Raw genomic sequence first — 1,153,433 nt, 5'->3', positions numbered from 1 at the left:
AAAATCACTGTGCTTAGAAGGGAATTTACAGTTTTAAATGCTTGTATTGGAAAAGAAGAAAAAACTAATATTAATGATTTAATTTCCACCTGAAGAAGCTAAAAATATAAGAACATAAACCAAAAGTATGTAGTAGGAAGAAAATAAAATAAATGTAATAGATAATACAGAAAAAATAATAATAAAGTCAAAAGCCAGTTCTATGAAAACATAAACAAAACCCTAGCTAGGTTGATTAAGGAAAAAAGAGACAATATAAATCATTATCAGGAATGAAAAAGCAGTTAGCAAAGCATGTCCTAGAGATATTAAGAAGATATTTTAAAATTTCAAGAATTGTTTGAAGAGCTTTATTTTAACAATTTCAATAACTTACTGTAAAAGGACAAATTCTTGATATATATAACCTATCAAATTTGACAGGATAAAACAGATATTTTTCAGAACATGGAGGAGGAGGGAGCTCCTGCCAAATGATTTTATGAATCCACCATTATCGTAATATCAAAACCTGACAAAGATATTATGAAAGAAAGGAAGAAAGAAAGAATAAAAGAAAGAAAGAAAAAGAAAGAAAGAAAGAAAGAAAGAAAGAAAGAAAGAAAGAAAGAAAGAAAGAAAGAAACCACTATCTGTCATAAATGTATAGGCAAAAACCCTTAATAAAATATTAGTAAACCAAGTCTAACCACATATTGAAAAGGTAACACAATAACTTTGATTTATCCCGGGAATGAAAGGTTATTTAACATTAAAAAATAAGTCAATACAATTCACCACATTAACAGAATAAAGGAGAAAAAAACACATAATCATTTCAATAGATCTAGAAAAAGAATTTGAAAACATTCAACAACAATTCATGGTTAAAAATAAAAAGAAACAAACAGCAAACTAGGAATAGAAGAAAAGTTTCTCAATCTGATTAATGGCACCTATCAAAAAGAGAAAATAAAAGTAAACTAACAGCCTACCTAATGGTGAAACATCGAACACTTTCCACTAAATGTTATACTGATAGTCTTAGAGATTGCAATAAGGCAAGAAAAAGAAATAGAAAACATAAAGATTGGAAAGGAAGAAGTAAAATGGTCTCTATTTACAGATGACATGATTGTTTATCTAGAAAATCCTACAGATTTTACAAAACAATAGAACTGACAAATGAAGGTGGCAAGGTCATAGGATACAAAGTAACTATCCAAAAATCAATTACATTCTATATGCTACCAAATGAGAGGAAAATAGAATTTTTAAAAATTATTTGATAACAGTCCCTCTCCCAAAATAGAAATAATTTAACAACAACAACAACAACAAAAACTTTGAAAAAAACGTGAAATATCTCCTGACTGAAAACTGCAAAATACTGCTGACAGAAATTAAAAACATATCATAAAAGAGCCATGGTCATGGACTGGAAAATTCAAGGTTTTAAGTTATCAGTTCTTCATAAATTAATCTGTAGATTCAACACAATCCAAATAAAAATTCCAGTGGGGATCTTTTTTAAGAAATTGCCAAGTTGATTCTAAATGTACATAAAAATGCAAGTGACCTAAAATTGTCAAAGCAACTTTTAAAAAGAACAATTTTTAAAAATCTACCTAATTTCGGAGAGATCCAAGATGGCAGAGTAGATAAACACCCTGCCTGCTTCTTTCCATGAACACATTAAAATTACAACTAAATTATAGAACAATCAACCTAGAGAACCATCTGCAGTCTGGCTGAAGAGAAGTTTTATAACTAAGGATATAAAGAAGAAGCTGCATCGATACTGGTAGGCAGGGTAGAGACACGAAACAGGCTGGCCCCAAACCTCCATGTAGTGACTGAAAACCAGGAGGGATCTCTCAGCTACAGAGGTTCCCCTCAAACGAGTGAGAGACCCCAGCTCCACACCGGCCTCCCCAGCCCAGAGTACTGGTGCTGAGAAAAGGAACCTCCACAACATCTGGCTGTGATAAACAGTAGGGATTCCAAATGACTGGGTGGGATGGCAGGCTGCAGGAAATCCAGATATCATTTTAAGGGGCTGGCGTGCAAAATCTCACTTGTAGGCACTCACCTTGGGCTTTGGTGGAGAAATGGTGACTGGGGAGGGGGGTATCAGAGGGATACAGGGGGCCGACTGAGGTGTGTGGCTTCAGAGTAAGCACTGGAGGACCGTCACCATTTTTCCTGTGTGGGGTCCTGCTCCCATGCAGCCAACAGGCAGGAACCATTTTTTTTATGTTGAGTCCTACCCCTCATGGCCAAAACTGAACATGAGTCACCTGTTGAGCTCTGCTTGCTCCACCCTGCTGACTCCACTAGGACCCCGCCCCACCCAACTCCCCCATGCCAGAAGCACTTTGTGAGCAGCCAGCCCTGCCTACATTGCAATTTTTCTTGGAAAACTATTAGAGTCCACAGGCCCCATGCAAGAGACAACTGGCCTCAGTGTGCTCTGAGACTTTTGCTGAATAGCTCCAAGCTCAGCACTGGCACCAAACCAGAATCTATATTAACATGGTGACCACAATTCCTCCCATTCTAGTGGCTCCCTGAGACCCTGTCACACCCAACTTGTATACTGCATGACGCTATATCAGTGGCTGAACTTTATGGGAGCTGACAGGTATTAGCAGACCTTGGGTTGTCTTGGCTTTTTTGCAAAGCTACCCCAGGCCTGGAACTGGTGGCAGACGTCCTCAGTTTGCAATGTGGCCTCTCCCACACGCCTCCAGGTTTAGCACAGGCAGCAATCAACAATGGATAGCTTTGTAGCTATTACCAGGTAGTCCCTGACTGGTCACAGGCTGTGGGTGACCTAGGACTGCATTAGAGCCACTCCCAAAAGGCCCAGAACTAACATACTTGGAAGTTGGCTTCAGACCACAGGAAAGCACTGCCAAATTACCCTCATAGCAAGACACACAAAGGGTTATCTCAACAGACACCAGAGCCCACTTGGGTGAATCCCACTCCATGCATTCAACTCCCCGCTCAGCAGCCCGTAAGCTGTGGACGTGGCCAAACCCTACAGCCAATCAGCCTAAGGGTCAATTCCACCCAGTGACATACCAATACCAGTCAAGTCTCAACTATGACAGGAGGGTACACCCAACCTACACAAGGGGCACTCCTGGAGCACCTGGAGCAGGTGACAAGGGAGACTGTGCCACTGGGTCCCACAGGGCACCTACTACATAAGGTGACCCAGCCAAGTCTGAGAGACATAGAAGATCTATCTACTACATAGAAACAAAAACAGAGAGGCAGCCAAAATGAGAAAACAAAGAAATGCATCCTAAATGAAAGAACAGGAGAAAACTCCAGAAAAAGAACTAAATGAAATGAAGGCAAGCAACCTACCAGAGACAGAGTTGAAAACAATGGTTATAAGGATGTTCAAAGAACTTAGTGAGAATTTCAACAAAAAGATAGCAAGCATAAAAAAGGACATAGAAACCATGAAAAAGAACCCATCAGAAGTGAATAATATAGTAACTGAAATGAAGAATGCACTAGAAGGAATCACCGGCAGACTAAATGAAGCAGAGGACTGAATCAGTGATTTGGAATACAAGGTAACAGAAACCACCCAATTGGAATAGCAAAAAGAAAAAAGAATCCAAAAATGTAGGAACAGTTTAAGTCTTTTGGGGCAACATCAAGCAAAACAACATTCACATCATAGGGATACCAGAAGGAGAAGAGAGAAAGTAAGGGATTGATAACTTATTTGAAGAAATAATGACAGTAAACTTCCCTAATCTGACAAAGCAAATACACATACAAGCCCAGGAAGCACAGAGTCCCAAACAAGATGAACCCAAACAGGCCCACACCAAGACGCATCATAATTAAAATGCCAAAGGTTAAAGACAAAGAGATAATCCTAAAAAACAGCAAAAGAAAGTTAACTAGTATTTTATAAGGGAGCTCCCATGATGTTGTCAGATGATTTCTCAACAGAAATTTTGCAGAAAAGAAGGGATTGGCACAAAATATTTAACGTGATGAAAAGTTAGGACCTACAACCAAGAATACTCTACCCAGCAAGGTTATCTTTTAAAATTGAAGGACAGAGAAAGATCTTCCCAGAAAAAAATAAGCTAAAGGAGTTCATCACCACCAAACCAGTATCACAAGGAATGATAGAGGGACTTGTTTAAGATGGAAAAAAAAAAATCAAAATTATGAATAATGAATTGGCAATAGCTACATATCTATCAACACTTACTTTCAATGTAAGTGGATTAAATGTTCCAAACAAAAGACACAGGAAGGCTGAATGGATAAGAAAACAAAACCCTTACATATGCTGTCTTCAAGAGACTCACTTCAGATTGAAAGACACACACAGATGGAAAGGAAAGGGATGGAAAAAGATATTTCATGGAAATGTAACTGAAAGAAAACAAAAAATGCTGGAGTTGTAATATTATACCAGACAAAAGAGACATTAAAACAATGGTTATAACAAGAGACAAAGAAGGACCTAGTAATTCCACTTCTGGGTATTTATCTGAAGAATCTCAAAACACTACTTCAAAGGAAACTGTGCATCCATATGTTCATTGCAGCATTGTTTACAATGTCCAAGATGTGGAGGCAGCCTGGGTGTCTGTCAATGGAAAAATGGGTAAAGAAGAGGTGGTACATATATACAGTGGAATATTGCTGTGTCATGAAAGAGAATGGGTTCTTGCCATCTGTGGTGACATGGAGGGACCTGGAGGGTATTGTGCTGAGTGGAGTATGTCAGACAGAGAAAGACAGATGCAATGTGATTTCACTTATATGTGGAATCTAAAGAAAAAAATTAACAAATAAAACAGAAACAAACTCATAGATACACAGAACATTTAAATGGTTGCCAGATGGGAGGAGGCTTAGGGGTGTGTGTGAAAAAAGGTGAAGGAGGAAGGAATTAAGAAGTACAAATTGGTTGTTACAGAGTAGTTATGGGGATGCAGAGTATAGCATAAGGAATATAGTCAATAATTTAATAACTATGTATGGTGTCAGATGGATACTAGATTTGTTGGAGTGATAGATTGGAAGGGCTTGGGGGGCAGAGTGAAAAAGTTGAAGGGATTAAGTATAAATTGGTAGTTACAAAACAGTTATGGAGCTGTAAAGTAAGGCATAAGTAATATAGTTAATAATATTATAATAACTGTGTACAGTGCCAGGTGGGGACTAGATTAATCAGGCGGATCAGTTCTTAAATTATATAAATGTCTAACCACTATGCTGTACACCTGAAATTAATATAAAATAATATTGAATGTCAACTATAATTCAAAATTTTAAAAAAGGGGGAATGCTTGCTTCGGTAGCACACATACTAAAATTGGAATGATAGAGAAGGTTAGCATGGCCCCTGCGCAAGGACAACATGCAAATTCGTGAAGTGTTCCATATTTTTTTAAAGGGGGGAAGAGAAGGTGAAGGAGATTAAGAGGTCCAAATTTCCAGGTGTAAAACAAATAAGTCATGGGGATGTAATATACAACATAGGAAATATAGTCAATAATATTGTGATAGCATATTATAGTGTCACATGGTTGCTGGACTTATCATGGTGATCACTTCTTTAAGTACATAAATATTGACTAACTATGGTGTTCCCCTAAAACTAATATAATATTGTATGTTAGCTACAGTTTTAACAAAAATCTTAAAAAGAAAATACCTGATTTCAAGACTTACTATAAAGCAATAGTAATCCATTGTGATATGGAGGAAAGGATAGACATACTGATCAAAGGACAAATAATAGTCCAGAAATAGACCTAAATATATGGTCACAATATTTTTCAACAAAAATGTCAAGACAGTTCAGTGGAGAAAGGAAAGTCTTTTAAACAATAATGCTGGAACTTGATATCTTTATGGGAAAAAAATAATATTGACCCTTACCTCAATCCATAAAAATTCACTAAAAATAGTTCATAGGTCTCAATATAAAAAAATAAATTGTAGAGGTTTAGAAGGAAACATAGGAGAAAATCTTTATGGCTTTGGAGTAAGGACATTTTTTGGCAAGTCCCAGAAATCAATAGTCATAAAAGAAAAAACCTATTAAGTTAGATTTTGTCAAACTTCATAACTATTTCTCGTCAAAAGACCTTTTTAAGAAAATAAAAATACAAGCCACAGACTGGAAGAAAATACCTTACAGTACTTTCCTCTAACAAAGGACTTGTATTCAGATTATATAAAGAGTTCTCACAACTCAATAATAAAATATCCCCCTCAAAAAGAAAAGAAATGAACAAAATATTTGAACTGTCACTTCACAAAGGAATATGCACAAATGGCCAATAAGCACATGAAGAGATACCCAGCATATCAGTCATCAAGAAAATGCAAATTAAAACTATAATGTTATACCAAGTAGAAACATATTAAAAATGACTAAAACTAAAGCAAATCCCAGTTTGGGTGAGGATACAATGATTGGCATTTTAATTAATTACCAGAGGGGATGTAAAACAGTACATTTTTTGGAAAACAATTTAGCTGTTTCTTAAAAATATATACATACACCTATTATAAAACTCAGCCAATTCACTCCTAAGTACTTACCCAAGAAAATGAAAGTATACACATACAAAAACCTGTGTGTAAATGTTAATAGCAGCTTCATTTGTAATAGCCCCAAACTTCAAACAACCCAAATGTCCATCAACAAGTCAATAGAGAAATAAAAAGTGGTATATTCATATAATGGAATACTACCAAGCAATAAAAAGGAATGAACTATTAATACAACTGACAAAATGAATGTGTCAGAAAATAATAATGCTAAATGAAAGAAGCTAGCCAAAAAAGGTACATACCGTGTTTTTCTATTTATATGAAATTATAGAAAATACAACTAATCTAGAGGGACAGAAAGCAGATAATCGGTTGCCTGGAACATACAGACTGAGGGATGGATTGCAAAGTGGCATGCACAATTTTTTGGTGGTGAGGAAAATGGTATGTATCTATGGTAATTTTTTATGGACATATATAATTGTCAAAACTCATCAAATTGTACACTTTTAGTGGATGCAGTTCACTGTGTGTAAATTATTACTCAATACAGTTGATTAAAAACCAGGATAATGGCTGCATATTTTAGCCTTTGTATGTATAATAATTTGTTCATTCAAAATTCTATTATTGGTTATTGGGGGAATGCTTTCACTGAAAATTGTGTAAAATATACAAATTCAAATTTAAGTCTAAACGTTATATGAATGCTATCCAGGGATGCACCAGAAAGAAGAACTGGAAGACTGAGAGCCAGATATACCACTGGAGAACCCAATGTAGTGAGCAAACAATGTTTGGGAGATGGCGACTGCCAACAAAAAGAGCAAAGCCTCCATTTCTCCAGCTGCAATGAAGAACATTCCGACAAGGACTTTAGTCTGCCATTTGTATGCCTCAGGAGCAGAATAGTTTCGAAACGTCCTTTGTTCTGTGGTTCATATGGCCCTGGGAATGCTAGGGTGGCAAGTACAGTGCTTGACAACAGTCCAAGAAACAAATTGCCCTGGGAGAATTTATGAAAGATTTCAGAAATTGTGATACTGGGTGAGTCCTATTTGGAGGCAGAGAGCTAACATCCTACTTTTTAAAACTTGTGATTCAACAAACCTCATTAGCCTTGTCCCTGACACTGCCTAAACTTCTTGTTAAAGGCTCTTCACTATTTAAGATAAATTGGGTGACAAATTGTCTTCCCCCTGAGCTATTTGGAAAAGGAAGACTATAAATCCAAGGCATTATGTTTGCTGTTCACTGGGGGAAAAAAGGCAGATCTATTTACTCTTTTCTGGCTGTTGTGGAAGCCTTAGTTACCTATAAATTATTCGGTTACATCACAGAAGAACAAAGGGACTGAGGAAGAACACCAGAGCTCTGAATTAACGCTCCAAATGTTAATTTCTGGTGACAAAACTAGTCAACAGTGAGAGTCTTGCCTTTTTCTCACTCTTTTACCCCCATCCTCCTTCTCTTTATCCCCGAATAGGCACCTGATATCTTTCAAACACTTCTCCTTGTTTTTTCTATTAAAGCATTTCAAAACATAGCTTACCAGTTCCTAATTCCATTAAATTTGTTAATAGTTCTCAATATATGTGGATAAATATTCATCATTTGAGTATTTGGGAGTATTTACTGGGATACATATCTGTCCTTATCTGAGTATTTATTGGGATACATACTCATCCTTTGTTGCAACACTATATTGATGACAGAAAATGACCTGGATGAAGAAAAGAAATTTTCTGATTTAACTATTTTTATGTATTTTATGTAGAGATGTTGCCTAGTCATAGCAATAAAAATATTCAAGAATGATCCATCTCATATTGTATGATCAGATGAGATTTCCAAGTTCTAAATGTTTGGATTTGGAGTAACCAAAAGTTGCCTAAATTTGGGTATTATTTCTTTAAGTGTGCTAGTTCAAGTATTGTTTTCAAATAATTGTTGAAATTTTTAAATTAAAGAAAAACAATTTTCTCAAGGAATGATAACCATTCTAGTGTGCTGAATTTCCACTCCACTATTTGCTATTATATTATAGCGATGTTAGTATTTAGTTTTCAAATTAGACATTTTGTCTCTGTTAGAGATATTCAATAGTAATCAAATACTTGAAGCTCTTGTAGAGTTTTGGAATTTGATTAAAATAGAGAATTTACATATTTTTTTTTCCACTTAGATACAGAAGCATGAAACAGTTTAAAAAGTAGTCTGACAGTGTTAACAAAATCCTTTTGGTTTCTCTGCTGATATTATCAGTCCACCCTCACAGAATGTCAACTGCTGAACATATTCCACCCCTGGACTAGCACAGTACTAAGAAATTGACTTTACCATCTGGCTTGGTAGCATTTTTATCAGGTCTTTTTAATTAGGTTCAAATCGGTGATCTCCACCTTTCCCTGCTTCTACCTTTTTCAGTGCCATTAAGACTAAACTCATTTCCAGTGCACTACGGTGTGCTCAAGTGGAACTTAAATTGAACAGTATTTTCCCCCAGGTTTTCACACCTTCCACAGGCTAGCAAAAGTCATGTCATGCTTGCCCAGTAGTGCATATAATTCAATTTTTGTTTTATTAAGATATGAAGATGACCATTACATTAAAAAGCTAGACAGCCTTAAGAGACCTACGTGAAAAATGGGACCATAGTTTGAGAAATTAAAGATGTCTGCAAGGTAAGGAAGAAGAAATGAAGAGCACAGAAATTTTGCTCTTGAACTTAAACTGCCCAAACAATGTGTATAATAGAAATATTAAAACATTTTCAGGTTAAACCTAGTGTTGCACTCTCTTACAAAAATACTTCCACAGGGTTTGTGAGAAGATGAAAAACGGGTCCAATTTGGTTATTTCAAATCTCTTCTGTTAATTTAAAATGATCCCAATTCAATAAAAGTCTAACCTCTGCGACAGAAAGCTGGTCAGGCAATGAGAGCTCATTTTTCCTTCTGTCTGCAGCAGGAGAGCTGACTGGAGGTTGTATTACAGTTAATCTGAATTTTTTTCTTGAAGAAGTGTAGAGCACTCATTCCAATATAGTAAGCTTACTACCATTATAATATTCACTCAAGATGGTTTCGTATTCAAATAAAATTGATTTCCAGGGAAGAAAAGTGGTTTTTTTTAAGGAGGAGGCAGAAAGAAGCCTTATAGGATAAAAACTAAGTTGTTTTCTAAGAAGCAGCTAAAGCATTAAGGATTCTTGTTCAAACAAATGCATCCCCCACCCCCACCCCCACCCCCATGGCTATACTGAGATGTGCACAGTAAATTCAAAGAGGACCAAAACAACTGCCTCTTCCTAAGTCATTAAGACAGTACTGGGAAAGCTGGATCCCAGATTTCTTGAGTCCCTGTCATACAAACCTGCCATATAGGCAGCCAGGAAAAAATTGAACAGACCAAATCTTTCATTGCCATACAATCTGGCAAGCATGAATAGATCAAATTGTACTGTTAAGTTCAAGATGATGATTCTGGATTTCAAAGGTGGAGGACTTGAATGAAGGGTTTGCACCCACAGTGATGCTACATTACACTGAGTTGTGGCCAAAAAATCCTGACCAACAGAGCCACTACCCGGAAAGTCTACACACCTTTTTTTCCTCATCAGTTCTAGATAGTGCCTAGGATCTTGCCATTTGAACCTTAAAGGCTGAATTTCCCATTCCTTTTTAGAATATCCTACCCACTCCCCAGCACAAAGGATACCAGTTTTGAGAACCTGTGTGGTTCAACACCTGTTCACATTAACTTTGGAAGTTTGGGGGTGGGGCATCCACATTCAGATTAAAATAGCACAAAAAGGAAAATCTTATAGCCCAAGAAAATAATTTTTCACTGAGTTTTGCTCACCAGAGTATAACTGCCCATAGTTTCTAGATATTCTGCTCTCTAAGCACTTTATAAATAAATGTATGCTGACAGAGCTGCATACCTTTCATTTTTTCTAGGTGGGGGGCAGGGTGTCATTTTGGGGCAAGCGTCAACCTTCATTACTCTAACCAATAGCTACAGTATTTGCTAGCAGTTTAAGTGACCCTGAAATAATTTATATATTTTTAGAATCCTCTCCTAAGGCTGTCGAGCCAACCACAGATTATTAAATTCATTGAGTTTTTCCTTTTTACACATTTTCTTACTGCAGATGTGCTAAACCATTCAGCAAAAATGTAAGATACTGCAGAACAAGTAGAGACCTGCAGAGCTGTAATAATTACAGGATAATACAGAACTGAAATAATTCTTCTGAATGTTGAAGTTTAATATCATCTGTTCTTTTCTTCTGCATTCCCTGTGGAATAATTGACTCAATTTCTCCAGGCACAAATCTTTCATAACCTCTTCTTAACTTTCTGAGCTCTTCTCCTGGCAGAACTATATACTGTAGCACATGTCTCCCCTCTACTGAAATAGTCCATCACATTTTAACTCGCCAGGCCTTATTCCTCTATCTGTATCTCCCAGCAGTGTTTTTAAGAACCAGTCTTAACAAGAGGGGTAACTGAAGAATCTAAGTAACAAAGTTTGACAAACTTTCCCTTCCCTGATTCACAAGTTCAAATTCCTTCAAGGTTGATTTCTTGGTAGATAAACTTGGTAGCACAATGAGTTCAAAGAAGAAAATCTCCAGAAGGGAATACAGTATTTCCAAGTTCCTAGAGGTCTGTATCACCTGCCAAAAAATTATGCCTCTGCAAAGCATTTCTAAGGCCTAGCTAACAATCAAAGATCTTAACCTCTTGTTTCAGACACTAAATATGACAATGTAGTCTTAACAAGAAAGGTAACAGTTTTCCCATGAGTTTGCTGTTTTTCTCACTTGGCGTAAATTGTTACTCATCCCTGGCGAGTAGGTAATTACAGGGTTTTTGTTTCACAGACCAGCTATGGCCTAATAATATTTCAGTACAAGTTTCCAAGTAAAAAAGTCACCTTGTGATTTGTAGTTGAGCTAGCCATAAATCTTGTTCATAGGTTAGGAATAGACTAAAAAATGTGTCAGTAATTCATGTTATGCTATGATATCTCATTTAGCTTTAATATGATTAAGTGTGGCTGCTGCAGCTTCTGCCTAATCATGGCCTCACAATGAAGCCTTCCTATGTGGAAATCAAGATTTCAGGGAGCCCACCATTTGAAAAGAAGCTGTTTTAATCATCAAACAAAGTTTAGTTGCACATCCAGCATCTGCTTTTTGAGAGATGATAGAGGTTTCACGGATGACACTATGGTATCTGAAGTCTTTTTAGTTTCATATTTCAAATGATTAATCATCATAACACTCTTAGATCAATATTAGTATTTTCATTTTTCAGGCAGTGGAAAACTAAGCAAAGATACATGGAAAATGCATGGAAGAGTTCCAGTCAAGATGACGGAGTAGGTAAACACTGTGCTTGCCTCCTCCCAAGACCACATTAAAATTACAACTGAATTATAGAACAATCAACCTGGAGAACCATCCGAAGACTAGCTGAACAGAGAAGTCTTATAACTAGGGATATAAAGGAGAAGCCACTGTGAGACTGGTAGGAGGGGCAGAGATACAGAATGGGCTGACCCCCACACCCAAGTGTGGCTGTCGAGAATTGGGAAGGATATCTCAGCTACAGAGGTCCTCCTTGAAGAGTGAGGGTTCCCAGCCCCAAACTTGGCTCCCCAGCCCAGAGCACCATCACCAGGGAAAGGCCCTACAACATCTGGCTGTGAAAATCAGCAGGGATTCTGTCCATCCAGGTGAAACAGAAGGGGTTTGGAAATGCAGGCATCGTCTTAGAGGGCCAAAGCACAGAGGCACTCACTCCCAGGTACCACCCTGGGCTCTGGCAGAGAGACTATGGCTCAAGAAGTGTCAGAGACATAGAGGAGGAGATTAAGTTGTGCGGTATCAGGGCAAGAGCTGGAGAGAAAGCCACCCTTGTCACTGTGTTGAGCATTCTACCTGTGTAGCTGGCAGGCAGCTTCCATCTTTCCTATGTTGGGCACTGTCCCCACAAGGCTAAATATGAATTTTCATCAACCTGGTGAATCCCTGGGACTCCACCCCACTCAACTTGCTTAATGCCAGAGGTTTTTTTTATAGTTGGCAGGCAGCTAGTGTTGACCCGTGCTGCAGTCTTTCATGGAAAACATTTGGGGGTTCTCAGGCCCCAGGCAGGTGGTGTCTGGCCTAGGTTTGCTCTGAGCCTTTTGCAGACTGGCCACAGGCTCAAAACTGGTGCTAAATCTAAATCTACATTAACCTGTTGAACACCACTCACCCAATGCTGGTGACTCCCTGAGACCTCACCCCACCCAACTCCCGTGCCACTCAGCTTCTTTCAGCAGCTGAACCTTATGGACAGCCAGCAGATGGTTGCAGGCCTTGGGGTGGCCTGGGCCTTTTGCGGAGCTACCCCAGGACTGGTACTGGTGATGGTTGGCCTCAGTTCACAGTGTGGCATCTCACAAGCACCTCCAGGTCCCGCGAAGACAGCAATCAACTATGGATGGCTTTGTACCTCCTACCAGGTAGCCCTGGAGTGGAAATAGGCAATGGTTGACCTTGGCCTGCACAGGAGCTACTCCCAGGAGGCTCAAGGATCAGCACAGCACAAAGTTAGGAATACACTCAAATATGTCAGTAATGCATGTTATGCTATGATATCTCATTTAGCTTTAATATGATGAAGTGTGACTGCTGCAACTTCTGCCTAATCATGGCCTCACAATGAAGCCTCCTTATGTGGAAATCAGAGAGTCTACCATTTGAAAAGAAGCTACTTTAATCATCAAGCAAAGTTTAGTTGCCAGCTTTAAATCAGAAGAGAACACCACCTGATTAGTCCCACAAGAGTGGTCTTGGCAGACACCAGAGCCCACTAGATTGAATCCTACTTCATAGGGTCACACTCTGCACAGCAGCTTGTACCCTGTGGTGATGGCCAATCCTCACATCCAGTCAGCCTGAGGGTCAATTCCACCCACTGACCTGCCAACAACAATCAAGATTCAACTACAATAGGAGGGCACACACAAACCACACAAGGGACACTCCTGGAGCATCTGGCTCAGGTGAAAAGGAAGACTATGCCCCTGGGCCCCACAGGACACCTCCTACATAAACCACCCTGCCAAAAATTGGAAGATGTAGATCTACCTACTATATGGAAACAAACAGAGAGGCAGCCAATATGAGGAAACAAAAAACATGTCCCAAATGAAAGAAGAGGACAAAGCTCCAGGAAAAGAACTAAATGAAATGGAGGCAAGGAATCTACAAGACACAGAGTTCAAAACACTGGCAATAAAGATTCTTAAGGAACTCAGTGAGAATTTCAACAAAAAGATAGTAAGCACACACACACACAAAAAGACATAGAAACCATAAAAAAAAGAACCAGTCAGAAAAGAATACAATAACTGAAATGAAGAATACACTAGAAGGAATTAAGAACAGATTCAATGAAACAGAGGATTAAATCAGTGCTATAGAAGACAAGGTAGCAGTATAATCCAATTAGAACAGCAAAAAGAAAAAAGAATTTTTTAAAAATGGGAGTAGTTTAAGGGACCTTGGGGACACCATCAAGTGTAACAATATTCACATCATAGGAGTACCAGAAGGATAAGAGAGAGAAGAAGGGATTGAGAACCTATTTGAAAAAATAATGACTAAAAACTTCCTTAACCTGGTGAAGGAAATAGACATAGAAGGCCAGAAAATGCAGAGGGTCCCAAACAAGATGAACCCAAAGAGGCCCACACCAAGATACATCATAATTAAAATGCCAAAGGTTAAAGACAAAGTGATACTCTAAAAGCAGCAGCAGAAAAAGCAGTTAGTTTCCTACAAGGGAGCGCCCATAAGATTGTCAGCTGATTTCTCAACAGAAATGATGCAGGCTAGAAGGGATTGGCAGGAAATATTCAAAGTGATGAAAAATAAGGACCTACAAACAAGACTACTCTTCCCAGCAGCATGATCATTTAAATTAAAGGAGAGAAAGAGCTTCTCAGACAAGAAAAAGTTAAGGAAACCATTACCACCAAACCAGTATTACAAGAAATATTAATGGGATTTCTTTTAGAAGAATAAGTGTGTGGGGCAGGGAGGAAAAACATAAATATGAATAATACCATAGCAATAACTGCATACCTATCAATAATCACTTTATATGTAACTAAATTAAATGCACCAATCAAAAGACATAGGGTAGCTGAATGGATAAGAAAACACGACCCATATATATGCTGTCAAAAAAAGATGCAGTTCAGATCAAAAGACATACACAGAATGAAAGTAAAAGGATGGAAAATGATATTTTATGCAAACGAAAAAGAGAAAAAACCTGGAGTAGCAATATTTATGTCAGACAAAATAAACTATAAAACAAAGGTTATAATAAGAAACAAAGAAAGACATTTTATAATGGTAAAGGGATCAATCCAACAAATATAACCCTTGTAAACATCTATGCACCCAACATAGGAGCACTTAAATACATAAACCAAATATTAACTGACATAAAGGGAGAGACTGACAGTAATATAGTCAGAGGAGGGTAATTTAACACCCCATTGACATCAATGGGTAGATCTTCCAGACAAAAAAATCAACAAGGAAATAGCAACCTTAAATGACACACTAAACCAGATGAACTTAATTCACATTTTTAGAGTATTTCATCCCAAAGCAGCAGAATATACATCATTTTCAAGTGCACATGGAACATTTTCCAAGATAAACCATGTATTAGGCAGCAAAACAAGTCTCAATAAATTTAAGAAGACGGAAATCATATCAAGTGTCTTCTCTGACCACAATGGTATGAAACTAGAAATCAATTACAACTAAAAAATTGAAAAACACACAAATACATGGAGGCTAAATAATATGCTACTAAATAATGAAGGGTTTAACAATGAGATCAAGGAATAAATTAAAAGATACATTGAGACAAATGAAAACAAAAACACTATGATGCAAAAATTTATGGGACATAATGGAAGCAGTCCTAATAGGGAAATTCATAGCAATACAGGCCTACTTCATAAAACAAGAAAAATCTCAAAAAATTTAACCCTATACCTAAAGGCATGGAAAAAACAACAACAACAAACAAACAAACAAAGCCCAAAGTGAGTACAAGGAAGGAAATAATAAAGATCAGACAGGAAATAAATGAAATAGTCTAAAAAATCAATATAAAAGAAATGAAACCAAGAGCTGTTTCTTTGAAAAGATAAATAAAGTTAATCCTTTAACCAGACTCATCAAGAAAAGAAAGAGAGAGGATCTCAATAAATAAAATCCAAACTGAAAGAGAATGACAACTGACACTGCAGAAATACAAATGATTATAAGAAAATACTACAGACAATTGTATGCCAACAAATTTAACAATCTGGAGAAAATGGATAAATTCCTAGAAATATACAACCTTTCAATACTGAATTAAAAAGAAACAGAAAATCTGAACAGGCCAGTTACTACTAATGAAATCAAATCAGTAATCAGATTTTCCCCACAAACAGAATCCTAGACCAGATGGCTTCACAGGTGAATTTTACCAAAAATTCAAAGAAAAACTAACACCTATCCTTCTCAAGCTATTTCAGAAAGCTCAAGAGAATGGAAAGCTTCCAGCTCATTTTACAAAGCCACCATTACCCCAATCCAGGGCCAAACAAAGACATTACAAAAAAAGAATATGTTAGGCCGATATCCCTCAACAAAGTATTAGCAAATTGAATTCAGCCATACATTAAAAAGATTATACTCCATGATCAAGTAGAATTTGTTACTGGAATGTAAGTTTGGTTCAATATCTGCAAATCAATTAACATGAAACACCACATAAACAAAATGAAAGATAAAAATCATATGATCATATTAATAGACGTAGAAAAAGCATTTGACAAAATCCATTTATGATAAAAACTCTTAGCAAAGTGAGAATAGAGGGACTATACCTCAATATAATAAAGGCCATATATGACAAACCCACAGCTAACCTCATACTCAGTGTGAAAAAGCTAAAAGCCTTCTCCTTAAAATAAAAAAAACAAGACAAGGATGCCCACTTTCATCACTTTTACTCAACATAGATTGGACGTCCTAGCCACAGCAATCAGACAAGAAAAATAAATAAAAGGCATCCAAATTGGAAAGTAAGAACTGAAACTGTTATTATTAGCAGATGACATGATCCTATATATAGAGAGAGTACACCAAATATTCCACACACAAAAACTATTAGAACTGATAAATGAATTCAGTAACTTAGCAGGATACAAAATTAATATTAAAAAATCAGTTGCATTTCTATACACAAATAATGAATAATTGGAAAGAGAAATCAAGAAAACAATCCTATTTACAATTGCATCAAAAAAAATAAAATATCTAGGAATAAGTGTAACCAACAAGTTTAATTGGAAAATTAAATGACATTGAAGAAAAAAATTGAAGAAGACATAAATAAATGGGCCCATACACCATGCTCATGGATACAAAGAATTAACAGTATTAAAATGTCCATACTACCTAAAGTGATCAATAGATTCAGTGCAATCCCTAACATACTATCAATGGCATTTTTCACAGAATTCAAACAAATAATCCTGAAATTTATGTGGAACCATAAAAAATCCTGAATAGCCACAGTAATCTTGAGAAAGAACAAAGTTGGAGGCAGCACAATAGCTGATATTAAACTATACTACAAGGCTACAGTAACCAAAACAGCATGATACTGGCATAAAAATAGAAACAGATCAATGGAACAGAATAGAGAGACCATAAATAAACTCATGCCTATATAGTCAATTAATCTATGACAAAGGAAGCAAGAATATGCAATGGGGTAAACACAGTATATGCAATAAATGATGTTAAGAAAACTCTACAGATACATGCAAAAAAATGAAACTAGACCACCTTCTTACGCCATACACAAGAATAAACTCCAACTGGATTAAAGACTTAAATGTAAGACCCAAAACCATAAAACTCATAGAAGAAAACATAAGTACTAAACTCTGTGACATTGTTCTTATTAATATTTTTTCTGATATGTTGCCTCAGGCAAGGGAAACAAAAGAAAAAAATAAATAAATGGGACTACATTGAACTAAAAAGCTTTTGCACAGCAAAGACAACCATCAACAAAACAGAAGGACAACCTATTGAATGGGAGAAGATATTTGCCAATGATATGTCAGATAAGGGGTTAATATCCAAAATTTATAAAGAAATCATGCAATTTAACACCACAAAAACTAACAATCCAATTGAAAAATAGGCAGAGGACCTGTAGAGATGTTTCTCCAAAGAAGACATAGAGATGGCTAATAGTCATATGAAAAGATGCTCAATATCACTCACTAATCATTAGAGAAATGCAAATTAAAACCACACTGAGATATCACCTCCCACTTGTCAGAATGGCTACCATCAATAAATCAACAAACAAAGGCGTTGGGGAGGATGTGGAGAAAAAGGAATGCTTGTGCACTGTTGGTGGGACTGAAATTTCGTGCAGTCACTATAGAAAACACTATGGAAGTTCCTCAACAAATTAACAATAGAACTACATTGTGACCCAGCTATTCCACTTCTGGATATTTATCCAAAGAAATAAAAACACTAATGTGAAAAGATATATGCATCCCTATGCTCATTGAAGCATTATTTACAATAGCCAATTATGAAATCAACCTAAGTGCCCATCAATAGATGACTGGATAAAGAAGTGGTGTATATAAACAATGGAGTGTTACGCGGCCACAAAAAAAAAAAAAAAAAAAAGAAAAGAAACCATTTGTAACAACATAGATGGACCTAGAGGGTGTTATGCTGAGCAAAATAAAACAGAGAAAGACAAATACCATATGACCTCACTTATATGTGGAATCTAAAGAACAAAATAAATGAACAAGCAAAACAGAAACAGACTCATACATGCAGGGAACAAGCTGATGGTTGCTGGATGGGTGGGGATTTGGGGGTGGTAAAAAAAATTAAGGGATTAAGAAGTACACATTAGGAGTTATGAAATAGTGATGGGGATTTAAAATAAAGCATAGGGAATATAGTCAGTAATGTGGTAATAACTATCGATAGTGCCAGGTGGGTACTAGACACATCAAGGTGATCACTTCATAAAGTATATATGTCTAATCACTATGCTATACACCCTAAACTAATATAAAATAATATTGAATGCCAATTGCAATTGAAAACTTTTTAAATGGTTGGGAAAAGTGAAGGGGAATAAGAGATGCAAATTTCCAGGTATAAAACACACAAGCCATGGGGATGTAATGTACAATATGGGTAACATAGTTGATAATATTGTAATAATGTTGTAACGGTATCAGATGATTGCTGGACTTATCATGGTGATCACTTCTTTAGTTATATAAATGTTGAATAACTATTGCGCACACCTGAAACTAATATAATATTGTATGTTAGCTATATTTTAATAAACACCTTTCAAAAAAGAAAATGCATGAAAGAGATAAAGTGTGTGTGTGTGTGTGTGTGTGTGTGTGTGTGACTTTTCAGATTATCCTCATTCAGGTAATCAGAAGTGGCAGACAGAAAAGCCAGTTCTGATACCAGTACTATGAGGGATGTCTAGCCTATCTTTATTGGCTTTCCTTTTTTAAAACCTAATGGATTGCTTCCTGCTATACAGTGTGCCAAAATGCATAAAAATATTTTGAATATCCAGAGGAACTTCACATCCATTGATCAGGGTTTATATATTGATTTGTGGCTATGAGAGACCCATTCTTTCCACTTCTCTCTGTTGTAATGAAAATGGAATGCATACTAATTTGAACTGAAATAAGATACGTAATGGCAGAGGTTGTTGTTGTTGTTGTTGTGTGTGTGTGTGTGTGTGTGTGTGTGTGTGTGTGTGTGTGTGTGTGTTTTCCATTTTGGTATCAGAAAGTTGGTTTCATTAAGTCATGCTATTTATTAATAATCACGATAGTAGCTCAAGCAAACCCTGATATTCCCTGAAGTCATCCTAAAATCAAAAGTTATGTTTTCAGGATCTTCATTATATATCTGTTCACTATAGAAGTTTGAGCCTGGATATACAAAGAAAATATAGATAGCTTCAGGTTTGTAGGAATGTGTGTACGTGCGCGCGCACACACATTGTATTCAGCCCTCGTATGCTCCCTTCATAGGGATGTTTATCAAGTTCAATACAAGGTAAAACAAAGTTATATTGCTTCTACTCCATAGAAATATATAATCAAAACAGAATGATGCAGATACATATTAAAAACATATACGGGTTGCCAAAAAACTGTATACAAGTGGACACTGGTCAACAATGCTCAAGCAGTAGTTCACCATAAGTAGAAGTGTCTGGATGTTGATGGTACCACTTTGAGTAGCTCTTGTAATTGCAGAATTCAAACGTGACTTGTATTCATCTTTTGTTATTGGTATATATTAGTATTACAATTTTAATAGTTTTTTCCTTTCTTAAAATGTGTATAAAAAAATGTGTATATGGTTTTTGGGGGCACCCTCTGTATAAAAATGGAAAGAAGAACTGAGCAAGTTTAAAAATGAAATACATGAAAACTAAGTGTCTGACTTATTTCGTTCAGCATAATAATCTCAAGATCCATCCATGTTGTTATAAAAGGTACTATTTCATCTTTTCTTACTGCCGAATAGTATTCTATTGTGTATATATACCACAACTTCTTTACCAAATCATCTATCGAAGGATACTTTGGTCGTTTCCGTGTCTTGGCCACTGTAAATAAAGCTGCAATGAACATTGGAGCCCACTTGTCTTTATGTATGTTTTCAGATTTTTTGGGTATATACCCAGGAGAGGGATTGCTGGGTCATACAGTAATTCTATTCGTAATTTTTTGAGGAACCTCCACACTGCCTTCCATAGTGGCTGCACCAGTCTGCATTCCCCCCAACAGTGTATGAGGGTTCCTTTTTCTCCACAGCCTCTCCAATACTTGTTACTATTTGTCATTCTGACTGGGGTGAAGTGATATATCATTATGGTTTTTATTTGCATTTCTCTGATGATTAGTGATGTTGAGCATTTTTTCATATATCTATTGGCCATTTGTATGTCTTCTTTGGAGAAATGTCTATTTTTTAATTGACTGTTTGTTTTTTATTTTTGTTGTTGAGTTGTATGAGTTCCTTATATATTTTGGATATTAGCACCTTATCAGAGATGTGACCATATGATTGCAGTGGTATATAAAACTAAAAACAACAAAAGAACAAGACAAACAAATGAAGGAACAAAAGCTCATAGACACAAACAATAGTTTAGTGGTTACCAGAGGGTAAGGGGGGTGGGGGGTGGGAGATGAGGGTAAGGGGGATCAAATATATGATGATGGAAGGAGAACTGACTCTGGGTGGTGAACACACAATGTGATATATAGATGATATATTACAGAATTGTACCCCAGAAATCTACATAACTTTACTAATAATTGTCACCCCAATAAACTTTAATTAAAAAGAAAAAGAAAACTAAGTGATGGTTTGTTCTTGGAAGAAGTGGAATTTGCAGAAATTTTTGACTGATGCTAATAAAACAGCTAGTTGAACTGGGGCTAGAATGATATTCCACATATCTGGCAGAACAAGGCTTAAATGTTAAAAAATAGACTTTAGAAGTTAGAGACAGAGGACTGGCAAAATGGACATTAAATAAAGGTGGCCTGTTATAAGTGGAGACAATACTTAAAAGGGTAAGAAGACAAATTACATAAATATGAAACATATCTACAGAAGTCAGTTGGTCAACTTCTTTGCTTCTGATCAAGATGAAATCTATTTAGCCCTTAAAAATTGGCAAATACCCAATTTCTTAAAGTTTTGTAAACCTGTTTATTAGGGTGGATAATTTCAATGGATTCAGTCTTTTTTGATATGTTTTTTACCAACCTAAATTTTCCTACTATTATCATCTGAGCTTCCTTTAGAAGGCAAAAGGAAATCAATAAAATTTGTAGGATAATCCTCTGAATTCTTGGCCTTGAGAAAATACACCTCCAACTCCTAAAATATATACTATAAATCAGAATTTTATTTGGTTTCAATTAATGTGAAATCTTCATTTAGACCCAAAATCCAGTAGTAAGATATTATATCTTTCTGTCTTATTTATCACTGCACTGCTAATCTTATTCATTTTCTAAGATGATTCTATTGGCATAAATAGTTTTCTTTTGGTTTGGATGTGACCAGAATTAGTAGTGTGAGACCCAAAATCCTTTCCTTGTTTTGTCCATCTGAAATATCTTGATACATCTGCTGCCATCACGTAAATCCTGAAAGATGCTGTTTCTTTTTGTAGTTCTATTTTCATTTTTGTCATCCAGACAAATACTATATTGACTTTGCATTTTGGTTCAAACTGCTTTACCTCAAACATTCACTGAGCATCTGTTATGTCTTGGGTATTGCACTAGTTCTTAGAGATCTAAGAACTCTAACCCAAGCCAGTATCATCTTTCATCTGGACAACTGCAGCAGCTTTCTAAGTGGTTTCCCTGCCTTCAGAATGACTTTCCTCCAATCTTTTCTCTGCTCTGCAAACAGCTTTCCAAAATAAAAATTTAATTGTGCCACTCTCCTGCTTAAAATGTTTCAAATGGTTTCATTTTGGAGGCTCTAAGATAAAGTCTCAATACCATACCTTGGCTCCCATGGTCCTGCACAAGCTTCACCCTCATCCTGCACCATTTCCCACTTAGGTTCCAGACATACTGTATTTATTTCACTTTGCCAGGTGCTCCTCATTGTATCACTCACTTCAGATACACTCACTAGCTCCTTTGCCCGGTCAATCCTTCCTCATAAGGCTCACTCCTGGTCTTTCTTGGATCTGAGCATAAAGGCCACCTTAGTGAAGCATCACTCAAAGGTTTACACTGTGAGTTGCGAAATGTCCTGTGAGGTTGCATTGTTTTATACCTCCACAAGACTCTAACACACACCAATTGTAAGGTATTAGTCTGCTTGGACTGCCATAACGAAACACCACAGACTGGGTCGCTTAAACAACAGAACAAATGTTTCCCAGTAATGGAGGCTGGGAAGTCCAAGATCAAGGTGCCAGACAAGTAGGTTTCATTCTGAGGCCTCTTTTCTTGGCTTATAAGTGATCACCATTTCTCTGTGTGCTCACATGACCTCTTCTTTATGTGTGTGCATGGAGAGAGAGAGCATGAGCTCTGGTGTCTCATCCTCTTTTTATCAGGACACCAATCCTATCAAATTATGGCCCCACCTTATGACCTCATTGAACCCTTATTACCTCCTTTTAGCTGTATCTCGAAATACTGCCACATTGGGGATTAGGGCTTCAACATATACATTTTGGAAGAACACAACTCAGTCCTTAGCATGTAACATTCATTACATTTTATTGTTAAGGCACATTTAAGATTTGGTTTGCCTCCTAGACTGAAAGGTCTGACATAGTAAGAACTGAATAAGTACTTTTGAATGAGTGAAAAAGATTGAGACATGGCCTCTAACCTCAAAAATCAATAAATATAGCTCATTAATTAGGCATAAGTAAAACTGGTTATAATCTGGCATAGCAAACTTGATTATAATCGTAGAATAAAGTACCATTGGAAAGAATCATAAACCAAAAGCAACAAAAGAACAAGACAAACAAATGAGAAACAGAAACTCATAGACACAGACAATAGTTTAGTGGTTGCCAGAGTGTAAGGGGGGTGAGGGGTGGGGGATGGGAGATGAGGGTAAGGGGGATCGAATATATGGTGATGGAAGGAGAACTGACTCTGGGTGATGAACACACAATGGGATTTATAGATGATGTAATACAGAATTGTACACCTGAACTCTATGTAATTTTATTAACAATTGTCACCCCAATAAATTTAATAAAAGAAAAAAAAAAAAGAATCAAGAATGTATTAATGCTGACCTGGATGAAGGTGAAGGAGGGATGGGAGTCAGATTCAAGGAGAGTTTCACAAAGAAGGTGATATTTGAGCTGGGTTTTAAAAGAAGAAGGCTTATCTATTGTTTTGACTATCACTGTAATTTAGGTTTCCTTCCAAAGAAACCAAATCTGTAATGGCTTCTTAAATGTGTGTTTCCAATGAGATCCTTGGGTTGTGTTCCACAGGCGGTTTGCTTGAGCTTATAAATCCACACTGTACAGCCCAGTAGCCACCAGTCACATGTGCCTATTTAAATTTAAATTAATTAAAATTAAATAAAAAGAAACATTCAGTTACTCACTCTAGCAACATTTCAAGTGCTCAATAGCCACATGTGGCTACCATACTGCACAGTGCAAATTATAGAACATTTCTATCATTGCAGAAAGCATGTCATAAGCGATGCGTTAATTCATCTAATAAATTTGTATGAAGCATCAACTATTTGCCTGGTACTGGGCTAGGTGGTGGTGTGCACAAAGAAAAATATGGCAAGGTTCCTGACTTCACAAAGCTCACTCTAGAGAATTGGCCCTGCTCTGTCTGCAAATTAATTCATGAAGAATTGCATTTGTTTATTTTTGTAAAGTTCAAGATTACTATCTCTAGAAACATGTGTACTGCTTGTAGCTTGTTAAATGGAAAGTTTCTCAAATGCTCACAAATCAGAAGCATAGCTATGAATAGGATTTTGAATAAATCCAGTACTTATTAGGTACCCATTATGTGACCATCCTATGCTGAGTACTATGGAAAATACATAAGAAATATAAGACAAAATATCTTTTCTCTATGAGTTTACAAATTAAATGAAATGCTGAATGCAAAATGAATTTGTAAACCATGAACATATTTCTATTACTAAACTAAAGCTGAGGAGACTGGATTCACATAAATTTAATGCGCAGGACACAGTAAAAGGTAGTATACAATCAAGTGCTGGATTATATAATATAAACTTAGAAATCCTATGCAAATTCAGAGTTGAGAAAGAATTATGTGAAGTAAAATGATCAAAGAAGACTTTGGGAAGAAAGTGATGATAGCAGTCATGAATTACTATGTTAAAAGTGACAGAAAACCAACACAAACTGTCTTCCCCAAAAGGGATATTTATTGGTTTATGTAACAGGAAAGTTCAAATGTGGACTTTAGATACAAATGCATCCAGGGAATCCAAACATAGTAATTGCCTCTCTCTCCTCTCCCTTCCCATCTGTCAGCTCTACTTTCTTCATCATTGGTTCTATTTTTAGGAAGGCCCTCCTCTCATGGTAGCAAGTTGGCTACCAGCAACTCTAGATTTACATCCCACTCTTTCAGGAATCCGCATGAGAAGATAGCATCTCCCTCTAATTCAATCTGTTTGGGTGATGATATTATCTGTGAACCAATCATTGTAGCATAGAAAAGGCAATAGTCTAAAGGGTCAAGCGTGGGTCACAGCTTCATCACTTGAGGGGAGGAGGGAGTACTGTGGGTTGGGTAGGTGTAATGCCACAGAGAAAATCCTGGAAGTATATCAAAATTAAACAAAAACAATGGTATGTAAGTTACATAAACAATTAAAGTCTAATTCAAACTAAGCTTTGAGGAAAATATTGAATTTGCTTCTTTTTCTGGTAGAAAGGTGACCTGGGTGTCCAAAGAAAGTGAAATAGAATAAAGACACAGAGACAAGAATGAGTATGTCATCTCCAGAGAATGAATTTTATTTCATTACATGGGAATTTATCAGATGAAAGTTCATCCGCTTGGCTTTGATTTATCATTTTTAGCATTTCTTGGGCAAAACCTTTTTCCGTCTTGACTGACCCAGTTACCACAAAACAAAACAGGAACAAGACAATAAGCAAGCCAGTTGGTAAAATTCATATCTGGTATCCTCTGTCTGACTGCCTGCTTTCAATCTTTGATGCTTCTAGTTCGTGATTTATATGTGTTCACTGAAGTTGATGTAATCAATTAGTGTGACTGTTTCTTACCAGTACTGCCACACACCCTCTGCCTTCCTAGATCTCCAAAAAAAATAAATAAATAAAAGGTTCCATTTTAAAACATAAGTTCTTCTTAACATTTGGGGTCAGCCAAACTCCATAGCACAAAAACATGACATATGTCATCACAGATTAACCTTAGCGTATTGGGAAATTTTTCAGAGCTGCCAATTTTTCTCAGAAACTTCAAGAGTCCCGTTCTGTTAATAGCATTGAATACTTCAGTGAGGCCCATGACAACCACATATATATCTCCATGCCTAGAGTTTTGCTATATTGGGCATCTCACCCAGGCCAGGGTAGTGAAAGTCGTCTGCTCCAGATACAAAAAATACAGGGACAATAATAAAACAGACTAACAATCAGACTGCTTTTTATTATCACCATGCACCTGCATTTTAAACAATGTCAGGGATAAATAATATTCATCTCTGGCAAAAAAAAATATTTGATCAGTCTGAGTCAGAGTTTCTCAGCCTCAGCACTAATTGACATTTTGAACTGGATAATTCTTGCTTGAGGATGGGGGATGTCCTGTGCATTGTAGGATGTTTAGCAGCATCCCGACCACTACCCCCTCCATGTCCCTAACACCTTCCTCACAGTTATGACAACCAAAAATGTCTCTTGACATTACCAAATGTCCCCTGGGAGGCAAAATCACCTCTCGTTGAGAATTACTGGTCTAAGTTCAAAACAATTGCGATGATCACCGTTAAGATTTAATAATATATATTTTATTACTTTTAATACTAATACTTCTATCACTTACCTCATAGTAAACATTACATTTGACATAGAAATGAACACGAAGAACTTTCAGTTATACACTTGGCCTTTGACACACATGAAGTGTGACACACACTCTACATGCATTCATTTCAAGAGGAAGTTCATAACAGTTTAAAATAATTTGAGCTTGCCTTTGGTAGATTTCACATTTCCAAACCTTTTGCTTCTGTAGATTCTTGCATTTAAATAGTAGCTTCAAAATAAACAATGATAGCACAATTATTTTAACATCAAAGAAACTGGACCTGACCTGCTTCAATGCTGTCATTCTATGTGACTACTTGAATTTTTATTTTATTTTAATTTTTATTTTATTAAATTTATTGGGGTGACAATTGTTAGTAAAATTACATAGATTTCAGGTGTACAATTCTGTATTACATCATCTATAAATCCCATTGTGTGTTCATCACCCAGAGTCAGTTCTCCTTCCATCACCATATATTCAATCCCCCTTACCCTCATCTCCCACCCCCCACCCCCCGCCCCCCTTACCCTCTGGCAACCACTAAACTATTGTCTGTGTCTATGAGTTTCTGTTTCTCATTTGTTTGTCTTGTTCTTTTGTTGTTTTTGGTTTATATACCACATATCAGTGAAATCACATGGTTCTCCGCTTTTTCTGTCTGACTTGTTTCGCTCAGCATTACTCTCTCAAGATCCATCCATGTTGTCACAAATGTTCCTATATCATCTTTTATTTTAAAAACTGAAGCTAATGGAAAGTTGTAATGTATTGTTCCTTAGGTATTCAGATTTGGTATTTTGGTATACTTGGTTTGGTATTTTGGTTCAATAAGTGAAAACTTTAGTTAATAAATAAAATGTTTTTCTGAATTTGAATGATATATTTAAAATTAAATTTTACCCTTGTATTTTAACTTCTTATTGAATTGTTTTTAATTTTTATTAAACTATAACATTATTATTTTGTTGCTTATTATTGCAACACACCAATATGTAGATAGAAATTTTTCCCTTAAAAATCTATTAGTATAAATAAAAGCATTAATCTATTAGTTTTTTCTTAATAAATCTATATCATATAAGCTTCCAGTTGTAAGATAAATAAGTACTAGGGATGTAATGTGTGACACGATGACGACTATAGTTAACACTGCTGTATGGTGTAGTTGAAAGTTGTTATGAGAGTAGGTCCTAAGAGTTGACATCACAAGGAAAAACAACTTTTTCTTTTTTCTTTTTCTTTGGATTTCTATGAGATGATATTAACTAAACTTATTGTGGTAATCATTTCACAATATATGTAAGTCTATCACCATGCTGTATATCTTAAACCTATAAAGTCTGTATGTCAATTATATCTCAACAAAACTGAGGGAAAGTATTAACTTATTACTTTTTTCATTTTTTGATTGTAATATTTCATTTTTTAATATTTTACTGGCATGATTGCCCATAAAAAATTTTTAAATCTAAGCGATAATTAATAGAAAAAAATTCTCTATCTCTTGGCCATTAATTTCACTTCACTATAATTACTAAAAATGATTTTGTCCTATAGAGGAGGGAGATGTTAAAAATTATCTTTCTCAAGTGTCAAATATGCCAAGTTTGCCACTCTTTGGCAGAAAACAAATTGTTCTGCTGCAAGGTCGCAAGCAGTGGTTCTCAACCAGGGGTAATTTTATCTCCCTCCCCAGGAGACATTTTACAATGTCTAGAGACATTTTGGGTTGTCACATGTAGGGAGAGAGGTGTTACTGGCATCTAGCAGATAGAGGACAGGGTACTAAACATCCTACAGTGTACAGGACAGCCCCCTACAATAAAGAATTCTCTGGCTCCAATGTCAATAATGCTGAAGTTGAGAAACCCTGGCTGAAGCAATGATTCCCAGAAGCACACAATCACTTAGAGCCCAACAAATATTAGTAAGAATGTACAAGCCCAGCTAAATTGAATGAGGCCCTTAAAAGACACTTCACCATCATGAATTTCGACCCACCCTGCTGGTCTTGTGCCATTACCTATATTCTCATTGAACTGACAGTACATTTCACTCCTGTAACAGGTTTATGTTTTCGGGTAGGGTTGACAAAGGAAGAAAATTTCCTCATTATCCTCATCATTTCTCAAACCTTCTCCAAGTGTAATAGACAAAGAATTAAATCCGGAAAACTGAAGGACACTCCAAATCCAAAAGGTCTTACCTGTATTTACATAGAAAACCTAAAACCACAGGCAATGCCTGTGAAAGTCTGAATCTTTCAAAGTAAAGAAAACTTGGAAGTTTTCACAACTCAAGCTAAAAACTGTAACAAACACTGCACAAATATCCCTATTACATGATTTTTATAATCTTCTGGTCTTCTATGCAGATGAAAAGTAAAGTTCAAATTATCTACTCATTGAGTCCATAGATAATTCAGTGATCTAAACAAATGCATTCCATCTGCTTTTAAAGAAAAAGAAGTACATTAAATTAAAAAGAGAAGGAAGATAAAGGCAAGAAACAAAAGCTATATTTTCTCCTTGGAAGGAGAAGATGCTATTTTTGAATAGGAACTAACTAGATATAAAATCCCTGAATCTAGAACTTGGCACCCTTTTGTCTGGATAAACTCTCTTAGGAGCCAGTAGTGAAAGCTATTTCATTTTTATTTTAATTATAGTGAATTGCTCAATAAATGAAAAAAAGTCTCCAATAGATATCAATTGTACATACCAGTTCTCTTTCTCTCAGGGATCAGTTTATAGCCAATCTGATTTTGTACTGTCCAAGCCAATTCTATTAGCATATTATCAGAGCAGATTATTCGGTCATCTGTGCTTCTTCAGTAGATAAAATGACATTATTTCTCCTGTTGTGGATGTTCTATTGCTTCCTATTCAGGGGCAGATAAAAGCAGGGGTGTGGGTAGATCATAAAGTTGCATTTTCATCTTGTGACCATATTAATGTTATGAGCTCAGATTCTTGATCTTATATACCATGTTTCCCTCAAAATAAGACTAGGTCTTATATTAACTTTTGCTCCAAAACACGCATTAGGGCTTATGTTCAGAGGATGTCATCCTGAAAAATCATGCTAGGGCTTATTTTTCCGGTTAGGTCTTATTTTCAGGGAAACACTGTAGGATTTTCTAAGAAAAACCATCTGGAATAAATATAAAAACATAAAATAGAGTTACCAAAAATGCATAATTTGAAAAGATTTGTATGCATAAATAAAATAAACCTGGCAATGCCAAATATTTCATTACTTCTCATGAAGGAAGGTTATGTTTATAATAATTACTTTCCTTAATATGCAACAGTTGAACTTTTCAGTAAAAATTTCTAATTTAAAGTAAATCAGCCCCAAATAATTTGTTGCTAAAGATTTGGTCAACCCTTTTCTGCTCTTAGGATCTTTTTTACAGCAAGAGGAGCAAATACAAACTGCTGAAAAATTATGACTATCGCCTGGGCTGAAACGTGACTCCCCTCCAGCTCACTCCAGGAACAAAAGAGATTTAAATATAAGTTATAGCTAGATGTGATCTCTTCCTCATACTTCATTTTGGGTGTTGAACATATACCACTAATTCTACACACAATGAAGGCAGTTTTGATTTGTGCTTCAACTTACTGTATGATAACAGCTGTCTAAATTTATAAACCATTAAAAATGCCATAATTAACTGCTGGATGAGCTTGACTTTTGATTCCAGAATGGTTTAGAACCACGTGACACTGAAAAGAAATATAGCAAGAACAATAATAGCTGGAAAACTAAATATCAGATTTCATGCTTTTCTCTGTATTATGATTTTCCCTCAAAGTTGGCATCTTGGCATTTATAGTTTCTTGGCACACTTCCATATAAATAAACCTTTCCTTTTGATATCTCCATGCAGCATTTGCAAGAGTGGATATTTTGAATGCCCTTTCCAATCACCTAGAGTGATGATAATATGGTGCATTGTCATGGTCTTTGTATAATTTAAAACAATTTCGTATGATCAGAATAAACTTGTCTATGCCACTAGTTTATTTGCCATTTGTATAAAGCATACTATGGTTAAGAAAGTTCTGTTCCATCCTGTAACTATGCCATATGAAACACGTGACCTCCAAAGGCACTGCAGTAGTAGTAAAGAGGAATAGAGGAAACATACAAAGTCTTTACTGACTCAGTACAGAAAAGTCCCACATCACATCAGCTCCCATCCATCAGGCAAAATTAGTCACATGGCTCTAATCTAAATGCAAGGGAAAGTGGGAAATCATAGAAAGCACATGTGTGTTTGTTGAGTACTATTTCTGCCATTCATTTCTCTCATATATTCTGTTCTCATAGCCATTAGGTTGGTGCAAAAGTAATTGCGGTTTTTGCAATTATTTTTAAACTTTTAAACCAGAATTACTTTTGCACCAACCTAATACTTATATATCTTGGGTGTAAATTTCTGCTATTGAATTTTAACTCTATTTTGCCTGGCTCCAACAGGCATGAATAAACTTCCATGTTCTCATTCATTGATATAAAAAAAAAAACAGGACATAATAAGTAAAATTTGTTTTGCAGCGAGCCAAGTATGGTCAATTGAGACACTTGATCTGGTTTAATTCTACTATATGCTATATATGAATAACTTAGAACATGCCTCAAAAATGCTTTGATTCAAATGTAGGAAACCAACACATCTTGCCTGCTGATATGAGACAACTATTTTGAAATTGGCCAAGGGTATTAATCCTTAGGCTGTCATGAATGCCTAAGGCTGCCTTCAATAACATTGATTTGGCTGTCAAGTTGGGGTAAAATGTCAACATCTCATACTACCCAATTAAGGCTTTAGAGACACACTTCTTCTTATAGAGAAACAAAAGGTCTGTCTGTTCTTATGTCTCACATAACTCAATGTGTGCAGTGTACATCATACTATAGAGATACAAATAACTGTAGAACATGATATGGCTGGGACACCGATTCGAACCAAGAAAAACACACATGCCCCTGATGCAGCAGAAGCTGCCCTCATTAGTAATGATGTACAAGGACAGCAGTAGCACGTTTTTTTTCTTTGCAACTTGGGTTGTCAGAAAGTAGTAGCTCTCAAATTTTGTACATGTGACAAAAAATATTCTACGTTAAACCCTCGAATCTCCTATTATTCTTTAAATTATAATGAAATCTAAGCATGGACAACAGTCCTGTAGAATAACTGCCAACCAGAAAATGGTGTGGTCCTCTATTGAGAAAATATCTTACTTAACCCATTTTGCATGGTTCATCAGCCCTTAATAGAACTGATGGTATAGGAGAGTCACCCTATACTGTTCTCAGTTGACACAAACCAAGAGATACTTTAGCTGTTCACAGTAAACAATGGTTATCATACGGCTTTGGCTGTGTTTGAACCTTTCAGGGTTTTTTACAATTCCAGGACTTATATGAATTTGAATTTTAAAATACATAAAACTGACTATATTTATTGGACAGAAAATTCAATATGAATGAAGTTAAATACTTGCTAGCTATCCCCCAAATTCTGTTCTACCCTTCTTACTACATGCATAGCCTCTCAGCTAGAGACAATACTTCAAGGCTGCCCTAATAGACACACATGGACATATTGTGTTCTTGCCAGTGGAATAAGAACATAAAGGATGTGTGCAATTTCTGCCTCACTTGTTTAAAAGGGAATCGCTTGCACTGGACTCCTTTTCTCCTCTTTCCACAAGATGGAACACAGATGTACAAGCAACCCAATTTTGACCATGCAGTCTGGGAAATGCCATAGGAGATGGCAGAGCAACAAGATGGAAGGAACATGTGTCTCTTAATGACCTTGTCAAGCAGAAAAGCCCCACCATCATAGACTAGCCGAACTTTACTTAAGACATTAAACTTCTATCTTATTTAGGCCACTGTGTTTTGAAGGTTCTTTCTTGAAACAGCTTAACCTTGACGTTTACTGTTGCATTTGCCTCTGGTGCCCCATGTCACGTCCTCTTGGCCCACCTGTGATATCAGCTGCAGCCTGCAGTGGACGTTTCTATATGAGCACAGATCTATCTCATGCTGACTGTACCCCTTCAAATTCATGCAGTACATCTTTCTACTCTTTACATCAGGCCCTTCACCAGTGCCTCAGCAGCCCTCTCATCCCACATATGACCCTCAAATAATGGGAGACAAGAGGTAGCGGTAAGCACCTTTCACAGGGATCACTTCAGTTATAGAAACTGTGCTTTTCAAATACATTAAAAGAAATTCAGACAAGTTTTTAAATCCCACTATCTGTGTAATGACTTAGATTCTAGACAAAAATGGCATCCTTTTAAAAGCTTGAATTGTTTTTTCTTCAGTTCCTTGCCTTTTTCATAAATATGTTCAAGAAGATAAACCTATTGTATGAAGCCACACTCTGAAGGCCAAAACAAAAGACAGGAAGGAGCATACATAATTTCATACGATAAAGCCAAGAGAAGAGAGAGATCAAGTCGCTCTCATCTCTTTGCAGCTGTGTTTAAACTTGCCATTGTAGGAGGTAATAATGCACACTTCAATCTAAATTCCTAATAAATGTCTGTTTAGTAAGACTTTAGTTGCCTGCATGTGTTGGTCCAATTCTATACTTTTGTTTTTTATAAACATTCACTTTTTTTTTTGCTTCCCTTTCTTTTAATTTTACACATTTATTATTTCTATTTAAAAATTTTTGGGTGGCCGGATGGCTCAGTTGGTTATAGTGCAAGCTCTCGACAACAAGGTTGCCGGTTCAATTTCCACAGGGGATGGTGGGCTGCACCCCCTGCAACTAAGATTGAAAATGGCAACTGGACTTGGAGCTGAGCTGCGCCCTCCACAACTAGATTGAAGGACAATGACTTGGAGCTGATGGGCCCTGGAGAAACACACTGTTCCCCGATATTCCCCAAGAAAAAAAATTTAAAAAGTGAAAAAACGAAAACACACACACACACAATTTTTTATTAAAACGTTATTTTAGTTTTATATTTCCTTTCCTCCCCTCCCAAACTGAGACACCAGCCCCTTTTAAGTTTTTTGAGTCATCACATATTTCCTGAGCTATTTCTATCATGAGCTTAAAAGCACCATACGTAAGTCATTCTCTATTTTCTTTTCACTCCCTTTCAATTCAAAGTATATGTTCTCTTGGCAATACAGAATAACACATTTCAACAGAGCACACTTTATGTAATGTCTGTAAGACCATTTTTATTTTATAGGGAATCAAATGTTCATGTCCTAAATATTGGCCAATTCTAGGTACTTCAGAACGGAGCTTATATAAAGCATGGTCCAAATATGTAATCATAGTATGTCATTGAGTTAATGGTATTATTATGTTCAAATAAATGTTCCATCTATCCTGTTCTTCAGACCATTTTCAATTATAAACTGTGAAGTAAAAGCGAAATTATTAAGTTCAATCAACAAGTGTTAATTAAGCATATCTCGGCTCTTTAAACCTACTACAGACTGAGAACATGTATTTTTTTCCTTGATTTCTCTTCCTGTTATTGCCTTTCCATGTATCTTTGTGATTTATAATCTCTGAGCTATTGATCTAATGAATATGGCTACTAAAATAACTATAATGTTCAACTAAATTGGGAAAAAAATTAAACTTTTATTAAATTGATTTTCCAAAATAAATGGCCAAGGAAAAAATCTGAAACTTAAGCAAAATCCTATGTATTTCTAAACAACTTATTTTTTGCAAGCACAGAATAACTGCTTAATCATTACAAAACTAAGAAGTATAAAAATTAGCATACTAGGTACAATTGATCCTCATTATTTGCAGATTCTGTATTTGGGAATTTGTCTCCCTGCTAAAATTTACTTGTAAATCATAATTCAAAATCAACACTAGCTGTTCATTTTCTGTCATTTGTGGACATGCCCAGTGGTGAAAAAATTGAGTCACTGATGTGAAAGTTCCCAGCTGAAGTCAAATAAGGCAACACTTGGCTTTCTTGTTTCAGCTCTCATACTCTAAACAAGTATCCTTTTTGCAGTTTATTTAGTACTAGATATTTCTCTTTTTTTGTGTACTTTTTGATGATGATTTTGCTGTTTTAAATGGCCCCCAAGCATAGTGCTGAAGTGCTGTCAAAAAAGCTGTGATGGGACTTAACAAAGGAAAAGCATATACTAGGTAAGCATCATTCAGGCATGAGGTATAGTGCTGTTGGCTATGAATCCAATGTTAATAAATTGACAAAATATATTAAATAAGGTGTATTCAAACAGAAACACACATAAAACAAGGTTATGTATTGATTGGTTGACAAAAACGTGACCAGAGGCTCACAGGAGCCTAACCATGCATTTCCCCTAGGAGCAATGGTTCATTAAACATAACTATGTTTATAAGACAGAACTACCTCAAATAACAAGAATAAATTGTATGTTAAACCCCGGTTTAGTTAAAACTGCCAAAAAATCAGCTACACCAATAAATTAACAAAGTATCTTCTAACCAAGACCTCTGGGTCACAGGCCCTTGGACTTTTCCGTAAAGGAGTGCTGAAATTAGGTTGATTAATTTTGATAAAGATAATTCCCTGTTTTCAGGCAAGAAAGATGTCTGTGATCAGCAAATATACCTCAAAGAATGCTTTAAAAAATATTTGAAGATTCTTAGTTCCTTTTTTTCATGGAAAATAGCTTTATTACATTATCAGATCATTCAAATACATCAATACATTGTCAGCTGGTTTTTCCCTTGGAATCAGCTACCTTGATGTTCCAATACTGCTTTAATATCTCTTGGTGTCTCAACTAAGAATGCCTGTCTCAGCTCCACCTGGAAATCAACTATCCATTGCTGCTGCTGGGATTGCCTCGGGTCCAGCTGACATCCTTGGTTGTTCAGTGAGGCTATCCTATGTTTGACTTGGACTTCCACCTCTAGTACATGGTGGTCTGTAGTCTGTCTTAGGTGTAAGCAGTCCCTGGCCCACTCCATCAAGCTGCTGGCCACTCCTCATACCAGGGTATCAGGCATCTCCAGTGGCCGCTCAGCTCGCCTTAGTTACCTTAGAAAGAGTAACACAGAGATAGTGAACATGTGTGATTAGCTTACCAAAATAATTATTGCCAAGATATATAATCCCACAGAGTGAAACAATTTTTTAAAAGTTAAACATCAAAGGGATGTTTTTCTTTGTCTAGTTTCCTAAATGCATATAAGACACTGCATGAACTAAGTAATGCCAAATGAAAACATAGCTAGATATGATTTTGTTGTGGTGCTGAGGTGTTTGGTTGTCATTGGTTATTCTTTGAAGCCAATTTTGTTTCTTGTGGTAGGAAATAGGTATAATTCAATGCTAAATATTACAACTAATACTCTTTTGCTTTGAAATAATTTATTCTGAGTGGCATCTCAATACTTACAGCACCAGATTTGCAATGTATTGAAGTCTATGATACATCGGACAAGTGACTGGGTTATAAGCCAAATAGTATTGCATCGTTTGCAGTTGAAGTGCGGTGATTGACCCTAAATAACAAGGACTGTGAAAAGAACACCATGACCACTTCAGTCGTTCTATAGACAAAGCACAATGAGTGTTGATTAATGTGAGATTTATTGACAGGTTATGAACCAAGGAGCCAGGAGGATGGTCAGCTGGTCACTGCCTAATGTTTAAATTGCAGCACACTAATGATTTTCACTTTCCTCCTGCACATTTCCTGTATTCCCATTTTAAGTCACAACAGTAATAGATTTCCTACCAGTAAACTTCACCTACTCTTTAGCCATTGGAAGAACTGCTTACTTGGCACTAATTCTAGGTATGTTCCCTAAATTTTTCTTGGCTTTATTTCTTCCCATTATGCCTTTTAAATAATCAATGTAATTAGTGGTTCTGTAAGGCTTAATATTTAAAGTACTTTCATAGTTGTTAGAAAGTCACTCCTTACCACATCCATGAAAGTTAAGCCAGCTCTGGTCTATCATCTACCCCAGGTGCTTTGCTGTCAAAAGTAAAAACTTTATAAACTCCTTTTAATGTAAGACCATATTTTGTACATCATCAACAGACCAGGATGTAAGTCCAAAGGAATTAACCCATGTTTAACAATAACTGTGACATGTGCTAAGGTACTGCTGAACATATGCTACTTTAAACAAGGGGTGGGTCTTATTTTGTTAAGCTTGTGTATAATACATAACACATTTCTATACACACCTAGGCAATCAAAAGAAAATTGATGAGTCAGGTAAGTAAAATATCCTCCCTTCTGGATTCAAAGTGATCACCTAATTGAGGCAAATTACCTTATGCAGGATTTGCTTATAATAGAAAATGTAGCTCCCGAAAGGCTTAATGAAACTGAATTGGTACCCTTTTGAACTAAATTACTTCTTCAGAGAGCAAAATGGTCTTTCTGGAAGAGGTAATTTACCTTAAACATATGAGCACTTTACCTCAAACAAATATGCTTTGAGAACTCCATTCTTTAGTTCCTCACCTTCTATACAAAGAATTGGCCATTGCAAACTATTCTGTCTCCTACTGCTTATGTATTTCAAAATATAGCCAGTGTTCTCTTCCTTAAAGCAGCCATATTGGAATGTTAACTCTCTGAGGATCTGCTCTCAGTGGGAAATTTAGATTGTGGTGTTTAAAATAGTATGCTTGAAAAGGTTTGACATTTCATGAGGGGAAGTTCTTCATTGCTGTGACTCTAGCACAAATGAGTTGAAATGCCTGGTAACCCTTCATAGATAAGGCCTATTTGGGGGAATGGCCCACTCCTACAACTTGAATTCATTCTCTGACCCCTTGAAAAATAGCAATAGTCCATATCCAAGTAATCCCTTTGTTTAGTCTTCTATGAAACAGTTGTTATTACAAATGCTCACAAAGAACCTCCCTTGACTTCACATTTTTAAAATATTTTTTATTAAAATATAGTGAAAATACAGTATTATATTTGTTTCAGGAGTACACCTTAGTTATTCAACATTTATATACCTAAAGAAGTGATCACCATGATAAGTCCAGCAACCATCTGACACCGTACAACACCATCACAATATTTTGATGCTGTAAATTACATCCCAATGACTTACTTGTTTTTTACTTGGAAATTTGAACCTCTTATCCCCCTTCACCTTTCCACCCCTTTTTAAAATTTGTCAACTACAGTGGGCATTCAATATTGTTTCATATTAATTTCAGGTATACAGCATAGCTGTTAGACATTTATATAATTTATGAAGTTATCCCCCTGACTAGTCTAGCATCCACCTGGCACTATACATGGTTATTACCATATTATTGACAATATTCCCTATGCTTTAGTTTACACCCCCATGACTATTTTGTAACTGCCAATTTGTACTTCTTAATCCTTGCATCTTGCATCCTACCTCCATTTCCCCTTCCATCTATCACTCCAATAAATCGAGTACCCATCTGACACCATATGTAGCTATTAAAATATTATTGACTATATTCCTGATGCTATACCCTACATGCCCATGACTAGTTATAACACCCAGTTTGTACTTCTTAATTCCATCCCCTTTTTCACCCACCCCCCTCCCATTTGGCAAACATCAAAATGTTCTCTGTCTCTATGAGTTTGTTTCTGTCTTGTTTCTTAATTTATCTTGTTCTTTAGATCCCACATATAAGTGAAATTACATTGTATCTGTCTTTCTGTCTGACATATTTCACTCAGCACAGTATCCTCCATGTCCATCTGCTGCCACATTCCCATTCCCTTCAATGGCCAAGCAATATTCCATTGTATATATGTATCACTTCCTCTTTATACATTCATCTGTTGATGGACAACGAGGCTGCCTCCAAATCTTGGCTATTGTAAACAATGCTGCATATGGATGCACACATCCCCTCCAAGTAGTGTTTTGGGGTTTCTTCAGATAAATACCCAGAAGTGGGATTTCTGGGTCCTTTTTTTTCTCTTGTTGTAGCCTTTCTTTAAAAGTTTATTTTGTCTGGTATAAGTATTGGTACCCCAGGTTTTTTTTTGTTTGTTTATTTCCATTTTCATGAAATATCTTTTTCCATCTCTTTACTTTTAGCCTGTGTGTGTCTTTCGATCTGAAGTAAGTCTCTTGTAGACAGCATATGTAAGGGCCTTGTTTTATAATCCATTCAGCCACCTTATATTTTGATTAGAGGACTTAAACCATTTATATTTATAGTAATTTTAAGAAATATATAGATATTGCCATTTTATTCCTATTTTTTATGGGTTTTTTTTGGGGGGGGTTGGTGTTTCGGGGGTTTTTTTGCATCTCAAAGAAATCCCTCTAACATTTCTTGTAATACTGGTTTGGTGGTGATAAACTCCATTAGCTTTTTCTTGTCTGGGAAGCTCTTTATCTGTCCTTTGATTCTAAATGATAGCTGAGCTTGGTAGAGTAATCTTGGTTGTAGGTCTGTGCTTTTCATCACTCTGAATATTGCATGGCAATCCCTTCTGGCCTGCAAAATTTGAGAAATCAGCTGACAGTCTTATAGAAGCTCCCTTGTAGGTAACTAACTGCTTTTCACTTGCTGCTTTTAAGTTTCCCTCTTTGTCTTTAAACTGTGGTGTTTTAATTATGATGCATCTTGGTGTGGGCCTGTTTGGGTGCATCTTGTCTGGGACTCTCTGCACTTCCTGGGCTTGTATGTGTATTTTTTTTCACCAAGTTAGGGAAGGCTTCCACCATTATTTCTTGCAATAGGTTTCCTTCCTTTCTTTCTTCTCTTTCTTTTTCTTTCTTTCTTTCTTTCTTTCTTTCTTTCTTTCTTTCTTTCTTTCTTTCTTTCTTTCTTTCATTTTCAATAGGTTTTCAAGTTCTTGCTTTCTCTCTTCTCCTTCTGTTACCCCTATGATGTAAATGTTGGTGTGCTTGATGTTGTTCCAGGGGCCCCTTAAATGTTCCTCATTTTTTTTTGTGTTTTTTTTTTTTTGTATTCTTTTATATTCTTGTTGTTCTGATTGGGTGTTTTCTGCTACCTTATCTTCCAAGTCACTGATTCAGTTCTCTGCTTTATTTAATTTACTGTTGATTTTCTCTAATTTATTTTTCTTAAATTTTATTGGGGAATATTGGGGAACAGTGTGTTTCTGAAGAACCCATCAGCTCCAAGTCATTGTCCTTCAATCTAGTTGCAGGGGGCACAGACCACCATGCCATGCAAGAATTGAATTTGTAACCTTGTTGTTAAGAGCTCGCACTCAAACCAACTGAGCCATCTGGCCGCCCCTCCTATAATCTATTCTTTATTTCAGTTATTGTATTTTTCATTTCTGACTGGTTCTTTTTTATGTTTTCTATATCTGTTTTTATGTTCCATATCTCTTCATTGAAGTTCTCCCTGAGATAATTAAGAAATCTTAACTCTGCATCTGGTAGATTGCCTGTCTCCATTTCGTTTAGTTCTTTTTCTGGAGCTCTGCTCTGTTTTTCATTTTAAACATATTTCTTTGTCTCCTCATTGTGGCTGCTTCCCTGTGATTGTTTCTATGTATTAGGTAAGCCTTCTGTGTCTCCCAGTCTTAATAGAGCAGTCTTATGTAATAGTTGTGGTTCCCAGTGGCACAGTCTCCCTTGTCACCTGAGCCAGGTGCCCCAGGTGTGTTCCTTGTGTGAGTTGTGTGTGCCCTCTTGTTGTAGTTGAGCCTTGGTTGCTGTTTGCACATCAATGGCAGAAATTGACCCTCAAGCTGATTGATTGTGAGGATTGGCCCGGACTACAGTGGAAGAGCTGCTGTGCAAGGTCTGATCCTACAGAGCAGGATTCACTTTAGCAGGGCTCTGGTGCCCACTCAGTCTGTCCTTTGGGTGTGTTGTCCTTGGAGGCAGCCAGATAATGCTCCATTTTGGTCTGTGCTGGCCACTGGCCCTGCCAGCCCCAGGCACACTGGAAGGGGGGCACATTCACCTGGAGCTTGTGCCCTAACTGGGGCCACCTGGCATGAGTCATAAAGCAATCCACAGATGGCCGCTACCCCCACTGGGCTTGGAGGTGCCTCAAGGGGCCAAACCATGAATCAAGGCCACTTGCCACTTGTGCTGAGCTTGGGGCTGCTCAGCAAGAGGTACAGGGCATGCTGAAGCCAGATGCTGCTTGTTTTGGGTTTGTGAACTTTTGAAAGATTTTAAGAAAGTCCACAGCATGGGCCAAGACACTCTGTTTGTATGGAAAAGCCACTTTAAGTGGCCTGGGTGGGTTGGTAAGTTGGGTGGAGCAGGGTCTCATAGAATCACTAGCATGGGGTGAATGGTGTTAGCAGGGTTGATGGAGACACGGATATGGTGCCTGCTTGCACCTACAGGCTGGGTGGTGGGAGCACTCAACAAAGGAACAATGATTTCTGCTATCACTTCTGTCTGGAAGACAGCTGCCCCTCCAGCCCTCACCATGAGGCCAGACAATCCAATTGCTTCCCATATGTCCCTGGGGTCATTCAAGCTGCTGCCCCAGCACTGGAGCTCAGAGCCAGTGAGTCCGTCAACAGTAATTCCAAGCACGGATCCTTTAAGAGGAGTGCCTGGCACTGCAGCCACCCACCCTCCATCTCACTCCACCACAATCTGGTTTTCATAGCCAGAATGTGTGGGAAATTCTCTCCATGGCACTGGAACCCTGAGCTGGGGAGGCAGATGTGGGCCTGGGGGCCCTCATTATTTTGGGGATACCCGCACACTTGAGACATTCTTTTCCAATTTTCAAGAGTCACACACAGGAGTGGTACCAGCCTATTCTGTTGACCCTCCTACCAGTCTCAAAGTGGCTTTTTCTGTATGTCCTCAGTTGTGTTGTAGGACATATGTTCAGCTAGACTTCAGACAAATCTCAATGATGGTTTTTCTGTAGTTCAGTTATAATTTTGATGTGGTCATGAGAGGAGGTAATCTCAAACTTTTCCTACTCCACCATCTTGACTAGAAATCCAATTTCACATATTTTTTGTTGTAGACCAACCCTTTGCCCCCTGCATTGTATTAGGTGTGATGCCTTTTGTTCAAACATTCTCAGCTATTCTTATGTTTTGGATTTAATACGTAGACTTTATTTTTTTCTTGCATTTTAATGTTGCTCTTCTGCATATTTTAATAAGCCATCCATAAACATTTTTTATTTCTGTGGTCATTTTACTGTTGTTGTTTCCGAAATGGAATTGGCAGGGGCCAGATAGAGGAAGATATTACCTATATTTATTTCTTTACCTCTCAATATCTACAAGCAATCTATTCCCATCTTTTGTGTTCAGTCCAAATCTGTTCAGGTTAAGCTTTGCTTTTTGTCTTTCCACCATGCTTCTAACCTGCCAAATCTTTGTTCTTTCTGGAGTTTGTAATTTAAAAAACAACAACAACAACAAAAAACTTAATTTGATTTCAGCTATGAATGTAGTTAACGTCCCTTGATCATTAATAAGCGTGTTACATCAAAAGGGACCTTTTACTCTACAGACTATATAGCACCACACTGAAATCTTTCCCTAAATATTTTTAATATATTGAAACTATTCTGGCATTATCTTCTATTTTCTAACCACCTGATATTGTTTAAATGAACTTCCTTCATTTTCTTGGTCACAAACGATGATTCACTGGTCAGACATTTACACCCTAGTGTTCACCACAATTCTGGTTTCTTTGGGCTGCTGAAGCCAAGGCTTTTCTCCTTGTCCAATTTCCAACACACTCAACAGAGACAGATCTTCCTCACACACCTCCCTCCAACTACACACTGGGCTTCCGCTCAAAGAGCTGTATTTAATTTACAGATCAATGTGTTTTTGTTTGTTTCAATGATCCCACACATCATTAACTATAATTTTTGCCATAGTTAAATGCATTTTTTTACTTTGAGGGTGACGATTTTGTAATTGTGTAACTACAGCCCACATTTACTCTTAAAAAACAGAGTTCACATTTTTTTATCCTTTCCAACCTTATAAATTTTCAAGAAAGCCTACTAGATAACAAAACCTGATTGCAACCTAACTTCATTATACATCAGGCACATTGCCTTCTCCACTGGTTTGTATCTTTGAAATGGTAGAGCAATGCAAAAATCTGCCATGCACATGTTTAATTCATTGGCTGACCTTTTAAAACGTAGATTTTGTCATTAAACTAAAAGTGATTTCAACCTTTAGATATACAGTGCAACAATATTTAGACCTTTAATAACTCTACACAGGGGTCTATGGTTTAAAAGCATGGTTTGGGTCTTAAATAAATTGATTTCTCTCTCTCTTTCTCCTTCCAAGTTCTACTCCTTAGAGATGGGGCAAATTAACTCCTTACTGGTAAAGGGAGCAGGCGACTCTAGGGGAAAGGAACTATTTTTCCAAAATAACCTTTATTGATTGTGGATCTGAGTCACTACACTGACTATGCTGAGGTGGGAGTTGTCACAAGTTATTCTCATAATCCCTCCTTCTGCCACCCACTGCACTGCCTACCCCCTAGCACACACCCAGTCCCTGGACATTGTATAACTTTCCTATCCTGTATTATATGAAGACCAACTCTGAAATTGTGACCTCCTTGAGAGCTTGAGGATAATGTCTTTATCCCCAAGGTGTAGCACAATGCCTGGGACATGTGTAGGTTCACTGAATAAATGTCTGCACAGGGATCAGTTAAATAATTAATTGAACTTTACATTTTTCTGGTGGGCTTACATTTTTTTCTCCAATCTTAAAACTACAGCTAGTTGTGAATAGAGAGCAAAGCCTCAGGATCACACGGCCTGAATTCCCTCAACTTTTATTCTGTTCAAAACAGAAAAAGACAATTCTCTGAAAGTTAAGTGGGACTGGTCCAGTTAGTCCTATCTTTGCTATGGAATTACTGTCTAAATAGACTACATCTGCATTAATGTGTCCATTAAATTATTTGTAAAATTCCAGACTTCCACTCAGTGTACTACGGTCAATAGGTTACTGAAAAATGTTTATTTTCACAATTGTTTATCGATACTGGCAGAGACACAAAGATAAATAGACACAAAGATAAATTTATAATCACTCCTTTTATAGGCTCTACATTTATCTGACAGAATCAGTGAATATCACTCTACAGGTACAATAATATCTAAGGCTCATCAGAAAAATATTTTTAAAACATCCTCATATCAACAGGCAATGGCAGACACATGTAAGTGAAAACTAACTTTATTAGAAAAGTAATTGCACTGAATTCCTGTAATTGGATGGCTCTAAAAATCACCATAGTTTCAATTACTCAAGGACTGTGATGGAATTTCACCTTGTGAAAGTGCACGAAGTTAACCAAATTCTTTCTTTCTTTCAAATGGTGGATAACATGAACAAAAGTATTACTATGTTATTTAAATCTAATTTAAAAACATAATTTACATGATGAAAATTGCTTTACTTCTTAATCAGAGTCACTCTGGTGGAACTGCTTTAATAAAAGTTTCTTTTTTATATATATAATTTAGCTTCCCTATTAGAAAATGAATTTTTCTATCTCCAAATTACAAATTGACTCACACTTTTAACCTGTTCTTCAATCCTTGAGCTTGCCTGAGATGGTGTGAAGAGAGTGCAACCTGATAAACCCGTTGCCTTTAGTTTGCATTTCTGTTCTGCACAATTGTCAAACTTCTATTGTGCTGGTCCGTGATTTAACAGCATTACTACACAGTGAGAAGGTGCCAAAAGAAAGAGGTGGAACTGAATGTGTTCCAGGCTGCTGCCCTTCCATTGGCTTCCCATTCATCAGAAGGTACCCAGCCTCCCTCAGCTTCTACCTGCAAATGAAATTCCTTTTTTGTCACCAAAGAGAAGCCCAGGTAGCATGAACAAAACATGCAACCTCAGGGAAAAGAAAGGAGATATACAAACTAAACAGTCTTTTTATAGGTATCGTTGGGTCACATCAGTTGTTGATATCAGCCCCTGACACGATGAAATTGCATAGATTAGCAGAATCAAGAATTACAGTTCTATGAATCATTTTAGGTCATAGGATCAAATGGCTGAAATGTACTTTAGAGATCATTTTTCCTACCCCTTTTATTTTGTCAACATAAGGAAACTGAGACTCAAGGAAGATAAGTGACTTGCCCAAAATAGCACAACCCATAAATGTCCAGAACTAGAACCTAGTTCTCTTAACTTCCAGCCAAGTACATTTTTCCACATTACCAGCCTGGTTACAATGAATAAAACAGAGTGCTTCAATGCAGTGATGTTATCAGTGCATTGATCCTCACCCTCTTGCAGCTCCGTGGAATCTCATTTGCATATCTGCTCTCTTTTCAATACATATTTACATTTGAATGTATTTTATAATGGAAAACCTTTTCCCCTAAAACTTTTATTAGTTTTTCTACAACTACAAACATTCTTACTTTGCCAGCCTCACAGCCCACATGTCACAGTCACCTGAACCCTTATCAGGCCAGATTGTTTGTCCTAGGGGACTGATAGAGCTCATAAGACTCAATGCCTAGTGTGAAAATTCATAGTGACCTCTCCAAGGGTATTGTTTTTAAGAAATGAAGTATGATGCAGCAATTCAGTTAATTAAAAATACACTTGAAATGAGTTTGAAAGAAAAGCCAGCATGTTCAGATACAAGCATGGCAAAATATAGATGCTACAGCACTATATGCAAAACTATTTAATCTTATAAATATGTCATTTTCATCCCAGCTAATGGCTATGGACACTTTAAAAATGTAAGGGAACTGGACATTAATTAATAAACTGCTTCACTGAAGTAGGGCCATGCACATAGGATTCTGGTCACTGTCTTGATTTTATATATTGTGTTAATGAGTATATAAAAGGCCTATTTAGATTTTTATTTAGATGTTTTATTTAGGATAAAAAATTAGATTATGTGTAATAAACTGCCATTGAGTTATAATTACACATAAGTCATTGAGATATGAAGTTTCTAAAAGCCTTATCAGATAATGTAAGCAAAATAGTAACAATACACAATACAACAATGAGAAATAGCAATTGTCCTGAATTCTGTATTAAATATATCAAAAGCAAATGACTGTATAACACTGAGATAATTAAATTTCTCCCTTTTTCTACTTCTTTCTCCACTATTTATTTCTCCTCATTTCTATCCCATATCCCTACGTATAATATTCACTTTTTAGGCCATCTGTCAATTCCACGATCCCATTCCCTAATATCCTCCAACAGGGTTGGGACCCAGCTGCTATACATGTACCATGCAACTGGTATCACATCTCCCTCTGAGCCCAAGATGATTAGACATGTGGAAACATTTAACCTAAGCTGAGCTGATTTCCCTTCTAGACCCTTCCCTAAACCATAGCTGATCAGATGAGGGTGAATATTTACTTCAAAGTGTTCCAACCAGGTTCTTCTCCTAGGAGTTTGTACTTGTGACACAGAGATGTGGGTCAGCTTCTGTTGTTTGGTTAAACAGAGAACATAGAAATTTAGCAGCTGCAAGGACGCTGTTTATGTACTTGCTATATTTGCTGATATTATGAAAGTTGATTTGGAAGAGGGCACGTGAAAGAGAGAGAGAAGCTTCCCAGTTTCTTCACAGCTTTCCAGCATTGTTTCCAATTACCCAGGAGGCCAAAAGTTTCCTTTTTATCTTGCATTTCCTTGAAATACCATGTTTCTTACAATAAGCTCTCCTTTTCATTTAAGCTAATTTTAGCAGGATTCTGTTACTTAAAACCAAATTCACTCTAACTGAGGCCATTTTTCTTTTTCCCTTTCTTCCTGACTTTTTCTTACAAACATGCAAACAGACTACAAGCACACGTACACACACTCACATGTTCACACACATATACACCTGTTTCAGTTATAAGCCAAGAATTCTAGAACTCCGTATTCTGAGTGACTTTGAGTCCCTATCCTTTGCCACATTATACCTTTATTCTTTGCATCAGCTAGATGTTTCTTAGGGATCTATCAAAACAACGGGGCATGAGTATTAAGGATCACCTATCCCAAAAGTGTTGTAATATATTATCTTATGTCCCCTCTTCTCACTAGCCTCTCACTTAATAAGGAATCATACTTCCTGATTTAGTCTTGCTGATATTTCTAATTATTCATACAGCATATGTACTTACTGACGTTAATAGTATCCAGTTCCAGTGTGCAGATGGGATAGATAGGATGAAGCTGTGTCTTCTTAGCTATCTATGAGTAGCAATGTTGCCATGCGTCTCGATGTTAACAAAATGTAGACAAAACTGCTTAGGAATGAACTATGTGTTTCACTTTTTATTCACTTTTTATATAATTACAAAGATTGGAAGATACACTGTGTTACAATTTACATGGCATGTAGATTTGATAGGGTTGATTTTTTTGTTTTTTACTGTCTTGGCATTTGATTGGTAAATGATAAAATCAATATATTTTTCAGCTATCAAAGGTGGCTGAAATACAGGGTCAACTATACTGACACTGTACTGGGTCAGCATGAGTATTGTTCTTGGTTTTTCCAGTAGTGTAGATTTAACTTTTGCTATATTTCACCACGTATTAATATAACTTGAGGATAATCATATAATATTGTCTCAGAAAACAATTACCTTAAATCCTGGGAAAATTAAAGGCTTCACAAAACAACAACAACAACAACAACTAAATTGCATAAATTTTGACCTTAAAAATACAGAGGCCCAAAGGAGAAGGGTCAATAAATTCATGGAGAAGGGGGAAGCAGGAACGGGGTGAGGAGTGAAAAAACTCAGTCAGTATCACAAGCTCTACTTCTATATTTGATTTGACAGCAAGAGTTACTGAGCACCTGTGAATAATCTACACATTTTATATTGTAACCTGACTATATGGGAGACACTGTGCTTGGATATATGAGAGATGCCAAATGTAAAAGAGGTAGTTAGTACTTATCCAAAAAGAGTTTAGAATTGGCTAAACTCTGGGAGGACATATTGAAATTATGCAATGTGAGAAAAATTTGCTAAGTGCCAATTATTTGTAGAGATAATCAACATCATATAAATCCTAAAAGGGAAAATATCATCATGGACTTAAGTGAGCAGGAGTGACTTCTATGTGAAGTTGATTTAAATCCATCCATTCCTTTGACAAATCATTATTGTGCCCACCATTGTGTTCAACTCTGTAGTTGCACCTAAAAGGACAGATAGTAATTACATTGGCAGAGAGGAAGATGAGGAGCATTCCTAAAGAGTGAACAACAGAAACAAAAGTACAAGCAAGGGGATATGTGGATCACATTTTAGGGACATTGATTAGATTCACTTGCTTCTCACAGGGGAAGCATGAGATATATCCAGAGAAGTTGTGCAAAGCTAGTCATAGGGCCGGCCTGGTGGCTCAGGTGATTGGAGCACCATGCTCCTAATGCCAAGGTCACTGGTTCGATTCCCACATGGGCCAATGATCTGTGCCCTCTACAGCTAAGACTGAACAACAGCTCTCCCTGGAGCTGGGCTGCTGTGAACAGCCGGAGGTTAGCATTAGCTTCTGTGTGCTGCCATGGGTTACCGTGTGCTGCCATGAGTGGCCGGTGGCCAGCGTGAGTGTCTGGCAGCCATCATGAGCGGGCGGCAGCCAGCGAGAGTTTCCTTGAGCTGCCAGATGACTGGCGACCAACTGTCTCAGCCGGGGGGAGCGCAAGGCTCATACTACCAGCAGGGGCCAGGGAGCTGTGTCCTACACAACTAGACTGAGAAACAATGGCTTGAACTGGAGTCGGGGGGGAGCAGAAGAAAGAGGGGGGAAAAAAGAGGATCTGAGAAGCCAGGCTAAGGAGTTCAGACTTCACCCCTTGAATGGTAATCGCAAGCAAAATTTTGTGCAAGAAAAACTTCACCATAGAATTAAAGAAAATAAATCTGGAGGCTTCCAGTCAAGATGGCAGAATAGATAGACACTGTGCTCACTTCATCCCAGACCACAGAAAAATTACAACTAAACTACAGAACAACCATCATTGAGAACCACTTGAAGTCTAGTTGAACAGAAGCTCTACAACTAAGGACATACACAAGAAGCCATCTCAGGACTGGTAGGAGGGGTGGAGACACTAAACGGACTGGCCCTAAACCCATATGTGGTGGTTAAAAATAGAGAGGGATATCTCAGCTACAGAGGTTCCCCTAGAGGAGCAAGGGATCCCAACCCCACACCAGGCTCTCCAGACCAGGTTTCCAGTGCTGGGGAGAGAAGTCTCCAGAAATTCTGGCTGTGAAAACCAATAGAGATTGTGACTGAGATGGAGGACTACTGGAGTCTCAGGTGCTCCTCTTAAAGGGCCCATGCATGGATTTACTTGCTGATGGACTTACTCACTATGAGCTGCAGTGCTGGGGCAGCAGCTCAAAAGGTACCAGGGACATAGGGGGAGGAACTGAATTGTCTGGTTTCCCAGTGAGGACTGGAGGGGCAACTTCCTCCCAGACAAAAGTGCTGGCAAAAGCCATTATTCTTATGTTGAGCCCTCCCTGCACGCAATGTACACACACAGGCAGGCACCATATCTGAGTCTTCATCAAACCAGCTGACACTGTTCGTCCTGCCCTGGTGACGCCCTAAGACTCCACCCCACCCAACTTGTGGGCCCACCCAAGTCATTTCCAGTGGCTTTTCCATCCAAATAGCCTATTTGGCTCATGCTGTGAACTTTCATAAAATCTCTCAAACGTTCATAAACCCCAAACAAGGAGCACCTGGTCTTGGCATACCCTGTACATCTTGCTAAGCAGTCCCAAGTCCTACACAAGCAGCAACCAGCTTCAGTTGACAGCTTAGTCTCTCCCAGGCACCTCCAAGCCAGCACAAGTGGCGACAATCTATACACTTTGTAGTTCATACCAAGTGTTGCCAGGCAGAGCTACGGCTGAACTTGGTCAGCAACAGAGCCCCTCCCAAGAGTTCTCAGAACCCATACATCCAGTGGCCAGCTTCAGATCACAGAGCACCACCTGACCACCTCCACAAATGAAATACCCAAAGGGAAGACTCAGCAGATACCAGAGCCCTGCCAAAGCAAATCCTTCTCCATAGGGTCAGCCCTGCACAATAGCTGCTCCACTGTATTTAAAGCCAGTCCTCACAACCAATTAACCTGAGGGTCAATTCCTCCCACTGAGAGGCCAAAAGCAATCACAGCTCAATAACAACAGGAGGGAATACACAATTCACACAAGGGACACACCTGGAGCACCCAGCTCAGGTGACAAGAAAGACTATGCCGCTGGGCCCCACAAGACACCTACTACATAAGGTCACTCTGCAAAGACCAAGAGACATAGCAGCCCTACCTACAACACGGAAACAAACACAGGGAGGCGGCCAAAATGGGGAGACAAAGAAACATGACCCAAATTAAAGAACATAACAAAACTCCAGAAAAAGAACTAAACAAAATGGAGACAAAAAATTTACCAGATGCAGAGTTCAAAACACTGGTTATAAGGATGCTCAACGACCTCAGTGAGAACTTCAGCAAAGAGATAGGAAACATAAAAAAGAACAGGTAAGTAATGAAAGATACAATAACTGAAATGAATACATTAAAGGGAATGAACAGTGCATTAGATGAAGCAAAGGACTGAATCAGTGATTTGATAGTTAAGGTAGCAGAAAACACCCAATCAGAACAAAAAAAAGAATCAAAAAAAAAAAAATGGGGTTAGTTTAAAGGGCCTCTGGAACAACATCAAGCACCCCAACATTTGTATCATAAGAGTGCCAGAAGAGAGAAGAGAGAGAGCAGGGAATTGAAAACCCATTTCAAAAAATAATGATGGAAAACTTCCCTAACCTGGTGAAAAAAAATGCACATACAAGCCCAGGAAGTGCAGAGTCCCAAACAAGATGAACTCAAACCATGACACATCATAATTAAAATGCCAAACATTAAAGACAAAAAGAGAATCTTAAAAGCAGCAAGAGAAAAACAGTTAGTTACTTACAGGGAAGCTCCCACAAGACTTTGAAGGCCAGAAGGGATTGGCAAGAAATTTTCAAAATGATGAAAACCAAGGATCTAAAACCCAGATTACTCTATCATTTAGAATCAAAAGACAGATGAGGAGCTTCCCGGACAAGAAAAAGCTAAAGGAGTTCATAACCACCAAGCTAATATTACAAGAAATGTTAAAGGGACTTCTCTAAGAAAATAAAGAAAAATGGTTCAAAAATATGAATAATAAAAAGCCATTAACTACATATCTATCAACGATTACTTTATATGTAAATGGATTAAATGCTCCAATCAAAAGACATAGAGGGGCTAAATGGATAAGAAAACAAGTCCTTTACATATGCTGTCTCCTCAAGACTTACTTGAGGTCAAAAGACACACGCAGACTGAAAGTCAAGGAGTGGGAAAAAATATTTCATGAATATGGAAATAAAAAAGAAAGCTGGGATAGCAATAATTATAGCAGGCAAAATAGACTTTAATAAAACAAATGTAACAAGAGACAAAGAAGGACCCAGTAATCTCACTTCTGTGTACTTATCCGAAGAACCCTAAAACACTAACTCGAAAAGACATGTGCTTCCATATGTTCACTGTGGCATTATTTACAGTAGCCAAGATATGGAAGCAACCTAAGTGTCCATCAGTAGATGAAAGGATAAAGAAGTGATACATATACGCAAAGGAATATTACTCAGCTATAAAAAAGAATGGAATCTTGCCATCGGCAACAATATGGATTGACCCATGGGTTATTGTGCTGAGTGGACTAAGTCAGGTAGAGAAAGACAAATGCCATATGATTTCACTTATATGTGCTATTTAAAGAACAAAATAAATGAACAAACAAAACACAGACAGACTCATAGATACAGAGAACGTTTTGATGGTTGCCAGATGGGAGGGAGGTTGGGGGATGGAGGGGAAAGCAGAAGGGATTAAGGAATACAAATTGGTAGTTACAAAATAGTCATGGGGATGTAAAGTATAGCATAGGAAATATAGTCAATAATATGATAATAACTATGTATGGTGTCAGATGGGTACTAAAATTATCAAGACGATCAGTTCATAAGTTATATAAATGTCTATGCCCTATGTTGTACACCTGAAATTAATATAATATTGTATGTCAATTGTAATTGAAAAGATAAAAAAAATATTAAAACAATGAAAGTAAAATAAATAAATAAATAAACCTGGTGATGAAGGGATGATTTCAGGTTGTAGTGGAAGTTGAGACTCAAGACAGATTAATTAGGAGGTCACTGCATTAGTTAACAGCAAAAAATGTGAGATACCACGATTCTAGAGAGATCACTGGATGTGAAGGAAAAGGAAAAAAGGGAGGGTCAAAGTTTAAAGTTTAAGGCTTAGGTGGCTCAAAGAAATTAATGACTCAGTAAAAAAAAGCTAGTTTTTAGGAAATTTATGAGTTCAGTGTTATGTATATTGAATTGGAGACAATATGGGGCCATCCAAATGGAATTATCAGACAGGTTAGTAAATGGTGGAGACGGTAGGACTGAGAATATAAATTCTGAAATCATATACATAAAGTATCAGCTAGTATAGAGTCTAATCCCCACACTGTGAGATGTTGAGGGAAGGAACTGAAGTAGACATAGCTCTTCCCTCAAGAGCTTATAATCCCAGTAATATATTAAATGTTCAACTACATTGTACAGTACTATACTAGGTTAGAGAAGAGGGAAATAAGTGTAGGCCAGAATAATTTATAGAAGGCTTCTTTGACACTTGCATCTGGACCAAAGAAAAGCTTGTATGACTGGTGATATTAACAATAATGATAACTATTTTGTGATTTAATTTTGATAAATAATAGCAATGTCTCTTCCCAACCAAGAAAATAAGCCTTTCTTCAAAAGCCTAGACACTGAAGATGTTGAAAACACAAGAGAGAATGTAACAATGACCTTAATGAACATTGGGCACCAGGCTGAACCACTTGAGAGCACTTTTTCTATCCCTTCTGTATCTGCTTTACATGACCCTGTTTCTGAGAAAGCTCTTAGGGCATCACTACAGAAAAACACTTAACTCTCTTAGCTTGTGATGTGGGCTAAGGGCAGGCGGGGTGGGGGAGGGGAGAAGCATTGAGTTGCCTTAAAGGGTGAAATAAGTAACTGGAATAAAATTTTTTCTGCTTTATGCAAACATTTTAAAGTGGTTACTCTGTAAAATGGTTGGGAGGCGGGAGAGTAGAGGCAAACAAACATGACAGGATGAAGGCATGGTCCCTGCTCTCTGAGGATCTTGTGGTGTGGTAGAGATCATTATCCATACCTAAGACAAAGTATGTAGGACCAGAAGAGAGGCAAAGGCAGTTCTGAAAATTGTGAGTCGGAATCCCTATGATATAAAGCAGAAGCGTCACTTGTAAACCCTGTTTTAGTGACAGGGTTCAGCCTGTACCCATTGGCAAACTATGTAAAATTGTGAAGGGCTTATCAGTTAACGAAAATTTACAGATTTACAGGCTGTACTCTGCATTTGAAACACAAGCATTTATTTCTATATCAAATGCAGTTTGAAGAAAAATGTAAATGAAGAGCTTCTTTCATTTTAATACTTTATTTTAGGTGATGTCACCATTCAAAGTATCAGAAATAGTCCTGAAAAATGAAAAAAAAAAAATTCTTCTTAACTCACATTTTACAACTCTAATATTTCAAGCAAAGAGTTGGATGAAAGTAAGAAAGAAAGAATTCAGTAGCTTTTGGCTGGGAAAGTTTGGCACACTTCCATGACTTGCCTGCTGCAAGAGCCAGAATTTGATTCAGGAGGAGCTGAAAGCTTCTCCATGCTGCTCCGGTGGCCCAGAGATTCTGGCTTTGGACAGCACCATCTGGACCAGTGTGAACGACAAAGTCAAACCTCCCACATGCATTTGCCTGGCTGGGCAAATCAACTTCAGAGCAAGGGCACAGGCTGCCTCTTGGGCTCCATCAGCTTTCTTCCTTGGTGGTGCGGATAGCGCCAAGGTGCCACTGCCATCGTGAAGAGAGTAAGGCAGGCTTTCCTGTTGGTGTATATTGCAAACAGTCCAAATGTGAGTTGCTATTTATCCTTTTCTTGGCAGCTATAGTTACTCAGCTTCCTGTATCATCATCTCTTATGTGAATCAATGAGCTTTCCTTGCATATAAATCCTAACAAGTGTCTTCTTTGGCAATCCCTCATTAGAGGTTTTTCCTGATTGTTTTATAAATGGGGGTGAACGTGGCTAGTGAACCTGAACTGAGCTCCACAGACTGTGTAATATCCCAAATCTCGTTTATCACTTAGTCTGTCAGTTATTTTAGTCATGCCTGCTTTTCTGTTTCACTACCCTTGACAAAATTGAGAGTTCTGAGATCACTGCAAGAGATTGTGAAACCAAATGAAGAGGTCGGAGACCTATATAATCATTTATGCTTCCATGACCTATAACTCCAAAAAAACCTGAAGACCATCTCTAATGTCACTGTTGTGTTGTTTTGTTTATTTTGTTTTGGACCAAGGGTTTCCACTTAAAATCAAGCTGAGAGAAGAAGACATATTGATACTGTTGCCTGTCCAGTGCAATAGACATCTGCTGATGACGTTTTCTTACGTAATAAAAATAACATCCTCTCTTTTTCTCCCCCCAACTTTATCAGCAAATACAGATCTATTCCCAAATAAGACAAAGGTGGTGTTGGTAATCAAAAGTGACATTAGCATGTAACATGCTGATTTGAATTAATTTCCAAAATACCTGTGCAAACTTTTTATACCTTGCTACTTCAAGTGTAGACTAGTCCAGCTAGTTTCAAGTCTTCCAAAATGAGTAATACATAAGCATTTTAAGATCCTCATCACCATTTATGCCAGAGAAAGCTCTAAGAGGCTTTCTGCCCTCAGTTTATAAGACTGAATTTTTTAGAAAATAAAATAAAACAGGCTGCTCGTTGGGCTTCTTAGTTGAGCTGACTTTCCTAAAAATTGAGATTTTAGTGTTAAGCCTATTGAGTTCTTTGTCCTGGATTGGGCAAGAATGCTCTAGTGAGTGCATATGTGGCTCTAGTATGTAGCCATGAAAATTTGGGGATAATGCCAGATATAATTACTTCATAAGAATGAAGTTAATAAGAATCAACACATAGACAAAAGTAACCACTCTGAGTACAGGTTTGTAGATAGACTACATACATAAGCATGCCCTCAGGGTTAGACTAGAACTCAAGATGACTGTAATCTAATGGATTGCACTGTAATTTTATGGAAGAATGTGCCTATACTATGTGGTAGTTACCTGTGTGGAGTCTATCACAAAGAGACTTGGATTGGAAGAAATTGCTTACGTTGACTAACACAGTCCAGGAAAAACAGGCACTGTATATTGCAATAATGATAAAGATAATTATGGAATCATAAACATTATCATTTATTGGTATCTAAGTGACTTACTATATGTGAAGTGTGTAGAATAGTGCCTGGCACAATTACATATTCACTGAGTATAAGCTAGAATTATTAGGATGCTGTAATATTACAATGAAGCAGTCTACTAAGCAATTTATAAACTTTAAAACTAAAATCTAGAGCTAGTCCACAACCCTACTGCTGTCCTCACCAACCTTCCACCTTATCCCTGCCACACACATAAATAACCATAAAAGCTGGTCTTCCACCAGCCATCTAATTGCACAAGCCAGGACTAGGCATAATCTAGAACACCACCTTCTCCTTTGTTTTCTAAATCTCATCCTTCAAGAAGGTTTATTGACTCGATATCACTTTGTTAATATGTCTAGCACTTACTAAGTCCTCTGTGCCTCCACTGTCACCACCCTGGTCCAATCCATCATTTTTTTCTTCCTAGACTACTGCAAATAGCCTCCTAGCTGGTTGCCTTGTATGCTCCCTTTTATCCTATTGAAAGAGATTCTCCATAAAGTGGCCAGAACAATCTCTTCAAAACCCAGATTTGATCACTGTCATTCTCTTTAATGTTCATACACTGCTGCTAAGTAAATTCTCAATGAGGTCTGTCCCCTGCCTACCTTGCCAACCCCAAATTACAACACCGCCACTCTTGCTCCATATGCTTCAACTGCATTGACTTTCTTCCAGTTAATAAAAATGTATTTAGAATGAGGACTTGATCTAGAGAATCAGGGAAGTCCTCTCAGAAAAAATGAGGTTTGAGCTGAGGAGCTGGAGGGTAAGTAGATGCTAAATTGATGGGAGAGCCTATAAGGGAGAGTAGTGAAAGGTAATTTGGAGAACAAGAGGAGAAAAAGGGAACCAGTAGCATGAGCAAAAAAACAAACAAAAACAAACTAAAAAAAAAAACCACAGAAATCTGGAGAGGAAATGAGTTTGTTATGTCTAGAAAAGAAAGAATATGGTTTAAGTATAATGAGCAAGCAGGAAAATATTACAAGACTGGGAGGTGGAGGATGGTCAAGTTATGTTAAGGCTGTAGACCATAATAAGGAATTTGAAAGTGATGATGATCTAAATTATTAGACCTTCATTTTTGTAAACTACAATTTGTTTCTTACTTCAAAATTTAAAATATGAATTTCACCCTTGTTTTAGCCAAATATAAGTTTGTTCTTCACGAAGTCATCAGTGAAGTCTGTTGGACCTGGCTTAGCAGACAGTAGCCAAGAGATGCCAGGGTGCAGAGAAAGAAATGTGTTGCTAGTGGGATCTCAGGTGCACTGGCACAACTGTGCAAGTCCAGAATCTTGCCCACATTGTCTGACTCAAGCCAACTCTCTCCCTTTTGCATCCAATAACTATTACTCAACAGTTGAGAAAACAGAACCAACAAACAGCTTGCCTAGATTAACCAGTTGAAGGATGCACCTTTAAATTGCTTTTGAAAAATAAATTTGATTGGGAAGCAACTTGAGAGCAAAGCGAAATAAACAAATTACTATTTGCAATTCCACAGTGATGATGTATTTAAACATGCACATAGGGACTGAAGATTAGCAGAATGTAAAATTTAAAAAGAGAAAAGAAAAAAACACATTCCAAAGCCTCAAATGAAAATAAACAGACTTAAAAATTAGAGCATTTTGATTTGTTGATTTTCAAGACTTTGCAGGGAAAGAAACAAGGATAAAGGAAAACATCTTTCCACAATATTTCCTGAAACATATCCCAGCATTTTCCAAAAAGAGCTTTCTCCAACAAGAGCTTGAGACAATTTCCAATTATCCACATATTTAATCATCAAGAAAGACATTGTATTCCATATTTTAAGAATTGAGAAACCAAGGCACTGCATTTTTATGGAGCATACGCAAGTCACTCAGAACAGAACATGAAATGGAACCGAGGTTTCTTGACATCGAATTTACTTTGGTTCACTATTATCATGGAAAATTCCATGATGGCAGGGCTTCTATCCCATTGCTATTAGTACCTACCACAGAACGTGTCACATAGTGCCTGCTCAATAAATATTTGTTAAATGGCTGAGTAAACCACTCTACCCTGGGCTCAGAAGTGCCATTTGCTCTTCATTCATTGTCTGGAGTTTCTTCCAACTACCAATAGAGAGCAATACTGAACTTGCCAGTATCAGTCTCTTGGAAACTGAATATATAGCAATTTGGCGGGTGCATTGTCCCAGTTACGCTTTAGAAAATAAGTTTCTTTTTAGACATCTGTTTGCTTAAAACTCTTGGGTTTTGTTAATGGTAGTATTTAAAGACAATTATTTTTAGTTGACATTTTCCATTTTAACAAGGAATGAGCAAACCATGTGTTGTTGCGCTATTCTGTCTTTGCACTCATGTAAGGGAGGTTGTGGGCTCTGGCGTCTGCTGGTGAGGTGGGGGCCTAAATTAATCTCAGCTTGGCTGGTTAGACCCTTCCCAATCTTCACATTCTACCAACACCCCACAGTCTTGTAGAGGGATTTCACTATGTCCCATGCTGGAGTCTACCTCGTTTATGTCTGGAGAGCAGGTTCTTAAACTATCAAAATGGTATAATCTAGCATATCTTCAAGCCTATTAACCCCTGTGTGAAATCCAGGTCATTGACCTTTCATCCAGATGCAGGTACAGTATATACTGACCTGCTATCAATGTGCTGAACGTGGTGCCAGTCACTTTGACTCACTTTGCCTTACTTAAGCCTCTCAACAATTTTGTGAAATAGGTGTGATTCCATATCACAAATGAGTAAACTGAAACTCAAGTAAATGAGTAAAATGAGGCATATAGCATACAATTTGCACATAGACATACAAAGGGGCATTCCAAGTTTCCAGAATTATTGTTGCCTTGACAACTGTATCATTCTTCTGAAATGAAGTTTGTTGTATCTTTTTATATAATTATAAAAGCAATGCATATTCATGACAGAAGTATCTTAACATAGAAACAAGAAAAAGAGAAAAAGGGGGAAAAAGGATGAAAAGGAGCCATAATGATCATCAGTTAGAGACAACTACTGGTACTGCCTTTCTGTGCGTCTTTCAGGGATTTTTCTATGTATATTTTTAAGGGATCACACTGTGGGTAGTTTTATAACACTATTTCCCCAATTAACAATTAGGATCATACTTTATGCCAATAAAATTAGACTATATCATCATTTTAGTGGTTACCTAATATTCCATTATATTGATATGTGATCATTTATTTAATCCATCTTTTTTTATACCTTTAAGTTCCTTCCAATGTTTTGCTATAACGACTCACGCTGCAATGAACTTCATTACAACTGTTTTTGCCCACATCTTTATTAATTTGCTTGAGATAAATTCCTAAAGTGGAATTACTGGATCAAAGGGCATGCACATTTTGAAGTCTTTTTGATGCATATTCATTGTATCTCTTAATTTGAGCCTAAGGGTAAAGCTCCAGCAGTGGAGACATTTTTAATAGAAGAAATGTTGCCATGTTTCCTCTTCTCTTTTCTTATGATTATCCTATCCCCGTCTGACTTATCATTCCCCAGTCATATCTTCCTCCAGTCATTTGCAGTCTCTGCATTTACACTTTGCCAGTAATTCGCTGAAGACAGCCAAGAGGGCAAAGCTAAAATCTGGCTTATGTCTCTATATGAATGGTGATTGGTCACAGGTAGCCACAGAACCAGGAGCAGGCAGATATATAATTATTAGCATTTGGTAGCTGAACGGATCTTTCTGAAATAGGAACTTCTGAGTTCAATAATTCAGCTATTTAAAATTTAATTCTATTTTCTGTCCATTTCTTTAGATTTATCTTTCTGATTATGATTCTTCCTTTCAGTCACCAGTCCCCAATACATTAAAAAAAGTCATTAGACATATTTTTCTTTTTACAAATTTCTTTTTCTTGGGAGGAAATGTGTTTGCACATTGTCTACAAATATGGTTCAGGTTAAGTGATTTTACCCCCAACGTTTGAATGCAATTAGGACTTAAAATGGCCTGTAAGAAATCCATATTTCAGTACCTGTGAGTAGAGGCAAGCAGCATCTATTTGAAAATGAATTAATCTCTGACACATGAAAGGAGTTCTGTTTTGGTTTGTGTGTGTGTGTTTTGTTGTTGTTTTTTGCTGCTCTCACATCTCCATTAAAGGCCTGATTGCCCAGTGTCACAACCCTTTCTGGCCATTTTCTTCTGTTAATGGGAAAGTCTTTCCTCTTTAGCACATTAATAAATGAATGATCATAATGAAGGCATAGACTATAAAGTACAAACCCAGAAACACCAGATATATTTTGATTGCTTCAGGGCCCTTCTTGGTATAATAAATACTATGAAAAGGCCATCTCTATGGAGAGACCAACACAAAGATGGCCAGTCCACAGATGAGGTCCCCTAGCAAGCCAGCCTCACTTCTGCTAGTGTTTGACACAACAGGATGCGTAGCATCATATGCTAAGCAAGATTTCATGTGCATCCGTCCATATTCTGTCAGTTCAGAATAAAGCAACTCTTTCTCCATGAAGGTCATCTTATTTTTAAATTGTAACAGCATATAGAAAGAAAGTAAACGGTAGAGACTACAGAAGCAAAATTTCTAGGCAATGCCCTTTGCAACCATTTTTCCCTCTCCTTTTCCAGAATCAAATCTTTATTTTGAATTCTGGTCACCATTCTCCTGGGTGACTACAGTCGTCTCGCAATCCTCCCTACATCCAAATGTATTGCGCTACAATAAATCCTGCAGCTCAAGCAATGGCATAAATACCTGATCTCTGGTATATTACTGACATACAGAAGTGAGAAATCATAAAGGAAAGTGGGAAATTAAAACCGTCAAGGAAGATAGGAGTTGAATATGAAGGAGGAGGCATAATTTGAATGAGTAAGAGGGAACAAAATATGTGCTCCCCCTCACACACAACAGCACCCAATCTACCCCGACTAGATAACCTATGGGAATCTTAGAGAGAGAGAATGAGAGAGAGAGAGAGAAAGAGAGAGAGAGAGAGACAGACAGACAGACAGACAGACAGACAGAGACTTGACTGCAGTTTCCCTTCCAGGTTACTAAGCTAAGACTTATTTAAGGAGCAACCAGGAGAACAGCCACTTTGAAGAAACAGCTTAATACTCTGAACTTTCCCTCCAACTGTGCTTCCCTCATCGATGTCTGGGGCCCAACTCCCAAGGGGACTCAGGCAACCTCTTCCATCTCTGTAGCCAGTGCTCCCCTTCCATGCTTTGCAACAATAGCCTGCAGTTCACGTTAGTGAAAAACTATAAAAGCAACCTAAATGGAAATAGCCCAGCAAATTTTCAGTGTCTCAAATGTTAGAAAAGAAACTGCACATTGACCATTCTAGTTTCTCTCCTTAGAGATTTCTTTCATTCCGAGTCAAAGGAAGGAGCAGGGAGGACACTGACTGATTAAGGAAGTTAAGCTCTGCCTTTTCTTTACAGCATTCTCAGCAGTGCTGTGTATGTATCTATGTGTGTCTGGATGTCTGTTTTTGTGTTTTGGAAGTTTAACCCTTTCCTAGAAAATCTAGGATAGCAACGAAGACGCTGGGGTTTTAAATCAGACAGAAATGAGATTGAACCAAAGCTCTACCATTGATCAGCTGTGTAGCCTATCGTAAACATTTAACCACTCAGAGCTTTAGTTTTCTCATCTGTGAACTGTGAATAATCATAGTACCTACCTCATAGAATTACTGTGAGTTTTAAGTGACATATAATAGGTATGTATTATAATGCCTGGGCCTAAAGTAGGCAATTAATAAATTATTGTTATTGCTGCTGTGGCTGCTGTTATTGTTATTATCACTGTTCTTATTTTCTTAGTCACTAGAAACATAAAATATGCCTCTTTTTCCACTCCACTCCCCCACTGTGTTGGGAGGGCATTTAGTAAAAGTTTCTGACTTGTTAGAGGACGTATCTTACAAACAACTGTTGAGCCTAGTAGGGCTGCTGATTGAGTGTCCCAATAGCATACATTTGGTTATGTTCTATTGTTGTTTCCTGGAAACAGCTTATCTCTTGCCCAGAGCACCAGAACCCTAGAGCATTGGTTCATCAAATGTGTCTTGGGCACCTGATCTATACTGGGGATAGTGCTATACCTTAGAGATACAATTGTAAGCAAGATAGACATGGTCCCTATCCTTGAAGAGTTCCTGGTTTGGTTCTGTTTATTAGAAGGAGGAATTATGTGAATAGGGAGAGAGATGGATATGGTAAAGGCTACGAAAGAAAGTAGCGGCAGAACTTAAGAAAATAAGATCATAGGACAGTCTGGGTAAGGCAACCATGTTAGGAAAGCCTCTCCACAGTAACTGTCAGTAGATCTATGTTTTAAAGTATTTATAGAAATTATGTAGAGAGAGGGGGGAAGGTTATTCCCGACAGATCTAGCAACATGTGCAAAGATGTGGATTATGAAAGATCAGAGCACATAAAGACATAGCAAATAGATCGGTATGACTGAAAAAAAAAGGAAAACAGGAAAGAGGGAGGGAGAATGGATTTGAGAGGTAAGTAGGGGCCAGATCATGAATGTCCTTAGAAACCATTTTAATGAGTTTGTTTATAATTCTGAAGAAAATAAAAAGTTTTGAAGTGGTTTAAGCACCTTGATATCAGGGAGGAGAATGCAGTGTTAGAAAGAAAAAAAGGATATCGTGTTTCCCTGAAAATAAGACCTAGCTGGACAATCAGCTCTAATGTGTCTTTTGGAGCAAAAATTAATAGAAGACCCAGTATTAGATTAGATTAGATTAGATTAGATTAGATTAGATTAGACCCGGTATTATATCATATTATATTATATTATATTATATTATATTATATTATACCCGGTCTTATATTGTAGTAAAATAAGACTGGGTCTTATATTAATTTTTGCTCCAAAAGATGCATTAGAGCTGATTGTCTGGCTAGGTCTTATTTTCGGGGAAACATGGTAGACGTGTATACCAGTAAAGACGCCATTGCAATAACCCAGGGGGAGAACGGATGAGGCCTGAAGTAGTGGCAGTGGTGTTAGAGGGGAAAGAACACACTGAGTAGAGTTTGAAAGCAAATCAACAAGGTTAGCTCTGTCATTCCTGAGTATTTCTTGTGTTTTAGTATAGTTAACAAATACTAATGAGCACCTATGCATTCTATTTATACAGAAATGAACAAGACACCATTGTCCCTGCTAATTAATAGAGGAGATGAAACATACACAATATGTCTAAGGTATGAGAGAACGGCAGGAGTGGTGGTACAAGCTAAGTGTGGTAGGAGTGGCGAGGAAGGGAACATCACTGCTAGTTGTCATTATTTGTCAAGTTAGGGAGAAGCAAGATGGAGACATTATCTAACTTGGTTTATACAAACTGATGCATACACCAAAATGTCAGGGTTTGAAAAAATTATTTTTCTTTTGTTATAAGAAATATTGCAGAAGATGCAAACAATGTCTTAGTCTCTCTAATAAAGAAAATATAGTAAAGTAGGCTTGTTATTATTACCAGGAGGTTGCTAAGTGAGTATGGAACCAAAATCAGGAGAATTAACTGGATAGTCTTATTACCATGTTTCCCCGAAAACAAGACCTAGCCGGATCATCAGCTCTAATGTGTCTTTTGGAGCAAAAATTAATATAAGACCCAGTCTTATTTTACTATAATATAAGACCCAGTATTATATAAGACTGGGTATAATATAATATAATATAATATAATATAATATAATATAATATAATAAAATATAATACCGGGTCATATATTAATTTTTGCTCCAAAAGACACATTAGAGCTGATGGTCCAGTTAGGTCTTACTTTAGGGGAAACACAGTAGTTATGGTCTGAATGTGCCCCTCCGAAATTCATATGTTGAACACCTAATGTCCCAGGTCACGCTATAAGAAGTGAAGCCTTTGGGAGGTAGTTAAGTCATGAAGGCAGAGCCCTCATGAATGGGATTAGTAATCTTATAAAAGAGGCCCCAGAGAGCTAACCCACCCCTCCCACCATGTGAGGTCACACAAGAAGTCTTTGACTCAAAGAGGGCCCTCCCCAGAACCTGACCCTGCTGGCACCCTGATTTCAGCCTTCCAGCCTCCAGACTGTGGAAAGAAATTTCTGTTGTTTATAAGCCATACAGTCGCTGGCATTTTGTCATAGCAGCCCGAACAGACTAAGACAGCTATTATACTATCTTTAAATTTTCAGAAAGCCTTCCTGAAACCATGAGATCTAGAGGACAAATAAGGATCAGCCACACAAAGATCAAAGGAGAGAGTGTTCCTGGCAGAAGAAACAGCACAATTGAAAGCCATGATGTGAGAAATTGCTCAGTGTGAACTAAAAGAAGCCTAAAATATGACCCGAGAGGAGAGACTGATGGGGTGAGTAGTGAGAGATGGGACTGAACCTGAGAAGCCTTGTAAGCCATTGTGAGATTTTGGACTTCACCCTAAAGGCAACGGCAATTTGCTGATATACGAGTATTTTAAAGCGGAGCCTGACCTGATCAATTTTTTATTTTAAGATCACTGGCTACAGATTGGAGTGGTATTTGGAAAGAAAGAGGAGTGGAGGCAGGGAGACCAGACAGGAGTATCTTGCAATATTCCAGGCTAGAAGTGACAGTGGGCGGTGACTGGGACTAAGAAGAGAAATAAAACTTGGCAAGTGATTGAATAGGGCATGTGGAGTGAGTCTAAGATGACTCCCAAGTAGCTGGATCGAACAACTGGGTGAATGGTGATACTATTTACTGGTATGGTAAACACCGTCACAGAGTAGAGGGATGAAAAAGATAATGAGTTCTGTTTGGGACAGGTTGAGTTTCAGTTGCTTGTGTGACATCCAAATGGAAATGCCAAGTTGGCAATTGAATAAGCAGCTCTTATGGCTCAGGGTGGAGGGCTAGGCTCGGTGAGCTCTACCTGAGAGATGTAGCACACTAATTAGGCTCTTCAGTGACTTCTACAGATAATAGCTAATATCATCCATTATGAACTGATTATAGTCATTGTCTCTCATAGAAGATAGTCTTATGTCATACTTATTTATTGGTTTCAGTAATCAAGAAAACCATTATAGGCAAAGAAGGTGATGAAATAGAGGGTATTCTAGGCAAATAAGAGACAAAAAAAAAAACTCATTGGGAAAGATGAGTCTTCCAAATTGACTATAGCAGAAGGATTATGTATGTAATCAAGTTACTATGAGCCAAGAATTATGCTACACACTGGGGCTACAACGTTGAATGAATAAGGTGTGGCGTCTACAATCCTGTAAGAAGCCCCTCCCTCAGCCACCAGGCGGAAATACGAGTACTTCCTCTGTGATTCCTGAGTACCTATCTCTGTTCAGTCTTGTTATTATTGCACTTAACCATATTATGCTGAAAGTATTTTTTTGTGTCAGGTTCCTCCACTATCACAAGAATTCTTCCCATCTTATTCATTATGTTATCCCCATGCCTAGCACAGTCACTAGTCATGGAAAATACTCAGTAAATGTTCACTGAAATGAACTAAACTGCAACAAAGGAGCTCACAGTCTTGTGGGGAAAAAATGTAGAAGCTAAAACTGGAAAGAAACATATCGCAGAGAGATCTCAATGTCAAGCGAAAGTATTGGGACTATGTTGGTAGGCAATGGGGTGTCAACACAAGTTTTTGAGCCTGGTTTTGAAACGATCAAAGTGTGTTTTGATAATATTAATCTAGTAGCCACGTCAGAATGCAGCAGAGGAGGCAAGATGTTAGTCAAAATAGTCAAAAGGGTACATAGCACAGCCTGCTGGCATCTAGTAGGCACTCAGTAGATAGTTACTGAGAAAATGGATTAACATGGGGGCAGAAAATAAGGCACAGATGTAACTATTAGCTAAGAAATCGAATGTACACTCAGATACCCGATAGCTCTCTGGAATATTTCTACCACCAATAGCACTATGTATATTTCATACTGCTCTAGTGTGAACCTGTTATAACAGGGTTTCGCTGTAACAGCATAAACTACTTTGTTCCCCACCTCTCTTTTTAAAGGTTCTTTCAATGAATTAATTTGAAAGAGATGATGTTATTTTGCATGATTTCTTTGGGGACTCGGGTCATTTAGCTGCATGATTAATACTTTATCAGGAGCCTGCAAGCCATCAGGCAATAGACCTATGTGCTGAATGTTTCAATTTAGCAAAAAGGAAACAGCTTTAATAGTGATTATTGTGTGTGAAAATTTTCAGGGGTAGGAGACTGCCTATTATTGATCAAAATGGGCATCATTCTGCTGTCTTTGTTATTTCATTGTGGAGACTCCTAGACATTTGCATTTGATTATAGCTGCTGTGCAGCTGTTCTGCTTTCTCCTGACTTGCTCTCTAGTACCAAATATGGTAAACAATCAATCAGAACATCAAAGTATCCTATTTCTGGATTCCTTCAGCCCAGAAGCCCCGTGACAATAAGCTGAGGTTATCTCTGGATCTAATTAATGTGTGGATCCGATTATTGTGCTATATAGAGTTGGTTTTCCTAAGTCAAGCTTATGGATCTATATTGTACCTAGCTGGGTTTTAGAACACTGCAATCAAATTGGCCAGTCAAACGGAATGGACAAATTGTATTTAACAAAAACCAATGAAAGAGAAGGGAATGCAATTTTCTCTTTCCTTGGGAAGCCACTGGCTTATGTAACTATTATATTCTGGTGAATGTTGTAAGTTTTCATTATGAAGACATTGGATTTATTTGAAATCCATTTTAAAAAATCAATACATCTATTCCACCTGAGGGTTATTTTATGTTGAAAACAAATAGCATTATTTTTCTAATATTGAAATAAGTGCTTCCACTGCTAAAATAAATTATTTATTTCAGTAGAAGAAAATTGACATGTGTCTAACGCAGTTTCATTTTTACGATTTATTTTATTTGCTTTATATAATTTTATCTCTTTCTTTATAAATGAAGTTAAAGTTGGATTTTTATTTTTTATTCTGCTTAGCTCTTGTAATTTGGACAATTTCTGCCTCAAACAAATCTGTGCTGGCTTCTGTACATCTGTATTGAGAACATTAACCTTAAGTGAGGTCAAGATGGAAAGCTACATGGCTGCTTAAGCTCTCTGTAGTAAGCAGATTAGAACATGCCCATGTGTTCAAGCCCTAAAGGTAACCAGGAAGAGAGGAACTACTGAAAATCAGGCAAAGCATTTACTTAAGAGGTTATCTAAGTCTTTTAAACTGGAGAATAAGAAATAAATTTTCACCCTCCGATCTATGCCTATGAGGTAAAATATACAGTGGACCCTTGAACAGTGCTGGGAGTAGGTGTGCTGACCCTCATGCATTCAAAAATCTGAGTGTAACTTTTGACTTCCCGAAAAATTAACTTCTAATAGCCTACTGTTGAACGGAAGCCTTATCCATAACATAAACAATCGATGAACACACATTTTTTTAATATATTATATGTATTATATACTGTATGCTTACAATAAAATAAGCCAGAGAAAAGAAAATGTAATTAAGAAAATCATAAGAGAAAATATATTTACAGTATTTATTGAAAAAAATCTACATATAAGTTGACCCGTGCTGTTCAAGCCCATGTTGCTCAAGGTTCAACTGAATATGAATGTGCTAATTTGTGCAAAAAGAAACACAAGAAGGACAAAACATAAAATAATGCAATTGGTTACCTACAGGAGATGCAGGGGAATAAAGCACGATGAGGAGAAGGAGACAGAGTAGAAGAGATGGGTCAGGGGTCAGTACTCTGAGTATACTGTTTTGTAGAGTTCTGACTTTGGAACAATAGTAGTGTTTTACATAGTCAGAAATAAACAAATAAAATTAGCAAGAATGAGGGAGAACCCAAAATGGAATACAAACAAAAGTAAATGAACCTAATTGTATTTCAAGTGAATAACGTAACCACTTTGAATGGAAAAAAGAAAGAAAACAAACAAACCCGAGTATTGTTTGAATACAGTATTTTAACTATATACATTTGGGTTAAAGGTAAAAGAATTATAAACAAATGTTAACCCTAGTTAAATAGTTTTCTATCTTCACAGTGTTATAATGCATAATTCTGTACCCTTTGTGCATATTGTAGAAATGAACAAATAAGTAAATATATTGTGGATAATGAAAACCAGGGTCTGACTGTAGAAGGGAGGTACAGATATGAAATGTGGGAAGAACAGAATGAACCCTGTGATATTAGATTGGAAATACAAGTATCAGCATACACTCATGGTTTTTAACAGATAGGTAGCATAAACTAGATAGATGATGAATGAATGAATGGATGGATGGATGGATGGATACATAGATACATAGATACCCAAATACCTAGACATAGATATATTATAGATATAGATAGAAAGATAACAGAAACACACACTTACATGCATACATACTACATACATATATTTCTTAGCTTTGTCTGCTGAGATGACTAAGAAACAACGAAACCCCATAATAATGAGCAAAACTAGTGTCCAATCTTACTTCCTAAATATAATTTTCTACTTAAAGGAACCAAAACCTCTTGGAACTGATTGCAAGGTTGGGGCAGAGAAAGAAGAAAATGAGCTTTGAAACAATTTGTTGTGCCAGAAAATAAGAGAGATCAAAATAAGTGAGAATAAATAAATAGAATAAAATAAGAATAGAATAAAATGAGAATATCAAGGGATTAACCCATCGAATAAAATGAAAATGCATGATTCCATACTAATAAAAATAAATGTTTAAATAATAAATCGGAAAGAAGAGAAAGCTTTCTCTTGCAGTGGAATTCAAACTAATAAATGTAGAAAGAATAATGCGGTGTACTGAAAAGAGCATATCCTCACTTCTGTGGTATTCTTGAAAAAATAAATCTCATAACCTGGCTCTAATCAGAAAGAAATAGCAGATAAACACAAGTGAGAAACATTCCACAAAACAAATGGTCCATTCTCTTTAAAGATGTCAAGGTCATGAAAGGCAAAGAAAGGTTGAGAACTGTCTCACATTAGAGACTAAAGAGACATAACAAGTGAACTCAACAGATGATTCTAGATCAGGTTCTAAGACACAAATTTCTCTTTCTTTTGCTATAAAGACATTAGTGGAACAACTAACAAATTTTGAGTAAGGTTTAAATTAGGGAACAGTATTATATCAATGTTAGTTTCCTGATTTTGATGATTGTTGTACTATGGGTATGTAAGAGACTGTCCTTATTTTTAAGAAATATACATTGAAATAGTTAGGGATAAAAGAACATCAGATCTGCAACTCATTCTTAAGCCATTCAGAAAAATAAAAATGATATATTGGTACACACAGCTATATATATAAAATTTTCACACATGCCATGCTTATGTAGACAGAGATTACAAAGGCGGTAAAAGGTAAATGTGCAAGGAATCTGAGCATCAGGGTGAAGGGAACATGGGAATTGTTTGTACTATTTTTGTAACTTTTCTGTAAACCCGAAATTATGTCGGAATAAAAAGTTTAAAAACTGCGAAAACAAAGAATTTTTAATGTATCTATCCCAGTGCCAAGAGAATTTGGATCTGAATTAACAGGATCTCTTGCAAATTTAAGGAAATGAGCCATAAAAAATAAAAAAATAAAAAAAGGAATTCTCATTATCAGAGTAGTTTGGATTAAATCCCTCTGTGGTCTGTTTTTCTGCTTCTTTCTTGTTCCCTGTCATTAGTATGGGGACTATGAAAGTCCCCCAGGAAGATGATGCAAGTTTGCCTCCCGTTGCAAGAACCAGGCCTAGTCCTGCCCTTTCCATAATGTTTTGGTGTTGATTTTACTCTAGCCCATATCATGTTTTCATTTAGGCAGAAACTTAACTTTCAAAGTAAAAATCAAAATATAAACTCAATCATGTCTCACATTCTTGAGGAATCTTCCTGCTATTGCTATGAAATTTTAGGACTCCTCACTATTGAGTACATCCCAGTGCATGCCTTTGAATCTTTCACACCCTTAGACTAAATCACGTAGCTGAAGATGAATGAAACTGAACAGAATGCCCTTAGATTAAGCACTAGCACAACTACAGTCCTGGATTGAACATTTTATCCCTATAAGGAAAAAGAATATCTGGAAAGACCAATATACTTAGAAATATTTTTAAATGTGAAAAATAAATCTAAAAACAGAACCCGTGTACCTCCTAATTTGCAAATACCTGGGGGTGGGAATGGGAATGAGGTAAAGATCTGGGAATAGAAGTTTCGATGGAACCATGTTGCTCCGTTTTACCCCTGGAGCAGGGCTAGCCATAGCATAAATTATGAACTACGCAAAATTTTCTTTCAATGTCCTCAATCTTCCCTTCTCTCCAAGTGTTTAGTGTCCTCTTTCTCTTTCCTTCTATTCCAACTTATATAACATTCCTGTTTCCCACTAAGGGGTAAATGACTGATACAAACTCAGTGAGGTACCCTTCGTAAGATCATTAAAATTTTAACGAATATCAATACCATAAACCAAAAAACTAAAACTCCAATGGTAGATCTCAGTCATTTGACAGCAGATGAAAGAGATCATGGGAAAGGAGGGAGATAGGAGAAAGAAGTTGTTCTGGGTCTTTCCAATACACCTGATATCACACACTTCTATATAGGACCAGCTCTAAACTAGTCAACCAAAATGTCACAAATACTTTCTACCCTAATGCAAGCGCAAAGCTCATCCTGAGGTTAAGTTACTCAAGTTGACAGCCTGGCTTCTTAGCTCAAAGCCGCTTTGACTGTAGATATCTAAGGACTTTTAGTTAACTTACATTTACATAGCACCTTCCATCTTAGGATGTCTGTCTTTTTATTAAGTTCTTTTTTAAAAAACATCCAGGGAAGATTGAAACATAATAGTCTTTTTCAGAGATGGGTAAAGTGATTCATGATAGCACCATTGTCAGCTAGCAAGCAAAAGTTAGCAAACAGAATGACAAGTGAGGCTTCTGCCTTTACTTTGTCTAACTGAAAAGAAACAGTTTTACAACTGAACTTGGACTCTTCCTGGTGTTGTGTCTTCTGTGGAGCTGGTTTAAAACCAAACCACCCAGAGCCTAGGTATCCTCATTTTGTTTGAAATGCAATTTGGCTTTACATGATCTGCCATAACCTCCTTCCCAACTTGGCCTGATATTCTCTCTTACGGATGCTGTAGGGAGGATTGCAATGCTGAGTGGAAGGTTGGACCAGATGGCTTTAAAGGGCCCTTCCAAATGCAAGATTCTCTAATTCTCTGATTTAATTTTGATGATTCAATTTCATGACTTTGACTATCACCAGATGAAATTATGTAGACATTCTGCCTTCCATCTGCCCTGAAATATATGTCAACTTGTTTCTATCCAAATTCATCATATCAGTCAATAATTAAGCACTCATTTCCATGCAATATTCTACAAAGTCCTAAGGGCTCTGACCCACAAATATGAGTAACAGTTAGGAGCTGCAGGTATTATAGCAGAGATGGATACATCAGGTTATCGTAGCTTTAGGACACCAGGGAGTCTAATCGGCCAACTCATTCTCCATGTCCTGATTTCAAACTACAAAACAACCTTCTGACTAAAATGTCGTGTCCCTTATAGACTGGACAATGGAATGAGAAGGGGCTGATCATCAAATAATAATAACTAACAATTATTGAGCTATTGGTTTCTTACTATGTACAAGGCTAAATACTTTACACGGACCAACTAACTTTAATTCCCACAGCAACCCTATCAGGTAGGGACTAACATTATTGCCCTTATTTAATAGATGAAGAAATCGAAGTATGCAGAGTTTAAATAATTTTTCCAAGGTCAGGTAGTTAGTGGCAGCACTGGGATTTAAACTGAAGCAGTCTGGCTCCAGGCGCATAATGTCTGTTGTGTCATCATAGTGCCACTGCAAGTACGTGGGCCAGTTGGTAGTTATACTGTTTTCAGTAAAGCAATCAATCACTCAGCTGCTTCTAAAACTAGAGCCGAAAAACAATGTGTCTCCTAATAATTTACATAGCAAAACATCTTTAATGCGGTGTGAGGGGTTATTACATCTCTCTGGTCAACTCATTCTCCACTTAAACTACTATTCCAGACCTTATCCATTTCCCTTCAGCTTCCAACACCCTCACTTCTCCCCTTACTCACAGAGGATGGTATCATGTCCTACTTTCAGAGGAATAAAAGCTATCATATGTCAACTCCGACGTCTTCCCAACATCAAATATATCACCTTACCTCTGTGTACCTCCAGTCACCTTTCAGAGCTGACCCTCTCCTGTGTTTTGTATCCTATCTCTCTCCATCTTCTCCAGGAATCTTATACCATCAGCTACTACTTTGTTATTCTATATACATTTCATCCTTTCAACTGAATCTTTCCTACTGACTTTCATATATTCTCAGCCTGTCTGATTAGAACAACTGAAATCTTCACTTGACCCCACTTCCCCCTCCAGTTATTAAGCTCTCTTCTCCCTTTCTTCCCTACAATTACTAAAAAGAGTTGTTTATCTTCCCTGTTTCTATTTCCTCTTCTCCACCACTCATTCAACTCACTCCAATTTGAGTCACACCCATCTCACTCTACCAAATCAAATTTACTATCACCAGTTAACCTCCGTCTAAATCCAGCACAGTTTTCATTTCTCTTATTTGACCTTTGAGTACCTTCTGACATTGTTGATCACTCCCTTCTTCATGAAATATTCTTCTACCCAGGCTTCCCTTAGACCAGTCTCCTGGTTTTCTGCCTACACTTCTAGCTGCTTTTTCTCAGTCTTCCTCACCAAATCCTTCTTCTCTACCAGCCATTATATATTCCTCAAGGCTGGTATACACATAGGTAAATATAAAAGACCATATTTTCCTCTTAATTTGTTTAAAATACATGTGACTACTGAAAGCAAAAATTATAGCATTGTCTTGTGGACTTTATAATGTATGTAAATGTAATACTTATGACTACTATAACCAAAGGATGGTAGAGGGGAGGTTAATGGACCTATGTGGTTTCAAGGTTCTGCATTTTTCATGAACTGATACAACATTAACTCTAAGTAGGCTGAGAAGTTAAGGATGTATATTGTAATCTCTGGAATAACCATTAAAATGATACAAAGAGATACAGCTTAAAAACCAATAGCTAAATCAAAATGGAGTTTGAAAATATTTAAATAATCCAAAAGAAGGCAGGAAAGTGGGAACAGAGGCACCAGTAACAGAGAGAACTCAATAGAATATAATAAAATGGTAGACCTAAGTGCAACAATATCCATAATTATATGAAATATTTATTTTAATGAAGTAGAATTTATCAATCTTTCCCTTTATGCATCAGTCTATTTTTTGTGCTTCTCTAAGTGATGTAGCTGAGACTCATATTCAGGACTAATTCCAAAGTCCATTTTTACAGCCTTTGTGCTGCCTTCCAGTATCTGTGCTGCAGGAAATCTATATTTTCAGTCTTGGGCAGAAAACTGCCCAGGAAGTCCGCAAAAGAGAAAATCCCAGACTTCCACATAAGAAAAGAAATCCCAAGAGTCCTGAAAGGCCTAAAGAATCTAATAACACAGAGGACTGTTCCTGTTCTTGGGGAAGACGTAGTGCTCCATAGCCAAGGAATGATATAAAGTTCTGTAACCAGGACACAGCTGTTACAGGTGTGGATTTGCTCCTTAAGATTCAGGAGAACAAGAACGAGTTACAGCCACACCATTGACCCTACAGCAACACCAGTCTTCCTGTAGTCATTGTTTCTGGACATATCCAGGCAGATTAGCACAAGTTAAATTAGAACAGCAAGATTCTTTCAGAGCATTTGGTATCCATTGATTGATTTTTGGTCTGAATCTAACTTAGTCAATAAAACCCATGTATATTGAGATTCCCTGCTACTTCCTGGCCTTCTTCTTCTATCCTCATACTACCTCTTGTTACATCTATGCCATCTACTCCTAAGTCCATTTTGTTAAACTAGTTAACAATCGTCCTAGGACTTTTGATTTCTCTTTTCACCCCAAATTCCCCAGTGTTCTTGGATCTTGTTTCCATGGTAAAAACTAGCATTTGCTTCTGTGACTTTTATTTGATTTTCTTACCTGTAACTTACCCTGTAACACATTGAAATATAACTTTTATCTCTCTCCTAAAACCCACACACCCTTTCACAGTGGAACTGATCTTTCCAAGGTCAAAAAAAGCCTCCAAGTTGCTAAACACAGTGGAAAACTTTGAGTCCCCATGTCTCAGCAATATTTGACACTGTTGACCATGTCCTTCGTGAGAAATTCTTTTCCCTCAGCTTTCCTTACACCCATCCTTTGTGTTTCCTCTTACTCCTCTGTGTGCACCTTCCCAATTTTCTTTATAGGCTCTTTTCCCTCTATGTGTCAGTTAGTTTTTGGTGTTTATTTGGGCTCTGTCATAGATTTTCCACTTTTATCAGTGTACACAATTTTCCAAAAGGGAACTTGCCCCTGCAAATGCCAGCTATATGTTGAGATCTCTCACATGTCTGTCTCCATCCTTGATCTTCTCTAAGCATGAGGTAAAGCTATTAAAATGTCTATGGGGCATGTCCACCTAACCCCCTCAAAGAGCTCACACTTATGTCAAAAATTAATTACCATCTCCTTACCTACCTCCTCCTCCTCCTGTTCTCTGTCTCAGTGAGTTGCACCACCAAATACCCAACTGCATTTCTGCAATGGTCAGAAACCTCAAAGTCTTCCTTGATTCCTTTGTCACCCTCATTGATACCTCCATTCAATCACCAAACATTAGCAGTTCTCTCTCTCTCTCTCTCTCTCTCTCTCTCTCTCTCTCTCTCTCTCTCTCTCTCTCTTCATCTCCTCCATGTGCACACATACACACGCATGCTCCCTGTCTCTCATCTGTTGTATGTATTATCACAATAACTTCATAGTTTCTTTCATGAGTGTTTTAGTTGTGTTGTCATGGCGGCCTTGATGTTCTGAATCAATTCAAAACATTTACCTTTCACGGTCATTTTGACTTTGCGGAAGAGCCAGAAGTTGCACAGTGCTAGATCCGGTAAATAAGGTGGATGAGGACACATTGTAATGTTGTGTTTGACAGAAACTGCCGTACCAGAAATGATGTGTGACATGGAGCCTTTCCATTGTGATCACAAAATACGGTGAATGCTGCTGTCAAGCAGCATTCCAATGGAAAGGCAGGAATTGTCAATATGGGAAGCAGTGCCTCAAACCTTAGTAACAGTGTGTGACAAGTTTCACTTGTTTGGTACAGTCAGTCGGGTTTGAAGTAGGGTTGAGAGAAGGTGTGTTTTAAAGGGTGCTGTAAATCATCCTCCATAATGACAACACTGTGTCACACATCACTTCTGGTATGGCAATTTCTGTCAAATAAAAACATGACATTGTGTCCTCATCCACCTTATTCACCAGATCTGGCACCTCACGAAAAAGGACTTCCAGAACTGCTTCAGAAAGTGGCAGGAATGATGGGATAAGTGTGTTTGAAGAGAGGGGGAGTATTTTGAAGGGGATTAATGGCAATGTCTTTTACTGCAATTTTTTATTTTTTTAATTTAAACATTCACCGTATTGTTTGATCACAACCTATATATATGAAGTTGGACAGTTAAGTTCACGAACTCATCCTAGAAAAAGTGCTACATACCTCATTGCTGAATATCACTATGGTCACCTTCAAAGTACTCCCTTTGGGAAGCTATGCACCAATGCCAGTACCTAGTGCACCCTTCAAAGCAATTTTGGAACTCTTTCTGGAATGGCCATCAGAGCTGTCATTGTATTACCCTTGATGTCCTGAATGTCATCAAAATGTCTTCCTTTCAATATTTCCTTTACCTTCAGGTGAACAAAGAAGTCATTGGGGGCCAGATCAGGTGAGTAGGGAGGGTGTTCCAATACAGTTATATGTTTACTGGTTAAAAACTCCCTCACAGACAGTGCCGTGTGAGTTGGTACATTGTTGTGATGCAAGAGCCATGAATTGTTGGTGAAAAGTTCAGGTCGTTTAACTTTTTCACGCAGCCTTTTCAGCACTTCCAAATAGTAAACTTGGTTAACTGTTTGTCCTGTTGGTACAAACTCATAATGAATAATCCCTCTGATGTCAAAAAAGGTTAGCAACATTGTTGCAACAAGTTCACGAACTTAATTGTAAGACTGTGCACACACGCACAGTCACACGTGTGCACGTGTTTGTGTGTGCGTGTGTGTGTGTGTGTGAGTGCCTGTGTGTGTATATATATATAATGGCAGGGTTTGAAACAACCAGCTTGAAAAGAAATCCCCCACCTTGTACAAATCTGGAACAATTAGAGCATCAAAATAAACAAGGAAGGTAATGAATAATAACCCATTGAATAAAATAGGATCTATTAGTCCACAGTGATAATAAATAGAGACAGACAGACAGAAAGCCAGTGAAAGACAAAAAGAAAAACAGACAGAATGTCAACTGATAAGTATGGAGGGAGTGGTGGATTTAGAAAAGCACCCATTTTGTAACCATCACAGTAAAGACTGGTTAAGGCAAGAGTCATCAATTGATACTAAATGTGAAGTAAGGGGATGAATGAGAAACAGGATATTTGCGTAGTCTTAAAATGTCTCCCCACAGTTTCTTTATTAGTTGTAAGGGGGAAATAGTAACTATACCGTGGAGCAAACAGATGATATGTTGACCAGTTGATGAAAGTTAACCTCATCAGTGAAGCGCAGACAGAAAACACGTGCCTATGGATGCGTTTCTCTGTAACAGACTCAACACCACCCTTGTAGAATGTAGAGAGGTCTCACTTGAATTTAATTGTGAAGAAACATCAGAGAAAACTAAATTGAACTACATGAGGTAAAAAACTGAACTGCATTCTTTAAAAAAAAAAGAAAAAGCCAATATCATAAAAACAAAGTAAGGCTTAGGAACTGTTCCAGATTAAAGGCTAAAGAGACATGACAACTAAATGTAATACATGAGATTAGACTGAATTCTGTACAGGCGGGAGGAAATGCTGTAAATGGACATAAATGAGTCAACTGACAAAAGTAAAATATGTACCATAGGTTAGATAAAATACTTTACCAATATTAAATTTCCTGAATTTGATAACTGCATTGTGCCTATATAAAATAATTTCCTGCTCTTAAGAAAGAATACAGAACAGTTAAGGGCCTGTGAGGCATATTGTCAGAGAGAGAGAGAGAGAGAGAGAGAGAGAGAGACTGAGACAGATGGAGACAGAGAGAATAATAAAACAAATGTGGCAAATTATTAAATACTAGTGAAGGGTGAAGCTGGGTAAAGAACAATCAGAAGTTTTCTATATTGTCCTTACAACATTCTTGTAATTTTGACATTACTTCAAAATAAAACATTTTAAAAATTGACTGGTACAGAGATTCATCCTAATTTCAAGTGATAAATAGAGTATCTTTTAAAACTTCCTTGCCCAGGAAAATAATTTACTGGGAAATGCTTTTTGCTAAAATGTGTTCATTTTCTTTGCAGTGAAAAGAATAATGATGTGAAATACATTACGCACTGAACACATGATAAACCACTTAAAAGCAAACTTTTCAAATTGAGGGGAAAATTTCCTACTCAGTAGTAAGATGTGAACCACAGTATATTACTCATGCACGCGCACGTCTATTTGTGTATCCTGTTCATTTTTTTCCTTCAGTTAAAGTCACCACCTGGCTAGTCTCAATTCATGTTTTCCCTGCAGAACAGCAAACAGTAGTGGACTGAGAATCAAGAGGACTTGGGTTCAAGTCTCCGCTCTGTCACTTACTAGTCACATAGGTGCAACTCTCTAACTTCAGCTTTTCCATCAATACAATGGGATAAGGACAGATCGGGAGCACGTAGGCTCTCCGCAAGCACACCTGCAGTTGAAATCCTCATGAGGTGCTGTGTGAAACTGGTAGTAAGTGTTGGACTTGCTCATCTACTTATTTTTCTGTTTAATCTGACCATCGTTAGGGTGGAGCTTGTCTATAGGAGTTACATATTCCTAAAAAGAGTTTGACAAGCTGCTTTCAAGAGTAGTAAATACTTGACAATCAATCAGTTGCAATGAATTCACTAGCTTGTGCATATTAGGGCCATTTTGCTTCTTGTGTCTGAAATTCTCCAAGTAATCATGGTGTCGGTCCAGAGAATGACAACATAGGAAACAAAGCTCATTTTCTCTCCAGATCTTTCTGGTGTACTGTTGAGACCTCTTTCATTTACTGACAAATACATTTTTTTTTTCTTCCTGCTAGCTCTGCTAAACCAGTCTTCCTACGAGAGAGTAGAAACTGAATTGTATTCCACCTTCAGCAGCAACAATTTCATCAGTGAGACTGTGACTGCCAAATCTTTATTCCCGGCATGTGGCGAGATAGAGCGACAGCTTCCAGATTGCTGACAAGCTATTTTCGGACTTGTAAATTTGTGGCACAACTGACTTGTAAATCAATGCTTATATAAATGTATCTGATACCCAAACATAAAAATCTATCATGTTAACTATTGAGTCTTGTTCACATTAAAATCATAATGTTCTCTAATTCTTCTTCATCGTCTCTTCATATTTTATGCCATTTATGAAACAGGCAGGATTAACTACCAAAGAGAAAATGAAATGTAGCCGGTAAACATAGGATATACACAGCACTTTACACATTTGCCATCCCTCTAAAATTTGGTTTTGCATCTTCAATCTCTTAGATAATTTTTCTACCAAAATCTTTGTCCACAGTAGTTTTCTTTAGTTGTATCTGTAGGGTTTTATGGCAGGGAAAAGCGTGACTTGGAATATTAAGTAGCAAGCTGGGGAAATGAGTGCTGTGGTTCTAAATCACATCAGTGCTTCAGTTCAGTCACCTGTAAAATGGGACTAAGGATACACATAACATATAAGTAAAGATTCATGGCCATTTGTAATGTGATATAAATTCAAAATGATAAGAAACATGCCCCTAAGATTCTTGACCAGAGGAAAACTGCTGGATTCAGAAAGCCCAAGGTCCAACCTGAACTGCCTAGTACATACCAAAGTGATATTCCTCAAAATTCTCCAAAACTGTTATATGATGTTTTAACTCCCTGGTATGAGAATTAGAAGGTGTTTTAGTTTTCTACTGCTGCTGTAGCAAATTACTACAATCTTAGTAGCTTAAACAATACAAATGCTAAACTTATATTTATTATAAAAATATATATATTCTCCATAATCCCGATTTCATGGTTTGTGGGAAGAACCTGGGGTATGTGCATATATGTTAATGCCTTCCTTACCCACTATGAGATCTGGGGTGTACTTACAGTCTGTTCACCCTTCTGATCTGATCGAGCAGAATGATGGATTCAGATTGGAGACTATCACCAAATGAGTACACAAGGAAGAGGAAAAAGCTATCATCTCAGAGTTCTTGCCCCAGAAACACGCATATGGCTTGGCTAGCCATTCAGTTCTTATACTTGCTATTGAGGTGTTGGCTGTTCTCTTCTTGCCAAGGAGCTCCAGGGTCTGTAGGAGCCATCAGATCAGCTCTGGTACTCCAGGTGAGCAACATGGACCATACAGGCCAAGGAGTGGCAGACAACTACTTGCCATCATGATGCAGTACTCAGGGGTCAGGGGACTTCGTATCTGAGTTACAATAAGGGATGTGCTGTAGAAGAAGCTTGGCTCGTGCCCAAGTTTGTACTTGAATGCTGAGGTCATTACACCTGAGAAGAAGACAAAAATCTCAGACATTTTGTTTCATGCAGTCTTGTGCCCCAGAAGAGCCTGTTTCCACTGATTCCATTCAGACACATTGGAGGCTTTGCCTGCACTGCAGTGATTTATGAACATTGCATTTTGCTTATAGCAAAAACTGAAAAAATTGGGAACAGAGCATATCATGGTAACTCTTCCAGTGTTAGAAGTAACATACAGAGGTATTCATCCTAACTCCATAGAAAAACCAGGTGTGAGTCAAACTGTAGTGATGGAAATAACGAGTCAATTCAGTCCGACAACTGGTCAATGACTGTTCAATTTCCAGTGAGCAAAGCCTGGATTCTTTCTAACAAGCTGTGTCATTATAGGTGTTTGAAAGACAAACTTTCTCTCCAAGATATATTTCTACCTACATGTAGTTTGTTAGTATATTCTGTAGATTCTTTATAGTTCTTGATAGTCTACACTTTATAAACCCTTCACAAAAACATGTTAAGTTTTTCCATAGACTCCTAGAAGATAGAAATAGAGAAGGTCCCTTATTACTTTACTCTACTATTTCCTCCACTGTCATTTCTACTATTGTCTAGAATGTGATATAAGCTTGAAAAGACTGGAATAATTTTGATGTCACAGGTGACTCTCTATCCCTTTCAAAACATATTAAAATACTCAATAACTGAAACAAACATATGAATCAAAATGTCAGAAATGTAACCTGTAGCACATCCTTACATGCCCCAAATGTCACCATCCCCTACAGGATTAGTAGGCTGCAATCTCTTAGCAACAATTTTTCAATATATATGGCAAATAAATTCACATTCACCTCATTCAAAATTCTCATCTTACAAAGTGAGGGGAGGCTGTGGCCTGAGCAGTAGACAGTGAAACGTTGTTTATTAACTGCTTTCTATTGTAAGAAAAAAATGACAGCAAAGAAATGTCAAAGAAAACTGTTCAAGGCAAGAAAGCAATACCTGAATGAAGTCAGAACCATGTTTCCCTTGGTAGTGTTGTTTCAGCAGCCAGTTGGAAAGATGAACGCTTTTTTCAGAATATGAGTAGCACTGGGTTTAGCCAGATAGTCTTCTGATGTCATGTAATAAAATAATTGAATATGTACTATTAGACAAGATATAAGAGAGCATAGAAGTTACATCGAGGATTTATTCAAGAAAAACTCGTGTGAGAAAAGACAGCTCATGTAAAAACAGTGAAAATGCTTCAGAAATAGGAATATCAGTTTGAATGTCACAGAAACCAAAAGTGTTATCCCTGGGAATAAAGATACCATTGATAATAAAACTTATTGTTTTGACTTTTCCCAGGACTCAGAAAATGAACCATTGGTGTATAAAAAAGCTCCAAGGAAAAAATGCGCATGTCTGAATGACTCTCTACAACCTCTCCTTCAGTTCTGTCGTTAACACTGAATGTAGATTTATGAGGACAGAGAAATTAGACTCAGCAACGCTACAGAGAATGGATTTGTGGGGAAGCCCTGCACTGGATGATTAAGGTAGAGTTGAGGGGTAGTTGGCTTTGTAGTTCCTAAAGGAAACTAAACGTTAGCCATGTGGAATTTTCTAGAAGTTGCCTTCATTTTGTGACAAGATATAATTCTCTGCTTTAAATACATTTAATACATTTGAATGAATGGCAGTCTTAGAAACTGAACAGACTATTCCTCAAAGTTTTTTTAAAGAAGAGCGATAGTTCTGTCATACTTCCAAAACAAATATATTTTAGTCATTCAATAAAGACCATACAATGCTCATGAAATTGCAAGGGAAAACAATAACCCTGCCAAGAACAAACAGAAAGGTAAAATGCCAAGCCTCTCTACAATTCTTTTTTTCCCCCAAGTGCTAAAAGTGTTGGCAAACATGTGTATGCAGGCCCTGGTAATAAGCAAATGAACACATTTAACCTCTGGGCCAGATGAGCTGTATGAAAGAATCATGTCAGATTGTGTAAAATCTAGGGGAAGCCACATAAGATGTCAGTACAGAATGAGATAATTCTGTTTCAGTGAGCTACTGTTTTCGGAAACTGTATTTCATGGAAAGCAAAATGATCAAGTTAAGAGAGATCTATAGAGATAGTTTAGACTAAGTTGCTAAATTTACAAATGGGTAAACTGAGACCCAAGTAAGAGAAGTGATTTCCTTTAGGAAGGTGCATAGAAAAGCAAAGATATACCTGACCAGTGCACATGTGCTTGGGTAGAGCTGTTTGAAACATTCAGGCTTACTGAATACTTTTCCAGATTTTCCTCCCCTGGAGACCTCGTAATTCTTATTCACAATACAAAATACTCCCTGACATTTCTATTCAGGGCATTTCATGAGGAAAGCAGAACGGATATTGTATGTAATAGTGATAAATACAAAAGAGGCTAAGGTCAAACCAGGCGTGAGTCAAACTTACTTATGACCCAAACCCATGGGGAGCAAGGTGTGTTCTTCCTATTTGAGCAGAGGGCTGTAATCATCTCCCTTTCATCTTGCATAAGGCATGTTTTGCTCAATAGCACTATCCCCATTTAATAACCCAAGTGATGAATTCACAGTGCTAAATTAAAGGAATTTCTTCGTAATACTACTAACTATCTCTTCATCACGGAAGAATGGCACCTAAAGGCTTATTTTAAGCTATGTATTCCATTCTGCTTTCCTGCTCAACACTACTTCACTACCAGTTGGAGGAGAAACAGCCTTTCTATGGCAAGAAACACCTTTTCATGCCATAGAAAGACTACCTCATTCTGCCACTCACTAGCTGTGCAACTTTGGACAAGATACTTAATTTCTCTGAGTTTCAACTTCCTCATGTATAAAACACAGTTCACACAAAGAATTAAATAAGACCATTAAGCACCAATGCTTGTTGGGTAGTAGGTGTTGAATATGAACAATAGTTGAATATGAACATTTCGGAAAGCATTATCTTCTAATACCAACCTGGAATAGGTTCCTGGAGAATGAAATAGAATAAAAATAGAAAATGCTATTTTTCGGACTCATAAGCAACTTTAAAACAATGGAGGAACATAGTAGTAAAAACATAAATAATGTAACCTTGCCCTGTTCCATAGGCCTGGATTTACCACTAGGTAATTACTTCTTCCTGTGTAAGATTATATGTGAATCAAGTATCTTAAGCTGGCACAGCCCTGGGTGCTTTATAGATAGTATGGGTATTAGTGGGTGTTAAAATCATACGTACATATTCATACAAAAAAGTGCACATACACATATACACACCTGCATAGGGGCTTGCCGTGAGAAACCCTAGCCTGATACCATGTTTGGTTTAAACTGTGAGGTATTTTATTTTCTGTACCTTTTGATTCTTTACTTGCACCCTCTGTATCAGAGGCTATCCTGTTTCTCAGTCACTGATTATTGGTTTCAAGGAACAGAAACCTATTCAAGCAAGGTTAAACAGAAAGGAATTTAATATAAGCCTGCAATAATCTCATGGAAATCCAAGGGCAACCCACAAAGCCCAGTCAGGACCCTAAAACTAGAAATTTACCTGTTAAGTCAGAAGCTATGGTTCACTTTGTCTCAAAAAACAAAGTCTTCTTCATTTCTGCTTTTCTCCTCCTCTGTCTTTCTCTCTCAACTTGCTTCCTCTGTTTTCATGTGGCACACTTTGGCTAAAGCAGCCATTCAGGTCAATCATCTGCCCATTTTCTAACTAGATCTATGCATCTTTTTTAAACACTTGAGAAAGAGCAGTGGTTACCAATGGATTGGCATCTTAGGATATGTCCATCCAGGTGTGTCTGGGGCTGGGGGTGTGGAGCACAAAGCTCCTGAAGTTCTCCATCCATGTGAAAGGGACTGCCTATGCCAAACGAAGAAGTTGGATTTGAGCAAACAACTCAATTACTATAACATCTTTGCTGCTCTCAAAGCCATGAGTTGTCGGGTGAAACAAACCTGGAAGCTGTGAATTTTACTTTTTCAAAATGAAATAAGCCTAGAAAATAAGGTATTACACACCTATTGATTTGTGCTAAGCTTGACATGTAAATCATCCTCAGCAAGCCAATTGCATCACATCATCATCGGTATCATTTGTGCACTAAAAACTCTCTAATCCAATAAGTAGGATTCAGTAGTTCATTGGTTAGTCAAAGTGATTGATTTGATCAATCATTAAAATATATGGTATGTCTTAAATATTTTAACAAATATTTTCTGGTAACATGTTGATTAGTAGATAGTTTTCCCTTTGTATGGCCCAATACATGGATTCCATGACTTTTTTTTCCTATCACCAGCCATTTCCTTAGGTATGAGTTTACTTTTGGTGTATTGTACTATCTTGCTTGCACAAGCCACATCCATAATAATTTACAGTTCGGGTTCCTTTAAAGTGAAATGAGAACTTATAAAGACCTATGAGAAGAAATGATATAATATCTGAGATTTGTTTCAAAATAATTGTGGCAGGGGAGTGGATAGGATACAGCTGGAACAAAATTGGACATGTATGTATATTTGTTGAAGCTGGGTGATGAAAATATCATGTTAATTATAGGAGACTCTAATTTTAGCTATGTTTGAAGTTTTCCATAAAAAAAAAAAGTGAAACACAAAACATGTGAAGCAATCTGAGTGTAGAATCTTCTTCATTATTACAATTTTCCCCATCTTGTACTTTTTTCTCACCCACACCTAATTTGACAGATTTTTTTAGCACCCTGCCTTTACTGAGTATTACAAAAGCATTCAGCCTAAATTTTACTGAAGCAACAACTCACTTTGTATTCACAGTTCATCAGTTTACATAATATTTAATTAAATCGCATAATTACATTATTATGTACAACTGGCACAAATTTGGAACAAACTCAACTAATTTTCAGTAAGCATACAACTTAAATGTTTGAAGCAGAAGTACCTGGACAAACTAGACTCTTTTAACCACACTACTTCTAACCACGCTACTAACCACAAATAATTAGTGTACCATGGCCATTCGTCACTGGGTCTTAGTGTCAATTAATCCAGCAAACTGATTAAGTGGAAGTTTACTAAGAGAGAATCTACTGTACTGCTGTTGTTATTATTATGTGTTCTACATTTTTTAAACTTAAATCCTAACTTCAATTAATCCTCTTTCATGATTTCAAACTTGGGACAGTTGAAGATTTTACACTTGCCTCAAATGAACTTCTGGACTGTAATGGAGGCAGTGGGGCCAATTTTTTCAATTACTTATAGTTGGCAAGCGAGGGGAGGGGGGTATTTAATTTCCATATTCCTACTATTGTGTCTTCCCGCTTTCCCACAATTCTGATTTAGCTTGCCCACTTAAAAAAAAAAAATAGAAGTTAGGTTATTTTACAGACATTGGCTTTGGCAAGAAGCCTGATTACACTTGCTAAGCCTCCTAGCAGCAATATCGAGGAATTAATTAAAATACTGAGACCAGAGTACCTTACAGAGAGACAAAGAATGAGTGTTCTGGTAGTCCCCAATTCTAAGTTTCTGCAATAATTTGTTGATATACCTTGAGGAAGTAAGTCAGCTTTTATTTCACTGTGCAGGGTGACAAAAGGTGATATGACATACCAATTTTTTTTAATGGTAAAACCGTAGGGACCAAAATTCCCTTTCTCCTCCTCCCTCCATGACACCTCATAAAGCGGCTTGCAGAATAAACTAGTCATACTGCACACTGAGTTTCTTTTATCAAACTCATAGCCATGGATGTTGGAAAGGCCTGCTTTCCCTTTGTTTAACCACTTCAGTGTAACTAACTCATGAACACACAGGAGCAAGGCAATTTGCTCCTCCGTTTTCCATCTCGGGTGTACAGCAGCAGCACGCAGTCAGAGTCACGCAGAGTCCGGTCTTCAGAATGCGTGCTGTAAGCTCAGAGGGGCTAATAATCAAATTAGGCTGCTAACAAATGGCAATTTATAATGCTGAAACTAATGAGAGGTCAAAGAACTAAACTCTGCAAGGAGTTTTAATTATCCTGTCCTTTGTGACTCCGCAAGAACATTTTTAAAGGAACACTGTCACTAGTATTCAACTGGCACTTTTAGTTTCATTAAGAAGATTTGCATAACCTAATACATAAATGGGAAATACACATTTTCTTTCCAAGGAAAGCAGAGGTCTCAAACTTTTATTTTCAGGGCTAGAAAACAAGCACTGTCGTGGTTTGGTGTTCAATTACAATACCATTCATGGAATCCTTTCTTTCCCATAGCACTGATGGGAAACACGGTGCCTCTTTTCAAGGCAATACTAGATTGGATAGCGTGTGGAAAGAGAATAACTGTAACAAACAAATCAACTGCAATAGATTTTTCTGTCCTTGTTTTCTGTGCCATTTCACTTTTCTTACTTTTTTTCGTTTCCTTTCGTTCTTTTTTTTTTTTCGTTTTTTTTTTTTCTTTTCTTTTCTTTCTTTCTTTTTTTTTTTTTTTTTTTTTTTTGGCCAGTTTGTTCGTATTTTATGGACGCCATGATGCTCAAAGGACGCCTTGACTGCAAACTTCTGCAGTGTGCGTACAGCTGTTTCTTCCACTGCTGCTTCTTGGTCTTCAGCTTCAAATCATCCTTGTTGAGCCAGCAACACATGGTGCATTTTCTTGGGTCGTAGATCCAGGGACTTGGTGCTTCTTGCCCTTAAAGAATTTCCTGAGGTTCTCTATCTGAGTCTGGTTAATAACAGGGAGAATGCAGGCAGTGGGTTTGCAATCAACACGGATGCTGGAGAGCTTGGACACCGCACCGCTCATCACTTTGGTAACGCGCTACTGGGACAACGCCACCTTCAGGTTGCTAGCTGTTTCAACACCTCCTCCTTCTTGCTACGAAGGTCTCAAGCCTTAATCTTGGCCCTGGCTACGCAAGCTGCCGCGGCCGCTGCCTGCTCCAAGGGAAAAATGCTTCTTTTACTTCTTATTTGCACTTCCCTCTGTCACATATATATCCATACACCACCACCACAACCTCACATCCACAGATCAAAATACTCTTCATCTTTCATGGCCTAACTTCTTTCAACGCTGTGTTTGAGAGGGGTTTGTTTATGTATGTGCTTGTTTGGAGGGGAATGGCAAAACTGACTAACAGAAGAAAGCCATAATACCAACTAAATATGTAACTTCTCAGGCAACAATAAAAACAAAAAGCTGCTACCCTTAAAAGCTGGAGAAAAGATTAATTCAGAGGAGTTGGAGATGTTGGCCTCAACAGGCTGTGAGCACTGATGGTCTGGATAGGATTTTGCCACCTAAGGTAATGTCCACCCATCAAGCTAATTTGAGGCCAAAGAATGAATCTGGGCAAAGAGTTTTCATTTATCGATAACTCTGTTGATAAAACAGCAAATAGAACACAAGAGCTTGTCCCTATCATCAGGGTATCAACTTGCCCAGAGCATTAAAGGGTCTGGGTGTTGGATTGGTTGCCTTTATGGTTGAAAAAAATGTCAAAGAATAAAGCAAATTCAACAAGAAAATTGGGAACGATGCAAATAACAAAAGCTTTCTTCCTGGAAAGGAAGATAAAATCTGGAAATTCTACTGCTAAACTTGTCATGCTCTACTGTTCTTTCAAATTATTAGTCCATTATTTTACGAGACAGTATATCTTAAAGGCTAAGAGCATGGGCCTTAGAGTCTAACTAAATTCCACTTCATGTAGTCTTGGGCAGGTTACTTTTTTCTTTTTTTTAAGTCTCAGTATCTTCATTTGTAAAACTGGGATACTAGCAAGGCAGCAAGAGTCCAGGCTTTGGATCCAAACTGCCTGGGTTTAAATATCTGCTCCATCATTTACTGGCACTGTGACCTTGAGCAAATTGCCTAACTTCTCTGTGGCTCAGTTCCCTCCTCAATAAAATGGGGGCAACCGATTATCAGGACCTCATAGAGGCATTGTAAAAATGTAGCATACATGTAAAACAACTGGTAAGAGCTCGGTAAGTATAAGCCATTAGTACCTACCTCAGAAAGTTATTGTGAGGATGAAATAAGAACAAAAGAAAAGCTTTTAAGCCCGGTATAATAAGTGCTCAGTAAATGCTAGCTTTTGTTTTGTATTTTCCTTTGACTCTCCGGCTAGCTTTTAAGTTCATAGAGAATGGGTCTTACTTTTTTTTTTTTTTCATGATACTATAATATCTAGCACGGGGTTATATGCAAATAGAAGTGACTCAACTATAGCCAGAGGAAAGAATAAAGTGAACAAGTCTTCATGCAAAAGTAGAAACTCAAATATCAAAACTGTGGACTCACAAGCCATGAAAAGAATCTGTTTATTAAAAATTGATGATACAGGTCAAACAGCATAACTGATTTTTGACAAATTATAAATATCACCAACAGACAACTTGGTGTTTGATTTCTGACTTGTGTAGGGGAGACAAAATAATTTTGCCTCTACCTGTCTGAGTTCTTAGCTGAAACCCACCCCTCACCCCATAATCAAACAAATTAACAGGAGAAAAAAACAAACAATTTTAATTACATATGTGTACAACGTACATATAAGAGTCCGAAAAAAATATGACACTCAAAAGGTGGCCAGACAATTGAGGCTAAGGAAAGGGATAGGAATCTGGGGCTTCAAAGCAGGAAAGGCAATTCAATGAAAGGTGAGAAGAGCAAACATTTGGTAAACAAAGGTTTCCATGTGGTGCAGATAAGTTTTGCAAATGAAAAAGTGATATCTGGTAATAGCTCTCTGGTACAGCCCCCTTTCTAATTAAAATTTACTTTGTAAATGTAGATTTCCCTCCAAAAGGGTCACTTCTACTCTGTTTTCAGAGCTTCTCAGATGCCTGAAATTTCTCAAAATAATCCTTATAATAGGCATATTTTGGGGTGGTATATTCTGATACCCTTCACTTAAAAATATTAATGACTACAATAGATGATTCAGAAAAAAAAAAGGCCACGCTAATGGTGTTACATAGACACAGCTAGAGGGGTAGCTCTCACACTTGAGATTTCTGTGAATCACCTACAAATTTCATTACGTCAGTATGCCACCAAAAGCTTACTTCACAATTTATGCTTTACACACATAATACTTTACTATTGTTCACTTAATATCTTTTTTATTTAAATTAACTTGAATTGTTTTTACTTATTGATTTGAAAACAGTTTATTTCATTACATTATATTTGTCATAAATAGAAGATAATAGTAAAAAATATATATAATGAAAACAAAAGAAGTTCTTGAAATCTAGCTAAATATTGTTGCCTGGCAAAGGCTCCTGAGTCTGTGGATTTTGAGATCTGCTTGTTCATGTTGTTGTTGTTGTTGTTGCTGCTGCTGCTGCTGTTGTTTAAAAGTTTGATTAGAAGGTGCCAGAGAAATGTTCAAAACAAACTTGCACCTAAGTGAAAACTGAAACAAAATTTAAAGGGGAAAGCTTCCCCACTCTGGTTCAGCATTACTTAACACCTATGTGTATATACTTTGTGGACCACATGAAATTGAGAACGGAAAAGGGGCCACAGGTTAAAACTGACAAGGTCAGGAGACTGAAAATAACCACATAAGATGGCGTGAACATAAAAAAAAAAAAATTCGTAGCTAAGTTGGGCCGTGGCAGGAAGTCACATCTTTAGCCTGAAGCTTCCTTCATAAAGTCAATCTTCACCTTAAGTGAGCCTGTCTATTGTCTATTTGCACCTAAGATGACATCCTTGGAATGTCAGTAATCCCTTTTTCTGGACCAGAGCAGGAAACTACAGTATCCCTCATTATTATTCTTGTCCCTTGATTAACATCTCTATGTGAAGTATTAACTATCCTGTACCCACCTTTGTAAAAGAAGTACCTGTCTCTCCAATTTACTTTTATCCAATCCCAGAGATTTCCCCACTTTGCTTTCTCCCACACCTTTACTCTACCATCAGTGGATTTCATGTAACCCTCCTCCTCTGATTCTATGTGTAAAATAAGCTGCAAACCGTCGTTTTACAGAGCCTTTTCTCAGTCCATTGAGATTTTGCTTCCTGGCAATAGTCGTCAGTTTGGCTCAAATAAACTCTTATAAGCTCTCTCTTAGGTTGGATGTTTTTCTTCAACAAAATCATTTTATGATTTTACAAAACACTGGCATAGATGATCAATGGAGAATGGTTTCTGGGTCCCCTAACACCAGTACAGCAGTGTCTCTTAGGGTGTAGCTGATTTTGTAGCTTCAAAATCACCTGCATCAGAAACACCTATAGATGCTTGTAAAAACAGAGAGAGAGAGAGAGAGAGAGAGAGAGAGAGAGAGAGAGAGAGAGGTTAACTAATGAATCACTACTTAATCTGATGACTGGCACCCAGGATATTACATTATTAAAAAACACCCTCAGGTGATTTTTGATACACAATAAAATTTGAAAACCAGGGCTATGTTATAGCAATTACCGAAGAAGGTGGAAACCACCCCTATAGCAGCTCTGAAGATACAGACAAGCTGAAAGGAAAATTGAAAGGAGAATTTAGCTAAAGGAGGTAATCTGCCCCAGACAGGAAGAGTGAGGCTGCAGCATGAGAGATAAGCATTGCATTTAATTGGAGTATTCTAATACCAGAATGAGGAAAGGAAAGAGAGAGAGAGAAAACGAGAAAGAAAGAAAGAGAGAGAGAAAAAGAAAGGGCATCCAGCAAGAAGAGACAAAAGGATTCATGGAAGAAAGAGATTGATTTACAAGAAAAGATGAAAGGAAATGTGGCTTTGCTAAGCGATCACTAAGCAGGGGTGTGATAAGTTTACAAATGCCTGAATAGTATACTAAAAAGAGAAGGACGGGTTTAAGTAAGAACAAGCAAAGATAATTAGACATTAAAGGAATGTAATTGACCAAATTCTCATTCTATATACCTCAACCTAAGCATTCCTGCTCTGAATGTTATGTCCAACTTCTGCCCTAAGGGATATGCTCTGATCGTCCCCTCCCCCAAAGAGGCCTGAGCATCTCTCTAGTGTCTACGCCTTTGTCCAAGCACACACCTCTGAAGGGGAGCAGAATATGCCACCCCAAAATATACCTCTTTGACATAAGGATAATTTTGAAGATAAATTTTGGAGAGATTGCAGACACAGGAAACAAACTAGAAAGTTGCCCATTTGTTAAGGATATTTACATTTATAAGGGAACTCTCCATTTGTAAGGGTGCATCCACCCCCACCAAGAAGAGGAGGATAACCATAAATCACAAGAGAATTTTATCAATGGAGAAGGCACTAACTTAAATCTGCACAACAACCTTACTTCTAGTTACCTTGCTTTTCCTGGACACCTCTCTTAACCTTCCTCCCCCGCCCTAATATCATTCTTTTGTCTTTAGCTGAAGATGGTATTTAAGGTGGTGATTTGGGCCACTTGGGGGAGTTTTACTCAGTTTTTCTGGGTATCTCTCATGTATACAGGAGGTATATATATTATTAAACTTCTTGTTTTTCTCCTCAATCTGTCTTTTATTAGAGGCATGGGTCAGAGCTAAAAACCTAGAAGGGTAGAGGGAAAATGATATCTCCTCTCCTCCACCTCCTAACCATCGGGCCATTGTGGCTGTCATGACCTCCACACTCTTTCCAAAATTACAGCCTAGACTCCCACTCCCCTAGGGCAAAGCCTGGAGGTCTAGTGGCCCTAACACCTTAAGAGCATTATAGAAGAGACTACACTGGAGCTTAGCAGCCTTCCACTTTGAGAAGATGAGAAATAGATTGGCAGTAGGCCCAGACTCTGGCAAAACTGACCAATTTTTGCTCCTGCATCCTTTTTGTGCCACCCCTAGCTCAGTTCCCAGACATCTCAAAATATATAAGTATGTGTCACTCCTCTAAGAGGAGAAAGGGATCAAATAGACACTATTAATGTATGGAATGTCTTAATATGTTAGCTCTGGGAGCAGGAATGGTGATTACTTTAAAAGATCCCTGTGGAGAAAGGTAGATGCTTATATCAAATAAAAGAATTCTCAAGTTAGAATTTTAGACACCGGGGCACCTGAGTGCTGAGCTTTTGGCAGGGGTGAGGGGGGGTGAGGAGGTGAAGAATTCCATCAATAGACCACAGTTTACCACATTAGTGACTCTGCATGGAATCACAAATAAATTTCCCTCTTCCCTTTTAGGTTCTTGGCTGAGACCTTCTCCCAAAATAAAAGACAGCTTAACAAGAGAAAAACGAACAGAAGTTAAATAATATGTAAACATGGAGAGACCCAGGAAAACCGATAACTCCCTGAGCTGAGAGGGCCCAAACCACCACCTGAAATACCATGTCCAGCTAAAGAAAAAGAAAAATGTTGTGGGAGAGAGAGGCCAGTTATGGGAGGTTACCCGGAAAAGCACAGTAAACAGGGGTAAGGTTGTTATGTAGGTTTAAATCAGTGCTGTCTCCATTAATAAGAGTTTCAGAGATTTAGAGTCGTCTTTCTCTTCCTGATAGAGAAAGGGAGACACTCTTACAAATGGAGATTTCCCGTACACATGTAAACATCTCTTACAAAAGGGCAACTTTGTTTTCAGAGATTCTCCCGTGTCTGCAGCCTCTCCAAAATAATAAGCCCAAAATAATTCTCATGCCCAAAAAGCATATTTTTGAGTGGCATATTCTTCTGTTCCTTTACTGCATTAGTGACTCTAAACTGCTGTCCCCAAATTCCAAACTGATCGGTGACCCCTGAGAAAACCTAGATGTCAGAGCAATGGCCCCTACTACCCTGTCCCCTGACAGCTCAAGAACATTAACCTGTCAGAGATTTACTGAGACCACTTACTGAAGGCCTGTCATCACAGCATAGTAGTTTGTAACTTTAGATTCTCAATTTTATTCAGATTTATGTAAAGATCCACATATACCACCTGTGTTTTCTTTCCCGGTCCTTTTATAGTTTCTTGATAACTCACTTTACTGTGGAATCGCATGAGCTTAGAATGCTGTTCAATCAGCCAAAAATTTCCTGACTGAGAGAATTATTAAGTTAAGAAATGTGGCATAAATGGCATAATTTGAGACTCAAGCTAGACTGGACTAAGAAGCGGAAATGCCGAGTAAGGGCTTAAAATATACTACTTGATGGATGGCCTGACTCATTGCTGGGTCTCTTCCATCTATATGTTTTATGTTATAAAGTAGCACTGTACTTTCCAAGGAATTTCACATTACTGTAGAAGATTCTCTTCATTGTGTTTTAATTGGGCTTTAATGTAGAACATATTTGAATGACTTCTTCATCAGCTGAATAGTGTTTCTATCAGAAGCAGATAAAGGATTAATCCCTATGACTGTGAATTACTATAATGGACCTCTGTTGCTTTTGTCTGTCCAGCAGAACCTTCTTTCCTGTGGGGAAATAAAGTTTATATGTCTTTTCTGTGGGGAAATACAATTTATATGGTTATAATACTGTCCTGGCCATAGGGAAAGTCTTATGACCCAGGTATGGACAATCAGAATACCCCATCCCTTTGCCCCAATCATTGGTCCAGGGGTGAGCACATGATTTAAGTCAGGCTAGCCAAAGGTGCTTCAGCTGACATTGCTGCATGCATCCCTGGGGTGACTGATAAGCATCCTGCCATCCCTGTAACTCTGTCAAGGGTAGCTATAGGAGAATGAAAGAAAACAGAAGTGATGGATGGAGAGAGAGAAAATTGGAACTCTTTGATCTAGCTGTGCCTGGAGCTAACTGAAACCCCCCTTCCTCTTCACAGGAAAATGAACCAATACATATATTTTTTTAACGCTAGTTTGCATTGAGCTCCTGACACTTGCAACCAAAATATTTCCAAATAATACATTTCCATGCTTTACTTAGGAAAAATGAATTAAATATAATTCATATATTTGGTCTCTTTTTGTTTTATGTAATTGGTCTCTTTTTCAGAAGGTGGGGGTAGATAAACTTTGTGAATCAAATCATATGATTGGTAGCAGAATATGCAACCCCAAAACATGCCTCTTTTGCATAAGGATTATTTTAAGCTGATTATTTAGAGACACTGAAGACACAGGAGAACCTCTGAAAATGGAGTGGAAATTAGCCATTTGTAAGGGACATTTACATTAGAAAGGGGGCCTGTAGCAGGAAGAGAGCTATTACTAGACATCTCTTTTTCACCCAAGAGGCTTATCTGCATAGCTAGGCAAACTTTGTTTTGCATACATTTCTCTGATCTTCCTGTGAATTGCCTTCCCCTCCTTTGAAGCGTCAGACCCCTATCTTTTTCCTTAGCTCAGGATGGTATATAAGTCTGAATTGCTTGGCTGCCTTTTGAGTCATCTATCTTTGTGGGGCTTCCATAATTTTTTTTTTTTTCCTGCTAATCTGTCTTTCTATTACTGGTGGAGCGGGGAGGTCTCTGCCAAGAACCTAGAAGGGTAAAGGAAAAATTATTTTTCCTCCCCTGCACATACTACATAAAAAATAACACATTGTTTAAAGGAGACTCGTTGGGAGTCTTCCGGAGTGCAGATTTTTTTTTTGTTTTAAGGAAAGACATTACAAACCAAATGGAAAGATGCAACTAACTCACTGTGATTCTACTCAGCTGGCTTTCATGATCTCAGAGAGATAGCAATGACTTTAGTGATTTCATTACTTTCTGAGTTTAAGTCTCACCCTTGTAGGTTTCGAAATTTGATTTAGTTGGTGCACTAAGATAGGATCTGTCCCTCAGGGAAGGATTCCCATTAAGCAAGCTCACAGAGACTAAAATAGAAAACCAAAATGCCAATTCATTGACAATGAGAAAGACAATAATCCATTGGACCAGAATCTTCACATCAGTAGGTCTGCATTCTGTTCTATAGAGCAGAAGTTACATCCTGATAATCTTGATTCAGCCCACATATGCTTTTCCTAGGTGTGTGATATAGTGTAAAGCTTGGAATTAGGTATCAATGTCATCAAGTCATGGAACTTCACATAAAAATCTGGATTTACAACTTCTCTCGAAAAATCAGAATACCTACTGACACTGGTTCTTCCTATGATGACATCAACTGCCTGGATTTGAGTAAGGCCTGAGCCCTTTGTATGACATGGACTTTCCAATATATTAGAGTCCCTGTCAGGACCATTTTCTTCACTTATATTCCCTTCCTAGCGTATACAGGTATTTAAGTTTGATATACTTAGAAAGGAAAGCTACATGTGAAGACAATAAGCTCATTCCTTTCCCCTAGCCACATGGATTGGTTCAACAGTGGGACTGTGAGTGAAGCCAATGTAATTAGAGGAATCTTAAAAGTTTTGCTGGATATGCTGGGGCAAAGCTGCTCACTGTTTTTTTCTGCTACATATGAAAAAAAAAAGGCATGCATGTCTGGGTGTTGTTGAGAGCCATCCTGGGATTATAAAGGAAGCAAGTCTTATGATGACAAACTACTTCAAAGGAGACAGCAAAGACACCAAAGAAATAGGATGCTTTGGGAATTGATAGAGCTGCAGGATCAGGCCTGTGGGGACAGAGCCCCAGAGAGCAGTTTCCAGGCTCTCGGCCTCGCATAGAAAGGTGCTGGCTCAGGTAGTAAATGGCCATCAACTGTGATTGGATGGCCATCAGCTGTGGCTAGTTGGCCGTCAGCTGTAACCAGTGAGCCATTGAGCACTAATATAACTGCCATGGCTACGCTAGCAGAAAAAATGGGGGCTAGCAAGAAGATGGTGGCTGATCCTGCAAGCGGTATAGTGAGGGTTGCGAATGGTGTGGCCCCTGCTTCCTGTTTCTCCAACCCAGCCACCAACGAGAATATAGTGGTATGACTCCCTTACCTATGGCTCCGTGGATGTTCCTTTTTGGCCCCACCACGTCCTGCATTCGTATGTGGGGAGCGGGAGCAGAGACCCCTCAGGCCGCCCCACACGACAAGGCCTCACCTAAAGCTACCCTGGAATTTTCAGGTACATAGGCATCATTATTTAAACAGTTTGTGTTGAGTATAAAAGGGAGCAAAATATGTCACCCTAAAATATGCCTTTTTGGCATAAGGAATATTTGGGGTTGATTAGTTTTAAGAGGTTGCAGACACAAGAGAATCTCTGGCAACAGAGTATAACTTACCCTTGGTTAGGGAAATTTGCATTTATAAGGAAAATCTCTACGTGTAAGGTTGTCTCCCTCTCTGTACCAGACTATTTAGATGACTAAATCTCAAGAAACTCTTATGAATGGAGAAGTCAGGGACTTAAATATGCAAAACAACCATATCCTTGTCTACTGTGCTTTTCCTGATTGCTTCTTATAACAGGCTTCTCCAATCCCCAACATCTTCCTTTGTCTTTAGCTGAAGATGGTATTAACGGATTGGCTTAGACCATTTCAGGGACTTACTTAGTTTTCTTGGGTAGCTCCCATGTAAACGGGGGGTACTAAACTTCTGTTTTTCTCCTGTTAGTCTGTCTTTTATTACAAGGGGTACGTCTCAGCTAAGAATCTAGAATGGTGAAGGGAATATTATTTTTCCTCCCCTATAGGTGATTTGCTACAAAAAGTATTCTAATATAGGAAAAATATTTTTCCCCAATAGACTACCTAGCAAAACCATTGTTATTCATGCGAGCATGGCAAAACCCCTTAGAAATCCTGAGGCAAAGTAGGTTGAGAATTACTATTCTCAGCTACAAGATACAATGAAATTAGTGTTAACTTACTGAATCCCACTTTTAGTCCCACCTTCATGAGACTGTACCTAGTTCACCTGGGTTAGGCTTTTTGACTTGGCCCACACATGGCTAGTCACAGTCTTTTTATAAAGATTTCAGATTTGAGATCAATTATCTTACCCCAATCTCCAAGGTTTGTGTGAGAAAATTTATAGGCCTGTTACGGATACCAGGACCGGAAAGAACCCAAGCGGCACTCAGAGAGTCAGGAAGGTCAGCTTTATTACACCTGTGGGTTCAGTGGGATCTTTCCCAAATACTGAGCCCCTAGCAAGGTTTTGAGCAGGTTTTTACGGGTTGGGGACTTCCTTGAGTTGGGGAAGGGGCAGGTGTCATCTGGTGATTGGCTTGGGGTGTGGCTTCGAGGGGGTTATGCGGAAGTGGGCTGGGGCTTAGGCTGGGGACCTCTCTCTCCCCGCTTGGGCCACCATTTTAGGTCAGTTCCACGTGGCAGGGAACCATTTTAGGTCAGTTTCTCCATCAGGCTTACTCATGTACGGTGAGTAAGAGGAACATATACAATTGCATTGCTATGTAATCTAATTACATAAGATATTTTTAAATCCAGGAAAATATCTCTTATCTAAAGAATTATTTGGTGCTTGTGTGATGTCAGAGTGGTAGTGGATGGGGGGGAGGGGGGTTTTCAATGGGGGGAGGGGGGTTTTCACTGTGTGAGGGGTATAAATGATAAATGTCTATTACACTGTTTTGTGCACCTGAAACTAATTTTAAAAAATGTTAAAAAAAAAAAAAAAAAAAGAAAAAGAATTATTTGGCAACTCTAACAATCTGAAATATAGATAAAGATCTTTCTATGAAACTGCATTACACATAATGAAGTTCTTACAAGAATGTACATTGCTTCAGTCAGAGGACAGCCCCCGCCCCGGGTCCGTGGATCTATTTATTCTCATTTTGTACAGAATTAAAGCAAAACTAATTGGGGGGGAGGAATAAAAATTTAGAAGTAGTAAATCAGAAGTGTGTGTGTAGAGGTAGTATTGTTAAAAGTAGGCACTGAGCGAAAGGGAGAGAAACAGAGAGCTAGACAGAGACAAAGAGACTGAAGGGAACCAAAGTTTTCCCATCCTGAAGCTGCTTTGGGGGGACATTGATTTTAAGCTTTTATTAAAAAATAAGATGCAGAAAGAACCTTTGACCCTCCTCCCTTTCCTGCCCAAGAGATTCAGACAGAGAAACCTGCTTCAGGCAGGAAATCTTAGAATGCTGCCTGAGCCTAACTGGAATTAAGTATGGTAAATAAAAAGACGTCAGGCAGGCACCTGTTAGCTAAATACCTCCTGTGTCCCACTGTTTCTGAGTTACCCAGCGAGAATGTCCCGGCCAGGTGTGTTCCACTCTTCCTCAAGTACCTGTAAATCGCCCATTCTCACTTCTGACATCTAAAACTCCATTTCCCCCCTTTTCTCCTTTGTCCAAAATGTCTCACATATCCAATGTTGCCTTACTGTCTTTGGAATTTTCATGCTTATGTGAATTCCACATGCACATGTATTAAAACGTTTGATTTTTTTTGCCTATTAATCTATTTTTGTTGATTATTAGGCCAGCTAGAAGAACTTAAAAGGTGGGAGGAAAAGTATTATTTCTTTAGCTCCCACAAGACAAAGAGAGAAAGACTCAGAAACCACAGCATTATCATTGAACCAGAGAAGCTGAAATACAAAAACTATATCTGAAAGCAATAGAGTATCATGTGTAAGGTAGTACAATCACTGGTATTCCTGATTAACCTGAAAGTGAAATTATGTGCACTAGCTTTTATTTAGGAAGACACATAGCTATGTTATATATTTTATAAGTGTTTCTTTCTAAAGAATTAAGCTGTAGTTTTCAAAGTAATATACTTCAGTTATAACAACACAGTTCTTGGCAAATGGTAGGAGTGATATATATATATATATATATATATATATATATATATATATATATATATATATATCAGATACTTAAAAATCCATTTTGCTTTCTTGTGGATATCATGCCTGTGAATTGAGAATTTGAGTGTGTGTGTGTGTGTGTGTGTGTGTGTATGTTTGTATCTGTTAAAACAATTATTTATGTAGAACATCACCTGTCTACAAAAAAGTTGTGTTAGAATGACCATATTTTTCAACTATAATTTAGATCATATAGTCAGAAAAATAAATTTCTCCAATTCATGAGTGTATGAGGTCTGACAATTAAGTTGGCAAACTCATCCTAGAAAAAGTACTATTAATACATACCTCATTGCTGAATATCACTACAGTCAAAATACTCCCCTTGAGAAGTTATGCACTGACGGCAGCACCTAGTCTATCCTTCAAAGTAATTTTGGAACTCTTTTTCTGGAATAGCATCAGAGCTGTCGTCATATTACCCTTGATGTCCTGAATGTCATCAAAATGTCTTCCTTTCAATATTTCCTTTATCTTTGGGTAAAAAAAGAAGTCATTGGGGGCCAGGTCAGGTGAGTAGCGAGGGTGTTCCAATACAGCTACTTGTTTACTGGCTAAAAACTCCCTCACAGACAGTGCCATGTGAGCTGGTGCATGGTTGTGATGCAAGAGCCATGAATTGTTGGTGAAAAGTTCAGGCCGTCTAACTTTTTCATGCAGCCTTTTCAGCACTTCCAAAGAGTGAACTTGGTTAACTGTTTGTCCGGTTGGTACAAATTCATAATGAATAATCCCTCTGATATCGATAAAGGTTAGCAACAGCACTGCAACAAGTTCACAAACTTAATTGTCATACCTGGGAATGAAATTGCTGAGTCATAGTGTAGTCCCATTTTTGTCTTTAGTACATATTACCACTAGGGGCAAGTTTGAATGGTTATTGATAGATTTTAGGGAATGATTGGGATCTGATAAATACCATAAAAATCTTTTAGTGAGACAGCTGTAAACATTTCTGAGATTCACGGAGCCTGAATAGAATAGTGGATGTGATTCACATTCATTCAACAAGCTTTGGTAAGTAATTTAAGATGTCAATCACTGTGTTAGGCATTGGCAGTATAGCACTGAGCAAAGCAGTCTCTGTATGTACCAAATAACTTTACAATTCCCTCTATTAAAAGCATTTACATTTATCAGGAAACATAGGAAAAAAATCTTTGTGACCTGCATTATCAGATAAATTATCCATCCCCACCCCCCAAATTCATATGTTGAAGTCCTCATCCCTAGTACCTCAGAATGTGACTGTAATTGGAGATAAGACCTTTAAAGAAGTAATTAAGATACAGTGAGGTCATATGGGTATGCCCTAATCTAATATGACCAGTGTCCATATAAGAGTAAGAAGAGGAGATTAGGATACATTCATGTGTGTGCACAGAGGAAAAACCATATGAGGGCACAGTGAGGAGGCACCATCTGCAAGCCAAAGAGAGAGACCTCAGAAGAAACTAAACCTTAATCTTAAACCTCTAGCCTCTAAAGCTGAGAGAAAATCAATTTCTGCTGTTTAAGCCATTCAGTTTGCAATATTTTGTTATGGCAAGCCTAGCAAACTAATAACACTTTAGGTTAGACAAGTAATTTTTAGATACGACAGCAAAATCATAATGCATAAAAGAAAAACTTCATAAACTGAACTTAATCAAAATTTAAAATGTCTGTTCTACAAAAGATACTATTAAGAGAATGGAAAGCAAACCACAGAATGGAAGAAAATATTTGAAAATTGTATTTCTGATAAAGGAATTTATTAGGAATATATAAAAAATTCTCAAAACTTACTGATAAGAAAACTAAAAACCCAATAAAGACATGGGCAAGATATTTGAAGAGCCACTTCATCAAAGAAGATATATAGATAGTATAAAAATATATGAAAAGATGCCTGAAATAGTCATTATGAAAATGCAAATTAAAACCAAAATAAGCTACCTCTACACAATGATTAGAATGGCTAACATTAAAATGACTGATCACTCCAAATGTTGGTGGGGTGTGGAGAAACCCAAACCTGCATACATTTCAGTGAGAATGTAAAAGCGTACAACCATGTTGGAACACAGTTTGGCAGTTTCCTTATAAACATCCACTTACCACGCATCTGAGAAATCCCACCCCTTGCCTTCTGGCCAAGTGGAATGAAAACCTATATTCACACAAAAACCTGTAAGAGAATGTTCATAGCAGCTTTATTCATAATTACCCACAACTGGAAACAACCCAAAGTCCCTCACCAGGGGAATGGATAAACAGACTATCGTACAGCCATACAATGGAACACTACTCAACAATAAAAAGGAATGAACTACTGATGCCTGCTGCAAATTAGATGAGTCTCAAATTCATTATGTTGAGTGATACATATACACTGTGTGATTCCATTTACATGTTAGTCTAGAAAAAGAAAAACTATAAGAACATAGGACAGATCAGTGGTTGCGAAGGGGATAGGGTTTGACTATAAAGGTGACAAGCAAGAGTTTTTGGGGGGAGGAGTAGAGAGGTAATAATGAAACTGTTCTGTATCTTCATGATAGTGGTAATGGTTACCTAACTCAGTATACCAGGGGTGCCAAACAAAATGTATACACATGACTTGTATTCATCTTTTGTTATCGGTATATATTGAGTATTACAATTTTAATACAATTTTTTCCTTTCTTAAAACGTGTATACATTTTTTGGCACCCTCTGTATTTGTCAAAATTCATAGAACTGTCACCAAACAGATAATCTTGCTTTATATAAATAAAAGAAATGATACAAAATTGATGGACTCTGGTATCCACACACCATCTTTCCTCCTAAAAAAGAAATCATTTGCCTAGTTTTCTAAAAGTACAGATAAGTTCAAGAATGAGTAAGAATAAAGCAAAAGACACCATGCTGTGCTTGGAGAAATGGAAATAATGTATTATTGGTAAGGAGAGATGCTGAAGTTGTAGACAGGAATGAATTCATGGAGGGACTTGTATGTCCTGCAAAAGAATACCTTCTACTGTGGGGAATGGGAGTTAATGAATGATTTTTAGAAAGATAATTATATGGTCAGCTTTACATGTTACATAAACCAGTCTGGCTGTGATATAGAGAACAAATTTGACACATAGAAAGACTGAAAGCAGGCAGGTCAGTTAGAAGGTGTTTGCTGTAGTGCAAGTAGGATATGAAGAAATCCTTAGCTCATGCAATTGTAATAGGAATATAAAGTAGGGGGTATTCTGAGCCATGTGGAATGTAGGGACATAAGTTCAAGAGAGCTGGAAGGAAAGTAATGACCTCAAAAAAGGATCTTTTAATTTTGGAGGGCTTCCGAGGACCTTCTTCTCACTATCTTCTTTCAGTCATAAGGGAGAGAATCACTGCTTTTTGACCCTATTCTAATTTCCATGATATGTACACATGTAAATCCCAGATCAGTTTTTTAATTACATGGCCTCATATGTTTTTCAGATATTTCTGTGAAATCCAAATGGCAACCAAATAACAGTGATCAAATACGTGTAGTTAAGAGGACCATATATCCCATTTTGCTAAGAGATAGACCATGTTTATTCCTGACTCCAAGCATAATTATTATAGTATATTAACAATAGAACCTCCTTTTGTTCTCAAAAGTACTCTGGTTTGAATGGTAATTTTTTTGTTTGTTTGTTTTACAGGACTTTATTGGGAAACAGTGTGTACTTCCAGGACTTTTTTTCCAAGTCAAGTTGTTGTTCTTTCAATCTTAGTTGTGGAGGGTGCCATTCAGCTTCAAGTTGTTGTCCTTTCAGTCTTAGCTGTGGAGGGCGCAGCTCAGCTCCAGGTCCAGTTGCCATTGCTAGTTGCAGGGGGCGCAGCCCACCATCCCTTGTGGGAGTCGAACTGGCAACCTTGCGGTTGAGAGGACGCACTCCAACCAACTGAGCCATCCGGGAGCTCAGCGGCAGCTCAGCTCAAGGTGCCGTATTCAACCTTAGTTGCAGGGGGCAGAACCCACCATCCCTTGCGGGACTTGAGGAGTTGAACCAGCAACCTTATGGTTGAGAGCCCACTGGCCCATGTGGGATTCGAACTGGCAGCTTTCAGAGTTAGGAGCACAGAGCTGCAACCACCTGAGCCACCGGACCGGCCCTGAATGGTAAATTTTATGGTCACCCTAACTTATAATAGCTTCCTTGTTTGACTGTTCTTCAGGGGGAAAAATAAATAAACACAAAAATGTCAATAAATTCATCATTTGAGTATAAACCAAGAGAGATTTGTTCATTTATAAAGGCCTATACAAAAGTAAAATAGAATGGAAAGCTAGATAAAATGAACATAAAGGTAATTATTTAATGACATATAAATAGACCCAATTAAGGGACTTGATCCCCAAATAATTATTGAGTTCTTCCCACTTACTTTTTCTCCCTTCGTATTCAAGTTCATGTAAAATTTAAACCCTTACTAATCCTTGTTACTTAAAAATTTCAACAGAGTGCCCCAAGGCCTTGAAGGGAATTAGGAGGTTGTGACTGGTTGCTACATCCCTGACTATTCCCCTTTCAAAGAGTTATCTTTCATCCTGTCTTCTGTAATCCTGTCAGAAGCTAAAGCAAGCTTGCTCAGTAGGGCTTCTTGTGAAATATCAAGAATTTTGCACTAAATCATCACCTCACTCATGCTAGGTCCACATAGGGCAGATAGGAGAGAAAGAAGTATAACAACTTTGTTTTGTGCACACTGTTCTGTCACATCTAGATTGGTTTTTTTGGTTTTTTTTAACTCTTATTTATTTTAAGTGCTTTTTCAGGTCCCATCAGCTCCAAGTCAAGTAGTTGTTTCAATCTAGTTGTGGAGGGCGCAGCTCACAGTGGCCCATGTGGGGATAGAACCCGCAACTTTGCTGTTAAGAGCACCGCACTCTAACCACCTGAGCTAACCAGCCGCCCTAGATTGGTTTGTGATACACCCCAAACCCTGTTTTCACATTCTCACCATAAAGCTAAAATACAATTCTGGCCTGTGTAAGCCAATATAAAAGTGACAGACAAATAGAGTACAGAGGGCAAAGAAGATTGGAAGAAAACTAAAATCATGTTTTATTATTTCTACCCATCTGACTTCCATATTAGGGCAATAAATAAACAAGCAGTTGTTGTAATGAATTATAATCACTGTTAGCAATACTCAAAAGAATAGCCATTACATTGCACTTTTGTTTTTTCAGTTCTTCTGCTTGATCTTTAGTTTTAAAATAAATTAAGAGTCCTACAAACTCTTCCCAGGTTCCACAGCTTGAATAAGATACGAAGTCAAAAGATTAATACTTGGCTCTTTTATCTCTGTAACAGTCTGATGCCTTCAAGCTTTCTAAAATGAAATTGAATTTGAATAAGGATAGCACTCCTGAGGTCTGTAAATTGTCAGTTCTCAAAAGGTTCCTTCTCTGTATTCCATATTCTCTTTCTAAATCCTATATGACAGATAATTTAGACCCAATTCTAAGTATAAGATGGAACATGCATGTCAATTTTTCAAAATTTTCTTTTTAAAGGAACTGATTTGCTCTTCAATTCCATTAAGTCTAACAGATATCTACCTAAACTTAATTCACAGAAGCTGTTTTGATAATGGTCAGCATGGGCATTTGCAAAGAGGTAAAGAAAAGGGCTTCCTTTAGTGTCCCTTACCCCCAAGAAGGGATACTCAATCAGTTCCCACCACCTATTATTTATTATGTTACACTGTGGTTTATCTATTTTTCTATTTCACCCACTAGATTCCATGAAGTGCTTGAGGGTAGGGCTTATTTCCCATTCATCTTTATTTCTCTGGCTTAGCAAGAAAGGAATGCAGTAAATTGTTCTTGAATAAATGAATAGGGTCCTATTTTAATTTTGTTAGAGGCCGTACATAAGACTCTTAACACTATGCCTCTTACATAGTAAGTGTTCAATAAATGTTAACTGTTATTTGCTATAATGGGGTCAGATGAAGCTGTATTAGAGCAGATTTGCTATTAAATTTTCAAGAATTTTGCAAGCTGGTTGTCAAATTATTGGTAGTTAGAAATAGGCCATGGTGAGAGTATTTACACCATGGAAATTGACAAATATGAAAATTCTGCACACAGGACTACCTCTTCCCACCCCACCACCACCAAACCCAGCTGTTAAACATTTACCGGCTCTCCAACTGAGGTCAGATAACATACTATCCTGGGACCTGAATCCCTCTAAATGTTTTAATGTGCACAAATAAAGTGTACATGTGATATGCGTTGGATTTAAGAGAGAGAGAAAAAAGGGAAGAAAAGGGGAGCCTATGGGAAAAGGCTGTTGTCTGAGGGAGGTGAGCGTCACAGCTCACCTCCCTGATAATAGCTTTTGGAACCCTTGATGATACAGTCTCCTAATGGATTTAATTTTGACCAACAGGAAAGAATTGGCTGATGATCTCAAGCATGGCAATTGAATACCAACCATTATTATCCCTTAGAAAAACTTCACAAGTTATAGCTTTGACAATATAAAGATTTTCTGTTTAAGTTCACCACAATGAAGTAGACTACCTTGAAAATTTGTGAGTTCTTTGTGTAAATTAGTAGTGTTCTCATCAAAGCTAGATGAAAATATGCAGATATTACAGAGTGAATTCTTACTACTAGCTGATGCTCTAGCAACTTGCTTCTCAAAGTCTGATCTGCAGAATTCTCCAGACTCACCCCAGACCTATTGAATCAGGATCTGCATTTTAAATAGAACCTCAGGTTATTCGTATGGAAATTAAAGTTTGAGAAGGCTTTGCTCTAGATCACCTCTAAGGCCACAGCTAACTCTGGCTTCAAGGCCTCTATCTTGACTTGATGAAGACATACAAATCATGCTTATAATATTTTTCAGGAAATAAAATGTCAGCATAAAACATCTCTATATTAAACTCCAGAAACAAGTTCAAAAATAATCTCAACATACTTAATGATAGGCAAAAATCAGCAAGATGAAATTCAAAATCCAAAGTATGAAATCTATGTTTAGACAAATTCCTAAAACAAGGGAATCAGGCAAATCTACAGGACTAAGGCCTATCAAAGCCATCAGCTGACTGACACACAGGCAAATCATCTCTTATCCTCCTGTCCTAGATTGAGTTCTTTTTATTTGTTCTCATGGGCTTATATTATTTTGTGAGTTTCCTGAAGTCACTGCAGGACTATACAATGACTTACTAAACTAGACCATTTAGTAAGACTTAGTTACAAAGGGAACCAAAGTTTTCCCATCCTGAAGCTGCCTTTTGGGGATATTGATTTTAAACTGTTTATTAAGAAATAAGATTCAGAAAGAACTTTTGGCACTCCCGCCTTTCCTGCCCAAGAGATTCAGACAGACAAACCTGCTTCAGGAAGGAAATCTTAGAATATTCAGTTTATCCTAATGTGAATTAAGTATGGTAAATGGGAAGGCTTCAGGCAGGGGCCTGTTGGCTACATACCGACTGTGTCCCGTTGTCTCTGAGTCGCCCAGCAAGAATGTTCCTGCCCTATGTGTGCGCCCAGCCCTTCCTCAACTACCTGTAAATCGCCCATTCTCACATCTGAAATCTCAGACCCTTTCTCCCATTTTTCTCCTTTGTCCAAAATGTCTCATATACCCAATGTTGCCTCAGTGACTTTAGAATTTTCATGCTTATGTGAATTCCCCAAGTGTATGTATTAAAATGTGTTTTCCTCCTGTTAATCTGTCTCTGTTAATTTGATTACTAGCCCAGCTAGAAGAACTTAGGAGGTGGGAGGAAAAGTATTCATTTTTTAGCCCTCACAGTTACATCTGCTTCTTTCAGGCTCTCCCCTCCTCCCACTGACCCTGGAACAGAGCTCTTTACCAAGTGGGTGCCCAATCAATGCTATTGACTGACACTAATTATTAATAGTGTTATAAGTAGTGCCTTTGTTTCTATATCTTTCCAGTTACTACAAAATCTGCATAACACAACAACAAAACATCCATAATTAAATTATTTATATTAATAAATAGTATATATGATATGAATTTTAACAAATGAATTAACAACAGATATAATGTTACAATTTCTAAATAATATTCTGCAAACACTATTTTCAGTTTAAACTTTATACTATAAACTATCCATGTTTCCCCAAAGTGATCAAATTGATTGATCACTTCTGAGAACCCTTGCCTCTCTTCTGGATCTCTGTTGGATAGAACAGAGTTGGTGAACTTTCTCTAAAGGGCCACACAGTAAATAACTACTTCAGGCTTTGTGTGTCATATAGTTTCTGTCGCAACTACTTAAAAACAGCCATAAAATAGGCAAACCAATTGATGTAATGATGTTGGATCTGCCAGCAGTTTGGGTGTAGGCCGGGATCATGTTTCGTGAGACCGAAGAATGGAAACACAGACCCAGGAGAGACAAAGAGTTTGAAAAAGAGGATATTTTATTGAAAGCAAACGGTCAGAGCTCCCGAGCGGGAGGGGGTCCCGAATGGGGTACCCAGTGACTGAGGCAAAAGCTCTTACTTTTATACCTTCCCTTGCCTGCTTGGGGGAGGGGGCTAGAGACTTCTAAAGGAATTCATCTACTAGGTTTGTCCTGTTTGCCCATCCTGAAGGGATTAATGAAATAACCCATTCCTATCTATCAGATCTGTTCCTTTGTCCAGCCAGAAGGGACTTGAGATTATTTATTAACCTCAAGGAGTATTCTCATGTCTTTGTCATGGAGTGAAGAAGACATTACAGAACCTGGAGTTTCAGGATATGGCTGTCTTTTGTTTATTCCACCAGGGACCTCCCTGTCTACCTAGCAACATACTAACTAACCTGTCTCACAATGAGAGAATGCGCATGGCTGTGTTCCATAAAAACTTCATCTACCCAAACAGGTAGGCCACAGTTTGCTGACTCTGAGTTGGAAGATTCTGTATCACAAGAAGCCAGGGTCTCCTGTTGTACTTACTCCAGGTAAATATTGCTCTAGTTCACATGGATTTGCCCTCCTTCTGAGATAGAAAAATTATAGGCAGTCAGGAAGATGGCCACAGTAAATGGGATTAAAGAGGAAAACATAACAAAGCCAGAGGAAATAACTTTATTCAAGCTGCAGGACTGCCAAAGCCTAGGTGTAGAGGAGGAGGGCCATTTAGCTTGTAACAGACATTCAAGCTGAAGAGCCTGCCAAACACTCAGCCCAGGTTCAGGGAAGGGGGCCAATCAGCTGGCTGACCCCACCAAGACTGACTGCCCAGGTACAGGGGAAGGGGTTCAATCAGCTTGTAGTTAACAATTTCAAACTGCAGAAAACATATGCTGTCTGAAGAGATAAGGTAATAGCCTCTTGTCAATCACAGGTGTCAATCAAGTGGTCCCACACCTGGAGAGGAACAGCCCCCCCCCCCCCCCAGACTCCTGTGAGCCACACCTTTTTTGAGCCTTGCTTTTGCTCCCCGTCGGCTCCAAACCCTTTGGAGTGTACTGTTTTTTCGAATAAACTGCTTTTTCACTACTTTCCTCGGTACCTTGTTCAATTCTTTGCTCAAGAGACCAAGAACCTGGACATCACGCTGAGCAGGGCCCACTCTCCAGTAACACGTTTTGGCGAGCCAGGCAGGAATAGCCCACTGCTTCTCTGCCACCCGGGCTTCCCCCCACCCCCAGCTCGGCACTGCAGCAGCCACGAGGAGGGGACATAAGCTCCAGAGCACCTGCAGCCGCCTCGCCACCGCAGCCACTGCCGGGCCTCGGCAAGCAATGCCCATGTTCCCGTAGCCACCTCTAAAATCTACCTTTCTAGCTTACACTTCTATGAGCCTTTCTCTTGTGCCTGTTCTTATGCTTTTGCAACAAACTGCTTCTGCTTAAACCTGGCCTCTCCGGATCCCCGTTTCCATTCTTCGGTAACGGCGGGATCGCATTCCCGGGAAAGTACATCAGGATCCTGATGTCTGGGCAGCCAGAAGTAGCTGCCCAGACATTAGGATCCTAATTCATTCCTTCACAGGAACTTATATGGATCTTTTTTGTGTAATATAAGCCAATGAGTATGATTCAGACAGATGTGTAGACAAAATGTTGAAAGTAAGAAAGGCACGTTTGCACAAATATGTCTCCCTCCCCCTCCTGCCGCCATTTCCCCTTCTTTCCTCTTCTGTCCTTGTGTAAATGCAAAGCTCTATTCTATTCTGCTTATCTTTCTTAACCTGATTCTGGAGGAAAATTCACACACTGAAAATTCTTCCTTGGCTCTAATAATGGAGATGAGCAAGCCCATGAGCCAAGACTGAGCTAAGTTGCCGAAAGAAATCTAGATTGAGAAGTATGAAGACATTTTTGATTTTCATCCTCTACCAGCCACGCCAGAGGAATGACCAGTTAGCGAAAGCAGCCTGCTCTCTCGAGAGGACCTAACTAATTCCGCTAAATCTGTTTAGTTCCTAGTCCATGATACTCCTTCCCATGACATTACATCTCACACTGGCTTATTTAACCAATTTGAAGAGGATTAAGGGCTTGGTTGACACTTACAAAGGAATTTCACGTGGCCCAATGAAAAACAGGTTCTGGCAGCTTTGAGCAGTACTACAATGAGTTAGAATGTCAGATAAAGGAGCTGGAGATTGTATCCTATTTGGAATTCAAGCTGATATCAGAAAGGGCTTAAAGATTCTGTTTTAATTTGCAAATTGAGATTTACCAGAAGCCAAGAAAGACAAACAGTCTTCATCAATGCAGCATTTTTGCAAGTTTAATCCACAAGTTCACAGTTTCTTTGACCCTTGTGGTGCTTGAGATTGCTTTGCTTCTCCCAGAACACCATGCAATAAAAGGGAGCTGATCAATGAAGGGAGACCTTCGCTGCATGTGAAGAGATAGCTATGGGGAACTATAAATCCCTTTTATTTCATGGCTGAGTATATCTAACATTTTTCCAATATTTGCAATTCAGAATTTTTACCCTGCTTAAAACAAAACAAGGAGGGGGGGGGACACCTTTAATTTAACTTTTGAAATTTGTTAGAAACACTGATTTTGGCTTTACTCCTGAAGAGACATAGGAGTTAATTTATTTATTTGAGAAGAGAGACAGCACAGAGTCAGATAATTTTGAAGTCAGCATAAATGTGATTTAGAAGCGCATTCACCTTGCTATGTGCCTGCTAGTGAAAGATAGTAGTGAAATCCTCAGCAGAGGTACCAATTGCAGCAACCTTAATGAACTGGACCCTGACAACCATCAGGAAAATAGCCACAACATCTGCAATACAGAGAGTAAGCAAGGGAGAAAAGAATGATAAACAGGGAAAATGTTAATATTCAGTTTATTCTTCACAAGACATGCATCAAACATCCCCTAGCTTCTTTCCCTAAACATACAAATGAATATGGGCTACTTCCTCTTTCACCAAAACTGAATGTTGAAAAGAAGCTTCAATCTCATTGACTAATTCAGCTGTTCCTTTAAATTGAATTTTTAAACATATGGGCACACAAACCAATCTATATGCAGAACAATTCTTTGAACAGCATGCAAATGGTTTGGGATTACATGCTAGGTATCACACAAGTGAGTTTTCACAGTACAAAAGAATGAATTCTTTATTGTGACACTTAAGATAACAATACTAAAGAATTTCAGCTCAACTTTAAATTGCTCCTTCCAACTGCTATAGTTTTCTTAGTAGGAGTATAACACCCTCCTTAGCTTCTGATTTCTTCCACCAAATAATTGCTCATGTCTACTAAAAAAATGGTACATCAATCTTTTCATTTAGTTATTCAACAGACATTTATTTAGTAACTCTTATATGTCTCGTACAATCCTAACACTGGGAATAGAGAGATAAATATGGCATAAACCCTTTAAAAACTCTATCTGTAGTACATATGGCAAACATATATAGAAAGTAGTTACATCAAAAAAGAAAGGAAAACACATCCCTAATTTGAGATTTTTATTTCAATACAATAAATCTCCTTTTCATCACTGTATAACACATTGACCTTTTGTTCTGATTTATTTATGTGTATTCCTGGGAAATTTCTCTTGTCAGTCATCTTTCTTGAAAAAAAAAAAATGATTACTAAACCCTGGTCTACCATTGTATGTAGGGCACTGAGCAGCAGGACGGTGCAGGCAGGAATGTGGAAGTGGTCTGATGGAACCTGTTAGCAATGATGTGTGAGGATGGAAAAAGTTCAGCCCTGAGATTTCTATTGACATGTATTAGTACACAGTGAGGATTTCAGCTGCTGATTCTGCCCCAGCTCAGTCACCTATGTTTTTGCTGATGAGTATAGCCAATGAGAGAAAGACCAGATAGGAAAGGAGAAAACCTCTTTAAATATGAAGGTATTTTATGGTCTAATAAATGGGTTGATATACAACCAGTATGCATTGGTTAGGCATCTGTTCTGATTGCTCAGTCTTTTAATATCACCCTGGGTCTAGGTACCATATTTATTATGTAAAGTACACAGAGAATTAAAAGAGAGTGTGGTATACACATACAGTCAGATATTATTCAGCCTTTAAAAATAGGAAATCCTGCCATATGTGACAACATGGATGAACATGGGGACCTTATGCTAAGTGAAATAAGCCACACATAGAAGTACAAGTACTGCATGATTCCACTCATATTAGGTATCTAAAATAGTCAAATTCATAGAAACAAGAGTAGAATGGTCATTAGGAGGGGCTGATGGTGGGGAGGGGGAGCTGATGTTCAATGAATATAAAGTTTCAGTTATACAAGATGAATAGGTTCTAGAGATCTGCTGTACAGCATTGTGCCTGTAGTTAGCAAAACTGTATTGTGCACTTAAGTTTGTTAACAGGGTAGATCTCATGTTAAGTGTTCTTACGGCAATTGAAAACTAAAGAAAATTTAAAATTGGAAGAACTTCACACACACACACCAAAATATGAGAATTTAAGTTTCAGAAATTATGTCACCTTTGAGACTCAATCAGGAAGAAGTTACCTCCTGAGATGAATCTTTCAAGGATAAATAGGAGTTAGGCTTGCAAAAAGCGGCTGGGGCATTCAAAGCAGGCAAGGAGGACATACTCATTAATAAGAAACGTCATCATGAGTGTGGACAAAAGTACAAATATCTAAGTGTAAATGAAGAGAAGAAGATGAGACTAGAAATGTACACAGATCGCAAATTTTAGCTGGTCTCGTATGACAGGTTATGGAGTTTAGATTTTATCTTAAGAACCATGGCGAGACATTTAAAAGCTTAAGCAAGGCAAGTTGCACATTGGGGTGGGGTGGTTGTGTGATCTAATTTGCATTTGAAAAATTTACTCAGGATGCACTGTGGAGAATGAATTGGATTGGGCAAAGGCAGGAAGTGAAGATAATTTGGAACACCTGAGGGCTGGAGTTTTGCTGGGCTGCTATAGCACAAGGGACAGGTTACATGAGTTTGTAAGAGGCCAGTAAGAGACAAATAGACTGGACGAAATTGAAGTTGTCAAGATCGTGAATGTCTCACTATAGGAAAGAGCAGCTGCAATGGAATTGCAGAAGGTACAAACTTTGGAGGTTATAACCAGAGAATGAATTCTTGGAGTTTAAGATTTCTTAGGGGGTGTGGTTCAAAGCATGTGTGATTGTAATGCAGGGATTCAGTTCCCGTTCCCCACACAAGAACACAGGACATGGTTAGGCCAAAAAGGAACTACAACGGAGCCATAGATAAGGGAGTCATACCACTATTCTTGATGGCGGCTGGTTGAGACACAAAAGCAAACATTTGCCAGTACTCCAACGAGGGGTCTTCCTGCACCCCAGTCTCGCTGATGGCTGGGCGAGACACAAAATAGGATCAACACGATCTGCAATCCACAATCTGCTTGCTAACCGTGCTTGCTAGCGTAGCCACGGCAGTTATATTAGGGGCTAATGGCTAACTGGTTATAGCTGATGGCTAACTGGTTACAGCTGATGGCCAACTAGTTATAGCTGATGGCCAACTAGTCACAGCTGATGGCCACCTGATCACAGCTGATGGCCATCTACTACCCGAGCCAGCACCTTTCCACATGAATTCGAGAGCCTGGAAACTGCTCTCTGGGACTCTGTCCCTACAGTGATTTATGATAAATATATATTTTGGTCTTCAGTCCAAGGTTCCTGGCTCACAGCTCCCAAAACTCTTGGTATTTCCTAAGCAAAAAGAGTAACGGGAGCATCTTTTGTTATATTTAGTCTTCTGTGTTTGGTTTAGAGCTTGTTATTTATAACAAGCCCCTTTCCACACAACTGAGTTGATGTTAATGAGGAGACTTTTGGAAATCCCCTAAAAATGGGGGTGGGGGGTTTGCCAGGGGAACAAATCATGATTAGCCTGTTGGAACTTTTGGTCCCACCTTGAGGCCTGCATTTTGAATCAATCACCAATGGCTAATGATTCAATCCACTACGCCTCTGTAATGAAGCCTCCATAAAACCACAAAGGACAGAGTCTGGAGAGCTGCCAGGTTAATGAACCAGAACACATCCATGTGTCCCATGCAGAACCTCAAACTCCACAGGGACAGATGCTCCTGTGTTCAGGACCTCGTCCTATATATCCCTTCATCTGGCTATTGATTCCTATTCTTTAATATTTGTGGGGACAGAGCCAGGAGTGCAGTTTCCAGGCTCTCACCCTCACATGGAAAGGTGCTCACTCGGGTAGTAAATGGTCATCAACTGTGATTGGATGGCTGTCAGCTATAACCCGTGAGCCACTGGCCACTAATATAACTGCCGTGGCTATGCTAGCAGCAGATGCGGGCTACCAAGAAGATGGTGGCTGAGCTAGCAAGAGCGGATTGCAGCTAGCAAGTGGGGTTGGTTGGTTGGTTGGCAGAGAAGCTGACGGCGGGTTGTGGATCATGTGGCTCCTGCTTCCTGTGTCTCCAACCCAGCCTCCAGTGAGACTATAGTGGTATGACTCCCCTACCTATGGCTCTGTGGCTGTTCCTTTTATGGCCTAGCCATATCCTGCATTCTTATGCGGAGAGCGGGACTAGAGGCCCCGCAGACCGCCCCGCACGACAAATGGCACAGCGAGCAGGGTCTCCCACACAACAAATGGCTGAGCGAGCAGGGTATGGCACCAGCCAAAACCCTCCAAAGGATGGTGGAGCAGTTTGTACGTGTGAAAACTGTGTCTCGAGAAGCCCATGAGGAGCAACACCAGAGACGGGGAGCACAGTTTGCCTGGGGGAAACGTGGCCCCTCGGGTGAATTGGTGGTCCTTTCGAGCCTCCGGATGGCATGCTGCCCTGTTGACCATAGCAGGCATTACCAGCTTTATGGTGGCTGCTGCTGTAGGCTCCGAGGGCTGTGGACCTCTTACACCGAGGCCTCCACCCACTCAGACACCTGGCACAGCGAGCAAGATTCCGGCCAGGTAGGAATGGCGTCTGACTCTGGGCAGGAGGACACATGGCCCCCACACAGTGTGTGGTGCCCGGTGGCCACTGTTCTCAGGAGTTGGACCCCCAAGGATGGGTGGGAGGACATGGATGGCTCTCCGGCCAGCGTGGAGAGGGCCCTGCAGGCTCTGGCTGAGCAGTTGCCAGAGGAGGAGAGGGCTACAGATGGCGGCATGGGCTGGATGTTCCTCACCACCTTGAGTCTCAACATGGAAAATGAGCTTCATGAAATAGCCCAGGTGCCGGACCAGGTGTCCCGGTTGGAGGTGCTAGAAGCTCGGGTCTGCCTGTTAGAACAGGGGCCCCAAGGTGGAGACTCTGAGGCAGAGGCAGAGGAAGCAAGTGGAGACAATGTAGCTCCCAACCCCCAAGCCCAGCCAATCTTGAAGCAAAGGGTAAAACGTGAGCAACCTTTGGGCCCCAGGGGCGTTGCTGCCGACAACACAGCTGTGACTGAGTTCACAACCTACACCCCTTACACTCCCCCTGAGTTGCAGGAGCTGGGGAGGCAGTACAGACAGTGCCCTGGAGAGCCAGTCTTGACTTGGCTACTACGTTTATGGGATGAGGGAGCAGACAGCATTCTCTGCTCCCCAGGCGAAATGGAAAAGCTAGCCTTCGTGACAGTGCATCTGTCCCTGCGACAAAGGTTACAGAACTGCCATAGGTTGGCCCACGACCAGGGCAACCACTCTCTAATGGAGTGGCTCACTGCTGCGGTACGCACAGTATGGGGACAGGCTGGCGAGCTGCCAGACACTGTGAGTCAATGGCAGTCATATACAGAACTTACTCAAATCATCCGTGAAATGGGTATGAGACATGCTATTTTCAACCCTAATATGCGGGGGCCGGGTGACAAGCTTTTTACAGCCAACATGAGAGATGTGGTTTTGGATACTGCACCTGCGAGTGCTTTTGGATCCTTGGTTGCCATTCTTATGCCCTATGTGGGGCAACGGATCCATGAAGTTACAACTGGCATGGCCACCCTAGGGGATGTTGAAAGCCAGAGGCAAAGGAAGTTAAGACAGGAGGTCCGTGCAGTTGAGACCTGGAAGCCCAAATCAAAAGTAAAAGGGCAAGGTCGCGGGCCTCAGAGAGTAACACGCACAGAGATGTGAGATGTGGCGTGATCTCATGGCAGCAGGGGTCGATCGGGAAAAAATAGACCGACAACCCAATGCACTCTTATTGGAACTTTGGAAACAGTTGCATCCGGAACAGCAATTCCGGAGAAGCCTAAAGGAGAAGTCTGGGAAAGCACAACCTGTGTCCCTCCAGGACTTCATGCCGCCGCTTAAGGCCGACTCCTTTCAGCTGATTAGGGGTGGGGCCAAGGTACCTGGTAAGAGGGGATGAGCAGGGACCAGAGGCCCCACGTGGAAATGTCCATACATTCGTCCCCTTCTAATGTACAGAGGGTTTTGGCCCTAGTTGACACTGGCACAGACTGCAGTCTTGTTTATGGGAACCCAGAACTGTTCCCCGGACCAGCAATCTGCATTGATGGCTACGGGGGAAAGACTGTGACTGTAAAAGCCGTTTCCTTACCACTGGGTATAGGAAGGCTTCCCCCTCGTACCTACAAGGTTTATGTCTCCCCTGTTCCGGAGTATATTCTAGGGGTGGACGTGCTACATGGCCTCAGCTTACAGATGTCGGTAGGAGAGCTCTGTCTCCGGATCCAGGTGGTGAAAGTGGTGACACATGGGCATGCTCACCACCCTCCTCAAGTGTTGCCACAGCCCTGGCGTGTGGTTACAGTGCGACATTACCGCCTGCCAGGAGGACAGGAGGAGATTGGTCGTACAATATTGGAATTGGAGGAGGCACATATTGTGAGGCCAACGCACAGTCCCTTTAACTCCCCAGTATGGCCTGTCAAGAAGCCAGATGGCACCTGGCGAATGACTGTGGACTATAGGGAGTAAAATAAGGTGACGCCACCTTTGCACGCAGCAGTACCTTCAATACACGATTTGATGGATCGTCTGACTGTCCGCCGGGAACATATCACTATGTAGTGGACTTGGCCAATGCTTTTTTTCTCCATTGACATTGCACCCGAGTGTCAAGAGCAGTTTGCTTTTACGTGGGATGGGCGGCAGTGGACTTTTCAAGTCCTTCCGCAAGGATACTTGCACAGCCCCACTATCTGCCACGGGCTCATGACCCAGGATTTGGCACAGTGGGACCACCCGTCCTCTGTGGCCTTGTTTCATTGTGTCCATGATATTTTATTAGCATCTGATTCTCTTTCAGATTTAGAGCAGGCAGCTCCCTCTCTTCTCCGCCACCTGAAGTCATGTGGCTGGGCCGTGAACGAGGAAAAGGTCTAAGGCCCTGGCTTATCCATCAAGTTTTTGTGTGTTGTGTGGTCGGGTAAGACAAAGGTCATACCTGAGGCGATTATTGACAAGATACAAGCTTTTCCCCGGCCGACCAAGGTCTCCCAACTGCAGACATATTTGGGTCTGCTAGGATATTGGTGGGCGTTTGTACCCCATTTAGCACAAATGGCAAGGCCCTTGTACAATAGGATAAAAAAAAAGGGGGCCTCATGGGATTGGACAGAGGCTATAGAGCAAGCCTTCTTTGCCACAAAACGGGCAGTGCAGCAGGCACAGGCTCTGTAATAGTAGACCCCAGCCACCCATTTGAACTTGATGTTCACGTAACCCAAGAGGGGTATGGATGGGGCCTCTGGCAACAGCAGAAGCGTCTCTGGTTGCCAGTGGGATTTTGGTCCCAATTATGGAAAGGAGCGGAGGTCCACTACTCTCTAATAGAGAAACAGCTGGCTGCTGTGTATGCAGCCCTAGTGGCCACAGAAGCCATCACAGGAACATCACGGGTGTTGGTTCGAACAACCTGTCCCATCCAGGGACCCAAAATGGGGGTGGCACAGACCACCATCCTCACCAAGTGGGGTGCCTACTTGGAGCAACGTAGCATTCTTAGTTCAAGTCCTTTGAGCACAGAGCTACAACAGGTCCTGGGGCCTGTGGAGCTTGTAGCTCAGGCTGAGCCAAGTGCTCTGCCTAGAGGGGAGGACTTGGAGCCCTCACCCTACAAAGAAGGACAGCCCCCAGTACCTGAGGATGCCTGGTTTACCGATGGGTCTAGCCGAGGGGCTGCAGCCGTTTAGACGGCTATTGGTGTGCAGCCCAAAACAGACACCATTTGGTTTGATACTGGGACAGGCCAGAGTAGCCAGTGGACTGAGCTACGGGCTGTGTGGATGATAATCAGCCCCGAGCCTGGGCCCCTAGTTATTTGCACTGAAAGCTGGGCGGTGTTCCGGGGCCTAACGTTGTGACTCCCTACATGGAAACACCAAAACTGGTTGGTGGGACACCGTCCTCTGTGGGGTCAAGCCATGTGGCAGGACCTCTGGGACCTAGGGCAGAGAAAGGAGGTGACCCTAACGCATGTCACAGGTCACCCCCCCTTAGTGTCCCCAGGTAATGATGAAGCAGATGCCCTAGCACGGGTCCAATGGTTAGAGCGGGCTCCTGCCACTGATGTGGCCCATTGGCTGCATAGGAAATTGAAGCACGCTGGAAGCCGAACCATGTGGCAGGTGAGCAGACGGTGGAGTCTGCCTTTGAAATGGCAGAAGATAGCAGATGCCTGCTATGATTGTGCAGTTTGTGCCCAGGATAGCCCCGAAAGTTGGAGGCTCCCCTGGGAGACACAGCAGATTATGCGAGGGAGGGTACCCCTCACTCGCTGGCAAGTGAATTACATTGGACCTCTACCTAAGGACCACAATGTGATGTATGCGTTCACAGCTGTGGACACTGCTACGGGGTTGATGTTTGCTTGGCCGTGTCTGGCTGTGGATCAGCAGCATACAGTGGTCACCCTTACATGGCTGTGCGCCCTCTATGGGTGCCCCCAAGTCATTGAAAGTGACAGGGGTACCCATTTTACGGGGCAAGAAGTGCAGCGCTGGGCTGCCAGGATGGATGTGCAATGGTTGTTTCATGCTCCATATAACCCACAAGCAGCTGGCATGATTGGACGCTACAACGGCCTTTTGAAGCAAGGCCTCCGGGTGTCAAAACACCCTCCCACAATGCATGACTGGGCCTCGCATCTATGATGATGTCTTGAGAATCCTGAATGAGAGACCACGGAAGGGAGGGCTTGCACCAGTAGAAGCTCTGCTACATCGAACGGCCACTCCCATTCAATTACAAGTTACCACAAGTGAGACTCTGTGTGGGGACAGAGCCCCAGAAAGTAGTTTACAGGCTCTCGGCCTCACATGGAGGGGTGCTGGCTCGGGTAGTGGATGGCCGTCGGCTGTGGCCGGTTAGCTGATTGGCCGCCGGTATAACTGCTGCAGCTACGGAGGAGAGCCGAGGATTGCCGAGGAGAGCGGAGGAGAGCGGAGGAGAGCGGAGGAGAGTGGAGGTGAGTCGTCGGTCGGTTGGCGGAAAGGCGGGCGGCAGGTCGCGCGTCCGGTGGGCCCAGCCTCCAATGAGACCATAGTGGTATGACTCCCCTACCTATGGCTCCGTGGGTGTTCCTTTTTGGCCTCACCATATCCTGCGTTCTTGTGTGGGGAGCGGGAGCAGAGACCCCGCAGACCACCCCTCCTGAAAAATGGTGCAGCGAGCAGGGTCTCCCGCCCAACACTCTGTTAAAGCCAGGCTACAGCAGAAATGGAAACATTTTGCTGCCAGCACCCACATGCTTGAAAGCAGGGGAACGGCAGCAATGGACTTGGCCCTGGCAAGTCAAAAGCCCCCACTGTCGGTGGTTGGGCCTGATAGCCCCCATGGGGGGCTGGTTTGACTCAGTGTCGTGCGGGAGACCCTGCTCGCTGCGCCATTTGTCACGCGGGGTGTCATGCGGGGTCTCTGCTCCCGCTTCCCACATAAGAATGCAGGATATGGTGAGGCCAAAAACGAACTCCCACAGAGCCATCGATGGGGGAGTCATACCACTATATTCTCGCTGGCGGCATCCGCCTCTCTGCAATCCACTCTTGCTAGCTCAGCCACCATCTTCTTGCTAGCCCCCATTTTTCTGCTAGCATAGCCACAGCAGTTATATTAGTGGCCAATGGCTCACTGGTTACAGCTGACAGCCAACTAGCCACAGCTGATGGCCAGCCAATCACAGTTGATGGCCATTTACTACCTGAGCCAGCAGCTCTCTATGTGAGGCTGAGAGCCTGGAAACTGCTTTCTGGGGCTCTGTCCCCACACTCATGATTTGCAAGTGACGCCAGCGTTGGTGGCTGAGTGGCCACCGCAAGTGAGCGTAGTATACAGAGGTCCCGATACTGGGATGATTTTGCGGGGAACCTATGTGCTCTCACTATGGCCTATTATGAGGTCCTCTGTTCTGTTACATGTTGAAACTATGCAATGGACCCCAAGCATTGCCATAAAGGTCTGGTACCACAAACCGGGAAAGGTGCCAGTGGCAGCGACCCTCCTTTCCCAGGACAAAAAGCTAGCATGTATCCTCCCAGATGGAAGAGATTTGCCATTGTTGGTTCCTAAGACTACTGTTTCTTTCTGTCCGTAGGTGCCTGTAGGCTAATATGATACAGGGACCCTCGCGGAAGATGCTTGTCATGTCAATTGTGAGGCGAGACCCTGTAGAGGTGGAGTGTGGGGACAGAGCCCCAGAGAGCAGTTTCCAGGCTCTCGGCCTCACGTGGAAAGGTGCTCACTCGGGTAGTAGATGGCTGTCAGCTGTGACTAGTTGGCCATCAGCTGTTACCAGTTAGCCATTAGCCCCTGATATAACTGCCGCGGGTTGGAGAGAGTCGAGTGAGTCAGTCGGTTGGCAGGCAGAGAAGTGGGTGGCAGGTTGCAGATCGTGTGGCTCCAGCCTCCAGTGAGACTATAGTCGTATGACTCCCCTATCTACAGCTCCGTGGGTGTTCCTTTTTGACCTCATCATGTCCTGCGTTCTTATGTGGGAGTGGGACAAGAGACCCCACGTGAGTCCCTACATGACAACATTCTTCATAATAAACAGGAGGGGGTTGTGGGAACCTCTAATCTATAGCCATTTGGTCAGAAGCACCAGTGACAGCCTAGTATTGTGATTGGCATCTGAAGTGGGGCAGTGTTTTGGGACTTGAGCCCTGATTCTGTGAAATCTGATGCTATCTCTAGGTAGACAATGTCAGAATTGAGTGGAATTGTAGGACACCCAGCTAGTTTCAAAGAATTTCTTGGTGTGAGGAAAAAAGCCATCCATGGGTATTGGGTGCAGAATTGTAAATAATGAAAATGTCTACTGTGTAGCCATGGAAGTTGAATGCAGAGATTGGCGTAGAAGCAAAGTGCAAGGCTGCAAGAGAGTCACAGGTCTGATTGTGTATCAGAATCATCTGTGGTTTTAGAAGTTACAGAAGCTAGGGCCCCTGTCCTAAGAGATTCTGATAAAGTAGGTAGAACTCAGGCATATGTACTTGAAAACACAACAAAACTTTCACAGATGTTTCTAATATGTAAGCTGAGTTGGGTACCCTTGAGCTGAAATTGGATGTCTTTTCCATACAAACCCTGAATCTCCAGATGACAGCAAATTCTGTAAGGATAAAAAGCAAAGTCTTCACTGAATGTGAGGCAGTGAGCAGAGTCAGAGTGAGGGGCGGGAAGAGGAACTGATTGTAGCACAGGCAGAGGGCAAGAACTTCAAAGGAGCAGGGGTTTTTACTGGAAGGTGAAGGATTTATCTTGGCATCAGAGAGCAAAGGGTGAAGGTGTAAATCTCACCTCCCAACACTGACTTCATTGAAACTGGTTCACACAGCACAGAACTGTTTACTCATCCCCACTTCACCCTTGGTATTTCCAAATTCCTACTTCACTTTATTCTGTGAAGAAATGGCTTCACGAATGTTCTCATAATCTAAAGCTCTGCTTTCCACTTTTCAGAGCTCATTGCCATCTTTTAGATATTTCATTCACTTTTAGATGACCATAGCTATTGGGGTGGAAGAGTGGGGGTGGGGGGGCAGAATTATGTGAATCCTGTGGACTTGAATCCAGAAATTTTAAAATAGTAATTATTTTCTATAAGGTTCGGTAGCCCACTTCTCATACCTGGTTTTCAAAATACTTGTGTAAAAGATGATTAGGATGGAGTGTTATTAGATAATGTCAATTAGATCATTTTTAGAAAAAATTGGAATTCCATAGAATACAGTATGGAGTATTTGGACTAAAGGAAATTCTCTAGTAGTAGCGGTAATAGTAGTAGTAGTAATGAAACATTACAGATAAATGAAAAGTGTCAAGTCTTGTTCATCTAGTATATTTTATTAACTTTTAAATTGCTTTCATCATAAAAGTAATACAAGCTCCATATAAAAGTATTGAATAATTTAGAGGTATCTAGAGTAAAAGTAAACGTCCCCTTTCCATAGCACCACTCCCAATGCCCCTCCCCTAGTGTGCATTTCTTTCCAGAAATGTTCCTATGCATTTACAAAAAATATATAAACATATAAATATATGTATTGCACATTTTTCTAAAGCCTCTCTTTCTGTTACCTCTCTTTCTAATCACAAATATCCCTCTATGCCAATACGTGGGGATCAACTTCATTCTTTTCAGCATCTGATAGCATTTCATAGTAGGGATTCGCAATGTTTTTAAACATGTCCCCCTTTTTTGGATATTTGTTTCAAATTTCTTTTATAAAAATAATTCTTCCCTAAACTTCCTTGTATATATATTTTTGTGTGCATATGCTAATATTTCTGTAGCATATATTCCTAAAAAGGAGAATTGCTAGATCAAAGGATATGCATATTTAAAATGTTGATAGATTATTGCCAATGTCCTTCGGAAATATTTACATTTCCACAAATATCAAGGGCCTATCCCCCCAACCCCACTTACTTGCCCGTTGTGTATAGTATCAATCTTTTTCATTTTACAAGTTTGCTTATTCTTTTTATTTGCATTTCTTTGATTTCAGGTAAGGTTTCTTTGATTTTAAATAAGCCTATTTTATTGACAACATCTCGTTTCCTAGAATTTCCTTTTCATATACATTCACCTTTTGGGAGAGGATTGCCTTCTTAATGATTTGTAGGGGTTCTTTATATATTGTGGATATGAACTCTTTGTCTGTTATGTATATTAAAAATATTTTCTCCAAATCCAATACCTGTTTCTTAACTTTGTTTAGGATGCCTTTCATAATACGGAAATAATTTTTTAGTTTCCATGTAGTCATATGTTTCCATTTCTTCCTTTATGGCTTCTGGCTGTTATGTTCTGTTTAAGAAAGACTTTACCACACTCTATTTTTAAAATAGATTTTTTTATATATATATTTTCTTCAAATGTATTGTCACAGACTCAGTTCCCCAGGGTACAGAATCTGAGACAGAATTTAGCTTTTTGGCTATTTATTAGGGAATGTTTTTGGGACTAACACCCATGGACAATGGAGGGCAAGGAAACAGAAGTGGTTAGAGGGAGAAGTTAAGCTGCCATGCTGGGCCAATGATGGGCAGCTCTGGGGCTAGAATGGCCCTTCAAAATTTTCTGGACTTGGCCTGAGATGACCAGGCCTATGTATTCCTGCCTTTCTTCAGTCAGTGGATGTGGGCTGCCCTGGGAAGAGGTGTGACCCTGGGTGAGGCAGCTCTTTGCAGCTGAGGCAATTCCTAAAAGGACTGACATCTGAAGACTATCTACTGACCACTCAGCAGCTAGAACAGTAAGCCCTTCATTGAAGAGACATCTTGGCAGTACTGTATGGTGTCCACCACATATGTGTATGGTTTAGAATCTTTCATCCATCTGGAATTTCTTTTTGTATATAATATGAGGTAGACAGAGGTTCTGATTTTCCTATTCAAATCAATAGCCAATTCTCCCAGCATTTGCTTGATAGTCCGTAGTTTCTCATTAAACTTTGAAGTCATTTTTTTTTTCAAACTCAGTTAAAACATGCATTAACTTGAAATCTCCTTGTTTGGTGTTTGTAATAATTCAGGCACAATGTGGGAATTTCCTATTAAGCTAGAAGAAAACAATTGTCTTAGGCTGCTATAACAAAGTACCATAAACTGGGTGATTTTTAACAACAGAAATTAATTTCTTACAGTTGTGGAGGATGAAAGTCCAAGATCAGGGTGCTAGCATCGTCGGGTTCTGGTGAGGGTCCTCTTCCCTCAGTGTTGCAGACTGTCCCCAACTTCTTGTTGTGATCTCACATGGCAGAAACAGAGGGCTGGCTCTCTTACCCCTTTTATAAGGACACCAATCCCATCATGAGGACTTCATCCTCATAATCTAATTACTTCCCAAAGGCCTCACCTCCTAATACCATCCTATTTGGGGTTAGAGTTTCAACATGAATTTTGCAGGGGATAAAGACATAAACAGGCAGTCCATAACAATCAATAATCAAAAAACAGGACAATATATCAAATCAAGGGCTACAGAAAAGAAATCTCTTTCAATGAAAGGTTTTTATCATTAGAGGCATAAATCATCAAAACCAGAAGGGGACATAGTACATATTTTCCAGTCTTCTCATTTCCCAGATGAGAAAACGAGGGTCTGAAAAGTGGTAGGGGTAGATTAAGATCCAGAACATAAGAGTCTTGATTTCCAGACCAGTGTTAATTCCTCTATATTTGGTTGGTTGCTTCTATTATATCATTTTATAATGTAGGGCTTCAAGGCTTTTTAATACTTATATTACAATATTTATTTGTTTATATTCATTCCTACTTTCTAATACGTCCTCTAGTTGAAAATAAGAAAAGCAGCATTTCTTTAAATAATATTCTCTAATATAGACTCTTCACAAAGCTCAACTGGCCTCTCCTCTCATCCCCTAATTATTTGGAATTCATGTGCAATTTTTTGTACAGGCCCCATTCTCACAGAAACCACAGAGTAATTAGCAACTAGAAGGCACACCAAAGACAGACGATACTAGATTGGCTTATAAGGATAATTATGAGTTTACTGATAAAAATCAATTTTTATCAGCTCACTTATACTCCATAACAAGGCCACTGTGGCACTTTCTGCTCAAGGCACATAAGTGAAAGCTAGTGCATATTTGATTTTAATAAATGCTGTCTGTGGGAAGCCTGGACAGGAATGAACAGATGTTGGAACCATATGATAATAGTGTGGCAGGGTGAAAAAAACCTGTGCATTTATATGGCACACCTGGTGTTTATGATACTTCTGCAACTTTTATAACTACAGCATCTGGCCCTTCACTGCTGTTCTTTAATTTTCAAATACCCAGGATCTTATGTCTCTTGCAGTGTAGACATGTCCATCAGAAGGGAAAAAAAAAGCAGTAAACATGTCATGAATTGTGCAGAGGGAGACGACTGCCTCCCTACAAGGAACTTGTATTAAAATTGTTAGTGACATTTAAAGATATGAGAAAACATTTAGTTCAGCCTTTCCCAGTTCTTAAGAGGCAAGAAGGATTCACTCAAAAATTGCTGTATCTTCCATGTGCACTGCAAATTTTCCCCAAATTTAAATTTGCAATAAAGATGATTTGTGGGGGGAATATCTAAAATACTTATAGCACTATGGGCTCTAAGTTATGTCACTTGTATCCTCTTTGATCTAAGTGATGTATGTTGAGGTGGAGAGAAAGAATATAATTTGATGTAATTCAAGTTTGATTGCATTTCCTGATTTTCTCTGAGCTTTAGGGGATGTTTATGTGTTAAAAGATACCAGATGTAAAATAATTCATCTAAATTTTCAGCTGTTCTAATGAGTAAATCAGATTATTACTACAATTCACCCAAAAGCTAAAAAAAAGTCACTGTCACACACACATAGCTTTATACTAAAGTTCATTTAGTTACTCTCTAACTCATCTGGAGTTTTCTGGACTAGAACTTGGAAGAAACTTCGGAGTAGTAAATGAGATATGATTTCTACAGCAAGTCGTGTTCCCTGAAGGTGACTTTAATTTTCGCAAGACACTTTTTTGAAACCCAAGACTACTTGGGTTTTTGTGATGATGGACCTGCTAGGGTTTGTCAAATGTCAAACATATATTGAGATCTTGGTGAATTGGATAGATTTCAGTGAGGAGGAAATCCCTCAGATGACAATCTGAAACCATCAGGGATGGTTTTGCATCAGGGATGGAAAACACTCAGTGGGGTAATGGATCATATGGATCATGGATTCTTTCTCACTGAGTACCAGCAACCTTCAACCTGGGGCCTCAGGAGCCTACTCCTAAGCATTTGTTGTTGGTTTATGGGATAAACCAGGGATGAGAGATAGCATGCATGAAACATGAAGAAAAGAGAACCAATTCAAGCGTGCATTATCCGGTGGGCCACCACTATGAGTGCTCAATCATGTAGGACCATCTAATTTACCTCATGAAATGTAATCCAAGACCATCCATCTAAAAGGGAAAAGCATTTAACCATCAGCTGTATTTCCCATTGGCTAACGGTTGCCCTACAGGGTATTAACTTTCCGCACCCTGCTCCTTGGTTGTTTCTGCTCGAATCCCAAATGCCTTCTTGGAGCATCCATTGGGAAGGAATCAGAGAAGCTCTAGGACCAGAAGGGAGGGTCATTTGTGGCTGGCCAAAAATAATGAACTGCCCGGTGGCCCTTTCCATTGAAACTGGTCAAAGCCTACCCGGTTGCCCAGGTGTGACTTGGTAGACAATGAAACCAGAGGATTTGAAGTGGTGCACAAGAAATGTTCAATATATCCTATGCAGGGACTGCCAATGAGAAATTACTAAAATTGTTCATACAGTAGTGACAAACAGAAAAGCGGTTTGTTTTTTACAGCTATTATTTTTAAACTCCCCACATAATTTAAACCTGAACTGTAAAAGTTTGCTCCCCTTTCAATTAGTATTAATGAAATAATGCCACTGAGATTGGTTATTATGATAAGCACCATGGAACTTATGAAAAATGGATTTTTTATTAGTATTTTATCCTTATTAGCAAGGAAATTCCACAATCATGCCATTACACATAACTTTGAATAAGCAGCTTCTCATAATTATGAAATATAGAGTTATGGCATCTAATTTAAATAATTCCACTAATTCTCTGAGGTTTTTAATCACATCTGTGATTTTTTTTCAAGGCCAAAGATGACAGGTTTACCTTTAGTGAAAGAAAACAATTTATTTATCGACAAAATCTTATCGCATCATAATTAGTAACATGTCTGTTTCCCTTTCTGGCATTGACTTAAAATATTTTGAAAATGCTGTAACTTAACTTTGTGGATGTGCTTTACAATACTCCTACTTAGCCAGTTTGCTAACGTTACCCTAGCATATTCCGTGCGTATTGTGAGAATGCAGTGGAGGGTTGAGAGGCGGAGTGGAGGAAGTTCATTTTAGAAGGCAATATGATTAATATCTGCCATTTATTGACCTCTCGAAATGTGCTACTCACGGTGCTAAGTAAATGCTATTCATATATCATGTCATTTAATACTCACCAAGTAGGTGTCTTTATCCCCACTTCACAGATAAGGAAAGTGAAGTTCAGAGAGGTTGAGTAATATGTCCATGGTCACACTGCAGTAACTGATTTAGCCAATTCAGATGAGTGTCTTTTATTTCAGCTTTCAGGCTGTTATTCAGCATTTGCAGCCTTTGATTTAATGTCTAGAATGACCAGGGTAGGACTTACAATTCTTGCATACTGAGCCCATTAGAAATTTGGTCTTTTGGGTAAGTGTATCCAAGTGCCTAGAAGAATCTATCAACTGCTCACTCCTTTGCAGGTTAGATCCATGGACACCCTGTCCAGTGTGATTGCCAGTTCCTGTTCTTTCCCTATCAGCTGCAGATAATCCACAGTGGTTGGCATTCTTTGGCATATTCCTAGAGCATTCCTCCCATGGAAAGTAATGCATAAAACACATCTCTATTCATCAGTTTTTCATCATCCTTACAGATGTTCATTTTGAGAGCTTTTAACGAAGTTTCTGAATATTATATCCTCAATCACACTAAGAATTTGAAAATGTTGATGCTGTTTGGGTCTCTTTCTCAGGAATAGTCCACATGGCCTTCCTATTTAATTTAAGCCCCCATCACTTCCATCCATATTCTCAAATATTAAATGAAACAATATTCATTAATTTCTTCATTTAACTCACCCGTTTTATTTTAACATGTCCACGTAGGTACATAGGTACTTAATGAAATTATTCTTTATTTCTCATCCAGCAGAAATCACCCAGCATAAGCAAAGTGGGTTAGAGGTTATATTCTGGGTTCTTTATTTCTAGAACATGTGTGGCTCAACTTGGAAGCAATCACATTATCTCTGCCCCAGTCTCAGCAAATATTGCTCTATAATTGGTAATGGTTGGACAAATTAGCCTGTATGTCATGAACCAAGACGACTAAAAAACTATGAGCTTAATTAATTGACAGGTAGACTGTGTCTTTCTCTACATCCTAGTTCCTGTTGTAGCAGTGAGTGTTCAAATGGGTCACCACACCAAGCTAAAGGTCAAATCTTTCATCTTGTTTTGCTTCAAGTTTCCAATTGACATATGATACCATTTAGTAGTTACAAGAATGATTAAAGCACTATAAAAATTGTCTATAGCGATAATTAGCTAACTATACATCAGAAGGACAAGATGCTTAGAAAGTTTGCTCACCTAACTACTAAGCTTTGCCCTGGGGCAGGTCAGGGTTCTTTTGCTTTGGTAGGTTGTTACTGTCACATCCTTGATAGAGCAATGGACATACGATGGGGAGAGCTGAGTCACCTACAGAGCAATTCCTAAATTGTGGGATTAAGATTCCTTGTGACAGCTCCAAGAGGAAATAAATGCTTTCTGAGATACTTATACTACTGTCTCAAATCCTTATGTTGACCCTGGTACATGAGAGGCTATGATCACCCTAAAGTCAAGGCAGCCTAACTGTTGCAACAGTGAGTCCAATATCTGAGTGACTACACAGAATGAAGGTATAGTTCTCATTCACAGCGTAGTCCAATTAGGTGATGAGTGAAAAGCCTTCTACAAAGCCATTCAGGACCCCAGACTCCTCCCATGGTGCGGTCTGCCATCCTCTAGTGTCTCAGAGTCCTCCACTCCATCCTCTGCTTCTGGCCTGGTGACCGAGAAGAGCAAGAATATGGGAAAGGTTCAGCTGTTTTTAACAGCCTTAGCCAAGCTGTGAGATGTATGGCCTTCACTCACATTCCACTGGCAAGAACTAGTTACATGGCCCCATCTAGATACAAGAGGATCAGGAAATGTAGTCTAGTGATATGCCCAAGAAAGGGAAGGAAGTGGGTTGTACCACAACCTGTTGGCACAACCACAGTAAACACTTCCAAATTGATGCACTTTCAGAACACCTTTTTCCTTTGCTTTGCAACACATCACAAAATACCATTACTTTATTTGTTGCTTAACTTGAAGATTACCTGTTGTGTTGTTTTTGTTTGTCTGTCTCCCCAACAAGAATGTATTAAGGACAGTGACCATGTCTGTGTTTTCCACTATTGTATTCTCAGCACTGTGCATAGTGTCTGGTACTTCATAGGCGCTTAAAGAGTTGTTAAATGAATGAATGCTAGTGCTATGGCAAAAAAAAAAAAAAAAGATGAGGGGACAACTGTAATAGTTCTTTAATTCTTAGATGTGCTATCTAATCAATAACAGATTTTTTAGTAGGTGGGGAATCACCACCGTAATGAACATACATACTGATGATAATACACATCCAGATTTCAGAAATATTAATCTGAAAAATGTACAAAAATTAATGATAATTCTCTCTGATGGGCTCTGGAAAATTTCACCAGGGACATGTCATTTGTGCTAATGGAAAGATGGCATTGTCAGGTTAAAAAAAGTTGGGAAAAGACATTTTGGACATGGAGAAGAGCATGCACAAAGGTAGTGTAGCTTCCTCCCTTTGGGAACACTGAGTAATTTGGTACAGTTAAAGTGAAGAGTGCTTGAGGGGAACGACTAGAGATGAATCTGGAAAGGCAGGCTCCAGCAACGGGGTGTCATTGACAACTTCTAAGCAAAGAACTGACATTGTCAGATTTGTGTTTTTTACACATTTGTGTTTTTATTCTGGCAGCAGTATGAAGGGAATACTAAAGAGGTCTAGACTGGAGTCAAGGAAACCAGTTACGAGGCTGTTGGAAGTGTGGGAGATGAATGGAAGGGTTAGTGTTTCATATATGTCAGCTCAAAAAATTACAATATGCAAACACAATATCATCTCTTCTTTACAAAGGATAATTAATATAAATTTAAGGAGTAGAAAAAACACATTATATGGGATTACTTATTATAGACAATTTCTCATTATCACATCAAATTAGCTTGAACCACTTTATGTAAAATAAAAATCACTTTGTTATATGGAAATCTTCTTTATAATGATATTTGTAATGTCCTATATTAAAACCAGTTTTTCCTCCTGTCTATTTTAGCAATTAAGAACATTCCATCTCTATCATTTATGAAACTATTGTGTATTTGGGGATGGAATAGTTTGCTTTCTTTATGCCCATCCCCAGACTTATCTTTTCTCCTAAATAAATAGGAATTTATTAATTGCTTTTCAATGTTTTGTTTTCAGATTTGAGGAATTGCTAACACATTGTGGGGGAGGGTAACCCCCTTCCCCTCTTGGTTCTTATGGCTGGTGGAATAATTAAAATGGCATAAGGCAGATTAACAGGAGAAATCAAGTTTTAATACATGCATGTAGAGAATTCGTATACGCATATATGTTATGCTGGACTAAGGAGAGAGAAGTAGGGGTCTGAGACATCAAAGGGAAATAAGGCAATTCACAAGGAGATGAAAAGAGTTAATGTTTAGTAAACAAATATTTGCTGGGCCATCTTGAAACAAAGGGACACCGAGAGGACTTTGATCAAAGGGCCTTACCAGGTTTCTCCCTGTCTACCACACCTACTTCAGATTAAACTATAGTAACTATGGTGATAACTCCTTCCTGTCACCTGCCTTCTATCTTAAGTTTTTAGGCAGTTAGGGGGAAAGTCAAAGGTTCTTCCTGAGCCTTCTGGGACTTGATCATTTTCAGCTCCAAATAATCTGCATGCCAGAGTTGTACATCTTGTGGCACCTCGTTCTGAACCCCTATAACACCTCTTATTCTTAGTAGCATTGTGATTGTGGAGCTGAGAAAAGTAAACCTTCTGAAGACTGCACTTTGTACTGAATGTATTCAAAGTATGATCTTGTGCTTTGTAGATAGATCACAGTTTAATGAGAAGAACATAGGCTTTATGGTCAGAACAACTTGAGCTGAATTCCAGCTCTGCCACTTACTAGCTGTGGGACCATGGGCAGGCCCCTAAACTACCACCTCATTGGGTAGCTGTCAAAAATGAGATGAGTTAATGTAGGTAAAGAGCCTAGGACGTTGCCCCAGGGCTCAAATAATATTTACTGCATCCATCCTCCAGGGCTCTAGTCAGCTATCCAACTCCGCACGAGCCCAGATTCACCCTTTTTCTGTTCACAGCAGCGCTACATTTTGGCTTTCATTGAATCAGTGGTCCAATTATTTTTTTCCATTCATTATATTTATTTACAAAAAACATTTTTGTATGGCATTGCTTGTCTCTTGTGTTGCATTTGTAAAGTTGTGCTCTTCCCTAAGTGGCATGACAGCAATTCCTCCCATTTCTCCCTTTACGACATTTTCTCCCACAAGATTTTGTTTCTTTAAGTTTGTTACCTTATCAGCAATAGCATTAGTTATAAAAATTAAATCAGTAGCAACCGTTTCTTAGCTCTTCCCCTTCACATAGGCTTTGTTTTGTATGTTTCTCCCAATTAAGTACTATTGTCATGGCGCATCCATATGATGCCCCTGTCATCTTTTTAACATTTTTTCTTTGTTTTCTAAAAGTTGGAAACACAGCTTCTCTCCCATTCAGGAGACAGTGTTAGTAAAATCTTGATTTCCTAGTTTCTAGTTTAGTGCACATGACTTTATTATCTTTTTTAGTAGGTGTTAATACTTTGGATTCAATCTCCTTACCCTGAACCTATACTGAGATTTCAGCATTTTAAAGCTTTTCTTCCACTCCCACACATTTAGCTATTCTTAGTCCATAATCATTCCATTTGGGGTCTAGCTCTGTAAGTTTGTACTTAACCTGTGAGCGTCACTACAAACATCCTTGTGTATTCCTCCTACTCAATTGCTTTGGCTATATGAGCTTGATTATATTAAAAAGTAGTGATTTCCTGAACTTATGGCTTTTGGGGGTTAGAGGGATAATGGTGGCTTGGTATTGAATTCCTTTAAAGGCTCTTATTTATTGTTTTAAGGGACTTTCATTTTTATTTCTTTATTTTACAAGGTGGACAGGAATTGCCTCTTCTGTGCAGTTTTTCCTCTATAAATTAAAAGCAACATAAGACATCAGTCAGTCTTGAAATCACTTGGAAAGTAGAGATTGTCTCAATATCTCCATCAGTGATTTGAAGCTTCCACACCCTCTGGTGACAGAGTTAAAAGGAATGTTACAAATAGCATCCCCTGCTTCTAGCATCTAGCAAAGGACCACCTCCCAAACCACTGAATATACACAGAGAACACAATATAATCTTCCATGTTTCAACAGCCCTTCTGTGATATTGCCTTGGGCAAGTCTATGGCTTTAACAGGTTCAATTGTTCGGCAAATGGGATAGATACATCCATAGTATTCATACCCTGAACTGATGAATTGTTTTGATGCACATCCTGAAACAAAAGCAACCAGAGATAAAATGCCAATCTCCAATTCAATTGGGTTCAACATACATTTATTGAGCACCTATTACCGTGTTTTCCCGAAAATAAGACCTAGCTGGACAATCAGTTTTAATGTGTCTTTTGGAGCAAAAATTAATATAAGACCCGGTCTTATTTTACTGTAATATAAGGTCTTTATAATATAATATAATATAACATAACATAACATAACATAACATAACATAACATAACATAACATAACATAACACCGGGTCTTATATTAATTTTTGCTCCAAAAGACACATTAGAGCTGATTTTCCGGCTAGGTCTTATTTTCAGGGAAACACGGTTTGTGCCTCTAGTGTGATACGTGGACCCCATGATTTCTAGAGGATATTTTAACATCGATAAAAAAAAGATAGGAAAAAGTCTGGGCCCCACTGTGCTCATCTAGAAAACCTGGAAGATATTGGAAGCTTTTCAAATCTTCCAAAACCTCTGAAAAGTTGATCTTAATTTTGCCTATATCTTTCAGTTCAGCAAAGAAGATTTCCAATATTTGGGGAGGAGGGCACAGAAAGCCACAGAAGACCTATAAGCTACTTTAGGCAACATACAAAAGGAAAGTGTAAATGCTGGTGTTCCCTGACTACCTTCTCCCTGATAAATGCTGGTCTTTCCTGACTACCTTACCCTCCTGTAGATAAATGTGTGGAACGTATTCCCCTGCTGAAATGGAGGATGTGTGAATTATCCATCACAGTCATTTGGTTATTTGGAATAGCTCAGGCAATCAAAGAAACAGGTGGTTCCTATTTGCTGGCATCTTCACTTCACCTTCACAGTCCATCACACCTTCATCCGCACCTACCATGCATATGCATACCTCCACTTTTTGCCAATGTAGAGGAGGAAAAATTTTCCTCTACCCATGTGGTTCTCTGGCAGGCCCTAAGAACTAAACAGATTTACAGGAGAAAAGCATACAAATTTTATTGAATTTTTATGCATACTTGGGAGTCTTCACAAGAGAATGAAGACCAGAAGAAGTGACCAGAGCAAGAAGCTTTATACCTTTCAGACAAGGAAATAAAACGTTTGTGAAAAATTGACATAACAAAAGAGCTTGGGCTATGGGTAATAAATGGTGAAGATGTAACAGATTTGTTTATACAGCCCGCTGAGGCCCTAATTTCCCTATCTCTAGTGATAAGGATGCTTTCCTGTTACAGGGAGGGTAACTTTCCATGCGAGATTTATCTCCTGCTTTAGGAGGACAAAGGAGGGCCAGAGTGTCCTTCTGGCTCCAGCTCTTTCTTGAGTACCTTTCATTCAAAATAATCAATGTGCCAACGTGGTATATTTTGGGGCAACATATTTCTGCTATACTTCACAAAAATAAAGGGAATGGTTTCTAGACACATGTGCTGGACATTTTATTTTGCAACCAGGTGAGGAAAGAAAAGGTATTGGTTGGGAGAGGGGGTGCTGAGGGAGACTAAAGTGAAGGCCCAAGGGGATGGAATGAGCTCCATTTACACTGAGTCGTTTGGACCGTGTTCAGTCCTCCTATATATAGGGTAGGTTAGAGTGAAAAGCTGAGGAACAAAACACAATCCTGCTACCCAGAGACAATATCTTTTATATAGATGATGGCCTTATCTTTCTGGAGAGAAAAAAATGATTTTCACTCTACTTTTGAGTCCTTGGTTAAGACCCCAGTTGACAAAAGACAGGTTAATAAGAGAAAAACAAATAAGTTTATTAACATGTATACCTCATTTATACTTAGAAGATACTCGGGGAAAAATGAGTAAACTCCCAGAGATGGCCCAAGCCACCACATTAAATACCATCTTCAGCTAAAGACAAAAGTAAGATGTTATGGGGTGGGGAGAGGCCAGTTGCAGGGGGTTACCAGGAAAAGCACAGGGTAAGAGTTGTTATGCAAGTTTAACTTGGTGCCTTCTCCATTGATAAAATTCTCTTTTGATTTAGAGTCGACCTTCTCTTTCTGGTGCAGAGGAAGACAATTACAAATGGAGATTTCCTTTATAAATGTAAATGTCCTTTACAAAAGCATAACTTCTACTATGGTTTCAGAGACTCTGCTTCATCTGCTTTCCTCAAACATGATCAGCTCAAAATACTCTTTATGCCAAAGAGGCATATTTTGGGGTGCCATATTCTGCTCCCCTTTGTCATTATGCTCCATAACAGCAGTGAGGTCACACCAGGATATTTTAAGAGCAGTGGATACAAACAAATAAGGGTCAGAGAGGAAGAATATAGAAGATCCTGTTACTGGAGAGTGGGCCCTTCTCAGGGCGATATCCAAGTTCTTGGCATCAGGAGCAAAGAATTCAATGAGACATAGAGGTAACGCAGTGAAAGAGAAATTTGTTAGAAGAGATAGTACACTCCAAAGAGATAGGAGCAGGCCCGAGCAGTAGAGAGCGGCTCAAGGGCCATTATTAGAAGAGAAAGTATACTCCAAAGGGTTGGACTGGCCTAAGCAGAAATGTAATTCAAAAGGCTCACAAGGCTCAAAAGCACTGACTGGTGAGGACTTACTTGGAATTTTCATCCCCTTTTTTCTCTAGAATGGGCTGTTCCTTTCCGGGCATGGGACCACTTGATTGACACCTGTGATTGACAGGGGGCTATTACCTCATATTTTTAGACTGTGCACATTCTTTCCCAGAATTCAATCTGCTATAATAATATTAATGAATTTCCGGGCATATGCATGATATCATAATAATGGTATGACGAGGCCTAGGTGAAATGAAGGTCGTTGTGGCCTTTACTGCACAGGAGTGAGTGACTGGTTAATCTAGTTGGGTATTTTGTACCATTTGTTTCCTCATAGGGGTAGATAATTATAGTGAAAAGGAGAAGTTTTGGGTGGAGAGGCAAAGTCTTCTGGGCGGTCGCATTCTGTGGGTTGTGTTGGACGTGCAGGAATGCAGAGACTCGATGACTATCTCTAACTGCCTACATTGTTTTTCCTTGAGAGATGCGATCCCCTTAAAATCTCTATGAGAAGTTGAGGGACATGAGGTCTTTGAGGGACAGGAAACTGTATTGGCTTCTTTGGTTGGGACTGGTAATCTTGCTGGGGTATCATCTCTATCCCCAAGACCCCTGAATAAGGAAAAATAGATTTTAATTAATAAATTAAAAAGTGTTGCCTTAAAGAGCAGAGCTCAAAACTATTGATGTGAAGTGGTTACGTGATGGAAAATCCATCGGCTCTGGAGCCTGTGGCCACTTAACTGGTTTTTCAGGTGATGTTAATTGTCCAGGAGCTGGGCCCAGAATGGGTTGGCAAGAACATTAGGCTTCAATGATTACAATCAACAAGTATAAATCACAAGTTTCAGGGTAATTATCTAAACCAGAGAGTAGGAGCTAGAAAACTGTGAAAAAGGAAATTTTAAGGAGAAGGAAACTTAAAATTTCTATAGGAAAGAAAAAAAGTTTTTCAGTGGGGGGGGACTACTTGTTGGCCTGTATCAAGCCCACTTATGAAATTGACTGACAGACTGGTTTGTAGGTTCATGTGAAGCACTGTGGGGACAGAGCCCCAAAGAGCAGTTTCCAGGCTCTCAGCCTCACATAGAAGGGTGCTGGCTCAGGTAGTAAATGGCCATCAACTGTGATTGGATGGCCATCAGCTGTGGCTAGTTGGCCGTCAGCTGTAACCAGTGAGCCATTGGCCACTAATATAACTGCTGTGGCTACGCTAGCAGAAAATGGAGGCTAGCAAGAAGATGGTGGCTGAGCTAGCAAGCGGCAGAGTGAGGGTTGTGGATCGTGTGGCTCCTGTTTCCTGTTTCTCCAACCCAGCTGCCAGCAAGAATATAGTAGTATGACTCCCCTACCTATGGCTCCGTGGGTGTTCCTTTTTGGCCTCACCATGTCCTGTGTTCTTATGTGGGGAGCGGGACCAGAGACTCTGCATGACACCCTGCACGACAAATGGCGCAGCGAGCAGGGTCTCCTGCATGACAAGCACTCCTCAGGGAACTCTCAGAAACTGGGGGAACATTTGCGGGTTGTAAGGCTGAGACCTTCGTTCTACACAATTAGAAGTTAGCAAGACAATGAGTGTGGGGACAGAGCCCCAGAAAGCAGTTTCCAGGCTCTCGGCCTCACATAGACAGGTGCTGGCTCAGGTAGTAAATGGCCATCAACTGTGATGGGATGGCCATCAGCTGTGGCTAGTTGGCCGTCAGCTGTAACCAGTGAGCCATTGGCCACTAATATAACTGCTGTGGCTACACTAGAGAGAGGGAGAAGAGAGAAAGAACGGGGGTTAGCAAGAAGATGGCGGCTGGGCTGGCGAGTGTGGATGGCGGTTTGCGGACAGTGTGGATCCAGCCTCCAGAGAGAGTATAGTGCCGCCAGCGAGAATACAGTGGTATGACTCCCCCATCTATGGCTCCGTGGGTGTTCCTTTTTGGCCTCACCATGTCCTGCGTTCTTGTGTGGGGAGCGGGAGCAGAGACCCCCAAGGCCGCCCTGCATGACAATGAGCATCTGGGTTACAGCTGGTAACACTTTCCCATACTAGTGTTTTTTTTAAAAACGAAAGGAAGGAAGGAAGGAAGGAAGGAAGGAAGGAAGGAAGGAAGGAAGGAAGGAAGGAAGGAAGGAAGGAAAAAAGAACAGGCCCACAGTATAATCAATTATGCTAAGTCTCATGTTAGCAAAGTAAGACTTAATACCTAACCTAATTGCAGTTTCAGCCCCTCTCAGGAATGTAACCTTTAACCAGTTGTGGGGACAGAGCCAGGAGTGCAGTTTCCAGGCTCTCACCCTCACGTGGAAAGGTGCTGGCTCAGGTAGTAAATGGCCATCAACTGTGAGTGGATGGCCATCAGCTGTGGCTAGTTGGCCATCAGCTGTAACCAGTGAGCCATTCATTGGCCACTAATATAAATGCTGTGGCTGCACTAGCAGCAAAAGGGGGGGTAGTGAGAAGATGGTGACTGGCAAGTGCAGATTGCAGATTGTGGATTGCGGATGGCAGAGAGAGCGGCAGAGAGAGCGGATTGCAGTTAGCAAGGGGTTGGTTGGTTGGCAGAGAAGTGGATGGCGGGCTGCGGATCATGTGGCTCCTCCTTCCTGTGTCTCCAACCCAGCCACCAGCAAGAATACAGTGGTATGACTGCCCTATCTGTGGCTCCATAAGTGTTCCTTTTTGGTCTCACCATATCCTATGTTCTTATGTGGGGAGCGGGCCCAGAGACCCTGCATGACACCAGTCAATCTGAAATTGCCTGATTAGCATTAGTGAGGTAATCTGCCTAGTAAACCTCTGCCTTACTGTTACTGAACTAAAGGAATTTGTTTGCCTGTGCACATCAAAGCCAAACGAGACACAAACAGGAATTTGCAGCAAAGAAAGCAGACGTATATTTAAGGAATTGGCACCAAACCCAGAGACACAGGTAAGCTAGTACTCATAGGCCTGGCTTCCTGATGGCATGTAGGTTACAGGTTATATAAGCAAAATCACAAAACACTGTGGGTTAAGAGTTTGGAGTAGTGTTGGGATCTCATTGACTGGAGATGAGATAAGGGTAATGAATCATTTCTTCAGGTCTTGAGGACAGCTGTGAGGTCTTTTCTGGAGTCCCTCTGTCCTGTCTTATGGGAACGAAGCCAGGGAGTCCATCCACCTTAGGGCTCAGGGAGCTGAAACATAACTTAGGTCAAGATGTTATCTTTCACCTGCTAGAGGTCTGGACCATGTTACCATTAGTCAGGTCTGGGCTACTGTCTTCTGCTGCCTTGGGGGTTGCTGATTATCTTTGGGGAAAGGCTAGGTTTCTGAGGGGCATAGATATATATAGAGAGAAGCGTATGAGTTCTAGAGCTAGCATTTAAAAGTAAATTTAATCAAAGTCATAAGGCCCCTCAGTTTCATTACCCCAGGTGACTTTGCCTGAAATAATCCATTTATTGCTAGAATAACTTCCTCGGGTTAAAAGTGAACTGGCATCTTAAGAAGATTAACCATAGAGCTGGGAGGACTATGGATGGAGCTGGGCCCCTTGTTAACTCTCTAGTTTTGACTTCCTGTTGAACTCTGTGGTAACTCCCAGGGAGAAGGGATACAAATAAAGAGGAAAGCCATGTTAGGCTCTGTCCCATTCTTCTTCCCACGTTGGTGGTGGTGAGCAGTCCAGCAAGTGTGCACACACTGCTTGGTTCTGTTCCTTTTTCTTTTCCGGAATAAACCATTTTATTTTAGTGGATTATCTGGAGAATTATTTGGCCAGTCGACACATGCCTCATCTCCTGCCTGTAAAAGTCTTCCATTTTGTACAGTTCCTAGGAGTGCCTTTCTCTTGGCTAGATGGGATGTTACCTGATTAATGAATCCTTGAATAAAGCCAATAACATCTTTAAAATTTACTCAGTTAAATTTTGTTTTTTAACACTAGCATACAAAACACAAGGTACAGAGAGCTGAAAATCAACATTGTAATGCTCCAGCCTCAAAAATAATTTAGGCTACTAAGAAACCACATCTCCAGAAATTGAAAACTCTTCAGCCACTCCTTAGAAACTCAGATCCACTCTAATACTCAACCCCAACACATATGCACAAACAACTAATCTTATTTAATTTAAAAGCAACTCCCAAGGCTGTATGGTCACTCTGCACCCCTCACCCCCAGGACAAAGTGCACTGGCTTTTTTGAAACATTTCTGCTACAAAGTTAGATTTTTTTCTTCATTGTCTCCTGTTGCCTGCTGGAAGAAAAATCCCTCATCACCCAGTTTCTCATTTGTCTTTAGCACCCTCCAAAGCCCCCATTTTATCCCTTAAAATTACCACTTCCTCTTCCCTTTGTGTCTTTCCATCTTCTTTCTGTATTCCACCCACCTCCCTGCTGGGAAGTGCCTAGCAACCTAATTTCTCTAGGAACAAAGGCTTCTTTGAGTTTAATTCCCAAAGAGTTTTACATTTTAATTAGGGGCAATCCTCCTAACAAAAGAAATTAATTACACCTGAGGAAACTTGGGACTGCAGCTAAAGGTCCTGAAAAGTTTGTATGAAGAGTGGGGGACTTACTGCAAATTCAACCACGTAATAATTGCATATTTTGAGTAGAGTCCTTCATTTTGGTAAAGGCTTAGGATGTCAGAGCCATACTCCCCACTCTTCCCCTGCATCTTTTTTTTAAATTTCATTTTCTTACACGTCTCTCCCAAGTTTTTCAGGGAGAGAAGCATTTTCCAATGAAATCTAGATCCCGATGATCCTAGTTGTTCTCTAGGCAAAGGGAGTAAAACCATACTTTATGTGAGATAGAAAGACAATTGATCTTCTTGATTAAGGAATTTTCCTTTTCATCTTTATGTAGTTACTAATTTATATCTTCAGTAGCTACAGATGTACCTAAGAGATATTACAAGTTCAGTTCCAGACCACCACGATAAAACAAATATCGCAATAAAGCAAGTCCCAAGAAATTTTTGGTTTCCCAGTTCATGTAAAAGTTATATTTATACTATACTATAGTCTAGTAAGCGTTCAACAGCATTGTCTTTAAAAATGTACTGTATATACCTTCATTAAAAGTACTTTGTTGCTAAAACTTGCTAACCATCATCTGAGCCTTTAGCAAATCATAATCTTTTCACTGTGGAGGGTCTTGCCTTGATGCTGATGGCTGCTGACTGATCAGCATGCTGGTTGCTGAAGGTGGGGGGCCGTGGCAATTTCTTAAAATCAGACAACAATGAAGTTTGCCACATCTATTGACTCTTCCTTTCACAAACGATTTCTGTGTAACATGTGTTGATACTTGATAACATTTTACCCACAATGGAAATTCTTTCAAAATTAGAGTCAGTTCTCTCAAGTGCTGCTGCTGCTTTATCAACTAAGTTTATCTAATATTCTAAGTCCTTTATTATCAGTTCAATAATCTTCACAACATCTTCCCCAGGAATAGATTTCATCTTAAAATAATACTTTCTTGGCCCATCCATAAGTAGCTACTCCTCATCTACTAAAGTTTTATCATGAGATGGCAGCAATTCAGTCACATCTTCAGACTCCACTTCTAATTCTACTTCTCTTGTTAATTCTATCACATTTGCAGTTACTTCTTCCACTGAAGTCTGAAACCCCTCAAACTCATTCATGAGGGTTGGAATCAACTTCTTCCAAACTCCTGTTAATGTTGATATTTTGACCCCTACCCATGAATCATGAGTGTTCTTAAGAATGGTGAATCCTTTCCAGAAGGTTTTCAATTGACTTTGCCCAGATCCATAAGAGGAATTACTATTTATGGCAGATATAGCCTTATGAAATGTTTTTCTTAAACAATAAGACCTGAAAGTTGAAACTATTCCTTGATACATGGGCTGCAGAATGTATGTTGTGTTAGCAGGCATGAAAGCATTAATCTTGTTGTATATCTCTATCAGAGCGCTTGGGCGACCAGGTGCATTTTCAGTGAGCGGTAATATTTTGAAAAAAAAAATCATTTTTTTTTCTGAGCAGTATGTCTCAACAGTAGGGCTTAAAATTTTCACTACACTGTGATGTAAACAGAGGTACTGTTATCTGGGCTTTATTATTCCATTTATAGAACACAGGCAGAGTAGATTTTGCATAATTCTTAAGGGCCCTATGGTTCTAAGAATAGTAAATGACCATGGCTTCAACTTAAAGTCACCAGCTGCATTAGCCCCTTACAAGAGAGTCATCCTGTCCGTTAAAGTTTTGAGGCCAGGCACTGACTTCTCTTTAGCTGTGAAAGTCTTAGGTGGCATCTTCTTCCAATATAAGACTGTTTTGTCTACATGGAAAATCTATTTTTTTAGTGTAGTCATTTCCTTAATTACCTTAGCTAGGTCTTCTGGATAACTTGCTACAGCTTCTACATCAGAATTTATTGCTTTACCTTGCATTTTTATGTTATGTTCTTTAAAGGAAGAAGACATTTTTTCCTGAAACCCCATGAACCAACCTCTGCCGGCTTCAAAGTTTTTTTCTGCAGCTTCCTCACCTCTCTCAACCTTCACAGACTTGAAGAAAGTTAGGGCCTTCCTCTGGATTATGTTTTGGCTTAAGGGAATGCTGTGGCTTTTTTGATCTTCTATTCAGACCACTAAAACTTTCTCCATATCAGCAATAAGGCTGTTTTTCTCTCCTATTATATGTGTGTTCACTAGAGTAACACTTTTAATTTCCTTCAAGAACTTTTCCTTTGCATTCACAACTTTGCTAAATGTTTAGTGCAAGAAGTCTAGCTTTTGGCCTATGTTGGCTTTCAACATGCTTTTCTCATTAAGGTTAATCATTTCTAGCTTTTGATTTAAAGTGAGAGACCTGCAACTCTTCCTTTCACTTGAACACTTACAGGCCATGGTAAAGTTATTCATTAGCTTAACTTCAATATTGTTGTGTCTTAGGTAATAGGAAGGCCTGAGGAGATGGAGAGAGACAGGGGAACAGCAAGTTGGTGAAGCAGTCAGAACACACATATTTATCAGTTGAGTTCCCCATCTTATATGGGAACCATTTGTAGCACCCCAAAACAATTACAATAGTAACATCAATGATCACTGATCACAAATCACCACAACAAATATAATAATGAAAAAATTTGAAAATATTGTGACAGTTATTAAAATGTGGCCCAAAGTGAGCAAATGCTGTTGGAAAAATGGCACCAATAGACTTGCTCAATGCAGGGTTGCCACAAACCTTCAATTTGTAAAAAGCAAAACAAACAAACAAAAAAACAGTATCTGAAAAGTACAATACATTGAGGTACAGTAACACTAAGTGTATGTATACATTCTAGGGTTTTTTCCAATGAAGAGTTTGATATGATCTCTTTTTTTTTTTTTTTTTTATTGGGGAAGGGGAACAGGACTTTATTGGGGAACAGTGTGTACTTCCAGGACTTTTCTCCAAGTCAAGTTGTCCTTTCAATCTTAGTTGTGGAGGGTTCTGTTCAGCTTCAAGTTGTTCTTTCAGTCTTAGTTGTGGAGGGCGCAGTTCAGCTCCAGGTCCAGTTGCCGTTGCTAGTTGCAGGGGTTGCAGCCCACCATCCCTTGCGGGAGTCTAACCGGCAACCTTGTGGTTGAGAGGACATGCTCCAACCAACTGAGCCATCCGGGAGCTCAGCGGCAGCTCAGCTCAAGGTGCCATGTTCAATTTTAATTGCAGGGGGTGCTGCCCACTCTCCCTTGCGGGAGTCGAGGAATTGAACTGGCAACCTTGTGGTTGAGAGCCCATGCTCCAACCAACAACTGAGTCATCCGGGAGGCAGCTCAGCTCAAGGTGCCATGTTCAATCTTAGTTGCAGGGAGCAGAGCCCACCATCCCTTGCGGGACTCGAGGAATTGAACTGGCAACCTTGTGGTTGAGAGCCCACTGGCCCATGTGGGAATCGAACCGGCAGCCTTCAGAGTTAGGAGCACGGAGCTCTAACCACCTGAGCCACCGGGCCGGCCCTGATATGATCTTATTGATCTAAAATTTGAAATAATAATAAAGGTGTTTTTTTGTTTTTTGTCTTGAAACAATACCAAAATGGCCAGGAAAGGCTATCATTAGGAAAGGGATAGTTCTTGGTCTAGTTTGCAATAATGAGGACAGGACCTTAGTGGGTGAGCCTAAATTATACTGTTATGTTCTTCAGACGCAGTGGGGTTGAGACTAATCCACTGGAATTGTACATTCGTAAACAGAAGTAGGTTAAAGTAATTAATCCTATGTCTTGCAGCTCCAACGTTCTCTCCCTTAAGAGAAATTACCCAGGGTCCAAGGTAGCTAACAGCAAGGTGTAGTGATAAAGTGATTGAGTTCTCTCTGATTTGGGACCTGTTATTTGTTTCAATGTATATTAGTCTGTTTTGTGCAGAGCACATGTTTTAAGCCAAAGAGCAAGTGGAAATTTGGTGTAACCTCACATCCTACCCAGTCAGAGATATGGAAAATGCTTTTAGAAACATAAAGTCACATTTTTAAAGGCTACTCACCGGAATTATTCAAGAAGCAATTAGATGTCATCCTGGGGGGGATAAAATTTCAATAAAATGAGAGGGTGATTTCTCTTAGCATTTCTTATATTCTAGTTTCATGCTTAATGAAATGGAAGCATGAGAAAGAAACTCTGCCCATTACTGTTTTTTTTCTGGGAAACTTGGAAGTCATTTTTTGAAATTACAATGTTATTTAGGCTCCTGGAAAAATAACTGCATTTAGGAGTCTTACTTGTATCATGGTAATCCTGGAATTAAATGCTTCATTCATTCATATGATGGAAAACAACTTTCATAAATTCATTCACAGAACAACAACAACAAAAAGATGGATCTGATCTAAGGCTTTGACAACACAGTATTATGCATATTCCTTTAGAGCAAATATAGAGGCTTACTATGTGCCAGGCACGGTGCTGTCATACATAAATTAACTCATTAAATACTACAAAATCCTCAGACATTGGTACTAGGTATTCTTACTATAAATATGAGGCAACTGAGGCTCAAAGAGATTGAGGATTTGCCCCATTAAATGGTGAAGCTGCTCCAAAATGGTCCCAAAGCCCATGGAGTCCCATGTATTCATCACAGTATACAGCTTCCCCGGTATATAGCATGCTTCCAAGGCATGTAAGTGAGACATATACCAATCTGTGGGCATTAGCATTAAAATTCCTGGTCTGACACTGATAAGAAAGAGCCCCAGGCAGGTGTGGAAGAGCAGAGTTGAAATATACTGTGCTTGGAAAATACAGTCACTCAATGGCTTAGCAATAGATTGAAAACCCAGGAGCTGTTAGTTCTTCTCAGAGCTTTGTTTGAGCACAGATGTGATTTTGATCTCATTAATGAACCATGCTGGCCTCAGTTTCTCATCTGTAACTGAGAAACGGAGACTTGGAATACTTTGAAACAGACCCAGGAAATTTCAAGAACTTAGACTCTCATACTTGATGTACAACACATAGTTCTGTATAGAATTACGTATATGCTCCATGTGGAAACATCGGCAAGAAACCTATTCCCCTTTAGAAAAAAAAAAATAATTTACCAAGTTTTTCCTCTGTTAATAAATGTCACCTTGATGAATATGGCTAAATACAGCATTGAAAGAATAGAAAGGTCTGTCATTTCCAGGAGTAAAATTTTTGAATTTTCTTTGTTTCCAGACCTAGTCAAATACAGTTTTAATAAATATGAAGCTAATAAAAATAGTATTATTTTGAGCTTATGAATTGTTAAGCCTATTTTTTGTAATGATTAATGATGAATCATTTTATAAAGCTTGGGTGATTCATCAACAGAGCAACATGTCTTTAAAATAGGTGTTCTGGGAATTCAAAACCTTTGTAATACAAAGTTTTTTATTCTCTAATTTGGGAATTTCCAAACCACCAGGAAATAGAAATAAAGAAAAGTAGGAGATATCTATTCTCAGCTACCCACATTGCTTCCATCTTCATGTTATCTTAATAAATTCAGCTATAACAAACTGTAAGCTACAAGTAGAGTGCAATTTCAAAAGCGATGTAGCAGCGTTATCTAAAAAAGATTGTGTAGATTTTATATCAGTATTTTTCTTTCAAGTCTTTTGTTCCTACTGTCTTATCTTAAAGGAGAAAGAAAGAAAAAGAAAGAAAGAAAGAAAGAAAGAAAGAAAGAAAGAAAGAAAGAAAGAAAGAAAGAAAGAAAGAAAGAAGCAAAACTGTGTCTGCTCCAGAGCTCAGATTTTTTTTTTTTTTTTAATGTAGACTGCTCCCTTGGAATTATTTTTAAAAGGAATGGTATAAACTTTATATTTTAGATAGAAGACATAGGTGAAGTGACAAAGATCAAGGCAGGGGAGAAAAAAGGAAGCTGGTAACTGCCCCCTGAATTCCATTCCTCTGAACTCATAAAATCATCATTTGATAGAAAGATAATTATCATGACTATACTTTTGTCTCATGATATTTTTAGCTTATCTAATAAGAAAGTCTTAACATAAATGACTAACAATAAAGAAATCCTTAAATTATAATATGCCTATATGACAAGATATGCTGCAGCCATTATAAGAGATGTTCTAGAAGAATATTTAATGACAGAGATAGTTTATACTATAAATGAATAAAAATAGCAGAACACAAAAGTATAACAAGAATATGAACTCAAAATATATAACTAGAAAAAAAAAGAAACTGTTACTAAGTATCTCTGGTGACGGTTTTATTTGATCCTTTATACTTTTCTGTATTTATCAATTATCTTACAATGAACATATATTTGTTTTGCTATTAGGAAACAAATAAAAACCATTTTTAAATTCTTAAAATTAAAATTTTCTGTTTATTTTCAGATGAGTAAGTTATGTTATCTTTATTTTTCTAGAGACAAAACAGAAGTTACTCTGATAAAGAACAAGAGTGACAAAATTTTATTTTTTATACTCATTCTGTCTCTCTGTCAAGGTATATGACCATTGTACTTGAGAGTTCTGTAAACCCAAGTTTGAGACCTCCCATTTCACATTACGTTTAGCTTTCCTCTGTAAAGAAATCCATTGTGTTTATAATTGTCAAATGTTAATATTTGTATAGCTGTTTATTTGTTCATTTATTCACTCAACATTCTCTTATTGAGGAACGCAAAGCAGGCAAGGAGAGCCAGAGAGATGATGATGACGATGAGGATGATGATGACATCTCAGTGTGGGAGATAGTTTGGAGGAGGGAAACCTAAAGATGGGAAACCAATTAGGCAAGAAAAGATGCATGCCTAAAACAGGTTTGTTAGTGTGAGAATGCAAAGAAAGGAACAAAGTCGAGATACCCTGAGAATATAAAGAACGGAATTTGATGACTTTTCATATGTAATTATGTCTAATATGTACCAGTGTGTTAATGTAGATTGTGCAACAGTAAATGAAACACACCTTCTCCTCATTCCTGAAACCTCCAACACAACCTCACTCACTCTTCACTCTCAACTGATGGTCTGGAAAAACAGAAGCAATCAGAAGAAAATTTAATCACAATCCCACCTCCAAATCTACTAACCTCTCTATACATTATACCATATGTTCTGCCTTATCTCCTGTTAAAATAAAAGACCAGTTCACCCCTTCATTTGTGTCCTGAATCTCATCCCGTCACCTCCTCAAGGACATCACTCTCATGAATGTCCAACTATTCTTCATCATCAAAATTTCCCCCTCTAATGGATCATTCTGATTAGCATACAAATATTCTATTATTCTCTCATACTAAACAAACATTCCCTTGAGCTCAACATTCTCCAGCCACCACCCCATTTCTCTACTAAAATTTAAAAAAAAAGAAAAAAGAAAAAACCCTCCAGACATTTATCTACTTTGACATAGACTTCCTCTCCTTCCGTACTCTCTAGAAACCAATCTAGTTAGGCTTTTGTCCTGACAACTCTACCAAAACTGCTTTAATAATTGTCACCAATGCACCCCAACATTGTAAGACCCAAAGGCAGGGCCAGTTTCGTGGTATGCAATCTACAGAGTTACACTGGGCCCCACACTTAGAAGAGCTCAGTGCTTGGCTTAATGCTCTATTACCATCTTGAAACTCAATGAATTTTAAACAAGGGGCTCCACATTTTTGTTTTTTTCACTGGACCCAGAAAATTATATTGCTGGTCCTATCTAAAAGTCATTCTGAGTTCTCATTTTTCTACTTAACATCAGCATTCGGCTCAATTGATCACACATTTCTTGAAACACTTTTTTCACATGGCTTCATGAACACCTTGTTTTTGGTTTTCCTTCTATCTCTCTGGCTCTCCTTACTGGTTAGTGCTCATGTTTCTGACTTCTAACATGTTGAGTTTCCCAGAGTTCAGATCTCAGTGTTCTTCTCTTTTTTATCTACATTTCTTTGTGATTTCATTTAGTTCCATGATATTAAATAGTATTTAAATACTAATGCACTTTGCACAAATTTATATCTCTAGGCCAGAACTCTTTCTATAAGCAATTGTCTACTCAATATCTCTACTTACACAGTCCATATGTAGGATGACTCTCTTTTTGTCTGGGACAGTCCTGATTTATAACTATTGTTTATAAACAGTGCTCTCGTTCACACACAAAAAGTATAATGCTTTGTATAAGAAATTAGATGGTCACCCTGCTTAGATATCACAAATTGAACATGTTCAAAAATGAACTCCTGATGTTCTCCCAAGCTTCCCACACTCTTCTTGATCTCCGTGAAGGATACCACCATTCACATGGTTTCTCGGATCCAGAGGTTAACTTACTGTGTAGCTAATAAAGGCTTCACGTCTCCTTATTTTCATGGGGACTTCGAAGTCCCTAAGAACAGGTATGTATTCTTTTATGGTTTTATAAAACTTATTAAGTAAGATATAAATTATTCTGATGTTGAGAAGCAAATTTGAAAAGATGCTTTGGAAATTTTCTGTAAAACAAATGAAAATTTACAGACTCCTGATTTGGCTGAATATGAAAGGTATTTTCTTTCATCTTTAAACTTATTTATTAAAGCAAAGAGAGAGAAAATAAAAATAAAAATTAATGAAACATGAAGCAAAAGTGATAAAGACGAGTGATTTAATCAATAGAAATTATTCTGACATTGAGAAGTGAATTGAAACATTTTTTTCCACATTCTGCCAAAAACAGTAATTCATTGAAAGGAAGATATAAATTTTGAATAGAAGTAATGAATAAGCTCTTTGTTTATTAATCCAAATAGTGAAGAGAAGTGAATCATATGATATATTGGGAAAAGATTTAAATTATTTGCTGATTTGTTACAAAATACTTACGCTAATGAAGATGATATAAAACACATAATAATGCCACTACAATGAGCACATTGATGCAAAACTGGTTAATGAGCATCATCAATTCAAATAGTATTTAATATTAGTCACTGTACAAGACAATTTGAAATACTCTGAAATTTTACAGCTCATAAATTATATAAACTTGATAGCAGTTTCCCAAATTTGACAAAAATCCTGAAACTGTATATGACATTACCAATAATATGTTGAGAAGGTGACAGAAATGTATAAAATCTATCAGTAATAAAAAAAAAGAGATCAATCATGTTAGAGACAATCGACTTCTCAAAACATTTGCAGATAAAAACTATAGGCAAAATGATAGTATAGCAGTGTATCAGACAGCTAATTAATCAAACTATTATGTTATTTTCCTGGATTTGTATCATGTTTGTGATATGTGCTAGCTTTTAAAAAAATAAGTGACTTATTGCTATATCTTTTCTCATTCTGTAACAAATGTTACTGTCTATTGCTGTATAATAAATTACCCTAAAACTTAATCAATAACACGTGTATTATTTCATATCTGTGGGTCAAGAATTCTGAAGTGTCTTAGCTTGGTAGTTCTCACACAGGGTCTTCCATGAGGCTGCAATTGAGATGTCAGCTGGGGCAGCATTCATATGAAGACTTGACTGAGGCTGTAGGATCCACTTCCAAGATGGGTGACAGCCAATTATGCTAGCTGTTGGTGGGGAGCCTCAGTTTCTCCCCATGTGGACCTCTCAATAGGGCTTTTTTTTTTTTTTTCAAATAAGATAACTGACTTCCCCTAGAGTGATCCAAAAAAAGTAAGGTAAATGCCAAGATGTTCTTTCTTTCTTTCTCTCTCTCTCTCTCTTTCTTTCTTTCTTTCTCATTTAGCCTCAGGAGTCACATGCCATCATTTTTTGTACTATTCTACTGATCACAAAGGTCAGCCCTGCTTAGTGTGTGAAAGAGCTACTCAAAAGCATAAATATCAGGAAGCAAGAATCATTAAAGGTCGTCTTGGAGGTTTGCTACCACAGTCTTCCCTCTGGCCATCAAAAATTTATGACCTTCCCATATAAAAAAATACACTCACTCTCTCCCAGGTTTCCAAAAAGTTCAATAGCATTCCAGCATTAGCTCAGAGGCTAGAATCTCCTCATCTAAATCATGTTCTAGTGTGGATGCGGCTCTTCTAGTGTAGTTCTGTAAGCAAAGTTCCTCAAGAACAGTTTTTGATCCAAAGAGCTATCAATTAAAGAAATAATCTACCTGCTCTCCATACACCCAATATATAACAGTGGGAGAGGCATAACTATGATAACCACCATAGATACTCTCGTTTAAGAGTGAAAAAATGGGAGGCACCCTGGTCCAAAGAAATTCTGAAATTAACTGGACATATGGAAGTTCCACGATTAAATATGTCTTCCTCCTGCCAAATAATTATTCTGCATTGCCCTTGGCTCTGCCTCCTGTGCTCTTGGTTTTATCCCCTGAGTCCTTCTTTGCAGTAGCATAGGTTTTCTCAACCTGCTTCCTGCCTGTAGAAGTGTTGGGGTCCAAAGTTCTCTTTTCATTTTGTACGTCTATGTCCCTTTCAGTACAAGCTAGCAGTTTTTTTTCCAATATAATTTTTTTTTTAAACTTTGTGAATATACTATACATCTTACTGGGGATTCACTCCATTAGAAAAAAATCTCCGTAAGATTAGCCTTTTTCTAACTTGGACTTCCACTGAAACTGCTGAGGGACAACATTCTTAAGATTTTTACAAGTTTTATTGTTTAACTAAATGGATCTGTGAAGCACTCTTTTGCATTTTTCTAAGGTCTTAGCAAAGAATTTTACGGGTCCACTCTGATCTTCATCTTTCTACCCTGTTTTGCTGACAATGACCTGGATTTGATCCTTGCCCCTGAGCCATTCATTCCTTCATTTTAGCAATATCTGCCACCTAGAGAGTTTGAAATTTTTCAGAATCTGCAAGACTGGCTCCTTCTAAAAATTTTTTCCCCTGATTTTATTGAGATAGAATTGACATATTACATTAACCCACGGTTTATAAGATAATTATTTGATATATGTATATATTATAAAATGATTACCACAGTAAGTTTAGTTAACATCAATCACTCCACATAGTTACAAAAATTTTTTCTTGTGAGGAGAACTTTAAAGATTTATTTTCTTAGCAACTTTCAAGTTTTAAGAGCAGCTCCTTTTTGTTAAGAGTCCTTCCTTAAGCTTACCACTTTCTTGTCACATTTTATTACCAACAGGGAGAAGAAACCAGGAGGCACCCTCAACACTTTGCCTAAAAATCTCCATAGCTAGTTCCTCGAGTATATTTCCTACTTTCCCTATTAACATAGGTGTTGTTAAACTTTCAACCTCTACATAACAATATTCCCCTTTCCTCCAGTTTCCAATAGCATTTTTCTACTTTCTGTTAAGCCCTCATCTACAGCTTCCGTAAAGTCCACTAGGATTCTATTAACAGTCTCATTAATGTTTTTTAGGCTTTCTCTAACATCTCCTTAATATCGTTCTAGCTTCTGCTCATTACCTAGTTGCAAAGTTCCTTTATAGTTTAGGGTTTTATTATGGTAGCACTCCACTCCTAGCACCAAAAATCTGTATTACATATCTTTTCCTGCAAAACAAATTATTCAAAAACTTAATGTCTTAAAATAATAAACATTTTATTACCTCACACAGGTTCTGTTGGTCAGGAATACAGAAATGGTTTCTCTGGGTGGTTCTGGCTCACTCTCATGACATTGAAGTCCACATATTGCCAGATACAGTCAAGATCACCAGGGACCATCTTGGAGGCAGGCCACAACACATTTAAAATAAATATTTACCTTTATACATCATTTTCATTTGTAATTACATATTCATTTCATGTGTACTTTTTCATTTCCACAACACTTGGATCTCCAATAACTCTTGACTTCTTTCCTTGTCTCATACCCCATACTTGGTCTATTAGTACATCCTGTGAGGTCTACCTTAAAAATATATCACCAATTCAAGATCTGGTCAAGATGGCAGAGTAGGTAAACACTGTGCCTACCTCCTCTCATGACCATATCAAAATAACAACTAAAGTACAGGACAACCATCATTGAGAATCACTTGAAGTCTAGCTATAGTAGAACTGAAGTCTGACAACTGAGGACATACAGAAAAAGCCACCTCAAGATTGGTAGGAGGGTCAGAAATGTGGAACTTGCTGGGCCCACAACCGCATCTGACTATTAAATCTTAGAGGAATATCTTGGCTGCAGAGATCCCCTTGGGAGGAGTGAGAGTCCCAGCTCTACACCAGGCTCTCCAGCCCAGGGTTTCAGGGACAGGAAGAGAGAAATCCCCATAACTTCTGGCTGTGAAAACCAGTAGAACCTGTGGCTGAGTGAGATGGAGGGTGGCTGCAGTCCCAGGTGATTCTCTTAAAGGGCCCATGCACGGACTTACTCGCTAATGGACTCACTCACTCTGAACACCAGTGCTGGGCAGCAGCTCCAAAGGTGCCAGGGACACAGAGGGAGGAACTGAATTGCCTGGCTTCAGAGCAAGGGTTGGAGGGGCAGCTTTCTCCTTAATGGGGGAGCTGGCAGAAGTCATTGTTTCTTTGTTTAGTGCCCTCCCCTACAGAGTACAGACACAGGTAGTTGCCATATCTGAGTCTCCATCAACCTGGCTAACACTGTTTGTTCACCCTGATTCCCTGACACCCTGCCCAACCCAACTTTCAAGCAGATCCAAACCACTTCCAGGGGCTTTTCCATATAAGTGGCCTGTCTTGGCTAATGCTGAAGATTTTCATAAAATCTCTCAAAGGTTCACAAAACCCAAACAAGCAGCATCTGGCTTCAGTGTGTCCCATACCTCAGGCTGAGCAGCCCTAAGCCAAGCACTAGCAACAGCCATATTTTTTAATGGCTTGGTCTCTTGAGGCACCTCCAAGACCATCACAGGCAGTGGCCATCTGTGAATTACTTTGTGGCTCATGCCAGGTGGTCCCAAGCAGGGTGCAGACAGTGGCTGAACTTGGCCTGTGGCGGGGCCCCTCCCAGGAGGCCCTGGGGCTGGCACGCCCCATGGCCAGCCTTAGACCCAGACAGAGCATCACCCAGTTGCCTCTGGGGATGACATGCCCAAAGGGCAGACGAGGTAGGCATCAGAGCCCTGTTAAAGTGAATCATGCTCCATAGGGTCAGTCCCTTCACTACTCCTCCACTGCAGTCACAGCCAGTCCTCACAACAAATCAGCCAGAGGGTCAATCCCTCCCACTGACATGCAAAGAGCAACCAAGGCTCAACTAAAAGACGAGAGCACACACAACCCACACAAGGGACGCACCTGGAGTACTTGGCTCAGGTGACAAGGAAGACTGCACCAAGCCCCTCAGCACACCTACTACATAAGGCCACTCTACTAAGTCCTGGAGACATAGCAGCCCTACATAATACATAGAAACAAACACAGGGAGGCAACCAAAATGGGGAGAGAAGAAACATTTCCCAAATGAAAGAACATTACAAAGCTCCAGGAAAAGAACTAAATGAAATGGAGGCAAGCAATCTACCAGATGCGAAACACTGATTATAAGGATGCTCAATGATCTCGGAGAAAACTTCAACAAAGAGATAGAAAACATTAAAATGGAGATAGAAAACATAAAAAAGAACCAGTTAGAAATAAAGAATACAATAATTAAAGTGAAAAACACATTACAGGGAATCAACAGTAGAGTAGATGAAGCAGAGGATCAAATCAGCAATTTAGAAGATAAAGTAGCAGAAAACACTCAATCAGAACAGCAAAAAGAAAAAAAAAAAATCCAAAAAATGAGGATAGTTTAAGGGGCCTCTTGGGCAATATCGAGCATACCAACATTCACATCATAGGGGTACCGGAGGGAGTAGAGATACAGCAAGGAATTTAAAACCTATTTCAAGAAATAATGATGGAACACTTCCCTAATCTGGCAAAGGAAATAGATATACAAGCCCAGGAAGTGCAGAGAGTCCCCAGCGAGATGAACCTGAAGAGGCCCATACCAAGACACATCATAATTAAAATGCAGAAGTTTAAAGACAAAGAGAGAATGTTAAAAGTGGTAAGAGAAAAGCAGTTAGATACCTACAAGGAAGCTCCCATAAAACTGTTGGCTGATTTTTTAACAGAAACTTTGCAGGCCAGAAGATATTGGCAGGAAATATTCAAAGTGATGAAAAGCAGGGACCTACAACCAAGATTACTCTACCCAGAAAAACTATCATTTAGAATTGAAGGGCAGATAAAGAGCTTCCCAGACAACAAAAAAGCTAAAGGGTTTCATCAACACCAAACCAGAATTGCAAGGAATCTTAGAGGGACTTCTTTAAGATGAACAAAAATAAAAGGAAGGTGAAAAACATGAATAATGAAATGGCAATAACTACATATCTATCAACAATTACTTTAATATAAATTGATTAAATGCTCCAATCAAAAGACATAGGGAGACTGAATGGATAGGAAAACAGACTTTTACATATTAGTGCTGACAACTAAGTTCGCGAACTTGTTGCAACGATGTTGCTAACCTTATTTGATATCAAAGGGATTATTCATTACGAATTTGTACCAACTGGACAAACAGTTAACCAAGTTTACTCTTTGGTAGTGCTGAAAAGGCTGCAGGAAAAAATTCAACGACCTGAACTTTTCGCGAACAATTCATGGCTCTTGTGTCATGACAATGCATCAGCTCACACGGCATTGTCTGTGAGGGAGCTTTTAGCTAGTAAACAAATAACTGTATTGGAACACCCTCCCTACTCACCTGATCTGGCCCCCAATGACTTCTTTCTTTACCCCAAAATAAAAGAAATATTGAAAGGAAGACATTTTGATGAGATTCAGGACATCAAGGGGAATGCGACAACAACTCTGATGGCCATTCCAGAAAAAGAGTTCCAAAATTGCTTTGGAGTGTGGACTAGGGGCTGGCATCGGTGCATAGCTTCCCAACGGGAGTACTTCGAAGGTGACTGTAGCGATATTCAGCAATGAGGTATTGTAGCACTTTTTCTAGGATGAGTTTGTGAATGGAATTGTCAGACCTTGTATGCTGCCTACAGGGTACTCTCTTCATATCAAAAGACACACAGACTGAAAGTAAAGGGATGGAAAAAGTATTTCATGAAAATGGAAATGACAAAAGAAAAACTGGAGTAGCAATACTTATACTAGACAAACAGACTTTAAGACAAAGGCTATAACAAGAGACAAAGAAGGATTCAGTTCAAGGGGATGTGTGCATTCATATGTTCAATGCAGCATTGTTTACAATGGCCAAGATGTGGAGGAAGCCTAGGTGTCTGTCGATGGATGAATGGATAAGGAGGAGGTTGTACATATATGCAATGGACTATTGCTCGGCCATGGAAGGGAATGGGTTCTTGACATCTGTGGTAGCATGGATGGACCTGGGTGGTGTTGTGCTGAGTGGAGTATGTCAGACAGAAATAAAGAGTACTATACCTGAAATGAAGAATACATTACAGGGAATCAACAGTAGAGTAGATGAAGCAGAGAATGAAATCAGCGATTTAGAAGATAAGGTAGCAGGGCAAGGGCTGGAAACAAACTCATAGATACATTTTGATAGTTGCCAGATGGGAGGGGGATTGAGGGTCAGTGAAAAAGGGGGAGGGATTAATAAGTACAAATTGGTTGTTACAAAATAGTCACGGGGATGTAAAGTAAAGCATAGGGAATATAGTCAATAATATGTTAATAACTATGTATAGTGCCAGGTGGATACTGGACTAGTCTGGGGGTTGTACAGCATAGGGAATATGGTCAGTAATATTGTGATAACATGGTACAGTGTCAGATGATTGCTGCACTTATAGTGATCACTTCTTTAGGTATATAAATGTTGTATAACTATTGTGTACACCTAAAACTAATATAATATTGTATGTTAGTTATATTTTAATAGAAATCTTTTTAAAAATTATTAGTTGTAGCTTACAACAGGACTACACCACTACCTGTTTCTATAAATAAAGTTTTATGGGAATACAATAAATAAATAAATAAATAAATAAATAAATAAATAAATTCCCAATTCATTCACATATCACAATCTCCATTATTACCATGCTTCTTCAAATCAAAATCATCTTTCACTGAGATTACTGTAATAGTCTTTTAATTGGTATTCTTGCTTCTCTTTATCCTCTACAGTCTATTGGCAACACAGGAAAGTGATTATTTAAAATAATACCATATCATGTTACTATTATTTTCAAATCCTCCAATGACTTCCTCTGTTACTCGAAGCAAAGCCAATGCCCTTAAATGTTTTGTAAAGCCCTACATGACCTGGCCCCTGTCTAACTCTCTGCAGGCATATCTGCCTCTCTCTGCTCACTGTGCTGTGCTACAATGGCTTCCATGCTGTTCCTATCTCTAATCTGTTCTTCTTGCTGTTCCTCTGCCTGAAGGTTCTTTCCCCAGATACACCTCTTTTTTTAAATAACATGTTATACATTTCAGTCTCTTTTAAAAAAATCATAGCCTCTTACCCTCCACCAAAATGTAAGCTCTTTGAGTGCAGGGACTTTGTTTTGTTCATAGTAGTATTCCCAGAGCATAGAACAAGACCCAACACTTGATGGGTATTCAGTAAATATTTATTGAGTGAATAAATAGATGAAGCAATGAATAAATAGGTGAAGGAATTGAATTTTTCAAGAGGTCACATTAGAGCTAGGATGGTGCAGTGTCACTGTGGTCAAGAGGAGAAAGGATACAAAAAACAATGATATGATTGTGTAAAATGCTGTAAAAAGGTATAAGAACATGACACTGGAAAAAGGACATGAGAAAAGGAAAGGTTAAATTTGGTGCTTAAAAGACTATTTGATAGAGTAGTTGTAATGCAGTTGTCAAAGCAGAAATCATTGTCAAAAGTTAATGAGTGAGGCAAGAAAGCATAGAGGCTGTGAATATCCTTTTGAGAAAGAGGGTAATAAAAGAAAGGGAGTGAGAGGAAGAGAATAAGGGAAGGAGGAGAGAGAGTGAAAGGAGGAGGGGGAGAGGGAAAGGGAGAGGTAGGGAGAGAGAAAGAAACAACAGAGAAAAAGAAAGAGAAATAAGAGAAAAAGCCCAATGCAGTAGTTAAAAATCTTAGGTTTTGGAGTCAGACTTTTATGGATTTAAGTCCCCATGCCTCCACTAAATACTTGCATGATTTCAGACAAGTTGCTTAAACTCAGGAGCTTCCGTTTTCTCTGGTATTATCTACCTCATAAGATAGATGTGATGATGAAACTAAATAACTCATGCAAAGAGCTGAGTTTGATAAACTTTCTGGAACATAGTAAGAATTTAATAAGTGCTAGCTGAAGAATAAGTTTCTTTTAAAAAGTCACAGAATTGAGAAAGGGAGTTTGGTATTTGGCTGTTTTTCAGGATATGGGAAGACTTGGTCATGCTTAAAAGCCAAGGGAAATAAGCTAGAGGGAGGGCAGAGATTGAAGATGTAAGAAATGTATGGGTGAAATGGAAGTGGACAATTATTGATAGTCCTGAAAAGAGTGGAATTGAATGAGAAGGGCTTTTTTCTGACATTGAAATAGGCAAGGACAATTGAATGGGCAACAGGGAGAAATTTAAGAAAAGAGGGAATACTGACTTGTATTTCATAAAACAGAAGTAATCAAGGCATCTGCTGAGAGGATGAAGATGTGAGGTTCAAAGTTTCACACTACATCGCATCATTCTTCCAACTTTGCCTTTGCTTTAAAGGCTCAGATATCATTTCTGCTCAAATGTATCCACTTATTCAGCGTTTTACGCAGTCTCCAGCACAATCAGATCCTGTCTTATGCCTATCTTTTTCACAAGGGAGAGAACACTGAAAGTTTCTTTATAAAAGATGATGCTCATGACCTGGTAGATTTTATTCAAAGTGTAAATTGCTCAGCATGCATCTCAAAAATAATTTTAAGAGTTTTGTATCTTTTATACTAGGTTGTTGATAAACATATCATGTATGGGTAGGTAAATCATTGGACATTATACTGCATCAATCAACACGGTGATTGTATGGCAAACATTTTCTATTTTGCTGTTTGCTAAAGCTAGCTTACCTTCTGCTTTGTGTTTGTTTGTTTGTTTGTTGTTTGTTGTTAGGGCAAGAGGTTTCTTCTGGATTGATACTGGGAGAGGAGCACGAGCAGAGCTTACTCTCTGGGCTGCTCAAATCTTCTACAGTAGGGAGTCATATTAAACTCATCACATTGAATTGAGGCAGTGAAGACTGGTTAAAAAAATGACTTAACAGCACTTAGTACTTCCTGGTGACATTACTTCACTTCATGGTGGATTAGATCTATTTGTAGCTTTAAATAAACTGATGGAGGTAGGAGAGGGTGAAGGGGAGACATGGTGGGTCAGCCCTTAGATTTGAAAATGTTTTTTGGCCTGAAAATTACCATCATCATCAACAACAAACATTTGTTGAGTAATTAATACTTTGAGAGTAGCTCTAAGGTCAGAGGAATGATTTTAAATGTCACTGCTTAGTGTTGGGAGATTTATCAAGAGAAAAAGGAGACATCAGTTGGAAATTGTTTGGACAGCTTTTTGAAAGACCAACTGGGTTTTCTAAACCATTCCCACATGTGTCTTCTAAATTCTAAGCCAAGAAAATACAGTGGATATGCACTGTATTTTTTCACACCTTTGATTCAGATAGGATGGTGATTAGTGATAGCTGCATTTTTTTACATGATAACACATGCTTTCCAAAACATATAGAAGAGAGGATGGAATATATTACTGCTTAAAGCTATCACTTTTTTGCTATTGATTCCTTAGCGAAGTTACTGAACCCCATTAATAGTTGTTCCTGCGGAAAATTTAACTCATTTTATGATAGCTTTTAAGTACACAAAGCAGCAAATGATAAGGATCACATATATTTAATTTCTTTTCCAAATTCATCTGTCCTTAAATCCACACCTTAAAGTTATTTGCCAGCCCGAGTGCCTTGATTGGAAGCAGCTTAAGAATGGTGTCCCCCCGCCCCCCATCCACACCACCACCTCAGGCAGTACAGACTCGTTAAAATCTCAGATACTTAGAGACTTGCATTGGAAACCTGTTGCAGAGAGAATCTCCATGAGAGAGGCAAGATGCCGGAAAGAAAGATAAAAGGCTAAAAGGGAGGTTATATTACAAAGTAATGGCTTTTTAGAAGCACTTCAGGATGTTCCAGGAAGACACTATTCTGAAAACTTAAAGAAGCCGCTGACCCTTCTGGATTTCAACAGAGTAGTGAGAAAGTAAGTAATATTAAACTGGAGTTGTAAGATAACCTGGAGTGGCTTAAGGAGCACCCCTTATAGCATGCTCTGTAGGGCAAAGTGGCCCCAAGTACATATGTTACAAGGTGACAAAAAATTTAGTATTTGACTTGTATTTCAGTTTTTCTTCCTTTTTGTTGGCTTTATATTTTAGTGTTGGATAATTTATTTACTTGTGGGTTCATAAAGTGAGTGAAAGAGATCTAGCATAATTAATTCGCCAAAAGTTTTAATGAAGACAAATATTAGATAGGAGTACAAATTGGTTCAACCTTTCTAAAGGGTATTTGCATTGAATTTCAAAGCCATTAAAAAAAATTGTAGCCTTTGACTCAGTAATTCTACTTCAAGAAATCTTAAGGAAGTAATCACATATACATAAGGTTTTACATACAAAATAAGAGAAGACTAGCAATATTCTCTCTCCTCTTCTTCCTTCCATTATAGATGATTTAGAAACTACAGAAAAACATTATCCCAATAGTAAGAATCACCTGTAATTCCACTATCCAAAGACAATCACTCTAATTACATCCTTCTCAGGGTTATTTTCTTTCAAAATGTGCCATTAGTTTTCTATTTGAGGCCCTAACAAATTACCACAAACTTAGTGGCTTAAAACAACACAAATGTATTATCACACAGTTCTGTAGGTCAGAAGTCCCATGCAGGTCTTAATACACTAAAATCAAGGTTTGGGAAGGGCTGCATTCCTTTCTGGAGGCTCTAGGAGAGAATTTATTTCCTTTCCTTTTCAAGCTTCTTGAGGCCATCCACATTCCTTGGCTAATGGTCTTCTTCTTCAATCTTCAAAGCCAGCAATGTTGCATCTCTTTGTGCTTTTCTTCCATAGATAGATCTGCCTCTCGACATAGCAGGGAAAGATTCTCTGCTTTTAAGGACCTGTGCGATTAGGTGGAGCCCACTCAGAAAATCCAGGATGTCCCCAACTCATGGTCCTTAAAGATAATCACATCACATGTTTGGAGAATTAGGGCATGGACATCCTTGGGAGGAGGGAGCATAATTGTGCCTACCACACAAGCATTTTCATATATATTCAAAAATACATATTTTCTAAAATTGGGAACATATAGATAATTTTGTGTCTTGCTTTCCTTCAACTCATATTTTGAGAATGTCTCCATATTATTAAATGTTTTTTTAAAAATGTGATTTTTTTTTAAATGCTAAACACTATTTGACTTTAGGAGTCTACTGTAATTTATTTAATCATTTCTCTACTGTTGGCCCTGTAGATTACTTTTCATATTTTTAAAAATCTAATTCAGGAGAGATCCAAGATGGCAGAATAGATGAAAGCTATGCTTGCTTCCTCCTGTGAACACATTAAAATTACAACTAAATTATAGAACAATCAACCTAGAGAACCACTGAAGTCTAGTTCAACAGAAGTATTATAACTAAGGATACAAAGAAGAAGTCACGTTGATACTGATAGGAAGGGTAGAGATACGAAACAGGCTGACCCCACATTTCCATGTGGCAGTTGAGAAAGGGGAGGGCTATCTCAGCCACAGAGGTTCCCCCTGGAGAAGTGAGGGACCTCAACCTCATACCAGGCTCTCTAGCCTGGATTACTGGTGCCAGGAAGAGGAGCCCCCACAACCTCTGGCTGTGAAAAACAGTGAGGATACCAACCATGCTGGTGAGACAGAAGGCTGCAGGAAACCCAGATGTCCTCTTAAAGGGCTTGCACACAGACTAACTCACACATAGACACTCATCCTGAGCTCTAGCAGAGGGATAGTGACTCGGGGGTTGTCAGAGACATGGAGTGGGGGTGGGGTCAGACTGAGTTGTGTGGCTGTGGGGCAAGGACTGGCGGGATGGTCACCATTTTCCCTGTGTGGGGTCCTTTTCCAGGGCAGCCAGCAGGCAGGTGCCATTTTTCCTGTGTTGAGCCCTCTCTCCCTCCCACACTCATGGCCAAATCTGAATCTGAATTGGTTGGATGAGCTCTTCTCACTCCACCCTAGTGACTCCCTGGGACCCTGCCCCACCCAACTCACCCAACACTGGAGGCACTTTCTCTGTGAACAGCCAGCCTCACCTGCACTGCACTCTTTCTTAGACAACTTTCAGGGGTCCATGGGACCCAGGCAGGTGGTGGCTGGCCTCACTATGCTCTGAGATTTTTGCTGAGTAGCTCCAGGCTCAGCTCTGGTGCCAAACCAGAATCTACATTAACCTGGTGAACACAACTTGTCCCACTCTGGTGACTCCCTGAGACCCTGCCTCATCCAAGTTGTGTACACCACAAGTCTTTATCAGCAACTGAACCTTGTGGGAGCCAGCAGGAGGCAGCAGGCCTCAGGGTATCCTGGCTTTTTTCCGAGCTACCCCAGGCCTAGTACTGGTGGCAACTGACCTCAGTTCACAGCATGGCCCCTCCCACATGCATCCAGGTTTAGCACAGGCAGCGAGCAACAGCGAATTGCTGTGTAGTTCCTATTAGGTAGGCCCCAGTTGGTCATAGGCAGTGGGTGACCTGGACCTGCACTGGAGCCCCACCCAAGAGTCCCCAGCACCAATATACTTAGAGGTTGGCTGCAGACCACAGCAGAGCACAGCCCAATTAGCTCCACAAGTGGTGCACACGAAGTGTAGTCTCAACAGGCTCTAGAGCCTAATGGGGTGAATCCTGCTCAGTGGTGTAAGGTCCCTGCATAGCAGCCCATAAGCTGTTGACGTGGCCAAACCCAATAGCCAGTCAGCCTGAGGGTCAATCCCCCTCACTGATGTGCCAATAGTAATCAAGGCTCAGCTATAACAGGAGGGCACACATGCAAAAAAGGGGCAGCCCCGAAGCACTCGGGGCAGCTGACCAGAGAGACCATGCCAGGGTCACACAGGACACCTACTACATAAGGCTATCCGGCCAAGACTGGAAGATATAGCAGATCTACCTAATCCACAGAAACAAATACAGAGAAGCAGCAAAAATGAGGGGGAAAAAAAATTCGTCCCAAATGAAATAACAGGAGAAAACTCCACAAAAATAACTAAACAAAATGGAGGCAAGCTACCCACCAGATACAGAGTTCAAAACAATGGTTATAAGAATGCTCAAGGAAATTAGTGAGAAAGTCAAAAAAGAAATAGCAAACATAAAAAGGGCATAGAAACCATAAAAAAGAAAACAGTCAAAAGTGAAAAATACAATAACTAAAATAAAGAATGCACTAAAAGGAATCACAAGCAGACTAGATGAAGGAGAGGATCGAATCAGTGATTTGGAAGACAAGGTAGCACAAAACACCCAATCAGAACAGCAAAAAGAAAAGAACTTTTAAAATGAAGATAGTTTAACAGAACTGTGGGATGACATCAAGCAAAACAACATTTGCATCATAGGGGTGCCAGAAGGAGAAGAGAGAAAGCAAGGGATTGATAACCTGTTTGAAGAAACAATGATGGAAAACTTTCCAAACCTGGCAAAGGAAATAGACATATAAACCCAGAAAGCACAGAGTCCCAAACAGGCCCACACCAAGACCCATCATAATTAAAATTATGAAAATTAAAGACAAAGAATGAATATTAAAAGCAGCAAGAGAAAGGCAACTAGTTATGTATAAGAAAGCTCCCATAAGATTGTCACGTGATTTTGCAACAGAAACTTTGCAAGCTAGAAGGGAGTAGCAGGAAATGTTTAATGTGATGAAAAGCAACAGTCTACAACCAAGACTACTCTACCCAGCAAGGCTGTCATTTAAAATTGAAGGACAGATAAAGAGCTTCCCAGACAAGAAAAAACTAAAGGAATTCATCACCACCAAGACAGTATTACAAGAAATGTTAAAGGGACTTCTTTTTTTTTTCCAAGTCAAGTTGTTGTCCTTTCAATCTTAGTTCAGCTTCAAGTTGTTGTCCTTTCAGTCTTAGTTGTGGAGGGCGCAGCTCAGCTCCAGGTCCAGTTGCCGTTGCTAGTTGCAGAGGGCGCAGCCCACCATCCCTTGTGGGAGTCGAACTGGCAACCTTGCGGTTGAGAGGACACACTCCAACCAACTGAGCCATCTGGGAGCTCAGCGGCAGCTCAGCTCAAGGTGCCATGTTCAATCTTTAGTTGCAGAGGGCACTACCCACCATCCCTTGTGGGAGCTGACGGATCGAACTGGCAACCTTGTGCTTGAGAGCCCACTGGCCCATGTGGGAATCGAACCGGCAGCCTTCGGAGTTAGGAGCACGGAGCTCTAACTGCCTGAGCCACCGGGCCAGGCCCTTAAAGGGACTTCTTGAAGAAGAAGAAGGGGGAAAACAAACAAATAAAAGAAAATTTAAAATATGAATAATAAAATCGTAATAACTACATATCTAGCAACAATCACTTTCCATGTAAATGAATTAAATGCTCCAATCAAAAGATGGAGGGGGAGCTGAATGGATAAGAAAACAAGACCCTTACATATGCTGCCTACAAGAGATTCACTTCAGATTGAAATACACACAGACTAAAAGTAAAGGGATGGAAAAAGATATTTTCTTGGAAATGAAAAAAAAAAAAAAAAACCAACAACGCTGGGGTAGCAATACTTATACAAGACAAAACAGACTTTAAAAGAAAGGATATAACAAGAGACAAAGAAGTACCTAGTAATCCCATTTCTGGATATTTATACAAAGAAACACAAAATGCTACTTTGAGGGGACATGTGCATCCATGTGCTCATTGCAGCACTGTTTACAATGGCCAAGATATGGAGGCAGCCTGGGTGTCCATCAATGAATGAATGGATAAGGAGGAAATGGTACCTATATATAATGGAATATTGCTCATCCATGGAATGGAATGGGTTATTGCCATCTGTGACGACATGAATGCATGGACCTGGAAGATATTGTGCTGAGTTGAGTATGTAACACAGAGAAAGACAAATGCAGTGCGATTTCACTTATATGTGGAATTTAAAGACCAAAATAAACAAACAAAGCAAAAACAAACTCAAAGATATCAGAGAACATTTTGATGGTTGCCAGATGGGAAGGGGGTTGGAAAGGCAGATGAAAAGGGGGAAGAGAGTAAGAAGTAAAAATTGGTTGTTTCAAATTAGTCATGGGGATGTAGGCTATAACATAAGGAATATAGTCAATAATATTGTAATAACTATGTATGGTGTCAGATGGGTACTAGATCTATCGGAGTGGTAGTAAGGTTAAAACGGTAAGGGGATTAAGAAGTACAAATTGGTAGTTACAAAAGTATCATGGGATGTAAAGTAAAACATAGGGAGTATACTCAATAATATGGTAATAACTATGTATAGTGCCAGGTGGGTACTAGATTACTCAAGGGAATAACTTCTTAAATTATATAAATGTCTAACCATTATGCTGTACACCTGAAATTAACATGAAATAATATTGAATGTCATCAGTAATTGAAAGATTAAAAAAGAGGGAAATATGATGAAGGGAATAAAAGATCCAAATTTCCAGGTACAGAACAAATAAGTAATGGAGATGTAATGTGCAGCCTAGGGTATATAGTTAAAAATATTGTGATAGCGTGGTATGGTTCAAATGGTTGCTGGACTTATCATGGTGATCACTTCCTTAGGTATATACATGTTGAATAACTATGGTGTATACCTGAAATGAATATAAAATTGTATGTTAGCTATATTTTTAATAAAAGTCTTAAAAAATAAATAAAAGCTACCAGAGGAAAAAATAAAAATATATTGAGTATATTATTAATATACTATAACTATATAGTATAAGAGTATACTATACTATAATTCCAAGGTTAGTTGGAATTATTAAGAAAAAACAAAACAAAAACCTAATTCAGCACTGTTTCTGAATATCTCCTACATAAATCTTTGTGGATAATTCCAACTAACCTTAGGATAAATTCTGAGAAGTGAAATTATTCAGTGTTATGTTTTAGGGGGACATCTCTTGAGATAATCATATTGATTCTTTCAATAGATATTTGGTGAACACCTGACAATTTTACTTGTGCATGTGCTCTTCTTTTCATCTTCACCAGTCTTGCTTTGGGTTCATGTCACCATCATCTCTGGACAGAATAATTAGAATGTCTCCTTAACAAATTTTTTTCTCCCTAGTTTTGCCACATTCCATTCTGTTTTTTGATAGCTACTAGAGTGACTCTTCTGAAATGTAGATATGACCTTGTCCCTCTGCCCTCCTCCATCCCCACAATGTCAACTATTAAATGGTTCTCTGTTCCCTACAGGATAAACTCCAATGGTCCCAGATTGATATAAAACTCTCTCTGATATTGACATAAAACTTTGCCCTGCCATTTAGGATCGTTTTCTTTCTGCACTGAAGTACACTCTAGAATTACGGTTATTGGGCCGGCCCAGTGCTCCGTGCTCCTGACTCTGAAGGCTGCCGGTTCGATTCCCACATTGGCCAGTGGGCTCTCAAGCACAAGGTTGCCGGTTCAATTCCTCGAGTCCCGCAAGGGATGGTGGGCAGTGCCCCCTGCAACTAAGATTGAACAGGCACCTTGAGCTGAGCTGCTGCTGAGCTCCCGGATGGCTCAGTTGGTTGGAGTGCGTCCTCTCAACCGCAAGGTTGCCAGTTCGACTCCCGCAAGGGATGGTGGGCTGCGCCCCCTGCAACTAGCAATGGCAACTGGACCTGGAGCTGAGCTGCACCCTCCACAACTAAAACTGAAAGGACAACAACTTGAAGCTGAATGGCACCCTCCACAACTAAGATAGAAAGGACAACAATTTGGCTTGGAAAAAAGTCCTGGAAATATACACTGTTCCCCAATAAAGTCCTGTTCCCCTTCCCCCAAAAAAAATCTTAAAAAAAAAATAGAATTACGTTTATTTTTGGTCCGTTTGTGGCCAACCATCTCAGATTTTGTTTGTCTAAAGATCATTTTTTATTTTACCTTCATTCTTCAGAGATTTTTTTAAACCAAATATGGAATTCTGTAGTTGACAGTTAAGTTTTTCATCAAATGAAAGACTTTACTCCACAGTCTTCTGATTTCCATTACTGCCTTCGAGTAGTCAGATATATCCACTTATCTGTTGTTCCTTGAAAGTAATCTATCTTCTCTCTGATTAATGACTGCTTTGATTTTCTACAATTTTATCATTTTATGTCTAGGCATAGATTTATTTCCATTTATCTCTTTTGGAACTTGTTTGGATTCCTGAACCTGTGGATTGGTGTCTTTTATTATTTCGAGAAAATTCTCACTCAAGGTCTCTTCTGATACTCCCTCTTCCCTTGTCTTTCTCCCTATATTTCTGGGACTTCAGTTAAACTACTGTACCATTTATGTTCTTACCTTTCCCTCCTTTTATTTTGGGCTCTCCAGGAGCATTATGTATAGTTTTCTCTTATCAGCTATAATTAATTTATCCATCAAGTTCCTAAGTTTATCTATTTTATTTTTCACTTGCATAATTTCTGCTTATTTCTTACTCAAATCTGTCTCAAGTAAACTTGGAAGCATAGTCCCTCTACTTAAGAGATTTTTAAATTAACTTTGCATTAAAGTACAATACACATACAGAAAAGTACAGAGATTATAAATGTATAACTTGATGAATTTCCAGACTCAACACACTTGTTCTACACACAGCTTCCAGATCAAAAATCAACATCACCAGCACACCAGAAGCCACCTCATGACACTTTCCAGTCACTACCACCAAAGTAACCATTATGCTCACTTATAAACAGCACAGATTAGTTTTGAATGTTTTGTACCTTATGCAAATAATGTTATATAGAATATATGCATTTGTATCAGGTTTCCTATAACACTATAAGGTTCACCTATATTGTTTCATATAGCTGTACATTTTTCTTTCTCCTACTATATAGTATTGAACTGTGTGAGTATACCACCATTTATCCATTTTACCTTGGGTATTTGGGAAGTTTCCATTTAGGGGCTGGTGAACATATGAACCCTTGTTGGTTATAAACCTAAGGGAGGAATTGCTTTGTCATAGGGTATGCATGTGGTTAGCTTAAGTAGATACTGCCATACCATTTTCTGAGGTGATTGCACCCGTTTCATTCCCACTAGCAATGAGTGAGAGTTCCAGTGGCTCTACATCCTTGTCAACATGTATTTTCTATCTTTTTCACTTTAGACATTTGAGCGGGTAGACTCATAAATCTTTATCTATATTATCCTCAATATAGTTCTATAGTTGTGGCTATAGGTTTTCTTAGTTGATTAAATAGTTCTTTAGGAAAGTGATTTCTAAAAGTATAACTAGTTGTGTTCTTTTCTTGTTAAATTTTAGTTTTAGCACATTGTGATCAAATAATGTGGTATTTATTACCTATACTTTTTGAAATTTGTTTTCTTTTAGAATCTAATGTGTGCTCAATTTTGTGAATGTAAAAGGGATGTTTGAAACTAATATAGATTCTCTGTAGTGTTTTAAGTTTGTTATGATAACCTGATTAATATTTAAACCATTTATTGTTTTTTTCTACTTAATCTGTCTAAGACAGAAAGGGAGGATTAAAAATTTCCACTTCAATTATGTTTCTCTCATTTTCTTGGAGCCAGTACAGGTAGTGTAGTGGTTCTCAAATTTTATCATGCATAAGAATCAACTGGAGTACTAGTTAAAATGCAAATTTCAGAGTTCTAGAATATATCTCAGGTGATGCCAGGAGTTTGCATTTATAGTAAGCATTCTGATTCAGGTAATGTAGGCACTAACCTTTCAGATACACTGATATAGTGCCTTAGAGGTTCACAAGTCATAGAGCCCTGGGTCCAAATTCCAGTTACATCCTTAACAGTGAGAACCTTGAACAAGCTTTTAATTTCTCTGTGCTCAGGTGTTTCCTCTGTAAAATCAGAATGATAGCCATGTCTACTACGTAATGTTGTTCTGAACCTTAAATTAGCTAATGCATGTGAAAATGATAGCTCAGTGCCTGCCCTCATTATTCATTAATATATAAAGGCCCAGGCCTCTTCTTTTTATTGACCATATGCTCACTATTTTATTAATGTAAAATGACTGCCTCATTTATTGAATTAATTCTACTCTGATTATTATTAAGGACCACCTATATATTTTTTATTGCATTTCTCAGTTATTTTTTGCCCATTTAAAAAATATTTTTAACTTTTAAGGTACTTTATTTTAGATATCTCTCATAAGTTGCAAATAGTTGTTTTCTTTTATCAATTCAATCTGAAACTTTTATTAGGGTAGTTAACTCATTTACATTTGCTTCATCTTGTATAAGCTCCTTTTGCTTTAATATTTTCATATTTTCATGCTGTTTGTTTTGTCTTATATACTATATTTTTCTTTGCTTTTTTGTTTAGCTATTTGGAAGAAGCTAACCATCTTTTTTATTTATCTTTGTGTTTAAAAGTTGTACCTATATTTTTATTATTAATGTTAAGAATGAAATAGTATTTCTTGATGTCTTCCCTTCTCCTGATACAATTTTAGTGTAAGTAGAACAATGCTTTATGTAGCTAAATGTTCGTAAGACTTATTTACAAACTTTGAATTTTAAAAATTTCAACCAGGAAATGTCTGGTCTTGCTTTCCTCATTTAGTTTTCATTATATTGATCCTTTCAGTTCAAAGTTTTCTTCTAAACTTTGTTTTTTTATTTCACTTAATCTGATCATGTGATTGGAAAATTTGGAGCTCCAAGATCCATTCTCCATATCTTTTTACATTTTTTCCATTCTGGAATAATTTTTTAAAAGGCTTTTTGGATTTGACTCTGACACCTAAAGAGCATCAACCGCTCCAATATTATTTTCCATATCCAACTGTACTCAAAAGGCATTTGCTCACCCCTCATCAAAAATATAACTTATCTCTGATGTGGAATGTATGGAGATAAAATGGAGCTAATCAAGCCGTAATAAAAATTGACTTCAGTATATAGGTGTTAACTGGACCAAGCTATGGTGTTTATAAGAATGCTTGCCTTTCTGTTCCTATTGTCTGCCTGTTTGGTGGAAGAACTCTTTTTGTCCAGATGGATACACTGAGTTTAGGGTATGTTGTCAGCAGAAATAATGCCCACAACTTTGCCTCTGCTTACTTCTCCGGCTTCATTTTGTGCCACTCCATAATCTTATCACACTGAATTTCTTTCACCTTGTCAAATACGCTATCAGTTAGTACACTTTGGACTCTAGTAACAGAAAACACAGACTCAAACTACCACAAGTAATGAGGGAATTTATTAACTCAAAACCGGACATCCAATAGTATGGCAGACTCTAGGTATGATAGAAATCAATAGTTACTAAATTATTAGTAACTATTAAAGTGTTTCATAAATTATTATGAAACACTTTAGTTGATCCCAGTTCTGTGCAAAATTCTCCAGAGTTTGGCTTCATGTTAAGGCTGGTTATCCTGTGTAATGAGATAATTGCCAATGGAAATAAAGACTACAACAAACTTTTGTTTTTTAATCACATCCAACAGGAATGAGAGAGGAAAATCTCTCCTTGAAGCGTGGACTAGGTCTTTTCCTTTAAGTTTTATTGGGCTAACTTAGGTCAGGTGCCAACTGCTGGACAAATAACAGTTGCCAAAGGAATGCCACGTGCCGATTAGCTTGATCTAGTCAGATTCTCCTGAACATCCAGAGATGGGATTGTATCTGAACAAAATTAAAATCACATTAAGAATAAGAAAAGGGTAAATGGATGTTGAGGAGGCAATGAAAAGTATCTACCATGGATGCCATCTTCTTTCTCAAATCCTGATCTTTGCACATGCTATTTCCTCTGCTTGGAATACTCTTTCCCTGCCTCTTTACTTAGCTTAGTTTCGCTTATCTTTCAGCTCTCATCTTAAACATAATTTCCTGATCTATGTAAACTCAGTTACAAGTGTTGGGGCTTATATAGATTTTCTAGATTGAACGCAATTTTGTGGATGGGGTGAGAATAACTCAACAGTCTTATAATTAGTTGTTCCTAGAACATACCTCAGGCTTTAGGCAGCACTGTACTCTATGGCTTCACAGGCTGGGTACTACAATGGAATAATACCCCCTGACTAGGGCCAGGTGGTCAGCAAAGTATGGCCAATTGGCCAAAGTCAGCCCACCACCTCGTTTTGTAAAGTGTTGTTTGAGCACAAGCACATTTATCTATGTGTGACTTACAAAACTAAATATAATTACTGTGTGTCCCTTTACAGAAAAGAAATATGCCATCCTCTGACTGAGACAACACAGAGGGCCCTTTTTTAGGCCTTGTCTTGCTGAGAGTTGGTACACCTGGGGAACTGACTTGAGATTACCTAGCCTCACTATAAATAGGAATGTAATGGGGTTCGTTTGCCCCTTTTACTTGCACTTGGTGAGCATGCAGACAAGTAAACATAGTCTCTAACTGATGGGAGAGGGAGTGTGTGGGACTGGAGTGCATAGAAACACCCATGAGACTGACAAATCTGAGTGGCTCATACTTAACAGATTCCTCATACCATACTGTCATCAGCAGTTGTAAGTCACTATGGAGAACTGGGAAGTCTATGCATCCATCCAGGGTCATCCTGCTTTATCTTCGGTTTTATGCAGTAATCTCTGAAGTAGTCTCTGAATAGTAGGGTTTCTGTATCTGTTGTCCTTAAACAGACTTAATATCCTTAAACTATACATATGTAACCATCAACATTACTGAACTAAGTATAACAACAGTGTCAATATATATTGATGGCTAAAGGGCTTACGTGGATGTAAGGTAAAAAAGTATTTACTTAGAAAGTTGCACCTGATTTTCTTTTTCTCCAAATAGAGAACTTGTTGAAGATAGGGACCATATTTTATACTACTTTGTATGTCCCACCTAGAAGAGGATTAAGTGCTAGGCTGCTCAACAAATGCTTGTGGATGTGGAATAAAATAACATTGTCTAGATGGGCAATCAAGCAAGATTGAATGTTTTGGCTAACTCATTGTTTTAAGGAGGAAAAATTTCACAACACTTCCTACATTCTATAATTTTGTGTGTTCTCTTATAAAAAAGATGTAAGTGAAATAGTAATAAACACAAAATAAATGAAACTAGATTGGCACATTTGCTTTTAAAAGCACACATATGGACTATTACGGTAGACTGTATCTTTGATCTGTAGTCATAGCCATATTCATAGAAGGCTCAGGGATGGCAGTGTCGTGAAGGAGGATGAAACTGTTTGCGCATTTCATGTTAATGCGTTGTTCGTGATCCATGATTTACAGCACATTTTAAAACACACCTTTTCTCAACCGTAGCTCACACCTGACTGACTGTACCAAAGAAGTGAAACTTGTCACACACTATTACTAAGGTTCGATGCACCACTTCCCGTATTGAAGGTCCCTGCCTTTCCATTGGATGCAGCAGCATTCACCATATTTTGTGATCACAATGGAAAGGCTCTCTGTCACACATCACTTCTGGTATGGCAATTTCTGTCAAATAAAAGCATTATGGTGTGTCCTCATCCACCTTATTCACTGGACCTGGCACCATGCAACTTCTGGCTTTTCCTCAAAGTCAAAATGACCATGAAAGGTAAACGTTTTGAATCAATTCAGGACATCAAGGCAGCCATGACAGTGCAACTAAAGACACTCAGGAAAGAGGACTTCCAGAACTGCTTCAGAAAGTGGCAAGAACGATGGGACAAGAGTGTTTGAAGCGAGGGGGAGGATTTTGAAGGGGATTAATGGCAATGTGTCTTACTATAATTTTTTTTATTTATTTAAACATTCAACTATAGTTTTTTATCACACTGTGTATAAGTCATCAGGTGCATGGCAATATAATGAGCCTATAATAAATGATAGACAAGATAAAGTACTGAGTGCTATGAGACCACAGATGAAAAATATTCAAACCAGAATGAGGGATCAAGCAAAGTCTCCCTGATAAATTTTACTAATACCTATATGCCTATAGATGAGTTAAAGTTGACTCAGCAGGGAGGTAAACGGAGAGTTGGTGAGAGTAGTGGTGAAGAACATCCCAAGGAAAGGGAAAAACAAATGCAAAGGTCCTGAGGTAGAAACAATTGGGGGAAAATTGGAATTTTGGATAGAAAAGATGATTATGTAGAAAAATGTGTATTTACCAAAAATAATTCAAGAAAGAGCAAGACTAACATGAGATTAGGCTTAAGAGGTAGGCAGGGGTGACATCATGAACAGCTTTATTGATTGTGGTAAAGATCGTAACCATGTTAACTCTTTTAGTGCAATCAGAAGTCACGAAAGGATTTTGAATAGGATAAGAGCATGACTAGATTTGTTTTCTTAAAAAAATATCACCAGTTATAGTATAGAAACCCAGGAGAAGAAAAAGAGCATGATTTTTTGTTTATGATACATGTTCATTTTGGGTCAATTAGTAGACTCTGATTCTTGTATTCCTCATTCCAGAACTTAGGCTGACAGAGAAGCCATGATCTAGAGTGTTACCCATTGCTGGGGAATTGACTTGGGATTACCTGAATCAAATAGCACACTAGCTCCTAGAGGTTCCACAAGGAAGTGACGCATATGCATATCACGTTTACTCACACCAATGAGTGATGTAGAGTATAGTCATATAATATGATTAAAAAGAGAATAATTTTTTATGACCAAAAGACAACCTATAGAATGAGAAAAAATATTTGGAAATCATACATCTGATGAGAGTCTAGTGTCCAGAATATATAAATAATTCTTAAAGCTCAACAACAAAAAAGACATCCCAATTAAAAAATGGGCAAAGGACTTGAATACTCGTAGACATCTCTCCAAAGAGGATATTTAAAAGGTCAACAAAAACATGAAAAGATACTCAACATCATTAGTCAGTAGGGAATGCAAATCAAAACCACAATTATGCCACTTCACACCAACTAAGACATCTAGATTTTTATAAAAAGGAAAATAACCAGTGTTGATGAGAATGTAGAGAAATTGGAACCCTCATATGTTGCTGGTGGGAATGTAAAATGGTTCAGCTATGGTAGTTCCTCAAAAAATTAAATATAGAATGACCCATCACCCAGTATTAGGCCTGGGGCAGCTTAGCAAACCTAGGTCTCCCCTAGACCTGTTCCCACCTGTTGGCTGCCCGTAAGGCTCAGCCATTGAAAGAGCCTCCTTAGGTGCGCCAGCCAGGCTTGTTGCCCTGATGTTGAGAGTGTCTCCAGTGATGCAGCACTAGCTGGGCGGGGCAGAGTCTCAGGGAGTCATGAGGCATGGCTGGTGGTTTTTACAAAGTTAATGCGGATTCAGTTCTTGCTCCAGTGCCTGGCCTGTGACCACTTCGCAAAATGCCCTGAGAACACCATGGCTAGCCACTGCTTGCCTTGGGCCTGCAGATCCCTAAGAGTCTCTCAAGGAGGCTGCAGCACAAGTTGTGGCTGACTATTTGCCACAGAAAATTCCCCAGGCCACCAGGGGCTGCCTGCTGCTGTGAAAGGCTTCCCAGCTTGTGGGGTGGGGCCAGCTACCCAGAAACCGGGAGTGCCCATGGTGATGGCAGCACTAGCTGGGTGGGATTCCAGGGAGTCACAGGGGGTGTGCTGTGGTTTCTACAAAGTTAATGCAGATTCAGTTCTTGCACCAATACCAGGCCTGTGACCACTTTGCAAAACGCCCTGAGAACATCACAGCCAGCCACAGCTTGCCTCAGGCCGACAGATCCCCAAGAGCTGCCCAAGAGAGGCTGTGCAAAAGTTATAGCTAACTGGTCACCACTGAAAGTTACCCAGGATGCTATGGGCCGTCTCCTGCTGTAAAAGTCTTCTGCAGCTTGTGGGGCGGGGCTGGCCACCCAGGAGATGATAGTGCCCCCTAGCAATGCAGCACTAGTTGGGTGGGAACCCAGGGAGTCACCAAGGTGGTGCACACTGACAGATTTTACCAGACCAATTCGGTCTCAGATATTTGGCTCATTGGGGCGGGTTCAACATAGAAAAGATGGCACCTTCCTGTATATTACATATGAGGCAAGCCCCACACAGAGAAAATGGCGGCTGTCCTTCCAGGCCTCAGCCTGAAACCACACAACTCAGTCTTTCCCTATATGTTTCTGGCATCTTTCAAGTTGCTACCCCTCCACTAGAGCCCAGGTGAGTGTTTACAAGCGAATGAGTCTGTGCATGGGCCCTTTAAGAGGATGTCTTGGTTTCCAGCCGTGTTCCATCTCACCCAGATGGGCAGACAGAGTCCTTGCTGATTTTTACTGCCATATGTTTTGGGGACTCCTCTTCCTGGTACAGGACCCCTGGACTGAGGAGCCCGGTGTGTGGCTGGGACCCCTACCTCTTCAGGGTATCCTTTGCCACCAAAGTGTCCCTCCCGGTGTTCAACCACTACCTGTGGGTTTGGAGTCAGCCCATTTTGCATCTCCACACCTCCTACCAGTCTCGATGTGGTCTCTTCTTTATATCCTTAGTTGTAGGGGGCCCTGTTCAGCTAGTCTTCAGATGATTCTTTAGGTTAATTGTTCATAATTTAGTTGTAATTTTGATGTGGTCCTGGAAAGCAACAGACATAATGTTTAACTAATCCGCCATCTTGGACCTTCCTGAAAATATTTTCAAACTAGATAGAAATCGTTGTTGCACAACACTGGAATGTACTAAATACCACTCAATTATTCACTTTAAAATGATTAATTTTGTTACATGAATTTTACCTTAGTGAAAAAATTATTTATGACAAGAACTAATGACTACTACAACTCTCTCTAAAAGGAACTATAGAATATTTTGAAATATTTATTTAAGGTACAAATAAATTTTAGAATATAATGTGATTCTTTGGGAACTATTTTCTTATAACCAATAATTCCTATTTCCTTTGTAGGTCTTTTGCCTCCTCTGATAACATCAGGCGTCTTCCTACACATTTAGATATTTTAAGTTTCTTTCCATAAAGGTCATAATTAGCAAGATATTTTAACTAAATATCTACTTCCTGAAGCTCATTAGGTTTTTCCCTTGTCCGTTTGTATAGAGACCAGGCATGATTGCCATCTGAATATTTAAGAGTCAAAGTTAGCTGAGTATTTGTTATAATTTTTCAGGAAGAATTAGCTTTTCATAGGGGTCAAAATTATCACAATTCTCGGATCTCACTCAAAGTGCTCACTTAGTGTTTTTTAATGACAAATTAGCCAGTTCTGACAAGAAGCCAATAAAGTAGCTAAGAAATAAAGAAGGCTAAGTATGCTTGTTAGGTATGTTTGCTAAGGAAAGGAGAACTGGCACCATTACCATTTTGGGCTGCAGAGAGTTCGTGCTATTCAGACCCTAATATGCTTACTGATTAAGTGCAGACTGATAAAAGCCTGACCGCCTAAGTTTACTTGGCAATGCTCTCCCTGGCCAGAGATGGTTTAGTGGTGTGGTGAAGTCATGAAATTCAATTTATTTTTTTCATTTGCAAAATAAAATGAAAGGCATTTAAATTGTTAGAACAGGTCAAAATAATTTGTCTAATGGTTCCCCAAACAGTCACTGTCCTTTGCAATCTAAGTTGACACTGCTGACAATTGTTTTCTATATCAGACTTCTCTACCTCAGCAAGTGATACACAGAGAATCATTCAAATAGTATGGCCTGTGCAATACCTGCCCCTTGATCTCTGACTAGCCTCATGCAAAGCATTTTGGATGTTTGAGAGCAGTTGGTCCAAAGGGTGTAGATAAGGCAATAATAGGTGGTAAGTGTGTGTGTGTGTGTGTGTGTGTGTGTGTGTGTGTGTGTGTGTGTATGCTGGACACTAAAGACATGAGCCTAGATACGAACAGGCTATGATATGATCAGCAAAGGCAAGGAAATGAAAAGAGACAGAGAAAGGCAAGGCCTAAGAACTTTTTGAAATTTTGGAAACTTTAAAATTGGGTTCAAAATCCTGTTTTCACTCCTTACTAACTGTACGAGCTTGGACAGGTACTTTTCCTTTCTGTGCCTCAGTTTCTTCATCTGTAAAACAGAATTAACCGTACCTAACTCACTGTATTGATACAAGGAATAAATGAAGTCAATTCATGCGAAATGCTTAAAATAGTGGGTCTCAAGCTTTTGCGTGCATCAGAGTCACTTGGAGGGGCTTGCTAAAAGGGTGCTGGCTCCCACTTCTTCAGTTTCTGATTCCATTGGTCTGGAATGGGACTCGAGACTGCATTTCTAACAAGTTCCCAGATGATTCTGATGCTGCTGCTCTGAGGAACCACACTTTGCAAACCACTGCGTTAGAATGATGCTTGGCTTACGGTAAGTTAGGAATGACTGTTTTATAAAATTACCAAAAGAACAATGTATTAAGTATTTGCTGTATGCAAGCATTTTGGAGATTATTTTATATGTATTGCCTCACTTAAGCATCACTACAACTCTCTAAAGAAGTTACTGTGATCAGTACCTGATCACAGATGAAGACTGAACACCCAAAGGGGTTGGGAAAATTGGCCAATGCCCCATGGCTTGTATTAGGTTGGTGCAAAAGTAATTGTGGTTTTTGGAATTATTTTTAACCTTTTAAGCCGCAATAACGTTTGCACCAACCTAATAAGTGGCAGGGATGCGGATTAATTCAGTCTGTCTGACTCCAGAGATTGTGCAAGTAAATGCTCAAATCTGTTACTGCTTTCTGTCTCAGTAGTGCCTTGACCCTGACCCAGGTTCTTTGGTGCTGTTGTCTTTGGCACCAAGGAAACTCTGCTTGCCAGGCTGTACTGGACCTCTAAATATGTCTTCTTCTCCATTATCTCCACCCTTATCTTCTCTACCTGCTAACCCCAATCAGGGAGCACTTGCCCAATGCTCATAGCCTGTATCTGGAATGACCCCTCTTCTCTCTAACACAAATATTTCCTATTTTCTATTTTTCATCAATATTTAGCTCAGCTGTCATTTTTAGAAACCCTTTCCTGATCCTCTCTCTCTCTCTCTCTCTCTCTCTCTCTCTCTCTCTCTCCCCCCTTTCTCCTCCTCTACTCCCCCTCCCTCTCCCTCCTCTGCTCCTTCTCTTTCTCTCCCCCTTCTCTCTCAGCCCCAAAGTCTTTATCACACTCTTCTTCTGAGAATGTAGTAAAGGGGCTAGGAGCACAGGACAGGAATTGAATTCTAAACCTACCTCTGTTCCTTACTAGCCATATGACCTGGAACAAGTTAATTAACTTGTCTGAGCCTCAGTCTCTTCATCTCTAAAATGGCACTGATAATAGTGCCTACTTCAGGATTGTTGTGAAGATTGAATGAGTTAATCTATATAAAATACCAACACACTTTAGAGGATCTGTACTGCAATATATAAAAACCACTCGAAACAGTAGCTATTATTTTTTCATGCTATCATAGTCCATAGCTAAAATCTATACCCAGTGTGTCACCTTATCTTCACACTATATTATAACCATCTATTTCCTTACCCATGTCCTTTGCTGGCCTAGGAGCTCCCTGAGGAGCTCTTTGCCCCTGCAGTCTCTATACCAGTCCTTCTCATAGTGTGGTCCCTGCTTGAGTTTGCTGTCTAGGTCATGGGCCTGGGTTCACTGCACACTGGGATCTTGTTCCTTTGACTCCTGGCCATGTACTTCCATTAGCTCTCTCAGCACAGTGTGTGATTCTCTAGGGACCCTGTAAAGGGGAAATACATTTTTTGTTTTTAATTATCTACACTAGAGAGCCTCAGTGTGGTCCTTGAGCCAGCGACATCAACATCACCTGGGAACCTGTTAGATCAGAGACTCTGGGTCCAGCGATGTGTGTTTTCCCAAGGCTTGGGCTAAAGTTTGAAAACCACTGCTCTCTCCTGCTTTGCTTAAGAAATGTCTAATTTCCTAAGGACTTACCCTCTATTTGCTTTCCTTTTTTTCACAAGGCATCTTGTTTTTGAGATTTTTCTAGGGTCATACTCTATCAACACCACAGTGAAATAGTCATGATTGGACCTGGACTTTACATGAAGGTTATTGAGGAGAGGAAAATCTGAATCTCAATATTGTATGTAATCTTAAACTCCTTGAGTGTTGAGCAAGCTGAAATTTTCTAATACTATGCCATTCCTATGAGAAAAATATCATTTTTAACCATCCTTATCACAATTAATAAAGCATCAAAAGACTTAAGGAAAACAAGCCTCTCTTTTCAACAACAAAAAACACCCTTATTTATGCTAAGCTAAGACAATTTCCCATTGATTTCAAGATATCTCTTAATCACATATTTAACTCCTCTATTGAATTGTACTGCCTGTTTATGCATACACACAATTACTGACAACTGCAGAGAATTTTAACTCCTTGAGAGGGTTCCAGAGGCAAATCTTTACTGAAAAACCAAAAGTGGCAAATTTATCAAAATACCGTAGATTTTATTTCCACACAGCACTGTGCTCTCTATAGCTCCTCAAAACCATTAAAACATACCTAGTTTGCATGTGATCTAAGCATGAGTCTGGGCTAGTGAGGCTACAGTACCTCATTTTTGGGGGATACTTCAGAGAATATTGAATGAAGAGTTAGGGTACCTGGATCCTAGCCCAGGCCCTTCTGTGGACTACTTCTGTTACCTTAAGCAAATCACTCCCCCTCTCTTTATTGCATTGCCCTGTCTATAAAATACCAAGGTTTGAACTGGGTGATGTTTAAAACATATATGTGCTTTGAAGTCTCTAGGTGGGTTGAAGGTCAAGAGTTAAAGTGATAGTTAAACCTGAGCTCACATTCTTGTAAATGGAACCACAGGCATACCTCAGAGATATCGCAGGTTCGGTTCCAGACCAATATAATAAAGCAAGTACGACAATAAGGCAAGTTGTAATCTTTTTGCTGGTGGAGGGTCTTGCGTTCAGTTTGTAAAAAAACACAATACTTGTGAGGTGCAATAAAGTGAAGCACAATACGGTGAGGTATGTCAGTATAGCCACGTGACTTGAAACAGGTCTTGCTAAAGGCTGGAGCCACTGGAGATCAGCAAAGACATTATCAGAACGATGGTGGAGGCGGATTCTCAGTCAGCTAAGCCTACTTCCTGAGTGCAGGTTGGATAATCACCAGGCCCAGGGCTTCTTAGATTCACCGTCTCTGTTAAGTACCATCCAGACTCATGCTGTTTAATTTTTAAACCTCTTCCAATAAATTCCGCTCATCTCTAGGTGTCCATTTTTGGACATCTCTTTGCAGTGTTAATGACTGTGTCACCAGAGCTTCTGAAAGTGGACATTCTGGGGGCGATCTGGAATTATTTTGGACTTCCTAAGGAGGTTGTAGGCTTGGTGTACCAACTCTCTCTTCACTCTTCAGGCCGTTCTGCCTTAGAGCATGCCTCCATCTTAAAGGCCTATGCAGCCTGGGGAGTCACCATTGTATGCCACTGAAGCAGATGCCAGAGTGATACATTTTTTATTTCATATTCTTTAGTGAACTGCAAAACATTCTTTAGAGCCTCTTAGACATCTAAGAACAATCCAGAAAATATCTTTGAATCTGGGAAACTTAGATCATTGAGCATTTAAAGTGAAGCCTTATATTAATGTATTAATCTATTTGTCTTCCTTGTAACATCCATGCTTAATATGTTTTTCAGAAACAATGACCGAAGTAAGAGAGAGCTTCTGATTCACTCCCAAGAAGGAAGTAGTTCTACACTAGCCCATTCTCCATGAAACTCGGTATTTAAAAGCTTTGCATTGATGTTGGTGATAAGACTATGCTAGAGACATGTCAAAAATTACAATTCGCTGCCCATGGCAATGTTAACTGGCTTATTCTGTAGAAGTTTCTATTGCTACCTTAAGTTCTAAATGTTTGTTTGGGTACACATGTATAAGTTTGATACTTCCCGATTTTGCATGCGTGATTTTGGATCATTACCCTTGTTTTACTGTTGGTTTTCATATTTAAATTCCAAGGATTTTTTTAAGCTAGTAAATACTAAAACAGCTTCAAGATGAACATAAGCATCTGAGTGCCCCGGGATCTGGCAGTTAGACAAACAAATACAGTCTAAGCAGATGCTTGAACAGCCAGGGGAGGCCTTAGGCAGAACAGAATACTCCGACTCCGGGAGATGTTGGCAGAGCCCAGAGACCATCATTTTCTAGCTTGTAAGCAGCCTAATCCCCCAATGTTATGCCTCCAGCTTGGGATTTTTTTTTTATTTTTTTTTTAAATTTCAGGCGTCAAAGTAGGTTCTTGTAGCTTTGCCTCACTTCTTCCAAACCTCTGCCTAAAATGCCCCATCCCCCATGAACCTATGCCAAGAAAACCAAATGGGGAAGCGCAGACTCGAAGCAACAGAAATTAAATCCCAGAAGTTCTAAAAACACTTCTGTGAATTTTAAAATGAGTTGACATTTGTAGAGCACTTCTTGTTTGCCAGCTACTGTGCCAAGTGCTTTACATGGATTATCAAATTTAATCCCCACAACAGTTGAGGTGGGTGGTAGACACTATTATTTCTCCTGTGATATCAACAAGGAAACTCAGACTGATGAAGTTAAGTGACTTTCCGAAGGTCTCAGAGGTAATAAGGCACAGAATTAGAATTTGGAGTCAAAGAGTCTGACACCAGAGTCCATGTTCCTAACCCCCACACAATACTGTCTGCATGTAGCATATGGGAGATGTCGTTGAGGGGGCCCCTTGTGCAGGATTCCGATGCTGAAGTTTGTCCCAGCATGCTCTGCAGCACTCGAGTGGTGTGTGCACAGTGAGTGTGCAGGGCACTCAAGCCCAGGGCTGTGGCCCTGCGGTTCATTGCTCAAATGGCCATGTCACTGTCTCTAGAGCATAGCTGTGCTAGGAGGGGCAATTCTGCCAGGCACAACTCGGCAGATGAAAACCATTGCAATAAAAAATTGGCCTGTCAGGACACTGAGTTGCATGAAATACAGAAGGAAACAGCAAACAAAAGCTTGGATAATTTGAGGGGAGTCTGAGGGTCCACGGGAGTCAGAGAATAAATAGCTTCTACACATTGTTTGCCAAATACACCTAGTGAAAGTCTCATTAAAAAAAAATCCAGCGAACACACCAATGAACAGGTGAATAAGTGGTTGCTAGCAGGTGCACAAAACCATTAAAAAGAATCCTGCTTTTCTTGCACAGTCCCATCCTTGATGGCTGTTCTTGCTGATTCTATCCTGGCATGCCAAGATTGCTTCGGCGCCTGCCCTTTGAAACACAATTATCCTCCTCAGAGGAGTCCAGAGATTCTGGGTCAGGGAGACTTCCGCATGGATATTTTATCTCAGCTATTCTCCCCATGGCCAAGGAAGCAGTGCAAAAAGAAGTGCCTTCCAGAGGCTTGAAGAAGACGCACCAGGAGGGAAGAGTGGGTTCGATGGGCAAAGAACACTCCAGAAAACCCAAGGTGATAGTGGCTCATTAAGAAGGCCCATGTCTTTTCCTCGTGTTCTGTATAGCACATTGAACTTTGTCCCATGAGCATTAAATCCAGATTACTTTAGTCACGAGTACGTGCATTTGTAGTCTGTGGTGTAATGCCACTGCATTTTTAGCTCCAGGTCTATCCTGTTTTGACTTCCTGGAGTATTTCCCCACCATCACTCTGCCCCACACCTCTCAGTTCTGTCTGGAAAACAGGTAACATAGCCTGAACCTCTTTCCTGGAATCTCCTGGCTCTCTGCCTTTCATGCTATGCTCCATTCATTTGCCACGAGCCAGACTTGCAGTAAGGCACCACCAAGGCTACAAAAGGTAATTAGGCACAGCCCCTGCCCTTAGAGAGGAGAGACTGCTGTCAGGACATGTTTCCCCAATCTGAATTTTCCCCAGCCTCAGGAACTGCATGTACAGATGAGGTCATTTCAGGGCAATGACCTGGTTCTCTGCTGCTTTCCCACCTGCTGATGTAGGAACTTCAGGTTTTGTGCCAATCAGTTTCAGCATAAAGGTGCTTGCAGTTTTTACTTATAGCCCAGCTCTTGCTCTCCATGTGGCTTAGACATGAGCTAAATGGGGAGCTGAATTGGAGCTAACACCAAGTGACACACAGTAGATGGGGGACACTAACTCATATCTATTTAATTACAGGACCTGAAATCTTAATGCCCACGCTGTTACTATGTCTATACATTTAGAGCTTTGCTTATTTGTGAAAGTGGAAATTATTTTATCCTTCCATTTACACCTTCCAAACTTGAGTTAGGAGAGTGGGCATAGGGGACACTGGAGAAGGCCATAAAAAAAGATGAAAGCCCCATGCCCCTGTAAAGCCAAGTTTACAATCTCTCTCAGCTGTGCAAACTTAGAATTAGACTTTTTACAAAGCACTTCCTGATCTTAGGGTAGAGAATTCCCCAAATTTGCCAGCAGAAACACTAGACTGACAAGCCAGGCTGTAAGCTACCGAGTACAAAGTATTCTACAGCCTTCTCTCCACTCTTATTTTTAGCTTCTGTGTAATAGTGGTAGCTGAGGCTGCCTGAAATCCCTTTTTGGAATACATTCTGCCCTGTTTTTCTCCCCTAAGACTATGGTTTCAAACTCATCTAATTACTTCCCTATACAGCATTAAATCAAGGTGCCTTCAAAATGGAGATGACCCAGTGAGTGTAATTATTCTCTAACGTGCCGCACTGTGGTAAAGATGTGTTTACTGCATAAGTAACCATTGCAAAGGACAGCAAGGGTTTTTCTTTGTTTCTCTTTTGTTTTGTTTTTTAAAGACAGAGTATAAGATTTATCTGGGTTTTTAATCTGAGCACCATCTTTTTCAAGTGATGGTACATTATACCAAAACAGTTCACACTAACTCATTCAGAATCTTTCTCCCCTGTCTGTTTTAAAGAAAGAGAATGAGTGTGATTTTTAGGGAAATTGAATGAGCTGCCACTTTTACCAAGCTAGCTTACCCCAATGACTCTTGTTTTTCCATGAAAATCATTGACGTGTTGATAAGCATTGGTGCTATTCATTGTGGGGTTAAGCTAGAATACAGCAATATATGCATTAAAACGAGAGAAAAACAGATTAAAGGATAGGAAAAGAAAGTCTGTTGGTTTCTTATCATTTGACTCATGTCTATTTGAAAAATCCAAATTTTATTTCTCTTTGAGTCCTTCCGCTCAATTTCCCTTTTATTTTATCCTACAAAAGGAGAATGCAGTCTGGCTTCAAAGAGAAGATTCTTCATTCTCTCTAAAACAAGATGGCCATCTCTTAATTATCAGGTATGATTTCTATCGCACATGCAGAAATGAATCCATAGCTAGAAAGGTTTTTGTTTGGTTGGGTTTTTTTCCTGTTAACAGAGTATATGTTTACCTGATTCATGAGGAAGTGGAACGAGTTGTTCTGATACTGCTTTGAATCACGATGTAGCATCAGGCTTTAGTACCCATTTTAGTTAGCACCCACTTTACCCTGCAAAGAGCATGGCAAAGAGACTCTAGGGGTCCCTGGAAGGAGGGCTTCACTATTCAAGAGGAATTTGCTCCTTTCATTTTTCATTTATTCAATCTTTCATCATTGAGAAAATCTGTAACCTATTCATACCAAAATGGAGCATAGTAAAGGAGTTATGTGGAGCTGGATCCTTTTAAGGTCCTGGGGCTCCACTGGGACCAAAGGGAACTGGTGTCAGGAGAAGAGAGGGCGGTAGGCAGTAGCCCACATTCATTTGTGCTGCACTATCCACTCCACACATCTCAGGGCCTGGCTACCTCTGCCATTCCATGGCTCTTTCACTAAGATGCCAGAATTTCCCAGCCGTGACTAAGGCAACAAAGGAGACACTATGATCCTGGGGGTTCCTGTGTAGGTTAAGAATTCTTACCAGATTGATAAGCGCCATGGAACAGCATTGCCCTATACATTGGTGTCCTGAGTTCTAGGTCAAGATTTGTTCCTCTCTAACCTGGGGACTCTGAGCCTCTGCTTCCTCATCCCTGAAATGAGAAGGTTGGATGAAAGATCTCGGAGGTAGCTTTCAGCTCTAGCACTTTAGGATATTTCCCTTCTTCTCATGCTACTCCTCCTTTGACTTGAAGCAAACCACTGGCTGCAGGGCACTGTCTGGCTCAGTGCCTCTGCCAAAAGACATCCGGGATATACAAAGAACTGGGGCTCTGCACATATGACCTAAGCATACATGTGGCCAGATCCAACTTTATATCCTAGGCAATGAAGCATTATTCTCACCAAAACTCTATGTAAATGTATGTATCCTCTGGGGCCCAGGCCTGTAAGCCATGTTAGGTCATTCTTCCATTCTGTTTTATGATCTCATCTTCTTTTTTTTTTTGGCCAAGTAATGATGGTGGTTACAGGGTCCTTTTTCATATTTCTTGAATTCAACAGATATTAATTAAATACCTGCTAAGTTCCACTACTGGACTTGAGATCATGATGGGTTGAAGATATATCCTATGTTATATATATGATATGTGTGTGTGTGTGTGTGTGAGAGAGAGAGAGAGAGAGAGAGAGACAGAGAGAGAGAGACAGAGAGAGACAGACAGAGAGAGAGAGAGAGAGACAGAGACAGAGACAGAGAGAGACAGAGAGAGAGAGAGAGAGACAGAGAGAGTAGTAGTAGTAGTAGTAGTAGTCTCAAGGAATATAAACACACATTCCTTGGGGGAGAGATGAGATTTACACAGGAAGTAATTGTATATGGGCCAATATTTATAAGAGTACCACATCCAAGACAACTAAATGTCATATTATATAATGGAGGCTGTATGAGCCATGAGTCATCAACAAGGAAAGAAGGGGTTATTATGACTTAAGGAAGACTTCAGCAGGGATTTAGGATCACAATTGGCTCTTGAATGGTGGGTGGGATCTGAATAGTTTCAAACTTGGAAGGCCTTATGGGATGGGGCTGCAAGCTGATAAAAAGTACTGTATTAATTAAAGTTGTTTTGGTTTCAGACAATAGAAACCACGCAGAGCCTTGCTACTCAAATGTCACCCCAGACCAGTGACATGAACATAATCTGGCAAATTGTTGGAAATGAAGCATCTTGGGCCCCACCATGCACCTATAGAATCAGAATGTGCCGTTTACCAAGATCTTGAGGTGAGTTATATGTACATTAAACTCTGCCTAACGTTGGAGTAGGGCAGCTGTTCACAGCCTAGGATGCATATTGGTGTAAAAAAAATCCAGAATAGGTAAATTAAAACCACCAAATCAATACATAGTGTTTAATTAGAGTTTAATGTGCACATAAGATCAGTTCGTGAACTGGGAGCTGTCAAATTCAGAATGATATGAAGCTCAGGGGCATTAGGTTATAGGATGGCTTGTAAAATAAAAGTGAGGAAGCAGTTTATTCTTTACAATGATTGCTTATTGCAATGGAGGTTTCCAGACAGCAGGAGATTGGTAAAAAGTGATTATCTCATACCATTTTTAGGAAGATGGTGTAAGTTTCTTTTAGGGTTGTCAGAGGCACTTATAAGAAATAACCTAAGTTTTGCTTACGTTTATGAAATAAGATAGATTTAGTTTTGCTTACATGGCTTAGATAGTTTTGTCTGTTCAGGGGATTCTCAAGTCTGGTCTTCATTTTTTATTTAATTTTAACATTGGGGTCACCTGGGGAACTTTATAGAAATACCGGGTCTCACTCCCATTGACCTGAAGCTAGCTTCAATAGGGCAGTGAAGGGGTGTGCTTATTGAAATGTCACTAGACTGTTTCTTGAAATTATTGAAGAACCAACTCAGGAAGCCAGGAACCCAAGTAGCTAGAGAAAAATATCATGTGCATTTCATGAATCTTCCTTCTAAAGCAGTGCTTCTCAATGTTAACGTTTATACCTAAACCAATCAGCTTTGGACAAAAGAAGATAGGAATTACTACTTTATTTCCAGGGTCATTTTCAGAGAAGGGTAAATTCTGAGGTAGGTAGCGACCATACAAAATGTCTACTATAACCATCAGGGCAAAAATGAGCATGGAACATGCAATCAAATGAGAACACAGAACAGAAATCGGTACCTTCCTTCAGTTGAAAGCTTCTTGGTTTAAATAACTATGATCATGCTCATATGTAATCTTATTCCTTCTTTATTTCATCTGTTTCCTTTAAGCTATTTTATAAATGGTTAATTAAAAATAATCTCTGACAGTACAAAACAGTGTACAATGAAAAGTAAATCTGTCTTCTGCCCTAGATTATCCACCCCACTGTCTGCTCAGGTTCCCTACACAGAAACCACCAGTTAAGTCTCTCACATAAGCACCTTTGCAAAGACCGAAGTTTCTAGCTTTGGGTTTGGTGCAAAAAACCAATGCTATTTGGAGAGTGTCCATAATCATATTACTATGGAAAGACTTTCCAGGAAATAAATTGCGTGTTAGCCATTTGAAATAGAAACTTAAGTAGATCAAATTAACATTATAATACCACCTTACCCTTGTATCAAAGGACTTTAAATTTTACAAAGCACTTTCGTATGCATTATCTCATTTGATCTTCATATTGATTCTGTAACTTCTACAGGGCAGGTATTTTCCCCTAATTAAGCAGTTTCTGAGGTTCAGAGAGACTATAATCTGTTCCATAATCATATTCCTCACCAAAATAAAAGGCCTTCTGAGGTAAAATGGAATTACAGTCAAATATTTATTTTCAACACTTTTCTTAGGAGCCCTCTTGCCCCGGATTGAAGATTGTACTAAGGTAGGATGGCCAACCCCTATTCACCAATTAAAACATTCCCTGGGTTTTCCCAGGCCCAGCTACTATAATTAACTAACCAAGCTCAGGTAATGATGGCAGTATTTTGCAGTCAACTAGAATTTTTCAGGTTACCATGCAGCTTCATGGTAACCTGGAAAATATCAATTCATTCAACAAATATTTCATCCTACTTTGTGCCAGCCTCTGTTCTAGACACTGAGGGCACAGAGGTACACAAGACATACAGGGTGCCTACTTTCATTGAGCTTACATTTCATTGGGGGAAGAGAGCCAAAGAGGAAAACAAATGAATATGAATTTTAGATGATGATGAGTGCTATGAAGAAAATAAAACAGAAGGATGGGTGATATGACAAAGAATGACTCATGCAGGGTGCTAACTACTTTAGATTAGAGGAGTCAGGAAGACTCTCCAAGGAGGTGCCCTTTGAGCTGAGAATTGAATTCTAGCGCTGGAGCTGTGCCATTTGCTAGCTGTGTGAACTTCAGGCAAGTTAGTTAACTTCTTTTAGTATTGCCGTGTTTCCCCGAAAATAAGACCTAGCTGGACCAACAGCTCTAATGCGTCTTTTGGAGCAAATGTAGAGCTGTTGGTCCGGCTGGTACTTATTTTCAGGGAAACAGGGTACGTGGTGCTCATTCATTAAAATGAATACTCTCCTGTAAAACTCTAGCCTATTTTTTGCTTAGCCCAGTGCATTTTTAATCTAATAGAGTTAGAAAAAATTAATTCACATGTGCTCAAATCATTACATTTTTATATTCAACAGTGTCTGATATATAGAATCTATAAAACTTATGTTATTACAAACTGATAGGTTGTGATGGTGCATAATAAAGTTAAACCAATGTTCACAGGAACGATTCACAACCGTAAGACAAAAAAAAAGCAAACTTCTTAGTGAAATAATGTCCTCTAAAGGGGAATGCTTCCTAGGCCCACCAGAGAGCCAGTCACAATAGTCCTATCAAACCCCTAGAATCTGGAATCCCATTCAGGGCAGAATCTGGGTTCTATTTCCATCCAGGTCTTTAGCAACATGAACAGGAGGAGGCCTGGCTCCTTTTTCCAAGTATGGTCAGGAGCCAATGGGCTAATGATGGCTTTAAATTACACTATATACAGGAAAGATAGTCCCTTTTTGTCATTTCACTTAATAGCTAACATACAGTGTTAACTATGTGCCAGCCTTCATTTGGGGCATTGTACATGAATCAACTAATTTATCACCATACTCTTACAAAGATAAATACTGTGGATTAGTTTGTTAGGACTGTCATAACAAAATACCACAGAGTGGGTGGCTTAAACAACAGAAATGAATGTTCTTGAAATTTTAGAGACTGAAAATCCAAATTCAAGGCAGATGGCGGCCCTTTTGTTGCCTCTTCTCACGGCCTTTCCTCTGCATGTGTACACCTGATGTTTCTTCCTCTTCTTATTAGGGCAACAGCATATTGGATTAGAGCCCCACCCTAATGGTGTCCTTTTAACTTAATCACCTCTTCAAAGATCTCAGCTCCAAATACCTTTACAATCTGAGGTATCAAGGGGTTAGGACTTCAACATAAAAATTTAAGGGGGCGGGCAATGGGGGCACCATTTAGCCCATAATATATTATTATTATCTTTACTTTAAAAATGAGGAAACTGAGGCACTAAGGGATGAGAGATCTTGTCCCAGACAATATACTAGTAAGTGGCAGAGCTAAGAATTGAACCCAAGCAATTTGGCTCCTGAACTAACATGCTTTTACTCACTACACTAGAGTACTGTGTGTGCCCAATAGATGGGGTTCCCTCACCTCCTCCTTGAATATCCCTTAGTAGACTGGTTTCTCTGCAGTTTCTCATTCTATGTCAGATGGTAGCAAACTTATGACAGTATTACTAACTGAATTTTATTATCATTTTGAATTTGGGATATAGAGAGAGTAGGATAGCATTTGTTTACCCAAAGAACAGTTTATATTGAATGAGCATTCCCTGAAAGAGGATATCTCTAAGGAAGAGCCCCATCTTTCTTGTATCATAATGCCTCCATCCGGAATGCAACAAATTCTGTGCAGAATAGAACCAGGGAATCTTGGCTTTTCTCTCAGGTCTCCTAAAAACCTCTCGGTGGCTGGGTATGTTCTACATTGATCTCACCTTTTTGTTCTCAGTGAGAAAGAAGAAGGGAAAGGTAAGGATAAGCTTTATCAGGGCAGACAGTAAAGGTGGCCTGAACTACCTGAAAACTGCTTTAGAGACGACATCACGGAGATGTCTCACTTCTGAACGAGTCACTTTCTGTTTGCTTGTTCTGAGCTGATTGTTACCAACTTGGCCTGCCTTCATGCTTCCTGAAGAACCGCTGCTTTTGTGTTTTTTCAATTGCGATATAATTGACATATAACTTTATATTAGTTTCAGGTGTACAACATAACGATTTGATACTTGTATGTATTGTGAAATGATTACCACAATAAGTCTAGTTAACATCCATCACTACAGTTGCAAAATTTTTTCTTCTGATGAGAACTTTTAAGATCTCTTTTAGCAACTTTCAAATATACAGTGCAATATTATTAACTATAGTACCATGCTGTATATTACATCCCCAGGACTTATTTATATTATAACTAAGTTTGTACCTTTTGACCACCTTTACTCATTTCACCACCACCCCACTCCACCCCCTGCCAACCACCAATCTGTTCTATCTATGAATTTAGGGTTGTTGTTGTTTTTCCCATGTTTAAGTGAGATCACACAGTGTTTGTCTTTCTCTGTTTGATTTGTTTCACTTGGCATAATACCTTACAGGTTCATCTATGTGGTCACAAATGGCAAGATTTTCTTCTTTTTTATGGCTAAATAATATTCCTGTGTGTATGTGTGTGTGTGTGTGTAAAATGTTTCCATTCATTTGTCAGTGGAAACAGGTTGTTACTATGTCTTCTTGGCTATTGAAAAATAATGCTGCAATGAACATGGGAATGCAGATATCTCTGAATGACTGTTTTAAATAGAATATTTTCTTTTTCAAAATAAAAGCAGGGGTTGAAGAGCAATCTAGTTCTCAGAATAAAATTTGCATATGTCATAACTGTAAGAAGCCTGCTTTATGCAGGTATTCCAGCACTGATGAAGTGATTTTCAGAAATATTTGTCAGTGGTTTCCAAGGGCCACATACTTCCAGGTTTGTGGGATAAATCCATGGTTATTCAGTGCTTCAAAATATTAAAGTTCTTTTAGATTTCTAAATGTTACACTTGAAAAGTTTTAAAAATGGACAAGTTTCCAGACATTGACTTTTTTAGACAAAGAAGTCAAGAAATTAAGAAATTACAATTAATAAAATCTGCCTATTGGTTAGCCTCAGAACTGGCTTTTTCTGGGTTGTACTTCTCTCTCTGCCAATCCATTTCTGAATTTTCTTTCTTTTTTTTTTTTTTAATTCAAGCTTACTGGGGTGACAATTGTTAGTACAGTTACATAGATTTCAGGTGTACAATTCTGTAATACATCATCTATATGTTACATTGTGTGTTCACCACACAAAGTCAGTTCTCTTTCCATCACCATATATTTGAACCCCTTTACCGTTATCTACTACCCATTGCTGAATTTTCAAGCTGAAAGAATATTAGAGATTACCTAGACTAACTGCTTCGCAAAGCATTGAGGAACCATTTAATAAGCACCAGGAGCATGAGGATGGGTTTTTGTGTCCACTGTTGTCTCTCCAGCACCTAACACAATTTTGGGCCTATAAAAGGTATTCAATAAGTAGTTTCAAATGGGGAAATGACTAGGGACTCCTATGGCTGAAAAAGACCTTAAGAAAGGCCTTATGATTAATTTCCCTAACTTTTTAAAAGCTGTATTAAGTCCTCTAAACAATACACATTTATCCTGTTGCTGAAGGCTATCAAAGAAAGAAATTTCGCAACCTCTGTGGTGAAAGTATTCCAAATACTAATGACCTTCACTGATCAGAAATCTCTCTCTAATAGATTCTCTGTCCCTCATTTGTCCTATTTCCAAGTTGATGGTTTCTTTGAAGGCCAATGTTCAGTTGCCCCTCTGTCTTCTCTTTCTCTAGCTTGAATAATCTCTACTATTTTGACTTTTCAGTCATCTCTTTGTTTCTCATTTAGGATCTCTAAGTTTTCTTGTCCTTCTTAAGTACTAAAATCACCCTGAATGTACAGAGGTCAAATATTAAAATAATTACAAAAATGTAAATGATTTTAGATAAAATCTATTTCAAATGCAAATATACACAGAAATGCTAAGGATAAGCTTTTTCTCTTTATTATGACAGTGCTTTTGAATGGCAAGCTGGGTTTGGCAAGTAGGGAGGAGTGAAGAGGAGACATTTTTTGTTTTATGTTTTCCTCCATTTCCCACACGAATTTTTTTCAGTCCCCCTTACAGGCTATGCTTGACAATTCTCTAGCAGACTGCTATTTCAAATGCATTGTTGTGCCTGTTAGCTGAACTGCAAATTGTCACCTCTCTCTCTTGGGAGTACTACTGCCTAGTAAGACTGAAGAAAAATCAAGAAAATCATTTCTAATTACTACAGTACTGAAGCTGACCAGAAACATTACAAATCCAACCTCATTTTTTCACTGCAGCGGCAGAGCCTCAATGTTGCTGGCTGCTTTCTAGATTAGCAATGATAGTTGATTTTTAGGACTATGCTATGGTTTCCCGGAACAGGATTATAGAGTGTGGGTAAATTGGAGGAGGTGATTAAGGAGGTTTCATACCTTAACTATAAACCATCATGGGTTTTGTTTATTTATACAGCTTGAATGCTTCAGAAAATTGAATTTTTATTATTGTTTCATAGCTTTAGTTCCTATGCCTCAACCCATTCCCCTGGGGAAATGATATTGCATAAAGCACAGCTTGCAAGCTGATGCACACACTGAGATGGCAGAGTAGACACATGGTCTGTCAGTACTGCGTAGTTTCTTGGCATCTTGGTTCCTTTGAAAACATTATTTCTGATGGTTCCTTATCTCCAAAGAGTAACATCAAGTGAAAATGAAAATAATTGTAGTCCTATAAAGCTGCAAAAATATTAATTGGTTTTCCACTCTTTTTTCCTTTGTCAAAATTATACATGCATAAAGATTAAAGAGTCAAATAACATAACCCTATAATAATAAAATTATAGGTCTATAATATAGTATGTGAAAAACAGCACTTCCTTGACCTCCTCCATATCCTATATCTTGCTCACTGGAAATAATTTTCATCTATTTTTAATGGTTCTTTTGATATTTAATCCATTAGTCTAGATCAGCATTGTCCAGTAGAAATATAATGAGAACCACATATGTGAATTGTAAATGTTCTATTAGCAACATTCAAAATGTAAAAACATGGTAAAATATTGTATTTATCCCAATATATCCAAGCTATTATCATTTGAAGAGATACTCAATATAAAAAAGAAATGAGATATTTTACTTTTTATTTTTCATACTAAGCTTTTGAAATCCAATATATCGTTAACATTCACAGCACATCTCAATCTGGACATTAAATTTTCATCAGAAATGTTTGATCAGTGTTTAGATTCCCTATAGTTTGAAACAAGAAATTCACATACCCAAGTTGTTCTAAACACACCTAAAAGCTTTCCGATAACTGAATTGAGCATAAAATCTTTAAATTTTAAATAGTTAAAATTAAATCAATTGACAAATTCAGTCCCTCAATTGAACTAGCCACACTTCAATGCCCCATATTTACATGTGGATACTGCCTATTGTATTGGACAATGCAAGTCTAAATAATATGATTATGTTGTTTCTTTGTTAGTTTTTCGTTTTTGATATACTTTACTAAGATCTGGTTTTTAAAAATAAGATTCAATTATTTTGTCAACTCCAACCTTACACAAACATATAAGCGTACTCTTCTCATCTTTCCATCCTTCTCTAATAATTACATCATTTGATTAAATCAACATTTATAGTTAATAGTTGTCTTTTTTCCTCTTATCTTTCTATATATGTATTCTTTGCCATGCAAAAATCTCCTTTAATACATTCAGATATATCGAATTTTCTACCAATTTTATCTTCTTGGCAAAAATACCTCCTATAGCCTTTAGAGCAGAGTGTGTCGAGCCTGCCATCACCATTCTGGGAATTCCCTTTGCCTCTTTTCTTAGTTGGAGCCCACATGACTTTTATTACCAGCCTTCCCTGTTCTTGGTTTCCTCCTTCATTTTGGTGGAAGATATGTTCTAGCTATTTTCTGGAAAAATGTGCCAAGGGAGAGATTTCTTTTGAGATTTTTCAAGTTTGAAAATGTGGGGGCGGCTGGATCGCTCAGTTGGCTACAGCGCGGTGCTCTTAACGTAACAACAGGGTTGTCAGTTCGATCCCCACATGAGCCACTGTTAGCTGTGCCCTCCACAACTAGATTAGAACAACTACTTGACTTTGAGCTGATGGGTCCTGGCAAAACACCCTTAAATAAATTTAAAAAGTAGAAAAAAAAGAGAAAATGTGTTCCAATCTCACACTTAATGAATAGTTTGGTTGGGTGTAGCATTTTAGGTTGAAAATAATTTTCTCTTAACATTTTGAAGGTTTATTCCATTGCCTCCTAACTTCAGTGTTGCAGTTGAGAAATTTTTTTGCCATTCTGAGTTCAGTTTGTTCTCTCTGAAAGCTTATAGGATCTTCTCTTTGTCCCAGGTATCCTGAAATTTTACAGTGATGTGCTTTGGCAATAGGCCTTTTCAATCTGGAGATGGTTGTCTTTTAGAAGCAGGAACTTTTCTTGAATTATTTCTTTGATTTTCTTTACTACATTTTCTGTTTTGTTTTGTTTTCCTGAAACTCTGTAATAATCTAATGTTGGACTTCCTATAATGATCCTGTAATTTCATTACTCTTTCTTTCCCTCTTTTTATCACTTTGTCTTTTTACTCTACATTCTGAAAGATTTCCAACGACTTTGTTTTTAAAACATTCTGTTCTTTGGAGTGTTCTTATTTCTGCTGTATTTTGTCATTTTTGAGAAGTTTTTCTTATTCCTCAAATGATGTGTGTGTGTGTGTGTGTGTGTGTGTGTGTGTAAAACTTGTTTTTGCTTCATAGATTTTCTTTTTTTATATTGTATATCTCACTGTGCAGTCTGTGTCTCCCCATTTCCTTCTATTCAATGTATATATATTTATTTGTTGTTTTGGTCTCTGTCATTCATGTTAGAGACTCCTCAAATATCTGGTCATCCTCGGCTTTCTGTTTATATTGAAGAATGAGAAACTAAGAAGCCAATCTATAAGCTCTGAGCCTGCATGTTTCATTATAGTTCATTCTGGCTGAGTCATTTCTTTGTGGAACCCTTGATTTCAGTATTTTTAGGTCTTTCCTATTATGTTGGTTATATTAACCAAACAAAAAATGCTTCAGATGTACTTTTTAGATAATGATTATAAGAGATGAATGGGGAGAGAGCACTGGGAATCTCAATATTTAACTAATACTCCTTTTTCTCAATTATGATTGGTGACCCCTGCCCAGAACCTCTATCTACCCTCTACAGAGAATAAATTCCCAATCTCTGTCAAGGTATGGGAAGGACGGATCTCCAGTGCCTTGAGAGTAAAAGGGGATTTGGTAGATATTAATTGTTTCTTAATGTAAAGTTTGACAATGTAAATTGAATTGTTACTCTTTCCACATTGTCAGTTTAGGATTAGACTTTCTTAGGGTTTTAAATCAGGCATTACTTGTCCATAAGCTTTCCAGCTTCCAAATTTTACTGCTCTGGTCACATTTCATGTTTACTTTTTATTGTAGATTTATGTCCTTTAAAATATCCATTTAATTTTTAGGAGAAACCAAAGGCTAATACAGATATATATATATATATATATATATATACATATATATATATATATATATGTATATGTATATGTATATATGTATATGTATATGTATACATATATATGTATATATGTATACATATATACATATATACATGTATATATTTATATACGTATATATATATATATATTTTTTTTTTTAATCTGCCGTCTTTAATTTGAAATCCTACTTGCCATTCTTTTGTTTTTCTTTGAAACATCGTTGATTTTTCTGGTACAAATAGTGTGTGAAACCCTTCCTTCCCTGAATTCCTAACCTATGTTTTCTTTTGTGAAAATTTTCTGCAAATCCCAAGCTGCCGTGGTAACATCTACCATCCCATCTTTACAGTGGTGGTGCGCAGTGAGGCAATATTTCCTGGGTAAGAAAAGGTGGCTAAAACCTCTGTGTACATAAATGATACTAAACAGAATTAAGTGATTCTCAGATTCTCATATTGCATGCAGCTGTTCTCTATATGTATTTTTTAAAAATTTTAGGTTGGCGGGGGAAGCAATGACCGATGCTAAAATTTCTCTAATTGCATTCTTCTGAAGTAAGCTCTTTTAATTTATTTTTATCCTAAATAATTTTCAAAATGTCACCAATAAACTCTACCTTAATAACTCTGAAGTACTGCACCAGCACTTAGGTACTACGATGGTGGATAATATCTTTTTCCTTTTGCTTGCCTACTTTAGGCTGTGGAAGGAGTAAATCTGTTAAGAGTCCAATATGTCTTTGCACCTTCCCTAATGTGTCTTCTATAATTCTAAATCTTTTTGTTTCTAAAGCTATAGAACTTTTGTTTTCTTATTCTACAATGGTCTGTTCGATGCCTTCCCCATAAACTCTACTTGCTAGATCTTCAAGGTAGGCTATATATAACACATTCAAATGAGTCCAGTGTATTATTTTCCACTATACCTTGATGCTGTGGACATTAAGCTGATCGTTTCAGTAAAGAGTATAATTAACCACCAAGCTGAGCCCCGTCTTCTTACATACAACCCAAAATTCAAGGTGAAAAAGATGAACTAGTACTTTCAGTACTTGTCTAAAATTTTTGAGTTGTCAAATATTATCCAGGAGAGAGTTTGGTGCTGATCAAGAGCTCCAGAAATTAACCATATGATGTCCAACATGGCTTATAACCAATAGGTAAAACTTTAACCTCAAGTAGAAGTAAACTATTTTTCATGGAATGTCTAAAAAGCATCTATAGTAATAGTGGTCTACTTTAAAAGTAATCATGAATGCTATGCTAACCTTAGAAGTATATCACTGTACTTGTTCCAAAAGAATTATTGGTCCATATCAGACATGAAGAATTCACAAAAACAGTAATATTTCCAACACAATTCACTGTGCACTTGACACTCATTGGCTATCCTATTTGGCTACCTATGTCAGAGTCAACAACAGGTGTCACTTGGGTGTTACATTCATGGACCTATTAAAGGTAGGGGTGGTTCCCATAAGTGAGCTGATGTGTACTGTTTCCCTGAAAATAAGACCTAGCTGGACCATCAGCTCTAATGCATCTTTTGGAGTAAAAATTAATATAAGACCCAGCTTTATTTTAATATAAGACCCAGTCTAGAATAGAATAGAATAGAATAGAATAGAATAGAATAGAATAGAATAGAATAGAATAGAATAGAATAGAATAGAATAGAATAGAACAGATTGGGTCTTATATGTTGTCTTTGTGATATATTTTAAAATACTTTTTAAATTGGATATAACACGCCACACTCTAATATTTTTCTATAACAAAAACAAAGAACTAAGATTTTTCAAAGGTTAATGACTGAAAAACTGTAGTTCACAGAGGAAGTTCCCTAGCAATTGTTCAGTTTGTTTTCCCAAGGTTCACTTTGCCTTGGTCTGACTGTGAGAACCGCAAAGAACTCCAGTAATAAGGTCCAGGTAATACTCATCATCCTGCTAAATGACTTGATCTAAAAGTCATGGATATACTTTCTTTTTTGCCATAGTATGTTTTGCGGAATTACCCCTGAAGAACAGATAAGCATCTGTGTGGCAAAAGCCATTGCTTTGGGATAAACTGTGAAAGGTCCACGGTATTCAGATCAATACCAAAACAGATGTACAACACACCATCATGCTAATAACTATGCTACGTATGCCACAGTGAGAAATGGTCTTTGTAACAAATGCCACATCAGGAAAGGGGGTCATCTTACATAAATTGCCTGTACAAGATACACAAAAAATGACAAAAAGGAATGTAGAAGGCTCCAGAAATGTTTGGTTCATGCCAAATGGAATTTCCCATGGCCAAATCCACAGTCCTGAACGTGCTACTATATATTACAGTAAGACTGATTCTTCTGATTCACCTTTGGGGAATCTTTATAATGTCTACTCTCCCTCATGGAAAGCTGTAGTGAAAGTATATGCATGGGGTGGGCAGCATGAAGAAAGTTGTGCCTGATAGGGCATCTTGAATAACCAACAGGATGTCTCTGGCTGAGTTTTGTTATAACCAAAGCAGGTAGTACCCAGCCCACAGTCTAGTGGGTACTAATTGCTCAAGAAATAACAGAGAATAGAGGATGGAGATGGTGATGAGGATAATGATGATGATATTAATCTCACATGATCCAGCCATAAGACTTGGACATATTATGGTGTAATCCATACAAATTTTCCTACCAATATATTTTTAAATGCAGAATGCTCTTTTATGTATGAAATACTGGCCTTTTAAAAAATTCAGTTTTGGAAACATTGTTCTGGCCACTCTCTCAACTAAATAGCTAACACCAATATGCTAAATAGCTAACAGTGAAATCAGGGTACATTTGATGTAAATCAAGAGAACTGTAGTTTGAACCAAACAATTAAATAGTCTATTAGATGGAAATACTACCTTGTTTTATAAATTCTAACTTTAAATATGAGGTGTGATCAAAACATATGGTGAATGTTTCAATTAAAAAAAATTATTACAGTAAAAGGCACATTACCATTAATCCCCATCAAAATACTCCCCCTCTCTTCTAACACACTTATCCCATCGTTCATGCCACTTTCTGAAGCAGTTCTGGAAGTCCTCTTTCGTGAGTGTCTTTAGTTGCACTGTCGTGGCTGCCTCAATGTCCTGAATCATTTTGACTTTGGGGAAGAGCCAGAAGTCGCAAGGGGCCAGATCTAGTGAAAAAGGTGGATGAGGACACACCATAATGTTTCTATTTGACAGAAATTGCAATATACCAGAAGCAATATGTGACACAGAGCATTGTCATGATGGAAGATGAAACCGTTTGCCCATTTCTCAGGCCATTTTCTACACACATTGTTTCTTAAATGCACTAATAAGCTTTTATAATATTCAGTGTTCACCATGGTGTTCCTGTGTACAAACTTAGTTTTGCACAATTCCATTCAAGTCAAAACACATGATTAACATTACCTTGATGTTACTCGTACTTGTAGATAGATAGATATATCTTTTTAAGGCATCTCCAATTCGATGTGTCATATAATGCATGGGTACATTTTTTGCCTTCTTTTCAGAGAGAGAGAAAGAGGGAGAGATAGAGTGAGAGAGAAAGAGAGAGAGTGTTAGTAAATGTTATTGAGGAGATAAGCCAAATAACTCTGTGGAGAAGACAAGTTGTCACTCAAGATAGTTGTCACTCCTTACTCTTTGGGTAGCTTTAGAGAAAAGAAGTAGGGCTTTTATAAACTGGAGAGTCAGAAGGAATTTGTTTCAGATTAGCTAGGTAAGGTGAATTGGCTGCGTACAAAAATACAAAAAGTAGGCCTTCACTGAGATAGAAGTACCCTGGTCACGTTGATCTCCAGGATAAATATCTGGTAGTTGAGGCCAAACTTTTGGACGGCTTTTTGACTATAAGCTATAATTGAGAACAGTATGATAAAATTAAAGATTACTAAAACTGATACTAAGCCTTACATAGACATGCATTTTTTTTAAATTAAAGTTTATTAGGGTATGTTAGTAAAGTTACATAGATTGCAGTTACATAGATAATGTTCTGTAATACATTATCTATATATCACATTGTGTGTTCACCACCCAGAGTTAGTTCTCTTCCATCACCATATATTTGACCCTCCTTTACCCTCATATACACCCCCTCCCCTCTTACCATCTGGTAACCACTAATCTCTGTTCTCTGTCTATTTTTTTTTTTTTTTTGTTTCTTTTGTTTTTTTTTTGTTGTTTTTTTATATACCATATATCATCAGTGAAATCATATTCTTCTTTTTTTCTCTGACTATTTTTATTTCGCTCATAATCTCAAGATCCATCCATGTTGTCACAAATGGTCCTATTTCATCTTTTCTTATGCCAGAATAGTATTCCATTGTGTATATATATCACAACTTCTTTATCCATTCATCTATCGAAGAACACTTTGTTTCCATGTCTAAGCCACCGTAAACAAAGCTGCAATGAACATTGGAGCACACGTGTTTTTATGTATAAATGTTTTCAGATATTTGGGTAGATACCCAGGAGAGGGATTGCTGGGTCATATGGTAATTCTATTCATAATTTTTTGAGGAACCTCCACACTGCCTTCCAAAGTGGCTGCACCAGTCTGCATTTGCACCAACAGTGTATGAGGGTTCCTTTTTCTCCACAGCCTCTCTAACATTTGTTACTATTTGTCTTGTTGATGATAGCCATTCTGACTGGGGTGAGGTGATATCTCATTGTGGTTTTTATTTGCATTTCTCTGATGATTAGTGATGTTGAGCATTTTTTATATGTCTATTTGCCATTTGTATGTCCTCTTTGGAGAAATGTCTCTTCAGGTCCTCTGCCCATTTTTCAATTGGGTTGTTTGTTTTTTGTTGTTGAGTTGCATGAGTTCCTTGTATATTTTGGATATTAGCCCCTTATCGGAGGCACTGTTTGCAAAAATCTTCTCCCATTCAGTTGGTTGCCTCTTTATTTTGTCGATGGTTTCTTTTGCTGTGCAGAAGCTTTTAAGTTTGATATAGTCCCATTCATTTATTTTAGCTTTTACTTCCCTTGCCTTTGGAGTCAAATTCATAAAATGCTCTTTGAACCCAAGGTCCATAAGTTTAGTACCTATGTTTTCTTCTATGCAGTTTATTGTGTCAGGTCTTATGCTTAAGTCTTTGATCCATTTTGAATTAATTTTGGTACATGGTGACAGATAGCAGTCCAATTTCATTCTTTTGCACGTGGCTATCCAATTCTCCCAGCACCATTTATTGAAGAGGCTGTCTTTTCTCCATTGTATGTTTTTTGCTTCTTTGTCAAAAATTATCTGTCCATATTTATGTGGTTTTATTTCTGCGTTCTCAATTCTATTCCATTGGTCTATGTGTCTGTTTTTCTGCCAATACCATGCTGTTTTGATTATTGTAGCCCTGTAGTACAAGCTAAAGTCAGGTAGTGTGATACCTCCAGCATTGTTCTTTTTTCTTAAGATTGCTTTGGCTCTTTGGGGTCTTTTGTGGTTCCAAACAAATCTGATGATTTTTTGTTCTATTTCTTTAAAAAATGCCATTGGGATTTTGATGGGGATTGCATTAAATCTGTATATTGCTTTGGGTAATATGGCCATTTTAACTATGTTGATTCTTCCAATCCATGAGCACGGAATGTCTTTCCATTTCTTTTGTGTCTTCTTCAATTTCTTTTAAAAATGTCTTATAGTTTTCAGCATATAGGTCTTTCACATCCTTGGTTAAGTTTATTCCTAGGTATTTTATTCTTTTGCTGCAATTGCAAAAGGAATCGTTTTTTGTATTTCTTTTTCTGAGATTTCATTGTTAGTATATAGGAATGCAATGGACTTTTGTACGTTGATTTTGCGGCCAGCAACTTTACTGTATTCGTTGATTGTTTCTAATAGCTTTTTGGTGGAGTCTTTAGGGTTTTCTATATATAGCATCATGTCATCTGCAAAGAGTGACAATTTAACTTCTTCATTCCCAATTTGGATGCCTTTTATTTCTTCCTCTTGCCTGATTGCTCTGGCAAGAACTTCCAACACTATGTTGAAAAGCAGAGGTGATAGGGGACAGCCCTGTCGTGTTCCTGAACACAGAGCAAAAAGCTTCAGTTTTTAACCATTAATTATGAGATTAGCTGAGGGTTTGTCATATGTGGCCTTTATTATGTTAAGGTATTTTCCTTCTATACCTATTTTATTAAGTGTTTTAATCATAAATGGATGTTGTATCTTGTCAAATGCTTTTTCTGCATCAATTGATATAATCATATGATTTTTGTCCATTATTTTGTTTATGTGATGTATCACATTGATGGATTTGTGGATGTTGAACCATCCTTGTGCCCCGGGGATGAACCCCGCTTGGTCGTGATGAATAATGTTTTTAATGCATTGTTGTATTCGATTTGCTAGAATTTTGTTTAGGATTTTTGCATCTGTATTCATCAGAGATATTGGTCTGTAGTTTTCTTTTTTGTGTTGTCCTTACCAGGTTTTGGTATCAGGGTAATGTTGGCCTCATAAAATGAGTTAGGGAGTACTGTCTCTTCTTCAATTTTTTGGAAGAGTTTGAGCAGGATTGGTATTAGATCCTCTTTGAAGGTTTGGTAGAATTCACTAGTGAAGCCATCTGGTCCCGGACTTTTGCTTTTGGGAAGGTTTTGGATGACTGATTCAATTTCGTTACTGGTGATTGGTCTGTTTAGATTTTCCAGTTCTTCATGGTTCAGCCTATGAAGGCTATATGTTTCTAAGAACTTGTCCATTTCTTCTAGGTTATTGAATTTGGTGGCATATAGTCCTTCATAGTATTCTTGGATGATCCTTTGTATTTCTGTGGTGTCCGTGATAACTTCCCTTTTTCATTTCTGATTTTGTTAATTAGTGTCTTCTCTCTTTTTATCTTAGTGAGTCTAGCCAAGGGTTTGTCAATTTTGTTAATCTTTTCAAAGAACCAGCTCTTTGTCACATTATTTTTTCTACTGTCTTTTTGTTCTCTATTTCATTTAGTTCTGCTCTGATTTTTGTTATTTCCTTTCTTTTGCTGACCTCGGGTTTCATTTGTTCTTCTTTTTCTAGTTCTTTAAGGTGTAACATGAGGTTATTTATTTGGGATTTTTCTTGTTTCTTGAAATAGGCCTGTAATGATATAAATGTCCCTCTTAAAACTGCTTTTGCTGCATCCCAAAAAATTTGGTAGGATGTATTTTCACTGTCATTTGTTTCTATGTATCTTTTGATCTCTCCTCTAATTTCTTCTTTGACCCAGTCATTTTTACATGTATGTTGTTTAATCTCCATGTATTTTTGTTTTTTCCTGCTTTCTTTTTGCAGTTGATATCCAATTTCAAAGCCTGTGATCAGAGAATATGCTTGGTATGATTTCAATCTTCTTAAATTTGCTGAGGCTGATTCTATTTCCCAATATATGGTCCATCCTTGAGAATGTTCCATATACACTAGAAAAAAATGTATAGTCTGATGTTTTAGGATGAAGTGCTGTATATATGTCAGTTATGTCCATTTCATCTAATGTGTCAGTTATGGCTGCTATTTCGTTATTTATTTTCTGTTTGGATGATGTATCCATAGCTGTCAATGATGTATTTAAATCCCCTAGTATAATTGTGTTTTGGTCAATTTCTCCCTTTAGTTCTGTTAGTAGTTGCTTGGTATATTTTGGTGCTCCCTGATTGGGGGCATAAATATTGATGACTGTTATGTCTTCTTGTTGTATAGTCCCCTTTACCATTATGAAATGTCCATCTTTGTCTCTTGTTATCTTTTTCACCCTGAAGTCTGTTTCATCTGATATCATTATGGCTACACCTGATTTTCTCTGGGTACCATTTGCTTGGAGTGTCAATTTCCACCCTTTCACTTTGAGTCTATGCTTGTCCTTGTAGCTGAGATGTGTCTCTTGGAGACAGCATATGGTTGGGTTTAGTTTTTGTTCCAATCTGCTACTCTGTGCCTTTTTATTGGTGAGTTCAGTCCATTTACATTTAGGGTGATTATTGATATGTGAGGATTTCCTGTCATTCTATCTTTAGTTTTCTGGTAAGGCTGTGTCTCCATTGTTTCTTTGCCTTTTTGTTGTTGTCTATTATTTCTGTGTGGTGGTATTCTATGATGTTTCCCTCTGTTTCTTCTTTTATTACAGTATATATTTCAGTTCTGGATTTTTTTTTTGAGTGGTTACCCTTAAGTTTATGTAAAAGAAAGTTTGATATTTAGAGTATTCCATTTTCTTCAGCACGATTACTGTCTCCATTCCCATATTCCAGTTCAGGCCTTATTTTCCCCCTTTTTTTTGTTTTGGTTGCCACAAATTGTCCCTGTTGATGGTGGTTGAATAGCCTCCTTTAGTATTTCTTGTAGTGCAGGTCATGTATTAGAAAATTCCCTCAGCTTCTGTATGTCTGGAAAGGTCTTTATTCCTCCTTCATATCTAAAGGATATCTTTGCTGGATATATTATTCTTGGCTCATAATTTCTCTCTTTCAATAGTTTGAATATTTGGTTCCACTCCCTCCTGGCTTGTAGAGTTTCTGCTGAAAAATCTGATGATAATCTAATGGGCTTTCCTTTGTAGGTTACCGTCTTCTTTTCCCTGGCTGCCTTGAGGATTCTTTCTTTGTCGTTGATTTTAGACAGCTTCAATACAATGTGCCTTGGAGAAGGCCTGTTGGGATTGAGGTAATTAGGTGTTCTATTTGCTTCTTGGATTCGAGGATCCAGTTCTGTCCACAAGTTTGGGAAGTTCTCATTGACAATTTGTTTGAATATATTCTCTGTTCCTTCTCCTTCTGGTATGCCCATTATTCTTATATTGCTCTTTCTGATGGAGTCAGAAAGTTCTTGTAGAGTTCTTTCCATTTCTTTTAAGTCTCAAGTCTCTTTCTTTTTCCATCTGTGTCATTTCCAAGTTTCTATCTTCGATGTCATTGATTCTTTCCTCCATCTGGTCAACTCTACTACCTAAGCTGGCTATTTCATTGTTAATTTCTTCTATTGAGTTCTTAATCTCCAGAAATTCTATTCGGTTCTTTTTAAAAATTTCAATCTCTTTCGTAAAATGTTCATGTTGTTCTTTGATTGTGTTTCTGAATTCGTTAAACTCCTTTTCTGTGTTTTCTTGCATCTCGTTGAGTTTTTTCAGAACTGCAATCTTGAATTCTCTGTCATTTAAGTCACCTATTTCCATATCTTTAAGTTCCTTTTCTGGAAACTTTTCACTTTCTTTCTGAGTTGTCTTGTTGCCTTGGGTATTCACGGCAATTACTGATTTATTATTTCTCTTCCTAGACATCTACAGGAGTGGCTTCTGCAACAAGTTGATAGGAAGAGGTCTTTCTTTTGTTTTCCAGTACTTGTTGGTAGAATGTTTTATTTCCTCTCTGTCTGCAGCCTTTTATTCTCTCACACGCTCTAGTGTTATATTTTCTCTGCACTGTTCTGACTTCTCACACAATTGTAGGATTCCCTGGAAGGTGGTCTTCTCCTCTGTGAGCAGGTTGCCTGGGTCTCAGGACACCACCTCTGTTAGGGGATGTAGAAAGCTTCTGAAGTTCCAAAGCTCTTCCTGCACCAGTTTCAGTGCCTGTGTGTGTCAGCAGCTCTGTTTTTCCCTGCAGGGATCCGCCCAGATAGGTGTTGACAGGGACAGGGTGGGTTGTGAGAGGTGGACCAGAGCAATGGTGGCAACCACCAGCACAGCCAGTCCTCCACCCAAGGCTCCCTCCCCTTCGCCAGAACTAGTTGGGCTATGAGACACCATTCTCAGAGCTGCAAATATTCTGTTCTGATCTGACACTGCTACCATTCCACTTCTAGCACTGGGAGGGTGGGAGGGGTCGGATAGGCTCTGTGCCTATGCCTTCCATCCTCTGCTCAGCAGTGAGGGCTAAAACCACCATTTTAGCCCTTCTTCCCTCAGTCTTTGCTCCAAGGTCTCTGCCGTGAGTGATGAGTTCAGCCATGTTATATGCTGATCATTCAGGTGGAACTGTGGGCCACAAGCAGAGCGCTAGTAGTCTGAGTTCTTCCCTCTCCCGCAGCTTGGTAGCTCCGGAATGCAGGGAGCTCTGAGCTCTGGTCTGTGTCCTACACCCATGCAGGCCACATGTCCTCACTTCCTCCTCTTCTCCTCCCGCACTTGCCCAATTTGTCCACCTTTAGATGATTTCAGTTGCATGTCTCATAGTCTTGCCTGTCTGCTGTGCAGGGAATCCTTTGTGGAATTATGGTTGTTCAATTTGTTGTAAATTCCAGAGAAGATTTCAAGAGGCTCACCTCACGCTGCCATTTCTATGACATCATTCCAACATACATTTTTTTAAAAGACAAAACTAAAACAAAGCAAAATCTTAAAAACTATACACAAATTATGTCTTTATAGGTTTAAGCACAGATTTTGGTCATAATTCTTTTTCTTTTTTTTTTTTTTTTTTTTTAATAGCGGATGGGAATAGTATGCTAATCTTTTCCCTAAACCACGTTTATACTTTGTGCCTCATGGTTTGGACTATATGGCTGTGCCATACTACTACCACCTGGTGGCAGCATACCTAAATTGAGAATTTACACTATTTTTTTCTTTTTCATTTTAACTATGTCTATATTCGCTTGAAGGGCAACAGTGCAAAAGTGGAAATATGAAGGAGAAAAAATATTGCACATACTTATCTAGGTGCTTAGAACCCATTTGTGAATAATTATTAGTCCACCTCCCTGTAGAAATAGACTATAGTGATCCCTTTCTGCCATTTACTTGTACATTTATTATCTTAGTTGCTAATTTGAGATAATTTGGCCTTGGCATGTGTATTGAAGCACTTTTTTTCAAGTACTATACAGATTGCCAAGTGTTGGAGATGAGCTTTTCAGTTTGTGTGTATGGCTCATGAATGCTTTGATTAACTTGTTAATGAGACAGGTGGAATCTCATTATATGAAAGTTTGTCCTGATGAAAAAAATCTTAAATATATGATAACAAGATTACACAAACAGAACTTGGTGGAGGCAAAATTATGAGATATGTGAAACTTCTCTTTGGTGCCCTGCCTCCTTCCCCTTTTTCAGTATCTCAAATCCCCTTCAGCAGTCTTCTTTCTCCAGGGATCTGTTCTGGTTCTTTCCTTCCTGTCCAAAATATAGTTTCTCACGCATACCTCCCCTAGAGACTGCCTAGGGCTTCTCTTGCTACATTTCCCTAAGCCCCGCAATCAAATTGAAATTGATCTGTCCCGTGTCTTCTCTCAAGCTCCTTAGGATTCTTAATGCAGGGGTTTCCAACCTCCTCTCCACTACAGTGGGTGTGTCTGATGATATCCACATATATTACACAACTCCCATAAACATACTAGGATGTCTGCAATTCCTTGTGCAAAATCTGTAATTCTTGCCCGCCCAAGGAAGCATATTTGAGCGCAAAGAAGTGGCTATATTATAGGCCTATCCTGGAATGTGCTCTGATTTTATTTCACTCTTTAAAAGAATCTTTAAACTTCAGAATTTTTTAATCCACATCACTTTTGATGTCTCACAACTGGCTGTGACACTCCAATATGTCAAGATACTTGAATACACTGTTCTGGTCATGGTTTGACACAATGTGTCAACCAGTTTATCTGAGGACCAAACATGGCTAAAAATATTGAGCTGGCTTCACTTTATCCTCCAAAATAACTATGGAAACATGAGAAAGAGGAGAGTAACCTTTGATAGAGTATTGGGAGAGGTGTTTGGCCCTGATAAGGCCTTGTATTAGCTCTTAGAGTAGTAGGTAGTCAGTTTTTTACTCTGCCAACGCACAGCATCACTATTTTCACTTTCTTGGTTTAGTTGACATCTATTGCATTCCTTACCCAGCCCATCTTTTTGAAGGATTGACCCCTGTTAGATCTATATGATTGTAGCTGAAACTGTCAGAGTTAGATACTGTAACCCCAGGCCCTAGCCAGGCTTGTTGTTGAATGAAGGGTGAGCTGAACCAATTTGGATATGGAGATGACAAGGAAACCAGTTTCTTTATGGGTGGCCAGACAAGAACATGGAATCCTGAGCAGTGAAGTTGCCATGTTTTTTTTTATAATGCATATAAAAGCAACAGCAAAACCTGGATTGCAGATGAAAATAAAGAAATATCAGATGACATCTGAGTGCTCATTTGAGTTTCTTCTTGAAGCCCAGTTACATTTCTGTCCATGGGTTCTTTGAGACACTCCTTTATTGTCATTATAATCCCCCACCCCCATTTTTTTCTTAAGCTACATGAGTTGGTATTCTATTACTTTCTCTCTCTTTTTTTTGAGTTTTTAAAATAATTTAAAAATGTTTTCGATTACAGTTGACATACAATATTGTATTAGTTCCAGGTGTACAACATAATGAATAGACATTTATGTAACTTACAAAGTGATCACCCTGATAAGTCTAGTATACACCTGACACCGTGTATACGGTTATGACAATATTATTGACTATATTCCCTAATTCCCAAGTGAAATACCTAGTAACATAATATTTCATTCAATCCATTTATAGTCTGTTTCTTAAAGGGAAGGGTTTTTTGTGGTGTCATTTTAAAGATGCAATTAGTTCATTTTATTGCTCTTTCCCATTTTCTTTTACTTGACAAAAGGGGGAATAAAATGTTTATTACTTATCTGTTTCTATTTAAAGACAGTCATTAGAGAGGAAGGACCATGATATTTTTTCTATCAAGTTTAAAGTGTCTGGCATGGCACAATATACATGACAGAATCTAATAAATACTTCATCATGATGTTGCATTTGATTACAAAAGGGAAAAACTTCAACTGACTGAGACTTAGAGAACAAAATAGAGGAAAAGCTGTGATCAAAGGTTTGGTAGATTGTATTTTCCAAAGATGGCTGCAGCGTCAGCTATCCTGCATGCTCTCTAGAAAGTTGCCATTCCCCCCTCAAGATGTGCAGTCTAGTTCCTCTCCCGTTAAATCTGGCTGGGTTTTTGACTTACTTGCAATCAGTAATGAGGTAGGAATAATGCAGCGGGATTTCTGAGGCAAGGTCTTAAAAGGTGATGCAGCTTCTGCCTTCCTAGCTGGAATAATCAGTCTTAAAGCTTTCAGACATCTTGTAAGCAGTCCAACAGCCTCAAGGCTGCCACACTCTGAGGAAGCCCAAATTAGCCTATATTAGTTCTCCACCTGGAGAAGTACCGAAAGTGCATGAAGAGAGATGCCTGGCCGACCCCCTCTGCTCCAGCCGACCACTGTCCAGCTCCAGTTCAATTGCAATTACAAGGGAGACTCCAAGCCAGAACCTCCAAGATGAACCTTTCCTGACCCACAGAAGCCATGAGAGGTGATAGCATGATAGATGATGTATTCGGCCTCTACATTTTGAAGTGATTTATTATGAATCGAACAGGAAGCATCAACTCAACATTTGCAGTAAGGGAGTTCAAATATGAACTACACGAGTAATCCAGAAGAATAGCAGATCTCTAGTGGAATTCTATCTACCCATTCTCTAACAAGATAGCAGGATGGGAAAGCATCATGAATAGATTACCGATGAGAAGCACAGTAGCAAATCCATCCTAACTAATATCAGTACTCAGAGCATTTGGTCTTCGGCACTTCTTTTAGTCAGCTTTCATCATGTCCTGTTTTCTTGGAGCCATTCTACAATCACTGAAGGGTTATCGACAAACAAGGAAACAAAAACATTTGAGGATCAGATCTCAAAGCAAAGGAGATGAGAAAATGCATTCTTTTTAGCTGTATTTTTTTCCTTAAAGATAAATCTAGCCTTTCTTAAAAATAAATAAATCTGGACTTTTGTTAGAGCAATGCCATTTTATTTAGTGCTTTTTTAATTCTTTGCTCCCATATGTGAAACGTGGTGGTAATGAGCCAGACGATAGATTCCAGGGTGAAATTGTTTTTGTTACTCGATGATTGTCAGTCTGCAGGATCACAAAGGATATACATATAGACAAGTGAAAGGAAGGGAAAGGAAGAGGAGAAAAATCAATTTAGATACAATGGCTTATCCTGCTAATTTACTAACTGACATAACAGTTACTGTAAATTCTTCTGATATTCACGTGTCTCTTACAAGATGACTGATTCAGAGAGCAGCTTGCCTGTGTGTTCATTGCCATCCTTCTTTGTATTGCATGCTCTGGATAACCAGAGGAAGGTGAAAGTCTAGAGAAACATTCATGGTGGGATTCGTGGATGAAATGGTTGCTTTGCTGTAGGTGATATTGAGCAATACTTAATAGAATTCCCATACAGCCTTCCAACTTTAGGAAGAAAAACAAAATATTTCTCCCTGATACTTGAGAAATGAACATGCAGTTAAGTTAGCATTCAGAGAAACTTATCCACTAATTTCCAGGACAGCAATATAGTTTTAGCTGTTATACGCAGCATATCTACATAGTATATATAAGTTTTACTCAATATTTTAATTGTTTTTCCCAACTCTATGTGAGGAAAACTTTGACAGTCTAGGAAAGAGTATTAATTTTCTCTAGGGTCCCAGAACATGGAAGCTGTAATTTGCCACATGGCACCCTTGCGGTCTGTAAGTTGATGCAGCTTTTCCAGGTGTCTAACTTTATCCCGGGAAGGAGTGCAAGCCCTTGGAGAATTTGGCTCATTAACAATGAAAGCTATGTAAGGTTCGCTCAATGAACATGGAGCAGAAGTAAAATTTGGCTCTTTTGGAGGCAGTTTCAAATTTGTCTGTGATGATCTCTTTTCACAACTCTCTGATAGACTATTGAATCCAGGAAGAAAACACCTTGTGAGTGAAAGTATGTACGGCAAATATTAATGAAGTCTTGCACTGCATGAAAATTTAACATGCAAAGGTTCTAATTTAAATTGATTTCTTCCAGATAATAAGGATTGGTTCCATCCAAAATAGTACCGAATGGAGAAATGCCCTGACTTAGCAACTATATATTTGAGTGATAAATATACTCATCCATTAAGCCTGATGATTGTGGCCGTTTCATTCTAATTGTCATTATTATACCTAATTAGCATAGTTTTAAGAACAATCTGCCTAAAAAACCCATGCCCTTGCTCAGACAATGTATGCAGGTACCATATTCCTAAGCTAGCACGACTTCTTTTTCAGCTTCAGCTTCATTTATTTCTTTAGAACATCTTTGGAACATCTTTGAAAACTAAGTTGCCTTTAGTACATTCACAATGTTGTACAACTATCACTTCTAGTTAGTTCCAAAATATTTTCATTGCTCTAAAAGGAAACTCCATACCCCCCCCCCTTTTTTTATTAGTTTCAGGTGCACAAAACAATGTAATAGTTAGACATTTATCATTTATATCCCTCACACTGTGTCAACCTCCCTCCCCCATCCACTATCCCTCTGACATCGCACACAGCCATTACATTTCCACTGTCTCTGTTCCTAATGCTGTACTCCACTTCCTGTAACCATATACATAATATATACATATATATTGTGTATATATATATATATATATACATATTTACAAATTTATAGATAGATAGATAGATAGATAGATAGATAGATAGATAGATAGATGTACATATATATAAATTTGTAGTTGACATTCATTATTGTTCAGCTTCAGCTTCAGGTGTACAGTGCAGTGATCAGGCATCTACATCATCCCTGAGGTGGTCTCCCTAATGAGACAAGTGTCCATTGGATACCCTACAAAACCTTTACCACATTATTGATCACATTCCCCAAATTTACTTTCAAAGCCCCGTGGTGATCTTGTGGTTACTGACTGTGCTTTCTAATCCCCTCACCTTCCCCCTTATCCCCACCTCCCTCCCAGCTAACAACCCTCAGTTTTCCCTCTATGTCTCTGAGACTGTTTCTGATTAGTTCATTCACTTATTCTTTTCTTTAGATTCCACATATAAGTGAGATCATATGGTATTTGTCTTTCTCTGTCTGACTTATTTCACTTAACATAATGTTCTCTAGGTCCATCCATGTTGCTGCAAATGGTAAGATTTCTTTCTTCTTTATGGCTGCATAATACTCCATTGTATAAATGTACCACAGTTTCTTAATCCAGTCATCTACCGATGGGCATTTTGATTGTTTCCAGGTGTATGCTATTGTGTATAGTGCTGCAATAAACATAGGAGTGCATAAAGGTTTTTGAATTACAGTTTTGGATTTCTCCGGATAGATACCTAGGAGTGGAATTGTTGGATCATAAGGTAGTTCCATTTTCAGATTTTTCAGTTACCTCCATACTGTTTTCCATATTGGCTGCACCAATCTGCAATCCCACTAACAGTGCACAAGTGTTCCCTTTTCTCCACATCCTTGCCAGCACTTGTTGTTTGTTGATTTATTGATGATAGCCATTTTGACTGGTGTGAGGTGGTATCTCATTGAGGTTTTTATTTGCATTTCTCTGATGGTTAGTGAGGTTGAGCATTTTTTCATATGTCTGTTTGCCATCTGTATGTCCTTTTTAGAAAAATGTCTCTTCATGTCCTCTGCCCATTTTTCAATTGGGTTGTTTGTTTTTTGGAGTTGAGTTGAGTGAGTTTTTTATAAATTTGTGATATTAACCCCTTATCGGATATATCATTGGCAAATATCTTCTCCCATTAAGTAGGATCCATTTTTGTTTTATTGATGGTTTCCTTTGCTGTGAAAAGACTTTTTAGTTTAATATAATCCCACATGTTTATTTTTTCTCTTACTTCCCTTGACCACGGGGATATATCAGTAAAAATCTTACTCTGGGTAATGTCTGTAAAGTTTCTTCCTATATTTTCTTCTAGGAATTTTATGGTTTCAGATCTTACATTTAAGTCTTTAAGCCATTTTGAATTTATTTTTGTATATGGTGTAAGGAGGTGGTCCAGCTTCATTTTTTTGCATGTGTCTGTCCAGGTTTCCCAGCACCATTTATTGAATAGACTGTCTTTACCCCACCGTAAATTCTTGCTTCCATTGTCGTAGATTAAATGACCATATAGGCATGGATTTATTTCTGGGTGCTCTATTCTCTTCCATAGATCTATGGGTCTGTTTTTATGCCAGTACCATGTTGTTTTGTCTGCTATAGCCTTGTAGTATAATTTGATGTCAGGTATCATTATACCTCCCACTTTGTTCTGATTTCTCAAGATTGCTGAGGCTATCAGGGGTCTTTTATGGTTCCATATAAATTTTAGGATTATATGTTCTATTTCTGTGAAAAACTTCCTTGGTAATTTGATAGGAATTGCGTTGAATCTGTATATTGCCTTAGGCAGTATGGACATTTTAACTATATTAATTCTTCCTATCCATGAACATGGAATGTGTTTCCATCTATTTGTATCTTCTTTAGTTTCTCTCTTCAGTGTCTTATAATTTTCTGAGTACAGATCTTTTACTTCTTTGGTTAAATTTATTCCCAGGTATTTTATAGTCTTTGAAGCAATTGTAAACGGGATTGTTTTTTAATTTCTCCTGATGTTTTATTATTGGTATATACAAATGCAACTGATTTCTGAATATTAATTTTGTATCCTGCTACTTTACTAAATTCATCTATCAGCTCTAATAGTTTCTTGGTGGAGTCTTTCGGTTTCTCCATATATAGTATCATATCATCTGCATATAATGACAATTTTACTTCCTCCTTACCGATTTGGATGCCTTTTCTTTCTTTTTCTTGTCTGATTGCTGTGGGTAGAACTTCCAGCACTATGTTGAATAGAAGTGGAGAAAGTGGGCAACCTTGCCTTGTTCCTGATATTCCGGGAATGGTTTTAGCTTTTCCCCATTGAGTATGATGTTAGATATGGGTTTATCATATATGGCCTTTATTATGTTGAGATATGAACACTCTATGCCCACTTTCGTAAGGGTTTTTATAGTAAATGGCTGCTGGATTTTATCAAATGCTTTTTATGTGTCTATTGATATGATCATGTGATTTTTATTTTTCATTTTGTTAATGTGGTGTATCACATTAATTGATTTGCAGATGTTGAACCACCCTTGCATACCAGGGATGAATCCCACTTGATCATGGTGTATGATCTTTTTAATGTATTGCTGAATTCTGTTCACTAATATTTTGTTGAGGATTTTTGCATCTATGTTCATTAGAGATATCGGCCTGTAGTTTTCTTTTTTTGTGGTGTCTTTGTCTGATTTTGGGATCAGGGTGATAGTGGCTTTGTAAAAAGTGTTTGGGAGTCTTCCCTCCTTCTGTTTTGGAAGAGCTTGAGGAGAATAGGTGATAATTCTTGTTTTGAATGTTTTGTAAAATTCACCTGTAAAGACATCTGGTCCAGGGCTTTTGTTTTTTGGGAGATTGTTGATTACTGATTCAATTTCCCTGGTGGTAATCAGTCTATTCAGGTTTTCTGTTTCTTCTTGAGTTAGCCTTGGAAGGTTGTATGCTTCTAGAAAATTGTCCATTTCTTCCAGATTGTCTGATTTGTTGGCATATAGTTGCTCATAGTAATTTCTTAAATTTTTTTGTATTTCTGTGGTGTCTGTTGTCACTTCTCCTCTTTCATTTCTGATTTTATTAATTTGGGTCCTCTCTCTCTTTTTTTTTTAATGAGTCTGGCTAAAGGTTTGTCGATTTTGTTTATCTTCTCTAAAAACCAACTCTTGGATTCATTGATCTTTTGTATTGTTTTTCTGGTTTCTATTTCATTTATTTCTGCTCTGATCTTTATTATCTCCTTCCTTGTACTCCCTTTGGGCTTATTTTGCTGTTCTTTTTCCAGATCCCTTAAGTGTGAAGATAAACTGTTGATTAGTGATTTTTCTTGTTTCTTTAGGTAGGCCTGCAATGCTATGAATTTCCCTCTTAGGACTGCTTTTGCTGCATCCCATAGATTTTGGGTCATCGTGTTTTCATTTTCGTTTGTCTCGAGATATCTTTTGATTTCTTCCTTGATCTCATGGTTGACCCATTCATTATTTAGTAACATGTTATTCAGCCTCCATGAATTTGTGTGTCTTCCAGATTTTTTCCTGTAGTTAATTTCTAATTTCCTAGCACTGTGGTCAAAGATAATTGGTATGATTTCAGTTTTCTTAAATTTATCAAGACTTGTTTTGTGGCCTAACATATGGTCTATCTTGGAAAATGTTCCATGTGCACTTGAGAAGAATGTGTATTCTGCAGCTTTGGGCTGAAATGCTCTGAAATATCGATTAAATCCAAGTGGTCCAATGTGTCATTTAAGGCTGTTTCCATATTGATTTTCTGTCTGGAAGATCTGTCCCTTGTTGTCAGAGGTGTGTTGAAGTCCCCTACTATGATAGTGTTACTGTTGATCTCTGTCTTTATGTCAGTCAATATCTGTTTTGTATATTTAGGTGCTCCTATGTTGGGTGCATAGATGTTTACTAGGGTTATGTCTTCTTGTCAGATCAATCCCTTAATTATTATATAGTGCCCATGTTTGTCTTTTAATATATTCTTCATTTTAAAGTCTAATTTTTCAGATATAAGTATTGGAACTCCAGCTTTATTCTCATTTCCATTTGCATGAAATATCTTACTCCAACCCTTCACTTTCAGCCTGTGTGTGTCTTTTGATCTGAGGGGAATCTCTTGTATACAGCATATACAATGGTCTTGCTTTCTTATCCACTCAGCCACCCTATGTCTCTTGATTGGAGCATTTAATCTATTTACATTTAAAGTGATTATTGATAGGTACATAGTTATTTCCAGTTTTTAAATTTATAGTTAGATTGTTTTCATCTTTCTTCTGTTTACAGAAGTCCTTTTAATATTTCCTGCAATGCTGGCTTGGTGGTAATAAATTCCTTTAGCTTATTCTTTTCTGGGAAGCTCTTTATCTCTCCTTCAATTTTAAATGATAGCCTTGCTGGATAAAGCAATCTAGGTTGTAGGCCTTTGTTTTCCATCACTTTGAGTATCTCCTGCCACTCCCTCCTGGCCTTCAATGTTTCTGTAGAAAAGTCATTTGATAGTCTTATGGGAGTTCCCTTGTATGTAACCCTCTGTCTTTCTCTTGCTGCTTTTAGGATTCTCTCTTTGTCTTTAACCTTTGCCATTTTAACTATAATGTGTCTTGGTGTGGACCTGTTTGGGTTTATCCTGTTTGGAACTCTCTGCACTTCCTGGGCTTGTATGTCGGTATCCTTCACCAGGTTAGGGAAGTTTTCGGACATTAATACTTCAAATATGTTCTCGATCCCTTGCTTCCTCTCTTCACCTTCTGGTATTCCTATGATGCGCATGTTGTGCTTGATGTTATCCCAGAGGTCTCTTAAACCATCTTCATTGTTTTTTATTCCTTTTTCTTTTTGTTGTTCCGTTTGGGTGATCTCTGCTAACTTGTCTTCTAAGTCACTGATTCGATCCTCTGCTTCATCTAACCTGCTGTTAATTCCTTCAAGTGTGTTCTTTATTTCAGTTATTGTGTTCTTTAGTTCTAACTGGTTGTCATTATTTCTACATCCTTGTTGATGTCCTCTCTAAGCTCCTTAAACATTCTTATAATCAGTGTTCTGAACTCTGTCTCTGATAGGTTTGTTACCTCTATTTCATTTGGTTCCAATTCTGGAGGTTTCTTCTGTTCTTTTATTTGGACATGTTTCTTTGTTTCCCCATTCTGGCTGACTCTCTGTGTTTGCTTTGATGTATTAGGTAGCTCCCCTAGGGTTCTTAGTTCTTGCTGGGTTATCTTATGTAGTATGTGTCCTTTATATTTGACTTGCACCACTTCCTTCTTCTCCTCTGCGTGGGCTCCAAAGGTGACTCTTGTGTTGTGTATATTGTCCTGTTAAAGTTTATCTTTAATTGCTTTTAGCTTGTGAGTAGGTTGGGTTGACTCCTAGGTTGACTAGTTGCGAGACTTGGCTCTGCCCACAGTGGATGTTCTCCTGTGTGAGGATTGACCGCTTAAATGAGGCTTGGCTCCTATGGCCTCTTGTGCCTGTAGAGAATTCCCTCTGGATGTGTCACTTGTAGGTCAAGCCCGGTAGTACTCTGGTTTGGTCTGGAGTTGGCCTCTCGGTGTGTTGAGTCTTGTGCCTCTTGAGCTGGGCCCTGGTAGGGCAATTTCAGAACAAAGCAAATCACCAAGCACAACAACAACAAAGAAAAAACCAAGTACATTCACAAGTAAAAACAACTGTTAACCCACACTCAACACAGGCAAAAATATCACAGATATAAAAACAAAACAAAACAAAAAAAGCAGCGCCAGTCTTGGCTTAAGCCCACCAAGTAATCACCAGGTTGTCCTCTGCTGTACCAAAGAGTCCTCTGGGTGTCGTGCACGGAGTGCCGGTCACCTGGTGCCCAGAGTGACCTTGGGACTGCAGATTTAGATGCGTGGGGCTAAGGGGTCTGGATGATAGTTTCTACAAAATCAATGCCGTTTCTGCCCTTGCCTGCACATATGCGCAGAGAGTAATACTACCAGCCCTGTGCCCAGGTCTCCTGAGTCTTAGGGCACTTCTTCCGTGTGTGTGTGTGTGTGTGTGTGTGTGTGTGTGTGTGTGGTGGGCAGGAGATTTCTGAGCTGCTGAAAGCCCAGAGCTGCATCTGCCTCCTACTACTGACCCCTGGGAGTGTCTCCGCAGTTGTAATTGCCCTGCCCTAGGCAGGCCAGAATGGGTGGGGCCTGGGGATGGAGGGGTCTTCTCTCTCCCAGCCCAGTAGTATCACACTCTTCCCAGCCTCTTCCCTGGGTCAGAGCTGCATGCCAGTCTTCCCAGAGCCTGAGCACTAAGGCTCCTCTGTAGTCTGACACTACTCCTCAGTTCAGCGGCCAGTTTAAGTCTCTGGAAGGGCTGGGGGTAGGATTGGGAGAGTGGAGGCAGGGGCCCAGGTATGGAGTTTATGTCCTTTGTCCGACCTAGGGCCTAGATGGAGGTCTCAGCTGAGGTTACTGCCTCAAATGCTGGATATGCTGCTCTCTCGGTGGGAAAGATCAGGTGTGGGATGGAGGGAAAGAGCCCACCACCTGGCTTTTGTGGTCTCTGTTCCGTCCTGGGATCCCCTGCGTTTCCGCAACTGCGGAGGCGGGCCGTGTCTCCACTCTGCTCCCTTCCCTCTTCCCCTGCTCGCCCAATTTGCCCACCTTCAAGTAATCCTCCTACTAGTCTCTTAGCTGTTCTGTGTGATGAGTAGAGAGTCCTTTGATGGATTATAGATGTTCAATTTGTGGTAAGCTCCGGAGGAGAACTCAAGAAGTCCGCCTAACTGCAGCCATTCCTATGACGTCACTCTCCATACCCTTTAAGCAGTAATTCCCCATTCCCCCCTCCTTCCAGCCCATAATAACCACTAATCTACTTTCTTACTCCATGGATTTACCTATTCTAGATCTCTCATATGCATAGAATCATACGCCTTGTGATCATTTGTGTCTGGCTTCTTTCACTTAACATAATGTTTTCAAGGTTCATCCACATTGTAGCACGTATCAGTACTTTGTTCCTTTTCATGGCTGTATAATACTCCATTGTGTGGTATACATTTGTTTATCTACTCATTTGTTGATGGAAAATTAGACTGTTCCTACCTTTTCATTATTAGTAACAGTGGTGCTATGAACATATGTGTACAAGGATTTGTTTGAATACCTGTTTTCAATTCCTTTGGGTATATACCTAGGCATGGAATTGCTGGATGATATGGTATTTTCATGTTTAATGTTTTGAGCAACAGCCAAATGGTTTTTCTCAGTGGCTGAACCATTTCACAGTCCTACCAGCAATATGTAGGGGTTCTAATTTCTCCCCTCCAACTTTTTGTTTTTTTTTATTCTAGCCATCCTAGTGAGTATGGAGTGGTATTGCATTGGGATTTTGGTTTGCATTTACTTAATGGCTAATGATGTTGAACATCTTTTTATGTGCTTATTGGCCATTTGTATATCTTCTTTGGAGAAATGTCTATTCAAGTCTTTTGTCCATTTTTTAAATGTGTTGTCTGTCTCTTTGTTGTTGAGTTGTAAGAGTTCTGTATATATCTGGATACTAGACCTTCCTCAGATATGTGAGCTCCAGGTAATTTTGAAATATACCGAGCTAGTTGAAATGTTATACATTCCTAGTGACAGGCAGTTGGTGGTAATCTTTCATGGAAATTCCTGGGCCTTCCTCAAAAGAAGATGGGGTCTTCACCAATGGCTTGGCCTTATCTGTAGAAATATCTAAGTGAAAAAGAGAATGGAGCACTTACGTCTCGGGTCTCAGAATCTAATAAACATCTGTAGTGGAAGGCAGAGTGAATTCCATATTTTCCATTTCAGTTCAAAAGCAAATGTTTAATTCTCCTTTTGCCATGGATACAATGGAATATGTTTGGGGCATGAATTGAATCCTTCTTACTTTGGAAGATTAGTACAATGTAACAAGCTAGAGGGAAGGCATTTTCTCATTCATAAGACAAATGGTCGAAGGAACTAGAAATGTCTAGCCTAGAGAGCAGAAAACTTGGGGGATATGATAGCTGTCTACAAACATTTTAAAGGCTGTCATGTGGAAGAGCAATTAGAATTGTTTTATACATCCCCAAAGGGTGAAACCAAGACCAATGGGTGGAAAAAGTTTAGGGAGACACATTTTCAATTTTATAAACAGATAAAACATTCTAATTGTCAAGGTGATCCAAGGCTAGAATGGGCTGTCATGGCAGGAAGTGGGCTTCACATCCCTGGATGCAGGAACGCATAGCTCCTGAGTCAGACAGGCTAGAATCTCAGCTCTGCCATACACATTAGCTGTGTGAGCTGGGGCATGACTTAATCTCTTCAAGCCTCAATTTTCTGATACATAAAATGGGACTAATAGTGGCTGCCTTATAGGAATGCTATGATGACTAAATGTTCAGTCCAGGATATGTACCCATTGAGTACAAAGGTGAATAAAACCAACAGCGCAGTTTTCATGGTGTTTTCTCTCTCTTTTGTCCTCTCCTTTTTTTCCTCTTCCTTTCCCTCACTCTCACTCTCCCTCTGCACCCCCTTCTTTCCTCCCCTCCTTTCTGATCTAAGTGTTCATAGTTAAATTTGTCTGTGTGAAATATGCATATAGTATAGCTCTTTGCTATTATGATAGTTATGGGGTGTTCAAGCAGTAGGTGGATGACTCCTTAGAGATTCTATCTAACGAAGTCAATATTGGGTAGTAAATGGGACTAAATAGGGCCATCCCTACTTCTAACCTAGAGGCAGACTTAAAAATCAGAGCATCTTAATTATTAAATTTGTTTACCTCAGCAAAACAAACAACTGCTCCCCTTCCATTTTCTTTTCCTTTCCTTCCTGAACTATGTTAGAAGGGTCCAAGCAAGACAGGCATCCATACTGGAAGGGACAGGGACAGCTAAAGGGCTTAGAGACGGGTGTCAGAGACAAAACAGGGTGAGGGGAGCATTAACACATTTGGGTGACCAAGCAAGTAAAGGGTGCCATAGCAAAACCAGAGTGAAGCGGTTGCCCCATGGAGGGGCAGCCCAGCAAGAGGAAGCCTGGAGAGGAGTGTCAGAGACTGAGCCCACATGGGAGAAAAACTAGTCAGATCTGTGGGAGCATAAGCGGGATTAGAAGGAATCTACGTGGGGGACAGTGATGGCAGTGTAGTATGGAGTTCAGAGCCCAGCTGGAACCAGAGTACTTGCTGAGGGGTGGTTGTGACGCCAACAATAGGAAATGAGCACATGCTTATTTATCAAATAAGTAAATGTATTAAGAATAATGGGAGCAATGTTCTTCACTGTCTGAGAAAAGTTAAGGTATGGAAAATGGAAAAACTAGAATGAAGCCTGTAGCATTGGATTGGAATTAGAGTTATTGGTGTGAACTCATGGCTATCACTATACATAAATCGATACAACTAAATACAAATGTTAATTTCTGAGTACAATTAAGTTCCTGAACTCATCCTAGAAAAAGTGCTACATACCTCATTGCTGAAAGTGCTGCAGTCACCTTTGAAGTACTCCCCTTGGGAAGCTATGCACCGACACCAGCGCCTAGTCCACACTCCAAAGCAATTCTAGAACTCTTTTTCTGGAATGGCCATCAGAGCTGTCATCGTATTACCCTTGACACCCTGAAGGTCATCAAAATGTCGTCCTTTCAATATTTCCTTTATCTTCAGGTACAGAAAGAAGTCATTGAGGGCCAGATCAGGTGAGTAGGGAGGGTGTTCCATTACAGTTATTTGTTTACTGGCTAAAACCTCCCTCACAGACAGTGCCATGTGAGCTGGTGCATTGTCATGATGCAAGAACCATGAACTGTTGGCGAAAAGTTCAGGTCGTCTAAATTTTTCACGCAGCCTTTTCAGCACCTCCAAATAGTAAGCCTGGTTAACTGTGCAGTTGGTACAAATTCGTAATGAATAATCCCGCTGGTATTAAAAAAAAAAAAAAAAAGATTAGCAACATTGTTGCAACAAGTTCGTGAACTTAATTGTCAATATATTTATTGTTAATCTGCCAATATCATTTGTGTTCTTAAACTAAAAAAAAAAAAAGTACACATACATCGTTGGGGCTAAGGCTGGGAAAATACAAAGTGAACATAGAATATCTTGCACTAGAAAGTAAGGGTGTGCTCAAAGAATGATGAGGGCATGTCTAAAGGACAGAGGAGCCAGTGTGAATGAGTCTCTCACTATATAAATCTGGGACAATTTAAGCATTAAAATAAATACTGAATTTATAGATGACATGATCCTGTATGTAGATAACACCAATGAACTCATACACCAAAAAAAAACAAAAAACAAACAAACCACTATTAGGGCTAAAAAAAATCCAACAATATTGCAGCATACCAGATCAACTCACTAAAAACAGTTGCTTTTTATAAAATAGCAATGAACTATCCAAAAAGCAATTTAAGAAAACAATTCCACTTACAATAACATACAAAAGAATAAACTACCTAGGAATAAATTTAACCAATAAGGAGCCAGACTTGTATACTAAAAATTATGTAATATTGTTGGGAAATATTAAAGAAAATATAAATAAATGGGAACGCATCTCGTGTTCATGGACTGGAAAACTTAATATTGTTAAGTTGGCAGTACTCCTCAAAGCAAGCTATAGGTGAATGTGTTTCCTACGTATCAAATTCCCAAAGGGCTTTTTTTGTTCAGAAATGGAAAAGCCTATCCTAAAATTCATATGAAATTGCAAGGGCCCTGAATGGCCAAAATAAATACATTAATAAGTAAAAAGAGAACAAAGTGGTAGGACTCATACTTCCCAATTTCAAACTTACTACAAAGCTACAGTGATCAAAATACCATAGTACTGGCATTATGATAGATATGCAAACCAACAGAATAGAATTGAGAGTCCAGCAATAAAACCACGCCTTTATGGCCTATTGATTTTCAACAAAGGTGCCAACACCATTCAATGGAGAAAGGAATAGTCTTTTTAATAAATGATGCTGGAACAACTGGATATCCATGTGCAAAAGGATGAAGTCGGACCCCTATCTCACACCACATACACAAATTAATCCAAAATGGATCAGCAACCTAAACAAAGAAGTAAACTATAAAACTCATAGAAGTAAACATGAGGGTAAATCTTCATGATTTTGTATTTGATAATGGATTCTTAGATATAAAACCAAAAGCATGAGCAACAAAACAAAAACCAAGTAAATTGGAATTCATCAAAATTAAAAAAAACTTTTGCATCAAAGAACATTATCAAGAAAGTGAAAATACAACCTACAGTAAGGGGGGAAATATTTGCAAATCATATACCAGATAAGAGTCTATTATCCAGAATACAGAAAGAACTCCCACAGAGCTCTCTTACAGAATATATAAAGAACTCAACCTCAAAAAAGACCATCCAATTTTAAAATGGACAAAGGTCTTTAATAGACATTTCTGTATATAAGATATTCAAATAGTCAGCAAGCACAAGAAAAGATGCTCAATATCATTGGGCATTAGGGAAATGCAAATCAAAACCTCAATGAGATATCACTTTACACCCACCAGGATGGCTAGATCAAAATGACAGAAAAATACCAGTGTTGGTGAGGACGTGGAGAAGTTGAGGCCCTCGTGTATTACTGGTGGCAATGTGAAACGGTTTAGTGACTATGGAAAACAATACAGGATTTTATCTGAGGATCATGGAAATGTTTTGGAACTAGATAGAGATGGTGGTTGCACAACACTGTGACTGTACTAAATGCCACTGAATTGTACACTTTGATATAGTCAAATTTCTGTGATGTGTATTTCACCTTAATAACAATCAACGAATACTTATTGGTAGTAATGGATTATTATCCACTGAATAAAATAGGAAGTCCGGAGCCCATGCTGATATAATTTTAAAAATCAATAAATTGAAAGTTTGATGAGGAGTGGATTTCTACATGGCTTCAATGTGCCTTCTCGTAAAGTATTAATATGGTCATGGAAGATGCTTACTTTAGGGAAAAGTAGGTGATGAATACCTGAGACTAATTATACTATATGTTTGCTGTAAATCTGAAATTATTTTAAAATAAAAATTTCAAAATCTGCTAAGGGGAAGAGATTAAATTTACAACAGAGATGCCTGGCAGACATTAACTTAATCAAGTAACCAAAATGAACACCACCAATAATGGAACAAATAGAAATCACATGGCACATGATAGGATGCAGTGAGAACAATGCAGCATTACTTCTGTGCTATTCCTACCAAAGGTCCATAACCTGATCCATTAGGACAAAACATCAGACAGTCCAAACTGAGAGAGAAACTCCAAAATAACTTGTCATCTGTGAACGCATCAAGGTCGAGAAAGTCAAGATCAAACTAAGGAAATGTCTCAGGCTCACGAAAGGTAGAGTCATGAGAACTAAATGAAACGCCTTATTTTGAACTGGAACCTCTTGCTCTGGGAGACATTATTGGGACAACTGGCAAAACTTGACTGGGCTATTAAGAAGTGATGGTAGAAATGAATGTCCTTGTTTGGGTGGTAATATTATGGTTATTTAGGAGAATGTCCTTGTTTGTAGGAAATAAGCACTAAACTAGTATCATGGGGTGTGGCACATCAACTTACTCTTAAATGGTTCGGGGCAAATACAATGTTATTTGTACAGTAATTGCAACTTTTTTGTAACTTTGGGGTTATTAAAAACAAAGAGCAAGAAACCTTAGGTCAATTTACTAAGGAGCTGTTGTCCAAGTGCCTAAAATGTCATTCTGCACCGTCTAACTTGAATCAGATGGCACTGACTGTTTGGGCTGTGACTTGGAAAGACTAGTTCTATCATTTACCCTAATCTTTCTTTTCTTGGGATAAGTTACCCATAGCATAGCTCATTACCAAAGGAGTGGGGGTGATTGGAGAAGTCATGAAAGTATGCCCCTCACTGCCTAAGGAAGGAGTTATGTGGAAGAGCTTGACTTTGAAGACACAGGTGATTACCATAGCTAGTGCTTAGCGCTTCCCGAATTGCTTTTTCCTCCCCTCCAGTGGCTGGACAATTGCCCCACACTTCAAGGACAGCTCTGTTTAACAACACTTAATGAATGTACTGACTCAACTGGCACCTTGCTATCTCTCCAGCAAATCCATCCATCTTCAGGGCCCAACCCTGTTCAGAGTAGACTCATTCTTTCTTTTAGTTGAGAAAGAAAGAGTTTAGCTTTATAGTTACACTGTCAGAATCTTTTATTAGCATATTGGGTAAGAGCAGGGGTCTCTAACTCTGAAAGGTAAGAGAGTCTCATTTCTTAGCATAATGACCAGGGAGCATAAAACAGTCCAGGAGCCACAACATAAAAGTAATGTCTATCAAGTGTGCAGTTAAGCATTACCTAAATATAATAAACTGCAGGCAACAGCATCCATGCAGCCACACATGGTCAGATTACTCCCTTATCCTTTTATATTACAGTATGACAAAACCACTTTCAGGGAGAAATTGGAGCTTCTTCACAGCACTTGCAAAGTTATTACAAGCTTAGCCCCAGCCACACGGGCTGCATCTACAAACACTGACTTAAAAAAATAATAAAACTACATTTAAAACTCTCTGCCTTTCGAACTTGACAAACAATCCATGCAGTCGATGGTGACATACACTGATTCCAGTTCCCATTCTTTTTTTGGACGCTTGTTTTATTTCTGCTACTATATTAAGAGGCTTTGGAAAGGGTATTCTGTGAAGAGAGAGAGAACACAAGACCCACTAAAATCTTTCCCGGTTAAGATGATGGTCCAGAGTTGGAAGGGGGTTAGGAGGAGCACACAAATTGTTTCGATGAAAATGGCCCTTTGAGCTTGGATAATTACAGCACCCTCCCACTCATTTAAACTGTTAGGATAAGTATGATTCGGTCCTTAAAGCACCCTCCCTGTAGTAGAGCAAAGCACTTGTATCCCTGGTTTAACAGGATGTTCTGCATCTTAATAGCTATGCCATTGCAAAGCATTGCTAAAAAAGAGAAGAAATCAACCAAAATAAGATGTCATTGGTCCAGAGAGCCAGAAGCCAGGTTGGTGGGAGTATGAACAAGTATCACTTCTCCTAGGCCTTTGTCCTGGGAGAGGGGTCTTCAAACTACAGCCATGAGGCCAAAGCAAGCTTGCTGTTTTCTGTATTTTATGTTGTATTGGAACACCCCACACTCGTTCTTTTACTTACTGTCTAGGGCTGCTTTTGCACTACAATCACGGAGTTAAGTAGTTGCCCACATAGACTGTCTGGCCCTCACAGACTAAAATATTTACCATCTGTCCCTTTACAGAAAAAGTGTGCTGACCTCTGTCCTAGAAGCCCTGGCACGTATCAATGCTCTTTTAATGCCACTCTGGGTCTCTGGCTCCCTGCCTAGCCTAGCAATGTCAGTCCGACCCCCCTTACATACATAATTTCTTTGGGGATCTGACCCAGCCACTGGAAGGAAGGGATAGTCACGTGACTCCACCTTCTGATCAGAGCCAATAGAGCCCAGGATGGAAACATGGCCCGATTGGCCATGAAAATTGGTAAGAGAAACTGTTTTGCCTGGCATCTGTGACGTTGAAGCCAGAGTCACTATCATCGCAAACCAAATTAATGTGCAAGCTTATGTGATGAGGGAAGAGAAGCTATAAAATTTGCGATGAAGCTTCTATCTACAGAAAAGACATTGAGAGCAAACACTAACTCATTTGAGGGACCTCAAGGCCCCACAGAAACAGAAATAGATGCTCTTTCTCTACATTTTACTGTACCTGTATTTCCTGTCTGGCTGTATTTCCTATCACATAGGGTCTGTGAGATTTGTTTTCTATTCCTTAACTTAAACCCCTCTTGCCTAACCTAGCCTGAGTGGATTTGTGTTTTTTTATAAACAATTGACCCTAGATAGAAACACAGGTAGCTACTTCGTATTGGTATATATATAATATTTATTGACTGACTATTATGTTGCAGACGTTGTTCTAGATGCTCAAACTATAGTTGTGAAAGAAATAAACAAAAACCCCTGCCCTCTTAGAGTTCTTGTTTTAGTGTGGTGTGTATTTGACTAAATTGTCTTGCCTTTCTTTTCTCCTCATTCCCATTTGGGAAAAAGAGATAAAATAGAATCCATGTCATTTGAGTTGTCAAATGACAAGACTGAGACAATTTCAAAGTGAGTTTGACATCCTTTATTCGAGGAGAAACAATCCATGGGTTGAGATAGGACAGTGACTCACAAGTAGTACAGTGCTCTTCCCAAGGGATTTTGGGCAACACTGAGTTTTATAGAGCATTAGAAGAAGCATCCCAGAAACAGAGCATGATTGCTTAGCAGGTCCCATTTTGTAAGGTAAGGTAAGCTAGCTATAGCTGAGTTGGAGACTGTGATTGGTGTTAAGTTTCCTGGACAGTGAAGAGTTTCCTGTAAGTACAGGCTGACTTATATGTAGATTTGTGACATGGTCTGGGCCACTGAGGTGGCCTTCGTTTTGTGGTCCTGATATACAAATTAACTTTATCAGGTTTCATGTAATGGAATATGTGCATATGTATGTAAAGCACATTAGAGTGCCTGGCATTAAGTTTATGTGCAATAAATGGTGATGGTTGTTGAATAGAGAAGCTGAAAGGAAACAAAGGCTATAGTCAGAAGAAGGCTTGTGAAAGAGAACGAATATAGACAGGTATTGGTGCAAGAAGCATAGAATCCTTTGTATCTTTGTTACCATAGGCAGAAAGAGCAGGGTCCCGGGAAGAGAGGGGGGAGGAAGGGAAGGAGGAAGTGTGGGAAACAAAGGAAGGAGGAGATGAGCTCATTATTAAGTAAAGGTGCAGCTACAGCTAATTGCAACAGATTATAATACTGTTAGCATTGCAGGCAGGGAAAAATCTCCACTCCCTGTGTGTAGATTTTGTGGCCATGACATTTCCAACAAGGGCCAAGTAAGAACAAGGGAATTCCATCGCCCCACAGGAAGGAGTGGTCAGAGGGGACCCACCTGGAAACACCACCCTTAAAACTTGAATATTTCGTGCCCTCATTTGAACAAAATCCTAAGCTTCTTTGTTCTTTGGCACAGTTGTCCTTTTCCCCTGGCCTGCCCACTCCCATTATTTTGGGAGTGTGTTCTTTTTCTTTACCTTAATAAAATCACTGCTTGTTTGGCTTTGTTCGCATGACTTATTCGGTACGTCCTTGAATTCTTTCCTGTGACGATACCAAGAACCCTTCTCTGGTAACATTTTTGACTTTTGTAATCCAGAAAGTAATTGTCATTCATCGCCATCAGTGTCCCCAGCAACAATCTGCCTTCCCACCTTTGTGACTCATTTATAAGGTTTTGCTCTTTCTTAACCTCCCCAGCAGAAAGGCACAGGGAGATGAAGAGGGAGCTAGGTTCAATAACCTCACTCAGTTACTGTCTGACTATGACCATGGGTGATCATTGTGTTGTGGGCCCCATATATTCCCTTGATGATTTTTACCTGCCCAAGTCAACAAGCCTTATTATAGCCAACCTCATAATTATTTACAGAAAGGAATGCCAAACAGATGGACCAGAACTGGTTCTAAATAAAGAAAGCTTATTTTTACAAAACCTAAAAACAGTATTCATTTTAAGAATTTTCTTTAAAGTATTAATATTTTGCAGAATGAACCAAAGTCATAGGCAACCCCCTAGACCGGAGTGGTCTGTGGGTCAGCTGCTTTGGATCACATGAGGGGAGGATGCATTTAGTCAGTACATTTCTGGGGTCCCCCCAACCCAGATCCATTGAATCAGATTCTCTGTTGATGGTGCCCAGGAATCTGCAAGTATAGCAAGCTTCCCTGGTGACTGTTAAGCTGACTAAGCTTGAGATCACTGACCTCAAATGCCACCATCAAAGATTCTTTGGTTTTAGGATTTGGCCCTTTTTTAAACGTAAATATTTCTAGAAAAGATAATACATTAAGATGTGAATGTAACGAGGGTAAGTGCAACTGTATCCAGCGACCCAACGTCACAACTCGCAGACAGCATGAGTGTGATGGGGAAGGAATGAAGGATCAGCAAGGCGCTGGCTCCTGGTAGAGACATCACAAGGTGAAGAAGGGCACTACTTTACAATTTTCCCATGAGCCTCTTCTGCCTCAAAGTACAGTTATCTCTCCTTACCCATGGGAGGTTGGTTCCAGGACCCCCCTCACATAGCAAAATCCACAGATGCTCAAGTCCCTTAATATAAAATGGTGTAGTATTTGTGTATAACCTACACACATCCTCCTGTGTGCATTAAATCATCTCTAGATTACTTATGATGTCTAATACAGCCATGTATGCTTAGCGATGGGGATATATTCTGAGAAATGCATCATTAGGCGATTTTGTCATCATGCTAACATGATAGCGTACACTTACACAAACCTAGATGGAATAGCCTGCTACTGTAATTGTATGTGCTATACTTTCATGTGACTGGCAGCACAGTAGGTGTGTTTACACCAGCATCACCACAGACATGTGAGTGATACATTGTGTTACAATGTTACAACAGCTATGGTATCCCTGGGAAATAGGAATTTTTCAGCTCCATTATAATCTTATGGGACCATTGTCGTGTATATGTGGTCTGTCATTGACCAAAACGTCGTTATGTGGTGCATGACTGTACAATGTAAATGCTGTGTAAATAGTTGTCATACTTTATTGTTGAGGGAATGAGGATAAGAAAAAAGTCTGTACATTTTCAGCACAGGTGCAACCATCTTAGGCCTAACTACATACTACGCTTCACCAACGACACAATTTTTTTTTCTAATATTTTTGATCCAAGACTGGTGAAATCCATGGATGGAGAACTCGCAGATACAGAGGGCCAGCTATAATTCATAGGCCTTACGTGGAAGCGCTTGGATATACAGTGTTGGTCCATCGGAAGTTGCGCTTGAGTTTGGGTCATGCCTATCTGACACGAGGCATGCTAATGAGGATGGTTGTGATCTTTGCTGTGTGTGTGTAAAAGAGGGCCTTTCTATGTAGGGCTGGTCTAGCTTGCTCTTGGTTATGTGAGCTGGGAGGAAGAGTAGGAACCTTTATGTTCTCCTTTACAGGCATTTCCCTGGGGGTGGAGGCAGGGATCCACCATGCACAGCTCAAAGCTCTTCCATCCCTGGACTAAATGGTGACAATTACTAAAAAATCCCAAACCCTGTTACTGCCTCTGTTTCCCAATGTCAAGATTTTAAAAAAATAATTATTAGGGTTATGGGAAGCAAGCTTCCTTTCTTGTTAAATACTATAAAGCCAAGCCTTGTGGGCAATTCTGGCTGATTATCAGGATTTTCAAATTGACTCTTCTACTGTGTAGAAGGAACTTAATTCCGTATCTAATTTTAATCTGCATCCCATGGTCAGGCGTGTTGTGTTAAATCTTTTGTTAATGTTTAAAGAAGGGGAGCTGATTATATTGATCCTTCTTGTGTAAATTGGCCAAGGTGATCAATTTTGGGTTGTAAACTTCTGATGTTTAAATGCATTACCTTAATACCGTTAAGCACAGTCAATTGCCAACCCCATTAACCCATGGTGTACAGTCTGAATTTAGAATTCAACATTTCCAAAATGGTGACATGAGGAGGGGAGTTTAGCAATTCCCACGCAAAATACATCTGCTGTTCTCTTCTAGGCAACTTCCTGTGTTTGCTACTAAAATAGGTAAGCGTGGGGTCATTGGCACAGTCAGAGATTGCCTTGATGAGAATCTAGTCTTCCTTCCTTGTCCTGGCTTCACTGTAATCATGAGAGAATGAGCAGATTTATACTAAGCTAATAGCTTTCAGGCAGTTATACAGGTGGGAAGGATTCACAGTGGCATCTGGTGCTGCGAACCAACAAGAGAGAAACACAAAGGCAAAATGTTGTCAGCGTGAAGCTACTGACATACGGAGGCTAAGGGCACAATGATTCCCACAGCCCAGGAGATGGTTCGTGGACACGGGGCTGATTTGACATGGTGGCAAGAAAATCATCAACAATTCCCTCCAAAGGACTTTCTCGGCCCTTTGCCCATGCAATAGATTCCCTCCATAAGGAAAGAACTTGATTAAATACTGTATCAGTTAGGATTAGGTAGAGCTGTGAGTGACAGGAAACCCAAATTAACAGTGGCTTAAACACACAAGATTTAATCCTCTCACATAAGAAATCTAGAGTTTGACAACCCAGGGCAATTCCGTGAAGTTCCGTGAAGTTACTGGGACATAGACTCCTTCCAGCTTTTAGATCCATCATGTCTAGGGTGTGGCTCGCATGCTTATGACCCAAGATGATTACTTAAACTCTGGCTATTATGTCACCTTTCCAGACAGTAAGAGAGAAAAACAGGGCAAAATACAGTGCACCATTTTCCCCTTTCAGAAGTCACACATGAAACTTTCTACTGGACTTATCGGGGGATCACTGCATTGACTGTGTAGATGCCTGACCACTGTGCTATACACCTGAAGCTGATATAGAATAATATTGAATGTCAACTACAATTATATATATATATATATATATATATATATATATATATATATATATATATACACACACACACACACACACATATGTAGTCACGGGATGTAAAGTACAGCATAGGGAAGATAGTCAATGGTATTGTAACAGTTATATACAATGTCAGAGGGGTAGTAGATTGGAGGGGTTATCACTTTATGAATGGTGTAAATGTCTAATAAAAAATAATAGAAATTGTGGTAACAGGTGCATAAGATTAAAAAAAGAAAGAAAGAAACTTTCACCAGTGGCCAGAATTTTGCCACGAGACCACACTGACACACAAGGGAGGTTGCAAAATGTAGTATTAAACATGCGTTCTGCTAAAACTCAAAATTCTCTTACAAATGTAGAGAAAGATATCGAAGGTCAACTAGCTGTAGCTGTCCCGAGTGCTGTGTGTGTTGGAGGTAGGGAGAGAATAATGAGTCAAGCTTTTTTTCTTTTTTACCTGCTATCATGTATCAACGACTCTCCATTTCCCCAAGAGAAGGGGAAGGGGCTTATGTAACATCATCATTTCTCCCCCAAATGATTTCAAAACGTTTCATTTCACTTGTTCATTTTATATGGCATACAGTCTGGGCATCAGCTCTGTCTCATTTTTACTCTGGTAAGCTACGAATGTGACTTTTTTTTTTTTTTTTTTTTTTTTTTTGGCAGTGCATTTGCAACTCTCACTAAAGCATACCAGTTGAGCTATTAATGTTTTTAAATAAAAATAACTTACCTGTAATTTTGGATACTCTGGAAGGTACCTACTTACCTATCTACCTATCATACCTACCATTCCAGATGTCTGGTTGTCCATGAGAAGTCTCATGGCAACTGGAAGCATCAAGGTGTCCCTAACCATGTACCTTGGCTTCCAGACCCAGTTCAGGGTCACTGGATTCCCCTGGAATTGAACATGGTCCTTTTTTTTTTTTAATTCTTTATTAGAAACTGAGAATTCCTATTTGTTTGGGAAGGTTTACTGAACACATCTTCAGAAATGAAGAAATCTCTAATAAGGTTGATTCTCAACCTGTGGATTAGCCATGCTTAATGATTCATCCCAGACAGGCTTCACACAACTCTCTATTATATGCTTCTTGGTTCTCTCTTTGCCCGTTTATGTGTGCTGGGGGAATGCAAATTTAAGTTTAACAGGAGCCTAAGCAAAATCTAATTGAGAAGGTAACTTTCTCGAAATAATATACAAGGTAAAATAGAAATGATTTAAAAATTATCAGTGTCATATTCATTGATGTGGATAATCAAGAAATGACTATACAGTAAAGCCTCATTATTTTGGGCCCCAGTAATTCAGAATTTGTGATTAAATTTCTGCCCAGTTCCTGTTCAAATTACCATGGCACTATCTCTGAATGAATAGTTAGCTAAGCAAAGTAATAGTGTAAACAAGATTGCAAACAGGCATGTTTCACCTGAGAGAAATCGATCTCTTTTTAAGGGCTTTGACACATTAATTATTTGCATGCAAATGACTGCTGCTCATTACAAATAAGTCTTATCTAGTAATTAAAACTCATAACAGGACTTCATTTGGAAACATTTTGTTACCAGTTAGTTTGTTACTATGTATTATGGCAAATAATAAAACTACATCTAATTTTTTAAAATACATAACTTAGACCCTTCACAAATTGAGATGAACCGTCCTGTATTTCGCCTGTATCGCTGAGGCCTGTAGGCTGAAACCCATAGATTAGTGACTATTACTGTAAATGGGCCAACTAGCCCTGCCCACATGAGAAAAACATTCAGGATCATTTAAAACTACCTGAAATATTTACCAACTCTGAACAATCTTAGGCTTTGATACTAGTCCAATTACATCAAAAGACAGCCAATGATCTTAAAAGTATTAGAATGGCACTGAAAGTCTTTTTTCATTTTTGTTGATCTGATCAGCATAGTTACAAATCAGAGTAACTTTAAAACAACAAAGTATCATTTATAATACATTTATAATCCATCAGTGGCTTTTTGGTAAACCAGATCATATAATCCAGCTAATCGATTTGTTATTAAAATCTCCAGACTTAGTTCTTTGGCTTAGCAAACAGGTTCACTGGGGAAGCAGCATTTTATTTCAGTTAAGAGCACTAGAGAACATAGTTCAGACCCCAATATTCCTGCTTTTATCTTAAGTATTTTGTTAGTCAGTCTTCTCACTTGTAGAATGGGGACTATATTCCCTACTTTGAAAAAGTAAGGGCTTACCACAGTACTTGGGAAATATCATTATACTATAGCTGACATTAATATTAGTGATAATATTTACTGAATTTATGCAGCAAGATAACAGAACTGAAGAATTTTAAAGAGGACAGATAGCCCCATTGGTTGTTTGTTTCAACAGGCTTATCCAATGAGGTTCCCCTGTCACTGGTCTTTAGCTATTGTACAGTGTTTAAACCTCAGTTAACCTTTTTATGCATTGACGCTGCTTGAAAACCCATTATGAACTGTGTGTTAGTGTAACTGAAAGGTCACTGTGGGATCAATAGTACCTTCCAAACTAAGCGCATGTGAAGTCTGTCCTCTGATTAGTGAGTGTGGCCACCATCCAAATTGCCTGCCACCTAGATGCTCCATATGCCACAGCATATTGTATACACGTAAGAAATTCCCAGGTTCACTGCATTTCAATGATTTTGAAGACATACTCATAGATCACAGTTGCCCAACAGAAAAGCTACGTACAGCATCAGCTGAATATAACAAAACAGGAAAATGAATGAAAGTCTGTCTAGAGTCAATCAGAAAGCACATTCTAAGTGTTCTTTTACTGAATGGCAAACCTTTCACAAAGCAGTATTTATTCCTCCTCAGCATGTCAATCTAACAACACTGTATAAACTATTCTCCAATCTCTATGCCTTGAGAGATATTTATCATTACATTATCTGCTGGACCAGACCCAGGTGTATGTAGGGGATTAAAAGAACGCGATCAGTCCTTCCTCAGACTCTAGCCATACAAATTAAGAGGTAGAATTTGTCAGATGAGAAAGGGTGGAACTGGAAGCTACACTCACTGGTGTGTATCCTAGGAGGAGTTAGGTATGTCACAAATGATTTGATAAAAATAGTAAAGTACTGATAGTTGGGTATGATTTAATTTTTTTTAAAAAAACAGTGAAATCAAAGTGATCTTCTAATGATGTTATTTTCATTTAGTACTTACATCCTATTAATGCTTTCTTGAACAGCAGCTAAAGGGGCAGGGTTACACACAAAAAAACAGGGTATTGCTCATAACTCTGGGCATATTCAAAGGTAGGTGACCACACATCAGCATCCTGTATCTTGTATGTTGCAACTAGGAGAAGAAAGGTGGTTAACCACTGTCTCGGCGTGCACTCTAAGGCACCTGCTGCCGCTAGGCTTGGTCTTACCAGGAGCTCCTTACTTCGTTGTGTTTTTTCACCCTTCTTCTCATAGCCACCCCAATTCCTTCAGGTCTAGAGACTTTATTCTTAGGGTTTATTTATTACCAAGCAGAGCATTAAAATACCACTCATTTTTTTAAACTCCTCTTTTCTATGTAGGGCCATGTGTTTTTGGAATGCTCCTGGACCCACAATGAGATGTATTGATGAATTCATGTTAGCTCGACAACTTATGTCATGTTGTGGTAAGGAAAATTTTGGGCAAAAATTATAAAAATTAGCTTAGGTAAATTGTCCAGCTCAAGTACACACATGTAGAGTGACATCTCCACCTATCCCCCAGGTCACATTATCACTGTGTAATAATGGTTACGTGTAGGAGTCTAAGTTGCTCCACTTATGAGATGAGTTAGATAACAGTGACTTCCCTTTTTATTGATGGATTCTGACGGCTATTAAGTTAGCACTTTTTAAAGGGGGTTAAATACATGCTAAGCAGTAGTATAAACACATTTTACTTAAAATAATGAATAATAGAATCTAAGCTTCATTTATTATTTCTGGCAATACAAATATATCAGAGGAAGTCAGTCATTTTTTTCAGCTTTCATGGCAAATGTGCAATTCAGAAATAATTCTTTGGGTTCTCTATGCCTTTCTGCTAACTCTATCATTGAGAGTTGTGATGGGTACATGCTTGTTGGTTTTGTGTTTGCTACTGAGCAATCTGTGGGGACCTAACGGTAAATAAAAGGATACTCTGATGAAACAATGTGCGCCTGAGGTTGTGACTGGAGTTTAGAGTGCAGAGGTGAAAGAATGGATGCTGTAAGTTCAGTCTGGAAATGCAATTAGTAAGCCTACAATGGGAACTTCTGGGTCTAAATAAACCCCAATTTAATATTTGTTCCACTTTTCAGAATATACATATAGTCTTCCATCTATGCATGACAAAGGGTCTGGTCCCCGTGCAATAATCACAAACTCAACTTTCTACTTTTCTTATTGGGTAGAACATCCAATCAAGAAGGATGCTGTGTTCTCATGTTATGGCTGGTTGGTCGTGTTACAGGATAAGAAAGCACTCTTAAATGAAGAAATAGATCAGCATTACAAATCCCTTTTCAAAGTATTTTGGCCCGCGTAGTTTAAATGGAATTTGCCCATATTAACAACATTACTCCCACATCTTTAATATATATATTCAATATATGTATAAAATAATGCTTATAGAATATTAATAAATTATAAAGAATAGTGATACAATAAACTTGTGTTTCCACTACCCACCTAATTAAAAATTTGAACTATGACCATCAACTTCAGTCTCTTGAATGCCCTTCTCGCATCCTATCCCTCAGAGGTAGATAATCACTACCCTGAAACCTGTGTTTATCTAGCCCGGCATTTTTTTTTCATAGTTTTGTCACATATATTTACATCGCTATATAATATCTTGTTTCATTTTGTATAGTTTAGAACTTAATTTTAAGAAAGGAAGAACATAGGTTTTCTTCTGCCACTTGCTGTTTTTATGAAATATTTGGAGAATCGTCCATGTGGTTGTGTGAAGCTGTACTTTAATAATTTTCAAATACATCACACAATTTATCAATTTATTCCACTGTTGATGGACCTTTGGTTTGCTCCAATTTGGGGCTGCTAGGGACAACAGTGCTATCGATATTCTTGTACATGTCTCCAGCCGTGTGTTTTACCCATTTCACTGTCATCTTGTTTCTTTTCGATTTGTAGGATACATACAAATGTGTGTTTTTGTGTATGTATAATCTAGATACTAATCCTTTGTTCATCATGTGTTTTGCGAATGTCTTCTTCCAGATTATAGTTTGTCTTTACTTTCTTTGGTATGACTTTTGATGAATGGAAGTCCTTGCTTGGTTTTAATGGAGTTAAATTTCAACAGTCTTTTCCCCTATGGTTTGTGCTTTCCATATCTTATTTAAGCATTCTTTTCCTACCCTGAAGGAATAGAAATATTCTCCTATATGTGCCTTTCAAAATAGTTTTTTTGCCCTTTACATTTAAGTCTTTGATTTACCTGAAAAAGATTTTGTGTCTATGGTATAAGATAGGAATCTATTTTTGTTATCTACTGCTGTACAACAAAGCACCCCAAAGCTTAATGGATGAAAACAACCATTTGTTATTATCTCCCATGGTTCTGAGGATTGAAGTTCATCTGGGTTGTTCTCACGTGGGGTCCCTTTTACAGTTAGGTAGTTGAGTCTGGAGTAAACTGAAGGCTTCATCATTCATATGTCTGATGCCTCCACTGGTCTCATATCTTCTCTTCATACGGTTTCTCCAGGTAGCTGCCTTGGCTTCTTCACAGAATGAGTCTCAAGGCAGTCAATCTTCTTACATGTCGGCTAGCTTTTCCCACAGCAAGGGTTCCAAGAAACAGAAAGTGGATATTGCCAGTTTTTAAAGGCCCAAGCCCAGAAACTGGCACATATACTATTGTTCTGTAATATTCTATTGTTCAGAAAAGTCACACAGCCTACCCAATTTCAACGGAAGCAGAAACAGACCCCACCATTGGATGACGGTAGTTTCAAAGAATTTGAGACAATTTTCAATTGGCCACAGGATACAATTTTATTTTTTCCTGTATAGATAACCAATTGACACACTAAAACCTGCATAGAGTCACTACCAAAAAAAGACCACTTTAAACTTAATTTTCAGGGGAGATTTTAGCCCTGCCATCCAACGCCCAGTTTTGAGATAGGTGATTTTCTTTAGAATCCCTTAGTGTGTAAACAGGAGTATATTTCTAGTTTACCTTTGTACTGGGGACATAGCTCTTTGGAATCCTAGTTTTACACAAGGACAGAGATGTTACATTATCTTTCCCACCTGGTTAGCCCTGGTCTTTATTTCTGGTCCCCCACACCCCACAAAGTCATAAAAAACTGAAAGCTCAAGTTCAGTTTTGTTAATGCCCTCCAAGCAAAAGCAAACTTACCTCTCTGGGTTCCTATTTTTGTTTTGTTTTGTTTTGTTTTTACCTCCTCTGCATATTCCTTACTTACTTGACAACTCACTTATGATTAAATACACACACACACACACACACACACACACAAATAGCATTGTTGAGCAAAATCAGCAATTAATGAATGCTAGTGTTATGGAAATGAAAAGGGCTGGAGGAGATGAGAAAATAACCTTAGAAGCTGTGCTCCAGCAGTGCACAATTCAGTGGAATCTTTCATTGCTTCCTTAATCACTGCAATGTGCTGATTTGTTTTGTTTGGATTGGTTTTTGCATTGTTATTGTTAGAGAAAGTGAGATTTCCATAGCTCACCTCAGGGGGACAAGAGCTAGAACAAACTCATCCCATCTAGGTAGATAGTGAACCATAAGTGAATCACTACTATCTTATTAAGTTTACAAACAGCATTCTTCTAACAAAGTAACAGTTTCATTGAGTAGTATTTCTGAAACTGCATTTGTTTTCCAATCGTCATTACCAGATAGATGTGAAAATCTAAATGTTGAGAAAGAGATGAATAGATAAGGATTTGTGGCAATTTGAAATGGTGATGTTTTGCATTGTATTTTTGTTGCTGTTGTTCTGTGTGTTTGTTTTACTTGGGGATATTTTTATGTATCTTACAAAGAAAACCATTAAATTGTATGTTTCAAAGAAAGTTTTATTAGCAAGAAAGGTTTTAAAACAAAACACTGGGCCTTCTCACATGCCTGAACCTGGGATGAGATGATATAATATATTATTTGCTGTGGTCTGACGGCCCATGGTGACATGGGAGACTTTTGGTGGTAGACGGTCATCCCCAACTGATAGTGGAGCCTTTCTCGGGCTGCTCACAGGGTTCTGCGGGCCCAAGATGAACAATGGCTGGCCGCAGTGGTCTCAGGGCACTTTGCAGAGTGGCCACAGGCTCAGCACTGGTGCAAGAACTAAATCTGAATTTACTTTGAGAACCACTGGCCACACCCCATGACTCTCTGGGATGCCACCACACCCAAGTCAGGAGGCATACTGGGGGGACTGTCAAAACCAGGTCAACCAGCCCGACCCGTGCACCAAAGGATGCTCTTACAATGACTGAGTCTTATGGGCAGCCAGCAGATGGCAACAAACCTAGGGTGGGCCCTTTAACCAGACTCATCAAAAAAAAAGGAGGACCCAAACAAATAAAATCAGAAATGAAAGGGGAGAAGTGACAATGGGCACCACAAAAAAACAAAAACAGACAAACAAAAAACAACTCTTAAAAAATACTACGAGCAATTATATGCCAACAAATTGGACAACCTGGAAGAAATGGATAAATTCCTAGAAGCATACAGTCTTCCAAGGCTGAATCAAGAAGAAACAGAAAATCTGAGCAAACCAATTACTGCTAATGAAATCAAATCAGTAATCAGCACACTCCCAACAAACAAAAGTCTGGGAGCAGATGGCTTCACAGGGCAATCTTACCAAACATTCAGAAAAGATTGACACCTATTTTTGTCAAACTGTTCCAAAAAATTCAAGAAGAAGGGTGTCTCCCAAGCTCATCTTACAAGGCCACCATTACCCTGATTCCAAAACTAGACAAAGACATTACAAAAAAAGAAAAGTATAGGACAGTATCCTTGATGAACATAGATGCAAAAATCCTCAACAAAATATTAGCACACGAATTCAGCAATACATTAAAAAGATCATACACCACGATCAAGTGGGATTTATTCCTGGTATACAAGGTTGGTTCAACAGCCACAAATCAATCAACATGAAACACCATATAAACAAAAAGAAAAACAAAAATCATACAGTTATATCAATAGATGAAAAAAAAAAAAAAAACATTTGACAAAATCCAGCATCCTTTTATGATAAAATCTCTCAGTAATTTGAATAAAGGGAAAGTATCTCAACATGATAAAGGCCATATGACAAACCCACAGCTAAAGTATTCAATGACGAAAAGCTAAAGTGTTGTCCTTAAGATCAGGAACAAGACAAGGAGGTACACTTTCACCACTTTTGTTCAACATAGTACTGGAAGTACTAGCCATAACACTCAAACAAAGAAAAAAAATAAAAGACATCCAAATTGGAAAGGAAGAAGTAAAACTGTCATTATTTGCAGATAACATAATACTATACATGGAGAACACCAAAGATTACACCAAAAAAACTATGGGAACTGATAAATGAATTTTGTAAAGTAGCAGCCTACAAAATTAATATTCAGAAATTGGTTGCATTTTTATACACCAATAGCAAACTATCAGAAAGAGAAATTAAGAAACAATCCCATTTACAATTGCATCAAAAAATTATGTAGGAATAAATTTAACCAAGCAAATAAAAGACCTGTACTCAGAAAATTATAAGACATTGAAGAGAGAAATTAAAGAAGATATAAATAAACAGAAGCTTATACCATGCTCACGGATAGGAAGAATTAATATAGTTAAAGTGTACATGCTACCCAAAGCAATCTACATATTCTTCACAGAGCTAGAACAAATAATCCTAATATTTATATGAAATCATTAAAGACCCTAAATAGCCAACGACTATCTTGATAAAGTAAAACAAAGCTGGTGGTATCACGCTACCTCATATCAAATTACAATACAAGGTCATAGTAATCAAAACAGCATGGTACTGGCATTTAAACAGATACATAGATCAATGGAACAGAATAGAGAGCCCAGAAATAAATCCATGCCTATATGGTCATTTAATCTATCACAAAGGAAGCAAGAATATACACTGGGGTAAAGACAATCTATTTAATAAATGCTGCTGGGAAACTGGACAGACACATGCAAAACAGACACATGCAAAACCACCTTCAGCTCATATTAAAAATGGGCAGAGTAGCTGAAATAACATTTCTCCAAAGAGGACATAGAGATGGCCAATAAACATATGAAAAGATGCTCCACATCACTAATCATCAGAGAAATGCAAGTAAAAACTACAATGAGATATCACCTCACACCTGTCAGAATGGCCATCATCAATAAGTCAACGAACAAGTGTTGGTGAGGATGTGGAGAAAAGGGAACCTTTGTGCATTATTGGTGGGATTGAAAACTGCTGCAGCCGCTATGGAAAACAGTATGGAGGTTCCTCAAAAAATTAAAAATAGGAATACCTTATGACCTAGCAATTCCACTCCTGGGTATTTATCCAAAGAAATCCAAAACACTAATTTGAAAAGATATATGCACCCCTATGTTCACTGCAATGTTATTTACAATAGCCAAGATATGGAAAGAACCAAAATGCCCATCATAGACGATTGGACGAAGCAAATGTGGTATAGTTATACAATGGAATATTACTCTGTCATAAAAAAGAATGAAATCTTACCATTTGCGACAACATGGTTGGACATACAGGGTATTATGTTAAGTGAAATAAGTCAGACTGAGAAAGACAAATACCATATGATCTCACTTATATCTGGAATCTAAAGAACAAAATAAATGAACAAAGAAAACAGAAATAGACCCATAGACACAGAGAACAAACTGACGGTTACTTTTTGGGAGGAGTTTGGAGGGCTGGGTGAGAAAAGTAAAGGGATTAAGAAGTGCAAATTCGTAGGAGAATATAGTCAATAATATTGTAAAAACTATGTGTGGTGTCAGATGGGTACTAGACTTACCGGGGAGATCACTTCATGAATTCTATAAATGTTTAACTACTATGCAGTACACCTGAAACTAGTATAAAACAATATAGAATGTCACCTATAATTTAAAAAAAAAGTCACACAGAGATATAGTATAATATAGGGACTATAGTCCATAATATTCTAATAACTAGGTACAATGCCAGATGGGTAATAGACTTATTGGGGTTATTACTTTGTGAGGTATATAAATGTCTAATCACCATGTTGTTATGTACACCTGAAAAAAATTTTAAAAAATGTAATTACCGCTTTCATTTGAACAGACAAAGAAGAAAGAAAGAAAGTCATTTATTTGGTAGTAATTTTTCCTCATTACGCAAAAGTCTTTCCTTACTTCTCAGTAACATAATAATAATAACATCCACATTAAACAGTGATTTGGCACATAATAACTCATTCTGCTCCTTAAAAGCCAAAGTATGAATCCCAAATGGCCGAATATAGAATATAAGCATAGGGCTAAAAAGAGTTGATTTTCAATATTTTTTTAAGAACAAAGAAAATGGATCTTGGTAAAAGTTGACATAAGGGAGCTCTTTCTCCTTTCTCATTGTGTCTTTGTAATAGCATGGTGGACCAGAGCAACACTAATCTATGACCACGATATAGTCGTCCTCCTCTTGTCTTCCTCCCCTTTTCCAGACTTGTACATTTACTCCCATACTTGATCTCTTTACTGTATTCTTGAAAGTGACTTGTTGTAATGACAGATTTGGGTGAATAAGTCTGTCTTTCTGGATGAAACAGAAAGAACAACATATGATATGCATTAGTTTTGTTTTGTGGTTTGACTCCCAGCTGCTCCTGAGCAGTTCACAGAGAACTAACATGGGTTTGATTAGAGAAATCTGGGGTATTGGAAAGGTCACAGAATTTCTGGCAGCTTCCTTGTAAACTAAATCCAAGTAATTTATTCATGATGGTATCTATTTCAATTGTGGAAAGACAGAGTGAAAGAAAACATAGTCTGAACAGTGATTTGGTAAACAGAAATTCTTGGGCTTTGCTCCCAGTCTTAATGTCAACTACCTCTAGCCTGGGTGCTTGTCCCAGAAGGGTGCTCCAAGTATTAATTAGCTTCTTAAATACTTTGAATGTGAAAATGTGCTAAATAAACATATGGCAGATTGAACTCACCAGAGGAAGAGAGACCTGAATTGGGAGGATGGTGAGAACAGTTATAGAATGACAGATTATTGAATGTTGGTTCATTCTTGCTTTGGAACAATAAAAAGAAAATATCCTTAAGGAGTATATTGCCTTACATAGACTGAAGGAGGTGGAGAATAAAGTTAAAAAATCACCAGAAGCTAATAGAATACTGTGATCCATAACCAGTGACTAGAAGTGGGAGGCTGAGTGAGGACGAGGGTGAACCATTGAATAATATAGAGCAAGGCTCTGTGGCTAGAAAAAAAAAAGCTAATCTTTGGAGAAAGGAAATAGGACACTGATCTTAGGAGGCAGAGAGCATTGTGGTACAGAAAGCGAGAGACAAGACTGGATAATTAGATGAACTTGTCCCGGAGGAAATAAGTCAGGAGGAAGAGGAAGTAGGTAATATTAATGTTGTAGGTGGATGGACACTATAATACCAAACTAAGGTTGCTGATCCAAACATAGGAGCAGACATGTTGTAGTCAAAACTGCAGGAAATGATTGAAAATGAGATAGAAATTTTACAGCTATAAGATAATAAGCTAGTCATAGGGTGCTGCTTATCAGGTTGAAAACAAAAAGAGCACAGGGAAATGCTGAGGTGAATGGTGAGCCGACATAATGTGGTCCAAAATGCCGTTTCAGTCAGGTATTAGAATATGAAAGAAAAGAGAAATGGAACAGTAACACGAAGAAAGAAAGGGGTACTGAGAATATGAGGGTACTGGGTGAATCTGAGGGGTGAGGCCATTCCAGGAAGAGATTTGTAGTGTAATAAGACTGAGTATGGGTCTTAGACATGCATGCTGTCTAGGATTTCAATAACGAAGAGTTCAGATGCGGGAATAGAACTATTTATATATATGGTTGGCTCATTGAACCCCAGTATGTCTTCCCCATAATTACCTTGGATGTCCAGTTTGCATTTGCTCCTGCAGAATGTATGTGTATACCTACTCAGAACACTCTGCTACCATATTAGCCTGTCCTCTAAGAAAATAACAATCCCAGCCTACATACCAAATTAAGAGGTTAAAATTCCACCATTCCCCTTGTTGCCTTTCAGCGCAGAATTTCCATCCAGAAAGTTTGCTAGAACTGTCGTCAGTCCAGACCGTTGGGAAAATCCACTTCATTGACATCCATCATTTAACTCAAGCTTTAAATTTTTAACTGGAATTTCAAAGTTAAAATCTTGTTATGAGCTTTTCTTTGCTTATCTTCATTTTACACAAAGTTGGACCCAAAAATGCTTAAATGGCATTTCTTAAAATCCAGATTGCAAAATGATTGGTGATTTAACTAGTTACCTCTTCTGAATTGGCTAGATAAAAGCCATAAACCTTAATTACATAATAAAGTTTCCTTCTAAATATCAAAAGTCCTGAGAGAACAATCATTTGCAGTATCCAGACCAAGATTTTGTGTGCAAGATCACCAAGTACCCCACATGGGTTTTAGGCACAGGCTGTTACTGTTTCATGGCTGCATTGCCAGCTCAGCTTCACTGACTTAATCCTCTGCCTGCCCTGCTTTATGTTACCCAAGCTAATTGATCCACAAAAGATAAAGGGGCCTCAGTTTGGAATACAGTTGCTTCTTTAAGTATTTTTCAAGTGCTTCATCCTAAACTAGGGTAGGGGCCCTACCCATAGGTTACCCCAATTAGGCACTCAAGATTGACGTCTCTATTTATTGCAACAACTTGCTTGATATGTTGTTTATTACTATGCCCAATAACTTCTTCAATATAAAAGTTAATAAGTGCCCACTGCAGAAAATTAAATATGTGGAAAACCACACACACAACAAAAGCAGAGGCAGAGAACCTGGATGGACATTTCTCCACAGAAGACATACAAATGACCAAAAAGTAAATGAAAAGATGTTCAATATCACCAATCATCACGGAAATTCAAATTAAAACTATAGTGAGATGTCACCTCACACCCATTAGGATGGCCACTATAAAAAAAAAAAAAGGAAATAACAAGTATTGGTGAGGATGTGGAGAAATTGGAACCCTTGAGCTCTAGTAGTGTAAAATGTAAAATAGTGGAAAGCATTATGGAAGTTCTTCAAGGAGAACTGACTCTGGGTGGTGAGCACACAATGCAACATATAGATGACATATTATAGAATTGGGCACTTGAAACCTATATAATTTTACTAACCAATGTCACCCAATAAATTTAATAATAAAAAAGAAACATAAAGTTAAAAATGGAATTACCATATGATCCAGCAATCCCATTTCTGGTTATAAATGGAAAACAGTTGAAAGTAGGATCTCAAAGAGATATTTGCACACACATGTTCATTGCAGCATTATTCATAATAGCCAAGAGGCAGAAACAGTCCAAATATCCATCAGTGTATGAATGAATAAAGAGAATGTGGACGGAATAAGGATAAACAATGGCAGCGTGAGGTGAGCCTCTTGGAATATCCCCTGGAATTTACAACAAATTGAACAACTATAATTCCACAAAGGACTCCCTGTGCAGCAGACAGGCAAGACTAAAAGACGTGCAACTGAAATCATCTAAAGGTGGGCAAATTGGGTGAGCAGGGGAGACGGGAGGTGGGAAGTGCAGAGACACGGGCCGCTCAGGTGCAGGACACAGACTGGAGCGCCAAGCTCCCTGCATTCCAAAGCTACCACAGCCATGGGAGAGGGAAGAACTCAGACTGCTAGTGCTCCCCTTATGGCCCACAGTCCTGCCTGAGGGATCAGCATATAACACAGCTGAACCCAATGCTCACAGCAGAGACCACGGAGCAAAGACTGAGGAAAGAAGGGTGAAAATGGCAGTTTAAGCCCTCGCTGCCAAGCAGAGGATGGAAGGCATAGGAACAAAGCCTAGCCACCCCCTTCCCACTCTCCCAGAGCTCACCCCACCCCCATCCTACCAGTGCTAGAAGTGGAACAGCAGCAGTGTCAGCTCAAACGAACAGAATATTTGCAGTTCTGAACTGCGGCCCTTAGCTACTGACTCCCAGCCCAAATATGGTAGTTCCGGCAAGGGGAAGGAGCCTTGGGTACAGGATGAGCTATGCTGATGGTTGCCACCGTTGCTCTGGGCCACCTCTCACAACCTACCCTGCCCCTGTCCCCACCTATCTGGGCGATCCCTGAAGGGGTAAACAGAGCCACTGAAACACACAGGCTCTGAAACTTGTGCAGGAAGAGCTTTGGAACTTCAGATTCTCCACATACCCCTATGGAGACGGTGCCATGTGACCCAAGCAACCTATTCACAGAGGATAAACCCTCCTTCCAAGGAATCCTCCAATTCTGTGAGAAGCCAGAACAGTGCAGAGAAAATATAATACTACACCGTGAGAGAGATAAAAGGCTGCAGTCGGAGAGAAAATAAAACATTCTACCAACGTCTACTGGAAAACAAAAGAAAGACCTCTCTTATCAACCTGTTGCAGAACCCACTTTTATGGATGCCTCGGAAGAGAAATAATAAATCATTAATTGCCATGAATAACCGAGGTAAAAAGGCAGCTCAGAAAGAAAATGAAAAGTCTCCAGAAAATGAACTTAAAGACATGGAAATGTGTGACTTAATGACAGAGAATTCAAGATTACAGTTCTGAAAAAACTCAACGAGGTACAAGAAAACACAGACAGGCAATTTAATGAACTCAGAAACACAATCAAAGAACAAAATGAACATTTTACCAAAGAGATTGAAATTTTAAAAAAGAACCAAATAGAAATTCTGGAGATTAAGAACTCAATAAAAGAAATGAAGATTGACATTGCCAACTTACGTAATAGAGCTGACCAGGAAGAGGAAAGAATCAGTGACATCAAATATAGAAATCTGGAAATGACACAGATGGAAGAAGAGAGAAAATTGACAGTTAAAAGAGATGAAAGAACGCTACAAGAGCTTTCTGACTCCATCAGAAAGAGCAACATAAGAAAATGGGCATACCACAAATAAGAAAGGGAGAGGGGAACAGAGAGTATATTCAAACAAATAGTCGATGAGAACTTCCCAAACTTGTGGACAGAACTGGACCCTCGAATCCAAGAAGCAAATAGAACACCTAATTATCTCAATCACAACAGGCCTTCTCCAAGGCACATTGTATTGAAGCTGTCAAAAATAATGACAAAAATGAATCCTCAAGGCAGCCAGGGAAAAGAAGATGGTAACCTACAAAGAAAAGCCCATTAGGTTATCATCAGATTTTTCAGCAGAAACTCTACAAGCCAAAATGAAGTGGACTCAAATATTCACACTATTGAAAGAGGGAAATTTTGACCCAAGAATAATATACCCAGCAAAGATACCCGTTAGATGTAAAGGAGGAATAAAGACCTTTCCAGACATACAGAAGCTGAGAGAATTTTCTAACACATGACCTGCACTACAAGAAATAATGAAGGAGGCTATTTGACCTGAAACAAAAAGCAAAAGAATACAAAACCATGAGTAGTATTACGAACAGACAGACAGAAGCAGGAAATGGCAACCCCTACACCAAATAAGACACTATACACTTAAACATAACATACAGGGTAAAGAAGAAAAAAAATATTTAAGAAAAAGAGGGTAAAGACAACTTGCTATTGCAGCACAGGAATCAACTCACAGCATAAAGAGGAATAATTTGTGACAACAAAAACATAAAAGGGGGGAGAGCAAAGGTCTGAACTGGCATAAGGGAATGGAGAAAGTAAGCATGCTGATGAAAATGGAATACTCTAAATGTTAAACTTTCTTTTACGAAAACTTAATGATAACCACTAAAAAAAAAAAAATCGAGAACTGAAATACACAACATAATAAAGGAAGACATACAGGGAGAAATCATAGAATACCACCACACACTGAAATAATAGACAGCAGCAAAAAGGCAAAGAAACAATGGAGACACACTCCTACCAGAAAACCAAAGATAAAATGATAGGAAATCCTCATATATCAATAATCACCCTAAATGTAAATGGACTGAACTCACCAATAAAAAGGCACAGAGTAGCAGATTGGATCAAAAAACTAAACCCAACCATATGCTGCCTCCAAGAGACACATCTCAGCTACAAGGACAAATATAGACTCAAAGTGAAAGGGTGGAAATTGACACTCCAAGCAAATGGTATTCAGAGAAAATCAGGTGTAGCCATACTGATATCAGATGAAACAGACTTCAGGATAAAAAAGGTAACAAGAGACAAAGATGGACATTTCATAATGCTAAAGGGACTATACAACAAAAAGACATAACAGTCATCAATATTTATGCCCCCAATCAGGGAGCACCGAAATATACCAGGCAACAACTAACAGAACTAAAGGGAGAAATTGACAAAAACACAATTATAGTAGGGACCTAAATACATCATTGACAGCTATGGGTAGATAATCCAAACAAAATAAATAATGAAATAGCAGCCCTAAATGACACATTAGATGAAATGGACATAATTGACAATTATAGACCCCTCATCCTCGAATATCAGACTATACATTCTTTTCTAGTGTACATGGAGCATTCTCAAGGATAGATCATAGATTGGGACGTAAAAGTAGCCTCAGCAAATTTAAGAAGATTGAAATCATACGAAGTATAGTCTCTGATCACAAGGCTTTGAAATTGGATATCAACTACAAAAAGAAAGCAGGAAAAACACAAATATGTGGAGATTATCAACATACTTTTAAAGAACAACTGGGTCAAAGAAGAAATAAGAGGAGAGATTAAAAGATACATGGAAGCAAATAAGAAGGAAAATCCATCCTACCATAAATTTGTGGATGCAGCCAAAGCAGTTTTAAAGAGGGAAATTTATATCATTACAGGCCTATCTCAAGAAACAAGAAAAATCCCAAATAAATAACCTCACGTTACACCTTAAAGAACTAGAAAAAGAAGAACAAATGAAACCCAAAGTCAGCAGAGGAAGGAAATAATGAAAATCATGGCAGAATTAAATGAAATAAAGAACAAAAAGGCAATAGAAAAAATTAATATAACAAAGAGCTTGTTCTCTGAAAAGATTAATAAATTTGACCAACCTTTGGCTAGGCTCACTGAGATAAAGAGAGAAAAGACACACATAAAATCAGAAATGAAAGAGGGGAAGTTACCACATCCTAGAATACTATGAAGGACTATATGCCACCAAATTCAATAAACTAAAAGAAATGGACAAGTTCTTAGAAACATACAGCCAGGCTGAGTCACAAAGAATTGCAAAAGTCTAAATAAACTGATCACCAGTAAGGACATCGAATCAGTCATCTGAAACCTTCCCAAAAGCAAAAGTCTGGGATCAGATGGCTTCACTAGTGAATTCTACCAAACATTCAAAGAGGATCTAATACCAGTCCTGCTCAAACTCTTCCAAAAAATTGAAGAAGAGACAGTACTCCCTAACTCATTTTATGAGGCCGACATTACCCTGATACCAAAACCTGGTAAGGACAGCACAAAAAATGAAAACTACAGACCAATATCTCTGATGAATACCGATGCAAAAATCCTAAATAAAATTCTAGCAAATCGAATACAACAATGCATTAAAAAGATTATTCATCACGACCAAGTGGGGTTCATCCCTGGGGCACAAGTATGGTTCAACATATGCAAATCCATCAATGTGATACACCACATAAACAAAATAAAGGACAAAAATCATATATCAATAGATGCAGGAAAAGCGTCTGACAAGATACAACATCCATCTATGATTAAAACACATAATGAAATAGGTATAGAAGGGAAATACCTCAACATAGTAAAGGCCATGTATGACAAAACCTCAGCTAATATCATAATTAATGGTGAAAAACTGAAGCCCTTTGCTCTATGTTCAGGAACACGACACGGCTGTCCCCTATCAACTCTGCTTTTCAACGTAGTGTTGGAAGTCCTTGCCAGAGCAATCAGGCAAGAGAAAGAAATAAAAGGCCTCCAAATTGGACATGAAGAAGTTAAATTGTCACTCTTAGCATATGACATGATGCTACATGTAGAAAACCCTGAATACTACACTAAAAGCTATCAGAAACAATTAACGAATACAGTCAAGTTGCCGGCTACAAAATCAACATACAAAAGTCCATTGCTTCCCTATATACTAACAATGAAATTTCAGAAAAAGAAATAAAAAAAATTCCTTTTGCAATTGCAACAAAAACAATAAACTACCAAGTATGTGAAGGACCTATACACTAAAAACTATAAGACATTTTAAAAGAAATTGAAGAAGACACAAAGAAATGGAAAGACATTCCATGTGTCATGGATTGGAAGGATCAACATAGTCAAAATGGCCATTTTACCCAAAGCAATATACAGATTTCATGCAATCCCCATCAAAATCCCAATGGCATTTTTTAAAGAAATCGAACAAAAAAGAAAATCATCAGATTTGTATGGAACCACAAAATACTCGAATAGCCAAAGCAATCCCAAGAAAAAAGAATAATGCTGGAGGTATCACACTCCCTGACTTTGGCTTTTACTACAGGGCAACAAAAATCAAAACAGTATGGTATTGGCAGAAAAACAGACACACAGACCAATGGAATACTATTCGGCAGTAAGAAAAGATGAAATAATACCATTTGCAACAACATGGATAGATCTTGAGATTATTATGCTGAGTGAAATAAGTCAGCCAGGAAAAGTCGAGAACCATATGATTTCACTGATATGTCGTATATAAAACTGAAAACAATGAAAGAACAGGACAAACGAAGAAACAGAAACTCATAGACACAGACAATAGTTTAGTGGTTACCAGAAGGTAAGGGGAAGAGGGGGGTGGTAGATGAGGGTAAAGGGGACCCAATATATGGTGATGAAAGCAGAGCTGACTCTGGGTGGTGAACACACAATGTAATGTATAGATGATGTATTACAGAATTGTACACCTGAAATCTAAGTAACTTTACTAGCAGTTGTCACCCCAATAAACTTTAATTACAAAAAAGAAAAAAGAAAATGTGGTATATCCATACAATGGAATATTATTCAGCCTTAAAGAAGGAAATCCTGCCACATGCTACAACATGGATGAAGCTTGAGGACATTATTCTTAGTGAAATAACCCAGTAACAAAAAGACAAATACCGTACAGGGGTTTGGAGGAGAGGAAAAGGGGAGTTGTTGTTCAGTGGATATAGAGGTTTAATTTTGCAATATGAAAACATTCTAGAGATCTGTTGTACAACAATATGAATATAGTTGACAGTACTGAACATACACTTAAAAATGGTTAAGGTGGTAAATTTTATGTGTTTTTAAACCACAACTAAACATTTTAAATAAGAAAGAAGAAGGAGGAAAAAGAAGATGCTTGAGAATCACTTGTGTGTTGGTGCTTACAGACTTGCTGAGCCTGGAAAATTACCCTGATGTGCATGAGCCGGGGCTAGTGTACTGGAAGATACAAGACCCCATCTCAGCAGATAGTAAACAGCCACCAGACAGCTCACCAGACACCAGCCAACCCAGCAGCCAATCACAGACTCATGCATGAGCCACATCAAAGATCAGTTAGTAGAGCCTGACCCAGGTCTACGGAAGCACCTAACTGAAAACAGCCCAAATTGTTGGCCTGCATATTTTTGAGGTAAATAAATGGTTGTTGTTTTGGGTAAAAAATAAAACAAAATAGAAATCACTCAAAATTTTTCCATTTAGAGGAGATCCAATTGTAAATTTATGTAAGTTGTGCATATGTGTTTATGCACATAATACCATGTTTCCCCGAAAATAACACCAGGTCTTATATTAATTTTTGCTCCAAAAGACACATTAGGGCTTATGTTCAGGGGATGTCATCCTGAAAAATCATGCTAGGGCTTATTTTCCAGTTAGGTCTTATTTTCGGGAAAGCAGAGTAGTATGCTATCATATGTTTGCACCTTTATTTCTTTAATCCCAATGCTTTCTTGTGGGCATTTAGCTTGCATTCAATATTGTGATATTAAAAATAGCACTGAGATGAGTGCTTTTTTGGATATATTTTTTTGTCCAAGCATGATTATTTTCTTAGGATGAATTCTTAAACATTGGCTGTCTGGGTGAGAGCTATATAAGTTAAATTATTCAGCTGTCTTAAAGGCATTAACTGAATCCTTTTTAAAATGGGGGGGAGGCGGATTTTCTTCTCACAGCTGATCACTAAGTTCCAACACTTTAAATCTAGCATTGTCTAACTGTAAAAATCATTTGATTAACCACTTTGGTGAGCAGCTCAAGAAAGAAATCTATAGGCAATGAAAACAGATATTAGTGGGTAAATTCTTATTACAGATGAGAGACACACAAATGCAACACAAATAAAAAAAAATTATTGCTACTATTGCAATGTCTGCCTGGTCTATAAAATGTACCAGATTTTTCAGTGCCTGTGGTGAAATGCAGCACACATTTGAATGAGAAACCAGACATATTAAGATCTATTTGCTGTCCATCTTCATTTTTTAATTTTATTTATATATTTTTTATGGTAAATGAGCTAGTATTTTATTTATTTATTTCCCTCTTAAAACTTTTGTTCTTAGATTGAAAATGATGTTATTTACTTTTTGTACATTTTACATGCCGTTTTTTAAAAAGCACAAAAAGGTACAAAGAAAAAAATTTAAACTACTCAAACCTCTACAACTCAGATAAAATTGCTATTAGTATTCTGCTAGATATTCTTCTAGACATCTCAGTATACCCCCCTACACACACACACACACACACACACACACACACACTCATACAATCACCTAGTTTTACATTTAAAAATTTAATATATGACACTAGTTCTTGTATTTTAGGGCTAGTCATTGTTTTCTATCCACTTTTTTGTTGTTTTTGTTTTCATATCAATAAATAGATATGTACATCATAGGTTACATGCCATATATATTTTAAAACTAATCTCCTATTGATAGATACTAAGATCGGATCTTTTCCCCTTCTGTTACGTGTTTAGTTAAAATCCTTGCAAATTAATTATTTTGCGCCTGTACAATTATATTGTTTTTTAAGCCAGAATGTATATTTCAATATCAAAAAGAAACATAATTTAATATCAAAAAGACAATTCCTCTGTTCAAAAACTTCCAAAAGTACAAAATCCTTGCAAAATTACATTACTCCCTTGGCATTCAAGCCAACTACAATATCGCCCCAACTTGTTTTCATATGCATGCTTCCTAATAGTCCCTATGCTGTAGTCAGTCTTGACAATCCACTGCTCCCCTAAATATTTCTCATGGCTTCCTGTCTTTGATCATGCCACCTAGATATTTGACCTTCCATTTACCACTCTCCAAGGTCTCCATGAAATGCTACTGACTCGCTGCACCTGTCTGTAATCTGTAATCTCTACTTCTGCAGCACCTCACTTTTTTCTTTTGACGTTCAATATTATTATTTTTTTTCCAATACTATTTTATATTATTTTCAGGTGTACAGCATAGTGGTTAGGCATTTATATAATTTATGAACTGATCCCTCTGACTAGTCTAGAAACCACCTGGCACTATACATAGTTATTACCATTACCATATCATTGACTATATTCCCTGTGCTTTATTTAACATCCACATGTCTATTTTGTAACTACCAATATGTACTTCTTAATCACTTTACCTTTTTCACCCTGCCCCCCAACCCCCTTCCATCTACCACCCCAACAAATCTAGTACCAACAAATCTAGCTCAACACAGGAAAGATGGCACCCACCTGCCGGCTGCTTAAGAGGAAAGCCCCACTGTCGTGCGGGGCGGCCTGTGGGGTCTCTGCTCCCGCTCCCCACACAAGAACGCAGGATATGGTGAGGCCAAAAAGGAACACCCATGGAGCCATAGGTAGGGGAGTCATACCACTGTGGTCTCACTGGAGGCTGGGTTCACTGGACGTGCGACCTGCTGTCCGTTTTTCTGCCAACCGACCGACGACTCTCCTCCACTCTCCTCGGCTCTCCTCGGCTCTTCTCGGCTCTCCTCCGTAGCCGCAGCAGTTATACTAGCGGCCAATTGGCCAACCGGCCACAGCTGATTGCCAATCAGCCACAGCTGACGGCCATCTACTACCCGAGCCAGCACCCCCCCACGCGAGGCCGAGAGCCTGTAAACCACTTTCTGGGGCTCTGTCCCCACACTCACACAGGGAAAATGGCAACTGTCCTCTAGCACTTGTCCAGAGGCCACACACTTCAGTCTGCCAGACCCCTCCCCATTCCTCTGACTCCCCCTGAGACACTGTCCCTCCTCTGGAGCCCAGGGTGAATGCTATGAGCCAGTGAGTCTACGCATGAGCCCTTTAAGAGGATGTCTGGGTTTCCTCCAGCCTTTCATCCCACCCCACTGTTTGTCATAGCCTGATGTTGTGGGGGCTCCTTTTCCCGGCCCTTGTACTCTGAGCTGGGGAACCTGAAGTGGGGCTGGGGTCCTTCGCTCCTCTGGGGAGAACCTCCACCGCCAAAGTATCCCTCACAATTTTCATCTGCTATATGGAGGTTTCGGACCAGCCCATCTCTCGCTTCTGCCTCTCCTACGACTTTCAACGTGGCCTTTTCTTTATATTCTTAGCTATAAAACTTCTGTTCAGCCCAACTTCAGATGGTTCTCCAGGATGATTGTTCTATAATTTAGTTGTAAATTTTAACACAAGGAAGCACCCACAGAGTTTATCTATTCCACCATCTTGGATCTCATCCTCCATCATCACTCATTTTAAATGCCAGCCAACCTCTGAATGATTCATATCATAAGGCCATTGTGCGGACAGAGTCCCAGAGAACAATTTCCAGGCTCTTGGACTCGCGTGGGGAGGTGCTGGCTTGGGTGGTGAATGGCCATTGACTGTGATTGGTTGGCCGTCAGCTGTAACCGGTTAGCCAATTGGCTACTGATGTAACTGCGGGGCTGCGTTGATTGGTTGGTGGGTTGGCAGGCAGAGAAGTGAATAGCGGACTGCGGATCGTGTGGCTACTACTGTACGTGTTTCGCCTGGCCGCCAGAGAGAACATAGTGGTATGACTCCCCTACCTATGGCTCCACTGTTGTTCCTTTTTGGCCTAGCCACATCCTGTGTTCTTATGTGGGGAGCAGGACCAGAGGCCCCGCAGGCCGCCCCGCAGGCTGCCCCACACGACAAATGGCACAGCGAGCAGGGTCCCCCGCACGACAGCCATTCAGCTGAAGACTATCATTAAAATGACATGAATCAACATTCTTTTTTATTAAGTAAGGCTTCATCCTAGCTAAATATTTTGAAACTCAAGAAAAAAAAAATCTTGTCCTTTTCAACTAGGGAGTAAATAGATTTTGAGTCCCTCTTACACCCTGCAGTGCAAGTACGACCTGGTTCTTACATATGCCTGTGCGTGGTGGAAAAAAAGAAATATTTCCTTAGGCAGACTAGAGTGCTTAGCTTATGCCCAACATGATGAGCATACGCTAGGACATTTGGATGAAGTTCAATAATGGGTGACTTTGTAGGTGACTGATATTTGGAGGCTGATATCCTACAAGCACAGAAGCTTTAGTTGCCATCAGTAACATGCTTTGTGGAGTTTTGACAGTCCTTGGCAATTCTATGCACATATTCCTTTGAGAATTAGCAGAACTTTGAAATATTACATAGGCAACAAACAACTAGCTCTGTAGGTTGATCTCTGGGCCTCAGATCTTACAAGGTGTCGCTTAGGAAGTAGCTAGTTCTATAAAGTTAGAGAAACTTGGCAGTGAATGACACCATCCTTTCACACAAAGCTTCCCTTTCCAGTTCCTGGAGTGTGTATGTATGTTGGAGGAGGGTCAGTATGTGTGACTAGGAGAGAATCTCCAATATTATAACAGTTGGGGGAAACAGTCACACTGAACCCCAAGAAAACTGTCTCCATGGCTGTTCCCTGAACTTCATACACAAAGCAAATGGTGGGAATGAATCTTATGAAGTTCTAACAAAGGAGCCAAGTCAGTGTGAAATTGAGCATTAAGGACAAATTTTAAAAGATGCTGTCATTGTATTTTGGTAATTGTTAAAATAATTTATTTTGGTAGTGGCCGTTGGGATACGGATCCTGCTCCTGCCCCCCATACCTCCCACTTTGAAATGCAAAACAAAGGCTTGTTGATGTAGTGCTATGAGGAATGGTTTGATTCTTGGAAGAGTAAGAGCATTTACTTTTTCTCTTCTATTCTAGAATGTTCAGTGAGTTTTGCAAACAGCACTAATGAAAGAAATGGTTCAAATCCCGATTTGGTCTGGTCCTGACACACATTTCCTTGCACACACACACACACACACACACACACACACACACACACTTCCTGGCAATAAGTTCAAGTAAACATGATTTCTTCCCACTTAGAAAAAGAATTGTAAAGAGACATTTGTGGTTTTAATACTTGTACCTTAAATATGGCATTTAGCGAGACACGAAAACCTTTCTTGCTAGCTTTCTCTCTCAGACATGCACACACACACATACACGTACACATACACACACACACGCACATACACGTGCACCTTTTGGAAAGAAGAGAAACTTAAGAAGCATAACAGTTGCTGTGGTGTGTAGCCTAGAAATTGTAAATTTAGGGTACTATAAACCCAAGATCTATGACTGAATTCTATCTCCCCCACCCCCAAAATATGGGTTAGGTGTTTTCTTTTTAACCAAAGACTCCTTTTTATCTTTGAATTTCTCACTTGAGAAACATAGAGCCTGGATATCCCTGAGTTATCTTATTTGTAGATACAGAAAATAGAGTGAGATTGTGGGCAAGCAACTCTTTCAACCACATAAATGGAAAATAAAAGTAAGATAGCACAGTAATTAACACAGATGAAAATAGTTCATATTCTTTCCTAGAATTCTTGTGCGTGATAAATTGCCTTAGCTGGAAACTCTATTTTCAAGTTGTAAATCTTCATATGACTAACGACTTCCCTGTGCCTTACAGTGAAATTAGAGAACAAATATCAAGATGTAATCTTTATTTATCTATAAAATTATACCAGAGCAACAGCATGAGACTGTACATGAAATTATGGCCACAAGTCATTACTTGATGTCCATTTCCCCCCATTAAATTATATGGATAGCAATAGGTAGAGAGAAATGCAGGATAACTAAAGTTCATAGCCTGCATCTTGTCAAGTGGTTAAAAGATTTCCATTGAAAGGACCAATTCATGCTGGAAATATTTATTTTAATTTGAATCTCTTTCATGTATTAAAAATTCAGTTGACTGAAAAGGAAGATCAGAGCCATCTTGCAAACGTCTCTGAAGAGTTCATTTGCCACATCTAAATTGATATGTTTACTATAGAATGTTTTTATAAGTGAATATGTCCCACATGTCACAAGTGCTTCAGCCAACTGTTAAACTAGAGAATGGTACATCAGAAAAGCATTGCTTCTATTGCCTTCCCTGGGCATCCAGTGTAAGCTGCTCCTTCAGTCTAAAAATTACTTGAAGGAATTTAGCTAAGAGCATAGACTAACCCTCAATCATGTCCATGAATTCCTGGGTACCATTCACATTTAAAAAAACAAACAAAAAAACCCGAAAAACTACCTCCATAGTCCAAGGCCTACCACTAACCCAATCCCAGCAGAGGTGGGAAAAAGACCAGCTTTGATCCACAGTTCAGCAGTTGTTAAATCTTGAGTCTAATTATATCAGCCACCTCATGATATGGAAGAAGTACTTGAAGTCAAAGAACATTAACATATTATAGAAAATTTAAAAAGTGAGAAGCTTTTAATTTTTGGAATTTAATCAGACTCTGAATGCCTACCCATCTGAGATGCTGTGAGAGAGATTTCTTTATCAGGTATGTACTCTGAGGTCCATTCTAATTTTCTGATTTTATAACTTGGAGGTAGAATTTATTAAATACGAATATTTGGGGCATGATCTTATCCTGATGATTATAATACTTTTCTTACATAGACACTTGTGTGAATTAGAAGATGTTCCCTTAGGTAAGGTGACAAGGTGTAACCAGAACTCTATAATAAAGCACCTGGGTGAACAAACTGAGTGTAAATGGCCATTAATTTGCCCATTTTATCAACTGGTTTATTATAATTCATATTCTATTTTATTAAAACTGAGCCTGGCAAGTTCTGGTAATGGAAGAGTAGCTTGTTGCACCTAAAACTCCTACAGATAACAATTATAAATTTGGAAAAATAGAAAAATAACTGCTATTTGAAGGAACTACAGAAAAAGCAAAGCCTTCAGAAATTGCAGGGTTCTCTGACGCTTGAAAAAAGGAAATTGTACTGTTTGAGCATCGCTTTCATACATCTTCTCCCCTGAGAACAATCCCTAACCTAACATCCTGAGGGTAGAGGGGAGATTTGCAACCTCCCTCCATCTATGGCTCCCTCCTTTCCAGGATCTCCCCCTCAAATTCCAATCACTATAGCAGTCACAGACTCCATCCTCTAACACAGGAGAGAGACAAGCAACCTTTTTGTGTAAAGGGCCAGATAGTATTTACTTAAGGCTTTGTAGGCCACATGTAATCTCTCTGTAGCATATTCTCCTTTGTTTTCTTTTTCGTTTTTTTACACATTTTTACAAATGTAAAAACTATCCTTAGTTTCCATTTTTTTAGCTTGAGGGCCCCCCCAAAAATAGGTCAGAATTCACCAGGAAGCAGTAATTTGGCTACGTTGATCTAATACTTCAAGCAAATAAGACTGCAGTATCTGACATGCACATAGTATTTAGATTCCCAGAAGGAGAAGAGAGAGAATGGAGCAAAAGAGCGTTTGAATATGTAATCCTGAACATTTTCCAAATTTAGAGAAAAGCCATCAATGTATAAATTTAAGAAGCTCGGTGAACCGCAAGAAGTATAAATACATAAAACAAAAAAATGAAGTACATCCAGCATTAGGAACAGAGCCAGTGGAAATGTAATGGCTGTGTGTGATGTCAGAGGGATAGTGAATGGGGGAGGGGGTTGTCACTGTGTGAGGGATATAAATGATAAACGTCTAACTATTACATTGTGCACCTGAAACCAATAAAAAAAAGACATATATATATATATATATATATATATATATATATATATATATATAGTGCATCATAATTAAATTATCCCAAAACATAAGACTTCTTGAAAATAGCCCTTTTTACAAAATTAGCTCTAAGTAAACTGTGAAATGTTAAGGATGCACATCATAATCCTTAGAGAAAACACTCAAAAATAATACAAAAAAGCAAAGTTAAAAAGTCATAAGAGGAATTTAAATGGGAAAAAAAAAATTAATTAACCCAAAAAAAGACGGGAAAGGAGGAACAGAGAAAAAAAAAGTGAAATGAGACCAATAGAAAACAAATTGAAAAGCAAAACATAGACTTAAACTGGACCATATTAATAACTTTACATGTAAGCAGACTAATCTCTTCAACTAAAAGGCACAGATTTATAAACTCTTTTATTTATTTTTCAATTACAGTTGACATTCAATATTCTATTAGTTTCAGGTGTGCAACATAGTGGTTAAACATTTATATAACTTATGAAGGGATCTAAACCCCCCAATAAGTCTAGTACCCACCTGGCACTATACATAGTTATTACAATATTATTGACTATATTCCCTATGATGTACTTTACATCCCCATGACTATTTTGTAACTGCCAATTTGTACTTCTTAATTCCTTCACCTTTTTCACCCTGACCCCTCAACCCCCCTCTCATCTATCACCCAGATAAATCTAGTACCCAACTGACACCATACATAGTTATTACAATATTATTGACTATATTCCTTATGCTATACCCTCATCCCCATCACTACAGTGTAACAACCAATTTGTACTTCTAATCCCTTCCCTTTTTGTACCCACCCCCAACCCCACTCCCATCTGGCAAACGTGACCTTACTCTATGCTGCAACAGACATTGTGTTTTGATGTAATGACATTGACAGGTTGAAAATAAAAGTTTAAAAAATGTTATATGGTACAAAGAAGCATAAGAAAGCTTGTGTGTCTGTGTTATTATTAGATTACGGAGACTTCAAGACAGGGAATATTACCTGAAATAAAGAGTAAAGTTTCATACTATAAAAGGGTTGCTATACGAGGAAGACATGCAATAAAATCTATTTGTATAGCTAATAATATTGCTTCAGCAAAAGCTGACAAAACTAAAGGGAGAAATAGAAAAATCCACAACCATAGTCGGACATGTTAATACCTTTTCTGAGTACCTGATAGAAACACTGGAGGAAAAAAATTAAGGCTATAGAAGGTTTAAACATTATCAACCAATTTGACTTAATTGAGCTTTTAGAACAATACGTAAAGAACACACGTTTCCAAATATCTGTAAAAATGTGTTCACCAAGATATATGTTCACCCACTATATACTGGTCACAAAATAAGCCAATAAATTTCAAAAAATTCAAATCTTACATAATACATTTGTTAACCATAATGGAATTAAATTAGAAATCAATAACAATAAGATATACAGAATGAATGCCCAAATAGTTGAAATTTGAAAATACACTTGACCCTCATCTACCACCCCCATCTCCCCTTACCCTCTGGTAACCACTAAACTATTGTCCATGTCTGTGAGTTTTTGTTTCTCATTTGCTTGTCTTGTCCTTTTGTTGTTTTTGGTTTATACACCATATATCACCGAAATCACATGGTTCTCTGCTTTTTCTGCCTCACTTATTTCGCTTAACATTATAATCTCAAGATCCATCCATGTTGTCACAAATGGTCCTAATATATGGTGATGGAAGGAGAACTGACTCTGCGCGGTGAACACACAATGTGATTTATAGAGGATGTAATACAGAATTGTATATCTGAAATTTATGTAACTTTACTAACAATTGTCACCCCAATAAACTTTAATTAAAAAGAAATACACTTGAGTTTACAGCACTTACCCATGTTTCAAAAAAAAAAAACAAAAACACGAAACAAAACACAAGGGAAGTTAGAAAATATTTCAAACTGTGTTACAATGAAAATGTGTCAAGTAAACATTTATGGGATGAAGCTAAAATAGTACTTAGAGAAAACCTTAGAGCCTTAAAGTCTTATATTATAAAGGAGAAGTTTATCTAAGCTTCCATCTTAAGCTAGAAAAAGGACTAAATTAATCCAAAATAAATAGAGGGAAGAAAATAAAACTTATTTCTTAAGAAAGGAAAATAGAGGGAAATTAGTAGATTAGACAATAATATAAAATTTGGTTCTTTGAAAAGATTAATACAATTAATAAAGCCCTATAAAAATCGATCAACAATATGGTGATAGAAGGAGAACTGACTCTGGGTGATGAACACACAATGGGATTTATAGATGACGTAATACAGAATTGTACACCTGAAATGTATGTAATTTTACTAACAATTGTCACCCCAATAAATTTAATAAAATAAAATTAAAAAAAAAATCGATCAACATAAAATAAAGCACACATTTCCAATATCAAGAATATAAGACGGGATGTCACTGCAGATCCCACTGGCATTAAAATGATAATAAAAGTATATTATTAATTTCTTAGATGCAATGGATAACATTCTTGAAAAACGCAGCTTGCCAACACTGATGTAAGAAAAATGGATGATCTCAACTGAGGCAAGTCATTTATTCTAGGAGTAAGTACTGTCTCTCCTTGCAAAAACCACTTCCCCTGTGTGCCGAAAAGCAAAATTTGCTATGCGTATAAATTTCTTTGTAAAGATATGCAGTTACCTTGCAAAGACCACTACCCATCCACCCCCCCCCAAAAAAAACCCTATATTTTGTGTTTTGTTAAATGTTTAAGTGATACTTATGTGGGCATGTTTGAGCAGGTCTCTGCTAGGATTACAAAGTGTTTATGTTTTTTATGGAAGTACTGTCGCTTAATAGATGGTTTCTTTTACCGTGGAAATACCAGTCAGGATACCTCTACTTCAGCAGCTGTTAAGAGTTCATTTTAAAAGCCTCTTGCTGTGCAAAATTCTATCCAAGGGATAAGGGAGGAGTTTTGACACTCATGCTTTCTTCTCTCTAGTTTACACAGAGTTGGGTTCTTTGTGTGGTAAAACATGCAATTTGCTCAGCAGATAACACCACTTTGCTTTCTCCGGGAGGGTCTTCATTATATTACCCAAAAGTGGTAGGTACATGTTTTGTCAATGTTTCTCCTAAAATCTTTTTTTAAATGCCATTTCAATAAAGGCTCTCCCAAAAGGGTCAAGTATTGTCAAACACCCTTTCCTCAAACCTCATTCACCAATATTTCTTTAAATGAAAGTTCTTAATTTGAAAAATCTCAATAGGTAGACATCACTCATTCCATAAATATTCACTGAGCACCAACTATATGCAGGGACTGAGGTGGGGAGTCCCTGCCTGTCCTCAAAAAGTTCGCACTCTAGGAATAAGATGTTTTTATTCATGAGTATTAGTTTGTACCATGTAACGTTGCCATTTTTGTAGGTGAAAACCAATAGGGTCATGGCAATTTCATACGGATCAAACTAATAAATTCTGAAGGAAAAAATGTTCAGTCCAATGCAGTCCAGAAGAAAGGAGAGGTCACTTTCACATGGGGTTGTAAGGGAGTGGCAAAGAGGTAAAAAGAGGGAAGTTGCTGCCTTTTTGTGACTCATTTATTTGTTCCCTTTGTGGTGGTCATCATGAAAATGTGCTTTCTTTATGTTGTTTTGTATGCCAGAAACTAATTAAAATTTTTTTTGGAGAAAAAAAAGAAAATGCATTGTCTGCCAATCCAGATTAGATAAATACTTCATTTGTGCTTCAAGGTGGAGAAATGTAAAAACAAGAGAGGTGGTATATAAAGGCGATGCTGGTGTGAACCACTCACAGTCTTGATCTGTGAGTAATACTGTGATACTGAATGTGATACTGAAATGTGTCTAGTGAGAGCGCTTACTACCTGGGGTGGGGGTGGGGTGCTCTGCACCTGAACACTGGGGAAGTCTCTGGGGGATGCAGAGAGCCCTTGGAATTGTAAGCAAAAGTATTTGTGTTTTTAGATGGGGATATTGCATGTATTTTTCCGGGGGTTGGATGACATGAAAAAAGAGTCTATAATGCTCATCAGATTCTCAAAAGTTATGTAACTCACAATAGGTTAATTACCATAAAAATAGGTGCACAGATTTTGGACATGAGTGAGTACCCTTGAATGGAGTTTGTGACCAGTTCTTGATGCCCAGAGGAGGAAGAAAGGTCACTTTCAGTGGGAGGGACCCGTGAAAGTTCTGAAAGGGAAGTTTGACATCCAAGATTAGGACATTTTCTGCGATGAATTGGGTGAGAACTAATGACATCTAGAACCATGGCAGTGTCATTGAGGATGGAGAAGAAAGGGGTAGTGCAATAGCTGCAGAGATAGATTTGGCAAGATTTGGCAGGTGATTAACTGAATGGCGAAGAGAGATGAAGGATATAAAGTTGATGTTAAACTTTTAAGCCTGGGTAAATTGGAGGATCAATTTCTCACTTAAAGAATTCTGAAAGTGTGAAATATTTCTTTACAGAAAACATGTCTCTGTTGTCTTCTCCTTTTTAAAAAAAGCTGGATTGACAGCTTTTAAACTCTTTATAATGGAAAATTTCAAATATATACAAAAGCATAGATAAATGCATATTCGACTCCCTTGTACGCATCACCCAATTTCAATAATTATCAATATCAAAAGCCATGTGTCTGGTTTAGAAACAACACAGCCGAAAATTAAATTCTCCAGTAGCCCAATTCTCCATGGATGGGATTTCTTCTGTGACCCCCCTAAAAGCACATATAAAATTGTGCATGTCTCTGTGCATTTGTAGATCCACGCAGAGAATGGATTCGGAGCTTCCAATACGTTCTATGACACGGCCTCATCCCATGCTTCCCCCTCACACCCCCATCCCAAAGGAAGCCTTCCTTATATAAAAAAGAGAATTTATTTAAGACATGACCTCTGGAAACTTGGATACCAGTTAAGCGTTACTCTTGATGACTTAGTCTGACTCTTCAAAACTAGAATGTTAAGGAGATAAGACACCAAATAAGTACATTCTTATTTGGGGCCAGTGAGGTCTAGAACATGGAACTATGCCCACAGAGGATATGTCTAGATGGATGAGACCTTTAGACCTACCTGTGAGCAATGGTTGCTTAGGTATGGATTGAAGTAAGAGGAACCTGGAGAAGAAAGCCTAACGAGAAGATGCTTGCCGATTATATGCAGTCTTCATTTATTCCTTTAGCAAGTATTTATGGACTATCTGTTATGTACCAGGCACCACGTTTGGCCTCAAACAGTCTATGCTTTTGTGAACTTACCTTCTGGTTGGGAATACAGATGCCATCCCAATTATCATAAAAATAAACATATATCAATAAAACACGGTAAGTGCTAAAAATGAAAGACACACGGAATAGCATGTGCAGATGCCTAATGTTGGGAATGAGCGTGAAACTGTGTCCGCACCCTAAATCGTGGCCACCCTTAGCAGGAGGACTTCAAATCTTAAGTGTAGCTGATGCTCAGATCGTGAGGAAAATCAGAGTGAGTGAGGAAATTTGAGGGGCAGGTAGGCAGAAGACAGGCCCTGTGGGTGTTGTAGAACGTGGTAAGGACTTTTGTTTTTGAAGGCTATGGGAAGTTTTTGCAATTTTTAGCTCAGGTACTGGGAGGAGGGAAAGTAAGCTGACATAATCAGATCTGCATTTAGAAAAGATGCTGCTGCTTAATATGTGAATATTAGATTTCAGAAACGGGTACAAGTTCATGGTGAGTGACCAGTTCAGTGGCTATTGTAAAAGTTTAGGTGAGAAATGATGGCTTACGTTAGGGTGCTGGTGATGAAGATGGAACGAATTGGATGCTGTAGAGTACTTTAGCCCACTAAACAATTTTAACACAATCCATTGCGATGGAAAGTTCGAGTTTCGCTGTACATACGAGATCAGACAATTAAGTTCATGAACTTTGTCGCAACGATGTTGCTAACCTTTTTTGATATCAGAGGGATTGTTCATTATCAGTTTGTACCAACTGGACAAACAGTTAACCAAGTTTACCATTTGGAAGTGCTGAAAAGGCTGCGGGATAAACTTAGATGACCTGAACTTTTCTCCAACAATTCACGGCTCTTGCATCACAACAAAGCACCAGCTCACACGGCACTGTCCGTGAGGGAGTTTTTAGCCAGTAAACAAATAACTGTATTGGAACACCCTCCCTACTCATCTGATCTGGCCCCTAATGACTTCTTTCTTTACCCGAAGATAAAAGAAATACTGAAAGGAAGACATTTTGATGACATTCAGGACATCAAGGGTAATACGACGACAGCTCTGATGGCCATTCCAGAAAAAGAATTCCAAAATTGCTTTGAAGGGTGGACTAGGCGATGGCATCAGTGCATAGCTTCCCAAGGGGAGTACTTTGAAGGTGACCATAGTGATATTCAGCAATGAGGTATGTAGCACTTTTCCTAGGATGAATTCGCAAACTTTATTTTCTGACCTTGTATATACACCATTTATCACATTTATCTCAGTTTATAGTAGGCCTGTGATTGGTCTGGCTAATCCTGCTCTGCCAACTCTCCAGAATCCCTGGTACCTTGAATGGGATAGCTGACTGCTTTCTTGCTTACCTCTCAGATCACCACCCAGCTGCCTCTCTTCCATCTCCATCCTTTACTGAATCTTGTCAGCCTCCCATTCAGTGTCTGCCATCTTTACCACAGCCCATTTATGAGTTTACATCAAGTTTCTTAATATGGCCTAGTGTTCTTCATGCAATATCATTGGAAAGCCTTGGAAGAACACTCTCAACCATGGTTCTCGATCCTGGCTGTGTGTCAGAATCACTAAGTGTGACTTTTTAGAAATGGGGATTCCTTAGTCTGATTTTGTGTTAGACTCTGGAGGGTGAGTCCCAGGAATACGCATGTTTATAAAGCTTCCCAGGTATTTTGGATGCAGTAGAGGAATGTTTTGGAAGCCCTGCAAACTCTTTGACTTGTGTTCCCCTTAGAGGTTTCAGATTCCCAGAGAGGGAAAGATGGGTCAGTATGTTGTCCTTTATGCTCCTCTCAAGAATTTACCATTCCCTCGAGCATGATATTGAATTAGAATAATAATAGTTCTAGCCCTACTTGATAAAAAAGAGACATAATTTTCCATTCATGATGTCTACCAGTGATTGAGATTTTATTATGTCTTAGTCACTATATTACATGTTTTTCACAATTTTAAAAATTTCATCTTTTCTTTAAAATCCCATGAGGATTGAACATTATTCAGATGAGAAAAATGACACTCTGAGGAGTTAAGCAACTTGCCCAAGAGGAAGTGGCCAAGTTAAGGTTTGAACCCAGGGCTGTCTGATGGCAACATTCATGCTCTTAGCCCCATGACCATCATCTCACAATAAACAGGTGGCAGAACTGAGAACTAAATGAAGGGCTCCGTCCTCTTCTAGGTTCTCTGGAACCCACTATAAGGTTCCACAGTGCGGGCCAGACCCTCGGTTGTTGCTGGGGGAGTTAGGGCAGATAAGACCTGTAGTAGCTGCCCATAGAGAAGAATTTGATCTCACTGGTGAGTCTCATGAAAACGGTTGTAATAACATACCTGAGGCAAAATCGTATGTGTTTTGTACATCCCGGCTGTTCGCAGTTTCTTTCAGCTGTACCATTCCATTTGAAGTCTCAGCCACTTCCCATGTTTTGCCGTGATGCTGTTACTCGCTGTGAAACCCCCAGCTGGCTTGAGATTGCCAATACTACTGCAGGTGAGTCTGCTGGCAGCAGCAGAGGTCTCTGGACGCCTTTGTCTTCCTGCCCATGATGACTCCCACGGTCTCCTCCCCCTCGGTAAGCATGACTCTGTGTTCACTAGCACAACCGACTGCTTTTGTTCAGACCAGAAGGAGTGGAACAAACACAAAACGGCACCCTCTCTCTTGTAGCTGTTAAACCACTGAAATCGGGGCAAAGTGTTCTGCTTGTCACAAGAAGTTGATGGATCTGTGGCAGAGTTCTAAGAAGTGGACAAGAAACAAAAGGATTTTGGAACAGCTGGGATTCCTGTTGAGTTACTAACATTTGTGTCACAGGTTTTGTTTATGCTACATTCACCAGGGACAAATAACATTAGTTTTGATCCTGCTATTCAGGAGGAAGCTATAAGGTAACTAGTACAAAGGCCGCCCATTCTAAAAGTCCTATTGGAATGCAGCACACTATTAATTGTCCTAAGATTCCTCATAATGAAAACAAAGTAGTTGCTATTGTTCTTTTATTTAAATGCATAACTGTGTTTTAAACATAACATGTATGTAATGTTTGCACCAAATACTTACAGTAAAATTCGTTCGGGATATTTCCTTTCTCATTGAACAATATACTACATTTCATTTTAAATTGTGTTCCACAGTATTATACCCCTGATAGAACACACAATGAACACTTACCAGTCAATAGAAAGGATTTACCCATTTCTCATTATCTATGGAAATCAGATTAGGCACAGTGTTTCCTGAACAATCACATCTTAATGTGAGGGGTAGAGCTACAACACAAACAGACAATGGAGACTGTTCGGTGGGATGGACCATTCAGCTGCAGAATGGCTCCATGCAAAGATGAGAGGCCGCTCGTTTGCCACCATCTGAAATGCCTCCTTGATCCACTTGGCACAAGTAGAGAGATCCTGAAATAATTTGACACTGCCAAAGTGTCTGTCAGCTCTCTGAAGTGACAAATGAGGCATAGTGAGTTTTCTTTGTCATATCTAGAGATACAAAAGTGGGAGGGGCAATTTCCAGTTAATCTTTCAGGAGACTCCAGATACAGAGGCTGACCATTCCAAGCTGCTTCTGTTTAGAGTGCAGCAGCTAGAAAAGATGTCATATTATATATAGTTGCGCCTGTCAAGAAACACAGGTCTCTGATTGCCCTCTTCCTGCCATCTAAGTGTACAGATGGACATTACAAATCAAGTCAGGCTTTGAAAAAAGAAAATTCTATCCAGGCAACACCCCACAACCTTGCCTTCTATTTTGTCCCAAATCTGAAAAACAACTGTCTCAAAATTTTTCTGTCTGTTTTCAGATTTAGCCACAATTCTTCTCATGACCATATTAAGAAAGTTTCTGGAAATACTACCTAACCACCTACCAGACGTTTCTTCTCTGAGCTCAATTTTATAGCCACACGAAAATAGGCACATGGGACTTAGGTGGAGGGACCCAACCGCTAAACTTGACTGCAGGCTAAATTCAAAATTCCGACCACCTCACATTTATACAATGGAGTATTACGCAGCCATAAAGAAGAAAGAAATCTTACCATTTGCAACAACATGGATGGACCTAGAGAACATTATGTTAAGTGAAATAAGTCAGAAAGAGAAAGACAAATACCATATGATCTCACTCATATGCGGAATCTAAAGAAAAGAATAAGTGAATGAACTAATCAGAGACAGCTTTGGAAACATGGAGGAAAAACAGAGGGTTGCTAGAGGGGCGGGGGGGTGGGGATAAGGGGAAGATGAGAGGTTTTGAAAAATAGTCGGTAACCACAAGATGGTCATGGGGGTTTGAAAATTAATTTGGGGAACGTACAGAGGGATAGTGGATGGGGGGAGGGGGGTTCACACAGTGTGAGGGATAGAAATGATAAACGTCTAAGTTTTGCTTTGTCTTGTGCACCTGAAGCTAATAAAATAAAATAAAAATAAAAATAAAATTCCGACCACCTCTGTAAAGGAAAACGTGAATTCTCAGCACATTATTCAACTTGAAAAAATGTGTATTTTGTGACTCCTTAGGCTTTTTTTTAGATTCAAAGTCATCCCAGGAACCTAGAACTTTAGAGACTGAAATGATGTCAGTGTGATGATCACAGTATAACTTTTCAAGGCCCCTTTTTATTCTAAGTAGATGCTACCATCAGTCATGCCAGCCGCCTGGTGCAAGGTAGGCTGTCTCCTTTGGACTGTACGCAGGGTATGCACTTTGGACTGTATTTAAAATGGCGTCTTCCTGAAGTGCGTCAGTGTTTCCTAGAAGCATTTGCCTAATTAGCTCTTTTAACTGACTCTTACTGAAGAGAGTACTGGATACTAGTCCCCCAAAACTTACTTTGTGTCCAGTTATCAGCATAGGTGCCATTAGCGGAAGTCTATGACAATTAGTTTCTACTGTTGATCGCCCAACTGTCTGTTCCAACATCAACTCCTCCACCATCTGTTGGGGAATTTCTGACAGGAGAAAATGAATCTAGCAAAGCAAACGTTTTCAGCCTGCCTTTGGACAAAGGCATACCTTTTGTGTGGTTGTTTCCTCCTTTTTTTCTCCCCAAGTTTGCACACAGCACAATGCTTTTGAAAATGGAATCCACACAAACAAATCAACGACTGGGCTGAAGAATCAGTATTTAGGATGTTGTACACATTCAACCAGATAGAGCTTTAATCAAAGCCAAATATTGCATTATCAGTGGCAATGAAATTTGCTCGCTAAGCTGGGCTCATCAGTGTTTCCACTCCCAGCTATCTTTTTCCTCCCACCTCCCTTATTTTTTTTTTCTTTCTGTTGGCTCCTTAGAGCTGCAGTAAATCATGCTGTGAAATAAGATGAGTTTGAATAGAGAGAGCATTAAGATTTCACATTCTGCAGCATAACAATGAACTGCCTTATGTTAGCATTCAAGCTTGTTAGTAAGGCTCACAAATATTATCATCTCCTGTGGTGGCAATTTCCTATCCATCCAGGAAAATGGGTTTTACTACCAGAGCCAACATCCACCATGCCTTGTGAGCTGCAGATAGGGTCTCTTCACCACCGTTCCACTTCTGCACTGTATGACACGCAATTCATACTTGGACGCGAGGGTGTCAGCATCTATGATGGATTGTACGGTGGCGTCATATTGATCCCACAAAGAAAAAAGTAGTTCAAAAGGGCATTTATGTATTTATTTATTTATTTTGGAGAGGCAATGCTTTTCCAAGGAACAGGGCCAGTGCCCAGGCAGAAGCCTGTGGGTGCTGTCAACTGTGTGGAGTGCAGCGATGCAATGCCCAGGTCTGAAAGGCAGGCAGGCAGGAGGCCTTTCCAGATAATCACGACTCAACAGCCTGCCTGCTCAGTAGCCGGGGTGGCTGCTGCTTATCTCTGTCCCACGCTCCAGTCCAGGCCTGGGAGTCTGGGGAGAGTGGAGCATACATGGTCAATTGGGCGGGCAGGAAACAGTTGGACAATGATGGAAATTTGTTTTGAGGCTACCAAACAAAACAGTTGCTGTCTTTGAGTGCCATCCATCTCTCCCTCCCTCCTCCCCATGTTCCTCTTTACCTAGAGGAACTTAGAGTCTTTGAAAAAGCCCGAGAAGAAAAAAATGTTAGCCTACTTCCTAACAAATGAAGCCAAGTGAGAAATCTTTAGGGGGTAAACTGTCCATGCTTGGAATGAAATGGGAAATACTTTTTTGTTTATTTTTTTAAATATTAAAGTTCCTAAGACAAATTTGGTCAGTAATCTGAGTCTGTAGAAAAGGTTACCACTAAGCAAGTAGATTTTTAAAAAATCGATTATCATAATTAAACTGTAAATGCTTGAAAGCCTGAAATTTGGCACATTTCATATCTTTATTGAGGGTTAATTGCTACGCCTAGTTAAGATATAGATGAAGGAAATGTCTTAAAATTGGCAAAAAGATCAGAGAGGAGATAATATACTGATGAGAAACATGTTTGCATTTTCCTAACTCAAAAATAGCTTTCTAATTAGAGTTTTGACAGAAAAAGTTAACCTCTGCAGGGTTCTGGAAAAGAAGTAGATACTTTGATTTCTAATCAGCGACTGCGACCTGGAATGAATATTGACTGTGAATTCCTGCTCTTGGAGGAGTGAAACCTAAGGTAATACGGGAATGAAAGCAAAATGTGTTTTTATCTTCCTGGAAAACATAAATACTAGCAACAGGAACAATGCTTTTGAATGGTTTCTCCTCCCAGGAGGAGACAGGGGATTGCTAGGAATATCTCTAAATGAATCTTGCAGCAAGAGTCATGGTGGGGCGTCTCATCTATTTACTCACCACAGGAACTCTGAGAAGGAAAGAAATATCACCAGAACTGCTGATTGCAGCCAGGTCCTTTGGTCCCATGTGAGAAGTGAGGAATGCATTCCACAAGCGAGTGTCTTCCAGAAAATTAGGGACGAAGATTCTTGTGTTGCCCTAGGATTCATTCCCCCAAAAGAAGGCATTTGCAGACAATATTAGTTCCATGTCATAGTCAATGAGGAGAAACCAGTACATCACTTTGACTAGAGAAGCACTCAGCAGCAACAACAATATTTTTCTTCGGAGCCTGTTTACCCCCCCTCTTGATGCCAGTCTGTTTTTCCCCTCCTTTGTCAGCCAAATCCCTAAGAAGAGTGGCCTAGTCTAGACTTACTGTCTCCTTTTGCTTGCCTCCCAGTCACTTCTCAACTCACTGCTTTCTGGTTTTCCTTCCAAGCCCTAGAACCAACCCCACCACCCAGCCAACGACCATGACTCCGTTGAGGATGTCCTAAGCATGGTAGGCAGTGGCCTGTATGTCATAAAATCCAAGTGCTCATTTTGTTCTATCTGGTTTGACCTCCCATCAGCATCTAATGTTGGACCTTCCTCCTTATAGGTCTCTGTCGGTTTCTGTTACACTGGTCTCTACTCATTTTATTTCTACTGATCTGAACACTCCTTCTCAGACATTTTGCAAGCTTCTCTGCCCAATTTTTTTTTTTTTTTTAACTTATTGGGGCGACAATTGTTAGTAAAATTACACAGATTTCAGGTGTACAATTCTGTATTACATCATCTGTAAATCCCATTGAGTGTCCACCACCCAGAGTCAGTTCTCCTTCCATCACCATATATTTGATCCCCCTTACCCCCATCTCCCACCCCCCTCCCCCCTTACCCTCTGGTAACCACTAAACTATTGTCTGTGTCTATGAGTTTCTGTTTCTCATTTGTTTGTCTTGTTTGCCCAATCTTTAATGGCAGGCATTCCTAAAAGCTATCTTCTAGGTCTTAAGCTTTTTTACTCTCCATGCACCCTGTGGACTAGCTCAGATACTCACAGGCCCTCACAAATATGGCTTCATGCCTGGCCTCTCCAAACTCTAACATTGGAATCATCTTTCTCCCCAAACCAGCCACTTGTTTTGTATCTCCTACCCTAATACGTTACATCACCTCTATCCCCCCGGTAAGTTACCTAAACCAGAAACCAGATGCCATCCCTGATTCTTTTTTTCCCCTGTTTCCCTGTAGCTTAGTTGAATATAGTCTACCTCTCAAATGTGCCCTGTGTTATCCCCACGCCACTGCCACAGTGCAGGCCGCTAACACCTGTAGCCTGCCCCCTACAACAACAGACTCTTCGCTCTGTTCCCTTCTCCCCTCCTTGCCCTTTTGCAACTGGTTCGGCCACACTACAGTGAGAGTGGTCTTTCCCAACTGCAACCCTGATCATGTCACTCCCTTGTTTATATCCATACATGACTTCCTGTTACCACATGATAAAGTCTAAAGATTTGTAGACTGTATTACAAAGTTTCCCATCATCTAGACTTTTCTTGCCTAGACAGTCTTATCTCTGTGCTCTGCATTCCAGCTACACATAAGTCTGTTTTTTTTCCTTTTTCCTTTTTTTTTTTTTTTCAAAATTACCAGGTTCTCTCATTCTCCTGGACTTTCGTACCTATATCTGGGAATAATCTCCACCCCTTCTCTACCTCTTTTCCTCCTAGCAAACACCTTCGTGATTCATCTGAAGTGCCATTTACTCAGAAGGGCTGTTAAGTTCTACTGCAAAATCTGCTTTCCTGTGCATAATACGTACTACACTTTTATGTAACTACTTGCTTGTTCTTCTGCTAAACTGTAACCTCTGGGAGGGTAGGAACCTTACATGTCTTATTCATTGCTTTATTCCCAGTACCTGGCACAAATGCTCAACCGACATTTGGTGAATGATTGATTTATTATTTGAGGGAGTTACAGGAAAAGCGGTAGGAGAAAACTATTTACATATTTGTTATCTTGGAAGAGTGGTTAATAGTCAATGAGAAATGCAAAGAATTACTCCAATACTTCATGGTCCTTTCTAAGGGGAATTGTTCTAATATTTAGAGAATTAAAAACTGGAAAGAGGAAGACTACTTTGGATTAGGAATACAAAATCATTGTAATAATTGATCATCCAGGCTACCCAAGGACACTGAGTGGTAGAAAGACTCTCCTCCAGACTCCAGGGCAGCAGAACAAGGAGGCAGGTAGTAGAAGTAGACCATGAGTGAGGGAACAGTGTCACTGTTGAGTGCCTCTGTCACAGGGTGAGCACACCAGCTGTAGCGGTGGCAGAGAAATCAATGATGAGCTCAATAATCCTCAAAAACAAGAATTGCAGATGATAATGTCATGGCAGTAGAAACTATAAAGCTACTAGGAGCTTTTGGGAAAAGGCTGCTGATTTTTGGAAGTGCTTGCATTCTTCCAGAATGAAAATTTTGTTTTTGTGACAAGAAAACAGTAGGAGTCTCTTTGTAGTTAGGATTCTGCTTAGGGCATTCTTAATTCCATTCCCCATGCACAAATAGAGTGACCATGTCCTCTGAGTCAAGAGAGGTAGGAAGATGGGAAAGCCTCCCTTGCTTGCCTATTCTCTTTCTTTCATTGAGCTATCGTGCATATGCTAGCTGTAACCCACTCGCTTCCCATCATAGACTTATATCTATAACCAATACAAGCTTTTCAAAAATAAATCACCCAGTACCTTTCCCCAGATACAGTGATTCCTCACCTGCTGCTTACTTTCTAAACTCCAAATGGAGAAGAGAACAGAAACACACAGACACACACACACAGACAGACAGACACACACACACACACACACACACACACACACACACACACACACAAACCTTCAGGTTGCAAAATACATGCTGAAAATGGTAAATGTGCAGAAAAGAAATCAAACTTGGCACCTACACACTTCTGACTGAGCAACATACTTTCCCTTTATCTGAAGATATTTGATTTTGGAGCAACAAAGTTCTAGAGAATTCAAAATAGCATATTGAGCATGTGTAAAGCCATATTGTCTTCTGTACCTTTACAAAGACATGCTGAGATGTGTTCCTTTGAATGTTCACACATGTGGCGATTTGAATGTATGATTCAAAAGGAAGAGGAAAAAGAAACAGAAGGGGAAAGACCTGGAGGTGATATTAAGCATCACGAAGCAAAATTGATCTTCCTCTACTGTGTTTCTTCCAGAAAGCTGGTGTGCTCAACAGCATTGCCCAGAGCAGGAGCCAAATCACCTACATTTAATGGTTGGGCTCATCAGCTGCGAAGGGCTTTCCAAAAGTTTCATAAAAACAAGAAAATGAGTTCAAATAATAACAAAAAGTGGAAGGGAGGAGGACACATTTTAGTCCTGCAGTGGCAGCCATTTGAGACTCTATTTTTAAATACAATTCAGGAAAAAAGGCTGCCTTACTTCTCAATACAGTATTATGATACTACCCTTAATTATTAACTATATTAATGATACATCTGCCTACTTTTCGAATTATATCAATATTTCCCCTGAAAAACAGCCATTTGTAAGTAGCAAACGTCATCAAGAATGAACAAATGTGTTCATGCCCGACGCATTCAGCTTCCCCACAGCCACGAGCCAGCCTTCTGAGAAAGTATATGTACATTGGGCGTTTTTTTTCACCACGATGCCATGTTAAAGAGGGACTGACAATCCTACAGTGTGGGTGATTGTAACTGTTTTTGTAGTATGGATTTGCATCTCCCTCTCTGTGTCTTTTCTGCTTTCTCTGTCTTCTCAATCTCTTTGTTAATGTAACTGCGTGTGTCTCTTTTTTTCTTTCTCCTCCTCAGAGCTGTCTATTTCTGTCTTATTCTGAAACTGTCCCTTAGAGTATGTAACAGTCTCAGTCTTTCTCTGGCTGTATTAGTCTCTTGTCTGCTAGCCTCTATGTGTTTATGTTTTTTCTGTTTCTCTTCTTGGTGAATTTTTACTCACCCTTTGAGGACTGAAGGATAACTTACATTCTCTGTAAAGCTTTCCATAACCCTTCCTACTCCTTTCTGACCCTCGATACCTTTACTTGCCTTTCTTGTAACCCTTTCACATTGGATTGTAATCTGTGGTGAGAAGGGACACTATGGCTGACCAAGTCTATTCTGAGAGCCGGTCACACTTAATATCTAATGTGACTGATGAATACTGGAAGGAACCCTTGATTAAAATGACCTCTCTTCCAGTACTTCAATATGCAGAATTTTACTGTTGGCCTAGGCCTATTGCTACTAAATTAGAAGGAAGGGATGCTTCTTTCTGTCCACGGTCTTGCAACAATGGCTCTTAACCAGTGGTCCATGTGATGGCATAATAGTTGCTCTGGTAACTTGTTGGGCAGAGGTATATACCTTTCCCTGAGTATACCCATCCCCTGCTTCCTGACACTGCACTTATATGGTAGAACGATGTGCCTTAAACTTTGCTGTGTGTCAGAATTCCCTGGGGAAGCTTGTTAAACATACAAATGCCTAGATCCTACCCCAGAATCAAACTTGGGAGGCAGATGCTGGGTATTTGTATTTATAATAAGCTCCCCAGGGCATTCTGATGCTCAGTCAAGGTTGAAAATCAATCATTAGAGAAGAATTTCTGTAGGTTAAGCATTGATCTCCTCCAGGACCTCATTTAAAGTAAAAATAGATTCTAGAAGAGCAATACAGTAAGAAACAAATGCCTTGGTATAAATGAGTTTACCATGAGGATCTTATAGGCATGAAGGAAAGCAATGACATGTTTAGCACACACTGTGTGCTCGGCACTGTGCTCCATCCATATTGTATGGCTGTTACAAGAACCCTCCACTCCCATGGCCTTCTGGGTAATGCTCCTTCTCACTAGAGCAACACCCTTGAATTCTCTTCTTGCCCTTACTCACTTTCATCCCATGGGTAGGGTTGCCAGGTAAAATATAGGATACCCCATTAAATTTGAATTTCCAACAAACAATCGATAGTGTTGGTGGCATAAGTATGCCCTAAACAATGCATGGGACATGCTTATACTAAAAGTTATTCATTCAAATTTAACTGTGTTCTGTATTTTCATATGCTAAATCTGACAATCCTACCCATGGGAGGAAGAGTGGGTTATCTGAATAGAAACATTGGTCCATATTTTGCAATTCAGTAGAACTAAGAGGACATTCTGGGTAAGTTTGTCTGCGCTGCAGACCCAAACTCTCTTTCAGGTAAGTCATCTCGAAGACTAGAGGCAGAGAGGAAAGAACTACTAGGACCATTTGGCTACATATCAAAGTTATATCCTTGAGTTCAGCATTATCAGTAATAAAGCTGATTTTTGTATCTTCGTTTGCCTTAGGCCTGTGTCTTATTTCTCACTTGGGTTTGAAATCAAATATTAATTATTTCCTCCCCCTGACAATCACAATGATTATCTTATTTACTTTAATCTTAACAATTATCTCTGTGAGGTAGGTGCTGCAATCCTATTTTACAGTTAAAAAATGATGGGTCACTGACGTAGGCAATGGAAGGAGCAAAATTCAAATTTCCCAACACATAACTTGGCCTCAGGCACTTGATTTGGGCAGATATTTTCATAGCATTATAGTGAAACTGATATCTGAATCTGTGTTTGATTTGGCTATTTATAATATACTAGTCTTAAATCATGACATGAGAGAAAGAAAAACCCTTCAGTGCTAATGGTGTCTTTATCCAATTTGACAAAAGGAAGAGGGAAGTATTATCTTTTAACTCTTATCCTATGCCTTATGAATGCACATATATATACACACATATATATAATTTTTGTATATATATATAATTTATATATATATATATATATATATATATATATATATATATATATATATATATATAAACAACAGAGCCACTGACCAAGACAAAAGGCAGCATACCTAAGGGAAAAAAATTCCCTCACCTCAAACATCAATTAGAAAAGTTTATTAGTGGTATTTGATTGACAGTTCACATTTATTTCCAAGAAGAGAGAATGAATCCTCTTTAGGCTAAAATGCTTAAAAGGCTGCAGGTAGGATGCAGTGCTTCAGAGTAATTGCTAAAGACAAGTGACCTTTGGAATCTAGCATTAGTCAGTTTCGGGAAGAGAAAGAAACCATAGACAAAAGACCTGTTCAAAACTTATCTTTGGATTTATTCAATGGCCTTTATTTTAAGCCATGAATATAGGCTATGCATAAGTATTAGCTTTCTAAATACATTAAGGGAAAGTAAGAATGAGCAGTAACTTGAAAAATGATTGTATGTTGACTCTTGAATGTGGATCTGAAAATGAGTTTGTGTGTACCTCTCTCTCTCTCTCTCTCTCTCTCTCTCTCTCTCTCTCTCTCTCTCATACACACACACACACACACACACACACACACACACACGTTAAGTTGGTGCAAAAGTAATTGGGGTTTAAAAGGTTAAAAATAATTGCAAAAACCGCAATTACTTTTGCACCAACCTTAAAATGTATATACATTTTAAGAAAGGAAAACACTATATTAAAATTATAATACTTAATATATACTGATAACAAAAGATGAATACAAGTCATGTGTATACAATGTTTTGGCACCCCCGGTACATATCTGGATCTTTGAGTGACAATGGTGTTGTGTGTGTTCAGATGTTTCTATACATACTTGCTATGCTTGACCCCATAGCTTGTGAGCTCTCTCTCTCCTCATCTATTACAGTACAAATAAAACAAAGACCCCTGGTGTCAGGTTTGCCTGGCTAGAGTCACTAATGCAAGTTATCTTCAGGTTCAGCCCAGGCAAATTATTAAACTAACCCTGACCACCAGGGTAGAAAATATAGAACATTGGAAAACATTAGAAAGTTTCAGCCATACTGATTGGTGAGGGTTGCAGTTACTGTGGTTATCCTAGACCCATTATCTTTTGTGCCGAGCATGACCCTGGGACCTCTGTGTGCTGCTTCTCTACCCTCACCTTTCAGATTAGACATCTTCACTGTCAATTCCTGCTGCACCACAGCCAAGGTCACTATTCCTCCCTGGATATTTAACGTTGGAGTCTCAGTTGTCTTCAGAAGTAAGCCTTGTACCCTCTTCTTCCATTGTCATCCTGTAGCTCTTCTTCATTTTCTGTGTATTGAATTCTTTTCAAATGGGATTTCCAGATGATAATTTGCCGTTCCCAGGCCTGTTCATGCTCACTGCAGAGAGTTCTCACCCTCTCTGCCCACAGTTGTGCAGACGTTAGTCCTTAAAGTACATGGCCTTTTTGCCTCAGCTACAGGAAGGTCACTCATCATACCTCTGTTGCTCTAGCTATTCTACAGGTCCATGCGATGTGAACAGTCTGGCTTGCATAGATTCTGACAGCATTTGCTGCTGTAGTACGAGGGCTTCTTCGTATGGTCAGCTGTGGTTTTAAGCAGATATAAGAATATCTTCTTGGCTAAGGAAGACTTCTTGTCTAGAGAAGGTTTTGTCCATTCCTCAAATGTCCTTTTGTGGGTTGCTTTTAACCTTCTCATAGGCTTGGGGGACCCAAGCCGTAATGTTTCTTTGCCATCACATAATACAACACAAGTCTTGGGCAAATTGTGAAATATCTTCTGTGTTGCCATCTGCCCTCCTTTCTGGATAAAAATAGACATAAAGATAACTAAGTCTACATTTTTTTTCTCAGATCCAGCCACCAGGCTAAGCTCGCCATGTACATTATCTCATTTAAGCCTCAGAACAATCCTAAAATGTAGACTTTAAGTTCAGGGGTACAGAAACCCTGTCTGGCTTGTTTTCTGTGGGATTCCTTGTGGCAACACAGAGCCTAACACAGAGAAGTCCCTTACATTTGTTGAATGAATAAACAAAGTAGGAGGTGCAGGCCGGATGGCTCAGTTGGTTAGAGCGTGAGCTCTCTACAACAAGGTTGCTGGTTCGATTCCCGCTGTGGGATGGTGGGCTGTGAGCCCTGCAACTAGATTGAAAACAGCAACTGGACTTGGAGCTGAGCTGTGCCCTCCACAACTAGATTGAAGCTCTCAATGACTTGACTTGGAGCTGATGGGTCCTGGAAAAAACACACTGTTCCCCAATAAAGTTTTTAAAAAACAAAAACAAAAAACAAAGTAGGTTCTATTATTACCTTGCCTGATTTACAAATGATGGAAATGAGGCTCAGGTAAGTTAAGCAACTATACCAACGTCATACAACTAGTAAACCGTAGATCCATCTCACTTGAAAACCTCAATTCTTAGCCACTATACTATGCTGTGCCCCCTTTCAGTAAACCTATTCCCACCCGTTGGGTACCACAGCTCAACAAGCTCCACTCGAAAAGCCCAGTTGGGCTACCCACCTGAAGCAATGCCCATGCTCCCTTTATGACATCACAAAGATCTGCATCACGAATGCCATCATCCCCGTTAGCTCATTCATGCTAAAGAATTCCTGGATTAGCACTCCTGTTGGAATCTTAGGGTTTCAATCCAGTCCCTTAAAGAGGTAAATAGGAGCGACAATTCCAGGCAATGTGACAAAGCACATATTCTGGTCCAGGATATTTCAACAGGACTTTTTGAACCACAACACATGGATGTCCTTGTATTTAAGGACATTGTGAGGCATCATCATGTTTTCACTACATTTAACACATTAGTATAGAAACGTGCTGAACAAATCCCTGCAGTGAGTAAGGTAAGATATAATGCACTGTAGTAAATTATCACATGTGATGGGACATCATGCAGAATTCTGTCAGGGGGTGGGGAGGATGGTGGTACAAAGCCAGATCAGGTAAGGTCCCTTCCTTTCGTAAGCTTACAATTTGGTTGAAGAGTTAAGGCAATTTAAGAGTGAAATCAGTTCCATAATTTATGAGCTGACACAAGGCTGTCTGTGATTGACTTCCAAATGAGTAGTCCAGTCAGTGAAGACTGGGCTGAAAGCTTAGCTGATATCTCAGAAGGTTGCTTTCTTGCCTCCTGGCATCTGGCCCATTATTTTCAAAGCACTCACCACTCAAATAGTATCTTTTCTGAATGGGATTCTGAATATTTCTTTATTCAAAACAGTGGCCTGTCTCTGTGACAGAGCAATAACCTTCAGCTAGTGATTTCCCCAGTCTAGATTCAATTTCTCTATATGTTAAAAGGAGAATCAAATGCAGCTGTTGCCAAATGTGTTTCAGGTTCGCCTATTACAAATACAGATCCCTGGACGTGGTTCCAAACCCACTGAATCAGAATCCTAGGAATTTGTATTTGAAAACATATGTGTGTATGTGTGTATATATGTGTGTGTGTATATATATATATTCCTGTTGAAAATCTTGGACCAGGAATATATATATATATATAAAATTTCCATTTTTCCATTTTGAAATATTTATAGTTGAAATGTGCTTCAAAATAACCCAGGGGGTGATTGAATGAGACATAAATGAAACAAGATTGACTATGGATGGTTAATTGTAGAATCTTGGTGATGATTATCAGCGAGTTATTGATATTCTTTCATTTTTTATATGTTTGAGTTTTTCATAAAAAGTTTAACAAAATTAAAACAAAAGAGCCTATATTTGCCAATGGCCTCCTAGGTGATTCAGATGTAGTTGGTTTGCAGACTGGTATTTGGGAGATTTTAGATGAGCTTTTATCTCTCAAAGCTTTTCCAGATAGGACATATTGTTTCTATCTAAGGAGAATGACACCTGAAATAGGACAAATCAGGAAACACTTTCTTGGTTAGGGATATATGTTAGTTTTTCTGGGGATAAATTTAGATGTAACCATCAAAAGTGGATGAAAACATATGGAAAAAAATTACATACTGGTTAGTAGTCTGCATAGAGCTAAAGCCTGGTATAGAAAGTGATTTATTTGGGGGTGGGGGGTGGGGAAGGGGTTAAAATACAAGTATTTCCAATCAAGGTAACCAGTAAGTAAACAGCCAAGAGGCTCCTTTGGATCATTGAGTAACAGCACCATTCAAATAAAAACAGAGAATGATGATGCTAATACTTTGTAGTGTCTTCCTAAATGCATCTACATTGTCCATTTGAAGCTCATACCTCACTCATGAGGTCAAGGAGGAGACTGGATGAGATTATTTGGGGGCAGCATTTCCAACTTTAATATTCTAGGCTTCCATGGGGGTGGCCGGTTAGCTCAGTTGGTTAGAGCACAATGCTGGGCCACTGTGAGCTGTGCCCTCCTTAAAATATATATATATCTCCTACATATATAGGCTTCCAGGGGGTTGTGTTGGTGTGCCACGTTTTATCATTCTCATTTTACAAGTGCGGCCACGGAGGTTCAAAGAAGTTGAGTCAAAGTTTCTTTTAAGCTGCTTTGATTCTTTAGATTAGCTGAAACTATCAATATTTGCAAAGTCTTAGAACAGCTTTCACCCATCTAGACACTTTGTAGTATACAAAAATTTTGCTAGGGTGGAGTGTGTCAAGTTTGAAAAATCAGCATCAGATATTAGATTTCTTTGGTTAATACAGGTGGTTTCTGTGCCTTGGAATGATAACTGCTAGAAGGCTGAGTCCTGGGTACTATCCCCTAAAGTAAGGGAAATGGTAGCGTTGTTCCAGAACTTCAGACAGATCTAGCAGAGAGGCAGATTCACCCAGAAAAGGTACATTTTAAAAGATCTGAACGTACAAAGCACATCTAAAGACTTCTTTTGAAACATTTGAAAAAAAGCATTTTCCATTTGAAGGGTTAAGAGTTAAGTGTGGTCTTGGGTGTGAGCCTCCCTCACAGGGTTTTGAATGACGGCATGGCGCTCTTCTTCAGCTAATTCCTAGGAGTGCCATTTATCAATCAAACACCGTGTTTCCCCGAAAATAAGACCTAGCTGGACAATCATCTCTAATGCCTCTTATGGAGTAAAAATTAATACAAGACCCGGTCTTGGGGTGGCCGGTTAGCTCAGTTGGTTGGAGCATGGTGCTGGTAGCACCAAGGTTGCCAGTTCGATCCCCGCATGAGCCACTGTGAGCTGCGCCCCACTTAAAAATAAATAAATAAATAAATAAATAATTCTAGCATTAAGAAAAAAAAGACCTGGTCTTGTTTTACTATAATATAAAACCCGGTATAATATAATTAATATAATATAATATAATATAATATAATATAATATAATATAATATAATATAATATAATATAATATACTGGGTGTCATATTATTTTTTGCTTCAAAAGACGCATTAGACCTGATTGTCTGACTAGGTCTTATTTTCGGAGAAACACGGTATTAGGTTCATGCAAAAGTAATTGCGGGTTTTGCAATTATTATTGTTATTTTTTTTAAGATTTTATTGGGGAAGGGGAACAGGACTTTATTGGGGAACAGTGTGCACTTTCAGGACTTTTCTCCAAGTCAAGTTGTTGTCCTTTCAATCTTAGTTGTGGAGGGTTCTGTTCAGCTTCAAGTTGTTGTCCTTTCAGTCTTAGTTGTGGAGGGCGCAGCTCAGCTCCAGGTCCAGTTGCTGTTGCTAGTTGCAAGGGGCACAGCCCACCATCCCTTGCGGGAGCCCAACCTGCAACCTTGTGGTTGAGAGGATGCGCTCCAACCAACTGAGCCATCTGGGAGCTCAGCGGCAGCTCAGCTCAAGGTGCCGTGTTCAACCTTAGTTGCAGGGGGCAGAGCCCACCATCCCTTGCGGGACTTGAGGAATTGAACTGTTAACCTTGTGGTTGGGAGCCCACTGGCCCATGTGAGAATCGAACCGGCAGCCTTCGGAGTTAGGAGCACGGAGCTCTAACCGCCTGAGCCACCGGGCCAGCCCTCTGCAATTATTTTTAACCTTTTAAACCACAATTGCTTTTGCACCAACCTAATATTTTATACATATCAACCTGGAAATTTACCTGGCATCTCACAGAATCATTACCAGCCATTCCCACGCATAAGACAGCATCGTAGTGTTGATGCAGTTGATAGCATCAAGTAGAATTAACTTTTGAATTAATTGAGGTCTAAAGCTGTTCTGATTGGAAATAAAGTTGATCCTGCAAATAGTATTAGACTGGGAATGAGAAGACCTGAGTTCTTATCTTAGCTCAGCCTCAATTTGATCTATATTGATGACTTGACTTCAGAAAATTTTAAAAGTCGATCCAAATGTTAGACACAGTCAGGTTACAAAGAATTGTGACATGCTCACCATATCTCAGTTACTGAAAGTTTATTCTAAATAAACAAGTCGCACATGTCATGCAAAGAACTTGACCATCGTTCATCATATAACACTAATCTTCTACTTCTCTGCTGTGAGGATAGTGCAGCTATTCTGTCCCTGCTTCTACTTTCCCACTGCCGAGCAATGGACTGACTCTGTTTGAGTCTCTAGTTGAAATTCCCCGTGAGTAAGGATCTGGTTACAATCCTATGTCAGTCCACATCATTGGCCACTGGTCACCCCAAAATACTGCCTTTGGGTCTAATGTTGATCCACAATCCCGTTATCTATATAGCAAAGGTTGCTAGGCCGTGTTGTAACTCATCATCTAATCTCATTTGTTACCTCATTTTTGGAAAACCTTCACACATGTTTTTGATGGAGATTGGGAAAAGAGAGTAGTCAAGGAATAATTATATCTAGTGGACACTATCCAAACATTCCCAAATGAATTTTTAGCAAACAGGGAGATTATTTTGTACAACAGATGGTTTTATTGAGAAACTTAAAATTATATATTGAACAAAAATTTTGAGTATCACCAAAGAAGGAAATTTTCCAATAGGCTTCTTAATCATAAAGACTAATGGAAACATGTGCAGAGGATGCGTTAAGATTATCTGAAAAGTATAGCACTTTGACAGGGTATTTCCTTTTTACATTTTCCGATTAACCCTACTTTTGTTTGGCTTTATTCCATTTGTCAGTTGGAACTAAAAAGGAAAAGTTGTAACACACACACACACACACACACACACACACACACACTCGTTTGAAAAACATTATATTAAGGTGGTTTTGTAAACCCTGCCAAAAGCTACCCAAATCACTCAGAATTACAGGTCCTGCCAGCAGCATCTCAGATGTTGAAGAATATCCCTCATGGCATCAGTTAAAAAGACAGTTAAAACAGTGACCATTGAAAAACAAATCCAAATAGCAGAATAGTTGAGAAGATAGAGTCATTGTGGGGCCAGTCACTTTTATGCTCTTCCTGTGGCATGCCTCTTCTCACATAGACGACAGGAACAACATGTGATATTAGAATCCTTGGAGAATTATGACCAATTAGAAAATCGTTTGAATTGTCCAGTTGCTCTGTAGTTAAGGTTTTCCTGAGGCAGCATTAGCACGTTACGCCTCCATGCAGGCAGGATTCTATGTGGAGTTTACCTATGCTGGGAGCTAAGGCAACCTATGACTCAGTCTGAGATTTTTAAAATCTAGTTCTTCAATGATCCCCTATCCCAAATGTCCTGAATTGTTTTTGTGTCTGTGATTTTACTGGTTGACTCATATGCCTAGAGACAAGGAGTTAATATATGTCAACTCTTGGACCTAGGTGTGATTTGAGCTGAAGCTTTCCAGGTTGTTAAGGTGGTTTCTCGGCCCAGGGCTGGCTGCACTCATGTGAAATTCTGGACAGCATCTGGCGCTAAGAAATGACACATAACACACTACACTAGCCCCACCCCCAATCTCCATTACCACACCAGCCATTTCTTGTTACTGCTCCTCCTTAATTTCACTTTAAGAACTATAATTACATGCATACCAGAAGGAGTAGGATGGCTGCTTTAATTGAAGTACAATTGTGAAGTGTTTAGTGTGGAGGGCATTTGCTGGTTACGGTGATAGCTAATAAGATTTGACCATGCTGAACTGCAACTTAACGACTTGAACACGGATCCCATCATTACCTAGGTGGCTTCTAGAACAAGCTAACTATTTAATGCAGAAGCCCAGAGGCAGGGGTATTCAGTGTCACACTTATGTAGTTCCCTGGCTGAGGGAGCTGACATGAAGCTTAGGGATTAAGTGGGTAGGTTTTGAATCCTATTACCTTGATTGGGGTCTTCTCTCTTGGGGTGTTTGAACTCATGCCACTCTCATACTCCTACACACAGAGTCAAGATAGTGTTGCTTTGGGATGAAAGTAGAGAAGTGTGCACTGTTGTGGTCTGTTCTTGGAAGGAACAGAAGGGATTCATCCTGTCCATTGACTTAAATATTAATGCTTACTATACATGCCAGCCACTATGCTCGATGCTGAGGATATAGTGCTATGCTTTGGGCGCCCAGAGGATGTGTTAAGATTATCTGAAAAGTATAGGGAGCTTACCATCTAGAAGAAGAGACGGGCTTTATCAAATGATTACACCAATAGCAGTGATTGTATCATCACAAACTGAGACAAGTATTTTGAGGGAAAGAAAATTATTCTCTGAAAGCATCTAGCAAAGGAAATTGACCTAGAGTAGGGAGGTTGGGAGGTTTTTCTGTGGTCGAGACATTTGAGCCAAGATCTAAAGATGAGTAGGGGTTAACTAAGTGCGTGCTTGTGTGGCTGTGAGGGGTAGGGAGGGGACGGTGGGAAGAACATTCCAAATCCATGGAAGAGCATACAGCATACCGAGGATGGACAATTAAGTTCGCAAACTCACCCTAGAAAAAGTGCTCCACACCTCATTGTTGAATATCACTATGGTCACCTTCCAAGTACTCCCCTTGAGAAGCTATGTCACGATGCCAGTGCCTAGTTCACCCTTCAAAGGAATTTTGGAACTCTTTTTCTGGAATGGCCATCAGAGCTGTCGTTGTATTACCCTTGGTGTCCTGAATGTCATCAAAATGTATTCCTTTCAATATTTCCTTTATCTTTGGGTAAACAAAGAAGTGATTGGGGGCCAGATCAGGTGAGTAGGAAGGGTGTTCCAATACAGTTATTTGTTTACTGGCTAAAAACTCCCTCACAAACAGTGCCGTGTGAGCTGGTGCATTGTCGTGATGCAAGTGTTGGCAAAAAGTTTAGGTCGTCTAACTTTTCCACACAGACTTTTCAGCACTTCCAAATGGTAAACTTGGTTAACTGTTGGTCCAGTTGGTACAAATTCATAATGAATAATCCCTCTGATATCAAAAAAGGTTAACAACATCATTGTAACAAGTTTGCGAACTTAATTGTTACTTCTTCGCATGCACAGGCTCTGTAGCAGGAGGAAGTGGGGTCTGGTCACAGAACTGAAGGAAAGAGGAAGGGGGAGAGTGAGGCCAGAGAGGTACACAGGGCCAGACTATGCAGAGCCTTGTAGACCCCGATAAAGAGTTTGGTCTCTATTCTAAGATCAACAGGAAACCATTGAAAGGTTTTATTTAGGCAGGTGATACAACCAGAATTTTATTTTTAAGATCCTGCAGGTATATACACGGAGAATGGACTACTGGGTAGCAAGAGTAGAAGTGGGGAGACCAGGTAAGAGGCTAGAGCATCATCCAAGTGAGAGAAGAATGGTAGATGAAGTCCTGAATGTAATAATCAAGGAACGTTCAGTCAATGAATAAATCAGCAAGGAATTACCCGGCACCTATCTAAATATGCATGGCTAGCTCTACTCATCATCTTGAAGGGAGATTCATCTTCAGCCTCCCACCTCTCTTTTTGGCAGCCTGGCTTCTGTCCAATTATCAAGAATTCCAATTTAACGGAGCTGAGTTTAAAAGGTGTTACTTTATTAAACGTATTAGCATTTAAGGAAATCTGGAGAATTGATTCAAGTGCTATTAACTAGTGTTCTTGTATAGAACACTATTTCTCAAGCTGTGGTCCAAACAAGTTAATGTCTCAGAGTCCCCTAGGGGTTGGAGGAGTGGGAAGGGGGGGGGCCTTATAAAAAGCCAAGCTCCTGGGCCCTCCCCTAGAAGTACAAAATCAGAATTTTAGGGTGAAGTCGACTTTCGGGAGAGGGCGTGCTTAACAGGCTCCCCAGGCGCTTCTGATGAACATTGAAGTTTGAGAAATGCTTCTGGGGGCTAATTTGGAGATTGACTCTGAACAAGGCAAATGCCTGTGACACTGAAGAAAGGAATGGGCCTTTCAGGTCAAGGATGGTCCTGAGAAAATGTCGAGAAGTGAGAATCAGCCAGTGGAGGGCAAGGAAAGAGTAAGAAGTAGATTGACCTCACCAGGGTACAAAAGCCTTCCCTCTTGGGAGCACCAATAGTCAAGCTGAGTAGGAGAAGAAAGAAGAGAAGGGACAGCATGCCTGACAGAGCAGTCCTGCCAAGCCTGAGTCACTGGATGAGTGGCCTATGGGACTGCAAATTTGGGATTTCCCTGTCCCATGAAGTGAAGGGAACATTAATAGCATTTATTGGGCACATAGCAATAATAGCCAACCTCACCGAGCCTGTACCATTTGCCATGCATTTCACAAAGTACTTGAAATGCATCACATCATTGAATCCTCACAACATCCCCATGAGGTAGATACTGTAATTATCCCCATTTCATAGATGAAGAAACTGAGGCACAGGAGGTAAAATAACTTGCTCACGGACACACAGCTGGTGAGTGGCTAAACCAGAATTCTAACCCAAGTCTATCTCCCGAGATTGCACCTTTAGTAACAGGGCTGGGTCACTCACATTAATTCTAACTTATGCCCACAAGGGTTGATAGTCCTCTAAATAAGGGCACATTCATTTCTGTGGCCCATCATCTGCAATCATTACGCATGATGGAGGCATGGCCCCAGGGTCCAAAAGCAATTCAGGCCATAATAAGGCTGGGCTGAAGCCTGGATAAGTACAGTCTCATGCAGTGATTGACGATGCTATGGTCCACGATGAGTTAAGTGTAGCTGTCGGGAGTAAGCATTTGAGAACCTTACAGTAATGTTACAGAATACTTTTAAGTTTGTTGATGCTAACAGCAAAAAACTAGGGGCTTTTATTTTGCATGCCTTTTTTAATAACATTTTTTTCTAATAATTTATTTTTATTGTGTTTTATAAAAGTATCTATAGATTGAAAATTAAAAACCAATAGAACAAAAACCATGGTTCTTCACTCCAAATGGTTTGTGACACGTGGGTCTCGTGGATATAAGAGGAAGGTAAACAACTAACAATATGAAGGTATTTTCAAGTTCAGGTGTGGGTGGTAGGTTGACCAATGTAGCTGATCTGAACCTTTATTTTGACATGTCAGCCTCTTCTAAGCTATAGATTCAACCCTCTGGAGGATTATTATGACAGAGTACGGTGTGAAACCAGCCCCTTTTTTTCGTAGACTTAGATTCTTAGAGGTCATGCATTCAATTCTGGGCAATTACTGTCAGTTTAAGCAGTCAAGATGAAAGAAGGAAGTACATAATTAATCAAGCAGAGGCATATAGAACCTGAACAGGAAAGCTTTGATGGGATAATAGACAGAATGGAGGAAATAAAGAAGGGAAGCCTTACCATTTTCATTGACACTATTCACGGAATCGGATGTTAAAGAATCGTAAACACTTCCAACTTGTACTTTTGCTAAAAACAAAACAAGACACTGGGAAAACGATCCAGCAGCATTGAATAAGCCTTCTTCTGGCACTGTTTATTCATTCGTTCATTCAACAAACATTTTTTTGTGCCCCTATTACCCGTCACTCTGTTTGGCACTTATGGATACAGAGAACAACCAGATTACAACCCTATCCTCAAGGAAGTCACAGTCTAGTGGGACAGACACAGAAACTGTTTTAAATATAATAAAACTTGGTAAGTAATCCTAGAGCAGTGATTATCAAGGAGCTGTATGTTTCAGAATCAGGGTGGGAGAGAAATAGTTTGAAAGATCATATATAGCAGAGAAAAAAGATAGCATATTGGCTCTTAAGACAGAAGATAAAGATCAGTAAAAATTTGGGTTCTGGTAGACATAAGATGATAGTTATCCAAACCAAGAGTCTGGACTCTCAATTGGGTATGAATAGGTACGCCAGTGTCTTCACAAAGAGCAGGAGAGAAGAGATAAATGGCAGGACATGCAAGATGTTTATCCAAAATGGGCAAAGGTTTAAGAGGCCGAGAAGCACTTTTGAATCTAGGTGTAAAGAAAGACTTTATGGGAACTATGGAGGCTACAATAGTACCTGGGGTTGGTGGGAAGAAGATAGATAGAGAAACAATGTATTTCAGGTCACAGTGTTTCCATAAGGAGTCAGAGAAGAAATAAGGAATGTATGAGGCAGAGGAAGAAGAGCCCGGGCTGTCCCCCTCCTGAAGCACATAGCTAACCCCCCGCCCCCAACATCCTTGGTAGTTCAAGAGCAGCGTGTGCCACCTATTGCCATGGCGGTGCTGAAAGCTGCTGCCCTTGAGGCACCTGGGATGTAGTGCATTGCAGCCAGAAACTCTGGCTTTCCAACGCTGCTTTCACAAACAGGGCTTGCTGACCTCCGTTGACCTCACAGACCCGTTGTGAGCCCCAAACAAGATGCTAGATGTAAAAGCATTTTGTGAATTCTTCAAGAGTTATGTGCGTGCGTGTTCACGCCCCATGGATCACACCTCACGACTGAGTGAGATAATCGATGTAGAAGGCATGAAGCCCCTCAGAAGGAAGTTAGTGTATGAAAATATTAATAATGATGATCTGCGCCTGCTTCCTGCTGGTAATTCCTTCCTTAAAGGCTTGACAACCAAGAGAGCCCCCACACAATGCCCTCTACGTGTACTCTTGAAAGTGGGCTGCATTGCCATGTTGTTAGCTGCCAAGTATTGTTTCCAATTCAAAATCAATGATTTTTTTTTTTTTTTTAATTCAGTGCTTCTTGCCAAAATCGGGAGACAGATACTTATGTAAATGTTGTGTGCATGCAATGATCATCATTTCCCTATTGTGTGAGGCAATATAACAGACATCAGACCATGATGAGCTATTGGTTACACCTGGTGGAGCCCTCAGGAAACTTTGAGATTGAAATCACTGGTGGAGCAGAGCTCACTGAGAGAGCAAAAGATGAAGAGTGTTGTTTTGCTAAAAGTAAAATACTGGGACGATAACTTTCAGCCCAATGTCTGAGAACCCGGCCAGTCCCATCAAAGAGAGAAGTGGGCAACCTCAAGGCTGGCAGGGCTGGGCAGCAGTGGGCAAGGAGCAGCAGGAACAACAAGAAATACCGTGTTTCCCTGAAATTAAGACACAGCTGGACCATCAGCTCTAACGCATCTTTTGGAGTAAAAATAAATATAATACCTGGTATTACATTATATTATATTATATTATATTAAAGATCCACTCTTATAGTAAAATAAGGCTGGGTCTTACATTAATTTTTGCTCCAAGAGACACATTAGAGCTGATTGTCCGGCTAGGTCTTATTTTTGGGGAAACATGGTATCTCACATCACCTTAAGTCACACTGCTCTTCCTATTCCAGGTGCTTCCTGGAGATGTGTAGGGTGAATCCACAGCAAAAATTCGAGATTGCAGCCAGTAGGACTGTCCTGAACCATAACCAGGAAATAAGCAAAGCTGACTGTATATGTCAACTGCCCTCTCCCTACCCCGAGCCCTCTCCTGGCCTTCCCATCTACCCAGGTTTCAACCCATTCCCTCTTCTCTTTCATACCCCCTTGTCTTGTGTCCTGTTCCTAAAGGCCTTCCCTAATTGAGTTCTGGTCTGGTCAATTTATTAGAGCTAAGAAATTAATAGCTGCTAATGACTTTGCTTCTGAACATGGGCTCTCTATTTTAAACTGAAGGAGTGAGTAGAACGGCAATTAGCTATTGGGGGTGGGAGGAGCGAGGAGCTGGTTCTGGAATCTCTCCCCAGCAATTGCATGGATAATGCAGGGATAGGCTTGCACTACAGGGCAGCATTTCCAGTCATTTAGAGGTACAATACAGAACATGGTGACATATTTTTTCTTGACCTTAGACGAAGAGAACTGAAAGAGTTAGACACTACAATTCAATATACCGAGATTAAAGCAATTATTGTGAATTAGCTTAATCATTCCTCCATATGTCTTCGGAGGCAAGGTTTTTTTGGTTTTGTTTTCTTTTCTTTTCTTTTTATCCTTTTGTCACTACCAAATAAATGGAGGCTTGTAAATACAGATAAACTTAATTTTTAAAGGATTATCTATGCTCAAAGGTTTTGATGCTTTTAATTAAATCTTCCTCATTATGTGAAGGAAAGTGTCTGTGTTGTGGCAGCGTGAGACACCAGGAGAGCACAAATGAAATATGGGAAGGAAATGATGGCTAACATGTGGCTGTCTTTTCATTACACTCACAGATTTTTTACTCTAAAGACAGCAAAATCTACGCTTAGCATGGCCTCTGACTGACTTAAATAATACCCTTCCTTTCAAGCCATAGATTTTAGACTTCTGTTTCTGGAACACTCCAGCAAGGAATCCCTAGGGGAGTACTCTAGAAGATGGAGAGCAGTGCTTCTCAAGCTTTATTGTGTACACGAGTCACCTGAGAATCCGTTAAAATGCAGATTCAGATTCAGTAGTCTGGAGCAAAGCCTGAGATGTTTCATTTCTAACAAGTTCTCTGGGGATGCTGATGCTGCTTGTCCAGGGAGCAGATTTTGAGTCGCAGAGGAACAGTCTAGATACAGAGTCTGTATACTGAGCCCTCCTTGTTTAGTAAGCAGTGAAAGCAGGAAGAGGCTCCGTGGAAGAGTAGCCCAGTTCTGTCTGGACCAAGTGAAGTACGCAGAAAACAAAACGGAGGCACTCATTGCACTCACACTCCTCGGGGGTTGAAATAGATGGGTTCCAAGCCACACACCAGAAAGGCAGTTGCCTTTTCAAGCTAAGGGAGAAAATATGCCTAGTGGTTGAGAGCATGTGTTCCGAAGTCATATTCCTTGGGTTCAAGTTCTACCAACGTGGCTTCCTAATAAAGACCTTGATCATGCCACCTTACCTCCCTGAGCCTCAGTTTACTCCTCTGTAAGATTTAAAGAATAGAACCTATCTCAGGATGGCTGTGAGGATTCAATGAAATGAAGAGCATAAAGCCTTAAAATAGCACCTGCTATAGAGTGTTCAGGAGTGGCAGCTATTGTCGGGCTTCCCATCTTTGAGCCGATCGCGTCTCAGTACTCCTGAGCGTCACTGAAGTGTTAGCCAACCATGCTAGTGCCATATCTGCTTTCCATGTGACTCTCAAAGCAGCTTCGGTTGTTTGAGACTTTTAAAAAGTTGGTGATTTTGGATTTAAATAAATGGACTTCTTTATGAAAGTATGAAAATGGGAAGAAAAACTCCCTGACTAGAACTATGCTTATTTTTGTGCTTTCACCCTCGTCACTGCTTCTGCCTACTTCTCTGGCTTGAGAATCACTAAAATGATGAAAGAATGATTTACGAATAAAAATGGATTAGAGAAACAAGCTGTCTTCTGTCTCTGGCTAAAGCAAATGTGGAATCTGGGAGATTATCATCAAGCCTAGGGCAGTCCAGGTGCGAGGGAAGGGAAGGGAGAAAAGAAAGCCCAAAGAAGGCCATTTCCAAGTCCTTCAAGTATACACACAGCGTCGCCGAGTTGTAAGTGCTGTCCTAGAATAAATAAGGGCATTAGACATAGCCATTGTTTCAGGGGCTTATGATCTAGTTGGAAAGATATTGGAGTAAAACACACACACACACACACACACACACACACACACACACGCACGCACACACACAGATGAACAACCACACATGCCAACCTGTGGCAAAGCTCTAGTGAGGACACCTGTTGGTTAAAGCAAAGGGTGTGTCTCTGGGGAGTCAAGATTAGTCTAGAAGAGAAGGTTGGGTCAGACTGAAGGTCCTTGAATGTGAAGCATGTGCTGTAGGCAATTAGAAGTTAACGATGTTTTGAAGGAGGTGGGAAATACCATATGCAAAAGAGCGTTTTAGGAAGATTAATCTGGTAGCAGTATGAGCAATTCAATTTAACAAACATTTACTGAGTAACATATATAGCTGCCGAGTGCAAGGTGCAGAGTTATGCAAGGATACAGGAAAAAATAAAAGACAAAATCTACATCGTTTAAGAATTAAAAGCCTTGTCAGGGAGACAGATACTCTTGATGTACTAATATGTAATGATCTCCAATATAGACAATCAAGTGCAAAAATGTAAGGTATATGACAGTACGTTTAGTATGCTGCCATTTGTTTAAAAAAGATGGAAGGATGAAGTGAATGTTTACATATGTATTTGAATATGTATAAGATGTATCTGCAAGGTTACACAAAAGTCTAATAACTTCAGTTGCCTTTAGGGGAGGGAATTAAGGTGGCTGGTGGGGGGAGGTGTCATTGTATGCATATCCCCTGGTACCACTCTCTAAGTTTTGAAACAAATGAATGTATTATCTACTTATAACTCTTAAAGATCTATAATAAAATGATGTGTAAGATAGTATGGAAGAGGGAAAAGATGAATTTCAGTTGAGAGAATCTGGTAGGACTTAGAGCATGTGGGCTATGAAGCTGGGTCTTTGGAAAGTAGCATTTCCACAGGTGATGGTTAGAGTGGGAGGTATTTCAAGAAGAGGACAGAACATTCCTTGAGCCACAGGGTTGAGGTGAGATCTGTACCATCCAATATGGTCACCGCTAGCCACATGTGGTGATTGAGCACTGGAAATGTGGCTAGTGCGTGCAAACTGAGATGTGCTGTAATTGTAAAATACTCATGTGTTTTTGAAGACATAGTATGAGAAAGAATGTAAAGTGTTTCATTAATAATTTTTATATTGATTACATGTTGAAAGGATAATATTTTGGATATGTTGGATTAAATTAAATACACAGCAGGTCCTCGAATAACATTGTTTTGTTCAACGTTGTTTCATTATAACATCGATGAAAAAAAAATTGATGCCCAGCTGGGGGCATTTTCTGTGTGGAGTTTGCATGTTCTCCCCATGTCTGTGTGCCTTTTCTCCAGGCACTCTGGTTTCTTCCCACATCCCAAAGACGTTGATGTTAGCTTAAGTGGCATGTTTACATTGTCCCATTATGAATGAGTGCGAATGTGTGTGAGGGGCCCTGCAATGGAAGAGTGTCCTGTACAGGGTGGTCCTGCCTTGTGCCCTGAGCTGCTGGGAGAGGCTTTGGCCACACTCGACCTTGCACTGGAATAAGCGAGTTGAAAAATAATGATCTTACTTGTTTTTGTTAATCTTTCTTGAATATATGTGCAGCTCACATTTATTTCAATGTTTAATGTTAGAAGTGTCTGGGGTCTTTATTTAAAAGCTTGGAGATGTATTTGTGACCAGAAATATGCCATATGAACTTTTGTTTATATAAATTAGCCTATGGTAACATTGGTTTCCTATACATCCTTTCGCTAAGGTCTCAGTTTCCAAGTTAAGTGAGGATTTATTATATTTAAATTAATGTCACTGTTTCTATGTACTTTTTAAATGTAGCTGCTAGATACTTTAAAATTATATCTGTGGCTTGTATTACATTTCTAGTGGTCAGAGCTGATCTAGATAATGGAGACTTTCAGAGAATGATGAGTTAAGTTGGGATGGCTGAAGCAGAGGTTGGGAAAAGTGGGCCAGGCCAAATTGTGGAGGGAGTTGGCTACTCAGCTGAAGAGTACGAACTTTTCATTTTGTATTCACTAGTGAGCCACGACAGGGCTTCCAGTGTGAAAATCAGATGATCAAGTGGCCGCTGTAGACAGGGATGAAAGTACAGTTGACCCTTGAACAACAGGGGTTTGAACTGTGTGGGTCCACTTATATATATAGATAGTTTTTCAATAAATACCTGTACTGCTTTTGGTCAGTGATTGGGAGTCCACGGATGTGGAAGGCTGACTCTGTGCATCGATCTACACAATTTTATATAGGGGACTTGAATATCCATAGATTTTGGTATCTGTGAGAGGTCCTGGAGCCGATCTCCTGTGGATACTGAGTGAAAATCTAAGATTTTGGAGGGGGTAAAAAGTTATACTTGGAGTTTTGACTGCACGGTGGGTCAGCGCCCCTAACCCCCACATTGTTCAAGGATCAACTGTATAGGCAGGAAGGGTAGTTAAAACAGTAATAAAGGAGTGACATACGAGGGTCAGTGATTGGGTGGTAGCTTTGAAGTCAGAAAAAGATCTATGTAAACTATACAGTGAAGGGAGAATTGATAGAACCGAGTGGAGTAAAAGATAACCAGAAGTTTTCCAAAGCTGGTGAATAAAGCATGCCACTGCCTTGGGGCAGCCGGATGACTCAGTTGGTTAGAGCACGAGCTCTAAACAACAGGGTTGCCGGTTTGATTTCTGCATGGGATGGTGGGCTGCGCCCCCTGCAACTGGATTGAAAACGGCAACTGAACTTGGAGCTGAACTGCGCCCTCCACAATTAAGATTGAAGGACAACAACTTGGCTTGGAGCTGATGGGCCCTGGGAAAAACACACTGTTTGCCAATATAGTTCTGGAAATACACACTGTTCCCTTTCCCCAGTAATGTCTTAAAAAAAAAAAAAAAAAAAAAAAGCATGTCAGTGCCAGTGATAAACATAATCAATCCTGGGGAAGAAGTTGGATGAGGATTGCCTAGAAGAGAAGATAATTTTGATTTTTGTCTGGGTGAGCCTGAAGTGGCTGGCTGAAACATGAGATTAAGGGTATGAAAGGTTTTTGGGTCTAAATAGAGGCGATCGTCGTGGTGGTCAGATACTTATAATGATTTGTAGTTGGCATTATATAGCATTTTAATATACAAAATGCTCTCACATAGATTACTTTACATTATTCTTACAGTAATTCCTGTCTCAAAGAGTTTAAGTAACTTGCCCAAGATCACATAGCTACTTAGTGACCAAGGTAACATGCTAACACTCTTTATTACTGTAATTGGGGGAAAAAATGCCAAGGGAAAATGTAGAGAAACCTTACACTCTAAACTATACATTTTCAGTTTCCCCAAGCTGCTACCTAATTTGAGGGCAGGACTGACCCAACCCTAGAAAAAGCACCTTAGGTTCTCTTCAGTTGTTTTAAACATAATTTTTAGAGATGAAAAAACTGAGGCCCCAGGAAGTTAAGTAAAATGTCAAAAATGTCTATTACTAAAGAGATATAGGTGGGACTCAGACAAGGGCCGAAGGTAGATTGCATTATTGTTTCCAGACATTAATTTTTCCTCTGTTACAGAGCCCATCCCTGCCTCCTGTTATGAGCCCATTCCCGCCTCCTGTTATGAGCCCTGCTGAATTGATATGGGCTTGGTCTTAGAATTTGCTTTAGCCAATGGAATGTGAGCCAAAGTGACTTGCCACATATGATCATAAGCAGTTAAGAGCCATGGCATGAGTCAGCCTTTTTCGTTCTTTTCCCTCAGTCATAAGGCTGGCACGTCCCAGACGAGAGCTCCTCCTTCAGCCAGCGTCCTAGAATGAAGAAAGCATAGGAAGCACAGTGTCCGATGACCTGTAGCTGCCACATAGACCTTTGCTATGGCAACTGAGGTTTGGGAATTGCTTGTAGCCATAGTACAACCTAGCTAAAGCTGACTAATGCGCTACCCCACTACATGGGCTTAATTCCATTACATTTACTTGATACAAATGCTCACTTTTCACCTGGTTAACTTCTACTCACCCTTTAGGTCTCCAATTATGTATCACTTCTTCAGACAGGCTTTTCTTGACCACTTGGTGTAATTTAGACCACCCTTTGCACCATACACACATACACCATTATTGTCTCCTATACGACCTGTATTTTTTCCTTCTTAGGCACTTAACGCAATTGTAATCATAGATTCGTTTACCACTGGCATGCTCCATTTGACTGTAAATCGATGAAGAGCTGGATCACATCTGTTCTGGCTCACTACCATAAGGTGCCTATCACACGGTAGTTGCTCAGGGGATATCTGTGGAATGAGTGATGAACAAATTAATAGCTTACTTAGTGTTAACATGGTTCGAATCAAAAAGGTTGGGGGATGCTGCCATTAGGGAAGTAATGCTCCTAAAGAACCTGCTGGATGCAAGGATTAAATGCTACTTTATTCTTTCTTGTCCTTCTCTTTCAAGGAAACTTTGAAAACAGCAGTTCTTTTCAAAACCCTTAAAAACAGATTCACTCACCAAAAGACTTCTATGGCCTTCAGGTTTCGTGCCTAATAGCAGGGAAGCCTGCAGATAGAATAGAAGGAGTCCTTTGAAAGAAAAGAGGACTGTTGCCATTAAATCCTTAGTTATATGGAGTTAGAGAGTCCCTCGCCCTTCCCCTTCTGAGTGGTTGATGCAAACGGGAAGGCGGGAAGGAGAAAGAGACTACAGGGGAAAAGGAATTCTGCACTCGGTATAGTGGATGCCTTTCTGGCCCAAACCAGAAAAATCAGGCCTACTTCATCTTGCCAAGAAACAACTCAAGAGGTGGCTCTGGACTGTATCACACCAAGCTGGCAATCAAGAGTTTGAAGACTTTGTGAAAAACTGTCTACTTCTTCAAGACAGCAACATACATACAGCCACATGCTCAGGTGCTGGGAGGCAGGAGGAAGCAACAGTTCTGCAGTTTAGATCATGAAATCACTTCTACGGAGAAACCCCCTTGTATGGAGGTCCCACAACTTTAATTGTTGAAACACACAGTGAAGCCTAATGTTAAGTATCTTGTGTTAGTGGGTGGAGTCAATGACCCATGAGGTCGTTTTGCTATTAGGGAAGCCCCTTAGTTCTGTGACCCTAAAGTTCCTGACTCTGTGACTGCAGAGCACACAGCCAGGCGAGGTTACTTAGGCAGGGCAGGAGAGGGGAGCTTATAGGAATATACTGCATTTTTAGAAAGTAAAATAAATGTAGTGAAAAGCGGGCAGCATAATTGCCATGACTTATACCCCATGACATTTGATAATAACAAGGTTGGTACATTACAAATAAGTTCCACATTTACAACTCTGCCTCGATATTTACACTTATTAAATTGTTTAGGGAGGCGGTTCCTGGATGCTGGAGGCCCATATATAAAACATATTAGCATAATTGGAGTACAGCCAAATCCCTCAGTGTACGTTGCAGATACTTGTTAAAAGCTTGACCTTGGAGGAAAAACCCTCCTCCGTGTCTCCCATCAGTCATCAGCTCCTGAAAGCACTCCTCTGAAATCAACTTCCCGTCATCCACAGTTGGGGGAACTTGTCCTCAACGCTGACCTTAGGCGGGCCCTCAGTTCCCAGGACAATGATGAAGGCTGTGTTCTCACCTGGATGAAGAAATTAGCTATGAGTTTCCATTACCTGTACCAAACATTCCTTTTCATTTGTTTAATTCACCTAGAGTTGACACTACACATTAATTCATTGAGCAATTGCTTTGTGTAAAGGCCCAGAGATGAATGAGACGGTCATTGCCACCGAGAAACTTAAACTTTATTCAAGGACATAGACAACTATTTCCAGTAGAAGACTGAATGAAATAAGGGCCGTAATAGGAGTATGAACAAATTGCTGTGGGAGCATAGATGACACGATTTATTTTAATGAAGCAAGGAGAATTAAGGAAGGCTTCAGAAAGGTGGCATTGGTCCTTGAAGGACTAATAGGAGAAAAATGGTGAAGTTGGGTGGTTAGGTCATACCAGACTGACGTGCGTGTACATAAAATGGCACGAAAGGTATATATATGTTGGGGGGTGTAATCATGTTTGTTTATCATTGGCAAGTTCCAATGATAAATCCAGCGCAGCGTGGCTGAAGGGATGGTGAGGAGGTTTGTAAGTTATGTTTGAGTCTGCTCCTGGGAACTTTGAAGCCCATGCTAGTTTTGTTCATTGAGGGGGACAAACATTTTTGAAGGGGACCAAACCTTTTAAGCAGCAATCTCTAGCAATGTGAAGGATGGGTAGAAGAGGTAAGAGATTAAAACAGGGAGGCCTACTTCTGTGCCTGACTGGATATTAGGGGAGAGGGATAATACAAGATGCTTCTGGCATTTCTGGCCTTAGAGACCGGAAAAAGTGCAGTGCCCATAATGAGACAGGCAACCTGGATTAAAGGATCAGTTTGCTGGAGAAGCACATATTTGGTTGGGAATATACTGAGTTCAGTGTGTAAAGGATAGCTATCCTTTACAGGGGGAAGGTTCTAGGATTCAGGAGAGATCTCAGAGTCAGGTGCTGGTAGGGAACTGTTGAAGCCGTGGGGAATGGCTAAGATGACCCTAGCGGCAGGGAGAATACAAATGGACACTGTAGATTCTGGGTTTAGGGGTCATGTGAAGACAACCACTAATAAAGGGGACTGAGGAATTTTCTGAGTGGTGCAAGAAAACAGGGCTAGGTGTACTTTGTGGAAGAGTGGGAGAAAGTAAATAGGATGAGGATTGAGAGGAATTCATAGGATTTGGGACTTAGGTGGTCAATGGTACAGGCTTGAAAGAGAGATTCACAAGAAGGTTGCTGTCGTTTACTAGGATGGAGACTTGAGGATGCTTGCAGACTGAGAGGAAATGAGATGATGGAATAATGGATATGAAAAGTGAAAGTTCTTTCAAAAGTACAAAGCACCACACAATATAAGGTCACAGCAAGTCAGCTTTTCATCTCAGATGTTCTGGAGTCAAAAAGTCATTGACATCTAAAAGTCACTTTCATTTTTATCATTATACTGAATTCTGCTAAGGAGCCTTACTCGTGACCCATTTCACTGCCCTTTCCTCCCTCTCCCAAACACCACCATAAATGCTAACAGTTGTTCAGCGAGGTAAAACACTTCTTTACTTGATTTTTGTCGGCAAGTCTAGGCCACTCTGCTATTGTATGTCGTCAGTTTCCAAAAACTTTTCAAAGAGAATACTCATAGTAGTTGGATATTTTCAACTTAATTACCATTGTGATTCGGGAAAATGGAGGGACAATAACAAAAGGTATTTGTGGGGAGCGACGGGGGGGGGGGGGAGATGGAGCAGATTCATAAACCAGTTCCTCTTCCAAAACAAATTATTAGCTAAAATAAAGCCATTCAGTGTCACATGTACCCAGCAGTTGAATGTATTGAGAAGGGAAGCCTTGAGGTTCTTTGAGCGGAAAGGTAGTTAGCATAAAGGGAATAGACTTGGGCACGGTTTAGAAGTTTGAGAGATTCCTGGGAAATCTCCTCCAAGAGTGAAACAGGAGAATTAGCTGTTCTTCTAGAGTAATAATTGTTCAAGAACCTCTTAAATGTATGGCTTAAAATATTAACCAGACACTTAAGAAGGCCTAGTTACGGACCAATTGAAACTTTTCCCATAAATTGTACTTCATCTAAATGCCTCTCCTGTCGCTAAGAGATCAAAACGGAATCAGCACATTTTAATGTCCACTCGGTCTTTGTCAGTTTTTTGTATCTTTGAACAGCCATTCAGCATTTTCTTTCAGTATTATTAAAAAGAAGAGAAGGGAATGGGAAAGGGCAAGAAAAAGGGGATGAGAAGGAAAGGGAAAAAAAATGCAACCTGGAGAACTTCCCCTTGCCCTTATTACCATAACTGTATCACTGAATTTGTTTCGGTGCAGAATCGTGTTCTCTTGTCTGCTCTGTGTCTTTACGACTTGATGCTCCTTGTATATAAAGCATGTATGAACCGTTCAACAGTATAGATAATAGGATCGAAACAAATGTCAGAGCTGCAGCTGTGCGGATCCATGGTCTCACCACTGCAGAGATGAGCGCTTCTTGTGTTCAATTTTTCTGTTGGAAGTAGCCCATCAGTCACTCAGGTCTGAAGCCTTGCTGTCAGATTTGAATCCTCCCTCTTTTCATACCCTCAACATCTAATTGATTGCCAGTTCTTTAGAAGCTACTTGGATCTCTCCCACTGATGCTACCCTAATTTAGGCCCTCATTATTTATCAAAAGTGGTTTTTGCAACAGCCTCCAAGAGTCAGCTTTTTGTGACCTCCCCCCTCTGTCCTACACAGAGCTTCCAGTGTCACCTTCCTTAAGTGCTCTGTATCATTTCTTTCCTCAAACACCCCTCAGTATTTCCCTGCCATTTATAAAATCACTGTAGCCTTTCACGGACCTTACGCTCCAGTTAAATTGAATTGTTCAGTATTCCTTGCACATGCGTATCAAAATTTGGACTTCTTAGCATGCCTTCCCTCCCTCCTCTAAGACGTAAGCTCCTCAAGTTTAGCGACCACATCTATCTGGTTCACTGTTATGTTCTCAGAGCTTAGCGTCGTGGTTGGCACAAAGCAGGTGCTCATTAAAGTGACTGAATGAATAAAAGCTTCACATTTCCAAATCAACTTACCCTTTAAAATTCAGTTCAAATGCCACCCCCGCCAAAAACTATACTGACAGCTGCTTCCCACCTTAATACCTACCTCACCTCGCCTCACCTCTCTATATCTGATTTTTTTCTAAACTCCCTTAGGCCTCATTTATACTACTTTTCTGACACTGATCATTTTCTTTCCACCTTGAATTATAATTTTTTTTTTTTTGTATTTGCCCCATCTCTTACTAGACTGTGAGATCCCTGAAGGCATTAGCTATGTATGTTGAATTCATAATTGTGTCCTGAAAAACAACGTCCACTAATGGGCACTGAATGACTAGAATAGCCACACTGGACGTTATAACGAAGTAGAGAAGTTCAGGGCTTATTACTCTTTCTAATCATATGATAATAGCTCTTGTGTTTGCTCATAAACAACAAAAGGTGAAAATGTTGTCTGGATCTCAATTAGCCAAAATATAGGTGAAAATATTGGCTGTACCTCTATTAGCCAAAATATAAGGTCATCATGGCCAAAGATTGAACTCTGGCCAATTTCCAAAAACTAGGAACAAAGTCATGATTTGCATAATTCATGAATTTGCAAGTTGTTTTTCCCTGCGATGGACACGAACTGTAACAGTATTTTATTTGTGGCTATTGGGACTCTAGACATCTAAATAAATTCAGTCTGTAAATGGGATCTTTGGCTATAGCTTTCTCTGTATTATAAATCAAAACTATATAGTATGTTACATGCATTGCGTATATATCAATTTCTAGATTTCCACTTTCCTTTGAGCTCTTGGCATTAGCTCAAAACCCCCTAGTTGTGGATACTGTTTGTCAGACTCCCTGCTAACGAATTTGCCTACTTGGATCTCTGGGGGACAAAATGCCAATGTATTTGATCCCTGGAGCAAACCAATGGTTTTGTCAGGTACTTTGGATCATATCATTTATAGACCTGGTTATCACCTTGTGCTACCCTCCACCTTCAAGTCAGCCCAACTATGATGAGATTTTTTTTGAGAGCCCTTCAGAGAATAATTATCTATAATCCGTTATTACTGATTCCAGATTTCTACCCCTCTGAGCATTTGAGCCCACTTGCTGTCATTCTATGATCGAGACAAAAACAAAAAGCAAAAAACAAACAAAAAAACCCCACACCTTTTCTGTAGCAAGTTTCTCTGGAGGATGTAAATCACCCTTCTGACTTACCTGGACTTTTAAATTGTGCAAACATCTCTCCACTACTCTGGCAAGCAGCGCTAAGGACTACTTCAAGACAATCTCATGATTCCCACAGGTATGTGTGACTTTGAATACATCCCATCATTTCCACCTGACCAGGCCTTATAGAAACATTCTTGTACTTCCGTTCAGTTGAAGCTTCTCCTTCTAGAATGTTCTTACATCCTGTTTTCATAACTTCACTTTGTGCCTTTTCACTCATCCTTAATATTAATTATCATAGGCAGCAGCACATTTAATGTGTATCTTAACTTTATTGGATAAGTATGCATTACATATAGATTGCAAGTCATTCTTGGTCCTGTAAAGAGACAGATGTTTATTCCCGAGGCAAAATGAGAGCATGAATCCACAGTTCTGCTGCTACTGAAATACTTCTGGGTGTCCTGGTATGGGCACAGTCTCCCTCAATACCCATTCAAAGTTGGCTTTGCTGTCACCTCTCCCTTCAGCTGAGGGATTCATAACATCTAAAATAAGCTTGTAAAGAACGCTTCTCTGTCAGAAGTAGTTTTGTTACCTGTGTTATGAATCATACAAGACATTTGGTCAGACTCCATAAAAGGGGCAGAAGAGATACACTAGAGCTCAGAGTTGGAACCAATTATTTTTCCAAGCGAATTGGCCACAGTAGCAAAAGTATCAACTGAATTTTAGAATAGCCTGTTCAGCCATTTAACATCAAAGCATGCAGTAGCCTGTGCAGACAATAGCTGTTAGAGACAACCTTGAATTTGGCTTGAGCACCAAGGATGTATTTTAAAAAATGAAAAGTACATTTATGTGAAATGACTATGTGCAGTGAACTGAATGGTGGCTCCCGAAAGGTATGTCCACATCCTAATTCCCAGAACCTGTGATGTGACCTTATTTGGAAAAAGGGTCTCCACAGATGTAATTAAGGATCTTGAGATGAGATTACCATGGATAAACCGGGTGGGACCTAAATGCCATCACAAGTGTCCTTATAAGACAGGGGCAGAGATAGACACACAGAGGGAAAGGTGATGTGAAGACAGAGTAGAGATTTGGCCACAAGCCAAGGAATAATGAGACACCAGAAGCTGGAAGAGGTAAGGAACAGATTTCCCCCTAAAGCCCCCAGAAGGGCTGCAGCCCTGCCAACACCTCAATTTAGGACTTCTGGCCTCCAAAACAGTAAAGAGAATAAATATCTGTTGTTTGAAGCCACCACATTTGAAGTTGTATGTTACAGCAACCACAGGAACCCAATACAGATTTTGGCATCGGGAAGCAAGGTCCTGCTATGTCAAATACCTAGAAATGTGCACGTGGCTTTGGAATTGGATAACGGGTAGAGGCTGTAAGAATTTTGACGCATATGATAAAGCATACGTTGCCTTAAACAGACTGTTGGTAAACACATGAATGTTAAAGGTGCTTCTGGTAAGGGCTCAGAAGGAACAGAGGAACATTTTATTGGAAGCTAGATGAAAGCTTATCCTTGTTACACAGTGGCAGAAGGTTATCTGAATTGTCTCCAACACTTGTGTGGGAAGTAGAATGTGTAACTGATGAACTTGGTTATTCAGCTGAGATTTCCAAGTAAAGCATTGGAAGTGTGGCCTAGTTTCTTCTTGGGCTTATAGTAAAATACAAGAGGAAAGGGAGAAATTGAGGAAAGAACTGTTAGGTATAAAGGAGTCAGCACTTGATGACTCAGGAAATTTGAGCCTATTCAGATCGTAAAAGATGCTAAAATTGGGAGATTCACGGTGAGGATGGTGTGCTGTGGAGATAAAGCCAACTGTGTGGCTGGACAACCTTTGTGCTGGAGAGATTAGGCACTAACTCATGGATCCATTCAGCTATCTCAACAGAAGCCAGGAATAGAAATGGGGTTATCTGGCAAAAATCTGTGAGGTCTCTTACCTCACTATTGAATCAATGTGACATATGTGGGAGGCCCACAAAGTTTTTGAGAGTGTTATACCAGCAGAAACACTTCTAGGTTGGCCTGAAAGGGACAGAGATGGGACAAAATTTTTGGTTGTCGGACTACCAAAATTTTACAGGCAGGACACAGGCTGATAAAACTGCAAACATGTGCTACCCTTCAATATAAAGGACCACCCATAGGACAGAGCTGCAGGTACAGAAGCAGAGGCTCAAGCATGGGAGCAGAGACAGGAAGTGCAAGCCACGGGCAGAAAGGGAGGGACTCAATCACTGAACCACGAGGACAGAGCTGCAGGCCTGAGACAAGGAGGGTTATAGTCAGGCCTTGAAACGTAAGAGGATTTTGCTGGCTGAATTCTGAAGCTCATCAGGACGGATGACTCCTTTCTATTTTCTCCCTTTTGGAAGAGGACAGTCCATAACTAGTATCCAATGCCTGTCCCACCTCTGTAATTTGAAAGCAGATGACTTGTCTTGTTTCACTGATCCACAGATGGAGAGGAATTTTGCCCCAGGAATTTTACCTATACTTGATTTAGAAGATCTAGGTGATGAGATTTTGGACTTTTGAACGCATGATGTTCAGATGAGATTTTAGACTTGGAGTTGATGCTATAACTGGGTTGAGACTTTTGGGAGTTTTGAGACGGTGTGATTATCTTGCATATGGGACAGACCTAAATTTGGGGGAGGGGGAGCAGAAGGCAGACTGTAGTGGGCCAAGGGTCACCTCCAAAAAAGAGATTTCCACATCCCAATCCCCAGGACCTGTGAATGTGACCTTATTTGGAAAAAAGGGTCTTGCAGATGTAATTTAGGATCTTCAGATGAAACAATCCTGGATTACTTGGGTGGGCCCTAGATGCCAACATAAGTGTGTCCTTTTACTAGTGAGGCAGAGAAGATAATGTGAAGATGGAGCAGAGAGGGATGTGGCCATATCCCAAGGGGTGCCAACAGCCCCCACAAGCTGGGAGAAGCAAGGGAAGACGTCTTGTTCCTCTAGAGCCTCTGGAGGGAACATGGCCTTTGGTTTGGACTATCTGGCAACCAGAACCATGAGAGAATCAATTTCTGATGTGTTCAGCCACCAAGTTTGTGGTAATTGGTTATAGCAGCTAAAGGAAACTAATATAACTAGTAAACATGTTAAGGGTTTTGTACTTTTTAAAAACATTCCAGAGAAAATCTTCATAAACTGGTGCTTCTCACATGTGGTAATAGTACACCCAACAAAAGACTTTAGTATAATTTGGTTCTATACTAAAAATGTCACTATGTACTTTTGGAGGTGATACTTTTCTATCTAAAACACAACTGCAAATGGCTAGAGCAGGATCATTATAAATCTGGGAAGCAATCCCCTGAACTCAATTATCAGAACTTCGTGAAAGACCCTGAAAAGGCTTCATAATGTTTGTGAAAGCATGTGGGATTACTCTAAATACAAATATATAATTTATCAATAATAGTGCTTCATTCTTTTTCACAAACTAAAAAGTAAGGCAGGTTCACATCTGGAAAAGGTGATACACATCAGTATTTCTACCTTGACCAGCCTGATAGTAGGGCATGGCAAATGCCCCTAAATTTCAGTCATAGTTACTATTTCAAAATATCATTTTCCTACAGCCTAAAAAGCTATCAAAAGACTCAAAGAAGCCATACCATGAAGAGTTCAGAAAAGACTTTGTGAAGTCAAAAATACATACATTACGCATTTACATAAATTAGTAGAACCTAAATCTCTGTTGTTGTTAAAAAAACAGTGTGTGAAATGGATATGTCCCTTAAAAACTGTATGTGCCTACGCGCCTGTCTTAATATTTACCATCTCAGATACTGTTATTCTTTTTGATTTCTCTATTGTAGCAGCTTCAGAGCTTTTTAAAGTATAATACCCAAGTAAGAATGCACTGGAGGCAAAGGCAGCAGTTTGAGTCATTATACATCTATATAAAGGAAACTGAGCTATTGGTCACTTGTTTATCTCAGGTGGTGGTGACTTGCCCAGCCAGTCCTTTTTTCTTTCTGAATGTCTAGAAGGGGCTTCGGAGGAGTTGAGCTAGGATTCTCTATATAAGATATATACATATAAGAAATCTTTTACAATTGTCACAATCATCTGCATGGATTAATCTTAAAATTGCACTCCAGAGAAGTTATACCATATTATTTCAATGTATATTTGAAAATAATACACAAGTATAACTCGTACTCCCTCATCGATTTAAGAAGAATGTAGAGCCAGCCCATTCTCCTCCTAGAGTTGTTTATGGCGGCATCATTTTGTTAATGTAAGTAAGTACGATGATGCCTGAGAGGTTCGCCGGGGTGTGGAATTATTGTAGCAGGAGATATAAATATATACACATATATACACATACGTACATACATATAATTTCTTTTTCTTCTTCAGACCACCAAGGCAGAATTGGAAAGGGGAGTATAAAGGCAGGTAAAACAATTGACCTTTTAGTTTTCTGCTGCCTCCTGCAGAGAGAAATATTTTTCCTCTCAGGTCTTCTAGAACTCTATTCCCCGTTGTCAAGGGGGTCATGGGAGAAAAAAGCGATGGAGAGAAGAAATAAACCACAGAGATAAGGAATCAATATTTACCTTTAAAAATCTAAATAAAGGTAATAGAATTTTCAGGTTCATTCCTAGCATTAAAATGTGGTTTTTCTCAAAAATAGCCATAGAAAATATTTGTATAAAGTATCTCAGGTATATGTGCATAATTAGAAAATACTTCCTTAAATGAAGTTTAAACCGCTTTCTCTAAATAAAGTTTAAATCACTTTCTCTAACTGCTTCTGTTAACCTTTGGTGTATTTTTAGCGATAAGTTCCTGCAATATCATACTGAAACTCTCAATGAAGTCTAAGTTTAATTTCAGCCAAAGCAGATAAATCCATCAGCTTTCACTTGAGATCAGATTCTAAATATCTTGATGGGGGTGAAGCAGTTAGTTGTTTTGAGTTTCCAAAATGGCTTCTCTGACAGAGTACAATATTAGTGCCTCTCCAAATTATTAACATTTTCCTTTTCTATATTACAGCAATGAGAAGCAGACCTTGAATAATTCTTTCTATTCCTTTTCTCTTTTCTTCCTTTTTTGGGGGGGCAGGGGGTGGGAGGGTAGTGACCTGCAAATTTGAGTCACAGTAAATTTTTGACAAACAGAATGTTTTTGAAAGCCTTAGAACTCTTCAATTTCTTAATTTTTCATCATCACCATCAAGTCACACGCAGCAAGAAACAATACAGATCTTTACACTAAAATGGAACACACATTTTATAATCCCAGTAATTATATTCATATTAGTATAATTGAAGGAGGAGTCTTGCAATAATAGCTTTACAAATGCAGGCTGTTTCATCGGCTTGGCTTGATCTTTGCAGAAATGCACTTCTTTCCTCTCTATCCCCTTGTTTGGTTCTTCTCAAAATGCGTGGTTTTGTTTACTTAAGTATTTTGATATTCTTTGGCATCAGGAATCACTTAGCTGGAATAGCTCCATTGTGGCGAGAGCGTGACCTTTCCAAAGGTACTCGTCTGTTATCTGGAAGACAAAGAGAAAAAGAACCAAAAACACGGTGAGTTTTAGATCTCAGCTATTACACGATGTCAGGTCAAGAGACGGTTTCAAATAGTCCTGAAAAAATCACTTCAAACGAATATGTAAACAAGTAACAAGGAGCCCAGATCTGAGGAGTTCATGCTGCAGCTGCCAGGCTGAGCTCAAGAGTTCTGCAATCAGCACTAAAGGACTTTTCCTGGTAAGTGAAGTCAGAGTGATACAAGAAATGGAAGAATTTTCTCAAGCATGATCCCCATGGAAATAGCAGGCGACAACGAAATTCCTTGGTAAAGATGTTAAATTGAAAGGATCTATGGACGGTGTCTTTTGTTAGAAAGCACTTCAATTCCCCATGAGTTTTCCATCTGTATGTTGGATACCTAAAGGACACCAGCGTGGGCAGAGCAGAAAAGAGTTTTTTTTTTTTTTAATTTTTTACAATGATTGCAATATGTGGCAATCAAACCAGCTACGGAGTCTTTGCCTGATTGCATGATGTAAACAAATTCAATACCTTATATAGTCATTATGGGAATGAATAATGAATAGGTCCCATTCCCCTCACCCGTCACAGGAAGAATAATCACTGTAGACAGAGCCTTTGGCACAAAGCTTGGAAAGCAAAGTTTTAAAGCACTGAAAGTTGCTGAAAATCATTTTGGCTTTAATAGGAAAAAGGTTTACAGATCTGCATTGCGGTGATCACTACTATGTTATTATCACCTGTTTTATGCTCAGCCGAAATGCAATTGATGTGGGTGAAAATCCCTTTCTGACAAAAGCCTAATATACTTAGATTCTCTATTTAGAATGAGTCTAAGTCCCTAGAAATAATGACAACCACCGGCACTTACATAAATGCTAACACTTTACACTCCTTAATTTGCTAATTCACACAGTATCACCGGGAGGTAAGCCCATTTTATTCTATCCTATTATCTCTGCTTTGGTGATGAAGTTACACAGCAAATCAATGGTATGATGGGGGATTATGATGCAAAATTAATGTCAGGCTGGCTTTGCTCAGAGGTAAATGTTGGGGCCTCCCAAGCTACTACTCATTTCCTCCCTAAGATGGTGGTGTGAAAGGAACACATCCTGCCTGTTCCATGAGGAGAATGGACTGAGAAGTGCAGAGATTTTGCCATGGTGCCTTTTTCATCCGTGCTGGTGTTTCTTGACGGACTCCCGATAGTCTGTGGTCAAAACACTGAGCAGAGAAAGCTAACTGGCCTCCATGACTTTGGCCCACTGACACTGGTATGCATGAGGACACTGAACCACCCGGCTGTAAGCTCAAAGTGCCTAATATGCAATAATATCGCTGAGAGGTGAGAAAGAGGCATTTTCTCTTCTTAGAGATATATCTGAGTGATGGATTATTTGGGTATCCTTTTAAAGATACTATTAAAAAATCCATGATGTAGTTTGTGATTTGGATCACAATTTAGCTAAAAGTGTGAAGATAACACTCCTAGACAAAGGGCTAATTATTTAGATGTCACTGGTTTCCACACAGATTGGTTTGGGACTTCTCAGAAAACATTTAAACATGAGATTATAATATAACAGTTACCACTGCAGTGCTAGCATGTAAGCATTCAGTGTTAAAGCTATCAGACACGAGAACGATTGTACCATTCATGGACAATTGTCCCATCTCAAGAAAAGGCCTACATCTCAGTGGTCTTACACACTAAAGTCAAACTGGCATTCATACTCACTCCCAGAATGCCACTGGCACCCGAAAGCATCACTCACTGCCGACTGGATTCAAGAGAAGTAGCATATGCAAAAACCTTGCCTCACAGCATTAAATGATGTAATGTGAGGATTCATGTCAACCTGCAACTTACAGGTAGCATTTGGCATGAGAAAATAAGCTTTTAGGTCAAAGTAAACTGAGGAAAGGATATTGAAGGTTTTGGAAGGCAAGATAAATGCTGGTTCAGGGTCCAAATCCAGCTCTTGGCATACACAGAAGAAAACTATTCTACATTTCCTACCGTTCTCTCTTTTCTCCTCTTCCTTCTCTCTCTCTCTCTCTCTCTCTCTCTCTCTCTCTCTCTCTCTCTCTCATTTTTTGGTACCTAATCAGTCCCCTATGTTCATGAAATAATTATAAGAGGAAGCAATTCTGTAAAGGTCACCACTTATGTTTTTAAAATACCAACCCACAATCTTATTTATGAAAAATGTCATTAAAAACAATGGCAACAATGATCTGGATTTTGTGATTTATTTACAATTATCTGTATTTATGATAAAAGCCTTTTAGGTACAAAATATATATTTAGTTTATACTCTAAACTTGCATGGATCACACAATTTAGAGGGTAACATGTTTTATACTTGTATATATAGCATGAATATGAATATATATGTATATATATTTCTCTTTATATTCTAACAGTTTGCAATCTAATAATGATATTTCATGCTTAGATTCATGTCTTCTTTGAAGCAGAGATTGAGAATCACTGAATTTTGTGCAATACAAACTTCCATATTAATAGCATTAAATGCTATTGGGTAAAAATGAGTGGCCTGACGCACATAATATCAGGGCACATAGTTGGTATCAAATTTATGAAAAAGGAGCAAATGTTAGATATTACTGCGGTCAGAGGTGATTGAGTAATTTGGGTGGTTGTGAGAATGATTGTATTTCCTGTTTGGAAACATGAATCGAGGAAGAAGGTGCCATGTGATACGATCTGAGAGCTCCAGGAGACTCAGACAGAACCAAATTCACTTTTCTAACCAGTCTGATTTTCCCAACACTATTAATACTAGAATAGCTTACATGGTGAACACAGGGGCCTCTCCAAAAAGTCAACAGTTTAAAATACGTATTTCCCTGATGTGTAGGGCTTTGTTAGTGGCTTTCCTTTCTAATTTGCCTGTTGTCTTTTTGGAACATGAAGAAAAGAAGATGGGGGAGGCATCCATCTGTGTTTACATACTTGTTGGGATATTGTGCAGTGAGATACAGGCAAATACACTTCATTAGAGGATGGGGGGCATGCTTTGTCATAATCTTACTCTGCTTCCATTTTATTAACACATGAGGTAACATACTATAGTGAATAAGAAAGCCTAGAGAGTCTAGTGTATCCTCACGGTCTAGGAATTCATTAAGGGATTCTCCTGTTTGTAAACACAAGATTAATGCAGCAGTAAAGCCTGAGATGTTAGTCCCAAGATGGACCTTCCCACCATAGTTGGGGATGCGTACCCTAACAGATTAGATTCTCCTTGGTCATAACAGTCTTTAAAATATGGCCCATATGAAGGTGAAAAGATTCTGCTATTCCAGAGGGTGACCTGGTCATAGTGTGAAGTTGCAGAGAGGGGCATAGTTATAATGAAATATGCATTCTATGGAGGAGGAGAGGCTAAAATTAAAACAATATTCCAATCTGTCACCATAAGAGAAAGAAATACATGGCCCAGCTTTAATATGCTTCTGCATATTCTGAATGTCAGGTTAACCAGCTCAAACCAATGTCAAGACTTTCCCCACTGTCTTAAGAGCAAGAAGCTTTATGCTTTTTCTGAACATAAATTGATTTGGCATTCATCTCAAAATCTTCCCGAGTCCTACAGTGAATGAATTAAACCCATTATTGTACTGCTCTAAAATTGATTTATGCAATCATTTATTCAGCGACTATATACAAAGCACATCATCCATGAAATACCTGAATGTCACAAAGTTTCAGATCCATAGCTAAATCTACACCACTAACTTCCTTCTTACTGAAAACTTTGTCAAGTGAAATAACTGAGAAATAAGTATATCAGAGATAAGGCTTAGACAAAATGTGATGTGAGAGAGATCAAAGGACTCAAGCCTGTGGTAGGTAACCTGGGAATGTGCAATTAATCCTCTAACAAAGTGACTGTATGCCAAAGGTACAAGGGTGCATCTTGTATATTGCATGAGCAGGTCAGATTAAAACTGAAAACTGACTAAAAAGGCAACGTCCATTATTCATTTCCCCCCAGGTCATGTGTCCATGTGTGGTCTATGGATGAACTGTTTGCTTCCTGGTGCTTCATAGGCATGTAGATGTATCAATATTGACCCAACATAACTGCCCAATACTCTCCCAGCAGGGTAACAAAAAATAAGTGTGCCTGGTATATACTATCCATGGTGTTACAAAATATCCCATTGTAATGTCAATTAGTTGGCTAGAAAACAAAGCAAAAGAAACTCTGTAATATACTGTGAGCTTTGTTTTCTCCAAAGCTTTTCAAATGTGGTGGTGTGGCAGACTCAACATCAATGGATAGGCATTGTTGCCAGCAAATTGAGCAAGCAGAGGACTGCTTTAATGGAGTTTAGGCTAAAAAAAAAAACAAGAAAATTTCAGGTTGCTTCAGGAAATGTCTATTGTGTAGCTGTTTGCATTCCAAACACTGATGAAAGAAAATTTATTTTAAATTGTTATGCTGAAATCTTCTCAGATGAAGTTACATTTTTTTCCCCTTTGTACCATGATTCCAAAACTGTATGTTTGTTTTTTCCCTGTGATTTTGGGGATCCTGAAACAGTATCTCTCTCACTAGAAATGACTAGAAGGTGGCAGCTGAATTAGGTTTAGGCCTAATCTCTTGGTAGAGGACAGCCAATTGCTCTATTAATTGACCAGACTGATTCTTACCAGAATAGTGGCTTTTTAAAAGAAAAAATATGTTGAGCTCAAACTACATATACAATTTGGTGTTCTAATTTTTCATTTAGCATTTTATTGTAGAAATTTTGCATGTCATTAAACTTCTGAAACATGAGACTGAACACATGATTTTTACTCCACATACTCTTTATATTACATGAACACACCACAATTTGGTTAACCGTATCTCTACTGATGGGAGTATACTCCCATTTTTTCCTACCATAAAAAGCCTCACAATGAACATCCTTATAGTTATATCTTTATATACACCATGTGTGGAAGTGGCATTGTTGAGTATGTAAAATTAAGTCCAAATTGTATTCCACAATAGTTGTATTAATTTAAATCCAATGGCAGTAAGTATCTGCATTTGCCTGTCTTACCTCATTATTGGGTATTAATCATTTTATAAATGTGCTAATATGAAAAGTGGCTAGTGGCATTTGATTTGTTCTTTTTGCATTTCTTCAAATCCCAGTGAGGTGGAACTTTTCATATGTTATCCATTTACATTTCTTCCTTTAAATGCTGGCCATGTCCTGTGCGCATTAATCTTTTGGGGTATTAGGTTTTTGCCTTTGCTCTTATTTGGAATTCTAGATATTAAAGATGGTAGCCAATTGAAGTATGTATTACAAATGTTTTCCTTAGTTTGTTGATTGTTTCTTTGGTTTGTGTTCTGGGCTTTCAGGAACATATGGTTTCACTTTTGTTATTTTTTTTTTTTCACTTTTGTTATTTTTATGTAGCTAAATCTATTGATCTGTTGCATTGTGATCTGTTCCTTCATTTTTAAGCTTAGAAAGTCTTTCTCTAGCCAGAGACATTTGATAAACATTCAACAGTATCTTTTTCTGTTCTTTGAGGTTTGATTTTTTTTTTACATTTAGTTATTTAAATGATCAATAATTTATTTTATTGTACAATATCAGTAAGTTTCCACATTGCTTCCTTTTTTTCTTGCAAAGAGGAAATGGTTGTCCCAGCACCATTTGTTAAACAATCATGAATTTCTACACTGATTCATGATACCTCTTTTATCATAAATTATCTATAGTAGGGTACATTTCTTTTCTTTTTTTAATTTTATTAGTTTCAGGTGCACAAGACAAAGCAAAACTTAGACAGTAGGGTACATTTTTGTTCCAGTGACCAAAGTATTTTTCCAACTGTTTTGGTGCCAATACCTCCTGAGTTATTTCAGCCTCATAATATGTTTTCATATCTGATGGAAATAATCCTCCATAATTTATATTTTCATTTCAAGCACTTGTTTTTAGGGCGCATTTTGGAAATCTACATCACGCTATCATCACAAAATATCTTGAAAACAACACAGCTTGAAAAACAAATCCAATGGGTACTAACTAGGCTGCCCCAGTAAGGCTAGGCAGATGTCTATTTGTTGAGTGCCAATGAGTCAAATGACTCTAACATCCCTAATGATGTTTTTAAGAGTTCTCCCTAGGTTTCTCATTTTCTTGAAAGATTTAACAAGCCTCTTTCCCCGTCTTCTGATCACTTTTTCTGCTGGCTGCCCACTTTTCTTCTGGAATACAGTAGAGGCCAGCACTAAATAAAATAGCATCACCAATTCTACCTAGTGATTTTATAATAGTCTTACTCTCATCATGATGGCCTTGTCAAAAATTTGAATAATTGGAATTAAATGTATAGTTTTGTTGGCTGTTGGTAAAATCTAGTGCATCCAGATCATGAATTCTCGTGTTTTACAAAATTGGCTTCCACTAGAAAGCACGAATATTAAACTGTATCAAAATTATTTTATTCCAACAGAACTGTATACAATGGTGCTATGCAAAAATCCATGTCTAGAAGCCAATCAATTACCTCCACCTAAGCATTAAATAGTTCTAGCCCTATTTCTAATCTTGATGATATCATAATATTCTTAAAACTAGAAACAGGCCATGTTCTGTAATCTATATCCTTCATTACATGCAAATAAATCCATGCAAGAAAACAGAAACCCAGAGTACCGTGGTAGTTCAGGTTGGCAGAAGAGATGAAAGTATTTTAACGAGGATGGTAATGGAAAGCAATAATGTTAAAGTAGTTCAGAGGCTACTGTGACTATAGACACACAGCTCCCATTAACTGTAATTGGAGTTAAGCACATGTAATGATAACAAAATAGACCCCTAAATGTCTCTCCAATTGGAAAATAAGCAAATATGTTCCAGGAGACAGTGTGCTTTTGTGTAGAAAATACAGTATTTTAATTGAGATGCACAAATTATTTTCACATTGATATTGCTCAGGGTATGATGCTGGTACTTTTCCTACGCTTAGGGATATAGATCTGCTAGAGGTAACATCGGTACAAAGAATGCCTTTCCTTTTCTCTTCTTAATGCTCAGCATTCATTATGTTATTAAAGGAAAAGTCTCAATAGTTGCAATGGATTTATTAATTCAGTAGCTTGTTATCAGCATGAAACTCTGCTGGGCTAGGGGAAAAACAAATTATATTTTATAAAACTGCAGTAGGGAGATTAAATCACTTTTCTATATTTCACTTTCTTCTTATCCTCCCTGCCAGGTAGTAACTTTACTCTCTATCTCTATTACGAACCTCATATTTTGAAAACTATCAAGTCTTGTAGTAATATAAAGGTACGTTATCAAACAAACTCAATTATAGCAACTTTAGGAAGATTGAAATACGTGATAAAAGTAAAACCACATAGTACAATAGTAATATTACTTCAAGGCATTAAAAACTTAATCCGTATTAAGCTACAAATGTAGAAAATATGCAATAGTTACTTTTATCTATCATAAACATGGTATTTTCATAACATGTACAACCAACCTCTTGGGATTTTAAATGACTAGCATTTACATAATTGGTAACTTGAGTATTTCAAAGGATTTTAGAAAAGCATGGCTCAGAAACAAAATAAAATCAGTATATTGTTCAGTATTTCAACTGCCACAGACCTTGCCATTGATTATCTTTGGACACAATGTCAAAGCTAGTGAATAGATTTTTTTTTTTTTCAAATGTCCTTGGTTTTGCACATTAGCAATGCATTATGTTTGCTTCTATACTAGGAAATGCAATTGGGCCCTAAGACAAATTTTCTCTTTATGAGGTTGAAAATCTGATGACAATGCCTGCGCATCTGGAAAATATGGAAAAGGTAAGAAATAAAAATATGAATAACATTAGAAAATAGTTGGAAGGAAAAGCTCCCAAGTAAATTACATATGAGAAATTTATATTGAAGAGCAAACCCATAGAGAAACCATACAAATTATACCGGAGCGGCTCAGGTGTCTCTCACAGGGGATTACACATAGCTGTTTCTCAACAACTGTCTGCTGATTAAGTAATCATCCAGTCATTAGCAATGAATCAGGAACTGATCCTTCAATTCACCTTCTGCTATACTGCTCACACACAGGGAACATAATTTGCCATTAAGTTAAGGAAAGGAAACCCATCCTTCCTTCCTTGCGCCCTCCATCCCTTCCACCCTTTCATCCACCCACAAATTTTACTGCATTAAGTATCTACAGAGTACCATAACAGACACCCTCGTAAGTTATTAGGGAGGAGAGGATGATGTACAAACAACTGTAACATGAAACTATATGTCTCACAGCATCTATTACAGTCTAAGTATGATGGAGGTTCCGAGTAGAGAAAAATCATATCCCTTGAGTGCAGGAGTTGCGGGTCATGGAAAACATCCCAATTAGGCCTTAAAAGAGAGGTGGAATTTCAACGAGAAAAAAATAGAAATATAGGTGTTAATTTTTGGATTAATTTAAAAAAGTGAGGAACCATTCTAGTTCCTTATATTACTGACTATACTATTACTATTTTTTTTTCCTATTGGGGGGCATGAAAAGCAATGTATATATCAAGGGGGAATCAGAATGTTTATTCATATTTAACCTTTTTTTCTAGGAAAAGGAGGAAAAGAATGAAAGGAAAGGCACTAGACTGGCCAGATTCATAGTGATAGCTATTTCCATAAAGTTTAATTTTGATGATATTTTAAAAAACAATCCTGAATGATTTACAGAGAAGACAGCAGTCTGTTTCAAAAACAAAACAAAACAAAACAAAACAAAAACACCCAGCAGAAATGGGGCTCTCTGGAATCATCTACTTAGGTTCTGTCGTTGAAGCCTAGATAGCACTATCAAGAGTGACAGGAGAATGGCTGATCAAGGCACACACAGATTGCAGTGACCTGGGCCAAGAGCACTTGGCAAGACGAGAGCTTCAGCAACCATTTGAGCTGGTGCAGATAAACTAGCTGTTAAATGACAATGTGGATACAGGGTCAATTCATTCCTACCACCTGTCATCTCTGTGCCTTTCTACTCTATGTGTGACATAGATCCCTATGACTAAGAATATTAGGCATCAGCCATTTCTCTAACTTTGATCATACGATGAACAATCTTCTGTCATTTCTTGTGGCAGTTATTTGTGATCTGCCTGGGCTTTGTTGCTGATATGCTGACCTAGAATATACTTACCTGTCATCTGCTTCTGTTTCTGAATCACTCTAAGACTATGTATGTACTCCCTTTGTTTTTAACATGTGCAACCTATCTCTTGGGTCTAGGCTACCTACTTCTTGCTGATGATGAAACTTTTAGAGTAGTCAGCCCAACTCCACAGTTTCAGTAGCCCCAGGTACTCAAGGTTATGTAAGCTCGCTGGTTCTGCAGTAAGGCAAAAACGGCAGGCTTTCCCATGCATGATGCCTCTATTTCCCAAAGGACCGGATCACAGAAATGTACCACTGACTATGATTTTGAGGAGAAGAGATATTAATCTACAAGTTACAATGTGTGAGCCTATAAACAGGTGCTTCTCATTAGTAGTGTTTCCCCATGCTAGCCTATAGTTAATTACTTAACCAGTTGTATGGACAAAGGCAACCTGTATGGTTAATATCACAGGCACTTTACCAGCTGCCAGTGCCATTGTTTTAAACTACAAACTGTCCCTTAAGGTAGAAGCCAGTCAGCAACTGTTTTAAATATGAGCAATTAGGACAGAGTTAAAACACAGCTTCTCAATGTCATATTCATAACTGACAGAAGTTCCTTTGTAATTTCAGTTTCTAAGGCAATCTGTGCACAACCCGAATGCAGGCTGAGCCTACAGATGAGTAAAAATGGCTACTAACTAGCAACTTATCTATCATATAAGTCTCAAAGAACCTTTTCTGATTTTTAAGTCAACTGGAACAAAGGCAATTCTCATATTATCAGGCAAATGTATAAAATGGATGGCTGTACATTGATGTTCTTTGCAGCATTGTTTATACTAATGAAAATCATAAATAGCTTATATGTCCATCATGGGATTATATTAATAAGATAGGACTCACATACAATAGGATATAATGCAGCCATTCTGAATTATTATATAGATACACATGTGCTTGACAGAAAGAGGTCCACATTACAAAGTGAAAAAGGCAACTTATATAACACTATATCATATTATTTGTGAAAAAAATATTTTTCAGAAGTTTGGAAGGATAAATACAAAACAACAACAACAACAACAACAACAAAACCCCCAAACCCGAAAAAACCTCAAAACAGAACAGTTTATCTCTGAAAGGTAGGATCATATATATATATATATATATATATATATATATATATATATATATATATATTTCCTTTTTCCATGTCTGAATTTTTGGCATTGAGTATGAATAACTTGGCAAATTAAGGAAACAAACTAGGTAGGATGTAAAATTTTCAGTTTTCAGATAAAAAGCACATACTGGTCTCAACTTAAAGAAACAGCAGTCTAGGTTTCAATAATCTAGATTAATTCCTTGTTGATTATACCATCACTAAGTACACAATAATGGAAAGGGGGCAAAAACAACAGAAATCAGGTACCATTTTCTACCCTGCATAAATAAGAGCCATAGAATGTTCCCTCATCAGAAAGTAATGGCTGACAATAACCTCTCCCAAGCACATCCAAGCCCAGTATGAGTGGCAACCAACCACAGATCGCTTTGTAGCTCTTAGCAGGTGGCCCCAAGCCAAGCACAAGTGGTGCTGAACTTGGCCTGCACTGGAACCCCTTCTAAGACACTCCAGAACCAACATATCTGGTGGCCAGCTTCAGAAAACACCAGCGCACCACTCAACCAGCTCCATAAATGACACATCTGAAGGGCGGACTTTGCTGGCAGCAGAGTCCTGCTAAAGTGACTCCCGCTCCATGGGGTCAGCCCCCACAAAACAGCTCATCTGCTGTTGTCACTGTCAGCCCTCCCAGCCAGTCAGCCTGAGGGTAAACTCCATCCACAGATGTGCCAACAGCAATCAAGGCTCAACTAAAACAGAAGGGCACACGCAACCCACACCAGGGACACACCTGGAACATGTGGCTCAGGTGAGTAGTGAAACTGTGCCACTGGGCCCCACAGGACAACTACTACATAAAGCCACTCTGCCAAGGCTGGGAGATGTAGCAGATGTACTTAATGCATAGACACAAACACAGGGAATCAGCCAGAATAACGACACAAAGAAACATGTCCCAAATGAAAGAACAGTCCAAAACTCCAGAAGAAGAACTAAATGAAATGGAGACAAACAATCTACTAGATATGGAATTCAAAACACTGGTTTATAAGGATCCTTAATGAACTTAGGTGAAAAATAGGTGAACTCAGTGAGAGTTTTAACAAAGAGAGAGAAAACACAAAAAAGAACCAGTCAGAAATGAAGAATACAATAACTAAAATGAAGTATACATTTGAGAGAATCAACAACAGATAAGATGAAGCAGAGGATTAAATCATTGATTTGGAAGATAAGATAGCAGAAAACACCCAATCAGAACAGCAAAAAGAAAAAAGAATCAGAAAAATGAGGATAGTTTAAGGGAACTCTGGGACAAACCAACATTCGCATAATAGGGGTACCAGAAGGAGAAGAGAGAGCAAGGCATTCAAAACTACTTGAAGAAATAATGACTCAATATGTCACTAATCTGGTGAAGGAAACAGACATACAAGCCCAGGACACACAGAGCGTCATAAGCAAGATGAACCCAAACAGGCCCACACCAAGCCATAATTAAAATGCCAAAGGTTAATGACAAAGACAGAAACAAAGAGAATCTTAAAAGCAGCAAGAGAAAGTCAGTTAGTCACCTATGAGGAAGTTTCCGTAAGACTGTCAGCTGATTTCTCAGCGGAAACTTTGCATGCAAGAAGGGAGTGACAGAAAATATTCGAAGTGATGAAAAGCAAAGGCCTACAACCAAGATTATTTTACCCAGCAAAGCTATCATTTAGGATTGAAGGAGAGACAAAGTTTTCCAGACATGAAAAAAAGTTAAAGGCTAGTTGATAACCACTAAACCAGTACTTCAACAAATGTTAAAGGCACTTTTTAAAGAACAGATAAATAATATTGATAAGAAGATAGAAGAAAGAAAAAAGTTCTCGCCGACATAGACAAACACATAATAAAAGCACGGGATCAACCAACTATAAAGCTAGTACCGTGTTTCCCCAAAAATAAGACCTCACCGGATCAGATCTAATGTGTTGTTTGGAGCAAAAATTAATATAAGACCCAGTCTTATACTATATTATATTATATAAGACCCAGTCTTATATTATAGTAAAATAAGACTGTGTCTTACATTAATTTTTGCTCCAAAAGACACATTCGAGCTGATTGTCTGGCTAGGTCTTATTTTCGGGGAAACACAGTACAAAGGTTAAAAGGCAAAAGTAAGAGGATCATGTATAATTACAGCAAATTAAACGATACCCACAAACACACACAGGAAATAAAAAATAATGAAAAAACAAACAAACGTGAAGAGGGTGAGTAAAAATTGTAGTGACTTTAAAGTGTGTTCGAACTTAAGCAACCATCAACTGAAAGAGACTGCTATAAACTCAGCTTGCTATATATGAAGTACATGGGTAACTACAAACCAAAAATCTACAAGGCATTAGGTTGATGCAAAAGTAATTGCGGTTTTTGCAATTATTAACCTTTTAAACCGCAATTACTTTTGCATCAACATAATATAAACAAGAAATAAAGAGAACAGAACCCGTGCATACTATAGAAAGTCATCAACATACAAGAGAAGAGAGCAAGATAATAGGAACAAAGAAGAACTATGAAAACAATCAGAAAATAATAAAATGATAATAACTACATAACTATCAATACTGACTTTAAATGTACATGGACTAATCCCTATAATCAAAAGACACAGGGTGTCTAAACAGATTGGAAAAAGAAAAAACCCAAGACTCAGACATATGTTGCCTATAAGAGACCCACTTCAGATCGAAAGACACACACAGGCTGAAAGTAAAGGGATGGAAAAAGACATTTAATGCAAAGGTAAACTTTAAAAAGGAAAGGTAGCGATACTTATGTCAGACAAAATGGACTTTAAAACAAAGCCTGTACAAAGAAGGACATTTCATAATGATAAAGGGAGCAACCCAACAAGAGGATATAACTCTTGTAAACATTTACGCACCCAACATAGGAGTACTTAAATGTATAAAGAAAATATTGATGGACATAAAGGGAGAAAGAAGTACAACTGTCATAACTTGCAGATGACATGATACTATATATAGAGAACCCTAAAGATACCACCAAAAAGTTATTAGAATAAATTAATTCAGTAAATTAGCAGGATACAAATTAATAATTAAAAATTTGCTGAATTTTCATATAGCAATAGTGAATTATCAGAAAGAGAAAGTAAGAAAACAATCCCATTTACAAGTGCATGAAATGCAGTAAAATACTTAGGAATATGTAAATTTAACCAAGGAGATAAAAGATCTGTACTTGGAAAACTATAAGACACTGAAGAAATAAGTTGAAGAAGATACAAATAAATGGAAGAATATGCCTTGCTCTTGGATAGGAAGAATTAATATTGTTAAAATGTCCATATGACTCAGAGCAATCTATAGATTCAATGCAATTGCTATTAAAATACCAATGGATTTTTTATAGAACTAGAACAAATAATGGTAAAATTTATATGGAATTGCAAAGGAACCTCAATAGCCAAAGCAATCTTGAGAAAGAACAAAGTTGGATGTATCATACTACCTGATTTTAAACTATGCTACAAGGCCATAGTAATCAAAACAGCATGGTATTGGCCTAAAAACAGACACATAGATCAATGGAACAGAACAGAGAGCCCAGAAATAAACCCATGCCTATATGGTCAATTAATCTTTGACAAAGGAGGCAATAATATCCAATGGGGTAATGACAGTCTCTTCAGGAAATTGTGTTGGTAAAACTAGACAGATTCATGTAAAAAGAAAAAAAAAAAAGGAAAAGAAAAAAAAAAAAGAAACTAGACCACTTTCTTACACCATAAACAAGAATAAACTCAAAATGAATTAAAGACTTAAATGTAATACATGAAACCATAAAACTCCTAGAAGAAAACATAGGCAGTAAGCTCTATGACATTGCTTTTAGCAATGTTTCTTTTTTTTTTTGATATGTCTCTTTGGGCAAGGGAAACAAAAGAAAAAATAAACATATACGATTACATCAAACGAAAAAGTTTTTGCACAGCAAAGGAAACCATCAATAAAACAAAAAGACATCCCACTAAATGGGAGAAGATATTTGCCAATGATATATCTGATAAGGGGTTAATATAAAAATTTTTTTAAACAAATCATACAATTCGACACCAAAAAACCCCCCAAACAATTGAATTAAAAAATGAGTAGAGGACCTGAATAGACATTTTTATAAAGAGGACACGCAAGATGGCCAACACAGGTGAAAAGATTCTCAACATCACTAATTATCAGGGAACTGCAAATTTAAACCACAAGGAGATATCATCTCACACCTGTAAAAATGGGTATCATCAATAAATCAACAAACAAGTGTTGTGAGTATGTGGAGAAAAGGGAGCACTTGTACTCTGTTGATGGGATTATAAATCAGTGCAGTGACTGGAAAACAGTATAGTGGTTCCTCAAAAAATTAAAAACAGAACTACCATGTCACCCAGCAGTTCCACTTATGAGTATTTATTGGAAGAAATTCAAAACTCTTACTCAAAAAGATATATGCAACCTTATGTTCACTGCAGCATTATTTACGATAGCCAAGACACGGAAGCAAGCTAAGTGTCCAATTGATACACGAATGGATAAAGAAGAGGTGATAAAATGATACATTACTGAGCAATAAAAGAGTGAAATCTTGCCTTCTGCAACAACATGGATGGACCTAGAGGTTATTATGCTAAGTGAAATAAGTCAGACCGAGAAAGACAAATACTGTATGATTTCACTCATATGTAGAGTCTAAAAATGAAATAAACAAACAAAACAGAAACAAACTCATAGATACAGAGAACATTGATGGTCCCTAGATGGGAGGGGGTGGGGGGGTGAATGATAAAGTTGAAGGGATTAAGAAGTACAAATTGGCAGTTATAAAAATACTCATGGGGATGTAAAGTACAGCTTAGGGAATATAGTCAATAATATAATAACCATGTATTGTTTCAGATAGGTACTAGTCTTATGCATGTGATCATTTCGGAAGGTATACAAATATCTAGTCACTATGTTGTACATCTAATGACATAATATTGCACGTGAACTGTAATTGAAAAATTTTAGAAAGAAAAAGTAATAGCTCAAAGTTGACTGCTTTTAGAGCACAAATAAATGTTTTCATACGCTGTGTCATTTATTAAAGTATTTCATGAATCTTAGATTCTAAATTCTAAAAGTTCTAGTCTTAAGAAGTAAACCTAGACATTGTCTCTCTTCAAAAAGATGTGTAAAAATTCAGAAAGATAAGGTGGTGGTATGTTGTGATATCATCTGAAGAGCTTTAGTTCAACGGTAAAATCAAATAAGACTTAAAAATTGCTTTGCTGCAACATGTTACCTACAAATTAAAAATTAAAAATAAAGTCTGTCCTGTGATCGTAGACAATACTGACCCATTTTCAACAAGACAAGCATATGGGGTATTCTTCTTGGTTAATGCAGGTGCTGTGGGGGTTGAGAGAGGAGTCTAGTCTTGGCATGAAGCATTATACTCTTTCTTACCAACATTGGTATTGGTGCAATGTTGTGCATATAACAATGGAGTAAAGTAAACCTAATAGGCATATGCAGTCTTTTAAGTTAATTAATGTAGATTACTAGACACAGGTTTTGTTTTGTTTTTAAAGAAAACAGGCCATTTTCACATTTATATATTTGCAAAATGCATCTAAACACCAGTTTCCTCACGTGCAAAATGAGGATACTAGTAGTACTTTACATTGTAAGGTGTAAACAGAATTAAATGAGGTAATCTAGTACCTGACCCATATTAATCTTTTGATAGATGTGACATCCGTACACACAAAAATCAGTCAACAATCCACAAGCAAAAAGAGGTTTGTATCTCTAATGGTTATCCACAATTTGTATTATAGACAGATCAAAATTCTATTGTGTGACCATACAGGTTCAAATCTTTGTTCTGTCACTTAATAGCTAGATTTTCCTAAATAGCTATGTCTTCCCAAACTCATTTTCCCCTTTGTGAACACGAAAATAATATTTAAACACCTAACAGGATAGTTGCAAGGACTAAATGAGGCAGTAATGTAAAAGGACCAGAATGGTACCTGATACAGAGTAAAAGCTTAATATTTTTTATATTTAACCTAAGAGCCACAATCTAAGGTTTCACCCTCAAGTTCTTACGATACTCTTTAAAAAGTCCAGACAGCCTCATTATGGAGACTATGACAGGTTTTAGCCACTTTTGTGACAATGGGATAAGATACAAACAGATGTTCATGAAAGTCTTTTTCAGATTATAAAAACAAAAACTTAATAAAAATCAGTTAGGAAATCAGAATTTATCAAGATTTTGACTTTTTATTAATTTCGCATGTTATCACGGGCTGGGGTATTTTTATACCTTTGGGAAGCAATGAAAATTTTATAGCAATTTATTTATTTTTTCTTATTGTCAATTCACTTATTTTTTCTTATTATCATCCAGTGGGTAGAAAAATGTTGCCAGGCTGTTTTCTATTATTTCTCTGCTTTAGGATTTCAGTTGTCTGGACAGATTTGTTCCTTAGAGTAGGGAGAAATTATTTCTAGAAATTCTAGCCTGGCTTGAATGATGCATCTAGTAAAACCGGTCACTTATTCTTTTTGCCCCCATCACTAGATTTACCAGGCAACCCGCTGACTTTGAATTTGGTGTCTTGAGCAGACCTATTCACTGGAAAGAGGGAGCCTTCCTTGCCGTCATAACCAGGGTCTGTTCCCATGTCAGGTATACCTTCCTCTGTCCAAAAACTGGCCTGCCATTTATTTCAATTCTTCCGTGCACACTGACTGTGTACCATAGATAAAGGAGCCAATCTCTTCTGTCTGGGCAGGTACTATGTAGTGATCGTGGCCTTTTGGTTTAAAAATTAGTCTGATGAAATGTGTCAGGGCTTCTGTAGTCTGCTCCACAGTCCTCAGTGAGTCAGTTTTAGAACTGAGATTATATTATATCCCCTGATACAAAAATGAGGTATCAGCCCTTTCCCTCAAGATATTCTCATTTAAGAGTGCAACATATAAAGATAATTAGAATATAGTTACAGTGAGTAGTATGATTAAAGGAGCACAGAAAAGGAACACTTAGCCAAGCCTTAGGGGAAGTGTCGCTGGGAAGGCTTTCTAGAGAAGGCAATGTTCTAGTTGATTCGTAAAGGATGAGGATGGATTAGCCTGGAGGAACAGTATGTTCCTGGCAAAGGAGACACTGTGAGGAAAGGGAGACAAGAAATGAGAAGGAAAAAAAACCGTGCATGGCTGGCTACAAGCCAACGAGTGTTGATTCAAAGCAGGGGACTATGGGCTCTGAGGTTTAGACAAGTAACGTTCAGATCATGGATGGTCTCATGCGCCATTTTAAAGCTCTTGGGCTTTAGATGTGCAGTAGGGAGTGCAATTGTTAAGATAGTTCAAGTTGGTGATCAAGTAGTGGAGGGGCTTACATACAAGAATTAGGGATTAATTGGACATGGAGGATAGAGGAAGAGTTAGAGTCAACTCTAAAAGTTCTGGCTTATGCATTTGGGGGAATGGAGGTTCTGTCCACTAAGATAGGGTGTATAGGAAGAGGAGTTGCGTTCAAGCAGAAGATGATGAGTTCAGTTTGGGATTTTTCAAGTTGGATATGTCTGTCCGGGTGGAGCTTTACAGCAGGCAGTTAGATATTACAAGACTGAGGTGCAGGGAAGAGGTGTGGAAAGAGTATGAAAGACTTGGGAGATGTATCCTATGGACGGTAATAGAAGCCATCACTCAGAAAAGTGTATAGAGTGAGAAGAACAGTGGGCTGATAATCAATTCTGGGAAACACTGATGTTTAATAGATGAGCGCAGGAAGAGGAGTCCATGAGGAAAACAGACAGCAAATATTCAGAGAGGTACAGAATGAACCATCAGAGTGAGGAGCAAATAGTTTGAAAAATGGAATAAGCAGTAATAGCCCATTCTGTAGAAAGATGCAGTAAAATAAAGACAGAAAACTATCAGCTTTAGAACTATGAAGGTCAGTAGAGGCCTTAATGAGAACAATTTCTGTAAAATAAGAGGGGCAGACGCCATATTGCCGAAGGTTGAGGAGTAAGTGCAGGCGATGTGTATAACTCATGCTTGCATGTCTCCCGACGCTGCAGAAGGTACAATTTTCACAGAGCAAACACAGGTATCTCAGGTCACTATACCTGACACGCCCAACACCACTTCTAGCTGCAACTGTCCTGCTCAGAGTCTTTCACTGAGGGAAGCAGCACCCAATAAGCTTCTTCCTCACCCCTGACAGAGGCCACTGAATGGACTACGATGGACACCCTATTCAAACTGAAATTTGGGACTTGCTCAAAACCCGCGATTTCATTCAATATGGCGTCTGACTGCCCTGAGTTAGATGACAAAGCCTTGGAGTCATTAATACCATTCTTTTCTTTTCTCTAGTAACACACAGAGTGAAATTCTATTGGAAATACAGGGTACATACCATGATAACCGTCTTTAGGGATAGGCCTATTGTGAGTCATTATCACATTCCTGCCTTAAGCGTTAGGATTTTTCTTTGTTTTTATTTTTCTTGACCTCTCTGAAGCACATGGTACTGTCGAAAATTATTCCTTCCATGAAACTCTCTCCTCTCTTGGCTTGTATATTACCACTGTCACTTAATTTTCAAATCATGTTCTTTGCCTGATTCTTCTCTATTTGTTTTATAAGCCACCATTGTTTTCCTTATCCTTTATATGTTAGTATTTTTCAGGGTTTTAGTCTTTGCCCTTTCCCGTATTACTCTATACATTCCATGAACCACTCTCCGTGGGTATATTCATCCACTTGCAAAACTTCAACTATTCTACTTCCTTTATGCTAACGAATCTCATTTCTGCATTTCCTGGGCTTTAGGCTATAGCTTCAGTCACCTTCTAAATATTTCTCCTCATTGTTCCAAAGCTACCACTCACTCAAGATCCAAATTGAACTGATTTCCTTTCCTTTGATTCTATTCTCTCCATTTCATGCTTCCTTATTTTGATGAATGGGGCCATGCTACGGGATTGAATTGCCCCCCCTCCCCCATGTTGAAGTCCTAACCCCCTATCACCTTACAATGTGGCCTTAGTTGGTGATAGAATCTTTACAGAGGTAATCAAATTAAAATGAAGTCATTACGGCGGGCTCTAATCCAATATGACTGGTGTCATAAAAAGGAGAAATTTGGAGACACTCACAAATGGAGAATGACATGTGAAGATGAAGGCAGAGGTCACAATGATGACTCTACAAGCTAACGCATGTCAAATACTGCCAGCAACCCACCAGGAGCTAAGAGGGATGCCTGGAACAGACCCTTCCCTAGCACCTGCACGGGGAACATGGGCCTGCTGACACCTTGGTCTTAGACTTCAATCCTCCAGAACTGTGAGAAACTACATTTCTATTGTTAAAGTCACTCAGTTTGTACCACATTGTTACAGCAGGCCTAGCAAACTAATACAGCCATCATCATAAAAATGAAAGACAAAAAACAAACCATCAGCCAAATTCTGACTCCTGAATCATTCTCGGATCTATTTCTTCTTCTTCACCATCTCCACTGCCACTGCTCTAGGTAAGGCCTTCTTCCATTGCCTATGCATATATGTATAATAAAGCCCTAGTGAATCCCTCCAACGTCTAGCCTCACTCCCACCCAATCAAACTTCCGTGTTGCTAGGAGATTATGCAAAACAAGCTGGATATGGCTCCTCATCACCCATGCAATAAGAAATCCAACTCCTTATTATCCAAGGCCTCTCATGATGTTTCATTTTATTAGCTTCGCCTATGTATTCTTTAGCAATGAACTGCTTTCTCTTCCTTGAATGTGCTCGCTTATTGCCTCCATAAATGCTGTTCTCTTCCCTGAAACGTGTTTCTCTTCCTTTTTCTTTTCCTGCTCACGAAATTCCTATCCATCTGTTACGATTCAGCTTGAGCTGTATCCTGTGACTGTCCCATTCCATCTGGCTCCCCTCCTTTACTGTGAGCTCTGGAAAGGCAAGAACTTCCATTTGCATCTGTTTCCTTGGTGCCTGGAATATACGAGGCACTCAATAAATGATTTCTGAATGAATACACAAACGAACATGTTCTTCTGTTTATCCAGAGAGAAAGTAAAAATATTAGAGCACAATACTCATGAACAGGTTTGTGTGTATGTATTAGGTTGGTGCAAAATTAATCACGGTTTAAAAGGTTAAAAATAATTGCAAAAACTGCAATTACTTTTGCACCAACCTAATATTAAGACTATTCTTTACGCAAGTTAATTCAGCTTTGATTGCCTTATTTTGGTGAAGAAGGCTGTCCAGATCTTTCATAGCTGTTCAGGATATACTGCCAATGTTTTAATTTTCCTGTGTGCTTTGAAGCTTCCAATGACAGAGTTCTATTGAAGATCTATTAGTTCAACGGTCATTATAGGGCAGAATTAAATTCATCTTTCCACTCTTTAGATCTTTAAAAAAAAACCCTTTGGGTCTGTCAACTCTCCTTAGATATCTTGCAGGAGAATCAAAAGCAGTCAATTTGCTCCTATAGTTGTATAGTGACATAGAAATCAAACTGCATTTCTATAAAATGCCTAATTGCTACTTTATACTTCAATAACCAAAATCATGCTTGATAACACGTTATTTTATGAAGGGAAAGGGTTAAGTGATCCTCATCTCTAGTAGGTTCCATAGGTTAACAATCCCCCCTCCCCCATGGAACCCCCCCCCCCCCCCACACACACACAATCCAGTAAGTTCAGTCATCCAATAGTATTGCCTCCAGGTGGCAAATGCTCGAGTACACTTTTAGTATCCTTAAATGGTAAGAAAACTATTTCTAGTTATACATATCTCCCTTTTCTTCCTCCCGAGGTAGGGATAGGGGACCAACATAAACACACAAAGCTTAGTTAACACATCATAAAAAAACATATTGCCAAAAAATATTCAGTGCTTTCTTGTGAAAACAGTAGCAAGTCCCTTTGGACCATAACATTGAAAGTGTTCCACTAAACCTTTAATGTGGATTTGCTCAATGGGACTGTGCATACAGGTGTAGAACAATTATTAGATTTGATATCTGAATGAGCTCAGGTTCCCATTAGAGCCTGCCTGCTTCAATGACCCCATTATTTTGCTTCCACTGCTCCCAGAACTGATCAACTTAATTATTCTGACTAACGAAACATTTAGGACATGAATTTCTGATTTGTTTTAAACCATATGGGACATCTAAAAGTGCTTCATTTAAAAAAAAAAAATCACAATACAGAAGAAATGACTATGAGGATACGTTCGATGCTTGGAAGTAGGGCAAGGCCAAGATCCATGCTGGGCACAGAGCTACTGTCTTTCCTGGAATGGCTTCTCGGCTTAGAATACTCCTTGGGGCCAGTTACATCTTAGCAATTTCACTCTTCTCTGGGATACTCAAAACAGAAGCATTCATTTGGCAAGGCGGGTGAGGACACGGAGGCAGTTGAAGTTAAATCTTGTGTTCCCTGCCATAATACATTCTTAAAACAGCTAATGTTCAGAAGGGCAAATAAAACACTTTGCAGAGCAAGCCAATTACAGAGATTCTTTGGCAAGGTGAATAAAGAACAAGAAAAGTCAGAAAATGGGACTAATTTTAGAGTTGATGTGTAAGAAATATGGCCTTTTACAGGTGGGAAGTTAAGGTCAAACTATATCTCTTAATAAAAAGCATATCACCTTTGAAATATTGGATTTTGACATTAAGTTTAGCCAAAGTGGTATATTAGCAATAGTATGTACCTAGGTAAGAAAAAGATACACTTTTTGGTACAGTGATATACTGATTATGGTAAGTCACAGTTGCTTCGCAATTTGCACCCTTAAAAGCAACTGCAACATCACCCATTCTTTCAGTTTCTATTAATGACTATTAAACAGTTATATGTTTACCCCCAGGAAAAGAAGGCATAAAAGTATTACTGGTCTCCAAAATTTTACAGATGCCAGTTTATTTCTCATCAGTGAACGAATCTGCCCTTAAAAAGAATGTAAGTGACATCAGAATGGTCCCCTTTGCCCCTTGCCTCCTTTCACTAATATGTAACGGTTGCTGAACCTGCAATAAATGTGTTTGTGTCCAGTCACATTCCCATCAATTTATAATCCAATCTGATTCCTTCAAAAAACAGGAAGTCACAGGAGACATGGAAGTTCCTGCTTCAAGGCATTTCGTGACGTCAGCCTTCACTTCATACGTATGATCAAAGTGCCTGATTTGACAAAGCACAGAATGTCAGGAACCAAGTCTCTTCACGTCCTCTCCAAAACTGTCAGGAGTCGATAATGATTCTTTTACACAGCTATAATCCAACCATTTTAGATGAAAGTCTGAGGGGCAACTTTCTAGCTATTCCTTACAATATTTTATGGAAGAGGGGGTGTAAAAATGCATTTGCCTCAGTGGGGCTATTCTCCTCCAGTTCAACTCAATCCGTTTTAACAGTTGGCAGTTTAAATAACAGAACTTACAGGCTGCCATGCACAGACGCTTTGCATGCCACGTGAAAGCAAAGGATTCAGAGATGGAAGCAAAAAATGGAAAGGAAAAAAAAAAAGCTGCCTCTCTTCTCTAAAAGAATTTCTTTAATAACTGCAGCTGGGAAAAATTTCTCTGAGCTTGTGTCCTTCCGCTACTGTTTCATGTCAAGCGGCTACCACACTTTTCTTCTGAGGCTACATCTGACAGACTACCAAAAGCAAACAACCTTCCCCCTTATATTGCAATAATCATTTACCGTATTTTTAATGCACTCAAAACAAATTTTCTTATTATACCATCACAGTGACAATCCCCTCTGTATTCCCAATGTAAAATGATATATTTTAAATATGAGAATCATGAAAGCAGCCTATTCATAATTACTATATTTAGGTTAAATAAAATATCAACATTTTTTATTCATGTTTAGTTAACATTCCAATTCAGCTTTTTTGTAATATGTAAGTGGGAAAACTTACAAAAAAAAGCACTTTAAAACTCGTTCTTTCTCGAGTGGGTTGTCATCCTTACTGCTTATCCACGACCTTCATCATATAACAGTAAAGAAAAACTAAGACTCGACATTAATCAGATGAGCGTATTATTACCTGTTAGCTGTGTCTCTGAGCCACCAACTGTGACTTACTCAATTCTGAACTTATACTTAATGGTTATTTAGAAAGAAAGTATATCTATTTTTATACAATGCTCTGTGATTACAAGGATTAATAGATACAATGTAATTCACGTGCTTCTGACTGTGAATATACTGATTCTGGTAAGTCACCGTTGCTTCACAATTGGCATCTTTAAAAGCAACTCTAATATCACCCATTCATTCGGTTTGCGTTACTGACTACTAAAAAGTTGTATCTTTACCTGTAAGAAAAGAAAGCAAGAAAGTATTACTGGCCTCTAAAATTTTACAGATGCCGGTTTTTTTATTCATCAGTGAATGCAGCTGTGCTTAAAAAGAATGAAAGTGACATCAAAATGGTCCCTTTTGCCACTTTTCTTCCTTTCACATTCAGATTGTAAATTGGTTAGTGTGGGGGAAGGGGTGGGATCATGTTCTGTCATTATATCTGGACACATATAAGTGAACTATATATAAATTTGTGCATACAATCTAAATTTGGGAGCAAAGAGGATGTCGGTCTCTTTAAATGCCAATTTTCTACAGGTTAGGTGTGAGGGTTTTCTCTCTTAGGAGAAATAGCTCAGAAGAATAAGTAATTCATTAATAAATACGTTAAGCAGATATATAAAGTGCCTTCCTGCTGAATTGTGAGAAACAGCTCCAATCTTGCTTCGCACCCCCTCATTTTGAGACTCCCTGGATTTAAAGCACCCCAGAGGGGTGGCTACCTGATATTTTGCATCAAATCGTTACTTTCTTGGAGAATCTCTAGCTTCTTCAGCATTTTCTCATGCAGCATGACATTATCCACTTTGGCATTTGGTACAGTTCGCTCCCTCTTAGTCTATCCTTTACTAAGACAGTGAAAATTGGTCACTGTTTCATCGTAAACCTGAAGACTGATAATCCCCGTATCTTCTCTTTTCTTGGGCTAAACATTTTCCAACACATTGATCTCCCATCATAGGTTAAAGCAGAGACGAGTTGTTTTTTCTTTTAATTGAAAGCTATTTGATATACAACATCATATGAGTTTAAGATGTACAAGTTGATTTGATACATTTATGTTGTTATATGGATTGCCACTGTAGTGTTAGCTAGCATCTGTATGTCACAAAATTATCATCTTTTTTGTAGTAAGAATAATTAAGATCTAGTCTCCCTGCAAGTTTGATGTTTATAATAGAATATTGTTGTCTATTAACAATATACTGTGCATTAGATCTCCAGGACTTATTTATCTACTAGTTGCAAGTTTGTACCCTTAAACAATATCTCTCCTACCCCCGCCCCGCACCAGCCCCTGGTAAACACCATGTTACTCTTTGTTTTTATGAGTTTGGTTTTCTTTAGATTCCACACATAATTGATATCATACAGTATTTGTCTTAAGCAGAAAGGAGTTTTGATACCACATCAGATCTCAATTTGTGCAGGTCAATAAAGTGTTCTATAAAATATATCTATTTTTTAAAAGAGCCCTATGAACTTCTATAATAGTTTGGGGATAATCAATGGAACACAGAATTTGAGAGCTGGAAGGGAATTTATGGATTATTTAAGTGAAGTCTAACCCTTCATTTTATAGATGATGATACTGACTTCCAGAGAAGAAAATTGATTTGTCATAAATACTCTATACAATAAAGATATGAGAGGCTTAAAGCAAGGAATGGGATGTAAGGTAATGAACCATACAACCATAATAGTTCTATCATTCACGTATTGGATAGTACATGATTAAGCTTTTATAAAATGTATATTCATAATGAAAGACTGCAATAACATGACTATGATCTTCTGATGATCCCGTATAATACTCACTCTAAAAAAGTAATTAAGAGAGTAACAATATGCTTAAAACTCATATGACTCTATTAATACAACAGTCAGTAATTTAGTTATGTGGTAGGGAAAAGTTCCCTGGAAAAAAATATGTATCTCCTATGATCTGCATTTCGATGGGCTTAGAACATATTTACATCGCACACTATCCATAAAGTCCTTAAAGTACAAATTTAAACAAACACCTGAGAAGAAAAGAACATAGTTATCTGGGCTAGTGCCTTGGTGAGATGCACTCTGGGATGGACAGATGGCTATGAACACACACACACACACACACACACATACACGAGATGTATGTATTTATTTGATGTTTGGTACCATGTCTTTATTAAAAGGCACTCGACTTGGGCATAGTTGAGACTGAAATGTGAAAAGTTCTTCTAGTTGTAAATGCAGGTTAGAAAAGTCACTGCACTGCCTTCTGGTAATTTCTTTGTGTTCCACATTGTTGATGGAAGGAGCTCAAAGCTACTGGCATGACATTAATGTTCACTGTCATTGTTTTGGTTAATCTTTGTCTTAAGCTTAATGCTATTTACATGCAGTATGTTTTAGTATTTGAGATACTGTCTGTAGTGTTTTACTGTAAGCTGGGTATTTTAATTTAAGTTGATTGGTAATAAAATATAATTCAAAGTCAACTGCCAGGTGAACAAGTGGTAATAAAATATAATTCAAAGCCAACTGCCAGGTGAACAAGTTAAATGAGAGCCATTTTTCATAATGTCTCTGTTTCTAGTTATTCTCTGGAAACTGAATGAGCTGTACATTGTCAATAGAAGTATTTAGAACTTGACTAGAAAGCAGTATCTTTTTGCATTCATTCTTTATGCCATTTACTACTGGGTATCTGTTTTAAAATGCTGCTCCATTCAGTGATTTCAACTTTAATTCTTTTTCTGAACAATTACCTCCTCATCAAGGTTCTTTACTCCTGCGAACCATGAACATTGTGTGAGTAGAGCGAAAGGAGATGGATCTTTGTGTATACATGGTTTATGTATATGAATCTCATTCAATTATAGCCACATTTCCTATTTTTAAACTTTTTACCTTTCCTGCCAGACTCCTCCTTTTCTTCTGTTCAACAAGACAGTTTTCCAATTCATCTTTCTACATGATTTATACCAGCACCCCTCTTGCCCCCACTTCAAAATATTGATTATCATCTGGTGTACGTTTCCGATCTCAATCATATTCCAGCTGTCACATAGGAGCTAGCACGGCAACCATCTCCATGTAGTCTTAACGCTGTATGAGTCAGGTAAGGTACTTCATTACACCAATCACCACTTGATGCTTCCAATTAGTCCTTGCAGTTTATGATTTTTCACACCGTACTTCTAAATGTTCCTTGTTTGCATTATGTGTGTATTATGTAATGCTTTGTTAATTTCCTGTTGTTAGTGGTCAACATGCCAACCTCATGCATTTCTCTGAATAAAACTTCAGAATTTTTATCAGCTCATAAGTTTTATGTAATTGAAATCATTAAAGTAGAGAATCTTGCTTCATGTTTGGATTCCACTTCAATTGCTGGTATCATTTTGAATGGCTTTGGATCAAATTTTCCAGATGGCCTTATAAAGAAATTTTATAGCAACAGTACACATTTTCTTAAATAACAGCAGCGCACTTCTTTTTTTTTTCCAGAAAAATAGATCTTCCTTAAAAATATGCTGCTTTCTAAAAAGTTATACGTTTAAAACTATACTCTGAGTCATAACACACAGTATGCCTTCTTTTGTTGGGAACTAGCCACTTAAAAGGCATCACGACAGAAAGAACACTGAAGAGAGCCGCCTACTGAACGATGCCTAGTTTTTGTCATGCGAGAATAGAGATAATACCTCAGACCTCAGATGCTTACTATCAAGATTAAGTGAAAGCTTCTCTGTAGAGTGCCAGGCAACAATGTGTGGTACAAGGTAGGCATTAAATCCACTCAGTTTGTTAGCTGTATATAAATCTGAACCTCAGCTGAGTGTGCTTAATAAACACATCTCAATGCATCAACCTTGAGGAGGAAAAGAAAACAACTACCAACTGACAGGTAAAGGTAAAGGTCAAGAATGAGCCAGTGAGTCCTGAGAGGAAGATAGAGAGAATGAGCAATAATAAGCTTATATTTTCTGTATTTACTTAGTGGGGGCAAAGAATTCCTATTGTGAAAGGATTTAAAATGCAGATTGTCAGGATTTATGAGGAAAAGATTTCCCCTTTTCTCATTACTATAATAAACAGTAATCAAAAATGCCTCATCAGACTTACGGTAGATTACGAAGGGAACTACAGCTTCAATTACATCCCTGATTTATAGATCATGTCGCAACATCACAAACAATGAACATCATATTATACCACAGCCTATTTACAAAGATGTGTGCATGGGTACGTGTTTTAGGGGTGTGATGAGGAATCATTTTTCATCCCTTTCTTTTCAAATTAGAATGCACTTAAATAACTGTTCTAGAAAAAATGCAAATGAACATTAAACTACTTCCATTCCTTCAAATTCTCTTCCAATATATGTCAACATACACACATTATTATACATATAATCAGTGTTTATATACTCCCTTGCGATTTAATTTTCACTTAATATTGTTTTGTGTATACATTTCCATGAATTGTCACGCAACAGCACCACCAAACTGTACCCATTTCCCTATATGTCCTCTAACACCTCACCTAGTGCTTAGGCATTCGAGTAGATATCTGTTGCTGCTGTAGTGGTATTTGAATTTGAATTTATTTACTTGCTGGTGAAAAGCATGTGTTTCCATGTGATGATTTACTGTGTATGTATTTTACATGTAAAGTTTCTCTCTTCACCGCTTTGCTTTCCCTATGTGAACTGTCTTGTGAACCATGTCTGCAGGCCTCTTACACATTCTGTCCAATATGAACATAACCAAATTTGTTGATTACTCCTCTAAACCTGTCCAACTAAATAGAATGGCTACATACCAATTCATTGTCAATCCTCCTATGCTTTGAAACCCAGTATCCAAATGGTCTCCAATTTCTCTGATAGATCTCTAACATTTTTCTCAATCTATTCTCTCTCCCAGACCACTTCAGCTTTCTCAGTTCTTTTTGGAACTCAATCCAGAAAGAAACTAAAATACAAATCCAATCGGATAATTCCATCTCCAGTTAATAAATCTCTCTTTACTGCTTACAGTGTAAAAATAAACTTTTTGAGCATAGCCTAGAAGTCCCTTGCAATCAGCCTAATCTCACTTACAGCCCAGTTTCATTTCTCCATTGTTCCCATAAATTCTATGTTACATGTAAAGGGACTACTCATTGTTCCTGAATATCTTTCTTGCTTTTCTTCTGTGCCTTTGCTCATGTGATTTTGCTCTCCTAGTAGGCTCTGGTTCCCTTTCTCACTGCCCTACTCCAAATGCCTGGGAATATCTTACACATCCTTTAGGCTTTGTCTCAAATATAATTGACTTCCTGAAGCCGTTTCTGATATTTCCCAATTGGATATGGCTTCTCCTATCTATGAACCCCCACAACAGTTTACAGCTTTCTTATTTTCCTAGGTACAAGAATTATTTATATATATATATATATATATATATATATATATATATATATATATATATTTGAAATCCCTGGAATAGCTTGTAAGCTGTTCAAGAGAAAGACTGCAACTCACATCTTTTTGTCTGCAAATGCTTTGTACATAGTAGGTGTTCAATGCATGTTTCCTGAATTGACTATTCTCCAAGGTCTGAAAATTCTGATAATAGCAAGAACTTTGTCTTCTGCATGTTTGGATCATCCTGGCACTTAACACATATATAGAATGAATAAAAATAAGAAACTTGAATACTTGTAAAGTCATGTAATTAGATAAATATTTCAAAAAATATATATATTCTTATCTTCCTAAATATAAGGTCCGTGACCCTACTCCAAGTTATGTCTCAGAAGAAAAGGAAACTGTCTCATATTCAAGTCCTCACAAATTCGTTAATTATAAAGGCCCTCTTCTAAATTATTTTAAACAGTAAAGTACTCTTTGCTCCAGTCAAGATGGCGGGGTAGGTAAATGCTGTGCTTCCCTCGTCTCACGGCCACATCAAAATTACAACTAAACTACAGAACAAGCATCATTGAGAATCGCCTGAAGACTAGCTGAACCAGAGCCCTACAACTAGGGATATACAGAAGAAGCCACCTCGAGACTGGCAGGAGGGGCAGAGATGCAGAATGTGCTGGTCCCACACTCCCGTGTGACCGTTAAAAATCAGGAGGGACAGAGATACAGAGGAAAAACTGAGGGTTGCGAGATGAGGGCAGGGGTAGGGATGAGGGAGAAGGTGAGGGGATTAGAAAGCACAGTTGGTAACCACAAGATTGCCACAGGGTTACGAAAGACAGTTTGGGGAATGTAATCAATAATGTTGTAAAGATTTTGTAGGGTATCCGATGGACACTTGTCTTATCAGGGAGACCACTTCAGGGACAGTGTAGATGCCTGATCACTGCACTGTACACTTGAAGCTGAATAATAATGAATGTCAACTATAATTTTATATATATATATATATATATATATATATATATATATATATATATATATATATATGGTTACAAGAAGTGGAGTACAGCATTGGGAATAGAGACAGTGGAAATGTAACGGCTGTATGCGATGTCAGAGGGGTAATAGATGGGGGTGGGTTATCACTTTGTGAGGGACATAAATGTCTAACTATTACATTGTTTTGTACACCTGAAACTAAAATAAATAAATAAATAAATAAATAAAATAAAACTCTTAAAAAGAAAATCGGGAGGATATCTCAACTGTGGAGTTCCCCCCAAAGGAGCAAGGGGTCCAGCCCCACACCAGGCTCCCTAGCCCAGGGTTCCAGGGCTGGGATAGAAGTCTCCACAACTTCTGGATGTGAAAACCAGTACGGATTGTGGCTGAGTGAGACAGGGCTGCTGGAGTCCCAGGCACTCCTCTTAAAGGGACCGAGCACGGACTTACTGCTGATGAACTCACTCACTCTGAGCTCCAGCACTGGGGCAGCAGCTCAAAAGCTGCCAGGGATATATAGCAAGGAACTGAATCATCTGGCTTCATGGCGAGGGTTGGAGGGGAAGTTTTCTAACAGAAATACAGACAGAAGCCATTGTTTCTTCGTTGAGCCCTTCCCCATCTCAGTGTGTGGACACAGGTGGCTCCCATATCTGAATCTTCATCAATCTGGGTAACCCTGCTCACTCTGCCATGGTAAATCCCTGAGACCCCACCACACCCAACTTTCAAGCACAATCAAACTGCTTCCAGTAGCTTTTGCATCCAAACAGCCTACCTTAGCTCATGCTGTGGAATTTCCTAAAATCTCTCAAAAAGGTTCACAAACCCCAAACAAGCAGCATCTGGCTTCAGCCTGCTCCATACCTCTTGCTGAGCAGGCTTAAGTCTGGCACTAGTGGCAGCCGGCCTTGGTTCTCAGCTTGGCCTCTCGAGGCACCTCCAAGCGTGGGGGCCATCTGCATATTGCTTTGTGGTTCCTGCCAGGTGGCTCTGGACAGGGCACAGGAGCCACTAAACTTGACTTGCTGTGGGGTCCCTCTCAGGAAGTCCTGCAGTTGGCGGCCTGCTTTGCACCTAGCTGAAGCATCACCTGGTAGCCTCTGAAGACGAAACACCCAAAGGGCCGATTGGGCAGGTACCAGAGCCCTGCTAACGTGAACCCTGCTTGGTAGGATCAGCCCCTGCACAAAAGCTCCTCCACTGTAGTCATAGCCAGTCTTCACAACCTGTCAGCCTAAGGGTCAATTCCTCCCACTGACGAGCAAACAGCAACCAAGGCTCAAATATAACAGGAGGGCACACATAACCCACACAAGGCACACACCTGGAGCACCGAGCTCAGGTGACCAGGGAGACGACACCACTGAGCCCCACAGCACACCTACTACATAAGGCCACTCTACAAAGACCAAGAGACATAGGAGCCCTACCTTATACATAGAAACAAACACAGAGAGGCAGCCAAAATGGGGAGACAAAGAAACATGTCCCAAATAGAAGAACAGAACAGAAGTCCAGACAAAAAGAAGTAAACAAAATGGAGACAAGCAATCTACCAGATGCTGAGTTCCAAACACTGGTTATAAGGATGCTCAATGATCTCAGTGAGAACTTCAACAAAGATATAGGAAACATAAAAATTGAGATAGCAAACATGAAAAAGAACCAGCCAGAAATAAAGACTACAATAACTGAAATAAAGAACATATTAGAATACATTAGAGGGACTCTACAGTAGATTAGATGAAGCAGAGGATCGAATCAGTGATTTGGAAGATAAGGTAGCAGAATACACCCAATCAGAATAGCAAAAAGAAAAAAGAATCCAAGAAAATGAGAATAGTTTAAGGGGCTTCTGGGACAACATCAAGCATACCAACATTCGCATCATAGGAGTACCAGAAGGAGAAGAGAGAGAACAAGGAATTGAAACCTATTTAAAGAAATAATGACTGGAAACTTCCCTACCTGGCGTTGAAACAGACATACAAGCCCAGGAAGTGCAGAGAGTCTCAAACAAGATAAACCCAAAGAGGGCCACACCAAGATACGTCACAATTGAAATGCCAAAGGTTAAGGACAAAGAGAGAATCTTAAAAGTAGCAAGAGACAAGCAGTTAAATTACCTACAAAGGAGCTCCCATTAAGACTTTCAGCTGATTTCTCAACAGAAACCTTGGAGGCCATAAAAAAAAAAAAAAAAAAAAAAAAAAAATGAAACTTTGCCATCTGTAAAAACACGGATGGACCTGTAGGGAATTGTGCTGAGTGGAGTGTCAGACAGAGAAAGATAGATGCAATGTGATTTTACTTATATGTGGCATCTAAAGAACAAAATAAACAAAACAGAAACAGACATAGATTCAGAGGACATTCTGATGGCTGCCAGATGGGAGGGGGGGTTTGGAGGGTGGTTGAAAAAGGGGAAGGGATTAAGAAGTACAAATTGGTAGTTACAAAGTAGTCATGCGGATGTAAAGTACAGCATAGGGAATATAGTCAATAATATTGTAGTAACTAAGTAATGGAGTCAGGTGGGTATTAGATTTATTGGGGTGATCACTTTTTAAGTTATATAAATGTCTTATCACTATGTTGTACACCTGAAATTAATATAATATTGTACGTCAACTGTAATTGAAAACTAAAAAAATTATTAAAAACCATAAAGTACTCTTTGGAGAAGACAAATTAATCTGGGACAACCACAATTAGTATGAGTTTTAGGTGATTATGGAGGTAAATTTACAGATTTGGGGGGTTGGAGACAATGAAATGCAATACAGATCTATGAGTTGTTTACAGGGCATGACCTTAATTGTTGGCTATCAGTATAAAAAAGCCTTTGAAAAGTAAAGCAATAAAATGCACCTAAGCCATCAAATAAAATAAAATAAAGTAAAATAAAATAAAATAAAATTCTTTGAAAGATCACTTAAAATTGCAATGCAATAAATACTTAGAGAGGATCAAAAGTATACACATTTAGAATGAATGGAATAATAAACTGACCTAGTGCTATGGAAATGGATATTTGTAGCTTGGGATAAAAATGACAGTCATGATATCATACACCAATTAAAGTGTTGTATCTCTAACAACTTAGATGGATATGAATGCAATGTGTCCCAGAAAATTTTTAGGGAACTCAGAAATTGGCTCTCATACTTATAGAAACACTGATGTCAGAGATATATGTGAAAAAATATGAACAAAATTGTTTTACAAAATGAGATAGTGGGGGGAAGCAATATTTCTATAGGAAGATACTTTATACCATTACTGTTTCATTTACATTTCTAAAAGACTATATGCAAAATAGTAAAAAAAAAACAAAAAAAAAACAACTTAAAAAAAATCATTAGGAAACTGCGGCCCCCAATATGCATTGTATTTTTTACCAGCTTTTCAAACCCAGGGTGGGACACATGGCTCACTTAGCCCACAATAACAGTAAGAACTGCAGTTTACTTAGCATCCGCTGGGTGCTGTGCACTGTGTTAAGTGACTTGTGTATATTGTATGTCAATGTTTCTTCAAACAGTTGTATAGGGTAGATATGATGAAGCCGTTTTGCAAATGAGGAAAGTGTGCCTCTAAGAAAATAAAAGAGCTTCGTTAGGATCATGCAGTTAGTAGGAGGGGGATAGCGGTGAAGTTTCAAAGTCCACAACCTGAACCACCACATCCTTTGGCCTCCACAAGCACTGAACCTGAATTTTGAGGTCCATGACTTTGAGGGGATGAGGCTTTATACAAACAAAGGTCAAGTCAAAAATAGGACAAGAACAAGAAGCTTTGTAATCCATAAATGCATTACCATCTTCAATACTAACCCTTTTAACACATTTTTTAAATTTTTAATACATTTTTAAACTAAAAACCTGAAGAATACCGTACTCGTGATTCTATTTCTGGTGAGAGATATCAGGGGAAGCCCTGCAGAAAGAAATGGTTTGTCCTCTTCTGCTTCTCTAACCTTCTCTTCGCTAACCATGTGTCTACAGTGATTAATTGACCTGGATCACTTTACTTTTTTTTTAAACATGCCAGTTCCTTACAACTTCTGGGGTATCTTATTCCATAAGGCATGTACACTACGCCCTCTCCGCCATCATTCACGTCTGTCATAGTTCAAGGATACTCCTTAGTTCCAGTATTCTTTGATTTGGTAAACAGTTTTGCAAATATTCTATCCAAACCTTTTATGGTTTCATAATTTGATGGGCTCTGAGTCTCACTCAACCATTTTATTTTCCAACAGAAGAGCCCTGATTGTCAGCCTTTCGTAACCAGGAATCCTCACCATTAGATAGTTCATTACAAATGCAGCAGTGGCAGCTTTTTTAAAGGGAGCAGCAACCAGAATCAGCTGTAGTACTTCAGGAAGTCCGAATGACCCTACTTGCACTAAGGAAGTTAAACGTCTTCTGTTTGGATGCCAGTCTGGTTCTCTTTTCATGGATGTTGATCAGGAGAATGTTGGTTGACCTCTCTGTGGCTACAGCACTGTCCTGAGCTAATTTTTTCAGGGAACAGTTGCCAGTCACTTCTAGGTCTCTTTGTAAGATTGGAACTGAGAAGAGCCTGCCGGCCGGTGAATGCAGCCTGGCTGATTTTGCCTTCATTTTCCCCCATAATGCATTACCTTACCCACACGGAAGCTCATCTGCCACTTCTCAGCCCACTCGTGAGCCTCGAGAGAGCTCCCTGCAGTTTATCCCTGGCAGCTTGGCATTTCACTTTCAGCGAACTCAGAATAACTGCAAACCCTCCTCCTTCAGTTTCCTTAACTTTTTGATAGAATAAACTACTTCCTCGAAGTAATTAAAGTGATCATGTTTGAAACTGAAGGAGAAATATTAAGTGTAAAATTATCCTCCAATTAAAGAAAAAAATGCTCCACACATTGATAGCTGTCTTTTTAAAAAAAGTTTCACCCTTCTTCACATTGATGATGAAAAGTAGATTGTAATAAAAGCATCGATTTGGACATGCTACTGGCCTCATATCTCTGAAGTTAGGAAACCGAAGGACTAATCTGCCAAATACCCTAAAATGCATTCGCTTTCATTGTCATAAATCCTTCCAATTGGTCCTCGCAAGTTGCTTTGTAATTCTATATGCCTCTTACATATTTAAACAGCTTAATGTTTATCATTACTTCATTTTAAAAACTTATTTCCTACTCTAGGAAGTCTTATTAATTTTTATAATACTCCCTTTTCAAATTGTAAGATAAATAAAGTTAGATTTCTCAGCTATGCCTCAATTGTAGGAGGACTTATTAGGAATTTAAAAAATCAATTAGCAGAATTCTAATTTTCCCATAGACATTTCAATAGAAAAGAATGAAGACAAGATTTTAAAATTCTGTTGAAGCTACTTTAGTATGTGAAGGAAGCACAATTCTGAGGTTTGGTTTTTGGGTGTTTTCTTTCTTTTTGGCGGTGGGGGGGGACCAATACAAAATTAATTTGCATACTGCAACTATACTTCCTTTTGGGGGGTGTCTGTGCGTGTATACCACAAAACAGTAGTGTTAGAGCAGGCAGTCATAACCTAGTGATCCCCTCGACTACAACCTAGACAAACACGAATTGAATAATTATAAAGTTGTCTTAATATCTACCTTAGTTTCAAGTTCTGTCCTGAACACTGGTTGCTTTGTCAATGAAAGTTTCTGAATGATCTGCCTGAATTCCATGTTATATAAATAGATACAGCATGATACAGCAGAAAGAAAATGGAACTTGGACTGAGAGGTCCTAGGCTCAAATTGTGCTCAGCCTCGTTCAAGCTAGGAAATTACTAGGAATGAGTCACTCACCCTTTCAAATCCTCTCTCCTTACCCGCAGAGTAAGGAGAGTAACCCTATCTTACCATGCTCACATGTTTCTTGTGAAAACCAAGCAAGATATTGTAAAATTAAAGTAGTTAATAAACAATAGCTTACCAGGTAATCATGCAGTTTTATTATAATTGGCTTTATGAAATGCAAGGACTATCTAAAGATAGATCCTCTTTCAAATAGGTCACTTTATATCTTTTCTCCTATTGGCTCTCTACTTTTTTTTTAAATTAAAGTTTATTGGGGTGACAATGGTTAGTAACGTTACATAAATTTCAGGTGTACAATTCTGTATTACATCATCTATATATCACATTGTGTGTTCACCACCCAGAGTGAGCTCTCCTTCCATCACCATATATTTGATCCTTTTTACCCTCTGTTTTATACTATGATCCTTTAAAAAATTGTATGAATGTATTCATAATTTTAAAAATCTAAGTATTTTTCCATGCCATCTTAATAAGCACAGAAGAAACAGCCTTGTTATTTTTACTTTACCATTTTCTTTTTCGTTCAGGTTCTTCAGCACAAGCCACTCCGATGATTTTTAAAACCAAGATATCAAATGACACTGTCATCATCTGGAAATGTCTGCAAAGTCCAATGGGAAGTCTTAGCAAATGTCAGAGTACCTCTAAGGCAAGGCAGGTCCTTGGGATGGATAATGATTCAAGACTTTACTGCTGCACTAAAGATACAGCAGGGTGCTGGGGACAGGCCTGCTTGAGGCTCAAAGGTCAAGCAGTGCACGTTTAACGCTGAGTAAAGTAAAAGGTCACTTACATTGGGATTAGCGATGCTGAATGGGTGCAGGGTGATGTAACCGATATAGTCAACTAACACTGCATTTCAGGAGATGTCAGAATGGATATTTTCATCCATTCCTCTGCCTTTCTGACAAGCAATTACTTAGAAAAGCCACATACATATATATATGGTGGAAAGTTCGCTAAGTAATTGTCCAACCTCGTGTGTGTGTGTGTGTGTGTGTGTGTGTGTGTGTGTGTGTATGCCGGGGACACCAAAAAATGTATACACATAACCTATATTCATCTTTTGTTACCGATATATATTGAGTATTACAATTTTAATACAGTTTTTTCCGTTCTTAAAATGTGTATACATTTTTTTGGCAACGTCTGTATCGTATAGTTCTATATTAGTTCAACTGAAGAGTACACTGACATGACAAGGAATGCTTTTTAAAACTTATTATTTACAACTTATCACTGCAAATCAGCATTTTCTCTATATGGTAAAGCAATCAATCAGATGTACCTTTGATGCTGAATCTGATGTAATACAGGGGCTGTAATCTATAAACACCAATATCACACTTTGTTGTTTGAAGTAGTCTGTAGTCATTGGCCTTAGAGTAACCAGATGTTCTACATTTGAATATACGTATCTATTCTAATACAATCCCATCTTATCTTTTATCTACGTTGGATGTAAGATTTTATTTTAAAAAGTTTTCTCTGCGTAACAGAAAAACTGTTTGAAAACCACTGCTCTAGTGTCTTTTCCCAAATTGCTCCCAGAGGTCAGTTTCTAAAACCTAAGGCTGATCATGGCCTTCTCCTGCTTGAAACCCGTCAGTGGATCCTACACCATATAAAAGGTGAATCGCCTTTGTATCAGAACCCTTTCTGGATGCTGTCCAACTCCCTAGCCTGATCTCTCACCTTGCACCGTCACATCTGCACCTCAAGCCACATACTTTTAAATTCTTATAGTTCTAGGACTGTGGCGGAGCCTTCATTTCTCCCAGCTTCTTAAAGAGCTGTTCCCAATACTAGGATAGTGACTACATCGTCTGGCCTCCTTGTGTCCTAGGAAAACCACTTTTCATCCTTCAAAGTTCAACTTAAATGTAAGTCTTCCTGGATAGCTTGCTTCCTTTCTCCCCCAAAGACTTGGGTCTTTCTTCCACTGCATTCACCCAGCAGCCTGTATAAATCACCATTATCCAACTCAGCAAATTTTAATGTGACTGTTTGTTTCCACCTGGACCTCTCCAAATAGACTGTCAGTTATACAAGGACAGTGACGTGTCCTGTCCTGTCTTTGAATCCCTGCTACTTAGGACAGATCTGGTTCACACATGTTAAGTAATGCATACTTGTTGAATAAATAAAAAGTGACTAACTGAGAATTCATCAGTTGCCCAGGGAGTAGGGTTGATGTTTACTTTTGTTTAGCAAACTCCTTCCCCATAGATAATCTAAAATTAATAGTATAAGTAAGATTATAAAGAGAATATTTAAAATGCTTAAGAGAACAAACTTTTCAAATCCCCTCAAGTACATGATAAGCATCAATTTACATACAAGCAATTGATATGCTAATTACAATTTAGCCCTATTTGTTCATTAAAACTGGGTCCTTAAGGACCTCTACAAGGAAATGGTTTGAATGACTGAATCTTGTTAATTTAGTTGGAGTTCCTGAACATATTAGACATAGATAAAAATGCATTTTCATAAAATTATTCTGTAATTCAAATAATTTTCTGAGTCGGAATGGCCTTTCCAATTTTGCAAGATGCTTTATTAACTACTGTTTCACTTCATTTTATGATACTACTTAAATCCATTCATTGTTACTTTAAGGATTAAAAAATATCCACAAGGGGATTGGTAGAGACTTTCTATTATATATTATAAAGTCCAAATTCTTTGACATGAAATAGAAGGCCCTCCAATTACCACCTGTTCATTCTCTCCTATGTATCCCACCTGTGTATTCTACCATTCCCTACAACTACACCTACAGCCCAGGTGCACCAACTCCTTGCTTTTCTTGAAGGATGCTAGGCCTTTTAATTACATCCCATTTTTATACATATTGTTGCTTTTCTCTTGAATGCCCTTCGCACACTCACAACCATGAATTCACCCAAGAACTCCAATATCTTTTATCCCACGCCTTAAAGACAATACCATAATGAAGCTTTTTTAGTGAACTAAGACAATGTTAGTCCCCCTTTCTCTGTGTTCCCACAGCATTTTGTTGAACATATATTATTTATGATACTATAATTACATATTGATGTCTATCCCCATTTGAGTGAAGTCTTTGAGTGCAGAGAGTGCATGTTATTCATCTTTTGATCCCGAGCATCCAGCATAGTATCTGGTAAAAAGAAGGCACCTTGGTGGGTTGAACCATGTCCTCTAAAAAGATACGCTGCCGTCCTGACCTGCAGCACCTGTGAATGTGACCTTATCTGGAAATAAGTTCTTTGCAGATGTAATCAAATTAAGATGAGGTCATACTGGTGTGGGTAGGCCTTAAATCCAATGACTGGTGTCGTTATTAGGAGAGAGATGTAGTGACACAGAGACACAGAGGACACACGGAGGAAAGAAGGTCACGTAACAACAGAGGCCAAGGCATGCCAAGGATTGCTGGCAACAACCAGAAGCTGGGGGAGACGCGTGAAACAGATTCTCCCTCAAGTCCCCAAGAGGAACCAATACTGCTGACACTTTTATTTCAAACTTCCAGCCTCTAGAACTGTGAGAATGAATTTCTGTAGTTTTAAACAACCCAGTTTATGATAACATATTATGGCAGCCCTAGAAAACGAATACAGCACCCCATATATTTTTATTGAATGAATAAATGGGTGATGAATGACTTAACAGTGGAGATCCTTTTACTCGGTGGAAGATCTATGCCCAATGAATTCTCTAAAATATCTATCCTTCTCTGCCAACTAACAGTCTCAGTCAGCATATGGAGGGTCCCTTCACAACTTCATACATGTTTAATTCCAAAATGATCCTGGACAGAGGGAAGGGGACAGACATAAAACTGTCTACCATCATTCCCACTGGGAACAGAGAAGAGATCTCAAAACCACAGCTGAAAGATTTGGATCATGAATGAACCAATGAAATAGCTTCTCTATTGTGGGAAATTCCTTTGGAAATTTTGGCTGGTGTTTTGTGCTCTAAAATGGGCAATATAGTGCTGGAACCCATGTATAAATATTCCGGAGTCTGCGGTAGAATGGTAGGGTAATGAGGATTGTTGCTGTCACTGCTGTTGCTTACAAAACCTATTTTAGGGTAATTTTACAACAAATATTACAGTAATGCACACAGTGGATCCATATATAAAATCAGGTAAGATATTACTTCACTAACCATCTCTTTAACATGGTCTTTTCTACAGAAACATAAGCATTGCCTACAGTCATATAAAACTTTATTGTTTAGAACATGCTTCAACACACAGTCTTATTTAAAATAAAATAAAAACACGGTCATGTTTTTCATTAAAAAGTTCCTTTTCTACTTACTATCGTTCCTAAACTTACACTGATTTGCTAGTTTTATACCTGAAATCTTTTTCTTCATTTCTTTCTAATTTTCTTAATAAGGCTTTCTCCCATTTACCCTATTTACAAATACAGTCCATCACATTCCTTATGATCTCTTCCTAAAAATATTTCAATTCATGTTTGTAGCTATCTCTCTCTTCTTAGCAACCCTCACTTAAAAACTGTAGAGTGAAATAAAACACAAAATAAAGGTAAAGGGAGATTGCATTAGCTTTTCTTCTTTTTATTACTTATTGAAATATAGTTGACATACAATATTATACTAATTTTAGGTGTACAACAGTGACTCAACATTTACATATCTTACAAAATAACCATCACAGTAAGTCTAGTAATTGTCTGTTACTATGCAAAGTGATTACAACATTATTGACTGTATTTCTTTTGCTGTATATTACATCCCCATGACTTGTTTATTTTATAACTAGAAATTTATACCTCTAAATCACCTTCACCTATTTCGCCTTTTCCCCCAAAACCCTCCCTTATGGCAACCATCAGTTTGTTCTCTGTGTCTATGAGTCTGTTTCTATTTTGTTTTGTTGTTCATTTGTTTGTTTTCAGATCCCACATATAAGTGAAATCATCCAGTATTTGTTTTTTCTGTCTGACTTACTTCACGTAGCATAATACCCTCTACGTCCATCCATGTTGTCACAAGTGGCAAGATTTCATTCTTTCTTATGGCTGAGTAATAGTCCATTGTAAATATATACCGTACCTTCATCCATTCATCTATTGATGGACACTTAGGTTGATTCTAGGTATGTACTTACTGCCATTTTGTTCATTGTTTTCTGGCTGTTTTTATAGTTCATCTCTGTTTATTTGTTCTTCTTTTGCTCTCTTCCCTTGTGATTTGATAACTTTCTCTACTGTTATGTTTGGATTCCTTTCTATTTATTTTTTGTGTGTCTATTATAGGTTTCTGGTTACCATGAGATTCATATATAACAAGCTACATATATAGCAGTCTATTTCAAATTGATGGTTGCTTAAGTTTGAATGCATAGCTGTCAATAATTATTTTAAATGTCAATGGACTAAATGCTCCAATCAAAAGACATAGGATGGCCAAATGGAAAAAAAAAAATAAGGCCCATATACTATATGCTGCCTACAAGAGACTCGCTTCAAATCTAAAGACGCACAGACTGAAAAGGTATTCCAGGCAAATGAAAACAAACAGAAAACTGGGGTTGCAATACATATCAGACAAAATAGACTTAAAACAAAGACTGTAATGAAACATAACTACAGAATAACAAAAGGATAAATCCAACAAGAGGATATGACACTTGTAAATATTTATGCACACAACATACGAGCACCTAAATACAGAAAGCAAATATTAACTGACAAAGAGAGAAATTGACAGTAGTACAATAATACTAGGGGACTTTAACAGCTCTCTTACATCAATGGATAGATTTTCTAAATAGAAAATAATGAAACAATGGCCATAAGTGACACAATAGAGCAGATGGACTTAAGAGATATATACAAAACATTCCATCCAAAACCAGCAGAATACACCTACTTTTCAAGTATACATGGATCTTCCTCTAGAATAGACCCCATGTTAGGCCACAAAACAAGTCTCAGTAAATTTAAGAAGATTGAAATCATATCAGGCATCTTTTCTGACCACAACAGTATGATACTGAAAATTAATTACAGGAAGAAAACTGGAGAAAACACATGTAAAGGCGAAACAACACGCTACCAAACAACCAATGAGTCAACAAAGAAACCAAAGAAGAAATAAAAAAATACCTTCAGACAGTAAAAATGGAAACACAACATTCGAAAATCTGAGGGATTCAGCAAAAGCAGTTGTAAGAGGGAAATTTATAGTGATACAGGCCTATCTGAAGAGACAAGAAAAATCTCAAGTAAGTCATCTGACCTTACACCACTTAAAGGAACTTGAAAAAGAACAAAGCCCCAAATTAGCAGAAGGATGGAAATAATAACGATCAGAGTGAAAATAAATCAAATAGAGACTAAAAAAAGAAAAGATCTTTTCTGAAGAATTCAGATTTAGTTTGCAGCCAATGGGCGTGGCACTAAAGCTATGACCATAAATAAGCACTAGAACTCAAGGAGACCCGTATTCTTCCTCTTTTCCAGTGACTGGTTTAAGTCAAGAGACACAGATGAGTAATGACAGAGTGTAAGCCCAGAAAGAGACATATAATAATGATGCAGACACTAGAAACACAGATTGTAAAGCATCAAAGAAACATACCAAATATCCCCCCAGTCTGTTTTTTTAAATCTCTTCAGAAGTTGGGCTGAAACCAGTTTATAATATTTTGTCTGCTCCTGAACTCCAACACAAATGCTGAAGACCTACAGCTGCCTTGTTGGGAGAGCTCTACTAAGTTTATAGTGGCTCTTGGTCTGGCAGACCTCTGTGGCATAGTCTAGTTTTTGGACCACTGTTTTAAGTAGCTAAGAGATGCCAAACATTTGATTTTACTTATGTCACACACACCTAGAGCTAAGTACTATCACTTACTTTGTGTCAGGAACTAATTTAAGTACGTTACAAATATAAATTTACTTAACTTCATAACTTTATGAAGTAGATAATCTGATTATCTTCATTTTATAAATAAGGAAAATGTGGCACAGAGAAGTCAAACAACTTGCCCAAGTCATAAAACTATTAAGTTGCACAGCTGGGACCAAATCCAGGTGGGCTGTTGTCTATAGTCCATGTACTAGTACCCATTGTTCTATCCTGCCTTTCAGTGATTTCTTGAACCTTTTAGACTAATGTGGGTCCAGAGTAGGGAACATGTTTAGCCTTTCTCAGTTTCTTGAATTATGGGTTAGTTTCAGGTTCCCATTAGATTTCATAATTTCTTTACTGTCCAAGGTGTGAGAAAGCCTACAGCAGGTACTGCTGAAGTTGCATGAGGGAGGTATGTAGTCTTTGTCCTTTGAGAGCTTAAAAATGAGTTAAGCATAAGGGCCATATGCAGACCAAACAAAAACTTAAGGACATTTACAAAACTTTACATGTATCAAGAGATTGCTCAAGTACTGAGAGGAGTGGAAGGAAGGCATTTAAATTCTGTGGAACAATTCCCCTATAGGTTGGTATCTGTGAGGTAATCACTAGATATGCTGCTATGGGTCCTATATGTGTAATTATGGAAAAATGTCCCATTTGAGACTGATTTCTCCAGCTGCCTGTGTCTCTGCTAGTTTATCCACCATGAAAGGAGAATGAGCCATTAGTTGGACTACGTACATACCAGTAGTATCCCAAAGGGAGGCTGGAGAATATGAAAATGAATTTTAATATGTATATATATCATGTATGAGTACATGATATATATATATATATATATATATATATATATATATATATATATATGAACGTATATACAGATGTGTGTACACACACACTAATATATAACTAGAAATTGTTGAGAACTTACTATATGCCAGGCTTCGTGCTAAATGCTTTATGTAAATTATTTAATCATTACATCAAACATGTAATAAAGGTATCAGTATTTACCTCCTTTTACAAATGATAAATCTGTTAAATCTGAGGTACAAAGAAGTACAGGAAGTTAGTAAATGGGAATTTTCAAGATATAAACCCAGGCTGTCTGGCACCATAGCCATAAAATCAATTGTATATAGTTAGAGTTAGGCCTATGCTTTCTCTTACTTTCTTAAAACTCTTTGACATTTATATTTTCCCAACCATTTTTTAAAATCTACTCATTACATAAAGTCTTTTAAAGTCAGCTAGAGAATAGAACCAAGAATTTGGTAAAACGTCAAAAGTTGCAATTCTGTGTGTCAGCCCTGGGCCACACTGGACTTGAATATGTTCCCTCTTAGGATTTCTATTTTAACTAAACAACAACTGCGGCTTATATAATATCACCAGTAAAAAGTCCACTGTGTTTATAATTAAGGGAGTCTTAGAAATTAAAGGCAATAAAATTTACCATTGCCACTGCCAAAAACAAAAACAAAAACACAGAGTGTGGTAAAATTGTCTGTTTTATTGGCTGATCTGTGATATGTGAATAACATCCAATTCTCTGTTATGTTTAACAAGGAAAAAAATCAAACACTATAATGTTGTGAATATTTAATTATCTTAATTAGGATATATTCTGCTGCAATAAATTTCACATCCTTGGCATACTGTGATATGCTGATACATGTGCAAGGCAACTGTACAATAAAAATTAAAATATATTCAGTTTACAAAACTGTAGTAAGAATGATACAAATCCATGTTAATTATTACAAAAATAAACATTGTGTGATGAGCTGAATTGTGTTCTTTCAAATTCCTATGTTGAAGCCCTAACCCCCAGTACCCCCGAATGATAGGGTCTTCCAAGATGGAATTAAGTTAAAATGGGGTTGTTAGGGTGGGCCCTAATCTGATATGACTGGTGTCCTCACAAAAAGAGGAAATCAGGATACAAACAACACAGGCAAAGGAATAACCATGTAAGGACACAGTGAGATGACAACCATCTGAAAGCCAAGGAGAGAGGCAACAAAAGAAACCAAACCTGCCAACGCCTTGATCTTGGACTTCTAAGCCTCCAAAATTTCTGTTGTTTATACCACCCAGTCTATGGTATTTGTTATGGTAACCCTAGCAAACTAATACACATAATAATGATTGTGAAGTCAGCAACTATCTCAATCCCTTCAAAATTCTAAGACTTAGTTCTTTTTCTTTTGGGTTATTCACATAGGAACACATATATTGCTTTTCTATATGGAGTGGTGTTATCATCGCAACAAACAAACTCTAGGCATCCTGAGATTTTTTTTATTTTTATTTATCTTATAGGAAAGAAGTTTGTACTTTCAAAAAGAAAATCATAATGAATGAAGAGTGAAATCGATTAGATGTCGTATTTTGAGGCGATGGTTCCAAAGCATAAAAACCTCTTTCTAAGAGTAGGTATTCTCAAATATAATTTAGCTCTGACTGTTATGTTTCCATCCATTTGGAAGTCCACTATTTAACTGAGGCTGTATTGATTGCTGATTCAATTTATTAAGTATCTATTTTCAATGTTGACTTCGTTATTTTTCATATAAACCTTTCACATTTTTTTCTAGATAGGTACACAGAAAAGAACTTAGTAGGGTTAAGGTATCTAGCTTTTTTATTTCTATGGAATGTGGTATCTAGTAGGAGCTCAATAAATATTTCATCAATAAATAAATGCAATTTTTCCCCTTAAGTGGCTTTGTAAATTCCTATACAGCAGTCCCCCTTATCTGTGGGGGATACATTCCAAGACCCCCAGTGGATGCCTGAAACCACAGATAGTACTGAACCCTATATATACTATTTTTCCTATACATACATACATACATACATACATACATACATACCTATGGTAAAGTTTAATTTATAAATTAGGTACATGAGGAGATTAACAACAACAATAAAAAAGAACAATTGTAACAATATACTGTAATAAAAGTTATGTGGCATTATTAAGTAAAATAGGGTCACAAGCACTGCGCTACCATGACAGTGGATTTGATAACCGATGGCTGCTAAGTGATTAATGGGCAAGTAACATATACAGAGTGGAGATGCTGGACAAAGGGATGATTCATGTCCTGGGCAGGACAGAGCGGGACAGTGTGAGATCTCATCACACTACTCACAATGATGCACAAGTTAAAACTTATGAATTATTCTAGCATCTTCCATTTAATATTTTCAGACCAAGGTTGACCACAGAGGACTGAAAACGTGGAAAGTGAAACCATACTGTACTCAAAATCACTGAGTTTATGGCTTGGGAGAGAACGTAGAGATCATCTAGTTCAGTGACCTCATTTCATGCAGGGGCGACTGTTGAGGCCCAGGGAGCCTTAGTGACCAGACCAAGGTCATACATGCGTGGACTAAAATGAGTCTTCCCGCTAAGTCTGTACTCTTGCCATGATCAATAGCTGAGTCACTGCTACTTTCGCGAATCACTAAGTCAGGCATGTTTCATACACAACTAGGGAACATTTGACTTATTTTCCAGACTTTGTGCTATAATGTGTTGGCTTTTACCTTCAGAATGCCATTTCTGGAGAATGAAGAGAGGGAAAACAGGGGTTTAAAAAAATTACTTAGGGAGAAAGTCATATGTAGAGTAGCCAGTATGGGAGACTTTATGCTTTGGGAATAACCAGAGTAAGGAATGTATCTTGGGCCTTCGAAAAGTAGCCATTAGAATACACAAATTACGGAGAAAAAAACTTAAAAAAAAAAAAAATAAATAACCTAACACGATACACCTGTTTTACTGAATCACAACAATGCAAATTTTAATTTCAATATTCATACAATCAGACAATAACCAGGAAGTGTTACTGATACTGTTTATCACCATTTGCAGGCCTGGGCTGCCTAAGTTGGTGTCACCAGGCCAAACTGCGAAGGAGGCGGCCTTCCACCTATTTTTCAGCACTCCTTCCCTGCCTCTTAGCGGGTGTACAGGGCCCTCTTGCTCCTCTTAATTCCCTGAATTAAGGGCCCAAAGAGGCCTTCTCACCACATACTCCTTGTTCTATATTACTTCTTCCATTCTCCCTGATCCTCAATAAAATATTCCCTTCACTCACAATCCTGAAAGTAGTCAGAGTAGAGTAATTAATATGGAGGTGTGATATCCTGAAAGCATTAGAGAGTTTCATTTGTACTTTACAGGAAGATCTCGCTTAATTAAATGCAGCCTGCATTGGGAGAGGATATGTGGGAGTCTTTGGGGGCAGATGAAGCTTCCCAATTCCCCTTATCTACTCCTCCTCAGAATAAAGGTTCTTAAGAACTTCACATGTCATGCAGATCTCTCTTCTAGACTTTTGGGCTCAAAGTGAAGTGTCATTGTCATAGGGATGGTGGCGGGAGATGGTCAGGAGGAGAGGTAAGCAACAAAAGTACCAACAAGCAGCTAAGTTGTTCTTAGTTTAAAAGTCCATGGAAGAAATATTGCTCAGAATGAACACACAATTGTCTGAAATCTGTATATGAAAGACAGATTTTCCCTAACTCATTATATAACACTACTTTTTGAAATGGCCGTTCCACATTTAAAGAAAAATTTAGTCTCAGAGTGTTTTTCTTTGACTTTCCAAAAGAAGTCTTTCTTTGAAAACAAGCTTAGGCATTATTTTGAGTTTTTCTTCTTTCTCAGAGGCAATTAAAAGGAGGAAATATGCATATGTATTTCCCTGGAGATGTACCATAGCTTTAAAAAAACTGCAATTTCTGAGGAGTACAGGTCAATTATTGTGTAGAATGTGGATTTGTTTGCTGTTTCCTCATGATTAGATTCAGGTTATGCATTTTGGGCATGGGAACTGTTCTAGATTGAAGGAGGTTAAAAAGACATAACTGAATGGTACCTGTGATCTTGGATTTTTTTCTTTTGCTATAAAGGATATTGATGGGAGAATTGATGAAATTTGAATAAAGTCTATAAATTAGATCAGATTTTATCAATGCTAATTTATCGATGTTGATAAATTTACTGTTGTTATATAAAAGTGTTTTAATTTTGGAGATATACTCACTTAAGTATTGAGGAGTAAAGGGGCATCATACTACAACTTACTCTCAAACTTTCAGAAAAAAACAATGCATCTGTGCATGTGTGTGTACAGAACGAGAAAACGATAAAGCAAATGTGACAAAATATTGATATTTGGGAAATCTGGGTAAAGGATATATCAAAATATTTGGACTAGTTTTGTAATTTTCCTTAAGTCTAAAATTATTTCAAAATAAACACAAAGTTAAAAGCTACAGAATATTTTGAAAGTGTTTATGCACATGTTAGGTTATTTTCTCATTTACATATTTACTTAGGCAAGAAGGTCTGAAAGGCAAGTTTTAACCTGAAACTTTAATTTCTAAGATCTACTTTACGGTAAATTCAAACCCAAATACTGACGTCATTTAGCAAGCCAGCCTATCAACAAATTGGATCACAGTAAGGTAAATACAAGCAAACAAATCAAATAAAAAGCAAGTTAAACTCACAAAACAGAACATGTTAGACGTATTTTTAAATTAGTGTTTTTTCTTTTTCTTTTAAAATTTAGATAAAGTATTTTCTCAGCACTTGGGAAAATCTCTACCTATCATTTTATAAATGGGCAGGTTTCTTGATATGGATTTTAATGTACAAATAACTCAGCAAATTTCCAAAATATTCTCTTTTAAAATAACACACATATAATTCCTTTCACTTTATTTCAGCTGCAGGTAAGTTAGTACTTTGACACGTTTCAAGTTCTTACTGTGAGAAGAAAAAACTTTCAAAGCAACACAAACTTTTAGAGTCATTTTGGTCAAATAATTAAATTAGACCATATTCCAGAAGACCAAGTTACATTAGTCTTTTTACAGATCTCTCTCTCTCTCTCTCTCTCTCTCTCTCTCATATATATATTTCCCCCCTTTCTTTATAAAGGATCATCTTGCACAGAGGATATAAGGAAAATTCTATATGGCATACACGCACACACACAAAAAACATTTACAAGAAATAAGCACAATTTTATCACTTTGCTTTAATGGCGTTGTGAACATTGGCTAGATGTGGACTTGTATTTAATCCCCAATGCCCATGCCATTGTATATTCAATTAAATTAGTTTAGAAAACTGGGCCATGTCACTAAATAGTGGTGCCTTTTCATGATTAAGAAAAGCAACGTGGCTCACAGAGCCCTCCGGACATGCCATTCTTTCCAGCCATAGGCCATCCGTGCTCTTTAGAGCATATTCAAAAAGGAGGCCCCCAAATGAGAATTCATAACAAAGGGCCTCAAGGAGAAAATCACGCAGAGTGAGTTATACTGTTGCGGGCAGGCTGTATCACCATGTAATCATGAAAGAAGAGAGGAACAAATTCTCCAGATTAAAACTGACCTTAAAATCGTGTGTCCATAAAATATTGTATAGGTATGGAGGGAGGGAAAGAGAGAGGCTATGAATGAACGACTGACTAGGGAGCTTGGTTTTAGATTGCACAAAGTACTATGGCATCCCCAGGTCTGTTCTTTTTCCTAGAAGAGAGTGGTTTCTGTTGTCAGGTATTAGAGCACGGGTTTGAATTTAGACCTATTACAGTAGCCACTTGAGCATTTCCATCTGTTTAGCCCAGATCAGTTCACAAGAACTGAGGCTAAACTTACTGCAACTTAGTTCCAACAGGATAAATATTTACGGAGGGCAATTATATCCATCAGATTCTTAATTAGGGAGACAACATGGAGCACCACAAAGATGAAAGGATTCAGAATTAGGCAGATGTGGGGTCAATTCCTAACTACCATTTAGCAGCTGTTTGACCTTAGGCAACTTCCCTAACTTCCCTGGGGCTCTATTGCTTCATCTATAAAATGGTGATTATGGTATCTATCCTGAAAAGCTTCTTTGAGGATTAAATGAGGGATAGTTCTTGCCCCACGTTGGTATAAAAATGTTAGTTGTGTGGGAGTAAATGTTGGAATCTTTAAACTGACATGAAGCATGGAAAAACGAAAGCCCCCTCAGAGGAGATACTGGGGCTTGAATTACTTTGAAGAAGCACGGGTTATAAACATCCGATCTGAAGGCTAATTTTAAGCACAGGCTTGGGAAGAATTCAATCAACAGCATCTATGCAAAGTAAGAGCCTGCTGGTCATGCTTCAACACCTTTTGAAGCAAAGGCTTAGAAATTTGCTGATAACTCTCAGTTATCCATAGGTGATTATCTAGATTGTGAAGCCTTTATTCCCTGGCTTCTTTCTATTTCTCGTTATACGAATCTTGTTCTGCTGGTTGACATACATTTCTTGCTCTAGGACAGCGAAAGCTAGAAGAGGAGGTCTATTCAAGTTCACTAGGGAAAAACCTTCCACACCTTAAGTGGAGTTTGAGCTAGAAAAGTAATGTATCTGAACTAGAAAGAAGACAATTGCTTGTCAAGTTTTACCACCAGTCCGAGCGGTGATACCATGGATCTCTAACAAGGGGAGGGAAAGCAGGGAAAAAGGATGAGGCATTCACAGGAATTCAGCTCTTTCTGATTTGGGTCCTCACAATCTGACCTCATTTTTTCACATGAAGTATAACGACTGTTATGAATGTAAGCCACATCTGCATTCAAATGCTTACGGTAGTACAGAACGGAGTTGCGAGTAGAAATAATTGGGAGTTGTGTATGTTACTACAACCTCTTAACTTGCATGAAAAAACACAGTTAACTTCAAGCTAACCATTACCTGGTAGTTGAGAAAAAGCAGAAGTGACACATGCGAGGTCACACAGTCCTACTACATGGATAGAAATACATTCCCCTTATTGCCCCACTGAGAACATGGTTGGAATTCTGTACTGTCTAGTGGATGGACCTCTTCTATCAGCAGCCTTATGACAGCTAAGTGTACTGCTGGATGGCACCGGATGTGACGTGGGATAGAAAAAAGAGTGTTTGAAGGAAAAGAAAATATAAAACCCACCAGGTTTTAAGCCTATTTATCAAAAAACAGCCTCTCAATCTTCAGTAATTTTAATGGACTTTCAATGTAAGGTCAGGTACAGACATGTGCAGCTGAAACTAAAAATTAAGAGCTAGATTTTATTAGTTTAATGTAAATTAACATGTGGATGGCAATAATAGGGCAGTTTGCTTTTAGAAATAGAGCTGTGATTTTAATAATTGCTAATACCAGTATTTGACAATAAATTTCATTTGGGGAGGAGGAGAGGGATGCTTTGCTTTTAGAAAAAAAAACAACACTATTTAAATCTGATACAAATCAATTTCTGTGTTATTTTACTGAATTTTCCTTTGATTTCCAGAGAACCACCTTATAGATTTAGCTATATGGATTATCCATATATTAAGTCTCATCCGAATTTGAGAAACCTCTCTAAGGTGAATGAAAATAGATTTCCCCCTCACCACTGAGAAAGAACCATACCCTTCCATTTTAACTCAGTTAAAAAGGGGAGAAAATATTAAAAAGGGAAAAAAGAACAGCTTCTGAATTCAATTTATTCTTTTTTTCCTATTAAGACTAAGTTGGAAATTGGATATCCAATTTACGACTGAGAAGTTATTCAAATATTTCTGTTCAATCCCTCATTGCTTCTAAATTCACTCAAAGGCAAGATTATTAATTCCTCCTGACAGAAAATCAAGATTTAATGAGTAGCTGACAGCCCTTAGGAATTACTGGGGAAATTTAATACGACAGTTTTGACTAAATAATGTGCTTTTACATATATGAGATACACATTATGCAGAGTAACAAACATACAGTAAATGTTAGTTTGGCTGTTAAATTTTGGACAAGTGATTAATTTTGTGGGGATATATATTTTTATCAAACTTCCAAGAGAAAAAGCTACCTCTACTCCAACAGTGTTATACATTTTGGCAGATGGCCACAATATTTTCTTGCATTCATTATTAATTCAGCTGCACGGCTATTTTGCCTCTTACTAAGTGCTAGGTACTGGAGGAGATAGAGCAAAACAATGTTTCTTCTTTCAGGATTTCAAATCTAGTGGAGATAGCATACAGAGACAACCGTAACACAGAAAAGAATTAAGAGCAGTGACAGAAGGACCAGGAGATAAAAGGAGAGGGAGATTAGATTTGGGGGTGAGTGGCTGGTAGTGGTACGTGTGTTCAGGAGGAAAGTCTTCATGAAGCAATTTGTGTTTGAAATGAGCCTTGAAGAGTGGGTAGGGTGAAAATGATGAGGACAGCCGTAGAAGTGGGCAAAATATAGTCAGAGAAAAAAGAATCACTCAGTTGGGCTCGAGTACAGGGTAGATGAGGGAAGTAGCGGGCATCACAGACAGAAAAGGTCCACTGAAGGCTATATATACCAAACTGAGTCCATATTAAGTGTTCATGTTGGTCTCACAAGTAGATTCTAAGTACCTCAGGTGCAGACGCTGCTTCAGTATGTCCTTGCTATTCCCACAGCAGCCAGGTACAGCATGCTGGGATGCAGAGCTGGTCTGCAATAAATATTCAGGGAATTGAATGGGTAGTAAGATTCTTTTTCAGTGGAGTTTTAAATTTTACTTTTTCTTAAGCCTTCTTTTTAACCCTCCTTTAAAACTGGACTTGAAGTTACTTTTCCAAGATGAAAACATGAATAGAATGTTAGCCCAATGACTGAGCCAGCCATTAGAGTCCCGCATAAAATGCTGCTGCAGAAGCTCAGACAGGCGGTATAGCCCGGTGCCCCTTGAACCAAAACCACTAAAGTAATACCTTCTGGTACATTTTATAGACTTCTGGTCAGTCAAAATAACATGGCATGAGTTATGTTTATTTAAGATTTTAGCTTTCAGATAGTCTCCATAGGGAAATAACAACACTAAAATTGGTGAGGAAAATGGAGATGCAAAAACCTTGCATCTTGCCTACAGATTTTACTTCTGGTCTCCTCTCTCTTTACAGGAACACATGACAACAAACTAAAAAGAAGCTAGTAACAACCCATTTGTCAATTTCATCTTGTTGCCTGTAATGAAAATTGAATCACTTTGGTTTTAAATACTACATAATGGTTAACTATCACATAAAATAATATTTAAGTATGTATATTATTGATTTAATATTTTACCAGGTTTCATTTCTTAGGAGGAGGGTATGTTTTTTATACTTGGATTGCAATTTAAATAAACCTTACTGGTTTTTCCTCTTCTCTTCCAGCTACAATTTCATGTGACACTATTTGAATCTGTGGGACAGTAGAGGGGTGGCAATTGGAGGAGTTTGATAGGGAAGGGTACTTCTTATGTTTTTGATAAATAATTATAATGCGAATTAATCTTTTTTTCTATCACGGGTCAGCAGTGCACTTACAAAGAAAGTTCAACAATTACTATGATAAAGCAGTAAAGAATCGATTTACATCTAAGGCTGCTGATGAATCTGAGTGACACATAAATCATAGTGCCTGACACCAACAGGTACTCAATGTTGACTGAATCAATAAAATAAAAAGATTTCTCATTACTGTTAGCTTTCAAGAGATTCAAGAACAAAATATGTAGAAACATTTAAAACATGTTAAGCAGAGGCTCCACAAGAAGTACTGTAAAATGGTGGACATTCAAACTGATTCCACTTAAGAATACGCTAGACGTGCCATGAGTTTTTTTCATACTCCTTTAAATTCTGTGATAGATTAAATGTGAACACATATTATATGCAGCTTCTTCCATCTTTGGGATTTGCTTTGACCATTAGAATGCAGTACAAGTGACACTGTGCGACTTCCGACCCACGCCGCAGGAGACTGTGTGGCTTGCGTTCTTGACCTCTTGGAACAGAGCTCGCAGCAGAACTGCCCCGCTAAGGCCAGCGCAGACTGCAGAATCATGAATAATGGTTTTAAGCCATTAAATTTTGGGTAGTTTGCTTTACAGCAATTGATGATCGATATACCTTCTAATATTAATACTTATTATTCCTGGAGCCCCTTATTCTTTCGACTTTATCTTGCTTGTTCTTTTCATTTCTTTTTTATCTTGATCTCAGCCTATTTGTTCAGGATTTCTTGGCTTTTACAAATGTCCCCTTGTCATTTTCTCCACTATATATTGGCTATTTATTTATTTATTTTTGCCACTGAGTTTAGCATATATGTTTAAGACCAGTAAGCAGAGTCTTGAGTTCCAGGATACAGAATGATACAACCATCACCCAGAGCTCTGTCAGTTAAGGGGACTCTGTCTCCTTTGGCTGTGGTGCCACAGATAGGCACGACTGTATGAAAGGACAACAGGTTGAGCTAGCAGCTTTGAATATAAAGGACAGTACCATCAACAAAGACCTCCTCAGAAGGCCTGTTTCTTTACGCTTACCAGGTAATAGTGAATCACCCTTTTCTGAGCTGATACCCAGAAAGAATTGCCTTTGCTTAGAACCAAATCAGAATATGGGATTCATTAAATTATCAAGCCCATGTCTATATTTACTTACACATAATGCAAGTAATATATCCATAATATATTGGAGTTCTCCAAATAAACACTTTAGCCCGATGTTCTGGGCCTCTAGCACCTGTGACTCAACTACTATATAAACCTCAGTTAGGGTCCTGTCCTACCCTTACCCAGCCCTCTACTTGGAGCCTGAACAACTTATGGAGGGCCTTGGTACCCTATGACTGCATTAAAATTTAATAATGCTGGGACTGCAGTTCCAAGGTGCCCAACAATCTGCTAAATCTCATGCTGATCAGATAAAAGAACCCATTTCGAATCAGCTCTCTGCTGATTTAAGTTGAAGTCATTTCGGCCCACATTGTGCTTTGTGTCAAAACTATGAGGAAAACTGACCATTGACTATTTTCTCAACACGTTCTAGAAGCAGATTTCTCGATCTCCCTTTATAACACTCTTTCACAGTCCTCACAGAGTAAAACAATGTTTTAAAGTCCAAATGTTCCTAATTGGTAATTTAAATACAATGTATTTTATTTCTCCTGAGAGGAAATAGAAAAATGCCTCCTCTTTAGAATTATAGAACCGCATTTATCTTTGTTTTTATGATTATGTTCCCTTGTCTGCCTTCCAGTCCAGGGTATATAATGGAAAGAAAATTCTAGAAAGCAATCAGTGAAGCCAGATTATCTTGGCATGTGCAGACATGCACGCATACATAAACAAGCATGTATGAACACTGGGAAAGAGAACCATCACTCTGGGTTTGTCCTCCCTTTCCCAGCTCAAGTGTATCACGGCAATGGAGAAATATTTGCATTTTCTTGGGGTATGGCAGCAGTGGATAGAGTTACAGGAAGTTATTTTAGATCATCACATCTTCCTATTGAGTGCCTCAGTAATCTGCCCCACTTACACACCTTACATGTGGGATGCAGGCAATGTTGACTGCAAAGATGACTTGAGAGAAGTTTGCTTTCCTCTGTGATATAAATTTGTCTTTCCTTCTCCCAGCTTCAGTTATGATATTACAGTACTTCATTGTGATCTCATAATGATTCCTCTAATATCTATACAACTCACTTAATCTCCATTTGAAAAGTGCTGCACGCAAATGCCGCAGTGAAAAAGTGCTGAGTACTGTGTTTCCCGGAAAATAAGACCATGTTTCCCCGAAAATAAGACCTAGCCAGACCATCAGCTCTAATGCGTCTTTTGGAGCAAAAATTAATATAAGACCCGGTATTATGTTATATTATATTATTATATTATATTATTTAAGACCCGGTCTTATGTTAAAATAAGACTGGGTCTTATTTTTCGCTCCAAAAGACGCATGAGAGCTGATGGTCCGGCTAGGTCTTATTTTTGGGGAAACACAGTAAGTATCTAAGTGGATTGGGACCCTTGCTGAATATAATTAACCTCTCTTTTCTTTATCTTCTCGGGTCAATTTTTCTTTAATTTCCTTTGCTTCAGAAACAGAATTCTAGTTTGGCATTTAATATTTGGGAGGAAATGTCATGGTCAATTGGGGAATTAGGTTACCCATGAGGAATGGGCATTTTTTACTGTGCCTATAAGTACTAGGTACTTTATTTTTCTTTCTTCCCTACTCATGCTCTTTCACTTTCTTTCTCTTGCTCTCTCGCTTTTTTTCTCCTGAGAGAGCTCAAGAGAGATACATGAATATATGTATATATCCACTCTAGTCAGTTCAATGCACTTGTATGAACAATTATTAACAAAGTTACAGAATTATTAAAAATATACAAATTTAAGCATCCATAACTGATGATTAGCAAAGGCACTGAAGGTCATGCGTCTTCACTTCTAGAAAAAAGTTTGCGACAAGGCTGCTAAACCACTATTTTGCTTCTAGACTATCTTTACAGCTAATTGTTATTTGTTAAGTACTTATCTTTACAGCTTTAATATTCTGCAGTACCTATCATTTTATACATGATGGGTTTATATATTTCTATTTTCTAATCAGTTGCATAATGATCAGTTCTCTATTAATAACTTGGTGATATTGTTATTTAAACTTTCTTTGTACTTTTAACAACTTATTTTTTAAAAAAAACATGCAAAATAATTAAACATGTTCCGTTAAACCATTCAGAAGTTAACTATTTCACTTCATCTCAGCAAGATGCTAATTCCCAGAAAATTCTGCAGATTTTGCAAATCAATTAAAAACAATTCAAATCTGGTATGCATTTCTGCATAAGGGTAAAGGACATAATATTTTATCTAAGCTCCTATTAGGTGTCCATTTCCAGTTGACATTTCCATCTTCTAGAACCCTTTAATTACACACACACACACACACACACACACACACAGACACACTTGGAGTGGGAGTGGCAAACAGAACAAAGATAAACAACACAATAGGAAACTGTCCATTCCTCCAAGACTTAAAGAAATGTAAAGATTTTTCACTCAGATCCTATCAGTGACTCATTGCAGTTCATGTATTTCTCTGTTCTGGATCCTGAGTTGAGCCATTTTGGGCAAATATTTGTTAATGCCAACATCGTACTGAGTATGACAAGGATAGAAGACAAGCATTGTCTTTAGGGATCTTTCACTGCTAGCGCAGATGGATAATCATGGGCCAATCGCTTAAATTAATGCGTTTGGAAAGCAAACTACTTTGTTATCCAGTGGCATTTCCTTGTGCATGTTTTTCATCTGTAAATTCAGCATAATCCTAAATTATCTGTAATGGAGTAAACATGTAGCCCACTTCTTAATTTGCGGGTACTGCATCCTTATAATATGGTGGGGATAGTACTTGAAGTTTAAATTTGTATATATTTCCTCCTCTATTTTGTTTTCTCACCCTCTGTAGTACCGCCCAGTAGGATAGGGAATCAAGATAGAATCAGTTGCAAAAAACAAAGAAAATTACATTTCTTATGTACCTGAGTTTGTGAATTTCAGATTCATACTCATACATATATTTTCTCTAAGATTTCTGGGCTCTTAAAAATTAAATAAATAAAATAACCTACCAAAAGGAGTTATGATATATATCTGCCCATACCAAGGGAGCCAGTCTTTAATGCAATTGCCAGGTCATCTGTTTCTTCTTCTTAGGCTATTCCTTTAAATCTAAATCATTCTGCTTTCAGAAAATGACACCGACTGGTATCTGGCTCAAAGCTAATGAAACTCAAGTGAATTCCAATTTTGAGCTGCAATTTCTTCCAGGATTTGGCTTTTAAAGACCCCAATACATTTGAAGGTCAGTATGAAGAAAGGAGAGGAAGGACTATATTGTTTTAAGTCAGGATTTAGTCACTCCTTTTACCCTTTAGAGAAACTTAGACCTTCTATAGAGACCTCTCTGGAAGATCTACTCTAATAATAATTGAAAATCTGACTGCATTTTTTTCAGGCTACGATGACTCACTGCCAGGATTATAGTTAAGGCACCATAGAGAGTGGGAAGGACTGGAATCATTCTGACCGCTGTGACAAATATTTCTGTCTATTGATAGAAATTTTGGGTAACTGATATTGAAGCTATTGAATCTTTTTAATTGGGTTACAAAACCAGTTGTCTTAATGCAATGATCCAGGTGCTATTTCTTTGTCTCTCTTTTTTCTAAATATTTAGCATTCAGAAAATGAAAATGGTCAGTGGATTATAAATGCAAAAACTAAAGACAGATGGATTATATGCAATTCAAATTAATCTTGTAGGACCAAGGTACTGTAAGTGTAGAATCTTAGTGGAGGCCTGAGTCCATGTATAGGTACAACTTTCTTTATCAGTGTTTTAGAGATAGATCTACTTAGAGATCAACCACAAAGGAAAAGTCAATTTAGTTTATCTTCACTTTTGACTTTATTTAAGAAGGAGTCTCTGGCTAGCACAGCATCCTTTTCAATTTGTTTCAGTATAATGTGAAGCAGGTACACTTGATTAATGAACTGATTAGCAACTTGTTTAATTATTTTCCAGTAGTTTTTTTTCTTCTCATTATCAAAGCTGCGGTGAACACTTAAAAGTTACCGTCCTCTAACTCTTGTACTCTAAAAACTTGAAAAACAAATTTGCTTTCCTAAAAAGGATGAACAGAAAATATGAGAAATGTCTAATTTCAAAATAGGTTTCTAAGACCTCTCTTACATATAAATCCTGTATCTTTCATTTCTCTAAAAGCTGTAAATGTTAAGGGATCACAAAAGTATTTGGGAATGAGCATTTTACACACAGCCTAAACAACTAGAATTAGTACCAGGGATGGGGGAGGGACTTTTACAACAAATATAATATTTAAGATTACACAAAGCAATACGGAGAATATTCTGGACATTATTAATAACCCAGTAATCTTTAAGCCATACTATGTACAGAAAATGCAGAAATGGAATTATTTGATAATTTAGCACAAAAACAAGATTGGCTAGATGTTGAATTTGACCTACTATTCCTACCTAACAAATTAACCCCAAATTTAGTGGAACAAAATAAACATTTACTATCTCACAGTTTCTTCATGTTGAGAATCTGGGCTTAGTTTAGGTGGTGCCTCTGGCACAAAGCCTTTTACGCAGTTTCAGTCAAGCTGTTGGCCAGGGCTTCGATTTTATCTGAAGGTTCAAAAGGAGAGAGTGAGGCAGGGCATTCTTCCAAGCTCACTCACAAGACTGCTGGCAGACAGCAATTCCAGGACATGTGGCCCTTTCCTTAGACTGCCCACGTGTCCTCACAACATGGCAGCTAGTGATCCATGAGACCGAGAGAGAGCATCCAAGATGGAAGCCAGGTCCTTTCGTAACGTAATCTCAGAAGGGACATCCCATCAGTTTTCCATTGTTGTGACAGACAAGACACTAGGCCCAGCCCACACTCACAGGGCATCAACAGAAGAAGGCGGGATCATGGGAAGCTCCTCAGAGGCTATTTATCACACATACTAACCTGTTAAAATTAAGGTAACAAATCTCCTTAAATAAACTGGAGCCTTATTATTGCATCCCCTAAGTGATCTCTGCCCCTTCCAATCTATCCTTCACATTATTGCCCAATACATTAGTCAAATATCTGGTGTGATTTGAAAATTCTTCCACCCAAAAACCCTTAATGGTTCCTCAGTGCACACAGAAGAATGAATGCTGTTGAAACTCCCCAGTCATCTGTTTGGTCTTCCATGATCTGACTTCTTACTCTATTCTCATTGGACTACTTGTAAATACTGTAAACGTTTCCACTCTCGTGGTCCCCCTGAAATACCTCCCACCCTATACTCACTTCCCTCGCCTATTCTATTTTTACCTGTCCAAGTTTAACTCATTCATGTAGGACCCGGTCCAAATACTTTTTGTGCCACGAATGTTTCCAGGAGGCCCCTAGTAAAATTCAATCCTTCCTTCCTCCATATCTCCATATAATTTAGTTTTTACCTCTATTATAGAATTATGACTATGTACCATATTAAAATTATTTGCATATATATTTGTCTCCTCCAATGAACTGTATGCTCCTTAAAGACAAGGATCATGGCTCATTCAGCTTTTCTTTTCAACCTTTAAAGCACCTAGCACAGTGCCTCAGCAGTAGTAAGTGTATTTTGGCCTAACCACTTGTATATACTTCTGTGTAATTTTCGTACAAGCAGGCCTCTATTGGATCCCACTACATCTGATGACTTATTCTTTGGCAACACAGTTTCACACGGTTGTGGGGTATATGATTCTCTATCCAATATTTAAACATACTTGAAATGAGTGCAACTGGGCTACTGGACTGACGGAGGAGAGGGTGTGGAGCCAAATGCCACTGAAAAAAGAGGTAAATAATCCAGTGCAGAAATTCTATAAATAGATATTTCTAGTGTGAAATATTTGAAGGCCTTGGTAATTTAATATGCTGTGGTACAAATATTAAACGGTTATTTGTCTTGTAGGACATTTGTCATACCTCTACAATATTCGATTTAAAAATAGTGGATCAAAATGTTGAAGATAATTTTCATGGCATTGTAATGTGTTAAGATCAGACCAATAGAATTTTTTTAAATTAAAAGTTGACTCATACAATATTTTCATCTTAAAGAGCCAGAAATGCTAATGTGGCTTTATATGGTCAATAATACATCTGAACAATTTGATAACTGGGGTTTTTATTCATGGAAAATTTTACATGGAATATTCAAGGTAAAAATGGTATTGTTTTCAAAGAAATTTATTTTGTCTTTGTCCATAAAATGCCACATATTTTAATAGCTGAGCCTAAGTTGCCATTAATACATTTGAAAACGTATCCTCTTTCTGATTCACTTAACTGCGTTTTCCTCTAATTTCTCATTTCTTAAACTCCTTGAAATTCTTAGAATTCCTTGGTATTACAAATGTTTTGTTTGTGTGGCATCTCCATGAAGTGAAAGCAATGATCTCATTTAGATAGTGCTTTCCCTAAGGATGCATAAGAGATTGGAACGAACACACTATTCTCTGTTGTTTTTATAAATTATGTTCACCTATATTACTATGTACAGGAACCACAGTCTTTTAATCATCTCCTACTATTTTAATATTTTCTGTAACACATAACACTTCAAATACTGTTTAATAATAATTGCTGTACCAGTAAATATCAAATTATATTTGCACAGCTTTATATTTTAAAAATATAAAGCTAGACAATAGTGACCTTGGGTATTATCTATTCTTTACCCAGTTTATGGTAGTTTATATTTTCAGGAACTTTCTGCTGATTTTAGAATTTCTAACTTCACATCTCATATCAAATATAATATTCCCAATGACCCCATTTTTTTACATAAAATGTTGAGAATAATTTTAGATTTACAGAAAAATTGCAAAGATAGTAGAGCTTCCAGACACCCCCATGCCCAAGTTCCCCTATTGTGTGGTACGTTTGTCATGAACCAACTAATGAACCAACACTGATATATCGTCAGTAGCTAAAGTTCATAGTTTATTTGGATTTCCTTACTTTTTACTTAATGTCCTTATTCTGTCCCAGGATCTCATTCAAGATACCACATCACATTTAGTCATCACATTTCTTTCAGCTCCTGTAGACTATGACAGTTTCTTAGGCTTTTCTTGTTTTCGATGGCCTTGACAGTTTTTAGGAGTAATGGTCAAGTAGAATGTCACTCAATTTGGGTTTGTTTGGTGTTTTCCTCATGATTAGACTGAGGTCACGTGTTTTCGAGAGGAAGGCCATAGAGGTAAAACGCCATTCTTATCACATGAAAGGAATGTATTATCTACATGTCTTATCACTAATGGCTGAGGTATCCAAAATATACTATGTTTTTTTACTTATCCAAAGTATATCAGAGACTTAAGGAAGTAACTAGAAAGTTGTCAGATAAACAACTTACTTCACCTATTTCAATCACTAAGCAGTCAGGGTTAATGAGGATGCTGATTTTTTTCCCCTTCATCGAAACACTAAAATTGTTGGCTATTTATGGCAAATGTTAAACAGAAAATATGAAAATTTCAAATAAATTCTAAATTAAAAGATTTAAATCAGGGTTGTGACACTGAATAGAATTTGCCTTTTGTACAGTTCATGAAATATATAGAACATCAATTAGCAACTCTTATACAACCATTTTATGATATAATGATGTAATGTAACTGTAATCACTTTCATTGTGATGTCTGAAAAGTCTCATCTCCAATTCTAGAACACGGCTAAGATACTTATTAAATAAATGATATGCATAATTTATAAAGATAGGTATGAATTAAAACCAGGTTGAAAATGTAAGTACTTCCAACCACAAAGGATTTAGGCAATGTGGAAGGGAAGAACGAAGAAGAATAGGAATACATAAATTAGACGGAACATGACGAAATGGATGAGGTGACAATTTGTTGAAGAGATGGAAAAGCAAAGGCTAAAAATTTGAAGAGTACATAAAACAAATTCTAGAAAAACTAAGGTAGCTGGAAACTACAGGATTCTATGAGTTAAGGCAATTCAAAACACTTTCTTACTTTCAAGTAGCAATGAAATTGTGTTTATATATACCTAGAGTACAGTTTTAGGAGAGTCTATTCTGTATCTTGTTGGGGAGCATATATACATTTATATTGATTCTAGAGCACAAAACATTTGATTTTAATTTCTGCTCATTTTAATTGAGTTAGACTGAATAGACTACTCTGCGATTCCATAAAGAACAATTGCCTTTATTAGAACATTGTTGAAGGAAATCAGCTGGATTCTTCTGAAAATTACCAGCATAAAGTGTTTGTTTGTTTTTTCCTGTTCCAGAAGAAATTCATGCGAGACGACTTACAACCTTGTGGTAAAGATTGGCTCAGGCTAGAATCATCAATAGTTGTTAATTCTAGTGGGGGAGTTTGATGTAGACCAATATATTTACATGGTCTTAAAGGGTCTCCCCACTGATTGCTTATTAGTTGAAACAGAAAAAATAATACCTACTATGTAGAGACACCAGGCAACACATCGACCGACAATCAAAATGAACATCACCAAAGAGGCACAGAAACATACTGTGTGCCTCCAGGTGTGAAATCCTAAGGACATGCTTTGCTTATGTAGTATTCTGAATGGGACTGCATAACCTGAATCTAGTCGTGAGAGAAATCCAAATTGAGGAACATTTGGTGCAATAAGTGACCAGTAGTCTTCATATTGAACAAGGTGACGCAATGTCTGAGGAACTGTTCCACAGTAAAGTAGACTAAAAAGACAACTAAATGCAATGTGCGATCCTGGACTAGAGGAGAAAATGACATATAAAGACATCATTGGGATGACTGAAACAATTGGAATACAGGTTATACTGTTAATTAGATGAAAGTATTATATTAATGATACATTTCCTGAGTTTGATGATTTTACTGTGGTTACCGAAGAGAATAATCTTGCTCTTAGGAAACAGTCACTGAAGTGTTAAGGAGTAAAGGGGCATAATGAAAAAACTGTGGCCAAATGTTTACAATGGTGAATCTGAGTAAAGGGTACACAGGAATTTTCAGTACTATTCTTGCAACTTTTCTGTGAATTTGAAATTATTGCAAAATAAGAAATTAGAAAAAAAAAAGATAAGTTTTGGGAACTCAATCCAGAGGGCTTGTGCACTGAGATAACAATTGACTAACTACTCTACATATTAAATACAATTGCCAAAAGCAGATTTTTCCATGTTACTTTCCGGGCACCGGGCTAGCTCACGCTGTTGTAAGTCAACTGCCATGTCCTTACGATGGTCACACAGTCTATGATGAGGAGGAATAAATGTCTTAAGATGGATTTGATTGTATGCTAAGTGAGGGGAAGGAATATTTGCCAGTTTAGAATTGTTTCTACAGTATGCTACTGATTTTTACTTATATAAATTAATTCATTTCTTCAAACAGGATCACAAGGGAAAACTGGTGCAGAGTTAAATCTGCCTGTACTTTTGGATTTTAGATTTACTTCTCGGATTTTGTTAACCTATTTCTAACTCTTTGTCATTCTTAATATTTGCCTGCTAGCACAGCCACTTCCTTTTATTTCAAATTGTGTGTGGGGGAAAGCCTCTTTCTGGAGATGATACTGCGCCACAATTCAAGATGGAATCAGATTTAGTGACAGTTAAGATTTGGCCTAGACTAGAATGCAAAATGAATTGCAGAAGTTTTACAACTCACCAAACTGCCTCTGCATTCACCCAGAAAAAAATGTTCCAAAGTGTTCAAGCTAGCTTTTCAGAAATAGTACAGTTGTAAAATCTGTGACACCAGTAATAGTTGTGCCAAGCATGGGTTTTATTTTAGTAAGTTGTTTACCTATGCCAATGTTTAAGTGTACTTCTGTGCAAAAAGATGTGGATAATAGTTCTCTTTATAGAAAAATCAATGCACCCAAAGAGTAATAAAATATAACAGTGTGTACATGAACATGCATTATGCAAGCACAAATAGATCTACACTGGGCCAGATGTGATCTAATCATTCTGGAAGTTCTGTTTAGGTATATGATATTTTAAAAATGCTGAACAGGCCTTTTCCCTCAGAGTGCAGCCATACATTTCATGTTACTACTAGCAAATTATATTTGGCATGTAATGTTAAAATGAAGTTACTCTAATCTAAAGTAATAGTGCAACAACAGGAATAAGCACTGAAGCCTTTCATAAGATAAAATGGATTTTAAAATTCTAGAGTTTTAGTTACAAGTAATTAGAAATGCAATTTAAAACAGTTAAAATGTATTTCTTTCAATGGTTAATTACATTAGAACAGCTATTGTTCCAAATGGTGATTGGCTAATAAATTGCAATAATCACCTCTCTAAAAATTGGATTGCAATGTTTTAAAAAGCAGTCTATATGACTAGAGAAGCCTAGTTTTCCAACCCTGGAAATTTACTTCAGTAAAGTACTGTGCCAGCACATACATTGATGCGTATGGATACATGCACCTAACAGATAAATATATGTATATAGTATGTATACACACATATAATTATGGTCTTGTAAAACAGAATAAGACTCTAAAAGGCATTTTAACTGTAATTTATGCTATGTCTGTAAAAATTCAGGTAGCAGAGTAGATTTTACTAGACTACACATCACTTCCATTCTTTTCACCTTTCATTCATGGTCATGAGATAGTTCCCACAGCTTCAGGAATCCTATAAGCATTCAAAGCAGGAAGAACGGGGAAAAGGAAATGCCAGCTCTGTCTGTTGCTTTTATCAGGAAAACTTTCACCAATATCTCACTGCCAAGAATTGCGCTACATGTCTTGCTGCAAAAGATGCTGATAAAGTGGGTATTTTGTTTATTCACCTCTAAAGGTGAGGGAGAACATAATTGGCAATGGTTGTTGGGTTCGCCAACCACTAGTATCTGCAACAAAACAAGACACACTATGGGATCTAGGCTGAAGAGGGAAAGAAAGAAGTTAGAAAAGGAACGGGCTGATAGCTAAAAACAAAGTAAAGGGGTCCAGAAATAAGAAATGCCTTTTAAACTGAAGAACAGGTATAGTAAGAGTCATTATGTGAAAGAGCTGGAAGCATAGGAGGTTGTGGTCAGAGAAGAGGATGCATGAAGTTATTACTTATCATTTCTGAGGTGGAGTTAGTTGAATTGGTTTTAATTACTACCTTGACTGAGATGGATGTCTGGAGTCAATGACTGAAACAGATGTGTGTGTGGGGGTGTAAGGAGTACCCATGGAGGGTATGCGGGGTACTGACCAGATAAGTACAAAAATAATCTCAGAAATATAAAATAAATATTCATTAAGATTTCATTACATTTCGTAACAAGTCCGTGTTCATGTTCTCAACACCATCTATTCTTTTTATTTTTAAAGTTTATTGGGGTGACAATTGTCAGTAAAGTTACATAGGTTTCAGGTATACAGTTCTGTAATACATCATCTATACATCACATTGTATGTTCAGATTCAGTTCTCCTTCCATCACCATATATTTGATTCCCTTTACCCTCATCTACCACCCCCACCCGCCTTACTCTCTGGTAACCACTAAACTATTGTCTGTGTCTATGAGTTTTTGTCTTTTTAACATAGAGCTACCATTTGCTTTTGACCTTGATTTAGAAGTGATGTGTAGTCTAGTAAAAAAATAAAACCCTAGCACATTTAAGCCACTGAACAAAGGGGAGGAGCCATTTACTCCCACATTTGTTATATGAGAATAATAAATGCTTATTTGTTTAAGCCACTCTAAGTTGGGTTAGCTGTTACTTCCAACCAAAAGCATCCTTATCTCCTCTCTTGCTAATTCCTCAATTCCCTTGCCCCACTCTACTTCTCTCAAATATTGCTGACAAAATTCCAACTCTGAATCAAACTAGTACAATTGATCCCTATATTTCTACCCAGGTTGATGAATGTTACTAGAGAAAATTACAGAGCCATACAGATTGATGTCAGTATAAATCCATGGACCACAACTTTAACCCCATCATGGCTTCTCTGTTGGCACAGTAACCTTCCCTACTGACTCAAATCTGTGACCTTATTACCATCATGGCTTCTATACCCACCACTCGACTGAAACTGTGTGCATCCAAGGTCACCAGCAACCTACTTATAAAATCCAAAGGACTTCTCAATACTTACTGTCCTTGTTACTACATCAAAAGATCTCTCTGCAGCATCAATCAGTGTCTACCACTCCCTTCTTATTGAAACAGTCTTCACTAATTTTTATGACACTCTCCTCTTACCCCTCTGACTATTCTTGTATTACTTTAAATGGATTCTAGTTTCCCGGTGAAATTCTCCATATTATCATCTATTTTCTTGAACAGATGAGTCACAGTAACTTTTTTAATCACAGTAATTTTAAAGTCCATGAGAACGCCAATACCTAGATGATTTGTAGGTCTATTTCTATTGTCTGATTTTTCCCTTGGTCCAGTTTCTTCATATGCCTATTAATGTTTCATTGACTACATTTTGTATGAAAACAAGCTATTGGAGCTCTGCATGGTATTTTCCTCCAGAGAGGATTCACCCTATCCTTTGTAGGTAGCTAGAGTAAAGGCAGATCATCTTAATCTAATCAAGGTGCAGAATGACTGGAAGTTGAGTTACAGTCTTTTGAAGATTCAGTCGACCTGTAGTTTATCCCCAGTTCCTTGAGGGAATGTTCTTCAGGGGTCTCCATTGAAATCCTGAGTGTTTCCTGGGGTTGCTCCTATATGGAAGGTTGTGAACATTAATTGCTGTTCTTCAGCAACTATGGAACTGGGGAAAACTTCCCTCTGCTTTTCAGCTACTTTCTGCTCAGTTAGGCTTTCTCATGCCATGAACAGCTTGAGAATTTGGCCAATGTCTAGAGGTTAAAAAACTAATGAATGCAAAGTTCGCTTCTTTACATATTCCTTCTCTTCAAGGTTTTGGCCCGACTAGTGCTAACTGCATAGACAGCACCCTAGCTTTCTTCTCTCCCCAGCCCTAAGAGATAGCTGACACCTCTGATGACTACTTTGTATCATACACCAAAAATTGGCAAATGCCTCAAAAGGAAATATAGCTAACTTCTCTACAGTCTTCCTTACTCAAGATTTTAACTTAGGCCCTGGCTGCCTTGGCAGCTTTCCTATGCGTGCAAACAGAATTTTTGTCTTGCATCTGCCTTATATAGATGTTCTTGGTAGAGCGTTGTTCAGGCTCAAGTTACCACATCATCATCAGAAGTGGGAAACTTTCTTTGGCTGTTTGTTTTTTTCTGTCCCTTCTCTAGCTAGGCTCCTTGCCATATGATTAAGTCTTAAATATTTCTTCTGCTGGGAACATTTGTCTCTCATCTCTTTTCCTGTTTCACTCCTATCCATCTTTTATGTATCAGCTTAGAATGCTCTAGGAAGTGTTTCCTAATTGTCAAAGTTTGAGTTAGATGACATTTCTATATATGCCCTTAATACGTAATAGTATTTCCTCATTAGCATTTCACACAATTCATTATAATTTCCTATTTACTTATCCGTACCTGCCCCCATGTTAGAGCAGAGCTATATCAAACTTAAAAGCTTCTGCTCAGCAAAATAAACCATCAACAAAATAAAGAGGCAACCAACCGAATGGGAGAAGATTTTTGCAAACAGTGCCTCCGATAAGGGGCTAGTATCCAGAATATACAAGGAACTCATGCAACTCAGCAACAAAAAAACAAACAACCCAATTGAAAAATGGGCAGAGGACTTGAAGAGACATTTCTCCAAAGAGGACATACAAATGGCAAATAGACATATGAAAAAATGCTCAACATCATTAATCATCAGAGAAATGCAAATCAAAACCACAATGAGCTATCACCTCACCCCAGTCAGAATGGCTATCATCAACAAGACAAATAGTAACAAATGTTGGAGAGGCTGTGGAGAAAAAGAAACCCTCATACACTGTTGGTGCAAATGCAGACTGGTGCAGCCGTTATGGAAGGCAGTGTGGAGGTTCCTCAAAAAATTACGAATAGAATTACCATATGACCCAGCAATCCCTCTCCTCGGTATTTACCCAAAAATTCTGAAAACATTTATCCATAAAAACACATGTGCTCCAATGTTCACTGCAGCTCTGTTTACGGTGGCCAAGACATGGAAACAACCAAAATGTCCTTCGATAGATGAATGGATAAAGAAGTTGTGGTATATATACACAATGGAATACTATTCGGCAGTTAGAAAAGATGAAATAGGACCATTTGTGACAAAATGGATGGATCTTGAGAGTATAATGCTAAGCAAAATAAGTCAGAAAAGGTTGAGAACCACATGATTGTGATATAAAACTGAAAGCAACAAAGGAACAAGACAAAGAAAGAAAAACTGATAGACATAGACAATAGTTTAGTGGTTACCAGAGGGAAAGGGGGCAGGGGGTGGTAGAAGAGGGGAAAGGGGTCAAGTATATGGTGATGGAAAGAGAACTGACTCTGGGTGGTGAACACACAATGGGATTTATAGATGATATAATACAGAATTGTATACTTGAAACCAATGTAACTTTACTAACCACTGTCACCCCAATAAACTTTAATTAAAAAAAAAAAGAAACCCTAAAAAAAAAAGACAATATCATATTTAGCACTATATTCCCAGTCCTTTTCCACGGTACCACCAATCACTTAGCACAGGGCCTACTAGCACATAGGCACTATGTTAAATGAATTATCTGGGACTCAATGTACTTCCTCTATCACTTGTCTCCTCTTTCTTCAGGGTAATCATGCTATGAGGACTTCCTTGTCTCCTTTTCCCCCAGGACAGCTCAATTAATGTAATTTTGGGAGATCTATCACACCTGTGTAACCTGAATAACGCCAAGCTGCCCCCACAGTTCTCTACTGGCATGGAGCTGTGTGCAAGTAAAAATCAATCTGAATAAAACATGATTGGAAAACAATGTAAATAGTTACTGAATTTTCTCCCAGGATAATAAAGGAGGATTCCATTTATAATGTGCAACAAAACTGAAAAAAATTTTTTTCTATATATCTGTCATGCAGGGTGGCATGCGGGGTCTCTGGTCCCGCTCCCCACACAAGAACACAGGATGTGGTGAGGCCAAAAAGGAACACCCACAGAGCCATAGGTAGGGGAGTCATACCACTATAGTCTCGCTGGCGGCCAGGTTGGAGACACAGGAGGCAGGAGCCACACGATCGGCAACCTGTCGTCCACTTCTCTCTGCCAACCAACCTCACTTGCTAACTGCAATCCGCCCTTGCTAGCTCAGCCACCATCTTCTTGCTAGCCCCCCTTCTGCTGCTAGCGTAGCCACGGCAGGTATATTAGTGGCCAATGGCTCACTGGTTACAGCTGACGGCCAACTAGCCACAGCTGATGGCCATCCAATCACAGCTGATGGCCATTTACTACCTGAGTGAGCACCTTTCCACCTGAGGGCCAGAGCCTGGAAACTGCACTCTTGGTTCTGTCTCCAAAATATCTCTCTCTCTGACTCAGCCTTTCACGCTCAAGGCAGCACATTCCCAAAGTTCCCTCCACCATTCCAACATCTATCCTACACAACTGGGCGGGGAGAGGGAGGGAGGAGCAAATAAATACCTTTCTCCCTGCCCCAGCTCATGCAAGTTCTGTGGTTTACTCTTCTCTCCCTGTATCATCTCTTTATAGCGTGGCTCAACTTAGCCTCTCTAGCATATTTAAACTTTTCTGTCCACCTGTTTACCTATACTATATAAAGGATGGCCTGAGAATTGACTAGATAAGCAAGAACTCCTTTTCCTTGGGATGGTGGTGAGTGTGGATCGCTAAAGTGTATCTTTTTTTATTTATCTTTCATATTTGTATATGTCTCTTTTTTCAAAATTTCCCCTTGGCACCTTATCTTCATTCTCCCCACCCCTTGTTTTGTTTTAATCTCTAGTCAGTAACTGACCTCAATCATAGTATAGTAATCCCAGTATAAAACCTCTACAACCAAAAAAAAGAGTAAGCAAAAGTTCACAAGTTTTAAAATTCAATTAGGCTTGCTAAAGAACATGTCATTTAGTCTTTAAAAATTCTCGTGAGTCCTATTCTGAGACTTTACACAGTCTCGATCTATTTCTTCATCCTCTTATAATGAAATTTGTTTTTCCTCAAGTGCTACCATTCATGGCAAAAATATAAAATTCTCTTATTCAACACTATTACTTTTGTTTAATTATTAGTATCACAAAAGTGTTTGCTACTGTTCCACTGCAAATGTATAGAATTTCAGTGACATTACGACTATCCTGGGGGAGCCCAACCATCATTTATAACATTGCTTCTGTGGGAAAATGCTTTCTGGATTCTAAACAACTGACATCTAAACAGAGTATTCCCACTTGAGTAATCTGGATTCAAACAATAATATGTCCTACATCTGTCTACAAGCCATTTGTAAGATTGGGACTGCCTGTATTTGAAAAACACATGCTGGTATGTTGCTCTTAATCAGGGGGAAAATATTAGGATGATGAGATTCTATTCCTGAATTTTTCTTCCTAGTTTTCAATTACATTCCTCCATTCAATCAGATTAGATGCATGTAAATCCTAAAGAAAGTTCTGTCAGTGTAACAGGTGCTCTATTTTTAGTCCTTTTAGAATAATTTTCAATATGTAAAACACTAGTTAAGCATTCACGTTACAGAAACCTCTCAGTAATTACAGAAATCAGAGTTTTTCAGAACCAAGTAGATATACCGGGACAAATGTTTTGTTTTCAAAATTCTCTCTAATGAATTTAAATTTTTTTTTTTTACTATCAATGGATCTGATCAGCACACTACCATTGAATGTTATTGCCTATGGCATAAATTAGCCTGAGGGCAATAGAGGAGAAAATGGTCAACGACTAGTCCCAGGGTTAGGGACTGTAAAGCCAGTAGCAACTGAAGAATTGCGTAATGAGCGAATGAGGAGTAATGCTGAGTATGGTGCTAAAATGGCTGATGACAGAGTCATAGTTGCATAGATATGGAAATGAGGGAAAAATGAAATGGGACAAAGGCTTCTGAAACACCCCATGGAAAAGCATAAGTACAGTGGGTTTGATGGATGAGGACAGATGGAAGGAGAAGTGGGTATGTTGAAATGAGAGCATTTTAGAGTACCTAACGGTATAAGAGTTTCACGTGTTACAATTTAAATTGGTTATCATTACATCTAGGGGACCAGTGAAAGGCTGGAGTCAAAGTTGACTCCAAGGGTTTGAACCTAGGTAACTGGGGTCATCATTGTTAGAGATGGGGAAGGTAGAAGGAGTAACATGCTTTGGAGGGAAGACATACTTAGCACTGTGCTGGGATGAACAGTAAAAATGGTATAATATTAAATACCTATTCTTAGCGTTTTAACAAGTGACAAATGGATATGATGACACTGGCTTTTGTTTTGCCTTCCGTCTTCTCAAGTGGCCTGATCACAAAACTATCTATTCCCACGGATTCAAGAATAAGGGATTCTATTTTAAGACCTCACGAGTAGTACATTTTACCCTCCCGTTTGATGGGTCACTTTAGAATAACCATTCAAATCCCTCATGTTCAGTGTCACAATCATCTGTATAAAGCAACCTCTGCATGACTGCTTCAAAGACATTTGTGGAGGCTACAATCTGCTCAGGGGAAGAAAAGCGTTCTCAGAGAGAAACTACACACTCCTGCTTGAGGTCATTTTTGTTAAGAAACAGGTCTGACAAGGCTCCACTGATACTAACTCAACCTGCCATGCCAGGGTATAGTTATCTAAAGACGACGAGGAACTTCTCTGGACAGTCAAAACTGTGAAGTGATTGCCAGAGGCCTGGTTTGCTGACATTGATCAAGGTCAGATTTATGTATTTGAAGTAGGAACTATGAAGCATTTTTCATTTATAGCAGTCATGCAAATTGGTCTACAGTCAAGGCGCTTACATGGAACGAAGCCATGAGCAAAAGGGTTTCTATCAAAATATTCAACATATATTTCAGAGCACCAGCAGTTTATCTGGGCCCAGATACTCTCTGTAACATCAGTTTCAAAACAGGCCAAGTCAGATGAAACAGTAGTGGAATATAAGATGGTGCAGGGGCTGGTAGATTACAGCCCTTTTCACATTTTGATTTTTCCTAATCAATTTACAAGATTGATATCTAAAGTAGAAAGAATATCATTTTATATTCTTTGATATCCTAATATTGCACCTCAAAGCCACCCTTTGTTTGCCTGTTTGTTCTTTTGTTCATTCAACTTTCATTGATTCAAATATTTCTGAAGGGCCTATTAAGTTCCAAGAGACATGCTTAATGCTAGATCTACAAATATGAATAAGACAAAGTGCCCCCAAAGAGCTCACAGTCTAATGGGAGAGACAGGCAGGTGAAGGAAGCAACATAAAGCATTATGGGAGTTCAGTGATGGGGACATGATGGAAGTATCACGGGAGGACCGAGGAAGTATCGTGAGCCCTCCTGGTGGGAGGACCACACTGAGTTTGAAAGGATGAGCAGGAGTAAATCAGGTGAAAAGAACAAAGAAGGGCAGTCTAGGCAGAGGGATACAGTGAGCAAAGTTATGAAAGGATGGGCGGGTGAGACAGTGGGAAGGACTGGATGCTGGAGTGCCATTTAGAAGGTTGCGGCAGTAGTCTTGGCAAAGGGTAGTGAGAGATGGAAACGGGGCAATGGCAGTTAGGATGGCACAGTGGCGACGCAGTCAAAAAATATTTTGGAAGAAAAGAGGCAGGATGTGGAGATTGTGAGAAGTGGAGACTTGCAGAAAAGGAGTCAAGATTCATGCCCAGTTCCTAGCCAGAGTGACTGGCTGGATGGTGGGGCTGCCAATGAAGAATCAAAAAAAGAAAGGGATTTTAGTGGAAAAAGCAGAGTTAAAATGTGGACATGTTAAACTGAAGGTCCCTGTGAGACATCAGATGGAATTGTCCAACAGGTATTTGGCTATGCTAGTCTGAAGTTGCAGGGAGAAGTGTGGGCTGCAACTACAGAGCTGGGAACCACACTCATATGCGTGATAGATAAAAACACGAGAGCAGGTAGTTCATGCAGAGAGACTCTCACGTACAGCAAGAAGAGCAAGGCCTGAGGGGTGGAACCTTGATCAACAAGGGCATTTAACATGCAGGTAGAAAAGGAAACATTAGTGATGGAGGAGAAATAGACAGGTTTCAGAAGACCCAGGAAAAGGATGGTGTCGCGAAAACAACACTGACATCCAATTTTGAGGAGAAATCCACGAACAACTATGGAGACGGCAGGGACTCTGAAATTTTGTCTGGGGTTGTGTTCTAATGGAATTATGGCAAGGGTGCAATATCTTAATTATCTGTGTATGTCTCTTTCTGGACTAGTTTCTGGCTCAGTGTAAGTTCTCAATGGATATTTATTGAATGAATGAATGTCTGCTAATGTGAAGACCATATATTGTTAAGTGAAATATGGAGGCATATGAGACGGAAAGCATTTAAGCCATTTTTATTACTGCATCTGGAGTACTATCTTGTTGGTCAGTAAATGACAAATGAAGATAATGGTAATGATCCAGTCTGGGGGAAGATGCTTCAGGTACAAGAGAATATTCATCACCGCACTTGAAATGAACAAGCTGTGCAGCTCATGCATACTAATCATTAAATCAACAAATACTGAACAACTACTATAAATATTTGTCAGACACTGTTCTGGGCACTGGGGACTCTTTGGATAACTGGAAGAGTCAAAATTGTCTTCTCTCATGGAATTTACATTTCAGTGGAGGAAAAAGAGACAACGGACAAAACGCTAGATGGCAGGTGGTGATAAACATGAAGTGGCAAAAAGTGGGGGTACTAGTTTACAGTTTACACTAAAACTAGTTATTGCTTATTTCTATCATAAAGATGAGAAATTTTATGAAAAACAATATGGAAAATGAATTTAAGAACCAAGTACATTTGGGGAAATTGTAATAATAGCAATAGTTTAAAATATTTGTAAGGAACTTAGAAAACAGAAATGAGATGAGTCATAAAAAAATTACAAAAGAAACTAACAGCTGCTATGTGTTTCAAACAATGTTTTTAACGAGCAAATCTGTTTTTGATACTGCTCTGAATTTACTTGAATGAGTTCTCCCCCGACCCCAGATCTTTTTCTTTTTTTTCTAAATATTGCCCAAAAGGGTGGGAGCGGGGGTGGACAAGAAAAATTCTGTTGAGACACAGCTTCCACAGAGTGAACCTTGGGAGTTGTGGAAGCAGAGGAAGTGATTTCCCTTGGCAGACTGTAGTATTATCAGTACTGGCATCCTTTGGCTAATTGGAATTCCAAAGGACAAAGATAACTACTTAAATAAAATAGGATTATGAATTGGAATTGATATGAATGAGATGTACAGTCCGTTTAATCTTGGTCGTTATCTCAGGCTTGTATCTGAGTTTGGTTAGAATTCTTTCAAATGCCATTCTATACAAATTAGGAAGGGACAGCATTCTAGAGAGAAGCCAGGGACAAAGGAATTCTCTTCATCAATCTATTTGTCTCTCTCTGGTCTCAAAAATTCCACGGGGGCTGGGGGCCTGGGAGGTGGGAGATATGGAGGGGCAGAGGGACAGGGAAAGGAAAACAGTCAAATGTTCAACTAATTTGATTTCAAAATGTATAGGCAATAAGAACAAAAGGCTCATAAGAATAGACATCCTCTGCCTCTAGGCTGAAATGAATTGCCATTGTTTGTGAAAGCCCTGTGAGACAACAGAGGTTTTACTCAACAAGCTGCTCTTTTTCTGGGATCTCCAAAGGAATGAAAGGGAACAGCACCGCCTTAGATAACAAAAACAGGCAAGCCCTGCCTGAATCTGTTCTATAAATGGTTAAAAAGCCTTCCATTCGGTGCCTGTGATCACCAGGTCCACTTGCGCCCTCAGTGCAGCCCTGCTGCTGGTGAACAGAGGGCCCTAGGGAGGCCATTAAGTAGTGAACAATCAGAATCTTCACCTATTCCTTCAAACAGGGAATGGAGGAGTCATGGGCAGAAGGGAAATGCATTTACTGTTTGTGGTAATGCAGTGATGGTATTCATTCTCCTAGCAAAAACAAGAGCATACAGAATATTCATAATGAATGTAAGGACAAAAAAGTCAGGGTTCCGCTCGCCTAAAAGGCATATTGTGCCTCCATTATCAATAAAACCCAGTTCCTGGTTTTGCCTTTCTGAAATACAGAATTAGGCTAACGTGCTAACGAGAGCAGTTGTAATTTTTAACCAAATGGACCTCAAATTATAAACTATATAGTTCAGAAGTATTTGTTGAGTGAATGGATCAAAGACTCATTAGTCTGCTATATAAACAATTTCGTTATGAAACTCAGAAACTGAGAGTCTATATACTAATCAGGGATATAAGGTCTGTATAGAGCCGGAAAAGATTATATGAGGCTCGGGTTTGTCACCGATGGGGATGCGACAGTAATTTGAATGCCCATCTAATCCTGCAATTTTATGTTATGGTATAGTAGAAAAAGTGCTAGAATAGTCATCATTGGATGGGAGCTCTAGTGTGAACTTTTCTACTAATGAGGTATGTGAAACTGCACCAGTCTAACCTTTATGTGAAAGGAAGGAGTTGGTGAATGCACTTTAAGATAATTTCCACCTTTAAATTTCTATGATTCTATACTCAAATACCTTCTATTGGCATATATGCAACTAGTTATTAATCACAAACTTCTTCTATAGGGGCTATTTGGTTAAATAGTTCAACTGTTAACAGTTCCTGTACATTTGAAATTGTTTATAACTTGAAAAGAGAGATACACAAAGTTGGTGTTCAATAAATGCTTGTAAGTGGAATTCATATTTTATAACTTCTTAGAAATAAATCAAATTTCCCTGTCCAGGAACTATCACCAGTCACTTAACTTTGGGGGTAAGGCAAGGTAAGGAATGTGTATATGGGGAAAGGGGACTGAGGAGAGGGAAGAACTTAGTACAGAATAACTGTTTTCTACATCTTGCAAATGTACCCCATAAATGCAATGACATTTAATTGTTCTTCATAAATGAACACAGTCAAAGGTAATATGGAAGTGTCCTGTTGAGCCTCTAGAACCATCTGAACACTAGCTGAACAGAACCCCTATAACTAAGGATATAAAGAAGAGGCCACATCAAGACTGGTAGAAGGGACAGAGACACAAAATGAGCTGACCCTAAACCCACAGGTAGTGGTTGAGCACTAGAAGCAATACCTCAGTGGTGGAGGTCCCCCCTTGCAGAGTGAAGGGATCTAGCCCTATACCAGGCTCCCCAGTTCCAGTATCAGGAAGAGGCATCCCCACAACATTACTGTGAAAATCAGCAAGGATTCTGCCCATCCAGGTGAGACAGAAGGCTGCTGGAAACCCAGATGTCCTCTTAAAGGGCCCCCACACAGGCTCACTTGCTTGCAGGCACTTACCCTGGGCTCTGGCAGAGGAACAGCAACTCCAGAGGTGCCAGAGGCATACAGGAAAAGACTGCGTTGAGTGGCTTACAGGTGAAGTCTAGAGGAACAGCCTCCATTATCCCTGTGTTGAGCCCACCTCACATGTACCCTATAGTCGGGCGCCATCTTTCCTGAGTTGAGCTCTTCCCCACACGGCCAAATCTGAAACTGCATTGGCTTCATGAACTCCACCCGTTCCACGCAAGGTGATCTCCTGGGACCCAGCCCTGCCCAACTTGCACCACCAGAAGAACTTTAGGCACCTGGACAATCAGCAGCTGAGCCTTACAGGCAGGTAGAGTCAGGCCTTGGGGCACCCGAGGCCTGTTGCTAAGCTTCCCCAGGCTTGGTACTGGTGGCAGCTGGCCTCTGTTCTCAGCATGGCCTCTCCCACATGCCTCCAGGTCCTGTACAGGCAGGGAACAACCATGGATAGTTTTGTAGCTCTGACCAGGTAGCTGCAGGCTGGTCACAGGCAGGGGCTGACCTTGGTCTGCATGGAAGCCCTTCCTAAGAGGCCCCAGAAACAGCACACTCAGAGGCTGGGTTCCGACCACAACAGAGCACTACCCAATTAGCCCCACAAGCAGCACACACAAAGGGTGGTCTCAACACGCACGAGTGCACTGGGCAAATCTCCCTCTGTGGGGTCAGTTCCTACACAGCAGATCATATGCTATGGGCGTGCTTGGAGCACATGGTGCAGGTGATCAGAGATAGCACCACTGGGACATACGGGACATCTACTACTAAGGCCACCTGGCGAAGATGGAGAGACCCAGGAGATCTACCTAATACATACAAACAAACATAGAGAAACAGCCAAAATGGGGAAACAGAAAAACATGGCCCAATGAAAAAACAGGAGAAAACTCCAGAAAAAGAACTAAATGAAATGGAGGTAAGCAGCCTATCAGAGACATAGTTTAAAATACTGGCTATAAAGATGCTCAAGAAACTTAATGAGAATGTCAACAAAGAGAAAGTAAGCATAAAAAAGGACAGAGAAATCATAAAAAAGAACCAGTCAGAAATAAAGAATACAATAACGGGAATGAAGAATACACTAGAAGGAATCAACAGCAGATTAGATGAAGCAGAGCATCAAATCAGCGACTTGAAAGACAAAGTAGCAGAAAACACTCAATTGGAATAAAAAAAAGAAAAAGAAATTTAAAAATTAGGATAGTTTAAGGGATCTCTGGGACAACATCATGTGTAACTACATTCACATCAAAGGAATACCAGAAGGAGAAGAGAGAGAGCAAGGGATTGAGAACCTATTTGAAGAAATAACGACTGAAAACTTCCCTAATCTGGTAAAGGAAATAGACACAGAAGCCCAGGAAGTGCAGGGTGTCCCAAACTAGATGAACCCAAAGAGGCCCACACCAAGACACAGCATAATTAAAACGACAAAGGTTAAAGACAAAGAGAGAATCCTAAAAGCTGAAAGAGAAAGGCACCTAGTGACTTGCAAGGAGCTCCCATGAGACTGTCAGATGATTTCTCAACAGAAATTTTTCAGGCCAGAAGGAACTGGCAAGAAATATTCAAAGTGGTGAAAAGCAAGGACCTACAGCTAAGACTACTCTACCTAGCAAGGTTAACACCTAAAATTGAAGGAGAGATAAAGACCTTCCCAGACAAGAAAAAGTTAAAGGAAGTCATCATCACCAAGCCAATATTATAAGATATGTTAAATAGACTTCTTTAAGAAGAGTGGGAGAAAAAAGAGTATAAATGTGAATAATAAAATGGCAATAACTATATACCTATCGTCATTTTAAATGTAAATGGATTAAATGCTTCAATGAAAAGACATAGGGTAGCTGAATGGATAAGAAAACAAGACATATGCATATGCTGTCTGTAAGAAACCCACTTCAAATCAAAAGACACACACAGACTGAAAGTAAAGAGATGGAAAAAGATATTTCATGCAAATGGAAACAAAACAAAAGCTAAGGTAGCAATACTTATACTAGACAAAATACTTTAAAACAAAGACTATAAGAGACAACCCAATAAGAGGACATAACCTTAGAAAACATCTATGATGCACACAACATAGGAGTACCTAAATATATAAAGCAAATATTGACTGAAATAAAATAAAAGCTCAGTAGTAATACAGTCATAGTAGGGGACTTTACACCCCATTGACACCAATGGACAGGTCTTCCACACAGAAAGACAACAGGGAAATAGTGGCATTAAATGACACACTAGACCAGATGGATTTAATTTATTTTTTTAGAGCATTCCACCCAAAAGCAGAATTTACGTTCTTTTCAAGTGCACATGGAACACTTTCCAAGATAGACCATATATTAGGCCACAAAACAAGTCTCAATAAACTGAAGATTGAAATCATATCAAGTGTCTTCTCTGATAACAATGGTATGAAACTAGAAATCAATTACAAGTAAAAAACTAAAAAACACACAAACACCTTGTGACTAAATAACATGCTACTAAACAATGGATGGGTCAACAATGTGATCAAGGAAGAAATCAAAAGATACCTTGAGACAAATGAAAATGAAAATACAATGACCCCAAATAATTGGGACACAGGGAAAGCAGTGTTCAGAGGGAAATTTGTAGCACTCAGGCCTACCACAAGAAACAAGAAGAATCTCCAGTCTAACCTTACACTTAAAGGAACCAGTAAAAGAACAACAAACAATGTTCAAAGTCCTTAGAAGGAAGGAAATAATAAAGATCAGAGTGGAAATACATGAAATAGAGGCTAAAACAACAATACGAAAGATCAATGAATCCAAGAGCTGGTACTTGAAAAGATAAACAAAATTTATAAACCTTTAAAAAGACTCACCAAGAAAAAAAGAGATGACCTAAATGAATGAAATCATACATGAAAGAGAAGTGACAACTGACAACACAGAAAAAAAGGGATTATAGACAAATTATTATGAATGATTATGCACCAACAAATTGGACACTCTGGAAGAAATGGATAAATTCGTAGAATCATACAATCTTCCAAGACTGATCAGAACTGATAACTGAATTCAATCAAGTAGCAAGATACAAAATTAATATTCAGAAATTGACAGCATTTTTATATACAAATAACGAACTCTCAGAAAGAAAAATTAAGAAAACAATCCCATTTACAATTGCATCAAAAAACTACCTACGAATAAATTTAACCAAGGAGGTAAAAGACCTGTACTTAGAAAACGATAATACACTGAAGAACGAAACTGAAGATACAAATAACTGCAAGCATATATTGTGCTCGTGGATAGGAAGAATTAACATTGTGAAAATGTCCATACCACCCAAAGCAATCTATAGACTCCATGGAATCCCTATCAAAATACCAATGACATTTTTCACAGAACTTGAACAAATAATTGTAAAATTTATATCAAACCTTAAAATACCCCAAATAGCTATGGCAATCTTGAGGAAAAAAAAAAAGAACAAAGTTGGAGGCATCATGCTACCCGATATCAAACTACAAGGCTATCATAGTCAAAACAGCATGGTACTGGAATAAAAACAAACACATAGATCAATGGAACAGAACAGAGAGCCCAGAAATCAGCCCATGCCCATATGGCCATTCAATCAATGACAAAGGAGGCAGGACTATACAATGAGGTAAAGACAGTCTATTCAATAAATGGTGCTAGGAAAACTGGACAGATACATGCAAAACATGAAACTGGACCACATTCTTACATCATATATAAGAATAAAGTCAAAATGGATTAAAGATTTAAATGTAAGACTCCAAACTGTAAAACTCCTAGAAGAAAACATAGGCAGTAAACTCTCTGACACTGATCTTAGTAGTGTTTTTTTCTGATATATCTCCCCGGGCAAGGAAAACAAAAGAAACAAACAAACAAATGGGACTACATCAAACTGAAACATTTTTGCACAGCAAAGGAAACTTTCAACAAAACAAAAAGACATCCTACTGAATGGGAGAAGATATTCGCCCGTGACACATCTGATAAGGGGTTAATATCCAAAATAGATAAAGAACCCATACAACTAAGTATCAAAAAAACTAAACAATCCAATTGAAAAATGGACAGAGGACCTGAAGAGGACATGCAGATGGCCAATAGACATATGAAAAGATGCTCAACATCACTAATCATCAGAGAGATGTAAGTGAAAACCGCAATGAGATACCACCTCACTCCTGTCAGGATGGGAATCATCAATAAATCAACAAACAAGTGTTGGTGAAAATGTGGAGAAAAGGGAACCCTTTTACTCTGTTGGTGAGATTGCAAACTGGTGCAGCCACTATGGAAAACAGTATGGAGGTTCCACAGAAAATTGAAAATAGAACTACCTTATGACCCAGCAATTCCACTCCTGGATATTCCTTTGGATATCCAAAGACAGTCTATTTAATATTCCTTTTGGATATCCAAAGGAATCCAAAACAAGAATTCGAAGAGATATATGCACCCCTATGTTCACTGCAGTGCTATTTACACTAGCCAAGATACGGAAACAACCGAAACGCCCATCAATAGATGATTGGATAAAAAAAACTGTGGTACATATATACAATGGCATATTACTCAGCCATAAAAAAGAATGAAAGACTACCATTTGCAACAACACGGATGGACCTAGAGGGTCTTATGCTAAGTGAAATAACTCAGATAGAGAAAGACAAATACCACCTCATCTCACTTATATGTGGAATCTAAAGAACAAAATAAGTGAACAAACAAAACAGTAGGATACTCATAGATACAGAGAACAAACTGATGGTTACCACGTGGGAGGGGGGTTGGGAGGCTAGGTGAAAAAGGGGAAGGGATTAAGAAGTACAAATTAGTAGTTATAAAAGTCACAGGAATGTGAAGTACAGCATAGGGAATATAGTCAATACTTTTACAATAACTATGTATAGTGCCCGGTGGTACTAGCCTAATTGGGGGGATCATTTCATAAATTATATAATTGTCTAACTACTATGCTATACACTTGAAACTAATATAAAATAATATTGTATGTCAACTGTAATTGAAAAAAAGAAAAGAAAAGAAAGTGGCTTGTGATGAAGCCAATGACCATGAGGGACATTTCTGTATCATCTCTATCTAGTTTGTATCCCCTACTGCTATCGAAGACAATGGTGTTGTTTTCCATTTTAAACTTCTTCATTTTGTCATAATGGGGTCTATAATAAATATCACGTTTTTCTTTTTGTCTTGGCTTCTAGGAAGTTCAGAGACAAATTTCATAGTCAATAATAGCATCCTTAATTTAGGTATTTGGAGTTAATTGTCTAAAGGTTTTCCTCTAGTTTTTAATCTTACTTTCATGGCCTTCTATTGTAAACTACTTGAAATCTTTCTGGAAGTAGATGAGGGATAAATACCTTAATGCATAGAGAAAGGAAAGGAAGGAAGGAGAGCAGGAAGGGAGGGAGGGAAAGGAAGGCCAATTTCGATGGGAGGAGGAAGGCTGAGTCACACTAGTCCCCCAGAGTTTAAATCTGGGATAATAACTTGGCAAAATGAAACAAAGGGAGCTACCTGCTTAGGATGCAGTCAACATGTATCTGTGTTCTATCTAGAGGGGGGAAACATTTGTATACACGGAAATTAGAGTATACGTTAAAATCATAGTCTGAAAAACTTCATTAGAAATAAATCAACTTTGAGTAATTAATTCCATAAAAGCCCTGTGATAACTGCTAACTAGATGTGGAGCAGAGACTGATATAGAATGTAAAAGCCAATGCCTTTAGCCCTCACTTCAACTGTACAGAGTAACAGGAAGTTAAAAACAAACAAACAAAAAAACAAGATAAAACATTTTTGAAAATGCAACATTTGGAAATTCTTTGAAGTTGTACAATTTTAATAGTCCCTCCCCCCGCCCCCCCAAAAAAAGAAAAACATGAAGAAAAGAAAGTCTAAGGACAGCTAAGAGTAAAGTAAAAGTAAATGACATTCTTGTTATCCATATTGGGCAGGTGAATTTCTTGATTTGCTTTTAGAATGGAACATTGGGGAAGGGGGAAGGATGAATGTGTAGAAAGAAGAAAAACAACTTAAGGGGCTGTAGAAAAATGAATAACAAGCTATTTGACAAAGATTGACAGATGGATATCTGGGCCACAGTTTAAACAGTAACCTCTGTTGAAAATTCCTGGCAGCCTTATCCATCAGTCACAAGTGTAATACATCTTTTTAGGCTCACGGAGGGCTATGCACAGACTACTATTCCCTTAAACATTGAAAAAGCATTTTAAAGGCATCTACATATTTTTAAAAGGAAAGTCAGAACATTTAGCTGGTGAACAATATGTGGCAATGGCTATCTTCTAGCCGTTTTCACAGATCCAGGTGACTTACAATATATTTGTTCCAGGAAAGCTATCCATAAATTTGATTTTTTTCCTTTAAAATAGAGATATTTTAAATGCTATCAGGGAAGTGACTAAAGTAACCCTGCAGTGAACCTCCTCTTTAAAGTAAGAAATCCCTGAAGGGGAAAAATAAATCACCTCTCTTAGCTTATCAGTTATGTAAAAGAATACTTTCATTTATTGAGTTTTCTTAAACAGGGACTTGTCTGTATACTGCTGTCTCAAAATTGAAGCAGCCTGGCTGGGCTTTGCACAGATGAGATTGCAGCCATTAAAATGTACTGTGCAGAATGTTCAATTCTTTTTATAGGGATCAGGTAATATATAGCCAACTCTCAATTATTTAGGCTAATGGAGAGGAACAGTGGTGTGGCTAATTTAAAATAGCAAATAATCTAGAAATTATTTATGCAGATTTGGAAACCCACTTTAAATCCAAAATTAACCTTTGAGATCTGAGACACTATTCGGAAAGGTGAGAAACTGAGCCAGCATCGGAATCCTGAGGGCTGAACAAACTTCCTTTATGGATTCTCAAGGCTTTCTTCTTCCTGCTTCTGGAAGTGGAGGAGCTCCTTAGCAGGCATGCAGCTATTATCCTCTGCTGTAGAGAAAAGCTTAAGCACAGGAAGGGTCCTGGAGGACGAGGGCGGAAGGAAGTTTCTTGGAAAATCTAATATTTTCTCATTCGGGAGTTTCCTAGATCACTTAAGGAGCAAAGCAGGACTCACCGGCATTCTAAGACACAGAATCTAATACATGGTGAAACCCCTGGCTTGCGAAACCAGCCTGATTAAATGGACACTGCTGAGAGAAAACGAGATGGAAAAAAATAGAGACTTTAAAACAATTGGAAGGACTTTTTATTAAATTTTGCAAATGTTTTCCAGCAGGGATTAATAAAATGTCAAGCTGTTCTGGGAATTCTTCCTCATCCTGGTTTTTCAACATAGCCCTATGCTATTCCTTTATTTCCTCCAGTTTCAGAGCTACATGTAAATAAGCTACAGACTTCAGATCTAGATGAGAAATAAGTATCAAAATCAAGAACTCACTGTTTATGAGTTTATCTCATACTGCCAGTTCCGCGTACCAAAAATAAGATAGAAGAGAATAAAACAAAATAAAATTGCCTACTGGGCACTTCGAATCCATGCCAGTTTCCATGGCAATGAGCAGGTCTTTGCATCCATTTAAAGTTTAGGAAGCGCTAGATAGCATTCTGGCCCCAAGATTTCTACTCATTTGATTTGCCATACAAGAGTGCATTCCCTGTGCCAGGGTCAGCAGGCACTGGCCCAACACGACAGTGCCATTCATTTTCAGAGCTACCTGATTTTGCAGGTGAGCAGTTCTATCTCCACTGAGTTCCACTTCTGTGGCTAACATCTTGCTTACTCTGTAACAAACACCTATTCGGGGGTCTGATGAGCATCAGCATTGGAAGTCTTCATTCAGCGTTTGGCTCTCTGCACATTGTTTTGCTAATTTTGACATTGGCCATATGTCCAACCTTGGAGAAATTACATTTTCGCCTGTAGGGTTTCCTCTAATAAAAACAGGGCTAGAGAAATGTGAAGATAATGTTTGTAACTAGATTTAAAAAAACATCTAAAAAGCTATTGGTTTATGAGAAACTAACAATATGTCTGACTAAAGCCTTCGCTGCTCAAATATTTATTAGCAATACGTTTTAATGGCAATTGCTATCTTCCCTCCCGCCCCCCCACCAAAAAAAAATCCTTGCATATAGTTTTTTTTTTTTAAAAGCTACAGAAAACTATCATCACTTTATCCAGAAATATGTCCTGTCCCCCCCTCCCTTTTGGTCCTGTCAGTGATTCTCAGCCTTACAGATGAAAGATACATAAATTATACATCATTGCCATGCTTTCTGAAAGTTGTGAGAGAGATGGTCTGAATTGCTCGTTTTTATTATTTCATTCAACAGAAAAAAAAAAGACAAGAATCAAGATAGACTGCTGAGGTCTTTTAAGTAATTTTCTTCTTCAAACCATGGAACAAACGTTTATAAAATGACAATAGAATTATACTTGCTGCCTGACCACACTGAATGGGTTCAAATGCTGCGTTTACTGGGTTCAAATGTTCTGCAATAATTTATTCCGTGTTACTGTGAACTGCCACAGTGAGATGTGTTTGAATGGGGACGGGGAGCGTGGGGCAGGGAAGCAGTGTTGAAACGACATAATCACTGATCCAAAGGATGTGGAATTGTTTCCAGTTTGGGGTAATTATGAATGAGTGAAAAGGAAGACAAAGGAAAAAAATCAAGTGGTAAGAAATTCAAGGAGAAATGGCAAAAAGTTTAATTAGAAATTCTCTGAAAAGGAATGATGTAATACTTGTAAGATAAACAAATGGCCCTGCTGCCTCTGTGAAGCCTTCTTGGACTACTTCAAACTGTAGTGATCGTGTCCTTCTTTGAGGTCCTATTGCCACTGTGGCTATTTTTGGCACTAAAAATGTAAATACATGATGTGATCATGAATTGAGATGATTTTGAAAATCTAGGATATACCAGAACCTATACAAAACATTTTAGTACACGTATATTATTATGTATAATTGTTCTCTTTTTGTGAGTCTTCAATTCCCCAAGGAAAGGGAGCATGTTTTCTATTTTTATACTTCCCACAATACTAAGCTCATGATATTTCATCAGTAAATAATATTGATTGAATACATTCATGGCCTGGTGGGTTATCTTATATCCTTCACAAGTACAGTTCAACGATCTAGAACCTTTCCAGAGTGAGAAGGTCCCTTCTTTGTTTTGCTACATAAAGGAAGCAGACTCGAACTGGTATTATGAAAGACTGCTTTGCACAGAGACAAGTCCTGTGCCAAAACTGGATTTAACAAATGTTGCTTTTCCAGCATCACCCAGCATTCCGGCCCCCTCCAAAGGAAGTTTAAGCTCTGTTAATTAAAAACTGTGCTGGGTATGGGCTATCTGCATGTAGGGAACAAATCCATGGTCTCGTATGTTTGTTACTTCAGAATGTAATGACTTCCTATGTATTAACCAGAGTTATGAGAGGATGGGGGTGGGCTAGTGGTGGGAAGCAGTAGGTGCACTTAAAGAGACAGCACATGCAGATTTGCTGGGATAATTCTGCTGTTCACAGAATTCCTAACAATGCAAATTAGGCAGCTTTATTATAATTTTTATTCATTCTCTATACTAGATACGTAGTCTCATTAGTCTTGACAAAAGTCAAACAACTGAAAGTAAATCAGTACATACAGTAGTATGCTTCAGTTTCCTTCATTTATAAATAAGATTCTCCATTACAGCATTTTAAACTCTCGTTTTGTCAACTCTAAGTCTATGCAAGGAATGAGGAATAAGTAAGTCCTTAACAAAGCAAAGTATGTATGTATGTATGTATGTATGTATGTATGTATTGTTATCCAAAGTAGTTGCACCATTTTACTTATTTTTTGTATTAGTTTCAGGTGTACAAAACATAATGATTAGACATTTACACCCCCTCATAAAGTGATAACCCCCCAATCTACGACCCCTCTGACCCCGTGTACAGCTGTTACAATACCACTGACTTTATTCCCTATGCTGTGCTGCACATCACGTGACTATATATGTATATATAATGGTTGAAAATCAATATTATTTTGCTTCAGCTTCAGGTGTACAGTACAGTGGTCAGGCATCTACATAATCTATGAACTGATCCCCTGATAAGTCTGACACCATACATAGTTTTTACAACACTATTGATTATATTCCCCACACTGTATTTCACATCCCCCTGACTATTTTGTGACCACTAATTTGTACTTTCTAATGCCTTCACCTTCTCCCTCATCCCCCACCCCCCCCATCTAGCAACCGTCAGTTTGTTCTCTGTATCTATGAGTCTCTTTGTTTTGTTTGCTCATTTATCCTGTTCTTTAGATTCCACATATAAGCGCGATCATATGGTATTTGTCTGTCTCAGTCTGACTTATTTCACTTAGCATAATATTCTCGAAGTCCATCCATGTTGCTGCAAATGGTAAGATTTCATTCTTTTTTATGGCAGAGTAATACGCCATTGTATAAATGTACCACAATTTCTTTATCCAATTGTCTATTGATGGGCATTTCAGCTGTTTCCATATGTTGGCTATTGTGAATAGTGCTACAGTAAACATGGGGGGGGGGTGCATGTATTTTTTCGAATTTGTGTTTTGGATTTCTTTGTGTCAATACCCAGGAGTGGGACTGCAAATTGGTGCAGTCTCTGTGAAAAACAGTGTGGAGGTTCCTCAAAAACTTAAAAATAGAGCTACCTTATGACCCAGCAATTCCACTCCTGGGTAAGGCAAAGTATTTAGATTAACAGTAGTGTGGTATCTAAGAGGAAGTCTGCAGGATACTAGGAGCAAGGGCAGTTCAGATTAAAGGGCCAGTGGGAATAAAGATTTATATAAAAGGTCATGAGATTTTTCTTTTTCTTTTTAGAGCTGGTACCTCATCTACTCATAATTTTAAACGTTTAAAAGACAGAGGAGAGTATAGGAAATTACTTGTGGTAGTGATGGTTTGGGGTGGGGATAGGTGGGAGTTACAAGAGATAACTGATTACGTGGGGGTGCGGGGATGGAGAAATGGTACTGAGTGGAAAACTTTGCCACTAGGGGCTGGCAAAGGCAGTTACATAATCCTTTTAACCACCACCATCCTCTGCTGGCTCCACCCTTTCTACTTCTGGCTTCCTCTCACTGGCCCTTTCTTCCCTTCCATTTCCTCTCAGCACTCCTCAAGGCATCCCTAGTATCCAACCATCAGTTTCTAAGGGCTTCATACTCTCTGTTGGAGAATTAGTGGCATCTATAGCCAGACTTAATGAGAAGTTGCCATAATATCAGTCAACTCTGAATCGAAAGCAAAAGACGGTCTTTTCTAAGGTGGAGTAACATGGTTTCATCTGAATTCCAGCTCTCCAACACCACAAACACAGAGATTTCAAGGATGGAGACTCCCTGGAAGACAAACTCATTATTTTAACTGTCATGTACACAAAATGATCTCTTATGAAACACCCACCATTTTAGAAAGCTTTCAGAATCAAATATAATTATGATTACCTCTCATAACGGGGCTAGCTAATCAGGATCTCATCAGGAATAAAAGTTACATTAAGATGGGAGACCATTTTATTAAGAACCAGAATAAAGTGTTTCTGACACATAAATAGTGTTTCAGTTTTTTTCTCTAAAATCTATCCAGAAAAAAATTCTTAATACAAAGATTTTAAAAATACATTTAATTTACACTGCACAGAAATGTTTGTCTCTATGATGTGATACTGGAGGGCCGATTCTATGTATGCCTCATTCATTCATTTCACAAATATTCACTGACTATGTACTACAGTTGACCCTTGAACAATGCGGGGGTTAGGGGCACTGACCCCCTCCACCCGGTCAAAAATCCACATACAACTTTTGACTTCCCCAATACTTGTCTTCCCTCAGTATCCAGAGGGGATTGGTTCCAGGACCCCACCACGGATACCAAAATCCAAGGATGCTCAAGTCCCTTATATAAAATGGCGTAGAACAGTGCATACAGTCAGACCCCTGCATCCGTGTGGATTCCCAACTGTGGATGGAAAACAGTACAGGCATTTATTGAAAAAAATCCAAATGTAAGTTGACCTGCACAATTTGAACTTGTGTTGTTCAAGGGTCAAATGTATATATAAGTATTGTAATGATAACAAAGATGGATTCCTATTCTATATAAAATGGATGTATAAAGAGAATTTAGGCTCCCTGAAAGTAGGCATTTTTTGTGTGTTTTGTTCATTGTTGTATCCCCAGCACCAAGGCCAAGGGCCAGCAACCTTTTCCTTGTAAAGGACCAAATAGTAAATATTTCAGGCTTTGCTAGCCACATACGGTCTCTATCACATTTCTTCTTTGTTTTTTGCTTTTGTTTTTGTTTTTATGACCCTTTGGAAATGGGTCTTAAAGTGTAAAAGTGTAAAAATCATTCTTAACTCCAGTCCCACAGGCTGGATGTGGCCCACTAACTATAGTTTGCCAACCTCTGGTGTAGATCATTGCTCAGCCCTAGGAAGAGCACATTGAATATTTGTTTAAAAAATGAATGAATGTATTAAATGAATGACTGTACAGGCAATGGAGAAATAACCAAGATAGTACGGTCGATGCCCTTCAAGAGCTAATGGGTAAGGAAAGGAGACAATTGGACAGAAGTATATATAGAACTAATGATAGTCAGGGTTAGCAGACTCAGGAGGAGAATTGGAATGACTAAAGAACATGACATTTGAGCTGACTCTTGGATAGGACTTTTAATGAAAACGAGTTCAAATGAGTTCTAGGTGGAAATCAGTTCTGATGACTTGTTTTAGAGAGGCAATTTTGGAACTCTTGAAGGAATATAGGTAGTCATTTCTGTACCTTTCAGAAAGTATAAACCAAGAGTTATGTCACATGCTGAGGTTACAATTTTATTTCCTTCTAGTTCACCACCTACAAAAAAATGCCATTAGCTATCCAGAAACATTATGCAGAAAATCAAGGAAGCTATTTTTCTTTGAATGAGGATGATGGATTCAATGGTGTACTTTCAGTAACATACAAACGCCACTGTTAATGCTATGAGGTGAACAAAGCACTGTAGCCACAACAAAGCTTGCCGGGCTGGTTGTTAACTATAATCAAAGCAGTACCTTACCTAAAATAAGAGACAATTGGCAGATATATCAAGACACGGCAACTCAACAATCCATTTAGAGTCTGATAAATAGAAAGGACAGTGACAAACCAGAGACACTATCAGTGAAACTGCACACCAGTATTTATACACGAATTATTTGATATTTTTAATATGTTAGTAGCGGTATGGAGTTGGCTTTAGACTACTGTTCGTTTAGGCTGTAACAGATGCAGGAGATTTTTTTAAAAAGCAGCAACTTCCTGAAAAGATGAATTTGAATATTGTAGGATTGATGAGTTAAAAACAGAAAAAAGCCCTACCTCATTTGCTGCATTATGTTTCAGTGATCACTATGGCAGAACTGACCTTTCTTTATTAAGTACTGCATATGTTCATTCTTAACATGCCATCCAAATGGATTCAAAATGCAGTGAGGCTACGGGCTTCATTACTGCAAACTCCACCATGCTCTTTTACACAAAGGAGGTCATTTGATTCTTTTTTTCCCTCAATCCAGGGCTAATCTCCATGATCTGGGATGTTTGTAATCCTACTCAAATGGTCCCCTGCATCCAGCTGTCTTTGCTAACACTGCTTCTAAGTCTTAGGGTTTTCTCTCTGTGCTATGTGATGATGGATGCCCTTTCTCTGGCTACTTGTCCCTGCTGAAAGTTAGCACTGTCAGCAGCATGGCTTAACATGACTAGTGTCATACTCCATAATGATGATGACTCTAAAGCAGACATGAAACAGAAAAGAAAGAGCAGCAGCAGCCACAGAAGAGAAGGCCTGCTCTGCAATGTAGGCATCACAAGCTCTTTAATTGCAAAATAATAACTGGGACTTGTAAAGACGTAATCGTCCATCGATGTTTGAACTGATAATGATGACGATTTTATACCTCTAGATTTCCAGTTAGGACAGACAATATATGAAGAGTTTCCTGGCATTGGACTAATTGCACCATAATTCTGACCTATGTTTATTACAGCCATGTAGCTTCTACTGGCCTATGTTTATTACAGCCATGTGATACCTTTTATACTATGTCAATGTGTCTATTAGTGATTCACTCTTAGAGACCCACATAACAATCCAGTTTAGGTTGCGAGAAAGAATGTAGTAGATCTCAAGCTCACCCTTTGGGAACACTAATCCCTGAAAAACTTCAAATCAGTATGGTTTTTTCTGTTTCTAAATCTATCTGGGTTTCAACGGAAATGCATTGAACTTGGATTTCTCTTCTCTGTTATTACCTGGCATCGCTTCGGACACAGAAACTGAGGAAGTAATAGTCAATTAGGTTGACTGCTGTCACTGCGTATGTGAAAGAAACAGTAAGTGCAGATTCTGCTTCACAAAGGCAGCTCCTTTGAGCAATGACTTATTTATCAGAGACATTCATATGGATGCTAGAAAACGGATCCAGGATGTTTGCCTGGCAGCTGACTTACATGAAAAGGGCATGTGAGAGCCAATGAAAACATTATAATCTTCCTTTACTACCACATAAAAAGACTTGTAAGGTAGCAGAAAGTAAAATAATCTATTTGCACAACATGCACTTTCAAAAGCATCATTGGATCCAGATGGTCAACAAAGGGGCAGGGCAGCCTGAAACTGTGACAGGCTGTCTATCCCACATTTCATCAGAAGAGGAGCAAGAAAAGGAAAAAAGCCTAAAAAGCCTAAGGGAAAAAAAAAATCTGGGAAGATAAGTAGGACAACACGGGCTCTTTCTCATTCCAGTAAAATCTCTACTACGTGGCTTAGCTAAGATATGAAGTGCTGTGATGAACTTAACACAATTTCATCGGTAATTACCAGAGATATTATTATAAACATATTCTCCATTTTCCAAGAACTTGAATATAAAGTACAGTTAACAATGAAAGTAGGCTGAACATAATAGGAATATTTTTGATGGTTCAAAAGGTACTCTGGGGCATTACACCGCCTCAGGGGCATCATTATGCACATCAGTCAGCACTGCTTTGCAGCTGTACAAATGTGCTGGGTAACAGAGTTCTTCAGTTTAATAAGAGGCTACCTAACATAGCTGACTCTATTTATTGTGAAAAAGAAAAATCTGGAAGCAGACTAAATGCATAAAGCTAGACCTGTAGCATTTTAGCCTGTTATTCCACTAAAAAGAATCGCTAATGGAGAATTATTTCAGTCCTCCTTTCTTTGTGATTTTCTCATTCTTGTTGCTATTGGGCTTCTCTTCATTTTCTTTCCACTTGCTCTGTATTTGTTCCCTACCTCATGTTAACCGGTTATTCTTTCCTTTTTCTTTTTTACCCACCTGGCACTATACACAGTTATTGCCACATTACTGACTATATTCCCTATGCTGTACTTTACATCCCTGTGACTATTTTGTAACAGCCAATTTGTACTTCTTAATGCCTTCACCTTTTTCACTCTGCCCCGCAACCCCCTCTCATTTATCACCCTGGTGAATTTAGTACCCACCTGATAGCATACGTAGTTACTACAATATTATTGACTATAATCCTTATGCAATACCCCACATCCCCACTTTTAACCAATTTTTTACCCCGACTTCCAATTTCTTTATTGACTTCATGAATATTCTACCCAGGGCTTCTTTCGTGATTTGAGGGATTTCACTTCTCCATAGACTTCCCATGCCATTGCTTTTATCATTAAATTAAAGGGGAAAGTTGGGAGAGAACGTAAAGAAAGAAATTTTTGTTTGTCCCCTCTCGAAAGACTGGACTGAGAACCAAAAGACCTGAGTTCTAGCTCCCACTGTGACTAACTTGTTGTAACCTGGAGTAAATCACTTCCCACACTCTGGGTCTGGTTTGCCTCCTCCGGAAAAGGAGAAATTTAGACTAGATGATCTATCTCTAGGAGACTTTCTGGTTCTACCATTCCCCGTCTGATTTTATCAGCAATTACACAGGATAACAGTTATGCAGGGCAGTTTAAATACACGTAGCTTTTGACCATAGACCTCAGTCTGCAAGTTGATCAGTTTAGACCATAATATGTCAACTCATTGTCAATTCCTTTGCTATTGGCCCTTCGGGGTGTTTCTACTTGATGTATAAGTTCTTGAGGAAAGGGAGCATTTCTTATTCCTCACAGTGTCCCCAACACTCAGAACAGTGCCGGATACTTAGTCACAGTTAATAGATGTTCCTTCTACTTGGTGTTTCCTCATCTCACAGACTTTTCTGTCCATAAGTGTTTGTATTCTAGAAGTTTCTCGCATTTAAACTATTCAGCGTCTATGTTTTCTGTCTATTTCATTACCAATAACATCCAGTTCTTTGGAATATAACATTACCCTGTAAAATGGCAGGGTTAATGGGAACAACAATATTTTCAGCTAGAGACTGGACTGACTCATAAGGGAATCAATGTTCGCCTCCTAAATAACTCACTAAAAAAACTTACTGCTAGGACTCTGCACCGGGATACTACTCGTGTTACTAGAATTTCAGTTCCTATTCGGAATTGTGAGTCCCAGAGTAAAAAGCTTAAAAAGCCTCAACTTTTGAAAATGCACTTGAAAAGGCAGCTGCAGAAATAATAGAAAGTTTTAATAACACATTTCTGCTGCTCAAATTCTAGAAGCCTAAAGTGGTATAATAAAAATTACTGTCATAACTTACACTTAACGTCAATAATAGGATTTTAGTGAGGGAACTCTAGTAAAAGAAGTTCTCAGAGTCATACGTTGATGTTGCAAAAACAGGAAATGAAAATCTGTAGACCAGTTACAGATGTCAAATTAAAATTCTGCTGTTTGTTTGGATCACTTTGTCTAAAAGTATGCTTTCTTTGCATCCTAAATTTTACATTTCTAATATTTAACGATGATTAATTGTAAAGGACACATGTAAGACTATAATGCAGCTAAATGATGCATTTGTAAGTCATGTGAAACAACATAATTAGTTCTCCAAGGGTTCATCAATATATTATTCTACTAAACAGAATACTTGAAAGTCCCACTTGAGTTTTAAATGCAATATGAAGCCTTTATTTTAAGCATGGCTTCCTCTGTGTAATATTCTCATAATTATTTTCCAGCAACAAGAAATATTAGGTTGGTTGTTTTTATTCTCGCTGTTAGCCCCTCATGCTGCGAAGAAAGCAACTTCATGAATTCATTTATTTCAATACAAAGCTGACAGATTTAGGGAGCTGTGTTTAAAATAAGAAAAAGAAGAAAAGATCTCAGTTCAAAAATGTTATGTTCTCAAATATATGGTGATGGAAGGAGAACTGACCGTGGGTGGTGAATGCACAATATGGTATATAGATGACGTATTAACAGAAGTGTACACCTGAAACCTATGTAACTTTACTAACAACTGTCACCCCAATAAACTTGAATTTAAAAAATGTTATGTTCTAAGAGGTGGAAAGTTGGATAAAGTGATTATTTAAAAAGATTACATTTAGTAAAAGCCACAAAATATTTCCATTTCTCACCTGCCCCGTCCCCAAGAAAAACCTCTATCACACAACGTAATATAAATAAATAGAAGTCAGCTTGAAGTACAGAATTTGATTCATGGAAATAAATTACCATCTTCTAATATATAGAAACATTTTTGTAAATACTAAGAAAAAAACCAAAAGGTCATATTCTTTATTTTTTATTTGATACGTGCCCCTATGTTCAAGACAAACTCCTTAACCCAAACTTGTCTTTTAAAAACAGTATCAGTGTATGTTGGCTAAACTTTTAGGTATGGGTTAATGCAAGTCGTACACCTTACAGATCTCATGGAAGTTCTGCTTTTTCTTGCCCCTACGATCTGTTAATTGTCTCTAGAAACTCTGAAACTTGAAAAATGCACAGTGCTTTTGAAAACAGGTTGGATGAGGTTATTCAATGCCTCTTCCTTCTAGGCTCCCAGGGAATCTGATTTTTAGCCGCTGTTCTCAGTTTATTTAGAAAATTCATGGCTCCAAAGAACAGTATTTATCTTTGTACAGTGGCTTGTCAATGCACCTTGCTCTATAGAAGGAGAACCCAAATTAACAGGCACAAAGCCATAGGGGAGCAGTCACTTAAGTGCTGCCAAAAGGACCAATGAGACTTTCATTCCTCACGCTGGATTTCGTAGGGGGCTCAGTGAGGGAGTGTCTGCTAAATTAGTTTCGGACAATAGCAGCCTGCAGCCCTTCCCGAGCCTTAGCCATTTTCTTTATTGAGGGGTAGAAAATAGGAGGTTGGAATAAAAAGCAAAGGAAAGAAAGGAATAGAAGAGTGGGTTCAAGAAGAGCCGCATATGCGCAGGAGCGGAAGGAGAGGATCCAAGAACACACGTCTCAGGATCTCTAGAAGATACCTGCAAGGATTCAGACTCACATACATTACCAAAGGCCCAATGCAGGCCATTTCGGCACTTGCAAACTGTTTAATCATACTTCAACTCTTCCGCCAAATAATACCACTGAGTGGCCACAGTGGCCGAGTGTACTTACAGACAACTATTACCCTGGTCTACAATATGTGTAACAAGTGGTATTGAAATAATGGATAGAAATGTACTATGTAAAAGAGGAGCAAGCTTTTCATTATTAAGCGAAGCTCATTCTCCGGATAGGTCAAGTCCAGGATAATCAGTGTGGCCCTGCAGGTGTGCTGTAAGAACGATATTGCAGACTTAAATTCTTTCTCCCAGAACATAACTGAGAGTCTAGTTTGGTCTCAGAAACCAAAGTGGCCCCCTATGAAGTGCTCCTTATTAAGTGTCTAGTGCAGTGACACACATCACTAGGCACTTGCCATCCTCTTGAGCCATATTTGCTCCTGTTCACAGTTTCCAAGGAGTCCTGAGGGGCTGAGCTGGGACCACAGTAGTTGGAAGGATATAGGGAAAGGTCAGTTTATCTTAGGCACTGGGGTCTCAGAAGGTGAAAGGGCCCCAAGAGACCAACCTGACAATCACACTAACTGTGCTGGGCTTTAACAGCTGTGTAACCTCTGAGCAGTACCCGGAGATCCAGCAAGTTCTCGGCTCGCTATTTTACCCCAATTTATTTTATCCAGCATTTTCCCACAATCCTTTGTACACAAGCTATACAGCAACATCCGACAGAACAATTGTTCAGTGGAAACACAGTGGGAAATTGTTCAGTGGAAACATGGTCCTAACAAACAGCTGTCTCACATCTCATATCTACAGACACAGAGTAAACCTATCCATGAATGCTTGGAGATCGCCACGGAACTGTTGGAGCAGTTCCCAGAGACCAAAGCCCTTAGGAACTTTCCCAGCACGTTAGAGTAGTCACCGGCGATCACACCCCTTAGGGGCTTTCCCGTCAGAGCAGTATCTGGCGATCACAGCCGTTAGAGACCTTCCCGGCACCCCGGCCAGTTTGAACCAGTCCCCTATCGCAGCAAAAACAACAGCGCAAACCCTCCAAAAACCCGAAAGCCCGATACTATATAACCAAATGCCCACCCAGGCGAGTGCTCAGTCCTTGGGGACGATCCCGCTGAGCCCGTAGGCGAAATAAAGCTGTGCTCTCCCTGACCTCTGCGTGCCGCTTGAGTTTCTCGGTCCTCGCCGTTTTCTGCAACAGAGCGATCTCCTTTAGATAACCTCCCGCACCACCCCCAGCCAGTTGCGGGAGAGCAAGGGGAATTTGGTAAGGACTTTCTTCCATGCTAATCACATTAATGGGGGACTCTGCTCTATTAACATAGTGGAAACTAAAAGATAGCCATGTTGATTCATAATAATGATTACAGCTCTATTACTCTCCCAATAACAAAACAGGAATCAACAACTAGAGATTATTCATTAATATATCACAACTGTGTGCTTAATTCTTCCTGGCCATGCTATTTTAGGCACCCCCACAGACAAAATACAGCATTTGTTTTATGAAATGACCCACCTTCCAGAGATCTAGCTCATGTACAAGTAATAAACAAAGGTGTTTTAGAAAACAAAAGAAACAGCTGAATGGATCCCAGAGTATAAGTGGGGAGAAATGGACCTCCCTGATCTATCCATGCCATTAAAATCAACATGGGAACATACTCTTCTTTCCCCTTGGATCCACCTTCTGGTGTGTCAGATCCCTGACCCAAACCATGCTCAGGATCAGTGACTGCCCTCCTCTTCACTTGCAGACAGATACCTGGCCGTCTCTTCTCTAGGCATGACCTTCTGGTTTCCCAGATTTGTGACCCAACCCCTAGCCTTTAGCATTTACCCTACTCTATGGGCCAATCCTCAGAGACCTTCTCTGGGGGCTCACTTGACTCATTTTGATCCCATGACAATCTCAGATACATGACAGACACCATGTTTCACCTTTTGAAAAAGCACACTTTTTCTCATAAACAGCACTGAGACTGGGATGCATCTAACAATCAATGGTGTGTTGTGGTTTAATTGGCAGCAATTTCTTTCTTTCTCCACGGGACCTAAACTAATATATATCTTATAATTGATATCATTTTAGACTTAGTGATCTACGGTATATGAGTAAAAATCTAGTACCTCAAGTCCCCTGATGTGATGGCTCAACATATACAATATTCTGTGCATGATGCCTGCAGGTTGCACTGGTCTCTTCAGAGATTAACTTACAGACCCCTTCTAAAGACGTACTTTATATATAGGCCACAATGCTTGGGATCGTATGACCCCAATCACAGTAGGTTACATAATGGGTAAGTGCCAAAGGAGAGCTCTCTCTAGAAAGAATCCTCTGTTCTGAACCAAACCAACCAAATACTTCTTGGGGAAATTCAATGAGACATACAGAGAAAGGAATATCAATGGTAGGCAGCAGCAGAAGCTAAGAGAGATAGAGGATGTTAAGCAAAAGTGACATGGCAATAGAAGCCATGAATAAGCAGACGTCTTGATGTAGAAAAGAGAAGAGAGTACATTCATTGTCAGGGAGCACAAAGAAGAATTAGATAGACAGAGAAACAAAAATGGAATAGCTGAGTCACCATAACAGCAAAGTATGTGAGTAGACGGATTAGTAAGGCACAAGTGGAGTTAAGCACATCAGACACCTGCTCCTAAAGAAAGACTACCAGCAGAGTGGTCATTGTGTCACCAGAGTTGCTGTCAGACTGCCAGAGCCACCGTTGTAATGGGGACATTCTAGTTTTGATGAGGCACGGCTGAGCAACCACGGTGTTATTTCTTCCCCATGTTTCCTTAACATTATATCACCTAAGAAAACCTCAGCATGCCTGTTTCTTGCAATAGAAAAAGCCCTTTATACAATATTAAACAAGTGCGAGAAAGCAGAAGATAAAGTACAAAGAGGATGTGGGAAGGAATGTGGTAAGAGTTACAAAGTGACTGAGCCAGAGAAAGGAGTTGGAGGTTAGCCTGGATGAGCTCAAAAACTTGAGGGGTGGGTGCAGGCCTGAGGTGCAGGGTCAGCTCCATTTCACCTCTTCTTGTACTCTCGGAAGGTGGGTTACCACACATCAGCGTTTCTCCTCAGTGACACGTAGTATCTTATTGGGCCCTGGCCAAATCCTACGACGTGGCTCTCATTCTCCTCTTCAGCAATAACGCTCAGGTTCACCTCCCTTCCTGAAATCACCTTGGACTAATCGGACTCGGGCTTCGTTCCAGCCAGAAGATCAAACAATATTCCTACGATTATTTGAATGAATTCAGTTAAGCCAACATCTGTTAGGGCACTATCTTCCTGTCCAACGTACCTGAAGTGGGTCCAAGCTCTTTGGATTGAGGACCGAAAAGAACTACAACTCCAAGTGGCATTTTTATCTCGATGCTGGAGTTTGCGAATATGAAAAAGGTATCAGTTTTACAACTTCATTTATGGAATACAAATTGTGAGAATTGTTTTCTCCCTTTGTAAGAGAAAACTATCAATCGAAAGCTTCTCCTAATTCAGGATCACAAGAAACTACTTACCCATGGGATGTACCAATTTCTACAAGGGTGTTAAACGGGATTATTTTCATTCATTGTCTTACCACCTGTGAAGGCTGGGAACTAAAACATGGTGATGCTTTCTTTTCAACATTTGAATGAATTTAAGACTTGAAATGGTAGTAATTCAAATCCAATTTGTTCCTCTTAATCTTTGTAAAGGTGTAATTCTATTATTGTCTTGAGCATCTGAATTCTAGCAATACCCTTCTGGGATAGTTTCTGCCCCTTTAAGTGTAATGCTTTTCTTGCACTTCTTTGGTTTTGAAAAGACCAGAGCTTGTTTCATTTGGGTGTCTTTGTTGCTGTTCTGTGGTTTGACAATACGGAGTGAGCTGTAATTCTCTTATATTTTGGCTACTGAATAGGCAACGATTTCCTGCACTCTCCAGGACTGGTCACCACTATGGATATGGCTGTGTAAGGGAAGAGATAAAATGAAACTAAACAATAATCTGGGCTCAGACATGTATTTGTCACCAGGACAAGAAAAATTTCAAACTGTGTAATTACTATGTGACAGGATTCCTTTGAAAACATGCTTCCAAAGACTTTATCACTCTATCGTTCTTGTCCTCTCATCACCTTGAATACATTTTCAGTCACCTTCTAAGATCCCACTTCCTACGAAATTCATTAATAAACCTAATTATGGGAATTCCTGACTCTTCTCCTTTAGACCGGTGGCCTATAAGGAGTATTTGGCTTTATATTAGGTCTCTAACTCCCCACAGGGATCCGGTCAGTTAGGTGGGTATCACTTAAATACTTTTTGCTTTGCCAGTGCTAAAGTAGAGGGGGAATTCCAGAAGGCTTTTTGTAACTTCGTCATTTGAGGGGAAATGCATAGATCAACATGCATTCAATTGTATTGCTCACCTAAGTAAAAGAAACTGCCTATTTAAATAAGTCTGTTGTTTCTGAGGGGGAAAAGAAAGTGACTGCCTACTGACACTGGGCTAAGCGCATATGCAGATATATGAGTAGGCCAGGCTAAATAGTGTGTCTAAAATCAAGCTCTACAATGACCGGGTAATGCGTACACCGGCCACAAGCAATGTCCCACAAAATGGCTAGGAAGTTTCCCCACAGCCTAGCCGATTTCATAAGCCCGTTGCAACACACGCACTGTTTAGGTAACTGATCAGCTCTAGGTTGAGTTTGGCTTCGTTTTCTTATAGCTCTCTCAGTTTCTCTAGCTCCAGAGACCAAAAAGGCCCCAGAGCACACTGGTGAAAAGAAGGGCATATTCACGCCAAACATTACTCTCTTGGTCTAGACTCTGTCTAGAGCAACCACAAAGAAGACAGTTCCAGGCAACGCTTTAAAGCGATAGCTGTATTGCAAGTTCCATGAATGGCTCTCAAAAGCTATTTTTCAATAGTCGAAACTACTCATTTGCTTAAGTGAAAGCATATGTAACATTGCTGCAAAATGATAATTGTGAAAGACATCACCATTTCCATCAACTTTTTGTTTTAAATTACTCAGAGTATCTTGAGAACATTTTTTTGTGTGTAGAAAAGCACAAATTAGATTTAGATGCAGTTTATTTTTTCTTGAAAAGAAGAGCTGACTTCTATTCAGAGCCTGCTAATAGCATTATTTCTCCTTCTCTTTCTGTATACACAGAGGAAGGGAGGGGAAGGGTATTGGGGGAAGGGAGTGTTATAATAAAGACCTTTTTTTAGAAGTGTTTTTTGCACCTTCAATTACCTCATGGCAGGTGCAATGACCACTTTGTGCTCTCTTGAGAACAAAAGTGGCAATTTGTACTTACAAATACATAACCGTATCAGTAAAAATGAGGCCATGCTGAAAATCCGCTCTGAGATGTTTAAAGGACACTGAGTTTTGACTCAAATTTACACATAAGTCAATGCCAAATGACAAATTTCAAGCTTCACAAGTTCAGACATTGATCAGGGAATTGGAGCTTCAAAGCCACAAAGCTGAAAGCTTTTGGACCAAGGAATATTCAACAAACGCTGTATAAAAATGCATCAATGAAATTTAATCACCTCAAGCAAAAACCAGCAAGGCACAACAAGTATTTGATGACTGAAGAATTCTAATTTCATCTATTCTTTGGACTTCCCTGGAAAATGAGAATGCAATTACTGTCAAATGTTGATAACTGCATTTTCAAAATGGACTTTCGGTCCATTTGAAAAGGTGTGAAATTGTGCCATACATTTGTACAGAACTTAGTTTACTAATGGTTCCTACATACATTACCACATTTCGTTCTCACTTCAAAGCTTCGTGGTAGGGCACATATAATTGATCCCCATTTTATACATGGAGGAACTGAGGGTAAGAGGTTTGTCTGAGGTAACAGAGTTTTATGGACTTCACGTGTGTGTTTCCCCCTCCAAATTCATATGTTGAGGCCTAATCCCCAATGTGGTGGTATTTGGAGGTGAGGCCTTTGCAAGGTGATCAGGTCATAAGAGGGGAGCCCTCAGAAATGGAATTAGTGTCCACATAAGAAGAGGCATGAGAGAGACGATCTCTCCCCCTCCTCCTTTCTCTCCTTCCCTCTCTCTGTCATGTGAAGACACAGTGAGAAGGCTGGCTATCTACAAGCCAGGAATTGGGCCCTCACCAGACGGGAATATACTAGCTCCCTGATCTGACACTTCCCAGCCTCCAGGAATGTGAAAAATAAAGAAATGAATGTTTGCTGTTGAAGCCACCCAGTCCATGGTATTTTCCTTAGAGCGGTCTGAACTGATTAAGGTACAGAATTAGGAAGTGCTGGAATTACATATTAAAAAAGAGAAAATCTAGCCATCTTTTTCTCTATTCGAGGCTATGAGGACAAAGACTCTCCCTGTTTAGACATGACAATATGTGATTATCTTTGGGTGTGAGATGAGGGGTGCTGTTGGTCACACTGGGAATTGCTTTTGGTATTTACAGGACTACACTGATATCCTAGGCGGCTTCCCCCCTCCCCGCCCTCGCTCAGTAAGTTCAGTAGCTTAATGTTCTTTCATTACAGATTGACATACGAATGATGTGCATGTCTAGCTGCCTACATACAGTTAATATTAATAAGGCTATTCTACTCTAGGAGAGTAAGCGTGTGCCATTAATTTAGTCTAAGATAGTTTTGTTTCCCCATTGGGTAAGATGAAGTGATGGGTACGATTAATCTTATAAACTCTTTGAGGCATGAAAAAGTCTTATACAGGTTATATAATATTGAGGTAGAACTTAATATTTAAATAGGGACACTAAGAACAACTCATGGGAAAGAATCTATTTCTAAATCATAAAAGATAAACAATAGACAATATTGACTATATATTGGTATTATGATCACCAGCTACTGTGCTGTTTTCAATTAACTATTGTGTTTAATCCTCAGAACAACCCTATTAGGTATGCATTGTTATGCACATTTGATGGGTGAGAAAATTGAGTTTTAGAGAAGCGAGGTAATTTGCCTAAGTTCACACAACTAGTAATGGTGGAAAATGGAGCACAATCCAGTTTATCTGATTAAACACTGCTCGTTTTAACTGTTATGCCTCTGGTGTTCAAACTTCAGTAGCATGCAGAATAATCATCTGGGGTACTTGCTACAATATAGAATTTTGGGCGTCATATACTATGATTCAGTAGATTTGGGGTGGGGTCTGAGAATTCAAATTTTAATAAGCTCGCCAGGTAATTCTCGTGCAACTGAGTATTTTTCTTTTTACAGACTTCAAGGAATACTGATATACATTATACTGATATAGCTAACATTGCTTTCTCTGTATTAATTTCATGTGTCTTTTAAAAACAAGTCATATATTTGAGGTTTTTTTCTTTTTCTAAAACTCATAATGCTCACTGTCTCACTGTAATTGAGAAACTTACCAAGAAAACCGAAATTGTGGTGTGATGTGATGTGAGGATACTGATATTTGCATAATGGCTGCATATGTAAGAAACCGATTTGGTCTGATTCAATGAGGCCAGACAACAGGCTTTCTTCTCTGTAGGTTTAAGTAAAGGCATATAGATAGGTAAATAGGAGAAGAAGAGAGAAAGGAGAAATGAAGGTAAAGGGAGAGAGGTAATTAAAGAGACCAAGGGAACAAAGTAAAGGACTGAGGTACTTTTGAACATAAATAACTACATTTCTCTCAAAAGACAAACAGGTTCTGATTAAAATTTGTGTTTTGACAGAAGTGTCTTTAATCCGGTTTTGTTTAGGTCCTTAATTGATGACAGGGCACACAATCCAATCGGCAGTTGTGATTAAGAGGTCAGGCGGTGAACTCAGTACTTGAAAAAACTCTCTCTCACTCTAGTTCTTCGCCTCCCTCCCCCCAGCCAGCACTTCAGTCTCTGAATTTATTCATATCAGCAGGAAGCAATGGCTGAACACCACCCTCCTCTTAGAAATCTAAGGACAAGCTGCATTATTACCTTTCGCTTCACAGAAATAAATGCCATGACGGTTAGGTAATCCAGACATAGATATTGCTTTTCAGTCTCAATTCTTGTTTTCTTTTTCTGAACTATTAATCTAGTATGAAAAAGCTTAAAAAATTAAAAGGCTTTTCAGAAAAGGAATCACTTTAGTCCCTATACAAAAGAACAGCAAAAAAGGTACTCCCAAGGACAGAGTCCTTTAAAAATCAGATTATTTCCACCACGCTCCCCTATTATTCACCTGTCAGTAAAATATGTCCTCTCATTGTCTCGGTTTGAATGCCTATTTTTATCTGACTGGAGCTATCCGGTCATTTTGTATTTACTACTAAGTTCTTTGGGTTTCCTCCCCATTCTACTCTCCCCACCCCAGAGCATGTTTTTTTCAGTTCTTAAAAACTGGGCCACATGCCTCTGAGGAGAAAGTAGTGCATTATTTCCTTCCCACCTTTTCTTCTTTTTTGGCATCTCTGAGGCCTGCTATGCCCTGAAGTGTTTCCACTCAAGCTGGACCATCAAATCAATTATCACAGCAGTCTGCTTCCTAAATATGAATGGCAATGAATGACAACAGGCTCAGCAAACTTTCAGCTTTGATTTGTCGTTGGTAATATAAATCTTTTTTTTTCTTTCAGTCCCTTCCCCTCCTCCTTTTCTCTCTCTCTGAATTTCTTCCAGTCTCTCCTTCTCAATCTCGCCCTCATAGATGTTTGAGAGGGCCCAGCCGGTTGGCCAAATTCTCCCCACTGCTGTCTGCAGCTGCCTTGTATCAATTCTTCAAATAAAAGCCTCACCTTTGTGAATCAAAGTCACAAGAGCAAACTGGTCCTGGGAGCCATTATTGCTAGAAAATCTCTTCCAGCTAACCTCTGGGCCTGATTACTACTGCATCTGAAGAAACACACGAGTGCTGCATGTCCTTATTCATTTGGGCTTTTTCAAATTCCTGCCTCCTCCAGGATTTGAAGCTTCAATTGTTTTGTGCTTAATGTTGCTCATTTCATATCAAGTTCTCGGTTATGGGAAATACTTTAATTTTTAAAATGTTATTATATCCTAGCTGTTTAAAAAGATTGAGAATGCCATAAAAAGAGAGACTGGTTTGAGCAAACTATAACTAGCTCTCATAATGCTGTATGTGGTCATTAATCCATCACTTTTGTGAGGAGGTCTACAATTTCTAGAGTACTGTAATGCCGTAGTTTCTTTCCTGAAACTGGCAGCAATTGTTTCCATTGGCCAATGATGCCATACTTTTATCAATGACATGTATAAACACTGCTTTTAAAAATGAGTTCAAAGCAATAACGTAACTTGAAAAGAACAGGCAAGAAAATAAATTATGCCCAACACTGTTAACCAGAAATTCTGTACCAGAATATTAGAATATAGATCATCTTGATTTCGTTAAGTAATGATGAGTTATGTAAAGCTATACCTAGAGCCAGTTAATTGTTGAATTAAGTGGTTGATTCTATCATAATTAGTCTGCCATAATTGAAAAATAGTCATCACAGCCTACTTTACAACGCACAGACCCTGCTCTTTGTGTATTGCAGATGTGCAGTAGGCATACCAAGGAGTATGAATTATAATTCCTATCCTCCAGGAACAATATAACTGACTAGCTAAATCACACACACACATAAACACAAAAACTATAATAATGGGTACTATTTGCTAAGCATCAAGGGAATTACATAGAAAGCCAACATTATATAATTGGGGGAAGCATATTACCTCAAAATAGGGTGGTCGATGGTACCTTCAAGAGGTAGGTGAGATCTGAGCTACACATGGTGGAAGCATGGATGAGGTTTTCATAAGTAGAGACTAGTAGAGAGGTTATTCCCATTGGGCAAGGAAACAGCTTAAATTGATATATTCATTGTCCATTCTCTGAAAAATTATTTTTGAGCTAAAAGATCTTTAGTACCTAACTGTACAAATGGTTAACTGAAAACGAACACTGGAAACCTGCATTAGGTAGAAAAAGGTATATTAGTAAATGGATGATAATTTTAAGGAATAGTCTTTCTGCAGCTTACCCTTAGGCTTGAGGATATGAAATGCTGGGTTAAAGGTAGCTTTCTAGGGGACCAGTAATAGCTAGGATTCTAGGTCAGGATGATTAGAGTCTTCTTATAAGGATAGATCCTGATCTCTGAAGGAATTCCGAGGCTCTCTAAAAGAGATCTTAATGGTCAATTTCTATTCAGATTTATAAAGAGGTCCTAAACTGAGGTTGGATGTCCCACAGTGCTTGCAGTCTAGGACTGGTCGAGTGCAGAGCTGTTTCCTTGGGGACTCTTTCTAGGCTAGTGCCCAAACCTCCTGCATCAGTTTCCCAGGGCTATCACAACGAATTATCATAAACTGGGCAGCTTAAGACAACAGAAACGTATTCTCTTACATCTCTAGAGGCTAGAAGTATGAACTAAGGTGCGGGTAGAGTTGGTTCTTTCCGGAGGCTCTGAGGGAGAATCTGTTCCGGGCCTCTCCCCCAGCTTCTGCTGGCTGCCAGCCATCCTTGCCATCCCTTGGCTTGCGGCTGCATCACGCCAATCACTGCTTCTGTCATCACATGGCATTCACCCCATGAGTCTCTGCGTTGCTGTGTCTCCACATGCCCTTCTTAGAGGGACACCAGTCACTGAATTTAGGGCTCACCCTAATTCAGTCCGACCTCATCTTAACTGCATTACATCTACGAAGATCCTATTTTCAAATAAGGTCACATTTACAGGTACTGGGGGGCTAGGACGTAAACATATCTTTTTGGGGGACACAATTCAACCCACAACCCTTTCACAGCCAATTATTAAAGTATTATTCCTTTCAATGGGATTACATAATCCCATTCCAATGATTCATTTCCCACAATTTTCTTTGGCAACATGCAAGTTCATATGACATCACATCTACACCTAATCAATAACCTGACTTTCAATTAAAAAGTAATGTCTAATTTCCAATCTAGTTCAGGACATATTAGAGCTGTCTTCAAAATCTATTCTCTACTTCACATAACAGGAGCAAGATAGTGAACTCAAAGTTATATTAGGCCCTGTGGGGAGATAAAAATATGATAAAAAAAAAAAATCAGCTCCTACTCATATAGTTTACAGCCTTGAGGCTTCACAGCATAGAATGTTGGCAATGGAACAGATCATAAAGATCATCTATTCTAAACTACTTGTTTTATAGATGAGGCCTTTGAGGTCCTGAGAGATTAACTAACTTGCTCCGGGCTCCCAAAGTTAATTGGAGGAACAGAACATGCAAAGGAAACAAATGAAGGGCCTAGTTTTAAAGAAACCCTGCGATGCCTAGTATTTTGCTCTCAGGTACGCAGTCTACACCGAATGTTGGAGATGTGCCATAGAGAGGTTAGATCAAAGTTCAGCAGCCCAGCACAGTTCTGGAGTAGATGCGAAGACGCTCGCTCCTCTTCTCTGGCCTGGCCTCTGAAGGCGCTCAGAAAGCAAAATGACTCCCTGACCCTTCTTTTCCTGGGCCGTGGGTTTAGCTCAAGTTTCAGTTGTCTGGGGAAGCAACACCTTTCTAGCGGAAAGGTAAGATGTGCTCTTAGGGCTGTGCTGTTCTGCCTGTTGCAATTCTCTGGTGACTATGAACTAATTGGGAAAAAGAGAGTTCCGAAGGAGGGTGGAGGCCAGGAGGAAGGACTCAGGAACTACAGATTTGCCATAGATACGAAAACTGGAATACATGGTTCATTCTTTCCTGTTTCAAAAAGGAAATAAATATGCAGTATTACTAACTGATTTTGAAGAAAAAAGTAAAGGCTGTATTGTCTGCTTTAGAGACAACTGCTTGTTGGAATAGCTGGCGAGTTAGCTGGCGAGTCACTTTATAAATCAAAGCTCTTCATTCCGTTCTTTTCCAGAAAAAGTTCGGTATTTAAAAAGTGATTATAGAGAATGAAATTAACAACCACCAGTCACTGGAGTTAAAGAATAAGGAGGTCCCATGGCATTCTATCACAACCTAACTGAAGATTTAACAAAACAGGAAAAAAAGAAAAGATAGGAAATCACAGGAAGGAGCCAAGAATTTGCTTATCTTGTTATTTTTTAACCAGTATTAAATCATCATCAAATGAGCCTAGTTTCTCTGAATTAATGGCACTAGCATTTAATCTGACTTGCCTAATAGAGGGATAAGCTAGCTTCTTGCCCATAAAATGTACAAGATTTAAAATTAAAGTAGATAAGCTCCATTCTCCAAGCCAACTTTTTGGGATGCATTGAAAAATTATGTTTCTACTAATTTATTCAATATTTCACTCAAAATATTTTTTACATAATTGCATTTCTTAGAGCGAACTCTAAGAAGTGCAATTTCAAATTAGGTGATTTCAAGTACACCTATATGCCTACATGTGAATTAACACAAATTTTAGCATCATCAGCTTGAAAACAGAGCTGCTGAGAAACCAGGGAACGTGTTACAGATTAACATAAACAAATTTACATAATCAGAGATTCAAAGACAAAGTAGAATGTCACATTTCCTTTGGGATTTTGAAAAAAGAATAACATTTGACAAATAATGCATTATAATTACTGTTTCAATGAGTGTATAACTGTGGAACAGAAGTTTTCGCTCTACTAGCAAAAAGCATTAGGAATTAAATGCTTTAAGTGTATGCAAGTCACACTTCCTCAGCCATTGTTGCACTACGGTAACAGTACTGATAGATTAACTCTCATGAAATCTTTCTTCTAAGAAAGATATGATGCAAGCTAACTGTGGAAAATTCCACAAATGATTAACTGGCTAGAAGAGTCACTCCTCCACGTAGTACTGACTCATACCTACAGAGCTTGAGTTTCTGGCATTTATGATGTAGTGGAGACGAGGAGTTTTTTAGTGTTTTTTCATTAGAAACTTCATGAAGATCTGTAATTGGAAAAGTACCCATTACTAAATCTGAATTCTATAATACACACACACACACACACACACAGCAATGTGAGGTTTCAATAAGACGGTTATAGGGACATTTCACAATATATTTGAAGTCTAAAAGTACTTCGGTTTAGTAATTATTTGATTCACCTGAAAACTATAGGGACGATGCACTTGCATCATGTTTTCTTTCTAACACAATGGATTATTTAATTTGAAAAGGAGTATGTTTTAAAAATAGTACTATTCATTCAATTGAAAACATTTAGTTTTACAGCCCAGGTTTGTTTTTTGAAGTCATATCTCATAGTACAAGTTCTGTACAAAAGCACTTTTGAATCTCTTAAATATTGGTTGAATTTCAGAATTTCAATCCTCAGACCCAAGAGACATACAATTGAATTAGGATTAGGCAAGATGCAGCCATGGACTGTACACGATGGTGACAAAAAGGGACTTTGGCTTAGAGTATTTATATCTTTGTTATTTCACTTCTATCACGAGCTGAAGCTTGAACTATGCCAGTTTATGCAAATCCTTGGCTAAGGGATGTGGTTTAAGTGTGAACTTATACTTTTACAATATTAATGTGTTAAACCACTGCTCCTCTTGACTCCATGTGAAAAAATACAGCTACATTTTATAAGCAAGTCAACCCACCATAGTAAATTACAGGTACTGTACATATTTTATGACTTAAACCAAAATTTGAATATGACTTTCTCAGTCTTCATGTTAATGTGATGTGACTTATCTCTAAACAGACTGAAATAAATGAGGAAATATGGACATTTCACTTAGAATGAAACACTTAGATGACAGGAAATCTATCTTAAGCATTAATGTGGTGGGTTCTAACAATACAGAGTAAAGCTACAATGGAGCTGAATTTTACATGTAATATGGTCCATGTAGGTGGATGTCTAACATCTTCCTGATGACTCATGTACAGCACTTTATTCTTTGAAAAATGGGTCATGTTGTTCACTTCAGGTTTACAATACTAATGTTATTTTGTGATCAATTTGGGAAGTCCTACAACCTTTACGGAAATGAGTGAGAGATGCAGCTTGACAACTGTATTTACTTAGCTAGCACGATAATCAGAATCTAAAACTTGCATTTCAGGATGGCATATCATCTATATGGCACTGACAACAAACCATTTTCTTGGCAAGTAACTGATTGATGGCTCATTCTTAGCATGCTTGGAGAAACACATTAATAAAATAACCCATGCCTTTTTTTACTCTGTAATATCTACAGATAATCTCAATTTCAGATGACTCTAAGTAGCTAAACACGAATAAAAGGGAACACCTTTCTGGCTCATTAAGGCAATTGCTCAAGCTGTCATTAGCACTACCTCTCTGAAAATGTAGTACAGGATGCAGTAGGCCTCATCTGCTGCGGAAACTAATGGCACAGAGCTACCTTTTGACGGCAGGACTAAATTTACATACTTTACATATTCAGTGAGTAAAGGAATAATTCACATTAATCAAATAAGCTACGTTTTGGGGACCCCCCCCATTTGAAATATACCTCTGCACGCTGTAGGCCTAGTCACCGACAACTGCATGCTAAATGAATTAATTGTGCTGAAGCAAAAAGGGGCCTTTTCTACTTATTTAACCCTACCCGTTTTCTATAGGCCGATCGTAAATTATGCCTCAGAAGATAAATAGCAAGTCATGCCTGGAAAGATGAGATGCTCTGGTTTTCATCGGCGAACATGCTAGGCTGACTACCTGTCAGATAAGGATGAAACCAGGATTATGCCTTGAAAAGCTGACAAACCACAGATTTTTATCACTAAGTCAAACCTGCTGGGTTTAAACTCTGTGAACTTTAATTACCTCATATTTAACTAAAAGAACGAGATTAAGCCAAAAGTGGAGGGGTGGGGGCTCTGGCAAAGGAGGATCGGGGAGTTGTTAGGGATGAGACTTCATTTTCACAGATCAAATTTCTCGTGTCTAATAAAGCCGGCTTTACATGCAGAGGAGACGTCAGGAAGCGCGGGGCTGCACAACACCAGAGGTTATCTAGTCCATCCCAGAATGATAATCATCTACCCTGTTCCTAAGAATCCCCACAGGAAGAGGTTCTGCACGTGCTGGAAAGGTTTCAAACTGCTAAGGGCACTTCTTCAGCTTACCAGAGATAGAAAAAAAGAAAAGTTTTGTACTTCATCAACTGAAAAACAAGAACGATCTGTGCTCGAAGGGTTGCTTTTAATCTTGTATTTCTTTATTTCAAGTAAGATAACATAATGACCAGTCCTTTCAGAGTTTCTCATTTTGTAATGGAATAGTTATGAAATATTGAATTATTTAACCAGTAAGTGTTCATTGATGGTCCATTCCAGCAGTTGGCAAACTTTCGCTGTGAAGGGCCAGGTAGGAAGTATTTCAGGCTTTGTGGGGCATAGGGTCTCTGTCACAACTGCTCAACTCTGCTGCTGTAGCCCCCAAACAGCCATACATAATGCATAAATGAATGAACATGGCTATGTTCCAGAAACTTTTATTTATGGAAGTTGAACTTCATATAATTTTCATGTCACAAAATATTCTTTCTCCTTGTGATTGTTTTCAACTATTTAAAAATGTACAAATCATTTCTTAGATTTGGGGCCAGATTTGGCTGGTAGGCCACAGTTTGCCACCTCCTGGCCTAGTCTATGGTTAAGTCATTATAAAGGGGAGAGAAAATAGTGTAAAACATGGCCACTTTTTGTAAAGGTTGGAGAAACAAGGACAAAAACATTGAAAGACTGGCAAATAACATAATAAATGACTACAGTGTGTGAGACAGCCCATGGAGGCTAACAGAGTGGGCGTATGGAGGACATCACTCTGTGGTAGAATAGTCAGAACAGGACCCATTGACTAATTGTACCAGGAAGAACTAGTTGGATTTATATAGGTGGAGAACAGAAGGAAAGTTAACTCCAGGTGAGATAAATAATATGAACCAAGACAGAGAAACATCAATTAGCAGGACGCATTTGTGGGAAATTACAAAAATGTCCTGTCTAAGCAGTATCGATTGGAAAAATTAATTCATTTATTCAATAGCTAATTATCGATCACTTCTGTGTCAAGCATTACGCTAAATACTAGAGATAGTGTGATGAAGAAGACACAATTCCTACCCTCCAACTGCTCCCAGTCTTGTTCCAAGGACAAATAAGCAAAGGGTTATAATACTGGATAGAATATGGGATAGGATACTTAAACTAAAGAGTAAAGCTATATGAAAGCAATTGTGGTAATTTCTAAAATTACATCAATTCTCAACATTCCATTCATTTACATTTAGGGTAGAGATCTGTGATTAAAACCGTAAAGGGAATCCAAATGCAAAATGAAAATCTCTTTGTGACTCACCCAATGCCTGAGCAGAACTTAACTGCCTCTCCTGGAGAAATGGCAAATGCATATAAACTTCCTCTAAAGTAACTTCCAGGGACTCTTTGAAGATTATAATTTTAAAAGGGATTATTATTTTATTGGCTTGATTCACTGGAACTGGGCCTTATATCATTGGCCCTAACAAGGTGCATACGCCTATCTGTAAGCCTTTTCAGCAGAGAGGTAAATTACTGTGGAAAAGCCTGGAGTGTTTTTCACCAGAGATCTTTAAGAAAAGGATTTATATCTACCTGCACAAGATGGCTCAGGATCAATAATGCCTAGAGCACAGCATGAATTTTCAACTCTATGGTTTGAAAACTCTTGAAAGTATTCCAATGACTATTTTCACTAATCACTTATTCTTTAAAAATGTAGTGGTATTACTAGTCTTATATGAAGCAAGAACTGAAAATTCAGCTACATGCGTTCCTACGAGATCGTATGACTGGAGAAAATCTGAGATCTCATCAGTGTCTTGCAAGGGCCCCCAAGTGAAAGGCAACGTTGCGAGGAAATAGCCGAGCATGTGATTTGGAATTAGGCAAACTGGTGTTTAAATTCTGATTCAACGGCTCCCTAGCTGTGACTTTGGCCAAGCTACTTCACCTCTCTAATCCTCCATTCCTCTCCTGAAACTTGGGAAAATCAAACCTAATGTTCAGGAATGTTGTGAAGATGTAGTGAGATGGTTACATATGGCACCTAGCGCAGCGCCTAGGCAGAAAGAAAAGGGGACTGGGTGAAATGGATATCTTGTTTCTACTGGAAACTTCCACCATTTGACTATCTTAAAAAGTCGTCTTGTACAACCACCCAATCTTGTTTAAAACAGCACCCAGGCCATTTATGTAGCTGATCCTGGAGCAGTCCTTGTTGTGCGAGGATGGCTTACCATTGCAGAAAAGAATAAACAAACAGAAAATTTCTTTGCAATGTGCAAATAAATACAGTGGTACCTCAGTTTTCGAACGTAATCTGTTCCAGAGACCGTTTGAGTTCTGAAACGTTTAAAAACCGAGGCACGGTTTCCCCATAGAAAGTAATGCAAAATGGATTAATCCGTTCCAGACCTTTAAAATCAACCCCGAAAACTGAAAATTTAGCATGAATTTTACTATCTAATGATACCACAGATCCATAAAATTTACGGCGTTCGTAAACCGAGATGTTCGTCAACGGAGACATTCGAAAACTGAGGTACCACTGTAAATAGGTATTTTATATATATATATATATATATATATATATATATATATATATATATATATATATATATATATATATTCAGAACACTGAATGAGACAAAATCACAACAGTACATTTATAATATTGGCTCAGGATATAAAAGAGACTATAGATTACCCACAAGTCACATTTTATTTCATTGGTTATCATGCAGGCCATGATGAGTGTGTCACACAATAAAGGAGTGAACCGGTTATCGCTAACATTCCATCCCAAGCTTGCATTCTTGCTTCTTTCTTTGGAAAGTACTAAATTAATGAATAGATGCTACTTTCGATGATACGGATGTGTCCTTCACTATTAGAATCTATTGAATTCAGCACCGAATACATATTCATGAATGTGCATTCTTCTCAAAACAGGGATTTAGACAGTCTACTCCATTAAACATAAGTTTATTTTTCTTCCAGGTATCAGCCAGGGAATCAACATTTTGGTCAGTGGCCTTTTCATGATGTTTGTCCTAATGGATGCCACCTGGAAATAAAATCAACTTATGTTTAAAGGACTAGGCTTTCTAAATCTCCTGTCTGAGAAGGGTCTTGTTTCATGAAGAAGTAGTTCACTCTGGATATCAGACATGAACATGGATTCATAAATACATCTCTAGCTTAATTTGGTGCTGATTAAAATGAGGGTTAAACAAAAACTATATAATTTACATTTGATTATATATTCATATATTTTGGAAAGATACTGGGGCTAATGAATATGAAACATTATTCTCTGTCTCCTCCTTAGAGTTTTGTGTCCTTTGAGAACCATTCTATCCTATTCACCTGAGGTGAAGACAATGGTTACGAAGAGGACAGCAGCAGCCACGGTCCTCCAGATGGTGGCCAGAGGCTGACATGCGATCATCAGAATGGCCTCGTATTCTACTCCCTGGTGTGGACAAAGTAATGGCAGTAGGGGCACAATGTGGAAAATCCTAAGTGGGCAAATGTTGCTGCTATCTATTTTTTACAAAAGTATTCCCCTGCCAGCTTGGTCTGATTGACAGCTCTTACAGACTGACCTAACGAACCTTCAGCCTGGGAGCCTTCACACATTTCGTGATAAGCAGTGAACTCCAGTTTTACTGTAGGCATCATCTCCTAAGCCCCAGTGATCCGACTGAAGTGGCATGGCCTCCAAATACCACTGCAAACATTTATTGAAGGCCAATCCCAGCAGGCATGTTGTCAAACTGATTTTTTTTCAGCTTTTATGGTCCCTCTGCAAATCAGCTCAAATTACATTGTTCCAGGTTTACATCAAGCATCATATTGTGTCTCCTCATAGAAAATACATGGTCTCTGGTAGAATTTTCCAAAAGGGGTAAATTACGATATATGAAAGCACCAGACAGACACCAGCACATATGCAAATTATCTGCTTATTCCCCTGTGGACTGTGAAATACATTTTGAAGTTATTTTAAAGTTTAACAAAATCTACCATTCATCCTATAGTTATTTAATTGTTCTCTTTCTTCCTTAGCCAGTAGAGCCAGCTTATACCAAGTTTCCCCGAAAATAAGACCTAGCCGGACCATAAGCTCTAATGCGTCTTTTGGAGCAAAAATTAATATAAGACCTGATATTATATTATATTAGACCCGGTATTATATTATGTTATATATTATATTACATTACGTTATATTATATTATATTATATTATATTATATTATATTATATTATATTATATTATATTATATTATATTAAGACCCGGTCTTATAGTAAAATAAGAAAGGGTCGTGTATCAATTTTTGCTCCAAAAGACGCATTAAAGCTGATGGTCTGGCTGGGTCTTATTTTCAGGGAGACACGGTATATACAACAGGGAAGATGATACAGAAGGCTAGGACAGGAATGAGTCAGGACTACGATTAACACCAAAAATACATTCTGCACAAAGGGAGTCCCTGGGTGACATTTAGAAGGATTCTTCTACACTCTCCAACTTAGGTCTTAAAGTCTAATTTCACAGGAAAAGTATGAAAAACCAGTATACTAGTCAATTTGAAGGAAGACAGTGCATTGGTTTCAAATCTTTGTGTAATAGTGAAAGGGAATTTGTCTCACTACTAGTAATTTTCTAGAAATAACAAGTGGTTTGTCTTGGAATTAAATGAAGATCATGGGACTTTAGAGTATGGAAGCTGTGATTAACATTTCAAACTTTGGAAACCACTTTTATGATGGACTTTTCATATCGGTTATTCTTAAATTATGAAACATTTATTGCTCGAAATCTTAGATAAAGGACATGTTCTTGACATCATACTGCTTAGACAGAATACTAATTTTAGCCTTAAAATTGTCTTTTATTCCTCTTAGAAGTTAGAGTGACTAATCTAAGAAAGACTAATTAAAAAGAGAGAGAAATAAAGATATTTTCATCCACAGGAAAAGAGAAAAAATATACACACTTTTCTCAAATCACTTATAAATAATGCATATTCAATCCAAGGATTTTGAACTTGGCAGCAGAAATACATACAAACATACCTACCTACCTACCTACACACACACACACACACACACACACACACACACACACACACACTCAAGCTCCCGAGCCATCACAATAAGACAGTGTCTAACCACCAACAGGAAACCAGGCAAGCACCAACAGATTTGGTAAACCTATTTTGCTGAACTTCAGCTACCCCCTCTGGGACTTCTGTTTGTACTTGTAGTACTGATTTTACATAACTATGGTAAAACAACAACAAACACACAAGGATTAAATTAATTTGCTGGTTCAGGAGATCTGTGGCAACCTGTTCTTCTCTTTGTTCTAAAAACTCTAAATTCTTCCACTTAGTTGTCAGGGTGTCCAAATGACTTCAACTTTTATTTTTGCTATGGGGGCATAAGAAAAGTATCCTGATCATGGGTCAGGGTAGTTGAAGTAAATGGGAGACAGAATTATTTTTCTTTTCAACTTCAGCGAAGAGTCCAAATCATTTTTAAGTCTCATAACTGGCTAAATATAGATTGAACTGGACATTTGTATTTTGTATACTTTCTTATAATTTTGATATGATAAGTAATGTGAATGATTTTTTAAATCACCGACTTGTGTTGCTAAATGAGATCTGTCGTCATCCATGTAGTTGCTTTAGGAGTTACAGAACCAAGCAATGGTTGTGTGAAACATTTGAGAAGTGCCTCTTTGGAATATGTTTCGAGTTAGCTTTACATTCTTTTGAATAGTTTCAGTGACAGCAAATTTTTGATTTTTTTTTACAGTAGATTTGAGTTTTGGAAAACAGACGAGTATTTCAGAGCCAACAAGAATAAATAAGCTTGGCCAGCCCGGTGGCTCAGGCGGTTAGAGCTCCATGCTCCTAATGCCGAAGGCTCTCAGTTTGATTCCCACATGGGCCAGTGGGCTCTCAACCACAGGTTGCCAGTTCAATCCCTCGAGTCCCACAAGGGATGGTGGGCTGCAACTAAGATTGAACACGGCACCTTGAGCTGAGCTGCCACTGAGCTCCCGGATGGCTCAGTTGGTTGGAATGTGTCCTCTCAACCACAAGGTTGCCGGTTTGACTCCCACAAGGGATGGTGGGCTGTGCCCCCTGCAACTAGAAAATGGCAACTGGACCTGGAGCTGAGCTGTGCCCTCCACAACTAAGACTGAAAGGACAACAACTTGAAGCTGAACAGCACCCTCCACAACTGAGATTGAAAGGACAACAACTTGACTTGGAAAAAAAAAAAAGGCCTGGAAGTACACACTGTTCCCCAATAAAGTCCTGTTCCCCTTCCCGAATAAAATCTTAAAAAAAAAAAACCAAAACATGAGAAAATGCTACTAACAATTCTATACCCATGAATTAAAAAAAAAAAAAAAAAAAAAAAAAAAAAAGAATAAATAAACTTGCAATTAAGCTGTGTAATACTAATGTTTGGTCAAAAACTAGGTTCAACTATATAGAAATGATACTGAATTTCTTTAGCTCAAATCACGGCACTCTGCACAACATTTGTTGGCATAGACAAATTCTTGTTGGTTTGGTAATAAAGGCGATATATTCATTTAAATAGATATGAATAAATAATTGTGGTATGTGTGTGTGTCAGAATTCTAAAGCTGGGCAAGATCATTCATTTCACAGATAAGGAAAAGGAGGCCCAACACCTAATATACTCCTGGTAAAGTACCCGGTATACAGTAAGGTGCTTATTCAATGGTCAAGTATTTTCTCTGTAGCCAAAATGATGGTCTATGGAGAGATGTACAATACATTTTCAAACAGTGTTAGAGTGCTAGGATTATGTGTGTAGCGAGCATCAGCTCATTTGCATGCCCTGCCCATACTTCTTTCTCAGACAACCTGCTCTTCCATACAGGCCCTGGAAGAGGCAGCAATCTTCTGTACCAAGTGATCTTATCCCTGCTCTGGCTGATTGGCCATAGGTTGGACACCTGACCTAAGGGGAACAAGTCCATCGGCTAGGCAGGGCCAGTTAGATTCTGTCCCAAGAATCTGAACTCAAAGAGACCAGTGTCCAATTAGATAGACGCTTTAAGTAAGGGTCATACTGTGTCACAGCTGTGGCACTCATGTTCACACCAAGGAAACCGATGGAGAAAAAGACGAGGCAGAGACGAGTGAGACCATGCAAGGACACAGAAAGAAGCAACTTATATTTCTAACTTTTCAGCTTGGGGCCCAGTCCAGGCACTCTATGATTCTTTCCTGACCTTGGATGTCCAAAAGGTCACATCTCATATCTTTGAAAAAATCACCTTTTGTTCAAGACAGCTTGAGTAGATTTCTATTTCTTGCAATCAAGTAAGCCCGAAGACAATGTGGCATTGGGCTTTATTCCCCCCTTCAGCTTTTTCATTTAAAAAAATTAGAAAAATGTTTTTTAAAGTATTCAGGGAATGACTGATGCCCAGGAAGATTCAGTGATTTTCTCCAAGTCATTCATTCACACAGTAGTAGATCAAAGGCTATAAAACAGATCTCCTAACTCAGCACATAGCACCTATCAGTAGAGTTTGCTGGTTCACAGCACAGACCCTGGTGCTGTATGAACTTGGAAATATTACTTAACCTCTCCTTGCCTCCATTCTCCCCTCTACAAAAGGAGGTAGAATAATAGTATGTAACCTAGCCACTAGGATTATTGTGAGAATTAAATTAGTTACCAAGCGACACAGATAGTAATAGATGATTGAACCTGGGTAGGAACCTGACCTAAAAAGCAGCCGTCTTAAGCTCTGGTGCACCTGGGGCCTGGTGGGGAAAAATTTAAAAAAGGAGGGGGCACCAAATAACATTCCTCTCACAGGAATGTGGAATTGGGACCCAAGAGTCTTCATCAGGAGGCAGAAGGGCCAGTTAGACCAGGGTAAGTAAAGTCACCCTCCAAGCACAGAGTAAGCGAAGTACCCTCCAAAAAGGCCCATGAACTTGTGTTGGGGAGGATCCCAGAGCCGCCTCAAGTGTAGAACACAGACCCCATTTCCGGGATCTAGGTTGAAATATTTCCTCTCCTGAATTCCCATGAGCCCCTCTGCATCTCTTCAAGAAACACTCAGTTTGAATAGCTTTTTGTTCCTTGCCATCAAGAGTCATAATTAAGTAAAGTGTTTATTAATATTACCTTAACTTTCAGTGTGAAAATTTATAGCAAATATACACACACACACACACACACACACACACACACACACACACACACACACACATATACATGTAGGGCTTAGGTGGTAGGGGATGGCCCATGTGCTTCCCATCTCACATATTTGCCTAGTGTTTTCTAGCATCATCAACACAATACTCTCATTTCTCTCTTTCCGGGTTAAAGTGCTCTATCACCATCTTATCACCAGGAACTAAACGGCACAGGTCTTAGGAGTGAGTAATTAATCACTCTATATGCATTTAGAATCATTGGATTCATTTTATTTAACATGACAGATAACAGTTTATGCCTACATTCTTGCAATTAAAATGTGAAAATGTTCTTTACTGAGGTCCTGTACCCTTACATGGCTAACCAAACTCTAGAGCATGTTCTATAATTAGCTCCCTGAAAATATTTTTTAAAACAGCAACCTGAGCACAAACCAGGAGAAAAAGAAGACTGCTGCAAATTGTAACAAGTTCCAGTGATTTATAGGAAGAGAATTCTACAAAGCTTCCTTAATGTCAGGGTATAAACAGTTTTTTGTGCTATTTAGTTAAATGATAATTATAAAACTCATTGAACTGAATGAGAATTAGATTGTCAGACAAATGCTTGCAAGGGGTTAATTAATTCATATGAACCGCACAGCTCAGCTGAAAATGGGCTCATTATTCTAAGCCACCAACTTTGCGTCTTAGTTCTGTCCTCCTTTCTCCATCAGATTCACCATGTTGCACCCCCACCCCCAGTAGCAAATGTCAGGAGAAAGAAATATTTAAAAGGAAATGTGAGCTAAAGGCATTTTGCCAGGGTACGTTGGGGGTACAAAGATGTCTTCTGGAACACTGAATCGGAAAGATCATTTATTAGTACACCGTGGTTCATAACATCCCAAAGGGTTCAATATTTTCATTACGCACACAAACATACCCCCTCCTCCTTTTCAAATGCCTCATTACAGCTAAGCCCAGAGCTTTCCTCTTAAAAAGCTTTCCTCTGAAATTATTAATAATTTGAACTTCCCTACAGGCCAAGGGTATTATTACAGTCAAAATGCATCAATATGTATATATACTTATATACTCTCTTTTATGCTATTTTAAATAACAAAGTATTTAGTGGCAACAGTAAAGAATTTATAAGCTATATACAGAAAAGCCTAGAGGAAGATGGCAATATCCCAGACTCTACAGAAACGGCTCTTGAAGCTTATTAGGTAGGTGTAGGAGACTGTAATAGGATTATGAGTTTTGGTTTAGCCTGTCCATCATTTCAAAATCCCCATAACTAAAGGAATATCTTCATAGGGGTCTGAGTTTAATATTGAAGCTGCTTTATTTAATTCTTCCTATTTTATAATGCTGAGTGCTAATTAGTCCCATCCACTTTCTTCAGGCTTGTCAATACGGCAACTTGGAAGCCAAGAACCTGCTGAATTATGGATTAACCAGTTCTGCAACGGCGTGTTCGAGCAACCTAGTTAGTTAGCTACTCCGAAGTGTAATGTTGTTATGGGCAAAGAAAAGCACAAAATAGTCTTTTGTTCTCTGATGCTTAAAAGTAGAAAAATAACTCCTTACCATTAAAAACTTTATTTTCGATGTGTTAATGAACATTTTAGATACATAAGCTAAAATAAGGAACATTTACTTTTGTGTGTGTCAAACATAGCCTATTCAATTCACAATAGCCACAATATCTGCTACAAAAAATGACAAAGGAGTCTTAATTTTTTTTAATTTTTGGAACACAGAAACAAATTATTTGTAATTAAAGTTTATTGGGGTGACAATGGTTAGTAAAGTTACGCAGGTTTCAGGTGTGCAATTCTGTAATGCATCATCTATATAGGACATTGCGTGTTCCCCACCCAGAGTCAGTTCTCCTTCCATAAAGGCAGAAAAGATTGAGAGATTGAGCCTGACTAGCATGAGTTCCCTCATCTACCTTCACTGTTATTGAACCTGCATCCCAACCTCCCTGAGTCTTCCCATCAGTTTCCTACTTTTGGCATTTCAATCGACTCCTTTCTTCTGCAGCTAGACTCTAGAATCAGCCCCTTAGGGTCATAAATTCTGGAGTTAGAAAGGATGTTAGAGATAAACTCCTGTGGCTCTCTCCTTTCACAAAGGAATGAACTGAGATGCAAAAGTCAAGTGACTTATCCCGGGGTCATACAAGCCAGGGGATAGCAGAGTTGACAAATGAATCCTAACCTCCTGATGCCCTGTTCAGTGTTCCTTCACTTCTACTTAATCATAACCATCCCACTCAACCACGCCCGAACTCGCTGGCCTCATTAGGCTACTGAGCTATATCCCTCCAATAACCTGGGATCCCCCTCCCTGGACATTTATTTTCTTAGCCTTGAGGAACGGAGCTAGGATCGGGTATTGACAAAGCCCAATTTGGCTGTGTCTACGGTGTGCTCTCTGGCACACTCCCCAAGTGTGTCCAAATTCCCCTCGTGTCCACAGGCTTCCAGTACTACCTTCTCTTCCTCACTCCTAAAGGATGATCTTGCTTTCTGCCTTGTAAGAGTCTGTCTCCCAAGAGTTTTATCATCTGTTTTCACCTAGACATCAATTTTCCTCTACTCTGTCCATCTTTCTGGTAGAAAAAGCTCTCCTTTTCCTCCCCTTCTGAAGGTTAACGCTCCTATGTTTATTCTCTTTCTCATCAGTATCTTCAATCACTCCCTCTTAACTGCTGCCTTTTCCTAGACTAATAAAAACCCAGACTAATAAAAGTAATTGATAATAATAGCAGTAATTAACAACTAGCTAGTACACATAACATGCTTATTATGTACCAGGCACCATTTCAGGCACTTTCCAAGTATTAATTCATTAAATTCTCATAATAACCTATGAGGTAGGTATTACTATTATACCCATTTTACAGATAATGAAACAAGTATAGAGAGGTTAAGTAACTTGCCTAAAACACACAACTAGGAAGTGGTAGTGCCAGGATTAGAACCCAGACAGCTGAGTTCCAAATTCTGTGCCAAATCACACTGCTTCTTTAATATGTGTCATACCTATACCACCACTTATTAGCTCTATTGCATTGGGTAACTTACTGAAATACCCGGAGACTCAGTTTCTTTATATATAAAAGTGATACTTATATTGCTCCTCTTGTAGGACTGACATGAGGATTAAGTGAACTAGAGAATATATGTGATCCACTATGCCTGGCATATATGAATCAGTCAATAAGTGACAGTTAATAGAATAATGATGATAAGCTTTATTACGTGTTTAAGAAATCCTTACCAAGCACTGTTCTACGCACTTCACCAATGTTAACTCTTTTAGTCCTCAAAACAACCATGAGGTGAATTCTATTATCATTTCCATTTTATATGTGAGAAAACTGACACAGAGAGAATGAACTTTCCCAAGGTCACAAAGCTAGTAAGTGAGAGAACCAAGATTTGGACTCTGGATCTTGGTTCTGTCACTTACTAGCTTTGTTGCTAGGAAGACTCTCAATGTAATAGTTTGTTGAAAAAGGGAAAACGTGAGACACCCACGTCATGGGAGAATAGAACAGATGTAGATAGCCACAGTAAATAGGAAAAGGTATAATCCAGTGTAGTGTTCCCCAAACGTGTCAACTCAAGAAAATTATCTGGAGATGAAAAACCAGAATCCTGGGCCCCATCTCAAATCTACTAAGTCAGGCTCTAGGAAGGGAGACTAGTACAAGTTCATAGAGAAGACAATCAGAGTCACTTAGGTAGCTTTTTCAAAATCCCCATTCCTAGTGCCTATCCCTGGAGATATGCTTCAGTATACCCATGCTGGTTCCCAGACCACACGTGTTACCTTTGAGGGATACTAGGGAGCCAACAAATCATTTTGAAAACTGGTAAATAAGGGAAAAGACTCAAACATTTATCCTGCTCTCTGTATACAAAATATATCTCAATGTAACCAAAAAGCTGGTTATGGGACATTTGTCTTTATAGAAGTATTCCAAATAATAATAAAAAAAAAAAAAAAAAAAAAAAAAAAAGAGGGAATGATAGACGTCACTCTTCTGAATTAATGGCTCTAGGCAATGCTCATCAGTGGCTGCTAATAAGAGTCAAACAGCCATCATGTGCTCCATTATGAAAGAACACATCAACAACCATAAGGATGTCTTGCCAAAAATATCAAGTCGTGAATCTGATCTAGCGTCTATATCTAATTTGATAGGAAATATATGGGTTGGGGGGACAGGCAAACATACAGGTACATGACACCAGTGGGACGCAATAAGCAAAATACAAACTTTATCAGCCAAATGACCTGGTTGCTTCAGCAATACCAACAGAAAATTAGAATTACAAACAGACATAGAGTGGTGTAGTAGCTAGCCTCCAAGAGGACCCCCAAATTATCTGCATCCCTTGATATTCATGCTCTGGTACAGTTCTCTCCCACATTGTTTCTAGGTTGGTTGTGTGACCAACAGAATATGGCAGAAGTGTTGTTGTGTCATTTTCAAGGCTCGGACACAGAAAGTACTGTGGCTTCCTCTTTACTCTCTCCCTTAGATCGCTCACTCTTGGGGAAGCCAGTTGCCATGTTGGGAAGAGACTTAAGAAGCTCTACAGAGGGGTTTGCACGGTGAAGAAGTGAACTTGGAAGCAGATTCTTCAGCCTCAGTCAAGCCCACAGACAACTGCAGCCCTGGATGAGTGTCACTTCATGAGACAATGACACAGAATCACTCAGCTAAGCTGCTCTCAAATTCCTCACACACAGAACCTGCAAGGTAATACATACTTGTAATTTTAAGCTACTAAGCTTTGGGGGTAATTTGTTATGTAGTAACTGATTAACTAATTGCCAACTAATACAAGAGGGACCTCCTAGTTTAAAAGAAACTTAAGAGGACAATAATAATAAGTAGACCTTATTTAGCTCCTGATTCAAATGGGGGTTGGGGGAAGGGAGGAGACATACTAGGAAATGTGAACACTGGATATTTGTTATTAAGGAGCCTTTTTTGTAAAAATAAGGTACAATAATATTATTGGGTTTTCTTAGAAATAATCCTTATATTTTGTGGATATTTACAGATTTAAAAAACATAATGCCTAGGATTTGCTTGAAAACATCCAAGGGCGAGAGTATAGATAGATCAAGATTGACCAAGAATTGATCCCTGTTGAAGCTGGGTTGGGTTCATTATATTAGTATTCTGTTTTGTATACATTTGAAAATTTCAAAATAAAGAGTAAGGGTAAAAAGAGAATTGACTGAACACTAAGGCCTCACCTCAGATGAAGCAATTCCAGCTAAACCACCCAATCAGGAGAGGCAAGTTCCCAATAGCCATATAAAGTGAATCTGTGGGTGCCCGTGCATGCAAATCCACATGTTGTGCATATATATAGATATAGATATAGACATATCTTATCTCTTTGGTGTGGCAATGTCGTTTTCCCCCAGCTAGACATAAGACAGTAGCTTGGGGACTATTTTGTTTGTTTATTATTTCGTTTAGGTATCACTGAGGTTTGCTTTTCAAGTATAAGAAGGACCTGAACATTTCAGTAGAAAAAAAGAAACCAATTTAAAGCAAGACATTAAGAAGAAAAGATGGAGGGGGTAACTGATGAAGCTTGATTCTGGAGGAGGTAAGAGGATGAGATGAACACAATGTGGGCCTCAGGATGGGGTACTGAAGGAAACTTAGGGAACTTGGAAGATAAGGTCATTTATTGAGGCTGATGGATGCCAGTTTCAGTTTGAGAGACGGGGGACAGGAGGACAAATCGGGAACAACCAAGGCCTGTGATTCAGTGAACAATGAATAAGGACATTGCTAAGCAATAATGAAGACTCAACCAACACTACAAGCATACTTCATACATAAAAGATGAAGATAATATTTGAGTTTCTTCCACAAGGGCAATGAACTCATTTTTAGTATTTATTTTATTTTGTTGTTATTGTTTGATTTTTATTTTTAAGAGGAGAGGATTGAGTAGCAACTGTGCTTCAACTGTAACACAACTAACAGGGAGATACGATTCTAAATACTATATTCTTTATGTTGTATGCCTTTTCTCAGGAAACTATCCAAAGAGCTTGAATAATTTATGATTTGATTTTAAGACTCTGCAATAGTTTGGAAATATGTAAATATTCCTTGTCTTACTTTGTGAAAGTTTGCAAAAGCAAGGGTCAACTAACAATGGCAACATCGAATAGTAAAAACCTCACACTGGAGAAAAGAAGATATATTTTAACACCTAATTGGGCCATTTACAAAAGAATAAAGACAATCACTTCAACATTTGTTTCTACGGCCATCTGAAAATAATGCCTCAATAAATAGCTATGGACACTTAACAGAGGAAGCTTAGATACAATAATATTGCATAATTTAATAGGACAAATAGCTGTAGAGCAATGTCATTTTAAAATAGAAAAACTTAAAATGAGATCTCAGCTATCCAGAAGCATCAGAGAATGAGTTCATCTGGATAGCTGAGGGTTTATAAATTTTAGATAGCTACATTTTTTATTTTAGCCATTTTGTATAGGAATGTTTTGCAGACGTGTTATACAGTTTACTGCCTTCATAAAGAGAATCTACTGAAAATACATCTCTGCTGATTCACATAATCATCATGGGCATCAACTACTTAAATCCAGCGAGGTCCTCAGGGCATACTCGAGATGTGTCTATTTGTTTCTTTTTTAAACAGACCAGAACTACTCTGTTCAAAGGTCTATTTCTCCTTAAAAATTTATGTTTAAATTATTTTGTTTACCCTAACGATGCAATCAGCACATGGTCACGAAAGACTATTAGGAAAAGTAGGAAGAAAGTAAAAATCACCCATAATACCATGATATAGCCACAAAGACTGTTAATATTTTTAAGTACTTCATTCTGATTTGCTAAGCAACTATATACATATAGTTTACTTAGCTGAGATCAAGGACAACCAGTTTTGTATCTTGTGCTTTTGCTTTGTAAGATTTTACCTGCCTTGGTAATTATTAGTTCATCTCCTCCACTGGCATCAGCATATTAGCTATCACTTGTTATTGATGTCAGTGGGTCTTAACATACCTGCCCCCTCTGAATGCTACTACGCTGTTTCCCATTTGCTGGGGGATGGGGCGGGGGCAGAAAACTAAATTTGATGGAACTGTGTCCAATAGAAGAGTAAATAGATTTGGGTGAGGGACTGGGAAGGAGGCTCTCTTCAGATGCAAGTCCATGTGCTGTTATTTAAGGGACTTTAACATTTCTTTTGCCTGCTCAGAGATATTTTTGTTTTTGCTTACTTCCAGGCTTATCACCATATTTCGAAGAGAGACACGGCATTTCCTGGTAGACACAATTGCTGGAATAGCTGAATTTCAGAGAAGTGAGGTGTTACTTGTACTGCAATGCTACTGAATACCATAAATCAGATGCACGAGTCTGGCCTCACACCTTTCCAGCACACACCTACACAGACAAGAAAGACTCTACTAAAATTCACTCTTGCTGAGTAAGCAGCAACAATCTGCCTTATCTCTTGTCAGAAGAATGAACAGCTTACAAATCTGTAAGCTATTGCCCATGCCACCATGTACTTGTTTCAATATCAACCCTTATTATATTGTATTACACTAGGTGGAGGCATAAGAAATTAACATTTTCATAGGTCAAAAGTTGACAATTTCATACGGCTCAACGTAACAGTTAATTTCATGCGTCTCTACTTTCCACAGTAGATAGTAAATACCTCTTTGGGAAGGTCCATCTTTGTGCCCTCAGGGTCTGACTATAATAAATATTGAAAATATTTGCTTAAAGAATGTGAAAAATTATCTATCCATCCATCCATGCATCCATCCATGCATCCATCCATCCATCCATAAAAAATCAGCAATTATATATTTTATGATCTGACCCAGGTAAATGATGCTTTGGACATGGTAGTAATAAAGAATTCTCATTTCACTTCATTTACTTTCTTTTTCAGACAAATGTAGTTGATTAACTTTATTCCCCCTTCTAATCACTTGTTTTTATGTCTATCGCCTGGAGCTCTTCTTCTCATAAGCCTTCTTGCCAGCTTTATTGAGATACAATTGACCTATAACATGGTGTAAGTTTGAGGTGTACATGAGGATTTGATATACATATATATTGTGAAATGATCCATCACCTCACAGTTACATTTTTTTTCTGTGTCAGAACATTTAAGATTTATTCTCTTAGCGATTTTCAAGTATACGATACAGTACGGTTAACTATAGTCACCACGCTGTATGTTAGATCCTCAGAACGTATGCATCTTCTAACTGAAAGTTTTTACTCTTTGACCAGTATCTCTTCATTTCCCCCACATCCAAGCCCTGGCACCCACCAATCTCTTCTTTCTTTCTATGAGTTCAGCTTTTTAATATTCCACATATAAGTGAGAGCATACAGTATTTGTCTTTGTCTGACTTATTTCACTTAGCTTAATGCCCTCCATTTGGTCTACAGTGTTATTCAAGTCCACTATTTCCTTATTGATTTTCTGTCTGGATGATCTATCTAATGTTGAAAGTGGGGTGTTGTAGTCCCCTACTATTGTTGTATTGGTGTCTACGTCTCCCTTCAGTTCTGTTAACATTTGCTTTAAATATTTAGGTGCTCCAATGTTGGATACATGTATATTTATAAATGTTACAGCCTCTTGATGAATTGACCCCTTTATCACTATACAGTGACCTTCTTTTGTAATTGATTTTGACAGAAAGTCTATTTTATCTAACATAAGTATAATTACTTTTGCTCTCTTTTGGTTATCAGTTGCATGGAACACCTTTTCCATCCCTTCACTCCCAGCCTACGTGTGTCCTTAAACCTAAAGTGAGTCGCTCATAGACAGCATATTGTAGAATATTTTTTATCCATTCAGCCACTCTGTGTCTTTTGACTGACGAATTTAATCCATTTATGTTTAAAGTAATTACTGACAGCTAAGAATTACTATTACGTACCATTTTGTTAACTGTTTTCTGACTGCTTTTTAGTTCCTTTCTTCTTATCTTGTCTTCCTTTGTAATTTATTCTTTTGTGGTAGTATGCTTTAATTCCTTCCTCTTTATCTTTTGTGTATTTATCATAGATTTGTTTTCTCTGTGATACCACGAGGTTTACACAAAACATCTTATAGATATAACAGTCTATTTTAAACTGACAACTTATCTCCAATTGCATACAAAAGCACTACACTTTTACTTCTACTCCCCTCACATTTTATGCTATTTATTTCACACTTCACATCTTTTTATATTGTGCATTCGTTAAAAACTATTATGGCTATAGTTTTTAATACTATTGTCTTAACTTTTATACTAGAGATAAAAATGACTTATGCACAACCATTACAGTATTAGGGTATGCTGAATTTGACTATATATTTACTTTACAAATGAGTTTTATGCTTCCGTATTTTTTCCATTGTTACCTTGTGTCCTTTCATTTCAACTTGAAAAACACCCTTTAGCATTTCTTGAAAGGCAGGTCTAGTGGTGATGAACTCCCTTAGCTTTTGTCTTTTTCTGGGAATGTCTTTATATCTCCATTTCTGAAGGACAGTTTTGCAAAGTGTAGTATTCTTGGTTGGCATTTATTTTTTCCTTTTAGCACTTTGAATATATCATTCCACTCCCTCCTGGTCTACAAAGTTTCTGCTGAGAAGTCCACTGATAGCCTTATGGGGGTTCTCTTATATGTGATAAGCCATTTTTCCCTTGCTGCTTTCAAAATTCTCTCTCGCTTTGACTTTTAACATTTTGATTATAATGTGTCTCAGGGTAATGTTCTTTGGGATGTTCTTCTTTGTGATCCTTTGAGGTTAATATACCTGGATAACCACATCTCTCCCAAGATTTGCAAAGTTTTCAGCTAGTATTTCCTTAAATAAACTCTCTGCCTCTTTCTCCTCCTGAGACTCCCGTGATGTAAATGTTCATTCACTTGACAGTGTCTCCTAATTCATGTAGGTTTCCTTTAGTATTTTCTTTTCTTTTCTTTTTTTTTTTGGTTCCTCTGGTTAATTTCAAATGATCTGTCTTCAATTTGCTGATTCTTTCTTCTGCATGACTGAGTCTGCTGTTGAAGTCTCTGTTCAATTTTTCATTTCTGTCGCTGTACTCTTCAGCTCCAGGATTTGTTTCTTTTTTATGTTTTCTATTTCTTCATCAAAATTCTCATTTTGTTCATGCATTGTTTTATTGATTTGTATAGTTGTTTATCTGTGTTCTCTGGCATCTCATTATGTTTCTTTAAGATGATTATTTTGAATTATTTGTCAGGCAATTCATAGATCTCCATTTCTTTGAGCTCAGTTACTAGGGCTTTAATTACTTTCCTTTGATAATGTCATACTTGCCTGATTCTTCATTATCTATGTAGGCTTGCATTGGTGCATTTGAAGGGACAGACACAGTTGCTATAGACTGATTTTAGCAGGTGAATTACCTTCTCCTGTCAGTTCCCCAGGCTGATGGGATTACCTCCAAAAAAATTGTGGTCATGCTGTGCTGGAGCTAGGTCACAAGGCTGATGGTGGGTGTGTAGTTAGCAGGCTTGTTACTAGTGTATGGCAGGCGTGGATCCTGTCTGGTCCCTGGGTGGATGGGATAGCCTTCAGTAAGGAGTTGCTGGGATAGGGGTCTGTTTAGAGGTCCATGGTTGGGTCCTCAGATATTGGGTCTGTTATCAGGTATGTGGATAGGTGTGGCTCCTACCAGGTACCTGAGAGGAATTCTGCCAGGTCATGGGATGGGTCCCTGGGCAAGCAGGATTGGCCTTGGTCCATGGCCGATAGGTAGTAGAACTGAGTCCCAGGAGCGCTTCATGGTCCACTACCAGGATTGAAGTTTGCAGAACTGAGTCTGAAGCATATCTCCCACCAGGTCTCTGGGGAGGCTGCACTGCTCCCTGACCGCAGCTGGCAGGGGACTAGAGCTAGGTACAAGGTGATTTCAGGATCTCCAGAGGTGAAGATAGGAGTGACTCTTACTGGGTTCCTTGGCTGGCAGGATTGCTCATGAACTGCAGCTAGGAGGTGGCGCGCTCAAATATTACTGTTCTGTTTCTGCTTCTGACAGAGCTATGATGGCTATAGCCACTCTTATCATGAAACTTAAGTATGAATATACATTTGTCTACAGTAACGAATGCAAATCAGAAGAACAACATAAAAGTCTTTATGGGAGATACTATTAAAAGTATGAAGAAGTTGTATTTCTTAGGTGCATATTTGACTATATTGGTTCCTGTTCTTAAGAAAAAGATATTACTTTTGCCGTCCACTTATAACGAAAGTGTTTGAATATTCAGTCTATCAAAGCAACATACTGGTGCCATATGTTTAATTTTTTCCTACATTAAAAAATAACCAGAAAAAAATTACTAATTTAACTCCTGGAGTTGCTTGTCCTTGATCCAAAATAAGCTTTCTTTCCAAAATTTTACTGCACTAGAATAGCTTAGCCAAGAAAATAAAACATTTTCAACATTATAGATGAAGCCACAAAAATGTAAGTCTAAGGTTGAACTATGAAGGCCAGGGTATAGACAATATTTGCATTGCTTTGTAAATTCATAATAGTACAAGTGTTAGGTTTCATTATAATTATTTAGAACCTGGAATATGGGGAGAGGGATACTTTAACATAAGATTTGTTCTAATTGTTCTGTTTAGAAAGTATCAGACTTACTCTATATTGAAAGAGTACCATAGGCAGTGTAACTAAAATTCAATAATATATATTTACTGATATTAAATACCTCATAAATTCTGGCTTACATTTTAATTGTTCATTACCTTAATCAATTTTAGATCTATATGAAATCAATAATATTTGACCTATTTTCATAATAATGACCAAACAATTATAATAAAACTTATTTGTCATCACATCTTCTTAACCATCAAATTACTAATAAAATTTTACCAAAAGCCCCAGTTTTTGGAGTGACTATTGGAAGATCTCTACATCCAAAACAATGCTTCTCTTTTTAATATAATAACTGAGCACCACATTTCCTCACAGCCTCGCTCTATTTAAGAAGAGGCAGGTAATGTACGTACAAGTTGGATCACACAGACTGTTCAGCTACTGTGAAAATTTTGGACTTTCCTAGAAGTCATGGGAAGCCACTGAAATAAACGACACTGATTTAATATAGTAATGATAATAGTCTTTAAACACTTTAAAGCTTTGTTCAAATTTTGAATAAATATACTTACAGAATTTCAGAAAGTTTCACATCTACTATCTCATTTTACCTTCACAGTCACTATAGGAAATAAGCAAGGTGTCCTCATTTGTGATTAACTTATAGATTAATTTACTAAAGTATGGAAAATGTGCCATCAGGATGAAGAGTCCCCAAGTTTCAATGTCAAAACTTTCTCTTTTGGGGGATATAAGCAATGGTAGATCTTCAGAGAGGTTTTCACTTTTTTCTTTTTTTTTTTAATTACAAAATTTCCCTTCTTCGTTCAAAGAAAAAAAAAGTAGACCATTGTGTAGGAGACTTATCCTGTGACTTAAGGCTGTCACTCAAAATTGGTAGTACATCTTAATGAATGATGCTAATCACATTAATATTCTGTACTACCATGGAAAAGCATAGCGTGGAGATACGTTAATAAAAGATACAGGGTGTAATTATAGCACTTCAGTAAATTTTGGGACATAAGAGCTCCCAGATGAAAAGAGAAGAAAAGAGACAAGGCAGTTGAAGGGATCAGGGGGAGAAGTGGAGAGGTGAGGGCTGCAGAATGAGAAAGTCTCAGACGTAAAATAACCCAAGATGAGAGTGGGGGGGAGGGGAATTGCTAGAATGGTACCTAGTTTTTACCAGACAGCAAAGGAGCTACATACATTGTATAGGTATATACACAACACAGCTCGTTTTATCGAGTCAGATTTTCAAAGAGGTTTTTATAATTAAAATCCACCTCCACCCACCGCACATACTTTAAAAGAAACTAACCAAGCTTACAATTCTAAAGCTAGTTTCACAAGGGTATTGTAGGTTAAAAATCGTACACATTCACGGTACATGTAAGTGCCCCTTTGGTTAGAACCATTGTAAAACCTGAGCAATATAACCTGATTTTATAATATCGTTGAGGATTTTTACCTCTTGATACCACTGTACAACTTCTATTAACATCAAAGCACAGATTTAAAGGTGCTCACCAATGGATGTATATATCTTAAGTTTTACTGAAATAAAAGGGTCCTATAGCCACTATTTATTTCCAGGCAATACAGAATTTGAGGAATAGCATCAAAATCCTTTAAAAAGCCTAATGTTTATTTACTACCCTTCATCTAGATGCCTTAGTACTCAAGAAACTTGAACTGATATTCGCACAATACATAACAATCACTTGATCCACTTAAAAAAAAAAGGCAGCTGCTTTGTAGGTGTAACCATGCTACATAATGCTGAGGACAGAACATGATAAATACCATAGCCAATTGAAATTGCAGAAGCAAATTTAGTAAGTAGAATGTAAGACACAGAGCATCATTCAATGCTGAGCTTTCTCGCAAGCAATGGTGAGGGTGCTAACCTACAGCATACTGGGTCCCTCTCGGGCACCATGGGGGAACTCATTCAGATACTGGTCCTTCCATCCTTTGTTCCTTTCACTATAGCTCTCATTCCCTGCTTGTCATTTGAGCGAGGATATAATCAGATGAAATTCTCTAGGATTATAACAGGAATTGTTTTGTTAAAAGCCTGGTAACCAATTGAAAATACTACCGTTTCCCACCCCTCCTCAACAATCTTCCTTTTGAATGGCCATCAGTTGTTTCACAAGATAAAATACACTTATATTGTGTAAAGTTGTTTAATTGCTAGTTATCCAGGAAATATTATTTAGTTTTATTACTTTAATTACAAAAATCATAAAATAAAATTCATATGCAATAAAAACAGATTATGCAACAAATACCTGTTTTCAAACTGCCTTGGGACTGTTTATGGAGCGGGTTGGCCTAAAGCAACTACTAAAACCAGATTTGCATGTTATTATAAATAGGCATAGGCTTTCCTTACATAACCCATATTTATATTTATCAATAAAAGCTGAGATTTGAAGCTTGCAGTAATAACTCTGTGGAGAAAGCAGGGCAAATTTATTATCTGTGATCCCGTCTTTATCTCTCCCTATTACATCTGGGACAACTCTATAGTACTTAGATGATATGACTAAATCTTATTAGTGGAGGGCTTTTCTATTTTAAGCACAAATCTGGCATTTAAAAAATCCCAAAGTAAAAACTTAACACACAAAACGTCAGCAAATTAAGCAAATTAAAAGATACTGTCAATAACATGCAGTACTATCAAAGGACTAATAACCTCAGTTAAAGAGTATCAGGAATGGGCAGTAGAGTTTTGCAGAGTAGATACCAAGGCAAGATTGACATTTAATGTCCAAACATAAAATATATTTAGAGCACAATAACCATTACATAAAGCCATCAGTCCTTTGATTGTTATTTTATCATTTGTACAGTTGACACCAATGGGTACAAAAAGCTCTAAAAATCTATGAGGTTTTCAAATGACCAGCTTGCACCAGTGCTAACCATGAATCATAACCAGTGCTAGCATATAAGTAAGATTCATTTCCAACTTAATGTATTTACATTTCAAAACGAGTTTATTAGGAAAATATAAACTACAAAAATCGTTAATGATACATATAGTCTTTTCAAAGCACGCTTATTTCTTTTCTATTTTAAAACTTTTATTTTCCCTTCCAGTTGAAATGGCAGGTAGTCAGTAATATAAATTACTTATATGACTTTGGTTTTAATTAGCCTAAGAAAAATTATAAATGTGAGAAAAAGAATTTTTTAACTTTGTTAATTACTAAAAATATTTATACCATAACAAAATATTAATGCCCCTGTTCTTCTGATGCAGAATTTTGATATTACTAAAGGAGATAGAAGAGGAGAACACTTTGGAGTATATACTGAATTTCTCACTTTAATAATAAAGATGTGGTTCTGTGTAATCTAAAATGAATTTAAAACAAGTAATATTTAACTATCTCTGTTTTGTTCTCTCCTATCCAAATTTCACAAGTGGTAGCAGCTCTCAGGAAAGCATGCACAAAAGATTCCAATGAGATGTCAAAGTTGTATAAGTCAAGTTTGCCTCTATTATTCGAATGGGATTTAACAAATTTGTTTGATCACCTATTTTGTTTTAGAAAAAAATTTTTTTTTTTTCCATAATAAAATTTAGAGTGCTTCAAAATGAACTTCAAAAGCAGTGGCCATTTCATAAACTGGGTGATATTCAAGTTGAAACAAAATGACAAGTGGATGGGAAAGAAAAATGGAAGAATCACATAAAAGCAATGCTTTAGAGGAAGTGGGCTTAACAAGGCAAACCTCAGTAAAGTCCTCTTCTTCTCTGCCCCAAATGCAAGTCAGGTAAGACCTTTCCATTTGGCAACAGTGTAGTCCGATGACCAGAGCACCATAAAAAAATGTACCAGTGGCTTGTTTTCATTTTAGCTGCATTTACGATGTGTTTTTTTTTGGCCTGTGGAAATGATTCCTGTATCAGACACACAGGTAGCACACTGTGTGTCATCTCTAAAGACCGTGTCACTGTGACTGTATTCATAAAGCCCTTGCTTTGGGTTGGTTAGGAAAGATTGATTTGTAAATATTCATTTATACTCTCTCAGTCCCCATTTTCCCCACAAGTTGCATAGTCAACCAACATGAAATAAGTTGACAAAGAAACAACATGCTTTAAAAACACGACTGAAACATTCACTTCATTTAGAAGGTGAAAATCCCGGAATAAAAGACCTTGGGTCTACCTTAAAGCAGGAAGTTCCCTGCAGAGAGCAACAGGAAGAAATGAGGGCACATAATACCACTGCAGCTGCGATATTTCTGAAGTAGGACACTCAGAAAAGGGCACAAGCTATTCTTGTTTCTACAAACATTACGTTTAATTCCTCTGTGAAAGATTTAGCAGCTTAGTGGAAAGAAGCAGCACATGGAAAAACAAAACAAAACAAAAAACCAACCATGAAAGAAGAGTTCGCACTGTAAGGAAATATGCTTAAACTAATATCACAAAGAAAATATTTCAGAAACGATAGACTGTAATAATCTCATATCCTGAGGCTAGAATAAAAGGTCATTGCTAATTGGTACAAAAGCAGCTTTGGTCATACAGTGAGGAAGTGAAATGCTGTGACGAATTCCACCCAACCACTACCCTTTTTACCTTCCATTATGCCAGGACATGTACCACGTTACAGAGCCCAGAAAAAAAGACAAAGGAAGCCATAATTCAAAATTAAGTTTCTTGGGGCCGGCCTGGTGGCTCAGGCGGTTAGAGCTCCATGCTCCTAACTCCGAAGGCTGCCGGTTCGATTCCCAAATGGGCCAGTGGGCTCTCAACCAGAAGGTTGCCGGTTCAACTCCTCGAGTCCCGCAAGGGATGGTGGGCTCCGCCCCCTGCAACTAAGATTGAACACGGCACCTTGAACTGAGCTGCCTCCCGAATGGCTCAGTTGGTTGGAGCATGGGCTCTCAACCACAAGGTTGCCAGTTCGATTCCTCAACTCCCGCAAGGGATGGTGGGCAGCGCCCCCTGCAACTATGATTGAACACGGCACCTTGAGCTGAGCTGCCGCTGAGCTCCCGGATGGCTCAGTTGGTTGGAGCACGTCCTCTCAACCACAAGGTTGCCGGTTCGACTCCTGCAAGGGATGGTGGGCTGTGCCCCCTGCAACTAGAAAACGGCAACTGGACCTGGAGCTGAGCTGCACCCTCCACAACTAAGACTGAAAGGATAACAACTTGAAGCTGAATGGCACCCTCCATAACTAAGATTGAAAGGACAACAACTTGACTTGGAAAAAAAGGCCTGGAAGTACACACTGTTCCTCAATAGAGTCCTGTTCCCCTTCCCCAATAAAATCTTAAAAAAGAAAAAAAAAAAAATTAAGTTTCTTTTCCATTAAAAAAAAAATTGCCACATTTAACTTTTATAGCCAAATCAACTAGGAGACCAAAAACTCTTTGATGGCTAAGAATGGAAGTTAAGTAGTAGTTTAAAAAGTGATGCATAATGCATAATAAAAATGTTTTTGCATGATTTGATATAAATTAGAGTATAAGAAAAATGCTTTAAAATTTTTTTTGTTTCACATCCCTTGGTAATAAATTTAGAGACAAAAATTAAAAAATACTAAACCTGTCAAACTACTCTACTAATTGAATCCCCAACTCTTTCCTTTCTTTATTTTTTAAAATTTTTTTAAAGTTCATTGGGGTGACAATGGTTAGTAAAGTTACATAGGTTTCAAGTGTACACTTCTGTAACTGTTTCCTTTTCATTGTACACATTCACACCTGTCAAGCTATAAAAAATTGTGTGTTGTTGTTTGAAGAACTTTTATGAAAACGCATTTTGTTTTTCAGAGTGACTACCTTTTGAGAGAAAAATAAATCATGTAGCCATTTCACAATTATCTATACTAAATTATTGTTAAAATAATTTATATGTAGTTTTACAAAAGGTTTATCATCTATTTGCTGCTTTACTCACTATTATGAGCATTTATAAATTCCAGAAGTGATGACATCATAATTCTAAAATGGCTGTGAGCCAATAGCCCATCTCAGAACTTTTCTCTGTACCTTTGAAATTTCCTTCATTACCCTGCCACCAAGACCGGAATAATTTTGCATAAAGTAAGAGGGCCTTGATTTGGAGCAGTAAGTAGTGTCAATCTTGTTTTTTGGTTTATTTTCCTAGAAGAGACAGAATGCTGAGACTTAAGAGAAGTAAAACAGACTTCAAACAATGCTGACACAATTATATTTCCCCATTTTTTCCACTAGTTTTTCTTTCCCACAGCTAATATGAGGAATATCAGATTGGGGCAAAGGAGGTGGGAAATAGTGTTGCGAGGGATGTAAACAGATAAAACAGGATTGTTCTGAAGCAGCAGAAGATAAGTGAGGAAAATGGTGTACAAAGGGCTCCAGGACCACAAAGCACAGTAAGTAGGAAAAAAGTTAAGAAATTGGAAGCATAAAGATAATCTATAATGCACAGAATCTGTGTGGACAACATTCAACTTGACCATAATCCCTTTTCAGTGTTTTGCATCTTCCTCTGCCAGGAAGTTTCAGTTCTAAATGAGCCATGCAAATTGATTGATACTATTTATGGCAACTGAAAAAAGTATTCAAATTACTAGATGTGATATTTTTCTTCTCATTTGTCCTTCCCCATCTGATCCCACCTGAATTCAACACTTAAAAATCCTCTAATAATTTCCTAGAAACTCATTATGTTGGAACTTTATTTCTAAATATATTTTCTACTTTGGACCATCATCCCAGTCACTAAAGATGGTCATCCTCTTGGTACCTTCATGTTGTGGGGTTTTAGAATTATTAACTGGACTTCTTTTAATGTTTTCTATACGTACATGAAAGTTCTTTTAAAGTTGAACCATAAAGTGAAACCTATACACTAGAAAAGGTCTTTTAGAAGTCCTTTTTCAATTCAAGAATGTTTGATTCCAATTATCTGTTGATATGACAAAATGCAACACACAAATATGTACGAAGCACAGGCATATCTGCCACTTAAAGTAGCACTGATATAAACAACTGAAATAATGTCACAAACATAACTAAAATAAACATTCGAATATTCATAAAAAGTCATACTGCTTATCCCTCCTGATTAAAGCTTCCCTTCATAGGTTAGCTCCAAATATTTGAAGATAAACTGTAAATTTATTAGGACATAAGATAAACATGTCTATTTTTGATTAATAGCTATGAGGCTGCTAAAAGTCTCATAGGTATTATAACTGGGCACTAAAGATGAATCCACACACAGTAATATTAACTTGCCAAACAACAATATGAAAATCATATCCTTGTTTTGTGTTTCTTCTTTTCTTTGTGTCCAGGATATACACTGACTTACTGAAACCACTGCAGAGTTGTGAATAATGTATGAAAAAAAAAAATCCCTGTTCATTGCCCAGGGAGAACTGTATTGCTTGCTGTATAGTACATCTATGCAAGACAAACAATAGAACAGACCAGTAAACTCAGAAATCTCAAGCTAAAACCTTCCCAAGTGGAACGGGAAAATACCATGCTGGATTCTACAAGTCCCTCAAACAAACAATTCAAATCCTTAGACTATTCATCTGTACTAGATAAAAGCCCTCAAACTTCAGAAAGATCTGTTCTCCTGAGTAAATCTGTAAGAAAGCTAGAAAAGCAATTAATTACTTCATATTATTCTAAAGAGATTCACTAACTCCTGTCTACTTCTCCTGTCTTACAGAGCATATTTTCAAAGACTGATGAGAAGATATGTAAAACTTCAACAAAAGGATGTTATTGTCACACTCTTTTTCCTGTATTTTTTTTTAGCAATATTTAGGAATTTTCCCTTCTAAGGAGGAGTAGAACAATTTGTAATTTCGGTTGATAATGACAAAGGTGGCAGTCAAATGAAAGCACAATGGACGTAAGAGTAATGGCATAAAAATCATGCTCCAAAGCTTACCTGGGATCAAACTGAAGCCAGTTTGCAGAGTTGCAAAACTTTAAAAAAAAATGTTCTGACGACACACCTAAAGGGCAGACTGGGCAGGCGCCAGAGTCCTGCTAAAGCGAATCCTGCTCTGTTGGATTAGCCCTTGCACCACAGCTCCTCCACTGTAGTCACAGCCAGTCTGTACAACCAGTCAGCCTGAGGGTCATTACCCCCCATTGACAGGTAAACAGCAACCAAGGCTCAACTCTTAACAGGAGGGCACACACAACACACAAGGAACACACACCTGGAGCACCCAGCTCTGGTGACCAGGAAGACTGTGCTACTCAGCCTCACAGGAGAACACTACACAAGGTCACTCTGCTAAGACCAAGAGTCATACTGTGTTTCCGCAAAAATAAGACCTAGCCGGACCATCAGCTCTAATGTGTCTTTTGGAACAAAAATTAATTATTAAAATAAGACCCGGTCTTATTTTAATATAAGACCGGGTCTTATAATATAATATAATATAATATAATATAATATAATATAATATAATATAATATAATAAAGGCCGGGTCTTATATTAATATTTGCTCCAAAAGATGCATTAGAGCTGATGGTCTGGCTAGGTTTTATATTCGGGGAAACATGGTAGTGCCCCTACCTAAGACATAGAAACAAACACAGGGAGGCAGCCAAAATGGGGAGACAAAGAAACATGTCTCAAATAAAAGAACAGAGCACAGCTCCAGAAATAGAACTAAACAAAATGGGGACAAGCAATCCATCAGATGCTGAGTTCAAAACACTGGTTATAAGGATGCTCAATGATGGCAGTGAGAACATCAATAAAGAGATAGGAAACATAAAAATGGACATAGAAAACATAAAAAGAACCAGTCAGAAATACAGACCACAATAACTGAAATAAAAAAATACATTAGAGGGAATCAGCAGTAGACTGGATGAAGCAGAAGATCAAATCAGTAATTTGGAAGATAAGGTAGCAGAAAATGCCCAATCAAAAGAGTAAAAACAAAAAAGAATCCAAAACAATGAGCATAGTTTAAGGGGTCTCTGGGACAACTTCAAGTGTACCAACATTCGCCTCATAGGGGTACCAGAAGCAGAAGAGAGAGAGCAAGGAATTGAAAACCTATTTGAAGAAATAATGATTGAAAACTTCCCTAGCCAGCTGAAAAAATACACATACAAGCCCAGGAAGTAAACAGAGTAGCAAACAAGATGAACCCAAAGAGGCCAGCACCAAGACACATAATTAAAATGGTAAAGGTTAAAAACAAAGAGAGACTCTTAAAAGCAGTGAGAGAAAAGCAGTTAGTTGCCTACAAGGGAACTCCCAGAAGACTGTCAGCTGATTTCTCAACAGAAACCTTGCAGGCCAGAAGGGATTGGCACGAAATACTCAAAGTGATAAAAAACAAGGATCTACAACCAAGATTAATGTACCCAGCAAAGCTATCATTTAGAATTGAAGGACAGATAAAGAGCTTCTCAGAGAAGAAAAAGTTAAAGGAGTCCATCGCCACCTAACCAGTATTACAAGTAATGTTATAGGGACTTCTTTAAGAATAAGAAGTAGAAGGAAAAAGGATAAAAAATATGAATAATAAAATGGCAATAACTATATATCTATCAACAATTACTTTAAATGTGAATGGATTAAATGCTCCAATCAAAAGACATAGGGTGGTTGAATGGATAACAAAATAAGACTCTTATACATGCTGCCTTCAAGAAACTCACTTCAGATCGAAAAATACACACAGACTGAAAGTAGAGTGATAGAAGAAGATATTTCATGAAAATCTAAAAGAATAAAATAGCTGGAGTAGCGATACTTATACCCGACAAAACAAACTTTAAAACAAAAGCTATAACAAGAGACAAAGAAGGACCCAGTAATCCCACTTCTAGGTTGAAAAGAGATTACACAAACAAACAAAAAGAGCAATCCATACAGATAATATTTTGTTTTTTACATAAACTCAGAATTTTTCTTCACTTGTCAAACCTAAACATTACTGAGTAGAGACGTAATGTGAAGGTAACATACACACAACATTTGAGTTTGCCCACTGAATACACTCAGCTTTAACGGAACTGCATTTACAGTGATATAGATGGAAATTTCTAATTCCTGCATTCCGCCCCCCCAAAAAATTTTCAAACTTTAGAGAAAGCTTTAGGTACAATATATTGAAAAAGCTTTCGTGTAGATTCAATTTTTTTTGACAATTGCGAAGTATTCAACAAGCAGTTATCAAGAGCATATACTACATTATACTGAGTTATGTGCCAGGTGCTGAAAATAAATCTTTTAATATTGAAATACAAAGTTGATAATCCCCCTCCCCCAATCTACTACCCCTCTGACATCGTATATAGCTGCTACAATTCCATTGAGTCTATTCCCTGTGCTGTACTCCTCATCCCGTGATATATATATATATATATATATATATATATATATATATATATATATATATAAACATAAATATAGCTGACATTCAATATTATTCAGCTTCAGGTATACAGTACAGTGGTCAGGTATCTACACCGGCCATGGAGTGGTCTCCCTAATAAGAAAAGTACCCATCTGACACCCTACAAAATCTTTACAACATTATTGATTATATTCCCCAAACTCCTTCATATCCCCGTGGCAATATTTTGGCTACCAATTTGTGCTTTCTAATCCCCTCACCTTCTCCCTCATCCCCACCAGAGGGGTGTAAATGTCTATTACATTGTTTTGTACACCTGAAACAAAAAAACAAACAAACAAAAGAATAGACAAAAAACAAAAATAGTGAAATACAATCATAAGCCTTGTAGTATTTTGACACTTTCTGTTTTCTATGTCTTTAAGAGAGTTGACACTGAGCATAACCTTGAAAGGCTTCCTGGAATATGTGAAGCACTGTGTTAGGTTCAAGGTATCTGGGCTCATGTTTTTGCAAACACAAAAAATACCAAAGAACAATAGAAGAACTTGAATCTCAAAAGGGTACTATGAAACTCAAGACGCCCACTGTCCTCTTCCTTCTTTCCTTCACTTTCCACTCCTCTCATTTTAATGGACACAAGGAAAGGAACTACCAGGAGTAAGGTTCAAATTGTAATACACAGGAGAGGTGTGCCGAAAGGTTTCACAAAAACTGGGGGACGGGTAGGGAGTATATTCATTTCCATGTAAATCTAGCTGCCTTTGGCCAATGGGGCAGCAGAATGGATTTGGCTGAAGAGGAAGCAGAATTTATAATTTCTTCTCCCTTTTAAGGAAAACACTCAATAGTATACTACTGAGTCCATACAAGAGAAATAAGCCCATAATCACAACCACCAATTAGAACAAATAATTATTTCCCTTTAGTTGTGAAAGCAATTCGTTTTCTAGAAAATTTAAGGTACTTTATGACAGTTTAACCTTGTTGGTTGATGTAGTTACAAATGCACAGAATGTCTGCTCACATTAGAGTGGTATCATGCTCCTGACATATAGGGTCCCAACCATTTATTCCTGAATTGAAGGTTTGTAAATAAGCAGGTGGTTGTGAGCTTAGCTACCAACATTAGCATGTCTGTGAATGTTTGACATGGAATTAAAACTACCAAGAGAAATTTATCGCTGCATAATAATTGCTTGTCCTAACTTATCCAATATCCAAAGGAAGCCTGCTAAATTCATACTTACAAAAATCAACTGAAATTGACCTTATCTCCAATTGGCCTGCAGCGATCCCAACGAAGAAATGTGTGGCAGAGCTGATTATATTGTGTAGGAGAACAGACAAGCAAAAGTGATTGAAATTTCTACAGAGAACATCATCAGTGCTTGCTTAGAACAATTTTGCATATAAATAGGGCAAAATGGTCTGTGTGCAATTTGTTCTCTAGTTGTCAAAAAATAATCAAGGACATACTACACAGCAATCTTCTGTTTCTAGCTTCCCCTAATGCAAACCTAGATCTTATTGATCAACATATGCATGCGTCTGTCCCAAAAGTAAACTTTAATTTCCATAAAAGAACGGAAAACAAATAACAAGAAATACGTAACTAATATAGGTACATACTTCAGAAGATTCGCATTGAGTGATTTTTAAAGAGACACTAAATTAAGCAGTTTTAAAAATTAATAGCATTTTATAACTCAATACAATCTAGTTTCTACCCCACTCTCAAGCCCCTCTAAACATATGCTCCTAAAGCTGTTTTTGCTAAGGTCACCAATGAGTTTTTAACAGTAAATCCGATGGATCCTTTCAAATCCTTATTTGATTGGTCCTCTGGGCTACATCTGATGCTATTCAGCACTTTCTCTTTGAAAAGCTCTATTCTTTTGGCCTCTGTAATACCACACTAGCTTTTTCTTCCCACACCTCCATAACCAACCCTTTCGTGTGTTCCAGCTTTCAAGCTAGTCCCATAAATTGGTGGTTCTCAACTTTTGTGGCACATTAAAATCACCTAAATCACTTTTAAAATATATTGCCCAGGCTCTAACTCTACAGATTTCGATTTGAATTGGTTCAGAGAGGAACCAGACGTACGTGTTTCTTAGAAATACCTCAAAGTGATTCCAGTGTGTAGATAGGGCTGAGAACCAGTGCCACAAATGTCTGTTTTCTCCACAGTTCTGTCTTTTGCCTACCACTCTACTCATTTTCCCCAGATTATCCCACCCACTCTTGTATTTTCAACATTCAACCTGAATGTTGATCAATTCTCCAACATTTTTACCCTCTAGTTATTGCCCAGAGGTAACCAAGCTAACTGATGCTACTGAGAACACTAAGTGTGGCTGGCCTAAGGAGTATTGGATTTGCTTCTCTCTCACCACTTTTCTCTCACCACGATTCTCAAGAGAATCACACATATACTATGACCCGCCCAGCTCTGACTTTCACCACTTCCAAACCATTTAATTCCAACGTTGACAAAGATTTTCTGAAGATGGCTGCATCCTTTTGGTCTCCTTCCCCAACTGTCCTCCAGCTTCCACCCAGTTAACTCAAGAATGTCCTTCCTCCACCCCCAGTCCATTCTTTCATGTCCTTCATTTTAACTTACGAGAATAGAACTCTGCATGCAATGGCTATGAATCATGTATCACACAACAGATGAGAAAGCGCTTTGTTAACTATAAAGCGCTAGGATGCTCAAGTATTTTAACCATATGACACAGTCTATGCTTAATAAATACAATTGAATTAAGAGGGGAATAAGTCATACATTTGGAAGTAAAATTAGGCATAATTTATGATTGGCAACTCCATTCAAGATGCTTCAAAGTGTCTAGAGTTTCGTGTTAGAATATCTGGAAGAAATACAATTCATCTTTTCATTTTCTAACTACCTTTCTTTCATTCAAGATCCAGCATGTAAGGTACAAAAGATATTCTTCATTCTTTAATCCATTAGAACCTGGCTCTTGGCCCTCACTGTTCTACTGAAACTGATCAGGGAATGGCCAGCTGGTACCTGTTAGTTGACAAACCCATTTGTCTATTTTCAGTCCCCATTCTACTTAACTTTCTGCAGTATATGAGTCTGTTGACTTCCTCCATTCTGAAATTCTCTCTACCCTCAGTCTTCCATGTATCACTGGGGCTATGTCTTTTCCCTCTCTGACCATTTTATTTCCCTCAGTGTCCTTTGTTGATTTCTCTATTTGCCTCTTAAATATTGTCATTCCCCAAAGCACAAATCTGGACATACTCCTCCTGGGCGATCACAAGGTTTCTATAACCATATATATGCAGATGTTCCAAAAACTTTTATCTCCAGCCTCAACTCCTCTTGCTTGTGTATGTGTGTGTACGCGCGTGTGTGTGTGTGTACATGTGTGTTTGTGCAATTATGTAATCCTCTACTCAAAAATCTCTGCTGGCTCTTCGCTGTTGCAAGTAACTTGTCATTGTTGCCACTGTACTCTTCCGTATCGCCACTGCATGCATTTGCCGTTTCCTTTACCTGCAGTACCTATTCCTCCCATTCTCCTCCAGACAAAACTTTATCCTTCAAAACACAGCTCAAATGCCGTTCTCATCATGAAAGTTTTCTTGAATTCTCTAGGCAGTTAGTTGCTCTTTTAGCATTGAGTGACTTTCTGCGTACTTATAGCACAGTATTTATATTATGTATACATCCCTTTTCACCATGAGACTCTGAGTTTTTGAGGGCAAGACCCATGCTTTGTCCATCTTTGCACTCCAGGGCTCTAGCACTGTTGCCCGAACCCTAGTATCTGATCAGTAAATATTATTTGGATGAATGCCATGTTTTTGTTGATTTGCTTGCACTATGTCATGTTTTACTAGATTTGAATTGCACATTAAAACATAACAACTGTACTATACACAAAATAGGGTTTCGTTGGCCTATCTAAGATTCTAACACAAAATAGAGACTGAGGAGCCTCATGGGAAAGAACTTATCCTAAGGGAGAGAGAAGTAAACAGTTTTGAATGAATGACCAGCTTGACCTAATAATAATGAAAGAGAAACAAACACCAAACCCCAACAGACTTTGGTCATAGAAAAGGGAGGATAAGACTGAGCTCTACATGGGATCTGTCATGAGCTTGTCTTTGGGCCTTGCTGTATGAGGTCAAATCCTATGGGGATTAAGAAGGCTATTAAAACTGAAGGTTGTTTGTCTAAAGATGGATATAAGACTGAGATATAAGTGGGACTACTTGGTACACTGGTGGAGTGCCACACGAAAGGAAGAGAGAGGCATTTCTCCTCACTCTGCTACAGACTCCTGTCAAGCTGTGGCATTGTGAGGGCGTGACAGTGCCAGCTATAACCAACAGCAGACGTGGAAATGCGTGGGATGCTAGGTAAAGGTAGAGGAACAGTAGTGAGTGACTGTGTTTGTGAAATGCCCCCTGAGAACTTCTAGAAATGCTTCAGAGATCCCTTATAGGCAACCGACGTCCTAGATGTGTACATGGAGAGAAGAGCCAGGAAAATGTGGGTTTTGTTATTTATGTGAGACAGACAGGCCTAGGAAAATGTGGGCTTTGCTTTGCTATAAGGATATTTTCCCTAATACTTAGAGTCTGTCGTTTTCCTCTGTTGAATATCATTGTTTCTTGTCCCCTATCTGTTCTCAAATGGTAAATTATACCTTCTCATTTATACTGTTATCTTGCTGATCCATAAAACTAGGATCATGTGTCTCCTGAGTTTCTTTTGTTTTTTCAAATTTAGTTTCCGTGGTTGCCCTGTGTGGTTCTAAAACCAAATCACATTTATTCTGTTTCCTGGTTTCATTTCTTTATAATGCTTCTCTTGTGTGTGTGTATTTTTTTTTTAATGTCTAGAACTATATATCAAAATCTAGTCACGGCCAAAACAGCTAAGTTAGATATGTATTGCTGAGCAGCCTGTTTATATGTACTTACAGTGGGCAAAGAATAGAGAAGTCAAGTTGGGTAAAGCAAGAGAAGCAACAGATGTGGCATTGTGTATTTATATTTAAGTGTGCTTTTCACTACTGCAAGGTTTTTCCTCTGTGTGTGTGTGTGTTTATCCTCCAAAGCTGACCTTAGATCTTATGACAAAGTCAGGAATACGGATGGGCAATTCTTTACAAAGTGGATTGTAAACATATGGAACTTACTACCTTAAGTGCTAACAAACGTTATAACAAAGAGGGTCCAGAAAGATTTCGCAAAATTCATAGATGATAGATCCATACTAGGAAAACTGAGGCGGTCCTTTTACCCTCCAAGCTTCTAGAAAGCACAGTTCATATTCTAGGGATGCAAAGGCTCTCGAGTGGTGAGGGGATGTGGAAAGTTACTCAAACTCCTGTAATGCACAAGCACACAATTCCTCTCATTACGGCACATAGTATAAGATTGTGTCGCAATTTTATCACATGGCTTACATTCATCTTTTCTCAAATAGTATGTAAACTCCTCAAGGCAAGTGGCCCATTTGGTGTTGTCTCCTCAGTACCTCCTAACCCAGTACCCGACACCCAGGAGGCATTCAATAGAACTGCTCAATTGTTGAATGAATCCAATCTGTCCCTGTAGCCTCCCTGTCTACTCATTGCTTGGTTCCTGAATTCAGCTCCCAGTTCCATCTCAATATTGAAAAGATGCCCTGAAAAAGTCACTAGAAAGCTCCTAAATGGCAAATGGTTGCTCTTTATTCTTTTTTATTCCACTGCAGTATACGTCATTGTTGAATATGCCCAACTCTTTGCTTTCTGAATACTTCCCTCTTCCTTTGCTTCTAGAAAAATAGTGTCTTGATTCTCTTTCCACTGGCCCACCTGCTTGCTCTTTGTCTGTCTTCTTTGCTAGTTCTACTTTTAGCCCCTAAGTGGAGGCATATTCAAGGTTCTGGTTTTGGATCGCTTTTCTCTTAATAATACCTCTAACAATCGCTTCCATTTCCACGCTATAACCAGAAAGCTCATGAACTCAATCATCTTGTGATGAAATCTACACCAATATTCCCGAGAAACTTTCGAGCATCTTGACCTCAGTGCTCGGCTACCACTTTCAGTTTCACTGACTGAAAACGGAATTTACCTTCTATCAGCACTCCTTTCCCTGACCAGAGTAGTTTTCTTTCGTAACCCAACTGTCCTTCCAAACTAATCATACTCAAAACCCTGGGATCATCTTTGACTCCTGGTTACTCCTCTTCCCCGAAGTTATCTCCTTGGACTAAGAATATGACAGTAGAATCCTAATTCATCACTCACATGTCTATAGATTAGATGTCCTAACATACAGCTTTGATCAGGCTCCTCAGCGGCTTAAAAGCTTTCAGTATATCCCCGTGCCTAAAGAATGGTATGCTAACACCTTAGTGTCTTATTCAAATACTCTATGATGTGGCACCAACCTACTTTTCCAGAATTAGCTCCATATTTTTACATGTTATATAGCCTGTTTTCTTACTAGCTGTACTATTTGCCATTCTCCCAAAATGCTTTATATTTTCTTACCTTTGTATTTTTCTTAATGACATTTCCTTTGATAAAAATGCTTCTTATCCCCACCTCCAACTCCTACTGCTGAAATACATACTCGTCCTTTCAAGCTTTTTTCTCTGTGTTTTTTTCCTGATATATCCAATAAGGCCCGATATTTCCCTTCTCTGAGCTCACATAATACGTTATTAACAGCGCTTGCATATGCCTATTATCATCTGCTTTACTCTGCAGTACTTTTTATCCTTCCTAGAAGACACAAAGGTCTTACAACTAAGGAAATCTTATCTTAATTATTTTTGTATCTTCCATCTTGTCGAGCACAGCACCTTTCGCAGAAGTACGATAAACTAATGAATGTTTAGGGGCTCATTTCCTAATCTCAGAGTTTGATATCAGCAAAGCTATAATTTGGGTTGATATTCAGCCCATATGAATTAGTCCACCCACAGTGACTACTTACTGCTGTGTACATTCTGACTAGTTGGGGCCTGTGTTACATCAGTTATTCATATTTTCAACATCACTCCTGATATGAGAGTCTCCCTTTAAATGTCGTTTGGTGTCTGTAACGGAAACAGCTCACCCAGCCGACTCGGCTGCACACTATCTTTGGGAGCTCCTTCCGAGTTACCTAACGCGGGTGACTCTCAGGGAGGGGATACAGGCTCAGTGTGGAAGATCTGTAATTTAGGCAACTAATGATACCATTTATTAATGTTTTCATTTTCTAATGAACAATCAGACTACCACCTCATTTTGTTTAAATACGGAACTGAAAACACTGCAATTCAAAGAAGAATCGTAGAACTCTGTATTTCACATGCGATTATTTCCATCTGTAAGTGATGGTACTGGAGACAGCAAGCAGCAAACTACATCTCTGCTGTTGGTGGTTGGCTCTAATTTCAGATTTTTGGCTATTTCCTCTTATTTGACTTTACTTGGAGAGAATAGCCCTTTTTTGAGAATAATTTGGTTTTACTGCTTGTATCTCATCACAGTGAAGTGGAGATTATTGGACAGCAGCAAGGGTGCCGGTGGTGAACAGGGAAAGCGTAACGATATAAAGTCAATGGGATATCAGAAAGGAACCAAGTAAGGCGCCTAAGAAAGTCAACACAAAGGGGGCCAGCGGGAAAAGATGATGTAGCTAGGAAAGGAAGAAACAAAGAGGAAATGTGGGGAAAAAAAACACCCTGGTTCTGTTGCTTGTAGAACAGGGCGAACAGACAGGAAAGTTTTGGGCAGACTTGACCCCTCTGAGCCTGCTTTCTCCTCTCCCACGTGTCAGCTCTTCTACTAATGGCCAAGATGCTGTGCCAACCATCGCCAGGGCCTGTCGTCTAGTTTCCCTTTTCCGCTGGACATTTGCATTGGCTGCTGCCACTTGTAATGACTGCCACGGCTAAACAGACTGATATTTTTGACCCTATGTGACCACGGAGGCACTCCGGCTACAAACCAAAGGAGATCCCAATTTAGATTACTTGGAATCAGTACCCTAAAATTATGCAGTTTCTAAATACATTCTTGGTGTTTCACAGTTGACAACACTCTATTCCCTTAAGTACCAGACTAACAGAAACCCCATGGAATGTTCGCTGTCTCCCAGCAGTCTTTCTAGAGTCAGTCTGAGGTGTGAGACTAATCAGACAGGGACCTTAGCAAAAGTATTTTTAAAATAAACACACTAGCAAGATGATGGCAGTTCTAGGAAGGCACTGAGTAGTTTTTACGTACCAGCTGCTCAACCGAGAACTGAATTGATATAAAAATTGCTTCAGTTTGCTTTTCACTGACTATTAATGATGTGATGGTTCAAGAAAGAACGGTGAAGGTTTCCGTTTTCCTTAAGAGGTGAAAGGGGGCCCCTGATGGCATGGGAGAACATTCTCATTTCACAGATAAGGACTGAGGGGAGATGGGACGGCTGCCTCCTAGTTACAGATCAGTAATGTTCCTAACATTCTGCCTTGCCAGCATTACCCTAAGAAACGAGTATGAACATATGAATATAGATTTTAATTTTCTTTCCTCCAGTCTTCCACATCGTCCGTGTCTTCATACACACAAAGCAGTGTTATACTCCAGCCAAAATGCTTCTCTATTCTCAACCATATCTTACCTTCAGGGTAAAACCACCCACCAGGAGTCACCCAAACATAAAAAGGTTGAATATAGCGTATACTGTCTTCTGCCATGGATTTCACCATTGCCAAAAGCTGCCTGGATAACTCTGTACTGGGCTCCATTTCTTTCACTGGTTTGTTGGAGTACAATGGTTTTGAGAATCTAAATTTCCATTGTAATGACGTATGATAGTTTCTAGTCCAAATACAGAATGTTTTTTGAACTGTAGGCTATTCAAGGTGAATCTTACTCATCTAAATTAAGTAGAGTTTACATATTTACCATTAATTTTCCTTTTTTCCATTTACTTCTCCATATAGCTTTACAGCCCATGAAGAAGACTGTTTAAACCAATGCAACTAATTTCTTCCTCTACTTTAAGAAACATATCAACTAAAAAATATCAAAACTTACTTGAGGAGATGGCTAACTCAGCCTATTTGGATTATCCTGAGAGGAGCTATTATTTACTTCAGCCATAGTGTATAAACAGAGAAGGCAGACAACTTTATAGTTATACTTGAGTGAGGGAGGTTGTTTTGCTTCTTTCATGTTTTTTCTTCCCCTGAGAACAACTTTCATAGTGTGGCTTGGTGACTAATTAAAAAACACATACAAACATGTACTCCAATGCTTTGGGATTTCGGGGGACCTTGGATTATCTCTGCCTCACCTCTCTTTATTAACATGGAGGATGAACTGCACTGCAAAGCCAAAATGGCCTCTAGAAAGAAACATTATCTCAGTTTCCTCACGTGTAATAGCTAATGGGGACATCCTTATGGCCAATTACTTTTAATGATTTAATTACATTTATGGTTTTAAACCACACCTTCCACCTAAACCACATGCTCATAAAATAACAATTAAAAATACTTAATATTAAACACAGTGGGAGTCCCTATTTCTGATTTTTTTTTTTTTTTTTTTGCAAAGTCTACAGTTATCTGAAGATACTTTTACAGGATTCAAACTTGCAATCATGTAGGTGTAGAAGCCTACTGAGAATTCACACATGAACTGAGATCAACTGTCAAAAAAAATCTTCATGGGGAAGGTTCCCGCCAGCCCCGTCCTTGGCTCTGAACATTCACATTTTACAATACCACGTGAGCTGGAAGGGGTCTTACCTGGATTCCTGGGAATCCTCTTTCTGCGGTCTCGAAACGCTGCACCTGATTGTAGGGCTTCTAGAAGATTATCCATCACGCCAGTCTCATCGCCCTCTGGAGGAAAGGAGAAATCGGAATTAATCTTGGAGCAATTAAAGTTAAACTACAGGAAAATAAAGGGGAAAACTCCTGTCAGATTTACATAATACCTCTAAATTAAAGACATATATCTGTTTTAACATAATGGATCCTGTCAGCTGCTGGCACCACACACTACTTTGCTTATTACACACTATTAAGCAAAATTCATGCCAATCCCACCGTTCTTTCAACTTAAAGACCTTGTCTTTTGTATTATTGATGACACGCTCAGTATGCAAACAAACAGTAGCTGATCAGCAACTGCTGCCTTCCTGTTAAGATTCTTACAAGATATTCCTAAGCAAGAAACCGTTGACCCAGCTTAACGCAATCAATGCACAGGGTGTGATTTGATGAAGCGGAGTTACACAAGGTTAAATACTGATTGTATTAATACCTTCAGCATTCAACCATCATCTGAGATTACCTCAAAAGACACTATTTGCAAAACACATTTGCATTCAATTCCTCCCTAATCCACATCCTTTCTCCATTTCAAAATGCTGACATTGTAGAAGGAAAAGGTGACCACATCATCTGAAAGGCCACATTTTTACATTTGAGCAACATTAACCAGAGTCTCATCATCACTTTAGAATGCTGCTGTGTTTCTAAGCTTTTCCTATGGGAAAGAACTGTTAAGCATGCATGAGTGGAGTACTCAAAAGATGTTCATGGAAATTCCTAATGGAAACCTATGTAGAACATTTCACCTTTGACAACTCTGGCCATCAAAAACACTTTTAAGATTTGTTAGAGCATTTGTCTCAAGGTGTCAATTGCTAGACACTCTCACTACACTGTGGATAACAAGCAGTGTGAGCTGAGGCCCCTTTTCCCAAATGGCCTAACTGATGAAAAGGACCCTGACTAGATGGTTAATTTGCGTGGTAGCTAAATGTGTGGGTCTGGGGTAGAGGATATTTGTAGACAGGAGGGTGAAGAGAACAAAAAGGAAGGAGTGAGGGAGAAGAAATTGTTTCTGAGTTAAATTCCAAAGTTAAACTTAGGACTACGGGGTATCAGATCACAGAAATAAGGTATTCTCTTATGCGGCAAGAGCAAGCCAAAATCTTTTTTGGCAATGTTCTTCATTTGATTTGAGATGTCTTCTATAATTATAATCATTTATTCTAAAACGAATTCTCTGGGACAGGCTACCAAATGGAAAATAAATAAATAAATAAATAAATAAATAAAGGGAAACACAGAGGTTCCCAGGTCTAATATTTGGGGAAAACAGGAAAAAGGAAAGCAAAGTAGAACCCTAGCGATGAAGAGGGAAAGCAGATGATGCACTTTTAGGGATATCAAGGCTGCAGACACATCTGAACCATCACCCGCTCTTTACAATAGAAAGAAAACAGCAACCGAAAGTAGTTTGGTGTGGCTGGAATGTATCTGGGAAAATTAAATTTTATGCAGTAGGCACTTTACATTTGTTATATCTTTTAATCCTCCCAACAACACATTGAAATAGTTATTATCTCTGTTTTTCAACTGGAGATACTGAAACTTAGAACCTTTAAGCATCTTGCTCCAGACCACACAGCTGGCATGTGGAGGGGCCCAGGTATGAACCCAAATCAGGGCCCAGGTATGAAAGTAGATCAATCTGACATCGAGACCAGCCCTCTTTGCATGACAGGAGCAGAGATGAAATGGACTAAGTGTATGGTGGCTAGATGATGATGGGTCATAATTTTATGATATCAGTTTGGGCATTCTCCTGTAAACCAGCATTGTCCAACAGATATGTAATGCGTGCCACAAATGTGAGCCACATAAATAATTTTAAATTTGCTAGTAGCCATGTTTAAAAAATAAATAAAAATAGGTGACATTAATTTGAATGTGTTAAGTAAATATTTAACTCAGTATATACAAAAATTACATATTTTACATTTGTTTGATCAGACTAAGTCTTAGAAATCTAACATGTTTTTATTTTGGCACATTTCACTTCAGATTAATGACACTTGCAAGATCAATAGCTACATGTGGCTCCTGTCTATTGTACTGGACAGTGCAGCTATAAGCAAAGGAAGTGACTTGATCAGATTTATACTTTTCAAAGACTTGTCAAAGAGCACTATGGTGGATGACTCGGGATGGCATGAGAGAAGGCAGGGAAACATTTAGGAGCATAGTGTAATTGTCTAAGAGATAAAGGACTAAACTAAGGGCATAGCAGAGTGAATGGAGAGGATGGATATTTTGAAGGTATTAATACAGTCAACAGAACCTGGTTGGGAGGGGGACACCAAAGGGAGAGGAGGAGTCTAGATGACCAGGGATGACCAACGGGTTTGAAAAAATGTGATTTTTTTTGGAGATTTTTTTAAAGGAATATCTAAGTAGAGATATTTAGTAAGAAATTGGAAATGTGAGTCCGGAACCCAGGAGTGAAGTCTGGCCTGGAGCTAAAAGATTTGAGTGCTGTTGGCAGATGGATGAGATTACTCTGAGACCGTGTATGAGAAGGGGGGGGGGGGGCATACATAGCATGCAATTCCTGAGGATCCCAATTTTTAACAGGAAGTCAGGAGAAGCAGAACTGCAAAGAAAACATGGAAGAAATTTTTAGAGATACAGAAATACAACCAAAAAAGAGAGCCACAGCACAACTGAATTTCATGTATCCTTATAAAAACAGTCATTATAGAGACTATGTAGAAAGATGAAAATATGTACACAAACGAAAACAACAGAATACAAAAGAATATATTCGTGATTTTACATACATAATATGCAAAATGAAAAAAAATATAACATAATGACATTTTGGATACCATTTTATTAAAATTCTTTAATGCTATTATACTGTGTATAGATTAAAAAGATGGCAAAAGACAAATATGACATAGAGAGGAATTAAAAATAAATTCCTTTGTTTAATTCAGTGGTTGCCGTTTGACAGAACTGAACAAAATATGCTAGATCACTGTTTCTGAACCTTTTTTTTTTCATTATCATTCCCCTTCCCTGAAGGAGCCTATTTAGACATCTGTTTTCCTAATCTCCCACCATTAAAATTTAATACCACAGATATACTATATATCTGTTTATGTACTGTGGCCCTTTGGAGGGCTACAAACCATTGTGATGTCTAGTATTTTTCTCTGCTTACCTCCCCAAGAACCAATATTCTTCTCCTTGGGGGTGATGCTGCCCCTGCTGAGAAGGCATACTCTAAATGGTTCTTTCGTGTTTTTTTCAAAAGGCCAGGTCTTTGTTAATATCACCGATGTATTAACGGAAAGAAATGTAAGTTTCAGTCCACCATTTTCATTTGCTTCATGATAACTTTCAAAAGAGCTGAGAGATTTTCACAAAATGTCTAACCCTAAAGAATGAAGGTTTTATGAATATATTGTAGAATTGATTTGTTTCATCTAGTCTTCCTAAAACAAAATGGAAGCCAACACGATCATTTGAAAGCAGTTATCCTTCATTCTAAATAAATTTCAGTGAATTTGGTATGTGATTGAATTGTGTGAGGTTGACAGTTTACTTAGAACTTCCAAGTTTACAGAACGATTCATTCTTACTTAGATGTGATTAGTAGCAAGTAGCTGGGTTTTTTGAATTGTTTGGTCTGTGTGGTCAAACTCAGGGGGAAAAAGTCTTTTAAATTTAGTGTGGTTTTTTTAGTGGAAAAAGAGTGGGTTCTTTTCATTGAAAAGGAAAATAGCTTTATTGAGTTACACAGAAAAATGTGCTTTCTTACAGTTTACAATACCTATTTTACTGGGTGAAAGAATTATCAAGGAGAAAACTGTTAATGCTTGTTAGCCAGTAAAATGGTAATATATGGACATGTATGAGAAGTAATAATCCAGAGGCAACTCTCTAATCATTCATCCTGAAATCAGATCACAGACAGCATTAAGGAGAGAGGCGGGCTGTATGCAGTCCTGTGGGCTCTGTGTGAGCTACTTGTTTTTGGCTAAAATGAAAGGCCTGGGTTGCGTCTTCAATTTCATGTTTCCAACAGTATTGGTCATTCAGTGATGCTGAATGCCTGCTGATCTCAATTTTCAGCATCAACATTTACCTGTGGTGTGTTGACTTAATTTGCCCAGAAGAGTTTGGAGATGCCACAGATTAAAATTAGCACTAAGTAACTGATCTCTGTTACACCTCTGTGCAAGACTATTCTGCAATGGGGAGCATGGACTGATTTAGAGGCTGTTCTCTAATGGGTTCCTCACCCTTCTGCATATTTTGTGAGCACAAGCGCTAATGGCCTTTGTTCCTTTGTTCCGGACTATCTTTTCAAGGATATTTTTATAGTGAACAGCCTTGAAAGACTTAGTGCCGCCCTCCAGAGCACAGGGCAGGTTTGTTTGCTTTCAAGACAGATTGTATCTCCTTTTAGGGCAGATGTCAGGCATGTTTGCTTTCAGTTCCTTATAAAAGATTTGGGTTCCCAAAGCCGGGGTTTCTCAGCAGTGACACAAACCCACGGTGCGCACAGCAACCACCTGGACCCACCTTGGCCTCGCCCTGTGGGAGTTGGAAGGCAAGGGAAAGCAATGCGAACATGAAACTTACACTGCTTGTGGCACCATGAAGAACAGAGTTCTCTGTCTCTGACCCTGAAGACTTGTATCTTCTGCCAACATGCCTAACACTGAGAGGCTGACTTGTTAACATGCAAGTAGGGGAAAATCGCTGACCCTTCACATTTTGGGAAAAGACTCTGAGTTCTCTTTCCTTTTTATCAAACTTTATTTATTGGACTATTCCTCATTTCTCTAGGAATCAAAATAGCTCATGCCTTGGACTTTCCCATTAACTAAGACCCAGCTCCAGTTCATTACGCTTCAGAAATGACTAAACTAAAGCCAATACTAAAAAAATCATTTCCTAAGATCCTAACAACCTGGGCATAATGGCTTTAATTTACTATTATAGCCTCCTGGAACTCGCAATTGTGGAATGGAGAATTCTTAATGAAGGTTTTCTGGAAAAGTTGAGCTGCTCAAAGTTGAAGAAGTTGCCATCAACCAATCGGTGTACAGTGAGCCCAAAGAAGAAAGAGGCTTCTTCCTGAGGGCAAGATCCTGCCATGTGAGATTACCCTTATGTAGGTTAAATCATTTTTAAAAGGGAAACTATGCTCTCTGTGGGCTCAGAGAGTTGAGGAACACTCATAGAAGAATTAAGGCTTCAGTTAAGCCTTGGAAAATATTACATTCAAAAGGCTGACTGACTGGTTTAAAGACACCAAAATCTACACTTATTAACTAACTCCTAGCGCATGTGCACGTGCTTGCTTGCTTGCTCTCCGTATATGTGCGCAAGTGTGTGTATAAATTTACAAATATTGTAAAGAACAGGTATGAAGTGTGCAGCTTGGTGAGTTTTGACAAGCTGCTACACCCATGTAACCACCACTGAAATCAAGATATTGAACAACTGCACCACCCCCAATAAGTTCCCTCTTGCCCCCACTATTCAAAGGCAACCTCTGCTCTGATTTCTACCATCACATATTAATTTTATCCATGCATATCACATACTTTAAAGGGGGTAAAAGTGTTGAGGTCCTTTTTGAATCAGAGGAGCTACCTGAAATTAAATATGCATGGTGTGCAGGATAAACCATGAGAAGAGCAACAGAGGTGAAAGGTACGGGAGTTATAGCTGGGTAGGCAAGCTCAGACCAAAGTTCTAAAGAGACTTGGCTATCAAAATAAGAAATCTGAATATGCTTCAAGGGACTCTAAAAAGTCATTGGTAGAGCTTCAGCAAAATAGTGATGTGACAAAGGTGACATTTGGGAGAGAAATCAATTATACATAGAACATAATTTAATGTGCAGTGACAAATATTATTCTGTCTATAACCCTGGGCAAAGTAGGATGGTGAATTTTGGCATTAATGGTGAAAGACTACATAGAAAAGTAAAATAGGCTTTGTGAGTAACGTCATGAGTAGTAGTAAATGGAAGCTGACAGCACAGGAAGGCAGTGATAAGTGGAGTGCAAGAAAAATTAGTGTTAGATTCAATCTTTTATACACTATTTATTATGGCCAGATTAAGACCATGCTGCAAGATGTATGGATTTGTAGATGACACAAAACTAGAAGACTGCTCACTTATCAAAGAAGAGGGAAACAAAATCCCTTCTCTGGGAATCTAGAAGAAAAAAAAAGTGAAGGCACAGGTTGACAAATAGCTCTTATAATTCAACATGGAACAATAAAAGGTAATAGACTAAGCAAAAGGCAACCCTAATATGGTGAAAATAACACATTGCGCCGCAGGACCTTAATATCTATCGGTAAGAGTAATAGTGAACCATAAACGAGTCAGAAATGAAAGAAATCAAACCATTTGGCAAAGCACTGTACCAACAAACATGACAAAAACCTGAGCAAACCTGTATCGCAGTCCACAAGCATCTAGAAAGCCTCTGCCTAATGGGAGTTTTTTGTTAATTTGCAGTTTAATTGGAAGTGGGTAAAGAATGGAGATACTGGTGACTTGGAAAACCAACAGATGGTAACTAGGATAATAAGTCTATGAAGTTATTTACAGCCATCAAAAGTGTTCAAGAAAATCAAGATATCATTCCAAAGAGATTAAAAAAGGGCATAAATAGAAAGTATAAAATTCTAAGGGAAATAATAACAGCAGATGCTCCTGTTTAAAAGAAGATTTCCAAGAGGGAAAAGAGGACACAGGAGCTTGGAAGAAATTACCAGAAACAACAGAATGAAGTAGGGGCAGTGTAGCAATTACATTATGCAGCAGTTGAAATTTTGTAAAACAAAAGAGAAAAACACTATGCTCCCAGGCTGAGGCCTTGCACAGTGGAACGCACGGAAGAGCAAAATTAATCTCAGAGCAAATGAAAGTTAAAGCTATAGGGGGAAATGTTGGCTAGAGAGTTCATTCATTCTGTTATCTCCTTGCCAGAAGAGGTACTTAACAGTTTCCTACAGTGACATAAATCATCAGGTCCTGATAACCCTCATAGTGAATACTGTTCTTCCTTCATCATTGTAATTTAAGGTTAATGTTTTAGGTACATTTTCTCATGGAGCAGGTACTGTATTAGGGTCACAAGATACAGGGGTATTCCACTCGGAAGTGATGAGTGGTGAAGGATGAGGTGATTTCTCCCCAAGTATCTCCATGGTAGGTGTGATCTAAAAGTTGGTCAGGGGAACTGGACTGGTGAGTGAGCTTTCCTTGATGCATTTGCACTTTAAAGAGGATCTTGTTCACACAAATGAATGGATTTCTACTGGTAGAGTTTCAGTGAAGGAACGTTTTTGGCCACAGGCACCTTTTTGGCGGTTTGCCTACGGTAAGACAGCTTGATAGTAAATGGTAGTTAAAAAATGTTATGTGTATTCATTTTTTTCCAGTTTACCTATAAATGAGAAAATTGGGAGAAGAAAATGACACATTCTATAAATAAACAAACACCCAATAAACCTGAATGTTAAGGCTTACCAGAAAACCACTGTTGATGCCGCTGGTAAAATATCTCACATTCAATATTTTAAATAATTAATATTTCAAAGAGACCTTTGAAATACTCTGTGTGTCTTATCAGAATCAATCATTTACTAAGGGCATGCAAGACTTGTGAAGGGAAAACTAGGCAAAAAACAAACTTGGAAGAAGAATAAATTTAACTCAGTTCAGAACCATCCAGCAAAGAAAATCTAAATTACTGTCTGAAAAGGTAAAAGAAAGATGTTTTCGCAGGCAGGAATATTAATAATATCTACCATTGATTGAGAGCTTATTATATAGGTTAGGCCCTGTTCTAAGGTATATACATTAAATTCTCACACCAAACTATTTTCCAGGTAAAGAAATTGAATCACATTTAGGTGAAGTAACTTGCTCAAGGTCACACAGCTGGGAGGTGACAGAACTAGCATTAGAACCTAGGGAGTATGTCTCTAGAACAGGGGTTGGCAAACTAGAAGCATACCACCTATTTTTATACAGCCCACACAGGCTCAGTATGGTTTTCACATTTTCAATGTTTCTAAAAAATTGAAAGAATATTTTGCACTACATGAAAATTTCCCCCAATTCAAATTTCAGTCCGTAAGTTTTACTGGAACATAGCCATGCTCAACTCATCATGTAGTGTCCACGGCCGCTTTCATGCTACAGCAGCAGAGTTGAGTAGTTGGGATGGAGACCTTTTGGCCTGCAAGGACTAAAAGACTTCCTATCTGGCCCTTTACAGAAACAGTTTGCTGAGCCCTGCTCTGGAGTACACACTGTCAACATCCTGCTAGGTACAGACACTGGTGGAGCTGACGTCTGGCCTCTGAGGTGCTAAAGGACCTCAGCAGCCACCTTATCCATAAAACAAGGACTAAGCACTTGCCCCGGTGGAAGGCGAGAAAGAATATGAGCAGTCAGTGTGAGCCTACTTGAAAACTGAGATGCTTCCATTTAGAGGGCCAAACCCAAGAATGAGCCAGGATAATGAAGCAACAAATTATACATACACTTCTATCTGGATTTACACTGAGGAGTCCCTGAAGTCCAGTTCCAAAACAACAGTTGCAAAAAGAGAAGGGAGATCTTTCAAAGGCCAATGGGAGACCGGCTTTGCAAGTTTTGATTTCTTGTCTGAGAACTAGTCTCGGACTAACACAGAATACATTCGGCTCCTGTACAGAAGACCTAGCTATGTGAACCTATGGACTTCAACTTGACTGCGACATCAGAATACAGTACCGTATACTATCATCTAACCATCTTCATGAGAAATACAAACACACCCTAGTGGTGGGGAGGAGAAGGAAAGGGAGAGTTTCAGCTTCCAGAGCCCCATGAGGCAGTCAAGTGGACACCTGTATCTTCCTCAGTACCTAGCACAGGCCCAAGGCCAAGTGTGGTATGGGAGTGGCTTTTCAAAAACAGCCCTCCTGGGGCGTACGGATGGCTCAGTTGGTTAGAGCATGAGCTCTGAACAACAGGGTTGCTGGTTCGATTTCCACATGGGCCAGTGAGCTGCGCCCTCCACAACTACAGTGAAGACAATGAACCACAGCTAAGCTGCCAGAGGGGCGCTGGATGGCTCAGTTAGTTAGAGGGCAAGCTCTCAACAATAAGGTTGCCATTCAATTCCTGCATGGGATGGTGGGCTGTGACCCCTGCAACCAAGAGTGAAAACAGCAACTGGACTTGGAACTGAGCTGCGCCCTCCAAAACTACTAGATTGAAAGACAACAACTTGGAGCTGATGGGCCCTGGAGAAACACACTGTTCCCTAATATTTCCCAATAAAATTTATTAAAAAAACAAAACAAAACCAACAAAAAAACGGACTTCATGAGAGTGTGCACAGGCAGTTTTAAGAAAGCCACACACACCATAGCAACAATGGCAGCCCAGCAGCCCAGCAGCAAGTATAAAAATGTTGTAAATGGTAAAACTGGTACTCTTAATTGCTGATGCTTGGAGTGTAGGAAACAAGTGGGCAATTCATCAGTTGCTACCTCAACTTTCAGATTGATCACAGTGTTCTCCCTTTGTTTACCAGATTCTATAGTGGGTCAAATCTCCAGTTAAGGTCCTGCCTAACTGCAGAAAGGCCATGACGATTTAACTCCTTGTTTTGAACAGGAAAGGAGTCGTGTGTGTGTGTGTGTGTGTGTGTGTGTGTGTGTGCGTGCATGTGTGTGTGTGTGCGTGCATGCGTGTGTGTGTGTGTGTGTGACCACCTTATTTCTGCATTGCCCTGGAAAGGCACATTGCTGCAAACGTATGTGTCCTTATTACAGCTACCCCTTTCACATTCAGTAGCGTATCTTTTTTTAACATGATGACATTATACACCTTTGCTTTTCTTAGAAAGCAAAAGCAGTTTGAAAACAGGCAGGTATAACTAACTCATTTACCGAGCAGTCGCAAGTCAGTAAAGGTATAAACATAAAATTGTTTTTGCTTTCTTCACCATTGCTCCTAAACATGCAATGTCAAATCTCCCTTTCATGTCCCTTAATGACATCTTGGTAAGATCCCATAATTTTCTGGTCGTAGCTTAAATATTAATCTTTTCTTTGCTTCAAGGTGTTTTATTCTGCCACTGCTGGTTAGTCTTTTGGACCCAGGTACCTACAGCAGAGAACAAGTGGCATAATCTGATCCCTCACTTACTCCCCCTCCTCTCTCATGAAGCTATTAGAGTTCCCAGGGGGGTTGGGGCATGCAGGAAGGAAAAGGAACAGAGGGAATGTCTGTTAACTGGCTACTGTTATAACCCTCTTGATAAACATGCTAAATAGTTTGCAAGAAACAAAGTTAGGGGTTTAGTGTGTGGACGTATGCAGAAGTAAGGAGTAGGAAACAGGCTTCGGTAGCTATGTGATCAGGCCCCACAAAGAACTGAAGCATCATTCAAGGTACGACCATGACTCTAACCCTCCAGCTACAATGACAGCCCTAGTCATCCATCGATGTTATTACTTTAGTACCTTCATGTCCATTCTCACCTACCCATGCATTCTACCCAAGTACGCCTACTCTTAGTATGTTTTTATTTTCTCTTCTGCCATTTGCAAACTAATTATCTCTCTTTCTGTCTTTGAGCCCAAACTACCCAAGAGAAAAAATGAAACCGATTCAACCAGTGTAGAACAGCCTTTTGGGAGGAGTGTTCACAACAGGCTATCTCTGACAGAATAGAGCAGACTAGAGATGGCTGTCCTTGAGTCAAGAATCAATCTCTGGCCCAATATGAAAGCAGTGGAAGCTACCCTGTTTCCCCGAAAATAAGACCTAGCCGGACAATCAGCTCTAATGCGTCTCTTGGAGCAAAAATTAATATAAGACCGGTCTTATTACCTGGAGTAAGATTTTTACTGATATATCCCCTTGGGCAACGGAAGTAAGAGAAAAAATAAACATGTAGGATTACATCAAACTAAAAAGCTTTTTCACAGCAAAGGAAACCATCAATAAAACAAGAAGGGATCCTACTGAATGGGAGAAGATATTTGCCAATGATATATCCGAGAAGGGGTTAATATCCCAAATTTATAAAAAACTCACTCAACTCAACTCCAAAACAACAAACAACCCAATTAAAAAATGGGCAGAGGACATGAAGAGACATTTTTCTAAAAAGGACATACAGATGGCAAACAGACATATGAAGAAATGCTCAACCTCACTAACCATCAGAGAAATGCAAATAAAAAGCACAACGAGATACCACCTCACCCGAGTCAAAAAGACTATCATCAATAAATCAACAGATAATAAGTGCTGGCGAGGATGTGGAGAAAAGGGAACCCTTGTGCACTGTTGGTGGGTTTGCAGATTGGTGTAGCCACTATGGAAAACAGTATGGAGGTATCTCAAAAATCTGAAAATGGAACTACCTTATGATCCAGCAATTCCATTCCTAGGTATCTATCCGGAGAAATCCAAAACTCTAATTCAAAAAAATTTATGCACTCCTATGTTTATTGCAGCAGTATACACAATAGCCAAGACCTGGAAACAACCGAAATGCCCATCGGTAGATGACTGGATTAAGAAACTGTGGTGCATTTATACAATGGAGTATTACACGGCCATAAAGAAGAAAGGAATCTTACCATTTGCAACAACATGGATGGACCTAGAGAACATTATGGTAAGTGAAATAAGTCAGACAGAGAAAGACAAATACCATATGATCTCACTTATATGTGGAATCTAAAGAAAAGAATAAATGAATGAACTAATCAGAAACAGTCTCAGAGACATAGAGGAAAAACTGAGGGTTGCTAGATGGGAGGGGGGGTGGGGATCAGGGGGAAGTGAGGGGACTAGAAAGCACAATCGGTAACCACAAGATCGCCATGGGGTTACGAAAGTAAATTTGGGGAATGTGATCAATAACTTTGTAAAGATTCGGTAGGGTATCCGATGGACACTTGTCTCATTAGGGAGACCACCTCAGGGATGATGTAGGTGCCTGATCACTGCACTGTACACCTGAAGCTGAAGCTGAACAATAATGAATGTCAACTCATTATATATGTATGTATGTATTTATATATATATATATATATATATATATATGTATATATATGTATATGTATGTGTATATATATGTATATACGTATATTATGTATATAGCTACAAGAAGCAGAGTACAGCATTAGGAATAGAGACAGTGGAAATGTAATGGCTGTGTGCGATGTCAGAGGGATAGTGGATGGGGGGAGGGGGTTTGACACAGTGTGAGGGATATAAATGATAAATGTCTAACTATTACATTGTTTTGTGCACCTGAAACTAATAAAAATAAATAAATAAATAAGTAAATAAATGGCGGGGGGGAAGACCCGGTCTTATTTTACCATAATATAAGACCGGGTCTGATATGATATGATATGGTATGATATGATATGATATGATACCAGATCTTATATAATAGAATATCAAACTAGGTTAATATAATATAATATAATATAATATAATATAATATAATATAATATAATATAACATAACATAATGTAATATAATATAATAGTAAGACTGGGTCTTATACTATAGTAAAATAACACTGGGTCTTATATTAATTTTTGCTCCAAAAGATGCATCAGAGCTGATTGTCCGGCTAGGTCTTATTTTCGGGGAAACACGGTAGCAGGGAATAAAGCATGATCAGCAGTGTTTAAGAGGCTGCCTATTGCCACTTGCCTCAGAAAAGGAGCTGAAGGTATGTACTTTTGATATACATTATCATAACCCAATAGTGTAATTTACATTGATGTTTTAAAACAGGATATGGAAAGATTTACCTTTAAGCTTTCATCTAAATCCCTTAACAATTCCTTAAGAGTTCAATAACCTGCTCCAGGAGAGCCAGTCTGACTTTGAGCATGGCTGGATTCTTTCTCCTATCAACTAGAATGGATTTGTCCTCCTAGCAATTTCATTGCTGTCTCCTGATGGAATTGAAACAAGTTGCTGAAAGATTATTTAGAAAGCAGACCAAAGTGTCACTGAACAGCTATGGCCTTTCTTTCTTGGACTCTAGGAAGCGATGATTTCAGTTTCGAGGCCGCTTTCCAGCTCCCTTCCAAGATGGAGATGCCTTGATTTGCAGCCCAGCTATTAACTCTTATTCCCATGTCAGGCCCAAATCATCAGCTACTGCCAAATAATGTTATTTACAAAATTTCACATCATCTCAGACTCAATGTGCCTAGGACTGATTTAATCATCCGCGAGTTTTGAAACCCAATCACACCCCTAATGACTTCTCATCCCAATTTCCTCATTTCTCACTATCCCCCAGGCTTGGAACCTTCGCATGATCTCCGGTGTGTTTTCTTGACCTCCAAATTCAAACAGTGACTAAACTGTACCACTTCTTCACAGGCAATCTCTCACAGAACCAGAGTTTCTTCCCCAAGTCTATCACTCATCCATTTAACTTGGATCACAACTATATGAATTCAGTTGTTGAATTCTCTGTTTCTAGTCTCCTACTAAACTATAACTTTAATCACATTATCCCTTTCCCAACATTCAACGCTCAGCAGGTCAGATCCAAATGACAAAGCATTGATTGTTTCCAGATCTTTCTTTGGCTCCTCCAACCACACCAGCCAGGCTACTTCTCTTTAGCATATTGTACATGTCCTGAATATTCACACCTATTACATTTTCCCTAATGTGCCTAATTTAAGAAATAAGAGATTAATGTAAATTCTAAAATAAAAAAAGCAACAACAACAAAACAAGTCAGATACTTTATACGCTCAAGCTTAAATGGCTATGGCTTTTGGAAAGATTATTACATGCATATATTTTAGCTCATCAGATCTATTCAAGGGGTCAAATTTGCACAGTGAGTGTTCTGGCAACATAAATGACCTAAATTCAGGTAATTTGGACAATTTATATAAATATGTGTTAACAATATTCTGCTCTATTAAACAATTAAAATTTAGATAGACCTTAATTATATATTTCATTGAATAAAAGGAAGTTGGTCTCCGACAGAAAAAAAAAAATTTCTAAGTAAGTAAATAAATGAATAAATCCCTAAGGCAGATGTTCATAGTAAATTTAACATATGGCTACTACCATTTAATTGAATCCAACCTTTAAATTGGAAAAGAAGACATATTAAAAGTAATATGATAATTGTATATTAGGTGGTACTGCCTTTTGGTGTTTTAAACAATCAAGGCAACAGTGATTAACCTCTTCATTACTTTATAATGCTCATCTGGGATAAAACAGGTCTTCCAAGTTCAATTTTTCTAAAATTGAAACCCACAAAGCTCCCAAGAACACAGGGCCATAAAGCATAGGGTGCTTCATTAGAGGAAGTCTATAATTACAGATTACTGAATAAATAATATGGATGAGACTGAATTACACGAGAGTCGATCAGTTAGTAGAAAATGGTATAGAATTACAAAATTAGGCACCAATACCACAGAGATGTAATTATGTCAATTTCTGAACATTATGTGGTTATTTTAAAATAAAGTCATGAATGATAATTACGTTTAAATAACCTGCTAAAAGCTGGTAAAACCAGAGAAAATATTGGCATTTAAAGGTTGTCATTCCTAGGAGCTTAAATTTCACAAGTGCTTATTTTATGTGGATGTGTCTACTTGATCTCTGCATTTCCTTGATTTTTCTTTTTAAATTAAAAAACATCCATGGTTTATGTCATATGTTATTTGATGAAGTAACGACGCCACTACCTAGGCTACTGTTGTGTAACTACAGTTTGTAAATACTGCTGTATATACTGAAATGGATATAGCTGTGGTCAGAGACAGACTTGTAAATAGGTACTTCATTTCTTGCTTGGGATTAAGTAGAAAAGATTTACAATTTCAAATTTGTTTCAACCACTCTCTTCTCCAGACAGTAGGCTCCAGAGAGGAAAGCAGGCAGGACTAGACACAGTTATCAGTAGTGCTTCAATCATACCTTCAGCACATTCCTTATTTAGTTTTTAATTTACTCCTTCAAATTATGAACACATAACCACTGGGCAATCACTCAGAGGATAGCACTGTGCAAAACAGAGAACTAGCTGTTAAGGCATCATCTCAAGGTTACATTGCTACAAATAGGTAAATTGTATATTTTTTTCTCCACATAGTCTAATTTGAAAACTAAGATAATTTTTGGCTAATAAAGAGCCTTGCTGGTCAAATGGACTAAAAATGAAATACTCTGTAAAAATCTCTACTTGTTTCATATGTAAAATATCTGAAGAACAGAGAGAAGAAAATACTGTAGATGTTTGGCTCTTGGAATAATAATTGACTAGAACAGCCTACTTTTTATGTTATACTTTGGGCAGAGCTCAAGTGTTTTCAGGAGCCAAAGAGCTACCATTTAGAAAAGCAAGTTATTTTTGTACAGTCCATATACTGATAAATTGCCTTAGATAAATACGTTATAAAAAAGAGGAACTGCTGATTTTATTAAAGGATAATAAATACTGTGTTTATTTTGCTTGTCCACTGAACAGCAATAAGTTTTAATATTCTCAATTATTTTTTCCTCTTTTAGATTAGTAAAAAAATTTATTCAAAATCAAATATTTGTTACACTTTAAAAATGAGGTTAAAAAGTGTTATCTGCCAAAAGGGTGGAGAGTGCGGAGATTACTAAACACTTCTTGGCAAAGATTTAGAACCAGGCAATATTTTGTTCTTTTTATGATATGCTCACCTAAAGTCATCAGTGAAATCTTTGCATACTATCTGATTTCATTGGACTGTTTATTTCCTATTTATAGCCTACATCAACAGAGGGAAATTGCAATCCAGAAAGAAATGGTCAGGACAATTTTTCATTCCACTTCTGTGGCAGCTAGTGATTTTTACTATAAGGGAAATTTATCCTCAGCCTTTAGAAGGAATACACTACCTATGATCTTACGACCTATGGAATCCTGGGTGTTCAACAGGACTATGATTTTCTGCTTCAGGAAAAGGAAGAAAGCAACGCACTACGATTTCTTAAAGCAATTATCTACCTTGGGAGGCTTTAAAAATACCATTTTATTTGTTTTACTAACTAAGCACTCACATTACGGTAGCACTATCTTTGACGAAGAAGGAAAAGCATATTTACAGAATCTCTCCATTGCTGAAATCTTTATGTCCAGTCTAGAGGAAGTTATTTTAAGGTGCACCCTGCATTGGGTAGTAAACTGCAGAAAAGGTCACTTCCACCTCAGAGTCAAACCTGGAGGAGTCATGTGCTGGATGGATTCATCATCTTCATTTAAGAGGTGATTTGGACATGGGTGGCTCAGGAAAATGGGTCAACATCCAGCGCTCTCCAAGATATGAATATGACACGGTCTCTAAATCTCATTAGAATGACCAGGGCATATTCACTTGGAACAAAAATTAAGAAAATGATACATTAACCAACCACACTGCATCTTCTCTGAAGAAATACCTGCTGACAGAAGAGCTGTACCCACAGGAGACCAGGCTACCGATTAGGTGACTTCACTAAGGCCTGCTTCCCAGGATGGCCCTGCATGAACAGGGGGCAGGTTTTGCTATTTGCAATCTCTTTTTTAATACCAACAATCTGCTAGAAGATTTTCTTAAATGTCAAACTTAGCCAGGAAATGATCAGCTAAGTCACAGTCTGAGTTTCATCCACAACACAAAGTGGTTAAGTAATAGTAAGGTATTATTACCTTTCTGTCTTGGGAATTATATATTTTTTCTTAGATTGAACCACACGAAGTTATCATTTCTATAGGACAAAACAGTGGCCAAATAGCAAAATGTCATATGTTTCAAACTAATATTCAGGGATATAATTAAGCCATATGAACTATTGCTAAATAACTCTCTGAGAAAATTTTCAAAATAGAAGAAGGGTTCTTTATATATACCAATATTTAATTATAATGTCATACATCTGCAAATTACATAAGGTATAAACCAGTGTCACCTCAATTAAGAAAAATAGAAGAGGGGTAAACAAAAGTCAAAGACTAGGCACCGGCCCAGTGACTCAGGCGGTTAGAGCTCTGTGCTCCTAACGCCGAAGGCTGCTGGTTCGATTCCCACATGGGCCAGTGGGGGCTCAACCACAAGGTTGCCAGTTCAACTCCTCGAGTCCTGCAAGGGATGGTGGGCTCCGTCCCCTGCAACTAATATTGAACACAGCACCTTGAGCTGAGCTGCCGCTGAGCTCCCGGATGGCTCAGTGGTTGGAGTGCGTCCTCTCAACCACAAGGTTGCCGGTTTGACTCCCACAAGGGATGGTGGGCTGTGCCCCCTGCAACTAGCAACGGCAACTGGACCTGGAGCTGAGCTGCGCCCTCCACAACTAAGACTGAAAAGACAACAATTTGAAGCTGAACGGCACCCTCCACAACTAAGACTGAAAGAACAACAACTTGACTTGGAAAAAAGGCCTGGAAGTACACACTGTTCCCCAATAAAGTCCTGTTCCCCTTCCCCAATAAAATCTTAAAAAAAAAAAAAAAAAGTGGAAGACTACACAATGCGGAGGCTACATCAATGAAAATATACATTTTAAAAGATTTTCTAAAATACCTAACTTGAAAGGCACAGTCCTTCTAACAGTCCTTATATTCTGTAACTCCAACCTCCATGTTCTAACTCTGTATGAGTCATCAATACAAGATTAAGACAAGCCAGTACGCGGCACATAGTTGGCGCGTCCTTTTGGCTATTATCTTCATGATGGAGATGTTGCCAGTTTTTCACTGAGGTCAATAATTTGTGCTTGTTTCCCTAAAGCTTAGGAATGCTTTTTCAAGATCTTCCAGAAGTCTGTCTCTTGCCCCCATTCCAGCATCGGAATGCAAGGCAGCTTATCTTGTCATTTTAATGAAACATCTTTGAGGGATGATTTCACTGGGGAGAGATTTAGAAATCAAAGCTTAAGTAGGACTTGTGAAAGTAAGTTATGCAGTACTGAGCAAAACACAATCTGTAGAACTCATTTTTTCCCTCAGCAAGCAATAATGAACGTCAAGCCTTTATAGATTAGTTAATATACTTAGAGATAGAAAATACATGTTTGTTTTTCCAAAACCTTGATACAGCTAGTACCTCACTGAGAACTGAATAAATACATTCACTCACTATAGTATTTTTCAGAGAAAAATTCAGCAATATTTGCAAAAAAGTCAAATGTACTTTTTCTATTGTAAGCACATGAAATAATGACAATTGCTTCAATATTACTTAGAATATCAATATATCTGCCACGTTTGCACTTTCTTATTAATTGTAATTTTATTTCTGTGTATTAGAATTTATCAGATAGAAAAACAAACCAACCAACTCAGTTCAACCAAACGTCTAATTACATTTTTCATGTTCTTTGTCATTTTAGTGAGTTTCTTGAAAGAGAACACCAGCATGACTTTTAATAATGTCAGAGAATGCATTTTTTCCTTTTTATAAAAGAAGAAAGAACATTTCACATTCAAAATTCAATATTTTTCTCCTAACATTTCCAATATGACACAAACATACGGTAAATAAAATTATTCTAATAAATAGTAGAGCCAGTGGACCAGTGAGGGAAACTGAGCATGCTGTGAATGTATTGAATACTAAAAAGCATCTGAAATATAAAATCATTGAACTTTTAAGAAAAACTGAATAATTCAATAGTTTTTCATTAAAAGAGAGAAACATGTGCAATAATAACGATTAACCAAGATTTGTCTACATATCGGAAAGGACCGACAAATGGACAAATTGTGATGACAGTTTTCAAGAGTTTTACATGGTGGAATACACTGGTTAGAAAAATCTGCTTTGTATTTTCTCATCAAGAATGCAATTAAGGTTAGGTTTGGAAATAAAACGCTTTGCCTAAAGGAAAGAAATAAGACACACTAAACAATTTCATTTTTTAAAAAAGAATAATGATTGCATTCAAGAACAATGGGACTTGTGAGGAATGCAAGTGCAGTTGGTATTTCCCTAGACATCCCTCACTATACAAGGATTATTGGTGCTATCACACTTTCTTCTCCTGGGACATGTAGAAATATACTGTCTAACCATTGCCTTACAGAGCTACACACAGGTATACCTTGAGGCGGGGAACTGGCCTGGATAATCTAGAGAGCCTCCTAATGTTTTATGAAAACCAAATCACAGAAAACAAATTTCAAAGGATTGCTATTACTCTAAGTGAACTCAGCATAACTGCAAACAGACCCAAAGACAATACTGCAGAATGAAATACTATAAGCCCTTCTACATTACTTACATAGAATGTGATGTAAACTATCTGTAGATATGATACATTAAGCCACTGGGGATTAAAAAAGACAAATAGGAATCTCTTCAGCAAAATGTGTGAGAAATTTGAAGCTGTTTGCCCAGAGTATGTAAAGTATTCATCAGAGAAAAATGTTCAAACCTACTTTAAGAAAGATGAGAACTATTTCTTAATATATCGGAAGAGGACTGAAGAAGATTGTTTCTTGACAGAAGTTCTCAAGGGACAAGCTACCTTTTTATATTTGCTACAGAGATCATGCTGGAATTGATGGGAAAAGACAGACATTTCGAAATAAATAAAAGAGATCACTTGCAGGAAGAGATTTTTTTTTTTAGAAGTGGATTCTTGTTAAAAGATTCTCACTTTTATTCAAGTTAAAACGTCCATTTTGTTCATGATCAAAGCAGTGTGCATTTTGCTTCTTTCATTAACTGCACCACCAAGTCAAAACACAGGGACTTCCTGGGCGTGCGACCTGTGCAGTCACACAGGGAGGGCCCGGCGCTCAGAAGTGCCCTGTACTTGGTTTACTGCTCTTGGTTTAATGCTGCCATCTTGAAATTAATAATCTTTGAACAAGAGGCCCACATTTTCATTTTACGGTGAGTCCTACAAATTATGTAGCCAATGCGGGAAAAATAAAACCCCTCTGTACCATAATCAAGTATCTTTGTCCATTTCTCAGAAGTTTCTTATTAATATTCAAAAAAGATTACAACGTCTTCAAAATGATGTAATAGTTACTACTCTTGACAATTTCTTAATGCTATTTTCTTTTCTTTAACATTCATAAAATCATACCAAAGAAGAATTTCCCAGTGGTTAAGTCACTTCCTTTAGAGGCCGCACTAACTTTTTCAATCCACTCAAGCGTGATTTAGTAAGATAATTTTCTCAGTGCTCCAATTATCATTGAAAAGAAATGTTTGGCTGTTGAAAATAAAATTGAAAGCAGAAAAAAATGAAATAGCTTTGGATTGTCTTTCCTCTAAGTTCCGATCCACGAGGGTATGCAGGGCAAAGACGTCAAACTAAAACAAATGGAAACTCAGACATGTTTATTTGCTATTTGAAGTCTACATAAGAACTTCCATCCAGAGTGAACAAAACGCCTTAAAGTACGTACAAATAAGGATAATTATAGAACAAGTATACTAATAATTAACAACTAATACAAGGTGAAATTGCTCTTCATTAGATGTGGTCCTAAACAGTTATTTAATTCATTATCCACCTCCTCCCCACAACCAAGGAATTCTATTTTAATATACTAGGGACAGCGCTACTTAAGAAATTTGACAACTCGTTTTACAAACTAAATACACACACACACACACAAGCACACACATGAACATACACACACAATGCAAATGATCGTTCCTTAGTAAATCAGTTGCTTGAGTTCATTGTGGGATGGTGCAGTAGGTTGCAGCAAAAGTCATTGCGGTTTTTGCAAATATTTTTAACCTTTTAAACTGCAATGACTTTACCAATGTAATAGTTTGAAAAACATGGCAATATCCATCCATCACAGCCAGCCTGGGCGACACAAAGTCTACTGAGTTCCCTGTAAAGCTCCAGTGCCAAGGATATTCTCCCACCTTCTTACTGAAAACTACTGGATTCTGACTGATCCTGCCACTAACAGTAGGTTCAAAAATTATAGGAATGCAAAGCTTGGGGGATAAGCCACTCACGTTCACATGTACAATAATCTGTCAGGACCAAATTTAAATAACTAAAAGCCAGTCTAAGCACTGGCAATGGGGAGTAGTATAGTAGAAAGAGCTGTGTGCTGAGGAAGGTACTACTGCGGCTCTACTATCCTGCACTAGACTAGCTGTGTGGATCCTTGAACCACTGCTGTCAGTGTTTCAGTTGTCCCACTTGTAAAATGACAAGATGGGTACAGTCACTGGACTCAGGGGATTTTTAACTTCAGTATGCATTATAATCCCCCAGAGAGCTTGTTAAAGAAACATATTGCTGCCCCCCTTTCTGCACCCTGGATTCCTGTTCAGGAGTTCTGGGGTAAGGCCAGAAAATGTGCACTGCTAACGAACGCCAGGTGGCGCTGAAGTTGCGGGTCCAGGCAGCACACTTGGAGAACCACCGCCCTGGGACAATGCCCAGAATCTGAAGGGCAAGAACGCGCCCCCACTGTGGGCGGGTCTCTGAGGCACCTGTCAGTGTCCCACAAAGGACAGCAGTGCTCACTCAAATGAAGACACTGGAGCTGAATGATGACACTGCATTAGGCTGTCATGAGCAATAGGAGCGGGGTGGGGGTGGGGGTGATCCAGGAGGAATTCGGGAAGTTGTAACCTAAAACTGAGACTAATAGGACTATGCAAAGCCTTAAATCAGTGCACTAAACCCTCATGGAACATTTTGACTTGTCGTAAACTGAGGGGGTGGGAATCACTTAAAGCAATAAGTCAGGACACAGGAGGAACACCTTTGGGGAGATGGAACTCTAGGAATGAACACTCCCCTGAGGTCTATATGAAGGCCAGAGGTCCCACGCCTTGGGAGTGGGGTGGGACAAGCCTTGGGTCTCTCTTGGCCCAGAAAGTTACTAAACAGGCTTTGGGTTTGCCATCTTCACCCAAAGGAAATTCTAAAACATGTATTTCTGGCAAAAAGAGTAAATCCAAATGGATGGTCTGAAATGCAACACCTGGGTAAGTGTCAATGAACACTAACTGTTTGGAAGCAATTATCATACTGTCTTGTTCTAAGGTGGATCCAGCAAGACTCGGATATCGATACTGTAAGCCTTTCTAACTACTTTAATAGAGGTTAAAATATGAGTTATGATAATCAATTGTTATTATGATACATAGACACCCATAAATAGTCATTTGTAGAAGTCTATGTAATAATATGTACGTGTGTATGTACGTACACACACATTATGTACAGAGGGGGCCAAAAAAAGTATACACATTTTAAGAAAGGAAAAAACTATTAAAATTGTAATACTCAACATATACCGATAACAAAGGATGAATACAAGTCACGTTTGACTTCTGCAATTACAAGAGGTGCTCAAAGTGGTTACCATCAGTGCCCAGACACTTCTGATTACAGCGAACTACTGCCTGAGCAATGTTGACCAAAGTGTCTACTTGTATACATATTTTTGGCACCCCCGCTATACTGTCACTTTTGCTATACTTAAAAGGCATCTTTGCTAATGAGTTCATCTAGTAAAACCATACAGCATTCAGTTTTGAACATACTGAAGTAAAGTTTTTGTTGATCTCACACATACTTCCATATCTACCAAAGCCCACAAAACACCTATGAATACATGTCGACACAGTCAAGAACTGAGGTCAAAGTTTGATACATTCTTTTTCATACCTCTTCCTAGATAAACACTTCTTTACTCTCAGAGAAAATAAAAACCATACTGATCAAGGCATTCTTGGGCTGCTCCTAGAAAATTAGTAATTAGCTATTACTGAATACCAAGAACATTCTGGCATGACAAAAACCTATACAGTAGGAAGGTCTATTATAACACATGGGGCATTACATTTACGAGTAGATTTTGAGTCAACTCAATGCTTCTTAGAAATGGAATGAAAGCAGAAGAGGCCCTCCGATAGTGTGTAATATAATTGTGAAAACAGAAAGTAGAGGAAAATGTAAGAAAACAAAGAGACTGCTTAATTCCTTTCAAATAGAAACTGAATTGCTGAGGCAGTTCACACCAGCTAATTTATATATCAGATTACTCACAAATCATGATGTTACCCACCAGGAACCAATGCATCAGGAAGAGTGTGACAGTGCCACAATCCCGAAGAAGGGGAGAGCGGTGGAGGAGAATGATAAAAAGGCATCATCAACTAAAACATCTAAATGGTTTTATGGATAAAAATCACATAAAAGCAGTACATGGGAATCAGAAACTAGTTTCTGAAACTGCCCGCAGGCCAAAAAAAGAGGCTTACAACAAAGGACTTACATGTTGTGAACTGAAACCTGGTATTTCTTAAATATCAGAGATTTAGAGATAGGCAGCTTCCACAAAAAGGTATGCCTCCCCTACCCTACTTGGCAGACAAGCAACTAGCTTCTTATTCCCCCCTCAAAACAAAACAAAAACCTGGCATCTGGGCTCATTTTCTGTTTAAAGAAAGCATTTTTTTCTGTAAGACATACTAGTGTCCTCCGAGTAACTGTTTACCATGGCGCCTCAAGAACACAAACCTGTGGTTTTACTTTGGCGTGTAAGCACAATCAGTTCTTAGTTACTTTGCCTTTGAAGAGCCACATCCTTCGGAAGTGTTCAATACTCAAGTCCAGGGTACACAGCATCTTTTCTGAAGTTTCTAATTGTCTATGATTCTAAAAGGAAGGACCAATGCATCTCCTCATAAAGGCGTTGACTTTGGGGTTTTAAAATGAGAGAGGGGACAAGGCAAGACAGGCCTGGAACTGCACTGCCAACGCCTCACACCACCTTTTCCACTCATGAGGAGAGAGGTGCCTTTCGGGGTTTTCATTTCAACTGTCATGGTTACTCCCGTGAAAATGGATATTTTTCAACATGGCCTGAGTCATAGGAGCTTCCATTGGATGACTTAAAAGGAAAGGCGTCTATACTGTGGGGGACGGAGTGTGGTTGCACCAAAAGCTCAAGGTAGCCATAGTCCATCATATAGCTCGATCTTCATTTCCCCTCAAAATCTGATCAGATTGCTGTTAGAACAAAGCCGCACTGACTCTGAGCAAAGGAAAAGAGATGCAAAGAACAAGGGAGCAAGGCCTAACAACCTAACAGATTCTGGTTATGCCAGATACAGCTCTGACTCAGAACCAGTTGCCTCAAACAAGGAAAGCATGTTTTAAAAACACTGGGCAAGACACAGGGGAAGCGGTTTCATACACCACACTGAAGTTTAGGAGAATGAGGTCGGTTAAGTGCTCTGTCCTGAGACACACACCTTTCATTTTCAATTGTCTTCAAATAAAAAGAGAAAAATCCCTTTTTCCAGTTGGATTGTTTAAATGCACCTACAGCTACTCCTGTCTAGCAAAGGCTGGGCAAGCTTTCCCTACTGATGCATTTCAAAAAAGGTTCAATTGGCAAAAGAAAGCAACTGCAAAGCGTTTTTGACAAAAGAGGACTAGAGGGAACACAATTTCCTTTTGCAGAATTACTGTTCAAGAAAATCAGAGGAGGTAGCAACTCAAACCAGGAATGCATACATATTGGCGAACTAGATAAGCAGGGTATCTGGAAAACTTCTTCACCTTGAGACACTCCGCTACATAAAATTAGTAGCTTAAAAATTGAGATGGGGGTTATGTTATAAAAATGAGAGACTAAACGCCAACAAAACAATCAATTATGACTTTCAGATCACAGCAAAGCTTAACCCAAGCATGCTGTGAGAATGCGGTTCTTCTACCACGGAATCACGTGGGTCAGGATACAACCCTCTGGGACCTTGTCCCACACTCAGTAGGGCTGTGCCTGCAGCTACTTAGACCTGTACTCATCCATCCTGCTTAGTGATGCTCCAAGCAATTCCTAGGCAGCCCTGTCCAGGCTCCGCAAATAGAAAAGGCTAAATCAAAGTCAAGAACTCTGAAATATCTCCTCTGATAAAAAGAGGTGTTGTGTTTTTTCCCCCCACAGTATGCACTTAAAGTAGATTCTGACACTGGTTCAAACAAAAGTATTATGCCATCCATAGTTAATTGCACATTTCAAAGGATTATTTTTTCCCCAAAAATGAATCATAGTAGCTCTTCTGAGCTATTAGGTTGGTGCGAAAGTAATTGCGGTTTAAAAAGTTAAAAATAATTGAAGAAACTGCAATTACTTTCACACCAACCTAATATTATGGAATAGCATATGAAACACATTGTTCATTTAGATGACAATCAGTATTCTAAATTTACGTTATAATGTTTTCCTAGCATCATTATAACAAAGGCATAACTGTTTTCTTAAACTAAGATACAATTTCTTTTTTCCATTTTATCCCACTAACTAGTCAAAATACTGTTAGAGTTACAGAGTGTTCATCTGTGAAGGGAGCAACTGAGGACTGACCAGACAGAAAAAAGAAAACGAGAAGTTTTCATATAAAAAATATGACGAAATAAAACTGTTATATGCTACACACGGTCCTGTGTGAGTTGATACACACACAGACATCCATATGCAGCAAGTTCATGATTCCTTACAGAAGAGATACATACACACAAAGAGGGAGAAAGGCTGACGGGAACCTTGTAAGTAGGTTAACGGTGCTGCGTTATCAGACAACAATACTGTGATCAGGCTGTGTCACCCCTGTTCAGCACTCTGTGGGCACTCAATAAATACTTGTAGAATTAAATTAAAAATCACTGAAAGGTTTTCATCCATAATAATCCTTTTGCACATTTAGTGTAAAGATAGATTTTTGTCCTGATTCTGAAGCAGCCCAGGGGCTCAGGCATTCCATGTGGGTGGAACAAACATAATTTTCAAAAAAAAAAAAATAAAAGTCATTACAGACTCAGTTGGGTTCACTGCAGTGTGTTGGTTCTATGAATCTGTTAGGTGTAATTACTGACATGAATCTAAACACATTTGACTGAGAACAGAGCCAAATTAATTGCAATGATGGTATATAACAGCTGTTATTCATTTGACACTTTTCTCGATTAAGAATGAGAATATTAAAATATGGAACCAAATCCTGTTTCTAATAAATGATTAGGCCACCTACAATGTTTTTTGGCCATTTCTTATGCAGCCAATTGGAGTGTTTTCAATCCCACCTGCTCCAATATTTTCACGGTTTTCTGTCGAATAAAGTCACATAAGGGGTGCATGGCAACCAGCACATACTGTAGAGAAAAAACAAATCTGCAACTGCCGGCGCCACTTATCTCCCACATAAGAACTGATGAAGTCTTATTCAATGCTCAACATGCTGAAGACAGCTCTTACACTTTCTGAAAATCTGAGTTTCGGCATTTAGAATGTAAGAACTCTTAATGAGATCAGAAGTATATTACCTATCTTGTCTCACATATTTATTTTTGTCTCCTATTTCAAAGAATATTTTTAGCAGATGTAGACATTTGTTTCACTGCTAACGCAGACAGAATGAGAGTTTAGCACTTGTTTCCAGTGAACTGATGCCAGAAATTTAATGATTTTAGTATGAGGTCAGAAAAAATTTATTAGTGATAACTGGCTCGAATACGCAACAGGAAAAAGTAACTAGACCCCTCAGTTCATGTAGATGGTATTCGGGAATTAGTACAGATGAAGCCCACTCTCCGACACTTGTGTGCAACAATAACCGATGCTCTGAATAAGGGCCCAGAGACAATAACAAAGTCCTGATGTTCTACCAGTGATTTATACGTTGTGTGTTGGCTATCTGCACAAAATTATATGTAAGCACTACATGCTGCACATTTTCACCTGTATAACAAATAAAGCCAAAAATACGGGGAGGGAAGTGGGGAAGTTGGGAAGGTGAGTAGAGGGTTGTGGACTGGTAGAGTTCAGAAAGATTGCTAATGATACAGACTGATGCATACATGTCTGTCTACATAATTACAAAATCAAATTAATCAAAACATCTCTTCCCCAGGCATTCTAGTCAACCAAGATTGTACTGTAGTGATTATTGCCATCAATAGTTTTCCTTGGTATGTTCCCGGAAATTATTATTATTATTATTATTATTATTAATGGCACATCAACATCTAACACTTATTAAGTACTAACCATGTGTCAGGCAAGTGCTGAGATTTGCGTGGATTCTCTAATTGAATTCTTATGAAAATCACAGGAGGGAGACACCATTCTTTCCCATTTCACAGGCAAGGAAGCTGAGGACCACAGAGGTTAGGTGAATTGCCCAAAGTTACATCATTTAGGACACCGAGTCAGGATTTGAATTCAGGTTTGTCTGACTCCAAAGGAAAAGAGGGTGAACTCATTTCAATCACAGGCCAACCCAATGAAAAATCTGAGATGACATGTCACCAAGGGCCAGCAGAATCACCCAGCAGGGTGTGACTTATGGCTGGATGGTTGCTACTGGGGGAGCTCCTCTTGCACCTCAGTGCCTTAACCCAGTACTTGAACTTGGAAATTCAAGAAATGTTTATTGAATGAACGGCAGCATGGACCTAAGAATGCTTCATTAAAATAACAAAGTCCCAAATTTTTACTAAATACCTTAGTTTGCTAAAGCCCTAAAGACCTGGGGAAGTCTTTATTGTACTGAACAATTTATTTGAGGAAAAGCCCCATAACCTCCTCTAAAAAACCAAACCTAGAGAACAAAGAGAAAAAGTCCTGACTGAATAAACACAGGTTTCTTGAAATGTTTGCTAATATAGGGAAGGCACAAGGCCATTTAAACAGAGTATCAACCAGATATTCTTTTTTTTCTTCATAGATAAGGGTATATTAGCTCAATGATTCTTTTCTAGGTCCATGAAGTATACACACTTGTTTAGCTTTGCAATAGCATCTGTGGGCTGCTCATTAACATTTGTAAAATATGCAGAATGATGGTATTGTATTGTCTAAGTAATTTATATCATCAGGGGTCCTTTAGTATTACTGGGATCAATTCCATTACTAATGGGTATTCTAATCTATAATTTTGGTTACTGTACTTTAATGTCTGGGGTATGACATTAAGAAGCAAGGTTTTGACCTATTCAGATCCAAATAATGTAATGTGAAAAAACTCGTTTTCCTACAAGATGTAATTATTTTAAAACTTGGAAAAAACACACAAAAAAGCAAAATTGCTATCCACCAGTAAGGACAGAATTTAAATGTTTATAAGTTTATTGGTTAAAATTTGCTAACTCACTCTCAGAATACTGATTTATCATCAGCTCTAAGGTAGCTCATTCTTTATCATCATACTATTAGGTTGGTGCAAAAGTAATTGCAGTTTAAAAGGTTAAAAAGAAAAAAATTGCAAAAACCGCAATTACTTTTGCACCAACCTAATAGAAGTAAATACGCAATTCTAATTTAATATAATCTTATATGAGGAGCAAAACTGCTCCTGATTAAACAATATTTGCATACAAAACACACTTGGAGCTGCCAATTTCAAAACACCCCTTTATTTAATGCATTTCTTTTTTTTTTTGCTTCTCCCAAGTCCTTGAAATTGAAATGCTGACTTCCATAAACATAAAGAGATTTATTTACAAATATTATAAATATTTGGAAGGCTTACTTACTCTACCTACAGAATTAATTAATTTATTTTTAGTGGTCCCTAAGTTAATTATAATCTATACTAATGTAATCAAAGGTTGGAGAACATAGATTATACTAAGTACTTTGCATAGTTTATATACTATTACACATCTTAGAGCACATTTATTGATTTGGCATCTTTCTTGCTGCATTTAAAATAGCTTTCTCAATTTTACATTTAAATAGTGTATTACTGTGCATACTCTAATTATAATTATTTGGGAAATGGTGCAATAAATGATGGTTGAATGAATGAAATAACCTAATATGTCAAAAAACATCAATGCGTAATTATACACTGGAAAAATGTGCTTTTCTTTAAAAAAAAAAAAAAAAAAAGTCTTGGCCATTAGTGAATCCATTGCTTGCAACTCCCACTGCATTTTTCTCCATCACTTTCATGAAATTTTCTCTTCCTGTTACTACCTTCTTAAACTGCCTCAGGTTTAAATTCCTTCGAGCGGAGAATCAGGTATGAGCTAATTCTTCTTTTTTATTTTCACCTTTCACTGTTCTTTTCCAGCTACATCCACCTCGTAGTCACCTCTCCCTTCTTGTGCTTCTGGCTCACTACCTCCGTAATCCCTGAACAAATTCCTACGATCACCTTGGCTCTCCTACTTCATTGCGTCACAATTCCCCTGTCTGACTTGGAAGGCTCTTCACATTTTTCCAACAGTCTTCCCACCTTTCCAACACTTTATCATTTCAAACCCTTCCCTGCCAATGACAACAAGGTCAGTAACAACGTCAGAAAATAGTTACTAAATATTGAACTATTTACCAGAGACCAAAGACATCAATATATAATTGACAGACTAGAGTATAACAGCAGTCTGTGAGGGCTAACTCATTTAGCCCTCACAATAACAAGGAAGGTACTATTATTCCATTTTACAGATGAGGACATTGAGGACAGAGAGATGAAATGCCTTGTCCGAGATTACATGGCTAGTTGGTTGTGAATCTGAGACTTGAACTTAGGGCCTAGCCTTTTAATCATTTTGATGTACTTTCCTGGGGGTCATTAAACATGAGGCCTGCTGCCTTACGGATTGACCTACACTGATGATGATATTATTCCTTTTTACTTGACGAGTGTTGCCTCTGCTTAGCCAAATAGTACCCATCCTTCAGTGTCTAGTTCTTCTGATAGGCCCAGAGACTCTACTTAGCCTTCTCCATGAAATCTTACATCATTTTACCAGACTTCATTGATTTCCCATTTTAGATAGTTCTAAATAATCTGTATTAGATACCAGTACACAGTTTACTGTTTGCTGGTTCAGCTTATTTCAGCTGAAGGATAGCCAAATATGTCATCCCAAAATATGCCACTTTGGCATAAGGATTATTTTGAGCTGAAGGCAATTAGAAGAAGATACAAGAAAAGCTCACTGCTCTCTCACTATTTACCTAAGGGCAGGATATATATTTGTAAAGATGTCCCTCTTCTTCTCTTTACCAGGCAGGACAAAAGTCAATCACCACAAACAATTCAAAATAGACCCTGATCAGCCCAGTAACAGCCCCAGAGGAACCTACACAGCAAACAGTACTAACTAGACCTTACCTTCCATTAGTTTCTCCACAGATTTACCTTCCCACAATTTGCCTCCCTAGAAATTCAAAATCCTTTTCTTTCGTCTTACCTAAAAATTTCTACATATGTATTTTTTATGAGGCTATATAATAAGCCCAAGTTCTAACCACCCCTTTGAGTTACTAATCACTGAGTGCTCCCACATGTATGTGTGACGCATGCATTACATAAACTTGTCATTCTCTGGTTAATCTGTCTTTTGTCAGCCTGATTTACAGGGTTCCAGTCAATAAATCTAAAACGGGTAGCTGGAAAACAACTTTCTGCCCCTATACATCTCTCTGACAAAACCGTAAACCACGTAAGGGTAGGAACTATGTCTCGAACTTTTCCCACATTCTTCAATGAGCACAAAACGACCTATCGTCAGTAGCTACAAGTATATTTCAGGCCCTGTGCTATATATACTCTACTTAACTATCTCACTTAATCTTTTTTATTAAACTACTTTGTTATGTTCAAATAAGTTTTAATTTTTTGAATACAGTTGACATACAATATTACATTAGTTTCAAGTATGCAACACAGTGATAAAGATTTATATAACCTATGGAGTGATCACCCTGATAAATACAGTACCCATCTGACACCACACTAAAGTACAGTATTATTAAATATATTTCTTATGTTATAATGTTATGACATTCCGATGACTATTTTGAAACTTACCAGTTTGTACTTCTTAATTCCTTCCCCGTTTTCACGTGCCTCCCCAGCACCCCTCCCATCTGGCAACCCTCAAAAGAGTCTCTGTATCTATGAGTTTGTTTCAGTTTTGTTTCTTTATTTTCTTCTTTAGATTCCACATATAAAGGAAGTCATATGGTATATATCTTTTTCTATCTGACTTATTTCACTTAGTATAATCCCCTCTAGGTCCATTCATGATGTAGCAGATGGTGAGATTTCATTTTTTCTTATGGCCGAGTAATATTCCATTGTATATATGTACCACCTCTTTATTCATTCATCCACTGATGGACACCCAAGTTACCTACATATTGGCTATTATAAATAATACTGCAATAAACATATGGATGCACATGTCCCTTCGAAGTAGTGTTTTGGGTTTCTTCAGATAAATACCCAGAAGTGGAATTACTGGGTCCTTCTTAATCTCTAATTATAGCCTTTGTTTTAAGGTCTACTTTGTCTGGTATATGGATTGGTACCTCAGGTTTTTTGTTTGTTTCCATTTTCACGGAATATCTTTTTCCATCCCTTTACTTTTAGTCTGTGTGTTTTTCGATCTGAAGTGAGTCTCTTGTAGGCAGCATATGTGTGGTCTTGTTTTCTTATCCATTCAGCTATCTTATGTCTTTTGATTGGAGCATTTAATCCATTTACATTTAAAGTAATTGTTGATAGATGTGTAGTTATTGCCATTTTATTATTTATACTATTATTATTACTATTTTCTTCTTCTTCTCCTTAAAGAAGTTCCTTTAACTGGTTCATTGGCAATGAATTCCTTTAGCTTTTTCTTGTCTGGGAAGCTCTTTCTCTGTCCTTCAATTCTAAATGACAGCTTTGCTGGGTAGAGTAATCTTGGTTGTAGCTCCTTACTTTTCATCATTTGGAATATTTTGTGCCAATTCCTTCTGGCCTGCAAAGTTTCTGTTGAGAAATCAACTGACAGTCTTCTGGGAGTTCCCTTGTAGGTTACTAACTGCTTTTCTCTTGCTGCTTTTAAGATTCTTTGTTTGGGTTTGACCTTTGACATTTTAATTATGATGTGTCTTGGTGTGGGTCTCTTTGGGTTCATCTTGTTTGGGATTCTTTGTGCTTCCTGGGCTTGTATGTGTATTTTTTTCACCAAGTTAGGGAAGATTTCTGTCATTATTTTTTCAAATAGGTTTTCAATTCGTTGTTCTCTCTCTTCTCCTTCTGGTACCTCTATAATGCGAATGTTGGTACACTTGATGCCATCCCAGAGGCCCCTTAAACTATACTCATTGTTTTGGATTCTGTTTTCTTTTTGCTGTTCTGATTGGGTGTTTTCTGCTACCTTATCTTCCACATCAGATTCGATCCTCTGCTTCATCTGATCTACTGTTGATTCCCTCTAATGTATTATTTCAGTTATTGTAGTTTTCATGTCTGACTGGTTCTTTTTTACATTTTCTATCTCCATTTTTACGTTTCTTATCTCTTTGTTGATGTTCTCACTGTGATCACTGAGCATTGTTTTAACCAGTGTTTGGAACTCTGCATCGGGTAGGTTGCTTGTCTTCATTTTGTTTAGTTCTTTTTCTGAAGCTTTGTTCTGTTCTTGTATTTAGGACAAGTTTCTTCGTCTCTCCATTTTGGCTGCCTCCTTATGCTTGTTTCCATGTATTAGGTAGGGCTGCTATGCTTCCCAGTCTTAGAAGAGTGGCCTTATCTAGTGGTGTCCTGTGGGGCTCAGTGGCACACTCGACCTGGTCACCTGAGCTGGGTGCTCCTGTTGGAGTTAAGCCTTCATTGCTGTTTCCATGTCCATGAGAGGGCTGATTGATTGTGAAGACTGATTAAGACAAAAGTGGAGGAGCTGTTGTGCAGTGTCTGACCCTTCGGAGCAGGATTTGCTTTAGAAGGGCTCTTGTGCCTACCCAGTCTGCCCTTTGGGAGTGTTGTCTGAGGAGGCAGCTGGGTGGTGCTCTAGCTGGGTCCAAAGCTGGTCACTGGGCATGCCAGGCCTGGGGCCTTCTGGGTTGGCACCCATCACAGGCCAATTCAGCCACAGCTTGTGCCCTGCCCAGGGCCACCTGGAATGAGCCACATAGGAATCTGCAAGATTCCTACTTAGCAAGAGGTATGGGATGCGCTGAGGCTAGATGCTGCTTGTTTGGGGTTTGTGAACCTCTCAGAGATTTTAGGAAATTCTGCAGCATTAACCAAGATAGACTGTTTCGATGGAAAAACCACTGAGAGTGGCTTGGGTGGCACTGAAAGTTGGGTAGGCAGGGTCTAAGGGAATTAGCACGGCAGGGCAAAGAACAGTGTTAGCCAGGTTGATGAAGACTCAGATATGTCACCCACCTGTGTCTGCATGCCTGGAGGGGGGAGGGCTCAACAAAGAACAATGGCTTCTGCTAGCACTTCTGTCTGGAAGAAAGCTTCCCTCACCCTGCAGCCAGATAATTCAGGTCCTGCCCCAGCACTGGAGCTTAGAGTGAGTGAGTCCCTCAGTGAGTAAGTCCGTGCATGGGCCCTTTAAGAGGAGCAACTGGGATTGCAGCCACCTTCCATCTCACTCAGCCAAAATCTCTGCTGGTTTTCACAGCCAGAAGTTATGGGGACTTCTCTCCCTGGCACTGGAACTCTGGGCTGGGGAGGGGCTGGGACCTCTCACTCCTCCATGGAGAACTCCTCGGCTGAAACTTCCCTCCCAATTTTTTAATCACCACACTCAGATGTGGTACCTGCCCCATTCCACGTCTCTGCCACATGTACCAGTCTCAAGGTGGCATCTTCTGTATGTCCATAGTTGTAGGGCTTCGGTTCCGCTAGACTTCAGGTGATTCTAAATGATGCTTGTTCTGCCGTTTAGTTATAATGTTAACACGTTGCGTACGGATCATGAGAATCTTCATGAGGGATTTAAATCCCGCCGTACGCAACGTGTTAATGTGGTCGTTAGAGGATGCGAGCACAGCATTTACTTTCCCCGCCATCCTTACCGGAAATTCCACATCTTACTTTATCTTCACTAAAACTATATTATATGAGGTAAATGTCATTATCCTATATCACACATGCGGTAACTCACAAAGGGATTAAGGAACAGAACAAACACAAAGGTCGTAAGTGGCAGAGGTAGGACTGATCTCTATTTTATTTTTGACATATAGGCTTTAATAACTTTTTACACATACCACTTAATGTTTACAAAATTACTGTCTCTTTAATATACAGCCATGCCTTTTATTCATTTATTTTTTGAAAAATTTTTATTGGGGAATATTGGGGATCAGTGTGTTTCTCCAGGGCCCATCAGCTCCAAGTTGTTGTCCTTCAATCTAGTTGTAGAGGGCACAGCTCAGCTCCAAGTCCAGTCGCCTGTTTTCAATCTTAGTTGCAGGGGGCGCAGCCCACCATTCCATGTGGGAATTGAACCGGCAACCTTGTTGTTGAGAGCTCACACTTTAACCAACTGAGCCATCCAGCCGCCACTCTGGCAGCTCAGCGGCAGCTGGTTGTCTTCAGTCTAGTTGTGGAGGGTGCAGCTCACTGGCCCATGAGGGAATCGAACTGGCAACCCTGTTGTTCAGAGCTCGCGCTCTAACCAACTGAGCCATCCAGCCGCCCCAGTCATGCCTTTTATGTCTTATATAATTAAAAAATGCTATTTCTTAATTAGTGGCTGGATGGCTCAGTTGGTTAGAGTGTGAGCTCTTAATAACAAGGTTGCCGGTTAGATTCTCACATGGGATGATGGGCTGCATCCCCTGCAACTAGATTGAAGAATGGCAACTGGACTTGGAGCTGAGCTGCACCCCCCACTCCCCCCGACAACTAGACTGAAGGACAATGACTTGACTTGGAGCTGATGGGTCCGGGAAAACACACTGTTCCCCAACATTTCCCAATGAAAATTTTACAAACATAAAAAATGCTATTTCTTATCCTTGCCTTTGCCTTCTGATCCCCAATTCTCTCAAAATGGAGCCTTGAATATGGTATTTTTTATGGAATTAACTTGAAAGATATAATTCTCTGGCTGCTTGGTTTTCATGATATCTTTACTTAATTCTGAGCTCGGTGATCACATGTAGATTACAACAATAATCTTTTGTGTTTTCTTTATTTTATGAATGAATAATTACATTGTAAAATATTTTTCCATGATGAATGTTTACAATGCTGCATGCCAGATAAATATGATTTACTGTTGTTACTTACTAGCTATATGGGATCACAGCGGATATTTTTAAAGTGGGAGGGGTTTGCAATTTTGCTAAGTTGATCTGAAGCAGGCACTTGACAGAAAGAGTACATTTGTTTTTCAAGTTGTTTGTAATTTTCAAGTGTTTTTCTTTACCCAAGGGACTCTTTACTTGAGTACCTTTGTTAAAGGTAAGATCCTCTGGTTCCAATAGTGTGTATCTCTAGTCACATGTGCGTGAAATACTTCTACACTCTATACAATATGTATCTCACAATGGCAGTCAAATATTCTACATCATCTCTCTTTCAGTGGAAAGGCAGATTACAATGTTCTTTTAGTGGAAAGTGGAATGCACTGTTCTAATTGGAGACATTTAAAGTTCTCTAAATTACTTTCTTACTGTAGCTATTCTCCCATCTCCCATGGGTTCACATTTTCGGTAGCTTTACCATGCTTCCTCCCTGGCTTCTCAGAATGTCTGGAATTAACTTCCAGCTAGTGAACAACAGCATCTTCTGTGAGACACTGAGCTACTCACTGACAGTGAGTTCCATCTTGATACTCAACACTGTTCTTATTCTTTCTGTTCACCTTAATTAAGACTACACGCTTCCAGTGGAAGGCTGTCTTTTTGAAACACATTTATAAGGACTAACAAACTTATACTCTAAGTTTAAAATAATATTGCGATAAATAATAAGTATTTACAACATATGGGCCACAAATCAAAAACCTCGTGGTGAAGTCTGCCATTTGATTGATCTGTAGAGATATGGTAACAACACACAAAGATAAATCCTACTTTTAAAGCGTGTCTTTCATGTTCAGATCACTCAGCTAAGCATTTGCATAACAACGTATTTGGATCTTTAGCCTATGTCTTCAACGGTATTTGAAGAGGTAATTAACGAAATCTTGGCAAATAAAAATGTATACTATAGACATAATCAAAGTGGGTCAAAATAATTCCTTTATTTTTTTTTTCCTTATAGGTATATTTTTAGAAAACTGGCCAAAGGTTGCTAAATACTCAACCGGGGAGTGGTGTGGTAAGGGAGCAAGACTATATCTTGGCGCAAAACTGGATAGACTCCATCTTAGCTGCTTGCTCTTTTCACCATCAACACCAGAGATTCTCAAAGCGTGATCTGGGGACTCACAGGGCTTCTGAGATCATTTCAGATCTGCAAGGTCAAAACTATCTTCATAATTATACTGACACCTTTTTGAATTTTTCTCTTTCATTCTTTCATGAGTATACAGTGTTTTCCAGAAGCTACATGGTGAATGATATTGCATTAGATTGAATCTAGAAGCAGGTATGAGAATCAAGCTATCTTTTACCAAGCCAGACTTTGAAGAGATTTATAACACTATTTTTTTCTGGTTTTGAAAGCTAAAGCTACTTTTCATAAATTAAAAAAAAATGTTATTTAACATATAATAGGTTTAGTGTTGTCATTTTAATAGAATAATTTTATTCATTATGTCTTTCTCTTTTAATGCTAATATGATAAATGCCAATATATAACCCCAATAAACAAAATGTATTTGGGGTCAATAATTTTTAAGAGTTGGAAATGGGCTCTGAGATGAGATACTTTCAGAATCTCTGATTTATACTTTACCCTGGAAATCGCATTCAATCCCATAAGTTATGGGTTGAATTGTCTAATGAATGAAGGTGACATCATAGTGGAGTAGGTTGGGTCCCCAATCCAATATGACTGATATACTTATGAGAAGTACACCATGTGAAGGGACAGACAAGCACGCAGGGAGAATGCCATGTGAAGACTGAAGTTAGGCTGTCACAAGCCAAGGTACTACCAGAAACTAAGAGAGAAGCCTAGCGCAGTTCCTTCCCTAGCACATTCAGAAAGAGCATGACCCTACCTACACCTCGATTTCAGATTTCTGTCTTCCAGAACTGAGACAGTAAGTTTCTGTTGTTCTAAGCCACCCAGTTTGTAGTACTTTGTTACAGAAACCCTAGCAAACTAATACACCCTAACTTTAATCGTCAAAAACTAATGATTGCCAAGTCTGTCTGTCTAGTTCAAACCTCTTTTCTGAGTTTCATTCACATACATACAATGACTTCTTAGACATTTCCCACGTTTACAACGTACCTGAAAATGAAACTTGTTCAAAATGACACTAATCATTGTAACCCGCCTGATGAAATGTTCTATTCCTGAATTTTTTTCTTTACAAAGGGTACTACTTTTTTTAATGCCTCCTTTTCTCAATTTCCACATCTAATTCATCATCTCCTTTCAATATCCCTCTGGTGATGGTCAATTTCATGTGTCCACTTGGCTGGGCCATGGTGTCCAAATATTTGCTTAAACATTATTCTAGATGTTTCTGTGAGGGTGTTTTTGTATGAGATTAACATTCTAACCAGTGGAATCTGAGTGAAGAGGATTGCCCTCCACAATGTGGGTGAGCCTCATCCAATCAGTTGAAGGTCTGAATAGATCAAAAGACTGACCTTCTCCAAGCGAGAGAGAATTCGGCCAGCAGATGGTATTCAGACCTTAAATGCAACGTTGGCTGTTCCTGAGTTTTCAGCCTGCCATCCTACCTTGCAGATTTTGGATGTGTCATCTTCCATCAGCACGTGAGCCAACCCCTTAAAATCTATCTCTACATGTACACATTCTAAAGAACTCTAATACACCTCTTATTTGTGACTTCTTTAAACCTTACCACCACGGCATTAGTTCTGGCCACCACCATCTCTTGTCAGGACTATGCTAATAGCCTCATAACCTCTGTTGTCTCTGATCTTTCCCTTTCCAATCCATTCTCTACGCTTCTGTCTAAATGATTGAAGAAACTTATCCAAGCATATCACTTTACAGTTTATAAACATACGTAGGCTTTCCAGAGCTTTCAGAGTAAGACCCTTAGCATAGCCAATAGAATGCACAATCTGTCCACTACCTCCTCTAGCCTCTTCTGTGACTACTCCTCCATGCACATAAGGGAGCTAACTTGCAGGGCTATTCTGCGGACTCCATCATTTTTTAAGCAAGGATTTCCTATAAATACCCACTGCCAGGCTGAGCTCTAATGTTTTTCCTAACTGAGTGATCTTCGGTCAGGACCAGTTCTTTTGATTCCACTTATGACGTCTGTTTGCTAAATTATGTTGATACTACTCTATTTTACCACGGCTGTTTATTATTTTTTTTAAATTCTTATATTTATTTCCTGGGTAGAAAAGAAACTATAGACAATTCCTGAAGATTTTTATATATTTTAAAGTTATGAAGGATAAGCTTAATGGGTATAAATATAATTTCAGAAGATTAGCCATTCAGAGAAATCTCTGCAGAATAATTGATACTGATTAATAATTATAATTAAAAGTACATAATAATAAATAATTGGGTCACAGACTGCCTAGATTCAGATCTTGTTTCTACCTCTTACTATCTCTGTGAACTTCAGCAAGTCACTTAACTTCTCTGTGACTCAGTTACCTCCTCTTAAAATGAGATAGTAGCACTTTCCTAATAGGATTTTATGAGGCTTAAGTATGTTCATATATGTAAATCTTCCAGTACAGTTCCTAGGACATACTAAGTGCTACATGTTTTTTTTCTTACTGTTATCATTTGACAGTGCATTTATAAGTGCCAAGGTTCCATAGCCAGACTACTTGGATTCGAATCTTGGTGCTAATACTTTCTATTTGTGTGATCTTGGGCAAGTTCCTTAATTTCTATGAGCCACAGTTTCCTCAACTGTAAAATAAGATAATAATAATAATATCTACCTCACAGAGGTGTTATGAAGATTAATTGACTTAAAACATGTGAAATCGTCTTAGAACAGTGCATAGAACATGGTCAACAATATAGAACGCTTGCAATTTTCACCATCATTATATTTAGAAATAGGTGATCCATATTAATCATATTATCTTGTATCTTGTTCAGATTTTGTTTTGTTTTAAAATTCTCTAACCCTCAGTGGCAAAGGCTTTGCTTTTTCATTCTTAAATTTTCAGAATGCAGCTTCCTGGTGTCAATCACTTTTTTTATTTACCCTCACTTCTTTAAAAACAACAAGAACAAACAAAAAGCCTACCTTTAATATGCACTCATTCCTGCTAACAAAGAAAACTACTAGTACTTTATACTATGGGACATATGAGAACCTTGTTCTTAGGCTCACAGCTGAACAAGATGCCTCTCCCTATTTTTTCAATTTATAAGAGTGCTTTCAATATCCATTATGACTTGAAATGTTCAAGCCCCCACACAAGAGTGTTAACTGTTATTGCTCTGTCAACAGACAGTGTCAACAAAAAGAAATCAGAGCTATAAGGCTCGTCGCCCCATACCAGTTTTTCTCTTTTCATCTCACCCTCTTCTTCCCTCACCACTGCCTCATCCAGAACATAATGTAATTTGGTAAAACAATGAAGAAACACAGACTGTTTCGACAAACATATTACCTTGCATTGGTTACCAAAAATCCTGAGTGCTCAGTGAAAGGTGACAAGAAATACAGATAATAGCATGAGAGAAATTTGACACAAGTAACTAATAATATTGTGAATTTTCTACCAAGAACACAATTATTTACTTTATGGTCCAAAATTAAGTAAGTGCAATTATTTTGCACTTTATAGATCTTTTAACAAATTGGAAGCACTTCATACCTTTGTTTATATCAATGAGTTGTTTCTTTTTCTTCTGGCGTTCTAACTTTTCTTGTTCAGCTTTCTCTTTTGCAAGCTTTGCCCTCTTAGTCTTCTCTTCCATTTCTCGTCTCTTGTTGTTTTCTTTCACTGCTTCCTGTACATATAAACAAAGAGAAATAAAAATCTTTCCATTACTTATATATTAGAGAAGATGTTCAATTTTAAAATTATACATACACACATGTGTGGGCTCTCAGAGATGGAAAAGTATAGTAGCTTCAAGGTGCATGCATATACTTTTGAGAGAAACCAAAATTCTAAGACATTGTAAAGAGTTTAGAAATAACTCAGGCTTTGACGTTACCTGGGGTGCCAGAAAATTAGGGACATAAATGTTTATAGATTTAACAATAAATACACTTTCTCCATTGTTGAAATATGAAAATGTTGATATACAAGAAAAGGTTTAATATGGAACTATGGTTTAGCAAGTGTTTTTTACCACGTTATTGTACCTTTCTCTCTTATCTGCAAGATGGGGATTTAAAAAACATAAATCCTCATAAGATTTTTGTGAGGAAAAATGAAATACACTTATAAAGTGCTTAGAACATTTAGTCTATGAAGATGATGGTGGTGGTTGTGGTGATAACGATTTTATCTAATGGTGCAAGGCATGGAATAATCAGCCATATTCTCACAGGAAAGAAATACCTGCAAGTTAATAGCTTTTTACATGCCAAGAGCTTTAGAAATACTGAAACATATTTCAAACTATTATCTGTTTTATTCCAGGTAGATTATTTGTGGAACTGAAGTGAATCAGTACATTGCAGTAGATGGTATGGGATAAAGTTGAAGTAAACTGATCAGCCGAAATAATATTATTAACTTCCTTCAGCTCGGAGAATTCACTAATACAGAGACACAGCAACTGTAAGTTTCTTCCATCAAGCTGTTCTGTTTCTTTCTTCCTATTATGATTGATTAGATATACTTCATAGCATGTACCAACTACTTCACAAAAACTATTTTGTTCCAGAAACCCTAAAGAAAAGGACTGAATAACAAGAATACATCGACAAGACTTTGCCTGGAGGTGTGTATATTGAAATATTTTTCTCTTCATTTTGGAAGACACAATAGTTATAAAAAGCCCTGAAAACACTTTCAAAAAAAAAAAAAGCCTCTCCCGACTTGCAAGAATTATTGGTACCTCTCCCGGCTGACCCCGTCAGGCTAGCATTAGGTTAAAAGCACAAAATGATCTGGCTCCTGCAGACAAACTTCAAATAAACGGAAATAACAGAAATATAATTTTAGAGCAGGATTTCTCACCCTCAGCACTACTGTCATTTTGGACTGGATAATTCTCTGTTGTAGGAGCTGCCCTGTGCATTGTACCATGTTCAGCAGCGCCCTTGACCTCTACTCACTAGATGCCAGTAGCACCCCTCCCCGGTTGTGACAACCCAAAATGTCTCCATACATGGCCAAATGTAGCCCAGGATGAGAACTACTAACCTAGACAGCTTCATAGAGATAATTTATTCACAAAAAATGACAAAGTGCCTACTAGGCTGAATATAGCTTCTTTTCACAGATGTGGAAACTGAGTTCCAAATGAGTTTAAGTACCTGCCTAAGGTCTCAGATTTTTATAACTGCAAAGTTGGGAATAGAACTCACGTCTCATTGCTCCTGGTTTAGTGTTTGTTTTATTTTTCAAGGAAAAAAAGATAATATTATATGACAGTTTTTGTCAAGCAACCAAAGAAAAAAATAAGTAAGACTTCATCAAAATGAAAAACTTTTATCCATCAAAAAACACTATCAAGAAAGTGAAGAGATAACCCACAGAATGGGAGAAAAGCTTTATAAATCATTTATCTGTCAAGAATATACGAAAACTCGATTATAACTCAACAATAAAAAGACAAATAACTCAATTAAAAATGGGCAAAATATTTCAATAGGTATTTCTGCAAAGAAGCGATACATATAGCCAATAAGTACATGAAAAGATGTTTGACGTCATTAATCACTAGGGAACTGCAAATCAAAACCATAATGAGGCACCACTTCACACCCACTAGGATGGCTATAATAATAATAATAAAAAAAACAGGTAATAACAAGTGAGGAGGTTGAGAGATTGGAATTCTTTGCATTACTGGTATGAATATAAAATGGTGAGTCATTTTGGAAAACAGCTGCTTAAAATGTTAAACCACGAGTTACAATATGACCCAGCAATGCCACTCATAGATATGTATATGTATACATACACACACACACACAGTGGAATACTATTCAACCATGAAAAGAATAAAGTACTGATATATGCTGCAACGTGGATAAACCTTAAAATACTATGCTAAGTGAAAGGAGTCAGACACAAAAGGCCACATACGGTATGATTCCATTTCCATGTAATGTCCGGAATAGGCAAACCCATAAGAGACAGAAAGTAGATGAGTGGTTGCCAGGAGCGGGGAGAGGGGAGGAGTGGGGAGTAACTGCTAATGATTATGGGGTTCTTTTGGGGCTGATGAAAATATTCTGGAATTAGATAGTGGTGATGGTTGGACGATCCTGTGAATATAATAAAAACCACTAAATTGTATACTTGAAAATGATGCATTTTATATGTAAACTATATCCTAATAAAAATTAATAAAAATTTTTAAAAGTAGATGTTTGAGAAAGGCAGGATTGAAACAAAACTTTGAGTTAGAAAAAAATATAATGTGAAAAGGCAACATATTCTCAGGCTGTGATACAAGTTGTATGATCTTTCATAAGTAACATATGAGGCAAGTAATAGAGGAGAGAAGGGAGGTTAATGCTTGTGTATATTTTATTACTGGTTGAATCTCTGACCTGGCAAATAGTCACCGACATCTGGGTGAACTCTTCTATTATCAATCTAATGGACTGTTGAGCTGCTGAGTGCTGTCATTTATTATGAAGATGGAAAAAAACTGGTAACCTGCATTTGTATTTCTTCCTTGTTCTGATGATAACAGTTACTCTTTCATGGAAATCTGTTATGTACCAGGTGTTTTAGGTGTAAATGATTTCCAACATTTACAGAAAATCTTCAAAGTTATCTATTATTTGTTCTCATTTTACAGATGAGGAAACTTAGGTTCAGCTAGGTTAAGTGAGATGCCCAAGGCTACTCAGCTGCTTAAGTACCAGAACCAGTTCGTTCACTTACACTACCATGATGTCTTCCAAGTACAATTGTCAGACAAAATACAGGACGCTCAGTTAAATTTGAATTTCAGATAAACTATGAATTATTTCTTAGTCTAAGTATATCCTATACAATACTTGAGCTATACTTATACTAAAAAAAATTCATGCAACATTTGGGACACATTGATAGGAAAAATTATTCATTACCCATACAGTACTTGGGATATACTTATACTCAGAAACTCATGTAACATTTGGGACACCTTGATAATAAAAAGGTATTCATGGTTTGTCTGAAACTCAAATTTAACTGGGTATCTATTTTTATTTGATCAATCTGGCAATCCTGTTCCCAAGACTATTGATTTTTTTATAGGCATCCTTTCACAGACTAAGACCATCTAATGCAGACAGTAGAATGATTACAAAAACACACAAGAACCCCAAATCTAAACCATATTTTGAGGAACAGAAGTGCGATATAGATTACTGATAAGCACTATGTGATTCAGGGACTGGAATCATACTACTTCTATAGCATTCTCCATATATTTCTTTCCTTTTTATTTCTTGAAAATAGAGCAAAACTAAAAATATGTGTACATAAAAATCTAAACTGATACAATTTGGGGTAAAATAAGTCAATAATTAATATTAAATAATCGCTAATGAAGAAATGTGGCATATGTGAACAGATTCAATTTCTTTTTTTTTTGCAGGGATGCATCATATTTTATTTAGCTGTTGTCACTATGAGACTTGCAACTGGCACTACAAAATCAACATGAACTTAGATACAGTAAATTATGAAACGGACCAAATAATAGGTCCATCAGTTAACATTTTAAATGTTTCAGGAATAGATTTAACTGCGAAACAGTCATGCCACTATCATGCTTTGAAATGGCATGCGTAATCCTCAAGAGACCAAACAGACAAGGAAAATAATATCTATGGCTTGATATCAATGAACATGAATGAAAGCATTTTTCAAGCCACACAGACTGCAATATGATTCTGGTCCTGATGTCACCAGTTGTCTTCACGAAGAGGTCTCATGCTGAAAAGAAGACCCTATTCCTCTTGGTGTTTTCACCTTTTGGCTCTGGCTTTAGGAAATTAGGGGTTAGAAACACGTGCCTGTTGAAATCTCTCTCCTTAAGAAAAAAAAATGAAAAAGAGGAAGGGAAATCTTAACCATGGTTTCATATCAACAATCTTGAGTTTTACTAGAGTGAAAGATAAGCCATTTCAAGACTTGGTTTAACTCTCCTAAAAATATGAAATCTGATGGGGGAGAGAGCTCTTTTGAAGGATGAGATATTTTCTTTTCATCCTAATTCCGATAAAACAAAACCCAAATAATTAAAAGAATAAAAGCAATAGGGGCAAATCTAAGTTCAGGGTTTTGTTTTAATTCCTTAAATAAGTGACTGTGATTAGCAACACTTTATATTTGCAAACCCTCACTAAACATTTTAAAACACTAACTCATGAGTATTTAAACATCATCTTCAAGTAAGCATCAGTCGTTACTTCTTAGGGCTGAGAATTCCAACTGATTCCATTCTGTCAATGTACAGGACTGTGTTCTGTTAAAAGGATGCTAATTGAAGAGAGTGTTTTGGTAGGAACCTCAAACAAGATAAGAAATGTTTACAGAAAAACAAAGTCTCAGTTTTACTGGCATATCAATTTTTCAAAAGGCAGTACAAAGTACAAAAGGAGCAAAATATAACAGATAATGTGTCTAGGATTTACTGTAAAATATATTCACCAATCTAATTTTAAATGTCTTACTGAAATCTCTATGGCCTCGCTGAAAAATATGAATGCACTTAAAATCTTAGTTCCCTTACTGTACGTAATTAACAAATGAGACGTATGGACTAAAAATGTCATATGAAAAAAAAAAAATAGACCCGCATGAAAATGCTAAGTCCTCCCATTTATTCTAATCAAGCTTTAAGAAATGGATGAAACTGATTCAGAAAATTCCAAGTGGCTCAGATGCCAGCCTCATTCATGTCAGGTCTACATGAAGGAAGCATCTTCAAACCTTGTGATATCTGAAAACGAAAACCATCACCACCAAAAACAATTCCTTACGTCCACTGTCTTCAGTGGCTTACTATCCTAGTACTGACTGCAGAAGTACTTTGCAAGCACTGTGATCTCATGGAAAGCCGCAGGTATATTTGAGGGATGGAGAAGTGGAGACATTAGGAAGGAAAATGGCTCTTGGAGTCAGTAAACCTAGTTTCAAATCCAAGCTCCCATGACTTAACCTAAAAGCTTTGTGACCTTGAACGAGTTAGTTACTTCATCTCTTGGAGTTTTGGTTTCCACATCTTCAGAATGGAGGTACTCAAACTCATTTGGTTGCTAAACAGATGAAAGGAAATAATGTTTATATAAAACACTAAAGACAATGGCTGGTAGAGAAGAAATGCCCGATACACACTGATGCTGATTATTGTGTGTAATAGAAATATCTGACACTTGGAACAGCAAGAATTTGATTGTTAAGACACAAAGGACCACATGTGTTAACAATGGTTTATTCTGTACAACCCTCTCCCTCTTTTTTGGAAGTCATGAGGATGTGACTTCTGACTAGAAAGGTAGCACCATGTGACACAGTCTACCCTCACAAACATACTGAACATCATTTTTAATCGCCCCATATTACTGGCCTCTAAAGTCATTTTTTAAAAAACAGTGATATATCAGCATCAGTTGGCACTCATGAAAAAAAGAAACTAGAAATTTATTGTTTTCTCTTTTGGACCATCCTGGGTACCTCCTGTGTGAATATACTTGGCAAGATTTGCGATTCATTACCGTATCTGAAGTTGCATGAGAATAGAGTCACATAACCTTAAGAGAATGTAAATTGGAAATGTCCCGGTAAATAAATTGGTAACTCTGGTGCCAGAGGCCTACTGTGATCACTCTGCTGAGTATTTCTCCATTCATCAGGGATGTTAGAAGGATTCGCAAATGATACGAAGTCAAATCATTTGGCAGCAATATACAGAAGCCTGGCATGTATTATACTGAAAATCTTGTTATACACTAAACATGTGTCACCGAGATACTGTTTTTCATAAAAACTCAGTGAAACACGTGAAATTCTCCCCACATTTTTCATCTTGAACTGTCCTAGCACTTGATTCTCTCTTAGCTTTAACCAAACTGTGCTTTTAGATATTTTTTTAGCCTTCTTTGTTCTTTGCTAACCACTTCAGAATTTTAAAATGTTTCTTTCAACCACCTCTTTTTAAAATAAGACAGAAAAATTAAAATTTAAATTAAAGAACTGCTGACATGGATACTGTAAATTTCTAGCTTTCCTAGATAAGTATGATGATTCTGAGGCTTCATTTTTTATGCATCTCATCGGTAAGACTTCTAAAAATTCCTGACCTGTCATTTTATGCCCACAGTAAAAAATAATGGGAAAGAGGCCTATTTATTTTGTTCCTCTCAAGTCAGGACCCACAATCTAAACATTCTAAGGAGAACAGCATACCCTGGTGAACCCAGGACGGCCTGAGGAGCTGAGAGATCTGGTTTAAATCCCAGCTGTCTAGCAACGATCATGCTTTATTGCCTTGGGCTATTTACTTAACTGAGTTAAACCTCCTTTCCCCATCTGTGAAATACCTATACTTCACAGTGCTTGTTTGCAATATATGCTGCCATTCAACACAGTGCCTGGCACACAGACAGTGTACAATTAATGGTTATTACATTATTCCATCATTCCACAGTTGGGCAGTACCAATGCCCTATGCAATTCAGGGTCTGTACTCCGCGTCCCCCAGCCCACGAACATGCCCACCTCTGTGCATGCACACTAGGGAGAAGGAGGTATCCTTTCTGATACGGAACTCTTACAGTATCAGGTAAACATATGAGGAAAAAAACACATGTTCTCTCTCATACTCAGAAATTTCAAACAGAGAACAGGACTTGCCTTTCAGAGCCATGAGACAAAAGATACAGATAGAAGAGCTAGAACAACAGGAAGTTGGGGGGAGGAGTGAAATTCTTGTGTTAACAAACCATATTGGACAAATCTAAGAAACAAAAACATCATGGAATATTTTGTTCTGTGGACTAATCATGAAATTCACACATCAGCTTACTTAACGCTCAACACACCTTACAGGGCTGTTGGCATAAACTGAGGGATCAAGTTTCCTGTGGGAACGACTGGGTTTTGTTTTTCTTTTTCTTTTTTGGTGTTATTGTTTGTTTTGTAACATCTGGAGTTAGTTCTGTGATGTCCCTGAGAAAATGAAGTATAAACTATAAGAAGAGGCCATTTGATTTGGAAATTAGAAGTTTGCTTTTATTTCTTTTGTATTTATCTCAGAACGTGGTATTCACTTGATCTGCCTTGAGATTTATAGAGGGTTCGGGAGAATTAGCCTCTACTCAGTCCTCTACTCCAGGCCCTGCTAAGCTTTCTTATACTTTTCCTATCTTTACCCATAGGAGGCTGCTAGTTCTGCTGGAAAACCATCTACTGAAGGATTTCAAATGGAAGGTAAGATGAATGGTATAACCTCTTTGCTTGTTGGTGGGGTTCTCATTTAATTCTAGGCATCACGGGCGGCAAAATAGGTAGAGATGGAAAGGGTGTCCAAACCAGTGAACTACGATTACAGCAGCATTGCTCTTTCCCTGTCCCAGAGACGTCCTGACCATGACAATGCCTTTCCATCATTTTATTTTAAAAAAATTCTCCTTTCTTCCCTTCTATTTCTGCTTCAGATGGCTAGATACCTAATACATTCTTTACTTGAACTGTTTTGGCAGCTAGTGACACTTTTGCAATTTGCTACACTCGCCTGTAACCAAGGATAAGAGTTCTGGGAAGCACAGATCCCAACATGTTACCACTCACCGATGTGTAACCTGGACCGCGTCCCTACGTGTTTGTATCGGTGGATGAATATCCCAAAGAATACGAAAGGTAATAGTGAATCGGGACTCGTATACTCTTCCACATCTTTCTCACTCCCGTTTCAGAATGACCATGTCAGGTTACGAATGGGAAGATGTGAGCGGAGATGAGTTTTTCAGCATTGGAACAAAGAATGGAACAACCAGGTGATTAGAGAAAAATCCTACATAAGATGGTGGCAGTGATTCATTAGATTTTTCAACTGCAACTGGGGACAAATTAAGGCTTTCCATGAAAGCAAGGAAAGAATCCTACACTTTAATTAACATCAAACAACATTAGATATCCCTTTTCTATAGTTTTTCACAGTGTTTAAAGGGCATATTGGATTGAAGGAGTCACGACAAATGCTTGGGGCAAAGAATTTTCAGCTGCAGCAACTACACTCAGGGAATTAGTACCCGAGAAGATTTTGTTGGCACTATAACACTGCTAAACTTTTTCTTTTCCAGAGATGTCCACTTATTATGGTACAAATGACCTATAGGGTTCCTCTTATGCAAGATTTCATGACTATTTCACCAACCAATCAACACAATTGTAACTGCGAGGTATAGCTTTCTCACTGGGGTAACTGAAACATTGATTACCTTATTCTAGTACTTAGGTGTCTCAATAATAGACACTGAACACCTATGTAAATATGAGCATCACAGAGGTATAATGGGTCATAGGTAACCTGATAAACCAAATCAAACAAAATATACATTTTCTGCCCTCTTAGTTTCCTGAGATACTATGTCCTTTCCTCCCTACAAAACAGATTGTTTTCTCCCCATCTCCTTTCTAGACTACACTGCTGTCTCCCATCCTTTAATTTTTGTCTTCTCCTAAAGCTCTGTCCTCATCTCTTTCCCCCGCCTTCCCTCCTTCTCCATTCTCTCTGCCTGTCTGCCTGTCAGAGAATCCATTTATTCCCACTTAGAGTTGAAGACAAGAAAGCCCTTCTAGCAGCCAACAAGGCCTTATGTGACCGGGCCCCCTCCCACCTCTGACGTCATCTTCTCCTCAGTCCTCTGTCCCAGCTCTCCGGTCTCCTTCCTTCAGCACCTTTACATTTCCGTTCCCTCTACTCTGACAGCTCCATCAGGTCTGCTTAAATGCCTCCTTATCAGTGAGGACTTCCCTGACCACCTAACATTAACCCCCAACCAACTCCCTAGCTTCCAATTCCCTACTGTATATAGTCTTCATAACACAAAAGGGCAAAACCTAGTGAAACTTTTCATACCCTTCACATTTGCTAAGAATTAGCAGCTGGGGTTACTTGAGTTATATAACATTTCTTAAAAATGCCACTGCTTAGTGTTGCTGAGGCCTAATACCCATGACATGTCACACTGACATAGCTCAACACTCTGCAGCGAAAATTCACTTGTGTAGACATTAGTGTTTACAAAGAATCTCCAAAGGTTTAAAAGAAAAGATGCATTCTAATTTTGAAAATGAGTCTTTGTTTTGAATGAGATATTTTCAGGATTCACAAACACCAGTAATACATAGCTTTTCCAGTGATCTTTTGGTTTAAGACAAAGCCATCTCAGGTTTGGGTGGATGGTTTAGATGAAAAGTTCCTTGAGTTTATTTGTATAAATGACTCCCTTTAGACGGAGGGGAGACTCATAGAAGAAACTGGTCTGCTGCAGGTTAGGGAGCAGGTTAAGTACACATAAATCCTAGTACACATTCACTGAATTAGCCCTCTTGTATTTAGCACAACCAGCTTACTGTTCAGCCTCCTTAGGAAACAAATAAAAAATTAATGTCTCTTTCACATGCTGTACATATCTGGAGGTTTGACAGACAAACAGATCTTTGTACACCAGCGTGGTCACGAAGAGAATCGCAAAGGTAAATTATTAAAACTGAGAAGAAAGAAAAAAAGAGACTGTTATGTGCAAATCTTCTTGGATATTAAACTTGCAGTTGGTTACAAAGCGGTCATGCACGGATAATGAAGGCTGGCTGTGATCCCCAAGGCCTTCTTTCAAAATCTGCCTTTACAACTGCAAAACCAAGTGATCTGAAGTTGGAGGAAAAACTGCCTCTCCCGTCACAGTCTATTAGAATGCTGAACTCTGATTAGTTAGAAGTTAATCTACAATCTGCAGCACGGAAAAGGTTTCCAATGCTACAGGTTTCTGCAGACGCATTTTTCTTAGCAGGTATTTGAGTAGCCCTTTTTTCCATCTGGGAAAGAAAAACAATTGAGTTCGACATGCCTCTACGGACTCTACTTGATTAAAATCTATGAAGCGCTTTGAGCGTATATAGGAAGTTAATCTATAACTTAAAAAAATTTTTTTTATCTTGAATCAAAGGAACAAAATGAAACTCTAAAGTGACTGATACAATATTTTAATGGGAAAACGTTTTGGAGAGGTATGGGCGGGGGAAAAGAACAAAACAAGTGGTATGCTACAGGTCTGGGAGCTGAGTTTACTGCCGTCTTACTGTCACCATCTTAGAAGATGGAAAGGCAGCACAATCAGTAAGGTTTCTGATGAGACCAATTGGGGTGGGTTGAAAAGCACCTTGGAGATTTGGATAAGAATATCAAATTACCCTGACAAGCAGGAATACAGCCTCAGAACAGGAAGGGCCCTCGGAAAATGCTTGTTTTCGTCTCCTACCTGTGAATAGGGTTCCGTGACTGCCCATAGGAACCTGTGCCGATCCTTTATTACTTCTAAAAGAAAATACTTCCTTATGTTAACTAAAAACTGTCAGTTTCTTAAGGCCACATCTTATGTATATTGGTCACTGAGAAATAAAAACCTGGTCAATATCTTCCTTAAAATTTTTTGCACAGAGGTGTAGCTTGTTCCCAGGACAAGTGGTGCCTGCGTCCCACAAAATTCTTAAATGCAATGCAGGGGAATTTCTTAGTTTGTAGGGTAAAGGTTGGGGAGGTGGGATGGGGTCAGAGGGGCCCTTAGGAAAATTGGTTTGGACTCCAAATTAAGCCACGCGATACCATTTTCTAGAGTAACAACTCTCTCATAGAGAGTTCTTTCTAAAAATTTAATAATGTTTACGTTTTCCTCTGGGTCTTCTCTCCACTTGTTGGACATTGCTTTTTAAATTATAGGCTTCTCCATCTTCATATGTCTTCTCCCCCCAAAAGAGACAAAGCAGGAAACAATAACAAAACAAGAGACGGGCTAACCAATATGCGGGGTAAGGATATTCCCAGTTTTCCATGCTCTAATTCTCCTAACACACTCATATCATAGCATTTGTTCTGTAACATTTGAAGGGGCAAGTGTAAACTTTTAAGATTGGTTCCGATGTATCTGTTGAAACCATGAATCCCGTCCTTCAAATAACCACCTTGGGAAGCCATAAACTTATCTTGGTGAGGGCCATTGGTGATTGAAACTGCTCTTTCAGAATTAACCTCTGAATCTAATGACATTCAGTCTCATTGTTTTAGATGCACAGTATTTTTGACCAGACATTTTGTTGCCCAGTTTGCTTATATATCTTATTCATCAAACTCAGCTCAGTATCACTTTTGATCATTTTCAAAAATCAAATCCACTCTGAAATTGCAAAGATTTAGTACCCCTGAAAAGATCTAAAGCACATGCTACATAACCCTTAGGGAAAAATCAAAACAGCCCTTTCCAAAACATTGAGGGCAATGTCCTCATCTTTCAATTAAGATAACAAGGGGGATAAAATTCCCATGACACTACATATGATTTGACTTTAAAAAATAGACACACCTCATATAATGCTGATTCATGGTCAGTTGTCTTCCACTAAGAATCAAAAATCTTTTTCTAGGAAATTTGTGCACATTCTTATCTCTATGCTATCTGCTTGCTGCCCTTAATTATTTTATATTTTACTAATTCCTAACTGACCTTGATCTTATTTCTGAGGGAATGTACACATCAAAAAAAAAAAAATTAACGGAGTGTTAGAAATCCCTCCGGACATATTGCCACTGATATAGAGACAGGGAAAGAAAGACATGGCCAAGGAAGCAGAAAAGCTAAGAGAAATGTAGCCTTGTTTGTATCTAGTGACTTGTACCTTCCCTGAGAACCAGGAAACATTCATTCATTCATTGAGTATCTACCATGTATTGTCACATACTGTTTTAGTTCCTGAGGGAGCAACAATGAGCACTACGGACAAGGTTCTTATACTCCTGGCACTTAAGGGTCATCCAAGAAGCACTAGAATGCTCACTCTCTTTTAGTCAATTTCCCAGACTCACTCGCCCGGAGCACTGTCTTACTGTCAGCTGAAATAATATTCTAGAGTCTGGAATCTAGATCCTGGTTTTGTTTTTTTTTGTTTTTTTTGGTTTTTGTTTTGTAAATCATCATTAAGAATGAATGTCACATGGGAAGGAATCAAAATCTTAGCAAATAAAGAGAGATTTCATTCTCTTGGATATAAGGCACCAATTCTTTTTCCAAAGTAAATTAAAATGGTTTTGCTCAATTTGCTTTTCACAAAGACATCTTGATTGCCAGTCAGAACTCTCTGTTCTTCTAAGTAGAAAGTGATTGTTTGATGAATTGTCCTACCTTCCAGGATACTGACAGCAAGATGTTCTTACTGTAATTATGGGGTAGCACCTTTCCCTTTATTGATGCTGCCTGAACAATCAGACAATCAGAGTAATTTTCATCTGTAGAGAAATACACACACACACACACACACACACACACACACACACTAAACAACTAGTGCAAGGCAAACAACACAAATGGAGAAGGGAGCACTGACGAGGCATGGGTAAAAAAACGGCAACACAGCCCCTAGAGGTCAGAGCGGTCTTCAAGTTAACCCCACAAATCCATGCTAGATTGTTGGTAAGGGAAGTGTCATTTTTGTTAATCAGAAGAGAGAGAGCATACTGGTAAACCTCTCCTTCCTCATTAAATTCCAGACCCCAAAGGCTGTTTCACTAACCATCACTACAAGATGCACTCATCCTTTCTTATATATGATGTTAATATATCTGTTAAATATTTAACAGGCATTCAGATACCCATATTGTTTCCTTTATGTACATTTGCTTCAGTCTTGGCTTATTTTAACAGCCTCTGAAAAGGCAGGCACTGTGTTGGTTTCGCTTGCTTCATGTGTGGTATTATATTCAGAGAAGCGCTGTTAAGTTTAAGCCCAATATAGCACCTAATACAAAGGAGGCACACCATGTATTATTTCTTAATTAACGAAGACAGCGATGATTAATTTATTGTAAATACTAGCTTTGCATGTGTGATAACATTCTTATTTGAGTTTAATCTTTTGACAAGCTGGCCTTTTTAAAGAGCTGTGCTTAGAATATGGCGGAACAACTGTAAAGGCCCAGAAGGATTTACCAGGAAGCTAATGAAGCAAAAGCATCAGGACCTCTGCCTTGCATGGGAGGGGCGCTGGCAAAGTGTTTTTGTAAGATCTGCAAAAGAAAGACATGTTTATATTCTTTGCTTTAAAAGGGTCTTCCCAAATTGTATACATGCAGGACTCACACATGTGAATCCTCCAATGTATAAGGGATGCATGCAAACCTGAAAAGAAGTCTGACGAAGAATAAGAGAAGTGCCAAAAGTTTGGGAAATGCCAAACTATAGACAAAAGATAGATAATTAGGTTCAGGGAAGATGGGATTAAGGGATGTAACTATATCTATGGATGTGAACTGGATATTGATTTAAAGGAAAAGCTTATCAGACATCTTCCCTATTTCCAGAAGGCAAAATAATAGGGCCTGCATTTGAATTCTAAGAAAAGAAACCCTGAGAATTCAAGTAACTTTAGAGTAAGAATGGCAAAGCAGTGGAACAAGTCAAGTTATGAAATTGCTTTCTCTAGAAACGTATTTGAAAGATTAGCTAGTTAGCTGCTAAAGGTGTTGGGAAAACATGCCAGGTGCCTGAGTTATGAGATACATCCACTGGGAATGCCTCAGTTTCTATTCTAGGGTATTTTGGCTGTATGGGTGTAAGTGTCTGAGTCATTAGTTTATAAAACAGGATAAATAAAATGAATATACAATTTCATGCCTCTCTTTGACACCATGAATCTGGAGTTGTTATAGCCAGAAAGAGTTGATCTGTGAAAATACCAGGAAACAATATTATAAGGCAAATCACTTCAAAATTGGGTTTGGATGGGATAGAGGTCGGAACCAGAGATATTTTGCTTTAAGATCCCCTTTTCAAAACCAGAAATAATAAGGACATTGTTTTATAGTGGTGATTGCATTCTGGGAAGCAAGCCATTCCATCTGTATATGAGCACTGCGGCTCCATTCCACAATGTAAAACCCATCTCACTTGTGATTATATCCTTGATCATGACCTAGATTTGGTCAAATATCACTACTTACTTACTTACTGATGGGAATATCCTTTTCTCATTATGCTAATGATCTACTGCCCTCTCCTTTACCTCCTTCCTCCCCGGGGTATGATACCATTATTTATAGAGGAGTTTTCTGGCTTCATCATGAATCTTCTGCTTAAGTTGCCTTATTTATTGGTACAGAGGGATTTTGCCATTAGGCTTGACATGTTGGACAAACAACTTACTAGGGGATTTAGGGAGTTTACAGACACACTGGATTTTATATCCTGTACAAAACTTGCAATAATAAATGCCATGTTTTAGATTTGACTTCCTTCAGTGTAAACTTCTATCTGCCTGTTTGACTCATAGGTACTCAAGTACAATGAAGTCTCAATGTTACTATCTGCATATTGTGAGTGCTTATACTTAAGTACTTACAAAGGTAAATTATGACACTGTGATATACCTAAGACATTTAATATGACTAGATTTTATCTTGTAAAATGTATGCCTATTTCTCTTCTTTTAAAGTGTAGCAACTCCCCACAACAGAGAAAGGGAAACATTTTTTATTCTCTTCAAAGAGTCTTTGTAGGTGGCAAGACTTACAGAAGGTGGAAAGATCGGGTATATGTTGAAAGAACAGCTCTTCTATGATTTCTATCATAAAGAGAAAAAAAATGCTAGAGACATAAGCAGGGAATTAGCTGGCTATGGTTAAATAATGAAGATTTAAGGTGTTGTAGTCAGTCAGTCACAAGTGAGTAGTAAATCATGAAGTCAGGCTGACAAATGAGCGGCTGGATGCTAGAACATACCAATAAAATGGAGGAAACACAGGGAACTTCCCGCACCAAAGGAAAGCTCTCTACTCAAGAGTTAAACATGGAAAATAGAGTTCACTTTGGGATTTCACAACTTAGAGTGATGGGGTGAATGTAGACAAGTTTAAGTACTTTAGTCAAATACTTGCTGATACAATGTTGATGAAGAGTCAAGGGAGTCATTAAAATAATGAAAGGTTTTTGGAAAACACCAGAGAGGGGAGGGTGAGAGGGCAAAGAGAGAGAACGGCTAGATGGCTGCGAAGCATTTAATACAAAAGGCCATGTATTATTAGATTTCTAGCACAGGAGGAGCATGATTATCAGTTACACATATGGTTACTGATCAATAAATATTTGTTGGCTACCTCTATGTGCCAGACACTCTGCTGTGGGATAAAAATGTAAAGACAAGTGACATGCATTTACTCCACAGCAACTCACAGTATAAAGAAGAAGACAGATATGCACACGAGCAATTATAATGAGTGAGTATTACCACATTGGGTCAACCACGTGATATGAGTGTACAAAACAGGAAGCAAAGAATTCTCCCTGGAGTTGGGGAGGAGGTACTAGGAAAGATGTAATGGAGAAAGTAGCCACGGAATGGAGTTAAGGATGAAGATGATTTCCCTGGTGGAAGGGAGGTTGTGAGCATGACTGCATTACAAGCAGAGGAAAGCACAGATGGTTGGGGGTATTAGAGTACCAAGGGTTTTCAAATGCTAGCTGAGACTTTATTGTCACCCATGGGAGGCCATTAATGGTTTCTGAGAAGGTAGGTGTCCCAGTGAGATCTATGTTTTAGAAAGAAATACCTGGCAGTGGTATAAAGAGAGTTTAGAGGGTGCTAAGACTGAAGTCAGATGACTGAAAAGATTACTGCAGTAGTCCAGGGGAGAGACAACAAATACCAAAACCAGGGCAGCTTAAGTGAGGACATTTCAAGGCAGAATCAACATAAAAGAACAGATGTGAATGATGAGGGAGAAGATATCAAGTTGTACCATGAACCAAAACAGAGTATATGGGAGGAAGTTGGGAAAAGATGTAATGAGTTGCATTTTGAATACACTGAGCTTGGGAGTTGTGTGAAATCTAGAGGCATCCAACAAGCAATAAACTTGTGTCTAGAGTTGATGAATAAAATCACAACTCAGGAAAAGAGTAGAAACCATGAGAAAAGAGATGAATTGCCCAGGGAAACTTTTGTTGGGCTGCGGGTGGGCCCTTGGAAGTGCTCATGTTTAAGACTGAAGGATGGGGATCCAAAGAAACAGACTGAGGAGATATTTAAACTGAAAATTAAAATTAAAAAATCCTGCCTCATTATGACACAGGATTGTTCTACTGATGAGGCTGCCTGTGTATCGTACTTTAAGGTAGCGTGGGGGGCAATTTGGGCTATAAAGCATATATTGTGTCCCTAACATAATACAGACACCATGACTCTTTTGTGTCCAGGAGGTGAAAGGAACCTCAGGACGACTAGCTGAGCATGACTTGGGTCTCACACACCAAGTCTGGGTTCAGCCCCCACAGTCATCCTGCCCAGCACACAAATTGAGTGCGGTACTTCTGCCGCTGGGACAATATATGAAGAAATGAATGTCACCAGGAAAGGACAGGGGAAATCAACAGCTAAGCTGATACCACAGCTCTTCCAATCAAACTCGAAATTCCCATATTCTCAGAAGCTCCCATACTCTCAAGGAAGGCCTGCATTGGAAAGTTTAAAGGCAAGAGACTGTATCTGCTTTCTACAAGTTCCCTATTAGAATTTTTCTTCTGCACCCTTGTTTGCATGCTCTATGTTAAGAGTCCCCAAGCTTTTTATGTCAAAGGCCAGACAGTAAGTATCTTTCACCCTGTGGGTCATATGGACTCTGTCTCAACTACTCAGCACTGCTATTTTCCTGCGAAAGCATCCACAGACAATACACAAATAAAGAAGCATGGCCTTATGCCAATACAACTTTACAAAAGCAGAGGGCAGGCTGGATATGGCCCCGGGGTCACAGACTGCTGATCCCTGATCTTTATCATGGGGGAGGCCATTTCCAGAGGATGCCCACCTGAAAAACAAAGATCATGAAGCGGGGTGATGAGAACAACAGACAGGGTAAGATGCAGGATGTTCTTGGCAGAAAAAACATTCTCAGACCCAGGAAGATTAGGCAGCCATGTACATAATGTTCTTCCAGAGGGAGAAGAAGAGCTGCATTTCCCCCAAATATTTCCTCTATCAGCTAGTCAGGCTGCAAGATGGTCTTGACAGTAAAATTCCTCTGCTGGATTAAGGCGTCATCCCGGATTTAAAGGGCATGTATGTAGCACAGAACGAGTGACACATTAGTCCTTTTCTTTTTTTTTATTGATGAACACGGGTGTTTGTTACAGCAATATATATATATATATATATATATTTTTAAGGAGCTCATGGTGGCCCATGCGGGGATCGAAGCAGCTACCCTGGTGTTGTTAGCACCAAGCTCTACCCAACTGAGCTAACGGGTCACTCACCCCCACACTAGTCTCGAATGAGTTTATCAGATTAACTGGATGACAGCTAGCAGAGAACAATGACCAGGGCGAAAGGAATCCAAGATGAACTAAATGTCTGTAAATTCCTTACAATTTTTCATATTTTTGGCAAAAAATATTTGGTAAAAATATGCTTTTACTCCACTAACATGCTTTGCTATACATGCCATCTTTTGTCAGAGCTTCCTGTCTAGAAACTCATCTTGGAATATCAATGTCAAGCTTCTAAAATGAGGAATCTGAGCTATCTCGGGGAAGAAGCAGTCACTGAGGTTGGATTCGTATTTGTCTGAAGTATTGTTTTGCTTTGTTCTGTTTTCTCTTGACAAAGTACAGGTGTTAAGTTCATTAACAAGGACAAGAACCATAGCTTTCGAAATAAAATTGATAAAAGGACATTTTCTCATGAATTTTCTTTTTTAAGTTTTGAACTTCACCTGTGTCTAAAAGTAGTCAGCGTGCCATGCTTCTAGGTACAGATCTGTTTGCATATCCTCCATCTTCCAGAACACAATGTTACAATTATTTAACTTACATGATAAACACTTGGCAAGATTGTTTCTCTCAAGTGTGGTAGAATTAATTTTTATTTTTCCTATACAACATTAGAAAACACACCTTATGAACCAGATAGGGTTTGTATGAAAATCATCTAATTATAAGTAGTGAAATCTTCTAAATAGGAAAGCTCAGTGATTCCTACATTTAAGGAAAAAGCTACAATGCCAAAATCTAAATCTTAACTTAAAATAGTAATTGTACAAGGAACTTTATGACCAATGCTTAAACCTCTCAGCCATTGTCATTGTATTTGACACATTTTTTTCTTTCCATAGCACTTATAGTTTAACATGTAATATAATTTTACTAATTAAGTTTATACCTTATTGTCTCACTTTCCCCATTACAAATTAAGCTCCACCAGGCCAAAGATTTTAGTGAACTAAACAGGGCCAGTGGATACAACAGTGTCTCTAATTTAGCAGGCACTCAATAACTATTTGTTGAATGAATGAATGAATGAATGAATGAATGAGAAAAAACAAGTAAGCAAGAAAACTGGAAAAGCAGAGGTGTCTTGTATAAGTATATTCCAGCTAAAGATAGAAAACAAACAGGGAAGGATAACTTGAAAATAAATGAATAATGTTTTCTATTTACATTTACATTTCTATTCACCAAGATTAAAATATATATATATATATATATATATATATATATATATATATATATATATATATTTAAATGAGCACAAGTATGCATTTCGCAAATATATCCCATTCATTTGTATTTTGCCAATTTGGAACTTTTGACCATTCAAAAAATGCTGAGCAGAAATGTACTTTTGTGTTGTCTATTTTACAGAAACTGTTAGTTGCCTGCCTGAATCCATCTAACATCAATCTTCTTACTTGCTGGCAAGTGCCCTAGATTGTTTGCTGCTCCCTCTCTACACAGTTACATACTCGGGGAATGGGCCCTATCCCGGCCCCAGGGGTGAATCATAATTAGTCTAAGATTCTCCTTGATGGTGATTAGTTTAGAAATGGGCATGTGATCAATCCTAGACAATAGAATTTGAAGGAAATCTCTGCCCAGCAGCTTCTGGAAAAGTTTTTCTCCTTAATAAAAAATGGTTCATGGGAAGCAACATCCTTTTCTTTGTTAGATATCATAATATTTGCATTTGATGTCTGGAACAACTGCAGTCATTTTGCAACCGTGAGCCAACATGCCAAGGATGGCAGGCAAAAATATTTGGAAAATCTGAGGTCCTGGGTGTCATCACTAAGCTACTGAATTAACCGATCCTATAATTGCCTTACCTCTACACTGCTTGCGATGTGTGAGAGTAAAACCATATTCTTAAGCTAATTTTAGTTATGCTTTCTGTTACTTGGCAGCTAAAAGCATCCTGATAGACTATGAAAAAGAACAAATGCCAAAACATGCTAGTCTGTTTAAAAGCAAAGTTACAGCAATTATTTTCAGGTGCTTACAAAAACACTTGAGCAACAATACCTACATACACAAGCAGTTATAGTAATAGTTATAAATTAATTTGGCCTATGCTTTAAAGCCTGAAATATGCATGAAAACATATTTTGCCTAAATAATGCTCAAATGTAATAAATGTATATTTCTATGATATATGCTTCAGACTTTTAATGTAGTATGAAAGAACCACATAATTATGATGTATTAAAGAGGCTTAATCCTAAATTAATTTTTTATTTATAAATCTTGTATTTTAAACTAAGGACCAAGTAAGTACTTGAGCAAGTACTTTCTGGTAGATGTCACCTGATGAAGGAGGACAGCTTGTAACACTAAAAATAGTTAACCTTCAAAACAAAGTTTTCAATTTGGTGGGGTCATCAACCCATATCTCCCATCTAGAGATTAAATTGGTCACTACATTTATACTTATTATCTTATCAACATTTTAGTTCATCATCTGTCTTGTTCTTCCTTATCACTGTTGCATTTATATATCTGTAATACACATGAAACATTAGGATTTTTACTCTTAGACCAAAGACAAGCAAAAACAAATTACACACTATTACAAACTATACCGTCTAGAGTACAAGAAAGTTTGGTTCTTTTGTGCACTATAAATAACATTTCAAAAAAATAAAAGAAAATGACTTCAGCTAAACCATCATATTGAGAAATCCATTAACTTGAACACAGAATTTATAGGATCTTGGAGAATAATGGACTTAGAACATCTTCCATTTCAAAATGCCAAGATTTTAAGAGATGAATGGTATGTTCCCTGGCTTTTCAGGAATATTGTGCAATTTCTGATTTGCTCATAAACCCCATCAAGAACATAAGGAAATTCTGATTATCAAGAGACCGAACAGTTGCGGAAAATGAAATCAAAACGGATATATGAGCAAAATCAGCAACCGTTTGATCAGGATTATAGTATGTTTCAGATCTAACAACAACGACAAAAAAGGTTGAAAAAACTGTATTCTGTGACTTTGAAATTTGGTTCAAGGAGAGAATGAGAGAAAACAAAAGGAAATATACAGAGCATATCAACAAAATGTATACACATTTTAAGAAAGGAAAAAACTGTATTAAAATTGTAATACTCAATATATATGCCAAAAACAAAAGATGAATACAAGTCACATTTGACTTCTGCAGTTACAAGAGGTACTCAAAGTGGTTACCATCAGCGTAATTTTAATACAGTTTTTTCCTTTCTTAAAATGTGTATATACTTTTTGGCACTGTGTGTGTGTGTGTGTTTGTATGGAAACTCTGATTTTAAAATCATACTATTACTTTTGTTAAAGCTTTTTGTGATTAAATTTTAAACCTTTATATAATTAACAATTTGCACTTGTAAACTGAAAAACAGCCTAATTAAGGTAAATAGTTCTTAAATCAAAATATACAGTAGACTGTAGCAGAATGCTTATGAAACACTAGTGTGAATAGGTCCAACTGGCAATCCACCAATTACCAATTTAAGGTGCCTTGCCACAGGCAAGTTTGATGAAGGTGTTGTGTAGAAAACAAAAAGAGAAAGCAAGATTTCATTGGTTTATTTACAAGTGGCTTTTAATAGTCAATGATGTTTAGCATGGCACCGGAGACCAGGTATTCTGGAAAAGACACCATGAAATAAGCCAATCAACATTTAATCACAACTGAAGACATAACCAATGGCATTATACCCTAAATGCTGATGGTCATATCCATATAGGCATAAGCTACTAGGATTTTTACAAGGAAATATAAATTTCAGGGCTTAAATTTCCACAAGATTTGTACTATTATTTTAAAAAACTATATTCACCATCTGAATACCTATGTACATATACAGAGAAGTGCCTGGAAGGATAAATGCCAAGGTATTAATATTAATTATCTCTGGGTAGTAGAATTTCAGCTGATTTTTTTTCCTCTGATTTCCAATTTTGTTACAATTTACACACGTGAATTAAAAATATTACAAGCCATATGATCTAGGACATCTTTCAATGATATAGAAAATATTAGCAACTAAAACAATACCTAATAGTGATCAAGTTGCTAATTGAAATTATCATTATATTAATGTGACAGATGCATTATTAACTTATCCAGTACAAATTTTGCATACTAATTTGAATCATCTCACATCGGTTTGCCAAATGAAAATTAAAAACAAAAATCTTTAGCAGATAATCCTAAGCAGGATTTCTTAATCGGCACTACTGACATTTTGGGCCAGGCATTTCTTTGTTTGGGGTGAGGGGAGCGGCGGTCCTGTGCACTGTAGAATGTTTAGCAGCATCCCTCGCTTCACCTACTAGATGCTAATAGCACCTCCTCCTTGGTTGTTGACAACCAAAAATGTCTCTAGCCTTTGCCAAATGTCCCTCGGGGGACAAAAGCTGCCGTGGGTTAGGACTAATGCCCTAAAGTAACAGGACACAAGTCAGTCTTTAAGCAACTGATTTTGACCTAGATAATCTGCATGGATTGGCCTATTGCTCAGGACAGCTGTCAGTCATAAGAAGTAATTGAAGCTTGGTTACTGCTTATCCAAGCATATGATGGGAACCCTTTTGATCATCATAATGACCTCAGTGCACCTTCCCTGGACATGAAATTGCTGTTTCTCCACTTTGAAGTCAGCGTGGAAAACTAGGAAACAATATGTTTATAACTAAACATAAACACCAAATAAGGTGGGGAAGAACAAAAAGCAAAGACCTTTAAATGTGAAAGGCCACACAGTAGGAAAACAATGACTGGACCCAGTTAACATGCCACCTCCTCTTTAAAGCCTTCCTCAAATCCCACAAAAGAAATGCCTCTCTCCTCTGCGCACACAAGCTCTTTGTATATATGTATCTTATTTCGTTACTCATATTTGCTCCTCCGACGGCCTTTCCTACAAGAATGTGAGCTCTGGAGGGCCAACATTCTGATTTTTTTCATCCTTGGTTGTTTAATCCATTCATTGTTTTAATTTATTATTCATTCATCTATGTCCTTAGTGATGAGCACTGTGCTCCACCCAGAATAAGCTAATTATGGTGCTGATCACAGAGGATATGGAGGTGAACATGTTACAGGGCAAACTGTGCGGGGATGGAGGTATGAAAGCACACAGAGGGGTGATCTATGCCAAAATGGCAGCGTTAGGGAGGGCTTCTTAGATGAAGTTACTTGAACAAGTTGGTCAAACAACTAGAGAGGCAGGAGGAGGAGGGAGTGAGCACAGCAGGCAAAAGGAGCTCCGTGGGCATGGTTCCTGAGACAGTCCAGCCTCCTACTAGCTAAGGCATCTTTTCTGGTAAAAGATTAGCGGATGGACAAACAAATGAGAATGAAGCAAAATGAAGAAAAACTCAGTAGGTTGAGAGGGTGGTGCCAGCAGCATTAGCCTCTGGGATCTTCCTGCTCCATTTGTTAACAGGCGAGCTTTGATAACAATCAATAGCTTTGGCCAATCTCAAGGCCACTCACTGGAAGAGGTCAGCTTGTATACCTACTGCTGATCTCATAACTTTTCTACTTCCTGGTGTTTGGCTAGAATTCAACAATAATTTATTTATGGGGAACACTTGTTTGAAAAGTTCTATGTGAGGCGTTGCTAGAACTAAAGATACTGCATTTTGTTTCCTGGTTCTAGTTCTTACTAGACTTTAATAAGAAAAGTAAGACTTGAATGGATTTTGTTAATTTTTTCAGTGTTAACTATTATGTTGCCTTAGATTTTTAAAGGGCAATATTCAGCTTGTCATAAATAATTCCGACAAATTATAGAAATATTTTTAGAAATATTTATATTTTACAATTTGATAATATTAATCTAAAATGTGTAAGATATTTTAAAACTATACATACCAGTAGGCACTTCTATCATATTGGGAAATTGGGGTTTTCTTTAAACCATGTGTGCCATCATTACATATTCCTTTAGTTCCTTATAATATTTAGCTTTTTTATACAAGCAACAATCGTATCAGAAAAACAAGACATCTACTTTTGGCCCAAAGTAAAGAGTCAAACAGAATACAACAGTTGAAAGGTGACATCTTTTTCTAAAGAAGAATTCAATGACGTCTGTATAATACAGTAAGGTCTATTCTCTGGCACAGCTGTGGAATGAAGTATTCTGGTCAAATATTCTGCTTAATAGAGTTACCATATATTTTACATGGATTGCCTATTTTCAAAGAGTTGCACTAGATCAAAATAAACCTAAAGCTATGTAGCCTGGGTGGTCCCAGCTGGGCTCAAAGGGAATTATCTCTGTGTGTGAGATTAAATAGAGGGAGTTGGTGGACCCTCGGGATTCTATTTGCATGAAAGGATTTAAGCTGGTACTTTATTTATCCCTGTCTTCCATGAGAAGGAAGATACATGCCTAGGTGCCTGAACAGAAGGGAGGAAGAGGGGCGATGGTGGGGTTTATGGTCTGAGGTCTCTAGGACTGGAAATGTTTTTTAAGCCTCCAAGGGGAAAGGGGTCAGGAAAGAAGCAAAAGGAACTGTTTTTAGGAAGGGTTGTGGGAAACACGGCTATCTGTGCATTGAGCATAATACCACTGTGGTACTGCAAGGATTGGTGGTAAAATTAGAGCAGTAGGAGTCTGCAACCTCAGCCCAGATGTAGGCATTTTCATTGAAGGCCAACCTGAAGCAACTTTGTCAGCAAAAGGTATTTAGCAAAAGGGAGCTGGAGCTGTAACAGGTCAGGAAGGGCAGGGCCTTCTTTTGTTTGTTCAGTGCTATATGCTCATTACCCTAGGAGAGCAGGCACTCAAATACTCATGGACAAATGTCAGGTGCTGACGAAAGATGGCATGTTTTTGAGCCCACGGGAGGTAACTCGAGATGTACTTCTGGGAGTGGAAACTTTGCAAGGAGCTGGAGTCCTGCCAGTGGGGGTAAAGAGTAAAGAAGAGATAGTGTGGGATATTGGAATCACTGTTACTAAGGTGACCCCCATTTGAATTCACAGATGATGAAACCTGGAGACATTTATCTTACAAATAAAACTATATTAGTCAAGAGACACATCAGGGTGTTCGCAGTTTCTCATGGGCATCTTCATAGTATTAATTACCATTTTATTGGCAAAGTGAAGACACGTCAACTTATGAGGCATTTAGTAGAGATTTGGGATGATGGGATTCTAGTTAACAGTTTATATGACTGATTAAGACTTATTTGTTAAAGAATACATTTAGTTTCTTATGTAAGGCCACAATTTTTATAATGCTGCACTCAAGTTTCCTTTAAATGTCAAGTGCTTTGTGAATTGAAGGTTTAAAAATATGTCAAAATAACTTAAGTCTTTTTGGATCAGGAATTATATATGCAATCTTTTTATGCAAAAATTCATCCTCATTTCTTTAAAGGCAAATTGCCTTTAATGAATGAGTAAAATGTCCTGTGTATTGTCAATTTAGTCATTTGAGTCTAACTAAATGCAGATGCTCACTTTGGCTTTCCAATTATAGTTTCGATTTAGACATGATTGAGGCCTTATAAAGAGGAAAATGGCTTGAGGGAGATGAGAGCTTCTCAAAATTAAGCATCTCCATAAGCCAATATGCCTACACAAAGAGCTCTCACACAAGTTTAGATTTTAAAGGAACAATTACTTAAGGGGGGAAGGAAGCACATCCCAAACTGAGATTTAAGACAAGAGTGACCTCAGTTGTCATAACTCCCCATGCCCTAGGAGCTATGGGAGCAATTAAGCAAATCAAGGCATCATGACAACATACATTTGCCTCTGAGCCTTCGTTTAGTTTTGATACCGCGCTCCCTAAGTCTCTCTCTATTCTAAGATGCTCAAATCCTCTTGGGTACTTGCTGTTGTCTTCTGCTGCTGCTTCTACTCCCCATACTTGACCTTTCCCAGTCTGGGAGGAGGGTTCATGCTAAGTGATTATGGCTCAATTCAGCCAACCTTAGATGGTCTGCCCTTTAAGTAACCAGAGTTCTTTTGATTTTGTAAACTACTTTAATTTTAAACAGCTTAGATTTTATCCTTAGGCCACAGGGAAGTCATTAAAGAATTTTAAGTCAGGAAATTATCTTGTTAGGTTTTAGTTTTACTCTGACTATAATGTGGGGAATGTATTAGAAGTTAGAAACGGTAAAAGAAGTCGACACAGATACCAGCCATAACATCATCATCATAGTCCAGCTGAGAGACGGCGGAGGCCCAGAACTAAAACAGTGTCAGTGGGCTTGGAGAGAAATGGATGGATTCAAAAGGTATTTAGAAGGTAGAAGCGACAAGACTAAACGATGGTCTAAAACTCTGTAATTTATAGATATCACTTAGCCTCCCAGCACTTAGCTATTTTAACACTCATTTAAGAGCTGTTCAAACATTGTTCAACAAAAGTCCTGATTTAAAAAAAAAATTAAAATTTATCAAATGAACAGTAGCAAACACTTATTTTGTTGAGAAGAAATCTTCAAGCAAGATTAGTAGTAATGGTAACATTTTCTTCTTAAGTTATGTCAATGAATCTAATTCTATAAAGCCCTATTCCTATATTTCTAGTATATGGTATATAGAATGAAGACTCTCTCATACAACAAATATTTATTGAGTGCCTGGGTAAAACATTTCTCTTTACAAAACAAAAACACACAGGAGCAGCAGGAAACTGACAGATTTAAAAAAGAAAAAAATATTTTTTCTGTAATTTATTTGGAGCTATAAAAGTTACTGAAGTATAATACTTGCCTCGAACACTTTCCCAACAGCTGAAATTAATTTTTATGCCTAAGCAAGGTACTGCATGGTGCTGAAACATATAAGGTTCAGTGATTTTGAATATTCTATTCAAAACATCTCAGAAGGAAAAAGGCTGTGCAGTCAACTATTTGAACTGGTAGAATGACTGAAACATAAAGGAGAATAAGCAAAAAAGATGTGTAGACATTACATAAACATGGAATTTTATTTTCTTCTACAAAACATTCAATGGAAATTTCGGGATTATTAATTAATCTCACCTATATTATAAGCAGTTTTTAAAACTCTGATGATCTCAGAGAAGCTAACTAGAAGGAGCATCTTAATTCTGAACTTAGAAATGTTTCCAATTACATATATCTTCATGCCAATATACAGGACATTCATCTTGAATAACTTTAATATCCTCATTAGTGGAATTTATAATACGAATGATATGAATAATTAATAGAGCACCATCTCATAAAGATTACCCAATTTTGCTTTCATTAATTTGAATGTGATTATTTTGAAACAGATCTTAATCCATAATATCAACCCCTTTTGTTTAATTCCATTTTCCCATCCTTTACAGGATATCTCTCTGAGGAAGAGTTTTGGGTAAGTGCATTTTGTTTATGCTACACATGACAAATAGATCTTCAAAAAAGAAACTCTGATCTCATTTGGAAGTAATTTTTTGTAGCTCATGCATCAGATCTCTTATTTGCTTCTCAGCACTACTGGTATTTTATTGCTTCCATCTCTACAGTCCAATATGCTTTTAGCACTAAGAACCCCGAGGCCAAACATACAAAGCAGTACGAAAATGGGAACTCCTGGTGATTAAAATTTGTGTCTCTCTTTCAGGGTTGTTCCCTCCCGTGGGAGAACAAAATCACTTGAAGTTCACTATGAAACAGAAACATGGTCGGCACAAATGATTAACTCACATTGGTGATGCTGATTTAGGAGTGTTCGGCTTATAGGTCAGGTGTAAAAACCCTTAAATCTGCTTGTCAAAGTCTGCTTGTCAAAGTCCTATGGATTTTTCCAGACTCTGCTCAAATGTCACTTTCTCTATGAAGGGTTCTCTGGCCAGCTCAGGCAGGGTTAGGAAGTTCCCCCTGAGGATTACTGTAGTACCCTGACATATTCCTATGGCAGCACTTATCAAATTATATTGCATTTACTTGTCAGTGTCCCTCCATTTACAGATAGAGACTATTCTCTTCCTCTTATCACTAGACTAAAGCAATACCAAAATCAAGTTGGTTCTCAATAAATAATAATCGAATGGATGGACAGAGAATGGCTAATAATGCCCTCCACCTGCATAGCATAGGCTACAACTTCTTTTCACATAGTGGTGAGGAAGACATGGCAGGAATTATTGTTCATATTTTACAGATGAGGAAATCGATGCCCAGAGAGGTTACCTAATCAACTCAAGGTCAAAACAGCTCATAAGTTGCAGCCCTAGTTTTCATGCCGGTCAGTGAATAATGATTTGTAGATAGAAGCGGCTATAGTAGCGTTCTGTAAGACTGATGGCTGTGGCTGGCCAGGACACATTGTAGGAGCTGGTTACCTCTTTTGAAAGCTCCCAAACTCAATCTTTCCTGTTTCCCAGAAAATAAGACCTAGCCAGATAATCAGCTCTAATGCGTCTTTTGAAGCAAAAATTAATATAAGACCAGTCCTATTTTACTACAATATAAGACCGGGTATAATATAATTAATATAATACTGGGTCTTATATTAATTTTTGCTCCAAAAGATGCATTAGAGCTGATTGTCTGGCTAGATCTTATTTTCGGGGAAACACAGTAGCAGGTTCTCAAGAAGTTAAACATCCACAAAACCGTACTTCAGAATGTCAATTTATTTACAATGGGAACGATTTGTAACAAATTATCTCCCTGTACTCAAGCTACATGTACAGTGAAGCCAGTAGACAAAAAAACAAAACAAAAACAAAAGATCCTATTTATGTATGTAATCCACATGACTCTATTTCTGAAATTCTGACCATGACTCAGAGACTACTAAATAAGAGCAAATTTAGAGATTGGTAGTACATTCCCTTCATCGTACTGAATGAGTGAGTCAATGAATGAATGAATGAATGAATGAATAAAATAAACAGTTAGAAAAATAAATGACTTACCTACAATCACACAGCTTGTTACTGACAGCACGAGGACACAGAATCAGGTCTTAACAATGATATCCTTACATTTTTTAAAAGAAATTATGATGGAGAAGTATTGTTTAAGTATAATTCTTAGCAAGCTTTTTAAGCATCTGGCCAATATGACTAAACATAGGCTGTTATGCAGAAATTGTCCTTCATCAGGTGCTGCAACATGGGAGAAGTACACTAAATTCTACTGTGTCTACTTATTGGGGAGGTAAGGGGCACAGGCAGTGTGTTCAAACAAGGCACTTTTTAATAGAGGTTGACAATATTAATTATCTTTATTTTTCCCCATTCACCCATAGACACTGATGTTACAAAAATTCACCTTTTCAGTTGTCAACTAAAGTGTCTTTTCTTGTCCCCATTCCTTTTCAACATACTTTTTTTTTCTTTTCGAAAATAATCCTGGGTGTTCATATCATATTTATAACTTTTAAGTGTTGAAAATAGCTTGATCACTCATTACCAGTAGAACACACTTTACTACTTGTTGGCCAGCTAACAAGTTAAATGTGTTCTATTAAGGGGAAAAGACCAAAGACCAAAATAAGCTGATAGTCTCAGCCAAAAAGAAGACAAATGATCATACCTGTGAAAGTTTCTGGCTTAGCTTCTATGACCAGAGCTGGGGTATGCTCTGGCTCCAGGTCTTAAGTCAGTAGATGAAAGCAAATGCTGTTCATAAGCATATTTGCAAATCGTAACAAAATCAAATGCTTTCATGGGCAACACCATCAATTAAGAGAGGGAGCCTTACTTAGCAAACAACTGCCCTGGAGATAGAACCAGCTCAAACCCCAATGAATTAGTTTGCTAATTGATCTTCCTGCTGAGGATAATGGCTAGAATTCCTTCTTTAAAGTATATGGACCTTTAACTGTTTGATATCAACTATCTTTATTTACTGTCATAATCACAGTTGGTGCTTCTCTACTCTCACTGATGCAGAGAGGTATATTCGTGGCATTTATACAATGAAGCTTTTGCTTCCCGCTAGCATCATAACTGGCACCCTGATCGCCCCCCTCCGATTAATGCTAATGCTTATTGTTATCCCAAAGAGTTACAGTTTGAAACAAGAGCCCACATTCTGAAAGAAACTTTAGGTATTCAATATTCAAGGTCACTTACACAGTCCAATTTAGAATCAGTTTCTCATCTAGACTATGAAAGAAACTTGTTCATAAATCACCGCATTTATGTATTAAGTGAAAGACTATTTTAGATATGACTTTTAAAGCGAGGTCAAATTACAATATTATGTGTTATAAAAATCAGGGCCATTTAAGCCACCAATTCATTCGTTTTCTATAAACTTCCTTTAGAAAAATTCCCATGCATACCTAAACTTGAAGATAATTCATTTAGGTCCCCCATTATATATTAAGCAAGCCAACAATTTTTATCCTTGTCACAGGTATAAAATATCTGTCAATTCCTGTTAAAGGGCTATAACATGAAATCAATATGGTCAATAATTACATAAAATGCCAAAAGAAGAAATTACATAAAAACAAAAGCAACAGGCCTTGCAGTGCTTTCAGATGTATTACTCACCAGAAACAAAGTTCGGAAGTTGCTGAGATCACCAAAAAACTCTTCTATGCTCACGGTCTTAGAATCAAAAATGAAGTATTCTCCAAGATTCTCATAGAGCTTTACCATGTTGTTGTGCATGGTGAGCAGTTTCTCATACTGGTCTCTGGCACTCTTTGTAAAGCTGTAGCTTGCCGTTAAGGAACACGATCCAATAGTATCTCAAGGGCAATCACCAGATGTTCAGATTGAACTCTACCACTATTTCGATAAATACTTACATATTAGTTTGCAAGAGTCGTCATGACAAAATACCATAGACTGGCTGGCTTAAACTACAGAAATTGATTTTGTCACAATTCTGGAGGCTACAAATCCAATACTGAGGTGTTGGCAAGTTTGGTTTCTTCTGTGGCCAGTCTCCTTGGCTTGTTGTAGATGGCTGCCTTCTCCCTGTGTCCTCACATAATGGTCCCTCTGTGTTGTCTCTGTCCTAATCTCTTTTTATGAGGAAACTAGTCACATGGGATTGGGGCCCACCCTTAGAACCTCATTTGAACTTAATCACCCCTTTATAGGCCCTATCTCCAAATAGTTACATTCTGAGGTTCTGGAGGTTAGGGTTTCAACAGGAATTTGGTGCAGACACAATTTAGCCCATAACAAGTTGCTGTGGTCATTATATCGATCAGGGAGTTTCAAAAATCTACAAATTAGGCAGAAGTGTTTCATGTGGAACCATGCAGAACAGGTTTGCTAAATGAAAACACATAAGTATAAATACCTGAAACTGCCTCCTACCTTTTTATGAATAAAGTAAGGTAGAAACAAACACCAACAAAAAAGTTAGAAAAAAGTATATATTATATATATTATATAAAGTATATATTATCTCATTGTTAATATACATATCCTATATAGAGAGATTACAGTGAATTCTACATATAGGTTATGAGTGAGTGAGTGTGTGTCCCACGTGAGGAGAGGAAGGAAGGAGGAGGAGGAAAAAGCGCGAGGGGCTAGGGAAGGGAGACAGAGAAAGAGGTTCTGTAGTAGTTCTAGAACCTTACACCACAAGGGCTTATTAACACGTTGCATACGGATCACGAGAATCTTCACGAGGGATTTAAACCCTGCCGTACGCAACGTGTTAAAACCAGGATTGCTGTCTGCTGAGCCCGAGCCCAGGGGCCTGAGCACTATCATTTCTAACAAGCTCCCAGGTGATGCTGATTTATTTAGATATTAATTACATCATTGTTTTACAAATTTTCTCAAAAATGTGATAACAACAACTACTATCAAAGCACAAGATGAACCAAATATATAAATGTGTCTGACTGAAGGTATCTCATTATGTGTAAATTTATACTTAAAGACAGAAATTGCAATACTTTCTTCCTGATTATAGAAGATATACTTATAGAAAATAATTTCTTTAGGGGACTTAAAAATATAAAAACGTAACTACGTAAATTAAAAATTTCAACAACACAGGAAGAAGTATTGTGAACCTTTTCAGGCATTCCCTTCTGGCCTTTCTTCTATGGCTAATAACTTCTGAATGTTAATTGATAACAATGCTTCAGAGAAAGGTAAGCAGGCTAACCATGAAGAGTATAGGAAACCAAGTCCACCTTCTAACATTAGAGTTAAATCTATAAAACATCAATAATAATCACAGAAGTAAAATATCTTTAAATGGAAAGGTAATAGACTTGAGAAAGAAGAAGAATACCACAGTTTGGGGCATGCTATTTTAAGATCCACTATAGTGTATTAATATCTTGGGCTAGTGCTATTTTATTGCATACTGATAATTGTGTCTTGAAATACTTGCTTTTATTAAGATTTTCTGAATTCTTCAGTGTGTTTTATTATAACCTGGGGCCAAATTCATTTTCCATGGGAACACAGCTCTAGTTGTACAATGGAAGTCAATGGGGAAATCAGACCATTTCTGGAAAATTATTTTGCAGCTGACACTTATGAGATACAATGCGATTTTACAAGAGAGATGGCCCCCCACCTATGTTCTTTCTTTTGCAACTTTAGTATTAGCATCCACATTAGCAATCCAACAACCTTTTCCCTCCTAATAAGTGACATTAAATCTTTCAACCCTCAAGTCCATTTTGATGTCAGTAGACCTGAAAGAATTAATGCATTTCTGACTTAACTCTGCTTTCCTTTTACCAACAAAAGAGTTATATGTAATGCTACATACGCATTCTGATTTCACCTCTGAGAATGTCACCATGTAGTTTTTGATTTTTAAGAAAGTGTTACCATATGATCTCACTTATATGAGGAATCTAATGAACAAAACAAAGAAACAAACAAAACACAAAACAGAAACAGACTCGTGGATACAGAGAACAAACTGATGGTTACCAGATGGGAGGGGGTCGGGGGCAGAGTGAAAAAGGTGAAGGGATTAAGAAGTACAAATGGGTAGTTACAAACTAGCCACGGGGATGTAAAAAAAGTAAAGCATAGGGAATATACTCAATAATACGGTAATAACTATGCACAGTGCCAGGTGCGTACTATAGACTAGTCAGGGGGATCACTGCATAAATTATATATACTGTACACCTGATATTAATATAAAAGAATACAGAATGTCAACTGTAATTTAAAAAGAGTTAAACATCCTATTTAAGAATTGCAGAAATAAGACAATTCTTCATTTTTTAGCACAGAATGAAAGTGAGATTTTTGTTTTCTAGTCTCTCTTACCCAAATAAACCAGACTCATGCCAGACTTACTAGGAAGAAACACTTTGCAAAGGTCACTTGTACTCTATCAGCAATGCAAAGTACTAAATTGTATATTTCAGAAGGCTCAACATCTGTACAGCACAGAAAAAGCCAAAGATATAAATGTCAAAAAAAATTGTGTGTTTCCCGTTTATCATAACACAATTTTTCACCAGCTAAAATATGTCCATGTAGTGATACACAATTTCCTACATTTGTTCTCCTAGAACAGAAACTGATTTCGGAAATTCTGTCTGTGTACCGAAGTGAGACAATCTGAAAAATTCTGGGAATGGTTAATCTTCAAAAGAATAAATGGAAAGCAGCCCAGTTTCCAAGTCCCTCACTTATCTTCAGAGTGACTACTTCGGAAAAGGACAGCATGAGTTAGCACTGAATCTTTCCCAGCGGCAAGCACATTACCAAATCCTACTCGGGACTGCAGGTAAAAAGGAACTCAACACCATCATTCCTTTTCATCCCTTTATTTCAGTTAGGACATTTTTATTTCATTTTATTTTTTGAGCAGCCACAATACAGGAGATAGTGATTAGTACTATGCTAAGATAAGCCCCGTGTGGAGCCAATGATCACGAAAGCCTAACCCAGACCCTGAAGAACTTTATAATCTAATATTACAAATAATTGTCAATTGGCATTTGTATAGGACTTTGCTGTTTAAGATATACTTTTCCTTCCATTCTGTCCCACATTCTTTATAACAACCTTATCAAAGAAGCAGGGAAATACCACTATTCAGATTTTACAGTTGTGGAAACTAGGTAAAAGGCGCTCAATCCACCTAGGGTTGGAATGTAGTGAAATGTGGCAGAATATGCCACCCCAAGATAAGCCTCTTCAGCACAGATTATTTTGAGCTGATTGAGTGAGAAACAGCAGAGACAGGAAAACCACAGAAACGAATAAAGGAGGGCCTTTTGAAAGGAACATTTATACTTATAAAGGAAATGTCCATTTGAAAGGGTGTCTCCCTCTCTTTACCAAGAAGAGAAGGATGAACCAATGGAACAAGGGCATCAATGATGAAGTCGCAGATTTAAATGCACACAACAAAGCTTACCGTTTGTTTTATGGTGCTTTTCCTGGTAACCTCCTTCCCCTATAACTGGTGTCCTCACACTTTTCTTTCTTTTGTCTTTAGCTGAAGATGGTATTTAAGCTGATGGTTTAGGCTACCTCAGGGAGCTACTCCTTTTTACCTGAGTATCTCCCATGTATCCATGAGGTATACATGTTATAAACTTGTTTAGTTTTCTCTCATTAATCTGTCTTTTATTACAAGGGAAAAAAGAAATCAAAGTCATCTAAATTAGAAAGGAAGAAGTCAAACTGTCACTATTTTTGGATGACATGATTTTATATATAGAAAACGCTAAAGATTCCACCAAAAGCCTGTTAGAAATAATAAACGAATTCAGTAAAATTGCAAAGTACAAAATCAATATACAGAAATCTGTTGCATATTGAAACACTGACAACAAGCAATTAGAAAGAGAAATTCAGAAAACAATTCCATTTATAATTGTATCAAAAAGAATAAAATAACTAGAAGTAAATTTTAAACAGATGTGAAAGACCTGCACACTGAGAACTATAAGACACTGATGGAAGAAACTGAGGAAGATACAAATGGAAAGATATTCCATGATTGTGGATTGGAAGACTTAATATTGCAAAAATGCCCATATTACCCAAAACAATATACACATTCAATGCAATCCCTATCAAAATTCCAATGGCATTTTGCACAGAAATACAACGAACAATCCTAAAATTTGTATGGAACCAAGAAAGAACCCAATCACTAAAGCCACCTTGAGAAAAATGAACAGACGGATATGGTCAAGTAATTTATGACAATGGAGGTAAGAATATACAATGGGAAAAAGACAGTCTCTTCAATAAATGATGCTGGGAAAACTACAAAAGAATGAAACTAGAACACTATCTTACGCCATATGAAAAAAGTAATTCAGAATGGATTGATGACTTCAGTGTAAGACAGGAAACCATAATACTTTGTATGGGTCCAGAATGAGTATCCCCAGAATGTGCCTTGCTGGCATGCAAATTATTTCATGTTGATGGGATGAAGGAATAAAGAAGGTGTGATACACACACACGCACGCACACACACACACACACACACACACACACTACTACTCAGCTATAAAAAATAATGAAATCTTGCCATTTGTGACAACACGGATGGATGTATTATGCTAAGTGAAATAAGTGGGATAAAGACAAATACCATATGATTTTATTTGTATGTGAAATATAAACACAAAATAAATGAACAAACAAACCAAAACAAAACTGAGAGGTACAGAGAACAGACTGGTCGCTGCCAGAGGGAAGGGGGATTGGAAGTGGGTGAAATGGGTAAAGGGGTTCAAGAGGTACAAACTTCCAGACATAAAATAAATAGGTCACGGGGATGTAACATACAGCATGGTCACTACAGTCAATAATACTAGATTGCAACTTAGAAAGTGGCTAAGAAAGTAAATCTTAAAAGTTCTCATCACAAGGAAAAAAAAATGTGTGACTCTGTATGGTGATGGACGGTGGCTGGACTTATTGTGACCACTTTGCAGTGTATACAAATGTTGAATCAGTTATGTTGTACACCTGAAACTAATATAGTGTTGTATGTCAATTATACTTTAATTAAACAAAATCCAACCTGAGATCGCTGTAATTCATCCATAGGCATGTACTCGAATAGAAAGTATTTTCTTTACACTTTTAAGTACATTATATGTTGTTTTTGACTATTTTTGGTAACTGCACCTGCCTATACATAAATTGGTTGAAGGCGGGTGCTGTAACCTTTGCCCTCTAATAAAATAGGTGATGGGGTTCAGAATACGCCACCTCAAAATATAGCACTGTGGCATGCTGAATATTTTAAGCTGAAGCAGTTTGAGAAAACGGAAGACGCAGGAAAGTCACTCTGACCTACTCCTGGCCCTTTTCTCCTGAAGTAAGTCATAAGGCCCTCATTTGAGAGGTGTCTTCTTTACACCCAGAGGAAAAGGACCACCCTTATCGCCAAGATGGAGGGACACTAAGAAGAATCCGAATGAACAGACCTTGCTAAGTTTCCCCCAGTTTATTACACTTACCTCATACTCTTTGCCCTATCATATCTTTCCATGACTTTCCACCCTCTATCAATCCTAACATAAAAATACTCAGGTTTAACGACTTCCTTGGGTCTTAATTTTCGAATAAAGGCTACCATGTCACGTGCAATTTATATTCAATAAATCTGTATACTTTTCTCCTGTGAATCTGTCTCTGTCACTTTAATTTTTAGACTCAGCCAGGGACCCTAAGAAGGCTGAGGAAAACTTCTTTCTCTTCTTCAAAGTATTATTTCATCAAATACTAGGCAGAGAAAACTGTTTATCATTATACTTAATTTTGATGTAAAAAGTAATTAACACAGAACACTTGTTCCATTAGAACTGTAATAAGCATTGACAGAGCTCTGGGGATGAAGGACTCTATGTATTTCACAGTGAATTGAGTCAAATCAGTTTTAGAATTCCTCATCTTTGTAGGCAGCACATTAGTTATGATTTTAATAACAAACTTGAAATTTTAAATATTATTACTGCTGGATTGTTAAGAACATGGAAAAATCAACTTGAGACCCACTTAACCTTCACACAAGCTTTAGTTAGCAACGTAGCATAATTATTCATTAAAATAAAAGGAAGTCACAAATATACAATCTATTGAAGAATACAGATAGCATTTCCTCTTTTCATAACCTGTCAGAAAAGATTCTTCTAAATGCTAAAAACAAAATATTAATTTTTCCATTTAATTTGAATACCTCATTTAAGTAAAAAATTATTTTAAAAATGTACCTTAAAAACAATATTAAGGCATATTAAAGCAGCTGAAATGTGTTTACAAATCACACATTATGTGATAAATATGTGTTGGCAAATATTTTAAAATGTGAAACATTAACAAGTATAATACGGAATGCATATACGAATTTGCGTTTGGATTCAACACAATACTTTAAAATAGTTGGTGATATAGACTACACATTTAAAAAAAAAAATAAGATTATAGTAAGCATAGGACATTCATTTAAATAAGATAGCACAGTCAATGACACGGATTTGGAAACAAAGTTCCCAGTTTAAACATAGAGGGGGCAATTACTGGAGAGATGAAACAATTTTGTAAAGACCCCACTTTTCAGCAGATGGCCTGAGTCAGCTTGGCATAAAGAAAATGCTTTAAAATCAGCTTCCAGTTAAAGCCACAAAGGCGATGGTTATTATAGAGGTAAGAGGCAGACTCAGCATGCCTGGTTTTGTCTACTCCCTTTCATTATTCCCTCCCTTGTGTCTTTTGTGTGCATTTCTTTTTACTTTTCCTTTGAAAACAGACTCTACCTTTACATGCTTAGATACCCCCCAGAGTGATTTTGCCATTCATTTATTCAAACATATTTATAAATTGCCTACTATGTGCCAGGTATCTCCTAGGTGCTGAGGATATAGTAGTGACTATTCACACAAGGTCACTGGTCACTGCTTTCACGGAGATTGCAGTTTAGTGGGAAAACATACATTAAAGAAATAAATTTAAAACAATTTCAATTACAAATTGAGAAATGTGATTGCAAAGCATAGGTTGTTAAAGAATGTATATTTGTGAGACCTAACTGACTTGTGGGAGTTGTGGGTGGGCCATGAGTCTGGTAGAGCCCCTTGAAGGAGGAAATATTAAAATCGAGACCTGGAGGGGAAAATCCAGGAGAAGGAGCATTGTGGTAGGGTGAGTGAAAGCTCTCTGAAGGCTTTTAAACATTCTAGAAACACAAAGAAGAGAAAAAAGGCCTGGAAGACTACAGCCTATTGGGAGTAATTGGGAGATGGGAGGGAGATGGTTCCTGAGGTATGTAAAGACCAGATTCTACAGGTCTCTTGAGCATTTTGAAAGTTTTCCTCAGAAAAATGTACACCATTGAAGAGTTTTAAACAGGGAAGTGACAGGATCTGATGTCTTTTGCTCAAAGGAATAACAAATGCTAGCTACAATTGACACACACACCTACACACAACACGCACTGACAATAATAACAAAAAAAACCCAGGACTAATGGAACATAGAATACTGTCCAAATGATAGCAACTCTAGTTGCTAGCTCCTAACTACTGATAAGAAGAGAAAATATTATATAAATATCCAATTAAAGTGTATTTGGTAACTTGAAAAACAGCAAGTCTTAGGCAATACATAACTATTGAGATGGGCATAAAAACAGTCGTGCTTAGAGTAACAGAATAGTTATAATAATCAAATTTTGAGATTGATGTGTATGTTTTGGAATGTCAGTATTATTTAACATTCAGAGTACGCACACACATGTTAATTAGATCAAGTCTTACCTCCAGCCCTACATCACATTCAGCTCTCAGAATCATTTATCATGTGGCTACAATGTGTAAGAAACTATGAGAGATTAAGTAGGGAAAAAAGAAAGTGAAGTGATCACACATGGCTCCTAACTCTCACTGAAGTTTATAAAGCAGTGTTGGGACAGGGGAGCAGCAGTAGTGGGAACTAATGTTTACTGAATTCTTACAAAGAACCAGATACTGAGCTAAATGCATTACAAGCCTTGTCTTATTTAACCCTCCCTGTGGTCTTAGGGCGCATGTATGCTATTAGTAACTCCATTTTACACATGATGAAATTAGCCTCAGGGAGGTCAATTGACTTTCTCTGAGACAGTAAGCGGTGGATTCAGGATTTGAACCTGGGTACCCTTCCCAACTCCCTAAGGATACAAAACTATGCATTTAACTAGCAGGATACACTCCTTCCCCTGTTTAAAAAAATGGATAAAAGTGAATGGGAAAATAAACTAAGCTCCACAAAGGAATTCAAGAAAGATGGGAAAACACATAGAAAGGAGTAATTCTGACATTATTAGGCAAGGTTTCAGAAGGAAGTAACTTTCCAGTTCCATCTGGAGGTATGGAAAGGATTTTTCTACCCAAAGAGAAGACACCCCAGGCAATGAGAATGGCATGAGCAGGCTATAAGAGTATCTGGAGTTACCAAGGAGCTTTTACTATTCTGGGATAAATAGTTTGGGTCCGCAGGGAGACGCAGAGGTGAATAAGCCTGTGATGGGTGGCAGAACACCCATCACAGGCTTATTCACCCCAACATATGCCTCTTTCGAATGAGGGTTATTTTGAGTTAAAGGCACTGAAGAAAACAGCAAATGCAGGGAGAGGCTTTCTTTGAACTCCCTTTATTTGCTTAATTTAAAGACAGATCCTGCAAAAGGAACTCAATTGTCGTAAATCTCCTCCCTGGGAGTTTAACCAGCCAGGGAAGGGTGACTCTTATCACAGAAGGGACTAGAAATTGATACCACACCTAGGCAAATTTCATCACACACTATCATATCTCCCATCTATTCTTCTAAGGGTCCATTCATCTTTTCTAAGAATCCTTTACTCTCCTCTGAATGGCCTACATTCCCTTTCCCATCCCGTTAGGATGGTATGTGAGCTCTCAGAGCTCACTGTTAGGGTATTCACTTTTTTCTCCCTGTGATATCCCTGTGCACATATTATTCAAAATAAATCTGTATACCTTTTCTCCTCTTAATTTGCCTACCGGCAGTTTGTTTTGTTGACCCAGCTCCCACACCTAGGAACTCAGCGGGCAAGTCTTTCCTTCCCTACGCCAGAAAGATGTTTAATGCATGTTAAAGTTTTCAAATTTTCTTGGTAGGCAATGCGTAATTAACAGTTTTTATACAGAGGAGTAATATGATCTTACCCATTTGTAAGAATCTAACTCTGGCGACAGTGGGTAGAACGGTTTGGGGAAATGAGACCTTAAACCCTGGGAGAACACCCAGGAAGCTAAGAGAGTAGTGAATAGAGGGTAGATATTAGAAATATGGAGGAGGTAGAGTCCATACGACATGGTAACTGACTAGCTGTCAGCAGTTAGAGAGAGGAAAGCATGGAGGACACCACTTGAGTTTTCTAGTCCACGTGACTCAGAGTATGCTTGGTGTATACTTTAAAAAAACAACAACACAGAACTTAGGAGACAAAAAAGGTAACATTATTTTGGATGCGGGGGTGTAGGAGGGAAAATAATGACTAAATCCCAACACAGTGAGTGGGAGTTGTCTACAAATAGATGTGAACATTTGTTTTCCTACATTTGTTTTCAGACATGGGGATGGTCGTATCTAATAGGCGGTTGGCAATATGTGGGCTTCTTGATACCCCGGAGATCAGCTTGGGTGGCAGCGGAGGGAACTGCAAAGCCCAGGAAAACGAAGCACAGACTTCCTCCTTTTCGAATCAGATCTAGATCAGGACGGGGCCTTAACAGTGCTCCCCTAACACTCTTGTTGGTTCAATGAACATGCCCTTCTTCTGAATATGTTTGCTCTTGATATGCTCCCTCGAAAATTTAGAACATTCCGGAATTAAAACTTTAGCTAAGAGAGCAAAAGATCAGATCCCACAGTCTGTGCTAACAGTTTCCAATGATCATAAAATATCATTTTATTACAAATGTCAACGAAGCAAAATACACAGTGTGGATTTTGCCAAAGGGTATGTCCCTGAGAAATTGAGTCTTATTGTTTTGGGTAGTGAGAGAGTTAGGGTATAAAGGAATTTAAGGCATTACTACAGACTCAAGAATAACTGTATACAGTTATGAAATTAGAAATGGTGATGCCAACTATCTGAGAATCACTGTTTCATCATTGTGTACACTCTTTGTGTTTCACATTTTTTAATTTTTACTACACCAGCTACTTCTGCTATGTCTGCTGCTTTTGAATGAATGTCTAGGTATTTGGGATCGAATGATTACTGTAAAATAATTCTCGGAATTCTCTGGGCATTTTATTTTTCTAGTTTTCCTACATTTGTTTTTAAATGCCTCATTTCAGGTTTCAGGATTATTATAAAGAATTGTAGACAGTTTCCAAACATGCATTTTCAACCCAAACAGTAGTTTCAAACAGCTGATAATGCTTTATTATTTCTTGCTTACCTTTCCTTAACTAAAATCACCAATGAGGTAAACAAGTGGCAACAAGAAGGGGAAAAAAAATCTTCCAAATGAAGTTGCCTCGTACAGGTAAGAGGCAACTCTGGCATTTGAATAACTTATGAACCGAGGCAAGAGGTTTAATCCCTTTGTTGCATGGATAGGGTGGTCTGTAGGATTCATTTTTCATAGAAATGAAAACAGAGTAACTAGAGTAATCCTGTAAGGTTCCTTCCAACTGTAAAATGCTAGATTTCTTTTAAATACTCAGGTTAAATGGAAGCACTAACATCTTAAGAAACAATGATTACAGTGCACGGATTTCTTTAGTGGAAATACCTAAATACATTATATAAGCTAGCTGCTTGATTTTATTCTTAAGTCTTCCTACTCTATATTGAAGGCGGTTGATGGTTAAAATATATTTTTCTCACTTATTGAATATCCTATGGTCTCTAAAATAAGGTTTAGGGGCCTAGTAAAGACATGGCAACCTCAACCTGAATTTAACCTACAGTAAACTATCCCGAAGACAGTTACTCTAAAGTAGGGGTGTCAAAACTGCGGCCCACGGGCCAACTGCGGTCCGCAATCCATTGTTAATTGGCCTGCAGCAAATTCCAAAAATATATTTAGTTTACTTAAATAAACCAGGTGAGGCAATATGTACTTCACCTCGAGTGAGTGGCCTGACTGTTTGTGTACTTTACCGCATATGGCCCTTGGTAAAAACGTTGAAAAAAGTTTGGACACCCCTGCTTTAAAGTAAATAATAGCATCAAAACACTGTATTTCTAACCCAATTGTTTATTGAGGACTCATTTCTTTTTAATCTGGGCTGTTCGTCCCCCTCCCCACCCCATATTGAACTTCCAATTCCTAGTTTTCTAAGCTTTGAAGATCTAGGTTCACTTATTGGAATCCATTCACGCTATCACTTTATATAGATTTTCTTCAGATGATCATGTAACCCTAACCCTAACAGCAATTTCTTCCCCACTTACTAAAACTTTTGGCAAGGCTGAAAACAAGTGCATTTCAGGCTATAAACAGCATGAATCTAATATCTCAGTCATGGCAGCCAAACATTTCAGAGCATTTCCCTGCACTTATTCAATATCGTAATAGCTATTCGGGAACAACCCTGGGCCAGAATTACCACCAGAATAATTTTATTCTTGCTACAATTGAAGTCCATCAGGAAAGCTTGGTTTTTTTTGTACCACATTTCTTACGCTTTTCAGCAACTCTTCATCTAGTTTATAAGGTTCTCTGAACATGTATGCATTTATGTGTATGTGTGTGTGTGCAGGTATGTAACCTACGTATTTGTGTATGTATGTGTATACACATACATGTAAAATTTATTAATTTTACTGTGTCACTAGTGGATGCTGTTTTCTTTTTCTAGTATTAATTTAATATATGCCTTAAATATGAAATTGCATTAATTCTGCAAGATATGTTTATGTGCTTTATGTAGAAGAAGCTATTCAAACACAGTGCCTTCCAAACAACACATTCTTTTTCTTTTCTTTCCTTTGTTGGAAAGATAAAAATGTGCCCTGTGAAATTTTTCTGCTTGAGGAAAACAAACAATAGCAAAATAGCTTCAGTAGTGTTCAGTCTGTGACATGGATATAAACTAGGACTGCAAATCTATCTTTAATGTCCTTGCTGTCTCCAGGTGCTTCTGACATCTCAAAAAATTATGTGATCTTAGGAATCATATATGTTTTGATGTCAATGTGTTATTCAAAGCCAGCACTTGGACTGAAAAAAGGAAAAAGGCAGGATCTCAGATATTTGCACTCCCATGTTCATTACAGCATCATTCACAACAACCGAGAGGTGGAAAAAATCTAAATGTCCATCGATAGATAAATGGATAAAGAAAATGTGGTATATACACACAATGGAATATTATTCAACCATACAAAAGAAGGAAATGTGCCATATGCTGTAACGTAGGTGTAACTGGAAGAGACTATGCTAAATGAAGTAAGCCGGGGAGGACAAATACTGCATGATACCACTTATATGAGGGGTCTAAAGTAGTCAGACTCATAGTGGCACGAAGTATAGCGCAGGACCTGCGGGGAGGGGACAACGGGGAGCTGCTGTTCAGTGGATACAGTTTCAGTCATGCAAGATGAAAAGTTCTGGAGATCTAAAGTGTAAAATTGTGCTTATAGTTAAGAACCGTGTATGGTACACTTAAAAATCTGTTAAGAAGGTAGATTGCATATTACGTCTTTACCACAATTTAAAAAAAGGCCCATTTCGCTTTCTGCCACCTAGGGACATAGCAAAAAGACGGCCAACTATGAATCAGGAAGTGGGCCCTCACCAGCCACCAAATCTGCCAGAGCTTTGATATCAGAATTCCAGCCTCCAGAACTGTGAGAAATAAGCATTTATTTTCAAGCCAAAAGAAGAGAGGCAAATTTCTACCTAGGTCACTACCTACACTCACACACACACACACACACACACACACACACACACAAAATGAATCCAAATGTTTACTTGTATGTCTGAGTACTCTCAAGGTTCTTCCAAGTTCAAGGTAGTGGGGTCAGCGACTTTCTCATTCTCCCCTGGCAATTTAGTACACGTGGACCTTGCTTAGGAGCCCAGATGAAGTGTGTGTGTGTGTGTGTGTGTGTGTGTGTGTGAGTGTGAGTGTGTGTGTGTGTCTAGGAACAGAGGTAGGGCAGAAAAAATGCCACTGGATGTGCCTAGATAGACTTTGAGACTTACATTTTAGAGCTACTTTGTGATAACACCAAGTAAAGGCTCGTAAATGTTAGGCAGCGTTACCCAGGGAACAGCAATAGAATTCGAGCTATAGCAACAATAGAAACATTCTATGATTAAGCGGACCATAAGTAGAGAACCTGGCTGGCTCCCTCCTGTGTGCTCTCCCTTTTGTAACAAACACTCAGGTGCCCTGGAAGACATGTTGCTGCCTGAGAATACAGAAAGTAGGCATTGGCAGGTCTAAGGAAATTCAGATGTAGAGATAGGCTGCAAACAAGTGATAGGACAGGTTATATATACCAGTGCCCAGCTGAGTGAAACAGTCTCAAAAACAAAACTCTCATACAATTGTTAATATATGCTTCTATTGTATGTTAATACTTGAATCCCTCTGATATAAGTTAAGCGTTTTCTTTGTTTTGTTTTTAAACTGGGCCCTTTCCTTTAAGCGTCTCAATGTATTCTCATTTTGCGGGGAATAGTTGGGGGGAGTGATTTTCACTTATTTATATGTACAAACAAAAATATATCTCTTTTCTCCACAAATGGCCAGGCATTGTCAAGACATAACAGGAAAGTGTGCCAAAATGTTAGACTGTTAGTTATTTTGCATAAAACACACATCTAAACACATATTAACTAAATAGCAGATGGCAGAGAAAAAAAAAATCAGTTAGATTGCAGTGTGGGTGAAACATATCCAATAAGTTCTGTAAAGATGGAAACCTGGGCATAAGAGACACCATATTGCGTAAGCAAATGGAATGTCTAATCTGATTCTTTCATCTTTATTGCTTTTGATTTATTCCGTCTCTATAAATATATTATCATTTTTATCATGATGCCTCAAAGCTATTTTTTGATGGCAAAGGGGGGTTGGAAAGAATATGTTTATATCGTAATACATCCTGAGAAGTATTTAATCTAGGAATAAATACTTTTAATGATGTACCAGTGCTTCCTAATATTCATTAGTGGATAAAAATTGATTTAGATAAAAATACTAATGTACTGGCCAAAAATGATGAATATGGCTATATAGTTTAATATATATGAGAAGTGTCTTGAGCTTATTTTATGAATCAAATTATAGAATATTTACATATTTTCATATTACTCTGTTTATAAATTATTTTCCCAGTCGTAATAAAATAAAAGTAGAAAATAAGGGTAAACATTTTACTGAAGTTGGACTGAAACTGAGGTGCATGAAGGAAACAAGAACAATGACAGATGCTAGCTGTAGAAAAAATAAGAAGATAACCTAATACTTAAGGAGCTAATAGTATATTTTTAGAGTAAAATAATGATATGATTAAACTAGACTGTAAGGTACCATATACCTAAATGTTCTGATATTATTACAAAAAAGAGAACACACATGCCCCAAGTTAAGAAAAACAGGGAAGGAAAGTCGCTGCTTCCAGAGGGGCAGCTTTGCTTTTCGATGAATTAAGAAGGAATTAATTCAACGGCTCGTAGGGAAGACTATGGAAAAAAAATGCTATTTAAAAAGGCAATGAAAAAAAAAGGCAATGTAAGTATTAGGGAAATGTCAACTTTGAAAACGGATTAAATGCCTCACAAAGAAATTCTTAAGCCTGTAGAGACTTATTCATAAAAATAAAACCTGTTGAACATTCTTACATTTTAGAATGCAGGCACCGACGTTGATTGTAGTCAAACTATTCAGTTTATAGGAATCGTTCTCAATCGTTTTTCAATCAAACAACCTCCTCTCCTGTCTACTTTAACCTGCTCCTGTTGCTCTCTTGTAGAAATGACCAAGTGAAAACACCACAGAAACCCCCTTTATGAAAACACAAAAGCACTATGTACAGCGCTCTCCAGGACAGGTGTGCGTCAATTATGATGGTGGGCTGTGAGTGAATCTCTGCTATTGTGATGCTGAGCTGCTTAATGTATGCACATTTGCCAAGCCGGAGGATATTAATCAATCATGGGAGTCACTGAAAGCAGCTCAGCACAACTACAGACCACATCTTGCTTTCCTTTGATGCCACTTGGCTGAAACCTGAACTCGAGCAGCAATGTTGTCCTCCTGAGACTAGGTTTTGTGCCATTCTGGACAAGCTGAAAATGATATTGTCACAGCTCATTATAATTTTCATAGCAGCCATCTCGCAGCCCTAGGAAGCAAGTCTGTTTTGTATGCATAAAAGAAAGTCCCAAGTCCTAGGCAGGTGGGTAGGTAGTTATTTCTGGCTGCAATTTTGCTAAGTTTCTAAATCAGTCCTGCTTTAATTAGGAGCTTTTCTTCTGAGTTATTTTGATGCTAATAATATATGGCGATCGGATTCCTTGTACATGTTCCCAAACAGTGATACAACCGTTATTAAATCTAATCAGTGTTTATGGAGTATTCCATATGCTACCCACTGTGAATCTTTTGAAATGTCATTTTATTGGATAATGAATAAAGAAAGGTTGGTATATAAAATGACATGCTTTTGTTATGTCAACGATTTTTATGAAAAATTTTCTACAGATGGTAGCTGCTTTCAATTTGTATTTGACCATATTTAAAAAGGAATATTTTGTTTACTAGATTTCTATGCACTGTATATTTAAATTCACAAAGCCTTTTCAACACCAAAAAGTACAATAATTATCTTTCCCTTGACTACACTGAAGAACAGAAACAATGCTGGAAATGACTAAAATACATCAAGCCCCATTAGGAAGAAAACCTAAGCGCTGTAAAACTTATTCTTGCCTAAGACATCGAAGTGACTGCCCAGACTGGACCCCTGCTGTGCATTACAATATAAGGTCCTTCCTGCTCTCTGTGTTAGCAATCAACTACTAACATTCAATGTGGCCATTAAAAGCAATTCTACCAGATGGTCCTATATTTCTGAAGATGTTTGTATGGATTTTCTCTCCTTGAGCAACGCTATCAAGTACATGGTCTCTAAGAGGCAGAGTTGCACATGCAGACTGTGCACTAAGGTACATCATCAACCCCCGAAGAACCTGCTCACTGGTCATGTGCACGAGGCGGGCAGTGCAGCTTGTCCATTCACCTCTTCTTCCACAGTGATGTGCACAGACAGCGATCATCGCTAGGGGCACTGACTTTCAACTCTAAGTTAAGCGATATATGTTTAAGGAAAACAACTCACTTTTATAACTTTCCAGCAGTCTCATGTACCGTGATTCCCCGAAAATCAGACCTAACTGGAAAATAAGCCCTAGCACGATTTTTCAGGATGACATCTCCTGAACATAAGCCCTAATGCGTCTTTTGGAGCAAAAATTAATATAAGACCCGGTCTTATTTTCGGGGAAACACGGTAGATGGTTATCACTGCCCAGAGCAAGAATATAGAAAGAGCTGATCAGCGCTGTTTTCCTCTAGACATCGATACATTCACGTCTTAAGCTGCACAGGCTTTTGTATTGCACTACTGTGTTTTCCCGAAAATAAGACCTAGCTGGACCATCAACTTAATGCGCCCTTTGGAGCAAAAATTAATATAAGATCCAGTCTTATTTTAATATAAGGCCGGGTATAATATAATATAATATCCCGGTCTTATATAAGCCGGGTATGGAGCATATATTAATTTTTGCTCCAAAAAATGCATTAGAGCTGATGGTTTGGCTAAGTCTTATTTTCGAAGAAACACGGTATATGCTAAGTTCTTCCAGAACTCAACAAACCTTTGTGTTGGAGTACAGCCTATCAAAATATGTCTGTCAGATTAGACAGAAAAACAACAAGAACAAACATTGAGACGTCATCATTAAAAAACACAAGAGATGAAAAGCAAAAAAAAATTTTGGTGAAAGACAGATTTTAAAAATTTATTATTTGACTAGTTTATTATATCTTCTACTGAATGTGGGGATGACTGTTTTGTCATTTTACTGATCGTGCGATGCTTTCCAATCACTACGGTGTTCTTTTCTAAGATGTTATTTGATGCGAGTAAACTATAAAGGGGCTTCTCCCTTTATTTCTCTTTTTTTCAAATCTATCTTAAAAAGCACCAGAAATACGTGATTTCTCTAATGTTTATTTTCATAGTTAAAAGAATGACATTCAAAGCCCGGCAGGCAGGCACTGTTTTTCATAGTTAATGAAAGGAATTTTATGTAAAATGACAGTTGCTGTTGCCACCTGAAAACATTAAGTAGTACATCAGACTTTTAGCTACATGAGGTATTTTTTGCTCCTTATTTATAGCTTTGTATATAGAAGTAAACAATGCACCCCTTCTCATGAACCCCACATCACTCCCTGCAAAAGACTTGCTAGAAACATTAGAGAAAGTAGCTTCCCAAATGGGAACATCATGGAAGCCTCTGGATCACCAGTTCAACACTAGTTATCTCTTTAAATATGTTTTATTAAAAGCAGAGTCAACTTTAGGCACCAAAGGGTAATTGTTTCCCTTAAAGTTGGTAATTGTTTCCCTAGTAACCCTAGTAATACAATCTAAATTGTAACATTTAGATTCTGAATAAACAAACGAGGGTCAAATTTTAGAATTAGGTCCAGTAAGTTACTTGGTTTGGCCTATAAAGAACCTATCTTTTCTGTGCCTTCTTTTTAAAGACTGGGAAAAACTTAAGAATCAGTGGTCAAAAGATTTCTATTTGCAAAGATATATCATAGTTTACAGCAAGTACTAGGGTTACAGAAGACTTCTTGTTATAATCAAAGATTTCTATTTGCAAAGATATATCATAGTTTACAGCAAATACTAGGGTTATAGAAGACTTCTTGTTATAATGTTTTAGTCAGAAAGAATATCTCAAAGCACCATCTCTAATCTAACTTCAATTTTGGGTGGTATGTTTTCAATTAAAAAGGTATTGTTTTTTTCTTCTTGAAAAACTAATCGAAATCAGTAAATTCAGCTGGACTCACAAACCTTTCCCAAACTGTCCACACTAAACCAGTGGCTAAGACTCAGCAATGGTTTCTGGTTTGTGTTGTTTCCATATGCCTTCAGGCACACACATGTAATTTTGTGCTTCAAGGAGTTAGCACTTCATAAAAACAGAGATGAACAGTTATAAAACATATACCAGTGCCCTTTGAAAGTAATTAAAAAGATGGCCTTTCCCTGTACTCATTTCCTTCCCTTGTGGCATTGCCCTTCCATATCCCATGTGCGGCTTCCTCTCTAAATCACAAAATCCATTTTATTTTTTTTTGTACTCTTCCCCCAAAGAATCATATGCTTAAAGTTACAGAAACGTGCCATGATTGGCCTTCGAATACATTATTTTAAAAATTGCATTAAAACTATTAAGAATAAATTCAAGAGAACACTGTCTCCAATTCACACACTATGTAGACCATTTTCTGTCCTGAAAGTATGTTATACTATCTTCAAAGGGGTGTCCAAAGTGAGAAATACAAACAATATGTTTTCATTAAATATAGTGGGACGTGTTTTTGATGAGTACATTAAAATTTCGGTGCAATTAAAATTTCATCTCTACGGCTGTGGGTTTTTGCATTCGGCACTAACATTTGTTTATCCAAATACTTTTCATAAAATTGTCTTTCCAAATTAAACCCATGAAAATATATTTCTAAAGATATAAAGTAGCATGGCATTTGTTTAAAAATGCCTAAAATCAAAATAACTTCCTATACGATTTTCAACCAAAACTGGAAGGGAACTTTAAAGATCTGGCAAGTGGCCCTTTAAAACACATGTGTATGTGAATGCGAGCAAATATACGCACGTGCGTATATGTATGTGAATGACTATAACCATACATGAGTTAATTTAATTTATATTACTTCTAATTCTGCAACGATAATATTCTAAAAGGAAGGCAAACCTAGGGGAAAAACATTATGCTAATGTTAGTTAAACACATTTGGTTGCACACGAGAGGCTGTGATAATGTCTATATCGCACGCTACTTGAATGATTTCAAATCGCTACTGCATAGTAAGGAATGCTACGTTTCACACGGCACACTTTGATCTATGACATATACAAAATGAGCCACGTTATGAAGTTCTACTAAGCACTTCATCTTTAAATTTGTTTCCATACCACTGCAAACGTAATCCTAATTTCCTAGGACATAGCATGATTCAGAGGTTATTTCTCCATCTAACACTCTCTTCCATTCTCCAGCTATTAAAACATTGCATAATGCTATTCTAAATAGTTCAGATCAGAAAATGTGCTCTTCCTATTCAATCATTTTATAAATGATGTCATAAAGGATAACTGACAACTATAATGGACTCATAAATATTAAATGATAATCAGTAAAAAAAAATTCTACTAATACCATTTGAAATTAAAGATGTAGCCTTTAATGAAAATAATTTTTATACTTTTCTTTTTATTCCTTCTATACTAAATATGTTTTGTATTTCAAGTCAGATTTACCTACACACAAAGCCACCTCACCTTGAGAAATAATTCTGAAGGTGACCAATTTGTTCTAGTTTGCCTGGGACCATCCCAGTTTTAGCACTGGGAGCCCTGTGTCCATGGAAACTCTTTGATGCTTGGCAAAACTTGCAAGGTTGGTTACTCCACAGGTAACACTCAAACATATGGTCCCTCAGGCTGTTTAACAAATTATGGTCTGAATATTTTTTTATAGAGTACATTTCAATATTTACTATCTATAATATCCCGAGTCCCTACTCAGTACCAAGTGCTACACTAAGTACTAATTTTTTTCTGAAATAATACTATGAAAATTTTATAATTAGAGATACTTTCAAATCTTGATGCCCTATAAAAGAGTGAAGTCAATCCCTCCAATTAGAACAGGAAAAATGATCCTTTTCCAAACTTGATTTACTACTGTTGTGTATGTGTGTGTGTGACTATACCCTAAAATATCTACATTGCCATGGGGAAGACAAGGAATACAGAATGAAACGTCCTATTCATTGACGGAGTGGTATTGGAAGCATCAGGGGTAGCTAGAGAGGCAAGCAAATTCCTTATCAATTTCTGTACAATTTTTTTTCTTACTGTATAAGGTGTTTACTCATCAATTTTGGAAAGCTCTCAAGACAACGAATGGAAAATAGTCATGTTTAACATTCTAGATTTAAAGAATTAAGAAAAAAAGTTGTTTGAGGAGTGTATGAAAATACAGTATTTCTAATCTGATCTTTGCCTCAGAAAAAAAAATACTGTTTCGTTTTGTTTTCAGAAAAGAAAAATAAATTACTGTTTCTTGCAGATTATTCTGTGTTTGAGTCATTATGAGAAAGCAGTCTGTACTGGGGTGCCATAAAAATGTATTTGTATTTTGTTAGTGGTATATATTGAGTATTACAGTGTCCATGGGCCTTAAAAATTAAGGTGATCAGTTGGGTCATTCACCCTTTGTTCTATTCTTCAAATACCATTCATGCTGATTCTTTGGTGGCAATTTCGTCCCTTTGCAAATTCAGAGTGAGGAAATCTCATTTGTCTCATGAGTCATTAAATGTTAATTAATCTAGGAGGGGACCAGGTAAGCAGTAGAGTCAAGATTTCTCTGAATTTCTCTCTGACAGATATTCTTTCTTTTCTTTTTTTTTAATTAAAGTATATTGGGTGACAATTGTTAGTAAAGTTACATAGGTTTCAGGTGTACAATTCTGTATTACATCGTCTATAAATCCCATTGTGTGTTCACCACCCAGAGTCAGTTCTCCTTCCATCACCATATATTTGATCCCCCTTACCCTCTTCTACCACCCCCCGCCCCCTTACCCTCTGGTAACCACTAAACTATTGTCTCTGTCTATGAGCTTACCAACAAACATTCTTTAGGAATAGAATACCAATCTAACCTTGCTTTTCCTTCCCTTTCCTTTAAGCTTTTTCACTCCAGGAAAGTCATGATTGCTTGGACAGCAAGTTTCTTATTACATCAAGATTAGAACAGAGAAGAAATAGGTTTGTGAATTTTCCATGCCTTGGGCATTGAAACTGCGTCCTTGGTTTCCTCACCAAAATGGCTTTCTCTCAAGGACTTGGAGTTCCTTCAGAAGAGGAGATGAAATCCTACACAGATTATCTGCAGTTTTATATAATTGATACTAAATGCTGTCATCTATGAAAATGGTTGAGAACTGACCAGAATCTAAACATAGCACTTTCTCAGTAGACATAAGGAAAGTTGCTGGGAAACATTCTGGCAGCTATAAGGAGATTCAGAGAAAAATCCTTCATGAAATGTTATTTATAAAGCATTTTCTAGAGAAACAGTAGCAAAACAAACCATTTCGAAAGTGTAAGTACAGTTGCTTTAGTTGTTTCTATGACAAAGTTATCTTACAGATGAAGCCCATGTATATTAGGGAACATTACACAGGGCAGATGCTTCGTTATTGTTTAAGCCTTGAGAATGAATCTGTGCAAACTGGGTTTAAAAAAAGTAAAACTGGTCAAGCCACTAATAAAGGAAAATGTTAAATAAAAATCTGCTAGCAAAGGCTTTTAACACATCAGAACAGCAGGCTATGTGGAAGTGAAAAAGGACTCTATGGTTGGGGCAAAAGTACTTGCAGTTTTAACAGTCAACCTTTTAAACCGCGAGTACTTTTGCACCAACCTAATAGCAAGCAAAGTGGCAGGATTTAAGGGCTAGAGCGGCATTGCTACTTCAAATACTAGGGACCTTAATAAGCACAGTGGGGCGACTTGCGACCCAGAGGTGAGTCAAGGTCAGTGTGTTAAGACCAGAGTAGGTTAAGCAGTAATGAAATACTGTTTCATTTAATTAGGAAGGTATGTGATTTAGGCCTAGGTCATTCTATTTCTTTCCAACCTTGCTGCAGTCTTATTTTTATCATCGCTAATATGCATGTCTAACTAATTAGTGTTTAGACAGTAGTGACACTGTTTGAAAATGATTCCTTTTAATATCAAAAACCTATTGAAAAGTAGATGACAATTATTATCTCTGAGACTCATTAGGCTATGTGTGAAGGATCTGTATGGATCTGCCTTTTAAGCCACCTGCAGCACAAATACCACCCTAATGTCAGGGTTCTGAATGGCAGGAAATAATACTAGGTAGAAACAACCAATCTCTAAAAGAGGTTGAGTCATGCCAGCCTAGTCTCTGATGAGGTATTCTTACAGCTAACAGTATGTGGTAATGCAACGCAGACAACTAATGCTTGTTCTATTTCCTATTCAGACTGAATCTGATATCTATACAAGCTTAATAAACATTAAGAAAAAACAAGAAGCAGTCAACATAGCTTGAAAATTTTCTCAGGTAACATCTTTTGCTAACAAAATCACAGTTAATTATACCCTTCTTCCAATCAAGTGATCACACAGTTCTCAGAAGAGACTACATCCTTCTTTCACAAAAGGGATTCCCTTCCTGACAAAAGGCAAGACTCTTTCAGACTAAGAGCAAAGCTAGTTTGCCAAATCAGACAGAAGGATTAAACCCGAATGACAGGTGAACACTCCTAGCTTTTGCACGCAGACTCTTTTCACTTCGCTTTCCCCCTAAAGTCAGCTATGACTGTTTCTATCACACAGGAATAAACTTCTAGCTTGCCATGGCCAGGGGTCTGTAACTGGCAAGAACACTCGGGACTCATACTGGCTTTTTCTTCACGTCTGCCCCCTCACAGAAGGTCCTACTCAAACACTTAACTTACACACATAAGAAAGTTTCTTCCTTAGGCACTAGGGTCTCTGAGGGGGCTGGTCTCAGTGGCCATTTCCAACCTTGTCCTGTACTCTATCATTCACAATTCATTATCTAGCCAATAATCCAGGTAAATAAAACAATGCACTGCTCCTTGACTTTTGGATTTTCCCACTTCTCAGCCTTTGTGAACTGTCCCTTTGGTATGGAAAGTCTTTCTTATCTCTATTCCTACTTCAGCTATTCGGCTGAAAGTCAGTTTATTTGAGGGAGAGGACAGAGTACCAAAGCAAGCTTTTTTGTACCATAAGTGCTTCCGGGAAGCTGTGTTGATAAACACAAAAGCACCCATGGGGACACAGATTTGTGGCTGTGCTCCTCCAAAAAACACCCAGAACGTTAGAGACTCCACGCGGATGTGGAATGGTACAGGAAAGTGGAGAAGAGATGTTGTTCCAGGATAGCTGGCCTTGACTCTTGTTTCTCCCTCCGGATTGAGCCCATGGCCTTGGTAACGCTGAATTTGGTTCAGGGATCAGGAAAGCCCCGTGTTTGTAAAACCTCCCTTTCCATGAGTGTGCATAGATTGCGGAGATACTATATGAATGGCAGTGATAGGTGTGTGTGAAAAAGAGGGGTGGTACAGCAAGAGTTGAACTTTCCAGATGTGGTGACAGCAAGCCTATCGCTAGCTACCACCACCTCCCCTCACCACCGAGGGCCCCATCCCCTATTGGACTCTGGGGGCCGAAGAAAGCTACCCTGAATTCTGCTCTATGTACTTCTGCCCCTAGCTCCTACAACATGGTACATCCTTGCCTGATTAAACTGGGAACTTTTTCTAACCTGAGAATGAAAGAGAGAGGGAGGAAAAGAGGGAAGGAGAGGGGGAGTCATAGGGTTGGGTATACGGCCAGCCTGTACCCGGTCAGAAATGCTTTCCATGACACCTGGCTAGAACACCATAAATTAATTACACCAGCTTTCTCGAAGCTTCTTTTTTTCAAAATATACTTTCTATTCAACCTCGTTCAGCTCATTTTACAAACCTTTCTGGGGCCAGACAGCAACTTTAAAATGCCACTGGGCATGAGGTTGTGCAAAGCAGCTGCAGCATGACTGTCTGACCTGCCCTAGTGACAGCTCCCAGGCCTCTTGCCTCCTATTCTTTGGCAATGTTCTCAGCCTGGGATCTCTTGGCTCCTACTTGTGTCAATGGCATTAGACACTGTGTCAGCTCAGCTTAGGAGGCAGGATGCCTGTTGAATCTGGATATTCCCTCCCACGACTCTTGGGTCGTGTGAATCTGCTACCCTCTCACTTTCTGCAGATTCCTTTTCCTCTGTGTGCGGTCCTCTGGGGGTAGTTCTGTCAGGGTCTGTTTCCACTACATCGTACTGCCTGCTTTGCTATTTCTCCTTGAAAGTGTATACCACTTAAAAACAAATACAAAATAAAAATAACCGTTGGTCCTTTCTTATAATGGAACAACGAAACACATGAACCAATACATTAAAAAATATAATCCTACTCTGTTGGTAGCAAAATCCTCATTTTACAACACTGCAATGAGTATAGCAGCATGCAGAATGCAATTTCTGAAAAGACAGCTTCCTGTCAGTGTTTATGTGCAACAGCATCATTTATTAAAAAGAAAACAGCTATAATCAACACAAATCATAGTGACAGCAGGAATCGTGCTATCAACAAACCCATCAAGATGGAATCAAACATCGTGAGATGAACACCATCACAGAGATATGTGCAAGTGTTTTTCCCATATGGGAGTTTCTGCGACTTCAATTTGAAACTACAGAACTAGGGCAACTGTTTCTAACAGTGTATCTATCTGGGCTTTTTTTCAGTGTGATGTTGTTCTCAGTAATGGCCCACAGAGGGTTTTTATGCTGTAGCACGAGGGTCTTTCATGATCACAAGTTCGCTGCAGTCCCAGGTTTTGCATGTTGCTGCTATAAGTATTCAAGTTCAGCAGTGCTTTATTTTCATATCAACTAATTCTGCCGTTCAACACCTCTTTCATGTTTTAAGTAACTCACACAGCAAATAATATGTTTACAAACAGAAAATCCTTGGACAGTATTTATGGTATGTTGGTATAAATAGATCACGTGTTCTGAAAGCAGCATCTTTCTGACTAACAATACTCCGGCTTGCATGTGTGCAAAGCTTTATAATGTTCAGAAGTTCTAGGTATAATATAACCTATATTGCTTATTTATAGACTATCTACAAGTATTTCCGTTCTTTCCTTTCGCCAACAGTAAGAGTATTGCCAATGCATTTTTCGAAGTAATCCTACTTGAATTTTTTTTTCTCCTCCTGGATATAGGCGTTGCTAATAAGGTCTGTAGGCATTTAAGGTACGGTGTATAAGAAAGTTTTAACAATTTTATCCTGTGCCAATTTCACCTATGCCATATGCATACAAAAATAAATAGACGAACTTTTCCCAAACTGTGCACCATCCCTGAGATGTTAAAAGGTATGACACACACACACACACACACCCCATGGGCAAACAAGTTGGGAAACATTTTATACCATACCTTCTGATAGAAATTTACAATAAAAGTAGTATACTAAGTCACGGCAAATTCTGCAGTAAATAGACTTGTTAATCTTTGTTTAACCTAGCATATCCACAATTCGTTTCCCCAAGTAATCCCCCTTCCACCCCCGCCACACACACACCTTTTCTTTTCTTTTTAAAATTTATTTTAACATCACACAGAGCAATATTCTGTACAACACAGTTTTGGAGCACTAAACTCAGTAAATAAATAATATCTCCTGTGAGTAATTTAACATAATTTCAGTATCTCGAAACAACACATTGCAGCCTTCTTTCTTGAAAATGCTGGTTTATCAACACTGAGATGAAACATTTTCTGAATAGTATGGGACTAAGAAACAGAGGACAACATCGGGAATGACAACCCTCTCTGTATGTCCTACAATATACTCAACTTGCAGTTGGGTGTCTTGTGCGGTTAACAAAAACAAGATGAGCTAGCACTCCAGTGTCTCCTGGATGAAGTTGAAAAGCAAAAGCAATTGGGAAACAGACCAAAAGCCATTAGATGCCAAACCAAATTATTCCTTTTTACTAACCAACGAGACTAAGTAACCAAAACTCAAACCAATAAGGACATAAACCTTTTATCTATACAAAGAAAACAAAAATGACATGCAAAATTGAAAACCACAAAGTTCAATTCAAGTACTAAGAGTGTCAAGAGCACCGGAACAAAACTGAACTGAGATCTTAATTAAGCAAGTCTTCCTCACATCATTTGGCTGCGAGATACTCTAGCAGATGGCTAGTTGTACGAGTCAACACGCGTCTCCCCAGAATCATTTTAATAGTTTTAATCATTTTAATATCACCGCAAACATACATCAGAAATCAGAGCGGGACATTTAAGAGAGGGAGATTTTTTTTCTCACACCCAGTTTCACTGACTCCACAGAAGATGAGTAAAGTAAGTTTCCAGTGCTTTTATAGAAGTGTGAATTAGTGTCTAACATATTGACAGGGGCATACAATTCTATGGTCCTTTGCTTAGTCCTATTGATCTCAGCAAATCATATGAACAAATACAAAGCTACTCAAAGGGCGAATTCACTATGAGGTAAGGAACTTGTGCAAGAATGCACATCAGCTGTCCCTACACGGCGGGGGGGGGGGCAGGTAATTCACGACTGGCACTGGTCAAGCCACCTTTAAGTAAGGAAGATTTGCTCAGAAAATGAACTCTGTCTCTTATTTCATCATTTGGGTCCTACAAATCTCTGGGTTTAACATTTTGTTTAAGACTTAAAAACATCTCAGTAAAATGTGTAAGGTACCCTTAATTTTGTTAACACACTTTGGGCTTCTTCCCTGAAAGTTAACCATTTCAGACTGAGTTGGAGGTAAAAAGAAAATGATAAAAAACAATCTGGTAGTTCTTTACAGATTTCATAACTCCATTCTAAGAAGTTTTGAATACTTTGCTTTTTTGCATTGTTATAAAAATTATTTCTCTTCCATTGTTTTGTACACCTGAAACTAATAATAATAAATAACATTATTTCTTTTCAGATAAAACTTAGGATATAATGTACTTATGTATCATATGTAACAAATATTTTGTTTCAATGTTTAAGCTCTTCATAAAGGGCACGACTCATGTCTAACTGGATAAATATCTTAGTCCTCTGAACACCATGAGACATCAAATATACGCATTCGTTTTATATAAAAGCTACTTATCCAATTACTTGAATTTTCACAATTGCTATGTTATCAATAAGTATGGAGTAAGTCTTCCTGCTTGTTTTAAAAATTAAGCTAAATACCAGTTACTAGTTAGTCACTCGGACTTGGTAGGGTACAGGAATTAGGAAGTTGGGAAGCCTCACTGTACTGTTCTCTCTCCCTCTTTAACTACATATAGCCATTAGAGGTATGCATTTCACTATCAACAGTACGAATTCTATATCAAAAGAAGAAAACGGCATTTCTTTTTATAGTGACAACAAAAAAGCTGAGGCTTGATGTCTTTAATTTATTCTCAGAATAGGTCTGGGGACAGTCTGATTTCCTAACACTTGTAGGATAAGGTACCTTATTCATGTCCCCAAGTATCAACCTCTATTATTCTCCTGACAGCCTTTTTCTTCAGAAATCCAAGTGACAAGGTGTTTGACTAACATACATCTTAGTAGTCTGTTCTTGAGTGTGACCACGTGCCAACCAGGAAACGAATCAAGATGCCACTCGAATTTTTTCACTGTTGGTCACTGAATCACAATCTGTTACCAAATTCACATGGGTACTTCTTTATTGGCTATATCTATTATTCTATATCTTATGTGTCATTAACCACCCTAAGAAGCTATATCACCCTATATACAATATACAGAGTTATGTACTCTAGGAAGAACAACATTTAACTTATTCCACAAATTACTAAAAAAGAAATTTGCCATTTTTAAAGTCCTTCAGGTATCTGAAAACCTCCAAAACAAACTCATATGAAAGTTCCTAAGAATAGCAAAATATGGTATCTCTGCAAACAGCACAGAATTGCAAATTATCCATTCAACACTAATCCAATGTTTGTCAGCTTTACAACACACAATTGGGAACATAATTCTTCTTACATCACTTATATCTATAATCACACTTTTTTGTTATATTTCCAAGCACAGTTCTCAAGCTTCTATTGTTCTAAAAGAAAGAGGTGCAATAAACAAATCTCAACTAGTATTTGAACAAAAAGAAAATTGCCATGGCTTTTTCAATTGGAGTACAATTTAGTCTTGATATTTGATTCTGAATGCATTTTAAATGTATGACATAAGGAATGAATTAACTATAAATGGCATTTACTATGCTGCTTTGATGAAAGTGTCTTAATTGAAATTTTAAAAGTCTGCTCACTTTGGTCAATACAGTTACATCAGCTCCAATGTATATGCATAACTCTTCTTTCTCTAATTGAAATAGAAAAAATATTTTTCTTTAGTGACATTTGACACCCCTTTCACAATATCCATTCTGCACACTGTTGTCAGGTTGTTTAAATGAAAACAGTAGTGCACTAACTTCCTATCAAGTGCCCGAGGTTCAAGATCTTGTTTTGCCCCCAACAAACAGTGTGACCTTGGACAAATCACCCAAACCTCACAGTGCCTCAGAAATGCGTGGGGTTGCACTCAGTAATGTTTCAAGTCCCTGAAATTCAAGTCTATGAGTTAGCTCTTCCTATTTTTCTAACAATTCATTTTTATAAGATAAAGTTCAAGCTACGTAGTCTGTAACACAGGATCCTCTAACTTTTCCTTTTAGCAGCAGTCTCCAAAGTAACACTTTATTTGGGTGGGTTGATGGTAACCCTGACTGGGAATTTCATCATATTTCAACCTGAACCATGCTTTCATGTGTATCCCTGGTCATCTCAAAATATAAACAGTATTAGTAATACTAATATCAACATTACTATAATAACAGTATTAACTATTATTAATGCTAGTAACAATCCAAGGTCCCCAGCCTAATTTAGTTCAAGACCTTATCAATAATAATAATTATTATTATTCTACTTATAAGACACTACATGCCACATCTATGGTAGGCCCTTTATACCTCTGCCTCGTTTAGTCCTCTCAGCTAGCTCCTGGTATTTTCCCTCTTTAATGCTTCTTTTCAATTGTACCTCAAAAATGCGGTGAACAGCTCACGGGACACAGGCCAGCAAATTAACCTTCTCCCTAGTTTATGTGGCATAAACCCAGAAAGAGGGAAGAGAAGATCTCCAAGTTCCTTGACAGTAAATGTGAAAATAACATACATCAAACTGTAATTTCACAGATAGTTTAATAACAAATTCTATATCCCGGGTTGCCTAATGATGAAATTTCTATACTTCTGACTTATTCAAATGATTTTGCAAATATGATTTCTTAAACTTATCATTTAATTTTCATTTTCTTTTAAATTTAACAAGAGTTAGAGAAGCTATGCTGTATATATATAATAAATTTTACTTACAGATTGAAAAAATAAGGAAAGCATAATAAGACTGTGATGAGTGTTCCTTGTTATTAATCAGTCTAGTATCAACAATGTCAGATATGTTCAATCGATGTATCTATTTTAGCCATTTCAAAAAAATTCATTTATTCCATGTTCACTATTTAGTCCAACTTCAACTTACTAAACTCCAAATGCCTAGCATCAGAGTATGAGGATAAAATTAATTTAGTGAAGATAACAACCAGAAAGAGTTGAGAAATACATTAGTCATAATTGAAGAAACATGCTCTAAGCCCTCAAAATCATGAGCAGAAGTATACCGTGTTTCCGGAAAATAAGACCAGGTCTTATATTTAGGTTTGCTCCAAAAGATGCATTAGGGCTTATGTTCAGGGGATGTCATCCTGAAAAATCATGCTAGAGCTTATTTTCCAGTTAGGTCTGATTTTCGGGGAAACATGGTATATAGGATTTAACACTTGCTTTTGACCTCTGCGATGACTATGGCTGTGCAAATGTGTTCTATTTTTGTTTGTCCAGAATATTGACTGAAAAACTTGTTAATTTTCACATCGAACTCAGTAGGCTGATATCCCTATATTATGGGGTGGGGGGAGGGAGATAACTAAAGGATTTCCCCCAAAGTCATGAAATTCAAAAGACAATCAGAAACAAGCCTTAGTTTTCACAATAAAAAATATCACATTCCACCCCACATTTTGTAAGGTGGAAACAAAATAGTAGCAGTAGTAATGCTTCTCTTGGGGGGAGAGGTCACTCCAAGGGTAATAATCTTTGGCACCTGTCCATTTACCAAAACCACTAGAACCAGAGCAATTTTCACTGGTTCTGTTTTAGTCCAACAGCACAGGAAGAAAAAAAAAAAACAGGGCACTACAAATCACTGAAATACAGTGACAGAGTAGTTTGGGGAATTGTGCAGGATACTTTCCCTCACCAGCTCATGTTTGCCACTAGTGCTATTTTCATGAATAAAAACCTACAGGAAATTTGACAAAAACATATTACTGACAGGTATTTAGAGCCACTGTTTCTATATAAATTTCCATTATACAAGAAAGAAAATAGTAATGTCAGAACAACTTCTTTGCTTTCAATCTCTATGGCTATTGGTACATTGTTTTTTCCTCTTCAAACAAGCAACTCTGCAGGATCAAGAATTTGACATCAGTTGCTAAATGCAGGTCTCTATTTAGATATGCTCTTGAAGAAAATTATTTCCCAACAGGTCATCTCACAGTTCTGTTTTCTCGTATGACTTGTTGTTTGTGTAATTTCTGTATGTCAGAGTTAGCGCATGCTGCTAATGAGGCCAAGTTCATGTGTCTGAGTCCTGTAGGAGCCAGTTACCTTTGTAAAAAGAATTTTTGAAAAAAGGTTCTGCAGCCACTACCCTTACTATAGACAGCCAGGGTGAAAAAGCGTGTCACTGGTGAAAAGAGGAACCACAGAAAATTCAGATGGGGCTGTAAAGGCACCCAAAGCACATGTTCTAATGGCAGTGAGTAAAGAGTTTCTTCTTCATATTCAAATCCCATAATGTTCACATAAGCATTGGGGAATTACGTTATGCAACCATAATCACGCTGAGGACACATTAGAAACATTTTCAGAATAAACCGACAACACGTGCTTCCATATGAGAGAAATAAAGTGAGAAAAATTAGTCTGCCTTCTGTAACTAATATGCACATATACAACTTGACTAATTCAAAGGAAAACATAATTTATTATTAAACTCTATAAAGCTCTATAGAAATAATCTTCAGATTCCAAAAGAGGTTATAGTATGTTATTCAGTGCAGATGTGTCACCTCTTCTTTCTGAGTCTCAGTTTCCTCATGCATAAATTGCGACCAAGGGACTAGAATATTTCTAAATTAATTTCCGTTCCTAATAAATAAAGATGTAATTTTTATATGAATCTTGTTAGATAGTTTGGCACTGGGTAGTAAAAGAAAACAGGAGGCATGCCAGGTCACCATCAGCTAATCTATGGGTCAAAGTCAGGGGCTGTCTGTGACTTGAGAAGGTGGACAGCAAGGGCTGCTGTGTGACATGATCAACTGTGAGCCCACTGAAGATAAGAAAGCAAGGAATCCATTCAGGTATAGGGGTGACTGGTAGACTATAGATTGGATCCAGCCATTAAATTCTGCTTAATACCGTGTTTCCCTGAAAGTAAGACCTAGCCAGACAATCAGCTCTAATGCGTCTTTTGGAGCAAAAAAAATATAAGACTGGGATATTATATTAATTATATTATATTATATTAGACCCGGTCTTAATTAATATAATATAATATCCCAGTCTTATATTAATTTTTGCTCCAAAAGACGCATTAGAGCTGATTGTCTGGCTAGGTCTTTCTTTCAGGGAAACACGGTAGTTCCCTTCAAGCTGTTTTATAGGATCTCCTCTGTACACAGAAGTTTGCATTCCACTTGGTCTCAGATGCTAACATTTCACCTTATATACTTTTAACATACTATTACCATAAAAGGAATACAGTAGCTTTTGGAATTCAAATAGTATCTTACAGTAGCCACTCTGAACTGTAATCACTATTTGTGTACAAATTAAGAACAAAGAGACAAGAGAATCAAGAAAATGTGAAACCAAGATTATTAGAAGAATGTTGTTTTTCCCTGGAGTCTAATTAAGTCCATCTGCTTAAATTACAACAAAGAAACAAATATCTAAAACAATCCAAACATAGTGATTCTATAAAAATACTCAAATATTTGTAAAGCATACATTTCCAAAATTTAGTTGCTAGACATACTTTGAAAGACTAGATCTTCCAATATCTGCAACTCTAGTCATGATATACCCAAAATAATAACAATAAAGAAATGTCAACAAAAGACTCAACAGAAATAAACATTTTAAACACTGAGCATGAGAAACTGTAAAAAATTGAGAGTTGCTAGGTAGGACACAGAACTACTGGAATTTATAGTGACATTATACAATCTCTTAAGAATAGATTTGTTGTTTGTTGGCCTAAGTCATTTGTGGGTTCACACATACTTTTTAAACTCTCCTGCTATCACTCAATCTTCTCTTTTATTGAATTAGGGAATGCTTATCTGGCTTGTCAGCTACTTATTGCTTTAACAAGCTTGAAAGAGTCAGTCCACTATACTATACTGCTCAGCCACTTAAACATTCCTTTGTGTTCTTCTTCCTTTTGCATGGATGTCTATTTAGTTTATTAAGTAAGGATTCATATCCTGACTGCTTCCAAATGTATTTGAAGTGACTTACAAAATTTAATATAAGAAAATGAAATATACTGTGACAATAACAGTGTCGAGAATAAAAAGAGCAGACGCCATCTAGAGGGAGCTGAGGGACTCGATGAGCTAATTTTGAAAACTGGGGGTTGAGTTTGAATATCATTTCCCTGACAGCCAGGCTAAAAATTGGTGCACGTAACATTTGTTAATGTCTGACCAACAGAAAACAGACATCTTTCTACAAAAAAAAAAAATCTCGCTGGAATTAAACTAAAAACTCGATCACGTGGCTCTCTGTATGAGGGGCTTTGAAAACACAGCAGACAATGACTTCAACTACAATTTAATAAAATCCACTGCAATACTGTACAAATGGTGCTTTAAAAATTGCTTCTATAAATAGCTATTAATAATTAAACTAGCAGTATTGGTAGAGTAGAAACACCATCGTGTAAATGTCAGAAGGGCTGATTCAAATCCCTTATATATCAATCACTAGTCACATAACTTTTGGCAAGTCACTTAACTGTTTCCTTGTCTATATACCAAGAATAACAATGTATGTCTTGCCTGACAACCAAATGGTTGAAGGATCAAATGACAATACAGTACATAAAAGTGTTTAAGTGCTACACTAATGGAAGCTATTACTAGTACCATCACTACTATTACCATCATAAGAGTTTAAAATCAAAGAAAAAACATGGAGATAGACACACCAGGTTTCATAAAAGCCGTTGGTAGCACTTTGTCTCAGCTCAACAATCCATGTTTCCACCTAGTGGTCAGAACAATTTTTATAGAAAACCTTACTTAACTCATTCCCTTACCTAAATCTTTCCATCCCCATTACCTTCAGGGTATAATTAAACTAAGGGCCAGCTTTGTGGGCATGAGACCTGTGAAGTCACACAGGAGCCCACGTTTAGAAGGGGTCTGTGCTTGACTTAATGCTCTTCGGCTGCCATCTTGAAATTCTTAATGATTTATGTATAGGGGCCCTACACTGCCATTTTGCATTAGCCCCACAAATTAGATACAGCCATACCTCAAGTCATTGCCTCATTTTATTGCCTTTCACTGTATTGTGCTTCATAGATGCTACCTTTTCTTCTTTCTTTCTTTTATTTTTCTTCTTCTTCTTCTTCTTCTTCTTCTTCTTCTTCTTCTTCTTCTTCTTCTTCTTCTTCTTTTTTTTTTTTTTTTTTAACAAATTGAAGGCAAAACCCTCCACCACCAAAAAAGATTACAACTTGCTGAACTGAGACTCACTTTATTACAATGGTCTGGAACCGAACCTGCAAGCTCTCTGAGGCATACCAGTAACTGGTCCTGATCAAACCCCTTGAAATGAGATCAAAAGTCCTTAAGAAAATGGCTCATACTTACATCTCCAGCTGTTCTGAGGCTCACTTGTACTAACTATCCTAGCTCCCCAAATGTCCCATGGTCTTTCAAAAATCTCCTTTGTCTCTGCTCACAGTCTGCATGCCCTTCTCGTGTATTACAATAACATGACTGCAAATCAAATGGATCTCCTTTAAAATCTTCAAATACAATCTCACTTCCAGTATCCTGTTGCATTTTGCGATGGCATTTGACACTGCTGGAGAAAATACAAAGCTCTGATAACCCACGCATGTGATGGTATCAAATTAGTTTTAAAAAATTACTGCCAAATGAAGAAAAGTAAAAGTGGAAGGGATGAGGCAAGGGGTTGGCCTGTTGTTGCTTTCATCGCTTAAACCTCACATGGAGCAGTGTTCTGAGTGGCACTGGTCAAAGAACAGAACTACCATGCCAGTTCTCAGAGCTATAGCCCTCAGACACTGGGATTTCATCCTGTCCGGGATGGTTCCCAGTATGCTTTCAAAGTCCCCCCAGGTGATTCTAATGTGCATCCAGGGCTGAGAACCACTGAGTTACAAGAACTCTAAAGAGCAATAAGTTAAATGAGATGTAGCAGCTCAAGGTGTTGCGGTATAAATAAGCCAACTAATTACCAGAGCAGGACTGCTGGGGAAGTCTATTAAATGGACAATGTAAATGAAGACATAACAGACCACCATTTAAAGCAAATCAAATTGAAAAGATTAGAGACCTTACAGCATGGGTTGTATTTGTGGTTCATCTTGAATATTTCTGACTTTCTAAACAGGCTGCACAATGTCCAGATATGCTGAAAAATGAGCAGTGTGAAATTACCATTTCAAAACCTGAGAAGATCACAGACAAATATAACGTAATTATGGACATTTTATGTGTTAACATCAACTTAGAAACCATGATTTCTACCTCCCTGCTGAATCCTTGTATTTTTTTTTTTTTTTTCAACAATACTGTGTTGGGTCGATAAGAGTCCACAATTCATCTGAGCAAACAGTAATATATGTTCACCTACAAAATCAGCACGAGAGCAGCAGCACCCTGGACAAAAAGTTGGTATGCTCAGAAAACAGCCAGCAAGATTTCTTCAACATAAAAACATTAGCGAACAAAGTAGTTGAAATAATGAAGTTCTTACAAGTGAAGAAATGCTGTTCACAATCGACCTAGAGCAAATGACTTTTTAAGCACATCCGGGCGGTACAAAATAAACGACAGCTAGATAAACCAGCTTCAACTGGTTGTCTTTCCAACGCTACAGGAAAGCGCTCCTAGAGTGAAAGATGTTCTTAAAAAGGAGAAAATGATGGTTTATAGGGAAAGAGCATGGTGTCGTGGAAAGAACAAAGGCTTTGAAGTGACGTAGATCTGGGTTTGAGTTCTGACTCAATCATCACTAACAGACTAGCCACGAAATCATGCACAAATTGCTTAAACTCCGTATTTCAGTTTTTCTCATCTGAAAAAGATTAACTGGTAAAACACGGACGATTGTTGTAGCCGAATGACAGGTACACAGGGGTTCATGTCATTTCTTTTCCTGTTTTTGCATATGCTTAACATTTTCCACAATAAACAAGTTAAAAATAACACGTATCTTGCTGGGTTAGGGTAAATATTAGAAATGAATGCGAAGAGCCCAATCTATGGTAGAGACTAAATAAATAAACTGGTCTTCTTTTCCTAACATAGCTTTCATTGCCTTACCTGTCCAATCTCATTCTGGTTTCTTCGAGGCAGACTGTTCAACTGTAACACAGCCCCACTGTCATTCCATTGAAGCACTCTACAGAAAATTCACGCATGCTTCACTATTTAGGTCTTCGGCACATGGCTCACAGACTCATTCTGCACAGCAAATCCTACCTAAACGCATTCTGATTGACTTCAGTCGCTCTCCTTACTCTCATCGCTACATATTGGTAATTTGTCACCACCTGGATGACAAGTAAATGCCTAGTCCACCTCTGAAATAATTTTTTAAACTTTTTATTAAAGTATAGGTGGCATACAATATTGTATTAATTTCAGGTGTACAACGTAATGATTCACCATTTACATGTTATGACGTGATCATAATGATAAGTCTATTAACCATCTATGTCCGTAGAAAGTTATTAGACTGTTATTGATTATATTCCCTGTGTTGTACACTACAGGGAGTGGCTTACCCATCAGGAAAATGCAAATCAAAACTGTCAGAATGGCTATTATCAAAAAGTCAACAAATAGTAAGTGTTGGTGAGGATATGGAGAAAAGGGAATGCTCATGCACTGCTGGTGGGATTGTAAATTGGTGCAGCAACTATGGAAAACAACAAGGAGTTTCCTCAAAAAATTAGAAATAGAACTACCTTATGACCCAGCAATTCCACCTCTGAAATCTTAAACTCAAAATCTCCCTCTATGAGAGTCTCAAGGCCTTCCACCCTCACGTACTCTTTCTCAGCAATATCCATTATTTAATTTGACAGAGAATGTTCATTCCTTATTAAATTCGTGTATGTGATCTGACTACTCAAACCTGCACTGCTCTTGACATCTCCAAGTACAACCCACAATTCTCTGATCACAATCACACAGCCCTTAAGCCGTCTTAGTCCCGGTACACTTGCTCTTCTCCTGCAGAAATCCTTTTATTTAAGCCACCTCTTATTTGACTCCTGGTCTCCCTTCCTTCACTACCCAGCCTGGCCCCATGGCTTATCACGTAAACTATGTAAACACTGGCCCTGTCAATTTCCTTTTATCCTCTGCTTCCTAAACTGCCAAGGGAAGCCCCAACTCTGGACCAATGCTACATGAACCAACTTGGCTGTTATACGAGGGCGACTGCATGATACTGAAGAAAAATCACACAGTAGCAACAATACAAATTCATAATCTCCAACCTCAGCGAAGCCCTCAGCATCATCTATAAGCGCTTTTTGTTTTTATGTGTTTAGCATTTCCTCCTAGTCCGCCCAGCTAATACTGCAAACCAAGCATCTTTCTGAAGTCCCGTAACTAGATGCTCCTAGTCAACACAAATTTCAGATCTGCTAAATTAAATCTTCCTGTCCATAGACAAGATGTTCATCTTTCTGAAGCTATATTGACTTTTTAAACCTCTTTTTCTTACAGAGGTCAGATATTAACTTCAAAAGAAGACAGCTTAATTCTTCACTCTGAACACTATGTCATCTACACTGGGATTGTGGCAATCTGCATGTTTGTGGTGGCAAGTGAAAGCACCAGACGCCATAGAGAATAGAAACGCCTTTCCCAATCTTATATGGCCTACTGATACAAGAAGCCTTGAAGCCTTCCAGGAGCATAAAAACAAAACAAAACGAACAAACAAACAAAAAAACAACAAAAATATATCTAGTGCATAACCAGACACTAAAACTGGACTCTTCTCATTTTTGACTGACATGCTAAGGTCAGATAAACATTAGGTAGAAAAACGTCTATAGGTAGACTTTTATAGCCCAATTTTCAGAAAAAAATTCTTAATATCAGTTTCAAGACTTTCATATTCCCACCGCTGGGAGCCACCTATCACCTACTACATAAACATAAAAGGGTCAGTAGAGTGGAGGAAAAGAGGATTTCTAAAGAGATTCTTTGGAAAAAGCTATTACCATGACGTGACATACCCATTAAGGATATGTACTATGTGTTATATCCTTCAATTCCATCAGACTATATACAGAGCATAGATGTGTTCCCTGAAGTTGGGGGACACAGTAGAGGGGTGCCTGACTCATTTCTGAAGAAGCTAAAGTGTCCTGGGTTGGTAGCATGGAGACAGCTGGGCTTCGATCCCTACACTCACAGTGTGTTTCAGGGCAAAATCCCACATGAGTGTTTTCCATGGATTAGAAGTTAGTCCTGGGGGAGAGAAAGATGACTCGGAGACCGTACTTAGGTCTTGTCCAGGAAGAACATCTGAGAGGATGGGGGTACACGGAGAATCTGTTACAACACTGGTGGTGTGGAACTCTGAGTACAGTGGGACAAAGTGGAAGTGGCAGGCTGGAGGCAACGCATTCACCCACAGCAAAGGAGCTGCAGGGGAGGCTCCCCCAACGGGAAGCACCTTGCTCCCTCTAGCACTGCCCAGCTTGGGAAGCAGCAAAGGATTTTCCCTTCAACTTGAAATCTGTGATTTTATATTGCTAGTATTGCCAGCATGCTAGAGTCTAGCATCCTGATTTCTAGAATGAGATTAAGTTTGCAATTTTAAGAGACTTTGAAGATCTAAAAGCCATGGGGACTGCCTACACTTTCCTCTAGGTGAAGGGCAAAATAATCCCCATGGAATAAATGTTAAAGGGAGTAGCAGGAGACACACATTTGCATTCTGACCATTTTCTGTGGGCTTTGCCTGCTCAACAGGTTATAAAAAATGAGCAATAACCAAGTTTATAGTCTCTATCTTGACACCTTGATGTACTATTACAAAATGGTGCAACATAGCCTTTGAAGCACTCATATAGAACGTCAGGCTGACCATTAATAAATCTCACCAAGATTCTAGAAAACTGAATTTGAAAGGCTCATGTCATGATACATGAATTACAAGAAAGGTGGAAACGCAACAATTAATTTAAATAACTGTGTTCGCTTCCAGATTTCTTTGTCAATGTGATTGTTATAAACATTTGCAAGTTTGCTTCACACTTTCTGCAATGAGGACATTGTACTTTTTTCCTGTTTTATAGATAGAGGCATTCTTTTTTTTTTTTTTTTAAAGATTGGGGAAGGGGAACAGGACTTTTATTGGGGAACAGTGTGTACTTCCAGGACTTTTTCTCCAAATCAAGTTGTTGTCCTTTCAATCTTAGTTGTGGGGGTGCCGTTCAGCTTCAAGTTGTTGTCCTTTCAGTTTCAGTCTTAGTTGTGGAGGGTGCAGCTCAGCTCCAGGTCCAGTTGCTGTTGCTAGTTGCAGGGGGTGCTGCCCACCATCCCTTGCAGGAGTCGAACCGGCAACCTTGTGGTTGAGAGCCCGCGCTCCAACCAACTGAGCCATCTGGGAGGCAGATAAGCTCAAGGTGCTGTGTTCAATCTTAGTTGCAGGGGGCAGAGCCCACCATCCCTTGCGGGACTCGAGGAATTGAACTGGCAACCTTGTGGTTGAGAGCCCACTGGCCCATGTGGGAATCGAACTGGCAGCCTTTGGAGTTAGGAGCATGGAGCTCTAACCGCCTGAGCCACCGGGCCGGCCCAGATAGAGGCATTCTTACAGCTTAGGTCAATGACTGGCAAGAACAGGGAGCTTATTTCCTTAACTTATGCCTCTTGATTACCAACAGAATGTTTTTTCATTATGGGGCTCAGTGCTTTCATTTGTTCAATAACTATCGAGCGCCTGCTCTGTACCAAGTACTGTCCTAGGCAACAGGGACAGAGAGGAGTCAGATACAGCTCTTCCCCTCTATGTATATATAGTGTAGACAAGAGAAAGATACACCAGAAAGATACAGCACACTGAGCATTCCGCCTGAGCCTGCCCCCTGCCCCCCACCCTCTCTTGCTGTAATTCCAAATATTCACAGTTTGAGAATTACCTGGGGGCTCATGAGAAGAATGGGGCTGAGGTGTACAGTCTGTCTTTACCACAAAGGCTCAGAGCATGTTCATTCACTTATCAGGAATTGTGTCACTTTTATGTATTGAACATAAACATCAATAAGAGATGTCCTTATGAATGTGACAACTACCACTGTTGATATTCAGCCAGTACACACTGGATGCTGTTTATTAAAATATGAAAAATACTTTCATACCAGTTAGTAAAAAACTGCTGTCCTAGCTGCCTTAGCCCTCATCCCATGATTCCCGGGTATACTCATGATCCAGCAGCCTGGCCAAGGACGGGCCTCCCGGATCCTACCCCAGGTTATGATTACCTCTACGCTGACTGGTCAGTTCCCATGACACATCAGTTGTTAAACAGTTTAAATATTACCCATGAGTACAGAGAAATGTTAAAATTGGCCAAGTAGACGAGGTCCTCATTGAGTATAAATGTACGGAAATGGAAACAACGTCCTAAGACATTCATGTCTAGGAAGGAATCTTCTCTTTAACATACTCATTAACCACTGTTAGATGTATAAGCGGTTTGAATGTCAGATGGAACTCAGTATGATTCTTAGTTCTGTAAATCTATTACCTATGTGATCTTGGGCAAATTACTGGACCTCTCTAAACTTTAGTTTCAAGAGTTAAAGACAGTGGCTACCTCACAGATGGATATTATCATTGTCGTCATTATCATCATCATCATCATCATCATCATGACAGGTAGGCCATTCATGAATAGTTTCCCTTATGATGGGGTTAAAAAAATCAACACAAAATAAAAGGGAAATCACTTATATAAAGCAAACATAGACTTCCTTATTAATAAATAGATGATCGATAGATAGATAAATAGATAGATAGTCACATACATGTACTATCCCTGATTTGGATACCAACTGGCTATATGACCACATGCAAATTCCATAACTGGCTTAGGAACACTCAGTATTTCAATATTGGATCTGGAAGGTATTTCTCCACTACCATTTACAACTACCCTTCATTCCTAAACCTATGCCTGAACATCCAATTATGCTATGACATCCTAATATCTCAGTGGGAAAAAATGCCAGAAATGTGATGGAACATGAAACATGATTGTACATGTACTTTACTATGTAAATCACGACACAAGTCATGACCTTTTTGTTGTTTAAAACTGAAAAGAGCATTTCTGGGAAGGCAGGAAAAAACTAGACAAAACTACAATTATAAATTAATTCAGAGAGCTACTACTATCATGTTAGAATTGTTTCTTACTCATTTTAGATATACCATGTATCTGGTTGAAATTGTCAAAAGCAGAAATATAAAGTACATCTATCAAGAGGACAATAAAAGGAACGGATTAAGAATGCATTCAGTAAAAGAATGTGCTCTTCACATTACTCAGGGTGGCCAAGACATGGAAAAAACCAAAGTGTCCTTCAACAGATGACTGGATAAAGAAGTAGTGGTATATATACACAGTGGCGGTAAGAAAAGATGAAGTAGTACCATTTGGGACAACATGGATGGATCTTGAGATTGTCATGCTAAACGAAATAAGTCAGACATAAAAAAGTCGAGAACCATATGACTTCATTCACATGTGGGCTATAAAACTGAAAGCAAGAAAGGAACAAAGCAAACAAGACAAACAGAAAGTCACACAACAGTTCAGTGGTTACCAGAGGGTTAGGGGGAAAGAAGGGGGATAAAAGAGGGAAAAGGGGGTCAAATATATGGTGATGGAAGGAGAACTGACTCTGGGTGGTGAGCATACAATGTGATACATAGATGATGTATTATAGAAACGTACCCTTGAAACCTATATAATTTTACTAACCAATGTCATGCCAATAAATTTAATAAAAAATTTTAAAAACAAAAAAAAAAAAGTAAATCCCTGAAATCTTGGCTTCAAATGGCTACACCTAGGGGAGAAAAATGTGCTCATCTTAATTCACTTGGTCTGTTACTTGGATACATTCTCTCAAAAATGTACTACCAGTGGCTACTAGGAATTGCAATGTAGTACTTGGTGCGATCAATTGCAGTTGTGAAGGCGCAGGCACATTAAGACAAACTACAGGTGCCTTCTTCTATATATTATATCAGCCAGGAGAGCTCATCTAGTTTATCGTCGAACTCTGAGGGCGTAATCTGACAAATAATTTCCCCACTCCCCAAACTTCACAACTGACACAACTGAATTCTTAATTAATAAGCAAAAATTTCATTTTTCCATCAGTGTTTCTTTTCATTAAAAGCAACGTGCTAATGTGGGTTTTCAAATAAAGAGACTCCCCTTTTCCTCAGAGTTAACATTAGAAAAGACTAGCCTTTCAATAAGTATACACCCAGTACCAATATTGCTTAGTATATTTAATGTTAATGCAATATTTACATTTTGCGGTCTTATATATCAAGCTAAGAAGCTTTGCATTATACATTTTTCTCACACACTTCGATGAATTTTGTTGCAAATATATACAATGAACTGTGCTTTACCTTAACCTCTCATAGGTCTTCTGAAGTATTCCTCTACTTCTAGGTAATATATTACTGGTATCCAGAGCTTGAATGATCTACCCATGAATTTTGCCGTTTCAAGAAATTCTTGAAAAGGGACCAGAGAGATCTGTTCAGTCATGAACAGCTATAAATATAATAAATAGTAAGGGTGTTAATCTATTAAAATCAAATTCTCAAGAAGAACTTGTTCCAGATGGATTATGCTATTCCAATTATGTGTTTGTACATAAATATATACCACTTCTCTAAGAAATACTTTATCTGCATGTTTTGTCCCATGTGAGTCTCAATAGTATTATTAAATACAAAACAAACCTAAGGGGGCATAAAGAGTTTAACTCTTGGAATGTATCATGATACAGGAAAATAGAGAAACTTTCAATTTAAAAGCAACTTAATACAAAGTGAAAACACGTTTTCACATTCCACTTCCTTTACTTTTTAAACTACTACCTGTAAAACAGTCATTACTCTGTTTAAATTAGTGATAGCTGAAAGCTATACAAAAAGATCTCGTGGTTTTAATTTTATTCATCACATCTACCTGAGGGCCTCAGGGAAATGCAGAGAAGTGTTCTGCATATTTATAAGGCCTCTGGGACACTAACAGGCTTCCAAATGCCTTGTTTGTTGCAATCGGCTTGTCAAACTATTAAGAAAGTAAAATCCACACTCTATCCCCTATTGTATATGCAGACTTTCTTTATTAATTAAATCAAAACTCTGTGATTGAAAGGATGAGAAGTGATGTTACATCTAGTGGATCACCACCTTTTCTAGGCAACCTGAAGACATAATGGTTTTAGTAACTGGGCTTTCAATAAAACATTTTTTTTCATTGACTATCATATCAAACAAATGTTTAAACTCTGATTATTAAAAATGTTCACTTAAAATTCAGCTTTAACAAATCTAATATTAAAATTCTCTCCATCCTAGAACTTAATTATAGCGACTGTAATGTAATAATACTGTGTAGACCTATATACTTCTCAGATCTAAGGCGCTCAATATTAAAAAGGTCTGAGACTAAGAAAGCTTGTGATAATTAGGGAAAAGGAGGACTCCAGGATTTTATATTCGGTTAGAACAGGAGGGAGAAAAACACCCATACCTATATATCTACATCTCTCTTAATATATTTATGATGAAGAAAATGGTGATTTGGATACCTCCTTTCACTACAACCAAGTCATTGGAAATGCGAGCTCTTTTTATTCGTGTTCTTGCTAGTGAACATGGTCGAAGGTAATGGCAGCACTACAAGTGTTGCAGCCTGACTAAGAACAATGAAAAGACACCCTGAGACCCTGAAAGCATATTCTTCCACTTATTTTCACCAGTCACATCCTGCGATGCTATTAGAAATAAATATTCACTATTCATTTTTTATTTTATTTTTTTAAAGGAGGGTGCAGCTCACAGTGGCCCATGTGGGGATCGAACCAGCAAACAGCAACCTTGGCGTTATTAACACCATGCTCTAACCAACAGAGCTAACTGGCCACCCACTCACTATCCTTTTAAATTTGGCATGATAAGGAGGAAAAACACCATCAAGAGTGAAAATGTTGTCAAAATTATTCACCTCCAGAACGTGACAGAATTACATGTTTTAGAACAGAAGCCTGGGGGGACATTTTCAAGAGTCAAAGTGCAAAGAAAAATATTTAGTTCCTTTTAATCACAATTTCTTATTTTTTTCCACTAATATACTTTATGTAATCCGTGGCTCTGAAACAAGGAAGATAGATTTTTCACATGAAAAATCAGGAAGCAAAGTGTGAAATGAGAGAAAAAAATGCCAGACCAAATCTAGAGATTAAATTTCTAGTCCAAGCAGTGCCAATTTGCTACATTATCTCCTTTGGATTAATTTCCTTGTACTCTCTTTTCTCACCTTCAAAAGTAGAGGATGAGACCAGATAATCAAATTTCTGAATTTAGAGGAACCTTAGAGTTCATCTTGCACCTCCTTTGTTTTCCAGATGGGGAAACCAAAGTCCAGAGAGGTGAACTGCTCTGTTTTAAGGCATTCGGTAAGATATATAGATATAAATATTTTCCATTCTGTAGTCTGTGAAAACTTGTGTGAGTGGCAGGATACTATAAATAATAAAGTGATGTATGCCCATGTTAAAAATTTCAAGTGCCTATTTGTGTACAAATTATTATCCTTTCTTCTGTTTTACTTGGCACAACCTTAACGTCATGCATTTATGTTACTCTACTGATAATTAACTATGATAGAGAACTTTAATGTAGCATCATTTTTAAAAATGATTTTATGAATAAATCGATATTTAATTGGACAAGACCTCTGTGGAATGACTCTAGGATGTAAATATAATGGGATAGGAGAGGTTCTTTCATTATATTAAAAATTTTTATAGCACTAGGCCTGTAACTAATTAACATTTTCATTAATGATCTGTAAGGAGTACCAGTAAACAACAGTTTAATTAAGTTCATGGGTAATAAATTAATAGGTGCAGAAAATACCAATGAAGACAGGAAAATAATTCAAACAGATTAGAGAATTTATAAGATACAGAAAGGTGCTAGGAATTCCATCGGCCACAAGTTCTCAGCTACAGAATGGAAGATATCTATATCTATGTATCTATATCTATATTTATTTCCAGAGACATAACATCCTTCTCAGAAAGCATAGCAGACAGTAACCTATGGGGGTTAAAAATCAGACCTGAACTTGACTGTGTTCAGTAGACTTGACTTGTGTGATGCTCTATAAAATGCCAAATGAATGGTCAAAGCACACATTCTATGCTTTTGCTGAATTCTCCACTAGGATAACAATACTAGCCAGATCAATTGGTACCCAAGGAGCACCCCATGGCGCTAACCTAGAAAATGCCTCCCTGGGATTATACGACGACAGCAGAGAGCTTCTCAGATGCTAACAGGGAATCCTTTCAAACAGAGTTGAGGGCTGATCAATACTATTAAAGTCCTGTACTTCTGGCTCCTGAATCACCTTGCTGTCTTTCAAACATTTCACTCAGACATTTCTCCTGGGGAAATTTGCTTCTCTAGTGCTATTATTTAACTTGGCAAATGAAATTTTTAAAGAAATTCAAACCACAAAGTAAAATGGCCTTCCTTATTGTTATTACAGCCTGTGAATAGTGGAAGGGCAATTATCTGAAGCATACAGCATTAATGAATACTGCAAGTCTCTTACTCACTCACTTGTTCATTCAAAAATATTTATTGTTCATTGATTCTACACAAGTCCTAGAGCTAGGTGTTGGGGGGAATACCAGGCTGGATTAGCAGTCTGTGCCCACAGGTTGGTAATCCTGCGGGGTAATTAACGCATAGCGACAAGTGCAACTAGCAAGAGACCGCGTATTTAAATCCTTACTTCAATAAGTGAAGTCAAAAGTTCTATTCATCAGTTTGTGTCTTAAATGATAATTGCAACATCTTGGGTGGGAACTGGATAGCTCAGTGCAGAGCACACACTTTGCTATTCATTTTTCTCCCCAGTTGGTAGCACCTGGTACATTTTGCACACAGTAGGAACTCCATACATAACTGCTCAGTGAAATAACAGAATTTGCTAATTATTCTCAATGCCACTTTTTTTTCTTTTTTAAAGATGTTGTTGCCCAACAAATGGAAAAGACAACGCAGAATTCAAGCAGGAGACATGGGAAATGTTTTCTGATACTTCCCCAAATAGTCATCATGCTGAAGAAGGTGTACAATTACTCTGTGTAGTGTCAGAAAGACATAGGATCAATGGGTGGAAGTTACAGGAAAAGGAGATTTTTGGCTCAAATTCAGAACTCTCTAGTAATTACAGCTGTCCAAAAATGTAGCTAGCTGTTTCAAAAGCTAGCTAGGTCCTTGTTGTTTCTCTAGGTACTCAAACAGAGATCAAAATGACCAGCTGTCAAAATGTCACAGAAGGGATTCTAGCGGTGGATCCAAGCAAAGGTATCAACCTCTGTCAGTGGGTAATGGAGAAGCAACAGAGCAAACCTGATTAAGAGAACCGCCAATACAGCCAGACTGCTTGGGTTCAAAATCAGCTCTGCCACTTAGTAACTATGTAACTTTGGGCAACTCAGCCCCTCTCTACTAATATTCTCACGTAAACTAAAGTTAATTAATATCTACCTCTGATGTGGTCGTTGTTAACAGGATTACATGAGCTACCACTGTAAAGCCTTTATAATAGTGTGTGGCACATCATAGCAAATACTGTATGTTTGTTAAAATAAACAAGTAACACTGATAATAAGATTGGTCTTAGTATCTACAAAGAATTTTGAAAAGAATTTCCCACACATTATTTTGTTTTATCCTAATATTTCACCTATTCCCCAATCCCCTGGTTAGGTCCATTATTTCTACTTCCTGCCAGCTGTGATACTGTTGTATATCTCACTCGTGCCACTGATTCCCTCAGGAATTTTTATCATCATTGTTGTGTGCCTGGCTTTTTCTCCATCCACACTGCTGACTCCTCAATGCAGGAACTTTGTCTCCCTCTCTCTCCCCCCCATTTGCCTGGATACAAGGGAGGCGCTTCTTTAATTTCAATGCAAATGATAGTTACTCGACCTCCTGTTGACAATGGGAGAAACATGGGACTTACACACTTCATCTGCAATTGATATTTACTGCATTGATTGTTATAACCTTTTAAGATTTGGAAAGATAAACATTAACCACTACTTTTAAAACTGAGTAAATTTGAGCAAGAAATGGCAACTGACTTTCCTAAGGTCACATACTTGGTAGAACTAGGCGCAGCACTCTAACCTAAGTTTGATACTCTTTCTCAATAGACCACACCACCTCAAAAGAAGTGATATTAAACCCTAGGCATGACGTTTTGCTAATATAGTCATTTTAGGTGGCCAGAGAAATGTTGTAATAGTCCACATATCACCCTAGTACAGTAAACATGAAATAATATATGATGACATAAGTCTTCTTCAGGATGGGACTTGGAAAAATACTCAGTTGATGTGAATTAGATTTAAAAATAAGCCAGTACACATTGTTCTGGAAGTAGGTAGAGTGTAAATAAGAAATAAGTGAAATGAAGTTCATTGTAAATGAAATTAAATTGTTCAAGCATGTGTAATAGCACAGTTCAAGGATCAGTAGTAACTTGTTTCATTTTTACAAATTAATAACAAAGGGGAGGAATATAACAGCAGGCTACTCAAAATAACCTAGGGAGCTGTCAAGAGCAACACTGCACAATACTAACTGGCTAGAAATCAGAACTTACATATTTTCTGCTGGAACTCTTCAATTATGGTAAATTGCCAGGCCCAAAGCTGCATAACTTTTTCAGGCCACAATGGTTGGTTTGGTCCATGGCTCTAATTGACATGAAAGTCCCTTTGATTGAGTGGCCTGAGAACAGCAAGCCAAGAGGATGCAAAGAGCTCACATTCTCATTAGAGGGAGGGGACCATTTTGAGTGAGACCCTCCCAGGTGAGTAAACTATTTTGTGGGGTCAAAGGTGGACAGCTTGGTTGTACATTACGTCTTTTAAGTCACATGGGTGCTATTCTGCACACTGAGGTCACAAGGAAATCAATGGGGGCTGGGTGCCCTAAAAGACTTATGTATGTAAAGTGTCTAATTTATACCCCAAGGAATATCTTATTCACTAAGCAGGAACTGACACGCTGTGACACGATTTCCATTCCACTTAGTGAAAACAAGTCCTAAGTTCATTCAGTCACTGCTCCTGCGAACAAGAAATTGCAGAAACGGTATCTCCTGGCCAAATTTAGTTCTTGTCTGAGAAGTTAAGAAGTTAATGGACTTACAATTTGTTAGCAGTACAACTGGGAGCTCGGCATGTTCTATTTCTCGGGATTGTCATTCCTCATCTTAATGAGGGCACAAAGACAAAATGTTCAAAAAAAAACACAAAAAAACTAAGGACACTGGGAAGGTCAAAGTCAGTGGTCAGAGACTACTTCTTGATTGTTTTTTGTTGTCTTTTGCTAGAACCTAAGTAGGCTAATTTTTTAAAAGAAAAAAAGACATTCTAATGGAATAAACTATTATGAAAAAAGACTATGCGACAGATGGTAAGGCTGAACAACATTTCCCGCACGATCTCACTCGAATCCAGCTGACGCACCCCATTACATTTCAGCCACAGCTTTCCTATTATTGATAACTTGGAAACTCTGCAGATTCTTAATGTGTACAAAGTCAGATGGAACAATCGATAATTGGAGAGTTCATTTATATTACAAATCAACTCTATGTACACTCCAAGTGGCAGCACCCTGTGTAAGAAAATCATTTCTTTTATATGTGCACATTTTCGGTGCAACACATCATTTCTTGGTTTGATAGCAGATATGAGAAAGCTTATTCTTGTAGAATAGCTGTACTCTGCAGCCTCAAAATTAGCAGGTTGTTCCATGCTGTGGAAATCTTAACCACAGCAAAGGGATGTTTCAAAAAATAAGTTGTGCTGCGTTTCAGAAAAACAACAAAAATCACATTTCACGTACACTGTTTTGGCTCAAAGAATTAGTCTGTCATTTTTGACAAATAGGCAAAGTGCAGTGATTTTTCTTTAGCGGTAAAGCCAAAATAGATGTGGCAATTAAAAGCATGAGTTGATGGAAAAAATTCCTATCACGAGTAAAAAAAATAAAAAATATACTTATAATCACATACATATATATAATATATATATTTTATATATTATATACTTACAACTATACTTATAATCATGTATATGATATATATATATATAAATATGATGTACATAAGTATAGTTGTAAGTATATAATATATAAAATATATATTATATACATATAACATACACACACACACACACACACACATTGCTTTATATTTAAATGCAGGAACACAAATTGAGATGCGAAGTGCTTTACTAGGATAAAGGACTCATGTGCTAGGTTTCTTTCTAAAATTTCTCTTTTGCTCCCACTCCATTTTACAAATGAGATTACAGCAGAGAATTACATAGGCAGAGAAGTTACAAGATATCCAACCCCCAAAGAATCATTTGTTTGAAGATAGACAGCATATCTGCTTTATATGAGACATCATGCCAGATGTCTTGGCGGTGTTCCAATAAGGATGATGACTGTCACTGCACTAATTCTCAGTCACTGCACATAAAGATAATAGTGTCCAAACTGAGAGTGAATGAAACACACACTATCAAAATAAATACTGGCAACAGGTCCTTAGGAGACAACATAATTTGTACAAAACCAAAAAGAAAATAGCCAATATCTGTTCTTTCAATGTTGTGGGTAAAATTCGTACTTTTTGAAATGAAAACAATGCATTATTTATACTGTAAACTCCTTTGAGGCAAGTATCATGACTTATTGTCCAGGAGCTCTCTAGCACCTAGCTGGGGTTCATCCTAAACGCTAACTCATTTAGAGAACTGGCTCGGTCCAACTCAACTCGAGAGCAATCAGGGATGTCCAAACTCGGCATCCTGACCAACAAGGACCTACGTGATCTCTCTCTTACCTATTTCTCAGTTTTCACCTTATATTAAATTCTCCTTTTGTTAACGAACCATATTGGCCTTCTTTCTGCTCCTTGAACACACTAAGTTTATGTTCATATTCAAAATTTTGAACAAGCTATCCTCCCTGCCCAAAATACTTTTACTCAAATTTTTGCATGGCTGGAACCTTTGTGCATTTTAGGCCTTGGTTCAAATGTCACCTTGACAAAAAGGCCTTGTCTGATCTCCCAATCTAAAGTAACACCCTAGTCACCAGCATGCAACTTTGATTTCCTTCAGTGGCACTTAGCAGTACAGAGCACTGACTCCCCAATCCTCCCCCCCACGCCCGGCTCCACCACAACTTACCCTCCGTGAAAATGGGGACCTTGTCTGTCTCATTAATCTCTCTACCTGAAGGCCCCAGAACAGTGCCTGGCACACAGGAAATAGGTGACTTTCTAAACCAATATTCCTGTTTTCAGTCCCTTCCTTTTCGAAGTCACGCTGCATGCCTTTGGCACACAGATCTTATTAAAGTATCACTCATCTCCAGGAGTGCAATGCCCCAGCTGTCTCCCAAGAGAGTGGAGCATGTTTTGAGCGTGTCTGTCATCTCCACTACTGCTAGCTGCCTCCAGCTTTGAAATACTTAGTCTGTACTGACCTGGACTGATGAGGAATTGGAACAAAATAATGGTAGACTAACACTTACAGAAATTAAGATCAATAACATGAGTACTATACACTAACAACAGAGAGTAAAGCCATTTCTCAAGAGACAGAAGACTGACCATCCCTGAATTCCTGGAGGGTAGGAGTGGAGAAGGGACCAACAGTAACACAGCTTAGAAGCCAGGGGCTCTTCTAAAATGTATGTGTGCAAGGGCTGAACCACCTGACAAGGTTGCCCTCAAAGGCGTGTGCATATGTGTGCACACGTGTGTGCAAGCAGGCAGGAAATGAATAGCCATTTTTGCCTCAGTAGAGTGCCTTTAAATGTGCGACATGGTGTGTCTGTGTGTGTATTTCTGTGAGACACACATGCACGTAGAGAGACTGAACAAGAGAAAGATGAGAAGGACACAGACATATGTGCGTGCATTCACACACAAGGGGACAATCGTCTGTACCTCAAGAACAGCAACATGACATTGTTAAAACAAAAAATGAAATCAAGTTTCAGACCTAAGGTAGGCTGGAAAAATAAAATACTACATCACCAGCACAAATATTTTGAAAGCACTTCACAGGAACGGATAATCCAAGATCATTAGGACACGGGTCAATTCTGGTTGGAACACTCTGATTATGGAGGCAGATAGGAGTATGCTTACCACGCCTAATAAAACGCCTAGCACATGGCTGGTGCCCAATATAATAATGCACTTCCGAAGCCCATTCCCTAAAGAAAGGGGGAGGGGGAGGTTGATTCCAGCACTCATATGGTTAATGCTAAAACTTGAGAACTCCTGGCTATTTATATGGGATCCATGCGACTGGAATTCCCGATAACTGAGATAACACTGAATATTTGGTCAAAGCATTTCATAGCCTTTAATGCAGGGGATGCTGAAAACATGAAATGAATGGCTTATGGCAATTATTTGTGATTTAACTGACAACGGGGACATTTTGATTGATCTGGAAATATAGAGTCAGCTACAATAGAAGGAAAAAAAAATCTAACATAACTCTCCATGTGTGCTACGTGAACAGCAAATAAAAGAAAAAATGCACGATATGAGTCTTCATTTTGGCAATAAAGTACTTCAAGGGTTCTAAAGTCACTAGCTTCTCTCTGCTGTCTGTGTTCAATGCCTTACACATAATACCTGTCGCGTACTATGTCATGCGACATAGTCAAACTACTCCATGATATTACTGCCTCCGCGTCCATTTTGTGTGGTCAAGTGGCCAGCAGGGGCCTTAAGCTGACACTAGTCCTTCCCCAAAAGCATGCCCTAGATAAGAGCCCACAGAGTCACATGCAAATATAAATTCCTGGTATGACTTACCCTGCAACCTTTGTGAGCAAGTCTCCCTAACTCCCTAGGGCCTTCCCCTAGTGCGCCCCTTAGATAAGACACCTGCAGAGCTTACGAAATCCTCACTTTGGTTTGAATTGACCAGTCTGGCCTCAGCCCAGGAACCCCAAAGCATTCCACCTGGAAACCTTAACAAAGGCATGTACTCCAGGTCCTGCAGCTCTCTCTGTCCATACTCAGCCTGGACCTCCCCAAGTGGCCCACTGAGGCCTGATGTGTACTTCCTCCAGAGCCTGTGAGTTATAAACTGCCCTGTGATCTTTCCACGAACTGGCTCACCATCTGACACCCTGTGGCTCTACTTAGCAAATGTCAATTTAACAAAGTCACAGCAATACCTTTTTAATCAATGCATAGAATAAATGAGTCTACTCAAAAGGACATTTATTGAAATATTTTTTGTTACTTGGCTTCCAGACCAGTGCAGTTTTCTGGCTTACTCCTACCATACTCGCTGTACCTTTTATTTCCCTACCTCTTTTGTTAAAATTCTTCTCATCGCCCTAATATCTAAATGTTGGGGTACCCCAGACCTTAGTCCTTGGACCTCTCTTCTCTGTGTATACTCTCTAGGTAATCTTCTCTAGTCTAATGGCTTTAAATATCATCTACCAATACATGCTAATGGCTCCTAAGATTTTATCTTTAGTCTAGCTCTTTCCTTGTAGTCTAGGATCAAATATTCAAACATTCCAGACTCTGCATTGACACTTCAATGCCTAGTAATGTCACCGATGTAACAGATAGGAAACCAAACTCCTGATTCACCACTGCTACAAATTCCTGTCTTCCTTACCCTGTCTTCCTCTTCTCTGTAACTGTCATTCTTCTCTTTTCCACCCTCAAAAGGCTTTCCCTGCTACAAGGTCTTCCATGATTTCACCTGCCCCACCCTTCCACCTCCTGACTTTCTTCCCCCCTCACTGCAAACCAGTCACACCTGTCTTCTTGCTGTTCCTTGCACACTTCCAGCAAACTCATGGTCACACCTTTCAGCCTTTGCACTAATTATCCCCTCTGCATGCAAAGCTCCTCCCTTAGGTATTCTCACAAATCATCTCCTCACTTGATTCAAATCTCCATTTAAATGTCACTCACTCAGAGGTCCTTCCCTGACCCACTTATCTTTTTTTTCTTTTTTAAAGCATCACTATTATTCACAATCCTTTTGTCCATCTTTATTTTTCTTTTCACTTATTGTCTGGTATTATACTACAAATTTGGGGGATTTGACTGTTTACTGAACTAGACTATATGCTTTAAGTTTCTCATCACTGAATCCCTAGTGAAAAACACAGGACTTGACACATACTAGTAGGTATTTGATAACTAATTGTTGAATGAAGAGATGAATTTGGTACCAGTAGGAATGTTACAGTATTATATTATTAATACTGGTAAAATGAATCAGGGAGGAAATTAATTCAACATTTATGCATATAACATTCCAGTGAAACAAGCATGGATACACTACACGGAATTAGGGATATAAGAACTTTTTAGAACTGAAAGGGACATTCAAGATTACCTAACACAATCCCTTTCTACTTAAATATTTGTATAACTTGGAATTATCATTTCATTTCCCTGAATTTCTGGGTTCAGGCTAATTTACTGAAAGCTGATACTTGTATTTTCTCTAGAGGAAATGAGTATTAACACACTTTATTCATAATAACGTTAAGATTCAAATGCAAAGCAATGACTTACAGAAGAAGAAAATAGGTAATGATCACTCATAAGTCCAAAGAGTATAGGACCAATATTAGTATTATCAGCCTAAGCGCATCTTGGCATTTTATGAAAAACATAAATAACAACATATATGTGCAGAAAAACGATTAGCGAGGCAATATGTCCCATGTGTAGTGTGATAAAGAAAATTACAGAAATCTTCCTGAATTAACATAGCAATAATGTAAACCTCATTATTCCTTTGGTATTTCACACACGTATGCGCACGCGCATTCACACACACATAACACAAATCAAAAGAATTGACAGGTTTTTATAAACTTGCAATTCAATGATATGACCTTGAAAATCCAAAACTAGATCTCTTAGTATTTAAGAAAACCATCATTCTAACACCTAAACTTCCTGCTGGCAGCAGGGTTTCTTCTGTAAGACTAACCCATGGCAGCTGCATTTCATTTTTATTTGAAAAGACTGATCCAGTGTTTTTATAGCTCTCGATTAAGCTGTTTAAACAAAAAAAGTAAATGTTGAAAGAGGAAACCACTGTAGTTAAGCTCTATGTAAACCAGTAATGGGCAAATCTCTGGTGGTCTGAAAGTTCGGTTTGGATAAATATCTAAATCTATTCGAACCTCTTTAGCTGAAAAATTCCATCTCCCACAAGGTTAGTAGAGCTTTAGGTTTTCGACTGAATCTGACATAGCATTTCAAAAATACCCACATTCAATCCCTAGCCAATAGTAAAAGCAACTTGGAGGGAGAAAAGTTAACAGTTTTTGCAACATAAAATGTCCTCGGTATTTGGTTCAATTTGAGAGATTTCTAACTCTAACTTTAAAACTCTGCTAAAAGCAAAAAACCAGTTAGACCATGGACAAGACACTATATGCATCAGAATTGCAACTAACCCTATCATTGTCAAGGCACCAAACTGTCAAACATTTTTAACACCTGTAGATAAACAGGCAGAAGCAAAGGTTCACTCTCATCCATCCTTCACATCTTAGCTCAAGCATTCCCTTCTCAAGTGAGCCCTCCCTAACTAGTTTGTCCATTGGCATGGCATTATAAGTCTCTTCCATGTCACTTCCCATGGCAACTAGACACTCCAGAAAGAGGACTTCCAGCACTGCTTCAGAAAGTGGCAAGAACGATGGGATAAGTGTGTTCGAAGTGGGTGTGTGTGTGGGGGGGGGTATTTTGAGGGGGATTAACGACAATGTGTCTTTTACTGCAATAATTATTTTTAGTTTAAACATTCATCATATTGTTTGATCGCACCTCATGGACTGATAAAAACATGGAAAGAAACTTAATATTGAACCTAGAGAAACTGTTGGTACAACCAGTTCTTAATTATCTGTGCTAAAGGAGATAGCTAACACACACACACACACACACACACACACACACACACACACACACACACACACGGATAATATACAAGTCATTTTCATTCGGCTCTGGAATGCATTTCCATACTTAACTTTTCATTTGGGTCTCTTGCTTGGTTTGAGAATATATTTCCAACAAAATAATGAAGTTGCAATGTTAATTCCCAACTGTGGCCAAAATCAGAATGCTGTCTGACTGACCAAAAAGAAGCGAAGGAATACTGAAAACGTCTGTTGCATTTTTAGCCTGCACTACACACATTTTGCAACAAAATCACCTTGTATTGTTTGTTACTGTCTTCTTTCTGTCAGTTTCACCTCCCTGACTTTCTTTCTCATAAGCAGGAAACATATGTTAATCTGACTTTATAGGTGTCCTAACGTTTACAATATCAGATTTCATGGAGTAGGCAATTATCTTCAAATTCCATTTGTTGTTACTTCCTCTCTTCTACCTTAGTGAAAAAGGTAGGGATTTCTTAATACCAAACATCTGGATACTCCTGGAATAATGAGGTGTAAGCATCCTCCTTCCTCCATAGGCATTTACTACATTGTAAAGAATGTGCCTTTTCTCTTTCAGCCTAAAAAAAGCCAAACTTAGAAGTTAGATTGGAAAAAAAAAAAAAAAAAGGAAAGAAAAACTGAGATAAAATGAAAATGGACAAAAGCAGACTATGGTTGTTTATCAAGAATATTTTCCTTAGGGGAAATTATTTCCCATTTGTGCATTTTAGGGCAAAATGATAAATGACACTTTATATATGGCTTTTCCATGTTAAAAACATGTTCAAAGTCATTATTATATCTACTCCTATTAACAACATATGTGAGGAAGGCAAGGCAAGAACAGCTGACTCTTGCACAACATGGATTTGAACTGCACGGTCTACTTTGATGCAGATTTTGTTACAATAAACATATCATCGGCCCTCTATATCCCCAGGTTTCGCATCCATGGATTCAACCAACCGCGGATAGAAAACAGTATTTTCGATCCTAGGCTGGGAATTTGTGGATGCGGAGGGCTGACTGTACGCATTGTTCTATACCATTTTATATAAGGGTGCTTGAGCATCCACAGATTGTGGTATCAGTTGTAAGGTCCTGTAACCAATCCCCACCGATACCTAGGGACTACTGAATTTTGGGTGAGTCAAAGGTATATGTGGAATTTTGGCTGCATGAGGTGGGGGGGGGGGGTCCATGCCCCTAACACCCACGTTGTTAAAGGGTCAACTGTATTACGGTTTCACTTTCACAAACGGGGAAACAGAGCATCTTTCTTAAGTATGCAAAGACCAAGGCCAGAAATTAGGTCTATTGATGCTCAGACCAAATATCTTTTCATTCAAATGGATTAAGAAAAATGTTTTGCATTTGTATAACACTCAAGTTCAAAACTACTTACACACAACATATACCGTAGGTGCCAAAAGATGTATACACATTTTAAGAGATGTTATCTATGCTCAAGCCATAGTTCGCTGTAATCAGAAGTGTCTGGATGCTGATGGCAACCACTTTGAGCACCTCTTGTAATTGCAGAAGTCAAACGTGACCTGTATTTCATCTTTTGTTATCAGTATATATTGAGTACTACAATTAGTACTTTTTTCTTTTCTTAAAATGTGTATACATTTTTTTTGGCACCGTGTGTGTGTGTGTGTGTGTGTTAAATAAAGTAGACAGAATACTTCTCAACAGCATGTAACATGAAATGGGATGGATCTCTTTAAGTTTTGAGTCAAACCCATAATAAAGGAATTTAGAGATCAGTAATTGAACAGAGTTGCTGTGCACAAATTTGATAATGCCTTAGCAGATACGCAAATACCATTTACTACATGTTTTTGAAAAGGTAAAGAAGGGAAATTGATTCCTTCACCCCTGGGGACCATTTCACACAGTTACTCATGTCTTTTCTTACCCAAACAATATCAATTGATGACTAGGTCACATTCTCCTTCTCACTGATGATCTTCGGAAAGCTTTTCTAGGGTTTTTTTTTTTCCCATTGATTTTTCCATTGTCACCATTAGTGAGTGCCCTAGCTTTAAATGAGTAGCTGAGATGTAATCATCTCAAGCTGATAATACTTCTAAAAGTTTGTCTTATCAGGTGTGTGTGTGTACATGTGTGTATATCCATCAGCAAAGTTCAACTGGATAATTTCAGAATTTCAGTGATGTTTGTTATATATTTCCTTTTATTTCTATCTTCACTCATGAATTGGGACAATATAGTAGGGTATTATTCTATTTTACCTTTGCAACACAAAGGAAAGTAGCATTACATGATAACTAAACATAATGACTTGTTTTCTTCTATAACATTTAAAAAAACATTTCATTCACCTTATAAATCCAATTCACTTCCTATGTGTTAAGATTTAAAACCAGAAGAACATGGAATGTTCAATGAAGAGCTACATTTACTTGCTATAGTTTTCATAAGCTATATCTCAAAACAAATTCTAACTATATATAACTAAACAGACTTCTATTATGGAAAAAGATGCTGATACTTTTCTATATCATGAAAATAATGGATGACTGAGATTTTGCTACAAGAGGATATTACTTGAATAGTTACACTAACATCACTATCACTGCTGATAAACTGTATTTAACATACCATGCATGCCCTTCACAATCGAAAATGAAAAGAGTTTGAGTAAATATCAAATCAAAGTAAAAGGAAACTCATAGATTTCTTGCAGTGATATCCAATTTACATTCTTGTGAATATCAAAATAGCTTTAAATTATATCTATATCTATGTATAGATATGTATATATGCTACATGTTCTCTAGTACACATGCATACGTAAAACTCATAACCATATTGGATGTTTTATTTTTTCAAGCTTCATTTTCTTGTATAATTTCTTCTCCATATAAATAAATCCCAGAAAAAGGTTTCAATCACTCAAAACTTAGCTTCTGGTGGGAAAGATGAGAATTTGTTAGATTAGAGGTGCATTAACTCTTTCAGACAAATCATGATCCATTCTGTGCTCTGAAAACGATGATTTTCCAGATGAGACTCTAGTGGCCTGAAAGGGTTTATGTACCCTTTAAGTGAGCAGTATATTCTCTTCTCACCATTAGCATCATGTAACAAATGTCTATCAATTCCCTAAACAGAGTTTGAAAAATATACCTGATAGTCTATGTAATTTCAAGTTCAAACAAGCAAGAGTCTTCAAATAGAAAATTATTATGCTAACTGATCCTAAAAAAATATATGACGCCTTCAGACAGTTTCTTAGAATGTGATTTCTATCTAACTGTTTAAGAGGTAATTCTTAATATCTGCACTTTAAAGCAAAACATAAGGAAGAACATTAGAAATATGTTAGACCCCTTTCTTTTGTCAAACTGAAGTTATGCCAGGATAACATACAGGTAACCCCCATATAACACGGCACTTCTACAACCTGGTTTCGCTCTAACACGTTTTGAGAATAGGGGAGAACCCCAAACAACACGGAGCGTAATACTCAGAGCTTTTAAGAGCAAAAAATATCTCATTTGAAATTTTTCATTCGAGCATGCACGTTGTATCAGATTTGACTGCAGAATTTTAAAATTTATTAGAATTCTAAATCCATTTTGTTCGTGGAATATTAAGTTCAGAGGATGAAGATATCTTGACAAAAAAAATGCCATCGGTTAATGGTGCTTAGTAGTGATGACAAAGAAAACATTATTTAATACATATTAATATGTTATACTTTGGTGAAAATTGCTTTAATAAAGATATTTCTCTTAATTATAACAATATAATAGTTTGTGTTTTTAATTTCTGGAACCTAACCCCCTTTTTTTCACTAGTTCTTTGTTTCGTATAACACAGATTCGCAGAACATGACTTTTTTTTTTTTAGGAACCTAACAACCATGTTATACAGGGGTTACCTGTACAGCTAATGTTTTCTCTTTACCTGCCAGAATGGTGTTTAACATTAATCATTATACAATTAACTCTAACCTATTTAAATAAACATTGAGTAAAACAATTTTCTACAAAGCATCGTGTTGGGTATGAGTACTCAAAGATGAGTAAGAATCTGTACCTCAATAGATGTTATAACCCAGTGTGCAAAACAGACATGCGGATAAGCAGAGTATAGGCAAGCCAGCAAGTACAATAACCAAAGTATTAAAATGTTATGATAACACAGGGGACAAGGAAATTAATTTTGATTGCTATGATTAAGAAAGGCTTTCTGGAGGAGATGGTATAAATGAGAAGCTAATTTTTAAATGAGTCTACAAACCTTTCAAAAAGAAAAATTTCCTCATTTGAGGGAGACTGGAAAGGAAAAAATAGTTTCACAGTGAACAAATGTGGAATTCACTTCCGATTTATGAAGCTTTCTGACCTCAGAGGCAGCATAATACCACGGTTATGTGCACAAGCCTTACAGTCTGAACGACCAAGATTTGAATCCTGGCCCTTGTTGGGGGTTCAGAACAGGCTTCCCCAAGATGTGGCACTTTGACATGTGAACTATTTTGATTTGAAGGCAATAGAAACCCCTAGGCTTATGAGAAAGTTGTTCGTCTTCCTTAAAGAATTTAAAGCAGGGCCTTGCCCATAAAAGTTATCACCAGAAAGAACTTTTAATGACCGATCTATAGGGCAGGGCAAACTACTAACGACTGAACATCTGCTCTTCTGATCATCCTGCAGTGACCCTCGGGAGCCTGACCTCACCCTTAGCTCAGAATGCCATATACACCTCATTGTCCTTTTCTGTCTCTGACTCTCATGCACGTGGGGCTCCCATGCGTACGTATGTATTACATTTGGTTATCTTCTCTTGTTAATCTGTCTCATGTAGATTGAATTATTAAACCAGACGAACGAACTGTGAGGCTAGTCAAGTTTTCTCCACTCCACACCCTCATTAACCAGTCTTACTACAAACATGATCTCACACATGTGGTGGAACTTTAAGCCTCTATAACCTCAATCTTCACATACACTGGTACCTCGGTTTTCTAATGTAACCCGTTCTGGAAGACCGTTTGAGTTCTGAATTGCTCGAAAACTGATTTCCCCATAGAAAGTTATGCAAACTGGATTAATCCGTTCCAGACCTTTAAAATCAACCCCTAAAACTGCAAATTTAGCACAAATTTTACTATCTAACGGTACCATAGATCCATAAAATTTACGGCGTTCGTAAACTGAAATGTTCGTCAATGGAGAATTCAAAAACCAAGGTACCACTGTATTTGAAATGGGGTAATAATAGTCCCTACCTCATAAGATTGCTTTGGAGATCACATGAGATTTTATGTATATTTCTAGCACTGTGACGGACACATGACATTCACTAAACCGTTGCTATTACTATTTTATTATCATTTTTATTATATTATTTTTAGTATTAATTATACCTTCTGTTTCAAATCAATGCACAAATAATTGAACTAAAACATATATTTCAAAAATGCTAACAATCTTCTCTTTTAAAAAAGCAATTATTTTCCCTACATGGTTTTCAAAAACAACTTTCTTTTCAATGTATGTATTATCTCCATTACTGACAGTGCTCTTTTTTTGCGTGTTGTGATTTTTTTTTTTTTAAATCCTGGACCCTCTCTCCCTGAGCAGTCTCATTAAAGAAACTTTTGCTTTGAAAGTCCTAAGTTTTTGAATTTGAGATCAGCAGGCAATTGAAGGTAATGAGAGAGAGGCAGAGCCAGTGAACTTCCCCCAAGTCTAGTCTAAAGTTCTCGAATTTTCTACAGGAACTAGAAAATAGCCTTGATTACTATATTCATACAAAAAAAAAAAAAAAAGAAAAGAAAAAGAAAAGGCTTTGTTCTTGAGGGTTCTTTTTGGTTTTGTTTTGTCAATTTTATATGTCATTTACATTACAAAGTGTGGTTCATCATCTCACTAAAACCTGTTATTGGCAATGTCTCAAAGGTGATTAATGTTATTCTGGTTGAATAATAACTCTGAGTTTTTTCATCTTTTTAGAAATTAGTCTCTTAATAAAGAATAGTGGAAAACTGAACATAATTGCAGTACAGTGCAGTCCCCAAATCTGTTTTGAATTGTCTGGAAAGGACAGTGCACTTTCTCAGTAACTAGAATTTTAGCCACTTCAAATGACTCTCCCACCTACTATGAGGAAATCCCAGGTGTTGGTATTAGTTGACAGGGTGTTAATGTCATTAACATTCTGTCAGCTCTTCTTGTCAATGTGTTAATGGTGCCCCTGCTGCTCAGTCACTCCCTGTCCTCCAGCTGGTGAAATGATTTAGCCAGCAGTCAGTCAAAAAGCTAAGCTGATTTGGGCAACAGACAGCCCTGCCATTGACAAAATCTATGTGAGTAAATGTGGTAAGAAATTTGTCAACAGGCTATAAGCAGTAAGGTCAACATTGCACTTAATGTGCTTTTTAGGCAGTAGAAGACGTTAGACTAGACCACAAAACATATTTAAAAGTCTAAGAAGCCCTCTTTCAAGAACGCTCTTTCCTTTTGGAAAAAAGTCAGGAGCAGTAAGTAAAAGTGATGCTTTGATTTAAAAGAAAGAAAGAAAAACTATCACAGTCACACTATTGTTCATGAAGACAAAACCTTTGGAAACTGGAATTCATACATAATGTCAAGTCAAAGAGAACAGGTCTAAGGATGGCAAGCAGTCCATTCACCAGGCTCCCTCTTACTCATGGGTCATTTTTCCAAACTTTGAAAGTAGATGTGATTCTAAACCTCAAGCCACCAATATGTGCAAAGGGTTCCAAACACCTGGCAACCTTAAAAAAAAAAAAAAAAGAGAGAACCCCTAGAAATTAATAAATGAAAAACAACGGGAATATGCAAATAACTTTGAGCTGTTGAAGTTATCCTGACCAAACTTCAGCTCACTACAATGACACAAGGGTCAACTGTGGTCAATTTGATTATCAGACAAGGAAAATAATAAACAGAAACATTTATAAAAGCTCAGGTCTATAAAATTAGGCAATGTTTAATACGTAGTGTAAACATTCAATAAATGAGAGTGAATATGATCATTTTTATAACTTAATAAAAAGGAATATAGATTCCATTTCAACTCACTGCACAATTGAGCTAAAAACTTCCCATACTATTATGATAAACACATTAGCATGAAGAATACTAAGAACTTTGCTTTTTTAAAAAAAGTCATGACAACAGCAATCATTTCCCCACATGGTTATCTAGATTTTTGAACAATATATACTTCAAGATATATGGTGCTAACACTTCCCTACTATGTTTATAAGAGAATTTTCCCAATTTCTCCCTGCTTTGCAGTCTTATAAAATTAGTTTTGCTTATTTTACTCTTTCCATATATACTTTTTTTTTGAGTCATGAAGGGGTTCAGAACAGGTCTCCCCAAGATGTCCTAATGTGGAATGAGGATTATTTTGAGCTCAAGGCAATGAAGACCCTGAGGGTTCATGAGAAAGAAACTTTTACTTCTCCCTTAAAGAATTTATATTGGGAGACTTGCCCATAATAAGAGTTATTACCAAAAAATAACTTTTTATGACATATATCTATAGGGCAGGGCAAACTTCTACTTATTAAACACCTACTCTTTTTATCGTCCTATGAAGGATGTTCCACTCTGTGAAACCCCAAGATGCCTGACCTTATTCTTAGCTCAAAATGTCATATACACCTCATTTTCCCTTTCTATCTCTGACCCTCTCATGTATGTGGGGTCTCTGACTCTCTCACTTATGTGGGGTTCTCATACATATATATGTAATTACATTTGGTTGTTTTCTCTTGTTAATCTATTCTGTGTCGATTTAATTATTAGACAAACTAGAAGAACCTAAAAGGGCAGAGCAAAATTTCTTCCTCCCCTACAATCAGAACAAGCAACCAATCTGGTGTAGAGAAAGGGAAGACAGAGGTGGTGAGCTTCCCTCTAAAGCCATTGGAAATAGCTTGGGCAACTCCACTCATAAGAGAGGTTTCATTCTTGTTTGTTGTTGTTCAAATTTTTTGAAATTTACTTTATAAAGAGTGTGGAGTAACCCTTTCAAAACTGATTACACTTTACACGAATGCTCTAAAGATGTGATTCCGTGTTACTCAAGTTCCTGAGAAGATGCACATGAAGAAAGGTTTTATAAGCATAGCCTACTACTATTTAACAATAGCCTTTTCGAAGTGCTTAGTACAAGTAGGATCTTGGAAGAGATGTTCTCCAGGGTCTGTAGCTGTAACATTCTGTGATTCAACACATACTTAGTGAGAGCCTATACGTTGCTAGGTGCTACACACTGTGATGGGCATACAGAAATTAACACACCAGATATGATTTCCCTCATGGAGTCAGCAAGACAGAAAAGAGTGTAAAGGCCACACTGTCAGCAGCTTGAGGTCAAGTTTTCTATCTTGCGCAATGTTGTATTTTCATTGCCTGACAATGCTTAGCACATCGTAAGTGTTCAATCAATATTGTGAACGAGTAAGAGAGAACATAAGGTGGTGCTATGGGACTTAGCCCAACCTGGAGATGTGATGAAGATTCAACCTGTATATTCTATTGCTCTCTGGTCATGACTCTATTGTTGCTAACTACAGCACTTATGCTTTTCTAAAAGCCCAGAGGCGTGGCAGTGCTATTCAGTTTTTGAACTCAGAGTCCTTATAAAGTGATTACTGTTTGAGTAGGTAAGGTTACTTTCAAGGGAAACTACTCCCATACTTGTGCCTGCAGTTATTCAATTTAAAGGGCCAGTGACCTGAAGCAAAACAATTTATTGGCAGGGGACAGAAACATTGGAAAGACCATCCAGTACAAAAAATCCTATACTAGAAACAGGATCATGGTTCTAATTTTAAAACAGAATCAAGTATCTCACAATAAAATATCTTCTCTTTTGAAACGGCCAGAAGAGTAGAAAAAATATTAAGTAAGTACCAGAATTCATATAACACACATACATATGATTAGTATGCACTTTGTTTGGCATTTGCTAGAAGATCAAACCTCTCAATGTGTGACGAAGGAGTCTTCCAAAGTAAGAATAATTTGAGCAATAGTTCTATCATTATAATTCATTAATTTGGAGTTTTTAACCAACTCAATTCAATATTCTAACTTATTCCCTCAAATAAATTGCTGTATACTTTATTTGCTTTTTAAAAATACAATGTGCAAAGTTACAACCCCATACATTTTAATATAGTTTTCAATCCCCTTGTAGACAAACAGTCACACTTTAATGCCCTTTAAATGAAGAATAACCATTCATCTGTAACTTACAGATACAGAAGGCTCTGGATTTTCATTTTAAAGTGCTTAATTACCTGCATAAAGAAAGAAACAAAATAAAGAGTCCAGGCCAAGTTCACGAGGGTTTGAAATTACTTTTCTTTTTCTAAATGAGCAACAAAGACTCCTCAATGAGGCAAGCTGTTATATGGCCACAAGCCTACTGTAGAAGAACATGTTAAAAAGAACGAGGGGATCAGGAATTAAATTCAAATATATGAGGCAAGAAACAAAATAAAAAATTGAAAAATGTAGGTGGTGTTTCCAGCCACAGGACAACATAACATATTTGAAAGAAAAATCTAATCAGCAATAAAGTTAAAGCTTCACATTAAGTATCCCAATTTGGGCAGTTATGTAATCTAAGGTTATTTTTGAGGATTTCCTGCCTCCAAACACCCTCAAACTTATGTTTTCAATATTCCTATTTATGAAAGTACTCAGCAACACTAAAGGACCACACAAAACAAACACAGTGTTAATTAATGAACCAAAAGACTGAGAATGAAAGAAACTTTTTTCACATAAATCTAAATTGCCATTCTCAAGTAATTTGAGTTCAATACCATAACTTACAAGTTGGGAAGGAAAGAAAGTGTATCGGAGAAGAAAAGGCAATAGATTTAACCTTGAAACAAGGTGACTGCCAAATAGTTGTTGAAGGAATTTACTTATTATCAGATAAAGAATTTACAGTATTTACTCCCTCTAGAGATATAAAATAGTGAGTCAATCTGCAGTTCAAGATATTCACTTAAACCCAGAGGAGGAGGATATTGCTTTAACTTTTGAAAACCAAAATAGAAGAAAAAATAAAAATAAAACAGCTCTAATGTAGTTTATCTTTAGACACCAGATTTAACATTAAACAATGCAAGCTAAATGCTATTTCTCAAGTTCTCCTTTCATACATTTCTGTAATTTATATGAATATACTGTATGTAAAATGGAAATTTAAACCCATTTATCAGAAAACACATAATGATGTATAGTTAGCTATTACAATTTATTTAAATATATAATCTACTGATCAATTCATGTATTAACCCATCCATGTATCCATTTTATCTTTCACAACACTTTTAATCTACTGATATTAGTCATCCTCTGATTGCACTTGAAAATGCACGTGTGCCCTCAGAAAAAACCTGCACATACACACAAAGAAAAAATACCTCTGACCAAAAAACATCTTCTGCTGATCATTTTCTTTATGCAAATGTAACAAGGAGATTCTTTGTTTCGTTTTGTTTTAGGTCTAATCAAGCCTCATAATACTTACCTTGTATATCTTGTGGGCCTTCAAATGAAATTCTTCTTAGAGAAATAGCATTGTTTTCTTACATAATTATTCCCTTGCCTACTCTACCTGGTTGAAAACACTGTGAACTAAAATTTATGCTGCTAATATAAAAACAGCCTATACACAAATTCATCCAGACAGTGTAAATAGACTGGCAAATTTATTACTAACCACGTAGTAAATAGACAGGCAGACAGACAGATACACACACACACACACAACACATACACACACACAAAGAAACTAACAAATAAACCGAACGCTTAAATAAAGGATATCGTCATCTTTTCCACAAACTTATCATGCTGATTTCCTGTTTGGGGGAATTTCTTGATGTCACCTTCCAGCCGAACAATATGTTGTTCCATTGCTACAAGGTTGCTCTTCAGAATTTGAGCTGAAACTAAAGAACAATGTGCAAAGAGTTTAGAATATTTTACCAGGTATTCCAGAAAAAGACTAAAAGAAAACAGTATCAGTTAAAGTAGTTTTTTTTTTTTTTTTTAATGTGGAAAAGAGTTCCAAGAAGTCAACTCACATTTTTCTGAATTACTGCTCATAAAAATTCTACTCTCCATGAAATGAGTGAAAATGTTTAATATAGTAAATCAAATCATCATGTTTAATATGAAAATGTCACCATTTTATACAGCCATTAGTTCAAATGAATCTATTTCTATTTCAATTTATTGATGGAATTCCTAATATTTCATTCTTTAAAATCTAATCCGAAGATTAAAGAGAAACTAAGGTTCAAAGAGATCTTATTTTATTAATGCATGTTCTTGGCTATCTAAATGATTTAAGGTTAAATTACATAAAAGATCAAATATTTTTCTTCAGTTGAAATATCTTGATTTTTATAAACCAACATCTATGGTAAAAGTTCCATTTTCTACTACTTTTCATACAGAGATGTGAAAAATAACTTGCTACATAAAGAGAATTTAGAGTAAAACCCAGCAAACACATATGTGCATACACACCCACACAGCTTCAGAGTGCCCTCAAACACTATCATTAGTTGCTTTAATTACCCCTAACATTCTCTGTCTGCACTTTTCTTTTTCTCTCCTCATTGACAACCAATAATTTTAAGTATTTTATTCAAACTGTTCCTAAATACACACACACACGTTCCAGATATCTCTTGATGCCTTCTTTTCACACAGATACTTTTTTTTTAACTAATAATTTTTACAGATACTTTATTACTATCTGACTGCCAGTTATGTACAAAGACACTTCTATCAATATCCATGGCGTTTGGCAGGGTTCTAGTTGAAAAGACAAGTATTAAAATTTGATAGGTAGCCTGTGACATTGGCTTTTAAATCTAGACCTCTGAAACACTGTTTATTCATTAAAAAACTGTGAAACAAAATATTACAATTCTTTTTTTAAAGTAAATTCATTCAAAGGCATATCAGAATTGCAATGAAAAATTCAAAAGACTGACAAAATCAACCTCCTGGCAAATTTTGACCAAACTCTCCTGACACAAATTTCTCACACTGACCACATACCTTTGTAACTCAACCAGGAGAAACTGCCTTAAATATACATGCAAGTTCAATAGACTGAAAATTAAACACCAACACTAAAGACAATTTGTTTCCTAATTAATCTATCAGTTCAAATAGCTCTGTCCAATTTATGTCCATTTGTTTAGATCCGAAAAGCTTGATTTTTTTTTTTTTTTTTTTTTTTTTTTTTTAATTGGAAATGTCGAAGAGAGTTTTGTCTTGCCCAAAATTTCCTACTGGCTTAGGAATCACTGCTTCCTTTATTTAAAGGAAGTTTGCTGTGGAGGAAATCATTCTGACTTTAAAACTGAATTTTCTGTCACTTGGGTTTTTGGCTTAATTCTTGCTAATTATTCAAAAGATTTCTCCTTCCCCATTTGCTTGATTGAAAAACTGAAGATACGACATGTTTATGTCACTTAGGTTGCATGGAAGAAATCAACTCATGATAACTTTCTGCAATAAACAAAATGTGCCCAAAGGTCAGGTTTAGGTCACAATAGGAATCCTACTAAAAGCAACAGTAATTCCAGTAGTAAAAAGAAGATGAGGAAGATTCATCTTTTGATTGTTCAATACAGAAACAGCCCCAGCAGGTTGCTATGCACACAGAAGTCTAGCTATTTCAAATAACAAGAGACAATATTTTTAATCCAGTGAAATTGCTTTTTACCCTAAAGTTAAATTCTGAATAAAACAATATTTCCCACACATCTGTCTTCTTCAATTTCACATACCAAATCCTTAGTCCTCTATAAATCCCTCCAGAGCTCTAGTCCACATTCTCTACCATTTATAGGCACTTTTGTTTGTTCAAGTGATTTTCCATGTTACCTTCTGCTTTGAAAGAGAATTATTTTTTTTCATGTACATAAACACAGAGTCTCTGCTATAAAACCTCAAGCTACTTAATGGTAGCTCCATATCTAATTCTTTGCTTCTCCCTCAGTACTTAACATAGATGGTAGTCAATATACATTCATTAAATTAATATGTATATTTCAAGAAGTTTCAGTTCAGATTTAAATTGATGCCCATTTCTGCCACTGAACATGCACGTAGAGGTTACCTATACTCATGATTATATCAATTATGATTATGATCGATTATGGTGTGGAAATCTGTCTAATTATATGTAAAGGAGGCAGGATTGCAGGAGAAAGTGAGGAACTGGGATAAGGAAGAGAAGTTAAGGGACCCCCTTCTTTATTATGCTCCTCTATTCTTCCTCTCTAATGAATTATTAGTATTATGCCTGAACAAAAAAGAATAAAATACCGGAGCTATAATAATCCAAGGATTTTAGCCCACATACAAATATGCGGCTGCATTAAACAAACAGTACCATTATAGAAAATGTATATCCTTAAACTGGTAGACTTATATCTTAGAGTTAGATGTGGCATTAAAGGGAATTTGGACCAGCCTCTCAGTTACACAGTGTCATCATCTACATTCCTAGAAAACAGACACTAAGACAAAACTCGCATGTTAAAGCCTTACTGGGAATAAGGGTGGGGTGTAATCTCAGGGAAACGGGCAGGACAGAAAACGGAAGAAAGTAAATACAAGAGAGTAAGTGACTGAACTGGCCCCAGCTTTACAAAAATTACAGCTGGTTGCTTAGTATCTCAGGGTGTCTCCATGAAGGCCAATTCATGGGCATGTGACCTGAGCAGTGACACAGGGCCCCAGGCTTAGAAGGGCCCTGCCCTTTGTTGAATGCTTTGTTGTTGATGTTTTGAAATTCTCAATTTCTTATTAAATGGGGCCCTGCATTTTCATTTTGCTTTGGGCCCCACGGATCATGCAGCCAATCCTGGTCTCTAGATAAGGCAAATCTGGGTTGTGCTCTGTGAAATTCTCTTTCAGGGGGGTGTTAACTTCCCACTCTGGTTGGGGAGCAAGACAAGTGGGCCAGGCTTGGAGGTGGGGGAGGGCACAGAAGGGGGCCCAGTGAATCTAAGATGGTACATAAACTAGATCCGGGACACAGGATGCACTCTATCTCAAGTGGCTTATTCCCTTTTCGCCAGTTGCTACATTTTTGTTTACTTATAATGAAAATCAGCCTACTTGAACTCTTCTTGCCCATTACGACCTCACTTTGCCTTGTACCCACACTGATCAAGTCTACTCCCTATGTGACAGGAAAGGCTCCCTAGCATCTTCTTAATCTTCTCCGGCTACAAACATCCAGTTCCTTCAACTAGTCCTACGGGTTAGTCATCATGTAAGCTCTTAAGTAACAACTAACATTTACTGGTTATTTACTTTGTCCTAGACATTATTCTCAGTAGTTTTATGTATTAACTCATTTCATCCTCACCAAACTCTATGAGGTACATTCTACTTTAAAGCAGGGGTGTGATGTGAGCCAAATTATGTCTTTTCAGGAAATTGTAAATGTAAAAACAATGTCTCTAGTACCTGGAAGGCCAGGAAGTTGAAATAAAATCTATACCCACTGGCGCAAAGGCATGTCACTAATATTTGAGGACAGGTGTGGTCTTAGGAGTCAGATCGGCCTCAGTGCTGATCTCTGCCATATCAACAAGTAGTTGGGACAGTCACTGAGCCAATCTGGGTTATCATTTCCCAATTTGTAAAACGAAGATAATAATACCTTCCTTAAAAGGCAGTCATTCGAGTTGAACGATTTGACAAATACAAAGTTTCTATCAATATACCTGGTACACAACCGGTAATCTATAAACATTCATTTCATATTCCACCATCCTTTCCCCTATACCCTGCCTTACCACAGACAAAGTCCTACTGTATATGTGCCACCAAGTATTACATAACAATTTAGATGTGATCTGAACAACAACATAAAAGCACTCATTCCTTCCCTGCGACCCTATGTGGCCTGATTTAATTTACTATTTGTATTTTTTCTAATCAAGAGAACGGAACTTGGATTGTGTTCTCTGTTTGTAGGTTTCACAGGGTACATGGAATTTTCGGTCTGGAAAACGGTGACAATTATACTAATCAACAGCCAAGTTGTTAGAGATATTAGCCAGTTCCAAATTTAAAGAATATTAATGGAAATTAAAACTTGTAGTCTGTAATTCTCTGGAGATATTTTAAAATTAGTTATTTTGACTTTCTAGACTTGTCTAGAAGATAACGTATTTTTAAAGAAGTGTTAGAAAAGAATTAACATGCCTGATTATTTGGCTTGAATACTTCTGATTCAATCTTAAGAGTTCAGAATCAATGTTGATTAGTTAACTATTTAATTAGGTCCTAGCCTACATTACTTCTAATATTTCTTGAGTGAGTGAGAGAGAGAGCTAGACAAAGAGACAGAGAGAGATGTTTTCTGGGTGGGGGGAGGTACTTGGAATTCCAAGAATATTTAAATACCAGAGGGGTTAGAAATGCCTGTGTCCTGTACAGCCTCAGCCTCAGGGCATATTTTGTGCCTGTCATTATATTAGTTCACTAATATAAATTAGGGAGTCTTTAACGCCAGCGCAAACATTTTCTGTCTGAGTAAATTGGTACTACAGGCATTTTCAATGACTGATTAGTCATTCTGGTGACACTTTTTTTCTTTCTCATTTCATTTTTTACATCTGCTGCTGAATTATCGAGTCTGAATTATAACACTAAAAAATTAAATTATAGCCATCAGTTTATTATAGCTTGCTTCCTTGTATTCCATAAATAACCTTTAAGTTCAGTTATGTGTAGGGAGAAAGTTTCCCCACACATCTTATTTAGCTACTTATTTTGGTGGAAAATATACATATACCTTTTTCCTGGCTTCAAGCAAATATATGAGAGTGGCCTGATCTTCATTCAAACCGTTTTAGATGACAGACTTGCCTGAATTCATAATTTTAAGAAAAGTAAAGATAAATATTTTACATGAGATTTTTCAAATGGAAAGACTCTTTGATTATATAGTATATAAGAGAACTGATGTGCACTTATGGGGAAAAAAGGATTCTGATGAAATTCTCCAGACTGTGCGCAGAATGTGTAATTTTATGTAAATATAAAAGCTTTTCCAGGAACTTGAAGATTTTTTTTCTCCGAATCAAATATTTCTAATAGTTTACACACTGACAAAGTAACCAAGCACTTGTTACATCTTTGTTTTAAGAAGGGCCAAGTAAAAATTTACTCTAGCAAGTCTATATTGAATAGGCCCAAACATTATTATAAGCACCCTATAATTCTGTTTAACTGAATATATTTAGTTGAAGAATTACTATCAGCTGAGTGGCATAGCATTAAAGTTACTCGTCCAGAAAGCATACGTAAAAAATAAAAGGTCATTACAAACAGCCTGAACAATACACACAGTTGTATCCTTTCTCAAGTGCATTTATAAGTTAATAGTTTCATTTTATATCAATGCTGCACATGGGAATGAAGCAAGTGTTTTTGTATAATAAGAACAGCAAAAGCTCATCAGTGTGGGCTTCTTAGGCGTTTGAAGAAAACAAGTGGTGAATGGCACCCAAATAAGACATTCCTATAATGAAAAACAAAATCTGTTGGAAAATGACTCATTCTTATGAGGAAAAAAAATTCTTAAAAAGCCAACTGACCAGAAAAAAACAACTAAAATCCTTATTAAATAAAAGTTTAAAACTATGCATCCCCAATACGTGCTCACAAGTGCCATTACCTGACCCTCTAACATATGCGCTTGGGGATAAGGAGCAGTTTTTCTAGATTGGATTCATACTATGGCCTGAATTGATGCAGAGAGCGGAGGAACTTCCATAAGAAATCATGAAAATTGCTTTATAAACCAGTAAACATTGAACTCTAAAAACTTCACTAAGCGTATTTCAATGTCTAGGTTCACATTTATATAAGTTTTTAGCCTGAAACCTTAGTCTGCATGCATTTTTTGAAAAATAAAGAAATGGAGCCTTCTAACAAAAAGAAAAAAACACACAAAACTTAATAACTACAGACAATAGGGCTCCATGGGTAGGTGGGGTAAAGGAGGACAAAGGGAAGGTTTGAAACCCTCTGAAAAAAGATTTGCAGTAAAACATTTTGTTGCCTGATCGCTGAACCACCACTAGTGGACAGTCAAGCTGTCCATCCATGAAGAATCACAATTCTTTCATCTGCTGTGTCTTCTGCAACTGTTATTCTGCCTGCAGCAAATAGTATGTGTGAATTTTTCAATCAAAGGTTAAAAAACAAGCTGAAATCTCCTGCTCTTGTTGACAGCCTTAGCTCAAGGCCAGGATTGGGAAGTACATATGCAAGCTGAAGCTTCTATAAAGTGATGCTGCATATAGTCCTGTTGTTAAAGCTTGTTCTGATCACAAAGAATCTTTTTTGTAAGCTTATTTGTTTTCCTTGCAATAAAAGATCCCTCACTCACCCACACCTCAAACTGGAATAATTTTAATGGGTCAAGTAAGTCTTTACTGAGTTGAGTCTTTTTACTGAATTGTCCTCCCATGGAGATTTTATGTAAATGGCTGGAACTGTATCCTCCTCGACAAAAAAGCTTGCCAGAACCTTCAAATGCTGATAAATCCTTCATGACAATCCTATACTAATGTCTTCACTTGTCAAATCTATGTAATGCATTCTTCTTTCACCTTGGAATTAGAGCACCAGTGGTAAAAGGGGACCTTGTGAAAGGAGGCTACTTAATACTACAATAGGAAGCCTTAAAATAAATTAGCACAATTATGAAAAAAAATAAGGGCCATGGAAATGGTAGGTGTGTTGAATAAGACTACAAAGGACAAAAATCTTAATTTAAGAAATCTGAAATTGCACAATTTTAAAATATGCAGTTTTGAGTAAATGTGTGTTTGTTTTTGAGCTATAATCATTAATATGCTTTCTAAAATTACAGAGAAAAAAACTTAAAACACAACTATATTCAATATTACCAAAGTTGTGCTAAACCAGGTATGGGAAACGAGCACTGTTTATTTCACGCCAAGACAACTACCTGCTTCTTGAATGAGCAATCACACATGCTTTGATCTGAGAAATCACTAAATGGCAACTTTACTAACAGGCCCTTAGTCCTGGTATATTATATCCTTAATAAGGTGTGGAAAGATTATATGGTTGATAAACCATTTGAGTACTTTCTTCCACATGCTATCTGAAAAGAATTAAATTCATGTACAGTGTTGTCATAAAGCTATAATGCTATATTAAAGGAACGTTAGCCTTCTTGAGTATAATTTTTGTGAATGTGGACAAATTTTCCATTAACTGTATCCCTGAACTCATCAAGGAAGTTAATGGGACCATATGATTTCACATAGTTATTCTTGAACTTCACTGGGTTTTTTCAGAACAAGTCTAATGTGTGAGGTCCGCAGGTATACACACATACAAAGCCATCAACTTTTACCCAAAATGAAGGCAGGTTGTCATGGGATCAACGTCAGTGCTGAGGTCATAATGCTGGAGTCATTAGAGTCCATTCCACATTAGTGCTGTTAGGATTAGTAGTGCTGCTTGGTAATAAGGGTGACAGGTCAGGTAAAAGATGCTTGGAAGGGCATACTAAGCTTATGGTTACATTTTCCTTATTCATTTTCCTTATTCAACTGACTGCACGTACTAATAGGATTACTATATGAGTATGCCCACAGATGAAAGATTGGCAATGCAAACTAATCAGAAGACATAATTGTAATCATTATCTAAGTTGCTCACCAGTGAAATCAGTCCACAAACAAAGCAGGGCTTTAACTAGGTACTGTCATCTCAATAATCTACTGTATCGTAAGTATTTTTGCCTAATAACCAAACAATGGATTAAAAGAGGAGATGAGGTTCATAGGCAGGGTCTTGTAGGCCATGATAAGGAAATTTAGGTTTCACTCTAATGGTAGACTGAAAAGACTGAAGGGCTTTTAAGCAGCAGAGGCTGATTATATTTACGTTTTAAGAAAGATAACTCTGGAAGCTATGTGGAAAATGGAGAGAGGGGATTTCCGGTCGAGATGGCACAGTAGGTAAACACTGTGCTTATCTCCTCTCACAACACATCAGAACTACAACTAAATCACAGAACAGCAATCACTGAGAATCGCCTGAAATCTTGCTGAACCAAAGACTTGCAGCTAAGGACACACAGAAGAACCCAACTGGAGACGGGTAGGAGGAGCAGAGATGCAGAACTGTGTGGTCCCACACCCATGTGGGACCATTAAAAATCAGGAGGGATATCTAGGCTGCGGAGGTTCCCCCCACCGCCAGGAGCAAGGGGTCCCAGGTGCACACCAGGCTCCCCAGCCCAGGATTCCAGTGCTGGAGGGAGAAGTCCCCACAACTTCTGGCTGTGAAAACCAGCGGATACTGTGGCTGAGTGAGACGGAGGGCTGCTGGAGTCACAGGCGCTCCTCTTAAAGGGCCCACACATGGACTTACTCACTGAGGGACTCACTTGCTCTGAGCTCCAGCACTGGGGCAGCAACTCAAAAGGCAACATGGACACAAAAGGGAGGAACTGAATTGTCTGGCTTCAAGGCAAGGGTTGAAGGGGCAGCTTTCTCGCAGACAGAGGTGCTGGCAAGATCCATTGTTTCTTTGTGGAGCTCAACCCCCTCCAGGCATGCAGACACTGGCAGCCACCATATCTGAGTCTCCGTTAACTTGGCTAATGCCATCATCCCTGCCTTGGAGAATCCTGAGACCTCGCCCCACCTAACTTCCAGTGGCTTTTCCATACAAATGGCCTCTCTTGGCTCCTGCTGAGGACTTTCCAAAAATCTTTCAAAGGTTCACAAAACCCAAACAAGCAGCACCTGGCTTCAGCATGTCCCACACCTCTGGCTGAGCAGCCCTGAGCCTGACGTTAGCAGCAGCTGGCGTCGGTTCCTGGGTTACCCTCTCAAGGAACCTCCAAACCCAGCCCAGGTGGCAGTCATCTGCAGATTGCTTTGTGGCTCATGCCAGGTGGCCCTGGGAATGGTACAGGCTGTGGTTGAACTTGGCCGACAGCAGGTCCTCTCCCAGGAGGTCCTGAGGCTCGCACACACATTGTCCAGCTTTGGAACCAGCCGGAACATCACCTGGTTGCCTCCAAGGATGATACACAAAAAGGGCACAATGGGCAGGCACCAGAACCCCATGAAAGCTCTGGGAGAGTCGGAGAGTCAGCCCCTGCACAACAGCTCCTCCACTGTAGTCCCGGCCAGTCCTCACAAGCAATCAGCCTGAGGGTCAATTCCTCTCATTGACATGCAAATAGCAACCAAGGCTTACTTCTAACAGGAGGGCACACACAACCCACAAAAGGGACACATCTGGAGAACACAGCTCAAGTGACCAGGAAGACTGTGCCACTGGTACTCATAGCACAGCTACTACATAAGGCCTGTCTACTAAAACCAGGAAACATAGCAGCAGTACCAAATACACAGAAACAAACACAGGGAGGAAGCCAAAATGGGGAGAAAATGAAACATATCCCAAATGAAAGAACAGAACAAAACTCCAGAAAAAGAACTAAATATGAAAACAAGCAATCTACCAAACAGAGAGTTCAAAACACTTGCTATAAGGATGCTCAATGATCTCAGGAGAACATCAACAAAGACATAGGAAACATAAAAAATGGAGTCAGAAAATATAAAAAATGAACCAGGAGGAAATGAAGAATAGAATACTGAAATAAAGAATATATTATCAGGAATCAACAGAAGGTTTGGTTCAAATCAGCAATTTAGAAGCTAAGGTAACAGGAAACAAATAACTGAAACAGGAAAAAAAAAAAAAAAAAGAAAGAAAGCAAGAAAAGAAAGAAAGAAAAAAAAAAAGAATCCAAAACAATGAGGATAGTTTAAGAGTCCTCTGGGACAACATCAAGCACAACAACATTTGCATCACAGGGGTACCAGAAGGAGAAGAGAGAGAACACGGAATTGAAAACCTATTTGAGAAGTAGTGACAGAAAACTTCCCCAACCTGGCCAAGAAAACAGACATACAAGCCTAGGAAGCAGAATCCCAAACAAGATGTAGTCAAAGAAGCCCAAACCAAGACACATCATAATTAAAATGCCAAAGGTTAAAGACAAAGATAGGATCCTAAAACCAGCAAGAGAAAGACTAGTTACTTAAAAAGGCAGCTCCCATAAGACTGTCAGCAGATTTCTCAACAGAAAATTTGCAGGCCCACAAGCATTGGCAGAAAATATTCAAAGTGATGAAAAGCAAGGACCTACAACCAAAATTACTCTACCCAGCAAAACTGTCATTTAGAATTGAAGGACAGATAAAGAGCTTCCCAGACAAGAAAAAAGTAAAGGAGTTCATCACCACCAAGCCAGGATTACAAGGAATGTCGGAGGGACTTCTTAAAGATGAAAAAAATACAAAATATGAATAATAAAGTGGCAATAACTATGTATCTATCAACAACTGCTTTAAATATAAATGGGTTAAATGCTCCAATCAAAAGATAGGGTGGGTGACTGGATAAGAAAACAAGACCCTTACATATGCTGCCTACAAGAGACTCACTTTAAACTGAAAGATACCTATAGACTGAAAGTAAAGGGATGGAAAAAGATATTTCATGAAAATGAAAACAAAGAATGCTGGAGTAGCAATATTTATACCAGACAAAATTGACTTTAAAACAAAGGCTATAACACTATAAAAAGAGACAAAGAAGGACCCAGCAATCCCACTTCAGGGTACTTATCTGAAGAAACCCAAAACACTACTTTGAGGGGATGTATGCATCCACATGTTCATTGCAGCATTGTTTACAACGGCCAAGATGTGGAGGCAGCCTGGGTGTCCGTCGATGGATGAATGGATAAAGAGGAGGTGGTACATATATGCAATGGAATACTGCTCAGCCATGGATGGACATGGAGGGTATTGTGTTGAGTGAAGTATGTCAGACAGAAAGACAGATGCAATGTGATTTCACTTATATGTGGACTCTAAAGAACAAAATGAATGACCAAACAAAACAGAAACAAACCCATAGAACATTTTAATGGTTACCAGATGGGAAAGGGGTTTGGGGGGGTAAAAAAAGAGGGAATAAGAAATACAAATCCATTGTTAAAAAACAGTCACCAGGCTGTAAAGTAAAGCACAACAATATGGTAATAACTATGTACAGTGCCAGTTGGTTGCTGAACTAGTCAGTGGGGATCACTTCTTAAATTATGTAAATGTCTAACCATTATGCTGTACACCTGAAACTAATATAAAATATTGAATGTCAAAAGAAACAATAAAGGGGAGACTGTTCTCCAGTTTTCCACAGTCCTTACCATTCCCTAAAAAAATAAAATTAAATTAAAAAAATTAGAAAAAGAAAAAAGAAAATGGAGGGAGCAGGGTCAAGAATGGAAAAGGAGACAAGAGTTAGGAAACGATGATCTGGAGATAAAGGTTGCTTGGATTAGGGGGACCAAAGATGGTTTCAGTATGTATTTTAGAGGTAAAGTTGACGGGGGTTGGGGTGCATGAAATGTGAGAGGTAAGAAAGAGGGAATTATAAAGAGTGATTCCTGGGTTTCTGGCATGAGCAATGGAAACGGAGATGTTTGGAGAGGTATTTGTGAGTAAAGATCAAAGGTTTAGGTTTGGACCTACTAAATTTCAACTGTCTGAAACATCCAAGTTGAGACTGCAAATAGGAGGTTAGATATATGGATCCATAGCTCAGAAGAGAAGTCTATGCCGGACGCCTGAAAAAAGTAATTTGCATATAGACCCCACTTCAGAATAGTTACGTGGTTTCATTACATAGCTACGACATAATGTAGTGTACAGCTGGTTTTCTGGCATATAAATCTCGTTAATAATTGCCGCATCCCTGACTCATTCCAAGTACAAACATTTCTAGATGTTGGTTAAGGTCGTTTTCCTCTGGGCTATCCTTGTAATCTATCCCTACTTTTCTTCTTTTATTCTGCTTTTCTGTGAGTTACTCTAAACTTGCACAGGTACTATGGATCTACCTAATAAGAGTTTGTTTTTCAGCCTTGCTGTTACACCTCTCTTGAAACAAATGTTGCCAATAAAAACCACACAGCTAATTGCACTTAGAGGTGGGGGGAGTACACCTAATCAAAATGCTGCAGGCCTTTAAAGCACATAGCCACGAAACCACCTGCTCCCATCTCCCCCAAAGAAGGAGAAGAAATATGAAAGACTGGATTCTTTGGACTTCACAGTGCACATTATTGGCACATTAACACTGGTACAAGGGGAAGGATTAAGGGTGGTTTAGCCAATACAAGACAAAGTAGGGATTCATCCTTCTTTGGTCCCTTCCTCCCATCAGCTCCACTTGAGGCATTGACAGTAAGCATGTCTTCCTCCTGATTGTAGCTCTACAATCTTTTTCTAGGGTACAGACATGTCTAACTTTCATTGTTGGTTGCTTTTCTTTGAATGGCCATTGTAATTAATTCCTGATTTTCTTATCAGTGAACTATTTTGAGACCAACAACAATACTTACCTGTATTTTAATCAGAACGGACCAATAGAATTACCTCACATGAGTGTACTGAGTGGCTGGGGATGCTGCACATGTCTGCTTTAGTTCCCACGTCAGTGACTCTTGCTGCCCCGAATGTGATATCGTCCTTGCAGTAGCTCTCCCCTATCACTTTTTTTTAACGACGTTAACTTTCTATCAACTTCGTCCCTCCAGTTAATCAGCATGTTACATTTGCAATTGTAATCTCTAGCTTTCAGTATTCTAAAATAAAGGTTTAACAATTATGGTCCTTTTACCCAAATTATTTGGCCAACTTGTAAAGGATGTGAATGTTTTCTATGGGGCCAGTAATGAATAAGAAAATTCAAATTAGAAACCCAACCAAATGGTCATTACTTTTAACCTAGGACAACTAGAAATTAACATTCATTATGTAGGTGTATCAATTTCCTACCTAATTTCAAAGCACTTACTGTTTCAGTATCAAATATGGTTTCCTGCTTAAAAGTGGCAGCATAACAATTTTTAAGATGGGATCACAGGAAATTCCATCCACGACACACTACCAAATGTCATGCTGGTAATTAAACTTACTGACAAAATTGATTTAGCCCTGGACATCACATATGTTCTTCCAAAACAGTTTTTCTAGTAACTCAAACTAGCCAAACAATATAAAATGTTTTTATATTAGAAAAATTGTATTCGACCACAATTAACAGCAATTTAGATGCAGTAAAACACGCCTAACAGAGAGCGCAGGACACAGAAGGTGCTGACTAAACATCAGTTGACCCCAAAATGGAATCTGAATGAACAATATGTCCTACAAAATAGTCCTTCTAGAAACACACATCCAAATTAGTCCATAATGGCCTCGCAAAATCTGGTTACACACTATGCCAGACTTCTCCTTTAGCAACTAAAACCCGATTTTGCCACCACAAGGCTTAAAATCTTTCACAAATCCAGTGGTTGCGCTATGCTATGGCAGAAAAAAAACATGGCCTTTGGAGTCAGACATACCTATTTCAAATTCCTTCTTCACTACTTACCGTGTGATTCTGGGCAAGCTACCTAACCTCTGTGAACCTTAGTTTCCTGATCTGTGAAATGGAGAGAACAATTCTAACCTCCTAAGACTGGCATGAGGGTTACATGAAATAATGTGTGCAAAGCTCTTATAATATACTAGCACGTTACAAACTAGATATATGTTGCTTTTGTGCTCCTGTCACCTATAGGATCAATACTGTAAGGCCCTTCAGTATACTCATATACCTGCCATCTCCCTCTCTCTGATTATCATTTAAGGCCGTCCTCCCACACTTACTCACTGCTCCTGAACTGCCATAATGAACTGCCACTTATCTATTTATTGAATTTATTGGGGGTGACAATGGTTAGTAAAATTACATAGATTTCAGGTGTACACTTCTGTATTACATCATCTATAAATCACATTGTGTGTTCATCACCCAGAGTCAATTCTCTTTCCATCACCATATATTTGATCCCCCTTACCCTCATCTACCACCCCCTTGCCCCCCCCCCCCACCTCTGGTAACCACTAAACTGTTGTCTGTGTCTATGAGTTTCTGTTTCTTTCTCTGTTTATCATGTTCCTTTGTTGCTTTCAGTGTTAAGTCCCACATGTGAGTGAACTTATAGGGATCTCGACTTTGCCTGTCTCTTTCATGCCTCCCTCTGTTGGTTCACATTTCCTCTGCCTGGAAAGTTTTTCTGCTACCTTGGCCTGAAGAAATCCCATTTTCCTCCTCCTCTTTTAAGACTACAGCACCTTTTAATTATTTCTTTGTGGAAGTTCTAAATACAGTTTTTATTTTCACGAAAGTTATACATGTACATAGTTTGCAGTCAAATCATTCTATAAGTCCGGTTATGAAAACAGCACTTCTTAAATCCAACCCCCTATTTCCCAGTCCCCAGACAAATTTGCTTTCTTTTAGCTGATTAAAAAAAATATATTTACCCTCCATATTGAAACAAAATGCTAATGTTACTAGCTCTTATCTTATTTTTGTTTGTTTTTGCTCCCCCCAGCTTTACTGAGATGTAACTGACATATAACATTGTGTAAGATTAAGGTGAACTTGTGTTGATTTGATACACTTATTTATATATTACAAAATGATTACCACTGTATCTTTAGCTAATACCTCCATCCCGTCACATAGTTACCATTTCTTTTTTGTGGTGACGAAATTTAACATCTACCCTCTTAGCGACCTTCAAGTATATGAAACACTATTACTAGCTATAATCACCACGCTACACATTCGATCCCCAAACTTGTTAATCTTATAACTGGAAGTCTGCACCCTTTGACCAGTATCTCATTTTCTCCACCCCTCAACCTGGTAGACACCACTCTGCTCATTTTTTCTGCAACTCCCATTCTTCTTCAGGTCAACTCTCTATCTAGTTTTTCACGACTCCATTCTCAGTGCACTCATAGTACTTTCGATTCTTTCAGGATTTTTTTAAAACTGCATTCTAATAGTTTTAACAGCTACTTCTCTCAAGAGAATTTTAGTTCCTTGAAAGCAGAGTAAGACCTTAAAAAACGTCTTCCTATTCTCAGCCTCTAAAACTGTACCTCCCATACAGTTAGTGCTTAACACATTTTGTTGGAACTGAAACACCATTTCTCTGATTTATTCAATTAGCAAACATGGTTTTTAAAGTGTGGACTACCTTGTACCGCGGAGAATATAATGTTAGCAGGAAAAAACAATCACTTTTCTAGGAAAGAATTACCTAGAAAAGTGTTTCCCCGAAAATAAGACCTAGCTGGACCATCAGTTCTAATGCGTCTTATATTAATTTTTGCTCCAAAAGACACATTAGAGCTGATGGTCCAGCTAGGTCTTATTTTCGGGGAAACATGGTAGAAAGAGGCTTACAAATACTCAAGTTTTGATCCAGGAATACTAGCTGTAAAGTAACTGTCTTTAAGAAAAAGCCTGAAACAGAAACCAGGATTTTTCGCCAGAAAAATCAGTCTTATTTAAAGTGGCACAAAAATGAAATAACCTAGATGACCAGAGATAAAGGAATGATTAAAAACTTTTGTGCAATGATATGAATGATAACTACATAGACGAAAATATGAAATTCATGAAATCTTTCTAATAACAGAAATGTTACTTGTGATTTCTTTCATGTCAAGTTTAAAATTATCACATGAAAGTTTATATACAATGCGATCTTAACTGCGTAATGTATTTTGTTTTAATAATCTCTCTCTAAATGAAAAGAAACTCCCTAACTTTGAAAGATACACCCATATTACTCACATCTTCATTCTAAATTTTATAGAGAATAATTGCTGGGACTTAGAGTGAGCTGATAGCTAACAAAGAAGAAATGAACCTTTTTAAGTGTTTAGGGAGATTCTCTAAAGCAGCACCTATATAAAAAAGTATATATATATCACTGGGTATGCCTTGGGTTCTGAATAAATGAACTATCTTAGAGGCACACAGATTGTTTTAAATCTGTCTTCTTCCATAAGACCCAAATAAATAACTGAACTGTGTTACTCCCAATTCTCAATCTATTCAAATATGTTTCTGAAAAATCCCTCCACCCCCACAAAAATGGACTCATCAAATACACAAGGACAGCCTGCAGACACTTGTGTGTAATTTAAATAGCAACTAGTCTCCAAAGTCATGCAAAGAAAAGCCGTTGAAATTTTCATTCATCTACACAGGTGGGAAAACATTAGGCGAAGTAAATATGAATAAAAAGCCCAGAGACTTTGAATTATTCTGGCAAAAATAGATACAACCACATAGATGTACACAGTCTCGTCAAAGTTCCTTCAGATTTTTCAAATGCCTCATGATCAGTTATGAAATAACGGACAGGAAAGTGAAAATGGTCACGAACACCAATGCTCTGAGGTAATGCCTTGCATATCGTATGTCCTAAAATATACATACACAAACAAATTGTTTCGCTATTCTAGACCAGGGGTTGGCCAGCTACTGCCCACAGGCCAAACTTACTTCCTGCCTGTTTCTGTATGGCTTGCAAGCAATGGATGCTTTTAACATTTATAAGTAGTTGAAATAAATTGAATGAATAATATTTTGTGACACAAAAATTGTATGAAATTCAAATTTCAGTGTCCGCAAGTCAAGTTTTATTGGAACACAGCCAAGGCCGGTCATTTCCATATTGCCTACGGCTGCTTCTGTACTACAATAGCAGAGATGAGTCCTTGTGACAGGGATTCGGGGGTCTGCAAGACTTAAAATATTTACTATCTGACTCTTTGCTGAAAAAGTTTGCTGACCAGTGTTGTTCTTTTTTTTAAAATTTTGATACAATTAACATATCATTCTATTAGATTGAGGTGTACAACATAATGGTTTCATATACAATTGTCCCTTGAACAAACACTGCATTAGGGGCACTGAAATCGCCTCCCCCAAACCCTGTGCATAGTCAAAAATCCATACATAACTTCTGACTCCCCAAAAACTTTACTAATAGCCTACTGTTGACTGGAAGCCTTATTGTTAACAAAAACAGCCAATTATCACAAATTTTACATGTTATATGCATTGTATGCTGTATTCTTACAATATAGTAAGCTAGAGAAAATAAAATATTATTAAGAAAATCATGAGAATGCACTTTTACAATATTTAATTTTTAAAATCTCCTTATAAGTGTACCCACACAGTTCAAGCCTGTGTTATTCAAGGGTCAATTGTATGTACATATTGCAAAATGATTACCCCAGAAAGTTTGGTCAACATCCAACACCTTAAAGTTATAATTTTTTCTCATGTGTGATGAGAATTTTTAAGATCTACTCTTCTGTCTTAGCAACTTTCAAATACACAATACAGTATTGTTATCTATAGTCACCATGCTGTACATTACACCCCCAGGACTTATCTATCTCATAGCTGGAAGTTTGTACCTTCTGACCACCTTCACTCATTTCACCCACTCCCCATCCCTCCACTCTGGCAACCACTCCTTGTTCTAGATGAATAAAAATGCACTCTTGGGAGCAACAGCGGCAATTTCCTAGCCCAGATCTCTCCTGAGGATATGGAGCAAGAACCAAAATGAGACTGTGTGTATACAGCCAGTTCTCTGGATTTCTCATTCCTCTACGATCACAACACAACCAAGTCTCTTTGCAGTGACTGTTTCCACCCTTCTGGGGGTAAAATGTATACTGTGAATTCCGTAAGGTGAAGCTGACTTGGTAAGTTTATTCTGCCAAATGCATCAATAGAATAATTATTTACTAGGACTGAAACAAGTATTATTTTGCACGTTAGCACAATACTACAGACAGGATCAAGGCATCCCCAGCAAAATTTATTTTTAAAATCGTCAAATTAAGTAAATAAAATATAAAAGCAACAGATACTGCAGAAACTCAAAGCTAGTCAGTGTAAGAGAAAAAAAAAATCAACCACTATAAAGCAACATGAAATTCAATCTCAATGGCCAAGTGATCACTTTTCAAAATAACGGAGCGATCCGAACCAAATTCTCCAGTATCCCACCTTATACTTCCTTTTGGACTTCTGTCAAGATCTAATAATTGACCAAGACTTGTCCTATGTAACTGATCTATTCGTAGTTACTATGGGCTTTATAATGTTACTCCAATACATTTTAGGAATCTGCCAAGTTACACATCCCAGCATTTTACACACACACACACACACACACACACACATACACGCTCACACTCACACTCATTTCATCCTCATAATTTCTCTAGGAGATACATTCTGTTATTATCCCAATTCTACATATGAGAAATCCGAGGCAAAGAGGGATTAAACAATTCCCTCAAGGTTATATACTTAGTAAGTGGCAGAGCCCGTCATTGAAGTTATGTGGTCTAGACGGTGCTCTTAACCATTGTGCTTTAGTGCCTCTCCGTACCAAGCAAAGGCAAGCTTTAGTTAATCAGCATTTCCAAGTACGGGAAATACAAGCTGACCCTGGTCACCGAAATTCTTTTAAGCCCTTAATTTAACACACAGTTCTTTAGTGTCTGTTAAAGGCACAACATTGCAATAACAAAGGACGAGGATGTAAGGGAGGAGAGAAGCACAGGACCTGCCCTCATGTAGCTTTTCGTTTTGTAGGGAGGTTAAGGTAAGTACAGAGAAGGACGTGTACACCGAGGAGAGCCTCAGTCAGGTCATAACGCACTACAGAGTGAGTAGGAAGTAAAAACATTTGTAAAGGGGACAGGGCATGATGTATTCCTTGAGACATGTGACTGTAAATAAATGAAAGGGATGATTTCCACTTTCTCAGTCACGAATGAGAAAAGACAATATTTTGGGCCAATGGAGGATGGACTCGGGGGATTAAAGAAAACAGCTTGGAACTGCTGTTATGGGGTAAAAAGAGAGGATTAGAGTTAAATGGAAAGCTATCCGACTCCATTAGGAGCCTAAGGTTAGAGTTCTGGGACTGTGGATCCCATCAGGCGGACTGTGTGACTTTGGTCATTTTTGTGGGGTTTGGAATTGGAAGAGAGTGACAGGAACAGCACGGTGTCAATGACAGCAGGCTAAAGGATGTGGGCTTGAGGAAAAGCGAGGAAATGCAAATTCTACAGTGTTAGACAGTGTGTGCTTGAAATGGCCAGTCAGGTCATGCGGTGAAGGCAGCTAGCGCGGAACTAAGAGGTTGGAAGAAAAGGGAGAGGACAGGGGCGAAGGTAAAGTGAGGCCGGCAGGCAGGCACGAGAGGCGAGGATGGTAGTGGGGAAACAGGCACATGGCAAAGCCTGGATCTCGGAGGTACCCGTATTTTATGTGATGACAAAGTCTACATTATGATTGATTATGACTATGATGACTATTTTGTGCATGTGGGGGAGCTGAAAAGGAGAGAAAAACTCATGCTGATGGACTCGAGGCCAAGGAACTTTGAGGCCAAGCTGGAGAGTGGGACTCATTTTCAATGGCGGACTCATCAACATTCACCCCCTATTTTCTACTAAATAAACATATTTATTTCTTAGGTTTTGCATTGCTTTTGTGTTTTGGTAATTTTCTTCCTTGGAGGGTGTTTTTGTTTTGTTTCTTGTTTTGATCGAGGGTTATGTTTAGAAGGCAGTAGAGGAAGTCTGAGGAAGAGGGTCTGATTAGCATAAGGTGAAAATCAGATTTTAGTAGAGCAGTATTTTATTCTCTCTGGAGGAATGCAGATCGGAAAGAAATGGGTCTTTTTGTTCACAGAATGACATGCACACAAACATCTTGAAGAATTTTTGCCATATTTTCAAAGTAGACAATATAAAAATAATTGGTAATTCTTTTGAAAGGAGAATGAAGTGCTACTGTAAAAATGTATTTAGTTATTTAAATGACATTGAATGTGCAAGTTACATAGACACACTGGGATATTTTTAACATGGTGCTATAAACACGAAGGCTTTTTCTTTGATTTTTAAAAATATTTTTATAAAGTGTCATGCAGCTACACTGAATTATTCTTAATTATATACATGTTGTTTACTTACCATATTTATTTTAAACGGCCACAGTTTTCAGACATGAATACATGATGGTAAAAAAAAAAAAAACACACAAAAAAACAGTATACCCAGATGTTAAGAGATGAGTGAACTATTTCCCTAGTGCAATCCACATATGTTTTGTAAGCCAATTAACTCTCCTTGGCCTCTGGAGAATACCAATAAGGACCCTTTCAAGAGTAATTTCCTCATACATCTGGGAAGAATTAATATGCCTCAACATGTGTCCAAAAGAGCCCAATAAGCAGTCACTTTATACCTCTGACCTAATGTACGTAACATTCCCAAAATGTGTTTTTACACAGTGAATGCAGACAAAATTCATCATACCTCTTTAGGACTTGTTTGGATGAAATTCTAAAGCTTCACATGAAGGCGTCCTCAGGGAATGTATAATAAATGTGGGATGGCACAATAACAATAAAGAGAAAGTTGGTCTTGGAAGCAAAAGACCCAAGTCCCACTTACTTTCCATATGACTTTGGATGATACACTTCAACCCCTTTGAGCCTCTATTTTCTGACCTGTTCAACAGGAATAATCCACCTGCCTTGCTGACCTCGTCAGGCGCTGATAAAAACACAAATGAGTTGTGAAAACTCCTTGTCAATAGTGTCTGTGACATAAAAATCTTGAGTTGATGGTGTTAGAAATGTGGCTATAGGGCGACTGTGATTGGAAGCAGGGTGGGGCCACAACAGCTCCTGGACTCTTTCAAGATTCTGCACATGGAGGTCATATTTAGAAAGCAAGGCACAATATATGGGATATATTTTTCACAGAAATCTTTTCAAGAATGCATCTACTCCACAGCAGGGATACTTGTATCTATTAGGGTTCTATCAACTCTTCAAAATAATTATGGTTCACTTTAGACCCAAATTATTACGGTGGTACAAAAGCAACTGCGGTTTAGAAGGTTGAAAATAATTGGAAAAACTGCAATTACTTTTACAGCAACCTAATATATACTAGGAAATTTCTAGGTCCCTTTATTGTGAAATCTGTGACGATCTCCTGTCTTTTATTTGAAAAGAAATGACTACCTCACATATGGAAAAACGATTTGAGGCCAGTACTACAGTGCTGCTTCAACTCCAAATATAAATCTCTTCCACACTATAGAGCCATGGACTGTTGTTCCTCTGTCTCATTTGCTGCCTCCTATGCTTCTTCCGCCACCTAGACAGGAACATCTTCAAGATCCTCTGCTCCTTTCCCTAAAAACTCTTTCTCTTAATGCACTGCTTTTACATCAAGGCATTTGCTATTATACAGGAGGTGAGGATCCCCAAATCTCTGTATCCAAGTCCCAACTTCTTACTTGGGGAAGTCTTCTCTCCTCCCAAACCAACTAATTCAACGCATCCAACTGGGTGTCCCGTGTCCTCATAAGCAACATAGCCAAACCGGAACAACCACGTTCCCCTAGAAACCGGAATGTATTTCTGATTATCCTATCTTCCCCAACGGTATCACCATTGTTTCAGCTGTCACTGTTTAAACCCAGAGATAGTTTTTACTCTTTATCGTTTTTATTAACCACATCTAGCTGGTCAGCAATTCTCATCAATTATTAGTTTTCAAAATGCCTTTCAGCACCGGCTTTGCCTTTCCACAGCAACTACCACTTCCCGGAAGCCCGCATCACCTAAAGGTTACACAACTGCAACTGGCCTCCATGCTTACAATCTATCTCATAAACATCTCCGGGAGAAAAACAATTTCTTAGAACACTGATATCACCATGTTACTCTTTGATTCTACGAGTTAAAATTAAAATCTTCAATTACATTTGAAGTCCCAAAAGCTACCATAGGTTACAGAATGCAATTAGAAACTAATGAATATGACTAATATCCTGAAAACAAATCAAGACGTTTTTAGGACAGAACACATTAAAGTAATACAAATTAGTAGGAAACTACAGTGCTACCCCAAATATAAAAAAAACGGTTATAATCTCTGTGGTGGACATAGAATGAGATTGCTTTTGTAAACTACATACGCCAGCCTTATTCTCTCTGGGAATTAAAAGTACACCAGTGCCCTTTCGGTAAACACGTGGATGGACTCAGCTATACATAGATGGGCAATGGTACATTTGTGCTCCCTTACTGCTTCCTCTGTGTGCTGTGGGTTATATAAGCTATGACTTAAATCAATTATTTAAATATGCAAATCACATCTCATGCAGAGATCCCTCATTGATCTTGCAAAAACCAGCTCTCAGCTACATTTTTAGCATGACATACACAGAGCAATCTCAATTTTCCCAAGATAATCTTGTTTGATTGCATTTCTACAGTTTCCTCTCTGCAAACTGCAACTAGTGTCACCCTTTAATGAGGAGAAAGGTACAGTTATTTTAATTTTATTTGAGATTTTATTCATTTAGAGGGTAAAAGTTCTCTCTATTACTTTTCAGAAATAGAAAAACTATGTCTTATTTACATAACTGTAAACTGCTCATTTTCTTTTCTCTATTAGTAGATTATTGCAGCTTAATAAAGGGTATGATCTTAGAAAGAAAAAAGTGAACATGCAGTAATGAGGAATACTAGTACAACAAGCAAAGTTGGGAAACACTTTCTTTTTTCTTTGTCTTACCGTGTATCAACAAACTTTATTTTCTACATGGATTCCATCCTCACAAAAATCATTTTTTTCAAATTTACCAACAAAAACACAGAATCCAGCATATGATCCCAATCATTTTAGGACTCGTGACCTCATATTATTTGAATTCAAAAGTTTAAGTAGTAGGCAGGAAAACGGCCATTTTCTTCCAAGATTTGTTCTATGTACCTGCTGAATTTTTAAAAAAATATAAATTCAACAGCAAGACTTAATAATATAAATAATTTAAGGATTTAAATATTTGTCGAGGAACAAGTTGGACTTTTAAAAACTGGGAGCTAAATGTTTCAGATTTATTTAATTATGCCTTATATTCACTAACCTGAATGTAATAGATGGATTTGACTTTCTGGTTATTGCCTCTTTTTAAGTGATCGAAACAATCTTGTTCTTTTGCTTTAGTATTCACTATCACATGCAACTTTAACTTTCTAAGAGTAGAAAGAAACTAAGACCTGTTCGAAATAAGGCTTTAAAAAATTTCCTCCTAGTTACAGTCAACCTGATGAAATCCTTTGAAATCAGTTTATCAGGGAAATTGCATTCCTGCCACTTTCTTGAAGATAAGGGGTACTTTTTGTACTTCTCCCTGGGGCTGGCATGGTGCGTCGCGCATAGGAAGACTAAAAAATACTGGGTGAAATGAACAAACCATCCAACCATTAATAAGCTGAGAATAAGCCATACCAAGTCCTAAATAACAAATGGACACAATGGGGAAATACCCTTATGTTATCAAGTATCACGTTACATATAATGCTTCGATGATTTTGCAAGTCCCATAATGTGCCTCAGTGCCATAAATAGCTACATATTTTGTTCAAGTTGATCCTAATAGGTGAATAAATAAATGTGATATAAATTTTAATGTTAACATATTACTTTCTATATTTGATGGCATACTTTAACACATTAAATGTGACTATTGCAGTGAATATATATATGTATATATACATATATATACACACACACATACACACACATATATAGCTAAAAAATGTATACACATTTTAAGAAAGGAAAAAACTCTATTTGAATTGTAATAATATATACAGATAATAAAAGATGAATGCAACTCATGTGTGTACATTTTTTGACATCCCGGTATATTTCTATTGACTACATCCTCGAGGGAATTTTGAATATAAATGAAATCGTCAAACCATTTGAAATGACCAATTTTATAGTTAATATATCCACATCAAGATATAGATGATAGGATAAGATCTGATTCCATCCTAAGAAGCAGAATTTGATTTCATTGATCACTTGAATATTTACATTACATGTTTGTAAACATATATTCATTCTCCACCCTTCAGAAACATTTCCTGGCATGTTTCTAATTATATTATGTAATTACTAACATGGAGTTTATTTTTATAATGTTACATTTTATCAACTATTTTCCAATTTACAGTGCAAAGGACGATTCATTGATAACACCAATAGACTTAGAAGCCTTTCTTCAATCATATTATTATTATTATTATTACTATTATTATTGTTTCAGGTGTACAAAACAACATAGTGATTAGACATTTACACCCCTCACAAAGTGATAGCACCAATAAGTCTACTACCCATGTGACATCATACATAGCTATTACAAAACCATTGACTATATTCCCTACACTGTACTTTACATTCCATGACTATATATTATTTCAATCATATTGACATTCAATGTTATTTTATATTAGTTGAAGGTGTAGTGTAATAGTTTGACATTTATATAATTTATGAAGTGTCCCCCCACCCCACATTAAGTCTACTACCCATCTGACACAATATATAGTTTTTACAACATTATTGACTCTCTTCCCCATACTGTACTAAATATCCCCATTAGTATGTTGTAACTACCAATTTCTACTTCCTAATCCATTCACCTTTCTAACCCATCCCCACAAACCCGTCCCATCTAGCAACCATCAGTTTGTTCTCTCAGAATCCATGAGTGTATTTCTGTTTTGTTTGTTTTCTGTTCTTTAGACTCCACGTATAAGTCACATCTTACGGTATTTGTCTTTCTCAGTCTGACTTATTTCACTTAGCATAATACCACTACATAGGTCCATCCATGTTTTTGCAAATGGTAGAATTTCATTTTTTTTAATGGCAGAGTGATACTACAATGTATATATGTATTAATACCACATCTTCTTTATCTAATAGTCTATTAATGCACATTTCGGTTGTTTCCATATCTTGGCTGTTGTAAATAGCGCTGCAGTAAACATAGGGGTGCATATATCTTTTCGAATTCATGTTTTGGATTCCTTTGGATAAATATCCAGGAGTGGAATTGCTGGGTCATAAGGTAGTTCTATTCTTAATTTTTTGAGGAACCTCCATACTGTTTTCCATAGTGGCTGCACCAATCTGCAGTCCTACCAACAGTGCACAAGGGTTCCTTTTTTTCCACATCCTCGCCAGCACTTGTTGTTAATTTATTGATGATAGCCATTCTGCCAGGTGTGAAGTGATATCTCAATGTGGTTTTTATTTGCAATTCTCTGACAATTAGTGATGTTGAGCATTTTTTCATATGTCTGTTGGCCATCTGTATGTCCTCTTTGGAGAAATGTCTATTCAGGTCCTCTGCCCATTTTTTAAATTGGATTGTTTGTTTTCTTGATGTTGAGTTCTATGAGTCTTTCATAAATTTTGGATATTAACCAGGTATCAGATAAACATATTATTAAGGGTAATGTCTGAGAGTTTACTTCCTACATTTTCTTCTAGGAGTTTTAGGGCTTCAGGTCTTACATTTAAGTCTTTAATATTTTGAGTTTATTCTTGTACATGGCATAAGAAGGTGGTCCAGCTTCATTGTTGTTTTTTTCATGTACCTGTCCAGTTTTCCTAGCACAATTTACTGACTAGATTATCTTTACCCCATTGTATAATCTTGCTTCCTTTGTCATAGATTAAATGACCATATAGGTGTGGATTTATTTCTAGGCTCTCTATTCTGTTCCATTGATCTAGGTGTCTGTTTTTATGCCGATACCACCGTTTTGATTACTATGGGCTTCTGGTATAAATTGATATCAGGTAGCATGATAGGTCCAGCTTTGTTATTTTTTCTCAGGATTGCTGTGACTATTTGGGGTCTTTTATGGTTCCATATAAATTCTAGGATTCTTTGTTCTAGTTCTGTGAAACAAAGCCATTAGTATATTGATAGGGATTGCACTGAATCTATATATTGTTTTGGGTGCTACAGACATTTTAACTGAATTAATTTTTCCCATCCATGACTTATAGGCTTCCATTTATTTGTATCTTCTTTAATTTCTCTCCTCAATGTCTTATAATTTTCGCAGTACAGGTCTTTTACTTCCTTGGTTAAATTTATTCCTATGTATTTTATTATTTTTTGATGCAACCATAAATAGGATCGTATTCTTAATTTCTCTAATAGTTATTGGTGTATAAAAATGCAACCTATTTCTGAATATTAATTTTACATCCTTCTACTTTACTAAATTCAGTTATCAGTTATAATAGTTTCTTTTGTAATCACTGGGATTCTGTCTATGTACTATCATGTTACCTGTACTGATGACAATTTTAATTCCTCTTTTCCTATTTGGATCCGTTTTCTTTCTTTTTCTTAGATTGCCGTGGCTAGGACTTCCAGTACTATGTTGAATAAAAGCAGTGAAAGTGGACATCCTTGTCTTCTTCCTGATCTTAAGGAGAATGCTTTTAGCTTTTCCCCACTGAGTATGATATTAACGGTGGGTTTGTCATATTTGGCCTTTATTATGTAGAAGGATTTTCCCTCTATTCCCACTTTGCTGAGGTTATTATTATTATTATTACCATAAATGGATGCTGGATTTTGTCAAACACTTTTTCTGCATCTACTGATACGACCATGTGATTTTTATTTTTCATTTTGATTATGTGGTGTCTCATGTTAATTGATTTGGTGATCCCCTGTATGTAATTAGTTGTCTAATTACTAATACAGTTGAACCACCTGTATCACCATGTGTTGAGAGGGTACCCAGCAATGCAGCAAGTAGCTGGGTGGGGCGGAGTGCCAGGGAGTCACGAATTGTAGTTGAAGCCACAAGTGGTTTTCACAAGGTTAATGTAGACTCAGTTCTTGTATACCAGTGCCTGGCCTGTGACCTCTTTGCAAAATGCCCTGAGAACACCTCCACTGTCCACCACTCGCCTCGGGCCCTCAGATCCCCAAGGGCTGCTCGGGAGAGGCTGCAGCTCAAGTTGTGAGTGACTGCCCACTCCCAGTTCGCCAGGCCGCCCGGGGCTGTGCCATGCTGTTAAAGGCTGCTACAGGTTGTGGGACTGGGCTGGCCACCCAGGAACCAAGAGAGCCGAGGTGATGCAGCACTAACTGGGCGGGGTAGGGACTCATGGCATCACCAAAGTGGTGCGCACGCACAGCTTTCACCAGGTCAATGTAGTCTCAGGTTTGGCCCTCTGGGGGAGGGTTCAACATAGAAAAGACAGCACCGTCCTGTATGCTACACGTGAGGCAGGCTCCACGCAGGGACAATGGAGGCTCTCCTTCCAGCCCTTGTCCCGAGACCACATAATTCAGCCCTTCGCTGTATGTCTATGGCACCTCTCGAGTTGCAGTCCCTTCATCAGAGCCCAGGCGGGTATTTGCAAGTGAGAGTCTATTCGCAGGCCCTTTGAAAGGACGCCTGGGTTTCCAGCTGCCTTTTTTCTCACCAGGATGGATGGACAGAGTCCTCATTGATTTTCAGTACCAGATATTGTAGGAACTCCCTCCCCCTGAACAGGACCCCTCCCTCTTAAGGGGGGACCTCTGCCACCATGATGTCTCTGCTGGTGTTCAACCACTACCTGTGGGTTTGGGTCAGCCCACTTCGCGTCTCCCTCCTCCCTGTCTCAATATGGCCTCTTCTTTATATCTTTAGCCACAGTGGTTCTGCTCAGCTAGTCTTCAGGTGACTCAAGGTTGACTGTTCTATAATTCAACTGTAATTCTTATGTAATCCTAGCAGGCAGCAGGCATAGCGTTTACCTAATCCGCCATCTTGGACCATCTCCTCTGAGCCATTCTTTTACTCAGTCATTAAACATGGGTAAATATTCTAAGATTGGTACCAGAATTACACTTTTAGTTCTTCTTTTTCTTAGTTCCTAGAAAATTTATAATCTTCGCTGAACCATCTAAGCTTTTGAGTCTCTTTTATTGCTCTCTAAGTGTTTGTTATCCGTAAATCCTATCTCTTCAACAAGAACTTAAGTTCCTCTAGAACAGAAGCATCACATTTGTCTCACAGGATCTACTATTTAGGCCATACTGGAAGCCCTATTTATCCTAATGTTAGAATTGCAATTGTCAACATAATTATGCTCAGATCACCATTAGATTCTCCTTTGGAAATAGTCTGCATGCTATTGTTAACATAATATTCACAATAGATAGAAACAAGACAAATGTCTTCAGTTTTTTCTTCTTCGCTTGTTTGGTTTTTATACCTTAACTGGGTAAAATGACAACAGCCTATGTGAGTTGAGTTTGTTTTGGGGGGAAAAAAAGAATCTTCAAGGTATAAACACATAATGGCCTGTTTTTACACTACAGAAGGGAAGAAAAATGATGGACTAAGAATATGAAGTTCACATTTTCTAGTAAATATGACTGAACAAGGTCAATTAAGCAGAGTTAAGTTAAAGTAGGTGCTCATAAAACATGACATACATCTTAAATATTTTAACTGAAAAATTATAAATAATATTCATTTGCCAATCTTTCTGATGTAGCACTAAGATATTCTATTTGAGTTAGGATCCACTGATTGGCTCTCTGCTGAGGCACATTTGCATATAACCAACTCACAAAATATAGTCTCTGAACCATCTCTAGATTGGTTTCTAGATTGACGTTTCTAGAACTTAAATACATTCATGAAGCAATCTGAGTAAAGAAAGTTTTTGGAATTGTTTTTTCTCTTTTAAGTGTGCTTACCCACACCTAACTAGATAACAAATTTAAAATGATTTTATCAAGCATTTCCAAAGTATTCAACATAGTTTTCATAAAAATGGCATGTACTTTTTTACAACACTATTTCTTGGTTCACATAGTATTTAATTGAAGGACATAACTGTATTGAGTATAACTGACATGTACAGGGGGCTTGGCGAATAAGCACAACAGACTCATGGTAACCAAGATCTCAGATATTAAGACCAGAAGTGCCAGGGTGTACTTGAGAATAGCCTACTAGCTGGAAACAATCAGAGCGCCCTGGGCATCAGTCAACACCTTATATCCAGTGAAGTGTCAGCACTGATTTTTCAGGCAACTTGGTTACGCAGAAGTAACGAGAATTTCTATCATAAAGGTGAGAGAATGACAGAAAGCCCAAAAAGAGATGTGTCCTTTATGAACCCCTCACTGAGATCATTTTTAATTCTTAGAACTTTCAAATAGTTTAATTTGGAATTCTCAAAGAAATATCTTTCTAAAAGATTGACTCACATAAGAATTAAGATGCCACTGATGTTCGAGTTCATCTAATCTTAGAAAATCTATTCCTCTGTCAAATATGTACTGAAAAACTGGGAGAGAACACTGCACATTTCCCTTAAAAGACATACTACTTCATCTAGAAATAATTTATTGCATTCATGGAAACATACCAAAACTCAAGGAGGTAAAAGCAACACACAGACAAAGCAAGTCTGTTTAATGATCTTCCCCTCAAGAATGAAGGAGAAAATGATTTTGTTGTTAGATTTGCACACAGTTAGAGAGAAGTAGGATCATTAGAGGCAGGAAGTGGTTTATTGATGAGCCTTATTGCTCTCAGTCCATAAATGAAACCATTGTGCTCCTAATGACCATAATTCCATCCTTAATCTCGACAGTGCTAAATTACAGTTAGATATGTAATCTCAATTTTTCCCTTAGTTTATTAAAGCATTAAAAGATTAAGGAGACACTAAGTGACCTGATGATAGTTCAAGAATGACCGTATCATCATTTTACAATGTGCTGATTAGCAAGACTGGCATTTGTCACTATAGTCTAATTTAAAACCTTGAACTGTTGAAAACTAGTGTTTTTAAAAACTGACAACTAACTATTAAGGTAACAGTACAATCCAAACAAATTAAATACCATCATATTTTTATAGTTAATGAAAGAATAACTTGATCAGGAAATGAGTAATGCTATCCCATTTGACATTCAAAACTCATCTATCCTTGCGGATAAAAACCCCGAAACAAAAACCTTCAGAAATATGAAACTGCTGCTTACTAAATTGCAAAAGCTGAACTTCTTCCACGCATACTTACATGACCCTACAGATCAAACTACTAAACCACAAGTAGTTAAGTGTTGGCATAATGTTGTTCGTAAAAATGTAGTAAAACCCATTCAGTAGCAATGTGGGTTTTACTACATCTTAGGGAAAGTTTCTTAAATATCAATTACCCTATGTGTTTTCATAATTAGAAAATAAACAGTAAAAATTGGAGAAGGTAGTATGAAAGGTATCAAAAATGGTATTTCTAATTTGACCTATATTAAATAATATTGGTAGAATGTATAATCAAATAAAAACATATCGGAAAATAAATGAGAAATTAACAGTGTTTGAACTTAAAACAATCAAGCCATGGTGACTATAATGATATGAATCACTCTACCATTTTCTACCCAAAAGGGTAGTGGTGGTGGTGGGGGGTGGCTAAAACATTTTGTAAAAAGCTCATATAAGTCGATTTGAATCACTCCTATATGAGAAAATAAGAAAAACACTAATAAGTGGGCTGACATTTAGGGAAGGAGAATAGGAAATGAATCTTTATTTAGCAAGAAGACACTGAGATAAACCATCCAGAAATCAGAGTAAAAGACTAAAGCACATGTATAATACTAAAATTTAAAATAGTAAACATAAAAGGAGAAAAACTCACTTGGACTCAGAATTAAGGAAAACTCAAGGGCAAGAGCAAAACTATGATCATTTTGTACTTTAACAAAAGAAAACTCCTAAAACAAAGTATAATCTTCCCACAATTCACTCAAAATTCATGGGTCTCATGATACTAACACTATTTTACTTTAAGCTTGTACATGCATGAAGACTGATGTTATGACACTTAGACCTTTATTTAAAAATTACTCACAATATTATATATGCTGATGTGAATTTAGGAGAAATGCAAGAGTAATTTATATTTAATATGTGTTCTTATGATTAAAAATCAACTTTAATTTCTAAGTATTTGGGTTCCTCTACTTTCGTCGGAACCATACTGTCATTCATGAGCACATGTTCTACTATTCAATAATGTAGAGTTTCATTTTCCAAGTACCAAAATACACAACAAAGTGAAGAAACAAGCCTGATGTAGTTAGATGCTTCTCAAAAATTATGTTTCCTTCAGTGTAATACTATGAGATTTGCTACAGAAATGTAAAGAACCCTTTGATACTGTTGGAATAACTTCATCTAAATATAAATTCTTTGGTACAAAGCCCAATTCAATTTTCATCTCAGTTCAAAAAACTGAGCACTTTTAGATTAAAGACAGATACATAATAGCAATCATTTGTGTGCTTTATAGAGTCAGTTCACTACAATCTAAAAACTGTCTGAGAAAGGAAAAAGGGAGGGAAGCAAAATCATTTTGTTAAATTGTGGGAGAAGTTTAATACTATTCCTTTGGATACAATTTTGAGCAAATAAATTCCAGTCACCTCCACAAGAATTAATTCCTTTATTTTAAAACACAATGCACGTTAGTTAGCTGCCTCTCTGTTGCATGAAATATTTTTGTGTATAGCAGAGTTACCTCTCAGTAGACGTATTAGCAAAAGCAGTTTTGGTTAATAAATTACATATCAACCAACCCTCTCAGAGCACTTCAATGGAGACAAAACTCAACACCTGTGCAAACAGGATTTTTAATTGAGCTGGACTCTCTGAAGGTTTTGAAAATTGCATTTCGTTTTTATTTAGCTGCAAGACGAAATGTACATGCACACGGTTTATAATTTACCATTTATTCTACCTAAACTCAACATAAGGAATAAAAAATATACAGATGAGGCTGAACTATACCAAATTGATATTTTATAGTTCAAAAATGGTTGTGTATCTGCAATTACACATGGTTTGACCTAATACAATATGTTTTTGCTTCACCCATGCCATATGGCTGAAAACTTCAAGTCAATGCACTGTGCATATCCACTAAGGGCACTTTCGTCAATGGAAATGGCAGTAACATTTGCAGTGGATACATTTTTACAGAAAAATAAGACTTTAGTCAAGGACCTATTTCAACTTAAATTGGGCCATTTCCTTTTCTTTTTTAATGGCAGCCTGAATTTCAACTACAGAGACAAGCAAATGCTCATATGAGTCCTACAACTGAATGTAAAACATGAAAACAAAATCCACTGAACTGTTTTTAACAGTATTTGCGCTTGCTATATAAATAGATTGGTTGGCAAAGGTATTTATGATGATGTGTGCTAATATCAGGGTTATTATATGATGAATTATTATTTATAATGATATGTATATAAACATAATATCATCATCATCAGAGTTCTTACGCGCATTAATTATTCACCTGAAGACCCAGGGCAGTGAACACGTTTTTTTTTCCACACATTCGATTAATTACAATACACACAAAAGTACGTTTTAAACAACACTTAGACAATGCTAAGGAAAAGAATGCTTTCATAGCAACTGCAATAGGGGCAGCTATATGGTGACAGCAAATGCGTAAGGTTTGAGGCCACAAGCCACAAAGGAGAGTTTTGAAACAGGCAGATACTGGCACAGCTTGTTAACACATCTACCTCTCTGTAGCCATGCCAACAGTGCCACGGTGCGCCTCTCTTCCCAGCTACCATCTGCTCCCACTTCATCCCCATCATATTGTGCTCCCTCCTGCCCCTACCCGTGATGTCATTCGGCTGGACCTCTGCTATCCATGTGGTGGGGGAACACAAGTGTTTGTTTATCAGGAAACCTACATCTTCAGGTTATTGCTCTATTTGCTCTCCTCAAGAACCAAGTTAAATAATGACATTAAAGGTCATCTGAGATTTTTTTTTTTCCTTCTAGAATTTGTTGAGCACTCATAAGGTCATCCTGAAAAAGAGGGTTTGTCAGAATGCAGCTTATGTGCACTCAGGATTTTTAAAAACAGAACTTTTATTCCTCTGGATGGAAAGTACAAAAGTGGCAGAATCCTAGGAATGAGGCCTGAACTGAACCACTTTAAACACAGGATAACAAAGGAAATAACATTTTGACAGAAGGTGAGTTATATCTGGGTAGGAGGAAAATGCATTATACAACAAATGTTGCTTGACAATAAATACAGGTGTAATTTTCTACACCCTGTGTTTATTCTGCAAACAATCTCAAAATATAACCTGTCCCCCCGTCCTACCATGAAAGGAATATATTCCTGTGAATTTATTGAATACCACTATGATTTTGCATGCCTGTTGAGAGACCTATTTTCAGTTTTAACTTGTCCTTGTCAATCTTCTAAGTGGTCTATAATTCTCAACAATGAGTATTTTGGAGATGGTAAATCTAATCATTCTGACATCTATAAAAGATATTAGTCGGTGAGCAAGATGAAAAATGATGGTGCAGAAATATAAAGAGTCTATCTCAGGAAAACAACGAGGCTACAACCATGGGTAAGCATATATCTTCCCCATGAGCTCTACTTCCACTTACGCGTTACTGCTATTCCTTAAATAAAAAACCTAGATAACCAGTATATGTATATACGTTCTTATTTCTTCAATTGATTTCATCACTATTTTAGCTTTGAATCCCTAAGAACAAAAATGTGGCTCTAAGATGCAATTTTAAAAAATGACAACAGCACATACAAAACCTCTCAGATTGCGAGAATATTTTTCCTTTTTAATCTTTACTTTTCAAACTTTCTAAAGTATCATGGAAGAAAACCTGTTTCCCACTTTTATTTATGTTTTTTTTTTCCCCAAACAGTAACAAAAATGCATTCCAACATTTACTTTGATGTGCCCACAAGCGAGCTATTTACATTTAATATCCTCATATAGTATATGCTATAAGAAAAGACAGTCAAATAGTGTAATATACTTACGTATGCTTATTTTCTATCATAGAAAACACTAAAATATTAAAATGGTTTTAAATTTTACTCTTTATAAATAATTACATATCCTTTCTCCATGACTTGCTTTCAGAAGAAACTGCAAAACACAGGAAACATTTTTTCATGCATAACCCAGCTTGTACCAGTCTGTTAATCCCATACATGCAAAACGTATTCATTGTACACTCAGCATATTATACAAAGATTTAATAATTTCTCTGAAGACTCTGTACCAGAAGTCTATATTTGGAAAGGGCCTAAGATATCCTATTCTTTCTTTAATAAATAACATTTTTTAAAGTATGAGTTATAGTATTCATTCCATAAGTAAGGGAATTTATTAAAATATATATTGGGTTTGATTTTTGTTTTTCTTGTATTGGCAGGCAGTATTTGATTTTTTCCTGCCTGGTCACAATGCTAATGTTTACAAAGCCAGTAAAATATATATACATGTGAGGCATCTCAATAACAACTGAGATCATTAGTGTAACTTATTACGTGTACATTTTATATTGTTCACCTCAAAAAGGGGTTCCAATATAATCTCACATGAAAAGCCTGTCTTAACTCCGCAAAACACAGTTTAGCTCTAATTTTTCAGAAATCCTAAATTTTCTGAAAGTGTTGTTGAATTGACAGCAACAAAAAGAAGTATGAATTAACACCTGTGTGAAATTGCGAGCAAATATTTGATTAGTTAAGGCAAGCATAAAATGATACGAAACTATCTCCTTTACTCAGGGTGGGGGCACAACAGCGGTGTTTGGGAAAATGGGGTGAGTTAATAGCAGTGCTGAATTAGTCAGCAGACACAGAGCAGAACAGCTTTGGAACGTGACCAGGAAGGTGGCAGGGTAAACGCCCACGAGAAACCCAGGTACAGAGGTGTATTTTCTTTTTTCATAATGCAGCAGGTGAGCTTCCAAAGCAGGGGTCAAAGGAATTAAGTACGTGTTAGAGTTTCTATGATAGTGACAAACTATCTCATCCATGTGGCCTGAAGAAACAAGATGCATGCGAAGTAAGATGACACACTGTACCACAGTTTTTAACGTCCGGAACCTCTGTACTGATAAACTTTTAAGAGTGGCACAGAAGAGGTGATGGGCTCCGCTCTGGTTCTTTTTAATGCAGCTTTGAAGCCCTGCATCAAATATATTTCTCCTTCTATTTAACTGCTGTCCTTTCCCAGCCTCTTGGATTTTAAAACACACTATAGTATAAATCTTCTATTGCTAAACAGATTGACATTCTTAAACTCTATTCCATACACACTCATTAAGTGCTTATTATGTGAGAGAAACACTGTGTTACATATGGCAGAAGTCTCTGTTTCACATATCCCCACTCCCCTCTTTCTGAATTTAGATTCTCGTAGCTGAGACTAGTCAATCAAACATTGATTCAAGGCAGAAAAATCATGAGTGCCACAAGAGAATTCCAAGAAAATGCTTGATGGTTCAGAGGAGGACACACTTACCTCCAGTGGGGGTACTGCCACTGAAAAGAAAGCACTTGGAGTGGGGATCAAAGGTTGGGTATGTTATATTTATCACATTCAATTCTTCTGTCAGGGTCACATGCATATCTGCCTAATTCTTCCTCTGTTCTCTTAAACGTGTATTGCTTTCTTAAGAAAATTTGTAGCATGAGCTAACAATTTTATCCGTAACCCATACGACACTCCTCTGGATACACATTGTGAAGTACCTTTCATCAGTCAACATCATTTTAAAAGAGGTTTCCTAGAGCGTAGCATGGTGGTGACCAGGGGCTGGGCGGTGGGAGAATTGGGGAAATGTGGGTCAAAGGGTACAAAATTCCAATGAGAGAAATCGAGTAAGTCCTGGGGATCTAATGCACAGCATTGCGATTATAGTTAACAACACAGTTGTACACCTGAAAACTGAGAAGAGAGTAGATCTGAAATGTACTCACTACAAAAAGGAAAGGAAAATTATGTGATGGGACGGAGGTGTTATCCAATACTGCAGTGACGATCAGATTGCAACACAGAAGTGGATCAAATCAACAGACTGTACACCTTAAACTTACACAATGTTATGTGTCAATTATATCACCACAAAGCTGAAAAAAAATGTAAAACAATAAGAGGTTTCCCACAGAAGATTCAGTAATTGAGGCCTCATACTACCTGTACTGGTGTAAAGGCATGCCTTGCTGAGAAACACTATACGTACATAATGTCTAAGTAAATCTACCAGCCCTTGGACTGATCCAGCTGTAAGTTAAAAACTCTGTCAACAGATGAGTCCAGTGAATAACTCTCTGACACTACCAGAAAGGGGTAAATCACTCCATGAAGAACAGAAAATTAACTTTGGTCTCAAGTTTTGATTGTGCACTTATTGCATCCATTTCATACTTACACCTTCAGAGGACAAAGCATTTTAAAGTGTGTATGCTATAAAGGAAAATAAACTACAATTTTTCCTCACTGTCCACCTGATATATGTGTTCTATATAAGCATATGAATCCTATCCATACACGTATGGGTGTCTGCACAGATTTTCTCCCACTATGGGAATGTAATGAGCTTAGAAAGCCGAGGGGAGCAGTGGTTTAATAGCACAAACAAGCAACCAAACCCCCATTATTTATCTAACAGACTTGAACATAAAATGCGGGGTTCACATACCACCTTGTGGTCCCTTACTGTGCAATCTCATAGCTGAAAGGGCACAGGAAGGCCCACTGGACAAGTGACAGAAGACTCAGTGGAGGATTTCTTGCCTTAGCCTTCACCCTCAATGATGACATGCTCATGGTGAGCTAAGGACTTGATTCCCACTTCTCTTTTCCACAGACATTGATACGATTCACGTCACTGAGAAACCCACGGTTAGAACTCAAACTGAACAGTTTTTGAAACAACTGGAACCTATTTCCCTCTTAGTGTACATGAACAATTCATATCACTGTTAGTAATAGTGAATTCTTGCATGACCAGGGAAGAAAAATCTCCTCATTGTGAAATGTTGACGCAACTCAGTAACAGGCTTTTAAAGCAACCAACTGCTAAGATTCAAGGAAACAAAACCACCTAATATCCAAGAAAACTATATTACAAGGATCCTGAGAGGAAGAACGATGGGCCCCTGTCTTTCAGAAAGGGACAGACTTAATGAGATCATTATATTTCCTTTATGCGAGTTGTTATTAAAAACAAAACAAAAACTAAACCTATTCATCCAGATTGCATGCTATCTAGACACTGAATATTGGAGATTTGTTTTTAAGCAAGATACAGAGGATGAAACCAACTCCATTTTCATTACTGGAATCTCAAAAATTTGACCAAGGTTAAGCATGAGTGATCTAAGCTGTGCTTATTATTATAGAAAGAAACGTAAATAAGAAAAACACAAACCCAATACCCAAGTTTACAAAATGCATTTTAAAATTGAGGATATTTTTTTAAGAAAGAAGTTTCTAGGAAAATCATAAATATGAAAGATACTATAATTTTAACACCACACATACATGTACACACACACACACACACACACACACACTCACATACATAAAACTTTTGTTCTCACTTCCCACTGAAAACGTGTTATATTCAGATTCCACAATTAATATAGTAGTTTGGCCTGTGGAATGCTACAAGTCTGGCCTTTTCCTTATCAAGTAGCATAGGTTTTATTCCACACTCCTACAATTAGCTATTCTCTAGTCTGTGGATGTTAGATTCTCTCATGACTCCATTTCTCTGCACAAGCAATTCTCAGCCCGTACACTCCGTCCTTGTTATTGGGTAATCTTTTACTTGTCTTCTGAGATCAAGATCAAAAGCCTGCCGCTCCGTAACGCTTTCTGGGACTTTAACAGGCAGAGTTGGTTGTTTCTGCTATTCCACTATTCCGCACAGTACTGAATTTGGTATTGGCACAACATGAGTTAACATGCTGTGCTATAAATTACTTGCTTAGCTATCTGCTTCTCTTACTACAGTGTGGGATTCTGGATGGCAGGTACTACAACACATTTATCTCTGTATCCTCAAGGTATCTGATATATAGATGTTTAATAGCCACTAATTGAATGAATTAGTGAAAATGAAAATAAAACTACTTTAACAAAGTGATTTTCTACAGTAAACGAAGAGTACATTTGCATATTGCCTAAGTACATTCAGCAATTTACTAATATTTAATATAGTTAACAGTTATTGGAAACATTTTTTAAAGATGCGAACCAATATTTGCTGTATGGTAGCATCTGATAATGCAAAGCAAAAGGGTAAAACATGGCATATTAAGAGTATTTAGATGTCTTCAGTGAAACTAACAGCAATTTGATAGGAAGTAAAAGCACTGGCTTAGCTGTTAGTCTTGATGATATTAACACTTCAGTGCCAAACAGTGTGCATATTTTAACATTTCAACGAAAATGCATTCTCAATCTAGAGAGCAAGTGAAAACAGAAGCATTTTAAGAGAATATTATGAGCAGCATAGAAAGGGGTAAAACATAAGAAGAAGGGAAAAAATTTTTTGTCCTTCGGAGAAATCAAAATGTGATCCACATTTTCACCTGAAGCTAGAGCCTGAAATATGTCTATTATTTTATTATTTTAACACATTTTCATTTCCTATCTTAGTAATTAGTCTCAGGTTGCCTTGTTAAAGTGCACATGCTCCAAAAAGAAAAACATGTGCGATTCCTTTTTCTACAGTGAAGGCAATTTCTACAGAGAACAGAACATCGATCTATTATCAGAATTTCATGTGCATTCCAAATTTTTAAAATTGTAAACATCACCAACCCAAACCACATTTGCTACACATTTCAACCATTCCTGTATAGCATACACACAAAATTAACCATAATAATGGTTGTATAATGTTGAAAATACCCAAACCTTCCTTTCAACTATTTAACCAATGACTTCTTAATTACAAATTTGAAAAGTTACATGATATAATAAGTCAGATGTTCCTGTGCATCTAGTAATAGACAAAGCACTTTTTATGTAGGTGATCTTATTTAATTTTAGCAACAACCTCAATGAAGCAAATGTGACAATTACAGGAATTTTATCCAAGTTGACTTACATTGGGAGAAGTCATAAACATGTGTAACATCACATAACTAGTCACTCGCAGAGCAAGAACTCAAGGTCAGGTCCCAGGACTCTAAATCCTGTGGACATGTCCCCAACCCACCCATCTACCAAACACTGCTTTTATCATTAGTAACCCCAATTTGGGGGGCAGGGGAGGAGATGCATATTATTTAATACCACAGAGTTTATCTTTATTTCGTTTTAATGATAAAGGGAAAATAGGATCTTGACTGAGGCTACCTTAAAATTAATCTAGTAAAAATAGCTTAGGCTATTTAAATAAGACAAAACCAAAATCAGGTCGCCCTAGCCATGCAGCTAATGATTTAAGCAAAAACCCAAGCCAAATATTCTAACATACCTTTTTTTGAATAACCTATAAGGTGGAGACTCAGGATCATTATTATTGTAATACGTGCCCTGAAATAACAGACTGGTAACTTTCGTTAAATAATTGTCACACTGCCCACTCATCTTCTGATAGTTTTATCTGGATACAAGGGCAAGTTTTCAAAATTTTAAATTTGATTAAGTAGCAAACTGAGTTTACAAAGCGAAAAGCTTCAAATCCAAAGCACTTCAGGCCACAGTACACAATATGCTAGATGACACACTTACTCACACAGAGTTAGATGGCAGAGCAAGTCTCTAATATGCTGTGTAAAGACACGGGAAAGACAGACAGCAGAGTTCTACAGATTCTGGTGTTAGTGGAATGGTACACGGCGGGGGAGGGGGGAGGAATTCCTATGTCCCGAGTATGCAATATGTTAGTGGCTGGGTGGCAGGACAAGACTCGGGAAAGAAAGTTCAGTTGCAGGTGGTGATCCCAACCCTAAGGAAGCTTCCAAAAATTGTTCCCAATGGCGAGCATGACCCAGGGCTGGCCAACGTTTTAATTCCTTGCTCGCAGTGTTTTCAATTGGGTCTACTGAAGAACTCAAGTCCTTCCCTACCTCTCACCCATACCAACCTATGACCACGCCCGATTCTACAATGGAAAATACAGAGGCAATACAATTGATACAAGATTCTTTCGTTTAGTTTGGTTTTTGTACACATCTGTTCCATAAGATAATATAAATCACCACTGAGATATCCTTTTACAGAAAATGGATAGCATATCACCGATTCCTCAACTCAATTTATGTAACTGAAAAAAATGAAAACATTACTTTTTAAATGGAGCTAGGGGGAGGTCAGTAGTATCTCATTTAATTAAACAAATATGTTCTGTTTGCCCAAACAAGGCAAAATGGGATTAAAATAAAATAATACCCAATAATGAATTAGTTTGTAGATTCACTCTTTATGCTGATCTCCTTTATGTCTGATTTTAATCTCTCCACCGCATGGGCCTATTTTAACAAAACAATGTTTCAGTGTGTCAAAGATAAAGTGCCCTGTGCATTGATCTCACTGTCTTGTCCATTTGCTTTGCCAACAGGGACAGAACAAAATTTTAAGATAAGAGCGCTTCATAACAAGTCCAGCCCAAAGTAGTTCTTGGCCTCATCAGAGTTTAATGAGACATTCAATCTAAGAAATAAATTAAATGACATTTTGGGATCATGCTTAATGAAGCGCGTATCTACAGAAGCTCTAGATTGCAACAGTGTTCTTCTAATCTGTGGAGAATGGGGCAGGAGAATGTCATCAATCATTTGGGACAAAATGGCACTCTGTGGAATAGAAACCGTTGAACCTCAGTAGCTCCTGGTCTCCGTCATGGCCCTGAACTGGTTTCTTTTTCTGTCAGTACCATAAAATAGTTTGCACGTGTCTATGTTAATTCTGTAAGTCCGTGTCTCGTATTTGTCATAACCACATAAAAACAGACACTGTTTGTGAAACTCCAGAATGAACAAAGCCAGGACAAATATAATGTTGGAAAAGTAAACGGGAAAACAGTGAAATTTTCCTATAAAAGAACTGAAAGTAAATTAAGGCTGGCATGTCTAAAAGACATACTAGGAGCTATACTAGTTAAGAAGACACTTCAGTTCAAATCATATAGAAAAGAAGATAATATGTATTCCTAACAATAGGATACAGTTAGCCTGTGATAACAGTTCTGATACACATATAAACTCAATTGGCATCTATAATTCCAAATCAACAAGTTATTTCACTTAAAAATTAAGTGCGAATAAATTTAAAGGATATCACTATTTGCAAATACAAATATACTAAATCATAGAGAAAATTCCCTGTAAAATTTTTGAAAATTACAATCATGACTGTAATGAAACAGAGAATGGGAAAACATTTACAGCAAATACATGTTAAAGAATTCATAAGAAATAAAGAGCAAAACACTTTGTCCAATAAATGGACAAAGCACAAAGGAAGTGACAAAGTTAATTTAAAAAAATGGGAAGCTACCCTCTTTCATTCATAGTTATAGGAATTTAAATTACAACAAAACAGATGACCACTGCATATTTATTGGCACACTTTTTAAAAAGTCTTGTATTTATTTTTACATTTATACTGAATTTGTGTATTCATTTCTTTTCATGACCAGCTGTTTCAATCCCTCTCTGAAAGTCAGTAATACAAAAAAAAAAAAAAAAAAAGAAGAAGAAGAAGAAGAAGAAGAAGAAGAAGAAGAAGAAGAAGAAGAAGAAGAAGAAGGAATAATATAAAACAAAATAGATAAAAACTACTCTTTTTGAGGTTGCGGCGAAACTCTTATTTATTTATTCCTGATGATTGTGCACACTGATACAGTCTTCCTAGAAGAGAAATTTTCTAGAAAATTCAAGGGCAAAAAAGTGTTTACAGATCTTGGCACCACTAAAGGGAATAATCAAATCAAAGAAAGGTTTGTTTGTTTGTTTGTTTAATTATTTAAAGGGAGAAATTTTAAAGGTATTTTTAATAGTGAAAGGCTAGAGGTTTTTGCGTCCTCTAACACAATATTGATTTGATGAAGTTTGGCACAGCAAGTTGAGTCAAGATTACAGAATAAATACAAATAATTATGAAGAAAACATAGCAGCACAGAAGGAATGTCATGCTTTAAAATATTAAGCATAATAAATGCAAATAAAGGCCACAAAATTCTATAAACTGCCTGTGGACAAAGACTGGAAAAAAAATTAAAAATGGAGACAAAAAGAACTGATCAAGGTCTTAGATTCCTGAGAGGGAGGATATTAAAAACATCCTTTCGTTTCCCTAAAGTTGCTTAAATCATATATATAAAATAAAAATTAAAATAACGCAAAGGCTTACATAATAGTCCACTTAATTCTGGGCCAACAGAATGAGCATCCTACTCAAAAGATACTTTTTGTAAGAACATTCGTTAGACTATTTTGTTATCTTTCAACACTCAGAAATTCAGCACATTCCACCCTAAATATATATTGCCACAGAAAACAAATTATTCTGCACATTTAACTCATACAGAATTGTGTCACATTCCCTTTTTGGCAAAAGTAGCAAAGAGAGAAAATCAACCCTTATCTAATAGTAGCTAATATATTAATTTGATCTAAACTAATCTGAAAACAGACTGAAACAAATTAAGCAAATTAAATTGCATTTGGAAGCAAAATTTGTTTTTACAATCTAAATCACAGAACTGGTCGACTCCTTGATTTAATGTGCTGAAGGCAGGTGAATATATAATCAACAAAAACAAATGAATTTCTATTATCTTCTTGAGCTTGATTATGTTTTTGAAAACAAGGATCATGCGTTGTTTAGTATTATATTCTTACCATTTATTACAGTGTTGGTCACCCAGTAAATTCTGGATGGATGGAAGGATATAAAGTCTATTTCTAGAGAGAGACACCAGGATTTTTTCATTTCCATGGTGATTTACCCTGGTGTCAAAGTTCTTCCTTTTACCAATTAAAATAAGAATTGCAGTAGGAAAATCACTGCTGCATATGGCTTAGACTATGAAATATACGGGCAATGGCTGAGAACCAACACTTACTGAGAAAGTATTATCTTTGTGTCACTCTTGGAAGTTTATTAATAAAATACTGGGCAGAAGGTAAGACAAATCCTACCATCTCACTTTCATACATGAAGGAAACAGTGGTCAAATGCTGGCTCTCACTCTTCCTAGCTTTGTAACTTTGGGCATGTTACTTCTCACATTTCTCATCTTTTCTCATCTATAAAATGGGATGATAATGGTTCTTAACCTCATAAGGTTGTTGTAAGAATTAAATAGATTCACATAAAGTCCTTAGAATAGCTCTGATGTATACTACAAGCTCAGTAAATGTGAGCTGTTATCATCATTGCCATTCTTATTATTGTTACAAACTTTCCGCAGACAATCTTAAAAGATGCCCAAAAGTGCTTTCTGAATGAGTAGGTTTCAACCAAACTTGGGTTTATATTATGTTTATAATGTTAAAGTATTTCATCTGAACTCTCTAGGCATTGTTATATGGTATCTATGCTATATGACTAATACTGCTTTTACCAAATTTAGATTTTCTTTAAAAGTGATTAAAATTAAATATGCAAATATCCAGTTCAGCTATTAATTTGGTCAAAAACAACAACAAAGATACTACGAGCACGATGAAGGATTGGTTAGGAGCAGTGCCAAAATTCAAGAAAATGACAGGTGGTTTGATTCGAGGTCTGAGAGACTGACAGTGGCAATTACCAGGAGACAATGAGGAGATAATTGGAGGTCACTGTGAGATACTGGGATTAGAAGGAGGGAAATGCCAACAGCCAAACCACAGAGCATGTTTAGAAAACAGTCAAGGTAACCGGTAACAGAGACATAGAAACAGTGTCAGAAGCCATGAAAATAACTCTGCAAAATGATATCATTCCTGCTAAGGAGGCTTTCAATGTCACAAGCATACATCTCATCGAGTATGCCTTATCCAGAGCATCTTAAAAGCACTGCCTTAACCTTGAAAAGTACGACCATCTTCATATTTTGGTCAAACAGACTACCTTAAAGTCATTCATCTTTAAAAATTTGTTTTAACATAATCTCAGCAGAGCTTAAAATGGGTCAACTGCTAAACGAATATATTTAATTATTGCTCTGCATCAGGGTAGGTATGACAAAGACATATGGATATTATAAAATGACCATATGAATATATACATTATACATGTCTCTATACATTTTTTATGTATGATCCAATGTGCCTACTTAGAAAAGATTTTTATGATGCAAGTATCCATTTTCCCTCTTAAACTCCACAGTGAATACAAAACAGCATTTTAGGACTCCACGATAGGTATATTCACAATCATTCCAATATTTAAACAGGTTGGTCTTTTTTTAGTGTTTCATTTCCAGTAGTCCGGAAAAAGCAGATTTGAAGGATGCTGATAAAAAGGTATATATACCTTCATTACATTTGGTCTAGCTCTTTGAAAAGTAGGTAACCTTTAAAAACTATTTAAGTCAAGAAAGGAAATGTAATAGAGCATATATTCAGATTTCTTAAAGGCTGAAAATGTTTCAAATAATCATTTCCATAGAAATCAGAGTAAAACCCAAAGCATTAGTTGCTATTAATATCAACATGGTTTCCTTCCCTAACCCCCCACTTAACCGCCCCCCCCCCCACCCAGCCCTGGTTCGAATCAGACCCAAAAACAGTGGTTGGCATGCAAAGGTCCCAGTTTCGGTGCTGAAAAGACTAACATTTCACAAGAACTAGAACATTCTGGGAGATAAAAAAGAAGGAAAAATAGACATTGATCTAATGAAGAGGCAAGGAGCATGATAGAAAGGAAGAAATGTCCCTAGAACAAGCTTTCTATAAACGTTTGCTTGGGTGACTGGAATGCAGAATTATGCCACTGGAAAATATTACTATATGTTATGAATACACATCTATATACATAGAACATATGTGTAAGTACATGTATATATATACATACATTCCACATATATGTATGGAATAAGAGCCAGTTAAATTATGTATCATGATAAATCAAGTTATTTTATAAGCCCTGTGTTATCACTTTTTGCACTAAGTGATTTTTTTTATATATACATACATATACATATATATACGTACCCAATGCACACATAAATTTAATCCTCAATAAACAACCTCATGGAGTGATTGTTTGGAACAAGGAAGGCTAAGCATTATATGCGGAGATTGCAAAAATACGATAAGGAAAAAACTCAGTGGGCACTGCCTTCTGATGTGTCTGAAACACGCTGATGACAAGGCTCTCCCCCTCCCTCCTGCCATCCACCCCCATGCCACCCTCCCAAGCCACTTTATTCTCTGCTTGTTAATTCCTCTTTCTACACTGACTTCCCCCTCACCTTTAATATTTTGACCACAGCTCAGAAGCCCGCCTAGTACCAGGGATGCCAAAAAAATGTATACAAGTGGACACTTTGGTCAACGTTGCTCAGGCAGTAGTTCACCGTAATCAGAAGTATCTGGACGCTGATGGTAACCACTTTGAGCACCTCTTGTAATTGCAGAAGTCAAACGTGACTTGTATTCATCTTTTGTTATCGGTATATATTGAGTATTACAATTGTAACAGTTTTTTCCTGTCTTAAAATGTGTATACATTTTTTGGGGCACCGTGTGTGTTGTGTGTGCGTGTGTGTGTATTTTCTTTTTTTTCCTAACTCACTGATTTGACCAGCATGTTTCTGGTAAAACACAGCATCCTTAGATTTCTTATATGTCTATCTCTCTAGAGTCATCCAATGAGTTTTTTGTTTTTTTTCAAACAATGAGATGGGTTTAACATTCATGACACGTGCACCAGAACCATTTACTCCCATTGTCTTTTGAAGGAAACAAATGGTGTTCAGCGGACTCTCATGAATCTGACAGTTTCTCACTCTGACTTCTATAAAGCTCTCTAAGTGACACAAACAACTGTCTTGCTTCAGAATACTGAAGAGTTGTTTCTTTTTTATTTATTTTAATTCAACTAGAAATATACAAGGCTTGGGAAATACACAAAATAATTAAAATAACTGGTTTTGAAAGAACCTCGTGAAATGGCATTAGCAAATATCTTAGTCCTTGACCGTGAACTTGGCTGTGATTAAGATTAAAAAAAAAATGACCTGATTGCCTGAAAGTCACCTTACGGGAAATGCTGAATGAAGGGTAGCAATCATTAAGTGAAAGCTACTAATTCTTTTGTAACTTGTATATATAAATATCACTTTCTCCTGTCCCTGGTAAACAAAAGAAAGTTATCAATACTAAGTGAGGCATCTTAAATGTATTTTAAAATGTAGAGACACCTCATTTTCTACTATGGAATTCTCTTGAAAAGAAAGTTGGCTAATTAAACTTCTTACTTATCAAATCAATTGGTAGATACCTAAAGAAAGTTTACAAGTATAACTTACCCTGTGACCTTATAAGACATAAATAATCACCCAAATGTTTCTCCCTTTTATTGATACAGATTACTCTAATTAAAAGTATTCTCAAAATTTGGCATATATACAAATTTAAGCACATACATTTGGTGGGTATTAGGAAGTTTTGAAGAAATAGGAAAAAAAACAGTAATGTGTAACTGGAGCAGGAAAATAAAATGGCAGGTAAACAGAAGTCTATTTCCTGTGGGGCTGCTCCTAGCTCTTTTACTCACTATATCCACATGCTACCTCTATTTCCTCTCATGTGCCAGAAGAAAAATGCATACTCCGTAATTCATAAGTGTATCGTGAGGATAAATTCTATTTCCCATGTGATGAGTTGTGACTTACATGTAAGATTCTCTGTATATCCACATACATATGTATATACACATATAGATACAAATCATAAATTAGAGAATATACTTCATAACCACCATGTGAAATGCTAACCTAAAAAGCTTCTTTAATCCTGATATAATCCATCCAATCGCCTCATAATCCAATAATAGAATAATGGAGTTATTCATTATAATCAATGGAATGGTTCAAATATTTTATTAAGAACTTTTTTATGTTTGCATTTTCTGAAAGAAAGGCTGCTGTGCACCAGCTTCAAGAACATATCCTGAACACAGGAATCACCTTTTGAATAAACATACAGTGATAAGTGGCCCATTTTCTATATTTCAATCTTGAGAGAAGTTGCCGGCAAAGAGAACATTGAACATTATCTATCCCTTTTTCTGCAGCAAACTTCCAGTACTAGCTCATAACTGAAGCATATCATGTTATTTCCTTCTTGGTATCTCTTCTACTTCTCTGTTTATTAACATTTGATGACAAATCTCTCGTTATTAGTGTTGTGAATCTCACACCACTAGAACTGTATTTTATCTCAAAAAATTTCTGTTAGCATCTGATGATACCCTAATACCTACAAATGTTCTGTTATATCCTGCTTAGCTTTAAAACAGATAGGAAGGAACAGAACTGAATGAAGGAAGGTAGAACATAATACTGAAAAATCCCCCTTTTTATTGTTCTTTTTCTCTGTGCACTGCAATATAACAAAACTACACACACAAGCCCACACATACATGTGGGCGTATGTGTGCAGATTTTTCTATGATTATATATGACTATAACTGCAGTTCTGAGTTTCAGATCCAGGGATAAGCTACCAAGCTTTGCTATCCTGTGCAACTGTCACCATGTATTTCAGGAGACTAACAGTTTCTTAAGACATCACTGGCATATTCTTTCATATGTTTTATCCCATAGTTTTTAATTAAGTGTAATAAAATCCTGCCACGATTGCTTTGTTTTTCAAAATAAAACTTCAAAAAAAATAATGGTGTATCAAATATCTCTTATTTACATGTGCTTTTTTATTTGCCTATAAGTTAACCATTCAGCTATCAATAAAGGCTCTTCTGCTTATAAACACACAAACATGTTTACCATTGCCCCATGGACACCTAGTCCTTGTTTTAGAATACAGTATTTTAGCATCCCTTCTATTCCATTAATATGTAGAACACACAATTTCAACACCAAGAATTTGCAAAATGGTAGGATGGTGTGGGCTATCGTAGGGTTTATACTACTTTATATTTACCAGAAATCTATCTGCTTTTAATCATTTCCCAATATACCAATGAGACTATTCAATGGCAATATCCAAAACACACCTCAAGAGACTTGTTACACTTTAATAATAAAGTAGAAACTTATGACACCCACAATTTATGAACTGTTTTAAAGATATCTGGATGTTATATATGTTTTAACTATTTCCCAGGGTATACCTTTTGCTCTTTAATTTTTATACCCTTTTTAAATTTCAGAATTGATTAACTGATACATATCTAGACAGAATGGTTTCCTATAGGCACAGTGTCAGACAAGGGTGCACGTTACCTCCCTATTTGCTTAATCTGCACAGAGAACATACTATACCAAAAAAATTAGCTAGACTCAGAGGAAGAAAGAAGTGAAAACTAGTGGAAGATCAATAACTTAAGATACGCTGCTGACACTATCTTACTGGCAGAGAGTAGCGATGATTTGAAAGACTTCTGATAAAAGTGAAAGAAGAAACTGCCAAAGCAGGACTGTATTTGAATACCAAGAAGACAGAATCATGACTACAGAAGAAATAAACAACTTTAACACAGACAAGGAAGACATGAAAATTGTTAAACCTTTCGCTTACCTTGGTTTAGTCATCAATTCCAATGAGGACTGCAGCTAAGAGGTCAAGAGAAGGCTGGGACTCGGAAGGGCGGCAATGGAAGAGTTAGGACAGATCATCAAGAGCAAAGATGCGTTGTTAGCAACAAAGACTAAGATTATCCACGCCCTCACATTCCCAAGGACTATGTATGCATGTGAAAGTTGGACAGTGAAAAGGCTGATAGGGAAACAGAGGATTCATTTGAATATGGTGTTGAAAGCGAGTTGTACGGACCTCTTGGACCGCCAGAAAGATGAACAAGTGGGTTCTAGAGCAAATGAAGCCTGAAACACGGATGGAGGCAAAAATGAGGAAGCTATCCTACTTTGGGCCTATCATGAGATGGCAGTGTTATTTGGGAAAGACAATCATGTTGGGAAAAACAGGTGGCAGCAGGAAAAGAGAAAGACCATATGAGATGGACTGACTCCATAAAAGACGCCATTGGCATGAGTCTACAGAAGCTGAGCAGAGCTTATGGGGACAGGACACTGTGGATGTCACTCATTCATAGAATTGCCGGGAGTTGGAGCCAATTCAATGGCATGTAAATGGCATGTAAACATGTAACACATATTTAGCAAACTTTACTGCATTTTATTCCCTAAATGTCATGCTTAGCAAGCCCCACTCTACCCTAAGATCAGACCACAGTCACATATGATTTGTTCTCTTCCCATTTTAAATTTATTTTATTAACTTTTGCTTTTTAATCTACACTATATACAAGGAATTTATTTTAGGATATGGTGTAAGGTTGGGACCTAAATTACACCCCCCCCTAAAAACCAATTATCACAGAAGTAGTAAGTCATTCATCCTTGGGGAAGTTAGCTATAAAGTTTGGGAAGCACTTCTTAATTTTGATGGATTCAATATACAAATGGGCTTTTAAACCTGAACACTGAATCTTTCTCCTACTTACATAATTAATACGCTACTATACAGTGTTAAGCTATAAAATGGGCTCCTTTAATCACATTTAATGGAGTCTACAATTTTATAATTAATTCAGGTTCAAATTCTTGAACAATAGTATTTATTATCTTCCCTTATCTCTCATCATGGTGTTTAAGGTTAAGTTACCCCAGAAGGAGGAACCACTAAAACAAATTCTTCGATTGGAAAACATTTTTCGGATGTTAAAATGAGAATGGAGTAAATGACTAATAATTGTGTCATTTCAGGGAGGGAAGAGGGAAGACATATTTTAAGAATAATATGCCAAGACAAACACTAGCAGGGAGCTGAGACATGGAACACATCAAGACTTGGCGTCATATGATCTGAGGTTCTAATCCTGACTCTGCCACTTACTAGCTAGTTGTGTAGTTTGGGGCACATTATTTAGCTATCTGAGCTGCAGTTACAGCATCCATAAAATGGGGATAACAGCACCTAGGCCCTCAGCATTATAAAGAAAAAAAAAGTCTGATGATGTATGTAAAACATACACTAAACCCCTCCCCCCACAAAGAAATCAACACGTTTAGGACATAAAGTATTACACAAATACTTATAAATTATTATGATCATAACAAACTCACTTATAGACCAGGAATTCGAACCCATCATACATGGATTTAAGTTCTCCACCTGGCTTGATATACTAATTTCAGCAGAGAAAACAAACTGACTAGGCATTTCCTTGGGTCCGATAATAATTTGGGAGATGCTAAATCCTGCTTGATAAACAGCAAAATAAAATAAATGAATGAAACGTATAACTAATTGCATTATACCAGTACTCATTCCACTCAACTCATCAGCATAAACTTCACCAGAAAAGGAAATAGCGTTTCCAGCTACTTCCAGAGGCCGCCAAGAATGCAATCAATGTCTCTTAAATGACACCAATGGGGAGACAACTTAGTTCCAGTACAATGGCGATAAAAGCCTTTCATTTTTGACAAGTGCATCCTTAATTCCCTTTAATAAAGTAAGAGATAAGTCAAAAATTAAAAAGTGCTTGACTAACAACAGTGTAATGTAGGTAACCAAATGCAGCATCATCATATCAAAATAGAGGAAGTATGAATCTGGTAAAAGAAGAAAAATAAAAGCGAGAAAGTTAAGGCTCATTTAACTATATAAATGTGTTATTTAGGGAAAAGAGCAGGTAATTGATTACTTTATTCAGAGCTCTGGACTAGGAAAACGGATACTTTGGTTCTACTTTCAATTCCATGATATCCTGGTACTGAATCTTGCACAACTCTTGACTTCTCTAGGCTTTACTTTTCTCAACTGTGAAATAAGGAGATTATACTAAATTATTTGTTCCCAAGTGTTAGGATTCCAGAAAGCATGCCACCCAAAAAAAAGGGGGGGGGGATGGGACTAACTTTCTACACTGCCAAATTAGGCTATTATTTTGAAAGGAAGACCCTTACCATTTATCGTCATCACTATATATCTCATAAATATAGGGAATTTAATCTTGAAAAATGGTAGAAAGGAAATAATCTCAGAGCAGTTCTTTCTATTGAATATGTTTAGCTTAACTTTCTGAGTGAGAGTGTCTGTGTGTGTGTGTGTGTGTGTGTGTGTGTGTGTGTGTGTGTGATTTAACTACAGACTGGTCGAAATGTCACAGATTGACACTGGTCCATGGACCAGTCTTCTAGAACCAGTGGAGCATTGGAGCCTAAGGGCACCACCTCTAGCTCTTACATTTCATGACTCAACTATTTTTTTTTTTTTTGCATACTTTTTAGTTTACAAAATTGGTATCTGCATGTATAAAAAACATGTATTAGTGTTGGGGTTAGGGGTGAGGATGGAGAGCAGGTCTACTCTTTTGAAAAAAGTACTTATTTTCCATTGTGCCGGGGCAGAGTCTGGCAGGGTACATCCTTTTTTTGCATGTGGCTATTTTCACATAACGTTCATTGGAAAGACTAATCTTTTTAGTTGTTTTCATTGCTTCCTTTTGAGATAATGAGGGTCATCTTTTCGTCACTGATTTGGAGGGTAACTAAGCTCATGTCACTATCCCGTCACATTTTTTTCCCTCTTCCTTAATCCACCTAAGGTATAATTATTGATTGACGATATTATGAAAACAGAAGGTTGAGAGGCCTCAAAAGTTACTAAAAAGTGTCTTCTTTATGTTACATTTGGGATCATATAAACATAGAACACTATGAATGAATAGTAGGCTTCTTTAGGGCTATTATTCTCCATACCTAGTAAAGTAACTGAATTATTGCGCTAATTAATACAAATGTAAATATAGTTACACTCTGAGCAGCCCACAGTCTATACAACCTTCTTTAATAAATTTATTTTACTGTGGTAAGAGCACTTAACATGAGATCTACTCCCTTAACGAAATTTTTAAGTGTACAATACATTATTCTTGACTACAGATACAATGTTCTGCAGAGCTCTAGAACTTACTCCTCTTGCTTAACCAACTCCCTATTTTCCCCACCCCCAGCAAGCACCATTGCACATTTTGATTCTATGAATTTGACTATTTTAGATACCTCAAATAAGTGGAATCATGCAGGTTTTTTTTCCTTTGTGTTATCACTGTATGATGCAGCAATCCCACTTCGGGGTATTCATCCAAAAGAATTAAAATCAGGATCTTAAAGAGATATCTGCTCTCCCATGTTCACCGAAGCACTATTCACTACAGCCAAGTTATGGAAATAACCGAATGTCCACTGACAGATGAATAGATAAAGAAAATGTGATATATGCATACAATGGAGTACTATCCAGCATTTAAAAACAAGGACATTTTTACCATATGCAACAACATGGATGAAACCTGAGGACATTGTGCTAAGTGACACAAGCCCGTCTATAGCCCCCTTTTGTCTTGCTGAGAGCAGGGTAGGACCCTAGCCGCTACTCCTCAACCCTGCTTTCCTGGCAACATACAAAGTGCTTTCTCAGTACCTAACCTGGCTGGGATTTTGAAAGGAAGAACTTCACTCAAATTGCTTGAAGGAACGAATCCAACAAACACGTAACTTGGTATCCCTATGTATGGGAGCCAAGTCCACTTAGCATGAGAAAGAGGGGACTAGCGTACAAAACATTAGAGAGAAAAAGGAAGAGGACTTTGGGGGACTAGGACCCAAACCATCGCCTTTGGACTTCAGATAATGGAGTGGGGTGAGGACTGCAAGTGATTCATATTCTAGATTACAGTGCACCCAGCTCCTGCAGCTCCCCTTTGACTGTCCCCAGTGAGGCTGACCCTCCCTCCCCCCATCCACTTGAAACTGAAAAAATTCTAAAAGTTACACAATATAAAGGTTAGACTCTCCTGGTAGTATTAGGGTACTTGTTTTTGAATTCCCACCCCTCTACTGAAACGAAAGAAGGTCCACACTAAAACCGTGAAAGCGTTTTCCCAATCAGGGCTACCACAACAACCGGAAATCACAAATCTCTCCACAAGGTCTAGTGACGACTACACCAACGGAACTAAAAGCCTGTATCCCTTGAGATATGGGTGCTCTGGAGATCAGTACATTCATCAGACACAAAGACTGGGCTATAAATACCGTGAATGACCACGGAATTTGGTTGGAAAACACAGCACATCAACAGCAGCTAAGCCACTGACTAGAAACCAAGGGGTTAAGTTCTAAATCTGTGTCTGCTACTTCCCTGTTATTTAGGATTGGTAAAGCCACTTTGAAACTGTCTGTGTGAAACAGGCAGTTTCTAACAGGACTGGAGTTTTTCTCCTGGACCAAACACCCATGCACAGGGCACACAACTAAACAAGCCAAGGAAAAGTGCTCAGAATTTGAGTAGGCAGCCTTTCCTGCCCACGTGTTGAGGATGTCTGCCTCTGCTTTTAGCCTAAGAACTCTGCAATCATTACACCTGCCTAGTTAAGCATCTCTCAAGGGCCCTGCCTGACACAGACAGGAAACAGACTGCATGCCAGCTTTAAAGGTTACATTTGCGAACACTAAATCTTCTTGTTTTCTTTTTGTTTTTGGCTAGGCGAAGGGTAGAATTTTTCGTTTCTTCTTATTTATTTTTTCTTCTTTTGGCTGAGGCTTTATTTTGCATTTTTACACAGCTGGGGTTGGCAATTTTCAAAAAATCAAACGATTTTATGTATATAGTAATGGCAATGGGTAGTTTTAAATATCATTTATAATTCATTATCCATATTCCTGAGGTAAACCTTGGGATATACAGTTTTTATAGTATCTAGCCATTACTTAACATTGGGGGGAGGAGGGAGGGAAAAGGAGAGGGGAGGAGAGTGGGGGAGAGACAAGGAGGAAGGGAGGGAGGGAGACGGAGAGGGAGAGGGAGAGTACGCTAGCACTCTAAAGATCCTGACAAAAGTAAGATTTTTTAGAGCCCATCTCTTTTGTATCTTGTTTCTCAGAGCCTTCTCTCTGGTTAATATGACCCATGGGGCCACATCTTTCTTCCATTCTTCCAAATACTACTGTACAAGACCTCTAGTCAACCCCAGTTATTCATTACTCTGGGCTCACATGTGACTTTTTATTAGTCAACCTTTCTCTTGACTTTCTTTCCTCAACAGTCAGGATAATGTCTTCATTCATCTCTTGAACTTGCTTATACACCTGAATTATGTGCCCAGCTTTTCTCTTTCTAGATCTACCTAGTTTGAAATTACTGTGCACCCCTTTCTTCCTCCTTATTTTCTGCTAACATCGCTGTGTTGGCACTGTAAAGGAAAGGTAATCTCGCCAACTCCCCTGGCTGTTATTTACCTTTTTCATGTGTTAGCATTCCACTGGCAACCTGCCTAGCCCATGCTCATATATATCGATGGAATTCAAAATTAGATTACTAGGGAATGTAAATGATGGTAGAAGTTTCAAAGGAAGAAACACAAAAATGCAAAAGCTACAATCATTTCACACCCCTCTAGAGACAGTGCTTTCCATGTTGCATGAGGAGGCATAAATGTGCTTCTATTACCATAATAAAATGTTTTGAAATTATTTTTTTGTAAAGTACCCACATATGAATGTAATTAAAATGCTCTGTAGCACCGTAAATCCAAAGTAATTTAGAGAACAACCTTGGCTGTTTTACTGAAAAAAATAACATCTGTCTGTTATTAAAGTTATGCAGAGCAAAGAACTCAATTAATTTCATTCCTGTGGTGGTTAAACTACGTACTCATTACTGAACAGTCTGAAGTTAAAATCAGTTAAAAAAGTACAGCAAACTTCCAGTAATTTTTCTACACGTAAGTTTCTCTAACTCCCTCTCCCCTTTCATGCGCAAAACTACTGGTTACATAGGAAGAAGTCATAATAAAGCCGTTTTCTGACATTCTCAGCTATTTCTATCGGACAGACGAGTAGTTTGTTGCGTCTGCTTCCTCCATTCCTGCTCATATTATGTAAGCACTTCCAATCTGCCTTTCACATCCTCCTGAATGTGGAAGGTCTCCAATAATTATGTCATCCCTAAACTAGAAAGCCCAACATCAGTGTATACTTTTCAACTTTTTTGTAGGCATTGATGCTAATGTTTTACTCCCTTCTACTCTTAAAAAAAGGCTTTCTTGCTTGGCTCCTGAGATACAGCGTGAGTTCTGTTCATCCTCCCTCTTTCTTAACTCTCTTGACAAGTTGTTTTCAACTCCCATCCTAAATGTACGCATTATTCTCCAAGATTTTTTTTTTTTCCTGCAAGCCCTTCCTCTTTTGCTCCCAACAATCTTCTTTCAATTCACTTATTATCCTTTTGGCAATAGCTCCAAACATCTCTCTCGGTAGGATCTTCTAACTGTATGCTTCAAGTCACCCAGGGTATGCTAGCGCCAGTATAAACCCATCTTTTTCATCCTGCCCTCTTACTCCGGTAGACATCATTTCTGTCTTCCTTGTTTCCAAAAAGAGTATCAACTTTCAACCATATTGGCTCAAAGCCTTTACTCATTATCTGATTCTTTTTCTCCCTGGTCTCCTGTTTTGTCAATGTCCCATTCTAGCCCTGGACTTTGTACCTAATTCACATTGCTACACACTAGCTGTGGGGCTCGCAACGCTCACATGGAAGGCAATGGCTGCTCTTGGACTGTCCTTCAATCCCTACCCCTTCCTCCGACACATTCTCCACACTTCTGCCCGATGAAGTGGCAGTTTATGACATACTCCCTAGCACTGCGGAGTGCCAAGGTCATCACGTTCCACAGTTACTATTCTATGAAACCTGTATGGGAAAAAGCCACAAACATGTAGGTAGAGTGGCATGGCACACACAGGATGATGAGATCATAGCTCATAACACTCACCGTGAGGAAAGCCGTGCCTCTCATTTAAGGAACCAAAACTGAGAGAGTGGGCCTTAACGTAGAGAGGCAAGAGGACGCCACTTCTCTTGGTCTGTATTCAAGCGTCAGAAAGTCCAGGATGATTATCCTGGATGGTAGTATCAAATGTCATTCAAAACGTGGAAGCGAACTGAAATAATGGAAATGAGGAGTCGAGGCCAAGCATCTCATTTTCCTTCAGTATCCACGTGGAATGGATCAAGGCCACAGTAACGACAGGGGTATTAGAATTCTACACTCTGCGAGCCAGTGTGTTTAGATTTCTTATCCCTTCCCTGTTTCTCCCTTAACAAAAGTCTTGATTAAAGTATCGATGCTTCTCAGTTGTGTTCAAGAAAATGAAGCACTCACAACCCTTCCCCGCACTTGGATTTTGTCTCCGAAGAAAGGTTTTCATGAGCTTATAAAACATCATGCTAAAAATCAAGAAGTAGCATGGGTTATGTAAAACAACTGCTGTCAAATTACTGGCAACTCTTTCTTAGAGAAAATCAAATGAAAGGAAAATAAATAGACTATTTTTGTTTCATGACTTGGTGCAAATTCTCCCCATACCACGGTGACAAAGAAAACGGAGTATGAGCGGGATAACACTACAGTTGGGTAGATTTTAATTTGGTTGAAAACTTAAATTCAAAGTCTACTAATTTATTAAATTGGTGTTGACCCAGTAGGAGGTTTCTGGTAGTGAATCCCAGGCATTTCTTCTTGTTCCTGTCTTTTTCAACATACCAATGACTCAGAAGACGTTTGAAGTGTACTTATAAAGTGTGCAAATGACACAATACCCTAAGGGATTCTAATATGATAGATGACAGAATTGAGATTCAAAGTTTTTTACAACAGATAGCACTGCTGAACAGAAGCAAAACAGAGTTAAATTTAAAAGGGATAAATACAACTCTTACAGGTAGTTTTGTTTTGTTTGTTTTGTTTTGTTTTTTAATATCAATGACACAGGGTCAGGATTTCAGATAATCTAACTTGACTGTGCTTTGTATTAAAAAAAAAAAAAAAGAAAGAAAAGAATGAGGCTTTTAGCTGACCACAGAGTTAACGTGCCCACAGCAAAATGAAATTGATGAAATTACTATAAAAGTTAAACATCTTAGTGTCATTGATAACCTAAGGTGGGAACCTATACTCTAAAGATTTGACCTTGGGGGCTGGAGGATGGGTCAAAAAAATAAAGCAAAGTGTATTAAAGTATAGTGAGATACTATTTTATATTTGTCAGATTGGCAAAGATTTAAAAGAATAACAATACAGTGCCCCATGTTGCAGGGAACGAATGGTTCTTATCTTATGACGCTGTTTGTTAATAGGTTACATAGATACACCCTTACTCAAACACAATTTGACAAATTATGTAAATCATCTTTTAAAGGTACTTTTGCTTTGACACCAAATTTGTACTTTTTGGAATTAATTCTAAAGAAATATTCACACAAGTGTGCACATAAAAATGAAATAAAATAAAGATTGGACCTTTAAACCTGTAATGTATAAGGCATTGTTCAATTGTATTATTGTGCAAAGATCAGACTCTGTTTGGAGTATTAGGCTAAATAATGTAGGAAGACATTTCAGGAGGGTCATTGACAAAATGCAATCAATGAGAAGGGTAGGAACCGACATTCTGAAGGGGTCAATAATCAAGGGATGGCTGCTAAAACTAGGCTTATATACCATAGAAAAGTACCTTGGAAAAGTAACAAATGGAGAGAGATTCAAACAGCTGAATAACTATTATGAAGAAGACTTGGATTCCATATTGTCCCTTAGGGCAGAACTGAGTGAGAGCTGACAGGAAGACAGATCACGATTCAGTAGGAAGAATATATTGTTAATGGGACAGGAGTCCACAGAAAGCAAGGAATTCTATGCCACTGAATATTTATCTCTCAGAGGTATTCTAGAAATTACTGCTGTATTCGAAAGAGATTAAATTAGATGATCCTCTAAGGTCCCTTCCAACAAACAGGATTTCATTATTCAAAGAAACAAATGTTACCCCAAATCATACGAGAATCACGACTTCAAAGTTTTCTACTATTTTTCAATCTGCTATTCATTCGGAGTATTAGAGTTTGGATGCTGTACAAAGTTCCTCACTGCCTTTACATTACTAAGAGAGTGTTTTGAGGTCATTTGCCAATCATAATGATTGGTCTCACAGAGCCATATATACTTCAAGCCAATCTCCCAGGTTCCAGAGGCATCTTTGTAAAAATGGCTAGCTGAATTTAGGATGTCAGCTGATGATCGCGGAGTAGGGATTTTCTCATGCGGAACTAAGGAACAAAACCTGCCTCATCAGACTGTGAGCTAAACAGCTAACCTTTCTGCTTTAAAACCCTTCTCCCACTTGTCTATGATATGAATGTGTGTATGTATATACGTATGAACAGGTGTAAGTATGTATATACATGTACGTATGTTCTATATAATACATGCATATATGCACACGTATGTATACATAAACGACATGACACAGTAATACAACAAAGTTGAAGGAAAAGTGAGAGAAGTGAAAACATAGCCATATGAGCTATAAACCATTGTTTGCAACTAAGACAAGCTACTAACAGGTCTCCAAATTGAAAACTCGAGGAAAGCCCTTGTTTGTGAATGATGGGGGAAAGGCAAGAAGAACAGAGGGGAAAGAGGACAATAAAAGTTCATGGTCCTCGTGGCAGACAACCCAGTGGAAAGACTGTCATCGGAGCTCCACGGAAGTATGATTTACTCCAACATAACATTTTTCTCATGATAATCATCTCATTGTTTGGCCACAGTTAAAAATATTGGTCAAATAAAATCCCTAAAAATGGGAAGTTTCGCCTGGTAAGGGGTTATAGCAGCACAAATCACCGGAAGCCAGTCAGAAGTTGATTGTGCACTGGCAAATTACCTTTTGCTGCTCATTAGTATTGGAACATTAGTGCATTCAGTTCCGTACCACAGAACCGACAAAATACAAATAATGTCCATTTTCTTTCCCATTTTTCTGTTGTTCATGCAGCACATATTCATCTTAATGAGTACATGGCTTTTTAAATGATGGCTGTAAAACAAAATAGCACTATTTGCATTTCAGAGTAATCAGTAATATCCAGCTTGAAATTTGTCCAGAACTAAAATGGTGCTAAAGAGAATCTGTCTCATGCTGATCCGTTCAAAATCTGAAATTATGGCTTTAAAAATCTGCTACAGAATGATAAAAATGCTTCTTGTGTGTGATATTAAAATTTATAATAGACCCAGTTTAACATTATGAAAGCAAAAATAAGCAGTGTTCACCTTTTGAAAAGACTGCAATCTACGCATATTTGACTTCACTTTATTATCACCCAGGACCTACTTAAGCCCTTACAATCTGATCGCTGTCCTTTCCACTCTCCTGAAATTGTCCTTGCAGCATCAGCAATACGACCAAGGCCACAAATCCAATGACCTACTTTTTCATCCTCAACCCACTTGTTTCCTCTTTACAAATTTAGATTGTTGATTAATCCCTTCTTCCTGACATTTTCTCCTCCGTGGATTCCTAAACACTGTCCTAGTGTGATTCCCTCACCCAGCTTCTTCTCTACCTTTTCCTTTTCGAGCACCTCTTATTTCTGTACTCAAATGAGGTGCTCACCAATGTTCTTTCCTTGACCTTCTTCCCTTCTTACCCTCTCTTCCCTAGTGATCGCTTTTAATGTCATATTTCTAATTACTTTCTTTGTGGGGATACCTGCAAAAATGGGTAACTATTAATATCCATTCAAACCACATATGTTCATCTCCTTCTTAGGCAACTGTAACTATATACTCAATGTATACTTCAAATCAGAGAAGTTCAAAAATACTTTCTCCCCAAACAGGATCCTTTCTCTGAACTTACTACTCTCGCACTTTAAAAAAAAAAAAAAAAAAAAAAAAAAAAAGTGATATCACTATTCATCAAATTATTCAGTCTCAGAACTGTCTTTGACCTTTCCTTTCCACACTGAAAAATAAAATAAAAACAAATCAGGTACTGTTGAGCCATTCTTCCTAATGTTGGCTGCACCTATTCTGGATAGGTTCTATTTGCTTGGACTATTGTGAGAAACTACTAATTAGTTCCTCCTTCAATTTTTCCTCCATCCATTTTATTCATATCAGTCAGACTAATCTTCTCGAAACCACCTCTGATAATATTCCACTGCTACTTAAAATTCTTCAATGCCTCCCCTACTGCCCTATAAATAAAATCTAAAGTCCTTAAAATGGCATTTAAGGCTGTTCTTGATATCATCTCAAACTTCCTTTTCAGCATAATTTTTCTCAATACTATAAGCATATCCTATGCTTTGCCAAGTTTTAGACTACTCACTACTCCTCAAATATACTCCTCAAATTCTTCAGCTTGTATCTTGGTATAATTTATTTGCTTCTACCTTGAATTTCCACCTCTTCTCTTCACCCTGGCATGTCTAGCCCCTATAGGCCATACCAAGACCTCAACCTCCTGGAATCCCACCAAGGCTTCCACCGCTTCCAGGACGCTTTCCGAGGTCCCTAGCGAGAAGCAGCCCCTACCTTCGCTGAACTCCCAAAGTATTTGAGGTACTGGATTTCAGTCCACTTTTATTTTTAAGAATACTGACGAATGACAGCAAATAATGAGCGGTAAAGCAAATGCTTAATGGATGACTCATGTCCTTAAAAGAGTGTTTATAAACTTTTCACAATTATCCTACAGAGTATTACATATTAACACACCACGATCTTTCTATAAAAAATAAATTTACAGCACATTATTGGTAGCAATCTGTATATTACATAATGTTCTAAAACAGTGAACTACTTACATATTTAACCTTGTTAAAGACTACCATTGTCATGTTAACTAAAACTAGGATGGGGATGAGGATATGGCAGGGAAGGCCTTTGTTAAAAGCATGTACCCAGAGCCTGGCATCACCACAAAATTATAGCTTCTCATGCAACCAATAAACATTGAACACACACACAAACATAAGTAACCCCCCCACCCCGCCCCACCACTGACACCACTTTACTAGGTATATGGTAGAGGCTGGGTTAATTTAAAGCATAGGGGAGTGAAATAAGGGCAAAGAGAAATACAATCCTGTCACATGGTCGTTAAATCATTATCCTGAAAAGCTATGAATAGACTAGTCTTTAAAAATTAATAATAACCACCAATACCAAAAAAATCATCTTTCTTTTTCATATCTTAAAACATTACAGTACCATCGCATATTTTCTGCTCACTTTTCTCTGAGAAAACCCTAAACATATCCAGACCTTTAAATTAAATTTGGTTGATAACTGCAGGACAGAGAAATACGACTTTATGAGTAGAAAACTGGAGAACAGAGTATTGGTCAAGGTAAGAAAAAACATCAAGGTTTTCTTATTCCCAATCTAGTGCTTTATTCAGTAGGGCAGAAAGAAAAGCCAATTAGCAGGTTGATGTTTCTTTTCTTTAAGTAGGCTTTTCAGAGGTGTAACACAAAAGGGATGCAGAAAAAGTAAACAGGAAATTACAATAGAAAATTATAGATTCTACTATAATTTCTGAAAACGCAGTAATGAAGGAAAAAGGAGGATCTTATAGGACGGGGAGAGGGAAGAAAGGCAGGAAAACAGGAAAAAAATGGGGTGCAACTGAAGACATGCATATTGCTGCTTTGTTCTGATTACACATTGGAAGTCAGATAAGTCAGTTAGTTGGGTGAGAAAACTGAAGCCAGCAAAGTATAAAGAAATTCAAATGGAGAAAGTCAAGCCAGTTGGGAGGGAGCATAACCAAGTGGGTAGAACACTGGAATGCGATGAGATCTAGGTTCTCATCCTACTCAAGCCACTTAATAACTACGTGATATGTGACAAATTATTGAAACCCTAAGGCCTCACATTTCTCATTGATAAAATAAGGTTGGGCGACGACACAGCATGTCCAGCCTGTTCCAGAACTAACAGTATATACATGGTTCCAATAGACAGAGTCACACCCAGTTTTGCGAAGCAGGATAGGAAACAGCCCAAAGCCTATGAAGGTATTAGGCAGTGCTCTCAGGTATCAAGGAATAGATGGAAGCTAGGATCTAAAATCACTTCTATTCAACTAATCAAATTTAACACAATACTCCCTAACAAGAGACATTTCTATAGCATGATATACGCTAAGAAAAAGGAGGGTGTCAAAGAAAGACGGAAGATAAAGAGGGGGATGAGTTAGCAAGGAATCGGAGGAAAGGAAAGATTTTAAAAATCCCAATAAACCAGTCATCATGGGTCGATGATGTAAGGAGCTAAGGCACTGGACAGCCCTTCTTAAAAACAATGTGTTCAGAGTAAGAAAAGAGCTTCTTTCTTGATGTTGAATGACAGAAGTAGCTAGAGAGAGAACCTTTCATTTTTATGGTCACTTTCTAATCCAGAGGTTCCCAATTTTACCCTGAGGCACTGGTAATTCATAGAGTGACATAATAACATACAGCAAGCAGTAAGCACTCCATTTAGGGACATCTTCTGAACATACCTGGGAAAGATTACTCCACCAATTGTTCTATAAAGTAGACAAATGATTCACAAATAAACACCAAAGAAGATGTGTTGTCAGTTAATTTACATAGTCATCACATACCTGGAAAGTAACTGACTTTTCACGTATCTTCCGTCTGTAAAAATATTTTTAGTTAAGCCGGCACTAATCTTTGCAGTCTTGTCAAACACGGAAAATGAATTTACCAGAGCAAGTAGAGTTTGGCTAAACTAATCATAGGCAGCTGTCAGCTATGTTACTGTAAATCGTCAGTAGAAATGACCAAAGTTGGGGGGGAAGTTTAAAAAGGCAGTGATTTCAACCCAACCAATTCTTCAATACAAATATGGTAATTAATCTCCATGCAGCCATGCAGGCTGACATCAGTGTTACAAATAATGTCCTTTGCCATTCAGGCCCCAGTGCACTGCCCTACTGGCTTCCAGCAGAATCAAGAAGGCAACCAAGGCATTTTACTACCAAAGAACAGCAGAATGCGGTCCTTCAAAAAACTTGTAGTTATTCATGAATTTCCTCAAAGCAGGGCTCAGAAGACTTCTTATATTTTTCTCTCCCCTTTCCATTTCACTGGTCAAAAACACTTTATATTTCCTATAATGTCCGTCAGTATAGAACTATGGCACCACCTATTGTGACATTACTTAAATGCTGATAGAAAATGACAGCCTATTAGATACTAGTGAAATAGAACAAGACATTTAGTGTTCAAGGAAATGTAAATAATTACTTTCTTCGATAGTTCCTTCTGAGACCGTAATGACACAAAAGGTGGTTGCAAAATAGAAGCCTCAAACCTGCTATAACTTGTTTTTAATCTACTGGAAATAGGTTCACAATGCAGTGTGTGCACATGAGCCTCTCGACTAGCAGTAGTACTGGGTACTCACAGCGTTCGTTCATCTAAGTGGCCAAAAGCTGTGATAATTGTTACTATAACACCTTGGATAGACTTCTCCTTCAGAATATTCAAAATAAATTCCTTCCCTCCTTTCCCCTCCTCCTCCCCCTCTCTCCCTCCCTTCCTTGCAGAAATACATGCTAGTACAACAGGCAGCATATCCTAACTGACAGAGTCTTCCCCGAGTCACTATTCTCTAAAGGGCGGGGGGCAGGGTGGGGGGCTCTAAGATGGCGTCTGCTGAGGTCAAGTCAAAGGGTGGTTCAGGTACCTCTCCTTAATAAAAATTTTAAAGAAGTTGTTCCAATTTGGAACTTAGAAAGCAGGATCAGTCAAAGGTAATGAAAATAACACAGTGGAATAAAGTATATGCAGTACTAGTAATAGTTCCTTTAAACAGACACAGTCTTCGAAACCTAACTCCAGGAATTCGGCTTCTGAGGACTACCACTGGGGATAATTCACTATTTAAAAATTTCATGTTTCGTGGGAAAACAGCTTTAGAGACATAAAGGAATCAAATTATTTTATGAAAGCTTTTATGAATATTTTTTCCATTAGTATCTATGACAACTAAAGATATATTATTCTTAACCTCCCATCATGGTAAGAAGCCCTCTCCATAACAAAGTCACAAAGCGTATGTATCAGTATTTCTTACTCAGGTAATATCCTGCTCCCTAACACACATAGGAATACAATCCTAAAACCCAGGTTCATTTTCTCTCCTTTTCCTTTCTGGGTCCTAAGACTCCATGTCAAAACTTTATACACTGTATTTGACTATTTGTGGGAACGTCAGCAAGTCTCCCCAAGTTCCAGCTTCTTCATGTGTAAAATGGAGAAAACAATACTATCTGACCTTACAGGGTGTGTGATGTATAAAGGACATAATGCATATAAAAACTTATTATGTGCCACATAACAAATGCTACTATCGTTCTACTGCTCAACGCTGCTGTTTTAGTTACTGTTCTATTAAACTTTTCTCACTTTTAAAAATACTCCTAAGAGGAATACTGAGGATATGTGTACACTTAATTCAAAGTTCTCAGGGTTGCCAACAAGATATACACATATAAATCAACATATGCTAGATTTTCATGAGGAAAACTTACACTTAAGGGATAATTTATTGTATGTATCACGTATTATAATAGGGTAACAGAGCAAATCAAATCAAAATCCCATAACTATGTTCCAGCACGGGGGTGGTCTGTGGAGATACAGAAAGAAATTAAAGTTCTATCGAAGAGGCTGTGCTTTTAGTTGTGGTATTTCCTGGAAGTCTACTTGGAGGAAGCGGCAACTTAATTAACCTAAAATTGTGCATCAGATTTTGACTTTCAAAGTCATGGAACCAGGAACTCTAGGTGGAAAGAATATCAAACAGGTAGGAGCAGAAAAGTATAATCTGTGAGTGGTGAACAGAAAGCAATTTAGTTCATCTAGAGTACATACCCCTGAGTGGGAAGTTTTAGGAGACAATTTGAAACTAGGGGACTTGACCTTCAGATCACAGCGTTTGCATTTCGATTGTTAAATAGCATTACGATTAGTTCTATAATGATGCAATTCAAAGCAATCCCTATCAGGTACATCTGTTGAATTCTTTATTTGAGCTCTCTGTTCATCATCTAAAATAATTTCTTAAAAGCTTTATTTTTCCCCCTCTGATGTTTTAAGCAATGTGTTGTCACTGGGAAATATTGAGAGGCTGTCTAAAAGTGAAAAGAGTATTTTATCTGACATATTAACGCTTTAGTAAATACGATGTTTGAAAAGGACGGCGAGAGATGCAGATGTTTCTGCAAGCAGCAATGATATATCCAATTTATTTGGCCTTTTGTATAATAAATCTGAGCTGAGAGAGACTACTCCTGATTCAGTTCCTAAGCAACGTCAACATCACATCAAATGCCGTCTACCTTGACCCTTCTGCTGAAAATCACAACAGAAGCCTCAAAAAGAAAAAAACAATTGCTAGATTGACACATTACATTCCTCAAGATAATAAATGAACTGGAAAACTATAGAGTTCAAGGTCAAAAAAAGAGAAAATGTTTAAGTTATAATTTTTTTCCAGAAAATAGAATCCTCTCCAATTTAAAAGTATTTTTAAATTCTAGAATTCGATTTTAAAACTTGTATTCCATAAACTATCAGTATAACATAGAAATTAAAGTTCCTCAAAACACACACACACACACACACACACACACACACAATCCAAATGGGTCTATGCTTGATTTTAAGATGCATAAAAAGTTTATATTTGCACATATAAGATATGTGGTATAATAAACATGTGTGACCGACACTTCATTGAAACATGGGAAGCTTCTGATTCAAAAATTGCAATAAAAACCATGCAGCAATTCTATCCAGATCTTTGCTGTGTATGGGGCCTCCTCCTGTCCTCCTCCTGCTGCTGGATATTCCTCCTCTTGCCCTGAATGCCTTCCTTCCGACTGTTGCTATGGGAGCAATTCTTCACATGCCCTTTCTTTGCATGACATGGTTCCCAGACCTACCGCCGCCATCAGAGTATTTCACTTTTGGATATGTCCCAGTGGACTAATAGTCTAAATCTTTAAGAATATGCCAGTGAAAGCCCATTTTTACATGGTCATATGTTCATTGCAGCATTTTCTAAAAAATGGTGTTGAAAACTGGAAATAACCTAATTGTCTGATAGGGTACTAGCTACAGAGAAACCATGCTACATAATAAAATGCTACACTAGCATTAACAATCGTAAAAATATTTCATGTAAAGGAAAGACAAACATGGTATATTGTTCTGCAAGAAAATCAGAGCAAACATATGTAAACTGCATTTTCATTTTTGGTTTAGATAACCAATTTATTAAAATGCACAGAAAAATAAACCTAAAAGCTATAAACCAAAATATTAACAGTGGTTATGGTTGGATCATAGGAAAACATTCATTTTATTCTTTTTAAGACTTTCCTAAATCCTCTATTAAAAACACTATTACTTTTGTAATAAGTATAGAATATGTTCAAAATGTAAACGTTTTAGCAGAAAATACTTATTACCAAGTCCCCCTTCTCGTTCTCTCTTCAATCTATTCCAATCCGGCTTTTCCCCCCACCACACTCTATCCAAACAGCAATTGTCAAGGGCAGGTTGCCAGATTCCATATTTAATTCTCGGTCTTCTTTTTACATGACCTCATTTTATTTCCAAATTTGATCACGCTCTCCCCCAAGACTTCCAGGGCACCATTGAAATATGGTTTTATTTCACTGGTCATTGCTCCGTCCCCTTTGTTGGTTCCTCTTCATCTTCCCGACCTCTAAACATTACAGGGGCTCATGAATCAGTCCAGGCCTCTTCCCTTTTCTATCCATAATTATTCCCTTGATAACCTCACCTAGTCTCATGACTTCAAAAGACTACATGCTCCCAGATTTATATAGCCAGGTTGGACTTCTCCCAATAAGTCCAGGCTCGTATCTCCAACTGCATGCCAGGCATCCCTGTTTGCAAAACTGATGGGCCTAAGACCACAGATATGTCCAAAAGGAAGTCCTTACACCTGCACCTGAACTTATTCTACCTGAAGTCTTCCTCGTCTCTTTAAAGGACAACTTTCTCTTTCTAGTTACTCATGTCAAAAAATAGTACCCCCCAAAATGAGGAGTTAAATCATTTTTGACTCCTTTTTTTTATCTTGAAAACTATGTCTAATCAATTTCCACAGCTTTAGCTGCAAAATATATCGAGAATCTGCTTATTTTTTTCAACACTGCCACCACCTGGTGCAAGCCACCGTCATTTCTGCCTGGATTACCGAAAAAGCCTCCTCACTCTTCTGATTTCCTTCCTTGCCTATAGATTATTCTCAAAACAGCAGCTACAGTGATCTTTTGAAAATCTAAGTTATCAAAACATCTGATTTCTTGGCTTGAATCTTTCCAGTGCCTTCCTGTTCAGAGTAAAAGCTCAGGTCTTTGCAATGGCCTCGGAGGCCCTGCCTGCTCAGGGCTTCTGTGATCTACCTGACCTCATCTCCCAATACTTTTCCTCTTGCTCACTCCATTCTAGCCACCCAGGCTTTGCACGTTTCCTAAAACTCCGCAAGCACATAACTGCCATAGGAACTCTGCACTTTGCAGTTCTGAGCTAGAGAAACTCACCTCTGGCCATTTGCACTCTTATTTTGCTTTACGATTCTCCATAATGTTTATCACTTTCCTTCCTATGAAATCATGACTTGCTCATTTATTCATTAATTTCCTCCTCTCCTTCAGAATGTAAGCTCCAGGAATCTAGGTTTTTAAATACTTTTTTCACTGCCATGTTCACAATAGCTGGAACAGTATCTGACGTAGTAAGTGACCAATAAATATTGTTTGAATGAATGAAAGAAAATATAGGGGAATATCTTTATGAACTCAGGGTAGAATTTCTTAAACGAAACACAAAGAGCCTAAGCCATAAAGGGAATGACAGATAAAAATGGATTATATTCATGGATTTTTCTTAAATTCTGTTCATCAAAAGGCATGGTTCTAAAAAATAAAAGTAGAAGCCTCCTCTGTGACAAGATATTTGCATCACATATTACTGACAGTGGATTAGTATCTCCAATATTTAAAGAACTCATTGATAGACTTAAGAAAAAGATAACCCAAAAGCGAATGGGGAAAAAACCAAACAGTTTTTCCGAATAGCCAATGAAAATCTTGAGGCTCATTAGTGATCCCAAAATGCAATTTGAAACCATAGCAAGACATCATTTTACACCACTAGATTGACAAAAATTAAAAAGTCTGACAATACTAAATGTTGGCCAGAATGTATAGCAAAGGAAATATTTATATCCTGCTACTGAAAGTATAAATTGGTCTGACTGCCTTGGAAAAAAACACTTGGTACTATCTCGTAAATTTAAAGAGACATATACTCACTCATGACTTGCTAATTCTAATCCTAGATTTATAATGGAGCAGTAGTTCTTGACGGAGATCTACGGACACTCGGGGTCTGTGAGGCCCCTTCAGCAGGTTCATGAGGTGAAAACTACTTTCATAATAATATTAAGACATTTGTCTTCTTCACTCTCATTCTCAAAAGAATGTGCAGTGCAGTTTCACAGAGTCTACATGATGTACAATAGCATCACGCTTTGATGTCTAACGGAATGTGTGCTTGTGTGCTCGTATGTTGGAAAATGATGTTTTAATTTCTAACCAAATAAATATTGATACATTTAACTCACAGAAGCAAAAGCTCTGGGATCCTGGATTGGTACGAGTGTAGAGGGGTTCTGAGATCAAAATATTTGAGAAAAGTCACCCTAGAGTTACCTCTCTGAACACACATATCAGGAGGCAAATAAAACATCGTTCACATCAGCTTTGTTCGTATTAACAAGACTTAGGGGGAGCAGGGCAGCTGCATGTATACTGACAGGAGAATGACTAAGGAACTGTGGTGTATTCATCCAATGGAAAACTACATGGCAGGGGAACTGAAATTCGGGTACATACACCAACATTGGTGAAGGTCAGAAACATAATGTTTAATGAAAAAAATAACTGCAGAATAATGCATACTTTATGATTCTCTTTATATAAGGAATGGTTCAAAACTGAGCAAAAGTAGAAGATACATTGTTTAGGGATTTCTCAGGGTAAAACTATGAAGAAAAAGAAAGGGATGATAGATACATAGTTCAGGACAGTGGTTACCTCTGGAGTGGGAGGAAGTGGATGGGATCTAAGAGGAGCACACAGGAGGCATGACAAGGGCACCGATAGAGTTTCATTTCTTCAGTCGAGTGGTAAGATGGTGGATTTTTAAATTACTATTATTCTTTACAATTTACATGCTATGTGTATGAGTGCGGGTGTTCTTCTATAACCATGAAATATTTTATAATGGTTTTTATATTGTCTTTACTAACATTTAAAAAATAGGAAAGATTACAGTTTGCCTAGAAGATTTTTCTAGTCTTCTAGAAGAAAAAGAGTTGAGTCAGAGACTATTCACTAGTCCCTGTAGCACCAAGTGTTTATGTTTTTATTTTCATTTCTCCATTTCTGTGTTACATTCTAACCTGCATTCAAAAAATAGATATGCACATCTCTCAGATGTTCTTAAACATTTAATTATTCCACCTTTACTGTATCAGTGATGCTGTCAATAATCACACCATTTTATTGACATTACTGTATACCACAGAATGATATTCAAGGTGTGAATAACAAGCAGGACGCTTTACATTATGTCAAAGGCTCTTTTTCTCCCATAAAATAGCATTACACAATGACATTATGCCTTTTTTTTCCATATCATATAATTACTTAGTATATAATGCATAAGCCAATTGCATATTAATAAAAATTAGTGGACAGAGGAATTTTTGACAAATGCATTGCTTTGTTAATTAAAAAGTCAAATAAAATATTTAGAACTCAATGAAGAAGAAAGTTAACATCTTTTCCATTATTTTCAAACAACTCAGAGTATAAACATCTTTCTTAGAGTATAAGAAAGGACAATAAAGCAATATGGAAACAGATTTAATATTTCTAAAGATGTGAGAGAGAGACACAGAGAGACAGAGAGAGAGAGAGGAGGAAGAAGGAGGAGGAGGAGGAAGAAGGAGGAGGAGGAAGAGGAGGGAAGGGAGGACTTGAGGGAGGGAGGGGAGAGGAAGTAAGAGGGAGGGAGGGAGGTTTTATAAGGAGCTGCAGGGTTTTTTTTTTCCTTTGTATAAATTGAGGTATAATTGACATGTAACATTAGTTTCAGCTGTAAAACATGCTGATTCAATATTTGTATATAATGTGAAATGATCATCACAATAAGTCTAATTAATATCTGTCACCATACATAACCACAGATTTCTTTCCTTGTGATGAGAACTTCTAAGATTTACTCTCTTAGCAACATTCAGATATGCATTACAGTATTAACGCAGTGTTAATGTGCAGAATAGTTGGTGCTTGCTGCCTTAGTTTATTCTAAAACCGCATTAGCTTCTGAAGGATGGATGTGAAGTGAAATATTCACAAACAAACAAAAGAAGCACAATTCGCAGGTTAGGATTTAAAGAATCTTATTCTGATAATGTTTCTATGGAAACTATTTTCTGTCTCCCATGAAACACTGACTCTGCCAACAGAACACACTGGAACCGCTTTCTCAGCCTTTAGGACCCCCTCTGAATGGCAGCTCTTCAGAGATGCCATCTCCGAGCACACTACCAGTCTCCTGTTGCACCCACCCCACAGTATTACTGTCCATTATTTTATCCAGGATGTCTCTATCTTAGCACACGTCAAAGGCTATAATTATATCTTTGTTATTAATCGTCTGTCTCTCCTATGACACTGTAAGCACAGGAAAGCAGAGACCACATGGGCCTCAATGACCAGGAGCACCTGTGCCCAATATAATCCCGGGCACGTATTCAGCATTCAATACCTGTTTGCTGAAACAATGAAATACATTGCATGCAATGTGTCCTCCTGCTTTACTATTTACTCTAACATATTTCTCTCCTGGTCCTCTGTTGCAGTTTCCATTTTGTTTTTATGATGCCATGGGGTACCATGAGGACAGGTATTTGACAGAGGACTATACAACAAGCCCCATGATGTAAATATTCACATCGTCTTTTATATCAATCACTGCAGAAAATCCTAACCTATCATTCATGGTCAGAGAAGTTGTAAAACACAGCTAGGTTGAAGGGATAAAGCAGAGAATTTTAATTTATTCTTAAATGTCAAAAAAAAGTAACAAAGACTTCTCAGAATTAATGGTCAAGAATGGAAAAAAACTGTTTAGCACAAGAAAGATCACAACAGGTACACATTATCTGAAAAGTTATAAGTCATACAAGTTAAAATTGGAAAGCCAATGTGTGTAAAAAGAAGACACACATTTCTAAATTTGATGCATTACTATGGCTCAGAGTTGACAATTTTCGTTTACCTAATGCAACTCAGTGTCTCCTTTTTCATTAAAAAAACCGTAGTGTAAACTCAGCACCCTAAATCGGCCTCCCTTTGGCTAATCGACAGTAGAGACTGGGGGGGGGGGGAAGTGGAGGGGCATTTTATACAGTTTCTTTTTGGAAAGTAGGAAATGCCTTAGGTACGTATAGGTACAGTTGTGTGACCTGCTATTTTAAGGTACCCAGTCCAGTTGACTCTGATCTACAGGATTATCAAACAGTTGTTCTGCATAGTGTCTTAGCACTTTTCATTATACTGCATTTATGTATTCCTTGCCTCTGACTAGACTGTAAGTGTCTTAAGTGTTGAGAACATCTTTGAAATTGAACTAACATAGCAATGCCCTTAAAAATATATATTCAAGTAGATTCTCAATATCTTGATTTTAGTGAATCTTGCTTACTTATTTGAAAGCAGAGATCTTAGATATATCGCCACACACATAAAAAAGGTAATTACATGAGAAGACAGATGTGTTAAATAACCTTATTGTGGTAATCATTTTGAAATAGATGTGTACACCCAATCATTCCACTGTGCACCTTAAATTTATTGTGTTATATGTCACTAACATCTCAATAAGGCTGTGGGAAAATAGCTTATGAATCAAGTAATGCATATAGTGAGCCACTTGACTTATTAAAGAAATGTAACTTTGGTAAATTTACATTGTCATTCTTGACAGCATTCTACCAAACAAAATGGTACCATATGCTAATGTGAAAGGCTACTACTGCTGTGCAAGTTATTCTGTGTAAAATTTAAGGAAAAAGGCCAGGCTCAAAATTCAGATTGGCAAATTCTCAGGGACCAGAAACAAAAAAGAAATTCAAAGCCAAAGCTCTGATAGGGAGCTAAAGGCTAGGCCAAGAAAAATATGGAACACAAGCATAAAGACTAGGGTTTTTATATCTGCATTTGAAAATTAATTTATGTCAGAAGTTTCTTGTACATAACCCTGAGCTCCCTGAGTAAGGCTAGGAGCCTGGAAAGGTGGTCCCATCCGGAAAATAGGTCTAGAAAAACATCAGCCACTTGCTGAGGCATGTGATAGGGAAATAAGCTAACCATGTCAAGGTGTGGGTAGAAAAGTGGGCTGCCATGCCTTACCAACCTCAGTGGGAACCCTGTATTGAAAAATGAATACAGAAATTGGTAACATTTGGCAGAGCAGAAAAACAGAAACCATTCCATATGGTACCTCCACAACCCAGAGTCGGAACTTCTACAGAAAACAATTTATGTTGAAGGTGAGCTCTCAAGTAAAGAGACTACAAATCCTATGAACAAACAAAGCTTTATGAGATAGCAGAAATAACAAAGGGTAAAATTCATAACTTAGGAACTAAAGATAACAGAATTATCAGAAGGATTTTTTAAAATATGTTCAAACGATCCAAGAAACGAAAAAAGAAATGGGTAGTATAAAGCAAGAGGAGGAAAAGCATGGATAGGTTAGAAAAAAGAAACAAGCTTATCAAAAAATGAAAAGTATAAATATTAAAATTATGAAACCTCAATAATAAAAACAGAAAACTTCATTGGTACTGTTCTGAGCTCATTCCATACAATCACTCATTTAATGCTAAAGTAACCCTATGAGGCACATGCTATTCTTACGTATCTCCATTTTACAAATGATGAAAACAGCAGCACAGAGAGGTTAAGAAACTAGCCCAACATCACCCAGCTGGTTAAGTGGCAAAGAAAGAACTTGAATGTAGGAATTCTGGCTTCAAAGTCTTTACTTAGAGCTACCACCCTATACTGCTTCTTAACAGATGACTTGAAAAGTTTACTACATACAGATGAAGGGAGAATTAGTGAATCAGAAAATAAATCCAAGGAAATTGATACTATCAAGGTCACAGTAAGAAGAAATACTAAGAAGAGTTTAAGAAGGGATATTACAAAGGTATATTAAGAAGAGATATTGAGAGATGGAAACTATGAAAGAACAGTTAAAATGGGGATGACAGAATAAGAAGGCTGCAAATATATCTTATAAAAGAATTGCAAATTAAAGAGACTAAAATGTTACAAGACTGAAAAACACAACATGATGCTAAAACTCTGGCTGCTTCTTAACTAAAATAGAAGTAACAAGACAGGCTTTTCTTCGTTATAATAATGAATTTTAGAGAAAGATTGAAAAATAAGATACTCCCATCTACCGCTAATGTTTTAAAGATATTTTGGTACCAGGGCTGGAATAATTTTCCTAGAATAGCACTTTTATTAAACCATTCACTTGCTCAGGGTTAGACAATGTCCCCCTAGGCTTAGTGCGTGAATCAATACTCAACTTTTCAATTCCTACATAACATAGTTCTATATCCTAACTGGACCTAACTGGATGCAGTCATGTGACAATCAAGCCAACTGTGTCACGACCATCTGTAGATAAACTGTTCGTTCTACCTATTTATTTAACAGCATTGTTTTTCTTGCCTTTACTTCTTCTCTCTGCTGTCAAACACCTACACCCATAGAGAAGTTTAAGTGTTACCTCCTCTAAAAATTTGGCCCACGTTAACTGCTGCCTTAACTGAAATCCTAGAAGTAGTATTATACAAGTAACATAGATTTCAGGACAATATTGCTTGAAGTTTAGTGCTGTGTTTCCGGGAACCTATGGCCTTAGAACTTGGTTCCAGAATATTATGATTTTAAGAAACTATAATTACAGGACTCTGTATTTCCTACAGTTCTAGAAAATCAGTATGGACTTCACATTGTGCCTATGTGACTTTTAGGTGAATTTCTTAACCGTTCTGGGTTTAGTCCCTGTCCTAAAAAAGAGGGGATTCGGAATCCATAGGAATGGAGCAAATTTTAAAAGAGCCAACATATGTAAAAAAACATTTACCACACCAGCCTTTTAGGATCTTTCTTCTGATTTTGGGAAATGGGGGTGGTAAGGTAGCTACCTCCCATACAAGATTGAGTCTCTGGAGGGCAGGGACCCAACATCACTCATGTTTGTGTCACCTTACAGTATCTAGCACAGAGAAATATACACAGCACACACTGTTCATTTAACTGAATTATACTCTATGCGCATATTGTAATGCTCCCAATCTTAAGAAGAAATGCTCATCAGAAAAGCATTCTTAATGGCAGTCTTTAAATTCCATATTATATTTGTATTAAAACATGATAAATGTTGTTAAATATATGGGGGATTTAGTCAAAATAAAACAATGATGGGATGTGTGTGCATTGTAAGAATGAACACTCTTTCTCGCCCACTTCTATAACACTGTGCTTGAGTATACATGACAGTGAAGGGTAGTAGAAGAGGCCAGCCCAGAATATGCCACATTGACATAAGGACTATTTTGAGCTGAAGATAATTACAAAGGAAACACAGAAAAACCACACTGCCCTAGCCTTCTCTACCATGAAGGGCAGAATGAGTCTTAATTACTGGAGACAACTCTAATCAGCCCAGAGACAGCACCAGGGAAATCTACATAACAAATTATACTAAGCTAGCCCTTAGCATCTATTAATTTTCTGCATGTATTTATTTACCTCTGCACAATTTGCTGCCCCTACAAACTCAAAGACCTTTTTCTTTGTCTTGTCACTTCTCCACAAAACTTATTATTCTGTTATTAAGATGCTATATAAGCCCAGTTCAAACCACCCCTCTGAGTCACTCATCACTGAACACTCCCATGTGCCTGCATGCTTTAATAAACTTCTGTTTGGTTTTCTCTTGTTAACCTATCTTTTGTCAGTATAATGCACAGGGGCCTCGCCAGAGAACCTAGAAGGATCTAGAGAAGAAAAGAGTTTTTCCTTCCCTATAAAAGGTATATTCAATAAAAAGAATTTGGCAGGGAGACGTGGAAATGCCAAATGTTATTAACTAATTTTTAAAGGATCTCTCCTACTAGAAAAAATAGTATTTAAAGAACACATTAACAATTACTAGGAAAATATACATTCCTTTTTAAAACATAATGATTGAATATTAAACATAACCTACTGATAATAAGACTTAGAAATAATACTTAAAACCTGTGAGGCAACTATCTAAGACAAGTAAAGACAAACAAAACTGGTACTTTAGGACTAATTACTGCCAGCAGTAAAAGCATTCATATGTATACACATAGAGCATATGCCCAAACCATGTATTCTTCTGCAGAGGCACAGGAGCTTCCTGGATCGGCTATATATTGCCCTTTAGTTATTCCACGGAAAGAAACAGAGTGCTTTGCTAAACAGTCTGCAAGTCAACTTTCACTAATGCCAGTGTGAATTTTGTCATCATCTTGTTAAATTAGTGCCCCTTCCTCTCACTTAATACAGATATCTGAGGCATGAATTCTGCTGCTTGCTTTAGTCGACCTATTTTTACTGGCGTAAGTCTCTACAAGGTTTATTTATTAGTTCCATGGAGAGTAGGTAACCTTTCTGGTAGAAATACTTCGTTTCAAAGATTCACCGTCTAGAGAAATTTTTCCACGTGAGTCTGGCTGTTTTTTGGACCTCTCACTAATTTGCAGTATTTGTATCACCAGCTCTCATCATGAGCTGCAAAACAACCAGAAAAAGAAGAGAAGATGAATCCAGGTGGAGGGAAAAAGCCATAATGGGCTGGTGGGAGGAAAATATGGAAGCACGAAAAAGCCAAGAAAAATGGAGCAGCCTAAGCAGGCAACTTACCTGTATGCTCTTGGGTAAATGCGGCTGTGCAGAGGAGGAGGGGCTAAAGAAAGAGAAATCGGCACCTCCACAAAAAATCAGGCTGAGCTCATTTCAGATCGTAGTGATGACAATCCAAATCTGAGAGGAAACTTTTACATACTCTACAACTTCCTGTAACTTGACCCCAAAACCCTCATCCCAGACTATGTCTCCCAAGCCCAGAAGGAAGGGAACATGGGATTTATTGAGGCCCTCCTCCCCACCAGGCACTTCATTCTAACCTGACCTAGTCCTTTCCAGCCTCATCGGAGGCCACTCTCCTGTGTCTATACTATTTTCTAGCCACACTTCCTTTTCAGGTCCTAGAATACATTGAACTCTTTCTGCCTTGGGCCTGCTGTCCTTGTCATTGATTACCCAGACCTGGAAAACCTAAATACCACATCAGAGAACTCCTTATAGTAAATGATATCTTATACCTACAGTGAATGCCTACCCCCCGTCAAAAAAATGAAAGAGAGCAATGTTATTTGCAGCAAAGTTTATACCTTGATCAGTCCTCAATCAATGTATGTATCTGTGTGTATGCATAATATAAAACACTGAAGGATATAAACTGACATGGAACCATTGGCCTGGTTGGAGGGATTAGGGGTAAATTAGATTACTCTTTATTCCTCTCCATCTTTAATAATTTTTCTATATTTACTAACTCTTCTATAACATTTTCGTTTTCATAACGAGAAAATTTTATTCCAGAAAAATGAGACCAATTCAAAAGAAATACATTTCCACTTTTAAAAATCTGGTATATACCTGGATATGTGGCCATGGACATATGTAAAATCTCAAACTGTCAGTTTAGCGTTTCACTCCCCATGGCACTCACTAAGTTTTGGACAGAATTAACCAGTTGTTTGGCTGTAATGTTGATACATTACGTAGTGCTTTTGGAAGCTGTTACTCAGTGGGTAACAGAAAGTGTTTTTGCTCATGGCTCCAAGACAAGCTCAGAGTTTCTTGGCTACAAGAACGAATTAGACTGAAAAACTTTTCTTGAATTCTGTTAATCAGTTACATTGACAGAGCTAACATTTGTCAGGCAGTTTCTATAATTAAGGAACAACAATATATGATTCCAATAAAATATTTCATAGCATAAAAAGTAGTATATGTTAATTTGAATGTTTACTACATATTTAATCACACTTACATCCATCACCACCACAAGTTGAAAATACATATGCCAACCCTTAGCCCAGGGTGACTTCTAAAGCTGAATTATGAACCCCAACTGAAATAGTGGGGTGGTAATGGAAATGCTGACAAACTTAACTATAGCAGCATGAACAACAGTGACTATAATAAAATCCTTGTTCAGATATAACTCACATAAAAAGTAAAAGCCAAAGGCTGTGAACAGCTCAGTACATTTAAACCATTTTTCAACATACTAGAAATCCATACAATTCTGGATTCCTTTCAAAGCAATACCTGATAGCTTTTCAGACTTCTGTGTTTTGTTTCTAAAAGTCTGTATATAGTAATACCTCATATGACTCCCTGTGAAACATTTCCCCCCTTTATCTTCAGCTAGGGCTAGGGCTAATGAAACTTGCATGAAATAAATGTTATTTTGGTCTGACCTTGCTTTGCATTCTCAATATCCCTGGGAATGGACTTTTTCAGTGAATTTGAAGCGATAGTAAAGGATCCAGCAAACTCTGATTTGTAAAGCCTGTTACAGTGCCTCTGCATTAAAATTCTCAGTATAAAACTAAAGAGGATAATATGTTCCACAACAATTTAATTAGCACGTTTTTCCCCCAGAATGCCAAAGGAGGGATTTCTTTTTTCTTTCAAGCAAATAATAAAAATAAAAATAGAAAAACAGCAGAAATCAAGCACATGAGTCAAAAAGCTCTAGCAAAAGCACAGGGACAGGCACTACTGATTTTTTTTTTTTTTTTAGATTTTATTGGGGAAGGGGAACAGGACTTTATTGGGGAACAGTGTGTACTTCCAGGACTTTTTTCCAAGTCAAGTTGTTGTCCTTTCAGTCTTAGTTGTGGAGGGTGCAGCTCAGCTCCAGGTTCCAGTTGCCATTTTCCAGTTGCAGGGGGCACAGCCCACTTGTGGGAGTCGAGGAACTGAACTGGCAACCTTGTGGTTGAGAGGACGCGCTCCAACCAACTGAGCCATCCGGGAGCTCAGTGGCAGCTCAGCTCAAGGTGCCGTGTTCAATCTTAGTTGCAGGGGGCAGAGCCCACCATCCCTTGTGGGACTCCAGGAATTGAACTGACAACCTTGTGGTTGAGAGCCCACTGGCCCATGTGGGAATCGAACCGGCAGCCTTGGGAGTTAGGGGCATGGAGCTCTAACCGCCTGAGCCACCGGGCCGGCCCTGATTTTTTTAATTAAGGTGTTACAGAACTCGCGCGCTCATAGCCGCTCACACACTGCACACTTGGATAGCAGGCAGCAAGCACTGCTGAAGAGAACAATGCTGACCAGCGACAGTGTCGCTGCTCTTGTCTGGTGCTACTCCCTCAAGTTCACCTGGCACAAAATTAGAATTCAAGAATCTGGAGAATGATGTAGAATTGACTTAACTCAGATTAACTGCTTCTAGCTGAGGTTCGAAATCACTTATGGGGGGCAGAGCTCTTCTTTCCTCCAATCTCAGGTATTTGCTTATCATGTACACGTTTTAATATTTCAACACGAATATGGTCCTAAACAACATCTTGCAAGCGGCTTCATTAACGACAACAACTTCCCACTGATTTAAGACCATGGAACACCAGAGTGAGGCCTAGTACGAAGATGATTAACTGATAATGGTTGTTAGAGAAGCAAGAAGAAAAAAAGCTGTTTATAGATATACATTTCTTTTCATATATAACACATTGTGAGTGTGATTTACTTTGCACATGACTGTGTTTACAGAGAAGCGATTCTGCAGTGATTAATAGCCACAGAAAATTAAATTATATTTTGCAAAATATTTGAACTTCATGAGCCTTTAACGTCACATTAAGGCTCAGAATATATTTTTACGTGCTAACTACTTTAAATGACAGCAAATCTTAGAGAAATAATTAATTTTGATAATAGAAATGCAGATAGAACACAGAATACAAAAATGCTAAATGTATGACCCTGCTATATATTTGTTTTGAAATATGATCAGGCAGAATAAACATTTCTTTATATGTCCTTCCAAACTTAATTGATATTGAATCTGAAATTGCAGGTAACTCTAGAATTTTTATGCTACTTTGGAATGCTAGTTTTATGACACTGCTGATGCTTGAAGAGAAATCCATTCAGGGAATCATGTGTGTTTTGAAAAACCGATACGGGTAATTTCAAATTATTGCATATATCTGCATTCAAATATTCCTCCTGTTTTTGCAACCCTTCTACCCATTGTGGTTTCCTCATCTGCCACTCATGTCACACCCCAAATGAATTCAATATTTAAGTCCTGCATTTCTCCAGAATTTCCCCTTTCCTTTCCACTCTCACTGCTATGGCTCCTCAGTTACGAAAAAGAGATGACAGATCTTGGAACACTTGATATTATTATAAAATAAGATTAGAGCATAATGAAAGAGTTTAAATTGTGCCTGTAAATTATGTTTTTGAAAACATTCTCAAGGCTAAGGACAATGTTTCTTTCTAGGTATTAATTTCAAGTTTATTAAAAATACTGAGAGTGGGGAAAATTCTATAACCTACATTGCTGCTATTGTAAAATAGTCATAAAGAGGTAAAAATTAAAATGTCAGTGATCACTTTCGTATAATCCTGTCTCTAGAAGAGGACAACAGAAACCAGATAACGCTTCTGGTGCTGACCATCTGCAATTCAGGATTAGTTGGTTATCTACATCCAGATGGAGTTCACTAGGCATATCCTAGAATTTCACTTTTCTAGGCTTTATTTTGGTAAATAGCATTTCTCCAGGAAAGCTGTTAGCAGGGCTAGCGTTTGGCTCACTGCTTTTTCTGGAGGAACAGTTTTCTACCCTCATTGTTACCAATGAAAAGGCAGCGGATACAAAGGTGTCGGAAACGGTGCTGCTCACTGCCACAGGGCAATGGTGTCTTGGAATGTGTTACAGCACTCATTTCCACAGAATCCTCGCTTACTATCGACATGATCTGTACCTATGTTTAAACTGCTTCCATGTCCTGCGATCACCTGCCTGTTTTAATTCCCATCAGAATGATTATGTTGCAGAAATATAATCAAAATACAAACACAGCTATCCGTCTCCCCTTTAAAAAAAGCTGAAATCACTATCTCAGAGGTATCTACACTCCTGTGTTCATTGCAACATTATTCACAGTAGCCGAGATATGGAAACAATCTAAATATCCATGGACAGATGAATGGATAAAGAAAATGTAACATGTACATATATAAATGCGACATACATGCATATATATATTTGTGTATATATATGTGTGTGTATATATATATGTGTGTGTATGTGTGTGTGTATATATATGAATATTATTCATCCTTAAAAGAGATGAAATCCAACCATTTGCAACAACATTACATTAAATGAAATTAGCGAGACACAGAAAGACAAATATTTCATGATCTCATTTATATGTGAAATGGAAAAAAAAAAGTTGAACTCATAGTAACAGAGAGTAGATTACAGGCTGGAGGATGGGGGCAAGTTGGAGATAATTGATCAAAGGGTATGAACTTTCCGTTATAAAATGAGTACATTCCGGAGATCTAATATAGAACATTGTGACTATAGTTAATAATAAGGGATTGTATACTCAAAATTTGCTAAGAGAGTAGATCTCAAGCGTTCTCACTACACACACACACAAAGGTAACTCTGTGAGGTGATGGATATGTTAATTAGCTTGTTGACAATATATACATTTACTGAAACATCACTCTGTGTAACTTAAATATATGCAGTTTTTGTTCGTCAATCATGCCTAATGAAAAAAATATAGAGTGAACTGCACACAGTGGTAGAGTCTTAAAGCCACAAAAATGGTGTCTGGTTTTCCTCAATGCATTTTTCTTAAGAACTTGCATATGTTCCGAGTTCTGATTAGAAAACGTTGGAACCAAAGATTTCCAAAATAAATAAAAATAATCATATATATTTAAAAATGTAAGAATTTCTAGGTGATAAGTCTTTGCACACACGCAGAGCCTCTCAAACCCAGAACACCGTGTATGATTTCATGTGTGTTACTCTCCAAATAACTATATATGGACTTGGATGACGATCAAGAGTTTAGAGAGAGAAGTACGTAATTTTCAGGGCTAATATATATACATACATACACATGTGTAGTATTTTCTGCACGTATGTGTACACAAGTGCGTTAGTATTTACTTTCCTTAAAACAAAGGCTCCTTCACAGATAATACAAACGATATACTACATGCAGAACAGAGCAACATCTGGTGCACTGGTTTAATAGAGCATATCTAAAGTTCTACTTATCATTATTCTTTAGTGTTTCAATCAAATTCAATTCCTCTACATGCCGGAAGTGGCCAGGAGACTTTACACCCTCTCAGATGGCTGGTCTCCTTCTAATTCACTCAAAAGGACCGTATTGGTTACCTGGATCCATAGCCCCAGGGTTCTGTATATACTCTCACTCTCCTGGTGCACTTACCGACCATATGGATTTAAATACTATCGAGGTGCTGATTACTTTCAAATGCCTCTCTCTAACGCCAATATCTCCCTGAACCCCAGGGTCTCATATCCCACTGTCTATTTGATGTGTCCATTTTTATATCGAATAGGCACATAAAACTTACTATGTACACGACTGAACTCCTGATATTCCCAACTCCCAAACCTGGTCCTCGTACAGTCTTCCCCACTTCAATCGATGGCAAATCCATCTTTTTTCAGTTGTTCTAGTTACAGCCTCTGGAGTCAGTGTTGAAGAAGTCATAACGTCATACTCCTTCTCCTATTTATCAGCAAATGCTTAATCTTTAAAAAAAAGAGTAAGTGGACGCTCATAACCTTCACCCTTATCCCATCTTTCCTCACTTGATTGACTTCAGTCATCTCCTGATCTCCCTCTACTCCTGCCCTCCTGAAATCCATTTCTGCACATGGCAGCCTGAATGATTCTCTTAAATCGTGTAAGTCAGATCTCACTACGCCCATACTTTCAACCTGCTAATGGTTACCCTTCAAACTCTGAATAAAAGCTAAAGTCCATTCCAGGGCCTGAAAGGTCATACAGGCTACTGCCCCTGGCTACACCTCCAACCTCTTTTCCTATCACTCACTTTGGTCTACTTACACTGGCTCCCTCAAGTACAGTCTGCAAGTAGAAGACTCAGGGTCTTTTGCATTCACTCTTCCCATTGTTTGGAATGTCCTTTACTGAGATATGAATGTGGCTTGTTACCTCAGTTTAATCAAGTTTCGGGCCAAATGTCATCTCCATAAAGAGGCCTCCCTGACCACTGTATGTAATACCGCACCCTCCGCCATCCTCTATTTTCTTATTTAACTTTACTTTTCTTCATACCACTGATGACAGAATGGAATTATACTACATTAGTCTATTTCCCCCATGAAAATGAGAACTTTTATTCACTACTGTAGCCCAAGTGTCCAGAATGCTGCGAGGCATATGATAAGTGCTCGATAATTATTTGTTTAGGATATGACTGAATGAATAAATGAACGGCAGGGTGAGTTCTAGCATTGCATTATTTTATATTTATACATATAAATATACAGTGGATGCTCATTACTCATAGATTCTGTATTTGTGAATTTGCCTGCTTGCTGAAATTTATCTGTAACCCCAGTCAAAATTCACAGTGATTGTGTAGTCGTTCACAGACACACACGTGCACAGAGTAGTGAAAAATGTGAGGTGTCTCATGCACATGTTTCCAGCTAAGGTTGAACAGGTGACACTCTGCCTTCTTGGCTCACCTCACATACTATAAAAAACTGTCTTTTTGTGACCTAATTAATGCCATGTTTTCCTCATTTTTGTGCTTCTTTTGGTGATTTTCCTTTTTTTTTAATTTATTTTTTAAATTTATTGGGGTGACAATTGTTAGTAAAATTACATAGATTTCAGGTGTACAATTCTGTATTACATCAGATTTTCCTTCTTCAAAATGACCCCCAGGCATAGTGCTAAACTGCTGTGCGGACTTCCTATATGCAGGAAGGCTGTGATGTGCCTTACAGAGAAAATACATGTGTTAAATAGGCTTCTTTCAGGCATGAGTTATAGAGCTGCTGGCTGTGAGTTCAATGTTAATGAATCAGCCATACATATCTTAATGGTTGTCTTTAAACAGAAACACACATAAAACAAGGTGATGTTTTGATCAGCTGATGAAAATGTTATAACCAGAGGCTCACAGGAACCTAACCCTGTATTACTCCTGGGAACAATGGTTCAGTATTTGATAATTCAGACTTCACAGAACATAACTACTGCAAATAACAAGAATCAATTGTATACACCACACAGAAAATATGAAAAATACAAAAATATTACTGACAGAAAATATTACTGCTAAGTATATTAAATTACTATGATCTTATTGTATATAATTTTTTTAAAATTTGTTATTTGCACTCAGCCATTAAAGTTCATTGAAAATTTGATTTTATTCCAAATATATTACATTATATGTATACTCTATGATTCATTTTATCAATTCCCTTAATTTTTAGCTATTTGGGATGTTCCTAATTATGCACTGATATAAATATTACAATGGAGTTCTGGTGCATAAATCTCGGTGCCCATTTCTGATCATCCTCTTAGGACAAATTAAAGGTCTGCAATTAGTTTGAAGCTCTTAATACATTTTGCTTTCCAAAAAGCTGAAGTCATCTTGAACATGCACCATTAACACATAAGGATCTCCCTTATAATACCTGTACCAGCTCTGAGTATGTGTTATTGTTTGTTTTTAACCTCTGCCAATCCAATGGCTGAAACCTTGTATCTCATTGTTTTATGTACATTTCTTCCATTACTGATGAGGTTGAACATATTTGGTATGTTTTTCTTCTGAGAGTGTCCTGTCCATGTGCCATTTGCCCATTTAAGGGTTAAGAATCATTTCTAATGAATTTGTAAATAAGCTGGCATATAAATTAAGCCAATTAATAGAAATGTGTGAGATGATTCATTTTCTTTAGAAGACCACCGATTTATGGTGGTTTCTAGTAAGAAAAGATACATGAATAAATGCAAAAATTAATTTGAAGCATATCCATACCTCCATAGATAACTGAAGAAAAGTGACATATTTAACACAAGGGCTACAAATGTACAACCCTGGGACCACAAGTACTTGTCTCATTAGAGTAAAATAAACATGTGTTTAGTCGATGAGCATATCCTTCAGGAAGTGTGGCCAATGGAGTTATTTATTCTTTGTTCATCATCAGTGTGTATTACTGTTCTCTGTGGACACAGACACGCAAACATCAACTGAATGAAACCCCAAATTCTAATGACATCATTTTTATATATTTATTGGTGTACTGTAGTTTTACAGTACTAATACTAATAAGTGTCTGTAGTTTTACAGTACACCAACAAGTGTCTGTAGTTGTATGGTGTCATTGGGTGTCACTGATTATAATAATCAGTGTTCCTATTAATACAGAATTCACCAAGGTTTGCAATGCTTTCTCAGTTTCTCTTAAATTTATGGATACAATTTTTTATTTTAGTTTTTTCAACTCTGTTTTTGATATTACTCTCAGTGACGTTACAGTGAAAAGAACAAGGGATATAGAAGTAGCCAAAATCTCAGCGCTTATTAACTGTGTGACCTTGAGCACTTCACGTAATATTTCTGAGATTCAGTCTCCTTTTCTATAAAACCATATTTAATACAGTGCCTGGCACTTAGTGAGCTCTTCATAAATGGTTATTATTATCATTATTAGGTATTTGGAAAAATGCACAATGAAGTGAATAAACAATAACTAGTATAAACATTAGACTTGGGTTTTCTGCTACAAATGCTAGCAGAATTCTTTTCTTTAAAATGCACATAAAAGAAATGCTTTATGATTTTTTTATTAGTTATTATAATAATATTTAAAATTCATGTCTATTTTATTTTCCCCTAAACGTTTACTATTACTTAGAATATTCAATTAAAAACTACACGTGTTTTCTTTTCTTCAATTTTTATACATACTAAGGAAGGAGATACTCCAACAAAATAAGATATTGGAACTTTTATGATCAACTCATGAGATGAGCCTCTGTGATCATGCTTTTAGAGTCATATTTCTAAAAGACTGAAAAATGGAGAAAAGTAAAGCAACCTGTGATGAAAATAAAATTAATGACATCGTGTATTATTTCGGAAAGCTTTATGATTTAAAAAGTGAATTCTGACCTTCATTTTTAAAATGGGACTGAACAAAAACAAAAAACCTGATTGAAATCATATGGAATTAACACTGTCATACTAGCTTGAATAATAAACATCTATCTATCTGTCTGTCTGTCTGTCTATCTATCTATCTATCTATCTATCTATCTATCTATCTCTCTATCTGTCACCCTACTTCTAAGGAATTTCCACACTGAATATCCAATTTTATTATCATAATCACATGGAGGGATTAAGTAAGCTAAATACAACCACCTCTATTTATCAAATTAAGGACCATTATTGTACAAATGAGGATACAGACTCTGAAAGGTTAAATGGCCAAACTATGACCCAACAAGTAAGTAACAACAAAGTTGAAATTAGAACATATAAAATGTTATGATTCTCTTCTCTGCACATATTACTTCTAGCACGTGTTTCTTCCACATATGACTATACCAGAATCCTTTCCCACAGAGCTTTTAGCTTCCAATAGGTCTCAGGGTTTTTTCTCTTACTATTTTACTGAATGTTTACATAAAAATGTCAGCTCCATTCTGACTGTTCCACGTGGAAATACTGTTAAGGAGTTTGGGTCATATAAAATTGGCACAAGTAAATATTGTATTTGTCACTTACCAATTTACTTCATCAACTTGTAGAATATGTATTCCAGATAAAGACCCCAACTAAATTCAAGAAATCACCTCAGCAGTGTAGCCCCCTACAACTTGGTTCTTGTGTTCCAGCAATATTAGAAGGGTGTGAAAAGTGGAGAATGCAGGCAACTGCTTAGGTCGCTCTGATACTGCTGTTGTGATCGCCTGAAATCCCCACCTCCTATGTCCTTCAAACCTGGCTGGTCCTTACTGATGACTCTGTCAGAAGGAATGGTAGTCATGAAAGCAAAGGAACAGTAACCAAGTTGATTTCCAGATTCCACCAATTTTCTCTCAAGGGGCAAGGGAATCGCCATTCAGGGCATGAGCCACCTCTTCTGACTCTGCTATGGCAGCAAACAGCTGCTTCTTTCTTCATTAATGTCATTCTTAACCTCTTCCCTTACTTTCCCCTCTCTACCTTGACATAACTACCCAACATCAGTACTTTAACCTATTGCATCAGTATGTCCCCGGGTTTTACTTCAGGAGTCAATCAAGTTGTAACATCTTATGTATGAATATTCACTTTTCAGCTAACGAGCTTGAATTTACAATGAGACAAAACTGAGCAATATTCCCACATAGCCTGTTTCCTGACACTGAAGCAAAGACAGCGATAACAATGACAGTAGTGACAGTCTCTTGGTGAAAATTTTAACTCAGCATATGCTCGGGACACGTTGGGATTCAACAATATACAAGACAGCATAATATTGACAAGAACTATAGAAAAATCACCTTGAATGTTTACATGGTATATAATATGGGTGGAGGGTTTTTTTAAATACTAGAGTGCACACATCAACTCTTAAGACTAAAAGACACTTTGATCAAATCCTTAAGTGACATACAACTTGCTGAAAAAGAAAAAAGTAATTATTTCTAATAACATAAGATCAACTCTGTCAGCAGATAGTTATACAATGAATGTGACCTAAGCACAGGTTAAACCCTTTTGAATTAAAATGTGGGATCTTTCTCACTTTTCCTAAGACACTACACATTTTAAAAATCTGAATGACCAGCTTATTAAAAATGTTTTGTTAAGGCATACACACATTGTGCACATAGGTGACCAGCGGAATGGATTTTCACAAACTAAACACACCCATGAAAACAGGATCTGGATCAAGAAACAAACCATGACCAGCACCCCAGAAGCCCCGTACGTGATCCCTTCCAGTCCCTAACCCACTCGATGGGTAACCAGTATAATGATTTCTAAAACCATACATTAGTTTTCAAGAATACATTCTGAAGACCTGATTTTTTCTACCTGTTATGTAATGTGTAAGAAGTTGAAATTAAATATCTGTCAATATGTCAGTTAATTTAATTATCCAATCTGGGATTAAATAAAGACAGCGCCTAGGATGAGGCTCATGTTCAATAAGCATTCACTGTGCTGAGTTTCCCATGCCACTACTGTGTCAGATTTTACCCTCTAAATCAGATTAATGAAGTCTTACATTACTTCAGAAAGCACCATGCCGGGATGCAGTCAAAAACACAGAATCCTTATATTGTGATGCAGGAGAGGATCAAGTATCAAACTAAGATGTTCCAATAAGTGCTATGGAAGAACAGGAAAGTGAGAGCCCAGGCAAAGTCAAAACAGTTGAGGAAGCCATTATGGAGGGGTGAGATTTAAGCTGCGGCTTCAAAAAGATACCTAAGGCTCAAAAGAGCGCAGGGAAGGGAGTGTCATTTCAGTTTGGAAAAAGTGCAGAAGCCCATGCTCGCTCAGAGACAGGCAAGGCAATGGTGTGCTTCACATTAAGCGATGCATAGAATCGCCTAGCAGAAAAAGATGCTGCAATGCAAAAGCTTAGGAACCCTGACAAGTGCCTACAGAAGTCTATAAAAAAATTCAATAACCTAGAAGAAATGGACATGTTCTTACAAATATATAGCCTTCCTACCGTGTTTCCCAGAAAATAGGACCTAGCCGGACCATCAGCTCTAATGCATCTTTTGGAGCAAAAATTAATATAAAACCCAGGCATATTTTACTATAATATAAGACAGGGTCTTATATGACATGATATGATATGATATAACATAACATAACATAATATAAATAGTGGGTCTTATATAAGACCGGGCCGTACATTAATTTTTGCTCCAAAAGACGCATTAGAGCTGATGGTTTGGGTAGGTCTTATTTTCGAGGAAACATGGTAGGCTGCATCATGAAGAACTGGAAAATCTAAATGGACAAATCAACAGGAAAGAAACTGAATCAGTCATCCGAAACCTTCCCAAAAGCGAAAGTCCGGGACGAGATGGCTTCACTATTGAATTCTACCAAACCTTCAAAGACGATCTAATACCTGTCCTCCTGAAAATATTACAAAAAACTGAAAAAGAGACAATACTCCCCAACTCATTTTATGAGGCCAGATTACCCTGATACCAAACCTGGAAACGATAACACAAAAAAATTACAAACCAATATCTCTGATGAATACAGATGCAAAAATCCTAAAGAAATTCTAGCAAATCGAAAGCAACAAAGCATTAAAAAGATTATACATAACGACGAACTGCAGTTCATCCCCGGGACACAAGGATGGTTCAACATATGCAAATCCATCAATGTGATACATCACATAAACAAAATAAAGGACAAAAATCATATGATTTTATCAATTGATGCAGAAAAAGCATTTGACAAGACACAACATCCATTTATGATTAAAGCACATAATAAAATGGGAACAGAAGAAAAATACCTTAACATAATAAAGGCCATATATGACAAACCCTCAGCTAATCTCATAATTAACAGTGAAATACTAAAACCTTTCGTGCTACATTTAGGAACATGACAGAGCTGTCCCCTATCACCACTGCTTTTCAACATAGTGTTGGAAGTCCTCGCCAAAGCAATCAGGCAAGAGAAAAAAATAAAAGGCATCCAAATAGGGAATGAAGATGTCAAACTGTCACTCTTTGCAGATGACCTGATGCTATATATACAAAACCTTAAAGACTCTACCACAAAGCTATTAGAAACATTAAATGAGTTTCTGTTTCTCATTTGTTTGTCTTGTTCTTTTGTTGTTTTTGGTTTATATACCACATATCAGTGAAATCACATGGTTCTCTGCTTTTTCTGTCTGACTTGTTTTGCTCAGCATTACTCTCTCATCGAATATATGGTGATGGAAGGAGAACTGACTCTGGGTGATGAACACACAATGGGATTTATAGATGATGTAATACAGAATTGTACACCTGAAATCTATGTAATTTTACTAACAATTGTCACCCCAATAAATTTAATAAAATAAAATTTAAAAAAAAAGAAACATTAAATGAATACAGTAAAGTTGCCGGCTACAAAATCAACATGCCAAAGTCCACTGTATTCCTACATACTAACAATGAAATCTCAGAAAAAGAAATAAAAAATAAAAGAAAAAATAAACAATTCCTTTTGCAATTGCAACAACAACAACAAAAATACCTAGGAATAAACTTAACCAAGGATGTGAAAGACCTATGAACTAAAAGTTATACGACATTGTTAAAAGAAATTGAAGAAGACACAAAGAAATGGAAAGACATTCCGTGTTCACAGATTGGAAGAATCAACATAGTTAAAATGTCCATATTACCCAAAGCAATATACAGATTTAATGCAATCCCCATCAAAATCCCAATGGCATGTTTTAAAGAAACAGAACAAAAAAATCATCAGATTTGTATGGAACCACAAAAAAGCCCCAAATAGCCAAAGCAATCTCAAGAAAAAAGAACGACGCTGGAGGTATCACACTGCCTGACTTTAGTTTGTACTGCAGGGCAACAATAATCAAAACAGCATGGTATTGGCAGAAAAACATAGACCAATGGAATAGAATTGACAACCCAGGAATAAACCCACATAAAAATGGACAGATAATTTTTGACAAAGAAGACAGAAACCTACAATGGAGAAAAGACAGCCTCTATAATAAATGGTGCTGGGAGAATTGGAAAGTCACGTGCAAAGGAATGAAACTAGCCTGCTATCTGTCACCATGTACCAAAATTAACTCAAAATGGATCAAAGACCTAAGCATAAGACCTGAAACAATACCCTGCACAGAAGAAAACATAGGTACTAAACTTATGGACCTTGGGTAGAAAGAGGATTTTTATGAATTTGATTTCAAAGGCAAGGCAAGTAAATGCTAAAATAAATCAATGGGACCATATCAAACTACATAAAAATCTTCTGCACAGAGAACGAAACCACTGACAAAATAAAGACCCAACCAACTGAATGGGAAACGATTTTTCCAAACAATGGCTCCAATAAGGGGTTAATATCCAGAATATACAAGGAACTCATGAAATTCAACAACAAAAAAACAAGCAACCCAATTGAAAAATGGGCAGAGGACCTTAAGAGACATTTCTCCAAAGAGAACATACAAATGGCAAATAGACATATGAAAAAATACTCAACATGACTAATCATCAGAGAAATGCAAATAAAAACCACAATGAGATATCACCTCACCCCAGTCAGAATGGCTATCATCAACAAGACAAATAGTAACAAATGTTGGAGAGGCTGTGGAGAAAAAGGAACCCTCATACACTGTTGGTGGGAATGCAGACTGGTGCAGCCGTTATGGAAGGCAGTGTGGAGGTTCCTCAAAAAATTACGAATAGAATTATCATATGACCCAGCAATCCCTCTCCTGGGTATCTACCCAAAAAATATGAAAACATTTATACATAAAGACACGTGTGCTCCAATGTTCATTGCAGCTTTGTTTACAGTGGCCAAGACATGGAAACAACCAAAATGTCCTTCGATAGATGAATGGATAAAGAAGTTGTGGTATATATACACAATGGAATACTATTCGGCGGTAAGAAAAGATGAAACAGGAACATTTGTGACAACATGGATGGATCTTGAGATTATAATGCTAAGCGAAATAAGTCAGACAGAAAAAAGTTGAGAACCATATGATTTCACTCATATGTGGTATATAAAACAGAAAATAACAAAAAGAACAGGAAAAACAAAGAATCAAAACTCATAGACACAGAGAATGGTTTAGTGGTTACCAGAGGGTAAGGGGGAATGGGGTGGTAGATGAGGGTAAAGGGGATCAAATATATGGTGATAGAAGGAGAACTGACTCTGGGTGGTGAACACACAATGTGATATATAGATGATGTAATACAGAATTGTACACCTTAAATCTATGTAACTTTGTAACCACTGTCACCCCATTAAACTTTAATTTAAAAAAATGTTGATTTACGTTGAAACATTTTGCTCAAATCCAAATGGCCATGGTCTCTGCTTCCTTCTACTCCTAATTGAAGATGTTAATATTTTCCACAGTTTCCTCTTGAAATGAAAATGAATTAGAGTGTTTTGATATGTTATGAATTGAAAACACTGGTTGGTAATGAGTACTCACCAGCAAGAAAACATGCTTTTTTTCCTAAGTCCTTTTCATATTTGAGGTTGAAGACATTTTCTATATTTGTTCTAGACCTCTTATAGTTTCTATTATTTTAAAGAAATTCAGTTTGTTAAAAAAAAAAAAAAATTAGGGGTGACTTGGTGAGAGTAAGGAAGAAAGAAGCATAACAAATGGGAAAATTTACGACTTGGATTCCCTAAAACTTAACATTCCCGTAAATTTCATAAGCTATTCATGGTGTTGATATAATTTTTGCTGAATGAATCGCATTCTAAGCTATTTTAAACAGTATATATGAAAAAGTCCAATGGAAGCTATACAAACAATTTAACTTTTTTATTAAAATGATGTAACTGTAGGATGTATACTCAGTTTAACTCAACTGCTAACATTTAAGTAAGGTCAATTCTATTGACATTTTGTCACATTGGTATATTATCATTCTGTGCTTCTAAAAAGTTAGACTAAAACTCAAAGTTTACATCTGTTAGGAAATCCTACAGTTTAATATTCTCTCACATCTTGTCCTGTGAGTAACCACTATATGTTAAATGCTCCAGGATTTTGTTCCATAATTCGAATATTTGTCAATAAAACCAACAGTGGACAATGTAAAAGTAATTTTTTTCAGGCATTACAATGAAAGATAGAAGTTTCAGCCCTTGTTATAGAAGTTTCAGCAGATATTACAGTGAGACAGGTTACTGCCATTAGTTCTCATGTGACTTTTAATCTTTACTGTTCACCATAAACCATCATGGTTTGGTGGCCTCCGTTATTTTAGGTCTTCTCTGTTATTAACTCAATTGTTTCCGATTTTAACTTTCTGCTTGAAAGGAGTAAAATATGGACGAAGAAATATTGTTAAATCCCAGTGTCGTATTTATTCTAACTGATCTTGTTTTTTCTCTCATATTTACAGCAAACAGTAATTTTGAGTTTGCGAGTCTCTATTTATCACTTTCCCACCTCTTAATTTGAAACATGCCTGCTACACTAAAATGACATGCAATGCTGCAAGTTAATAAACATTTATTGAGCATCTGCTTCGGAGATGCTGCACTAGCACTGAGACTGTAGGGACAAATGGGGCGTAGTCCTTGCCACTGAAGAACTCAATCTAGCGGGTACATAGAGAAGCAAACAATTAATAAAAAATGCAAATGTGTATGTGCTGTATTACTAATAAGGCTAACGTGCTACTGTGACACAGAAAAAGGTGAGAGTAATTTCATCAAAATCGGGCAAGAGAGACTGTGGACCACTACACAGAGGAAGTAGCATTTACAGTCCAGTAAGTCTTTCATTTGGTCAGCATTTACTTTCTATATGTTTTCCAATATGTGAGCATGAATCTCTGTTGTATATTTTAGACCACAAAGGAAGCAAAAACGGAGCTGAAATATATGTAATAAAATAACTCCAGACAAGGTCTGCAAACTTTCATTGACTCTCCCACCCAGTTGTGTGATTCTTATATCATTCTGGGCCTCAGTTTCTTCAACTGTAAAAAGATGAATTTGGACAAAATGCCATCTTGGGTCCCTTTTCGCAGGAACTAGATGATCTCCAAAGCTTCTGCCAGCTCTAGAGTTTCAGAAAATGGTTTTTGTTTGTTTGTTTGTTTGTTTGTTTTTCCATTCCCCAATATTTTTACTCTGCTATTGTTTTACTTTTTTCTTTTTCTTTATTTCATAGATGTTTTTCCCTACAGTATGTCCTCTAATCTGAACTTTTATCATTATTAATCCTGTGAAGAAGTCTGAGTGGATAAAAACGTGATCAGAGTTATTTACTATGACATGGAAAAGTGGCAGATATCAAAAGGTGTAGTTGGTCATTAAATTTTATAATAATTGATTTAACACAAAATAAATTAACACTGTTTATAGGAAACGTAACCAGCTTCTCTTTTGTATGCTGACACTAATATAACTGAAGTGAACCCCATTTTGGATTTACGCAAAACCATAGGATTAATAGTGCCCTCAAAGACATTAATGTAATTTTTCCCTATTGAGTGGAATAGTTTTATTAAACTTTACTAACCCCTTTGGTTTAATCCCTGGAGCTGACCTATAAAACATTAGAGGTTTTAAATCAAACCGTAAAAATCCTCAAAGCTGAAAGTTAAAGGGATAGCCATAAGGGGGGAAAAATAATAAAGATTTATAAATTATGTCTAGTAACTAGCAATGCTTTATACAGCATAATATCTAGATATCTATTATATGTATTTATATACGCACATATACATGTAATCTTTAAAATTAATCATTGGGAAAAGGTAACTGTGGCTTATCTGAAGTACCTTCAATATTTTAAAGGTGTCAGGGTCTCTATAGCAACCTTTTTTCTCTCTCTCTCCAGATTCATTGGTATGTCAAACATGAATGAGAGGACTTGCAGATTTGTAATTTAACCTCGAATAAAATGACCAGAGCAATATTATTTTATTAATTTCACTGGTAACAAAATTACATCGTACTGTTTGATTCTGAACTTATTCACACGGGCTATGAGAATCTCTGTTTAGAAGAAAGTTTGCCCCTCTCCTCTCTCACCCTGCCTGTCTGCCTCCTCACTCCCTGAAATACCAACTAAATAGATAAATAAACACATGAAACCAAAACAAAACAAAACCAGTCTATAATTCTTTAGGCGATGCTTCATAAATTTTTCCCACCCAAGTAGCCCTAATGGAAGAGAAGATTGAACACGTACCCCTAGGGATCCGCTGCAAGTGTGAAATTTCTGTGAAGTCATCTTTTTTATTTTAAAAATTCATGTGGACTTTGCATTCTACTCCATTACACATATATCTGTTTCAATGTAGAAATTATGTGTTTTTCCCCAATATCTTTGAGTTGCAGAGCTCTAGTAAAATACGCTAATTTTACACTATAGCTTTGCAACTTTCAAGATACGCAGAATTTTAGAAGCTCAGCTTTACAAAGAATAAAAGTAATTATAAAATAAATTTTTCTATGGATCTCACATATATCCTACCTTCAGTATCCCTTTCACTTCGACATAATTTTTTCTTTGTCAGTTAATTGAGGCCTATGACTTCAGTTATTTGCTATGCCAGACAGAAAAGCTCCTTCCTTGCTCTGTCAAAATAAGATACTCGAATTCTAATAATCCAGTAACAGAGAGAAAAGGTATTAGTAGTCATACAGTTGTCCCTAAAAATGAGTTATATAATTCAATCATTAACTGAATTAGTTTCATCTTATTTGTCTCTCTCCAGTTTAAAAAGAAAGGTACTTTTTTATTTTAGTTTTCAAAGGCAATCATTTCACAAGGAGATAGCCCATTATCAAATAAAATGAATTATGTGGTGTTGATCTCTTTTTTTTTCCAATTTTTGCTGGTGGACTGTGGAATATAACAAGGGTGCCAACAAAATGCATACAAATGGACACTTTGGTCAATGTTGCTCAAACAGTAGTTCGCCATAATCAGAAGTGTCTGGACGCTGATAGTAAACACTTTGAGCACCTCTTGTAATTGCAGAAGTCAAACGTGACTTGCATTCATCTTTTGTTATCAGTATATATTGAGTATTACAATTTTAATATAGTTTTTTCCTTTCTTAAAATGTGTATTTTTTTGGATGGGTGGAGCACCGTCGGTATATATGCTATACACAGTACTGGAGGTTACAGGATGAGATTCAAACAGGACTGAAATGTATGTTAAGCAAACAGGGTAAGTTAGACTCCAGTACCAAGAAAATGTATAAATAAAAGGTAGTTGGCTTGTTTCACCATGATTTGTTTTTTCCTGCAGACTAAATTCAAAAGTATTTTCTCCTAAGACTTTGTAATGAAATATGAGGAAAAAAATAAATAATAAATAAAAGGATTCTGGACAGTGATTTGACAAATGAAGAATCTGTTGTGTTGGAGGACAGGGCAGGTGAGATTTCCAGGCATGGGATACAGTATGAAATCAAACACAGAGACACGATTATTAGAAAGGACTAAAAAGGGCTCAAGAGAAAATATGTCCGGGCACACTGAAATAAGAACTAGGAGGCAATGAAAGCGGGATGCAAGCAATCGGAATGTGCTTAAGAACTTTTTGAGTTGAGAACTCTGAGCCTGAATTTCACAGAGAAAGAAAAAGAACTAGTGAAAATAATGTGAGAATGGGGATTGCTGAGGCCAAAACAGTGAAATAGGAAGAGGATTTCTGGCAAAATCTCCTGAATACACTTGCAGGAAGAATACACAAAAACAGATTTTGCTCTTGAAATGGATAGAGAGGAAGAAGTTGGTGATATTGTAAAAGAAAAATATGAAAGGATTTACCAAAAGCCCAGACACAGGAAACAAATAGAATTGAATATATATAACACATTCTTAGCCGAGCCTGGAGGAACTATTGGAAACTTATGATCATTTCCTTCTAATAAGGCAATAGCAACAACTATAATATCCATAGTATTATATCAATTACTACCACTACTACTGCTACTAGTGGTATAGCAACAACTGAATATTTACTATGTGCTAAACATTTTACTGCGTACTCTGAACATGTTAACTCATTTATATTATTATTACTGTCATTCCCATTTTACAGATGAGGAAAAAAAACTTGAAAGTATAAATTACTAGCTCAAGGTTATAGAACTAATTAAGTACTAGAGCTAGGATTACAATTTTATATTATCTAACTCACAAGGCTGTGCTCCACAGGCCTCAATAGCAGCAGTGGCTAAAAGTGTACGATATGATATAGATTTAGAAACGGACACACATATAGATACATAGATGTAGATAAACAGGTGTTCAGACTTAAAAATCAAAGCCGATATAAGCTTCATTCCAGATTTCATTAGTTATTCCAGATTATTTTGACTAAAAATATGTTTATCAGCTATATTCATGCAAAGTATGCTCAATGTAAGAATTAAAAACTACCGTTGTACAACTGACAGATCATTTTATTTGAACATATCCTTGGCATGCTTCCTCCCAAAATCTTTCTGAAATTGAATCTACACACTGAGCTAATGAAATTTAGAAAAAAACTCTGGTAAAGGGCAATGAAAAAGTAGTAACAGCCCTGTAATGATCTAATTTCAGAATTGGTCTGATTTGTGATATTTCTCGTTTCAAATTATAATACAAATTTTCTAAATGTTGTTATTATTCCACTTTATTTACATGTTAGTAAATATGCCTCTAGTCATAAAGGTGTGTTTTTAATCCATGGACCAAGATATAGAAGTTCTTTAGAAAAGCACCTGCCAGAAAGCTGCTATTATAGTTGCAGTGAGTATAATTTTCCATCACATCATCAACTTCCTTTTTATAAAAAAGAAAGCAAATAAATAGTACTATGGAGTCAAAGTTGGTCTCCTAGTGCTATTCTGGTCCTTGGACTACAAATTGCGACACACTAAATTCAATTAAAGAAATACGGTGACGATCTGATTGACAATACCAGACCAGCAGAGATGACAGCTAAACAATATTACGCAAACTATATTTTGGGCTTTATAGACACACTGTTTTCCCCTTCAAAGGGAACTAACAGATTTGTATGGATTGTAATAAACTTGGTAAATGTATATGCTTTGGAGTCCTTACTGAAAGTCCTCAGAGTTAGAGAGAAATGGAATTACCACAGTACAACTTAAAATATAAAATCTGTGGCATACTTCTCTTATCTACGAGGGACAATGTACTTCTCCACAGACATAATCTCACCTTGAGAAAGTATTTCCTTAATCCTCCTTCCTTTCATTTTTCAACTTCTTGCAACGGGAGATAATACTCACTAACCAACAAAGCTAATTAGCTTGAATTACAACCGTGGAGACATTTTTGTTCCATTTCCTATTCCTCAGTGGTGCCAAGGTGTGCCTATTCTAATTCTTCAATGATGACCACACTGCTTAGCACGACACTGAAATCTCTGAGAGGATCACCTTACTGTTCCAGCCTTACAGTCAAGCACTCTTCCATTCATCCTAATACATTCTGCCACTCGACCTTGCTCATACTGTTTGCTCTCTGAAAAGTATGCCTTTTTCCATACCTATAAAAATCCTATCCTCATGTTTAATCCCTTTTGGACTTTTCCATGAAGCCTTCTCTCATCTACCCATTCAGAAGTACTTTCTCTCTCATCTAAACCACAGTACATTAACTTTTCATGTAGCACTTCTCATATTGATCCTTATTTTATAAAGTATTTGTACGTGTGTTTCTTTCTACTTGCCAGAGTTTAAATACACTCAGGCAAGAACAGTCTCACAATCATTTTGATATCACCAAAAGACCCATAGTATGATTCCTTTGCAAACAATACAGTCCCGTGTTTATGAAATGAATGAATGAACGAATGTACTATCTGATCAGAGATATGAAAGTTCAATAACCTAGCAGTGTTAAAAAAAAATAAAGCAAGTCAAAAGCATGCCATTAAAACACACTATGCTATCAAATATAAGCTAATGGAAACTCCATTTTCTTACATGAACAAAGAAACAAAAATATACGATCAATGTTTATAGATTATAGCTCCCACCATTTAAAACATAATATTAATACTTTGGCAAGGAATAGTCTCAATGCAGTTACAAATCAATTACCTTTGCTTGCACTTTCTACATGTTCCAGTTCTTCAGGAAATTTCAGGATATCCCGGTATTTCTCCTCACAAATTTCAGCAATAAAATGCAAGAGGGTTGTTTTCTGATCTGATGATTTAGTATCTCTGATCTGCAATGAAATGACAAAACTTTCAGTATTTTCAGTAATGCAAAAAGACTTTTTTTAAAAACAAGTGGAATGAATGAATGAACTCAATTCATTATAACTAGTTTAAAAAAAAGATTGAGTTAGGTTCCTAATGGGGTCTAGTAACAATGCTCTGCATTTTAAAATGAACTCCACATTTTAAAAGCGAAAATGATGATCCAAAAAAGTGAAAAATTCTACTTGAGTCTATATTATTTGAAATACCGAAATTATTATGGCAAAATGAATGCTTTGCGTGAGAAAAGAGCGTTCATTTAAGTATTGATAACAAGAGTCCAAATTAATGTGTGCTTGTTTTATCAGCATTCTGTTCTTTGTTTTATCACAGAAATATGTCCTTGAAAACTGATTTGTTTGTGAAGTTATATTTATTTCTAGCCATCAATGATGCAAATGAATGTTAAACAGTAAGCACACTTTACCCTCCTTTACTTGCATGGACCATCAACAAAGAAAAACTGACAATTTCATATGTGGATTTATAAAGAGAATTTGACCACACAATTGTGATCATGTGACAAAGTTTATTTCTCTGCTTATATATTGTATTTCCTTTTCAAAGACACTGAAAAAGAGATGCTACAGTTAGAATGATAAAAATCTTTTAAAGTACAGGGCAAAAAAAAAAAACTATGATGAGAATCTAAGTGCTTTCTTTAATATAACTCTCACACTAGACTAAGCTGCAAACGAAATCAAGGATTTACTGAAAAACAAAGGATAAATATGGCATAAAGTATCAAGTTTTCTCATTCTACTGGATGTTTTAATTCTATAATCCGTAGATGATGGGTTTGTCTACTGATGTTCATATTGATTCAGGGGTTTTCAGCTTTAAGGATTACTCTATTTAGAATAAATGAATATTCTTCGCAAACAGGTTTATGAAAAGGCTATGGAGGATACTTAGGTAATTACAGAGTAATTTAATCCTTATTGTTTTAGTGACTAAGAACAACAAAAAAGTTTTCATTTAATTAATCAGGCCCATACTGAATCTGTTTTGCACTACAACTTTTAAACAACTGTTTATGGCCAAATGATACGAACAACTTAAAAGAAATATCAATGTCAAGACTCAAGAGAAAACAGCCACAGGAAGCATGATGCTGACAGTTCAAGTGGTCACAATGATTCCTTTTAGAATTTCTAGGATTACTTCATCTCACATAGGTAAAGTATTTAAGACTTGGCATTATCATGCTGATCCACCAAACACTTGTAAGTATGACAAGGTTGAAATGACACAATTCAAGGACACGCTATTAAGAACAAAAAGCAACAAAACCCTCAAGGACAATTTGTCTTAAGTAAGGTTTGCAGCTGTAGAGAAATCAATGGGAGGCTCACTTTCCTAAATAGAGCTCTTTACCTGGGATTATGGTGTTATATGTTCACAAAGTATGTAGTTTTCAGAGTACTCTGTATATTCCAAATCATAAGGAAATTAATATCTTCTTTTTTTCTTACAAATTACCTGAATTCCTAAATCCTAAAATCCTAAAACCATGAGGCGCTTAGGGAAAATTCAAAGATCTTCCAAAGGGAAAGGAAATTGATCTATATTTTATGAAATCTGTGATGACAGATACACACACACACACCACCATCAACAACAACAACAACAACAGCCCACCTACTTTTTCAGGACACCGAATTGTACAAGCCTATTATATTTTTTTTTAATGCACATGGCCAACACTAGAAAGGAAAACACAAAAATAGAAAAGTATTGTGCTCATATGTCAATTCTATGGGTGATTTAAAACTTCGCCTTTGCCATGCATACTTACAAGCGCTTATTTTTCAGAAACCATTTTTAATTGATAAATATTTACACAGTATCAGGACCATTAATTTAATTTCTGTCAAGAAATATAGTAGAATCAATGGCTACATTTAAAAAAGATAAAGTATAACATTTCAGTTAAATAAATATCTTGGTATCTTTGTTCAAATCAGAAAGAGTGGCAGACAGAGCACACCTGTACTTTTTTAGAATTGTAATATTCCCTTCAAAGCATGGGTTAACATGGCCATGCGACTGTCCTATCAAGCTGAGAAATATCTCGGTATGGGAGACAAAGTGTTAAACCTGTGTTGCAAGATTTAGTTTTTAAACAACCACACACAGAGAGTCCATTTTTAGGTTTTGAAACAGGGCCCAGTTGGGACCCCCAGGAAAGAGGCCTTGCAATGTCCCCGGCCTCCTCTCTTCCTGCCCTAGAGCTTAATGATTGAAAAACCCCCTCCTTCCAGTTTGAGCTTGATATGTCCCCTGTCCAGTTCCTTGCTTTAGATAATTACCCCGAAACCTGTGCTTGCTGCTGATCACAATCTCTATGGCCTAGCATTCTTTCCAGGTTACTGTCATCACTGCTCTGGGTTGATGGCCATGTTGGAGAGCCACATCGTCAGAGGGAGGAACCATTATGTGGCCTCTGGAGGAATGCCCAGATTTTCCTTTAAATACCCCCAGCTGGTCTGAGAATGTGTAGGCAGTTTTTGGAGGTGTTCACCCACTGCCTTCTCAGACCACCGATGCTCTGATAATGAAGGCTCATTCTATGACCCAACTCCTGTGTCGGTCTATTGGCTGAGCGGGGCAGGCAGCACGAACCCCGGACTCGTTCGGCCTCCAGTTTCAGTTTCAAACTGGCAGGGAACAATCATGACAAATATGTGGTCCTTTTTTTTTTTACTCTATGTGTATGACCCTTAAGCCAATCATTGAAAAATAAACATATAATATTACAAACAAGGGAAAAGAACTTTTACTTATTATAGTATATTTACTTTGTATTATCATGTCTTTGGTCTCTCTTACCACCTTTACACCATTCCCACATTAGCCGCTGTCTCTCTCTCTCAGGACCTATGGTGTTGTTCAATGTCAGTCAGCACAGAAAGTAACTGAGAACATTCACCTTCATCAATTCTAATGGCTAATGGCATGCATCCAATAATTTGCTCATCCAAGTATACAGGTAGGATATACACATCTCTCGGGGTAGTATAATAGTCATCTAATCTGAGGTTGTACAAAATACATCCAAAGTACTTGGGTTAGCTTATTAATAAATCTGACTTCCATTTGATATCTGGTGAACTAGAAGTTGTGTGAATTTTACATTAACATCAAATATTCCAATAACAGTTGTCCAGATTGCCTAAATTGTAGTGGTGACTGCCCTGTAAGCATTTCAAGGTTTGCCCCAACCAGGAGTCAATAGCCTTTTGGCATCCCTGCTTTCCCAGTCTCCCTCTCACCAGCCAGTTAGGCAGGGGTGTGACGCACATAGGACTTTTCTTTAAAAGATGCAAAAGGATGGAAAAAAAAATTTTACCCTATAATCCTCTGTCTTGCAAATAGTTTCAAACAATGAAAATACATACAGCAGTTCCAGAAATTGGAAATCTTCAAAAATTTCAAAACGTTTTATATTTTAACAAGCTGAGTGATCGAGGAATGGTAACAATAAAAGTGAGATAGAATAATTCACTATATTCACTGATAAAGTGCCATCAGTTAATAAACCATGCAGCAATTTTATTGTAATCATCTGACCAATAAATGTTACACTTAAAGATTAATAATTGAATTTGTACTGACTGTATCTCCCTAATCTTTAATAACTTCCTGAAATGGTACATGAATACAAAAATACCTTGAAGAGAATACCTATTCCTAGAGCAAATTCTGATCATTTCTCTTTTTTCTAATAAATATGAGTGCTATTATGAAAGATAATATTTTTATTTGACATGTTCAAATACATTTCTAAAACTTAAGATAGGCAGAAAGCAAAATATCTGAACAACGAATTTGGCACGCAAGAGATGTTTTTTATTTCATACACTCTCCTTCCAGCCTGAGACTTTGTGCTTGGACCTCACTTTGAAATCAGGCGCTGTGAGAACACAGAAGCCAGCACACAGCCAGAGGGTCTGAGATGACGATATTTTAATCATCTACGTCAGTCACATTCAATCTTTCTGCGAAGGACCCCTTCTGTAGGTAATTTTCCCCTCTGCTGAGATTTAATCCTATTTCTTCTTGCTCTGTCCTCAGTGGGAACTGAAAGTAACAGGGCACCATCCATGGTATAACCACCTCTCACAGAGCGAAGGTGCCCTTCTCATGTGTCCTGTTCTCTAAATCAAACAAGTTCAGTTAATTTAACCTCACCACACAGATGTTAGTTTTCAAATGTTGAATTTTGTCATGGTAAATTAAACATTTTCTTTTAATGTTATCATTAAAGTTAATGAATTTTAATTAAAATTAATGATTTTTAATCAATATATTTTACCACTACAAATTGATTATAATTTATATATGTGTGTGTGTGTGTGTGTGTATATATATATATATATATATATATATATATAAATAAATAAAATGGACTATAGGACTATATAGGAATGGACTATTTTATATTACGTATATCCATATATCTAGGAATGGAATCTATTATAGAATATACACGTGAATAGAATAGTTAGAATCCATTCCAAGTTTCCATTGTGAAAGCGCCTGCCATGTACTAGGACGTACAAACTTCGTTTTGCACCTAAGGCCATTCGTAAGCTGGCCCTTGCCTACCTTTCTAACCTGTCCCCTGCCGCACACCCTTCTCTTCAGTCTGGTTACAACTCCTTGAACATACCGCACAGTGTCATAACCACTGTGCTTTTGCAAGTCCTGTTCTCTCTCTAGAATCCTCTTACTTCTCCCTCCTTTTTTTTTTTTCCTGTCATATGTCAAGACAGTCCTCAACCAGCACCTCCTTTCTAAAGACTTCTCCGACTCAGGATTAATTAACACCTGCTTTTGCTATGTTCCTTCACTATAAATATTTCAACAGTCGATTCTTCCAGTTAACGTAAGCTCTTTTAAGGATAGAGACTCTGTTTTCTTAATTTTTTTTTTCTCCCCAGAGTACGTAGGAGAATGCTAGAACATACTAGGTAGACAATAAATGTTTCTCAATGAAGATTTTTCTCCACATAAGCACCACTTGCATATGCTATACATCAATACTTCTAAATTAACTGTGTGTGTGTGTGTGTGTGTGTGTGTGTGTGTGTGTGTGTGTACATACCCATATACTCAAACAGGATGACTACAAAGCTAGACTTTGCCAGTACAACATATTTGACGAGAGGTGGGAGTGGATGCCAGAATGCAGTTAGAATGTGGCTTTCAGGAAGTGGAGCATCATACACTTGGGGGTGGGAGGAGGGCAGGATAGGAAGAAAGCAAACATGAATGCAGAAGTACATTCGATGATGTGCTGTGGGCCAGGGACTTTGCCGGAAACTTGGGATCAGAGACAAATACCCCACAGTACCTTCAAAGTTTCAGGGAGCTCAGAATTTACGAAAAAACATAAAGTTATGCAGAAAAGACACAACGTAGGAGAGTAACTTGGTGGCAACTGGCAAGGATTGATAATTGAAATGATAACTAGGGTATATGTAGAAAAAGGCAAAGAAAGGAAAAATTCTAGACACAATGTAAAGACAAATAGGATTAAGTCATTAAAAAGAAATAGTTGGGATGAGGAAAAAGGAAAAATCAAGACTCCAAAAGTTTTAAGTTCTGGTGATTGAAAGAATGGTTGGAGCGTGTTGAAAACAAGGAAAAGCGATGACTCTGGAGTGAGACGACCTTAGGAAAAAGGGGACAGCTCATTTTCTAAACACCTGGAGATAATCTATGAGAAGGTGATCATGGCCATTCCATTCTTTCTACTTCCTTTTATCCCATAAGATTTCACCTAATTATGCTTTTTAAACATCCACATGACCACGTCACTCTCTTCTTTCAAAAAATTCAATGGTTCTCTACAACTCATATAACAAAGTTCAACTTTCTAATAAGAATAGTTATTGAGCACAGATTTTGGATTCAGACAGAACTGGGTTTGAACTTTGACTCTATCATTCACTAGTGGTTGTGTGAATCACTAGTGAATTACTTAAACACTCTATGTCTCAGCTTTCCCATCCATAAACTGGGCATTAGATAAGTATTTATGCTCACAAGTTATAGAATTGAATAACGTAATATGACCACGTCATCATCCAGATTACAAGTGATGAGAGCCTACGTTAGCTTCCCATCTTCACACACAGTCATTGCTATAGCCTAAAAGTCCCTCTGTGCTCTGGTCCCCAGTTAACACCTCGATCCTATCTCTAGCTCTGGCTATTATCCCTCACCACCCCCTTCAGCCATGCTGGCCTCCTCACTGCTGCTCCTTAAATTCACCAGGCATGCCCCTCACTCAGAGCATTTATGAGTGTTTTTTTCTCTGCCGAGAGAGTTTCCCTCTTACTAACCTGCATGGCTAGTTCCTCCCCTTTGGTCAAGAGCTATACTTACAAGTCACTTTCTCATCATGGTCTTTCTTAGCCACTCTGTCTAAAATTGTAATCTACTCTCCCAATACCTCTAACCTCCTCCTTCTTTTAGTTTTCTCCACAGCGATTATCTCAAATATACTATGTAATCGATTTTCTTAATTACTGTACTTCTCTCTCCACTAGAAAAGTCGCCTACACAAGTACAGTGATATTTTCTGTCTGCTTTGCTCACTTTTATATTCCCAGCATCCATTATGGCTGGCACATAATCAGCATTTAATATACGAGGTCGGACAATTAAGTTCGTGAACTTGTTACAATGATGTTGCTAACCTTTTTTTGATATCAGAGGGATTATTCATTATGAATTTGTACCAACTGGACAAACAATTAACCAAGTTTACTATTTGGAAGTGCTGAAAAGGCTGCATGGAAAAGTTAGACGACCTGAACTTTTCACCAAAAATTCACGGCTCTTGCATCATGACAATGCACCAGCTCACACGGCACTGTCTGTGAGGGCGTTTTTAGCCAATAAACAAATAACTGTGTTGGAACACCCTCCCTACTCACCTGATCTGGCCCCCAATGACTTCTTTCTTTACCTGAAGATAAAGGAAATATTGAAAGGAAGACATTTTGATGACATTCAGGACATCAAGGGTAATATGACGACAGCTCTGATGGCCATTCCAGAAAAAGAGTTCCAAAATTGCTTTGAAGGGTGGACTAGGCGCTGGTGTCAGTGCACAGCTTCCCAAGGGGAGTACTTCGAAGGTGACCATAGTGATATTCAGCAATGAGGTATGCAGGACTTTTTCTAGGATGAGTTCACGGACTTAATTGTCAGCCCTCATCTATTTCTTGAATGCACAAATGGGTGAAAGTTTTGCCCCATTTGCTATGTTCTTCCTGAACCTAGATGCTCTTTGTCCTTCATCACTTGGTAGTATCTCACTCCTCTTTTAAGGAGGAAGGGAACCAACATTTGTTACCCATCGATCATGTGCATATGGGTCAGGTACTTCGATAATGCTTTATATGCACCACTTTTTAAAAAGAGTTTTCCACACAATTCAGTGAGTTGGTTATCAATATGTCCATTTTATAGATAAGGGACTAGGTTTAGAGCACTTACGTAACTTGATCTAGGTCACACAGCTAATCAGAGTTGGTGCCAGAATACAGCCAGGTGACTTAAGTATACTGGTGTTTAATACATACCAGAGTGAATTAAGTGTCATGGTTGATGAAGAAGGTGTGTGGGGAGGGGCAGAAGTAGGGGAGGAGTCATTTGGGGAGACTGGTGTTAATGAATCTTTTTTAACTGCCCTGAACAGAATTAATAGATTGTTTTTGTTTACCCACAGTGATTTATATATACTCCAGTCACAGCATTTGTTCCACAATATATAATTGTGTTTACACAGTCAGTCTCACCTACCAGATTGTAAACTCGTTAACAATGAGGGCTTTATCAATTTTGTTTCATAAATGTTTATTGAATGAATAAATGCTAGCGAGAGGCCGAAGATAATTAGAACCGATTTGATGATTACAGAAATCTACGGTGACCTTCGAGCACAGTTTCAATACAGGGGTGAAAAATTAAAAGAATGAATAGCCAGAAGGAGGAGGTACCATGTAAGTTAATTTATTCAAAATACTGACTGTGCATGATAACTAGATAATAGTTGGGGGGGAGGGCGGCAGAGCGGGCAGCTGGAAAATGGTGAGGCTAGTGACAAAGTTATTGTAATTATTTGTCCCAAATCAGTTCAGTATAATTAGGCCTGAGGGGATGAAGCAATGGAAGAGTTAAGGACTATAAATCATGAGAAAGAAAAATGGATGTGCACTGACTACTTCACGGCTTTTCAAACCATGGTCCCTGAATGAGCAGTTTCAGCATCACTTGGGAACTGGGTAGAAAAGCAAATTTCGGGGCTGCACGTCAAATCCACTGAATCAGAAACTCTCAGGGTGGGGTCCATCAATCTGCGCTTTAATATACTAGGAAGAAATTCTGATGTCGCCTCCAGGTGATTCTGATGCATGCTGAATTTTGAGAACCATTAGATTTTGAAGGAAATTTCCAGGCAGTGAGATGCTTGACAATTGTCCACAGTTGCCTAGACCCTCTCATAATTACTTTTACATGTAACAAGTTGAAGTGTCAACATAATTTGAAAACTTAGTGTCAATTTAAAACCAGAGAGGCCTTGCCTAGCAATTTATGACATATGAAGGACAGAGTCACTATGAATGTTCTTCATTAATTTACATAAATGAGACTGATTTGCATCGTAATTTACCATCTAGTCATCCGAGATTAGATGACCCAAACAATATGCTCTTTGCTGTGAAGATTCAAGAGTCTCCTAAACTGTCCCTCATCCTTCACCTAAAACTATATTGAAAATACACTTACATCACGCTGTAGGGTGTCTTGTCTACTGTGTATTACCAGAGTGATGGACCAGATAACACGGCAGATCATTCATCTTCCAACTTTAACTCAAGCTGAAGACTCACTTCTTACTGGCCAATGTGCATTGTTTCTTAAATACATACTCAAGAATTTTGAATGATAGTATCATATTTTAATGGCAGACACCAGGTTTCAATGCTTTCCATAAAAGTCATGTACTGCAAATGTATTTCAACGCTCCTCCTAATTTCTGGGCTAACGTGCATACTGGTTTTAAGCAGAAAAACATGTCGACCCATATGCCAAACAGAGTTTCTTCACGTGAATCTGCAGAGATCAGAACCCGGTGGGTGAATTTAAAGAAAAAGAAGGCAAAAGGAGGAGGCATCACCCTTACTCATGATACAGGCACACTGTATCTGATACTGCGTTTCCTGTGTTGGCAACCCCACTGGGGGCTGCAGGCCAAAAGTACGAGAACGTGTTCACATATTACCGACCGGCACATAGGAGCACAACTGTGGACCTTATGCCCTGACTTAAAGAAATCGTATACCCAGCTTGCAGAGCGGCACAGAGAATTATTAGGCTGAGTAAAGGAGTAAATATCCAGTCAGCTACAGGAAAATGTTCTCTTCCAGAAAGAAGCAATAATGTGCAGGAGGAACACCAGGTTTTCTTACACGAATGACTATAGAATGAATATTTATCAGAGATGAAACTGATTTTCATAGAAAAGAATGAAAGAAATGAAGTAGTAAAACAGTGTGGATATTACTAAAGGAAAAGTGTCGGGAAACATTTAAGCAGGTCTCGCTTTGAAGTGAATGCAAATGTGAATGTGAGATAAATGTCTATGCCTATAGATCACATCTGCAGGAAGGCCTCTCAGACCCCCGCAGTTTCCGCCCTTAGTGTTTACACAAATGGTCCTATGAAACTCAGCAAATTTATCAACAGATCCTACTCTCAGGAAAAGCCTGCATTGCCTAATCCCTCTGTGTCAAGGAAAGAGTTCTGACAGATAGCAACACGACACAGTATACATTTATATCGGATTGTCCTTGGAAAGAGGAGAGAGTGGGATGCAGTGGAGAAATCTGGCTGAGTCATTGGAATAAACCCATCGAAACTACCAGTATGATCAGATCATTCAACTTCATTTCTTTTAGCAGAATTTTCCCCTAATCATGGCTTCTCTTTCCCTATTATATTTGTATATTCATGGGACAGTTAATATCTAAGCAATCATGAATGCTCCAGTGCTGCTTGCCAGTCTCGATACAGCACATGAATTCTAATGTTGATCTCCTTTATTTAAACAAATTAAGTCCTGTGCTCTCTGCAAAAGACAAATTTGTTTGCAAATTACTGCTTTCTTCAACACCACCATACACCGCAATAACACTGAAAAAGATAATGCATTTTTAAGGATTACAATTACCATAAAGACATGAGCTCTGTAGCTCTGACCAGCCAGGTTTAATACATGCTTTCCTGGTTTTATTTCTAAATCTGTCACCAAAAATGCTTTTCTGGGTGCTGTATGACCAGAGCTGACACTAATTCAGCCAAATGTAACTTGTAGTGGATAGATGTCTTAATTCTTTATGTAGGCTCGATCGTTCCTGTTTTACACTCTCGATGTTGGTGTTATAATGGTATTTCCAACAAAGGGGGAACAGATGATACCAACTGTGTAAAAGTAAAGCAATTTAAGAGTTTTATATTTGTTAGCTTAATTTATGGCAGCAATCTGTGAAAGGAGAGCTTAAACTTGAAACCATGACAACATTAAATGGCATAAGGATTCCTATCAACTGTCACCTTCAGGCCCAGCAGGGCATCTGTGACATTAGTTTCCCAGAAAAGACAAATTTTGCTTTTCTGCTCTTCCTGCCCCGCCTCTCAGCATTCTCCCTCCTAGCTCCACTTACTCCAGCAGAATGCCGTATATATAAGCATTAGCCTGAAATAGCCAGGACCAGTGGCAAATCAACAACCATTTATACTTATTTTTAGGGAAGGCCAGAAAGAATTAATGAATTACGCCTATACTTCTTAAGAGAAAAGCAACTCTGTACTTTCAAGTGCTCTTAGGTAATCAACCTGTCTGTAGTAGGCTTACCAAATAGAAATTCCTCTGAGAATAGTTTTAACAAAAATCAAATTATTTTAAATTGGTATAGAAATAGTTTGCAAGCATGAATATCTCTAAGGTGTTAAGTAGTTTCTTCTCAGAAATGGTTTAAGCATTTAACTAAACCTTTTTTTATTGTCATGAGCATTTTACTTAACAAAACTGTTTTATATGTATGAGATTTGAGAGTGGGTGGAATACTTTCTAAGGTGTTGTTTTTTTTTTCTGTATATAGCTTTAAAGACTATCACCACTACCCAAAGAGTGTATTGAACTGACCTTGCTATGTATATACACTGTAAATAAATGGCACTCAGTGGTTCAACATTAGTGGTTTTACCTATTTAAGAACAACTCTGAAGGGTCCAAGACATGCAAAGTTGCTAAAGTATAATCAGAATTTAGCACTGAGGAGCAGCTATTTAGGGGTGAGTTATTTAACTACTATGCTGATGTCTGTAGCTATATCCATCCATTCATTTGTACTATTGTATAATATCCTATCATATGAATATAAATGAATAATTTTAGGTATAATCTCCTATTGAACATTTCCGTGATCTGGTTTCACTTTTTTTTTTGGGGGGGGGGGGGCGGGGGGTTCATGATATACATAATGCTACTGTGAACATTCTTTTACTACAGTAAAACATACCTCAAATAAACTTTATGGTTTTAACCACTTTTAAGTGTACAGTTGAGGGACATTAAGTACATCCACTTTGTTGTGCCATCATCACCACTGTCCATCTACAGAACTTTCCCATCATCCCGTACTGAAATTCTACCCACTAAACAATAACTCCCATTCCCCCACTCCCCACCAGCCCCTGGCAACCACTATTCTACTTTCTTTCTCTTTGAATTTGCCTATTCTAGGTAACTCATAAAACTGGGATCATACAATATTTGTCCATCTGTGACTGGCTTATTTCCCTTAGCATAATGTCTTCAAAATTCATATATGTTGTAGGCATACAAGAATGTCCTTCTGTTTAAAGGCTGAAAAGTATTCCATTGTATGTACACAGCACATTTTGTTTATCCATCCATCTGCTGATGGACACTTGGGTTGCTCCCACCTTTGGCTATTGTAAACAATGCTGCTGTGAATATTGGTGTACAAATATCTACTGAAATCCCTGCTTGCATTTCTTTTATGTGTACACCCAGAAGTGGAATCCTGCATCATTCGGTAATGCTATGTTGTTTCTGAGTAACCACCATACTGTTTTCTAAAATGGCCGCACCATTTTACATTCTCACCAGCAATGCACACAGATTCCAATTGCTTCATACCTTCACTAACACTTCTGTTTTCTGTTTTTTAGACAGTAGCCATCGTAATGAAGTGGCATCTCACTGTGGTTCTGATTTGCATTTCCCTAATGATTAGTAATGCTAAGCATATTTTCATGTACTTATTGGTCATCTTCTTCAGAGAAATGTCCATTAAAGTCCTGTGCCCATTTTTGAACTAGGTTGTTTTTGTTGTGGTGGTTGAGTTGTAGTTCTTTACATAATATGGATATTAATTCCTTATCTGATATGTGATTTACAAATATTTTTACCCATTTTGTGGGTTACCTTTTTGGTATGTTGTTAATATCCTTTTGTGCTGTGATCATTTTTATATACGTCTCCAAAATCCTTATGTAAGAATCTAGCTAAATATATGAGGAGTGCCATTTTTGGGTATAGTATCTTTAACATTTCTAGATAGTATCAAATTATTTTCCAAAACAGAGGTACCAAGTTACATTCTCACCAGCAGTTCCCTTTGACTTGTGTTCTTACTCATACCAGATACTATCAGAACTTTAAATTTTTGCCATTCTCATGGGTATGAAATGGTATCTCATTGTAGTTTAATTTAATTGTAGATGTGAATGTAAAATGTTACAAACACTTTGGAAAACAGTATCTTTTAAAATTAAGCCTATACTTTCCATATCACCCAATAGTCCCACTCCTAGGTATTTACCCAAGATAAATGAAATTTACATCTTGTACATGAATATTAATAGAATTATTTGAACGACCAAAAAGTAGAAACAACCCAAATGTCCATCAACTGATGAATGGAAACAAATGTGACATATCCATACAATGGAATATTATTCAGCAATAAAAATGAACTACTGATACATGCCACACATTGTGCTCAATGAAAGTCACACCAAACACAGAGTAACACAAAAGACTACATTGCTGGATGTTTCCATTCACATGAAATTCTAGATAAAAGGCAAAACTATAGTGATAGAAAAGCAAATAAGGAGATGCCTAGAGCTGGAAGTGGGGACTGATTGCAAAGCATCACGAGGAAACTATACAGGTTAGTAGAACTATCCCATCTCATGACTGCGGTGGAGGCTACACAATTGTATGCAAATAATGAAATTCATCAAACTGTATACCTATAAATGAGTAAATGGGAGTACGTCAGTTATACTTTGGTAAAGTTACCTCTAAAAATTACAGGTTAATTTCAAATGTCCCTTGGTCGTGAATTTGTTTTACGTCTCAAATAATTACAACACAACAAAATCCTAAGGAGATGCTTTCAGAAGTTGAGTGTGTACCCTGGCCTTTCTCATATTCTTCATGGAGGCTAAATTTAGAAACACAAAGGGGTTTGAATGGACCAGGGTGATAAAAATTCCTTGGCATCATGCATCCACATCTCTCCCCAAATGCTTTCCCACTTCCCTCAGCACAAGTTTCCAAGCAAAATATTCTGTCTTAACATAAGAATCAAGCTATTTGCTTGAATTTTAAGGTTGAGCTCCTTTCTCTAAACAGTCATCCTTTGAATAGCTTATATTTCCTCACAATAAGTTGCTTAGATATTAGAGTGATCTTTCATACACAGCATTAAATAGTGACTTCTTTCATTCTTATTTATTTGAAAAATTTCATGACATCCTCTTACTAAAAGAAATATTATTTGCCTTTTTGCCCAATCAGTGGATCAGGAAGGGTACAAACATGTAACAGTCACATACCGATTTTCTCCGAAAATAAGACCTAGCCGGACAATCAGCTCTAAGGTGTCTTTTGGAGCAAAAATTAATATAAGACCCAGTCTTACATTACAGTAAAATAAGATGGGGTCTCATATTAATTTTTGCTCCAAAAGACGCATTGGAGCTGATTGTTTGGCTAGGCTTCTTTTTCAGGGAAACACAGTAGTAGTACCATTACTGTTTTGAGTAGGTACTGATTAATTTTGCCCAACATTCGTTAAAAAATAGTAACATTTAATTATAGTAGAAAGTAGGTAGCAACTTATGAGAAGCAGTATTAAAGATACCCTTATTATAACATGAAAAGTAAATAAAGAATTCTGAGAATGCAGATATAAAAAAATAAATTTTTTTAAATGGAAAGATTTTGTGTTTGTCCCCATGACAGAAGTCCAAACACCCAGAATCTAAGCAATTGTTGCTAAAGTATAATGGGGCTGGTACTGTGCTTTTCCTTTGTAAAGAAGTGGGACAGCTTTACAGTATGGGCTATCTTCGAATAGCACGTTACTCTCTTATAGTTAGTTAAGCAGTACTTATAGCAACATAGATTTTTTTTTTTTGTATGTATGCTATTATACGAAAGCCATCTTCCCCCAATCTCCCACCCCTACCTCCCTTCCCCTACCTGTCTCTTCTTTTTGAATTACAATATTCTGTATTGGGCAACTAGCTCCAAAGGCCCTCAAGGACGGAGATGTACGTTTTATTTCTCTTTCTCCTTGTAAAGCATCTAGCACAGGGTTCGACAGAAAGTCAGCGCTCAATAAATGTAGCCAACTTGCTGGCCCCTTACTAGCTAAAAAGTACTTATGTGTACCGCTGACCCTTGTACAAAATGGGTTTGAACTGGGTGGGATCACTTATACTTGGATTTTTTTCAGTAAATACAGTCAGCCCTTTGTAGCCACAAGTTTTACGTCTGCAGATTCAACCAATCGTAGATCAAAACCAGTATTTTCATTTTCCTGACCACAGCTTCCCAGCCACAGATCAAAAATACAGTTTTTGACCCGGGGTTGGTTGAATCCATGGATGCTAAGGACTGACTTTTTGACCCAAAAGACATATGCGGATTTTCAAATGTGCAAGTGGCTGCACCTCCAGCCCCCACACTATGCAAGGGTCAACTGTACATAAATAGTCCAAGACTCCCTAAAATTATCACAGAGATAACTGGATGTTCAGAGTTTTATCCAAATATCAACTGCTGCTTTAGAAATCCCCTCCCACGGTTATCAGCCCAGGTCTTCATTAGTATGGTTTCCTTCGACGGGAAAATCAGTCTGTAAGATGATCAGTCACATTCAGTCACAGTAGCCACATTTTTTGAACAATCTCATACAGGGAGGAAATCCTCTTCGAACAGAGCTTTTATACAATAAAATGGCATTTGTTTTCAAACTTACTAATTATATTCGCTAAATGCTGTTCGTGTTGTCAACATTCCCCCACTGAGAGAATTACAAAATCAGTCATAAGATAAAATTCAGAAAATGACTACAGCAATTCACAGAATACTAAGCCAGCTGGGTTCATTTAAATCCTGTATGGAAACGGTCTTTGTGGCGAACCGAGTAAGACCTACAGCTAGTGCCACAAATCATCATTTTCTGTCTGCTCCAGTGCTGAAATTGTTCATTGCCACCCATTACATGGGGAACTCATCAAGAACACACACACACACAAAAAGGGTTTTTGCAAACTAGAGAATTACTCATCTCCACCAGCCACACTACCCCACAGAACAGTTAATTGTATGCATTATTGTTTAGTCACAATGATTTCGACAAATATAGTTATGGCACAGTATTAAGTTGATAGTGTTTTTCTGTATCAGTAGGAAGACAACATTTTTAAAAATGTAAGAAAATACAGATGTATTCATCTTTTGGTTTCTTTGAAATGCATCTGTATTTAACGAGTCATAAACCAAGCCTCATGAGCCCCTACTGAAAAATTACACCCTTCGCTATAGTTTTATATTCAAATACAGAGGGTGCCAAAAAAAATGTATACACATTTTAAGAAAGGAAAAAATTGTATTAAAATTGTAATACAATGACGCTAGCATTCATTTGATTAACGTCATCTTTTGAGCAAACGTTATACTACACATTGCTACCGTAATTCAATTCAACTTTGAAAACTAATACATAGATAATATCTCTTAAAATGTGTACAGTTTTTTGGCATCCCCAGTATATGTTGTTGGGTTTTTAAAAACTGCTATAGACAGAAGATAAGGAATATAACTTGGCAACTCTCAGTTGTTTTTTTAAATGCTCTTTACAAGTTTGTCAATTTATGTATAGGAAGAAATATTTAATATAAGCCCGTTTCACTCTAATCATCCAAGTACGAAAATTATCCCTGATTATTTCTCATTTTTTCATTCTCTTATTTTATCTTTCAATCTCTCTCTCCCTCTCTCTCTCCACACACACACACACACACACACACACACACACACACACACACACTTTTTGGCTTGGTTGTGGCTTTCAATTCCTTTTTCTTATGTAAAACTTTCAAAAATTGGAATATCTTCCATATTAAAACAGTCACATGTTTGTACAATGGAGCACAAAAACTAGGCATAGCTAGTATACGAAGCAAGTGTGTCCTACATATTTTCATATTACCCCTCCCAGCGAGGTCTCTGGGCATCTGGAAGGCACAGTGAACTGTGACACAGAGTTAATACCAGTGATGGCAGCATGGGCTTCACAGTATTAACAATCATAGCTAAGGGCATGGGTGTGTGTGTGTGTTTAGAGGACAGAACATTTTCACATATCTAAGTAAAACAGAAATGTTGAGAGAAAAAAATAGGTCTCCAAAGCAGTCAGTACTGACAAGTAATACTAACCAAGTCTGCATCAGACAAATTACATTCAAAAACCACTGTTCTCTAGAGAATTTAATAAACTGAAAATTGGGGGTATAATGAAATTTTCACACAACCTAAACTATAATGTTGTAAATGTGATAATACCTAAACAGATGTAATCCAATTCTGAGAAAACAAACAACTGGTACATTTAAAGTATTAGATGACTAATTTGCACCAATGAATATAAATTAATGAATATTTCAATTTAGAGAAAAATCTTTAAATAAGCTCACGGGACTGTGTATTTTTAGAAGTAAGGGAGTACAGGCGTGAGTTTGTCTCTTTTCACCAGAACACAAGTTTGCAAAAAAAGGCGTTGTGATAGACATACCCTTTTGTAACTATACTGGTTTGAAGAAGTACATCTACAAAACTGGTAAATTTCTGTGCCCAACATGATCACATCGTTTTACTCCTGCTGGCACAGCAGTTAGCCTTTTCTCCCCTCTCAATTGCATAACACAGGCCACAGAGAATAAGAAAGATAGAATGTACCTCCACATTGACATAAATCTGGAAAACGTGGTGATCATTTGGAACAAGTGAGAGAACCATCTTAGAAGAAAGCACTTGTAAAGACAGAAATGCACACAACCTTCATTCAGTTTTCTTTCTACTTAAGGAGTTAATCTGTATGTGCAGACCGCTATAGTATAGGTAAAGGGACTCGGTAGCCTCCATCTTAGAAGTAGAAAAATTGCTGATTTTCTAACTGAAGGACAAAGCCCATGGTAGTGTGTTCATGGAAATATAAAATCAGGAAGCCATGATCATGTTTCCAACTTTCAGAGGGCTGCATTTTTTAAAGAAGAGAAGGAAAATCAGAAGAAGAAGCCAGTGTTTCATTCAGATTTTAAATGACATGAAGGGCACCGAAGGTGAGGACTTCGGGTTGGCTTTCCGAGCTGGTATCCAAGCATTTTGATTACTGGAGAAGGGAGATGACTGACGCAATCTTTGAATATCACCATTTGTCTATATGCACAAGTCCACATGCAATAATTAATAATATGTGCTTTAAGATATATAACGAGTAATATATGGGAATTAAAAGATCTTACGGAGAACTGTTTCTTTAAACAAATAAATTTAGTGTTCTATAAAATTAAACACTTCTGGACACTATTGGCTTAAGTAATATTAAAGCTTGCTGTTTGCAAATTACACCTTTTGGTATATTGATCTACATGACAAATTGCGGGGAACAAAAACCCATGACACAATTATAGAAACTGAATCTAAAATGTCACCACTGGCATAGTATCACAATGCTGCAACATTCATCTTTAAGCTTAAGAAAACTAATTCACTGGTTCTCAGTGATGAGAGCCCATTAAGTACAATACAATAAAACACAATAGATTTAAATAAAGGTCAACCATCGAATAAGCTGAACAAAGGAAACCACTGAAAATTAAGAATGACATCTTGTCCTTATGTCATTCTAGGGTGCTTAGCTATTGCAGAGGTCAAAAATGGTGAATGTTCTTGCTTCAGTGTAATATAATGAAGAACGGACAAACCCTTAAGTTGAAATGTTTGTCTACTGGTCATGAAATATGAACAAACGGTATGGTGTGTCATATATTGTATATGATGCCATATTAAAATGCAAAGTGACATGAATGAGCTCCTCTGCATTTTGCTGTAGATTGGATCTCCTATCACTGATTACAAACCAGTGACTCCAGAGATCACCAACTGAAAACTCTTGCACAAACTGCCCCACAGGAAGAAAAGTTTAAAAGACCCACATGGAGAAAAAGGAAAGTTTGGAAACAGGACCTAACAACCCATCCAACCTCATACTTGATAGAGAGTATAATCTTCCCTTACACAGAATGTTTCCAAGACAAATTATAGCCCTCAAAACAATTTTCGTCTCAACCAATTATCAACCACATCTCCCCCAAATTCAAATAACGCTAAATGCTGTCATGAAAAAGCATATTTCAGTGAAGCAAAAGAGACCATCACATTCTAAAATAGCTTGAGCCAGCGAAATAATTTGAGTTCCAGAAAAAGTTGGATTCTAACTCTGCCTCTGACGCTGAGCGATCGTGGGTAAGCCATCTCTACAGAGAGCAGATCCTCACTTGAAAAATACAGAGAACAGCCGCCAACCTTGCCTATGCAAAACTTACGTGCTCCGAGAGCCAAAGCACACAAAGCCACGCGATAGCTCTGTAACTATTCAGATGAGGTGTTGTTGTTTTTATTAGAAATATAGAGGCTGCACTGCCTGGATATATTAAAATCTATTTAGGGGAAGAGAAACTTTCTAGTAAGATGTCTACAATTACTTTCAATTCAATTCGAATTAAAAAAAAAAAAAAAAAAGAGAAAGAAAAACAGATTTTTCAAGCTACCAGAGCCGAGAAAGGCAACATGTGATGGTCCCCATTTTCAGAACACCATACCAGGCAAATAGGTTGTGAAATGCTTCCTCAAAATGGGCTAAGTATAACGAAACATTTTGTGACAGTGCAATGAGAGGCAGTTTGCTGCAAGGTTTTGGACACAGAAAACCCAGATTTAAGCCCGAATGTGAACATTTACTACTAACTTTTTAATCTTGGAAAAAATCATATAACCTCATTGGGCTTTAGTTTTCTAATTTGCAAAATGGGGTTAATAATAATTAACCTCCTTGAATCACAAGGAAAGCACTTTAGAAACTGTAAGAACACACCAATCAAATGTGTGGACTATTGACCATGATTTATTGATTTTTGCTACGGTGCCTTTCAGTATATCCTATAGTGGTTATTTTCTAAATTATCTTTGGATTTAAATTAACAGTCCCATATTTATTTCTTAACCCATATTTGAGAGTGGATTGCTGGTTTCTATTTATAGCAAATAATATATTTTTATGTTTTTACAAATAAACCATAGCAAAGCGCTAGAATTACATACTCAACAGTTTTGCTGTTAAAAATATACCGTTTATAGCTGTAAGGAACTAAATTTTCTCAAAAACGTTAACACTTATGCTGAACACTCACAGCAAATCCTTTATTTAATCAAATTGCCCGGCTTCATTCAATAGGAATTTATTGAGGACTTGATATCCAATAAGCACTGGGGATATAATGCAGAATAAAATACATATCCAAACTCCACGAGTTCGGAGTCTTGAATAAGAGAAATGAAGTAATTATAGTAACATGTGGACAGTTTTATAATAGCTGTCCTCACAATGTGCAATGGGAACCAGAGAAGAGCTCAAATAAAGGGCAAAACAAGATGAAGAGTAGCAAAGGACATCATAAAAATGCAAAAAAGGCAAGTTGCTTCAGTTCCATGTTTCAAAACGAGAAAAAAAGAGTGTAATTAAGAGCCCAGGGTCCTACCTCTAGTTTTATAACTAAAGTAACCAACTGTCTTGGTTTGCCTTGGATTGTCCCAATGCTAGTATTGAAAGTCCCGCAACTGAAGAAAACCCTCAGTCCTCGATAAACCAGGGCAGTTGGTCACTATATTCACCTTTATGAACCTGGCTGAATGGTGCTCCCTCCCCATCAAATCCACACTTGAAGCCCGAACCTGCCGTGTGACTGTATTTGGAGATAAAGCCTTTAGGGAGGTAATTATGGTTAAATGAGGTCGAAGAGGTAGGCTCTAGTCTGATAGCATCAGTGTCCCTACACGAGGAAGCAGTCCCTGATCTGGATCCTGAGCTTTCCTCTCAGCCTCCCCACCCCCAAACCTGCATGCATGGAAAAAAACTGTGTGAGGACACAGCCAGAAGATGGCTGTCTTCAAGCCAGGAAGAGAACCCTCACAAACAACCACCTAGGCTACCACCTTGATCTTGGACTGCCAATCTCCAGAACTGTGACAAAATAAATTTCTGTTGTTTAAGCCACCAGCCTGTGGTATTGTTATGGCAATCCAAGATGACCAATAGACTAACCAAAGTATTTTACTTCTCTGAGAGTAACTCTTCTCATCAGTCTGAAGAGGCTTGACTAGATACCTTCTAATGTTAACACGTTGCGTACGGCGGGGTTTAAATCCCTCGTGAAGAGTCTCGTGATCCGTACGCAACGTGTTAAGACTCTACGCTTAAATGACTACAATCAACATCATTTCAGTTAAAAATTATTAGAATGTGTGAAATTTTTAGAGTACGTAGATACGACTTTTTCCTTAGGTCCTCTGTAGATTTTCTCTTGGATTACATATTTCCAAATTTTTCTTCCATAGACAGCAATCATTTCCCTTACAAATCACATAGTCTGGTAAGTTATCTTCTATTTTCACAATGGAACTGAACCTATTTCACGTTCCTTCTTACGACTTCTATGGGGAAGATGGATACTTTCCTCTGTATACTTGGGGTGATGTCCAATATTTTGTCACTAAAACCATGTGTGCGTCTCTAGGCAATGAGACCTTTACATGTTACATCATATGCTTTATATAAATGATGACTCTTAGAAAAGGTAGCACAATTACATTATTATGTTAATCCTAATGACTTACAGGAAGAGATCTAAAATTTTCTTCGCAGTAAACCGAAATGTTTTCTTCACTTTCTCTGTATGACATACTTCACATCTGTACAAAAGCACGTTATCCTACTGCATCATAATTTGTCATGTCTCTCTGTCCAACTAAAAGGACTAGAGAGTTACAGTATAGGTGAAGGAGATATTAACTCAAGGCAGAAAAAGAAAGGTTTTTGGTCTTCACAAGTTATGAAATGGGCTCTGAATGAGCGCAAATAAACATATAGTTATGGAGGTAAGATATCCAAACTAATACTCAAATCACTTAAAATCTTTTCACAACCTGCCTACCAATGTTATCATTTGTTTCCGACACAGACCCCGTATTCCAGGCAGTGGGATTTTCTAATTCATCCTCAAACACATGATTGTCCCTAGCTGTGCACCATCATTAAAAAGAACTACTACCATTTGTTTAATATTATAATTTTTCACAGTAGTCTGACAAACATCATTTTATTTGACTCTGAAAACAACACTACAAAAATAAACCAGGCTCACTGTATTTCCTCATGTACAGATGAAAAAACTGCAGTTCAGAAAGAGCAAGGGACTGACTTAGCCATGATAATTTGGCTAGTAATTAGCAAAAGGGAAGCGAAAATGTAGGCTCTGAGCCCAGTGGTCTCCCGCTTTGTAAGGTGACGGGGCTTCTTTCTTTCACGTAACTGAATTGGACCTATCCTTCAACATCCTTCTGTTCCAATTTGTTAGTATCACCCATCTCTACCTACATCACCAAAAATTTCCTCCCTTCTCTGAAGTCCTGCTAATCTCAGTGTAATTTCAGTGGGCTTTCATTTTTGTAGTCATTGCCAGTGTATCTTGTGATATTACAGGATACTCTCTATGTCTATTTCCCGGCTACTCAACTGTACCTCAAGCTTCTTGAGGTTTCTGTGTCTTCTGTATGTTTTATATCCCGCTGGTGTACCAACCATCTCTTTTGTTTTGCCTTTGTTTGAGCCTGCCTGATGTCCCTTCACCAGCCTCTACCAGTTGGAATCCCTATCTTTGGTAATGATGTCCTTTAGGGCATGACCAATTTTCCATCACTGGTAGTCTTGGTAGCGCTGCCAGTCAAAGTTATCTGTTCTCCCTTGGACAAAGGGCGTTCCTATAATCCACACTAGGCCAATCAGTCTCTCTTCCTAATTAGAATTTGAATCAAACACAGGGAAGGGAGGAGAAAAATGGTTGGAGCTAATACACCCAAAAAGCCAACTTCCTGAAAAGACTTCCCATTAGTTCCTGCTCCTGTATTCTCAAAGCTGTGATAGTTGCTGTTCTTTTACAGCCCAAGTTCTTCAGCCTTTCCTCAGTTTCTAGCTAAGCTACCTTATACCCTCCCAATAAATTCTGCTCTTTCTGTTGCTTACAAACAAAGATCCCTATCGGATATACCCGCAAAGCTTAGTGCCTAGAGACTGCTTAGTATTTTCAAATGTTTTGTTTTTATGCAGATTATGTATGTTATTATACACTGAAAACACAAACGACAAACGACCCTGAGGTGCAACATTGCTATTGGTTAGAATTTTAATAACCACCAGGCAAGCACAGGCCAAGCTAACACCGGGAACTCATCCGCATAGAAATGTTTTTTATTACAGCTCAGCACCCTGGTTTGGTGACTCACAAAGTGATAATTCACTGCTGCAAATTAACAAAGAATTGTGTAGTGAGGGTAGTACTTATAGTAATGATACCCTTTAGTGATATTTGACATTTAGGTTAACCCATCTGTTTTCCTTTTCTTCCCAAATATTATAGGAGCCAATTGTGACCACCTGAATGTTTAATATTACTTTCCTATAAGATACATTGGATAAGTTTAACTGCTTACACCATGACTCCCTTTTAATTAGGTGGATATTTTAACATGCTCTGAATCTTCTTATGAAAAATGGTAGGTTGCGATTTTAAATTCACTGAGAAAGCAAATTATCTTTAAAATAATTTAGGTTGGTAAATGGTACCATTTTTTAAAGCATAATCAGTAATCTACAAAGAAAGTTTCCTCTGCCATTTTTTTAAGAAAAAAAAAAAACACTAAGAAAAATCAATCAAGTATTCTTTATAAGATAACTGGAATTTAACAGCAATTCTAGCTAATCATGCATCACTAGTTTGTTAATTCATTTTTAAATGATTATAAACCTAAGCGAACCATTTCTATGTACTTCAGTAAATTTCTGTCATTTTAGATATTTATATGTCTACTCAGAATCCTTTGAATTCCAGGAACATCCTTTTAATTCTAGACATTATCGGAATATCATGAATGCATATGATATTTGTCTTTCTTAATGACAAGTATCTCCCTGAAGATAAAAATCCTACTGAAAAACTGGGAGGGGGAGATTTTAAAACATGCACTTCTTTCTCTTTTAGAACACCTATTACTACATGATAGTATTTCCCACAAGACTATTTTTTTATTTTATGTGAAGGTGGCAAAAATCTTTGTGCTGAATCCTTTGAGCATACCTCTAGTGATAGATGTCAGATCAGCGTTGTGTGGAAGAACTTTTATTTGACAGATAGATGACAGGAAGAAGCCTCTCTCCAAAATATAAGATGCAACTGTAAAATCCTTCTGTGAGGTTAAAATAATCTTTTGTTCCTGTGTATAAATGATTTATTCATTCTTGCTTGAAAAAAAATCCGTTCATGTAATTAATTTGAATAGTGTGAAATTATGACACTTAAAAAGGTACATATTTATTCAAATCAGGATAGTTTGTTTTAAATGTCATTTTTATATGAATTAAATGTGAAATAGGTATATAATACAAACTCCCAATGATTTTTTCTGACTTTATGATACTTTGACAATCATAACCAAGAACACTTTAAGAATCACTCATTACACATACAGCATATACTCTAAGCAAACAGCATCTTGGTAAGAGATACCTGTATTAGTATTGAGTATATGGTATGCAATACAAGAAAAGAGTCTTAAATATTTAGTTTTACCCTACGAATCTGGTTATGATTTATTCTAGTTTATTACAAGGATTGCCTTATTCTCTCTGTCATTAGCAAATAATTTCACATGTCCCCTGATGTCACAAGAGGAGAGAGTACAAATGTGGGTTTTTTTGGACAAATTTTAGCATTCCAGGTATCTTCCTTTTTCGCTTTCCTTACATACCTCAGAAATAAATCAGGAGTAAACGGATACAATTCCTTTATATATCCTATTATCTGCAAATATTATTCTTTTTGTCTATCTGAGTTTGAAATACCAGGAACAAATCATTTTTGATACATATTAAAACGCTCATCCGGGTATATGTAATGCACATGTATTTAATGCATGGATAGAAAAGAAATTTATATCCATTCCTAGATTTGAGATTCTCGTTATAATATACTTCAAAAACTAACCAAAGTTCTGTAATGTTTTCAGATGTGAGAGAGAAAAAACAGGTGAAAGAATGGTGAGATGTCAAGGATAGATTGCTTGTTTTCAGATTTATTTTCGCCTCTAGCTTTCATACAGGTCTCACCTCATTCTGTTCAGTTTTCTGTCCATAACAGACAGCTCTTTCCCTTGAATGAGGTGGTTTGCTCTAGTCTAGAAATGGGCATATACAATCACTTGTGCGCGTCTCTGCTTCTTTGTTTACTTTTCACAAGAATTTAAATCTCAAAAATAATAGTATGAAATGGCCCAATCCAAACAATAAGATGATTATCGCCTGATTTTTAAAAAATTTTAGTAAATACATTAATACCTAGTATAAGCGTGGTAACAGAGCACTATTTAACAATAAAGAATATTACTTTCTTAGAGCGGAATAAGTAAAGCACATTCAACACCAAATTTCTGGCTAGTGACTTCAATGAATTTCACTCCTCAAACACTTTTTGGACAGGCATTAAGTAAGTAAAAGGGATTTGGGATACAAGATTGCATCTACTTAATAAAAGCAAATTTTCTTAATCTATAAACTCCAATAACATTTGATCAACAAGAGTATAATACTACATTACAAAAGAATTTGTAGTCAGTGAGATTTTACTATAGTGAGACTGAAAAATTATTTATCTGTTTTAATTGAGATATAAGTCATATACCATACAATCAACCCTTTTTAAAAAATACTTTTTTTGGCTTATATACTGTTGCTATTTAGAGTGATCCCTGTCATAGATGAAATTACTGTTGTTAATAAGCATTATAAAATGTTCTCTTACCTTACAAAGGAAGTTGATCTTAAAACCCAAAGACTGGGCATTTCTTGAGCCTGAATTCATGTAGTTCCCAACCAAAAGAACTAACTCTAAAAGTCTGTTAAAGCTTTCACTTTTCTTCAGTTCTTCACAGGCAAGAGTTACTGCTATGATGCTTGGTTTGATGTTGTTTATGTGTTCTTCAAACGTGAGTTTGAAAAGAATGCTATTGAGACGAGGCCGCAACATTTTCACTGAGCTCATCTGTAAGATAAAGAATGATCCATAAGAACATATATTTAAAGGCTGTTATCTCTCTCTCTAGTGGGGATAATTTTACAGACAATACAATAAAATTTCTGTATAAAACGAACTCTCTCTGGGTTTTAAAAGGTATTATTTATCATTTGGTTTAAACATTCCTAAAGAATATTTTTATCTAAGTTTAAAAACAGCTGTTCATTTTTAAATAAATTAAACTGTCCTAATAGCATTAAGATACTATTACTGAAGCTAAACAGTTGCTACGTGTTAACTGCATAATCATTAGTCGTCAATAGCATTTAAATGGCCAAAAATCTGTCCGTGAGGTGAACTATGAAAATTTACAAATATGAAATTGAGTTGAGTGAATTGTTGGGTCATAGATAAAAGATGTACGTGATGACAGAAAACCACTTTCCTAAAAAATTACCCATTACTATGCTATTTGAAATCATAGGACTAGCTCTGGTTGAGCATTGAATAATTTTAAACCTATGATTTCTATTTATAATATATATGAAATATTTATATTTGCTCTAAAGAATTTCAGCTACTTGACAGAATGTTGATGTTAAATAATTAGGTTACGGTAAAATCACATGAACTTTTAAGTACATTATTCAAGAATTCTATATTGGTTTTCTTCAAAACAGTTCAATTTAGGTTTCAATTACATGTTTCACAGTGTTAGTGCACATTCTCTATTCCCTTTGGTATAGGTCCTATGGTAAAAACTTATTTTAGTCTTTCCTATAACCTCAAATCATTTAACTAGATTTCACTCACCAAATCAATTCTGGGAGAGAGGTCAGGGGAGGATAGACACACATGAACATACAGAAGCACACACACCATGAAAAGAAGTTATTAATATTCCTAATTATATTTATTTTCTGCACATACAGCTTAGTTTTGTCAGGCACAGGTTAGGCACTAAGATATTTGTGGATAACATGAAAAGAACTTGAAAACATAAACGAAATCCTTAAACCACAAACTACCCTTCAAAAGCAGCAAATGAGCTGTGGAATAGACCATATCTGCTCTAATACAAAAACAAGGCATGGTCCATCATTTTTCTTCTTTGAAATGAACTTGCCCATTAACCATGGTGTCTGCCTCTCCAAAGATTAACCTTTGCCTTCTGCTAATCGTCCTCTATGCTTTCATGATTTTATAGACAGATGTATCAAAGTATGCTGGGAATATCCACCTGTTACTATATTTATGTAGGTCTTATCACTTATCACTAGCTGATTTATATGATCAGAGTAATACACAAAACATCCTACTGCTTCTTCAGGGCTCACGTGGTAAGTATAAGACACACAACCTTCTCACATAAAGTTCCCAATACAGCCTAAAAATCATGACCCATGTAGTAACTTGAAAACTACAGCTACTCATACAACCAGTGTGTGATTCTAGATGGGTAAATAGAAATTAAGTGCTGGAGATGTTCACTGAAGGAAGAGAAAACTTTAAACTCTATGACTACGATGTTTAATGAAGGCTTCACAGTAGAGGGATAAAATGGATAAATCAACAGAGGAAGGGAGGGAGGGATGGAGGGAGGGAGGGAAGGAGATATCTAGAGACAAAATGGTGGCCAAAACAAAGGTGGGGAGAGAAAGAACGGTTTGAGAAAAGGTTTGTAGGTCAGGAATAAATGAGGTATAAACCGAGGGGCAGAATTTGGACCAAAGTACCTGCAGAGCAGAGGGAAAGGCCAAGCACATCACAGTCTGTCTCCATGAACATGCCAATCTCCTCGCGGATGTTTGTGTGGGAATCTCTCTAAGTTTCTACATGTGTTTTTCTGCCTTCCTTTCGTCTCTACCACGGACTCGAAATCCCTCCAGACTTTGAGTTTTCCTTTTCTTTCACTGCTAACTCACCATCCGTAGCATAGAATCACGTTTATGTATTTAGGGAGCAGTTTTCAGTGTCCATGAGGGCTAAGAGCCAGCGCTCCCTGGAGCAGGGGCCAGTCATCCTGCTTTCTAGGACCTGTGGGGACCCAGCTCACCAGGGTGGCCTTGTCCCTGATCAACAAGGAGTGTCAACCTGAGGCTTACGTGGGTTGTTAGTCTTGCTTCAGTTCTAACACCACTGGGCTTCATTCATATTTTTATCCTTTTGAAGCTTTGTATTTCAACCCTTGGCCTACAAACCCAGAGAGCATGGATTCTATTTTACTTTTTTTAATACCAGCTCCAACTGAAATAATGTGACTCGAAATGCATTTTAATAATAATAGTGATAATAACAGTGATCAAAATTTATTGAGTACTTTGTGGCAAACATTTTTCTACATATGCGTGATACACACACACACACACACACACACACACACACACCCTTTTTCTACCTGTTTTATACACACACACACCGGGGGTGCCAAAAAATGTATACAAGTGGACACTTTGGTCAATGGTTCTCAAGCAGTCATTTGCCATAATCAGAAATGTCTGGACGCTAATGGCAACCACTTTGAGCACCTCTTATAATTGCAGAAGTCAAACGTGACTTGTATTCATCTCTTTTTATCAGTATATATTGAGTATATATGACATATTGAGTATATATGTCATATATATCAGTATATATGACAATTTTAATCCAGTTTTCCTTTCTTAAAATGTGTATAGATTTTTGGGACGCTCATAGATACTTGAGTCTCAAAACAACCCCAGGAGAAGGTTGTTAGCATTAGTCTCACTGTAAACATGAGGAAAGTGAGGCACAGGAATACTAGGTAATGCTAAGGAACACACCAAGTCAAACTGTATACTAAAGACCTAGAGACATGAACTCAGGCATGTGGGCCACAGAACCCAGACTCCCGAGCACTACAGCACATAGCCTCTTGACTCATCTCGGGAAGAGTATACATGATTAGGTGAAGCTGAGATTAGTGGCAGGGAGACCATCAGTGAGTGTTCAGAACAGCCCGAGAAGCAGGACATGAGCTAGGATGTTGACACTAGGAAGGGAAAGGAAGCAATGGATATAAGAGCCAGAATTAAGGAAGAATCGCTGGGAATTGGCAACGGACCAGTTATGGGAGGAGAAAGTCAAAGGCGGCTCCAAGGTTTAAGTTTGTTATAAGGTAGAACACAGTTGGCAATAATGACGGCAGAAGGAGGTGCTGATTCGGTGCAGTTTACTGTTTGGCTGGTTGTTTTGTTTCAGGGAATGAGGGTACATGAATTTGCTGCCCCTGATCTGCTGCTGCCTCCACTCCAGAAGCTAATCAGGGACTAAGGCAGTGGAAACAGGGAGGGTACAGATTGGCAGCAAATTCAATCAAATGACTGAACCTAGAAACTGTCACATAATGTGACTGTGTGAAACTAATCTGCCTAATTTCTCTGGTCTTCAGTTCCTCATCTAAAAAGTATGGAAAATTCCTGACGCGCAGCTTTGTTTTGATTATTAGACAGGAACCAAATAAATGATCCATAAATACTATTTCCTTCTTTTTCAGTCTCTGCCTCTAGAGCTGTAGAAAGGCGGCATAAAGGATGCTAGATCTACTAATAGAAAAATTACTTGGCTGTTACCAAAAACAATTTATTAGCATTTAAGTGAACTTGGTTCTCCATCCTCGCAGACTACTAGTAGCGTATTTTGCTACTAAAAACGACATTATTAGCTTCCCATTACTAAGGCTCCAAATCTTGCTTTCATATTCAAATCATAGTAAACACAATGTAATTTAATACCATCCCTTACCTATATTTTGACCTGAATAATTTCTTAGAATTGTCTCTCATTTCCCATGCTCGCCTTTCAAGCATACATTTTTATGTATTTCAAGGTTGCATTACTACAATAGGCTATTTAAATGTACTCCGCATCCCTCCAGCCTCCCGCTCCAAATCCTCACATAAATGGTAAAATGATACTTCTGTGGTAGGGAAAAAATATTGCCTTCTTGACATTTTCAGTTTTAGGTATTATTATGATACCTGATAGCATTGGGAAATTCAGTCCTTGAGTTTAAGAGGAGATAAGTATTGGAGTTGGCAGATTTAAGTGATTCGAATAGATGCCGTGGGAGGCAAGGTCATCGATGAGGAGAGTGAGTACAGAAAAGAGTCAAAGACTGCACCTCGGACAGCACCAAGCACAGGGGCTCGTATAAATTAGACATTCACACATTTGCTGATTAATTTTAAAAGCACTCCTTAGCTGACGAACCATTTTCTAGATCTTCTGCCAAGTAGAACAGATAGATTGTGTATTGACCAAAAGTAACAGCAGAAGGTAATGTTTTACTGTCCGTAAAATAATGTCCTTAGCTAAGATTTCAAACCACAAATACTAGGGAATTAACTTTGTTGAACAGCCTGACTCCAGGAAGAGGTTGCACATGATAAGGGGTCAGAGTGACCCTCTGACCTGGCAACATGTCTTTATTCACTCACCCTCTAAAACCAGGTTTGGCACATAGAATATGATAAATATGATAGGTGATTAAAACATAAATAATTGTAAAATGGATGAAACCGGATGCATTCATTCATATAAATAGCAACTCCAATGTCAGCAAAGGGCTGGACTGGGAAGAGAAAGCGTAGTGTGCAGCGGTATAGTAGGCTGACGTGGGCTAGGAAGACGGTAGCCTATGGACGGAAAACGGCCACCATGTGGGTCATTCCGACAACACTGCATCTTAGCCCAAATTCAGAGCCCCATGTAACTATTAGGCTGGTGCCAAACTAATTGCTGTTTAAAAGGTTAAAAATAATTGCAAAAACTGCAATTACTTTTGCACCAACCTAATTTCTAGAAGGCTAGCTTTGAGGGAAATGTTTCCCTAATACGCAGAGAGGGAGAGAAACCATTCTCTAAATTCTCCAGACCCATATGTAAACTGTACTTGAAGAACCAGGGACTTCTGAGTTACACAGACCTGCATTTGAACCACAGTTCTCTCATTCTCCAGCTACATGAAGAAGGTCGGACATTTAAGTTCGTGAACTTTCCACCATGCGCACATGACCTAGTGCAGTTACCTAATGTTTCTGAGACTTTACTTCCTCATCAGTAAAATGCATTCCGTAAGTCATCCTTGCAAGTTGCAGTCAGACTTAAATGACAACACTACGACAACACTCCTGTCATAGGAGCTGACACAACGCAAGCACTCTGAAACAACAGCTATTGTTATTACCCTCTTTCCTCATCCTCAGAAATTCTCAAGAAGAAGGAACCACGATCCCCAATTGTTCTCCCAAACCCGAGGAAAAGTTTCTCTTATCCAAAAGAAAGGTGTATGTGTTTCCAGGGCTTGGTAAAGAACAGAGCTCATTATCTATTAAATACACTATAAATATTGTGCTCAGCTCTCCTTAACCAGTTTATATTCATAAGAAACACTACTAGAAATGTTATTATTGAAAACGTGTTATTATAAAAATGAAGACACTAGGGAGGAGGTGAAGCTCTGCTGGGTGCAGTTCTTAAATCAGCATGCATTGGTCACGCTAACAGAATTTGCTGCAACCGTACGTGTGACTGCTTCTGAACAGACCAGGGTACACTGATAGACAGCAGCTGAGTCTCCATGAGAGGATTGCGGTGTGTAAGGAAATGTCTTGGATAACTTGGATAAATGTCTTGGATAACTAAGCTTAGAAAGAATAGAAAGCACCAAGCAACGTCCCCAGCCACTGATAAAATTATTAAAAGGCTCATGTCTCACAAAGGCACCTGAGTGCACCTAAGTGATATAAGTAAATAAAACAAAAACTCGGCTGAAATGTGCATTTGTTTTCAGTTGTGGTCTCTACCAGCGTTTTAGTTGACTGGCATCCTTTATTTTATAATTCATTCCTTGAACTGCTATGGGATGCTGACCATGGTGTTGTATTATGTAGGGGCTTTATTTGTGTTATGAGGTACTTGTCAATCAAATGACATCAAGCAGCTATCATTTCTTCAGCTGATCTGTACTATATTTTTTTTAAAAAGTCCACTGACATAGTGAGAGTAGCTACAAGTGGGTTATTTCCCCAAAGAATTAGACAGTTTTGTTTACGTAATTTGAATTTTATACGCTTCAGTACCTATACAGCTGGTGAATATTGATCTACTGCCAAACTACCAAAAGAATCGAGAGAGAAAGAAAAAAGGCACAAGTAGACAAATCGTGTGTGAAGGAGGTGGCGATGCAGTCACGTGTCGCTTGCCTTTACGGTTATTTCTATTATCTTTCCTTTTGCACCGCTAAGAAACACACCTCCAAGTGCCATCAACTCTCAGCATATTTAATCCTCTGGTCTCTTCAAAACACAATGTTAAGAATTCATTAGAATTAACAGATATATTTGTAACAAATGAACATTTGCTGCAAGGTGCTTCCCCAAATAGTTAAATACTATTCGGACCCATTGTACATTAAATATACAGAATAATTTTGTATCAGTGATAATAAAGGTTATGTTAAAGAAGTCACATTATAGATGGGTAGACTTAAGTTAGACAGCAGGCAGAACTGCCTATAACGTTGAGAGATCCAGACTCAAGGACTGAGCAAAACTGTGCCTGGTGGTATGGAAATAACGCAGGGACATATGTGACTCCCTACTTAAAAAAATCACTTTTGTATCCTCTTTTAATAATAACCTCCTCAAGGGCTGGGTTTCTCCTGCTCATTGCTGTCCTTTCTGCAGTACACCTAGTACCTGGCCTGCACAAAATAATCAGTTCAAGTGTACGTGCTACATGGAATCAACGGCAAATGTTTGTATATTTGATGTCAGGACAGATAAGAGCCAGAGTTGATCTGTAAAATGAGGCTTTGGAAAAATAGAGTGTTGAAAACTGACTCTGTACCAGAAAAATAATGATGTGTTAATGAAGAATATTTTTTTTTAAAGATAGTAATATGGGGAAATTATACATCAACAAACATCTACTTATCTGGTCTGGAACAGAACCCAGTAAAATTGTCTCAAAAGACACTATAAACTCAGAAGTATCATATTAAAAATCTGAGCAAAAATTGCAAAAAGTCATTGTGAAAACAACTGTTTAAGGCCAAGAACGGCCATCAATACATCTACTATGTTGCTATGCTGTTGTATTAGGCATGACTGATAAACGGGGGAGACGGAGTTAATTTTTTATTTTTAAATTTAATGAAAAGCAATCAATAGCAAAACTGACATTCATAAACATAATCTGAATATTTACATTTTGGGTGGTTTTATTTTATCTTACTTTATTGAAAAGCTGATGGAAATAAGTTAATCCTGTACCAAAAATGGATTATTATGAAAAATTAATGAAATGAACAAGAATATGAATACATGGAATTGAGAATGAATCGTGGCAAGTTTTCTTTTACCTGATCTCAAAATCATTAAACTAGCAATGAAAATAGAAACAATCAAGGCATTACACATCAAAACACTGAACACTCTGAATGAGCACAGATAAAACAAAGGAAAATGCGATGTTTCCAATGAATATGCAAACCTGAATAATGATTTCATATTAATGGAACAGAGGAGCTAACATTTTCCATCCACAGTAATTGCCTTTGATGATATGTGGGAGGGGGAAAAAAAAAACTCTTTTAAGAATTTTCCTTTCACCTGTTTAAGCTATCTTGAATAGAGCTCATAAGCTCCTACGGGGTTTTAAAAAAATTAAAAAGCACACCGACTTTATAGCTGTACTGCCAACTATAGGCTTAAATCCACTCCTCCCACCTTTATGTATTTGTGCAGAGAAAGAATTATGTGTGCTGTCAACAATATCACATAATCTGTGCTTTTCATTATGTTTTTATGCATAAGATTATCTCAACATCGTTTTGTTAGATTATAGCTTTACAATATTTTTAATTGAAAAATATGGGCAATTTTGATGTCAGAAAAACATAGTACCGATTACTAAGAGAACTAATTATTGCCTTCTTTTTCTCAGAAGATGCGTTAGTTTAATAGATATACACTGCCCGGGTCTCTATCCTCAGTGTAAGACAAGTGGGAATTTCCATCGCTCTGAGGTTGGAGAACAGCTGAGCTGTAAACACACTCCGAAGAGTCTAAAAGCTCCTGCTGGGGTTCTAACTGGCAGAGCTTTCAAAGATCTGTGCTTTTTTTCCGGTAAAGGTACAGCACATAATTATAACGATGTACCAGATCCAATTCTGTGGGAGGCGGGTTGGAGGACCAGTCGGTGGGAAGCTATGCAGCCAATCTTGCCCCCTAATGAAAAGGATTATTGATCATAGAAGGTGTGGGAACTAGCATATCCCTCTTACCAGGAGGTCTGCCTCTAGACAGAAGAAAGGTCCCTGGGTATTTTTCACTTGTTTCTTTTTCTTTTTCTGTTTCTTAGGGTTTCTTTTGAACTGATTACATGTGAATACAAGCAAACCCAATGATGTGACTGCTAAAAAAAACCCAAAAAGTTTAGAGAGAGCTTAGCAGACCATTCACTGTCTAAGGTAAGGCTATTTTCTTTAAAAAGTCAAAGCCAGATTTCCTCCCGAGTTTTGTCAATTTTACTGGTTTTTCTTTGACAACGATGATGATGATTTTAATGAATCTTGCAGGAGTCCTCTCATTTCTGGCATGTCTATCCCTAACTGATGAGATTCTGTATTTATCACCCAAGAACTTATATAATAATGCGAACTACAGGATACCAGTCTTTACCTGTGATAGGAATTTTATTCCTGTAAAATTCCTTTTATAGGAATAAAATCAGGAAAGGGTATTTATCACTAGAGAAAACAAGGAAAGAAAACGTTTCGAAAGGAGGCTATATACTTCAGTATTATCAAGTACCATATGGATAGAGAATTAGACAGACCTGAAAAGAGTCCTCTTGATTTGTATTCATGCTAATACATTAAAAAATCAACATGATGCATGTACTTATGGAAGTTGAAATCTAGTGGGGGTTTACAGACATTGAATAAAATCCTTACATTCCCGTAATTTCTGGCTGTGAAAACCAGTGGAGACTGTGGCTGAATGAGAAGGAGGGCGACTAGAGCCCCAGGCACTCCTCTTAAAGAGACCCTGCATGGACTTACTTGAGGACAGACTCACACATGCTCAGCTCCGGCCCTGGGACCACAACTCAAAGAGTGCCAGAGACACATGGGGAGGAACGGAACTCATCTGGGTGAGGGCTGAAGGGCAGCTTTCTCCCAGACAGAAGTTCTGGTAGAGGCCGTTATTTCGTTGTTGAGCCCTTCCCACTCCCAGGTTGCAGACTCAGGTGGGCACCATATCTGAGTCTCTATCAACCTGGCTGGTGATTCCCTGAGACTCTGCCCCAACCAACTTGTGGGACCACCCAAGCCACTTCCAGTAGCTTTTCCATAAAAATGGTCCATCTTGGCTCCCATTGCACACTTAACTAAAATCTCTCCAACAGAGATTTAGACAACAGAGCACCACCCAACCACCTCCACAAATAACACACCCAAAGGGCAGACTCAACAGGCACCAGAGGTCTGCTAAAGGAAATCCTGTTCCATGTGGTCAGCCACTGCATAATAACTCCTCTACTGCAGTCAGGGCCAGTTCTAAAACCAATCAGCCTGAGGGACAATCACACCCATTCAGGTGCCAAGAGCAATCCAGGCTGAACTACTACATCTGGAGCACCTGGCTCAGGTAAAGAGGGAGACTGTGCAACTGAGGCCCATGGCACACCTATTGTAAGGCCACTCTACTAAGCCTAGGAGATACAGCAGCCCTACCTAAAACAAAGAAACAAACACAGGGAGACAGCCAAAATGCAGAGACAAATAAACATATCCCAAATGAAAAAAGAGAACAAAACTCCAGAAAAAGAACTAAACAAAATGGAGACAAGCAATTGACCAAAACACCGGTTATAAGGATGCTCAATGATCTCAGTGAGAACTTCAAAACAGACACAGGAAATATAAAAATGGAGACAGAAAACATAAAGAAAAATACCAGTCAGAAATGAAGAATACAATAACTGAAATGAAGAATGCGTTAGAGGGAATCAACAGACGAGATGAAGCAGAGGATCGAATCAGCGATTTGGAAGATATGGTAGTCAAAAAAAACAACCAATCAGAACAGCAAAAAGAAAAAACAATCCAAAAAATAAGAATAGTTTAAGGGGCATCTGGGACAACATCAAGCATACCAACATTTGCATCAGAGGGGTACCACAAGGAGAAGAGCAAGAGCAAGGAAGTGAAACCTATTTGAGGAAATAATGATGGAAAACTTCCCTAACCTGGCAAAGGAAATAAAAATATAGCCCAGGAAGCACTGAGAGTCTCAGACAAGATGAACCCAAAGAGGCCCACACCAAGAAACATCATAATTAAAATGTCAAAGATAAAAGACAAAGAGGGAATCTTTAAAGGAACAAGAGAAAAAGCAGTTAGTTACCTACAAGGGATCCTCCATAAAACTACCAGCTGATTTCTCAACAGAAACTTTGCAGGCCAGAAGGGACAGCAACGAAATATTCAAAGTGATAAAAAACGAGGACCTATAACCATGATTACTCTACCCAGCAAAGCTATCATTTAGAATCCAAGGACAGATAGCTTTCCAGCTAAGAAAAAGCTAAGGGAGTTCATCACCACCAAACCACTATTACAAGGAATGTTAGAGGGACTTCTATAAGGAGAAGAAAAAAAAGATAAACCATATGAATAATAAAGAGGGAACAACTACATAACTATCAATAATCACTTTAAATGTACATGGGTTAAATGCTCCAATCAAAAGACATCAGCTGGCTGAATGGATAAGAAAACAAGACCCTTATGCATGCTGCCTGCAAGAGACTCACTTTGAATCAAAAGACACACAGAGACAGAAATTAAAGGGATGAAAAAAGTCATTTCATGAACATGGAAATAAGAAAATAAGCTGGGGTAGCAATACTTATACCAGACAAAATAGACTTTAAAACCAATGCTACAACAAAAGACAAAAAAAGACTATGTATCCATACAGCCATTGAAGCATTTACAATAGCCAAGATATGGAGGCAACCTGGATGTCCCTGAGTGGATGAATGGATAAAGAAGCAGTGGTACATATATACAACAGAATATTACTCAGCCATGAAAAAGAAGGAAATCTTGCTACATGTAACAGCATGCACAGACCTAGAGGGCACTGTGCTGAGTAGATTAAGTCATACAGAGAAAGAAATTCCATATGATTTCACTTATATGTGGGCTCTAAAGAAAACAACAAATGAACAACAAAAAAACAGAAAAAAAAAGAAGCAGACTCATAGATACAGAGAACATTTTGATCGCTGCCAGACTGGGGGACAGGGTAGGAGAGGGTTAAGAGGTACAGACTGGTAGTTACAAAATAGTCATGGGGTTGTAGAGTACAACATAAAGAATATAGTCAGTTTTATTGTACTGACTATATATGGTGTCAGATAGGTAATGGATTTATTGGGGTGATCAATTTGCAAGTTATGTAAATGCCTAATCATTATTCTGTACACCTGAAACTAATATAATATTGCATGCCAACTGTAATTTTAAAATAAAAAATATATAATTTTAAAAAGCCTCACAAATAAACACATAATTTAAAACCATGATGATTTCTGGAAAGGGAAAGTAAAATGTACTCTAAGAAAATTTAATAGGGAGACCTAATTTTGACCGATAGGTAAGTGCAGGCATGATGGGGAGAATGAAATTTAAGCTGAGACTCAAAGAATAAGTAGGAGACAGGCAGGCAGTGAGTGGGAGTAACAGGACACAGCATACATAATGGGCCAGAGGCAGGACAGAACATGGCAAATGTAAAAAACTGAAAAATAAAATGCGATATAGGCCCGGCGTAATGAGTACGAAGCTCAACCACAGGAGATAAAAATAGGAGAGGTGGTAATTTGTGGTAAAAAGTTTACATTGTAGCCTTAGTGTCATACAACGCACTGACACTTGAAGCAGATAAATAGTATGAGGCAACACAAATGCACTCTAGAAATGTCACTGAGGGCTGTGCCGAGACAGATTTGGAGAAGGGCAAAAGTGTAAGTGGGGAAAACAACCTAAAAGTATATTGTGATGGTTAAAGGGAATGACAATCCTGGCTTGGGCTAAGGTAGTGACAGCACAGATAAAGGGATGTGAGTATATCTGTTGTATATTTTCGATGTAATCAGGGGGCAATTAAAGACCTCTCCTACGTCATTTCAGTGCCTTATTTAAAGGCAGAATTCTGATTTCTTTTCATTGAAGGTAAGGAAGGAGAGAGACAAAGGAAAGTAACCTTTGAAAATACTGATGCCAGAAATAGAGAGAGGTAAGTAGGAATCAGAGACCTGAAGGCCAATGAAGGAATCTTATTCGTCCATCTATCCAGGTATCCAATCACTCGTTTTTCAGCAGGAAGTGACTGAAGAAGTTATTTTTTTTTTGCAGAGAAGGGCCAAGTGGAGACTGACAAATTGAAGAGACAACAGAATAACAGAACTAAAGTAGGCAGGGGATAATAGTCCTCCAACAGAGGTAAGTAAATTAGCATGTAACAGAGGAAAACACACACACACACACACACACACACACACACACACACACACGTAAAGTTCAGTGGTTAAAAGCACTGTCTATGAAGTGTGGCTGTCTGGGTTTGCATTTTGCATCTACTACTTACTATGGAACCTTGGACAAGCTCCTCAGCCTTCCTTGGTCTCAGTTTCCTCATCCATAATATGGAGCTAATAATAGTGCCAACCTGAGGTGATGTGTGTAAAACTGCTTAGCATGGTATCTGACACAGAAGCTCCTCCATATATTTTTGTTTCTATAACTAATAATGGCAACATCAATATTAGTCATACTAAATAAGCTATTCCTCTTTCTGAAGTCTGATAGAGAATAAGTTAATAAAGGATATGGGTGAAGATAACTTTGTAGATAGAAGAGATACTGGAGGCTCTGAAGCCCAAGTGCTTTCCTATTTCTCTGGCGAGGAAGCGATTCGGTTGTTTGTAGTAAGTGAAAAGAATGAAGCTAGACTACACGAGAGCAGGTAAGAAATGGTATACCCGCTACGGAACAATGAAAAACCATTGAAGAGAAGCAAGTAAAATAACTGCTGAAATGGCAACAAGGGTGTGTACCGCTGAGGTAAAGGCTAACATGTCATAAAGACACCAATTCACTGAGTGCACCAAAGAGAACAGGGAGATATACAACCAGAGCGTCAGAGGCAGACAGAGAATGCTAAGGAGGACGAGGTTTTCTTCTGTAAATTCTGGGAGACACCGAAGGTTTCTCATGCGGATAGCGCATGATGAATAGAAATTTTTACGAAGACTATGCAGGAAGAGAGCAGAAGCCAGACAACCAATTTGGAGCCTCTCTCATTAGCACAGATGATTCTACACATTTTCAAAGTAGCCCTAAATGGAAGCTGTTGATAAATTTTGACGGTTAAAAAGTATTTGGGAATAGCCACACAGAAGTGAATTTAATTTCAGCATAGACCGGGAAAAATATGTTTTAGTATTTTTACTTTTACAGATCTAAAATACGCTATTTTTAATCTCAGGCTCACAGGTGGTTTTAATAATTGTCCTATAATTCAATTCAATAAACATTAATCTATTATCTGTTGTATATAAGACATTGTCCTAAGCACTGCAAAGCAGACATGTCTAAATGACTAAGGCATATATCATTATTTTAAATATCTTTCGGCTAGATATGAGGTTATCTAAACTTTATTTGGGAAATATTAATTGATCCTGCCTTAGAAGATTTACATAGCATAAACTACTTTGCAATGTCCTTGACTTTCTTCCCTACAGACATGTAGCTAAGGATGGGAAGAGTAAATAAGAGGACCATGTGACTTCATGTACACAGACCCAGAATTATTTACGGCTATGTGCATAAACAAGAAATCTCTTCCATTTTCTATTTTGCTTCTGGTTCAGAAGGTATATTGCTTTTTATGTCCCCAAACTTCATTTCCTCAGTGTGGTACCAAGGATATTCCTTTTGAAGGACTTGCTTGGCAAACTAATACATCTTCCAAGATAAACTGCATTCTAGAAAAAAAAAATGGCTTCAGAGAAATTGTGTAGTGCACCTACTAAAACTCATAACCATCAAAACACAGCTGAATTCTCAGATGGTACACAGCCTCGCTTCAATTATAATATGAATTCAGGCAGGTTAGGTTTCAAGTGTGGACTTGGGTCTAAAAATTTTGATTATCTAAGATTGCACTAAAGTGTGGCTATTCAATAAATAATATCTAGCCAGTTCAGTTGATTGATTTCCCTAACTCAAAAATGAGAGAAATGTCTTCCTCAGGTATATTTATATGCTCTATCTCATCCCAAATATACATTCCTGATTTGCTTTGAAAGGCTTTGAAAGAACCCTCCTACATCAGTGTACACAATGCAATGGCTGAGAATTAATAAACACTAAATATGGGCCAGCAGTTAATGTACATGTTCAAAAGGAACGTTCCCTGTCTCATCTATCAATTTTTTAACTTTAAACAAAATTTTCAAATTGCAGAGTACCAAATCGGATCAATTCAAATATGTTGCTATTTAAAAGGTTACACAATATTTTGAATAAAGCAGACACAGTGTTTGAATATTAGGTCTGATGGTAATTTTACGTCCTATTAGACAGATGAAAAATGGTCAGGGAGCCAGGGTAAAGCTGGGAGCTGTTCTAGAACTGTTTATTCATAGAGCCAACAAACTTGTATTGAACATCAAAGTCAACAGCTTTTTCTCTAAGAGATTAAATGAATCATCATGCCTTCTTTTCCACCATTTTTTGGGTACAATTATTCAAATAGCAGGTTTGGGGAGTACTTAAAACATACAGAGGGTGGCAAAAAACTGTATACACATTTTAAGAAAGGATAAAACTATTAAAATTGTAATACTCAATATACACCGATAACAAAAGATGAATGCAAGTCACGTTTGACTTCTGCAATTACAAGAGGTGCTCAAAGTGGTTACCATCAGCGTCCAGACCCTTCTGATTACAGTGAACTGCTTGCTGCTTGAGCAACATTGACCAAACTGTCCACTTGTATACATTTTTTTTGGCACCCTCGGTATAACTATGTTCTTTAATGTATAATTTATACCTAGTGATCTCTCGTACCCCTTAAAATGAAGGGGGGATAAGGAAACATAATACATTCCAAAAACGATTTAACCACTCTAAAGCATGATCTATATTTACGAGATTCACTTCCTGGCTGAAAAAGTGTATTTAAAGCTTACAATCAATTAATAACACTATAAGAAATCTGAAAATCCTTGTGCTTTTTCTGATGTAACATATACAACAGAAAATATCTTTAGAATATTGCTATTTATCTAGTTACTACCATTTTTATTAGCCTAAAATGGGGGTGGGGAGGGGTGGGAGGCAAATTCTAACATTAAGATCTAAATAGAAGAAAAAATAGCCAATACAGTAATATACCTACTATTTTTCATATATTAATAGAATTAAATTTCGGCACAGGTATGGAGGAGTTCCCATGAGATATTTTGAAATGTTCTATAGACTATAAATCTTGACTTCTCTATTTTTCAATATGATGACAAGCAACAGATAAAAAAGGAATCTTTTCTGACAGTCAATATTACATTAAATTATGTAGTGATCCAGTTAAAAAACAATTGAAATTTTCTTTTCACTGTTTCTGACAAGTGTGACCTCCAAGCTGCGTTTGTGGGCCCTCAGGCTAGATACGTACCACAACTCCAAATTGTTCAGGCTCACAAAGTTCGTTATACTCATTCTTCAGCTGTGCTAACTCATTGAGGACCTTCTGCTCAGGAAGATGTTTTATGAGGTTCTAAAAAGAAATAAAAGTATGAAAGTTTAGTATTTTATTATTAGAATTCTTAAACATGCATTAACAACTCTAAAAGTGACAAAATACAACAGTATATAAATTTCTGATTGGGGTTCTGAGTATCAGTGTTTCCACACCCTCTTTACTAAAAACTTAACTAAAATAATGAGCTACAATTTCATGTGAATAAATATATAAATATATTCGGTTACTGTGCACTGTAGTATGTAAATGTTAAATTAAAAAAGCAGGCAGCAATAAATGACATCACAGTAATAAACTGACTCATCCTCATGGCCTTAAATACATAATTTTTAAGGTTTACTTTCTGTCAAGATAATTTGTCAATCCATACACAAAACAGAAAAATACTATGTAGAAATTAACTCATGTGTAATAATAATAATGATAATAATAATAAATCAACTCTACTCTTCATAATTGGCAAAATTTATAATCATTTTCAATCTTATAAAACACATCAAGCCTGTAAAAAAAAACAAAACCCATTATTTACAATGTCTGTGTTTAAACACACAATGCATTTCTACTTTAATGGAGAATCAAGCAAAAGTGATGAATCTGATGCGTGCTCAAGTCTGATGCCTAAGAGAATTAAAACTGGTTAATTCTTCTCAACCTAGTTTATCTTGGACTTTGGTACGGTTCTAATTATCATCACATCCGCCTGCAACCAACCTTTTGGGGACTTGTATGGGATTTCAGAAGACATACGAAAGGGAGGAAGCAGGAAACAAAAAATTTAAGAAAGGAGGGTTGACACAAAATGGCACAGAAGGAAGTTCCAGGGATTGGTCCTTGGAACAAAGCAACCACTGAGCTGGAAGGAGTGATTTAAATAAACAATGGCAGAACTCTGGAACCTGATTGAATACTTACAAGGCAAGTGTTTCATGAAGAGAGACTGCTGTTCTCTGGTAAGAAAATGACATGTACAAAACAGATCCCATACTCCATCCCTCAGCGCCTCTGTGTTCCTGGAGGGGCTAGCGGATGCCAGGGGAGCCAGTGGGGGCCTTGTTCTCCAAAATTTGGGGCTGTACATTTTGCTTGGTTTGGCAGTTCCCTGAAGGACCAGTGAAGGTGTCTGCCTTGGTTTCCACCCTCTCTGGTTACAGCAGCTTATTCTAATGGCATCTATCAAAAGACTTAAATACCCAGAAACACCTCCCCTGCTTTTTGGAACCAGACATTTAACGAAACACATAAATTCTTAGAAACACACAAACTACCAAAACAGAATTTAAAAAAAAAAAATTTTTGAATGGACCTATAAGAAGGAAATTCGATCGGTAATCAAACACTTCTGAAAAAAGAAAAGCTCGGGACCTGATGGATTCACTGGTGAATTTCACCAAATATTTAAAGAATTAACAGCAATCCTTTTCAAACTCTTACAAAAAAATTAAGAAAGGAGAAACTTCTTCACTGATTCTATGAAGCCATTATTACCCTGATACCAAAGCTGGTGTAATTCCTCAAAAAAGACTAGCAAACTGAATTCAGCAGAGTATTAAAAGGATTATACACCATAATCAAGTGGGATTCATGCCACAATGCAGAGGTGGTTCAACATAAAAAAACCAACCAGTGTCATCCACCATATTAATAAAATAAAGGGGAAAAAATACACATGATCATTTCAACTGATGCATAAAAACCATTTAACAAAATCTAACACATTTCTGAGAAAAATATTCTTTAAACTAGGAATAAAATGAAGCTTTCTCAACATGATAAAGGCCATGTATTAAAAACTCACAGTTACCACCACATTCAATACTAAGACTGAAACGCTATCTGATAAGATCAGGAAAAAGGCAAAGATGACTGCTTTCACCAATCTATCCATCATAGTACTGGATATCCTAACCGGAGTAATTAGGCAAAAAAAAAAAAAAAATTAAATAAAAGACATTCAAATTGAAAAAGAAGGGAAAAAATTGTCTCTGTTTGCAGATGGCATGACTTTACATGTGAAAACACTAGTCTAACCCCCCCGCTCCCCCCAAGAAAACCTGTCAGAGCTAATAAATGCAGCAAAGCTTCAGGATACACAATAAGCACACATAAATCAGTTCTATTTCTATGCACTAGCAATGAACAATCTAAAAGGAAACTAAGAAAATAATTCCATTTATAGCATTTTTGAAAGCACCCACAATGAGATACCATTTCATACCCATTAGAACCGCCATTACCCAAAAAGAAAGAAAAAGAAAGAAAGAAAGAAAGGAAAATAAGAAGTGTTGGTGAGGATGTGGAAAAATAGCAATCCTCATAGCTGGATTGCTGGCTTGAATGTAAAGTTGTGCAGCCATTGTAGAAAACAGTTTGGTGGATTCTAAGAGATTAAACATAGAATTACCACAGGACCCCAGAATTCCACCCCTAGGTATATACTGAAAAGAACCGAAAACAGGGCCTCAAACAGATACTTGTACACAAGTGTACATAGCATCATTATTTGATAGGCAGATGGTGGAAACAACCTATTTGTCTATCAACAGACGAATTGATAAAATGTGGTACATACGTACAAAGAAATATTATTCACCCAAAAAAGGCATGAAGACTGATACATGTTAAAACATGAAGGAATCTTGAAAGATAGACACAAAAGGACAACTGTTGCATGAATCCACTTATATGTAGTATCTGGAAGAGATAAATTCTTAGAAACAGTAAAATACAGGTTACCGTGGCCAGGGAACCGAGGGGAATGGGGAGTTACTGCTTAACAAATATAGTGTTTCTTTGAGGGATGATGAAAAAGTCTGGAAATGGTGGTGATGGCTGAACGACAATGTAAATATACTTAATGCCAATTAATTGAGCACTTAAAAACCAGTAAATGGTAAATTTTATGTTATAGCTTTTTCTACACTAAAAAAAGAATGGAGTACGCAACATATAGAATAAGTTGAAGGGAAAAACAACTATATAACGTTCTACTCTAAGTGCTCTTCTGTTCTCTACATTTATCTTTTATGTCCTCCCACTCAATTCTGCATTTCCATTAAGCTCTAGACCTGCACCGCACTGCGACTGTGTAACTGATGAGACTAAAGATTTAAAATACCATGCCCTTTGACTAAAAGATATGCTGACATTGACATAACAACATATATGCATAAGCAAACGAAATTAAGAACATCTGTTATTTTGCTTCACTCGTATCATTACATGTTATGTAATGAAAAGTTAAGTAAATAACAAGGTAGTATTTCTATTTTTCCAGAATAATTTTGATATATGTAAGTTACTCAATTGTTTCGAAAACTTTTTCTCTATTAATGGGATATTTTTCTGAAGTATGTCAGTAAGCAAAACAAAAAACCAGTTTGGTAACCTGTATAATTTTTACCACAAGAAACTAAGTTAGAAAAGTTAAGAACACTATTAAAATTATGAAAATAACAATTCTGCATATTTTAAACTTTCTGTCTCCACTGTAAGTTTTAACTGTGAAATGAAGTATCATGGAATGAATCAGGCCTAAAATAATACATAAGCACAGAGCACAAAACGTGTTATTTTCTTTCTCTTCTAGCTAGAAGTAACTGTTCACTCATCTGCAGGATGCAAGCTCCACAGTAGGTGACATATCTTTTCTTTCTCTGGTCAGCTATATGAAATATTTAATACATTCAGTGGGCTTAGATGTGTCCTGATTCTGGATACCGGTTTATGACTGAGTTACATGCTGATATACGTAACTGCTAGTGCTTAGTAAGGTTCTATTTGCAAATCAGGTTTGAAATAAAACTCACTCTCTCACACGTGTAACAGATGCCAGCTACTATTCTAATAGCTTAATGAGTCGGCTACCTCTAAAATCCCATGCTGCAAGTGGCCATTGTAGTCATTGTTTAATTGTACTTATTTTTTTTACATAATGCTAAACGTTATAGACAAAGATGTAGGATAAGTTTGGACGTTAATATGTTTCCATGCATACATTCCTGAATAGAAAAGAGGTTAAGACAGAAGAGACACATAGTGCTACTCATTTGCCTCTACTTTCCTTCAGCTACTCATCAAAAGCATGTTGAAGGAAAATGAAAACCATGTAGGGGTTCAAGGCACAGTCTGAGATTAATGAGAACAGTCCCGGGAATCAGCAGGAAGCCTGTCTGTATGGTGGACTATGGGGCCTCCTGGGAGAGAGCGCTCCCGTCGGTCAGAAGGGAAGTGTGCATCACATAATCAGGCAGGGCCCAGTAAAACAAACCTGCACTCTGGAAAGGATTGGGGTGATTCTGAGTGCAGCATATTTATTTCATGGCCATGTCTCCAGGTCTGGTTGACCCATCCCCAATATAGTCCTATGTCTGGGTGCTATGGAAAGAGGAGCTGTGTCATGAGCACACCTTCAGTACCCTTTGCTCCATTATTTTTAAAAAGGAGAAAGGAAGAAACACATTTCCACACTTTGCCACAGAATACTCCATAACGTTGGCACCTATAGGGCTTCAGTACACACCAGCTGTGCCCAGTGGGAAACTCCGCCCCTCGCCCCACAGTTGTCCCTAGGAAAGGGTTCAAAACAGGAAATAAGGAAAATCACCTGCAGCCACTACATGAAACAGACATTTCATGGGATGTGTAAGATATTCCCTGAGACTCCTAGAAACATCTAATGTAGGGGCTTTGAAAAGAGATAGGGTCCTGCAAGAGCAAGAAAAATACAAGTGAACTGATGTGGATTGGGCCAGTGTTTCAAATCCATATTGCCCAAGGGCTCTGGATTTAAAAAATTGTAAAAAGCTTCTGAGTTTAGGTCCCTTATTAATACTGTCATTACATACCGGGGATGCCAAAAGAAGTATACACATTTTAGGAGATGTTACCTATGTATTACTTTTCGAAGTTAAACTGAATTACGGTAGCAATGTATAGTATGACGTTGATTCAAAAGATAGCGATAATCAAATGAATGCCAGCGTCACCAAGCGACAGACAGGACAGTCAAAGAAACTGGTGGAAGCACAGTTGTCATCTGAGGAGCGCAAGACCACTTTGAAGTGGTATTTGAAATTCGACAACGTTGTGGAAGTAGTGACAATGGAGGCGTGAGTCTGCAACAGAACCTCCAACGCGCCTAACAACTGCACACATCCATGGTAAGTCTGAGACGCACGGTGCTGTGTGTGATGTGCACAAGGGAAGACCCGGGAGGCCTCGCTCAGCAACAAGTCCTGCGGCTTCTGCTGTGGTGCTGGGACAGTTTACACGCTCGCCACAGAAGTCTAAGTCTACCGAACAGTGCTCCCCGTAACCAGAAGTGTCTGGAACCAGAAGTGTCTGGACGCTGATGGTAACCACTTTGAGCACCTCTTATAATTGCAGAAATCAAATGTGACTTGCATTCATCTTTTGTTATCGGTATATATCGAGCATTACACTTTTAATACAGTTTTTTTTTTCTTTCTTAAAATGTGTGCACATTTTTTTGCCACCCTCTGTATATTCTCTAAATAAATTGCAAAGATGAGTTCAGACACCCTCTACACTGTTAGAGAAAAGCTGAACAGCTGAATAGCACAGGCTAGAAATTATAAATTTTGAAATACAACTTAAATTCTAACAAAGCGTGAGTTGATAAGCAAATATGCTGATAGGCGCAAGCCCTTCCAATTCTCCTTCCTGCTGCCCCTGCTTACTACTGAGCATCTTCTTTCAAATATTTCAAGATTTGTGTTTAAAAGATCACTTCTGGGTCAGTACAAAAGTTTCGTCAGAGAAAACCTCAGTGAGCTGAAGTTCGCAAAGGAAACAAGGAAGGAGAAAGCGGTACCTATGTCACCAAATGAACAGATTTTTCATCATCTTTTATGCATCACAAACTCACTTTCTGATGACTGTCACTGTTATTCGAAGGAATTTCTCCTAACACACGATGGGCTTTTAAGTACATTTTACATTTCCGCAATTACTCTATAATACTTTCAAAACTTTATTTCCTTTAAATGTTAATTGCACACTTAAAGGTTAGTTAAGTGAAGGTACTGAACCATAATGCCCTTTCCTTCTTGCCAAAACATAACCTTTCTTTTTTCTCTTATATCTCATTAAGTCATTTTACTAGTAGTAGGAGAGCCGAGTTAGGTCCACTGTGATTCAGTCTATCGTTCCCCACATATGTGGATGGGGACAATACTGCTTTGCAAAAATTTATTATTTATTCTTTTAAAAATAGTATTATAGTATATGTACAAGATTTTATATATTTCACGTATCATATATATATATATATATATATATATATATACACATACATACATACACACACAGTATTATTTTTATTATATAGACAAATATTATGTTTTTTAAAAAGTCCAGAAAAGAAATATTTCCCCAAAGTTTTGGCTAAATTCCTGTGATCTTAACACAACCCTCCTCCATTTGCCCTGATCAAAAAAATTAACCCTTTAATTATTATAATTTATTATATGTTTTACAACTTTCTTATGGCCTAGGTTTTATACTGAGTGTGTGTATTTAAAGTTCTGATATCAGCTTCATGTATTCTTGTTCTTTGCTTTGAGTTAAATGGCAAAACGTTTGATGCCAGGCCTGGTTCTATACTTGTGTGTTTTCTTCATCCACTCAGCTAATGCATACTGGCTGCCGACTGTGTGACTACCCCCACGTTAAGCATTGGAGAGTCTGCCTCACAAATATTCCAGGTGCACAAAGGCCATGCATACACAATGAAACCACATCAACATGTGAATGACAGTAATTTGTGTTGCATTTTATCCAAAATGTATTTCTTGTCAGGTGGTTATGCTAGAATTTTCTCCTTTTCCTTGGAAATTCCTAACATTTTTTGTAACGCTTAAAACAGACTCCAAGGGCACACGACAGTATGTCAAAATGCTGATTAGCTGGACAAAAATTCAGGAGGAGATTTTCTAGCCCTCTTCACGAAGCCACTCCTTCCAAAAACATATTAGCTGATAAAAAGGACATGAAAGCATTGAAAAGCTGATGGGAAAATTCAACCTTGGGATATAACAACTGTGTCTTACAAAGAGGCAGCCTTCAGAAACCTTCCCTACCTATTCAATCTTCAACTTTGCCCATACAGGAAAATTTTTCTTAAAGAAATGATTCGAAATTCTGAGACGTCACATGAATTCAGTCCCCTAGAAGACTCATCCGCTCTCCCAGGATAAGTATCACCTCAGCACTAATAATGCCAAATAAACAGCTCCAGCCCTCACCACAGTTACCAATCTTCAAGTTCCATGCTTCCGATGGAAAGTTCTGCCCAGATGTCCCATCGTTAATGCAAATTAAACAAATCTAAAGGAGAATGCATCCTCACTCTAACCCCTAATCCCCTACATCTTACCAGCTTCTCCTACTGACCCCATTCTGCCAACTGGACTGGCATCCTCTCCATCTTCTAAGCTTTCAAAATGGCCATCGTCGCTCAGTCACAAGTTCTGATGATTCTTCCCAGCAAAATCTCTTTTGGGTTTAACCTTTTTTTCACATTCTACAGCCAAAAATCTGGGCTAAGGAAATCACATGGTATCTAAAGACTTCCTAATTTAAGTTCAATTAAATTATTCAGTGTTCTAGCTCTGTAGTAGATTAATGGAAATCACAGACATATTTACAACTTCTACAATTATAAAAGGAAAAAATGTGACAACATTGTACATAAAAAATTCAACTCCCGCTCAAGTCGCAATCCTATTTGCAGAGACATAATGCTTACTAAAATGATTTATGATTTATAGTTAGTCTAAAGATAAGTGCTAGGAGTATTCCTTTGATGCTAATTATCTTCTACTTTGTCCCACTTTGTACTCAAAAATAAAATATATTAAACCTAAAAGGTGATTTTAAGATTTAAAAAAATATAGAACACAGAGAATGACTCACTATGAATACTGAATAGAATATGAGGTGTGTATGCCATGTCTAAATGTAATATATTCTTCCTAAGTATAGTACATGTTGTAGTCCTGTTATTAATATTTTTACAAATTACATATCTTTCATGTATTTTAAATTAACATATTTCAAATAAAACATAAAATCTCTTCTCATTATAAGAGGCCAAACTGATATTCTCAGCTACATAATAGGTTTGGATTCGTTAAAATAGTGACAGGTGAACAACATCCTGTTCATGCTACAGGCTGCTTCCTTTAGATATCACCTTATCATGACCATGACAAATGGCCACAAACAAACGCAAAGATGCATTAGTATAAAATATTACATATAGAGGTTTCCAAAGCTGAATCCTACCCCAATATCCAAGACGCCCATCTAGGATAACTATAGAGTTTGAAGAGTGCTAACAGCTGATAAGTGATGAAATGAAAACAGTGCAATGCATTTTATGCAGACTACCCCAAAGGACTATCTGCAAATTTCATCCAAGTATACAGAGGTGAATATAGCTAATGCTATACCCAATCACTTCCACTTTAAATAAAGTCAGTCATTCTCCTCCATGGTTTTTGTTTGCATACATGAAACCAGACAATTCTATATAGACTAGGAAAATAGCAAACTAACAGAATGTACATATAGTTAAAAGAATCATGCTGCATCAGAATGCCACTACTCCAGGCAGATTCAAAGGTACAAACACTTCACTGTCTACGTAAACAATCCACACACGAACACAAGGTTGCTTCTATTTCCAAGATCATTACAGTACCAATAAATCACTATAATTAGTTCAAGATATTTGTAATAGAAACTCTCATACATGATTGGCTAGTATTAAGTATTTACTTCTCTATTTTCATATAAGCACTCCTTATAGATGCCTGCACCCAAAGCAAACACAAAAGTATACACTTATCCTCTATATTAAAGGAACAGAAAGCCAATATGAAATATCCAGAATACACTGGACATTTTGACATATCAGGTGTCCATGTCAAGATGACAACATATTTTTAAATTAAGCAGAAACAACACTTGGCGTCTGTGGAACTTAAAATGCACTGACCTATTAGGTCACAAAGTTGGTAATTTCTCCATGTGTTCAGTTACACAGTATTATTTCCGATGTGTTAATAGTAATTTCTCTCATTTCCAAGTGAAAATTTGAAACATGGAGGTTTTGTTGTGTTTTGTTTTGTTTTTGTAATTGATTTCCCTAGATCTTAGAACGGGAGTGAACAGGGAAAGATACCCATGCCTGACTCTCCTCCTTCCCTGGTGGTGTCTTTATTTTCCATCTTGGGAGAGGTTTCTAAAACCCTTTTAGTAGCTGATGGAAATGTACCCATTCACCAGTGATTAGAAGTCAATGGACTGAACTATTGACAGTCTTCTTATATAACATATATATGATGTGATCATTCATGAACTTAAGAGTTACCTTCAAAGCCATAAACTTTGTATGTGGCTGTTGTTATTGGACTTACTTTCATTTCACAAGATATGGAATAAATGTGCTTAGAGATTTTTCAGATTAAGCCTCACCTTATTAATAAATCTACAGTCACTAGAAAAAATAAATAAAATACACTGACCTGAACATGCTGGCAGGTGAGCAGTAGCTATTAGGTTGGTGCAAAAGTAATTTCGGCTTAAAAGGTTGAAAAAAATAATTGTAAAAACAGCAGTTACTTTTGCACCAACCTAATAATATGTTTCTCCCAACTTCCCAATAAAAGAGTCATTGAGGGACAATGTAGAAAACACTAGATGACTAGTTACGCTCGTCAACTGAGTAGTCAAATGACTGGATACTGCCAATTTACAGAACACAGAAAATATTTTCAAAATACCTTTAGATGAAAAGCTAGCTACCAAGAAATTAAGAAAAATTCCCATAGCCCCCCGCCCCCAGAAAGCAAAAAGCTAACACTAATCTAGACACATATCCAAATGTGAAAGGTCAAGACTGCCCCAGGAATATCAACCAATCTCTATCTCTAGCGGTCTAGAGCTTTTAGCTGTTAATGGGCTTCAATGGGAGAAATGCCCAATCACTAGGACAGTTTCTATTGATAGAATGGCACACAAAGCCTAGATTTTTCACAAGACTAAGGACAAATTCAGTTCCTTATGTAAATCTAAAACCCCCAAAGGTAATATCCTCAGTGAATGGCTTACCTTGAAGAAAGACCAAATCCCACCCACAGAGAAAAACAATACTTGTCAGTTTTTGCTTGACTCTGGAATTGGGTAAGAGGTTTCTCCCCTGTAATTCTCTAACCACAGGACAGCCTCTATGGAGGTTTTTGGCCAGAATTTAAACTACCTAGTTGTCAAAAAATATGCTGAGAATTTAAATTTAAAGTGATTACTCTTTGGTAGTGTTCCCAGACACATAGCCGTAATTCATGCAAATTTCCAAGAAGAAGATTCCTCAGGTCAAGATTCAGCAACCATTAATTCACAATAAAAAAATACAAAAAACACAGGAAGAAGCAAACAAATATTAGTAAGAGTCAGCAAAAACAAACAAGAGAATAAGACCTACAAAGACATAAGACATACTATTTGAAAAACAAAGACTAGGTGTAAGAAACATAATAATTGACATTAGAAATTCATTGGATAGGTAAAACAGAAGACTAGGCGCAAATCATAAAACAATTAATAAATTGGAATGTACGTCAGAAAAACATCTAGTGGAGTACAGTCCATAAAGACAAAATATGAAAGAGATGTAAAAACAAAAACAAAAAAACCACAAATCAGACTGAGAATGTTTAAAATATGCTCAAATGGAGTTACAGAAGTCAAGTGCAGAGAGCATAGAAGGGAGATAATATTCTATATAAAAATAGCTGGTAATTTTCCAAAACTGATTAAACAGAAAAATCTTTAAATTCAGGAAGCCCAATGAATGAGGATAAACAGTAGGAAGAGTTAAAGAAATCTACACCAAGATACATCACAATGAGACAGTAGAACACCAAGGACAACAAGATCAAAAAACAGAATAGACAGGCTATTGCCAGGGAAGGTTAATTTAGTGTACAGCTTGTCTAACAACAATCAAAGACAAAATATGATGAAATAATTAGTTCAGAGAAAATAATTTGAAAGCTAGAATTATGTACCCATTGAAAATACCTTTTAACAACAAGAGTGAAATAAATACAGCATCAAACAAATAAAAAGTGTTTACTATGACCAGAATCTCACTAAAGGTACTTTAAAAAGTGTTTTAGTAAGAAGTACAATGATCCTAGAAGGAAGTGCTGTCACACAAGAAAAAAAGTAGAAGTTACATATGTGGGTAAATCTAAGCAAACATGCATTAAACAGTAAAAATAACATCTAACTTGCTAAGTTAAAAAGCAAAATATATAATATGGAACAGATAAAATAGGAGGCTCTAAAAAGGTTTCTGCAAGTCTTTAAAATGGATGTAAACCAATAAACACACATGCCATGTTCAAGGACAGAAAGAATCAAATATCACATGGATCTCAATATACCCAAATTTGCCCAGGTTGCTTACGTAATTCCAGTCAAATATCCATACAGAATTTTTGGTCTTGTTGGAACTTCACAAGCTGATTATAAAATTTATGTGGCTGAATAGAGAGAGAATAATCGGCAACATATCTCTGATGAACAACAAGAATGTGGGTTGACATCCCCTATCACATATCAAATCTTACTATAACTATATAATAATTAATGTGTGACATTGGTATAGGGAAAGACAAATGGGCCAATGGATCAGAAATTAAGCCCCCAAAACAGACACATGCATACTTAAAAATTTGATATGCAATAGAAGCAACATCATAAAAATTAGGGGAAAGAGGAACGATTTAATAGATTATGCTGGGAAAGCAGTGATTCATCTATAAAAAAAATTAAACTGAATCTGTTCCTCACAAAATATATAAAAATCAGTTACAGGTGGATTAGATTTAAAAGTAAATGACAAGCACTTTAAAACTTTTAGAGGAAAACATAAGAATACCTACGTGACCTTAGATTAGAAATTTTTTAAATCAGACACGAAAACATAGACTAAATGACAAGGCTGATGATTTAAACTACATTAAAATTAGCAATAACTATTCGCAAAAAGACACATGAAGAAAGGGAAAAGACAAGAAAATGGGTAACTATTTGCAACACATAAGCAACAAAAAATAATTATTCCAAAATATATGAAGAGCTCATACAAATCACATGAAAAAGATAAGCTCCACAATGCAAGAAAAAGAGACAAAAGATGCAATCAGGCATTTTACAGAAAACACAAATGGTCAATAAGTGGCCCAAATGGCCCCAAAGGGGCCAACTTCATTAGTATTTTTTAACACACAAATGAGATTCTTTTTTCAAATGTGCCAGACTGGCAAAAATATAAAATTCTTAAAATATCAAGTGTTGTCCGGTTTTAAAACTTTAGTTTTCAACACCATCTTCGCATAAAAATAACCTGAGAAGCTTTAAAACAAAATGGTGTCCAGAATAGCCAAAGCAATCTTGAGAAAAATGAACAAAGGTGGAGGCATTACACGTCCTGATTTCAAAAGATATTACAAAGCTACAGTAATCAACAGTATGGGTACTGGCATAAAGACAGATATATATAGTACAATGAAACAATTCAGAGTTCAGAAATAAAACCATGAATATGTGGTCAACTTATCTTTGACAAGGGTTCAAGAACACACAGTGGGGAAATGAAAACTGGACATCGACATAGAAAAGGTGCTAGAAAAACTGGATAGCCAAAAAAAAGGAAAGAAAAAGAAACTGGACCCCTATCTTACATCATATACAAAAATCAATTCAAACTTAATTAAATATTTAAACATAAGACCTGAAACTGTAAAACTCCTAGAAGAAAACATAGGGGGAAAGTTTTACGACACTGGCTTTGTCAATGATTTAATGTATATGAAACCAAATGCGGAGGCTATAAAAGCAGAAATAGACAAGTGGGACTACATCACACTAAAAACTTCTGCACAGCAAAGGAAACAATCAACAGAAACGGCAACATACAGAATGAGAGAAAATGTTCGCGAACAACAGATCTGATAAATAGTTAATTTCCAAAATATATAAGAACCCCCTACAATACAGCAACAAAAAGAAAGCAAATAACCCAGTTAAAAAATGGACAACGGACCTGAATAGACATTTCCCCAAAGAAGACATACAAATGACCGACACGTACATAAAAAGGTACTCAATATCACTAATGACAAGGAAAACACAAGTCAAACCTGCAATGAGGTATCACCTCACATCTATTAAGATGGCAAAGTACAGGCAAGGAGGTGGGGAAATTTGAAACCTTGTATGTACATTGTTGGTAGGAATATAAAATGAAACAGCCACTATGGATAACAGCCTGGAGGCTCCTCAAAAAATTGAAAATGAAACTACTATATGATACAACAATCTCACTTCTGGGCATTTATCTAAAAGAACTGAAATCAGAATCTAGAGGAGATATCTGCACTCCCAGGTTCATTGCCACGTTATTCACTATAGGCAAGATACGGAAACTACCCACATGTCCATTGACAACTGAATGAATTAAAAAAATACGTGATACACACACACACACACACACACACTCACACCCCATGGGTGCCAAAAAATGTATAGAAGTGCACACTTTGGCCAAGCAGTAGTTCACTGTAATCAGAAGTGTCTGGACGCTGATGGTCACCACTTTGAGCACCTCTTGTAATTGCAGAAGTCAAACGTGACTTGCATTCATCTTCTGTTATCGGTATATATTGAGTATTACAATTTTACCACCATTTTCCTTTCTTAAAATATGTATACATTTTTTGGAACCCAAACTGTGTGTGTGTGTGCGTGCATGCTCGCACGTGTGTGTACACACAATGGAATATTATTCAGCCTTAAAAAAAGAAGGAATTCCTACCATTTGTAATAAAATGGATGGATCTGAAAGCTATTATGCTAAGTGAAATAAGTCACAGAAGGACAAACACTGCATTATTCCATTTATGTGAAGTATGTAAAATAGGAACATTTATAGAGGCAGAAAATAGAATAGCGATTGCCAAAGGATGAGGGGAGGGGTAACTGAGGAGTTGTTCAGTGGTGATAAAGTTACGACATACAAGACAAGCAACTTCTATAGACCTGCTGTACACCATTGTGCCTACAGTTAACAACATGGTACTGTACACTTAAAAACTGATTAAGAGGGTAGATCTCATGCTAAGTGTTTATACCATAAACACCAAATAAATAAATAAATAAACAAATGCACAAAAAATGTTTGGAGGTGACATATGTTTATTACCTTCATGTGGTGATGATATCATGAGTATAAGCATATGTCCCAACTCATCAAATTGTATATATTAAATATGTGCATTTTTCCGTGTATCAGTTATCCCTCAGTAAGGCTAGGGGAAACATGGTGCCTGGGTCCCATCCCAAGAAATTACTATGTAATTGTTCTGGGGAGAAGTCATGGCAACAGTATTTTTATGTGTCCGTAAATGACACTAATGCATAGCTAGGCATGAGAATTACTCATTTAAAACAATGGGCCTTCCCATGCAGTGTTGGCAGGAGGGTGAATTGCTATAAGCACTCCAGAAAATAATGTGGCATACTTGGTAAAGCGGAAGATGCATACACCCCATAACCCTGGAAAGATAGGACTGGAGAACCAGTCTCAAACTGTAGTTTATAGAAAATCACATGGAGAGCTAGTCAAACACAGACTGCCAGGCCCCACCCCCAAAGTTTGATTCCATAGTTCTGGGTTCAGGATAGAGATTTGGCTTTTCTAACATGGACCTAGATGATGCTGAAGCTGCTTGTCCAGCAATCATAGTCTGAGAACTACTGACTTAGAGGAGAACTCCAAGATTTGCACTGAAAGTATGCAAAAGAATATTCATGGTGACATTATTTGTATTAGCAGTGTTCATTATTATGATAACATTATTAACAATAATAGCAAAACAGAAACCTAGGAATAATCCAAATGTTCACTGACAGGATAATAAGCAAATAAATCATGGAATAGCAGAAATGGGGGTGAGGGGGAGCTACACACATCAAAATGGATGAATCTCAAAAAATGGTGAGCAATTTAGTAATTGTACGCAGTATGATTCCACTCATACAAAGTTAAAAAAAACCAAAGACAAAAACTAAACATATACGTATTTTAGGAATACATCCCTATGTGATAAAATTATAAAGAAAAGCATGAGATGATGAGCACAAGATTCAGAATAGAGGTTTCTTCTGGGGAGAAAGGGCAATGGGCTTCACAGATATTGGTGATGTGGGTGTATACGGTTACATTTTATTAATGTTATGTATTGAACTGTACACATACAGCCACATATGAGGGAAGTATCCCAAATTATACTTTTGTAAAACTCAACTCAATCTTCTGTCCTCAGGTATTCGTGATTACGCTGGGAGAGTTCACATTCTTGCCTTAAGACTTTACCGTTTGTGACTTAGGCTTCTGTTCATCTAATTCAATGCAATACTGTCTTTTTTTTTTTTTTTTTTCTGTTGAGCTAGTCAGGGACATACTTTAGCTGGTCATCAACATGTAGATAATGACTCTTCACTTTTGCAATGTCTAGAGATGCTCTTCAGTTTACTTTTCCTCCACAGGTTAAGTAATAATCACCAAGGTTTTAAACTCATCTAGTCCAAACTTTAAAAAAAACAAAAAACAGGAAAAGCAATTGTTGGCTTTTTTCTGGACCCTTTCCAAATATTCCATTCATTTTCACATGGAGAACTGTCAATTGAGTTTAAACAGAATGAGGTAAGAGGCAATGAGATGATCCTGAAAAACTCTTACGATTAGGCACTCATTTGTACCATAAACCGAGAGGAAACTCTACAACAAATCACAAATTTTGTTTGAAATATTTCCCCCTCAAAGCAGTATTCAAATTATTTATGAAAATAGCCAATAAAATATATTTGGCCTGGAGCACTGAGTTTCTAAAAGCTATAAAGCCAGTAACAGTCTTCCCTGCAATCCTCAAAAATTGATTGTTTTCCCAACTAGCAACATGTGTTAATGTTTATTTATAAACATTCATTAAGCCTACTCTACCCACCAAACACAAAGCAATGAATTAGATATGTAGAAAGGATCTGGAATATATGCCAATGTCAAATACCACAAAAATAAAATGAGCATAAATTATCACATCTAAGACAATATATCAATATTGGTTGACCGAATACATTTGTTATTCCACGATTGTTTTTTGTTGTTGTTTTTTTGTTATTGTTGTTGTTGGTGGTGGTTATGTAGAGTTTATCACTTTGGGGAATCTTGGTTTCATGTCAGATGCAGTCGCACTCCAAACAGTCACTCCCATCTGGCTGTTCACTCCAATATCAACTAATTGCCCATCCTCTGAAGGTCTGCCTTTTTATGACAATGGACTCATTGGTCCTTATGAGGAGACCTGAGCATAAGATCCGGTAAGTGGAATCCCTATGTTCAGGATCCAAGGAAGATATCAGGTAAACATTACCAAACTCAGCCCTTCTCTAGATGTGTGGCATGTCCCCTGTCCAAAGCAGAAGCTTACCTTAACATTACATGCACCCCATGCAGCATCTCTTGTGTTTACACTATTTCAGACATTCTTCATGGATTTACGGCAACCATTAACAAAAGCTTCCCTATGTGAGATGCTGCTCATCAACAACAGAAAATCTCTTCACTTCAAGGTTGCCACAATTTGATTTTTAAAATTATATACAATACAGAACTTACATAAACGATGTAATAGCTGCTCCCTTTGGAGCTAGTGTGCCAAAAACACTGTCTGCATGCACTTAGGCTAATGAAGAATCCCAATATTCCTGGAGTTGAACCACACTCCCCCAAAACAGGCAGTTGAGGCCCAGGGAAACTGCAGGGAATAGGATAATTTTCACCTCTCAGTGCAAAAGAATTTACAGAGCAAAGTCCTCAATGACAGAAATGTTTAGGACTGGCAGAAATGCCCAGCAGTAATCATGAGTCTATGTAAGTATTGCTTTGATACTGTATGGAATCGCTGTGCTTACTTTCATAAAGACCTTTATTTAGTGCAATAAAGGAAGTTGCTCTTGTACTTCTCAGAAATCCTTGAGACATAACACAGATCTAACCTGTCAAAGGGCAATCCAAAACTCTACCACCAAGCTTAGCATGGGCTGTTCACCCACTCAATATGGCCCTGCAGAGAGGGTCAGTCTGGTCCAACAATTTCACAATCTCTAATTTAGAATGGCACCAAATCACATGATATGATGATATTTATCATATAGACAGAATATCATATATCCGACTGGTTCGAAAAGAACTAAAAACATGACTAAAATAGATAATGCTTATATATCGCTCAAAATGTCAGCATCATATGCAAAATCATTTTCAAAAACCACTTCAAAAAGCTATGAAGAACACAGTACATATGAGCAGATGAAGAATGGGGAGAGTATTCAGGATGGTATAGAAAGCAGAGAGCATTTCTAGGAGACGGTGAGTTTTATGATTTGAAAGAGATGAAAGACAAGTAAGGCATGGAAGGACACACGCAAGGCAAGTCACATACGGATGATTCAAAATCATCTCTTTCAGAAATTCACCAAACTTTGCAGATTAACTAGAGATTCCCTACAGTATTTAAAACAAACCAATAAACACAAATAAACAAATGGCATTCACTGCTATTGTGTCTTTAAGAAAGAAAAAGAATGAATAGAGGAAAAAGATAACCTAGTTGAACGTAGTACGATGCACTGGATTGGAGGCAGCCTAGAGACAAAAAGGCCAGCCAGGAAGCAACAGCAGTAAAATTACTGAAGTGATGACAGATGACTAGTCCTGAGGCAACGGGAAGTCAGAGTGGATCTAATGAACCTGCAGGGAACGGATCAGGAAGGATGCGTGATGAGCTGGGATGAGTCTTAGGCAAGATCAAGGGAGAGAGAAGGGATGAAAGGAACTTTATGAGATAAGGAAGGTAGGTCTTCACTTGAAGGAAGGAACAACATGCGTTCTATTTGGGATACTTTTTCATGTCATGGTTGAATGTTCGAGTAGAGAACAAGTAGAAAAGGTGAGAGGGTAGGGCTAAGGAGATCTCCAAGGGACTCATCTATCTTTGTGTTCAATTTGTTTAGCATCTTACAGTTTGCAACTGTTTTCACATATGCTCATATTTAATTTGTATAATAACCCAGTGTTATAGGCACACATCCACCCCTTTTATAGGCAAGAAATTTAAAGCTAAAAGGTAAGTGACCAGCCCAAGACGTCACAAGGCATAACTGACAAACCCGAACACGATGCTTTTCTTCACACTACACTGAGAGTGGTATTTTAAGAATAAACCACTGAAGAATAGAAACTGTAATGAGATGATGCAGCAATTAGTCTCAGCACTCAAGGAAGAAAAGCAGACACCTTATTTGCTTTTCCTTAGAAGCAACTAATTTTTCAACTCTATTCAGCTATACTCATTAAAGAAAAATTAGAAAATGAAGGCCAAAATATTTACTCTTGTTTTTCTCACAAAGCTGAAAGACTTGAAATCATTAAAAGGGTCCATCACTCTGCATCCTCCATATGGGATAAAATAAATGATGGTGTTATTAGTATATGAACTATACTTTCATTTTACTAAAATGCTGCTTATTTATGCAGAAACAAAATCCAAAACCCCTTATAATGCATTAAGTAAAATTAAGTCTGTTTCTTGGCACCTAATTATGTATTTCACAACATGAACAATAACGAATGTCAATGAAGACATTTATAATGTCTTCTAATACTGGAAGAAGGTGTTGTAAAGGGTAATTTAATTTTTGCTGACTTCCGATGACAGACATTACATAAACTGTTTAATTAGTAAACATTTTGTGGCCACTTTTTATTCCCGTCCAATTGGAAATTCCAGAACCTATTCACCTATCTGCTTACTACAGCAGGGAAATACACAGGTCAAGCAACAGGGGTTAAAATAAATCAATTAACTGGGTTTCACATGAACTGAGTTATGATCCCAGATTGGCTGTGTGACATAAACCTCTTTAAGCCTCAGTGTCTTCTTCTATGAAATAAGGGAAATGAATAAGACAATTTATGAAATTTACCTTAAGACTTAACTTTTGATGGTTTCTAATTCTATAATCAAGATACAAAGGTAAAATTAAATTTCAGTACGGCGAGCATGGTTGGAAGAGAAACGTCATGTTTTAGCAAATACCCCACAAAAGATAGGTTGCTACAACTGGAAGAGCAGGAACAATAAGATCTTTTAAGATTCCACCTAGCAGAATTCACCCTATCATATCTGCTCTTGTCCATATGCTTTCTTACCATTTATAAGAGATTACCCTGATTGCAATCTCTCATGTAAAGCCAGACTTCTGCAGGTTACACCCCTCTAACAAGTGTCCCACTTCCTTGCTGTCATATAACAATCCCATCCCATTCTAGGCTTACCAAAAACACTCCTGAAGCCACATTTTAGCACTGTCATCTAAGTTTGTTAGCCCCTAAACATTGATTACCTTTTGTGGTTCTTTATTAGAACAAACACCCAAAGTACATATTACGTAGCTAATTATTTAGAATAGATCACACCATTTCTGATTCTTTCATGTATGACACATTCTTCTACTACCACACCTTTACACAATATCCAGTACAATTTCTCAGTGTCCAGTACAATTTTCATAAAATACTGTTTACTAATACTCAAATTAAAAAATCAATTTCACTCATAATAGATGATCATTTCATAAATCAATGATTTCATATATGTTGTCGTATATTTCTAAATGATTCCAAATATAAAATATGATCTAATAATACCAAACATACTAAAATGAAACAATCCTAAACAAATAAAACACAAATATAAAAATATAAAATACACAAGTACCTATGCAAAACATTTTCAGATCATCTGCCCTAAGGACTTCAAATTATGATAGTCTATTTCATGCTTAATAAAAGTATAAAGATTGAAAGGTAATTTTATAAGACAAGAAATGAGACATGAATAACTTACAATAATATAAATTCAAAAACACATTATAATTGTGGAAAACAATTGGTGAATAAAGTGTTCTTTCATTTTAAGTAGAATATTAAAAATCTACAAAACACTTTAAAATATTAAAAGGTTTTGAGTCCTCTGATAGGAGAGTCTTCATTCTCCCCTAGCAGAGTCCCTCAAAGTCAGCTCCACTCACTACTTCTATCGTCACTAAAGTATATTTGTCCACTTAGAAGAGTACATTTTCCTTGCCAGCATGCAAATGAATGAAATATAAAATAAGGGTTTCAATATCAAGGATCAAAAAGGTAAAAAGTGAGGCTTCTGGACAATCCTCTCAAAAATAATAAATTATTGGCTTCCAGTCAAAATAACAAAGTAGGCAAACACTGTGCTCACCACCTCCCACAGTCATCTCAAAATTACAATTAAACTACAGAACACCTGTCACTGAGAATGACTTGAAATCTAGCTGAACAGAAGTTCTGACTAAGGATATACAGAAGAAGCAAACTTGAGACTGGTAGGAGGGATGGAGGAACTGAATGGGCTGGTCCAACACACGTGTGGTGATTGAAAATCAAAAATCAGGAGGGATATCTTGGCTGTGGAGGCCCTCTCTGAGAAGGGATGGGTCCCAACCTCACTCCAGGCTCTGCAACCCAGGGTTCCAGTGACGGAGAGAGTTCTCATAACTTGTGACTATGAAAATCAGCAGATATTGAGACTGAGTGAGACAGCGGGTGGCTGGAGTCCCAGGCATTCCTCTTAAACGGCCAGCACACTGACTTACTCACTGATAGACTCACTCAACCTGAGCTCCAGTGATGCAGCAGCAGCTCGAAAGGCACCATGGACATATAGGGAAAAACTGAACTGATTAGGGTGAGGGCTGAAGGGGCAGTTGTCTTGCAGACAGAAGTGCTAGCAGAAGTCATTTCTCCTTTGTTGAGGCCGCCCACCACCCCGAATGCAGGTGCAAGAGGGTGCCATATTTGAGTCTTCATCAACCTGGGTAATACCATTTACCTAACCCTGGTGATTCTGAGACCCCACCCCGGCCAACTTGCCAACCGACCAAGGCCACTTCCAGTGGCTCTTCCATACAAATGGCCTGTCTTGACTAATACTCTGGACTTTCCTAAAAATCAAAGTTTCACAAACACCAAACAAGCAGCATCTGGTCTCGGTGTGCCCCACACCTCTTGCTAAATAGCCTCAAGCCTGACAGTAGCACCAGCTTGCCTCAGTTCACAACTTGGCCTCTCCCAGGCACCTCCAAACCAAGAACAAGTGGTAACCATCTGAAGATCACTTTGTAGTTCATACCAAGGGGCCACAGGCAGGGCACAGGCAGCAGCTGAACTTGGTCAGCAACAGAGCCCCTCCCAAGAGGCCTCAGAACCAAAACACCCAGTAGCCAGCTTCAGACCACACTATAGCATCACCCAACCACCTCCACAAATGACACACCCAAAGGGCAAGCTCAGCAGGCACCAGAGCCCCACTGAAGTCATTACTGCTCCATAGGGTCAGCGGCTGCACAACAGCTCCTCCACTATAGTAATGTCCAGTCCTCACAATCAATCAGCCTGAGGGTCAATCCCTTCAATTCATGTGCCCATAGCAACCAAGGCTCAACTACAAGAGGAGGGCACACACAACCCATACAAGGCACACACCTGGAGCACCCAGCTCTGATGACCAAGGAGCTGCAACCCTGGGCCCCCCAGGACACCCACTACATAAGGCCACTCTACTATGACCAGGAGACATAGCTCCACTACCTAATACAATAGAAACAAACACATGGAGGCAGCCAAAATGAGGAGACAAGGAAACATGTCACAAATGAAAGAACAGAACAAAATCCAGAAAAAGAACTAAACAAAATGGATACAAGCAATCTACCGGATACAGAGTTCAAAACACTGGTTATAAGGACACTCAATGATCTCAGGGAGAACTTCAACAAAGACACAGAAAACATAAAAATGGAGATAGAAAACATAAAAAAGAATGAGTCAGAAACGAAGAAAACAATAACTGAAATGAAGACTACATTAGAGGTAATCAACTGTAAATTAGAATAAGCAGAGGATCAAATCAGCAATCTAAAAGATAAGGTAGCAGAAAAGAGCCCATTAGAACATGGAAAAAAAAAGAATCCCAAAAAATGAGGACAGTTTAAGGGGCCTCTGGGACAACATCAAGTGTACCAACATTCACATTATAGGGGTACCAGAAGGAGAAAGGGCAGAGTAACAAATTGAAAACCTATTTGAAGAAATAATGATGGAAAACTTCCCTAACTTGGTGAAGGAAATAGACATATAAGCCCAGGAAGCATAGAGAATCCCAAACAAGATAAACCCAAAGAGGCCAACACCAAGACACATCATAATTAAAATGTCAAAGGTTAAAGACAAAAGGAAATCTTAAAGTAGGACGAGAACAGCAGTTAGTTACCGACAAGGGAACTTCCATATGATTGTCAGCTGATCTCTCAACAGAAACTTTGCAGGCAAGAAGGGAGTGGCAGGAAATATTCAAAGTGATTCAAAGTGATGAAAAGCAAGGACCTATAACCAAGACTACTCTACCCAGCAAGGCTATCGTTTAGAATCCAAGGACAGATAAAGAGCTTCCAAGACAAGGAAAAACTAAAGTACGTCATCACCACCAAACCAGTATTACAAGAAATGTTAAAGGAATTTCTATAAAAAGAAGAAAAACAAGATCAAATATATAAATGTAAAATGGCAATAACTACATATCTATCAGCAATTACTTCCAATGTAAATGGATTAAATGTTCCAATCAAAAGACAGGGTGGCTGAACGGATAAGAAAACAAGACCCTTACATATGCTGCCTACAAGAGACTCACTTCAGACCAAAAGACACAGACTGAAAGTAAAGGGATTGGAAAAAGATGTTTCATGAAAATAGAAAAATAATTTTAAAACTGCTGCGATAGCAATACTTATACCAGACAAAGTAGACTTTAAAATAAGAGCTATAATAATAGACAAAGGACTCAGTAATTCCAGTTCTGGTTATTTACCTGCGGAAACTGAAAATGCTACTTTGAAGTGACACGTGCATCCATACGATCATTGCAGCATTACTGACAATAGCCAGGATATGAAGGCAGCCTGGGTGTCCAGCAATGAACGAATAAATAAAGAAGAGGCGGTACATATATACAATGGAATATTAGTCAGCCATAAAAAAGAATGAAGTCTTGCCATCTGCAACAACATGGATGGACCCAGAGATTACTGTGCTGAGTGGAGTAAGTCAGACAGAGAAAGACAAATGGCACATGATTTCACTTATATGTGGAACCTAAAGAACAAAAGAAATCAGAAACAAACTCATAGTCACAGAGAACATTTTGATGATTTCTAGATGGGAAGGAGGTTCAGAGGATGGGTGAGAAAGGTGAAGGGATTACAGCATTCAAATTGGTAGTTACAAAATAGCCATGGGCATGTAAATTATCACTTAATTATATTGTAATAACGATGTATGTTGTCAGATGGGTATTAGATTTCCCAGTGATCACTACGTTTGTTACATAAACGTCTAATCACTATGTTGTACTTTCGCATACCCAAAAGAAATGTAATGTTGTATGTCAACTATAATTGAAAAATGAAAAACTATTTTTTAAAAAATAGCAAACTATTCCTGGACTATTCTATTCTTCCTTTGTCTCTATTTGACATCTCTGTTTCTGGGATTCCAGACAGTGCAGAGAAAGGAAGAAGCTCCAAGAGAATGATCACTACACCGATAATTCTTTCCATTAACATAGAAAACTGAAAACTATTAAAAGTTTTGAAGAAAATGTTTGAAAAATACCAAACGTAATTGAACTGATCCCACTCGTTCCAAATACCATGCGTCCAGCATTATGCTAGGAAGATTTTATGTATGTTATTTGATTTAATCCTCACAACATACTCATTAGCTATTTAAAAGAGAAAAAGGAATGAACAGAGAGAGATTAGGTAACTTCCTCAGGTTCACAAGTTGGTACATGACAGAGCTGGGGTTCAGGCCCACCTTTCTGATTCCAAACTTATTACCACTTTGGCTTACATAAATGACATATTAAAAAATCATAAACATAAGGTTTTTGAAATGCTATGAAGTGAATTCTTCAGTACCATTAAGTTGTTAATGTAAAACAAACCAAAAAAACCATCTACTGTATGGTAAAGGAAAAAAGTCAACTCACACTAATGTGACTGCCTGTATTCACAATTGAAAAACAATTATGGCCTATATTTTCAATAATCCTGACTAGGGGTATTTGCAATTTAAACTTAACATAAATGCTTTACATTCCTGGGAAAAAGATTTTTTTAAACACATGGAATCAAGTTTTGTTTTCTTTTTGCCTATACGAATCAAATGTCCAAAAATCTCTGTCGAAGTTTCTAATGAACACAGAAAACAAAAGCAAATGACTGGAAGCTTATTAAACTCTGAAACTTTACCACCTATATTTCAGAAATAAGAGTAATTCTTAAGACAGTGGTTCTCAACCAGGGATACTTTTGCCTGCTAGGAGACATCTGCCAATGTTTGAAGGTATTTTCAGTTGTCACAACTGCTGGTAGGAGATGCTACTGGCATCTAGTAGGTAGAGGCCAAGGATAGAGGAAGATATCCTACGATGTACGTGACAGCCATCCACAAAAAAAGAATTATTGGTTCCAAAATGGCAATAGTGCCAAAGCTGAAAGCTGTGCTTTAAGCATATGAATTTCAGCACTTGCAAAATACTTTAAAATTTGTTTATTACGTAATATTTAAGACATTCCAAAATACATACATAAGACAATGACTACATGTGCCTAAACTGAATTAAAGAAATAAAAAGCATTCAGTCTCTCTTATAAATTCTCTCCTGTATCACTAAAAGATGTTTAAAGAATTAGTAAACATATCCATCATGTTACGGCTATATTATACTGTGTTCAAGTATGCTACAACATTTAACTATATTATTTTATGTTGAATTATACTATAACTATCATATCACTGTAATAGATTTGATGCTGGTTGTATTTCTACTTTATATAGGAGATCTAGAATTATTATAGAACATTGCAAAAAACCATATGGTACGCAAATATTCACTCCTATATAGAAAGGAATGTTTTGCTTACTTTACTCCCAGGATATGTAACAGAGAGGAAGTGGTTCTATAGATATAATCAATTATAATGGTGTTATAATTCATTAAATATATGACTAGTCAACAATATTTGGATCTAAAGCAAATTTATATAATACAAAAAAAAGAGTAGGAAGCTAGTAGAAAAGAAGTGGGTTCTCCATCTCTGTTTGTTTCATCAAGGGCAGTGCCACGCAGACACTGCCCTCCTTTCTCTGGGACTCAGGGACTTCTGCACTTTGTCCAGAGGTAGCCTCAGAGCTGCAAGTTAGAGTAGGAGTTTGGGTCTAACCTTGCTTGTCGTTTCCTAGTTCACGGTTCCGGAAGTCTGTGTGAGGAACGTGAGGGTACCTTCCAAGTTCTATAACTGCAAGAGAATTCCTGGTCTACCTCAAACATCAATGCACTTCAACAGACCCAATAGATCTATCATATGAAATAACCAGAATTTTAATGAAGTACTGCCCATGGCTGCAAGGCAGCAGAAAACGTGATCTTTAAGGTCACATATTGCTCAACTATTAATAAGACCTATGTTTTGTTCAAAGTGTAAGTTGGCTAATATGTTTTATAATCCAATTAATTAATTAATTGTTTCAAGCTACTTTTTCTTTCTTCTTTAAACAGTCTGGTATCATTCACGGGCAATTAACACAACCGGTATTGGTGACAAATGAAATACTGGTATTCATCAAAAGAAGACATAGAAGGGATAAAAATAAAGCAGTCATAAAATTTGCTTGGAATAGCTGTGATTTTAACAGTAGACTGAAAGTAGCACACGAGGGCCAAAGAAAACTTCAGTGAAGAAAGGTAACGGGGAAAAAAACAACAAAAAAACCTCAACTAACCAGTTAGAAGACAAAGATGAAAAAGAACAGCAACTCGGGGATACAAGTAGTTTTAGATTGCAATAAGCATACCACACAATAATTATTTACTCGTAACACCATGATGATAAATGGGAAAGAAATGTTTTATGATTGTTGCTGTCATTGCTAATGTTTAATTTTCCCTGAAGCATTATGAAAATGAACGTGGTGAATACAAGTTGTTATTTAACAGGAAAATGTTTCCAAATTCCACAACACTAATGCCATTACAGCTTCAATTGATAGAGACTTGTAGTCTTCTAGGGCACGAGCACATGCAGACTCACAAGCTGCATAAAATACAGATGGTCGATAGCCGCGTAAATAGATCAATGATTACAAAGATGGATTGAGGAGACAAAAACGAGGTCTACTATTACACATGCATGAACTTCCTGACTCTAAGAATAATTATACTCTAGAACTGGTTAATTGAGGGAAGTTGAAGAATCTTTTTTCCCTGCAGAATCGATAGATACCCATTTATCTTTGATGACTTAGGAGTAGCACTGTGTGGAATCAAGGGAATGGATTCAATGACCCTTGCTTCATTCTACTCATTTTGTCAGAAACCAGCGATAAGTTATAGAGAGCATATAATCTGTTTTGAGATATAAAATAGCATTTGGGAAAACATAATCCTGTGGCAACCTGCAGACCCCACACATTGGGTCCCGTGCTGGATACATGAAAGGGTTTCAGAGAAATAACACAGCCACTATAATTAGGAATTATCAGGGTGGTGGGTGGGCGGGTAGCAAGCTGGATTATCCCCGTGCATGACTCACAGGAAGACAGTTACTGAGGTATTTCTGTATTTTCCAGGTATGAGGGAGGGCCCTAGAGCTGGATTTCACTGAGGGGGTATTGTTAAGAAAGATTAGTGCCCTTTATTAAAAAAAAACAATTGAGTTAAGGGAAGGAGAGAAAGAAGAAAGGAGAGATGAGGAAGAAGGCAGGGATGGAGGGAGGGAAGGAAGAGAAGGAAGGAGGGAGGCAGGGAGGGAGGGAAGAAAGAAAAGGTCAGAGAAAATGAAGCGGATTGAGGGGGAGCAGAAAACAGGACACCAGACAGTTGCATGACCAGCAGAAATGCATCTGTCCCTTAAAAATAAGGGAGACCGACACCAAAAGACAATAAATAGAATAGTTCCTTAGGGAACACAGGTGTCTGGTATGTAGTGTGGTTTGTTTTAAGAAAGAACTACAAGAAAATAACAGCTACTTAAGCTAAATAAGTCACTGCAATTCAGAAAGAACATCTAAAGTATCATTTCCCCTGATGTCACTGTCTCATTCATCACTCCTGAAAACACTCTCCTGCGATGGCTTTTCTGACACACCACACACAGTACCTGGCAAGCTGGCTCCTTTTGTTCTGGTTTATCTATTGCCATCCATCCCCTCAACCTCTGTGGTCTCCAGAAATGCAGATCCCTTCCATCTGTCCCTTTTTTTTTTTTTACTATCAACTTTAAGAACTTCTGTGGTTTTTATACTCCAACAAGCATGTATTTACAAATGACTCCAAAAATCCTTACTTTCTAAAGTCCTACTCTCTATTCCGGCTTCCAATATACATTGTAATGTATTCATAAATTTTTTCTCCTCTGCCCTGCAAGTATTTTCATTCCCACCTGCTTTGCCTCTTTTATTGTTAGTACAACCATTCGATCTATTGCCAAGATTTTTCAATTAATGATTTTTTAAAATTATTAACCCACTTTCCTGTTTTTTCTTTTGTTTGCCAGCAATGTATATCAGGGATTCATATTACCTTATTCTTGAAATTACAATTACCTCCTGATCTCTAATCTCTTTTCACCAAGCCATTTGGCATACTGCAGCTACGTTAATCTTCCTACACACATATCTGTCCACGCCCAAACTCAGCAGGGAGGTATTCAAGTTGTCTATCAAGGCACAGGAAGTCTGACGCGTACAGGGGCTAGGAATGAATCAGAGTCGGTGAAATGCAGTGAGGGGGTGGTAGGGCCTGTTGCAAGTGGGACAATACATGACGTTCAAATTTCAATATTTAAGCACCACAAAGGCCAAAGAAAACATATTACGGGTCATGAATTTGTGATCTTTTTGCCTCTACAATATGACCCCAACCAATCTTTCATACACTTTCTTATTATTGCCACCCTCCATGACTTCTGAGCTATGCCAGACTACGGAGATTTTCCTTTCTGTGCCTCAAGTTTTTGCCCAGCACTCCCTTTTCTTAGCCCTCTCTATCAGAATCTTAATAGAGCCTCAAAGTCCAGTTCCAGCTCTACTCATTCCAGGAGGACAACCTAAGCACAGCCCACCCTAGCTTTGAATTTTTTAGAGCAGTTTTAGGTTCACAGCAAAAATTGAGCAGAAGTCCCCACATATACCTCCTGCCCCCGCATGTGCACAGCCTCCTCCGCTATCGACACCCTCCACTAGAATGGTACGTTTGTAACAACTGATGAACCAACAGTAACATGTCAATATTGCCCAAAGTCCATCATTTACAATAGGATTCAATCTTCTGGAATATTCGATGGGTTTTGAAAAATGTATCACATGTATCCGCCATTATGGTATCATACACAGTAGTTTCACCGCTGCAATAATCCTCTGTGCTCTGCCTATTCACCCCTGCCTCCCTACTAATGAAGGCAATCACTGATCATTTTAATGTCTTGCATTATTTTTAAGGGAAATTTCAAAGTCATTTAATTGAGAAATCCCTTTTAAAAATATGGCTCCAATTTCATTGAGATATATAACACGGTGTGAGTTTAAGATATACAATTTGATGAATTGATAAACATATATACTACAGAATGATTACCACAATAAGGTTAGATAACACATCTATCAACTCATATAGTCATAATTTTTTTCTTTATTCTAGTAAGGGCTTTTCAGACTTACTCTCTTAGCGCCTTTCAAATACACAAAAGTATTGTTATCTGCAGTCACCATGCTTTACATTACACCCCCAGGACTTATCTATCTTATAGCAGGAAGTTGTATCATTGAACCACTTTCACCCATTCTGTCTTTCCCCCAACTCTTGCAAACCACCAATCTATCTGTTCCTGCAAATTTGTTTGTATTTTTTCCCACATATAAGTGAGATCACAGAGTATTTGCCTTTCTCTGTCTGACTTCTCTCACTTATAACGACCACAAGGTCCATCCATGTTGTCACAAATTATTTCTTCTACTTTATGACTGAATAATATTCCAGAGAGAGGGAGAGAGAGAGAGAGGGAGAGAGAGAGAGAGACTCAACTTCTTTACCCATTTGTCCACCGATGGACAGTCAGGTTGTTTCCCTGTCTTGGCTACTGTAAAGAAACAGAAACGCTGCAATGAACATGGACATGCAGATAACTCTCTGATACAGTGATATTACTTCCTGAGATCAGGAGGGGCCTCCAACTATATCCCACAGCTGTGTGGAGCTAGAGACTGTGCTCTGTGATCTAGTGCGGTCACTATCTAGGTTCCTGAATCAGGTAGAGCCAAAGGTTGTGCTCCACAATTAGGTGGGATAACTGGCTGTGCTCACTAACGAGGCTGGGTCACTGCTGTGTTTAGCAATGGGGCAGAGTCATTGGCTATTCTCCCTGATGGGCAAGGCTACAGGCTGGACTCTATGACTTGGTGCCACTGTAGGTCGGGCTCTGAGGTTGTTGTTGTCCAGAATCCCTGTTCAGGCTCCCTGGTTATGTGGGGCCAGAGTGTATACTCAACAGTTGGGCAGGGTTGTAGAACGGGCTCCACTGCTACCTGGGTTCTCTAGCCAGGCTTCTCAGACAGATGAGACTGAAGGCTATATTCAGCATTTACACAGGACTGCAAATTTGTTCCCTGCCTGGGCAGGAAGTAGAACAGGTTCCACGGCTGGGACAGCCCCTTGATTAGGGACCCAAATCAGTCAAAATTGCCAACCAAACTCCCTGGCAAGATGGGGCCACCAATTTGGCTCTGAAGACTGGCAGAGCCAGTGGCTGGGATCTCTTCTCCAGTGGTGCTAGAAGCAGGAATGTGGTCTGCCTATATCTGAGTGCTGGTTGCTATAAGCCCCACCCTCCTTTCTCCATCTCTATCTGATCGCCAGTTCTTAAGCCTTGAAGACTCCTGCAGTAACTCTTCATGAGGTGAGATCCGCGTGAGCCTTCTAGAAAGCATTGCACAATGCTGGGATAGCTGGATGTCCACCTAGGGTTCTCTTTTCCCAACAGAGGAACCATATTCCTCAGGGACACTCTCAGTGCAGTGCTATGCCCATACGAGGAGCGGCAAAATGGTCAGAATGAGGCTGTTCTTCTTACCCTTCTAATGTGGTCCTTCATCTCTGTGGTTTAGGAGGGTGCATTAGAATCAACACTGGTTCTGGGGTTTATACAATGGTGTCCTTTCTACGGATAGTTGTGAGGGACAACTGAAATCGAGAAGACTTATTTCTGCCATCTTGAATGGGAAACTTTCCTGTACTAGTTTCTATCCTTCTTGTTGTGCCATGAACCCTTTAGTACTAGCATTTGGATCTCTTCTCAGAATAAATACATAGGAATAAAAAAGAAAGCAGTTATTAGGTTGGTGCAAAAGTAACTGCAGTTGTTGCAATTATTTTGAACCTTTTAAACCGCAATTACTTTTGTACCAACCTAATATATTGACATAGTTATCAACATAGTCACAAAAATAAATTGTGATGTAATAGATATGCTTCCTGATTAAAGCATTAAAAAGATCTAGTTACAGCTTTAATAACTAGTGTAATTTTGAAATAGTGATTTAAGATATTTACCACAAATTTAATGAGATATGAAAATATTTATTATTTCTATTAGTGACAAAGTTAGAGGTACTGTTAATATTATACTACTTTTGGTCTGTTGCCTACATTGCTAATCAAATGAAATACCAAATAATAGAAGTTAAAGAAAAAAAGATACAGTATTTTTCACATCTAAGTTCAGGAGCCTGTGAATCTTTTTGGTTCCCAAAGGGGGCTTTGAACCTGATTATCAACCTCTGCTTTACACATATCTTTGTAAATTATTCTGCAGTAATATTGTACTACCTTCTATGTTACTTATCTTTTTTTTCTGTATACGCTTTGTGAATGTCACCATAAATTCCACACTAACAAGAATTTCCTCAGCATTTAAGAATCATTTGCATGCATTAATGTTCTAAAACAGAACATACTTCTATTTTTCCCTCAAGATTTGAATCACTTTTTTGAAACTTACTTTCATTTTTTGTCAATGTTCTATATAGGTAAGTACGTCTGTAAATATTTCCTTTTTACTACTAATATCTTAAAAACAGTTACTGGTCTTAGATTTTTCTCTCAATAGAGAGCAATTACACTGAAAGAGACTTTCAAAGCTGAAACAATGACTCCAAAAATCACCTAAATTTAGTACACATTATTTGGAACTAACTCATAATTGCATATATTAAAAGCTCTTCAACAACCTCAGGATATGATGTACTTTTTAAATGTTACGATGAGCTCCTGTGAGTAGTTTAGGACATTTCAACTTCTTCCACATGGCAAACTCAGTTTCTAGCTTAAAGATAGATATTTTGAAATAAAAGAGACATTAGTATTTTTATTTATTAAAAACATTAAAATTTGGGCTTGATCTTGCTGATCTTTTTTTAAGTAAGACATTTATCTTGCCAAATAACTAAAATATATTAGTTTTCTGTCAGGCAAGAGCCTATTGACCCATACTAGGAGAGAGAATACTGGTGTTTATTCAAGTCTCTAGAAAGCAATGTGTCCTTAATTGTTTTTTGTTGTTTTTGTTGTTATGAGGAGACAACCATGCCACTTGAGCAACCAACTATCTTTATGCATGGATAGAGTTTAGCACTGTAATCAAATAGAGCTTGCAACAAAGTTAATCTGATGATACATATTTAATGCTATGCATTATAGATGTGCTACATGGTAATTAGACATAAATGGCAAACGGCTCCTATGAATGGCAAATTGATGTTACTTTTGCATCACTGAAGCAAATGTTTCTGGGATGGGAGGGAGAAAGAGGCACTGGTGAGTCTACTCTTTTCTCTTGCCTGAGGGTGCAAGCACTCCTTTGGGTGCTGGCAAATCAAATAATTGCTTCAACCCAGGCCCTTTCTCCTTACCAGATGATACTCAGACATTTGATTTGTCTGGATAAATGCCACATTAACTTCAATAAGTCAGGTGAGGTACTCATCAGTTGTGCCTTGTACCCAAGCAGCACAATTCCAATCACACATTCTATTATACTGCATGTTAAATTCTTGTCTCCCACAAGCAGAACTAAGAAAATGAGTTTTGATTGAGTAGGGTAAAGGAGGAAATTTTAGACTATCTGGCATTGAGAAGGAAAGCAGGCTTGTGTGAAGAAAAAAAAAAAGGCGTCAGTGTTGTGCTTTCAACAAAAAGCAGGCACAAAATTGAAGGGGCAGAAGATGCAAGGGGTAAAACACACAGATATGGGCCGGCCCGGTGGCTCAGGCGGTTAGAGCTCCATGCTCCTAACTCCGAAGGCTGCCGGTTCGATTCCCACATGGGCCAGTGGGCTCCCAACCACAAGGTTAACAGTTCAATTCCTCGAGTCCCGCAAGGGATGGTGGGCTGTGCGCCCTGCAACTAGTAACGGCAACTGGACCTGGAGCTGAGCTGCGCCCTCCACAACTAAGACTGAAAGGATAACAACTTGACTTGGAAAAAAGGCCTGGAAGTACACACTGTTCCCCTATAAAGTCCTGTTCCCCTTCCCCAATAAAATTAAAAAAAAAAAACACACACAGATATGTGAGGGGGGGAAAAAGGAGATAAACGCTTGGAAATGTGAAGGGAGGTCTGGATAAGAGGAAGAGATAAGACAGGACCAGGTTAACCCATACACAGCAAACAGGTAATGCACGGAAGCGTAAGGTAACATGCACAAAAGGAGCCTGGCGGGATCTACACTGTGATTCTCCTTCACTCACCTCCCCACAGTACAATCCAAAAGTTAGCCTGATAATATGATTTGACAAGCAGTTGTTTGGTCGGCGTTGTGGATATGATTAAATCAGCAAATTCAAAAATTTGCACATAATTTACTGCCATCTCTAAATTGTAAGCAATTCATTCCACCCAACTGGACAATGATTACCCGATTTAAAGAGAAAAACAAATATATATTGTTTACGCTACAAAATAAAGTGAAACATTAAAAAATAATCCCAGGTAACACATTTCTATATACACATTTTAAAAGCTTGTTGCATATTACTGGGACATTCATAATAAGAATCTTTCTCTTCTTACATTCCCTAAAGAGTTGAAAACATGATTTAAAAAATAATAGTTTCTAATATTACTGGGAAATAAATACCATAGTAACATTCTGCATATTTACATTCTTATTAATTTACCAAGGCATGTAAAAGAAAAACTACAGTTTTAATGGGTTTAATAAATGGCTACATCGATTAATTCTTCCAAATATGGTTCTATTTTACAATAATTTCATTACACAGAGAAAAGACTAGAAAGTTTCAATTATAGAGTAGGAGTCAGAAATTTGTTTGGCTTATTGTAGTTTAAATTTAAACTGTCTAATTGAAAAAAAAAAATAAAACAAAATCATGTTTTGGCTTCATGCCTTGCTCGTTCTAACTGTTATACAAGAATCCTGCTTTCCATTTCAACTCAAAGAACTATGTACTTGCTACTTGCACAGATAAAAGCTTTTTTTTCACCTTTGCCACAAGGGGATTTCTTATCAAAGTGTAACTCTTATTGAAATTAATATAGGTGTTTATTAACATCGCAAAGATCCTATATAAATGATGAGAGACCTTAGTATTAATAAATATATCTATATTTAAAACATACACAGTGTTTTCCCGAAAATAAGACCTAGCTGGACAATCTGCTTTAATGCATCTTTTGGAGCAAGAATTAATATAAGACCAGGTCTTATTTTACTATAAGTCCGGGTCTCTATAATGTAATATAACATAACATAACATAACATAACATAACATAACATAACGTGACATAACATAATAATATAATACCGGGTCTCGTATTAATTTTTGCTCCAAAAGATGCATTGGAGCTGATAGTCCAGCTAGGTCTTATTTTCGGGGAAACACGTTACAGAAAGTAAACTGTAAAATGGAGGAACTGTAAACAAAAAATACAAATGGAGCACCTTTAAAATTGTGCTGGAGCTACCAAGCCAGAGGAACTGCCTTGCACGTCTTTAGCTTCAAATATTTAGAATGTTAAAACAGGATTTTTTTTTTCATATGTCTATTTGCCATTTGTATGTCCTCTTTGGAGAATTGTACACCTGAAATCTATGTAATTTTACTAACAATTGTCACCCCAATAAATTTAATAAAAAAAGAAAAAAGAAAAAAAAAAAGAATGTTAAAACAGGGCAAAACAACCTTTGGACTGAGACTAGGAGACCTGTGCCTTGCAAAAGAACTGTTTGCAAAGATAACAAGCAAGACATTATTATGACTAATGAACTGATGACTACTGGACGGAAAATTAAAAACATTGTTTAGGATTAACATCACTGTTAGCTTATCTACACCAAGTGAAATGCCTTCCTTCTACTGATGCAATTGTTTCCCTTCTCTTTCTCATAAATACCCATTGCCTTTGTCTCCTAATCAGCACATTACCTGGACTTCCTCCTGAATTAATGATTCCCAAATAGCTGCTCTTATTGATCTCAAATAAACACTTGTTTGCCTCTCACTTTGAAAGACCTTTATATTTTTAGGTTAACAGATCTTCCATATAGACACAGCCTGCTCAAATGACAAACACGGGTTGTCTGAGATTTAGAGACAGTCTGAGGAAGACATGGCAAAATTAGTAAAGCATAAACTACTCAGTCTTCTTAAAATCAAAGCAAACTGCATGGCTGACAAACAACAGCAACAAAAAACTACAATGCCTAACTATGCCCTTCTGTGAAAACAACTCTGCAGTGTTTCCTTCTAGAAATTAAAAGACATACTGAAAATTCCAATATGTTAGATCTTGTATAGTGCTTTAGTCTAGAAAACTCTTTCTTTGGTTTAATCATCACAGTGACTCTGTGATCACAAATCAGGACGCAGAGGTGCAGCAGGTGGAAATGGTTTGCCCACAGGACGTGGAGTAATAGACCAGAAAGAGCAATGGCTTTAGAGTCATGAGAGACCTTGCTCTGAACCCCAGCTCTGCCACAATGTCCCTTACCAGCTAGGTGACATCGGGCAATCTCTCTAAGCCTCGGTTTCCTTGTCTGTAAAATGAGGATATTAGTACTATCTCAGGGGATTGTGGTAGGATTTAATGAGATAAAATACATAAAGTCCTTGGCAAAATCCCCAGCACGTTAAGTGCCTAACAAAGGGTAACTTTACCATTTCTTTACCCACTGATTTGAGCAACCTATTTAACCTGTTGCTCTCTCCTCTTTTATATCCACAAAATGGTAATAACAATATATACTTTACAGAGTCATTGTGATAATGAAATACATGCTACTATCTGTACAGTGAATGACATAATGTGTCTATATATGCAAAAACTTTTTTAAAAAAACCACGTATTTAAAAAATGACAGAAACAGAGCTAGAACCTAGATCTTCTGTCGAGTCCCCTGACTATCAACACAGCTGATTGTATTATCCAAACACAGAACATTTTCTCCTAACTCCATTCAGAAGATAGCAATCTAGAAATACCTCAGAAAATGAATTTAGAAAAATATGCAAGTTACCTGAATTAAGGCCTCAGTCAACATATCTTCATTGACCTCCAGAATAATGTTTTTGATATCTTCATATGGCATACGATATGATCCTAGGAAGATCGCTAAAATAGAAAACGAGGTTGTTACAGATAGAACAGTATCAAAATTTTCAAGTTCTACTTAATACCTGATTCCCATTTCATAGACTCAAAATGTGAAACTTCTGTCACTAATATTAATTTACAGAGTTAAGAACAAACAAAAATATTTCCCGTTGGCTGGACTATACTACTCAGGCAGGTAAAATGGCCTATTATCACAGGCTCTAATGTTTACAGTTTTCACGCATATTTATATACAAAATAAAACTCCTGCTAATAGCACTGATGACTACATGTTTATGCATTTTGGATTGAGCTGATACAAAACAACCCATGAAAAGTTAGAGATTTGATTTCAAGTTGGCCTTTTAATTCAACACTGAATTTAGTATGGAGATTGTCAGTTGCATCCAATGCAGTACTTCTCAGGAATGACAATAAAGTAACCAAATACAAAAAAAAACCTATCAATCCACTTTATAGTTCGCCCATATTAGAAACAATTAAAGGGTCTGGATTGTCAAAGTTCTCTGCATTCCTGCTGATAGCCACGTGGTATACCACTAGTTGCATTATATGTTGAATCACGATTTCCATTGTCAATTTTTTCTTAATTAAATTTTACTATGCCATATTGGAATAATTCAACAAATTATACCCAGAAAAGCTTACACTTACTTAGAAAGTGTTTTTCAAACAATACATTCCACTAAACTACTTTTTAAAGAACATTCGTGTGTTCTTATCATCAGAACATGAATATATTCCTAAGAATTTTTTTCTTGGAAGGTCTTTATGACTTCATTGGCACCTAAAGAATAAAACATCCTTACTGTCCAGGGAAATGATTACCTAGAAATAAACACCAAATGAGAACTCTAAAATCGAAATAAATAATGTTGACAGATATCAACTAGCCACTAAAGATCATACTGTGTTTTTCAAACAATACTGAACATCCCTCCACTTTATAAAGAAATGTACTGTCAAGTAAGCAATGTACACATTCACAACAGCTATTAGGAGACTGCTTTTCTGACAGTAACATTTCTACTGACAGAATGAAGAATTGTTTATTTTACTCTGATTCCCTACAGCACATTCTTTAACAAAATAAACTCCTATGGTATCTCTCTGCGTAATTAGAAATGCTTGGTGTGTTGAAATTTCTTGTGCACAGTGTTTTAGTATCCTCAGAATATAAACACAATCTACTGTGGAGACAAAAAAAAAAAATGCTGAATTCAATACAAAGGGGAGAATTTGTCAAGTAAAACTTAAGGCCTACTTAAATAACGATGGCTTTAACTATCCAAGCTGCTTTGGCAAAAGCATACTTAATGGCTGACTGGTTTGTTAAAGGTTTTGAGGTTCAGTAACCAGTTTTAAAGTGCAGTGGTTAACAATTTAACTAGCTCACATCACAATTACTTCAAATATAAAGGAACAGCAGTGAAAGGATTTGCCCAATGTGAGTAGTGAATACTTTAAAACTATCACTACCATGCCTACGCAGAAGGAAAAACAAATAACATTCTTTTCAACTCTGCCTTATTATGTCTCACTGTGTCCTCTAACAATGCGTATATCATTCATAAATTTCATCTAGCCTAACCAAAGCTAAATTACGATGGCCTCCATTCTGGCGAAATAACAAAAAGGCAAACCAAATCATGATTATACAGAATCCTGTTTCTAGCAGGTGCTAAATATACTTGTTCAAGGAAGTTACAACTTTGTTTAAATACCAGGGTGCCAAAAAAATGTACACATCTTAAGAGATGTTATCTATGTATTACTTTTTGAAGTTGAGTTACAGTAGCAATGTGTAGTGTGACGTCTGCTCAATGGATGGCATTAATCAGATGAATGCTAGTGTCATTCATTGTATTGCAATTTTAACACGGTTTATTTCCTTTTTGAAAATGTGTATACATTTTCTGGCACCCTCTGTAAATTCAACAACCCACTCTCACTACCACCATCACCACCCTGCTCCCTACATAGGAAAGGTCACATACACAGATTCTGGGCTGTTTTGGCATCCAAAACTCTCAACTCTTTCACTCTCTTCTTTGCAGGTAGGGTCTTTTTTTCCTCTGAAGCTTCTACATTCTTTTGAACTGAAAGAAAAATGTTCATTCATAAACAATAATGGTACTAATCCAAATGCACGAAATAACATTAGTAAGGCATATTAACTACATTAATAAACCTCATGCCAAAATCAATAAATGTGTTTATTTCATTAGTTCTACGAAGAGAATAAACACAAAAATATAGACCTGTTTAGAGATTTCCCTACAAATTAAATATCAGCACTTAAGCAGAAAAGATACGCCAAATGGAACCAAAAATCAATTACTTCTTCTTAACTAATGTGCAACATTAATTAGTCCTTTACCAGGTACCTACAAGCAGCAATAGAATTAAATATGTAGTAAAATCTCCCTAATTTGGACTAAATGAGGAAAAAGAAATGCATTTGTACTAAATTATGTTAAAACTTAGGCATGTCTTCCATTCAGTGAAATTGCTTTAAAGTACCTAAGGTAACTTTAACGACTACACAGGTTGCCATATAAAAATTTTTGCTGACACAGCTCTGAAGAATAGAAATGAACCACTTACAAGTTGCACAATGCTAGCAGCTCTTTGCATACACATTATTAACCAACCTCAAAGCCATGGTCTTTTGAGTAAGTTAGATTTGTCTCCCCCACCATTTTTTAGTACTATCTGCTTTCTTAGAACAAAAGACAGAATTACGCTGTATTCACAAGGTAACCCTCTAGTTACAAACAGTTAAAATGACCTGAAACTGTGAGGAGTGGCTTTAGCTCCCATTACCTCCATCAGCCCTCCCCTCAAATAAGCCATTCCAAAAACCAATGTGAAAAACAATGCGACTGTCTGCTATGAAAATGAAGCTTATGTCAAATCCCTAAACCCTTCCTATGCAGAAATTCTACAGCTACCACTGTGCTCATGTGTTGGCAGTTTACCTCTCCTAATATAAAAATAGAGTTGTAGGTAATGGGACCATGAAAACGTATAAGAAAAGTAAAGCCACCATTTTTTTTTTTTCCAGTTAAGTAGAGTGATAGGTTCTTGCCCCCAAACTCATGCTTCTAAACTTCGTCACTAAATCATATGGCCATAACCTCGCTGTTTCTTTATTACTTTTAAAAAATATAACTTCATTTTGAGGCAATAATTACTTTTGCTATTTTAATTTACCTCATCATTTTTAAGGAGATCACAAATGAGTTATCGGTTTTCTTTAGAGGAAAATCAACACACAACCACAGTACAGTTTTGCTAGGCTATGCGTTCAAAGATGTTAGCATCTGGAAAACTTTCTAGACATGTTATAGAATGCATCAAAATACTGCAAGTCCACTGAGACGCCCTTTATTTCAATGGTGCAAAATAGGTGAAAATTAAATAAACTTACTATAAAAATAACAGATAAAATAAATTGTCTGAATAATTAAAGTCCTAACAGTTAGTTCTAAGCTTTACTGATATGACCAATCTAAAGTGATGCAGAGTCTAAGCAGACTAGATAATTACACTTGAATATCATAATCTTAGGAGAGATGACAAGCAGTTTGTCGTGTTTACTTAACACTGTAGAGTTATCGCTACCACTGGAAGAAAAATGACTTAATGTATTTCTTTTAAAATCATCAAAGGATGTTCCTCAAAGGATCTTTCCTATGAAATAATCAGAATTTTATTTTAATTTTCAAGGCAGTCCCAGCTTAAGACAACTGTATATAAAGAAATGATAGGCCAAGAGTCATTCCCATTGTCAATTAAAAAAAAAAAAATCTGAATCATATTGAACTTATTCCTAGAATTATTCAGTAATTTTAACCCAGTCATAGAGATAGCCAAGAAAACTGTCCTCAGCTCTCGATATGCCTCTAAGCCCCACTATGGGAGACTGGCTAACCAAGCATATACAGAATAAAAATGCCGTTGAACAAAGGATATATTAACAGGCTGAAAACTAGCAGACTCGTGACTAACCCAGGCATACACAATGCTCATTTTATATGCCTTCATATTTCTGCACTGCTTTGATTAATGCATTTCTACATTTCAACCTCTCCCCTCTTTAAGTGAACAAGTTATTTAAAATGAAGACTCGATGTCTTCAATAACTTGAGTTCACAGTTTTGTTTTGGAATCCTAATACACTTTCCTTGTATTATGCAATTTGGCTTTGTCCTAGGTTCAAGAAATGGTAAGAATTCCATGAGTGGGCACTGCTATTCTGAGAATTACTAGAGCAAAGCTAGTTTAAGTGTCCATTACCTAGACAGGCTTTCCAAAACAATCATGTTTTAGCCATGATCAACAGATACTGACCAGTGGCTATGATTGCCTTTGGCTTTCTTGTCTTTAGAAGCACTCCTCACCAATCACAGACACTGGCTTAGATAAATAGAGAATTTGAAGAGAGGCAATGTTATGTAAAACTTCCCCCAACAGTATTAAAGCCTTCAGACAAGTATGTTAAAGATCCCCCGGTTTCATAATGACTACAAAATGCCACTTGTCCTAAGATGTTTTTATTCCATATGTTTCCAATGCTTATAAATCTTAAATATTCCATAACTTGATTTTAAAATGGACAATTCCATAACTTGATTAAAACTTGAAGAGATATTCTCCAAAGAAGACGTACAAATAACCAACAGATATATGAAAATCTGTTCAACATCACTAATCAACAAGGAAATGCAAATCAAAACCAAAATAAGATATCGCCTCACATCTGTTAAGATAAATATTATTTAAAAAAAACAACAAAGAAAAACAAAACAAAAGATAAGTGTTGGTGAGGATGTGGAGAAACTGAAACCCTTGTACACTGTTGGTAGGAATATAAAATGGTACAGCCTTTCTAAAAATAAGTATGGTGATTCCTCAAATGATTAAAAACAGAATTACCATATGACCCAGCAATCCCATTTCTGGTACATAATCCAAAATAACCGAAATCAGAATCTCAAAGATATATCTGTTTGCCTGTATTTACTGCAGCATTATTCACAACAGCCAAGATATGGAAACAGCCTACATATCCATTAACGAATGAATGGATAAGGAAAATGTATAATGCATATACACATATCTGCATATCACACAATGGAATATTATTCAGCCTTAAAAAAGGAGGAAATCCCACCACATGGCAACAACATAGATGGACCTGGAGGACAGGAAGTGTATGTAATAAAAGAGTCACAGAAGGACATGATTCTACTTATGGATATGAGGCATTTAAAATGCCAAATTCATAGCAACGAAGAGTAGAATGGTGGTTGCCAGGGGCTGGAGGGTGGGGGAAGTGGGGAGCTGCTGTTCAATTGGAATCAAGTTTCAGTTATACAAGAAGAAGTTCAAGAGATCTGCAGTACAACATTGTGCCTATAGTTAACATATGGTGCACTTAAAAAGAGGGTACATCTGATGTTAAATGTGCTTATAACACTAAAAAATAATTTAGAAACTTAAAGTACAGGATTCTGTAATTATTTGGATGTGACTGAAAAGATGTTAAGCCTCAATACAAAAACTTTAAGAACTGATTTTCTCATCGATGGCCCTATGGTCCTCAGGTTCATAGTTAGGCTTCTAGTCAAATGCGATCTCTCTCTACGCAAACGAGAACCCATACAGCCACTGGCTTTGAATCCAATTGATTAAATTAATTAGAGTGCATCAATGAGTACTGCTAATCGACCAAATAATAATGAAAATTATAAGATACTGTCTGCATAAAGATAATAATGTAATAATACATTGTATTATTATTAAAGAGTCGTTAACGTCAAGATACTAATTATCTAAGATAAAAGGCCCACTGAGTATTCTTATATTTCCTTTAATACATGGAATTTTACATGCAATTGTACTATAAATGTATTCCTTTACATCTGAGGGATGCTCATCAGCATAAATAAAGTAAACATGGTTATATTCTTTCCCGAATCTAATTTAGGCAATGTTCAGAAATCTCCTATTAATTTCTGCTATCCCAATGGAAACACAGAACATATGACAAGATATTTGTAATTTGTAGCAAATATGAAGATATTACAAATGGGTAATACTGAATGATTTACATAGTGATAACTAACCATAAATCATAACAAATTTTTATAACCACTTTATTTATCTCAAAAGTCCAGTGAGAAAGATTGATTCCTAAAGTCAGCATCAATACTATTCATTCATTCATTCATTCATTCATTCATTCATTCAGTACATACTTCATGAACACCTATACTATATGTTAGCCCAGCATGAGCATACAATGCTACACATGACTTGATTTTAAAATGGACAAACATCCACTCACATCCACTAAAACATCTCCTCATACTCTTAAATACATGGTCTTACGAAAACCACTAATTATGTGTCTCCAAGATATCTAATATTTGTAATTTTCTTTATCAATGACAGCATAGCTTAAATTAATACATGCACATCACTCAGCAAATTCTCTTTTCATTATTGGAAGCCATAGTTCCACATCAGAGAATATTGTATCTTTGAATCAGCATCAACTGATGTGCTACAACATATTATACAAACTATGTGGAGAAGTAAAAGTATGACACTTTCTACTAAATGCACAAAGCCAGGGTAAATAAAGCTAATATAAAAATTGTGATCACCCTGCATAAATACATATTTTATCCACATTTTATACAATTCCACAAGTGATTCTAACTATACAGAAATATTTTTTCATGGATTAGTTGAAATAGTTACTTTAACTTCAATTAATAACTCAATGTTAAAATGAGTGCAAATGTGACACGGCAGGCATGGAAATTCTACTATGTTTTCTACGTGTGATAACTGTGATGATTTTGTAATTTAATTGTTATTTTCCACTCTTTTTTAAAATCATCTTTATCCTTGCATTTCTGGAAATATTGCACAAACACAATTGAAAAATGGGCAAAAGAGGAAAGGGTAATAATAATAACTACAACAATAATAGTGGTAGTAGTACTAGCAGTAACCACGACCAATCAACACAATCACCATCAAAATCAACTTTTATTAAATATCTGCTCTGTGCCTGGAAATCTTTTCATTTTTATGTCACCTCATATAGTAGGCATTACCATTGTCATTTGACAAAGGAGCAAACTAACGAACAAAAAAATTGAGTCATTTGCCCAAGATCGTATAGCAAGGAATAAAAAGATGCTTAGCCCTCCCAGAATCAAGAAAATGCAAATGAAAACAACCCATAAAATACTATTTCAAAGTCATCAAATTGGAAATAACAAAAAAGTCTCACAACACTAAGTATGGAGGAGGTGGCCGAGAAGTAAGAATTTGATTGTGCCAACAATGGCAGTAAAAGTTAGGACAACAACCTTAAAATAAACATTCATGAACATCTAATATATATAAGAGGTGCTTACCATAAGTATAACCCAATCCTTCCACTGTCACCTGATCGAGGACAAGGACAACCACTGCAGCCATGTTGAGAAGAGTATAAAAACTGGAAACAACCCATGTGCCAGGGGTAATGGAACGGATCAACAAATCGTGGGATATTCACATAATGAACTACAACCCAGCACTCACAATGCGTATATTAGAGCTAAATATTTCAACAAAGTTAGATCCCAAATACAATCCTGAATGGAAAAACAAACGTGGTGGAAAATGGTGCATGCAGTATAAATAGCATTCACCTCAATAAAAAATAAAACAGACTAATCTTACGTGTGGTATTGCTTATAGATGAATATATATATAGAGAGTATACATATAGCCAAATTATAAATGCATGGAATAGATATTCAGGAGATTATTGACAGTGCTTGTCTTTTATAGACAGTGTTTGTCTTGGAGGAGCAAAGTGACACTGGAATAAGCAGAATCTGGAAACTTCCACTTTATCTCTGATGTTTTATTTCTTTAAAAGCAAAGACATGCAGTAAATATGAGTAAATGTTAATATTTGTTCACTCTGGGAGGCTGGTACACGGGTGTGTGCTGTAACTGCCTTTGCAAATTTCCACTGTTTTCAACATAAAAATAAAAATGATATGACTAAATTAAATATACACATTCCTTTTTATAAACTGTTCGCCTTGACAATCCCAAGGACCAAGTGTAGCTAGGAATCAGAAACAATAGAGGAGAGAATAATAAAAACTACAGGTAAAGATTAGTCAGTTGGGTAAGCAAGCACGATTTTGTTTTCAATAGTTTCTGAATCCATTTTGTGAGGAATGACACATTTGTTTACCAAACCTTGAGAGGCAAAGCTGATGCAATATGGAGTACGAGATTGCATTTCTGTCTCCTCTTATGTGCTGCATATTACAGCTGTGAAACGTCCCCTCTCTGTGTTGCCTACAGCTGTACACTAACTAAGGCATCCCACAGAAAGGTAGATTTCATTCTGACACCTGCATAGTACCTGAAGTCATAGGAATGGCATTACCTGGAGTGTTCCCAAAGTTTACAGCACATTAAACAAGAGTAATGGTTCTAATGGTGGGAATCACACACGCATACTTTGTAACGATTTCCTAATTAAGGAACAAATCTTACTGGTTGTAGTTTAGACAAGAACCCCCCAAATCAGGCAGCACGTGTTACTGCAAATTAACATCTGCATAACTAATATACTGATACACCTGTTCATTAAGTCAATTACTGAACACTGCAAAATATCACCAGAACACTATGTTTAACGTGCACTAGCTAATGTTGGATATTTTCAATTGGGCCTCCGTAGCTCAGCAGGTAATGTATATTTTAGGAAGGACAAATAAAGTTATCTCAGAGGTTTTAGGGAGAATTTCCCTTGTTTGAAGTGATAACTGAAATACCATATTTGACAAGTGAGGTTGTGGAAGTTCTTCTTGTTAACCGTTTAACCTGTGTGAGGTACCTTACTCAAACTATAGCTAACCCCTTTACCTGCAGGTTGGCTCAGGCTTTGTAAGTATGGACTGAAATTTTGTGGGCCACCTCTTGCACTCGGAGAACCTCCCATGATGTTACGTTTCCTAATTCCTGTCACAAATCAATAAATCCAGGAAAAACCTCAAGGATTATGTGTGTCGAATAAAGAGGAGTACTAAGAAAAGCATCACGTTCCGGATTCCAGTGCTAAAACCCAGTACCACTAGGCTAATAGGCCATTTCTTGTTGAGAATACACTTAGGATATTCACCCTAGCTAGGCTTTACTTCTTGTAATGTGGTCCATCTCAGACTGGTACAATCCTGCACACAATTTAGTTTAATGCAGAATGCAGTTAACCTTGCTAAGCAAGACTAAACAAAATAAGGCCCCAAAATATTTGTAGCCAGTGTCTCAATTTGACAACGTAGGATTTCTCAGTCTGGGTTTCAGGTATTACCTGCGCGTATCTAGAAGAAAGTCAATGTTGTAGATCTCACCGAAGATTTATTCACATGAAAGACCACTGGGAAACTACGTATCCTTAGAGAAACATCACACCTCCTGGGTATTTCCACTTGATTGTCTAATAAGCATCTCAGATTTAGTACATCCCAAACCAAACTCCTTATGTTACTCCCAAACCTGCTTTTTAGTCTTCTTGTCAATAAATGGCAACACAATCCTAACTGTTGAAGGAAAGGAGGAGTGGGGAGAGGAGTAGGAAGAGGGAGGAGGAAGGAGGAGGGGGAGGAGGAAGGGGGGAGAGGAAGAAGACGGAGGAGAAGGAGAAGGTGAAGGAGAACAACAAGAAGAAGAATAACAAGAAAGTGGGATCATCATTGACTCTACTCTCTAACAGGCCACATCCCACTGGTGGCAAACCCAGTATTTTATCACTTCTCATCATCTCCACTTCTACCTAAGGGTCTCACACAACCATTACTTCTAGCCTAGGTTATTGCAGAAGCCTAATAAGCAGTCTCCATTCGGTCTTTGGCCTTCTTCACTCAATCCTGTGAATTAATTAATTAATGTCAGTCCTATGTTCAAAATCCTCCAGTGGCTTCCTGTCTTATTGAGAGTAAAAACCAAAGTCTTTACAATAGTCTAAAATGTCCTACTTCATATTTCATATCCCCTCCTTAGCTCCCCTGACCTCACTTCCAACTGCGTTCCTCCCATCCAGTCTATTCCAGCCATACTACCTTCCTTGTTGTTCTTCAAATATACGAGAACAACTCCCACAGCAGAATGTCTGCACTTGATGCTATTTCATCTCCAGCCCTTCCCTCACTTCTTTCAGACCTTGGTTCAATGTCACTGTCTTATAGAATCCTTTCTTGATGATGTGGTTCAAAACAGCAACCCCTCCTTTTTGGCTCTCCTTTCCCCCTTGGCATGCTTCATTTTTCTCCATAGCCATCATTACCATCTGACAATCGCGTTTTCCCGCAAACAAGACCTGGCCGGACAATCAGCCTTAATGCATCTTTTGGAGCAAAAATTAATACAAGACCCAGCATTATATTATGTTATATTATATTATATTATATTATATTATATTATATTATATTATATTATACCGGGTCTCAGATTCTAGTAAAACAAGAGCAGGTCTTATATTAATTTTTGCTCCAAAAGACGCAGTAGAGCTGATTGTACGGCTAGGTCTTATTTTAGGGGAAACAAGGTATATGTCTTATTTACTGTCTATGCTCTCAACGTTGATGTAACCTCTCTTAAAAAGAGGGATCTGTGACTCTTTTGTTCAGGGTTGTATACTAGCACCTAGAATTGTGCCTGGAAAAGAAAAGGCACTCCAATTATTTTGGCATTTACCCTACGTATATATATTCTCATTTGTGCCCAATGATTGATGGATTAAGAGTATGTGTTCAAGTATTATTAAGCAAAAGATTATAAATGTTCATCAATTGGAAACAAATTTAATTAATTATGGTATATTAGGCATTGTGTATAATAGCAGAAGATTTGAAATTACCCAAAAGCTCATCATTAGAAGACTGCTTGATTAATCCACCGTATGCCCACTCAGTAGACTATTCCGCTGCTATATCCATGATCGAGGATGCTCTTTATGGAATGATCTTCAATAAGTATCATTAAATGAAGCAAAGAAGGTATACTAGACTGCTCAGGACATACTACCATTTATGGGAAAAAAGAGGAAGGAATATTTATATGTATTTGCTGGTATATGCATAAAATGTTTCTGGGAAGATTTACAGGAAATTTATTAGTTACTTATGGGAGGAAATTCAGCAACTGAGAGACCGAAGTGAGAGGAGGAAATTTCACACCATGCTATTTTTGTGCCTCTTGGATTTTCAACCATGTAAATATATTATCAACTCAAAAATGAGTAGAACAATAAAACAAGAAACAAAAGGCTTTCACCACTAAGAGGTCTCTAATATATGAATGCATAGGAATGCCCTAGGGCACAAGTTGGCAAGAAAGTACTTCATGCAGCTCAGGTTGCAGTGTAGAAATGTAGCCAAGGCTTCAAGTAGCATAATCAACAGACAACGCAGAGAAGGAACAAAGTGACACACACCAAATGGCAGCCTAGTCATAGAGGTTACCGGAATGTGTAAGTGAAATTCAAACATGCAAAATTTTAACAACATATCTATATGCTGTGACAGTGGGGGGCTTAAAGATTCATGTGCCTAACAAATTCCATCTTCTTCACAATTTACTATGTCTGATGCCCATATTTCTTATCACCGGCATCAACATATTCATTTCCTTATTCACCACTTATGATTTATAAAAGAAAGTCAAATTGTAATAAAATATTAAAATACCTGCACAAACATATTTCCTGTATAGACAAAAATAGCAATGCTACAAAACCAGAACTGTTGCTTGGTATACAGCACTGTCATGTCTGTAAAAATGCCTGAGTTCATTGTACAAAAGGCAACTTAAATAAGAGTTTCAATGAATTATGATATCTGCAAAGGATAGTCTGAAGGCGAGGTCTATAAAAGTCAAGGGCTACCTAGATATACAAACAAGTAGGCCTCCCCGGGAGAATTCATAATCCAGCTGGGGAGAACATGAGAAGACGAGCTCCTGCAAGACCAATTCAGGTACATTACTCGAACTACAGTTTCTGTAATTTTATTTCTATTTCCAGACTCTTATGAGTTGGGAAAATACTGGGTACACGTAATTATTAAGAGTATACATACAACGACCACCAGGCACTACGCAGGATGGATTTTCCTATTAACGGTGCAAGATAGGTATTTGTATTAGTCTGCTCAGGACACCGTAACAAACTACCACAGACTGCGTAGCTTAAACAACAGAAATTTCTCACAGTTCAGCAGCCTGGCATGCTCAAGATCAAGGTGCTGGCAAGGTAGGTCTCACCCTCAGGACTATTCTCGTGGCTTATAGGCAGCTACCATCTCGCTTTGTGCTCACGTGGCCTTTCCCTGGTGCATGCGCAGGACAGAGAGAGAGAGTGAGCCAGCTCTCCAGTGCCTCTTCTTACAAGGACACTAACCCTACTGGATCAGGTCCCCCATGTTTATGATCTCATTTAACCTTCATTAGTTCCTCGGAGGCCCCACTTCCAAATACAGCCACACAGGGAGGTAGGGCTCCAATATATACATTTTGAGGAGACACAAACCTTCAGTCCATAACAGTATTATTAATCCTATTTTACAAATAGGTCCCCAGAAACCTGCAAAAGATCTCACAGAAAAGTTAAATGGCAGGGCTGGGATACAATCCCAGGCTGTCTGACCCCAAAGTCTGTGCTCTTGACACAGGGTTCCCCCATTCTCTACAGATACAGAAGGAGATTCACAGTTGCCTCCCATATATTTGTTACTAAATAATTCAAGATAAGCGGGTCCAGTAGAGATGCTGACCACACCCCATGGTTTAAAATCTCTCATAGAGTTCTTCCTTGTGGCCTCACCAAATGTTTTGCTGTACCTTCTAGAGTATAAATCAAAGCCATGGTTTCTTTTTCTACACAAGCTTGGCATCCCCGCTTGCCCAAAGTGGAATTCGGAGTTCAGTGGTCAGTAACCCCCACAAGAGGTGCTGAGTGTTATTATTTTTTTAATGTTTGACAGGAAGGTGAAGAAGTGGAGGACTGGCTTGGGGTATGTGTTCCCACATGGTCCAGCCTTGAAAACTGATTTTTTAAAATAACTTGTGAATAAAGAACTAGAATGAGAGGCTTTGAGATTACGTCAGGGACCAAAGGGTGCAGAGAAGTCATGAGATCTAAAAAATGGTTGTGAAAGGTGGAGAAACAGGCTCACAAAACGCACAGGCTTAATGAGGAAGCTCAGGCCAAAGAACATTAGCTGATGAGTCAAGATGACCTCCACCCCCGTAGGCCCCGGAAATGAACCAGCAGAGTCTCTGAAAAGCAGTTGAGGCAAATGCCAGGAATTGTGTTAAGTGGGAGTTCTGAGGAGGAACAGATAGTCAAGACTTGAGTCTTTGTATGTCATACAAGTCACTGTTGCGACTCTCTTCAACTCTGGCATTGCCCCGTGAAGGCAGCCACAGGCAGTGAGGAACAAATGAGCATGGTGACATTCGAAGAGCAACTTATTTACAAAACTAGATTTTGTAAACAGGCTGGGTTTGGCTTCTGTAGTTTGCCAAGGCCCGACATCACAGGTGCTCATTACGTGTCCGGTCCCTTCTCCCCTTCCTTTTGCCACTGAGGTCAACTTCTTCTGGCTTCAACCTTTGAAAGTGTTCAGCCTTCTTCCAAAATAACATCTAGAAGTGCCTCACTAAAACTGTTGATTGATAATTCTGTTTTTCAAATAGCATTCACATAATCAAGTACAGTTATACTCCCCATGCTTTTTATATGTGTCAATCCCACAGGGATCAATGCTTCGATCCTAAACAGCAACTGTCTCCTATTAATTCCCCATATATTCTCATATGACTTTATCAAATGTCTACATGTAAAATGACCCTAAAACCCAATCAGCCTTAATAAAATTATAAATTTAGTTTTTACCATCCCGTCAATATCTGGGTAGAATGAGAGCTCCTAAGGAGCTTATACAATGTTTGATAATGCTTCACTTGGGATACACTGGTTTATGCTAAGATGAAAATCTGAGTTCTGTAAAAAGCATATAAATCAGACCTTTGAATTTCACATAATACAGTTCTCTTACTTTATGGACATAAAAATACTACTGAGTATTTCAATTTGGTTTGTAGCCGGCTGAGCTCAATGGGAAACCACCACAGTTATATAGTCTGTTTCCCCCTTTCGGATTCCAACTGGTTTCAATTTTATCTTTCAGCAGTAAGTTTCTTTAGTTCAGAAACGAAGTCAGTGTATTAAGGCAACGGAAGCATTAGAAAAGTTTTGAGAAGGGTAGGAGAGAGAGTACCTGAAGTTTTCATCCTGCCTTTTTTTTTTTAATTCAAGTGAAGTCTGTTGGTAGCTTTCCATTTAAAAGCGGTAAGCAACATATGAGACTATTTTGGAAATGTGAAAAGACGTGATAAGAACAAACTTGAAAGAAGCTTAAAGTTGTACTGTGTTTAGGACAGACTCATGACCCTCTTTCTTCCCAGTCTATCACCCTCTGTGTTACACTACCAAGAATGCAGAATGTTTGGCATCGTCTCCCTGTGCTTCTCTAAGCTCGCATCCATTTGGAATCTGGATTTGAACATACCCATAGCTATGGAATCAGAGTGTCAGAATCTCTATAGGTAGAGCCTCAGAACCTGTATCTCGTAAAAACTCCCCGGGTAATTCTGGATATTAGGAAGGTTGGCCACAGCTGCTCTAAGGCATATAATACAACACTCTAACAGCTCAATAAATACTCCCCAAATTGAAAAGTGTGAATATCATCAACAGTAACCCATGGAAGCCCTGTGTGTAATTTCGTCTCAAGTTTATAATCTAACACTGAAGGCGACACTTTGTCAACAATTGAGCTCATTTAGTGGCAAGTATTGCGATTTAGTGACAAGTAAAGAGAAAGCGAAGGATACTCAAGGCACACTCTATTTTTAAATCAATCATCAACTTCAGGGCAAGAGTCTTGCCCTGTATTTCTATAATTTATCATTCTGCTAAGTACACAGGAGTTTTAGAAATAAATAAGAATGCATGTTATGCACTAATTAAAAACATGAATGTACATAATACATACTAAAATTGATAACAAATACCATTGTCTCTCTCCCCTTTTAGAGATGTAGTTATCACACTGCTAGAAGAGAAGACAAAGAAGAAAACAATGATTTGCCGTTGAAAAGAAAAGCGTAAGGTAGTTCAAGACGAATTTATCCTTGCTGGATGTAAATATGTTCCTGTTTTACCAAGTCACTGAAAATAACCAGGGTAGGTTAAGGACTTGGAATATGCAAAATAGGAAAAGACAAACTATTTTATTCCATAAAAACTGGAGCTCTCAATAACGGGAAGATTCAGTCTAACCAAAATCTACCGTTGAGCTAGACAAAAAGCTAAGCTAGCTAACCATAGCTTGGTTTCATTGCTTTTGCACACCATGTAGCCATTTTAAAGTCTGTATGCCTTAGACCAATAGATCTCAAAAACCAAACACAAAGCACATATTTCTAAATAGAATACTCTGTTTATGGCAAGGTCAATTTCAGTTATGTTGCCAGCCAGTAGCATGTTGATACCACCTATAGACAATGAGAAGACTAATGATCACCTGAGTTCAGTATGGAAGTTATTTATCAAAGTAAATTAAGTCAAGTTCTGTGAAACCAATTCAATACTTGCACTTAGTGTGATGTTCAGTCATTGATAACCATAACTGGTGTGTGTGTGTGTGTGTGTGTGTGTGTGTGTGTGTGTGTGCGCGTGTCATTAAATCTATCATAGTTAGGTGGCTCCAGTTTAACAATAAGCTTACAAATGCCAGAAACAGTTTGGAATGTAAGCTTTTAAGAACTTCAAAAAAATGTTCTTGGATGAGGGCCCAGCTATGTTAAACTCACTCCCGTGAGAACTATCTTTTAATAATACTATATTCAGAGGTGTAGAGCATTTTTAATATAACTGCAAAAGATATACTATAAAACAAGAACATAAGCCTAGTTATTTATTGCAGAATAATTGGTAATTACCTATTGTGCAACTTTTATTAATTTTGAAGCTCAAGAGGTAGATAATCGAGGGTCCTGTATGGTTTATAAAGGCATATGTAAGATAAAAGCAACATTTACAATTAAACACTAAATCTCAGAGCAAAACAAAACTCAAATGTACACTGTATCCTCAATATATGGCTCCCTAAATTCTCTGAAATCTAGAATGCAGATAGAGCTATTACCATATAAAGTAAAATACATCTCATAAAGATTAGAATGAAACTGCATTATTTAAAAAAAGAAAAATCAGAAATCCCTAGAATTTAAGGTTTTACAGGAAAAATAAAAGAGACAGTAATAACCCAGGTAAGAAGCAGCTGCTATTAGTCTCAGACAGCAAATAAATTTGACTGGATCAGGACAGCAACCTGCTGACTCTTTTTCCTAGCAAACTATTTCCAACCCGCTGTGCTCGTCATTAGGCTGGCCTTTACTTCACCCCAGCCACTTCAGTCCCACCGCCATGGGGGCTCATTGCTGCTTTCCTCATGGCTGCCCCCAAAGTGTGCCTCTGCTTTTAGCCTAGAATGCTTCCAATCTGAACTTAAGCCCCGCTTATGACTGGAGAGAGAGAGAGCAGGAAGGCAACACATAAAATTTGGAACAGAAGCGTCATAAAGACATATAATCAAATTAAAAGCTTCAAATTGGCTAATAAGACATGATGGAGTCCTATTTCTTACTGGAAAACCATAGTAAAATAGCAGGTAATAAACATGAACTCCAAAGTTGGGTGTGACAATCCACGAAGTGAGCGAAAGAAGTACTAATTTATCCAGCTTTCCACTTAGATCTCATGGAAATAAATCTGGTAAGACATCTAAAGGAGCAGAGATTACATATCTGATATCCGGTGCACTATTTTTAAAATAATGAGGCATACAAGATACAACAGGAGTAAGTGAATAAAGAAAATGAAATGGCATTACTTTTATTTAAAATCACCCTAGAAGTTCTACATCCAAAATATATGCATTTTAATATGTTATGAGTGTGACATGAGTTGTGGTGGGCACAGTTATTTTGCATGCTTAATATAGATGAAAAGATTACAGGTTGTAATTTTAAGTGATTTCTGCCTATTGTCTACCTAGGACAAGTCTACCTAAAAATAGAAAATGTATGACAGGACCCCTGAATGACTGCAAAATACTTTGAGCTTGACTCCCTTCACACCTCAGCTGTCAAACCTGTATCTATTAAGACCCAAATAAAGTACCATTTTCTCTATGAAGTTTCTCCAATTACCAGTACCTTCTTTCCCTACGTCCATCACTGATAAGGTACTTTCCACATGCCGCCCTATTTAATTAAGGCTCATGTATGCATCCTATTGCCTTCCTTTAGTTACAAGTTCACAGGGAAAACAACACGTTTGGTCCAACTTTGTTTCCCACCTCCATCCCACTTCCCAAAGTCTCTAGACTATGATAATCAAGAAATATTCGGTGAATAAAATATGTGAAAATATTAGAGTGGAAAAATGATGAGGGCACAGAAAGAGAAAGAAGAATTGGATGACCTTCTGTATTCAAGAAGTAACTAAAGCCTAAGCAGTGATGGAACAGAGAGAAAGAATCCAAGACAGAAGATTAGACCCTGGAGGAGGCCCGAAGGCACGGACACAGAGACAAAAGAACAGCCAATTAAGAGGACAAGAAGAACAATCAGAAAGGTGTGAGAAACAGGGGAACTCATTGTCCCCACAGTGAGAAAGAAAAATGTTTCAGTAAGACAAAGTCATCAACAGTGTCAACGACAGCCAGGAAGGTCAAGCATAGACTAAGTTCTCAAAAAAAAAAAAAAAAAAGACCAGAAGAAAATAGGCCATTTCAAGCCATACGGAGCAATTTCAAGAGAACAATGAGAACAAGCACCATATTACAGGATGCAACGAAGAAGTGAATGGAAACAGTGAGTAAAGAGCACTCCTTTGAGAAGCTGAGTAGGAAAAATAAATTTCTCTATAGTATGAAGGAGAAAGGAGCAATGTGATTGAATCCCAGCTTTGCATAAGAAGGCACCTGTCAAAATCAAGAACAGCTTTTATTCTCCAAATGATTTCAGAACAAACCCAGCATACAATGACTTACTGGACAGGATCAATAGAAACTGTGCAAAAGAGATTATACTGTTCAGCGATCCCGTTGCATCAATATCTATAATGGAATAAGACAAGGTGATACAATGGCCCAAAGCTTCCTGGAATCGCTCCTTAATGAAATCAACCAAGAAAAGTGAGTCCCCAAAGGGAGTAAGCAAGAACGACGCCCTCTTTTTACCAATGACAACATAGCATTTTTCAGGGTTATAGGAATAGAAATGGAGTATGCAGCAGTGCCAAGCGAACTAGGCTCAAAATTATTGTTTAGAGAACTAAATGCTTAGACAATGAGCACGGCCCGAACGGCCCTGTCAACATCTATGGCAAAGAAACATAATAACTCCATCTATACGAGTCAGCAAATGAATAAAATTGGTATGTTCAATGGTCAAAGCTCCAGAAGCAGTAGCCTATGCCATTTTAATTGGAATACAAAAGTTACTGAATAACAAACTGCTGATGAAGATCACAAAACTATTTAATTCTGTCATACCAGGGCTTAACTAAAATATGAAGTGTTTATCTACAACATTAGCTGAAGGAAATAAACTGGCTGTCACCCAATTACCCACAGTGTCCTAAAGGTGTGAAATCTGACCATATGTAGACCTAACGGTAGTTATGGAAGATTCCCTCCACAACAAGTACAGATGGATCAGCTAGGTGGCCAACCAACAACACAGCAGGTGGCTTTCTCAACTTACTGACTGCATTTGTCATCTTATTAAGAGAAAATATTCAAAGGCAAGAACACTGTTTGCTGGGTCAATTTAGTGACAAACGCATGCTATCTCAAACAATTTCAATGCAATGTAATTAAAGAAACAGTTAAGTTCCAACTAGGGGACAAGGTATCACGCTAGGAAGTAAAGGAGTTCCAGGAAATACTCACTGCCTTAAGAAACCTATGGTATCTAACATGATTGCCAAATGAACATTTCAATTGCATTTTTGTTTTAGGTTTTATTTAAAAGGCGATGGCTTATTCCTTCCTATGCCTCTGGATGCTGTGCCTGAATTAACATTTAGTAATAACGTCCAAAGAAAATCAAACTTTTAATTTTTTTATAATATCAGTCACTATTAATGATGTTGATTATTATATTACCTATTTAATGGGTACTTTAGATTATAAATCTCCACCCCTTCATTATCATAATAACTCTTCAAGGTAAATATCCCATTTTGACTATACAAACACTTAGGCTCAGGGCAGTGAACTAACTTGGTCCATCTAACAAGGAATCAATCTGGGATTGAAACTCAGCGCAGTAGAGCTTTCCAGCCCATATTCCTTCCACTACAGCAAGCTGACACTCTTCAGTGTGTTTGCCTATCATTTCATTAAATGAACTATCACGTGTAAAATATAAAGCAGAACGACTGGCACTTAGGAACCTCCATAAATGCCAACTCCTATTCAATGCCCCCCAACGATCATTCTACAAGTACTGTACACATACACTCTAACCAAGTGAGTTACACAAAGAAATGGGGTTCTGGAAAGTTACAGGTACGCTTATCAGACATACCCAATTACATCGCTAAAGACGGTAAAGGAAAAATCTGGTTTAACAAAACTAACAGAAATGAATCAATGAGTATATCCACTGATACATTTAATGGCAATAAAAGCACGATGTACTGACTTCACCGTTTCCTAAAGGCAAGGATGATTATTTGCTGGCAGTTTTCTGGACTAGCTTTCTAAGGCATATGGCTACTATCAGATGCAAAATAAAGAATCGCGGTATGAATTTTGCTTAAGTAATTCCAGTAATTTATAATCCACAGTAAAACTGCACACTCAAAAGATAATATAAAACCTAGCCTTCTATACAAAGTGGAATAAAATTTCCCTGGCATAAAATACCTTTGGGAATGAGTTACCTCTTGGCAAAATAAAAAGTATCAAAACAATAACAAAAAACCTGTCAAATACAATAAGAGAGTAGACACTGCATTTTCAGGAGTTATTAAATGCTGAAGTTTACCACCACATAAAGGCTCTCACAGCTACATCCTCAATACTTGGCCACATTAAAACCTTTTAAAGCATGTAATCAATGAAACTGAAATGCATAAACACACATAATGAAAAAAACTACTTCAAGCCGATCACTTGAGGAATGAGAGCACCACTCTATTAGATGAGAAATGTGTTCTTTGTTCTCTTCCCTCCTTCCTAGAAACTGTCCTATTGCTTCAATCTGAAATTATTTAACACCAGAGACAGGTTATCTTGCTCTCTTCCAAATCTATATTAATATATGTGTTACATATATGAGGTCTGACAATTAAGTTCGAGAACTTGTTGCAACAATGCTGCTAACCTTTTTGATATCAGAGGAATTATTCATTATGAATTTGTACAAACTGGACAGTTAACCAAGCTTACTAATTGGAAGTGCTGAAAAGGCTGCGGGAAAAACTTAGACGACCTGAACTTTTCGCCAACAATTCATGGCTCTTACATCACAACAATGCACCAGCTCACATGGCACAGTCTGTGAGGGAGTTTTTAGCCAGTAAACAAACAACTGCATTGGAACACCCTCCCTACTCACCTGAGCTGGCCCCCAATGACTTCTTTCTTTACCCGAAGAGAAAGGAAATACTGAAAGGAAGACATTTTGATGACATTCAGGACATCAAGGGTAATACGATGACAGCTCTGATGGCCATTCCAGAAGAAGAGTTCCAAAATTGCTTTGAAGGGTGGACTAGGCACTGGCGTCAGTGCATAGCTCCCCAAGGGGAGTGAGTACTTTGAAGGTGACCGTAGTGATATTCAGCAATCGGGTATTGTAGCACTTTTTCTAGGATGAGTTCGGGAACTTAATTGTCTGGCCTCGTATATCCATGAGATCATACACTTCCAGACAGGAAAGTACTAATAAATACCTTCCTCCCGAGCTTCAGATTCATAAACCCAATTTCTTACCTGTTTCACAGGACCTTCAAATAAAGACGTTCCAACATGAACTTATATCCAGTAATGTGAAAAGTGGTCTGCCTGTTCCCTACATTGGTTAAAGGCATTATGACCCAATATACATATCAAACAAGTAAGAAAACAACAAGTCATCTTTGACTCTTCTCTCGCTAAGCCTACCTGTCGCGCACAAAATTCCACCTCCATTTCTATTGCCTTTTTCGGAGCCTTCAACAATTATTGCTTAGAACCATTCATCGATTCATCCATTTATTCCACAGCTATGCACTACAGTAGGAAACGTGAATACAAAAATGATGAAAGCACAACCTCTGTTATGAGAGGGACCAGATGAAAAACTACAACAATGTACGAAGGTGTATGGGAGTGCTATGAATTTACAGTAGTCTCCTGGATTTTCGTTTTGCTTTTTTTTTTTCATTCGATCCACTCTAATTTCTCCTACACATTCATTACTGGGTTAACCTTTTAGAAATATTATGGTGTTTCATTTATAATTAATATTTTTCCCTACCTATAGGATAAAGCTTAAGTAATAAGCATGGCACTCGGGGTCTTTCAAAACCAGGCTGGAAATGAAAAGTAATAGCACCTGGGTACCCCAATATGCCAGCCACACCAGAGTACTCACCATTCCTGAAAACAGTCAGGAAACTCTAAGCCTGTATGTCTCTGCTGAAAGCTTTTATACCCCACTCGTTCTCAGCCTGACACATTTGGCTGGATTAAAATACCATCTCCTCTAGGATGCCTTCCTGAACTCTTCCAGCAGAATGAATTACTTCCTCTTCTGGCCTCTACAGTTTTTTTGTTCCTAGCATGGATATAGCACTTAATACACTGCATTATCATTAGTTTAGATATCCAGCTCCCCAATGAAGTGTGAGCTTCTTAAAGCCGTCAGCCATGTTTGTATCACCAGAAACTAGTATCAATTTGGTACATAAGAGGCATTGAAAAAAAAAAATGCTTGCTGAATTGAATGAAAGTACTATATTGCCACCTCTCCATAGTTCCTAGACGTCACCCTTGCATTAAAGGTGCCACAGTCATTCATTGCTGTATATTGCATTTAATAATAGTGATTCTATGATATTTATGTTTTCTATTTCTATCACTGGCATGAAACTTAACAGCTGGCATATGTGTTTCCCTGATAAAAATCAATTATTGGTGGCAGATAACAACTAAGACAGACTTTCCTGTGGCAAAAATCCTAGTGTCAAGTCAGTCTACATAATAAGCAGTGTCTCTGTGAGTGCTTCTAGAGCCTGGAGAAACCATATACAGGCAGCTTGTACTCAGTGCCCTCCAGTTCTGAGCTGAAAAATCGGAAACATACCCACATACACACAGAAGCACACATGCATTTATTATTGAGGGACCATTAGTAAGATAGTGCTCTGGTGAACTGCATTGATTTTTTTGTCTTGGTCCTCCCCCTCACATTTCCAAAATTCCTTTTGTGAATGGGGAGGGGGAAACTTCTGTGCAAGAGGGACTAGAAATTGTAACTACTGGCAGAACACAGTTCTTGCCCCTGAAATCGCCTCTTGCGTCACTCTGATTATTCAAGAGGTGGTTATAATAATTTTCCCATGATAAAAATAAATATTAGTAACTAATTTGGATCAGGAAAGATTGGCTACCATGATTTTTGTATTCAAGGACCAATATCTCATGTTTAGGAAACTACAACCTAAGAATAAACACATTAGGAGATGTCACATGCCCACATAAAAATGGGTCACCCGAACTTCTGTTTCTGAAAGTATGGTAGAATACCTACCCTGACTTACTCCCCTCCCACTGAAAAGAACTAAATGTAATAAATATTTTTAAAATGTTTTAAAAGGCATTGATAATCTGGCAAGAAAGTAAAGAATACCTGGAGGCCAAAAACTAAATGAAGACCAACTCAGTGAGGTAAACATCAGTAGAGCCGGCGTTGACCTTGAGTGAATTTGCTAAACCCAGATGATCCTGAGTTTCAGTTTTCAAGACCTCAAGTAAGGGGGGAATGGAAACCAAGTCCGGGGCCTGATCAAAGCAGAAACAGTAACAGCAAATGGCTCTATAAACCTGGCTCTATAAACCTCAGAGGACTACAACTCAGCTTAACGGTAAATTTGAAATAAACTTGCCCATCTCCCAAGAGGGCCCATCAAGAAAAATGCCCATATCAAAATCTTGATGCTAAATGGTGAAAGTTAAAAATCTTCTTGGAGAATTTGCAATCAAAAGTCAGTCCTCATACAGCCAGAATTCACACTTCCTCAAGAGTTTAAGGAAACTTAAGCCAAAATTTTGACATGATCTTAGGTTGGTAGCAACCTAGCAAACACTAACACGAATCTCCTTGGAAGGATAGTAACCTGTACATGAGGCCTGAAAAGTATAAGAAACAATAAGTATGTTTAATATGTTTAAAGAAATACAAAGAGATTGAAATTGTTAGTAAAGAGCAAGATATATTAAAATGGCTAAGAAAATCTGGGAAAGAACCAAATGAAATTTCTTAAACTGAAGACAAACAAAAGGTAATAATTAAAAATTTAAAATTCAGAGGATGGGCTTAGCAGCAGAAGAAACAGAGCTTAAGAAGTTTCATAAAGTAAAAGATATGGCAGAAGAAAATTTCCAGAATATATCACTTAGAGATAAACAGAAAACATGCAAGACAGGTTAAAGAGAAATGTAGCATAGAGTGACAAGGCATAATTTCTATAATCCAATTTCTAGCAGGTCAGAAAAGGGAGAATGGGGCAGAGGCAATATCTGAGGAGATATTGACTGACAATTTTCCAACATTCCAGAAAGACATAAATTCAGATTCAGGAAGCTGACAAAATCCCAAGTAGGATAAATAAAATCAACACCTGAACATAGTGATGCAAACTCCTTCATACCAAAGATAAATGGATGATTTTAAGATCAAATACAGAGAAAAGACATTACCTTAAAAGGAACACATAGAGTGAGAGCTAACTTATCGACAAAAACAGAAGCCAAAATTAGGGAATGATATCATCAGTGCGTTGAGCAAAAAATAATAACCTACAATAGACAAAATATATTTCAAAAAGAGATTTTTTTAAAAAAGGCATTTTCAAATAAACCAAAACCTAGAAGTTTGCCAAGAGATCTTCACTAAAAGAAAATATCAAGGACGTACTTCAAGGAAGGAAAATGATCACAGAAGAAAATTCGAAAATATACCAAGGCATGTTGAGCAAAGAAAGAGGTAAAAAACATGGGCAGATCAAAACAAATAATGAATTCATAAAACAACTTTAAATAGCAATACTAGTTTTGTTGATGATGTGCATACCCTATGACCCATCAATTTCACTCCCAGGAATATACTTCAAAAGAATTTTTGCACAAGACTAGTCTGGATGCCTACTGGATAGTTCCTCCTGGAAGTTAATTACTAGCAACCCAATCTCGTGGTTTCCAAAATCAGTTTGTCATCTTCCTCTGAGTCTGTTCTTCCTCTTTCTTTTCCTCCCTAAGTTATGTTAAAATGTAAAAGTATTGCCATTTTACCATTCACATAGTCTTAAAATTGCAGTCTTTAACTCTTCCCTATACCTTACTAGGCAACAATAGTAAGTTCTCTAGTCCTAGGGGTTCTGACTTCAAGGCATCATTTTTATTCAGGCCCGATGGGCCCTCTCACCTTAAAGGCTCTACTAAATTTCCCTAAAAAGCTTTGCTCATGTCAGTCTCCTAAGACCCCTCAATCCTTCCAAATTTCTTATCAATTAAAGTCTGAATTTCTTGGTCTAGCATTTAAAGGCCCCCATAATCTGGTTTCAACATACATTTCTAACACTGTTTTCTGCCATTTCCTCTGAAGTTACACTCCAGTTTCTCCAACATGCACTGCACTTTTCAGTCTAGCCACATCACATGCCTGCTGTTGCCTGGGGAAAGCGCCAGGGTTTTCAACATACAATTAGTTCTACTGAAAACATCTTTTTTGCCCTCTCAGTCACATTAGTAAAAGCCTAAATCTCATCCATCCTTAAAAGCCCAGCTAAATTGCCTTCACTTTCATGATGTCTTCCACTATCTTCCCTTTCCCTTATCCACTTCAAACCAGCACCACTTCACCTCAATCTCACCTGTAGGACTATTATATATTTGGTATGTTCTATTAGTTCTGTGCATTTCTTGTTTTTGAACATTAAGTTCCTAGATATAAGGGTCCAAGTCTACTAAGCCATCTTTGTAGATCTCACAATACTTAACAAAGTAGCTTTCATGTAGCTTAAGAAATATTGTTTGAATTACCAAATAAATCGGCTTTAACAAGCACATACTCAGCAATCGCTATATAGCAGACCTGTAAACTGAATCGTGAGCATCCCAAAACCTGTGGTCTGTCAGCTTTTACCCTTAATCAAAGCACCTAATGAGGTAAAGGATAAAAAATATCAGGTTGACCCAAGTTCTTCACACGCTGGATCGTCTCAAATGAAATGGGAAAATGATACTTCTTTAGGCCCGATAGGGGATTTTACTATAGAAATGAGCCATGGAAAATGAGGCTGACTGCAGTTTTCATTTTCTCTCTTGTAGGTAACCTACTGCACTAATTATAGAAATCACACATTATCCTTAAAAATATATTCAGATAGTTAATGGAAATGTCCATCTAATTCGAAGGTTATGGTAGCTATATTCTCTAAGTTATTAAAATGTCAGAAAAACTGGTACCAAAAAAATAGGGAACAAAGCAAGACAGTCATATACCACCAAGATGCCAAAGATACAGACATTATCTGAAATGCTAAACCAGAGAACAGATATCTGTGTCTCTAGATGTATGTGAGAATACTTGAAATTCCAGATTCTGCAAAGCATCTGCTAAACATACTCCCCAAACCTACCAAGCCAGCAGCTGTGTGATCCAGTCATATATTCCCAACACCACCTGGAAAAATGCAAATTGTACAGCCTTGCTCATAAAAGAAAATAAATAAATGTCTCTGATGAATGCCTATCCTCCTGTATCATAAAAGTTAACAATCCTGCCAAGGGAGATTGTACAACTGGAATTAAAATCTTAATAACTTAAATATTCTAATCAGTCTTCGATATTACCTTAATCATATGATAGATGGCCAGAAAGGGAGAAATGTGATTTGCTGTAAAAATTTAAAGTCTCTTTAAATTAATAATAAAAATTAGAATGAGAGTATATTTAACATTCATGTTGTTCTGGGAATAACATAAGACTGAAACTAAATATAGTGTTTTAAGAATTTATGGAAATTCTGGGTGATGAGCACACAATGTGATATATAGATGGCATATTACAGAAATCTACACTTGAAACCTATGCAATTTTACTAAGCATTGTCACCCCAATAAATTTAATTTAAAACAATAAGTTAAAAAAAAGGGGATAATAACAAAAAAAAAGAATTCATGGAAATTAATGCTTTAATAAAAAAACATTCTGTATATCTAACCACCCATGTTACTTCCTTCACACCACAACTGTAAATTCAAAACACAATATTCTACATAATATGCTTTAAATTCAGCAAGTAATACTACTGAGAGTAACGAATGCACAACTAATCACTGAGACAGTGTAAAAAATGAAACACAAGTAAATGCCAAGTTTTCCAAAGATGAGACAAATCAAAGAAAAAGGACTACAAAAATATCATAAATCAGATGGACATATTAAGTAGGATCCTGAGGCAATGATCTAGTTTAATGTAACACTCAAAGAGCATAACAGAGTTCTGCTCCCTTAAGCTACGTGAACATCTTTGTATGGTTTCACAAAACTGAAACATTTGAATAAAGTCCAAAGATGACTCCATTTTCAATTTAACAAAAACATTTCCTTTTTTTTTTTTTTTGGGGGGGGGGGACAAAAAACAAACATGGTTCAATTATTTTTAGTTGTTGATGCATCGCATAGATTAGGTCAATCTAAAAAAAATTCTTTTAATATGCTCTCATAATTATGCTACTAACTGCTTAATGAACCAAGCGAGACTACATGATTATTCACAAAGCAAGAGGCAATAAAAGGAAAAGATGAATGAAAAAGCAGTGGGGAAAAAAAATACCCAGTTCAGATATGTCAAGAAAATGTTTCAAAAAGGAAGCACTTGATCATCACTGTCGTAGTCAGGGCGGAAACGGTATATACCACCGATTCCAAGTTACGTTTTAGAGAAAACTTACTAGTTTAAAAATATGGAATTTTAGGAAAAATATGTACTTCGAGAAAAAATGATATAAAAAGTATATCTGTTTTCACTACCCGATAAGGCACTGATAACCAAAAGAAGAAAAACATCAAATGTCATTATGTTATAAACTTCAAGTTTTGACCTTATACCTTAACAACCTAATGAGTAAGGCATCTGACAAGTTGGTCTAATGTAGTTGGGTGGAGAAGGGGAAGACTCTACTACCAGCTGCACTGGAAACACCAGTAATTCAAACAACTGCTAAAAAAAAAAAAAATTAGCCCGTTGCACCGTGCCAGGCATATAGCAAGTGCTCAATTAATGCCGGGAGTGTAATAAAAAGTTTCTAAGTGTGTTAACTAGGTTTCTGTTGCTGTAGCTCAGTGTATGTTGATTTCTTGAGGACAATTAATCAAGCACTGCAAGAGTGAAAGGACAAAATTTAGAGGCTGAAGAAAAAAGGAATGAAAATAAACAGTGATTTCAGAAAATGAAATAGAACATTACATGTAGGAGTTTTAAACTGAATTTTGAATTGAATTATTCAATGCATTGAATGTGTGGAAGTTAGTTTCATTAAATGTTATTTGCCAATTACAATAAAGTTATATTCCCCAAAAATGAAAGAACTATTTATACATAGCACAGACTCTATGAAACCCCATAATCTGAGAGATTGCTACAGCTGAAATATCAATAAATGCAAGAGTTTTGTACATCTATAGTACGCCATAGTGGATTATTAAAGATGTTTTTTAACTGTAGCATTTTGAAGTACAAGTAGATTCTGTTTTCTTCACAAAATTCTTTGTTCCAATTCTGTTTGACATTTTAATTTCTTAATTAGCTGAGTCACAGAAGCAACTCAAATGGAGCATTAATATTGCCAATTACATAAGTTAGCAATATTTTCTTTACATCAGGGCAGGTAAGTATTTGCTATTTCCTCATGATACATTCTAATTATTATTATAAAAAATTAAACTTATCAATTACAATGAACCTACCACATGTGGGTTTGAAATAATTTTACACCTCTATTACACCAATGGGACATATGTAAATGTGAAATCCCATGATTTGACTAAAAATGTTATATTCTAATTACATTTTAATGCTTCGTATTTTGTTCATTTAAAGCAACTTGTCTTACAGACAACAGTTTAGTGATTACCAGATTGGGGTGGGGGGAGGGTAGGAAAGGGGTAAAGGGTCAAAAACATGGTAACAGAAGGAGAACTGACTCCGGGCAGTGAACACACAATGCAATATTTAGATGAGGTATTACAGAATTGTACACTTGAATCCTATATGATTTTATTAACCATTGTCACCCCAGTAAGTTTAATTTTTAAAAATCATTAAAAAAGAACTTGCCAGTGTAACTTAACAAAGTTTACCATTTTGAATCAAAAGAGTAGTTTTACAAATGAAGATGTGGTCAGAGACATAATGACTTAAAGCAAAAGATAAAATGCTGTTTCTGTAAATGGCTCCATCTTTTCTTTGGTATTCACGATTTGGTTTCCTTTCATATTTGTTACAAAAAAAACTCAGAAGAGGCCCCAAAGGTACCACAAATCAATAAAGGCAGAGTGGATAAAGATGGGAGAAAAAAAAAGTAACTTGTTTTTTCCTGCATTCCAGTAACAACATAGTCATACTGAGCACCCAGGTATTAGTCTGTCATGTTGGTCTGTTCTCCTCACTAAAAGGAAGCAGATTCCTTAGAGAAATAGCTGATCCCAGGGCTATGGAAGGGTAGGTACAAGATGAAACTGAAATGTCTTTATATCAGAAAGTAAGTTAGTACTGAAAAACAGGAGGGGTGGGATGTCCCAAGAATAGTTTGAGGGGGCTCTCTCTGGCCAAATGTGATAAAAAAAATTGAGCACGAAAATAATTCAGGACAGTAGAGAAACATAAACCACTGAAAAATAGGAATTTATAAGTCCATATTGATAATAAATCAATCAATAAGTAGACTGATCAACAGATCAATCGATAGATGAGAAAGGAGAGGTCTTCCAGCAGAATGCTGAGTGCCAACTGTATTGAGAGGGGCCTAGAACTAGAAAATCGTCATTTTATAACCATTACAACCATTTACAACCATTAGATAGCCTAGAGGAATATTTTCATGAGAAGCAGGATATCTGCATAGTCTTAAAGTGTCACCCCCCAGAATGCTTATTAATTTCAAGGGGAAAACAGTGATTGCACACTGGAGAAACTGTATGATACCTTAACCAAGTGATCAAAATGAACATCACCGTGAGGGGCACACAGATGGCATGGACCCCCCAGTGTGATACCCGCTACATCACTTATGATTCTGGCCAGGAATGCATACCCTGAATCTACTCATGTGGAGATATTAGACATATACAAGATGAAAAACATTCTATTAAAGAAAAGCAGATTTACATTGTTCAAAAATATCAATGTCATAAAAGACAAAGAATGACTGTGGAAATGTTCCAGATTAAAGGAGGCGGCTGAAGAAGAAATGGAGCCAGAGATAGAGATAGAGATGGGGGTAGGGTGGGGGTGGGGGGAAGGAAGGAGTAAGATGGGGGGGGAATGGTATAAATGGTATCAGTGATAGGTGAATATGGATAAAGGATATATACAAGTATTCTTTGTAACATTCTTATCTTGCAGTTTCTATAAGTCTGAAAAGATTTCTAAGTAAAAACTTAAAATCTGTCGTCTTTTCTTAATTTTTCTTAGTTTATTATCTTAACTATTTTCCTGGTCTTACTTTAAAGAAAATTATTTGAATGATTGAGCAAATGATATTACAAAATAAAAGGAAAACCAGACACATTAAATTACTCCGTCACTAATTGCTTGGAATATCAAGGTGAGTAGACATATACATAGCATATATTTTTGTCTACACTGAAAGCTAAGAGACAAGTATTTTAAATATTTCTAATTTATTTTTTTAGAATCACAGAACAAAATCAAAGGATCGCCTTTACAAATATCTTAATACATCCTCCTCATTTTTCTGTGTGTGGAACTGAGGTCACACAGTCACAGAGAACCAAAACTAAACCACCAGGACTCCTCTTGAGCCTTGTTACCTTCCAAAACATATATAACTTGGCTAACATGAATAAGCTGACATATTTCAAGTAAATCCTTTATATACCATTCCTATGAAATACAGTAGAAAGCATGTTTTTTTATCTCTGAAATGGTTATAACTGTTATATATTTGAAGTGATTATTTTAAAATAGTTTGCATTTATATATATTTCTTCTCTTCACAACATGCTTTTTTAGCTAAAGGGTATCATATAAACCTCAATGATTAAGCTTCAAAAATTCATTAAAATCATTAATGTCATTCCGCTTAAACTGCCCTCATTAAATGTACCATCTAAACTAGATAAACACAATGGAATCCATTTTCATTGGGCTACATCTAACAGTGCACGAAGTGATCTTCATTCAATTATCGGTTTATAAGGTAATTGGTTTGCCAATATTTAATTTTCATACTACCCTTGTGAGACAAATAGGTAGTAGCTAGCAAAATCCATATACACCATTTTTCCATTTTACCTTCACATCCCTCAGTCCCTCCCCCTCATTTACTGAGGAATTGGGCATCTGATTCAATCTTTTTGTCCGCTCAGCTTCTGTTGCTGTCTTCACTGACTTCATCGGCCACATCCAAGACCTCTCTAGCCTCGCAATTCCTTGTGCTTCTTCATCTCTCTCTCTTCCTGATTTCAGCAATAGCTATTCAATCCCATGGTGATACGGGAGTCACCAAACGTAACTCAACCTCCCAAATCCCAATTCGCGTGCAGTATCTGATGACCTGTTCTCCTACAGTTCTACCTTCATCGATCAAGTAACCCTGCTGAATCAATATGTGAGTGTCATTGAGACCACCAGTCCTTTCACACACCATCCATCCCTCACTCCTTTCCTGTTCTCTTCCCATCTTGTATCCAATCCATGGTCAGGTAAGTATTACAAGGCATTCGTGATCATTGTCTAACACCCATTCTCAACACACTTTCCTCTTAATGCTTCTATTCCATTTTCTAGGCCTACATTTGCAGCTGAGTAGTTCTGAAAAAAATAACACATCACCCTCAAGTAATAATCATCAATTTCAAACGAATACTCAGTATCACCCAGCAATGATGGCAACACTATATCAAGAATTCTTTCAATTTTTTTTCAAATCACCGGCTCATCAAATCAACTCACACTGTTGCTAAACTGTTAGGTGATGCCCCTGCTGCCTAACTCATGAGGAAATAAAAACCATCAAATGGAAACACCTAATCATGCCACCAGCAAACAGAGCTGCATTTACACCATCATCTTTTTTCCTATTACAGAGGAGAAAAGGATCCTTCTGTCAAAGCTAAGTTCTTCCACCTATGGATCTAGTACCCCTCCCTTTCCATAGTTTTCACTTTTTATTTTCTTATCACTCTCCTACATCTTCGACCTTTCTCCCTGCAGATACCACCCTCTGTGTGGTCTTCCAGAGCCAAGCTTCTCAAGGGCTGCCTGGCCACAGCGCATGCACTCCCTGTCCTCCTATTCCACGCTTCATCTCATGCCAACATGGCATCTAGGTCAAACTCTCTTCTGCAACTTCCGAAGGGTGTCAATGACTTCAATGTTGCCAACTCAATGGATATTTCATAGTCCACTTACTAATCTCTCAGATTGTACCCTCCCTATTGGAATTTTTTCTTATCTTGGTTTTATGACACCACACTGTTCCGCTTTTTTTTTTTTCTGGCCTTACATTCCTCAATTTGCTTTGCAGAATCGTCCTCCTTTCTCCAATCTCTAACCAGTAGAACACTCCAGGGCCTGGTCCCATAATTCCTTCTCTTCTCCATGTACATACATTCACAAAATGATTTCATCCAGACACATTATTTTAGTACCATCTATGTGACAATGATCTCAAGCTGGTATCTTTAGCTACGATTAATCTCTGAGATTCTAGACTCAAATCCCACCACTTACCTGACATCTTCACTATGATTTATAACAGGTACCTCAAAAGTAGCATGGCCAAAACAAAACTCTTTATTCCTATCCCCTGTCCCTACAATTACCCAAGTCTTCCCCTTCTCAATAATGTCACCATTATCCAGTTGCTCTGGCCAAACAATTAGGAGCCTTCCTGGATTCCTGTTTGTCTTTTATCCCACACATCCAATTTATAAGCAAGTCTTGTTGACTCCCTCCCCAAAACATATCACAAAAGCCTCCAAAGCAGTGCAGCGAAGAAAGGAAACTGAGAAAGAGTGGGCTGGTGACAGAGAAAACCCAGAAAAATATGGAGTCATGCAAGTCAATAAAACTTCCTCTATAACAGGAATGATCAACTGTAACAAATGCTGCTGAAAGATTAAAAGAATAACTGAGAAGCAAACACTGAAGGTCACTGGTCATCTTGAGAAGAACAGACTCTGTGCATTGATGGGGATAAAAGATTATTTGGACCGAAGAAAGAGTGAGATGAGAATGTAAAGACAGTGACGAATAGAGAAGTCTTTCACGGGGTTTTGTTCTCTGGACAATGGAGAAATGGGGAATAGATGGAGAGGGCTGTGAGGTCAAAAGTGGTTCTATTTTTCAGGGGAGGACATACTAGAGCATGTTAGTGCGCATCTGAAAATGATCCATTGCAAAGAAAACATGAATATAGCATAAGGAAAGAAGATAAACAACTGAGGTGTGGGAACCATTACCTAAGTGGACGGGTTCCTCTCCCACAGGCGCAGGGACTCTAGTTATCTGTAGCTAATAGGAAAGATTATGGATACAGATGCAGGGTAATTTGGTAGATTTCCCAGTGGAAGCTCAAGGGACACTTAAGTGAGTGCTTCTAGATTTGTCAATTAATTATGAGGCAGGTCATGGGAGTGTGCATATATCTGTGTGTCCTTATGTGTCTGTGTGGTGTGTGCTTTAGGGACTGAGGAGTGGGGCATGAAAGAAGTTGAGGAAGAGAAAATTTATGAATTGGCTGTGTTCAAGCGAGGATACTAGGAAATGTACAAGACAGTACTGAGGGTCTATTTGGTCATGTGTAGGATTTAACAAATATATATATCAGCTTAGTGGATTTTTATTTTCTTTTACTGCAAAATTACGATCTCTTATTATACAGCAAAATATTTCTAGAAAGTGAAATATTACATATTTTCTTTGTTGTATGTCCAAACAGAAAACTCTGTTGTAATGGTTCACAAATGAAATGACACTCTTGTAGACAAACAAGTTATTCACTGTTCTTTATACAGTCTATTTCTCTATAGAGATGTCACAAATTAATCTGAAGATATAGAAGCATGCAATTAATATTGCACTGTGGTAAAAACTAGGCCCATTTCAAACACATATCTATTATTCTGTGGTTTACCAATACATGATCAGAAAGCATGATGTCTTAATGTCAAGAGCATTTATTTAAAATTATATCAAGTAAGCAAGTTGTATTTACAATACCAGCAGCACTGGCTGAAATTGTTTGCCTTCCTTTTAGCATTTTAATTTAGAGCTTTCTAAATGCAAATTAGGGAAAGAAAGTCTCTGCTCACTAGAGGGTAAGTAGATTTTTTTCTGTTTTTAATATCTCAATTGTATTAGTGTTGTTATTTTATTGATAGTATATATTTATATACAGTCTTCACGCATGGACCTCAAAATACTTTATAAATATTAAAAGCATGTCTATAATTCCCTCCAACTACAACTCTGCAATTAAAATTGTCCTCCAGAAAAGGCGAAATGCAACTATTTTTATATAAATAAGTAAACTGATATTCTGGACAACTGACTTCCCCAACAGAAAAAAATGAAAAATGACAGAATCCATCACCTCGCCCATCCCCACTCCCCAGTATTTAAATACAAAATGAATTCATGAAACTTAAAATATCCAAAGCTATAAAACTCCCCCTGTTTTGGCCTTTCAATTCTCTGCTCCATTTTTATTACAGGGCAACTAAAACATGATGGGGCTAGGCAGCAGAAGGGAGTTTTCAAAAGGGCATCAAATGCTCTCTCTGTCAAGCAAAGAAAGCACAAGAGTTCCAAGAGATAAAGCCTTTTATGAAAAATGACTCATCTTAGGTTCTCTGAAATTGAAATGCTGAAATTGGTGAAGCTCACATTCACAAAAAAGCATTCGCTCTTTGAGAGACTACCAAACGGGCCAGTAGTTCTAATCCCACTAACATTTGCAGCCAGAAATTTAATATTAAAAAATAATGTTCATTTGGTTTTGCCAGCCTTTATTCTGCATAAAACAAAATAAATCTCGTTTTGTACGTCTAAATTAGTAAATCTGAACCATCAGAATGAATGTCCATGTATTTTAATATATAGATATTACCAGACTAGTATGCTTCAAAAATGCAAAATTTAAGGTTGTTTAAAACATAAAAGCATCTTCAATAGATTTTATACCTACTTAAAAGTAGCTGGTTAAAAGTTGATTTGTATGATATATTTTAACCAAAACAGTGAGTTCCAAATTTCACGGGTTATTTTGCCTCAGAGTTAAACGTTGCCTCAATGTCAATTTAAATAGCACTTAAATTTTGCCTCAATGTCAATTTAAATAGCAAACAAAACAAACAAGATGATAAGAAGCAATAGTTTCTCCAGTTTAGTGGTAATAATTATTTCATTTCTTCTATTCTTATGAGACAATCAAAGTTGAATTGACCACACAAAACAGAAAGGATCAGAAATAGTGTTTCAGTCGTTTAGCTTAAAATACACATGCATACATGAAAAAAAGTTGATATTATGATAGCAAAACTCAAAGACCAAGCATTCTTATTTTGAAATGTAATATAGTTGAAGGAATTTTGATTAGATTTTATTTTCAATGTGACTTGTCCATTTCCTTCATTTTATTTTTTGACATTAGAAATTGTTCCATATTAACTCAATGAAAACATATGAAGGAGAAGCCTGAGAGGGAGAAAATAAAGTACTATTAATAGCTTCCCTATTCACATAGAAAGAGGACTGTAGTTCTACATTTAATAGGAATTTTTTTCCAAAGCACAGCTATCGGCCATTAAAAGAAAGCTCTCCCAAGTTTAATAAATTCGTCTAAGAAACATTAGAAATGTATTCATGGATCAAGAAGAACTCCAACGTGGTCTATGACAATATGACAGTCATCCTTATCACACACACAAAAAGTAGTGATCAATGCAATGTTTTCCACATACATTGTTCTATTTAATTGCACTACCGTATGAGAAAGCTATCATTATTTCTCAGGAATTGAGATTCAGAGAGGTTAAAACACCTGCCTCTGGTTGCATAGATGTTAAGATTTAAACTCAGGCTTCCTGGTTTCAAATCATATGATCTCAAGTAAACTCTAGAAAGAACAATAACAACTAACCTCTAAAAGAGTAATAGCAGATTATGTAAGAATTTACCAAACAATTATGCTAATGCCTAGCCTAGAGATATCATGGCCAGATAGTCAATGTACAATATTACAATTAAAGAGGGAAAGAATGATAGAACTAGAAAAGAAGATGGATTAACTCAGTTAAGTCAATATTTACATTCTTTATTTCTGCTGTTATGTATGTATTTGTTTATTTACTTGCTTCCTTATTTGGAATGCTTTGTTCCAGTAAAAATGATCCGCCCATTCATACATAGTTGACCCCACCAGAGGAGGTAGATATTATACATATTTCTCCCAAATCAACAGCCTTATTGCAGAAAATTTGTACGGGGATATAAACTTAGTAAAGACAAAATGTCCCATTAAATTACACTTTCCCAGAATCAACAAATACTTAGTTCCAAAGAAAAATACTGCTTTTCCAAACGCCTCCACTAGCTCCTAAGAGGGGAGATATGAAGAAATATCCGTCACAAACAGGAAAATGCTCAGAACAGACACTAGTTAAAACAGTCCCCACTTCCTTGCAAACACATCTGAAACAAGATTGGAACGTGCCACCCTGTTTCAACTTAGGTAAACACTTCAGAAGCAGAAATCTGAAATCAGTAATCAGTTAGTTATTATAACACTCTGTCAGCAAAGGATTTTCCCTTTTGAAACCTTTCTCACACTTGACCTCATTTCATCACGGAGGTGCATAGGTTGGCGACTTCCTGCACCATCTGTCAGAGTACCTTAACATAGAGAGCACTCAATAAATAGTTACAGGAGAAATGTATGATCGAAATGGGTGACAGAATCAATGAATAAATCAAGAAAGACAATACCGTCATAAAAGAATAAGTCACATTATCAGTATATGATATACAGGATATTATGCATTTGCCAAAACCCATAGAACTGTATAACAAAAAGAATAAACCTTGATGTAAACTATGGATGTTAGTTAAAAAATAACGCATCAATTAAATAAATCCTCCATTAGATAAGCATAATCCATTGTAAGAAAAAAAATGGGTCAGGTAGAAAAATATGGGTGTGACAAAAGAAACGGGGGTATTTGGTATTAAGTACACTAAGTTGAGATGTTTTAAACTATTATGCTTCATGTCCATAATATCTCCTTTGAAGTAGTTAATATTACAAATATAAACAATATCTTTTTGTTTTTCAAAAAAAAATAATGTATCAATATCGGTTCATTAATTGTGACAAATATACCACATCAATGCAAGATTTTAACAATAGGGAAAATTCTGTGGGGGTAGGGAAAGAGTATTTGAGAAATCTGAACTTTCTGCTTCATTTTCCTGTAACTCTAAACCACTTTTAAAAAGAAAGTTTACTAAACAAAAATGAACAGTGTATTTTCAAATTGGGAAATGTCAGGCCTCTCTGAAAAACTAACTACTACTACTACTACTACTACTACTACTACTACTATTATTATTATTTTAAAAACAACAAGAGGATCTAGTCAAGATGGCCAACTAGGTAAACACTGTGCTTCCTCCTCTCACGACCACATCAATTCATAACTAAAATACAGAACTGTCATTGAGACTCTCCTGTAGTCAAGATGAAGCAAAGCCCTACAACTAAGGAAACACAGAAGAAGCCCCCTCAAGACTGGTAGAAGCGGGAGAGATGCAGAACAGGCTGGTCCACATCCACGTGTGACCATTAAACATCGGGAGGGATATCTCAGCTGTGGAGGCCCCTTAGTGGAGCAAAGGGTTCCAACCACACACCAGATTCCACAACCCAGAATTCCAGTGCTGAGAAGTCCCCACAACTACTGGCTGTGAACCAGTGGAGATTGTGGCTGAGTGAGACAGAGGGTGGCGGGAGTACCAAGAACTCCTCTTAAAGGACCATGCATGGACTTATTCACCAATGGACTCACTGGCTCTGGGCTCCAGTGCTAGGGCAGCAGCTCAAAAGGCACCAAGGAAATACAGGAAGGAACTGAATTGTCAGGCTTCAAAGAGAGTACTGGAGGGGCAACTTTCTCCTGGATGGAGGAGATGGGACAAGCCATTGCTTCTATATAGAGCCCTCCCTCCACCACCACGTAAAGATACAGACAGACGCCATATCTGAGTCTCCATCAAACTAACTAACATCACTCATCTGCCCTAATTCTGAGACCCTGCCCCACCCAATTTTTGGCCCTACCCAAGGCACTTCTAATGGCTTTCCCATATAAATGGCTTATCTTCACTGATACTGCAGACTTTCCTAAAATCTCTGAAAGGTTTGCAAAATCCAAACAAGTAGCATCTGGCTTTATTGTGTCCCATACCTCTGGCTGAGCAGTCCCAAGCCCAGCACTAGAAGAAGCCAGCCACAGTTTGTGGCTTGGCCTCTCAAGGCACCTTCAAGTACAAAACAGATGTTGGATATCTGAGACTACATTCTGTCACATGCCAGGTGGACCTGGGAAGGGCACAGCCTGTGGCTGAAGCTGGCTTGTGGTAGGGTCCCTCCCCAGAGTCCCAGGGGCTGGCACGCCCAGTGGACAGTTTTAGAACCAACAGGAGCATCACCTGGTCACCCCAAGGACAACACCCCCAAAGGGCACAATGGGTAGGCACGAGAGCCCTGATCCACAGGGTCAGGCCCTACGCAACAACTACTCTACTGTAGTAATGGACAGTCTTGTCAACCAATCAGCCTGAGGGTCAATCCCTCCCATTCACATGCAAACAGCAATCAAGACTCAACTACAACAGGAGAGTACACCCACACAAGGGACAAACCTGGAGTACCCAGCTCAGGTGACCAGAATGACTGTGCCACAGAGCCCAACATCAAACCTACCATATAAGGCCACACTACTAAAACGGGGAGACATAGGACCCTTACCTAATACATAGAAACAAACACAGGGAGGCAGCCAAACTAGGGATACAAAGAAACATGTCCCAAATGAAGGAACAGGACAAAGGTCCAGAAAAAGAAGTAAACAAAATGGAGACAAGCAATCAGAAGCGGAGTTCCAAATATTGGTTACAAGGAGGCTCAATAATCTAAGAGAGAACTACAACAAAGAGATAGGAAACCTGAAAATGGAGATAGAAAGCATAATTAAGAACCATTCAAAAATAAAGAATACAATACTGAAAGTATGAATACATTAGAGGGAATCAACAGTACATTTCATGAAGCAGAGGATCGAATCAGCGATCTAGAAGACAAGGTACCCTATTTCCCCAAAAATAAGACCTGGCCGGAAAATCACCTCTAATGCATCTTTTCGAGCAAAAATTAATATAAGACTTGGCATTGTATTATATTATATTATATTATATTATATTATATTATATTATATTATATTATATTATATTATATTATATTATACCGGGTCTTCTAGTAAAATAAGACTGGGTCTTATATTAATATTTGCTCCATTAATTTTTGACAATCAGCATTAGAGCTGACTGTCAGGCTAGGTTTTATTTTCAGGGAAACATGGTAGCAGAAAACACCCAAGCAGAACAGCAAAAAGAAAAACAAATCCAAAAAAATGAGGATAGATTAAGGGGCTTCTGGGACAACACCAAGCCAACCAATATTCGCATCATAGGGGTACCAGAAGGAGAAGAGAGCAAGGAATTAAAAACCGATTTGAAGAGACAGTGAATGAAAACTTCCCTAACCTGGTGAAGGAAATTGACATACAAGTCCAGGAAGCACAGAGAGTCCCAAACAAGATGAACCCAAAGAGGCACACACCAAGACACATCATAATTAAAATGCCAAAGGTTAAAGATAAAGAATCCTAAAAGCACCAAGAGAAAAGAAGTTAGTTACCTACAAGGGAGCTCCCATAAGGCTATTGATTGATTTCTCAACACAAACTTTGCAGGCCAGAAGGGAGTGGCAGGAAAAAGCAAAGTGATGAAAAGTAAGAACCTACAACCAAGACTACTCTACCCAGCAAAGTATCATTTAGAATCAAAGGACAGACAAAGACCTTCCCAGACAAGAAAATGCTAAAGGAGTTCATTATTACAAATGAGTATTAAAAGGAGTCTTAGAGGAATTTCTTTAAGACAAAAGAAAAGAAAATATAATTAATGTAATGGAAATAGCTACATATCTATCAACAATTACTTTCAATGTAAATAGATTAAATGCTCCAATCAAAAGATAGGGTAGCTGAATGGGTAAGAAAATAAGACCCTTACATATGCTGCCCACAAGAGAATCACTTCAGATTGAAAGGCACACACAGATGGAAAGTAAAGAGATGGAAAGAGATATTTCATGAAAATGAAAACAAAACAAAACAAAACAAAACAAAACAAAAGAGAGAGAGAGAGAGAGAGAGAGAGAGAGAGAGAGAGAGAGAGAAACTGGAGTAGCAATACTTATACCAAACAAAATAAACTTTAAAACAAAGGCTGTAACGAGTGACAAAGAAGGACCCAATAATCCCACTTCTGGGTATTTATCTGAAGAAACCCAAAATGCTGCATCAAGGGGACATGTGCATCCATATGTTCATTGCAGCATTGTTTACAATGGCCAAGATGTGTCCGTCAGCCTGGGTGTCTGTCGATGGGTGAATGGATAAAGAGACGGTAGCACATATATACAATGCAATATTGCTTGGCCATAGAAGGGAATGGGTTTTTTGCTATCTGCAGGAACATGGATGGACCTGGAGGGTATTGTGCTGAGCGCAGTATGTCAGACAGAGAAAGACAGATGCAATGTGATTTAATTTATATGTAGAATCTAAAAAACAAAATAAACAAACAAAACAAAAACAAACTCATAGATACAGAGAATATTTTGATGGTTGTCAGATGGTAGGGAGATTGAAGGAGGGTGACAAAGTGAAAGAGACTAAGAAGTAAAAATGGGTTGTTACAAAGTCGTCATGGGGATGTAGGGTACAGCATAAGGAATACAGTCAATAATGTGTAATAACTATGTACAGTGCCAGGAGGGTACTATACTAGTCAGGGGGATCAATTCTTAAATTATATAAATATCTAATCACTATGATGTACACCTGAAATTAATATAAAACGTTACTGACTGTCAATTTTAATTGAAAAATTAGAAAAGGTGAAGGGGAGGTGAAGGGGAAACAATAGGTTCAAATTTTCAGGTATAAACAAGTCAGTCATGGAGACGTACAGCATGAGGAATACAGTCAATAATACTGTGATAGCATGGTACGGTGTCAGATGGTTGCTGAACTTATCATGGTGATCACTTCTTTAGGTATATAAATGTTGAGTAACTACAGTATACATCCGAAACTGATATAATTGTATGTTAGCTATATTCTAATAAAAATCTTTAAAATTTATTTAAATTTAAAAAAAGAAGAAAAATAAATGAGTAAAGAAAAATAAAAAGAGAAAGTAATGTTACTAACACTTCCAACGAAAGGTTATAGTCATCAAAAAAGGTTGAAGGAGAAAAACAATGAACACCATATGTATTATCGTTTTGATTTCTAAAATGCAGCAGCAGTGTAAAAGCACTTCTAGTACCATGTCTAAAAATGTTTCAATCTACATATTAAAATGAAAATCCCTTGAAACAACCCAAATGCATACTAATAAAGATGAGCTATACATGAAATTCAAGTACATTCAATGCAAGTACAGGTCTCAAGTCACTGGAAAAGATAAACCACCCAGAGTCAGGCTTGCTCAAAGCCCTGATATCTGATGACATGAGCTTTAGTCCTGTTAGGTCAGGAGGGAATAATATATGTCATCTGAGGACCCAACATATTTCTAGCTTACAACATCTACAACATCCCAAGCCAGGAAATTATGGCTAGTCCAAACTACTGTGACACCTGTCAGTTAAGTCGCACTTAAGTGGATTGAGATGTTTGTTAAGTTATGTAAACTGAAAAAGTTTCTTTTATCTCACTATGTTAACACACAAATAATATGTTTAACAATTGCCTTTCATCATAATGCCATAGACAGAATACCACCACAGATACCACATTCTCAGGAAAAAAACCTCAAATGGCAAGGTTATGGTGCCAAGTCTCAACCTACAAACTTTGTGACAAGAAAAAATCGTCCACTATAGTAGCCTGGTTTATCAGATCAAAAAAAAATATTGTATTCCCATATAGAGAGTAGGAAGTAAATGTGCGATGAGACCAACACCAACAACGTCTCTACACCATATGTGACTATCAGGGAATCAACCAAGTTCACCATTCTTCAATAAAGTCTGTGTGCCTGAGTTGAGAAAGAAAAAGCAGCGTGTCTGGATTTCACCAATCTGGACCGTGAGATTTTTAGACCATGATCTTTAAGGTAACTTCCAGATTTAATATGCTTTGGCTTGATGACATGGATATAATCCACTTGAGTCTTAGGAAACTTGAATGTCCCACATGTAGGCATGTACTGCAAGAGCTCCAAGTCAATATATGTACAATAACAGGGAACTCCTCCCAGAAAACAGGAGAACTTGGCTCAGCTCCAACCATAAATATAAAAGTGGACTGAAATCCTGCCAAGAGACTGTCACAGATGGAGACCTGGAAAGAGGAATATGAAAATAACAAAGCTAGCTCCATTTGAATGGAAGCCAGAGAGAATGAATAGCACTATTTGTATAATTTCTGTTGAGTCTATATTACAATTATTATACTCTGCTCTGTTTCCCTGGAGTAACTAAAGTAAAACTTTTCGATCCAGTTTAAATGGTTTCACCAACTTTCCACAGAAACAAATACACAATAAAGCTTTAGTTTATACTAAAATACTTCAAAACAAAATCAAAAGGTAATTGGAAACTTGGGGAAAAACTGCAAACTACAACAAAAGTGACAAAGGGTTAAAATAAATAGATAACGAGAAAGAAATAATAAAAATACTATCCATGTAATATAAAAATGAGCAAAAACATATGAACACATATGGACAAAGAAAAACAAAAGGTCAATATGATTAAAACTGTTTAAAATAATTACTAAGTAAATAAATACAAATAAAAACAATAAGACAAAGTTTCTGACATCAATTTGGACAATATGTTTTACTTACAATACTTAGTGGTGGTGATTGTTTCAAATGATTACCACTCATTTATGGCTGGTAGGAATGTAAATTTAAATAACCTTTCTAGAAACAATTTAGCAATACATAACGAAAGTTTAAAAATAACTCATACTCTTCCATTACTAATTTTACGAAAAGATTTACAAAAAGATGAACATATACAAGACTATTCCACATGGCACAATTAGATCAAATAATTGGAAATGATCTAAATATTGAACAACAGGGGAACAGTTAAATAAATCATGGTATAGCCTCAGGAGAGTTTTACATAGCCATTAAAATCATGTGTTTGCAAAATATTAGTTTATGCCCCAAGAATACATTAGGTCCAAAACAGCTGAATACAGTATATACTACATCTACAATAAGATATTATTTCATTAAAAAAAAGATTCAAACACAGATTTTTTTTTTTTTTTAAAGAGCACTATCACTGAAAGAATATATAACAAAATGGTAACCCTGGCGATCACAATTAGATGTTAAAAGTTCCAGAGATGTTTTTAACAAGTCTCTTTTACACTTTCTAAATAGTATAAAATGATTAACATATACCCTAGAAATGGACATGAAGGGAAACATTAAAATATCCCCCACGGTAACCCGTGGCGACATGCAACCCTATGTTGTAGCAACTACAGTGTCAAGACAAACAGGCCAGGTTACAAGTATTTGCAAGAGCAAAAGGTACCTGGCGAGGCAGCAGGGAATACATATACATGCCTGAGAAAGCCCAGTATGATTCCCTAACAGCAGTAAATCAGTGTAATACATAAAAAATGGAATGAGGTCATCTATTGTCCAGCTAAATAGAAAAGTTGGTTCAAGAGAAATTTTTGTTCATCTCAATGTTTAATTATATACTCTGTCATAAACAAAAAAAAAGAGATATATATTCAATTGCATGAACAACTTGGATGTGAATTCTGCATCTACACTTAAAAGTTTAACTTTAAGAAAAACACTTAACTCTTTAAACTTCTGTTTCTTCAACTGCAAATTGGAGATTAAAAAATACTTCTTATAACTCACAAAGAATCTCCGAGCATTAAATGAAGTCAAGTAAAGTCTTTTAACACATGAGTAGCACCATCTAAAGACTTGACACTCAGCATGTGTCCTCTGCTATTTAGAAGACTGTCCAGTATCTACTGCACGTCCCTAAAGCTAAGGTCCCTAAAGTTAAACATGTTCCAGTAAAGCAAAGAGCAGTTACACAAACAATCAGTCTGACTCATGACCCACCTTTGGTCAGTCAACTCTCTCCTGAAACGTGCCTTAATAATGAAATGAAAAAAAGTCATGTGCTCTGTGACTTATTCAAAGCCGGGACAGATAGAATGATGGTTATTTCTAAATGTATTTCTATTCCTGTTCTATTTTTATCACCAACCCTCTGCTCTATTTATACACATTGCTTGTGTACAAGGGTATGAGTTACTTTTGGTGGCAACCATGAGAGCACTGAACATGGTAAGCACCATACAGTCTGTTTTCCTGCTAAATGGCACATAGCCCTATGACCCTATGTGGGGACAGAGTCCCAGAGAGCAGTTTCCAGGCTCTCGGCCTCACGTGGAAAGGTGGACTCGGGTAATAGATGGCCGTCAGCTGTGGCTAGTTGGCCGTCAGCTGTTACCAGTTAGCCAATTCGCCACTGATATAACTGCTGCGGCTGCGCTGGTTGGTCAGTCAGTGGGCTGGCAGGCAGAGAAGCAGACAGCAGGTTGCAGGTCCTGTGAATCCAGCCTCCAGTGAGACCATAGTGGTATGACTCCCCTACCTATGGCTCCGTGGGTGTTCCTTTTTGGCCTCACCATATCCTGCATTCTTAGGTGGGCAATGGCACCAGAGACCCCGCAGGCCACCTCGCACGACAAATGGCAGAGCGAGCAGGGTCTGCCGCACGACACCCTACATACAAATAATCTGTTTCTTACAAGTACTGTATAAATGTATAGACTATTTTAACTGTTTTTGTTCTAATTTCACACCTCAAAAACACTGACATTTCTTCAAGAATATTGACTCCTGTGGCAGTTTCTAAGATACCTGCACATGAAAATGTTATTGAAATCAGATATAAAATATTAACATTAATTGTATTTTACATAAATCTAGCCATATATTTAACTAAGCAATCTAATGTTGAACTTTTTTGAAGGGAGTAGAAATGAAAATAAGCTTAATTCCTCAAACTTAGAGTATCTGATTATCAGAGGTAGTTTTAAATTCTGTGTTCATACGCTAATTTTCAAACCTTAAATTAAGAATAAAAATATTGTTTAAATTAAATGAAATATCCAATATTAAAATGGGTATTATACACCTGAATTTTTTTCAACAGGAGTTCAATTTATTTTTTAATATTTTACCTCCTACTACTTCTTTGGTTTCCCTTCTCAAAGGACCTAAACGAACTTAAAACAAATTCCATTCTCTCTCTAAATCCTTCCTCAAAATTGATAATTTCTTTGATAAAGATGTCTTACAACCCCCAAAGAACTAAATCTAAGCTTTTCAATTCTCTAGCTAGAGGTACATATTTCTAGAATATAATTTGCCCAGATCACCTTGTTTAAAACATTAAGGTGATACTGAATATCAGCGCATCTCTAATTCAAGAAATTGAAGTCAAGGTATTTGTTAATTAAGTGAACTGGTTATATGAAGAATAGCTCCAGTTTCCCAACTTGTGTATATGACACTGTAGAAAATAGGTCCATTCCATTTGATCACAGTATTGCATAAAATGCAATTTATTTTTTTGTTCCAGAAATTGAGACTTTGCAGAATCAAAAAGTTAAAATACTATTTAAAAATGCTTTATACAGCATAACTCCTGAATTTCTCTTCATTAACTTCATGCAAAAATCATTCCCAATAATGAAAGAGTCGCATAGATCAAGACTACTTATATGAATATATTCATATTTCATGCTAATTCGTCCCTGTACACGTAATCTTTTTCCCTGGTGTGTCCAGTACATGTGTCTCTGCCCTAGATTGCTCATTAATTCTGCTATAGTTCATCTGAGCACGGCATCACTGTGACTGAATTAGACATTTCAGAATCTAAGACCTATGATTCCTTCCTCTTGTGTATTTCTTACAAAATCTTACAAGCAAAGCTGTGGTAGTGTTGCAGAAATAATGCATAAAGTAGTCGATATGTTCTGCAAGTGTATAAACAAGGTTATCACAAAGGTACACTGCTATCCTCAATACTTCCATTGTGCATGCAGGTAATATGCCCAGTATCTGACAAGGTGTGAGAAGTAGCAATCCTTATTCTTTTTAATGGGGACCTCTGAGACCAACAATGTCTAGAAAAATACCATGCTCACTGTTACACAGAGACTCTTCCTGGGTTACTGCACACCCAGGCCACACACGTGTGTGTGCGTGCGTGGGCACACGCGCACACACACACACTTTAATTAAGTAGCAGAAAGCGTTCAGTAGTTACAATGGTAATATATTCCTGCCTGAACTATAATGTTCTGAATCTAGTTCTTATAAGTGACAGAAGGAGGTTATGTTAAAATAACACGATGGTGCAGGGTCTCAAGTCTAGATTAATTTTTAAATCACTACACGGCGGTAGTTTGATTTCTATCTTTTTTCTAGTGCTACGTTATGAAAGAACATTGCTGGAGGATGAAGTTTCTGACTTTTGTTTCAGAGCCAGTTCTGTACAATCCCAACGTAAGATATTTTGCAGACTTGACAATTCCACATCGATTTTACCTTTCCTAGTTTTTTGGAACCCTTGGCTAACATTAAAGAAAATTCTGTCCTGAATATACCATATACATTGTTTTAAAGACCAATCTATGTCATCTGTGTGTTTCTACTCAGAATACACTTGTACCTGTTAATTGTCTACATATCAATAATAAAAGTAAACTGCAATACTTATTGGAATAATTACATTACCTTTCATTGACTTTTAAAATTCTAATTTCTATAAACAAACAATTCTGACCAAATGCAATCTGGCAATATCAGTAGCCTTTAATTTTTCATTTCTAGTAGTAATAAAAGTATGTGCCATTTGTGAATTTAATTGACAAAACAGTATTACAATCTAAGAAATGCATACACCAAAAATGCCTACTCTACAAAAATTAACAAAATTAATGACTTCAGAATTTATATGATTTAAATTTTAAATTCCTATTAAATTATCAACAACCTTTAGTAAAAGGCAGTAAGACGTTGACTTAAGACACTCTCAGCTGGAAGACATTTCCAGCTGGTTGAGCAGTTCCCTTCATGCTAATTACTAACACCTTAGATATAAAATATAAGTTGTCACCAAAAAAGCACGTTAAATCACTCTGGCCCTTTAAACCTGTGTGTATTTTCTTCTGGTGGCCCTTGTGTTTAATACTTAACTCATAAGTTCATAATCATCAAGACACATATTTATGAAACACTTATAGTTTAAATTTCAAATGTAATGATCTACCAACTCTTAAAAAAAAAAAAAAATTAGTACTCATGTATCACAAAGTAACTAACCCTGAGGAATTTCCTAATCCTTGTGACAGTGACCTTTGTTTCCCGGCTCATTTCTTTCAAATATCTTTGACCAAAGTACGTGTTTACTAGTATTGTTATGCTATTTAGACATTCTCTATTACTTTATTTTGCTTAAATACAAAGGGTTTAAATAATTCCTAAAATTCTATTTAGTTAAAAGTAATTTATGGTACACTACTGATCATGTTTAAATAAAATTTTTAAAAAGTAGGGGGTAGGGGAAAGACAGCAACAGAGGAACTAACAGAGATGACCTTTCAAAAAGACATTTACCAGCACGCTAATGCAACTCACACAGTTTATTAGATCTGGCAGCTTTCTGGTCTATTTATCTGGCCCCAGGTTATCTTACTTTGGAAAGCAAGTACATTTTGAACATGAGGATTCTATATATTTAAAGTAGCTAACTGGTTTTAATTGTTTTCTAATCTCGCTCATAATAATCTCATGTTTTCATTTCTTGACATGGACTAGGTATCTAATTTAGATGTATCTATGGAAACATAAGTGGATCTGAAGATCAAACAGTTTCAATAAATTTTTAATAGTGTACTAGGATTTTTTGTATGTTAGGGAAAAAGAAAAGTGTGGACAGGTGGCAGTGGGTTTGAGACTTTCAAAATGCAGAATCCAGCTCCTTTGGGAAGGATGCCATACCATGGTTTACACGAGTCTAAAGACCACCACAATGTTTTATATAGTATAATAGCCCTTCAAAGAGCATAGGCCTTCAGTAAATGGTTGTGTGATGTAAACAATCAATAATCCCAACAGAGATGCTAGCACATGAAATTAAATGATTTTAACCAAAACAGGATTACGGAATTATTTAAGGAAAAACATAAAACAACAAAAGTAGTAAGTCATGTAAGTCAGACTCTTTTATATAAAGGAGTGCTATCCTTTAGGAAAAACTGAAAGGGTACATATAAAATGAAGTTTTTTTATAATATACTCTTTTCAAAATGTTCTAGGAAACTCATGCAAGTCCTTGAGTAATTAGGATAATCTGCAAATTCTTTTATTTTAACACTAAAATGTGTGGACTTGAGAGTTTTTTTAAGTGGAATATGCCAGTAATACGAGACATAAAAGGGGACAAAAGTGAGATACCACACCAGCCCCCAGCAGTTTAAAAATTAACGAAATAAAACTAGTAAAAGAATAGCTATTATTAATAAAGTAGCTAAAATAATAGCTATGATTAGCTATCTAGTGCCATGAAACTAAAGATTACTTCAAAGATTTGGGCACTAAAGTGCCCAACCAACACTCAAAATTCCAATCAAGACGGTATGGATAACCTTGGGAAAGAAACAGAGCTATAATTTAGTAAACTGAGTAATATAATAGCCCTTATCAAGTTGTAGGAGTTAAATGTTATACTTTGTACATCATTAGAATTTGTATAAGCCATTATCGCCACTACTTTAGTTTGGACATGTGCAATGCCTTGCCTAGATTTGTACTGCAATAAGCTCCAGACAGGCCTATCTGCCTCAGGTCCAAATGTCCCCTCAATACCGTCAACCACATCCCAATCATCTGTTATACTATAATGAGAGTGAATTTTCTAATGTTTTAATCTGAAAATGGCATTTCTCTGCTTAAAATTCATATTCAATGTGCCTTTAGGATAAAAATCCAAAGTCCTAAATATTTCATAGCAGGACATTAATGAGTTGGTCCCTTCTTGCCTCTATACACGCATTTCTTGTCACTCTCCCTAGAAGTACATTACCCAGCAGCTATACCGAACAACATAAGAGCTTCCAGAATTCAGCACAGTTTCTCGTACCTTAAACACATGCTTCGATGTGTACTCCAGTCTGTCTAGAATTCCTTGCTCCTGCAATCTCCTTTTTCCATTGGCAATCCTTAGTAAGCCTTTGAAACTAAGATCTAACATCAATATCGACTGGGAATTCTTGCTGACTTCCCTTAATCTGAGTTCAGTGGCCCTCCCTCCTCTGTGGTCCTGCAATACCCTACTCATCTCCGTTCTGGGGTTTATCACATATTATGATAATAATCTATTTACCTGTCTCTCACCCCCACTACACTTGAAGTCCCTGCAGACACAGTCTTATGTCTGCATCCCCAGCATTTCAGCACAGTGCCTACAAAAATGGCACGCGCTTAATAAATGTCCATTGACTAAAGAAAACAGAAAGCACAACTAGCATGTGCAGTAAAAATCCTACTAACAAGACAGGATTATTGGTAGGCAGCCCCCAAATAGAACAATCCTAGAACAAAAAGATGGGAATACATTATGCTACAAAGAACATCCAGCGAAGGGTGGGAGGGCGGCGTCAGCTATAAGGTTTATGGAATTAAGGGTTTCTTCATTATTTCTTTAACTTTCTGTGTAGTGTCAGACTTTGGGTTTTCTTCTCCCCGAGAGGCTCTGCTGAAAACATCATGAGGTCATTCCTGAGCATTTTATCATTTCACACTCTGGTGAAATCTAGACATGAAGACCTCTTGAGGGGCTGCAGAAGCCTACGACCTCCTAACATAAGTGCCTGTGGACACTAGCTACCGCATAGACCTAACGTCCCCGTAAGCAGTATGATTCAAACTCACACACTGCAGCTCTCAAATACTGCGAAGGCTGGTTAATCAGTGGGTCTTCAGAAGCCACAACAGGTGAAGAAGGATGTATAAAGAGGGTTCAAGAAGTAACAACTACTGAGCTTGACGAATAGCTTAAAGTCCTGAATGAAGCAGGAAATAGAAAATAAAAGCAATGCTCAAAAATATGGCAAATAAAGGTAAGAGGTCTCTAAAGTATACATTCATATATTAAAGGTATTTTAAAGATATGTCTCTAGTCAGTAAAATTTAAGCCATGACTCAATTTAGAATCATTAGCTATACCATCATAGTACAATCGACACTACTGTATTTTCATAGTTGCCGTGAAAACACACTTCACTAAAAATCGAAAGGGGTTATTGACTCCAAGTGGTGAGCACACAATGTGGCATATACATGATGCACTACAGAATTGTACACTTGAGACCTATGTAACTTTACTAACCATTGTCAGCCCAGTAAACTTTAATTAAAAAGGGGTGGGTTAATGTCATTGTCTTACAAATGAAATTGGTGATATTATATATGCACTAGATTACATCTCCATCAGGTGTAGCAAAACTGAATGAGGTGATGTCAAACACACTTGGAAAACATGAGGGAAAACACTAAAGTCATTGTGAAAATAAAACTGAATGTGAAAATATGAGCTCTTTGTTCTTAAGATTTCTATATTTCCTCATGCTATCAAATATATCTTATAGCTTATGGGTATGCATGGTACGTATAGCGTAACACTGTAATATTAAATTCTTAGTAAGCATCACAAAACCATCATGTCTTTGTTGTTGTACTATGCTTTACCACTTTCAACTAAAATGAATATTGTCTTCTTACACTTAAACGTAACTATCTGATTAGTGGGGAAAAAAGGAAAGCAGTGGTGATTAGGATTTTTGCCAATATATAGCAAAACTTGACTTGTTTTTCCATTCTCTCTCAAGTAGCCAATTATTCCTCTATCAGTAATAGTCTTGTTCATTCTATCTTTTAAGATGGTCTCAAAAACTCTCCATTCCTACCACCTCAGCCTCCTCCTCTATGATTCCCTTCATGTCTGAGTTATGTTAATTGGACGATCCAGTGGTGGTTAAACACTGTATTGAGATATTTGTCTTCCTCCTCTATCTCCCACTCCACAGTCCAGAGAAAAGAAGTAATTAGGCAGGATTTGTGACTTTGTGAATATTTGCCTCAGTGAAGAAAATGTAACTACATAAAAACATCAGAGGAGGTGACAACAGTAGTTGCTTGGTGTGATGGGGGCCAGTGAAGAATGAGAAAGAGGAGCCTGAGAAAAGAGTGGTCACAAATGTGGGAAGAAAAGCTGATCATCAAAAAAGAACAGAAGGCTTAATAAGACGATGTATCAAAAGAAAGAAAAAAGTAGGACTCCATCACTAATTTCAAAACTTACTAAAAAGCTATACAAATCAAGACAGTGAGGTACTCATAAAGATATAGATCAAAGGAATAAAACTGAGAGTCCGGAAATAATCCTTTATATTTATGGTCAATGTATTTTGGACAAAGATGCCAAGGAAATTATGGGAAAGAATGAAGTTAGCTCGAACAATAAAATTCTTAGAAGGAAACATAGGTGCCATCTTGGTGACCTTGGATTAGGAAATGACTTCATACACATGATGCCAAAAGCACACTCAACAAAATAGGAAATGAATAAACTGGGCTTTATCGAAGTTAATAACTTTTGTTTTTTCAAAAGACACCATCAAGAAAATGAAAAGGCAATCCACAGAACACGAGAGGACACAATTAAAAACGGGCAAAGGATCTGAATAGATATCCGCAATGAAGAAGAAAAAAACATTAAAACCTGCTTAACATCATTAGCCAGACAGGAAAATAAATGCAAATCAAAACCACCCCTTTAGGGTAGCTACCAGGGAAGGACAGACAATAACAAGTGTTGAGGAAGATGTGGAGAAGTTGAAACTCTGTTACTCTGCTGGTGGGAATGTAAAATTGTACAGCCACTTTGGAAAACAAAGCAGTTCTTCACAATGTAAACACCGAATCCCCTCCCCTCGGGACCCGAACCGCCCACTCCTTGCTATATACCCAACAGAACTGAAAACAAGCATCCATACAAATACTTGTACATGAATGTCAATAGCAGCGCTATTCACAATAGGCCAAAAGGTGGAAACAATGCAAATGTCCATCAACTGATGAACAGATAAATAATATGTAGTATATCATACAATGGAATATTATTCAGCCATAAAAAGGAACGGAGTACTGACACATACTACAATAAGGATGAACCTCGAAAAGATATGCTAAGTGAAAGAAGCCAGACACAACAGGCCACATGTTATATGATTCCAATTTTATGAACTGTGCAGAATAGGCAAATTCACACAGAAAGTAGATAAGCGATTGTGAGGGACAGATTGTGAGGAACGGAGATGAGGAGTAACTGTTAACGGGTACGGGGTTTCTTTCTGGGTGATGACAATGTTCTAAAATCAGATTGTGGTGATGACTGCACAACTCTGTAGATATACTAAAACCGCTGAATTCTTAAAAAAAAAAACAAATGAGAGAGAGAGAATGTATCAAGAAGATCCTATCAAACATAATATAATACAAAGATGAAGAATGATAAGAAATAGCTAAAAGAGAAGGTTGGGAGGTAGTAACTAGAGGTCAAAGACAGAGTAGTTTTAACAGAGTAACAAGCATGGGCATCATACTGCCAGGGGCCAATGAAAGAGCTGGGAAGTACCACTGGCACTGCGTGTAGACACACTTATTAAAGATGATTAGCCATGAAACAAATGCAAAAAAGCCATTTAGATGCTAGGACAATAGGCACATTGAAAACAACTACACAAATATTTTTCAAAGATATTCTATGAAGTATCTTGGCATTGTTACCTCTATAATACAATTACTTTTCTACGACCTTAAGAAGATTAAAGTAATATTTATATAAATGACTAAACTTATATATGACGTTGCCACAGCTTTTTATATAATAATAGCTTTTTAAACTTAAAACTGCATTTTAGAACTTTTCTGATTATTGCTCTGAATCAATCATTTTTTTTCCTCGAAATAAAGACAGGGATGTAATTGCATGAAAAGTAAAAAAAGAAACATACGTAGACTCAGGGTTTACAAATGCCCAGCCTGTTGGAAAGTCTGGCTTCTTTTGGCGTCACTGGAATGCTACCCTTTATGTAGGTCCTTTGTGGAGTGATGAATGAAACGGCTACTGATGCTCTCTAAATAAAAGATTCGCTCTCCCTTAACGGAAGCAGGTGCTATCAACAGCTACTGTTTGCACAGTGACTTTCCAGACAAAAACTTTACAGAAAAGGAACATACAAGTAATTCCTGGGAGGCCTCCTCTGTGAATTTCCTAGACAATAGTGCAGCTGCAGTAAAGCCACGTGTGTCATTCTTCAGGTCAATTCGGTATTGGTGGCTTTTCTTATAGCACTATGACAAGCATATTTATAACACACACATCACATAGAGTTAAATGTTGGTATTATATTTCATTATTTGATGAATATCTTGCCACAAGACTTTTATTGCAAATAGTCTTCTGGCTGTTGGTGCTTACAGCTTTAACACAATTAAGCATTCGCAAAAAAAATCTGTATATAGCACTTTCTCTATCACCCATCATATTTTAGATTAGTCTATTATCTTAAAAAGCAGTCACTGTATATATTTTACCTACTTTCCAAAAGGAAAAATTAGATTTCCAGCTTGTAAAAATGTAAAGTCATATTATTATTCATGATAATTCAACAATCTACACTAAGGGCTATGTGATTCCTAATTTACTTCGGCACATCATGTGCATAAATGCTTCCACCTCCACACCTTCCCAGTCTGAATTTTGCTAAAATAAACATTAGAATGACTAAAGGTACAGATGAGGCTTATGTTTCCCCCTGAAGTTGTATCAACAGGTTTTCATATCCAATTATTTTGGAATTTGTAAAATTCCTACAGTATCAGGTGTGCCCAAAATAAATTATGGGATAAAATAGCAATGCCAGGCTGAAATTGAGAAGAATAAAATTGAATAGCTTTCTAAAATAATGCTAGAATACTGGTACAGTTGTTTAGAAGCTTTATCAACACTGCAATTGATACCTAGCAAATCCTCATATTAGATATTAAAGGAAAAGCAGGTATTCAAAAGGAAGGATAAGCAATATGTTTAAAAAAAATCTTCAGTGAGAAAACAAAGCTCTGTTGCTTGCAATCCAATAAGAAGACCATTACCAGAAGTTTCAAGAAGAGGTCAGATAATCTGGGCAAAAATATTTTTCCAAGCAGTGAGGGGACAGGATGAAGGTACAGCAAAGGTTCTTGACCTAAACTTAGAGCTGAAAGATCAAGAGAGCCACCTGCAGTTTGAAGTCAAGAAATATGAAAACTCCCCCAACCTTCTATTTAAAAGCATTGATTCTGGTAATGAAACTCCCAGAGTACCTGATTAAGTTAGACTTGGCTAGGAAAGCACAACACAATATATAACCCAAATGTACTGTACAAAAAAATCATGTTTTAAATTCTATATAACTTTCAATCTGAATTCTTTTGCTAAAATTCATAATTGCACGTTCATGTATTCAACAAGCACTTGAAACATATTTATTGAGCACCTATTATATTCGGTGCTTTTTAATTCCTACACAAATGGCAGCTGGACTTGTAGCATAAATGATATTTTCCTATCATCTATGTAACCACATTAGTCCTCATAAGAACAGTCTTCAACTTTTGTAGACACTATCAAAATACAAAGTTACCATGTTTTTTTCAAGTGAACTTTCCACTTTCAAGTTTGGATTACAATTATTCTTAAATGCTTGTATTCCGTATATCTCTGGTTGGGTACCATAATGTCCTCATGGCTCGTGTCAAATACGCCCTCCTACAAATATACCCCAGTTAACATATAAAGTTGTCAGGTAAGAGCACAGCCTATTATGAACCATGAGTCTGTCTGGTGTATTAAGAGGTCATGCCACACTTACAGTTTGGTAAGTTCATGTTTGAACACTGCCCCCCAAGCACTGACAGGGCAGAGAGAGAGACAGAGCAGGACTTCATTTGGGTGGATGCAGGAGTGCAAATGACTGACACACAGAGAGGTATTCTTGCCTCTCCAGCTCACACAGACCAAAGCATGTCTTTCTCTGATGTAGGGACCCCCTGAACCTGCCTCTCTTTCAGAGACACTGGCTCTAGAATATGCATAGATATGAATTATTACTCTTGGGTGTTCATTTGAAGTTATTACCGAAGGTTTCACAGACACCCAGGGATCTTATAAATCTCTCCATTTCAAAGAGTTTGACAATATTAACTGATAACACTAAAGGCAGTATCATATTTTTAGCAAAATCTCTACACAAAGTAGAAATATTTTTCAAAGTAAACAGCCTAAATACGAAGGTCTGACAATTAAGTTTGCAAACTACTTGCAACGATGTTGCTAACTTTTTTTGATATCAGAAGGATTATTCATTGTGAATTTGTACCAACAGGACAAACAGTTAACCAAGTTTACTATTTGGAAGTGCTGAAAAGGCTATGTGAAAAAGACGAAAACGACCTGAACTTTTCGCCAATTATTCATGGCTCTTGCATCATGACAATGCACCAGCTCACACGGCACTGTCTGTGAGGGAGTTTTTAACCAGTAAATAAATAAGTGCATTGGAACACCCTCCCTACTCACCTGATCTGGCTCCCAATGACTTCTTTCTTTACCCAAAGATAAAGGAAATAATGAAAGGAAGACATTTTGATGACATTCAGGACATCAACAGTAACACGATGACAGCTCTGATGGCCATTCCAGAAAAAGAGTTCCAAAACTGCTTTGAAGGTTTTGCTAGACTAGGTGCTGGCACCAGTGCACAGCTTCCCAAGGGGAGTACTTCGAAGGTGACCATAGTGATACTCAGCAATGAGGTATGGAGCAATGAGGTATTTTTCTAGGATGAGTTCGCAAACTTAATTGTCCAATGTCGTACAAATTAGGGTGTAAAGATTTCTAATCCACTTTGCTTAGCCCCTATGAGCTAATGAAACAATGTCTATCTTCCCATTGAGTTGATACAGTGAGTATCCCACTGTATTGCAGATAGCTAATATATCTTCCTAGACTAGACTAGTTCTTACTTATACATTTTTAGATAGACTATAACTTACAAGAATGAATAATGTGTGTGTATAAATACATATTTTTAAATGACTGCTTATTGATTGGTACTCATTACAACTGAAATTTTACTTCCTCTTGGTAATACTCAAGTAGTTTTGTCATCTTTAGCTATGTATTAGTGGAAAATGTTTTATGTGGAGTGTCACTGACAAGATAAGGAGTTGAAACTGTTAATTTATCAGGTAAAAAGTAAATTGCAAATAAAATATGAATCAAAAAATCTTATCGATTTTTAACCTTTTCTCTTAAAGATTACAGTCTTAATTCTATAGGCATCAACCCAAAACGGCGTACAATATATGTCATATCATCCTCAAAAAAATTTAATATTATAGAGGTTAAAATGCATAGATGTTTGTCACGTTAACAACAATAGAAAACAGAAAATGAATTGCCTGCACTGGTAATTCCTTTCACTTGATGAAATGGCCTAGAAGTCAAGAGCAGCAGCACGAAGGGGGCGTTAACAATACGAGTATGAGCCATGGAGCCAGACAGCCTGTGTTCCAACTCCAGCTCTCTCACTTACTAGATGTGTGACCCTGGCTGATTTACTTCATCTTTGTAACTCACATTTCTCATGTATAAAATGAGGATATAACAGCTTCCATTGGGTTACTGTGAGAATTATATAAGTCGATGTGTGTAAAACACCTAGAGCGACGTCAGGCACAGAGCAAGTGTGAGTGAGACATGTGTTGACTGTTATTGTCACAGCCGTTAGAATAATCTAAATCAATTACCAGGTATACAGAAAGATGCTAAAACCATGACATTTTCAAAAAAATGAAACACAAAGGAAATATTACAAACAGTGGAAGAATAAGAAAAAAAGCAAGTCTAATGTTTACCATAAAGCAATTAAAATCTGAAAATAAAATCTGCATCACTCCCAATGGTAACACAGCAGTATGAATAAATTCAAATTACTAATAAGTATGAACCCGAAACCTGACTTATGAAATAATAAAAAATATATCCAATAGTATACTCAATGTGAAATTTTTGATTGCCAAATATCTAACAAATCCCTATTGTCATACATGCATGCATGTAATACTTTAAGAAACATACATCTGTGTCAAAAGGTAGACTTTTTTTTTATTCCTTTTTAAATTTTTTTTATTAGTCTCAGGTGTACAAAACAACATAATGAGTACACCCCGTACAAAGTGATAACCCCCCCAAGTCTACTACCCCTCTGACATCGTACACAGTTATTACAATACCATTGACTATATTCCCTATGCTGTACTTTACATCCTGTGACTATATTACACACATATATATTATATATAATATATACATTATGTGCGCGCGTGCACGTGCGCACACACACACACATTTAATTATAGTTGACATTCCATATTCTTCTACTTCAGCTTCAGGTGTATAGCACAGTGGTCAGGCATCTACACAGTCTATGACATGATCCCCCTGATAAGTCCAGTGCCCATCTGGCACCTTGCATGATCTTTACAACATTGATTATATTCCCCACACTGTATTTCATATCCCGTGACTATATTGTGAGTACTAATTTGTACTTTCTAATCCCTTCACCTTCCCCCCATCCATCCCCCAAACCCCCTCCCATCTAGCAACCATCAGTTTTTTTCTCTGTATCTGAGTCTATTTCTGCTTTGTTTGCTCATTTATTCTGTAAAATAATAAAAAATATATCAAATAGTATACTCAATGTGATGAAATTCATGACTGCCAAGTATCTAACACATCCCTGTATCATACATGCATATATGTAATATTTTAAGAAACATACCTCTGTCTTAAAAGGTAGATTTTTGAGAATATTTAAAAGTTAAAAATCATTATCCTGGAATGCCAGAATTGCAGATGACATAAATTTTTTAATTTACATAATATTTTTCCAGATTTGCCAGTGATTTTTCCAGATAGTCCGTAGCAAGTATTAATTTTATCATAAAATAACTGTACTAAAAATGACTTGCTCCTCAATGGTTTTAAAACATTATTTTCAGAGAAAAAGCTAACAATGTAAACAACTTTGCATGAAAAAGTAACATATATCTGTAAAGATATCTACCTCAAGAATAAAAAGACATTTTCTTCTGCCAAAGCCCATCTAAAAAGCCACCTTATTGAAATTTTTTCTATTCCACCTAGCAGAAGGAAAACAGGTATCCCACGTACCCCAAACAAACAGGTGGTCAGAAAGGACACCACCGCACAATGTCAACAGCGAAAACAGTGTGTGTGAAAATGCATGTAGCACTTATAATGAGAACCACTTTCATAGTTTCTCACCCTTAAAATAACTGTAAAACCAATCAGACCTAGTATCACTACCCTGACTTTACAGCGGAGGAAACGGGTTCAGACAAGTAAATTGACTCACTTGATGCCGAAGCTAGAAAGTTACAGAGCTGGCATTATACCCTGGGTCTTCTCATTCCCAGTCCAGTAAGAGATTCTACTCCCTATCATATTCCATGTAACCCACAGCCTTTGACAATCTAATTCCAAGCCCTTACCTCCAGTCAGGCCGACGTCAATGCTTTCTTTCCCAGTGTTTCCCATTACTCTGACATTCAGTGCATGCTTCCATTAGAACTATCGTACTGCACCTTAACTATTTCTTTACAAGCCTCTTTCCCCACTCTACGGTAAGCTCCCTGATCATAGTAATCATGTCATTTCTTCTTGGTTCCTCCAGAACAAGGGAAAGTACTCTGCACAGAGGAAGCGCTTAGTCAATACTTGCTGAATGACTATCCTGTAGTTTAAATGCACACAAGATATTGTACTCCGCCAGCTTCAGAGAATGTTGCTTTATCAAATGTAGTGACATAGTAGCAACTATGTAATTACCTATTAGCCATTTCCCTAATCAATTCAGATTCTACTTATTTCTCATATTTCAGTATCACTGAACATTATTAATTTCATTTTTCGACCTTCATACTGTTTGAATTATATTCTTCGGTCTTTAGGAGTTTCCTGTGTATCATTTACTCTAAACACATTACTCCAGGTTCTCAATATCCATTCATGGAACAGTAACTTGTAAGACTTTCTCTGCAAAAGTCCCTAAGGACACTAAGAGGAACAGAAGATGGTCCCCAGCCATGAAGATTTCACTTTCTGGGAGAAAGAAAAACTATATGATTGTCAAAGAGTTAAGGGCATCATAAGAAAACAAGTTATACTTATCATAACGACGACTTCCTTTTTGATGACTCAATCTTATGTGTAATAACATTTAGGTAGTGATAATGGATACAACTGAAAAATCACTTTCCTATTACAAATACATATCCAAAAGTTAACTACTGTTAATTAGAAGGAACCCTTCTAAGAAGTAGCTACATACACACAGACGTTCAGAGGGCACTAAGTAAATTAGGAATTGTGCTCCTGAGTCAGCCCAAACAAGGGTTAATTTAAAGTATGCTCCAGGTTGAGTCTCACTAGAAAGTGTTTCATACAATATGGCATTAAGGACCCCTTGTTAAAATGTATAAATACTGAAGCTGGTGTTAACTAGATTACCTGAACAGAGAAGTGAATGGGTCATCCACAGAACCACATAGCCAACAGCTACAATTTTCCTTGTTCTCTAGGATTTCTTTTCATCCAGTTGATGTTTCAGTTGAACAGGCATTGTTCCCATTAGTTTTAGGGGGCAGGTAGATTTAAAATACAGGAGTCTTGGCATTAACAACTTGATGTATTCCCCCAAGGGTTTCTTCCACATCATGATGTGACAATCCTAGTCTTTCCTGATTTTTATAACTTCACTAACAGCCTTAGATTTTTAGCAGAAAACGCTTTTTATGTTGCCCAAGGAAAATATATCATCCATTTGAGCAGCGTCAAAATGGATAAAATTAATATTAGATGGTTCAAGTAAAAATCTATTAAGGCCTACTGCATATTCAGAGGGAGAAAACTGAGTAAAATCATTTGGATAAGTACTCCTGAGAAGTGTGTCCTCAATAACCAATTAACGTATAAACAGTGAAAACACATAGTGAACCATTCTTAAATCTAAAACTTAAACAACACTACCCTCGGTTTGGGGGAGGCAAGTGATGGATTAGAAAACAGATGAATAATACTGGTAGGTTACTCTCAAGGCAATGCATTTTGTTTCGGATGGTGAGGTCAGAGGAACTTACTATATTATTAAAAATAACTAATTAACTCATCAAATTATAAATGTCAGTCACTCCCAAACAATGGCGGGTGGGTTATGCACAAAGGGGTTGTGATTAGTCCAACTGTGTGAACTTGAGGTCCAAAACAAAAAATTGGAGGAATAAAATGGCACCAGCCATACAAAACTAAACACACTACTACCATAGATGCGGCAATCTTGCTCCTTGGTATTTACCCGAAGGAGTTGAAAAATCGATGTCTACAAAAGAAACCTATAAACAAGTTGTTTATTAAACAGCTTTATTCATAATTGCCAAAACTTGGAAGCAGTCAAGATGTCCTTCAATAGATGAATGGATAGAAAAACCCTGGTATATCCATACAGGAGAATAGTATTTAGTGATGAAAAGAAAAAAACTATGAGGTCATGAAAAGACATGGACCAACAAGCATATTGCTCAGTGTAAAACGTCAGCCTGCACAGGTTAGGGAAAAACTCCAGAGACAGTAAAATAAACATGGGTTGCCTGAGATTTGGGGGTGGGTCAGGGCGGGAAGGATAGATAGGTGGAACACAGTGGTGTTTTGGGCAGTGAAACCATTCTGTACGATACTGTAATGGTGGAAAGATGTCATTACACATCTGTCAAGACCCATAGAGTATACAAAACAAAGAGTGATCCCTGATGTAAACTGTGGCCTTTAGTTCATAATGCATCAACATTGGTTCGTCCATTGTAACAAATGCACGTCACTAGTGCAAGATGTTAATAATACCGGAAACCAGGCATCCATGAGAACTCTGTACTTTCTGCTTCACTTTTTGGAAACCTAAAACTGCTCTAAAAATTAGTCTGTTAATTAAAACAACAAAACCTAAAACTGGCACCAGCCATTTATGAAAGCCTAATTAACTACATGGATTTATAATATATGACTAATATCTCTCTATTAAAGCCAATGTATGCTAAGCATTATACAAAGGTATAATATATGGAATATGTTGGTATATTGGTACTGTGGTCAAAATAGCAGCAAAGTAAATACAGCACTTCTCATAAAAATGAAAACTAAGACCAATAATTGAATCCTCTTTTACCACCTAACTTTGCAATGACTGAATAATACTTTTTAAAAAAAGACCCCAAAGCTTCATAAAATAAACATGTTACATACAACCTTTTATACTAAAGTTCTAGGACACTAGCCTCTCCTGTTTCACATATGAATAGGCAAATAAAATTGGAGGCTTATTAACATAAGACAACTATGCTTTACTTAAAATTATTAATCAATCAACTGAAAACATATGAGCACATTATGCTGGTGTTAAGAGAAACTTGGGGCACTGAACCTCCTCTAGATCTGGTCTTGTGTTCAAAATACAGAAACATATCATAAATGCATCAGTCAGATTAATAAATGTAAATGCTAAAACATCTTACGCTAACTAATACCTTCCAACAGGTTTCGCACAGAGCAATTTTCTGGCTCACCTAGGCAACTGAGACGCTACATTATGTGCTTCTCTCCTCTCACACCATCTTGGCACAAAGTACTAAGTACGATTAAACTGCAGCACATCAGTGCCACTCATGTGGCTTTTCCTCCTTCCCTTAAGTTGCTTTGAGTTTCATAAAGATTGTATCAGTAGTCTAGACAAGAGGCAGTCACATAATTTTAGGTCACACCACTGTAACTTTTGTTTTACGTCATTGTCATCAAAACATTTAAAAAGGAAAAGCTAAAGGAACTCATCGCTAGGGATTACTTGCACCTCCAACGACCTACCACCAAGCTGCACCATAACTTTGCATTGTGGTTAAAAATTTCAATTACATAAAGTGGAGGGTCGCGTTATCAAGAATTTAATTAAAAACCATAAATTTCCATCCATCTGTACTGTCTTAAAAAAGGACTAAAACAAATTCGCTGAAACCTAGCTTGAGTATATAACTGTAAAATGAACTAGGTCCCAAATTATCCGGAGAGAGACACTTCCTAACCCTTCCCTTCCTATCCCATTTGAATTCCATCTGAACTCGGGTCATATAGAACTTCATCAGAGTTTTATTATATGTATGATCTTTGACTTAATATACTATTTATAATAACTGAAAAATGAGTTTTCTTTCCTCACCACCGTCAACTAAAGGAAAAAGAAAGGTAAAAATTCTAAACAGCTAATGTCCAATAAGTAAAATTCTTACATGGAAATGAAAGGACTAATGGCAACTATTTATAATCCTTTCTTCAAAGGGCCATATTAAAAAGATTTAGTAATTGTCAAGTTTGTATTGAGGGTTAAGGTTTTATGGTAACTATGTTTGACAAGTCTTAAATTAAGCATGTTCCAATAGACGGACCTAAAAAATCCCTGCAATTGACCTCAGGCAGAAGGGGTGCACAACATCATAGCCAGCTTCATGACGGAACCAGTGACAGACCCCACAGACTCCCACGTTCGAAAGCCAAGGACAAGAGTCAGTCACGTTTAACATTAACCAGTAAGACTAGATCACTGACAGTTTCTGCTTAGAATTTGATATGTTATCTCCTGCTCATCACACAACCCTGAAGAGCTGCAGCAGGAGCTCAGGCAACTACACACGAAGCAGATGGACACAATGATTGAAGCAATGCTACACTTTGAGAGACTAAAGCAAATTACATCGTGGTGGACAGCTTGGGAACTATAGAAGCAGTGACAACAGTGAAATATGCGGCAGCTAAAAATTGGGTGACTGCTTTTGAAAATTTTTGTTCGGGAAGAGATGGAAGCAACTTTTCAAAGGTATCAATAGCACCCCAGTCTATAAACAGTGGCTGTAGTCTCAAGTTATTATGAAAAAAAGGACTTCCATTATCCTGATCTTTAAGAATAAACCTGCTTAATCTGAAACTAATAATAAAATTTAAAGAAAAAATAATGAACCTGCTTAGAAAGAGCATAAAAGCCATTAATATAACTGCTTACACAGCAAAGATAAGTAACCTACAATACACAGCACATCTAAAGTGACAAAGCTGATTATTTCTTCTAATTTTGTTTTTTCATAAAGGCATGCCAATATCACTAAAGCTACCATTCCAAAATAAAAGGTCAAGAATGAGTTAAATTTACTACTTCAAAATATGTTTTCATTGTCTGCAAAACTGTATAAACTCATAGGCTAAGTGAGATGTTCTCCAAGACAAACGAGAACAACTTAACCTTAAGAAAAGCCAAGCAACAATTTTTCATGAATTAGACACTGGTGGGTTTGCATTTCATACCAAGAAAGATTAAATGTCGATTTCACACTTGGTGAACTGCCCCACCTACTGATCCAAATGAAAACAGAAGAATTTCATCACCAATATATTGACAGCTTGTGATTTGTTTCAAGACATACCTTTTCACCAGTACCCTAGTCTGAGGAGAATATATTCCTACTGCATGAAGTTAATAGTAGAATATGACATAAATGTTTTATTTACTTCTAACACAAAGGCTGAATAGCTTTTTAAGACATCCCTAGCAACAGAACTATTTAAATATAATTTTCTCAGATCTAAAGTATACAGGAACTGATCAATATCTAGTTTCAGCGTATAAATCTGAAGTTAGGCCACTCCAGATACAGCTAATTAGTTTCTCTTACACAGATTGCTGCAAACTGCAGGATGAAGAGGCTTTCTATACAACAGATTCTGAGTCAGTTTTTGCTTTAACTGAGAAATATGTGTTACAAAGCCACTCACTACATGAAAAAAATGTCCTGCTAACATGTACATACTCGTAGACACATGTTTGCATGTGAGTCACGAAGCACAGATTTTTAGAAAAATAAATACAAAGGAAAAAAAGTACACTTGACATAAGGTCAGCATCCTGGATAATATTTGTTAATATGAAGCTTGGAGATAGGATTGCCAGAAGCTACATCACTTAAAGAACAAAGAGTGAGTACAGATAGGAAAGACCATATGGAAATTACTGAATTCCGTCACTTTTCATTGTGCATTCGTGAAAGTCAAAATGAGGTCTTCCCTAAAATGAAACATTAGAGGATTTGTGTAGGGCAGGGTATTTACAATAAAAAACGGCATATCATCAAAGTGCCATTTTAAAATAATGTTTATTAAAAACGTTCACTGGTTCACATATAAAAGTTGGTATTAGAGAATATATTAAGCTAAATAAGCTAAATGTTGATGACTCAAAGACATGATTTGTAGCCTAATTTCTGTGTAACCTTTATGTTATTTATATAATTTTAGATAAATAAAAGTGCTCCTTATCCCCATTCTTCCTGAAATATTTTTTTAAATATGCTCACTATCCCATCTTTAAAAAGACTGAATTAAACATAGTTCAAAAAAACAAAATCAATTACTTTGAGGATAGATTTATCCAATATACAAAATAGTAAAATAACATCAAGTCTAAATGTGGGATATGTTTCTAATTCACTCATGCTTTACGTCTAGACAATAATAAATCACAATAACAACAAGAAAATAGTGGCACCCAACACTCATAACAACATTTACTATGGACCAGGCAGCTATTCTAAACGTTTTAATCCTTTTAACCCTCATGAAAACTCTGTAAGATACTATTACTGTCCCATTTGTTTTCCAGATGCGGAAAATGAGATGAAGATGTTAGGTAACCTGCTAAAGGTCGTCGCTAGTAGGTGGCTGTGCCAGGTTCCACCCAAGTGCTCTGACCCCTGAGTTCATTCCCTTCAAGCGCTACACTGGAGGTGCACAATCTCCTACCCACTGTGAAAAAGCTGATGGTACTGCAAGCAGCTTTTAACTGACAAATGTCTACAACTGGTTCTCAGAGGAGTAAAAGCGGTGGAATTGATCTGGTTCAAGTTGTTGAAGAGATGGATGCTCAGGATTTATGACAGGGTTAGGAAAAACAAAAGATAAAAATATGACAAAAAAATGTTTCACAAGGGACAGTAGGAAAAAAGTGTGAGGAGATACAGAGACAAAGGAAAGTACACAACAAAAGTAATAATGCTGAAAAGCTGAAACAAAAACATAAGTGAACGGTATTTTTTAAAAATTACATAGACTAATCAGGGGGATCACAGCATAAATTATATAAATGTGTAACCACTATGCTGTACACCTGAAATTAATATTAAATAATATTGAATGCCAACTATAACTAACAAAAATAATTTAAAAAATAACTTTACAAAATAAAATAAGGGGCCGGCCCGGTGGCTCAGGCGGTTAGAGCTCCATGCTCCTAACTCCAAAGACCGCCGGTTCAATTCCCATATGGGCCAGTGGGCTCCCAACCACAAGGTTACCAGTTCAATTCCTCGACTCCCACAAGGGATGGTGGGCAGTGCCCCCTGCAACTAAGACTGAACACAGCACCTTGAGCTGAGCTGCCGCTGAGCTCCCGGATGGCTCAGTTGGTTGGAGCGCGTCCTCTCAACCACAAGGTTGCCGGTTCGACTCCCGCAAGGGATGGTGGGCTGCGCCCCCTGCAACTAGGAACGGCAACTGGACCTGGAGCTGAGCTGCGCCCTCCACAACTAAGACTGAAAAGACAGCAACTTGAAGCTGAACGGCCCCCTCCACAACTAAGATTGAAAGGACAATAACTTGACTTGGGAAAAAAAACCGTCTTGGAAGTACACACTGTTCCCCACTAAAGTCCTGTTAAAATCAATCAATCAATCAATCAATCAATCAATCAATCAATCACGACCTTATGGAGCTTATTCCAAGAACACAAAGGTGTTTCGATGTCAGGAAATCTATTAATATAGTCTAGTATGAGAACAGAGCCAAGGCAACAATTACATGAGAACCTCCATAGGCAGAAAGGTATCAAACAGCATAACACTCATTCATGCTTTAATAAAAAACAAAAACCTCAAGAAAATGAAGAATTGATGGATACTTTACCAACATGACAATAAACTAGCATCCTACTGAATAGAGAAACACCAGAGTCCTTCCTGCTAAAGCCAAGGACAAGGCAAATGACCACTTTTGTCCTCAATATTTGACATGGTGTAGGTGGCATCGTGCCATTCATTTGACAATCTCAGGCAATTAGAAGCAAAGAAAGTGGTGAAATCTCTTTGTATTTGTTGATGATGGGATTATAAATAGGACCCCGCCATTACTATAAAGAAATGGACAATTTAGTAAAGTAACAGGTAAAACTGTTAACATCAGAAACCCAAGGCTTTCATACATACAAACGAAAACACACTGTTCCCCAATAAAGTCCTATTCCCCTTCCCCAATATAAAAAAAACAAAAAAACTTAAAAAAAAATTTATTCTAAGAAGCGAAGCCAAGAAACAAATCATACTCCACCTTTAATCCCCAACAAACAGGTTCTCAGATACACCATTTGACTGAAACTACTAGTTTTGCCCATAATTTTCCCCAAAATTATTTTCCATTCTGTTCCTGGCCTATTATCTAAGTTCGACTACTGATCACCATCCCCACTTTTCTACCTTTCTCTTCCTCTGTCATTCACCGTGGCTATTTCCCAAGTTTTCATACTGGGCTTCTAGTTTCCTTCCTCAGTGACCATCGTAGAGAGTTTGCCTTTCCACATCTATATTTTTAGTTGCCTAAAAGTCATGTTTAATTATACATGCCACCATATCAGAAAAGCAAAGGCAGTAAAAATGGAAATAGTACACTGCATCACAAAAAGGCTCTTTCCTATTTCTCCATCATCAGAGCCATTCTCTACTTTCTTAGGCTTATCAGCAAGTCAATCCTGTAGCTCCATCCATAATCAAGGCTCCCTGATTCACGAACATGTGCCTCTTCCTTCTCTGTTCACTGCTACTAACAACACGGTTTCGATGCTTTCATTACCTGACCCCTGATTACTCAAACAGTCCTTTAGCTCATGCCCCACCCAAAGCTTCCCCCTCTCCCTCTCCACTGCCCATGTCCGGCTGCCAGATCAATTCGTCCCAAACATCACCCTGCAAGATCTACCAAAGCTCCCTAATGCCGGCTAGACGCAAACAAGCCTCTAGAATTTATTTTCGAAGAATGCTTTGAACAGTTTTCCCAGTCTCGTTTGCACTTGCCACCTACTTAAATGCATTTCTTACTATTCCTCAATGAGCATCTCCTAACCTAGACAAACTGACTAAACTGGATGTGCCCATCCAATAGTTGTAAGCTCCTTACCTCTGTGCTTTCCAAAGTAATCAAGTTAAAATAGCAAGACCTTGGGTATTTTGAATAGCTAACTGCACGTATTTCTTTACGCGGGTGTGGGATTGTAAAATATTCACATTTATTGAATGGCTATCCGAGGGAAGGAATTGTGCTAGGTTATTCTCCATCACAGCAGTGCAGAGTAGGTAGCATTCAACAATATTATACCTAGGAACAGTGACGTTTAACTGCATGTCCAAGTTCACAGCAGAATCTAACTCCAAAGTTTATGACCACTACCTTTCCTATTCTTTTCCTTTGAATATTCCATCTCTCAACCGCCCTGGAAGCCGCAGGTAATCTTGCTGCCCCTCTTAACTCAGCCACGTCTCGTCCTCCCTGTAACTCCTGTTTGCCTGCTGATTTTGGAAGCTTCAGACTTCCAGGCTAATTTGGTAACTTAGAAACAAAGGTGTCGCAGCCTTTAATTTCTTTAATGCCAGCTCTTGGGCCCTGACTACTGGGGTATGGCAGTCACACTGACAAGTGGCACAACGTGACAGCTGACAGCAGGGAGAAGACAAAATACCTATAAAAAGCAGACACAGAAACTATTAAATGACAGCAGACTGGGACCATGAGCCTCTCCTGTTATTCTCTCTGTTGCATTCCTCTCCAACTGAAAACTGACAAGCAAGAACAGAGCAGCTGTCCACCCCCTGTTCTCCATGACTAGTTTCTGCTCGATGAATACATGAAGAAAAGGGGGAGGGGAGTTTCTTCTAGTCCCTTCAGTTTTCTCTGTTTTACTGCATGATGGCCTCCTTTGGCTTGTGAAGATGCACATGATAACAGACCAAGGCAATGCTCAGCAATCAGCAACCCTGCTAACAAAGCTCACGTGTTTTCCTCAGGAGGCCTCTTTCAAACTACTTTTCTGAGGTGCACTCTTACTCTCCATGGCCCAAGTCTACCTCTTCTCCCATGCTTTGCCTAAAGACAGGGGGATGTGTGCAAGGAAAAGCACAGCCACCCCCTGAGGCTGGTAGGTTTATTCCTGGGTTAGAGCTGAGGCAACTATGACTCCAGGTTTCCCGGGTCAAGCATTTGGTAAGTGTTGTCTCACTTCAAAGGCCACTTTCTTTCCAACTGTAGGTAACTCCTGACAATTAGCTTTTTTTGATGGTAATGTAAGTGCCTGACATTAAGCCTTTGATTGCCCAGGCACCCACTTCAAAGACATCCATATCCAATAAACGGATTGCCAGAACAAGACTAAAGAGCCAGGCCTCCCCACCCATGAAGTTCTTTTTTATGGAGGTCTGGTTAACTTAGGTAACTGTCTGATCTCTTGATTTTTCCCTTCCAGCACTTTAATTCCTGCTCCTGCCTTTGAAATCCACCAATAAAGAATGAATCCTTGAAATACTAGGTACCCCACCCTCAATCACAATAAAGGCAGAATCCTAGATGTGTTTCTCTCTCTCTCTCTCTCTCTCTCTCTCTCTCTCTCTCTCTCTCTCTGTCTCCCTCCTTCCCCCACCTGTGAGCCCCAGGGGGTATACCCTCCAGGACTTTTAAGTAATAAACCTTGTTTGTTTGGTTTTTTGGGGGTTGTTGCTAAGGTGCTGGTCCAGTCACAAACACTAGTTCCTAAAAGGGGGCAGGAGAAAGAGACACTGTGTGTGTTGTGGGGGGTGGGGGGGCAGTGGGCTCACCTCAGGGCCGAAAGGCACTTCTATCCAATAGAGTCACTATGGATAGTCTGAGACCAGTACAACACCAACATTAGGATATTTTCTCAAAGAACTTCTATTTGTTATTCTTTGAATATACTGCATTTAACTCAGTGAGTGCTCGCTATAGCTCATTTGGTTTATCTTATTCACTATTTATAACAGCCCTATAAGAAAGCTATTATTCAACTCAATTTCCAGAATCCTAAGCATCAAAGAAGCTAGACAATTTTTTGAAAATTACACAGTTAGTAAGTAACAAAAACCGAGTTGAAACCTATATCTTTTGTACTAAATCTGTGGGTTTCCTCACAATTATAAATCTGCCTCCAAAACCTTAAAAATGTCTCCAGCACAGCTTACCAGTATCATTTTACTCTATAATGATTTATGGGTTGTCGTGCACAAGTCCTAGAGTGTGAAATCATTAAGAAGAGAGGTCATGTCAAATTTAATATTTATATTTTTCATTTCCACTGTAATATATCAGATGGCTCATTACATGGAACGTATATGTGGACAAAGTAGAGTCAGAATGACTAGGCTCAAACCCCAATTCTGCCATTTCCATGAGAGCTTAGGGGAGTTATTTAACCATCTGGAGCTTTACTTTTTTATTTTTTTATTTACACTTCAATAACAGTATCTACTTCAGAAAGTTATGAGGATTAAATGAGAATGCATGTAACATGCTTAGCACAGTGGCTAGCGCAAAATAAACTTTCAATACATGTTAGCAGCTATTATTGTTATCATTGAGGTCATTCACCTCAGGAACTAGTTCTTTCAGCACTTAGGCTGTCTGTCCTATAAAACGTTCCCAGATGACGCACAGTTAGGAGTACCTCTTCCACATCCTGTTGCATATTAACCCACATTATTACACAGAATGGTTGGCGGTTTACATGTCTATCTCCCACGCCACAAGAAACATTCCTAACATGATCTAACAATGCCTTACATGCACACACAAACCCCTTTGCCTGAAATACCCTTTACTATCTTCTCTACCTCGAAAACCCCTATTCATTCTCCACAAATAAAATTATTGCTTCCAATGTGAGGCCTACTCAACTGTCTCAGGCCAAGTTAGCACTCCCAGAGCAATGTCTTCATGCCTTGACTATAGTTCTTACCACACTATAGTATAATTTATTTATTCATCTACTTGCCTATCTAACTAGACTGTGAACTCTTCCATGTCAGAAGTCCCATTTTATTTGTTGTTTTGGGCCCAGCTCAAGCATAATATAACGCATGGCAAATACTAAAGAACTGTTAGTTTGAATGAATGACTGGTGAACAAATGAAGCAAACAGGGAGTAAGCACTACGCAATGCACTTGTTAAATGGAATTTGAAGTATTATGAACTAACTAGATTTCGGGTCACCACTTATGAATTGTTATGACTCCTATAATACAGAAGGGCATTTTGAGAGGAATTCGTGTCTTCATGGGTTATTTCAGTTTGAAGGGATTACAGGAAAGTGTGTGTGTGTGTGTGTGTGTGTGTGTGTGTGTGTACAGTAGAACCTTGGTTTTAGAACATCTCCATTGACGACCACTTCAGTTTACGAACGCTGTAAATTTTATGGATCTATGGTATCATTAGACAGTAAAATTCATGCTAAAGTGCTGTTTTACGGGTTGATTTTAAAGGTCTGGAATGGATTAATCCATTTTGTATTACTTTCTATGGGGAAACTACGCCTCAGTTTTCGAATGTTTCAGAACTCGAATGGTCTTCCAGAACAGATTATGTTAAAAAAACCAAAGTACCACTGTATTTATATGCAGCTATTTGGAGTTAGGGCAAATAAGGTTTTGCCTTCTGTCTTGAACTGTTTAGAAAGAGGAACCATTTGACAATTTCAGTATAATCATAAATAATATTGCATGGGGATAGATTTCAATAAGAGATAAAGATTTAGATCATTTCCTCCCTGAGTACAGGTTGTAGTTTTCCTCTTATTACATGTTTGTGTAGGAGAGCGAGAGATGATAGCAAGAAGACTGGAAATGGGAAAGAAAGGGGAAAGAAAAATGCAAAAGAAAAATAAAGATAGGAAAGGAATGTGGTTTGCATTCAAAAACCAGAATGGGAAATATCTACAAGTCTCCTTAAACTTGGACTACCAAGTTGCCTGACCTTTGATATAAAACTGTTCAGTCTGACATTTTCACAATTATGAAATTTCTTTTATAACAATAAAAACAATATCCTATAATATTTTCCTTTGAGAAAATCGCTCTCTCTGCTATTTCCTCCTCCATTTCTTGGTGATTTGGGAGCAAATGTAACAAAATGAGACTTAGAAATGTTAAGAGAACTTAGAACATAGTTCCTTTTTGTCCCATCTCATAAATAATTATGCACTGAAAAGTGATCAGTCTGATACTGTGAATAAGGGGAAGATATGTAGATCTTAAACTAACAATTAACAATTAAAATCTTCTATGGAATCAATGTAGTAATGCTTTAGGAAAATGTCAAGTTTATCTGTTGGCTTTATTCACATTAGGAGGTCCGACAAGTGTAAATGAAACTGCAGCTTTGCTTTCAGATGTTCTGCTCATCCTTGATCCACTGCATGGGGCTGGGCCACATGACACTGATGCAAATGTACATGTATTCATTAAAAGTTACCACTTCTTTTCATCGGAAAGATAATGGATAAAAGTTTTAATAACATACTCAAGCTTAGATATATAAAAACATGTAATGCTTAAATACACAGAGTTAAGCCAATGTGCAAATGAGCAGTTAAGACTATAGCTACATGGATTACATTTAACCTACTGAGTGACAACAGACTCCCGGCCAGTGAGACTCAGCCACATTCATGGATTAACAACTTGAATTATCAAGACGATATTTGTTCATCAGCCTTTCCTTTTTTTTTTTTTTAAAGGGCTGATTATATCTATGAAGTATTTCTCTCTCGTGGAATGTTTGTTTTGATTTCAAGACAAAAAATAAATAACTTGCATAAAATATTGAACCGCACTGGGAAAACCTGCATCCTTCGCAATGCAGAACTACTTAAACACGTGGCCAAACAGGACTACCTTTACCATGCAACGTGTCGAAAGTAACGGCTACGGATACAGTCTTCATTGCCTAAAATTTCTAGCACCTGCTTCCATTTTCAGGGTTAAAAATAAGGCAAAGGCATGGGTAAGAGTTCAACAATGACACACTCCATACAAATAATGAATACCTTTGGCTTGGGATTTTCAAGAGGTCCTAGATCTCCCCAACTCCTGCAGTAACCTAGTTTTGTATTATGTAAGCTAATTTCAAATAAATCTGTATACCCTGAGCATTTCCCCAGTGAGGAAGCTAGCCAGGAAGTAGCTTGAACTAAACACCCATTGATGTTGTGAAGGAAACAAAACAAATGTATTACCTGTTTCCTACCCTCAGGAACTAGAAACAGGTTGAGGACACCAAAGAGAACATTTCAAAGTAACTCAAGAGCATTCAGAAAGCAAAACGCACACCGTAGCAGAACGCATATTAAGCAAATGACAGGCCTCAGTCAGGCCTGTTAGCTCTCCCCAGTATACTCGAAGCTGGGCTCAGTAATAGTTAGAAGAGGTAAACAAGATTGTGAAGTAGGTAAGTGCTGTGATTAGTTGAGTCAGAGGCATCGTGTATGTCACTGGGGGGAGTAGTATGTGACAGGCACATGAACAGACTATGTAACTCAGTTGCACAAGTGCGGACGACCAGAGTGGGCTGGCTGTAATAAGAGTAGAGTTCAAATGCACTGAACACTGAGTGTAAAAACAGTCGAGGTTAGATAGTGAACTAATAGGTAAGAATGGCAGATAATAGAAACGTGAGGAATTACTAATTTTTGTCATAATCAACAGCGTAATAGATATTTTTCATTTAAAACAAGTACTGTCATTTTACAAAACACTCATAAAATAGGCATATATTTTAAATGTTTTATAGAAACTCATGGAGAGCTGAGAGAGAAGAATCAGTATTCAGCTAAACGCTGCAGGACTAAATGAATCTTGAAACTTTTAGCAATCTCTGTTTACTGCAAATGGAAGAATTTTCCATTCCACAGTTGTCAGACCTTTACCTTAAAAGTGGACCATTTGGAAATATTACATTCCTAACATTGATTTCTTTTGTAGCCTATGTCTTCTACTCACAATGGTCAAAGCCAGTCCCGGAGTTGTTTTCTTCTTTTATTTGTCATTAACCCTATCCCCCTCCACTCTCAAGTGCAACTTTTATCACGTTAGGACACATAATACAATTTCATAACAGGCATCAACAGAAAGATAATTCCATAAGTGGCTTTTCAGAGTTCACTTTTTTCCTGGGAGAACCAAAACAACTGATACTTATACTAACATTTCGTACATTTACTATTAAATACCTGGTGCTTAGAATGAAGGAATTCGTTATTCAAAAAGGAAGAAAAACACACACACACTTAAGCCATGAAGGACAAGTAATGTCAAACAATCCATCAGAAGAGCAACAGTCAAAATCAGACTCTTAATTACTAGCTTTATAACCTTAAGTAGATGCATTTCTGGCCCACACTTTTTCAGTTTGTTTGTTTTTTCAACAACATTAGATTGCTGTACTAAGTGCTAGGCAGATAACAGACTCTATCGGGAACTCGGATCAGGTAGTAATAGTGATGACGGTGTCCACCATGTTCTTTGCAAACAGATGACAAGAACGGACTGTACCCCTAGACTAAAGCAATGCCTGTTGCTGCTCTGGACGTAAAAGGGGCCGCACACTAAAACTGAAAAGCTCAGGGGAGGCGGGCATTGCGCACCCTACATATTCAGAGAAGGAAAGTCACCACAGGGGATGATCTGAACATAAAAATTCCTAACTTAAAGCAGGTCTTGTAGCTTCCTTGACAAAGGTCAATCTTTACCTTAAGTGAGCCTATCTATTGTCTTTTTTGCATCTAAGATAACACGCCTTTGAAATATCAGAGTAATCTTCTTTTTCAGACCCCCTCAGGGCACAACCTCTGAATCAGAGCACAGACCACAGAACCTAGCTTTCTTATCTTATTCCCCATGTACCATCTCTGTGTGCTGCAAGTGTTGTTAATTAACTATCTTGTACCCACCAATGTAAAAGAAGCATATGACTCTCTGTTTTACTTTTTATCCAACCCCAGAAATTTCTCCACTTTGCTTTCTCCCGCCCCCTTAATCTACCACCAGTGGATTTCATGTAACCTTCTTTATGTCTCCTCCTTTGATTCTAATGTATAAAATAAGCTGCAAAGCTGCCATTCTCCGGAGCATTTTCTCAATCCGTTGAGATTTTGCTTCCCAGCAATTGTCATCAGTTTGGCTCAAATAAATTCATAAAAATTCTCCACAGGTTTGGACATTTCTTACGTTGATGCTATAATAAGCAAATGTTATTGACAGAGGCAAAAGTGATTGCAAGAACTACCATGTCTGGCATGTGGCAAGTACCACTGCAAACACTGTACCTATATTAACTCAATTGTCACAATAAACCTAAGAGGTAGATATTACAATTACCTCCATTTTAGAGATGAAGAGATTAAGACAGTAAGTATCTTACCCAAGATCACACTAGTTACAAAGTAGTGGAAGTGGATTTTGAACCCAAAGAGTCTGGCTTTCCTAATTCTGCTTCTCTAACCGACCCAGTCCTATTTGTTAGTGAACCTTTGTTTCATTTTTTATCACGACCACATCCTGATGAGCATAAAGAACCAATAAACCAAGTGAAGTTCACTAGTTTTTATTCTATCATAAAGGGTTACCTTTAGCAGAGAAATGCACGTAATCAATGTTTCATTTTTATCATCAAAGACAACTAGAAAATTAACATGAGTTTGGCTTCACTCAACAAAAACTATTATGAATATTAAAGGCATCCAGTTTTTCAAACAAAGAATGTTTATAATGTGTCCTCCATAAATTAAGCATCAGCATTTCTTTCTTTATGGGGGGAGAATCATTAAAATTAGTTCATTCTCTATAATACAATTGTAATTTTTTTCCCCAAAATCAAAAGTCTTCTCAGTAAACTATGGAAGAAAACATGTGCGTGAAATAGATTTTAGGGGTTTTTTTGTTTCTTTGATAAAAAAAACCTTTCTCTGATAAAGAACAGTCTGTTCACATATTCCACACAGAAATATCACAGGGGTTAAAGGCTAGTTTATATTAATTACTATCTTTACCGAGGAAGAGTAAAAAATTTTTTTCAGAGTATAACTATCTTTATTGACTGGCAAGATACACAGCTTAAATCACAGGAACTAGAAGCAAAGGATGATGTCCTTTAAGGAAAAAGCATTTGCTTCCTCTGTGAAATGCTGCCATTTAACTATGAATACAATCTCCCACAATTTAATCTGATAAAAACTAAGCCAGCCATGGTGGACAATGATATCTGTAATAAAAGCATGAATTACACAAATGATGGCTGTTGACTACCTTAGACATTTTAGCACTAAATTCACCATCCTACCTTTAATGTTTATGCCATTTATTGAAATATCTTTTCAAAGCAGGAATATTAAAGGCATGACATTTAATATAATCGAAATGATCGCAATCATCAGCTAGAATGAGAAAGTCCAACAAAGTACACAATACATTGAAGATGGTTAAGAAAATGGAAATGATATCGAGGTGGGGGTATTAAATACAGCCCTACCTAAAGAAAGGGCAATGACAGCTCAAGGTCTTCTGAAGACCCATGAAACTCACAAAGTCTCAGAAAATGAAGGATAGCTGTGCTCAGAGCGTTGAAGACTCTGAGACACATCAATAACCAATAGTAACTAAAAGAGTCTCATAATTCCTACATGCCATGCAAAGTTTAATAGGATTGAATACTTAAATGAAGCTCTTGAATAAAAACCCAATGTATTCGTAAGAGCCGTAGGGTATGCGTCCACCTGATAAATGTGATTCAAAAACCTAGGTTAAAAGGTCATTTATAGCTTTGGACTGCAGGTATGGGGGATATGACGCCATACATACCATCCAACCCTCTCTCACACACTGAGGCCAAAGAATGCTGAGGGATAATTTCACAATATTTACATAACTGCTAGGTAGCACAACCACAGCACCTTCAAGGATGCATAAATTGAAAATATTTCTCCATATGGTACATCAACAAACATACATATACCTAAGTATGGACCAACACCCACCATGGAGAAAGTGATCTTTGTGCAGATTAAGCTAATAATTTTCCATTCAAGGAATTTACTGACATAAGGAAAAGAAGCAATCCTACACTTGCTGACAGTATATTCACCTGTCCATTGAAAGGTAGCAAACTATGCCACCCCAGAATATGTATCTTTGGCACTGAAGGGGAGCATAATATGTCACCCCAAAATATGCTTCTCTGGCATATTGGCTATTTTCAGGCTGGTTACTTTTAAGAAACTGCAGACACAGGAGACCTCTGAAAACTGAGTAGCAGTTACCCTTTTGTAATAGAAATTTACCTTTATAAGGGAAATCTCAATTTGTAAGGGTGTCTGCCTCCCTACAAGAAAGAGGAGGATGACTAAAACTGGAGAAAGCTAAGACTTAATCTACATAACAACTTTATCATTTTGTACTGTGCTTTTCCTGGTCACCTCCTCCCAGCTCCCCACCCCCAGCAATGTCCTTTGTCTTTAGCTGGAGATGGTATTTCAAGTAATAACTTAGGTCATTTAACACGTTGCGAACGGATCACGAGAATCTTCGTTTTTTTCTGAGCCATGCGTTAAGGACGGATAACGAGAATTCTCGTTTTTACTGTTGACTCTTTTTACTTTGCACATTTTATTGAATTATTTGTGTTTCGTTAATAACAAAGGAAGCTGCTTTCTGCAGTATCACACCAGGAGGGATTACTAACATCATAGGTGAGTAAATCCTAAAAAATTCCATAGAAAAATAATAAATGACATAGAAGCATTTACACTTTAAAGAGAAGAGTGCATTTTAAAGTAGTTTCTTTTAAAAACCTGCCGGAACAGAGGGGTATGAGGGATTTAAACCCCGCCGTACGCAACGTGTTAAGGGAGTAACTCACTGTTTCCGGCTATCTCCCATGTATACAGGAGGTGTATATGTTATTCAACTCGTTTATTGTCCTCCTGTCAATCTTTATTACAGGATGGGGGGGGGGTGGGTGTCTCAGTCAATAACCTAGAAGGGTAGAGGAAAAATTATTTTTCCTCTCCAACAGCATCAGGATCATTTTGAGTAAATTATTTCTGAGAAACACCAGGCATAGGAGAAACTCTGAAAACTGAGTAGAAGTTACCCTTTTGTTAGATACATTTGTATTTATAAGAGAAACTTCCATGTGTTAGGGTGTCTGCCTGTCTATACCAGGAGGAGAAGGATGATTCTAAATCACAAGAAACTTATTGACAGAGAAGGCACCTAATTAAATCTGTATAATTAACCTTACCACTGCTTTTCCTGGTAGCCTCTCATAACTTGCCTCCTACCCCTCCCCTCCTCTCCCCCAACAGCTTTCTTTGGTCTTTAGCTGAAGATGGTATTCAAGGTGGGGTCTTAGGCCATCTCCGGGGTATCTCTCCAGGTAAATGTGAGGTATACATGTTAATAAACTTCTGTGAGTTTTTCTTTCGGTAATCTGTCTTTTATTACAAAGTATCTCGGCCAGAACCTAGAAGAGTTGAGGGAGAATTATTCTTCCTCCCTCATACCATATACTCATTGTAATTCAATACTAGGCCTTTGGTAGTATTATGTTTATAATAAGCATCTCCTTAAAGAGGGCCAGGGGTGAAAAAACACCATCGCCACATAACCACAGCCACTCCTATTTAGGTGGTCAGTAACAAATCTGATTGTTCACTAAACACATTGCATTAAGTAGGTGATGGGGCAGTTTTGAGTAAGAAAATAAAAAAATATTCCAGCTTTTCTTCATTGTCTTTGCTTTGTGACTTTACTAGTTTTGAGTGTGACTGTGTAGATCTAATTGTGGGTGTATAAATTCAATATCGAACATCAAAATTCATTAAGGTCAATATGATTACCAATGCTTTTGGAATGTCCACACAATTACATCTCATGAAAAGGCATGGTATATATACACAGTCCTCGAGGATGACATAACTAGAGCAATTTCAACTAAATATCTATTAAATAAGAATTGTGTCTGTGACCACTAAGTTTTGACACTTAACACACACTCTAATTAAGGCAATATTTAATGAACTAGTGGTTGTAACTAAGAAAAATAATGAGCAAATTCTGGCCTTATCATTAGACAATTTCTTTAAAAATGTGACAGTACTGTCAGTGAGAATTCAACCACCTAGTTAATTTCTGTCAACATTTTACTGACAAAAATTCCCTAATAGAATCCCTGACCTTCAATAAAGAGTTTAAATACATCAAGCACAAATCATTAAGTATTTTTCAAAAGCATACAACAGCAATTTTGACATTTTACAAGGTCATTTCTCAGAAGCATAAATGGATTAAAGGTTTCATTCTGTAAAATCACTAACATAACTTTTATTAAATTGTATAAAATTAAAATTAATAAGGTCAATCATATTCAATGTTTTCTTTACTAGTATCAAAAACTATGTGACAAAAATAATTTATATCAAAAATGATCATTTCCACATTTCTGACCGTTATACTCCACTTCCAATGAATCAGTCTAAAGATGGAGCTTTTACTGAAGAATTAACTTCCCAAAGAACAACTCTGGCGAGACCTGGTAGACCAGGACGCACCATCACAGGAGTCCCACCCACCACAACAAAGACCGAAAGGTTCAGGCGCAAGGAGCCCAAGATCCAGGACATCTACCTAAGGCTGTTGGTCAACTTGTCCAGGTTTCTGGCCAAAGAACGCAACTCCAGCTTCAACCAAGCAAGTAGTGCTGAAGAGGTTGTTCATGAGTTGCAGCAACCAGACTCCTCAAGGTGTGTGTGGGGGAGAGATCCTTACCTTGGACCAGCTGGCCCTAAACTCTCCCGAGGGCGGTGGCACCGTCCTGCTCTCTGGTCCTCCAAGGGCCGAGAGATGGACACATTTGGGCAAGGCCCCAGGAAGCCCTCTCAGCCACATCAAACTATATATGTGCTCCAAGGGCCACAAGTTCAAGAGCACCACAGGCTGACTGGCCAGCAATGGCTACAAAAACTAACCCTAGATGCTGCCTTGCAATGAAAAAGATTTTAGACGCTGAGAGAGAGAGAGAGAGAGAGAGAGAGAGAGAGAGAGAGAGAGAGAGAGAGAGAGAGAGGCTACTTTGAATTTCAGAGATTCTCGGCTATTTGTATTTTTATCTCGAGGTGAACAGTAGAGACAAATAAGCATATAACTTAAGGTGGCACTTCATAGAAATCTAGGTTATAATATAAGCACAATACAAACAATTGAATTGATGATTTGTGTTTTTAAGCCTTTCTCTTTTTTCAAGGTTAGTTACTTAAATAGGACTGCTTCTATTAGGTTTGGGTTTTATAAGAATGCCTGAGTCTTAGAATTTTTTTCATTAAGACCCTGGACTCAGAAAATACATTCTTCAGGTATTAATTGCCTTAACCAATTTAAGCGCACATTCAAATAATCAGACAAGGCTAGCTAACACATTTCATGTGTCAATTGTCTCCTTTGCGAACTGTGGTATACGTGTGTATAGCTGTAATGTATTCTGCATTAATAAAACTTGCCAACTGGCCATAACGAATTATATTTCAAAATGTGACTGAGAATATCCAGTGAGGCTTCAATGACCGATAACCTCCCAAATCCTTCTCTCCAGGCCAGATTGCTCTTGCGAGTTCCAGACCACATGCTTTTCTAGTTGCTGAATATCTCCACCTGAGTATCATACGGACAAGTACCACAGTTCATTCCTTCTCCAATCGAAGCTTACATTCTTTCTGTATTATCTCAGTGACTGGCACTCCAGACACCTCCAACAGTCCTAAATGCCAGGGAATTCCAATTTGGCTTCCAGCCACACCAACCCATAGACAGTGCTTACGTAAAGATCACTAACACTCTCCAGGCCGCCAAATCTAAAAGATTTTTTGTTGTCCTCATCTAATTCAACTTCTCAGCAATGTTCGACATCCCTTCTTTCTTCCTGAAATATTTTCCTCTCTTGGCTTTTACGATGACACATTTTCTTTCTTTGCCTACTTCTTTTGTTGGCATTTCATTTCCTGGCTCTCCTCTTCCCCTGGCCCTTGAAATGTTGGTGTTCCTGAAGGATTAATCCTGGAACCCTCATTTGTTGCCCTGTCTCAACAATTCTTCTTTTGGTAATATGGAAGCTAAAAAACTACTTTTTCTCCCACTGTCCAAGTACTCCTAGCTGGGCTAATAATTCAAACGACATAGAGCACATTAACAGAAGAAAATCAAATGTTAATACATATGCACAGGGAATTCACACAAGCATGAAACTTCCAATGACAGTGAGGTAAAACTGGGTATATTTTGACAAAGAAAAATAGTGGGCAACAAGGTCTTGGACTTAAAATGGGTATTTTACAGGTAATTAAAAGAGTGGCAAACAAATTCCCGCTAGGTAACTCAGAAACAATGGGACACAGGTGGGATCCAGCCACGAGGCTCCGGGCTGGAGCCCTCCATCCACCTTACTCAATTCAAATTAGGCTAAGGGCATATGCTAAGATGTCCTTCCTGGAACAGGCCTTTCGATCTGAATCTCTTAGGCAGGAAAAGGGCAGGGTTAAAGGTTCTTTCTGAGTTGTTAGTTTCTTAATACACAGCTTAAAATCAATATCCCAAAAGGCAGTTTTAGGGTGGCAAAACTTTGGCCCCCTCCAGTAATTTAATCCATTCTCACGATATTCAACTCCACGTACATGTAGATGAACTCTCAATCTCTCTCTCAAACCCAGATATTCTTCTGAGCTCCAATTTTCCATAGACAACTGCACATATGACACAGCCACTTACCTGTCTTACATGTCAAACTTCATAGCTCTGAAACCTGACTTTTGATGTTCCCATTCTTCCCTGTCTCAGTAAGCAGTGCAAACATGGCAGACTTCTTGTGCTTTCTTCCCTGTCTCTCTCCACCCTAAGTTTACTGTCATTAATAACTATTAATTTTACTTTCTAAATATTTAGCTCCCTCTTCTTCACCCCACTGCCACTGCCTTAGTTCAAGTCATTGAAATATCTCAGACCATTTAAATAGCCTCCTAAACGCTTGCCCATCAATCTTTCATTTTCCACTCTAAAATACAATCTGATCATACCATCGCAAAACCCTAATTAAAAATCCATTAAAGGTTAACCATAGGTCACAGTAAAAAAGTCCTTTACTGATTCCAACTTGTCATCTCCCCTCTGTTGTTCACACCACATTCTCCAACTAAACATTTTATACCTTACTCCCCAGCACGTGATGCTTTATCATAGCGACCCTTGTTTATGTAATCTCATCTGCCCTGAGTGCCCTTCTCTTTTTTGAAGAAATTTACATAGGCTTCAAGTCCCGACTCACATGTATTTTTCCCTCTGAAAACATCTGGATTCATCTTTAATAACTCTTCGGTAATGTTTTTCTTTCATGGTTCTTTACAGCAGTTATCACACTGTATTACAGTAATTATGTATAGCAGATAACTTTACCTTTCTGCCTTTCTTTTGAAAAATAATAAGCTCCTTGAGGACCGAAACCATATCTTGTTCATCTTAATATACCTAACTGCCAAGAACCTGATAGCATGAAATATAATACTCTTACCCAAAGAGCCAAGATATTGGCCTATTACCCTTGTTCACCAATAAACCTGCAACAGGTGGTGCTACTCCCTCTGGATTAGCATGGGACATCATCTACCAAGCCACAACCAGAGTGTCTCGTCACACTGGTGTGATATCATCAGTTGAAAGGTAAAATGCAAAGAGTTTTTATTTTCATACGTACTTTATTAAAATTTGTAAATCATTTAAAAACAAAACAAAATAGATGCCCTATTTTCTCTATCATAAAGTCACTCTAACTTGCTTCCAGTCCACATCTTTGGAGAGTGAAAGAACATGGTAGACTTGCTGGTAGCACAGGAATAACTACTTAGCATCTGCTACACAACCATGGAAGCGGTCATGACAAGAACATCATTCATTAATTGAATTCTGTCAGGCCAAGTTCTGCTCTATATCTTCTCCAAAGCTTTTACACTATGAGTAAATTTCTAGACCTCTTTTCTGATTTCCGACTTAGAGAGAGTCCCATTGTTTTGCCTTGTACCACCTTCTGCATAAGGCTCCCTCATTAATTCTGCCAGCATGTACTGGTGACATCACTACCAACCCATTCCCTGCACTGTACCCACTTGTGACCATCACATGTGGATTACAATAGATGTTTTAAAAGCAAAGCAAAATCAGACTGTCTGATAATACAAAAACACCAATAAAACCTTAAATAAAATGAGAAAACAACTACTTGGGGACGTGGCAGGCAGAAGAGGGCAGATCACGCTGCACCATGCCCTAGGGCTAATGGAGAAAGCAGAGTGGTGCTCGCTGATATAAAATACTTGCTGTTCTAAAATGTCACCCATTATCTAAGGTTTCTTGGTAAGATTTTGATTAAAAAATTGCTGACATACATTACATTCAGGTGTACACCATAGATATTCAACATTTATAAACCTAAGGGATCACAGTAAGTCCAGTAAACATCTCACACCATACTATACAATCAAAATATTATTGACTATATTCCCCATGCTGTACATTACATCCCTAAGACTTATTTGCTTTATATCTGGAAATTTGAACCTCTTTATTATTCCTCTTTACGTTTTTCCACTTTTTTAATTTTACAATTACAATTGACATTATTATTTTATTTTATATTAATTTGAGGTATATAGCGTAGTGGTTAGACATTTATATAATTTAAGAAGTGATCGCCCTGACTAGTCTGGTACCCACCTGGCACTATACATAGTTATTACCATATTACTGACTATATTCCCTATACTTTACATCCCCAAGACAATTCTGTAACTACAAATTTGTACTTAATACCTTCACCTTTTCCATTCTATCCCCAACCCACTTCCATCTCTCACCCTGATAGATGTAGTACCCATCTGACACCATAGTCATTGCAGTATTATTGACTATATTCCTTATGCTACACCCTACATCCCAAAACTACTGTGTAACAACCAATCTGTACTTCTTAATCCCGTCCCCTTTTCACCCACCCCAACCCCCTCCCATCTGGCAACCATAAAAATGTTCTCTATGAGTTTGTTTCTGATTTCTTTTGTTTTGTTCTTTAGATTCCACTTATAAGTGAAATCACATGACATTTGTCTTTCACTGTCTGACTTACTATACTCAGCACGATACCCTCTAGGTTCGTCCATAGTGACGTAGATGGCAAGATCTCATTCTTTTTTTTCCGGCTGAGTAATATTCCATTGTTTACATGTACCACCTCTTCTGTATCCATTCAGGGACACCCAGGTTGCCTTCCTTCACAGCTATTGTAAATAATGCTGCAATCTATTTCTTCAAATAGATTTTCAATTCCTTGGTCTCTCTCTTCTCCTTCTGGTACCCATATAAGGCAAAGGCTGGTACGCTTGATGTAGGCCCAGCGGCCCCTTAATCTCTCAAGTTTTTGGACTGTTTTGTCTTTTTGCTGTTCTGATGGGGTGTTTTCTGCTACTGTGTCTTTTAAAACACTGATTCGATCCTCTGCTGCATCTAATCTACTTTTGATTCCCTGTAATGCATTCTTCATTTCAGTTATTGTCACCTTTCAAGCTGCTGTCACAGCACTGGAGCTCAGAGCAAGTCCGTGCATGGTGGTCCCTTTAATAGGAGCACCTGTGAGTCCACCCGCCCTCTGTCTGACTCAGCCGCAATCTCTGCTGGTTTTCACACCCAGAAGTTACAGGGACTTCTCTCCCCAGCAGTGGAACCCCTGGCCTGGGGAACCTGGTGTGGGGCTGGGTTTCCTCGCTCCTCCGAGGGGTGGGGACCTCTGCAGCCAGGATGTCCCTCTCGATTCTCAACGCCACACGCGAGTGTGGGAACAGCCTGTTTTGCATCTGTGCCCTTCCTATCATTCTCAAGATGGCTCCTTTGATATGGTCCTTAGTCATAGGACTTTGGTTCAGCTAGACTTCAGACGATTCTCAGTGACGGTTGTTCTGTAGTTTAGTTGTAATTTTGATGTGGTCATGAGAGGAAGTGAGCATAGCGTTTAACTACTCCGCCATCCTGACCTACCCATTATCTGAGTTTTCTCAGGTAAGTTCAGCTATAGATATCCTTCCCAAAATACATTCAATTAGGAGCAAGTACCACACAAAGCATCAAAAGGAATGACCCAAGTAACACGGCTGCTGTTAAAAAAGAGAAAGTATAGATCCTGTCTACTATAAGCTTTTATTATCAGGTTATCACGGCTCTGTATCCCATCACCCTTGGACAGTTCTACTGAGGTTTAATGCCAACGAAATCGGTCAAAATACCATCATCAATAATCTTGTTTAATAGGTCCAAATGGATCCAACATCTCTATTCTCACTATATTAACTTTCCCAGCTAAATAGTTGTCTAACAGCATGCACATCTAGAATAGTCCCCTTTCCTTGAAAAACATTTATCTATGAACTTTCAATTTACCATCCCAAATCTCAGCATTTAATACATTTAGTTAGGGTGAGGGTCTTAATGTGTTTGAGCAGTTAGAGATTTAAATATAAATTCTAGGGGGAAGAGACAGGGAGGGCAACTTTGAAAAGATATTACAGACCAGGATTTTCATTACTTCATTGCTATGTTCTAGGTATTTGGAGTATTTTTTTCTTTCCAAAGAAACACTTCTAAGTTGAAGCACAGTAACTGTACTTAAGGTACACTGAAGTTTATACCACCTTAGAGACAGAGAAAACAAACTGGTTGGTTATATATGTGTTCACATATATACAATAAGTTGTTTCTTCTAGTCATCCATTATGGAAATGGAGTTTTCATAAGGTACTGACTTCTAAAAGCACTACATTGATTAAAACGAAAACCACTCATTGCTACTGATATGATGCTACTTTATCCCCAGCGTACAGCAACAAAAAATAACTGATGATTTACTGCAGAGCTTGATAAAATGTTAAAGGGAACACGATATTGAGGCAATTAGCAAATTCATAAATTATAGCACAGTAAAAAAGGCCATGAAACAGAATACCTTGGTTTGAGTCATCATTCCTCCATTTATTATCTGTGTTATCTTGGGCAAGTTATGTAACTTCTCTGTGCGTTATTTCCCTCATATATAAAATGAAACTAATAATTATAACCTCAAAGATTTATTGAGAAGACATAATGAGTTAATGCATGTAAGACAATTATACAATGCTAGACACCGAGTAAATGCTATGAAACTGTGAGCCATTATTATTATCACTTCTTTCCCAGCCTCCATTTGTGAGTTTATTTTTTTAAATTGGATTTTCTTTTTCACGTACAAGACTATAATCATTCACCAAGAGGTCAGGAGGTATGCAAATTGCAATTAAAGATGCTGCATTTTGAAGGAAGGGGATGCTGAAAAAAGAGAAAAAATGCTGAGATGTATTCCAGATCCCAATGATATTGACATAATTATAGCCAATATACCTCTCGGGGGACACATATGCCTTATTCTCAACAAAGAGAGATAATTAGTACCCTTAGTGGAATTAGCTTCCTGCTGGCAAAGGATAGGTAGAGAAAAGGTAAGAATGAAGCAACACACAGCTGAAAGCACTCCAGAAAACAGTTCAAGGGAAGTATGAAGAGTGAAGGCCAGCAGAGTCTCGTGCAGTGGCCGCCCGTCATATGCCTGCCTGGGCTGTCTCTACAGCTGTGATAATACTGTGCAAATTATAGAAGGGCGGTATCTCTGGTTGGATGAAGACCTGTGGGTCCACAGTCTGGCAAACAAAGTCTGTGCCAAATTGCAGCCCCCAATCATTGCTCAGCAGGGCACCCTTATGTGATGAACAACTGTAACAGAAGGCCTGGCCCTTCAGTACCATCCCCCTAGCAAGAGCTTTTGGGGAATATAGAAATGGAAAGAGTGGGGTCTTCCAAGCCTGGCACAATCACTTTTTCTACTGCTTAGCTTTCTACTTTCCCTAGGATGAGCTTGGCCTTTTCCTTTTGTTAAAGTCCCAGCATAGGGGAAGAATTACTGAGCAGGCCAGAATCTACTTTAGTCTAGGGTATGTATGGACAACGGATATTTTATGTAGAAATGTAGACAAGTTACATAAATTTAAGGATATGTTTGTGCGTGAAACTTACGTAAGACCATAAAACATGTTGGTTACCCTTCCCCGGACATATGCACGTGCATGACTATACATATGTTTTTAAATCTCCATTAGGACACCATTTCTAGGAGAAAAGAAAACCAATTCCTAGAATTGTGTGATTCCTTTTATACATTACTAATTCAAACTGTCAAGCGATAAACACTGGAAACAGAAAGGAGAGAATTTACCTGAAGGAGTTGGCTTGAAACTTGCTTACAAAATTTCCAGAGGCACTCCAAAATGATTTCTTTGGAGTTCACTAATCAAATAAACTAAGCTATCTTACATACAGGTTAGTATATCTCAATTGCAGCATACTTTCCACATGCACTAGAATGCTGTTTGAAAACATCATACAGAGGAGTTACATTATCTCCTCAAATGCACTTCTCCAATGCTTTCATAAATGAAGTTGTTACACTGGAACTAAAACACCTCTGCAAAACTGAAATGAAGTAAAAGGTTAAAGGTGAAGATATATCAATGGTCACTGACAAAGTGGGAAAGTTCAACCAACCCACTGAGGATTCATACTTTGTGCTCAATTTTGTGAGCTATAAAAGATGAGGAAATAATCAACAATCACAGTTGCTTTACTAATTCCACACATTTCTATAAGACTTAAGTTATCAGAGAAATGGCCACTTAAGGATGAAGCAGAAAGAAATGAGTGAGAGGGCCCTTTGGTATCTATCACAAATAATAATACAGCCACAATGAGAATGTACTTCAAAATTCACACTAACATTTTTGTCACATATGTATAATCCATTTCAGCAATTCCCCAATAATTAATAAATGCTAAAGTTACTTTCAACTCCTAGAACAAGATGATTCATAACCTTTAAACATTTCCTGGATAGAGAGAGGATATTATTTCTATATGGAAGAAGGACTTTGGAATATGGTGCTTCCAACCATTTAGTAGAAGATCCAAAAGTAATGACCTACATTTCTTTCTGAACTTGGTGGGATTTTTATCAATACACTTTCAGTGCCCCTTAGGCACACAAAGAATGTAAAGATCTTTCTGGGATCACAGATTTAGTTGCACTGAAAATAAAATTCTCTCTTCACCGGAGCAAAACTGGTCATTTCGTAATTAACTCACTCCTAGTACACAGTATGACCTCAGCCTAGAGTAAATCAAAAGAAAAATTTAGAGATGCAATGTTCATTTGACTAAAGAGTTAAACATAGAGAAAAAAAGTAAAGGTTGTCTTTACAGTCAAATCGAAAGAGGCACAAACCCCTAGACTTGAAGCAAAGTTTAATGCTAAAGCAATATACTTTATTTCCATGCATCAACACAGAATGAACTCATGCTGCAGCATACTTCCTACCTTTGGAAGTATTAGCATAGTACATCCAAAGATGGTTTTCTCTTGGTTACAACATTGTTTTAACCCTCTGACCACTTTTTCTGTCAACACTGTTGCCCTCAGCCTTTTGATTCAGTGGCTAGAATAGTATTAGATTGGTACAAACCTAATTGCGGTTTCTGCACTATTGAAACTTGCTGTTTGATACTGGAATACCTTCTTAAATAAATGTGGTTATATTATACATCATTTTAACGCACATTTCTCTATTTTTTTTTGCTAATAACTTATTATTTGCTGTTTATTTTATATGTATTTTAGTTTATGGAAATGATGTTAGACAAAAAGCAAATTCAAGCGATTTTCTAATTCAAGTTCAAAATGGGTCGTAAAGCAGTGGAGACAACTCTCAACATCAACAAACGCATTTGGCCCGGGAACTGCTAACAAACGTACAGGGCAGTGGTGGTTCAAAAAGTTTTGCAAAGGAGATGAGAGCCTTGAAGATGAGGAGCATAGTGGCCGGCCATCGGAAGTTGACAATGACCAACTGAGAGCCATCATCAAAGCTGATCCTCTCACAACTACACGAGAAGTTGCCAGAGAACTCAACGTTGACCATTCTGTGGTCATTTGGCATTTAAAGCAAATTGGAAAGGTGAAAAAGCTGGATAAGTGGGTGCCTCATGAGCTGACTGCAAATAAAAAAAAAATCGTCGTTTTGAAATGTCATCTTCTCGTATTCTATGCAACAACAATGAACCATTTCTAGATCGGATTGTGATGTGCGACAAAAAGTGGATTTTATATGACAACCAGCAATGACCAGCTCAGTGGTTGGACCGAGAAGAAGATCCAGAGCACTTCCCAAAGCCAAACTTGCAGCTAAAAAAGGTCATGGTCACTGTTTGGTGGTCTGCTGCGGTCTGATCCACCACAGCGTTCTGGATCCCGGTGAAATCATTACATCTGAGATGTATGCTCAACAAATCGATGAGACGCACTGAAAATTGCAACGCCGGCAGCCGGCATTGGTCAACAGAAAGGGCTCAGTTCTTCTCCACGACAACACCCAACCGCCCGCCGCACAACTGACGCTTCAAAAGTTGAACGAATTGGGCTATGAAGTTTTGCCTCACCCACCATATTCATCTAACCTCTCGCCAACCCGCTACCACTTCTTCAAGCATCTCAACAACATTTTGCAGGGAAAATGCTTCCACAACCAGCAGGATGCAGAAAATGCTTGTCAAGAGTTTGTCGAATCCCGAAGCACGAATTTTTATGCCACAGGAATAAACAAACTTATTTCTCATTGGTAAAAATGTGTTGATTGTAATGGTTCTTATGTTAATTAATAAAGATGTGTTTGAGCCTAGTTATAATGATTTAAAATTCATGGTCTGAAACCGCAATTACTTTTGCACCAACCTAACACTTTATTTGCTCAACCCCCAAACCTATAAGTCATCACTGAGATTCCTTGTGTTTTTCTTATCCCCTGTACTCAACCCATTAAGTCCTGTTAGTCTCTGCTTCTGAAGATATGTGTTTTAAATTCCCCAGTTCATATGCTTTTAAAATTACTTTCTACAACCATCACATTTATTCTTCCACCTAAATAATTCTCTATCATATCACTGTATTTTATCTTCTTTAGAATACTTAATACTATCTGAAATTCATATTAATTTAATTACATGCCATATCTTTTCTGTTAGACTGCAAGTTCCAAGAGAGTCAAGATCACATTTGCCTTAATTAGAGCTACATCCTCCCCCCACCCAAGGCCTAGACTAGCATCTAGCACAGAGTAGGTGCTAAATATATACCGAGGGTTCCAAAAACATGTATACATACTTTAAGAAAGGAAAAATCTCTATTGAAATTGTAATACTCAGGATATACCGATAACAAAAGATGAATACAGGTCGCGTATGACTTCTGCAATTACAAGAGGTGCTCAAAGTGGTGACCATCAGCGTCCAGACACTTCTGATTATGGCAAACCACTGCTTGAGCAATGTTGACCAGTATCGACTTGTATACATTTTTTGGCACCCCGGTATATTTGTAAATATAAGAATGCACAAAAAATAAATTTACTATTAAGGGACTTGGAGTTTCTAGATTGTTTATTACATACTTCTCGAAAGTAAAAGAATACATATCTGAGAACATATAAGCAGTTCTCTCAAACAAAAATTACTAATTCTGTAAACAAAATGCCTAGTGAAGTGGCAAGCATATTATAACAACCCTACCATCGTTATCATAATCTTAGTTTCCCTTTTGTTGGATACTCTAATTACTGTCTTCTCCACACCCATTTCCAAACTTCAAAATATAGGTCAACCCCAAAGTCCACTGGAACGTTCTGATTATACTGAGTTGCAGGAAACAACAAGAGGAGTCAGATAAAAATGGGGCAGAAACAAGAGAAGAGTTAAGCAGAAGGTCTCTGGAAAATACTGTGCATCCTTGCATGTGTGGTTCACACGCACAACAACAAAATAATCAGGATCCTAGGAAATCTTTGAAGGCAGTAGAAGAAATCATTAACTTGAGTCTAAGTAAGCAAGTAGGGCCTAAAGTGCAGAAATATGGGGATGCTGTCAGGGTAAAACAAGATAAATCAAATTCCTTTCTACCAGGGAGAAGTCACACTTACTCATTCCGTGGGTCACAGGCCTAATGGAGCTGTGAAAACAACTAGTGTAGAGCCTATGATAGAAATTCAATACATATTTACTGAATGAGCAAATGAGACACGGAGGACAGCCTCAATGGCAGCTTGGAAGAATTGCTAGAATAATGCTGTTATCTCAGTTCTACAGTAAATGAGTCTCTATGCAGGCCATCATTACTTATTAATACCTATACACAGAAATGTAGCTCCCAAAACCCGAGCACCAGTTGATCCCAGATTTGTGAAATGGGAATGTGTCATTCTGTTGATGATGCAGGTATCTGAGTCCACTGAACAGGGAGATGTGTGTGTCTGAGGGAAACAGACAGCAGGAGTACTATTTTACAAAGTTTCGTAACACTGAATTCAGACTTAAAATAGTATCTGCAAGGTTTCTAAAAAATAAAAATACTTCCTCTTTCATTAAATGTATTCTCAAAAAAATCTTCAGTCACTGCTTAGTAATGGAGATTTAGCACTGAGTATCTTGGGAAATGTATTGTCCACAGAAGCAAATTCTCCACGGCAGTGAGCACATTAACATATTAAGCCTACTGGATGGTTTATTGAACTCAGAGTTGGTGCCTTCACTAAAAGTTATTAGTGCATCAAAATGTTGTCTATGTTGACTGGCAAAGAGCTATCTAATATTACACGGGCCCCCGTTGCCCACTTCGATATGATAAGGGAAATAGGTTGCTTTAATTCTACAAATTTCACGGTTTGCATCCTGAAGAGTGAAGGCATTTTTAATACACCCATTCCTTAAGTTTGGTATTTCTATTATGCAGCTATACATAATATAAATAATAAAGCAGGGCATGTTTTCATTTCCTCTCCAAACATCACAATGATGGATTTTAATGTGATAAGTAAAATACGGATGTTCTACAGGCAGCCATTCCACAGACTGCAATGTCCCCGCAACTCTGCTATTTTCTACATGGAAAGCTGCTTGGTTCCTAGGTAAATTTCCTGAATGGCAGTGTTCAGGCTAAAATGTGTTCAGAAATATTCTGTGCAACCTGATTCTAGGTCATTATTGATAGATTTAATTATTCATACTGTGTACTATTAATATACTGCAAATGCACATATTATTATCCCCATGTATCAAAGCCCATTTATATAACCTCTTTTGATGGTTCAAATTTAAAATATTTTATGGAAACTATCTTCTCTGGCCTTAGTTCAAAATGTATGGATACCAAACATTTTATCAAGCTAGTAGTACTGATGGGCATTAAATAGAAGGATTCTTATAAATGATCAGGTGCTTCTCATACAAAAATAAAAAGGACATAGCATGATTTCTGTTTAATAACTAAGATGACCAAAAAAAAATTATAAAATAAAGCCTTCCACAACCTTTTAAATGACTGATACATTTTCAATAACTTTTTTAAAGCAATCTATTTGAAACAGTATAAAAAATGTATGTTGATTAAGTTGGCATATTGATTCCTTTTAGTCAAAGAACCATGCTGTCATATCTGCAACTGATACCCAGGTTCACCTGCTAGCAGGTGTTTGGAAATGACCTGGGAATACAAAACTCCACACTTAGGAAAGTGTTAATATTTGCATTACAGGTGTGAAGTACTCTTTATATACTTAGATGACAGCATTTCTAGGAGTCACATGAACTAGAGGCCTCCAGGAAGGTACAAGAACATAACTAACAAAATATCACCCCATATAGCCCCTCCCCTTTTTGTAAGGGTGGGTGGTGGGGTATGCTCACACACACACACACACACACACACACACACACACACACACACACACACACACAGAGCAACAGCAAGACATAGTGATACCAGTTTAGAATCCTCAGCTTTTAATGTAATAGTGAAATAAACTTGCAAAACATCGTGTAGCATTTAGTTATAAAGGAATTCCGAAACACTTCCTACAGAGCAGTTTCAAGAGGAAAGACCTTTTGGTAAGACTTAATACACAATTGGAGGGGTTAAAACAATAGCAACTTGTGTTAGAGTTTTTCATGTCCTTCCCAAATTGCAAGTGTCACCTTCAAGATCTGATTCTAAAATAAGTACACTTAGATGCCAAGAATGAATAATGTTGTTCAGACTCAGAAGCAACTCAGACAGAAATGCAGATAGTCTGGAAATTCTCCCACAGCCAGAGTATATCACTGAACCAGCCTAATTCTCTTCCCTGCTGTCACACCCATGTCGGCTTCCCGATAAAACCCAGAACTTCCTGGGCACGTATCAGGCCAGTGGAATAGGACTGTGGTTTCTATGGCATATACTTCAGAAATAAATCACAGGAACCTTGATTTCCAACTACATAATTGACACCATGTAAATGAACTGGAACCTGGCAGTTTGTGTAGCAATTAAAAGCACTGGGTTAAACTCAGCTTTGCCATCTACTACCCTTGTGACCTTTGGGCATGTAACTTACTTAATCTCTCTGTGACCCAGTTATCACATTTTTAGAACTGGAGAGAATAGTATCTCATAGGTTTTCTCTCATGAGGATTAATTAAATGATTTCATATATGTAAAAAGTTCGGAACAATGTGTGGTATGTAACAAATGCTTAATGAGTCAGCTTTTTTCTGTCTCTCTGTCCACTCTCCTATTACATAAATGCTGAATTTCCAGTTCATACATATGTTCCTCGTGGTCTGTTGCTTAATGGCTAAAGAACGGAGACTATGCTCAGCAACCAGCCAACAGAATGCTCACAGACCAAAGTGAATGTAGCACAGTTCATGAATGACCTCATTTCAAATATATATATTAAAATTTTAACATCAACCCTGATGTGTTGGTTGAACTCTTAACAATAATACTGCTGTTGCTGCAAGACACAAAAAGTGGAGATGAGGGAATTAAGACAATCTACAAAAAAGAGTCTTACAATTTAAAAGAACACCCCAAACAGCATAAGCCCATTGTAATTCTTACGAATATGAAGGAATTCAACAGTAGGTACAGAATTTTCTATCATAGATGTCCCAGGAGAAAGTTAAAGCATGAGAGAGTACCTATATAACATGTTTCCCAAAGGCCAAGAGTCCATAACAAAGGTTTAAGATTATCTTTGAAAAAAATCTTTATATAAATAAACTCTAGCAGATCTGGCAATCCGAACGTTGTTCTCACCAGTTCTTTTGCTTCTTATTCCTGGTCTAAGAAGACACAAATAGACCTAAGCTAAAGATACTGAAATACAAAAAAAAAAAACCAAAAAACACTACTATGAACACATTTAGAGTAGCCCCCCCTTATTCATGAGGGATACGTTCCAAGACCTCTAGTGGATGCCTGAAACACGGCCAGTACCAAACCCTATGTATCGCATGTTTTTTTCTACAGATACGTACCTATGATAACATTTAATTTATCATTTAGACACAGTAAACTATTAACAACAATAACTAATACTAAAATAATTTTAACAATATATAATACTAAAAGTTATATGAATGTGATGTTATTAAATAAAATAAGGGTCACTCTAGAACACAAGCACTGTGACACCACAACAGTTGACCTGATAACTAAGAGGGCTATTGAGCACAGAGGGCTGATTCATGTCCGGGGATGGGACGGAGCGGGACAAAGCGGGGCAGAAAAGGACAACACACAACTCCACCATGCTAGTCAGCACGGCACACAGTTTAAAACTCATGAATCGTTTGTTTCTGGAATATTCCATGTAATATTTTCAGACCATGGTTGACCAAGTATAACTGAAACTGTGGGAAACAAAACCACAGATAAAGGGGAGACTACTGTAATTGTCTTAACCTTCCACATATATCCCCCAAATGTTCTGTACATTCATTCCACTCTATTAAAGCAGATAACTGACAGCTGCTACATATATCACATGAATACTAAATTATAAAAAAAGATCACTCATGTAGCCACTTGTAATATTCATAAAAATCAAAGCAAACTCTTAAGACAACTACTTTATTAGGTCCTAACCAGGGTCTAGTCTAATTAATTAAACTTATTGTTAATAATCCTCAAGCAAATAGTATACAATATATAAACGATGAAGCATAAATATACATTTCGATCACTAAAAAACATATAGATAGGGTTTGGAACTATCCGTGATTTTGGGCATCCACGAGGGGTCTTGGAACTATTCCCCATGAATAACGGGGAACTTACTCTGAATGCTTCTTGCCCATCAAGAAAACTGACAGTGGTATTTTGAAAAACATTAAATCGGAGAGAGCTGATAATGACAAGTAATTGCTTCCATGTCTCTGAAGGTATGAGGAAATGGAGACTATCACTGAAACAAAGTGTAAATACCATAATATTAGGATAAGGATGAAGAGGCTTTGTACAAGTGACTATTTCTCTCAGTCAAGCTTCATTAAAATATATTCACTTTATGTCCCTGAAAACAGCAAAATTAGTATCTGTTGACTTGCCTTTTCTTTTCTTTTTTTTCCGTAACATGAATGATATACTGTTATAATCCTGATCTGGTAAGGCACTAAATTTAAAAGGCAACTTAAAAGTTTTAAATAATAAACAATTTAGAGCCCTATAGTATGAAGGTATTTGCAAGGACTCCTATTGCAGAAAGCAAATACTATCAAGTTCATATCTACTATAGAAAAGCTGTTTTAAATAGCTGACAGTAACGTTTGTCATCATATTTATCTACATGTGGCCAATTGTTTAAATTGGTTAAAACACCACACCAAGGTCATGGGTTCAATGCTGACTTGAGTCAGTTACTCTGGTTCTGTACCATGAATACAAACCCCATCCCTAATCCACTGTGATCATAAATGCGTATCACCACTCACAGGAAGAAATTAGGCAAAAATAGATGAAATGATCCATTTTTAAAAATTCCTACCACTGGAAATCAGAACGGTATCATGCCCTATTACTTATGGTGGGTAGTATCATCTTTATATAAGAATGACAGAAAACATTATCAGACCAAATAAATTTCAAGCAGAAAATATGAAATATCACACTGCTTTCAGGTTATAAAATAAGTGAATCTGAAAAAGACTATGGCTGATTAGAAGTCATCTCAGGAAAGGGTAAACAATTCTAAATTTTTAAGGAATGTTCAATTCTAAAGGAATCCCTTAGCTGAATTATGCCTTAGTCTGAAATATTCAAAAAGGGCTAGACTTTTGTGTCTCCAAATCCTGTTTCAAATCTAAGAAATTAATTTTCTATGATTTTATCTTTATATGTGTTCAGTTTATGCCCTGAAATGGATTAAGAAACTGTATAATGCCAAGTGAGAATATTAATAAAATGAATGTCTATAAACGATAATATAAGAGTTTGAGAATCATATTCCGATCTGTCATGTAGACATATGCCTTAACGTTTAATAATACAATAAATGAGTAAAATACTCAAACTGTCAGCATTGAGAAAACAAAAGCATATGAAAAGAGCATAAAAATGCCAATAATGAACGAGAATGTGATCTCATTGGTACTGCAAGAGCGAACAGGAAGTAAATGCTAGGAGAGCAGTGATAGCATCTTTATTATTGCTGCTAATGGAACAAAAAGGAACCTGGTCACACCAGCTTCTCTTGTCGAAGAAAAATACAAATATACGAATAGCATGACATGTGACAGAGCAGTCACTCCTGTTGCCTTCTATTAAAAACAGTTACATGCTAGGAAACAACACATTTCTCACACATTGCTGGGAGCATGTTTTCAGTCCATTCTTACCACATGAAGCCAGATACAGTCAACTCTCAGGAAACCAGGCAAATGGAGGGAATACAGATAATTCGCAAGAGTGACATTTGCCATTTTAATGCATCACATTAGTTTATTTTGGCTCCTGTAAAATTAATTTAAATTAAAACTATAATCCTTAAGCCCCTATCAACAGATGACAAAGAGCATGAAGAAAGGGTGCTGGGGAGGCAAGGAGAAGTCAGACTAGTGTTAATATTTGGCCATGGATAAAACAAAGGTAGACCACACAAACATGGAGAACTTAGGCAAGGGTTGTTAGTAACTTCAATATATTTTCACTCTTTCTAGATTGGTTTTATATTGGGAGATAGGTTTTTCCATGCACTGTAAACAATGACTTAGTGGGCAAACTGAGTCATTCAGTTCTGTCCCAATATGAGTATATTTTTACTGAGCCCAATTAACAGAAATACATTAATACTCTACATAAGTCAGATATGACTGGGTCGAAAACAATATGTACTTCAAAGGGAAAGATCATACATCCATAGCCTATCCTTGCCCTGTGGGGCAGGTGAGATTTTCTTTCTTTCTTTTTTTTTTTTTTTAGTTCTAGCATCATTTGTTATGAGGAAATCATGGAAAACACCATTTGTCCCCTTAATCCTACTTTACAGAGTCCCCCATCTTCTGTGTTTCATGGGGAAGGTAAAATTTGATTTGAGATTTCTGATAATAGAGCTTTAACAGACACAGTCACACTACAGAGAGATGCAGCAGTGTTCAAAAGCACAGGTTGTGGATTCAGGTGCGTCCTAAAGCACCCCATTTCCAGGTACTTCCTCACACAGTAAGCACAGCCAACTGGTAAAGCACACATGTTGTGAAATCATTCTGCTTGGGCGTGATTTCCAGGTTCACTTTGCTCATCTGCAAAATGGCTACAATAAAAGTACTGATGGCAAAGGATAGATGAAAAAATTAAATGAAATAATCCAGGTTAAAACACTTAAAGTGCCTGGCATATAGTATAAGTACACAACAAATATTAACACTTGCAATTGTTAAAATTGTCACTTTGTTATGAGTCTGTGATATATATTTATCTTCATTCTCACAAAACTCCTATTGAGGATTTTTCTAATTTACTGATCATTATTCTATTTTATAGGTGTTTCAATAGAGACAATAAGAAATTAAATGGTTTCTTTAATTTAATGGCTAGTCAAACAACAAATCAGGGAATAGACATTTACTTCAGCACACTGAAATTCTACTTATTTAAGTGGACCAACCGTAAGTTTTAAAACTCTATTGACTAAATCAAGCAAAGGCCACTATTGAAAAAATCTAGCTTTCATCTTTGAAAATTTTATCAAATCTGTGGTAGGATTTATCTATCTGTCTGTCTGTCTATCTATCTACCGATCTATCTATCTCCATCCCTAAATGAAGTGAATTACTAAATTATAGGAACTTAAATGCGCAAATTAACTACAACAAGCCACTATAGCCAGACTGAACTATGGGATTTCTGGTATTTAATCAGTTATAAGAAGGATTTTCAAAAGACAGATTCATATATATCACTGGATGAATTATTAAGACAAACACATGTCCTACTATGTGCCTAAATTCTGGTTTAGCACCCCCACTTTATTTGACTTGCCTTGGTGCTATGAAACTACCATGTTTCCCTGAAAATAAGACCTAGCCGGACCATCAGCAAAATTATTAATTTTTTCTCCAAAAGACAGCCTTAGAGCTGATAGTCCGGCTAGGTCTTATTTTCGGGGAAACACGGTAAGCGCACATAACACAGCTGTAATTCATTTGCATGTTTACTGAACACACTTATACTTGCCAGAAGCTGTGGCCCATGCTGGGAAACAATAGTAAACAAAATGGAAATATTTCTTCCTGCCTACAAGAAGTCCAGTGTCTGACCGGGGACACAAATGAGTAAAAATAATCATAATATACTGTGAAGACTGCATTCTGATGGAAGTGTCATCTAAATACAGGCCAAATGAAGAATTGGTGAAGGCATATTCAGAGAGAAGTTGCAAAGTCTTGTAAGTGTCTCTGTTCCAGGAACAAAAGAGTTCGGTCTAAGGACAGTATAGGGGGAGTGAAGAGGCAAATGACCTTGAAATACATGAGGAAGAGTTTAGACATCCCACTGAAGACAACGGGTAGTCACTGAAATGCTTCAAGCGTGGGAGTATCATGGTAACCTACACTTCAAAAAGACAATTATAAGTTGTGGGAAACTGATCAAAAGGAAAAAGGACTGAAGTTAGAGAGCCCACTCAGCATTCTGTCGAAATCATCAAGGAGAGTGATATCATAGCACTTGTAATTACTAAGAAATCAAGAGTGCAGATGTATTCCTAGAAGTGTGTGTTAAAATGGAACTGATATTTTTAAGTGATAATTTTGAATTTTTTCAGTCCTCTCCCATACAGTATCTGGAAGGCATCTAATAACAAATCAGCTCACTCAACTGACACACCTACCAGACAAGATGTTAAACATTGTTGTAAAATAACGATATACTGATACAAACAGATAAGATCTGTGATTGCCAGAGGTGGGGGGGGGGGGTAATTGGGTAAAGATGGTCAAAAGGTACAAACTTCTAGTTACAAGATAAATAACTACTGGTGACATAATGTACAGCATGATGACTATAGTTAACAATACTGTTTTGTATAACTGAAAGTTGTTAAAAAAGTAAATCACAAAAGTTCCCATCACAAGGAAAAAATAGTGTAACTGTATGAAGTAATGCATGTTAACTAAACTTAGTGTGGTAATCCTTTTGCAATATATACACAAACCAAACCATTATGTTGTGCACCCTAAACTTATATATTATACATCAATTATATCATGATAAAACTGGAAAAAATAATAAAAACAAAACAAAAACAAAAATCAGAAAATGATACAAACGGAACTAATAACAACAATAATAATAATAATACCAAAAAGCATAGTTTAAGGAAAACTAAGTAATAACCATTTATTACTGAATAACCTATTATAAAGAATGAATTATGGTGAAGTTATTATTGAAATCAGTATTGAGGTTCCTCAAAAAATTAAAAACAGAAATACCTTATGATCCAGCAATTACACTCCTGGGTATTTATCCAAAGAAATCCAAAACACTAATTTGAAAAAAATATATATGCACCCCTATGTTTACTGCAGCACTATTCACGATAGCCAAGACATAAAACAACCGAAATGCCCATCAAAAGACGATTGGATAAAGAAACTGTGGTACATTTATACAATGGAGTGTTGCACTGCCATAAAAAAGAATAAATCTTACCACTTCCAACAACATTGATGGACCTAGAGGATATTGTACTAAGTGAAATAAGTCAGACTGAGAAAGACAAATACCATGTGATCTCATTTATATGTGGACTCTAAAGAACAGAATAAATAAACAAAACAGAAATAAACTCATGGATACAGAGAACAAACTGATGGTTGCCAGATGGGAGGGAGGTTGAGGGGATGGGTGAGAAAGGTGAAGGGATTAGGAAGCACAAATTGGTAGTCACAAAATGGTCATGGGGTATGGAATACAGTATGGGGAACATAGTCAATAATATTTTTAAAAGTATGTATGGTGTCAGATGGGTACTAGACTTATGGGGGGGAATCACTTCATAAATTATATAAATATCTAACCCACTGTGCTATATACTTGAAACTAATATAAAATAATAACGAATGTCAACTAAAATTAAATATGCACACACACACACACACACACACACACACACACACACACACAAACACAGTCACGGAATGTAAAGTACAGCACAGGGAATAAAGTTAATGGTATCGTAATAGCGATGTAGTGTCAGATGGGTAGCAGACTCGTTAGGTTTATCACTTTGTGAGGGGTGTAAATGTCTAATCATTATGTTTCGTATACCTGAAACTAATAAGAAATAAAAATAGGTCAAAAAAAAAAAAAGAATTAAATGTATGCTCACTAACAGGCACTAAATGACTAAAGTGATTACTTACATATAGAGCACCTCAGAAAAGCTACCAGATTTAAATTTCTCTATATTAAATATATTTCTTAAACAAATTAGAGAAACCTCTTGTTCTTACTTCTCATATCATACAAGAGATAGTATGGAAGAGGTTTAACTGCTGTAAATATACAGTTGGAACAAAACACACCCCGTTGTAGTGTTATGTATCTGTGTTAAAAATGTCCACTGGATTTCAATGTAAATAATTTCTACTTGTCAAAATAAAACTAATTTAGCTAGAACAAATAATTGTCAATGTGAATGAATATCTGTGTGTCTTGTAAATGCTATCAACTGAACACCTGTTACTGTGTCTAATCGATATAAGGCTTATCAGCAAAAATTCCTGAAACAGGGAGAGATGCTCTCGGTAATTCACAGATAAAAAGTGTCATATTGAAATCACACAAGGTGCGCATAATGTTATGAAGCGAACGTCAAAGGAGCCCCATGAGAAACTGATGTCATTAGTGTATGTATGTATCCCATATATATCCTTACACTTGATATCCTTATTACCAAATGCTTAAATGACATGAAGACTACATTCCTTCATTCATTATTAGAAGAGACAGACCTCCCCAAGTCATAGCAATGTTTTACAATTGATAGACTGCAGAAAATGGCAAAAGGAAACCTTAGTTATAGAAAAAATAACCTCATTCCCTTCCATGAATGTGTAACTTCCTAGCTGTAGTTTAAGCCATAAAGAATTTTCTTCAGTGCCAGGATAATAGGATTACACATTTCACAAGATAATATATGTGAAACTATAGCATTAAAAAAGGGATCAGTTCACTATGTAACAAAACACACAAAATACTAAGGGCATAAAAGCCATTAAGAGTCACTGTTACAACACAGGGAAGTGATTAAGAACAAACCTGGGTTCAAATCTCAGTGTTGCTACTTATTATTGGCTACATAAATAAGACGCATTGCATAATCATTCTCCCATAGCCTCAGTTTCTTCACCTATAAAACGATAATAAGCGTACCTAGCGTTTGTGTCAGGACTAAAAGAGATACGGATTTAAAATGCTTATTGCAGCACTTGGAACAGAGTAAGAGCTTAATAAATGTGCTGTTATTCCTATTATTGTTATAATTACGGTTGCTACTATTGTTATTAGTAGTGAAGGAGTTAGTAGTGAGCAGTAAAACCACCACACCATCACCAACAGGTAAAGATAAAGCCATTTGAAGCCCACTCATGCAGGAGGCTGAAGATACCCTGTCTCAACTTCTCCCTACAATTAGTCACTCTTACAATTACATAATGACACGTGTCTCTGATTCACAAATTTCTGTTTCCTCTTCTACAGAAAGAAGTGATCTTTCAGTGCTAAAACAAGACAACTGGAAATAAATGTGTCGGTGTAAGTAAAAATACGTAAAATGTTCCCAATTTTAAAAGCTTTGATAAGGTGACAGGCAAAGACAATCAGATAGTTTACATACAGAAATCCAAAGAATTTAGATATAATAAAAATGACGAGATTATATGCAGGTAAGTATGGTTTTCAGTTGGTTGTCTGAAAGAATTAAGCCTTCTTGGTTTGTTCTCGCTGTATTAAAACTTACACTGCAGAGCATGCATATTGTGTCATTAAGATGACAAATTATTTGTTAGGACACCAGGTCTCTCAGGACACTTTAGCACCATCTCACAGGGGGTGTGTACTCTGAGAGTGACACCTCATTATTTCCAAGTCAATTCCAAGAATTTCTATATTATGAAGACAGAGATGGATTAGATTTCACCACTCTTTTGTTTTTTCATTGCTTTACTAAATACAGAAGGTTGTATTAAGCAGGCAAACAAGAGTGGGTATCTTCAAAAGCAGCCAACTGATTCTAAGACTAAAAAACACAATTTAAATGTCATCCCACAGGAAAAGTGCTTTTACACAAAAACATCTTCAAACTTAGTTCCAGCATAATTTTTAAACTGTGCCCAATATTTCACGCATTGCAAAGTGACATTTATATGCATTTGAAATATTTATAACACCTCAATTTTCAGTTATTATTAAAGCTAAATTGTACTACAGAAATATATTATTGAAGAAGATAAATTTTATTAACCTCTCATGTTTATTTCTCATATTTCCTCCAAGCAACATTAAAACCAAGAATTGCTTACAACCTCCACACACACTCTTTGTTCTTCCTGAAGCCTCTAGAGAACCCTAGAAATTCTAATTAGAATTAGCAGTTATAACCCACATATTTTATTATTATTTTAAGTTTAGTTAATATTAGCCATCATTACTTTAATTCTTGTATAATATCACTATAATCTATAATAACTACAGATTTTTAAGGAAAATGCCACCATTATTACAGCCTTGATGTTTATATGTTGCCATATATCATCAAATCAAATAATAATAAAACAAATACACACATACAAATTCTAACAGTTTCATGTATGATGTATATGCAAAAGTACTAATGAGGCCTTTTCCAATTGCCTCTTATACAGATATATCATTGTTTTTCCATTAATCTAGAGAGCATTTTGAGATATACTCTGTCACATAGCACGCTACGGCTCGTAAAAAGAACCTAAGTATTGCAAGCTTGGGAACACAGAGATTAAGAATTCGTCTGGTCACAACACCATCATATCTTGCCTAGCCTACTGGTGGTTATTCACAATCAATGCTCCAGCACCTATTTGAGAATCCCCATCACCTATCTGTCTGCCAAATGCCTGCTCAATGGTTAATCATGAAATTGTTGCACCCCTAATGCATAAAGAACAAAACCCCATTTCCTCACTCTGAAGTTCACCTTACCACCTTCACCCCCAAGTGCCAACCTAACAGGCTATGCTTTCAACACAGTATGCACTTGACCGCCCTACCCCCATGCTTTGCTAATGGTGTTCTTTGCCTAGAAGGCCCTCTTTCTTTCTTCCCCTGTTAGAATTCTACTTAAAATATTTACGGGAAAAGTTGAGAACCATATGACTTCACTCATATGTAGGATAGAAAACTGAAGGCAACAAAGGAACCAGACAGACCAACAAAGAAACAAAAAAATCATAGACACAGACAACAGTTTAGTGGTTACCAGAGGGTAAGGGGGGTGGGGGGTGGTAGATAAGGGTAAAGAGGGTCAAATATATGGTGATGGAAGGAGAACTGACTCTGGGTGGTAAACACATAATGTGACATAGAGATGATGTATTACAGAACTATATACTTGAAACCTATGTGATTTTACTAACCATTGTCATCCCAATAAATTAAAAATACAGAGGGTGCCAAAAAAATGTACACACATTTTAAGAAACGAAAAAACTGTATTAATATATACGGATAAGAAAAGATGAATACAAGTCACGTTTGACTTCTGCAATTACAAGAGGTGCTCAAAACGGTTACCATCAGCGTCCAGACGCTTCTGATTACAGCAAACCACTGCCTGAGCAATGTTGAACAAAGTGTTAACATCTCTTAAAATGTTTATATATTTTTTTGGCACCCCCGGTATATATATTTCTAGGCCCAGCTCAAATTATACCACCTCTGGGACCTCCATTTGTCCTACTCCAAATTAACTATTTCCATTTTGTGCTGCTATGGCTTTTAAAAAAACATCTGTGTTAACCTTTAATAAACTTGATTAAGTGTAGTGCACCTCTTCCTCTCTCCCTCACCAGATGATGCATTCCCTGGTACCTACAAGAACAAGACCTTAATCATTTTTTTCCCTCCGATTTAGTATAGTACCTTGCACATAGTGGGAGCTCTACAAATAGAAATTAAATGAATTGAGAGAGCCATTCTCTTCCTAAAATAGAAATAATTTGGTTTACAATAGAAAATTGAAAATAAACTTCTCTGCAACCGTAAATAATGCAAATAGAAAGTATAATTGAATGCTGCTTTCCCAAATGCAATATTTACACATTTAAATATTACAGGTGTCAGTACTAGAGTATTTTAAAACTTCTTTCTATCTAGCAATCAGAAGCAACTTTAAACTCCTAAGTTAAACATTTTCTTAAAACACAGACTAGTAATGCTTTATAATGCATTTCAGGAGCACAGAGCCATGAGCTCTCTAAACCCCTTGCAGTAGGAAGAAATTCAGAGAGGTCTTAGAACACTGGGTCTGAGGGCTTTGGAAATAGGTCTTAGAAACAATGAGAGCATCACTCCTTCCAGAATGTAGCTGAGTGACTGGCCAACAACAGCAGAATGGGGAAGAAAGGGACACCCCAGGGCTAGAAACAACAGCGCAGTGTGGTTGGGGAGGGGGAGGCTTTCTGGGGGTGGCACTGGGGGTTTGCAGAGCCTGTGGATTTCTTACTGATCCTGCCACCTACTGACCAAATTGTGAAACAAGGAACTGTGAGTGACAAGGAACTTCAGATATTTCAGTAAGATCAATCAATAGGCATTGAATGATATGAAAATAAATTCTGTTGTTGTAGCATCAGAATTTGTTTTGGCTACATTATGCATGTCTGGACTATTCTGTGATGCTTAATTGTTCCTTTAAATGTCCTTTCAGAAATAAATCTTAATAAAAGTAATGGTACTGAAGGTGTTCCTGACCTGATCAGTACTCATGAATTAGGAAAGAAGTCATAGTAGTATCGCATAGAATATTCACAGAATCAGACTTACGAGGCAGGGAAGAAATGCAGTATTCTCGGAAGCAAGTACATGAGAGCCTTTATATGATTTTTGTTTCGTTTTACTTTGGTTTCATTAGGTTTTAGCAGCCACAGTAAGAAGTGCTTCTATTGTAACTGATTGGCTCTACCAAGTGCTGCTCAGAAGAGCAGGAAATTGTCTTGCTGAATTAACAGTTGTACTGAGTGTTAATAACTAAAACAAAACACATGTGCGCGCACACACAACATCATGTTAAATGGAAGGGAAAGGGGAATTAATATTTATTGAGTTCCTGCTATGCTAAGCACTGTGCCGGGTGCTTTAAATATATAACCTTATTTAATTCTCACAAAACTACTAGGTAAACATTAGTCTACTCATTTTATGGATGAGAAAATTCAGTCTCGGAGGTTACAAGTACCACAGCTGGAATGCAGATACGTGTGACTCCATTTCCTCTGGTTTTTCCCATTGTGCCACACTACCTTTAGAAACTCTCTAATGGGTTTTATAGTTCATTTTCTTCATTTATAAAATAAAAAGTCACTTCTACAGTCCAGACTAAGGTTAAATTTTATGAAACCTATGATTCTTGTGGGACTCAGTACAAATACATCAATAAGTAAAAGAGCAACTACTCGATACAAATGAACTGGACAGAAAAGTTCACAGAAAAAAAAAATTAATATTGCCTATGAATAGAAGAAATGCTGTTCAACTTTACTCCTAATTTAAGAAGTAAAAATTATAACACGGATGATTACCACGTTCACCTCTGAGATGGGCAAAGGTTGGGGGAAGCAGATACGCATAAATATTTTAGGTGGTACTATAAATGGACACAAACTCTCTGAAAGGCAATTTGGTTATTATTCTATCAAAATTATAAATATAACAGCATTTTATCCAGGGATTTCACTTCTGGAATTTATCCTACAGATAGATCCTATGTGCATAAAGGTACACTTACCGAAGCATTGGTTGAAACAGCAAAAGGTTAGAACTAATCTAAGTAACCATAACTGGGGACTCATTAAATAAATTAAAATAGGCCCAGATCACAGAATGTTATGCAGTGTGTGGAAGAACCCAGTAGATGAACATAAGCTACTATGGAATAATATCCAAGGACCTCTAGCAGGCAATGTGAGAAATTAGTTAGAGTGGTTTTCTTTGAGGAAAAAGCTGTAAGTCTGGGATTGAAGAGGTATGTTTGTTTGCCATGCCTTTATTTTTCACTATATTAATACCTTAATATACGCATGTTTTACTTTTTCAATTTAAAAAAGTGATTATAATAAATAGAAATCTCTGGAGTCACTGAAGAAACCTTTAAATGTGAGGTCTACAATAGCAAACGAGAAAGAAAAAAAAAGACCTAATGACAGGAAATTTTTAAAATGTTAAAATTCTTCAGAGTAGTAACACCCCCAGATTTCTATGTGTATGTGAACGTCAATCTATAAGAAACAACAAATACAGCACAAGGACCTCCAGTGTGCCAAATATGATAGAAGGGCTGAAAAGGAATCTCTCTCTCTCTCTCTCTGAATCTTCCAAAATTCACATTTTCACATACTAGGGCATATTGTGACAAATGAATGAAATGAATTATAAAGGTGCTAATTCCAAGGGCATGGGCCTACAGAATGCATCAATTTCTTAGTTGTAAAGACTCATCCAGACTGACAAAATCCTATGCTTTCCTAAATTATCAACTCTGAAATAATTAGTAAAATAGTAATGTTAATACAAAATATCAAAAATTCACAAACCATGATGTTTAATTATGAGCTTGAGACGTTACCTACATAACACCAAAATTATGCGTGAAATTCACAAGAGGTTAAGGATCTAATCATAAACAAGGTATTCTATTATCAAATCAGTAAAATAAACTTCTTAGTTACCAGATTTTGAATCTACTCCAGAAAATCTGCTTAGGGGAAAAAACTATAAAATCTCCTAGGAAAGCCAAATTGATAAGCAGTACAAACATAAGAGGAAAAACTATTTAAGCACTATGGCACCCATCTCATTCCCATATCATGAAAACGCTGAGCCATTAGTATTGTGTTGCATTATTTTCTTTTACATGGTGAATCAACAAATTAATCTCCTCTGCTTCTTAATGATAACTTTAAACTAGAGGGGTATAACTCACATATTAAACAATAAAAATAAAACCATATTTTCAGATGAATAACAATATTTAGGCAAAATTAAATTAAAAGAAAAGAGCTATCCTTCCTTAGTACCGGGTAAATACAGTTAATATGTTAATCTACTTATGTTTGACTCTGTCCAGTGTAGAAAGATGACATGTATATATCACTAGAAATGTTAGCAGAGCACAGACTTCCATATATCAGAATAAAGAATTTACATTTTAAAAAACAAAATGTACCTTTTATCTGGGTAGCAAAATTCAGCGCCAGTTTTGCAAAGAGATCTGCATTTTCAAACTTGTCTTCCTTAACTTTTAACCAGAAACAGTTCTCAGATAATTCTTTGGGTTCAATCTGAAACAAAAATAATAAAGATAAGTTTCTAAGACACTACTGCATATTTACTTTTTCAAAGAATTCACTTCAACCAAAGTTGAATGACAGTTCCTTTATCTATTGTATCAATTTTAGGATCAAAATAACACTTTTAAGTAACTAATCATTGAGAAAGTCACAGAATTCTATCAGTATATAAAAAAGGTACATGATAGCAATAGGCCATATAGCAATTTAAAAAAAACACACACACAAAAAAAACCTTCAACTGAAAAAATATTTTCTATGGAAGGAACCTTAAAAATAATTTAGTAAATCCCTCCCCAATTTGTATGATTTCAACTTGATTCTGAATTCTTAAAAATGGGTAAATTGAGATTCAGAAATGTGAATTCCCCATGTTCACTGACTGGATTAAAGGGAGTAGCCAAAATAATTGTTGACACATGCCTCGTACCACATGCCCTGCACTGTTTTAAGTGATTTGATATATTAACTCATCTAATCTAATCCTTTGAGGCAGGACATACTAGTATCTCCATGTTAAAGATGAGGAAACTGAGCCCCAGAAAGTTTAAGTGGCTACTGAAGGTAGAAAATAGTGAAGATGAGATTTTAAACCCAGGCAGAGTAACTCCAGAGAATTGTCCTTTTAGCCACTACACGAAAACCCAAGATTAGAACTGTGTGCTTTCCAGTAAGTCATGATGCTTTGTGACATGTTAAGTACCATTACTCTGTATGCTAAATTGTTAAATTAATGTATCATGACATTTACACACACTGGACCAACAGAAATTTTGGATCCTACAGTTAGGTGGATTGTAGGAAATTTGAAAAAAAAAAGAAAAAAACTACCTTCTAAAACCATTTACACTTCATTTACTTTTATGACCAAAGCATCAGTAGATGCTTAACTTTAAAACTGATGTAACCAATATTCTGGTCAAACCAATTTATTGTGTAGATACTGTCAGGTATCACTGTAAGTATGTTCTTGGATGAGTCATTTCCCCAAATGGTGGTCTGGATAATTGTATTTTCATTAGAAAATTAGTTACTAGTGAATGGAGACTGTCTCAATCTTGATAATAAGCTTTTACAAGACATATTATTTGATAACATTAAAGCAAAATAACATTCAAAAGAAAAAAATTTCATACATCATGTTAAAAAACGATTAGATTACATCACTACTGAATACTGTCACTTATCCAACACTATCTGAAAGTTTAAAACTTAAAAAAAACAAACCTTTCTCTGAGAACAAAAATAACTACGATAAAAAGGCTCAATAAAAAGACTGTAGTCACGAATGTTCTAGCACTTAAAGTTAACAATGGTAAAAGAATCAAAATTAGTTTTTATTTGGTGATATATTTCATATATTATTCTCTAACACTACTTTCACTTTGATTTTCCTTTTTCTTTGCACATTAATTTTAACTTATCGGTGGAGTTTCCAATTCTCTAGGCCCTAGACTGAAAGATGAACATAAGACGGTGAACTCACAAAAGAAAGCAGAGTCAGGAGTCATGTTCTCAAACATTACATAATACTTATACGTAGCAATACAGTTATTTATACAGTAATGATCAACTGTGTCTAAACAAAGCCACAGCACTCTAGTTGTACTATTACCTTTGACCAATTGATTCTCTTCATGGACACCTCAGGTTTATATATTTTTTTCTGCTTCATTCCATAAGGCAAAACAGCAGGTGCTCCTGGGGGAGGAGGAACCCCTCCAAGGGGGGGTGGTGGAGGAGGTCCGCCAAACAAAGGTGGTGGTGCTGGTGGTGGTGGTATACCACCGGTCATTCCAGGCAAAGGAGGGGGAGGAGGGGGAGGAGCTGCTCCTCCAGGTAGAGGTGGTGGTGGTGGGGGTGGTGGTAGGGATGGCCCAGCACCTGGCAATGGAGGAATTCCTGACGCACCTGAGAGTCCAGGTCCCTGAAAGAGACATAACCCAATGTTTAAATGCTTAGACCACAATACAGCAGCAAAGAAAACTTAGCAGGAGACATTTGTGCTTTGTTTAAGATTCGATGCACTTATTTAACTTAGCAACATCGTAAGGCTTAACAGTTCATAAAAAAGACTCACACAGATTTTTGATAAGCAATCAAAACGCTGGACACTGACTACTTCTGCTAACACGCTAATGCTAGAAAAGTGGGCGTCCTCAAAGATTTTGTGAAACACTCCTCCAAAATAATGAAAAATTACCTTTCATTGTAAATATATGAAAAGAAGAAGTTTTATATAAGGATTGGACCTGTTAGACTAGTTGGTTTAAACATGAGATAATTAACACATAAAAGGTCATAAATTTGATTCCACTGGGACCAATTAGCTTTACACAAAGACACTGTCTCAGAGAACCAGTAACTTAGCTCTCTTCTAATATCAATAATTAATACTAAGCAACACCATTTGTACATTAATGTTTATGTTTTTACAGCTATTATTTATTTCCATTGTTGTTATAACCCTATAATGTAGGTGGCACACTTTGATCTCACTATTCCCTCACTGCTTATAGATAAGGAAACTGTAACTACAAACAAGGTTAAATGGCTATACAAAGGTCACACAATCTGAAATGTGATTGATATTTGAATATGGTTCTTCCCATACCCAATGCAGTCCTCTTTCCACTATAACAGACTGCCTCCTCACGCATGGGTGTCCTGTGCCATGAGGGGAATGAATTCACACAGATTGGATTATGAGGCAAGTATAACTTATTTCTACTAGCAGAAAGTAACTTCAAACTCATTCTCTAACATGAGAGATGACAGATGAAGGAGAACACCATATTCCATATTGTCTACTTTTTTGATGATTAATCTGTACCTCTTTCTTTGAACCACCACTGATCACAATGGTTCACTTTCCAAACTAAATGAATAAAGTGAAGTTGTCTATTATAAACATTCCTAGGAAACTCCTACCGATAAATAGACATCTTCTATAATCAAAATATGACATTAGGTTAACTGAATGAAAAGTTTAAAACCAATGAAATTTTTTGGTATAGTGTTATTTTTATTTGGAGAGCATGTTTTCTCTTTGCTAATAATATGAATTTCCTACTAGGACTACTTAATTCTGCTAACTAAACTTAGAAATATCTTTACAAAATAAGTAAGTTGAAGCATATTTTTTGGAACAATCAATTTAAAGGATTATCTATTAACAAGATTAAAAATTAACAATCATAGAATCACGCAAATGTTTCTCACATTATACAATGTGTATTGTCCATATATTTTATTCACATATGAATGCTTATGTCTGTACCTACATATATACAACTAAAGTGTTCATACACTTAACAAAAAACAAGCCTCTGGTAGAATGCAATCCTCTCCTGTGATTAGGAAGAATTAAAGATAGGATTAAAATATGCAACATTTTTTACATTTTATTTTTAATGCAGCAAATTATAGAAAACAGTCTGATTTTTACAATGTTGATTGTGATCAAAGAAATTCTGGGGAAAATGTAAATAATTTTTCTGAAAAGTTTGGGATGTTATTATATTGGTGCAAAAGTAATTGTGGTTTAAACCACAATTATTTTTAACCTTTTAAACCACAATTATTTTTGCACCAACCTAATAGTAATTTACGCTATAAATTTTTTGTACGAATGGATCTATTGAATAATTTAAAAGGTAAAATGTGTATCCCATTTTCATATTAATAGACAGCAAAATTAAAGTAATACATGTTTGTAAACATCAAATTTTGCCTTTATTAGATCATATTTATGATATGGAATGTGTACAACCACAAAAATGCTACTACTTTAAAATAGGATTTTACTCAAGTTAAATACATATTTTATGAATTTAATAAAGAATCTCAAATGTTTACATTAAAAGCCAGCAGGATTTAAAAATCAAATCATATCAGCCCTTTTCATCTCATCCCTGAACAATTAGGAATGAAACAATTAAATTAGGCTACAATCAAGTATTGAGAATTGAATACGGCTATGAATAATTTAATACTAGACACCATTTGGGTACACGGGAAAGCACTGTGTGACTCTGAACTTTTACAGGTTAGTTAATTTAATAATAAATAAGCAACTACTCACTAAGTAGTGGGTAAGGCCCTGTGCAAGGTACCATCAGGCCCTGAAGAAGAAGAATAAGTAAAGACACTGTTCTCAAGGTGTTCACGCTCGAGTGGAAGAAACAAAGCAGGCACACAAACAGAATATGATACAGTGGTCTACACAAGTGATACAGAAGTTCATAGAACAATGTGATATACAGATGATGGATTACAGAGATGCAGACTTGAAACCTATGTCACCTTGAAACCCTCGTCACCCCAATAAATTTAATTTTAAAAAAAAGTTCACAGAAATTCCTTAATGGAGTTTTTGGTGAAGCTTTCCAAAGATTACTTTACTGAGCTCATCATTAACGGATATGTTTTGCAGGCACAGATGAGCAAGGGAGGGCATTTCTGACAGAGAATAACGTAAGTCCGCATTTCTCAACTAAGTTCCATGAAAACACTATTTCCCAGGGGATATTAATAGGTGGTCTGAGATAAAGAGTTCTGTGGTTCAATGACTTTGGGAAAGCTGCATGAAAAAAGAGTTAAGACAGGTTTCTTCAGTGTAGGACATCTCAGACCCTTTAATATGCTAATGAGTATTGTGAATTTCCAAGAGGAGAATTTCAAGTGTACCAAATTTATTGGACTATGGAATGCTTTCCTCATGAAAACCCCATTAGCATCTCTGGAACTAATGTCTGGGCAATGCTGGCAGAAGGAAGTGTGGAGACAGTAAATTCTAAATGTGAAGGGAGGAAACATGACTTCACCGCAAAACAGGCGGTAGTTAGGAGAGCAGTCAGAAGGCTCGGCTGCAAAGGGGAGATAAGGGAGCCCATGACAGAAGGCCCTCAAATTCTTGGTAAGGAGATTTTTATTTAATCCTGAATGCAATAGGCAACCATCGAACATATTAAAGCCTAGAGTGACAGTCATCAGGGCAGTGTTTTAGGAAGATTAATTTGCCACTGACAATAAGGATGTATCTGAGGAGGAAGAGAATATAGGTAGGGAGAAAAGTCAGGAAACAATTACAATATTCCAGGCACGATGTAATGATGGTGATCCTGGGTGATTCGGAGTTTTGATGCGAGGGAGAAAGAACTGACATAAAACAGTGGCAAAGCTTAATTTGTCAGGTGGTAGGGCAGAGAAAAGGCAAAGAAACTCCAGCTTCCCGATCAAAAAAAAAAAAAAATGGTAATAACATTGAAACAAGTAAGAATGGAGACCAGGATGGTTTGAAGAAATAAAGGTGACCACAAATAATGGGTTAAATGTCAACATACAGCAGAGCCTTCCCATGAAGGAAGCTGATCAAGAGCTGGAAATATAAGACAAACTCAGGAGACTTGAGACCTATTAAAAGGCGATATTCGAACTCATAATACTAAATGGGATATTAGTACAAGGACACATAGAGGGAAAAGAGCAGAGCACAGAAAATTGGGGAATGTCATCACTTTGGGGGGGGGTCAAAAACATAAAGAGAAACTGAGTTCTCAGGGACGTAAAAAGGGAAGTCACATGATACCAAAAGAGAAAGATTTCATAAAAGGCAATTATCAAATATTACAGGTGAGTGACACAGGCTAAGGGTAGGAAAAGGCCACCACATTGGGTAATTTGGGTGCTCTGGTGACTCTGAAGTCATCTTTCAGTAGACTGATGGAAACAGACCTAATCAATCAACCAACACCTGAGCATCCACTATGTTAAGAAGTTATCTTACATTTCTTAGTATTCTTTTAAAACACAAAATGTGCTGAGAGTACTTAATCAGTTCTAAAGTTTACACACCATAATTAAGATTTTAAGTGTATATGGGAGATTGTCATCATAGAGAACGTAATTGTAAATGTAAAGCTTACAGGTTTTGAAATTATGATAGTCAAGTTTTAAAGACATCTCAAAACGTTTGGGGGATAATTAAAATTAAGAAACATTTTCACGTTATTTTTGAAAGAAAGTACTATGCATCTAATTTTTTAAATCATCACGAAAATTTCATCTCAGAAACAGTTACGTGTAATATATTCTGAAGGGAACCAAAGTTTTGCCATCCTGAAGCCGCCTTGTGGGGTTATTGATTTTAAGCTGTTTATTAAGACACAAGACTCAGAAAGAATCTTTGCCCCCCCCCCCCCTTTCCTGTGAAAGAGATTCAGACAGAAAAGCCTGCTTCAGGAAGGAAATCTTAGAATATTCACTTTAGCTTATTGTGAATTAAGTATAGTAAATGGGAAGGCTTCAGGCAGGGGCCTGTTGGCTATACACCTGCTGTGTCCCATTGTCACTGAGTCGCCCAGCAAGAATGTTCCTGCCCTGTGTGTGCGCCCAGCCCTTCCTCAACTACCTGTAAATCGCCCATTCTCACTTCTGAAATCTCAGACCCGTTCCCCCCCACCTTTTCTCCTTTTTCCAAAATGTCACATATACCCATTGTCACCTAACTGTCTCTGGAATTTTCATGCTTATGTGAATTCCCCAAGCGCATGTATTAAATTTTGATTTTCTCCTGTTAATCTGTCTCTGTTAATTTGATTATCAGTCCAACTAGAAAAACTTAGAAGATGGAGGGAAAGTATTCATTTTTTCTTAGCCCCCACAATTCCAGTAAGAATATTCAGGGCAGTTCACGCAACTAGTATTTTGATCCAAACATTAAAATGATTTATTGTCCTGGAAAATCAAATCTGTAGTCATTTCAATGAAAATGTGAAACTGCCAAAAGTCTGCTTCCGGTCACATTTTTTTCCTTCCATCTAACAAGATAATTTTCTACCACTGAACTCACTGTGACATGACACAAAGTCTATATCTTGTTTCATTACCTGGGTTCGAAGTTGCTGGATTTCTGTTTCAAGCTCTTTGATTTTTTCTTCTCTTTTCTGAAGCTCAGCTTGAGCTTCCTGTCGAGCTGTGAATTCTTCATCGAACTGCAATGATCACCATCATAAATGTACATTTAATAATATAGTTTTGAGAAAGCTTTAAACAACATTATGTATTAAATAAGTAGAGTGCTTCTTGCTTCACTGAATTCCCAGGTCATTCAAAAAAATCAGAGCTCTTGATTATTTTCACGACAATTAAGCACCCATGTGGGTGTAGGGTATTGCTTATGGTGGTAGTAAAAAAGAAACATGCCCCCAACCCAAGGTAAATAAACCGCTTTTCCCTTCTGGGAAAAAAAAAAAAAAAGTTTTAAAAGGGTGAACTAAGAAGTCTCAATATGCAATGGATTATTTTTTTGGTTACTGAAAGTTAGGTTTTAGAATTATTCATGTTTTTAAATGTTTCATCCTATACTTTTAAATTTATTCAATTAGAAAATGAAACCTAAAAATTAGCCATCAACAACATTATTGATTATATTCCCCGTACTGTATTTCATATACTTGTAACTATATTGTTACTACCAATTTGTGCTTTCTAATCCCCTCACCTTCTCCCCTATCCCCACCCCTGCCCATCTAGCAACTATCAGTTATTTCTCTGTATCTCTGAGTCTATTTGTTTTTTCGCTCATTATTCTGTTCTTTACATTCCACATATGAGATCACACGGTATTTGTCTTTCTCAGTCTGACTTATTTCACTTAGCATAATATTCTCTAGGTCCATCCATGTTGTTGCAAACTGATAAAAAATATGTATATTTTTAAAAAAGAAACTAAAAAAAAATTACCCATCAAGCCGTTCAACTCCTTCACTATATTTAATCTTGAAAGAGACTGCCTTTTCAGAATGCTCAAATGGCTATACATTAATACAAATTAGAATTTTCTATTATAATCTCAATTGCCTACCATCCAAATAGTAGCACTCCACAAAATCTGACAGTAGAATGATAGATGCCTTCATGGCGTTCTCCTTCACACGATTAACCAAAACACTTGTATGAAATGTTATAAGAGGGAAATGAGAGGTGAAATTACAGTGTGCTACGCCAAAGAGACCATCTAAATGGTGAATATCCATTTACTGTATCATGCCCAGCCCTTACCTCAATCAGGGCTCTAAGCAGGCCCAAGCTAGCCTGCATACTTAAGAGTGAATACTGCTTATGTCCACTATAGAACATTTGTTCTTTATTGTCAGTATCACTTCATTTTAGAAGTCTATACATTATTCCAATGATGTTCGATCTGTTTTTAAGACTGATATATCTTACTGTCGAGAATTATCTTTAGAGTTTGTGAAACAATAAAAAAATGTTCACAACGAATAAATATTCCTCCTCACAATAGATTTGACCTTTGGAAATTATACAATGCCACGCAGATCCAAGTCTGAAGAAAGACTGGGTGAGAGCTGGTGAGAGCTAATTGGATAATAATAGTGTTTGGATCAAACCTGAAATACTGTTCAGTTAATTCTTTTAGTCACCTGTAGTTGAGTCCAGGAAAATGACCCACAGAGGTTGCTCCAAATCGTCTCTAATCTCTTTAAATTTCTAACCCACCCCAGATCCTTTACAGTCAGCAAATGACCTTGTTTCCTAGTTCACTGAGAAATGGAGCTCTTTCGACTTCACGACGACTCGTGTTAAGATTTATCTGATTCTGTACTCCCATTCTCCCTCCCAAACTTAGCTTCTCCTGCGTGATTCTCAAGCGTGGTGCCTACACAAACACACTATACAGTTTTCCTCTACAAAAGGTTTGTTTATTAGTATATTTGAAGAGAGGCACACAATGTTTCTGCTTGTGATTTAAAATGATCATAATCTGTAAACCCACAGAAGAAATCACAGAAGCCTGAGATATGCGAGCTGGAAGAATTAAATCCACTAAACTTCTCCACTCCTTCTAATGACAAAGACATTAAGACCCAAGGAGAGTAGTGGCTTACTTAAAGTCACAGCTAATAAATGGAAAAGCTGAGCTCAGATCTTACAACTCCTGCTTCTCATGCTAGCCCCTCCCCCCTTTTTTTACTACTTTATATTGCCTCATAAAGTCACCCAGAATAAGAGAAGGCATACAGATAACCACTGGGAGACCACACACGTTTTCATTCTACATGCTGGTGGTGAGAATAAAGCATCAAACACTGAAATTTCTTTTTGATTATTTCAGGACCCCTTTTCCCATAACATATGCTTGCAGAACATTTTCCCGGTAAGATCATCACAATTTGCTCCATTCTTGTGGCATCTAATCACAGTGCCAGCGAAAAATTCAGGAGAGTCTTAAGATTTTTCAAAGGGAATTTTAAATGTGCTACTTAAAACAAGAACATTAGAAACATAAAGGTCTATTAATCAAAGAGCGTACATTTTCTTTCACCAATAAAAATGACAGCTTCACCCAAACATTTTATGCTCAAGCTCTTAAAAATCTATTCTGGTAACTGAAAGAGCAAAGACATTTCTTCAGATGCCCTGAAGTAACTTCAGTAATACTCTATAATTTCTAGAGTGATAGCAAAAGTGATTATCTAATCTCCAAGGTAAGTCATAACTTTGAAGAGACAGCAATATGTAAGCACTTTATCTTGCTGTCAGAAGGCTGAAAACTGGAGAGCTTTTAGACTTGTGCTTCAATCCTTCTCCTGCACCAGCAGGAGAGAAATGCTATACAAACGCTTCACAAGGTCTAGATTTTTAAAAAGACAACTTTTGGTAGAAGCTAATAAAATTGTAACTATGCTTTCATGAAACAAGGAAAACACAATCTGAGGCCTAGATAAAATTAAGATATTCATAAAGCCGGCATCTACATAGGGGGAACCTCAAATTCCACCAAATCTTTGTGAAGCAGCATCATGTAAAAAAAGATTATTATAAAATCCAAAGAAAGTAAGTCCAAGAAGAGACACACAGAGAAACAGAGAGAGAAAACACTGCATTATTCTGTTGCTATGAATAGCACTGACTTCAGAACGTAACTGAAAAAACTAGCTAAACATCTCACAATTCTCCAAGGAGCTGCCTATTGTGAGTATTGCCGGAAAGCAATGGAGGAATATATTTTGGTTGATTTCGTCTAACTATATCCTTCCAGCAAACTAATTTTATTTCATGTATCACTTTCATAGAATACAGCTAGTGTTTTTATTCCATAATGGACTGAAGGCAGTAAGGAGGCAATAGTAGCAACCTTATCTTACCAGGAAAGAAATCAGTATTCTGTGGTCAGGTTTGAATCCAGAAACACAAATTACTATGTCACTGAAACAATATTTATAAGACATCACATAAAGAAACAAGGTAGAATATATACTTTGATTAAATTATTAATTTAACGATTACGGCCAATATTTTATAAGGTTTACCTTCTTTGAAAATTCCGCTGCTTTTTGTTCACTTTCTTCAACTTTTGCCTTGTTCACACAAGAATCTATTAAGATTGACCAAAAAAATGATTAGAAATTATTGCATCGGATCTCTAGGCAAAAGATGGCTGCCAGCCTGTAATTCTACTACGCAAACATTTTTATGTCAATTGCTATTCAAAGGAAACTGGCCTCTACTATACATAAAACATAAACCACCATATTTCCCTTCTTTTGCATGCTACCTGAATTCCATGATACTACTGTTGAGGCACAAAACCAAGCATCCAAGCATATATTTGACAAAATCATCATCGTTTTAAAGGTATTCAATTATTTTGCAACTTCTGTAATTACAGATCTTTACAAATTGTTTTATAGTTTATTAAGGGTAGAGAGGTGCCAAAGAATCTATGCTTAAGATTATTAAGACTCAAAATGAACCTTAAAATAAGGCTAGAGGGAGAGATACAATAATATTCATTAATTCAGTTTTCTTAAAGAAAGCCTTCACTTAATTCATTTCTGATCAGGGGCAGAATATATTATGTAAAGAAGGAAATGAACATCAAACTTCTCCCACATAATCAAGCACTCCAGAATATAAACTGAAGACCCTCTTTTGGACAATAGTCTCATCATTATACATATAGTCTCTTGTGTACCTAGCCATTCCACACCTATTTATTTACCCCAAAGAAATAAAAACATATCTCTATACCCAAACTTGTGAATGTTATAGCATCTTTATTTATAATAGCCAAAAATTATAAAGGACCCAAATGTGTTATCAACAAGTCAATGTATAAAGAAATTGTGGTTTATCCATATATTCGAATACTACTCAGTTATAAAAAGGAATGAACTACTGATACATGCAATACAAGAACATAAATGAATCTCAGAATAATTATGTTGAATGAAAGAAGCCAGGCGAAAAGAGTTTATGTTGTGCGTTTCTAGTTATATAAAATTTTATAAAATGAAACTATAGTAAGAGAAAGCAGATCAGTGATTGTCTTGGGATGGGAGAGGTGCAGGGAGCCATGGGAAGGAGGGACTACAAAGGAGAATGCAGAAACTTTTCAGGGGTGAGAGTGATGTTCATTATCTTGACATTATAACGTATGAGTACATAAATATCAAAATTTACCAAATTGTACACTTTAAAGATGGGTAGTTTATCTCATGTCCACTATACCTCAATAAAGTGTTTTTTTCTTTTACTTTAAAGAACTGTGTTGCTAGAGCAAGGCAACTAAGAAGGAAATCGGTAAACGATGAGATCAAAGAGGGACCAAATCTTTGCTGTGGTTGCAATTGTTCGTAATGATCTTTAATTTCAATCACAATGTATCAGAAATTAGGCAGGAATATGATCTGATTTATACACAATACAAGACTTACAGAACAGTGAAATCAGAAGAGACTCTATGCTCCTTAAGTCCAGGGGATCTTAAAATAGAGATCCGCAGATATCCTAAAAGTTCTTGAAGCACCTGCTAATTTTTGTGTGCATGTGCACGCGTGCGCGTTCTAATGAAAGTTCCACAGCATTCATCAGCTACTGAAAAAGGCTTCTGACCATAAAACATTAAGAACCACATACATATTTGACTTATCTGAATTTTGGCAAAGGAAACTGAAGTCTACAGAAGTTAAGTGATTTGTTCATAATCACAGAGATGACACGTGGTTCTAAGATTCTGACTATCCTCTCCCATTTGTCCCTTCGTCTCTCTCCACCTCAACACTCTTGATGAACACTACACAATTATAAGTACCGGGCACACAGTACACAAAACAAATGTCTGTGAACACTGAATGAACTAGCCAATATCAACACTAGACTATGTGTACCAACTATGGTCTATAATAGATTATAAGCCAATACAAATATTTGGAAATAGTCCCTTATAACTCTCTCAACAAAATATGAAATAAACTACTGAGTTTAGCAAGCTCAACGAAAAATATGCAGTGAGATCAGTATTTACATTAATTGTTAGACAAGCTAAATTGGTGCACGCTTTCTAAAAAGCATTTGGCCTTTCAAAGTTCATACCCTCAATTAGAGAAATAAATCCTAGGAAATAATGAGAAAAAGCCAAACATGTATACAAAGAATGTTCATATGAGATTCACTTATAACAGTGAAAACCTGAAAACAATCTAGATGGACAATAAGGAAGGACTAGTCAAGATGATTACGGTATTCCATAAAATTGAATATTATTCAGACATTCAAAGTCACATTTTAAAGGTTAACGTGGAAAACGTCTCATAATATAAATTCTCCAAGAAAAATTAGCATACATACAGAGAGAGAGAGAGAGAGAGAGAGAGAGAGAGAGAACTGCACTGAAAAGTGGGTAATGCTGGTAAACAGTACTGAGCTGAAAAGTGACATTGGTGGTTTATTCTGTCACTTACCTAAACCTCTAGATTGCCTAGAATAAATGAGGAGCAGTTTTAAAATCAGAAAAGAATAATATGTGATAAATAATAATAATAAGGATATTACTGTGAGTCTGCTCTGTGCTATGGAGTAAAGAATAATACATAATTGGCATTCAACAGCTGGTGTTTTCTTCCTTAAAAGACAAATGAGTTCATGCTTGAATCTTAGCAGTAGTGGTTTCGATTAGGTATAAATAAAATTGCTTAACTATAAGGTCAGATAGCATAACTTATTTCATAAGAGATGTCTCACACCATCCAGAGACTGTTTCTGAAAATATAGCTAACTCCCAGTACCGGATGATATAAGTCCTTTCCTCAGCAATCCAACAAGATGAACACGTTCCTCTGAAATTCCTACCTAGCTCTAAGGTGTACGAAATATAAATTGACTTACATTGATAGAAATAAAAAGTCTTCAGTTACTGAATTAAACCTGTATTTCTTTTCTTAAATGCCAACACTAATAATATAACTGAATTACTAATTAGACCCCATTGTACACATGATTTCTACAAAAATCACCAGGATTTCAAAGTTGTGTTTCTAAAAAGGAAGGAATTAATCTGTAATAATACAATGTGGGGGTTTTTTTTGTGGGATATTAATTTTAAATTGAATTGAAGAGTGTTGAAACTTATCAAATAGGTTAATATTTTCAATCACATAGGCAGAACTCTCATGATCATAATTAACAATTATCATGATTGAGTACCCATGGACACAATGATTTATCGGGTATTAATAGAGGAAGTTCAGTGAGAGCTACCTTTAAAAAGAGCCCATTATAAAGAAGAGAGTAAAACACAGAGGACATGGCTGGTAATATTACATACCTATCAGATGAGTTAAATCAATGTCTAATCTTTGTCTGTACTTGAAATCTGGATCCATACCACTGCAGTGTAGCACTACCTGTGAAACGCACTCCTCAATTATTTTGTAGTACTGTGGCCTGAAAGAGAAAGAAAGTATTGTTGAATACCTTTCCTACCTATATAAATCAATTTTCTTAAGTGGTGATTCAGTATGATAAAAGAACTAAGTCTTCCTAGCACTGTTTAAAAAAAAAAAAAATCTCTCTAGTCATTACACTCTCTTAGGAGAAACAGGCCTGCAGTTAAAGACCTGCGGTTAAAGACGGTCTGGATGTTATAGTGCAAAACCCATTGTGATGTAACCAGCTGTGAACACTTAGTGACTTAATAACCTAGTTTGCAGAGATTCATGCTTGGGTACCGAGACACTTATCAACCTTATCTACTTTCTTAGCTATTGTTCCTAAAGTTAATGAAAACAAATGACCTGTTAGTCCTACATCCATGGATACAGAAATGGTTTTAGGCCTCTACCCGTTCTTAATTTCAATAAGGGATGAGCATCTTGGCATTAGGTGGCAAGCGATGTCTTGAATTGATTCCAATACTTTTGCTCAAGATTAGTTATAACAGCTTACAAAACTGGACTGAGCCACTTATGCTGCAGACTATTCCAAAGATGTATTTATGCATGTATTTTAAAAGATCCATTTTATAGAAGCATACACACTTAATATGCATGACTATAGCCTCAATTTGTTCAAAGTGTTAAAGGTTTTAAAACACGTCCTAACTCTTTAATCTATCAAGGTAATTCTGGCCTTAGAAATGACGACTTGGATGCTACAAAAAAATTTTAAAAGCAGTTTTTGCATTAATATTTGGGGAAATTTTAGTATATATCAGTGGCTAATAAATTCAACAGAAAATCGGAAAGAAATACTACTATAAACAAATTATGATATAAACTTAAAATTAGTGTGCTAATAACTAGCCAAAGTTTGCAAATGAAGACAAACAGATTCTAATTTCTCTTATATGTCTTCTGTCATGGGGCTGGTCTCCAGAACAAGAATAAATAGTAACACCGGGGGTGCCAAAAAAATGCATACATATGACTTGTGTTCATCTTTTGTTATTGGAATATGTTGAGTGTTACAATTTTAATACAGTATTTTCCATTCTTAAAAAGTGTGTACATTTTTTTGGCACCCTCTGTATTACACATTATGAGGCTCTTTCAAGTCATCATCAGGTCCAGGGTAAATAATATTGTCTTCTAATCAGTCTAGGCAATGACTCCTTGGTTTAAATCAGGAAAACCCAACTTTCTCTTTGAGGACACGTTAAGTATTCCTAGAGAGGAATACAAGTGCTTGTAACACTTCTAACTCAAATGGATGTTCTCAGGATAAAAAGCGTGTCACATTATAAGTTCTCATTTATTCAGTTACTGAGAAATGGATGGTTTCATCCGAATTATTTACCCATGTAACTGCACATACACAGCCACAATACCCCTTTAACTGCCAGAACTTATTTCAGATGCATTATCATCTTTCCTGCTTAAAAAAAAGCATAAAATTTAGTATTTTAAACATTTTTCTGTGTCCCTGTAACATCATGATGTCCATGAGTTTCTGTACTGGTCTGAGCTATAATAGTTTTCAACGTGGCTTTAGAACTGTCATTTTTGTTGTGACTGGACCTGACCCCACGGTAGCCTTTCTTTTCCCTTTAATCAAGGAAGTTGTGACAAATTAGGAAACCTAGATTGCCAGAATGTCGGACATATTAGAGTCTGAAGAACAACTAAGAGTCTCTCGAACGGGTAAATGTAAGATCATGGTCACCAACTTCTGGATAATTTCAGTCACTCAGAAACCTTTCTCTAACTGTCTGGTTTTCAGATATATTCTCAATGACTAGACTCTAATACTTCTAACTATATGGGTCACTATAATTATTTATTTTGAATAATTACATTACTGAACATAAAGCTGAAATATTACCATTATTTTCTTAGATAAGATCACATCTATTACAAATATGATAAAATAGAAATCACAGTAAAACCTCACTTATTAAAAGATAGAAGAGTTTAAAAGTTCTACCACAGACTCTTCAGCGCTGACTCTGCGCTACCATAATCAGGCAAAGAAAATTCATCATGCGGTCAGTAACATCTGTTGGGTTCATTGCTATTAAAAGTCCTGTCACTGGGGTACCCCACTTTTGTAAGTAAGATTTTTCTGGCCCAATTAAAAATAAATAAACAGTTTAAAAAATACTCCCTTGAGTCATCAAACTCTTACACTCTATGTATGTATAACTGTCTAGGCCCCCCTACAATGTTAATTTTCGAATTATACAAACTGCCTCTTACCTGATATAATAATCATTTCGGATGAGCAGAAAATGTTGTAGAATGGATAATAGGTAATTTTCAGCAGCTGTGTCCTTCAACATATTATACAGAAGATGGTATACTTCATTCATATCAGTGAAAAGTAAGTAAAGGAAAAAATATCAAAGATTCTTGATGAAAGTTTCATTCACTGATGTATCACTTTGTTTCTATTACTGTTTCTAAACCTTCAACTCCATGATCCAGTATTTAAACATTTACATAAAGAAATTTAATCTATGGAATCACTTTAATCTTTGAACGAGAGAAAAAGGCTTAAAGAGCATTTCCAAGGCCATTTAAGCATCAAAACCGTAAATGATCAGTTACTCACTACAGCAATGGCATTAATGAAAATGGTTTTCTCTTGATCTTCCTGCAGTTGTAACAGAGGGAGGACCTATATTATTGATGAAAGCCACTGCTCCTCTACTTTCACTGGCACGTGAGACAGAAGACAAATGAGCATTCTGTGGACTGATAAGAGATCACAAAACTGTTTTTATTTTATACAAATGAAATACTTAACAAAATTTGAAATTATTATTGTTCGCATTATCTGTATTTCATTACTTGAAAAAAGATGGAGGGTAAAGACAATGAAACTTGAAACGTTTTCCTTAGGATATAAAAAGAATAGAAGTTTAAATGCTTTTAGTAAACTAGAAAACAGATTTCAAAAATGCATCTGGAAAAATCAATGTAAAGGAAAAGTAGAAGAGAAGATGTAATCCGACATCCTAAAAATAACCTGAAATGTCAACATTTTCTCCGAAGTAGAATTAAGTATATGATGGATTACTTCTTAGTCCCCATGTTAGAGCGCTGTGTTAAACTCTCATAAGGTCCTTTAAATGGCTACAGAATAGATCTGAAAATAGCTTTATGGTGAACTTTGATTATAAGAAAAATCTATGAAAAGCAAGATATTTATTAACTGATGTAAAAAGCATTTAATAGTATGGAAACCATTGTAAATTAGAATCACTAATGATGGATAAGAAATTATGAGAAATTATCCCATATATTTATGAAATTGTTATTTGTTGAATGCATAGGTGCCAAAAAAGGTAGACACGTGACTTGTAATCCTCTTTTGTTATCGGTATATATTGACTATTACAATTTTAATACAGTTTTTTCCTTTCTCAAAATGTGTATACATTTTTTGGCACCCTCTGTATTCATCCAGTACTTATAATGTAAGACACTTTGATAGGAGCATTGGAGGAAAAAGATAAAATAGAGCAATTCTGCCCTCAATCTCATAGTGGCATAGAAGTGTACATAAATAAGAGATAAACAAAGTACTCTAGGAGTTTCAAGGAGGGGAATATTACTCCCAGCTATTTGACGGGGGAGGAGGAAGAGGAAAGAAGACATCATACAGAAAAGGTCCAGCTCAAAGATCATTTTCGTTCTGAAGTATTTCCTAATTTTCCCAGAATCCATAAGTAAGAAATTTAATGGGAGTGAAACAAATGGCCAGCAATGCTATGACAACCATCTCTGAGATGTCAAATCATTTCGTATAAAATCTTTACCATAGGAAAATTATATGCTAGTTGTATTTGATTCAAATGCTTCTACTGCACAGCCTCATTAGAGCCAGATATTTTAACATGTAAACATTTCTTTTTTTGCGAAGGAACCAAAATATTTGGATTGAGAATAAGACACATATGAGAATTGAATTATATCTCTAAATGACTGAGTACCATTTAATAAACTGAAAGTACAATATATTACCTGTAGTCACATATGAACTCAGTGAACTTTACCCGCAAAATCTTTGTGTGAGGTATATCCCCTCAGGCCCTTTCTATTCAAGACCATTGAGCAGACTATACCTATAATACAGCAAGCCGCTGTGTACTTTTCAATATAGTCTGTGTAAATCATCAGGACAGTCTGACAGTTCCTCAACATGAGTCTCAATGACAGCATCATAGAGAGGTTCTAATATAAATAAATGGATATAAATTGGGCTGGCAGACAAGGACACTAATAATGGTCCACAAAAATCACCCACAAATCCCTTTTTCACCATACATGCAAAATGATTTTTCTAGTTTGTCCAAAGGATATTCCATTTCTGCTCGAATGTCACTGAGACGATGTGATAATTCAGTTAGGTCATCCTCTTTGTTCTCATCAAATACTTTCAACTGAATATCAAGCTCCTCGTTCTCTTTTTCTTTGAGATCCTGACAGATAAACATAAAATAACAGATGAGTAACAGTTTGACAACACCATACTTTGGTAATAAAGGCCACGCACTATTACTCATTTATATACACAGAAGCAATTTCAAATATTGACCTGGGCTCTTGTTCTCCTGTAAGAAAGTAAATATACTGTGTTTTTCTACTTTAAAATAAAAGAACATCATCGCGTTCACTGCATTTTCTTTTCATGCCCCAGACTTCGATTATTCACATTAAAAAATTAACAGTCACTTTTACACGGGCTGGGAGGGGGCACTAAGTGCTAACAACTCAAATTGAATGCTGTCGTTTGGACTAAACAGACCAATCAAAGATCAGAAAAGAATTCATGCAGTTAGAACATTCACATATGGCTCTGGCAAAAAAAAATAAAAAGGAAATATAGATCAATTGCATTAATGAAGAACAAATGCTAGGATATACTCAAGCACAACAGTCCCAAGTATGGCGTGAAAAGTTGCATGAACAAATTTGTTTTCAATGATATTTTGTGATTTGAAGCAAAAAGGCATCAGCACTTTTCATCAGGCTGCACGTCTAGCCATCTCCGAACCCTTCATTTTTGCTTAGCCTAATCACAAAATACCAACTTGGGCATCAAAGATTTGATTTTGTAATACATTATAAGCACATGCATTACAAACCTCTGATCATTTTCAAAATAATAGTATCAACAAAATCTTTGGAAGCATGCCACACTAGAGATTGTTGGGCTTAATATATATCACCTGGAATATCTTTTAATATGTGTCCATTAAGTTGCAGCTTTCAAAACCCAAATCGATAATCACAACTGTGGATGCTCAAGGGTGATACCGAAAGTGGGATTAAGATGTTCAGAGCTGAGCTTGAACTCTAAAAAGAAATGCAAGCATGGTGTACTTCAAATTAGGTCCATAAAACAAAATAGGATGCATTTCTTCTTTCTATTTTTATTCAATGGAACAATTATTAATGGAGATGTAATGGCTATTACTAAAGCCAAACACAAATTTATGCAATTTCTAGATGTTCTTTTTCTAACAGTCCCATACATAATAATTAACTGAAAATTTACCTGCAGAGCATATAAAAGTACTTAATGTGTTTCTATACAACATAAAATATATAACAAATAAGTGTATTTACTCCTAGGTTCCTCTTTAGTAATAACTTGCTTTAGGTCTAATTCTCCACTTTTAAGGGGAATGAAGAAATTTATTGGAATGCAAACTTATACAACATTGGTGGGTCATATTATCAGGAGATTTCTGAACTCTATTCAGAATAGAGCAGAAGTCAGACACACCCAAAAGGCTGGTCATTGCAAAAATAACTTTTAATAACACATTTCAGAATATGAACGTGTCTGCATTCTTATGTCTCATTCTATTTTTTCTTAGATGCTCACTATAAAACTTGAACACCTTAAAATATATTTGAAAAACAGAAAAATCCAAGTTAAATACTATAATTTAATTAACAATACTATAATCTAATTAGTTTATAAAATATGGAATCAATATGCATGATTACAATATTTTCAGTAAAAATAACTGATTGAATGTTGAATTTAGTTTTTAATTAGGACAACACATCATTTACATAACATATAGTATGTGAACATACGTAGCACAATATAAAAAGACATGTATAAATGCAGTATCTTGTAAATATTGTTTATGAACAATGTTCCATTAAAATAAATATATATGCATATATATACACACACATACATATATGTAAAACTTCCATTCAGTCAAACGTCCAACCTTAAAATATATATCCATTAATTATTGATAAAATAAACATTTAATGAATTAAAGATTTCATATACCTCAAATGTGATAGCTATCCTATAAAATAAAAACGCATCACTAAAGTTTTATATTGAAAAATGTAGGATATTGTAAAACGTAGAATATTGTAATTGCACTTATTAATTATGTGAAATATTATAAATATGTTTTAGTTATTTTTTAAACAGATGTGCTGTATAGATATGGAACATTTTACCTAGATTCTCTAAAGTATATAATTCTCTATGATATAGTGCACTTCTAAGGAAATCAAAGTCCATTACCAATACATGACTAATTATCAGTCAATCAAATTTGAGTCTTCAAAAGAATAAGGAAGGAAGGGTTTGTCGGTCTCAGAAGAAATTAAGAATGCCTGCTACATACAGCCACAGTTTCTTTCTATTTTGTTCATATATCTGATTTACCTAATTTTCTTAACTAAATAAAAAGCAGATGGAGATTTCACAAGAAATCAATGTAAGTTAACTACAGAGCAAATACTATTTTAGAAATCACTGCATGGTATGTAATAACTCATTTATCCCAAATTACTAAAACAAATTTATGAAATGTGAATTTTTCACATAAATAGAGTATAAACTCTCTTTAAACACTATAATTTATCCACAGAGACAAGGGGAATTTTGAAAATATATTTTTACAGAATATAATTAAAATAATTGTCCTTGTCTTGAGGATTCTGATAATTATATGAAAAAAAATTTTACTCTACTATAATATGATGATAGTCCAGGGGCTACTGAAATACTGAGAACTATTCTTCCCTATTGCTTAATGATTCCAGACAGTAATAATTTTTGATCTATATGCCAACTACTAATATTGGTCATGACCATGTCTAATTTACTACCTTGAATGCTATATCCTAGAAAATTAGGAAGCTGCTCTTGTGACAACAGTGTACAAAATAACAACAAATAGGAAAAACGTAAGGATTTTAAAGACACTTCTACGAATACATTAAGTTTCAGTGCATGTGTAAAAACTATTTAATATAAATTAAACATTTACTACAGTATCAATTAAACTATAATATTACCATAATATAAATTACTGTAATACAAATTAAAGTTACTTTAAATTCTAGTGGTTTAAATTTAAATATTTATTAACTTAATAGCGAGTTAATAAGATAGTTGACATGTTAGGTACATCTAGTATACATTAAAGTATGACTATTCTGACCTGTGCTCCATAGTATGATGACAAAAACTACAAGAAAAACAGCAGCAGCAGTGGAATCTATGGTATTAAAGAATGAATCTCTAATCTCAGGATCTATCTGCCTGAACTTGACTCTCATCTTCTACATCAGAAAACATGGAAAGGATTTTTTCCCCCCAAACCAAGTATCTGTTCCTCACCCCCAATAAGATATTGACAGTGTGTACGGGGACATGACCAATGTCTTGGTTGAAAACGGAGCCATATTTAGCTATGTTTCACTCCACTGTCTTAGGGAGATTTAAAAAAAAAACTTAAGAATCCTTATAGGTTCTATTCCAAAACTTTTCTAGGAGGCAGAAACATGACACTTTCTACTTTCCTCTTGCTTCAGAATCACTGAGATCTGAGAAGCAAGGCATAGAGAAGAGATGTGATACTTAAAGAAAAATGTAACTGAAAGTATATATTAAGAATACATATGGTGACACAGGAAGTATGTGGTGACACAAGAGGCCTACCATATGGCTATAAGGCCAATGGGAAAGTGCAGCTTAGAAATACTGATGCAAAATCTTAGCTGTCACTATAACCAAATGAGTAAGATACCAGGAGACCATTGAAGCCAGCAGAAATTAATACACCCAGACAAAAGTGCAAAAGGTAAGGATAAAAACTATAGTCCATACTCTTTCTGAAAAGATGAGGAGCTAAACAAATCAAAATGAGAGTCAGTTTTCTTGACCAGCCATCTGGTAGTATATGAAGAAAATGAATGTTCAATTATAAACAGACAGAGGGAATGAAAGATTGGAAGAGTAGCAACAACACCTAAAGCAGAAAACATGGAGCCCCTATAGCCAACACGTGCCCAACGACATGATTACTCTCCCAGAAACAAAGGACTAGCCCAGTGGGGCCAAGCATGGAAAACCAATGAGTAGGCAACTCAAAAGCAAAGTAGATCAAGATTATAGCATTATCTCTAGCTAGGTAAGACACCGACTTTTCATGAGGAAAGATCTGTGACAAAACAAAAATAGTGTGTTATACACACTACCACTAGCGAATGTGCCTAAATTAACCGCTTAATGAACCTCTCTATGGGTCACTTAAAATGCTGCTGTGATTCACTGCAAGCAATTCCTTAGTTTTTAAAGTCATGGATTCAAGAACCATTCAAAGTGGAGCTGACATAGAGATTTCTAAAACAGACCTAATCGTACATCTGATTAAAATGGGTTTCAACAGACCCAATCGTACATTTTCTGATGACAAGTTTCAAGTACTTTCAGTTAAGACAATCAGAACACAAGTTACAGACACATGCTACACACTAGTTACTCACCAGGAAACTTCCTTGATTTTGGTATTTCTAGTACCCTAGATCTTATATACATGCTCATTGGCATTTGTTTTGTTTTCTTTTTCTTTCCTCAGTCCTCTCTGTTTCTCCCTGACGTCTTCTACTTGTTTCACAGGTGTGATCTGAATAGCTTAAATGAAGAGACTACTGAGATTTTACTTGTCTCCTTTAACAATACCATGGTCTTAAACAAAATCCCTCTCCCACTAAATATACTAAATAAAATATAAAGTCACAGTTGTTGTATTTGTATTTAAAGAATAAGTGCGCTCATTTATTAGACTATAGTTATTTCAAAAATGTTTTCCAACAGTATCATAATTAGAATAAATGTTCACATTCAAAAAATAAAATTGTTTTTCTTTACAAAAGTTCCTACAGCATTGTAACAAGAATACCAAACTAATGTGTCTAGAATATACTAATCAAAATTCTATGCACACTTATGATGAATACAAATGAAATCAATCTAAGTTCTCAAAGAGGAAAGCAAAAAATTTTAAACGAAAATTGAAACATTAAAAAAAAGATAGTCCTTTATGTTCTCGGTATTAAAAGAAAAGAAGTTCCCTTTCAACTTCAAGAACACACACACACACACACACACACACACACACCAAAACAAAACAAAACAAAACAAAATACAACAACCACTTCTGGACACATCATCAGCTGAATTCTGAATCATCAGTAGTATATAAAGACTGATATTACTGTAATATAAAAAAAGCTTACAAAATGTCTAATGCTTTACAATAGAAAACAGCAAGGCACATTTATTTACTCTGTTGCAAGTACTTTTATCTAAAGAAAGAAAACCGTTGAAGTTCAATAGCATAATAAATGTGTACACTCAACTTACTGGTAACATCGTTTTTAGTCCTGAACGGAGGAATTCATTCCTTAAATGTATTCGAAAATCAAGATCATAAGGCGAAGTGACAAGGGCATTTATTAACTGCATGCAGGCCACCTGCAATTAGAAAGCAAACATTGTTTAAAAAAAGTTTTAATTAAAGAAATGCTTAATTAATGCATTCAATTATTATTCCATTTACAAAAGGCATTTATCCACATTATAAAAATTAAGAAAAAATGCAAATATTTGTACAAGGATGATTATGATTTTACAGTATAAACAACAAAATTAATAATAAAGTTTCTAAAGTCCAGAATAATTTAAATGAAGACATGAAGGATGGTCAAGTACTGTTACGCTTTGCTAAACAATATGAAGAAATATTAAACTCTTTCTGAGAAACTCCAAGTTCCAAAAGTATGCATAGGGAGCCCTTTCAAAAGATCATGAAATGTATCTTGCATATCCAGCTGTCCTCAGAGTACAACTGACCTCAATTTTATACGGTTACAAATACCTTTCTAAAATAAATCAAATAAAGTTACAAAAGTACCCTGATATTAAGGCAACAAGGCTAACTTGGAGAAATCATTACACTGACATATACTCTTCTCCTATTATTGGGATGGATTTGCACAAAATTTAGAATATTACAATATATGATTAAGATGAATTAATTTACTATGTACAAAAATGAATTAAGTGCATTATGATCAACTAGAAGGTACTGTGACACCAATACTAATGTATATAAATGATAAAGTAAATATAAGGATTTGTTTTCTTTTTTTTTTAATTAAAGTTTTTTGGGGTGATAATGGTTAGTAAAGTTACATAGATTTCAGGTGTACAATTCTGTATTACATCATCTACGTATCACATTGTGTGTTCACCACCCAGAGTCAGTTCTCTTTCCATCACTATATATTAGACCCCGTTTATCCTCATCTACCACTCCCCTACCCCCTTACCCTCTGGTATCCAATTGTTTTCAAGTGCAGGTGATTCATTAATTATATTGACACTGGAAAACAGGTTTCGCTTTTCTTACTGATATTGAAGACCCTTACAATAAAATGGGACTTATTTTCCGGTAATTGCAAGGTAAAAGGGAATCAACCAAACGCTAATTGCCAGACGTTCCATACATTATTCGTGAATAGCATCTTTGGAAAATGCCACTCAAATCTAAGGTAATTGGCTAATAGTTTAGACGGGCTCTACTTCATCTACTTGGCCTGCTGTCTGCTTATGCCAATAAAGTTTACAGGACTCACACACACACAAAAATAGTATGAGAAAAACACAATCAAAAAAAATGTTTCAAACGTATTTTGGTTTGACTTATCCAGGGCTATTACTATGATAATTATTCTTTTCAAGTAGAGAGAAAATATTAAAAGGTATATTGCCTTTATTTGTATATCTATACTTTTGCATTCAAGGTCTTTGGAGGGGTAGATTAGCCCATTTATCTCACATCCAGGTTCAAAAATCAAAAGTTACATGCTATAAAGTGGATGATTAAGGTTGTTTCTAGCATTACCAGATATTTAATGATAATTGAACAATGTAGCCTAATTCCTACAAATGCTCAAATATCAAGCTAAAACACTTACATAACTGATAAAGTCATAGACTTGGCATTACTTTAAAAGACATACCATATAAATTATTATGACACTTATTCTTTAGTAGATTACTTAACCTTTCAATTTACAATAAGAAAACGTTAAAGTCTTATATCCCACAGACTGGGATATAAGTTTCTATGTCCTACATGTCCATAGCTATATTATCATTGTATTTGCCTGAATGATCCTTGTTATGTTACAACTATGACATGACGGAACAAGCCAAAGTACATGTCCAATCCAAAATTAATAGAGAGAAAAGTTGCCATCTGCTAGGATTGTTTTTGCCAGAAGAAATTCTAGCTTAATGGCTTGTATTAATACCCTACAAGTAAAGAGAACATTTCTATAAGAAACAAGTTAATGAGTCTTGGCATTGTTCCTTTATACAAATAAAAGTACTTAGATCAGGAGATGATAGAAACAGAGTCAATAAAATTAATGATTCTATCAGCATCAAAATAACTTCACATTTAATAAGATATATGTTGCAATGCTATTAAATACTCACTTTACATACAATGTGTGAATATATAACAAAATTAAAAAACAGTTGCATTTGTTGACTATAGTATAAAATAATTAAGAGACCATGAACCCAGTAGTGAAAGAGGTAACGGCACTGGTTGGTCAACATACTATTTATCAAATTCTAATAGATATCTAATTAATTACAAATAACATACGATGACGAGTCATAGTATCATGTCATTATATGACATAATCTGTTAAAGCGATGCTCTTTTATAGAAATATTTGTATTGTATAAATGTGGAAAACACCAGTCATCTTAAATATCTCCATTCCTTTATACTACTACACAATTACTTCCCTTTTCAGAGGACAGGAACAAAATCAATTCAAAATCAAAATAACTGACACTATTTATAACTACAAAATTAAATTTTAAAAATGTAATTAGTTTAAAGGGCAGAATATATTATTAATTATAAACATGAAATATCCATTGCGTGGATTCTGAACTCATAAATACAAAACCCAGAGTTATTGTTGTTGCTATTATTATTACCATTATCAGTTACCGGACAATATTAGGTACTTCACGTAACTCACCATCTAATCTCATCCTCATAAAAATCATACAAGTCTTGCTCTTTATCCTTATTTCACAGATGATGAAGCTGAGGCTCAAAGCAGATAAACAACTTATACAAGGACACACAGCAAGGAGTAAACTCATGATTTTAAACCATATCACTTTACTCCAAATATAGAATAATGTCTAGCACATTCCAGATGCCTCACAAACTCCATTCATTGATCCACACAACAAAAGACTTTAAGGATAGGTAAGGCAGTAAAATTTAACTAGTTGACCATATTTAACATACTGGAAAAATACAGCTTTGAACTAAAGGTTAATTAGAAAAACATACAATTATTTTACCAATCTGTTATCTACTACATAAAGCGGTTAGCATATATGTAAATGATACCTCAATAAAAAATAATAAAGTGGTTATCATAATACATAATGGAATGTAAAAATAAAAAATGTAGAAAATAGCTCCTGAAATATGTTACATTCCATTTTCCATACATATCCTGAACAGTGAAGTATGGGCAGCATCCCATCATCCAAAATAATGGTCTCTTCTCTCTACTTCTGCCACCCCTCTCCCTACTCTGCATATATGTGCAAGCAAATTCTCCCTCCCTCCCTCCCTCCCTCCCTCCCTCCCTCCCTCTCTCTCTCTCTCTCTCTCTCTCTCTCTCTCTCTCTCTCTCTCGCTGTGCTCTTCAATAGGGAGCCATTTAAATTTCAATTAATTACAATTAAATAAAACTAAAATTCCAGTTGCTCAGTCTCACTAGCCACAGTTCAAATGTTCAACAATCACATATGGCTAGCAGCTACCATACTGGGCAGCATGAATACAGGGCACTGCAGAAAGTGTGATTGGATAGCACTGCACTGGAGACTAAAGGAAAAAGCCTTCTGGCCTAATCTCTAAAATCTAATCTTCAAAAAAGTACAAAAGTGAATAATGAAAGTTTCAAAATCGGTACACTCAACTTCCAAGTATATAAAACTTTAACAGCATGATTGAACCTCTCAATCTGCTTTCCAAAAAAATGTCAACTCCAGAGACAGAAATTAAAGAACCATGGGATTTTAAAGCTAGAGAGAACAAAATACTCTGGTCCAATATGCTCATTTAAAGGTAAACATATGGAAAAACTAGAAAAATTGGATGATTTGCCTAAGATCATATAGCTAATAAGACACAAAGATTGGACTAGAACTCAGACCTCATGACTTTTGGTCTCGCATTCTTTCTACCCACCACAATGTATAAATCTGGCATTGCTGAATAGCATTTTTCCTTGTACTAAAGAAAAAAAAAATGCCCTTGTACTGACTATCACAAAGTCCATTATCCAGATTCCTTCTGTGCTTAGTTTCTTTACAATGGGTTTAAATTTCAAAATGGGTTTGAAACTTAAGTTTCAAAATGGTTTTTAAGTTTCTATTTGTTTTAAATACAGCTTCCACGAGAATTAAAATTTTAAAATCACAGAAAATCAGTAAATTTTCTCCATTATTAATAAATATGCTAAGCTAGGACCACAATTCTGACTTTTAACCAGCACAATTAGTTTCTGTATTTGCAGTTTTATTCAATAATCTCCTTCCATTATAAGGTGATTTCTTTATGATATCTACACAAGCTATTGAACAAATGCATAAATGTATATAGATAAAAGCCACCAACTCTGTGCATGTGATAAAACATCCAATCATTTGTGCCATGAAAAATTATGTATCAAAACTAAATTACTATCAGTTTTTCTACATTATGATCCTTCCTTTACCGTAATGGTATATTCTCTTTCTATAATAATCACCTGCATTCTTTAGTCATCGGGTGCTATTATCTTCATCCTGGGGTGTGGGGTGTGGTATAGAGAGAGTGAGATATCACAAAGTAGACTGTAAACTTTCTAAAGGCAAGGCTTGGTATTTGTTTAGGGTTTTCTGTGTAACCCCATTACTGTTCCCAACAAATTGGTTAAAACATAATGGGTGAATCGTATTTAAATATTTCAAATTTTATTGGCATGGGCTATATAATTACAAAAAGAAATTGCATTCAGTTTTCTACCTGAGTGGTAGAGAGAGGAAATACTTCAACATGAAGTATCTTCTCAAAATTACTGGGAAAATGCTAGAGCTTTTTAGTTTAACTTACCGGCTCTGAAAACGATACAAATAACTAGCAGTTTGATCACAATTCATAGAGCTAGAGAGTAACAATAATTGCCAACCCCAGGGCATTCTCAGACAGATTATCCATATTGCCATTAGCTGTGACAAATTGTGCTTTTAAATTTTTATTGACACTGTCACACACTTGACCTTATTAAGTACTTTGTTGACATTAACAAGGTCTTTCTTTATCCTAGCCCAGCAGGAGTTAGGAAAAAAGATGGTTTAAGTCAAAATAAGTACCAACGAAGAAAGATACAAATGTACAGAGCAAGTTAATTAAGTCAAGAAATGGAAAAGGATCCCTGGTAGGACGAAACCATGTACGAAGGCATGGCAGTAGAGGTATGGAACAGCATAAAATGTTCAGGAAACTGAGCACAGTACGCCTGGGCCAGAAAAATTATGCAGAAGAGTAGTGGAATATGAGGCTAGAGACAAAGCAGTGGTCAGAGTATGAAGTATTTTGTGTGGACGATAACTAGACTTGAATCCTAGAGGCCATGGGAAGCCTTTACAGGATTTTAAGCAGTGATACAAGAACTGCATTTCAGAAGTATAACTTAACAGAAGATGTTTTTAAAGGAAGCTAGAATGAAGGGTAGATAGACAATACGTCTTTAAGAGTTCAGGGAAATGATAAAAGAGTGTCTTGAAACAATAGTACAAAGAAATGACAGCAGGGGTGGTGAGGGAGGAAAAGCATGTTAAGGAAGGAAAGTGCAACACAAAGGAAGTAGAACTGGTAGGATCCAGTGAGTGAAGGAACGGTGGACAACATAGGAGTAGACCTGAAGACGGTTATTACATTTCTGGTTTATGCTACTTGGTGGAGTATGCAAGGGTTAACCAGGACTGGGAATGGAAGAGAAAGGCAGGTTAAGGTTGGAGAGGGGATTGGAGTAGGAAGAAGGATGATGAAAAGGAAGGTAAGTAGAGTTAAGGACAATACTGATTTTGAAAGCCAGTCAAAGGCAGCTGGACATACGGGGTCTGCGCGTCAGGAGGAGGTTGGAAAAAAGAGTTCTGAGAGACTCGTCACAGAGAAGTGTTAGTTGAAGTCATAAGGATAAATGTGGCTGCCCAAGGACAATGTACAGATGAGCAAAGCAAAGGACTGAGGATCAACCTCTAGGAATCAGTATATTTAAGGGCCAAGCACAGAGACAGGAGATTTTAAATGCAACTTGAGGTGAAAGAAAAATGAGGAGAGCTTAGCATCATAGAAATTGAGGGAGGGGAGAGAGTTGATAAAGGACTGATCAGATAGTGTCAAATGGTGCTGGAGAAGCCAATACGAGGACTTGAAAAATGCCAATATTGTCCAAATATTTCTATACAATCCACCTCCGTTGCACTAATTCTACTTTTAAACGGGTACTAATATAAAACTGTCAATAAGTAGAACAAGTTTCTTAAGTAATAGCAGGCATTCGTTCAACACAATATTTAACGCACTCACTTTTCCCCAAATTTTCTCTTTATTCATAAGCTCCAGTGCCTTGTTTTATTATAAATGTACCTCTACAACACATGATAAATGATTTATCCAAAGCTACTCCCTCATAGGAGAAGGCATGAGTGCACTAATAGCTAATTTACAAGTATGCTTAGAGTAAAATCGTAACACTTGAGAACCGCTGTGGAAAGAATCGAGCTACAAAGCGTCAATCAGTCCATACAGCTGAGGGTCTGCCCATTTAAGCTTCAACAAGCTTTTGCATGAAATTCTTTCTGAAATGAATGATATAATTCCCACATTCTGAAGCTAAATATGCTACATATAAGTTACTATTTTCTTTCTACCTTGGGGGCATGATGAAATATGTGAGTTAGTGAGCTATGATGTAACACAGAGATACCCTCAGGAACTACTGACGTGTTTAGGGCTTCTTGCTCTGACATTAGATGAAACCAAATGCTGCAATTTTGCATTCTAGTTCCAATCTTTTATTATGTTTCTATCTCCTCCTCCCTTGCTTTTCGTCTGTCACTTGTCACTTCTTGGTCATCTCACTTCAGTTCATTGATCTGGAATAAATAATACTCTTCCAACCTTCCAACCTGTGCTTCTAGTCTGCTGTGGATGGAAATGGGTAATTGGGCTCATTGAGACACCATAAGGAAGAAAGAGCTAATAGGCTCTGATTAAAGGCCAAAAGGTCTTTGGTATCATAAGCCTTATGGATTTGGTGACATTTTGTAGGCTACTCAGATTATTTTTATTTTATTTTTGCTTTCTTTTTTGGTTCTCAGTTATATTCCAAATTGACAAAATCTATCAAGTAGGTCAAGTGAACCTATTACACATCAGTGAAGCATATATTTTCTGCTATGTTTTTGTGTACCCCATCTAATGGCAATATGCACAGATTTTGTATTATTATCTTCAGCATGTTAGAAAACATTTTTAAAATGTATTAAATCATGCTCAACACACTTCTACACACAGCTCCTGAAATACTTTAGGACATGAGTAAAAGCAGCCTGTAAAGATTGGGCTCTTTATAACACATCATTGGAAGTTATCTATACTACTTTCTTTCCATAACCGAATATTATTAATGCTCAGTGTACCCTAGCTTTCCCTGCTGGGCTATGTAGAAATCAGTTTCAACTATATGTTGCTATTACCTCACTTTGTCTTCTTTTGTGAAGTGACTAGCAGACTGCGCTGGCCTCAGTCTTGACCAACTGGAAGTCATTTTCCTGCCTCCCAACCTACCGTAATAGTGTTTCCTATTTATCCTTCAAGACCCAGTTAAAGCATCACCTCCTCACTGAAGCCCTCCTAGACTTATGCAAGACATACCTAAATTTGCCTTCCTTTGTGTTCTCAATAAACCTTGCCTGGAGGAAAGGGTTATGGGTGCAGAAGGGTTGGTATTTCAAGCAAAGTGTGCTACATGATAAAATATTTGAGGGCATTTAAAAGTCTACAGCATATTTAGGGAACACCAGGTTTAGCATGACTAAAACATGGTACATTTGGGAGAGTGACAGGCTCAAAGTTGGGGCCACACTAAACATGGTCATACACATCATGATTAGGCTCTTCCCCTGCATCAGGTAGCAATGGGTCGTGAGCATAGCTTTCTAGGAATGCTACTACGTTAGAATCGGATTTATCTTTTCAGGAAAATTGACAACAGTACACAGCATTTGTCTGGAGGGGAAGAATGTATCAGTATGGGGTACTATTAGGACACTGTTGGCATAACACTGGTAGGAGAAGATAAAGTCAGTGGGGGTAGAGAGACTGGGATAGATTCACAGTCTGTTCTGTAAGACTTGATGATTGCCTGGATGCAGAGAACAAAGAATGAAGTCTTGAGGAAAATTAAAGATTAGGTAGAAGATGAGACATCTATCAGCTAAAACTAGAAAGTCAGGAAGAAGAGTAGACTTCTTTTTGGGGGAATCATGTTAAGGGGAAGAGAGAGTGAGCTCAGTTTTAATAAGAGGTACCATGTAGTGGTGAAGAGCATGTGTCTGGAGCCAGACAACCTAGTATCTAATCAGGGCTTTGCCTCCTATTCACTTTGTGACACTAGGAAAGTTACCTAACCTCTATGAGCCTCAGTTTACTCATCTGTAACATGGGGATACTACTGCTACCTCTCATAGAATTGCTGCACGGTTTAAAAATGAAGTAACATGTAAAAGTATTTAGAACATTGGCACATGGCTTATAAATGCTGTTTTTAGTTTCATATTTAATGATGTCCACAAGATATCTAGTTAGGCATTTGGACATGCAGGTTTGAATAGACAGAGCTATGAGCTGGACTTATAAAGCTGGCGAATTCCTAGAACACAGTGATGTTAAAGCTAGAGAAGAAACTGAGAACATTCACGAGAAAAATAAAAAATATGTGTATATATGTATATGCATGAGTGTATATGTGTGTGTGTATATGTACATATGTATGTATATACATAAGTGGCAATAGAAGAGGACCAAGGGTAGAGCATAGAGAACCAAACACCCAAGAAGTAAGAAAAGGAAAAACATATGAAGAAGATAAAGAGCAGTGAAAGGCAGTCAAAGAGCAAGGAGGGAATGATACCTGACAAGCCAAAGGCAATAAAATGTTCAAGGAGGGAAGTAAGTGATCAGTAGTGCCAAGTGATAAGGATTGGATATAAGCCATTGGATTTTGAAATTAGGGGATCACTGTTGACCTTTTTGAGAACTGTGAAAAAGATGAGTTGTGAAAGGTAATTTAGGAAACAGAGAAAACAAGTCCCAATGACTCTTTTAGAGATTTTGACTATGAAATGAAAAAGGAAGATGAGAGGCTAGTTCAAGGATAAATAAGATCAAAAGAAGGTGCTGTAGTATGGGGGAAACTTGAGATTGCTACCAAGCTGGAGGGAAGTCAATGAAGAGAGAGTATAAGAACATAACGTGATTTATTGTTTTATCTATTTTTCGAACTACTGAAGATAATGAAAATTCTATCTCAGGTATAAAATTTCACTTTAAAGATGAGCTAGAAAACCTCTGTGAGAAGTTAATAACATACTTTAAAACCCAAAAAAGAAAAAAAAAAGGTATATAGTTGTTATTTAAAAATATAATTAGTCCTGTATTTTAACAGAATTACTTCCTGAGACTGTAATAACATTTTGAGAACTCTCAGGATACTACAGAAATAGAAAAGTCATTCTGTTAAAATACAGCACTAATTATATTTTTTAAACAACAGATTGAAACTTTTGTTTTTCATTCTGCCTTCTGAATATATTTTTGAACTTTTAGATGGTATTGTTTTCATTCACATGAAATAATCCAAATAAACCTACTTAACAATTACTGTGAGAGCAATAGGCTCTGTATATAACAAATTACGAATTTTTGTATCTCATCAGAAAAGGAAATTTCAAACTGTGTTTTGCATATGTTTGCCTCTATAATCACTATTCAACAACTTTTTGAATACCTAGTAAGATGTCTATGGTGCTTACATAACGTTTACTTGTTAACTTGCCATTTTATCATTCCATTCAGTCCAGCTTCCTGAAGGCTAGAAAATGTCATTCCCTTCCCATTGTTTAGGGAGAACTAAGCTATGACAGAGGAGTCATTGTAAAGGTTAGAAAATGCAGTATGCAAATATTGGCATCACAAAGACCTGGCTTCAGATCACAGCTCTACTCCTCAACAGCTGTGTGATTTTGAGTGAGTGAGTGAGTGATCTGAGTAATGAAAACTCTGAATATGTCTGAAACACCTAATTCCTCCTAAACAAACTTTGCAAGACAAGCACAAACTCATATATATATGACTAAAGGTCAATGAAATTTAGTTAGGTAAGGCCATCCAGAGGAACAAGCACACGAAGTCCAAGAAGTCATCTAAAAAAGAGTTTTCAAACCTTTCAGTAGAGATATCAAATTTTATGGAGACAAATTTTATAATAAGACGTGTAATATAAAAAGGAAAACAATGGAAGGAAATACCTCAATTATTAAAAAATATAATACACTGGATATAAAAGGCACACCATAAAAGTTTATCCAAACTCCTCATCATAGTTGGAGAAGTAACAATTAAATCTCCTTAAATATTTGGAGAGGAATTATAGTTTTGTAACACTACAGTATTTTCTTTGGACAAGCCAATTTATCTATCTTCTGTAGCTGCAAACTCTGGTGAAAAAGAGACACCAATAATTCACAACACAATAAAAAGAGGAAAAGAAAATATTTGCTTTAGATCAGATATTTTAATATTTAAACACTCACTACTAAATAATAGTACCTATGTAGCTGGGTTGCTGTGAGAATTAAATCAGATAATATAAGTAAATTAAAATGTTTCATCCAGCATCTCACACCGCAAGTACCTTCAATAAATATGAGTTCTCAACACTCAAGAACAAAGTTATCTTTCATAAAATGAGTGCTTTCCTGAAATTATCTAAGAAAAGACGGTGAGTTTTGTCATTATCTAAAGACAACATTTAGGCTGGGTCTACACAGAGCTATCAGACCCCAACCTAAGAGCTGAAATTCCATCACCCCTATTCTGGTAAGTCAGACTTCTGAATGTTGTGTGAACGGGACAAAGAGAGATGTGCTCAGTTTTCTTACATTTCTACAAAAGCCCACAGACTTCATTAACACTAGTGCACATGATGCCATTGGCTGAACCGTTTGCCCTCTGGCCCTGATTAGTGCTAAGGCTTCCATTTCTGTAGTTTATTATGTTCCTTACTAAATACCGAAATATTAATCATAATCATAATCATGTTTATAATAATTCAAAGTACTTTTTCTAATTTTAAACAAATTGTTTTTTGCACAGACAAAACTTCTAGGTTTTATGAACGACCAAGCAACAGGAAGAATTTCATTTTTATGTTCCATTCAAGTGTTAGCTCAAACGGAGTTGGTGTCATACAACAGGAGCATTCTAAATGTAACCCTGGAAACGACTTAAGACAAAACTGACTCACCTGTAATTGCAAAGCTTCATGATTTTCTAATCCTTCCACAATTGGTGAAAATCGTTCTCTGTTATTTCTTTCTGCTGCTGTAGTTATAGCCCCTAAAAGTTTATCTAGACTATGGAGAAAAAAATTGAACAGGAATGAGAAATACGTCTTATACACACATTATAAATATGGGTTATCTCTTTCAGTTTTTCCTGTTTTATTTCCTGGTGCTTGATATTTATAGAGACCATTACAATCTAAGACTTGTGTTCCTGTCTGCCTGCGAGTACTTCTACAAATCAAATATTCACAGCTTTAAATAATTTTACGGCATCAAAATGAAAATTCAATTTAAAAATCTTGAGGAAAATAAGTTTTCCAGATGACAGTTTTTAAAAGATAGGTAAAATTAACAAATACTGAAATTTAAAAATTCAGGCAGGTTTCAACATTTCATGTAACAGATATTAATATCTCTTAAACACAAAATGGCACCTACAATTATTAAAAGTTTATTCAAGTGTAACCTGACTGTAATTTTATAATAAAGTGCTGGAAAGAGTAAAACATTTTTAAATATAGACATTCTTTGAAAAATGGAACAAGGAAAAAAAAACCTGAAAGAGAAAGCCTACTAGGTAATAAGAGAAGCCTCTATAAATAACTAGCACAAGAAACTTATTTACAAGAACAGAAATATTGAAAACTATCTCTGTGCTAGTGTCTGTATCAAACTAATCTGTATGTAGTATCCTACCCTTACCAAAATATATCTGAAATTATAATTAAATCATAACAAGTAAACCAGGGCAGGTTGTATTATAAGAATTAAGTATTGAAAAATCTAATTGACTAGAAAAATATTCCTTACTCACATATAAACTAATTTTTCTATAAAACCTAAGGAAAACTTATTTTGCTTATGTTATCTCACTCAGTTTGTTCTCATTGAGATAAGACTTAATGCTATATAACAATATTTTTGCTTAGTGTTTGCCTTTTGGTTTCAAAGGACACTAGCCAGTACTATCTCATTTTATTCTAGCAGGTATGAGAAAAACCAACATACTGGAATATTTTTAAATCTTTGTATGGCCCTGTTCTAATTCAAATTGAAATTATTGCTTGGAAACAAAGTGTTCAGACAAAATAATTTAGTCCACATACTTAGTAAGTAAGTATTTCATTCTTTATCACAATGGTTTCTTACTAGCTAACACATTAACGACATCAAATCTTAAATTTTGCTTCTGATTCAATATTATTTCCATAAGAAGTAACGATCTAATGCATGGGAAGCAACAACTTGCTGGAACTGGCACATACATGTACAGAAAAATTACCATCAGCCTTTTCATTCTTTCTTTTTAACAGATTAGTTTATTACATTCTATGAATAATTACTTCATCTTTTCACTTACTATAGGCAGATAAATGAAGCTACTACTATAAAATAACAGTACAAAATAAAAGCATCTAGTTAATTCAGTTAGTTGAAGAAGTCAAATTTTGGTATGTGCGTGTACATAGTGTGTGTGTGTGTGTTTAGGCAAAATTACTCTTATTTTTTCCTATTTTTCTAATAATTGCTTTACCTTCAGCTAGACAAAATTCTATTCATTCTCTTTGAATTCAACTTTGAAGAACTTCCCATTAGGATTCTATCTGTATAAACCTATTTTTCAAAGAATCAAAAAAGGAAAAGCTAAAATATAAATAGGTAAGAGAAAAATGCTAATAATTTCCTATAATTTCTCACTATCTGCATGCAAGTTATCTAAAGAAACAACAAAAAAGTATGACTTGTTAATTTCTCAAGTGTCATTTCCATGCAGTTAATATAATAACAGCAATACTTACATGTTCTCTTCTCCAACAATGCAAATAGCAGAAAGTATTTTTACTATTTCAGTCATCATGTTGGGTTGTTTGGGGTCAATTGCTCTTGCCAATAGTAAAAGACTTCTTTCATCTCCTAGAATCCTTTGCAATCCAAACTTAAAAAAAAAAAAAAAAAAGACCTTCATTCAAAATGTCTTTGGAACATATCTGTAATTTCAAAAAACAAGCTACAATGATTTTCTAAAAACTTGTACCTCCACAATGAGGTTCTACCTAATTATATGAATGGTCTTCAAACAGCAATTATTTGTCTTTTTCTTTTATATGAAATGACTATATCTTGGAGTTTTTGCCTCTTGATCAGATATGATTTCCATTAGCCGGTCTAAAAATTCCATAAAGATTTGGGAGAAATATGGGAACAATCAGTATTTCTTCAACAAAGAAGAACATGTAAAGCACATACTGATATGATTTTCTAAAGTAATTCTACTTATGTCATTGGGTCTCCCTGGAGATATGTGGAATTCATGGTTAAATTCTCCAATATGTTTGTGTGGAAAATTAAGTTGAAGAAAATGGGTAAAATGTTGAAAAGCTCTTTTGTGTACTCTATGCCAGTTAAAGCAATAAACCTCTGTATAGATTTTGCTATACCTTCTCTCCTGTCCTCCCCCTCTCAGGCAGCTGTGCTACATTACAAAACTTTGAACCCAAAGAAATGGCACCTGGGTTTAAGTAAGTGTCACAGCCAACTAGGCAGAGAAGACATCATTTTCATTTATTTTCTAGGTTTGAATACGTGTGCGCAAATGCACATTATATGAATGAACAGGTAAAGAAATGTTACCAAAAAAAGCCCAAAACTTGGGTTTTCACTACATTAAGAAGGTAATATTTTCTTTGATCTTCGTCCCACAAAGCATTTCTCAGATTTCTTATGAAATATGTTTGCTTCTTTTTACAGTCTAATGGTGAAATCTGACAACATTTCATCGGAGCAAAATTGCCATTTCAAGCTAACCTTTAGTTAAGTACCAAGCATATGAATATTTTCATGGTTCCTAATTTAACTTTGAAAAGAATTCAGAGGGAAAAATAACTAATGCTCTTAAATGTGACTTTATCAGAGGTAAAAACAGAAACACAGAGACAAAGCAAAACAAAACAATAAAAAAGGCAATGAAAGAGACGATTAAAAAGCAAAGAAAACAGAAAGGATATCTATGTATAAAGGTGGCTAACAGATTAAAGAGTAAGGAAAATAAGTGGAAAACACATGTATAAAACTGAGACAGATGATTACCATGCAATTACCAAACTTAAAATAACAGCTTTAAAAATCAATTAGAATACCCTCGATAGGGCCAGCGTGAGACATCGTGCTGTTTTAGCCAAAGGAGTTTCACAGGGAGCTTTGGGCTCCGCAGTGCAGGGTGCTCAGTCCCTTCAGCCCTGGGGAGCAAGCAAGGCCTCCTGCTGCTGCTGCCACTGCTGCATCACCCTGTGCAGCCCTGGGCCGGAGGGCAGCAAGAAGCTTGGATAGGAGTGCTCAACCCTTCTTCACTGACGTTGATAAGAGCCCCTGTTATGCACCTAAAGACATACTGGAAACTCCAGAAAAAGTACAACCTCTGGAAAGCAGCAAGGAAACTCTGAGAACTCCTACAAGCCACCAAGAGGCTGTCAATAATGAAAAATGTAAAGCTAGCTACATGAAACCCAGTGTCTTTCCTTCCACCGCTCCTGGTAAAGCATCATCTCGAAAGCCTTTTGGGATCCTTTCTCCAAATTTCCGTGCAGTATGAGTGGAGAGAGTCCTGTAGAGGCAGCTTGAGTATTAAAACCAAGAAGAATGCACCATCTGCAACAATCCACCAGTGTGAAGAAGAAGAGTGGCTTGATATCTGGACTGTGGTGAAACTTGGAAATACCATAGAGAAAACTGCATTCTTTGCAGCCCACCACTGAGGCAATGGGATAGGATTTATGAAAATAAAAAGCTCCTGAGATATTGATGGGAGAACTACTATAAGAAGAAAAAAATTAGGGGATCTTTAAAAAGCCAAGATACAGTTAGAAAGGATGAGGGAAGTCAACAGCAGGTGCTACCAGCCTGAGCCATTTGTGTGTGGCATTGAGCACTGCTGTGTGCATTATGTGGGTGACAGTGGGGACAACATGTATGCTGGGAGGTCCCTGTCGGTCATGGAAGAGGGCTACCTTCCTTGAGCAAAGAGCCAGTGCGCTGCTAGCCAGTTGTGCAAAAAACTGCACTAATGCACCTGCCATGATGAGGTTTTCTGGGCAATCCAGGGGTGTGTCCCCAAGCCTCCGAGCCCTTCTGTGCCCCAGGAGCTTGTGAAGAACCCACGGAAAGGGGAAATCCTGAGGTTGGTGAAACACAGAGGGAACCAATCCGTGTTCACGACATGGTAGCCAGGCGGGACTCCAAGTGCATGGAGCGGCAGAGCCAGCATCAGCCCTGGAGCCTCTCGAGGAATAATAGCTTCCATCGAAATGCAGGTCGGGTGTTGCTTGCAAATGGCACTCGGACTGATGAAGGCAAAGCAAACAAAAGCGCCTTGGAGGCACCCGACACTCAGGTGAATCCCGTGGGGTCTGTATCTGTGGACTGTGGCCCCTCAAGAGCTGACAACTGTTCTCTTACAGGGGGCCAGGCCTGGGACAGCACTCCTCGGGGCTGTCCCTCATTGCCAGCTGGTGTCAGTTTCCACAGGGACAGTGCAGCTTTAGAGTCAGATCAGCAAACTGCAGTGAAAAACAGCAGTAGATATGATGTGGAAATGACAGAGGAACTTTTTGAGTCACCCTTTCCTTCTCGCACGTGTCCCCAAGCCATTGAGTTGCCCACAGATTGTATGGGTAGAGAGCTGGAGCCACTCACTAGCCAAAATCCTGATCAGAGAAGAAAAGAATTCGTGTGCCTTAGTATCACTGTGTCCAACATAGAGACAGTAGTTTGAAATCCTGTGAAGACCCACTTCCAGGGTTGCTGTTTTTTCTGGCACCAGGTCAGCACCAGTCGGACTGTTCCCAGTTGAATGAAAGCACAATAAAAGAGTCTTCCCAGGCCAACCCAGCAGCTTGAAAATGCTGCTGAGGGTGGCAGTGCATCTGAGGAAAAGTGTTTCAGCTGATTCATTTGTTCTGCCAGTCTCTCATGTGGAAAGTACATTACTGGTGCTTGAGGCATCCAGTTGAAGAAGCAGGTGTCTCATGACTTTCCAGAGACCAGGTTTAAAATCCAGCAGCTTTTGGAGCCTCAGCAGTACATGGCTTTCCGACCCCCCCACCATTATGGTAAAAATCTTCAGGTTATTTCCCGCCAAGCATTTAGTGGCTTTTAAATGTACTTGCTGCTATTTCAAGTTTATCACTGAATACTACATCAGGCCAGTAGGTTCTCACTGGGTTCGAGACGCACGCTATCGAGACGATCCTTGGAAGCAGTACAAGAAAAATACGTGGGCCGGCAGGGTGGTTAAGGTAATTGGAGCGCCATGCTCCTTATGCCTAGATTGCTGGTTCAATTCCCACATAGGCCAGAGAGCTGCCCCCTCTACAGCTAATATTGTGATCAACAGCTCTTCCTGGAGCTGGGCTGGCATGAGCAGTTGGAGGTTGTCGTGAGCTGCCGTGTGCCGCCATGAGCTGCCGGTGGCCAGCGTGAGCGGCCAGCAGCCAGTGAGAGCTGCTGTGAGCAGCCGACCGATGACCGCCTGCCTCAGACAGAGGGCTGGGGGAGCCCAAGGCTCATAACACCAGCATGGGCCAGGGAGCTATGTCCTACACAACAAGACTGAGGAACAACGGCTTGAACCAGAGTGGAGTGGGGGGAGCCAGGAGAAGGGGGGGATATGTAAGGGGGATATGTCCCTGTGCCAGTGGCACCCCAAGCCCTATTGCCAGGCATTGCCATACAGGCCGGGATACTAGATGTGCTGCCACTGATCTCAGAAGGGCTTCCCTGGCTGTAAGCTGGGGCTTCACAACAACCACTGGGTCTCAACTTGCCACTTTAATAGGCAATCCATAAGAAACAGACAGGGACTGAAACTGAAGAGGAATACTAGCTTATGTGGGAAGCGACCAAATGACTCATTTTTGAAACTGCAAACCACCACCTAGACATACCGTTGAAGTGAGTGTTCTTACCCCTCAGAGTCATCACGCCAGGAGAATCTGTACTTACTCCGACAGGACTGCTATTGCTCAGGCATTTAATTTACAAGCTGTATAAGAAAAATGGTCTCTTGGTTTTATAATGGCGCCTCACGTTTGATCCAGGGCAGTAGCCCATAGTTTGATTCACTTGGCTATGGATAATTATGCCTATTTTCCCCAATCAAATCCATCCTCAAAGGATGAAGACTTGCCACCATCATGGTCGTCCAGAAGAGTTCACTGCAGACTGTGCAGGTAATGCCCAAAAAGGGGTTCCAGAAATGTTGAACACTGGCACCGTACTTGAAATAAGTGAACAGTAGCCTATGAAAAGAATAGCAGCCCTCTTGGATGAAAAGTATGCTTACAGAGGAAAAGTCAGGCACCTTACCTGGGCCTCGGATGCTTGATCTTATGAGACTGATGTTTGCAGTGAGAGGTGGATTTCATGCCCTGTGGTGTTTTCAGTGTATATAATGGTTGTGTTTTCACAGGGTTATGAAAGTGCACATTATATCCAAGCGCCTTTAGAGTGCTATGGGGCCCCCTGTAAATAACACTATTAAAATCCAGTTGTGTGTAGTGGACACTTGACTGTGCAACATCGTCATCACAATGTAGCCAGGATAGTGCTGCAGTGACAGTTGTGTTTTTTTATTGTCTCAAATTTGTACATCCTGTATAAACTATGAATGTTTCCTGTGTAACACATGAATGTTTCTGAGAAGAAACTCTAAATAGTTAAGAAGTTAACCTGTTCAAAAGATACTAAATAATGGTTTAACTGGACAACTTCAAAATGAGCATGAGAACAATCCTTTGTTATATTTTAGTGATCCACCAAGAATGAGAAAATATTATGTAGTCAAGTTATAACATTTTGGCTACTTTATTCTTTCTGTCAGGTTACAATTTTTTTTTAAATTTCAATAAGAATATGCATCTTAAAAGAGAAAAATGAATTAGACTGAGAGTAAAATCATTTAAATTTTCAAATTTCCACTTATTTAAAAGTAGCTGCTAATACGTAGGGACATACTGAAAATAAAAACGAAGACAGGAGAAATGATGGGAAACCATCAATGTAAACATCAGAGCAATATTACAGCAGTGGAAGTTAAGAAGCGATGGGTGGCTTTTTATGATCCTATTCTGAGATGCATTGTATCAGGGAAAAGTTTTTGAAATACCTAATATAATCTCCTTGGGGATAACAAATTTGATGTTTAAGTCATTTCAGATGAAAGTTTCCTTCTTTGCTTATGACAATTGATTCCAACATGAAATGGATATTATCACTGTATATTTTTTTATTTTGAATGCATACTTTATACCTATTGTTTCACATGCCTATAATTTAAAAGATCCACCACTTATCCATGTTCTGGGCCGCTATGTGCAAGACATTAACATGTACTAACTAAAGCTTAACCTTAGTGGAGAATAATCGAAGTCAAACCATCATGTTCTTTAAAACCGCCAAACTCTTTTTTTTTTTGACTGTCCTAAATTGTTTATTAGATAAGAATTTTACAAACATTACTCATATTAGCGGTAACGGTGGAGTCGGAGAGAGTTGCGCCTTCTCCAAGCTGCATGGTGAGAACCACCAATAATATGGTGGAACTTGTGGCCCTTTCCAAAGCCAGAACTCTTGTGTCCTGCAGGTGTTGGCCCTTGCATCTCCCTATCCCTGTGGACTGGTTTGGTGATCCACTGGGTATCAGAATTCCATCTGATAACTTTATGGAATGGATCAATGAGGATAACCTCGGAGATTTTGTATGTGGGATCTTCACCAACCCAGTAAGAATTCAGGACTCTGAGAGACTCACAGTGACAACCAGCTCGCTCCTCGGCAACAGACTGAAGGCTTTGAGCAAACTTTGACTGGTTAACACTGTGATGTACTGGCTTGCCATAGGTTTTGCACCCTTAGGAACTGGGTGTTTGCAGCCACCACAGTGTACACGAATCCGATATATGACATAACCTTGCTTGGCCTTGTATCCCAGCCTGCACTCTTTATCGGGATGGGTGGGGTGGGGGCCCCTGTGGAGCAGAGAGAGCTGGCGGTACTGCCAGCAGTGCATCCTGGGAAGAAACCACATTACTTCAGACTGCTTCTTCCTCCATAGCTCTTGGATGTACTTGTAAGCGCCCCTCTTGGCTTATCTGATGGCATGAGACACAAAGCAATCTAAAAGAGTGCCACCTGCGCAGGGATTGGAGGTGTCTGGAGAGGCCAAGCCATGAACCAAGGCTGGCTGCCGCTACTGCCGGGCTCAGGACTGCTCAGTGAGAGGTACAGGACACACCGAAGCCAGACGCTGCTTGTCTGGGTTTTATGAACCTTTGAGAGATTTTATGGAAGCCCGCAGCATGAACCAAGATATGCCATTTATACAAAAAAGGCACTAGAAGTGCCTTGGGTGGGCCCACAAGTTGGGTGGAGCAGGGTCTCAGGGAATCAGGGCGAATGAATGGTGTTAACCAGGTTGATGGAGACTCAGACATGGCGTGTGCCTGTCTCTGCACGCTGGGAGGTGGGAGAGCTAGACAAAGAAACAATGGTTTCCACCAGCTCCTCCATCCAGGAGAAAGCTTCCCCTCCAGTCTTCATCCTGAAGACAGACAATTTATTTCCTCCCTATATGTTCCTGGTGTCTTTCGAGCTACTGTACCAGCACTGGAGCTCAGAGCAAGTGAGTCTATCAGGTCAGCGAGTAAGTCCGTGCGCAGTGCCTTTAAGAGAGTCTCGCTCTGCCCTCCGTCTCACTCAGCCACAGTTTCCACTGGTTTTCACACGCAGAAGTTGTGGGGAACCCTGGGGTGGGAAGCCTGGTGTGGGGCGCCTGGTGTGGGGCTGGGACCCCTTACTCCTCCAGGGGGGCCTCCACAGCTGAAGTATCTCTCCCGATTTTCAGTGTTCACACGCAGGTGTGGGACCTGCCTGTTCCGCATCTCTGCTCCTCCTTCCAGTCTCAAGGTGACTTCTTCTGTATGTCTTTAGTTGTAGGGCTTTGGTTCAGCTAGTCTTCAGGTGACTCTCAAAGATGGTTCTTCTGCAGTTTAGTTGTAATGTTGATACATTCATGAGAGGAGGTGAGCACAGCGTTTACCTACTCTGCTGTCTTGACTGGATCCCCAAGAAAGAGAAATCTTAATCTGATAATGTTTTTAGCAAACAAATCAAACCATAGCTTTGAATTTTCCTCTTCAAAGAAAATAGAAACGTTCAGTAAGAAAATGGTATTCAATATATCACATTTAAATTTTCCTACTACCATAAAAGAATTAAAAAAGAAAAAGTATTATCTAATTTGGGAACAAGACTTATATATGTTTCCATGATTGCAAAAACCTACCAATAAATATTTTGTGAAGCAAAATACATTTTAAATAATATTTAAATGAAACTTGATAATGTGCATCCTAAGGACCTTTTTGTAAGATGAATAAACACACTCTATTTTGTCTGTTTCATACTTTCATACTGTCGTGCAAAATCTCACCTTTTGTGACAGAGGCAGAAATAAATACTACTTACCTTATTATTCATAAATGCTTTGAGGCACTGAATAAGTTTATACTGATTCTTCTTGTCAATATTTTCTTGCCTGAATAAAAGGAAAAAACATTATGTTGTAGTTTAAAATTTTCCCTTCAGGGATTTTTTTCATTTTTTTTATTATGTGTTATTCTTACTGTTTCTTGTCCAGAAGTTTTTCCAGCACATCCAATAAGAGTCCAAGACCTTCATGGCCAAAGTTGTTAACCCAGCTATGAAATAAACAACAACAAAAAAAAGTATAAATAATTTTGTATATTTAATACATTAAGTATCTAAAAAGAAATTTTGATTTTCAAATCTGATCATCCTGTCTTTTATATTATTTGTCATTCTTTCTTCTACTCCCACTGTTTCAAGCATCCTCTATGAGAATGACTGAAAGGGCTTCACCTCAACCTCAGGCTTCTCTTCATATTTTAGATGCCCATTCCAACGCCCTGCCTTGATTGTTTCACCAGCAACATGTACTTAAGCTGGAATTTATAAGCCAAATTTATCTTCCTCTGTGTCTCTGCTTCCATAAATCAACACCTCTTCCATTCCATTCTTCCAGATTCTGTTATTGACACCACTATCCTTTGCATCCTTGAAATTTGAAATACAGGCATTAATTTTTTGATTCCCCCATCTCTTTCACCTTTGTATTCATTTTGTTCATTCATTCAGTAAATATTTATTGAGTGCTTATGAAGTACCAGACATGTTCTAGGTGAGAGATATAACAAGCAACAAAACTACGCCTTTACCCTCATATAGCTTAGTGTCTAGAAAGAGGGACCCAGATGAGGAAAAGACAAATGTATAATCAAATGTCAGTGCTTTGGTGCTAAGAAGAAAACTAAACCTTGGTAAATAGAATAAGAAGTGCAAGGGTGTTGTTTTTTAATGTGTGGTCAGGGAAAGATTCTTTGATCAGGTGGTATTTGAGCAGAGCCTTGAAAGAAGGGAGAATTTTCCCAGTAGAACGAATACCGCTAAGGGCAAATCGGGTATTGAGGTCATAGCTAGTGTGCTTGGAATATTCTAGGAACTGCAAGGAGACCTGTGTGGTTACAGCTGAATAAGCAGGCTTGGGAGAGTAGCAGGAGATGAAGTCCCATCTGGGGTAGAATGCTGCAAGACTGATCACATAGAGCTTAGTTTGATTTTCTGTCATCCAGTCATGAATATTCTACTTCTAGAATGACTCCCACACATACCCCCTTCCCCTTTGCATTGTCTCTGCTATCATTCTAATTTAGCCCTAGTTACTTTTCCTTTAATATGCCAATAGCCTTCCAACTAGGGTCTTTGCAGCTTCATTTTTTTCTTTTATTCATTTTACAGAATGCCGGACTAGATTGCAGTTGACCAGTCTTCCTTCCAAAAATTTCTTCTGGACTATCTGACGTGTTTCAAATCCTGATTCTGATCTAGTCTCAACCTACCTTTACAGCCTCAGGCCTTATACCGCGTTTCCAGTAAAAACCAGTCAAATTCTCTTTCCTGGAGTCCTCCCTGCACTTCCCTGCTTTACCTCATTTATTCTTTCTTCCCAAAAGGTAACCCCAACTCCATCTCTCCAAACACTTCAAAGCTCAAACTGACTGTCAATTCTTCCATTAATGTTTATCTCCATAAGTCCTCCATCCAAATAGCATTTATTTTTCCTTTGAACACCCATGTATCTTATTGCTTGATATATGATTCTTGCCACATGCGTCTCACCCACCTTTCTAGATTAAAAATTCTCTGAAGACAGTTGCTTTATCTCATGTATCTTTCTGTCTTCCATAATACTTAGCAGAGTGGCTTACATATAGTCAACACTAACTATACATTTGTTAATTCAAATTTAAATAAATTTACTGATTTGTGCGCTTAAGATAATCAGCAGTTTCAGACTGCCCAAGAACTTCATAAATGTAAATTAATACATAGCAGAATCCTATGAAGCAATAATTAAAATCTATACATATTTAAACGGTGACTATTATTTCTATCTGACAGTCTTTAAGCTACATTTCATGTCTACCTAAGGGAAAGCTTACAAAGTAGAGACCTAAATTTCTAAGAAAATATCAGTAAGAAACATAGGTCACTGAAGAAAAGACATTTTAAAAATAGCTGAAATATTTAGAACCAATCACATCCATAGTATATATGGAAGCTCATTTTAAACAAATTCTGCTTTAATTTTCATGGTGGAAATGAGAAAAAAATCAATATGGCATTGTAATGCTAATTGGCAGCAAGCTACTATTCAATTGAGGCATGTAATCAACCAGTACAATGAGCTATTTTCTCTAAAGACTCTAGATAATCAGTGGGGTAGTGGTGGAAGGATAAAAGGACATCAGCTCTAAGCAAAATATATTGTATTTAATCTATCAGAGAGAGAAATCAGCAGACATCATTACAGCACAATATACCCAACAGCAACCTTAGAATAATAGGAATTCTGAACAAATTTATATATACAACCCTCAGTATCTGCTTTGGCATTTGGGAAGATAAAATAATCTATGACTTCCTTAAATTTAACGCTTACAAATTGTTTTTAAGATTCTAAATTTTACTTGTATTCTTTTTACACCTAGTGCTATTACAATTATTAGGGTTATTTCTTCCTTGATCTAGGGAATTGTTTGATATAAGAGCATGATTTATAGCTGTTCACTTGAAATCAGTCACCCACCTACACATCCAAGACTGCTTTAAATTGTGCTGTTTATGGTACTTTGATTTAATTCAGTGAAAATTACAATTGTTCTGGAAAAAATAAAGAGGATACAATCATGAAACTTAAGTGTCAGGCAGAGGGCCTATTTATTACAAACTAAGCAGTTAAAAGTCTTAACTGAGACTATTTTTTAGGCCAATGGGCAGAGGAGTCCTAGTAAGAGTCCTGAGAAGGTTGAAAATCGTGAAAATAGGAGTCCCAGAGGAGCCTGTTGCTAGGGGGATAAAATAATTATGATGCAGCATGAGGACACTCAAGAGGTTAGAAGGAAGAGGGGCAGTTTGACATTCGTTTCTTCCTTTATTTTTTCTTTCCAGCATTAATTGTCTGTCTTCAAGATCAAACGTTTTGTGGCTTCTAGAGAAACACTATTTTCTCTCTCTTTCTCCCTCTATCCTTCTTCTCCTCTCTCTCTGCCCCCATAAGGAGTTCAAAAATAAAATGTTGGCTACTATGATAGGTAGGAATGTTGATACTGTAACACAAGATTGAAGCATAAATCACTGGTTCTCAAGGTCTGTGGCCCAAACCAGTAGCATCAACATCATCTGGGAACTCATTAGAAAAGTAAATTCTTGGACCCCACCCCAGACCTATGGGATCACTAACTCTGGGGATGGGGACCAGCAATTTATGGTTGTAACTACTCCTGATGCTTGCTCAAGGTGGAGAACCACTGCTACAGAACAATGGTTTACTGAGAAGTGGAAGAAGCCTTTCTCAGGCAACACTGAGGCTCAAGCTCAAGATTGCTTTTTAGGGGCGGACGGGTGGCTCAGTTGGTTAGAGCGCAAGCTCTGGGCAAAGGGGCTGCCAGTTCAATTCCCACATGGGCCAGCGAGCTGCGCCCTCCCCAACTAGAATGAAGTCAATAAGCTGACACTCAGCTCCTGGGTGGCCAGATGGCTCAGTTGGTTGGAGTGCGGGCTCTCAACCACAAGGTTGCCGGTTCAACTCCCACAAGGGATGGTGGGCTGCGACCCCTGCAACTAACAATGGCAACTGGACCTGGAGCTGAGCTGCGCCCTCCACAACTAAGATTGAAAGGACAACAACTTGACTTGGAAAAAGTCCCAGAAGTAAAGTCCTGTTTCCCTTCTCCAATAAAATCTTAAAAGAAAAATAAAAGAAAGAAAGATTGCTTTTTATACCCTCCCAACCATACTGAGCACTCGTACTGCCCCCAGGACAGAAATCTAGAATCCAGTTGAAGCAAGTATATTGGGTGTATTTTACAATGTATGCAGACTATAAGTTATTCAGTACTAATTGCAATATCTAGAAATATAAAACTACAGTTGATGACTTGATTTAAAAAGCTCACTCCATTGCAGATAAGGACAGATAAAGACATAATTTTCTGTAGTGTCTCAACTCTGACATAAGAAATTGAAATTTATCATGGTCCCTAAATTTATAAGAGACATAGAAGCAGCAGAGGATAATGAAGAATCAAACAGAAGAAAAAATGGGGGAGGAGAATAATCTCTTATAATTTCTATAACCACTCGGAAACACAGAGGTGTTTTTTTTTTCTTTCTTTTTTTCTGAGGTATGATTTACATACAGTAAAATTCACCATTAAGACAAACATATTGTCATTTGACCTCCAACACAAACAACATATACAACATTTCCATTATTCCAAAATATCCCCTCATTTTCCTTTGCAGTCAATCCCCTTTCCCTACTCCCAGGTCCCTGGCAACCACTTATGTGATTTATGTCCCTGTAGTTTTGTTCTTTCCAGAATGTCAATACAAATTGAATCATATAGTATGCAGGTTTTTTTTGTCTGGCTTCTTTCACTTAGCATAAATATTATGATAGTCAACCATTTCGCAGTCCATTCCTTTTTATTTTATGGGTTTACCACAATTTCTTTATCCATTCATCAGTTAATACACATCTAGGTTGTTTCCAGGTTTTGATGATTATGAATAAAGCTGCTACAAACATTCACATGTAAGCATTTGTGTAAGCATATGTTTTCATTTCTCTTGGGAAAATAACTAGGGGTGGAATTACCGGGTCTTATGGTAAATGTATGCTTAACTTTTTTACATAACTGCTTTCCAAAGTGGCTATACCATTTGGCATTCCTTCAGCAAAGTGTCACCATTCCAATTGCTCCACATCATTCCCAGCACTTCGTATTGTCAATCTTTTTAACTTTAGCCATTCTGAAAACTGTTTTCAGATAAAGAAACTGAGAAGCAAAGTAATTTGCCAGACATCACTCAACAAGTATCAGTTCTAGGCCTCACCCCCAGATCTGACTCCCAAGTCCATGTTTATTTGAACCCTACCATTAGGAACGACTACCAGGACCAGTACATGATTGTCTGTAACAACATCTGGCTCATGGCTCCACCAATAACTCACTAAAGAACAATCAGTGGTTGTTCCAGAACTGCACTGAGCTCTTGTCTATATATCTGTCTAGACCCACAAATACAGGCTCTGTATTTTGTGACAGTTTATTTCATTCCTGTAGGTGTGCTAACTACTTTTCAACCTATGTTTCTATTATCTTTTAAAGTCCTGAGCTCCATAAGAAATCTACCAAATATTGCTAAGGAATGATATCTAGAGACTCCAGTTAAAACTTCCGACCAAGATTTAGGTAAGGCAGCTTATCGGAATCGAGCCAGAATGTAACCTATGAGTTTCACTTTTTTCCCCCAATGGACTGCTTAGTCCAAAATCTCATTTTTGGGTATTAACATACTGGTCAATTTATGTTATCGTGTTACCTAAGTTGAACAGTTGTCTTGACACACTACACATCCATGATGATGTTTGTAGCCATCACTTGTCAGGTGACCAAGTGAAACAAATGAACCACCCAAATAAAAACAATAGAAAGATCGGCCAAGACAATTAATGTTTGAGTGAGCAAGAGGCCAGGATTAGCTCTGAAGACTGCAAAAGAATCCAGGAATGTTATCTAGGGAACAAGAGGAGCTAACCCACAATGCGACAGTATTTTCTGACGTTAGGTATAAATGGCTTGGCTATGTCTACCAGGCAGTCCAACGTTTGGTACATTGCTCAGTAAGTTAAAAATTCAAGACCTTTCCCAAGTTTACTCAAAGGTCAGGAAAATATCACACCATCCATCATTGGAATATGCTATAGCATGGTTAAGTGCATATGCTTTAGAAGAGGACAGACCTAGGTTCCAGTCCCATCTCTACCATATTCGAGCAGTGTTATTTTTGATCAGTTACTTAAACTCTCTAAGCCTGGTTTCTCATCTTCAAAACAGGGATGAGAATAGTTAACTCTACCCCATAGGTCTTTGTGACTAGTAAATGAAAAATGCACATGAAATAGCGCACTGAAGCTTATATCAAGATATTTTTGAAAACGTTAAAAACCAAATACTTGAATGTTCTTTGAATCTTCTAGTCTAAAACACAGTATGAATTTTAGGCATAAAGACCTCGTTTAAATAACGTTAATAATTAACATTTTAGTATTCATTTATTGAAAAGTATTTTAATGAATATAAATTATGCAGAAGACTCTAAACAGACTAGACTTATTCTATAGATTTTTTTTTTAGAAAGACTATAATTTACATATTTGGTACTTGTATTATCTCATGTTTACTTTAACTTGTTAATATTAACTTTGTATATATTTCTCACTATATTTAGATCTCGCCAATCACACTGGAATAGACACAGAAATTACAGTGGTGGGGGGGGAAGGGTGCGGGGAGAGAGAGCGCCTATTTAAAGTTCATGCATAATCCTGACAGAAAGAATTTTATCAAAACATTACATCAAAACTGTATCAAAATAAAAATTAAAGTTTTAAAACAGAAATCTACCCCAAGCCTTCAGAACTCCTGAGGTCATTATTTTTAAAGGGCCTACTTACACTAATCATCATAATCCAAGGAAAGAAAATCTTATATTTAATGAAAGCATCAGAGGATTCACTGAACCCTAAATGCATGAGAAAGCAAGATTCTCCCCTTTCTTGCTCTCTGGGGAACAACTAAGTGATGAAAAAGTCTATTAAAGGTACCTACTGAATGAGGGAATGAGATTCCAATCCCTCACACATATGTGTAAAGGAAAACCCCTCAGAATTTCCCAATACTTCAACCTTTCATCCATTAACTGGAGAGTCACAGTCTGCATTATTTAGTCACAGTTCATGTAAATATAACTTAAAGATGTAGTGGACAGATGAGTTCAGTACACTACACACAGTACAGACAAAACAGGAAATCATAACGGCATGTACATTTATGATGTGATTGTCCGGATTCACATCTGTCTTTCAAAAGGAATAAAGCCAAAATTAGAAAGTTCTATTCTAAGTCCCATAAGCTGTAAAGGCAATTGGTCTCATGTGCAGGAGGCCAGTATTAGTCATGTCATCCCTTTATCACTGTTTGTGCAGTGCTAAAGGCTAGTATAGAGGGCTGTGTGTTCTGTACAAAGGATTTTATTTTTCTCTAATGGTGTTCTAGTCCCATGTGTTATCCCATACTACAACCCAAATCACTGGAATATCACATAAAATGAATGATAGTACAGAGTTTCTTGGGGGAATTCAGAAGTTGGTAAAATAATAAGACATGAAACAACTAATTCAAAAGGTTCAGGAGACTTGAAAGATGAGTGTAAATGGTGTTTACACATTTAATACCAGGAAAGCATCTCATTTTAATACCAATGTTGCCAATGTACTGTTTCTGAATGCAATTAAAACAGAACCTTAGTTATATGCACTTGCAGGGGTGGGGGGTCTCCCTAGGTGATTCAAATCAATGTACCACCCAACACAAAAAGTATGCATTCAGGCCATGGATCAATATCTCCAAACAGTAGCAAACAAAAACTTAGTACTTTCAGCCTTTTAAAAGATAATTTGTTCAGTTAAATCAATTTCATAGATAATTCCACTATCAATATATGAATCCATTAAAAATAAAATGTTAAAACCAAAACAACATAGATTTGTATGCATATGCTATGCCTGTGGCGGACTCAGTTCAATAAAAACATACATATCTACTCAGGTTTCTCCACATGCAAGTTACAATAGCCAGGGGCATTTGAATGTCCATGGAACATATTTATCATGGTAGATTAATGCATGAACTATTTCTGACCAATTAAAAGTATCTATTAGATGTAATACTGCCATTTCCAGATATTTGGATATTATTCCTTTGAAGCACAACATTCATTTTCCACTTATTTCACCGGATTCACAGAAAGGTTGAATATGTCAATTTCCCAGCTCTGCCTCTCAGTGGTTCTGACTTCAATGTTGAAATAGATTAAAATTTCCTTAGAAAACACCAAATAAGACATTCCATCTTTCTCTCTGTGCTGTTATTTACTGAAGAGGGTTTTTATCTGGCTGCATTTATTCTTCCCATCAGGTCTCACTGGAAAGATCCTGCTCTGTTTTATGCTACACACAAATTTTCTAAGAGTTCCTCACAAAAGAGGCAATGTGTGTTTTTTCTAGTTGCTCATATTATATGAAAACAAATTCCTCTTACATAATTACAACAAATGGTAAATGCCTGAGTTACATATACAAATCTCCTGAGGTCAACAGTTTAAGTAAAAATTATCTCCCAACGGATACTTTTCTTATTCATTAAAATCAATTTCTTAAGCTCTCAAAACCATTTGGAGATAGTCGAAATCGCTGAAGTCTAAATCTGTTAAAATGTTCAACAGGCTACAGAAAAAAAAATTTTTTTTCATCCCCACCCTCCTTTAAAATTTATTGTTAGAAAAGTATAAGAGATTCTCTTATTGCACAGTAATGATGAAAACAAAATTTACAAAAAGAAGTGAATGAAAATAAAAACAGAAGCTTTATAGTAAATAAAGGGGAAGCACGGAGAAAGAGCCTTCCAAATATTCAAGCAAAAGCTAGTAATACTTTAAATTGTTTTCAAATGTCTGAAATTGTGAATATAATTAAGACACTAACCAAAGTAGCCTTCTTAGTGATATAACTAGTCTAACTTATAATAAAATGTTAACTTCCACAAGAAAAATGTATTGGTTCGTTTTCCTAAGCTAAGTAACAGTTAAAACTGTATTACACACTCTACAGGACATCCAATTTCTTTTAGTTTAGTGGAATTTTGTTAAAATGAACTTACTCCAAGAAATCACATTCCTAATCTGCAAACCCTGGAAAGGAAAGAGAGCTGACATCAAGTTTACCTGCTGTGAAAAGGGTAAGAAGTTCTTTGAGTGCAAGGAGGAAAACAAAGATGCATTAGAATGTACCACCCACCCATTTCCGTTTTTCCTACACCAATTTGCATGGTACACTGTGTGATTGTGGTGGGCAATAGGCAAGTTACCTGAGTTTTCTTTGACCGAAACAGGCGTAAAGCAAGTTGAAGGGTAACTACAATTCGAGGACTGAACAACATAAATGCAACTGTCCTTCTCACCTATCAGGTGCACTTCCAAAAACGTGTAATTAAAGACTCATTACAGAGTGTGACAGATACTTAGACAAAGATAAAAGGAATTTAAGGTTCATGAATATGTTTAGCACAGGAAAACTGCAACCAAACCAAAAAGAACCATTTCCTTGGGTCCTCATTGTAATGTCAAAAAAATCTCAGCAAGTCCCAATGTTTTACTGTCTCAGAATGCCATCTGTAGTGGTACTGTTCTGGTCTTTTCTGGTTTATTTTTACATAATATTTTAAAGCCCCTTCCCCTTAAAACTGAGAAAGATACTATGGAAAATGTGTGAGTGTGTGTGTGTGTGTGTGTGTGCGCGCGTGCGCACACACACACACACACACACATGCACATACTTGCACTCTTAACCATAGTTAAATATCTAAATATATTCACCTTTAACAAATTTTTTCAAAACATAATCATTTAAAAATGAACAGTCAAAATCTTTAACCACGCCACATTAAACAATTTGGGAATTGTTAAGGCTTATCTAAGACAAATTAAGCCAAACATGCTCCTTATTTTTGTCTTCCACAGTAATATAAAACCATCTAAAGCAACAACAAAACAATAATAATTAACATATACATGACTTATAGAAAAATAAAATTTACAGGTCTACAATGAAGTATAAAGTTCCTAAGAAAGAAATATTAGCCCTCAACTGTATTCAACATGGCTTGCGTTCATTTTCAGAAACACTAGAAACATAGCTACTTCTAAAAGATACACATTTATACATAAGTCCTTCAGAACACATAAATGCTTTATAAAGAAAGCATAATGTTTTAAATGCTAAAGTATCTTTGGCCTTCTTCAAAATTGCAATAACTTTCTTTTCCATTGGAACATTTCAAAGAACACACACTAATAAGAGTAGCTTTACTGGTTGCGAAGTCAGTTACCCCATAAACTACAGAACTTTAGTGACTTGTCTTAGATCAGTTTATTAATGGTAATACCATCACTGAAATCCACCACTCCTCTATCCTTACACACCTCCCAACCAACTATATTATCCAAAACTAACATGAAAAGCATCAATTAGTTATTTTCCGTTCATGAAGAAATATTACATGAAATTTATAATTTATAAAAATATGATCAGTGTGTATATTCCGAAGTGAAAGCAATACCAGTGAGATACTTTTTAATATTATTCCTTATGGACTCCATCATAAAGGCAAGGGAAACTTTAGATAATGAAAACATTGGAGATACCCAAAAGTATACTTTCTTTCTGCTTTCCACATGCCAACGAATAAGTTACTTGTTCAGCATAGATGCAGAGTTCTATCAGAGTGCAATTCATTACTATGGATTGTACACACAACAATGAAGCACACAACTATAAACATCCACTTCAAACTATGTAGCAATTGTTGGTGGATATATGGCCTGGCCCAAAATACAAGTATTAAGAAGCCCCTGGGGAACAAAAGAGAGGCATTCAACTTTAATTTAGAAATAACAGTCCTTGGTTGGCCTTACTTGCTTCCTCACCAAGCATGAATCAGGCGGTCAGCCATTTTAAGGTGGCTTCTGATGGGGTTCAGGACACACTACCCCAACATATGGCAGCCTGGCATATTGAATATCTTAACCTAAAGGAATCTGAGAAAAGGGCAAAAGCAAAAAGATCACGCTGACCTCTTCCCCCCAACCCTGCCCTTACACGTAACCCTTCTTCCTTAAAAACAGGAGATAAATCTCCCATGTGAAAGGTACTCTCCGCATACTAAGAAGAGGGGAGACATTGGTATCCCCAGTGACAAGGAATTTAGGGCCAAGAAGGCTGTATAAACAAACCTTGATAAACTAACCCTTATCTTCCTAATCACTTCTCCACCATTTACTACCCTAGCCCAAACCCCCTTGCCTTGACAATTCTTCACAATTTTGTTGTTTGTCTACCTTTCTGCTCTGTTCCCTTCTTTGGCTCTTCATTCTTTTGTGAAGGCTCCCATGTATATGTAGAAAGTCAATAAAACTTGTATGCTTTTCTCCTGTTAATGTGCCTTTATCAGGTTAATTTCACACCCAGCCAGAGACCCAAAAAGGTTCAAGTAAAACTTTGCCCTCCCCTACACTTTCTGCTAAACTTTCGTAACTTCAGTATCCCTTTCTGCTTTGTCTTACACACTTTGGTAACTGAATATTTAATAAACCCAGTGAATCCTTTTTGCTGGATCAATCAGATCCTCTATCAATTCATGTCTCCAAATGGAGTGAGGCCTAAACTAGAATATTCACAATGGAAATGTAAAAACTAGGCAAAAGATATTGCAAATAAGAAAATGGGCAAATGTCATCAATAAGGAGTATCAAAGATGACTATAAATCCCCAACACAGGGATCAGAGACAAAACCTTGAATGTACAGATGAGTTCTTGAACACAAAGAATATACAGAGTATTATACTTGATATATTTAAAAAAAATAGTTGCAAAGGCTAAAGGAGTTCATCACAGCTAAACTGGCCTTACCAGACAAGTTGAAGGGATTTCTTTAAGTTGAATAGAAAGGGCACTACTTAGTAACAAGAACACATTTGAAAGAATAAATCTCACTGAAAGGGTAAACATATAGTAACAGTAGTGGATGAATCACTTATAAAGCTAGTATAAAGGTTAAAAGACAAAAGTAGTGAAATAACTATAATTACAACAATTAAAGGATACAAAACAAAATGATGCAAAATGTGACATCAAAACATGGGGTAGGAGGGTAATAATGTTGAGCTTTTCAATGGGATGAAACTTAAATTGTTATCAACTTACACTAGATTGGTATGTGTATGTAAGGCTCACAGTAACCACAAAGCAAAAACCTATAGTAAATGCACTGAAAATGTCATTAAACCACAAAAAAAGAGAGCAAGAGAAGAAGAAAGGAAAAGAGAAGAACTACAAAAACAGCCAGAGAACAATGAACAAAATTAACAATAAGTACAAAATTATCAATAGTTGCTATAAATGTAAATGGACTAAGATCTCCAATCAAAATGAATACAGTGGTTGAATGGGCAAAAAGAAAAAAGAAAAAGAAAAAAAAAACAAGACCCATCAATATGCTGCTTATAAGAGACTCATTTTCAATATAAGGATATACACAGACTGAAAATTAATGGATGAGAAAAGATATTCCTTGCAAACTGAAACCAAAACTAAGCTGAAGTAGCTGTATGCTTATCAGACAAAATAGAATTTAAAACAAATACTGTAATAAGAGACAAAAACAGGCATTACATAATGATAAAGAGGTCAATCTAAAAAGAAGAGAGAACTTTTATAAATGTTAATGCTCCCAATATAGGAGCACCTAAATATATAAAGCAAATATTAACGGACCTAAAGGAAGAACTAGCATATAATAGTAGTGAGGGAGTTTAATACCTCACAACAACAGAGAGATCATCCAGACAGAACATCAGAAAGGAAACATTGGCCTTAAATGACATATGAGACTAGATGGATTTAAAGACATTTACACGATTCATCCAAAAGCAACAGATTACACATTCTTCTCAAGTGTACATGGAACATTTTCCAAGCTAGACCACATGTTAGGTCACAAAACAAGTATCAATAAATGTAAGAGGACTGAGATCATATTGAGCATCTTTTCTGACCACAGTGGTAGGAAACCAGAAGTTAATTACACCAAGAAAACCAGAAAATTCACAAATATGTAGAGGTTAAACAGTATGCTATGAACAGCCAAAAGGTCAAAGGAGATATCAAGAAACAACTAAAAAAATACCTAGAGAAAAATAAAAATGAAAATATAACATAACAAAATGTACAGAATACAGCAAAAGCAGTTCTAAGAGGGAAGTTCATACCAACAAATGCCTGCCTCAAAAAACAAGAAAAATCTCAAATTAACAACTTAACTTTAGACCTCACAAAACTAGAAAAACAACAAAGGATGACTAAAGTTAGCAGAAGAAAATAAAGATTAGAGCAGAAATAAATAAAATAGAGACTAAAGAGACAATAGGAAAGAACAATAAAACTAAGAGCTAGTTCTTTCGAAAGATAAAATTAACAAACCTATAGCTATACTCAACAAGAAATAAAGAGAGAGGACTCAAAAATAAATAAAATAAAAAACGAAAGAGAAGATGTTACAACTAGTAACACAAAGAATCATAAGAGATTACTATGAACAATCATATGCTAACAAATTGGACACTCTACAATGGATAAATTGCTAGAAACATACAAACTACCAAGACACAGAAAATGATGACACAGAAAATCAGAACAGACCTATTACTAGTAAAGGAGATAGTGTCACTAATCAAAAACCTCCCAACAAACAAAAGTCCAGGACTAGACAGCGTCTCTAGTGAATTTTACCATACATTAAAACAAGAATTAATACCAGTCATTCTCAAACACTTCCCAAAAAACAGAAGAGGTGGAAACTCTTCCAAACTCATTTTACAAGACCAGCATTATGCTGAAACAAAAAATCAAACAAGGATGCCACAGGAAAATATCCCTCATGAACACAGATGCAAACATCCTCAATAAAATATTAGCAAACCAAATTCAACAATACATAACAGGACCATATATCATGAACAAGTCTGATTTATTTCGGGGCTGGAAAGATGATTCAATACCCACAAGTCAGACAAAGTGATATACCACATTAACAAAATGAAGGATAAAAATCATATCACATCAATAGACGCAGATGAAGCAGCTGCCAAAATTCAACCTCCATTTATGATAAACACTCTGAACAAAGCATGTACAGAGGAACCATACCTCAACATAATGAGGGCCATGCTATGACAAGCCCACAGCTAACATCACACTCCACAGTGAAAAGATGAAAGCTTTTCTTCTAAAATCAGGAACCAGACAAGAACGCCTACCCTCCCCACTTTTACTCAACACAGTATTGAAAATCCTCACCAGAGCAATTAGGCAAGAAAAAGAATAAAAGACATCTATATTGGAAAGGAAGAAGTAAAACCGTCACTATTTGCAGCCAACATAATACTATATATAGGAAACCCTAAAGACCACATCAAAAAACAGTTAGACCTAATAAACAAATTCAGTAAAGCTGCAGGATCCAAAATCAATATGCAAAAATCTGTTCCGTTTCTACACACTAATCACGACATGTCAGAGAGAAAAATTAGGAAAGCAATCCCACTTACAATTACATCAAATAGAATAAAATGGCTAGGAATAAATTTAACCAAGGAGATAAAAGACCACCACATTGAAGACTCTAAGACATTAATGAAAGAAATTGAAGAAGATACAAAAAATGGAAATATATTCCGGGCTCATGGAATAAAAGAATTAATATTGTTAAAATGTCCATATTACTCAAAGCAATCTACACAATGCAATTCGTACCAAAAGTCCAATGGCATTTTTGATGGAAATACAACAAAACAATCCTAAAATTTGTATGGAACCGTAAAAGACCCCAATTAACCAAAGGAATCTTGGAAAAGAAGAACAACACTGGAGGCATCACACTCCCTTATTTCAAACTATATTACAAAGCTATAGTATTCAAAACAGTTTGGTAATGGCATAAAAACAGATATACAGCTAAATGGAACAAAATAGAGAGCCCAGAAATAAACCCATGCATATATGGTCAATTAGTTTACAATAAAGGAGAAAAGAATATACAATAGGGAATGTATAGTCTCTTCAATAAATGGTGTTGTGAAAACTGGACAGCCACATGCAAAAGACTGAAACTAGACCAGTATCTTACACCATACAAAAAAATTAACTCAAAATGGATTAAAGATGTGAACTTAAGACCTGAAACCATAAAATTCCTAGAAGAAAGCAAAGGCAGTAAGCTCCTTTACACAGATCTTGGAAATGATTTTTTAAAATCTGACATCAAAAGCAAAAGTAATAAAAGCAAAAATAAACAAATGGGACTACATCAAAGTAAAAAGCTTCTGCACAGTAAAGGAAACCATCAACAAAATGAAAAACAACCTACTGAGTGGAGAAGATATTTACAAATCATATAACTGATAAGGGGCTAATATCCAAAACATATAAAGAACTCACACAATTGAATACCAAACAAAAAAAACCAAACAAACAAAACCTAACAACCTGATTTTAAAATGGGCAGATCTGAACAGACATTTTTCCAAAGAAGACACACAGATGACCAACAGGTACATGAAAAACTGCTCAATAACATTAATCATCAGAGAAATGCAAATTAAAACCACAATGAGATACCACCTCACCCCAGTCAGAATGGCTATCATCAATAAATCAACAATCAACAAGTGCTGACGAGGATGCGGAGAAAAGGGAACCCTTGTGTACTGTTGGGGGGATTGCAGATTGGTGTAGCCACTATGGAAAACATGGAGGTTCCTCAAAAAATTAAAAATAGAACTAACTATGACCCAGCTGGTGCACTGTCGTGATGCAAGAGCCGTGAATTGTTGGCAAAAAGTTCAGGTCGTCGAACTTTCTCACGCAGCCTTTTCAGCACTTCCAAACAGTACACTTGGTTATCTGTTTGTCCAGTTGGTACAAATTCATAATGAATAATCCCTCTGATATCAAAAAAGGTTACCAACTTCGTTGCAACATGTTCGCGAACTTAATTGTCAGAGCTCGTATATATTAAATGACCACTCATATATCAGCTACGAGTGACACATCGGTGAACTGAATTTCAAAAAAGCATTGCTCTCAGTAAAATATTTTCCAAAATGGCAAATAATTCTTGTTATAAATTTCCAAAAATATAAATAAAACATCATCTTCCCTTCAAAACAAAAAGAAAGAAAGAAAAGGGGCAATTGTGACAAACAAGGAGTGTCAAAGGGGACTCCAAATCACACACACCGGGATAAGAGCCAAAAGCTTGAATGGATGGACAAGGTCTCTAAAACAAAGAATATATATATAGGACCAAAAAGAGTGGACTACTATTAATCTCAAATCAGTTTGTGAGCTCACAAACTAAGAAGTCCAGCGTCATGTGATATATCGCCCCACAGTGTTTCCAGCATGGTGTTTGTAGCTCCACAGTACTGATAACCCGTGTTTACCTAGCAATCCCTCATATCAACACGTTTCAGACATTTCCAGCCACATATTTGAAAAACAAGAATATATAATTTATTGTTTCTGCTCAAAATTATTCCTATATAGCTCTCTGTTCTTAAGTTTTATTACTCCAATTTTCCAAGGCCATTTCAAAGACTTGAGAAAGGCATTAAGGTGAGTGCTTGCATCAAACTATTGTCATCAGCAAATTAAGACACATGATTTCAACATGTGAAGTCATTACTGTAATTTACAAACAATACAAAAATAATAGCAAAACCCAAAATTAACAAAAAGCTGACATAATAACAACTCGACACAGTACACACTGAATTCTATTCCTGGGAGAAAATAATGATGAGTAAATAAGCTGACAAGGAAGTGTTTTAAGGTACAAAATATGTCATAAGGTCAAAGAATACCCACAGGATGACGTTCCATACCACATACATTTTTTTTCCATTTTAATTGATGCTTACAATGCTGACCTCAATGACACTACAAAATTCTTAAGCATTTTCCATATCAAAGAAAAACGTATTAATGCTTAATGCAGTTTTGGTGCTGGATCCATTTCAAGGTATTCTTATTCTTTGACAAATGCTAATTCACCCATGAAAATTTATGATAACCCAATTTTTTAAAACTCCGTTTAACAATCCAGTTCAGTATTTGGTCGTCAATACTTTTTGATGAATGCTAAATGCACCAATTTAAGAAATGATCTCCAGGAAACTCTTAGAAGCTGGTATAAAGCGTGGTTTGGTACCATAGCCTTTCCCCATTAAAAAACCTAGAGCAGTACTAGGTACTCAGGCAGTTTATCTCCAAAACAGACAGAATTGCACTCAATCTGCATATGTTCAGTAACACCGGGTGCTGCAAAATAGACCTAACAAATAGAGGAGTGGGTTGATTGTGGGTAAATGAAGCATGAGATTCATATTTATATGGAAGACCACGAGGCATCTCACTTGAAGCTGATTGAGCTTTTCAAAGTACACTATACGGTTATACTGCCTTCTAAATTCTGCCTTCATGGATTCTTTCTCAATAGATGACTTTCAGGTTTAAACTGCCTGATGTGACAGGCTGTACACTTACAGCTCTGCTGACCAGGTGGGAAATCTCCCCAAATTAGCTGTCCATTATCTAACACCAGTCACACAGTTGGGGTCATAGAGCAAACACTGTTATCTAGTGCACACGGATCCTCTTTCAATCGACCACACAGAATACCTGTGCTCCAGCTGTTACCGTGATTCCCCGAAAATAAGAGCTAGCCAGACCATTAGCTGTAATGCATCTTTCGGAGCAAAAATTAATACAAGACCCGGTCTTATGTTAGGTAAGACCGGGTCTGATATTATAGTAAAATAAGACCGGTCTCATATTAATTTTTGCTCCCAAAGACGCATTAGAGCTGATGGTCTGGCTGGGTCTTGTTTTTGGGGAAACAGGGTAGCTAGCATCTTAATTGTGAATTGTCAGCTATCCAGCTCCGACCTAAAGTCTAGCTGAGATGATAGATATTCCACATGGAGAGTCTCGGGGACATTTCTCAAGTGCACCTTGGTAGCAGGTTAGATGACTGGAAGCTACATACCAGTACTATTACTCTGGGTCTACGTAGAAACATCATGACCTTGATTTTTTTTTTTTTTAACTCAAGGCCCCATGTGGGAAATGGACATGCACATAAATCCTCTGTAATTTATGAAAAACTATCAAAGACTCACATTACTGTTTTGCGCAATCTCTCTCATTTAAGGAACCCCAAAATAAAATTCTCTGACCTCAGAATTAGGAAGAATGCCTTGCCTGAAAAATAGATGCATTGTCACTTATCAAATAACAGCTGTGTCTCTCAGTACTCTGCCTTTCTTTCCTCTCCTTGGCTATAAGGAAAATAAGAACTATTTTATATTCAAATCATCACATGGAATTGTCCTAGGCTTTTTGAAAAGTACCACCTTCCCTCCTTATTTACTTGGAGCTTGTATTTTTTTACCCTCATCTTAATTGTAGTGGGATATCTGCATCTCTTATTGCAAGCTGCAATTGCTTTAGTAATAGTCCCATAATAATAAGAGAAATATATAAAAATCCAGTATGTGCCCAAGACCTTTAATTAAATTAATTCATATAAATCAAAATAAAATTATTGTAAATTATACATGTTTATAAGAATTTCTTCCCAAGACAAACTTTGAATACCTGGAAAATAAAATGTTTTAAAAGGGAAAGAAGTTAGTCTTCTATTAAGAAATTCATTTAATTAGTGTGCCTAGACTCTGCTGCTTGATTTTATATATCTTTAAAACTACAGTTACAAATTTATGTCCAGTTATAAATTTCTAATTATTTTAGGTAATTATTATATATACATATGGGTTTTCTATTTTAAAATGCATCATTTAAATGAGAAAATGCATTGCCTGGATGGGTGGAGCTTCATACGTCATGTAATAATAAATGCCAAGATAAGAGCCATCATTTATCCTACCTTATGCCTAAAACATTTTCTCCTACTAAAACAATACTTCAGAAACTTGAGTCAGTATATTCTGTTCCTACGCTTTTCTTTACAAAAATATAGGACATAGAGATCTAGTTTGCTTCTATTATGGGATATAGTAGTGGATCTGCCTTAAAGTTGTGTTTTGAGGCTAATATCATATAATTAAAACTGCGATGTCACTTCATACAGTATCAACATTGCTAAATGAGCATGGATATGGTTGCCGATAATTCAAATTATTGACCAAGATTTTGGAGGAAAGCATAAAATTTAAAATAACTGCATGGAATTTGCTATTTTCTATTCTATGTAAAAATGTACTAGGGTCTTCTAAAATGATTTATGCATTTAAAAGTCAAAGCAAAACAAATTTAAATATCAAAATTAAACATCCCTGCTTTAGTAATACTGCTCATAATGCTTCCCTATGAGATGTTCTCACAATTTTAGGTCTTGTTCACATTTCTGCATCTTAAAAAATTGTCCTCATTATTCTGTTTTTCATGGGTAGTCCAATGCAAAATGTTCTAGGAGTACTGAGCCGCACCTACCTTTACATTAACTTTCTAAGTAGTATAGACTACTCGGCCAAGTTTTCGGTAAGTTTAATACAGGCTGTTGAAATACTTATTAACACTCATAATTCACAAAGTGCTTCCTATTTTTAATTTGTACTACTGTCAAGAGTCAGCTTTTCATTACAATGATTATGTTTAAATATACATTTGTTAATATGCTAGAAAAGTATGTTTAAATCTAAAGGGAAGTTAGATAATATTAAGCAACAACAAATGTTCTAGAGGTAATGCAAATAATTACACATATACAAACTCTAAAAGATATTTTTGTCTGTTTTCACCTGCTTGAAAACACTGGCTGATGAAGCGGTCAGCACAGAAAGCGAATATACACACTTTGCCATGAGTTTGGCAGATCACAAGGTTCCAAGCAAAACAGAAAACAGTTTCCTCGTGGGGGAAAATGCCCCTCAAGCTGTAAGGCAATTTCAGCAGCAACTCTGCAAAGAATTCTACACAATCACAACTCTGATACTATTTTTCAAACCAGTATTTGCTGCTTTTGTCATGTGTTGAGAAACCTTAGGAAGAATGATTTCTTGCTACACATTTCTCTGAATCTTCATAAAATGTATTGCCAAATACCTCTACATCTTGTAATGGGGTTGGCTGAGAATAAAACTGTCCAAACTCACTGGCATTTCTCAGCAGGTACTGCTTCCTTTCATAAATTTTAGTAAAGGAATATGAACCACAATCAGTAAATAACCTAATTCTCATTTTAAAACACACGAACCATGGTATCTGCAGAGTCTAATGTAATTTGTGATGGCAGATTGAGATTTTTTTCAGTCGAAATTCATGGATTTTTAAGGTGTTAAATAGAGTTGTAAACACTCAATTTCATTAATTCATCACGCAACAGTAAAAGCAGGCTATATTGTCTGTAGCTTACGAATATGGTTCAAATCAAACCAACAAGTTACATTCCTGTATGGAGGAAGTTAGCTTAGCTTCACTTTTTCTTTGATTACGTCTAAAAATGCATGGCCACAAAATAGTACCACATTAATGCAAATTCATTCTCACTGCTGGAGAAGCATAGGTTGTTATTGATGGTGGGTCAATATCCACATCAAATCACACATTATTCTATATAAATTACACCTTACCCACCATCATGAAACAATAAGAGGGCAAGAGTGTCTCTTTCCCCGAGGAGTCTAAAATCTAAATGAGAAAAGCAGACATGCACACATGAAATTATTATAGAGCATAAGCAGGTAGCGATGAATATATAGAGTAGAAAATAATGTTGAAGGAATCTATACTAAGGGAGTGATCTGGGATACGGCCAGTTAATGAAGGTTTATAAAAGGAATTTTAAAATATTTGCCTTTAACAGAAAACAATATAATGAAATGACGTTCTTAGATCCTTTATCATCTGAGTGATTAAATTCCATATAAATTTGAAATTCACGACTCCATTTTATTTTCTGAAATACACTGGTCTACTTTTATGGATATCCTGAACTAGTAAATATTTTTACCTAAACAGAATTTATCTAAATTTTATTTCAGTGGTTTTAAGGATAATTTCCCTTTGCCTGATTGTAGTGAACTGAATACTATCTATCAAGAATGTCAGAATATGACCAAACAGTCTCTGTAGAGATAATGAAGGTGGCAATAACATCATACTGGATTATGGTGGGGCCCACATCCAAGTAGAGTGTTCTTGTGAGAGACACAGAAAAGACCCACAGAGACACAGGGGAGCTATGACAAGGGAGACCGAGGTTGGACTTATACCGGCGCAAGGCAAGGAATGGCAGAAGCTGGAGGAAGCAAGAAAAGATCCCCCAGGTCCCCTCTAGAGCCTTAGGAGGGACCCTGTTGCAGACACCCTGGTATAAGACTTCTGGCCACCTGAACTGTGGACAGAATAAATTTCTGTTCTTTAAAGCAACTCCGCTTTTGCAAACTGTTTATGGAAGCCCTAGGAAGCTGAAACAATCATATGAAATGATTCTTGTTGAATCTGAAGGATTCTTTTACTGTTTTATAACACACTATGCACTCGAGGGGAGTTAGCCTTTTATAGACTAGGTTTCTCTCCTTTGTTTTCTGTGCAATTTCCTTTGTGTTATACAAACTGTTCTCATTCTTGGGTTTATTCTTACACTGGCTTCCTCATTTTCTGATTTGTCGTTGTTGCTGCTTCATTGTTTTTGTTTGCTTATTTGTTTCTGTCCAAAAGAAGACTATTTAGTTGTTTGTTGTGTTGGTGTGATTACTTATTTGTTGGTTTCTGTGAGGGAGATTTTAAAGTAGGGGGTGGTTGGATAACAAAATCTTATGGCTGTTGGTGGGTTTAAATCTGATGGAAACAGAAGGGGTGGTTTACTCAATGGAATACAAGCATTTCTAAGGAATAAACGACATTGTTTTTTGTTTGTTTGTTTCTTAATTTGGAAACTCTGGGTTGATAAAGTTAAACAAGTTTTTTTTCCCGCAGGACTTTTCAAAGCTTTTTTCAGAAACAATGCTAGGGGCGGCTGGACGGCTCAGGTGGTTAGAGCGCGTTAGTTAGAGCGCGAGCTCTCAACAACAAGGTTGCCAGTTCAATTCCCACATGGGATGATGGGCTGTGCCCCTTGCAACTGAGATTGAAAACGGTGACTGGACTTGGAGCTGAGCTGCACCCTCCACAACTAGATTGAAGGGCAATGACTTGGAGCTGATGGGCCCTGGAGAAACACACTATTCCCCAGTAAAATTAAAAATTAAAAAAAAAAAAGTGGCGGTTTAAAAAAACAACAACACCCACACATACACACACAAAACACTAGAGGCTCTTCTGGTAGCAGTGTGTTATTTTTCCCATTCACTCAACTTGTAAAGCCACAATGAATAATAATAAGTGCTGGATACACAAGATAAATAAAATAACTCTTGAACTTCAGGAGAGCTCCATACAATAACTTTCCTTGTCACCTGATTAAAGTTCCTGTGCTGGCCAGTACCTGACAAGCTCTTATCCCCTTCTTAGGGGAACACTCCCCAAAATCATTTTCTGAGGGAACAGTCCTAGGCAGACAAATTCCAGACCACACCACCTGCCTCCCTCTCCCTTATCAAAGGCAAAACTGACTCGATCAGGGACAGTCCCCTGAACTGTGGTATCATAAGCATGTAAGCCAGCCAGCAGACTGAGGTGGCCTTGCGTGAAAAGCTTTGGTCAAGCAGGAAATTGGGGACCAGAGTTACCCTGTTAGGAATCTCCGCTGGGCAATACAGACAAGACCAGGCAGTTAGTATCAGGAAAAGAAGCTGACAATGGGACTAGTCAGGGTGACGCCCCATGAATTACTGCTGCTGAGTTGAGGGAGACTCATGACAAAAAGAATCAGGTCCTAGGACTACCCTAGGATGTCAAATGCCCTGCCACCGTATCAGCCTTCATGGGGCCCGGCTATGCGGCTGTCCCTGGAATTCCGGGGAGATTTCTAGCTCCCTTACTGCAATATGTCACACGGCCTGTGTGCTTCCACCCAGAGTTCTCCTTTAAAAATCTAGGTCAGGGCATGCCAGACCTCTCCTCAAACCCTCTAACCGCTTCCCCGCACTTATTCAGAGTAAAGGCCTAAGTGCTTCCAATGGCTCCCAAGACTCCGCATTCTCTGCCTCCAGCCACACTGGCCTCTCTGACGTTCCTGGAACAGGCCAAACGTTTGCTCTTGCAATTCCCTGTTTCTGACAACATTGCTCCTCCAATGGGCAACACAGCTCATTCTAACACTTCCTTTAGGCCTCTGCTCAAATATCACTTAAGTCAGAGGGGCCTGAACTTACCTGATATAAAATAGCATCATCTCCTCCCCAGCACAGATCACAACCTGACATTTTATGTATGTTGCTTAAAAAATTCTCTGACTTCTATTACTAGAATGTAAACTCCACATGGACAAGTCCCATATGGACAAGAATTTCTTTTTATTATTCCTTTATGGGATATCCCTCTGCTATGTAAAAACAAACCACATAATATATTAAGTGCAATTCATTGACCTGCTCCAACTTTAGCTATTACTAAAGAAAATTAACTTAATAGGTTAAAAAAGTTCTTTTAATTTATCTTGTAGTGGTAAATAGGAATAAATATCATACGGATGGCATTTGAATTACTAGAAGTACTGTCCCCAATGAACAAAGCAAGTAAGTCCTGAATTTCACTACACAGAGCCACGTGGTGATCAGAATGAGAGACTTTCCAATGCAATGATATATATTCTTAAGATATTACACTTCAAAAAATAAATACATCGGTTAATAGAACATGCAGACTACCAGATAATTTTTTTTTAATCAGTGAAAATACTGGCTCAAGAGGTATTGTAGTATCATTAAAATTAATCTGAGTTATACGGCTAACTTCTCTACAACTATAATAAAATAAAGTTTTGTTTCTTAGACTGGTAAAGGAATACAAAGGTGTTTTCATATTCTCCTTCTTACTCTTTGCTAAGAGATTTCAGATTTCAGTGGTTATTTTTTTTAATCGAAGTTGGGTAAATCTTAATGAAAGAAATAATGTCAAAATATTTAGTACATAGCAAGAGTGAAAGGAGGATATTTTGTGAGATGTTCCTTATTGTGAGGTAGTACAAAGAAATGGTTAAGGGCCCAGGCTCTGGAGACACACTGCCTGAGTTAGAATCTTAGCTCTGACACTTACTAGCCGTTTAACATTAAAATGGAACAAAGTACTTAAACTTTCTGAACCTCAATTTCCTCATCTATAAAATGGGAATACCAATAATAAAGATACCCTGGTTGCATGTGTGTTTCAAGTTCTTGGAACATTTCCTGGGGGATAGTATAAATGTTATGTTTCTTGTCTGAGCTGGAAATATAAATCTAGGGATCACAGGGGGTCTCTCTCTCTCTCTCTCTCAGAAGTGCCTAGCAAGTCAGTACTACGTAAATGTTAAAATGCTAATTGTTATTATTTTAACATTATTAAATTATTTTAATAAGCATTTTAGAAGTCAACTGAATTTAGGCTTATTAAAATGGAAGTTAACACTTAAATGCATATAGCAGGTACTCACTAAAGATTTAATGAATGAAAGTAATTCTTGGTGGTGCCCTTTTTTGATTCATCATTATAAAAAAATGGAAATTGGAATACCAGAATTTATATTTCTCAGATTATACCCAAAATCCAAATCTAAATTTAGTAAGTAAAAGCAATAAAACAATTACTAACAATTGACAACAGTAATAATAATACTAGCTTTAACTTGAAAACATTTTCAAATTTACTTATTCAGTTAATTAAGAACCAACTACGATACAAATGCATGTTGCATATGTCTATGAGCCATAGAAAAACCTCACGTGGACGATTATCATCAATTAGATTTTTCAGGTTCCTCAGACTTAAATGTCCCTGCCCAAAATACTTGACAGTATTACCCCAAGATTTGTATCTTATCCTCAAAGGTTTGGCTGACACACAGGGCAGGACTAGAGAGGAAGGAGAAAAATGGCCAAGTCATTCACCATTTAAACAAAACTGAAAAAGAAGTAAGCGGGCTGGGCGGATGGTTTAAATATGAATTTTTAAAATCTTCTATCCCTAACATGCACCAGATATAACCTAGCAATTATTTCCTGCCTAACACTGTTTGTTGATTTCCACTTACATTATAGCTAGTCCTACTTACTATTTTTCTACTGACGTCCCTTACCTGCAGCCGAATCCCACTAAAGCCCAATTCCATTCAGAAGAATAAAGGGAGCAGAGGGGAACTGGAATAATTAACATAGATAAAAAGAACCCCAAGGAACACAGAGGACAGTGGGGATGGTCCTGGGCCTAACGTTCAGGTGGACATATCACAACATCAGTTCCCAGGCACAAAGGCAGCGGAAAAGGGCTTATTTTTGGCAGGGCTGGGGGAGGGGGGATTGCTGTTTTCCTAGTTCTGGAGGAATATTTCTAGAATAGGGAAAAAAGTGGCTATCCAATGACCAGCTGAAAAACTTGGACCGTTATTAGGACAGTGACTATAAAGTCATAAAAATGTCAGATTTTAATCTCAGGGTTCCTGCTTTTATATAAGTGATATCACAAAAGAATATTGTGTCTCCTAGACTATTTCTTTCCGCACCTCAGATGCTAAGGAACAAATGTGCCCTTCATTGCCTCTCCCCCTGTATAATTTTTACCAGGGCAGGCAACCGTTTTCTACAAAGATTATCAAAAACAGGTTTATAGTACATTAACCATTTGTGGTTTTCAGAGTGCAATGTACAATGTCTTGGCTTTCAAGGGGAAAAAAAGTTAAGTTTGTGCCTCATAATGCTTAAGTACGAACTGGTGATAAGTTTGTAAGGGCAGACAATGAGAAGCCATAATCTAACAGTTTTCCTGACAGTATGGATTACAGACAAAGGGGTATTCAAGGGAGTTTTCTAGTTTTGCCGCTTCTTTTTGTGATCCAATTAAGACAAATGATGCTTTCTTCTTTTGCCTATCTGAATCACTGCATACAGTTTTACTTATCCTCTAACATAATGATAGTAACTTGATAGATACCATCTTTAGTACACGTATAACTAAAGGTTTACTTTATTCAACATTGTGAAACTCTCACATAATTAATATAATCTACACTAAAATGTGTAATTACAACTAGGATATAACATGTTATTGGTATTACATAGAGAAGAGAGAAAAATTATTCTGGATAATTAAAATTATCATTCCTCAAAAACAAAACAAAAGGCTTTTTCAAGTGTATTTAAGAAAAACACACAAATTAAATATTTTGCAAAAGTATTTTAATAAAACGTTCAAATAAACTTCAGTAAACCTTATTAGCCTTAATATTCCTAGAATTACTTTTTATTTGTTTGCAAAAGCTGTCAGAATATAACCTTGTTACATATAAAACTGAGCATTTAGGACTATAGATAATACGTCAGAACATCAAACTTACAGGACTGGCATTGGTGTACCTTGCAACTACCTAATATTGTAATTTAATCCAACTGTAACCATATCTTATTTAAGATATTTATTAAACAACCACATTTTAAGGAAAAAAGCAGTCAAAGCTGATGGTTATTTAAACATGGTACAATCATATGTTTTTTTTTAAAAAAAATAAACCTATGGGAGTACGAGGAAATCGATCAATAAACACTTGAACTGAGCATCTGAATTCTTCAATTGCTATCTTTAGCACATTTGAATTAATCAATCACTATATTTAGCAAGAGATAAGAATGACTATAATAAGCTAAAGCCAAACTTAGAAAATAAGTCTAACATAAAAACAACAGAAAAACATTTTTTTGTCTCTTAGCTGGCTCCATGACTACATGTATTTTCTCCTAATACATAGATATTTCAGAAAAAAAGACGCTCCCATTCAACTAAATAATATTCAACTTTTTCTGTACCTTTTCTCCCTCAAATTTACCCCATCAGGAGTGTTTTCATTTGCTTGCTGGTAAATCCTACAAAAAGTCCAATCAATTTATCCATCGCATCTCCCTCCCTCTGCGGTTCAAACATAAAACAGAAAAGTTCAAAGCAGTTGGAAAAGCAGTGAGGTTCCAAAGGATGCCAGTCGAGATCTTCTGTCGGAAAAACAACAAACTACTTCTTAAAAGTCAACAGGTCAAACACACTTCACAGCTGGAGGCAAGGGTCTTCGGAAAATGAAAAACCGTCTCGCCGCTTCAATCAGCAGATTTAAAATGCTCCTGATCCACCGTGGGGTAGATATGGCCCTCCACCATCAGATAATCAAGGGCTTCCTGGATGGCACTGACGCTCAGGCTGCGAAGCTCGGTCTGGAGGTCGTGAATGCTCTTGCCTTCCTGGCGAGGACACTCGTGAATCAAGCGCAGCACCTCCTTCCGGATGAAGTCGACGTCGGACTCGCCGCACGCCGGAACCTCCTCCACTTTGGATGCAGCAACAGGTGCATTCTGCCCAGGGGCCTCCTCGAGGCCTTTAGCCAGGATCATGTGCGCGTTGACCGTTTCCAGAATGTGTGCGGTGAACTCATTCATGTCTTCCAGGACACGGATCTTCAACACCTCAAGGCTCTTCACCTCAGCGGAACCTCTGAGGATGCCGAACACTTTGGCATATACTCCCACCGGACATGGAGTCAGATCCTGCTTCGCTCTGTCTCTGCCGAGCCAGTGGCGGGCGACGATAGGCTTGGTGGTCATATCATCAATCTTGTAAAGAACGTAGTAAGGAGCTCTCTCCACCTTCCTGATGAGCCCCACGATTGAGACCTGGGAAGCCTCTATTCCCCTGATCTTGAAAACATTGTCGACCAGAGTGGCCGTGAGCAGCTGGTTTACACAACAAGGTATAATGTCCCGGATTCGGGCCCTGGATCTCGGAGCCGTCGGAGGAGAAGGTGCGCCGCCCCGAAAGGGGTGCTCATTGCTCCCACTGGCTCCACCCGCAGCAGAGAAGCCACCGCCGCGGCTCTCAAACGCATTCTTACTCATCTTAACGACAGCTTAGGCCGATGAGGTGGCGGGATTTGGCTCCAGTCAGCGAGTTCCTCCGGCGGGCTCCTACCTCTGCTGCGGGCGACCACCGAATGCGTGACTTGTGACGACACCAGCATCTTACGCCACCAGTGGAGCCAATCAGCTTCCAGAATGCAGGTGCCTCCAGCCAATCAGAACCTGCCAGCTTCTCGACTGATCCCACAATTCTTTGGAGTCAGCTAGTGCATGCTGGGCTGCATTTTAAAGGCCCCGTGTGTAATTTCAGCCTTTCCTGCCATCCTATAAAAATACTTTTTTGCCAGCTCCCCCCCCCCATCGTTCCTCAACGTCACAACTTCTTTAATAGTCACTTCTTAAAGATTAATTTAGTCACTCAAGTTAACCATCCAACAGAAATTTCGGAACACATAAAGTGCTATACATGACGGGGTCAAGGGGTGAAGGAGATGGGATGGGGGGTGGCGGTAAACGACGGGTACTACCGCCATGGTTACTGTCCTGAAAGAACTCACTTTCTTGTTCAAATCACTAACACCAGAAGCATACTTCTTTAGTCACTTCTTAATCAGTTAACCATTCCACAGAAATTTCAGAACACGTTAAGGGGAATACGGTAGAGCGCTGTAGGTGGGGGGATGGGGGGTGTGAGGGGGTTTATATGGGGGAACCATCTCCATCGTTACTGTTCTGAAAGAACTGATTTCCTTGTTCAAATCTTAAAACCAGAGCATATTTCTTCTATAATCACTTGTTATAGAATCATTTATTCACTCAATCAGTTAACCATTCAACAAAAATTCCGGAACATGTAAGTGCACTACAGTAGAGTGCTGTAAATTGCATGCGGGAGCTGGGGGCGAGGGAGGAGGGTAAGACAAGGGGGGAACGTCGAGGGGGCAGGGGGGACCACCATCATGGTTACCGTTCTCAAAGAACTCACATCCTTGTTCAAATTATTAAAACCAGAAGCATTCTAGAAGAAATAGCAAGACCGCTACCTTTTTTTAATATTGAAAGGTAAGTTACATCTTACCACTGCCTTTTACATTTTTTTATTGTCGAGTCGTCATTTCCCAGTTACTCTGCCAAATGCACTATAGGTGAAAATAAATATAGTTGACCATTGAACAACGCGGGGCCACTTATACCCCTGTAGTTCACACCTGCATGGTTCAAGGGTCAACTGGCAGTCTGGAATCTGTGTTATGGAGAACGCTAACTTCAATTATACGCCGATTTTCAACTTGGTTGGTGATCGTCACTCCTAATCCTCGCGTTGTTCAAGGGTCAACTGAAGTATGATATATTTCAAATTATACATAAATCCAAGTGGAATGGCAGAGCTCTAAACTGTGTTTAAGGCTCTGTGGATAGGTGAGAAACGTACAGGATGTGGCCCCCATTATATACTAGGAAAAACATGAATAAAATCAAAATGTGGTTTCTGTATACTCTTATCCAGTAATTTCTGAATTTAAGAGTCTAGCAACTGTGTAAGTAGATCCAAAAATATTTTCACAGTACTCTGAAAATCTGCTTTCCTTATAAAAACATTTAATTTGGGATATAATTATTTTAAGGCTTTTTATGGTTAATAAAGGAACATCAGTTATACTTCGTAGCTAGTAATAGCCTAAATGTATAGCGTTTTGAAGAGTTTATTAATACTTCCCTTTTTTTTGAAATGTGAAAAAAATGATAAATTCTGATTTTAATTTTAAATAGCAATTTAATTATGTGCCAAAATGAATTTATTAATACTTTCTTATTTCTTTTATTGGTCAAAATAATTTAATTTTTGCTATACCAAATTACAGAAATCTATGAGTAGTGGATCTAGAACTTGTAGAAGAATGTAAAAATGTATTTACTTCAAGTTAAAAAGGAATAATATCCTGGAGCCAATATACTGAATTTGTTTTACAAATAATATAATCTTTATATGAGTACACATATTTCCATGTAAATGTGCATATTTAACTTCTAGATCCATGTTTATATAATCAAAGAGGAATTCACATCCAAGTAATATTTGTATTCTTAAAATTTCACGATTAGTGATCAGATTTTAACTACATTTGTTAAATGTTTACAACCTCATAATCAGACACTGCTGTTTTATTAACTAATATCAGACTTCTGGTCAGAAAATCTTGAGGTTCTACATGGATGGTGGGTGAGGGTGCGGGAGGCTGCAGGAGCCGGGCAGCTGGGCAGGGTGGGAGAGAGGAGTGGGAGGGAGAGCAGATAGAGGGGCAGGGAGGGAAGGCAAGTGTAGGGGAGAAAGCTCCTGGAGTGCAGAGGGCAGTGGGGGAGACGGGGGAGGAAAGTGACCCCAAAAAAAGAAAGAAAAAAGAAAATCTTAAGGTTCAAATGACATGAATGATTACACTCCCAACAATTATGTACAGGACAAATTGTATGAATCATACCAAAACAATAAGAGCCACTTACCTGACAGGATTGCTGGTTAAAGAAACCCGCAGAGATTCTAGGCAGTTAAGAAGTTTCTCATCTGAAATACCAGATCGTAATTCATGAACATATTCTTGTGAAGACAGGGTGCATTCATGTTTGCTGTTTTTCAGCCCTCCCTATATATAAAAGAAAACATAAGTATATACGTATTATTTTTAAGATAAGATAATGCATAGAATATGTAAATATTTTACTGTACGAAAATGCATGCAGAGTACTAGGCACTCAAAAATTTGTGGTCATAGAACTGATGTGGTAAAATCATGTTATGTGTATCTCAACACTCCCCTCAGCCTCATTTAAAAGAAAATTATACTGCTGGCACTCGTGGCCTGAATTGAACATGGACTTGAGTTGCAAAAAGTGTGTCACTGACAGGAATGCTTACATTTACAATGCAGGGATTAGGATTATCATTAGCTGGTCCTCCTTCACCCACTGGATGAACATTTAGAAATCATCTTATTAATTTTCCTAGCTAAGATATCTATATTCTATTTCACAAAATACAGTGAAGACAATTTCATATAAAACGTTATACATTACTCAAATCTATTGAAATATATCATCCTATCTCAAAAACAGCAGGTGAAAACGTTTTCAAATGTAAAACAATAATCTCCAATCAGCACATTAGTTAATGAAATTAGTCTAAAACATTCACCAATTCCCAACTATTTCTTTCTAACTTTGTTAATCTTGTGTTATAGATTAATCTTAAAAAGTCATTAAAAGCATTTGTCTGATAGTGACTAGTTTTTAACTTAATTTCCAATATACGTGGGGTTATTTCTAAAACTCATTATTTCATCACAGCTCTTGCGCTTCATCACCTTACCATAACTATGGAAGTAGTTTGAGGAAAAGGCTGGGAGGAAAATATCAACACACTCATTGTACTCATAACTCACAGTTTCACATTCTACATACACATAATCATAACTTACCTTTCCTGTATTACAGACATATCCCTCTGAATTAAAACTCTAGTTTGAGTCCCATTTTCTAAGTTCATACAAATTACACTGTTTCTGCTAAGTAACGAAGCTACAATAAGGAAAGCATTTTTTTCCCCATTTGACAGAAGTCATATCATTAGAGGATATAGAATTTAAAAAAAAGAAAAACCAATGTGTTAATAATGAGAAATGGATTCCCTAGGGTTTCATACTATTTGGCTTTTTATTGAGAATGCCTTCTCAATATAGAAACTGTCAATCATTCTTAATGTCTGAATTTTTAAAAATTCCATTAAATAGTAACGGTTTAAAGTCTGACAAAGTCTTATGCAGGGGAACTTGATTCCCTTCTAGCACTGTGGCACTATCGCTCCTAGAGCACCTGAGACATTGGGGCAGAGGTCATTATTAGTATCTGTCTCCCTTCTAGCCTGAGAAGTCCATGTATGCCAAACACCTACCACAGTGACTGAATTTAATGATCCTCAACAAAAGCATGCTCTTATTGAATCTGTCTTTAACAATCACAGAACAAGGAATACAATTTCATACTTTTAGCTCCCATATTTTGTGTGCTGGCCACTGATTTGATTTTTCTTGCTCTGTTAGGATATATAGATGTTCAAGAACTCTACTGGATAAATCACCACATCTCTGGCACAGTAAGTAAAACCATCCCCATGAAATCATTTCCACATTTCTGTAACTTATTTATCCACCTTTTAAGGCTACAAATCCACAAGGAGTAATAGCACATGAACATTTATAGCATAAAATTGTGCGAGTTTACTGCTACATACCACTTTCATATGATCCTCAAACTTTTTTCTTAATTAATGGATAACAAAGCCCTATGACCCTCCCCTGGAGGCTGGCATTCAGGCTTATTCCTGTAGAATGACCTTTGCATTTGCTGTTTTCTCTGCTTGGCAGACTCTGACCCCTGACCTCTCCATAGCTGCTAGCTCTCATCATTTAACTTTCACCCCAACAGTCTTCTCCCCCGCACAAACCAGTTATCATCACAACACCATTTCAAACCTCACTTACAGTATTAGTTTGATATAAGTTTACCTTGTTTAGCACTTTACTATGACTTCCTCATTAAAACGTAAGCTCTATGAGGCAGGCATCTTGCCTACTCTGTTCATCACTGTATCTTAACAACGAGCTTATTAGCCCACAGTAAGTACTGAATATATATTTCCTGGATGGATGGATGAATGGATGGACAGAGAATAAACAAATGGGTGAATGACTGATGAGTTTTAACATGCTGAAGTTTCCAAACTCAGTTTAGTTTCACTTCAGAATATTACGGTTCTGAGACATTCCATTGCAATATATTCAGAGATGCTAACATAGAACTGGTAAATTGAGACAGTGCATGATGGCATGCTGGGGACAGCTCAAACTGCCACTGAGTTTGAATCATGACCCCCTCACTTACCTTCCAAGTAATCTTTGAGGAGGCTATTGAACTAATCTCTATAAACCTGTTTGCTCATCCATGATATAGGAGTAATAAACACCTACCCCTCATGTTTGCTATGAGGATTAAGTAAGACAATGCATATAAAGTGCCTGAAACAGGCATTTCGTATGTGTTGTCTCACAGACAGAGTAAGCTGCTCAGAAACTGTTAATTCCCTTCTTCCATATGGTCGTGGCTGAGATACTTTTTATGGAACATTTGGGCCAGCCCATCACCTTGGGACTCACCCCTCCCCCAATTCTTAGGAACAACTTTAAATTATACAGTTTAGGATACTCTGTGGTTATAACGAATGGAAGTAAACAATCTAACGGAGCAAGACAGAAAATATGTAGCCTTATAGAACAAATGCCTTTTATCAAGCTTAGAAGGACTTTGGGGTTTTAACGTAAGTTCATATATGAAAAGTGTGAAAACCTAGTAGCATGTAAAGGCTGGACTGGCCCTTATAAATCAGCTCTTCTAATACCCTCATTACAGAAATAGAGAATCAAGGTGAGGTGATTGCCCAAGTTCACATAATTAGTGAGGTTGAGAGAACAAAACACTAATATTCTGGTCCTCGGTTATTTCCTTTTTTCTACTATATGTCACCTTTTCCCAATATTGAATAAAAAATTAAAGCAACAAGTATTTAATTCTGAAATCTCTATTACAAACTGTCAAAGTATCTTCAGCATAATCAATATGGTGCAGCATAATATTAAGGGAATCACTGAAAAACAAAACAGTGCAATAGATTAAACTAATTCTCACTATATTTAATAGGGCTGTAATACAAAACTGGCTTATTATTAACATCCTGTTCTGATACTGAACAAAAGAAACAACTAGATAATGGATGGATAATAATGGAAATTTTAATTAGCTGCTCTGTATGAGATTAATGAAAATTACCACTGTGCCCATTTGATCTTTAAAAAATAATGCAGACAAAGTTAGCAATTAGCATACATCATGCTACTCCAAAACTAGGTGAACAAAAAGTTTTCCTAATTTGAAGCCATTCTTTAATTTGCAAAGCATTAGGATGGAGACGCTTGTCAGTGTGACTGTGCTTGTACTACTAAAAGACACTACGAAACCAAAAGGTACTTGAGGCCAGTTTAATAATCATATCCCCCTACCCTGATACGAAATGTTAGTATCAAAACCAGATGAACAGTATTCTAAAAGGAACACTTTAAGTTTACAGTAGAGATGCCACTTCTGATTTTAGGTTGACTTAGTCTGAGCACGATCTGTCGTTCTTTAATATAAATATCCAGATTTGCTTATAATTTGAGGAAAGGCTTCAGAGTTCTAAGCTGTAGAGGTATCTCGCTGCACACACTAGGAGGAACACACTGATTACACACGGGTCTTTTCAACTACAGCGTGCACAGAAACAGCAATTACTATCAGTGGTGTCATCTTCAAACAGGAAGGACAATATGATTGTCATGAAAACAAATAATATTGTTACTATTATTGACCATGATTTTAAACCCTACTGTAATCAGGTTTCTTAGGCTACTTTAATCAAGTAAGTTTATCTATCATTGCAGTTCTCTGAAAAAGCAATGTCAGAGATTAACAAATTTGGAATTGTATCCACAAAGGTTCAAAGTGATGTTGAGAGGATTCTAAAACTTGAAAAGCACAAGAAGTCAAAAAGCTATTTCCTCATCATCAGTTCCTTGATTTCCAGTAGGAAAAAGGATACACAAACAAGTGCCTGATCCAAGGCGATCTACCTATTTATTCTAATAGCATTGCATTCGGGTGACTTTGTGATTCTGAATGTTAAACTTTAGATGGCTTCTCTCCAGTGATCTGAGAAAAACATCTCGCAAAGGGAGATTACTGGAGTTAAGGAATTCATTTATCAAAAACACACAAAATGTATTTAAAAATAAATACATTTGCAAGATTTCAAATAATTATATGTGTAATTTGGACTTAAAATTCTTTAAGCTGCATGGAAAATGTACCAAAGAAATACTACATATTATCTATTCAGGTTCTAAAAGATTAAAAACCTACACAGAAAATTACTACCAGGAGATAGCTTTATACAGTGTCATTTCCCATTGCAGGACAAGTTTTTAAGAACTTTTCAGAGGATGAAAGTAATATGCAAAAAACAGAACATATCCTAAATTCTAGGACAGGAAAAAAAAGCTTTCTAACAACAATGTTGATGCGTCATAATTATTCAGATTATACATACCATTTATCCCAAAAGAATTTGACTATGTTTATTTAAATATGATTAGCTAAAATGTTAAAGAAAAGTTTAAGATTTTCTGAGAAAGGATTTATAGTATACTTACTGAAGCTTCTATATATTAAACACCAGATTAAGCATTTCACCCCCAAATTATAGACTCTAAAACCAACACAGAATGAATATTTATTCTTTCAGCATGTGTACTGTTAGAAAGGTCAAGCCCACAAAGAAACTCTAAACATATATTTAAATTCTGTGGCCCTATTGTTATTTCTTTTGTGGTGAAACCATATTTAATTTATAAAGTATGGAGGAAAATACTTCATAATAACATCAAATAATTACTCAACTAAACAAATAATAAATTTTAATTTTTCCACATTAACTCAGACAAAAGGTTGATGATATTTTAATAGGTAGTGTTGATCCCAAAACACTGAACTTCACTTCTTGTAAAACATTTCTTGTAAGACAATCTCATTTAATCTAGACACTCTCAAACACGACAAAAAGCTAAACCACTACTAAATGATTTGCTAGTAAAAGCTAATTAAAATATTTAATGATATTCAAAATTAGTCAATCTGTATAATAAGCAATCAATCCAACATGTTTTTCTTTCATACCAAGCACAATAAACGTGTGGTCTATTTGATGCTTAAAATCTGTTCATACTTTAAAACTAGTATTAGGCAATCAGGGTGAACAATGCATTTGGGTGAATGACATCAAGTAAATCTTTAAAACTATAAAGTGTGACTACTAGCATTTTTTATGTGCCCTTATCACCACCCACAGTACTTGATAACAGAAAGCTTAAGCATTATGTTTATCTTTTATTTGACAGAGGCCCTTGAGATACATCAGATAATAAAATGTAAACAGATTGAAAGGGGTTTTTAACCCTGGGTCCCAATTCAGGGAGTATGTAAACTTGGAAGGAGAAAAATAGCACCTTTATTTTCAGTAACCGCTGACCCTGAATCAGCATCTCTTTCAATGATGAATGTGGACAAGGGACCACAGTAGTATAACCAGCACCTACGACTTGGTAACTGTGATGCAGAGAAGTCACAGATGTTTTCCTATTGCACCACACACATCACATTCCTGTCAGTTTCTCAAAATATCATTACTGCTCAGCATTTATTCAAAATTACTCTAGTTATACAAGCTGCCACTTTGTCTTGTTATTTAACAAATATTGTAAAGAAGCATATTACCGTGTTTCAATTTTTAAATTAAGCTTTCTATTTTGAGATAATTGTACATACACATGCAGTTGTAAGAAAAATGCAGAGAAATCCTTTGTTTCCCCCAATGGGAACAGCTTGTAAAACTTTTACAATATCACAACTGAGACACTGACTTTGAGAAATACTACCTATTTTATTCAGAGTTCCTTAGTTTTACTTGCACGTGTGCGTGCATGGACATATGTGTATGTGTATTTAGTTCTATGCAATTTGATCACATGTAGATTCATGTATCCAACCACCGAAAAATCAAGATACAGAACAGTTCAATCGTGGCATAGATCCCTCGTGTTGCCCTTTCATAACCACACTCAAATCCCTCTCACAAACTTCCATCCCTCACAACCGCAAATATATTCTCCATTTCTACAAAGGTTGGCTTTTCAAGAATGCCATATGTAGGAAATCATGCAACAGTTATCTTTTGGCATGGCCTTTTCTCACTCAGCATAATGCCCTGGAGACTCATACAAATTATTGCACGTATCACTAGTTTGTTCCTATTTATTGCTGAGTGGTATGTCATGGCATAGATATACTCCAGTTTTTTAACCATTGACCCACTGAGGACATTTAGGCGTTTTCCAGTTTTTGTTTATTATGAGTAAAACTGTCATGAACACCTGTGCACAGGTTTTTGTGTGAACTTAAGTGTATATTTCTCTGGAATGTGTCATAATTTAAAAAAATAATAAGCATACTTTAATATAATTGGTTTCCTTTTGAATCTTATATATTTCATGTTTTACATTTAAAAACATGATTCTGAGAAGGTGCCCACAGGTTCACCAGACTGCCAAAGAGGCTGATGGTACAAAACAAGTTAAGGAACCTTATGGTACCTTGTTTCCTCTATTTTGTAATCAGACTACATTTACTTAAAGCATGTTACCATTTAAATAGAGAAGGCTCATCTATGCAAAGAATTACTTAAGAAAATGGGCACAATTTGATCAATGATAATATCCAATAGGAGAATCTATACATTTTGCATAGCCAATTTCTTCACTGTACCATTTAAAGATAAGAATAGTGAATAACAATGGGATTCGTTATGTCAGGCAAAGACAATAAGGTATTTAAATATAATGTTTTCCTTCCCTGCTCTACCATTTTTTAGATCCAATTCTAATAGTAACTTTAGACATTGTAATAAAGGCAGTTTAATAATACTTTTGCAGATTATAAATGTTTCCCATAGCCTAGATAAAAACTACATTTTAAGTAGGTAATAAAGCTATAAATTGTAAATGAAATAAAGAAAAATTCCTTCCACAAAACAAAAAATTACCCCATTAGTTTCAAACCCCTACCTAGCCTTCCAAAAATTTCAGTAAGTGCTATCAGCCAAAATCAATACACTGAATTTTATTCAATTCATTACCTGTCTCAAGAGTGCACCAATAGTAAAATATCCAAAGGACACGAAAACAAGAAAAAGTAAAAGATCCGTGATTAACTGACATGTAAGTAAATGCATGAGTCTCTTCAGCCCTGAATGAGATTCATAGATTTAGATACCAAAAATGCCGTACATTTCAATAGCACAAATAGCTCTCGCAATGTTTCCTATATACTCTTTCATCTGAATCTAATCAACAAGGGACAATACTACTGAAACCATTTTTCTTTTTTGATGTTGTGAAAATTGAACCACGGAGAAATCATGACTTGTCTTGAGACTACTTAATTAGCAAATAATTGTCAGAAACAGGCTAGAACCTAAAATAGAGTTCCTTTCTGAAGACAGTACAAAACTATTTTCAATGGGGTACAATTTGCTCCCAATGTAGGATTATAACAAAAAGAGAAAAAAATGGGCAAAAGTTGCAGAAATACTCCTTAGCTATGTGAATTTCGTCAAGTTTTCACTTGCCCTACCAGGCCTCAGGTAACTTATCTGCAAAATGGTAATAATAATGTATCTATTCTCAGGGTTGATGTATGGATGAAATAAGAATCCAAGTAAAATAAAATGCCTGGTACATAATAAGCACTGAATTAACATTTGCTGCCATTACATATTATTTTATCATTAATTCAATGAGTACTTTCTTTTAAAATTGTCTAGTGAAAGAAATGCTGGTGTCATGTAATTCTTAAGTTTCTGGTCACCTTACTGAGGTGGTGCGAGGGTGGGCTGCTTAGATGCCCAGGAAAGGATTTCCACCTTTGTTAGATTAGGTTATTGTTTTAAAAACTGTATTCTGAGGGTTCAGAATTCCTTAAGATGTTTTTGGGGCTACTTTGGGTGCTGAGGAAGTCTCATCGGGGAGTCTCCAGATCCTCTCCTCCCCCAATAATGAAGACATTTGTATGTTTATCTGCTTTATATGTTCCTATTCCACATAGGATTTCTTATGGATAAGCGGCTTTGATATTAAATAAAGTGTTCAAACCACTGAGCTAGATCATCTCAAAGGCCTTGCCCTTTTGAACCTACGAGATTCAGAATATGCCACCATTTACATACTAAAGCAGAAGCTTTTCTTTTTTAAAGTATAAAATTTTAATTGACTGCCATATTCTCTGCACACTCACGGATGAGTCAGGTTTCCACTTTCTTCACAAAATAATACTGCAAAGAGACAAGGCATCGATCTAGCACTTATTGTGCATGTGGTGTCCTTTTCTTATTACAATATTCCCACTCAACGTTTATTGAGTTCCCATGAGGTTCCAGGAACAGGGAATACAAAATGAGCCAAGACATACCTGAGCCATCAAAGAGCTTTCGCTTTGGGGGTGTGTGGGGGGAGGGAATGAAGGACAATAAGCAGACTGTTGCTAACAATGTGTTAAGTGCCATAACAGAAGTAGATAAGGGGAGATCTGAGGTTTTGAAGGCTACATCTTCTGATCCTATTTGGGGGAAGAAGGTCAGGCACACTGTAAAAGGTGAGGGCCTGCTCATCGAAGCAGATCAAGTTCTTTTAGTCAGAAGTTACAATAAACACTGAGGCACCAAGTTTGGGGACTTGCTAGGACATCAATACACCTGGCGGTCAGGGTCAATGTTGCTCAAACTGGGAAACTCCAATACATTTTTAATGGCCTCTGAGCTGTGTAAGGTAGTTTTAAAATTCTGCAGTTTCATTTCTTAAGACAAAGTGATAAAGCTACGCATAAACTGGATCGTCGGGATAACCACATTATAACCAAGTCCTGCCATCTAATCTTAGTCACCACACTGGCGCTTAGAATCACATTGCGACGGGGAAGTATGACTTTCATTATCTCAGGCTAAAGAGAACGGAGATGGCCTTAGTATGAAAACAATGCATTTTTACCAAATAAAGGCCAACTGACATTGCAGCCTGCTACACTAATCAAAATTGAACCACAGATGGAACGGAGAAAAATGGTGGTGCAGGGCACAGAGAATTCAAAAATGCCTGCACTGTAGTATCTTCACATTATGAAGAGCAAGTTAGTCAGCAAAACATCATTTATCCCTTCAAATAATGTTAATTTAAATTGTATTGGTTTGGGTTTTTTCCTGTAATATGTGTTTATTTTATAAGTTACGTAAGAGCTGCTGTCATAGTTTCTGTCCTATTTTGTGTTGGCACATATTTAAACACTATAATTAAAATGTTTTAAGCCAATACCAAGGTCTTTGAGAATGGTTTTCCTTAAAAATGGGCCCATATTTTGCTCAAATTTGAGAAACTGCCATAGGTCTGAGGAAGGCACTGGAAGGATTTAAGCTGCGGAGTGACAAATACATCTGTATTGTAAATGATGACTTGGGCGGGGAGGTGTGTAGAAAAGTAGCTGGGGGAGAGAATGGAAGCAGTAGATTTGTTTAGTCCTTTAAAATCATCAGGGAAGAATACGGTGGCGAACTAACCATTAACACGGCAGTTACAAAGGTAAGCCTGGATCAGAGAGTTGTTTAGGGCACAGACTTATTTCACCAAGTCAGTGAACAGGGATGCTGGGCTAGGTAACGTACAGGAACTAAGATGTTTCAGAGGTTTAGGTACCCCCTCTGAGCTCAGTGATCGTGTTATCTGCATTTTTAGAGATCAGGAAACTGAAGCTTAGAAAACTTGGGCAGGGTCCCATTGGGCAGTGGTAGAACCTGAATTTGATGTCACGTGTGTCTGACTCTGAGGCCTGTGTGCTTAATGACTGAGCAACAACGCTTCTTCCATATTAGTATTCATACAGTTGTGTTCAAGAGTTTCACAGAGCACACAGGAAGTGAGAAGACAAGGCTAAGTACCGTCTTAGTTTCCCCGAAAATAAGACCTAGCCAGAACACCAGCTCTAATGCATCTTTTGGAGCAAAAATTAATATAAGACCCGGTTTTATATTATATTATACCCGGTATTATATTATATTGTATTATATCATAGCATAGCATATTACAATACATTACATTATATTATACCCGGTCTTATATTGCATTATATTATATATATATAATATATATTATATTAATTTTTGCTCCAAAAGACGCATTAGAGCTGATGGTCCGGCTAGGTCTTATTTTCGAGGAAACACGGTAAGAAAATCTGAGCAGTGCTTATATTTAGAAGCAGACAACAAGTACAAAATTGAATATTTCATAGACAAGAATGAGTGCGATGGAGTGGATGTTTTGATTTGTATATATACAACTGAATACTCAGTTTTCCCTTTATGTGATCTGACCTCTGAAAATACTGCAACATTAAAAGTGACAATTTATTTATACTAAAATCAGCTAGTACATAAATGTTCAGTTTAATTAAAGAAACTGACATCTTTGGGATCAAATAGTATTTTAGTAGGATAGTCTAGTTAGTGTCGAAAAGAGGAGTGATTGATTAAGTTAGTATATGTAACTCGAAGAATACCTAGAAGTTGATCTTTTTTCGTTTTATTTCAGTAAACTTCTTTTTATAACAAAGTCAAGCCTTTGTTTGTATTTCCTACAGCAGTGATAAATGTATAGGTCATTCAGCTTTTTTGTGATAAATAATTCATCTACGCAGCATGAGAACCAATTCTAGTTCTCAAATAGTATAACGAATATCACAAAATACTGCTTGCTCAAAGCCCTGGCCTAACTTGAAAGAACAACCTGATAAGACTACTGAGCTAGTACCTGAGCATGTAGTCTTCATAGGGTTTTTAATAAAAGTTCAAATAACGTTCTGGCTCATGAGGGACAGATATCAGGTTACAGTTAGAGGTTATGCCAATAGGAATAGCAAAATAATATTACCCAATATGATGACATTACTTCCAGAGATTACCCACCATTTCTGCTGGTAGAATTCTTACCTCTGGGAATCAAAAAGGGGGCCACATACTAAACCTGACAAGCTCAGGGGAGGCCAGCATGGCAGAGACCAAATATAACCACATAGAAAGGTGTGAACACAAAAATTCCTAACTAAGAGCCGGTCATGGAGGGAAGTCACATCCTTGGACTGTAGCTTCCTTGAAAAGGTCAATCTTTACCTTAAGTGAGCCGGTCTATGGTCTTTTTTGCATATAAGATAACATACCCTTGGATTATCAGAGTAATCCTTCTCTGGACCCATCAGGGCACAGCCTACCCACCGCACCAGAGCATGGGGCTACAGAACCCCTCACCTGCTATTCTTGTTTCCTAAACACCATCTCTCTGTGCTGTAAAATGTTAATAACTATGCTGTACCCACCAATGTAAAAGAAGTGTGTGACTCTCCATTTTACTTTTTATCCAATCCCAGAGATTTCCCTGCTTTGCTTTCTCCCGCCCCCTTAATCTATCACCAACGGATTTCATGTAACCCTCCTCACGTCTCCTCCTTTAATTCTAATGCATAAAATAAGCTGCAAAACTGCCATTCTCCAGAGCATTTTCTCAATCCGTTGAGATTTTGATTCCCAGCAAATGTCATCAGTTTGGCTCAAATAAACTCATTAAACTCTCTCTACAGATTTGGACGTTCCTTATGCCGAGACCTCTAAAGACCTAAGTTGTGAATTTGAACATAAGACACCACACATTCCTGTTTCATCAAAATAATTATTCTAAAAATAACTACTTCATAGTCCACATATGATGGTTTATCATTTTAGCCTGTCATTTACTTCACAGAGAGAAAATTTATATTATCTAACACTTCAACACATACCTGTACACACACTTATCTTTAAAAGACTTTGTTTCCTTCCTCTACTACCCAGCTTTTTGTAAAAAGTTGACATTAAATATCTTTAAGATAATCCGTAATGTCTTTATATAAACTTTCTCACAAAATGTATGAGACTTTCAACTTCACAAATACATTCAGTGATGGTTTTGTGCAGCAAAGACTAAAAAGCACAACTTGTGATACTTGAAGTGCATGTTCACTCTATGAACACAATTTACACTACCCAAATCTGACAGCAGACGGAGCTCTGCCGCCAATTCTACCTTACTTAAAACAAGGCAAAACAAACCAAGAAAAAAAAAGTCAGCCATCTGGAGCTCAGGAGGTTAATGCACTATTGTGACATTTCCAACTAGTATAATTAAGGGTGAAACACTTTCACAAGAAGAGGCTGCTATATGACGTGTGTCTTTGGGAAAAAATAAGGAATCTTGAAAAAAAAAAAAAAAACTTGAAGATCCCTTAGGTTTCTTCAAAAGTTGTCTCATGTCATTGGCAAGTGTTACTATTATCCTTCAGATCCACTTAGTCAAAGAATACAATAAAAGTTTCTAGGAGGAACAAGACAATATCCTAAGCCTTGAGAGGAATGCGAACGTGCATCAAAGTTCCTGTCTGGCAAGAGGCACTCATGTAGTATCAAAGACCGATCTCATCTCTGATAGCATGGATAGTCACAACTTGCATTTACATATTAAACCAACCAACACATTACAATTGGTTTACTCACTTAATATAATGGGAGGAAACTAACTTTGGAATCATGGAGATGTGATTTTGAATCCAGTATCTGCTACTTAGGACTGCTTCACTGTACAAGTAACAATTTTTGTGAGTTTCATTATGTCTTACAGAATTGTTTGGGGGATTTAAATATAAATAAATGTGAAGTATCCAACACAATGCTTGACACATAGTTAAGTATACAGTGGATATTTATTGCAAGTCTTACCATCATCGTCCAAATTCCTGAGTGTATTATGGTGCCAGTCACTGCACTGACTCACTTTATATTTACTGCCCTAATCCTTATAAATAACTCTACAAAGCAGGGATTGTCCCCAATTTACAAATGAGAAAAATTGAAGATCACAAAAGTTAAGGACCTGCGGTTACACAGCTATTAATAGTACGCAGTAGAGATCCGAAATCTGGTCCATTAGAATTCCTTCCTGGGGCCTACAAAGCCATCTGTAATTCTGCCCCTACCCATCTCTACTACTTCATCTGACTACATCCCCCATCCCTGTTCACTGTTCTCCAACCACACTGCTCTATTATCTGGCACGCAAACACCACAAGCCCATTCCCACATTCGGTCTTTGCATGAGTTCTTCCCCTGCTTGGAAGGCTCTTCTCCTGAATTTGTGTGTGGTTATCTCCATCCCATTATTCAAACACTACCTCGTCACATGGGAGTTCTCTGACGATGCTCTATGATGTAGCCCAGCATTAAAACAGCATCCTAAAAATAACCACTGTTTTAGTCTCTTATTACTACTTGGTATTTTCCTTGTTTACTCCTCTGTTGATTATCTGTCCCCCTTCACTAAAATATAAATTCCACAGCAGCAGGGACTTGGTCTCTATTCTTACAAGCTGTATCCCCACTCCATAGCATAGCGCCTAGAACACAGGAGATATTCTTAATACTCTTAATATGTGTTGGATAAATGAATGGATGGACAGACTTACAACCTGAGCTTTTAACTCAGTCGTTGAAATACACATAAATACACATACACATAAACACAGATGCACACCAGATTTGGGAATTAGATGACTTACAGGTGATTTTTCAAGAGACACCAATTTGGTAGAAAGAATCTGGCACATTTCCCTGAAATACTATATAGTGTATCAGATACACTAATTAACCTGCAGTGAGAACAAACTTTTACACCCTCAGTCAGACTCCCTTACTTTCAGAAAGCTATATGCTCTACGAGTCCTGGAAACAAATCTTTAGATTCCTGATGTTACACAAACCTGTAGATCAACCGTCCTGCTTCATCACAGTGGGATCCAGAAATTTGATCTGTCTCGTCTCTTGACCAGTCGACATCCCACATGTCATTTTAGATGAGAAGAATAGTTTGAGAGATTTTGAGGAGAATTATGGTTTGAGAGATTTTGCTAGGCTACGATGCCAATTAAAACACAACACCAGTAATATTAAGGATGCAGTGTGCTAAAGAGGGAAACTTACTAGACTGGAAATTACGGCACTTCGATTTGAAGCCTTGCTCAGTGACAGTGTGCTTTGTGCCATGAGATATACACAGTACTAGAAGACGATCTCTAAGGTCACTTGCAGATTGAAGATTCCACACTTTTATGACAAGATAAGAAAGATATATCCTGAGGCCTCTAAGAAAGAATGACCGCCATTAAGACAAAAAAATAGGGCAGAAGCACACACACCCCTGAGAACACAAGTCTCTCCCCAAAAGTGATTTTCCACTGGGATCTTGAGTCCTATATGACCTACCAAAATTCCAATTAATTCCCTGTCCCTGCATAGATACCAGAGAAAAACACATTACTTAACTCCTAGGATTACTTACTGCTCCATAATTATTCTTGATAATTCTTTACCTCATCAACCAGCCACTATAAATTTTACACTGTCAGCAGACTTCCTCAAGAGCAGTGACATTTTTATAATGTTTCACATAATTCTTTAGGAATATACCTATTGTTCAGTGACTGATACACTTTATATTACCAGAACTTTACAAAATCCTAGGATTGGGGGAGGGAACATCTTTCCTCCATTACATTTTTTCTTTTACTGAAGCACACAAATCTGCATAGGAGGGAGGAGCATTTTTTTATGGGAAATATACACATTAATAAATTTACTGATGTAGATCTCACAACTAATTTGTGACAACTCAAACAAAATGGTACGTGCCATTACCACTAAAAATGGCCCCCAAAAAATTTAAAACTATTTTCAAACATTATTGACACTTCAAAGCATTCAGAAAAAGGAATTTCTCTTAGAATACTAAAAATCTCTACAGACGGACTACAGCTTTCCAGGGAAAGCAAAAATGAAACAAAAATTATAGGGCAAAAGATCTACTTTTTTCTCAGAAAACAATTACTTTGGACAGTGCTAATCTTGATTTCTGGTCAAGATGGCAGAATTGGGAAACACTATGCTTACCTCCTCTCTCGACTAAATCAAAATTAAAACTAAACTACAGAAAGACCATCATTGAGAATCTTCTGAAGTCTAGCTGAACAGAAGCCCTACAACGAAGGACATACAGAAGAAGACAGCTCGAGACTGGTAGGAGGGACAGAGACACGGAACAGGCTGGTCCCACACCCATATGTGACCATTAAAAATTTGGAAGTGGCCAACCCAGTGGCTCAGGCGGTTAGAGCTCCATCCTCCTAAATCTGAAGGCTGCCAGTTCGATTCCCACATGGGCCAGAGGGCTTTCAACCACAAGGTTGCCAATTCAATTCCTCAAGTCCTACAAGGGATGGTGGGCTACGCCCCCTGCAACTAAGATTGAACACGGCACCTTGAGCTGAGCTGCCTCCCAGATGGCTCAGTTGGTTGGAGCGCGGGCTCTCAACCACAAGGTTGCCAGTTCAATTCCTCGAGTCCCGCAAGGGATGGTGGGCAGCGCCCCCTGCAACTAAAATTGAACACGGCACCTTGAGCTGAGCTGCCACTGAGCTCCCAGATGGCTCAGTTGGTTGGACCATGTGCTCTCAACCACAAGGTTGCTGGTTTGACTCCCGCAAGGGATGGTGGGTTGTGCCCCTTCAACTAGGAATGGCAACTGGACCTGGAGCTGAGCTGCGCCCTCCACAACTAAGACTGAAAGGACAACAACTTGAAGCTGGAAGGCACCAGAGCCCTGCTAAAGTAAATCATGCTCCATAGGACCAACCCCTGCACAACAGCTCGTCCACTGTAATCACAGCCACTTCTCACAACCAAACAGCCCAAGGGTCAATCCCTCCCACTGATGTGCACACAGCAACCAAGGCTCAACAACAACAGGAGGGTACACACAATCCACACAAGGTAGAATTAAAAACACTGCTCATAGAATCTTCCGTGATCACAGTGATAACTTCAACAAACAGATAGGAAACATAAAAATGAAGTGAGAAAACATATAAAGGAACCAGTCAGAAATAAAGAATACAGTAACTGAAATGAAGAATACACTAGAGGGAATCAACAGATTAGATAAAGCAGAGGATCAAATCAGCAATTGAGAAGATAAGGTAGCAGAAAACAACCAATCAGAACAGGAAAAAAGAAAAAAGTATCCAATAAAATGAGGAGAGTTGAAGGGGCCTCTGGGGCAATATCAAGCATACCAACATTTGCATCATAGGGGTACCAAAAGGAGAAGAGAGAGAGGAAAGAATTGAAAACCTCTTTGAAGAAATAATGAAGGAAAATGTCCCTAACATTGAGAAGAAAGTAAATATACCAGCTCAGGAAGCACAGAGAGTCCCAAACAAGATGAACCCAAAGAGGCCCACACTAAGACACATCATAATTAATACACCAAAGATTAAAGACAAAAAAAGAATCTTAAAAGCAACAAGAGAACAGCAGTTAGTTAACTACAAGGGAGCTCCCAGAAGACTCTCAGGTAATTTCTCAACAGAAACTTTGCAGGACAGAGGTATTGGCAGAAAATATTCAAAGTGACGAAAAGCAAGGACCTATAACTAAGATCACTCCACCCAGCAAAGCTATAATTCAGAATTGAAGGACAGATAAAGAGCTTCCCAGACAAGGAAAAGCTAAAAGAGTTCATCACCACAAAATCAGTGTTATAAGGAATCTTAGAGGGAATTCTTTAAGACAGAGGAAAAAAAATGAAAAATATGAATAATAAAATGGCAATAATTACATATCTATCAATAATTACTTTAAGTGTAAATGGACTAAATGTGCCAATCAAAAGATAGGGTGGCTGAAGGAATAGGAAAACAAGACCCTTATATAGGCTGCCTACGTGAGACTCACTTCACATCAAAAGACACATACAGACTGAAAGTAAAGGGATGGTGAAAGATAGTTCATGAAAATAGAAACAAACAAACAAAAAAAGCTGGGGTAGTATTACTTACACCAGATAAAATGGACTTTAAAATAAAGGCTATAACAAGAGACAAAGAAAGACTCAGTAATCCCACTTCTGGGTATTTATCCAAAGAAAACCAAAATGCTACTTCGAGGGGACGTGTGCATCCCTATGTTCATTACAGCATTGTTTACAGTGGCCGATATATGGAGGCAGCCTGGGTGTCTGTCAAAGGAAAAACGGATAAAGAAGAGGTGGTACATATATACAGTGGAATATTGCTCAGCCAGGGAAGGGAATAGGTTCTTGCCATCTGCGGAGGCATGGATGGACCTGGAGGGTACTGCCCTAAGTAGAATGTAAGACACAGAAAAACATATGAAATGAGATTTCACTTATATGTGGAATCTAATACAAAATAAGCAGACAAAACTGAAACAAACTCATTGATACAGAGAACATTTTGATAGTTTCAGATGAAGGGGGGTTGGGTGGTGCATGAAAAGGGGGAAGAGATTAAGAAGTACAAACTGATTGTTACACAGTAGTCATGGGACGTCGGTTATAGCATAAAGAATATAGTCAAAAATATTGTGATAACTGTGTGGTGTCAGATGGGTAGTAGATTTATCAGGGTGATAGATGGGAGAAGGCTTGGGGGCAGGGTGCAAAAGGCAAAGGGATTGAGAAGTACAAATTGGTAGTTACAAAACAGTCATGGGGATGTAAGGTAAAGCATAGGGAATATAGTCAATGATATGGTAATAACTATGTGCAGTGCCAGGTGGGTACTATAGACTAGTCAGGGGGATCACTTCAAAAATTATATAAATGTCTAACCACTATGCTGTACACCTGAAATTAATATAAAATAATACTGAATGTCAACAGTAGTTGAAAAATTTTACAAAGCGGGGGTTGGTGAAGGTGACTAAGAGGTTCAAATTTCCCAGTATAAAACAAATAAGTCATAGGGATATAATGTACAGCATAGGGAATATAGTCAATAATATTTTGATAGCATGGTACAGTGTCAGATGGTTGCTGGACTTATCATGGTGATCACTTAAGTATATAAATGTTGAATAACTAGGTATACACCTAAAACTAATATAATACTGTATGCTAGCTATACTGTAATAAAAATCTTTTAAAAAAGAAAATGATGAGTTGTATGCCTTTACACAAAGCATGAGCTTTTAGTGGTCAAAATACAACCAATCTGAAATATCTGAACCCAGCATAATCTCTGAAAATGTGGATTTTGAAGTGGGGCAAATGTTTTGAGTTCTTAGAAAAGTGTGATGCATATGTGAAATATTGTTTTTACCTAAGGTATTATTTATTTCAAAGACCCTTTTAGCTCCTACAATATATTAGTTTTGTTGAAACAGATAACCATTGCTTTTGGTTTGTATCTAAATCAGCAGCTTAACTTTGTCAGTAAAAATTTACTAAGCACCTACTATGTGCTAGACACTGGGTATACCAAGATGTCTAAGACATAGGCAGGCCCTGTCCTCGAAGAGCTCAAAGTCTGACTGAATAGCAATTTCTAAATGAGGCTTAGGGATTATTTAAATTTGTCCCCTAACTCTTTTACTCATCCCAAGATTTCTTATATTTCTAGAAAATACTCATTCTAGGTGAGAAAACGTGACATCAATTTATAAACAGAACTTTGCCAAATTCAGAAAAAAACATGGATTAAAGAAATGAGGATAAATTATTTTTCATGCAACTGTTTCCTAGCCTATTTCTTGAATGAAAATATCATAAATTAGTAAAGCAAAATACTTTTGTACTATTTTTAGATTCACCATGATAACTCATGGTGGGTTATTTTTATGAGTTGATTCTTCTTCTTACATTTTAATGTAATATATGATAAATATCAAAAAATACATGCAAAATGGTATGTTATAAAGCAGAAACTAATTATTCTTAAGCCCAAGATCACTTTTTGCTACATTTGGAGGAATTCTGCAGTCAATCTATACACTGTATAAGTAACAGATAAAGGCTTTAATAAACTGGGGATATAAAACTTTGAAAATATAAACAACTACTACTTTCAAATTTTAGACTGACTTTATTTTTTGGTCTCTAATGTTACAACTCTTTTGAAAGAACACAAAATGTATTAGAAACGAAAAATATTGCATGAATCCCTCTAGTATCCCTGCAAGGTGCTACATATTATCCCCGTTTTACAGACTGGGCAAGTTCTTTACTCAAATTTGGCCATGATATACAATGACAAATGGAGCTGGGAAGAGAACCTAGGGCATCTGATTTCTAGTCCAGTGTCCTATCCATTAGTCTTTCCCTCGTGCCTTTGGCACTTCTCATTGTCCTAAAATGCAGTCCTGGATCACTTATTCTCCAAAGCACCGTCTCTAGTTGTCAAGACCACAAAGATGCAGAACTTAGAAAAAAATTATTGCTTTAGTTTGGGGATTTAAAAGAGTAGTACAATATCACAGAGTAATAACCCAGCACCAAAAGAAAAGAAGAGAACAGAAAAGAAAAAAAGATTCCAAGTGTAGAAAAAATATACCATGTACCTATGGCCTTTAGAACAAGTTGCGTAAGATTCAAATATGTACACAAAATGATGTACTCATTTAATGGATTAATTTGATAAGGCAGTACACACACCTATCAGAAATTATGTACTTTTTGACATAGAATACAGTTAAAGAAAAAAAAAACTCCCTGCCCATGTGGTGAGATGGAAATTCTTTTACAATTCTGGTAACAACATGCAGTCTTGGCATAATGTTTCTGGAAAGCCAACTGGTAAGAACAAAAAGCCTCAAGAAGTTTCTCTTTGACCAGCAGTGCTACTTCTAAGAATCTACCACAGGAAATAATCTGAATTGCACATCAAGCTTTAGGTTTTAAGATGTTTATGACATCATTTTTAATAGGGAAACTTTTTAAACACTTTAAGAGACCAAATGTAGGGAGATGGCGAGATGAACTATGGCAGCTATTTAAAATGGACTATTACGAAGCCAAATGTTTTCATGATGCAGAGATATATCTTTGAGTCGATGCTATGTGAAATGAGATACAAACTATGTGTACACTATGATTTCAATTATGTAAAAATGTTTCATCTAAATATTAACCTATGGCAATGTTAATTGGTAATTATCCCTGAGTAATAAAATTTTAGATACATATTTTCCTCTTTAAAATTTGCTGTTTCCAGTTTTTCTAAATTGAGTATTAATACCTTTGTAATTAAGACATATTAAACATTATTTTAAAAAGAAAGCTCTACGATCTGTTTTCGTCTAATCTACTCATACACATTGGTAACAGGTTTGAAAAAACAAAAGGTGAGAGTAAAAGAGGTAAGGGAGGAAACAATAAAACAAATAATAATACAGGAAACACAAAACTGTACAGGAAAAAATATCGAAAGGAATAAAGAATAATGAGGACACAAGAGAAAACCATTCCCTCCTAACAAAGAAGATACAATCTCTCCTGCTTCGATCAAAAAAGATTTGAAACCTTTTAACCTCAAACACAAAGAAGACACTTATTCAAATATGTATCACCTTCTATTAAAACAGACTTCAAGACACATCTTTATAGACAAACATTTATAAGTAAAACATATTGATGAGGGGAGGAGATGGTGAAGGAATGTGTATTCTATATCACCTGAAGTTCTACACTCAAGCAGAGGAGAAAGAAGGAAAAAAGACCTTTCCCATAAAGGTTTTCCCACATATATTTCCTTCAGTTAAAAATGCTTTCTGTTGATTGCTAGATGGGAGGGGGAAGGGACGGGGGAGAAGGTGAAGGGATGAGAAAGCGCAAATTAGTACACACAATATGAAATACAGAATAGGGGATATAATCAATAATGTTGTAAAGCTCATGCAAGGTGCCAGATGGGCACTGGACTTATCAGGGGGGTCACTTCATAGACTGTGTTGATGCCTGACCACTGCACCGTACAAGTAAAGCTGAAGTAGAAAAAACACTGTGTGTCGTCTATAAGGATACAGATATATAGTCAGGGGAGGTGGAGTATAGGAGTACAGCATAAGGAAGAGAGTCAATGTTATTGTAACAGTTATATAAGATGTCAGAGGGGTAGTAGCTTGGGGGAGGCGGGTTTTCACTTTATGAGGGGTTTAAATGTCTATTATGTTGCTTTGTACACCTGAAACTAATTGGGAAAAAAAAGATGCAAACACAAAAATCCTTTCTCAAGTCCTAATACCCTCTCATTGATTACACAGTGAATGATTAGGACAAGCCCTAGACGTGCATTAAAAGATGAAAAGCAACCCAGGATTCTTTGCACAATCAACACAAAAACAGCTACAGTGAAACAAATCAACAACCTAACAATGAGAACTTTGACTAGTTGCAAGGCGATGACATCATTTTAATGGTCACTAATTAATATAAATGAAAATGAAACCAGTGTTCTTTAAATAATGTACGTTGACATGACCATGCATATATGCACACATTCATAATTATAAAGAGAAATCTAGCTGACGTCCAAACTCCACACGTGATCAAGATCACCTAATTAACACTAGCATTAGTTAATATTTTTCTCCAGCTAATGTTCACTCTTAGGAACTCAGGGTAATCATTCACTGAGTGTCTACTATATATAAGTCACTATGTTAGGTACCACAGGTAAAACAGAGGCAAATGAGACAGTCTTTACCTTCAAGGAATTTAAAGAGAGGAGGAATGCTTATTAACCTCAGTGAGGTGTCACCATTACAAGGATTCATTCGTTCAAATACTGAGTTATTCATTCATTTCAAACCATTACTGAAGATGTACTGTGTGAGACATTTGTGCTTGACGTTAATGAATTGATGATTCAGAAGACAGTGCTCAAATTGGAAGTTGAAAGTATAAATCTTAAGGTGTTCACAATACTCAATGTAGGCCAAAACCACATAGATTCACTCGAGGAAGCAAACCGAGTAGACAATGGCCTCTGTTCAGGGGGTTCTTCTTTTCTAGTAGTCTAAGTAGAAAGGGAATGGCACGGGGGCGTATGAGAATACACAGGAGGGCCCAACTCAGATATCCAGACAGGCTTCCTGGAGGAAGGAATGTCTACGATGAAAACTGTAGGATAAGCCAGAATTCGAGAACATAGGAAAACGTGAGGTTTGACAGGTGAGGGAAGGAGTTCCAGGGAGAGGACGTAGCACCTGTGAAGACTCAGTGCCGTGATGGGAGAAAATAAAATAGTCATAGAAACAATCATGGCTGCAGGTGCGTGTGTGCGGATTATTGCATGTGCGCAAGAGTTTGTGTGTGTGTGTGTTTGTCTGTGTGTGTGTGTTTGTATGTGTTTGTACGTAGTGTGAGAGTGTGTGTGTGTGCATGTGGGTCTGTGCGCACACACGCGCACGCACATGTGACAGAAAGAAAGAGAGACTTTATTTGCTGGGGAGCAGATGCTGGTGAAATAAATACAGGACAAAGCATGAAGTCCCTAGAAAGCCCCATTCAAGGGTTTGTACTCTATTCAGTAAAGTGAAACCACTGAGGATTTTTGAACTTGGCGGATGGGGTGGGAGATAACAGGTAAATTTGTGTGAAAAGTAGAAAAAAGGGAGGCAAGACTGAAAGAAAAGAAAGCAGTCATAAGGCTGCTGGTGTAATTACTCTAGGTGAAGAGCAAGGTGGCCTAAACCAGGAAAGAACAGCGGGACTGGGGTGGAAAGGATGAGTTTCAGAACTACTTTAGTGGTTAGAATCAACGGAATGTGGCAATAGATTGGAGGTAGAGAATGAAGAAGTGCTATGAAGGCCAAGAATGAAGGCCAAGTTTGTGGCTCAGACATCGGCATGTATGGCAGTGTCTCCTTCCCAAGGTAGAGAATACAGATGGAAGAAGATGTATGCTGCTGCTGTTTTCTTAGCATTAAGTCAAAATCTGTGTCCTTACCATTTTTGATATAATTTTTGATATTGTTGATAATAGTTGTTTTTGTTTGTTTTATTACCCCAATGGAATAAAAGAGGACTATTCTAAAGGTGCTTTCCTATCACGGCCCTTAAATTATTGGAGACAAGTATATCCTACCTAAACCTTCTCTCTTTTCAGTTTTCAAACATTTCAAGGCTGAGAAGACACTTATAGTTGTTCCTGGTCCATAGTACGTGATCAATACAAGTTGTTGCCATTATTAATTAGCAGCATACTTCAGCATTCCTAACATTATCCTTAGAAGTCTGTGCCATTCTCATTTTCTCTCTACCCCAATTCAAAATAAGTTTGGAAAGAATGTAAAAAAAAACAAAAGTCATTAAAAATCCCACCACATAACAAACTAGCTTTTACATTGTCATCTCATCTTTGATTGTATTTTACAGACTTGAAAGCATGCATCTTACCATATATGTAATTTCTTTTGACCGTTGTATCAGATGGTTTTCATTTTTCTATACAGCCTATATATCATTTTGGTGCCTATCTGATATTCTCCTAAGTGTTTGGCCCATAGTTGGGGCACTCCCTTCTTCTTGGAATTAAGGTTACCACCCACCCCAATTTTCCATTGGTATGAACAATCCTGCAAAGAATCACTTTTTTCTTCTTTTGGATAATTTCCTTAGCATAAATTCTCCTAAGTACTATATAACAGGGATCAAAGGGTATAAACGTTTTGTATATTCGGTCAAATTGTTTTTCAAACAGATTTAACACTGCCAGCACAATACAGTGATGAACACATTTCATCACATTAGGTAATGTCACTTTTATTATTTCCAGTTGAAGAGATGGAAAATGATACCTCCTTTTTTAAATTTCTACTTCTCAACTGGTATATTAAATTTTCCCCCACTTTAGTGATTTTTGTTTCCACTTATGTATATTGTCTGTTTCTTTTGCACATTTATCTGTCCAAACCTAAATGTTTCCATCATGCTCTATGCAGTGTTTAAATACTAACGGTATTAATCCCTTGTGTGAGAAACTTGTAAATATTTGTCTCAGTGTTCTATTTTTGATATTTTCCACAGTTTAGCTTTTACTTATTCAAAGGAGTAAATCTTTTTCTTTTGTAACTTCAATTATTTCAAAGCTTATGAAGTTTTCACTTTGATATTTACTTATAATCTCGCTATATGATTTTGGTATACAATATGAGTTATGGACCTATGTTTCCCCCAGATTTATAAGGCAGATTAATAAATGGTGTTAGGATGCCTATCTCCTCCCCTTATTTTATATCCTTACAAAATACTAATTCTTTCTATTTATCTAACAATCAATCATATATTATTGGACTTTCTTTTTACTTTCACTTATCTACATGAATGTGTGTGTTAATATAATGTCTCCCTTTAAAATTGTCTTTGCTTTAACTTCTGATAGTATAGCTCCCTACCACCAAAATACTGCCCCTGGTTCTCAAAATGGTATTTTATATTTTTGCCAGTTTCCTTTTCCATGTACCAGGGGTGCCAAAAAAAAATGTATGCACGTGACTTGTATTCATCTTTTGTTATCGGTATATATTATTATAATTTTAATAGTTTTTTCCTTTCTTAAAATGTGTATACATTTTTTGGCACCCTCTGTATATACAATAGTCTTGTTAAATTCAATAAATGCCATTAAAATGCCTGTCTTTATGTCATGATAATTACATTAAGTACATTAATTAATACAGAGAAGTTCTGTATCTCCGTGGTCTTTATATTTTCTTTCCATTCATTCTAGTCTTTTTCTCTCAAAGTGATGTAGTCTCATTTATATAGATGATATACATCGCCTATTAAGTTCATTCAAATCATCGTATACTTATTACTATTACGAATATGATCTTTTTCATTGATTTTTTAAATTGTAGCAAAATACACATAACAAAAAAATTACCATCTTAACCATTTCATTGTATTCTTTACTAAATATAAAATTTTACATGAAATATTTAATTTAGGTACACAATCAGCAAATGACTCTCTTTGTCCTGACTCAAAATTCCAACCTTCAACTGGAAGATGAGACACAACAACACAGGTGACTCCAGTCTCTTTAATTTCTAGTCCAGGGTTTTATTGTCTTTCGAGGTATTTTTCAAGTTCTTCTTGGTTGCATCAATTCCTGTATCAGTCAACAGAAGCAGAGAGAAGTGGACCTACCTATCACATGGCAGACGCATGTTTCATGTTGTTAGCATGTGTCATCAGATTTATAAATGGCTACTTCCAGGCAATGACACCTTCAATCAGCAGTATGACCAGGGAACTCGAAATACTGAGGCTCCTCATCACTGCATGTCAGGGGGTCTAGATTTAGCTTTGCTGCCCTAAGGCCAATATACTTAGGGTAAAGAGACCCTGCCAGGACAGGAACTTGTCCTGAACTCTTGCTAACTTGGCAATGTGCTAACCTTTTCTGCTAGGAATTAAATACAGCGTGCTCTAGTATGAATCCCAAAGTTTGGCAATGCTTTTTGCTCCAATGGTTTTTGATCACCTGCAACTACAATGATGCCAAAGGTCCAGCTAAAAGATTAAGTAGCTGCAAACTAATTATAAGGTCATAAGACTCTTCAGATATTGTCAATGGGGCAGATAAAATTCCACTTCCCCACATCTCTTTGAACCCTGATTTCGTCTATGGCCAAACCACTTGAGATTCAACCAAGTTCCAAAACTCTGACTCGGTTGTCAATTTACTCCCTTTTCGCCACTGGCTGTTACATAGGTAGGCAGAGTAGGTCTCAAGGCTGAAACAGCCCGTAAATAACAAGTACCCACTGTGAATCCCTTTCTTCAGTACCCTGGGATACAACAGTAAAGCTATCTAGATATGCACCTCAAGAGAATCAAATGATCATTGACTTAAAATACCATGAAATACGTTTGTACTCATGAAAGATTTTATCATTAGTGTATCAACAACAAAAAAGAATTTTTGCATGTATATGCTTGGATTTAAAAATTTACTTTGACATAATAATGAATCATTTTCACAGCAGAAGAAATTTAGATCTGGTTTTTATAACATACATATCGTTAACTCCCTCTTCTGGATGAAAATACTTGTATCTTGGCTTCCATATAATAGGTGTACCTTACATTATACAGCAAGTTATAACTTATAAACATTTTCACCTACATTATGTCATTTCATCCTCATAACAACCTTGTGTGATATTCAGGGCTGATAAGAGCAGAACAAAGAAAAGCAGGTCCAAGCAAATCGAGGGTGCTGCTGAAACTCATGCTGATATATCACTGGACGCAATAGAGCCCAGTGTTTACACTGCTCTTGGTTCAGTGTGCGTTTCTACATCATCTAACAACAGCCTTTTAAAAGAAAAATCTGGTTATTTGAATGGGAATAAACTTTCATATATAATGAAATCAGCATAATTTTCACTAAATATGTGAGACACACTTAACATTACTTGGTTTGGGACCCTTAAAAGATGGGTTTTTTAATGGACATTTAACATACATTGCAGGAAATCTTTAGAAATCTATTTATGGATTTTAAGTGTTTCTTTGAAATAGAGACAGTATCTCTAGAAGTAGTATTTCAGAACTTCCACTACGATAACTCTATTCTAACTTTTTGTTAAATAATTTGCAATTCCTGAACATTTTTTAAAATAGGTAACTGTTATTCCTGAGTGTATTTTTCACTCTTCCCTATGAAAATGAAAATAATACACACCTGCACATGATGCAAACAAACTTACAGAAGTTTCAACAAGTGCTATGACATGGACATTCAAAGGACATTCGCATTATATTCATGTATGATACACCAGAACGGAAATCCTAAGGCAAGTATGTTCAATCTCTCCCTAATTTAAAAAGAAGACAAAACAAAACCACCCCTGAATTCAAAAGGATACTTGCTGTTTCCATCTCATGGTCTGGAGAGAATGTGCGCATCTTCCATTTCACTAGTTACATTGAAAACTCAAGAGCAGAGACCATGTCTTTTGTTTCTTAAGGCTATTCCTTCAATACCACAGACCAGGGATACTCAAGAAATACTTTCTGAAAGAGTGAATGAATAGGTACAGGCAGCTTTGAATTATCAGAAAGCTTGGTAGGTTTTTCTCCTCTCTGCCTCTGAACAACTTTTTTTCGTGTGTTTTTTTTTTAATATTAAGACAAATAAATACTCAACTCTTCAGAAGATTACATATCTAACTAATTAGGACCTGTACTACTGAAAAACAATACAAACTTTAAACTACAGACAGTGTCACCACAGTAAGAAAGCACCACACACAGAAAAAATGCTTGAATTATATTTTTAAATCTTCTGCTAACTCATTTAGCAGCCATACAATTTACTTAACTTTGTGAGAACTGGGGTGTCTGACGGCAGCTAATAAGACACCTTTTATCACCCAGAGAGCCCTGAGCATATATTTACCTAGAACAGACACACTGAACTCTGTTGTTGGATAAAAATCATGTAGTAAACACTTCAATTATGATTACTGGGGTCAACACGTCAGATACCCCATGATGGCTGGTCTGCTTATTAAATGACGTGGAGAATCCAGCATCACAGTGCATCCTTACAAACATCGTTGATGTTCTAATTTGTTCTCCCCCTCGAATCCCCCCCATACAAACACACATGTGTTAATGGATTGGTTTTTCTTAAGTATTTGTTTTCCCGCGTTCTGTTCTTAATCAAAGTCGCCATTGACATTTGGCTGGCTGCCAGCTCTCCATCCCAATACTCCAGTTACAGGCAATTGAACCAAAGTGTGTTTCAGAGCTTCATTCAAAACACAATCTAGATTCACTAAGATTAATCTTCAGCAAGGTTCTAAAACTGCCATAATTTGTTGTTTCCATGATGTTCTAGAGCTTACAATGTTTAAACAACTTAAATTGTTAGCTTTCATTTTCCTCCATCTCAGATTTTCTTCACATATTTTTAAAATATTAGACTCTAAGTTGCCCACATTGGAAAATGTTCTTCCTACTTTCTTTGCTTTTCTAATCCTTACTCGTCATTAAAGATTCAGCTTAAATATCAATGCCTCAGGGAAACCTTCTCTGTCCTCCAGAACGAGGTTCCTCTAATCTCTTGGATGTCTCCTTTAGGCACTAAAGACAATTAAAATGAATGTTGGTTTCTATCTGTCTCCCATCTTACTGTGCATAGGGGCTACACTATATTTATTTACTGCTGCATCTGCTTGTATAATATGTAACAAAAATGTATGTTTAATAAATGAATATACAACAAAATATGTGTTTTCAATATGTATCTTATTTAGAAACTGGAAGGCTACATAACCTTTGGTCTCATAAACTACATGATAAACCCAATCTTAATTTGAAAGGTATTACACTAAGGATTAGGAATATTTGGGTTTTTAATGCCAAAGCTAGAAACTCAGCACTCAGCTCCAATTTGGATAAAATATGTTCAATCGTGAGTTTAATTATACTATAGTTTCTCTAACTGATTAAATGAAGAAAAACCATCATACTGTACCAACATTTCAGAATAAAATTCTAAAGAGAAGATATATTCTAATTACCTCAGAAAAATATTCTAAACAAAAGAAGGATGGACTAATCATAAAACATAGAATAAAAAATTAATAAATTTAAAGTATAGACCATAACACAAAATGGATTAATAATTTTAGAGTTAAAAAGGAAGCCTAGACTTAAAGAAAAGATAGCTGCCATAAAATATTTACTCAATAACTCAACTGTGAATTCAGATGCATCTGAGATGTACCTACAAACCAAATATTATGCTTTAAGCCTGCTACTTGGTTGTTTAAGACTTCTTACTTTTTGCTTTTCAACTAATGGCATTTCATTTCAAAATATGTTCATATAAAACCCATAATAGAACAAGCTAGGCTAGGCAAGGAAAATAAGTTTGGGGTGTTTTTTTTTTCCTGCATGTCACTACTTTGCACATTTTCATTCATTTCCTTTAACTGCTGAAAAGATAAATGAGGCCATTTGTATTTTTCTTAGTTTCAATATAAATTTTTATACAATATCATTAGACTCTCCCATTTTGATGTAAAGGAAATATCTAGTACCTGTATACTTGGCTTTAGATTAAAATGAATAAGAATACAGGGGGGAAATAGAATTTTGCCAGTACTGTAATACCTAATATTTTCATACATCATATACGGTGACACCAACAATGCATTAGTGCTGGTATACTATGATACAAACTGAAGCTACTCCCAATAATTTTAAAAGCACAATTTTTCAATTTCAAAAATAAATCTAAAGCGAGTATATAGATCTTCTTTACTTAGTTGTCAAAGGAAGCACTAAACATTTAAATCGAGTAGTATATGCACAATATCACGTGTGATTGATGACAGATCCTCCATTAAAGGATGAAACGTAATGCAGCTTTTAAAAAGGAAATCCAAGAAAATGGTAATCTTAAAGTACAATTAACCCATTTCACAAGCTACAACTAATAACAACGAGTAAACAGCAAATGTCTTAAGATGGGTTCAGAAATATTATATTCATAATGTTTAAGAAAGTTTTACGGCTATTTCAGAAAAGTAGTCCTAAAATAGGGAACAAGAATGCACAGCAGTGAATCTATTTAGCAGTATAGGTATCTTTGAAGTGAATGTATTTGAATATATGAATGTGGAATGGGAATGAAGAACAGTCATTTAATAATTTCAAGAAAAACATTTCTTAAAACAAAGTTTTGGTAAATTTGATTGATTTGATCAATTTGACAAGTGGACACCTGAATAAGCTTGGAAGCACAGAAACCATTTCCTAATGTTCTTTGAAATACCCAGTGCCTAGCACACTGTAAGAATTCATAAGACGTTTGGCGGAATTGGAATGAAATAAGAGAGAAATCTTATGTCCATCTTATTTCAACCTGTTAAGTTGAAGAGAAATTAAAATCAATTAACATATCAGGTTTAAAATATGAAATGGACTAATAGCTGACATTCTAAAATAAGAAGGGTTTTTACAGATAGTTGATATATATTTTGTACTAAATACGAATCTGAATAAAAAGTTTTAACCACCATAGGAAACAAAATATCACCAATCTGCTCTATGACTCATCCGTAGCGGAATTTTATGGCATATGTATAATTAATTAATCTCTTTCAAAATCCCAATAATGATTAACCATAATTACTGGCACGAATTAGTGGTATGTTGTACTAAATTTAACTTTCACTTTAAACTTTCCATGACTACACTACCTTTTTCCATTATTGTTAATTGTTGTACAAACTCATGTTAGTAAAAATACTTCTAAAAAAGGAGCATCTACATTCCTGCTTCAGTTAAGTATATTCTCAGGAACAAAGACCTTTTTGCCTTCTCAGGGTTATCATTATAAATAACAATTATCACCGTAGAATGGGGGGAAAAAACCAGAAAGAGAAGATGTAGGCAAAATCCTTGCTCACCTTATTACCTAATCTCAGAATTGAGATAACCATGCAAACCAAACAGTATTTGCTTTCTTAAAGTTTCTATTTCAATTGCTATTTAAACTTAGCATTTGTAAATTTAGAGGGAAAAAGTATGTTTGAAAATAATTTCAAATGTGTGCGTCAGAGACTGAATTACTGTGACTGGAAACATAAGGCAGAATAATAGTTCTTACTGACCTCAGACAGTGCACACAAACGCAGACACTATAGGATGAGACTCTGGAATAAACAGGGGAAACTGAGGCACTTCTACAAAGTTTTCTCTTTCTATGTTTTCCCTGTTAATGAAGGGCCAATTGAAAATGAAATAGGGAAAAACCAGGAAGCATGGTAGCAGCTTCAAGTTATCTATCAGCTATGTAAAGTAATGGCTAAGAGAACAGAACAGATAGTTGAGTCAAATTACCTGCGTTGGACCCACTTAACTAGCTATGTAATCTCATGAAAGTTATTTACCCTCTCTGTTCCTCACTTTAGGCCTGTATAAAATGGAATAAAAAATCTATTTACTTCAGTGGGATGTTGTGACAAGTGAATTAAGATATATAAGACACTTAGAACAATGTTTGGCACATAGTCAGTGTCCAGTAAAAATTATATAGTTATTATCTCACCAGGTAATAATCTATCTCTGAATTGCATCTATACTAAACATGAAGAGGAGTGCTTTTTAACATGAGATCAATTTGATGTAAATAAACCATGTTACATTATGACAGTTAATACCGTAAGGATCTGGTCCAGTGGGGTATACGATTTATTGTCCCAGGAGAACCTTGTTGAAATAAGCGCAGCAGGAACCCTAAAGCCAGGAATATCACAAGGTATCTAGGAAAATTTTTTCCTAAGTTTTTTACTGGAATAACAGAAGTGGGAAAAAATGGGAAAACGTCATACACATGAGTCCCTTTGATGCTGCATAAAAAAAAAAAGAAAAAAAAGTGGCATTTCTGATTATTCTGCCACACTTTCTTAAGGAAGTTTTCTGTACTTGTAGAGGCACAAAGGGTTATTGAGCTACTAAGCAATCTAAAGGTTACTGCGTTCTTCTAAACAACTGTATAAGTTATGTTCTAAATGAACAGAAACAGTACTGGCTCATTTTTCATTCTCAGGCAGTTTGTGCACTATTTTACTGTGTAATTGTTCTCACCCCGAAAGGATTCTAAATTTCAGGTGACTTCATCATTCATGAGGAAAGATTTTTACCAGTTATCTCCTCCCCAAAAATAGGAGCCAATGTTTAAATTAGACGAGGTAACAAAAAATAAGGACATCTTGAATAGTAATCATGAAGGTATATCCTTAAGTCTAGGCCCTACCCAAACAATGGGCATCTTTGGGGGGAAAAGGGACCTCAAAGTGAGCAAACTTTGAAAATAATGCCCACACTTCAAATACCAGTTTCAAATAAATTTAAAAAACAAAAAACAAAACAGTGTCCGAAAAGTATATTACATAGTAAAATCAAAACCCCAATATCCCAACGTTATAGTCATAAGTGGGTAATGTTCTGAATAACACTTCTGATGGCCAAAGAACAGACAAATGACAGTTTCGCTGGCATTTAATAAAGCTCAGGTTTAGGATTTCACCCTCTCTGACATACCTCCATACCCAAAACTCTGACGGAAAGGAAAACATCATCCTCACTCCTGTCACTACCGTTTATCACTTTAAGAATCGCTCAACCAAGAGGCTTGTGCCCTTTTACATTCTCTTCAAAAAGATAGAATAAAAGTAAATGCATTTTACCATTTACCATCCTCAATTTTCTACTTTTTCAAAAAAAAAAAAATTATCAGCAACACAGGCATGAAAATTACTTTAATAGCTTAATGTGCACTGATTTTGAGCAAATGGTCAATTCACGTACAATAGGCTGAAAATGCATCAAATTGCCCAACAGCTCAACCTCCGTATCCATTTATTCAACAAAAACATTTACTATTGCTTGCTGGAGAACAGGCATGTTGCTAGTGAAGGAGACCAAACATTTTGCCTTTGGGGATACTGATTATAAGCTGGTTATGAAGGAAAAAAAGACTGACAAAGAAACTGACTCCCCCTCCCTTTTCCACCCTAAGAGATTCGGATGGAAAACCTGCTCCAGGAAGGGAACCTTAACAAAATCACCTTAGCATTAGAGAGAAGATCCAAACAGAAGCCCGTTTCCTAACTGCCTCCCCAGCCCCATGTCCCACTGTTTTCGGGGTTGTCTAGGAAAATTTACCTGCCGTGCTCACGCTCTCTTCCTCGGATACCTGTAAACCGCCTACTCCCTTTGAAATCCCATGACTGCCACCCCTTCTCCTTGTCCAAAATGACATATATACCCAATGTTACCTCACTGTTTTTGGAATTTTCATGCTTATGTGAATTCCCCATGCACATGTATTAAAATTTTTATTTTCTCCTGTTAATATGTCTGTTGTTAATTTAATTATTAGCCCAGCTAGAAGAACTTAGAAGGTAGGAAGGAAAGTATTATCTTTTTAGCCCCCCACAAACATGATTTTTAAAGAGTGGCCTTTGATCACTCATAAAATGAACAAAACAATAACAACACCAAGTACCCTTCTCTGAGAACCTATTACATGCCAAGCACAGTGCTAAGGAGCTTTACACACACTGTTTTACACACATTTACACACATTAACACTAATCTGCAAGGTAAGCTTTATCTGCCACGTTAGGACAGAAAAACTAAGGTTTTGGCACTCCGTGACTCGCTTATGGCCACACAGCTATTAAGACGTAGAGCCAAAAGCAGAATACAGATATGCCTGGTTCCACAGCTCGCACGTTCCTTCCATTACACTTCTTTGCCCTGTCAGTCTTCTATTCAGTATCTCTTAAGGCAGCCGTGTGAAATCAGGCATCTTGAGTTATCAATCACTTAGTTCTTTTATTGATGTAAAACATGCCTCAGAGTAACTTATACCTTTGCTTCTACTTATTCCTTTAGTCCTACAGAGAACAAGTCTACTTCTTTTACTACAACATAGTTCTTTAGGTACCAGAAATAGCTGTAAGCCACACAAGGGCACGTGAGCACTTTTCCTTAAACTTTGTCTTTCCACCCACAGAGGTAGCAGCAAAAGATAAGGGCCACAGGGGTGCGGAAAATGACAAAGGAGTGGTACCAGAATGAAAATAAGGCACTAAGAGGAAATGCATATAAAAGGGATGCGCCTAAGCCAGGAAATCCTCCCTCTCTCTAGAAACACTTATTAACATAGTTATTGATTCCACTAGACCTCAATGTACCAGCAGTCAGTGACAATAGCATTAAAACAGGTACAAGGAAAAAATCAAATTAGGCCTACCAAAAGCAATTGGAATTTCAGAGTTCATACTATACTTTGAAACATGGGACCAAAATCTCTGTCAGATTCCCTTTAATAAAAACTCTCAATTACGTTACACTTTGGACTTTACAAAATACTATTAAAGAACACTAAATATAAAATTAGAAAAAATATTTGCACTGTTGATCCATTCAGCCAGACAATTCTGAAGAATTTCAAATGCAAATTATACTATTGAAGACATGCATATTTTATCACTGCTTGCTTTGTTAAATGTGTGAAATGAGAAACTGGACTAAGTGAAGGAGAATATAAATGGATGAATTTATACATTTCCTTCAGTTCAAAGTTTAACTCTGGTAGCTATTGCAGGTTTCATAAGTAAGGATATTCAGATAAAAATACATAAAGTATAGTGCTATTGTGGAGATCCAAAGAAAGGCATTGCTTGAAGTAAATCCTATTTCTTTCAACCACTGCCGGAACTTTTCACACTCAACTATAAATGGTACTTTTGCTTTAATTTATACTTTATATCAAGTGAAATTAGAGAGACTAAAGGTGAAATACAAAAAAAAAAAAAAAAAACAACTTCCTGCCATATTCAAATCTGTGTCAAGAACTTCATTGAATAAATTCACCCCCGATAATAGGTAATTGGAAATGTACAGTTCCCCTGCTACCCTACATGGAATAGTTATTTGTTAATCAGGCTTAAGAGACAGAAACAGGGGAAATTATTAATCATCTCATTAAAGAAAAGGGTAACACATCCTTATCTTTTGAACTTGGAAATGGTGCCTCATCAATAAATCGATTTTCTCCATACTTAAAAAGAAAGCCCACCAAGTTAGTAATGTTCTTTAATTTATTGATAGCTTGTTCTTTTCACTAGCAGTTAGCCTTGGTTTGGGCTAGTAGGATTAATGTTATTTTAATCGGCTAGTCGATCTAGTGTCTATGTGAAAAGTAATCTATGTATATTTGCAAAGGATTGAATACCTAAGTATCTCTGAAGAGACAGTCATCAACTAGTAACTAATATGCCACTTATAAACAAGGACAAACAATGTGAGACAGCTATCATTTCAATTTAGCAGAAAAATTACAATGCTACCTTAAGATATTTACAGCACTTTCTAACTTAAAAAATCTGGGAAGAATGAGAAATTTATGAGAGGAAGGCAAAAATCTTTTTATAAGGAGAGGTTTTCTCCACTAAAAATGTTTAATGATTAACTGCCTCCAGGATAAGTGGGACAAGCCCATATGTAAAACCAGATTAATGATGAGCTGAGAAGAAATGTGTTTTCCTTACCAAAGTGTTTTTAAATAAATCTTAAAATATTATTTTTCATATTTCATAAGCACAACTGAATTATAAGGAGAACGTTAAAGCTTGCTAGCTTTTAAGAGTACTGACTTGTGTAATGAATGGTGTGTTCAGTGTTTTCAATGAACGGTGGGGTTCAGAGAGGGTTAGTATATTGATGTGAAATAGCACTTCCTCTGCAATATGCTAAATATCTCTGAAAAATCTGTGTGTAAATATAAATTTCCTAGACACATTCGGGTTTATGTTATTCACAGAACCATATGAAACTGAGCTATCATAATGTATGTGCTATGGTAGGTTAGGAAATTTGATTGCCAAAAATAATTTAGTATTTAGATCTTCAGAGTCTATATATAAATCGATGACAATTTTACTATTTAAACTAAAAAGATGGGATTTATTTTATGTTATCTTCTGTTGGCTGAAGCGGAATCAAAACCATGACTTTCCTGAAAGTAAAAAGTGCAATAAATGACTTACTGAAGAATATTAATATCACTTAAAAGGTATGACAGAGTTACTATTACCTTTAAATTGTGCATTTAAGCAAATGTGTTTAATGAAAAATAAGCCACTTCACCTATATAAAGTTTATGCATAACTGAAAAGAAGGAATTGATTGATGGCATTTTAAATGGTTACAATATGTTTTCATTTAGCATGTGTAGTGAAAAATTATATATGTGGATTTTGCGAACCTATTGATAGAACAGTTATGAAATTCATGTTTGTACTTGTGAAATATGATTGCTAATAAAATAAATAGAGTAACAAAGAGTACAAAAAGAATATTGAAATTAGTTATCAGCATATCTGAAAGGGTGTGTACTTTGGGGAAGTATGAGAAATGTGTATTTATTTAGTTTAGTTTTTTTTTTAACTTTTATTTATTTTAAGTGTGTTTTGCCAGGACCCATCAGCTCCAAGCCAAGTAGATATTTCAATCTAGTTGTGGAGGGCGCAGCTCACACTGTCCCATAAGGGGATCGAACTGGCAACCCTGGTGTTATGAGCATCGTGCTATAACCAACTGAATTAACGGGCTGACCCCAGAGGAATGTGTATTTAAATGTAATTCTACCACTTATTTAATTTGTCACTTAACTTAACCTCTTCAAGCCTCAAATTACAAATCGCTGCTTACCTACCTCCTAGGGCAATGTGAGGATTTCACAAATTATGCCCCTCAACTAATGCTAGTTTTTCACCCCTTTCCAAAATGCTTCTGATGTCCCTTGTTATACACAAATAATTGATATGCTAATTACTAAAAGCTTATAGACATTCAGTAAAACGGGTGTCCTAAGGTCTTCTAGTAGGCAACGCTGCTAGCCTACTCACAATTATTGTATTGCTTTCAAAGAAAAATTCTGTAATTCAGACTTGTTATACTTAGTTAGAAGGGCCTTTCCTTCTAGTCATGTTTTACTAACTCGCATCTCACACAAGTACAAATTTTAGTATACACCAACGTACAGAAATCAAACATAAGCAACACTGATCATGCTAAAGGAAATAAGGGTTATCAGATTGAAATGCCAGCCACCATAACTAATCATACATGATTCAGTTTATCTCATTAGCCAAGATAGTTATTATCTCTTACCTCCACCAAAGTTTATTTCTTTACCCTGAGTCTGTACTTTCAAATCTAAGAAAGTATTCTTTAATCAGTACTCAACAAACTCCCAACAAACAAGAGCTCTTTACCAGATGGCTTCACAGGTAAATACTACCAAACATTCAAAGAAGAATTAACACCTATTCCAAACTATTCCAAAATTCTCTTCTCAAACTATTCCAAAAAATTCAAGAGGAGAGAAGGCACCCAACTTCATTTTATATGCCACCATTACCCTGATTCCAAAACCAGACTAAGACATAAAAAAAAAAAAAAAAAAAAAAAAAAAGGCTATAGGCTGATATCCCTAATGCACATAAATACAAGAATCCTCAATAAAATATTAGCAAACCAAATTCAGCAATACATTAAAAAGATCATACACCACAATCAAGTGGGGTTCATTCTTGGTATGCAAGGTTGGTTCAGGAGTCACTAATCAATTAACATGATACAACACATAAACAAAATGAAAAATAAAAACCATATGTTCGTATCAATAAATGCACAAAAAGCATTTGACAAAGTCCAGCAGCCATTTATGATAAAAAACTCTCAGCAAGTGGGACTAAAGGGAACATATCTCAACATAATAAATGCCATATATGACAAACCCACAGCTAATATTATCCTCAGTGGGAAAAGGCTAAAAGCATTCTCCTTAAGATCGGGAACAAGACAAGGAGGCCCACTTTCACCACTCTCAGTCAACATAGTACTGGAAGTCCTAGCCACAGCAGTCAGACAAGAAAAAGAAATAACAGGCTTCCAAATTTGAAAGGAAGAAGTAAAACTGCCATTATCTGCATATGACATGACACTATATAAAGAGAACCCAAAAGATGCCACCAAAAACTAATAGAACTGAAAAATGAATTTTGTAAAGTAGAAGGATATAAAATTAATATTCAGAAATCGGTTGTATTTTTAGATACCAATAACAAAACTATCAGAAATAAAACTTAACAAAATAATCCCATTTACAACTGCATCAAAAAAATTAAAATACTTTGGAATAAATTAAACCAAGAAAGTAAAAGACCTGTACAGAAAAAATTTTAACACATTGAAGAGAGAAATTAAAGAAGACGCAAACACATGGAAACATATACCATGCTTATGGATAGGATTAATATAGCTAAAATATCTGTACTACCAAAAAGAGTCTATAGATTCAATGCAATCCCTATTAAACTATCAATTGTATTTTTCACAGAACTAGAACAAATAATCCTAAAATTTACATGGAACCACTAAAGACCCCGAATAGCTATGGCAATCCTGAGAAAGAAGAACAAAGCTGGAGGTATCATGCTACCTTATATCAAATAATACTACAAGGTCACACTAATCAAAACAGCATGGTACTAGCATAAAAACAGACACACAGATCAATGGAACAGAACAGCAAGCCAAAAAATAAATCCATGTCTATATTGTCATTTAATCTGTGACAAAAGAAGAATTTACACTGAGGTAAAGACAATGTATTCAATAAATGGTGACTGAAAAACTGGATACATATATGCAAAAAAACAAAGAAACTGGACCGCCTCCTTATGTTATATGGAGAATAAACTCAAAATAGATTAAAGACTTATGTGTAAGACCCCAAACCATAAAATTCCTAGAAGAAAATACAGGAAGTAAACTCTCAGTCATTACCCTTACTAATATTTCTATGGATATATCTTCTCGAGCAAGGGAAACAAAATAAAAAATAAATAAATGGGACTACGATAAACTGAAAAGTTTTTGCATAGCAAAGGAAACCATTAACAAAAGAAAAAGACATCCTAGTGAATAGGAGAAGATATTTGCCAATGATGCATCTGATAAGGGTCAAATATCCAAAATTTATAAACAACTCATACCCCTTGATACCAAAAAAAAAAAAAAAAAAAAAAAAAAAAAAAAAAAAAAAGAAAGAAAGAAAAGAAAAACAAGAAAATCCAATTAAAAATGGGCAGAGGATCTGAATAGACATTTCCCCAAAGAGGACATACTAGCGGCCAATAAACATGAAAAGATGCTAAATGTCACTAATAATCAGAGAAAGGAAATAAAAACCACAATGAGCTACCGTCTTGCTCCCATCAAAATGGCTATCAACAATAAATCAATAACCAACAAGTGTTGGTGAGGACCGTAAGCAAAGGGAACCTTTGTGCACTGCTGATGGGATTGCAAATTGGTGCAGCCACTATGAAAAACAGTATGGTGTTTCCTCAAAAAATTAAAAATAGAACTACCTATGACCCAGCAATTCCACTCCTGGGATTTATCCGAAGAAATCCAAACCATTCATTCGAAAAGATATATGCATCTGTATGTTTACTGCAGTGCTATTCACTACAGCCAAGATATGGAAAAAACAGAAATGCCCATCAATAGACGATGAGATAAAGAAATATTCCATTTATACAATGGAGTATTACTCTGCCATAAAAAGGAAAGAAATCTTACCATTTGCAACATGAATGGACCTAGAGGGTATTACGCTAAGTGAAATAAGTCAGACTGCAAAAAACAAATACCATATGATCTCACTTATATATGGAATCTAAAGAACAGAATAAACAAAAACCAGAAATAGACTCATAGATACAGAGAACAAACTGATGGGTGCTAGAAGAGAGGGAGCTTGGGGGATGGGTGAAAATGGTGAAGGGATCAGGAAGTACAAATTGGTAGTTACAAAATAGTCATGGGGATGTGAAATACAGTATGAGGAATATAATCAATAATGTTGTAAAGATGATGTAGGGTGTCAGATGGGTACTGAACTTCCCAGGGAGATCACTTCATAGATTATATAAATGCCTAACCACTGCGCTATACACCTGAAATTAATATAAAACAATATTAAATGTCAACTATAAAAAATATATAGTCATAGGATATAAAAGTACAGCATAGGGAATATAGTCAATGGTATTGTAATAGCTACGTAGTGTCAGAGGGATAGTTGACTTTTAAAAAAAAAAAAAAAACAGAACAAAGAAAGCATTCTTTAGTCATACCTTTATTCAGATCCCAGCTATGCATTTACTAGGTGAGTAATCTGGGTAACTAGCTGACCTCACTTCAATTCCCTCATCTTTAAAATGGGGTAAGTTTTCTACCAGTACAGGATTTTCGCCAATACTAATGAAATTCTGTATGTAAAGCACCTAGTAAGCATTTAATACATGTGAGCTTCTTCCCCATATGGAACTGCTAAGTTAGGATTCCCAAAGGAGTTCCAATGAATTTTAAAAGCTGCAAACAATATATAACTCCACAAATATGTCCTACATAACCACTGTATTCTACTGTAGCACTGGGGTACAGATACTAAATTAAACTTACTAACCGTGTTTCCCAAAAAACATGACCTAGCCGGACAATCAGTTCTAATGCGTCTTTTGGAGCAAAAATGAATATAAGACCCGGGTATTATTTTCGGGGAAACACAGTAGCTAGCACAGGGCCTAACATCTAGATGCTCAATGCATGTCAGCTGTGTTTGTTTCCAGCCCAAGGAGTTTACTATCAAACAAGCAAGAGTCATAAAAGTACCCTACAATAATAAAGTAAACCTATAAACAAAAAAGATTAGAATGCAAAGAAAAGAGTAATGCCAATGGAGGGGATAGACATTATGGAAAACAGTGATGACACTGGACTTTTAGGGTGGCTTTCAGGAGGAGGGCACTCTGTGAATGCGGAACATGGTGAACTGAAGCAGGAAAGTGTGCAGTGCACTGGAACATGATCAGTACCAGAGTTACAGTAGAGTGCTGGATGTTCAGGTTTGCAGGACAATGGGGAGCGGGGAAGAAAGGAATGACAGGTAGTGTAGGTAGGAAGCCAGTCTGCTAAGGACCCTGCATGTGACACTGCACTCGACCAGTGCTACACAACGAGGAACAACGTTACATTTATTTTTAGAACGATATCTCTGAGGCACTTCCAAGGGGTAAAGGGTACTTACTATCTGGGAGGTTCTTCTAAATGTCCTGGACTAAAACTGTGAAAGGGAGAAGGGAATGGACAGAAAAAAAGCAATTGTTTCACGAGGTATTTCATTGGTGAGAGTTTGAATTACGAATGAATGGAACACAGTGGGCCAGCTTCACTCACTTCCTAAGATCTTTCTCTGGCCTCCTTTTCTCCATTCTATACTTCTCAATTCCCACTGACATGATGGGCTTTACATTACCTTATTTGGTAAGAGGATACTTCAAGCATGAAGGTGAAGGGAAGAGGGCTGTTCAAATGCTAAGAAGAGACCAAAGAACTATGCAGAGGCAACGTAACTCGTTTCCCTGTGACAAAGAAGACAGCATGGAGAGTCCAAGCTCATCCACATACACAGGTCATTTCCCACTAGACGGCATGCAACGCGGAGGAACAAGGCGTCCCGCAAAGAATGACGGTTCAGTACGGCTCTGGAGTCTGAGTGCTGGCCTCACCACTCAGTGGCCATATGAATTTGAGTAAGTCATTTCAACTCTCTGAGCTTCAAGTTCTCCATTTTAATAAGAGAGATAACAACAGAAGCCATCTTTTTGGGTTGTTGTAACTATTATGTGAGATGATTCAGGCAAAGGGCTTAGAAGAGCGCTGAGCATATATAATCAGTAATCTGGTGGTAACAGTGTAGTACAGATACATTCTCAAAACGAATAAAAAGATATTCATAATTAATAAGGGGGAGAAGAGATGTTTTTCAATACAGAGAATAGATCAGCAATTTATTTCCAAAATGCAAAGTAATTAGGTAAGCTTTATTGAACCTACAATAGGGCGTGACTCAAATTACAGGTAGAGCGACAAAGGGAATGAAGGCAATGAATATTTAATGAGAAAAATAACATCAATAGAACCATCATTAATAACATGTGATGTCTCCCTTCTATTACATATGCAGACTGAAGAAGGAAAACTGATTGATACCAAAAAAATGAACAAACAGACATGGGGAAGGGCAACAGCTGGATAGAAAGAAACCTAAGACTGCCAACTTTATTGCCGAATTCAGGCCATGAAATGAATCTGGGCCTCGTTTCCTCAGGGGTACAATAAGAGGTCAAGTAAGATCAGTGATTCTCAGTTGGAGAAGGTACGTCCCCCTACCTAAGGTGGGAGACACATCAGGATACTGTGGGTGCATCATTCCCCTCAAGAAAAAAAGAAGACAGCTCCTCTAGCCTGGATTTTTTGAGAATGCCTTTTCAGGGAGGAATGTTCTACTTGGTGAGCCACTGGCAGTATTCTAGTGGGCCACATCATCAGGGACACTTGCATGGAAAAGAAATCAAGACTCTAAATCTGCACTGTCCAATATGGCAGCCACGAGTCCTATGTGGCAACCCACCACTTCAAATGTGGCTAGTTGCAATTGAGATCTGCTGTACATGTAAAATACACACCAGATTTAGAAGAGTTAGTACCCCCCAGATGCAATATACCTCATTAATAATTTTTATTGATTACATATTAAAATAATATTCTGAATATGTTAAATATGTTTAAATGAATTTCACTATTTTCTTTTAACTTTTTAAATGTGACTAGAATATTTAAAATTACATATGCGTTTCACAATATATTTCTTCTAGACAGTTCTGTTCTAGATGAAATTTTTACATTTCTTCTGGTGCAATAATTCTACGGTATCATGACTCCACCGCAAAAAGGATAAAATGAAGTATAACTAGTTCTTGCATCTTTGTGGGGAATAATTTAAAACTGTTGTAAAAGTTCCAAACACAAAAGACTGACACTAAATATGAACTGACACTGAATACCACCAAATATACAAAAGAACATTATAAACACGAACATTAATTTTAAGAATATAAAATTTAAGTTTATTACTAAAAAGCATTCACATACTGACAGTAAGAAAAGAAAAGTTCCTGGCCAAGGTAAAATACTCTTTTGATTCAATTAAACACTTAAATTAATGTTTAACATAATTTTACAAAAATTATGTATTTAATTGTTTTAGGAATTAAATTGTTTTAGAAGATACTCATTGGCATAGAAAAAAAATTAAGTCACTTTAAATTAAAAATGTCACTGTACCATTTTTTCTAAGAAGTAATTAAACCATAGCTGGCAATTGAACGTAGAGATATGTCTCTATAATATTTTATTTCCTGAATACAGGCCAGGACATTTGAGTTATAAGAGGTAAGAGCATTAAACTTTATTATATATGATGACTGAAAGATGAGGAATATGGGGGGGGGGGGATATACGCAATGGGAGGGGCAGCGGAAGCATTTAGGGGAATGACACTTTAATTCTCTTACCGTGAATAAAAGCTTCAGTTTGGGAGTCAAATTTGTTTAAATCTTTCTGCCTGACTCTAAATTCCATATTCTGAAGCATTTCATGTACCTTCATATACGTATGTGATTATGACTATGGATTTGTATATAAACACACACACACTCTTCACCCCTTGGCCAGACTTCATGAAGGAATAATTTACAACTGCTTCCTTACAAAATACTCCTGAGCATATAGTTGCCAAGATGTATTTATCTACACCATTTTGCCCTGCTAACTTTTTTCCTTATAAATCTCTTCCTTACAATTTCTCTAAAATACTTCTCCTATCTATCTTGAATGAGCCGGCACTATATGTGATGTACATGTACTACAGATTTAGGTTTTCCCCACATAATTAACACATGATAATTATACAGATATAAAGGTTCAGATATATACCTAAAAATGTGATGACAAACATTAGAATCCAAATTTTCTGGCAAAACAACTATCTTCTCTGATAGCATATTTAAATACTGACTTAGGGAAATTCATTACAATTCTGCATAGGCTTAGCTCCAATATTAGAAACATGCCTCTAGGCTCATTTGTACAAGAATTTCTTATTCAGCATATCAGCTGCACAGGTTTCCACACAGAAATAAGAAGGTAAAAATGGTTGGAGCTTCATAATGAGTCAACATTAACATAATTACTTCCCATTTCATCTATTACGGTACACTGTTTGACTCTCTCATTTCTTTTCATTTCAATCATTCCTTTAGAACACCCACAAGGCCCTGTTAACGAAATGAGACTTTAGAGGCTGCGCTACAGAAACTGAGGTGAGCTAAACAGTTTGAAATTTTCCCTTAGCAATGATCGAATGTTCCACACTAACATAAATGGTGTAATTTTATGCTCTAATATTTCTTTACATCTCTTAAAACAATGTATATAATTAGATAATAGCATGAAAGTGATTTACTTTGGAATCACAAAGTGTGACTATAAAATAAACTATCCTGTTTTTCTTTTTTATCTTGTTTTTTGTTAACAAACTGAACGAAATCTTCCAAATGGCTATTGTCTATCACACTTATCTCAGGGGCTACATACGCATTATAATTATGCTGCCACTGCTGAAAACATTCTGAACATCCTTTGTCCAAGAAGGAATTACAGGGAGAATTGAAAACCCAAACAATAAAAGTCTCACTGCTTTATATTTGAAAGCAAGGATTTGATTAATTTAGTTACACATGTTATTCATCAAATTTAAAACACAAAATTTTGGCTATTTCTAAAGATTATTTTCACTCTCAGAAGATGAAGGCTTACTACCAGCAAGAATATTTGAGAGAAGTAACACATGAGTTCAAATAAAAGCCCCAAAGCTTACTCCCAAGCAATTTTATTGGGCAACTTATTTAAACACTGAGTCAGAATCTCCCAACTTGAACAATGAAGATTTTAATATCTATTTTCAGGCATATAATGAGGATATCTGGTAAATAAGATGACATCTGTAAAAGGACCATCTTTGTGCCTAATCGGAAGTAAGGGGTCCATAGATGAACACACTATATTTATACGATGGGAATAAATCCTAGAAGCCAGACATGAAAAACCTTAGTAAAGATGTGTTGACAGTGCTACAAAAAGTACTGATAAATATTAATTACAGAATTGTCCTATTTGATACAATGTATACATTCCCGAAAGCAGCATAATCTGTTGTAACCAAAATCCAAGTCTGCTTTTTACTTGTAATATATAGAAAAAAAATTTTCGTGGTTTTTTTAAAATATTTTTAAAATTTTTGAACTACAGCTGGCATACATTACATTAGTTTCAGGTGTACAACACAGTGATTAGACATTTATGTAACTTATGAAGAGATCAACTCCATAAATCCAGTACCCATGTGACACTATACAGTTATTGCAATACTACTGATTATATCCCCCATGCTATACTCTACATCCCCATGTCAATTTTGTAACTACCAATTTGTATCTCTTAATCCACTCCTCCCTTTCACCCATTTCCCCCAATTCAGCAACCATCAAAATGTTCTCTGTATCTATGAGCTTGTTTCTGTTTGTTCATTGGTTTATCCAGTTCTCTAGATTCCACATACAAGTGAAATCATATTTCAATTGTCTTTCTGCGTCTGACTTACTCCACTCAGCATAATAGCATCTCGGTCCGCTGATGCAGATGGAAAGATTTCATTCAATTTACGGCTGAGTAATATTCCCTTGTATATATGTACCACCTATTCTTTATCCATTCATCCATTAATGGACATCCAGGTTCCTCCATATTTTGGCTATTTTAAACAATGAACATAAGAATGCACATTTCTCACTGAAGTCGTGTTTTGGGTTTCTTCAGATAAATACCCAGAAGTGGGATTACTGGGTCTTTCTTTGTCTCCTGTTATTGCCCTTGTTTTAAAGTCTATTTTGAAACTACCAAGGACATTTTTCACAGAAATAGAACATATAATCCTAAAATTTATATGGAACCATAAAAGACCCCAGATAGCCTCGGCAATCTTGAGAAATAAGAACAAAGTGGGAGGTATAACGATACCTGACATCAAATCATACTACAAGGCTACAGTAATCAAAACAGCATGATACTGGCATAAAAACAGACACATAGATCAATGGAACAGAATAGAGAGCCCAGAAATAAATCCATGCCTATATGGTCATTTGATCTACAACAATGGAAGCAAGAATTTACAGTGGAGTAAAGACAGTCTATTCAATAAATGGTGCTGGGAAACCTGGACAGACACATGTAAAAAAATGAAGCTGTACCACCTCCTAACAGCATATAAAAAAATAAATTAAAAATGGCTTAAAGAATTAAATGTAAGATCTGAAACCATAAAATTCCTACAAGAAAATATAGGAAGAAACTTTACAGACATTACCCGGAGTAAGATTTCTACAGATATATCCCCTCAGGCAAGGGAAGCAAGAGAAAAAATAAACGTGGGATTACATCAAACTAAAAAGCTTTTTCACAGCAAAGGAAATCATCAATAAAACAAAAAGGGATCCTACTGAATGGGAAAAGATATTTGCCAATGATATATCTGATAAGGGGTTAATATCACAAATTTATAAAAAACTCCCTCAAATCAACTCCAAAAAAACAAACAACCCAATTAAAAAATGGGCAGAGGACATGAAGAGACATTTTTCTAAGAAGGACATACAGATGGCAAATAGACATATGAAAAAATGCTCAACCTCACTAATCATTAGAGAAATGCAAATAAAAACCACAATGAGATACCACCTCACCCCAGTCAAAATGGCTATCATTAATAAATCAACAAATAATAAGTGCTGGCGAGGATGTGGAGAAAAGGAAACCCGTGTGCACTGCTGGTGGGATTGCAGATTGGTGCAGCCACTATGGAAAACTGTATGGAGGTATCTCAAAAATCTGAAAATGGGACTACCAATTGCTGAGTGGACCCAGCAATTCCACTCCTAGATATCTATCTGGAGAAATCCAAAACTCTAATTCGAAAAAATGTATGCACTCTTATGTTTATTGCAGCACTATAAACAATAGCCAAGACATGGAAACAACCAAAATGCCCATCGGTAGATGACTGGATTAAGAAACTGTGGTACATTTATACAATGGAGTATTACTCGGCCATAAAGAAGAATGAAATCTTACCATTTGCAGTAATATGGATGGACCAGAGAACATTATGCTAAGTGAAATAAGTCAGACAGAGAAAGACAAATACCATATGATCTCACTTATATGTGGAATCTAAAGAAAAGAATAAATGAATGAACCAATCAGAAACAGTCTCAGAGACATAGAGGAAAAACTGAGGGTTGCTAGATGGGAGGGGGAAGGTGAGGGGATTAGAAAACAGTCGGTAACCACAAGATTGCCACCGGGATATGAAAGTCAATTTGGGGAATGTAATCAATAATGTTGTAAAGATTTTGTAGGGTATCCGATGGACACTTGTCTCATTAGGGAGACCACGTCAGGGATGATGTAGATGGCTGTCCACTGCACTGTACACCTAAAGCTGAAGCTGAATAATAATGAATGTCAACTAAAATTTTATATATATATATTAGTTACAAGAAGCGGAGTACAGCATTAGGAATAGAGACAGTGGAAATGTAATGGCTGTGTGCAATGCCAGAGGACTGGTGGCCGGGGGGAGGGGGGTTGTCACTGTGTAAGGGCTATAAATGATAAATGTCTACTATTACATTGTTCTGTGCACCTAAAACTAATTTTTAAAAAGTTAAAAAAAAATTCTATTTTGTCTCACATAAGTATTCCTACTCCAGCTTTTTTTCCATTTTCATGAAACATCTTTTTTCATGGCCTTATGTAATAGGTATTCTGAGGGGCCTAGTGGTGCAGTCTCCCTGGTCATCTGAGACAGGTGCTCTAGGTGTGTCCCTTGTGTGGGTTGTGTGTGCCCCTCCTGTTGTAGTTGAGCCTTGGTTGCTGTTTGCATGTCAATGGGAAGGATTGACCCTCAGGCTCATTAGTTGTGAGGACTGACTGTAACTACAGTGGAAGAGCTACTGTGCAGGGGCTGATCCCACAGAGCAGAATTTGCTGTATTGGGGCTCTGTGGTCTGCCCAGTCTGAACTTTGAGTGTGTTGTTTATGGAGGTGGTTGGGTGGTGGTATGGTGTAATCTGAAGCTAGCCACCGGGAGTGTTGGTTCAGTGGCCTCTAGGAAAGGGCTCTGTTGCAGGCCAAGGTCAACTGCTGCCTGTGCCCTGTCCAGTGCCACTTGGTATAAGCTACAAAGTGATCTGTAGATGGCTGCCACTTGTGCTGGGCTTGGAGGTGCCTGGCATAGGCTATCTGCGAACCAATGCTGGCTACAACTAGTGCCAGGCTTGCGGCTGCTCAGCAAGAGGTATGGGGTATGCTGAGGCCAGATGCTGCTTGTTTGGGGTTTGTGAACCTTTGAGAGATTTTAGGAAATTCCGCAGCATAAGCTAAGATAGGCTGTTTGTATGGAAAAGCCACTGGAAGCAGCTGCGGCTTGGGTGGGCCCACAAATTTGGTGGGCAGGGTCTCAGGGAATCACCAGGGCAGGGTGAACGGTGTTAGCCAGGTTGATGGAGACTCAGATATAGTGGCCTCCTGCACCTGCATGCCGGGAGGGCTCAACAACGAAACAACAGCTTTTGCCAGCACTTCTGTGTGTGAAAAAAGCTGCCCCTGTTGTCCTCACCCTGGCGACAGACAATTCAGTTCCTCTTCCTATATCCCTGGTACCTCTCGAGCTGCTGCCCCAGCACTGGAGCTCAGAGCGAGTGAGTCCATGCATGGGCCCTTTAAGAGGAGCGCCCGAGACTGCAGGTACCCTCCGTCTCACTCAGCCACAATCTCCACTGATTTTCACAGCCAGAAGTTATGGGGACTTCTCTATCTGGCACTGGAGTCCTAGTGTAGGGCTGGGTATCCTTGCTCCTCAGAGAGACCACCGCAGCCAAGATATGTCTCCCTATTTTTAACCGCCACATGTGGGTGTGGAACCAGCCTGTTCTGCATCTCTACCCCTCCTACCAGTCTCGAGGTACCTTCTTCTGTGTGTCCTTCGTTGTAGGACTTCCATTCAGCTAGTCTTCAGGCAATTCTCACTGATGGTTGTTCTGTAGTTTAGTTGTAATTTTGATGTGGTCATGAGAGGAGGCAAGCACACTGTTTACCTACTGCACCATCTTGACCAAACCCCTGCAGTCAGTATTTCTGAGTGCCTAATATCTCCAGGCACTATTCTAGGTACAGAAGGAGAAAAAGAAAATATATTTTCTACCCTTAAAAAGTAGAATTAACTAAATAGTTGCTTTACTTTGACTTGCTCACCTGTGGGCTTCACTACCTCACCCTGAAGTTCACTAGATGCTCCCTCAGCTACACCTACTCTCTCTCTCTCTCTCTCTCTCTCTCTCTCTCTCTCTGTCTCTCTCTGTCTCTCTGTCTCTCTCTGTCTCTCTCTCTCTCTCTCTCTCTCTCTCTCTCTGTCTCTCTCTCTCTTACACAGTAAGTTGCTAATAAGATGTAAACATGTTCATCCATGAACCTACTTTTTTAAGGTTCCTTTAGGAACTGGTCATTACCTAATGTGACTCATAGTTCAGTTTTATATCCCTATTTCACACACACAAAAAAAACAAAAAAAACAAAAAAAAAAAACACCCTTACGCAATAATTAAATGATAAAATAACAAATATCTAAAATACCGGTTTCTGTCGTCTCGGTGACATTATTTTACTTTGAAGCACACACACACAAAAATATGCTACATGTGAATGTTACTTTACCACGATTTTGGCTAGAATGTCTCTATATTCCTTATATTAAGTATACCTGTACGGCTTTAAAATGAAATCAATCAAGTGCCTAAAATTGGAAGTTGAGAAAAATAGAGCCATCATGCAAAATAATATTTTGCAGCTCCTTTTTTTCTATTCTACAATGAGTATAAATAATTGGTCTAGGTCAGCCTGATTATTTAGCCTATCAGAGGGAAGAAGAATAGTTAGTCATTAATTGTATTCATTAAATTATGCAAAACCCAAGAACTGTTTTGCTAATAAACTAGAGTATAACTAGCTACTATATAATTATATGGAAATCAATATGCCTTTGAGAGCAGTCATTTATCATGAGAAAATTCATTCCATAACCAAAGGCATTTTATGAGTACCTTAAACTCTAGATAACAAAAGTTCTCTAAATCATTAGATTACATAATCCTGTAAGGCAAGGAGTCTGGGCATAAATTCCTGCCTAGCTTTCAAGGCCCTTAACTCCGTAGTTAAGACTCCATTCTTAAGCATAGTGGTTCTGCTGAGAAAACCAGGCTAATGGTTAAGTGTGATACTCAGACACCACCCTCCCAGTACAATACATAGAATTTATTTTATTGTAATTAAATAGATAACTGTATTTAAAACTGAATAACACTGTCTTGGATAAAAGCAAATGTCTACTAAATTTAATTTTTTAAAACATAAAACCTAAAACACAACTTAATAACACAATATACTTCCATGGCAACAACTACTTAAAATTTATAAAACATAGAAATATTTTCTGCTTTGGCATTAGGCCTGATGGAGCAGGGGAGAGTGAAAGGTGATCAGAAAATATCCCTGGCCAATTCTCTTTTGGAAAGGTCCTTGAAATCACCAAACATGGTTTTCCACTCATCCCAAGAATCTTTAGGTGCTTTCAACGCACTGCTGAGCTCATCCGAGGTGGCCACGGGGAAAGGGAGAGATCTCTTTCTCCTCTCTTTGGAAGTGGGCAAGTAGAGGACAGCAGGCAAGGCCCATGCTCTAGCTACATAGGAACAGCAGAAACTGAAGGACCTTGCCAGAGCTTGCCCTAGCCCTTGCTTTCGATTCTCGCAGGCTCTTAACACCCATTGGATTCATTGCCCTGATTGGCTACATTGGCTTGGTTTTAACACTCCTTACTAAGCTATACAGAGGCAGCGCAGCATAAACATGAGAGTATGATCTCCAAAGCTAGACTACCCTACGCTTCAAATAGTGGTTCCACCATGTTACCCGATGTGGAACTCTGAGCAATCTACTTACCCTCTCTGGACCTCAGTTTCCCCATTTGGAACATGGGAAGAAGAACTGTACCTCATGTTGCTGTGAGGGCAAAATTAGTTCATGTATTAAAAGCATTTAGAACAGTGGTCGACACATAAGTATCCAGTTAATATTAGCTGCCACTATTATATTATTATTTCCTTACTTCCTAACACCAGCCTTCTTTTGGGATTGGGCCAGTTTCCTCATTACCATTGTTAAAATTCCATTTTTGTTGATCCTCTCCCAGTAACATCTCTTATAGTCCAATTCAACTGTCATCTACTCCATGAAGCTTTTCCTGCTGCTGAAGAGGACATTTAACATACTAATAAAAATGCCTCTGAAGAAAGAAGGATTTCTCTCAGCTCTGCCACTGACCAGCTATAATCCCTTGGATAAATTACTTAACCTCTCTCAGCAGATCAAACAGGGAAATTTTGACTTTCTTGAAATCAAGATATTTTGTCTTTTTTTTTCTGTATTCTCCACACCTAATTTTAGTGCTAATACCAGGAGCTCAATAAATAACTGCGGAGTTAATAGTAGGCCTCTCTTCTTTGTTTCTTTCCAGCATGCTTTACAATAGAGTATGCAAGAAAAGTTGACTCTTTATGACCAAGCATTTTTTAGTTTCCATTAAGAATTATTTTTTGGCCAATATAATCCACAAGGGTAAAAATAATGTTTACCAAATATGTCCTTTTTTCCCTAATGTAGCATACTACTAAAATTTAAATAACGGCTTCTATTCATATTAGCTATATAAAGAATCTGAAAGCTTGTATATGTTCCTGTTTTTCACCATATTATTTTTGATATCCATTTTGAATACCACATCAGATAATTTTCTTAAATTTGTTAATTATGCATGAATTATTATTAAAGGGAAAAGCTTAGAATTACTAGAAACTTAAGGAGACGGAGAACATGACTCCTATTTCAAACTACTTCTTCAAGATGTACCTCCAGTTGTTGAGCAGGAATGTTACCTCAATAGTTGACACAGATCACCAGTCACGAAGTACATGACGAGCAGCACAACTGAAATGCAGCTCATCTTAAGAAACAATACTTAACTTGAAAGATTCCTTGACATACTAAGTGGTCAGTGATACTGAGAACATCCTATTGTCTTCACAGAAAGCAGTGCTCTCAGCTCTATCTCTGCATAGTAGTAAAACCCTTTGAAAAGTCACCAGATTGAGTAAGTGAAAGACCTGTGGACCTAGATGGTTTTTCTGGACTCACTCATATAGTGATACATTGACTTTTGTAATATCTGGACTCACTCATATAGTGATACATTGACTTTTGTAATATCTGAATCAAATCCTTTAAAATGTTGACCAGTCTTGAACGGGAATGTGTGTTTTCCTTCCTACATAAAATGTAAGTGTTACACTACTCATTTTAAAATAAGGCTTAAAAAGGGAAACAAAAATACGTATTTAAAATACACTAAATCATAATTTCCTACCTTAACTATAGCTGTACGCGTAAATATAGACTAATAAAAATAAATATGTAATACCAATTTTTAAAATATATTACAAAGAGCAATTAAGGATAATAGAAAAATTTCCTTCAAATTCTCTCACAGTGTTTTCTGTATACAAATTTCTTACACCACTTTGCAAATCATTCAATAACTTTTTAATTTCAAAATTCGTTCAATTTACCATTTCAAAAAATTTATAGCTAAATCTGTGCCACCTTACAGAAATTCCCATATTTGTGCCTCTCCCTCAAAAAAGGATGCATTTCCAAGGAATGCCAAAAGAAAAAGGAAAATAACTAGGCATATATATCTACGTGAGTTCTTACAAATAATAAAAACTAAACAGAAGTAATTTTTACCTAAAGTCAATGCTTCTTCCATTGTTTGCAAATCATACACAAGTGTATGCTTTCATGTCATACTTTTGAAGAAGTATGGAAAATTAGGAATTTTCAAGCTGGGAAAAGCCCTGGAATGATTGCCAACACAATTTTAACAGATCAAAAATATAATACCTTCCTATGTCATGTTTCTATCCAAGTACAAAGTAATATGAAAATCTTGTTGTGGTCTGTCCCTGCTTAACCCAGAAGACTTTGTTACTAGTAAGCTTGGAAATTTTACCATGCAATGCCCTCCACCACACCGTCTATAGAACTTCAGTATTACCACAGGTCCTTGAGGAACCCCATTTATTTATTTATTCCCAAGCTTTTTTCTCATTGCTAAATCAGTTTCCATCGCCATATGATATACAATATAAACCATCCCATATAGACTCAATTTTAATAGTATTTGCCGTGGCACCTTGTCAAAGTATATGTGAGGGAGAGTTGAAAGACTTTCTTTTAGTTATAAAAGTAATACATGGGCACATTGAAAACTATATCAAACAGTAAAGACATAATGTGAAAAGTAAACATCCCACTTCCCTGAGCAGACAACTGTTAAGAGTATTTTGTGGATTGTTCCACACATTTTTATAATATAAATCCAAGTATTATTTACTTTTTAAAAAGTCTTTGTATATCAAGAGCATAAGCCCTTCATCACGTGACATGAATGTATTTTTTCACTCTGTAATGTAAAAGTTTGGAAATTGAATTAAGTGATCTTTACTGAGTTTAAATGCCTTTTCCATCATAAATTAAACTCCCATATGAATTAAGGTCTGTCACTGACTCTCTATTGTATTCCAATAATCTATCTGTCTATTCCTAAAACAGAATCAAACTATTTTAATTACTGTATCATTAACATTTTTTTTCTTGTTTGGTAGAATTAGTATATCTGTTCCAGTTTTTCCCTGACTATTCTCAGATACTTTATTCTGCAAAATAAAATTTAACATTATAGTGAGAATTTCTAAAAAGAAAAAAAAAATTTTGAAATTTGTATTGGTATGTCATTGAATGTTTGTTATTGCTATAATAAATAGAACTTTTTCCATTAATTACCATTTAACTCATTATTTGTATAAAGGAATGCTATTAACTTTATTTTGCCAGATATTCATATGATGTGCAAATAATTTTACATAGTCTGTTCTAAACTTCCTATTTCATTCTCTTGCCTCATTGCATTGGCTAATACACACTGCCCTCCTCCCCTGCAAAAAATAAGAATAAACAGCTAAAAATTACTGGTGATTATGAACATCCTGAATTTAATGGGAATGCTTCAAGTATTTTACATTAAACATAACAGTGAGATTTGGTTTGACATATATACTTTTATCGTGTTAAGGAAATAAGTAACTTTTCCTACTGTAGTCAACTTTTTAAAATTAAGAACATATGCTGAATTTTATCAAAGACCTTTGATAATACATATTGAGATTTTTTTTTCCTTCTTTCTGTGGTATTTTAAAAGTCTCAGTAGAATGCATTCACCAGATTTCATTTATCTACCTATTTATACTCCCTCAAAACTCTAAACAATTATTATTTAGGCACACTCTTCCCTGGATACAATGTGCTACCTTTTCACCAAATGATGCATATCTGAATAAATTTCTATAGTTGCTTCCTTATTAACACAAAGCATACCAATTTCCCTGTTACAGAAATGGGAGTAGTAAACTCTATAGTGTAAAAATGGAATCAAAATTTTATATCCTACAAATCAAGATTTCCCAGTGTCTTTTGTGGGACGCTAGCATCCCATGAGATGATGATAAATGCCCTGGAATCATCTAAGATTTAGAAACAATGAGTTAACTAAAGTTAATTAATTTTTCTACTATAGGACATTTCGGATTATTTACTCTATTAATGTGCACTGTGATTCTTCAAAAGGAGGAGGAAAGTATATAGCATGCAAAATTTCCCAAAGTTATTTGGTCAAGACACCTCCCACATCCATGGAAACAAACACCATTTCAGTGGGCACTGGCGTTCAAACATATATACCCGGGGTGCCAACAAAATGTATACAAGGGGACACTTTGGTCAATGTTGCGCAACCAGTAGCTCGCCATAACCAGAAGTGTCTGGACGCTGATGGTAACCACTTTGAGCACCTCTTGTAATTGCAGAAGTCAAACGTGACTTGTATTCATCTTTTGTTATCAGTATATATTGAGCATTACAATTTTAATTCCGTTTTCCTTTCTTAAAATGTGTGTACATTTTTTTGGCACCCTCTGTATATTGGGAGAGCTGTCCAGCCAATCTGACTGCTCTTATTGCTGCTAATAACTGAGATGTCTGCCAATTCAAGAAGCCTCTCTCCAGCAGGTGAGAATTAGGTTGACTCGCTGAGAGGTGAGAAAACTCGCTGAGAGGAGAAAAAGACAAAATTCTAGTAGCATTCTCATCTCTAATTATCTCAAGCTTCACCCCTGTCCGTACTGGTCCCATGAACACAGACAGCAGTTCTCAAACTGTGCTCAAAGGACTCCTGGATGTCAGGGGGACCCTTTTTGGGGGGGTGGATGCAAGGTCAACACTTGTCATAATAATACTAAGACATTTGACTTTTTCACTTGCATTCTGTCACAAATCTACAGTGGAGTTTTCCAGAGCCTACATGACTTGGAATAAATCATCACTCTGACAAGTAAATGAAGTGTGTGCCTGTGTGTTCTTGCATTTTATTTTTTCCCCTCAGTTTTAAATCTAATCAGAAAACAGCAATAGATATAACTCACATTTTAAATGTTCTTCGGGGTCCTCAATATTTGGAAGAGGGTAAAGGGCCCTCAGACCAAAAAAATCTGAAAAGGTATTATAACTTATTGGTCGAAGTGGGCTTTGCTCCTCTGACACAATTGGTTTTGTTATCTTTTGAAAAGTAGCCCCCCAGATCTTCTGGGTTGTTGATTCTGTTTTTAATTTAACAAGCTCTTGTCACCTGGACTACGGTTTAATAGATACGTAACATTTTTTACTTTGCAATAGCCACCTTAACTCTGCCAATTTGCCTTTCAGGGAACGCTTTTCACAGCCTTGGTTTGCTTTTTCTCCTTAAATCTTGAGCTACTACTTTCCCCTTTCTTTACAATAAGAAATTCAGATCCTTTAAAAAGTGTTATATACATAGCAGATAATAGACAGAGCTTGGAATATTAGAGGAATGAATTAGAATTATGATTAACCTAGTCTTCAATTATTGATATAGGTTAACTATTACTTAGTTTTGTTGTCCAAGAATGTTCCATTTTGATGGATCACTCTAACCTTTATACCAGTATTTAACCAAGAAAACATATCCAAGGAATGTGTTTTACAAAATATTTTAACTGATAACACATTATTTGTCACTTCATTAAAAAATAATTCTATTTCAAATACTTAAGTAGTAATTTTCCCCAATAATCCAAACTATAACTTTTTCATGTAGCAAGTTCAACTACTCTACTACTAGCTACGGTATGTAGCTCTATAATCAGATATATAATCTTGGGTAAATCACTTCTCTTTACCTCTTTCAAAGGAGGACATTAGATTAAATGATCTTTTCTAGCTCCAACTGTTTCTAGCTTTGCAAGTCAGTCATACTCCTTACCTTTAAGCTAGGTCAGTGCCAAAATTCCTCCCCAAAACAAAGTATGCACATATTCAATTTAATGGCAGTATTTGACTCTCCACATATAGGTAACTGATAGTAAAGCACATCTTTCCATGTTACTATAATTATTATTCACTTCTCATTATTAAGGTTTTTTTTAATGGCCTTTCACCATAAAAACCATTATATTTTAAATTCACCTTAAGTTTTAGGTGGACTGAAACATAAAATTGCAATGAAAATAAAAATTAATTAGTGATATGGGAAAAAAACAAAAAAACTTCAGGAAGCAATACTCTTTCCAGGAGTACTGTATTTGAACACTGCACACAATTTTAAAAATTCTACATATAAAATAACAAGTGGTAGAGAGGACACTAAGCTTTATAAAAATTATTCTGAAAGCTTTTTGGAAGGTGAAGTCAGAGACTGGATATTCTGGAGAAGATGAAGATGAAAATATAAGAACCCATTGAGAACTGATAGGTTCTGAGGAATGGCTGACTCCGAAGAACCCAGGGAGAGGAATGAATGAGGGGGAGATCACGTGTGGGTGACTGGATGAATGGTGACGTCACTAACAGTGACAAGGATCACAGAGAAAAAGCAGATGGGGCAGACAAGAGTGTGTAACAAGGAGAAATGATGGAGTCTATATTAGATATATTAAGTACATAAGGTGCCCGTGGAATATTCAAGTATCGCTTAATCACCATTATGGGATAGTTGATATAACATGTTTTTCTATAACAAGAAAACAAAATAATAAAGGAAATTTAACCTAAGAGACTATTACAGCTATCTAGATTTCTAATAGACCTGCTTACATATCAAGAAATAGCTCTTGTTTCTAGTTTGTGATTTAGCATAATTTTCTACCCACATAACCAGGGCCAATACAAAATCCACTTAAAAACCTCCATGAATATATACATGGTACCAATTTATAATTGACAATATTCCTTAGCAAAATAATAAATAAACTAAAACAGAAAATAAATGCAGTAATCAAGTATTTACATCAAAATTTTGAACTTTTTAAAAATGAAAATTTTATCTGATTAGAAAACTAATACTCATGAGGGAGTGAGAAGTTTCTTTTAGTTACATATAAGCAACCACTTACAAAAGGATTAAATGTCTCCCCTTAAAAGATATACCTAAGCAAAGCAATTGCTAATAGCATTTGCTAATATGCAGCATATGTTTGTGATACGTGCTGTATATTCATTTGAAACCTTTACATAAATAATTAAGGGAGAAAATCATATGGTTCATGGACCCAACTGTTTACATATGCAAATCAATTGACACTTTCTTAAATAGCTTATGAGATTGGTCTTTTGAGAAAATCAAAAACACTTTGAGGGAAAAGCATCCTGATGAACATCTGTAGGTAAATTAAACTAGTATGTTTGCCCCCTTACAACTATGCGTGATGTTATCATCTCTTTCTGAATACATTATCTAAAACTGAAATTGTGAGGCACTTACTTGTTTGTTTTTTAAGAGCTTATTGCCATGAGCGTGGACAGTGGGACTTCTACTTGTAATACAGAGAGCAGATGGGAAGATGTTACCAACTATCAGACTTGATTTTGTTTTACTCTTCACATCTGTACCAAAGCATTTCAGTTCCAATAAGTTGATAATTTAAGGGCACGCAATTTTCCTCATGTGTGCTCTTCAACTTTGAATGTCTGGTGCTCAGTTAAATTTCATCTGTTTGCAATTTTTTCCCTTACAAGGCATTATTTTTAGCTTCCCAGCCTATTAAACAAACACAATGCCTGGATACAAATCTATTTCCAAATGATAAATCCCATTAAATCCGTTATCATTATAGTCTCCCCAAACATAACCCCCCTCCCAAATGTGATCAAAAAAAAAATTACTAATATGATGCCCTGTCAAAAGTTGAAAGAAGATGTGACTAGAAGATCAGCATGTGGAAGGAAAGGTGGAGATATTTATATTATCTATTTTATTGCTTTCCCTTAGTCATATCAGGAGATATATAACCTATTTGTCCTTTTTAATATCTAAAAACAATGGCAGGTTTAAAAAAAATTGTTCTTGGTTCCTTTACCCTCTGCCCTCATACCATTAAAAAAGAGAAAAATATATTTCTGTCCTTTATAAACAAAATGAAAGTTAAATACTTCCTCTTCCTAAACTCAGAGTTGATAAAAAAGGAGACATAGTTTATTAATTCTATCAATTAATGCTCCACTGTGAACACTAAGAGAGACTAAAGATAATTCGACCTCTCCTTTCTTGATCATTTTTTCTTTTTGTGTTATTCCAAAACTAAGACAAACTCATTGTTCGAAATTTGAAACATACAGTTAACATAAAAGAAGAAAATAAAAATCACCATTAATTTCTAATTTAGCAATACCACTGTTAATATTTTAGCACATAGTCTTGTCTTTTTTCCCTATGTACAACGTAGTCAAACTAAATTGTGGTCATACTATATTTCATATATACACTTCATATATTGCTTGCTTGTATCACTTAATATATCATGAACATCTTTCATATTATTAAATATATGAGATTTGTTTTAATTATCGTGTAATAAATACTTAACAAACCCTTACTAGCCATCTGTGCTCTTCCTATTTTTTCACTATTAAAAAAAATGCTGCAGGGAACATCCATGTACAGATATCTTTTTTTTATACATTTGCTTCATTAGAAATTTTTTTTTAGAAATAGAATTGTTAGATGTCAGTATAAACATTTTTATTGCTTGTGTTTCATTCTTTGAAAAGGTTGTACCATTTTGGTACCATCAAGAAATGAAAGTGCGTGCTTCTCGGCACCCTCACCAATCAGAAAATTATTTTAGATCTTTTATAGCTATTAAACTGCACCATTCTTTTAATAGGCATTTCTTTTATTACCAGTAAGGCTAAACATATGCACACCCAGACAAATCCAGACATGTTCATACACACCCGCAAAAGCCCACTCACACATACCATACACACCGCATACATCATCTACGTAATTTTCACTCTTTGAATATTATGTTCATTACCTTTGCTAATATTTCTATTGGGATATTTTTCTTGTTGCTGAGTAAGAGTACATACATAAAAGTATTAATCCATTATCAGGATTGTATACAGTTGTTCCAAATTCATCATTTGCCTTTTAATAGTGCATACTGTGTTCCTGATTTACAAAACTTCCTAATTTGTGTAAAGTCAAATATACATTTTCTCTTATGTCTTTTGTATCATTACACCTAACTCTTTCATTGATCTTAAATTTATTCTGATGTATGGAGTGAGTTAGGGAATCAATTTATATTTTTCCTTCAATAATTTGTCAATTGCTTCAGTAACACTTCTCCCAACTGATTTGAAATGTCCCTAGTATAATTTCTAAAATTAGAAAAATACTCCTGCCGTAACTCTTCCTGTATCTGGCACTTTTATTCTCAGAAATATACCAGTAGCAGCATTTGTAAATACCAGCCACCTATCTACTTGATTAAACATTTTACAGTATGTGCTCAAAGGCATCAAAACCCACCCTTGAATTAAAACAAGCCCTTTCATTCAAACACCAGGCCACCATTTATGTATTCAAGCTCCCTTTAATTTCATGCACAATCTAACAGCAAGCCAGCAGGTACTAGAAAGGTAGAGAAGAGAGGAATTATTCAGGAAACTAAATCCGATACTCCTTTGTTTTAATGTTGTATCATTACCAGCGACTATTTTGATATTGCTGAAATAAATTGATAATACAAGGAAATAGAGTGTAATGTGAATTTAATGGTTTCTTATGCTTAGAAGGTCTAAAAGGTCATTGTTCGTAAGATTTAAAACTGCACTTTATACATAACCTTTATACATAAGAAAGAGTAGTAGTACAGAAACTTTTCAAAAGTCAAGACAAAAACCCACAAGCTGGCAGGTTCGTTTTTGATGCTTTAAAAGCAACCAAAACGATGTATTCTACAGGAAAATCTAAAGCACACATATAGAATTTTGCCTGTTGTGAGCCTTGTATGTGGGAAACTTATGCTATGTCTTATGTATAGAAATGGATTATAGAGCTTTAGAAAAAAACTTCAATGCATCTTTAAAGTGCTTTCAAAGTGAAAATAACTTTTTTAAGAGCTAAAAGTCAGACCCAATACCAGTATAAATGACAGCAAACTATCAGAGTTACGTTCAGGCCCTCACTTTTAAAGGGGATAAAAGTAATATATTAGAACCAAATAAATACTCCATCCTTATGGGAGGACGACTGATGCTAGATTTCATATCGAAAACTTGCACTTTGGCCAACAAGTAACTTTAAAGAACAACAACAACAAAAAAGTCATTATTTTAAAAGCTTTTTAGTACATTCTTTAGAGAATTTACTTTAATTCCAATTATTTGTCATAATTTCAAAAACATTAAACATTTTGACTCAATCACCTGGGAGACACATACCCATTCAGCACATTCAAAAGCTCTATACTCCTGCCCCCCACTGCACTGGCTCAAGGACTGTCACAGCTTCCTCTGTGTGCACATATACCAGAAGTCAGAGATTGAAATCTGGAGTAAAGCAAAAAGTCAGGGGGTTCTGTTGTTTAGTCAAAAGGAAAAAGAACAAAGGAGAATACAGTACACACACACACACACACACACACACACACACACACACACACACATCTACAAGGGATACGTTCCAAGACCCCCAGAGTATGCCTGAAACCACAGATAGTACCAAACTCTGTATGTACGTACTATTTTTTTCCTATACATACATATCTTTTCCCTTAAAGGAAGCATTTTATGGCTTCTCCTTGGCATTAAAAAATGGTTAAAGGACTTGAATAGACATGGCTCCAAAGAAGACACCCTAATGGCCAACAGGTACATAAAAGATGCTCAACATCACTTCTCAGGGAAATTCAAATGAAAATCAGAATGAAATATCACCCCACATCTACCATGTTTCCCCCAAAAATAAGACCTAGCCGGACCATCAGCTCTAATGCGTCTTTTGGAGCAAAAATTAATACAAGATCCATAGTGTACTATATTATATTATATTATATTATATTATATTATATTATACCCAGTCTTATTTTAATATAAGACCGGGTATTATATTATCTTAAAATAAGACCCAGCATTATATTATATATTATATTATACCCGGTCTTATATTAAAATAAGACCGGGTATTATATCATATCATATCATATCATATCATATCATATCACATTATACCCAGTCTTATATTATATTAAAATAAGACCAGGTCTTACATTAATTTTTGCTCCAAAAGACGCATTAGAGCTGATGGTCCAGCTGGGTCTTATTTTCAGAGAAACACAGTATTAGGATGGCCATTATAAAACAAAAACAAAACAAAAAAAACAGAAAATAACAAGTGTTGGCAAGGATATGGAGAAACTGGAATCCTCAAACACTTACGAAGGAAATGTAAAACAGTGCAGCCATTATGGAAAACAATATATGAAGATTCCTCAGATAATTAAAAATAGAATTACAACATGATCCAGTAATCTTACTTCTGGGTATATATACAAAAGAATTTAAATCAGGATCTCAAAGAGATATCTACACTCTCATGTTCATTGCAGCATTTTTCACAAAAACCAAGAGGTGAAAACAACCTAAGTGTCCATCAGTGAAGGAATGGATAAAGAAAATGTGACACTCACACACACACACACACACACACACACACACACACACACACACACAGAGGAATATTATTCATCCACAGAAAAGAAGGTAATCCAGTCATATGCTAAACATGGATGAACCTAGAGGACATAATGCTAAGTAAAATAAGTCAGTACCAGAGGGACAAAAGCTGCATGATTCCACTTATATGAGGTATTTCCAGTAGTCAAACTCATCAAAGCATAAAGTAGAAAGGTGGCTGCTGGGGGTTAAGGAGAGAGGGAAATGGGGAACTGCCCTTCAATGGATATAAAATTCCTTTCACACAAGATGAAAAGTTCTAGAGACGTGTTGTACAACATTGTGCTTGTAGTTAGCACCACTGTACTATACACTTAAAATTTTAAGAGGACCGATCTCACGTTATATTTTTTTACCACAGTAATACTTTTTTAAAAAAGACAATCATGTAAAATAGAGTTGGTCTCTCCAAACAGATTCACTCCTACTTCGAAACAGGGCGATTATTTTTTCTGGAATAAGAGGTGTTCTCTTCCAGCGTCTATTGGACTAGAGAGGAGAAAAAAAAAAAGTGAGAGATCATATTTAAGTCTCCAGAAAAGGTGGAGTGGAAAGAAACAGAGACACAGAAAGATGTTGTTTACCTCAAATACCTCATGGAGCAGCATGCAAAATCAGCATGGAATAGCAGGAAACAACATTAACGACTGGGTGTCCAAAAATTTAATCATTGACTATTTTATATGCCAATCAATGAAATATGCATAACAAATTAAAACAGTTTTAAAAATACATAAGTACATGGTACTGCTCAAGGTAGTAGAAGAAGCCACTTTTGAGTAGAGAAAGAGGATAAAGATAAAATGTCTGGTAGCGTGTAATTTAAAACAATCATCAACAGAAGAACATTTAAGAGAAAATGGTGAGATATCCTTAAATGCTGATATCCGTAAAAAGTCGCAAAATCAAACTCTAGACTCATAGTTCAAAGGCCATGATTATTTTTTTTATGTTATCTGGATTTCCATTAAAGGATTTTTTCCTCAACATGGTATTTCAAATGTGTTTCTACGTACGTTACTGACAGAGTAGTAGTGGAAAAACATCTACACTATTGCTAGCTGTGCCGGCCTTCCTTTGTTGAATAAATGGCTTAATAAAAATGTTTAGAGTAGGAAACCACTCATGTTGAAAATGTGAAATGTCTTCTTTAATGGACAATTAAGCATCACCACATCTATGTGAAGTACATACATTTTTTAATGTCAACTTTTAAGCAAGATTTAAACCAGCCTTGCAGATATATTCAAAATACGAGGTGGGATGGGGAGAGAATGCACATTTTTTCTTCTGCCTACCAGAAAATCTTTTGTCACTATAACTTCAGAATAATGATTTGTCTTTAGAGTGATACAGGTACTGGTGCAATTGATGGCATTTTGTAAATTGTATCATTATCTTCTTTATTTATTCCACATCTATGCCTCATTTGAGTTAACGATCAATGCTGCATGAGATTTTGTCTGTCTATTGAATATCTGTTAAATTGGCCCCATTATGTAGACATGAGAGAGTGGGAAGGATGGCGCCGTTCTTGAAGTATCTAGGAACTAGAGTTATATGTAATACAAAGAGTCATGAAACTAAATCTTCCCTCTTAAGAGTGGGCCAAAAAATAGGCAATTTTTATACCAATTGTTCTTTGCAATATAATTAGTTCTTTTTAATTTATATGAAAAATGGACCTCAAAAGGGCTCACATATGTTTTTGAGGTCCACAAGTAGATTCTGTTGTTGTTTTTCTACAACACCACATCTCACTTGTGGCGGACAGTAGATGTAGGAGTATCACCTTCCCCAATCAGAGCCTCACGGGCCAGAGGCCCTCTAAGTGTCCTTTCTGGGTTAATATGCGCCTAGGCAGGGAAGCCCATGGTCTATAAAACCTTTAGCTCTATGTGAAGTTTTATGAATTCCTGGCATCCTTTTTCTGCTGCTTAGCATCTCTGACCTCTATTTAGGACTTTTTCTTAGCCCAGACACTATTGCTGGGTCCCAGATTCTGGTTCTTAATTTCCTAGATTCCTCAACACTGAAACATATGTGTCTGGACCAATGACATTTACCTATATGGCTCGCACTACTTAAAGTGGTCCACTGGCCCACCTGGATTATTACTGACCTGGTTCCTTCACCAATGAGTCCAAGATGTCTATATATCCCCTTTCTTGCTGCCAGAATAAAATATACACAATCAGCTAACCAAAAATACAAATGTATTTAATGTTCAAGTAGCACGTCTAGTTTAACAGAAACCAGAAGCCTGGAAACTAAGTCAAAGTACATTGAATCATATATAGGTTGAACCTATAACATGTAATTTCTAATCTTTACTTTTTAAAATTACAAACCCTGCGTGTTCTAACTTGAGTATCAGTAATACATTGCCATCTTGGAAAACTGAGGTTTTATCTGTAAAATTACATTAGAGTCAAAGGAAAATTCCCCAAATGGATTACAGAATTCCAAATCCTGAGGTGGAAATTCATGATACAACTATGTATTAGGTTTCTGTGTGGAATAATCACTAAACATCCCATAAAACTACATGTACATTCGTTCCAATGATACTTAGCAGTAACAGAGCAAACAAAGACTCCTCTATTCAAATTCTACTTTCCAAGTTTTCCAGGTTTCCCAATTACCGTGATGGTGAATAAGGGGGAAACCGAGGCAGATGCTACATAATTGGAATAGGTAATTTCCTCTACTATGTGATTTGACTCTAAGGTCTTACCTGCCTTCACCTTAACCTAGCCAGAAATACTCAGCACTATTCCACTCAACAGATAGTAACACCAGAGGAATTATTTCCAAATAAACCTTTTCACATTCCCATCATTTGATTTTCAGATTAGAAAGTCTTCCTTCCAAAAGAACCATGTTCAAGGCCTGAAGTAATAGGATATTTTTAATCTAAGTCAATTCCACCCAGCGTGCAACTATTACAGTGAAATACTCCACCCCAAGTGACTGTGGGCTGCACGAAACCCCAATGAGAGCTCTCACAGTAAAACAAAAGTCCAGGCAGAACTTCCCCTGAGTGGGCTAACTTTTCCCTAGCATGATTCCCTTATGTTATCAAAAGCAGAAAATGTCAATGGATCATGTTTTTCTTTAGTTTTGATCTACTAAATAATCCAGACATCAAATCCTTTCAGGAACGAAGTGAGAAATTATAGCCCTCACCCTTGGTACTCTCTACCCTACTCTATTTCAGTTCTTTTCAGCACAGCATTTACACCTGAGATTTTTGTCTATCTGTCTGTCTGTCTGTCTGTCTGTCTGTCTATCTATCTATCTATCTATCTATCTATCTATCTATCTATCATGTATCTATGTTTGTACATGTATGTATGTACATGGATGTATATATGTATGTGCATTTTTCTCTCTTTGTCCTCACTAAGATGCACTCATAAGCTGCTACAATGCCTGGAACATAGTAAGCACCCAAATATATGTTATTTTACCTATAGTAAACTCTAATAGGTTGCCAGGGTTATATCATCAATGAATTCACCTCAGTATTACCCTATATCTTTGGCAGTATGTCAGAGATATTAAAGAATTTCAGTGACTCTCCTCATTCCCTATGAGATTAAGGGCTTCCACATTTGGAAATGACATCCTGATAAATTATATGCTTTTCTCAAAAGTTTTAAACTAACTCTATTTAGAATCAGAGGATATTAGTGCCTCACTGGAAAGACATGCTTTTTCTTAGTACCCAGAAGCAATTCCTTTTTCAAAATGATAGTTATCACTTATTTATGCTGAATAAATTATTTTTAAACCTTAGCATATATTTATAACTTTATTTTTGGAACACTAGAAAGAATTGAACTATGATCACTGTTCTAGTAAAATGATGAAGCACTACTTTTGTACTATTTTCCAAAATTAACAGGCCTAACTATCCCAAATTATGACTATAAAATGATTTTTATAAAGTGTGCCATGCCTTCCCCTCCCTTTCATTTTGTCTACAAGAGAAATGATTCTATTCCTTGTTACTTAACAATGTTTAATAAATCATTTCTTTGTACTATCTGTATTTGCTAAATGGGGTTAGGGGAAAGTTGGGACTTTGGGGTGATGAAGAGACTAGAGAATAAATGTGACTAATATAAGTTTCACTTTATACATTACAATTTGAGAAAATGAGATAAAATAGTGATACCTTCTAGGTGTCTGAAATTGTAAGACCAGAAAGCAGGTGAGAAGTCTGGATCAAAAATGTAAATTTAGAAGCATCTATATAAGGCTGATGAACTCATTGTGGTAGGCAAATGTTAATGGGAGAACAAATGGCCTTGAACAAAAACTCAGGAATTAGGCAAAATTATTGGGGCAGGAATACAGGAAGCTAGGAAATAGGAACAGGGTACAGACAAAGAACAGGAGTTTCAAGAAAGAATTGGTAGTTGGTGGTATGAAATGCCACAAAGAGTTTGAAGATGATGACATTTGAGAAAAGGCCTTTGGATCCAGACTCTAACATAAAGGTCATCAATAACCTTGGAAAAGGCTATGAGTAGAGCACAAGTGCAGAAATTACATCTAGGATTTAAATATTTGTTCTGCGTGGCTACACTAATGCTACTATTAGACATTTGTTGAGACTAAAAGTCAATTCAATACGTAAGTTACATAATGTATGCTGTGGAGCTCCTTTAGCATATTAGGGTTAAAGAAAGTAACTGGTTAAATTAGAGGCTAACATAGCAAATTCTCTTTATGGAGTTTTATGATTAGGTAAATAGAAGTTGACATATGAGTGTCCAATGTTGTAATTTTTAAAATGAAAGTATCATGTATTATATATAACTTACGTTAGTTAAGAAAATATCTTTTATAAAGACTAATGGTAACAACGGATAATGAATGCAACTACTAATAGGGGTGTGAATTAACCCATCACTTTGGAAAACATTTGACATTAAGACTGAAGTTGAACCTATGGAAGTTACCTATTCATACACCAAATAGAAATGCATGCAAGTGTATACAAAAGCACAGGTATGACAGTATTCATAGCAAAAACTGCAATGTCTATCAATATTTGAATGGGTAAGTTAATTGCGATATATTCATACAATGGAAAACTCTAGAGCAGGGGATTGGTAAACTGTGGCCCATGGCCCAAATCTAGCCTGCAACCAATTTTTGTAAGTAAGGTTTTACTGGAATATAACCACTCTCGTTCATTTACATAGTATCTATGGCTGCTTTTGCATTACAACAGCCAAACTGAGTAGTTGTGACAAGGAAGATATGATACAGAAAGCCTAAAATATTAAGTCTGGTCCTCTACAGAAAATATTTGCTGACTCCAGCTCTACAACAATAAAATGACAAACTGCAGTTATACTCCAGACTGTAAATGACTCTCACAAACATGGGTCTGAATGAAAGAAGCCAGATACAGAAAAGTGGATACTCTATGACTCAGCTTACGTAACATTCAAAAACAGGCAGTGCTAAATTATAGTACGTAGTCCCCTCTTAGCCGTGAGGGAGACGTTCCAAGACCTCAGCAGATGCCTAAAACTGCAGGTAGTACCGCACCCTATACAGACTATGTTTTATTCCTATACATACATACTCATGATAAAGTTTAATTTATAAATTAGGCACAGTAAGAGTAACAACAATAACTAATAATTAAATGTAACAATTATAACAATATATTCTTAAAAAGTTACGTGAACGTGGTCTCCCTTCCTCCCTCCCCCGGACCGGCCCCCATAATTGATGCAATAACCGAGATGGCTCCTGAGTGGCTAACTGGCGGGTAGCAGGTACAGTGTGAACACGCAGGACAAAGGGATGAGTCACTGCCCAGGTGGGACACAGCAAGACAACTCAAGATTTCATGATGCAACTCAGAACGGCGTGCAATTTAAAACTTCTGAATTGTTTATTTCTGGAATTTTCCATCTCATATTTTTGGGCCTCAGTAGACCCCCTGGGTTAACAAACCACAGGAAATGAAACCACAGGTAAGGGGACACTACGCTCCAAGTCACGTGAGTGGTTATCTCCAGGGAGGAAGAAAGCAACAGTAATTGGGAAGACCTGGTAATGCTCTGTTTCTTGAATTTGCTACTGGTTACATGGGTGAGTTCACTTTGAGATAATTCATCTGAGTTGTATGCTTATGATTGTGCATTTTTCAGGTATCCCTTCAATAAATGAATCTTTTTAAAGATATTTAGAAGGATTATACATTATTAATTGTAGTTACCCCCTAGAGTGTAGGATGGTTAGAATGAGAGAGATTATTTTTAATGTATATACTTCTGTATTTTTTAAACTTTTTCAATATAAAAAAACAAAGGAATACAATGATATACATTATTATATATTCATCATGACATAGTTCTGCATTTTTATCAACAGGACCTAATACATTGTGGGCACTCAAGTGGCAACAGGAGGTTGGAAACTAAATGCTTCAATCACTCAACATCTCTAGGTTTTATGAACCAACAATACCAAATACATTTTGTACCTATTACTCGTTTTATCTAAAAGTTCCATAATCTTACGAAACTTTCTCACACATTTTTTAAACTGGATCTTAATTATCTTTGTCAGATTATAGCTGTTACACATCCCCTATCTTTAGTAATACTGTACATTAACATGATGGTCTTAACCGTCCCCTTAAGCTAATTCTCCTCTTTTTCAAAGAGATAAAAGACTTCAGGAATTGAAAGTGACATTAAAAAAATGGTGCTGGCATCTACCAATTGTTGCTTAAAGATTTAAGAAAGAAATATTTCTGCATGATTTAATGATTGCTTGCTATAGCAAAGTTCTTTTGTCTGGTCTCTAATACAACTCCCTAGAGTGTCTAGTTCAATACACAACAAAACAATGATGTAGAGGTTTTGACAAAGAGCCCATCTCCCTATTGAGGTGGCATTACAGGATAATAGCTGCCTAAGCTATATAATTCAATAAGATATATTTGAGTATTAAAATATCAGTTAATCAGTTTTTAAAGCTGCGATTTTCAAAACTCTGAACAATATGTAAAACATTCCTTTACCAAAGGGAATGACTAATCTACTGTACAGCTTTGATAAGTTACAAGAAATAGGTTTATCTCAGAAGACTGGTTATGATTAATATGCAGTTCGTAAAGCTCCTTAGCTCTGTATGGTCTCTCTAACTGAATCTAATAAAGATAGGTCACGCATTTTTCATATTCCTTTTTCACCCATGACAGATCTCTAATAGGATTTATATGCATTTTATATTAATTGTATCGAAGACTGCACCAACTGCAATAATCCTTCATTTCTTTGCCTTTTTAAGACTATACATAAATTACAAAGTTTCCATTTTTGTTTGACTGCGGCTCTCACTGACGATCAACCATGTTAATGACAGAGAGGTAGAGAAAGATTAAGAACCACCTCACCTGGTTCACTGAAATACCAACTGGTACCAAAGGCTATAAACCCAGGTTTGAGAGCTGTTTGAGCTATCCGCTCCCTTGTGTCAGAAGAGCTCAAGTATATGACATCACTGAAAACCTTGCACTCTGAATTAGAGAGGAAAGGACATGCTTTTAATAACCGTCTCACAGAGGGGTGCTGGCAGTAGCCCATCGTTCTGATGAAGTACTGCTTTTCTAACCATCTACAGAGACAACACAGGAAATGTAAAACTGAGATAGTGCTACCTAGAATGAAAAACCAAGTGTCCTGGGGACTGAATCTAAAATTGTCCTTAATTTTAGCTCTGAACTCAAAAGAGGCTTCACTGACGTCTAGGGAAAAAGAAATGTATCTTGAGAGACTATTCAAATGATAATTGCAGTTAAGAGAAGTGGACAATTATATTTTCATATTCTATATTCTGCACTGTGACATAAATAGTGAAAAATTTCATTCTGCAAAAGAGCATAGCAAGGGATTTGAGAAACTAATAAAATGTTGCCTTACACTCTATCAAAACACTTGGCTATTAGTGAATAAAATCCAATGGATAAAAAGTAGGTCACAATTGCAATGATTTTCTTTAGGTGAAACAGACTACATACAAATTCAGCACTTGCATGTGTCTCATACATACAGGAATTTTAAAAACAGCCCACAAAGAAGTCTGTATAACCAATTAAATGTATAGCATTACTTCAGATATATATGTGTGTGTATACACACACACACACACACACACACACACACACACAGAGGGTGCCATTTGATTTCTGCAATTACAAGAGCTGCTCAATGTGGTTACCATCAGCATAACTTTAATACAGTTTTTCCCTTTCTTAAAATGTGTACACATTTTTTTGGCATCGTGTGTGTGTGTGTGTGTGTGTGTGTGTGTGTGTGTTATTTTTGTCCTTTAATTAAGAAAGGTTACTTTTAAAATGCAGCACCCAAGAAAAAAATGAACACAAATTCAAAAGTCTATTAACTAAAGAAGGGCAAGCAAACACACCTCATCCATCTATAAAAGCTATGTTACAGACTTGTGCTTCTGGCCATAAAGGAGTAAGTGGTACTAGACTTGCCCTCCATCTGTAAACAACTAGAAAACTAGACAAAACATATGAAACAAGTGTTTTCAGGCACTGAAAACAGGCAGCATAGGGCTGTGATCCCTCAGAGAAAGAAAGCCACCTACAGTCACCCCAGTGAATCCTATAATCACCCCAGCTTTGTGTGTGCAGGCACTTTGCACATTATAGTTCAGGAAGAGGAAAAGCATACAGAGTACTGCAGTCTCGCAGAAATGAAAAGAGAGTGATGGGAGATCAGAGAGGCTGAGACAGTTTTTATGGGGCACAGCACCAAAAAGGAATTCCCGCAGAAAACTAATTCCAGGCATGCATAGCAGATTCTCCTTGAGTTTTTGGCTGAATACCAATTTGTACACGTGTAGGGGAGACTCAGTGAGGACGGGCATAGAACACTACCAAAGAAAGAACGACTTAACACCTACTGTAGATCACACAGGACTGGGAGACATTTGAATTGTGATCAGCCAGAGTGGAGACCTCACTGAGCATTCAGAAGCCAAAAAAGGCCACACTTTAGGAATAGGACTAAACTAGCCATAGAGGAAATGCTACTTTAGGTTTATACAAATAAAGCTTTAAAGCAGTTTTGAAATGATGAAGTTGATCTACATATAAATTTACTGCCTGCCAAACAAAGCCCAACACTCTTTAGGACAGCCAAATTACAATATTCAACAATGTCACATTCTAATATCTAGGATCCAGTCAAAAATTACTAGATACTCCATAATCCCTGACTTCCAAACTACTACAAAGCTGCAGTAATCGAAACAGCATGGTATTGGCAGTAAAACAGACACACAGACCAATCGAACACAATTGAGAGCACAGAAATAAACTGACACATATTATGGGCAACTAATTTTTGACAAAGGAGCCAAAAACATATGATGGAGAAAAGAGAGCTTCTTCAGAGACAAATGGTGCTGGGAGAACTGGAAAGCCACATGCAAAAGAATGAAACTAGGCTGTTATCTGTCACTATACACAAAAATGAACTCAAAATGAATTAAAGACTCAAATATAAGACCTGAAACAATAAAATACATAGAAGAAAACATAGGCACTACACTTACGGATCTGGGTCTCAGGGGTTTTTGTGAACCTGACCTCAAAGGAAAGGGAAAAATCAATAAATGGGACTAGGTCAAACTAAAAAGCTTCTGCACAGCAAAGGAAACAATCAACAAAACAAAAAGGCAACCAACTAAATGGGAGAAGATATTTCCAAACGATACCACTGATACAGGGTTAATACTCAAAATACAGAGGGTGCCAAAAAAATGTATACACATTTTAAGAAAGGAAAAAACTCTATTAAACTTGTAATACTTGTAATATATACCGATAACAAAAGATGAATACAAGTCATATTTGACTTCTGCAATTACAAGAGGTGCTCAAAGTGGTTACCATCAGTGTCCAGAAACTTCTAATTACGGCGAACTACTGCTTGAGTAACATTGACCAAAGTGTCCACTTCTATACATTTTTTGGCACCCCCCGGTATATATAGAACTCATACAAAACAACAACAACAAATCTGATTTAAAAATGAACAGAGGTTCTTCAAATATATGGTGATGGAAGGAGAACTGACTCTGGGTGGTGAACACACAATGGGATTTATAGATGATGTAATACAGAATTGTACACCTGAAATCTATGTAATTTTACTAACAATTGTCACCCCAATAAATTTAAAAAAAAAGAAAAAAGAAAAAAAAGAACAGAGGACCTGAATAGACACTTTTCCAAGGAAGACACACAGATGGCCAACAGATATATAAAAATCACTAGCTATTAGGGAAATGGAAATCAACCACAATGAGATGCCACCCCATACCCGTTAGAATGGCTATCATCAATACGACAAGAATAACAACCGCTGGCAAGGATGTAGAGAAAAGGGAACCCTCGTACACTGCTGGTGGGAATACAGATTGGTTCAGTCACTAGGGAAAACAGTATGGTGTTTCCTCAAAACATTTAGAGTTACCATATGACCCAGCAATCTCTCTTCTGGGTAGCTACCTGAAAAATTTGAAAACACTTATTCGTACAGATATATGTACCCCAATGTTCATTGCAGCATTATTTACAATAGCCAAGACATGAAAACAACCTAAGTTTCCTTTGACAGATGACTGGGTAAATAAGATGTGGTACATATATACAATGGAATACTACTCGGCCATAAAAGAGACGAAATCTTGCCATTTGCAACAGCATGGATGAATCTTGAGATTATAATGCTAAGCGAAATAAGTCAGATGGAAAAGGACAAGAACCATATTATTTCACTCATATGTAGGGTAAAAAACAAAAAGCAACAAGTGAACAAACAAAACAAACCCATAGATACAGACAACAGAATGGTGGTTACCAGAGGGAAAAGGGGGTTGGGCGAGGACAAAGAGGGTAAACGGAGTGAAATACATGGTGACAGAGGGAGACTAGACTCTGGGTGGAGAGCACACAATAGAGTATACAGATGTCATATTATAATTGTACACCAGAAACTTACTGAATGTTATTAACCAATGTTATCCCAATAAATTTTAAAATTACTAGACAATTAAAGAAGCAGGAAAATATGACTCATAAACTAGAGAAAAAATTATGCAATGGAAACAAACATAGAAGTGACAGAGATGGTGGAAACAGCAGGCAAGGATTTAAAACAGACATTATTAGTATATTCGAGATTTAAAGAAAACAAACACAATGAGAAGAGAAATGGAACTATAAAAAAGAAAAAAAAAAGGACTCTAGAGCTGAAAAATACCCTATCTGAAATGAAAATTTCACTGCATGGGCTTCACAGTAGATTAGACACTGCAATTTAAAAGGTAAGTTAAATTGAAATAATGGCAATGAGAACTACCAATTTCACGAAAAGAAAGGAAAAATGGCTTAAAAATTATCAGAGAGCTACAATGACGTACAGGACAATATAAAGTGATCTAATATAGAAGAAATTTCCAAACTGGCAAAGGTATATAACAAAACAAATATCTGAATAAATGATGGCCCACTATTTTCCAAATTTGATGAAAAATATCAATTTACAAACCTAAGAATCTCAATGAACCCCAAACAAGATACACATAAAATAACTCCAAGGTACATCATAAATACTGTGTTGAAAACCAGTGATGAAGAAAACATTCTTAATAGTAGCCAGAGTGAAAGACATGTTACACAGAAGGGAACAGAGTTTAAAATGCTGAAATTAGTCAAACGCACTGAATGACCCATTCACGGATTATTTTTTTCCCTCAAGCCATCGTCCCCTCGTCATCGGAGAATGGAACAGATTTTCGCTCTAAATTATCTACTTTCTTATATATTTACCTTCTGACACAGAAGGCAACTTACAGTATTGCTGGTAAAGACTGATCGTTCCAGTCAAAGCGCACAGATGATCTCAGTAAGATATTAAATGTCAGGGACAAGGTGGAGGCAGAGACAAATCAAATGCTGGGACATTAATTTCAATTACTCTCATATTCTCAGTCTCAGTAACCCATCGTTTAGCAAAGCACAGCTTGATGATTAGAGGAATGTAACGGAAAAATAAAAGGGCTGCATCTTCACATGGTGGAAAGCCTAGGGACTGTGGTATCAGACCTGGATTTGACTCCTGATTCCATTCCACAAATTCAGTGAGACTTGAGGCAAGATACTTTCTCACTCTAAGCTCAGATTTTTCATCTCTAAGAGCAACAATTTCATCTACCTCACAGAATTGTGAAGATTAAGTGACATAAAGGTAAATGCCTGGTGCACAGTACTCAGATATTGAAACTCTTTTCTAATTTCCCTAATAAAATAGGAACATAAAAGATATGAGTGAGGGTTGGCAATTTATTAATAATTAACAAAAGCCTTCAAGTACTCTGACCCAGACATTCTACTTCTTGCAACTAAAGGGAAAAAAACAAGTCCTTAAGGTTGAATAAATAAGGGTTTTCGTTTTAGAATTATAATGGTTAAAATTGCAAACAATCCAAATGTCTTTCAATAATGAAATGGTTAAATAAATTATTGTGGATTCACGTAATACATGAATGTTTCCAAAGAGGGGAAGGTCTTTCACTCTGCTCTCTGGGAAGGAACAGTATTTCTCAAACGACTGTTCATCTTCCTCTCCAAGCCCTCACTTTCTCCTTCCCCCAGAAGGACGGATTTGTCTAATTCATGCAATTGCTGGGACACATTAAGCCCCCATTCTCCATGGGGCACGGTTATTCTGTTAAAGGTCAGTGCATTTCCTTCTCCTCTTGACTTGGACCTGCACGCCCCCTGTAACTCAATGCTCTTTACCTCTGTTATTTCCCCCAGGTAAGCCCCATAGAATCACCCTCCACCCCAAGCAGCCTCTTATTTTTTGGAGGATGGGGTATCCACCAAATCTCCAACATAAAGGAATACTATGGAACCATTAAAAATTATGTAGTTTTATATATTTTGACATGGAAAGACAATTATAGTATCTTGTTGAGTAAAACTTGAAAAATACAAATACAAACATTAACACTGCTTTTCTCTAATGAGATTAAGATGCTTTTTTTTTTTTTGGAGGGAGGGGAGTCTGTTTTCTTAACTAAGTTTTCTACAAGATGACTGTAGTATTTGTACAAAGTTATTATTTTTTAAGTGTTGGAAATAGAATACAAAGAAAAGAGTAACGACATAAGGAAGATCAGTAATAAAGAATAAATAGGGAATGAAATCAAAATAGATAATAAGCTAGAGTAACCTCTTTCAACACTCTCCAATAGTTATATAAGACTCTAGAACTAGGTTTCCTCAAGTACGCTTTCCTCAAAGAGAAGTTCTTATATGGTAGAACCTGAACTCCAATAACATAAAATAACAGATGTGAATATCCTAGGTGAGGTCCAGAAACTAACTCTATGCAGTAAAATCATGACATAGCAAAATTCGTTCTCATAATAGTTATTGTGCCCTGTAACAGCAGCATTATGAAGAGATTCTACCACAGTTTCTTTATGTTTATTCATTGACAAGTATACTTTTTTCAAAGCAACCAAACTCATTACTAATCATTTAACTAACACCTCCTTGGAGCCTATTTTAAAGTAACTTTCATTTCGAAATGTAACGATGCTGAAAAAACACTACCAGGCCTACACAAACAAACCTATTTTAAAATATCTAAAATTTAAATAAATTAACATTGAAATGAACAAATCAATTCTAAGTCTCCAAAGTTATATTAAATATACATACTATTGAAATTATGCTTTTATAGCAACTGAGATGTTAAACCAACTGTAGCATACACAATTCCACATAAATCACAGGACTCAACACGAATATTCAATCTAATCTGATAAAAAAAAGTATCCCCAACCCTACATGTGTTATACAAGCAGTTCCGATTTACAAGTGGGTTGTACAGCAGCCCCCCCCATCTGCGGGGGATACATTCCAAGACCCCCAGTGGATGCCTGAAACTGCAGATAGTACCAACCCTACACACACACACACACACACACACACACACACACACACACACACACAAAACCCCCAAGGCCTGACAATTAAGTTCGCAAACTCATCCTAGAAAAAGTGCTACATACCTCATTGCTGAATATCATTATGGTCACCTTCGAAGTACTCCCCTTGGGAAGCTATGCACTGATGCCAGCACCTAGTCCACCCTTCAAAGCAATTTTGGAACTCTTTTTCTGGAATGGCCATCAGAGCTCTCGTCGTACTACCCTTGATGTCCTGAATGTCATCAAAATGTCTCCCTTTCAATATTTCCTTCATCTTAAGGTAAAGAAAGAAGTCATTGGGGACCAGATCAGGTGAGTAGGGAGGGTGTTCCAATACAGTTATTTGTTTACTGGCTAAAAACTCCCTCACAGACAGTGCTGTGTGAGCTGGTAGATACATTGTCATGATGCAAGAGCCATGAAATATTGGCGAAGAGTTCAGGTCGTCTAACTTCTTCACGCAGCCTTTTCTGCACTTCCAAATAGTACACTTGGTTAACTGTTTGTCCAGTTGGTACAAATTCATAATGAATAATCCCTCTGATATCAAAAAAGGTTAGCAACACCATTACAACAAATTCGCAAACATAGTTGTCAGACCTCGTACTATGTTTTTTCCTCTTCATGCATACACGTGACAGCTTCTCCTTGGCATATCTGAATTGTCAGCATCACTACTGCGCTTTGGGGCCATTATTGAGTAAAACAACACTTGCACACAAGCACTATGATACCACAACAGTTATCTGAAAACCAAGAAGCCTACTAAGTGACAAGCAGAAACGAAGCGTGCGCACCATGGATGCGCTGGACTAACGGAGGATTCATGTCTGGGGTGGGACAGAATGGGACAGCTCGAGATTTCATCAAGCTACTCAGAAAGGCGCATAATTTAAAACTTATGAATTGTTTACTTCTAGAATTTTCCATTTACTATTTTTGGGCCACGGTTAACTGCGGGTAACTGAAACCACAGAAAGTATAACTGCTGATGGGGGAACGGGGGGCTACTGTTTTCAAAAATCTGTTTGTAAATCAGCTGGCAAACAATGCTGGAACATATTTCATAAGAAGAACGAGTTTAAATAAAATGCTTACGTGTCAAGTGTATTCTGAAAAATACAGTTAACCCACAAAATAATGTTCCATCATAATAATAGTTCTAAGCTCTGAACTACCTTGCTCTGAACAGGTGGCAGGGAGGGGTGGGTTCAAGAGGAAGCCCGGAAAAAATGAGATGCTCACCGGGGCAGGGAGAAGCACTGCCCCAGCTTTGGTAGCAGTAGGAGCCCAAAAGCAATGATGGACGAGTCAGGCATTACGGGGTCTGACCACCCATGTTCAGAAGGATAAATGAACTGTCTATAAAATGAGCAATCAAGAAGTTCATGTAAGGAAGTATCAAAACAACACAGGAATAGTAGCTGTACTAAACCGCGAGACCAATAAATACCAGGAAATAAAGCATTCCTTCATAGTTTTGAACTTAAAAATAAGGGATGTTAGGTCTACATTTCATTTACCAGAAGTGGATTCCCCTACTAGAAACTCCCAGGATAAGGAGCTAGTTTCCATTTATTGCATATTCTTACATCTATAATTATCCCCACTGTACAAAAGTGCTTGGGGAAAACCTACTGGATATCACATTATGGTGCCCAACGAGTGCCTTTGGGGAGCAAGCAATACAGCATAGCAGTTAAGAGAAATCAGAGTTTAGCATCAAGCACAACTAACCTTCAACAAGTTAGTTATCTTCTCTGAATTTCAGGCTCCTCCTACACTGTAGATTACAATACTGACCACCCCATGGAGTTATAACGATGGTTAAAGGAGTTCATCCATGAAAAACACTTATCACAGTGCCTGGCACACAATGAAAGTGGTCAACAAATGTTACTGAATAGTTACCTAGAAAAGATACTTGGACAGGGATGGGCCTTTTTATAACATAACTGATGTCTTTCCTCTCCCAGTTGATTAGAAAAACTACTAGCTTCCAAAGAAATGCATTCCTGAAGTCTGGAAAAAAAAAACACAAAAAAAAAAACAGTTTTGTGGGGGGTTTTTTTCCCTCCCATGAGATGACACCACGATTCAAGTATCTTTTATCCTATTTCTATGCTTTATTGTCTTCCCTCTCCCCACAGTGTTAAGACTTCTTTGCCTCATCAAGAACCGGAAATATTTTTAAAACAATATATTTTATTTGTGACCGATTATTTTCTTTGGAAATCAATTTCAGAAAAATTAATGTGAGGCAATGGGGGGAACCAGCAAAAAGAATTCTAAATTTTACCAAATAGTTCAGGAAACTGCCTTCTTGCACTTTCACTTGGTGCAGTTCTTCTCTAGTTATGCCCATAACAATTTTAATTACATTAAGCATCCAGTACGTCATATGTTTTTCCCATGAGCTTTCATAAGGAAAGCTAAATTCGAGTCTTTCATCCAGCATAATCATTGATCTATGAATGCATGCTGTGTACTTGAAAGATACTTCTTTAAATATAACAACTAAAAGCGGGGGGAGGGGGGAAGCTAACCATTCCTGATGAAAACTTTTTGAAAATATATTACGCCTAGACTGCACTGATGAAGAACACAATAAATCTTCCCTTGATGACTCCTCATCAAGATCAATTTCTATTCTGTGCAATAATACCGCGACGCTCTCCAAAACCACTGAAGAGCACTGGCTGTTTTTCTCTGAGAAATAACTGAAGACTACTGTATTTTTATAGTTCCTCCTTCTGCTGCTAGCTGTCACATCTCACTGTCAATAGCACCTTTCTCTTTTTTTTTTCTTTCCAAAACACAAGATTAACTGGGTGAGAGCCTGAGTTGACACCCACGATTCTCTGAGATACACAAGAGCCTTTTTCCCACCTTAATTTGCAGAAATGCAGGCAATACTACAAATAGTTGAGATCAGTCAGAATACTGAGTTCCTGATAAGGGGGCCTCTGCTGAATACAAAACTGCCATAATTGTATTTCAAAAAGCAAGAGAGTAAAACCCACTTGATGGAAAATCGGAAAACATGTTATCACAGAAAAATACATAAAGCAGTAATCAAAGCTGATTTTCTATCAATCACCATGGAGATGCTATCAGTGCACCAGGAGATGCTATCTATCTATTACCTATACCTAAATAACTCAGAAATTAAGCTTTGAACATTTGAGGGCATGTGATACTATAACTATATGCCCAGATTTTCTGGAACGCTGACTTTTTCGTTTTATTGTTTTCTAAGTTCCTATCTTATCTCCAAACCACCAACCAAAATAAAAATAAAAAATATAAACACTCTGAATAAAAGCCAATGTAATATTATGTGGGTCTATAACACCTATCTGTAAGCGGGGATCAACAGAGAGTAGGGACTAGTTGACCGTATCTGAGGAAGGCCATGGAGTACAAGCAACTGTGCTTATAGCAAGCTTTCAAGCTCTGGAGGGAAGAGAGGGACAGGTATGTTTGGTACCTTCATAAAACTCAAAAAGGGAATTTAGCAACAATCCAAGTTGATGAACAAGCATTGAAACCAGCAGGTATCAGAGGCACCCTAATAAAGAACAGAAACCTTAATCGCCCTGTCTAATGAATTAAGCCTAAGACTAGTCTGAAGTACTGGAAGAAATGCCATCCAGTTTCCTTTTCCTACCAAATGTGGTTTTCACACAAATGCATGCTGCGCAGAAAAGCATCAACATAGCAGGTCTAAGGCTAAGCAAGGCTGACTCTTGACTGGTGTCTGGGAATTGGGTTTTGGGGAGTGCTCACACTGCTCCCTAACTGGTAAGGCTGGTCTTCTGTGCCTGCTTCTACAAATAATGTGGATTATACCGATTACTTGCTTTACTTTTGCGCATCTGGAATTTCAGTACATGCTAACCAGAGTGCCTACATGAACAGCCCCCAAGGCAAACCTTGGGCACTGACACCCTAATGGGCTTCCCCGGGCAGGAACATTGCAAATACACTGCTGTATTTTCAGTACTGAGCGTAGAAAGCACTGTATGTGATCCTCCAGGGGAAGGAGACAGCAGAAGGAAGCCCACCCACGGATTCCTCCAGAATCCACCAGTACTTTTCCCCTTATGATCTGGTTGTGTATACTTACTGTGCCACTATGATAAATCTTAACTGTCAGTAGAACTACAAGTCCTTCCAGAAAATCTCCGAATGTGGGAGTAGCCTTGGGAACCCCCAGCTGTACACGTGGGGCAGTTTTGAAAGTGGGAGAGAGAAGAATTGTAAAATGACTAATACTTGGGTCCCACCCTCAAACTGCTTATCATCTAGTGAGAGAGCTGGGGGGGTGTGGCTGGCAAGAAGCCAGTAAACACTGACCATTCAAAATTTTTATGAGCATCTACTGCATTTCTGGCAATGTTAGGTAAGAGGCATAACAGGAATATAAAAAAAATGAAACAAAGCATCTGCATAAAGGAGCTTACAGTACTAATTGAACTAGCACACAGTAATAAATGGTCCTCTTGGAAATCACATTCTCTGAAATATTTGAATAAAAAAGATACTAACTATTCCATCATGGGGATGACAATTTTCTCTGACCTATAATTTGACTTGCACAATTTACATGCTTCATTGGGTATTACAAGGGGTGTTAGTTAATTTTCCTCAAAATATTTCAAAAGGGCAGGGTGGAGAGGCCCTAAGTCTTGCCAGACCCTTCAAATATTGATTACAGGAGCCTTTCTAGAATTGATCAGCTATCAACTAAGTATGCTAGGTTTTCTTGGAATAGAAATGTAAATAGCCCCAACCTTCAAGGATCCCACACTCTCCTGAGACAGAAAAGGAAACAAACAGGTAGAATCCCGGGTTATCAGTGTGAGAAGTTTGCAGGAAGTGATATGTCAAATGCAGATGAGGAGGGTAACTAATAACTAATGATCTCGACCATTACACACTGCTATTGTTAGAAAACAAATGTGTGAAACGGAGCTAACAATTATAACACCTGGGTGGCAGAGTCGTAAAATTAATTATAGATTATTACTACTACCTATACTTTAAAACAGTTACACATCTTCCTTCAAGTTCTAAAATTAGAAAAACATTTTACCAAAATATAATTTTGCCTGACACAAAAGCTAGTATAAAGTATCCCTTAAAAGAGAAGGTTTAAGATGCCGGAATGGATGATATCATTTTAATAAATGCAAAAAATAAATTAAATAAAATATCCCTTAAGACTGATGTCTACGATGGTATTGGTGAATAAGTAACATCAAGCTCTGTGGAGGTCCTCACAAACACACAATTCTGCATACCTCCCATTAGAAAACGTTCCCAATGTTGACAGTTATGCTTATTCTATTGGGCATTATGTTGAAAAAGAACCTAATTTTTTAACTAATTTCCTTTAAACCAATGAAAAACGATTTTTATAAAGGGGAAATAAATCTTGAAATTACTTGTAATCATTTCATTAAATTTAAACCTCTCTACCTTAAAAAAAAATCACCAACTTTTCTCTGCACAGAATATTACAAACTCCTATCTTTGAAGACTTCAAAAATATTAGTTCAAAATCCATTTCTTGGTTCCCACTGAGATTTAAATTACCTGAAACTAATAGTCTCACTGCAAGAGTTCTATTCCATGGCTTGTAAGTTGAATTCAGCAGCATGACATCTATGTTTTATATATGGAAATTCCACAGGTTTATGGTAAATTCATGACATTGACAACACTGTTGCCTAAAAGATTGGTACCGCTACTGAAACAAATACACAAAATGAGACAGGAAGTAGCCATAATTTTTCCTGCTTGCCTATTTTATGACAGTAATCATGGAAAAAATGGAGATAGTCTAGGGCACAAAAAACTAAGATAGCAGCTGAAAGCAGTATAAACTATAAGAAAAAGAAATATTTGCATATAAATCAAAGCAAGCAATAAGGTTTACATCATGGTACATAATATAAAATTATTTTATTACGAAAGGTACTGCTTGCATACTAGCTTCAATTATTCCATTTTCTAAAATTTGGCACCGGCTATATTGAAAGAAAATTTACTAGCAATAACAGACGCGTATACCGTATTGACCGAGGTTCTCCTTTACCTTTTGAATTCTTCCTAATACTCTAAGTTTAGTCCACAAAACAAAACATTAAATTATTATTGGAATACAGTAAAAGGATTAGTGTCATCATCACTGAAAGTAAAGCAGAATGAGGTGCTTTAGTTGGGGGCTCCCTCACTCATTTTCTATTTCTTTCCTCTGTTATTAAATAGCTATGCAAGTAACACTGTGCTCCTCAAATTAGAATCAATAGTTTGTTTTTTTAAACTATTTTAAACAAACACAAACAGAAACTGATCTAAATACATCTGTTATCTTTTCTGTAGCAGGAATTACATTTAGAATAAATAAATTCTATTTGTTACCAGTCTTGCTTGATACTCTCACAAAATCTGCTTACAATCTCAGCCATTCACAACAGACAGGATTAATTCCCAGTTCTAATTACCGGAAGCCCCATTCTCCACAGTCCCTTAATTACTCCCTGGTAATCAGGTGAGCACTTACAGCAGGATACAAACTTCCTCCGAGGTTGCCAAGGGGCCATTGAGTTCATTTCAGCTGCCAAATTCCTGATTACTACTGCACTAAATAACTTTTCTACTACGCAATAGTGTGAAGTTTCACTGAGGGTGACAGGGCACTTTTAGCACCTTTCTGTGGGAAAGGGCCTGTGGGTACCATCATATTTTGGATTCAGCCTCTCTGGGTTTCTTCAAACATAAACAGGTTTCCTCAACCTTGTGAAAGTCTCACTTGACTTCGCTCACACTCACACCCCGCCTTCCCTTCCTCAAGGACAGTCTCCTCTGCTCGCCCCATTAGCTCCAGTTCACCCTTCCACTCTCCAAACAGGAGCGCTGCCCTGTCTTTGCCCCTCTTCTCTTTTCTGTCTAGTCTCTCCCCCTCAGGGAGCCCCAGGTTTTCTGAGGTTTGTGCTATGGCTCCTGCGAGGACTCACACAGTAACTCTTGCTTTCTCCTTTTACCTGTGTATTATCTATTCAGCTTTTCCACTTACATTTGACTACTTCCACAAACCAAACTGATTTTGTGTGTTCAAAACCAAATCGAGGGGCGGCCAGATGGCTCAGTTGGTTAGAGTACGAGCTCTTAACAACAAGGTTGCAATAAAAAAAAATAAAAAAAATCCATTTCACTCCCCAAGTAACAACAATAGCAGTGGCTGACATGTAATCTTCCCAGCATACCTCGCAAGTAGATGCTACATTTTGTCATCCCATTTTACAGATAAGAAAATCAGAATCACAGAGTCTGTCTGCCAGGATTCAAACCCAGACCGACTGACTCCAGATGTTGCCTGTTGACCACTGTTGCTCAGCACGTCTGAGATTATCTATGCTTTAGCCAATCTTACAGAAATGGCTATTCTCCAAAACGCAGTCAAGGTCCTGCCAATAATTCCCCGGTGTCCACTGTGCCTTGATGATTTCCTCCACAATAATCCAGTATCTAGCCAGTTCAAATAGACTGTACTTGAAGTCCAGCTGTATCATTCAGGCCCAGATGCCACTCACTGCTCTCTAAACTCACAGACCACATACTACGTATCACGTCTTCCTCTCTCTATGCATATCCTATACATAGGTCACGGATGTTAGGAAGGAGGCATACGTTTACCTTGGTTGGCTCTGTGACCACTCCACATGAATTTTTCCAAACTGCACACCTTTTTTAAACCCTGATAGTCAAACGGATGAGCTTAATTTCACTCATTTAACTGTGGATGCTTATAGTCACACTCCAGTGAGAATATTGCATGTTGTATGCCCAATGATCCGAACATGTTACAATACGCTATAGATAAAACTGGGATATTCAGATACAGGTGGATGGTCCCTAAGGCCAAATGTTGGCCAGGGTGTGCCACAGGTTCCACATTCACACAGTATCCTTACAAGTTATTAAGGAACCAGCGGATTTTTTTTTTTTTGGTACAAACATGAAACACACAGAATGGAGGAGTGACTCCCACTGGGGCAAGGGAGAGGGCTTTTTCCAGTTGCAAGTGTCCATCCTCAGAACGAAGGGTGGGAGGAAAGGAAGCAGACGTCTCCGACTGTTGCCATTCCTCATCTGTAGTCGAGAAGTACCACACAAGTGATGCTTTGTGACTCTGCCTCAAAGCCTCTTTGCTCCCTGACCTGCTCATATACAGAGCTCTTCTACATGTGACTTCATTACATGTCTTGCCATTCGGCTACCTCGATCACTACTTTTAAAATCCACCAGAAACCTGGTACCACCATCTCTAGGTTTGCATCTGTCACTGATGGTTTTAATACCTGCAAGTCACTGATGCTCATGCTGTCACTGATTATCTCCATTCTTCTCTCCCTTGTTAGTTCTTTTTAGCTTCTGTGCAAGAAGGCTAGACTTTTTAAGTCAGTTACCAGCCAGAACATGCCTTTCTCTCCTGTCTTCAAACCAATGATTTAATGTATAAAACGTAATCCCTAAGTCTTCTTTGGCTCCAGCTCTGACTGGCACACTGCTTTCATGCTAGTTCTCTCTCACTCGCTCTCGCCCCTCCCTCCCTGAGTCATAACTCAGGTATTCAGGGATTTTCTCACCACCACAGTTGATCCCCACCCCACCCCACCCCTTCCTTGTAGAATGGTATCTGTTCTGGTGGTTTTACCAGTATCAATAAATTTATTCTTGGCTGACTACTAAGATTTCACTGTGGTCTGACTTTATGCATTGGATGCTCAATACTAAAGAAGCCCTTGAGAGGAAACAAAATAGTTTATGAGAGGTTAATACAACTGCAATTTTATAAAATAAAATGATCAATTTACACACTGGAAAATGTGACCCCTGAAGGAATTGAGACTTATAAAACAAATATATTTATTAATGGTCTACTCTAATACTAGCCCAACTAAACTTTAAGCTCCACGGGGCTTTTTCCCCCTATTGCTTTTGTTCCCTCAGCACCTAGAAAACTACCTGGCACGTTGAATAACTCCTCAACAAATACTTTTTTTTTAAATTATGTAAGAAATATTGAGGCTAAAGAGTGATACGTATACAGTATTAAATAGTATAAAAGTCACTGATACATATTTCACACCTTTGAATCTGGAAAAATTTGTGTACATTTAAAAGCATCATAGGATCATTTTTATACCTCTGTTTTCAACAGTATTAATATTACTGCTTAAAATTGTCATCCATAAGCAAGAGAAGATGCCTAAATTTATAAATATATGTTTTAACACTTTTTAGTGTTAATTCAGTCTATTTCCACATAACAGTTTTCCGAGTATACTGTTTTACCTAAGTTATTGTCCTTACATAAGAGGCTATTATAAACAGATTCTTAAAGAATTAATTTATTAGTAATTACTCTCTACATAAGGAAATTATCTCATGTTTTACCTTCATCCATAAAATGCTCATCTATATTTTATATAAGTAGTCTTTTTCTTTTTATTTATATAATATTTCCAGGAAAATAGTTTGAGTGTAGAACCAAAGAATAATTTGGGCAATTAGGAAAATGTGACTAGAAAATTCTTTTTTTCCTAAGAGGCACTAATACTTATATAATGAAACTTCAGAAAAGCTTTATCCCAATTACTCAAGGTAGACTATTTAGATGGACAGAAATAAAGATACAGATATAAAATGGACAGCTGAATGTGGTAGAGGTAATAAGGAGAACCTTCTATCAGAAGGGAAACCCTTATGTTGGAAGGCTGATGTTCCATCAGTACGGAGGAAATAGATTATGAAGAGCCATGAAACTTCTGGTCAAACCTTACCTTGTCCTGATGCACAATACAGACTTGTATAGATAACCCGAAGTCAGATCTGCAATACAGGAATGCCATGATATTGCTGCCCCCCTCCTAGCTCCTTGACCACTTCATCACAATCTATTTTTCAGTCACGCAGATTTACAGCTAAGTGTAACTGCTGCTTTTCACGACCCTTCAATCCACACCACTACAAGTATTCTTTTTACTTAACAGTAACAAGAATTCCTAATTCCCACTCTTTATCTTATTATATAAAGCTCAAAGAAAGCTAATTTAAAGTCCTGACTCAATCAATGTCCAACGAAAGGAAATACATTTAAAATTTTCTCTCTCCCCCTCTCTCACTTTAAATAAAGGTATATTAAATTCAGTCACCCCAATAAATTTAATAAAATTAAATTTTAAAAAAAAATTTACATATTGGAATGAATATTTTCTCTAGAATGGCAGTTGAAACACTTTTTTCCAAAGACTAACCTGTTTTACAATATATTAAAGAAGTATTCCGTTAGTGGTAGTTGGTTTTATAAGTCAATCAAGAAGAACAATAAGACTATTTGGATAAATAGAAAAATCTAGTATCAGACATTTTATAAAAGAGCTACAGTCCTATTAAATAAAGCATATAGATGATTTACACATTATGTTTTAATTGCATTGTATGAAGTACATCCCAATTTTCACAAAAAGTACCTATATATGTTGAATTTTAAAATAGCATCTCTTGCAATCTGAGGCTACGTCACCATTAAAGACATCAAGAGAAGCTCCATTCTGAGGTACACACAAAAATGAATTTACCTGGTCTTATAAACTACTAACCTGGGTGTCTTTGAACACGGGTGTTATTTTTGTAACCTTGTAAAATAAGGAAAGCTCTCTTTTTAAACAGAATTGGGTGTGGGGGGGTGGAATTTGCAGAATTCATGAAGCTCCTCTACAAAATCCTCGGTAAAGAGCATGCAAGTAAGACAGAAAAGCACTGCTCTGGATGATCAAACACTATGGCAACCCACAGTTCTATATGCAAATGCCGCATTTTTTTCAGAAAACACATTTGTGGGTATTTATAAATTCACGCTTGATAACAGTTAAACCACCATGACTTTGTAAGAATAGTGGAACTCTGAAAATAAAGATGTCTAAAGGCATTCTATTTCAAATAGCAATCTGATATAAGATATAGGATTTCTTACGTCTGATAAGATACAAAAGTAGATTTTAAGGACTATGCAGCCATGAATCCAAGGCCCAAATATAACAACTACAGTGAATAAATGTATCATGTCAGACATTTCATTACTTCAAATTCTATTATACCTGTCTAACGTTTTTTTCTGGGAAGAATGGGGAATAGAACTGCTTCTGGATGACAGTTAAATTAGTATGGGTGTAATTACCTCATCAAATTCAAACCAAACAGACGTTAATTGTTTAAATTCTTTATTGTATGTGTTATTTTCAGTAAGTCATTGAAAGGCTTTAACAGAGCTTTTATCAATAAGCTATGGCAGTGAATGAAATTTAAATAAAGATTCCATTAGTCCATTGTAGTATTTTTTTTTTAATTTAAAAAGGAAGGGGAAATAAAGAAAAGTACTACTTTAGAGAAGAATGCCAGATGATAAATGCAGAAATAAATGATGAAATTAGAAATCACCATTTTGTAAAAACCCAGTTATAATTTGACTCAGATAAGAATCATCAACAGATGTTAAAACTATGTGAAACATTGCTGGGGCACAGGTTATTTACATGACCTCAAAGTAAACCTCACATATCATTTATATACTTACACAAATATGGAAGATACCTTCTTGGTTAAATGATCACACTTAACATCACCAATAATGGGGCAAAGTGATATCCATGTGCCTCATGATGTAATGCGTTGAGGACAAAATCACCTACATGGCCTCCTTGATGAAAGTGTTTACCCTGAATCTAACTATGGGGAAACAATCAGACAAATGCAAATTGAGGAACATTCTGTAAAACAACTGGTTTGGTCTCGTCAAAATGTTAACGAAATAAAATATTTTTTAAAGTCTAGGGTCTGTTCTAGATTAAAGATGACTAGGAAGATGTGATGAATAAATGTAACACAGAGCTTGATGGGACCCTGGAGAAAAGAAGTTATGAAGGATATTATTGGGATAGTTGGGAAAATTTAAATACAGGATGTATGTAATAGTATTGTATCGGTAAGAAATTCTCTGAGTTTTAAAATTATACTGTGTTTATATAGGAGAAGGTCCCTGTTCTTAAGAGATACACACTGAAGTATTGAGGGGTGAAGTGTTACAAATCACCAACTAAGACTCAGAAAGAGAAAAAAGGAAAAAAAAGAGAAAGAGAGCATAAAGCAAATATGACACAATGTTGACAATTAAGAGAATCTGTGTAAGGAGTTTGGGTATTCATTGTAATATTCTTGCAATGATTATGTAGATTTCAAATTTCTCAAAATAAGACTAGAGCAAATAATAAAATGTGGTAGTGAGTTCCCTACACTTTCAACAATAAAAATGACAAAATGATTCACTTTAAAATGGATCAATTCCTTTACTAAAGGTATTAACTGCCCAAATTCCAACCTTGCTTTAATTCAGTTCAAATGGTTAAATTGTTATATATGAAAAGCTTAAAATATTTGGGGTGATTTTATTCAACTTCTTAAAATGTGATAACTCAGAAATAAAATTAAAATCATGCACTTGTATAGTCGCACACAATCTGATGTGACATTTTATAATTGGACTACATTAAAAACAAAAGCATGAAATTGTTTTAGCAGCTATTTCAGCCTAGTCATCTGTTTAATACAAGTAATTTTTCCAAATGAAGATCTTGCCTCATTTGCAACAGTAATTCAACAGCGCCCCCCAAAAGTAATGAAAATTGAGGTTTACAAAATTTCATGAGACTTACTGACAATTTCTCTGCTGTTTGGTATCCATTCAACAGCTCTAGATTTTTCTCCAAATTATTACTATCTCATGAATAAGAAAAATGTATTATAAATAGTTACCTATCTGAGGCAATTGAAATTAACTGTTGCTTCATATTTTGATAGTAATTTGTGTATTATGTTCATCCAATAATGGAATAGATCGTGGACAATTTGCATTAGGTGTTTTTAAGCGTAAAATGGCCTGCTCACACACTCAAATATTACCGAAAATAAAATCATGCCAGACCTATCTAAGATATCGAATACTTTTAGATACTGAGTTTACAGTAACCAGTCTCCAATTAAATAAAGTGAGGGTGCCAGGATAAATTAAAATTTTCTTATCAGAAGCTATAATCTACCAAAAATTATCTGTATCAGTTTACCTCATCATAAAATAGGGATGCATTTCTGAAGGGGAAGTATAGCTACAAACAGTGGTAGAAACCATGTTAAAAATATAATCACACAGCAGAGAAATTATTAGCTATTAGTACCAAATTCCTAACAGCGGTTTATGTTAGGGTTATGGGGGTATGGGTAGATTTGTTTGTTTTAATTCTCTCTCCTTAACTCCATCATCCAATTTTCTGAAATGTACTGTTGTTACTCTTAGAATGAGAATAACAAACTTGAAAAGGATTTGTTTTAAAACGTATATTTGATTTAAAACATATTTAAAGGAAACATGTTTTTTTGTATTTAAACATTTAACACTACTTTAAAAAAATGAAAGGCAAATTCTTAACAACTATCACAAATCTTAAAATTCAACTCCAGAAACTTTCCCACTTCTGAATTTGTGTGACCCTAGTTTGGAAGTAGTTATTGAATGCTTAATTTGTAGGTTATATACAATATTCGGCACGAGAAAAAGAGTTCATATAAAACGAGAAAAGGGTGTGGTGGCTGTGCAGTTTAAAATGCAGGTATTTTAATGTTTAGATGGAGGATTAGGGTAATCCTCACAGCTGCTTGTGCCTTTTCATAAGGAGGTGACTTTAAATGCAGTCTGTGGCCTAGGGGCCTTCAGAGAACACCTGAGCTTTTATTCTACTAAGGTTGTCACTATAACTGCCTTCTAAACTGACACTGAGTAATGAAGGCATGTGTACATGCGTGCACTACAAGCTGGCAGGAGTTGGGGTTCAGCGCTTTCTTCCAAAAATGTACATTAGGAACTACAATGAGAATCATCACTTCTTTGATTATTACTGTAATAATGATTTCAGTACGTAGTGTGTTTTACAGTGGACAAAGTGCTTCATAACTATATGAGGGTGGCAGGGTAGGGAAAAGCAAAGAGACTTGGGTTCAAGAAATGTTGAGTGTTTTATCCCCAAATCACTCTGCCTTAAAGAGAGGTAGCCATGAGCCAAACCCCAGGACTTCGAAAGTCCAAACAACGTAATTTTCACTATGTGATAATTTATGCTAGAAGCATGCATTGCGTGTGGTGGCTCTCCTGTGGGTATAATTCACTTTGTATACCAAGCAGTGAGCAAAAACAATTGGAGAAAAACTCTAGGTGAACATCCAAGATGTTTCTAGTCGGTGTGATGAAGAGCTATTTTGGGAGTTTCCTAGATAATGGAAAAAGAATAGGGGTGACGGCTTCTCACTATATTTTAGTCCCATCTGTATACAAAAATCACAATCGCTATCAACAGCGGAGTCATCACTAAAGCTAAGGACCTGCGTGCGTGCAGGCACGCACACACGCTGAGTAAAATGAGAATGAAAGCCTTTAGGTTGGGTGTATTATCAAGTAACACTTATAGTTCTGAGGCTCCAAACTATACAATCCAAAATCAATTAAAAGAAAGCTGCAATATAGAGCAAAATTGAAGCCAAGGGGCCACTTAAATCTACAAGCGCCTAAGAGAGACTGCGTGGGTGACGATGAACAATCATTCTCAGTGGGAGGAGGATACCAGAGGAAAGGGACCTGAACTGTGACAGGAGAAATTTAGTTTATTCTTGGGGGTGGGGGGAAGATTTTAAGATGCTGGACTGCATTTCCAATGAAAGAGCACTTTTGTCTTGAAAAGCATTACAAAAGCAGCTTTCTGGTTTCAGTTTATATACAGCTCAGTGTCAGAGGAGTTGTGACTACGTAGAGTGAACAAAAGGACGTTTAATTATTTTATCACTCTTCTAGCCTAGTGTATTTTGAAATCTGTAAGGTATATTAAGACATAGCCCTTGCCCTTGGAGAGTTTATAAGCATTTTAATTACAAAATATTAATTAAACAAAACTAATATTTAATTGAAATTAATTCTAAGAGGCAGAGTGCATGAGAAAGGCAAACAGCAATGATATAAAACTAGAAGAGCCACAATGTTTAATCTATTTTCGACACAGGAAAAATGCCTTAAAAAGAATTATTTTTGATATTTATATTTGATTTATAAAGCAGCAATATGTCTTTCCTCAAATTTAAGTTGCTCAGCATGCTCTGTTCACCTGAGTTGATATTAACCTGTTTGCGAATATCTGCTATGAAAACACACAGACCACGTCTGCTCCATCATTTTTGTCCCCTGGAGCAACATGTGCATAGAGGTGACAGTTAGCTAATCCCACCGGCAGGTCACTAGCTATTTTGTCGATGTGAGTGAATATAAGCACTCTCCGCCCATCAGCAATCAGGGAAAGACCGACTAATAACAACGTCAGGGGAGGCAAGCACCCACGGTGACGATCGTTATCCACAACCACAACCGCCTGGAATCCACTAAATTCTCAAGTCTGGGTGAAGAAGCCAAGTTCTGAAGTCAGTCTGACTGGACTCAAGTCCTGGCTCTCCCACTTACTTACCGTTCAACCCCAGACAACGTATTCACTTTTCTAAGCCTCACTTCACTCCTCTATAAAATACGTAGGGTGAGAACTGTTATGAGGATTAAGTTCGTTTTTACATGGAACTTGTTGAGCACAGTTCCTGGCACTTAATGTCCTCTAAAGGTTAGCTATCATGAAACGTTAAATACAACACATTATTTGCTAGGCGTGCCATAACAACAACCCAAAAAAAAACAAAAACAAAAACACCACAGAGCACAGAGGAAGTAGCTTAAACAACCAAGATTTACTTTACTTCCTCACAATTCTGGAGGCTAGAAATCCAGGATCCAAGGTGTCAACAGGGTTGTTACCCTCTAAAGCCTCTCCCCTTAGTTTGCAGATGGCCACCTTCTCTCTGTGTCCTCAAATGGTCTTCCCTCTATACCCACCTCCGGTGTTTCTTTGTCCTAATTTCCTCTTCTTATAAAGACACCAAGTAAACTGGATTAGGGCATACCTTAATGGCCTCAAATAACCTCTTCAAATACAGTCACATTCTGAGGTACTCAGGGTTAGAGCTTCAACATATGAATTTGGGGGGGATACAATTCAGCTCATAACATATACCTTCTCTCATTCTAAGCAAAAGCATTCCACACAATACAAAAATCAGAAATAATTTTGAGGAAAATTCTCAGTTCTCTTAAAACTTCTCAGCTTTCAGATAGGGTTGTTCTCGCCCATTCTCAGGAATATTTTTTCCGCTTTCCTGTTCCCAAATCTCAAGATATAAACTGTTTTCTGTTCTCCACGATGAATCGTTTCCACAAAGTGACGGCCGATACTACCAACCACCTGAGTTCAAGGAGCCGATTTTCCCGATTTCCCGCATTCGAGAATGAAAAAGCGAAAACAATTACCAAGAACGGGCGGGAATTCCCACCCAGAAACCCTACTTTCAAACATAGAGGAACCTATGTAAATTAACTTAACTTTGAGAGGACAGATGGATAATAGATACATACATACACACACACACAACACACACACACACACACACACACACACACACACACACACAGAGGATCTAGGATACAGTTGCCATTCACACTTTGTGAAACAGCTCTTTGAATGCAAAACTACTCTGCCATAAAGCATCATCATCAATGAAAATAAATGATTTACCTGAAGGGTACAAAGTAGTTACTATACTCAGAGCACAAGAATTACATTGCACAAGCAATTATTTTCTCCTTAGATCACAAGTTCATTAAAGAAAAGAACCATGACAGGGTAGTAACATTTACAAACAAATCAGCATAAAAACTGAACCCAGAAAGTTGTTTGTGTCATTGATTGATGCTCTCAAAATTCATTTTTGTTTACTTTATTGTTTTGATAGGTAATTGTGGTTGCAACTATAATAGAATATGCAATTAATGTAATAATCCTGGTATTTGAATTATGGTAACAACAACAAAATAAATATTACCTTAAATGTTACTAGTCTCATGACCATTATTTAGAGATACAGGTCCACAGTGCGTTTCAAAAAAGCATATAAAGTCAATATTAATTCGTTTGAATATCTGTTGACCACTGTCTGGCCAGTATAAACTACTCAAAAAAACACCTCCATGGGATAAGGAGGTTTTCCAGACACCAGGAATACGAGATAAAAGCAATGTCTTTCTAAAAAACTGATACACAAACCTACAGAAATACATGTAATATGTAGCTCAAATAAGAAAATATGTGAAAGGGCTTTAAAAACTGTAGAGCATTTGGTAAGTCTAAGGTGACATTTTAAAGATGATCCTATTCAACGTAACTAATTTTGGTCCAAACAAATAGTCCTTTCCTAACAGATAAGCAGATAAAAAAAATTAACTAAAATGGGAAATGGAATCAAACATGTGAGAAAAAGCCCAAAATGTGATATACAGTTAACTCTTTAATATTGGTCATAATCTTATTGTTTGCACTTTTTCCCTGGCTGACATTTCTACCTGGATTTAGCATTGCCTCATAAAAATATCCCAGTGGCATACCACTGTTTTATCCTGGCAACAGCAAATTTTATAGAGCTTTTTAAAGGATATATAGTATAGAGACTATATTACTTAACAACAAAAGAAAACACACACAAAAACACACTTACATAATTATTTCATGCTGTATGGCTGATCAAAATTTTTGCCCTAATTGAAAAGTTAAAAAAAAAGCAATATAAAATAATGGTTCTACTCGTTTTTAAATGTATTATTTTACCTGATTATATACAGAGAAGTCTCTTCAATAGAAATTTCTAACATGATCACAATCAAAATATACAGAAAATAAACTTGCAGTGCAGAATCCTAGATGAAAAGTACATCTTTTTATTTCAATATTAGGATATATTATAAAGCATAACTACCCATACTCATAAATATTAACGCAATCAATTTACAAAATATATGTCTAAACAGAAAGTCAATATTCATACTGCCTTTTAGATGTTTCCAAATGCCCAAGCCAAGATAACTTACTAGTATTTTATAATCTACATTATCTTAGCATTCCTTAAACAATGAATTCAATCTGGCATGATGAAATAACGTAATTTATGACAATGCACTGGAAGGAAAGAGACTGGTAAGAAACTGTTCTAAAAATGAATGGAGATTCAAATAATAAAATATTTCAAAACATATGCAGATACTCCTATGTGAAGCAAGTATAATACACAAGCTGGCTTGCAGCATTAAAACATAAGGAAATGGGAAGGTAGCTACTCCTTGTACATAATGAATGTGAAATTAGAAAAGACAGAAATTGGAACTTTAATGGCGCTTGTGCTATTTTTAAAAGACCACTTATACCATCATTAAACAGTCTCAGGTCTTATTTTCACCTGATTACCAAACGAGGTTTTTCTACTTTATATATACTAGTTAAAAATAATTGCATGGATTATTTTATTCTGATTGAATTTAGATTTTTAACAAAATCGTCACCACCATAAAGCTAAATATTTTACTGTAGCAACTATCCTACAATTTCTAAACCCGTAAGAAAAAAACAATCAAATTGGAGAGCAAGAAAGCCATGTTTTATCACGCAGCAGCTACTTCAAGCTCCAATAATCAATGTTTTGTCTCCCCCTTCTGGACTATACAATTACTTTAAAAAAAAAAAAAAAACCTGCAAAGTAAGATATGATCTTTCTTAACAGGACATAGTCAAATAATTGGCCTGACACAAGTGTAACATTACATGAAGTAATCATTAAGACACTATTGGATAGGTAAACTAATAAAACTTCAATTTAATAATGTAATAGCAGCTTAACAACACACAAATATATACTGCCACCCTTCGTGGCATTTTATGGAGATGATGATTACTAGGTGGCTTATAATAAAGGACACATCAGTAGCATTTTGAATTTATTACTTTGATCCTGGCCATAAGGTTATACTTCTAACAGGAATTTTCCTTCCGTATGACCTTGTTCACCAGCCAGAGGAAACAAATCCATTTGGCTCTCCTTTGAGAAAAAAGTCCTGCAATATTCAATCAGTGCCCATGATTCCCAATGCCCCAATTAGGGCCAAGAAATATACATTTGTATCTAACCTTCACCTATGATGGGATTGCGCTTTTGATTCAGATTATTTAGAAATATAGCAAACGGTGTAAGTGTGCGGTCTTAATTATGTAAAAATTATGTAAAGTGGCTTACCTGGTAAGCAATACTACCCATCAACAAAATAATTAGCTCTTTTCTATCAGAATCTATTGAGTCAACAAGTACACAGGTCCTTCATTGCCTAGTACAGATATTGAGGCTTCAGCTTCTAAACAGGTAAATATTATTAGAATGATAAACAACATATATTCAGCCACAATGTGCAGTCTGTTTAAAATAGTAAAGGTCAGAGTTTGAAACAGAATCAAGTTATAAAATTCTATGCTTAATGCTCCAACTGCTAACGAAATGTTCTTGCATGGTGATAACTTTATTCCTGTTTTTGTGATTTTACTAATTTCTCCTTGACTGTCATATCTAACTGAACTCATCATCTTCTGCTCCAAACTTAGTCTTCCTCCTGACTTCTCTATGAATGCTCAAGTAACCATCATTTCAGTCACTCATGCTTGAAATTTCAGTCATGATTGATGCACACGTCTCCTTTCTGCCCTTTTTAATCATTTGCTGAGGCTGAGATCTTCTACTTCCACAATCTCTCTTAATCGCGCTCGCTCTCTCTCTCTCTCTCTCTCTCTCTCTCTCTCTCTCTCTCTCTCTCTCTCTCGCTCGCACGCGCACACACACACACACACATCTGTACCCTCCATTTAGTTCTTACTAACCACCCTCCAGTTCAGGGTCTTATTATTTAAACTACTTCAACAACCCCTAGCTTGATCTCCCTGCCCTAGTCTCTAACCTCTCCAATTTCCACTGCTCCATTAATCTTCCCCAATACAGCAAGGAATTTGTCATTCCATTGCTCAAAACCTTCCAGGATTCCTCACAACTCCTCGGCATGTCCCTTCTAAAATGACCTTAACCTACCTTTCCAAATTTACAACCCACTACTATGCTTAACCTATGCTTTTAGTTATCTTAACTACCTCTCAGGATTGGTTATTAAATACCCCAATACTTCCTCTTGTTCACCCCATTCCAGCCACAGCGGCCTCCTTGCTAGTCTTCAAATACTCCAGGCACACTCCTGCCTCCAAGCCATGGCACTTGATGTTCTCTCTGCCTGTAAAGCTCTTCCTTGGATATTCACATAGCTATCCCCAATTTCATTCATGTCTCTGTCCCAATGTCATTTGCTCAGAGAGCTCAACTATGTAAAACAGCACATCTCTAATCACTCGCAGCATTCTCATCTTGCTTTTTCTCCCCTTCATAGCACTTACCACTACCTGTCATTATATTTCATATGTGTCTTATTGTCTGTCTCCCCAACTAGGGTGTAAGCTCCATGAGTAATGTATCTGTATGGTTCATCATTCAAGCACCTAGAAACACTTTCTGGTGCATAACAGATAACCAGTAACTTTGTTCAAGAAAGCAATGAAGGGGCAGCCGGATGGCTCAGTTGGTTAGAGCGCGAGCTCTCAACAAGGTTGCAGGTTCAATTCCCACATGGGATGGTGGGCTGCGCCCCCTGCAACTAAAGATTGAAAACGGCGACTGGACTTGGAGGTGAGCTGCGCCCTCCACAACTAGATTGAAGGACAATGACTTAGAGCTGATGGGCCCTGGAGAAACACACTGTTCCCCAACATTCCCCAATTGAAAAAAGGAAGGAAGGAAGGGAGGGAGGGAGGGAGGGAGGGAGGGAGGGAGGGAGGGAGGGAGGGAGGGAGGAAGGAAGGAAGGAAGGAAGGAAGGAAGGAAGGAAGGAAGGAAGGAAGGAAGGAAGCTGGCTGGCTAGAGAGGTTAACGAGGTTACAGAGAAAGACTGAGTACTCACTCATGTTCAAATTCAGGTCTTTCTGATGCCAAAACAAACACTAACCCATAAACACCCATAAATACCCATAAACACCCTACTGCTGCCCCAGGCACTCAATATTAATGCCATTAAATTATATTTAACATCGTATGGTCTGGTCACTATAATTCTACTTTCCAATTATCATATGTAATAACGTCAATTCTTACATTTTTTTCCCCACATAGAATAGTGATTTTTCCACCTGTGGACAAATTATTCCTGGCTTGCAGTGAAATCAATCATTTTAGCTGTGTTCTAAATCAGCTTTCTGCAATGTTTTACTTAATAAAAAAAATTTATAATGGTTCAAAAAGTTATACAACACTGATTTAGATCTAGAAGCCATTCAAAAAGTATTCAGTTCTTTATATCTCTACCCTATCCCAAATTCACTTTTGCTATTTTAAGATACCTACAGGAAGATATTTTATCATTTCCCTTCATAGATGGTATCCATAACAACTCTTAAACTGTTTTATTAAATCTTTAAAATAATCTTGTCAATATTACCTTGAGACCACATTTTTTTTTTCTCGAAGTTCAACAATAATCTACACCAGATAACACATTGCTTCCAGTAGAGGTGAAGCATTCTCCCTTTCCCTTCAGCTGAAGCCTTCCCACCGTTCTTGACCAAGAATAAATGTTACCAAATAGCACATGTCTTGAATACTTTGCAAAAAAAGAGGCAGCTCATACTCTTATCTAATTTTACCATGTAATCTTCCTGCTTTTATGTTTTCCATACCAAGTATTTCATAGAATTCAATACATTTAATGAACAATATATTTGAGACCTACTATCCGCAAGCCTCTTTATATGTTAAATATATTAAATATAAGCAATAAACTTTAAAACCATCCTGAATTTAGTATTGTTAGCCTCATTTTATGGATGGGAAGACTGAGGTTCAGAGACGTCAAGTCAATTATTTAAGGTCACACAACTGGTGTGTAGCAGAGTGGAAATCTGAACCCAGGTCTATTTGCAGCTAAACAAACGACCTCTACGAAAATTTACATCCCTTCATAGGACCTACACTACAGATATAAACAGACAGACCCATAGGGTGATAGTATTATTCACAGGTATTCATTACTATAAGCTAAAGTAAAATAGGAGTATCTCTGTAAGAGAAGCCCTTAAGGAACATATAATAGAAAGTATAATACTGAAGTAGAAAGTAATTCCATGAGAGAGAGAAAGAAAGTGCTACCGAAATTCAGATAAAGCATTAGACAGAAACCAGGGCTGGGGAGAAGTGGGGCTGGGAACCGGGATAGGTTTCACAGAAGAGCTGTGGAAGATGGGCAGAATGTTGACAAAGAAAGAAAAACATTTTCTGCTAAAAAATATCAGAAGAGCAAAGTCAGAAGCAAGACAACATGAGGCTGAGAGAGTAGTTATGTTCAGGTAACAGACAGTTTTCCAGCCTGATTTTTTAAGTAAAATTTATAAAAAGTAATAGTGAAAAGAAAACTGACGGTAGTTCAAGATCAGGATGGTCTCAAATGCCTCCACTTCTACTTCTCATCAGTACCACATAGACGAAAGTCATGCAGACCTAGTTTATTACATATCTCATCTCTCCAATTTCAATCTGGCTTCTAGTCTACATCACTCATTTTTTGACCAACGTATGTAGTTCCCAGGCAACCATAATACTTAAAATTGTTCTTTTAGAATTTCTTCTGTCTGGAAAACTTCTATGAAATTCTTATCTGCCCATTTTATCAATGAGCAAACACTTCCCACCTTTAGAAGATTAATGAGGCCATGAAAAATAAGCCCATTCGTACCTTTCACCAGTGCTTTTCAAATACTGTGTTTTCACTCCGGTCTCTAGTCTCGAAAACAACGAAAAAAATCTTTGCCCTTAAAGCACAGTACCCCTGCCACCTAAACTCTGTATCTAATCCCTCATCACTTCCTCTAGAAGCCGATTCCTAGTTTCCTCTCTTTACTGCAGGATTTGCAAACTCCAATGTGAGAAGCAGGTCGTAAGTGAGACCAGGGGTATGATATGGTTTATATTGCGGGTCCATCATAACAGCCATCTCATTCTACTGTCTTTCAAACAACTCGGACAAGATGAAACTTTGCACGAACCATATACAGCCTGCTGGCCTGCCATTTTGCAACTTTTACTATATTACATCTTTAGGCCCTGCCTTTCTTGTGTTTACCTAGCTGTCTTCCCCATTGGACCTAGTATTTTGAGAGCAGGAGCTATGTTCACTGGGGAAGAAAGACATATTAATGATTTACTAAAATGGTACATACTATAACACAGCTATATACACAGTGCTATGGGAAGGAAGGAGTTACCTAGGACAGGCTCTCCTTTTAAGATTGACATGAAACTGAATGTTGATGGATATTTCGGAGCTTGCTGGGCACACTAAAAAAGAAAAGGGCATTCTAGCTCAAACACATAGAATATGCCTGGTTTAGAGGTGTGAAGGAAGAGGATGTGAAGGGATTGCCAAGTGCTCCTGTACGGACAGAGGACAGGCACATGAAGGCATGCAGCTGGAGATGAAATTAGAAAAGCAGGCAGGGCTGAGACCACAAAGGGCAACAGGGAGCCATGTGAGGTTGTCAGGGGGAGACACGTGATCTCTGGCCACAGCGAAGAACACACATGCGCGAGTTGTGACAACAAAGGCCAGGAGGCTACCCGGGAGGCCACAGCAATCGCACATATATTCAATGATGAGTATGAACTAAGGGACCCGCGGAGTGGGTTATGGGGGGAGGGGGGGGTAGGAGGCATTGAGAGTTATTTAGGAGAAATAATCAATACACGTTGGCAACTAGACATGGAGAAAATGGTAATATTTCACTGGCTTCTGGCACAGAGCATTGGACTGCTTAAGGCGCCCAGACCAGACATACAGGCGAGCTCCAGGCAACATTAATAGAAGCTCAAGATTGCTGTATGGCCCACAACTCCGTGATCTAACCCTGCCCTTCCACACCTAGCCTCCAGTTTAATACTGGGCCTTACTGACCCTCACACCAATCTCCTAGGTAGACACCCCCATCTCCACACACACACACAAACAAATCTCTCCATCCTAATCGAGTATTTCTCAAAGTCCGCCCCTCAGCCTACCTTAACAGAATCTGCTGTGGGGTTTCATTAAAAATGGAGACTTCTTGGCCCTATCCCAGACCCCACAAGGGACAAAAATTGCATTTTGGTACACTTTCAAGTTTGAGAACCGTTCTCCTCATGTAACCTACCTACAACTATTACATTTATTTTTCTTAAATCCTGCTTTCCTCAGGTCATTCCTTGCTCAAACTAATTTCTGATCTTCTGCCTGGACGTCTAGATCCTCTTTCAAATTGTTTTTGTTGTTGTTGTTGTTATTTTGTTTGTTTTTTGTTTTTTTGTGTGTTTTTTTGTTTTGTTTTGTTTTGTTTTGTTTTACCTTTCCAATATATATTCTTTTTCCAGCAAACTCAACTTCATCCCTAGCTTCCCTCTTCCCTACCCCGTCCCTACAGGACTTGGTTCTGTCTCCAAACCTTTGCACTGAATGTTACTTCCCTAATCTGGAAGCTTCTCAGTAGTCTCCTCTCCCTAGTCAAATCCAAGCCATCATCACTAACTATTCCTGAAAGCCCAGTTTAAATCCAGAAATTTTGCCTGGAGTTTTTCTAATTACTCTAACCCTACTTCTCTCTCCTGCTTATGAATTCCTATTACGGTAAGTCCTCTCTTAACGTTGTCGTCTTAGAAACTGTGACTTTAAGGGAAACGACATAACACAAAACCAGTTTTACCACAGACTAATTGATATAAACAACAGTTAAGTGCCTAGGGCATCTCATCAATGTTACAATGAAGGATGGATGCTGAACAGAACACCGTTATTCGAGGACTGCTGTACACTTACAATCAGCATGCACAATTTAAGGTTTGATTATTTTGACATGTTATTGAAACCATAAGGTCTCTTCTCATTTTCCAGTCATCAGTGTACCTAGCACAGTTCTTGGCACATAATGAGCACTAAAGAAATATTTGCTGATTTTTGATAGTATCCTGAAAGATTGATGGCTTTTTTCCCCCACATGGATTGGAAAAAAAAAGGAGAAATCAATTTTTTAAAGCAAAACAAATGTTAAAATACACTGACTATTCTAGATACCATGGTATTTGGTGATATTAAAGATGTTTCCTGTCCTGTTCTCTAAATGCAGACTCCTCAGTCATGCAGGCAAGGTAATTACAAATAGCTCTCAAGTACAATACAGGCCATTTCAGTGTATTATGTAGTAGTGTATCGTGTAATTATGGCACTGAAATACAGTGCCTTGAATTTAAAACCTTTCAAAGACAGCAACAGAAAGAAGTCTTAAAAGATACTGTAAGTCAGTCACTTCAATTTATCCATTTAATAACCGAACCTCAGAGAACTTACATCACTTGCCCAAAGTAACAGAGCCAATCAGTAGCACCCAACAAAAACTAGCACCCAGGCCTCCTGACTGAACATCAGGGTTGCTTTCATTACCCTATGTGCACAGTGAGACTAAAATCAAAATGAGATATTTTAATAAGAATTCCTGTTAGTATAAACCAAGTCTCTCCTTGCCATCCCAAGAAACTGAGGTAAAATAAGCAATTTCATCAGAATCATAAAGATTGACACAGGCACAATTCTAAAATAAAATAAACAACAAAAAATGTAAAACTTTTAGAAAGACAAAATATAAAAGCATGTTCCAGTTCTAAAACATTTCAAAACCACAAGAAAAATACTTCACAGAGCTAAATTCTAATCATCTGGTTTTAATATTCATCTCACCACTTTGGTAAAATATGTACCAAAAGAAGAACCAAACATAGAAAATACTATAGACAAAAATCACTCAATTCCCAAATGCACAAATTCATATCTAAGGGGAAAACACATCTTTTGTACTCACCGTAACTTTACTTCCAACTATCTGCATGCAGTGGTCAACGGAGAGTGGTTATGGTGTAAAAAAAGAACAAAGAAAAACAAACAGCAACAGTTATTAGTAATTAGAAGCTTTTCACAGAAGTGTTTAGTAAATTAGTAAATAGCTAACCCTATATATACTTTTAACACTTTAGATCTAGAGACTAAAACAAATATATCAGTATTAATTTCTACCACGTTTCAATAAAGTCTTGGAATAAGGATTCCCAAATAAAAGATTATTACTATTTGAGGATTTTTAAAAATATATTGTATTGGAATTGTCATATAGTGCAATCTAAATATCAAGTAATGAAAGATTAAGTGTTAATTAGGCATCAGATATTTTAGCAGACTACACAGCCCCTCAAAAAAATTATCAATAGAAACTTGATCTTTTCCCAAATACCGTTTTTTTCTTTCTTTAATAGTACAACAGGTATACTATTGGGGTTGAAATAAGGTATTTTAGAATATAAATGTTGCATTTAAAGTCATGCATTAAGTTAAAAAATGAACTTTAGGTTAAAAACTGGAATATTTTATATTGCTATAAATTTGAGGTTTATAACATCGTGTTGTATTATACTGGAAAATTAAAAAGAAAATAGATTGCTTATGATTCTAGTTTTCTAGGTCATCCTAGCATTCTATTACAAGATCTGAGTTTTCTACATAATGTGAAGACAAAGAAGCATTTTATATCTGAACATGCAGATATTCCTAAGGAGGAAAACAGCTCAAAATCGCAACTTCAACTGAGCTTTTCCTAATGGATAAGAGATAAGAGAATTTCTGAGTGGCAGAATTTTGTTTTAAAAAGCAATAAGTAAAACCAGTCTTAAACGTAATTTTATGCCAAAATCCAAATATAAATCAAAGCATTGTTATCGGATTCCTACACTTGAACATCAAGCAATGTCCAAAAAAGAGCTAATCCACAATCTAAAACCATGAATCTAGCAGTTATTATCAAGATGTGTTCTGTTTCTCAGCTAGTACTTTAAAAAATCAAATGTAACTGAAATCCCAGGAAGAATCCTAAGTTGAACAGGCTACCACAAGACACAAAAAGATGACAGTTTCCAAGTAAATGATTTCAGAGGAATCCATGAATCTCCAAATAGAGAAGCAGCTTTCATATAAAATATTCACTCAACTGACTATTTACAGGCAGTGATTATCCAGTTGAATAAAAGCCTCTTTGGTGCCATTAACAGTCTTCTAAATTGAAAGATATGCTATTGACCTAAATTATTTCCTCCCACCAAAAAGACAGAGGTCTTATTTGTCTCTTGTTTATTTAGCACACAGACATGAGACTAAAAAGAGAATGTGAGTCTGTCTTAACAATTAAAGCAGGTCTATACCCAGTGAAATGATCAGAATTTGGCCCATTTAATGATTCATTTGGATTGCAAAATGACTGCATTTAGCTAAAGCACATACAGCAAACAGATTAGAATGGCAGAGGGAAGTTAAGAAAAACTGGTTTGGTCATGTTTGGGTTCAATTGTTTCACCAAACCCAGACCATGCCTGGAAAAGAAGACCTGAGAAAGAAACTATCTGATAATGTCAAAAGCAAAGCCATAATACATGTATACACAAACACACATTGATATATTGCAACTTTAACTACTTAGTATATGGGTCAATCTAAAATAATCTATAGATGTATTTGGTATCACTATTTTAAATTATTTCCGGAGATTTTTAAATCAACGATGGCACTCAATGGCTCATGTGTCTTCAAAAATATAATTTTACATATTTTAAAATCTCAACTTCAAAGGTTGTGATTTAAGTTAGAAATAAACTAGTTTCTTAATATTCTAATGAGGACATTGGCACATGCCAAACTAATGTTAGAATGTCAGTGACTGCTTTTTCCTCGTAACGGTCTATATAGGCTGTTCCAATACAACATGCAAGATTTGCCCTCTAAATTAGTGATATATTGTGACTCTTTCAAGATTATGAATCGGTATGACAGCATGTACAATATTCACAGAGCTTGGTTTCCCATTTCTTAAAATATGTGTTAGTGTTTTGGAAAAAAAAAAAAAAGACTCTTCTAGATTATTTGTGGCCAAATGATAGATGTGTACCAACTCCTCTAGGTCAGGTCCAGAACCACACTTGCTACAATGGGCGAATAAGCCCAGCTTGGCAAGAGAAGAGGTTCTTCTCCACTCCCTTATTTAAAGTTCATTCATCACTGACAGAGTTACTCAAGCTACTTTTTCCTTTAACATTCACACAATTTAACGTTGTCTATTGTGGGACTTTAAGAAGGAAAAACTAAGCAATAGTTTTCTTCATTATCTTTTAATTTCCTTTACATTCTCTTACTCCATGCTAATTTTAGCAAAGGTGATTACACAACAAGAGACTGTCCCTTTGCTTTAGAAACAGGTTTTGAGCACATAGCTGTGCATAGTTTCACCTTGCTTTACTGTCCTTACCCAGGAACCCAGGAGGTTGATGGGCATTTCTTATTGAGCTCATATTTTGTGTTTCAATTCCATACAAACTGACTAATACAGGTACTAAAGGGGGAAATGCACAACTAATGTTTAAGTTTAACTATAATTCTCACATGTTTTACATGTGACTATAAAACATTTTTGCACCAGGGACTCTAGCCCTTCACTTTGTTTCTACGTCACGATGAAAGTTTTGACGACTTAAAAGGCATTTTCATAAAGAAGTGGTTACAATCATACCTACTTTAAATGATGAAACATTTTTAATAAGTATATCAATATAATGAAAAAGCATAAAAAAAGGATAAGATACACAAGCAGGATGGAAACCTTGGTTACACATAGGTAAACAGCCATATGTTAAGTTATAATTTATGTAGTTTATTGTCATAATCATGAAGAGGTCAAAAGAAAAGAGGATTATTTGTTAATGAATGGCATCCCTCTCACCTTCAAAAGGAGGTGAGAAAACATAAGCAGTTTTCTCTGGTTCAACAACACAAAACACAGTACTAATTAATGTCTCCCCCAAGGTGAGAAAGCTTTAAAAGATGCTTATCAACAGGCTTTCTTTCATCACAATATTCGCTCCATGAAAAATATTAGTACCGAATTTTGCCATGTATAATGCGCACCCATGTTTCTGGCCCAAACTTTCAGGGGGTGGGGGGGAACCTTTTGTTTTAATATTTTAATTCAAATTTTTATTTGTTTACATTTAGGTACTTGTTTTTTGTATTATGAAGGAATTTTAGCCTTTATTTTTTAACATATTATGGTAGAAGAAATTTAACGTAACAAATAATTACGAAACACAACAACAGATACAAAGTACAAGAAATGTTATGTATCAATAACAAATTTACAATATTACTTATCATAAAGGCCAAGAACTCTACATAGTTGCAAGTTCATTGTAAGTTCAACAAAACCGATTATCGTATTCTGGGATATTATTTTGCATATGGAAATCATTATTTCTAGAGTTACACTTTTAACTCATACGCTTAAACGAAAGAATTAAAAACATTTATATAGATATGGAATTAGTACTACCCATGTATAATGCGCATCCTTATTTTCCCCTCAAGTGCACATTATACATAGCAAAAAACGGTAAATAAAATGTATAATCTTGGATCTCTAATGAAAGTACTGTACACATGTCAGGTGCTCATATGTATGCTGAATGAAACAAAGGTCATACACTAAATAGTTACGGTACTGATTTTGAGGCCAACACCTTAAATACAGAATTTTTACTGTTTTTTGAGAAACATTCAATTTCCATTTTTCGAATAGAGCAATTCAAGAGAGCTCATCCCGCATGTACCCAAATTTTAGTATTTTAATCTGAAAAATGAGCATATAACTTAAAGTGTGCATTTCTTTGGGTCATTTGAAGAGGAAATAATGTGAGAAAAATGAAAATAAGTTCTACATAGCGTATAGCAATAGAGTAAAAATCAAAAGGTTAAGAAGAGCTTCATACAATCTCCATTACATTCAGTCCCACTTACACAAACAAAAAACAAGTGAGCCAGAAACACTACCAAAATCATTTCATCAAAAATATTACATGATTATTCATATATTATTATCTGTACTTTGCACTCAGATTTAGTTATATAGATTCAATACTGTATTTGCCTTTAGGTATTTGAAAAAATAACACTGAATTGTACACCCTGCATTTTCCTAAAGCATTTCACTGTGAACAATAACTTGAGTGCAAAAATGAGAAGAGATTCATCAGAATTTCAAAGTAAAACCCTATGCATCACCTAATTCTATTGAAAACAACGCTCATGGCAAATTTCACTTATCACTCAAAACATATTTCTGCCCTTGGATACCAGAAGCAAATTAAAAAACATGCTGTTGCTCTGCTCTGGCAGAGCTGCAATGCGTTATGTTTAAATAGTTTAGCATTCACATTTAGCTTGCTTAAAGTACAATACGGAATCAATATGATCGTAGAATTCAGGGCAAAACGCATCAGGAATTGCCACTATGATTACTATACTGAAATAGCATTAATAGGATAGCCAAATAACTTTAGAATATATTTTTCCAATGAAGAACTATTTTTTTTCACTGGTCAACTGTTTAAATTTAAAATATGCATGTTTTAAATGTAAATGTGTATGTATACATATATTATTTATGTAAGCACACACATTTTATATACATACCACACACAAAATCACCATTGTGTATATGCGTGTGCGTATACACACACATATATCTAATATATACATATATACAAAGTGATTTTATGAACTCTAGATGGTGAAAACGCTTTTTTGACATAAATGTGAACAATACATTTCCCCATTTCACAAAAGTGAGGGGATCAGAAAGCACAATCGGTAACCACAAGATTGTCATGGGATACAAAAGATAGTTTAGGGAATATAATCAACAATATTGTAAAGATTTTGTAGGGTTTCCAATAGACACTTGTCTTATTAGGGAGACCACTTCATGGACAGTGTAGGTGCCTGACCACTGCAGTGTGCACCTGAGGCTGAAGCTGAATAATACGGAATGTCAACTATAATTTAATAGTCACAGCATAAGGAATAGAGTCAATGGAACTGTAACAGCTGTATGCGATGTAAGAGGGGTAGTAGATTGGGGGAGGGGCATTATCACCTCGTGAGGGGTATAAACATCTATTACATTGTTTTGTACACCTGAAACTAATTTAAAACAATACTTTTTTTACAAAAAAAAAAAAAAAAACCAGGGAGACTATTTGTGGAAGCACCTTAGCATGTGAAAAAAGCAAATATTCCATTAAAACTTAAGTTTCTCCTGCTGATAACAAGTCTTTTCAATGAACACTACTTTCAAATCTTTTGAGACTCACAAATTTTATTAAAGCTCATATTAAGCAACCTTCTTTATATCAAATTAAGCTGTACAATAACAATTATAAGGCAGCTTACATAGTTAGCATCACATAAAATAATGAAAAAAATCTAACAAAACTGTGTATTAAAAATATTGCTAAAATATTATGCAAGCAGAAACCAGACATGTAGCTTTAATGTAAACTTCAAGCTTACAACTAGACTGTATTTGTTTCTTCTCTCTCAAAATCCAAAATTGTCATAAAACAATGCATATTAAGTGGAATACGTACCTGCAAATTGCTGTCAATTTTTAGTAACTGCACAAAACCTCCGCCCCAAAACTCACTGGATTAACTCAGAGTCTTCTATCTTTAGTCTGTCTTGTTTATAATAACGGAAGTCTCTCTGATTATGAAGTTTAGAAATATATACTAAATGTGTAAAAACATATGTATAATTTTTTTTCTGAATAGTCTATATGAGTACACTGAGGCAAGAGCTTGAAAACCTGAGTTGAGTTTATTTCCAAGCAGATAATGCTAAGCTCATTCTGTTGGTGCCAGGAAAGACTCAATACTTACAGATTTGGCTGTAGCAGAAATGTACTGGACAACCATCTCTCGCTTCGTGATAAAATCTTTGTTTCGTAAAGGAGCTTTTCGTTCTTCATTAAGGTTCATGTCCTCCTGTTATAAAGAACATTTATTGTGCGCATTAGCAAATTTCTGCTTAGGAGTTTCAAAAGTTGTTAATAAATATTAATATTCTCTGTCTTACAATATTAAGTCATGCTGTGACTAATAACAATAATCATTTTGTCCTTAACTATTATTTTCCACTCTAGATATCATAATGTGGTAAAACTTTACCATATATTCATGGCTCATATCTCTACCTCGTCAAATAATGAGCAGAAAGAAAAAAATTGTTTTAACAACTCCACAAAATAAATTGGCAGTTTATAGCATAAATATACATCATATAGCAATTCTATTTATTTACCCTAATAGCAAAAATAAATAAAATAAATAAATAACAAACACACACGTTACTATTTGGTATATGTTCCCTTAGGATCATTATCTATCAGAGCAAATATGATTTGCAAATTAACAGGAAATATATGACCATAATGTCACTGAAGAAAAATTCATAAGAAGTTGCTAGATTCAGAAAAGTAAAAAAAAAAGGAACAAAGAAAACAAAATAGGAGAAATATAGTAGCTGTACTGGGATTATAAAAATCCCTCACTGAAGGGAAAAATATTCATTTACACACATTGTTTTGAGGTTCAATAGGCTTTAATTTGATTGAGAATCTTCCTTTATGTTGTGATGCACACACATATAACACTAGACAATTTTTATTTTCATTTTCCAACTCATATTAACCCTTGCAAAACATTAAGACTCTCTTGAGGGGTCACCAAGTTGGAAATGACTATGCTTCAGAAAGCACCATCAAAAGACAACGAATAGGTGAAAATGTTTACAAATCATGTGTCTGATAACAAACTTGTATCCATAACATATAAAGAACTCTTACAAATCAGTAATAAAAAGGCAAATAAACCAATTATAAATGGGCAAAGAATCTGAACAAACACTTCTCTAAAGAAGATATGCAAATGGCCAATAAGCACATGATATTCAACATCATTATTCATTAGGGAAATACAAATCAAAACCACAAGGAGATAACACTTCACTCCCACTAGGATGGCTAGGATAAAAAGATAGTAACAAATGTCGATGAGGATGTGGAGTAATTGGAACCCTGCCACATTGTTGGTGACAACGTGAAATGCAACCACTTTGGAAAACAGTCTAGCAGCTCCTCAAAAAGTGACAGTTACCACGTGACCCAGCTTATACCCAAGAAAAATAAAAACATATATCCACACAAAAAAATTGTCTATGAATACTCATAGCAGCAGCATCAAAGAGTGGAAACAATCCAAATGTCTAAGAGATGAATGGATAAACAAAATTATGTCCTTACAATGGAAAGTTATTCAGCCATAAAGAAGAATGAATTACTGATATACACTATAGCATGGATAGACCAAGAAATCATATTATGCTAAGTGAAAGAAGCCAGTCACAAGAGACTAAGTATTATATGATTCCATTTATATTAAATGTCCAGAATAGGAAAATCTATAGAGACAGAAAGTGGATTAGTGGTTGCCAGAGGCAAGGGAGGAGGGGATGGATGGATTGGGGTGTGACTGCTGATGTGGTATGGTATTTCTTTTTGGGGGTAATCAAAATGTTCTAAAAACCGATTGTTGTGATGGGTACACAACTCCTTGAATATACTAAAAAAACAGTGAATGCTTTTAAAGGGTAGGTTTTGTGGTATGTGAATTGTATCTCAATTTTTTTTAATTAGTATTTGTATCCCTTTATTCTCTTAGTAATTCTGGCCATTACTATTTTTTTTCATCAAGTAAACTAATGGGCAAAGAAAAATATTTAAAATTATTTTGAAGACTCACATGTGATAATGTGGGGGGGGGGAGGGAACAAAGGATCCACGAAAAGCAATCAAACTGCATCTATCTATTGAATACTAACGTCAATGACAGCAAGAATCTCATGGTCTAGTATATTTGTGATGCAGGAAAGAGGGTTCTTGGCTTCCAGTGGGACAGAGCCTGAGCCAGAAAAAGCACAAAAGAAGTTTATTGTGAGATAATCCACTCCACAGACAGAAGCAGTGAGTGCAGGTAGGCAAGAGACAGCCCCATCCTCCTCAGGGCTATAAAAAGTCCTCAGGGTTTTTATAAGTTAGGCTTTTAAATATGGGAATAAGGTGGAAAAATAGTTAGTTTTTGGAAGGGGTGGACTCTTCCGGAGACTTGGGATACACCCCTTTTTGGTCCTCACATAGTCCTCTCCAGAGACACGTGGTGCTGGTGTGCATGTCAGTTAGCATGGAGAGGTATTCCAATGACTGTATAATGTGGCTGGAAGTTACTTGGAGGTGGCTCTCCTTGCCATCTTGGTCTTGGTGGGTTCTGGCTGGTTTTCTTGTCTCATCTTGATTTCCGGTCCTTTGTCTTTCACTGGCAGTTAAGGATTTCCTTAGAAGACCTGCCCCCGCCCTATCTCACTTGCACCCACTGCAGTGACTCCTAATGATGATTCAGTTAATACCTATAAAACTTCACCTATACATATAGGACCACCCATCCTATTATCTCTATCACAGTTTCTACCCCTACATTTTCTACCTTATCTCCTTATTTCTCATTCATATATCATATTTGTTAATGACTTACCTAAAGACAGAAGACATCTTTCTCCTCTCTTTCTCCCTCATAGGCTAGATGTAGCACTGGTTGGATAGCACCTTTAATGTAGTCCACAGATACTCATCTATGTTCTGTGCCGATTTCAACTAACAGCAGGCAGTCCATCCCATCTCAGGGCAGTTTAATTTTTACTAAGTGTTTTTCGTTTTGTTTTGCTTTTTGGACAACTGCATGTGAAATATGTACCACAAAATACTAATAGCATGTTAAGGTGGCAGGACTGTGTCATTATTTTTTCTTCTCTACTTTTCTAAATTTTGCATCACTTATTTACTGGACACATACCATACCCCAGGGGCTATCCTAGGCTGGAGAAGGGGGTGTACATTCGAAAGTCTGCCGGTACCCACAGATTAAGTGAATTATTATTTATGAAGCACTTCGGACAACACCTGATACTCAGTAAATGCTACCTTTGTTAAGTAAAAGTATAAAAGGAAATAATTCATGGTCTAGTATGGAAAACAGATATGCAAAGAAACAATTATAATGGAGGCATGTATATGATTCTTGGGGAACCCAGAGGACATATAGAAAGCTCAAACTCGGAATGAAGCACGGGCGTGCCACACCCAACGGCCGTGCAGGGTGAGTGAGCCACAGCCACTGCCCAGACCCCAGGGCGATCTTAGCGATCTCGGGGGGCCTGGGCCCCCCAGTCTTTCCTCCCCTGGAGAGGGGCTTTGGCTTGGCCGGGACTAGAGGAGGCTTTTGTTTAGCGGTGGGGCTGACATGAAAACAAGATAAGAATTTTTCGACCCAGGAAGCAGAAGTGCTGCTCCTGGGTTTTACAGGGAGTAAAGGAGGAGCAGCGATTGCATGGGTAATGAATGATAATAACTAATGTTTTTTCTAATCCCTCATTGTGTGCCAGGCACTGTACTGAGCAACTTGTGTGCCTCTCATTTACTCCCACAAGGACTGATGAGATTGAATTGACCAGAGCAATGGTTGTGGAGAAGCCTAGTCCCCTGCTGGCGGGAATTTGTCAGACAGTATTACACACTGCTGAACCAGGCCCCAGACACGCTCCACAGATTTTATGGAAAGAACTCTTCTTATGTCCATGGGGAACTGGATTCAAATGGAAAGCCAGCAGATGCAGTCCACAGACAGAAAAAAGTCCATAGGAAAGTGATGTCACAAGACTTCACAAACAGCCACGCTAAGATTTGCCATGTTGATGCTCATGCCACTCTGAATGATGGTGTGGTGGTCCAGGTGATAGGGTCACTCTCTAATAACAACTAGGCTTTGGGGAGATTCATGCAGGCATTCGTCTTTGCTCCTGAGGGCTCTATGGCAAATAAGTTCTACGCTCACAATGATATGTTCACAATGACACCAAGATGAGGTCATTGGTAGCTTTGCCACTGAGCCTCAGGAAGAGTCTGAGGAAGCAGTAGAGGAACCTGAAGACAGACAGCAGACACCGGAGGTGGTATCTGATGATTCTGGACCTTTCTATGATCAGACTGTCAGCAATGACTTGGAAGAGCATTTAGAGGAAACTTGCTGAACCAGAGCCTGATCCTGAACGAGAACTGGAGCAAGAACCTGTATCTGAAATCCAAGCACCTACAGACAGCTCAGATAGTGCAGGAAGACGTGAGGACATTTTCCTGGGCATCTGTGACCAGGAAGAACCTTCCACCCAGTGGAGCTGTTCCACTTATTGGGATAACACCTCATGTTGTTCAGGTACCAGCTTCACAGCCTTTCCCAGAATCTAAGCCTGAATCTCAGATTCTACCGCAGAGGCCTCAGAGGGATCAAAGGGTGTGAAAACAACGGATAAATAAGTATTCCTCCCCAGAGGGGCCTAGACCAATCCGTGAGGCTGGTGATGTTGAACCCCGAAGAATTGTGACACTCTGACAGTCACCAACTTTTCACTGGCAATCTACCTCATGAGGCAGACAAATCGGAGCTTAAAGATTTCTTTCAAAAATACAGGAATGTGGTTGAGCTGCCATTAACAGCGGTGGGAAATTACCCAATTTTGGTTTTGTGTTTGATGATTCCGAGTCTGTTCAAAACGCCTTTAGCAACAGGCCCGTCATGTTCAGAGGTGAGATCCATCTGAATGTGGAAAAGAAAACTCGAGCTGCTTGAGAAGGGGACCAGAGAAATAACTGCCTGCGGGGACCTGGAGGGCCTCGAGGTGGGCTAAGTGGAGGCCTGATGCAGAAACCAGGATTTGGAATAGGAAGGGGAATTGCTCCAAGGCAGTGAATTGCTCTTCACCTATCTTCACACGCAGCAATTTAAATGCCCTGCACTTGCAGAATGGTGAATTTCTTCAAGCACCCTTTGGTATCTTACAGTATGAACCTGGTCTCTTACAAACTGCTTAAGTGTATACAATTTTACTTTCTGTGTTAATGGTGTGTGTTGCCTATCTCTCTCCCCCCCCCTTCATCTTTTAGCTGTTCACTTCCAATTCTGTGGAAAATATTTTAGGAAAAATGGATTTTTAAAGAAGAAGAAAAAAAAGACTGAATTTCCTTGCTTTACTTTGCATATACAGACTGGATGTTTGTTTTTTTTCCAATGGCCATTTCCCCAAAGGAATGTGTCTTGCTTATTACTGACATTTGGTACATTTCATTCATTGGGATATTTCTTATTTATTTTCTACATGTTTCTAAAGCCTTTGAGAAATACAGGATTTGACAAACATTTCCAAGGCAGGAAAAACAAACTAACAAAAATAAAAGAGAAGTCTTCGTGAGGATTTGGGTCTTGAAGGATGAGAAGACGCTGGGTGAAAGCAAGGAGACTAGCTCGGAGCCCAGAGTGGTCTGCAGTCACGTTTGGCTGCCCATCAGCATTTAAACCTGGCCTCCACATGTTAATACTATTTGGTGCAAAAGTAACTGCGGTTTTTGCAATTATTTTTAACTTTTTAAAATGCAATTACTTTTGCACCAGCCTAATACATCCTTACAGTGTCAGTCCCACCTAACCAAGGAAGAATCCATAAAAACTACATTTGCCAGTCTCCCTTATAACAAGAGTACAGGCCTGTGGCTTAGTTTCCACCAATGAAATGTATTTATATAAGTGTAGATCCAGAAATGAACTATATAAGAAGGCAGGCCACACGTAAGCCATCCATTTTGCTGGCACGGGAGGCAACAGAGGTGCTGTGGTTATGGAACTGATGGCAGCCACTGATCTTTTTCATCACGACAGTTTGACCAACTGGTGTTGGGGTAGAAACAGCTCCTTAATCGGACTGCATTTCAGTCACATGGTTTTGAAAGTTATTCCTGTAATGTTATCTGGAGCCTATTCCGGCCACCCTTCTGATTCAACAGCTACCTAATCTCTCTTAATAATGTATATATTTTTTCTATTTAAACTAGCCAGAGTAGATTCTCTTATGTTCAATAATTTGGGATATTGATGTAATTCAAGTGACTAGGGATAAGATTCTGAACTAAGAGAGATGGTAGTCAGACTGGACAGAGAGAATAGACTCAACAACGATATAAATATTATTTGAAGGCAGCATTCTCTCCTTCAGGTATTTCCAGCTTCAACATATTTTCGTGTGATATGGCTTAGTGTCCATACCTATCTCAAATATTCTCTAGATTGACAAATGCAAGGAAGACAAGAACCTCCACCTCCTTCATCTTGAAATACTACACCTCTATTAATTCAGCCTCTGATTTTATTACCTTATTGGCAAGCACATCATTCTGCTGACTCCTATTGTGTTTGTTTCCATCAAAACCCTAAGTACTGCTCACAAATGCTAGGCTATGTCTCTACTGCCTCAAAACATTCTGGTTAAATTACAGTCTCTGCAAATGTGGTTAGCATACATCTGCATCCCCCAAGCAGAATCAACGCTGACGAGATTGTGTTTGTAAACTTCACAGCCTGGCCTAAGAGTGTGGCAGTGCCACCCTTTGGCAATCTCTCGGTAGAGAGTTTGTTCTCCCTCCCGTGACATTTCTACATTACACTGTACCTCCATTCAATTTTTAATGGTATACACTGCTAAGATCCTGCCATTAGAGTAGAATCATTTTGTATGGAGGTGGGTAAGACAATGGGGAATACGAGATTACAGACCTCAGGGGATGTTGTTAAGATTAACTGATCGTGCACATCAAGCCTGGTGTATTTAACTGGCCTTCAAAAATGCAAACTATGAGTGTTACCATCACCTCCTCAGTCTCACTTTGTTTTTACCACTTTGATCTTACCCCATATGTTTTAATTATGTAAGGTTGTTTATAGTTTTCCTACGTACATTATGTTGTTACACATTTCCATTAACTGCGCACAATGCTGTTCTGTCTTCCTAGAGCGCTGTTATCCTCACCACCCCCTCCCTCTACCAGCCCCCATCCCATCTCATCCCACCCCACCCAAATCCGTATCTGGCTAACTCATATTTCCACTAATTCTTCAGATTTCCCCCAAAACACCTCATTTAGAAACGGCTCTCTTCATTCTATTCTACCATACTCATTCCTATACTGCAACACTTACATTGATGCTATCTGTTAAATCCATCTCCCCTAAGCTACAAGCTAACTGAGAACAGAAACTGGGTCTTTTTTATCTTTGTACTCCCAGCAAAGAGCATAGTTCCTGGAATGCACTAAGCAGTGAATAAATATTTGTTTGAACCAATGTGATATTTAGGAACTTTTCTTTAAATATTTTAATTTGCTTTGTAGCCACCAACATTTTTTATACCTACAAATTTAGTGCATAGGTTGATAGGGAATACGTACCATTCACATCAACAAAAAAGACCATAATGACTCATTTTATTCTTACAGAAATAAGAAGTATACTGCTAATTAGGCAGCTAATGCTTCCAAATCATTAACTCCAGCTTTAAAATACAATCATAAAATTAAATAGAATACTCATAATTCAATATTTTCTAAACAATGTAATTGTGAAACTACTTCTAAACACAAAGTTTTTATAGTACTCAAAACACAAAACCAAGCTTTTCGTTAGCTAACATTTATTTAGTTAGCACTCCTATCCTACAACTTATAAGAAAACAGTATTTTGTAGTTTTAAAAAATGTTTGAGGTCTAAATAATTGACCATTTATATTTTTTAAAGCATATTTGCAAATATTAAACCATTTTTTTCCTTCTACATATGCCATGATGTAGTGTTCCCATTACAGACAAATTCCTTCACTTCTACAGCAAATAAACATTGTATTTTTAAAGTTATCACTGAGGAGCTATAGAAGAATAGTCAAAGGAGGAGGTTAAAAGTTGAACCAGCTGCCTATTCATTCATTCATTTGTACCAGGGGTGCCAAAAAAATGTGTACAAGTGGACACTTTAGTCAACGTTGCTCAAGCAGCAGTTTGCCGTAATCAGAAGTGTCTGGACGCTGATGGTAACCACTTTGAGCACCTCTTGTAATTGCAGAAGTCAGACGTGACTTGTATTCACCTTTTGTTATCGGTATATACTGAGCATTACAATTTGAATACAGTTTTCCTTTCTTAAAATGTGTATACATTTTTTTGGCACCCTGTATATTCATTCATTCATTTATTCATATTCTCTCTCGTTTCTCTCTCCTCATTCTCCCTCTCCCCCCATAAATCTTTAAACAGAGGCAATATAATTTTCAAAACTTTCTCTTCATCTTCTAACACCATTTTCTAACACTTCCACTGTTTTTCTATTTTGCTTTAGGAGAGGTAAATGTCAACCTTTTAAGTTATTACATCCCTTCCTTCCCTATAAAAGGGAATACTCGTTCCTTCTTTATATAAATGTGCTATAAATTTCTATACAGTATTTGGTATAAATTGTTTCTGTTTCTGCAACATGTCTTGATCCCAGTTTAAGATTGGATTTTCCACCTGCTGCTTTAAAATCTGAACTTGACTTCACCATCAAATGCTTGCGCTGTTCCTTTTGCTTCTCAACAGGAATTATTCAAGTATTCTTTAACTTCTATGCTGAGAGGACCTGTACCTCTGAAGAGAATGACCCACTAAATACCCTATTACCTAAAAATATGCCCTACTATGAACGGTGATTATAGTTATGTTTGATTATTTTAAGGTTACAAATTAAAGGATTTTTATAGCATTTGTTTAATTTATTCTTTTCTTAAGACAGGTTCCATGATTCCTCTGGATTCTGTGGACAAGAAAGGATAGAACACTTTTTTCTAAAATTCCAATGAAAGTATCAGGAATTCTCTACATAATTAGATAATTGGCCAATTCCCCCTGGCATTAAATAACCACCTCATATTTTCAAAAGATCCAGTTAACTTTACCTATAGCCACAGAATGTATAGCGCTCAGGTGGAAAATAAAGTTACAGGAAAAAAAATTGTCCATATACATGATCTCTACAAATGATATGGAGCCAAAAACAGAAAAAGAGCATGATGTTAAATGAATGTTACTGAGTGGCACAAAAGCTCTTCACCTACTTCTGCTTTCAGGTTCTGTTGGAGGGATCCAACACCTAAATTTAGAGCATATATTTAGATATCAGAAAACAAAAATATTATTTTCACTTTCCCATAACCCTTAGTCCTGAGTTCAACATTCAACCAGTGGTTTCCAGACTCAAGAGATTACACAAAGGATCCACTGCAATTTGTGAAATATTTATTTGTATTCAAAAATACAAGAAAATAAGTTTTAATACTTAACATGAAATGAACACCGGAGCCCTCACTGGATCCATAGGTCCAAATGGTACATGAGGTACCTTAGGGGAAGAAGAGTGGGATATTCCCAATGTATGTTTGCTCAGTGTACTGCAACATGCTGCAGTTCACATGTACCTAGTTAGGTGGATTTATAGGCTATTTTACCGAGTTTGAACTAAACCAACCCTCAAAAAAAAAAGCAAACTGGAAAAGTGGCTTTAAAGTTTCCTGCAAAGACAACAGACTGAGGATAATAGGATAATACCAATAATGCAAGCACAAGGGAACAAGAAAATGCTAGACTGTTACATCTCCTACTCATAAGTCTGAGCCTTTCATCAGTCATATAATACCGTGTTTCCCCGAAAATAAGACCTAGCCGGACAATCAGCTCTAATGCGTCTTTTGGAGCAAAAATTAATGTAAGACCCGGTATTATATTATATTATACTATACCCAATCTAATAGCAAAATAAAACCGGGTCTTATATTAATTTTTGCTCCAAAAGACACATTAGAGCTGATTGTCCGGCTAGGTCTTATTTTGGGGGAAACGCGGTATGGTAAAAAATAATGAAAACCTCAGGCTAATAAGCAACTGATCCCACAAGATTAGAAATTATTAAGGAACATTGAAATATGGATGGATATAAATCATCAATGATGATTCTCACTTCATGTGCATATTGTACCAAAAAGTATTATTAGCTAATGATCGTATAAAGCCACCTCAAATTAGCAGACCATTTCAAACCCAATCAACAGAGAAAGACAAAAGGTCTAACGCTTGGTAGAAGCAGCTGAAGTAATATATGCAAAACAACGTGACAGTAAACTAGAACACATTCCTTTGTCAACAAATACTGTTAGAAGACACACAGAAATTATTGCTGAAATTTTGCTAAAAAGAGTATTAGAAGAATTACTCAGTGTGGGAGGTTTATCATATAGTTGAATGAAAATACAGCTGTTTTTTGCGTTTTTTTTAAACAACTCGGCTTATATTATGTGCTAAATTGTTTCAATAATGAAATATATAAACTACTTTTCTTTGAGTTGTGAATGGAATAATCTAACAGCAAAACCATATTATAAAAAAATGATTTACTTAATAAAAAGATATTTTATGAACAAACTACAAGGAGGAAGGACGCCTGAGGAAGGTTACCCCACATGAAAAATTCAAGCCATTGCAATAAAGGAGTTGAAACCCAAGTACACACAGTGCTACATAGTCAAGAATGCAACTCTTTTTTTTTTTTTAAATAAAAGTGAAATACTTCAGATACAGTAGAATATTTACAATATTTTGAAATGAGATAGGAAGTCATGAAAACATGTTGTACTTTATTATAGAGATATATCTGGTTATCTCAAGATAAAGTATTTAAAAACTTGAAATTTAGGATGACTTAGGCATTTCTCATTCACAGAAAGACAAGTGACCCCTGGACAGTTTAACAGTTAGTAAAAAAGTAACTATTTCAATGAACTTCATTGGAAAAGACAAACATGGGCAGACCCAATTTCCAGGCCAGTCCACTTCACCCCTGCATGACTCACTCTTTCCTCCCTCTTCCTGGCATGAGATACAATGTCTGGATCCGAGGTGAGTAGACACAAATGGAGACCAAGGTCTACACATAAGAATGAGGAAGGAAAAATGAAAAGAGCCCGTGTCTCTGATGACGTCTATTGAAGCTCGTTTTTTAAAGCCCACTTTGAACTCATGTATTTAAAAAGATAGAAATGCGACACTCCAGATGGATTGCAAGAACAACTGACTGTCATCAAGGAAGATGGAAATTTACTAGCCCTGGTTTAGCAGGAAACCTCTGCGTGATTCATAGATTAGACTGAGAAAAGTTAATACTGTGATTTAATAAGTGCTGCTAACAATGTTCTTGTTCCACTTGAACCTACATATCTTTGTCACATTTATGTTTCAACTATAACAAATACCAAAATAAAATGATCCAAGAACTAAACCTAATTACTGTCCTTTTTGTTTTAACAAGACATAAAAAGATGGCATTGTTCTCACTAAAAAGTTATTAACCATGACAGCAAAGGCTTTTATGCCATTAATAAATAAAATAAACCCAGTTTAAATCATTTTAACATCTTGTGCATTTCATGCTTTTCTCATTCTTTACTGTGTATTTTATAATGTACATTACATTATTAGTACATACATACGTATATGCACATAATTTTGAAATCAAATATGTTAGGGTTACTTGCTCAAACATATAAATATATATCTTTTTCTTATCCCCTGACAGGATAGGAAATCAAAAAGTTTAGACTACCACACTAGTCCAGAGATTGACAAACTTTTTCTGTGAAGAACCAGAGAGCAAATGTTTAGGCCTTGAAGGTCACAGGGGTCTTTGTTATAACTACTCAGCTTTGTATTTGTAGCACAAAAGGAGCCATGGATAATATGTAAGTAAACAAAGGGCCGTGGCTGCTTCAACAAAACTTTATTTATGAACATTGAATTTCACATAATTTTCATATGCCCTGAAACAGTCTCCTTTTGATTTTTTTCCAACCATTTAAAACATAAAAACAATTCTTACCCTGCGAGCCAAACAAAATAAAATCCTAGAGGCAGGGACAGTGTCTTTGCCCTTTCTCTATTCCCTGGACCTAATAAAGTATCTGGCTTTCAGTAGAGAGTTGTCATACTTCTCCACGACACAGACACGTGTGTCCGCTTTTTCTTTCTCACAACACCTTGAGTTCTGCTATATCACTCCAATTAGAACATAAGCTCCCTGACAAGTGGGATTTTCTTTATGTCGTTCTCTGCTCTCTTTCCTGGCATATAAAAGGGATTGGGCTTCAGTGAACTAAATCATTCAAACTTTGAGGATGCTTTAATTCTTTAAAAAATAAAGACTGAAAATTCAGAAGTGACACTGGGTTATGTAGTATATTCAGGTCTTCCCTGTTTTTCCTTGAACCCCTGGCAGTGGGTTAAGTACCCACAGTAACCTGCTCCCAGCTGTCCAAGAACCATGGAAATCATGTGTTTACTTGCTTGTCTCCCTGACTAAACTCTGAGCAATATGGGGGCAAGGGAGATTTGCATTCAACCTTGTACCCCTAGCATGTAGCACAGGACCTGGCACATCGCATGTATCGATACATTGTTGTGAAAATACATTCATGGCAAACAACACTAGGAGAACCTTTCAAACAGTAAAAATATTTTGGAAAACATTTCTATGTACAACCCAAGAAGAGAGACAGTGAACTGTGAAGCTTATCAGCTACAATCAGAATATATTTGCAAACTTAGTTCCTGTAATTCCTCTTCATGGGACTCAGCCTACTATTCTCTCAGTTGTGAAACGTTTGGTGACAATTATATTTGGTAAAGAAATTAAAACGTGACCCAGATTTAATTACCTTTTAGACCTGTTTACTGGATAAGTTTCGTTCCTCCCTTCTAAGCTTTTCTTAGGAGTCTAAGAAAATAAAATACATTGACTAGAAATGATGCTGGAGTTCTCTCAGTCTAATGATATGGAGTAAACATATTGGAAATGTAAATGTAACCAATGGAAATCATGCTATCTAGACAATTTCTAAGGATCTAGTCATTTCTGAAAATGACTTCCATGGTTTATTATAGATTTTAAGACCAAGTTTCCCAATAACTTATTTTATGGTAACCTAACCGTTACTTAAAATTACTTGTGCTGAAAGCACTAAAAGGTTCTCATCCAAGCTAACCAACTCCTAAAAGGCTGGTTAAAAGGCTGGCGTTAGGTGAGAAAGAAACCCATGACAGTAGTCAGGGAAAATAAGCACGCTTGGGCTTAAAGTACAACACCTGGGGTTCAAAGATAAATAGTCTCTAAATTGATGAAAGGCAAAAGTGAGAGAACAAAATTAAAAGCCTTGGGATTATTTATGAGCGTTCTAGCAGATGGAATATGGGATAGATAATTTAGTATTTATTGCATGTAACTATACTATCCCTAAATTATGCCAAAAATGCAAAATATATTAATATAAATTGCTGAATAGAAACAAAGTGTAAAACATCAAATTTGCATGTGGAATCATATATTAAAGATCGTCATTAATAAATGAAGTTGAAATGAAGTGTGCCTAGAAATTAATCATAAATCATCACTAGCCTCATCTTTTGCATATAACCAAACTATTTAATTACCTATATTAGAACACAGTCTTTATTGACATATTTATGAATCCAATGTCACCAGTGTAGCTGGACCTCCACTCAATAGATCCCTGCGCTAGCTAATAGCAATTCAATGCCAACTTGATCTTTTAAGACGTCTCCACATGTTTATTTTTTTAAGTTTCAAATGGAAATCCCCTGTCCCCACCAAAAAAATAGAACAATTACATACAAAAAAAGAGTAATAATATTCAAAAGGAAATGCAAGTATCCAGACGCATTTCTCCTTCCTCTAACTGCATTAATTCAGTTCAGATAAAAACAAGCTATCACTATTAAACATTAATAGTCCTTAAGCAGTATACACAATGTACGAAACCAGTTGAGTTTTCTCAGTAAGTTCTAAGGCTATGATAACTTAAAAATGTTGAACAGTTATTGAGTTATAGCATAACTGCTTTCCTTATATTTAAAGTGGAAGGGACGAGATATTTTACCAATCCTATATAGAGGCCATTCAAAAGGCATTTGATTAATACAAGAAAGGCTACAAATATGAACCTAATTCAAACTTGAATTTGGGGTTAAAGATGATGTGTAATACTACTCCAGTTCAGTCCTCCTTTAAAGATATCCCCCAAAAACACGGAAGCAGTATTGGTATTTTTGCCCTACTACCTTTACCCACTTATGGACAATCTGAAAACATGACTTTGGGCAGAGCAGGGGAACAGCAGTCTTAAAGAGCAATTATAATTGATCCTATGTAGGTAATTACAGAAATCATATAAAAACTAGTGTGCCTTTCATTCTCAAAAGTTTTAATATATAAAAGAACCACTTCCTGGTTGTCAATTAATAGTCAGTAACCATCTAAATACAAAATTGATTTTTACAAACTATTGAAGACACACTGCTAATAAATAGCATGTGCTCCATAAAGTAAGTAATCACCTACAAGCTTCAACGTTGGAGCTTTAAATCTGTCAGTAATAGCCACTGATGCCCTTACTCAAAAGACCTGTCTATAACTGTCTCATTGAGTAGCCACAGTATGAAAAGTGACATACAACGCACAGAATAGATAGAAGTCATCTATTAAGACGCTAATAAAGCCAAACCTCACCACTCGGATCTTTCCGTTAACTGGACTCGTTCCAGGCTTTTACTTAGCTATAAAGAGTCAAAAGCTTTTTTAAATGAGCTATTGGTAATTACATAAGAGTTATAGTAACCAAATAAAAGAGTTAATACTTTTTTAAAATGCCCTGCAGTAATCTCAGTTTTAGCCCAATATCCCCTATTATCTACATCTACAAGCCTGTACAATGAGAACTGCTATTCGTAGATATGATCCTCAGGCATAACAAGAGTTTCAATTATCAGAGTAAGATAGGATTATATTTGAATATTGCCTTTCATTAGTCAAGCTTTCGCCAAAGTTTCACCAAAATATATCATTACCAAGAAATTCCAAATCATAAATTGTATCAGCGATTTTAAGGTAATTTACTTCCTGTCAAGCATCTCAAAGACATAGGAGGAACACCAAATCAATGTTGGGGGTAGAGGGGAAAGCATTTCAAATTGGAGAGAATACTTCCAATCAACCACATCAAATGCTGCTAATAGGACAATTAAGATGAGAACTGAGAAATGACCCTGGGATTCAGCAGCTTGAAGATCTTTGGTGACATTGGCAATAGTTTGGATGGAATGGTGGGATGGAAGCCTGGCTGGAGTGAGTTTAGGAGAAAAAGTGAGAGGAGAGAAATCAGAATTATTGGGAGGTGTTTTGCTTCAAAGGAGAGTAAAAATAGAGCAGTAGCTGGCAAAGGAGGTAAGGTCAAGAAAAGGTTTTGTAAAATGAGACCGGTTGTTTGTATGCTGCTGGGAATGGCAGAAGAGAGAGGAGAAAATTGCTGGAGGAGTATCCTTGAGTACGTGAGAAGGCTGGAACCTCATATACAAATGGAAGGATTGGAACAAGAAAAGTTCACCTATGGTGACAGGTAGACAAACTATGTGAGTGCAGATACTAAAAGTTAGGTAGATATACAGAGAGAGCCAAAAACATGTATACACATTTTAAGAAAGGAAAAAACTGTATTGATATTGTAACACTCAATATATACCGATAACAAAAGCTGAATACAAGTCACCTTTGACTTCTGCAATTACAAGAGGTGCTCAAAGTGGTTACCATCAGTGTCATTTTAATCCAGCTTTTTCCTTTCTTAAAATGTGTATACATTTTTTTGGCAGCTTCTGTATATGGTGATGGAAGTCCTCTTCTCATGGCTTCAGTTTACTCAGTAAATGAAGCAGCAAGGTCATCAGCAGAGAAAAAAGATGGGTAGGAGTGCTGAGGATTGAACAGCAAAGTAAAGGTGTGAAATAGTCATCTCTGAGCCCAGTTGAGGGAATGGCGTAGGGACGTAAAAAAGGAAAACTGTAATGGCCTACGTGGGGCTTTGGAAAAGGAATCTTTCAGAATCCTAATAGGGCAATAGTGGATTAGAACAGGCAGAACCTGCAGGACAGGAGGAAGACCAGTTAGGAGGCTATCTTAGTAGCCTACCAGAAACAACCGGAGAGGGATATTGTCCAAACTAGGGCAAGAGCAGTTGGAGAACAACTGAGGAAACAGATGTTAAGGGTCATTGCAAAAGCAGAACAATGGGATCTGGCAAGCAATTAGAAGTGACTGAGAAAACCAGTGGAGTAAAAGATGGCACAAAAGGGTCAAGCTTAAGGGACCCGGAGTAGGGCAATGCCACTGATGAACTCCAGGAACTATTCCAGTACTGTAAAAATGAGTAACCAGTTGGTCAGCAGATTAAAGAGGTAAGTATAATTTGAGTGAGGTTTGAATGAAGAGAAGAAAGAAAATTCGAAAAAAGTGTTAACAGTAATCAAGGAATGTTTATTGTTATCATCGTTGTTGGGGTCATTAAGATAAAGCATCCAAGGAGTAAAGTGAGGGCCAATCCAGGTGATCCGGAAATACTGGCAACTGAAGATAAAGAAAGGGAGTGCAACGAACACTTACAAAGTTATTTCTACAGAAAGTTTATATATGCCAGGTACCACTCTAGGAATATCATCTCCTTTAATTCTAAAGATAACTGTATGAGGCAGATCCCTTTATACCTTTGTTACAGTTAAGGAAAACAAAGTGTAGAGAGGTTATACCGTGTTTTCCCCGAAAATAAGACCTAGCCGGCCCATCAGCTCTAATGCGTCTTCTGGAGCAAAAATTAATGTAAGACCGGGTCTTATTTTACTATAAGACCAGATATGATATGATATGATTTGATATGATATGATATGATGTATGATATGATACAATATAATACTAGGTCTTATATTAATTTTTGCTCCAAAAGACGCATTAGAGCTGATGGTCCAGCTAGGTCTTATTTTCAGGAAAACAGGGTATATAACCTTTGCAAGGTAATGCGATTAATGGCAGAGCCAGAAGTCAAATCCAAGTAGGAACGACCCCAGAGGTCAAGTTCTTAATCACTACACAATGCACACTTTATAAAATTAGGAGCCTGGGAGAAGTAGCACATGTTACTAAGCTTCTGAAGAGAATTTCAGAGTTAAAGATTTCACACAGGTGGAATCATTCCAAAGAATGACGCAGTCCAAGGTGTAGTCATGCCTGTAATTAGTTAAATACATAGATGCAGAGGTCAGAGTTTAGAAAATCAGGAAACTAAGAGCAAAAAAGCATGAGACTATCAATATAATAGTTGAAATCACCAAAATGAATAGCAAGGAAAAGTCAAAAGGATAGCCAGGTGCTATTACCATCAAGGAAGGTCAGCAGAGAATAGATTTCACAAGAGAAACGGTTGTTGGAAGATGGTTCAAAGAAGATGGCATGGAAAGAACAGCAGGAAAAAGTGTGCAAGGGTGTACGTAGCACAGCACTAGGAGGAAGGGCCGAAAAGGGCAGGAATGTCACGACTTGTGTCAGGGGGAAAGCCAGACGCCGCCACCTGTGACTAGAAAGAAGGAATAGTCAAGGACAAGTTGAAAGACAAAGGGAATTTAACAACTTTCAAGGGATAATTTCTTGAAAGCCTATTAACTCTTCTATGCACAGGAGGAAACTAGTGGGGGTGGGGAGAAGGGTCATGACAAGCTGCTCCATAATGAGCAGAAGAGGGTCTAGATTTTCAGTGATTCTTAACCTTTTATTTTGGTGTGGGTGAGGTGACCTTCCAAACTCCCATGAACTCTAACTCTAGATAAATAGACATTCCCCCCCAAAAAAAATTACAATGGTAAGTGGGATACAATTGTAAACGAATGAAACATGAGTCGGGATCTCCAGTTCTTCTCTGGTCAAGGAAACCAATGTAATGTGGCCCAATGCCTCATCTCTCCCCTCTCCTACGTTAAACTACTGAACACTCAAAATATTATATTTATTATCTAATATAAGAATCTAGACCACAAGCTATGAAATAATCTAGACCATGAGCAACATGCTAGGAAATGCTGCTTGTATGACTATTACTGTGGGGACAGAACCCCAAAAAGCAGTTTCCAGGCTCTCAGCCTCACATAGACAGGTGCTGGCTCAGGTAGTAAATGGCCAACTGTGATTGCATGGCCATCAGCTGTGGCTAGTTGGCCGTCAGCTGTAACCAGTGAGCCATTGGCCACTAATATAACTGCTGTGGCTGTGCTAGCAAAGAGGGGAGAAGAGAGGAGAGAGAATGGGGGCTAGCAAGAAGATGGCGGCTGGGCTGGCAAGCGTGGATGGCGGTTTGCGGACAGTATGGATCCAGCCTCCAGTGAGAGTATAGTGCCGCCAGAGAGAATATAGTGGTATGACTCCCCTACCTATGGCTCCGTGGGTGTTCCTTTTTGGCCTCACCATATCCTGCGTTCTTGTGTGGGGAGCAAGAGCAGAGACCCTGCAGGCCTCCCTGCCTGACAAATGGTGCAGCGAGCAGGGTCTCCCGCCTGACAATTACTAATAGAACAAACTTGGAGGAATTCATTCCTCTGTCCCCACTACTGTTTCCATATACCCTCTTCCCTCCCAACTCTTATCGTATACCCACCAAGGTACCCTGTGCAGCAGAGGACTTAGGCCTGTTTTGCTTTATGGAAACAGGAGCACTAATTAGTTAATTGAAAAACTGATTCGATGTGCCAGAGACGACTAAATCCAAAGAACGGAAGTAAGTAAGACAGCCTCCACTTTTAGGAGCTCATACTTGGAAGAGAGAGACCGGTAAGAGTGTTTACTCAAAAAACAGATATTCTTGAAAATAGTTCTGCTGTATCAACAAGTTTCTAGTCTCTCCTTTACATGATATAAACACAGCCCATACAAACACACCTACTTAAAACCCAGTGCTATTCTGGGCACATGCATTTTTAAATTACGAAAAAAAAGGGGTCTACCTTACCATCATTTTTTCAAAGAGATCCAGTACTTCCTTTTCTGACAAATTCAAAGATCGTTCATCGTATAACGGCTGAGCTGCTGGAAATTCACTTATCGCAACTTGAGAATCAATAGGATGTTGAATAAGAAGTTTTTCTTTTTTGACAGTAGATTTTCTAAAACTTGTAATTCGGTCACGCTGCAAAGAGAAAAAAATAAGCCCTAAGAAAGACATCAAGAACCACGGAGATGAAGAACTGAAACATCAAAATAGCACTTAGTATAATGTACATCATTATTGTCTTTTGACAAAATGTTATTTTAAGCAGCAAGCTCCAGTTAGAGATTGTACCATTCTGAAACCCTGTAGCAGCCCTTCAGCCTTAGCAGTCGGGGCGGTGAAAAGTGTTCCTCAAAAGTAAAACTTAGGCTCTTGTCATTTCTGTTTTGCACAGGAAGTACGTGAAAAAAGTCCTGCATCGAATTCATGTGGTTGTTTCAGAGAGAATGTGTCTTTGCTGGCAATTTTTGAGAAAAAGGGAAAATAAAAAGAGCTTCTGATACCCAATTCTAAGGGGAAATTAGAGTGATGCTTCTCTTCTTCAAAGTGCCAAAAATTGTGACAAGTATCTGTGAATACTTTGTCAGTGTAGCGTTAAGAGCACAGACTCTAAAGCCAGGCTGCGTGGGTTTGAATCACATTTACTAGTTGAGTAACCCTGTGCAAATTAGTTGGTCGCTCTCTGTTTCCTCACCTCTAAAAATAGGAATAATGACTTAACGTATGTTACGTAAATAAATTACCATGAGATTTCAGTAAGTTGATATGCTTAGTATACTTAACTGCTATTTAATAGTATTACTTTTGCTGCTATTATTATTTTGCCTACCTTCTTCTTCCCTAAAAGGTGGAACCAACAAGATAATACCTTTTCCATTTACTGGAAACACAACATAAATAAGAATATCTTAATCCTACAAATACTATTATGAAGAACTTGCTATTTAATGGGTATTGACACTGAACCATTGATTTCCTGTACAATCTCTAATAATTAGCTTGCTATTTCACATCAAGTGTAGTAGCCACTCCAGTTGCACATGCACTGGCCGTTCTGTTTTAAACCACAAAATATTAGGCATCAAAAATTAGTAATGACCATAAAACTGAATGCAACTCAGTTTTATTCTGGTTTCCGTTGGGAAACACATGCATACACCACGGGCTCAAGTTAAACAAGCAGACGGGTTAGATGCAAGGACAGCACATCTTCACTTAGTATCAACAAGGCCTTATCAATGACTTCAATACAAAAAGCATCGCAGAAGTTATTGCCATAATTTATGTCAATTTTCATTGACCCCCCATTAAAAAACATACTTTTCATTTTGATTCAAAGAACACCTTTTTTTTTTTTAATTAAAAGGTGTACTTTGAAAGAAATAGCAGTTTTAAGCAGCTTATTTAGGATTACAAAAATAATTTTAGTACATGGTTGCTTACGAAGAGATTATATAAATCGTAATATTTTACAGTGGGAAGAAATCTGAAAAATCATCAAGACCAGCTCCCACATTTCACAGAAAAAGTGACTCGCTCAATTCAGAAGCCCCTGACTCCATGCCAGCGCACATTACGATTCATTTCTTCGAGTCATCTTGAACTGTATTTTCAGGTTTTCTTTTAACTCTGAGGAAAATTAAGTTGGTTTAGATATTTGTATATCTTCAAACCACTCAAGAAAAAATATTGAGCAATCCCAAATAAGCTGAGTACATATCCAAAAGGCAAATGTCGCTAAAAAGATATGGTGGACATAAAAGCATTTAAATATGCAAGTGACCATTAAATCAACGTATCTCTGTTCCTGTCCCTTCATATCACTTAATATTTACTTCTGCAGTGCTAGATTTTTGGCTGAGTAGCATTATTTCCATATATATTTGATCTTCCACTATGCCCTTCATTTCTATCCAGAAAACTAGCTTTTGTTTTCAGATATATCTTGATAAGAAAATGAAGTTAAGCCACATACTTTCACCTCCTTAAATCAGTAACAATATTTTACATTATTTGTAGATAGGTAATTTCACCAAATAAGAAATTGACATTGCTTAAAATGCCATTTTTTTTTAATTTAGCTATAAAAGGGCACATTTAAATTTTAAAGCCCTTAAGTTTTAGTAAGTTTAACTATGATAGACTCAGCTCAAATATATTTAAGGATTTTAAATATCACACTAACAAAATGAACTTAACTTCCTTTCTATTTTACATTAATTTCTTCCAATATTAATATTAATATTTAACATATTCACAGTCAATTTATCTGGCTACCAAAAAGGAAACCATCTGTGTTTTCCAGAGTTAGATTGACATAGAGATTTTAAAAAGTTTAGTTAAGGTGATAATATCAAAATTTTGTTGAAATTTCATATCATTGTTAATATTCAAAAGGAGAAAAGTCACTCTTGATAATTCTTCCATTCTACTGTACTTTGTAAACATCCATTTTCTGTCTTACATATATCAATGCTTTAATGTCCACTCACTTTAATAAAAAGGCAATGTGCATAAGTAATATAACATGCTACTAAGGGCACCTTACCACATCATCTGCCAAAGTTTTTATTTGAATGTTCTATTAAAACCAAAAGAAAAAATAAATACCTGTCAATAAGAGAAATTCATACATAAAACAAGAAAATAATAATTGAATGATTCTCGTATTTTATTTTATCAATGATCACCAGTTAAAAAGAATTAGAAAGCTTCAACACATAAACAAGAACTTTTTTTACAAAAAAAAACAAAATAACTTTTTAAGGATTAAAAATTAAGGTTTGGTGAGGGAGGGTCTATTTGTTTTTAAAGATGACATCCATAGTCCCAAAGTCACGTTTGGAGCAGATATCTTGACTACAGTGCTCAAACAAGAGAAAAGATACAACGAAGTCACAAGCCCTTTCAAGTTTTTTTCAGTTTTAGAATGAATAATCATGTTTTTACAACACATAAATTTTTAAAAATATATGAACAATAGGAAAACGTCACATTTAATAGTAATGAAATATAATAAAACAGCTCAGTCTAGAACTCGGTTACATCTAATGAGTATTTAAAGGACACCTTTATAAATACTCTAGATAAAAATAAATTTACTGGTTCTATTAATATTTGCCCATTTCTCAAAAACTCCAACACCTTTTTTTTTTTTGGCATATGGTTTTCTACTTCTAATGCTGAGGAGTATTAGAAATGGTGTATTCCAGTTAATAAAATAGAGTGTGGTTAATAAAAACTACCACATAACATATATGGGCACCATACTGTGAAGAATTAGAATACAGCAATACTAAAGTAATAAAGCAATATGTAAGTAAAGCGAGCAAAGTAATATCTAATAATTTAGTAATATTCCATGATTCAGAAGACACTTCAATATATACGATGTCAGAGGGGTAGTAGATTGGGGGGTTATCATTTTGTGAGAGGTGAAATGTCTAACTATTACATTATTTTGTACACCTGAAACTAATAAAATAAAATAAAAAGAAGACACCTCGATATCTTACAGTAACATCTGATCAGCGCGAAGGGTATTTATTATTATGTTATAAATACGTTGAAGTGCCAACTAAGAGACATGATTAGGGAAGAACCAGTTTTGTTTAAATCGCCGGTTAGGAATTGATATTAACCCTTCTGCTACATCCTGTACATTAATTTCCTACAACATAAGCTGAATATGCATCAACTTGGTCGTGCATGCTCACATCCATTTTTACTAAGAAAAATACGGTCTTCCTACTGGTGGAGAGAATTCCATTATGAATTTTAAGTAAGTGAGAATTATTGATCTCAGAATCTCATCAAATTGTCTTGAAATACCACCAACCAAATGCTTTTAAAGATCAGCCTCCCCTGGACCAGCTGGGACAAATACACTATTCAACGTACAGTTCATTTTCTACTTTTAATACAATGATGCCCTCAGGCATCTACACTTCTACATCTTTGTCTTCATCCCATCCTACTGACACAGACCCCAATCAATCTTTACTGCCTAGGAAAAATAAAAGAGGGAGGATTATTTATATCAGAACTGAAGCCATTTTAAGAGAGATCAATTCACCCCAGGATTATCTGGAGCTGGTGTTTTCTCTTTAACTTTCCCAGTGGGTTACAGAAAACTGTTTTATGTACAATGACAAGCTTCATGATGTCCTGTAATGTAAAATCAAATGTCAAAGTCTCAAAAGTGCCTCAACTATCCTGCTACCATCCAGATACGGACGTGTCCACCTGGGCTATTATTAGATTATACAGTTCCTCAAGCAACTCCTGCTTTTCTTTTCTTCCCACCCTTTGCGGACATAAAATCAAGATTGGAAACACATCTATATCTTCAAAGCGAGAATGTAAATCAGGGGAAATATGATTTGATTTGGTCAAATTCTCAAAGTTAAGGTACACATATATCTGGAAAGCTTTAAATCAGTATTTCAGTTAACTGTATGTTGACAGTTTAATCAGGGGAGACAGAAAGAAGAACAAAAAAGTATTGCTAGCCATAGTTCTATTAATACTTTCTCTTATGGGAAGAGACTTGAGTATTTTTCTTTTTTAAACTAACATATTTTTGCCCATATTAAATCACACATTATGGAGGCAGAGACTATTACAATTGGATGGAATGTGAGATCATCTGGTCAAAACCTCTCACTTTACAAATGATGAAACTGAGCTTGAAGACGATGACTGACTTGCCCAAGGCCCACAGATCTAGTTATTACTATTATGTTGGTGCAAAAGTAACTAGTTTTTGCAATTATTTTTAACCTTTCAAACTGCAATCACTTTTGCATCAACCTAATAGCTACCAACTCTTAGTCAACATATGATCTTTTCAGTGAACGTAATTAACCTCTAGGATATTCAGACCGAATTACTGAATTGAAACAGTTCATGGTAACCTCAAATTCACAGACACCTGCTTTGGGTAACTGCCTTTTGCCATCATTACCCCTGGGATCAGGCATCTGGTTCCCGTGGTCATCTACTGAACTCGCTTTGACCAATATACGTTATGTTCTTCAAGTGGCTAATTAATCAGTTATTTTCCATATACAAATGATATGCAAATTTAGATTATTCAGTCTTCCATAATTCTTTAACTTTACCTTCTTAATTATTCCTTAATACTGCCACAATTTGAAAAGTCAGATGACTTCTAGGTGGGTGGCAGGAGGGAAAAAATGAATATACAATTAATAAGCCAATGGAAAGACTACATGAGCACAAAAGGGGCAAAATGCTATTTTAGAGGGTCAGGACAAACTTTCAAAACAGAGGGTAACATTTATGTTGATGGTACCATCTGAATTCCATTTATCCAGGCTAAAGATTTCGTGTCACCTCGGTCTCCCTCCCTTCTCCTTCAACAGCCTCCTAATAATTACTTCTGCTTCCATTCTCTTCTCATTGCCCAAGTCACCTTTGAAAACAAAGATCTGGTGCAAGCCACCCTCACCACTTAACGAGATGTCCAGAATAACCTCCTAACCTGTCTCCCTGCTTCCACCTTTACCCTCCTACACTTAATTTTGAACACACCAAAGTGATACTGTTAAACCAGAATCAGATCACGTCATTCTTCTGCTCAAAACTTTCCAACGGCTATTTTCACTCTGAGTGCAAGTCAAAATTCTCACAATGGCCTACAAGGCCCTATCGATCTGCACACACTCTCTATCCCTCTGACGTCATCTGCTACTATCGTCCCTTTCATCTGCTCAACTCCCGTCACACTGATCGCCTCACTGTTCCGCAATGAGGCAATAAGCCACACACACCCGCTCTTCCCTCTGCCTAGAATGTTCTTCTCCATTATCCATCTGACTTACTCCAGCACCACCACCCCCTTTCGAGTTTTTGCTCAGTGAGGCCCACTCGATCCATTGTATCTGAATGGAAACATCCACCTCCTCCACGCACTCCTGGCCCGCCCTACTATGCTCTACCTTTCCTTGTTTCAGTAGGACTTACCACATTTTAACATAGTGTGCAGAGCATTAATTATGAACACACAACAGACTCTAATCATCCCGATAGCTATGTCAGTCACAAAGTGACCCTCATGCCAGAGGGTCACGTGAAAGGCGTACCCAGTGACCGCCCTAACCAGGTAACTCCAGACGCAGGGTGGAGTGTGACCAGCTGGACGGCTTTATGGGACTGCAGATGGGTGCACTGCACCCAGTCTTGGGCATAAGATCAGAGGTCTCTGACGGCTTCTCGCTCAGGCCTCAACTGACAAACTGACAGCTACACCTGCACTCATCCCAGACGGAACCTTTGAAACGTCGCCTCCTGACTGTCTCACCAGCCGGGCCTGATGCCTGACGCTCTGCACCCCAGCGCCGAAGGGACTCTCGCTGAACACCAGACTCCCTCTCTCATCCTTCTTTCGTAAGACTGTTCGCCTCACCTAACCCTATTGCTTGTAAACCTGTGTGACCTTCTTGTGTGAAACCACTCTACCTCGACTATTGGAGACTATCCTCTGGCTGGAGCCTTGGTTAATGTCTGCGGTAAACTGAGTCAGTAGGACTAGATCCATGGGTTTATTCTAATAAAGTCTGACATTGTGGAAAGACACAAACATGTGTGAGACTGCTACTGTGATAACCATGTCCCACACACGACACATAGTCTATAATTTACTTTATTATTTTTTTTGTCTCTTTCTTCCACTTGTCTCATGGAACATGAGAAGGGATATTCATCTGTTTGGTTCAGGGATTTCCCCCTCATGTCTAGAGCAGCGCTTGGCACAGGCACACAGAAGCACAATATTATAAACGACCATCACACACCTGCTCAGTCAATGGCTCCTGATGACCTACAGAATAAAGACTAATGTCCTTAATATGACATTCAAAGGCTTTTATTATTCAGCTCTAGGGTACCTTCTACTTCTTCCCTTCACCCATGATTCATATGCTATAGAAAACAAACATGGAAATCCGATTCCCAAATGTATGCCCCACTATGTCCTGTCTGTGTATCCACTGTTCCCTCTACCTGAAATGCCTGTTTAGCTAGATACATTTCGATTTCTAGAGCTACTCTTGAGTTTAACGTTTGATTACTGATAAACCAAATGTCAAAAAAGATACTGAAGGGGCGGCCAGATGGCTCAGTTGGTTAGATAGAGCGCGAGCTCTCAACAACAAGGTTGCCAGTTCAATTCCCGCAGGGGATGATGGGCTGCGCCCCCTGCAACTAAAGATTGAAAACGGCGACTGGACTTGGAGCTGAGCTGCGCCCTCCACAACTAGATTGAAGGACAACAACTTGGAGCTGATGGGCCCTGGTGAAACACACTGTTCCCAATATAATAAAATAAAAATAAAAAGATACTGGAGAAGGATTGCACTTTGTTCAGTGTTTTCTAAGGATTTTTTTTTCCTAACAGGCCATCTTCAAGAATGACAGAGCACCCTAAGGCACATAGGAAATTATATTTATGTAAAAAATTATCACAATTACTTGTGATAGAGAACCATAAAGAAAAACACTCTGCTTGCTTGTGATTTCTTGATTTATGAGTTTCATTCAACTACAGAGTGTATATCTTGTATAACTATGCATATTTGACTAATAGGAACACTTTCTCATAGATTTCCCTCATGTACTTTCATAAATATCTTCTTGATACCATTATTTAGAACTCTTCTACATAGCTGTTCAGAAAAAAGAAACAGATGTAGTCTATTGAAAATGAAAATCTTTAAGCAGATTTTAAGAATTTCCATTTCATAAGGGGTGATTTTTGGCCACTGTACATGAAAACTGCATTGAAATTATTGCATAAGTTACAATTAAATTACCTTCAATACAAAATAAATCATTCTGCCACACAATTGTTTCTATATTAGTGACAAACGAAAGGTACAAAAGGCGCTGAGAACAATAACAAAAACCAACACCAAAATACAAATTTCAGAGAACTATAAGGAGCTATTTCTTTGACAAGAGTAAATCATATTTTTATGTAAACTGACCTTTAAAACGTATTTTTACATGGTTGTATTAAAATACAGTCGCATTTATAATGATGTTCTACAGGGAAAAGCTCTCAAATTTTATCTGAAGGTAATTTACACAGGTGTATGCAACTCTCTGCCACACCACATGCAGGCAGACATTATGGATTTTACTCCTGTGTACAAACTATACAGCTACAGAGTTTTTAAAAATGACCAAAAAAAAAAAAAAACACCTTATTAGAGTCACACTCCTGAATTAAAAGCACTGATTAAAGTAATTTTAGTACGTTTTTGTTGTGCAAATCTAATGATAATAGTCATAAGGATAAGGGCATATTGTACCAGTAAGTTAGGGACCATATATTTTCATTAAAATCAACTCTGGAGAAGCAATAAGCTTGTGCATTGGTCAAGCAATCAGAGTTTATTAAACTTCATTTATGATGAGTTATAGTAAATGTAACTTAGTACAGGATTGAGTATTGCGTAATTATGAAAGTATCACTCCAGAGTCTCAACCCCTTAAGGATAAGAGAAATGGATGATTTACTTATAAACTCTAATGCTGAAGCTCTGATTGAAATGCAAGAGTCATTACTGCAAGAAAATTAAGTTTTAATTTTCTCAATCAGGCAGAAATTAACAAAAACAGCAAAGATTCAACTCTCTTATGGATAACATTCCATACTAGTAATACAATGTTTTATAACCATCCTGCAATTACTCTAGTACTACAGAAATTGGTCAACTAAATTATATATAATTCAGGAGTCTGACCATCAACTCAAAAACATCACACTATTTGAGGTTTTTTTTTTCTCTTTTAGAGAAAATAAGTAAGTTGGCCATTATGATAAAGATAAAGGGTCAATTATTTACCCAGTTTTAAGATTCTTGCTCTCTAAGAAGGGCAGGACAATAGAACCATGTTTAATTCAACTGAACTAATATTTGAGCATCTACTCTGCACCTGTTCAGTGCCAGACACTAAGAATACAATCGTAAACAGTATAGCCACGTGCTCTTCCTTTATAGAGGTTACAGTTTAGTTGAACATGAGATGAATGAAAGGACAACCACAACAGAAATTCTGAGAGCTCTCACAGGGTAGTCATCTAACATAACCTCCATATACTTTCCACGTTAGAAGGGCCCCTCAGTAAGGCCATCCATATAAACCACTGATCCAGGGTTTGAAATCTCCAGACAACATGCCTGCCCAATACATATTCAGATCAGCAGCAGAAACAGAAGGAAGTAGTTACACTTCAGTGGCCTGCCTTCCAATTTCTTCAGATCCTGTACTCATCCAGAACTATTTATAAATCAGAAAACCAATCAAGGCAATTCAAAGCCATTTAATCACCTAGTAACCAAGCTGAACATTCTTTTCAGGAGTTCAAATATTTTATAAATATTTTGTTTTAGTTGAGTACATGTCAGGTGTGTTCATTTCACCAAGAAAGCTACATATAATCAATTTTTTAGAAATGAAATCAACGTAGAAGTTTTGATGTTAAGACTGGAGGAAAAGAAATTTTGACTTTCAAAATAATTGAACTATTACTATCTGTATTTAAAATTACTCCAAAACATTCTTTCATCTCCTTTCTAACAGTAAGGGTCATTTTTAGATACCCACATGTATTCTTAGGCACTGTGGTCTTCCATCACCATAGATGATAAAAGACAGATCAGTTGGCAGTGTGCTAGGTAGGCACTGGGATTTAAACAGATACGGCCCTGCCCTCAAAGCGCAAAAGCCTAACAGTGGAGAAGAGGAGGATACAGGCATTAAGCTCCTATTCTCCACCTTACTAGGCTGTTGTTGGCATCTCAAACTGTCCATTTCATCATTTTAATAGAGCAGTACTTCTATATTTTTGTAACCATAAGGGCACCATTTCAGAAGTACTGTCAAATTAAAAGCCTCAAATTTTAACCCACCAGAGTTCTTGGCTATCACCAATGAAAATTCTTGCTCCCATTTGTCTGACAAGAAAAAAATTCCTTTTGGGATTTTCTTCTCAAAATGCTCTTTCGATTTATAATGAAGAAAATGTGTATCGACCAGCACATATGACATCACAGCATAGGGCTTCAGTTTTCTTCATGAAGCAAAAGACCATGTTACTTCACTAGAGAAGTTTCATAAATTTCTCATAACAAGATTTGCTCAATCTTAAATTAATTGTCTTGACATGAACTTCAATCTTGAACTTCCAGGACGACTGACTATAATATGGGAATCCAGCAGTCCTTCCTGCATAGCACACATGCTCAGCTTCAGGGCTAAGGGCACAGCGTTCAGGAAATGTACCTTAGGTCTTAAAAAAAGTTCACACCGATGAATTGGAGGAAGTTACTTAGTACCTGAATTAATCAGACACAACTGCCGGAATCATCCAGGTTTTTAAGTAACGTCCTCTACAGGTATAGAAATCATGTTTATGTACTTTGTAGTAAACCATTTCAAATGGGAAAATTATTTGGACACAAAAGTTCTTTCTTAGTCTATGAATAAAAAGCAACAAAATGAAAAGAAAGCTAGCTTTATACAAATACAAATGTTTCAAAACCCAGCAGGGTACCTTGTACATAATAGATACTCTTAAATCAGTGAGTTAGGCAAGTGGGGGCTCAATACTTAAGAAATAAATCTGTACATTCTCTGTTTAAAAGAAAAAAGACAAATGTCTCCACCAAACATTATGTTTAAGTACCCATTACATGCCCAGCACTTTATGGCACATAGAAGTTTAAGACAGGATCCTGCCCTTCAGGAATCTGCAATATAACCGGGGAGTGAAAACTAACCGTGTAAAAGCAAATAGATAATTAAATGCTAAACTATGAGATTCTGAAGTACATACTCGGAGCTCCGCCTCCTCCCTAGACACAATAACATGTCCTGTCTTATTATCTTCACAGCATTAACCACTATCTGAAATTATCCTGTTCAGTTATTTACTTATTTGTGTTGCAGTTTCAAGAAAGCAATTTCCTTAACAGCAGACCTTAATTTACCTGTCTTATTCACTTTGGGATCTCTGACACAGAATAGTAGCTGGCACTTCATATCTGCTCAAATATTTGGTGAATAAATTTAAGTATTCAGAGAAGAAATAGCTAAATATAGCTACATTAAGAAACTGTAAAGAACTGTACCCTAATTGTTGGGTAGGATTTCAATACCCAGAAAGCGGGGAACAGTAGCAAGTCAGACACAAGGAGCCGCACTCACGTTTTACTTGAGGGAAGTAGCCTCATGAAATAAAGGCTTCAAGTTGAATATTAAATTTTGAATATGTAGGTTGGGGACAGTTTAGAGACAGTCTTGAAAAACACAAGGGGTATTCTAGACTAAGCCTGACGACCACAGAGAGTCCTTATGATGTCGTGATTCAGAGACAGACATGGAGAAGGTAGTATTTTAGAGGCATGATTTGGGGTGGCACAGGTCCACAACCTCTTACCTGAAATCCTTGAAGCCAGAAGTATTTTGGAATTCAGAGTGTTTCATATTTTAGAAAAGAATATGCTGCACGTGCAGTAATATGTTACCAAATATACCCAGCAGGACCTGGGGTAGCACCCTAAATCAAATGCACTCAAGGTTAGTAGTGAGGCATGAATATTCCACAGAACAGGATAAATAAAGACTAACTACAGCCTCAAGTCAGGTCAGGTATTGCCGGCCAATGCTAAAATTCTGTATTCAGAGCTTTCAGATTTTAGAATTTCGAGAAGGGCTGTAGGCTGTATTATTCAGGATAGATTGGAGAAGGAATCAAAGGCTTAAAAGGCAGCTTGTAGAGATCAGCAAGTTTGGTCTGTTCTATGACCTAAATACTAGCTACCATTTTCTGAGCATTTATTATGTGCAGACACTATGCTAAGAGCTTTACATGCATTGCCTCAGTTAAATCCTCACTGCAATCCTATGATACAGGAATTTACTGTCCTATTTTATAGGTCAGGAAATCAAGGTTTGCAGTCATTAAATCATTGGCCTAGAGTCACAAAGGTAATAAATCACACAGTTGGGATCTGCATTTAAATAGGGATTGGCATTTAAATCTGAGTAAAATCCAAATTCTAAAACCTCCGTCTACATTCTAAACTCTATCTGCAGGAGTCTTCACCAGTACAACAATATTCATTAGAACTCAAGTTCTTTATCAGTCTTGGCCCTTCCATGAACTTTGCTTTGTAATAAAACTTTGCTCTGCTTAGAGCAATCACCCTGTACCACCCCCTCTCCTTCTTCATCAGGCCCTCTCCCACTCTTCCTTTCTAGTTTTAGCTGAGGTCATGGTTGGTACTGTTATAATCTCCCGTGGTTCCCAACTTCTTTTGTAACACATTCCAATGATCAAACAACAATTCCCTGTCAATGCCTGTCTTCCTTGCTACACTGTAAACTCAATGTAGTAAGGACTAGGTCTCTCTTGGTCCCCATTGTGTCCTGTTTTTGTGCGCTGTTTCTAGCACATAGTTAGCACCCAAAGCTGTCGTGACAGACAGAATTGGAGAAAGCGGGAGAGAGACAGAGATCCAGTTGTGAGCTGATAAGAGCTTAAACTAGGATGGTAGCAATAGGAAGAGAGAGAGCAGTTACTATAATTTAAAATTACATTTGTTATTGAAGCAATGTACCCAGACATATGACTGTTGTTTGTGTTAAATAGAGTAATTTAATATCTGTTGTTGTGATTACTATCTTTATAACATACAAATAACCTCTAAACGGCTATGATTATCACTCTGGAGCGACATCACCTCACAATGACTTGCCATACATCTACTTCAAGTAGCTTTTATAAATAACCACATCATTTAGTTTTCTGATATAGCTGCAAAATTAATCTGACAAAACAAAATGATTCGCTCCTTTAAAGATTCAAGAGTATGAACTGCCTAAAACTGAAAATTATACCTGAGTTGTGAATAAGGTATTATTATAATAATATACTTTTGGTAGGCAAAGATACGTAAATCAAGCAATGATCTCAGTTAATTCCACTATTAGTACTTTTAACTGATATTCTTGAACTTGCAAATAATTCCCAATTCAGGAAAGGGTTGTGGTCTAAAAGTTCATCTGTATGGCAGTCATTTAGCTCCTGGAACACGTTTCCAAAGATGCAACTAATAAAAATGGTGTCCAAAGTGAAAGTAGATACCCCTCTGCCCACGGAATACAAAAACTGCTTATCTAGACTCATACAAAAAGAACTTTTAAAATAAATATTTAACACCTAAAAACTTAAGCAAAACATGATTCTATGGTAGGCAAAAATGAAGTAAAATTTCAGAAAAACTTAAAAAGGACCTTTGAAAACATGTAAGATTAACGAAAAACGTATTAAATTTTGTAATCTTCATTTCTCCCCCCACTAGCTTCAGATTCTGTGCTGAGTAGTGATAACTCCATTGAAAGCTTTTGTCCCACAGTGTTCCTTAAGTAGTTTTTCACTTAGTTTTAATTTGCGTAAGGGATTGCATCTAAAGACAGTGACAAATTCTGTCAAAGTAAAATAAAGAGTACACTGCAGAAACATTTCATTTATGTCACTGTGTTTTATAAACACTATCATAACAAATTAACAGGTAGTTTTAAATTTTTGACATTTTTATGATTTTAGGCAAAGCGACAGTTGTATTAGTGTTTATTCTGTCAGAACTCGAATTATTTCCACTCTAACGTCGTGTTTTCCACAATGGACTCTTCATGTATTTGAATTAAATGCGGTGGAGGAAGAACTACAAATAAGTCAGCAACTATACTGAGCCCTTGAGGCTTTGTATATAGTGTGTAATCACTATACCAGTTACAGTATAAAAAATGAATAACTGTATGTCCATTTGCCTGAAAAATGACAGGTAACCCAAGAACTAACATAATAGCCCTTACACATGTACAAGTCAAAACAGATGATTCGAACTTTCTTTTTTTTTTCAATATTGTGAAATCACAGGCATTTTTCAGTCAAAAGATTCTGATGTAGAAAACATGCGTTTTATTTCCTCTCCACCTAGACTTTAAGACAACAGTGGAAACAAACACTCATAGACACAGACAATCGTTTAGTGGTTACCAGAGGGTAAGGGGGGTGGGGGGTGGGAGATGAGGGTAAACAGGGTCAAGTACATGGTGATGGAAGGAGAATTGCCTCTGGGTGGTGAACCTACAATGTGACATATACATAATGTATTACAGAATTGTACACTTGAAACCTATGTAATTTTACTAACCATTGTCACCCCCGTAAATTTTACTAATAAAACAAAAGATAACAGTGGCATCTCCTATACATCATTGTATAGATCACACTGTGCATAAAGCTGGAAAACACGATGATGGGGCTGTTAAGTAACCTCTTCTGCAATTCTTGACTCTGCTGATGCCAACAAAAGCTCCTGCCCAGCAAAAACAAGTCCTTTCCTAAAACCCAATGAGAGACCTATACATACCATATTTCCCCGAAAATAAGACCTAGCTGGACCATCAGCTCTAATGCATCTTTTGGAGCAAAAATTAATATAAGACCCGGGCTTATTTTACTATCAAACTGGGTCTTTATGATATGATATGATATGATATGATATGATATGATATGATATGATATATGATGTGATGTGATATATGATATAATTGTGGGGACAGAGCCCCAGAAAGTAGTTTACAGGCTCTCGGCCTCACGTGGAAAGGTGCTGGCTCGGCTGTGGCTGATTGGCTGTCCGCTGTGGCCGGTTAGCCGATTGGCCGCTGGTATAACTGCTGCGGCTACGGCGGAGAGCCGAGGACTGATGAGGATTGCCGAGGAGCCGAGGAGCCGAGCAGAGCCAAGGAGAGCGGAAGAGAGGAGAGGAACAGAGTCGAGAGAGTGGAGGAGAGTCGTTGGTCGGTTGGCGGAAAGGCGGACGGCAGGTCGTGCGTCCAGTGAGCCCAGCCTCCAGTGAGACCATAGTGGTATGACTCCCCTACCTATGGCTCCGTGGGTGATCCTTTTCGGCCTCACCATGTCCTGCGTTCTTGTGTGGGGAGCGGGAGCAGAGACCCCGCAGGCCGCCCCGCCTGAAAAATGGCGCGGCGAGCAGGGTCCCCCGCATGACAATAATATAACATAATACTGGGTCTTATTATTAATTTTTGCTCCAAAAGACACATTAGAGCTGATTGTCCGGCTAGGTCTTATTTTCGGGGAAACACGGTAACTGCACAACTTAAACTTGCTAATAACACTCAGGCTATCTATGACAGGTGCTCTTCGATAAACCAGTAAGTCTAAGTTACGCAGGTTAAATCTGAGAAGCTCTGAACTTTTAATAGCAGTTTGTTCAAATTTCTATTTTTCTCACTACTGAGTAATTGATTTGATAACAGCTTAGCCAATTAAGGATTAGAAAGTTTGAAAAACATTACTATGCAAATGACAAAACTTTATGATCAGTAGATCACTGAAATACAAGTGTGTGTGTGTGTGTGTGTGTGTGTGTGTGTGTGTGTGTGTGCTTAAACATTTATAGAATTTCTCTTACTGTGCCGTCATCAGTTGCAGCCCCAAATTAATGAGCCAGCACCAGAATCACGGACAGGTTTTCTACAATATTCCCAAATTGAGTTCTCTTCAAGTACCTTTCTATTTGCTAATAATATTATACTTACTTTAAACAAAATCACTTGTTTGATGGCCATAATCAATACTATTGAAGTTTTTGACGCACATAAGGCCTTTACAGCCCCGATTAACACAATGTTCTCCGTGATGGCTGAATTCCCAAATCAGCTTACAAACTCTTATTTAATCTATAACACGCCTTCAGATTAGCCCTAGCATTAGTATCCTAGCTGTATCCTCCTTTGAAACACTTTCTGTAGAAAATATACATTCCAACTGAGGATGTCAAAAACCTGGTCTTTTCCTTTCTGCAGTAGAGCTGCTACACTAGCTGTGGTACATAAGGACAAAGAGAAACAACTGGACATGCTTTTCAATATAAGTGTTCACAGAATAACAAAGGAGGAGATCAAGCCCCTGGGATGTCTTAACCGGGGAACAGAGAGCAATTTGCCCCTTTCCATTAAAGAAAAAAATTGTCCTGGGATCTAAATCTCTCTGTAAAGACTACCTCTAGAGTACTTACAGGGAATTTGTTCAAGAGCTTAAGCGTAAGGTTCATCTATCAAGTTGAGAACTCTCTCCATTTTCAGATATATATTGATTGCTGAATGTCTCAAATTTCACAAACTATACATAAGCACCTTTCTAGTTGAGTTTTTAAATAGTGACCATTTATTTTAGGAATGTACTAGAATGACCTCTTCTGTCTGTAGTAACACCATAGTAAAATACGCTGTGAGAGGCATTTTCTTTCACATGAAATGCAGAAATGAAACTTTAGGTAGGTCCAAAGCTACAGACAGTGACTAAACATGAACATGTAACTGACAGAATGGCAAAGTTTTGAAACTCTAAAAGTAAGGAAGCATGGTGTCACTCACCAGTAGCCCACAAGGTTGCTTGCTTTCCTTGGCTAGAATATGCTTTAAAGAACCAGGAAACACCACAAAAATGGTATTTTTTTTATTCCTGGAGGGTATCTTTCTTGATGTCCCTCTCAACCTCTTAGCTCAAACCTTGACTGCAACATGTATCATAGTATATAGACTTTCCCACTACAGAGTATGAATTTCCTAAGGTAGGGACTGGGTCTTAAATAGTTTGGGGTATGGTTATAAATGGGTAAAAAGATGACCTCTTTGTATCAGCCCTAAGTTGTTTACTTCTTCATAACAGCTAAGACTCATTAAAAGCCCACAGGTGCCAAACTCAAATTTGTACACATCCAATTGTTTTAAATATGGCCCAAGTAAGCATATTTTCAACCATTTAGAGCCAGCCTAGTTTACATACAATGTGAAACTACACCCAACATCTACAAACCAAACAGAAAGAAAAAAAAAAAAAAGCCCAATGGCTATAAAAGACCCCAATCAAACTTCCCTTTAGCTCTGTGACCCAAACACTCTTTGTTGGGGCGCTGGGTAACATCATCTAGACACAGATGCTCCTCTCTGATCTTCCTCACTCCCAGGAGTTCCCTGCCCTTCTCCCCTTCTGGGTAGTAGCCTTCTGCTATTGTCTCTGGAAGGCCTTAGGCTATGACGGGCTTCTCACACAGGTATATTTGTCAAGCCATCACTCAAAAGTAAAGCTATGCATACAACTGTCACCTCCTGGTCTTATCCTTTCCTTTAAATCAGCCCCCAAATACCTGAAACTCACTATGGATACCTTGCTAATGGCCCTTGGATCAGCCACACATTTACTGAATGAATTACTGGAAGCTGTTAATTTCTCAACTCAAATAGAACACTGGTGGACACAAAGCTAAAATGTAAGACAGGAGGAGGCATAGGTAGCCATAATATGGACGGCAACAACAAAAGTGCAATTATAATTATCATTTATTGAAGGTTAGCTATGTTCCAGGTACCATACTAAGCACTTTTACGTATATTTTTAAAACTTGATTTATGTGACAACCCTTGAAGTATATTCCATTATTTATCCCCATTTTACAGATGGGGAAGCTGAGGCTTATAGATAGAAATGTAACTTAATCATGGCTCATAGCTGTTAAAAGAGGGAAGCAAGATAATCCAGGTTTCTTATTCTCCAAAGTCAGTGCTCTTAAACAATATCCCATATCCAAGAAGTAGGAATAACCAAGAACTCAATGACAGCTCAAGAAATATCAGCAGCCAAAAGAACAAAACAAAAAGAAAAATGGGACTGATCTTAGAACACAGAGCATATAATAAGCATTTAGAGATAGCACAGCTAATTCAGCTAGAGGGCAAGGGGATGGGGTTACGAAGTCAGTAATAAAAAAAACAAGATGGAACAGTTTTAAAACCAAGAAAATAAATCTACAGAGAAAAAATCCAGATTAGCAAAGAATTAACAGCAACCGAAAAAAGTGAAATTAACAGTTAACCTTCAAAAGATAATCATAGCATTTACCTAAACATATTATAAGAAATAGCTGTAATCTCTATGGTTTCCACTGACCATCCAGACAAGCCGACTAGGTTTACCCATGTCCCCACGTATGAGGCTGATAAGAAGCGTGTGTGTTGGGTGGGGGGAACTTTCAGGAAGGAATTATTACACATACACACCTCTGGAACCTAAATATTCAGAGGCCATGGGGCTTTGCTTAGAAAGTAACCTCACACCATCACCTTTACCCTAGTGGCAGGGGAATCAAATAACAAGAAACAAAGAGGAAGTTTATTTTAAAAATCAATGTTTAAATACATTTGAACTTTAATCTGAATTTTTGAAAAACACAAATTAGAGACCAAAGAAAGGGATGTCTGGGTCTCTCTTTTCCTTTTCTGGGATATATGGCTTCAAATTCTATCTCCTCCTCCAATTGCCACAATTCACAGAGTAACATTTACATCCTGAGCTGACTGCTGCTCCAGCTAGACAGCAACAAGTCCAAGAAATACAACAGACGGGAAAAGGGATGATGGGAGTGAGGGAGAAAAGAAAGAGAGAGAGGGCGGAAGGCGTTGGAGGGAGAGGGACAGTGAGGGAGAGGCACAAGGAGAGGAAGGAAATGAATGGATCGATGAGAATCTCTTAAATGGCCAAATTGTAGAGGTGAATATCTGATAAGCAATGGTGTTAATTATTTATATACCAAAAAGGAAAAAAGGGAAAAAAAAGTACAAGAAAAGCTAGACCTAAAGAGAGAACATTACTAATACTAATTAAGATTCAGGACAGGCCCTGTTCCTAGTGCTTTGGTTTAATTAATCAATCCCTACCACACACCTGTAATACAGGTATTATCCCTATTTTAACTGGTGAGAAAACTGAGGCACACAGGTGAAAGAAAATCACGTTGTATCGTTCTCTGGCCTGCATGCAGTTTCACCATGCCAGCTAATCACACACCTTTACAAAGTAATTATCAAACAGAGGACCGAGGTATGGTGTGTGTGATCCATCATAGTACAGGTGGAGGCATCTCAATACACTCAACAGTTGCAACCAAGGGACGTTTTTAACCTGACATCTTAGATCATTTGCATAATTTACTTTCAGAATTCAAGCAAGAGCTACAGAGCACAAAGGTCATGCGCCTCCCCGATCGCCCACGTGAACTGAGCTTGTACGCCTTAGCTTGTGTCGAAAAGCTATTACATTTATTTTGACACCAATAACACACAGCCCTTTTCAGGCATTCATCAGTCAGCACTTGACTGACCAACTGTAAAATACAAAATAGTAAGCGCCAAAATGCACTCTCATGAGCATATACTGGAAGATTTTCCCATGGTATTTGCATTTTAAAAATACAGAAGGAAGTTGTCATGAAATAAATGTTAATGATCTCTATAAGATGAATTCTCAGTTTGGATTTGCATTAAAAATATTTATTCTATTTAAATTACATGAAAAAAATGAGGTACTCCCATCTTTCATAGTAAATCCTACAACAAAGATTAAAAACCTTCCCAGTTTCTGCTTTCATGTACCTACGTGGGTTTAGCTCCAGCAACATACAAAAATGAGTATATTAACTTAATCTCTCAGGAATTTAGGACTTTGACATAAGCTTTGGAAACAGCCAGCAATGAAGAATTCATTCTTTTTGACCTAGCTTGGTCAAAAAGAAGCTTCCCTTGAATTCCAGAAAGAAGGTAGAATCATAAACTTAAAATCTTATGAAGTAGAATCAGGAGGGGGAAAACCAGGATAAAATGAGGTCATGTGTATAATATGCTACTAGTCTCTACAGCCAGTAAATTTTAACTAAATCATAGGGTACAGTTTCGGGGGGGGGGGGGGGGGCGGGGGGGGCGGGGGGGGGAGGACGACTGGAACTGAAAACAAATCAGAAAGGATTACTTCAGAAATATCCATTTATAACTGAGTGGTTACTTGCAAACTGTCTAGGACTACATTTATCATGTAAAATCTGTCAAATTGAGGGGAAGTTTTCTGCCTATCAGAAAATCCATGTTGAAGAGACCATACAGCACAAATATAACATCTGCTCTTACTTGTGAACAGTGGTTTGGATTTTCCTCTGCCTTCCTCTCTCCCTGCCAGCATGACCAATGAGAATGTTCCAGCTTGAAGAATATGTGAGGTAATACTAATCAAATAAATTATATTATGTATTTAAAATATTCAAAAAAAGGTTTTATCTGAATTTTTACAATCATGAAGGATGAAAATAAGTGTCTTAAATATTGTGTGACAAGGCAAAACCCAGATGGCTGCTTACTAGAGACAGCCATACTGAGAAGTGTGCTCTGAATCTTTTAAAGTGTAAGTGATAAACTGTAAGGTTCTCATTAGCACTAAAATTCCGTTTCTGTGCTTTATTTCTAGTAAAAATATGATATGTGCTTGAGCTGGAGATTTTGATGTGTGAACTCAAAAGGATGAAATTTTGACCAAGGCTGTAAAGAGTGTTGTAATAAACAACTAGAAAGAAACAGATGTATCACATGACCAGAAGGAGAACAGTTCGGAGGAAAAATGTTTGGAAACTGGGAGAAGCTACATGGACACAATATTTATGAACTAACCAAGTTCAGTAAAGAAAGGAATTGCGAAATAATTATTGACTGAAATAAAAGGAAACTGCCAGATTGAGGTTAAGATCATTGTTCAGTAGGTAAATTTGACCTAAAGCCAAGAGATTATACCTAGAAACTAAATCAAAAAGTTGTAAGGGGTTAGTTAACATTCAGCCAAGATTGACAGGTGCTAGGGTGGGGGAGGGTGGAAGAGGTAGCAAAGAGAACCATAAAAATCTCAATCACTTTAATGATCTATGTCAAACCAGTTTGTTTTTGTAAAATGTGTCTAGGATTTCCACTTCTGCACAGACTTACCACACTGCCCAAAACACACATACAAAAAGACAAATAATTCAAAAAATGGTTTTCAAGACACTCAACATCAGTCAACAAAGTCCAATGATCACTGAAAGATGGTAAATAAATAAGGTAAACCCTATGATTGCCCCAGTATACGGCCTTCAGAGTGTCCAGGGGGTGACTCTAGGAGGGGTCCCAGGCAGAGCTCTGCAGATGCCGAAGTTGAGGAATTGAGAATCCAAGGAGACCAGGCTTCTGGAATTCACACGGCAGAGTGCCAGAAAAAAAGCAAGATACCCAGAGAGAGAACTCAGGAGATCTGTGGAGGTCCACCCTGTGTATTCAACAGCATGTAGATTGGCTCATGTCTGTAAGGAAACTACCTGAGGATGGGGAAGAAAGAACCATTCAAGAGGCTCAGAGAGAGGACACTGCTGGGCCCTCATACAGAGCTGGGAATATAACCTGTTTCTACCAGCCAGACAGGAAAACTTCCCAATTAACGAGGTTTGGCAGAGCTCTCAGAAGGTTCTTGCCATGGTAGTAAGGGAATAATTAGCCCTAGACTAAACCTTGCTCTGGTCTTGCCAAACAAATCTTAAAAGCAAGACCCAAAAGGATCAACCTGTTTCCAAGAAACCAAACTGCATCCCAGAACAATATTCTACAATAATTATAGCAACACAAAAATATCCGCCATCCAACAAGGTAATCCACAAAATCGGGCATCCAATCAAAGATTGCCAGGCATGCAAAAAAGCAGGAATATACGACACGCAATAAAGAGAAAAAGAAAATCAATCAATCAAAAGTGACCCAGAACTGACAAAGACTTAAAATTAACAGACAAGGGCATTAGAAGTTATTTTTAACTTGTATTCCATATGTTTAAAAAGTAGAGATATGGCAGATATAAAAAATGCCCAAATTGAACGTCTAGAGATGAAAATTACAAGTGTCTGAGCGGAAAAATTCACTGGCTATTATTAATAGCAAATTAGACACTGCAGTAAGAAAGATTAGTTCTCTTGAAGACACATGCTGTGGAAACTATCCAAAATGAAACAGAGAAAATAAGAAACAAATAAAAATGAAAAGAGCATCAGTAATATGGGGGACAACTTCAATTGACAAAATATATGTGTAATTGACGTCCCAAAGGAAAAGGGGGGGATAACAAATAAAGATACAATGGCCAAAGATATTGCACTTGTTAAAAAAAAAAACAAAACTACAAACGCATTGATTCATGAAGCCCAAAGAACCCCAGCACAAGAAACACGAAGAAAATTACACCAAAGCACCTCTTAATCAAATTACTGAAAGTTAGTGATAAAGAGAAAATGTTAAAAGCAGACAGGGCAGCGGGGAGACGTGTCATGTAAAAGGATGGAAGAAGGTAAACCATGCTAAACACAAGTTTAAAAAAAGGCTAGAGTAGCTATAGTAATATCAGACAAACTGAATTTCACAGCAAAAAAAAAAAAAAAAAAAAAAATTACCAGGGATAAACAAGGTGATTTCATGATAAAGAGGTCAATTAATCATGAGGATACAACAACTCTAAATGTCTATGCCTGTAATAACAGAGCTTCAAAATACATGAAGCAGAAACTGATAGAACTGAAGAAATAGACAAATCCACAATTATAGTCAGATTCCAATGTCCCTCTCTCTATAATTAATAGAGCAAGTAGACAGAAAATCAGAAGGAATATGGAGGACTTGAACAACACTATCCATCAACCTGATCAGACTGACATTTTTAGAACATTCTACCCCACAACAGCAGTATACACATTCTTCTCAAGTGCACATGGTACATGTACCACAAAACAAAGCCTCAATAAATCTAAAAGTATTCAAGTCATACAAAGTATATTCTCTGACCACAGAATTAATTAGAAATCAAAACCAAAAGATTTCTGGAAATTGTCTCCAAATATTTGGAAACACACTTCTAAATAACAGTTAAGTCAAAGAAGAAAGCAAAAGAAAAATTAGAAAGTATTTTGAACTAAAGGAAAATAAAATCACAACACACCAGAATTTGTGGGATGTCACAAAAGCAGTAATTAGGGGAAAATTTATAACAAAAGTATCTAGATTAGAAAATAAGAGTTCTCCAATTAATGACCTTAGCTGCCACCTTAAGCAAATAGAAAAAGAGCAAATGAAACTCAAAGCAAGCAAAAGAAAGGAAATTGTGCAAGTCAAAATGGAAGACAATGAAATAGACCAATACAGAAAAATCAATAAAACCAAAAGTTGTTCAAGATCCATAAAACAGAGAGAAAACTGAAGCAAATGCAAACAATTTCTGGTTTAGGGTTGGGGATGAGGGGGAAAGGGAGGGATTCCCAAGGGGCATAACCCATTTGGGGGGTATATGTATGGATATGTTCACTATCTTGACTGTGGTGATGGTTTCATGGGTGTGCACATAAGCAAAACTTAGCAAGCTGTACGCTTTAAATAGGTATGGTTCGTTGTATGTCAGTTATACTTCAGTAAAGCTGTTTTCAAATAGTTTGATAGAGAGAACAGACAGATAAATGACTACATACCCGCAACCAACTTACCTCCACTTACAAGGTATGAAAAGTAACAGAATTGAATTATTTAATATACTAGAATGTACACATTCAAATCACTTGTTTCCTTTGAAAAACAGTAAACTCTGTTTACCATTGTAGACACTCAAACATGGGGAGGGGGGGGCAAAAAAAGTATACACATTTTAGGAGATGTTACCTATGTATTACTTTTCGAAGTTAAACTGAATTACGGTAGCAATGTATAGTATGACGTTCATTCAAAAGATAGCGATAATCAAATGAATGCCAGCGTCACCGAGCGACAGGCAGGACAGTCAAAGAAAATGGTGGAAGCACAGTTGTCATCTGAGGAGTGCAAGACCACTTTGAAGTGGTATTTGAAATTCGACAACGTTGTGGAAGTACAGTGACAATGGAGGCGTGAGTCTGCAACAGAACCTCCAACGCGCCTAACAACTGCATGCATCCGTGTTTAAGTCTGAGACGCACGGTGCTGTGTGTGATGTGCACAAGGGAAGACCCGGGAGGCCTCGCTCAGCAACAAGTCCTGCGGCTTCTGCTGTGGTGCTGGAACAGTCTACACGCTCGCCACAGAAGTCTAAGTCTACCAAACAGTGCTCCCCGTAACCAGAAGTGTCTGGACGCTGATGGTAACCACTCTGAGCACCTCTTGTAACTGCAGAAGTCAAACGTGACTTCTATTCATCTTTTGTTATCGGTATATATTGAGTATGACAATTTTAATTCCGTTTTCCTTTCTTAAAATGTGTATACATTTTTTGGCACCCTCTGTATATGTTAGACTCAAAGCAAAATGTGACCCTGAAAGTGGCTTTCTCAACTAATTCTGAATATAGTTCCTAAACATTCCAAAGGGCATTCTGAGTAATGGTAGCAGCATCACTACGAAATTAAAAAAAAAAAAAAAAAAAACCCTATCACCCAGGACGACTATATTGAAGTGAGAACTGAACATATTTACAAGGATTTGTGGACTTACTATTTTATAGCCTTAGTTTATTATCTATAATTTGAGGGGTTTTTTTACACTATAGCAAAATAGGTTTTACACCCTAACCACATGACTGAAAGTGTTGTACAGGTGACCCATATCAGAGGAAAGGTACACAAAATACATAAAAGGATTCAGGTTGTGCATTTTGTTTTGGAGACATATACAAGATTTAAAAAAAGAAAAAGGTTAACCCAAAATTAAAGACAACAATGGAGGCCTCTTATTCTCATCCATTATGGTTATATGAAATAATTTCTCTGATATGACTCCTACTTTCAGCTATGTTTAAATACACATTGAGTAGCAGTTACTCCCTCAAACTCTAATCCTTTCTCATCAATAACCAAACATGAAGACATTCCTTCTTAATTACGTGTAAAATTTCTTGCAAAATACTCTAGTTTAGATCAGTGAGGCTTAAAAGAGAAATAAACATGAGGCAAAGCATCATATTACATCTTGTGTGTGCCCCACTTCCTCTTAAGTATGACTGCTTAACTCCAATGATAACAGAGAATAAATCTTCACTGTTTAATCAATATTGCCATGTGAAAGCATATATAATCCAGCCATACCAAGTGAAGTATTGCAATAAGTGTCCCTGGAGTGTAACTTTCAATGAGATTTGGCTCCATTAATAGCTTGTATCATTAATAATGGTTGCCTGAGTTGAAAATCTTTGTTCTGAAATTCACTTTCAAGTGCAAGCATATTGTGTTGCACAAAAATGAATGATCTCAACGAATGCTTTGCTCCCTAGATCTTTTTTCTTCAGGTTAAAGAGTAATCAAATGATTATCAGAAATAAACTACATGTCAGCCTTAAGATTTAAATTATATATTTTTTACTGTACAATATTTATTTATCCTGTAAGAATGCGAGCAAAGTTTTAGTGTAGTAATTTTTTTAAAAACACACAGAACTTTCCACTTCATTATTTAATCATTCATAGCACTTAAGAAAAGTCAGGAATTATCTCTTGTTTAATAACAGCACACTTCTCTAGAAGAGTCACCTAATCAACAGTCATCACAAATTGATTAATTCACCTGAAAACACACTATTTTTAATGCTTAAACATAAACATACACAAATATGTACATATATGCACATACACACAGAGACACATACAGAGTTTAGAGTTTAGAGAACTTTTATGGCTCGTCTCTACTGACATGAAGTATCAAACAGTTTTGCCGAGGTTTTCTGCAGAATTCTAGGCAACACTCATCAAGTAAAATAAACTTGCCAAATCAAAACATAATTATCAACCATCATGGAACATGAACATTGATGCAATGTATTTATTCACTCACTCACTCGTTTAATATATATATAATAAAATACTTGCCAAAATGCCAGACACGGTGCTAGAGATAAAATGGTGAGCATGGGAACACTCTGTACTTTCTGCTCAATTTTGCTGTGAACCTAAAACAGCTCTAGAAAAAAATAAAGTCTATTTAACAATAATACACACACACACACACACACACACACACACACACCATACCACTCTTCACAGTATGTAGCCAGACCAATTCAAAAATAAATGATCAGAAATCTATGCATAAAATTTGCAAAAAAATCTAGATGGACTTCAGATGTTGTCTCAAATAAGTTACATGTGATCATGTAAAAAGAACAAAGAGAGCGTACTCTCAGACCAGAAAAACTAGAAAGAGCGATAACAGTATCGGGATGATAAGAATAGGGTGGTGAGGGATGGCGTGAGGCCTCTTCTATCACAGCAGAAAGTGAAATACAATATGTAAAACAGGTAAGGTGAGATGTAGAAGTATGAGAATATTATTTAGAGATATGGAGAAAACCACCAGACAAAACAGTTAAAAGGGGCTTCCACTGGTGAGTGAACACTAGACTAGAGGCAGCTAGAGATGGTTACTCCTTATAACAAGCCTTTCTGTTCCAGGGACTTTCATTATGTATATATACTATTTTCACACAAGTCAAGATACTTCAAAAATGATGAAAGAAAAGGAGGAAGTAAACACCAACCTGACAGTTCTGGGAAGAAAGGATGAAAAACAAACAAACAAAAAATAACCATGAATAAAATCCACAAAAAAGCAACAATTATAAACAGAATAAAACATCTGACAAACCAAGTTAGGGACATAGCTGGTAGGTTTGAGGAAGGAAGTCAAACAAAACAAAACTGCAACCAACGAAGTATAATAACTAGAGATGACAGATACAGAAAACAAAGGAGAACCAGAGTAGTGAAGTGATTCCACCAAAGTCACAGAAGAGACAAAGTTAGCACCCAGTTCTACCCTTTTATAACCTCTTTGTAATAAACCTGCTTACTTAGCAGAGTTCCCAATTCTATGAATTCAGTATCAAGCCAGATAATCACTTCAGGTTTGTCAAGTACGTTGTCCATCTAGAAGGTCTGGGTTTCTAAGTTTGTTCTGTTTTCACTGCAGACCTCCTTTCTGTAGGCAAGCTACCTTGATTATGTGCAAGAACATAAAATGCTAGCAAATATTATGATGATATTTGAACAGGCTGTTACATCTAAAACTAATCTAGATCAACACAGCAGTAGTGGAACTCAAAGAAAAAGCAAGTTATTTCTGAAAGCAGGGGCAGGGGAACTTTTTAAAAACAAGACACATTCTCCTCTACCTCAGCCCCTTTCTCTGATATTTCACCCATTTAAATATCCAGCTAGCACAGTAACACAGAGGCATTCAGTCATTTTGTATCAGCAAAATATTTACCACATACACAAATTCGAAAATTATCATCGTAACCAGTTGCTAATTTTCCCTCTTATCCCACAGTAGAGGGCTGATGAGAAGGGTCACAGAGGTGTTATACATGTCATCCAAAGATTGATTCACAGTAGCCCTTCAAATTCTCGGTACTAATCAACTCAAAGGAACAAGAGACAAATGGAAATTTCTTTTTTGTTCATTAAAAGCAATCAACTCAAATTTAAAATCACCAGGAAGAATGTAGCAGGACAGTGAAGCAGCAATTTGCAATAAAAACTGTGATACGGCATACCCCTCTGCGTGTGAATTCTAATCACTTGACGATTATACATAGGGTCGTTAAAAATACATAAAGGGTCACTGGCTAAGTATGTTATTTTCTCAATACAGCAGGGACAAAAAGTCAATCCAGCAAATTCCCTGAGCACAAAACGGCTTCATTTATCCTACCCTGAAGGCTGAGCAGATCACAGTAAGTCCAGGTAGTTGAAAGACAGTTCATCTGCATTTAAAAGAATTATTCTAATTTCGGAATGGTTCCAGGACACCACTGTCAGACTTCACTTGTAAATGATACTTAGCAAACCTCCCCACTAAAAATCCCACTAAAAACAAGGACTACTAAAACACATGTCAAGGTACAAATATATAAAATGTCTCAAGATCACCTAGGAGGACCACAAATGTTCCAGAAAGTACATCCCAGGATAAATTCTTGAAAAAAAACCTCTATAAATTACAAGGACTTAGTCACTATATATATTGAAATCATTCCCTACTTTATCATTTCCACAACATAAAATTTCCACATTCAGTAAATGCCTTCACATGTCATGGAAAGGACCTTACACTACATTAATCTGTGATTAGTAAATTTTAAAGAATGAGAATACAATCTGCTTGACTACCACGGTTATTCAATAAACGATTTGAAGGCATGTTGGTCCCTCACTGTGCCTAGACGTGGCAGAGACATGCTAGCTAGAAATACATATTCATTCATCAATCTTCTGATGTAGAGCTAAGGCCTTTTCTTTTAATAGAGGCTCCTTAGCTGAAGTGCAGAGCACTCTTCTTTTCAAAAGCCACACCCTTACTGCATTCTCTACAATTTGCATTTTCTTTAGAAGACAGAACCTAAAGATACCTACAAAGCCATAGGAATCTTTCTACATTATTCTTATTTCTTCCTAGGCTTTCAGTTGCCTCACCTAGGTTTAATTCAATGGCAATCTTTTTAGCTGCTTTACCAACTCATGAAAAAGACTTCTATTTAATTTTCATAGAAGAATCTCTTTCTTCTCACACTCACATTTCATCAATTTCATGATGTTTAATGAAATCATATAATTACAATGGCAATTATAGCTACGATTATAGGTTTGTGAACAAATACAATGGACTCTTTGGTAAGCATATGACAGGAACAGAAGGTAGTTTGTAAATTATTAAAAACCAATGCCCTGAATGATAGTCATTATGTGCCTCAATGTTCAAATTGTCAAAGCTTAGAAATTGGTGTCACCATTTGTGGGCAAGAAATCTAAAAGGATTTTTTAATTAGTTAATTACTACTTATATTCATCCATTTTGGAATCTACCCTTCACTCAAAAGGCCCATACAGGCAGTCCCAAATTTCGGAGAACCATGCTTCTGCCTTATGCCTACCCTCAACTCCAGAAGCCTCTCTGTGGCTCTCATGGAAGCAGTCATGAATAAAGATTAGCGCTGAGAGAGATGGGCTCACAGGTAAATGAACGCAAGACTTGAAAAGTAGAAACAGCTTAGAACCAATTAGTCCCGAGGGAGTTACATGAAAACCCGCTCCCTCAAAACACTCTCCTTTCACTGTCTGACCTTATTCACTTTCCTGTACTATCTGCTGGATATTTTTCCAAGCAATTCATTTTTGTCAACAATCACCTTTTAAAAATAACAATAACAGAGCACCTCCAAAAATGATTTTAGCATCCTTATTTTTTCCTAGGCTTTCAGTCGGATACTTAGGAGAGAGAAATTGTATGACAAAAACTAAGAGTTTGAGAAGAGTGGGTAGGTAACTTTAGAACACGGAGGAACAGGGAAGAATTGGGGAAGAGGTAACAGAAGGAAGGGTGTCATCTGAAGGGAGGGCACTATGATATGGAAAAGGGGTACAGAAGGAATTTGGGGAATTCCAAAGACAAAATTTACCAATTTCAAAATACCGTATTTCCCCGAAAATTAAGGCCTAGCTGAACAATCAGTTCTAATGCACCTTTTGGAGCCAAAATTAATATAAGACCCAGCCTTATTTTACTATAAGACCGGGTCTTATATAATATAATAAATATAATATAATACCAGCTCTTATATTAATTTTTGCTCCAAAAGACACATAAGAGCTGATTGTCCATCTAGGTCTTATTTTCGGGGAAACACGGTATTGCCTAGGGTCAGCCCTGTACCTAGAGGAGGAAGGTACCCCCCTCTTGTTTCTATACTGTATGACACATGACTGCTCCCAGAGCCCACACTTACACTACGAATAAAACCGCTCATCTGTAATGTACATACACATTAAGTATGAAAAAGGGAAGTGACCACTGGGAACCTAACCTCCTTGCGTAACATGTTCCCAAAGAAACAATGTTCTCGAGATATGAAAAAGAAAATGTCTTACAAACACTTTTTGGAATACAGCATGCTCCTAAGTATCCACAGTACTAAATACAGAGCAAAATGTAAAATGTAGGAAAGATAAAGGGACAAAGAAACCAAAGTTACCATTTGCAAGAAAGAAGTGGTTGTTATTAAATCACTGTGTCATCAAGATGTTCTACAGCAGGGGGGACAGGGGCTCTAGAAGAGGATAAACAGGGTCTAATATATGGTGATGGAAAGAGAACTGAGTCTGGATGGTGAACACACAATGTGAGATATAGATACTGTATTACAGAATTATACACCTGAAATCTATGTAACTTTACTAACAATTGTCACCCCAATAAACTTTAATTTAAAAACATGTGCTACAGCAAAGATGTCAACTTTTGCTAACCTTTGACCCTTCTAGCTTTTTCAGCTTGCATTAGAAAAAGCAGGTAAATTATTGACTATGCTTTTTCAATCTAAACACCACACCCAGAATTTTTTATGCTCCTCTAGGAGTCATCCTCTACCCCAACACGGTGGGGGGGGGGGGGGGGAACTGCTGCTTCCTAAGAAGCTAGGCCTCAGTACATAGCAATGATGTCCCACAATCACTCGAAGTTACTGTGCGCAAAAACAAACTCATTCCCCACCTACTCCCATCTCTCTCCCTCCTCCTCCATGCCTGTTCCTCCTTCTCCCATCCACATCCCACCCCAATTCAGTCAATCACCAAGGTTAATAGCTTCTAAGTCCAAATCTTCCTCCTTCTCGCCATCCCTAGTTCGGCAGTTCATTTATTATCTCTACTCTTGTAATAAATTCTCTGGTCTCCTAGCTTCCAATCTCACCTCTTCCCAATAGTTTCTCCTCACTTGTTTTAGCTTTTGGATCCAGAGTCAAAAACTCAAATGCATACAGATTCTAAGCAGGTGATAGAATTGAGAGATGCAGTTCAACTGTAGGAAAGCAAACATCGACTAACACTTGACCCCAGGATGCAATGCAGTAAGGGGTGGACTGTGGCAAATCCAAGAGCACATGGCCCACTCAAATGAGACAGATCTTATTATGAACAGTGGAACCTGGGAACACGGGCTCAGAATTACAAAATTACTCTGATGTTTCAAGAGAAGCCAGAAATTTGGGTTTCTATGTGGAAACTCCCAATTTTGAAGAGCTGAGAAATGAAATTTTAAAAACCATACTGCCAATGCTACAAGCCAAACAAAACAAATCTGTGGGCCAGATATAACTTGCAGGGCTGCCATTTTACGAACTGTGCACGAGATTTGAGGTTCTCCAACGTTAGAGCACAGCATCATCTAGGTGGCTCATTAATGCAGATTCCCAAGGCCCACACCAAAAGGATTCTCATTTAGTAGGTCCACTGGAGCTCCAGAATCTGGGGTTTTTTTAAGCAAGCTTTCCTCATCGCCTTCAGGCAAATGGTCCTCAAACCACTTTTTAACAAATCTGTATGAAAGGGAATCTAGAGGATTAAAGGGATGAGAAGAACGGGAAAAAATGAAGACTATATTTCTAATGCATTTAAAATACTTCAAGTATTTTCACTTGCTGTCCCAGGGAAATACAACTTAGTATCATACTTGTTTCAACTTTAAACAATAGTGCTCATTCATAGACATATTTTCAAGTAGCATATGAAATCAGTGAGACTTATTAAAAAATAACATTTTTCAATGTACTGGACATCTCAGTTCAACAGTACGGCAATGGTGATAATTAGCATTAAAATATAAGATGGTCTAAAAAATCAGGAACGTTTTATTTTGTTTACTAAAAATTCTGCTTAAAATGTATGATTTGTTTTTTTAATAATATTTTTCTTGACCCAGTCTATATAAAAATCCTCAAACTGAGTATTCTATAATCCGTGAACGCACAGTTAAGTCTTCTGTTTTGAATTCTGAATGTATTTTCCCCATAGGGGAATGTTGTAGAGGTGGGGAGAAAGGGTGGGAAGAAGTATCTAGTGACTCAGTTCCTAGCCTATTTTAGCCCAAATTATATTAATCTCTCTTGTCTCGAAATCGCAGCCATTCATATGGCCCTAATCAGATACTGATGTGTATACAAGTCTTATTCTCCTTATAATATCATAAATTCCTTGATAACAAGCACCTATATTTCAGGACTCTATCCTTTAGCACTAAAGAGAGTATTAGGAAACTGAACTGCTGCACAGTGTGTATCAAATAAAGGATAAGTGTCTATGGGAAAGTGTGTCCCATACTATAAAGCAAAAGCAGGGAAAGGCCAGTAGCAGAGGGAAAAGTTCAAGCCCATCATCAGCCCCACCTTTCTGGCAATAAGTCAGATGGTAGGGCCAGTGGGAAAGGGACTGGAGAAGTAAATTGTTTCCAGCACCATCACATTTGTGAAGGTCACTGGGAAAGAAACAAAACAGACTACTTCCTCCACTGGTGACTGAGCCGCCAAGTCCCAAGGTAACAGCAGCGGGAAGGGGAGGAAAAAAGGCCAGGCAATATTTTTGGCTCTAACAGAGCAGGGGAGCCCCTGCCCAAGGGCCTTTCATATGGCCGTGTATTTATAACTCGGAGAGTTCCTGGCCTCCGCTTTGGTGTGTGGAGGGCTCAAAAGGGGTTTTGCAAGAATCGCAAATATCTCATGAGAAAGTTGTCTAGCAAAGGATGATTCATGTCCTAAAGACCTATGTCTTCTCAGAATAATTCTATAACCCAACAAGGAGCTGGAAATTTTTTCCCAGCCTATACCCTGCAAAATAATGCCCCGTTTCTATAGCTACAAACCACTGGAGAAAAAATAATCATTCACTTTCAGTAAATAAAACACATGATAGGTAATATCTCTAAACTCAAGAAATAGAAAATAACCACAAAACATTCAATTTTGGCCTAAGTATCTTTGCCCTGAACGAAACTAAAACACTGAAAAACAGTTACGTAACCATAACAAAAAGGGAGTTTGCTTTTACTTTTGAGAAAGCAGCTAAACCTTAAAACCTTATAGCAATTTTAAAGTTTTAAGTTCAAACAAATATAATCATTAATAATAACGATATTATTTCATTCATGTTACAAATCAGATTTCATGTAAAAACTAGAATTAAACCTAGATTAACACATACTTTCATATTCCAGGTATATAAAATCCTTTGTATATGGACAGATTTTCATTCCTCTGGCTCTTATCCCAAAATCGTTTTGGACCCCTGTAGTAATAAAAGCCTTAAAAGCTGCAGTAATAAAACTAAGTTGACAGTGTCTCTTAGTACACAGATCACGTATTTTAGCGAATTATTCTAAGTAGGAGACTCAAGTTCAAATCATGCCCCTCAGATCACTTTGCCAGGGTTGTGAGCCATGCATCTTGATTCTCCCTTTGTCACGGGAGATTCATTCATGCAAATGGAAACCACCAAATCATGACACTTCAGTGAGGATAATTATACCTAGCTTTGTATATCACAAAACTTACAGCTTCTCTTGGAATATTCTGGGGACTGTAATTCAGTCTAGACATAACACATTCAGTCTGACAGCAGCAGCCCTGTAGGCTAAGCTACCTGACCTTTAAAGCAGTACTTATTTGTCAAAAATAAAAAAATTAAAAAAGACCAAAAACAAAAACACTTTAGATTGAGGCACAGATCTACAAAAGAGTAAGTTGAGAGCGAGGGCCAATTAAGTCACTACAACTGTAAGTTATCGAAGTGCATGCTATTTACAGTACATGTTTAATTTCACAAGTTCAAAGCTGTCAAATTAAAGCATGCCAAAAGGTATCAGAATTAATACATGCCTTTATATTTACACTACAAATAGTCCAGTTACCATGAGGTCTTGACAAAAGATTTTAAACTGCGTGACACTTCCAATTGTAAAAAAGTCTGCCGGAAGGTCTGACGACATGACTCCCCTGCTCAGACACTGCCCGGGTTACAGAACAAGGTCCAAACTGTTTAGAGAAGCATTCGGTGCCCACCATGATGAAGCCACAATCTCCCATCAGAACGACCACCACTCACAGGTACATCAGGGCCTCACTTGGCTACTAGCTTTGTTAAATTTTTATTTTTCAATTACAGTCGACATACTATACATTCGTTTCAGCTGTACAACATAGTGATCGAACATTTAAGTAATTTATGAAGTGATCACCTCGATAAGTCTACTACCAATCTAACACCAATTTAATAACATAGTTATTAAAATATGATAGACTATATTCCTTATGCTGTACTTTTCCTCCCAGTGACTGTTTTTATCACTGGAAGCAACCTAAGTGCCCAGCGACAGACAACTGGATAAAGAAGAGGTGGTACATATACACAATGGAATACTACTCAGCTGTAAAAAAGAATGAAATCTTGCCATTTGTGACAACATGGATGGACCTAGAGGGTATTGTGCTTAGTGAAATAAGTCAGACAGAGAAAGACAAATACCGTATGATCTCACTTATACGTGGACTCTAAAAAAACAAAATAAATTAACAAACAAAACAGAATCAAACTCATAGCTACAGAGAACATTTTCATGGTAGCCAGATGGGAGGGGGTTGGGAGGATAGGTGGAAAAGGGGAAGGGATTAAGAAGTACAAATTGCCAGTGAGGCTAGCTCTTAATTCCTCAAATTTGCCCTAACTTCCTAGCCCCCTGGCAGTTGTGCACACTGTTCTCACGACAGGGAATGCCTTCTCTCCCCTCTCTAATACTATTTGTTTGAGAAAAGCTCCCTGCACTGACTCTCTTCTGTCAATCTTTCCATGAAGTCACCCTAATACTCCCAGCACTTTTTACCTCTCTCGTAGCACTTCTCACATTCCAGCTCGCACCAAGAGTTCTCTACACATCAGACTCTCCAACGCTGTGCTCCTAGCGGGCAGGGACTATTTCTTTTACTACCCTAGTCATACTTAGCACAGTACTGGGTGGGTTTCTCCAAAATGGTTATTCAATCAGATTAAGTATTGAACAAGATGGATTTCAGAGCTAGAACTTTTCCAATGGAGTAGCTTACCGAAACTCTCAGTTGTACACTAACCTTACATAGCTCTAAACTGGATGTTTATGGACCACTCCCAGCCAACCTCTCCGGCTCTATTATTTCTCAACTAACTGAATCCAACCATGATGAAATGTGTTAAGATGCATTTATCAGACTCTGAATAAGGTCTGTGATAGGAGGAAATATCAAAATGTAAAATATGAAGTATATTTTAATAAAGTAGAAAAACAGTATGGTTCATTTTAAAAATTTAAATATAGTCTGTTACTTCCAAGAAGAAGGCAGTATGCTACCATAAAATGGCATGTATTTTGGAATCAGAATCAGTTAACGTCTCTGAGACTCATTCTCCTTAACTGTACAATGGTGGAAATAATTACACTTACCATACATGTTTATGATAGAAATTAAGGAAGATGGTGATGCAAACCTCCCAGAAGAATGCCGGGAACATTTTAGGTGCTCAGTAAATGTTAGTTACCTCACTTCTGAACTGATGGAAAAACCTTCGGCTGATCACCCATATTTGATCCCAAAGCAAGTTCAGTCAGAGCCTTTCCTTCAAGACAGGAACATTTTGAAATCAATGACACTTTAAAAAACAAAGTACCTGCCTCTACGTAAGTCTAAACTTGCATACGTGGTGATCCCTCTATTGGAAATGTCCTCCCTGTGACCTCACCAAACAAGTCTTCCTTCTCCAAGACCCACAAGTACATGTGACCTCTGTGAAGTCCCCTGTCCCTAACCCGCACAGTATGTGACCTTCCAAGAGCACTGGGCTCACATCGATTTCTTATCGGACTTACTACTTTGGACTTGTATGTGCCTCTTTTCTCACTAGGCCAGGAGCTCCTCAAGGATAAGGCCTATGATGGTGTCATATGGTTACTGGACTTACCATGCAATCACCTATTACATATAAATGGAGGGTACACCTAATATAACTAATAGAATGTTATATGTGAGCTCTATTTCAATAAACATTTAAAATAAAAGACAAAAAGAATAAGTAGAATATAACTGGAAAAATTATCCAAAATCAATGGCCTTTGCAATGTAGCAATGTTAAAGACGTATTATGGGAAGACAGAAGAAGGCTTAAGCCACTGTATTAAGTAGTTATTTCTAAGTCTAGCAAAAGAAAAAAAAAGTTATAATGTGTATAGAAGCTCTTAAAAATCATACCCATTATGTTTGTGCATAATAACTCAGTATTAAAAGTGAAAGACTATTATGACCAGTATTTGGGAAAGAAAAAGCGTAAGACCTGTGTATAGTTGAGTTTATACTCTCAGCAGGATGCCTCATACATAATGAGGATTTGACATGTGTGGAGTAATTATGCACTGTAACACACATTTATAATAAGCATAACTGTGAATATGGCCATGTGTGCAGCACAGTGCACCGGCTCTCTTTACAGGAAACTCAGGGTGGAAGGGGAATGAGTTGACCGTGTCAACTTCAATCAGGCCAATAAAGATTTTAAGAACTTACGTGAAGAAACGGAAGGAAAGTACTTAGAATTCACTGAGAAGAAAAAAAAGGATAAGAGGTTATCTCAGGCAGATGGGACAATGCAGCTAATGGCTTCACTTAAATAAAGGGGTAAATATAAGATAAGATAAAATTAGGTAGCTTAACAGCAACCTGAAATGTAAAAATAAGCTTAACCCTGACCAGTTGAGAAGTCAATGACTTTCACTGGTCAAACAGGGAGGTTAACCTTGATTCAACTGGACCAGAAATCATAAAGGTCAGTCAGTGACTGATAGAGTAACGTGGTCTGGTGATAAGCGAGGCAAGAGTAAACCTTCCCTTGAAACAGTAAACTTGATACATACCGTGTGCACGGAGCGCCTCTCTCTCTCTCTCTCTCTCGCCCTCTCTCTCTCGCCCTCTCTCTCGCCCTCTCTCTCTCTCTCGCCCTCTCTCTCTCTCTCTCTTTTTCTCTCTGTATATGTTTGTGTAGGTTGGGGGGGTGGAGGTGACATCAAGTTCATTTTTATTTTCCCAGCAAAGAGGAAGACTATTAGAACAACCACTGCCATAAAGTATTCCAGGTTTCAGATGGGTCTCAGAAAAATGAATCCACAACTTCATGCTGTTTTGAGTAAACTGTACCATCGTTAGGCGATGTCTTTCAGCTAACAATAATATGGTATGGAACTCAGATGTCAGAATAGCTGCAAAGGTTTGGCATCAACCGCATTCCGGCTGCCTCTTGAAGAGGCACATGATTGCCTGCAATCGTTATGTGAAGAAGAGCAGAAAAGAGGGAGAAATTGTTGAGATGGGAGGCAAAGAAAGCTGTTTCTTTGGACAGTCAACAAATCAAGAGGCAGAAGTTACCAGAGAAGACGGTACCATACAATTTAAAATCCGCACAGATGATGAGTTAGTTGAAAGTGACCAGCATCAAAAGTTGGTGAGGTGTCAAGGAATCGGCCGGCGGAAAATAGTCTTTTGAACTCATTAGGATGAGAATGAATATTTTTCTTAGAGGTCAGAAATAAGTGGTAAGAGGTCCAGTTTACAATTACAAAATTGTAAACCGTCCATTCCAGCAGATTTCCAGGAGTGGAAAGAAAGGAAATGAAAATAAAATTGGTGGGAGTCAATGAAACAGACAATGCCTCCTTGATAACAGGGGTGATCTGGCCCTGTCCCCATACAAAGGAGAGAAGAGAATGGAGAGTGAAGAATGGCTAAGGAGCCATATGAATTTTTCACACTAAAACAAAAAGTCATGGAGTCTGAAGCAGGGTTTCTCAACCTTGGCACTAATGCCATTTAGGGTGGAATAATTCTTTGCCATGGGCGGGGGCCGACTTGCACAGTATAGGATGTTCAGTAGCACCCCTGACCTCTACTCCCTAGATATCAGGAGCACCCTCCCCCATTCGTGACAGCTAAACATGTCTCTAGACATTATCAAATGTCCCCTAGGAGGGAAAACTGTCCCTGCTGAGCACCACCGCTGTAAAGAAAAAGAACATACTTTGGGGGACACAAGAATGCTACATCTTTCCTCATATTTGTCCATAACCCAAAGTTCTTTGGGTTTAGATGAGGTCAAAAACAAAAGAAGGAGGGTGGCAGGATGGCTTAGTTGGTTAGAGCACAAGCTTTGAACAACAGGGTTGCCGGTTCGATTCCCACAGGGACCAGTGAGCTGCACCCTCCACAACTAGATTGAAGGACGACTTGGAGCTGATGGGCCCTGGAGAAACACACTGTTCCCCCATATTCCCCAATAAAATTTTAAAACACAAAACAAAGACATCAACAACCAGGATCATATTTGTAGAAAATAGAAATCTGTAAGAATAGGTAAGAGGGGTATTTTAAAAATAAGAGATTTTAAAAATAAGAGATTTTAAAAATACTTAGTCTGCTTAATTATCAGCTTTCCGAGTTATGTTTATATCATTCAGTGAGCTGAAGACATCCTTTCCCTTCTAGTTTCATACTTATTGTACATAGTTCTATGAAAAGAACCAACATAGAAATTTTAACTCATTAAGATTAGTGATCATAAGTGTGAAATCGCCTGATTCCAGGCACATACTGGTATATTCATGATCTATTTCACTCATCACATTTTTTAAAGTTAAGGGCTCCTTTTTCCTTTTCTGAGAGATGATGGTTAAGGCTGAAGGACTAGAACGCAAATCACATTAATGCACTTCCATATTATTTGGCACTTAAGCCCACAGTTTAGGGCTCTATTACTCGTCACACGTCAGTGCAAAAATAGTTTGTCACAACACTTTCAGCAGCTTAATTTAAAAAGATAGCACTTGGCTGAATATGCCACACTTTTATAGCAGCCAATCTTTAGGCAAAGCAGACACAGGAAGCAGCCGGAGAAGGTAGGTGGTTCTTGGCATTCCCCTAAACAAGAAACAATGCCTAGCGTGGACTTGTGTAACAGGAGATAGCATTCATCTTTCCAAAGCAGTTTTACTTCACACAAAATTTACAAATAAACAGATGGGGAGTGAAGAGGGGAAGAGAGAAACTAAAAGATGAAGCAGGCAGTGCAATTTGCAATGTTCAGAAGCTACCCTCTTTGTGGCTAACATACAAAGAACGAAAAAGAAAATTGTAGGCAATATGCAAGAACAGTAAAGTACAGTAGGCCTTGTGTCGACTGTGACATTACTTCACAGAGGCCAGACTCCCAGACTGGTATTTTTAAGAATTACATTCATGTATCCTTAAAATCCACAGCCGTATCACTTTTATCCTCAGGGCTCCTTTCTAGCTAGCAATGGTCACATATCTGGCCCACTAGTTTACGTCAGTGATTCAAAGAATTTTAACGGTTGATTGACAGTGGCACTAAAATGAATGGCCCTGAACTCTGTCTTCTACATTACAGGTAAGCATAGTGCAAATCTAGGCCAGGTCCAACCATTAGGATTTCTGGGTGGGTATTCCCGTCCATTCTCAATAACTTTTTTTTTTTGCTTTCCCTTTCCCAAATCCCAAGAAGAGTTGGTCAGGAAATTGGGAAAATCGGCTCCTTGAACCCAGGTGGTTGGTAGTATCAGCCGTCACTTTGTGGAAACGATTCATCATGGAGAACAGAAAACAGTTTGTATCTCGGGGTTCAGGAAGGAGAAAGCGAAAAAAATTCCTGAGAACGGGCAGGAGTTGCCCTCCCGGAAACCCTACCAACCATCACCAATCTAGAGAACCGCTAGGTCTTTAATTCACTTCAGAGCTACTCTGAAGCTTAGGGTCTTAAGCACTATAGAAAAGCATGGTTAAAAACATGGGATTTTATAGTCACAGTGGTCTTGAATTCCAAATTCACCACTGTATATCCTCAGGCAAATTACTTCTACGCGCTGAGCTTCTCTCCTGGCCTATAAAATAACTGTTGTGAGGATCAAATGAGTTACTATTGATGGGGGACAATATCCACCATCGATCCCCGAGTTTCCCTGCACATTCTTGCTGGGGATGCCAAGACTAAAAGGCCCTGAGAGCCCTTTCCCCAGGCCATTTCCCAGGGCTGTGTTTGTAGCAAGCAACACTAATGATGAATAATTCTCCCCTCCCCAGACATAGAGCAGGCTTGCTTCTGCTTACTATAAAAGTGGTAAATTCCCTAAGCTCAGTCTTCCTCTCCTGTAATGCAACTCACTACCTGTGTAGTCATCCATCCAGGTCTACCTCATCGGACATAAGACCACAGAGAACCAGCGCATCATGCTGACATTCCGCTTTTGCAAAGAATTAATAAACTGTTTTGTCTCTGACCCAGGAGTCTTGTGTTTTCTGCAATCATCCATGAAACAGCAACAGGTGGGTAAACAGGATTACACCCCAGATCTTGCACAGTTCTTGACCAATACATGAAAGACACTTAGAATAGCAACTGGCACATATTAGATTGTTCGTTATCGAGAATCACCTCTGGGCAAGCTTGAGTGCTGGACTTGGTCAGTGAACCAAGAAACCATGCAAGGATTAGATCACTTAGGGCAGAGCCACCATTGTCTGGGGCTCTGCATACAGTGCATAGGTAAAACAATGTTGATGTGACCTTCAGTGAACCAGGCTAACTCAGATTCCAGAAACAGAACAGTAAACTGGGATGTTCACCCATTAGCATTCAGCATTAAAGAGTTATCTTTCATGATTGTCAATTTTTTGTCTATATCGAACCCAGATGTCATGTATTTATGTTAGGCCAGATTCACAATGGTTCTCAATAAACCTTTGATTCCCAGTACATCAGAGCTGAATGGAACCTTGAAGACTGTTTATTTCAACTCCCTTATTTTACAAAATAAACTGAAGACAGATAAATGACTTATCCAGAGTTACATTTTAAAAAGTAGTCAGCTTACCCTGTATATAACCTCTGTAAATTGCCGGAACCTAACTCTTTAAAAAAAAAAGACTTAATAGGATCAGTTAGAGATCCTGTTTAGCCTATTTCAACTCTGTATAGCATATGAAATACTCAGATTCTACGAACTAAAATGTGGGGTCTTGAAAACATGAAGTCGTGGTGCTAAGACCAAAATGTAGTTTCCACTATTTTATGACAACTATTTGGTGATGGGTGTGTATGGGAAATGCTTTTAAATAAATCTGCCACATTCCGTAATTGATTTCACATCCAATGACCATCCTTCTGCATGTTATTTCTGTGGCCAGCAATACGATGCACCATTAATAATATTCACAGAAACCAGTAAAAACGACAAGGAATAAGATGATCTTCAGGGTTAGAAACATGCAAGTGACAACAGATTATTTAAAGGGAGGGAGTCCAAAGCAGGGATTTCTAACATAACATAGCTTGATCCACAATTAGCTACAACAGAGCTGGTAGGAAGGGCGTGGAAAATTGGGCCCTGAGACCCCCACATTTCTACTTTAACGTATAACTAATGCCTCAATTCCATTTTATACAGAGACATGGCCACGTAAAATTTAGTATTTGGTCTCAGACCTACTTAGCTGATATAAAAACGGAGCATTTGGATCTCAGAGAAATTCACAAGACCATCTGAAAACGGTTTGATGGAGCAAGAATATGGGCTATACTCAGGAAGCCTACGAGTTTAGAGATTAGAGAACATGGGTTCGCCCTGCTGTGGTAAAACAAATACACAAAAAGCCAAACCACCAGCATGGAAAAAATCCAGGCCACTTTTATTTTTCTTGCATTGTAAAATTATCCTTCCCTTTAATAGCTTGTTTAAAGACCATTAGCTACTCAACCAAAGGGGAGGAAAAATGTAAGCTAATGCACTGCCAATGAAAAACAAGCTGTGAGGTCAGCCTAAGAAAAGATTGTTTCTACTCACAAATGTTTTATGTACTCACTGACTTTTCTGGAAAACATTGATGTTTGTAATGTGAGGTACTCGGCTTCAGAGCATATTATGAGAGGAAATGCTTCTGCCAAATTTAACTCATCTTAACCTGCTATTGGTTCTTGCCTTGTATCATGGGCAATGTAAATGAAAGTACATTGAAGTTATGACACTAACTTCCCAAAAATACAGACGTAGGCGTCACAATCTGTAATCACGTGAAACACTGGAGAACAATAATGTCAAGAACATTACTGGGAAAAGTGCAGGAAGGGAGGAGCCTTAAATAAGAGAAAGCAATGAACACGTTGAACCTGTAGCCTAGGTCCTCAAGAACACAGCCCTCTACATTTAAGGACTGCAATAATTTAAAAGCAAATATTGCCAGGTTTAGGACAAGATAGTATATAGATATACACCTTATATATTTTTTTCAGAATCAATGACAAATGGAAAATTCCTATTCTAAAGACATGTAAACTATGTATGTCCTGTGCCTTGCTAAATTTCCTGTCACGTTTGAGAATAAAACCCATCTGGTTTATAAAGTGCAGTAGTTAGCCCAGATGGCACCTTGGTGTGAGTTAAGAAAAGGCAGCGCCCTGAAGACACACACAGTCTTGTGACGAGGCACATGATTTGGCAAGTGATGTGACCCTCTGAGGTCTCTCACCTTTGGCCCTACCATACACAGTGGCCCTGGTCTCTATTACACATATATTTTATTGAAGTTCAAAATGTGAGTGGACAGTCTACATAAGGTCTTGCTTTCTACATATACCGTGTTTCCCCGAAAATAAGAGACCTAGCTGGACCATCGGCTGTAATGCGTCTTTTGGAGCAAAACTTAATATAAGACCCAGCCTTATTTTACTGTAATATAAGACCAGGTGTTTAATATAATATAATATAATATAATATAATATAATATAATATAATATAATATAATATAATATAATAATACCAGGTCTTATATTAATTTTTGCTCCAAAAGACACATTAGAGCTGATTTTCCGGCTAGGTCTTATTTTCAGAGAAACACGGTAGAATCTTCTGAAGCAGCTTCAGCCAGCATAATATGCTATTAAGCCATTTCAGATTCTATCAGTGATTGATTTCCAAGCACAGAAAACAACACCTCTATAGCTTTCTCTCCCCTGGGCAAAACAAAGGAAGGAAATGCCACATGTCCAACCCCAACAATTACAATTATCACTCATCTCCTGTTCGCAGGAAAACGACCTATCTGATCAGGTCAGTAAATGGGCAGCCTAGAAGTTGTAGAGTGGAGATTGATTACCAGTCTAAATCTACTTAAATCCACAAAATTCAAGAAGTTATATGCCTATCACCTCGCAGCACAACAGCAGCACTAAATTGCTGTCTAGAAAACAGTGGTTACACAATTTCTTTAGTAAATCTGTGTGGAGTCCAGGGCATTTGCCACCCATCGTCAGCTGTATCACCTCATTAGTGTAGCCTGGTTTTCAATTTTAACCCCACAAATGTCTAAATAAGGAAACTTAACAGTTCAGAGTTCTTTGTAAAGATTTGCTCACCAATTATCCAGATTCAGCAACCTCGAGTGCATTAAAGTGGCTAAAAAACAGACACCTCAAGTACCAAAATGGCATCTGCATTAAAATAAAAACTAGAGCTAGTAACATTAAGCTTAGTTGTGTGTCTATAAAGCCAAGAGTTATAGGAACCCCTAATAGAAAAAGTTGTATGAATGTTTTTTATCTAGAGAGCTCAAGAACCCATTTCCTTTGCCCAACTATCTACATTTCCCTAGGAGGAAAATTCTTACACATAAACCCCACCCCACTTCACAAATTGCAAAATGAAGAATGAGTGATTACCCAACCAGCAAATAGAGCCAAGAGTCTTAATTTGGTCTATTTTCTATGGCACATAGTAGCTGTTCTAAAGAGTCTCTCCACCCTTGTATAGTCAACCTTTCCAGATACTTCTACAGAATGAAAAACCGAAGTGAACTTAATTGGAAGTGATACTTTATGATAGCACTTTCTGTGGAATAACTTTGAATGAGATTTTACGATTAATTTAAAACTGTATTTGTTTAAGAAGCTCAGTGACATGTACATTCATTAGGCACACATTAGATTAAAACCTAATTATTTTTGAGGCTATTGAGGATATTTGATTATAAATTGAGTGTTAGATGATACCAAGGAATATCTTAATTTTTAAAGATGTGACAGTGGCATAGTGGTTACATTTTTTAAAAGTCAGTAATTTTTAGCGATGCACATTGAAGTACGTAGGAGTAAAATGACATGCTATCTGGGATTTGCACTAAAAGACTTTAGCAAGGGAAAAATAAAGGCTGGATGAAGCAAATGCTGAAAATTGAGATAAATACGGAATGTGGGTAATATGTTGGTTCATTATACTATTCTCCCAACTTTTCAGTATGCTTGAAATTTTTCATACGCTTTATTAGTCTTATTAATTAGCCATATTATGAATAAAGTGAAAACTTTCTCTCTTTCACTTGTAGCTGGGCGAGAGACCAACAAATCAAGAGCAGATAAAAATTCCTCATAATTTTGAGCAGACATTAACCAAAGCATGTGGATATCTATCACAGAACAACAACTTTTTTGTAATGGAGTGTGCCTGATGTCTTTTCGCCCTTGGGTGAGCAGCAAAATTGCCAGGTGATTGACTCCATAGCCTTTGGGGAACAATTCATTCCTAAGGAAGTCTCGGATCCCTACCTTAGGCCTGCCTAACTAGCCACCTAGAAGCTCCCAACTTGAAGTAGGGACCACTACTGTTAGAGCTCTCACAGAAGAGACTGGCGGCCAATTTGCTGGTCTGCATTTGGTAGCAATGTAGCTTACTATCCCTAAAGCAATACAGAAAAACCTTCATTAAACCAAAGCCTGTGTAAATGGTGATTAAAAGAATTTGGTTTCCTACATTCTTTCATGAGAAAGGCACCAATACTCTTTTCCCCAGGTCACCTCACAAATAGCTAGCAAGTATCAGGGTTCAGTGGAATAAATCCTGATACCAGAGTAAATCATTTAGACTGAAACAGATGCAGCCTCCTCAGGTAAATAAGTTTTAAATTAGTATGAGTTGGTTTCTTTCTATTACTTATATTCATAATAAATAGCTACGTGAAAATCGATCTCAACCTTCCCTTTCATGCGCTATTTTTGAGCTGTCTTCCACGTGGGTGTCTTCTACAAGGTGCCCACTGGGATATCAAGTATGGAACTATATTTAAGTCACCAGCCATCATCTTAGTTTCTTCAGACTTGAGACAAAATAAAGTACCAAACAGCCAAAACCAGACAGAAGGAACTGATCTCTTCTGCATGGCAGACTGAATATAGGAATAGGAGAAAGTTGGGTCTTCAAGACTAATTCCTACGGTGCTAGTGATAAGCAGTTGTATTTAGCCAAATGTGCTGATTCGTGTAAATTAGCATATATTATGTACTATTTTCAGAGCATCCTGTTATTTACAGTGTTCTCTGAGACCAGGTTGGAAAAGAATATGATTTTACTTCAGTGACATGCTGCTACTGCCAGAGCTCTTGGTCCTTGGAGTGAAATCTAGGTGGATTACAATTATAATTGTTCCAAAAAGGAACCAAAAAAAAAAAAGAATAATTTTTCATTTTCAGAGTCCCTGAAGCATAATGACTCAGTGTTATAGCTAACTTTGACAATACAAGTGACGGCTTTTAAACTTATCTCTAGATCAGAGCCCTTAACACATCAGTGACTCAGTTTCCTTATTTGTACAACAGCAGTAAACTGTCTGACAAGACAGAATGTCATAAATATCTAGTGTTTTTAGCAAAAATTTTAAATGCTTCAAAGTGAAAAAAAAGGGCAGCCTGATTCTTTAAAAAATATATATTACAGTGAAAAAAATTAAACTCACATCTTATATTCATTGAACGGAATTATTAGTAAAAGGACGGAATGTATAATCTTTCAAATGGACAAATGGAATTGGAGAGACAAGGAATCGGTCAACATACACCAATATTATGGTACTTTATACAATAATAAAGTTAGAGCTATCAAATTGGAAGACAGCTATTAAACTATTCAACCACAATACATTTGATTCAGGTAATATGAGGTAACAATGATGCTCATATTTGCATAGCAATGCAGACTTTCCTAAATGCTTCCTCATTCATCACTGTGTTTTATCTAAACCACCTTGTGAAGCAAATCAGGCAGACATTATCTCTGACTGGCAAGTGTTAATCAAAGGGCTCAAATTTCTGGTGTGAAATGGCTCATCAGAATAACAAGCAAACAGAAGGCCCACTGGAGCCCAGGTCCTGTGGCCCCCCATTCAGCATTCTTTTGATAATAACATGAAGTCTCCGAATAACAATAAAATGACTGGGGTCATCATCAGTTTTGAGACTGTTTCTCCGCAAGGCAGTTCAGGCTCTGATATCACAAAAGTCTCAACAAAAAAGGGGGTAGGGGAGTTCTCCCAGCCAAGAAGTTTCCTGAATTTCAAAATTAGGGAAAGGACAGAGAATGTACAGACAGTAAGTATATATGCTCCGTCAAATGAACCTAAGAAAAAAAATGGCACAAAAGAGCAAACATTTATTTTTCAAAAAGCCTCTTCTCAACAATTTACACTTTCAAAATGTCTGACCTACAGGGAACGAATTCCCAGCAAACAATTTACTGAGTAGTTTTGCACCCAAGCACTGGTCTGTAAAGTTTTCAACAATAGCATACACCCTTGCCCAGAAGCACTTTAAAATCTTTGTAGGTACAACATCAGCTATAACATTCAGACTCAAGACAGGAGCTCAAATAAGGAAGAACCTTTAGTAAGCTGAAGTAATCACTGAAGGTTTAAAGGAAGAATGAGAGAATTTTGAGGCGCGAGCTGGGCTGAGAAAGGCAGGTGAGATAGTAAATGAGAAACAGGGTGGATATTTCAGATTTGGTGACGATGTTCAAGGTGGGTGGCAGAAAGGAGAGGCAATGAAGTAGCAGGAGGAAACTGAAGATGCAGAGAAATGAGCCTAGTAAATGAATGAGTGGATGAGATGCAACTGGAATCCCGGTCTCTAAACATCAAACTCTTGTATGTTACTCTGCTCCTACTAACTAGCCTTCTGGCCTCCATTCCCGCACCCCTCTCCAAGAAATTTTCCAGTGCATTCAGTTTCTTTCTGAAACACAATCTAATTGCGTTGGTCTCCTATTTAAATCTCTTCAATGGCTTACTGGAGCTTTCGGGAAGAAGCTGAACCTTTAACATGGCCTACAAATATCCATCATGATCTGGACTCTCCTTTCTAGTAGGTCCACTACCTGTATCCTTTGTTTCAGCCATTAAGGTCTACCCCACAGTTCCTTTATTGTGCATATTACCATTTCTCTCTACCTTTGCATATGTTGTTCTTTCAACCTAAAATGCCTTACCTTTCCCGTCTTCAATTAATGGCTTATTCTTCAAGCCTTGATGCAAATGTCACATACTATATAAGCCTTTCCTTACCACACTCAAGCATCCAATTAGACTCAGATGCCTCTCCATGATGTTTTTCCATCACCCTCCTATGCATATTCCAATCATTCCTTATCCAACGGCTCTTTAATCACTAATTAATTTCCCTGTCTCCCTCACTCCCTTCTCCTTATATCACCAACCCTCAGAATAATGCCTAACACGGAAGAGGTGCTTAGTAAATGTTAAATAAACGAAAGCACAAAGCTCAGACTTTATCAGTTAAAATCAAAACATGATTTATCCAATTAAAACAACTAACCAAATACTCAGGAAGTTATATAATAACCAGAAAATTAACTTCTGTTACTTCAAGTTACTAATTTGAGTCTACTATCTAAGTATCCAAAGGCTGCACGAATTGTACAGAAACACAATGTCAAAACAGAAAAACACCCAAGAATGTTAAGCCGGTCTACGTGTGTGTGTGTGTGTGTGTGCGTTTAGTTCTACAGTAACACTAGCCTCTCTTAATGGTTAAGTCTCTGCCTTGAACATGTGGGATTCAATCATAAAGCTTCTAGAGCTCTACTACTCTGACAAAATACATTCCATGTTTGACATCAAATTACTCATTAATCTAAAATTCATGCTGTTTGATGAGATGCTACAATCTGGGCCTAACCAGATAGATAAAATAAAAAAGTCTACTACTAATGCATTATTCAAAATGTGATGAATCCAAAACAAGGTTGCCTTCATTAAAAAGAGTCAAAATAAAAGGGTCATAATGAGAGCACATAGATGAAGAAAATTGAAGCAAATTTTTAAATTTTTATTTAATTAATCTTAAGCAGAAGTCGTTGAAGTCCTGAAATGTATCTCTGAAAAAATTCTCACGAATACCTATCGAAAGCTCAGGATATAAATGAAAGTATAGTTTCTCTTTATAGAAAACGTGCCTTCCTTCTCCAGTTTTTCAGAACAATGAGGAACTAAATGAAAACAACTGAATCAATGCCTTATACTTTATCAATCCACTGTACCATAGCTATTGAGTTAATTTTTCTATGTAGTGGAAACTTTCATCTGAGCTAATACTATACTGACATTATGTAATTCCCTTTTTACCCCCAGGTGTATTATCTTTCATATCAATCACTCTTGTGGTCAGTGCTATTTCCCTTCTCCCTTCATCACTGACCTCCCTCTTCCCCAGTAACTTCCAGAGGAATCAACTGGGATTTCCTTTACTCTCTCTCTCTCTCTCTGGTAACCCAATAGTTCTTATTCTTCTATAAGTGACAGATGCCTTTGAAAACACTGATGAAAGCTATGGGATCCAGAAAACTGCACATACCTACATACACTCAATTTTTTTCATACAATTTCAGGAGTTTAAGAACCACTATGCCCCACAATCACCTGTTACACAAATAATTTCTATTACCGTATGGCTCTTTTATAAACCCACACGTGTGCACGTGCACACAATTAATGACTATTATACTGATCAATAACATAATACTCAAAATAATAAAATTTAGTCTAGGTAAAGCTTTTTCTTACTAGCATTATTTTAAGTTACGAATCCCAGATGAACTCTTCTCTAAAAGACCTTAGAAGAAAACTCTGAGCTTTTCAATAAGACAAATCAAAACAGGGAGCAAGGCATTTATTTCAAAAAAAAAAAGTTTACTAGGTCTCGTTTGTTCAACATGCTTGCCTTAAAAAGTGCTGAAATGTCTAAAAAGTGCTGAACCATCTTCCTAAATCTGCTTTTATTAACTCTGACACTTCTGCTCATAAAATCCCGTAAGGCTCAAAAGTTGTATTTGAGTAAAACAGAATTTCCCACTGATAGTAACAAACTCTTGAATTCAAATACTCGTTGTACTATATCATGCTATGTTCAACACCAAACACAAGTTAGCTAGGAACCGAAAGTGATACCAGCTCATAACTATCTAGTTACCTTGTCAAAGCAAGTAAAACATAAAAGACGACAAGACAAATGACCAAAGGAAAGGGAAGATTATAATCAAGGTCTTATTTACTAACAGACAGAGATAAGTGCTTTCTCTTGAGAACACAATTCCTAAGTGAAAGGTTCTTGCTGGATGTACCAAACTATTGGTGGAAACTACCAGTTCACTTTTATTTTTGCGTAAACTTTCAATCACGGTTTAAACCACAGTTTTGTGCTGGGTCAAAAAAAAAAAAAAAAAAAAAGGAAAGGAAATATGATCAATCGTTTAACACAAACTGATAAATTTTAAAATCACAACATCAGAATTTTTAAATAAACTTTGATGATACATTCACAAAACTTTTCTAAGTTTCATGATGGTGGAGGGCACCCATTAAACCCAGCATAGACAATTCAAAGACCTTGTGACTCAGTTTCTTCAGTTGTAAAGACTGAGGTAACAGGACACATCCAGTAAGTATATCCTCAATTTGCTTCTAGTTAGGGTGGAACTGATAAGACTTTAAACTTGTCATTTTATTAGACCCAACCAGGTCCCTTCCCACATAATGGAAGGCTGCATATTTCCTTAAACTAGATATAATACTTTGACCACTGTTTTCGAATATGGACGGTCCATAATTTAAAGGCAAATAGGAGGCAAGAGCGGGAAGTGTAACAGGTACACACCAAATGGACAGATGCCCTGAGAAACGGTTTGAGTTAAAAACCACCGTCTCCTTCCTAACTATAATCAAGTCGCTGGTTAAAACTGAAAACTAGACGAGCAACATGTGGCTTGTGCTTCAGAGCTAGACCAAGAACGTTCAGAGACAAACATCTGCTGAATTTGTACACGAAAACCGTTTCCCCTCATGCCACCCGATTTAGAAGGTTTTACCAAAAAAAGAGGAACCCTTTTAACTGATGAGTTTAGGAAACTCCAGTATTTCCCAATCCAATAGCGGGCCCCATAGATTTCATTCCTCTGAACATTAAGTTAGTGGCAGGAAATAGACTGCTATTACCGGTTCACACACTCTCAGGACGGTGAGACTTGTACAGTCAGCCTATTGCTTTTGAGCACTCTTAATCAACTAAGTGCAAATACTGAATGTCTCTGCCTATTACCCGACAGTTGGTGGTACCTCACCCAGCCTCCAACTCCCACGCTCCCCCCACTCTTCCAAAGAAATGTTTCTTGGGAGAGCACATGGAGAAGCGAGGAGGGGAAAAAAAAAAAAACGCAAGTAGGCGCCTCTTCCTTAGATTTCTGTTGAAGTAGAAAGACTGGGGGCCTACATTGTGTGTCTTTTTGTTTTATAGGATTTTTTTTTCCCCGTCTGTGGGTAGGGTCCCTAGTATTTGAGCTGCAAAGAAGAGAGGTTTCCTTGCCCGGACCCTAAGCGCTCAAGTGGCAAAACCCAGCAACTGACAGGGGTGGGAGGGGAATGGAATCGCGGAAAGAAGGCTGGTGCCCACAAGTTAGGCAAACAAGACCCTATCCAGTACTCCGGGTCTCCCCAAGTTGGGGTGGGGCCTTTCTCCACCGCGCACTGCCTCCCGGGCTGACAAGAGTAAGAACCCGGTTAGATAGAGAAGCGGGTGCTCTTCCGCCCCCACGCCGTCTCCGCGCCTCGGCGTGGCCGCTCCTTCAGCGGCTCCCCGAGTTGCACAACGAGGTCGCGGTAACCCTTGGGAGGGGGCCCCGGGTCCCCCCGTGTTCAACGACAGGAGGATCCCGGGGCTCTCGTTGTCCCCAAGGCCGGCGGGGGCTGCGGGAGCACTCACCAATTTGGGCTTGTTTTTCGTTTCCTCTTCGGTGGCGGCCCGGTTCGCCGCGCTCCGCTTGTTGCTCCGACCCCCACCGGGTTCCTCGCTGCCGCCTCCCGCTCCCGACGCCGCTGCCCCGGGCTGCTCCATCTTTCTCCGGCCCTGTCACCTGTGCCCTGTAACCCCACCTCTCCTCCACTGAGGAAGCCCCTCGGGGCGGTCCCGCTGCCCCGCGCTGATTCGGCAGCACCTCTTCCTGAGGGGGAGTGTGTCTGTCTAGGGAGCTGCCGATTTCAGGCCCCCGGGAGTCCGGGCTCCCCGGCACCCCAGACGCCACACGCCGTTGCCTCTACTCGGCGCTGGGACAAGCCTTGCCCCTGAGAGCAGCTGCAATTATCACGACCGTCGCCGCCGCCCTCAGGGCGGTGTTTAGGGTGGAGAAAGTTGGTGCCTATCTCTTTAAGAGGGCCTCAACACACGTGATTCATCAAAGTGCCCGCAGTCAGCCGCCAGGGCGCACAGAGCTGCTTCCTACTCCCCAGGCCAAGTCAGCCCCAGCTACTGAGCATGCCCGGCGCAGGACCCGAAGCCCAACGACAGGACTTTAAGCTGCGGTTAAGCACTGATTTCACTTCGTAGGGGCCTAGCGTGAAATGGCAAGGAACTAGTCCAGAGAGAAGGGGTGTAGCCCATTTTAGAGGTGGCGAAACTGAGGCCCGGGAGGATTCACGTGTGTGTTTCAGTAGCCGGTGTACCTGAGTATCAGCTTCCACTGGTATAGGCCAGGGCACCTTCCCTAGCAGAGGCCATGCTGGGGGTGTGGCCCTGCTACGCTCTGTGGGTGGGGTTGATTGGCAAGGCAACTGGCATCCCATAGGAAAATCACCACGGGGAGCGCTGATAAATGGCCTAGACAGACTGTACGGTTCACAGTGGAAAGAGTGGGTGCTTTCTGTTGCCATGATGGCGTTGCGGCCAAAGAAATACGGTTGTTCCTTTATTCCCACACTGCTGGCAGCAGAAGTAGCAGGCACCCACCGCGTAAATCCCCAAGGGGGTGTGAGTGAGGCTCTTTAAGCAGAGCACCTGTAGAGACCTCACAATTGGACTGAGTGCTGTTTTCAGCTCCCAGAACTACTTTAAATTGTTGTGGGGAGTGAATAAGATCATGTGTGTCAAAACTTTGTTTAAAATGTAACTTTTTAGACAAATGCAAGGTGTTTTTTGTACAGCTGCAGCAGGGCACTGCCTGCATTGTTACTCTCTAGTCCTGGAGTTGTCAGGAAGAGGCCCGCATAAGATTTCTGCCATCTTTTTAAATGGGGCCCTTTAAAAATAATGCCCACATTGAGAACATTTAGAGGGGCAGGGCCGGATTTGAACGCACCACCATCATAGAATGAGAGCAAGGGAAACTACCTGAAATATAAATTCAGAAACCAAGTCTCTAAACATGTCCATATACCTCTTACTCATGTATCTTCGGGCTATGACTCCTTTTGCCCTTCTGCCCTTCGACCTAAATTCAGCTCTGCTGAACCTAATTTGTTTATGAACATATTTATTGATGTTCATAAACATCATTAGGGTAAATTCGACCATGCTATAGGCGTGATGAGGCAATTCACTTGGACAGTGGAGTGAAAAGCACATTAGATATCAAAACAGTTTTAATCCCAGCTTTGTCATTAACTTTTTAATCATGCAGCTGGGAAACTACCCAGGGACAGCAGAGGGAATACACGCTCCCAGACAGGGTGGACAGGGAGCCCTAAGGTAAATTTGTTTCATTGAAGTTCCTCTTTGACTTAAAATTTGATGTACAGTTTTTTTGACTCACAATACATGTATGTGCATGCACACACTATTTAAATTACTTAAACGTCTCCTCTCCTGAAAAGTTGCATAAAAATGGATGCTGCAGAAAGACATGACCTGTATGCAATGCTTTCACGTAATTCCTGTTTGACAGATGTGGGTGTAGGCCATTGCTGAGGGTTCTCAAAGCTCAAATGTTGCTCAATAATCTGCTCAGTACACATTTATTTAGCTCCTTAGAGTATACCAAGTGACGTACAGAGTGTGGTAGGTTAGAAGGGTGAAGCTGACACCGTTTCTGCCCTTTAGAACGTCAATCTATTGGCTAAGAGTCTAATTCAAGTCAGTATGTGTTGACAGCCTACTGAGTGTTAGGTACTATGCTAGGTATTGTGGGTATAATAATAGTAAACAAGACAGATATACTTTGCTCTGATGGAACTTTCTGGCTATTGGGAAGGATATTAAGCAAAAATGTATTGAGTAATTACAAGGTACCGAAGGAGGGTGGAGAGCACGCCAGGCAAACAACATAAGGATAGCATGTACAGAGACCCTATGGTTAAGAAATTGGGGGTGAGGAGGGAGCCTGCTGTTGGCCAGAGAAGAAGCAGAACAGATAAGCAGCTTCCAGATCATGAAGGTCCCTACTTGTAGGTCTCATTGGTGTGGTTTTAAAAGGGGGGAAGACATTATAACACAAAGACTTCTGTTTGGAGTATGTAAATAGACTTAAAAATGAATTGACATCATTTTGAATGTAAGGTTGGGTTTCACCATCCTCAGACCAGGCAAAGCTACATTTAAAATCAAATTAGAGGTCCATGTAAAACATGCGTAATCTTTACTGCAAAAAGTGAAAAACTCTGGCCCTGATATGGCTTACATTGGACTTTATTGTGGTTATCACAGCCCCTCTCTTAATTCTTGTTGTTTGTTTTTCAGCATTTTGCCCCAGTTAATGCAAACAGTAATTACAAACAGACAAATACCCTTCCTTCAGGCATCTGGGTCATGGGCCTGTCCTGGAAGTTAACGCTGGAAGGAGCTACTCCTCTCCCACAAGGACACTTTGTCCACTGATTATGAACCAGGCTCCTCAGGGATGCAGTCCTAGGGCTGATCTGACTGCACCTTCATTCCTTCATTATTACCTTCCTGGACCACACAAATAAGCTGGTGGATGGAGGGCCATCTTTTCTCTGATGCTGAAGAAAGAAGGAGGCTACCATCATCAGCTGGGATATCAAAAGTCTATGTTAGACCCACTGACCTTTTGGTCTCTCCCTCTGGCCTCTAAGGAATGTAGCACCCGGGTCAACCTTAAAAAACTGGCTCTGGGAGAACAGAAAGATAAAAGGCTGCTAGGCTCTAGCTTTCTTCAAACTGACCTTAGACCCATTCATTTCCTCAGTGGTTTCTGATGATCCTTGTAGTCTCCCTCTGGCTTTCTGTGTCTCCCTTCTGCTTCTTTTTCTTAAAGTCTTCATATATTTTTAAGACTTCTCCTTAATTGTGAGAAAGCTTGCTCCTGATCACTTCAGAACTGAAAATGCTAAGAAAATTCATACATGATGGGCGGCCGGACGGCTCAGTTGGTTAGAGCGTGAACTCTCAACAACAAGGTTGCCGGTTCAATTCCCGCATGGGATGATGGGCTGTGCCCCCTGCAACTAAAGATTGAAAACAGCGACTGGACTTGGAGCTGAACTGCACCCTCCAAAACTAGATTCAAGGAACAACGACTTGACTTGGAGCTGATGGGTCCTGGAAAAAACACAGTTACCCAACAAGATTGATTTAAAAAAATAAAATTCATACATGAACCAGCTGAACTTCCACCTTATTTTGACCTCACTCTTCTATTTACCGATCGCTAATGCGCTATTCACGGTACATGAACACTTGTAGTGGGACAAACTGTGAAACATAAAATCTCTACCATCAATAGGAATAAAATCTAGTTGAGAAAACAAAGAAGAAGACAAATGTGGGGAAGAGTAAGAAAAAAATTAGCTGCCTAACTCAGAGGTACTGACTATAATTCAACATAATATGGTAAAAGGGTCAGATTAGTTAGGCCTAGAATAAATAAAGTTTTCAAGAAAGACGTAAAGCTTGAGTTGCCGAACTATGAAGCAGAAATCAGACTTGAATAGGCAAAGGAAAGAAAGGAAGTAAGGAAAACACAACATATGGAATAGCCTGGAAACAATACTGACCACTAACATTGAGGGGCCAGTGAGGCTTAACTAGAATGGTGAGAACATAGATGTTGAATAATAGTAGGAAACATGGTTATCCCCATAGTGTTTTCCCCCTCTGTGAACACATTTGAATGTGAGATGGAATAGTAACTGATAAGGATCTTAAGCAGGGAGGTTACAAAATAAAGAAGTAGTTTAAGGAAATGATCTATGCAAAATAACATTGAACACTGATTTTCAAACTATTCTTCCCGTAGTACAGGTTTTTTTCCTAAATAAAACTCTTCACAGAACCCCAATATATACAACAGATACACATCAAGCTTACCTGTTTGAAGTTAGCCTGGGAGCAAAGACCATAGCCCCATTCATGTCTACTTGGCTTCTCTCTCATTCTCTGAGGTGACTTTTTGAGGCACCACTGCTGAATTCTTAACTAAAACAAGATAAAGTCCTGCCAAAGAAGGTTGTGAGGATTGGAACTAGAGTGGCCCCAGAGGAAATGAAGAGAAATAAATGAATCCAAGAGATGTTAAAAAAAATAAATCAATAATAATAATAAAACACTTCCCTTTCACAGATTGTACGAGTATACAGGAAACAAAGGAAAAGAAAGAGTGAAAAAAGAATTACTAAAATGTTGGCCCAAGGAGATAAAAACAGAGTGGTACGCAGGGAGATGTTATCTCAACAGGTGCTTGTCATTGGGAAGCAGTCAGCCCAAGTAGCCTGGTACGCAGAAATGGAAGAGACTCGGGCAGGACGGGGAAAGCTAAGAAGGTTGCTGTAGTCACCAACAGGAAGAGTCCAGACAAGCTGGTAAAGCAGAAGGGTTGTGTACTAGTAGGCAATCAGTAGGTGGACAGCTAGACCCTGAAATGCAGCATTGGATGTCCGGGCAGGCAGGCAGGCAGAGAAGAGAACCCAGACAGTCTGGTGGCAGACCATAGGTAGAGGTTGAATCAAGCAGCAGTACCATGTTTCCCCGAAAATAAGACCTAGCCGGACCATCAGCTCTAATGTGTCTTTTGGAGCAAACATTAATATAAGACCACATCTTATTTTACTATAATATAAGACTGGGTCTTATCTAACGTAATATAAGGCTGGGTCTTATCTAATATATAATATAATAATATAATATAATATAATATAATATAATATAATATAATATAATATAATATAATATAATATAATATAATATAATATAAAACTGGGTCTTATCTAACATAATATAATATAAGACAGGGTCTTATATTAATTTTTGCTCCAAAAGACGCATTACAGCTGATGGTCTGGCTAGGTCTTATTTTCAGGGAAACATAGGTATGTAGCAGGAATCCAGTCATGGGGGATAAGGGTTAAAAAATCAATTAGCTATCCCTTAAGAGATATGGCAAGACAGTAGTAAGCAAGGCGGGGCACCAGGCCTAAATGAATCGGTATATCAGAGGAAGTCCATGAAAAGAGGCAGACACAGGGGAACAAAAATGGCACCCAAGACATCCAGTTACTTCAGGTAGTCTGTGAGATCAGAGTAGGACCAGAAGCCGTAGGTCCACTTGAGGCTAAGCCACCAAACTACTGAAATACTTAAATCCTTTCTGAGTACGAGCAGGATTGGTCCCAGTGGGGGAAAAGTGGACAACAAGAAAAGGCTTGGAAACAATAATGACAGGACACCAAACATCTAAAACATCCTCACAAAAATTAGTCCAGGAGACAATAGTGCCAATTTCTCCTTTGGGGGAAAGTGTTCCGACTGATAGAGACTTTGAGATTCATGCTACCTATAGTTTTATACAGTATGCTAAAAACCAAGCCTTTGAATTTTCTCTGGAAAATATGCTTCTGACAAAGACCAGACTTCCCTGTTTTACATTAACCAAAGCCCCAAAGTGATTTTCAAGAGTGGCTTAACAGATCATGAATGGTAACTGTCCAATCTCTAAGTTACTAAGACACACCGGTAGCTGTAGTAATAAACAGGGAGATAAAAACTTTCAGTTTGCTTGTTAAATTATGTGGATCAAAGAAACACACTTTGGTGTTCATAGGAATGCTAGTTTATGAAGGTGAGTTGTTTTCTTATCGGTATGAACAGTCTCTTGAAGATGAATATAGTTCAAAAGTGAGACAATGAATGCGGTTAAAATCTATTGTGGTTTATGTTTATTTTCTGACCTTTTCAAAATATAATTAATTACATGAAAATTAAGGAACACATGTTTGATATCGGTAAATAATAAAAACAGGTTTTCATATCTGGGTATCTATAGTTAGGCAAGACTTAGAAATAGGTTTATTTTTTGTTTTATATATTCTCCCACATAAATTCTAACAGATTTATTGAGATATAATTCGCACATACAATTCACTCTTTTAAGGTATACAATTCACCACTTTTTAGTAATTCATAGAGTCATACAACCATCATCACAATCAATTTTAGAATATTTACACCAAAAATAATCCCTTCCTTAGCCATCACCCCTTCCCCAGCCCTAAGCAACCACTAATCCACTTTACGTCTCTGTTGATTTGCCTATTCTGGACATTTCACATAAATAGAATCATACAACATATGGTGTTTTGTGACTGGCTTCTTTCAGTGAGAAGAATATTTTCAAGGTTCATCTATCCTACATCAATTTTCATTTGTTCATTATTACCTATTTGTTTCTTGGATACAAATACAAATCAGTTGTTTAAGCCACCTCCCCTGCTATATATACACAATGACAAACATATACCTACTTATAATTTCAAGTCGTTGATAGTCTCACAAGAGCAACATTAGCTTCATTTTAATGTGTGTATAGACTTACTAGTATGTGTTATTCCCCAAAAGAAATCTTCTCATCAGTTTCCTGATTTCTGTCTTTAATGTCACCAAAGACCTTTCTGATGGTTACCATATTTTTAAAGTTAACATACAGCCTCTAGGCTATTGAACTCTTCCTGGAACCCATCCTACCTACCTGAATTGTTTTCTTAGCATCCAGCCATCCAATATCAAAAATGATTGTCTTCCTAGTCTTCCTAGAATCTGCATGCTACTTTCATAGTATCACTACCCTCCCTGTCATTCAGTACTGATATTTCAGAATCTACCATGATCTCAATCAATGGGCTTAGAATGTAGTCAAGGCTACTGACAAGTTCACATCTAACTGCAAAAGAATGTTACAGAAACATATAGAAAGAAGAGAATAGGGAAGGTTTCATGGAAAAGCTGGACCTTTAAGTATAACTAGGATCTCAAAAGGTGGAAATTAGAGGAAAGGGCATTTGAGGGAGGAGGAACACCATTTTAATGATGACAGAGAGAGGGAGGGAGGAAGAGAGAGAGAGAGAGAAAGAGAAAGAGAGAGAGAGGGAGAGAATATGAATATGAATTTGACAAACCACAATTATTTTGGTTATTCAGTAATAGATTGCATTTCATTTTCTAAATTCTTCCTCTCTGTTACTTCTACAATGCCAAACTAGCTTAATTTGAACAATGAACTACACTTTGGAAAGATGTTTCAAGAGCTATAGAACATAAATCCTACAAGTTGATTCTGAGCTCTTACCTCTAGACAGCACATTGAATTTCTTCCTTTAGGGTAACCCAAAATCATTGGGTCTAATTTAAAGACTTGCCTCTGGCCTTACCCAAGGGTTCACCACGCCCAGCCACAGAAGTCAGGATTCTTAGCCACACCTGATAGCTTTGCACATCAAGGCAATTCACAAGAAGGGCCTAGAGGACAAGACAGAGAGATAGACGGGTGGTCAATAGGAAGTATTGAGCTGGGTCAGTAGTTCTCACAATATAGCCCCCAGACCAACAGCATCAGCATCCCCTGGAGACTTGTTCAAAACTAAAAATTCTCCACCCCCAACCCAGGCCTACTGGATCAGAAATTCTGGTGCGATCTAGCAATCTGTGTTTTAACAAGCCCTCCACATGATGGCTGATGCATGCTAAAGTTTGAGAACCACTGAAGAAGAAGAAAACAAGTCACGAGCAGGAGGTGACAGGACAAAGGAAAGAGAAACAAGGTACCAGCAAGGGAGACAGAGTTGAATAAAGGAGGGGGATACCGAAGGAGTAGTGCACGGAATTGTATCACTCCAACTAATGTCCCAAGAGCAACTCTTCCACTCAGATGTTTTAAAAGTGCTAAACTGCATATTTAAAATGCAGCAATAAAATGGAGTGCAATGGGAAATCAAATGCTGAATGAAAGGCCAGAACAGAGTCAGGGGTAAGTGGTATAAGAGATGGATCAAATGAAACCAGCAGGAGCTGTCAAGAGCAGAGCAAAGCACAGGGGTAGATGAGAAAAGAGGTGAATTGTTGCTTCTGATGGTTTTAGGGAAACTCTGATGTCTCTGACACTCAATTCTATACTACCAGAGAGAAGAACAAGCAGCCCCAAGGGTGGGAATGGGGTTAAGGGGAGAGGATATGTTTGTTTCAAAGTTATCTGAGTGGCTGCTTGAAAGAAACAAGACATTTCATGTAACCCAGGCCCTTGATATTTCAGCAGGGAGTATGGCTTATGAAACTGCCTTATTCCACATTCAGCGCCCTCAACTGTGCATGGAATTTGTAATACCAACATAAATCAGTGGACTTAATAAGAAAAGAGATACATTTAAATCTGGATAAGATGGTTTGTGAACTAGCCTTTGTCATAATTTGAATATACACGTACTCGCTTAGGATACTTTGTGGTTATCAGTAGCGCAAAGTCTGTAAGGAGAGGAAACTAACTTGGGCTGATAGAGGCCCAAGTATTTAAGGTCAAGGACTTGGAAGTACCAGCTCATCTGTACAGTGTAGCTGGGGGTGGTGGGGAAGGACGAGGAGGTGGTCAATTAGACGGGACGGCTTAGCAGGCCCCACAGCAATGCAAGCTGTGGTTGGTGTCTGAATATCTAGCCAGGCGGGTGGGCCAACACAGTGAGGGATCCACACAGCAAATGTCTGTGATCAGCATCAAGCAAATCAGATCCATGTACATGCACCAGGGGCCCAACTTCTACACGGAGAAGTAGTTCTCAACCTGTTTTCCACTGAAAGTCACCCGATGGGTGAAGATCTTTGATTCAAATCTTTGCTCCTCCTCAAATCTTTACTAGTTATATAATTTGGGGGCACGGTGCCCAATTGCTCTGTGCCTCTTTCCTCATCTATAACATAGTCCCCACTTCATAGTGCTGATGAGGATTAAATGAGATAGTGCATGTCAGATGATGAACTCAGGGTCTGCCTCAGAGAACGCTGAACACATTTCGGCTATTATTGTGAGAGGAAGCACACATCATGGTTTACTACACTTTTCAGGAAACTTTGTGACCTTGGCCAAGTAATTTACTATGCCTTAGTTTCCTCATAAGTAAAATAGGGTTAAAAATAATACCTCCATCATAGGTTGCTTTGAGCATGAGATTAATTAATGCATATAAAATGCCTAATACAGTGCCTGGCACATAGTAAATGCTCAGTAAATGTCAAATACAATTATTATTCCTCAAGGTATGTGTAATTCCCTGAACTCTTTATTGCAGTATACTTAGCGTACAATAAACTGCACATATTTAAGTGTACAATGTGATCAAATTTATATCCAAAATAGTCAAATTCATAGAAGCACGGAAGAGAATGGTGGTTGCCAGGGGATTGGGGGTGGGGGGGACGGGGAGTTGCTATTCAATAGGTATAAAATTTTAGTTATGCAAGATGAATAGATTCTAGAGATCTGTACAACATCATGCCTATAGATAATAATGTATTGTACACTTAAAAATCTGTTTAGAGGGTACTAGATCTCATGTTAAGTGTTCTTACCACAATAAAATGATACTTTTAAAAGGCATGTATATAACCTTGTGCAACTATCACCTCAATGAAGAAAATGAACATACCCATCAGCCCAAAAGAGTATCAGCTTTGCCCCCAAGCAAACACGGATCCACTGTAGATTAGTTTCCATTTTATACAGTTTTATGTAAATGGAGTCATATGTCATATACTCTTTTTTTTTCCCTCTGGCTTATTTTACTCAGCATATTTTGAGATTAATCTCTGCTGTTGCCTTTTTATGTCTCTAGTATTTCATTCTATGGATACACCAGTTTGTACACTTAAGTATGAGTTTTTGTGTATACATAGGCTTTTGTTTCTTTTGAGAGAATACCTAGGAGTGGAATTGGCTGGGCCATAGTAGCTGTATATTTAACTTAAGAAACTGCCCAAATTATGGTGCATCCATACGATAGAACCACTCAGCAGTAAGAGGTTGAACAACTGATATGCAGAAAAACGTAGATAAATCTCCAAATAATTACACTGAGTGAAAAAGCCTGACAGAAAGTAGTGCATATTATATAATTCATTTTCATAATATTCTTGAAAATGCAAAATAATCTGCAGTGACAGAAAGAAATTAATGATTGCCTGGGCATCAGGGGAGGGAGAAGGTAAGGGCAAGAGGGAGAGATTAGAAAGGGATTGAGGAACCTCAGAGGCTGAGATATACGTTAATTATCTTGATTGTGGTGATGATTTCACAAGTATATGAATATGTCATAGGTATCAAATTGTACTTTTAGATATATACAATTTATTTTATGTCAGTGGTGCCTCCATAGACCTATTAAAAATGTGTCATGAATAAAAATATTTTGTAGATATAGAAAAAAAAGAAAAGAAACTGCCAAACTGTTTTCCAAAGAAGTATCGTATTCCATTCCCAGCAGCAATGTATAAGAGTTCCAGTTGTTCTACATCCTTGGCAATACTTGCTAAGGAAATTCTTTTTTAATTTTAGCCATTCTGATAAATGTGTGTTGGTGTCTCATGGTTTTAATTTGTATTTCTCTAATGACTAAGGTTTTGAACATTTTTTCACTTGTTTATTTCCTCTCTAAATATCTTTTGTGAAGTGCCTGCTCAGATATTTATTTTTAATTGGGTTGATTGTTTTCTCATTATTGAGTTTTGAGATTCTTCTCATATTCTAAATGCTAGGCTTTTATCAGATATATGCTTTGCAAATATTTTCTTCCAATCTGTGACTTGTTTTCTTATTTTCTTAAGAGTGCATTTTAGAAAGCAGAGGTTTTTAATTTTGATGAAGTCCAATTTACTGATTTTTATTTTACGGGCTGTACACTGGGTATGATATCTAAGAAATCTTTGCCTAACTCGAGTTCCTAAAATTTTTCTCCTATGTTTTCTTCTAGAAGTTTTATAGTTTTAGGTGTTACGTTTAGGTCTATGATCTCCTTTGAGTTAAATTTCATAACAGTATAGGTATGGATTGAAATTCTGTTTTTGTTTTTACATATGGACATCCAGTTTTTCCACCACCATTTGTTGAAAAAGCTATCCTCTATCCACCTTGCACTTTTTTCCATTTCACACCTTTGTAAAAGGTAATTTGCCCATATATTTTAGGGTTTATTTCTGGACTGTTTATGTTCTATTCCATTGATCTATTTCTCTATCTTAGGTCATCAATATCACACTGTTTTGATTGCTATGGTTTTATAATAAGTTTTGAAATTAGTGTTAGCCCCCTCACTTTGCTCTTCTTGTTCAAAGTTGTTTGCATTTTTGTATGAATTTTAGAATCAACTTATGAATTAAAAAAAAGAAAGAAAGAAAAAGGCCTACTGGGGCTTTGTAGGAATGCATTGATTCTACAGATCAATTTGGGAAGAATTGGCATGCTTACAAAATTTAGTCCTTCCATCCATGAAAAAGGCATATCTCTTCATTTATCTATGTGTTTTCTAACTTCTTCCAGTAATGTTTTCTCTTTTCAGTTTAAAGGTTTTACTTCTTTTGTTAGGTCAATTCCTAAATATGTCATAGTTTTTGATAATATCATAAATAGTATTTTTAAAAAATTCATTTCCTGTAGTTCATTGCTAGTATATAGAAATACAATTGATTTTATATATTGGTCTTATATCTTGCAATTTTGCTAAACTCACTTATCAGCTCTGGTAGCTTTTTTGTAGATTCTATTGGTTTTTTGACACAGACAATCATGTCTTCTGCAAATAAAGACAGTTTTGTTTTTTATAAAGATTTTATTGGGGAAGGGGAACAGGACTTTATTGGGGAACAGTGTGTACTTCCAGGCTTTTTTCCAAGTCAAGTTGTTGTCCTTTCAATCATAGTTGTGGAGGGCGCAGTTCAGCTCCAGGTCCAGTTGCCGTTGTTACTTGCAGAGGGCATAGCCCACCGTCCCTTGTGGGAGTCCAACGGGCAACCTTGTGGTTGAGAGCCGCGCTCCAACCAACTGAGCCATTTGGAAGTTCAACGGCAGCTCAGCTCAAGGTGTTGTGTTCAATCTTAGTTGCAGGGGGCGGAGCCCACCATCCCTTGTGGGAGTCGAGGAGTCAAACAGGCAACCTTGTGGTTGAGAGCCCACTGGAGGGAATCGAACAGGCAGCCTTCGGCGTTAGGAGCACGGAGCTCCAACCGCCTGAGCCACTGGGTTGGCCCAATAAAGACAGTTTTAACTAATCCTTTGCTATCTGGATTATTTCACTTCTCTTCATGCTGGATAGCTCAAGCTAGAACCATTAGTAATAGTGTTGAATAAAAGTGACTAAAGAATATTGGATTTCGTCATCTTCCTGATTTCACAATTTAGTAGAAAGCTACAGTAATCAAGACTGTGTGGTACTCTCATGAAAATAAGCCAAAAATAAACCAATCATTCATGGTAAGTTCATTTTGGACAAGGGAAATATTCAATGGGAAATAGTAGTATTTTCAACAAGTGGTGCTCAGTCAACTGGGTAGAAACACAACAAAGAATGAAGTTGGATTCCTACCTCACATCATATATAAAAACTAACTCAAAAAGGATCAAACACCTAAATGGAAAAAACTAAATCTATACAACTCTTACAAGAAAACGTAGCTGTAATTATTTCTGGCTTTGGTGTCTTATATCTAACACTAAAAGGACAAACAACTGAAAAAAAGATAAATTGAACTTCATTAAAATTAAACACTTGTGCTTCAGAAGACACCATCAAAAAATTAAAAAGATAACCCACAGAAAATATTTGCAAATCATTTCTTTGATAGGGGTCTACTATCTAGAATACGTAAAGAACTCTTACGACTCAACAATAAGAAGACAAACAATCCAATTTTTAAAAGGGCAAAGGGTTTGAATAAACATTTCTCAAAAGAAGATATGAAAATGGCCAATAAGCACACGGAAAGATGCTCAATATCATTTGCCATTAGGGAAATGCAGATGAAAACCACAATGAGATATCACTTCACACTCATTCTGATGGCTGTGCAATTGAGAAGATGGGAAATAACAATGTTGGCAAGGATGTGGAGAAATTGGAACTCTCATACAGAGCTGATGGGAATGTAAAATGGTGCAGCTGCTTTCAAAAACAGTTTGGCAGTTTTTCAAAAAGTTAAACATACCATTGCCATATGACTCAGCAATTTTACTCTTAATTATATACCCAAGAGAATAGAAAATACATGTCCTCACAAAAACTTGTACATGAATATTCATGCCACCATTATTCATAATAGTCAGATTAAAACAACCCAAATGTCCATCAACTTATGAATAAACATAATGTGTTATACCCGTACAATGGATATTATTCAGCCATAAAAAATTAAGAACCCATGCATGTTACAACATGGATGAACCTCGAAAACATTATGCTAAGTGAATGAAGCCTGTCACAGGAAGGACACATATTATATGATTCCATTTACATGAAATGTCCAAACTAGACAAATCCACAGAGACAAAAGTATATTAGTGCTGCCCAGGGACTTGTGCAGAGGAAGAAGGGGGAGTGACTGCTAATGGTATGAGGCTTATTTTTCAGATGATGGAAAATGTTCTGGAATTATAGAGTGGTGATGGTTGCGCAACTTTATGAATATAGTCATAACCACTGAATTGTATACTTTGAAAGGGTTATGATATGTGAATTATATCTCAATTTTTAAAAAGACTTTGTATAAGAAGAGTCATGGAAAACAGAAACAGGGTTTCCCTCGAGATTATTGCCCATTATAAATGATAAATTCAGGATTCCTCTCTTATAATGTACCCTACTGTATGGGCAGGTATCTTCTAGCCCTCTTTGCATCACCCTATGGGAACTGGGGCGCGGAACTGGTACAAATGCTGATACTCTAGCAACTGCTATTGCTGGTATTAATAAACTGTCCTTTGTCTCTGACCATGGAGTCTTGTGTCTTCTGCCAGCATCTGTGAAACTGGCTGACTAACTTGTTAATTTGTACATAAAGTAAAATCTCAGACTCTTCATTGACAAGGACCATAAAATTAATTTAGTTCAACTTTCTCATTTTACATATTTCAAAGCTAAATCACATAGCTATGTATTTTATTTCAAGAAAGCTGAGGAAGAAAAATCAATATGAAGAAAAAATTGTGTTTTTTTTTTTATGGAATAGGTTCATCAACGCTTGACAACTTTGTCGTTAAGTTGTTAGCATTTGTCATGCCATATTTCTTTTTATTTGTTAGACTCATGTTAGAGTACTGTTTTGAATACACAACTCCAAAGACAATTCTCTGACTTTTTCTTGGTGGCATTTACCAACCTAAAACCTTCTTTTTTTACTCCTAACAGCATTTTTGAAGAACTAAAGAGAAAAGAGATCTATAGTGAAGATTCACTGGTGTATGTACAGATTTGTGATCAATTTATCTTTGGTTACCAGAAAAATGGTGGTATCATGGAAAATAATTTAGAATGTGCTGAACGCTTCTTGAAGTGTGTCATAACTTCAGGATAACGTTTATAAGGTAGATATCTGCTAAGTGAGACAGTACTTGATAATGAGCTGGGTTATGCACTACTTTGATACCCTGTTTCTTATATATCATTAGGGATTGTTCTAGTTCTTGGCAAACAATATATGTATAGTTTGATTTTTTTAACTGCCCTTGGATTTCAGAGTTCTTACATATAGCCTTGTGTTCAGTGATGGCTTATCTTATAGTGTCCTATCAAGACTGACTTTTATTTTGTATAATACATTCTGCAAAGTCATGACTATCAAATTATGACAAAAAATTAACGTATTTCTGCTGAATTTTTTTTTTGTAAGGAGAACACAGCTTACAGTGGCCCATGTGGGACCGAACCGGCAACCTTGGTGTTATTAGCAGCACGCTCTAACCAACTGAGCCAACCAGCCACCCCCTGAATTTTTTTCTACAAATATAAGCAGCTGTTTTTATAATGCTGTTTTTTATCTATATGAAATGGGTTTTAAGACTTTAGGCAAAAAACTAAGTAGATGAATAAATTAAGTCTTAAAAATAATAAGCTCTAATACTTTACTCAGAATTATTAATTAGGCAATATTCTAGGACTTTAATACATTGCTTTATCTTGGTTGGGTCACCATGAGTCTAGCTGAATTTGCTCATTCAACATTTCATTTCCTCTGTAATAATGTTTAGCACATTTTATTATACTTGCTTGTTTATATTATTTCCCCTACTCCAGACTGCAAACTCCTCAAGGATAAGAGATGTGTTTCCTTTGTCTTTCCAGCCCTAGCACCTATACCAGTGCCTCGAACAGACTAGGTATGCAGAAATGGATGTTGATTCCCCAGACAGATCACACCTTCAGAAAGGTAACTCACAGTCAACTAGATATTGTCAAAATACTGATTTTTAAATTTATATTAGATGATACATATTTACAGGATCTTTGTATTAATGTATGTGGAAATCTGAAATAATAACTGTTATGTGCTGAATTGTATCCCCTCAAAATTTACATGTTGAAGTCTTAACCCCCAGTATCTCAGAATATGACTGTATTTGAAGATAGGGTCATTAAAGAGGTAATTAAGTTAAAATGAGGTCATTAGGGTAGGACCTAAACCAATGAGCACTGCTCTTATAAAAAGAAATTAGGACAGAAACACACAGAGGGAAGACCATGTGAAGACAGAGAGAGAAGACTGCCATCTGCAAGCCGAGAAGAGAAGCCTGAGAAGAAACCAACCCTGCTGATTCTTTGATCTCGGACTTCTACCCTCCAGAACTGTGAGACAACAAATTTCTGTTTAAGTCACCCACTCTGTGGTACTTTGCTCTGGCAGCCTTAGCAACTAATATAATACCGTGTTTCCCCGAAAATAAGACCTAGGCAGACAATCAGCTCTAATGCGTCTTTTGGACAAAAATTAATATAAGACCCAGTATTATGTTATGTTATATTATATTATATTATTATATTATATTAAAGACTGGGTCTTATATTATAGTAAAATTAGACCAGGTCTTATATTAATTTTTGCTCCAAAAGACGCATTAGAGCTGATTGTCCGGGCAGGTCTTATTTTCAGGGAAACATGGTAGCTAGCAAACTAATACGATAACTGAAAAGTTGTTTTGTAAGTATGGAATTAAAAAAATATATATCATGGTCCTGTGGGAATATTTATATACACTCCATTAGAGCCTCTCTTCTTCTACAGAAAATACAATTTTATAGTGACCCAGTTTATATTTCTTTTGTCTAGTATTTTTTTACACAAATTTGCACACACACTGGCAATTCCTTATACTCTGGCCCTCTTCTCTTTAGGTTTTATAGTTCTTTTTTATACAACATAATCCCTCAGCTCCTGGGTGGAATCAGTTTCTTTCCCTATCATACCTCTTATGCTTTCTAAAGCAACTTCTAACTTCTGTGTTAACCAGGGACTGTCATCTGCTTCTCAGTCGTTACTAAATTACTAGCACAATATGTGGGCCAGGAAATGTATCTTAGGAAATTATGAATGATACATGGGATTAGTGAATACACAAAGAGTTAGTTCTCTTAGGAAATCTTACCATTCTTTGTATTTAATTTTGGGGTCAGAATTGACTTAATTTTATCACAGGAAAGGGCCCGGTATCGTAGTCTTTTCAAAGGAGGCAATTGTTTTTATAATACTGTTTTTTATAGAAAAATTACAAGGAATGAATAGATATAATCACAACTATTCGCAAAACAAAGTAATACGTTACAATCTTTTGAAGTTAGAGAGCATATTTCTAACAAGATATACCCAACTCCTGAGAGCTGCTTTGACAGAATAAAACATGTTAGCTGATTTCTCAGAAGAATATTTGTAGCCATAGCAGAATATTCATAGGCCATCAAATTTAGTTTGAGAATACATCTCTGTGATTCCGTAAGGACACACATGAATTAATTCTCAAGAGAAATCTATTTCACGATGAACTTCAAATAATGTATCTCTAAACATACAGTTATCATTTTTATGATGACATAGATGGAAACATCTTCTGACTGAATAATAGACAATGACTTGACTTGAGGTTTTTCTCTTTTCAGGATAAAAATTAGGGGAAACATGGAAATTTGTATCCTTGGAATTATTAATCAAATGAAAGACTAAACATTTAGTGACTTCAGGTAAGATGCATTCACTAGGAAATGCTGATTATGAAGTGCCAGATAACCAGCTGAAAAGTCAAAATAAAATCAGGGGAATTCATAGGTGTGTTGTTGTTGTTGTTGTTGTTGTTGTTTTAACAACCACATTCAATCAACCAAATCAATTTCGTTTTCATCAAAGTGCCTGTATGTGCTTCCTGGTTGACTTAGGACCAGTTCAGAGGAAAACTGCTCTGCAATTAGTCTTATCTGGTTCATTTTTCCTTTCAAATGAAGGAAAACAGATGGAGTTGATTATACTCTTGCAAAACCTTCCTATTCGCTGTTTTCCCACTAGGACTCCTGCTAAAACTGACAAGAAGAGAGTAGCAACTTGAAGATCACAATTCTTTGACTTCATCAACCCCAAAGCCTTTTATCTCCATTCCACTTTAGCTGAACATTCCCATGATCCACCTTAGTTTGTACAAAATTTAGCTCACAAAGCATCTGCTTCAGAATCACTTAGAGAACTTATTCAAAATGAGGATGGCTCAGGAACCCCCCACCAGTGATTCTGATTCAGCAGGTCTAAGGTGGAACCCAATAATATTCATTTTGATAAAGCCCCTGTGTGAATCTCATGGGAAGGGATTTGCCATTGCTGGTTCCTAAGACTACTGTTTCTTTTCGTCCGTAGGTGCCGATAGGCTAATATGGCACAGGGAGCCTCATGGAACACACTTGTCACATAGATTGTGAGGTGAGACCCTGTAGGGGTGGAGTGTGGGGACAGAGCCCCAGAGTGCAGTTTCCAGGCTCTCGGCCTTGTGGGGGTGGGGGGGTGCTGGCTCAGGTAGTAGATGGCCATCAGCTGTGGCTAGTTGGCCGTCAGCTGTAGCCCTTGAGCCGTTGGCCACCAATATAACTGCCACGGCTGTGCTGGGGAGTGGAGTGGAGAGTAGTCGGTCGGTTGGCAGAAAAGCGGACAGCAGGTCACACGTCGTGTGAATCCAGCCTCCAGTGAGATGATAGTGGTATGACTCCCCTACCTATGGCTCCGTGGGTGTTCCTTTTTGGCCTAGCCACATCCTGCGTTCTTATGTGGGGAGCGGGAGCAGAGACCCCACAGGCCGCCCTGCATGACACTATCCTTCTAAATGGTACCACCATGTACTCAGTTGTTGAAACCAGAGACTGAGCAGTCATTCTGTATTCCTTCTTTCCTCCTTCCATCATTCAATACTGTCAGATCTTCTTCTGAAATATTTCTCAAATCTCTATTCTCCACTCTCCTACTGTTACTGTATTGGAGAAAATCGAGTTTATTATAGTATATGGTAGTTTATGGTAGAGCCAAGTCTAAATAAAGTCATTACATGGTAAAAATCAAATAATCATACATCTGATTTTTCAAAAATCTTCCATGTTTATTCCATTCCTAAAGATATTGAAGGGATAATTAAAGAGAGGGACGTAAAGAATAGTATGTTAGCCCAATCCTCATCTTTCACAGCACAGAGAAAATATATAATGTCCAAGATCAATAAATCATGAAATGACACAGCAACATCTTAAAAATACCACAAGGATACAATCAGCCATATCCAGAATGTGGGATATTCTTTGGCACAAGTGACCTAGATTATTAAAAAAAAATAAACGGCATTGGAAAATGGGTTAAGAGAAATATTATAGATTACTAGAGATTTAAGAAACAATTTAAACATAATGCAATATGCTGATTTTGTTTAGGTCCTAATTCAAATAGACAAAAAGATATTTTGAATATCTTTTTGAAAATATAAAAAGTATTCAAATAGAACACAGATTGGGTACCAGATGCTATTAAGCAATTATGATAAAGGTATTGTGATTATGTTTTTAAAATTCTCATATACTGGAGATACATACCTAAGTATTTATAGGTAAAAAGCTCTAATGTCAAAGATTTGGTTTAAAATACAGGTCAAACAAGATACAAAAATTAACTCAAAATGGATCATAAACCTAAATGTAAAAACCTAAAAGTATAAAAATGCTACAAGAAAAACATAGTAAAATTATTTAAAATCTTAGGTTTGGCAAACATTTCTTAGATATGACATCCAAAACACATAAAATAACAAATTGATAAACTGAACTTCATCGACATTAAAAATTTCTGCTATTGGAAAGATACTGTTAGGAGAATAAAACAATAAACCAAGGACTGGGAGAAAAATCTTTGTAAAGCATATATTTGATAAAGGATTGTATACAGAATATATAAAGAATTCCTAAAATTCAATAATAAGTAAACAATTTGATAATAAAATGAGTGTGAGAGAAGAGTTAACACAGCAGGCCTTACTGTTTACTCTTCACACATCTCCAAGAGACCTTGGAGCTGTTACTGATCATTGGACAACCTCTGAAAATGTGGTACTTGGATGGTTCTTTCCGTTAACAACTGAGGATTTTATTGTGTACACCCAGAACAATGAACCATGTTGCACTATCTTGCCAGAATTACTTTGCGCAAACATCAGGACTGGTGATGCGCACCTGATTTCATTGTCGGGGTCCTGAGTTTTGGTTGCCTGGCACAATATACCTAGGTGCCCAGCCTGCCATAAAATCCTTGGACTCTGAGACTCTGTACAGAGAGTCTCACATCTGTCCCTGCAGTTCACAGCTACAGAAAAAGCATATCCTATGTGACTCCAGATGGGAAAGGACACGGAAGCCTGTACCTAACCATTCTAGAGTCCACCCAATGGATATCTTACTCCTGTTGCTCTTGCTCTATATACATTTTCTGTAACAAATGTTAGCCATGAGTAAAACCCATTTGGATTCTTGTAAATCCTTCTAGTGAATTATCAAACTTGAGAGTGGTCTTGAGATCCCTGACGCAATAGGCCCGTTTCTGGTCAAAATAATTTGACCAGAAACGTCACCAAAGAAGATATAAGCGTGACTCATAAGTACATAAAAAGCTGCTTCATAACATTAGTCATATGGGAAATGCAAAATAAACCACATTGAGATACTATTTGTTACCTATTAGAATGACTAAAATTAAAATATTGATCATACCCAGCACAAGGATGTGGAGGAGTTGAAACTCGCATACACTACATGTATACATATAAAATGGTACAATCACTTTGGAAAAGCAGTTTCTTAAAAAGTTACACAGACACCTATCATACAATTCAGCCATTCCACTCCTACGTATTTACACAAGGCAAAAGCAAACACATGTTCATACAAAGACTTATACATGAATGTTCATAACACCTTTATTTGTGATAGCTACAAACTGGAAACAATCCAAATGTCTGTCAAGCAGTGAATGGATAAACTGATTGTCGTATATCCATTCAATGGACAACTACTCAGCAACCAAAATGAAAGAACTATGGATCCATACAGTATGAATAAATCTCAAAATAATTATACTGAGTGAAGGAAGCCAGACCAAAAGAGTACATATTGTATGATTCCATTTATTTAGAATGGTAGAGAATATTAACTAATCTATAGTGTCAAAAGCAGTGGTTTCTGGATTGGGGAATGTGTGTGCGGAGAGGCAGGAGGACATGAAAAAACATATTGGGGTAAGGGATGTGTTCATTACTTTGTGGTGATGGTTTCACGGGTAAATATGTATTTTGAAACGTCAAATTTTACACTTTAAATATGTGCAATTCATTGTATATAAATTATACAAAAAATATAAAACTAATAAATGCCATTTATGAAAAAAAAGTGGCCCAGCATTACAGATTCCACTTTATCTCTTGTGTTCCCAGCAACCTAAATTGTTTGCTTTCAAAACAACAGAGCAAAGATGGAGAGTTTCCAGGCATTGAGCAAGGGGTCGGAGCTGGACATTGGAGCTAAAAGTTACAGTTGACCCCTGCTCCACCGACTAGTCAGCTAAGGAGATAAAAGCTGAAACAAAAAGAAACTCTAGGAAAAAAGTAGAAGGGTTGTGGATGAAGCAATATTGGCAAAATAAATGTTCATAATGTGTGTAGCTAAATGATGAGTATATGAGATTTATTACAGAAAATATGTTATTAGTTTAGCATATAAGTTAACAGAAGAACTAAACCCCCAAATATTAAAAAATGGTTGCCTACTAGGAATGGAAATGGAACTGTGGGAAAAAAGGGGGCAGCCATTCTTTACTGATTAAGTTTGTACCCAATTTGTGCATTACTTTGTTAAAAATAAAACAATTTTGCAGGGTGTCAACATCAGACGTATGTAAAAAAGTATTCTTCCATTATGTGAAGTTACTAAGTTGTATAAATCAGTTAATGATTCATGCAGTAAATGTATCCATTTTGACAATCACTTGATTTTTTTAGAAGCTGAAGTTTTTAAAAAATTCTGAATTATTCTTATTTGTAAAATTTGGATAGAAGAAAAGGATTCTATATTTGGACATCATAACTACTCAGATATTTGAAAGCTGTTAGACTTTTATTTAAGGATATATAATTTTGGTAGAGCTTTATGAGATGAAAAGAATTGTTGACAAGTTCCTTATACATATGTATCACATCTTGTACTGCCAGTTGAGAGGCATATATATATATATATATATATATATATATATATATATATATTCGACATCAGTATTGTTTTTCCTTGCATAATGAGGAGAAAATTTTCAGGAACAGGGGAGAATTCAAAAAAAGAAAAGACTATCTTCATGTTTTCTCCCCTCATTATTCTACTTTGGGGAAAACTTTGACCACCATAAAGGGGGAAACATATATATATATATATATATATATATATATATATATATATATGTCTTAAAGTCTGTAAATTTGGGAAATTTGAGGTTCTGGGGATTCAGAAAAGGGTTCTAAATTCACAGTGAATTTGAAAGAATTGCTCCAAATGCTACTCTAGTTGACCAAAGGAATTAGTTGCTGATAAACCTAAGAAGATGAGAACACAAGAATTGCCATGTTAGATTAAATGAGTAACCCTCTCCAAGATACCAAGGAATATTTTGGTGGAAGAACCCTGTGCTTTCCCTCCAAAGTAATAACCTCAAAATACGTTTCAAAACACCCTGAATACCATAAAAAATATTTTCATGTGTCATTAGGGATCTGCAATCGGTGAATTTTTCTGAATCTTTCTTTGACATTTTTGTAGTGGAGGCTGGGCAGCAGAGTGTTAAGGGCACAAGCTGCAGTCAGACAAACCTGGGCTGGAATCTTAGATCTTGGACAAGTAATTTTTCTGAGACTCATTCTCATCATCTGTAAAATGCAGATAACTAAAGTAGCTATTCACAAGTTAATTGTGAGTATCCGATTAGAGGATTCATGTAAATCATTTGGCATAAGGCCTGACACAGTAAGTCATTGTTCTTTTGAATCTTCAGCCTGTACATGTTCTTGGTGTTTCCTATTATTAGTATCAGGTCCATTCCATTAGTTAAAAGAAAAAATCTTTTCTTATAATAAGGGCTGAGCTTTGAAAAGGTGAAAGAGTCAATCACCTACATGGTATGATTTTTAAGAGTATCAGAAAGATTCCAACCCCCTCACATAAATACAGCATGCTCTTCTACTCACTTTCATTCCACCAATAAAGCTCCATTTCTCTATTGACTTTGGTCAAAATTCAGGAGTCACCAGGATGGGCCCTTGCCTGGGATTTGGTAGGAGTTAAGGGTGAAGTTAAGGATTCTTAAGGGTTAATCAGCACCCAGGGGATTCTTAAGAGCTGACAAGTTTGAAAGAAGCTGGAGAGCTTAGCAGCTCAGGCTTTGGAAGCAGACAACACCTGGGTTTAAATCCTGACTCCTCTCCTTAAGGATAACTGATTATGAAGTCAATTAACCACCCTCAACCTCAGTTTCCATGTCCATAAAATGTTTGGGGATTAAATGAATTAAAGTGTACGAGATATTTGTCTCACGGTAGACACTGAAAAGATAGCTGTCATTATGATTATTAAGACCTTTAGTTTCAATTCTATGTTTATGCTTATATATGAATCCTTAGAGTCTCCTGGGCAAGGTGCCAAAGTAGTCAGTGATTTCCTAGAACTTTTCATTTGCTTTCTAACCTGTATCTTTGAAGCCAGAGTTAGAGATATTAGCTTTCTCATTGTGATTAGTTGTTGTGGGTCACCTTTTATATCTTTAAGCCTTATTATGTGAATTAAGCATTTGGAGAATCTAAGGATTTGCTATTCAAACCCTTTACTATAATCACCTGTCCCTGGAAAGTTGATTTCCTTCAGAGTTACAGGTTTTCAGGCTTTAGCCTTCTCTCTGAGTTCCAACTTGAAAAGGTCCAATAACACTCTATTTTGAGTTACAGTTGAAGCGAGGCTTTGAAAGAGCTTCAGAGATTGATTTACAGGTAGGAAGGCGGCACCACGTCAGAGAAACAGAAATGGACAGACAGGAAGACAAGGAATGCAGGGCAAACGTCAAAGACATACTGACAGAAGAACGAAAAGATCATGAAAAAAGAGATAGGTCAACAATGCCAGATATAGGAAGGGTGAGGAGACACAGAGAAGGATGAAGAGAGAAAGTAACAGAGACAGAAAGAGCTAGACATAGAGATAGAGACAGACGAGCACAGAGAGAAAGAGAAAGAGACCAAGGCATGTGCTGGGATAAAATCTTCTCTTTTATTAGTTAAAGTTGGTTTAACTTAGGGAATTTCCCTAGAAGTTGAGGAAGTGGAAATTCATTCATTCAACGCGATTGGTTTTTATTAAATTTATTGAGGTGACATTGGTTAACACAATTATATAGTTTTCAGGTGTACAATTCTGTATTACATCATCTATATATTGCACAGCATGTTCACCACCCAGAGTCAGTTCTCCTTCCTTCATCATATATTTGACCCCTTTTACCCTCCTCTGTCTCCCTCCTCCCCTCCTTACTCTCTGGTAACCACTAAACTGTTGTCTGTGTCTATGAGTTGTTTGTTTGTTTGTCTTAATCATTTGTTGCTTTCAGTTTTATATCCCACATATGAATAAAATCATGGTTCTCGACTTTTCCTGTCTTACTTCACTTAGCATGATAATCTCAAGATCCATCCATGTTGTCACAAATGGCAGTATTTCATCTTTTCTTATGATTGAGCAGTATTCCATTGTGTAAATGTACCACATCTTCTTTATCCAGTCATCTATCAAAGGACACTTTGGTTGTTTCCGTGTCTTGGCCACCGTGAATAATGCTGCAATGAACATAAGGGTACATAATGGTATATCTTTAAGGATAAGTGTTTTCAGATTTTTTAGGGAGATACCCAGAAAAGAAATTGCTGGATCATATAGTAATTCTATTCTTAATTTTTTTAGGAACCCCATACTGTTTTTCACAGTGGCTGTACCAATTTACATTCCCACCAGCAGTGTATGAGGGTTCCTTTTTCTCAACAAACTTTCCAACACTTGTTATTATTTGTCTTGTTGATGACAGCCATTGTGACAGTGAATGGGACTATATCGAACTAAAAAGCTTCTGCACAGCAAAACAAAAAACAAAAAACAACCCATCAATAAAACAAAGAGGCAACCAACCAAATGGGAGTATATATTTACAAACAACACCTCTGATAAGGGGCTAATACCCCAAATATATAAAGAGCTCATACAACTCAACAACAAAATACCCCCAAACAATCAAATTTTAAAAATGGGCAGAGAACCTGAACAGACACTTCTCCCAAGAAGACACACAGAGGGCCAACAGATATATGAAAAAGTCCTTTAGGGCCCTGGCCCACAAGCAGATAAGCCAGCAGAAATTCAAGGTCTCCTGACTCCATGGGAATGCTGCTTATCAGACAGCTAGTTCTGTACACTGGCCGGCAGTCAAGGTCTCCAGGCTTCTTGGGACACTGTGTGCATGAGAGCAGGCCTGCAGGGAAGGATGCCAGATGATTTCTCCCAGGAATGCTCTTTATTTTGCTGTACCTATATTACCCGGCTTCTTCTCCACCTGTGTGGGGATCACTACCCTTCCGGCCAGTCGCCCCCTTCAGCCCCGCCCCCCGCCCCCCCACTCTCTCCAGTATGTCTCAATAACCTATGTCCCACACTCAGTCACCTCACCTGGCGTGTTCTTTGGGCTTGAGGCTGCTCAGGCACAAATCCAATGCAGAACTTCACTAACTGTTAGGGAAATGCAAATCAAAACCACAATGAGATACCACCTCACACCTGGCAGAATGGCTAGTCTCATCAACACAATTTTTAGCGCAATTACTATGGCAGAGGTACTTCTAGGCATTATGTGGAATTCCAAGCCTTCCATCCTCTAGGTGGGGGCAGAGTGTGACAAGGCAGGATCTGATAAGGGACAGAGTGCTTCTTAGTCCAGAGAAGGAAAGAATGCATTCAGTTGGAGGCCAGGGGAGGTAGCTTTGGAGCTGGATTCTGAAGGGTGAATAAGGATTTAACAGGAAGGGGGGGAGATTTTCAAACAATGGGAAGGACATCAGTAAAAACTTTGAGTGAGGGGAGCAAGGGAAACAAGGGCGCATGTTCAGGAAAGAAGGAATGGTAGAATTTGGCTAAAGTTTAGGTTACAAGTAGCAGAATAGTGGGAGAAAGCTACAACAACTATTTTTGTGTGCAGGAGGAGTGGTGGAAGGTAAACCTGAGGGGCAAAGTGAGGGTTTTTGGACGAGGAGTTACAAGTCCGTGGGTGGGAAGAATTAGGAGGAGGTAGATGAAAGCCTGGAAGAGAAGAGGTGAAGGAGACTGTTCCAGGAAGTGAGTCCTATCAACTATCTCCCGAACATCCCTTCCTCTATGTTCCCCAGTATCCTACTCGTTACTGCTTGGATCAGTAATAGTCTAAAGTCTAGATTGAAGGTAGGTGATAAAGTCAAGGGAGAAATTGAAGACAACCTGTATGTTTCTAATTGGAAGGATGATAATGACATTAACAGAAATTGGATTAGAGGAGATAGATTTGGTTTTTGCTATGTAATGTTAGAAATGCTAGTGCAACATTAGATGATGTCCAGGAGGTGACTACATTTGGAAGGAGTTTGGTGCTATGGAGCCTGGAGGTGAATTATGATGTGTTCCAGGAGATGGACTGAAATAGAAGAGTTCTTATATATTTCCTTTTAGCCCCAAGTTCCTTTTTAGTTGCACTCTGGAACCATGTGTCAAGATATAGTGACTCTCAGTAGTAGATTTAAATTAGTTCCACCCTCCTACTTGATTGTCACTTCCACCCCTAAGACACCCTTCCCGACTCAGAGGGAAAATAGAGAAAGAATCGACAGTCATAAGATATAGGCAGTGGCATGGGATGAAATGCTCTCTTGTTCCAGACGAGCATGTCACCTGCCTGCCTGGATGGGTTACTCCAAACGATGAGCAGGGAGCAATTAGCAGATGGCACGAGAATATGTGTGGTAGTGTGAGATACCTCTGTGTCTGTAATGCATCCTCCATTGCTCTTGGAGCGAGAGAGAGAGGGTATTCTGCTGATTTTACAGAACTGGTAGTTAAAATGACCGAGGACAAAACCCTACTATCTCCACGTAAGTACTTGCTTCTTCCTTA

At 37.5% G+C, this 1,153,433-nt stretch overlaps 2 protein-coding genes, 1 non-coding gene and 4 pseudogenes across 6 annotated transcripts; 3 read left to right on the top strand and 4 right to left on the bottom strand.

The window, feature by feature from the left end:
• Positions 1 to 5,317: 5,317 nt before the first annotated feature.
• On the top strand, positions 5,318 to 5,422 carry LOC141569762 (U6 spliceosomal RNA). Its single transcript, XR_012493562.1, has one exon. It is a non-coding gene; the product is annotated as a U6 spliceosomal RNA (small nuclear RNA).
• Positions 5,423 to 35,041: 29,619 nt separating this feature from the next.
• LOC109460335 (SNRPN upstream reading frame protein) lies at positions 35,042 to 35,278 on the bottom strand (annotated as a pseudogene).
• Positions 35,279 to 303,124: 267,846 nt separating this feature from the next.
• Positions 303,125 to 1,126,816, bottom strand: DIAPH2 (diaphanous related formin 2). Of its 4 annotated transcripts, XM_019756670.2 has the most exons (28): positions 1,126,399 to 1,126,816; positions 1,077,981 to 1,078,013; positions 1,075,394 to 1,075,570; positions 1,056,376 to 1,056,480; positions 1,050,429 to 1,050,449; positions 948,230 to 948,369; positions 918,039 to 918,113; positions 917,881 to 917,950; positions 910,161 to 910,297; positions 908,322 to 908,430; positions 896,995 to 897,105; positions 891,660 to 891,778; positions 889,551 to 889,667; positions 887,183 to 887,301; positions 883,887 to 883,951; positions 880,440 to 880,544; positions 875,165 to 875,476; positions 873,426 to 873,540; positions 767,917 to 768,018; positions 765,822 to 765,916; positions 729,831 to 729,932; positions 713,833 to 714,072; positions 688,070 to 688,199; positions 589,775 to 589,899; positions 523,725 to 523,889; positions 493,386 to 493,521; positions 453,565 to 453,660; positions 303,125 to 303,410 (listed from the first exon to the last, which is right to left on the bottom strand). In XM_019756670.2, exons 1-28 carry the CDS (start codon positions 1,126,528 to 1,126,530, stop codon positions 303,346 to 303,348), a joined length of 3,318 nt encoding a protein of 1,105 aa, XP_019612229.1. In that variant the 5' UTR covers positions 1,126,531 to 1,126,816; the 3' UTR covers positions 303,125 to 303,345. The 4 variants fall into 4 exon arrangements, with proteins under 4 accessions (XP_019612229.1, XP_019612231.1, XP_019612230.1 ...); XM_019756672.2 differs by lacking the exon at positions 1,077,981 to 1,078,013 and having other exon boundaries at positions 1,126,399 to 1,126,753; XM_019756671.2 differs by lacking the exon at positions 1,050,429 to 1,050,449 and having other exon boundaries at positions 1,126,399 to 1,126,745.
• On the top strand, positions 911,733 to 914,239 carry LOC109460876 (F-box only protein 34; annotated as a pseudogene).
• Positions 915,800 to 917,825, bottom strand: LOC109460874 (large ribosomal subunit protein eL15; annotated as a pseudogene).
• On the bottom strand, positions 944,852 to 945,892 carry RPA4 (replication protein A4). The gene has a single exon (XM_019756674.2). It carries the CDS (start codon positions 945,767 to 945,769, stop codon positions 944,978 to 944,980), a length of 792 nt encoding a protein of 263 aa, XP_019612233.2. The 5' UTR covers positions 945,770 to 945,892; the 3' UTR covers positions 944,852 to 944,977.
• On the top strand, positions 1,059,957 to 1,061,349 carry LOC109439510 (ras GTPase-activating protein-binding protein 1; annotated as a pseudogene).
• Positions 1,126,817 to 1,153,433: the final 26,617 nt, after the last annotated feature.

The sequence above is a fragment of the Rhinolophus sinicus genome, chromosome X (genome assembly GCF_036562045.2).
Source record: "Rhinolophus sinicus isolate RSC01 chromosome X, ASM3656204v1, whole genome shotgun sequence".
Taxonomy (NCBI): Eukaryota; Metazoa; Chordata; class Mammalia; order Chiroptera; family Rhinolophidae; genus Rhinolophus; species Rhinolophus sinicus.
This window is presented reverse-complemented; position numbering and strand designations above follow the sequence as displayed.

Excerpts from the sequence above, each read along its gene's own strand:
- RPA4 (XM_019756674.2), bottom strand. The coding sequence starts at position 945,769 with ATGAGTAAGAATGCGTTTGAGAGCCGCGGCGGTGGCTTCTCTGCTGCG.
- DIAPH2 (XM_074323226.1), bottom strand. The coding sequence starts at position 1,126,530 with ATGGAGCAGCCCGGGGCAGCGGCGTCGGGAGCGGGAGGCGGCAGCGAG. Across the intron at positions 688,200-713,832 it reads AGATCAACTTCCTTTGTAAG|ATCAGAGATACTAAATCATC; the intron begins GTAAGAGAACAT and ends ATTTCATTGCAG. Across the intron at positions 493,522-523,724 it reads ACTTCCGAACTTTGTTTCTG|GAAGCAGTGAAAGAAAACAA; the intron begins GTGAGTAATACA and ends TTATATGTACAG.